Source organism: Malaclemys terrapin, chromosome 7, assembly GCF_027887155.1.
Source record: "Malaclemys terrapin pileata isolate rMalTer1 chromosome 7, rMalTer1.hap1, whole genome shotgun sequence".
NCBI lineage: Eukaryota > Metazoa > Chordata > Testudines > Emydidae > Malaclemys > Malaclemys terrapin.
Window position 1 is genome coordinate 36,008,769 of NC_071511.1, and position 1,146,402 is coordinate 37,155,170.

Genomic DNA, 1,146,402 nt, shown 5'->3' on the forward strand with positions numbered 1-1,146,402 from the left:
CTCATGTGCTGATTCAGAGAGACACACACAACTGGCAAGTTATTTTGCCTTAACACTGCCGAAGTTACCATTAAGGTTTTGCACTAGAGTAAAACATTGGATGAATATTTGCTTTTGAGTATCTGTTGGCAATGGACGCAAAAGCCTCATGGAGCACTGGCATAGTAGCGTTAGTGGTGTATGCAACATGAAGTTTGAGAGGAATGCACATCTTTTCCTTTATTTCAAGGGTTCTCAAATGGGGGATCGGGACTCCTCAGGGGGTTGCAAGGTTCTTACATGGGGGAGGTCGCGAACTGTCAATCTCCACCCCAAACCCAGCTTTGCCTCCAGCATTTATAATGGTGTTAAATATATAAAAAAGCATGTTCATTGATGGGGGGGTCACAATCAGAGGCTTGCTATGTGAAAGGGGTCACCAGTAAAAAAGTTTGAGAATCACTGCTTTATTTACATGCTTTTAAGGTTTTCGGTGGATGTGGTGTGTCCTGACGCAAACTTAACTGTCACTGCATATAACTTTGTTAAATTATAGAAACATGGAAAAATAATCCTATATTATTTAATGTTTGGGCAGTCAGAACAAGGTAGGGAATCAGGACTTCTGGATTCCTTAATGTTCTGCTGCTGACTCACTAGGACATTAGTAAATGATTTAAATTCCTCTCTGCTTCAATTTCCCCACCTGTAAAGTTGGGATAATATCATGTTCCTACCTCTCATGATTCTTCCCTTCTGGAATGTCTTTTTCAGAAAAATTGTTTCTCTAAATTAATAGGTATCTCTAATGACCCATATTTGGGTAGTGATAATTCCTCTTTTCCCACTGACTCAATGCAAGGAGTTTCCTAAAGGCCATAATGAGTGCCAAAGGACTAATTCCACCAAATAGAAATGTGAATCGACATAGATGGGTAGACTAATATTGTGACAGATATGGACAAATGTGGGAAAAAAATCCGCACATGGTGTGACAAAATGGGATGTGATGACTGTGTGCATTGTGTTCACAGTAAATAGCTTTATGGGATTATTCTGTCACAGAGAATACAAGGGTGGGTTTGGAAGCTTAATCAAAGTTTGTAAAATGCTTTGAAATCTACAGCTGAAATTATTATTAGGAGGGGAGGCAGCATGGCCCAAACTACATCAGGAAACCTGGGCTCTGCTCCCATCCCTTTCAAAGACACACTTGTGGGAGACCCTGAGCAAGTCATTTTGGGACTGATTTTGTAGACTTCTGGACACTTAGAACTCCAAGTGAAGTCAACCAGAGCTGAAGGTGATCATTGCCTTTGTAAAAAAAACAGATGCTCTGTGCCTGAGCTTCCCCCACTAAAGTGGCACGGCGCCCACACACCGCAATTATTATGCAAAAACCCTGGGACACCTGTCCTACTCCTAATTTAGGCCACCCCTAGATTTCCTTCCATCCCTCACTGGGACGCCACATCCAGCCTTCAAGGTTGGAGAGGCCCAAGCGCCTATGCTCCAGGAGCACCTGAAAGTGAAACAAAAACTGCCTGCTGCTACCGGGGGTCACAGGGACTCGCTGGTCGTCAAGGGCTGCCATGTGACAGTCTCTTTGCAGCAGCACTTGCTGCTGCTCTCCCTGCCTGCGGCTGAGCGCCCTCCCCTGAGGCACACGGCCCCTCCCCACAGTCTCAGGCCCGGTTTCCCCTTCCCCGGCCGCTGACGTCCCTCGAATAGCAGCACACGGCGGGTGATTGTGATTCTGGCGAGCGGTTCGGAGCCTCCTGCAGGCGCCGCGGCCACTCCGGTGCCTCTTGATCCCGGTGCAGCTGGCCCACACGCCGCCTGCCAACAAGCGTTTTGCCCAGGGCTAGGCCACTTTGTAGCCGGAGACCTTTTCCCGGTTGGGGGTCCCGTATCCCGCTTGACCCCACCGCTCCCGGGACTCAGGGAGAGACTGAGCCCACTCCCTACCTGCAGCCGTCCCCAGTGCCCCGGGCGCGGGCAGGGAGAATGGCCTGGGCACTGCTGCTGCTGCTCCTGTTGCCGCCGCCCTTCTCCGTGGCCTCCAAGCTGAACATCCCCAAAGTGCTGCTGCCCTTCACCCGGAGCACCAGGATCAACTTCACCCTGGAAGCCAGCGAGGGCTGCTACCGCTGGTGAGTGAGCGCGGGGGCAGCCCGCCCGGGCGCTCCTCTGCTCTGGGGCTGGCAGTGGCGCAGGTGGTCCCCACAAGAGCCGGCCCGGAGCAGCACGTGGGGTGGGGAGCCCGGGCTGCAGCCGCACGAGGGGCCTGCGGCCTCGTCCCTTTGTCTGCAGCCGCCCGCCTGGCTCTAGCCGGGCACCCCGGGGGAGGTGTCCGCGCTCTACCGGGCTCTCCCCAGGGGGCGGCCGGGCTCTGCAGCCATTAACGCGGCTTCCCGCGGCCCCTGAGAGCAGCCGAGCCTGGGCCCGAGAGCGTCGCGCCGCTGCACCTTGCGCTGCAGCACGCCCAGGGCGGGGGAGACCTGGGCCTTGCATGCTGCTGGGGCTGAGAGGAGCGGGCGGGTCCTTAGGGAGGCTGGGCTGGGGCTGGGACTGAATGTGGTGTGAAATCTCAGCTCCTTGCACTGCTCTAAGGCTGGGCCCGGAGAGCCGCAGATACCAGCTCTGCCATGCGTGTTTGCAGAGGGCCCAGGCCGCGCTGCCCAGGTGCCCCGGTACAGGTGGGAGAAGGGCTGAGAAATTCTGGTGTATTGTAGGCAAGGCCTCGCCGTGCTTACAGTGTAGTAAATGGGTGTGAGGGGTACGGGGTACAATAAAAATAAGTGGGTGAAATGCAGGATAGGGGGGGAGAAAACTAAGAAGGGGGGTTGCTTGTATGCACCCTTTGATGGCACCATTGACATTTTCATATGTAAAAGCTACATCAGGTATGCTGGCAAAGCAACCTGTAGTGATTTTTTTCTGGTGATATGAACGTGTTCAGTAGCTTTTGGCTGTGAATGATACCTATTTTTTTTTAAAGCATGCATTAATTATATTCCTATTTTAACTTGGCACTTTCCCACTTAATAGTGGGAATCCAATATATGAATTGGCTAGCTCATCCAAGGATAGCACATACGCTAGGTATGTTGGCAACACCAGCAACTCTCCCATCCTGTGAACACTGGACACTCACCTGCTTTTGCAGTGTAAAGAAATACGAAAGGGAATATTCATAAGGCCTGATCCTATGTAGTTTGAAAAACAAAACTCATAATTTTCTACTATCTGCATGAAAAATTCCACACCAGCCCAGCACCTGATCCACAGAGGAAGTTAAGAGATTAAATAGCTTTGTGGATCTAGATGCTGAATTCTGGGCAAGAAAAAAAGCCAGGAAAGTATTTGCATATCTGGCTGGATGAGGAATTTTTAGGTATAGAGGAATACTTACTCACACCCTGCATGTGAGGTGGCTTTGTACCTATCACAAACTCATATGTGGGCATGGTAGTAAGAGGCTAAAGCTTAGATGTCTGTCCAAATACTGAGTCAGATTCAGCCCTGGTGTTTCTTCATTGGGGATTATGCCAGAAATAAACCATGAGATGTAACAGCTAACCCCTTTCTCAATCCCTCCATCAAAAAATGTAAAAATTAGGCAATACCTCAGTGTCATGGCTGATTTAGACAATATGCTAAGTGTGTAGCCTCAGGAGAGACTGGATCAAAGAGGAATACTGGGTCAGGTTGTTCTAAAAGGTAAAAGATGCCCCAGTATGAATAATTGTACTGGCCTCTGTTCAAGATGTCAGAGTAAGGATACAATCAAACACTGCATGGGCGTCCTTCTTGCTGACTCCAAGCCAGTCAAATGTGTAATAGACATTTCTACATTGGGAAGCCTGCTTGTTCACACGAAGCAACACAGAAGTTAGCTGATAGGTTGGACATGTTGAACTCAGTGGGACTGCTTGCTGAGTAAAGGAATGCATACATGCAAGTGCTTGCAGATTCAGAGCCATAGTGTTTCGTAATGATGTTAATATCTTCATGCTAAACAATGTTTAAGTAACGCATCTCTGATTTGCAGTAGCAGTGAATGTGAGGTGTCCAGCTAAAGAAATGTTGATATTCCAAGTCTGTTCATGATTATATCTGCACTTGAGCCACTTACACGTTTGTAGCAGATTTTTGTTGTTAAATTTGTGGTTGAAAACCATTAAAACTCATCCCAGTGGAATATATTTTTCCTTTGTATCAATGAACTTAAGCTGTCACTCTGACTTTTATGTACTTGTATATTTGCCTTGATATTAAATATTTGAGAGGCTGGTCGTAAACCTTTAATATGGCTACTTACAAGTTTGAGTCCCACTCTTCCCCCTAGCCAGGAAGAACAGTAATCAGAGTTGCATCAAAAGTTTATTTTAATCCTAAACTGCATGTGTAGAAAAGAAAGAGGAAGCAAGTTATTAGGTACAACTGTTTTAAAATGAAAACAATAATTTGCTGTTTGCTATGGAGCTGTTTAGTGATTGCAAATGTATTCTACAGATATTTTCGTACCATAGTTTTTTAAAGGTGGCTGGAGTCTGTGCAGAATCATTTTACCAGTCAGTTTGGCTCATAAAAAGAAAAAAAAGTCACAAATTAGGGATGTAAAATATTAAACGGTTAACCGGTAAGCATTAGTTTTACCGTTAACCCCCCCTAACCATTAACCCCCAGCCACGCCAGCCGGAGCAGCCCCAGGCTGGCCCACCCCACCGGAGCAGCCCCAGCCTCTCACCCTTTAATCATTTAACCAGTTAAACGATATAATTTTAATTGTTTAAATGGTTAACTTTTAAAATGATATTTACATCCCTGTCACAGATACATCACAGTGGTACTGGGTTTGCATAGGCAATATATCTTCATTATTCCTAGTACATATGTGAAAAATAGTAGTGAACATTTTCTCTCTCTCTCTCTCTCTCTCTCTCTCTCATATTGATTAGTTTATAGGAAAAAATAATGATCAACTTTCTCTGCACCAGCCATCTATTCAGAATGTCAGTTTCTCTATTCTGCATGATTAAAAGCTTGCAGTGGTAGTTAACATTAATTAAGAGATGTGTGAATCAGATATTGATCACAGTGAAATTGTACCCTTAAGCAGTATGGCCTAGTGTATAGGACACTGGACTGGACTCGGTAAAACCTGGGTTCTGTTCCCAGCTCTGCCACTGACATTTTGGATGACCTTGGGCAAGTCATGTCAGTGCTCTGTGCCTCAGTTTCCCCAGCTGGAAAAGGGGGTTAAAGATGCTGATCTCATTTTTGTACAGCACTTTGAGATCTACTAATGAAAAGCACTGTATAAGAGCTAGGTTTTATTATTATTTGAAGGAGAAAGGCCCAAGATCTGGCATCAATTTAGACTTACTAAGGTGTGCCCTCATTTTCAGCCTTCGTGATATAAATCTATCTTAACTTCTCTCTTGCAGAGCAACAGGCAGGATGTGGGTGACAGTCTATGTATATCCATAAAACCTTTTGGAGGAAGTAGCAGATCTCTGTGAGGGGCTGAATATAAGTGATGAAGATGATTTAGCAAAACTGAAAATGTTTAGTAAATTGCATTGATTAATCCTTCTTTCCTGTCTCACAACCACCTGCCAAAAAGCCAGTCTTTAACTAGAATGCACTAGGAGGAGACCTAATATGAGGGCAGATTGTTGCACATCTGCTTATTACCAGGTTCTCCTCTGAAGCATCTAGTTCTGCCCATTGTGAGAGACAGAAAACTGGACTGGATGGACCTGGGTTCTGATCCAGTCTGGCAATTCTTATGTTTAACTCCCCCTTTGCTTCCGCCCAAATCTTTCCATAAATATGATGGTTGGAATAGCATATGCAAGAAAAAACAAAGGATCAGAATTACAAGATACAGGCACATGTGTCTGAAGAGAGGATTGAGATTGTGCAATGTGGAACAGTGCTACCAGATGTCAGAGGTAACATAGTATAAATATTTAGAGCATTGCATCATTTTCGTCATTTCTACTCTGCGAAGATACAAAAAGCAGATATGGGTGGCATTTGAATTTCTCCTCTTTGTAGAAGAGAAGAAACTTGCATAGGCCAGGAATGCATTCTAAATTATCAATTAGGTTATGGGAAATGAGTCTCTTCTGTGATGGTGAGGGGGTGTGAGAAGTCTTGTCTAGTTACTTTTTTCCTGTGCTTGTAAAGTTCCCTGGGATTTCTCTTTCCACACCTTCAGATCTCTTGTGTCAGGAGGACTTTCCTTCTGACAGATGAGTTCTGGATGGGGATTCCTCCAGAGCTCGTTATTGTTCTAGGAAGCGGAACATGGGAGAGAGGACATAATGCATTCTGCTTCCCTCCTCTGCTCATAATGATTGCAAGCTCTACTTCTGTAGCACTTCCTGTCCAGAGAGTGGGCGAACTGATTTAAGTCTCAAGTTCTGGTACTTCTGTGGTAGAATAAATACTATTAGATTAAAGCATCTACATGTTTCTTTTCTTCTTCATTCTTTTCCCAACTTCTCCATTCTCCTCTCTGCATGCTCATCTCCAATGTCTTGCCATTGGCCTGTGACACGGTCAAGAATTCTGCTACAGATTTTGGGAGATGTTTTTCTTAGTTTCTGAGGAGTCTGCTCCTTTTATCTGTTGGTAAACATTCAATCTTGTAAACATCTGCATGTTTTTTTTTCTTGTGTAATTTTACATGTTGTTTGATGATAGAAATTGGAAAAGGTCCAATGATACACTAATAAACTGCAGAAGTTTTACAGTGTACTACGAATGAAGACCTGTTTATAGACTGATTTTTAAAAAAGGGGCCAAGGAGGGAATGAATCCTTTTTAGGATGAACTCTAACCCAGTGGCTCTCAAACTGAGGTCCATGCTAATTATCTGTTTGGGAGTGTGGTTGGGCATGTTGATAACTGTCCTTGCTTCTGGCTGCTAAATTTGATTAAAAGACTATCAAAATATTTTATATCATTGGTTATGTTACCTGTCTATGTAAACAATTGCTATGGTTGCCCCAGCAATGTAATATGAATGGAAGGGGAGATGGTGCATGAGAAAATCTCTCAAACATATTTTAGTCCATGCTATGAAAATGTTTGAGAACCACTGAAATAGGCTACTTCTTTCATGGTTCTCTCTTTGATCCTGGATCTGCTGACAGTTATGCACATGCGTAACTTTATTTACATGCACAGTTCCACTGAGTCAAAGTTAAACACACACATCGTTGTTGATAGGATTTGGGCCTTAGTTTGCAAAATGAAAGTTTGTCTTACATATGTCAGGAATTTCAAAGAAATGTTTGTTATAAGTAATAATTTAAGGGATATTTAACATGAGATTGCATATTGAGTAACTGAGGATGGTGGGAGTTCTGACACTTCTGATTAGTTGGCCTCTGCCCCGATATGTCACTTTCTAGCTGGGGGATTACTCTGCTGAAGAGTTACTCTGGTTGAAGTATAGAATTTATAACTTTTACTTTTGTTTACATCTTTGAAGATCTTGGTAGGATCACTGAGTATACCTAACTCTACGTTTTCTAGTTTGACTACATTAATGTAGTTTAATAATTTATCCTACTTTTCTATTCTTTAACGTGAGGTATTTTGATATGTAGAAGTGATTAACCATAATTGCAAAACGAGTTGTCTAGATGTTAATATACACATTTACTGTACTAAGTAAATTGTCCTTTGCACGTAATTATACAGAATTTCAGAACAGGGTCAATATGTACAAAATTATCTTTAATCTTAGCCTGAAAGGATACCTCTGTCAAATGAGATACATGCCAAACTTTGACCTCTGATACATGGTTTGATAGTTTGTAGCAGCTCTCTTAGAAGACATCACTGTTAAATGCAAAATCCACCTACTTAAACAGTTGTGTAACTCTGCTATATGGCTGTACATGATGTTTTCTGTGTGAAAAATTCAAGACAGAACGTTAGATTAAAATCGGTTATTTGAAACATGCTCCCTTTGAGGGTATAAATGTTGACCATTCAGTGCAGGAATCCTAAATTGCAGATCTAAGTAGAGTTATTGGTTAATTGTTCAAAGTTAAATGTAGTCTTTCATATCAACCCTAAGTACATTAGTCTTTTGATGATGTCTTATCACAATCAGTGGCTCTCTCTTTTGAAGAACACCTTATCAATGCTCCTAGTACAGTATTCCCAAGCATGGGGTGGGATCTGAGTTACTACAGAGAATTCGTTGCTGGGTGTCTGGCTGGAGAGTCTTACCCACATGCTCAGGGTTTAGCTGATCGTCATATTTAGAGTTGGGAAGGAATTTCCCCCAGGGCAGATTGGCAGAGGCCCTGGGGTTTTTTTGCCTTCCTCTGTAGCATGGGGCACGGGTCACTTGCTGGAGGATTCTCTGCACCTTGAAGTCTTTAAACCATGATTTGAGAACTTCAGTGGCTCAGACATAGGATAGGGGTTGAGATTCTGTGGCCTGTGTTGTGCAGGAGGTCGGACTAGACGATCATAATGGTCCCTTCTGACCTTAAAGTCTATGAAATTCAAACCCCAAATATTCATGATTTGGCTTTTTTAAATTGTGGGTTCTTTTTATTTGCCATCTGTCTTTTAAGCATTTGGGTTAATCTTTTCAAGCTTTTCTCTGAAACTAGAAATGCTAGAAACTTACCATTGATATGCATTTTTTTAAGATGAAAGCTCAGATTCTCACGTAATTAAATGACTCCTAGAGCTGGGGGTTTCAAGAAAAGCACAAAATATTAGGAGTCCCATAAGAAAATTATGAGAGATGACAAAACTACAAGCGTAGCTTTAAATATACTTCTGACTTTTCAGGATTCCAGTGCTTTCTTGAGGTAGCAGCAAAGAATAATTTTTGTAAATTAAGTTTTGATCTAGATTTTTGATTGGTCTAGGTATAAACATCATATACAATATTGGTAACTTTTTGCAAAACACAGTACCTACAGAGAAATGAAGACAAAACTTAATTTAAAAAATGTTCCAAATTTATGGTTACTTCCTAATCATACCGGGGGAAGGGAAGCATTCAGAAGCAGTGATTTTAAAATAGCAGTGCTCGCTGGCTGAACTCTGTACCACACAATTGCAAAATCTCCTTACATTGTAAATTATTGTGTGGAATTTATATTTAAATCCACATGTGTCATATAAATATGCTTACATTCTTGGAACACACTCAGTTTCACATCTGTTTTGTAGAAATGGCATGCATCACAACAAGGACCTCTACAAAGTTGACTGGTAATGAAGTATTGCTGTCTTAAGACTTAAGACAGACGAAAGGTCTGATCCAGTGCCCATTGGAGATGGTGGAAAGTTTCTGTTGACTTCAGTGGGAGTCAAATTGGGTCCTAAAGACTTAGAAGAAGATTGTTTTAATAATGCTGAAATAATAATACAGGATTGAAAACATATCCATACACCCCCTATGTAGAAATAGACTAAAATTATTAGCTGATGACTGATACAAAAGATGGGCAACAAGGTGTTGGGGCGACATCCTGATGAGAGCCCAGTTGCTGGAGTTCTACCTAGGTACTGTCACTGGACTCTGCTTAGGGTTCACTCTTTCATTCCCACTGGCAAGTGGGCATTTGATAAACTTGAAGTCTCTCTGCCCCTTACCATGATTCCAAATAGTTGCAGTAAAATTGACCAGAGTCTTGTTCATACTCTTATAAAAGAACACTAGGAGAATTATTATTACTATTATTCTTTAAATAGAAAGCTTAAATGACTTCAGTAGGTGTTGAGGGCACTCTGCACCTTTCAGGTTCATGCCCTTTTTTGTGTCAGGATCCGTCTTTTGTTCTTGAAGCACTTCCATATCTCTGCTGCTGTAGAAATAACAATCTTTTACAATTTTTGTCCATGATCAGAAGAAGAAATGTAGAATGAACATATGATACATTTAAAAATTGTAAATTAAATACAATGGATGAGTCACTAGAGCACTAAATTAAAGGAATGAGCAGGCCTGGCCAAATTAATTATACCTCCTGTGGAGCTTAGCGCTGTTCAGTGCACATCTGACAAGATAAACATGCTCTCTACGTGATTAACTTGGCCATGCTTGTATGTACAGTGCAGCCTACCTTCTCTCCAATCACTGGTGAGAAGGGTAAGAAATAATAGTGTATCAAGTGTCGGTCCCAAGACAAGAACCCAAGTGTTTTGGTTCCAATTCCACAGTCAGTCCCTAACTCCCTAAGCTAAACTGCCTTCCAGCAAAGTCACTGAATCTGTTATCCCAAGTGAAAAATGTGGGTGATAATAATTTATACTTTTCACTTGCATGGTGCTTTTACATCCCTACATCTCAAATCACTTCACAAAAATGAATAGAAACCATTATCCCCATTTTATAGTTCGCCTTACTGAGTATAGAAGGTTAAAGCAATCTGCATGAGAGTCTTCGTGATCTAGCACAGCGGTAGCCAACCTATGGCATGTGTGCCATAGGCGGCATGTGAGCTGATTTTCAGTGGCACTCACACTGCCCGGATCCTTGCTACCGGTCCGGGGGGCTCTGCATTTTAATTTAATTTTAAATGAAGCTTCTTAAACATTTTAAAAACCTTATTTACTTTACATACAACAATAGTTTAGTTATACACCTCTACCCCAATATAACGCTGTCCTCGGGAGCCAAAAAATCTTACCGCATTATAGGTGAAACTGCGTTATATTGAACTTGCTTTGATCCAGCGGAGTGCGCAGCTCTGCCCTCCCGGAGCACTGCTTTACCACGTTATATCCGAATTCGTGTTATATCGGGTCGCGTTATATGGGGGTAGAGGTGTATATTATAGGCTTATAGAAAGAGACCTTATAAAAACATTAAAATGTATTACTGGCACATGAAATCTTCAATTAGAGTGAATAAATGAAGACTCGGCACACCACTTCTGAAAGGTTCCCGACCCCTGATCTAGCAGATAAAATACAGGTCTACCACCTCAGGACTGTGGTCTGTTCCAAAAACAGTTATACATATTTTCTTCAAGCTTTGCAGAAACCTTTGCTTTTTGAGTAATCTGGCAATTTTCAGGGCAAACTAATTTTCCAGGCCAAAATTATAGGGAACAAAGAGAGCACTTTCTGCTGTAGTTGGTTGCACGCTTTACTATGGAGAGTTTATTGCTGGAGTTGACAACCTTTAGCACGCGGCCCATCAGGGTAATCCACAGGCCGGCCGCAAGACGTTTTGTTTACGTTGACCATCCACAGGCATGGCCCCCTGCAGCTCCCAGTGGCCGCGGTTCGCCATTCCCGGCCAATGGGAGCTGCGGGGGGCTGTGCCTGCGGACGTCAATGTAAACAAAACGTCTCGCGGCCGGCCTGTGGATTACCCTGATGGGCCGTGTGCCAAAGGTTGCCGACCCCTGGTTTATTGCTTCTCCATATAAGGTGTGTATACCCTTTTTAAGGTGTAGCGAGGATGTAACTCATTCACCACCTTACATGGGCCTGGTTGTACCCTGTGAGAAGAATGGATGGTGGTCTATGGCAGTAAGATGTCCAGTGAGTCTTTATTATAGGATTGCTGTAGGGAACATACATCTACTAATGTGTCTAGAGCAATAAAATCCTGGTTCAGTGCCGATGTTGCAGTAATTACCCTGCAAAGTTTGTTTTCTTGTTCCTTATTGCAGGGTGTTCCAGGTTTTGTTGTTATATATTTATCTCACTGTTTGTATTGAGACCCCACAGCACATATGCAGAGGTTTAAAATAATATATTCAAAAAAAGCATTAAACACAAAAACAATCCAGTTAGAACAGCCAAAGATTACTATTTGGTTTTGTATTTTAGAGGTCTGCCAATCTCACCCCTTATCCTCTTTCTCTCTTCCATCCCAGAAGGTTGTGCCTGGAACAGCCCTACCTTTGGGGAACCTTTCCTCCATTGGGGAACCTTGCAAGGGCCACTGATTGCATTGGGGAACCTTGCAAGGGCCACTGATTGTCCTTCTCCTTACTTTGTTGATCAGGACACTCTGGTTACTTTTATCTTTCCTTCCTTGTTCCTCCCCCACTGCCCCTTCAATCACTATGCCCACCTTCCTTGCAAGACCTTTGTAGGGTGAAAACTATAAATTCTCCTCTGGATTGGAGAGGAAGGAGGGTTAATTTTTCCCACCTCTTGGCAAATCTGTTTACTAGAAGTGAAGGTTTGAATGTGAAGGAGCCTTCTTCTGAATCAGTGAATTTTTTAGGGGAGAATGGGGAAAGGGAATCACCACAATGGCTGGTATCGCAGCAGGCTGAACAGCCATGCAATGTTCTTAGACTTGGGTGCTCCCAAGTTACAGTGGCACGAGTTCTCTCCAGGCATGCAGCCATTCCTTGACTCTCCTTTTGATGATTTATACAGTCAAACCTTAATCTGTTTTGATTACATTCAAATATTTGGATTATCTAGTGATTTTTTAAAAAAAATATTAACTAGAGCAGATGGCTAACGTGCCTGTAGCCTTTCTGTCTGTACTCGCTTTAGCTTGTTGCATGAACTTTTCAGCAGTTATAATAAAATACTTTTTGGCCACCTGTCCATGGCAGTTACTTTTGTTCTTTCCTTTTTTTTTAAATTCCAGCCAGTATTTCCGGTTTGGTTGGATCAAAAACTGTTTCTTTGTGGAGAATTAACAAATTTCCTTTACCATGAATAGGTTGCTATCCATAACTGCTTGGGAATGGGCTATTCTATTTTAGAATTTGTAAAGTTGCCTGGGAAATCTATGAGAACAGCAGCTGCAGCAGAGAAATGCCACTTTTTCAGAACATCAATGTGATGGCCACTGTAGAGCTTTTCTGAACACCAGGAAAGGTTCAATAGTATCTAGACAAAGTTAGGCTAATAACAGCATGGGGAAAAAGGTTTGTGAAGAATCTCTGGGTGTCTGGCTGTGCAAGAACCTGGCTATTCATGTGTTTAACAAACCTAACATGCCTGTACTCTGCCTCCATTGAATATAGATGTAATGACAAACTGGGATTCTGTTCTAATGACAACCATCCCATACACTTTATTTATACATTTATGTAATAGCTACATACACAAACCTCAAAACCATAATTATTCATTTCAGTTTTAGGTCAAGACAAGAGGAGGAAGGGTCCAAAATATCAGTTCAGTGAATTTATAAGGAAGCAATATATCAAATAATTGCCTGCATTTAGGAGGTGCATGATGTTAATTTTGCTAATCCCAATCCCAAATGTCTAGGAGGATGATTTTAATTCAACTGCTAAAATTCTGGAACAAAACCCCATTATGCTCTGGGGAATGTACATCTTGTTTGGTTATATTCTATCTAGTAAAGATAGAGGCAGAACAATCCACCAAATTAAATCATATTTTAGTTAGAGCAATGTACTGTAATACTCAGTGAAGGCGAAATCATGTGGGACTTACTGAGATTAAAACCCCATGGTAGGTTTTGCCTAAGAAAAAAATGAATGCTAAAGATCGTTTGGGTTTAACAATGTGATAGATTTGATTTCAATTAGCATTCTAGGTTTGATGTTCAAAAGCAGTCACCGGTGGCTTAACTCCGTTCCCATTGCTGTCCATAGGTGGGCCGACCCACAGCCCTTCTGAGAAAAAGCTTCACACTTGGCTACTCTCACTGTGTCAATCTATTGCCTTTGCCTGTAAAACGTAGGACGGGATGGAAATCTGTTTGATACTCTTTTTCTCAGTCCAATGAGAACTGGCCTAAGAGAGGATAGCGTAGAGTAAATAGGGGAGGGAATCGCCCTCCCCTGTACATTTAAACACTCATGCAAATAGAGAAATTCTGTTCCATCGTGAGGAGGACAAGGCTGTGGTTCATCTTGAACATCTTACGATTCCCTGGGAATCTATTTGGAACTATAATTTGCTGATACAGATAAAATTGCTTCTGTGTTATTTTGGCTGCTGTGTAGTCAGTTTGGTATATAAACAGTAAATTGCATCCTGAGAATCATTGTGAATATAGCACCAAACATATTGTTCAGTCAAGTCTCATCAAACTGTTGAAAGGCTTTACATGCCAGTTAATGGTACTGTTTCCATCTGGCTACATGTCTATAAATGTTTCTAAGTCAAGTCCTGAAACATTAGATGAGCTGATAATTATTTATTTTCAGAGAGACTTATTTTTTTGCTAATTAGGTATTCTGTGGTACTTAAACTGTGCAGTCTGAACTTATCTATAAATTGATGCAAGCGTATTCACCAAATTAATGCTAAAATTATGGGGAAAGAAGTATGTTTGCCAGCACTTTAAAATGGATTATTAACAGCATTAAATATGGTTAGCTATATTCACCCATCATACCCACTTATTTTGCTCCTCTACCATGGCAGAGAGTTGTATATTATTCCTGTAATTTTGCAGTATTTGTATAGGGACAAATTTAGGGCCCAATCCTGTCCCATTGACACTGATACGAGTTTTGCTATTGACAGCAATGGGGACAAGATTGGGTTTTAAAGCCTAAAACTTAAAAAGTTAAACATAATGGGGTAGAAAGTACTGAAGTCAATGGGAGTGCTGTGCAGTCACCTGAAAGTAGAATTTGGCCCAAACTGTAGGAGTAAAACAAATGTTGGGACATAAATTACATATTTCTTTTGTTTTGCCCTCCCTCTTTGCTATTCTGCTTCTTCCCATCAGCACCACCCAAGTATTGTTTTTACTGCTAGACGCTATTAGCGGTTTTAGTATTTAATTCAAGAAGTCCTACCAGGTACATGTTGGTAGAATCTAATGTTGAAACATTAGTAGCTCTTCTAGTATCTAATTACTTGCATGCTGTCCCAGGAATGAAAAACACGGCAGTATTTAGGCTGTAGAATAAATTGTGGAGGTATGTGTTGCTTTCTGAAATAGTGAATTGTTTACTGTCTATATCACAAGACTAAAATTAGCTCTGTAGAGGGAAGAGCATAAGAGTACAAGACACTACTGTAACAACATTTATTCAGTTAATGTCTTATTCATCCAACCTATAATTATTACACCCTATTTATGGGCAAGTATAGATGGGATTCTTATTAGTGAATACTAATGTATAATAAAAACATTTTCTCTATTAGGATTTGACTTTCACAGTTTTAAGTACATATGCTTAATTATTTTATTTTTATTTTCAGACTTAGACAATTTATCAGTTCTTAAACTGCCCATAAATAACTGCTGATAGCTGTTCATTTGTTGTGGTTTGGTGTGTGTGTGGTTTGTTTTTTGAGTAGGCCAAATTCTGGTATTTGTTTCAGAAATATCAGTGACAGTTGCACCCCATTCTTTAAACCTAGTCCTTATTTGGGCAAAACATCTGTTGGAGTCATATTCATTAATACATTGACTTCAGTGGTGGTCATTTTGCGTAAGGACAGCAGGGTTTGGCCAACAGATATGCAAAACCCTGTAAATCCCCACAAATCTGTATTTTCATGTGCAATTCATATAATTGCAAACCAAGTACTTGTGTACTTCACAGAACCAGTACTTTACTCATACCTTTAGATTGTAAGCTGCTTAAAGCCTTTTTGTCATGTGTTTATTCAGTGCCTGCTATGGTGGAAATCTGGTCCACACCTAAGGTTCTGAGGTGCAACTCAATACAAACTGTGCACAATGGTTACATGTCCATTTCTACAGTTGTGTAGTGTTGAAAATGTATTTATAAACCTTATTGGTCCTGAAACTGATCTGTTGTTACATATTTCATTTGAGGAGCCCAACTGTGAGAATTGCAGAGTCTCTTGAACTTCCCATTGACCCTGCTTGGAGTTAATGGTGTTCAGTACATTGTAAGGCTGGATTCAATATTAAGATGGTGATTTTTGTTGTTTAATGTTGCAATGGGATGAATAATCATTTATTCTAATTAATATAACAAAGGTGGTTCTTTGTTCTCTTTGACTTGGTAGCTAACCGAAAGAAAACTGCAAGTACTGCAAAATGCAGTATGGTGGTAATGTGTTTATAATGGGTGTTAATTAACCACAAAGAAAGGGGCTATTTTCTTGATTTGGTTAATATCAAATGTATGTAAGCCTCAGCTTTGGAGAGAGTTGATGAAAATCAAAATATTTCTGTTTCAGGTGATTTCCCATAGATCATTGCTTTGTGAAACTTTTCTAAAAATTGCCATTATTTAGAAATAATTCCAAAAATAAGGTCAGTTCTTCAGCTGGTATAAATCAGTGTAGCTTTGCTGTTTCCACCAGCTGTGGATCTCACCCATAGTTTTGATGATTTTTTTTTTTTTTTTTAAGAAAACCCAATAGCCAATCAACTGTGTTTTCATCATCACCATGAAGTAGCATTAGAGAAATCCAGAATGGTTCTAAGTTGTGACTTCACCCCCCACCCTGCTTCCATTCAGGCCCTTGCAACATTTAAGAAATTAAAAATTTGGGCCCCAGTCCTGCACTGAATTCCATGTGGACCCAGGGGCATGCTCATGCAGAAAACTCTACAGGATTGGGGTCTTGCTTTTTAAAGAAACACAGTTTTCAGCAAAAATGGAATTGGTCAAATAATTTATAATGGTTCAAACTGCTGTGTAGATTTAAATAGCACCAAATAATATTACACAAGCTTCTAAAGCTAAACTGTATTGCATACATTAACTAGACATTATATCACATTTGATTTTCTTAATTAGAAAAATGTTACTCATCACTTTTACTATTAATGGGCTCTGCCATAGCAAATCTATGGATAATTGTAACATTTTGTAATTGGAAAAAACCTGTCATCGTCATCCATACCTTTGCCATGGAAGATGCCAATTATGATTGCAAGTGATGAATAGCACGTATCTTATGACTGGTTTCAGAGTAGTAGCTGTGTTAGTCTGTATCAGCAAAAAGAACGAGGAGTACTTGTGGCACCTCAGAGACTAACAAATTTATTTGGGCATAAGCTTTCGTGGGCTAAAACCCACTTCTTCACATCACTGTAATTGATAGACTTAATCTTAGGTTGCACTTCATGTTCGCATTTTATCTTACTGTCTCTGCTTCTAAGTTATTAAAGCACAAGATGAAGGATTTTTTGGCTTAGTAAATGCATAGGATTTTTTTTAGCAAAATGACTAGCATAAACTGGCGTTCTTGTGCTGCAGTAAGGGGTATATGTGTTAATCGATAGAAGCAATAGGCTTAGGGCCTATTTTTTCCCAGAAGTGCTGACCATCCTCAACTCTGGTTGAAATCTTTGGTAGATGTGGGCACTCTGCACGTGCAAAAGTCAGTCCCATAGCTTGTAATATGAAGACAGAGATTTTACATATGGTAATAATGGTGGTGGTTTAGATAAAAAGGTTACTGTTGCTTTTAAATAAGAGTCTGTGCATTTTCCATAATAGCTGGCTAACATTGCAGTAACTTTCAGTGATATTCTTGTAGGTCTTCCACAAGGCCAGAAGTTGCCAGCATAGAACCTGCAGATCAAGATGAACGCCAATGTTCACAAAAGGCTGTTGTCCAGGCACGTTCATCGCAGCCAACACGTCTGACAAGTATCATTTTTGCTGAAGATATATGTAAGTTTTCAACTTTTTTTAAAGTCACATTTTATTGTGTGGGTTAAAAAAATTGTACGATACTGCAGGTTTATGAGCCCTATGACATCTTTAAGGGATACGCACGGTATATGTAACAAACATCCATTCATATGTGCACTTTATTTATAAGCTTATAGATAGAAAAGACCACATGAACCCTGTTCTGCAGAGGTCTCAAGTCAATGTGGGTAAGGCATCTGAAATCTTCAGGGGTGAGTAGTAGGTGTATCTGAAACTCTAGGAATCCCCAGATTTGTGAAAAGTGAGTGTTTCAATTTGAATTTTACATAATTCAGTTTCAGATATTTGGGATTTGGAAAATTGGAGTTTACTTCCATGCCTTACATCAATGCAGGGTACTGTCTGCTTTTAGAAAGAAAGATATGCAAAGCAGATGAGTTAATAGACATTTATTTGTAACATAATCATTGTATAATAAATTCATTACGTTATATTGCACTTTTCATCCCAAAGGAATGTAGGGTGTTTTATGAATGATACGTGTAGGGGGCTTTTACCCACTTCTGTCACTGAATTGTGTCCAAGGAGCTGCTATTCTGAACCAGTAACACTATACAAAAATTTTCTAGAGGGGAAATAAAGCAAATTTCTTCACTTACAATATGGTGGGCATTGTAAATCCTATACAGGGGTGAGCAAACTACAGCCCGCGGGCCACATCCGGCCCGTAGTACCGTCCTGCCCAAGCTCCTGGCGTGGGAGGCTAGGCTCCAGCCCCTCACCTGCTGTTCCCCCTCCCCTGCAGCCTCAGCTTGCTCGCTCCGCCGCGGGCGCAATGCTCTGGGCGGCAGGGCTATGAGCTCCTGGGGCAGCGCAGCTGCAGAGCCCGGCCTGACCCGCTCTCTCTGCTGTGTGGTGGCAGCGTGGCCTGGCTCCAATCGGGTGGCGCGGCTGTTGCGCCACCAGCCACCGGTGCTCCAGGCAGCATGGTAAGGGGGCAGGGAGCAGGGGTGGTTGGATAGAGGGCAGTGGAATTCGGGGTGCTGGTCAGGGGGCGGGGATGTGGATAGGGGTTGGGTTGGTCGGGGAGGAGAACGGGGGGTTGAATGGGGGCAGGGGTCCCGGGGTGGGGCAGTCAGGAAGGAGAGGGGGTTGGATGGGGCTGCAGGAGTCTGGAAGCAGTCAGGAGACAGGGGGTGGATGGGGCAGGGGTCCCAGAGGCGCCGTCTGGGAACAGGGGACGTTGGATGGGACAGGAGTCCCGCGGGGGCAGATAGGAGGTGGGGGCTGGCTCACGACCCCCTCCTCTAATCAGCCCTCCATACAATTTATGAAACCCAATGTGGCCCTCTAGGACAGCGGCGGGCAAACATTTTGGCCTGCTGCTGTCCTATACAAACACTTTTATTTTGAGCTTAAAAGGGAGGAGCTACTCTTGTCTTCAGAACCTAGTTTGTTTTTCAATAGCATTCAGGACCTGGATTCCATCCCCTGAATGGTAAAGCTTTGTTCTGCCCCTAGTTTAGATCTGCCAGCTGGTTAAGATGTACTTCATCTTATTTGCTTAATAATTTTGGTGATGATCATGCTCAGTGCTACTGACTTAATGTTTTCTATTGTTTCTTTAAGTGACTGGTCAAGTGCTTCGTTGTGATGCTATAGTTGACATAATTCATGGCATCCAAATTGTGTCCACGACAAGAGAACTTTATCTTGAAGATTCACCGCTGAAGCTGAAAATTCAGGCTTTGGATTCTGAAGGTCAGAGGCTTACTATTAAGATGTGAAAGTTTTAGTGAAGTCGTGTGTGTGTGCGTGCGTGTGTGTGTGCGCCAAGAAATCCCGAACATCCAAATGGGCCAATTGGACACTGTTTCATATCTGACAATTCCTGTTTAATTTTTTCTGGGTTCCTCAGGAATCAACTTTAGTATTAATGGCATTTTCAAATATCAGAATCCCAAATACACATATTTACATGTAAAAGCTCTAACTTCAGGGAAAGGGGGCGAAAGAAACAAAAAGCAGGAGGTAATAACATTTGCACAGCTAAAATGTCACATCAATATTTGGCTGGTCTGGTCAGGGCTGCAAGGAAGATTGAAGCAGTAGTGATACAAGTCTGTGAACTATAGGGTTTTGCTAAGCTGAGGCAAGGAGGATGCATTTTTAAGGCAAACCTGTAAAAAGACATTTTATTTAAGGTCAAACAAGTTTAATATGTCTTTTGTTCACACTTCTGTCCCTGTTCCAGGCACCAACTGCTGGGCTTCATATCCCTCAAACTAATATAATCTAGATTTTCTTTATAGTTGTTTCCATCATCCTAGTGTCTGACCCACTGGAGTCAGGAGTCTTTTCAGTGACTTCAGTGGAAGATAAATTGGGTCCATCATATCTAAGAGGAAGAGGAAACCTCTGCTTGCCATAGCATATGTCGTAATCTGAGTGCCTTCAGGAACTTCAGACCTTGCTTCAGCAGATAAATTCTACACACAAAACAAAAGGTTTTAAAAAATGAATTAAGGCGGCCAGACGATTTAAACAGCAGTAGAAGCTTGATGTTCATAGTTTGGATACTAGAGGCTTAAACCACATATGTCTACTTATAAATCATAAAAGCCAGGCTCTATACTGTAAAATATCAATAGGTAGAACTGTTAAACTTCCTTACTGTATTTGTAATTCCAGAACCTTGTCATGGTTTTTCTGTACTCTCAAACATACTCAGCTGACAAATTTGCTTTGGGAGCCATCCAAGTTAAAGTTTGAACAGAAGCTGTGGTTTAAAACCCACAAAGAACGGTATAATCTAAATTGCTGGAACAAGATGTTCACTAGGAGCCTAAGCTTAAACTTTCAAGCTTAAAGTAATGGAAACAGTGATTGCTCAGCAGCTCTGAAAATCACTTTTTTGTAAGTGATTAACTTTAGGAACTCAACTTAAAGAATTTTGCTGGAGATTTTTAAACTGCTATGGTCTTCTCGTACAATACTTTCTACACATTCATCTCTTTTTGCAAACATTGTTCCTATGCTAACAGGTGACCAAGTTTTGGAACATGAGCAGAATTATTGAAGACAGTCTTTACATTTCAGAGGTGCTCTCTTGTTATTTAAGAAAACTGAATAAATGACTTTTAGACAGTAAATTATTCATTATTTTGCATACAAGAGGAGCAAAAATAAAGGGGAAAAAATAAGCTTGTAATTGGTGAATAGTTGAACATTGCAAAGGGCCTGTAGCTGGCTTTTACTTTGGACTTCTGCACATATACATGATGATATTTGGTAGATTTTGTAGTAACTTATATATTATTTCACTTACACACATAATGGAATGTTAGGGAATTTTTAAAAATGTTATCTTTGTTTCAGACTGACCATATACTGTGCCTCATTATTGCATCTTGTATGAAAGATCAGGTCATGCTTTACTGTGAAGCTCTGGTCCTGTGACAGAGGATGCTGTAAATAGCAGTACCTAGATATATAGTTCACAGTGGTGCCTCCCCTTACACATACTTTTTTGGAGTTTTGTCACACACTTAACATCCTAATGTATTGTGTGCAAATTACTTTTGTTAGTGCCAGTAAAAAAAGCAGAAGACATTTTAAACATACACATTAAATATGGTCTAACATGTATTTTTTCTGATGACACCAATTATCGTGTGCTATGTAAATAAGCACTTAGCACTTTCCCCAAATAGTTTTGCAGCATTGCTGAAAAAATTTAGGACAATAGTTACACCATAGGGAAGTTGGCCTCATGAGTGTATGAAGAAGGGAGACGATATTCAACCAATCTTTGATACTTTGAGTCAAATTAGTCTTGGTGTAAACTCAGTCACCCATTATCTCAAAATAGCTTTATATCAAGGCACTCTGTAAACATGGAGAATGCTAATGTTAAAGCAGTTATGTAAATATTTAAAAAAATTAATCACAAAATTACTGTGCATGTACATGTCTTCATAGCTTCTAGACTTGATTCATTTTTGTACAGTGTAAAATGAATTAAAATTCTGATTCACAGGTTCTGGACAAAACTTTCTACCAAATATTTTAGGAAAGTAAAGTTATTTTGTTATGCTTGTTGTGAATTATGGAGAGTTAAATACCGTGAAAGCTTCTTGTTAAATGCTTGAAGTTCCAGTTGTTGGTGAAAGAGCAGAACTCTTAAGATTAAATTCCATCTCAACATTTTAAAAGTACCATAACATTTTTACATTGTTTAGACAAACTAATAAATGGGAAATAGCTTAGTTCACATGATTAGTCTGGAGTTCAAGAATAGTTATTTACATTTGTAAGTATTTGTAGGACCAAGCCAAACCTGCAATTCAATGGGATTTTTATCTGGGTAGGGCCTGTGGGATCAGGGGCCAAAGTAATTTCATATATAGGATTCCAAAAAGCTGCTGGAACCATTGCTGTTCCTTAGTTATATATGTGAATTTCAGCTGCTTAAAATAGTGATTTGTCCTAGAAATGATGAGTGGTTCTTGACTTAGAGCACCACTAGCAGGAATCACTGTAAAGTATATGTTACACCTATTTTAGTAACCCTCGGTTCTGATTCTGCATTTGGGTCCACATGGCTGGTAACTGTGCTGTGTCTGTCATAACTTTTTAATCTATGTTAATCACTATGTTGCAGTACAATTGGAAAATTGCTTCTTCTAATGACCTACTACTTATATAGTGCACTTTATCAGTATATCTTTAGATGAAGTCCCTGAATTGCTGTGTGTTAGAGATCGCCTGTATTCTCCATGATGAACTAAATACAAAAATTCAGGTCAAAAGTATTTTGAAGAGAGTAGAAGATTTGAAATTGGATTTTATTAAAAAAACCAACAACTTGCTGTTTATCACTAAACTGAGGTGTATTGAGAAACTTCCTGTCACAGTTCCCTATTCTTGAAGGATCTCAGTACCATCTGACAAGATAATATATGTTTTGATAGATTCATAGATTCTAGGACTGGAAGGGACCTCGAGAGGTCATCAAGTCCAGTCCCCTGCCCGCATGGCAGGACCAAATACTGTCTAGACCATCCCTGATAGACATTTATCTAACCTACTCTTAAATATCTCCAGAGATGGAGATTCCACAACCTCCCTAGGCAATTTATTCCAGTGTTTAACCACCCTGACAGTTAGGAACTTTTTCCTCATGTCCAACCTAGACCTCCCTTGCTGCAGTTTAAACCCATTGCTTCTTGTTCTATCCTTAGAGGCTAAGGTGAACAAGTTTTCTCCCTCCTCCTTATGACACCCTTTTAGATACCTGAAAACTGCTATCATGTCCCCTCTCAGTCTTCTCTTTTCCAAACTAAACAAACCCAATTCTTTCAGCCTTCCTTCATAGGTCATGTTCTCAAGACCTTTAATCATTCTTGTTGCTCTTCTCTGGACCCTTTCCAATTTCTCCACATCTTTTTTAAAATGCGGCGCCCAGAACTGGACACAGTACTCCAGCTGAGGCCTAACCAGAGCAGAGTAGAGCGGAAGAATGACTTCTCGTGTCTTGCTCACCACACACCTGTTAATACATCCCAGGATCATGTTTGCTTTTTTTGCAACAGCATCACACTGTTGACTCATATTTAGCTTGTGGTCCACTATAACCCCTAGATCCCTTTCTGCCGTACTCCTTCCTAGACAGTCTCTTCCCATTCTGTATGTGTGAAACTGATTTTTCCTTCCTAAGTGGAGCACTTTGCATTTGTCTTTGTTAAACTTCATCCTGTTTAATTCAGACCATTTCTCCAATTTGTCCAGATCATTTTGAATTATGACCCTGTCCTCCAAAGCAGTTGCAATCCCTCCCAGTTTGGTATCATCCGCAAACTTAATAAGCGTACTTTCTATGCCAATATCTAAGTCGTTGATGAAGATATTGAACAGAGCCGGTCCCAAAACAGACCTCTGCGGTACCCCACTCGTTACGCCTTTCCAGCAGGATTGGGAACCATTAATAACAACTCTCTGAGTACGGTTATCCAGCCAGTTATGCACCCACCTTATAGTAGCCCCATCTAAATTGTATTTGCGCAGTTTATCGATAAGAATATCATGCGAGACTGTATCAAATGCCTTACTAAAGTCTAGGTATACCACATCCACAGCTTCTCCCTTATCCACAAGACTCGTTATCCTATCGAAGAAAGCTATCAGATTGGTTTGACATGATTTATTCTTCACAAATCCATGCTGGCTGTTCCCTATCACCTTACCACTTTCCAAGTGTTCGCAGATGATTTCCTTAATTACTTGCTCCATTATCTTCCCTGGCACAGAAGTTAAACTAACTGGTCTGTAGTTTCCTGGGTTGTTTTTATTTCCCTTTTTATAGATGGGCACTATATTTGCCCTTTTCCAGTCTTCTGGAATCTCTCCCGTCTCCCATGATTTTCCAAAGATAATAGCTAGAGGCTCAGATACCTCCTCTATTAGCTCCTTGAGTATTCTAGGATGCATTTCATCAGGCCCGGGTGACTTGCAGGCATCTAACTTTTCTAAGTGATTGTATGTATGTATGTATAGTCCATTTGAAAAAAATAATTAATTTTTATATTGGGGTTGTATGTTATTTTATGGCATAATCTGGGAACAGGAAACTCCAGTCTTATCATAGCTCAGTGTACCAAAGAATTGGTAGTGCTATTGCTTTAGAACTGCTGTCATAGAACTGTTAGCAAGAGCAGGGTGAGGAAATAATCCCAATGTATCTAAAATGACTTCTTAAACTCCTGTCCAAACTTAATCTTTACTTGATTGATCAGTGTGTTCTTGGCGTAAACTTTGTATAAGGATTAATGGAGGCTAATCAAGTCATAGTGGGACTAAAGTGCTTTCAGTTTCTAATAGGCAGGATGAAATTTAATATATCATGCCACTCTTATTAAATTATACTTCGGGCTAAATCCTGCTACTAACTAAAGTCCAAATGGAGTTTTTCTATTGACTCCAGCGAGACTAGGATAGGATTTTCTAACATTACTTTACCTTGGATAACTCCTGTGCTGCAGAGGCCCTGTCCCCGTTGTCTCAGCAGGGATTTCATTGTGCTTCTGCTGAATGTTGCTGTGGCACTGTTAAGACACATCTCTGCACTGGTACAATGTGCTTTTCTCTCCTTGCCCTGTTTGCATCTTTAGTTTGAGCAAGAATGAGGGAAAACATGTCTTAGCTTTGCAAAACTAAAACATCTGTTATGAGAACAGCTAATTTAGCTCTGTGCATCTTAAATAAAATATCCTCAAGCAGTTTGAAACGTATTCCCCCATAATAGACTGAATTAAAGAAAGAAGTTTTAGAATGGAAGAATAGAAAGATGCTTTTTATAGTCACAATCTTGTTCATGCAGGATACAAAGCTATTTGTATCTGTATAGTACAAACGCTCCCCAACTTACGCAAGTGTTCCATTCTGGAATGCCTTGCGTAACTTGAATTTTGCGTAAGTTGGAAATGTATACCTGACCGTTTCGCGCACCCCCCCTCCCCACCCCCACCCCCCAAAAAACCCTCCCACCTCCTATCTCTAGCTTTTGGAACTTTTTCCATAAGTGCAGATTTGCGTAACCTGGGGGGTGTCTGTATATATTTGGGAGGGAAAATATGCTTTGAATTGTATTACCACTGTTACAGCATTTCTGTGGTTTAGATGATGCCATAAGCCTTTAGCTGTAGGAACTTGGCAGTGGTCATTATAATTGCCAATGAAAGAATGAGAGAGGAAAACAAAGAATATAAATGGAAATAAATTATTATTAATAATAAAAAATACTAGCACAATATAAGGCTTCAGCCCTGCACCCATGAATGCCAATGGGAGATTTGTAATTGGTTTCAGTGGGTGCAGCATCTCTCCAAAGGTTGAGAGATCTTTCTAAAAGACTTTCAGAATCAGCATGTGACAGTTATCTGGCTTCAATATGTTTATTCCATTTATAATCCTTTAATATCTGTTATTTCACATGTTGGAATGACTCAGGGCTTGCCTATACTTACCAGGGGGGTCGACAAGCGGTGATCGATGCATCGGTAGTCGATTTAGCAGGTCTAGTGAAGACCCGCTAAATTGACCGCAGATCGCTCTCACGTGACTTCTGTACTCCATCGAATCGAGAAGAGAAGGGGGGAGTAGATGGGAGATCGTCTCCTGTCGACATCACATAGTGTGGACCCTGTGGTAAGTAGATCTAAGCTATGTCGATTTGAGTTACGCTATTCACGTTACTCAAATTGCATATCTCAGATCGAATTTCCCTTGTTGTGTAGACAAGACATAAGATCTAGCCCCCCCCCCCCCCCAAAAAAAAATGAATAACTTGAATTGTCTATATTACCGGTAAATCTGTTTCAGGTTTAAAAAAGTCATATTGAATATATATGGAAAGTGCATTTCATTAAAATGTGGATCCCAAATTCCCCAAAGGGTATCTCAGATCCACATGTCTCAAAGTGCTGGATTATGCGCTTGGCTCTATGAGTTATCTGAAAGGTGTATAAAATTACATATAGGTTGATAGTTCCTTACTGATATGTCTGAAGTTTCTCATATATATGGTTTGTTTCCACTAGAATGTGGAATATATGGTAATTAGGAGATATGACTGTGACATACACATGCCGTAAAAGAGATTTGCCATTGACTTGAGGCGTAGTTGGATCTGGCCTTCTGCAAATAGCTGAGGTGAAGGACTTAACCCTCTCCTTTCCTGCCAAACCACTGAGTTGTTCAAGGACTTGTATATCTACCCTAATGTACCATTAGGGAGTCAGCAACACTTCGTTATGGAGTCTGTTAGCACCTAAGATGCAAAAATGCTTCTAATTTTAAGTGGCACACATATACTTCGGGATTGGAATCCATCCTGCATGTGAAAATGAGTTTGAGATAAATTATATTGTGATGCTTTCAACATTAAAACAAAGATGCCTCATATCCACTTGGCCCAAAGAAAGTGGGAGTTTTGCTGCTTACCAGGAATGGGCCAATTGTCACATCTGACTTTTGTAATAACCTGTATTGAAGGATGCATGTGTCCTATTGGTATCCAAAAAGTAGTCATGGAATCTAATCAAGGTTTAGATGGTTCTTGTTTTGAAGGGGGAAGGTTGTGATTCCAGTAGTATCTTATTAAAAATTCAGCCAGTTAATTCCCTTTTCTCCAGAGCAGACATGCTGGTACACTTAGTGTGACCAGAAAATATAAATTTGTAGTTGAGCAGTGAGGGTGTATGATAATACCTGTATATACGTACTGGGATCCAGAGCATTCCCAGTTTCATACGTTGGGCCTAAAGTGGAACAATTGCATTTGTACCACAGATGTTTATGGTCACTACAGGCTACTGGGGCTATTGTCTGCAGATGGCATCTTATGCTTTTTGGATATGTCGCAAGAACGCCACAAGACGTTCCGGTGAGCTCCATTCTACAGCTGGCTTGTAACATCCAGGATAAAACTCCACCAACTGAGGAGTGGAGGCGGCCCAGAGGCTGACCTCTTATTATGGGGGGGCATCAAGTCTGTTCCAGTGTTGGACTCTTAGCCCGTCAAGCCCTTGCGGCTGCACAGGAACAGATCCAATGGTGAATGATGGTTACGGCCGACCATTCGGCTAAGTATTTAAGAAGAAGATCCAAAGCAGCATATCAAACCATAAATTGTAAACGATTCTCTATTCTATTTTGATTCTCCAAACCTTCCAGTTATCTGGCTTAAAAAAACACCTCTCCTTTTTAACTTTAATAAAGAACTATCTTGTTTGAATGATTTTTGCAGATTTAAGATGCTCCTGCTTCTGTTCATTGATATTTCTTGTTTGTTTGTTTCCAAGCAGCAGGAAGACTTCGTTGTCATTTTGAATTTTGTTACCTAATTATTCATTTGATTTATAGGAAACACTTTTAGCACATTGGCGGGGTTAGCCTTTGACTGGACGATAGTAAAAGATACTGAGGCTGATGGCTTCTCAGATTCGCACAATGCATTGCGGTAAGCACAATTTACATTATTCTCAAAGGCTCCAGGTTTAGTCATGTTCTTAAAGTTAGGCATGAACTAAAATACCTTGCTGAATCTGGGTCTATAAACTGAAATTATAATATCCAAAGTATAGTATATAGATTCATTGTTTTAGATTGACTACTACAATTGCCAATCCACAATTCTGGGCACTTCCACACCCATTTAAAATTTGCAATAATAAAAATACAATTGATGATGTTCAGAAGCTGTGCATATAGTTCTAAACCACCAATAAAAAAATAGCAATAGACTCAACTATGCCAGAGCTGACCCCTCCCCAAACAACTGGGGAAAACGATAAGGTATTAGTGCTGCGATTGGTACGTAAGGATATGGGGATGGCTGCAGAGGTCAGAGGTTAGCCTCTCATTTGGAAGGTGGGGCTATGGCCCATTCAGTACTTGGCCACTCTGCCGAGACTGCCAAGAAGGTGGCCAAAGTTTGGTTGAGGTGTTGGTGGCTCTCGACACCATTTACAAGGAACTGTACTGAGAAACAAATATTTCATTTTTTAAAAGGTTTTAATGAGGTTTTTGAAGCTTTCAGAGCAGGGCATTTAGCATTCTAATGGAAGATGTAGCAGATTTAGCCTTACAACATTTTGAAAATCCAAATCACTGTGTCTTGTTTGGCACTTATAATCTGTAGGACCCCTGTACATCACACCTATGGTCCCATTGATTCATGAGTAGGGGTTAGCCCAGGGGCGGGCAAATTTTTTGGCCTGAGGGCTGCATCCGGTTTCCAAAAGTGTATGGAGGGCTGGTTAAGGGAGGCTGTGCCTCCCCAAACAGCCAGAAATGGCCTGGCCCCTGCCCCCTATCGGACTCTCCCCCCCCCACCCTCACCCCTGTCTTGCCCTGATGGCCCCCACCAGGACTCCTTCCCCATCCACCCACTCCCTGTCCCCTGACGGTCCCCGGACCCCCTGCCGCCCCATCCAACCCCCGCCCCCCTCCTTCCTGCCTGCCTCATTGAGACCCTTGCCCCATCCAATCACCCCTTCTCCCTGTCCCTGACCGCCTCCGGAACCCCTGCCACCGACTGTCCCCCGCCATCCCATCCAACCCCCTCTCTCCTTCCTGACTGCCCCCCCGGGACTCCTGCCCCCATTCAATCCCCCTGTTCCCCACCCTCTGACTGCCCCGACCCTCATCCACGCCCCCGACCACCACCCCAAATTCCCCTGCCTTTTGTCCAATCGTCCCTGCTCCCTTACCACGCTGCCTGGAGCACCGGTGGCTGGCGGTGCTACAGCGGCGCCGCCCAGAGTAGCAGGACAGGCAGCCGCACCGCCCAGCTGGAGCCAGCCACGCCACCGCGCAGCACAGAGCACCGGGTTAGGCTGCAGCTCTGCAGCTGCACTGCCCCAGGAGCTCGCAGCCCCGCCACCCAGAGCATTGTGCCGGCGGTGGGGCGAGCTGAAGCTGCGGGGGAGGGGGCGAGCCTCTCGGGGCAGGGGCTCAGAGGCCAGGCAGGAGGGTCCCGCGGGCCGTAGTTTTCCCAGCTCTGGTCTAGCCCAAACTCTGAACTCTAATAGAAACTTCCATCTAAAGATCTTAAAGTGTTTTGCATTTTCTTAATGAATTTAGCCTTGTAACACCTTTGGATGGTAGGGAAATACTATTATCTATGTTTAACAGATGGGAAACTAAGACACAGCTAGGTTAAGTTCTTGCACAACATCATACTGAGAGCTTGTGGCAGGGATAGGAATACTCATAGCTTCCTGTGCTTACCCACCAACAGTCTTCCCCTCACTTATAGGTACTGCATAAGCTTTCACTGTACCTACTTTAGTATTCTGTTGATTTCCTTTGACTGAGAGGAGTCACGCTACAGAGATTTCAATTTCTACTCTTATTAAACTCATCAACTTTGAAGGCTACCCAGTGTTGTCGTATCTGGGATATTTTTCATTTTAGGTTCCCAATGTCCTGGTTTAGCCTTTATATTGATACTGACTGACTGGTAACAGGCCTTCAGCAAAGCAGGATTATTTTGTCTAATAGAACTCTACTAGTATCCATCATAGTAAATGCTACAATGAGTGTTTGCTTTGCTTGATATGAATGTCAGCTCCAGAAATGCCTGCCTGACATACTTTTCAGTTTCTGGTCATACCAGAAGCATATAAAACACTAAATCAATTTTCTTTCCTATCAAGCAGTTCCCACACACTAGCCAAGTAGAACATTAAACTGCCGTTCTTGTAATATATAATTGTGACGCTAAGACATAATAGATTCATACTCAAGTGCCAGGATTTCCATTTACTTAAGAAAATAATATCCAGCAAAATTTAGTTAGTAAGGAAGTGAATCAAAGCGTGAGGCAGAGGAGATAGGAAAGTATATTGTGCTTTAAGAGTCCTGCTCATTAATGTGAAATATCTGTTGTTGTTGTGTCTGTAGTATTCTGTTGTATTGGGTGTGTTGTTTTTTTTTAATAGTAAACCAATGTAATTTCTCTGATCAAACCTACATTATTTTTTTTCTGAAAGTATTTCCCCTGGGTTTTGCCTGTAATGGCAGAACATGCCTTTTTAGCAGCTTCTATGGATAGAACTGTTTCTGCACTAATGTATGTGTTTTGTTTTATTTATTTTTTTTTTTTTAAAATGGTACAGCTGTTGTGTGTAGACAAGCCCTGAATCATTTAGGTGCTTTTGAAAATCCAACCCAGCTCTTAGAAAGACATCCCATCTTGATTTAAAAACTCCAAGGGATGGAAAATCTGTCACACTTTTAACATATAATATTTTTAATAAGGTGGTTGTGTTCTCTCCCTCCCCCCCCCCCCCAAAAAAAAAGTTTTAAAGCAAGAAATTCAGAGTTTAAGGCTGTTTTTTAAAGAAACGTGAAGGCTTTAAGTTGCTGAACTCCCATTGAAATCTAGTGGAGGTCTGGTGCCTAACATCATTCAGCTCCTTGGAAAATTTCATCCTAAGTTTTGTTTTTGGTGTTTTTTTGCAAGCAGCCTTCAAAATGTGACCCTGTTATCAACACTTACCCAGATCCTGTACACCAGAAATTCCTTTTCTCCTAATTACTATACCTCATCTAAATTTCCATCAGAGACCACAAAATACATAACTTACATACTGTCTGTACACATTTAATCAACACTTCCTATCCACTTCACATCAAACGCCCTTCTAGTTCACTTGAGCAAAACACCATAATGTTCTCTTAATCACAAACAGAACTGCAATGCCTTTCCCATTTACCATACCTCACTGATCTAGAGAGTCCTCTATATGCACACTGGAAACATCGTTGGAGATACCTCATCCATGTTTCCTGTATGTCTCTAAGAAGGTCCTGCCTTCTATACATAGGCTTCAGATGCACTTTTATACCAGTCACTACACAAATTAGCCACAGAAGCCAGAGTACCACAGTGTCCGAGCACACAGATGTATTGTACACTATATGTCCATTGCAGAATACAATGCGAACTCTGAGTTATCTTGGTACTGAGTACAATTATGCCTAACAGTCGCGGTACAAGTTAGAAAAGGGACCTGCAAATAGGTATTATAGCCATCTATGTTTTCCAGTCCTACACAAGCCCATACAGCACCCATGAAAGCTTAATTTAACATTCATGTGTTCAGGCATATAAGTGAAAATTGAGCTTCTCCTTCCTGGCTTAAGATAAGCGTCTTACATGTGCTATGGGCATATGTGCTAGAAGTAGACAATACTGTAGTTCTGACCCAGGTTAGCATACATTATTCATGACTCTTGTCTCATAAAGTTGTTCTGTTCACTTTTCAGTATACTCAAATTCTTAGAATCTACCTACATACCGCCTTCCTATATATCAGAGATGGAAAAAGTTGCCAAACAAGGAGATACCGTTCTGGTGTCTGGAATGAAAACAGGGAGTTCCAAATTAAAAGCAAGAATACAGGAATCTGTTTATAAGGTAAGAAATTCACACGGTTCATTTATTTTTTTATTTTCATGGCAGAACTTCCCTGGAACCACATTAATTTTCCCTCCCATATTACTACATACTCCACTCCAACATCTCTTCCTTTATCAGCTACTGTAGCACTTCCCCCCTTTACCAATGGGTAGATTATGTGGCTTTTTCTGAGGTGATTGCCAATACTACTTCATTGATTTTTGCCCAGCACTCGGGATGAATAGTGCAGTTATCCTGTTCAATGGGCTCCCCAGATGATGTGGGTCCCAAAGCTAGTTTCTAAACCTGACTCTGTGACATGATGGTGTAGATATCTCGTTCCTATGTTATTTAGTTTGTTTTACAAAGGAATGCACTCCAAATTCACAATTTCTTTTCCTTCTCTTCGATCACTGGCTCTTCAGGGCAGAGACCGCCTTTCACTTTATGTTTATATGGCACCTAGTGCAGTGGGGCTCTCATTTCTCTAATCACTGTTGTAATACAAATACTAATAATAACATGAACTTACTGTGGTGTTGTGCAAGCCAGAAATAAGACAGTTTACTTTTGAAATCCCAAATTATGTAAGGTTCCCAGTTATAAAAACAGCTGTTCACTTGTAAACTGTGCAAACTTCTACTGGAAGTTGAAAAGTGATTATGAAAAGAAATGGCATCTTGGTATTCCAAGTTTATTGGCTTTGGATCAGAGCATAATGACACTTGGATATTTGCACAGTGCTTTGACATCATACATTTTTAAGTAAGTGCTGCTATTATTAATGTTTGATTATTAATATCCTTGGACAACATCTGCCAGATTCTGGCCTTCACTTAATGCTGTGCAGCATTGTGTAGCTCAACAGGGCCCTGATTCAGCAAGACACCTAAACACATGTGTATCTTTAAGCACGCAAATTATCAGCCTGACTAAAGTGGGGGACACACAGTTAGGTACCTTGCTGAAATGGAGCCTTGATCTACTACTGCTACCAAATAGAAGCATTCCCACTGCTCGGTGATTATCAGCATTCATTGTGGGATGAGGTTTTGGCCCTCTGGTTCCCTGTCAACAAATATTAAAGATTTATCTGATGGATTTTTTCTGTGTTGTGCATTTGTTGAATTGAGACCACCCCCTTAGTTCCCTGCATCATACCAATCCTCATTTTGTAATCAATTCTGCCTCATTAGATTCCAGTCTCTTAAAGCAGCGAGATCAAATGCTAATAAACAAGTGTGTTTAACTATAGCATTGGCCTTTTTCCCAGGTCTCCTATTGATTTATGCTATTTGTTTCTTTGTAATCTACAGTAACTGTGTTTTCATTTTAACCCTAGTAATGAAATTGTCCTTTCTGTTAGTACAATCTATTTAACAGACATTTATCCCTTTTTTTTTAAATGGGTTATTTCTTACAGGAATGTTTTGCATTTCATTAGTATTTTAAACTTTGCAATATTTTAATATTTTAACATTTCACTTACAGTATTTTTAAAAAATCCATCCAGTATCTGTATGCAATTACTTGATATATTGCCAGTTTCTCGATTAAACAAAATATATTGGTTTACGTTTTTCAGGTATTGGTTAAATAATCTACATCCTCTGAAAATATTGTTTAGAAGTACAAAAATAATAGTGTATCTTAAGGGCCATATTTTGGTTTCAGTGGTGCAATTGAAAAGTAATTCTGCTCTACTCCTTGCAATTACTCCAGATTCACACTATTGCTGATGAGATCAGAGTATGGCTGGTATTAGTAATGTTTATTTTTGCTGTGGTTCTTAGCCAGTTGTAGTTGGTTTTGTTTTTTGTCTTCGTATTTATTTTCTTCTGCATTGGTTCTGGCATCATTCTGTGAATTTTGATTGAAATAGTAGTATCCTGCTCAGAACTTTATATGACTTGCTTTATTACTATTGTCCTTAAATCTTTCACTGCTGCCAGACCACATGTGTTTTCAGTGGAACATCCCTCAAGCAAATGGAATAGAACAGAATTTGGTTTTGTGTAGTGTATAAGATTAGGAATATGCAATAAACAAAGGAGTTACACACACACATCATAGCAGTTTTAGAAGACATGTCAAACAAAGGTATGTTGGACCTCCCTGAAAAAAAATGCATTTCCAGATCTCAGATTATCCATTGTGTGCTTGCCTCCAAAAATCGTAGGGTGGGACGCATTCTCCACAAGATTAAATTCTCCACTTCATCCTTCTGCAGCATTGCTGAACAATATATAATTTGGAATTGCTTCCTTGTTTGAGCTGCTGCAGGGACAAGCTTTTTGCATCTGCAGCTATTGCAATGTGTGACAGGCAGTCAGCAAATTCTAAAGGGCCACAGAATTTGTGGGCTGTGCCAGGAAGCAGAACATAATTTATGGCTGAATTCTTGCACTGAAATCCTGACTCCACTGAAGTCAGTGGCAAAATTATTGACTTTTTTGGGCCCAGGATATCACCCAGGTTCTTGGTGTTTGTCCCACTATCCAGGACAGTAAACCTGAAAGTTGGAAGGACAGAGCACTACATTTTGCAGCTTCAGTGTGATCACTGCTGTATGGCCACTTTCATTTTTTTGTAAACACTTTTTGGCATGTCTTTGGGCTATAAAGGCAAATCATAGAATACCAGGGTTGGAAGGGACCTCAGGAGGTCATCTAGCCCAACCCGCTGCTCAGCAGGACCAATCCCCAGACAGATTTTTGCCCCAGATCCCTAACTAGCCCCCTCAAGGATTGAACTCACAACCCTGGGTTTAGCAGGCCAATGCTCAAACCACTGAGCTATCCCTCCTCTCAGATATAAATGGCTTGCATAAAAAGGAAAGGATATAAGACAGATCCATCTATACACAAGTAAATTAAATTCCCTGTTAATAAAAAAAATCCCAAGAATTTCCTATTACCCTGCACCTTCTTATTTTTTTCCTATTAAGAATAAACCAAAATATGAACAAACTTCAGTGCACCGAGCCTCCTAAGTTGTTCTACCTGGATATGCAAAAGACCATAAGGAGAGAACATCTGATCGTAAGGGGAAGCATGATTTAGTGGCTGAAAGCACACATGATTCATGAACTCTTCACTATGTATATTTTCCTGGCTGCAGCAATGTGGACTAATTACTTATACACTCTATGCCTCAGTTTCCCTATCTGTGAAATGGCATTAGTATTCCATTGTTGTGTTGTGAAGTTTATTAATGTCAGTAAAGAACTTTAAGGTTCTTGATTGGAAAATGATATACATTTTAAATTATTATTTGCTAATTGAGAAATTTAATCACTTCCTGGTGTAACCACTGTTTAGTAGACTTTTCTACACAGAGTCAGTTCTCAAAGTGCTTAAACCATGCCATGGCCAGTTGGATTGAGCTGGAGGTCAGAGACAGCGTTATTCACCTGGAAACTTTACTGCTGGTAGTACTGGCTATGCCAATGCACTCTGCAGCACTGTTGGCACCAGTTTGTGCAAGGCACACATTACAGAGCAAGTTAATTCGTGGCAAGCCAGGGTGAATCTATAGCACACCAGCTCTCTGTGAATCAAGTTCCATGTGGACACCGCTGCGGCGCACAGAAAGTTAGCATACTATGCTTTCAAATGTAGCATGTTTAAGCCAAGCCACACTCCAGGACTTTCAGTGTACTGTAGCAGTGTCCACACGGGATGTTACTGCATCGCAAGATGATGTGCTATAGAGTCACACCCTGGCTTGCTACACAGTAACTCACCCTGTAGCCTCTCACATGGCAATACATGTTACTTTGCCAATAAACTAAAACTGGCCTCCTTCAAGCTTCCTTGAGTATTTAACAGTTTTCCTCCTGAAAGCCTCACTTTTCTCTTCACCTCTCCACCCTCAAGAAATGTAATTTGTTAAAGCCTGCAGTTCTATGTGTAACATTTTTAATCATGGCCAAAGATTGGAATATACGTGGGGGGTTTTAAATGTGTGATGAGGTTAAAAAAAAATGTCCAGTACACCTCTACCCCATATAACGTGACCCGATATAACACGAATTCGGCTATAACGCGGTAAAGCAGTGCTCCGGGGATCAAAGCAAGTTCGATATAACACCGTTTCACCTATAACGCGGAAAGATTTTTTGGCTCACGAGGACAGCATTGTATCGGGGTAGAGGTGTACCTAAAAAATGGAAAAAACACTCTTAAGTCTATCTGGTAAATATGTAAATGCCAGTTCTTCATAAAAGTACTTTGCATCTGATGCATCCGAATGTCTCTTCTGAAGCATTTCAAAACTGTCATGCAATTAGAGAATTTAAATGTTTGCTGCACTGTAGTGTAAAAAGAAAAACACCGGTAGCAAATACATACTACGTTTGTCCTATTCTGGGAAGTCGTATTAAAAAAAAAAAAAATCTGTAACAGTTTGGTATGATGCATGGTACTGTACAGACTTTTGGAGTGCTGCTACATTTAATCTGTTTGGACCCTTATAAAAATGCTCCCTGCAGAGCACAAATAGATACAAATGTTTATGATACACTTACTTTTTTTCCAGCGCTGCAGAAGATGTGTACATTCTTTCACTGAAATCCAGTATTTTTCTGTCTAGTCATGTGATATTCTTAGCCATCGATATTTATTAAATGGTACACTTCAAACAAGCCCAAAGCCCCAGAAGTGTGCCAACATTAAGATTTTTCAAGTTATGAAATTTTGAAAGCAATTGTGGAAGGCTTTATGAAAACACTGGTTGATCTTAAATAAGAGGTGTACAACAAGTACTGTTGTAATGATTAGAGAGGAATGATTGTCACCAAAATATTTTGATTACCTTGTCTCTAACACCCTGCCAGTTTTATTTATTTATTAATTTATTTATTTTTGCTTGTCTTCTTTCATGGTCAAATAATCCTCATCTCTGTATATCTGAGACCTCATCTTTGTATTCATCACTTGACATTTTACACATTAATCATTAAGTTAACTGTTGATTGGTTTGACCCTGCTCAGATATCTTCAAATGTCTCGTTTTGCTTATCTCCTTTAGTATCCATTGCTGATGGTGCAAGTGAAGCTGTGCTTCTGTGTACCACTACGTGCTCTGAGTTCTATTGCCATTAGAAAAGTGGTGGTGTTAAACTGTTCTTCAGGACAGAAATAACTTTATACATATTTTTTATTTGTGGATTATGAAGCTTTTTTTAAATGGGTATATTTGTTACTTTAAAATGTGGCTTTTTTTTTTTTTTTTTTAACCAATAGAATGTACATCCTGCAGAAGTCAGGTTGCTTATTTTGGAAAACATTCTTCTAAATCCAGCTTATGATATCTACCTGCTGGTAGGAACATCACTTCAATATAAAGTTCAGAAAATAAGACAAGGCAAGATTACAGGTTTGTCTTCCTCCATTTTTCTTAATATTCCACATTCAGTGTGAATTTTTCACCTATGAGTAGAAAATTAAAATATTGTGTACACTGATAAGGAAATGGTCTTAAATTCACCTTAGATTGTTAAACTTTCATAATTAAAATTATGATGAGATATCCTTTATCTCCCTCCCTTTCTCTTATCATGCAAACACTTATGCATATGCTTATCTTCTATGTAGGAGTAGTCCTATGCATAAATTTGAGCACATACATAACATTTTGCAAGTTTGGGATGCAGGTCTGTCTTATTCAAACGTGTTCATCTGTCTTTCATATTGGGGAAACATTTGAATTTTTAGTACATTTGTTTTCCACAGAAAGGCCTCATTCACTTTGTGAAATGCCTGATTTAGATGTTACTCCATTTTCTTGGCAAATTAATATGAAAATTGGAGAAAGGTTGAACTAGCTGCATATCAATTTCAGAGAATGAGGAGATTTGTTTATAAGATACAGGTACAAGTACAAGAAACTTGCAATATTGTTGATGGGAGTTATTTTAAGAAACCAGATATGAAATCATGTATTCACTTAGACCTACTTCAACACTCTAGCTGGCAGTATGGCATGCAGCAGCATGGATTTCAGTTGCTCATGTAAAAAGTTCCTTTTGCCAAGACCAGAAATTGGTCTGATGTCATTCTCCTTTAAGCAGGAAGGCAATTTTAGTTGGAGCCTTCAGCAATGGGAACAAAATATTATTTTATTCATCTAGCTTAGATTATGCTTCATGCCCGGGTGTAGAAAATGCATTTTCTACAAAACTATTTAAAGCGCCAATTTAATGTGTGCTAGGCATCAAATAAAAAATTAATCAGTAATAATTAACAGGGTCCAAACAGTGACACATTAGCTTGTGTTGTTTCATGTGTCTTCTTGCTTCATGTACAGAATTAATGATGCCTTCAGATCACTATGAACTGCAGCTTCAGAACAACATCCTTGGTCCTGAGGGAGATCCAGCTCGGCCTGTTGCCAAGTTGGATCAGGCAACATCAACGGTAACTGCATTGCAGCAGGGACAAATTAACCTAGTGCTGGGGCACAAAAATATCCTTTCTGTGGAGTGCTCAATGCCTGCTGTCAGGAGGCAGATTTTCCACTCTCTGCCACATACCAGGATAAAACTATCCATGCTTTGCCCAGTGGTCTGAAAATCAGCACTAGCTGACTGGTGTAGAAAGCAACACTGCTGTGAGTTCAGTCATACCACAGTCCAGATACCTTAACGTGCTCTTAGAAATTAGGGCTTTCGGCCTGGAAAAGATCCATTAAATTATCTTGCCTGTTACCTTAGTGGGAGGGAGGAGGAGGGAGAGTGTGTGTGTGTGTGTGTTGTAAACCAGTATATTCTGGAAATGCTCACTCTTAAGGGAGCTAGCATTTTTGTGTCCTTCTTTTCAGGAACATGGAGTCAGTTTTAAATAGCCATGAAAGCAGTCCCAGACAGAAGTTAGTTTTAATGTTCTTCTTTCAAAGCCTTTTAGTTCCTTGACTGAGATTGCAGGTATTCGCATGCAAGGTGCTTCCAGATTACCAAACAGCACTATCTATGTTGTGGATCCTGGATATTTAGGTTAGTATTTGCTGTTGTTCTTCCGAGTGTTTATTTCTTTAACAAATTCTCAAACTATATACCTGTATCAATGCCTCTGTGCAGTATCGGTGCATATGGTATCTAAGTCCCTGTACCTGCTCACATATATATATTATAGTATAGTAGAAATGTCTTTTTAATAAGAAAATGTTTCATATTAAATAATTTTGGCTTTAACTATTGATTTCCTCTGTTTCCCCACCATTAGTCTTTAGCAATTAAAGCACATCTTTAAATTTTATGAACCAAAATGTTTGTGAATATATGATACATAATAGTTCATCACATAAATGGCCTTCTGGTCTATGCTGTTGAATGTTTTCTGTTTTACAGGATTTACAATTCATCCTGGTGACAGATGGGTCTTAGAAACAGGCAGACTTTATGAAATTACAATAGACGCATATGACAAATCAAGCAATAAAGTGTATTTATCTGATGTAAGTGCAGTGTTGGTATGTTTCTATTCTGTGTTACTGGATGTTGTGTATCTAGCAAATCTGTGAAAAATTTTGTGCAATTAGCTAAGCAACCCTTTACTTATACAGACGTGGAAAGTTATAAATTTTTTGTTGTTACAAAGCATGCTGGGTCACTCTGTCGGGACACATCTTTGCACATGTGACAGAAAAACTGAGAGAATGTTGGCGGGCGTGCTGCATCTCTGCAAGTTTATGATAGAATGAAACTTCCAAACCAGTGCAGCCAGTAAGGATGAGCACCGAGTGTAGTTAGCAGACATTTTCAAGATATTAAATCTTTTTTGAACCTCTTGTCAAAGGTGTTTCTTCTCTAGTTTTATGGAGTAAGTTTACATGATTACACAGATGTAACCGCCAGTGTAGATGCAACATATATTGACAGGAGGAGTTTTTCTTCCAGGGTAGGGAGAACACCACCATAGGGGGGAGGGATAGCTTGGGGTTTGAGCATTAGCCTGCTAAACCCAGGGTTGTGAGTTCAATCCTTGAGGGGGCCATTTAGGGAGCTGGGATAAAAATCTGTCTGGGGATTGGTCCTTCTTTGAGCAGGGGGTTGGACTAGATAACCTCCTGAGGTCCCTTCCAACCCTGACAGTCTAAGACTGTCTAAGTACATCAGCTGCACCAACACCAGCACTCTTCTGTCGGCATAGCTGTGTATACACAGGGGGGGGTTTGTTGCCATAGCTATGTTGTTCAGGGGTGTGGTGTTTTCACACCCCATTCCACATAGCTACACCGGTGTAAATTTTAACCCAAATTATGAAGAAATTTGTTGTTAGGGAAATAGTTCATATATTTCCTTGCGTATTAAGGATGACAGAATAGAGAAATTGTAAATTGGAGGTTGTAAAATCTGAATTGATTAGTTTAGTGGTAGAAGTAGTGATGTCCTTTCCCGCAACATTAGAGGTTGTTTTTGATGGAAATAAATTCTCTTAAATTATGATGATAGAAGTGTTTTTGGATGCTAGTACTCTGTCCCACAGGAAACCAATAAGATGATCTTGACGCACTGGATGATGTCTGTCTTAAAGGGGGGAAAAAGCCCTCTTATACCCCTGAATTTCAGATAAGCTTGTTAAACTATATATAGTTATACAATGTAACTTTATAACATTTGTTTACATTTATTTATATGTCAACATTTTCAAACTTCAGTACCTCAGGTTAGGCATCTGAATCCATATTCATTCACCTACATGAATGTTCTGTTTTGGAAGCTGTCTGCTCAGCACATCTGAAAACCTTATGTAGCTTTCTAATCTCAAGCATCTAAACTTGGAAATTTTAGCTTAATCTTATTTATTTGTCTGAGAGCAAGGTTGGATATTTGGGGATTTATTTGTTTGTAAGTTGACCATATATGTGTAGTGTGACTTTTTTTCTGGTTGGATTTTCTGATTATTATTTTTTTTTAACAAAATAATATTTTTTGCTGTTCTGAAATGTATTCCTCAATGTTGTTAATCCCTGGCAACACATAAGCAATATATTTTAATTTCAGAATATCAGAATTAATACAGAATTGTCTGAAGAATATTTTGAGATTTTGAAATCCTCTCTGAATGGATCATATCACTATGTGAAAGCAATAAAGAAGGGTCAAACTATTATCGATGCTGCTTTAACATCTGTAGTAGATCAGGTATGTCTTACTAAAAAATGTTCTCGTTTGCTCATATGCTTAGAAAAATTATCAAGTACATACACATCAGAATCTTTTTATTGGTATACTCCTCTGAAAGCAAAAATAGGAATTACATGACTAAGCCACACAAAAATAAGAACATATATAAATGGACGAGGGGGCAGAGCCTGAATTTCTTACTTAAGCAAAATGCTCAACAAAGTGTTTTTGTTCTGTGTTTATACAGTGCCTAACACAATGGGGTCCTGGTCGGTAGGTGGGACTCCTGAATGCTACAAAAATAGAAAGAATGAATAATAGATGTTTTGCCTGAGTAAAGTTGCAAGATTGATTCCTCGTTGTGTGCCATTTACCGCTTGTTTAGAGTGATTGAAATGCACTGCTCTGAATTTCTTCTCTGGTAGCTATCCGGAATACGTGGGCATGTCTTGTAGCAGGGTGCTGACTAAGGGCCCAGTCACATACTCTGAGTAAATGTCAAGGCTTACTACTGTGTGAGGGAAATTCTGACTCACTGTGCCATGTCCTGGCCCTGCTTTGCATTACATTACATTTTGGGACACTTTCTGTCATTTGATAAGTGATCATTAAATGCTAGAAAGAAGACCTGCCAAACATACCAGCCTACAAGCCTCTTAAAAATGAATATTGATTAAACTTTTCTGCTCCCTGGCCAGTCGTGGTGGCTGCCAAGTATGCAGCCACCAGGGCACTTCAGTTTGGGAGGGTTCCTCCCCATTCAGCGATTTGGTTTTATGTCTGAAACTTGATGGGGTTCAAATACTGAGACACATTTGTTCTCAAATCTCTTCCTAGCTGCTCCTTGAAAGTGATGAACCAATTCCACCCTCTGCTTCAGGCAGTCGGCCTCTCTCTGTCAGCTTTTCTGAAAAGACCTCCCCAAGGTCTGCGAGACTTGCAGTGTTTTCAGAACCCCAGCAGGAGTAACAGCAGGGGGAATTACATCTTCATTGGGAATCATAGTCATGGAAGGCTCTTGATGGCAACGTAACAGCCAGTTTCAGAGTATGGTATTAAGAATCCCTTCCTTGGGCATAGATGCATTATTCTCCAACTACAATCTGTCCCTTTCCCACTGAACAGACTGTAGTAGGAAGGGGCTGAGCAGGGTGTGAAGAAGGGTTATGAAGTACAAGGAGTGGAGAAGGGATAAGTGGGCTCCTTGTTACTTAATTTGCCAGTAAATTGCGATGTTCATCTATGGCTCCAGAGTAATGACAGTGGTATATCTAATATAGAGTAGGCATTGTTCCAATGAGTTGCTAATTTGCTCACAGGAAGTGCAGAGCAAATAGTAAAAAAAAAAAAAAAAAAAGATGCTAAATATATCCTTTTGTTTGTGTGTGTGTGTTTCCTCAGTAACCTATTTATAAATAAACACACAATTTTCTTTTAACAAGTGCTATGAATGTCATTTATAATTGTACATGCTGTTACTTATTATAGGATGGAGGTGTTCATACATTGCCTGTACCAGTACGAAACCAGCAAGAAGTTGAAGTTTATGTTCCCATTATCCTTTCACCGAGCATTTTGACATTTCCATGGCAGCCAAAGGCAGGAGCCTATCAGTACACAATAAAGGTATGCTAAGGAAGCCATCTAAATGCAGGAAGTGTCACTCTGGAAGATTTAGGCCAGTAGTTGTTTGGGGAAACTGCTGCTACATATTATCTCCGGTTGCTGCAGGCATATTTACGTTAAAAGTGTGTTTGGTGGCATTTCACTGGAGTTCAAGTGCACTGCTTTAAAAAGAGTTGCATCTTTGTTATTTTTGTCTCTGTTATCGGTACCTTTTAAAGTAAAGCATAATTACAAAAAAGTCAAACTTAACGATAATTGAGTGTGACAGATTTCAGGCAATGAGAGAGGCACTTAATTTATTGCAAATAGGTTCCCTGAATTAGTTGGCATAGTGACTGCCAAGAAGCCATCTTAAGATGGCTAGTCCCTAGTGCATTAATGTTGGCATCCTTCATTCCCTGCCTATCTCCCTGGCTGTACCAATAACATGGTTATTGGACGGCAAAGGCCACAGCTTTCTTTACGGTAGATTTAACAACAGGGGTTTTTTTTAATTCTCCTCTTTCTTGTGCTCCTCCTGTCCTTCTCATGCTACCATGCTTGCCAAGGAACACTATTAAATCAAACCATATTTTGAATGTGCTCCACTGGAACCTTTTTGTATACTGCTTACAAAATCAAAATTTGAACCCTTGAGGTGGTCGCTAAATGAAGATTCCCCAACACATTTCGCCTCAAAAATATTACATGTGCAGTTCCTATCTATCCACTTGGCATATGTGTGCGCTGAGATACGAGTCTTTTCTCTGATCAAACTGTCCAGGAAAAGATACAAAGCAGCGTACATATGGTAAAACAAGAGATTTGAATGGTTTATTTTTGCACTTTGTATAGGGCCAAATTCTGCTCTTCCACAGTGGAATGACATCATTGACTTCATTGGCTTCAACTGGATTTTCACCTGTGAGAGACCAGAATTCAGCTCATACTCTGTTACCTTATACATAACCATGTAAAAATGCCCAGCACTTTTGCACATTTCTATTACATTGCTCTAACTCAAGTTTGTTGTCCCCTATGGAGAGTTGAACATTTGGCACATGCTCTTTCAAAATGTTCCTTTGTTTCTTCTTATAATCTTTTTTTTGTGTGCCATGGTGGTGGCATTGGTTACATTGATTTTCATAAAAAATAAATCTTTAGATGTTCTGCTTTGATTTTCTTAAATTATAAAGTGGGTCTACTGAAAAGTTTTACCTAATCTACATTTACAGCAGCACTGTATTAATTTAGATGGAATAAAGCGGCCCACAGAGTCACAGGGATTACAGTGATCCTAACTGTCCAACAGTAAACAAGGTTTGGGGTTTGGTGTACAGAGGCCTCAGCCTGCTTGGTACCATGGCAAACATGCCATGATAAATCATTGTTAACAATTTATTGAAAATACAGAAAAGGAGGAGGGGGGAAGGTTTTGAAATGTAAAGCATTTGAAATATAAAATATTGAATAAGGCTTTCATTTTAAGCATACCCCATGTTCCCTTTCCCTTTAGCTGGAGAAAGTCGTCGTTGTCTTCTTCTTTTTCCTTTATGCAGCTATTCCTGGTGAGAGTCATGGTGGCAGCATGGAGAGTAGGGAGGACCAGACCTCCTTTTCCTCCACAACAGGTTCCAGCTCCTCCTGGGGGATTCTCCAGCGTTCCCAGGCCAGCCGGGAGATGTAATCCCTCCAGCATGTCCTGGGTCGACCTCAGGGCCTCTGCCCAGTGGGACATGCCCGGTAGAGTTTCAATGGAAGCCCCTGAGGGGGCATCCTTATTAGGTGCTTGAACCATCTCAACTGGCTCCGCTTGATCCAGAGGAGTAGCGGCTCTATTTTGAGGCCCTCCTGTATAGCCGAGCTCCTCACCCTATGTCGAAGAGTAAGCCTAGCTACTGAGTGGAGAAAACCTCATTTCCGCTGCTTGTATCCGCGATCTTGTCCTTTCGGCCATTACCCAAAGTTCTTGAGCATAGGTGAGGATGGGGACGTAGATTGACCTGTAAACAGAGAGCTTGGGTGAGAACTTGGCTCCCACTTCACCATCATGGATCAGTACAGCGCCTGCATTGCTGCCGCATCAATCCGCTGGTTGATCTCATGCTCCCGTTTGCCATCACTCGTGAACAAGACCCCTAGATATTTGAACTTATCCACTAGGGGAAGCTGCTCCCCCCTCACCTGAAGAGAGCAGTTCACTTTATTCTGGGAGAGGATCATGACCTCTGATTTGGAGGTGCCGATTCTCATCCCAACCGCTTCACACTCAGCAGCGAAACTTTGAGTGAGCATCTGAGATCGCAGTCTGATGAAGCAAGAAGGACAACATCAGTTGCAAACAGGAGAGATGCCACCTCTGAGTCCCTCTACCAGATACACTCCATAGCTTGGCTGTGCCTTGATATCCTGTCCGTGAAAATCACGAACAGCAGTGGAGACAAGGCACATTCTTGGTAGAGTCCAATGCCCAGCTTGCACGAACTCGACTTGATGCCCAGAATACGAGCGCAGCTCTCACTCCGAGAATAGAGGGACAAGATAACACACAAAAGCGGCACTGACACCTCATACTCCCACAGCACTTCCCACAAGACATCTCGTGGAACGTGGTCATATGCTTTCTCCAGGTCTACAAAACAAAGATAAACTGGATTAGCATATTCCCACGACTCCTCAAGTATCTGCGAGAGAGCAAAGAGCTGGTCCATTGTTCCACGGCTGGGATGGAATCCATATTGTTCCTCCTGAATCTGAGGTTCAGCTAGTGGGCGTAACCTCCTCTCCAGCACCCTGGCACAGGCTTTGCCAGGGAGGCTGAGGAGTGTGATCCCCTATAGTTGTAACACACCCTCTGGTCTCCTTTCTTAAAGATTGTGACCACCACTCTGGTTTGCCAGTCTGGAGGTACTGCACCCGCCTTCCACGCAACATTGAACAGGCGCGTTAACCATGACACCCCAACATTGTCCAGTGATTTCAGCATCTCCAGGCAAATCTTGTCCACCCCTGCTACCTTACCACTACGAAGGCACTTTACCGCCGTATTGACCTCAGCATCAGAAATAGATCCGATCTCACCGGAGGTGTCCAGTGCTGCCTCCTGGAAGGGGGGCATGTCCATCGAGTTGCGGAGTTCCTTAAAGTGCTCCTTCCACCTCTCGGACAGTCTCCTTAGTCGAAGTCAGTGTTTCACCACCCTTACTGAGTACAGTCTGCGCAACGTCCCGCTGACCCCTTCTAAGGCGACGAATGGTTTGCCGGAACACCTTTGAGGCCATCTGGTAATCATTATCCAAAGTCTCTCCAAACTCCTCCCAAGCCTGGGCTTTTGCTTCAACAACCACCCCAGCTGCAGCACTTTTAGCCAGCCAGTACCTCTCAGCCATAACAGGAGTCCGGTTCGCGAGCATTGCTCGGCAGGTCGCCTCCTTTGACTTGTCAGCTTCCCTCACCACTGGAGTCCACCAGCAGTCCTAGGGTTGCCACCATGACAGGCACCAACCGCCTTCAGGACACAGCTTTTCGTGGCTGCTTCAATGACTGAGGTCCTGAACAAGGTCCACTTGGACTCAAGGCCCAAGACCTCACCTGGAATACAAGAGAGGTTCTTCTCCTGAAAGTATTTAGAAAGGAAAAAACACATTTCACAGTTTTAGATGATATTAAGGATGGTAATAACTGTCCTTTTGGGGAAAAAGACGTTAGTTGAGATGGGCTGTTGTTATTGCTGCTGCTGTTAAAATGCTGTTTCCTAAGAAGTCAAAATAAGAAAACACATAAAAAGGGAGAGAAAAGAACAGCAAAGATAGAAAATGCAGCTTCTGTCTCTGATGTTAACTCTCACTTCTGATCTTACTGCTGGAAAAACACAGACATAGCACATGGTCTTATCAGCCACTCCAAGACCTGGCAAACTTGTTACCAGTATTGGACTGTTTAGGACATTGCTTTGAGCTGCCTCTTTCTGGTCACAGGTGTACAGCAGTGTTGCAAAATATGCAGTCTTGCCGGCTAAGCCAGACTCTTGTGGCAGCCAGAATAGTGAAGCTCACTCCAGGAACCAATTTTTCTCCCAAAGTCTCTTTCTTTAAGAACCCCAAAAGGAAGTGATGGGTGGAATAATCCACCCCCTCGTTATTTTGTCCATCAGTTAGACCTAATGTCAGACGCAGGTATTTTGATTCATTGATTTCCGGTCCTCTGCTCCTCATGTTTACCAGTCATAATCTTAACACAGTTCTTGTATTATAACAGGAAGCCTTTTTTCTGTTTACTAATTCAGTCTTTCTATCTTGCTTTTCCCATCATTGCTTGTTGTAATAGGCTATTGTGACATTTCATGAACTTTCACTTCTCATGGCTTCCCTCACAATTAGGGCAAATTTGTAGGCTTAATTATCACAACAGCAGTTAGTGCTCAGTTACAATTGGTTATTAATTACAGTAGACAGATTATTACTGCCATTCTTGTTTTCGGATTAGTCTCCACCTCTTGCTCAGTGGGTTTTAAGTCAAGGAATAAACGCCCAGAGATTTTGGTGGGCTTTGGACTAGTCCCAAAGCTTGTTTAATCTCTGAAAAGTGTTTCTGCCCAAATAGCATCATAGGGATTCCATGTTTATTTTATGTCACTGATTTCATGATTTCTAAACGGGCTCTTAATACATGTAAAAAGAGAGTTTAAACATCTTTTTATTTTACTTACTTTAGAAAAGCCAAGTGTCAGCCCTACAAAGCTAGGAATCTGAAAGTCAAGTTGTGTTCTTTCTGGCTTGTGCATCATCAGTAATACAAATTGTGCGAGGTGGGCCCAGTGAACAAGTCCATGGATGATGTGCAAGTCAGGATAGAATCCAGTTTATTCTCCCTGAGCTGGCCAGTAGTAACTAGAGTAAAATGTAGCAACACTTTTTTTTTTGGCTGCCTGGTAAGAAGATGTGACTCTGTGTACACATAAGAAGGTAACATTTTTACAGTCAGTCTTCTGACTATTTTAAGTGAAGCTCTGTTTATCCAGATATACCTGATGTCTCCAAAGCATTTTGAATGAATAATTCTGCATTATCCTAAGGAATCCGAGCTTTCACCCTTCTTGACTGAGCCTATTTCCCCTAGTCCCACTCCAACTGTTGCCTATTTGGCCAGTAGTTTTTCTTTTTTTTTTTTTTTTTTCTGATGATTTTCTGTTAATGGGCCATCCAGAAGCCCATGAGAGAAAAGGAACTACCATATTAAATTGGTTCCTCTTTGATTCTTTTGGAAGAGTCTACTTGCATGTGTCTCAGCTGCTCCTCCTTTTAGACCTATGATTACTGCCCACATGAATCTTGTTTTTCATTGTACTTTGTTTACATCAGTTGAATCATGAAACTGTTTATAGAAAATGTTTACTATGCTACAGAAATTAACCCCCACATAATTTGAAGCTTCTTGCCATAGGACATTATTCTCATTATGGAACATTGTCTCACAAGTCAACCATAGCATGTGGAGAGGGACACCTGGGTGATAGAGAAAAAGATGTTTTTTTAAAAAATGCAAATTATTCTCAGTACTTTCTGCTGTGCAGCAAGATGTTGCCACAGAATTATTTTTGTAACTTACCATAATGCTGTTTAAAAACTATGAATTCTATAGCAATGGTTTTCTTTATATAAAAATGTTACAGATTGAGAATGACAGTGTTATTTTGATGGGGCAAACTCTTCTTGACTCAGTGTGAATGTGAAACTTCAGCAGATAGTATTCTGCTTTGATTTCAATAAGCTACAGAGCTACCATACTACTTAATGGGTAAGGTCATTCATCTCTCTTCTGACACAGACCGTAAGACTGAATAATTAGTCGTTCCCCCTTGCTCCACTAAACTAAAATAAAGTTAAAGTCCTGGCAATTTATCTTAAAATCCTTCATGAACTGGAAAGGTCTGATTCTTGGGAATGGTCCCCTTTGACTTGAATATGTAGGTTTGGCAATGATTGAATCATTAGAGAGCCTGGCTGAGGATGTAACCTACACAGTGTACAGGCCTCTGTATTGCCCAAGGTAAGTGTGGGCAATCTATATTGCTACCTATCACTCACTCCTGATGGATAAATTCCTGGAGCAATATGTATGCCAGATGTACAGATACAGAAACATCTGCTAACATACCGTTCAGGCTAAAAATAAAGATGCGATGGCAGCAAAAATTCAATTTTTGTTTCCTTTTCTCTGCCCTCTTCTTTTGCTTTTTAGACTTCTCAACAATTCCCATTGGTAGAAGCCAGTTGCCATAGTACAGTAGGTTAGCTGCACTGAGACCTAAAAACGTCCACTTGACTGTCTTTGGCTTTCAGCAACAGAAAATTAATCAGAGTTTTGAAAAATACAGCAATCACACACGCTGGGCCTCTGTTGTGCTGACTTGTGAAATGATATGCTGACTGCAAGTGCTATTAATCACAGGAATCTTTGAGCATTAGAATTTTGCAGCAGTGGTAGAGAGAGGTGTTTAGGTTAGCAGCAGTGATGAGCAAAATGTATATGTGTGAATAAATCTGAAATTAAAATGAATGAAGGGTAGGAATCTGCTAATCCCTGGCCTTGCTGATTTAAAGTGTTGGGGCCTCAGTTTCATTGTATTTCAGTGCTAGCATTCTTAACTCTAAGCAGTGTGTCTAGCATTTTATGTACTATGTCCGAAGTTTGGGTAGATGGTAACCGAGAGAACAGGGCACCATATTAATACAAATTAAATATTTTTTCCTTCATGTTTTAGGCTCACGGTGGAAGTGGAAATTTCAGTTGGTCCTATTCTAACCAGGCTGTTGCTACAGTAACCGTCAAAGGAGTCATGACAACTGGAAGTGATATTGGTGTCAGTGTTATACAGGCAAATGATGTTCAGAACCCACTGCACTATGGAGAAATGAAGGTAAACGGTATTTTCTCTGGCCTCTTCTGAAATTTGACTTTAGCAGCTGTAGAGAAGGCAGGGAGAGCTGTCAGTCAAGAAGCAGAGTGTCTCTTAAACCACAACCCCTGGTCACATGTCCCACAGAATTCTGCGTCCATGCCCTGCGGCAGGCAAGCTGAGTCAGAGCTCACGCTACTGGGGGCTCCTCTCAGACTGTCTCTTTAATTACTATTTTAATGTCAGTCCCAGCGATGAAATTTAGCCTGTCCCTCTACCTCCTCTCCCAGGAAAGGCTTTTCCCAGTTGAATTCTTTGTTAAAAAAGTAACAAATATTCACTCGTTGCAGGCCAAGCAATCAGCCTGATAACCCTAACTAAAAACACTGTTTGTTGCCCTGCAGAGCCTCTGCCAGAAACAGTTTGTTTTTCCCTTATCCTAAATGATAGCAGACACCATCCAGGTGGATGGGCATTTCTCAGCAAAGATAGAAAGTCAGAATTTTACAAAATCCCACGTGACAAACCTAGCTGAGCTCCAGATCCCCAAACAAGCTAAAACTTGTTTAGAAAAGACACCATGATTCCTTTAGTGGGTTATTGCTTTAGAAGGATACAGGGAACAAAAAAATATACCTCAGTCAGGAGGCATTTGGAAGCATTGGCCACCTCTCTGCAAACCCATACCCGCTCTTACTGCTTTTATAGAATAATCATTGCTTGTGGTAGTGACCTAGTGGCAAAAAATCTAGGAACAAGCATCACAATCTACCTACAAGAAAATCTCTGTGACAAGAAGTGGGGGAGCAGAAAAGTCCCTACTTGAGGCTTATGATGGAGCTCCATGAATTTAAATACGTTTTCCTCGCATTTTTGCAGCTTTGGAAGTTGGGGGAACTTACATGATGCTTAATGTTCCTTAATGGAGAACTGGCTAATGCCTTTAAGTAATCCTGAACAAAAAATGGAAGAAAATAAATTTAATGGATAAACCATATTTTATTTTATTTTATTTTATTTTATTTTATTTTATTATTTTACAAAAGAGAAGGCAGTAGCCCCAGTTGTTCTGGTCAGATTCTAACTTGGGTAACTGCATTCTGCCTACTTCAAAAACGGTGTTATTTTTCACTGTATTCAACTGTTGTGTAGCATTCATGGTGCTCTTGGGAATACAGGCAGCCCCAATATAGCATGGCATGTAAGCACATGCTTAACTTTTTAAGCTAGATTGGGGCCAAAATGGGCATACCCTTGTCTGTATCACCCTCAGTGAAATGCAGCCTCTGAAGCATGGGCCTGGCCTGAATGCAGGCTTTTGAAAAAGGCAGAGTAAAAGTAAAGCTTTAAAAAGCTAAACATTGTAGAGAGAACCTGAATTGAGGGGTAAAAGCTTGCTTCTGAACTCCAGCAGTAGAAGTAAGAGATGGTGGTTGAGAGCTGCAAATTTGTGTGTGATTTTTTTTTTTTTTTTTTTTTTTGACTATTTTGAGACCTGGAGCAGGTATATTTGTGTACAATATGGTCATAAATAGAGAACTCCTCACCTGGAATATGCTTATTTATGCCAAGCGATGAGAGACCCAGTCTGGCAAGCAACTTTTCACCCTTACATCCAACTGAGAGCCTTGTAAAAAAAAATGCTAGCCATCTCCAAGAAAAGGTGGCAGTTGAGTTCGGAAGAGCATTTGTAGACTTGGAAGAATGCACTTGCATAACAGGTGCATGGATATAATTTAGCAGCTGATGTGGAGTGAACTGATTGGATTAAAATTGCAGACACTGGTGACCCAAAATGCCTAATCGCTTTTATGACCCCCCCTTATCCAGCATAGCTAAAATCCTTCAGGTTCCACATTGTACCCTTGTTTGCTTCAGAGCTCCTTCTGGCAAGAGTGTGAGAGAGTATGTGCTTGTCAAACTCTCCAGTACTGTCCCGTAATGAAAAGAGAGCAATTTAAGCAGCCAGACTTTTTTGTTTAATATGACTGTGTTGGAAAAAATCTTTTGAAATAAAACTTGCTGGGTCAAACTGCATCTGCAACATCTTTGCAGGGTGCACCAGCTTGCTTTTAATGTATTTTAAGTTAACTACATCAATTCTACAAAATGTAGTTTAAATGGACGTTAAACATAGTGTTTAAATGTGTAAACTGTGATGATCTGGCCGTTAAACCAGTGTTAAAGCAAGATGGAAACTACTTTACAATTATCAGGGGGTAGCCGTGTTAGTCTGTATCTACAGAAACAACAAAGAGTCTGGTGGCACCTTAAAGACTAACAGATTTATTTGGGCATAAGCTTTCGTGAGTAAAAACCTCACTTCTTCGGATGCATAGAGTCAATCTCTACTTTACAATCTTTCTGTGACACTGCGCCCATATTATCTGTGTCCCAAAGATGTCACTTTTTAGCAATATGACAGTTGCCTGCAGGAGATTCAGAAATGATGTTTTTAATTAAAGCTCTATTTCCAAATACAATTCAAAGTTTATAGACGGTAATAACTCAGAAAAATGCTTCTTACCATGCAAGCTTTTAGAGCAATACATTGAGCAAATTGAGCATCGTGTGAGCATCTCTGCTAACGTGTTAAATGTTATGTGTTCTGTTTGGAATAAATTGAAGTGTTTGGGGTAGGAGCTTTATCTGCTGACCTTGATAAGCAAATTATAAGAATAGTCGTTTATGTTCCATGAGGATTGCAGTTTAACACCATACCATATGGTCTAACAATTTACCCTGAAGCTTTTGGCAGATGGTTTAAAAAGTTAAAGATGCTGCAAATGAAAAGCTTTGATCAAAGCAATGGTTATGAAGTGTTACAATCCGTCTGATGGTTTCTTTAACATTAGCAAGAAGGTAACAAATCGGAATAACAAACAAATACTATTCAAGGGCCTGCTCATCAACACTTCAGATAATGTCTTTAAACATTCTATTAATCATTTCAGACCATCTAGACTCCTAGGATCTGATGCTGCCTCTCTTACTTACACATGTAACCCTTTTGATGTCAGAGGTGCTTCTCACATCATGCATCTGACGAAGTGGGTATTCACCCACGAAAGCTTATGCTCCAATACGTCTGTTAGTCTGTAAGGTGCCACAGGACTCTTTGTCGCCTCTCACATAAGGATTACCTGCATAAATAAAAGTTGCAGGATCAAGCTCCAGATTGTCATTTTACTTAGTGAGATTTCCGCTATTGTACCAAAAAAACCCAAACTATACCAAGCACTGAGCACCCTTGACAATCTCTTATAAATACACTATTGAAAAAAGACACCCTGAATCAGAGTCTATTAACATAGTTATAGAAAAAATTAATATAAACTTCCACCAGCATTTCCCTCATACAGTGCTGCCATCTCCTTTCTTGATCCAAAGCCCATTGAAACTGGTTGAAAGACTCCCATTGACTTCAATGGGATTGGCTCAAGCCCTTATACCCGTGGAACTTCAGCTCAGAAACTTCCTCTGTCGGAATCTGTGGTAGTGTCTTATTGGGGGGAAAGGTCCAACGTTTTAAAATAATCCCAGAATAAAATAGGCAGCAGATTATAGAGTGCATAAAAATAGGTGCAGGTTTCAATGCACTTGTGAAAAGATCTCTTGTCTGGTAGAGTATTAAAATTTTACGGAACACTTCTAGTCACTCTTTCGCACCTCTCCCTGGCAGTTATGGGGAACAGCACTGTTGGGACTCTGGGCAGTTGTTTCTAGCCCTCTTCTCTCAGAGGGAAACTTACTGTGGTGAGGTGTCCTTGAGAGGGTTTTTTGGGGGGGAAAACGTAATTACTGAGTCTTAAACTTTCTTTCTAGTTCCTTATGTAGCTGAGTCTTACGTTATTGTTTTTTCTTGTCTCTCTCAGGTATATGTAACTGAACCTAGTGGCATGGAGTTCACGCCGTGTCAAGTTGAAGCACGTGTGGGTCAGATACTGGAGCTGCCCTTGAGGATTAATGGCCTAGTGAATATTGAAACCAGTGAGATGGTCACACTGAGCGATTGTTCACATTTCGACTTAGTCGTGGAGGTAGAAAACCGCGGCGTCTTCAAACCACTCCAAGGTGATTTTAAAAAACAAAACAACCCCCGCCCCATGTATTCAGTTCAGGTTACAAGACAAATAGAGATGTTACAAATATAAATCATTCATCTACTTGTAAGGACCTATTTTAATGGATTCATGGCAGATTACTAGAGAGATGTCCAACTGCAAATACAGAGACCATAGTAGTCCAACATTTCTGTATATTGAAGATGCCTATTTTTTTTTTTTTTATGGAGTAGCATTTTTATTTCTTTGTCTTTTAGTATTTAAGGATACCAAAATCTCTTGCAACAAATAAGCCAAGTACACTGAGGAATCTTCAGACTCACATACACGCTGCTCTACCCCAGACCTTTCCACTGTTTTTTTCAAAGTCCTTGCTGTAACAGACCTGATGGTTTCCTCACCAGAAATGACCAATTATGTCAGGTTTTGAGGAGTCACATTGGCTGAAGTGAAGATACCAAACTCTTTCACTTATGATACCGTGCCCAACTTTGCATAAAGTTCTCTTTTCAATTCTATTAAGCCATTCACCCATTTAATTGTTTGCTTGTTTTCTAGGAGAAATGGGGGCCAAGGATAGCGATTTCTTAAATTCCATTCACTGCAGTCATTGAAGCAGGGCCAAAGGATTGTCTTTCTGAAACTTACTATATTAAGCAGTGCATTTCCTCAGGTGCTTCCCCAGCTGTTTCCACCATTATAGCACTTGTCTGACCAGAATATGGAATGTGCAATCTCTTCTAAATTTGCCATTAACGAATCCTTCTGCACTAACAGGCTGAGCAACTCTGTTGTCATCTGGTGTCTGCTGAACCCAGATTACCTTGCACCCACAATCCTTTGTTAGCCTGCTTCTTGTTAGTTAGTTCTTCCTTGTGTTGTATTATTGAGCCATCAAAGCAGTTATTGTTAGACTTAGGGCGTCTGCTTGCTAAAGCGGCAACTCTTTTAAATGTCATTCTACCTAGTTTGGATATGTACCTTATTTGCCATTGTTCTGTTAAAAAAAAAAATCCAGTTAAACCCAAAAAAAGAGAGAGAAGAAAAGAAAACCCCACAAAACATCTGGGTTAGCGAACAGGCACATGCCATGAAACTAAGAACTTTCCCCTAGATAAAACTTAGAACTTAATCATTAACTTGAATGTAGGTAATACATCATGCTCTGTGCAGTAAAGATTGTTTTAACCGTGCATTTTATTTTGGCTTAATTACAAGCCAGATTCAATTTAGAACAGCAAGGAAAAAATACTCTGCTAAAAGAAAGAGCAAATTATATTACTCTGTATCCCAAAGAGAAGACTGATGTCCTTTTAGAAAAATTTGGAAGGAAAAGAAGTTTAATAAGTTTGTATGTTTCATAAGGTGACAGTTTTGAGGCTAATGACAATACATTATTCAATAGAGCTATGAGTATTGCATTTCCTCCGTGCAGTCACTGAAATTATCTGTACATATTCCCTGCATATTTCTAGCACAAACGTAATACTGTCAAGAAAGCTATATTAAAATCTGTATTAAAATGTCTCGCTTATTCTCCCCAAATGTTTACTCTTTATTTGTTTGGGTTTTTTTTGACAGGGAGACTTATGCCAAGTTCTGATTTTTGCAGTGGAGTCAGAGTGAAAGCTGAGGCTCAAGGATACACAACACTTGTTGTTAGTTACACTCATGGTCATGTCCACCTTAGTGCTAGCATCACCATTGCTGCCTACCTACCACTAAAAGTAAGCCTGTAGTAAGATATTCTCTTTAATTGATGCTCTTAAAACAGTCTACTCTTGAAAATTCATTTAAATCTTAACTGAGATTTGATATTATGTGCTAATATATGAAAATGAGAGTCCATTGACTGGGGATGTCTCAATTCAGGTAATCATGTCTCTTAAGCATGTGCTTAAGTACTAGTGGCTTAAGTACTTTTTAGAATCAGGGCCAATACTTACTGCAGGCAGCTTGATTTCTGTACCACGACTTACTTGGTGTCTTTGAGATGTTTCTTGACCAAATCAGTGCCCCAAGCCAAACAAAGGACTTGTTAGAATTCTGTAGTGGGTTAGTGCACTGTATTTCTGTTTCTCCCTTAGTTCAGAAATGAAAGCGAGTTTGGTGCTATCTGAAAACAATCACAGATAGACAGGACTGAAGAAAAGACCTAGGACTAGAATAACAGGGGATACTGTCAGCATGAGTGTGGATTTGCTGGAAGAGTGATGCATATAAGAACACATAAGAACAGCTATACTGGGTCAGACCAAAGGTCCCTCTAGTCTAGTATCCTGTCTTCTGACAGTGGCCAATGCCCGGTGCCCCAGATGGAATGAATGGAACAGGTAATCATCAAGTGATCCATCTCCTGTCACCCATTCCCAGTTTCTGGCAAACAGAAGCTAGAGACATTTCATGTGAGAGTAAGAGAACTTGGGTGCACATGTTGTTCAGACTATTCCTGTTTTTAGCTAGTTTTGCTAGTCTCTAACTTTCATGAATATTGTACTAAATTTGCCCACAGTCATCTTCACTTCAAAAAGGAACTATTAAAAACCACAGTAATAAAGCAAAGGCAGTATATTGCAGATCTCAATAAGAGTAATATAAAATCCTGGGAGATGAAGGTGCTATTCGGTGAATTAAATGGAGAAAATATGCTACTAAATGATAACATATAGTACAAGGTTTATAAAGAGATCTGGACTTGTCAATCAGTTCAAGAAATTGAATCTTTCTGAACTCAGATACATTTTGGAGAAAAATATTATAACTTGAATTAATTAGTTACTCATCAGTAAACTTTGAAGTGGTGGGAGGTTCAAAGCCTTCCTTGTATCTAACTGTCTGTTTAAAATGATTAACGATTGGCCTAATAAGCTAGTAATGAGAGCAGTCACAATTGCATGGCCACAGCAGCAGGTAGAAGCAAGAGTAGCCTATTACCCCTGTAGTCACAGCACACAAAACTATTATTTGGCAAAAAAGGCAGAGTCTGGTGGCCTGTGTAGTCTGTGGAACTGAGTATTTTTTTCCTTGCAAACAATTAAAATGTGTTTCACCATTGGACAGATTACAAAGTGAAATAAGAACCTCATTTAAAGGACAGTATTCACAAGTCCAAGGAATGATTAAGAAGCATAGGACAGTGTGTCAGCTTCATGATTAGATGCCAGAGACTGAATCCACAGAAGCTACCACTGCTGCATGTTAGGATAGCAGTGTTTCAGAATCTGGAATAAATAAATTTGCATCTGTCTAACGATGATTTCACTTTAAAAGATTACATTCTGTCCAAGAGTTGTTTCTGCGGCATTGATCAGAGTAAAAGAAATCCTGTTTCACCAGTATGGAACTAAAACACTAATTTTGTATTTCATCCCCAAGGCTCATTGTAGAGATTTTTTGACAAGGGCACGTTCTGTCCAACAATCTGAAAGTGGGGATCAATTTGGAAATTCACACTAGTCTGTCTTAACCTAGTATACTTGACTAACATAGTTAAAATAAAATAAACAAATAAAATAAGAGTCCATTTGCTGCTGTGTCTCACTCCCATCCCCTGAACTCTGCTTCGCCTCTGCCAATAATCATTCCATCATCTTAATTACTGGCTATATTTATTACAATTTTACTTTTATAAAGTATTCTAAATTCTGCTCTGAGTACTACATAAAAAAACCTAACTCCCAATACAGTTTTATTGGGCAAAGAGGCCACAAATTTTCAGTTCTGTTTCTATGAACTAGGTAAGCTGTTGGGTGTCTGAAGATTGAACACAGCATACATAATAAATTCAAAAGATTAAATTGACATGTAAGAGTTTATACAAGTGAATATAGGTATTGTATTAACAAGGGGATGAGGAGTCCATTCGACTGGGAAAAAGTTATATGAATTGCATCAGTTGAAAAATGAGTGTTTCATTTCTTGGTGTTAAAATACACAGATTGAGATTACAAAATGGAATGCACCAGGTTTGGGGAAATTAAATATAGCCTTTAACAGAAGTAATAATTGGATTCCATATTATGGAATATATGGTGGTGGAGTCTCCTTCCTTGGAGATTTTTAAGGCCTGGCTTGACAAAGCCCTGGCTGGGATGATTTAGTTGGGAATTGGTCCTGCTTTGAGCAGGGGGTTGAACTAGATGACCTCTTGAGGTCCCTTCCAACCCTGATATTCTATGATTCTGTGATTAGATCCAAGAAGTCTTTTTAAAAAAAGAGGAGATCCTTGCACATCTTTCAGACAGGAGGATGTTGAGCTATCCAGAACAGAATAAAAGATCTTCTCTCCCATTGAGTTAAGATATTATCTATTCACTAGAAGTATTACAGATATGACATCAGTGTATCCCTTCTGAGGGCAATGAATAAAAGGGACATGGGTGTATGGAAGGGGGGAGGATAGACTACTCTAGGGATTACTCTGTTATCTTTTCATTGTTGGCCAGTGCTTAGATAGCACAGTGACAGGAACTTTAGAAAGACCTTAGAACTGTGGTTTTCAAACAGTGATCCATAGTACTCTTCCTTGTTGTTGCCATCTGAAGAATGAAATATTTTTATGTATAAAAATGCAGGGGTGAGACATTGGGAGGAGTTGTCTTCCATTAAAATGTCTCTTATGAAATGGTCCACAGAGCGAAAAAGTGGAAGAATCCTTGGCATAAGAAGACAAGTAGGAGTCAAGGACAGGGCAAAAGCATATGAATGAATAAACTTACAGTTTTGGCAACATGTGGATGTCTGTGCAATGAGAATAACCTATGAGGGTTGACTGAAAATTAGTCTGTGCCCAGTATTTATAACCATGTTCCTCCAACCAGCATGCACGAATTTTCACAGAAAGAATTGAGCCATCCTATGTCCAGATCAGTGTTGGTCTGTCTTACTAACATCAGGTTGTGGAACACTTGAAACAAATGATTCTTTGTATATTAAAAATGTCAAACCAATTTCCCTGTTGATTTCCATTGCAGGCAACATCAATGAGATGGGCTAGGATTTAAATCAGTGCAGAATTTGTTCTAATATTCCTGTAGGGTTTTGAAGTGAGACCTTCGTTTCATTTAGTGGGGTAAACAAAGTCAGGGTGTAAAATGCAGGTTCTGAAGAGCAGCTGTACCTGGGAGATTAATCAACCTGAAGGGTTTCAAAAGATCGAGGGTGCAATCTGGCCCTATTTAAGTCAATGAGAAGATTGCCATTTACTTCAGTGGGACCAGGATTTTACTCAGAATCTCTTCCCCCCAGAGTAGCTCAGTTAACATAAGAGGGGGAGATTGGAGAATTATCATCAATAGAAGGAAAAACAGAGTTCCTAAGGCACTGTGGGCATAGCCCTAATGAGCAAAGTTTATTTTAATTGTTGCTAATCATTTTAGTACTGCTGTGTTCTGAATTAACCATATTTATAAAAGTTTTTGTAGAACAGATCATCAGCTAAACTGAAATGATAATCAAACGGCTCTTCCACTGCGAATGAGAAAAATTTCATTATAATGTATGGTCATCTGATAGATTTCAGTATCTTAATATATATGTGTGTGTATATATGTATTTATGTATGTTATGGTGTATATGAATGAGTATAACTTTTGTTCATTTCCAGACTATAGATCCTTCTTCTGTTGCCTTGGTAACTTTGGGTTCTTCCAAAGACATGTTGTTTGAAGGTGGACCAAGACCATGGGTACAAGAACCTTCAAAATTCTTTAGGAACATCACTGCTGAAGATACAGAAAGTATTGGTTTATCTTTATTTGGGCCTCCGACATCTCGGAATCATTTCCAGCACTGGGTTAGAGTATCTTGCAAGACCCTGGGAGAACAAGTAAGTGCCAGAAGCTATTTATGTTGTTCTCTGTCAAATCCTGGGCAGAGTAATTGAGAAGAGAAACCAGATTGATTTATGATAAACTATAGCCTCCAAATGATTAACAGCTTTTGTAATAAGCCAATATGGAACTTGAATAAGTACATGACTGCCTATTGCTTATGAACTCTGTTCAGTCTGGTATCAATCAAGAGTGAAGCATTTTTGAAATTGTTATAAAGAGGATTACAATGGCTTTATTGTAGTATGAAGCCAGTTCATAGTAACTGTATATCATGGAAGGTATTAAAACAGATACATTCAACAGCAGCTAGAAGGATTTATTTACCATGAATAAGATAATTGCAAAAGGTTATTTTAAGAAGAGACTGAACTCTTTAGTCTAACTTGCAATACTGGATCAAACTAATCCTTGGTGTAGCTCCATTGACTTGAATAAATATCAATAAGGGGGCCCCAAGTTCTCTCCATGGTGTACCAGTTTGGTATGCCACTTCTCCAGTCACATATGGGAAGGTGTCCAGCTCTAATGCTCAAAGATTGGGTACACACACAGCCAAGATCCATTAGTGCTTGTTTCTGCAATACGTAGTAGAAGTGAATTCCCCTGTCTGCAGATACTGTTCAGTTTGTATATTGCCTTGCTGTGGTCTACATTTTGACCAGTTATCTAATCATCTTCCAAGGGTTATTAACTACCGAATGTAGCTGGCATCCCAAAATGCTTACTGCACAAAACCCAATTGAGTCTAACAGGGTTAGTCCAAAAGAAACAGTTTCTTGCTGTTACCTCTCCATCGGGGACCTCTGTAAGAAAATATAATTCGGAACCTTCATGATACAGAAATGGTCACATTTGAATGGCATTGCAATAATTCTCACCAATAGCTGATAGGGATTATTCATAGGCAGCCAACAAGGGGAAAACCCAAGGTGCCTGCACTCAATTCAGTCTGATATTATCATGTGAGAGAGAGCTGTAGGGAAAAAATGAAAAAACAAATGTCGTTTTTAAAGCTGCTGAAGTGGCTACAGGACCTCCAGCTCAGTTCTGTGTTGGCTTCCTTTCCCTCCTATGAGGGAATGACCCCAGATGACTGTCTTTATAAGCTCTGAAAGCCGCCTTCTTTTCAGTTTGGTGAGATAGTAATAACTATGAAAAGGGACTGAAAATTTGTGCTTTGATAATGGTCTGGAACAGCATTTAAAATGCATCCTTTTCACTTGTCTGTCTGTGGTATAGAAAGTGATTGGGGCATGAACTCATGAGCCCTTCATATCATATCTTATTTATTCTGTCTTGACACCAGAAAATAACTGAGATGCCTCCAGCAGGATAGTTATACCTGTAAAATATACTTGCACTCTGTTGTTCTTTGCTTTCTTGTTGACTTTCCCAATGTCATACAGGTGATTGCCTTAACCGTTGGAAATAAGCCCACACTTACCAACCCTTTTCCAGCCATCGAACCTGCCGTTGTGAAATTTATCTGCGCAGCCCCTTCCCGACTCACTTTGACTCCTATTTATGCAAATCCTCAACTTGACCTCTCCTGCCCTTTGCTGCAACAAAACAAGCAAGTGGTAAGTCTGATAATGACACAGGAGCAATCCACTCATTTCACCTCTAAAAGGCAAATTGTGCCTCCATGTTGCAGTATCCCGAAACAGCCGTGCTCACAGGCTGCAAGAGCAGCAGTAATGAGCACCTATGTTCTGACTGACCAGCACTCCAACTCCAACTCCACCCGTGCTAGGAACAAGAATAATCAGAATGTAGGGGCATTAAGAGGATTGTTTGAATGTGTGCATAGGGACCAAACCAGTTAATAGGATGTGTGTGCAAAACCATGTGGGTCATGTCCCCTGACCTCCAAGTGCCCCTGTCAGAGGGGCTCTGGAGTGACGTCTCCTAGGATTTCATGAGTCATCTGGGATAAGGACAGAGGAACTCCTCCCTTGTATGTATTCTCTGCTATGCATGGGTTTCTTGCAAAATTTGATTCTGTTCTGTTCCCTTCTTCTGACCTCCCAGTTCTTGGTGTGTAATTGATAACATCCTTGTTTTGTATTTTTGTTTGAAAACTTAGTGTAAACAAAATGCAGGTCAGCTACGCTGTTTCTCTGACTTTAAACAAAAATATGTCTTTGACAACTCTTTCTGGGTACAACAGTTGTTCCTCATACCCTTTGATTCTAATCTGGATAGTCCATGTTTATTGTATCGATAGAGCCAGATTTTAAAATGCTTGCGAGTACGCACATGTGCCTAACTTGTATAGGCGCAACTGTTTGTGTACAAATACCTACATGCGTGCATGAATTAGCGTGGGAGAAAGTGTTGTGCATTGAATTTGGGCGTATGTAAAAGTGCATGCATGCTTGAAAATCTGTCCCAGAATACATAGGCAATGTTTATTTGGTGGTTATGCCTATGTTAAGGACATATGACTCCATCATCCAAATGAGTAAAACTTTGTGCTCTCCTGCTAGCATGTGACATTCATGGCATCCTAGCATCAGCATTCGTAAGTACAAAACATTTTAGTTTCACAAAATTAGAAGTCTTGCCTTTATGTGTAACTATATATATTTTCTTTGTTGTCCTTTTTTAATGTCTTGAGGTAGATATTTTAACATGTTATAAAACAGTTTTGGGTTGAACTGTTGTCACTGTTGATCCTCAGGCATCAGACTTGTAGTTTATGGTATCATTAGTAGCCCTTTGAAAGATTTATACCCTGAAATGCATCTTGTGTGTAATAGCAAGTTTAATATCTCCAGACCTCTTTCATTTTTCAGAATCCAGAGACCTCTCAAGTGTTTTATAAGTAGACTCATTGGCACACAAAAAAAAGTTGAAGTACAATCTAATATTGGTTTACCATTACTTTTCTTATGAAATGTTCTAATGACAAATCTTTACCTTAAAAATCTCATTGAAATCAACAAGGTGATGTCTTTGTTTGAAAGTTGCCATTCTGCTGCATGTAACTGTTTTTCAGGGATCAAAAGGATCCTAGCATCTCTTCAGTTTCCAGTCCAAATTTTTTTTTTTTCCTTTTCAGGTTCCTGTTTCAAACTATCGCAATCCAGTATTGGACTTGGCTGCTTTTGACCAGCAGGGGCGTAAATTTGATAATTTCAGTTCTCTTGGTATTAACTGGGAATCAACAAAAGTTTCCTTAGCCAACATTGAGCCCAGTATGCCGATGGAGCTGTCTCTAAAAGAGGATGGAAGTGGTCAGAAGAAAATGCATGGTACAGATCAGTTAAGATTAAGCACTATGTTGTTTGGAGGAAGACTGGGTTAATTACAATTAGTGATGTTTATGCTAGAGCCAAGAAAAGGGAGTTCCATAATCTGACCCGCAAAACATTCAATCACCTTTAATTTTTTAAAGCTTGTTTTCTAATGGTGTGAAATTTTTCCAAGAGAAATCTGCATGTAAAAAAAAAATCCTTGGATGTTTAAAAATGTATAAAATAAAAGTGGAAAAGATGTTGAGCATTAATTTTAAATGGCCATAATCTCCCCTCTCCTTCTGCCCCGCAGCCTGATTAATATGACTTAATTGGGAGTGCTTTAAGCTGAAATTTAGTAAACAGCTCTTCCTGTTGTAAATCTGTCACTTTGTTTTTGTTTCAGGCTTGCAAACTGTTCTAGTTCATCGTGAGTCTGGAACAACTGCTGTCTCCGCTACTGCGACAGGATACCAGCAGTCTCATCTCAGTGCAGCTAAAGTGAATATACCGGTACTTTGAAGTATAATTTACTCTCTGCTTTTCCCATAGTGCCCTAATGAGGATTGCCCTATATTTTCATTTCCTTGCTGCATTATGCTTAATGAGTTTAAAAATAATAAGAGAACCCTTTTATTAGCATTTTCCCAAGACAGAACCACATCAGTCTATTTGTATAGTGTCCCCAGTTGTTTTATTTTTCTTTATTCTTAGTTATTTACCTACCTTAAATATAACTGGTTCTTTTTTCACAATCTGGATAAGAGGATTATAAAGAATTTTCATACTTTATTTCGCTTCATTTTCTTTGATTCGGGGTTTTTTATGGATTAGTGACGTTTTGTCAGGTTGTCCTTCACCAAAGCAACGATTTGCTTGATACAACTGTCATTGGGGAAACAACTGTATTTAGAATGTAGTTGCAAAATAGAACAGAAAGTTTCAGCCTTTACAACTCTGACACATCGACGATTGTCAGACTGTATCTCTGTAGTTCGACTTGACTTGTGTCTTTTAGAGCAGTGAGGGTATTATTTGTATCGTACCAGCCATGTGCTAGCTAGGGGATGTATATAGATATATAAAGAGCCATAGTATCTGCCTTAAAATGCTTAACTAAGTAGACATTTTATAAACACACAGAAGGTGGGCAGCAAAAAGCAGTCTCAGTAAGCGGTGAAGTCTGACTCAAATTAGTGACATAATTTTTGAAAAATACCTATTTTTAAACTGGAGAAGGGAGGGTTGTGAGCATTTCCTTGTGGGATCGGCTAGGACTTGTACAGAGCAAGTTACTAATTTACAAAAACCAAATCCAAACAAGCCAAAAGAACCCTGCATCACATATCGTTTGTCTTGGAGGTCTAATTACTTGTGTAAAATAGAATAAACAGCGTCCGGGCTTTGCTAAAAATATTTTCTGAGTGGTTCTTTGAAAACCCTGCTAGGGGCGTAGGTGCATGTAGGATTCAAGCAAAGTGCGGAATTTATTGCCCGGGAGACTGAAGTTATCTTAGCTTATAACATACATTTGGACGGCAGTCATGTGAATTCGTCCCTGCTTTGTCAGTATGCCCCAGCTCTGCTCTGGAGGTGAGATCCTGTAGGAGTGGGAGGATAATCAGAATTGCCATTCAGTCCTTGGCTCTGCATTGAGTTTGCCAGCAAGGATCCCAATTCGTTACAGTTGGGAAGTTGTTTTGTATCATGTGGGCATGTGCCCAACTAGGAATTAGACTGAAACCAACTCTTGGAAACCATCTGATGGTAATGATTCTTTTTGTTCATGATTACACAGAACTAGATTTAAATTGACATAGAGGGTGAATGGGTCTGTGTCTCTTTTTCCCCTGACCTATTCAGTCCCTCTTCTATAATTCCTGTAAGGAAAGTGGAATGTAATAGTACCCTGGTATTACTATATGATCCTTCAAATTCTACCTTATTTTAAGACAAACAAATAACAATTGCCCTATATTTCATCATTTCAACACCAAACATCAGGTAGGCAGTCTGAGAGATCGACAGATACCTAGAAATAGTGACTTTGTAGAATTTTTCTTCGACTTTGGAAAATTCTACATTCTGACCCCCCAAAATATGCTGGACTGATTTCTTGGGCTATCCTTTCCATAAAACACCCACACAAAATGACTTCACACACCTCTAAGGTACCAGCTTTTGGCTTTCATTCATTTTGAATTTCTGGGAGAAACCTGTATTTTGCCAAGGCAAAGATTGGTTACACAGCCAGTTTCTGGTAACCAGACACATACATCAGTAATTTAAATGACAGAAAATACTGATTTGTTTGCTCATTCCTGTTGCAGCATGAACATTATGGCAAAGAAAGCTGGCACTTCTTTTTGTTTTGTTTTGTTTTTTTCTTAAAAACAAAAAACCCCAAAACAAATATCTTGTTAATAGCTATGCTAATTAAGATGTCCTGACTGACTGTCCTCTCTTTAAGTAAAGCACCCAAGTGTTTCATTGTGGATGACATCCCTCTCTATATTGAGCAAAATAATTTAACTAATTGGCTTGCATGGGGATATAATACTAACTTCCCCTGAAAAGGCTGCTCTGCATTTTTCCTGCTTAACGTCATTGGGATCAAATGATTAAACCAGATTCTGTAGTACAATTTTGTATAGCGGTTATGTACTTGCAAGTAATTGTGGGTTGATTTTATTTTATTTGTTGATTTTTGTGGATAACTTATGTGTAATTCCGAAAAGGAAATGTGGAAGGACAAGAAAGACTGAATTCTATCTAAATTTGTAACATCAGGCCTCCAAAATGTCTCTGGTGATCTAATAAACCCTACACATGTATGTCAACCCTACACATGTATGTCAATCATCATGAATTAATCCTTCCAAGCTCTTAATGCACAGACCTATGCTCTTTGTCTTGCATTTTGGGGCATAATGCAGAACACTGCAACATGCGTTGTGTACCTCTGCATACATAACAGATAAGCAACTCCATCTGTACCTTGATCGTTGGAGATGTTCTGTTACCTAATCTCCATTTCCGTTGCCCATTTACGTATCTAGGTAATCCATCCTTTCCTATATAGAGGAATAACTGACTCTCCTTTGGCTTTTAATTGCGTGCTACCCCAATTGATCAATAATTTGCATTATTCCTTTCAGTATGAACCTCTTATCCCTGTGTCTGCCTCCATTGAGCTGATACTTGTAGAAGATGTGAAAGTGAGTCCTAGTGATGTTACAGTCTACAATCATCCTGATGTCAAGGTAAAGAATCTTCTTACTAATTATTTTAATTTTATCTGGGGGGAGGTGGAGTGTCACAAACGCTCAGAGAGTAAGTGTTTTACAATTTTGGCAATGTACTAAAAAGATGTAATCCCACGTGCTTTTCCTTTTTGCAGGCAGAGCTCCTCATCAAAGAGGGTTCTGGGTATTTTTTCATCAACACCAGTATTATAAATGTTGTAAAAGTGGCTTATCAGGAAGCTCGAGGCATTGCTTTGGTGAGTAGAATAATACTTCAGTGTATTTATTTTAATGATCTGAGTATGCTAATCTCATTGTTCAGTGTTGCCTTTTTGGTTTGGTGAGAGATAACCGCTTGTTATGATTCGTAATAAATTGTACTGTTAACAAATTATAAAGAGAAGGGAAGCACTTACTAAGAGATTGTAAAAATCCTTTGATTTTCTTTCCTGTTGGTGCCTTTCCATTTTCTATTATCACACCACATTTGACAGCAAGATCTAGTGAGTAGTTTCTTGCACTCTTTATGGTCAAGATCTATATTGTCCATCCTTTTGGTTAGGAAACAGCGGAGGAGTTTAATTAGTTTTGCATGGCATGGACATAAGGAAAGACTTGACACTAACATTTGACAGTAAATGCTCTTTCTAGATGAAGTGTTTTCTTGTAATGTCTCTGATTGTAGAAGATTTTCCAGGTATTTTATTTGTGCTAATTTGTTTTTGTTATCGTAGTAGGTCTCCTCCTACAATATAAATGACTTATCCGGTACAAGCATTTTTGTCCTTTAAAACAAACAAACAAACAAAGTAAATTTGTTAGATTTAAATATTTATAGTTGCTGTTTTAAAATCTGTTCTTCCTTTTTATAGAGCTGTTCTGAGACTTTCTGTAGTGCTGTTCGTTGAGGTCTAAAGCTGAGATTTTCAGATGTGCTTGGTACTGGCCTAACTCTGCTCTCGTGGAAGTCAATGTCAGTTTGAATGGTTTTGTAAATCCCAGCCTAAATGCTTCCCAGATAAATGAGACCTTCATGGAGGGGTCCAGAGTTGAACTTCATGAGTGTTTTGTCCTTCTCCTTTCCATGATAAAACAGTCTGTGTCATGCTACATTTTGCCCATGATCTAGAAATTATTCAAGTGTTACTAGCAACAGAGGGTCCTGTGGCACCTTTAAGACTAACCGAAGTATTGAGAGCATAAGCTTTCGTGGGTAAGAACCTCACTTCTTCATCTGAAGGTGCCACAGGACCCTCTGTTGCTTTTTACAGATTCAGACTAACACGGTTACCCCTCTGATACTCAAGTGTTACTGTAACCAGTATTAGGTCCTGATTCAGTGAACAGTCATGCATGTGCTTCATTTTAGTACCTTGAGTAACGCCATTGATTTAAATGGAATTACTCATGGTAGTAAAGTTAAACATGTGCAGCAGCAGTCAAGAAAGCGAACAGAATGCGGGGAGTAATTAAGAAACGGACAGATAATAGGACAGAAAATATCATGTTGCCTCTATAAATCCATGGGATGCCCACATCTTGAATACTGTGTGCAGATGTGGTCACCCCATCTCAAAAAAGATTGGGATTGGAAAAGGTTAAGAACTTCCGTATGAGGAAAGATTGATAAAACTGGGACTTTTCAGCTTAGAAAAGAGAGGACTAAAGGGAGATATGATTGCGATCTATAAAATCATGACTGGTGTAGAGAAAGTAGATAAGGAAGTGTTGTTTACTACTTCTCATAACACAAGAACTAGGGGTCACCAAATGAAATTAATAGGCAGCAGGTTTAAAACAAATAAAAGGAAGTATTTATTCACACAACGCACAGTCAACCTATGGAACTCCTGCCAGAGCATGTTGTGAAGGCCAAGACCATAACAGGGTTCAAAAAAGAACTAGATAAATTCATGGAGGATAGATCCATCAATGGCTATTACCCAGGATGGGTAGGAATGGTGTCCCTAGCCTCTGTTTGCCAGAAGCTGGGACAGAGCGACATGGGATGGATCACTTGATGATTACCTGTTCATTCCCTCTGGGTCACCTGGCATTGGTCACTGTCAGAAGACAGGATACTGGGCTAGATGGACCTTTGGTCTGACTCAGTAGGGCCATTCTTATGTTCTTATGTGTATAAGTGTTTGCAGGATTGGGGCCTATCTCCTGAATGGCAACACTTTCTTTCAGGGTACTTACAGGAGTCTGCAGGCGGTCATTACAGAATACAGTTGGTACACCTTGAGGGAAAATGTGCCACTCTCCATTTACTTTATTATGTCAAGAATTAACCATTCAACTTTTTAATCTGAAGATGGAGTACAATAAATTATAACTATGTATAATGCACCATACTAGAGATATAAATGTATATTTTAAAAGGAGCAGAAGGTAGACTTGGATAACAGTAGAGAAATGCAGTCATAAATGCATTTCAGCAACTTGCTTTTATTGTAATAATAAAACTAGCTACATGGCAGACATCCTACCCTTATTTCAACACATATTGCTATAACTCTAGCAATCTGCATCTTTTTCCACGCTCTGTCAGTCCAGCTTCCTGTTATGATTTTCATTGTGTACATCCATAAATCAGTGCTAATGTGCCTTCGGAAAGAACACATTCAGAATTAGAAATGCAAATTGGTCGGATCCCTTCCTATCAGGATCCCTTCCTATTCTCCTAAATATTTGTGTGAAATAAATATATATATTAATTGGGTGATGATAACTCGTCACAATTCCTGGCTGTTGCTCTGGTGAGTTGGACTGGATTTTTGCATCAGATGACATGTTTGGCCCTTTTCAAGGAAGAATTAACTGTCTTTTCTTCCTTAATCTCTTACACGGGGATGACGACAATGCTTCCAGCAGCTCTACAGTCAGTTTTCTTTATTCCCTTTCTCTCAAAGAGATCTTTAAATTACTTCCTCTGTTTTCAAGTCCTCAACACTTAGCATGTCCCCAAGGTTCTTCTTTGAGTATGTGTCAGTGTGGATCCCACTGGAGATGTGCGTGCACATGGAATTCGATTTGATAGGGGTGCCACTGGAGCCATACTTGTGCTCTGTGTCTCTTCATGTTCCCATATAAAGGCATAAAGAGCTGGGCAGCTGCAACCCTCCCTCAGTTTCCTCTTGCTGCCCTTGGCAGTGTGACTGAACCTTGACGTGGTGGCTGGCTCTGGTGCCAAGCTCAGGAGGGCAGAGCTCCGATCATTATTTGACTGATGCGGCTGGTACGCCTCATTCCACTATCCAGAAGGAATACTTCTTGCCAGTCACTTATAGCGGGAGCTGCACTGACGCACACTCTGCAGTAACGGTGGTTCTTCAAGATGTTATCAGACCATGACTCCCACCACTCTCCTTCCATCCCCACTTCTCAGCAATGTGGGCTGCGAATTGAGAGGGAACTGGGGCAGGGTATTCTGCCCTCTCTTCATAACCTCGAATGGGAACATGAAGAGGCACAGGGTGGCCCTGATGGACAGTGGTTTTCAAAAGAATTCAGTTCTACACGTGTGAAGCAGGTGCTTACCCAGAGTGGGATCAACAGTGATTACAACATCTCAAAGAACTCCAGTTACTGTAGGGCAGTGGTTCTCAAACTGTTGTACTGGTGACCCCTTTCACACAGCAAGCCTCTGAGTGTGACCCCCCCCCCCACATAAATTAAAAACCCTTTTTTATATATTTTACATCATTATAAATGCTGGAGGCAAAGCAGGGTTTGGGGTGGAGGCTGACACTTCGTGACCCCCCCGTGTAATAACCTCACGACCCCCTGAGGGGTCCCAACCCCTAGTTTGAGATCCCCTGTGTAGGGTAAGAAACTTCCTTCTGCAGGGACTGTTGAAAGTCAGTGGACCTTGGAAACATTACATAAGGTTAAAGAGACTCATGAGGGAAGTCAGCACACGCCTCAGTATGAGTGAGACTAGAGGCTACAAATCAATATTAGGGTTGTGCAAATTTAAATTTCCACCATTGGTGGAGTAAATAGACAAATTATGATACATCGTATGTGTTTGTTGTTTTGAGGAAGGGGTGGGGTGCTGGCATATAGATTACAAATTCAAGCCTGAATGAGGCTTGTAATCTTTGCCAATAATAGAAATTTGCTCTCAAATACTTTTAAGCCCAAATGAGTAATTTTGCAGAACTGTACTCATAAATACACAGAGACCTTGCAAAACTAAAGTTGTTGCACCCTGGTTAAGAACGCAGGCCACATAATATAAATTCCACTTGTGCTCATTTGCATGCTAATACTCCGAATGCCCTTGCAGCTCAGATAAACTGTCCATTCTCAAGAGGTTTGAATGAAAACAACTGAAACTAGCTGGGTTGTTACCATAACCAAAATGTTGTTACATCTAACATCCCTACTTGCATAAGCAGCACTCCTCTAGGAATGGTCAAACAGACAATCAGTTAATCTTAGTGACAGGATAAAGGTTGATATCTTTATACTAGACTTCAGGAAGCAGTAAGAGGAAAGGATTCTAAGGTGATAAAAATATCTATAGTAAACTCTCCTATCATTAAAGTGTTATGAAAACACAAAATTGTTCAGAAATAACATATATAAAAGATAAGTTGATTACAGCAGTGGCATTATAATATTTCTTTTAGGTTAGCAAAGATGTTTGTAAAATCTTCAGATTCTTCTAATAATGCTAAGGGAGAAAGCTGTATTATTTTCTAACTTCAAAAGGATAACAGTATTGTAACTAAAGATGGAAAAGGTCTGTTTAAGTATCAGGCCCACTTTTTACAGGGATTTGATATACCTGTAGTCACCCAGAAGAAGATGCATTAAGTATTACTCTGCAGCTATGCTTGATTTCATCCATCGATGATACATTTGAATTAGGAGTTATCTGCAATGAACAATAATATATATGAATCATATTCTTTATTGGGGGGAGGGGAGGAATGTTAATGCCATGACTTAACACACAGAATTCTTTGTAAATGGCAACAAATTCGACAAAACTAATAGAATTAATTGAATATTAGAGATGTCAGAGATGACTGTTCTTCATTGTTGGTGGTATGTATTGATAAAACATCTCTATAGCTGTAGAAAGAGGGAGTTTGCAATACTTTCACAGGGAGACTGTCAGCTAGAGGGGAAAAATGTTTTGTTATTCTAAGAAGCTGAATTTATTTTTGAAGTTTATGCAGTTGGTCTCGGTTATTAAAATCTCTTCAGTCAGATCTCCCATGTGGCTATAGGAATACTATGCCTGATGTGTTCATATGAATTTCATTTCATCTTGGAATGGTAGACTTTAGGGGTGAGCAGTGAGGAGGCCTTGTGAAATAAATGAAACAAGATCTATTCTTTGAGTAGTGTCCCTGTGGGTGCTCCACTTCAGGTGCACAAATGCCTCTCGAGCCCTTGATTGGAGATTTTCCATTAGCAATGTCGGTTCGGCCTGAAGAGGTGCTCTATACAGCCTTATGCCATATTCTGAGGGTGTATATAGGGTTGTGCAGGCTAACCGCTCTCAGTTCTTTCTCTGCCACGTTGGCCTGAGACAGAGCTCTAGTATGTCCATCTCGTGCATATCTCAGCCTATTTTATAGCTGTTGTTTAGTTAGTTTAGTGTTTCTAGTTTGTGTTAATTGTTGTTAGGATAGAATTAGGTTGTTGTGAGAGGTTTCCATTTTTCCTCTCCTCATTTTATTTCTTCCCCATTTCCTCTGGGGAGCTTATTTGGCCTGGCTGGGCATGCCTGGCTCACGAGGTTTCAAACGCCGCAGCTCTTTTCGGGAGGCTATCCTGATCAGCGACAGCTACTCTAAGTATACCTGTTGCTTGGGAGAGTCAGATCTCCCAAAAATGTACCTTTTTCCGGGCTCTAAAATCTAGAGTTCAGAAGATTCAGGAGACCAAACAGCTGATGAAGGAGCACTCCCTTCAACCTGCTTCCGAGTCAGGTTATGAGACCACCTCCCTGCCCCAGTATCCCTTCAACTTTGGCTAAGATCTTTCCTAAAAAGGTGAAGATCTCAGAGGTCTCAGGGAAGGCTTCAAAGAAGAGCGGCTCTGTCTCCCACCACAAGGAGCCAGCTCCCAAGAAGTCCTGATCTCTGTTGGGTCTATGGCATCGGCGGCCTTCACCTCTCAACTTGGTACCATGAAGGTGAAAGACACTTCTCCAGTACCAGCAGAACAGGGAGATCCTTGAGCACTTTGGAGAAACATGGTGTTGGCAGGGCCTTGATACCATCTGCCTCCAGATCAGGACCGTCCATTTCAGACTTACCAATGGTTCCTTCTGATTCAGCTCCATCTGTACTGACAAAATCAAAGCATGTGCCTTTGTCCCCAGTGCCTGTGCACTCCAAACCAGTGGTACAACCCAAGTCAACTGCTGAGTTGGTACCGAACCACTTGCTACTGCAGGAATTCCATTACTCTGGGGACTTGTCAGTGTTAGATGAGCTGGAATCCCCCCTGCTTATGGGTACCAATGACTCTCTTTACCATGACCCTGGTCTCCAAATTACCAGTGCTCCCCAGTACTGCAGGATTCTCCTTTCTTTTCTCCTGGGGCACCTCATTGGAGGATGTTGAGGAGGATGAAGAAGACGTTCAGTCTCGTCCTTATCAGCGTGGTGTTCTCCTCCACATTATTCTAGGAACTCATACTTTGACAAAGACCCTCGCCAATATTTGTCATGATGGGATCACTCCTGGGTACTAGCCCCTCTCCTGTGTGGGCCTCCCCAGTGGCCATACTGGGATCTTGGGCAGCATATCTGTAACAATTTGCCAAACCTCCAGCTCCAATGGTCCAGGAAACTAGAGTCACACAGTCTCCTTAACCAAACACCCAACATAAGGAGACCTTTGAGGAACAGGAGGCTAGGGCAAACAGAGGCTACACCTCAAACCCCTATTTCATCTTCATCTCTGGACAAGGCAGTCATGCCTCTGCCACCATCAAGGGCTGACAATTTTAATAAATTCCAGGACCCGGTGAAGAGAATGGCAGCCTCCCTTCAGGTTAAAGACTCACATCACGACCTCCTGACTCCATTTTGCAGTCAGCGACACCCAGCTGGGTTGCGCTACCCTTTAATGAAGTGCTCCTGGATCCGTCAAAGACTGTGTGGCAAACTCCTGCTATCATACCACCAACTTGTAAATGGGCAGATAAAAACTATTACGTTCCCCCCTGGGACTCAGAATTTTTGTTCTCCCATCCCCCACCTAATTCCCTGGTGGTGGATGCTGTAAACGAGCATTGTAGACAACACTATGCCAGGTCTACTCCTTTTATGACAAGGACCAGAAAAGGGTAGACCTTTTTGGATGGAAGGTCTGATCATCCACAACCCTCCAGTTTCGGATCACAATCAGTCAGTCATGGCCAACAAGGACTATACAAATGAAAACAAGTTTGCATCCATTATTGAACATCTTCCAAAGGAGCATAGAGAACTTACAGGCCATCATTAAGGATGGTCATCTTTTAGCCAGAACCTCTCTCCAAGCATGCTTGGATGCCGCAGATGCTGCCACTAGATCAGGGGTGGGCAAACTACGGTCCCTCTGGGCTTTGGGGAATCCCAGCCCATGGGATTGCCCCCCATGGCACCACGGGATTGGTGGAAAAATCAATGCAATGTCTGTGCAGGCATCCCTTTCATCTGCTCCAACAGTATCTGTGACAATGGAAGCATCACTGTTAGGGTGTGGAGTGCACCTCAACATGCTCACAGCTCAGTGCAGATGGTCACCTTGGGAAACCACTCTCCAAATCAACTTGTTGAACTCAGGGCAGTCAAGAATGGCTATCTTCAGTTCCTTCACCTCGTTAAGGGCAAATCGGTCAGAATGATGATGGTCAATGTGGCTTGCATGTTTTATATAAAACAGGAAGGAGCAAGATCCCCTTCCCTCTGTGCCAAAGTTAAAAAGTTATGGAACTTGTGTGTAGCCCATCAGATTCAGATCTTAGCCATTTACCTTCCTGGATTCCAGAATGTCACAGCCGATATGCTCAGCAGGCACTTCTCTCAAGACTACAAATGGGAGTTGGATGCTCAGATCCTGCATGGGATATCCCAGAGATTGAGATTTCTATCAGTGCACCTATTCCTCACTTCCAGCAACAGGTTGAACTAAGTCTATATTTTTAAAGGGTAAAATGTTTGATGTATTTAAAAAAACTAATATTTAAAAACCCCACTACCTGCTATCCTTCCCCTCTGCTCTGAAATGTTCTTGTTGGATGTTCAAATAGGGCGGTTTACCCACGCAGCCAGATATACCCTGGGGGGTGCAACATGAGATTGTATAGAGCAAATGCGCAGGCCAAATGAACACTGCTAACAGAAAATCTCTGCTCAGGGCTTCCAGAGGTGCATGTGCAGCTGAGTGGAGCACCCATAGGGGGTGCTTGAACCACAGTTACTGCATGAAATGAGTAACCTTTTGTTTTAACTACCTGTATGATTAAAAATACTGTTTTTTTTTTAATACATCAGACATTTTACCTGTTAAAAATATAGACATAGTTCAATCTGCCTGCTCTACTTCAGTGAAAAATCCATATTATTCTTGAGAATTTTCTTTCGTTTCTGGTTGCAGAACTAGCAGAATGCACTCCAGTCTTCTTAGGAAGGTGACATTCACCAGTCTGAAATGTCAGAGTGGCTGTACTGAATATCAGTAGGGCAGGACCATGTGGAGTAGTCTAATGATGCCAGATAAAGTACCTTTGTAAATTAAATTCAACTTCAAAAGCTACCTGGTAATTATTGTCTGTATTTAAACATGGAATTCTTTTGCATAATGTGAAGCAAACTTAGTCAAGTGCAGTCACAATGGGCAAAATGATGGCTTTTCCAATCTCAGTTACAACGTAGCTCCCGTGATGATGTCAGGTAACGTTCTGAATGTAGGTGCCGTGCTACTGGTTCGAAAGTTAGTCTTCCTTCCCTCTCCACCCCAAGAAAAGTGTTTATTGCTCCAGATGATTTGTGGTTTGTTTGGGTTTTTTTTGTCCTCCTCATAGCATGAGAATACAGGACCCCAGGCTATCCCCACATTAGGGTTCATTACAGAAATTGTTGCCGGAAGCCATTTACACTACCTCAGTGATATGAAAATTGCTTACATAAATTTTGCAGCTTTACTTTTGCTTCAGTGGGTAAAATATCTGCATGCCTGATCCTTTGAGATAAAGAAACTTGTTTATGTCCAAGAATTCAGGGTCCAACTTGATCAGTACTATAAGGAAAATAAGTTTTGTCCTCAAGAAAACACAAATTAAAATAAATAAAAAATGTGCATCAACTAATAGTTTTTTCTTTTGGCATTTTAGGTGTATCCTTTATTTCCAGGAACCTTAACACTAATGATTCATGACTTGTGTCTGACTTTCCCTGCTCCAGCTAAAGCTGAAATCTATGTATCTGATATACAAGAACTGTATGTCCGAGTTGTTGACAAGGTTTGTATTTTTTCAACAGCCAGTATTGTTGACTGTCTCAGAATGTCATCGGCTTTTGTGCTGATAATGTAAGACTAAAGTACATGAGAGGTAGCATGGCGTGGTAGTTACGGCACTGGGCTGTGACTGGGGTTCTGTTCCCCTCTCTGCCACTGTGTGACCTTGAACAGGTCACTTCACTCCTCTGTACCATTGTTTCCCCTCCCAAGCTTGCCTATCTAGATTGTAAGCACGTCAGGGCAGAATTCTTACTTTGTATCTGCCTAGCCCGTAGCTCAATTGATCCATTATCAATTGGTGCATCTAGGCATTACCATAATACAAATGATTATGAATTAAAATACATGAATTCTTCTGAAAAAATATTAATTCACATTGTCTTGTTTTTCTGAGAGTTTGGAAGACTGATTCTTGTTCTAATATATTTTTCAAGGTCATTTTCCATATGTCAGATAAAAAACATTTTACTTGCAAGTTTCTGTACATCTTATACAAAATTAAGTGTTGATATTTCTGGGTGTTTGAATTATGCCCATGCCAGTTGAAACACCTGAATTCATTCATTTCGCTTGACACTAATGATGCCTGGCAGTGAGGGCTGCTTAACATTAGAACCTCAGGGTTCAGTCTTAAATTTTTATTAGAGTATTAAAAGTTTATTACACATTACAATAAAAATACATTTATGCCAATAAATAATAATGATGATTGAAAATACCTTTTCCGGGAAAAAGTCAATGATTGTGAATATATATTGCAGGTGGAGATTGGGAAAACCGTTAAAGCTTATGTTAGAGTATTGGATGACTCGAGGAAACCTTTTCTGGCTAAATATTTCACCGTCATGGATTTAAAACTGAGGGCAGCATCACAGATTGTGTCGCTGGTGTAAGTTGATTCATGGTATTTTTTTCATTAATTTCTAAGCAATTCCCTAATAGGGAGAAGAAGCAAAAGTAATATTGTAGAAGTATTTTTTTACTCTTTGAATGAATTTGAAGGGTGATGTTTTTAAAAAGGCCTCCATGCAGCCTCCATGTTATTACTCCCAATCAATTGCAGGCAGAAAAGTAAACGCAGGTTTTTTTTTAAATTTGTCTCGAAAGAAGTCTCTGTGGGGCGTGGCTATGCTTAAGGTCCAAGTTCAGCTGAGTGTGTGAGCATTTAATTCCCATTCACTTTTCAGATTCAGGGCCTTAGTCATGCACTGTAGTACTTCATTCCATTCTGAGCATCACAAGAGCAGAGAATGTGGAAATGATATGAAGTGAATAAATGCCTGTCTGGAGATCAGTATGAGAGTATCCAACTCATTGTATTGTGTTTGTTACTGAGTCTCTAGAAATGACAGAACTGTATCATCATATCATCTAGAAGCCCTTTATCTTTACTAACTTGAAAATAGATGAAGGTTTAAGAACTAGTATCAGTGGAAACAGAAGCCTTCTGTACTCTGACTAATTAGGGTTCAGGCATCAGTGATGTATCCTTACGTGTGCTGTGCTATCAGTGCTTCATCCTGGATGTAAAGGTACGCCAGCTTCAGGCAGTTAAGAAGTCAATATTCCTGCTGCTCAATACTGAACTGAGATCCCTACATATTATTCTGCTTAGGACTTTGTCACCTAAAACTCCTTGAGATGATAAATGAACCCCTTGTGCACTAAGTCACCCTTTTATTAATGTAATTCATTCAATGACCTCCCTAATTTAATGTATTTTCTTTTGCTCCAGTCCTCTCGATGAAGCTCTTGATGACCATACTGCTGCTTTTCTAGTTCACGGCACGGTCATAGGTCAAACCAGCCTTACAGCAACAGTCGCTGATAAAAATGGACAAGAAATCAATTCTGCTCTCCAACAGATTGAAGTAAATAACTTCATTTCTAATTGTATGTTATCTGAAATGCTTGTTATGGTGGGGCCAGAGTGGTATGAAAACAGTAATTTGGCACTGTCAAAGCTGATTCCCCACTCTGGCACTTCGAGTGCATAAGGTGGGGGCCCGCAAGGATTCTAAAAATTAATACTGGCCACTCCAGGCTTGTATTAAACTCCCAAGGTTACAGCTTTTTTCTGACTTTGGATAGGTAGATGCTGCCACCACCCAAGTGCAAAAAATCCCTTTGGAAACCCAGGAAGGCGCACTTGGGAATTCCTTCAACCCTCAAGCCCTTTTTTTTTTTTTTTTTTTTTTTTTTTTTCTCTCTCTCTCTCTCTCTCTCTCTCTCACACACACACACACACACACACACACACACACACACACACACGGGGAAGAGCTGAGAAAGAAAACAAAGGAAATCAGCTGTTGACACCAGCTAATTAAACAACATATGCACAAACCTCTTAGGGGACAAAAATTCAATCCTGGTCTTTAAAAAAGGTACATTTTATTAAAAACAAAAAGAAAGAAAATACATTTGGTACTTAGGCTTTTTGCTAGATTTAAAAAAAAACAATTACAAGGATTAAGCATCAAGATAGCTCTCTTGAGGTCCAGCTTAATGGTTACAAGCAAAACAAAAGCACCTGGTGTTAGCACAGAGGAGTCCACAAACCATAAAGAAATAAAAGAGATAAACCTAATCGCTTCTTCCTAGACATTTCCTGATCTACTTACATATCTGGGATTTCAAATGAGTAGTTTCTAGGTATGATCTGGTGATTTTTCGTACCTGGCCCAAAGCTTTTTACAGCATAGTTCCAGCCCTGTCTCAGCTCTCCGGGAGAATAACACAGACATAAAGGGAAAGTTTTTTCCCAATTTTAAAAAGTTCTAGCCTTCCCATTGGCTCTTTTGGTCAGCCGCCCACTCCCTTCCTTTTACCTATGTAGGGAGACTTTTTAACCCTTTACAGGTAAAGCAAGTAGAGAACAACTACCAAGAGGGAGTTAAAGTGAACTGACTGGCTGGCTGGGTGTCCATAAAAAGGGAGCTCCCCCGCCCCCTTCCATTTATATCAGGCACAGTCTCCATTTTTTCCCCTGTAAAATACCTGAAAAAAATACTTTTATTTCCAAAATGTGTCCAAACACTAATCTCCTACAGCATTCGAGAAGTGTAGTAGTACTTCTCTGCAAACATAGCTAAGGGCCTGGTTTAACAGCACTTTCTAGAGGCTTAGTTTGCTCAGGCTAAGCAAGTTGCCACACAAACCTGTATATGCTGTTCGGAGGCATAATTCATTGGAATCAGATAGGGATGAGAACACAAATGTTTGTGCTTTCATTTCTAGGTCTTTCCTCCATTTAGGCTATTGCCGAGAAAAGTTACCCTGATCATAGGAGCAGTGATTCAGGTGAGGTATTTTTACATTTGTTCCACTGTAATTCCTGTTTGAGAAGTCGTTGTAATACATTCTTAGAGAAGTGCTAACTGCTTTGCTTCCATGATACTATCTTAATTTTTTTATGATGATGATGATTGATTATTATTATTATTATTTTGTGGATGTTGATATTTAGCTTGGTATCATAGCTACATTCAGACCAGAACTCTCCAGCACAGAGGCCAATTGAATATCTTCACACTTGACCACCTTTCTGTTTTAGCATGTAGCCAGAACAATATTTTGATATTTATCTCACTCGAATGAAAAGCCAGCCCTCCCAGGATGAGTTGTGGTGTTCAGTAAACCTGTCACCAATATAAAACTGACAGCAGTGGGCTAAGTACGCAAAGCAAGGCACAGAGCAGTCACACCACCTGCGAGGAATACGGGGAGGCAGAATTGATCCTTAAATTCCCTGGCCCGTTCTGGTGTGTGAGGTAGATGGGGGTCTAGGTGCTGTTGGGGAGTAAAGATGCCCACCCATTTGTCCTTGTGCAGTCTGTGCAAAGAAAAGAAGCTGTGTGTAGCCACCCCCCCTATTGTGCACCCTGGCCTTGTGCAAGTATTAACTAAAGCAGAGCTGTGATGGATGCAATCTGTTGATGAGCATTGGTCTCTGTGTACCTACAGATTACTTCAGAAGGAGGCCCTCAACCTCAGTCCAACATAATTTTCTCCATCAGTGATGAGAGGATCGCATCAGTGAACAGCACTGGCCTTGTAAGAGGAGAGGCAATTGGAAATGGGACAGTAACTGGAGTGGTTCAAGCTGTGGATGCAGAGACCGGGCAAATTGTGGTGGTGTCTCAGGTATCATCTCATGTGTCACAGAACCAGTTAATGTTGATCTTGGTTTAGTACGTGGACTGTGTCCAAAATCAAAAGTAAAATCTTGTCACAATAACTTCACTAGTTCCATTGGGATAAAGATTTCTCACTCCCCAGATTGTGATTTAGTGCATTCGCTTTGGAACGTGAGAAATGTCTTCAATAGATCCTTAAATTGTGCATCTCACCACCTGAAAGTTCAGTTCTGCACAAAACCCAGGACAATCTCATTACATTTGACATCTATAGGCTTGACTGGTAAAACTGCCGAAAGAATCCGTCCAGGCCAGCCCTGCCACAGTAACAAAGGTTGAGACTGCTGATACCTAGAAGTTACCTCGTGGTTGCCTGGAAGGGTGTTTTTGTTTTTTTTTCTTTTCCCCTTTGAGGTCCGTGGCTTCCTTAGATAACAAAATACTGAAGTATCTCAGTCAGCTGCTAAGTTTGTGGGGAGTGAAGCAAGGCCAGAGTTAGTCCTCTGCTGTAGTCTGTGCCATGCTGTCAGGTACAGGCCATGAAACCCAGGAACTGCTCCTGTTGGTGCCAGTAGTGAGGGCATTTGCTAAGCCTGGAGGCGGGTGCAGGCAGACAAGTAGAGACCTGCTTCTAAAGCAAAAAAAGTGCAATGTTCTCTAGGTGTTGCACATGAGGCTCATAGCTCTTTATCTTTGTGTTTGCCTGAGGTAGGGTTTGGGCAACTACTGCACAGTGGAGCCCTTTGGCCTTCATGGGCGGGCACAGGGAGATTCCCAGGTGAGACAAGCAATGGAGACAGATCAGAATTTTGTTAAAGTATTTGCTGTGTCTGTAACTCAGGGACAGCAATGTCTGCCTGTGGCTTCTGCAAGGCAGCAGATTGAACTAGGAAGCCAAATCTCCTATCTTGTGACCATCAGGTCTGGTCCTGTCCCCACAACTGCACTTCAGAGATAAAACTCTGGAAATGACAGGAGATGCAGAGAAGAGAAATCACCAAGTTTCACATCTATCTCCCTCTCATTCTTATTCTTTCCTATTCTCTCTCTTGTTCTCCATTCCACCCTTCTCCCCCTAGTTTTCTTCCTCCTATTTTTCCGTTTTGTGATGGTCTGGCTCCCTTTCTGTCTTGCACTGTTACTCTTCCTATCTGGAATCACTCACTTCTCTTCCTCCTGGAGACCCCATCTTCTCCTTCTTAGTCCTGCTAGTCATCAACTCTGTAGTCTTGAGCAAAGACTATTTATTTTTTAAGTAGTGCTGTTATGGTGCTATGCACGTCACAGATATGTTGGAAGACATGGGCTTTTCCCATGGTAGTTTACAATCTATCTTGCTGTCAAATTGACAATCATACTGAATTATTCCAATGTGTATATTGGTCTTCTGCAATAGACACATCCTCTACAGATTAGACTTCAGTACAGTAGATAAGTAAACACATTCCATGTTTTATCTAAGCTGGAATTAAACAGCAATCTCCAGACCACATCCATTTAAAACACCACTCCATTCTCATCAGGGTGCCTTTTAAATTAAGCAACAACTAATATGTATGTGTGACTTTGTTTTTCCCCTTCTGCCATAGTGGTTTTTTCAGTCTGAGAACGTAAATCCTCTCATGTTGTTAGGGCTTTACTCAGCTGGATTTTGATGTGCCCTTTTATGGACAAGCATTCTGTACTGAGTTGACTTTGATTTGACATTGGATTTATAGTGTATTGATTTATATCAAGTCTGTGGTTTCATCTGTTGTGTCAGAGGATTTCAGTTAAACTGCAAGGATTTTTTTTCCCTTCAATTTTTTTCTGCAAATGTGTTTGTTGATTTTTTTAGGGGGAGAATAAAAGAAAACAAACAAGTCATTGCAGATCATTACAGTGTGTTGCAGGAGGGAGGGGGGAGCAGTTGGTTTGTTTTCACACTTCCATTTTAATCAGGATCACACAAACAGAAAAATCTACAAAATCAATCATTTTGATTTCTTATTGCAAAGAGACATTTCTGTCACTATCTTTTTAAAAAACCACTGTATTCTTTTAAACTTTAACACTTGGTGCGAGAGGTTTTGACAAGACACATGCCAGTGAAACCAACTTGTTATGGGGAGAAGCATAATCATTGTTTCACTTTGTCACCAACTGCATCATAAAACCAAGTGTTTTAAAGCTTATCTCTGCTTGAAGTCAGCGGTTCCAGTCTTTCAGGTAACAAGATCAGTTCCCTGGACAAAGAGCCTGGCTGTGCCTGTCAGTGCCCATTGCCTCTCATTTGTTTGTACTGTAGGCTGCTCCAACCCCTGCCTTGCAATTTTGAGGTAACTAGGGTGGATCCAGTGCAGCGGTTCATTACAAAGGCCCTGATCCTGCACTGAGCTTTGTGCCGACAGGAGGCTCTGCTGTGTGAACCTCAGCGTAGCCTACGTTAATCAAGGGCAAGTCTGAAGTCCCTGCTTTGATATGTGTCTTTTGGGAACTTGTCATCTAGCTGATACTAAAAATCTAGTTCACCGAAGTCATTAAATGAAATGGTCTGCCTCTTACAGAGCTTTTTTTCCTTCTAGGATAAAGTGGAAGTCGAAGTCGTACGGCTTGTGGCTGTTAGAATCCGTGCACCCATTACACGAATGAAAACCGGTACACAGGTTAGCTGAATTACCCTTAGAGTTCTTTCTCTCCCACTCTTTTTGTTTGTTTATTTTGATATTTAATTTTCAAAGGAAATGTGCTAATGAGCATTACAAAGAAAAAGTTAATAGTTTAGTTGGAAAGCATTTTCACATCAACCAACCAAAGTTCTAAGCTTGATCTTGTGGAATAAAACATTAACTCATGATTTTTTAAATTAATTAAATGGTGATGCAAACCCTCATTCACTTCTCGGTGTTATTCTGGGCATCTTACTATTTAACCTAATCAGACACTATTTGTGCCACAATAAAGCATATGCTCTTACACCAGTGGTGGGCAAACTACGGCTCGGGGGCCACATCTGGCCCTCCAGATGTTTTAATCCGGCCCTCGAGCTCCCGCCAGGAAGCAGGGTCCAGGGCTTGCCCCACTCTGGCGCTCTAGCCAGGGAGTGGGGTCAAGGTCTTGCCCCCCTCTGCATGGCTCCCGGAAGCTGCGGCATGTCCCGCCTCTGGTTCCTACGCGTAGGGAGAACACTGGGGGCTCCATGTGCTGCCCCTGCCCCAAGCGCTGCCCCCGCCTGCGGACAGGGCAGCGCGCAGAGCCGCCTGGCTGCACCTCCGCATAGGAGCTGGAGGAGGGACATGCCACTGTTTCTGGGAGCTGCTTGAGGTAAGTGGTGTCCAGAGCCTGCCTCCCTGACCCCCTCCCGTGCCTCAGCCCCAACCCCCTGCCCCAGCCCTGATCCCTTCCCGCCCTCCAAACCCCTCGATCCTAGCCTGGAGCACCCTCCTGCACCCCCAACTCCTCAACCCCACCCCAGAGCCTGCACACTCAGCTGGACCTCCTGCACCCCAGCCCCCAATTTCATGAGCATTCATGGCTCAACATACAATTTCCATACCCAGATTTGGCCCTTGGGCCAAAAAGTTTGCCCACCCCGTCTTACACTCATGCTTCTTCATCTTTAATGATAGCTGTTTCTCCTTTAAGACTGTGTTTCTCCAATCACAAGGAGACCCTGACCTCTTTCAAGAGAGGATCACGCAAATAGGGTGCAAACAAGAAGAAAAGGAATTCTATTTCTGTTCTTGCTTTGGACTTGCTGGAGCCAGAACTCAATGTAGAACCAAAAATTAGCAATCTGCCATGTTGGCATGACCACCAGGGAATCTTTTCATTTGGAGATGGGTTGTCTGGTCTATCCTCCTTTCAGGAAAATATGTAGTATGTCCAGTCTGACTCTAATATTTCAAAATATGGGACCTAACCAATTGCTTTGAGAGACTATTTCAGTCTTAGTTATATCACTGTTAGGAAGCTGTTTCAGATATTTAGTCTAAATAATTTCTTAATTTCATCCCATTAAGCCTAGTTACGTACTTGTACCAGGCTAAATAATTATTCTTCTTGCTTGGTAGTTCCACCTTTTGGATATTTATTATATGTATATCATGTTTTCACAAACTGGGCAGGGGGGAAGGAGCGGGTTGGCACAAACAGCCAACCAGCACAGAGGAGAGAATGCCTAGTCAAAACAGTAGAGAATGTAAGAATGTGTACGAGGTTTCGGTTGTTAAGGGGGCCACATAGGATGAGTGACTCCTCCATATGACCAGCTGCTGAGGCTTCTGATGAAATGAATCAGCACTTAGTTGTGGTAGGGCCTCTTACAAAAGGGAGTGATTTAAAGTTTTTTTGATGCAAAAGGATATGTCATTGTGAGAGTTCTATACATGATATCACTTTAAAGGTGCACATGGTAACCCAATATTTTAAAAAGTATTATTTCTTGAATAATAAACCTCTTCAGTTGGCTTGGGCATTTTGTGTTGAGTTACTGTGTTCCTTCCTTACTTGTATAACTAATTTCTGTCCTAAAGTTGTACCTTTTTCAAGCAAAGCTCCATTTGTCTGCTTTCAGATGCCAGTTTATGTGATGGGCATCACCAGTAATCAGACCCCTTTCTCGTTTGGCAATGCATTGCCAGGGTTAACGTTTCACTGGTCTGTCACCAAGAGAGATATCCTGGATGTCAAGACAAGACACAATGAGGTAAAATCTACTGTGGGCCCAGAAATGGATAAGGGGGTGTGGGTGCGGGTGTCAGTGTCATTTTTTTGTGATGCTTAAATTTCCCCAGGATGGGAATTGAGGAGATCTGCTGCTTCCATTTGCTCAAAAGGAGGGTACCCACATCAGGCACAAAGATGGAATTTCTTTCTTGTCAACTCCAAGTATTGAACACAGTTAATGAGTATTTCCTATTTCAGGCTTCTCTTCAGCTTCCAGCAAAATATAATTTTGCTATGGATGTTTATGGCAGAGCAAAGGGAAGAACAGGGCTGAAGGTCATTGTGAAAGCCCTTGATCCTACTGCTGAACAGTTTCACAGCCTGGCAGGAGAGCTGTCAGATGAAATCCAAATTCAGGTAAAATGTTCTGGTCAGCTTGTCTCATTTTAAACAAGAAAATACAGTATTAATCAATATTGCAGGTCTAAATTAAATACTTTAGAGCAAGGAATGCCGATGTAAAGATGCAGTTCCCGTCTAAGCCCCCACTCTAGATATTGGTGCATACGTGGCATCTCCCACTACTAAGAGAGAAGTTACTCATCTATTAATTTGGGGTTAAGTGTTGGGCATTCCTTCCCTGATGGTGTCTGAATGTAATTTTGTTGAATTTTATTTTTAGATGGGGCAGTACTGGAAGTTGGCTGTGCTATTAAGGAAAAGTAGCCTTTAACATGCTATGGAAGTGGCTCTTTCAAACTACCTTATCAGTGGCCCCATTAAGATACAGTATAGATTAATTTTGTGTAGTGGTGATGCACAATCACTGCAAGCCATATAATGGTTTCTTCGGGTCTTCAGTGCCATTTTACCACTGTGGGCTGATCTCAGTAACACGGATTTAGCAGGGTTTTCTTGATAGTAACGTAGATCCATATCATACCTACTAGATCCACTCAGAGAAAGAATTTCACCTCCACCACCTTGGGGTCCACAAAGGTGGCGTTTGGGGGACAAAATCCAGCTCTCAGTGGGCCAATGTGGGGAGAGCATCTCCACCCCCTGGATTTTACCACAGGGAGGAATGATCTGAGCAATACATATTAAAAACAACATGATGGAAATTTCAGTGTTATCTTTTGAAACAGTGAGTAAGGTCACTGTTGCTGTGAGTCGAGAATAAACGTGGGGAGAATCCAGTGAAGAAATGTTAGAAAAGTATACCATTTAGTCAAATGTCTAGGTTCACTGTGAAGAGAAATGAGCATTATTCCAGAAATGAGACACCCAGCATTTACCCCCCTCCTCACAAGCTGTTATGTTGAAAAGCCAGCTGTGCCTGGCTTTTGACGAGAGAGACTGAATCTTCCCACATTCTAAAATATAAAGACCACTGTTGCCTATTATTAAAAATCATATTTTAAACATTTCTTTAAAATTGCAGCCTTTGCATTTTCACCGTTGCTCCTAAGTGACAATACTTCAAATGTGCACAGTATATTGTTACAGATAAGTTACGAACAGCAACAATTTGTGAATATTTTTTTTCTTTTCAGTTTATAGCAGGAAAACATTTCAACACTGTTTTTGCAAACATGCATGTGAGAAACATTACCTTTTAAGTAGGCCCATTAAAGCCACATGATTAAAGTTATTCACATGCATAAGTGATTGCAGGATTCCGCCCTTATTACAGAACTATGTTTTACATAATATTAAAGCACAAGGTGGTGCAAGATTTAACACAATCTTCTTTATCTACCAGTTATTATGCTTCTCATTCTTAAATCTTGGCATATATTGTGGATGGTGGGCTAGCATTGTTTGCCTATGGGTTTAGTGGTTAATATGTCACCATAATCAAATTAAAAATCTCAGAGGTGGGTGTAGAAAGCTATTAATATTTTAATACTGAGCTTTTTTTTTTTTTAAAAGGTCATTTGAGGTCTTGACTCTAGTGCAGTGTCAGACTTATTATTGAAGTGATGGTATTGATAATAGAGTTGGAAGCTTCATGAGTCAATTGTAGTTTCTTAGCTGGATTCTTGATATTCATTGTTAGCAGCACCCTGAAATTCAAATGGTGCATTTCAAAGTCTTTAAATTGCAAATTAGTTGAATGGAAAAATAAAAAATTGCTCCTCTCTTTAGAATGAATGACTATTCTGTACAGTGGTTTAAATTTTTATTCTTTAACGCCACAAACTGGGTATAATGAACACTACAAAGTATCATTCAAAAACGAGCATGTTGGCAACTTCCCTCTTTAGTGATTCCTTTTTTTCCTCTTGCCTGTGTAAGGGCTAAATGCTGCTAACCTTAATCAAGCAGGAAGACCCAACCCTGTGAAGTGCCTCCCACTTCCTCAGAAATGCTGAGCACTCTCAGCTTCCATCACTTTTAATGAGAGCTGGGGGATCTCCGGAGGTGCTCAGGGTCATGTGGCTGCAAGTACTACTGATTAGGATACATATCCTACTCTGTTCTGTAAATACATTCACCTTTTTGTCTAATGATAAAGGTTTGAGGCTCACTGTCCCTTGCATAATACCAGCAGTTTTCACACACTGTGATCGTGGACCCCATAGGATTTGCTGGTGGTCTCCAGAGAGCTGGCTGGTGACTTGGTGCTGGCTCCTTCTCCTTGTTCCAGCTACTAAATCACATGAAAAAATCATTAAAAAGGCAGCAGAGACTTCCCCCAGTACCAGCGGGGTCTCAGGTCACCTCTACCCCTCCCCCCTTGCCCTCCCAAGCAGTCCTGCCCCCCAGCCAAAGTTTTAGTCACAGCGGGTATTTTTAGTAAGTCATGGACAGGTCACAGGTCTGTGAATTTTTATTTATCCATGACTTTTATTAAAAATACCCGTGACTAAAACATAGCCTTATGTATAATATACATATGCATATGTGTATACAATAAACTTATGAATGAATTGCTCCACATCTACAGACTCTCTAGCATGACATTATATCCTTGTACTGAGAAACAATTGGGAAATACAACATATATGCTTACAGAAGTGCATTTTTTTACAGGAATAACAGGGACAAAATATACTATGTAGCATAAGTCAGAACCACCATATGTGATATTTAATCTTGCATTTCTTTGATTTTTCCACTACTTCATAGAATAGAAATATTTAAAAACTGCTTTAAATTTTAATTTTTCAAAAGATTTTTAACACCTTATTGCAAAATCCTTCTAATGAATTCAATCTAAAACACAAAGCTGGGGAAAACACAGAGGCAGACAATGCTCTGTGCAGAGATCTAATCCATCCACAATAAATTGAGAAGCCATACTATTTTTCATCATCTACATCCACTTCAAAGGGAAACAGAGAGCTTATGTATTAAACAGATTAAAAAGGTGATTTTTATTTTCATTGCAATTTGTTCTGTTTGCCTTGATAACATTTCTTTCTTCAACTGTACATCTTTTCAGTATACCATACATAGAATCATAGAAGTCCTAGAAATGAAGGACTGGAAGGTACCTTGAGAGATCATTTAGTCCAGCCTCCCATGTTAGGCAGAACCAAGTAAAGCTAGACCATCCCTGACAGTTGTCTGTTCAAACTGTTCTTAAAAATCTCCAGTGATGGGAATTCCACAACCTTCCTTGGAAGTCTATTCCAGAAATCAAATATCCTTATAATTAGACAGTTTTTCCTAATATCTAACCTAAATCGCCGTTACTGCAGAATAAGCCAGTTACTTCTTGTCCTACATTTGGTGACATGGAAAACAATTGATCACAGTCCTCTTTGTAACAGACCATAACACACATGAGGACTATTATCAGGTCCCCCGTTCTTCTTTCATTAAGACCAAACATGCTAGGTTGTTGTTTTTTTTAAACATTTCCTTAGAAGTCACATTTTCTAAACCTTTTGTCACTTCTGTTGCTCTCATCTGGACTGCCTCACATTTATTCACATCATTCCTAAACTAGTGCACAATTTGTTAATCCTGTATATTAAAATATAGTTAAGGCATTATCACTACGAAGCTCAAAACAGTTGTTCTTATGTCCCTATTTTGTGTTCCTTTTCTTAATTTTGTTTTGGAAGAGGAAGAATAAATAGAAGTAAATGTTCCTCAGTAGCTAGCTGCTTGTAGAAATAAACACGGCTAGTTTTTATTTTCCAGGTATTTGATAAACTTCTTCTAGTTACTCCACAAGTAGATGCGGAGCAGATCTTAATGTCACCTAACTCATTTATTAAACTTCAAACAAACAGGTAAGTGGTCATTTTTTACAGTGGGCCTATGTGTCAGCAATTTATTGTAGCTGTAAAGTATAATTCTTGATGTTTAAAATAATATTTTTTGTCTTTCATTTTTTTTTTAAAAAGTCTCCCTGTACATTCTTATATTGAAGGATTTACCTGATGATTAGTAGCCCTTTATCTCTACATTTGTTTTCTATCAAATCTTGTACTTGTCTTTCCTTGGTTAGAAAGCTATATCTACACAGTCATATAGGTCTGAGAACTTTTAGGTCTTGGTTTTAAGAGGTGCTGGGAATCTGTAGCTGACTTTAACTTGAGTTGCGGGTACTCGGCACTTCTGAAAACCAGCTCCTTAATGTTCTTCTGACTGAGAGGCTGGGACTAGATTGTGAGATCAGAAAGTGTTTTACCTAAAGATCACAACTTAAATCCACTGATTGTTGGTAACGGTTTTTATTTACTAAACTTTCATGTCACCATGGTAAAATCTGCATTTTGGTTCTTAAAAATAATAAATATTGATTTTTGTCTCTTGAGATTTTTTTACATGTCACAGTTACTTAAAATGATTGTATTTTGAGACGTAGCAGTGTAAAAAATGGCATGTCATTCCAGATGTATTATTTCTTAATGATTTCCAGCTCTAGTTTGTACAGTTTACAACTAAGAAAAGACTCTTTTTTTTTTGTCCCAGCCAGGCTTGATCTGCAAGTCTGGCTCATGTAATATCACTAGTAACTCTGGTCTTGGTTACACATCTGTAACTCTGTCTTCAATAGGATTACAGTGCTGTAACTGGGGTGGGGAAGACAGCAGGACAGGATTTTGCCCTTTATTTGGAACTTAGTTAATAGCTCTCATGATGGCTTATGAGTCCAAAAAGAAACCTGCTTTCACTCCCAATTGCTAACACTGGCTAGACAGAGCTATGGGGATTGAAAAAAGCAGAAACATTTTTCCTACCAAAGTCAGGGAACAGATCTGCTGAATAAGGAGGTGCCATTTTTATATTGTAACTTTTCAAAGAATTGTCCTTTAAACTTTTAGTTCAGGTTTGATATAGTTTCTTAGTGGCTGAAAATTTCAAGCCCAGTGCTAGAAAGGGGCAGCTACTTTCCACAGGGGATTTACCCAGGGGATCAGGACAAATGGTGTTTGCACCACTGCTTTCTCCAGGGGAGGAAAGCTTTAAAATTTGACCATGTCTCCATTGGCTGCATCATTCTTTGACTGCCTGAGGCATGATGCACTGAATTCATTCATGTGTCTTAACAGTGAATACATTAATTAATCAAAATCCAGTACTGGTGCTGTAAACACCATGCAATAAAGGATCTCCTCCACCCCACCCCAAAAAACCCCCAGTAGAGCTAACATACATGAGTTTAATTGTAATCCTTGGTTTCAGAGTAGCAGCCGTGTTAGTCTGTATCCGCAAAAAGAAGAACAGGAGTTACTTGTGGCACCTTAGAGACTAACAAATTTATTAGAGCATAAGCTTTCGTGGACTACAGCCCACTTCTTCGGATGCATATGCATCCTCTTTTTATTGTAATCCTTGTTTTCCCTCCCCCAACTTCCCTCTATTACTCTCATATTATCAGCAGTGGTGTTATTTCTAACACCTAGCGTATTGTTTCTAAACCTCATATCCTTGCTCATACTGAATAGTACCTTACTCAACACATAGCACTATTGGAGATGATGAGACTCCTCATGACGTAAAGTGAGTAAGTGTATCAGAATCTGCCATTTAGCCTATAAATTATCAGGGGCAAAGATCATGTGTCTTGTTCTGTAAATGGCCTAGCACACTTGGTATGGTCAATAAGTTAAAATAATCTTTATGGCTCCCTGGCCTCTCCTCTTAAGGCTTTTTGTGGTTACTCTGAGAAGCTGAGGGCCCAACCAATGGAGAATAATTTGCGTATTCCTTTTCATTGCACATCTCCCACAATGGTCAGACCATTTCCGCTATCCTGGGATATTCCTGTCAGTTCAGGACAACTGCACATGTATTCTTCCCTCATGGTCCCCCAAAGGAATCTTCTCTAGGCTCCCGACTACTCAGCCTTCATCTCTTTTGGGTAGAGACCCGCATCTTTCTCCCTCCTGACCGGGAGTTTTCCAGACTCCACTGTTCCTTCCTTACACAGGGATATTCCCAGCAAGCGAAACTGCCTAACCAGGCCAGCGTCTGTGCTTAGCTTTGAAAAGCGAAATTGACCACAGTTAAACGTTACCACACAGCTCTTTCTAAGCAAGCATATTTATTCTTGAGGCAAAAGCACTACAGAGTAGACATATAAAAACAATAAAAGAACCTACAGACATGCTAAAAGCTTATCACAGGTCATCCATCAGTCTTAGGGGGCCATACTAGATCAAGTCTTTCCAACTCTTCTGCAAGTATCGAGGCCCACCCCCTTGGACAGAAAGTTCTGACTGTTGACTGGGTCAGAAAGAAGGCTTTGAGTCAGTTTAAACTCAGGCTGTTTATCCAAAAGTCCTTTTATCTGTTGGCCTCAGGAGAATCCAGTTTGAACTAGTATATGTAAGCCTCTCTGGGAAGTAATACCTCGGGGCAGCTGGGGAGGGAGATATAACAACTAGTCTGATTTCCCCTTAATCACCACTCACAGCCTCAGTTCCTAGAGGAGCTGTGATAGTCCTTCTGCATGAAGAATGAAATAATCATACATAAACCATTCATTTAAAACAATGGACCCTAAAGATGCTCTGTGGGGTTGCAGTATCTGTCACATCTCCCCCAAAGAGGTTACATACAATCCCAGCCCACAATAACACATAAACTAAGGCCTTTCAGGGAGAGTGCAGGAAGTTGCCATATCTGTCACAATACCACCAGAAACAGTTTATCCCGTGGTATAATTAAGCCTGGCACCTTCACTATTTGACCAGCCAGGAAGGGCCATCAGGATACAGTTTCCATGTTGGGTTCCACAGAAGGAAAATGCTCTCTTCTCAGCTGAATGGAAAAATGCATGGGGGCGGGGAGAGAGAAGAGAAGGTTGTTTATATGTACGGTAGAACATGTGTAAGTGGTTCTTTAAAATATCCAGTGAGTCAGAATGCCTGCTAATTAGAGTTTATACGTTTGCTCACTTTACTTATTAATATGCTAATACCATGGAGTGTTTTATTCCAAAAATTAACCTTGTGTACAAACAGTTTCCAGGAAACTGATGAGAACTACTTAATTATGTCTCTGTCTTTATCTTTAATACCGGTGTTGACCCTGGTAGACTAATCTGCTACTGAATACTGTTGACAGAAAATGTCTGTGAAAGCCACATGCTGTACCCTTATACATTAATATTCTGAATCAAGTTCACATCAGTGAATGATGACACTGTAAGGTAGTGGACAGCAAGTGGATTTTAATATATGCCCAAGCATAGATAAGACTTTTTCCAGGAAGGCTTGAATCAAGATCTGAACACTTGAATCTTAGATTAGATTACAGCGCTTTGTGGCTTTATAGCAAAAACGCGGTAAACGCACATATCAGATAGCACTAGTTTATGCTTGGTTTAAATAAATCTGGTTGTAAATGTAGATTTTTTTTAATTTTTTTTTTTTAAAGCTTTCTGTTTTTGCTTTATCAAGGGACAGAGTAGCTTCCCTGAGTTACCGTGTCCTGGATGGTCCCAATAAAGTTCCCGTTGTACAGATTGATGAGAGAGGCTTTCTGAACTCAGGATCCTTGATAGGATCATCAACAATTGAAATAATTTCCCAGGAGCTGTTTGGAGTCAACCAGACCATTGTAGTTGCCGTTAAGGTAGTATTTTTCTCTTTATCCTTCACTAGGGTCAGAACACAATTAAGGCTAATGCTGTTTCATCCGTTAAAAACATACGCTCCTATGACACCAACTGGGTAAAGTTAATTTCACCTTTAAATTCTGCAAAGTATAAAATGCATAGATTAATGGACAGTTCAGTGTTTTTTTTTAACAAGGTGTCGGAGTACCAGTTTGGTGGTGATAATGAAGTTTTAAAATGTGCATCTCCTCACATCGGAGAATTCTCAGCCGTAGCACAGTTCACAAAAAATGTGCCCGTGGATTGCATGTGCACTTGTAAGCTAGAAAAATATTGTCCTAAAAAAAATCTCTTCAGAAATGTTTTCTTTTAGAAGTGTTTGATACTCTGTAGCTACTGACATCTATCATAGGTGGTTCATTTCTCAAGGAGGGGAAAGGGATAAAGCCAGCTAGAGTGATAAATACAATGTCAGCTACAAGGTGACTAACAGTGGTGCTTGAATTTTCAGCATGTCTGTGTTGTGCGGAAATCTCATTTTCTTTCTTCAGCTTCCAAGTAGTGTAGCTCTTAACAGACTCTTTCTACACGGAATCAAAACAGGAGAGTGATTACCCTCAGGTTCAAATTTAGCTGCTGTCCAATGTACTTAGTAAGCTGGGCAAGAAGCATGTCCAACGTTGGCACATGTTGTTTGTAGTGCTAAAGTTCTCTGAAGTGCCTTCACTTCAGAGAAGGCACAAAAGTTATAGTAGGAACCAGCAGTGAAGGGATTAAATTGTCACCCTGACTAATGCTCTTTCATATGATTACCATTATTAAATTGCATGGACTTCGGCTTGGGTATAATCATGCATGTTTCTGTTTCAGCACTTTGGGCACTGATGGCTTATCTGTCTGTCCTGCACTGTCTAAACCAAAGTAATACTGAAGAGTATATGAATACTTTCCACATCCCTCAGGCCATAGCTTGCTTCCTCCTCCCTAGTACTTAGCCTAGACTCTGCTGGGTCCTGATCCAGTGTTCGTTATAACCACGGAAAAGACTCCTGTTGATTTGCTTGGGAGCTGGATCAGATACCCTGGCCGACATGTTGGGGTGGTGGAGCCACGCTCTTTCCATTCATTCTTTCATTCTATCCATTCATGGAACCAGCAAACTGCAGGATTGAGGATTTAAGACTGTAAGCTCTTTGAGGTAGGGGCTGTCTTTTTATTTCACGTCCATACAGCTTCTGCCGTAACCTGTCTACTTATCTTAGGTACTTATCTGGCCCTGTTGCCATCTGAACACCTCATATCTTGACTGTCTTTATCCTCACAATGTCCCTATGAGGTAGAAAAATTATATTAGCCCCATTTTACAAATGGAGAATTGAGGCACAGAGAAACTAGGTGACTTGTCCAAGTTCACACAGGGAGGCAGAGCAGGAAACGAACCAGGTTTTCTGAGTCACAGTAAGCTAGTCCTCTAATCACTGGGCCTTCCTTCCTCTATCTCGCTGTATATACCAATGTGAGTATTTTGGCAGTCTTTGCTCAGGAAAGGCTCTATTACTGAAACAGCGGGAGGCAATGAAAGTAAGGAGTGATATACTGTACCAGAGCTTTGTGGGGAGGTAAGCTCAGCACTTGCTCACATGCCGTCTGGCTCTCGTCAACCCAAACATCAGAACATTAATGCTAGAAATATTCAGAAAGCTGAGATGTTCTTAAAAAATAAATAGCTGCTTTCATCAATATTAGATTTAGCAGTTGTCTCTTGCAGACCCTGTTTTGAGACTGTTAAGTAAAACAGGCTTGAAAGTCTGTCATGGAAAATGGCATTTTTGTTATCTTGTTACATCAGTTAGTTGGGCAGATGGCCATATGCGCTGATATTTTAGCTTATTACATCAGCTAGTGGAGCAGACAGCTGTACATACTGATATTTTAGCCAGTTTTCAGACTCACCGAAGATGCAGTTTCCTTGAGGCCAAAGCTGTCCTTTCCTTTTCAAGTTTTGACATGTACATTTTGAGATAAAATGTAAAACTCTGTTATCTGAGCCTCTTGGCTCAGAAGAAAGGTACCCTTGAGGGGGGCATTTAAAGTACTGTTCTTTATACAGTTGAAGCTTTTTTTTCTTCCCTTCCTTTATCCTTCCATTATTTATTTCCAAAAGCTATATCAGAGAAAACACACATTGTCCCTTTACTTTTGATAGCTAGCCTAGATAAGTCAAACAGGTTTTCCTTTTATTAATTAATAATGGAAATATATTTCCACAACCAAACATTTGTGAATTCATCATTGTAAGAATGATTCCGTGCAGGTAAGTGTTGCTGCAAAAATTGTCTTTATTTTTGCACAAACGCTTATTTCTTTAAACAGCTTGAAGGATGGGAGCAGGGATTGCAAACCCATTCTGATTTTCTTGGGCAGGGAGCCATTAAAGCAGCAGAATGCAGCTTGCTGACCAATCGGGGCTTAACAGATGCAAGGTGGGCCCAATCAGTCGAGCCATAGGAGAGTTTATTTCAGAGTGGCCTGGCCCCTTCTGCAACATGGGCATTCCCTTCGAACGTCCTGGCTGAGATTCTGTGCTGTGCCTCTTAGAGATGCAATACAGAACTCGCAGCCCAGTGGAAGTTATGTAGCTAAAGTGGCTTAGTCCTGGGCAACTCCTGCAGCACCAATATAATAGAGACAGCCCAGGGGAGCGGTCTGAATTGCAGCAGCCTCTCCCTGGCTGCCCATAATCTCCACAGTGCTGGAGCCACACCCCTCTATAGCAGGTCTTGAGAGGTGGCCATTGGAGAGCAGCCTTACAGCTGTCTTCCACTGTTCCTGCACTGGGGGAAATCTTCCCGCTGCCAGATCTTGGGCTTTTAGAGTCCCTTTATGCCACTCCAGGCCTTTTGCCTGGTGTAGAGATACTGGAGCAGATGTTAGAATCTCATCCCTTGTTCATATGTACCTCATGCACCACTCACCCAGGGGCTGATATTTGGGGATGTATAATCTTTGTATATCCACCTTTGCTGGGGAGAAGCCTGCAGGTTATTAGTTGAGTTGTGTATCTGTTGAATTTTCTGGTTTTGTTTTACAAGATAAACACATCATCTCTGTAATTTTGTGCATTTGTTACATGTAATTATTGCTTCTCAGCTCCCGGTGCTATACGAGCAGGAGATACTTTGCAAGGACTTTATGAAACATAATATGCCCTGTGTGAAATTAAAAGCTCCATCTCTCAATACTGTTGTAATGTCCAGACTAAAAATATGTGTGGTTCATAAAGAACTCTACACATATCTGTGTCTGAAAATTATTTAAATAGCTTTATTTAATAGGCACCCCACAGTCAAGGGAAAAAAGCACTTTACAGAATATCGTCTTTTATTAATGTCACACAGGTGTCTCCTGTTTCCTACCTGAGAATCTCTATTAGTCCTGTTCTGCACACTCAAAACAAAGAGGCTCTGTTGGCTCTACCATTGGGTGTGACATTAACCTTCACAGTCCATTTCCATGATAACTCTGGAGATACCTTCCATTCGCACAATTCTGTGCTCAACCTTGCAACCAACAGGTAAGTGTCTACATCAGAGAATTATAGGGGCACCTAAGAAATGTAAAAGACATTGTATTATGTCATGGTAACTGCCCCAGTTTAAAAAAAAAAAAAAAAAGGGGAGGGATAAAGCTGTGTCAGCAAGAGTGCGGCTATACTTCTGGTGGCAGACTTGGGATCGCAGGCTTGGGATCATTGATTGACTCCTGAAATGTGTACAGCCTTCAGAGATGGCAGAAAGAAGGGCACCAGTTAGTCACCAGTAGTGACCTGACAAAATGAAGTCATGCCTAGGCAGAGGGCCAGTGGGAACAGGGGGTGTATGCGTGTATATGCTTCCAATGATTCTGAATCATTAAGTTGTACACATTGTTGGCTTATGTAACAAGTTGATCTTATTAGTGTTGGCCTTACCCTTCCTCGCCTTCCTCCCTCCTGCTGTTTGTCACACTCTTTGCAGCTTGTCTTAAACTTAGGGAATTTGGAGTGGGGACTGTGTCTTCAGATGTGTTTGTACAGTCTTCAGCACAATGGGGATGCGATCCTGACTGGGGCTTTTGGGCACCACCAGGATACAATAAAAAATCATATTTGGTCAGTGGGATGTTCATCAAATTCCCCAACGATTACTGCACAAAGTTTGTCTTCCACAGAATTCCTTGTGTAAATACTTGGGTGAGAGTCACGAGAAAAAGAAAGATATGGGTTTTTTTTAAGCTATCTTGTCTTTCCCCCACTCATATAGATATATCTTTGTATTAGTATGGTCAGGAGTGTGCAGTGTTGGTAAGAGTGCATATCTCAGTAGCAGTTTGAAGACACTGACCTAGTAGAGTTAAGAAATTATGGCTGACCAGCTGCATTTAGTGTTAGACCCATTCATAGGGTTTTTATTTTATTGCTTCTTTCCTCCGTGAAAAAGTGAAAGAAGAGGCTTGCCTCTCTTTAAGAGCTTCTTGAAATGCAAGAAAATGATATATTAGGTCATAAGGACCTCATGACTTCCTCTTCTGGACTCTCAGACTCATAGACTTTAAGGTCAGAAGGGACCATCGTGACCATCTGACCACCTGCACATTGCAGGCCACAGAACCTCACCCACTCCTGAAATAGACCTTTAACCTCCGCCTGAGTTACTGAAGTCCTCAGGTCATGGTTTAAAAACTGCAAGTTACAGAAAATTCACCATTTACACTAGTTTAAACCCCATGTTACAGAGTGCAGTGGTTAGGATTCAGATTTTCTTAAATGACAACTAAATACATCATTTGTATACTTTTGCTCCTTTTTGTTAATCTCAGTTAATTACCATCCCAAAAAAGGAGTCAGGCAAAGTGAGATTTTTTTTTAAAAAAATTGAATAAATACCAGACAAGAAGAGAGTAAAGGGAATAGCAGAATTTTCTGAAAACCAAAGCATATTTTTTTCCTTTTATTTACAGAGATGACTTTGTGCAGATTGGGAAAGGAACCACGAACAATACATTTGTAATTCGAACTGTAAATGTAGGCTTGACCTTGCTTATGGTTTGGGATACAGAGCACAGTGGAATTGCAGATTATGTCCCTCTTCCTGTGCAACATGCCATTTTTCCTGAGCTCAGAGACATGGTAGTAGGTGATGTCATCTGTTTTAGTACTACACTGATAAATCAAGAAGGTAAGAAACACTAGCTGTTTAAATGCATTTCAATGCTGGATCTGAATTACCGTGGAAACTTTGTAGTGCTATGCATTGTGACAGTCTAGGGAAACCAAATACATTATTTATGATGATGATCAGAATCAAATGACACTTGCTATTCTTTTGAACACCACAAATAAGTTTGATCAACTGCAGCTTTCAAAAATTTCACTTGTGTTGAGCTCTTGGGCATCAAACATCTGCAGTTTCCAATTCAATTGTTCTTAAAATATAAAACATTCTGGAAAAGGCTTAATTTTTTTTAACTAACAGGGATAATAATACAAAGACACAGTCTTGAGGCCTTTACTCAATCCTCTAATTAGTTCTTTGGCCTTAATGGGATTTTTGCAAGAGTGGAACTTCTGCTGGTGTAACTGAGAGCAGAATGTGGCTCTGAAGCAAGGACCCCCACACATTGGATAGCATAGCTAATAATATGTGCACGCACACTCTCTCTCTCTCTCTCTCTGGTGGGAATTGGTGTATATAATGGTGGGTACCTATAGATACATACTCCAGTTTGAAAACAAACATGGCTAGCATATTGCAACCCTGTTAAGCAGTTAATTTACAAATAGTCTTTTCTCATAGGCTTGTCAGGAGTTTGGAGCTCTTCACTGAGCAGTGTTCTTCAGGTTGACCCAAGGACAGGTGTAGCTGTGGCAAGGGATTCAGGAGTTGTCACTGTTTATTATGAGATTCCTGGACTACTTAAAACTTACAGGGAGGTGAGAAACTTTTAACTTCCACTAGTGCTGTTGAGGTTTGTTTGTTGTCTGTTAGGAACATATTTCTACCTACAGTCATTTTTTTTTTTTTTTTAAGCAACAAAATTTTAAGCTTCTGTTACTGTTACTTATTTAATTTTTTTTCTTGGAAATGTATAAATTTGTTCCTATATCTGTACTGTTCATCTTGAGCAGAAGATTAATTGATGGGGAAAATATTTGGCGTACTTCCAAAGCATCATGGTTATAGTTTGTGTTAAAGAAGGCAATTAAACTTAATAGTTTGTAGTTTGAGCCTGTACTATTTTTATATGGCACACTTCATGTCTTTGCTTGGCTAAGTTGGTTTCAGATGCTGAACAACTTTTGATTAAGGCTCTGCTTTTCTGAATGAAGTTTCACTGTTTGAATGAGATACCAACCAGAATTTTTTTCGTATGGTAACATATGTACTGTACATCGGCCAGTCAGTATTACTGAATTTAAAGGGAGTTGCATTTATTTGATCTTCAGTGAAATAGTTCTGTCTACGCTAAAGTCACAATATCAGCAGACATAAGAGCACCAGACATTATTTTTAATTAAATTAAATACAGCTTTTTTTGTGCCTGTTTTTTTGTGACTGATTTATGAGGGATTAATAGAAATAGTAAAATGTTTTTCTAACTTAAGTTGCCTAAAAAAGCAACTTCTAAAATTAGAGAAATGCAGCATTTCTTTAAAAAAAAAATGCATCTTTTGTCTGGTGTGTGTGTGAGAGAGAGGAGTATCCGTTTTTGACTTACTAAAATCCATTCCTGCCTTAATTTGTGTTCATTTAACAGTCTTCTGTAGCAGGATTCTTCGGTGTCTTTTTTCAGGTATTGATCAGTATTCCTCAAAGGACTATAGCAATGCATGTATCTGGAGTGAAAACAAACTTACAAGGAGTTGCAGCTTCAAAAGTTATAGTTGCAACTGGGGACAGAAGCAAAAATTTGAAAGGTACTGTGCTGAATCTTCTCCTGCTTGCCTGGTCATTACTTAACTGCACATGCATGATGCACTGACTCTCTTCTAGTATCTAGGAGTGTAGCAAGAAAGGACCCTGCACTAGTGCTTCACCACTGCCTCGCAAGTTATGTGGGAGTCATCATGGTCATGTTGTAAGTTTGTAGGGACTTACTGGCTTTTTCCTTTCCCCGCCAAAATCTCAGAGTGAGAAGACCATGGGCATGCTCCTGAGTCACCACACCCAATGATGGGGAAATGGACAACCAGTGAGAGCTTTCGAGCAGCTGGGCTAGAACCAGGAGGGAGGGGAGAAAAAGCCCAACCTTTCCCTCCCAGTAGTCATGAAAGATGGGGAGGCAAGAGCTGAGACTCCCTATCGCTCTCAGCAACTGCGCTATGTGAGTGAGATGTTCATAACACTGTGTGGTGAATTGAGCCAGGAGGTTGCATAGTGTGAAGATACTGAATTGCAGTGAGGCATCATCATATAGTGATATACCATTATGATGCCAGTTTTGCCGCATACTATCAGGAAGTCACAATGTGATTCTTTTGTGGCCAAGGAGCTGTCCAGCTGTTAATGTGGGAGTTCTGCTGTCCTATGCTGTGAGCTCTTCATAATCATCGTAAGGCCTAAGGGTATGACTATACTAAAAAAAACCAAAAGCCTGTGGCAATGAGTCTCAGAACCCTGGCTGGGTTTCAGAGCCGAAGCAGGAATGTCTACGTGGCTATTTTTAGCTCTGTAGTGTAAGCCCCGCTCTGAGACTCACTGCTGTGGCGGTTTTTCTCAGTGTAGATGTACTCTTACTGCTTTGAGCCACAATACTGTCACAACCACAAGGAACTCAGAACAAGGTTCTGATATGTTACATTGGAAAAAGAGATGAACATATTTTTGAACTAATATAAGCATCTCTAAAACACTTTCATACAAATGACTGATTTGTAATACGTGTACAGGAATCATTCTGGAATCTCGTTTTTTTGAGGGTGGTGGAGGAGTTTGAACCATTGTTTAAGTATGGGTTTTAAATTATTTTCAGTTAACGAACTCAAAATAGCTCAGTGAATTTTCATCAACTTTCCCAAGAGAATTAACCTTTGGGTTTCCACAAAGGAAAATAGTTGAGAAAGTTGATCAGTAGAGCTGATTTAGAAAATGTTCACATTTGGGGGATAAAAATGGGGAGAATTTCAATGGTTTTAGCAAAAAAGAATAATAATAAAAATAATAATCCCCCTACTTTTTAACCAGCTGTTTGAGGGCTGTTTAAAATTTTGAATTTCCAAATTAAATAAATGGGTGAGGTTTCAGAAATAAAACTAGTGTAATTTTCTCCTTTGCTCGCAACAAATGAAGGAAAAAAGATGTACAAGGAAAGTGTACTTGAACCTGACTCTCACATTAATTGTCATAGGCCATTAAAATATAGTCTGCTTGTATTTAGTGCTCATGACCCGCACCAGAGTCAGGGCCCTGCAGGCTAACTCTCTTTCTGCAGGATAGATACAGCACAGGCAGAGTCTATTCAAGCCTTCTACACATTAACTCAACTTTGTGTGAGAGGAACCACTTTCAGAGTGAGAGAACAGATTAGTCTCCAGGCCTGTTCAGTTCTTGATATCTCTGCTGAGATTGCCAGCAAGAGCATCATTTTGTAACATTTTTTGTGCTCTAGACACTTTTCTGCTAGCACATGGAATGATGCTATCACTTAACTCACACAGGCCATGTCAGAGGCCTTTCAGTCAGTGCTGACAGACTGGATTTGAATGGGAAACCTAGTGAAGAAAGGCTCTGTATCTAATTACCGGTTCCTTGAGCCATCCAATTCGCAGCTTTGCCCTTATGAAAATAAAACAAATTTTAAAATCACTCAGGTTTCTTCTACTTAAATACTGAAGATTGCAGCTTCTCTTCAAATGCAGACAGAGAGAATATTTTAGGATACTCCGGACAGATTTTTAACTGACTACCAATTGGCACAATTGCAAAAACCCAATTTTCAGCTTTAATGGGAATGTTGTCATTTGAAAATTTGTTCTTCTGTATTTAAACAGAGAAAACAGAAATGCTTGTAAAGTTTGTTTTGTCTTGATAAAGGTCAAATCTGACCCAAACCATCATTTTTCTGTGATATATCTGTAAGCAAAGCAAGTATTTGTTTTCAGAAGTTCCAAGCTTGAAATTTGTTTTTTAAATTGGGCTTTTGTTTTTCATGCAATGGAAATGGAGTGGTATGGAACCTCTGTTAACACTTTTGTATAGCGCTCTTTTGGAACTACTTTGATTCAGTATTTTTGTGAATTATGGATACTTTCATGATTTTTGAAACCAAAGAGATTAAGAAAAGCAGACACATTTATTGCTGATGAAAAGGAGCTAGTAGTCAACCAACAGCTTGATTAGTTCGCTGTTATAATGTAATTGACTTTTTAAAATAATACTTTAGCATTAAGCATGCTTACGCTCACCATTACTGTGATTGACAATTGCACCAAAAATATTTGTTTTTTAGAACCACTTTACAGGTGAAGTTAAATATCAGATTTTATCTTCTGATTAATGAGCCATACTTGATTTAATCACAGTGTCTTTTTGTTAATATTGAACAGTCTTAACATTCAGCACTTGTTGAAATGATATTTTTAGTATATTTTTGTGTGAACTATTGGCCTGTTCAAATCCAATAATAAATTACATAATTTTTCCTCTTGACTACTACTGAAAAATACCTTTTAGTGGGGCTTTCAGAGTCTGCCTAACTTATGAGGTACAAGCTATAGAAAAAAAGTATAAATGAGCTGAAATCTATGGTTCAATATGACTCACTGACTGACAAAAAAATTCTTTTTTACTTATCTAAACTACCATTATAAAACTTTCAGTTATACGTACTCTTTCAGGCTACATGTGAGACAAGACAACTGCATTACTTATTGTAAGACATTTTTATAGTATGTCTGAGATTATAATGAGGATGACAGAATGACCTGAAATTTCCTCTCAGACATGATGTTGAGCCATCCTTTTGTATTAGCAAAGTTCACTTTTTATCTTACACGCCTATTTTTTTCCCTCTTAGGGGACTGTTCACCTGTTCAGATTGAAGCTATTAAAGAACTACAACCAGAGTCCAATATCGGCTGCCACCTTCGTTTTAATAAGGATGCATTTGATTTCCCAGCACATGATATTTTTACAGCAGAACCTGGATTTGATGCAGTTTCAGGTAAGATGGGGAAAGAAGCTGAGATTGCAAATGCGGAGCTACAGTGTTACTGCAATTTGTTTTAACATTCCTTGTGCATCCAGAACTCCTGTTGAAGCCAGTGGGAGTCTTGAACGCACAAGGCATTAGGGAGTGGGTCTCAAGCGTAACTTAGAGTTTTTAATGTTAGTTTGTTACTGATGTGTAGTTGTCTGACATTTGTATAATCTCTGATACTGTTTGCTCCATACAGCAGTCAAGATCTTAATGTTTTCAAACAAGTCCTGAACTAGTGGGGGTTCATTAATTTCCACATGTCCTCCTATCTATATAGTGCTGTTCTGAGAAATCTTATATGATACAACCCTTTGTGATTTAATGATGCACTTGGTAGAATTTTGGGCTGCATCATTATTCCAGACTTTAATGCTAAGAAACCACTGCCTAGATCACTTCCGGAAAGGTTGAAAGTACAAATTAAGGTCCTGATTCTGCAAACCCATATGAATAACTTCACACATACGAGTCTTTCCATTGCAACTTGAAATCGATGGGAAGCGAGTGCCATCTGTGGAATGGAGACATAAGGTGCTCGTGCTGATCCACTTCACAAAGCTATTGGGGTGCCATATTTTGCTCTAGCTGAATTGGATAAAGGTAGCCTCAGCTAGCTTGCATTGCAGTGGCCCAATCCGGATGTGGAAAAGGCACAGATGACCGTGTCAGGGCCTGCTTCTGTTAGGAAAGGCTTCAGTTTCTTAGCTAACTGCAGATGACAAAACAAAAACAAAAAGTACAAGCCACCACTGCTTCCTGAGAATGCGTGAGCACTCAGGTGTCAAGAAATACCCTGACATTGGGAACCTCTTCAGCAATGGAAGGGCCTAATCCCTCAACAGGTGAAACAATTACAATTCACATCAATTCCTCTAGCTGCTTCCCCTGCCAGGCACCAATGCCTTTGTCTTTGTCATAACTATAAAGGGAAGGGTAACAGCCCTCCTGTGTACAATACTATAAAATCCCTCCTGGCCAGAGACTCCAAAATCCTTTTCCCTGTAAAGGGTTAAGAAGCTCAGGTAATCAGGCTGACATCTGACTCAAAGGACCAATAAGGGGACAAGATACTTTCAAATCTTGGTGGGGGGAAGGATTTTGTTTGTGCTCTTTGTTTTGAGGGTTGTTCACTCTTGGGACTGAGAGGGACCAGACATCAATCCAGGCTCTCCAAATCTTTCTGAACAAGTCTCTCATATTTCAAACTTGTAAGTAAACAGCCAGGCAAGGCGTGTTAGTTTTTATCTTTGTTTTCTCAACTTGTAAATGTACCTTTTGCTAGAGTGTTTATCTCTGTTTGCTGTACTTTGAACCTAAGGCTAGAGGGGGCTCCTCTGGGCTCTTTAAGTTTGATTACCCTGTAAAGTTATTTTTCCTTCTGATTTTAGAGAGATGATTTTTACCTTTTTCTTTAATTAAAAGCCTTCTTTTTAAGAACCTGATTAATTTTTTCCTTGTTTTTAGATCCAAGGGGGTTGGATCTGTATTCACCAGGGAATTGGTGAAGAGTCTCTCAAGGCTACCCAGGAAAGGGAATTAGCATTTTGGAAGTGGTAGCAGTGGACCAGATCTAAGCTGGTAATTAAGCTTAGAAGTTTTCATGCAGGCCCCCACATTTGTACCCCAAAGTTCAACATGGGGAAGCAGCCTTGACAGTCTTCTATCTAGATTCAGTCTCAGATTCATAGAGTTTATGCTCAGATGGGACCATTAAATCACTTAGTCCGACCTGTATAGCACAGGCCATTAAATTTCACCCAGATAACCCTGTACTGAGCCCAATAATGTATGTTGGGCTAAAGCTGATCTCAGTCTGTTCACTGTCTCTGTCTTGTGCAGGTATTGCAGTATCCTCAACCCCAAGGATTCAAAAATCACAAGAATGACTTAAAAATTGTATGTTTTTTTTTAACCTAATGCATTTGATGTTCTTCTTTATTTGGTTTGTGAACATTTTAGGGATTCATGTTTTCAGGTTTTTCCTTACAACTGTGAGGGCTAGAAACTTTTTTATTTTAATGAAAGCTAATATTCTCCTCTGATCCCATGACATCAGGAGGTGGGGCTTTAAGACCAAAACATTGTGAGACTTGCAATAAAATCATGAGAGTTGGCAACACTGGGAGAGCAGGAGAGAAGTGTACATGAGACACAATATGATTTTTAAAAAGCACAGCTTATGTGGAGAGAGCATTCTTATAATAGTCCAGTAGACCTGTCACTCTGGATAATGGAGGTTACCTTTGTTGCACAGTGCTGCAGAAAGTATGCCATCTGGGGTAAGATGTGTGCAGTTTCCTTATACAGAAAAAAGGGGCATGTATTTATCTTTGCTTCAGATCTGTGCTTAAACACATGGTCAGCCAAACTTTCTGAGGTGCGAGAGTGTGGTTACTCCCTCCCGCTCAAATTCTTCTTGAGAAAAGCATCTGTCTTGTGATATAGAAAACGAGTGGTGGAGAAAATGGCAAGGAAACTGATGTGTATGAGAAAATCAGCTTGTACTGATAATATCCACTCAGCTCACTTTGGGATTTTTTTTTATTTATTTTATTAATCCTTAGTAATCTAATGGGATGACTTTTAAGAGGTTGGAGGAAATCACTGAATATCTGAGCAGTAATGGAGCAGTGCGCAATAAGGCAATATGCAGGATGGGTTTCTAAAGAACAAATCATACCAGACAAAATTGATGATGATGGTTGTTGGCTAGATGGATGAAGAGATCAGAGTGTATGTTGTTATATTTGGATTGGAATAACACATTTGATCCAGTGTTCTCAGAAATCATGCACTCAAAATTTGGTTCAAACCAGCTGGGCACATGAACAATTTTACATGAAGAAAGTCTTGTAGTTCAGTATCCCTGGGAATTATTGGTAGTCCCCATCCTAGGGGGCCCATTTGTCCACTGCACTTTCATGCCTTTTTCCACTCTTGGGACACCCTGTCCATTGTGATTTGTCAGGGCACCACCTTCTCCTTGTTCCATTCCCCTCTAAAGTCTCCCTTCTTCCACAGGAATGTTCTTGGGCGTGAAGAGAAAAACCATAAAGAAACACAAGTAAATTAACAAGGGTTGAACTGTTTCCATCTTTATAGGACACTATACCTGTTCCATCACAATGCACAGACTTACTGACAAGCAGCTAAAGCATCTGAGCATAAGCAAAACTGCTCTCCTAGTCACAGCTTCAGTCCAGGGCAGCCATTTCTCTGGAGAGCAGATCAGCGCTGAAGTGCCGTTCAATCCAGGATTTTATGCTGATCAGACTGAAATTCTCTTAAGTAACCATTACACGAGTTCTGACATGAAAATATTTGGAGCCACTGAAATTCTTGACAAACTGGAGGTGAGTATGTCACGGCAAATTCTCATTACATATTTAAGGCTGTATTGAGCTGTTGGGTGCATTTGTGAGCAAGGGGACAGTGTGTAAACTTCATCACCCTGGGAGTACTTCCAGGAGGCAATGTGACTCTCACATCCCTCTGATGCATAATGCCCTCCATGCTTTCCCCTTGCTCCAGGGGAGGAGTCATTTATGGCTGGCTTATACCCATAGTAAATTACAACACACACACACCCCTGCTGGCTCAGCAGTGCTGGCCAATTTGTCATGGTGCCTGGTGCCTACCTGGTCTGAGGAATGTTTGCCCATCTGTGTGGCCGGGCCCAGGTAGCCTATGCAAGTATGTAAGGAGGGGCTCTTGCTTTCTGATGTGTGGAGGTGCCATGCAAGTCACAGAGTAGCCCATAGTGTAAAATATACACGGCACTTTACAAAAATATAACAACAGCACACAGTCAGGGTATGTGTACGATGATAGCCCCAGGAGGTGGGGAGTGAATTAATGAGGTGTGGCTCAGGAGAAATCAAGCAGCTATAATTGGCAGGATTTTTCAGCAGGGTAAAACCTTTCTCGGCATAAATTGGAACAAATGGACCTGAGCAAAACACAGGAGGGAGATTTCCCAATCTGAGGTTCACCCAGCACCCCCAGCAGCTGTGCTAGCATGGAGGCTTCCCAGAGCCATTCTCTCTTTCCAGCAGTCCTGCTCCTAAATCTTCCCCTAGGCACCTATGCAAGGGGAGGAGAAAGTGTAGGTGGAATTTAACCCCCTATGTACTAGGGAGCAGTTAGTTCCCCTACACCCTGTCACAATCAGCTGTAACCTGTTGCCCATTGTTATACGTGTGTGGATTGTTAGATCCATTCTTAGTAGCTATTGTGAGAGGTCCAAACAGACTTGGTTTTGGATAAAAATAAAGTGTCATGTTTGCTAGTTTAACATCTAGCCAGAGACCATGTGCTGCACTTTCTGTGGACTGACTCAATGCTTTGCCATCTCTAACTGCTATGATTCTCTGGTTTTATGTACTGATACATGCATGACCTTTAAAATTCAAAAATGTCTTCTGACAGTACCTGCTGTGGTGAGAACTGCAGATGTTTATAATCTCTACAGAGGGGAAAGATTAAAACACTAGTTTTTGTAATTGTGCACATACAGTTGTGTGTATTTTCTCCAGCTAAGTAAACCATATTTGATATATTTTGGGATATCTAGTATTTGATTGTTTTTCCTCTCACCCCAGGGACTAAATGCAGAAACTCATCATGAAGTTTGAGATCGGATGTTAAAATAATAATAACCTGTGTTCATCAACCTTGCTAAGATTTTTTTTTTAAAGCATTTTAGTATTTGACTCGCTGTATTGACGTTACCCGACAGTAGAAAGATTAATTTGTAGAAGGATAGGAGGATCTTTTAAGTACTGTAGCCAACATTAACATTCTTGTGTCTTAGAGATTCCATCCACTTGAGAAGCCAGAATGGGCAGGAATGCTGTCCCTAGCCTCTGTTTGCCAGAAGCTGGGAATGAGCGACAGGGGATGGATCACTTGATGATTACCTGTTCTGTTCATTCCCTCTGGGGCACCTGGCATTGGCCACTGTTGGAAGACAGGATACTGGGCTAGATGGACTTTTGGTCTGACCCAGTATGGCCGTTCTTATGTTGAGAATCACATTTTTATGTGGAAGTATACTGTTACATTTATTGTATTGTAAAGTATTCTTACAAGTAACCCTGGAGGTTATGCAACAGGTAGGGAGCACGGAGTGAAAACATTTTTCTCTGTTTTCACTTTGTTTCCGAACAGTACAGTTAGTTTTACTATTTAGTTGGTGGTCACGCACGTGTTTGTTTCATGCCCTGGCAGGATGATATTGCTTTCATGTGCTACTGTGTGGGGAGTTCACATGCATGCTATTCTCCAGCCTTGCAAGAGAGGGTAGCAAAACTGGCAGCAACAATACTGAAACTAAATAGGCAACAGATAGTTGTGCAATCAGAGAGGGAGAATGAATCTGAGGAAGTTTGGTGGTATAGCTCTATGGTTTACAACATATGCTCCTCTTTGAAGCAAATTTTCCTTCCAAGAGAGTTTTAATTCTTATGCATCTCTTTGGCATAGAACTGGGAAACGAGGGTGTGCACAGTGCTTGTTCGGACAGTATGTTTGTCTTGCAGGTGAAATGTGGGTCACCAATGGTGAAGGCCTTTGAGAAGGAGAAATCATATGGACTGCCTAGTTATGTAATCTACACTGTTAGTGTATCTGATCCAGGAGTTCCAAGCCAGGGGTCCTTATCAACCATTCTTACCATATCTAGCCCAGTGACTGACCAGTCGATCACTGTTCCGGTGACAGTGATTTATGTAGCTGAGAGAAGCGAGCCAATGAGACGTAAGTTTTTCTATCTGTATATTTCATAGGTCAAAATAAATCTCCAACATTCATTAGTGTTCAAGGTGGTGGTGTAGAACTTAGTGTGGCTTAGATTTGAGCCGGAGTAACAATCAGCTAAAAAGTTGTCTGATATGTAAGATAAACACTAATATTCTGACAGCAAGGTTTGCATGCAAATGCTCCTTGTGGCTGAAGCTGGACACATTTCCCTTTCTGGGTCAGTCCAATTACTGTCTTTGGAATGTGCTCTCTAATGGCTGCTTGCCCATCCCAGCTGGCATAAATTCCATAATTCTATAGTATCCAACAGTACTTCTTGCTTTAATTTTTACATACTCTCAAACATGGCTTGGCATTTCCAAAACTGATTAGTGGGTTGAGGTGGGAACAATGTGTGTGACATTTCAATCTATTTTGAGTTATCACCGACAAGCACATTTTGAACATTATAGTGGAAATTGCCATTGTAATCTAAGTCAATCATGTTATTTAAACTAATAAAATGTAACATGCACAAATAAATATTCAAAATGAAATAGAAAAAAGCTAGGAAAAGAGCCCAGTTGTCATTAGAGGGGATTAGAAAGATACAATGCTATTTATAACATCATATGATATCTCTCCTTTTCAATCGGTTCCACAGACGGAGCCAGCTTATTCCAACACTTCCTTGATTCCTATCAAGTAATGTTCTTCACGCTTTTTGCACTGCTGGCAGGGACAGCTGTTGTGATCATAGGTAAGGGAGTAAAAAGCTGCAATAATATTTTCCTAATATTTAAACATTTTAGCTGTGCTTTAAAGGAATAATTTCCACTCTGAAATGTTTTTGATAATGTCTTTCAGCCTACCATGCAGTTTTCTCCCCAAAAGAACAGAACACTTATCCAGCATTTACCCCAAGGACAACGCCTCAACACAGCTATAACAGTAAGCAGCTGTTACCCAGTTATAAATAAAATTAATTGGTTACCCTAGATATTGCATCTGAATTATTGCAAGGAGGTTGCACTAAGAGAACCTGTATCCTGAAATAAATTACAAGGCTGGCATCTAAGCACCATACAACTTTTTAGTGTTCCTGATTCTGAGTTCACACACACCTGTCCTACACTGGTGTGACTCCTTAGACCTCAGTGGAAATACTTGTGCTTTACATTTTTGTGATGGAGACTAGAATCTGGATCATTAAATGGTATTTTTGCAATAAATATTTTGGGGGGAAATAACTGCAGTAGTGGGAAAACTAAGGTCCAGATCCTGCTCCTATGGAATCCAATGACAAAAACTCCCATAGCTCAGTATGTACCTTCTATGGTTGTTAGTTTGCCTTATGTAACATGCACCATCAGAAATCCCAGTGTTACACTGGGTACATACTTAGGTTTGATCAGAAATATAAGGAAAAATCAGAATTCTTTGACCCTCAGTAGTTGCACTCCTGATTGGGAGAGAAATTTTTAACATCTTGTCTTAGTTACGATCTTTGGGAAATTCCACTAAGAGAGTTTCAGTGGAGTTTCCTGTGCTGTAATGGAGATTTCAGTCCCTCTGTGGCAGAACAGACACACTTTTATTTATTCATTTGTTTATTTGTAAAGCAGCGTTGGTACAATGAAGGTTAGCCAAAAGAGTGCCCTGGGTGAAAGAGTTTAGTAATGCTTCAGGCTCCATTGTTGAAAAGCCCATTGCTGATCATGGAAGATTCAGGCAAGGTCAAGACTCCCAGAAGTTAGCATCATCACCGCCGAGTGTGTCAGGAAAGAAAATAAAATGTGGGAAGTAGTGGCATGCTCCCATCTTTAAAAAGGAAAACAATGAGCAGGGAGACTATTTAACTTTAATTTGGAAATCAATCCCAGCATAACTGGGAAATACTCAAAATTCTTATGTAGTTATAATTAGTAAAATGTGCTTAGGTTTTCTTTCTTCCTTCTTGGCATTACATTACCCTTTCTTAAAGTCTGAGTAAGGGCCTGCAAGGAATAAAAATTAATTACTTGGATTTCAGTTGTCTTAGTGATTATCTCTACAGTATCTTCTACAATGTTTCATGTATTAAATGAATCTTGTGAGGTACAGTAACTCCCCACTTAACGTCGTTTCGATCTTTCATCCTTGCTCAATTACAGATCATGCTCCATTTAAAGTTGTGCAGTGCTTCACTATAACGTTGTTTGGCTGCTTTGTCCACAGCTGGCAACGCCCCTAACAGCTCCCTATGTGCCCCCGCCCCAGCGCCTCCCACCTGCCAGCAGACCCTGTGGATCAGCACCTTCCTCCTCCCCCCGCCTCTTGCCCACAGCAATCAGCTGGCTTGTGGCATTCAGGAGGGAGGGGGAGGAGTGAGGCAGGGGAGAGAAGGGGGAGCTTGTGCGCCGAGTCCTCGCTCCTCCCTCCTGTCCCCTGAACGTCGCAAGCCAGCTGATTGCCGGGGGGAGGAGCGAGGACACGGCGCACCTCCCACCTCCTGCTCATGGCAATCAGCTGGCTTGCGGTGTTCAGGAGTAGGGAAGGGAGGGGGAGCCTGCGTGCTGTGTCCTCGCTCCTGCCTCCTGAACGCTGCAAGCCAACTGACTGCCGCAGGCAGGAGGCAGGGGAGGGAGTGGGGAGGAGCAAGGATGCAGCGTGCAGAGTAACTGGGTTGAGGGGAGGAAGAAGAGGCAGATTAAGGTTGGGGTTTGGGGGAAGGGGTGGCGTGGGCGGGCCGAGAGTTGAGCCCCCTGCCCCTTGTGCTTGCAGAGTAGGGGAAGCTGCTGCTGCTGCGCAATGTGCTTCTCCTAGCCTACAGCACCTTCAGCCTCCTTGCCTGCCTCATTGTCTCCAGCACCAGTGGGCTGTGCCTGTGTGGGGTAAGGCGGGGGCACCTCCCAACTATAGTACTGTACTGTATGGCAAAAAAAAATTCCCTGGAACCTAACCCTCCCATTTACATTCATTCTTATGGGGAAATTGGATTCACTTAACATCATTTCACTTAAAGTCACATTTTTCAGGAACATAACTACAACGTTAAGTGAGGAGTTACTGTATCCAGCTTACTGCACAGGGAAAATTCCATCCTCTGCATAGTCTACATAGAATAGAGAAGGAAACTTCTTTGCCTTCGATTAAAGTGAAAGTCCCAGTGTTAGATCCCTGGGAACAGAGTGCAGAAGGGCTGGAAGCCTCACTAGCTACAAAAAATTGCTGAAAAAAATGGAACTTATCTGGTCTGGGATGAAGGAAGTGATTAAGAAAGCCGGGTGCAAGGAAAACTGGATGAGCCTTTCACTTGCTTTTCCTAGTCTCCTGCTTTCCCATACCACTGAAAATCTAAGGAAAAAAAGAATTGTCCCAAGCATCACTAAACTACGCCAGAGGTCAGAGAACAGAAGGTAACATACAGGGAATAAAATTACCAAACTTCCAAAGAAATTTACTCCCAGCACACCTGCAGGACCTCCCATTTTGCCTTGTTCCTTTTTTCCCCTTGGCCAGAAAAAGCAATTATTTAAACCCCTGAATTAATGAATTCAGACTTGATAGACCAACTATTCTGATGATGCTGTTAGGGCCAGAGCTCCCACTACTGTACATTCAGACTTATCCAGAAACCTAGGTGCCAACATGCTGTTTATTTTGTTTGGACAAAACAGAAAGGAGCTAAAACAACTACAGCTGGGTGAAATTTATGTACCAAAATCTTTTCTTGACATGTGCCTGGTTTGGGGTTTGCAAAGAGTTCACAAGATTTTGTTCAATTTTACTACAATTTGAAATTATTTGGGGGGAAATAGATCTAGCTGTCAAGAGACTTGTATTCTAATCATGTTCTGACACGGACTTGCTGTGTGAACTTGAATGCAACTGTGCACCTTAAGTTCCCCTATTAAATAGTGATACAGAGATTTACCTACTTCCAATAGAGGCCTACATTTGCTTATAACATGTTAAGGTGAATCATTGGTTGAGGCGAGAAGAGAATTCACAAACTCCCACTAAGCAGGATTAGTTCTGCAAACCCCACCACGTACTCATCCTCTTCTTTTACTTTTTGCAACACTGTTCAATTTCTGTCTTCCTTGCTGTTACTTTTTGTGTGAATTTGAGTTTCCACGTACCTGCCCATGACAAATGTTCAGTTTCTTGAACTGCCATGGAAAATCAAAACATCAGGTGGTCAATAACCACATAAAATTAATTATTGAAAAAAATCACATTAACTTTCATAAAAAAACAACAAATCAATCAATTTCACACTGTCCTACAAAGGAGTCACTGAATACCTATCTCGGTGTAGGACCCTGAGCTAGCAATGCACATAAGTACATGAATAATCGAATGTAATCAGTTGGGACTACTTGCTTATAGTTAGGCACATGCTTGAGTATTTTGCTGAACTGGAGCCTCACTTCATATGAATAACTTTTGGGTATTCGGAGTGAGGTAAAACAACCCCAGATTATTAGTTACTGTCGTCATTATTTACTGAAATGTGGGCCTCGGGGGTTTTATCAATGCATTAATTCATGTTGCTTGTGAGAAGAAATACAGAAGTTCCATCATCTTCATTTGATTAAAATGTACCTGAAAATATAAAGGTAGAGCTTTATTTTCAGTGAGTCCTTAGACTCCCTTCCAATGTTAATCCAGTCTAAGAGCAGCTGTTGGTTTTTTACTCTCCCCCCTTAATATGATTGTTTCCTCTATTTCTCCACGACTGTAGGTTTTTCTGTTTCATCTGCAACTTCTCTCAGTCCTTCGTACTCAGATAGAAAAAACAGTCCTCCCTCCAGGCTATGGAGTACTGGTTATGCTTCACATTAAAGAAAGACTACGGGACTCATCTGTACAAGGACATATACTTGGGTTAAAAGAAAAGTCAATGCTTTTACTAATAGCAAATCATTTCACTCTGGAAAATTCTCAGCTAGGCTTAAAAACTTTCAAATGCTTAGTGTAATGCAAGTCATCTTAAAAATGCAGTGTAATATACTGTGCAACACCTTTTTTTAATGCATAGCGCTCTTTAAATTTTTAAGGGGATGCTTTCAATCCTATAAAATCCATTCCTGTGTCTTTTATGTTATGTTCAGTTGACAAAGATGACTGGACAATTAGCTATCTTTGTGCTAAGCTAGCTTTCCTGCAAGCTTCACGCAGGTAGAAGGTACACTTAGAAGAAGGTGGTCAAGTATTATGTTTTTTTTATTTGCTTCCTGTGGAAATTAACTTTCTTTTAACGTGGTTTTCAAAGAAGGGAAATAGTAAAACAGATAAAATGTGAGCCAAAAATGTGAAGGAGTCTGTATTTCAAAGGACTAAAGTTTTCTTTGGGCTCCAGTATTATCATCATGAGACTCAGGAATGTATTGCACTGATAAGTGTTCTTATATTTTAGCCTTACAATGTGATTTATCTTCATTATTTGCCAGTTTAAAAATAGGAAATGCTGTAATAACTGTGAATAGATTAGTCTGTTTTCTATATTTTTTACAGAAAATTATAAATATGGCTCCCCATAGGTACAATTGCAGTATATTTATGGTTACTGTGCTCTCCTGCGCTAATGACCGAGAATGCTAAAAAGCATGTGCCTTTCTAGAGTAACCATCATTTATGAATGAAGATTTCTAGAACAGTTACAAAGGAGTATGCAAATCTTTTTGAGTGAAGGCAGTTATTTTTCATTTGTTTTTGGCTTTCTATTTGTTAATACAAACAGTGTATTTTCATTGATTGATTAGAAATATAGGTACCTCAGCAGACACTGAGCCTCCATGCATCACCACTGCCCTGGTTACTGCATTGTGAACTAAGTGGCACATTATATGATAAAAGTGAAGTATGAATGTCAGTTAGTTTAACCTGTTTGTCTCTGGTACAATATGGGCACCCTAAAAATGTTGACTTTTACTACTAGCTATTAATAGGGTGTACAAGCAGGGCACAGTATAATTAATATCTTACCTAATAGTAAAAAGAGTACTTACTGTATAACAGCTACGTGTAATAAAATAAAATTAAAATAAGTGTATGCAGCATATTGCATAGGTAGTAAACTATTTTATTTTTTGTTCTGTTTTTTTAAGTTTTGATTGGCTAGAACAGGCCCATATGACTCAAACTGCATTATTGACAGAAAAATCAGAAGCTACTTTACTGAACTAGGAAGTAGATCACTGTACATGCTCAGACATTCTGAGCTTTTCAGAAGACTGCCAACAAAGTACATACGAGTGAGATTTTTACACATTTATTTTAAAACATGAGAAGAGAATGGTTTTCAAGCCATAGCTTTAAAATATTGCTCCCAGGAGGGAAAAATTACCTCAGTTGTGGTATGTTAAATCCTTTGATGATTAAAATTGAAATAATGGTCATTTTCTTTCATCCTGTGGGCAATATTTTGCAGCTATCACCTTCAGCCTCAAGCTTTGTTTACATATATGTAATACTGTCAGAGGGACAACTGTGAATAATTTCCTTAGTTGTGAATTGTCAAAAAAACAACAAGAAGTTCAGTGAAGGTAGTCACAAGTGATCTGTTATAAAGAACATAATATTGTGTCATTACAGTGTGAGCCAGTAAAATATTCAGCTCTTCTTGTGAGAAACATATGAAATATGCAAGATTATACAGGCAAATATTCGAAAGACATGAATGTATACAAAGGCAATTTCTGTGGCACATAGGTTTTTTTTACATGGTATTATTGGAAAATGCCACATTGTTCAATAGTATTCCTTTGTGGGGTTTTGTATAATTTATTTACTAGTGCTTGAGAAATACAGATGTGCCTTACATGCTGGTGTTCCTTAAAATTGACAGTTTGAATGTAAATATGACCGTTTATACTTGTTTTATTTAATAAAGCTTTATAAGATTCCTTAACATAGTGTTGCTGGCAATTTTTATGTCTTGGCTGCTTGATAGCTAAAATTACATTATAAACTGTTTGCCTCTTGTTATTCATATCCCATGCTGTACCTTTTATTGTCATGTTGCAAGGTGACTATAAACTTGTCATGTTTATTGGCTCTAATGATTAACGGGCATATCAAATTTGCTTACAGTAAAAGTAAAACGTTGTTGTTGTTTTTCTCATTGTCAGTCCTGAAAACTCACCATAGGATTTGACAGTCAAGACGGGCTCTTTTCTTCTCACCCATCATCTCCACCACAAAGAAAGATCCTGCACACCAGGTTATGCCCTTAGTGACCCCTGTGCAATTCCATTGTCTCCAAACTATGCCCCACAATTACACCAGTACAATTGCTTTTACTTTTATTATAACTGGTGTAATTTATGGCATAATTTGGAGACAGTAGGATTATGCAGGTGCTACTGAAAGTAATTTGCCCTACAGGATTTTACAGGTGGTATGAGAAAAATAATCTATCTTGACTGTCCAAACCAAGAGTAAGTGTGTAAATTTACCAATTGAAGGAGTTTTAAAAAAAAACAAAAAAACCTTTTACTTGTAAACTGAGAAAATTTGACATGGAATCACTGAAATACAGGTAAGCTGGAACCCGGGGATGCCATTTTTACTAAGGCACTTTGCAGAGTTGAACTGATCTGTAAAGAAGATAACCAAATGTTTTGCTTCATTCTATAGTTAAGCCCATGAACAACAATGTTAAATGCAAGTTAGTGGCTGTCACCTACACTTATATCTTGCAGCTGATTTCTTCTGATATATCCAACTGAGGTGTCCAGATTCTGGACACCTTTGATTCTGTTCTTTTTTTTATGAACTTGACTGGGAGTGGCTGAGAGTGCTCATCTGAAATAGGTGAGGAGTTCCATAAATCTTCTGTGATTGAAATGGTAGGGAACATTCTGGGCCCTTTTCATTGGGTTCCTCAACATTAGAGTTGGTCAACATTTTCCAGATTTTGAGGGGTTGTTTGTTAAATCTTTCCTCAAAAATATAATTTTCTATTTAAATATTTTTGTCAAATTTTCATCTAAAATGTGTAGGTCGTTTTTTTTTCCAGTCAGCTCTGCTGAACATCTCAACTCCCTTGTGTTCAGTGATGTTAAAGGATGCCTTAATTTCCACAGCTCTAACTTTGGTTTTTCAGAAAAATGGCGTTTTTTTCCACTTAAAGAGATTGAGAGATACTGAGTTGCTATGGTGATAAGTACTTGAGAAATGCTTATAGACATGTTTATTCTCCTCAACATACAAATGTCTCTTCTGTTCCAGTACTTAGTCCCTTCCTAGTCTAGGCCACTAGTCCTGTGTTGCATATATTTAATTAAGTGAACTGCTCTAAATATTAAGTGACTTGGGTGGAGTGCTTTGGGAACAGCTTGTTGTATATTACACCTCTTGGGGCCCCTAGATTTAGTTTCTTGGCATGCATCCAGCTGCTCTAATGGTGATTTACCTTAAACTGCTAGTGCTGAGGGTCTAAAAGCAAGATGGCTTGGTTCATGAAGTGATGCGCCACAAGAGGAAACAAAGCTTTTGCGTTAGAGCCCTGTATGGTCGCATCAAACCACTGGTGCTCTGGAGGGTTATTTGGGGATGTAAGTGCTCTTTGTCTAAACAAATTGCTGCCACTGTAAACTCAAATCTTTCCTTAAAAGAACAGTTTGAGTAGAATAAGGCTCAGGCTTTCTGCACCTAATGCTGAGATTTCTTTCTCACACATTTATTGTAAGCTGATAAATTTGCAGCTATGATGAGTACGTTCCAGTAGGGTCATATAAACACTGCATGAGTTAATTGATTCTTGTACTGTGATGCTATGACCAAATGTCAATGGAGCACATAAGGCCAAGTCCTGGTCCATTAATACTTAGTCCTACCATGAGTGCAGAGAACTGAAGACCTCTCGGGGTCCCTTCCAGTCCTATGATTCTATGATTTAAGTTCTGTAGGAATTTTGTCATTGCCTTCAGTGGGATCATGATTCGGTCTTTGTTGCAATGGCCTTTAGTTAATCAGCAAAATTATTTCCTAGTGTTGGTTCTTACAGTGAATAAAATCCTTCATTGGTTGACGTAGAACTGGTTGAATATTGCAGGGAAAAAAATCAAAACCCAAATCTGTGAATATTCAAATTTCTGAACAAATGAGTTGGTCTGTTTGCAACCTTGTGTTTACTTCTTTGAATATCCAATTGAATGAGCTCAGTGGCAGAAATGCTGGCTTGCAACAGCGAATGGTCAGTGACTACTGCAGGAAATGTCCAGGAAACAAATAGTTTAAATTGATAATTGCACATATTTGTACTGGCAACCTGATTTTAAGAGTTATGCTCATGTAGTGAGGGAACAGAAATGCCCCCTGAAAAAATGTGGCCAGCCTAAGCAGCTATTACTTTGGGTTGTCTGTACTTAAAAGTTAATTCAAATTAAAGTAGGATGTGAATTTAAAGCACAATAGCTAATCCTGAATAACTCCATGTGCAGAGGATACGCAAGAGGATAAATGGACACAAGTCAGATATCAGGAATGGCAATATACAAAAACCTGTAGGAGAACACTTCAACCTCCCTGGCCACACAATAGCAGATGTAAAGGTAGCCATCTTACAGCAAAAAAAACTTCAGGACCAGACTCCAAAGAGAATCTGCTGAGCTCCAGTTCATTTGCAAATTTGACACCATCAGATCAGCTACAGAAGCAGTTTCTCCTCCCTTGGTGTTCACACCTCAACTGCTAGCAGAGCACCTCACCCTCCCTGATTGAACTAACCTCGTTATCTCCACACTGATTTATACCTGCCTCTGGAGATTTCCATTACTTGCATCTGAAGAAGTGAGGTTCTTACCCACGAAAGCTTATGCTCTCAATACTTCTGTTAGTCTCAAAGGTGCCACAGGACCCTCTGTTGCTTTTTACAGATTCAGACTAACACGGCTACCCCTCTGATATTTTACTCCATGTGCAGATGCTCTTATTCCAGAATAAAAGCCCCTGTCACAGGCTGACTGATCAGTCCTTTAAGGGAAACAGGCTCAGCCTTGACTGTGGCATAGCAGTTATCCCCAGCTGATCCTGATGGTGTGACTTAATTACAACTAGTGAGCCCAGCTGTGAAAGGGTCAGGGTGGACCACAGAGAGAGGGAAGAGAACTCAGTGAGGGAGGAGACCCAGGAGAGAGGAGCAAAGGGAGTTCTTTTTCTCTGGGAGGGGCCTTGTGAAGGCAGGCCTGAGAGGATCACAAAGAGCAGGTCAGGCTCCTGTGAGAAGCACAGAATCCCTGGGAGGAAGCCAGAGTCCCAGGAGAGGGGAAGCTGTGAGGAAACAAGCTAGGAAGAAAGGGCCTCAGACAAAGGAGCAAAGAGGGAGCTCTTCAGGGCCTGGGAGTGGGGGTGAAGAGCAGGGGACTTTAACATAGCCTGAGGGGGGCAGAAGGATCTTCTGTTTGGATGTTGGTGTGGGGTTTTTTAGATGGACTTTTGTTACCCTGGTAGGGGACAGAACTGGAAAGAGGTGAGCTGACTGGAGGACTGGCATGGAAGATGTAGCCAGACAGTCCATTTCTGGGCAAAAGAAATGGTCAGCGGGGTGCTGGAGATGAAGACCCCTGTAATACCATGATCTGATGCTGGGGCCACTACAGTGGTGAGTGGAACCATTTACAGTGTCCTTTTGCAGTTTAGCATAATCCACTTTCACAACTCCATGTGTAGACCAAGCCCTTAGAATATCTAATAATTGTAATGTATTGCTAAGGAGTGAGCTACAGACCAGAAATTATTCAACAATGAAGAAAACCATATTCTATTTGCAGATGACTCTCAAAACAAAAAAGGCAGTGTTCCAGTGTGACAAACTCAGATTTGTTTTGAGCTTCTTGCAGTACACAGCGTGTGTAAATCATTAGTTCTTCTTGTGCATGCAAAATGTTTTGGAGGCCACACGACATTTTTACACTCTGCTTCTGTCACCTGGGTAGCTCCTGGGCTAATGATTTTAGAAGGTTACAAAGTACTTTTGTTCTTTTGTGTGTTTTAAAGCATACCAAGAAAGACTTAACATACGCCATTTCTTAATAAAATATATGGGCAACAGATTTTTGAGATCTTTGATTCTTTTAAAGGGACAGGTAATTTTAGCTAACATTTCAGTAATGGAAACCAACATTTTTTAAAAATTGGTTTTATTAAATTTCTAACCCAAGAGCCTTGCAAAAACGATTGTAGATTTTTCTGACTTTGTTCTGAGAATAGGTTCAGACGGTTTTGTTTGGAAAGGATAATGGTAAACGTATGTCAATTGTAAAGATCCTTTTTCCTATAATATTTTTTTAAAATGGTGTTGGGCATTGTGATGGGGTGGACTGGCCCTGCACTGTGACCGAGAGAGTTAACCCTTCCCTGCTGACAGAGAAAGCCACGCCCCTGAGGCTCTGCTGGGCATGCTCCAACCAGGAACCAAGCATAAAAGCCTGCAGAACTGCTCAGTCAGGGCTGGCGGCTGGGGAAGGAGGATGCCCAGCGGAAGCTCCAGCCCAGGAGCAGTTGTGACCCTTACAGGAGGGAGCTGAGGAGCCAGGAAGCGGGCCCAAAGACTGGCAGCTGTTGGAACCCCAGGGAGCACCGGGTGCTGAGGAACCTGAAGACCCTGATGCCACAGGAACTGCTAAGTTTGGATTACTGGTAGGAAGTGACCCAGGGAAGGGAAGGGAGTGGTATCTACCACCACTCTGAGGGCAGCGTGTTGCGGTAGGATTCCCCGCTGACCCATGGCGAATCACACTGTCACTGACAGGGCCCTGGGTCAGAGCCCGGTGAAGGTGGGTGGGCCCCGGGCTCCCCTACCCAGAGGCGTAGTGAGCGCCCTCCGTACCCTCTGACCGGAGGGGGCCCCGCAAGGAAAGGGGCCCCTAAAAGTGGCAAAATAAATACCGCATTCCAGTTTCTGCATTGTAAGGGGCCCCGCCCGGACATATGTTCGGAGGGGGCCACCATTCGGAGTGGGCCACGTTCTTTGTTGCTATGGCCCTGCCCCTACCGGGGGTCTCTAATGCCCCCCCCTTTGTGACGACATAGTCCACTGACCCCTCTCTCACCCCAAAGGAGATAGATGGACTCCAGCCTCGGGGCCACGCTATCCCCCGAGGGGAAAAGAATTTAGAGAGACTCTGGCCATTGGGCTCCGCTGCTTTAGGAGCACACTACATGGACTCCGGCCTCTAGGCCGCGCTGTCCTACCAGGGGAAGCGGATTTAGAGGGACTCTGGCCATTGGGCCATGCAGCCCTGACTACCGGGGAGGTAGTAAAACCAACGTAAATGCAGGGAGGCGGGGTTAACCTCCTCCCCCTCCCCCGCCCCCTTGAATCAAAGGGGTTGACGAGGAACAAAACCCGCCACAGGCATAAAAGTAAAAAATGACTCACAAGCAGGAAACTTTATCTCAGCAAGGCTGAAAGTCACAGACTGATCAACTGATCTGTAAGATACAGCTGCACTCTGTGTATTTGCTCGGCCTTTAGCGTTAGCAAGCGTTAGAAAAGGAATTGGCAATGCTTGTTTTAAAATAAGTTATCATTAAGTCCTACTCAAGTTGTGGCTTCTGTCATTGATGGAACACTTTCCTCAAGGGGAAGGACATATCATGCTAACAAAGCGGATGATGGTTGTCAGACTTTCAAGTACTGAACATAAGAATGGCCATACTGGGTCAGACCAAAGGTCCATCTAGCCCAGTATCCTGTCTTCCGACAGTGACCAGTGCCAGGTGACCCAGAGGGAATGAACAGAACAGGTAATCATCAAGTGATCCATCCCCTGTTGCCCATTCCTAGCTTTTGGCAAACAGAGGCTAGGGACACCATCCCTGCCCATCCTGGCTAATAGCCATTGATGGACCTATCCTCCATGAATTTATCTAGTTCTTTTCTTATCTAGTACTGGGGTGAAAGAAAGTTAGTAAATTGATTTCAAAGAAATAATGTAGGGAATAACACCAGAATAGAGAACTTAACATAATAGGTATCTCTCCCCACTTACTGAAATTCATACAGTGCTGTTACATTTCTGAAATCTTTTTCTACTAATTAAGTTGGCCTTGGGTCTTCTGTGCCTTTCATTTACATATCAAGACAAAACTAGTGTACAGGACTTTATTCCAATCTCATGCTCTTTGCTAAGTAGCTTAGATCTGTCTTCAAGGCTTTATCCCCAAACTGCAACTGGGAAGCTACTTACTTGCGGCAATAAGTGTGCAGTCCTCATAAAAATGTGATCTGTTGTAATTTGCATAATACATTACGCACTTTCCTTTTATGATTTTTTTTTTAAAATGGAGAAACCCTGTATCATGCTGTTGCCCCAGAGAATGAAGCAAGGAAGGGCTTAGCTGAAGCAGGGTCATTTAGCAGCATCCTTGTGTATGTGAGCTTTGTACTGCAACAAAACAAGGATGCTTAGTGCACAGATGGCACATCAAATTGGCAATAGGATAAAGGGCATTTTGGTCTCAGCTCTAGGTTGGCGCATTGCATCCAGACCACTTGCTGCCCACCAGTGGTTGCTTAATAGCCCAGGTGAAAAGAATGATGTTCTCGCACTAATCTCTAATGTACAGCTTTTAGGTCAGTCTGGTTCTTAGTGCAACATCACAGACCCTACCATTATTCAGTGGTGTGCTTTTTGGGAGTCTCCCCTACAGAGTGAGGTCACGTGTCACGACTAGAGGTGGTTCTTCCAGGCTAAGCACGGGGATGATTGCTGTAGGGGAAGCTTCTCCTGCCAGTGCCTCTGCTCTTCTTTTTCTGTTGATAAATAAAGAACGTCAGTCTCTTGGGCTGTCTAGCTAGCACCTGTCCTGAGCTCTAAGGTAGATTTTCTGCCCTGTCTGGCTGCCTTTGCACCCCTCAAGAGATACTGTGGGAGTGCAAATCACCCATAAATTCCTTGCTGAGGATTCCCCCAGCAATGGGCACGGAGCCAGCCCACACCTCCCTTCCTGCAACCCCAACACAGAGGTACGCCTGGAGGCAGTGGATGGTAGCAAGAGCATGCTGCCCTCTGGCTGTCCCTTGCTGGCAGAGTGTCCTTTTGGAGACTATAGCCAGCTAGAGCAAGTTAGAGCAGCCCACAGACTGATCTAACGTGTGCCAAGGTGAGTGCTGGGTCAGAACCAAGGAGCTCCGTGACAGTCACCCTAGTCTGCTGTGCCAAGCAGAAACTGGATATAACAAGGCCAAACATATATTAACAAATATTCAGTAGGCTGGACAAAGGTAAGTTCCTGGGCAGAAAACTACTGGAGAAATAAGCAGTGTCGATACAAGTGTGAAAGTTAAACCTTCCTCTGGCTTGTATCGGTGCTTTGAGGGAGTAGTGAAATACCACAGGAAGCTTCCGTCCTCCACTCTCACTCTGCATGCAAGTGCACCAGTGAGACCAGGTGCCTCCTAGCTCTTCACTGAGCCGTAGGAGCCTGGTTCTCTGGTGTGTTGCACTCATTTCACGAGTTGAATAAATCTGATATTGCTGTAGCCTTGTGGAGACGTAGGTCCTTGAGTTGGTGGGATTTTAGTAATACACCTACCAATAAAGTATAGCCCCCAGGGCACAGTCTGCTGGCTTGAATGTGGTTAGATCCCTGTGATCCTAGCATATGTGCTACAGTCAGCAACTTGAACTAAAGGCACAAACAGCCTCCTGTTAGAGGAGCAAAAGTGTGTACAGCAGAACGTATCATATGCCTGGCTTCCCTCAGATACCCTGCCCTTCGTTAGCAGGATGGCTCCAGAGGCCCATTGTACAGCTGGCAACATTCCTCTTTCCCTCATGCTCCATTGTTTAGCCCCTGAGTGAGGGCAAGTTTTGGACCCTACTTTTATACTCTCAGCTGCTTCGTTACTGGTCATTACCGCGGCATTAGGCTTGTGGCTGCATTAATCGGATGTCCCATCACTGCATTGAAATTGCAATGAAATCTCATGATGTGTGCGCTACACCGGGGGTCTCATTTGTTCACTGTGCCATGTACATAGATGAAACAATGTGTTGTTTTAAAATCCATTGCTGTACTTTAAATGTTGTTTTTTTTCCAGAAAGAAATGTGGCTTGTTCATGTCTTAATAACAACTGCTTATATTCATAGTCACGTGACTAGGTTAATGATGATCTAAATCACCTACAAACGTTCCTCCTGCTTCAGAATCATAGATGTTAAGGCCACAAGGGACCGTTGTGACTCTGTGGTCTGAGCTACTGCACAGACTGTAGCATTTCACGTAATATCCCTGCATCAGGCCCATAACATCCGGCTGAGCAGGACCATATTGTTGAACAAGCTTTGACTGTCTGAATTAAAGACTTCAAGTGACATGGAATCTTCCCTAGGTAATTTGCTTTAATGATTAATAAGACTCACTTAAAACTTTGTGCTTAATTTCCAGTCCAAATTCGTCTAGCTTCAATTTCCAGCTATTGACTTCAGTGGAACTACATGTGTGCTTAAAGTTAGGCCCAGGCTTACATGGGGATTTAGTTTCTCGGGTTCTTCTCTTCCAGCTTTGAAGCTCAAAATTAATAGCAAGAGTATCAAGCTGATTTTATCATTCTTCTTTTTATTCAGCATCATTATGTTTGAGTTATCGTGAATTCTTCACTTCCACTCACAATAAACCCAGCAACGTTTTCTATACTTTCCCCATTACTGCTCAGCCTTTACATCTGCAGGGCTATTTTTGTTGCAGGTGGTGACTAGTACTGTTTACCACTGCAGGTGGCCTGCTCCAGAGCTTTTTGTATTTATAATCCTGTTCCTGCAATTTATAATGTCTCATAACAATCCAACACAGCATTGTTTCTCCTGTGTGTTGTTTTGCTTGGGTGTCAGTGTTTCAGGATCTGTGCGGTTTGTAATAATTACTAAATGGTTTGCAGAGAGTAGTTGGCCGTTTCCATGTAGCAGCAGATGCATCTGTTTATAATTCACTCTCAGATTGTTTCTCTCTCTCCCTTTTTTGATCCGGCTTCATCTTTTAAAGTGTTGTTTCTACTCTGCTCTATCCAAAATGTCTGTGCAGTCACTCTGGATCTGACATTTTATTGATTTAGTTAGCATTGATAACTATATTTCCAGGTTTCAGAGTAGCAGCCGTGTTAGTCTGTATCCGCAAAAAGAACAGGAGTACTTGTGGCACTTTAGAGACTAACAAATTTATTAGAGTATAAGCTTTTGTGGACTACAGCCCACTTCTTCGGATGCATACAGGGAGCAGTAGCTGCTGTTGTATAAGTAGTGGCACTGTTATGACTCACTAAATTTTTCATGCTTCCTGAGTACTTTTGGCCTCACTGCTTTTTCCCATGGAAGAGGTTCTTTACTGAAGACATTTCACTGTCCCAGTAACCTTGGACAATGTGTAGTTGCAATCAACCAGATTGTTACACGCTCTTTTTTTCAACGCTTCTTAGAGAAATGGGACTGTTAAAACACAGCACTGCCCCCGAGGAGCCTCAGAACTCACAAGATCCCACTGTGAAGTTAGAACTTGTCTAAACACAGAAGTTGTACCTCTTTGGCTGTAGTGAAAGCAGCCTAGCCCCCTTAATATGGACGCAGTTATATCACTATAAAGGTGGATTTTGTACTAGTACAACTATTCCTATATGGGCAGGCAAAGAAGTTATACCAATATAAGGCCCCTTTCTACAGTTCCAACTGCAGCCACATGGGATGGGCTGTGGGATATTCTGATGTGGGTCTCTCTCTCGATCTCCTGTTCAAGATGTTCCACTGTGGATAAAAAAAACAAGAAGACTGGACTCTGGGTCTCCCATCTTCCAGGAGAGTGCCCTGCCTACCAGGTTACAGTGTCAGTCAGTCTCTCTCTCTCTCTTTTTGGCCCAACGACTATTTAAATATTTATCCAAAGTGGAAAGGCTTCAACAAGTGAGATTGAAAGAGAAAGTCATCAGAATATCCGATAGCCTAGTGCAGGGATGGCCAACCTCTGGCTCCGGAGCCACACGCGGCTCTTCAGAAGTTAATAGGTGGCTCCTTGTTTAGACACCGACTCCAGGTCTGGAGCTACAGGCGCCAACTTTCTAATGTGCCTGGGGGTGCTCACTGCTCAACCCCTGGCTCTGCCTCAGGCCCAGCCCCCACTCCACCACTTCCCACCCCCTCTCCTCAGCCTGCCATGCCCTCGCTCCTCGCCCTCCCCCCCCCCGCCAGCCTCCTGCATGCCACGAAACAGCTGATCGGGGGGGAGGGCTCTGATCGGTGGGGCTGCCAGTGGGTGGGAAGCGCTGGGAGCGAGGTTGGGGGAGCGGATGGGGGGGGGGTACTAACATATTACTGTGGCTCTTTGGCAATGTACATTGGTAAATTCTGGCTCCTTCTTGGGCTCAGGTTGGCCACCCCTGGCCTAGTGGTTAGGGCACTCTCCTGAAAGTGGGGAGACTCATGTTCGATTCTTTTCTCCCCATCAGGCAGAGAAGGGAATTGAATTCAGGTATCCCACATCTCAGGGGAGTGCTCTAACCACTGGACAAGAAGTAAGGCTGCTACTTAGGTGCCTGGCTCCAGGAGAGGGTTCATGGCTGTGGATTCCAAGCAGAGAGAGGCACCTCCATCCAGCCCAGACTGGGGCATCTAAATCTAATCTGAGTTGGCTATATTAAATTCAAGACAGGGAAGCAATTTACTAATCACAAGTTGTTCCTGGACTAGCTTAAAATAATTTTTGTGTGACAAATGTACTAGTCTTGGGGGGGGGGGGGTGGACACCAGAGGGAGGAGATCCTTGTTCCATTAAACAAATGGAAAGTGACTGGCAAATAATTTTACTTGGAGTCGAATTCTGAGAAGCTGTGAAGTAATAAGAAACTGCCCCTCAGAACAAATATTGTAAACTGTCATCTTTTAGCTAAAGGAAGAAAAAAGCTTGTTTACTTTAGGAAAGAGTCACTCATAAATTGATAGCATGAGTCACTCAGAAATTGAGTTCATAAATAGAAGAGGCACTGAAAATGTTATTTTAAAAACCTAATTGGGATAATCTGTAGCTCACAAGATGTCAGTGGGAGGGGAGTCAGCAATTGTAGGGTCTGATCCAAAGGGTCTGATCCTTGGAAATCAGTGGGAGTCTTTCCATTGACTCCAGTCACATTGGATCAAGCCCCAGATGTGATCATACAATCTTCAAGTCTCCCAGTTGCTAGCCTTTGCGAAACTTTGGTAAGGTTGGTAATTACTCAGACACAGGATGTTCACTTTTGTGAGTTTACCATCTGTAGGTAATAATTGTAGTACAGCAGAAAGGAACAAAGCAATCAGGACAGAAGTGGGGGAAGACAAATGGAATGGAAAGAAAATAGTGAAAATAAGAGGGAGTGCAGGGGAAAATAAAAGAATTAATGTGAGGAGAACAAAAATGTCAGCGTGACATTTATTTTGCTATGTCCTAAATTTGGATCAAATATTGTGCTATAGAAATACTATGGAATCATACATCATCTGAGTTAGAATTAGACTTGCTACATGATATTTCTCTGTAGGTTTTAGAAAGTCTATTAAAATGGATTGCAATCGCTCTTAATTGTGTAAAGAAATTGTTCCTTGAAAGGTCAAAAAAACGGAAACTCTTGAAAAGATTGGTAAATGGATATGGTGGAAATTTGCTTCATATGAACATCTTATAAGATTAATGGCAAAACTGAAGACTGTCATGTGATATGAGAGGAATTTGTCTCTTAGCTAAAAGAAAAGATGCGAAAAGTCTGTAATTTTGCTAGGAAGGTGTCAAGATGGGGGAAATGTAATAATTCAGACCTTTTTTGTTTCCAAGTTAACTTGTCCGTTTTTTATTATGTACAGTTTTTGAAATCAATAGACATTGTAAAAATAAATAAATGAAAAAGCCGTTTTTTCAATTTGTTTTTTCTACACAGCCTAGCAAACATGGAGCCTGATCCTAATTCCATAATAGAATCATAGAATCATAGATTATAGGACTGGAAGGGACCTCGAGAGGTCATCGAGTCCAGTCCCCTGCCCGCATGGCAGGACCAAATACTGTCTAGACCATCCCTGATAGACATTTATCTAACCTACTCTTAAATATCTCCAGAGACGGAGATTCCACAACCTCCCTAGGCAATTTGTTCCAGTGTTTAACCACCCTGACAGTTAGGAACTTTTTCCTAATGTCCAACCTAGACCTCCTTTGCTGCAGTTTAAACCCATTGTTTCTGGTTCTATCCTTAGAGGCTAAGGTGAACAAGTTCTCTCCCTCCTCCTCATGACACCCTTTTAGATACCTGAAAACTGCTATCATGTCCCCTCTCAGTCTTCTCTTCTCCAAACTAAACAAACCCAGTTCTTTCAGCCTTCCTTCATAGGTCATGTTCTCAAGACCTTTAATCATTCTTGTTGCTCTTCTTTGGACCCTTTCCAATTTCTCCACATCTTTTTTAAAATGCGGCGCCCAGAACTGGACACAATACTCCATCTGAGGCCTAACCAGAGCAGAGTAGAGCGGAAGAATGACTTCTCGTGTCTTGCTCACAACACACCTGTTAATGCATCCCAGAATCATGTTTGCTTTTTTTGCAACAGCATCACACTGTTGACTCATATTTAGCTTGTGGTCCACTATAACCCCTAGATCCCTTTCTGCCGTACTCCTTCCTAGACAGTCTTTTCCCATTCTGTATGTGTGAAATTGATTTTTCCTTCCTAAGTGGAGCACTTTGCATTTGTCTTTGTTAAACTTCATCCTGTTTAACTCAGACCATTTCTCCAATTTGTCCAGATCATTTTGAATTATGACCCTGTCCTCCAAAGTAGTTGCAATCCCTCCCAGTTTGGTATCATCCGCAAACTTAATAAGCGTACTTTCTATGCCAATATCTAAGTCGTTGATGAAGATATTGAACAGAGCCGGTCCCAAAACAGACCCCTGCGGAACCCCACTCATTACGCCTTTCCAGCAGGATTGGGAACCATTAATAACAACTCTCTGAGTATGGTTATCCAGCCAGTTATGCACCCACCTTATAGTAGCCCCATCTAATTTGTATTTGCCTAGTTTATCGATAAGAATATCATGCGAGACCGTATCAAATGCCTTACTAAAGTCTAGGTATACCACATCCACCGCTTCACCCTTATCCACAAGGCTCGTTATTCTATCAAAGAAAGCTATCAGATTGGTTTGACACGATTTGTTCTTCACAAATCCATGCTGGCTGTTCCCTATCACCTTACCACCTTCCAAGTGTTTGCAGATGATTTCCTTAATTACTTGCTCCATTATCTTCCCTGGCACAGAAGTTAAACGAACTGGTCTGTAGTTACCTGGGTTGTTTTTATTTCCCTTTTTATAGATGGGCACTATATTTGCCCTTTTCCAGTCTTCTGGAATCTCTCCCGTCTCCCATGACTTTCCAAAGATAATAGCTAGAGGCTCAGATACCTCCTCTATTAGCTCCTTGAGTATTCTAGGATGCATTTCATCAGGCCCGGGTGACTTGCAGGCATCTAACTTTTCTAAGTGATTTTTAACTTGTTCTTTTTTTATTTTATCCGCTAAACCTACCCCCTTCCCATTAGCATTCACTATGTTAGGCATTGCTTCAGACTTCTCGGTGAAGACCGAAACAAAGAAGTCATTAAGCATCTCTGCCATTTCCAAGTTTCCTGTTACTGTTTCTCCCTCTTCACTAAGCAGTGGGCCTACCCTGTCAAGCAAAAGACTCTCTGACTTCAATAGAAGTTAGAAGAGACCCATAATTAGGAAAATACTAAAAGGTCTTGAGTTTCTATATTGTGGGCCTAGTCCTACAAACAGATGCACCAGTGTGGACTCTTATGCCCCTGTGGAGTTTGATTAAAGTCAATGTCAGCTGCAGTGCCTCTGTTAACAATATTTGGACCTAATTATGTAATCATAGGACCTTGAGACATCACTTAGTCCATCCTCCTGTGCGGGGCAGGATTAAATAAAAGTTTGAACAGAAGTTTGTCTAACCTGTTCTGAAAAACCTCTAATGATGGAGGTTCCACAACCTCACCGGGCAGCCTGTTGCAGTACTAACTATCCTTAGTCTTAGAAAGTTTTTCCTAATATCTAACCAGAATCTCCCTTGCTGTAGATTCAGCAGATTACTATTTGTTCTACCCTTGATGAATATGGAGAACAATTCATCACCATCCTTTTTATAACAACATTTTACATATTTGAGACTTTTATCATGTCCCCCATCCATCTTCTCTAGACTAAACATGCCGTAGTCATTTTTTGTGGACTTTTTGGTCTTTCTCCAGACATAGCAATAGTTTGAATTTGGGAGGGGTAGAACATTTCAGAATAGCAGCAAAGATCGTTTTCTTCCCATAATGAAGAAGGAAGACCACGAATAAAATGATGGCATCACTTAACATCTGATTACACAGACAGAAATCTTCCGGAGCACATGGAGATGTCTTTTGTGTACACTGTGAAGTGAATAAAAGAAAAGATAGTAAATCAAGATAAAAATACGAAGTAAGATGACTGTCATGCAATATAGAGATGCATTCACAGAAAGAAAACTGTGGATTTAATGGGACAAAAAAGGTGCAAGTTAAATTGATCAAGTGGAAAGATGACAACTAGTTTCTTTCAACTGATCTACATCTTTTACTAGACTTCATCATTTGCTTTGGTTACTTGCACATGATATAAACAATAAATCTGCAACAATGGCAAGCACAAAATCAATTGTCAAATGGAAAAGATTGGTCTTTAACAACAGATGTTGTTACGAGAAGGAAAAAAATGCAAGTAACTTGTGAGTGAGTTTGGGTTAGTGAAGAAAAGAGCAGTTCATGACCATAGCCTATTCCACAGAATTAAACATTCATAGCATTCTTGCCACTTACTACTGAATAAGGGCATAGCAATGCTAACACCTAATCCAGATTTCTGAACTCGAGTTTTGAAGTCTGCCTGCAGATTTTTCTGTATTTCAATGCATTCTAAGCTTTCCATCCATTTATTAAGTTCCTTGCCTTTCTGATTAGCAAGACCAAGTCTGCACTACACACCTATATCAGCATAACTACATCACTCAAGGGTATGAAAAATCCACACACCCTGAGCAATGTATTTATACCAATCTATTCCCCCATGTAGACAGCACTGTGTTGGTGGGAGAACTTCTCCCATTGACATAGCTACTACCTCTCAGGGAAGTGGATTAACTATGCTGACGGGAGAAGCTTTCCTGTCAATGTAGGAACGTCTTCACTAAAGCGCTACAGTAGTGAAGCCGTGCTGCTGTAGCGCTCAACGTGAAGACAATCCCTAAGGTGGCAAATCAGTGCAGTCCAGTCCTCCTGAGTCTGCAGTTAGAGGAAGTAAATCACTTGTGAGCTCTTCCTCTAATGGAAATAATTGCAGGGGAGGCAATGTGGTCTAGTGAACAGGGCACTGGACTAGGAGTCAAGAAGTTAGTCTGTTCCCAACTGTTCCACCTATCAGTTGTGTGACCATGGGTGAGTCATCACTCCATGCCTGTGTCTCTGCACCCACACTTTGCCTAGTTTGTCTGTTTAGATCATTCCTGGCTTGACGAGCTTACAGTCTCTCACGAGGTGTTTGAATGCGGCCTAGCATAATCTTGTTAGTGCCTATAGATATTGCCATTGTGCTACGAATAATTTTAGAACTGCTTCTAAAATCTTAGGGCCAAATGCTGTCCTTTAAATATGCACCCACAAACTCCATTAACTTCCATGTGAGTTGTGAGCATGTATCTGAGGGCAGATTGGATGTTGTTTGTATTTTATCTGTGCTCATATTATTGCTTTGATAATGTCTTTCATTCCATTTCAAATGGTTGGGCAGCACCCAAATGCCTTGGCAAGGAGGTGCATTATATTACATCATTACTCTATTATAGAAGTGCAAAGGATCATTGTTCTTATTTTCTCTTGCATGGTGTGTTCTGGAATGGTTAAATTGGATTAGATTTGGGATTCCTTATTAAATGAACCTACACGTATATTTGGATGAGTGTAATCCATTTACAGGTTGACTTATCCAAAGACTTCTGGGAAATGTACAAATCCACATGCTTTCTCTGATTGCTAGATATGGTATAATGATTTCTGATTGAGCTGAAAACTAGATTTAAAAAAAAGTGTAGCCACAGAGCCATCTGTTGGCTACATTTCTCAGGAGACCCAGGAGTGTGCACTATCCCAGATAAGGGTAGCAGTAACGTTCCATAAACTAGCTCCAAACTGGCCTATTTCAGATGGCAGCATGGAAAGGATTGTATACTTTTTTGCTAAATCTAGCTACTGGGACCAAACCATGCCTTTTGAGGGAATCTACCATCATGGAAGAGAGAAGGGAGATTTGGGTGATCTGGGCATTTCAGGTCCTGTCAGGTCCTCTGGACATATGCAGTGTGGATGTGATGGCACAATTTAGACTGAACAATGGTGATGTGAAATTCAACACCACCAGAAAAGATACGGCTGACTTGGCAAATTCCAAACCAGTAAAAGACAAGGAAACATAATTAAAGAGAAGTGTACTGTGTATTTTACCTGCGGACATGGTGTAAACTACCCCACACACTATCCTGATCTTTCAGTCAAAAGGCCTGTGTCCAAGGACTGTAATCTACTTATGTAGACCTAAACTGTGAATTGAGTGGGTGGCTGGGTTTGGTTGCGTACTCCCAGCACGTATTTTCTGCCCTCTTCCCCAACAATCTATAACTTGCCCCATTAATGTCTCCTTATCACTTAGAAGCTGGGAGAGTGAGATCCTTAGCTGGTGTGTTCCATTCAAATCAACGGAGATAAGCCAATTTACACCATCTGAAGATTTGACTCTTAGAGAATAAACAGCATAAAGCTGCAACACAGTGTTTCCTGGGGAGAGAAAGAGAATCTCCGTTATCTTCAAAGTGTGGCCCCTCCAGGAGCATTCTCACTGTCAGCTGTAGGGGGGGGGGGTGGAGATTGGGAAGGGAGCAAAGTGATCAAAAACCAAGGATCATCTTCAGTTACTATCCAAATGTTTAGGGCTGAATTATCCCTCAAGAGCCACAGGAACTGATTTCAGACAAGTGGTTGAACTTGAAGGATTATCTTGACAGCAATGCGGATATGAGGAGCCACTGGAAGGGTCCATATGTCAGAGAGGGATTTTCTATGTCTGGCACCACTTTCTTCTGCATTTTGGATGTGGCATTTGCCCAGGATGCACTAAGTCCCCAGCTACTGGGATTCATAACTACGTTACACAGATTATTGCAATTACTGACATTTTACATCCCCCTCCGCAAGGAAAAACCTGTGAAAATACAACAAGAGTTTTGGACCTTAGTCTCCGATTCTCTAACAGTAAATTGGATTAAATCATTTGAATTTACCCAGAGCCGTTTTGAAAAAGGCCATTCTGAAACCAAGTCAGTCCCTCCCTTTTAAAAGCAAAATGGCAACAGAAGCTTCCTTTTTTTCCCAGTTACACTTATATTTGCATCCCTTAAAGCCAACCATATTTTTAAAAAATGTTTCATTGTGTGATAACGGTGCTACAAATATCCCAGCCTCTTAAAACACAAACCTATGAGCCAGGTTAAGAGCTGGATCCTGGAAGGTGCTGAGCACTTGGGCCCTGATCCATCAAAGCACTTAAGCACATCCTTCAGTTCAAGCACATAACCGGAGTGTCCACCAACGCTTGGTGGGACCAATTCAGGTCTCAAAACATTTTTTGTTCATATTCACCTGCTGAAAATGCTGTAATAACAAATGCAATTCAAAGGGGAACATTGAAGTTCTAACTTCACAGTGCTTTCTGTGGGGCTCATCCGACAGTTCCACCTACTTCTGCATGATAAGTTACGGTGATGATCATGTAGTTATAGAAGTTTAAGGTGTATTCTGTATTTGTTGTCCTATGTGTGGCTCATTTACCAAAGGTCAGTGTAAGATGCCAGATTTCTGATTTGTATGAATAACTGCTCAGCATTTACATCAGTGTTAATTGTTATTTCCTGAAAGGCTGAGATGACATTCATCTAACCCTCCCCCCATTTGCTACATAGTTTCTCTTTCCACTGTAAGTTAGTTTTCTTCATGAGCATTACAGTATTTCCTATATATGCACAAGGGTTTATTTCCCACTCTATTAAAATAGGCAATGTATTGCCAACTGTGGTATCATTTAGATCAAATTAAATTAAGTATGTTTTTGTTGGAGAGAATGAAATGTAACCATATGGATTCTGCCAGGACCTTAATCATACATAGCCACTTAACTCTCAAAGCAAGTATGCAAGGCATATATTTTTAGAGACAATATAATGGCTTATAAATGTGTTTTCTCAACATGTGCGTGGAGCCTTGAAGCTTTCTGAGTTTTTCCTACACTTAGTCCCCTTCTCCAGCCTTGTGGAGGCTTTCTGCAAGGGCAGGTGACTGATCATGTGTTGCAACTTGCAGTACAGGAACCCATTGAAGTACACTGCATCAGAAAACAAGTTATCTATGCAACCCAAAGGACTAGAAACTTTAAAAAACAAAAAAGAGAGCATGTTTTCTGCAGCATCTGAGACTGTAGTAAGGGCCTGATATATTTGTCAAGTAGGCTGAATCTGACCTCGGGGAACAAAAGTAGGATAGTCCTGGCTGAATTACTCACATTCTCACTGCAACTGATTGTGGGGCAAGACTAAAGTGTTTTTTTTTTTTTTTTTTTTTTTTAATCAAGCCCTTCGTGTTGCATTCAAACATGGCAGTTGTGGCATTTTCACTTACATTAAGGGGCCTGTGACAACATGCAATACGTTCATCTCAAGGCCTGAGTCACTAGTAAGACTTAAACTTAAGGGCCTTTTCACCCGAGTATCCTGTTGTTAGTTTAAAATAGCAGCTCTGCTGTTTCAGCCAAGCTATCAGACACTGATGTACTTCACCTCCATCCAGGACATTGTATTTTTAGTTGGTTAAATACCCAACAAAAGGTTTCTGTCACAGGATGACTGGACCCTTTAAGTGGAGATGGATACAGCTCCACCTCTGATTAATCAGCTGCCTCCCAGCTGAGCCTGTGGGACAAGGGGTCAAGTCATAGCCTGAACAGCACCTGGTCCTTATATAGAGCTTAGTTCAGTTGGTGAAATGCAGGGGAAAGAACTTATCTAGTAGTTGACTTCCAGGCAGAGTGAACTGTAGGGAGCAGGTGGACTCAGGTCAGGCTGAGAGAGATGAGGAGAAAGTCTCTAGAAACTGTAGCCCCTCGTGGGCAGGTAAGAGCACCCACCAGCTTACAGTTCCCTAACACACACAGCATATGGAAAATGTTCAGCTTGACTAAGCAACCATCAGTCTGAAGATAACATTGTAAATACATGAAGGAATTTTTAAACTGCCTGCCATTTTAAAATGCAATTTATGAAACATATGTGCAGCATATTCTGAAATGAAAGTAATATTATTTGGATCTGTGGAAGCCAGACTAATGTTTAGCATTGTATTATTGTGTTATTGAATGAGTCCCATGATCACTCACCATAAAAAGCACGAATGTAGTTCTCCTGCACAGTAGTTGAATGCATTTCATAGGATTCATACTTGGTATTAATCACAGGTTAGATTGAGAAATAGGAAAATTGCCCTGTATGATAAGCTTGATCTTGAAACTACTTTACTTGATGCAGGTAGGGATATAAATCACATTTGTTATCCTATAGGACACTGCTTTACATTAGGTACTGAAGTGTGTGTGTGTGTGTGTGTGTGTATGTATGTGTATATATAAATACAATGGAGGAAGCCATATTCAGAATGCATACATATTGCATAAAGAGGAAGGATGGGGGATTATCTGCGAAAGTTTTAGCTTAATTCACTTTGGAAGTGAATTAAGATAAACCGAATTAAGGCCATTTTAATTCTGAATGAGAGTGTCCACTTTAACTAATTCACTTTAAATTCACAGCTTTAGTTAATTTAGATTTAACTTTCCTGATTATCACTGTATAGACAAGTCCTTGGTCTCGGCTTTGTATTTTGGTTTAACTCCGGTGAACCATTATTTGATTTATTCTTGGGGGGCGGGGACAGAATACTTATGTTATAACATGGAAAAAATAAGAATTATTGTATAATCTATTCTATATTAAAGGACACCTCTACTCTGAAAAATGACTATGTAAAAATACTACCTATGTAATCAACTGATTTTTGTGTGTATTAAGAGATATATCTGCTCAGTAGACAATAAATTGACTGTTTAGGATGTTTTTGTATCTGTTAGCATTGCAGAATGAGCACAGGTAAAACTGAATATACAGTAGATTCTGTTCCATCTTGTGTATCTTCAACAGAACCGTTTGCAAAGTTCGATTCAGTGACATCTGTATAAGCCTATTGGATGCAGTGGGGATATATAGGTCTCACTATAATTGGGAGACTGTGGCATTGCACAGGTTTAACAGAGGGCCTAATTTGGCCTGCAAAACCTTTATTGCTAGGAATAGTGCATTAGAACAAAGTTGGCCCCTTCGATCCCAAGGGGAGTGTGCAGAGGTGAAAGTTAGGGAAAACACCTCATGTTTTTAGTTGTCAGCTGAGCACATTGGCTATGGAAATCATAGACACACCAACATATAGCCCTCCTGATGCCATTTTACAGTCACTTGAACTAAACTTTGAAAGTCTTTTGTTTTTAATTTTTAATCTTTGGCTATTTCTGAGCGAAATTTGTACTGATAAAACAGAGAAATGTTTCCAGAGGAGAGGGTGTGCAATTCCTTTGGTGCCCCCTAGCCGTAGTGCATCCTGCACCCAGGGAAAACCAGAGAAAAGCACCAAGCCACATGCTGGCTTCATACCGCCATCTGAGGTAATCAAGGGCACCTGAGCCTAGTTAGGGTCAGTGTTCTTTCTGAGATGGGAGGAGGGGAACATTCAGGACACAGAACGTTGTGGATATGAGCTGTCTTGCTTTAGAAAGTTTTGTATGGTGTGTGTACTGATGAGCTACATGCAGGAAACATGGTAAGAGATTTTCTTGGTTAGTGGTGATGTGATTGAACCCGGGGGGGAATAGTAAAAAACAAACTTGAAGCACATGGAGGATTTTTGCTGGTTAGCTTGTGACTTGGACTGTGTGTGTTCACCTGTGAAGTTAACATGGCCCATCTCCTGCCTGGTTCTGGTTACTGAACACCTTGCTTTCCACAAGGTTAACTGGAGCACCATTAAACCTGCTTGAAAACTGTCCATCTGTTGGGGTAAGTCCTCTTACCACCAGCCTTTACACTGAATGCTAGAGTGTAGCTGATAGTGAGCTTGCTCTATAGCTTGGCTTCCCTCATACAATTCCATTGTGACCAGATAGTATCTCCAAAGAAGCTGTTACCATCTCATTGTAATGGTGGTAGTCTAGCAAAGTTTACTTTTTTTTAAGTGACACATTCCTGTTGTCCACCATAGGTATTAGAAGTTTGAACCTTAACTGCAGGTCTCACACAGTGTCATAACTATAAAGGGAAGGGTAACAGCTCTCTTGTGTACAGTACTATAAAATCCCTCGTGGCCAGAGACTCCAAAATCCTTTTACCTGTAAAGCGTTAAGAAGCTCAGGTAACCTGGCTGACACCTGACCCAAAGGACCAATAAGGGGACAAGATACTTTCAAATCTTGGTGGGAGGGGGGAGGCTTTTGTTTGTGCTCTTTGTTTGGGAAGTTGTTCGCTCTTGGGACTGAGAGGGACCAGACATCAATCCAGGTTCTCCAAATCTTTCTGAACAAGTCTCTCATATTTCAAACTTGTAAGTAAACAGCCAGGCAAGGCGTGTTAGTTTATCTTTGTTTTCTCAACTTGTAAATGTACCTTTTGCTAGAGTGTTTATCTCTGTTTGCTGTACTTTGAACCTAAGGCTAGAGGGGGCTCCTCTGAGCTCTTTAAGTTTGATTACCCTGTAAAGTTATTTTTCCATCCTGATTTTACAGAGATGATTTTTACCTTTTTCTTTAATTAAAAGCCTTCTTTTTAAGAACCTGATTAATTTTTTCCTTGTTTTTAGATCCAAGGGGTTTGGATCTGTATTCATCAGGGAATTGGTGAAGAGTCGCTCAAGGCTACCCAGGGAAAGAAATTAGCTTTGGGAGTGGTGGCAGCGGACCAGATCTAAGCTGGTAGTTAAGCTTAGAAGTTTTCATGCAGGCCCCCACATTTGTACCCTAAAGTTCAAAGTGGGGAAGCAGCCTTGACACACAGCCATAATGCTCCTATAACTAAAGCACAGGGGCTGGAACTAGGGGTGCTGGAGGTGTGGCCACACCCCCTGATTTGAAGTGGTTTCCATTGTATACAGATTTTACAGTTTCGTTCAATGGCTCTCAGCATCTCCGCTAAACAAATTGTTCCAGCGTCCCTTTTACCACATAAATGTTAATATAACATAGAAAAGAAAGCTCTATATTATGTGTGGTCACTAAGGTTCAGGCTCCATAAAGATGATGGTGATGAGACAGAGCAGACCTCATATCATTCAAAGAAGACATCATGGATTCATTTACCAACAGTCTGTGCAGCCCTAGCAGATTGAATTTCAAGGCTGCGTTGAAGAATGAGGAGGAAATAAATTAAAATAGAATAGTACTCTACATGAAATATTAAAGCAGTAACATTTCCTGAGCTAAAATAGCATCACAGAAATTATATGGGGATCAAGGACAGAGCTTGACTGTGACCATTTCAATAAAAAAGCTCCTCTATCCATATTGTCATATTAACAAATGTACAACATTGTTGCCTTGTTAGATAGTCCTGGACCAGCATAAATACAAAGGAAAACCTGCCCATCGCCAGAGAACCCCAAAGCATTCACTGACATTTCCCTCCCTAAATAGGATGTTGAGGACATGCCCAGAATCATACTTGCCACTGGTCCTAATTGGACAATGCAGCTGCTGTGCAAATACCTGAAAATTTTGAATGCCGGAACTCCCCTTCCATAACGTTTTACCCGGAAAAGGGAGAGGATAGCCCTATGTTGGATTTAGTCTAAAGATGTTTGAGCCAATGATGTAGCTTTTTCTAGTCCTCTGAATGGATTGTAGTGAGTATCTGTGCTTAAACAATGCAGCCTGGTGCCTCAATGGGATTCGTACAGCATTGCCAGTATATTCATTAAATTAAATCAAGAGAAGCGTTAACAGTAACACTTCTATCCATGCTAGGCACTTGTGATTGTATATGGGGGTTCTGTGATGAGGATGGTTTCTTTCCCCTTTATTTTATTTTTCTCTGGGAAGATAGTGACTGTCTCAATCTTGGGGCTCTGTAGTGCTGTGGTCACCAATAGAGCAGGTTGGGAATTTTTCACCCAAATCTGTTTTTTCGTCAGGAAATGCTGATTCATCAAAATTAAAGCTTTTTGCAGGAATAGATCTGTTCTGATAAAAATGTTAGTAAGGATTCTGAGGTATGGGATAGATTTCTGTGTGTGTGTGTGTGTGTGTGTGTGTGTGTGTGTGTGTGAGGGAGAGAGAGTGTCACCAGCAAAACTGGTGAGGGCACTCAACTGGGGTGTTGGGGTCCCTTGTTTAAGTTCCTGCTCTGCCTGATTTGGAGTAGGGGCTTGAACCTGGGTCTCCCACACCCCATGTGAGTGCCCTACCTATGGGCTATGCTGTGGGAGGGAGGGTGTTCTCTCTTTCTTGAAATATTTCAGGAGAGAAAGAAAACTCTAGTTTTAGTTCCAGACTGAAAACAAGCGTAAAAACCTGAACTTCTCATGAGAGAATTCTTGTTTCCCAGACAGCCTTAGGCACCAATTCTGACAGATACTGCAATCCCATGAAGTATCTTTGGGGAAACTTATTGTATTAAGGTTATGAATGGTTTATGTATCACTGTGGGCCAAGGACTGTATGCAACTCCATAGGGGGAGGATTACTAGGAGGGAGGGTTGTGTGCAACTCCAGGAGAGCAGGGTGGATTTATTATATTTTCTCTGTAATGTTCTTCCCTTAAGAATGAAGATGTGTGCTTAGAAAGAGCTATGCGGTAATGTGTAACTGCTGGCAATCAGCTGTTCATAGCCCTTGGGGAGAAAGCAAAGCACAAGTGCTGGCCATTAGGCAGAATGGCTTGCTGTGGATATCACAGTGGATGGCAGGGGATTGTGCTGCCTTAAAACTCCCTGGTCAGAAGTGTGGGACAAGGCTCCATGCCCAGAGACAGGTGATGGCTGGAGATCTGAGACCTGACTGGGACCATGGAGAGATGGATACAGGTGCAGTTATCTTGAAACCAGTCTCTGTTTTGAAATGATCCTTGGAAGTATCCATTTTATATCACAGCTCAGGCAAGCACTGCGGGCTCTGCTACTCCTAGGGCTCTATGTAGTCTAGCACCTGGGGGCTCCCAATCCTCGCTCCCCAACTGTCTTCAACACTGCACTCCTTCCTGAGCCCCAGACATCTTGCCTGTGTGACCCCTGCCCGGTGAGTGCCACACCGGTGAGTGCCTTCCCCTGTTGTTATCTTGAGCAGGAAGAAAAGAGCAGCAGCAGCTTCACTTCATTGTCCTCTGCTGACCCATTATGGCTTAACTGATTCACTACATGATGATATGCAAAACTTCATCTTCTGGGCAACCCCAGCACTGTTTTTCCCTCCTCTGTATTGAGGAACAGCCATTACCCTTGCCTTGCTCTCCCCTAAGCTGTGAGTACACTGTGGTTTGTTTGTTTTTTTGTTTTACGTACAGCATTGTGTTGGTTTTCCATAACTTTAAAACCTGCATTGAGTCACGTGGCTCTCGGATAAATGATGTGGGTATCTAGGATACGAGGTGAGTGAGGGCAGGATGTGAGCCATAACTATAATGGTCTGAGTTTATAATTTCCTAAATGTGAGTTACAACTTTGTTTAAAAAAAACCCTTTATCCTAGATAATAAGGTTGGGAGTAGACGGTTTGGTTCTGGGTCATCTAACCTGATCCCTCCCATGCATCAAGCAGGATCTGACGCTACTCAAATCTTGCCATAAACTTATTTTATGTTGTCATAAAATTATCTAACCTTGTTGTAATTTTAAAGACATTATTATTGTGCTATGTAATTTCCGATCAGTTCCTCTCTTGGGGACGGGGGAAGGTGCACATGCCCAGGAGGAATTCACTCTCCTGTAATGAGGTCAGATGCTGCTAAACAAGCTGCTTGCTGGTGTTAGAACTGTTTACATTTGTCATCTTGACGCCTTCAAATGTTTACACTTTGTTTTTGGCATTATTTAAAATGTCTGTAGTCTCATCCCATCATTAACTTCTCCTTCCCTACTTCATTGTCTCAGTTGAATAGAAATTAGCCCAAACAATGCACTTCTAACAGCTGGTGGCTACTTAGAACTACATGCCTCTTGGCCCATTTCTATTCCTATTTAGGCATCGTTCAAATCATAATGGAAATGAGGCCTGTACAAATCAATCACTGTCTCCCCATAGCAAGCTAATTAATCGCTGTCAGTCTGAATTCCATCCACTTCACTCAGCTAGTGCTGCTCTTGTGGGTATACCAGCTCTCATCCGCTCAACTCTCATGGTCACTATTCATCACTATACAAGGTACTGGGCAGTCTTTTGTCATTTCTCTCATGCTTTTGGCATAGTTTTACTGCCCAAACTGGGAAAATAAAATCCACTCTTCTGTGTCATTTTTCTTCCCTTGCTGTTACTCTAACGTGTTTTACTCTGGTGGAAGTGTTTTCTCTGAACCCTTTTCTGTGTCTCAGGATGGTATTTCTAGGGTAATTCTCAATTAATTTTATCAATGACATACTGTAGCCTAATTGATGGTTTGGTGTATTGATTATTGATTAATTTCTTAGACCACAGTGGTCAATAAAGGTTCAGCCTCCTGAACGGCTACAGCATCAGGAAGCTTATTGCCAATGTTATTAGAATGAGAGACCTGAGGATCACGAGAGAGAGAATTGCGATTTGTCACAAGTCCCTTTATTAATAATTCCATTAAACAGATAAATAATCTCACAACCACGGAGGTATGACAGCAGATAGAGTGCAAAGTGATTAGCCCTATGACTGGCATCACTCACCATCTCCTCAGGGGAACCTTGGAGTGTCAGTCATTATCTTCCGCCTCTTCATCTTCATTGTCCCCATCATTATTAGTGGCTGGCATCCTGGCATCTCCCAAGGCACGCAGGCCCAGATACAGCTTTCATAATGTGTTTATGCTGACAACGGCTGGGCTTCATACCTGTTTATAAGTGCTTCTATTTCCTTATGTGAACTTCCACACCCCATCACTTTTGAGGTGCCCCATTTTTTCATAGCCCAATTGCTTAGTTTTGCTTATGCTCACTAACATGTATATCACTCAATCACTATAATAACTTGTGGTTAGCACATTGCTGACACCTTAGGTCTGCAAAAGTCCCAACAATATTCTAGCTGACTCACTGGAACATTGCAAGATATATATTTCCTAAATATTAGCAGTTTAGCAATACTTAATGCAGCATTCTATCACGACACCTTGTGATAGAGGGTCATTGCTATCTTGTGACAACTTAGGTTCTAGGGCAGGGGCGGGCAAACTTTTTGGCCTGAGGGCGGCATCAGGTTTTGTAAATTGTATGGAGGACTGGTTAGGGGAGGGGTCATGGCCCGGCCCCCACCTCTTATCTGCTCCCCCTGGGACTCCTGCCCCATCCACAACCTCCCTTTCCCCTGACTGCCCCCAGACCCTCGCCGCCCCATCTGACTCCTCCTCTCATTCCTGATGGCCCCCCTGGGATCCCCTGCCCCATCCAACCATCCCTTCTCCCTGTCCCCTGACTGCCCCCGGAACCCCTGCCCCTGACTGACCCCTGCTACCTCATCCAACCCCCTTCCTTTCTGACTGCCCCCCCCAGGACCCCTGTCCCCATTCAACCCCATTCCCGCCCCGACCCCTATCCACACCTCCACCCCCTGACCACCACCCCGAACTCCCCTGCCCTCTATCCAACCCCCCCTGCTCCCTGCCACCTTATCGCGCTGCCTGGAGTGCTGGTGGTGCTACAGCCGCACCGCCCAGCTGGAGCTGGACCATGCCACCACGCAGCCCAGAGCACCGGATCAGGCCAGGCTCTGCAGTTGCGCTGCCCCAGGAGCTCACAGCTCCGCCGCCCAGAGCATTGCGCTGGCAGCGAAATGAGTGAGCTGAGGCTGTTGGGGAGAGGGGACAGCAGGGGAGGGGCTGGGGGCTAGCCTCCCGGGCCAGGAGTTTGGGGGCCAGGCAGGATGGTCCCATGGGCCGAATGTGGCCCATGGGCCGTAGTTTGCTCACCCCTGTTCACACCAACCACATTTAATGGTTAGTTGCTCATGCCAAGTCTTTAGGCCTTAGGCCTTGTTTGGCTAAGCTAAATATCTTACAAGCCTGTAGAACCCATGTTAGAACATTAAGTAACACTTATATTTCACCTCTATATCCTAAATGTGCCTGATATTGTTTATTGTTGGCAACAATACCAAATGTAAAAAGAAGAACAGGAGTACTTGTGGCACCTTAGAGACTAACAAATTTATTAGAGCATAAGCTTTCGTGGACTACAGCCCACTTCTTCGGATGCATATGTGTTTATACAGCTCAGGTGAGATGGGAGTATAGAGACCCAGCCCTGAAGTTGGCAGAGACAGGAGAGTCCTTCTGCCGGAGCTGGGCAGAAGTCCCGAGTTGCCTGCCCTGCGTGTAGGGACTTGTGAGGTAGCAATGGTGGGCTAGCTGTGGAGAACTAATTAATTTTCCAACACACACTATCAGAGGGATATGCTATGAGGAGCTGAGTTTGAACTAAAGTAGTGAGAGTCATGGAAGTGGGAAGTATTGGCCAATGGAGAATCAGGAGTTTCTCTTCACCCTTCTATTTTGGCAAGGAAATACTGGACTTCAATATATGTCATGGCTCTCAGGGTATTGGCTGAAGTAAGTCATCATTTATAACATAGCTGTGGGGGTTAAGCTATTTGTCTGGGCCTTTTAAAGATAAGATGATCTTTGGGTACATCTGCACTTCAGGCTGGAGGTATAAATTCCAGCTCAAGGAGACATACTCTTGCTAGCTATGATAGAAGAAGAAGAGTAGCTTCAGCGGCGCAAGCTGCAGGAGGGACTAGCCATCCGGACTATGTACCCATTCAAGATACTAGGTGCATACTCCAGTGGCTAGCCTCTCAAGCTGCGTGGCTACACTTCTATTTCTAACACACTTGCTCAATCGGAGCTAGCACAGGTATGTCTGCTGGAGCTGGAACTTACACCTTCAGTTCCAAGTGTAGCTGTACCCTTTGTGTTACAACAAATCATGCTATACCAATATCTAAACTCTACTTCCAACTCACCATCCTTATGTACAGAAATGTGGTGTTCTCTCCACTGCCCTTAATGTTTGCTGTCACTTTTTCCTTTGAGGTAGTTCACAATGTGAACTGACTTAATGATACACGGTACCTGACTTGCAACCTTGAAAACACTCTAGCTTTGCTGCTTTCTGGTGAAAGGCCAGTCCATGTAATAATCTTAGAATCTTAGTTTGGTGGCTTCACTGTGACCTACATGTTAAGTTTACCCACATGCGATAACACTTCGTCATTCAGTAAACGCACTGATGGCATGACATCGAACATTTTGCCTAATGAAGCTTTTTGTGCAAGTTGAAGAATTGCTCCAGGACTGATTCATCCAGTACCTAATATAATGTGGAACCTCCATTATTTTAATATGGCTGGTCTATACTGTGATGTACATACAATTTGATCAAATCTGTCAAACAGCACTTTAAAGCCATTAAATGTGCTCCTAAACAAAGCAGCCAGAATTACAGTGTGATGTTACTTTTGTGAATGCTATCGTAAATGTGTCAGAATTCATTTTGGCGATTAACAGGTTTTTCTTTGAATAGCATCTTGCTGTTACAATTAGTAATTGCTGTCATCAATAAAAACTCTCTGGTTTCAGTAGTAAAACCAGCCTGTTTATATAGAGTACCCAAAAGTGAATAGTACCTTAAATATATATTTCCCTGTATTGTCGTCAGGCAGGCTGCAAGGCTAAGTCTTCCTTTAACTAAGGAAGGCATCCAAACATTGAAACACAGAACTTCAAACTGCCACACAAATTAAAGCCAGTGAATATTAAGGTAGGGAGCAAGATGGCTGTCTTTCAGGCATACTGTAAATGCCTGTTTCTGAGGAACTGCCATACTTTTCCCACCCATACCCAACAGTCCCCTCCAAGTTCCCACCCATACCCAACAGTCTCCTCCAAGTTCACACCCAGGCTCTTTTCCAGCAATTTACTTCCCTCTCCCTGAGCTCCTCCATTACCCCTGACTCCCCCAAACTTTTTCACTGCTTCTGAGGGATGTGGGAAATACGGTTCTGTACTGTTAATTTAAATAAATTATTAGTCAGTTCTGTATTAATATGCCTAGTAAGGAATCTATTTGTCAAAAAACATTTCCTGAATCTTTTTTTTTTGTCTGTATTGTTACAGACATACTTGCTGACAGGTATTTTCAAATAAATGACCAAAAATAATGGAAACTGGTGTGATGATATTGTTGTTTTGACGACAAATAAAATTTTCAGAATTTTAAAATATTGTGTGCAGAATTTTTAATTTTTGGATGTAGAATTCCCCCAGGAGTAAAATATGTATAAATGTAATAGCTATTATATTCTTGGATAATATGGAGGCTGAGGCCATATAGTGTATGAATAGGGCAGATGTATTTTTAACTTTAAAAAAAATCTATCTGAGAAGACAGACGGTTGGGGGAGATGCATATACACGGGTGATCAAAGATAGCCTCATTGGCAGAACAGAGTGAGTGTGGGGCAATGCAGTGAGAAGGAAAGATAGATGAATAGGCAGGGACTGTGTTATGCAGGAGAAAAGGGGAGCCATTGACAGGATATGGTGTAGAGTTTGGCCCCAAGATTTCTTCAGCACCAGATAAAAATATTACATTGTTTTATAAAGTTCAGTTGTGCTTCAATTATTCGAATAGCTAGTCATTCTAACTTTCTCTACCTCTTTATGTGACTAATGCCCACTACGCAGGTTAACTAGCACGTGGGTGTGAGTGAGTGACAAAGAACATGTGGGTCTGTGCCAGGTCAGCTGTTAACATTTTTGGATTGTTCCTCTCCAAGTAAATAAAATATTTAAATTATCTGCTGTTACTTAAAGTTACCCAGATACATAACACAGAACAGGCAAGTAAACTCAAGAGGTTAAAAACAAACACCTGGTTACATAAAATCTCTGGCAGTCTCTGTAGGAATTCTGTATTGCTCCAAGATCTGATAATTTCTCAATGATCATTCTTCTGATACCTCTGTGTACCATAGCTTGGTGTCCCATGGCTTGTGCTGCGTCCTTAATATGAAACAAGCCAGGGATCCATTTTTCAAAAGAACTTTGAGGTATTTATTCTCTTCTCCCTCAGATCATTGCAGAATTCCTAAACTGTGCCTCCTTGTGTGGTTTGATAATGAAACTGAAAGAGCCCATAAATCATGGCATAGCACCCAAAATATATAAACCACTCTGTAATTGTATTCAACCTGATAATAAATGAGTCTCATTTTCCTATTGTATTCACTGGTAGCTGACAGCTTTTCATAAAGCTAAAACATTTTAGTTCCCCTGATATTGAATTGGTAATGAATGTACTAATGACTTCGTTCATGTTCTCCTCCTACGCTAAACTATTTAATTTATGCATGTCAAAACTTATCAGGTAAATGTAACATTACAGACGTATCTTTCAAATTATACTGGTTATCCATAGATTACACAGAATATGGTTTTCAGTATTAGAAGCATACTTCCTCCCTAAAGAATCTAATGTAAAACCTGCACACAACTGCTGTGCAACTCTAGGCTATTGTCTCTTCAAATATTAGATGTTAGATCTGGATGGTATGTACACAGAAGAGCCTAAATTCAATAGGAATTGGTGTTGACGACATAGTAGGCAACGCACCTCCCCTTGAGGGTAAACTTGAATATTGAGTCATGTGTTATATGTATTAACTAATAGGATTCTAAAATCTGCTGTAATCAGCACACAAATGTTTACTAGTCACATTTTCTGGTCTGTATATAGTAAAAATGACCATTGTGTTAAAATACGACTAAAAATTTAAGTGTAGTTATACTTGATCGAACGTCAACATATGCCTCAAAATAATAATAGAGGACGCTATGCTGTTCAATTCCTGTTCTAAATAGTTAAATCATTATGCAGCATTGCTTTTAGCAGCAAGCGTTCAAGTGCAGAGGTGGGGAATGAACTGGAGTTGGGGGGTGGCAAACTCAGGTTCATTTTCATCATGGACCCTGTGCGTCCATTCTAGCACCTGAGCCTCTTGCCTTCTCCCCATCATGACACTGGAGTCTGAACAGGCCCTTAATGGAAGGATTTCTTGGAACAAGGGGCTGTGCAAAAAAACCAATACAGCCTGAGGCTACCATCTTCTTAGCAGGTTGTCCTAGGGTAGGGGGGAAAGGACAATGCACACAGAGCCTGTGTGAGTACAGTATTTAGCAAGCTGGGGTCCCAATCTCTGTCTCGGACCTGTTCCTGTACTCTCAGCCGGCTGTTGTGGAACAATTGACAATTATGGCCCTAAAATAAAGGCACCCCTCAAAATGCAACACTGAGGAAATCTTTTTGTAATGATTCACAAACAGAAGATTGGACATGGGGTGAAAAAGTCCCTGAAAACCATGTTTAAAGAAATATTGACACGTCTGAGTGACGTACCTGTGCTGCTCTAATCCCCAGCGTAGACACAGCTCGGTCGATGCAAGAATGCTTTTGTCAACCTAGATACTGTCACTCAGGGAGGTGATGGAAAACCCCCTTTCATCATTGTAACAAGCATCTACACTACAGCAGCATAGCTACAGGGCCATAGCTGTGCCACTGTAGCGCCTGAAGTATAGACAATTGTCTGGATATTTAATAAATAAATAACCTTCTTCCCTCCCAAACTCCAGTGTGTTATTCACTCACCGTGTGCTCATCTTTTGCTATTTCTATCAGTTACTTGCATTGATTTTCTAATTTTGTTATTTAAAAATAGTCTGTTCATGTAATCAGTTCTGCAGCAACTAAATAATAGAGGTGGATTATCTATCTAACGGGGTTATATGACCCCCATTACCACAGAATCTGAGCACCTCAGAACACCCCTTCAAGGTAGGGAAGTCCTATTCTTTACTCCTGCCCCCTGCCACATTTTTACAGAAGTGGGACTAAAGCACAGAGAGGGCCAGATTTTTTAAGGTATTTAAGAACTTAACTTCTATTCATTTAAATGGAAGTTGTGCACCTAAATATCTTTTAAAACTCAGGTCTAAATGCCCAAGGTCACACAGGAAGCCTGTGTCGGAGCAGAGAATGTAAAGCAGGTCTCCTGCGTCCTAGGCTACTGTCCTATTCATTGAACCATTCATCCGTTTTATCCAGCGTGCTCTTCATTTTCACAACAAAGTATGAAGTTCCAAGGTACTGTTCCACAAGACTCATCAGGCTAGTGTCGTGTCTTACCAGTGTCTCATGTTTCCTATCAAGGTAACTTTCAATTTATTTGATATAAAAGAGAAAATATTGACTAGCTGAATTAATGACATTTCATAACTGATAAAATAGTAGATTTGCTGTATTTATATCGTATCTACTGAGATTATGTGCATTTCTGTCACCCATTTGTTTCACTCAGCTAAGTCAGTGACATTTAGGACCCAATTAAGGAAATCCTCCCTATTTAGGAAAGCACTTGAGTATTTGCTTGAAGTTAAACATGTGCTTTCCCAAATTGGACCTTAAAGAGGTCAAAGTCTTCCTCCATTAGAAATATCCAATACTGAAAAGTTTAGTGAATGGCTGGCAATAATTCATGCTTTTTTATATATTTATACACCTCAACCTCGATATAACACTGTCCTCGGGAGCCAAAAAAATCTTACCGCGTTATAGGTGAAACCGCGTTATATTGAACTTGCTTTGATCCACGGGAGTGCACAGCCCCCCCGGAGCACTGCTTTACCACGTTATATCCGAATTTGTGTTATACCGGCTTGCGTTATATCGGGGTAAAGGTGTATTTATAAAATTCTTAGTATTTGTTATATATTTGCTTCCATGTCTTATATTCACATAATAGACATCCGGCAAAGCACTGTCTCTTTATGGCTAAATAGGCATACATTATGCATCCCTCATGTTCACTAAAAATTAATAGTGCTACATTAAAAGTGCATATGCAGGATCAAGGCAACATGTTCCTGCAACCAAGTCATTACTAATACACCTGAGGAAAAGAAGCTCTCCATGTAAACTAGGACACTAGCTACATCAAATATTTCAGTGCTGTGGGGAGGCAGATGGGAACAACATTGGACAAATACTTATAGATTCATAGATTATAGGACTGGAAGGGACCTCGAGAGGTCATAGAGTCCAGTCCCCTGCCCGCATGGCAGGACCAAATACTGTCTAGACCATCCCTGATAGACATTTATCTAACCTACTCTTAAATATCTCCAGAGACGGCGATTCCACAACCTCCCTAGGCAATTTGTTCCAGTATTTAACTACCCTGACAGTTAGGAACTTTTTCCTAATGTCCAACCTAGACCTCCCTTGCTGCAGTTTAAACCCAACTTCTTAGGGAATAACTTAATTGCCTAATTTTGTCTCTCTTTTCTAAGTTTTCATTAATTTTTCCAGATACACCAAAACACCAGATTCATCAGGTCACGCTGTCTGAAGTGGTTCACAGCTGCGAGTGCCAATCTCCGGTCAGTGCAAATATTTGTAATAAAAAATAATATAAAGTGAGCACTGTACACTTTGTATTTTGTGTTATAATAGAAATCAATATATTTGAAAGTGTAGAAAAACATCCAAAAATATTTAAAAAATTTCAATTGATATTCTATTGTTTAACAGGGCAATTAATCATGATTAATTTTTTTAATTGCAGTTAATTTTTTTTTGAGTTACCTGAGATTAATCAACAGCCCTAAACATTTCATTAGTTTTCATGCAGTTTACACATCAAACTGCTTCTCATCTTAGTACTAACACACAGTTTGGTCTAGGGATATCTAATTACAGGGTATACATAATGTAATGTGATAGCAATCAACAAGTTATAGATAAGCGAAGACAATATCATTCACATTTCCTTTGAAATAAACTAACACTGGAGTAGATTAGCACCCTTACCATTTCTTTGATAGTCACACACAAGTGAATTGTCCTAAACTGCTCAAGATAGTTAAGACCAAAGCAGACTATGAAGAACTTTAAAAAGATCTCACAAAACTAAGTGATTGGGCAACAAAATGGCAAATGACATTTAATGTGGATAAATGTAAAGTAATGCAATGGTACATTTTCAGAATGGAGAGGGGTAACTAGTGGTGTTCCCCAAGGGTCAGTCCTAGGACCAATCCTATTCAACTAATTCATAAATGATCTGGAGAAAGGGGTAAAAAGTGAGGTGGCAAAGTTTGCAAACGATACTAAACTGCTCAAGATAGTTAAGACCAAAGCAGACTATGAAGAACTTTAAAAAGATCTCACAAAACTAAGTGATTGGGCAACAAAATGGCAAATGACATTTAATGTGGATAAATGTAAAGTAATGCACATTGGAAAAAATAACCCCAACCATACATACAATATGATGGGGGCTAATTTAGCTACAACTAATCAGGAAAGAGAGCTTGGATTCATCATGGATAGTTCTCTGAAGACATCCACGCAGTGTGCAGCAGCAGTCAAAAAAGCAAACAGGATGTTAGGAACATTACAAAAGGGATAGAGAATAAGATGGAGAATATTTTATTGCCCTTATATAAATCCATGGTACTCTCACCTCTTGAATCCTGCATACAGATGTGGTTGTCTCATCTCAAAAAAGATATACTGGCATTAGAAAAGGTTCAGAGAAGGGCAACTAAAATGATTAGGGGTTTGGAATGTGTCCCATAGAAGGAGAGATTAAAGAGGCTAGGACTTTTCAGCTTGGAAAAGAGGAGACTAAGGGGCAATATTATAGAGGTATATAAAATCACGAGTGGTGTGGAGAAAGTGAATAAGGAAACGTTATTTACTTGTTCTCATAATATAAGAACTAGGGGCCACCAAATGAAATTAATGGGCAGCAGGTTTAAAACAAATAAAAGGAAGTTCTTCTTCACACAGTGTACAGTCAACTTGTGGAACTCCTTGCCTGAGGAGGTTGTGAAGGCTAGGACTATAATAAGGTTTAAAAGAGAACTAGATAAATTCATGGAAGTTAAGTCCATTAATGCCTATTAGCCAGGACAGGTAAGGAATGGTGTCCCTAGCCTCTGTTTGTCAGAGGGTGGAGATAGATGGCAGGAGAGAGTCCCTTGATCATTGCCTGTTAGGTTCACTCCCTCTGGGGCACCTGGCATTGGCCACTGTCAGCAGAGAGGATGCTGGGCTGGATGGACCTTTGGTCTGACCCAGTATGGCCATTCTTATGAGAAAAGGTGCCTGTGGGCATATTTGTTAATATCTAAGATTTCTGATTTACCCCCCCAATTAATTTTATATTCTGAGAGAAGTCCAAATTATTAATAGTGGGTAGAAGGTTAGGAATGGTAACCTCAGGGTTAGATACAAATATAAGAGCATCATCTGCAAAGAGCATAATTTCGTGCTCTGGTTAACCCTGCCCTAACAACATGAATAGGTTGATTTACTTAGATGGCAATGGCTAAAGGTTCTAGAGCTAAATCAGAAGAGTAGAAAGGGGGCAGCCCTGCCTCATAACCCTCTGGAATGGAAATGGGGCAGAAGTAATATCATTGGTAACTACCCTAGAAGTTGGGTTGAAGCAGTGGTTCTCAACCTATTTACCACTATGGGCCACATATGCAGCTCTCTAGGCGTTATGTGGGCCACACCAACATAATATATATTGTGACAAAGTTCTGTCCTTGACTCCGTGGGTCCTGTGTTTCCTGACGGATTTTTGCTAGCCTCAGAGGCTCACTGTGACCCTCCACATAGGTCTTCTTTTTCTAGAGGCAAGAGTCACAGTCTACTGAGCCATTTTCATCATAAGCCAGCAAGGGAGGTGAGGAGAAACAACCCTCCCTCACACAGTCTCTGTTGTCTCCCACTATCAGTGATTAATCGGGGGGGGGGGGGGGGGAGGGAGCCCGGGCCCACCCTCTACTCCAGCCCAGGGACCCTAAACTTAGCAGCTATGAAAGCTGACTTTTTGGAAATAGGGCATGTACAATTCCCTGGGCTACTTCCCCACAGCAGCCCCCACTCAATATCTGCTTCACAATTACCTCAGGGCCTCCTTCTTTGCACCTGATACTACTTCACTCCTCCAACAGCACTACTCCCTCCTATAGCTCCTGACACACACTGACTAACTGGGAGGCTTTTAACTAGTTCCAGCCAGTCCTTAATTGGCTTCAGGTGTCCCAATCAATCTAGCTGTCTCTCCTGCCTTCTAGAAGGATCTTAGTTGGCCCCAGGTGTCTTGATTAACCTGGAGCAACTGTCATTTGGTTACCATGGTACCAGGGATTTGTTTAGCCTGGGGCTAACATACCTGTTCCTCACTACTTTACTGGAGCCATCTGGCCTTGCCCCATCACAATATACTGCCTGTATTGCCCTGAGATTGTCACAGGGGCTGCAGCTGTGTGCTAATTGGGCCTCAAACAGAACCGTGGGTTACAGCATAAAAGCTTAATCCAAGCAATAAATTGTTTACCAAATCCAAATGTTGCTAACACATGAAAAAGACAGTCCCAGGCTATGCAGTCAAAGACTTTTCCAGCATCTAAAGAAATGACAGCTAAAGGTTCATTAGAATCGCTTGAAGTGGCAATAATATCAATCAGTTGACATAAATTATCTGTGCAATGTCTATTACGAAGGAAGTCTACCTGATTTATGTATATAATGTGTGAGAGAACTTTGGCCAGTTGCACAGCAAGAGCTTTGGCTAAAATCTTAGCATTGCCATTGATTAAAGAAATTGGTCTATAATTACTACATAGTCCAAGGTCTTTCCCAGGTTTAGGAATAACTGAAATTACAGCTTCTCTTAGGGTATGTCTATACTACGAGAGTAGTTCGATTTTACTTAAAGCGAATTTGTGGAACCGATATTACAAAGTCAAACGTGTGTATCCACACTAAGGACAGTAATTCGACTTTGTGAGTCCATACTAACGGGGCAAGCTTCGACATTGGAAGCAGTGCACTGTGGGTAGCTATCCCACAGTTCCCGCAGTCCCCGCTGCTCATTGGAATTCTGGGTCGAGCCCCCAATGCCTGCTGGGGAAAAAAATGTGTCGAGGGTGGTTTTGGGTAACTGTCGTCATTCAACCCTCACTCCCACCTTCCCTCTGTGAAAGCGCCGGCGGGCAATCAGTTCGCGCACTTTTCTGGTGATTGACAGCGCAGACGCCACAGCACCACGAGCATGGAGCCCGCTGCGATCATCGCTGCAGTTATGGCCATTGTCAACACCTCACGCCTTATCATCCACCTTTTTCAGAGGCAGATGCTGAGAAATCGGGCGAGGAGGCTACGGCATCACAGTGAGGACATGAAGTCTGAGAGGGGCACAGACCTCTCACAAAGCACGGGACCCCGCGCCATGGACATCATGGTGGCAATGGGTCATGTTGATGCTGTGGAACGGCAATTCTGGGCCCGGGAAACAAGCACGGACTGGTGGGACCACATAGTACTGCAGGTCTGGGATGAATCACAGTGGCTGTGAAACTTTCGCATGCGTAAGTGAACTTTCCTGGAACTTTGTGAGTTGCTGTCCCCTGCCCTGAAGCGCAAGGACACCCGGATGCAAGCAGCCCTGACTGTCCAGAAGCGAGTGGCCATAGCCCTCTGGAAGCTTGCAACGCCAGACAGCTACCGGTTAGTTGCGAATCAATTTGGAGTGGGCAAATCTACCGTGGGGGTTCCTGTGATGCAAGTAGCCAATGCAATCGTTGAGCTACTGCTCTCAAAGGTAGTGACCCTGGGAAAAGTGCAGGTGATCATAGATGGCTTCGCTGTGATGGGATTCCCAAACTGCGATGGGGCTATAGGTGGAACTCACATCCCTATCCTGGGACCGGACCACCAGGCCAGCCAGTACATTAACCAAAAGGGCTACTTTTCAATGGTGCTGCAAGCACTGGTGGACCATAGGGAACGTTTTACCAACATCAACGTCAGATGGCCGGGCAAGGTTCATGATGCTCGCGTTTTCAGGAACTCTGGTCTGTTTAGATGGCTGCAGGAAGGTATTTACTTCCCGGACCACAAAATAACTGTTGGGGATGTGGAGATGCCTATAGTCATCCTTGGGGACCCAGCCTACCCGCTAATGCCCTGGCTCATGAAGCCCTATACAGGTGCCCTGGACAGTGAAAAAGAACTCTTCAATTACCGGCTGAGCAAGTGCAGAATGGTGGTGGAGTGTGCTTTTGGACATCTGAAGGGGAGATGGAGAAGCTTACTGACTCGCTCTGATCTCAGCGAAACCAATATCCCCATTGTTATTGCAGCTTGCTGTGTGCTCCACAATCTCTGTGAGAGCAAGGGGGAGACGTTTATGGCGGGGTGGGAGGTTGAGGCAAATCGCCTGGCTGCTGATTACGCCCAACCAGACACCCGGGCGATTAGAAGAGCCCAGCGGGATGCGCTGTGCATCCAGGAAGCTTTGAAAGCTAGGTTCCAGAGTGACCAGGGTAACCTGTGACTATTACTTTTTTTAAACAGAAGCTGAACCTGCCCCCGTTTCTTTACCCAGTTAATGTTGACTATCCTCTCCAGTTACCAACCCCCTTCCCCTCCTTCCAACACATCTTTAAAAATAAAATAAATGAAACTTTGTTCATTAACACTGTTTTCTTTATTAAGGATTTTGCGGTAAAGAGTTGAAACTGGGACGTTGACTGTGGTGGGGAGCGGGTGTAGTGATGGAAAGGACGCTTCTAAACTCGAGGAATGACAGACTCCTGCTCCTAGAGCGGTCCACAGTGGTGGACTAGTTGTTTCAATGGAGCCTGTCAACCCTCCTTTTCGGGACTCTATGTGTGGGGTCTATGTGACTTTGTGGCAGGGGAGGGCGGTTACAGATCCCCTGCTGCGTGGCTCTGTCATCCAGGCTAAGGACCGCTGCATAAGATCGGTAACCGCCCTCCCCCGCCACAAACTCACATAGCCCCCCCCCCACAGAACATGAAAACCACCTCCCAGACTGACCAGGGTGCCTAGTGACTGCAATGTGTGTGTGACCTTCTGCTGAACCTGCCCCCGTGTCTGTACCCTGATAAAGGCGACTGTCCTCTCCAATTACCAGCCCCTTTCCCCCCCTTCAAACACACTGTCATCTAAAAGAACATGACGGAAACAGTAATTAACAGAAACTTATTTTTTATTAAGAACTACACAGTTAGGGGATCAAACTGGGATGGGGGCTTGGGTGAGGTGCATTTGGAGGGAAGGAAAGGATGTATCAAATCTTTGGGAATGAGAGCCTTCTGCAATTTGAGCAGTCTGCAGGAGTGGAGTGACTGTTTTCACTGCCCCTGCCGCCCCTCCTTCTTGGGACTTTGGGTGAGGCGGGGGATGGGACTTTGTGGCGGGGGAGGGCGGTTAGAGAGAGAATACAGGGGGGCTCTGTCCTCCTGCCTCTGGTCCTGCAGAACATCTACAAGGCGCCGGAGCGTGTCCGTTTGCTCCCTCATTAGTCCAAGCAGCGTTTGAGTCGCCTGTTGGTCTTCCTGCCGCCACCTGTCCTCCCGTTCACTGTGTGATCGCTGGTATTGCGACATGTTCTCCCTCCACTGGGTCTGCTGTGCCGCCTCGGCTCGGGAACAGACCATAAGTTCTGAGAAAAATCTCGTCATGTGTCCTTTTCTTTCGCTGCCTGATCTGCACCAACCTGTGGGAGGGGGATTCCAGGGTAGCTTGGGAGACACTCACAGCTGTGGGATGGGAAAAAAGGAGTGAATTCCTCAAAAAGATACATTTTTGCAAACAATGAATATAGTCTTTCTCTGTGAACAAGACCATGCACAGTACCTATCACATGTGCACTCAATACAAGGTCGAATTTTCTGTCTTCCCATTGAGTGCCTGGGTTCTTGCTGTACAGATCACACAAGCGGGGCTGGACAACGGAATTCTGCTTGCAGGCGGCCATGGTAAGCCATAGACTTTTGGCTGCTTAAAGCTTAATTTACAGCAGTGCCCCCCTTTCACATTCCAAGCAATGCTCCTAGCGTTGGCCAGTTCCTGCTGCTGGCGATCCGGCCAGCATGAACTCTGCCCCGTCCCACCCCCGTCACGGCTGTCCCTGGGAAAGATCCCTGCATGCTGCCGGCGAATTGCTCAGCAGGAATGGTTCGCCTCCCTGCCCTCACCACGTGGCTGTAAACCGCCGGTTACAGTTATTTAAAGGAACAGGCAATCAGTCCCCATACTAAAATTCCCCTAATTCAAAGCAGGTCACCATGAGTGATATCACTCTGATGAGGATTACGGAGACAGAGAAAGACCGCATGCTGCGTGAATGCCAGCAAACACCAGGGCCGTAAGCCACCAGGCTTTGCTAGGCAATGATACCGGAGTACCTGCTGCTAGCCTGGCGCGGAAAAGTTTCCTACCATGGAGGAGGCAATAAGGCCGCTCTCCATAGGAACCTGATGCAAAGGCTTTCACATTACCTCCAGGAGAGCTTCATGGAGATGTCCCTGGAGGATTTCTACTCTATCTCCAGACACGTTAACAGACTTTTCCAGTAGCTGCACTGGCAAGGACTAAAAAGTTAAGCGCCTAGGGCAAACTAATAATTAAAAACCCATTGCTAACATACCATGTCTATTCTAGTCAAAATAAATGTTTAAAACACTTACCTACTGATCCTTCCCCTGATTCACAGTCTGGGTTACCGCCTTGGGAGGGTTGGTAGGGTATCTCCCTGAGCGTGATGAAGAGATCCTGGCTGTCGGGGAAATCAGCGTTGAAAGCGCTGTCGACTGCCTCGTCCTCCTCATCTTCCCCATCTGCGAACAGCTCCGAGGAAGCGACAGTCGACAATACCCCATCGTCAGAGTCCACGCACAGTGGTGGGGTAGTGGTGGCAGCCGCACCTAGAATGGAATGCAGTGCCTCGTAGAAACGGCATGTCTGGGGCTGGGATCCGGAGCGTCCGTTTGACTCTTTGGTCTTCTGGTACGCTTGTCTCAGCTCCTTGATTTTCACGCGGCACTGCGTTGCATCCCGGCTGTATCCTCTCTCCATCATGGCTTTTGAGATCTTCTCGTAGATCTTCGTATTCCGTCTTTTCGATTGCAGTTCCGAAAGCACGGACTCATCGCCCCACACAGTGATCAGATCCAAGACTTCCCGATCGGTCCATGCTGGAGCCCTCTTTCAATTCTGGGATTGCATGGTCACCTCTGCTGGAGAGCTCTGCATTGTTGCCAGTGCTGCTGAGCTCGCCACAATGTCCAAACAGGAAATGAGATTCAAACTGGCCAGACAGGAAAAGGAATTCAAATTTTCCCAGGACTTTTCCTGTGTGGCTGGTCAGAGCATCCGAGCTCAAACTGCTGTCCAGAGCGTCAACAGAGTGGTGCACTGTGGGATAGCTCCCGGAACTATTAGCGTAGAATTCTGTCCACACTAACCCTAATTCGACATGGCCATGTCGAATTTAGCGATTCTCCCCTCGTTGGGGAGGAGTACAGAAATTGATTTAAAGAGACCTCTATGTCGAAATAAATAGCTTCGTTGTGTGGACGGGTGCAGGGTTAATTCGAATTAATGCTGCTAAATTCGACATAACCTCCTAGTGTAGACCGGGCCTCAGAGTAGGTAGGAGACTTTGCTCATTCTTGGCCTCATTGAGGATCTTCAGTAAAGTAGGTGTTAAAGTTTCAGAGAATTTTTTTGTAAAATTCAGTTGGGAACTCATCTGCGCCAGGAGTCTTTCTGAACTTCATTTCTTTTATAGCCTAAGGGTACGTCTATACTTACCTCTGGGTTCGGCGGTAAGCAATCGATCTTCTGGGATCGATTTATCGCATCTTGTCCAGACGTGATAAATCGATCCCGGAAGTGCTTACTGTCGACACCGGTACTCCTGCTCCACGAGAGGAGTACGTGGAGTCGATGGGGGAGCCTGCCTGCTGCGCGTGGACCCGCGGTAAGTACCTTGTAGTTCGAACTAAGATACTTTGACTTCAGCTACGTTATTCACGTAGCTGAAGTTGTGTATCTTAGTTCAAACTGGGGGGTTAGTGTGGACCAGCCCTGAGTCACTTCCGTGATTTCTAGAGGGGTATCTAAAATTTCCTTCTAGGAGTCAGAGATCTCTGGCAGAGACAGTCCGCTAAAAAAAGTTATCTAGGGTATCTGTACTGATTCTCTTTTCAGCTAAATATAGTTTTGAATAAACTGTTGAAATTTGTTAATATCTGACTATGTTGTATATAATGTATTGCTACTAATGTGAACAGCAGCAATCTTATTTCTGTTCGCCTTTTGTTTAAGTCTGTATGCCAACAGCTTGCCAGCTCTCTCACCAGATTCCTAGTAGATTTGCTTTAAACAGAATAAAGCAAACTCAGCCTTTTGGGACAGAAGTTTGTTGATTTCATAGCTTAGATTGATGAGAGTTCTTAGTTTCTCTGTGGAGGGGGCAGAAGCATAGTCTACATCCAACGCCTTAATTTCTTTCAAAAGGGTATCAATTCTATGTTCTCTCCATTTCTTTTTAAAGATGGCATAAAAGACGATAGGCCTCTGATGAAGGCTTCAGAGGTTTCCTAAAGTGTGGCAGCTGATGAAGCGGTGGGGGCTTTTGTTTTTAAAAACAGTTCTAACTCCTGCTGGATAAAGTTAACAAATGATGTATCAAACAGCGGAGAGGTATTCAATCTCCACATTTTAGTTGGGGGTACATATACCCTGAGGGCCTAAAAGACATATGTATAGGAGCACTGTCACATACAACAATAGTACCAGTACCGCAATCAGTGACAGAATTGATCAAGCCATGTGACACTAAGAAATAGTCTAATCTTGAATATGTTGAATGAGCTGCAAAAAGAAAAAAAAGGAAAAAAACGAACAAACAAACAAAAAAACCCAACCTATAATCTCTGGCCATAGGATTACCCAATCTTCATACATTTTATAAACCTAAATCAGACATGTATATAATGCAGATCTCCTCTGTTTTTCCAATGCTTTCAGATTTGGAGAGAAGGATGCAGAGCTACAGGGCATCTTAGGGGTTTCAGTAGTCAGGTGCAATATTTCTTGCAATTGGATGGTAGGGTTTAGGGGATGATGTTTGGGGATTACCTGTGAGCTGTTTCTGAGTTCAAGCAACCTGCCTCTGCATTGGTCGCAGCACCCTCTGGTGTCCCCAGTTTTGCCTCTTTCTGTTTCTGGGATTGACTTACAATTTTCTCATATTCATTGTTCATATAATTTCTCTGAGTAAGTCTTAGACAATAGCTTGCAAATGGGCAGTTCACTGTCACTATTAACTATTCAAAACCTGTTCGCTCACAGAGGAGGAGTATATTCTTAGTAGAGCTGAGAGACATTTTTGGATGAACAGTTTATTTGATGAAAAATTCAGTTTCAGTCAATCCCAAACTATTTGTGAGTTTGGCATGTGTAGTTTTGGCCATTCACAAAATGGCCAGAGGAAATTATAGTGGTGTTACCAACCCGCCATTTATAACCTTTAGCTCAGTGGCTAAGGTGTTCACCTGGGATGTAGGAGACTCAGTTCAAATCCTTACTCTGGAGCAAACCCCATACTGACTTTTTTGATTCACCAAAAAATTTCAGATTTGGTTTGACTCAAACAATATGACTTAAAATGTAGAAAGGACATGAAAAATGACATTACGAACTTGAAGCTCATAGTAGAAAGATCAGTTCAAATGGGGAAAATAGTATATTTGTGTTTCATTGACTTCCAAAAAACATTTGACAGAATCTACAAATTGCTCACTATATTAAAATCTGTAAGGATTGATGGATACAGACTCTGAATAATAAAACAATTATACTGGAATCATGAGACGATTATAACTGGAGATGAAAATGAAAATCTAATAGAGCTCAAGAGAGGAGTGAGACAAGGTTGTATAATGTCACCTCCTTTATTCAATATTTATAGTGAGGGTTTGATGAAATTCATTGATGGAACAGAGGAAGGTATTAAGAAGATTGGAAAATGGGTGAATAAAGTTCACTATGCAGATGACACGGTGCTGTTGGCTGTTTCAGAAGAAGGTTTGATGAAGTTAATGGAGATTATATATGAATATGTCCAAGAATTTGTCAGCAAAGAGATTAGCAGAGGAATGTACAGAAAGAGCTAACATGTTTGCAAACCTCCATTAATGGAAATGCCACATAAGAAGAACTGGTGGGTTTTTATTTTCAGAACTGCCACCAAACTGAAAAATCAGTTATTTGGCCAGCACCACTTTTAGCATTAGGTTTTCAGTGCAAGTATTTGGGTTTCTGAGGTCAAAAATGACTCTCCGTGACTATTCCCCAATGCATGCTTAGAATTCTATTGTTGCTTTACAAGTCAAGCAAGTAATTGGCGGCTAGGTATGGAAAGTGTCCTAACAGATGTGTCCATTAGACTTACCTCTCCAGCAAAAAGTAGCTGTCATTTAAGACTGCATTCTGCAATCTTATTATAATATAGCTGCTGACGTGCAGGTGATTGTGGATCAAAATGCCATTCCAGCATATGACTTTTAACTAGCCTATGTAAACATTCCATTTGGTGATTAAGGTTCATTGTATGTTCTTTTGCACATGCAAATCCAAGGTGGTGCCTGGGCATAAGGTAGGCTTGTACACCTGCAAACACCCAATTGCAATGTACGTTGGGCATAGAGTGTGCACTCTTGTGAAAATTCAGATGCATTTACTTAATGTTTGCAAAGTGCTTATCATTTAATGAAGAATGATGAGAACATGAACCCATCAGAACCCATTTAATAAAGGTGTCCAAAGCAACAATCAAACACAACCCTTAGAAACAAGGTACACAGTATTTTAACCCCCTGTGCCACCTAATTGTTTGGATGTTCTTGCTTGGTCTACCCAGCTTGAAAGATGATGCCACGTGTGTGGCATTCTTCCTCTGGTTTAGCAGTTGGTTTAAACTGGTTTCTTAATAGAAAGCTTATGTCTTCAAGAAAGTTATTAACTAGACTCACTTAGTATCAAGCACTGGGGCTTTGCCTTGTTAACCCTCTCTCTAATATGTTGTGCATTACCCTTCATGCTTCCTAATTGCCTGACCTTTTCTTTCTGGCAGTTGTCCTTCCCTAATTGAAGTGCTTTGCATATTTTTCTAATCCTATCAACTGTGTTTGATTTCTTTATGAAACATTTGAACCTATAAAATTTGTTTGTTAATCAAGAAAACGTTTCTATTTTTTTCTTTTCTATTTGGTTTCCAAAACTTATAGAGAAAGCTAGTTCAATATTTTGCTTTTTCTAACAGGGCTGGCACAAATTAATCTAGAGTCTCACATGAAGCCACTTGATTAAGCCTCAAAATCAGAAGTTGTCAATTTCCCCTGCTGCCCAATTCCAGTTCCATGTGGGAAGGAGGGGAGTTAGTCTCATGAGATGGGGATTAGAAGGGGGAATGTGTTCAGAACTGGTGTGTGAGTGTGTAAGAGAGAGAGACTCTGTGTGTGTGTGTGTGTGTGTGTGTGTGTGAGAGAGAGAGAGAGAGAGAGACACACACACACACACACACTCTATGGAGGGAGTTAGAGGAATGTTTATCTTTAAGCAGGAGGAGCGGAGAAGCTGTGTTGAGCCCCATTTCCACTCATGATCACTGGAGAGGAGAAGTCCTCATTCTCCAAGGGCTTAGCTGTTGATACAAGATGTTCTCTCTCAGTACAAAGCAGCTTGTACATCACACCATATGACACAGGAAGAAATTACATCCATCAGTCTCTGTTGTAGTAGGGACTCCCGGGCTTAGGCACTTACAGCTGCAGGTTTGGCAACAATGCTCAGACTAGTCCTGCTTTTTTACTTCGTATCCACTATTTGATTCTCCTGTTCCAGCTGGGCTCATTTACCAAGGAAGCCAGCATCAAATGGGGAAAGAGTGTTGTGGTTAAAGCACAAGTCAAAGAGATGGGAGAACTGGATTCGGTCCCCAGATCTGGTGGAGACTTGTATGACCTTTAGGCTGGTCACTTATCCTCTTTCTGTATCTTTCTCTCCACCTGTAACATGAGTTTAATAATGCTTTGGGGAAGGAGAGGGCATTTGATTTATCACTGTTTGCAAAAGTGCTTTGAAATGCTCGGATAGCAGGTGCTGCAGAAGTCCAAAGTATTTGGAATACTATGTGCAGTACCAGTCAGCCCTTATGAAAAAGGTTATCACAGAATTAGAAGGGGTTCAGAGAACAGCAGTGAGAATGATTAAGTGAATAGAAAAACTCTCACCTGAAGAAAGACTGACAATGGGACTGTTTACTTTAGAAAGGAGATGAATAAGAGAGAACATAATAGTATATAAAATGAAAGAGGTTGTAGAGAAGGTAGATCAGGGACTTCTGGTCTCCCTGTCTCATAACACAAGAACAAGAGGACATTCAGTGAAAATGAAAGGTGGCAAATCCAAAACCAACCAAAGGAAATATTTTTTCACACACTATGTGGACTGTGGAACTCATTGCCACAGGATGCCTCCAAAGACCAGAATTTAGCAAGATCCAGAAAGGGACTGGGAAGTTATATGGACAACCAGAATATTCAGAATTACTATAGTTAATGCTAAGAAAAAAATTGGAAAGGATATGAAACCTACTGCTTTGGGATTTAAATCAATCTCTAGCTATTAGGCATCAGGAGGAGACCTTCATGAAGGACAGATTATCCCACATCTGCCTACTGAGGAGTTTCTTGCACTTTCCTCTGTAACTTCTAGTGCTGAGCACTGCAGTGATAGAATACTGGGTTAGATTGACATTGGGTCTGATGCAGACTGTCTGACAATGCCAATTGTTCTGTCTCCTCAGACCATAAGGAGAACTTCTGTGCCTGGGGGATTGTGAACTTTGAGGAGGAGAAGGTCCTTTGTCCATCCATTAGCCATTCATATCTAAAATAAATCAGCATTTTGTAACCTGTTGCTGGGAAATGCCCAAAATGTAGGTTACTTTTTTGGAAAACTTGGCCTTTAACCTGTGTGTGTCAACTAAAATGGAGACAATAATATTGAACATGTAGCTGCTATGGTGATGGGCACTCTGCAGTTACGAAATCTGGATAAAATGCTTACCCTACCTCATGGGATTGTTGAGAATTAGTGAATATTTGTACAGAGCTTTGAATCTGTAAAGCACAGCATTACAATAACATGTAGCTCTTATGCAACACTTTTCATGAGTAGATCTCAACGTGCTTTACAAAAGAGGTCAGGATCATTAGCTGTATGTTATAGTTGGGGAAACTGAGGCACACAGCTAAGTGACTTGTTCAAGGTCACCCAGCAGGCCACTGGCAGAACCAGGAATAAGACTCAGGTCTTTTGAGTCACAGGCCAGTGCTCTATCCACTAGACTACACTGTTCTGAAGAGAAACCAGAGCATAAGTGGAAAGGGTTATTATGTATACACTTACATAAACAGTGACATAGTCAAAGTGACATGCAGTCCTTTTACATTTCTGAGGATACAACCTGCTAACTTTATAGAAAATGATTTGCTTGCCGTGCTAAAAGAATAAAGCTGTTAACTGAAGAAATAGCCTGTGAGTCTATGACAGATATGAGCAATGTTTCACCAAGCTCATTTTAAATAATACTGTACTTGCTAAAGTAAGAAGACTGCCTCTGTTTTTAGTGCATTACTCAAGATGATATTGTGTTTCTCAAAATCAATCAAATTTTTGCTTTCATGATGATTAGTCATGCATGAGAAGGGTAACCTAAGGCTCTGAAATAGAAGAGATGTGCTATTGGTTGACTACCTGTATTGGCAGGCAGGCAAATATCTCTCTGCTGGAGAACTGTGCAGCTTTGGAATTGTTTGGCTGCAATACAGCTAAATATGCTTAACAGCGGTAATGCCTGCCAGTTAAAAGCATTGTGTTACAGGGATTGCTTCTTCAGTCTTGCTCTTTCAATGTGAAATAAATATATTAGGCCTGATTCAGCAAAGTACTTAACTATGCTTATAACTGTGTACACATAGTTAGCCCCATTCAGGTTTGGACTACTCACATGTTTAGAGTTACTCGCTTGCTTAAGTAATTTGCTGAATCTGGGCCTTTGAAAGAGAAGGGGAACAGAATCTGATGGAAATGATCCTACCGGATAGAATCCCTAGCTATAATATAAAATAAGTGCTGTTAAACATTTGGGCTTTAAGGACCTGACTTATCAAAGCACTAACCCCCATTGACTTCAGTGGAATTTGAACAAGTGCTTAAGTGTACCAGGGGTAAACCTGGGATTTTCAAAAATGCAGGAGCTTTTATACACTACGTCTCTGTTTATAAAAGCAGGCAGCAAAGAGTTTTAAGACATTTGGCATGAAAGAAAATGACTACCTCTTGGAATAAGGTAGAAATCCATGATAGATCTTTCATTATTGTTTATTATCATTATTCACAACACTTGAAAGTTAGACAAGAATAAATTAAATGGCGCCATATAATTCCATGATATTTGGAAGGAAGTTACTTTCCCATGGACCGAACGAAATTTTTTAGTGCATTGCAATTACAGTGGCATTTTTTCTTTTAGGAAGGAAAATTTACTCACTGTAGATAGTTACCTCAGTATTTGCAACACTTCTCTGGTTTCCTTATTCTAACTACAGCATAGGAAGTAATTACTGGGGTAACATTGTTGACTTATCAAAGGCAATTGGCAAGTTCCTGTGGATCCCAACTGCATGCAGACTCTGTGCTTAGTGTTACAAAGGGGTTAATACAATGTGTGTGAGAGCTTGTTATTTGTTTTTAATGGCATTGGCAGAGCATTTGTCTAGAGCCTTAGCAACAGTGTCCCTCCACAATTAAATATTTTTGTTTGTACCATGATGCTCTGTGTGTGCACGACCGCGTGTGTGCGGTGGCCTCCAGATGGAGATTACTGGAGGCCACTATATGGCCCAGAAAATCATGACAAGCACTGAAAGTTGCATAATGCTTCTTTGAACTAACATTGTTTTATTGCTGCAGTGATTTTGAAAGGGATGATGTTGTTTTTGTTTTTTTTTTCCATTTGACTTAAGTTAGACAAAAGGACAACAATAGGGCAATGAAATTGTTCCAGAAGCCATGACAAGTTGATGGTTTAAAGCAGCTTTAGATGTGCTGAATAAAGTGGCTGCATAGAAAAAGAAAGAAAATTAAAATGAACCCAAATTGATTAGTGGGCTTGTTTAATAAATCTAAAACTAATGTAATCTGAGTGTTTATCACCAGTTTTTGGTTATTAAAAAAAACAGTTATAGGTAAATTAGCTACATCAATTTAAATGTTAATAGGCAGGAGCATTGTGTGTGCAGCTTATACTATGTGTGCAGCTTACACTGTGCATGTACATAAGGAGCAGCACAGAATGTGTGGAGGTTTATGGTTTGCATGAAGTGGCAGCAGGGGATTTTAAATGGCCTGTGGCTTTGTCTTTATTGCCCCAAGTGTTGATTGGGGGATAACTAATGCAAGTTATCTATCTTGCTGTACAGTCCTAGTTGCACCTATAGTTTCACCGTGAGGTCAGCCGCAGGTTGGCATGTAGGGCTGACCTTGCCTAGCTACTTCGTGATAAACACTACAGGGACCTTGTGTCCATTAGGAGTTTATAGCAGGATTGCACTGCACATTAGTTACTCTATTGTAGAAGACCAGCTTTTTTTTTACAGTGAACACATTTCTGCAGAATGCTCCTGTGTCTCCACACCTCTACCCCCAAGGCAGCATCCTTCTCAACATTGTCCCCTCCTCCACTCTCCAAAGCATTCCAGAGAAGAAAATCCACATGCAAAACATGCATTTGTGCTGGAAACTGGCTGTCACAGTTACAGGGCTCGCTTTCATTTAGATGCAGAGCTGGGCAGGGCTATGAGCAGCGCTACACTCTTATTCCTTGGTCTGAGGCATTCTAGATCCCATCTCCCCTGCCTGCTTCTACACTGGTGCATTGAACCAGAGGGCAGCACTGGTGCAGTGTGTCTAAACTAGAGCTGGATGAACATTTTTTTGACTAATACTTTATTTGACCAAAAATGCAGGTTGGGTCAACTTGAAACTATTTAAATTTGACATGAATAGTTTAGGCCATTTACTCAACAGCTGGAGGGGGCGATAGTGCTACCACGGACACCTTAATCTTTAGCATCAGGGTTAGGGTGCTTACCTAGAAGGTTCAATGCCTGTTCTATTCCTGAAGCACTGGCTTGTAAGACCAGAGCAGGGTGAATAAAAATCAATTCAAAAAATAAAAAAATCAGATTTTTAAAATTTAAATCAGATTTTTTTTTGATAAAATGGTTTTTGAGGAAAAAACCCTATTTAAAGATAGTTTTAATTAAGATACATTATAGCTCAAAGATCTCTCATCATGGAATAGGGATTATAAATTCTAATTCTATACTATGAGACAATATATTCATAAAATCTTTAAGAAAAGTTTTGTAAATGAGTTCCAATAGTTCATGAATTAGGGACCCAATCTTATAGGGATCCAGGGGCTTCTGTATAGATTATTTAGGTTAATCTTTCTATCTACCCAAAGGGACTCAGTGCTCAGTCTAGAGCAGTGGTTCTCAAACTAGGGCTGCCGCTTGTTCAGGGAAAGCCCCGGCGGGCCGGGCCAGTTTGTTTACCTGGCGCGTCCACAGGTTCGGCCGATCGTGGCTCCTATTGGACGCGGTTCACCGCTCCAGGCCAATGGGGGCTGCAGGAAGCAGTGCGGGCCGAGGGACGTGCTGGTCGCCCTTTCTGGAGCCCCCATTGGCCTGGAGCGTGAACTGCAGCCAGTGGGAGCCACAATCGGCCGAACCTGCGGACGCGGCAGGTAAACAAACTGGCCCGGCCCACCAGGGGCTTTCCCTTAACAAGCAGTGGCCCTAGTTTGAGAACCACTGGTCTAGAACATACCATCAGAGATGCTTAGTTTTGCAGTTCTCAAACTGTGGATTTGTGTCTCCAGAGATAACATACTTAACAGCAAAAATGTTTTAAAATAAATAAATAAATAAATAAAATAATATATAGAGGTGAGAAATAACAGACCTCAACTCTATTGTTCCTCTGCAAATTTGTGTACACAGAGTCAATTCCTTACCTCTCTCTAAAAGTGCCAATTTCAAAAAGTTCAATGATTGTTGGGGGTGGAATAGATCCGGACCAGGAGAAGAAGTCTGGAGATAAATGTGAGAAGCGAGGGACAGGAAGTAGAAACAAAAGTGAAACTGTTTGAGCAGCATATTCCAGAAGTCTTGAGGTTTTTCTGAGTGTAGCCTTCATTAATTTGAGATCTACCATACCATTCTCTCACTAGAAGGGAAAACTTATAATAGCAGCAGGCTGTAAAAGAGACCCAGTTTGGGAATATTTTAATGAAGTTCCTCTACCTGTGGGTAAGACAGGCATGCGTGCAAAATGCAAACAGTGCAACAAAGAAACGCAAGGCCTGGTTGCACAAATGAAACAACATCATGAGAAGTGTTCCTTCTCAGGAGGAAGCTGTGTTGAAGATGATGAAAGGAACATGTCTGAACATGCAGGATCTTCAGGTTGGTAAACTTTTATTTCATACTTTTTTTTAAGGACTGCCTGTCTTCCTTCAGGACCATTCTTGAATTCTCATGTTTGAGCAAAAAATATAGTTATTACTCTGTGGTACTATCATTTTAGATGCAGTTGTGATAAAAAATAAATAGCTGAAATAGGCAGTTCTTCCTTTTACAATTTCACCTTTAAAGTAGTACTGAGTGTCAGTGAATGCAATAAGTAATAAATGAGCAGTATGGTAATAATAATTAAATAACTGCATTGACTTATTTTGTTTAGGAGAATCCATCCTCAACATACAGGATTCTGAAGACTATCCATTTTCATGAAAACCATCATTTTCTATAGTTTCAGAGTTATCTGCCAATGATAGTGTTTCAGTCACATCATGTATATCACATAGCCACACTATATTACCTATAGCAAAGAGAAAAAAAAAATCTCCATCATCCAGAAACAAGCATAGATAAGTTTGTGATAAGAACCAGCAGATTACAAAAAGAGGTAATTGATGAAAAAATTAACAGGTTTGTTTATGCAAAAAACTCTCCTTTCCGTATGATTGAGAATCCACACTTCATTAACGTGATTCAGTTATTAAGACCAGGATACAGTCCACCCAACAGAGCAGATGTTTCAGGCAAATTGCTGGATAAAGTGTATGAAAGAGAAATTGAGCAGTGTACAAAAGGTCTAGAGGGTAAAATTCTTAACCTGAGTCTTAATGGATGGAGCAATGTTCACAATGATCCTGTTGTATGTGCTTGTGTGACAACAGAAGAAGGGAATGTCTTCCTTACAGAAACAATTGATACATCAGGAAATGCACACACAGCAGAATACTTACAAGAAGTAGCAGTAAAAACAAACTGTGAAAAAAATTTCAAATGCCTAGTACGCAGCTTGGTCACAAACAATGCTGCAAATGTATCCAAGATGAGAAGAAATTATTTAGAAGAGAGTGAAGACAGTCCCTTCTTCTGTTAATAACATATGGTTGCAGTGCTCATTTGATGCACCTCCTAGCCAAAGACTTCAGTGTTCTAGAAATAAAGGCTAATGTTGTTGAAATTGCAAAATATTTCCGTAACAACCACTTTGCAGCAGCTGCTCTGAAAAAAGTGTGAGGAACCAAGCTAGCTCTCCCATAAGACTTGGCGATGGAACTCAGTAGTGAACTGTTTTGAGCACTATATCAAAAGGCACTGGCCTAATCTGATGACAGCTTGTGAACAAAATCATGAAAAAATAGATGGCACTGTCACAGCCAACGTTCTCAACATTGGGCTTAAGAGAAATGTTGAACACATGCTGAGTACCCTGAAGCCTATTTCTGTAGCCTTGAACAAAATGCAGGGAAATAGCTGTTTTATTGCTGGCACTGTTGAAATTTGGAAGGAACTGAGTGAGATCTTAAAATGAGAAATATGCAATGACAGTGTTAAATTACAAGCATTAAAAAAATGAACGGGACAAGCACTATCTCCAGCTCATTTTCTTGCAAATATTCTCAATACTTGGTAACAGGGTCAAACCTTAACTGCTGAAGAAGAGGAGTTGGCTATGACATGGACATCCAGCAATCATCCCTCCATAATGCCAACTATAATAAACTTCAGAGCTAAGGGTGAACCATTCAAGAAATACATGTTTGCTGATGATGTTTTAAAGAAAGTCATACCAGTGAACTGGTGGAAGTCTCTTACGCACTTGGGTTCAGAGACTGTTAAAGTGATAATCTCACTTTTAACAGCAGTAGCTTCTTCTGCTGGTGTAGAAAGAATATTTTCTTCCTTTGGACTAATTTATTCCAAATTGAGAAATTGTCTCGGACCTGAAAAAGCAGGAAAGTTTGTTTTTCTTTTCCAGATTATGAACAAACAGGAAAATGAAGGTGAAGATGACTGAGTTAGCTGCAGAAGCCAATATTTTAAGTTTCTCATGTTGACCTGACTGACTTAGTCGATTAAATTTTGTTTTGTTTTTTTAAAAAACAACACATTTCATTTAACTAGTTTAGTTATAAACAATTTTAACAAAAATAAACCTGATTTTCAAAAACTTGAATGTTATTCAAAAATTCATATGCTTGTTTTGTTAAAATATTATATGTTTGCTGTTGAAGAAAAAAGTCCAGAATACATAACGTTGTTGTTTTAGTTAAATAAAACAATTTAAATGTCTGTCTGGTTATGTTCTCCTCCTAATACAGCATGGCAAGAAAATCCTCCAAATATTAATGATTAACCTGTTGAATTGGAGATAGTTCACCTCCCAATGACTTCATAAATATCTACCTCAATTACCTTTGATAAATGAAATAACCAAACAATCATTCATTTTCTGACACAGCTGTAAAACTCATCTGAAAAGTTTTCAAAATAAATCACTAAAAATTTATACCTTCTAAAAATGAAACCTACATCTATCTCTGAGTTGTGAAGAATATGTATTAAGGTTATAATAACCAACAAGAATGCACTTTTATGTAGAAATCCATAATTAAATCAAGTCTTCCTGACTAGTGATTTAAATCACTAGTCAGGAGCAGAGGTCAAGCTCTCATAATTCCCTGCATACTAACGTAAGCCTCTGGGAAATGGCAGCTGTCATGGATCACAGCGTGCTACACCTTTTCCCCCTCTGCGGTCTCATGTGAGTGCACCCTTCCTAGTTCTAAGTTCTGGGCCTCCACTTCACTCAACGTGGAGTCCCAGGGCTCTGCCACTCTTAAACTGGGTCTGTAGGCTTCAGCACCTCCCGTTTCTCACAGTGGGTCCATTAGCAGGACTATTTGTCTTGGCACCCTGCAGGAGTCCTCTCTTGGGAGCTTTGTAGCCAGTTGAACCTTTTCAGAACAAAGTATTATTTATTAGTCAACAGGAATGCAGTCAAAGATGGGATTAAAATCACAGAGAAGGCCTATGCACATAAATCTTACCTAACCTTTATTTGTTCCTTGCCAGCTTTGGCTAAGTTCCACTCAGTGCTGGTACCCTTGCTTCTGGGCAGAGAGAGACAGATAGTCCCTGCACTATTCTCTGTGTCTCTGTCAGGCTCTCCTCCAGCTGCTACTGCCCAACCACCCCCTTCCTCTCTAGGCAGGAGTCTTTCACAGTTTAATCCTTTGATCCTGGGTTCTAGCCTGGGAAAAATAAACCTGCTAGTATGGCTGGAGCCAGGCAGGCAGCCATTTCCCAATTAATAGCTCCCCCATTGTTCTACTGAGGGTCCTTGGCATTCTCTCTGGAGATATTTTATCTCTGTCGTTTCATTTCTTGTTTGTTTCCCCCATCTACCTCCTTTGATTTACCTGCATACAGTCATACAGAATAATATTAAGCAGGTAAACTGAGACACAAATAATCTTCACAGAAATGTCTCATCTCCTCCTCCACCGCAGCCAAGATGAACACTCAGCTCTAGCTTCCCACTCAGCAAAAAATGGTTCCTGCGGGTGATTTTGAAAAGTAGTTGTGTAGCATCTGAGGCTGCTCCATAAGGCAACAAAGGGTGTTCCAAAAGGACACAAGCCAAGACTAGTAGTTCATGGAGTTGCTGCTCCAACAGTCATGCACCACCCACACCTGGAATAACTAAATCTGGGCTGTGCTTGAGGAATGGTGGTCTGCTGAACTGGAGCCTGACTCACTCGGCCTGGCAGAACAACTATTTCCCCAACATGCAGGTGCACGGGCACTCATCAGCTGAAATTGCAAATCAAAGGGTGAAATCCAGGCCCCTTTGAAGTCAATGGCAACACTCCCATTGACTATACTGGAGTCAGGATTTCACCCAAATCTCCCGCCCCCCATTTGTGCTGAAATTACAGTGATTGAGAAAATTATTACAAACCCTGTTTCATTAAGGGACAGTTAATGGAATAGTGCTGCAAAAGGGATGTTGTATAACTGGGATACTGAAATAGCCATGTAGTTTGAATGACCCCATTTCCAGAGGGCATCTTTAATGAGGCTGAAAAAAAAAAAGATCTGATATGGCATTAGGATAGGGTTGCCATTTTCTAATCCCACAAAACCAAACACCCTAGCCCCACCCCTTCCCCGAGGCCTTGCCCCCTTCCCCAAGGCCCTGTCCCCTGCTCACTACATTTCCCTCTCCCTCAGTGGTTCACTTTTCCCCACCCTCACTTACTTTCACTGGGTTAGGGCAGGGGTTTGGGGTGCAGGAGGGGGTGAGGGCTCTAACTGGGGCTGTGGGCTCCAGAGTGGGGCCAGAAATGAGGGGTTCAGAGTGAAGGAGGGGCTGGGGCAGGGGGTTGGGGCACAGGCTTACCTGAAAAGGCTCCCAGTCAGTAGTGCAGTGGGGGTGGGGAGGGCAGGCTAAGGCAGGCTTCCTGCCTGTCCTGGCACCGCAGACCGCGCTGCACCCCAGAAGAAGCTGCAGGTATGGCTCCTAGGCAGAAGTGTGGCAGGCGGCTCTGCACAGGCACCGCCCTCACAGCTCCCATTGGCCACAGTTCCAGGCCAATGGGCGTGCAGAGCCAGTGCTTGGGGCAGTAGCAGTGTGTGGAGCCCTGTGGTCCTCCCGCCTAGGAGCCAGACCTACTGGCCGCTTCCAGGGTGCAGTGGACAGGTAGGGACTAGCCTGCCTTAGCTCCACAGCACCGCCAACCAGACTTTTAATGGACCAGTTGGCGGTGCTAACTGTGAGCCGACAGGGTCCCTTTGCGACCGGGTGTTCCAGTTGAAAACCAGACACCTGGTGACCCTACTTAGGAATCATAGAATCATAGAATATCAAGGTTGGAAGGGACCTCAGGAGGTCATCTAGTCCAACCCCCTGCTCAAAGCAGGACCAACTAAATCCCAAAGTGCCCCCCTCAAGGATTGAACTCACAACCCTGGGTTTAGCAGACCAATGCTCAAACCACTGAGCTATCCCTCCCCCCCAGTGCGCTAGTTGCCAGAGGCCCATGCTTCCTCATTCTCCATTGGGTTAGGCAGCCATTCTCAGATCAATGAGGGATGAGACTGCATCCAAGGAACAGGGCAGGGCTGGGAAGGGAGTGGACTGCTCGATAAAAGTATAGCAATGCTGCCTTAGGCCATCTCATAAAGATCAGTGAAGGTTCTATCTATGCCTACTCTTCTGTAAGTGGTGCAGCTAGTACTGTTCTGATTGGAAGGGAAGATGTATTGTTGATTAACCAGCTGTATTTGCAGGGAATCACTTGAGTAATGCAAGAGATGCATTTTCCTGACAGGGCATAGGTTTTTGGCAACCTATGGGAGGATTTGTTTCCCCTCTAGACCTTTAGGCTGGCAGGATAGGGGAGAGAGGGAAAAAACGATTGTAACTAATATTAACTGCAGTACTGTTGAATGGTAATTTTGCTTTGTACTTTTTGCTCTGCTGGCAAATACACAGGCCCTCTGGGGATGGTTTGTCTTGAAGCTTTTTGGTAGGTTATTTGTAATGAGGTCATTCCCCTGCATGCCATTTACATAGGCAATGACAATCACTCATGGAAGGAAGCATTCATTATTGCAATAGTATGGCCCATGCCAATAAAATCTGCTGCCTCCGTTAATCACCTCCATATATCACAAGAAATGCCCTCTGTCTCTTTCTGTTCAGAGTTCAGATCAGCCATATAAACATTAAAGGAGCAGGTCATCCTAATTACATGATGTTTAAAAGCTGGAGAGATGACTTGGAATTTGCTGTTCTTTGAACCTTAGAATTACTCTGCTAATCAATATAATCTGTGTCTTTTTATGGCTAGGAAAGAGTTCAATCTTTTCAGCTGCATCTGGAGTACAAATACTCAGCCACTTGAGTACTGCAACAGTCTTTTAAAGTGCATGGGTCTTGCTGTTACAGGGAACAAGCCAATATGACTATGAGATGTACGCTTCAACCATAGCTCTTATTATGCAAGAGCTAGGTCTGATTGTTTATGACTATATGGATTTAGGAAACAACATTACACAAGTGCACAACTTATACAATCTATTCTCCTTACATTGTGAGGAAGGATCTGTGTCCTTGGCAGAATATTAGAGTCAAATTATTGATCAGGAACCCTTGATCTATGCAGCACAGCTAAACCAAGCTCTTGCCCATGGCAACATTCTCTTTACCCCCTCGTCCAGTCCAATCTTCCTCATTAGCTATTTGTCTTCAGTTTTCAGTGAGCCACAGTTTTTTACATGACAAATCCATAACTGCCTGATAGACATCACTGGAAGTTTTGGCAGCTGGTAAGGGGCAATTTGGGCTTTCAGCACCAGATGACAAGGGAATTCCATTTGTTCATCTTCCTTTCCTTATCCTTGCATACTCTTGTCAGCTGCATCCTGTCCCAATACAACTCTACCCCGATATAACGCTGTCCTCAGGAGCCAAAAAATCTTACTGCGTTATAGGTGAAACCGCGTTATATCGAACTTGCTTTGATCCGCCCTCCCCGGAGCACCGCTTTACCAAGTTATATCCGAATTCGTGTTATATCGGGTCGCGTTATATCGGGGTAGAGGTGTATTTGCCACTCCCTCCTCCAACAGTGGGAGAAGCGGCTCGATGTTTCTGCTAAAGTAGTCAGCAGTGAAAAAACAAATAGTGACCTATAACTTAGCCTAATTAGGTTTCAGCGCCTACACCCCATTTGAGATGAAATAGGGGGAAGGTAGTGCATACTACTTTCAAAGCTGTTATTTCAGGTCCTGACTTGAGGAAATACTACAGTGTTGGGTGACAGTCATTTAGCAGGTTATCTTTGTGGCTGTAAGGATTAGAGGATTTTTTACTTTTTAAAATATAAGCCTATTTCTGGAATACATTTAATCAGCGGATTTTAAAAGGAAGGACATTTATACAGCCACAAAATCACATTATACATGGGGCCCTAATCTTGGGGCATTGTGAATTAAAACAGCTAAAGTCAGCGTTTATTAATTTAAACCTATAGTTCATGCTAAAATCCAGCATTTAACATCTCTCCAATTCCTTCAGTAAGCTCTTTAAAAGCATGAACTTTCAAAACTGTTCCTAAATTATATATATTTTTTTCCATTTCAAGGTTGCCTTTATGAAGCTATCTTTTTATGCAAGACCATTAACAGTGGCCTTGTTATCACTTGGCTAGCAGGTATGAGACTTTTGGCTACCTAGAGAAAGTTCAGAATCATGCTCTGAAGAACAGGCAGAGCAAGGTTCCTGTTTCAGACTAGAAATCAGAAGACAGAGGATAGCCAACTCAAAATTGTCTTTTTCCCAACATCTTTATTGCATTGGGCTGGGTTGCAGGCAGGCATGAGGAGATTCCAGTGTAATTTTCAACATAGTTTTAGGCCAAATGCTGACTGTCTTTTATGTATGTAAACCCAGGAGACAGTCAACATGGAGATTTACACCAAAACAACATACACTTTAAAGACATGCTCTCTAATTAAGAGTCTCCAAAATGCCACCCGCATATATTTGTGTTCACATTTCATTGCACATGAGAGCAGGAGATCAGACACTCCTGTGCTCATCTGCACATGCAAATTTAATAACTGTGGGTTAAAATTTTGTTTTCCCTGGAAGGCAACTTCATTGCATGCTATGGGTACACTTTGTAGTTGTTTCAATTAACATGGATTCTGATTACAAAAAGGATAATAAGTATTGAGGTCCCTTTGTGTCCCAAGTTCTTTTGACTTTTCACATACATGAAAACATGATCCTGGAAACATATAAACAATCTTTTGTACAAACTGAAAGTCTCACCTTAAACTGGAAATCTGCATCACCTACATTTCACTGCAGTTGGGTCTCCATTTTCAGTCAGACTACCACTGGAAAACTCTTCATAAGCCCATAAATAAATCTACTATCTTCCTTGACTTGCACAACTTCCTCCAGGTAAAATCCCATACTACCGCTTGCAAGAAGATTGTGAGAAACAATGTTTTAGCAGATGATCAGAGACCTTTACTTTTAGACTATAAGCTCTCTTATTTATTTATTTATTTATTTGTACAGAACCTAGCACAATATGACCTTACCTGATTTAGGTCTCTAGACACTGCTTCAATGCAAGTAACTAACTTCTTGCTGTGGTCCTTAGTTATTTATTAATGCTTGCTTGTGGATACAGACTTACACTTAAAAAAAAAAACAGATAACATCAGCAAGTCTTATTACTGTAAACTTATCCATGTTTAGTTTGATTTAAACTATTTTTAATGTTATGTACATTTCACTACATCTTTTAATACGATTTATGCTTACACTGTGTATGATTATCTAAAGCTACAACTTATCTCTGAATATATATGTACAGTTAAGAAAGGATCTTGTAAGAAAAAAGAAATCTAACACTCCACAATAAAACTATTTTAGAAAAAAATGACAGAGATAAGAAATGAAGGATGCAAGCACATAAGATGAAGGCAAACAGGGAGAATACACATATGAATTGCATAGCTGGGGGGGCTGTTTGGACTTGTTCTGCAGTTCAGAGCTACTTTACAATGTTGTTTTAACCCACTTTCCCACACTTTGTTCATTTCTTTTTGAGTGCTGATAACACCCAAACTGCAGTAGAATTTTTATTTTCTTTGGATGATTTGTTTCTGCTTATTTTGCCTTAATACAACAGGCATATTTATGGCTATAAAGCTTGGTCTGTACATTTGAATGCTTGGGTAACTACTGGGAGGTCCTGAGTTCCCCAACTCCTATTGACAAATGGTTCGATATTAACTTACGGAAAAAATTATGCTCACACCGCCAGAATGTACTGGGTTTTGAAATGTATTCTAAGTATTTATAGAACACACCCACAGGGGATATTTGGTAATGTACTAACATCCAAACTTCTCACCTATGTAGAGTAGAAGGGTAGATATCTTGAAACTTTTGAAAGTGGATGTTAAAGTTCACTATGCACTCTGTAGATACTTGGGTGCTCAGATAAGTGTAGTTATAGTAGAAGTATGAGAAATGCTTAATTCATTTAGTTCTTCCTTTTGCCTATGATGACATCCTATCTACTCTCTAGAAGGTTCCTTACTTCTCTGAATTTGTCTTCATCATCACATAGTTTGTGGTTGGTTTCTTAACGTGTGAGCTCTATGGCTGAAGTCAGCCACTGTGCGTATTAGGTTACATTCCCATTTTTCTGCTAAGGACTATGTTTGGCTATTATAATTGCTGCCACCATTTGCTAAAGTAAGGAGGCTTGGATTCTCCAAATAGTCCTTTAAGAAGTATAATGAGAAAGGTGTTGCCACAATTATTGTGTGTCACAAGCACATCCCCATAATATGTTTGTCAGATGCATTTCAGTTAGTGTCCTGTTTAAAAATGTGCCACTGTGCACCCCAGGGACTTCACCTTCCTTCTTTACATAGCCACCATAGACTGGAATTTCTGCCCGTGGGACAGTGGCCGACAGAATTTCTGATGGTTCATAAAATGCCTATGGGTAATGTCATGTATATTTTCTCCTGGGAGAAAAGGAATGTTGTTTCTATTTTATTCAGATGCCTGCTCTGATGCTGCCAGATTGCCACAGCTCAGATTCTGTGACATGTCTATGTGTTTGTTTTCTTCTGGTGTAGCTCCTGCCTAAAGCCCCAAGCACTGGAGAGATCCAGAAGGGAAATTCCAGCACCGGAAGGTGGCCACAACCTCCGCTAGGTTGAGGGATTCCTTGCATCACCTGAGCAACCTCCTCTGGTGGGACTCCTGCAGAGCTCCAGCCACACCATAGAGATAATCAGAGAATCACAGAAATGTAGGGGCTGGAAGGGAGTTCAAGAGGTTATCTAGTCCATCCCCTCCTGCTGACACAGGACCAAGTAGACCTAGACCATCCTGACAGGTGTTTTTTTCTAACCTGTTCTTAACAACCTCCCTACATAACCTATTCCAGTGCTTAACTATCATTATAGTTAGAAAGCTTTCCCTAATATTTAACATAAATCTCCCTTGCTACAGATTAAGCTGATTTCTTGTTCTATTTTCAGTGAACATGAAGAACAATTGATTACCGTTCTCTTTATAGGAGGCTTTGACATATTTGAAAACTTTTATCAGGTCCCCTTCAGTCTTCTTTACTCAAGACTAAACATATCAATTTTTTAAACCTTTCCACATAGGTCAGGTTTTCTAAACCTTTTATCATATATCTTTCACAGTGTGGTGCCCAAAACTGGACTCTATCTGAGACCTCATTAGGTCAATATGGTGGGACAATTATCTCCTGTGTCTTACACCTGACATAGCTATTAATATACCCCAACAAATCAGTTTTTTTTGCATCTCCGTCACAATGTTGGAATATACTCAATCTGTGATCACTGCCATGCGGGCAGGGGACTGGACTCGATGACCTCTTGAGGTCCCTTTCAGTCCTAGAATCTATGAATCTATAACCCTCAGATCCTTTTCTGCAGTACTACTGCCTACCCAGTTGTTTTCCATTTTTTATTTGTGCATTTGATTTTTTCCTTCCTAAAAGTAGTGTTCTATATTTGTCCTTATTGAATTTCATTTTGTTGATTTCAGACCAATTCTCCAATTGGTCAGGGTCACTTTGAATTCTAATCCTGTCCTCCAAACTGCTGACAACCTCTCCTAGCTTGGTGTCATCCATAAATTTTATAAGCATGTTTTCCATTATGTTATCCAAGTAATTAATGAAAATGTTGGATAATAAAAGCAGGCCTACTGGCTCCCTTCAGCCAACTGGGCCAGGCAGCCAATGGGCGGTCTTACCACGTACCAGGTCAACTCATTAATCTGCCTGGAGGCTGGGCTGGCTAGTCCTCAGGCTCATCTGAAGCTGTCAACGAAGTCCTAATGCTCCCGGATGCTATGTAGATGAACCACTATCCCTGCAGATCCCTTACTTGCTTCCTGAAGGACACCATCAACAGACACCTCTCACATTGGGTGGTTCCTCTGGCCTGGCTTTCTTCAGCAGGGACACGCAGGCCACATTCCTAGCAAGTGAAGCCCGGGACTTGGCTAGAGCCTCCAGAGTCAGGATGCTTGTCTGGTGAGGGCTCCCACAGGTGGAGGCAGAGGAAAAGCTAGCAGTGGTGTGGGAGACACACTGTTTTCTTCCCACTGAGGGTTCTTCCTTGCAGAGTACCTGGGAGTTGAAAGAAAAAAACTACCTCCCTGCCTTCCTTTGTTGGTGAACTCACCTGGCTAATTCCTTTCGGCTCCAGTTGCCTTCATCTCACCAGTCCTTAATTCCCTTCCAGAAACCCTAGGGCAGATGGTGTCAGCAGGGCTGCCGAGAGTGGGTTCGGGCCCTGGTGAAACATTTTTTTCGGGCCCCCCAGCAAGAGCGGACCGCTAAACAGGGCCGACGAGGGGGGGAGCCAGGGAAGCCAGGCCCGGAATTTTTTCGGGCCCCCCAGCAAGGGTAGACCAGCTAAACAGGGCCGACGGGGGAGTGGGAGGGGGGCAGGAGAAGCCGGGCCCTGGTAATTTGTACCGGCTTCCCCCCCTCGCTCGTCAGCCCTGGGTGTCAGTACAAGAACAGATTATGTAACTAAACCCAAATGGCAAGAAGAGGCTTGTCTTTGCTTTAGCCAAAGCTGGAGTGCCCATTACTCTGTTCAGTTGTAAGGATCACCTCCTTTTCACAGGTTTTTCCCCCTTGCTTTCCCCCCCCCCTTGTTGAGCTTTCCAAAACTGTTAATGAAGATCAGGTCTCATTCAAGTATAGGAAATAATTCCTAGGCCACGTACCTACAGCAGGCAAGGTGGAATGGCTGACAGTTGGCCTAGAATGGAAGCCTTTGTCACTAGTTAATAGCAGACATAATGGACTTTGTTCTCTTCTCACTTACAATGCTTAGACACCAGCAGTTTCACTGACTTCAGTGGAATTATTCCTGAGGGAAGGACCAGGACAGAGCTGACATTTGGAGGCTAATTCAGGTGTGATGGTTGGGGCTGTAAGCTTTGATGAAGGCATCTTAGCCAAAGTATTGGCAATTCTCTGCTCTGTATACAAAGCCTGACATCAATTGAAGATAAGTCTGAGTATGTGAGGAGCAGCTTCCTGTTTAAAGCTATTTAAATACTTGTGGCCTCTCAAATGTCCATCTCTCACAGAGCCAGAGATGTTTTGGAAGGTAAAAAACACTGAAGTATCAGCTAGTTCAGCTTCTCTCTTTTGGCGAGGAAACCTGCAACCTATTCAGAATTATTATGATGTTACTTTAAAGAACACTTTGTTGAAAAAAACCCTCTTCAGGAGCCAGTCTCAGCCTGTAATATGTAGTGGTGGTTTTGCATTTATGAATATTGGAGATAATCCTTTTTTCCCCTCTTCTGTGCAGTTTCAACTGCTATAATTGTCTATTGTTTCGAGGGACCAGATAGACTCCTATCACATGTTCTGAAACAGAGCCAATCAGAATGTGCCATTTGCCAAGGACATGTCTGCAGAATGAAAATGAACATTGCTCTCTGTTGCTCTTCTTAGGCAAGGTACTGATTGAGCTTTCCAGATCCAAATCACCTTTTACCATAGCCAAGGAAGCTGCTCTCAATATTCTGGAAATATCCTTTTTTTAAGAAAGGAATTTAGTGCTGACAAAAGATGCCTGTTTGACGCTGAAACCCTCGAGTCACAAATCTGGCACAGCGCAAAGAGAGGCCAGAAAAGAAGCCTAAGGGTTATAGGCCAGCTTTGAATAGCTAAGCATAGTGGGTCAAATTCCTCCCTGGTGTGACACCAACTGAAGTCAGTGGAATTTCATCAGCGATTAATTCAATCCCTTCTGTTTCTTTCTCTCTGGTCAAAGTTTTACCTCATTAAACCTTCAGACCATGCTGTGCTTATGAAATATAAGGAGTTATGAATTCTAAGTAGCAAACACCTCCACATCAAGAGGTGATGGTTTGAAGTTGATCCCTTGGAAGTTTTTTTGCCTTTTTTTTTAAAAGGCAAAGTTACAATAAAATGTTAAAATACTACGTTGTAAAGGCAATGGACATAGGAAGCTGCCTGCTTACTGAGGAGGAGAATTCCATGATGACTTAGCCAGGCTGACCTTCACTTGACTGTACTGACAGAGACAGGGTAGATCTTTTACATCATTGCAAACTTCCACCTCTTTATAGCCTTTTGGTGGGGTCCTCTGGGATTCTTTCTTTTCCTCTCAATGTTCCCTGGACACTCATGCCCTTCCCATCTGGCTGAGGGAGGGGAAGTCACTCCTGAGGGAGTCAAGCTGCTGCCTCCTGATCTGTCCCTGCTTCTCACTGCTCCCAGTTGCTGGCTAGCAGAAGCAAGACCCAAGCTCAGATACCCCATGTAGCCATGTAGTGAGGGGCTATTAGTCTCCCAGACCCTTTAAAGCTTTTTTAAATGCTAGTTTGTGAACCATTTTGGAACGTTTGGGGGATGTGTCACATTAGGAAAACGTTTGCTCTCTTAATGTCAGTTTGCTCAGTTTTGCCTTAAATATTTAATAGGGTATGTCAGATGTGAAAATGTATTGATAGGCTGAGTGAAGCAGCCTTGGGCACTGGGCAGCATGGGTCTCTTTAGGGAAACCTTCTGAGTGAGCCTAACTCTTCTAGTCCCTTAGTGCTACACCAACCACTACATGTTGATTACAGCTCTGGCTACCTGCTGCTCTGTATCTCACTTGTCTGTTATCTTAGGGGCTGATCCAAAGCCCATTGAAGTCAATGGGTAGCTTTTCAAATTACTTACTTGGATCGGGTCCTTACACTACAAGCTCTCTGGGGCAAAGACTCTATCTCCTGCATGTTCTGCACAGTTCTAGGGACACCATCAGCACTCATTGAATAAACAATACAAGAGCCACTAGTGTGAAAGCCGCATACATGTACAAAACTACTTTGGGCTTTCAGGAGCACTTAGCCAGTGAAAGCAACACCTGGGTTAACTGCCAAAGAAGAATGAAGTGTGCAGATGAGAGTGGGCGTTTCATATAAATCAAGGACTTATTAAGACAGAACCAACAGTTGTATGTGGGTGGGGAAATTCATTGAAAGATGCTTAGCTGGCCACCGTTTAATATTATTTGTATGTGCCTGGAGTATCTACAGGCATCCATACAGAGTATGAATGTACTTCAGACTTTGGTTTATTTTGTGACCACACTTTTGCACAGAATTTGCTACTTAAATGGCAGCATGTGTACTAACCCAATAAAAATATCTGCTTTGATTAGAAAATAGAACTGTGTTTTTGTCTGGGAGAGTCGATCCCCATGGAGTGCAGTTCTTGTTGTCATTATGGTAACCCCTTCCATGTGTTATAATTATTCTAGAATGTCCCCTGCTCCTTAGAGAAAAAAATAAAGGAAATGCATTGTTTTGCCTAGAAAGGAACAGGCTCTGTGAGCCAGTTTTGCTAATCAAATATTTTCCTCTCTTGTTTCTGTCTCCCTTTGTTTCCCCCCCACCCCGCAACCATTTAAAGCTGACTCAAGATTGAAACAAAGCTAACAAGTAGAAGCTGTAGAGGTTCCTCTTAGTTATATTCATGGGAGGCAGTTTCAGCAGCAGCCCAATTCTCCAATGTGACCTGGAAGCATGGGGTAATTTGCTTTCTTTATGGAACTATAACTCTGAAATTACAGCTCTGAGAAACAAGATCTGAACCAAATAGCTGTTTTGTGCTTTTTGTTTTTGGGGATATAGACTAACATAAATGAAGGGGAAAGACTTCATGGCAGAGAGAAAACTCAACATCCAACTAATCATGCAGAGAGGTGGGGAAGGAAGGGAAAGGGAATTTGTGGTTGCATCTGGAATGCAGGTTTGGGGCCACTGTTGCTTCTTAACCCTCAATTTTGTAGGGCTTCGTAAATGATTTTTTTGTGGTGCACGAGCAGTCTTTTATTAATCTCTTCTACATTTGTTTTTGAAAACATCTTGTTGTAATGAGTTTGCCAGTTGTCATCTCTCCTAGTAAACAACTATGATTCCATTAACCCAAATAACTAGATACTGTGTTTTACAGAGAATTTACTATTTCATTGTATCTAGGAAACCAAAGTTCAAATTCAAAGGAACTACAGACTCTTTACATAGTCTCAGGTTTCAGAGTAGCAGCCGTGTTAGTCTGTGTCCGCAAAAAGAAGAACAGGAATACTTGTGGCACCTTAGAGACTAACAAATTTATTAGAGCATAAGCTTTCGTGGACTACAGCCCACTTCTTCGGATGCATATAGAATGGAGCATATATTGAGGAGATATATATACACACATACAGAGAGCATAAACAGGTGGGAGTTGTCCACCTGTTTATGCTCTCTGTATGTGTGTATATATATCTCCTCAATATATGTTCCATTCTATATGCATCCGAAGAAGTGGGCTGTAGTCCACGAAAGCTTATGCTCTAATAAATTTGTTAGTCTCTAAGGTGCCACAAGTACTCCTGTTCTTCTTTTTACATAGTCTATTTCCATATAACTTTTTCTTCCTAAAAGAAACAGTTTTCCAGACAGTTACCCATTAGTCAACAAATCAGAGCAATTCTAGAAGCAGCAATGCTACAAATCCTTCAGCAATATCTTTTCATTCATGGAATAATTCCCACAAGCTAGTACAAGGTTACAGCCAACGTATTTCTTTTAGTTTTTAAAATATCTACAGCAGAATGACCTTGTTTGGCTGCTTGAAATCACCTATCAAAAGCAATTTGGTGACTTAGTGCTTCTGCGTGGCTCCAGTACTTTTAAAAAACAAAGTAAAAATTTTAACCTTTTTTGTATAATAAATTAGAATTTTTAAATCTGTAAAATTTAAACTAAAATCTGCCTTCTGATTTTCCAGTTTACCTCCTACCCCCTTGATATGTTAGGGAACAAAGGAATTTGGTGCTTTTGTTGAGGTGGGATCTGGGAGAAGGATTGGCTTGTGGGTAAAATATGGGGCTGAGAGTTAGATCTAGATTCTACTCCTGGCTCTGTCACAGACTTCACATGTGACACTGGGAAAGACACTTAATTTCTTTGTGGTGTAGTTTCCACATCTGTAAAATGGGCATCAAAACTTTCAACCAGAGGGTTGTTGTAATGGTTAATTCATTAATGTTCTTGCAGATCCTTGGAAGGAAGGGTACAAAGTAGTATGTTTTATTAACAATGGGCAGAACAAGGAGAATTCTGACTCCTGAATTGCAACACTGAACTGTATTCCTTACTCTACCAATGATTAATGATTAATAAAATACAGAGAAATACTGATTTCTCTGTATTTTATTTCAGTTGGGTTTGTTTTGTATTTTTCTCTTGCTTTCATCCTTCAGATAAAATACTGAAAAGTCTCTTCACATTATAATTTTATTGTAGTTAATATCAAGGCATCAGTGACATTTTCTTAACAGCAAAGTCTTGACTTGTCACATGAAAAAGCAGTGACTCCATTTGATGAAAATGCTGGATACTCTGTTCTTTCAGGTACAGTAAACTTATCCTTAGTAATGCACTGAGGCATCTCAAATAAATTATTCAAATTACTTGGCTTTTACCTGTCTGTTTTCTGAATATGTTGCTTAAAGACAATACAGAGCAAATCACAGTTATAATATGTTTTGGCTAATAACTCACATACTCACTTGGATGAATTACAAATTCTGGTTTTGAAAAAGTATAGTAAAATAGTGGGATTTTTTAAATTGGGGTCTAGATTTCTGATCAGAGCATAGAGAAATCTACCTTGGGGACCATTATTTATTTCTTAAAGATGCTCAACTCAGACTCCATCCCCCCTCCCCTGCCATATGTATTGATGAGGCCTTTTTAACACAGCAGCTTACCTCATTTTGCATGATAAATGACAGGAAACATTTGCTCTATTTTTCTTTTCTAAAACTCTTTTGGAAACGCACTGTATTAGCCTCAGAAATACCCTAGTGAAACCAATCCTATTAAACATTAAGAGATGCTTTCATAAATGAGAGAAATTAAACCCGCTCAGATATTCTGGCTAGAAAGAGGAAGAGGGGGAAACAATTCTCTACATTCTTCAGTCCTGACTCTGCAATGGTCCTATATTAGGCAGTGTCTACATTATGGAGATTACGCTGGTATTGCTATATTGGCGTAGCTATGCTGGCATAACCCCACAGTGCCGACACAGCTACACCAATGGAAGAGTTATTTTCTGTCACGGCATGTCTACATTTTAAACACTACAGCAGCAGCAGCTGTGTCACTGTGGTACTTCACTGCAGGCACTCACTACAGTGACGGGAGAAGTTCTCCCATTGCCGTAGTTAATCCACCTCCCCAAGAGGCGGTAGCTCTGTTGATGGAAGAATTCTTCTGTTGACCTAGCACTGTCCCCATGGGGGTTAGGTCAGCATAGCTACTTCTCTCAGGAGTATGGATTTTTTCATCCTATGTCAATTTTCAGTATGGACAAAGCCCCGGGAACCCTAAATGAGCCTTCAATGGGAATTGCGGGCACTCAGCATCTCTAGGAATCATGCCCAGTGACACATGGCACAACGATAGAATTGGACCTCTGAGATTACCATCTCCCATTCAACAAGGTATTTAAGTACATGCCAATTTCAAGTATGTGAAGTCCCCATGAATGGAGCCTGCGAGCTTGCTGCCTCCAAAATCATGTCCAAATCCTTCAGGTTGTTCCCAGTGCTCAGACTGGCTGTGGCAGGGCTCGGAAGAAGTTCTGAGCTGGAAGAGCATTCCATGTACTGATATGCACTTTGATCTAGAATGCTGAACTGCCACAGCTGATGTCACGGATGAGCAGGGTTAACCTACCTAACCAGGTGTTCCTGTGTTAGCCCTACTTCTGTTCAAAAGCTCCGGTATGGTCTGTACCCAGTTTTCACTGAACTCAGTGGAAAGACTCCCTTTGACTTCAGTGGAAGTTGAATTAGGCCTCAGTTATAGATATTCTGAAGCAAAATATGGTGCTCTGTGCACTCATTTACAGATGATTACCCAGAATTCTCTTAACAGAGCTCTTAACAATGCCGTTGTCTGGGCTCCTGAAACAAAGTTCACATTTGATTTTGGATGCAATAGTTTGTTCTTAGGTTTATGTTTTTTTGGGGGGAGAGGGGTGTTTGAGTCAGAATTGTGAAAGGCTTCCCAACTCTTACTCACCTCACCTATGTCTAACTTTTAAAAATTATAATAGGAACTAAAAATAAAGGTAACATTTGCGAAACCTGAACAGGACAGAAGAGAAGAGGGTCAAAATCTCCATACCAGAGAATTTCAATACTATAAAATTTAGTCAGGCAATGCTCTTGGATAAGACAAAAAATGTATCATGGAAAAACAGCCAAAACGTTTTTTAAAAAATGGCCTACATTCATTCGTAAATGCAGGAAAGACAAGATGGAAAGTACTGAGTGGAGGCATAAATCCATTTTAGCCGATAGCAGCATTTATTGAGGAATACAAGTCTGTGTTTGAATATACTATGTGTCTGAGCCAGTTTAAAGTGGAGGTGGGGGAAACAGTTCTGATTACAAGAATGAACAGCCCAGTCCTCTGAAATTAAAAACAAACAATGTGTGGGCTTAGATTTTTATTTAGTGTTATTTAGCCATTTTTGCGATTCCCTTCAGGAGTGGAAGTAGGGAAATACAGCACAAGGGGTTTCTAGCTGTTGGATCTAAATGGACAGACAGCCTTGTGGTGAAGGAAAGTCAAGAAGCCTTTGTAAAGGCATTACTGCAAACACTTGTGCCAAGATTCTCAGCCAGTATAAACTGGTGTAGTTCCATTGACTCCAAAGGAGCTACACTAATTTACTCTAACTGAGAATTTGTCTGTTTGGATGTTTTTTCCTAGATCAAGCTTAACTTCAACAGTCTAATTAACAAATTGCACTAGGGAACTGCCAATGATATTTCTTTTGCAACCTTCCTAAATTCAATGAGTCTTAAAATACAATTTTTACAAGTACAGGGACACGGGGAAATTTTCAAAAACACTGAAGTGATTGAGGAGCCCAAGTCCAATTTACAAAAGCAACTTAAGTATCTAAGAGACTTGGGCTCCTCGATCACTTAGCAGCATTGGAAAATTTTATCCATGGACACTTGTTTGTACATCCAAATCAAAGAAGGAGCAGGCAGCAGTGACTGTAAGGAGATGACAGTGGGCGCAAAGGTAAGATTATGTAGATTTTTTTCCCAGGCTTTCATGCTGGCGCAGACACATTCGATATAAGTGCTGAGAATTTCGTATGAGTGTTTGAAGTGTACTGGGCACAATCCTAAGTGGGATGTGGAGTAATCAAGAAAGGAGTTAAATTGATCTGCTTGTAGAGTGGAGGGGTTTAGCAAGAGAAGATTCAATAAGATTATCATTGGATATGAAAGTCTCTGATTAGACAGTGAGGCCTCCTTCTAGGAAGGGGAATATCTGCAGAAGGCTACGTCAAGTGGTGCACTGAGAAAGTCTTTACAACTCACCTGGATATTCTTGTTTGAGTGTTATGATACTAGTGGTAGCATCTGGTTTGTATTTGTATTGAAGGTACTAGGTTGCAGCCAAAGACACTTTTTAACTGAGGCAGCTCAGTAGCAAAGTGAAAGGGCCTGTGGGTCTTGAACCTAAGCCTATAGCTTCTTGGGTAGTCTGTACTTCCTGGCCATGAATGAGCAGCCCACCTGGAACTAGTGGGAGAGAAGGGCTAGCAGAACTCTGACCTCTCCCAGAGGCACTGCCCCTCAGGATCCTGAATGGGGATGATGATGGGCCCCACTGATTGGGGACTGAAGGAAGCACAGGAAGTTGTTTGAGCAACTGAGGGACTTCCTGACTGGCTGCTGCAGTGGATCTGATTCTTGCTTGATCCGTGGTTCCTGATTCTGCCTCTGACCCTTGGTTTGGTTCCTGATTCTGGATCTGACCCCTGGCCTGGTCTCTGTCTCACCACCCCTGCCTAGACCAGTAGGTCTGACCGCCCACGTCCCAGTCCAGACACAAGGTATAAATAAACTCACTGCCTGTTCTCGTAAACCCACATGGTTTTGTTACAGAGAGCATTGTGGGCTAACCATTTGGATGTACCCTCAGAGAGCAGGAGACAGTGGCAACCCACCACTCACCAGGCAGAGAGCCAGCATTTGGCAGGATGGGAATTAATTGTAATAACAATAAAAGAAGAGCTTGAATTCTAACTCCATTGTCTCCAGATTTTGTATCATTCAATGGCTATGGTAGTCGGTTTGCAATGTGGGAACTTGAGGTGATGAAATAGGAATGCCTGCACCTACTGAGCAAGAGTTCAGAGCTGTTCATATATTGTTATATGCTGAGAAGACTGGCAGTCGGTCACTTTGCCCTTTTACTATAATGAGCCAAGACTATTAGTTGGAGAGCTGAAATTATGCCAGTTTTAGTTTTTCACTTTCATGCTCCTTCTCTGAAAGAAACATGCTAATCCCGAATCCTGTTTTAAACAGCCTCTTGTACTATATTTACAAAAAAATACCCAAGTTATGGAAAAATTCTGCAGCCTGCTTTGAAGACTGCTCCTTGAGTGTCAACTTCCAGTCTGATTGTGTTTTATACTTTAAGGGATCCCAGATAATTTGACCAACTATGGATCTTGTCCTGAAATCCTTACTCACATGGATATTCCTTATGGCAATGGTTCTATTAAATTCAGTGGAACTTGGCATGTGAGGGCAGCTCCACTGATGAAGGGCTGCAGGATCAAGTCTTCTCTTGAGAAGAATTGCTTCTCTCATGATTAAAATGTGGCCATCTCTGGTCCCGAAAACACCAGGGCTGTAAAAGTGAACACTTCACTGTAGTTATGAACATAAAATGATTAATTTGACAGCAAAGGGAGTTTAGGATGGGCAGCAGGGACCCCATACCTGTACTGGAAAAGCAAAAAAAGCCACATATTTAATATTTCACTACTTTTTATATTTCATTTCAGAGCTCGATTTTCATCAGTGCAGTGCTCCTAAAATTCTTCATGCTGGGACTGTGGCGCTGGTTTGGATCTGATGTAGATGTGACCCACTGTACGGTAGTAGTGGCCCCTAGAAGTGGATTCTGCCAAGCTAGGCAGTGGCATGGAGATTTGGGGGTTAAATCTCAGCAGCAATTTTTCAGAGCACTGAGAGTTGCTTCCTCAGCTGAGTCTGCACTGAGAATTTTCAGAAATGTTCCTGCTCTTGGTCTAGTACGGGTATAGCAGCTCCAGCAGTGATAGCAATGGTGGAAGGGGTAGAGCAGGCATTTTCATCACTGTGTTACCTAGCCCTTCACAGCTAGATAATGCAGAAGTTAGAATACCTGTGCGCAGTCTATGCTACACTTCCACTGTTGCTAGAACTGGTGGAGGTGCACCATGGGAGAATTGCTATCAAGTCTTATGGTAGACACAGCCCCTAAGCCCAGGGTCATTGGGGGAGCCTTCATCCCAATATAGGCTTAGACCTTTAGAAAGGGACATGGTTCCACTCAGGGGCTGGAAGAGCTATCCTGTTCTCATAGTTTTGTAGCATCTGCAGACTGTTAGGGTGCATGAAGGGAATGTGGCCAGCGGCTCTGCTGGCTTGTTGTTATGATTCACCATGGGGAGGGAAAGTATGTAAATCTGAGACCCTGAAGAGGGTCTGCTTTATGTGGGACTCCTGCTGAATTTCTGTGCAGCTCCATGAGCCCTGGTCCTGTTACATACATTAAAGTACTGGTAACACTTTTCCCATATCCCTGTGTTGGTATGGTAGCAGCTCCATTGTACTGCAATACATTTCCCATATCATAAAAGTCCTAGAAATGTAGGGCTGGAAGGGACCATAGGAGATCAGCTAGTCCCCCCATCCTGAGACAGGATTAAGGAGACCTGGACCATCCCTGATAGGTATTTGTCTAACCTGTTCTTAAAAACCTCCAGTGACGTGGGTTCCACAGCCTCCCTAGGTAACCTGTTCCAGGGCTTAGCTATCTTTAGAGTTGCAAAGATTTTCCTAATATCCAAACTAAAATCTTCCTTGCTGCAAACTATGCCGATTCCTTCTTATCCTACCCTCAGTGGAAACAATTGATCACAATCCTCTATAACACCGTTACATACTTGAAGACTATTTATGTCCTCTCTTACTCTTACCTTCGCTAGACTAAACCTCCCCAATTTTTTCAACCTTTTCTCATATGTCACATTTTCTAAACCTCTCACCATTTTTGTTGCTGTCCTCTAGACTCTCTCCAATTTTTTCACATCTTCCTGTAACCTCCCACGCCTCTGCAGCAAAAAATATGCTTCCATTATCTACCAAAATACATTACAAATGGAAAGTAAGTTGCTCCCTTAAAATGTAACTTTGCCTAAATGTTCCGGTTTGATTGTAATCTGTGAATAACCTTCCCTCCATAGGTCTAATCCATAACTTTATTTTGTATGGACACCTCTGCCAAAGGTGTATGTGTAGACACCTCTGTTTAAAGGAGCACCTATCTTTTACTCTAGGCACTGCTTGACAATTCTTAAATATACAGCTATGAAATGGAGCACCCCAGAAACTTCCTTTCCTTCAGCCAAGAATTAGCAAATTCACAGCAGTCCACAATAACCCTGCAGCAAAACACTTTTTAAATCTTTAATAGAAGATCTTCAGGAGTCTATTGTCCATATGAGGCATGAGCATAAATCCCCTTAGTAGTAATGGCCATGTAGGAAATGGAAGCTATTTAATAGTTTTAAAAATTCACTATGTAGCTAAACACTGAAAATGAAACATCCGAAGTGAGTGGGGAGCGTTCCATTTTCTGAGGTAAAAGAGTAAAGGAGATTTGCCTTTCCACAGAGCCACCTGTCAAGTGTTTCGTGTTGAATTGAATTGTGTCTAATGCGCCTTTTGTATAAGGATCAAAAATACTATGTGAAAATTGAGGTTAATAGTTTCTTGCTGCCTGAGGCCATAGAAGTCCAAAGACTAACAGTACAAGAACCATATATCTTTACTGTCTGATTAAATTAAACCCTCTCCCAGCCTATCTCCTTGTCCTTCTCAGGGCCACCCTCATCCTCTAGTGATCTGCCAGGGTCCCCTTCTCAGTTTCATATTGCCCCCTGCAGTATCACCGTGGGCCCAGTCCTGTTCTACCCATACACCAGAGACTCCTTTTATATTTAGTGTGAGCTTTTGACATATAAAGAATTCAGAATCGGGCTCTTAATGATGGAAACCTCAGGCAGTGGGACAATAACTAGGAAGGTAAGTGGCCATGTGAGCTAACACTAGCATGAATGATCAATAGTAAAGGTAACATCATTATCACTTGCTTGCAGGAGAAGGGCTTGTGGAATTACTCTAACAATATAAATCTGAAAATACTATCAGCTTTTTATATTTATTAAACAATTAATACATTGTTATTAGCAGCCAGTGTAAGAAGGTATTGTAAATGTGCAAAGTAGTAATATAGTTATTGAACTTCATGAATTACTAAACCTGAAAATCATTGCAAGTGTGGTATTACTGCTACTGCTTTATCAAGACTTAATATGTGTTCCCTAGTCCAGTTTTAAGTGGGACAAATGTATATCAAATCTTGCCACTTCCTTTTGAGTTGGGTGTCTTGCTATGCACATAATAAGCTGTTATTGATATATAAGAACAGTGACCTATAAAATGTTCCCCCCTTGGCCCATTGCAACCCAGCTATATGAACTCATTGTTGTCCTTTGACTGTTGTATTTTAACTATTAAGTCCTATTTTAGTCATTTCCTGAGCCCTTTTGTGGAGCACTTAATAAAAAGTTAATTCTTCCAAAATATTGAATGAAGCATTGCGTGTAGTTTGTTTATATCATGAGCAGTTGGGAATCATATATAATATAACAGTACAACGGCTAACAGCAGGCTGAGCACACTAGAAAATGCAGACTTTTTTTTCTGGACATGATGAACAGATCTTGAAGCTGTCCCTAAGGAAGTTCTATTTGATCCTAAAAGCAGCCAGAGAGATTAGCCTCAGTGCAGCTACAGGACTCATTTGAATTATACATGTGAGTCTGCATTTTGCTGTTATTAAATGAAAACTAGATAACTGAAGCAATCTGTCGTAAAATATACCCTTACCCAATTCCTGTTTTCTCTTGTTCTGCAGCAATTAGTTTTTATACATGTGAATATGCCTGCCTTGTGCACAAATGATTTCTTGATATTTTGTGGTTGAGACCAGAGGCTACATTTATATCTCAGAGAATTCTTGCTCGGCCTTCATATTAAGGGTACATTTACAAATAGCTTATAAAGGCTTAATAGATGTTACATAAGCATGTTACAGACATAAGGAGTATGTGTTAGAGATGGTTATAAGCACATCTGTAGAAAGTTTCAGAGTAGCAACCGTGTTAGTCTGTATCCGCAAAAAGAACAGGAGTACTTGTGGCACCTTAGAGACTAACAAATTTATTAGAGCATAAGCTTTTGTGGACTACAGCCCACTTCTTCGGATGCATAAGGAAGAAGTGGGCTGTAGTCCACGAAAGCTTATGCTCTAATAAATTTGTTAGTCTCTAAGGTGCCACAAGTACTCCTGTTCTTTCTGTAGAAAGTGTTATAAATGGCCTAGGTTATAAGCAACATTTTGACCTGTTGGACTTTAACAACAGAATCATTTATTAAAACATTTATTACATTTAGTAATTTAACCCTTAAGGAACAGTTTATAAATGTACCCTTAACAAAAAGTGTGGCCAAATTTTTACAGTGCCTATTGCTGTTGTATGTAGGTGTGTTATGTGACTTATAGAAACTATGAGCTCCGCTAAGTGAAGTGTGCTGGAGCGGCACAAGTGTAGTGGTGTGTATCAGTATGAGAGTATGTCTGTTCTGTAAAGGTCTTTCTAAATTAGTGTTGGAACATGGAATTCAGTAGAGAACAGGGAATAAGGTTGTGATATGCTGCCTTGAGGTTTTCCGGTGTCGGAGATGGGCTGCTGCAGTAAGTACCCACTGTAGTTTCTTTATCTGCTTCTTATGCACAGAGCATGTAGAGACAATTGCAGCACAAAGGCATTAAGTGCTGTGTCAAGACCATTGGCTGAGAAGACTGGAAAGCATCGCTTCCTTGCTGGAGGAAGGAATTCTTAGTGCCTGATCTAGCAGTGCTGAGTTCAGCATAATCCCAAGACTCTTAACCAGCCGAGCGCAGTTGTCCTGCAGAGAGGGTGAGGTAGTGCTGTTCTCTGCCAATCCATTTTCCAAATAGAACCACCTCATTCCCCTTGGGTTTAGTTTGAGACAGCTGTTCTTTATCTACTCTTTGGGAGTAAGGACTGTTGTTTTGTTTTGTATTTGTACAGCATTTAGCACGATGGGGTAATGGTCCCTGGGTAGGGCTCCTAGGCACTACAATAACAAATAAAGTTAAGTGGGAGACAGCACTGTCTGCCTGGAATGAAAAGGGCACCTGTCATCACCATGTGTTTGGTATCATAGCCCATGTTGTCTTTGACAGCACCTAGAGGTTGTACATGTAATTAAAAAGAGCAGTGACTGGACTGAGCATTAAGGAGCTCTGCATGCCAGAGCTCTGGGAAAGAAGAGCAGTTCCCTATCGAGGGATCTGTTGGATAGGAATAAGCATAGCCAACTTAGCATGAATCCTCTTTACAGACTATGTCCTCCCAACCCTGCAAGAAAGCATGTAATGTGAAAACATGCACCAAAAATTCCTCTCCGACGGGGTGATGTAAAAAGCACTCAAGCATTCCATCAGCTAACTCCCAGGTGAATTCATGATGCTAGTCCCTGTCAGGATAATGTGGTTTCATAAACAGGTAAGGTCCAAACAAGGAAAGGGCAGAAAACACATCTGGCTCCTGGAGACACCCAGCAGATTGTGCATAACCCTGGTTAGTAATCCCTGTCACGCTAGGAAAAAGGCAATGCCAGGCAGCAGGGATTAGCTCACTCAGGTATAAAGATGTAACAGTATGCAATAAGGAAGGGGTGTGTGAAATACTGTGCATAGCTCCCTAGAAAGGCAGGTTACATGGAATAGGAGCAGGATTTATTGGGGTGGTGTAGGGGTCATGGATGTCTGGCACAAGTACAGATTTGGTAGTACTGAACTCTCAGCCAGTATAAATCAGCTGCTGCCGCCACTACTACTCTGAACTCCTGTAACTTCAGAGCACTGTATTCCGCCCTTCTATTGCTCTGTTATCTCATGTGACATCGTACTGTGTTTTGAGGGCAGAACAAGTCAGATAGAAGCACCTTAGCTCCAGAATGTAAAAGATAGAATTGAACTGTGTGCCACACCACTGATGACAGATACTAAACAAAGCAACAGAAAACCTACATCCAAGAGGATAGAGTAATTGTCCCTTGTGAGGAGAATTGATCACAATTCAGAGGCCCATTATGTGCTAACTCAAAGCTCAACAGTGAACAGCATGCATCCAAAACCAAGCAAGTTCAGATGGATTCAGTGCCTGGGCTAACCGACTGGGAGTCCTACACAGGAATATTTTGGCCCCCCCCCTTCACAACACATACTAATATTTAATAGGTGGCCCCTTGAGCTGCTTGGGCAATTTCCCTTGTCAGCATGAAACTGGTTTATTTCAAACATGTAATGTTTTGTCATAAGTGATTCATAGGCTGCCACCTAGCCCAGGGCACAGGCTTAATTAACCCAGAGCACACAAGATACAAGCAACTGACTTCACTTCTACTTTTCATATAAACATTTGTGCAACATAGCATATATTTTATGTCAATGGAGTTAAGCCTCTACTGCACATTATGGAGAGAAGCAAAGGAGTGACAATTTCAGACAAACGTGAGGGAAAACTCATGGAAAGAGGGGAGCCAAGGCTATTTTGCCTGTTTTCCCTCTTTGCAGAAGTTCCACTCCTACCCCCAATACTAATATATGTCTAGGGCTTCATGGGAAACCAGAGGATAAAGAAGGGGAGCCATCTCAGGAGTTGTTCCACCACACAGCTTGATCCTCTAGAGAGCACTTTAATTTCCTGCTACAGTTGAACTTGGTTTAATTTAACAGTGCACAGTCATGGACTGAAAACCAGCAGCGACATGGCCACAGACCCAGCTTTAATGTTAATGAGGAGCTCAAACGTGTGTGTGGATGGGCAGATACTCTGTATGGATGCCCTAAGGCTTGGGTCAAGATTCATAACTGATTCTTTTGTGTGGCTTTGCTTTCAATCCCTTTTTCACCCAAAGGGAGACTGTGTTGAGCTCTGTGACCTTTCCACCAGATACACTTTGTGACATTTTTTTACTTTCACAGGCCTTTTCCACTGGGCCTGAGAATTGTGGAAATCATTTCCACTTCTTTTTTCCCTTTGTGTAAATGCTGGAGTTTGGGAAAGGTGAGAGTCTGACAGCCCTAGAAAGTGACATCCTTTTTACCCCTAGAACAAGTGCAGCATAGTCAATAACACCAGCCCAAGTTCTGCAACACCACCTCAACTCCGCCTTGCAGTCATCTCTAGGGTTATTTAGTCCTTGGAATCTCCACTGAGATTGATCCCGATGGTAGGTTTTAGGGTGCAATGGCCACAACAGACTCATTTCTAATGAGGCACTAAACAGCTGGTAACAACTTGTGGTTCCTGCTCATCTTGGCTGCGTTTTAACTAGTTATCTAGGGGAGAAAAGCACTGTAGTCTAGCTTGTTACCAATCCTGAGGCATCAAGCAACCTAGTAAAATGTGTCCCCTTCATTCCTCAGTTATCAAAGGATGCCTGGTCTGACTGACTGTTTTATGAATATTATTCAGACACTTTTTTTGGTGTAGTTTATATTTGTAATAATAATATTTTTTCATCGCCATGTTTGTGCTAATGCCCTCATTTTATTTCTCTCCTGACTCCTGAGATATAAAGCATTCCCTGGAAGGCAGAATATCATTTTTATCTCTAGGCTTAAATTGTTTGCCTGTCTTTTGACTACTATGGAGAGTTATAATTTTAAACCAACAATGCAAGTCTGTCCTATGCTGAACCTCCCACTGCTCGACGCTAACAAAAGTGAAGCTGTTGTTCTTGTCACAAAAAATCATTACACAGTGCTCCCAATAGTTCACTTTTGGCAATAAGCAGACAGCAGTCTCTCTACAAGTTCCCTGTGTCACAAAGTGATATTTTTCAGTGTTTCCTTTATCTAGAGGAACTTCCGTGGTGGGAGGTATCTCTCAAATGTCATTCACTTAGCACAGACAACCAATAACCTTTCCCTTGTTTTTCATATTTTCCCTTGTCACATTTGCTAACTATTTGACATATTTGCATTTAATAATGATATTTGGCACTTACTGAGCATCTGTCATCCAAGAATCTTTCCTTTGTGAGTGGCCAAACTCCTTGAGAACATCATTTGGAAGGTGTGAGAGGCGTCTGAAAACACTTTACAAACATTAATTAAATGTGGCAACCCCCTGGTTTGGTAGTTAAACATCTTACAGCCCGGCACTCGAGCTGGAGGTGTTGTTCCCAGCTCAGGCAGACGGACGGGCCCTAGCTCGGATAGAGCTAGCACACTAAAAATAGAAGTGTAGTTGCAGCAGCACGGATGGCGGGAGAGGCTAGCTGCCCACATACAAACCCATCTGGGACCCTAGGTAAGTACTCAGGCAGCTAGCCCATCCTGCCGCCCAGGCCTCTGTGGCTACACTGCTTTTTCTCGCACACACTAACTCGATCAAAGCTAGCACACGTCCATCTACCCGAGCTGGAAATTACATCTCCACCTCACGTGTGGAAGTACCCTGAGATTCAGAGGGTATAAATGTCTTCATGAAAGTCACATAGCAATCCAGTGGCAACTGAGCACAGGAGTCCTGACTAGAGCTGGTTGGAAAAGGGGTGGGTAGGTTTGTTTTTCACAGAAAATGTCAATGATTTTTTGTGTGTGGAAAAATCAAAAGATATTTTGATTCTGAAACACTGTTGTGGTGCCTCATGCTCCATTTAGGTAAGGCCCTCTGGTCAGATGATATATCCCATGATCTCCCCTTTCGGTGAGGAGAGGTGCTGCATTGTGGCAGTCCCATGGCCTTATTCTTATGCTCTGTCTAATCATTGGGCACAAAGCCTTACCTTACCTTTTAAATTCAGCGTTTGTTCCTCCTTTTCCCAGCTTCCCCTTCAAACCTGATCTTGTTGTAAAGTCAACATTCTGTGACATCACCTCCATGTCCATGGTAATTGGCTATGACATCACGTTTACAAAATCACAATGGTTTTTAAACATGTATATAGCACTTTAACTAGAAGGGTATACAATTACATCGGAGCAAATAATTCACAGCAAACCATTTGTGTGATTTATTTTATCCCCTTTTTCTACTCACAGATTGTGGTTTCTTGAATATATTCAGCCACTGTCTTTTAGGCTGACTGCAAATGTTCTAAATTTGAACTGTGTTGCTTAGTTGTGACTAGTGATAAAATCATGTGGTTCCTTGACTGGATGAATGCACAAATACTTCTGGCATCACCAATGAAATTCACAGAAATTTGCTTTCTGGGAATATTTGGGTCAGTAAATTTGCCTGTTTATTCAAGTTCTGGTACTCCTCTTCAGAGAGGTCGGTGGAATAAGACATGACTACCTAAAGGGCCACCTTTCCCCTGGCCCTACTCCAAGAATATTGCATTCAATAGGTACCAATGCAGCCAACATTAACCAGGACTAAGTTTCACAGAGATGGATACGGTTATGTTCATGGCATACACACAGAGAAGTTAGCAGGAGATAAAACCTCTTTCTGGAAGGTTGCGACTAATACCATTTTATTTCTTAGAATCCAGAATCTTAACACACAACAGTCAAAACCAGGGAGAGACATAGCAGGTGCCTCCCTAAAGCAGAGAGGTGCAACTCACCCCACCTTGCGCTAGGCTGGCTCTTTCTGACTCTCCCTGAGGAACTAGATCACACAGTTTCCTCAGAGTTCACAAGCCTGCAATCAGGGCCAGGAAACCCCATAGCATTTAAAATGGTAGCTTAGCATTTGAACACAGTTTTCAATACACTTTAGATAAAAGGTGGTAGGATGTGGTAGGATGTGGTATACCTAGACTTTAATAAGGCATTTGATACAGTCTCGCATGATATTCTTATCGATAAACTAGGCAAATACAATTTAGATGGGGCTACTATAAGGTGGGTGCATAACTGGCTGGATAACCATACTCAGAGAGTTGTTATTAATGGTTCCCAATCATGCTGGAAAGGCGTAACGAGTGGGGTACCGCAGGGGTCTGTTTTGGGACCGGCTCTGTTCAATATCTTCATCAACGACTTAGATATTGGCATAGAAAGTACGCTTATTAAGTTTGCGGATGATACCAAACTGGGAGGGATTGCAACTGCTTTGGAGGACAGGGTCATAATTCAAAATGATCTGGACAAATTGGAGAAATGGTCTGAGTTAAACAGGATGAAGTTTAACAAAGACAAATGCAAAGTGCTCCACTTAGGAAGGAAAAATCAGTTTCACACATACAGAATCGGAAGAGACTGTCTAGGAAGGAGTACGTCAGAAAGGGATCTAGGGGTTATAGTGGACCACAAGCTAAATATGAGTCAACAGTGTGATGCTGTTGCAAAAAAAGCAAACATGATCCTGGGATGTATTAACAGGTGTGTTGTGAGCAAGACACGAGAAGTCATTCTTCCGCTCTACTCTGCTCTGGTTAGGCCTCAGCTGGAGTATTGTGTCCAGTTCTGGGCGCCGCATTTTAAAAAAGATGTGGAGAAATTGGAAAGGGTCCAGAGAAGAGCAACAAGAATGATTAAAGGTCTTGAGAACATGACCTATGAAGGAAGGCTGAAAGAATTGGGTTTGTTTAGTTTGGAAAAGAGAAGATGAGAGGGGACATGATAGCAGTTTTCAGGTATCTAAAAGGGTGTCATAAGGAGGAGGGAGAAAACTTGTTCACCTTAGCCTCTAAGGATAGAACCAGAAGCAATGGGTTTAAACTGCAGCAAGGGAGGTCTAGGTTGGACATTAGGAAAAAGTTCCTAACTGTCAGGGTGGTTAAACACTGGAATAAATTGCCTAGGGAGGTTGTGGAATCTCCATCTCTGGAGATATTTAAGAGTAGGTTAGATAAATGTCTATCAGGGATGGTCTAGACAGTATTTGGTCCTGCCATGCGGGCAGGGGACTGGACTCGATGACCTCGCGAGGTCCCTTCCAGTCCTAGAATCTATGAATCTATGAATCTATGAAAAGGACAACATCCTGGACCTATTGAAGTCAATGGCAATACTCTCACTGACTTCAATGGGGCCAGGATTTCACCAAAATTGTACCGAGTGACAGGCACCTCACTTTAGAACTCTTTATTGTAGAAGATCTGGATAAACTTGCCTATCTTGTGAGTCATCCATTTGTTACTGCCTCCGCTAAGGGAAGACTTGTGCATTTTGGGTAGTGATCCCTGTAACGGTGCCCCACATAAGGCTTTATGGAAATATGCTTATGAATGTATATATGACATAACTAGAATGTTTTACGCTACATATGCCATGTAACATATCTGTGTAAAAGTTATGATCTTCTGAATCTATTCATCCTATGTGTATGCATGTATCATTTTTGTATTCAAAGTTATGAATATTGGCTGTGTACTGTCTTGATTTTTAAATAGCCTTTGTAAAGCATTTGGTCAGCTTCTTGAGAAAGGAATGTGCAAATTAAGTGCCTAATCAAGAACCACTTAAGCCAACAATGAACTTGAAGGCATCAATCCACATCGGAGCTTTCCCAGGAATGTGGCTTGGCTGGTAAGAAACTCAGTCATGCATGGACATGTGACTCCAAAACTCTATCTTGGAGCTGGACTTTGCATAGGAGAGAGGTGGGGGTCTCCACCCACAAGAGAAAGTCTACTTAAACCCCTGGGAGACCCCTCCATTTGGTCTTCAGCTGGCTAAAGAGATAGCCTCTCCACCCCCAAGTATACCTGAAAGAAACTGGAACAAAGGACAGTACCTACAGGGGGTGTGAGTGATTGCTGGACCCAGACTAGAAGGAGACTAGTCTGTAAAAGGAAGCTTACTGGAACTGGTGAGGTGTTAATCTGTATTAAGTTTTCTTAGACATAGACTTGCGTGTTTTATTTTATTTTACTTGGTAATTCACTTTGTTCTGCCTGTCACTACTTGGAACCACTTAAATCCTACTTTCTGTATTTAATAAAATCACTTTTTACTTATTAATTAACCCAGAGTATGTATTAATATCTGGGGGAGGGGGGCAAACAGCTGTGCATATCTCTCTATCAGTGTTATAGAGGGCGAACAATTTATGAGTTTACCCTGTATAAGCTTTATACAGGGTAAAACGGATTGATTTGAGATTTAGACCCCATTGGGAGTTGGGCATCTGAGTATTAAAGACAGGAAACTTCTGTAAGCTGCTTTCAGCTAAGTCTGCAGCTTTGGGGCACGTGGTTCAGACCCTGGGTCTGTGTTGGAGCAGACGGGCATGTCTGGCTCAATAAGACAGGGTGCTGGAGTCTCAAGCTGGCAAGGAAAGCAGGGGCAGAAGTAGTCTTGGCACATCAGTTGGCAGTTCTCAAGGGAGTTTCTGTGATCCAATTCATCACAATCTCTTTTCCCTGTTAATACAAAAGTATACCCTACCAAATGATGAGGCTGCTTAGATCCCATGTTGATTGGTGCACTCTCAATATGTACGTAGATATGGAGGAGTTGAAGGTAATTTCAGGATTTCAAACTTGAGAGACAGATAGTATGGAAGAGTTGTCACTGGTAATACAGGAAAGGCCGAGGAATTAGGAAGAAAGATACAAAGTTCTGTTTTTTGACATGTTTCCTTAAAGAAAGCAGCAGTAGATCCAAGAGGAAATATTGGAAAACAGGAAGAGATGTAACCCAGGACAATGGAGGTAGATTGACAGTCATGAGAAATGGAGACAGAGGTCAGTGGATAAGATCACCCACAGGGAGAGTGTAACTGGGAAAAGGAAATATTCAAGTACAAGACCCCCAAAAAGAAGAAGGAGGGAGGGGGCGTCCAAGTTCTTTGACCCTGAATGAAAGCCTGTCTTTGAAATAATTAGGACTGATATTTTTAGAAAAATATCCATGCAATTTTATACTCAATGCTTCAAATGACTAGTTAGACACTTTGTTAGTCCTTTTCACATGTAATTATTATGAATGTTAGTGCAGATGTACAGCAGTGCACCCAATTTTTGCTCAAGCAATTGTACCCACTGTCTCAGTGCTCAGGAATTGCCTGTCTATTCCCTTTCTTTGCAATTGTAACAGGCATTCTTGACAAATGTAAGTCTGTGTCTAGGGAAAATGGCAGAAAATAAATGTTTGCATGGCAGGCATGTGTGTATTTGCCGCAGACAATATTCTATTAGCTTCTTTTAGATAAAGATAATTAAAAAAAGAATGAGAGAAACATGACACAAGAAAATTCCTTGTGACTGAATGCGACCTGTTCTTTTTCAACAGGACAAAAAATGTAATTCTCAGAACACCATGCTTGCTTGCCTGCCTTCCTGCTTGTATTCAGGAAGGGGACAGAACAAACTAAAACATAACCACTGTGGCATGCTCCAATGTTATACTGAGAATAGTGTATTATATTGCAATTATGATAATATGTCTTTATTATTTTTTTCACACCAGGAGCATGCTTTGGAAAAATCCATCTATTACTTGTGTATGCTGACCGAGAGAGGAGCAAATCACATTTTTATTGAAAATAAATGATACCCAGGGATTGAAATTTTCACTGGTATAAGGTTAGAATTTACTACATTCAATCTTCGAACACAGTCAAAACAGCTTTGCTGGATTGTGAAGGACCAATAAAAGTCCTGCAATCTACCAGTGCTAGGAATACCTGCTGTATGCAGGAACATGGGAGAACAAGTGTATCTAAGGGTACTGAACATGTAACACCTGCCATGGTAGAGAGGAATCAAACCTTAAAAGCATGTCATTCGGATTGCCATTTTTCTTTCCTACCCCCACCTACCTGCCCCAGCTGAATTCTGACACAAGTTTTGTAGATCTATCTCTTCCTGTTAACAGTAGGAACCAGAGCGATAAGCTGTCTCAGAATGTATTGGAAACCCAGATCTCAAATGCATTACCAAGATTATGTCCTGCCTTTCAGAAGGGTTGAACATCCACAGTCCATTGGCAATTAATGGGAGCTGCAGGTATTTAGCACCTCTCAAAATCAAGCCATTAATTTACAAGCTCCAGTATTTTTTGAGATCATCCGGTAAAATCATGTCTAGGGAGAAGAGAGACAAAAGCGAGATGGCAGTCAGAATCAGAACTTGGTTTTGAGAACCAATGTATCCTGACTGGCTGGAGCTAGAAACTCTGCAGAATAAATACTTTCAGGGACTAGTAAAATTTCCAAACCGTGGGTCAGTGATTAGAAAGGGAACATTTGAGTTGCAGATGGCATGCACTCACTTTTGTCACCTTGGTGAAGCTCGACATTTCAGAGCCAAATCCCAGCTGACTGTATAAAGTGATCAAGACAGTTAGGGAAGGCTAAATCTAACAGGCAGGACATGGGACATCTGTGGAGCAGGTGCTGTTCCATCACGTGGAAGTCATGATCCACTGCATAGTCCACTCCATATCAGATTTGTTGATAGTAGATCCAGTAAGTTTTCAGAAACATCAATGCCACAATATTCTCTACCAGTGACTTTTCCTCAGCGGGACTCTGCAGAGAGAACTAACAAGGAACTCAATACCAGGAGTCATAGAGGGGAACTGCATGAACCTTCCATTTCTAGCAACCTCTGCCTATCCCACAGCTGCCACAACTACCACATATGAAACACTGCAGCCCTACTGCATTCGAGGCCTTCTGTGGCCACCAAGAGAGCAGGAAAATCTGGCTCTTACAGAATGCTGGTATCTAGATGTTCCACCCCTATCATTTCCAAGTGCCTCACAATAAGCAGGGAAGTATTAGTTCAGTTTGGGGTGACTTGACCCATGTCACAAGGAAGTCTGTGGTAGAGTGAGGAATTGAAACCAGATCTCTGGAATCCTCAATGAGCAGCTTAACCACTGATCCATCCTTCCTTTCTGGAAAGCTTAGTTTAAATATTGTGCCAAAGATAGAGAGAAGCAAGACACATTTCATTTTCTTCCTAGGCAGACTGGAACAATGGGCTTCACTCTGTTGTTGGACTTTATGTCCAAAAGGCACAATTATTTTGATGTTACATAAATTGGCCTTTTTGTGTTTATTTAACTCTGCCTCCTCATTTTATTAATGCAGTCTTAGGTTGGCCTAAATATATACAGAGATAACAGATAAAAAAGTTGGCTTTACTTTTAACACATAAAGGTACTTTCCATATTTCATGGGATTCTGATAGCCTGTGAAATGGAAATATGTGCCTTGACAATTTGGATATATCTTGGATTTATCTTCATTTGGAGTCTGACATGAATTTCCAAAACACTTTAATCTGTGATTACAGCAGCTTTTTTTTTTAACTTCCTCCCATTGTTTCAAAGGAAAGGTCATCTGGCTAGTGGCCACAAAACAACACATTAAAAGCTCTATAAATTCAGTTGTGCACAGGTGGAAGTAAAAAAAAGGATATTACCAAATGTTTGCCCTGCAAATTACATCTGATCAAATTATACATAGTGGATAAATTATATACCAATTTTAACCCTTTTTCTGACCATGAATTGTTGATGATGTGATCCTGAGTCCCAGGAATGTATTAATTATCTGCAAGTATTCACCAATTAATTTGTAAATATATTGCAGCCTATGCATTGTTCACAAACAGTTCATTTCAGCTGTTCACTATTCATATTATTCATGGTGCATGGTTGGTCACTTAAATGACCAAGTGTGCTTTCTCCTCCTTGATTGGATGAGTGAACGTTTTTAAACCAGAGACTAATGAATGCTGAAGAATGAATTCTACTCATCAGGGGATAGTTTTGTGCCTTCAAAAAACAACCACAACAACCACATTTGACTCTTCATCAATGTAGTTACCATTGAGATAGTTATGATGTCTCAGAATATTGTGTCTGCCAAGGATGAATAAACTTTAGGAGCTGGTGTCTTCTTAAGAAACAAATATCTGGTTTTCAGGATTCAGTATTGTGATAAGTCCATTAGAGGGAAAGAAGAAATCTCTTTCAGAAAACATTCTTGTTTCTAACTGGGATGATTGTTAGCTTTACATGGGGTACAGTGGAATTTTTAAATACCTTATACTGAATCCTATGGTATAAAGTAAAAACTGTTTCCCACATTTGCAGCACTCCAAACTTTCAAAGGTATGTTTCTGTTGTTGTTTTAACTAGTCATTGAAATAGGGACAACAAAAGAAAATAAAGTGGGAGAGCAATCTGGAAGCCAGGCTTTCTGTGAGCTAATGTTTTTGGTGTTCCGGCTAAAATAGATTACAAATATCAGTACATGTCAATGAGCTGGGAAAGGAAGTTGTTCTTGGCAATGACTCTCTAACTGGGTGGAGGATAAAGATGATATTCTACTGCTGAGTAGGAAAAAACACAGAGTCAGTAGATCAAATTTCCAGGCTTCTGTTGTGGGGAAGGTTATAGCAATATCCCTTCAACAGCATTTTCACTGGAAATCACTGTAATAAGGAAAGAAAACAGTGGCAGCGCAAGCATGTGACTATGATAAATTAAAAATAAATAAAAAATCCAATCATTTAGTTCTTTCTCAGGTGAAATTCTCATTGAAGCCAGTGATAGGAGTGACGCATGGTAATAATAATGTCATGGTCAATAGTGCTTGTTATAGTATCTTTCATATTATCACTGACAAATATTTAATGGGATTAAATCTGTCTTCTGCTCTAGATTTATATGCTGCCGGTCTGGCATAAAGTTCTAATAGAGATTTGAATTCTGATTAGGAAATTTCATTTTAAAACAACATATCACATCAGTTTTATGTTCTCCATTTTCTTCCTATTTGATCTTTGCTTTCCAAAACATCCCCATCAGTTTAATGTTCTCATTCTGTTCCTTTACCTTCAGCTACTGCTGAGCTAGCCCTTTCGACACTGCAGCACTCTCAGGCTGGTTACATGCTTCCCACACAGGGCTTCTATGACATTGGTCCCAGTCCTGCAACATGCTCAGCACCCTCTGTGCCCATTGAAATCAATGGGAGCTGACCCATTCAGCACAACTCGCACAAAACCGAACACCCTTGCCCTGCCGCTTCTCCGAGGCCCCACCAGGCTCACTCCATCCCCCCTCCCTCTGTTGCTCACTGTCCCCTACCCTCACTCACTCGCTCATTTCCACCAGGCTGGGAAGGGTCCCTTTTCTACCAGGTGTTCCTGTTGAAAACTGGATACCTGGCAACCCTTGCAGGATTACACCAAATAATTTTTGAGCAAAGTGTGTGTGTGTGTGTGTGTGTGTGTTGGGTAGGAGTTACCACTTAGATTTTCACATGGAAATCAAATATGCAGAGAAAAACCCCTCACCTCAGTGGCTCTCAAACTTTTTTACTTGTGACCCCTTTCACAAGCCTCTGAGTGTGACCCCTTATAAATTAAAAACACTTTTTTATATATTTAACACCATTATAAATGCTGGAGGCATAGCGGGATTTGGGGTGGAGGTTGACAGCTTGCGACCCCCTGCATAATAACCTTGTGACCCCTGGAGGGGTCCTGAAGCCCAGTTTGAGAACCCCTGCCTTATCTATTTGATTAATCAAAGCACTTATCCATCTGCTTAATTTCATCCCTGTTTGGCAAATGATGAAAGTTGAGCATACACTTAAGTGCTTTGCTGAAGCAGGACCTAAGTACCGATCTGTGTAGTAAACAGCTATAATTTGAAGGGGTGTATGTGTGTATCTCTCTCTCACTTGAAATCAAATTATAGTGACAGGACCCTGGGTTATTCAATGACTAAAGCACTGGCCTTGCACCCATAGTACTAGTGTTTAAATCTAGCTTCTACTACTAAGTGAAATTAATTTGATGCTTGTAACAGGTAGCTGCCCCTTTAAGGGCCAGGTATACCCAGTCCTGTTTAATTAGCACCACTGCGCCACACCTGTGCTGGGTGTAGGACTTAAAAAGGGATGGAAAGGGGTAATGAGGAGTTGGCTGGGGAGACCAGTTAAGCTGGGTTGGGGCTGGGTCACAGGAGTGGTGCTAACTCCTGCAGTAAGCCCCTGGAATAAGAGACTAGGCTCTAAGGCAACAGTCCTGGGGCTAGTGTTCCACACGAGGAATAGGGAAGTGAAGAGAAGCCCAGGAGGGGTGGAAGGCCAGTGTGCAATATGTTGTACTTGGACTCCCAGCAGGGAAAAGCCTGTGGAGTCAGTGCTCTGATAAGAGTGAGAGGTACTGAGAGTTGAGCCCTGAAGCAGTGAATGACTTTTTGTTGGTTAACTTGGGTCTGTCATCAAAGGTGGTGTTTATTTGGGGACTTTGAGTGCCCTGAACTCTTAAGTAACCTGGCTGGAGGATTAGGCCATAGAAGACCCAGATGGAGGTGACCAACAGGAGGAGGTAAACAAGGCAAAGGCCTGGCAACCCCACATCAGCCAGTGAATTACTTCTATGCAGGTATGGTTCACTGTGGGGTGAGACGCTATACCGATGGTTTACAGTGATTATATTTGATTTATAGCTATGACTATACCCAGTGAGTAGGAATCCCCATTGTACAGTCACCTCCTATAAATTGTTAAGTCTTTACCCTTTTTTCACTTGTGACTTAAAACATAAGGCTAGTATTTTTTTATCCAAGTTTCTAAAGGTATATTAGCTGTGCGTGTAAATTCTTGTTGGTGCTCTTCTAATATTAACAATATCTCTACATCCTTGTAGTTAATATGAGCAGCGTAGACACTTCAGCTACTAAACTGAAATATTGATCTTATTGGGAAATGTATAATATAATGAACATCAGTCGTACATAATCTCTGTCTTCACATCAGTTTGCAGCATCATTTATTTTTCAATTACATAGTGTGACACAAACTTTGGGGGCTTCACAGCATTTAACATAACGCTGTCTAATACAAACTTCTAACCAGACTCATTCATTTTTTTAGCTTACAAATCCCCAACTCAATTCAATTTCCATACAGTCCGAACTCTTGGTTTGACAACAATACCACTGCCTGGTACAAAGATGCTACATTGTTTAGCCTTCTAAAGGCTAATATATACTCTCTGGTATTTATCTTGTAAGCAAGAGTTTGGATTATATACTACTGAGTGAATATATGTATATTTAATTAAAACAGGTATTCTGTATCTTTGGAAATAAATATTTATCATTTATAGAAGCTTCCATTATAAGCAGTGTGATACCAAATTACATTAAAATATTAGGAACATGGGACTACTTAGTACGAATATTAGCATCTCCTCCCTTGCATTATTTAGGGTGCGAAAAGACTTACAAAAAATGTAATAAAATGTTTAAAATCTAATACTTAATGTTCAAAGTCTAGAACAGCTGTTTCAGTGAAAAACATTTCTGCATTCTTATTACAAGAAACTGCACAATGCAACTGACTCTTCTGCTGTCACTGCATATTCCATTCAGGTGCATAACTGAGATGGATCCAATTACTGTCATAGAAAAAGGATTTTAATGAATTGCAGAATCTTGCATTTTTTTCTCTCCATAAAGCACTGCACATTTTCCCCCAAGATCCTTGCTGTTTATAGCAGGTGGGAGAATTGTTCTATGACAAACAAAAGTTTACCATAAACCACTTAGATACATAATTTAAAAATCAGAATTAAGGACTAATTTAAAATGCAGTTATTGTGGACCCAGCAGTGTGCCCACACAGCATGAAATGGGGGAAGAAGGTCAAGATCAGATTTTTAAATATTTATAACTAAGATGAGAAATTATATTCTGGATTGTTTAGATGGTAACTTGAAGGAAATTCCTGTTTACAAGATAATCACCACCTCGACTGGGGGACAGGGTGGGGAGGTGAGAGAGATGGTTGAAGTGTTGAATGGCCTAATGCTGATTTATATTCAAACCTCCAAACATGTACCATGTGATTGCAGCTCTTGCAGCCATCTTGGTTTTAGCTAGCAATAGATGGAGGGCCTGAAGTTCTAAGATGGCAAAGATGTGTTATAGACAAGCTCCCTGTCAGACTCTCTTCAATGACACACAACGATGATCAAATCTGTTTGATAGAAAGTTGTTTAGGATCTGAAGGTTCCAGGGTATAAACCGAAGCAGCAGAAGAAAGACTGGTATAAATCCTTAAGCCTACACTCTGTAAGGGATGGTTACAATAAGATCAGCCTTGTAAGTGCTAATGAGAGGCCCAAGCAGCTGTGGTTCTGAAGTACTTTGTATCAGCAGATTTGCTCAGCAGTAAAACTACTTCCCAGAGGAGTACAAAGTAACACAGATGCAGTATCCCCTGCAAGAGGAAAGAGACCAGACTCAGTTGCAATGAATGAGAAGGGGAGTCTTTATTCAGGGTGCTGGAAAGATACAGATCCTCCAGCTTGCAGGCTGAAGAACGCCACTTATTCTATTCAGTGTCACCATGCATGCTGGACCCAGATTAAACAATCATGGAATGAGGGTGGCTCTGACTATATTACATGGAAGAAATTTTCCACATACTGTCTGAGACTTGAAATGACAATGACCCCCCAGGAATTGTTGTTACACTGAAATATCTAATATGTATGATGTGGCCCTCTTTCTCCAGTTTAACTCATTTGGGGGGCTAGTTTAGTGAGATACCTAGGGCTTAGGAATACAAGCTGAAGGCAGGCTGCTACCCAGACTACCAGATGCGTGTAACAGTTGTTTCTATGCATGCTCAACAAAGATCTTTCCTACAACTCTGCCTGCTTACCACATCACTTGCTGTCAGTGAAAGTAGTGGTAGTGATCTGTCTAAGAATTTCTAGCCACAGGAACCCTACTTGCTTGCTGTACCACTTATTGCCAACAAATATAATCGTTGAATATTTTTGAGATGTAACTGGATGTCTTTGTCTGTCCTGTGGATGAAATGAGAAGTTGAGGAGGCCAGAACTGTTGTGAGCATACGGATGCTGAGTTCTGAGGGCAGTGGCCAAAGTGCAGGGATTATGATTCTATACAGTGAGTGAAAACTAATTTACATTTGAGAATCAGTAAATGCAGATAGTGCAGGGAGGATTACATTCCTGTGGCCATTCCATTCCAATATAATCTCTTCTTAACAATGACTAGAATGTATAGATAATTCAATGTATGATAATATCAAGGGTATGCAAAGGAAGGAGGCAAGGACACATTGTCTAAACATCCAAGCTCTTCATGCAGCTAGAGACGTCCCAAAGCAACACCTACCACCTCTGGAGGGGTGACCAGCAGCCTCATCCCCCACAAAGAACACTTTGGTTCAATCTTATTCCCCCCATTTCCCTCTCAAATCTCTATGACCCAGCTAATAGGGGAAGGTTGGCCCATCACTGTATTAACTAAGTTGCATATTGCAAATTACAACAGATTCAATCATTCTCCCAGGCCCACTCTGTGATGGGTCTCCCTCGGACCACATAGGAAGGTAGGAGTCAACTGCCTCTGGTCACTCCCAGACTGGGGCGGCTCTATATATTTTGCCACCACAAGCACGGCAGTCAGGCAGCCTTTGGCGGCACACCTGCGGGAGGTCTGCCGGTCCCGTGCCTTCGGCGTACCCGCCACCGAATTGCCACCAAAACCGCGGGACCGGCGGACCTCCCGCAGGCATGCCACCGAAGGCAGCCTGACTGCCGCCCTCACGGTGACCGGCAGGCTGCCCCCCATGGCTTGCCACCCCAGGCACGCGCTTGGTGCGCTGGTGCCTGGAGCTGCCCCTGCTCCCAGAACTCTACTAAATCCTCTCCACAATATCCTTACAGGGAGAAAGTGATTAAAGAGGCTGGCGGTGTCCATACACATTGTTTCCCAATCTACTGCCAAACCCAGTGGGAAATCTTGCAGCCTACAAACTGCACGGAGAATCTTGGCAATGAGAAAGGACACTTCAAGGAGAGCTGTGCAGGCCCTCACCTGGGCAGGGTTCTGGAGTCCTGAATGGGAGCTGGACTGGGTGTAAGGGCCTCAGGATTGCTGTAGAGGTGCAAAGACTCCACAGCAGACTTGTGGCTACAGCTGATCTACAGTCCTGGAGCTGGACGACCTCCTCCTCCTGAGAAAATGGCTACGCTGAGTTTTCCTCTTTGTAGAACTCTATCTTTTGCTTGCCTGTGGGAGGGGGGTGATTTCCATACCTAAATATTATTTACTATTAACCTGATATCAGAACCATTTGTGGAATTTAAAAAAATCCATTTTTCCATTTTATTAGCATAGTGCAAAATACTATTTTCCCAGCCTATTTGTAGTGTAAGTCTGTATCTTTCTGTGCTGTAATATGTACAAAAGCAGTAAAGTCATTGTAATAAATACTATGGGTTAGAGGGCAAATAAATTGTTGGACATACTTTACTACTATTAATCCGGAACACCAAAATGCTGTTGGAGGAGGCAAGAAATAGATAAATATATATTTTTCCCTCTAACTTATTCGTTTAGTTCCCATTTCTGGCTGTACTTTAATATCTTTGTTAAATGTTAGTGATTGTATTCTGACTTTGCTGATGTTCTGTTGGGGAGAGGGGGTGGGAAAGGACTGATTATGTCTTTTGATTGCACAGGGAAACATTTTCATTATGCCATTAGAAGCTGTCTCTTAGCTTCCTGTTTCATAAGTCTGGTTTCCCTCTTGCAGCTCAGCAGACGTTGCTCTCTTAAGACTCCATGTAGTAGAAATATGGTATGTAAACTGCAACATGAGTTCAAAAAGCCTTTCAGCACACTTCCTCATCCTACCAAATTAACTGGTAGAACAACGACTTTTTTAATGTTACCTGTTGTCTTTCCTCCATATCCCTACAGCTTAGCTCTGGATGGATTTCACTCTGCAGCCCAACAGGAAATGCTCGCTACACCACTGGTGGGCCATTGATCACATTTTGGGAACCATGTCAGTACATGGGGCAGTGCATGAGTCTGGTTGTTCACCAGTCTTCTCACTGCTAACCTTCAAGCTACTGTGCATTATTATATACAGCCAAGAGGATGATTTGTTTGGCTATAGAAATTAGGGCAGGAGGGTTTGAAGTTATCCAAAGGCGCTTGCCATGAATATAGCTCTTCACTGCTCAGATCTCCTCCTCACCAGCAATATTGGGTGGCCTCTTAGCAGCCTATATGCCTGGCTCTGTGTCCTCTAACAAATTGTTTGGCCCATTTAATGAAGTCAGAGGTACCAAGTGACAATGGGTTGTGGTAGGCAGTTTGTCTAATGCTGCCAAGACCCCCTCTTCTATGACAGCACTGCCATATTGCTGCTACATGTCCCATTTGCTTGACAATACCTGTTGACACTTATTTGCTTGAATGAGTCAACTCAGTGCATTCTCCTGTTTATCACTCTGCATATGGCAATTACACAGTGTGTGAGCCTGGTTCAATAGGGTGATTCACATAACTGCATAAAAGGCGATTGTTGTTGGCATCTAGTGAAGGTGGTGTGACCTCATCCCTCACTGCTGTTTGACCACACAGCAGCTTTAGCTAGGAGGGATTTCTGACACTGAGCGTTTGTTAAATCCCTCATTTTTATACTTGCCCATGATAAATATTCAGTAGGAAAATAGCAGAAGGCAATGTGGCTCATCATGCCCCTTGCACTTCTCCATAAATCTTGAACTGACTAACAAGAAGTGTCTCTTTCAATACCAGGCAGACAAAAGGGCAGCTAAAGGGCTTTGCAATCTCCATATTATGATTGCTTTGCACCCACTGCTTTGATAGACTCTGTAGGTATTTGCCTTAGATGCTGGAGGTCAGTTTGCCATGTTCCTCCACTTGATTTCCTTACTTCTGAGAGATTTGTGCATAGGAATCATGCTGCTGGAAGTTTCTGGTCACCCTCTAGAGAATCAGAAGACAATATCACCTGGGAATGAGGTCAGCCACACAGCTGACAGAAACCAAGACACAAGTTGTACTGTTGCTTTAAGTAATCAGCAACCAGAGAGAGGCAAATGACATTGACAAATTGATGGTAGGGCATATGATTCACTCTATTGTGGAGCAATAGCCAAGGGGTGGGAGGGAGAGAATTGTACAATGTTTGCTCAGCAGTAGAAATACAGATGGTTGCAGAGGATGCCAGTGAGAACCAGCCAGTTAATTTTCACCTGTATTCAACACACTGATAGAAATAACGTAGATGCACACAGGTAGGTGTAATCATCAGCAGGCAGTTAAATAGCTTATTTAATGCCATATACTTAGTGGGTTGTTTCAATCCAACTTTATTTCAGAAATTTAGTACATTGATTTACTGTACATGGAGCTCTTACAATCCAGTCTACCACTAATCCACTTGCTAAAGGGAATCAAGAGTCTTCTGATTAAAAATATCCCCAACTTGAATGTGACACAAACAATTTTCTAATTTTTTTTCTTCTTTATCAAGCAGTAACAGATGTCTAGGGTGACCAGACATCCTGATATTTATTGGGACCTTCCCGATATTAGTGGCTTTGTCTTATATATGCAATTATACCTCCTTCCCTTCCTCCAGAATCGTCCCAATTTCTCACTTTGTATCTGATCACCCTACAGCTGTCCAGGACCAGGTTGGCTTCCCAGTGGAGAGGAAATCAGTGACATGGAGTTTGGGTCTACTCTAACAGCAACTTGTTCAATTTATACATATACATCAGTTGTGTAAGTGATGTGGTGACAACCCACATGCAGGCAATTCCTTCTTTCAGGAATCTCAGCCCAACACCAATGCCTGGTTCCCAGGGAGTAACTCTGCCCCCAAAATTTACTACAATCGTAGGACTGGAAGGGATCTCAAGAGGTCATCTAGTCCCATCCCTGCACTCATGGCAGGACTAAGGATTATCTAGACCATCCCTGACAGGTGTTTGTCCAACCTGCTCTTAAAAATCTCCAATGTTGGAAATTCCACAACCTCCCTATGCAATTTATCCCAGTGCTTAACCACCCTGACAGTTAGGAAGTTTTTCCTAATGTCCAACTTAAACTGTTCATGCTGCAATTTAAGCCCATTTAAGCTTCTTGTCAAACCTCAGAGGTCAACAAGAACAATTTTTCTCCCTCCTCCTTGTAACAACCTTTTACGTACTTAAAAACTGTTATCATGTGCCCCCTCAGTCTTCTCTTCTCCAGACTAAACAAACCCAATTTTTTTTCAATCTTCCCTCATAGGTCATATTTTCTAGACCTTTACTCATTTTTGTTGCTCGTCTCCGGACTTTCTCCAACATGTGCACATCTTTCCTGAGATGTGGCATCCAGAAGTGGAGTAGAAGAATTACTTCTTGTGCCTTGCCTACAACACTCATGCTAATACATCCCAGAATAATGTTTGATCTGGTTTTTTGTTGGTTTGTTTGTTTGTTTTTTGCAACTGTGTTACACTGACTCATATTTAGCTTGTGATCCACTATGACCCCCAGATCCCTTCCTGAAGGATTCCTTCCTACATAGTCATTTCCCATTTTGTATGGTTGCGCAACTGGTTGTTCCTTCCTAAGTGGAGTACTTTGCATTTGCCTTATTGAATTTCATCCTAGTTACTTCAGACCATTTGTCCAGTTTGTCCAGATCATTTTGAATTTTAATCCTATCCTCCACAGTACTTGCAACCCCTACCAAGAGAGAGAAAACCTTCCTGCTGCCCATGCAGTTCCTTCGGGCCAGACCATGCATTACAAAACTCACCACACCATACTGCATATGCCTTTCCAAGAGTGAACCTTTGCTTTTATTCTAAGAAAAAGAACTTGGAAGCTACCAAGTTCACCACCTGGTGGCACCTGTTACAGCACATATCACTGTGCATTAAAGAATCCCCAAGTGGGTATTTATCATATACCAAAAAAAAAAAAAACCCAAAATGCCTCTGGAGTCATCATTTTCCTTGCAACAGAGTTCCTAAATACTCCTTGAGAGATGTCTTAAACATTTCCCCTAAGCTTTCACCTGTTTGTAAATAATATTGTAATAACAGTTCAGGCATAAAATCTCTTCAAATTCTGACGTGGACACCAAAGATAAAATGCTGTCCTTACAGTGCCTCACTCCAGTATGCCCAAAGAGAGAGTGTGTGTGAACAGTGCTTGGCAGTGATGGAGTTAAATGCCTTCATGTTAGGAAGGGAAAGGAGATTTTTCCCAACAGGATGGTATTCTCTCTATTCTTATCAGAGGTGAGAGAAATTCTTTCTAGTGAGGTTGATTGAGGTAGGCTAATAATAAGAATCATTTAATAAAGTGTTGTTATAGTAGCCAGGTGGGTCCCAGGCCATTGGAGACAAGAGGGGGGAGGTGAGGTAATATCTTGTATTGAACCAGGCACAGAAGCTCTCACCACAGAAGCTGATCCAATAAAATATATTACCTCACCCACCTTGTTTCTCTAATCATTTAATGACACAGATAAAGAGTGAAGCAGGTTTCCTCTTATTTCTTGCTAAGCTCTGCTCTGAGAGAGACTTTAGCCCCATGTGGAGGAGGAGAACTTGTCCAATACTTTCTTTCTTTATTTTTTTAAATTTAGGCACTAAAGCTGGTTATTTGATGATCTGGCTATAAGAGACTTTTAAATGAATTTTCTTGTGCTGATGAGCTACTGGCCACTTTCTGACTTCAGCTGACCAGCTGCTCATTGATTGGGTCCTCTAATCTATGATATTTACTACACTGGCACTACATAGTGCTTCAAGAACAGAGTTTGTTTTAATTCTGAACTGTCTTGTTCTTGTGGGTACTAATCAGATCTGGAGGGATACATCTTTTCCATGTGTAACAGGAAAGATTTAGTTGCATAGCTCCATTAATGTTAATGGGAATCACATGGTTAAATCAGGTTTCAGAGTAGCAGCCGTGTTAGTCTGTATCCGCAAAAAGAACAGGAGTACTTGTGGCACCTTAGAGACTAACAAATTTATTAGAGCATAAGCTTTCGTGAAGAAGTAGGCAGTAGCCCACAAAAGCTTATCCTCTAATAAATTTGTTAGTCTCTAAGGTGCCACAAGTACTCCTGTTCTTTTTATGGTTAAATCACTATCCCAGAAACTTACCCCATAATGTTGCTTAACACACTTCTGGTGATTTTAATTTAGTTCTGCCACCAGGTGGCACTGGCAGTGGATTGATGTTCAGATGTATATTATCTGCTGATAAAGCATCAAAATCGATTTAAGACAGAACCCTATTTACAAACATGGATTTCACATAAAGGAGGAGCTGCTTTTCTTACCACTTGGCATTGGTAAGAACTGAAGTGCAGCCTGCTAATAATTTTAATGTCTTTCTGTGGAGCTGCATATTTGTTTGCCTGAATTATTACATATGTGTATTTTAGTCTGTGGATGGAAGTCGTCATATACTTGCTTTTTAAAAAGAACAAAGGGTGTGTGTGGGTGTGTGCCTGGCTCATGGTTTTGCTGACCCTGAGTATGCAGATCTGATGCTGTAAGGGAGCTAAAAGTGGAATGGGGTCGATGGCTTCAGATAAAGTCATCAGCATCTTTTCCCATGCAAAAAAGGCCCTTGTCAGATTATAGCTGTGGTTACAGCAAGCAGAACAAGGGCAATGTCTGGCTACTGTAGCTTTAGCAGCAGGGTATTACTTACAGGCATAAATCCCTTTTGTGGCAGACATTCTCTGAAACGATGCTGCATAATAAAGCAAAGGCCTGTGAGCATCGATAAGCTGCGCTCTTGCTTTGGGTGGGGAAATCCTCCTGCAGCTGGAACCCAACTTCAAAAGTGACCAAGGGAAGAACAGGGGTAGCATTTAGCTTGTGTCCCTACACTCAGCCTTCCAGAGCATATGGTTAGAAAGATGGCAGAGGGAACAGGAGAATTTTTCGAAGCTTAAAAAAAAAAAAAGTTAGGTGACCAACAAAGCACCAGTGTAATTGGAAGTAATACCAAGAGCACCCCAGATGGCACATAGATCATTGAAATTAGAGCCATACACATACTTGTTGTCAAAGAGCATATTTTTTCTAAAAACATAAGCTTTTTTGCTCTGTGGGAAATGAAATGTTACGAAGAAAAGTCTGTCATACATGGGAATAGACAGAAAAAAGGAGATAAAGAAAAAACACAAAGGGTAAGGGCTGAAAAATCATCACTAGGAAGCAAGGAAACCTACTCTTCTTTTAGCATGAAACTGGGGCATAAGCTGCAGGGTTAATTGTTTGTTAATAGATAAAGACACATATAAGGAAAACACATATGAGTAGATATAAGGCATAGCTGGAATAAAAATAAATTCCTGCAGCTCTATTTTAAACAGCAATTTCCATCTAACATCAAATAGGGGAGTTACACATCACTGGTCATGACTTTGAAAAACCTTAACTGGAAGGCAAATTGGCCACAAGGTGAGAGAGCGCACAGCATCCTGGGCAGGTCATATGTAAACAGTACATGGGAGAACTGTGTCATGAGCCTTCATTAGAGGCGAGTGAAATTAAGGCAGGTATATGTGAGCATTTATTTAAGCCACTTCAAGCACAGGAAAGCATCTTTGGGGGATACAGGTGATCACACGACATTTGTAGTCTCTTTGTTCTGTATTAGTTCAGCAACTAGAAGGGCTTGTCTATACTTACGCGCTGGTTCGGCGGCAGGCAATCGAATTTCTGGGTTTGATTTATCGCGTCTTGTCTGGACGTGATAAATCGAACCCAGAAGTGCTCCCCGTCGACTCCAGTAATCCTGCTCAGCGCGAGGAGTACGCGGAGTCGACGGGGGAGCCTGCCTGCTGCGTCTGGTCTGCGGTAAGTTCGAACTAAGGTACCTTAGTTCGAACTGGGGGGTTAGCGTATACCAGGCCGAAGAGTGACTACTATAAATCCTAGAGTCACTGACAGATGGTACAAAGGTTGAAAATACAATTCCAAAATTAACTCACCATATTTTTTCCAAAAATTATCAAAGGCACCAGCCCCTGTTGAGAACAATTCAATAAATTGCATGTGGTGTTTGGATTGATAACTACTTGTGATATGGCATCTCCCCTGCATCCCTCAAATTAGGTGACTGTTTTACAAAAGGGAAACTGCTAAATCTGATATACACCTTGTTGGAAAACTCTGAGGTGTTTCAAAACAACGCTTCCTTTGACTGAGCAGCATATGTGATACGTTTCAGGCAACTTAGTTTTCTTTTGGCAAAGTTAGGTCAAAATCAGAATTATAAAGGGAAACTAGTTGACTTCAACTATTTCAGTCACAGACTTAGTAGCTCCATAATATATTTTCCAGAGAGAAAGCAAATTCCTCTTCATGCGTTCCTTGATGTAGAGTTCCAAGTAGATGTCAAAAATGCCTAGATGGTAGCACTGGAGCATCTTCAGAGATGTTGTTCCTCAAGGGAGACATTGAGAAGGCCAATTTTAGAAGGCCCACGCCTAACACCTATATCTATACACATCACTGGTCATGGAATATTTTGCTGCTACCAATACTTTTTGCGATCCTTGATAACTGACTTTTCTACCCGTATAGTATAGCCAGCTCTGGACAGATGGCTCAGAATCAGACACAATTTTGCCATCAAGACTGGCTGCTCCTCTTCATTGAGAGGCAGCTGGAGTGAAGAGCCTCCTTATCTCCAGGACCTTTGAAGAACTGTCTCAAGTTTCTCCGGTCCTTCCACACACAAGGCTGGGTTCCCACTGCAAGAGAGAGAAACCCATCCTTCTTTGCCTCTATGTGGCAATTACCAACTAGCAAATATGTTTTTCATGTTAGTGTTGACAGAAATAACTCCCATATCTGTAAACCTGCATGAAGTTCAATAGAGCTTAACTACACTGCTGTAGGGCTTCTTGATGCAGATGCAGCAGAAATGCTCATAAAACCGAGGCTGACAAATTACAAATACCGTGTAAAATACTTTAAGGTTCCTAGATCTAAATTGTAAATAGCACTTTTGCTAAAATGATAATGATATATTGTACATCCACCCCTCTACTCCCTCCTATGTTCCTTTCAACAATAAAAATGAAAAGGGATGGGAAAAGAATGATTATCTGATCTCAACATTTACTGTTGAGTTTTCCATTCTTTGTTTTTGAATCTTTATCAAAGACGACATGCTTCTCTTGAGCTTTAGCCCCATTTATCCATACAGAGAGCAAATAAAATTGATTTGTTTAGATTGTGATTTGATTTGATTTTTTTGGTGGGAGTATAATACTACACAGTCTGAACTTCCAAGTGTATTTTTAAACCTCAATAGTTGCTCCAAATTTCATTACCGTGAAAAGAATTTTTATTTCCCCTCAACTATTATCAGTGATATAGTTGCTATATTTTTTTCCATTCCCCATTCATGAAATTTAAATGAAAAGCTATTTTACTTTCCCCACCATATTTTGAATAAAGATGCATGCTATCATCAAAAAATAATAAATGAAATAAAAATAATATCCACAATTGCAGATAAGTCAGAATGCAAACATGGTGATTCAGAAAACAGACTACCCTGACTAGACTAACAAAAGGACCTATAGTCATGACACAGTCATGATGGTATTAATTTATCAAACTTCTCTTAGCACAATATCAATCTGTAAGCAAGACAGGCATCTAACATTCACATTATAGCACATTTCTCTGCTGATCACTCAGGATGTGCCCACACTAGGAAAAAGGTGGCTTCAATACACAAGATAGCTATATCATTGCAAAAACCAAGATAAGTGGTTCATCCTAGGGTTCACCTCAACCAGATGCATCCAGGTAAAACTATCACTTATGTTGCTTGCACTGGGTTTTCACAATGAGATAGCTATCTCATGTTAGCTACAGCACTGTAAATAAATCTCCCCCCCACACACACACTTCACTAACAATTAATCACTAGACATACTGCCTCGCTACTGTGATAGATTTGTGTTCAAGGAGCTAACAAACATTGCTATGTTAAACAGAACTGGGTTTACAATGGTGCCAATGGCACCATCGTGCTGGGCCTACACTTGGAAGGGGCCCATTATAGTTGCCAGATGATTGGATTGTCTGGTTAAAAAAAAATGGTTGAAAAGCAGACCTGGCAGTGTCCAGTCAGCACTGCTGATCAGACAGTAAAAATCCAGTTACAAGAGTAACCGCAATCAGCTTCCCTGCCAGGAGGGCAGGAAGAGCAGCTGCAGCTACCTGGAGGAGCTGCAGCTCAGCTGGAGAGAGAACTGGCTCCGCACCGCTCTGGAGGGATCCACTATGCTCCCCACCCCCGCTGTGCTCTTGCCCCTACCCCCTCCCTCGTGCTGGGGACAGACTCCCCGCCCCGCCTGCCCCACTGTGCTTGCCCTGGGCCCACAAATAGTTAATCCAGCCCTGGTGTTAAAATAAGTAATAATATAAAAGAACTATCTTTAACGATTTAGAGGTTTCCATTCTAACCATCTTCAGTCTTTCTAAGGCACACATCACTGTAGTTTCTGAGCACCTTCTTCATCGCTCCTGTTGTATGACTCTAGCTCACAGAAATCCAGTTACCCTGGTTTTAGTTAATAGCCATTTATATGGTAAAATACATGTCCTTTTTGAGAGATTATTATTGGTCATCTAAAGCAGAGAAAATTGGGCTTGCTTAGCTACGATAATCCTTAAAGGACTTACATTGGCATAAAAGAGCCTAGTTTTAACTAGCAAAAGGAGAAATATAATAGGTGTGAGGTAATGAAAGAGTTTAACACCTTGAGACAAAGGACAGGGGGGAATTCTACCCTGTGGTACCATATTGACTCTCAGATGGGTCATCAACAGTGCTGGAAGCTTTAGTTCCACAGCACAGGCCTCTCTACCACTTGGGCTAAGTAACTGATACGAGCCACAGGAGGGGAGATGAGGCATATTTTGACAGTGGGTGTCACAGCTATTTGCTGACAGCAGAGGAATGTTGAGCCTCAGGAACCCTGGGTTCTAGTCTCGGTCCTGATGGGTGTATACTCTAGCGGTTATAGACCATTCCTTGTCCTGGCCACCCCAAACTGGACCCTGGCTGCCCAGGCTGCTCCAAGCCTGTTTTTGTTCCCATCTCAGTCTCCCCCGCATATCAGCGCCTCATCCCAGTCTCTTTCCTCCCTCAGGTTCCAGTCTCCCCACCTAGCTCTCAATTCTTTTTTCCCAATCTCCCTCCACTTCAGCTTCTTGTCCCAGTCCCCCCAACCTCTATCAGCCCTTTGTTCTAGTCTAGCCCATGGACACCATGCTCCTCCAGGCCTGGCTCCTCACTCCTCTGCAGCCTGTTTGAAATGTATCCTCCTCCTGTCATCAGGAGGACCACTGAGAATACAGAAGTGACTATCTCATTTCCTGTGCTCAGTGATGCAGTGGCCCTTGGCAGTCAGGTACAGGAATTGTAAGAGAAATCCTGCTCATTCCCTGCATTCCTGGGATGGAGCATGCTCAGTCACTCTGTGGGGATGGCACATGTGCAGTCCAGTTGCATATAGAAACTGTGAGGGGACGGAGCATACTCGGTGCAGACACTCTTCAGAAAATGTAACTGCCTAACTCTAACAAGTCTTTAAGAATGTGTGCACTGTGTTTTGTCCGGGGGTCATAGCTTTGCCAAATTAGGCCAGATTTTGATGGGGACACTGAAAGGCACATCCATGGCACTTAGGCAACGCCCCTGCCAAATTTACAGTCTCTGCTCCAAAGTCTGGAGACTCTAGAATTTCCCAAAGATTGTAAGAATCTCTTTTTACGTGGGCAAAACAACATATTTTCCCGTAACCTTGTTCTGAAAAAGAGCTGAACTGTTTTTACGGAATTTTCCAAAATAATTCCACCTGAGGCAGATATCGGGCATGGAAAATTTCACTCCCCCTGGTTAAAGTTTGCAAAATTATAACCACTGAAAACGTGTCTTATTATGAAAGTGTTGGGTAAACTTAACTATAGGCAGTACAAGTAGTGATACCTGTGATGTAATGTATAAAATAAAATATTGGATTATGGATATAACTTTAAAGCAAATAACGATCATTTGATATGACAGTGTTACCTCATAAGTTGTTACTTTTTAGTTTCTTATTGGAAAATAGACTTCTCCTAGAAAGCTCTCTGTTCCTATTTGCTATTTAAAAGGAGTTTGTATTTATTTACTTTTTTACTGTATATTGTGAATTTAATACTTGATAAACTTGGCTAAGAAGGATGTCCAATGAAGTAATGTCTGATCATTTTAAGCTACAATGGCAAAAACATAGAGAAAATGAATAATTTAGCACGCTGTCTTATTTTTTTCCTTTCAGTGGTTGTAGTAAAGTTATAATTTTATTTTTTTCATTAATTAGCTTCCCAATCTCTATAATTTTTTATCCCTACTTCTTTTCATAAGGCTTCTATTCATCTTTAACTAATGTAAAGTATTGTTTTCTGATACTTAACTCTTTTCTTCACATGAAATAATGGCTAGACCTATATTTTTCTATCTCATTCATGACTTTCTCATCTTTGTTAATTAAACTCTTACATTTTAAAAAAGGTAGCCTTATTCAGTCCAACTTTGATTTGGCTTGAGTCAGAGCTTAATTTGTTTAATAAGGGAAATTATTTTCTGTCCTGTTTAAAAAATAGCTTGTTTAATTATAGGAGGCAGAGATAAGGTTGTATTCTAAATTTAATGGATCCTCTGTAGCTAAATTTGAGTTACAGATTCTATTCTAATCCCACTTTTCCAGTTGCTCACACCTTGCTCAAGCAAACTTACTTAGGCTTAGAACTTCCCAGTCCAAAAGACTAATTTTGAGAAGAGCAGGAGGGATTTTTAGAAAAATGTACTTGGTCTGTTTTGCATTATTAAAGCATGAGAAAAGAAAATCTCTTCCCCAAAAATATTCATAGTTTTTATGCTCTGATAACTTAAAACAAAAAAACCCAAACTGTCCAATGCTAGAATCTTCAAATTTGCCTTTTGTCTCAAAAAATAGGACAAGTTTCAAGAATATTCCATTTAGTAACTTTAAAGTTTCGAACACTTCAAATTGCTAATTCCACATGCACAGTACACTTTTTCTGTTGTCTTATTTTGGGCACATGTTTTTGGTACTCAGCATAATTCCTCCTAAACTCATTGTGTATAATATCTAATATGAGACTGTCTCATATTACAGAGACTAGAGCTTGGGATGTCTTTAAGCAAGGATATGCTGAATTGAGGTGTTTCAAAACAATGTTCTCACATGAAGGTATTCCAGATCTGGGTTATCCTAGATTTTTGATAGTTCTTTAAAAAGATTGTAATCCAGGGCATCATAAACAAAAAGCATCCCAAAGTAAGAGGGCTCAAAAGTCTTCCTAAACCAGTGCATCCTGAATTTGAGGTATCAAAAATTCAATTCTTTCCCAGATCTAGGCTGTTCCTAGTAGAGCCTATATCTCAAACCCACTGAATCCTAATTTCAGGCGATTTTTAAGTGGCTTAAAGGGATGCATGGTTAAGGTCTATTCACAGCCCCATATATACCCCAGAAACTTAACACAATCATGCTTGTCTGGTGACTATTCAGAAAAACATTCATATGCAAGCTCTCCTCTCATGTCTCCATGGACTCTCAACTGTTGATACACAAAACATACAGTGTCATACACAGATGTCCTCATTACGTATTTTCACACATGAAATTGAGCAGCTGCCTGTACATTTATTTCTAGGTGTGATCCTCTGAACAGCATTCCCTTTACTGTATAAGTACATTACAGATGTGTCCTCTTCCAAAACAGATAGAAATGTTCCTTCCCAGTCTCTCCCATCTCCGTTCCTGCACATACAGCCCCTTGGTGATTTATTATTTATTAAGCATTGACAGTGCTGAAAGGACCAAAGAAAGAAGTGGTTCTTGCCTGAGGAGCTTGCATGTCAACTGTTCCTGTCCAGGACACATGGTTTCTCCTGTCAAAGACAATTTTGAGCTCTGGGCTTCTAAATAGAAAAAAAAGCCCACCCAAGAGAATTAATAGAAACAGCCAAAAATATGAAGGAAGACAGAATGTTATTACATACACCACAGAATTAAAGACTTGGTTAAGTATGGATGGGTTTATCAGATGTCCAGACTGATTAGCATCAGATCAATTCTTCTGATGAAGCCTGTAGAACTTTTAAGCTACACAAGTTGGAAGAGCAAATATTTTTAATTTTTATTTCCTTTACAAATTAATTTACTAGAAATGTCTTACAAATAGGAATAATGAATGCACCAAATTTAAGAAACTAAACACTCAAAGTCAGAAAACAGAGTTCAAATAGAACACTCCACTCCACCCCAATAGGTGTATGCCTCTAAATATGATCTGTTATCTCTCCGTGTGTCAGGCTTTGCTTGCCTTTTTTTACCCAGCTTGTAAATGCTTAAAGGCAAGAACACTGTCTAATTCTTCTTTGTGCTAGGTAGACCTGTAAAACTATTATGTGGTGGTGCTGTGTAATGCAGATTGAGGATCTAACGCTATCCTGTCAAGAAGACAAACCTAAATTGTATTCTCACAGTGACAGGTCAGTCCCAAGGAGAGGGCGTGGAAGTTCAGGAAACTCCAAGGTTAATCCTGTAGAATTCTTTTAGTCTACTCTTTAGGGGAAGGGTTAAAGGACCCATGAAGTAGGTAGGGGTGAGCCTTCTATGGAAAAAAACTCCCACTCCTGCAGAAGGACCCACACAGATGCACAATAGCACATACAGACCAGGCCCAACAAAATGTAATGCTACTTCAAGCAGCATTCATGCCACATCAGGCTTTCAAGAGAAAATCCTCATGTTCAGGAGGGTATAAAACCGTGACAGATGACTTCCTCCCTCTCCCAAACAAAGAGTGCCAGGGGAGAAGAACAGTACTGTATGGTGTGCCCTTTCCACACATGCCAACTGGGATTTTCCAGCTCCCGATCACCTCTACTCATGAGTGTGGCCAGGGCCGGCTCCAGGCACCAGCTTACCAAGCAGGTGCTTGGGGCGGCCACTTCGGAGAGGGGCGGCACGTCCAGCTGTTCGGCGTCAATTCGGTGGACGGTCCCTCACTCCTGCTCAGAGCGAAGGACCTCCCGCTGAATTGCCGCCGAAGATTGCGATTGCGGCTTTTTTTTGTTTGTTTGTTTTTTGTTTGGTTGCTTGGGGCGGCCAAAACCCTGGAGCTGGCCATGAGTGTGGCTGTGCTATAGTGAAATGATTCAAGGCCTGGAGAACATGCCATATAATGTGAGACTAAAGAATCTCAATCTATTTAGTTTATCCAAGAGAAGGCTACAAGTACTTGTATAGGGAAAGAGATTTCTGATAGTAATCCAGCAGAAAAAAGCATAATAATATCCAATGATTGTCTGTCTTCAGCTTCCAAATAAGAACACACTAAAAATAAGGTGCCAATTTTTAACAATAAGGTTAAGTAACACATGGAACAGTTTACTTAGTGACATGGCAGCTTCTCCATCATTTGAAGTAGATTCCATCACACTTTTGCATGTTGTTTGTTTTTGTTTTAGATATGCTATAGTTCATTCAGAAGTTATGGGCCTGATGCAGAATTTATTCGATGAGGTTCTTCTCCGTGTGTTATGCAGGTGGTCAGATTAGATTATCATAACAGACTTTTCTGACCTTAAAAATCTCTGAATCTCTGAACATAATGCAGCAAAGATTAATACAGCAAGAGAGAGGGTAAATATTGCTTCCCTCCAATTTTTTAAGACATAATGACGGGGCGGAGTTAAGGTTAAGCACAAGTCACTGCACTGCCTGATTTTTGGAGATTTGGTTTCTCATCCTTAATGTTGCACTGAGCTAATTTATAGCATGGAAAGTATATAGCAGAGGAAAGTCTTGTTGCTTACATGCAGAGCCTTACCCTGAATTTCTCTTTCCTTAATTTGAATCAGTAGCATATGTTCACGGGCTTGCAGTCTTCACTGGTATTTTCAATTAAAATATAATGGGCATTGCTCTTTTCTTGAAGGACTGAAAATTAACACAAACAGTGTACTGTCATGGAACATAGTAGAAGGAGGGTACCACAGCATATAGCAACATTGCACAATGGTTTAGGGCAGCGAATTAAGAGCAACAACCAACTGACACTACAGGACAATTTCAGGTACATAGAAAGTAACTACTTGAGGAAGAGCTCTGTGTAAGCTCAAAAGCTTGTCTCTCTCACCAACAGAGTTGGTCCAATAAAAGATATTGCCTCACCACCTTATCTCTCTAATGTCCTCGACTAACATGGCTACAACAACACTGCAGACTACCTAAGGCAACAGTCTTAAAAAAGAACATGCAAAAATGTTTGAGCACTCTTATACGTGGCAGGCATGGGTACAAAAACAACTTTGTGCTTACAAATCCTGATTTAAAAAGGCAAATCAGAGTCTGCATGTGCACATCAGAGTTTGGGCATGTGTAAATAATAGAGCTGTTTGGAAATTTTCTGATGCAACATTTTGCCATTGGAAAGTGCCAATACATCAACATTGAAATGTTCCATGGGAACATGTTGTCTTCAATAAAATTCTAATGGAAATCAGGCAACTTATCTACCAGGCAACTCCTCAGCACCCCCCCTTGTGGGCTGATGAAGAGCCAGGGAGCTGGGGAGTCAGGACGTCCAAGCTCCTAGCTCTGAGACAACCCAGCTCCCAGGCTCTCTGGGCAGCTTGGGGAGTTTTGGAAATATTTCAAAAAGGTCAAACTGAAATGTTTTGACTTTTTTCTAAATGAAATTTTGGAATTCCTGTTCTGTGGGAAACATCAATGTTTCATTTTTTATTCTGTATCAAAACAAATATTTTTGAAATTTCATTAGAAACAGGAATTCAAGTTTCCAACAGGCTCTAGCAAATTATTATTAATATTATAGTAGCACTTAGGGGCCCCAACCATGATCGGAAAACTATTGTGCTAGGGGCCGTACAAACATAAACAGAGGCAATCCCTGCTCCCAAGAACTTACAGTCTAAGTGGACAGACAAAGGGCAGGAGAGAGGAAATTTCATCACTATTTTACAGATGGGGAAACTGAGGCACAAACCGATTAAGTGATTTCCCAAGGTCTCATAGGAAGTCTGTAACAGATCCAGGAATGGAACTCATATCACCTGCATCTAATTTATTGCCATAGTAATAAGACCATCCTTCCCTCATAATCATAAACTGAGAACTAGGTGTAGGGTAAACACTCAAGGCAATACAATGAGCAAGTATCTTAATGACAGCCTTCTTTTCTGGGCCCTTCCATCACTATTTAGCCAGGACACTGGATTTAACATCCTTACTCTTGCAAATAGTGCCATGGGATACTGAATGACTATAACAGGTCAAGCTGTGGTACAATACATCTCAAGTGAAAGCACAGTGGCTCCTCACCCTGATAAGGGGTGTTTCTTCATTACTGGCTAGACGGGGAAAGTCCTCTTCCTAAAACGATCAACAATATTTCCTACAGCATGCACATTTTCCCTGCACTTTCCCATGCAAGAATTGACCAGGCCCTGATTAGCTTATGAAAATGGACAGGGTCCCATCCCAAGGTAATAGGGTTGCAAATAAGCAAAATGCTGTTTCTGTAGCTTCCATGTTTAAACAGATTAGGCTGGAATTCCCTATATTGTTCTACAGTACAACTGGATCTGTTGTAACAAAACGCTTGCACCTGCCCCACATTGGTATGGAAACTAAATGTGTTACTGATTCCATTAATATGCTTATTTTCTGGATTTGCACATTTTCTTAATGTATCCAACACGATGTGGCATGCAGGCCTTTTGGGAATCAAGGGAACATTGAAATTGGCCTTATAGGGCTACTTCCCTGCTTTTGCAATGTATCAGGACACTAGTGGGGTCTAGGAAACCAGCTGTTGCTCTTAGGGAGCCTCTGGAGATTGGATGTGCTCTCTCTCTCTCAAGGCCAGCTGGTGGGTCCCTCAGAGTAGAATTCCTGCTGGGTGGGTGTGAGTTCCTCCCTCTCTAGTGTGGCTGAGAAAAAGCAGCTGGACTTCTGACTGACAGCAGGCAGATCTCATTAGCTTGTTAATGAACTCAGGAAGGTAGACAAACTACTGGTATCCTCTCAGAGAAAGGAGAGGCTCCTGACAGACAGCTGGGACCTTTCTGATTTAGCTTATTTATTCCTCTAGTGGCTTATCTTAAAGGATACTAGCTATGTAAACATGACATAGCTCTGTAGTTGAAGAAATGAGGGGCTTCTGTTTTTTATCTGTGGAAGAAATTAAAATAGTAACCCCAGGAAGGGGAAAATGTTTCTTTCAATCAAGTTTAGTGTCACTTATGCCAATGCTGCCTGGGCCACAGGAATCTCTATCTACCAGAAATGTCTTTTAAGCAGATACTAGTTGTACTAATGGCTGCTATGCTTCCGCATGTGAAATACTTAATAAGTCTTTAATGTATACAGCTACACTAATGAATGTTGGGTGTCCTAGTTTGCATTTTATTATGAATATATGAATTTCTCCACTCTTTACCGCTTGATTTAACCCTGTGATGAATAACCTGGCTGCATCAATTAATATTGTGCAGTTTGTTCAACTGGGAATAGCTGTGATGGGAGATTCTTCATGTTTTACATTTCTTCAGCAATTTGTATGAAAACTGTACACACTTTTTTCCAAAGTGATGAGTTGCAGTAGGTTTACAAATATTCTGAAACATTCGAAGACTGTGTCTACACTGCCACTTTCAGAGCTAAAACTTTAGTTGTTCGGGGTGTGAAAAAACAACCCCCTTAGCAACAAAAGTTTTAGTGCTGAAAACCACCAATATAGACAGTGCTTTATTGCCGGGAGCCGTGATAATTTTCAGCAGCTTTCTAGTGAGGCAAAGGTAATCAAGTTGTGGAAGGTTTTAGCCTTAACCTATCACCTTCTGTATGAGTTACAATAGTTGTAGTAAAAACAATGGGGAAACCTCGGGGCACCTTAGAGACTAACAAATTTATTTGGGCATAAGCTTTCGTGGGCTACAGCCCACTTCATCAGATGCATGGAATGGAAAATACAGTAGAGAGGTATAAATATACAGCACAAGAAAAGATGGGAGTTGCCTTACCAAGTGGGGGGTCAGTTCTAAGGAGGCCAGTTCAATCAGGGTGGAAAGTGGCCCATTCCCAACAGTAGACAAGAAGGGGTGAATATCAACAGAGGGAAAATTACTTTTTGTAGTGCTAATGAGGCCAATTCAATTAGGGTGGATGTGGTGTAGTGTAGTTGTAGTGTATTTAATAGAGGCTATGGAAGATTCATCAGACCAAAAGCGTTTTTCTGCCCATTCACAGGACTGTTAGTCCTCACTGGTGCTATAAGTTACATTAGTCTGTTAAGGAAAACGGCCCTTTAGTGCAGGAAACTACATCTAAGATGAAATAATGAGACTTGATGATTCATATACCTTTTGAAAATAAAAGTTTTAATACACTTGGGATAATTGCCAGAGAGGAATCTCTTCATTTCAGGATTTTTGTTGGTTTGTTTTTCCCCTATGTTCATAAGTCAGTTGTATTGGGGAGGTGGGAAAAGAAATCTGAATGAGCCCAGTGCTGTAGTTTGGTGAGGTATGTGTCTGTTTTTAATATTCTGTACTGCAAAAAAAAAGTTATGAAAATTTTCAGCTGCTGGGCCTGTAGATAGGGGGAGAGGTGTGATAACTCTGCCTAGTATAGTAGCCATAGTTGCCACTAGCCCTCTGGTTTCCACTCTGCTGAATCAGCCATGCTCCAGAGGCAAAGTATCCTGGCAAAGAAGGAAAAATGCAGCCCCACAAGAGCTGACTCTGCAGAGGATGGGACCAGCAAATTAGTGACAAGAGTAGCAAAACAACTTAGAGACATTGAAAATTTAAAGTTTTTTGGGGGGAGGGAGCGAGTTGATGATGAAGGAAGAGAAAGAAGTGGGGCGGGGAGAGAAAGGAAAAGAAAACAGAGTTCCCTCACATCTCCATCATCCTTCTCCTTGCTATATCATCACTGGCACTTCCTTTATGAGCCTCTCTGTTTTTCTAAGCCAGGGGTGGCCAACCTGAGGCTGAAAAGGAGCCAGAATTTACCAATGTACATTGTCAAAGAGCCACCATAATATGTCAGCAGCCCCCCAGCAGCTCCCCACACCCTCACTCCCAGTGCCTCCCACCCACTAGCAGCCCTGCAGATCAGTGCCTCCCCTTCTCCCCCTGCACCTCCTGATCAGCTGTTTCGTGGCATGCAGGAAGCTCTGGGGGCGGGGGGAAGGAGCGAGGTCATGGCAGACTCAGGGGAGGGGGCAGGAAGGGGTGGAGTGGGGGCAGAGCCAGGGGTTGTGCAGTGAGCATCCCTGGGCACATTGGAAAGTTGGAGCCTGTAGCTCCAGCCCAGGAGTCAGTCAGTGACATAGCCAGGTGGAGGGAAGAGGGGGAGTGGAAAAAAAAAAGGCACCACCCGCTGCGGCATTTTTACTGACGGGGCAGTGCTCCGGGTCTTCAGCGGCACCTCGGTGGCAGGACCTTCACTCGCTCTGCAGGTCTTCAGCGGCATTTCGCTGATGAAGCTTCAGTGCTGCCGAAGACACCTGGAGCGAGTAAAGATCCCGCCACCGAGGTGCCGCCGAAGACCTGGAGTGCTGCTCTGTCAGTAAAAGCCCTGCAGCGGGTGGCACCTTTTTTTCCCCCTGCTCCCGGGTGAGTAAAATTAAAAAGGCGCCACTTGTGCTCGGTGGGGGAGTGGCCGCTGCCCCCCTGCCCCCAGCTATGCTACTGGAGTACCGGTGCCTATACAAGGAGCTGCATATTAACTTCTGAAGAGCCACATGTGGCTCTGGAGCCACAGGTTGGCCACTCCTGTTCTAAGCACTTTCTGCAGCCATTCTCCTGGACTTAGCCATGAGACAGGGAGGGACATGATTCCCCATAACTTTTTCCAGCCTGATGCAATCTTCACAGACCATAGTGTTTCTATTAGGAGAGGTTTGAAATGTCAAGGAGGCTGTTGGAAGAGGCAGACTGCCTCTTTGGTACACTGCACTCCCTGCAAGTATGACTTCAGGCAGGCTGGGAGAGAGGTCACATCTCTGAAGCACCCAGCACACTGGTGTTATTTGAATAGTAATTACTCCCATGTTCCAGCAGGAAACCTTATTCTTCCAGCAGGTCTCTCATAATCCTGCATCGCTGATGGCTCGGTCGATGGTTCTAAATGCAGTATGGCCTGAGGCAATCTCTGGCCTGCCTTTAAGCCCCGAGTGGCAGAGCTGTGTTACAGGCCGCTCTCCGCCTTCTGCGGGGTCAGAAGGGGTGAGTGATCGGTAGGTGCATGGCTGTAACACACCCAGCGGAGGAGCCTGCCGTTTTAAGGAGGACCCCCCATTTAAAAAACCCTTCTTCACTCTATTTGCTCCCCAGCTCGCTGGGGAAGGAGGACAGGGCTGTCTAGTGAAAGTGAAACGCCCTCCCCCCCCCCCAAAAAAGCGAGGTTTAAAGAGGTTTCCACCTGCACCTGGGGTTCCCCTCCCCACTTGCTTGGAGAGGACTTTTCCACTAAGTGCACCGTGGGCACCTCTCCTTCAGCGGTGGGGCCGGGCTGGGTGCAGCGCAGGACCAGCCTGCTTCTGAAAGGGGACGGCCCAGAGGACAGAGGAGGTGCCTGGCTGTCACCTCTCGGGGTCAGTGGTATCTTCCTCCGGGCCGCCCTCAGTCTCTGCAGCCCGGCTCCCTTCCGATCGCTGGCCGGGAGGCTGCCCGCTGGCCACCCCTCGGTCCGACCCTCCGCTTCGCCCGTGCCCAGGGGCGGGGGGTGGATCAGCCCGGCTGCTCTCGCAGGGCAGCGCTGGGATGCGTCCAGTGCCCGCCTCGCCAGCCCCTCTCCTGCCGCTCAGCCCCGCTCGCGGCCCCCGACCCGCCGCCACTTTGCAAACTCCGCGCGGCCACCGGCGGAGGCAGCTGCTGCTACTTAAAGCGCATCAGCCGCGGGGCTCATAGGGACTCGGGCTGCGCGTGTGGCGGCGGCCAGGCAGAGGGAGGCGAGGGCTGCGCCGGGCATCAGGCACGGCCCCTCGCCTCCCGTGTCCTGCTCTCTGAAGGGCTGCTGCGCGCCGCTGCTGCTGCTGCTGGCGGCGGCTTCCCGGGGGCGCGGAGATCCGCAGGCGAGAGGCTGAGCCCGCTCCCGCTGGCGGGGCTCACGAGGGAGGCGGACGCAGAGCGGCGGCTCCTGCTGCGGACACACCGCCGGCTGCAGCCCCGGCCGGCTCAGTCCCCTCGGTCCGGACCAGGCGGAGGAAGCCGAGCACCAGCAATGGCGGCCCGGAGTCGGAGCCGCTGCGCGCCGCTTTGGCGCTCTCCTGGGCATCCCTAGCTCCAGGCAGCCGGCTACCAGCGGAGGAGTGGCCCTGCCCGGGGGGTTATTTATTCCCCCACCCCGTCTTAAGTTCTCAACGGAGCAGTCCGGCCAGCGCCTCCCGCCCCTTCCCAAAGCCGCCAAGGGGTGGGGAGGGCGGGTGGCGAGGTCGCTGGCCGGCCAGGCCATGGAGAGCCCGGGGGAGAACCCCAGCAAGGCGGCGGGGTACCTGAAGGAGCTGAACAAGATCATCGAGACGCAGCAGGAGCTGCTGGAGAAGCAGAAGCGGAGGATCGACGAGCTGGAGCAGCAAGTGGCCAAGTTGTACCACGAAAACGCCTGCCTGCAGGACGAGCATCACAGACACCTGGCCACATGCAGGCTGCAACAGGGCATCCTCCCTGCGTACCCGGCGGGGCCAGGGCCGGCGATACTGGGGGCCATCCAGGAAAACGCACAGCACGAAAAGTAAGAGCTGGCTGGGGTTTATTGGCCTTCTCTCTAAGGGTCTGTCGATGCATTGGTCACAGGGTCCTCTTCCCCCACCCCGCAAAATACCCGGAAAGCAGCCCCACGCTCTGCAGCCTGCGCCCAGAGTTAGTCCCATTCCGCTTAATGGGCTGGCGGGCTCGCAGGAACTGGTTCAGGGGCTAGTAGCTGGTGTTGCTAAAGCACAGGGCTGCGTGGATTGTCGTTCCCCACAGGCTCAGTGTCCGAGGCACAGCTATTGCAGGGTAGGTTGGGATTGTTAGCCGGGACAAGTGCTGGTGAATACTGGAGCCAGATCCCGCTCTTAACTCCTTCTAGTAAAGCTGTTCCTGCTGCTTTGCGCTCAGCCAGACGCGCTCCAGAGCCCGGGGAGCGCTTTGCGCTCGGGATGGAGCTGCCTGGGCGCGCTTAGGTGCAGAGCAGCAGCAGCCGCAAGGTGTTTCAGAGTAGAGGGAGATGCAGAGGAGGTGCCTGGCTGTCACCTCTCGGGGCCAGTGGTATCTTCCTCGGGGCCGTTCTCCCTGCAGCCCGGCTCCCCTCCAAGCGCTGGCTTGGAGGCTGCCCGCTGGCCACCCCTCTCCGACTCTCCGACTCTCCTCTTCGCCCAGCCGTGCCCAGGGGAGGTTCCCGGACCCAACCTCTAAAACCAAACTCTCTAATATCTGGGCAACCCAAATGTGTCCGTGGAACGCCTTTCGTGGGATACCGGCCCACCATGGAGCATTGGCTTGTTAGTTTGAGGGGAGCCCAATGGCATATCTGTCTCTCTTGCGCTCCCCATATGGGTTAGTGTGTGGGGTATCGAATGAGTTCAACTAGCATACCGATAAACTCTCAGCCGGTGCTATCAAGGGAGCAGGAGTAGCTTTTGGGGCCCCTCTGTCAATGTAGACAGCTGTCTTTCCCGCAGCTAATGAAAGTGGCACACAGAGGGTCAGTAAACATTGGCAGATGGCCACTTTACCAACTGTGACTAGTTCAATATAAACGGGTTCATCTTGGAGACCTGTTTGCTCTCAATCTCTGCGTCTATTTACAGAATCTAGACTTTGTAATTAATCATGTGCTTCTTACCGCGCAGGGAAAGCGGCTTAATTGCGCGAGATTTTTAAGTAACACAAGAATTCAGGAACAGCAAGAACTGAAGTAGTTACACTGGTCCGACTTGGTTGTGAAATAGTAATCAGGAATTAGTTTGACTTGAGTGGAGTGGGCAAAGCATGCATCGTATTATGAGCCCACTTCTTTCTCCCAGTGCAACACAATGGGCCATTTGTAATCGGATACATTTTGGTTCTTTATATTTATAAACTTGTAACTTGGAGTGGTGGGCTTTTCTCTTTCCACCAAAACAGCTTAATCTTTAACTGTCATCTCTAATTGCTTACTCATTAATACACCAACGAAGGCACGTTCGCTGACACATTAGTATTATTGCATAACCAGGACACCAGTAGCACAAGGTGTTTCTTACTAGCTCGGACAAGGGAAGAAGTGAAATAGCACTTTGCCAGCTCTCTGCTGCGGGTGTGTGAATGTTTCCGCTCCTCTTCATGAAGTATAAGGGTAAGGGGTGTGGGGTGCACATAAGACACAACCTGGCACTAAATCCTAAGCAGTTCTGATCTCCCGGGCTTCACTGGTTTTCCTGTGTATTACCGAAGTAAGTAGCAATGGCCTAAAATAGCGCGCACCCTGCCTGCGGGGTATATCGTACCCTTGGAGGTGGTGGCGTGCTGCTTTAGCAAAGTTGTTTAAAATCCACATTGTGCCCTTCCCGGGAGGTGATGAGGATTCACTTCTCCTTGGCTTGTGTGTTTTCAACACGCCTTTCTGGGGGGCAGGGGGAAATCGTTGCTATAGGAGCAAGAGTACAAATCTGAGCTTGACCACTTTTAGGTGGAAACAAACTCTTCTCTGCCCGTTTCTCTCTTGCCGCCTCCACATGACTGCCCCTGCGTGTGCCTCTTTTGATAACCAGTAGTGAGTTTGTGATGGGACGAGGCTGTGTCCACACGTGTCCGAACTAAGTGAAAAGAAGAACAGGAGTACTTGTGGTACCTTAGAGACTAACAAATTTATTAGAGCATAAGCTTTCGTGGACTACAGCCCACTTCTTCGGATGCATACCAAAGAAGTGGGCTGTAGTCCACGAAAGCTTATGCTCTAATAAATTTGTTAGTCTCTAAGGTGCCACAAGTACTCCTGTTCTTCTTTTTGCGGATACAGACTAACACGGCTGTTACTCTGAAACCGAACTAAGTGAGGCGATGGATGTCCAAGACCTCCAGCTGGCCGGGTGGGATAGTGTTACTCCAGCCCCATCGCTCATGGAAAGGCCACGGTTCTCCAGGGTATCTACAGGCCAGGAATAAAAGGCACGTCCTCATGGGTCGAGCTGATGACGGTATTTTTTCCAACGGGGGAGGATGGGTTACGCTAGGATACCAAACACTGCCTTTTAGCCTTCCTCCCATGTGCTGTCCCGTGGCGCTCTGACGTGGTTTGTTTCAGCTATTTAAAAATAATAATTCCCGGAGCTGTACTGAAGTGACTTCTAATTCCCTGCTCAGAGTCCCCAGCTTGCCTCGCAGGCGCCTGTTACCCAGTGTTTTGATTCCCTTGCGTAGGTTTGCACCTTACCGCGGTGACACCACCGCGCGGCTTGCCTGCTGGAGACACGTTCACCGAACCGTTGTGTTTAACACGATCCTGGGCTGCCTCTTCCCAGAGTCGCTCCAACCAGCCAAACCCTGAGGCCAGCTGAGAAAACAGCAGCTCCTTGAATAACCAGCCTGGAGAGCAGACGCCAGGCCTCAGTGCCAGGCGCTTGTTTTCAGACAGAAGGGCCCTTTTCAGCTCTAAGACCCTGTCCTAGCAATCCCCACCCCCTACCCGTGGGTGCCTTGTTTCGGGTCCGCAGGCTGTAGGAAGAGGAGAATAAACTCTTCAGCCGCTGGCTGAAGATTCTCCCCTCTTTGCTGAACATCTGCCTAGAAATCGCACCCGTGCCTTGCAATGGTCCATGAATGACGCTTTTTTTCTCTCCAGCCCGCCCAGGGTTCCCTTGTTGCAGCCTTGACGACTCGGGGCTAAGTCTGCTAAGTGGATTTGATGCTGGCTCAGAATTAAGCTGGGATATTTATGGCCGAGTTCTCAGCGTTCCGCGGTGCAGGTCCCAGGGCTGGGGAGAAAGTTGCACGGTCCCTCTGCTGAGCCACGCGAGCGCGGGGGGGCTGCCGCCGTCCTGTGCCGCCTCCTCGCGGCTCCCCGCGGGCTGGGCATGGTTTCTGCAGCAGAGCCACAGAAGCAGCGGCTCCCGGGATGGCCTCTTAAAGGAGCCGCCGCACTCTTCCACCAGGGGCTGTTGCCTTTGTTTACGTTGCTATCTCTGCTGCTCACGGAGCCCGGAGTGCAGAGGAGGCGCCAGCCATGCAGGACCAACTGAACGATGAAGGCACGTAACCACCTTCGTGATGTGGATGAATAGTTGGGTGACCTCCGGTCTTGGAGGACTGTGCATGCTCCTGTTTGCAAGGCCTTGCCTATTTCCCACTCGTGCAACAGAAGTTTCCCTCCCCTTTGTTTCCAAACCCTGCAGATTCTGGCTGCCTGTTATCTGTCATTTACAGATGGGGAAACTGAGGCACAGCTCAGGCTCAAGTATGTGGTGCATGAACTTTGCCTCTTCTGGGCGGAAAGCAATGATGGGGAAGCAGGGCACCAGTGGAGGCTGGGCAGAATCTCACTAGGGGTGCTGGAATCTCTCCCCCTGGCTAACACCCCCATGGGACTAGCTGTCTGAAAGTGGCTGTAAAATGAAATGAAGAGGTGTCTTTCTCTCCCTCTCACCACACTGTGCCTTGGGCATGGAGTAGTGAGTACACTGCACCAAGGGTGCAGGAACAGTTTTTCATAGTGGGGGCGCCGATGATGAAACCATGTATCTGGTATTTTGTTATCACTACTTTTAAGCCAGGGGATGCAGCAGCACCCCAGGTTCCAGCCCCACTGTGCTGCACCCTCTGCTTGGGCTTTATCCTTGGCTCTGCACTAACCTGCTGTCTGACCATAGGCAAGTCATGTCTCTTCTTGATGCCTTTGTTTCCCCTCCAACCCTCTGTCTCGCCTGGTTTAGACTGTTAAATTGATATGCCAGAGACTCTGACTACGTGTGTGAGCACACAGTGGGGCCCAATCTTGGTTGGGACTTTGTATTTCAGTAGCACCTAAAATACTTAATAATCATCTTGTGGCCAAGCCTGGAACAGAATTTGTGTTTCTCAATTCTCAATCCAGGGCTTACCTACAAGACCTGCCATCTTCATTTGCCTACTAGGTTAAAGTCCCATGGGAGTGGCTCCCTCCGGTAGGGTCATGTTAAGGTGATTGAGGGCCCTAGCCACACAAGACCTGAATCACTGCCACAGATCATCTGGAAGGTATAGTGGCAAGGGATATCACTCCTAAGAGGAAGAATCCTTCCCACTGCTCCCAGGAGGTAAAAGCCCCCATTCACCCCCCTGCTTTCAGAGAGGCAGTGACATGGAGCAAATTGGCCTAACCCCGAGTATCAGCAGGGTCAGTCCTCTCTTCCCCCACCCAGAGAGGTATGGGTGATGGGGGTGGGCAGTACTTAGTCCAATTTCAGGGAATATCTGCCTAGGTGGGCAGGACTTGCTGCATTCTTCTTCTCCTGCCACCCCTTGAGCTCTCTGCTTGAATGATATCTGGGCACCCCACAGCAGTGGGTCTTGGAGTTAAGACCCCACTGGGATGAATGGGGCAAGTCACATCTTTTGGAGCTATTGTTTCAGGCTTCCTGCAGATTGAGGTGGATATCACTTCATCAGTTGCACTTGTGTCATGTTGTGAAGACCAGCTTGAAAGCCATGAGGACTAGAAACTTAAACAATTAAGGAGCATTGAGATTGTTATAATCCAATGACTCTAGGGGGAGCTAGGGCTTTAGGCACTGGCCCATAGTGCCTGTGCCTTAATTCAGCTTCTCCTCACAAAGTTTATACACAGGCCTCGAACAGCTTGAAGAAGGGAGGCTTTCAGAAAGTGATGAGGGAGATTTTAAGGATTTGTCTAGACTAGGGAACGATATTCGTATTGGTGTCAGCCTCTAATGTAGATAATGCTGCCCCAGTGCAAAATGGGGCTTGCACTAGTTTCACTTGCCTTGGTAAATTACTGTGGGAAAAGTCACTGGGCTATTACAGTTCTGTCTCCAGCAGTTTCTCTTTTCTCTTTAGGAGCTTCTGGATTCCAAATACTCTCTTGACAGTCCAGCCACTTAATGTATGTGTATATATTCCCAGATATATCAGAGCACTCTTGAAAATCTTTCTCTATATACAGTAGAAGCAGGGGGTATAGTACACACGTCCATATGGTACACACGTTTGAACCACTTTCCTTTAATTTAGCATGGAACCACTCAGATTTGGCCTGGCTGCCCCTCTGTCATGATGGAGGGGCTGCTTGGCCAAATTTCATTGATGGTGTTGCAATCCAGTGTGCCAGGTTGCAACACCCCCTTGGTTTGGGAGCCTCTTGAATGGGGTTCCCTGGGCAAACTGCCCTCTACTTCTGTCTGTTGCCCTACCCTGGCCAATGGTACACATACAGTATGCAACATGCATAGGACTGTGCCTGCCACTGTGTAGAAGTGCTGCACTCACGCTTTTCTCAACACTGTGTATCATATTGTGATACTGATTTTTATTTAGTTAGTTTTAATTGGTTCTTGCTGTTTTCAGTAGGGAGTTATGTATGATAACTGCTTGCTATTTGGAGTTCTGAAATCTCTTCTTTTGCTATAACTAATAGGGTTGGTCAAAAATCAGAATTTCCCATGGGAGGGAAATTCTGAAAGCATGTCTTGGTTGTTTTGGGTTTTGTTTTTTTGCCAGGGGGAGGGAGGGGGAAGAGTTTGTTCAATTTTAGAACAAAAAGTAGAAATTTTCCGTGAAAGGGAAATCAAAAACCAAATTTGTGAAATAATTGGAACAGTTAAAAAAAAATTAAAATGAAATTCTACCCAGGAGCACAATTGGCAAATGAATTGGCATTTTCTGATGGAAAAATAATTCACTTGGAAATTTCTAATCCGTTCTCATATGTAGCCATACAAACAGCTGCTTATTACACTTCCTGGATGGATGCCTATGATATATATTAACTTTTAAGACCTTAGCCCTGTCTACTCATTACCAAAACGGAGCATATAGCCTAGATTAGTTAAACATTTCAGGAGCACAGGCATAGTTGAAGAACCTCCTATTGTTTGATATCTTGAAACCACTATTGATAATCCAAATAATTTTAATGGAAAATAGTCCCTCTCCAAAAGAGAAAAAGTATTCTAGGTTGGGTCCTTATTTGTATAAAAGATCTAAATGGAGAGGGTCTAATGGATGCTCCCATTTCCATTGTTTTTTGTTTTTGTTGGGGTGATTTGAGTCTCACTGGGAAGACACTATGCCAGACAACTTACTTTTAGTGCTGCATCACTTGGTTCAGAAGCAGCAAATGACTATAAAATTAACCTTAGAATAAACAAAAATGGGGCTGCTGATAGACTAGTTGATTATAAGGCTTTATATTGGGGGTAATGAGCCAGTATATTAACAATAACAACGGGTACGCATCTCAACAAGGAGCACAAGTCTCATTTTCAGTTGATCCGTTTCACTTAACATATAGATGGGAAAACAGGAAAGCCTTCAAAAATTACAGCTCCAACTCAGATCCTCTGTCGACAAAAAAATACTACTTGCTTAAATGGTCAGATTTAATAATGCTACCTTATCCTCTGTGTGAATGTTGTAAAGTGCTTTTTGGATCTCTTCAGATGCTGTGCAACTGTATGTACAGGAGTTATTCCAGGATTGCAAAACTGTGTTTACAATTTATCAGCTCAGGTGCAACATTTAGTCATCTGTTTTTTTACCAGGATGAATGATGAAGAGGATGGGGGAGGAGAACTGATGTTTTCTATATACTTAAAAAACAAAACAGAAGTAATTTCTCTTCCCCGTCCTCCATCTCTCTCTGCACGACTTGAGGGGGGGACCTGTTTGTTATGGCCTTTTGTTTATAATGTTGTCAGGACTGAGATCCCCACTTTGAACTTTAGGGTACAAATGTAGGGGCCTGCATAAAAACTTCTAAGCTTAATTACCAGCTTAGCTCTGGTTCGGCTGCCACCATTTTCAATGGATTCCCTCCCTGGGAAACCTTGAAAAACCTTCACCAAATCCCTGGTGAAAACAAATCCAACCCCTTGGATTTAAAACAAGGGGAAATTAACCATTCCCCTCCTTCCTCCCACCAACTCCTGGTGAATCAAGATCCAAAACCCCTTTGGATCTAAAACAAGGAAAAAATCAATCAGGTTCTTAAAAAGAAGGTTTTTAATTAAAGAAAAAGGTAAAAATCATCTCTGTAAAATCAGTATGGAAATCAACCTTACAGGGTAATTAAACTTAAGGAGCTCAGGGGACTCCCCTCTAGTCTCAGGTTCAAAGTACAGCAAACAAAGAGAAACACTCTAGTAAAAGGTACATTTACAAGTTGAGAAAAACAAAGGAAAACTAACACGCCTTGCCTGGCTATTTACTTACAAGTTTGAAATAGGAGAGGCTTGTTTAGAAAGATGTGGAGAACCTGGATTGATGTCTGGTCCCTCTCATTCCCGGAGAAGGAACACACTCCCAAACAAAGAACACAAACAAAAGCCTTCCCCCCCCAAGATTTGAAAGTATCTTGTCCCCTTATTGGTCCTTTAGGTCAGATGCCAGCCAGGTTACCTGAGCTTCTTAACCCTTTACAGGGAAAAGGATTTTGGAGTCTCTGGCCAGGAGGGATTTATAGTACTGTACACAGGACAGCTATTACCCTTCCCTTTATAGTTATGACAAATGTACTGTAAATAATGGAAAGTTAAAAAAAAAAATCAACTAAACAAGTACTTCTTAAACTCTTAGGTTGGCACTGAATGTAAATTGTGATTGGTCTATATAGCAGTAAAACACATCTATCTTGTTAGAAAATATTGTCAGTCTCAACTGAGGCCTCTGTATAGTGTGAACTAATACCTTGAAATTAGACTTTGAGACATGCTTACCTGATCAAGGCAGCTTTGTGGCCTATATAAAATAAGTTTGTGGTTTCATGTGTCACTATTAGCCAGCAAGTTTCGCACTTAATGCCATCTTGGAAGAGATGCCAAAAACCACATTAATGTGGAGTCTAACCTGATTTCTTGTTCCTAGAGGGCCTCTACAAAGCAGGCTGAGGCAGGCTATAGGTGTAGGGTAGCTTATGATCCATTGCTTGGGATGTATCACCCAACGGAGGTCTCTGATTTCTTAGCAGCATCAATCTTGGCAGCTGTCACAGGAAAAAACTCACCATCAATTACTATTAGATAGAATCCTTTTCTGACCTTTACCTTTCTGCAAATGCAGGATGTAGTCAGTTTTAACCAAAATGTAAAATGACAATTGTTTCAAATGGTTTTTTTAGTTAAAACTTTTTAAACTTCCTGTTCTACATATAATAGAATTAAACTAGAAACAGATAACTACTGAGCTACCAGGATAAGAACTTAATGTTCACTCATGGGAATGTGCATTTCAAAAAGAGAACATGTGAATCTCATTAACTTAATGCAACTTCTACATGTGAATTAGCAGAAGACTGCATGTCGTAAAATACAGAGGCATTTTGTTCTGGCAGACAGATGTAGGTAAGTAAGCAGTATGAAGATGTTAAGTTAAATATACGAAGACTAGAATCTTAAAAAAAATCTTATTCCTTCACCAAAATTGCCTGTTAAATCTTCACGTTCGTAACCTATCTCTAAAACGAAGTGAAGAGACACCGAGACTGGTTATTTTTACAAATGATGGATACCAGAGGGTTTTATTCCATTATGCTGGCAGTCTATAAACAAAACTATTGTAAGCAGCAAATGGCATGCTAGTGTCACCAGTGACCGTGAACATCGGAGGGAAAAGCTAAATGTACTCCAGCAAAGGAAACTGTTAATCAAAAGACTGCATTGAGGGTTAAACAAACATGACAAAAGGTGCCAAATACTGTAGCACAATGTTGTGTCTAAAACCAGTTTCAAAATCTTAGATAGTGCAAATGGAGCACCCATGGCACCAGCTGACCTCAATGAGAGCAGCAGGTGCTCAGCAGATCTGAAAATTGGGCTCTTAAATGAGACTTTTCATTCTGCTGACACTGGGAACATAGCTGTCAGCTTCTTCATGTTTGTTTTAATCACAAACAATGCTGAGCACCAGAACTCCAAAATATAGCTTTTCATGCTACCTAGTACAGTGTGTGCTTTGCTTCCTCCCTCCCTTACCTTAAAAACTGCTTGACAGTGAATCTTTAAGGAAGTCAACCTTTTAAGGTTGCCAGTTTTGGTTGGACATATTCCTGGAGATTTAATCACATGACATCTTTAATTAAAGATTAATCTTTAATTCCTGGAGACTCCAGGCCAGTCCTGGAGGGTTGGCAACATTATTTGTGATTCATCTTATGGAAACTGTGCAACTAACTATTGTGTGTCCTGGCTCATGACTGTGGCATCTAGACACTACTACAATAAAATAATGATTAAAACCAATATTAATTAACTAACCAAAAGTAGTCTCTGAGCTATGGTGACATGAATGAGGAGAATGCCGAAGTACAAGGACAAATGGAAACTAAGAGCTTGTCTAAATGCAGAGCTCCACCAGTTTTGTTTAAGGTGTAATTTTTAAACTGAATTAAGCTGGTACAAAAGGCTGTGTGGACACTCATTCTGCTTCAGGCTTATTTTGGTTTAGCTTAAGTCAATTAGGAACAGGTTTAAGCTAAACTGAAACAAGTGTGTCCATAGGTGCTGGCTTTTGTTTTTTCTGGTGGGTGCTTTTAAAGAGGAGTGTGTGTGAGTGTTGGGGGGTGGGGAGGCACTCTGCCAGTTTTGCGGGGAGGCTATGTTAAGCATATTTATACACAGGGCCGGCTCCAGGGTTTTGGCCGCCCCAAGCAGCCAAAACAAACAAACAAACAAAAGTTGCGATCAGCGTCGGAAAGTCCTTCGCTCCCAGGCGGAGTGAGGGACTGTCCGCGGAATTGCCACCGAATACCTGGATGTACCGCCCCTCTCCGGAGCGGCCACCCCAAGCACCTGCTTGAGAAGCTGGTGCCTGGAGCCAGCCCTGTTTATACACTTTCATTTTCTAATTATTGAATATGTCTACCATTGGTATCTTTACTATTTTAATAATGATTCAATTGTTCTGAATGACATAATTACATTATCATGAATTATGGTATATTAAGATTATTGCAATCACCTACAATCTGTCCTAACTAACGTCCCAGTTTAAAGACATTATGTTTCACTGTAGCTTTCTGGATGAAACTGTCAGCAATTTTATTTACATCTAGGTTCCCTGATATTATTTTGATGCACATTAAGGACAGCTACATTATTCAGTTGCGTCTGTCCCATTGATGACTGGAGATAATTTTTAAGTCTTCTGAAGCAGGAGAATGAGCATTCCCCAGTTCAAGACAATACAGGCACACTGAGAAGGATTCTTATGAATTTGCAGTACTCTGGAAACCTAGTGCTTCTGGAGTACTGCAAATGACTCCAAGATCTCTTTCTTGATGGGTAACAGCTAAGTTAGGGCATGGCTACACTTGCAGATGTAGAGTACTTTGAGTTAAACCAGCCTTCGGAGAGCACATTAGGGAAAGCACTGCAGTGTGTCCACACTGACAGCTGCAAGCGCACTGGTGTGGCCACATTTGCGGCACTTGCAGTGGCATTGGGAGCAGTGCATTATGGGCAGCTATCCCACAGAGCCCCTCTTCCCATTCTGGCACTGTGGCTTGTGGGAAGGGGATGTGGGGCATTCTGGGTCCTGTCCCAATGCCCCGCGATGCATTGGTTTGCATCCCAGCAATCCCTGTGCTTTGGTCCACATTTGGTGCCATCTTTCAATGTTTTTTGTACTGTGCACTCTGTCTTCCCTTTTGGTCTGCGGGAATGGAGTCAAACTGCTGAGGAATATGCTGACAAGTCTCGCCAGCACGTCATGTTTGGCAGTTAAGTTACTCCTTAAGATCGAGACTGACAGTGAGGACTCCGATGAGGATATCGACACAAGTAACGCATACGACACGAGACTGGTTGTGGCATTCACAGACATGCTCACCACAGTGGAATGCTGCTTTTGGGCTCGGGGAAACAAGCACTGAGTGGTGGGATCACATCATCATGCAAGTCTGGGATGACGAGCAGTGGCTGCAGAACTTTCGGATGAGAAAAGCCACTTTCATGGGACAGTGTGCGGAGCTTGCCCCCCACCCCAGCGTAAGGACGTGAGATTGAGAGCTGCCCTGACGGTGGAGAAGCGGGTGGCTATTGCAGTCTGGAAGCTGGCAACTCCAGACAGCTACCGATTGGTCGCTAATCAGTTTGGAGTGGGAAAGTCGACCATTTGAATCGTGTTGATGCAAGTTTGCAGGGCCATTAATCGCATCCTGCTCAGAAGAACCGTGACTCTGGGTAACGTGCAGGACATTGTGGCTGGCTTTGCACAAATGGGTTTCCCTAACTGCTGAGGGGCAATAGATGGGACGCTAGTCCAATTCTGGCACCAGCCCATCTAGCCTCCGAGAACGTTAATCGGAAGGGGTATTTCTCTATGGTTCTCCAGGTGCTTGTGGATCACTGTGGGTGTTTCATTGACATTAATGCAGGCTGGCCTGGAAAAGTGCATGACGCACACATCTTTTGGAACACTGGCCTGTTCAGGAAGCTGCAAGCCGGGACTCCTTTCCCAGACCAGAAGATCACCGTGGGGAAGTCAAAATGCCCATTGTGATCCTTGGAGACCCCGCTTACCTTTTAATGCCATGGCTCATGAAACCCTACACAAGGAGTCTTGACAGCAGCAAGGAGCGGTTCAACAACAGGCTGAGCCGGTGCAGAATGACTGCGGAGTGTGTTTTTGGCCATTTAAAGGGCTGCTGGTGCTCTCTGTATGGGAAGCTGGACCTGGCCGATGACAGCACCCCCACATGGAACTTGGAGGTTCAACACCTGGAGGCTAATTTGAACAGCCAGAGAGCAGGGCTATTAGAGGGGCCCAGTGTGGGACTGCAAGGATTAGGGATGCCTCGAGGGAGCAATTTGAGGCTGAAACCCACCAGTAATGTTTGGTGCCCTGCTCAGGAGTGAAGTGCAATGGTTCCAGTGTTGGTTGGAATCTGTGTTTGATATGCTGACGTGCAGTGCCTGTTGCTTTCCTGGGCTAAGGAATCTTTTACTTTATGCAATAATAATGTTTTCAAAGGCAAAAAATCAATTTATTGAAAAGACACACAACTGCTTGGGAAACAGAAAGGGAAAGGGGGTGGGGTGGGGAACGGTTCAATCACCGATTTGCGTATATCCTGTCTGAATGCTACACTTAAGGATGGCTATAATGCATGGTGATGGGGGCTGAGTGCAGTGGGTAAGGGTTGTAGTTTTCAGGGCTGGGTGCTGAAGCTACAGGTGTTGGAAGCAGCTGGTGGCGATAAAAACCCGTATGTTGGGGAAAGTGGGTTGGAGGTGACATGGGGGCACAAGAGAGAGAGTTTTGAGACAAGGGCTGCGGCGGGGGGGGGAGAGGAGTACGGTAGTGCTCCGCCTGCATGGCTATGAGCGCCTGTATCGAGTCCGCTTGGCGCGCCATGAGGCTTATCAGCCGATCCGCGCTTTGCTGCCAGAGCGCTGCGCTTTTGTGCTGGTGCTCCTCATTCTGCTGGCAGATCCTCCTTTCACTCTCCCTCCACTCCTGCGCTTTTAGATTCTCGTTAAGGGACTGCTGCATTACTTCATGCAGCATGTCTTCTTTGCTTTTACATGGCCTCTTCCGAATTCTTTGCACTCTTTCAGCCGGTGATAACACGGACGGCTGAGATCTCAAGGTTGCATCTGTAAAGGCAAAATGCAACACTTAACAGAGGCAGCTTTGTTCACACCAGACAGAGCAATGATTCCCCCGTACTTAAGGGCCAGTACAGTCTACACAATAGCAGAATTTGCCCATCCCAAAGCGAGCGCACATAACCCAAGAGAGCTCCAAAATGGTGAGTAAGCACAGGGTCAAGGGGGACTGATTGTTTCACGGCCATACTGTCCTCTGGGGTTTTTGTGCCTTGGGGAGAGCCAACAGCTGCAGGGGGCCCCTATATTGAACACTGTCACCCATTTTCCACAAGAGTTGGTCCTGGAAGATATCTCGCTGCTGAGGGTGACCTGGGAAGGAAGGGAGTGTCTTCTACTACAATGCGGCTTCCGCCCTGGCCCAAATGCAGCTTGCATGTGTGCAGCAATGGTCCCACTGCCCCTCATGGCACAGTGGCACAGACATGTTAGCATAACTGGGACAAGGACCACAGTGGCTCTCCGGAGCAATCTGCGCAAGCGCATTGCCCAAGTTCTGGATGAGACCTTTGAGGAGATCACTGCGGCTGATTACCATGATGTGAGAGAACACATCAGTGCTTTATTCTGCATCTAGGCATGCATGCAGTCCTAACCCTCCTCGCCCCAAGAGCCCACACTGAATAACTTCCTTCCCAAAATAAAAGCTGGGCACCTCCTTTGGTGTTTGTCCTTCCCCAAGCACCGGCTGCTGCGACTGGCTACTCTCCTCCTGGCTGCATGCATCTAGGGATTCCGGGGTGTCTTCTTCCTCCTCAGCACCCTCGCTCCTGCTTTCCTCCTCCTCCTCCTCCTGCCTTGTTGAACTGTCCTCTGAAGTGTCCATGGTGGAGGTGGGGTCACCCCAGTATCGCGTCCAGCTCTTTGTACAAACGGCAGGTCATGGGGGGCAACACCGGAGCGGCAGTTTGCCTCCCACACTTTGTGGTAGGCATTCCGGAGCTCCTTCACTTTAACCTTGCACCACAGTGCATCCCGGTCATGGCCCCTTTCCATAATGTCCCTTGATATCTGCCCAAAGATATCTTAATTCCTATGGCTGGAGCGCAGCTGGGACTGGACAGCTTCCTCCCCCCAAACACTGATGAGGTCCAGCACCTCACCATTGCTAGATACTGGGGATCGCCTGGCGCATGGAGGCATGGTCACCTGGAAAGATTCGCTGAGAGCACTCCACGCCTGGCTGAGCAAACAGGAAGGGGATTTTCAAAATTCCCAGAGAATTTAAAGGGCGGGTCTGACGGTTGGTCACCTGAGGGCAGTGCAGTAGAGTTCAAAAAGTGATGACCAGAGTGGCTAGAACAGGCATTGTGGGACACTTCTGGAGGCTGATGAGAGCGCATTAACAGACCAGGGCATCCACACTGGCGCTGCGGCGCTCCAGCAGGGGCGCATCAAACGTTATTCCACTCGCCGAGGTGGATTACCAGGAGTGCTCTAGCTGCGGAGTCCAGGCACTCTACGTGCCTTGCCAGTGTGGATGTGTTGGGGGCTGCTTTAATGCGCTCTAACTCGCAAGTGTAGCCAAACCCTCAGGCACCATCATTTTGTATATATTGTTGGGATTCTATTTTGACATGTGCATTACTTTGCATTTAACATTTAATTTCATCTGCCATTTTGTTGCCAAGTCACCAAGTTTTGTGAGATCCCTTTGTAACTCTTTGCAGTCTGTTTTGGACTTAACTATCTTGAAAAATTTTGTATCATCTGCAAACTTTGCCACCTCACTGTTTACTCCTTTTTGCAGATCATTTACGAATATGTTGAACAGCACTGATCCCAGACAATACAAGCCTTGTGTAGACAGGCCAAAACAGCTATTAAAACGGGAATTCAAAGAGTGGGGGAGAGGTAATTTCTGCCAATGAAGAAAAACTGTGAATGGTAATAAGTTTTGTCCCTGCCCTCCCTGCCACCCCCCCCCCCCCCCCCACACACACATTGTGAATAGCATTTTACCATGTTAGGTTGTGGACGTTTCAATTTTCCAACTTTGGGTTTTTTCAGAACTCTGATGGGGGAGATCTCAAGGAAAACCTACCTGACGTTAGCAATATTCTTTCTCCATGTAGAACCAGCACCCCAAGCTGGTGTCTTGTTGACTTTGCATCTTTTGGGTGAGGCATAAAACCAAGAACCTGATCCTGATAACTATAGTTACTACTACCAAGATATTGTGGCACGAAGGGTGCTGGCCCATGTGACATGGATATATTTAAATCTGGGTAATTACATTCTACCTTGCAATGTCAATAGATTAAAATAAGGGTCGTGCAATATTTCTGTACATATACTAGTGGCTGCTGAGTTCTGTTTGTAGCTGTTCCCATGTGTCAACAAAGTGATTTTAGATCCTTTTAGAGGAAAGGTGCTATCTCAATGTAAGCCATAAGTCAATAAAAATGTGCAAAAATGGAGAGTAAAAAGTGTACTTAGTGATACTACTTTTGCAGAAAACATACATTATTGAGTCTGAGATGCTAAAATTTGTTACCCCCTCTCCTTTTTAAGAGTCTGCCACATAATTAACTTCTCAGTGAAACAAGTAAAATGCAGGCATAAAAGCCACAGACACGTATTTGCAGGTTTGATCCTTTTTAGTAGAAGGATATTCTTGGAGGTTTTTTTGGAGGGGGTGGGGTGGGGGGAGAGACAGACTTCCATCATCCATTGGGGAAGATGACTCCTAGCTAGAAACAAGTTGCAGCTTGTTTTTGAAAACTTGAAGTGGATGAACAAAGTACATCAGACTCAAAGGAATCTATCTATTGGGGAAAGCCTTGTTTTAGTGGCAGATGGTGGAAGCTATGAGAGAGAATGTGGCATTTGAGAGTTTTTCCTTATGGCATGCTGACAAGGGAAGTAAATTATTAAAGTTAAACTTGATACATTATTAAGTTCTCTTTGCAAACCAGCATCTAGAAAAAGTTAGTTTTACTGGCTGTAAAATGAAATTAGGAGGCCTTTATTCATGTAATGGCCAGAGATTTTAAATTGGACCCATTGAGCCAGATTCATTACTCTAGGTCAGGCCATAGGCCCCTAGAGGCAGAAAATCTGCCTAGACTGGCTGCAGCAGTGCAAGCTGCCTGCAGTACCTTCCTGTATGAACCTGGAGTTGGCCAGGGCATATGCAGCCTAAGTGGGCAATGTGTACCCTAGAGCATTGCGTAGGACTATTTTTAATCCTGCTCTTGCTATTATGGCAGCAGATCCTGCAGGACCCATGGGATCCTGGTCCCACTGCAGGCTGTACACTAGGCTTACACAAGGCTCTAGTACCCAGGAAATCTGTTGATTCAGCATGCTTCCTGAGTGCCTTCAACCTGAAAGCTACTATCCTTCTCTGGCAGAAAGTGGTGGCACCATTCCCTGCCCTCCCTCTGTGGAAGAATCCCTGGACAGACTATTCCACAGGCTAATAAATCTCACAAGCAGGAAATACTCTTTCCAGACATCCAGCCCAAATTTTGCCTCCTCAGTTTCATTCTGTTATTTCCATTTATGCTCCCCTTTTATTATGCTATAATCATCTCTCCCCTTGGTGTCTACACTCTTCAAATATCTGTAGACTGTTATTGCCACCACTCCAGCCCGTGGTTATTGCTTATCCAAACTAAACAAATGGGTTGTCAAATTTAATTCTGCTCTGTGCCCTTGCTCCATTCTGATGTTGTTTTCCTCCTCTGCAGAGTTGTTAAACTAGAAACACAGACCACTTGGACTGGGCCTTGGTGGAAGATTGAGCAACATGAGTCAAGGAGGTTTCAAATGGGTTGTGTGTTCTGTGACTCTCGGTGTTAGACTTCAGTGGTTGTGTGCGTTTGTTGGGGAGCGTTGTCCTTTCCATAAGGATAGGGAATCGCTTGGGTGGTTCCCACTTACCTACATTTCTGTGAAATGATAGGAAGATTCTCAGCTGGTGTAAATCAGTGTAGCTCCATTGAAGACAATAGAGCTATGCTGACTTACACGAGCTGAGGATGTGGCCTAGTATGTCCCTTTGCCTTGACTGAATATTTAACAGCATGGTTCTGTGGATGAAATGCAGAAAGAGAAGTTAGGAGGAATGGGTTCTGCTTCCAGTTCTGCCTGCCAGTTAATTGTTGTTTGACCCTGGAAAAGCTAGAGAACAAGGGCGATAATTGACTGTTGACTTGTCCATTAAATATTAGCATTGCCATTTTACCCACTTTTTATAAAGTGTTTTCAGAACTATGGATGGGAAGTGTTATGTATAAGTGCTACATATTGTCATTCGAGAGAGAGAGAGGTGTTTTTTATTTGTGGTTTTTTTGTTTGTTTGTTTTAAAGTACCATATAGTTCTGGTGAAATCCTACAAAAGCTACAATAGCCACTATTTTAGTGACTCATATAAAATACTGATTTGTGCTCCCTCTGCTGACTTTTTAGCAGTAGTTCACTGTTCCCTAGATATCAGATTAGTCTCTGAAACTGGTATACAAACCAAATCTCTTTTGATGAGCTCCAATACAAGTCAGAATGTTTGATTTATTGAAATGAAAGGACTCCATACCAATTTTAATTACATCTGCAACACTAGAAAGAAAATAAACATGAGATGGCTAAGGATAGACTAATACCACCATATTGATTCTATCCTAACTGTAAAATAATGGAAGGGAGTTCGAGAGCTTTAGTCCAGCCCCTCCTGCTGAGGCAGGACCAAGTAGACCTGGACCATCCCTGACAGGTGTTTGTTTGTCTAACCTGTTCTTAACAACCTCCAATGACAAGGATTCCACAATTTCTCTACGCAACCTATTCCAGTCTTTTTAGTTAGATATTAGGGAAAACTTTCTAACTTAAATCTTGCTTGCTGCAGATTGAACTGATTACTACTTGTCATACTTTCAGTGGACATGGAGAAAATTGATTACCATCCTCTTTATAACAGCCCTTAACGTATTTGAAGACAGTTATCAAGTCCCCCGTCAACACTGGATATGTTTTGTTTGTTTGTTTGTTTGTTTTTTTTTAACCTTTTCACATAGGTCAGGTTCTCTAAACCTTGGACTGCATCATTTTTGTTGCTCTCCTCTGGACTCTTTCCAATTGGTCCATATCTTTCCTAAAGTATGGAGACCAAAACTGGACACAATACTCTAGCTGAGACCTCACCAGTGCTCAGTAGAGCGGAACAATTACCTCCTGTGTCTTACATATGACACTCCTGTTAATATACCCCAGAAAGATAGCTGCATTTTTCACAACCACATCACATTTTTGACTACTATTGAATATGCGATCCACTTTCATCAGCAGATTTTTTTCTGCAGTACTACTGCCTAGACAATCACTCCCCGTTTTGTAGTTGTGTATTTGATTTTTTTTCTTTCTGTCTTTATTGAATTTCATCTTGATTTCATACAAATTCTCTAATTTGTTAAGGTCATTTTGAATTCTAATCCTGTCCCTCAAAGTGCTAGCATCCCCTTCTAGCCTGGTGTCATCTGCATATTTTATAAGCATAATCTCCACTCCATTATCAAAGTCACTAATGAAAATGTTCAACAGTACCAGACCCCTGTGTAGGGTGACCAGACAGCAAGTGTGGAACAATTGGGACACTTTTTTGTGGGGGGAGGGGAAGGTTGGGGAGGGTATAGTTGTTTTTATAAGACAAAGCCCTAATATCAGGACGTCTGATCACCCAACCCCTGTGGAACCTCACTAGATGTCTTCCTCCCCGCACCCCCACCCCCAGTTTAACAGCAAGCCATTGATAACTACTCTTTGATTATGGCTTTTCAACTAGTTTGGCACCCATCTTCAAGTAATTTCATCTAGACTATATTTCCCTACTTTGCATATGAGAATGTCATGTGGGAATACGTAAAAAGCCTTCATAAAATCAAGATATATCACGTTCTCAGTACCAACTATCCATTAAGCCAGTAGCCATGTCAAAAAAGGAATGATTTGTTCTTGACAAATCCAGGTTGGCAATTCCTTATTATCCTCTAGATGCTTATAAATTGATTGTTTAATGATTTGTTCCAGTATCTTTCTAGGTATCAAAGTTGGGCTGACAAGTTACTATGTTAATGCAGAAAACTTGTATGCTGATGTTTCACTACTATAGTAAAAACTGGTCTATTGCAGATGATCTAGAGAAGTGTAGTATTATACTTCTGAAACTCAAATCTGTTTGAACCTGTGCCTTCCTTTTTTAAAATGATGTTGATTAGACAAATCATGCCATGGTATGAGTCCTGATATCCTTACACCGATCGTCTTTAATAATTACCACTGACTACAGAAGAAAGTCTGCCCCCGCCTGCCCCCAACACTCCCTGGGTAAGTATGTCAGAATGGGGTGTAATGTTTTAGCAATCTCTTGCTTTTAAAACCTCCTATTGAAACTGGCAATTACACTGTATAAACTGCATTGTTCTTGTCACAATTTTACAAAAATAATTCTGCTGGGAGGTACTCTATGGTAAAGAGATCAAAACTAGAATTTGAGTAAGTATGAGTTCTCTGCAAATTTGGTATAATTAATTGTCAGAGCCCAACTTTCAAAAAGGACCTTGGGTCATATGAGAATATTAGTTTTTAAACAGAACACCCCATTGATCAATGGCATGATGGGCCCTGAGTCATTTTCCATTATTTGGCAATGCTGAGCATTATTTCATGCAGGATAAATTTTTCAACATTTCCTTAACTTTACCTTTCCTTAAAACAAACAAAGAAAACCCCCTTCCTTCCATACAACATTACTCTAATACATATACAAAGGAAATGAGAGAGGGCTGAAGACATCTGTGTGGATTGAATGGGATATTATTTATAAATAATACAGCAATGAGAATTCTTCTATTAGAGTAATTTTCTATAGCAGTTGATCAAAAATTGCTTACATTATTTGCATATCAATGGGAGAGTTGTAACCAAACTTTCCTGAAGAATGGGAGTACAGACAAAAACATTCATATTGCACATCAGTAAAGCTGAACTGCTATTATTTTGGTATTAAAATATTCTCTTCTTTAGAATAATTGGAAAAGATGCGGGGGAGGTAAGAGTAATTTTTATTTTCTTGAATTCTATAGAGTTTTCTTGGATCCTGTATTTTCAATGGATTTCTAGTCACTGGAAACATCTGCAGGTTCTCTGCAAAATTCATGAATGGGTTTTTTTTAATGACTCATGGGATTGAAACATGGTGTTTATAAATTGAACTGATTGGATGGTCTTTTATTAACAACAATCTAGGCTTGCCAAATCATAAACATTCTCCCAGGCACCAGAAACTGATGCCCACCTTCTCTAAGTCATGAGCACCTTCTCTAGTTGTTCCGAAAGGGGTTTTCGCTCCTGAGTAAGTTGTGCTGCCAGGGTTGCCTATGGGCTGGCCCTCTGAGGTGGTGGGGCCTGACTTTTCGTGTTTGAGGTCTACCAGATTTGAAGGCTGACCTCACCCTTTCCTGTCCCTGCACCCATCCATGAGAAATAAATCCTTTCTGTAGCCTTTTCCCCTCAGTGAGTGTTTTCAAGGGAAGGGAGTGTTTAGCTATTTTATAAGAACTACAAGCAGCATGTTTTATTTCCCTCCAGTTTCCTACCTACTTGTGCTGTGATCATGGTTGTCAGGCTTGTGACTGAACTCTTGTGATCGGACTGTGCCTCTCAGAGTATTATTTTCACTTGCTGCTTATAAAGTAGAGATTTGACTTTCTAAGTTGGCATGTGTGGCATATGGGATGGGACTGCTTTTATATATTTTTAATTTATTTTTTTAAGGCTTTAACAGTGTTGGCCATGGCTATTTTGGGGACCTGCTCCTTGAACTTTTTGCTAATAGGTATTGGCCCTGGCAGTTCCAGGGTCCTTCTCAACATCCTATCTGAAGTCTCTGTAGGGTTTCCTCACCTTTGCTTTAGAGCTGGCCTTAGCATTTTCGGGCAATTTTCCATGCTCATTTTCTTCCCTCACCTACCTCCCCAAACCACCCCCCCCAATTCCTTTCTTCACCCAAACTTTTAATCATTTCCTGACCACCATTATGCATGGGACTGGCCTGAGGATTTCTGGAAGAGTGATCGAGATATAGTGCAAACTTAATTGACTGACTTTACATGAGAAGTGATGTGAATGAGAGCTCTGTTATGAACACACAGAATTGTTTATGCAGAGGTGGAGCGCAGCAGCTTGTTTCCTTCAGCTGTAGTAATCAGATTACATATACTTTGAAATGTAAGCCAGTCTTCATGTGTACTCTTTCCTTCTTAAAGGCTAGGAACCTACTTAAACAAATTTTAGAGATTCTCCTTTACATTCCTAGTTCCTCAAATTGGCATTGCCCTGGGCTCTGCCTGCAGCATAGAACTTACTCTTCTTTTGAAACTCACCTCATTTAAGGCCTGACCAAAGTGCCTGTATTATTTGTGTTACACTGTTCCTAACTGAACTCAAGGTCCCATTGTGCTAGGCACTGTGTAAACTCAGTCAGTGAGAGAGTGTCCCTGCCCTGAGGTGTTTACTCTCTAAATCGTAAAGAGATGAAGGATAAGAGGAAAAACTGTGGCAGAGAAGGGAAAAATGCCCAGCCCAATGTCTCACAACAGTTCAGCATCATGGGTGTTCCCTACATTTAATACCTTCCCTTTTAGTCACTTCCCCTGCCCCTTTTTTTATGGTTTTTGTTTTGAATTTGAAACTATCCATTGTGGTATTAAGAGGATGATATTGGTCTTTATTTGATGGATTTCAAAGGTGCCCATCACCATGGTACAAAATGCCATTACTGAGGTAGCATGTTACCTGGTCCATTTTACAGGTTTGCTAGTAAGGGAATGCCTGCCAAAAGAAGAGTCTAGTTTACAGATGAGTAGGAGCAAAGTCGGCAGTATTCTATCTGCGTCTAGTTGGGTTATGAATGGAGTGCCATTCCCAGCTGTTGAACCCATTGTATGCAAAAATAATAAAATGAAGTTAATTACTGATGAGACTCTGTTCTGTAATGGCCTAGAAGGTTCAAAGTTGAAGCAGGGAGAACTGGATAGAGGTTATTGTAGTTTAGTCTAGTGCAGTGGTTCTCAAACTTTTGTACTGATGACCCCTTTCACATAGCAAGCCTCTGAGTGCGACCCCCCCCCCTTATAAATTAAAAACACTTTTTAAAAATATATTTAACACCATTATAAATGCTGGATGCAAAGTGGAGTTTGGGGTGGAGGCTGACAGCTCATGACTCCACATGTAATAACCTTGTGACCCCCGGAGGGGTCCCAATCTCCAGTTTGAGAAGCCCTGGTCTATTGGAGGTTGGAGAGATGCAAGGCATTCCCTTTCCCCAATGACCTTTGCAGCACTTATTCCTCATAACAGGTTGGGGAATAAAGGAGTGGGAATCTAGCAAAAGCCTTCTTTATGGCAACACAGAAGATCATCACTAGTACTCAGGGTTCCTTGAAATAGTGTTGTGTTCCCACGGAAATAACAATTTAAACAAAATTTTTCTTGACTACAAATAGGAGAGCATCAGAGGCCCTATGTGCCACATCCTAAGAACTGCTCTGCACCTTGGCTCTCATTACAGCCAAAGGGAATTACAGCACTCCAAACATCTCAAGATTTAGTACTGTTCCATGGAAGTTAGATGTCTCCAGGACTAGCAATATTTATAATGCTCTGCCACATTTATACAGTTTTATTTTAAATAAATGAAAGGTGCAGTCCCTGAGTCTGAATTATTTTAAAATGTAGTAGTTATTGGCTAGGTCAGCACCTATATTTAAAAAAAAAAAAAAAGAATATTCCTATTCAAATGGGAATTTAGCAATCTGACACTAATAGGTTATCCACATGGTAAATATTGGGTGGGTGTGAGGGTTGTGCGTCATTCCAGGATTCAAGGAATTTCCACTTTTTGCCATTTGTGAGAACTCTAAACATATGGGGTGTGCATGTAATCTTTGGGCACTGCATCCATGTAAAACAGGGCAGAACAGAGTTCTGTGACAGTCAATGGGATTTTTGCCATTGATGTAATAGTAATAATACTTGGCCTATAAAGTGTGTAATTTTATTTATTTTAAATCATAAACTTACTTTCACATACCTTTTGGGGGACAAAAAGGAGCATCTCTGGATTGGCGAGCATATTACTTGGTAAAGGAAACTTTTCTACCTGATTGGTGCATGTGGGAGGATGGTGAAAAGAACATCCTGCTTATAACAGCATGAAGTGAGCAGGGAGACTCAAACTTTTAGGATGGAAAAAAAGAAATTCTATACAACTGTAATTATCACTACAACTATGAATTACTACATAGTTCTGAGTTATGAATTTATTATAATGAATTAGGACTGACCATTTTGTTGTTCATTAATTGTTATCGACTCCTTGTACGTAGACTTCTAGACACAAGCTAGGCTAGAAAGTTTAATTGGCTGGATAAATGTCTCTTCAAGCCAATGGGGATGTGGTATTTGTATCCTGTCAAAAGCACTCCAGGTAGGCCTATTTCTTTCCCCTGGGAGCCTGACTGACTTAAGCAGGTTATCCTCATTCTTGATTATCTGAAACAATAATCAAAGTACAGCTTTACTGCTGATAGAGCTTTTGGCTGAATGAAAAGCAATGTTATCGGCAATGATGTCAAAAACAAACAAAACCCTTCATCCTTAAACATGCATTTTAGGGTGGTTTTTTTTTTTTTTTAAATTATGTTAAATCTAGATAGTCTAATAATTGAATTTATATTTGCCCTGGAACTATTTTAATTTTGGGAGATGAACAAAACAGGGATGACAATAGCTCCTTTGCACATATGCCTGACTTATGAAGTAATTCGGAATGTGACATGTGAGTATTAAAATGTAAGATGCTGAACACCTATTGAGACAAATCTTGAGGACTTGACTTGGGCCCACTCTTGTCCTGTGAGAAAGTGGAGAGGGAGGGAAATATCCATGAAGATGCCCTCTTTGTTTCCTGCAGAAAACGTGACTGGGATAGCTGCCAAACCTAGTGGATCCTTCAGGGATCATAGAGGCCAGAGTGACTCCTTCCCTAACCACCTGTCTGCATCTCCTCCCACCCTTTGGTTCCAGAGCTATGGAGTACAATCTGTAAGATGTGGAGGCAGGAGAGAAGGTGACACAGAAAAGGGACTCAGCCTCTTTGTACATTGTTCAATGGATGACCTCCAGGTCACACACTTCTGCAGTATTCTTTCCAAACGTTCAGCTGGGGGATTTGGCCTGCTCACCCACCAAACAGCTCATGGGGCCTGCCCATATACCCAGTGGATTCTGAGTGATCAGCAGGAGGCTAGACCACTTAAGCAGAGGTCTTGTGCCTCTGCACTAGCTTTGTGCCCCCAGTGGTCCCTGTGCTCCCTGGTAGTTTAGTCATGGTGCCTGGAGCCGGCCCTGACTAGCGAACAAGCAACTCAGCATATGCTCCTAGTGCAGTGCTGTGGCAAAATGGGCCAATGCAATTCTTGAATGTATAAAAACAGGAGTAGGGAGGTGATTTTACTTCTGTATCTGGGCTTGATGAGATAGATACTAGAATACTACATACAGTTCTGGTGTCAACATTTTTAAAAGCTTGTTGCAAAATTGGTGAAGGTACAAAGAGTCATAAAAGTGTTTCAAGGGCTAGGGGAAATGCCTTAGAGTGAGAGATTTAAATATCTCTCTCTGTTTCACTTGTCTCAAAATAAATTGAAAGGTGACTTCTTCCCATGAAAATACTTATACATGGTAATCAAAATACAGGGTATTAAAGGGCTAACTAACTTAGTGGAGAAAAGCAGAACCACTCCCAGTGCTGGAAGCTAAAGCCAGAAAAATTCACATTAGGCCATTTTTTACAATGAGGGTGATTAACCATTGGAACAAATTATGAAGAGAAGGGGTGGATTCTTTATTTCTTGTCTTCAGATCAAGACTGGATTCCTTTCTGGAGGATATGCTTTAATTAAATGCAAGTTATTGGACTCAATACAGGAGTAACTGGGTGAAATGTAATGGTCTGACAGGAAGTCAGACTAGATGATCTAGTCATGTCTTACGGCCTTAAACTTGATGAATGTATGAACAATGGAGTGTTGATGGTTTGATGTGGTCTAGAAGAAATTCGTGAGGAAAATCATGTGCTATGTTGGCCAAAATATTATATCCTAAATTAGGCTCCTATGGCATGTTTTCAGTAAAGGAATGGAACAGAATGGGGCACTCTAGATGGGAAGGGCTCTGTAAGAATTCTTTCCCAGCTTTCTGGCTGGTGGGTCTCACCCACATGACAAGGGTCTAACTGAGCACCATATTTGGGGCCAGGAAGAAATTTTTCTCACAGGTCAGACTGTGGGGGAGACCCTTGGGGTTTTAGTCTTCCTCTGCAGTGTGGGGCATGAGAGACTCACTGGTTTGAACTAGAGTAAATGGTGGATTCTCTGTAACATGAAGTCTTGAAATCTTCAAATCTTGATTTAAGTAACTCAGTCAGAGGTTATAGGCCTATTACAAGAGTGGGTTTGTGAGGGTCTGTGGCCTGCAATGTGCAGGAGGTAAGACTAGATGATCATGATTCTTTCTGGCCTTAAATCTATGAAAATAGATCCCAGTTCCATGAAAATGTAAAGCTAGTAAATGACTTCATTTGCTATTCCATTTATACAAAAACATGAGATTCAAATATTTGGTAAATGCACAGGTGCTGGCTTCCTCTGGGCACAGGGGGTGGAGCTGGCTGCCAGTGGGTGCTGAGCACCCGGAGCACCCACGGAGTTGGAGCCTATGGGTAAATGAAATCATAACGAAATGCTGACTAAGATTTAGAATTCTGTTCGTTCTTATGCCATCTTGTTGTATATCTAACATAGGGCCGGATCCTGCAATCATTTAAGCAGATGAGTAACCTTCAAACTCATTATTTGAAACTGACTACATTTCAAATTTAGTGTCCCTTTTAGCTAGAAAAGAAACTATCATATTTTTTAAAATATATTGTTTGGCCTGTGTCCTCACTCAGGCCAAACTCCACATAAACAGTAAAAACTTGAGTAAGAGCCACATGATTGATACCAAGAAGTAATTTTCCTTGAATTACACCTTTTAAAAAAAACTATCAAAATGGCTTTAACGCATAGTAAAAAAGATTACTTTTCCTCCATAAGAAATTCTAAGTTATAACATTTTTCAGTATAGCAGATAGTTCTTCTTAAAACACTCAAAGGGAACATTTAATAATAGATCATTTAAATAGGATACTAGAAAACACACACAAACTTTTTAGATTAAACATCCTTCTTTTACTAATTCATAATATGAAGGGTTTTAAGTATAAATTTATTTTCTAAGAGCTAAACCCCCACCCCAAAAACAAAAAATCTAAACTCCTTGAAGTAATAAATATAGACCTCATGTGGAAGTTGGCTGGAAAATAAGATAACACTAACCAGACAACCAGTATTTAAACCTCATAAATTACTTTATTCTAACATGTGAAGTCTTTTTTAATCTGTAACATTTAATCTAGAAAGATTGTACTTTTTAATCTTTAATTTCTCAAGGCTTTCAAATGGCAGGTCTATATTTACACTCCTCCTGCTTGAAATCTAAGGTGAAATTGTTTTGATTCTGTCTCAAATGTAAAACTGGCAAATAGAAACAGAAAGTAGGCGAGGTAATATCTTTTATTGGACCAACTTCTGTTGGTGAGAGAGACAAGCTTTCAAGCCACCAGAACTCTTCTTCATACAATTGTATTCTTTCTATGCTTATGAAGAAGTTTGAATACATTTAGACTGTATCCAGTAACCTTAGCTTAATATACAGACTCCTGTACTGTATTAGGTGAAAACAAATAGTTGATGACAAATGTAAACAAATTATGTAGTGGACTCTTTTGTTAAGTGATTTGAAGTATAATGCTGATGGGAATAAGAGGATGCAGAAGCAACCTTTTCTTACAAAAAAAAAAAAGAGGGGTGAACAAGTTCAGATGAAATGTCAAGATTCTGTAACTTGATGTTAAAAAAATTTAATGTGTGGTAGTGCTTCAACAAAACAATCAAGAAACGTTTAATCTGAAGATATGCAACCTATTGTGCCAGAAACACTCTACTTCCAAGTGTCATTACATAAGCGTGGGGGTGGGGGGCGAGGGGAATCAACCCCAAGCAAGATATGATAAGTTAAAGCTGTGTTGGCCAGCTAATGTTTTATCTTGAGCAATAACTTATAGTGGATACATTTTTTTAAAAAAATATTTCTGTGAAATTGTTACTGAATTTGTTGTACTGAAGTATTTGAGGCTAGCTTGCCATCTGGGATTTGTTGTTCATCAGGTTGATCAAATCTAATAATTTAACTGCCTTACAGTGTGAGACACAATTTAAACCAGACTGAAATTATGTTCAGATAAATCTTTCTTTTTTTGTTTTGTTAAGCAAACAAATGTATCTTTTTTATGATAGGTCATCTTGAAGCACGTGCTTGAACTTTTGCTGCCTTTTTGAAGGAAAACATGTACAAAACTTTTTTGGAGGCTCTTTATAGGCAATAAAGGAAGCAGAATTATTTTTAAAATATGCTTTCTGACTTTTGCACATGTATGCGTGGGCTTTTCAGATATGCACTGCTACTAAATGTAGCCATCATTGTCCTTTTTTATCAAATGGTTGAAACACTGCCAGTCTTCTTTAAACAGATCTTTACGCCCCTACAAACAATTCTGAACAAATGATTTTTAAGAATCCCGCTGCATAGTTCAGTCCTGAATCTTTCTGCCTGAGGTATTTCTAGCAGATACCTCATGTGTACTTACCAATACTGAACAGTTCTAAGGTAGGTATAAACTTTGTCTCTATATCTGAATCCTGTCAAGATCCTTTTAGTCCTCTTCACCTGTTCCCTTACTTACGTAAGTAAGCTTCCTTTTAGAAGACTACCTCTGTTTCCCAACCCATCAAATCCCAGTTCCAAAATGTTCTGCCAGTCAGTGTGCTTTCCCTGCTTTGTACTTTTTTAGCCCTATCAGAGAGCAAGTAATTGCTATAGTTTCCTAATACTGGTGTGTGACTGACTGGCTCCTAATGTGTAAAAACTGTATAGTGGAGCTGACACTGACCCTATTCTTACAATGTTCTTATGTTCATGTGGGTCTCTTTGTATTTATAGTTCCCCCTCTATTTTTGTATTGCTACACAGCTGAGAGTCTTTCTTTCTTCTTCGGTTTACACTTTGTTTTCAAAGCTACACCCTAAAGGAGGCCCTGCAGATGTATTTTGTTTAGTTCACATTTGGTAGCCTGTCATTTTTCAGAGGCTCCTTGGGTGTTGATTATAGTTCATTTTAAAAAGTTGAGCTTGCAATTAAGTTACATAAATAAAGCAGCACAATTAAACTGTTATTTATGGAAAGCTTTTCTTCTCTTGCAAACCCATGCTCACTAGCCTTTGGGTTAGAGTTGAGTCTTTTCCACCTGAAGGTAAGAAAAGTAATAGGTTAACGTTTGTACTGAATGTTTGAAATGCTACATAATTATGTCATTGAGAGCTTTGAAAAAGTCTTTGACGCTTACCAGCCCAAAGATGAAATCTACTAGCCCAGGGAAAGTACTTGTGCTGCCAGATACTCTCACCAAGCCTTGATTTTTAGGATTCTTTCTTATTTTTGTATGGTTTCTTCCATTGATTGCAAAGTGCCTTTTAGAAGGCTCAGAATGCTTCTGTGATGCAGGTGACTGCTATTACGCTCATTTTACAGATAAAATGAAGTCAAGGGACTTGTTCAAGGCCCCATAATGAGCTGGTGGTCCAGTAATACCCAAACATGCAAACTTATTGTAAGTCTTGTGATATTGGCTGTTGTTTTTATTTTCCCTTAAAGCCCCCAGCTCATATAGCCATGGGAATGTGTGAGAATTTCAGTTTGTTTTTTCTTACATGAAAATTTCTAGTCCTCCTGGTGTGATGGTTCTCTGGGTACCCAGGACTGAGAGTCACCTTGTTAGCCCCTGCCTCTCTAGTAATAAGGGAGTCTTGCCTGAGGTTGCTGGGTGTTGGCAGCCTGTCAACCACTCAAACACTCTTGTGTGGGCTATGCAAGCTTTGCCTTTACCTTGCAGGCTAACAAGAGTTACACCTCAGTCTGCATCCCCTTGAAACATGCCCCTGTGATATCCAGCCCCAACACTGGCTCCTCACAGAAATCCCAGACTCTCTGCTCCCAGTTTTACTTTAAATCACTGCTCTGCATAATGCACAGCACTTGAGCACTTAGAATAAAACAAAAGAAGATTTAAGACCGAATAGGGGTTCTCCAAAACACAAATGTTGGCTTTCTCCAGGCCCTGGGGGCGCTGAACCCCCCCGCTCCACCCCAGGCCCCATCCCCACCTCTTCTCCCAAGCCCCCACCCTGCCCTGCCTCTTTCTGCCTCCACTCCACTCCACCCCCGCCCCGCCTCTTCTTGACCAGTTCTGCTCCCTCCCCTGAGCATGCCCCATCCCTGCTCCTCCCCCTCCCTCAGGGCCGGCTCCAGGCACCCAAGCACATGCTTGGGGCGGCACCTGGTAAGGGGCGGCGGGGAGAGCGCGGCGCTCAGCGGGCTCCGGCGCTCAGGCGGCGCTCTGGGGGGGGTTCCGGCGGCGCTCGGGGGGGGGCAACGCGGGGCTCGGCGCTGGGGGTCCGGCGGCGCTTGGCATGGCGGGGAGGCGGGCTCCGGCGTGCGGCGCTCTGGGGGGGGTTCCGGCGGTGCTCGGCGGGGGGCAGGCTCCGGTGGGGGGGGCAGCGCGGGGCTCGGCGCTGGGGGGGGGGGGTCCGGCGGCGCTCGGCACAGTGGGGAGGGGGGCGGGCTCCTGCGCGCGGCGCTCCACGGGGGGGCAGCTCTCTGGGGCGGGGTTCCAGCGGCACTCGGCGGGGGGGGGCAGCGCAGGGCTCGGCGCTGGGGGGGGGTCCGGCGGCGCTCGGCACGGTGGGGGGGGGGGGCAGGCTGCGGCGCTCGGCGGGGGGTTCCCGCGGCGCAGCGCTCGGTTGGGGGGACTCGGGGGGATGGCGGCGCTTTTTTTTGCTGCCTGGGGCAGCAAAAAAGCTAGAGCCGGCCCTGCCCTCCCTCCCTCTCAGCACCTCCTGCATGCTGCAGAACAGCTGACTGTAGTGGGTGGGAGGCACTGGGGGGGAGGAGTTGATTGGTGGGGCTAATGGCAAATAGGAGGCACTGGGTGGGGGGGAAGAGGGGGAGCTGGCTGCTGCTGGATGCTAAGCATCCATTAATTTTTTTTCTGCAGGTGCTCCAGCCCTGTAGCACCCACGGAGTTGGTGCCTATATTCCTAGAAACAAGAGAGTGATGGAAAGGAATGTTTACAATACAAAACACAATACTAAAAAGCAAACTAGGACCTACACTTATTAATAACTACCTTTCCTAGCTAATAAAGTAGGTTTTTCCCCAAAGTTCAACCTGTTGCGGAGCGAGATGGCTTCACAGGAACCAAGATCCAAATTTTCATGAAACACCCCCACTCAACAAGAAGTCTCCTCAGTGAATGAATGCAGAGCATCTGTGCGATACTGAATTGGTCTTTTGTCTCTATTCATAGATGGGGCAATCCACTGTCTGTTACGTTCCTTTTTACTTCCAGTGGTTTTGATTGTTTGTTTGCAACTGTCTTTGGTTTTCCATTAACTGTTCTGGGATGGGGCAAGGGTAGACAATTAATCCTTGCATTACATCACTGGCTGACCAGGAGGGTTGACAACTCCCTCCCACCTAAATGGGCCGTCACTGAAACACATGATTCCCTGCTGACTAACTTTTGACTTCAAGACTATACAGCATAGTTTTCAATATAATTCCATTATCCCTTAAATATTATGTGTACACACCTCTCTCATTGGTTGAGTATTGATAAGTTGCAAACTTTAAGTAGAGACCTTCCATGCTACCCTTCAAAGATGAATACCGTGAAAGTGGTGTATTAGGTGTAGTTAGTTTGTCAGATCTGAGGCAGGAGTTGCTTGTAAAGAGCAGTGAACCCTGTCAGTTGGCATAAATAGGCCTCTGTGTCACACATGGTTGCAGAGGAATGGAAAAATGTGAACCTAAAGACTTAAAACCAAAAGACAAATAAAATGAACCTATGGTTTTATTTTTAACCCTTTCTCATGATTTGTGAATGCTTGGGGTTGCCATATGCTTGTGAAGAAGAGAACCTTTAGAGAACTAAAACTATATTCCTACTTAGCCAAGCTACACCCATTTAATGCTAACTCCATGATCCTAGAAAGGCTTACTCACATGGGCAAGTATTTGTAGGATTGGGGCTAAAGGGCCAGATTTTTAAAGCCATGTAGACACTGAACTCCCACTGATTTTCAATAAACATTAGGTGCCTACATCCTCTTAAAAATCTGGCCTTAAGTCTCTAAATATTGGAAGGACACAAGCACCAATGAGGGAGATGAGGTTTTGAGGATTGTGCAAGGAGTATGACTAAGACTATAATTGGGCAATGTAAATATATGTTATTGTTTATGAACCATCTTAATAGCTGTGGAAGAAATGTTTTTGCGGAGGGAAGAGATCCGGATGTTTCCTGAGACTACAATTGGCAATTCAATAATTACTCCTAGCCTATGCTGCAAAGACACAACCTTACAGAGGATAGGCAAACTTACCAGGGGTGATTATTGAAACTTCTCCGCATTAGCCAAACTCTGCTCCTGTTAAGTTCAGTGGGCAGAGTTAGGACAGTGCGGAACACTTTTGACAATCCCACCCACTACAGACTTAGGGAGAGATTCTCCTATAGTGCATGTCTACTGAATTAGACTTTACTGCATACAAAGCATTTGTTTACTAGGCCATTCATTCAATGTTCTATCAGAGGGAGACATTCTTATTTTCCTCCAAGGATACTTACTGTATGGACATCTACATGAAATCTTAGCTGGGGAGCCCCCCCCCCCAAAAAAAGTAATTGGTTTGATTCTGTTCAGTGCATTCATCTGAGCTTTCACTCTCAGTACTCTAAAGTGGAATAATTTGTTTAATTTTAGATTGGGTTGTGGGGTTTTTTTTAGATGAATTGGTGGTGATGGGAATTCTGAGTCTCTGTACTTGTGTACTGAATATATGCACCTTCAGAGCAGCATGTTAGAAAAAGTTTTTATTTGAAAGTAGTCTCAAATGACTAGTACAAGCTTTCATCTTGTATTAATACATGTCATTACAGATTAAATGCCATTCTAATATGGCATAATCCACCATCTCTAATTGAATGGAAGGCTGCAATTCTAAGAAGGGGTTCTGAAATAACCCCCTTCCACAAAAGAGCACTAACCCAAAGAGGAATTTTATACAATAGTCATGGATAGGATTTGCAAATCAACTTCCCTAATTCTATTGAAATGTTTTTCTCTTTTCTTTAAGGTAATTTATTGGTGTAATGCCCAAATCAAATGTAGGCATTATATTGTTTGGTCAAAGAAGAGTCACTGATAGGTCTAAGACAAACACTGAAAATCATAATTAAAATCTAGAATGATCCTTATAATAATGAAATTGCAGAACTACTAATAGTATGGTATGTAATCTGTTGGTTAAATCAGCCTCTGTACTGGAAGACTGGTGGATAGCTAATGTAATGCTGATTTTTAAAAAGGGCTCCATAAGTGATCCCAGTAATTACAGGCCAGTAAGCCTAACTTCAGTCCCAGGGAAATTGGATTAAACTATAGTAAAGAACAGAATTATCAGAAACATGGATGAATATGATTTGTTGGGGAAGAGTCAGCACAGCTTTTGTAAAGGGAAATCATGCGTCACCACTCTATTTTAATTATTTGAGGGGGTTAACAAACATGTGGACAAGGGTGATCCAGTGGATATAGTGTACCTGGACTGTCAGAAAGCTTTTGACAAGGTGCCTCATGAAAGGCTTTTAAGCAAAGTTAGCAGTCATGGGATAAGAGGGAAGGTCCTCTCATGGCTTAGTAATTGGTAAAAGACAGGAAGCAAAGGGTAGGAATAGTCAGTTTTCAGAATGGAGAGAGGTAAATAACATGTACCCCAGGGATCTTTACTGGGACCAGTCAGTTTAACATATTCATAAATTATCTGGAAAAGGGGGTAAACATTGAGGTGGCAACGTCTGCGGACAAAACAATATTACTCAAGATAGAAAAGCCCAAAGCAGGCTGCAAAGAGTTACAATGGGATCTCACAAAGCTGGGTGACTGGGCAACAAAACGATAGATGAAATTTGATGTTGATAAATGCAAAGTAATGCACATTGTAAAAATAATCCCAAGTATACATATAAAATGATGGGGTCTAAATTAGCTGTTACCACTCAAGAAAGAGATCTTGGAGTCATTGTATATTGTTCTCTGAAAACATCTGCTCAACATGCAGCAGCAGTCAAAAAAGCAAACAATGTTAAGAACCATTAGGAAAGGGCTAGATAATAAGACAGAAAATATCATCATGCCACTATATAGATCTATGATATGCCCACATATGGAATACTGAGTGCTGTTCTGGTTGCTCCATCTCAAAAAAGTTATTAGAATTGGAAAATTTAGGAAGGCAACAAAAATTAGTAGGGGTATGGAACAGCTTCCATATGAGGAGAGATTAAATAGACTGGATCTATTAATCTTAGAAAAAAGATTGGGGGGATGTGATAGAGGTCTACAAAATCATGAATGGTGTGAAAAAAGTGAATACGGAAGTGTAACTTAATACACAAATCAGGGGGTCACTCAATGAAATTAATAGGCAGCAGGTTTAAAACAAACATAAGGAAATACTTCTTCACACACTTCCCATAGTCAACCTGTGGATCTTGTTGCCAGGTCAAAAGTATCACTGGATTCAAAAAAGAATTAGATAAGTGGATAGAAAGCTGGCTAGATTGTCTGGCTCAATGGATAGTGACCAACGGCTCGATCTCTAGTATCAAGTGGAGTGCCCCAGGGGTCGTTCCTGGGACCAGTTTTGTTCAACATCTTTATTAATTATCTGAATGATGGGATTAAATGCACCCTCAGCAAGTTCGCAGATGACACTAATCTGGGAGGAGAGGTAGATACGCTGGAGGGTAGGGATAGGGTCCAGAGTGACCTAGACAAATTGGACGATTGGGCCAAAAGAAATCTGATGCGGTTCAACAAGGACAAGTGCAGAGTCCTACACTTAGGAAGGAGGACTCCCAGACACTGCTACAGGCTGGGGACTGACTGGCTAAGCAGCAGTTCTGCAGAAAAGGACCTGGGGATTACAGTGGATGAGAAGCTGGATATGAGTAAGCAGTGTGCCCTTGTTGCCAAGAAGGCCAACTTCATATTGGGCTGTATTAGTAGGAGCATTGCCAGCAGATCGAGGGAAGTGATTATTCCCCACTATTCGACACTGGTGAGGCCACACCTGGAGTATTGTGTCCAGTTTTGGTCGGTGGGGGAGGTCTAGGTTGGATATTAGGAAACATTATTTCACTAGGAGGGTGGTGAAGCACTGGAATGGGTTACCTAGGGAGGTGGTGGAATCTCCATCCTTAGAGGTTTTTAAGGCCTGGCTTGACAATGCCTTGGCTGGGATGATTTAGTTGGTGTTGATCCTGCTTTGAGCAGGGGATTGCAGTAGGTGACCTCCTGAGGTTTCTTCCAATCCTAATATTTTATGATTCTAAGTTCATGGAGGATAGGTCTATCAATGGCTATTAGCCAAGATTGTCAGGGGTGCAATTCCATGCAGTGAGTGTTCCTAAACCTCTGACTGCCAGAAGCTGGGACTGGATGAAAGGGGATGGATTACTTGAATAATTGCCTAGTTCTGTTCACTCCCTCTGAAGCCGCTGACATTGGCCACTGTCAAGACAGGACACTGGGCTAGATGGACCATGGGTCTGACACAGTATGGCCATTCTTACGTAACATAAAGGAAAAGAGCTTTTCTTCCACAACTTCATTTGTCCCTGCTTTCTCCACTCAGTGTGGACTATTACACCATCATACCAGAAAAATGTTGAGTTACTGATTTAACTTTACTTGCCTTTCCCCATAACTAATGTTGTGGACAAGTAGTGGGTTATGGCTTAGACTTTCTCATGGCTCTCAGCTTACAAGCGCAATTGTAGTTTTTTCAGTACATTTTGGTTAGTTTTCCTTTGTCCCTTCAGGCAGTTGTCTAGCACTCTCTAAAACAATCCTGCTCTTCCCTTCCTCCCCCTGATGTATTTGGACTATGAACTCAGGTCTCAACTGGTAGGCTGTAGATGGTGGCTTTCCCACAATTTTGTGTCAAAAAGTGCTTCAGTACTGAGCTTCATTTGTTTTATAATATGATAAATCAGGAGAACTTGCTGACATCAATGAACTTCAATCTTTACTTCCAAATCTATTTGGCTTTCACCAAAATCATATTATTTCTTTTTGACCACACTTACACACAGACACAGCCTTACAAGGCATGTATATTGGTAATATATTCCTAAGCATGTTCTCTTCAAGATAAGGAAGAGGGTGGCGGGAGGTCAAGGCAGAATTCCAGGTGTCCTGGCAGTTTTCAGGCTGTTGATGGAATTACTTGTAACTTTTGAGATTGGATGATCTCCATTAGCAACCTGGGCCCTTGCCTGTCTCCCATTTTACTGTAGCAATTTTGTTGTCATGAATCTACTCACAGAAAACAGCTTTAGCATTCCCCAACGATTTCCCACAAAGTTCATCCCTCCTCACAAATGGGACATGCTGTACTACTGAGAACTTGCTTAAACTCCTTCTTTTCAAGTCCTAGTGGCTGTGAGCTAACATGAATCCAGGCCTTTTACAATGGAAGGAGAGAGTCACTTTGAGACCATGCTATTTAACTGAAATTATATTTTGGTAGTGATAACCTTTCCAATAACCCATGATGCTCAAATACCTACATAAAGTTAATTAAATGTGTTGATAAAGACAACTGATTTACCAAGGTCATTGTAGCTTTATTTAATTTTAGTTCATTTAGATCTTTTGTCTCGCCTACCTCTGCCATTTATGTCGTTGGTGTACTCCCTCCTATATTGTGGTTTGATGAATAAAATGATAGGGAATTAAGTGAATAAATATGTTGTATTCTATTGTAGCACTACTAAAATGCAGTCGGTAAATCTGCCCACCTAATGTTTGCATTTCTATAAGAATTGAAATAAAACCAGTACAAAAAAGGAGATTCAATGGAACACCCAGAACTAGAGGTGGGCAGGAAACTTTTTCGTTGTCCCACCAAAATTTTTGAGACCTCAAAAAATCTTCCTGTCCCAGATTGGACTGAAGTGTCAGACTTGAAAATGTTTCTGGTTTGTATGAATTGAAGCATTTCAGTTTTGACTGTTAAATTTTTTTCCTCTATAATTAGCTGACATTTTGAAACAGTCATTTTGAACCAGAAAACAAGACCTTTTTTTTTTTTTTTTTTTTTTTTTTTTTAATTTGGAAAAGGCCAAAACAAAACTTTGCAACAATTTCAAATCTTTTTTCAATTTGTTTTTGTTTGAAAAACTTGTCAAAACTAACACCTTCCCGCAGACCATTTTGGTTTCAACGAATTGGCATTTTCCAATTAAAAAACATTGTTGGAAAATTACCAACCAGCTTTATCCAAAACTCTACAAAAAGGCCAAAGGCAGAGAGTGGCCTCCATTTAAAGCAAAACAAACAAAAAATCAGCAACAAATAAGGCCATTTAAAGAGGGAAAAACCCATTTTAAGTAGATTTTTAAGTTTCTTGCTAAAATGAAGCGCCTACTAAATATTTCAAATCTAGCATGTCAACTGTTCAGCTAAACGCAATATTTCCCACTCATTGTTCAGCTGAATAGATGTTTCTATTGGTGGAGAGTATGAATGATATTTCACCAGTAATTCTTATTCATCCAGAACTGATCACAAGTTGACTTTTCGTAACCGTTTATAGATCTGTTCCCTTTTCAGATAAAGGGATTCTTTCAAGAAGTCAGCCTTAATAATTGATGGCCATCGTATCCCATTATCTTCACCAATTAAAATGAATTGTGTTTCTTTATTCTAGAAAGGGAAAGTAATAGAAACTAAATTAGAATGTGCTGCTTCAGGCTTTCCATCAATTTATCAGCTAGCAATTTTAGTTGGATTGTGTTTGTCAGGAAGGGACAAAAGATTCATGACTCAAGCAGATCCCTTCCATTTCCAAAGAATAATGAAGTGTAGGGTAAATCGATGCTCCCTGTTTGGGCTGCTTGCCCTGGTACAGTATTGGGGGAGAGAGGGTATTTGACCTCCAGTGATTGAAAGTCTGATTTTAGTTGGATTAGAAAGCCAAGTCTTAACAGATAATAATGCCTGCACATGTTTACAATATCTTAAATAAATGCTTTGTTTGACTGCTAAAGCAGATGCTTTGGCCTTTTTCTTTATTTGCTAATGTAATTCCATATTATTTTGATTTTAAGATGATATGGAGGGAAACTCATTTTCCTTAACTTTGTGACATAATGTCACAAATAAAGAATGGCTGGCTACATTAGCTCAGACTTTGCACTTATAATAACTAGCACTTTTCATGTGTAGCGCTCACAGCTTCTTCCAAGGGTGAATAACCACAACTATCTATACCCATTTTACAGATGAAGAAATTGTGGCACAGAGAAGCTAAATGACTTTTTTCAGCAAATGTAACAAGTCTGAGTTCTTGACTCCTAGTCCACTACAATATCCACTGGAGTACTTTGCTTCCCTCTATAGTAATTACCTTGCATATACATTTAGATATATTTCTCCAAGGGCACCATAAAAATCCCTTAAATTAGAAAATATCTTTGGTGGATGGCATGCTGCTCTTGCAGCCTGACATTAGTCATAATTAATTCACAAACCATATGTGATAGCAAAGGAAATTCAAAATGTTTAACTGGAACATATAATGGAATGAAGAGAAATAAAGCATTTTTGAAAGAGAGTAATGAAACATTATAGTCGGAATATATCTTGTTTAGACATTAATCATCTGCCATTCCAGCAGAATAGCCTTGAAAACAAAATACATTATCTGAAGGATTTATTCTAGTCTAAAAACATAATGAATAAATAGCTCTTGTTGACTTGTTTGCACACACAAATTACATGGACGAGCATTGGGCTTGTTTTAAATACACGTTTATTCAGTCTCCATTATGGTCCTTGTGTGCTAGCAAAGTGGAGCTAATATGCTGCTAAATAAAGATGAACAGGAGTACTTGTGGCACCTTAGAGACTAACAAATTTATTAGAGCATAAGCTTTCATGGACTACAGCCCACTTCTTCGGATGCATATAGTCCACGAAAGCTTATGCTCTAATAAATTTGTTAGTCTCTAAGGTGCCACAAGTACTCCTGTTCTTCTTTTTGCGGATACAGACTAACACGGCTGCTACTCTGAAACCTAAATAAAGATGTTATCCAGAAGGCCTCTAAAATTCCTCTTCTGTTGCTTTGTCACTTCTTAAACTGAATTAATGTAGTTGCTTGTAGTAATGGTTTGCTTACTCTGAATTCTAGCACCAGAAAAACGAAGTGCATGAGTGACAAGAGCACTCACCACCTAAATAAGCAATAGCTCAGACCCCCAAGCACTTTCTTCCTTCTATTACTGGTGTCTTCCTCCCCATCCAGCTCCATGTCCCCTCCTTCTTGCTTCCCTTCATGCTCAAGAAGCACACTCATCTCCACTCCACTGAGGCACTTCTATTGCATATGATGCTTCTCCCCACTCAGACTTTCTAGCTCCCCAGAGTTTGAACCCTGTGATGTGCTTCTTAGTTTTATTTAGACGCTGACCATCTCTGAGGAAAGCTCTGTCACCCTCTTCACCACTATTGGTATGTCCTTGTGTCATGCCCTGACATGTTTGCTGCATCTTGCCTCTTCTTTTGCTTCCTCCTCTCTTTCTTAGGCTCCTCACTGACTCTCTTCTTCATGTGGCTTATCTAGAGTTGTTTTTTTTCATTCTTGATTTTGCACTTTTTTTTATGCCAGTTGCTCTCCTGCTTGAGCCAGTCTTAACCCTCCAGGAGGTCCATCAATTATGTCCCTTTCTCTCTCCTTCCCCCTGCTTGCCCCCTATGCCATGTGCTACCATTTGTTTTAGTGACAGTAGACAGGATGCAGAAAGGTGTTGAGCAGCACCACCTCGTGGAAGGGAAGCAAACAAAGAGCTGGTGAGTGTGTGGAACATGGAGGCTTGGGAGGTTGTGAGAGGAGGGACGCTACAGAGGTTTTCATAGTACTGCTATGCATCCGTGCTTTCAGATGCTTGTTTAAATCTTTCCATTAGTTTTTTTTTATTTATTAACAGATCTTTCTTTTATAACAAATCTTTATGAAACTTGTTTTACAACTTAAAAAGATTAAGCTTGATATCTATATAATTCTAAATTGGTCTACGTAAGTTCTTAAAGTTGTATTGATGAGGTCTGCTGTCAATAACTTTCTTCGCTAGTTCTATTTGTATTTTTTGCTTGCTTGACGTTGGTTTACTGCATACATTTTTGTGCATGGTTTAGAGGCTAGCCTTGGTGTAGGCTGTTCTATGTATTTTTGTGAGTAGTAAGAGGCTTGTGTGACCAGGGTTTAGATACTGTTTGCACTTGTAATCTTCAGAAACAAGACAAGAATTTTTAATGAAGTTTGGGATTCACAAGTGAAGAGGGCAAACTTGGTACATGTTAAACATTCTGTCTTCTAGGCTGTGAACCCAGGGCCGGTTTAAGGAAGTTTTGCGCCCTAGGCGAAACTTCCACCTTGCGCCTCCCCCCCCCGAACCCTGCGGCAGCTCCCCGCCCCGCCCTGAGGTGCTCCCCCCCCCGGGGAGCCATGCAGCAGCTCCCCACCCTAGCTCACCTCTGCTCCGCCTCCTCCCCGAGCACGCCGCCCCCGCTCGAATTCTCCTCCCCTCCCAGGCTTGTGGTGCCAAACAGCTGATTGGTGCCACAAGCCTGGGAGGTGGGAGAAGTGGAGCAGCGACGGCATGCTTGGGGAGGGGGCGTAGGAATGCTGTAAAAAAAAAAAAAAAAAAAAAAAAAAAAAAAAAATTGGGGGCACCGCTTTTTGGTGCCCCCAAATCTTGGCACCCTAGGCAACCGCCTAGTTTGTCTTAATGGTAGCACCGATCCTGTGTGAACCCCAAACCAAATCCATCTCACTTGCTTTCAATTTTTATTAGCTGAACAGCTATTACTTTATTGTTTCTTTGCCTGTTAAAATCCTCTGAACATGAGTTGCAAAGCAGTGACCCTAGATTGCCTTTTGGTTCCTCTGACTTTAACTTTTATGTATTAAATTCTATGTCCAGTTATACCTGTCTGGCCCCACTGAAGTCAAATGATGTAACTGGGACAAAGTCTGACCCATACCATGTTTGTTTTCTCAAACAGCTGTGCATGTGAAAAGGCCGGTTTATCTGCTGCTCCTCCAATTTGATGTAATTCTATTAAACTTCCATTTGCTGATCTTCAGTCTTGTGATTCTGTGTGCAGTGCATAGTAATGAGATCTACAGTCTTAGCAGTGGAAAGAGATCCTGTCTAAGGAACAGCCTAATTGCCCAGTGCCATGGGTACATGTACCTCCTGGTATGTGCACTGGTCGGTCTTCACTCTCAGTGGAAGTTGAGGATACCGGGCACCCAACCCCAGGACACTACCATATTTCTCTGTCCCTTTTACCCATGGTGCTGTGGTCTGATGTGTTGCCTAGGTCCATGACTAACTTTCTTCCCATGTTCTGTGCACTTCCCACATAATCACAGGAAAGGGGGCAAAGTGTCTGTCTGCAGTCAGGTTTCAGAGTGGTAGCAGTGTTAGTCTGTATCAGCAAAAACAACGAGGAGTCCTTGTGGCACCTTAGAGACTAACAAATTTATTTGGGCATAAGCTTTTGTGGGCTAAACCCACTTCATCAGATGCATGGAGTGAAAAATACAATAAGCAGTGTAAATATTACAGCACATGAAAAGATAGGAGTTGCCTGACCAAGCGGTGGGTCAGTGCTAACAAAGCCAATGCAATCAAGGTGGACGTCACTCATTTCCAACACTTGACAAGAAGGTGTGAGGATCAGCAGAGGGAAAATTACTTTTTGTAGTGACCCCTCCACTCCCAGTCTTTATTCAGGCCTAATTTGATGGTGTCCAGTTTGCAAATTAATTCCAATTCTGCAGTTTCTCATTGAAGTCTGTTTTTGAAGTTTTTTGTTGTTGAAGAATTACCCTACTCTACTTGCGCTACATTGATGACATCTTCATCATCTGGACCAGGGGTCTCAAACACGTGGCCCATGGGGTTATTTTCTGTGGCCCATGAGCTCCTTGCAGCCCCCCCATCTCCCCGCCAGTGTTTACCTAGAGCGGCTCCGGCCGGACGTGCACCAGGGGCAGGGCAGGCTCCCTGCCTGCCTGCCCTGCCCTGCGCCGCTCCAGGAAGAGGCTGGAATGTGGGGAAGGGGGGGGCAGAGGGGCTGTGTGTTGCTGTTGCTTCAGGCAGTGCCCCCAGCAGCTCCAATTGGCCGGGAACGGGGAACCGCGGCCAATGGGAGCTGCTGGGGGCGGTGCCTGAAGCAACAAATACACAGCCCCTCCATCCTCCCTTCCCCACATTCCAGCCTCTTCCCAGAGCAGCGTGGGGGCAGGGCAGACAGGCAGGCAGGGAGCCTGGCCTGTCCCCGGTATGCGCCAGGCCAGATCCTGCCCCCCGAACCCCTCCTGCAGCTGAGTCCCCTGCCACACCTTGCACCCCGACCCCCTGCCCTGAACTCCCTGCCTCTCCCCGCACCCCTCCAGCATCCCAATCCACTGCCCTGATCCCCTTGCCGCACCCTGCACCCCTCTTGCACCCCAACCCCCTGCCCTGAGCCCCCTGCTGCACCCTGACCCCCTGCTGTATCCCTCATCCCTCCTGCACCCCACACCCCCCAACTCCCTGCCCTGAGCCCCCGCCACACCCCACACCCCTCCTACATCCCCTGGGGGCAGGGAGGGAGCAGAGTTGGGGTGGGGATTTCAGGGAAGGGGTTGGAATGGGGGCAGGAAGGAGTGGGAAGAGGTGGGGCAGGGGTGGGGCCTCATGGAAGGGGTGGAGTGGGGGCAAGGCCGAGGGCGGCGGGGGGGAGGTGTCAGTAATGCGGCCCTTGGGCCAGTGTACTAGTCCTCATGTGGCCCTCATGGTCATTTGAGTTTGAGACCCCTGATCTGGACTCATGGGAAGGAGGCCCTTGAGGAATTCCACCAGGATTTCAACAATTTCCATCCCACCATCAACCTCAGCCTGGACCAATCCACACAAAAGATCCACTTCCTGGACACTACAGTGCAAATAAACGGTCATATAAACACCACCCTATATCGGAAACCTACTGACTGTTATACTTACCTGCATGCCTCCAGCTTCCATCCAGACCACATCACACGATCCATTGTCTACAGCCAAACTCTAAGATACAACCGCATTTGCTCCAATCCCTCAGACAGAGACACCTACAGGATCTCTATCAAGCATTCTTAAAACTACAATACCCACCTGGTGAAGTGAAGAAACAGATTGACGGAGCCAGAAGGGTACCCAGAAGTCACCTACTACAGGACAGGCCCAACAAAGAAAGTAACAGAACGCCACTAGCCGTCACCTACAGCCCCCAACTAAAACCTCTCCAGCGCATCATCAAGGATCTACAACCTCACTCTCTCAGAGCTTGAGAGACAGGCCAGTCCTCACTTACAGACAGCCCCCCAACCTGAAGCAAATACTCACCAGCAACTACACATCACACAACAAAAACACTAACCCAGGAACCAATCCCTGCAACAAACACTGTTGCCAACCCTGTCCACATATCTATTCAAGGGACACCATCATAGGACCTAACCACATCAGCCACACCATCACAGGCTTGTTCACCTGTACATCTACCAATGTGATAAATGCCATCATGTGCCAGCAATGCCGCTCTGCCGTGTACATTGGCCAAACTGGACAGTCTCTTTGCAAAAGAATAAATGGACACAAATCAGACATCAAGAATTGTAACATTCAAAAACCAGTAGGAGACCCTTCAATCTCCCTGGACACTCAATAACAGACTTAAATGTGGCAATTCTTCAACAACAACAACTTCAAAAACAGACTTCAATGAGAAACTGCAGAACTGGAATTAATTTGCATACTGGACACCATCAAATTAGGCCGGAAGTGGAAGTGGGAGTGGATGGGTCACTACAAAAAGTAATTTTCCCTCTGCTGATCCTCACACCTTCTTGTCAAGTTTTGGAAATGAGTGACGTCCACCTTGATTGCGTTGGCCTTGTTAGCACTACAAAAGTAATTTTCCCTTTCTTGATATTCACCCCTTCTTGTCAACTGTTGAGAATAGGCCACTTCCACCTTAATTGAATTGTCCTCGTTAGCACTGACCCCCCCCCCACTTGGTAAGGCAACTTCCATCTTTTCATGTGCTGTAATATTTATACTGCTTACTGTATTTTTCACTCCATGCATCTGATGAAGTTGGTTTTAGCCCACTAAAGCTTATGCCCAAATAAATTTGTTAATCTCTAAGGTGCCACAAGGACTCCTCATTGTTTTATCTGCAGTCACTTTTCTATACCTCCACTGTTCTGACACTGTGTGTGTGAGAGAGAGAGAGAGAGAGAGAGATGTAGTAAGGCTATTTATAACAGGCCTTCCTTCACTGAAGCATTCAGGCTTCTGTACATCATAAAAACCAACTAAGCTACACTCCGAACACCGAGTATTAAAACCACCCTCTCTAAAGTTAAATTAAACTTTATTTTTCAAGGAGGAGAGAACAAAGTCAAAGCTGATAGCTGTTTCACTACCATTTCTGTTTAGGATTTTGCAAGCATGCTGTCTATTTGCCATTATTACTGCCCAGTTCCCAATAAAAGGAAAGAGCTTTCCTGGTAAGCTATGGTGTATCAAGGGTTACAGCCCATTTTCAGACACCTTCCTCTCCCTGCCCCTTACAGGAGACAGAAGTTCATATATTTCCAAGTGAGTTGGAGTCTGGTGAAGGCAGCTCTTCCAGGAGACTTGTTACTGGGGGATTGCTGTGATCAGGCAGTCTATAAACCCTGCAGCAATCTCCTCCTGGATTAAAATTTTTGCATTTGCCTCTCCTTCCTGTTTTGAGCCATTTAAATGTGGGGTCCTGCTGTTTTTCTGGACTCCAAAGTAGTTTAACACAGGCTTTCTTCCCTGATATGTAGCCCAAATACAGATCTGTTTTGCTTTTGGGTTTCTTTTTTAAAATTGAGATAAGCATGTGCAGCTTTATGAATCTTGTACTGTCCAGAAAGCTGTGGAAACTTTCATTTGGACGGGGTCATTAATCTTCTGAGACATCAAAGTCAGTTGCTGGGAGACTGACTGTAAAAAACAGGATTATAAACTTCAAAAGGTGATTACATAGCAAAACCTGATTAACTATTAATTGTTTCCACGTAGTTGCTTTTGGATCTGCTTCTTTAGCTGCTCTGTGCAGGAGACTCTCATTGAAGTCAATGGGAGATTTACTAATGGACTGGCTGCTGAATGAGGTAGGTAAATAGTATAATGGCTGACAGGGGTCAGGCTGGAGACTCTTGCCTATATGCTCGGGGTGTTACTGATCGCCATATTTGGGGTCGGGAAGGAATTTTCCTCCAGGGCAGATTGGCTGAGCCTCTGGAGGTTTTTCGCCTTCCTCCGCAGCATGGGGCAGGGATCTCTAGCAGGAGGGTCTCTGCTGATTGAAGTCACTTAAAACAGGATTGGGGACTTCAACAGCAGAGTCCAGGGAAGGGGTAGGGACGGTTTTATGGCCTGCAGCATGCAGGGGGTCAGACCAGATGATCATAATGGTCCCTTCTGACCTTAGAGTCTATGAGTCTATTTATAAAGAGAAGGGAAACCATAGGATTGCTGTTATGCTATATTCCTGAGTTAGAGCTGATGAGTTCATCTTGCTCTGGATACCAAGTAGAGTCAGCAGAACAGTTCCATACCTTCCTACATGGTCTTAGTCTGAAATCTAGTTACAGTTGTTATGGCTGGGATTAAGGACAATGCAAATATTAAATGGGGAATAACTGGTTAGGCAGTAGTACTGCAGAAAAAGATCTGGTGGTTATAGTGGGTCACAAATGGAGTGAGTCAAAAGTGTGGTGCTCTTGTGAAAAATGCTAGTGTCATTCTGGGATCTATTAATAGGAGTGTTGTATGGAAGATGTGGTAGGTAACTATTCTGCTCTATTCAGCACTGGCGAGGCCCCAGCTGGAGTACTGTGTCCAGTTTGGAGCACCACACTTTAAGAAAGATGTGGACAAATTGGAGAGAGTCCAGAGGAGAGCCACAAGAATGATGGAAGGTTTAGAAAACATGACTTATGAGGAAAGGTTGAAAGAATTGGGTAGGTTTAATTTAGAGAAGAAAATATTTGGGTGCCAGGTGGGGTGGGGGGAGGGAATTTGGGTGCCGGAGGGGAGGGGAAGGACATAAGTCTTCAAATATATAAAAGGCTGTTATCAAGAGGATGGTGTTCAACTTGTTCTCCACAATCAAAGAGGATGGGAGAAGAAATAATCATCCCTTAATCTGTAACAAGGGAAATTTTAGGTTAGACATTAGGAACAGCTTTTTAACTATAAGGATAGTTAAGTACTGGAATAGGTTTGCAAGCTTGATTGTGGAATCCCAGTCATTGGGAGGTTTTTAAGAGCAGGTTAGACAAAAGTATGTCAGGGATGGTCTAGGTATACTTGGTCTTGCCTCAGTGCATGAGGTTGGACTAGATATACTCTCAAGGACCCTTCCAGCCCTACTTTACTATGAGTCTATGAAAATCATTTCTAAGTAGAGTCTGGAGTTCTCCAGGAAACATAAGCATCTCTTTAATTTTTAAATACATTTCACACTGTGTTCATTTTAAGAAGTGCATCTCATCTTTCAAACACTCAGCCAATCATTCTGTGCAAAATTGGTCTAGATTTTCTTTAAGGAAATCTCCCTTGGCCTTATCTTCTACACTTTTGTCACATATGCATAAATAATTATTTGTTAGACATGAGAAAATTTAGGGCACCCAAGAGAGAGTTATTTTCAGAGAGCATGTTTTTTTTTTCCCCCCTCAAGCTGTCAATTTATAACAGATACATGGTACACTTATCTTCAACATATTGCGTTTAATTTCTCAGCAAAAATGTATGTTTAATTTTTAATGAAAATCCTGTGTGTGTGAGTGGGTGTGATGTTGTGTATGGCCAGGAAAATAGGCAAATGTAATGAAGCAAAAATATTAATTCTGTATCTTAAGCTTTTTACTGCATTTTAGAATGAACTTAAAATGCATCATATTGTTCTAGCTCTTGCTGTTTTCACCCTGTGTGAAAGCTAATAAATCTCATTCCTCTTCTTGTCTCAGTTTACTTCAATTTTTCAGCAGTGATCTGATAGTGGTTTCTAAATAAAGCTGCTGGAAAAAGAAGAAAAGAACTGATTTGAAATAGCAGTAATATTTTGGCTTATTTTCTAAAGTAACTTTCTCTTTTTAAGCTTTCACATAGAAATGTGACACTAGAGAACAGTAGAGATGGTAATCAAAGGCAGTTAAGTGATGCACTTGGCTTTTTTATTTTAAGTTTTTTAGAGATTTTATTATGCATAGGATCTCTTTGAGATTTCTTTTTTGACTAATCCAGTGTCTACATTGCAATTTAATAAATTCTGATTTCTCTTTTAATGGTGTTTCTTTCTCAGTTATCCCACCAACTCAAGGATGAAATTTGTCCAAATGTAACTGACCTATAAACATTATTTGAGCCCTCTGAACTGGTGTGACTTCCACCTCCCTCCTCCATCTTTGAATACGTAAAACACTGTCGAGGAACATGTAAGTAGAATGTAGGGGTCTGACCTTGGAGTCTTGATTGCTCATGTGAGTGGCCTATTGATTTAAAGTAAGTCAGGGCTACTCCTGTGTGTCAGAGCTGTTGGATCAATTCTAGCATTTGCACAATTGTTTTATTCTTGTACCTCTATTTAAATTTAATGTTTTTTTTTTTGACTACTGACTAAAGATGACCAAATGGAAGTTGCCACAAGACATTATGATAAGAACCTAGGGGCTGTTGACACTTTTTCTCTTTTGTCCCATATAATTCCTATGTTAAGAGTGAATTACTAGCCAAGTTCTACTGTGAAATCAAATCAATGGGATGACTCATGTGAGTAGGGAAGCATTTGGCTCTGCTACATTGTGCTCAGTGTAGCACCGAACCCTGCCCCCCACTTCACCAGAAAACTAATGGAGCTAAAACCTAATTAATTAAAATCCTTTGCGCTTTTGCAGCACTATTCATTTTGAGGCTCATAGCACTTCACAAATAGTTGACGTTCACAACACATCTGTGAGACCGCTAAGTATTCTCTCAGTTTTGTAGATGTGGACATTGAGACCATGTCTACACTACAGAATTAAGTTGACTGAACTTACATCTACATAGAGCTGCCACAGTAATTGCATTGCTTGTGCGTGTCTGCGCTTTGCTCCTTGTATTGGCGGTGCGCCTCCTTACCAGGGGCACTTGTATTGATTGTGCTGTCAGTGTGGGGCATTGTGGGATGGATCCTTAAAGCTAGTAACAGTTGACGTAAGCAATGCAATGTCCGCACTGACACTGCATGGACCAAACTATATCGAGCTTGACTCTACGCCGCTCATAGAGGTGAAGTTATTAAGTTGGTATAGTAGGGCAGTTACATTAGCAGGAGAGAAATTTTAGTGTAGACAGTGCTATAGTTAGATCAATGAAAGCTGCCTTGCATCAGCCTAATGCTATAGTGTAAGGCAGACCTGAGGCTGCTAAATAAGTTGCCCAAGGTAAAACAGCAAGGAAGTGATGATCAGTCACCTGACCTTACCCCTAGAGCACTCTGTCATAATTCAACACTTGACTTCAGAAATGTGGGAAAAAAAAAAAAAAAACATTTTTTTTTTTTGGTCTTCACTTTTTGTAATTAGCAATTTTTTTTAAAACCACACCTAAAACCCAGACTAGAAATATATGTCCAGTGGGGCTGGTAACAACCTTGATTGGGCTATGTTGCTAAGGTCACTGTATCACTGACCAATAAGAAGGTCGGCTGCAAAAATTTTCATTGGTAGCTTATTGCCAGTTTGTAAATAAATGGACTTCAAATGGCCACTATGTACCTGACACTTCTGTGACCAATAGCAGAGTTGTAGGTGCTCACAGGGGCCCTTGTTCCAAGTTGTATGTAAAAACGTGGTTGTGTCAAAAATCGATGTAGGCTCTAGAGGAAGCAATGTTCCCAAATATGCACTCATTTATCATTAATCAGCGAACTTCTGCATAAAGGCCAGGGGTGAAATCCTAGTTCTGTTGAAGTCAATGGAAACTTTGCCACCGACTTCAGTGGATCCAGGAATTCACCAAGATTTTTTTAAAAAGTCTATGCATAATGTTGGATTCCTAATCCCAAGTGCCCAGTAAGTCTGTCTGGAAAAAACCCTCCAACCTCACCAAGCTCATCATCAGAAGCAAACTCCCCACAGATCCAGGACCCAAGCTCCTCACAGCAGCACCGCACCCTGCCATAACAACAGATGCAAAACCTGCAAACATATCTCCACTGCTCTGTTGATCAATACTCCCATAACACCCCTTTCAAGGTCTCTGGGTCCTACACATGCCTATTGCAACAGGTGGTGTACCTTATCTACTGCACTAAATGCCCCAATAACTATGTGTATGAAACGACACTATCCGCTTGAATAAACGCACACTGAAAAATGATAGACAAAAACACCACAGAACACTTTTTTCACAAAACAGTCACTCCATATTTGACCTCTCAGTCCTCGTCTTCAAAGGAAACCTTCAAAAGATGAATCTGGAAGCTTAAATTCATATCTTTGCTAGACACTAATAATCATGATCTTAATAAAGACACTGGATTTATGGCTTATTACAACAAGCTTTAACCTACTAACCCATCTTTTTCCTCTTATGACTGCAGAGGTGTTAATAGGCCACTTTACTTTGACTGGTTCCTTTGAATATGTGTTAACTGCTTATGCTAAACAATATATTCCACCTTGTATTTAGCTGTGACACTCTGGCTATGTAATAATAATAAATGGAGATATACCTATCTCATAGAACTGGAAGGGACCTTGAAAAGTCATCAAGTCCAGTCCCCTGCCTTCACTAGCAAGACCAATTTTTTTTGCCCCGATCCCTAAATGGCCCCCTCAAGGATTGAGCTCACAACCCTAGGTTTAGCAGGCTAATGCTCAAACCACTAAGCTATCCCTCCCACACCACACAGCTTTTAGTGACATGACTCTCCTGCCAACAAAAAACTCCCCCCCCACGAGTGGCATTTGTGTTGTCGGCAGGAGAGTGCTCCTGCTGACAGCGCTCTGTTCACACTGGCGCTTGTCACGGCAAAACTTTTCTCTTTCGGGGGGTGGGGTGGGGTTTAACACCTCTGAAAGACAAAAGTTTTGTCGTTCAATTGCCAGTGTAGACATAGCCTGAATATCTTTCCCAGACCTGAAGAAGTTTGTCTCTTTCACCAACAGAAGTCAATCCAATAAAAGATATTACCTCACACCCCCCCGCCCCCAGTCTCTTGTTCTTTGAATATATCAACCATGATTTTGAACCTGAAAAAGTCTGAAACTGCCTGCTACATTATAGCACTCAGTATTTACACACAAGTTTAGCTAAGAAAATCTGAAGGCCGGATGGACTGACAATAGCCCAACATTGCTAGTTTAAAAGTTACACTCATGACTTGGGCATTTCCTTCTATGAGTTGCTGAGCCTTCTAAGCTCCCATTCACTTTAGGAAAAGCTGAGGCTGCCTATTATCTTGCAGGACCGATCCGTTTGAGAGGGGTGAAAAGCTAGGGTAAAAGATCTTGTGGCTTGTAAGCTCTCTGAGGTGAGGGGGGAACCTAAACCAAATCTATTTTGATGTGACTTACATGAAGTCACTGGGCTGTTGTTAGTCTCTTAGATGGGGTCAGCGTCAGCCTGACAGTTACCTGTAAAAGAGGAATATAATTGCCATATATTCTATTAACCATTCGTAATATGTCTTTCCATATATTGAACTGGATGATACAACATGCTTACAAAATGACATAGCCAATGTGCTGTGATTTAAACAAAAACACCCTATACTTTAACACTGATAAATGTTAGTAGTATAAAGGTACCTAATATTATTCATGAAATACAGCATAATGAGGGGAGCCTGCCATTATCTGAGTACCTGGCTTCATTTGTATTGTGGCAGCTGTTGCTACTCCATTTGGTTCTCACTTAGATAAAACTCCCATTAATTTGAAAGGGAGCTTTGCTTGAGCCTAGTATAAAGTTGTACATAAACAACAATGGAGGAGTTGAAGAATATCTTCATTATTTTTAGTAGTAATATTATTGCTCAATAGAAAATGGTAATATGGAATGCCAGCCAATGGGAGTTGCAAAATTTCTAAAGAATTACCCTATTTATTTTCCACTAAGTAAATCTCAAGTCCAGCATACTGCATAACTAAAGAGGATGGAAATGAATACTTTATGAATGCAATAGAAAAGCATTTTAGTACAAGCCATGAATTTAAAGACTGATTTTGCATAAATAAGAGCATGTTAGGAGTACTTTCCAAACGAATAACAAGTTAATTAAAATGCTTTAGTACTGGGGAAAAAGTGGAGGTCAGAGAGGCTTGCTTTACACCTTTTTGGAGTTGAGCTGTTCTTCAGTCTTCTCCATGCCTGGCTGACAAATTTCTGGCATGGAATTAGACAGGCAACATCAGTACTACCACCTGCTGCACTTCCACTAGTCCTTGTAGGGTAAAAAAAAAAAAGTCTGTCTTCCTTCAGTTATAGATGCCATGTAACTAGGGCTAGATGAACTGTTTCTGTTAAAATAAGCACTGTTCCAATTCTTTGTCCTTCACTTTAACCAGACACAAATATTTTTTGTTTGTTAAAAACTGTTAGTTTGGTTAAGGGCCCACTTTTTAGTTGGCTATCATTATTACTTCCCTTTGTTATGGTCTCAAGGGTTGGGAGGTATTCTCTCCAGGGTGCGATCTGTTGGCTTGCTCCCCTGCCTTTCCTTCCATCTACACTGGCTTAGTGGGACCCAGTTTCCCCCTCTGATAGGGCGGGTGCTACAATGGAGTTAAAAGCTGCAGGCATCCTGGGGCTTCCCAGTAGCTTACATACCAGAATATATTGCAGGATCATGAAATCCAAGATGGTATAAGAATTTCCTCGCTTACTGCCTTGTCTGATGATAGAGGCTGTTTGCAAGAACCCTGTTCTGTAATTACTATTTTGTGTGGTCTTGTTAAGACTTACCCAGTGCAACAACTGATTGTCTTGATCACTATAGAATGAACTGCTAAATGGCAAGGAAAAAAAGACAGACCTCCAGTGTTACCGTTAGTGTTTCTTAAATGGCTCCTTAGATTTGCAAACTATTTGAACAGGAAATTTGTGATATTGCCGAACACTGAACTGGCAGCAGCAGACTTTGATGGCAGCATGTTCCTCTAACTCAGATTTGGCTGGTGAGCTAGAAAACCTTGCAGGAGCTATTTAAATAAGAATATGGGAGTTACTGGAATCGATTTTATTTTTGTTTTTTATTTTGTTTCCCACTGTTTGTGTGTGTGCACGCACACACTCGTTTTTCATAGATCTCTCCTTATTAGCAAATGTCATCAATACAAGACAGTTCCTAAGAGGATTATTTATTGCAATACTTTATGCAGCCACCCTCCATTCATAAATATAAAGCTGTTCAGGTCACAGTGGAAGCATCCTGATACATCTTATGTACTGTTTAAACACAGTGTGATTTAGAGGGTAAATTAGCTAGGCTGCTTATTCCATTTAAGATTCCCCTTTTTTATCTTCCCTGACAACAAAATGGTACTAGGCATAAACTAGGATGAAACAAGAGATTTATTTGTATAAAATAGTGCTAAAATCTAGAGAAGAAGGTTCTTAAAAACGAGGAAGAACTTACATTTCTTTTGCAAAGTTTTCCTTATGTATCTTTGAAGCTATGAATAGGAAATTAAACTATCTCCCACCATGTAAAACAGCATTAAGCATGCCTTAAGATTATTTAGTTCATCCAGTTCTTACCATTTCCACAGATCTCTTATCCTGGTCTCTCTGTGCTTTGTCAGTTTATTCTGTATGGTAGATAGAACTCCACTCTTCCACTGAGGAAGCAATCTCTCTAGGAGTTCAAAATCTCTCTCTCTCAATCCTGTTGTGGGCCCTCTTGTGCTGTAGGCCAACAGAAATTCTCTCAGGTGTGCCGTCTCTTCACCTGACTGTTAATCCTTTCTGTTTTAAATCTCAACAAGACATGCTGCAGCCTGCAGTATGCTTTTATCATGGCAGCCCTCCAATGTCTACTAGAATGCCCCTGAGTTACAGGTTAAAATTTATCTATTCATGTTTATAAATTCCTGGCAGTGGGATGGGAAGATGACATTTCAACAGAATGCATACACAAGGCTAAAAGTACAGATTTGTACTAATAGCATAATCATTATGTAGTCAAATTAAACTGGTTTCCTGATGTGTCTCTGCATTATGGCTTCTGTTCTAGTTGACATTTTTGAAATGGATAGATAAATAATTTTATGGTTAATTCAGTACCAAGTGGCATCCAGTATACTTAAAGAGCCTGCAGAACTTTCAGAGAGATTTTTTTCTTCCTTTCTTATCTGTTTTTGATATTAATGCAATTAAAACCTGAAGAAGATGGCAGTGCCCAACTGTCAGTCTGGTTGGCTTTGCACAGTACAGGTAATTTAAAAAAACAAAACAATAAAACAAATGTTGTTGTATCACTACAGATACATTTAGCTGTCTGTAACCAGGAGGAATTTAATGCCTACGGACAGTTCCAAGTTGACAGCCCTGAATATTGAAATCGTCTTTGTGCCCACAGAACAGGTACAGCATGTGCAAATTCCTTCATCTCTCTAGTCCCTACCCCAGCTGCTCCAATTCCTAGCTCTGTTTTGGTTTAGCGTGTTTTTGTTTTTTTAATTATTAACGCTAACTAAGGTGCCTATCCAACAGCTTCAGGCAGCCTAGCACTGTTTAAGCATGTAGAAATTCCAAATGTAAAGATGCTATGCAGCCTTGAACCACTCCATTAAATCAAAATAGCAAATTGATACCCCATTCCACTTCCAGCCTTACCCCCTCTTCCCCACACAAATGCTAAAGGCAATAAACAAGGATTCTAATTAGTGCCGGCTGTTGTGATGTGGAACCTTCCCATTGGGAACGGGACTACTGGCCTCATTTCAAATAGACTACTTAATTGCCATTAGATAGAAATATCAGGCCAAATCTTGCTTGCCTGACACCAGTAAGACCAAAACCATTTAGCCTATCTTTCAATCACCGCTGACCTGGGTTGGATTTGAACTGGTGGTCTAATGCTGAAAATCTCATTATCCCATTACCAATCTCTTGAGCTATCTAGTCTCTAATCCCTTCTTTTAAAAAAAATAAGATTATTTTTATTTAACTACTTGTGTCACATTTTAAGCATGCACTTTTGGCAGGTTTTGTTAGATTTTTCAAGCTTTTTTGTTGTAATTTTAGAAATCAACTACAGGACACTAGCCATAAATAGGCAAGTATCACTATGTTCAGGTCTCAAACTTTAGATAATCTCAGTGTAAATATGTCTACTAATCTTTGAAATTATCCATTTAGCAAGCTCTGAGTTTTATACTGTAGACACCATGATGTATCTGCTAGTGTAGCTTTACTATACTTGTATACTTATTTACTAACATTATACAGCCTTTTTATTTTTATATCAACATTTATAAAAATTAACTAGCATCTGATAGTCTCTATTTATGTAGCTATTCTTCTGGACACTTGTTATGATTTTTGTTTTAGTATAATATCTCATGCCAAATAAAACTGAACTACCTTTCAATAAGTCACAACTGAGCTTGAAATATAATTATGTGCTACTTTTATGGTAATGAAGATACTTTTGTCATGTGAAACTGTTCCAATAAGTCATTGTTTTATGCAAGTTGTGCTGGTATATAGTTAGTTTGTGTCTCCTTTTGTTCAGTTCAACCCATCTCAGTAAATCAGCATAACAGTAGACTGTCTTATGCCAACAGCTGGCAGTAATGACTACTGATTTCAGACTAATAATGGTAAATGACAAAAATGCTGGCAAGCTTCTAATACCAGCAGTTGGAGATGATTATAAGTAGTCTTAAGACTGACACTTTAGATGACTATGTATATTACATAGTAACACGTTATTTGACTTTCCTATACAGATCAACAGATTGAATGTTGTTAGCATAAAAATAATAATTTCAAAGCTCTTGAGCACAAGAAGAACCTCCCAACACTGCAGTAATGTGTTTTTATATGATGTATTGCTGGTTTATATTTGCTAGGGGGGAAAGTTTAGAGTAATGTCTTGATTTACTATGAACAATAAAACATTCTTGTCACTTCTTCTGGCAAGAGCTGCAGATGGGGAATTGAAGTGAACTGTTTGTTCAAAATTAAAGATTTGTCTTCTTGTTAATAATGCAGTACTGGTAGTTATGCTGGAATAACATTGGCTTGTTGTACACACCTGAATTTATACTTCAGTAATAAAATACTTTTATGCTCACCAATGTATATGAGAACCAATGCTTAGTCTTTGGAAAGTGGAAGTGCTGTATATATTGATCTTCTAACAAGTTAAATTGATTTAAATCCAGATTAAAATAATTAAACCTGCAGTAAAAGTCATCCCCGATGTCTTCTTGTTGATTCTGAGGCCCATTTACTGCAGTGTGGATGTCTTCATTTAAGAAACAATGCCCAAGAGCCTGTTTTGGATATTGGAGAAGTCATCCTCTCATAGATATTGCACAGAGCAACTAAGTGCCTGATCCAAAGTCCATTGAAGTCAATGAAAAGACTCCCATTGACTTCAGTGGGGTTTGGATTAGGCCCCATGTGCTTCTGTTTCCCAATGGTGTAAGTAGCAGTAGTTCTTAAAGGTATAAGTAAATTAGGTAAACTTAACCTGCGGTTACTGCTTACACATTGTTAAACTGAAGTTACCTCTTTCATATCCACTGGACTGAGAACTTTCTCCCAGAGGGAGAAGAGACACTGGAAAATATGTACCTAATTCACTTTCTTATATGTCTTACAAAAAGGCTTAGCACTTCTACATGTAGTGAACCTGTAACTTGCCATTCTTAAACTTTTTCCTTCCATTAATTTTAAAACTACGGATGAAATTCTAGCTGCTTGGAAATCAATAGTAAAACTCCTGTTGGCTTCAATGGGACCAAAATTTCACCCTCTATTTTTAATAGTTTCTTAGGTATAGATAGTTTATGTTTACATACTTCCTAAAATAATTTAAGGGACATGATCCTTGGAGGCACTGAGCTCCTTCCAGTCTGATTGATGTCAACTGGAGTGGAGGCTGCTCAGTATCTTGCAGGACTAGGCCCTGAGGCCTCAGTTCAGCAAAGCTTGTGCTTAATTAAGCATGTGAGCAGTTCTATTCGAAGTCGACGGGACTACTCTCCTGCTTAGAGTTAAGCATGTGCTTAAGTGTTCTATTGAATCAGGGCCTATATGAATCGTTTAGCACTTTGGGATAGCCAAGGAATGCTAGGCTTGTTACTATCATTATCTTTGCCCATGTGGAATTGTTTGCAGGCTGTGCTGTTGCTGCATTGTTTCCTTTCCAGTACCTCGTGTTCTGTATGTACAAAGCACACTGTCACCAACAGACTTGCGCTCTCCAGGATTCAAAAATTGTAAAAAGCTTCAAATAACACCCCTCAGCTCCAAACAATTCTCCCTCCAGCATCTGGCGGAAACAGAATTAGGAAGCATACTGAAGTCGCCCCCAAAGTAGGGATGGATGAAAGGTTTACATTTCCTGATTAGAACAAATATTGAATATCATCTCGGTCATGTGAGCCAGCTATTTTCAAATATTCACTAACAAGAGTTTAGGCTCACATGGAACTATAGCTGCATACTCCTCGTTCTTTCAAGCACTGTGGGAGGGGAACCTTTAGCACCGTGCAGTCATAAGGATCTCTCATACACATGGCTCCAACCATCCTCAGGGATTGGGGGAGATGGTGTTCCATAAGCAGAAGGGAGTTCCATGCAAAATGGGATATGGATTTTTAATGCATTTATTTCACTCACTCACACACACTACTGTAATAATCTCTATGGCTGCAGTTGCATAGACATGCATGTTTATTGTTGTTTAAACACAAAACAAAATTACCAAGTGTGTCCTATAAGATGCAGACTTGAGGTCCAATCATCCTAGGAAACATGTCATGGGGAGGAAGACCGTATAAAAGAAGGAAGGGGAGGAGAAATGAAAATGGCCTCATCCCCCAACGCCTGTGGGCCGTGGGCTGCTGGGTATGGAGGATTTAATGGTGTTAAAGGGTTGTGGCCAAACTCTGGGTCCTCTTTCACCTTGAAACCTCATAGGGATTTGCAGCTACAGACAAAACGTAAAGGTTCAACATGATATATATATTTTAAACAAGAGCGAGATGGAGATTATAAGGCTTTGGAAGGATGAGGAGTGGCTCATTGTGAAATCGGTTGAAACCCAGTCAGTCTGACTTGTATACTTCCATCAGTGCCACAGTACGCACACCTATGTGTAATATTCACCCTGTGGAAAGGACATTGCAGTTGTCCTCTTCCAAGCTGCTAACCTCCTTGGACACTGCCTGGCCCAGAGCTCCGATCACAAAATACGAGTGCATTTTGATTCATATAGTTACCAGAAAGAGACCCTAACTGCTAGTAGCAGAAGAAAAATGTGAAGCATCCTAACCAGTAAAAATGCAAAAAAAAAAAAAAAAAAAGATGATGTTGGCTGATCCATTTTTCCCTTCAGAAAAACGGAAAGCATCACATGTGGAATCCTTGTCATGTTGTTATTGTGAAAATTAATTTTTTAAGAATAGGGTGCCAGGAAGGTGCTCAGTATAATCAGTTCTGGGAGTACCTATTGAACTCTTTACTACAATTTTGCAGCCTAAACATGTTTTTAAGATTTTCTAATTTTAGACACATTAGAATTATCCTGCAGAGGCTTTGGTTGGTTGTTTGTCTTTTAAATCAGTAAATCCTCTGGAGTAGCAAGTAATAGCAACGGTGGCATTTATAATTCCGTAATGAGACAGCTCTGAGCTTTCATATGTTAGCTGTGATGCAGGAGAGATTTGTTTAACTGCATCACATACTGCACCTTATTTTATGGGACTAAAATAATTTGTGTTCTCCTACAGAGGAACAAGAAACCCCATAGGTCTCGATCTAAAGCCCATTGTAATCTATGGCAGTCTCTTCAATTACTTCAGTGGGCTTTGGATCAAGCCCATAGTGCCCTTCATTCGAGAATCTCAAAGTATTTTACAAACTGAGAGCCTTATAATGACCCCACTGAGAGCTACCAGAGTGGCTTATACTGCACTGGTAATAGTTTCTCGGTGCCTTACTGTATTGTATCATCAAATAATATAAACTGGTTTTAGATCACAGGCAAAATGCAGGGCTTGTCTAAACAGAGAAGTTACTTAAATGTGTGTTTAAAAAAAAAACTGAGCTAATTAAATCTGTTGACATCCCTGTGTGAACACGTTTTATTAGTTAAAAATTGGTTGTATTGCTTTTGCTTTCATTTGTGGTCTTATCAATGCAAACTAACCCGATATAAGCCAGGTTTATATCCACTTAAGAGTGTTTAACACACAAAGTTTCCATTTAATTAAAGTGGTTTAAAGTCAAACCTTTTATTTAAACCACTGCAACTTTGTGTGTAGAGCAGGCCACGCGGACTCCAGCAATGCAGGACTGTGCTTCAAAGCTGGAGTGCTGTTGAAGTTGAGGGAGTTCAGCACTTCAGGGTTGGTCAGTTTGCGGCCAGCTGGAGCGTGAATCCAACTCTGCATTAGCCTTCTGTGCACTAAGGGAACCCTGCTGTTGCAAACTACCAGTTCCCTTCTGTGTTTGTATCTACCCCACTTTAGATCAAAGAGCACTAAGGAATGATTGGTGTCCATCAGCAGGATCAACCTGGGCACTCAGCCCATGGCAGGCTAGTAGGGATAGATTTACACCCCTGCTTGTTGCAATATTATGTTTGTGTAGACAAGCCCTTGATCCTTACTAAGGCATAGCTCTCGCTGACTTCCACACAGATCTGAACATGCACATGAGCACAAGGCAATGTCTTGGGTTATAATCTGGTAAAGCACTTAAGTACATGCTTAACTTTAAGTCTCATTGTTTAAAGAATGACTTAATTACTGATCCTTTGGCCAACTGACTTAGTGGAAGGGATGGGGTATCAATTTAAAACAAACAAACAAACTCCTGCTTAAAACTGAGTGACAATCTATCATACTCAACTGTCACAATGCACTGGATCTTTTCCCCTAATTGCTTGATGGTAGATCAGTGATTGATAATCTGCAAGGACAATTTGAAAGCACACATTTTATTTTTGTTCATAAACTTATTTTTCTTTTTGGGGAAAGTAATAAACCTTAATATAAAGAGAAATATTGATGAAATCTTCAGAAGTGAAGTGCTTTCTTGTTTTTTGATTAATTTCTGTTGTAAATTTGTGGATGGGTTGACCAACTTCTAGAAATGACCTTGTGAGAACGGTAGGCTTGGGTATATTTGTAATCTGCCTAACATCACGTAAAGAGCTAATAATGGATCTCTTGTAGTAGAAGATGATGAAATGCCATGGTGCTACTGCTATGCATTATGCTGCCTTTGAATTTTTAACAACTTTTGCACTGTGAAATATCTTAACGGTTGTACTTATTTGGAAAAAAAATACCAAATCAGTATGTATTGGGTTATATTATTTAAATTATCTGTAATTCAACATACACTTATAGGACCATGTTTACATTTTCAAAAATCCAGTGTGACACAGCAGTCGTCTTTTTACAAATCAGCATTGCCAATATTTAGTTGTTAGCAGTGTCTCATATCATAGTTCCCCTTATATTTTGGAACAGAAAATAATTGTGGTAATTGGTGTGGCATTTATTGGTAAATATTAACTTTTTGATGACAATTTGTATTTATCATTCCAAAATATAGGTGTTAAATCACGAAAAAATCATTAACATCCTCTTACTTATATGCTGATATGGAGTGACTTTTTATATCCTCTGCATAATTTTAGTCTAGCAAAGTTTTGCTGATCAGTGTATAAATCAGGCAATTTTTGATAAATCAAAAGCTTAAACACACTGTTTAGGGTTAGCATTAATTTTTATCTCTCAGTTCACCCAAGTTGTATTAACATTTGGATTTCTTTCTCAATTTAGAGGAGATAAAATACAGATATATTTCTGAATTTGCTGTTGAAATTACATTTCTGACTACACTGAGGACAGTTTAAATGGAAAGGGTTTGGTTCCACAATTCTTTAGGATTTTCTTTTTGGATCTGATTCAGTGTACTTTTCTCATGCAATGCACAATGGTGCAGAAAGAATATCTGTCTTTCCATTTAACTACTTACATGGGCACTGTTGCCATAATATTCCAAGTATTTAAAAATAGAGATTATAATAGTCTCTTTTTTTTTCCTGTCCCAGACTGTAGGGAAATGAGCTTCACTGGTTCATTGGATTCTTGGTTGTTTCCTTGTTTGTGTTTCAGTGTGGTTGAGTATGTGTAACTGTGTGTTTGAGGGAAAACTAAGCTGAAGATTTGAGTTCCTGCATTTGGGTCTTTGGTTCATTGTTATCTCTTGCAGGAGGCGTTCCATAGCTTAGGTCCAGCTTGTGTGAAAATTCTGTTACACTCTTGAGTCTCCCCCATTGGTCGACAGTTTTATTGTTCTGTTGAAATGTAGCTATTGTGGGAGGAAGAGCCACTGTCTTTCCTAGTAAAGGTTAGTCCCATGGAGGGCTTTGAATATCATGATAGACACCTTGTACCACACTCTGTATTCAGTGGGAGCTAGCACAGCTTGCAGAGCACTGGGTGATGTTCACAGCTACCTGTGCAGCTAAGCAAATTGGCTGCTGCCATTTGCGTATTATGGAGTACAAAGGGATGGGGTACAATCTTCTAGTCAGTCACAAAAAAATTGGTAACTTTTTTCTTTTTAAACCACCATAGCTATTTGAGCATCCGGTAGCCCTGAGGAGTCCAAGGAGACCCTCTGACCCCCTGAGGCTGCGGGCCAGCTTAAGTCTGAGGCAAAGCTGAGAGATGTTACAGATGTTCTTCAAAGCACTTTCCTCTTCTGACCAGCATGACTTTAATCTTAGCTGGCAAAAGTTGAACCCCACTGCTTTTCATCAAGGAACCAGGCACTTGGAGAGCTGGGAGGTGGTGCTGTTTGTTTGGTGTATATGCGTAGAGCCTGGTGTTGGGTGTGTTGCTGGCGCTTAAACCTGTGTTGTCTCGCCAGCTTTTCCAACAGCTTCAAGACCACCTTGAATAATTGGCAGAGAAGATTGAGCCTTGCATAACTGCACAGCAGAGGATGGAAGAAGAGTTGCCCATAAAGACTGTCTGAAAGAAGGACCTGAGCTATTTCCTGGTGTTCTTCATTCTTGCAGCCTTTCGGAGGCAGGGCAGGAGTGTGTAATAATAATCTTTTCCCAAATGTTGCCGAGATCTTGGTAGGATGAGTACAGCCCTTCTCCATGGGCAGAGGGAAGTCATTCACCAGAGGAACAAGTGCTGACGTAGTTCCTGTTTCAGGATAAAACATGGTACTGAGATGGATTCAGCATTCTGGCAGTTAACAGGAGTTGGAAGCTGGTTTTATTGGTATTTCAATTAGCTTCCTTAGAAAAAGGTTAGACACCTTTTCCACCTGTAAGACTTACACATTGTTTCTTGCCTCTTCTCCAGGGGGAGGAACTCTGAGGTCTCTCTTCAACTTGTATTTCCAGCATGGAGATCAGCATGCTCCTGACAGAGACACTGAGTTGTCCCCTGTTAACTTTAATTAAATGTTGTTCAGTTTTGTTTTATTTTGTTTGTTTTGTTTTATTTTTCTAAATTCCAGAACATAGGGTTTCATTCAGTGGCCCTGGCAATTGACTATCATGGGGTAACTAATCCTAACTCATGAATTGGAATACTTTTCCCCCCTTGGAGTTTGAATTCCTACCTTTCACCACACCACTGGGCGTATAGTATTCCTACTTCCATTATCCCTATTAGCCAACACGCTGGGGGCTTAGGGCTCAACAGAATAGTGATGTTCTTTCAGAGTATTGTTCAATTGCTGACAGACATTGCTGTGCTCAGTTACTCCTAATAGCAGACAGACAAAAGGTGATAATGCTGTATTGATATACTCCAAAATATTGCCGGATTGCAGCTGGGATCAAGGTGACTTACCTGTGCCTTGCACAAACTTAGACATAGGGTAAAAGTCTATGCAAAGTGTGTCACTTATTTTGCTTGTTATGAAAAAGCTTTGTATACCCACTCAGAAAAAGTATAAATTGTCTTCAGCTGTTTTTCTGTTCTCCGGGATTAAAACCTCATCTGATTCCTTTGTACTGGAATTGGGGCCAACCTGCTCTTGACTGTGGTGCCAGTTCATTCTACAAATCTGTGGATATAGCACAAACCTTCCATGCCCTGTATTATCATCTTAAAAGGTTTACATGCTTCCTGTGCAATATATACTGTCTTTGGGGCATCAGTAAGGGGCCACGAACCTTGGCCTCCTCTATGCCCATTGTCTGGTTTGGTACATAAATATCAGTCTGTCTCTTTATGTGGAAAGGAATTTGTGGCTCCAATACAGTATTCCAATACAGTATTCTTTTTGCTGTCACTAACAAAAACAAAACTTCCTGCAGGAAAGATGGCAACTGTAATATGTATGCTGCCAACCTTGGGCTGGCATCGGTTTCCTAGAGAAAGCAAGGTACCACTTTGTAAGTGGGCACCATGCCATACTAACACACAGGTAGGCATGCAAGCAGCCCACCAGTCATATTTGTTGTTAAGGATATTTGTGTGATTATAGATGCCTAGATAGAATTTCTGTTACAGCAGTCTGGCTAAAATGTCTGTGCTTAGGTTATTAGGGGATATATCATTGCTACTGCCGCTCAGAGCTGGATTAACTTCAAACGTCTAAAAATAGCTTGCACAGCCAGGAAAAGCAAGAACATTTTTTTTCTCTAGTGAATCAAGTGTTCTGAAGGGGGGATATAAAAATTAAATCTTCACTGCCTCTTTCTCTGTGGAAATCTTACATAGAACTGGTTAAACAATAGGACACACTGTTGTATAGGTTGAAAAGGCAAAGAACTTTCCACCGATTTTACAAAATACATGATGGTTTTAAATGGACTGTTAAATTTAAAATGAATTTAGTCAAGAAATACTCTCCACATGTTCCTGAATTTGTTTCTTTCAATCCTTGGTGTTTTCACCTTTCAAATACTGGAATCCATAAACAGTTGTGCTGTCCCCCTACTTTGTCACTGAGCCAAGCTATTCTTAGTTAGCTCTTTCATCATTTCTTCATAATTCAGTCCTTCTGGAACATTTATCATTTATAACAACACTTACATAGATCATTTTGTGTTGCTCTTTCAATTCCTTCCAGTTGATTGCTATCCTTCTGGTAATGTTGTACCAGAATTTAACAGACTATTTAATGTGTGATCTCAGTAGAGCTGTAGAAAGAGGGACTATTGCTTCTTTTCTCAAAAAGCCCCATATCATGCATATAAAGCCAATGGCTCTGATTTCTTCTTTTATACCTGTATCACACTGGAAACACACATTTACTTTTTCACCATCACCCTAGTTTCTCTTTTAGCATTATTGTTTCCCAGTTCCCACCCCCCTCTGATGATCTGTTTCATATTATTTTTGCCCAAATACATTAACTTGCATTTTTCCAAGTTTAATTTTGTTGTCTTCAGATCAATATTTCCAGTCTTTCTGGTCCTTTTTGTGATTCCTGATCCAAAAGTAGCATTTGCAATTCCGTCTCTCAATATTATATCGTCTATAATTTCTTTGTTAAAAGAACAGGAGTACTTGTGGCACCTTAGAGACTAACAAATTTATTAGAGCATAAGCTTTCATGGACTATAGCCCACTTCTTCGGATGCATATCAAAAAAAAAAAAGCTTATGCTCTAATAAATTTGTTAGTCTCTAACGTGCCACAAGTACTCCTGTTCTTTTTGCGGATACAGACTAACACGGCTGCTATTCTGAAACCTGTTCTTTGTTAAAGTTACTTATTAAATTGTTTTTATTAAAAGGCCACATTATAAAGAGAAATGGGCAAACTCATCTGAACAAATTGTGAATTAACTCAACCAATGGAAGTTTGAAAGTTCAGCTGAAACTTAAACAATATTAAGTTCACACTTGCCTTCTGAGGTTAAGGCTTGGGGGTTAGTGGAAGGCGGAGAGGGCTGGGATAGGAAAATCTCTAATGGAGTAGGAAAATATAGGTGCAGTCTACAAGCTGCCCAGATGTGTTGGCCTAGGAGGGTTGGATTTTATCTCAGATGCATTGCACAGGCTTGCAGGATCAGATCCTTAGCCCTCAGTCATGCAAAGACTTAAGCACATTCTTAATTTCACTCACTGTGAGCAATCACATAGAAGTCAATGGAAGTATTCAATGTTGTGCAAGTCTTTGCAGGATAGAGCCCTAAGACTGTAAGCTCCTCTTGTCTGTAAAGAACTATTCACTCCTATGGTGCCATTAAATAATAAATTAAGTGAAGGTGCGCACGTTCGTCTATGGGTAGAATCTGGCTGAGTGTTTATCTATTTAAATTGGATTTTGTCCCTTAATCCTTTTTTCTATTATCCTGACTTGTAGTCGTGCAGTACACAACAGCTCAGACAGAGTAGTTACCAGCAATGGCATTTAAATATACTTTGACTCCATACTCAGATTCAACAAAAGAAACAAACACCTCTCACTATTGGCAAGTTGGAGACGCTTGCTCTTGCTGTACTGCTTCAGAACCTATTCCTCTAGAGTAAAGTAAACCTCTTTCAGCGGTTGATAATGAGAGAACAAAGATAATGTAATAAAAAGGAATTACTTATCCTAAACATATATTTTCAGTTAATGAGATTTGGAATCGCTACTGGCTGTTGGGACAGACACTGTTAAACATTCAGCTGTCTGCTGGGAAGAGTAGTCACCTCAGGTCACTGGGAACTTCAACAATTTTCAGAATCATGTATTCAAAGGATTTCAGAGTGTAAATAAAAATTTTGGTAGACTTTTATGACCGGAAAGAGTTTCAAAAGTAAAATTTAACTTCAAACATCTTGTGATGATACTTGCTGATTAAAATCAAGACAAAAGCTGTGGAAAACTGAAACGTGGTTCTTGAAGAATTTTACTGCAGAACTCTTCAAGTTTTATTTAAGGCTGCAGCTGTAAATTATCCCCTCATTTTTTACTGTATTTAGAAACTGATTTCATCTAAACAAATTATGTTATGAGAAGTGCATCCAAAACTTTTAATTTGTGTTATGCAAAAAGTACAAATAACAAAAACAGGACTTTTCCATCAGGAACGTATCAGGGTTGCATGCAAATATCTCCCCCCACTTGGGTTAAATTGAAGTAACAAAGTTGCCAACAAAACTGTTTTAAATGCATCTGGTGCAAAGGAACAATGTCTTCAAGAAAGGCCTCCTTTTAAACATGAGCACAAAGCCAGAAGACAAATCATTGACTAATAGTAAGGAAAAATGAAAGTAAAGAGAAATGATGGAAGTAGGAAATATGAAGAAGGGGGAAATATATTATCTCTTTCCATCTATGTCCATTTACAGATACATCGAGCCAATCAAATTATTATTAGGGAATAAATCTGACATGTAAATCATGTTCTGTTGCACAATTGTAAAATTCTTTTAGCTTTGTTTGTGCTTCATATGTTTTGCTCCCCATTCTCCCCATGTGTCCTTGAACCTTTGTTGTTCCTTATTTTGGTCTGGAAGTGACAATGCTATAAAAGAGGCTGCTGTCTTGCTACTTCCAACCTTTCTGAAATCAGAAAGTCTCATGCATCCTTATCTACTCAACCTGATGAGGTTCATCCAGACCTATTTTAAAAGGCAGAATGAAAGTTGATTTTTTTTTTAAAATAAATAAATACAGTCTTAAGAGAAGAGACACGTAATGGCTGTGAAGAGGGATCATTGTACTGTTTTGCCAACCTTTCTCACAGGATCTTTAAATTACAGACCAATTCACAAAGTATGTGTGTGTTTAATATGATTCTTCAGGTGACTATTGTGGACATTAAATACTATGGACGATTTAAGTGTTGCTTTCTGGAGCAAGGGGGTGTTTAAAGCTGCGGCCCTGAACAAAACAGGGTATAATGTAGTACTCAGATATTATAGTGATGGTGTGGGGTGGGTGGTCCCTATATAACTACATAGATAAAATTGAATGTGCAACCAGAACTTAAAGCATCAGTGAAACTGAACATACAGCACTAGGTCTCTTGCTCTCTTCATGAGGGAAGATAACGCTAGGGCTATTGAAATCTCTGTTGAATGTTGGATCTGTCTGGATAGGATGCTGAAAGGGATTTTATGAACTAATTTTCAGTTTTGATTTCTTTGTTATGTAGTCCTCTTTTCTGTACATTTTCAATGCTTGAATTGTCTTCAACATTTAGAGAATGGATTCAGATTGCCCTCTTTTAGTGGTGTTTTTTTATATTCAAACAAAATGTTTGATTTCTTATAAAATCCTTATCAAATTACTGTTCAGAGCTGGAAGGAAACTCGTTTGCAAGTCGACACTATATTCCATATGCTACTTGCTAATAAACAGCAACAGTGAAGAATTGCTCCATTTATAGTGACAAGCTTGATTTTATAATATACTCCACAGCTTATTCTTGGCAGCTTTTTTCACAGTCTGAATAAAAGCAGTACAGCTTTTTCAGAACAAACATTCCTTTTCAAAACTAAACCATCCTTGTCCCCACCATGCATGCCCTTTCCCACTCTGCTCACTCTCAGGAGGAGATACCTAGGAAGGACATAATCAGCCCATGACAACACAATCAAATGGTAGCAGTAGCTGGTGTAAACCGTGAGTTGAGTTTTAAAAATCAAAGGATTGTTCGGTAAATGGCAGAATCAGTATGTGGTTTAGTGACCAAATTGAAAAACTGAGAGGAAAAAAAATTGAAAAACTTTTCATTCAACTTGAAATGAATTGTTTTGTTTTGGTTGATTTTGTTTTTAACATTATTTAAATAAAATTGAAGTAAAATTAAAAGGTAGTTTTGAATAGAAAAATCGAAACTTTTGAAAATGCCAAAATGAAATGTTTCAACTTTTTTTGGAATGTTTTTGTCATTTGGCAAATTTGTAGAATGTTTGTTGAACCAAATATGCATTTCTGAGCCCCACCACATTATAAATATTGGGCCCTGCTAGCTCAAATTTGGTGTCCAGAGTTGTGCTTTCTGTACATGCATATGAGAACACAGGAGCGCAAGGGACTTCCTGGGTCATTGAGGCCAGTCCAGCCACTCTGAGGTAACCATGTCATATAATCCCTTTTATAAACTTATCAAGCTCAAATTTTCACAGAGCCTTTCATCCAATGCCCTCAAAGTGCTTTTTTGGTTAACCCTCATAACTGTCCCTCCAATGAGATAAGCAGCATTATCCCTATTTTGAAGATGAGCAAATAGGAGTGAGGAGAAATGCAATGAATTGCCCAAGGTCATACAGTGTCACAGGCAGAGTCAGAAATAGATTGAGGAATCCCGACTCCCGGTCCTCTGTTCTTGCCCCTAGCGCCCACACCCTTTGACATCCTTGATTAAATTTAAAAGGAATTGCCTGAGTTCTTAATGGCCATAAATTATTGTCGCTATTATTGCCACTCTTTCATATGTGTTCAGCCTGCACTCGTCCTGCTAGGAAGGCAGATAAATGATTCCCAAGGGAGCTGATGTCAATGTTCAGTCTGTAAAGAAGCCATCAGATCAGCACAGAGCATAATGCAGTAAGAATCCATTGTATTTGTTTGGCTTAGACCTATAGGTATGATCAGAATGACAGAGCTTTGGGGTGGGTTTTGTTTCTTAGTATAACTCTTTTAGAATTAAAGCTGAATGCACTATATAATTAGCCAAAGTGGAGGAAATGTTTCTTACTGTCTAATTGCTTAAAGTCTGATATGAAATGAATATTTTTACAGTTAAATATACTACAGAAGATTCTCTTGTTCCTCATTAGAAAGCTAGAAAACTACTATGAATACATTGTCTCCCCATATCATGGGTTTTAAAAAGCTTTGGGAAATTAAAAGTTCAGAAAGTCCAATAAATATTGCCTTTTGATTTCTTGTAAAATACATTTTCCCCCCAAACTCATTTGATGAAAACCTTGTAAGGCTAATTTGGTGCATACTAAATAGAAAACCACAGAAACAGTGCTCTCCTGTGTAATTAAATTAACACAAGATAAGGATTTCTCCAATGTGGTTGCTGAGCTTGTATCTGGTGCAGGTCTGCCCATACAAAAAGGGAACGTGAGAAAGGCGTGAGGAAATGTGCAGGCAGCAGACTGAACAGCTAGCAATCTTAATCTCTGATATTGATATGAACTTTGCAAACCATAATAAAAATGACTTAGGCTTAACACTGCCCTTGGGTAGCTTTAGTATACATAGAAATATAGGGCTGTAAGAGAAGTCATCAAGTCCAGCACCCTGCACTAAGGCAGGACCAAGCAAACCTAGACCAACCAGTTCTTAAATACCTCCAGGGATTCCACAATCTCCCATGGAAGCTTATTCCCGATCTTAACTGCCCTTATAGTTAGAAAGATTTTCCCCTAATATCTAACCTAAATCTCCCTTGCTGCAGATTAAGCCCATTTCTTCTTGTCCTACCTTGAGTGAATATGGAGAACAAATGATCAACATTCTTTTTATAGCAGTCCTTAACATATTTGAAGATTATCAGGTTCCCCCCACCCCCAGTCATCTTTTCTCAAAACTAGCATGCCCCATTTTTAAATATTTCTACACTAGTCAGGTTTTTGAAAATTTTTATTATTTTTGTGGTGCTTCTTTGGACTCTCTCTAGTTTTTCCATGTCTTTCTTAAATTATGATGCCAAGAATTGGACGCAGTACTCCAGCTGAGGCCTCACTAGTGCTGAGCAGAGCAGGAAAATAACCTCCCTTGTCATATATAAAACACTCCTGTTTATACCCCAGAATGCTATTAGTCTTTTTCACGGCTGTATCACATTGTTGATTCACATTCGATTTGTGATCCACTATAAAACCCAGATCATATTCTGCAGTTAGTGCAGTACTACTGCCAGCTAGTTATTCTCCATTTTGTAGTTGTGCATTTGATTTTTTTTCTTCCTAAGTGAAGTACTTTGTACTTATCTTTATTGAATTTCATTCTGTTGAATTCAGAACTATTCTCAAATTTGTCAGGGTTATTTTGAATTTCTAATCTCGTCATCCCAAGTGCTATCAACTCTTCCCAGCTTGTTGTCATTCGCAGATTTTATAAGCATACTCTTCACTCCATTATCCAAGTCATTAATGAAAACATTGAGTATTACCAGACCCAGGACAGACCCCTGCGACATCCCACTGGACGAGCCCTCCGAGTTTGACAGCAAACCATTGAGCATGGTCTTTCAACCAGCCGTGCACCCACCTTATAGTAACTCCATCTAGATTGCATTTCCCTAGTTTGCTTATGAGACTGTCCTGGGGGACTGTGTCAAGTCTTACTAAAATCAAGATATATCACATCTACTGTTTCCCTACCATCTACTAGGCCAGTCGCCCTTTTAAAGAAGGAAATTAGGTTGGTCCAGCATGATTTGTTCTTGTCAAATCCATGCTGGCTATTCCTTATAATCCTATTATCCTTTAGGTGCTTACAAATTGATTAATTGTTCCAGTATCTTTCTGGGTATCGAAATTAGTCTGACGAACTATAATTCTCTTTGTCCTCTTTTTAAAGATAGGCACTGTTTGCCCTTCTCCAATCCTCTGTGGCCTCCCTCATCCTGCCTGAGTTCTCCAAGCTAATTGCCAACTGTTCTGAGATTGCTTTGGCTAGTTTCTTAAATTCCTTAGGATGAAATTCATGACACCCTGCCGACTTGAATACATCTAATTTATCTAAATATTATTTAACCTGTTCTTTTCCTATTTTGTCTTACGCTCCTTCCCCCTGGTTGTTCATATTAATTGTGTTGATGGTCACCATTAACCTTTTTTAGTGAAGACTGAAGCCAGATAGGCATTAAACACCTCAGCTTTCTTGATGTCATCCATTATTAGCTCTCCTTTCCCGCAATAAAGGATATACTCTTTCCTTCATAAAGAAGAACAGGAGTACTTGTGGCACCTTAGAGACTAACAAATTTATTAGAGCATAAGCTTTCGTGGACTACAGCCCACTTCTTCGGATGCATATAGAATGGAACATATATTGAGGAGCTATATATACACACATACAGAGAGCATAAACAGGTGGGAGTTGTCTTACCAACTCTGAGAGGCCAATTAATTAAGAGGAAAAAAACTTTTGAAGTGATAAGTGCCACAAGTACTCCTGTTCTTCTTTTTGCGGATACAGACTAACACGGCTGTTACTCTGAAATCTTTCCTTCATCTTTCTCTTGTTCCTCGTGTATTTAAAGGCCCTCTTATTATTGCCTTTTATGTCCCCTGCAGGTATAACTCACTTTGAATCATAGCCTTTCTGATTTTGTCCCTACATGCTTGTGGTATTCTTTTATATTCCTCCTTAGCAATTCATCTATGTTTCCACTTTTTGTAGGATTCCTTATTCATTAAAGAGCTCTTGATGGAACCATATTGGTCTCTTACTATTCTTTCTATCTTTCCTTCACATGGGTATAATTTACTGCTGTGCCTGTAATATTGCCTCCTTGAGAAACTGCCAGATCTCCTGAACTCCTTTTATCCTTAAATTTTCTTCCCATGCAGGGGTGTGTGCAGGGATTTAAATGGGGGGGGGCACTTTAAACACTGCCCCCCCCATCACCCCAGCGCCCTACTGCCTCTCCCCATTGTCCCAGGCTCCAAACACTTACTGGAGATTGCAGCGAGGAAGGGATGGGGCTCAGCAGGCTTCCCGGGCCCCCTCTCTCAGAACTCTGCTGCTCGCCCAGCTTCCCTGCTCTGGGCGCCATCTAGTGAGGCTCAGCGGGAGCATTAGCTGCAGTGCCTTTCCGAGGCACGTTTCTTCAACTGCGCTCAGCCAGACTCCCACCCAGAGCCGGCTCCAGGGTTTTTGCCGCCCCAAGTGGCGGGGGAAAAAAAAAAAGCTGCGATCACGATTGGCAGCACTTCAGCATCAGCTCCACCGCGCCGCTTTCTGAGGGACCTGCTGCTGAAGAGCCAGACGTGCCACCCTTTGCCCTTGGCCACCCCAAGCACCTGCTTGCTGTGCTGGTGCATGAGCCGGCCCTGCTCCCACGCTGGCAGAAAGGGGGGAGGATGAGCTCATGGGAGGGAATTCTGGATGGGGGGGCTAGGGCAGAAGCTGCAGGCAGTAGCGGAGATGATTATTGAGAGGGCTTGCCCCCCCCCCCCCGTCCCCCACGCATGCACCTGTTCCCATGGGACCTTACCTACCAGTTCTCTGAATTTGTTAGTCTGCTTTTTTAAAGTCCATTGTCCTTATTCTGCTGCTCTCATGCCTTTCTTTCCTTAGAATCATGACATCCTATCATTTCATAATCACTTTCACCCAAACTGCCTTCAATCTTCCGATTCACTACCAATTCCTCCCTGTTGGTCAGAATCAAGTCTAAAATACCTGTTCCACTGGTTACTTCCTCCACTTTCTGGAACAAAAAGCTGTCTCCAATACCATCTAAGAACATACTGAAAATTTTGTGTTTGCCGTATTACTTTTCTAACAGATATCTGGATAGTTAGTCTACCAGATCATGTGGTTTGGCTATTGCTGTTTTTTCTAGAAATGCCTCATCCACCTCCTTGTTCTGATTTGGTGGTCTATAGTAGATCCCTACTATGATGTCACCCTTATTTTTTTTAGCCCTTTTATCTTTACCCAGAGACTTTCAACTGTTCTGCCTCTCACCTCCTTCTGGACCTCAAAACAAGTGTATATATTCTTGATATATAATGCAAGGTGCCCTTTCTCTTTATCCTGCTGGATGTTCCTGAACAAGCTGTACCCTCTGCCAATTTATTCCAGTCATGAGACCTATCACTTGTTATGGCAATTGTCATAATTTAGCCTATGGACTAATACTTCCAGTTCTTCCTGTTTACTCCCTATACTCCTTGTGTTTGTGTATAGACATTAGAGATGCTGAGCAAATTCTCCCACTGATTTTCCTCTTTTTGCTTCTATGACCCTATTTTAAATTTACATGGGACATTTTTGCTACAGGATTACATCCATTTTTGTCAACACTAAACAATTCCTTCAAATTTGTGCAAGCTCATGGCACAGGTGCATAACTCTGCCCTGTGCAGTATGCAAATGAAAGCTTCTGCTTGAGTAATTAACCCTTTGGTTGCGGTCTTCTTTGGATATGGGTTGCTTTTCCTGTTTGCCAGAGATGAAGGAAATGTGTCCTTACTTCCCTTCTTCCTTCCCATTTCACTTAGGTATGAGGGTGAACCAGAGGAGGGAAAAACGGGACTCTAGAATTTTCCATTTTTGCACTTTCTTACATTATACATTGATTAATATTCTATAATCAGTTTCTCCCTTTACAAAATGGTGGCTGTCTTTGTTTCCCAGGTTTGTCTTTTAAATGTGCGTTTGAAAATTAGGTGACAGAAGCACTATGTTGTATGATTTCTATTCTACCAGTGATACTTACCGTAGTTGCAGCTAGATAAAATATATAGATTTGTACATGAGGCATTAATAAAAAACAACCAAATTTGAAAATAGATGTCGCTCCAGACTGAGTTAACTATTGCAGAAGCCTTTGATTCCCAGCTGAGTAGCTGTTAGTTCTATTTTTAGTTACTTATCATATTGTCTGTCTGTAAACCAGAGCCGCCTTCTATGTAAATGAGTAATATTTTTTTGAAAGTCTTTCTTGTTCAGAGAGGCCTTCTTTAGGGTGCTTGTGTGCCTCATCAGTCTTAAAATCAGGAAACTACAACCTTTCCTAGAGGAAGAACCTCATTTATAACGGCTATGACTTTGTTGAATAGAAGAACTGCCAGGTAGATAAGATGCAAACATAATATTCAATGCATATATTACAATACCTTGGATGGATACAATCTGATATTGTGAACTATTTTAAAGAAAATTAATGAAAAAATTATTTCCATTGCCAACCTACTGATCAAAAGGAGGACAATTAAAATTGGAAGGCATAATTTGTTGTAAGTGCTTGTTGTTTAAACACAAAAGAAAGGAAAAGGAAAAAATAGGCTAAAGAGAGAAATCTAATTCTCCAATATGCCAAGAAAATATTAATGCAACATAGAAAGCAGAGCAACTCAGACTGCCTTTTGTCTCTCTTTTTCAACCACACAGCTGCGTGGCTGCCTCTCTTTAGCAAACACCATGTGGGTGTCTTCCTTGGTGTGGCAGAGAGACGCATGACTCTAATAATTTTCCAGTATATTCTCCCCAGTCTTCAGTCTACACCAGAAATCTGGGCAATTTCCCACTATCATCTGCACAGCCACTGGCAATATGTGCCAAAAGGAAATGCAGCCAACTAGCAGCCCTTCTTTGTGTGTGTGTGTGTGTGTGTGTGTGTGTGTGTGTGTGTGTGTACACTAGGACTGTCAAGCAATTAAAAAATAAATTAATTGTGATTAATTGCACTGTTAATAATAGAATACCATTTATTTAAATATTTTTGGATGTTTTCTACATTTTCAAATATATTGATTTCAATTAAAACACAAAATACAAAGTGTACAGTGCTCACTTCATATTTACTTTTGTTTACAAGTATTTGCACTTGTAAAAAACAAATATATATACCTCTCTCATAGAGCTGGAAGGGACCCCATAAGGTCACTGAGTCCAGCCCCCTGCCTTCACTAGCAGGACCATGTACTGATTTTGCCCCAGATTCTAAAGTAGCCCCCTTTAAGGATTGAACTTACAACCCTGGATTTAGCAGGTCAATGCTCAAACCACTAAGCTATCCCTCCCATCTCATCCTGTCTCTTAAATAGTATGTTTCAATTCACTTAATACAAGTACTGTAGTGCAATCTCTTCATCATGAAAGGTGAATTTATAAATGTAGAATTATGTACTAAAAAACCTCCATTCAAAAATAAAACAATGTAAAATTTTACAGAGCCTGCAAGCCAACACAGTCATACTTCCTGTTCAGCCAATCGCTCAGACAAACAGGTTTGTTTACATTTGCAGGAGATAATGGTGCCTGCTTCTTGTTTACAATGTCACCTGAAAGTGAGAACAGATGTTCTCATGGCACTGTTTTAGCAGGCATTGCAAGATATTTACATTCCAGATGCGCTAAAGATTCATATGTCCCTTCATGCTTCAACCACCATTCCAGAGGACATGAATCCATGTTGATGACAAGTTCTGCTTAATAACAATCCAAAGCAGTGCGGACTGATGCATGTTCATGTTCATTATCTGAGTCAGATGCCACCAGCAGAAGCTTGGTTTTCTTTTTTGGTGGTTCAGGGTCTATAGTTTCCGCATCGGAGTCTTGCTCTTTTAAGACTTCTGAAAGCGTGCTCCACACCTCATCCTTCTCAGATTTTGGAAGGCACTTCAGATTCTTAAATCTTGGGGCGAGTCCTTTACCTATGTTTAGAAATCTCACATTGGTACCTTCTTTGTGTTTTGTCAAATCTGCAGTGAAAGTGTTCTTAAAATGAACATGTGCTGGGTCATCATCCGAGAAATATATGGCAGAATGCAGGTGAAACAGAGCAGGGGACATACAGAGCAGGGGACATATTTTTCAAGGAGTTCAGTCACAAATTTAATTAACACATTATTTTTTTTTAATGAGTGTCATCTGCATGGAAACATGTGGAATGGTGGCTGAAGCATGAAGGGGCATACAAATGTTTAGCATATCTGGCACGTAAATACCTTGCAATGCCGGCTACAAAAGTGCCATGCGAATGCCTGTTCTCACTTTCTGGTGACATTGTAAATAAGAAGAGGGCAGCATTTTCTCCCTTATATGTAAACAAACTTCTTTCTCTTAGTGATTGTTTTTGAGTGCAGTTATGTAACAAAAAAAAAATCTACATTTGTTAGTTGCACTTTCACGACAATGAGATTGCACTACAATACTTGTATGAGGTGAATTGAAAAATACTATTTATTTTATCATTTTTACAGTGTAAATATTTGTAATAAAAATAATATAGACTTTGATTTCAATTACAACACAATACAATATATATGAAAATGTAGGAAAAACACCCAAAATACTATTTAATACATTTCAATTTGTATTCTGTAGTTCAACAGTGAGGTTAAAACTGCAATTAATCGCAATTAATTTTTTTTTAGTTAATTGTGTGAGTTAACTGCAATTAATCGGCAGCCCTAGTGTGGGGCTCCCTTCCTGAGTTAAGAACATAAAAATGGCCATACTGGTTCTGACCTCTAGCCCAGCATCTTGCCTTCTGACAGTAGCGAAGGCCAGGTGCTTCAAAGGGAATGAATAGAACAGGGCAATTTATCAAGTGATCCATCCCCTTCCATCCAGTCCCAGCATCTGGCAGTCAGAACTTTAGGGACACCCAGAGCATGGGGATGTATCCCGGACCATCTTGGCCAATAGCCATTGATGGACCTATCCTCCAGAAACGTATCTAATTCTTTTTTGAAATCTAATTCTTTTGGCCTTCACAACATCCCCCAACAATGAGTTCCACAGGTTGACTATGTGCTGTGTGAAGAAGTACTTCCTTATGTTTGTTTTAAACCTGCTGCCTATTAATTTCATTGGGTAACCCCTGGTTCTCATGTAACGTGAAGGGGTAAATAACACTTCTTTGTTCACTTTGCACTATTCAGACCTCTATCATATCCTCCCTTTAGTCTTTTTTCCAAGCTTAACAGTCAATCTTTTATATTTCTCCTCATACGGAAGCTGTTCTTGTTGCCCTTCTCTGTACCTTTTCCCAATTTTAATGTATCGCTTTTGAGATGGGGCAACTAGAACTGCACTCAGTATTCAAGGTGTGGGCGTACCATGGATTTATATAGTGACATTATAATATTTACTGTCTTATTATCTATCCCTTTCCTAATGGTTCCTAACTTTCTATTAGCTTTTTTAACTGCCACTGCACATTGAGTGGATGTTTTAAGAGAACTACCCATGATGACTCCAAGATCTTTCTTGAGTGGTAACAGCTAACCTAAACCCCATCATTTTGTATGTATAGATGGGATTATGTTTTCCAATATGCATTATTTTGCATTTATCAGTATCAAATTTCATTGTGTTGCCCAGTCACCCAGTTTTGTGAGATCCCTTTTGTTCTTTTTCAAATATTGAGTATATAGCTAATATCTTCCATTCAGAGATGCTGATGCTTTACCAAAACTGATAAATTAAGCCTCACAGCACCCTTGGAAATAGGTATTACCCCTCTTTTATGGAGTGGAGACATGAAAGCACAAACATGTTACGTGATCTGCCCTAGATCATGTGAGAAGTCTGGCCGAATTGAGACAAGAAGCCAAATCTCCATAGTCATAATTATGTGCTTTAATCCAGAGACTGTCCTTCCTTTTTGGCCCTTTAGGGCCTTCTGATGACTCAAGCACACACATTCCTTCTCTTTGAACTTCACCAATTGATTAAGTGACTGCAGCTCTGGTGTTGAAACACAGTGTCACCTTTTGGAATTTAGTGGCAGACAGAAATAAACCTTCTGTTGATGCTGTTCATCTGTTACTGTGTGCAAACTATGTTCGTGGAATAGGCCTTCTGATTTTGCAAAGTACTGTTCTTTCAGTGTCATTTTCTTTGCTGTCCTGTAAGAAAACTTAGATTTTTGTTGTTTTTGTTCACTAAATGAATGACTTAGTGATGTTTTAACTTTTAAGGGTGTAAAGATATTTTAGCCATTTTAAGTTATTTTGGAGGACTCTCAAATTAGTGCAGGTTCATAGAACTTTTCCTCCTTTTTTATATTCATTTGTAAGTCCTTTCACAGTTCAGTGTATTCAAATTGATGATGTCTCATGAGCAGGACTGAAACATTGAGTATTCATGTAGTTTTCTCGCTAGGGAAATATTAATATATACAGTATACTGTTAACTCCAGTGTCTCTTTGAAGCATAGATAATATCCCATTCAAGGCTTCTTAAAGAATGTGGATGAAGAGAAATCACTAAAAACATTTAGCATTTTCAATAGTCATTCTTTTTAAAGTTAGAAATGTGCTGATGTTTTGTTCTACTGACTATCAAGGTGGGGTGGGGGAAAGGTGTAAGCTGCTGTTTGAATTTTATTTTTGTTTGTAACTTTTGTTAGGGTGCATAGAGCTCTGGATAAGTAGAAATTCAAAGAAATAACAAATAAAAATACATGAAGTAGTATTTGGACTAAACATGTAAGCAGTGTAACAAACTGCAACAGGAGTTGAGAGAATTTTATACCCTGTTTTTCTTGGACTAGCAGAAGAGAGCGCTGTATTTTGTAAAGTCACCTAGACAGATGCCATGCAATCTTTAATTTGGTCTAAAACCTGTACCGATTAGGTTAGCAGATGGACCCCAATTATCTCCCGCTGTCTACATGTACCTGTAGGGTAGTTCGGCCGGGGCTCATCCCCCTCCGCAGTGGCGGAGAGCCAGACGGCCTCGCTACTTTGGTCAGGTGTGTCGGGGAATTAGCTTGGCTGTGCGGCAAACCGTCAGCAGCTCCAGCCCTCTGGCAGGACCTGAACAAACAGTTCAATAGTAGCAAGCCCAGGCCCTGGGTCAGGGCGGGGCAACAAGCAGTCAGTAGCTCAGACCCTCAGGCAGGGGCTGAGCAAACAGGTTGAACAGCAAGCCCCTGGCTCTGAGCAACCGGGGAAAGGGTGAGACTGCCACCTGCGAGCTGGGTGGCAGGGGGATGCAGGCCCACCCACTCGACTGCGTCCCAGCCCGGGGCCCTAGCAGCGGCAGAAGACCCGCTGCTGTGTCAGTGGGGATCCTGACCACAACACACTGACATTGGCTGTGGCAGTGTTGCAGCCAGACTCGGGTTGGCTGCCCCCGGGCTACTACCTTCATCCCCCTCTAGAGGTACCTGGGTCCGGATGGCATCCTCCACGGGGTCACACACCATGGGCTCCTCGGGGTAGCTGGCGAGCGGTTGGCTTGGCAGCTCCTCGGGGTAACTGGCAAACGGTAGGTCTGGCAGTTCTTCAGGGTAATGGGCGAGCGGTAGGCTTGGTAGCGTCTCTGGGCTCAGGCTAGCATCAGGTGTTGGCTGGTCTGGCCAGTCCTTGGTTTGGCCGCCGATCGCCGTAGTTTCCCCACTGGGAGCTACACCACAGGCGTCTGGTCTCTCCAGTGGCTGAGCTTTAAGTGAGCTCTGGGCTTTTATACTTCCTGTCCTGCACCTTGACCTCTGAGGGGCAGGTGCAGGGTTTTATGGCTCCGCCCACTTTGGTGTCCAGGGAGGCTCGTCCCCCTCCGGGGCGGCGAAGAGCCAGACCGCCTCACTACAGTACCTTTCTGAAGAATAATTCAAAATCAGGTGGCTGAGATAGGTATAGACTCTTGCCTATTTGCCATGACATCAGAAGACCAGTTGTCAAAAGGAAGAAAGCTCTTCATAGGTGTTGGATTCTGATGACTAATAGTATGGTTTATCTTTAATTAGCAAAATTTATTTTTGGCCTCAATTTTTTTCCACATTGAGTCTTACAATAGTAAGATTAAATCATATCTCTAAACTTATTAGGTTATGTTCAGTCTATTTCCTTGTTGACTCAAGATTGTTCCCTGTAGTACTTTGTCCAAGCTAATTTTAAGTGTTGCATAGGATGGCACTTCTACCACTGGTAACCTACTAGCAAACTTATTTGGGAGCTGATTGGTGTGCAAACACGTATCTGGCAGTGAGAGGAATCCGATGTAGTTTGATGACTATTTAATAAAAATATTTCACACTTCAACACCCACTTCCTTCAAAAGCTCTGAAAACACTTTACAAACATTAATGAAATAAACCTCGTAACAACCCTACGAGGTAAAGTGGTTTTTGTTTGGCTAGGTTTTATTATGCCCATTTTATAAAGAAGTAACTGCGCCGCCTACAGCTGTACAGATGTTATGCACAATGTGTCTCATGGGCAGGGGAAGAGCTAGGGAGGGCAGTGGCTTCAGCTGTTCCTGGGCATACTCAGTGGCTGCAGAGGAGTTCAGAGATGGGCATGACACTTGGCAGGCGGGACTGGAAGTCCGGGGCTGAGTGAGGCATGAAATCAGTGGGGGAGGTGCTGAGAACAGCAGCTGCAGCAGGGATGACTCCAGTGGGATTCGTGGTAACACCTGGGATCTCCAGCTCCCCGTGCACTGGGTTGGCAGCCCCTGCACATGGGAACTGCTCTGTTATCAGTGGGCAACTCTGTTTTTGTTTCCTTGCTGCATGTGGGAGTTTTGTTGGAGAAGAAACTTTGCGCTGGAGCCTCTGGAGCATGTTCCTCCCCCCAGACACACACACTCCATTCCCTTGGATACCCTCTAAGAACCTGCCACCCCACCCTGCAATTCCCTGGGCCCCACTGCCCCTCATCATCTCCCCATCGGGGCTTTCCTTGGTTTATCCTCTCCTTCCTTCTCCATACTCCGCTCTCTCCTCATTGTTTTAATTTTATTGCCTGTTTTGCCGGTGAGCAAATGGCAAAAAAGTCTAGGTACCATGCTAAGTTAAAGTGAGATTGGTTCATTTGGGCGTACCATGTGAAAAAATTTTGGGGGTGCCCCTGCACTGAGAGAAGGTGAAGTGACTTGACCAAGACCATGCAGCAAGTCAGTGATAGATCTGGGTATAGACCTAGACCTTGTATTTCCAGTCTGGGGCTCTCTCCACTTGACTGTGCATCCTCCCCCGTGGTGGTGTATTACAGCCATTAATTAATGGGATCCATCTGATACTTATGGAGAGACTTGTTCCCTTAGGGTGGATTGGTTGTGTGTGCTGGAACTAGCTTGCCCAGGCTCTTTTTAAATTAATGTTATTAATCAATATCTACTTAGAGCCAAGGTTGTATCTTAATTACATTTTTTTTTGGTCTGAGAATTAGATCAAGCATTAAAAGCCTGATGGGCTGTAGAATTCTATTCCTATTATTAAACATTTAGCACCATTTAGTGGGGTTGGTACTTCACAGGCATGGAAAAAGGCCCCACTCCTGAACAGATTGCAATCTAAAAATGCCTTAAACTTTCAGACATTGATGGTGGGCATTCTAATTGATGATGAGCAGCCTCATTTAAGTTCCTGCCAAACTAAATGTGTGAGCAATGCTTTACAAAGAGCCAAATGCTATGTTGTCGTAACTTAGAAATTGGACACTGCTCCTGCTTTCGTGGATAACTTACAGTCCTCAGAGCGATTATTCTAGTTAAAAATGGCACTTCTCACCCAATGTGGCAAACCAACTGGCTTTGGATCCTTTGGAAATGATTCTTTATGCATTTGAGTGTCTAATAAAATAGACTCTACAGAATAAGGAATGTATTTATTTGTGAAAATTAGATGTGTATGTTTGTGTTGATATATAAATTGTGTGTGCTTGATTATTCTCATTATTTAGTATACCGAACATATCAGTGCTACACAATATATTTCAACTCTGGTTTATGTGTGCAAAGAATATACAGGTTTAATACATATTGCCACCATTTTAATCTACTCTTGATCCTTTATTTTCCTGTTTGGGAGCACTCACTCACTCTCTTTTTCAAACTGATGTGACTTCCTCTCTCTGGGGAAATGCTTATTCAGGAAGCTGTGTTGGTGTTTTCTAGTGGAGAGACTGCCATTTTCTATGCAAAAAGCTCCCTCTATCCTTGGTAAACAAGTTGAAAATGAAGAAGTGTGGTAGCAAGTTCCAGTGTTTTGTTGACTGGTTCTTCCACTTTACTAGAGACTCTCACCAAAGCTGACTTGTTTGGAGTGAAGTGGAATATACTCTTTGTTCTCCAGTTGCTTTCTTCCTCCCTCCCTGGAGATAGGGTGACCAGATCACCCAAGACAAATATCAGGACGCGGGGGGAGGGGAGGGGTGACGCAGGGGGGGGGCGTGGCCAAAAAAAAAAAAAACACCTTCCTCCGCAAGCGCTGGAGGGAGGCCCGGGAGACTCAGGGGAAGCGCGGGGCCGGGGTGAGTAACAGTCCGGCCTGGCCCCGAGCAGGCAGGACTCAGTTGGGTGGTAGGGCGAGGAGGGGGGCGGCCCGCGGGGCCAGGCGGCAGCTGTTCTCACCCCCGGGCAGCGGGACTCGGGAGCAGCCGCTGCTGCAGCTCCCACTGCCACGGGGGCAGGAAGCGGCCATGGCGCTCCGCGGCTGCAGCTCTGGCGCCCCCGAACCCCCCGAGCCGGGGCCTGCTGCGGGGACCCAGCAACGCGCACGCTGCGCCCAGCCCAGCCCCTGGCCAGTCGCGTCTGGGCTGCTGCCCAGCTGGTGCTATCGCGTGGCAGCCCCGGAGTGGGGGCAGCAGGCCCCAGCCGCCCCGTCCCGCAGGGGAACGAACGGGGCTGGGCTGCCGATGCCTCCGCCCCGGGGCCGCCGCGGGATAGCACCAGCTGGGCAGCAGCCCAGACGCGACTGGCCAGGGGCTGGGCGCAGCGTGCGCACTGCTGGGTCCCTGCAGCAGGCCCCGGCTCGGGGGGTTCGGAGGCGCCGCAGCCGCCAAGCGCCATGGCCGCTTCCTCCCCCGCGGCAGTGGGAGCTGCAGCAGCGGCTGCTCCCGAGTCCCGCTGCCCGGGGGGACAACAACAGCCGCCGCCTGGCCCCGCGGGCCGCCCCCTCCTCTCCCAACCACCCAACTGAGTCCTGCCTGCTCGGGGCCAGGCCGGACTGTTACTCACCCCGGCCCTGCGCTTCCCCTGCGTCTCCCGGGCCTCCCTCCAGCGCTTGTGGAGGGAGGGGGAATGGTGAGCCCGGGGAAGAGGCGGGGATTCGGGGAGGGAGCCAATCGGGGGAGGAGGGGGCGGAGTCGGGGCGGGGGGGGGGTGCGAGCACTTCCGGGCTCTAGGCTCCGGGGCATTTCCTTGTTTGTCCAGTATCCCGACCGCATGTCGGTTGGGACGCAGGACAAACAAGGAAATATCGGGACAGTCCCGATAAAATCGGGACGTCTGGTCACCCTACCTGGAGAAGAGTCGAGGCAAACACTGATAAGATCCATCACACAGAAAAACACTTCTGTTGGGCTAAGATGTTACACTAACAAACATTTTAATTACATAACTTATGGAAATGTATACCAGTGTTTATACTGTTCCATTTCATGTTTACTGACCCCTAATACTTCCTATGCATTCATTGCTTGTAGTAACTAGAGGGCACAATAAAGTGAGTTGAGGCAGGAGTGTCTGGGCATGGAGGCAGATTTAGGCCAGGAACTGCACAAAATAGGTAGTTGTGAGAGAAGATTACTGCTTCTGCAACACAGGAATTACCATGCTGGATGTTCAGCCCAATGGACTATGTGGACTGGTATCCTGTCTCCAACAGGAAACACTACCAGATTGGTGCAAAAACCCATAAGACAATGTTTTTTCTAACCCCATATAGTTAGCAGTTTGCTTATGCCTTGCAGCATGAGAGGTTGTCTTTCATAATTTTTTATCCTACCTGGGGTAATTGTTTGATGTTTCCTTTATCCATATGAATGTCTAATCCTGTGTTGAATCTTATTAAGCGCTTGCCCTCGATGATATCTGGTAGCAATGAGTTCCATGGGTTAATCATGCAGATTTTCCAGTTAAAAATTTCTTTTCAGCTTCAATGAAATGCTTGTTGTTGCATTTTATGAGTGGGTAAATGAGAATTGCTAACTTTCCATCATTATGTTATTCGTTATTTTTTGTTGTGTCCCCCTGTTGACCATAATTTTTACAAACTAAACAGGACTAATCTTTGTCGTCTTAGGAAAGACTTTCTATGCCTCTTCTACCCATTTTCATCTCTTGTCTCTGAAGACCACCTACTCCTACTATGTCTTTTTTTTTTAAATGAGATGACAGAAGCACAGAAGGGAGAGTGTGGAGGCTTTAATCCAAAACTAAAAACAAGGGAGAAGACCCAGAACTTAACAAATTAGAATAAAACCCATAATGTCAGTCTCTCCAAGCGTCCACTGCCCTTGACACAGCAAAAAGGAAATTCGATGCAATTCACTTAGTCTCCCTTTGACTTCAATGAGCTTTAGATCAGGCAGTTATTTAGGCTGATTGCAGTAATGGCTGGCTTATTTCAGATTCTGATTAATGAAAATTTACCAAGTGAAGGAAGCTGGAAAACTTAAATTTCAGATGTGAAGAACTACATAGAAAGCCTGTATCTGCTGCAATAGAGATTGAAGGAAAGACAGAAAAAATGGTTGCTGTAGACATAGGATAGAGAATATTTCAAATATTTTCATTCAGTTCCCTCATGATATTTGGATGTTGCCCATATATAACAGATATGCAAATGATAGACAATAGTGTCTGTTACTTTTGTTTGTCCCTCTTTTTCTCTCACACTGTATGCTGTGCTGGAGGAATCCTAATTCTAAAAATAGGTTAAGTTTGAATCCCAGGAATACTAAAATGATGCTGATTGGTGTGAGGAGAGGACAGTAGTATTGGGCAGAGCACTTGTCCTATGGCTGCAACACACATGTCCATGGTGCTCTAGAAATAACAATTTCCCTAATTCTTGATGGACAGATGCTTCAGATGATCAATGTGATATATAGTCTAGCCATGGCTTCTGAGCTACAGCTGACTTTTGTTAAATCAGATTCCCACAGCATGCTGTACATAAGGCTACCTACCAAAGAGATCTTCTGCCTGGAGCTGGTGAAAAAATCATTTTCTGATTTAATATTATGTTCTCTTGTGTTAGCATTGTATTGTACTAGCTAGAACATGTTGAGAGTATTGTTAGACACAACTAACTGGCACATCAAACCTGGAGTGTGAGATCATTTATTTTTTGGTGGGTGGTATACAGATAATATAAACTCTGGAAACCATATCTCCAGTGACATTTCTCCTCCGAATCCAGTGGTAGGGACATATTTGGCAGATGGTCTAAATTCTGTCTTCACAGATGACTCTCTCAGAAGTCACTGCCCTCATGAAATTAATGTTAATATATTTATTTATTGCCTGTAAGATACCTGGACTCTCCAGAAAGTCCAGCTTCACTGTTTTAGAAATATTGCCCTGTTTATCCCATTTACTCATTCTTTGCTGGAAAAATTAAAGATTTTCGATATACACAAACAGTGAGATAGTAGATATCATCTATGACTTTCCCAATCATGTAGCTGCTCAGATTATTCCTTTTGGGGGAGGTGAGGGTTTGAGACTGAGTTCCAATTATTCATTATGTGGAGTGATATTTCAATATATATATATTTTTAATGAGAAAATGAGCAACAGATTTGTGAATTTATAACTAATAAAAATGTTTACTATATTTTTAAATTTGGCAAATGATCAAGACCAGTAATAAGATTAACTTTCTGGCAGTAGAAAATCTTAGATTATTTTTTTATCTGTACATCTCAATCTTTTTATGCATATTTTCAAGTAGTAAATGAAATAACATCAAGAATGCTTCAAAACTCTTGTTTGAAATTCAGAAAAAGCTTGTCTTCCATAAATAGTACTGTCTGACAGAGGGCATTGTAGAACCGAAACCACAGTAATTAAAAAATATATCTGCTAGAGAAGTTGGAAACCTTGCTGATAAAGAGAGATTTCACAATTACCTATAAAATAATGACAGATTCATGTAATCGGCAGTTCTGTTTCAGAGAGCATGTGCACATGATGCTAGTCGAAAAAACTGAATGATCTTTGAAACATGCCTAATTGGAATAGAACTAAAGAACAGAGTGTGAACAATGTGATAGTGAATATAAAGATAGCTACTTGGTGGCTTTGCCTGGTAAAATATGACTGGAACACTCAAAGGAGTTAGGCTAGCTCCCATTGTCAATCCTAGGGAAAGTATAGCTCTGAGAGAAGAATAAAAATGCAAAATACGGGCAATACTTCAGACGATAACTTTTCAGGACTACTTCATGTGAATGTCAATTTGCTGAACAAGGATGGCTAATGCAATAGAAATGTATTCTATTCATCTGCTGTGGGGATTTCCAATACCCATTTTCAATCTCTGAATGATATAATCATCAAATTGTTCACTCAGCTGATCTATGTAACCACACCTCATCCTCCCTTCCCCTTTCCTTCCTATTGTTACATGATCTTGTCTTTAACCTAGATTGTAAATTCTCCAGGGGAGAGATTATTTTCCCATATGCTTGTACAGCACCTAGTTCAATGGGACCCTGATCCTGATTGGGGTCTCCGAGTGCTATTATAATACAATAAACAATAAATTATTTTGTTATTGTTGAAGTGGAAATCAGTTCTCTTGTGCCTTATCCATGGACTGCACAGATTTGCCTTCTTGGCTTATGCTGTGGCATATGTAACCAACTGAGCACTATTACCATTTTGCTTTTAAAAGGGTTTGTCTAAAGTGAGAACTGTACCTTGTTCCATGTTTGTACTTATTTTTTTAATGTAGTATTGGACTAGTTTTATAGTCTAGCCTGTCGGGTAAGTATAACGATGTTTGTGCTTATTCTAGCTGAGAAGATGTTTTTGACCTGAGGCAGGTTGCATGTATTTGGTTCTGAAAAAGACTGCAGACATGTTCGGTGCTGTGAAGAGAATTTGCCCACTCTGAGCCCAATTCAAACTTCCATTGCTGTCAGTAGAATGACTCCCATTGATTTCAGTGGGATTTGGATCCGACCTTATCTTGCCTACCTCCAAAAGTTTCATGTTAGAAGATATAACAGCAGCAAGATATAAGCTGTTACTGCAGCACTGTGATTTATTGGTGGGAGGGCAGTGACTAAGGTGTGGGAAGCAGTGTATTATTTATAGCTATTTTTGTTTAATCCAGCATTTACGCAGCATACATGGCATTGACTCCACGTTTCCTGCTTGTGTGTCGTGATTGATACTCCTCCTCATTAACTCTGCCCTCTCATTCTCTGCTTCCTGAGGAAGCCTGCCAGCTGTGGGTATCCATCTAGATTGGGCACCTGCTTCTCTCTCTCTCTTTTTTTTTTTCATGCCAACCACCTAAAGATTTAGTATAATGTCAGTGACTCTGCAGCACTTATGAGTCCTTCATTTCAAATATAGCCAAACTTGCTAGATGGGGGTGGAGTGGGGGAATCATAAACAAAACTGCTAATTGACTTTGTCAAAGTCTTCAGAACAAAGTGCATCTGTGCAACACTGGCATCTTATTTATATTTCAGATTCTTAATAAGTTGTCTTTTCAAGGATACCAGGTCAGACCTATTGGAGAGGATATAAAAGTTATTCTGTACTGGGCATACAGACCCATTAGAGACTTATAAAGGGAACCCTCTGGGGTTAGAATCGCCCTACTTCAGGTTTGTCTAAATCTGTAAGCTGAAAAATGGAGACGCTGTTGCTGAGAGAAGGGAAGTGATTTCAGGAATGAGAGCCCATCATGCTGACCTTGACTTTGCCTATAGATTCTGAACCAGAGTTGTAAAGTGGCCTAGAAATTCCTTTTTCCCCTGTTGGTAAGTGGCTGGCTCCTGTTAGTTCCCATCCAGCCTTTCTCTGAGATCTTGGTGAGCAGGGCAAGCTGGGACTGGCAGGCCACCACAGCTTCCATAGTTGTAGTTTTAGCTTCTGGTAAAGCCTGCTGGGAAATAGAAGATGTAAATAAACAGAAACCTCCTCATAGACCAGGTAGAGACTTAGAAGGGGCTAACCTGTCTGGGTGGCCAGTTCTTGAAGGAGGTGGGTAGATTCTCTTATATTTATATTTTATAATCCTTTGTTATGTATTATCTCTGGGCAGACACCTCTGAAGCGGGTCTAGAGCAATCCCTCATTGTGGGTAGCTCTTGCTCTGTTTTGGGCAAATTAAAATAAAGTTACAAAAACACGGGGGATTCTTTTGTTAGCATGTTCCAGTGTAGGCTTTACTTCTTTTGTAGGGTGGCCTCTCACACAAGGTTGCTCAGACATTTTAGGCTTGTATGTCTGTGAGGTGCTGAGTGCCACCTGTGGGATTCTGAGTTGCTTCAGATCAGATGCCTGTTGGCTTTAATGGGAACTGAGGGTGCTGAGCTGCTTCAAGGATTAGGCCTTAACTGCACACTGGGATTACTCTCCAGATTTTCTTTTAATACATATAATATTTAACATTGCTGTGCTTGATGGAGCAGAACTGCCTGTGTGAGCCTTGCAGGGTCTCCTTTGCTCTGCAGATGTATTCTGGGGGGTAATTCTCCCCTCTCCCACATCATGACAAATTAATTATTTCCTACTTGCTCCTTCTTACCACGTGTGCTTTGTGGTCGTTCTCAGTCAGGCAGTGAAGATATAAAGTGGCTTTTGCCCTGACTTTCAGTATGTGAAAGTATGCTCCTACAGCACTTCTGCCTTCCTCCTTTACCAATTAGTTTTAAACCTTCATGCCACATCACTCCTTTCTTTTGCTCTGTTGGCTGCTCTCTGCAATTCAGCTGCAGGCCAAAGGAGAGCCCAGGACCTTCAAGCTCTAACCTCTTTCCCCTTTCAATACTTCAGGTAACTCTTCTGACTTTTTAAAAATGGTCTAGAAAATGAGTCTGGAGCCACTCAGTTGACCTCACCCACGTCTGAGCAGAAAAATTACTCTCGAATAAAGGTGGGATCACTTCCTCCTAGGTCACTTTCAAAGAATCAGAAATATTGTTAATGCAGGATGAGCGAAGCAATTAATGGACTCAGGAGGAGGTCTGGGGCTGCTCCTTTGCCTACTCTTGAGTAATTTCCACTCATTTGGATACTGCTGTATCATCCTTGCCAGAGGTTCTGTATAAATATTTCTGAAGAATTTGTTTTGTATTCACTTGCACCAAGTGTCAGGTACTTAAAAAAAAAAAAAAAAAAAAAAAAAAAAAAAAACCCAACATCTGAAATACCTAAATGCCCTTCTAAAGCTGCCCATGAGGTCCTCCTTTCACATTGTATGAGCTGAACACTATGAATACTTAAGGGGAACAAAGGATACGCCTTTCCAGCTGGAGCATGTAATGGAAGTTTATTTGCCAAATAGTCTTGGGTCTGTTCTTGGTTATACTTACAGGAGATAATAAGAGTGGACTCCCCAGTGTCTCATCCTCTATACAAGCACACCATGCCCCCGAGGAGGGAGATTTTTTATGGGAGGCCCTTATTGGATAATATTGGCAGAACACCAATGGCTTGGCTTGTATGCATATGAGCTTTCTGCTTCTTGAATGGCTTTCAGCCAAAATGCAGATGTGTATAGGTGCTGAGGGAGGAAGAGTTGCTTTGTTTTCTTTTTTTCTTAGTCTCGGGGCTTTCATAGCAAGGTGACCTTCTTCAATGCTTAGCCAAACTGTCAGCCATAGTGATCATTCACCATTTGCTACATTCCTGTGTGGCTTCAAGGGCTTGACAGGCCAAGAGTCTAACATCAGAACAGACTTGATGCACCTGTATAATAGGGGGTCTGGCTCTGGGCCACCTCAGCCCCTAGGTTGGTGGAATATTATCCTGGATGTTACAAGCCACCTGGAGAACAGCATTTGCCAGAACATCTTGTGGCATTCTCACCACATGTCCGAAAAGCATAAGATGCCATCTGCGGACAATGGCCCCAGTAGTCTATAGACTGGAGTGACCGTAAACATCTGCATTAAAGATGAAGTCGTTCCACTTTATGCCCAATATACAACGTTGGCATTTTGTGTGGAAAGCCTCCAACTTTGCCCAGACTGAGTGGCATAGTGTCCATGTTCTGCAACCGTACAGCAGTACAGAGAGGATATAGCTTGAATAGATACTGAACTTGGTGGCTGTGCCAAGATGACGTTGATTCCACATTCATTGTAAATGACCCATGACAGTTTCTGCGATACCAATCTGGTGGAGAACCTCCATATGAAAGTTGGAGGAACTGGTGAGTATAGAACCCTATTAGCAAAAGTTGGAGGCTGCTTTGACAGTTTCATTATTGAAAGAGATTGGGGTCACGTGTGGACCTGATTCTAGATTTTCCAGCTTGGTCTTTGACCACAAAGAATAGAGGCCTACCTTAGCTGACTCCTCCTCAATTTGCTTGAATACCTTGCAAAACCTGTCAGGGCTCTGAACAACGTCATCTGCATAGTCAAGGTCTGAGAACGAGAGATCACCGATCTTAATGGCCATGGATCTGATAGAATGTTGCATTAGGAAATCCATTGCCCAACAAAAGAGCGCAGGGGCCAACACACACCCTGCCTGACATCAGATACCGATTTAAGAGGTGCTGACATCCAATTTTCAAGACTTCCATGAGCAGTGGTTTTGTTATGTAGCTCGTTAATCAAGTCCAACAGAGTGATTGGGACACTTCGCCTTTAAGGCCTTCCATAGTGTGACTCGGTCAACTGAATCAAACGCAGTCTGATGATCGACATATGCTACATAGAGGGGCTTCTTGAACTCACAATGTATCTCTGACAACAAGCGGAGGGCCAAAGTGGTGTCTAATGTGGACCTGTTCCTCGTAAAGTTTGACTGTTGTGGGTGACACTTCCAATGAAGTAGGGGCTCCAAACACACCAACAAAACGTGCACAAACAATTTCCCTGGCATGGAAAGCAAGGTGATTGGCCCGTAGCTCATACATTTGCTGCGTGGTCCCTTGCTCTTGTAAAGTGAGATCACAATACTGTCCTCCCAAGGGGTTGGCAAGGTTCCAGTTCTCCACACCCAGCGAAAGATGGCCAGAAGAGGTTCCGCTACAGGGTCAATAGTGCATTTTAGCAGCTCTGGGGGAATCAGCACCAACACCATCAGCCCCAGCTGTGTGTCCACTTTTCAATTTGCAGATGGCGCGCTTCACTTCATCCAATGTTGATGCGTCAGTACAGGTGTCTGGGTCCGAAACCACAGTGATGGCCAAATCATCCAGGTCTGAACAAGCGGCAGCGGGAAGACGGTTCAGGATGCTGTGATGTTCCACCCAGCATGAGAGGATGTCATCATCTGATTTACGTGGATGGCCTTGACTGTTGTTCAGGATACCATTCATAGTGACTACCTCTCGACCACTGAGATTGCAGGTCACGCAGAATGCTGGCTTTAAGTCTCCCATGGCTAAGCAGAGTTCAACATCATTCACCATTAGATTATAATATGCCTTGTGATCGCAAAGTGCCAGGTCATTGAACTTTCACTTCAGCTGATTACAAATGCATTTATCGCTATGCTGGTGGGCTGTGACCTTCAATTTTATTGTCTGGAAAGCCTCCTTTGACAGCCATGGTTGACATGCTGGGCATCTATAGCTGATCATCTGCTCGGCGGATGGGCAGAGGATGGAGGTGAACAGAGACCAGGTGACCTTGACATTGTCTGGCAGGTTGGCTAGGGCTGAGAATCTATTGCTGACGTTGGTACAAAACCTGTTGGCTAAACCCGGAACACGGAGAAGTGCATTGATTCCAAGGGTGATCTTCCCTCTCAGTGTAGTTCTCCCACAGATTCAGGATCAGCAGCCTTCCAGGGGCTGTTGAGCTTTTGAAATTGCTGGATTTTGTCAGTTGAACTGGACCTTCTGTGGTTTGCAACCAAGCCATTTTAATACTAAATGGACTTTTTTTCCTCATAAAGACTTATTATGAAGTCAGAACTTTGTTCTAGTGCTATGTGGTATTTCTTTTGCCATCTGTGCAAGTTAACATTAATTTCAAGGTACTGTATATTCCCTACATCTCTAAGAAAGGCTGAGGCTTTGATTTTTAACCCTGCAATGTATTAAACAGATGGGCAACTGAAAGCGAAGTACAAGTTTTTTAACAGCTACTGATAAATTGAGCATATCTATACCAAGAGGTGAATATAGGGTATTATCTTTAGTGTTTTGCATTAAGCATCCACTAAAAGAACCGTTCAGTGATAATCCAACGGGAATGCATAATTACTATGCAAATCAGAATACTGTTGTTTAGGACTATAAGCGATAATCTTGTAAATAAAAGTAATACAATGTCTGGTTGGTAGCTTGGTTGTGCTAATCCTGCATGACAGAAAACTAATCTTGTTGTTGTTGTGTTTGTTGTTTTTAAAGTGAACAGACTGTGTAATAAATTGATCACTGTTTATTTTTGGTGGTTGACCAGTCTTGGCCTTAAAAACAACACAAAACAAAATAATTGAGGAAACCTAACCAGATTTAATTAATAGGACTCTAAAAGTAACTCTCACGTGCAATAATCTTTGCCTGCAATAACCAATAATGAACTGTGCTGAAGATACAGCAAATGTTCAGACTGCTGACACTAATGTATGGATGGATTGAATGTTTAATTGAGTAGAAGTGTTGATTACATTAATACTGTTGGGCAAATCAGTTAAGTTTTAATTTTATGCATATAATTTTTCACTTAGGGTACTGTATAGGTATTTTTAGAAATGAAAGAACTCTGATTCATGTATTCATGAAGTCCACTTTAATGTTAAATAGGAATAGACTTGTGTATATATGTGCATAATATGCATAATATATTATACAAAAACACTACAGAAATCTTTAAGGCAAAAAAAGAATTTTTGTATCTACACTTTGTGCAGGAAAATAGGGAAGGGGGAGAGGCAAAGGGGAAAAGGCACCATAGCATTTCCCTGTATAGTGTCCCCAGCCCCTGAAAGAAATTATAGCAACCTGAGGTCTGCTCTGATTTACACTCTGATACCCACAACTCCTAGGGGTCTTCTGCCCCATGAGCGCAGCTGAAAGGCAGCATGCTCTGGCCACACAGCCCCATTCTCTCTCCATAGCTATCCACCATCAAGGGGATCCCCTTATATGTTTGTTTCCTGGTGAGGGGATCTGCTTGATTTACAGCTACTTTATGCTGCCAGAGCAGCATGAAGGGTTGATAATCTTTGGCTAGATTCTGGGTTGCATTATTTTCCCCATAGGCTTTTAAAATTAAAACAACTTTTAAACTTTGAGCAAAAATTAAAGGTGGCATTTTATTTAAAAAGGGTTGAAATTTAGTAAGAAATAACATCTATAAACTAACTATTATGACCATATTGTTGCATTTTGTGATCTCATGCTGTACAAATGTAAACAAATTATAAAGTTCATAATTATAACAATACTTTCTAGACCAAGTAAATAAATCTTTAACCAAATCAGCACTTGGCTTTGATTTAACATTCCTGGTTGTGTAAAGTTTGGATGGGAGTGAGTTTCATAACCACAACACATGCAGATTACAGGGAAGAGTTATGCACAAAGCTACCATGAAAATGGGCTGTGCACCTGGGCAGCTAATTCAACAAGAAATAAGTTCTAGAGAGCTATTTCTTCTTTACTCTGCATCAAGGCATGTAGAGGATTAAAACACAGACTGGACACTGCAAGCCTGCTTCTGTGGATTGGCTTGCCCCCACACCTCTGCTACATACGGATTGTTTCAGGTCTGGGATTGCTGCTGTAGTTGGGGGGACTGGAAGCTTGCCTCACTCTTGGGAGTGAAGATGGGATCCTTCCAGAATCCTCAGTTTTACTTTCCTTCTCTCCACCCCCATTCACAGAAAAGTGCCATCTTCGAAGCAGGACGATCTGGACATGTTTATCTCCAAAGCTCCTCCACACTAATGTGAGCATTAGTCAGAGCTACCTGCTAAAAAGTGATCAGGTGTTTCCCTTGCATGGTCCCCATCCCTTCCTCTGTCTCAGGATGCAGCAATTCTACCTTCTGCTAGTCAGTAAAGCCCAGGAAAGAATGCCCATATTGCATAACTGCTTATCTCACCATGGGGAAATTGTAGGTTTTTCATGATATAATGCAAAATCTTTTATCCATTTGTGAAACCCAGTTCCTGGGGTTAGTAGTCAAACATTGCAGTCAATTAGAAAGTGTGTGTACATTTGCCCTAATGGCTGTGAAAACTAAATTAACCCTTTACCATTCACGAAGCATCAACCAAAGAAGCTATTGATTGTAGATTACAGCAGGAGCATTAGCCCATTAGTCACAAATACATGCAATTTCACTAAGGTCTGGGTTACAGACTTCACCCATGAAAAACCTGCTAAAGCAACAAATCGCCTAGTGGACTTGCTTCAGGATGTGCAGTATGATTAACTGGGACTGCCTTCAGCAGGAGTGTAAGACTGATCAGCTTCAGTGCAGTCCCTCTGGTGCTGTGGAAACATTGCATCCGATGAAGTGGGCATTCACCCACGAAAGCTTATGCTTCAATACATCTGTTAGTCCTAAAGGTGCCACAGGACTCTCTGTTTCTTTTTACAGATCCAGACTAACACGGCTACCCCTCTGATCATTGCTAAAGCAGTTGAGTTGCATCCATTTTCACAGCTGGAGCTTGGGAGAAGTGTCAGCCGCCTATAGGATGGACTTAAGCTGCTGTGTGATAGCTGGTGGCGAATGCCTGATGTTCTTTATTGACTGTAGTAGTCAATGCCTCCCTTAAGGAGGGGGAACCATTAGCTACTGTTAAACCTGCTGTGGCCTGGGCCTTGCTCAAAGACATTCTATAGGGAAGGAAATATCCTGAAGCTCTGCAAGCTTTTGGTCAGATATTTCATTTTTAACAATCATAGCAACATGGTGACTAAACAGACTCCCAAGGCAGGTGGCTGAGGCATCATGCATGACAGCATTTAGATGCCAAGGTAATGGACACCTGAAGTTAGGAATAGATGCATATTCAAGGCTGAATTATAGAATGCAGAGATGATGTGAGACCTATAAGGTACCTTCTCATCCATCTACCCTATTGGTGCAGGATGGCTCCCTATTATACTTCTGCTATGCTAGTTTAGTTTTAAATATGCTGAGCAATCAGACTTTTACCACGTTAGTGGGGGAAAAGAATTACAGACATTTTAAAATCCATACATCCTATTAGTCCTAGTTACAGCCCCTTCACTGAGCTAAATAATTCCTTTCCCTTCTTAACCCTTGGTGTTTGTGAAAGCTATCTTGACACCAGGACTGAACCTGGGACTTTCAGAGCTGAAAGCATGAGTCTCTAAAACTTGAACTGAAGAAACAGGGTCTCAAGCAGAGAGCTGTACCTGACCTTTACTCTCTGTGGATTGGGGACAGAGGGGGGCACCTAAAACACGCTGATCAGTGGAATATACTAATTTACAAATATTTGTAGTAGGGCTGTCAAGCAATTAAAAAAATTAATCATGATCAATCATGCTGTTAAACAATAATAGAATACCATTCTTTAAATATTTTCTACATTTTCAAATATATTGATTTCAATTACAACACAGAATACAAAGTGTACAGTGCACACTTTATTTATTTTTTATTACAAATATTTGCACTGTAAAAAAACAAAAGAAATTGTATTTTTCAATTCACCCAATACTAGTACTGTAGTGAAATCTCTTTATCAAGAAACTTGAACTTATAAATGTAGACTTATGTACAAAAAAAACTGCATTCAAAAATAAAACAATGTAAAAGCTTACAGGTCCACTCAGTCCTACTTCAGCCAGTCGCTCAGACAAACAAGTTTGGTTACAATTTGCAGGAGATAATGTTGCCCACTTCTTGTTTACAATGTCACCTGAAAGTGAGAACAGATGTTTTCATGGCACTGTTATAGCAGGTGTTGCAAGATATTTACATGCCAGATGTACTAAAGATTCGTATGTCCCTTCATGCTTCAACCACCATTCCAGAGGACATGCATCCATGCTGATGATGGGTTCTGCTCGGTAACAATCCAAAGCAATGAGGGCCAATGCATGTTCATTTTCATTATCTGAGTCAGATGCCACCAGTAGAAGGTTGATTTTCTTTTTTGGTGGTTCGGATTCTGTAGTTGCTGCATCAGAATGTTGCTCTTTTAAGACTTCTGAAAGCATGCTCCACACCTCGTCCCTCTCAGATTTTGGACAGCACTTCAGATTCTTAAATCTTGGGGCGAGTGCTGTGGCTATTTTTAAAAATCTCATATTTGTACCTTCTTTGCATTTTGTCAAATCTGCTGTAGCATCCGAGACTGCTATGACATGAAATATATGCAGAATGGGGGTAAAACAGAGCAGGAGACATACAATTCTCCCCCCAAGGAGTTAGGTCACAAATTTAATTAACACATTTTTTTTAAACGAGCATCATCAGCATGGAAGCATGTCCTCTGGAATGGTGGCCAAAGCATGAAGGGGCATATGGATGTTTAGCATATCTCGCACGTAAATACCTTGCAATGCCATGCAAATGCGTGTTTTCACTTTCAGGTGACATTGTAAATAAGAAGCAGGCAGCAATATCTCCCGTAAATGTAAACAAACTTGTTTGTTTTAGCGATTGGCTGAACGAGAAGTAGGAGTGAGTGGACTTGTAGACTCTGAAGTTTTACATTGTTTTGTTTTTGAGTGCAGTTATGTAACCAAAAAATCTACATTTGTAAGTTGCACTTTCACAATAAAGAGATTGCACTACAGTACTTGTATGAGGTGAACTGAAAAATACTATTTCTTTTATCATTTTTACAGTGCAAATATTTGTAATAAAAATAATATAAAGTGAGCACTTTACACTTGTATTCTGTGTTGTAATAGAAATCAATATATATGAAAATGTAGGAAAGCATCCAAAAATATTTAATAAATTTCAATTGGTATTCTATTGTTTAACAGTGCGATTAATCACAATTAATTTTTTAAATCGTGATTAATTTTTTTGAATTAATCATGGGAGTTAACTGCGATTAATCTACAGCCCTAATTTGTACACATACAGCACCTTACACACATACACTGTCACTTGCATTTTCTGTTTTCTTGGGTAATTGGTCTCTTGTGCTCATTCTTTGAAAAGAGCATAGGTTTTACTGGGGTAGAATGTCTTGGTGCACTAGTAGCCTGAAAACAAGTTGGTTCTCTTAAACAGATGTATTTTCTTTCCAATTCTTGCTATAGAAGGACTTTTTTTCTTTTCATGCACCCTGGTTCAAACCTAGATTTTTTTTTTTTTTTCCCCTTGACTGTATCTGACCTTGCCTTTTTGTGGACTCTGAGCTTTAAACACTCTTTTCAACTAACCTCAGCTGGAAACTGAATGCAGAGATAGTCATGCTGTGTTTTTTCTGAGTTTATATCCTTAGCATTGAGAGCTGGAGCATTGTACATTGCGGGAAAGTTTTCTGAAAATGGTTTTACCTTACCAAAGAAGATGTAGTTATGAATGATGCTTTTTTAGCATTTGAAGAGCTGCACCATATCCATATCCAAAATTTCCAACACAACATTTATATCAAAAGAGAAATGTAAGGAAAAAATTAGGTTTGATTTGATTTATAAAAAACCCCAATCCATTGTGAGGGTTGAATTCCTTTTTGTATTCTGGGCAAACATCCCACTGATTTTTGTTTTGTTTTAATAAAACATTTTGCAATAAAAATAAAATACAGTTAATAATGCTTGAAAAGTACAGTAGAGGATAAGCACTGCATTTATTGGTACCATTCCAAAATATTGTTGGGATCTGAAAAAAAACTAAAGCCTGGACAACAATGATAAGATATTCTATGGACAGTGTGGCCTCATGACTAGGGCATAGACTGGGACATGGAAGACGTGAATTCGGTTCCAAGTTCTGCCACTGGTCTGCAGGGTCACCTTGGACAAGTCACTTCATTGCTCTGTGCCTCCGTTTCCCCATTTATAAAATGGAGATGATGATACTGATCTCCAGTGTAAAACACTTTCAGATCTGTGGATGAAAAGAGCTAGAGCTAGGATGCTTGTTTTAAGTAACTTGTTATACAAATCAGAAATCTGTTTGGAAAGCCTTGAAAAAATTCTATGTACGCTGCCAACCCCCATATTAAATTCTGATCTCACTAAATCAAAATGTTTTATGATCCAATGTAGAAAGCACAAAGAATTGGTTCATGCCCCCTTCCAGCAGCCAGTTGCTTGAGTGCAAAGTATCTGGGTTAGGGGGAAGATTTCACTTTCTCTTGCAACATGTTTCACCAAAGTATGAGAAGTACAAGTAACAATATCACCATAAAGGCTGAAACTAAATAACTGTATATGGAATCTTTATAACATTTTTCAGAGACACATTTCTCTGTGGTCACGTTCTCCATCCATCCATTCTGTCCCCGTGTTGCATTCTGTGAAGACCACTATGCCTACAGCTCCCTGACTCAACCCTGTATACCAGACCTCTCCCACTCCACCTTAAAGTCTCTGCTTAAAATGCACTCAGTCCTTCCAGGTGGACTATAAACCCTGGTCTTTATAAGAATCTTTATAGAATCTTTAAAAAAAAAATTAACATTCAAAATGCTTAGACATGTGCCTTACTAACTAGAGCAGCTGGTTGATTTTACTGCTTTAACTCTTGTCCTTCTTTCTCTCCCCTTGGTTACCAACCTTCAATGTATCACATATAAAACTAGGCCTTGACTGATCAAAGCATATACTTAAGTGCTCTGCTGAGTGGGGCTATAGAGCATAAGCTCTTTTGTGAAGGGCCATATTTTATTATTTGTCTCTCATGTGACAGTCATATTTATGGTGCTGTATAAATAATAATAATTCAGATGGTTTCCTAGCAATGCAGACCTCTAATTCTGTTGTTTCATCCCTATAAACCACAAGGAACAGCTCTGCTAAGGAGTAAAATAAAAAGTCTAATTCTTGACATTGGTAAAGGCAAATCTTTTTATTGCTTATCAGAGTAAGGTGACCAGATGTCCCGATTTTAAAGGGACAGTCCCGATTTTTGGGTCTTTTTCTTATATAGGCTCCTGTTATCCCCCCCCACCCGCATCCCGATTTTTCACACTTGCTGTCTGGTCACCCTATATCAGAGGGACCTCTTCTGCCAGGCTCATTCATATTATGTGGCTTCAATGTGGCTATCCATAGGCTTCAACCCAATGTGAGTAAGGCTACAAAATTGGGTCCTGAATTATTACTTAACTACATCCTTTTCCATGTCCTTTACTACCCTCATTACAGCCCTCTATCTGTTGTTTATCCTGTGCAAATGCAATATGTTTTAAGTTGATATTAAAAGGCATAGTTATGTACATAACATGTGCTGTACTCCTGAGCTGGGCAATTACAAAAGAAGTATGAAAACTGGAACAGCTGCTGCACCTGCTCATTAGCTATTTTCAAATAAATATCTGCACTCGTTGAAAATATTTTGTTTTAAATACCATAAGGCACCAGTCCACAATGAAGACTGATTAAAACTAAAAACATTTTAAAGTAACAATAATTTGGTTAGAACTTTGAACCACAAAAACATCACCTTTTGTTTTTGTTTTTAAAGCTTTTTACATTAAACCTGATTTTAAGTGAGAACTTAGTGGTTGTGCTATTTTAGTTCTAGGTCTGAGCCTGTAAATGCCTAGAAAATCTTAGCAGATCCTGCTCTAATAATCAAATTCTATTCAAATGGACTTCCTTCTGTGTGAGGGGGCATAGCCTCAGAATCTCAGCTTGGGAGTTGAGTCTCATCTGATAATTGGACCAGAGGTAGCTAGGTCCTGAGTCAGCAAAGCAAGTGTTTAAATGTAAGCATGTTAATAATCCCATTGAAGTCAATGACAGGTTTCAGAGTAGCAGCCGTGTTAGTCTGTATCCGCAAAAAGAACAGGGAGTACTTGTGGCACCTTATAGACTAACAAATTTTTTTGAGCATAAGCTTTTGTGGGCTACAGCCCACTTCATCAGATGCATAGAATGGAACACACAGAAAGAAGATATTTATACATACAGAGAACATGAAAAGGTGGAAGTAGCCATACCAACTGTAAGAGGCCAATCAGTTGAGATGAGCTATCATCAGCAGGAGAAAAAAGCTTTTGACGTGATGACCCATAGAAGGTGTGAGGATAACTTAACATGTTAACTTAACTTGTATGGCTACTTCCACCGTTTCATGTTCTCTGTATGTATAAATATCTTCTTTCTGTGTGTTCCATTCTATGCATCCGATGAAGTGGGCTGTAGCCCACGAAAGCTTATGCTCAAATAAATTTGTTAGTCTCTAAGGTGCCACAAGTACTCCTGTTCTTTTTATTGAAGTCAGTGTTTAAGTGTGTGCTTTTGCTGAATTGAGAACCGCATGCTGGCTCTTTCAGAGAAGAGGAATTGACAGGTAAGCGACAACATTTTTCCTTAATGACCTTAAATGATGCCAAATCAATGGAAAAAGACATTAATTGATAGTACAGGGGAGTAATCAGTGGACAGTACATATCTAGCCCTTTTTGCCTTTCACAAGTGTGAAAAGCTGCAGTTAAGTATCATTCACTTAAATCATTTCAGTAAGTAGCAGTTTATAATGAAATAGAGAGATAATTGTTACATGATTTTATTAAAATGTCATGAACATACTAAAAATATTCCTTGTATAATTGTTTCATCAAGTTCTACACATGCTGTCGCTTAATCACCGCTTAAACATTCTTTCCTTCAAATATTGAGGTCCTACTGGGTTGACAGACAACACAATCGCTTTTATACATACATTTATCAGATCTGCTGAAGGTTATAACTTGAGCTGCAAAATGTGCGTATCAGGGAGGGATATAAATCTCAAACAGGAAATATGCCCTTTTGTGAATAAAACTCCTGAGAAATTATTTTGTAATAATTAATTATTTGCAAAGAGTTTGCATTGAACTTTCATGAGAGGAATGTCTAAGATATACTGTGTAGGTGGAATTTACCAGAATATAATCAGTCATTTTTTTTTCTTCTTCTCTGGCAGGTTAATATGTGAATCACTTGGTAATCTAAACTGTTGTGTCTTGCCAATTCACCAGAAATAACTGCACCCATCTTCCTTTATTGTACTTCGACTTTCTGTTAGGACATTAAATGCCAGATCTTGTACAATAAAATAAGACATGTTAAAAATGCAACAGAAATATAATGCCAGGATTTAGATGAATGCGATTTCAGTGTTTGATATGAAGCATTGTGATGTAGACAGGTTATGTGAAAGTTTGCCTGGAAACAGATGCACTCTTCATGAAAGTTGCAACTTAGGGCCCCCATCCTGCAAACACTTCAGCACATGCTTGATTTTACTACTGGCAGAAGTACTAATGAAATCAATGGGACCACTTATGATAGTAAAGGTGAGCAATGGCATAAGTGTTAGCAGGATCAGGGCTTTTGATGTGTATGTAGGATCTTGAGCCATAAAACTTCCTCTGTCCTACAAGGGATTTCCAGCACTGTAGAAAGAATTCCATTAACACTTTCTATTTAATAAAACCAAAACAAAGCACTACCATCCTGCATGATCTGGTAGAATTTTAAGGTTCTAGGACAGTACTGGAAACCTAAACAAAATATTATTCCTGCTCTGTATTTCCAAAAGCAACTTCCTTCAGTAAATATCTTCTTTGGAATGTTTCATATGTGTTAAGTATCGGAGGGATAGCCGTGTTAGTCTGTATCCACAAAAACAACGAGTAGTCCGGTAGCACCTTAAAGACTAAGAACTTTATTTGGGCATAAGCTTTTGTGGGTAAAAACCCACTTCTTCAGATGCATGGAGTGAAAATTACAGATACAGACATAAATATATATTGGTACATGAAGAGAAGGGAGTTACCTTTCAAGTGGAGAACCAATGTTGAAGGCCAATTTAGTCAGGGCGGATGTGGTCCACTCCCAATAATTGATGAAGAGGTGTCAATACCAAGGGAGGGAAAATTGCTTTTGTAGTGAACCAGCCATTCCCAGTCCCTATTCAAGCCCAAACTGATGGTGTTAAGTTTGCAAATGAATTATAGCTCAGCAGTTTCTCTTTGAAGTCTGTTTTTGAAGTTTTTTTGTTGAAGTATGGCTACTTTTAAATCTGTTATTGAGTGTCCAGGAAGATTGAAATGTTTTCCTACTGGCTTTTGTATGTTACCATTCCTGATGTCTGATTTGTGTCCATTTATCCTTTTACATAGAGACTGTCTGGTTTGGCCAATGTACATGGGAGAGGGGCATTGCTGGCACATATAATTTTCACTCCATACATCTGAAGAAGTGGGTTTTTTACCCAGAAAGCTTATGCCCAAATAAATCTGTTAGTCTTTAAGGTGCCACCAGACTCCTTGTTGTTCATATGTATTAGACTTGTATTTTGACTTTACAACTCAGCAGCATCTTCCCTAGACCCCAGAACTCTCACAAGTACAACTTCTGCAGTGGACTGGTAGAATTTTAGAAGTTCAAGCCTTTTGAAGCTTCTCTATGAAAGGGTTTTGCATACCAAGTGATCTCCTTTTTCTGTCCCCTCTAGCAATCCAGGAGTGAGGGAAATGGAAAAACTTGCACTGATCCTATCTGAGAAACTGACTTTGCAATCTGTTACTGTTAATCAATATTTGAAATAGTTATTGCCATTGTTTTATAATTTTGTGCATTTCATTTGGTTTCTGTGTCCTTGCCTCCTATTTTTGTCTAGAATTCTGCCCATACTAATCATGGCTATTTCACGAGAATGGAAGACAACTTCTTTACTATCAAGAAAACTTCATCACAGCAGTATCCTTGAGGGACCTTATCAACCATAGAAATCTGTATTAATAAAACCATTAGAAAGAAGTTGCTGATGGCCATTGCAAAAAAGCTCATAGAAGTCATTTAAAAAAAAAAAACAGCCTTCATTCTCTTCCACCCTCCGTCCCCCAACACAACAACAAATAGACCTGAGCAGCTGTGTGCTAGTGTAGTGTCTTACCTTACATCTTACTGAGTTACTTCCTAGTTCAGTGGTTTTTAACCTTTTTTCATTTGCGGACCCCTAAAAAATTTTGAATGGAGGTGTGGTCCCTTTTGGAAATCTTAGACATAGTCTGTGGACCCCAGGTTGAAAACCACTGGTGATAAACTAGGACAATCTGTGACTGGCTGCTCCATGTGTACACAGGGGGAAAAGGTGCAAAGATCCACCCTTTCCCCACTCCCATATTCCTACACAGAGGATGGTCACAATAAATCCTTGTGCTCTTCAGTGTCACTAGCTCACCCTTTAGGACCACGGTCCTGATACCCTTTCAGCATTGGTTAGCAGAACTGGCCAGCTGACGATGGGAGCACGTGCTGCACAGCTGCCCTTTCCGGGCACAGCTCAGGGCTTTTCACAGCACCTGCTGAAGCCCTCCGGCTGCACATCACCCCCAAGGCAGGCCAGTGCCATCCAGGCAGAGTAGAGTTCTCATGCAGTAAATGTACTCCATTAGATTTCTAATGGCCGTACAAATTTTGTATCAATATCCAGTGGGACAGAGACGGTGTTATTTATTTTGTGTTGTCCTAACCACACAGTCTGCAGTTAACTAATAATGATAGCAAACCCAATGGGATGTTGTAGATAAAGCCTGGGAGGCTTTCCTAATGGTTGCTAGGAAAAGACCAATTCTGTCAACAGAACATTGTATCCATGGCAACTTGCAATTAATCATTTGATTTTTCAGCATGTCCAAAGCTTTTTATTTTCCTGTTCATATTTGTTCATGGTTTATTATAGCAGTAATTAATGTCAGGTTGGGCATTTCCTGGGTGGTAATTACTTGCTGGGTTAAGGATACATGGCTGTGGCTTAGGTCCTCAACTTCTCCAGCTAATTATTAATAGCCAGAAAAAGCTTCATCCTGAGGTCATCATTGCCTAATTAATGAGTTTTCAATTAATTCTGGTAATTGTTCATAGATATTTGCTAAGGCAATATGCCGATAGAGAAAATGGCACAACATTTTGTTTAGTAAGCCACAAACATTGTGCCTAAAATATCATCCTGGCTAGAGACCATCTTTTGTACATATGTTTCGTTTGCTTCAGAAAACAAAAGCCATGCACCTATCTTCCTATATGCTGAAGTATCCAGTGCTGTAAACTGTGCAATCCTGTAAAGCAGAACTATTGGTGCAAAATGATATCTTGATTCAGCTGTTCTTCTTCGAGAGATGTCCCTGTGGGTGCTCCACTGTAGGTGCTGGTGCGTCCCTGCGCCTTCGCCCGGAGATTTTTACAGCAGTACTCATAGCGGCCACGCATGCTCAGAAGCTGCCCCCCCAGTGTGCCTCTAGGTTAATAGTACGCATGCGTGGCCGGTCTCCTCAGTTCCTTCTCAACCGTCCCCGGCCTGAGACGGAGCTCAGCAGACTCATTAGCAAATCCTTCACTCTTACCTTTTAGTAACCAGTTCTTGTCAGTTTTTTTCTGTTAGTATAGTTAATTACCCAGTTCATCTGTTAAAAAAAAAAAAAAAAAAAAAATTTCTGTCAGCCGCGGCTATGCCGGGCTCCACAGGTTTCAAACGCTGCGCTACCTGCAAGGAAGCTATCCCGTTGTCGGACGGACATTCAAAGTGCATAAAATGTTTGGGGGAAGCTCACATTCCCCAAAAATGTGCCCACTGCTCTAAACTCAGCTCCAGGGCATGGAAAGACAGGGAGCTTAAACTCAAACTGCTCCTGCTTCAGTTTCAGACCCAGGCATTGAAGCCGGCTCCGCTACCCGACACAGCCCCCCCCCCTCAAAAAAGCTCAAGAAGTCTATGAAGAAGGGGCACCTTTCCTCACCGAGCAAGACTATGAGGCATAAAGTCTCTCCAGGCAGATCCACAATCTCTCTGCCTGTGATCCCTCGCCTCAGCAATTTCCATGAGCCAGGCTCCTCCGGAACAGCGCAAAAGCCGCCTGAGGCTTCAGCGCCGCCGAGAAGCTCCGGTGCCGAGGCATCAGGCTTCCAGTTGCCTGCCTCAGTGACGGCACCGTTCGGCACCGCGAATGAGACGGTGCCGACATTCCACAGCACGCCTCACCCGAGGCAGCCCGACATTTCTCGCCCGGCACCGACCGTGGCACCGACGCCTGCGGGGCATTCTGACACACAGATCACAGCCAGAAGCCCCGATCGCAGGAATGCTCTTGTGCAGCAGCCTCTATCGGCTCAGCTTTCATCTCCCGCAGGAGCTTCATTCACTCATTTTACCCAGACAGCTGATCTTCTAGTATCACCTACCTTGCAGTCTCCGCTCATGAATGCATATTCTTTTTCAATGCATGAGTCAGGATCTGAGCAGTTTTCCTCCAGTGAGGAGGAAGCAGATCCACAGGGAGTTTTTTTCCCCATATCATGACTCCCAGCCCCGGACCCAGAGCAATAAGGGTTATGGAAATACTACCTCATCCCACTCTCAGGACCCTGCCCCTTGGGGGATGAACCCCTGGATGGCACCACCTATGCCCTACCCGCCACCATGGCAATACTGGACACCATGGGCATCATACCCTCGGGAACACATGCCCCGTGGCCACTCGACCAGGCGCAACACTGATCCAGCGCCGTCCCCTAATGCATATGCTAGTGACACGAGACGCCTGGCAACACAGCCACGTTCCCAGGATAAACCTAGCCCTTCTCCTGGTCCAACAGACCCGGAGTTAGCACCTGAGGAAGCATTACTTCCCCTTCCTCCCACTCCCTCTGATGAATATACAAAATTCCAGGACCTCTTTATGAGAGTTGCTAGTGACCTGAACATTAACCTGGACGTGGTTCCCGAACAACAGCATGAGCTAACGAACATCCTACAGCCCCCTTCTTCCTCCAGAGTGGCACTCCCAATTAACGCAGCCCTTTTAGAACCCGCTAAGTCCATCTGGCAGACTCCAGCGACAAGCCTACCTACCTGCAAGCAAGCGGACAAGAAGTATTTTATTTCTCCAAAGGACTCTGAATTCCTTTTTACCCACCCAGCACCAAACTCATTGGTAGTAGACGCTGCGAACCAGAGGGCTAGACAACAGTATTCTCGTTCTGCCCCACCTAACAAGGATAGCAAACGACTGGACCTGTTTGGTCGCAAGGTCTATGCATCCTCCACCCTCCAATTTCGTATAGCTAATTATACTGCAGTCCTGGCAAAATACGACCATAAAAACTATAATAAGTTAATGGACTTTATTGATGACATTCCAGAACAAAGAAAGCAACAGTTCAGAGCTATTGTTTCTGAGGGCCAAGCCATTTCACGCACCGCTCTCCAAGCAGCCCTCGATGTAGCCAACACAGCGGCAAGATCTACCGCTACAGCGATAGTCATGCGACGGGGCTCATGGCTCTCCTCTTCCTTTTTTCCTTGCGAAGTTCAGAACACAATTGAAGATCTTCCCTTCGACGGTGACAAACTCTTTTGCTTCTAACACGAATGAAGTGCTTCATTCAATGAAAGACTCCAGAACAACCCTCCGGTCTCTAGGTCTCCAGGCACCTACGGCAAGAAGACGACAATATCGATACCAACCATACCACCGGCCACGTTATCCCGCATTTACACAACCTTCCCATAGACCGCAGGAACAGCAACAGCTGCAACGTCCACGACCAAGATTCCAGCGACGTCGCCCAAACTCTACAGGGGCGCCTCAACCCCCACCAGCTAATAGGCAGATTTGAAGACTTGGTCGAGGGTTTAGAAAGCAACGCCCTCACTTCAGCCGGCACACCAATCTTTGGACACCGCCTACGACCTTTTTTCCAACAATGGAGGACGATTACCTCCGACAAGTGGGTCTTAGAGGTAGTTACAATTGGATACGTCATCCCCTTCCTCTCCTTACCTCCCACCCACCCACTCTCCCCGTCCCTCTTCAGGGACCCTTCTCACAAGCAGCTACTCCTCCAAGAAGTGCAACATCTCCTTCATCTGGGAGCAGTAGAAATCGTGCCAGAGCGACACAGAGGGAAGGGTTTTTACTCCCATTATTTCTTAACGGAGAAGAAAAATGGGGGATGGCGACCGATCCTCGATCTCAGGCGGCTCAACAGATTCATCAAAAAGCAAAAGTTCAAGATGGTGACCCTCACTACCATAATCCCAGCGCTGGAGCAGGGCAACTGGTTTTCTGCCCTCGACCTACAAGATGCCTATTTCCACGTCACTATACATCCGGCCCACAGACGTTTCCTCCGATTTACCCTTGGTTCCACACATTTCCAATACAGGGTACTCCCCTTCGGACTATCTACAGCCCCCCGTGCTTTTTCCAAACTTCTAGCTGTAGTCACTGCTCACCTCAGGAGACAAGGGGTAGTAATATTCCCTTACCTCGACGATTGCCTCCTCAAAGCTTCAACATTCGACGAGGCACTCCGGTTCACACGGCTCACAGTCGAGTGCTTTCTTTCTCTCAGCCTACAAATAAACAGAGACAAATCCACATTACGCCCCACCCAGCACCTGCAGTTCATAGGCGCAGATCTCGACTCTCGGACGGGGCTAGCATCGCTCCCACCCGATCGCTTCAATTCCATACACCAACTGGCCACAATTATTCGCAACAGCCCTCAGGTAACTGCCCGAGACTGCCTGCAACTACTAGGTCACATGGCCTCGTGCACTTTTGTCGTCCAGAATGCACGCCTACATATGAGGTGCTTCCAAGCGTGGCTGGCAACAGTTTACAAACCGAATATGCATTCTTTAAACAAGACTCTCTCCCTGCCTACTCCAGTCAAAGATTCGCTACATTGGTGGACCGTCCACTCCAACCTCTGTTCTGGAGTCCCGTTTCTTCAACAGGCTCCATCACGCATTCTGACCACCGATGCATCTATGACAGGGTGGGGTGCACATATGTCTCATCACACAGTGCAGGGACTATGGTCACCAACCGAGACCTCCCTGCACATAAATATTCTAGAACTTCGAGCCATTCGCAACGCGTGCCGTCACTTCCTGCCACTAATCAAACATCATCACGTACGCATAATGACGGACAACATTGCATGCATGTTTTACGTGAACAGGTAGGGCGGAGCTCGTTCCCATTCGCTGTGCACAGAGGCTATGAAGCTCTGGAATTGGTGTATTGCGAACAACATCCGGGTATCAGCAGCCTATCTTCCCGGAATCATGAACACCACAGCAGACGAACTGAGCAGACGCTTCCCATGGGACCACGAGTGGGAGATAGACGAGAAAACCATTCACGATGTATTCAACACCTGGGGTTACCCAACCGTAGACTTGTTTGCAACTGCAAAAAAACAAGAAATGTCTCAATTTCTGCTCCAGAGCAGGACTGGGCAAACATTCCCTGGGGGACGCATTCATGATCTCATGGCACCAAAACCTATTTTATGCGTTTCCCCCGATACCAGTTCTCAACAGGGTCCTGATAAAAATACGAACGGATCGAGCCAAGGTGATCCTCATTGCCCCATCGTGGCCCAGACAACCATGGTTTCCCTTCCTCACCAGAATGTCAATCCAACCACCAATCTCCCTACCGCTTATTCCGAACCTTCTATCTCAACAGCACGGCCGTTTTCTCCACCCCAACCTGCCCATCCTTCACCTCAAGGCCTGGTTCCTACGTGGTTCTCCCAACGCGAATTAGATTGCTCCAAACAAGTTCAGGAGGTACTCCTACATAGTAGAACGCTATCTACTCACGAGACCTATCTTCAAAAGTGGAAACGGTTCACACATTGGTGTTCTGCTCAACATCTTTGTCCTACCTCGGTACCTCTTTCATTTATATTGGACTATCTCTTGGGCCTTAAGCAATCTGGCCTTTCCTTCAGCTCCATCAGGGTCCATTTAGCTGCTATTACGACTTTCCACGACAGAATTGATGATACGTCTGTCTTTGCTCACGCTACTACGAAGCGTTTCCTCAAGGGTCTACAAACCTTATATCCAGACATTAAACCACCGACCACCCCGTGGGACCTTCATCTGGTACTATCTGCCCTAACTCAACAACCTTTTGAACCCCTAGCCACATGCTCCCTCTTACACCTCTCGATGAAAACAGCGTTTCTGGTGGCAATTACTTCTGCTAGACGGGCAGGAGAAATAGCAGCTCTCATGGCACACCCACCATATACGATATTTTTTAAAGACAAGGTTACCCTCAGATTACATCCCAAATTTCTTCCGAAGGTCCACTCGTCATTCCATATTAATGAACCCATACACCTACCGACTTTTTTTCCGAAACCACATGCGAACTCCTTTGAAACCTCCATGCATACACTAGATGTACGCAGAGCCTTGTCATTTTATTTGGATAGAACCAAACCTTTTAGAGCTTCCTCCAGACTTTTTGTCTCTATCGCTGACCGCTCTAAAGGCACGCCTATTTCCACCCAGAGACTCTCGAACTGGATCTCCCAGTGTATCCGACTGTGCTATCACTTGAAAGAGATTACACCTCCAGACGGCATTAGAACACACTCCACTAGATCTCTGGCTGCCTCAGTCGCGTTCTTACACAAAGTTCCCTTGGCTGACATTTGTAAAGCAGCCACCTGGTCCTCGGACCACACTTTTGTTAAACATTATGCCCTTACTCAAGGCCCTCTCTCTGACATACGCTTGGGCAGAGCGGTACTTTCAATGGCGTTCCTGCCAGATCCGAAGTCCCTACCTCCTTAAGATACACAGCTTTTAAGTCACCTACAGTGGAGCACCCACAGGGACATCTCTCGAAGAAGAAGAGGAGGTTACTCACCCTGTGCAGTAACTGACGTTCTTCGAGATGAGTGTCCCTGTGGGTGCTCCACTACCCACCCTCCTCCCCTCTACTTCGGAGTTGGGGGCCTCCGTGGTAGAGAAGGAACTGAGGAGACCGGCCACGCATGCGTACTATTAACCTAGAGGCACACCGGGGGGGCAGCTTCTGAGCATGCGTGGCCGCTATGAGTACTGCTGTAAAAATCTCCGGGCGAAGGCGCAGGGACGCACCAGCACCTACAGTGGAGCACCCACAGGGACACTCATCTCGAAGAACGTCAGTTACTGCACAGGGTGAGTAACCTCCTCTTTTGCAGCCTTACTACATGTTTGTCTGTGTTTAGTGTGTCTTACCAAGACTTGGAGGTTTATCAGAAAGGATGCAGATGTCCATTAGCTCTTCCCCAACTAGCAGTTATAGTGAGTGGATCTAGTCCCTGCTGTGACAAAAAACATTTTTGGTAGCTTGAGTGAAAAGGAAGTTGAGGAGGAAAACTGTCAAGAACTGCTGTCTGCACTTTGGGGAAAAACAAAATGACAGGAACAAAAAAGTGGGAAAAGATAAGACTCTGTGACAGGAAGCATCTGTAGTGTTCTTAATTTCTCTTGTCAGCAGGAGATTTTAACAGAGTTATTGTCTGACAGGGACAGTGATTGGCTAGTTTGGGGAAACCTGTTCACATGGAATGACTTTGTCAGTGAGGCTTGTATGGTAGAATATTTATTATGACAGACTTTTGGTTTGGTATGGTGTGTGTGTGTTTCAGATGGGCATTATATAGTACACATAAAATATTAATGGTATCAAAATGTTTTTGTATTGTGCTTTAACCTTAACACATTGTAAAGCACAAATAGGAATTCTAAGACCTTGCTTGTTTAGCATTGTGGGCAGTGAATTCTGTCATAACCTAGTTACAGAATACTGAAGTGCTGACTTTCATTATGGCACCTTTGTTACACATCTGTTGGTGTCACTAGGCATAGCTACCAGGTAACTCGGGGGGGGGGGGATGGAAGGCCATAAGTGCCGATGAAACTCCCTTGCTCTGGGTCTAAGTGAGCCACAGTAACTCCATCTTGTGAACTTTCACCTACTTCCATGCTAACTGCTTACATGCTGTAGCAGAAAATGTAATGGTCAGCTTTTCTAGCAGACAGCTGCAGTTTCGCTCACACTAGCAAACGTAGTGATAAGACGGGGGAGAAAAAAGGGTGGGGGAAGATGGCATGCGCACAGGCCTTGCAAGGCCAAAGATAAGCAGGCGAACGGGAAACTTTTCTAACAAGCCACAATGTGTACCTGCTGTAACTGTTCGGGACAGGAGGGGTAGAGGGAAGAGTAACAGAACAAAGCTTACACACAAACAGCTTGGAATATAAAAGGGGAAACTTGCTTGTATGTGCTGTGCTTGATTTGAGATGTGCCTGTCTCCCTGCACCACTTTGAGATCTCAAATAAACTTTGTTTGCTTCTCCACCCCTAGTGTGTCTATTGGTGCGGCGCACACCGGGCAACGAACCCTGTTGCCCCCTCGGGGCCCATCTGGGCCGGCAACACATCTGAAAATATCTTTTATACAGTGCTGTGTATCATTTGGTGTATGAGTCCTTACTGTCAAAGTAGGTACATTATGGTCTGAGTATTTCTGCTTATGAAGCTTCAGAAATAAGGCAGGGCAAATGTACAGTATTTAGATTCAGCTAGTGATTCAGGACAACAGATGTAGGTTCTTCATGTGACATAATGATGACATAGATGACCTGGAAGGGCTAATCCCTTTTCTAGAGGTGAAGGATACCTGATTCTAACTCTGGGCAGAAGCTGTCTGATTTGTCAGCTTTAGGAAAATGGTTTTGCAGTAAGGAATACTCTCCACTGGGAGTTTGAAATGTATACAAACTTCTTTCACATTGGCTTTGAACCATATTCTTACAAAGTAACAAAAAATTGGTTCCATAAAATCTTACCATCTTTCAGCTATGAGTCCCGTGAATATTGTGGTCTTGCAATAGTGAGACCATAGTTAAGGTGGCATCAGAATCTTCTGTTTTCCGTGTCTCACTTCCCCCCCCCCCCCCCGAGGCCTTTTTTGTTAAAAATGCACTGGGGGAATTTGAACCACATTTCAGCCACTAATTTGTGTGTGTGTGTGTGTGTGTGTGTGTGTGTGTGTGTGTGTGTGTGTGAGAGAGAGAGAGAGAGCGAGAGAGAGAGCCTCCAATGTGTATTTTGTGTTTTTATGTCATTGGGGTTTTGGGGGGGAAATTTGGGAAACCTGATTCCCCCCACTCCACACAGTGCATATTTGCTGCCCCCTTCCGCTGTCTGAGCAGTAATATTGTGACATTGGAGAGAATTACCCACTCCTTCCAGTTCATTTGCATACTTGGGGACAGTTACAGTAGCCCCAGTTGTCATGGCAATGCTTGCCTTTGATAACTGATGTACCTCAGATGACCAGAACATTGTAGCAAAGAAGGATCCCAGGAGAAGCTTTAGTGAAAGCAGACTGGGTTATGATAAGCCCAGCTGAGCTCCTATTGGGTTTGTACTGGGGTAAGTTACACTGTTTCTTTCAAAGGATAATTTTTGTTACTTTCCTCAGACAGGGTTACCATTACAATAAGAGACAAAATTCCAGTTCATTTTCATGTATGTTGTTTATCTCATTATTAAAAATTGGGGGCTGAGTCTTTCTGAATATTTTGCTTTTTTTAAAAAGTGGGAAATTGCAATTATGAGCCCCTACTTAGTTTTCTGTTAGACAGTTTTTTAAAAAAGTAATTCCCCCATACTGTGAAACCTGTATATTTCAAATATTATTTTTGCATGGCATTAACTGCACCCAAAATTCAGGGAAATGTATTGAATTCATGTTGAGAATGACATATTTACATATGTTGATTTTCTATGAATGAACAATACAGCTTCAGTTTACAAATTCTATATAAAACATTGTACTAAATAATTTTACAACACACAGTTATTTATATGTATATAAAAAGTTTTCTGTTAAAAAACTAAGGATATTCACAAACATCTTTTAATGTTAGTTAAGGTTTGCTATCATTAATAAACTAAAGTTAAACCATACAAAATTAGGAAATTCAAAGGAAAGGATTAAAAGGTTGCAAAGTGAAGTACTCACAAGTTGATAAATGCCAGAATTAATTTTGCCCGTGCAATTCAGCCCCCCTATGTGTATCCGTCATGATACAGTTTTCAATTACTGACACTCTGGAGACTTGTATTCTATCTCTGCTTCTGCCACCGAGTTCCTATGTGATGCCTGGAAGGTCACGTATGCTAAACTTTTCAGTTAATCACTTCTGCATGTAATTAAAGGTTGTATCATATGCACAAAAGGGATGAATCCAGGTTGCATGGACAACATTCATTCTGGCATTTCTTAACTTGAGTGCTTTACTATGGAAACTTTTAATCTTTTTTAATCCTATAATTTTGTGTTTCCTAATTTTTAGGGGTTATTTGATTGATGAGAGGAAACTTAACTAATGTTAAACAAAGTTTTTATTTTTGAATAGAATAGGCAATGGGAGGAAACTGCAAATTACTGACTTTTAATTCAGAGGCTCTGGTGACCATGGAAATTGAAAAGTGAACTTGCACAGTTTGTGTTAACATTGGAACTTTCAATAGAATTATGGTTGTATGTAAATAGGTCCGGTTTCACAGTTGTTCTCACAGAAAAGTAACCCATTTCAGGCACAAAATGAAAACCTGTTTGGGGAAACAGGCCTACTCTATTTTAGAGACCTAACACAAAGTAAAATCTCTTCATAAAGGCCTGCAGTTCTTGGGATGCTAATTCTAGACAAGCTTCACAACACAAAATAAGCAATGAAAGTACATATGTTGGGAACTCTTTTTCATGGAATTCAAAGTTGTTTTTCTACACTCAGCAGCAGCTCCCTTCCTAGAAGCCCACCCTCTTTATCTGTGCTTTGGAAAATTGACTGCATTTGTCCTGCTTTCTTCTTTTGGGTTCCTGAGGAGGGTCTTCTGGGTCTTAATCCCCATCCATCATACAGATAGTTTCATAGAGTTTAAGGCCAGAAGGGACCATCAGTCATCTTGTCTAACCCATATACACAGATTGCTAAAGTTCATCCAGATACCCCTATATTAATCCAAATACTATAGTTAGACCAAAGCATTTTAGTCCTTGGGAGACTAAACTCTGTGCTACAGGCAGAGAACAGGAGAGACCAAAGTGCCATATTGTCTCCCCATGCTAAAGAAGCTGGGACACAGGGTAACCATGACTACAAGGGCCACTTTTGAAACCTGAATCATAAAATATCAGGGTTGGAAGGGACCGCAGGAGGTCATCTAGTCCGACCCCCTGCTCAAAGCAGGGCCAATCCCCAGACAGATTCTTGCCCCAGATCCCTAAATGGCCCCCTCAAGGATAGAACTCATAATCCTGGGTTTTAGCAGGCCACTGCTCAAGCCACTTAGCTATTCCCCCCATACTATCTAGTACACTCCCTAATTTTGCAGTTTGTTAATTTTATTTAATATGTGGATCTCAGGCTGGGGATTAGATGCATATTTTACACACTCTTATTGATTCCTGTTTCCTACCTGTTTACACCATTGTTCTTTTGTTCTCCTCCTCCTCACTGTCTCTGTGCTTCCAACTCTAAATAACTACTGCTATTTTCTCCACTAATCTTTCCTTTCACTATGATTTGAATAGCTTTCCTCTACTGCTTGAGTAATTTGTTGAATCCCACTTTTTATAAGATCGCTATCAACTGTGAATCACAGCAGGGATTTGTTTGTTTGGATTGCAACATTCTTCACTGTTTCAGAGTTTCAGTATTGTTCCCCGCCTCTGTAATGTGTCCATTACTGGAGTATTCAATGTACATCACCTAGGTTAGGTCAAATGCAAAATTACCACTTCTGAAAAATTGGGAGCATATACCCCATGTCCTTTCCCCTGCACCAATCTAACATACCTGAAAGATCCAGAGGTTAAAGAATCCCCAAAACACAACTTGCAAATTTTAAAACTTGAACAGGCTACTCCAGTACTTTAAATCCATTCTAATTATCTTAGCCATGACAACAACTTTTTATCCTATTTAAACTGTCTGTCTCCCAAGTGTGATATGGAAGGTATGCAGTATACATTATTCATTAAAGTGTTATCTTGGAATGACTAGTTGGGCAGTGATTGAAGCAGTGAGATGGTTGGGCGCTTGTAATAGTCTCTGTTTCTTTTAAGACTCAAATTGCTGCGGTAGATATATCTTTGAGTGTTTGGGGAGAATAAGGTAAAGAATGATAATGATGATCTACTGGCTGTAATACCAGTGCTTGTTTCAGTTTTTATTGTAAACTGGACTTTCTTCTTTCTGAGCCGCTTTGGAGAATAGATGTATTTATTTCCTCATTCATTCAATACATTTAGACTGAGGATTTAAGTGTTTAGAGTATGAACCTATCAGGGCTCAAAGGCTTTGTCTACAGTAGAGTATATTGACATTGGCACTGCCACCGCAATCCCCCAGCAACTCCTCAACACACAACAGTGCTCAGATATTCACATAAAAAGAACAGGAGTACTTGTGGCACCTTAGAGACTAAATTGGGACTATAATTGCACTTGCTCTGAGCAAAGCTAAGAACCGTTGCATTATGTGCTGCATCACTCTACCTTTTATAGTGCCAGTGAGGATGCCAGACAGATGCAACAGCACAACTGGTCCTCCCAGCATACTCCCAAATGAGCCTGACTGTGCCCTGTCCTAACTGATAACTAGTGCTCTGTACTATCAAAGCTATGTCCTCTTTCAAACGTGTGCAGGCCTGTGACCAATTGAGAAAATACTCTCCTTTTCCACTTAGATACTTGCAACCACATATCGTTTCCCTTAACTTACAGTATAAATAAACAGTAATATAGCTTCTTTCAAAGACCAGAAAAGGAATCTCTTTAACACTTAAATAGCCTTAGATGAATGATATATGTCTTAGGGAGTGGTATATTGGGTCATTCTGGCTATTGAAAATTTCTCAAATCTCAAGTATTTCTCAAAATACTTTATAGACTATGTAAAATCAGACTTGAAGTATCGATATTTTTTCCTTAAAATTAATCAGTAGTGCAGATCTGTATCAAGAAATCTTCCATCTTTATAAAGTACTATTTCTTCTAAACAATCCACTCATATAAAAATTGAATGCTGCTTTCAGGAAAGGTTATGTTGTCTCAACTGTATGGGGTACATAACCTGACTGCCTATTAATAGAAACCAGAGGCTTTCTGCATATCTTGGGAACATTTCTTGTATTGTTTTAAACATCTTCCATTGCTACTGTTCCCAACAATGAGTTATCCTGTAATCTCCATCATTTGGAAAAGAGTCCATACTGCATCTGACTATAAAAGCAATAATTTTTGGAGCCACCAGAGAGCAAAAGGAAACAAGATAATGTTCCCTATACTGTATCATCTCCAAGCTTAGGCGAGTTCATAGCAGTTGTGTGCCTTTTTTCTTTTTTTTTTTTAAGTTTTTTTTCAACAGTTTCATTGCCTACAAATGTCAGATAATGGATAGTTTAATAATAAAAGTTGGCCATTTTTAAATGAGCATGAATCTTTATTAATACATAGTACTTGCACCTAGGACTAGACAGCATACTCAAATATTTTGCTACCTACGGTATCTAGTGTGGTCTATGGAGTGTGGTTACTTTTTAATCCTGGAAGATTTCTTTTTAAGAAACTATCCAAACTCTGTGCTATCAACATTGATACTCCCTGAGAGACAGAATAACAATTGAAACTTCAGTGACGGCCAAAAAATCTATTGATAGGACTTGGATACTAATAAGACTGTCTCATTGACTATGTGGGAACATCTGTGTTGTCTTCATGCCAGGAATATGGGGTCCATTAGAAGGGTGGAGATGCATTGACTCTTCTAGTAATAAAAGCCTTTCACAAGGCTATTTTAGCCCATTGGCATTACACAAGCCAGTGGTGATTAATTATGGGCAGAGAGGTAAAGTACAGTAATGAATTAGGAATTGTTTAAGAGACAGAAAAGACACAGTAAGAATAAATGAATAACTCTTAAAATGGCAAAAGGTAACAGTACAGTGACCAAGCATCTGTTTTGGGAATCATGCTGTTTAATGTATTTATTAAGGATTTAGTAGAGACTGTGAAGAGTAAAGTGGTTTACAGGTGAGATAAAAGATTAGAGATAGGACTGAAGAATTTCAGACAGATCTAATAAAGCTGGGTGAATGGGCACCATGTTAACAATTAATTTCAACATCATGAAGAAGCACATTGGAAAGAATACCTTGAACAACTCATCCAAGTTGCTGAGTTTTAAATTAACTAATGAACCATTCAGGAAAAAATAACCTAGGTATCATTTTTGGACAGATCAATGAAAACCTGTGCTCAGGGCAGAGCAATGGACAAAAAAGCAAACAAACTATTAGGGTGTATAAAGAATGGGATAGAAAATAAACTGATGCTATTAAAATGCTGTTATATGAATCAATGGTATGCCCTCACCTGGAGTACTGTGTTCAGTTCTAGTCACTGTCTGAAAAAAAATATAGCTGAACGAGAGGGGATTCAGAGACTAACAAAGAAAATGAGTGGTGTGAAAAGATTCCTGCATGACAGGAAATAAGAGAGAGAGGGAATGCCGAGAGAGATGAAATAACTTTAGTATGGAGAAGGGAAATGTGGCAATCCTATTTACTGTCTCATAATACAAGTGTGATGAATTGGGGATTCTGTCTGTACTACTTTGGAATTTTGGATGATTTTTTGAAATTGTATCAGAAATTGTTATCGAAAGCCTATAAGTATGTGGATCTGCCATGAGTTACTAGGGTTGTCATGTCTCTGCCAGGCCAGACACATTGGTGAATGATCAGCACATAATGATCATCTCTTCAAAGTAAAACACTTTGGAACAAGAGGTTTGCTCTACCTAGGAGATAACACTTTCCCCTCTTGTCTATAAAGAGACTCACAGGGGAGAACTGTGGAGGAAGGGGGGAGGCCTTTTGAACTAGATTAAAATGAGGGAGGCTGCTGCAGAGGCAGGGTATACAAGAAGGTGGTGGACCCCTGCCCTATCTGTGGGAGCACAGATTATCCCCCAAGGATTCTCAAGGGAAGGGAGAGTGAGTGAGGGACATTGTGTTTAACATGTTTTATTGTTTTGTATGATCTGTGCTCTCCTGTGCTTTATCTGTTAAGTAAAAAGCATAAAGTTGATTGATTAAACAAGATGTGTTTGCATATTAAGTGTTTGTTTCACAACTGCTGTGTGCCCCTGGGGGAGTTAACCTGTAAACCAGAAGCTTCACTCTTGTGGGGTGGAGTTCTGGAAGAGGGGGGTGTTAAATCCTGGGGAGTCTGAAGGGTCAGTGCTGTGCCCATAGGGGCTAGGTGGTTGGACACGGGGTTCCAACACTTGGAGCGGGTTCCAGATAGATGCTCTGACCCCTGGGATTGTGCCTAGGGTCCCTGAGAGTGAGGCAGTGGCTGGACTCTCTTTAGGCTCCTGCGGTTTAATACACTTCTGGGACTCCAGAGTGCAGGATCTTGGATTCTTCTTACTGCAATCCTAGTGGGTGGCCGGGAAGGAGCACTCATTAGGACCTGATAAGGATGAGTTAACAGTAATTGAAACTGAAAGGCAACAGATTTAAAACTGGTGAAAGGAAATTCTCTTACATAATGCATCATTTTAACGTGTGGAATTCATTGCCACAAGATAACACTGAGGCAGACAAATTAGTAGGTTTATCTGAGACATGATACTGAACTAGATAGACCCTGCTGTGATCTGGCATAGCAATTCCTATGTCAGTACTATTTATGTAGCTCTTCACTTATATCTACCAAACAATTTACAGATTATCCTGAAAGAGTCTGTTAGGCTCTCATATGCACCAGAATGTCATCTTTTGGCCCTAAAGACATTCCATAAAGCAGGAAAGATAAAAGAAGGCTGGCAGTCTGAGCAGTTAACTCATTCTTCCTGCAGAAGTGACTTAAAGGAATTGGTGTTCAGCCAAATCTGCCCAAACTAGGTCTTGCCACTCCAAAATTAATGCCAAGGCATGAAGTTTTGCAGCCATTACAAGAAGGCAGACATATTAGTGTTAAATGCTTCACAAATTTTACCATCAAATTGTCTGCTAGTGCTGAGATTTGCTGTGCTATTAGTTGGAAAATTCTCTTTTCCAAGTACAGAAGATTGGATGGGAACTTCAGATATGGTGTTTAGCTGGAAGGCTCTCTGAGAATGAATGCCCTGGTACTATTAGATATGTTGCATGCCTCCCAACCAGGTTCTCTTGAGATACCAGTATGATTCACCCCAGGGACAGATCCTCAGGCGGTATTAACTAGCAAAGCTCCGTTGAATTAAATGGAGCTATGCCAATTTATAAATTCCACCAGCTCTGGATCTGTCCCGACTGAGTGGATTGATGTTCTCATTAGTGAGAAAAGGAAAATTTGTCCTTATCTGTATATTGAGTTTTTACTAATTAGATATACCAATCTGGAGCTTCTCCATATGTTGTTTATCTTGATTGCCCAAAGAATGCACAAATAGGGCTAATGTGCAATTGTTAAATATTTAACTGTTTTTGATGGCAGTAGCAACTGCAAAAGAGGACAGATTACAACAAAAAGTTATGCCAAAATCTAGGAATAGCAACTGGTCCATCTGTCTGTGAGCAGAGTGGGAAACTCCCTTGTCAGGATGGGTATATCAAATTAGCAAAACCTCATTTTGTAGGTACGGACCAACTGTATTTATGGACTACACACCTATATTGTTCCAGCAGTATTTTGCATCTTCACACATGCTTTTTTCCTAACTGCTGAGATTAACGGTGTAGTACATTTTTAGAATGAATTTATCAAGATTGGCTCGGTTATGAGGATGAGAGTGCAGTTTTGAGCCTTTGACTGGCAGGAATCTGTGGAAATAATTTATGTACCTCCAGGAACTTTCATGGTGTCAGTCCTTTACAATTTGAAGAATATTGTTCTTTAAAATGACAAGCCTAGAGAAATTTAAGAGAAATTCATACACAAAACTGGCATTAAGGTAATAGTTAATGTTGTGACACAAACTGATAAAAGAAATGTAATTAGACACTCCACTCAATTCGTAATCATGTGTCATTTTATAGACTGAGAACCCCATTGGCAATCTGGCTATAGGCTACCCCAATAGGTTCAAAAATATACATAATGTGTAAAATATAAATGTCACCTTAATACTTGTTTTTACTTGTATCTTCCTGGAGAGGCAAATAGATATTGCTTGTGTTTTGAATTGACTTCCCATAAATTGCAGCTCTTAAGCTTTGTCCTCACCTTGTAGTTAAAGGGGGAGAGTGACTACAGCCACATCTGACCACTCTTTCACCACTGTAGTGGTGTAATTACTGTGTGATTCTCACATCAGGATATTATGGGAAGTGATTCTGACTCTTGAAATAAATAATGATTGGAGTCTTCATTTGCAATGGAACAGTGGTTCTCAACAAGAGGTACATGTACCCCTGGGGGGGTGCACAAAGGGGTACATTAACTTATCTAGATATTTGCCTAGTTTTAGGGCAGGCTACATAAAAAGCACTAGTGAGGGCATTACAAACTAAAATTTCATACAGACAATGACTTGTTTATACTGCTCTATATATTATACACTGAAATGTAAGCACAATATTTATATTCCAATTGATTTATTTTATAATTACATGGTAGAAATGAGAAAGGAAGCAATTTCTCAGTAATAGTGTGCTGTGACACTTTTGTATTTTTATGTTTGATTTTTGTAAGCAAGTAGATTTCAAGTGAGGTGACACTTGGGGGATACACAAGACAAATCAGACCCCTGAAAGGGGTACAGTAGTTTGGAAAGGTTGAGAGCCACTGCTATGGATTACTGTACCGTTGATGGTTCCTGTCCCAGCCTTATTATTTATCCTGGTTTCTGTGTGTTCGTTTATGTCACTGAGAGCAGCTCCTTTCATTGTATTTTCTAGTTCACATGCTTTCCCCTTTCATTCTGTAATATGCAGTTAAAACAGTTGTTTGTAATGCTAATGGTTTCCAGGAGAAATTGCAAAGCAGAAATCTGTTTTAAAACCACCTTTCACATTATTCTGTTATTAGTGCTGCTCACCAGACCCAGAATCTGATTAATTCTAGTCTGGAGTGCATTTTCTAGACCAGAGTCAGGGGTGGGGCAAAGCATTTTATTTGTCACAAAGAAATAACACTGTTGCACTGCTTGTTGGTGGAAAGTGGATATAAATCATTGCATGATGTGAAAATCAGTGAATGGAGATAAAGAAGAAAATTAACATCTCCACTGAAAACAAAGGAGTCTTTTATGACTCAGGAACTGACAATGGGATACTGAGCTTGTAATTTTTAGTTCATTAGTTCAAAGTCAGTCCAATTGTGTAGTGCCTGGATTCCTGGAAATGGTTGTTTTGTGCCCTGTAAATGGGTAGTCTTAGTCAGAGATCCACATCACAACTGGCACCCTGTACTGTTTCAACGAAGGACATGGAATACGCTTGGATCCTTGCTACCCCTTTATCTCTGTAAAAGAAACTTGACAAATCCCAGTAGGCAAAGCTTGCCTGTGCTGTAGCTGTCCAGAAGATAAATACAGCATTAAGGTTAGATATCCATAAGTACTAGTAGTTTGTACACTATATTTTTAGATAAGTTCTTAAACTCCTAATAGCTATACAAGTCTACCTTAGAGGGATGGTGCAACAATTAATCCTATAGCTAGGAGGGAAGCTGTAAAATATGTAACAGATATTTCTATAGATGAATAGACATACCATACTATGTTCCCTTATTCCTTAGTTTTGGCAAGAGTAAGGAAATCTGAGCATATACCAGAAAACTGATCTGAGCACCTGGCAGTCTCTATTGACATCAGTGCTAGTTGAGAATGGGTCTGATTCTTAGAAATGCCGAGCAGTGTCCCAAGTTGCATATCCCAATATTAAAATACCTACCAATCAATAGCCACTTATGAAAATTTTGTCCTAACTCTCTTATTGGTATTACTCAAGATGCTACAGTATACCAGGACATATTATTTCAGCCAAATAATCATTCTAAGTAAGTTAATACGAACATTTATTACAGTTTCTTTTTAAACTAGGACCCTGATTTAGAGATCGGCTGGAACCAAACCCCATTACCGAACACTCCAAACTTTGAAATTCAGTCATGGATCTAAAATTTGTGGCTCGGGCTAATCACTGGCTCAACTGTAGTTAATGCATATATGGACATGAGTTTCTCTAATTGCAATTGCCCATGAGGAATACTATGAAATCATCTGCAGTGATCAGTCTTAAGTTTATACGTGTTGACTTATATAGGAGTAAATTTATTACCCTAAGGAAATGTCTGTGGAAATCCATTCTGGTTTGCATCCATGGTGTCTTGAGTCTTACATCTTCCAAGTATAGTAGGTTGCTTTCTTCAACTTTAAGGGTCATTATTATGTCTCTATGCTGACAGAATCTTATTATCATTAACCATTCCTAGAAATTTCTTTTTTTCTGGTTGCCTTTCATGGGCTGGGTCTATGTATCACTTTTGGGCTTAAAACATGATTAAGAGCTAAAATTATTGTATTATTGAAACTTCTATTGCCAACCACTGCCTCACAAAGCTAACTCTTTAAATAAAAGGGGCATTCCCAATTCAATCACTACCTTATCTGAAGGAAGATAAATCCAACGCAGCATATATGTGGTGTGTATCTTTTTGATAAGATTAACATACTTGTGTATACAATTTTTTCTGTGTGCCCATTGCCATAACATGGATGCTTCATATTATTACAACAAAGAATTGCAAAAACACAATGTCCAATTGATACAATCAACGAAACTGTTCCTTTCATACTAACCAATAGGCAGTTTACTAGAGACCTGGTTGAACAAATAATTTATTTTGCTGCTCCCTCTTCTGAGGGCTGCAAATTCCCAGACAAGAGCACTCATTGTAGAATTGCCCGCTGCCATTCGGATGGACTGGAAGCAGACACACTTCACATACCATTGCATAGTGACTTTTTTTGTTGTTGTAACAAACAGTGTAAATACTTTTTGCCCCTTAAAAGTCATTGGTTATAGGACTCAAAGGTCACCATTACAACAGTTACTGGTGCATATGACAAGTTTCAGAGTAACAGCCGTGTTAGTCTGTATCCGCAAAAAGAAGAACAGGAGTACTTGTGGCACCTTAGAGACTAACAAATTTATTAGAGCATAAGCTTTCGTGGACTACAGCCCACTTCTTCGGACCATTTTGTGGCGATATAGCAAATCATTTATTCTTTACTAATGTAAATTAGAGAATTTTTGGTGTCAGTAGAGATAAAAACCTGAGGGGGAAGAGAGGAGAACAAAAATATGTATTCTAAATAGGCCTGTCAAGCGATTAAAAAAAGTAATCACGATTAATCATGCTGTTAAACAATAATAGAATAACATTTATTTTAAATATGTTTGGATGTTTTCTACATTTTCAAATATATTGATTTCAATTACAACACAGAATACAAAATGTACAATGCTCACTTTATATTTCTTTTTAATTACAAATATTTGCACTGAAAAAAACAAAAATAGTATTTTTCAATTCACCTAATACAAGTACTTTAGTGCAATCTCTGTCATGAAAGTTGAACTTACAAATGTAGAATTAGGTACAAAAATAACTGCACTCAAAAACAAAACAATGTAGAACTTTAGAGCCTACAAGTCCACTCAGTCCTACTTCTTGTTCAGCCAATCGCTCCGACAAACAAGTTTGTTTACATTTACAGGAGATAACGGTGCCGGCTTCTTGTTTACAATGTCACCTGAACGTGAAAACAGGCGGTCACCTGACATTGCTGTAGCTGGTGTCACAAGATATTTACTTGCTATATGCATTAAATATTCATATGTCCCTTCATGCTACAGTCACATTCCAGAGGACATGCATCCATGCTGATGAGGGGTTCTGCTCAACAACGATCAAAAGCAGTGTGGACCAACCCATGTTAATTTTCATCATCTGAGTCAGATGCCACCAGCAGAAGGTTGATATATATATATATATATATAGATAGATAGATGATAGGTGTTTTGGGTTCTGTAGTTTCCGCATCAGTGTTGTTCTTTTAAGACTTCTGAAAGCATACTCCACACCTCATCCCTCTCAGATCTTGGAAGGCACTTTAGATTCTTAAACCTTGTGTCGAGTGCTGCAACTATCTTTAGAAATCTCACATTGGTACCTTCTTTGCGTTTTGTCAAATCTGCAATGAAAGTGTTCTTAAAACGAACATGTGTTGGGTCATCATCTGAGACTGCCATAAACACAAAATATATGGCAGAATGTGGGTAACACAGCGCAGGAGACATACAATTCTCTCCCAAGGAGTTCATTCACAAATTTCATTAATGCATGATTTTTTTTTTAACGTGTGTCATCAGCCTGGAAGCATGTCCTCTGGGATGATGGATGAAGCATGAAGGGGCATACAAGCGTATAGCATATCTGGCATGTAAATATCTTGCAATGTCTGCTACAAAAGTGTCATGCGAATGCCTGTTCTCACTTTCAGGTGACATTGTAAATAAGAAGAGGGCAGCATTATCTCCCGTAAATGTAAACAAACTTGTTTCTCTTAGTGATTGGCTGAACAAGAAGTAGGACTGCGTGGATTTGTAGGCTCTAAGGTTTTGCATTGTTTTGTTTTGAGTGCAGTTATGTAACAACAACAAAATCTACATTGGTAAGTTCCAGTTTCATGATAAAGAGATTCCACTACAGTACTTGTATGAAGTGAATTGAAAAATACTATTTATTTTGTTTATTACTTTTACAGAGCAAATATTTGCAATAAAAATAACAATATAAAGTGAGCACTGTGCACTTTGTATTCTGTATTGTAATTGAAATCAATATATTTGAAAATATAGAAAAACATCCACAATATTTAATACATTTCAATTGGTATTCTATTGTTTAGCAGTGCGATTAAAACTGCGATTAATTTTTTTAATCACAATAAAAAATTTTGAGTTAATCGCGTGAGTTAACTGCATTTAATCGACAGCCCTAATTATAAGGTAACTAACTATAAGAGAGCCCAGAAATACACAGATTTTTCTTTGCAGTCTTCCCATTTTGGTCCCATCAGAAATAATAGTCCTAGTGATACTTCTGAAAATACAGGAGACCACATATGTGTACCTGTGTGGGTATTTATAAGTGTGTAAATATGGAGGGCATACTTGTGATTACATGCAGACCTATGTGCTAAATCCTCTAATCCATCATTAAGATTTATTCCAACATTACAAATCAATCAGCAGCGTAAAATCGCCACCATATTTATAATATATAAATCAACCTGCGACATAAATGTTTTCTCCTTTTCTGCCAAAAATGGCATTTTCTCCTGAAAATTACATCTCTCTGAAGGTCAGGATGGGGAAGATACAATTCCTGGGCCAGTGACAGCTCGTCTCTACATAAAAATGTCATGATTTTGAAGTCCCCTTGCATTTCTTGCCGAGCTACAAATGTGAGATTTTAACCATTTTTTAAGAGTTATCTACTTTCCAGTTTGACATAGCACCTACTTTCTAGTTTTGGGAAGAGTTGAGATAGCAGGTTTTAAAGCTGTAACATCTTTATGTGTAGAGAAGCTATTTTAGCTCACTCTGAGAGGTTTTTATGGTGCCCTCTGAACCCTGTATCGCTGGACAGTAGCAAATGCAGAGCTATGAAAAATAGTCTCAAATGTGTTTCAAATTCTCAAACTCCTATTTAAAATATTTTTTCTGTGCATATACAGAATACACAATGCTGTGGTATATAGGGGTTGCCTGCACTTGTTTGGGATAATCTGCATAACTCCATGTATACCCTTCACCACTAATTAGTAATTAGCCAAACTCCTGTTGATAAAATTTGTGCATGAAATTCTAGCCCCAATGAAATCAATGGCAAACTTTCCATTGACATCAGGGGGGCCGGGATTTCATCCTATATACCCATGCCACCATCAAAAGTTTAAATCATTCTAATTCACCTGTGTAATTCTACTTTTGAGGACTAATTTAAAGCAGGATTTCAGAGGTTCATCATAATATTGTGATTAGATATGATTAGAATGATTGTATGCACACATACATACATATGATACATGTGTATTTTTACACATACACTATATATAGGAAATACATGATGGTGAGGTATGTGGGTTTTACTAACATGAATGCAATGTGCAGCACATGCTGGCAACTTTTGTGGATCGCTTCAAATATTTTTATTTGAAGAATTCGTTTGTAGTGCTTTAAAAAATTGAATCAGGCAAGCATGAGACTTGTTGTTGATATTAAGTATGTGCAGGAAAATGACCAGTTAGATAACTAACTAGTTATTTGTGCATATAATTACTGTCAATGCTTATCTATATTATGCTTGGATGTTTTTGTGCAAAAGACTGCTAAACATGTATCTTTAAACTTAGATACAAATGTATAGATATAAGCAGTTCACAAAATAAAAGTATTTTACAGTTGATCAAGTCAATTTATTACATAGACTGTACTGTAGAATTATGACTAATGTAGACCATTACGTCCTCTTACTGTTCTCTCTTTAAGGTAAGTGCAATTAAGAGCTATTAGAAATGTTAGGATTTAACAACACTTTTAGAATTCATTGCAATTCGTTTAGTCATATTTAATCAAAGGCAGAACGATCAGCAGGCATCAGAATGTAATGAACTGTTCTACCCTTGTCATGGTCAACTAATGAAATTATGCCTGTCACTGTTCATAACTCAATAAATATAATACATACAGCTAATCCCATTTGTAAGGCTCTCTTGCAGTACCATGCATTCCTCTTATAGGAGTTGTTTGTCATCTGTATACCCTCCCATTGGATGGGCCGCTTTATATGAGTTAATTTTCTGGAAATAAAAATAAAAAGATTTTCAGTGTTTTAAGACCAGTTTAAATGTCAAGGATAAAATCATCAAATTTAATAGTCCAGCAAATGTACAATATTACTGGACTGTTTCTTTTATAAAACAGTACAGGAGGTAGGCAGATGAAACCATAATCTTCCCTTCCATTGGGAAAATGCCAAAAATACCCGTCATATTTCTCTCTCTTGCAGTGACTGTCTGCTTACAGAATCTATTGCATCCTGTCCTTTGCACAGTTCTCTGTGCTTGTAGTAGGTATGGAGCCTGCTGAACAAATTATTTGATAAACTACTGCACATGTTGCACATTGAGTCACTCTCCAGATTGTTATAAAGTGAAATCATCTAAAAATTACCAATACTCAGGGGAAAACTGAGGAATGGAGAAAATCCTGACATTTTAATTTTATTTCTTTATAATTGGAGAAAATTAGGAAAGATCTCTCAGACCTACATAAAAGACATTAGACAACCCTCTTTTGTAAGCACCTACTGCAAAGTATCCTCATCTACACTCTAGAAGAAATGTCAAGTACTTTTACTTAGCATAATTCTGCTTGACAACCACTCTGTACTGGTCTTGTTGGTTTATTGTTGAAGAGAGACTTAACTTTCAGAAAATACTCACTTAATACATCTTTCCTGCTGTAGCTTCCACCAGTAACAATACTGGGTGCCCCTGTCTATCAGACACGTAAGCCAATCATGGAGCAGAGTTTCAGGCACAACTCCTCCTCTGCTTCCCTGTAGGCGGGCTATCTAGGTCTTTCTTGAATCCTGCATTGTGCAAGTGAAGCAGCAGGTGCTACTACCTGAGACTACCCCCTCCACCAAGCTACCTCCCCTCTTCCAGGCCTCAATTTATAGTGCAAAAATGACATTCCTAAAGAAAAATAAATGCAGAATTGTAGCAAACCCTACATATTTCCATTGTTGGGGTTATCTGCACTCTGTGCCTCAACTACTCCTCCTAAAATCTTCTATGGATGTGGGGAATGGAATAGAAGGATGGAATGTGAATGTGTCTGAAATAGGTGGCTGAACCTTGCTTCAGACATTCTCTTATCTCAGCCTACAACCATCTTTGAAAATTAAGATCAAAATTTCATCCTAATGTGGTTTATCCTTTTATATTTTTTAAGCCAGAGAATGCCATTTATTTAATTTCCACAAACAATTATATAAGATTGATTTTGCATCTCATCAGACATGCATATGTGTATTTTGTTTTTAATTTGTTCATATAGGCACATTTGCAGCTCTGAAAGCTCTGTGTTGCTGCATTGCCCTGCAGTCATCTGTTTTGAGTGTGGAAAGCGTGCTTCTGACTCTGGGTCAATGTTAATAACTACCTGACACCTTCCAAATATTTTGTATTGATCCATTGAACAACCAAGTTTCTCTTAATATTAATAATAAAAGTTTCCTATTTCTCTTCCCTGTATATCTAACTTGCTGCTGGGGATAGAATTAGCATAGTAGGACATAAGGATTTACTGTGCAGGCAGACATTACATGACCCTTCATCTCAGCCCATGTACATTTCTCTATATATCACCTCCCTAATGGACTATTTCCTTTAATCTTCTTTTGTCTTCTCCACAATCATGTTTAGTTGTCTGTTGAACTCGCTTAGATTATTGCCCTGTATGGTCTCACTTGGCACATTGCTCCATATATTCACCACTTAATGTGTGTGTGTGTGTGTGTATATATATAGAGAGAGAGAGAGAGAGAGAGAGAGAAATAATCTATTTACACTGTTCAGACTCTGACTTGTGAGATCACAAACCTGAATGGTTCATGAACAACACTGGCTTGATTATTTCAAGGACTGAATATTCACCATAACCCTTCAATCTTTTCCCAGGTCATTCTTCTGCCTAATAATTTGTTCAGTACTAGATGCACCTTGATACATCTTCAGAGCTTTGAAGCAAGGATTAAAATGGGCAATTTAATCATCTCCTATTGATCCATTATCTATGGATTATTGATATTATTAGATTGTAATGGCTCTTGTGAGATGTAATTTTTAAAGTAGCTTCATCCTTGTCTTTAAATTTGCATAGGTGGAATTGTACGTACAATTTGGGAATTTATGTTTGAGTGTACAAAGTTGTTTTCTTTACAAAGACTTGACTAAAACAATGCATTCCTAAAAATGTACATGTAAATCTAGAGAACTCTTCTGAAAAATGGTCCTGAGACCTAAACATGTTAACATTCAGATATTAGTCTGTATTATCCACTATATGCACTAAAGCTGCATATTAAAAGATATATAAACATTTTGTTGACAAATGCCTAGGTAAAGGAATTTATTGGTAAACATGCAAAAGTACTAGACCATAGGATTGACTCAGGCTGTCCATAATACTTGGAAGAAAATTAGAACAACATAATAGAAGAGGTTTTTACATTTCATTTGGATTTCACAAAATGGGACAAATATAGTGAAATCCTTAGGGTGTTTTATTTTCTGAAAAAATGTGACCACTTAAATAAAAAAAAGTTAAAAAAAAAATCAAAGTAGTCCTATTTTCAAGCAAAAAATCCACATTCCTGAGACTTTGTTTTGACAAAGATAATTTTTAAAATTTATTTTTATTGTTCTTATTTAAACACATGAAAAAAACATATAAATACATGCACAAGATGGAAATACTATATAAGTAGCAAAATTCAATGTTCATTATTTGTACACCTGGGAGAAAACCAAACAAACAACACACCTGTACCCATAGAGGTCATGCAGGGCATCAATTGTTAAACTGACTAAATAGGTAAATAAGTGAGAACATAACCTATAAGTATTGAAGGTTAATATATACTAAACTGCAAAAGCATGCAATAGTTTCGTGTGTGACCAGACATCCTCATATTTTTTCCAAGCATTTCTGTTAGTCATTTTTTGCCATTAATACAGTAGCAGAGAGCTCACTAAGCCAGTCTGTGTCTGAGGGAGGAATTGCAGATTTCCATTTTTCTCAAAATAACTCTTTTGGCCACTAAAAACTGCAATTGATTTATTTCTTAATGGTAGCTGGTAATACCAAGCCATCCAGTACCTCTAAAATACACAAGCTTGGAAAAGGAAAAATAGCAAAATGTAATGTTTTTGAGAAAGCACTGAATATGGTGTTCCAGAACAGAGGCATTTCTTGACAGGTATAGATGTGTGAAAGATTGGCTGGCATGGGGCTGTTTGCAGCTCCAACATTTACTGTGTGTTGCTAATCCTGCCTTAAACAGACATTCTGGTGTCCAATAATACCTATTTAATATCTTGTTCTGGAAGAATCACACAGATGAGGAACTTGAAGTATCTTTCACATTAAGTCGGATATCCTCCCAGGTTTCTATTACGATAGGCTAAGTTCTTTTCCCCATTTTTCATTGTGGTGGAGAGGGTAATGCAAAGCAGTAAGCCACCTATAAGTAATTCTTACAAAGTGACTTTTGTTTCCATATTTCTTAACATGTTTTTCTAGAGGTGTGAGAGTTGAAACAGGCCATTGTCCCCTATCCTTGCATGAATCCTTGAGCATAGCCAATGAAAGAAGGAACTGTGAGACAACAGTCACTGATATTTGTTGCATATGTAATCAAAAGAGGCCACTCTATCATCTTGTAATATATCTTTTTAATGTTTGTTCATCCTTTTTCTATCCAAATTGTCTTAAGCGTAGACTTGCCCTTGATTCTGAGGCACAGGTTATCCCATAGTGGTATGAGAAGAGGATTAGTAAGATCGGATGTTGTAATCATCTTAACGTGTTGCAGGATGCCCCATCTAAATGCAAAGACTGGATTATTTCTTAAGGGTGTGGGTAGCCTCCTAAGGCAGCAATTCTCAATTGGGATCCGGGGCTCAGAGCCACCCCTGCCCACAATGTATTTTGCCGCCCCAAGCACGGCAGTCAGGCAGCTTTCAGTAGCGCCTGTGGGCGGTCCGCTGGTAACACGGATTTGGCAGCATTCCTGTGGGAGGTCCCACGGTCCCGCTCCTTCAGCATACCCACCGCCGAATTGCCGCGAAAGCCGCGGGACGGGCGGACCTCCTGCAGGCATGCCGCTGAAGGCTGCCTGACTGCCGTCCTCACGGCGACCGGCAGGCCGCCCCCCACGGCTTGCCGCCCCAGGCATGCGCTTGGAGCACTAGTGCCTGGAGCCGCCCCTTCCTGTGGGGGGCCGCGAGCAGGTTTCAGCGAGGCCGCCAAGCAGGGCTGGTGTTAGACTTTCTGGGGTCCAGGGCAGAAAGCCAAAGCCCGTCGCATGGGCCTGAAGCCCGAGGCTCTGAGTCCCACCACCTGGGGCTGAAGCCAAAGCCTGAGCAATGTAGCTTCGCTGGAGGCTGGGGACTCTGTGGCGTGGGTCCCCAGGCAATTGCCCTGCTTGCTACCCCCTAACACTGGCCTTGGCTTTTATATGCAGAAAACCAGTTATTGTGGCACAGGTGGGCCATAGAGTTTTTATAGCATGGTGGTGGGGGCCTCAGAAAGAAAAAGGTTGAGAACACCTATCATAAGGTATATAAAGGAAGAGAGGGAACCAAATGGTATAGCTAAGCTTTTTTTCTATCTCAAACTAGGCTGATGCGTATACAGAGCTACTGGAGGGGAACCACCTTACAATAGCATACATTTAGAATGCTAGATAATGTAGATACAAATCTGGTAACTCCATGTAGCCCAGGTTTTTTTACGGGTCTTGTTTGACAAGCGAGGCTATTTTTTTTACCCCATATAAATTGCATGATAAGCCTATTTATTTGAGCAAAGAGCAAGGGAGAAACCTTGAAAAACAATAGGCTAATGATACAAGTCATTCTTTGGCAGATATTCATTTTGTCTATTTATATTCTCTCCAGTAAGAATAGAGGAGATACCACCTCTCTACATCCTTGGAAATTTCTCTTAATATATAGTACATATTTATAGAAACAATTTTCAGAAGATTAGGACAAATGTTAACACCTAAATAAGTTATTTCTTTGTATATTTGAAATGGAAAATGCTGAAACTGAGAAGAAACTGGTCTTATGGATATAGCCATTGCTTGTGATTTTTATTCTAATAAGTGCATAAACCAGAGATCTTTTCCAAAAATATCAACTGCATTCAATAATGGTCGGATTGGTGAGGATGGATTCTTCAATAGTACAAAAATTTCATTGGCATATAAACTGATTTTGTATTCTTTCCTGTTTGTAGTAACACTTTTAATGGCTGAATGACAGATACATTTTTGAAAAAAAAAATGTGGAAAGGCAATATTGTTCATGTGAAAACTTCCATTTTGTGATAATGTTGCAAAAATTGGAATTTTATGGTCATTAAATAGTCCCGAATGGAATTGCAAATAGATTTTTGTTAAATTGCCTGCAAAAATATTTTCTAACTTTGTACCACAGTAGTATTGACTAATAGCAAAATGTTTTTGTATATTAATAATGTATAATGAGAGGTGAAAATGTTTGAAAATAGATCATGTTTCCTTTTTTATAATTTAACAGATGAATGGGTTACTTTTGAAATAACACTTTCATGCCGATTTGCATCCTATACAGAATCTTTATGGCTGGATTATAATTCCCTGGCACTAATAGCAGGTTAATGGAAATTAAACTCTGTCACCTTAACAGCATTGGTAACATTTGGGTTTGTGAACACACATAAGGTTTTAAGTGCTTAGTTAGGTCTTTTGTGAACCAAAGTACTTATTTATGCATTCAAATCCAGAAAGTACATGTGATTTTGGTAGCCAATTCAGAAAATTGGACCAAGTTCTTAACTGTACCAAGTCCACCTGATGCTGCTATTTTCTACTGACTATTGGCTCAATTCTGCACCACTTAAAGACCATGTGAATTTTGCCATTGTCTTCAATGGGAGTAGAATTGGATCCTATATGATGGTTGCCCAATGGGTGTTGATTTAGTATATTTAATACCTCCATAATTTATGCAGTCAAGTCCAAAATGTAGTCTCGGCTTTAAAGCTTTCATTTACCAATATCAAATGTGTTAATAACACTTTTCTTATAATGATCTCCTTCAACTTTTTCTTTCTAATAAGACTTGACTGTCATACCCAGCTATGGGCCTGATTTTTTCTTCTTCTTTTGCACTAATGTAAACTATTGTCTTCAGAGCAGACCATTGACTTCAGTGGGATCACTGTATGTACGTAATAGATTATTACCTTGACTCCCTTGTAGGTATTCTTCAACCATATGGATGCAAAACTCCAATTTACTTAAGTGGAAATTGTTCATGAGTAAGGGCTGCAGAATCAAGTTCATATATGTTGAGAATAGGGGACCAGCTCCTGTATAGTAACATCCAGAAGGTGTCTGGGATTGTGGAATAAAAAGGTTTACTATGTATGCTGTTGGTTTTAGGTCACATTGTTCTTCTAGGGTTTATGAATCCAGTCTGTCTCATGAACAAAGGATATTTTGCCTACTTCCTGAGCTACTTTTTGCATTACTGGGCTTCTATTGTATATTATTCAGTTGGAGAGTCTCTGAAATAGTGAGTCTTGGTTATGTAAGAATCCCCAAGGTTTTATTTTTCAGATTAGATGGATGAACAAAACTTGCACCCACCATCCTTCATGTTTCAGGAAATAAACAGGAAGGCAGACTTCTGATTCTTCCTGTTCAAGGCTTTCCTCTGCAGGTATTGCTCTTTCAGCAGCAGTTCAAATGAACCCTTTATCTTTGCAAGGGAGATCTTTAATCCTACTTCTGTCAGTGGTGTGAGATCTTAGATTAAACAAGTTAGATGACATCAAATATTGACATTTCCTGGTTTAAACTGCACTTCTTCAGGGAAATCTTTGTTTCTATTGTATGTCTGGAGGATTAGTTTCAAAATCATAGTTAATTGTCGGTGACTAGACAGTTAAGTAGTTTACCAAATAACTAACCACTGTAATATTACTGTAACTGAGTACGGAGAGTTAACAGCTGAGCTTGCACTCTGATCACTCTGCCACCAATTAGTTCTCCAGAGAAGGATAATTGGGGAATGAAATGTCATTAGCTAATCAGATAGGCTGGGTGAGGGAAAGAGCTAATTAGCCCATCAGCTGAAGACTCATTAGAAAGGCAGAAGAAGGGAGTGCCAGGAGAAAAGGAGCAGGGCTAGCAGAGCCCAGAGTCAGAGAGATCTCTAAGAAGGAAGACCCCTTCCCCTCTTGGGCCCTGGGAGAAGGGCTGAGGATATAAGGGATGTTGTAAATAGTATTGCTGCACAAAACGATAAAGGTGTTGGTGGACAGAACATAAATAAGCTGTATGGGATGGATAACTAAACAGTGGAGTCTGAGCAGGTTTCTGTGGCGCAAGAAGGAGCAGACCACAACCTGCTACAATTATCCTCCATTAAAGATTGCATTTTTTCAGGTCAATGCCTTTTTCTAGCATTGTTTTATGTTAATTTTCAAAGAAATGACAATACATTACATAATTTAAGTAAAGAATATGCCTCTGTTAGCCCAAAACAGTTTAACTATGGTCCACACAGATCAGAAGCTGGGCTGTCTGCAGATCCCACCCCCTCCCACATCTATCATTGGGTGATTTATTAAGACAGAGGTAGAATAAGATGTAACACACAAATATTTATTATGTCACTAGTCAGTAAACTAGATAAGAACCCCTTTAGACAATAAACAACATAAGCAAGACACACTCTGTTAATAATTACCAGAGCATGAAGCTCAGAGCCCTTAAACCCCCTTAACCTATGGCTATAAAACAGAAGAAACCACAATGGGTATTACAATACTATATCCTGAAGACAGGGACACAATGACAAAAACTCAGGATACTGACAGGGATAGTGATGAAAATCAGGGGCGCTGGACACCAAACAGGAACTCAGGAACTGGGTAGTCTTCTCCCTCTGGACAGGTCCTCTGGGCAGGTCTTCTCACTCTTGGGCAGATCTTCTCCCTCAGGTAGGTCTTCAGTGCTTGCCCATGCAGTCTCTGCTTGACCTTGTAGTCCAGTGCAAGTATGTGCTTACTAATGGTGTGTAGCAATTGAGTGCAAGTATGTTAATAGAGACCAAGAATCCAAGGTCCTATGAGTCCTGGTCCCTCTGGGGCTCCTGGCAGCTAGCTGAACTGTGTGGGACTCTGGCTGCCACTCAGATGGACAGCCTTGAGTGACAGGCATGCCACTCACTAAATAACCTGCAGTTGCTAGGCAGATTATGGCTGTCACATGACTCTAACTGCCCTGACCTTTCCCCTCCTTGATTTGAAAAAGGCTGAAAAGGCACTAAATCATCTGAGGAGAAGGGTATCCAAGATGGAGTCTTAGCTGTCCTTTTACAAATCCAAGATGGACATTACATAAAACAGGTCAGAAACAGATTTTACCCAACACCTCAGGTTCATTGCAATATAATTCTGTTTTACTATGTCTACACTACGAAATTAGGTCGAATTTATGGAAGCCGGTTTTATAAAAATCGGTTTTATACAGTCGATTGTGTGTGTCCCCACATAAAATGCACTAACTGCAGTAAGTCGGTGGACCGCGTCCACAGTACTGAGGCTAGCGTCGACTTCCGGAGCGTTGCACTATGGGTAGCTATCCCACAGTTTCCGCAGTCTCTGCCGCCCATTGGAATTCTGGGTTGAGATCCCAATGCCTGATGATGCAAAAACAGTGTCACAAGGGGTTCTGGGTACATGTCGTCAGGCCCCTCCCCCTCCGTCAGAGCAACGGCAGACAATCAATTTGTGCCTTTTTACCTGGGTTACCTGTGCAGACAAGATACCACGGCAAGCATGGAGCCCGCTCAGCTCAGCTCAGCTCACTGTCACCATATGTCATCTGGGTGCCGGCAGATGTGGTACTGCATTGCTACACAGCAGCAGCTAATTGCCTTTTGGCAGTAGACGGTGCAGTATGACTGGTAGCCGTCATCAGCTATCTGGGTGCTGGCAGACGTGGGGCTGCATTGCTATACAGCAGAAGCTCCTTGCCTTTTGGCAGTGGATGGTGTATTACAACTGGTATCCATCGTTGTCGTACTCCTCAGTGAGTTCAGTCAGAGGCACCTGGGCAGACATGTTTTGTCTCCTGGAGACTCAGTCCTGCCAGCAGTCCTATTGAACCGTCTTGACGATGATGGCTAGCAGTCATAATACAGCATCTTCTGCCAAGCACCAGAAGATGCCGATGGCTATCAGTCATGCTGCACCGTCTGCTGCCAGCTTAAGATGTAAAAAATAGATGGATCAGATTTGTTCTGTATTCATTTGCTTCCCCCTCCCTCCGTGAAATCAATGGCCTGCTAAACCCAGGGTTTTGAGTTCAAAATTTGGGGGAGCCATTCTGTGTGACAGTTTGTGTTTCTCCCTGATGCACAGCCACCTTTGTTGATTTTAATTCCCTGTAAGCCATGTCGTCACTCACCCCTCCCTCCCTCCTTCCCTCCCTCCATCAGACAATAGTTTCGCGCTTTTTTCAGCCCAGACGCCATAGCACTGGGATCATGGAGCCCGCTCAGATCACCGCGGCAATTATGAGCACTATGAACACCACGCGCATTGTCCTGGAGTATATGCAGAGCCAGAACATGCCAAAGCAAAACCAGGCGAGGAGGCGATTGCAGTGCGGCGACGAGCGTGATGAGGAAATTGACATGGACATAGATCTCTCACAAAGTACAGGCCCCAGCAATGTGCAAATCATGGTGTTACTGGGGCAGGTTCATGCCATGGAACGCCGATTCTGGGCCCGGGAAACAAGCACAGACTGGTGGGACCGCATCGTGTTGCAGGTGTGGGATGATTCCCAGTGGCTGCAAAACTTTTGCATGCGTAAGGGCACTTTCATGGAACTTTGTGACTTGCTTTCTCCTGCCCTGAAGCGCCAGAATACCAGGGTGAGAACAGCCTTCACAGTGGAGAAGCGAGTGGCGATAGCCCTGTGGAAGCTTGCAACGTCAGACAGCTACCGGTCAGTCGGGAATCAATTTGGAGTGGGCAAATCTACTATGGGGGCTGCTGTGATCCAAGTAGCCAACGCAATCAAAGACCTGCTGATATCAAGGGTAGTGACTCTGGGAAACGTGCAGATCATAGTGGATGGCTTTGTTGCAATGGGATTCCCAAACTGTGGTGGGGCGATAGATGGAACCCATATCCCTATCTTGTCACTGGAGCACCAAGCCACCGAGTACATAAACCGCAAGGGGTACTTTTCAATGCTGCTGCAAGCCCTGGTGGATCACAAGGGACGTTTCACTAACATCAACGTGGGATGGCCGGGAAGGTATATGATGCTCGCGTCTTCAGGAACTCTGGTCTGTTTCAAAAGCTAGAGGAAGGGACTTTCTTTCCAGACCAGAAAATAACCGTTGGGGATGTTGAAATGCCTATTGTTATCCTTGGGGACACAGCCTACCCCTTAATGCCATGGATCATGAAGCCGTACACAGGCAGCCTGGACAGTAGTCAGGACCTGTTCAACTATAGGCTGAGCAAGTGCCGAATGGTGGTAGAATGTGCATTTGGACGTTTAAAAGCGCACTGGCACAGTTTAGTGACTCAGATAGACCTCAGCGAAGCCAATATTCCAATTGTTATTGCTGCTTGCAGTGAGCTCCACAATATCTGTGAGAGTAAGGGGGAAACATGGCGGGGTGGGAGGTTGAGGGGTGGGAGGTTGAGGCAAATCTCCTGGCCGCTGATTAGGCACAGCCAGACACCAGGGTGGTTAGAAGAGTACAGCAGGGCGCGGTGCGCATCAGAGAAGCTTTGAAAACCAGTTTTGTGACTGGCCAGGCTACGGTGTGAAAATTCGGTTTGTTTCTCCTTGATGAACCCTTCCGCCCCCCCGCCCCGCCCGGTTCACTCTACTTCCCTGTAAACTAACCACCCTCCCCTCCCCCTTTCGAGCACCGCTTGCAGAGGCAATAAAGTCATTGTTACTTCACATTCATGCATTCTTTATTAATTCATCACACAACTAGGGGGATAACTGCCATGGTAGCCCGGGAGGGGTGGGGGAGGAGGGAAGGAAAAGGACACACTGCAGTTTAAAACTTTAAAGCTTTAACACTTATTGAAGGCCAGCCTTCTGATGCTTGGGCAATCATCTGGGGTGGAGTGGCTGGGTGGCTGGAGGCACCCCCACCGTGTTCTTGGGCGTCTGAGTGAGGAGGCTATGGAACTTGGGGAGGAGGGCTGTTGGTTACACAGGGGCTGTAGCAGCGGTCTCTGCTCCTGCTGCCTTTCCTGCAGCTCAACCATATGCTGGAGCATTTCAGTTTGATGCTCCAGCAGCCGGAGCATCGACTCTTGGCTTCTGTCAGCAAGCTGACGCCACCTATCCTCTTCAGCCCGCCACTTGCTCTCTTCAGCCCGCGATTCAGCCCGCCACCTCTCCTCTTGTTCATATTGTGCTTTTTTGCACTCTGACATTGACTGCCTCCACGCATTCTGCTGTGCTCCATCAGCATGGGAGGACATCTGGAGCTCCGAGAACATATCATTCCAAGTCTGCCGTTTTCTCCTTCTAATCTTCACTAGCCTCTGTGAAGGAGAAACATTTGCAGCTGGTGGAGGAGAAGGGAGGGGTGGTTAAAAAAGACACATTTTAGAGAACAATGGGTACACTCTTTCACATTAAATTTTGCTGTTCGCATTACACAGCACATGTGCTTTCGTTACAAGGTCGCATTTTTCCTCTTATATTGAGGGCCTGCCGGTTTGGTGTGAGAGATCACTCATGCAGTGCCAGGCAACAGAATTCAGCTTGCAGGCAGCCATGGTAAGCCACAGTCTTTTGGCTTTTTTAACCTTCATAACATGTGGGAATGGTTTCAAACAGCAGCGCCCTCATTTCCCATACAAAGCACCCGTTGGGTTGGCCATTTAAAATGGGTTTGCAATGTAAAAGGAGGGGCTGCGGTTTCCGGGTTAACATGCAGCACAAACCCAACTACCCCCCCCCCCATACACACCCAATTCTCTGGGATGATCACTTCACCCCTCCCCCCCACCATGTGGCTAACAGCGGGGAACATTTCTGTTCAGCCGAGCAGGAACGGGCACCTCTGAATGTCCCCTTAATAAAATCACCCCATTTCAACCAGGTGACCGTGAATGATATCACTCTCCTGAGGATAACAAAGAGAGATAAGGAATGGATGTTGTCTGCCTGCCAGCAAACACTGGGACCATACGCTGCCATGCTTTGTTATGCAATGATTCCAGAGTACACGCTACTGGCCTGGCGTGGTAAAGTGTCCTACCATGGTGGACGGGATAAGGCAGCCCTCCCCAGAAACCTTTTGCAAAGGCTTTGGGAGTACATGAAGGAGAGCTTTCTGGAGATGTCCCTGGAGGATTTCCGCTCCATCTCCATACACGTTAACAGACTTTTCCAGTAGCTGTACTGGCCGCGATTGCCAGGGCAAATTAATCATTAATCATTAAATACGCTTGCTTTTAAACCATGTGTAATATTTACAAAGGTACACTCACCAGAGGTCCCTCGTGTGCCCTCAGGGTCTGGGAGCACGCCTTGGGTGAGTTTGGGGGTTACTGGTTCCAGGTCCAGGGTGATAAACATATCCTGGCTGTTGGGGAAACCGGTTTCTCCGCTTCCTTGCTGTGAGCTATCTTCATTGTCTTCATCATCATCTTCCTCATACCCCGAACCTGCTTCCCTGTTGCGTGATTCTCCATTGACAGAGTCAAAGCACACAATTGGGGTAGTGGTGGCTGCGCCCCCTAGCATGGCATGCAGCTCCATGTAGAAGCAGCATGTTTGCGGCCCTGCCCCGGACCTTCCATTTGCCTCTCTGGCTTTGTGGTATGCTTGCCTTAGCTCCTTAATTTTCACGCGGCACTGCTGTCCGTCCCTGTTATGGCCTCTGTCCTTCATGGCTTTTGAGACTTTTTCTAATATTTTGCCATTTCGTTTACTGCTACGGAGTTCAGCTAGCACTGATTTGTCTCCCCATATGGCAAGCAGATCCCGTACCTCCTGTTCGGTCCATGCTAGAGCTCTTTTGCGACCCTGGGACTCCATCATGGTTACCTGTGCTGATGAGCTCTGCGTGGTCACCTGTGCTCTCCACGCTGGGCAAACAGGAAATGAAATTCAAAAGTTCGCGGCGCTTTTCCTGTCTACTTGGTCAGTGCATCTGAGTTGAGAGTGCTGTCCAGAGCGGTCACAATGAAGCACTGTGGGATAGCTCCCGGAGGCCAATAACGTAGAATTCCGTCCACACTACCCCAAATCCGACCCGCAAAGGCCGATTTCAGTGCTAATCCCCTCATCGGAGGTGGAGTAAAGAAACCGGTTTAAAGGGCCCTTTAAGTCGGAAAAAAGGGCTTCGTCGTGTGGACGTGTCCAGGCTTAATTCGATTTAACGCTGCTAAATTCGACCTAACCTTGTAGTGTAGACCAGGCCTCAGCTATGGACTCTTTCAGCATTTCCTTTCATCTTAACATTTCAAGCAGTCAGTGACATATATACACTACTTTGTAGTTTCCTTTCAAGAACAATTTTTATAACTTCTGGGTCACAATTGGGTTCCAAACACTATATATGCTGTGTGGGTGTATATTTATTTAGAGATGATAATGTATTCTACAGCACACTCTAACCCTGAGCTTTTGTTAACTGTGCATTTCCATTTAATATTACTGTCCCCCCAGTTGTCATTGTTGTCATCACAGGATGATATGTAAACACAATAATACTCCTTTATGACTGCTCATATTGATAATCATCTAGTTTTTTCCTCTCTCTTGCTCTTTTTGGTACACCTCTATCCCGATATAACGCGACCCGATATAACACGAATTCAGATATAATGCAGTAAAGCGATGTTCTGGGGGGGCGGGACTGTGCACTGTCTCCGGTGGATCAAAGCAAGTTCGATATAACGTGGTTTCACCTATAACGCAGTAAGATTTTTTGGCTCCCGAGGACAGCATTATATCAAGGTAGAGGTGTATTCTGATACTTCAGAAATGGTGTGTCTGCACTGACATCTTCAAAAACCTGTTATTACTCAATAAACAATGCCAAGTGAAACTTTAATTCTCAGGTGCCCTATATTTCTAATCATTTCTGTGTGGGCAGGCTATGGTGGGTTATAGGATATTTTCTTTTGTTTTATGAAAAGAAGAGTATTGCGTTTCATTTTTTTTTTCAGGAACTTTAGACCTTGTTTTTACCCACTGCTGGTTCATTAAGTAAGGCCAAATATTGGTGATATTTGCTGAGACTGAAATGCTGACAAGAGCATATGGTTAGTTCTATGAAAATGTGATTAGCTACCAAAGTGAGAGGTACTTCTACAAATCCTTAAGATAAAAGCATCTCACAAAGTATAATGTATTGGTTGTTAATCGCCAGGTGTCTTAAGAGACTATCTGCTTTTGTCATTGAATGGCCTCGCTGTTTTGCTGTTGCCCTCTGGTGTATTCCTGTCCTCAGACTCTATAAGAAATCCGTTGTCAAGCATAGATAGAGAGGTAAGAGGATCAGCACTTTAGGGGATGTGTTAGGCAGGGCTGAAATCAAAACATGTCCAAAATTCCAGTTTAATTATGTACTTCATCCTGATCAAAGTTGGAAGTGTGTGCAATTAAAAATGAGATTAAGAACATAAAGGATGTCAGTCAATTTATCTTGAAGGATGAATTATTGTTGAAGCCCAATGAAAACTTGTTCCATCAGTTTAGTTGCTAAACAGTTTGAGAAATACAAGCATTCATGGGATGATGGATAGGATAGCCGACAATAAAATTGTCAATTTTTGTTAAAGAATGCTCAGAAAACATCTAGAGACCTGCAGAGTTTAACAATACAGCATGGGAGTTTACATTGTATGTATTGGTGGCCTATGGTCCTTGAAATGTAAAATTCTACATCTTCTTCACTAAGGAGTGTCATTGTTACAGGAATACAGTGTTTATTCAATGGAATTTCCCTGACAATAAAGACAGTCTCTTACAGGACAGGTGAAAATGTAAGGACTACACCATCCTATCAGATGGGACTGCACTAGCTGTGCCAACTGAAATGGAAATTCTTGACTCAATATTGGAATTGCAAGAAAGGGAAAGAAAAGGTTGTGCATATGCTATCTGAGCATCCTAATATGCCAGTATAAGTAAGATACTAGGCTGACTATAAAATTTCAATTTTCTTGCCATTCTGATTTGGAAAATGGAAAATATGCAAAAATATTTTCTGGAAAAAATTGTGTGGATATTTGAATCAGGAAAGGCTCATAACTGCAGTGTCATCAGTTATTACTCTTTAGAATGATTGATGAGTGGGAGAGGTGTAGAAGATGATATATGAACAGGGCAAAGGAATGAGAGAAGAAACAAGTAACAAGTCAAGTAAAATAAGTTTATAACTTATGTCTGATTCTCCACCTCTCACCTCGTTTAATTCTGTACACCTACACAAAAAGTATGTAAAATATTATGATTCTGATTTGGTAGCTTGTTTACCCATTTTGCACTCATTTTACACAGTTGAAGTGGACAGTAGTTGAGAATTGGACCTGTAATTATTAATGAAAACCAGCCAGGAGGGAAATGGGAGCCATGATAGAGAAATGCTTTGATTGATGACATCAGCATTTTTGTCTATAACCATCATGTAGAGCCAAATCGGGCTTTATGCATGCGCAATGGGTAAGAGTCAGGGGACAATGGCAACTTTCCTCATATCCCAAAACCACAGCAGTACGATTCTACAAATGTTACCTGCTTTCTACTGGAGTTCACCTTACACTGAGGCTTTGACCAGTGGGCCTTTTGGAGGCTCACTGCACCATTGTCGCCATTTTCCAAGTGTTGTGTGGTGTGGTGGAAGGAACTCTCAGGGAAACTAGGTCCAATGCCTTAAGCCCTTTGTGGACCTTCTCCATTTCTCCATATTTGGCCTGATATGTGGTCTTAATATAAGTGTTCTATTGTCATGTGGTTCTGATTGTTGCATTACTTTATTTAGGACATCCTGTCCAAGGCCCAACATCATACACCATCAAGTATTTTGTTTTCCATATAGCAATGGAAATGTTACGCTGAGACCTTCAAAGGAACCTAGAATAGTGAGGCAAAAATATCCCCCTGAAATTCAATGGGAATTGAACTTGATATTGAATCCTTTTGCCTCCCCACTGTCTTTCTTTTACGGTACTGTGAAAGAGTGCTAGGAACCTACAGCCGACTTAGCACTCTGGTCACTAATGTATTAGCTATTTCTCCCTAGACAGGACTTAATTGGGAGATAGGTGCTAAATGGCTTCATTAAGCAGGAGGCTGTTGGGTTAATGAGAACAATGAACCCATGGAAAGTTAAAGGAAAGGTAGAAAATGCAAGGGGAGGAACCTGGCAGGCACTACCCTCCCTGGAGAGCGGGCTGTGAGGTAAGTTTACTTCCACTTGTATGTTGGTGCACATGGCTGAACTGGTGTTTATAAACTAAGATATGTCCAGCCTGTTTGTGGTGATCCAGAGAGCAGAGAAGGGAGCCTGTTACAGGTACTATGTTGTGGCCTTCAATCTCTAAGTTTAGGGTGAATTTTTTACTGTGGGACAAAGTAACTAGTCTAAAGAAACCTCATTTAAAAGATGGATCTGAGAAAATGTCTATTGTGCATGTGTGGGTATATGTATTTTGATGAGGATTTTCAAAAGTGCTCAGTGTTGGCTTAATTATGCTCCCATTGAAATGTATGATAAAACTCTCATTAGCTGCAAAGGGAAGCACTGGAGTTAGGCCAACATTGAGCACTATTTTGAAACACCCGCCACTGGTGTTGGTAAGTACGTGCTACCGTATAATTGTAATTATGGTGTCATACAAAAATATAATTGTAGCTTCATATTACTTTTTGAAGCTATCAATTCACAAGCCATTCTGTCAATGAGCTCAGGGCATCAGCCTCATTATCCCATTCAGTGCTTTGAAATACTTTATGCCTCATTTTAATATTAATTACTTAACCAAAAAACCTGTTGGGAGCTTACGTTATTCTCAGCAATATCCTATTGAAAAGCGTATGACGTACCTTTATGCAGAAAGTTGTTTTTCCATACATTCACTGTCTATGTTCAAACATTTGGTTTTAAATCTAAATAGCAGCTGTTTGCTAAATGATGAACTATTTAATAATTAAAATATTTGGAAATGAAGACTTTTTAAAATAAATTAAGATATTTTATCTGTTTGAATCTGAGTCCACATATGTACACAAGTTTTAGCAATTGCTCAACTTCAATATTAAGGTTTTTAGATTAGGTAGGTGAGGGCTCCTAGTTTTGTGATTTGCTTCATAATACACTGAATCTAGGCTGAATATTGACCACTTGTTGAGAAAACAACAGTATATTTCTATAATTGTCTTTTTTATCCAGGAGGATGGAGTCCTTACTATCTTGCCATCTTGGCAACGCTTGGAAATTCTCATAAAGTTTAAAATGCATTCATGATTCTGCTTTCTGGAGCCTTCCTCCCTTTTTTTTAATACCTATTCTCTGAGATACTGACCCCGCAATGCAGCATTTATCTCGATCTCCCCTATTAAAGTTGCATTAAACAAATACACAATGGAGCTGAAAGGGGCCTAGTTCTGGATAGTCTTTACCAGTTGAGGAGAAAAGTACTCCAGTTATCTCTGATTGGTATAGGAGACTTGGGGAGAACCATTTTATAAGCAAGGAAAATTCTTTTTCCTAGTAACCGCTGTAACAAAATTCTCCATGATAATACTTATATAAGCACCTATGAATGCTTGTGTGTGTGCTTTTACAAAAGCAAATAATGTTTATAGAGGGACTTTTTAAGTCTAAAATTTCAAGGAAAAACAAGATCATGTGGCCACATTATTACCTGCTAGGAATACCTGCATAGGGATCAGCAAATGTCATATGTTGTAATTCATGAAGTGTCTGTCCTATCGTTCTTTTGTAAGGATGTGATTTCTGACACTTACCTGCATGCATGTACAGGGGGCAAGACCCACTTAAACCATAATGTCTTGAGATCTATATCCTGAAATCTAGTTTAATAAACCCAGGGAGAGCAGGGACACTCACACAGAGGCCCAATGTTTCCTCACTGCCTCATGCGCACCCCTCAGCATCGGCAGCAGAGCTAATTCTAGCTTTCTTTTGTAAACAGCTGTTCCAGAATCCCCTTTGGGATAGAAGTATGGCTGGTGTTTCACTTATGAGTAGCACGTAGAGGTAATATTGCAGGAGATAAAACTGACAGAGCAAGCATTCTCTTCTGCGAGGAAATTCCCATGGGTTTGTATGGGAAAACAACCTTCTGTGGGATGAGAGTCTGCTATGGAGCCATTACTTCCCCTCCTTCTAACCTCAAAGCTGCTTCCTGGTGGGTTTTGCCTGCCTTTATTTGTGCTGGTAGTAGAGCTGGCCAAGATTTAGGATTTGTGGGAACTTTGGTATTTCAGGTAGTAGCAGGAAAACTTACAAAAGAATGTCCATTTCAGTTGGCAGCTGCTGGGCCTTACAGGGTCTGAGACTCTGGTGGAAGCCCCACCTCTTACGTTGCCATGTAGACATACCAACCTGGGTCAGTGGGCTCCACCTTATGGTCTCAGTGTTTCCAACCCCATACTTGAGTGTCCACACTGCACCGTAAATATGGGTTTACAACTGCTGGACTCACGTCTCTCAGCCATGCTAACGTGTCCACACTGCACTACGCAGACCTTCTGACTTGAGTCTGCAGCTTGAACTGTGTCACACTGCAAAATGGCAGGGCTTGGACCCAAGTCACAGTGGGTCTCAGACTCTGATCCACCCTTGTAGCAGGGTCCAAGGACCTGGGTCTTGAGTGCTTGCTAATTTGTGTGTGGATGGAAGGAGGGCTTGGGCTCAAATGGAGTCCGAATCTGGGCTTAGTGTGCAATGTGGGCATACCCACAGTGGGCAGTCCCAGGCCAGCTGCCTCCTAGGGCTGCCAGGATTGAGCTAGGGATCTCAGGACTTCCAAACTCCCTGCTGTGGAGCCAGGGGCCAGAGCCATAAGCCGGGGTCCCCTGCACCTTTTCAGGCAAGCTGGCAGGGAACCAGGCAAGTATCCGGCAAAACCCTGTCTACAATTAGATGAAAACTCGTCAAATCCAAACCATTACTGCAAAACAATTCAGGTTCAAATAAAACTGTTTAGTCAGAAAATTTCTAACCAGCTGTAGCTAGCAGAAGGTAGCATATGGCTCTCTGTCAATATTATAGACAGAGTGATAACTCATAAGTTATAATGTGATTCCTCTTATAGATTTGATCACATTTCAATATACAGCATTGTAAGGGTAAGTGATTTATAGACATTACCAGAACTCCAGTTCAACATTGAATGCCAATGTGCTTTCTCATCCCTTTGCTGCCGCTCTTTTCAAATGTCTATATTACTAGCAGTCTCTATTCCTGAAGTCTCTCACTGACCTAGACCTTTTTTGGCACTGAGTCTGCAAAATCATCTCTCTCCAGTTAGGTTTTCACCTTCCATGGACTTGTGCTTTCAGCTGAAGCATTTTATATAGTGAATGAATATTACAAATTGAGCTCTGCTCAGAATAAAAGTATTCCGGGTCAAGATTCATATTGGGAATCCAATTCCATCTATTCAAACCTTAATTACATTTTCAGAGTTAAAATTTCATCCTGATCTAACTCTGTACTGCATCTAGGTATATGTCACCTCTCTTTGAATTTTGTATGCAACTGTGACGAACTGGGACTGTTCTTAATGTGGTCTTTGAATGCTGAGTGGGGAGTGTTGGTTGGGAAGGCAGGGGAGTGTGGCTAGGATGGTCTGCATTGGGGGATGGGAGACTGGCCGTGAGGGAGAATACCTGAGTATGTAACATGAGAACCCAGGAAGGGGTTAGAGGCCAGGTGACACCTTTGCCCGGGAAACTGAACAAAGGCTGTGGGAGGGGTCGCTGGAGGGGGAGTTTCAGAGCTGGCTGGTGGAATGGCTGAGAGGCAGACGGGGCTCTGACCCCCCAAGGGGCTGTGGTGCCCTGGGACCCCAAGATGCACCTAATTGGGGGGTGGGGATCCTGTTGTCTGTGCCTGCAACACCTGTCTTGGATTGTGTTTCTGTCGTCTAAATAAACCTTCTGCTTTACTGGATGGCTGAGAGTCATGGTGAATCGCAGGAAGCCGGGGGTGCAGGGCCTTGTGTCCCCCCACACTCCGTGACAACTGGTGGTAGCGGTGGGATCTACTGCACCCCATGGACAGCGCTTCCTGCAGTAAGTGACTGGGGGGCAGTAAAATGAAGGGGGATTGACGGGGACCAGGTGGGCTGAAGAGTCAGAGAGAGACGGTTCAGGGGGTGATTAGCCCCTGGGAGTGTGTGACCAGAGAGAAGGACTGTTGCAGTAACAGGGTCCCCCGGGGGGTCGCAGTGAGCGGTCCCGGGGCATAGGAGTCTGCAGCTCGACCCTGGCAGAGAGAAGCCCTTGAAGAAGGGCTGGCACACTACGGGTCTCCCTGGAACGGTGGAAAACGGAGAGCACAGGCCGCCGAGTGGCCAGCAGGAGGATGTATGCTAAATGCCTTAAGAGCAACCTGGTGGAACTGTGCAGGCAGAGGGGGCTGCGCATTGGGAGGTCCACCAAAGAACAGCTAATTGCCCAGCTGGAGGAGAAGGATCGCTTAGATGAACCGAGCCCTGTCCCTGAGGGAAGCCGCCCGGCGGATGCAGCGTGGGCCCTGGGACCCAACCTGGCTAGGAGGGAGCAGACTGCTGCCAAGGACATCCCGAGACCCTGCCTACCTGTGCCTAGGGGAAGGGTTGGGGGAAGCCCAGTGAATACCGAGGGCACCCTGACCCCGGCGGCCAGCAGGGGATCGTCCCGGCGGAGCTCCCAGTCCCTGGAACGGATGCGGCTGGAATGTGAATGGGAGATGAGATGGGAAGAGCTTGAATTAAGGAAGCAAGAACTGAAGCAAGAGCGGGAAGAGAAGGAGAAACAACATCAGCATGAGCTGGAACTGGCCAGGCTGAGGAGCAGTGGGACCCCGGCTGCGGTGAGCGAGGGGGGACCCAAGACTGCAAAGAACTTTGATAAGTGCTTCCTGGCCCAGCGTAAAGAGGGGGAGGACATGGATACCTTCCTGACGGCCTTTGAGAATACCTGCGAGCTGCTCCTGGTTGACCCTGCAGAGAGGCTCCAGTTTCTCATTCCCTCACTGGACTCCACAGCCAGGGAGGTGTACAGCCGACTGAAAGGGGTGGAGACAGGGTACTACGAACTGTTCAAAAAGGCCCCGCTCCATGAGTTTGGGCTGACCCCTGAGATGTACCTGAAAAGGTTCCGGAGTCAGCGTAAAACCCGTGAAGTCACATACCTACAACTAGCCAACCGGGCACAGGGGTATGCCCACAAGTGGACAGCTGGGGCCCAAACTAAAGAAGACCTGCTTGACCTATTCATACTGGAGCACGTGTATGAGCAGTGCCCATCCGACTTGAGGCGATGGTTGATGGACCAAAAGCCAGAGAATCCGCAGCATGCAGGCCAGCTGGCCGACGAGTTTGTGAACAGTTGGGCAGGGGATAATAGAGAGGAGTCCCAAAGGAACAGTCCCACTACAACGCAGAGAGAGGGTCACCATGGGACCTCCCAGTGGGGAAATATGGAGAACGCCCACCAAAGGGGAACATCCAATGTCAGGTCCATCCGACCCGCTTGAGGGGACCCACGGGACATGGGCCGCTATCACTGTGGCCAGAGAGGCCACATATGGGCCCAGTGCCTCAGGCTCAGGGACAGATTGAGCGGACCCAACCCACAGAGGGTTGACTGGGTAAAGACCAAGCTGGACGAGGGGCAGCATTCCCAGGCAAGGGGGGCTGGCAGCATACCACCTGCTGAGGAGGGCTCCAGGCCAGCTCCTCTGGGGGGCTGGATGCTCCAAACTCAGGGTTTTTGGTTTACAAGGTAGGCGCGGGGCAGTCCCTGCGGAACGAGTACCTTGTTCCCCTGGAGGTGGATGGGAGGAAGGTCAATGGATACTGGGATACGAGCGCAGAGGTGACGCTGGCCCGGCCCAAGGTGGTGGCTCCCGATCGGGTGGTGCCCAACACCTACCTGACCCTGACAGGAGTGGGCGGGACCCTAGGAGGGCCCTAAGGATGTGGGGGTACACCCGTATTTGCCCACTAAGGTGTTGATGGGGTGGGACCTGGAGGACTGGCCAAGCAACCCCCAAGGTGTCCTGGTTGTGACCCGTAGTCAAAACCGCCAAGGGGCACTGCGCCCTGACCTTGGGGAGGGTGCCTTGCCTGAGGCGCAGGACCCTAATCTGGTGGGGAGGGAACACCTAGGGACATGGCTCAGGGAGGCTGTGGCTTCAGACCCAGCCGGCGAGAGAGAGCAGGTGGCCATCCCTGTCCCAGCTGCTGAGTTCCAGGCCGAGTTGCAGAAAGATCCTTCCTTGCAGAAGATAAGGGACCTGGTCGACCTCAGTGCGGTACAGACCATGGGGAGAGGTGGCAGGAAAAAGTTCCTGTGAGAGAAGGGGTTCCTGTACCGAGAATGGGCTCCCCCAGGGAAAATGGAGTCGGGGGATCAGGAGGCAGCTGGTGGTACCCCAGAAATATTGCCGCCAGCTGCTGTACCGGGCCCATGACATCCCCCTCTCAGGGCACTAGGGAACCTGGCATACCCAGCAGAGCTGCTACGAAACTTTTACTGGCCTGGGGTCTTTGTTACTGTCAGACAGTACTGCCGATCCTGTGACCCCTGTCAAAGGGTGAGGAAGGCCCGGGACAAGGGGAAAATGGCTTTAGGACCCTTGCCCAGCATAGAGGAGCCTTTCCAGAGGGTGGCCAGGGTAAAAAGGGGGGCTCTGAACCAAGAGAGCCCGGATCACAGACCTCCAGACTGGAACGCTGGGAGAAGATCCCAGCCCAGTTGGAACCCCAGGGGTATTGGGGTGGGAAATGGGCACGGGCCGCATAAACCTCCCCACATGCGAACTACAAGTGCCGTCGAGCACCCCCGACCTAAGGGGGGGGGTGAAACTGGAAGGGCCTGGTGTAATTCTCACCAAGGAATGGGAGGGATGCTGGGGCATCCACAGGAACGGGGGTAGGTTCGAACTTCCCCAGGTCACTGGCTGAAATGACCCCCGCTTAGTTCGGTCTCGAAGGGGGGAGAGATATGACGAACTGGGACTGTTCTTAATGTGGTCTTTGAATGCTGAGTGAGGAGTGTTGGTTGGGAAGGCAGGGGAGTGTGGCTAGGATGATCTGCTTTGGGGGATAGGAGACTGGCTGTGAGGGAGAATACCTGAGCATGTAACATGAGAACCCAGGAAGGGGTTAGAGGCCAGGTGACACCTTTGCCCGGGAAACTGAACAAAGGCTGTGGGAGGGGTCGCTGGAGGGGGAGTTTCAGAGCTGGCTGGTGGAATGGCTGAGAGGCAGATGGGGCTCTGACCCCCCAAGGGGCTGTGGTGCTCTGGGACCCCAAGATGCACCTAATTGTGTGTGGGGGATCCTGTTGTCTGTGCCTGCAACACCTGTCTTGGACTGTGTTCCTGTCGTCTAAATAAACCTTCTGCTTTACTGGATGGCTGAGAGTCATGGTGAATCGCAGGAAGCCGGGGGTGCAGGGCCTTGTGTCCCCCCACACTCCGTGACAGCAACAAAGTTTTAAGAAGTGACAGGAAAACCTCACAAGGTTTAGCTTCAATTTGGATGCTTATCAGTTCTCCAAACCACGTGGGTCTGCAAAATTTATGCTGGAAATCTCATGCAAGGCAGTGTATACATGTGAGAGTTCTAGTACTTGCTGCTTCTGCTCAGGAGTGAACTACTAGAAGAATAGCATCTTTTGCAATATTTCAGAATATCTCCTGGATATCTCCTGGATCCAGGCATAGAAGTATGTGAAAATGAAAAATAATGAGTGGAGAAGCTGCACACACTTTGGTGTACTAAATTAGGGTTCTGTATTGGAAGTTGGTTTCAGTTTTAACTATGAGAAGCTACTGCTTCTTTGAAAGGAAGCTTGTAATTTTACTGTTTTGTTTTAAGGGATTACAGGGCTAGCTCCAGTAAGCCCCTGGGGACTGCGTTCTGCTGCCCTTACTCACCCAGAGGAATATGTTACTCTGAGTCCCTCTAATACTACGTTTGAAAGAATTCTAACACACCATCTGCTGTATAACTAATAACTCCAAATCAAAAATCTCTCTACTTCAAATGATACTTCTAAAAAATTCTGACTCGTATTGCCCCAGAAGTTTCTACCAATGGATGTGGTGACCTGATGCTATAGACCAGTGGGCAACCTCTTTCACTATAGCACGTTGGGCCAATTAAATTTACTAGACTTAGACAAAGCCCCATGACACATAGCCCTTCAACCAAAAGCAATATTATTCAATGTAAGTTTCCCCGTTGAATTTTGTTTAGACACTTTTCCCAAAAGTAATATTTTAAAAATATTTACTGCTGTAATATTAAAAAATGAAATTAATCAGTACATTTCCTTTGTCTTTACTAATAAAACCTACTGCCTCTGAATCCCACTGATGATGCATAACTCCCAAACAACAAGAAGGAATGTTAGCCACAATAAACAAATCCTGCATCTTCTAGTTAACTCACATTAATGCAATGCCTATGCAAGCTTGACAGTACACAGTTGCATTAATGATCCAGCACACCCCTGAGTATACTGGAGCCAATAAGTGCAGGCCACTTTAAAATAAAATAAAAAAATCACCAGAGAACCAAAAAAAAAAAAAAACAATTTAACTTAACAGTCAGATGAGCATGACAAATAAGTCATTCAACCCTATCCAGAGCTTGGTGCCAGTGACTGAAACAAAAATAGTCCAATGACAGATTGTATAGATTTCTTATTTTCCCAGGCAGGATGACTTGACTATAGGTTCACAGCAGCCCAGCGCCCTCTTCAAAGGAAACACCAGATAGGAAAAGGTGTTCGAGTGAAAACTCTATCTATTTTTTACCTTCCCAGACAGCATGTCTTGACTCTTTCCCAGGGGAAGTTTGCACAAATACAGAGCTAAGTCTCCAATTCAAGGCACATCCACAGACACACAGGCTTGAAGCCTTGATGCAACATGCATAACAAAGTCAAAGTCGACAAACACCCGCTTCTGGAAAAAGAGTTTGAGATTACAACCTCCCCACCCCTGAATTCTCAATTTTATAGTAGCTTTAGAAGAAAAAAAAAGAGATGAGTTTAGCACAACTGAAGATATAAGATGTTACACCTATTTCTTTCATTCACTACAAATATTGGAACAGGAGGCAAATACATCAGTTGTCATCGAAATATTTTGAAATACACTTTTATTCCGTACTTATTGTGACGTTGTGCAGTCTATATGGTTTTATAAAAACTTGATAATAAGTCAATATAATGTAACTGAGATAGTTTTGGAGAAAATACGGTAATAAGTGAATGTAACGTAACTGGGATATGCTTCATGCAAAAGGTCTCTTGTAAGGTATCATTACAAAGCTTATAAGCTACTGAGTATGATCATCTGATTTGTATGAATGTACCACTCTTGTATCTAAAACTAGAAATATAAAATGTAACTCTGAGGGCCTATTGTAATTGTGTAAAGTGTGAACCATTAATGATGGTTTGGAATCTTGATGACTCCCATTGTCTGCAGATGGCTGTATTTACCTGTGAGTCTTCCTGTATATGTGTGTGCTGGCAAGTGAGTAATGAAGTCTTGCAGTGACATGTGATCATGTCACCTGAACTGGAATCCATCTTTAACCTGGTGCTTTTCCAGTGAGGGGGGGTGGAAACCCAGAGAGACAAAGAGTTCCCGCCTTATGCAAAAGATATATAAAGGGGGGAAGAGAACAGAGAGAGAGAGAAGCCATCATGAAGAATCCCCTAGCTATCACCTGAGCTGCAACAAGAGCTGCACCAGGGGAAAGAATTGTGCCCAGGCCTGGAAGGTGTCCAGTCTGAGAAAAACTTACTGAAGCATCTCTGAGGGTGAGATTATCTGTATTCAGTTTGATTAGGCATAGATTTGCGCATTTTATTTTATTTTGCTTGTGACTTACTTTGTTCTGTCTGTTACTACTTTGAACCACTTAAATCCTACTGTCTGTATTTAATAAAATCACTTTCTATTTAGTAATTCACTCAGAGTATGTATTAATACCTGGGGGAGCAAACAACTGTGCATATCTCTCTATCAGTGTTATAGAGGGCGAACAATTTATGAGTTTGCCCTGCATAAGCTTTATGCAGGGTAAAACGGATTTATCTGGGTTTAGACCCCATTGGGAGTTGGGCATCTGAGTGCTAAAGACAAGCACGCTACTGCGAGCTGTTTTCAGGTAAACTTGCAGCTTTGGGACAAGTGATTCAGACCCTGGGTCTGTGTCTGGAGCCAGACGGGAGTGTCTGGCTCAGCAAGACAGGGTGCTGGAGTCCTGAGCTGGCAGGGAAAACAGAAGCAGGGGTAGTCTTTGCACATCGGGTGGCAGCTCCCAAGGGGGTTTCTGTGATCCAACCCGTCACACTTATCTTTGCAGCAACCAGTCACAGCAAACCAAATAAAGTCTTATAATAACCTGCCCAAACTAAAATAAGCTTTCTGAGACTTTCACTTTTTTCACTTTTACCACCAATTTTGAAGGAAATAAAATAATTTTAAAATAAATTAAATATGGATCAGTGTAAAGCCATGTTAACTCTTTGTACGCTCAGCTGGTGCCAGCTTGTCTCTCAGGTTAACCGGATATGTATCAATATTCTCACTTGATTCTCTATTCTTTATTTTAGTGTAACCAACAACAAAATACAAAGTTTGGCTGTTTTGCTGTAGATGAAAATATCTGTTGATTTATTTCACACATACCCCTTGTTCTCAACCCAGTTCATTCAGCTTGCTTCTTGTTATGAGATGATCTAAAAAGTTGATATTGTAATGGAGATATATTCCCATTTTCAAATCAAGACAGCATAACCGGTTAGGAGATTAGGAGGATTCTAAATCATGTACAACTCTTGTTACTCATTTTGACCAAAGAAGTTAGTCAAATTGGAAATGTTGCAATTCCGAGTTGTTCCAGTCAGGAGAAATTGATGAGTCAGGTGTTTTTCTTTGATGCAGACTTCTTTATTAACAAAGAATATACAAAATCCTGGTTCCTTGGACACAAGAGGAACCAAACTGGAGTTAGTTTAGTTGCTTACACCCCGAAACCTGATTAGCCACCACCATACCCAGAAGCCCCCTTTTGCAGCTATTCCCATGGTCACACATTGTGCTTATGTGTAATTGTGTCAGACAATATTCAGTAAACCCTTCCCCCTAGGTCATTTGAATTTCTGAGCAGCCTTAAGTATTTGCCTTTGTTTTGGGCGGAGACATGTGCCTATCTTTTGGGTTTAGAGACTGTCAAGTGACTGAAAATAATAACATTCATACTGCATGGAAGGCGGCGGTTATGTGCAACCCATACTGACAAGGTTTAACTCAACCTATCTACAACACTCAAATACACTCTCCTTTCCTCCACTTCAGGCTACTTTTCTGCTGAAGACAGACCAGAGCTCAGTCTTTTCAGGACTTTTAAATCTCAAAAGTGTATCCTACAATGCTAAGGAGAAACATTTAATATATCTATTACATCTGCAGCCTACATTTGGAATACTTGTGAAAACTTTTCTTTAACAACTGTTATATGATAACTCTATTGATGACTTCCAATGTAGATTTCCCTCACTTTGTTGCTGTTGCAGAAGTTTTTCAGTGCAAAGTATGTTAGCATGCACATGCACATGCACATGCTCACTCCCTGATCTCTTCAAGGAGTTGACTGCTTACTCTGTGCCACATGGCATCAAAAGCAGGGCTGGCTCCAGGCACCAGCTTAAGAAGCAGGTGCTTGGGGTGGCCAAGGGAGAGGGGCGGCACGTGCGGCAATTCGGGGGCGGCAGGTCTCTCACTCCCTCTGGGAGCGAAGGACCTGCCGCTGAACTGCCGCCGCCGATCGCGGCTTTTTTTTTTGCTTGGGGCGGCAGAAATGCTGGAGCCGGCCCTGATCAAAAGTGCAGGTATGTCACCTGGACACAGTACTTATAGCCAGAGAAGAATGGCATCCCCGTCCTCCCCCACAGTTTCCCTCCAAAATCCTCGGAATCTCCTCAGCAAAAAGCAGCCTGAAGATTCTCTCAGCCAGCAGAGATTCCAAAGAGCTAGCTTCTCTTCGGCTCCCAGGGAGAAATGAAGTCTGTAATCTGCATCCAAAGTAGCACAGGCTTTGGGATGCAGTTCTCATGGCAAATACCTCTCACTCCTATGTTCAGCTGCTGAGTCCACAGGCCAGATTCCAACTCTCCCTATTTATAGCCTTTTCTGAGCTCAGCCGGTGGAGAGTGGAACCTGCTAGACTGCTTGCCCTTTAATGGAAAACCTCTGGACAGCCTCAGAGACAGCTACTGAGCATTCTGAGTACCTACCATATGCCTATGGACCTTCAAAGAGCCCTTCCCTGCTTGCTTTCTGCACATGAGCGGAGACACAGAAGAGTCAACAAAAATTCAGGCTCCTCCCCACTGCTTCTCTCCTTGTTTTAGACTTTAAAAACAATCATTTGCTGTCATACAAGCATGCAGGTTACAAGAGGGTTTAACTTTGAGATATTTTATAATTGCCATTGGTAAAATAAGCAAAGGTGAAAGTAAGCCTGTACGGGCCGGTACGGAGGACCGGCAAGAAAATGGAGCATTCTCTGCCTCTCTGACTCCTCCTCCTGGCTCCAGCAATATTGAGGGTCGGGGGCCCAGCTCCACGAATGTTTGGGGCCGGGTCTCCCCCGGCCCCACCTGCTGCCCCCCCCCACGCCTCCCGTAAGTGTGGGCTGGCCCCCCTTTCCTGCCCCCCCCATCTCTCTTCCCTGTCTCTCCCCTGAAGCTCCATGCTGCCTGCCTGCATTAACTGCCGCCGCTGGGTCCTAGTGCACCCCCACACAACTGCCAGCGCAGGCTGCCCTTCCCCCTCAGACCCTTTCATTTTCCGGTGGGACCCTCCACCAGTACAGCCGCCCCCCCGCCCACAGTCACTGCTCTTGCCCCACGCTGGGCAAGGGGCAGCCCCATCCCCCACTGCTAGTGAGGCTACAGTGAGAGGCAGCAGTAGGGGAGGAGGCGCACACGTGATGGCAGCCCCCCTGGCACCCACCAGAGGGGAGGCGAGGGGAATTCCTGGACCTGAGAGGGGCCCTAGGAGACATGCAGTGACAGTGGAGCGGGGAGGGTTAGTGTGCTGCCAGGGGGGAGAAGAGGGTCCCTACCCCAGAGCTCGCTGCTGCCGGCAGGGAGAGGGCTGGGGGGAGTCCTCCTCTCTGGCTCCAGTCCCAGGGCAGCCTGCCTGCACCCCAAACTCATCCCCAGCCCTGCCCCACCCCAGAGCCCACACTCCCAGCCAGAGCCCTCATCCCCCTGCACTCCAACCCTCTGTCCTAGCCCTGAGCCTCTCCAACACCCCAAACCCCTTATCTCCAGCCCCAGCCAGAGCCCTCATCCCTATGCACTCTAACCCTCTGCCTCAGCCCTGAGTCCCCTCCCACACCCCAAACCCCTCATCCCCAGCCACACCCCAAATCCACCCCCAGCCTCACCCCACAGCCCTCACCCCTGCACCCCTCCCTCTGCCCCACCCATCTTATCCCCAAACTCCCTCCCAGAACCTGCACCCTGCACCCCAGTCCCCTGCCCCAGCCCAGGGCCTGCACCCCAGACCTCCTCCCCCACCCAAACTCCCTCCCAGTGCCTTGGGCAGGTGGGGGGTGGAGTTGGGGGGGAGTTTGGGCAGGGGCAGGTTCTGGGCACCACCAAAATTTCTACAAACCTGCCACCCCTGCCGGCAAGAGCTGGTGCACCATACCGGGGTGGACCGGCTTCCTGAGGCAGCAATTTAAAGGGCTGGAGCCCAGAGCCCTTTAAATTGCCACTAGAGCCCCGTTGCCAGAGCCCTGGGGTAGCAGCGGCGGGGCTCGGGTGGCGATTTAAAGGGCCCAGGGCTCCTGCAGCCGCTACCGCCCCGGGCCCTTTAAATCACCGCTGGAGCCCCACTGCCACTACCCCAGGGCTCCGGGGACAATTTAAAAGGCCCGGGCCCTTTAAATAGCCTCCGGAGCCTGCCGGAGCCCTGGGGTAGCAGCGGCAGGGCTCTGGTGGCTATTAAAAGGGTTCGGGGCTCCCGCTGCCCCTACCAACCCGGGCCCTTTAAATAGCCACCGGAGACCTGCCACCTCTACCCCAGGGATCCAGCAGCAGGGCTCTGGAGATGATTTAAAGGGCCCTGGAGGGTAGCAGCACCCGGGACTCCATCGGCAATTTAAAGGGCCTGAGGCTTCGCTGCGGTAGCAGCAGCTAGAGCCCCAGGCCCTTTAAATCACCCCCTTTAAATTGCCCCTGAACCCCAGGGCTCCCAGACACCTCTGCAGCTAGGAACTCAGGGGGTGATTTAAAAGGCTTGGGGTTCCCAGCTCCTGCTACCACAGCCCTAGCCCCGGGCCCTTTAAATTCTGATTTAAAGGGCCTGGGGATTTAAAGGCCCAGCCTCTTCCGGTGGAGGCCACCCTCCTCCTCCAGACTCCGGAGTACCGGCAAGTCCTTTAAATTACTTTCACCCCTGAATGTAAGTGGGGTATCTGGAAAAAGGATTGTGCTGCAAGTATAATGTTCTCGCTGTATTTAGGGTAAATTTTCTGAGCCGATCTGGATTTTAGCTGCATGACCAAAATAACCATTTGTGGAGCTATATAGGCTGAAACCTTATGCACTGTTTTGCAATATATTTGGGTGTAATTAGAAAAGGCTTTCTTGTTCATGCATATCTCCAAAATCAACAAAGAAAACACACTTTCACCAACATCATCCTTGCCATTAAAGTTCTGACCTATGTTCAGCCATGATTGACAGTCCTGATATTAAATAATATTTCTGCAATAGTCACAAATGGAGACTAGTATGTAACCACCGAATTCATTATCCCTATAAATCAAAATTCAGGATTTGAACCCACCTGAAAGGTTAGTTCATGTATTTACTGTACTGGCTAGCACCCTGTCTAGTGTCCTTCTAGATACTTGATTTTAAAAGTACTTGTATTTTATTATGTCAGTGAATTTATAGCACAGGAGAAGAGAGAAATTATTATGGAGTTGAAAATGTATATAAAGAATCCTCTGGAAAATAAAACTCTTTTAAATGTGGAATACTGATTAAGTTCGATCTCTGCGGTCAGCTATTTCCATATGAGTGGAATATAATTGCTCCGTAATGTTTGAGTATTCTGAAACGGGTATGTCATTGGATAAAAGCCTGAAGGGAAGCCACACCTTCATGCTTCCCCCCGCAGCTACTGCACATAAGCTGCAGAGTGGGTGGCAAGTAATGAATTTGATAGCATTATACACCCTCCAAATATATTTAAGTATGACCCTCTAAAGGGCAAAGCTTGGTTAAGCAATCCATATATTGAGTAGCAAACAAATGTTATCATAGTTATTAGCTTGAGGCAGTGCCATTCATCAGGCACTATTTAAATTTTGATGTTGGCTCAAAACATTGCTAAAAATAAAATGATCTGTTTCCAAAAAGGGTTTGACAACGGCAAAATTAAAACGATCTTATTTGTTGAAGGGGGAGGCACAATGCCAAATAAGTGCTGATGATTTGCTGCAGTTTTGCTGAAGTATGCTCTGTTGTGTGCTTGTTTTTTCTCCTCTCACCCTTCTTTCCTTTACCACAAGCTTCTATGTGCATTCCAGAAAAAAACACAGCCACAACAGGAAGTAAGGCACAGAAAAGGAGTTGCTGGAGGGGTATTCCAGGGCAGAGCCTAGAAGGCAGACAGCCACTACTAGGCGGTATGCAGGCACATAGTAGCTTTTGTAGGATTAATCTCTGTGGCCAAGCAGCAGAATTCCCCAAACTGACTGTAGATGTTTGGGTGATAATTCAGGTATTTCTACAGGATAGCCTTAGCTGTAGCACAGGCAAAGCCTCCAGACCTTTGATGTGCTGCGGGGAGAAATGGCAAGTAAAATTAGCCCAGAAGCTTGAGGCAGACAAATAACTCATGCAAACCGTAGTTTGCTAGGTCAATTGAATGAAGAATTTGAAGTCAATATGTTGTGAAACATTCAGTAAGATGAATTTCCAATAAGCCTATTGCCACCATAAATGACCACTTTATAAAGAACAGCCATTTATGTGAGCAGCTGATGTATAGTCAGACAAGGCTGGCATCACTGGAAGACTGGGGGGCAGGAGGGGCTAAAATAAATCACGCTGGATAAGCAGACCATGGCAGGGCTTGGAAAGCTATTCAAGGAACTTGACCTGGATGCATGAATGGAGCAGCTGGTGGAGGGATTCAAAGACTCAGCTGGCATGGTCAAAATGATAGGCTAAGAAGATGATCTTGGCATCAATATTTTATATGGGCTGGAGGAGGATAATGTTGGCATCACAAAACCATCTATGCATAAGATTTTGGGCTTCATTTGATCCAGAAAACTGATCCATTCTGGTCTTGGATCCACCAGAGAATTAAAACTATGGGGGCAAGTTCCACATCTATTTGGGGATCTGAATCCAAAAATGCCCTGAAATACTAATGTTTTGGGATTCAAAGTTGGTCCACCTGTAGTTTTAAATCCTGATCACATTAGTATCTTTTTTAGAAAAAAAAAATCTGGTTGAAGCCAAATGGGTAAAATTTTCAAAAGTGCCAAAGTTCCATTTTCAAAAGTTAGTTAGGCACTTAGATTCTTAAGTACCTAAGTCACTGGAAATGGGACTTAGGTGGTTTTAAAACTTCAACCCGTACACTAGTCTATTTTATGAAACTTTTGTAGTAGCTTAAATTGTACAGAAAAGCTTTAGCTGGTGGACTTTCTGACTTGTAGCTGTTAGATCAATGATTTAAAATGAATGAGCTTCCAGGATAAAAGGTCAAGTTCAGTCATGTCTTAGATTTTATTGTTTTCTTCCCACATTCTTTAGTGTTGTGCTGTATAAAAGATAAGTCTATAGATTCATTGGGATATTATGCTTGAGGATTAAAGAAATTAGTTCTATGGAAAAATCACTGGCTTGGTGTTATGAAGTCTTTTTGATTGGTTATTTTTGCTCTAATTCCACATTTTTATTTCCCCTTGACAAGGAGCCTCTCTAGATACTTCACAAGTTTTATTAAACAGACAACAGAAATTCTTATAAATGAAAGATGAAGCTTGACTTGATCACTTTTAAAGGTTTAAGGCTGCTGATTACCACATATATTTTGAGTTTACATTGACTATAAACACTGATATCTTCTTCAGTCTGAAGAGACAAAATTATGGACAAATCATTTAGTTGCCCTCAGAGGATGAGATCTTGTTGATGAGAGAACATTTTAATTAATTGGTGGAACACCATCAGAAAGGCACACGTCCTGCATTTTAACTTTTCATTCAAATTCGATATTAAGAGATATGTTTTTTTGTAAGAGCAAAATTTACTTATTTATGTTGGAACTAACACCTTAGATCAGTGGTTCTTAACACTTTCTGTACTATATTACAACAGAAAAAAGTTTCGGGACCCTACTCCTATCTGCTACAAAGAAAGGGAGGGTGGGGCATAATCGAATGGACCTATTCTTGACAAGAGGTGTCATGAACCTCAGGATGAGAATCCAGGAATTAAATGATTAAAACTATATAAAAGAATTATTAAAATCTCATTTATTGTTCAGTATTGATTTGCTTTTTTCATTTTTATCAGCTGAGAAAATAAAAATTATAGTAGTCAGTTTCTCTAACTCTGGCTCTTGTGCCTTTGCAAATAAACCTGGATAGGATTATACTAAAAGTATATAGGTATGTTTCTGTTTAAGAATTTTTTCCTGTGTGCGCATGTTAGGTTTCCACGAGTTCCTAAAAATTAAAATTTTCTACTTATCCTAGATTTTCTAAAAGCTTCTTATTGTACAAAATCTAAATTATTAACCAAATTTTACAAAATGGTCCCTTTAAATATTTCTGTTAAACTTACATTTTCATTGCTTTAGAAACATTTACTAGTCTAGATTTTTGTAGAATCTTATTTTCTTTTCCAGGGAAGAATTGAGATAATTTTCCTTTAATACTCTGAAATTGTGCTGCTGCTTAGACTTTCATTGTAAGTGGATACCACATGTTTATGGATGCATAACTTCATTATCTTAAGCTGGGCTATAATTTAGGGTATAATTTGGGGTCATTTAGGGCATTCTACTAAAGCTAATGGATAGTTGCTGATAACTGTAGTAATCCTGTGTAGGACTACTTGAGTATTTCTGATCTTCCATCCAGTAGGCACAGGGGCGCCATTTCAGATATTTTCTTTTTTGCGTGGGGGCGGGGGGGGGGGGGGGGGGGCGGGGAGACTTTACCCTTGATTCCAATGGCTACTTAGGCACCTGAAAACTCTAGGGTTTTGTTTTGTTTTGTTTTGCAGATAACTTAGAAATTAGCTGAAAGGAGCACTGTATCTAATTCCTATATAAAAAAAGATGATTTAATAAATATTAGACCCACTCAGTGCTAATACTAACATGTTCTCACATCTTGTATCAAGTCACTTAAGTAACACTGGTTAGATTTAAAATTTTAATGTATATTCTTTGTTACTAACTCTTCAATACAACAATTGAAACAACTGTAGAAAAATCCAGATTACTTTCTATCACTTTTTTTGCAGTTCACCAAGCTTGGAATAGATCATTTAACTATGGAAACATCCTAATAGGGCAAGACCCGATGAGTTTATACTGCACCTGCCTGGGGCTCGAAAGGTGTTACCTCTCTACAAATAATAGACTAAAAACTAACTTTAAACAGGAGTGAAACTGACATTTTCAAGTCACTTTCACAGTATTGCCAATCCCAAATGTTCAAAAATCATGAATCAGGGTCACCAAATCATGAGATTATGTAAAAATAACAGATTTGCGGTTCTTTTTATTTGCCTTCTGATTTTTGAGCCTTTAGGATGCACTGGGGTGACATTTTGCAGCTTTCTCCACAGCAACGTGAACTAGAAACTTCATTTTTCTTTAAGAATGAAGGCTGAAATCATCACATCTCCACTTGACTCCAGGAGCTGGGGCTTTAAGAAAAACAATTATCATGAGACTCATGACAAAATCATGAGAGTTGGCAACACTGTTTTTACTTCAGTTTAAAGGCTAGTTCCTTTCCAGGAGGCTCTTAAACACCACACTACAGAGATTGAGTTGCAGTACTCACAGGAGAATATTTAAAACCAAACACCAAGAAAATTCTGTATTTTAAAGTTGAGAAAAAAACTGAGACAGCAGGGCCACTGCAGGCAGGAAAGGAAAATAAACAGGCACAGGAGCTCTGGGCAGCTCTTCCTTTAGAAAGAAAATTGGAAGGTCAAATCTTCTATTCCTTAATCAACTAAAACTTCTATTGCCATCATTGCCACCACTCGTAGATATAAACATCACAGTAACCATGTGATAATGTGTTGTCAATAGCTATACACTTCATACTTAAATATCTGAGCCATCTTATCCAGTTACACATCTTATATGCATTGACTTAGGGACTGGATTTTCTGGCATATTCTGAACAGTGCTGAGCACGCAGTTGGTGCCCAGTGACAATAATTGTCGACTTTATGGACTCTGTGGATGCAGTTTCTGTTCTTCGTTCTGGAATTGGCCCGAATACAGCTGAAACCCTAAGAATTTGAGGCATAAACACATCTGATACTTATATGATGCTTTCTCATTCCTTCCTTTTCTCAAACTCAGAACAAAAAATGACTGAGCAAAATGGTTTTCAGTTAAAATGTAACCCCCTCTCGTCTGACTCTCATTCTTCATCTTTCCTAACCTTTGTGCTGCTTTTCATGCTGTCAACCGTGACATCCATCCTGGGACCATTAGCTGGAGTCTCAGAGAACTGGCCGCCTTGGTTTTGCTCCCATCTATCAGAGTCCTCTTGTTTTTTCCAGAGTGCAGCAGAGAAAGAGGCTGGTCTGCTGGATAAGGAGCTACCCCAGAAAGACCCGGGGTCTCCACCCTCCACAGTAGGATTCCTCTTTTACAGGCTAAACTTCCATATCCTTAATTTAATTTAACTGACTCTCTGCCCCAGGGGCACCTCTCCTCTGCAGAACTTGCATTTCACACTAATACTGTGCTGTAGTTAGGAGCTATACCTGGGATCTTGCAGACCTCCTGTATGAAACTCATGGGGAGAAGAAGGGGGCTTCTGTCTTCCCTTGACCCCCTAATTGGCACCCTTGAGTAGGCGTCAGTAGAGTATACACGGTAACCAGCATGGGAGCTCTTTGGTTTCTTTTTAGTCTTTGTTTGTACAGTACCTTACCTAGCACAATGGAGTCCCTGACTGGGGCTCTGAGGCATTACAGTACTGCATCATTACTGCCATTTATCCTATACAGATCAGGTCTATGAAATATATCCATTCAGTGACTGTCTGACTTGACCCCATAATATCTGGTACAAGGTTGCAAGAGCTAGACACAGATCAGGCTAGCTATCTGGTACATCAGAAAAAAGTAAGCAATATTTGCTGAGTTTCTTGTCCTAATGTCAGCATCATCATGCCAAAAAGTGAATGTTTGACCATGGTCAGCAATGAACTTTATAGCTTAAACAGTTTATTACATACCAGTTCCCAACTTTGGTTTTGTAAATCAGATCTGTTCACTACTGAGACCCAAATTGACCAGTCCATCCCTATCCCATGTTCTTAAGTCTCTTTGAAGCCAATATGATGAAAACTTGTGACTAAAACTAAGCATGTGCTTTATTGCTTTGCTGAATAGAGATGGACTTATGTACATGTTTAAATGCTTTGCTAAACTGGGACCTCAGTAGTGAACAGTTTGAAGGATGATTTTTACCAGGAGAAAATTGAATTACATTAACCTTTTACCAGTGAGCTAATGCCCACACATTAAAATCAATAGCTAGAACATGAGAGACATGGTTTTTGGAGAGGGGGACTTGAAGCAGGTACAATTTCAATCTTCCTAATATCAATGAGTATCTTAGTAGAAGGGACTCATGAGACCTATGAAAATTAGTCATTAACAAACCAGAAAAATCTGAAAGACATTTTTAGTGGATTATATAAACATATGCAAATAAATTCAGATATTGTTAGGTTTCAAAAATAGTTTCATATTGATCTAATATGCTGAGTTTGAAAGGTGTTCCAGAAAAAAATGTCAAAATGTATTTTCTCAGTCAGTCATTATCAGGGCCGGCTCTAGGATTTTTGCCACCCAAAGCAAAAACAATTTTGGCTGCCCCCCCGGTTCTTTAATTACCCCACCCCCGCCCCGCCTCAACTCCGCCCCTTCCCCAAATCCCCAGCCCTGCCTCCTCCCCCCAGGCTCTCAAGCCTAGGAGGTAGGGAGGGAGGGGGAGAAGCGGCGCCCGCGCTGCGGCCACTCGGAGTCTCCCCTCCCTCCCAGGTTTGACAGCCTGGGAGGGAGGGGGAGACTCCGAGTGGCCGCGGCACAGGCGCCGCTTCTCCCCCTCCCTCTCAGGCTCTCAAGTCTGGGAGGGAGGGGGAGCAGCAGCGCATGAAACAGCTGTTTCGCACGCCGCGGCCGCTCAGGATCTCCCCCTCCCTCCCAGGTTTGAGAGCCTGGGAGGGAGGGCGAGTAGCGGCGCGCGAATCAGCTGTTTCGCGCGCCATGGCAGCAGCAGCGGAGGTGAGCTAGGGTGGCCGGGGCACATTTTTAGGGGCGGCATGGCCGGTGCCAGAATGCCGTCCCTAAAAATGTGCCGCCTTGTTTTGCTGGTGCCTAGAGCTGACCCTGGTCATTATTGCTGTCATTAGCAGCTCACTGGCTTCCCTTGATGATTATAGCCTTAAAGACCTGATTCTATAGCTGATTTGTGCACAGACCTCTAATTATCTTCATCTCGGGTCCTGCCTCCAGAATAGCTATAGAAGCGCCTGATTCCTTGAGGCCTGCAAGTTGCAGAGCACTTCCTGCAAAATGTTGAGCGAGAGTGCCTTCAACTCAAGGCTGACATTTTGACGGATCAGACCTGAAGAAATTGTTTTGTTGCAATTAGGGTGACCAGACAGCAAGTGTGAAAAATCGGGACAGGGGGTGGGGGGTAATAGGAGCCTATATCAGAAAAAGCCCCAAATATCAGGACTGTCCCTATAAAATTGGGACATCTGGTCACCCTAGTTGCAATGTATTGTTGAAAAGTATGATGCAAAGAAGGATTGTCAATCTAAGGCTGTGACTACACTTAGCAACAGTGTGTAGAGTACAGGCACTACACATGTAACTACGTGCTGCAGTGGAGAGGTAGCAGGGAAAGGCTCTGGCAGGGCAGGAGGCAGTGGAGAAAGATTGCAGTAGCAGGGAGCTGCCATTAGAGCCTTTCCTCACTGCCTCTCCCTGCCCAGAGCCTTTCACTGCAGCAGGGAATGGCCCCAGCAGTGGGGAAGCAGCAAGACACTGCACTGCTAAAAATAGCAGCATAGACGGTGGAGGCACTGCTTGGGCATTTAGAGAGCCAATGGGGTGTGTAGGCCACTTACTCTACTCTACTTGCCAAAGCTATGCCTCTCTGTACTACACTGCTATCTATACCCATGCTAGCTGGGCATGCAGTTTCTGTACTCTACACACCACCCTAAGTGTAGATGTTCCTTAAGAACTGAAAAAAACAACGTGTTTTTGTTATGTTCATGGCATGCTCACAGAGAGAAACAAAACATACTCTTCCTGAAGCGTTGCAATGTAACACTACATTATTTCTTAGAATCCAGAAATCTAACATGCAGCAACCAAATATAAAGTGTCAGGGCCCATATGTGGGCAGTCTGACCTAATGGCTGAAGCCCAGAATAGAGCTGGGGTTGTAATCAGCAGTCATGCCAAGGGTCACAACTGGACTCAGAGGTAGAAGCCATGCCAAGGGTCAAAGCTGGAGCCAATAAATGGGGTCAGGCTGAGGCAGCAGGAAGGAGTGGGAACCAGGAAAGGAGGTAGGAATTTGCAATTAGGAGTCTGGTCAGCAGCAGACCTAGCAACTAGCTGCTCAGACAAGGGGTGTGGCAGGAGTTGGAAGCTGGGAGGTGACCTATCAGCAGTGGGCTAATAGTCAACTGATCCTCCTGAGTCAGTGCCTGTAGCCTCTGTTTGTGGTGTATCATATGCTGTTTCCTTGTCTGCCCTTGCAGCATGGTGGCACAGCACAGGCTTCTGCTTGGCAACCCTGTGGATGTGGGTTCAAGACCAGCAGTACCTGAGATGGACAAAGCAGACTGCTACTTAAGATAGAGAGGCACAATTCACCTATCCTGCTGCAGACTGGCTCTTTTGCAGACTGACTGCTGAGGACCCAGATAGCTCTTCCTTCAAAGCACTTTGCCTGGAAACAGGACCAGGAAGCCTGGTAGATAGCTTGTAATTTTGACACAGTTTTCAATACACCACAGGTTTTTTGGGGGGGAAAGCAGCTCAGCTAGGCACAAGTGGGTCCTTCCAATCAGCAGCAGCAGCAACATCCAACACTATTCCCTGTGATGCATTCGCAAAGTTTGAGAAATTGAATCCTATATGGATGAGTCTATTGTGTAAGTTGAGGGACATAGCAGCTAGCTGGCTGACTAACTTACCTGCTTTTCATTCTCCTAGGTTTATGGCATGTGGAAGAAGTTCCCAAGCTCTGTCATAGTAAGAACCACAACTAAATAGAGAGCTTGTCTTCCCTTCTCCTTTCCCATTTACAATTACGTAGCTTTCCTGTGCAGCCACATCAAATGCACACATATAGAAATGTAACATTGGGAAAGTGATCATGTATTATCATCTGTCTCTGTTAGGGGACCAGTAGCATATAACAGTAGTATCAACATGGTGCATGCTTGAGTTTGTATTGGAGTCTTTCCAAAAGCGAGAATATGGCTGAGATTTTGATACAGTCTCATTAAGAAAGATTTGTGGCAACTTCAGTTGCTCAGATTGTGCGTATTCTCTCCTGTAAGTAGTGAAAGAAGAATGGTCTTGCTTACCATCAAATAAAGCAAGCAGGAGCTAGTGATTTGAGGAATGTACATCTTACTTATAGCTGGAGAACTCTACAGAGCACAGCACAGTTTTTCAAATATTTACCATGTGCCCCAAGATAGACACCAATGTGCACCTGTTTCCTGCACAGTGACTCTCTATTAATGTCTCAGGTATAATGGTTTTTGTCACATCTTCAGGCACTGTGACGGGGCCATCCAGGTGGTAGGATGATGTAGCATCTGTCCAGTGATCACTCTTTATTTGCATGCTGGAGAGACAACGGTTTTTGTGCTCTCACAGTAAGCAAGCAGATGGTATCCATAACCTTATTGTAAAGCATGCAGCAGAAACTGCAGAGGAACTTGTGTCTCATGAGGAAACATGGAATTCTGCATCCTGTCCATTGTTTCTTTTCTTTTTTTCCTCTCTTTCCCTGGAGAGAGGAGAATTGAGTTACTGCAAACATGTCCTGGATAAGCAAGGTGACTCTGTGCTAAGAGGATAATCTCATCCCCAGTCCAGTTACCCTGAAACAGAGGAGGAGGAATGGTAGCAGGAACAATGGTCAAACTGTGATCTTGTTCTGAATTTGTCATCAGTGATCAGAAAAGTCTCAGAGAGAACTTGAGATATGCATTTCTGGTACAAAAATAGTGAGGGTAGACACTGCAGAAACTAGAACAGGGGTTCTCAAACTGGGGGTTGGGACCCATCAGGGGGTCACGAGGTTATTACATGGGGGTTGCGAGCTGTCAACCTCCACCCCAAGCCCCGCTTTGCCTTCAGCATTTATAATGGTGTTAAATATATTAAAAAGTGTTTTTAATTTATAAGGGGGGGTCACACTCAGAGGCTTGCTGTGTGAAAGGGGTCACCAGTACAAAAGTCTGAGAGCCACTGAACTAGAATATCTAGCTCTTGGGGCAGGGACTATGTTTTAAATTTGGTTTGTGTAATTCCAGTAGATTATACTTGTACAGCATCTAGCATAGTCAGGATTGATGCCTCTGGGCACTGCTGTAATATAAGTTATCTATTAATATTATTGTGCTCTGCTCGCAAGACAGTTGGCAGTATATTTACATATGGCAAACTATTAGAATATTAGAGGCAGAAGCAGAAGTGATGTCTACTTTTTAACCAAGCAGCTGTTGAATTTTTAAGATGTCATAGTCAAATATTTGGAACGTGTCTTCAGTACAGCAGGGACTATTGGAATTCCCTCTCCACAAAGATCATGGAGAGTATGATGGTCATAGAGAGGAGAACTTGGATAGCAGTGAAGGTGACCAGATTTTATAGGAACAGTCCCGATATTAGGGCTTTGTCTTTATATAGGTGCCTATTACCCCCAGTCCTGATTTTTCACCTTGCTATCTGGTCACCCTAGCAGCAGCATTGAGACAGTTGATAGTCACAAAAGCCACAGTGAGGCTGGGGAGTCTATGGAAGGTATCCTTGTGGATTAGTGATGCATCTGCAATTAACACCAATATATACAAATAAATGCCCTTATATTTTACCCCTGGGAGTTTGTTTACATTTTTTTTTAATCTGCCATTTCCTGTATGTTAGGGGTTTTGAAAATTTGATTGGGATTTCAAAGTTTAAAACCAACAAACATTACAATTTCAATATAAACAGGGAAAACAAAGCAATATAGTAAACATGATTAGTTAAAGGTTATACTTTTGCATTAGATGTGTATCAAATTATTTTTCTGTCATTCTTTATTAAGAACATAAGAACGGCCATACTGAGTCAGACCAAAGGTCCATCTAGCCCAGTATCCTGTCTTCCGACAGTGGCCAATGCCAGGTGCCCCAGACATTTTGTAAACTATAGTTTTTTGATTTTGCTAATGGCTTGTGGTGAACCTGAATTCTAACATGGGTGGTTTTCTTTACATTGATCAATGGAAAGGATTCAGATTGGTAAATGCCTGGTCTCTTGCTTTATCATAGGTTTTTTCCTATGGTAGAAATTCAGAATGCTTTTGTATATCTAGAGTCTATTGCTGCTGTTTTTCATGGAAATTTCCAGAGCACAATAATTCTTTTTTCTATATGTAAACACACTGCCTGGATAGTAGAGGAAAATTTACAAAAGCACAGTTGGCAATTAGCCACCTTGCTGCCACTGATTTTCAGTGGGGGTTAGGTGTACCCACTGTTGTTTGTGCCTTTGAAAATCTCCCTTTGATGTATTTTTGTATATAACTAACTTCATATCTCACTATTTAAACAATTCATATGGTACTTGTCATCTTCTTAAGTTATCAGTATTGATGGTGTTGCTGAATGGGAGAAAGGAATGTAAATTCCTGTGAAACCTGCAACAAGAATGTGCCATTAGCCTATATAGCAGCCCAATTACAGTTCATGTAGTTGTGATGTGAGTTGTTATAGCTCATCAGTGTTGGAATAGAAATTCCTTTTCTTTGAAGTCAGGGACAACACACACACACTCTCTCACATAAGCAAATTTTATTATTACATGACTGAAGAAAGAATTGTTTCTAGTTTACACCGGATATCTTTTATATGTCTGTACCAAATGGGATCCCCAATTATACTGTTCCTCTTAGGCAAAACATATTCTTGTGTAAAAATTAAATTGAGAGGCATGTTAAAGAACCTCAGGAATACTTTTCATAGGATTTCATTGGCATGACCTTGGAAGTCACTTGAATGCAGCCTATTTCAGCTGTATAATGGAGCCATGGAGATTGGTAGGCCCTGGCCTGCTCTCTTTGATCACAGTGGTCCCTTCTGGCCTCATAATCTGTGAAAGTATCCAAGTATGTGTATAGCATTAAGAGTAATAGATACAGATGTTAAAAGGATGAACTTTCGATAAATTTATCACAGACAAACAAGAAATCATTTCTTAAAAAGTTGACATGAGGTAAAATTTTGAAAAGCATCTAAGCCCAACATTCAAAAGAGACTTAGGCCTGGTCTACACTAGGCGTTTATGTCGAAGTTAGCGCCGTTACATCGAATTAACCCTGCACCCGTCCACACCGCGAAGGTATTTAGTTCGATATAGAGGTCTCTTTAATTCGACTTCTGTACTCCTCCCCGACGAGGGGAGTAGCGCTAAATTCGACATGGCCATGTCGAATTAGGCTAGGTGTGGATGGAAATCGACGCTAATAGCTCCGGGAGCTATCCCACAGTGCACCACTCTGTTGACGCTCTGGACAGCAGTACGAGCTCGGATGCTCTGAACAGCCACACAGGAAAAGCCCCGGGAAAATTTGAATTTGAATTCCTTTTCCTGTCTGGCCAGTTTGAATCTCATTTCCTGTCTGGACATTGTGGCGAGCTCAGCAGCACTGGCAATGATGCAGAGCTCTCCAGCAGTGATGGCCGTGCAATCTCAGAATAGAAAGAGGGCCCCAGCATGGACTGATCGGGAAGTCTTGGATCTCATCGCTGTGTGGGGTGATGAGTCCGTGCTTTCCGAGCTGCGCTCCAAGAAACGGAATGCAAAGATCTACGAGAAGATCTCTAAAGACATGTCAGAGAGAGGATACAGCCGGGATGCAACGCAGTGCCGCGTGAAAATCAAGGAGCTGAGACAAGGCTACCAGAAGACCAAAGAGGCAAACGGACGCTCCGGATCCCATCCCCAGACATCCCGTTTCTACGAGGCACTGCATTCCATCCTAGGTGCGGCCGCCACCACTACCCCACCAGTGACCGTGGACTCTGAGGATGGGATATTGTCCACGGCCGGATCCTCGGACATGTTAGCGGACGGGGAAGATGAGGAAGGAGAAGAGGTGGACGAGGCAGTCGACAGCACTCACAACGCTGGTTTCCCCGACAGCCAGGATCTCTTCATCACCCTTACAGAGATCCCCTACCAACCGTCCCCAGCCGTTACCCCGGACACAGAATCTGGGGAAGGATCAGCCAGTAAGTGTTGTAAACATCTAAACATTTATTTTTAACAGAACAGGAATATTAACAATTAAAAAAATGGGTTTCTCATGATTAGTTTGCCCTAGGCGCTTAACGGTTCAGTCATGGGCAGTGCAACTATTGAAAAAAAAATCTAGCAATGTCCAGTTTTGCATGATTGTCCTGCCCAAGCCGCTCTACTGTTTAGTCACTGCTACAGCAGCTAGAGTAAAATGCGGTCTATATGTCCGGGGATGGAGCAGAAATCCTCCTGTGACATCTCGAGGAAGCTCTCCTGGAGGTAATTGGAAATCCGTTGCATTAGGTTCCTGGGGAGAGCGGCCTTATTGGGTCCTCCGTAGTACGACACGTTGCCGCGCCACGAGACAAGCAAGTACTCGGGAATCATTGCTCTGCACAGCAGGGCGGCATACGGCCCTGGTCTTTGGAGGCTTTCCCGGAGCATTCTCTCTTTCTCGCTGTCAGAGATCCTCATGAGGGTGATGTCGCTCATGGTGACCTGCTTTGAATGAGGTAGGGGAATGTTAGTGTTGGGACTGCTTTACCGTTCCTTTACAGAACTGTAACCGCTGGTTTGCAGCCACGCGGTGGAGGCGGGAGAGGGGCAGCCGAAAGGGATCGTTCCCGGGGACAGCCGCGAGGGTGTGGGACAGGAGCAGAGTTCCTGCTTGCCGGATTGCTGGCAGCAGGGACCGACATTGATTTCAATGTGAAATGAGGCCATTGCTAATATTAAAGTTTTAAGCTGCCACGAGTCTACGGCTTACCATGTCTGCCTGCAACAGAAATTCCGTTGTCCTGACACGGTTCTCAAATGTGCTGTGCAAGACCCCAGGCACTGAATGCGAAGGCCGAGAATTCGACCTTGTGCTGAGTGCGCATGTGATAGGTGCTGTGCATGGTCTTGTTCACAGAGAAAGACTATGTTCTTTATTCACAACTACATTTATCTTTCTGAGGAATTCACTCCCTTTTTCCCATTCCCACAGCCCCATCTGCGACTGTCTCACAACCTAGCCTGGCATCACACTCCCAGAGGCTAGCGAGGATTAGGCATAGGAAGAAGAGGACACGGGAGGACATGTTCTCAGAGCTTATGGCCTGCTCCCGAGCCCAGGCAGCACAGCAGACCCAGTGGCGGGAGAACTTGTCCCAAATGCAGCAAGCAAACATGGATCGGGAGGAGAGGTGGCGGCAGGAAGACCAGCAGGCGACTCAAACCCTGCTTGGACTACTGAGGGAGCAAACGGACACGCTCCGGCGCCTTGTGGATGTTCTGCAGGAACGGAGGCAGGAGGACAGAGCCCCACTGCAGTCCATCTCTAACCGCCCTCCCCCGCCACCAAGTCCCATACCCCCCTCACCCAAAGTGCACAGAAGGAGAGGCGGCAGAGTCCACGCAAACTCTCACTCCACCCCTGCAGAGAGCTCTAGTAGCAGAAGGCTCTCATTCCCCAAAATTTGACAAGTTCTTTCCTTCCCGCCTGACACAAGCCCCCGTCCAAGTTTCACCTCCCAGTTCCATGTGTAGTTGATAATAAAAAATATGTTTCTGTTAACTAATGTTTCCATCATGTTCTTTTGGAGGAGGGGGGGAAAGGGGGATGGTAATTGGACAGGACAGTCACCTTTGGCAGGGTACATAGGCGGGGGCAGGTACAGCAGCAGGGCACATACACAGTGCAGTGACTAGTTGCCCTGGTCAGTCTGGGAGGTGGTTTTCATGTTCTGTAGTGGGGGGTGGGTTGCTCTGTGACTTTGTGGCGGGGGAGGGCAGTTACAGATCTTAAGCGGCGGTCCTTATGCAGGATCACAGAGCCACACAGCAGGAGATCTGTAACCGTCCTCCCCCTGCCACAAAGTCACATAGCCCCCCCATACACACAGTCCCGATCAGGAGGGGTGACAGGCTCCGTTGAAAGAACCAGCCCACCACAGCGGAGCCTGTCAATCCTTGAGTTTAGAAGCTTTCTTTGCGTCACTACACTACACCCGCTCCGCACCACAATCCGCGTCCCAGTTTTAAAAAATTCCCGCGAAAACAGTAGTAAAGAAAACGGTGTTCATTAACAAAGTAGAACTGATTTTATTTCGAAACGTGTGTTGGAAGGGGGGGGAGAAGGGGGTATGTAACTGCAGAGGATAGTCAACATTAACTGGGTAAAGAAACGGGGGCAGGTTCGGCTTCTCTGTACACAAACTTTACAGTCACAGGTTACCCTGCTCACTCAGGAACCTAGCTTTCAAAGCCTCCCGGATGCACAGCGTGTCCCGCTGGTCTCTTCTAATCGCCCGGCTGTCTGGCTGTGCGTAATCAGAAGCCAGGCTATTTTCCTCAACCTCCCACCCCGCCATAAAGGTCTCCCCCTTGCTCTCACAGAGATTGTGGAGCACACAGCAAGCTGCTATAACAATGGGGATATTGGTTTCGCTGAGATCACAGCGAGTCAGCAAGCTTCTCCATCTCCCCTTGAGACGGCCAAAAGCACACTCCACCACCATTCTGCACTTGCTCAGCCGGTAGTTGAAGAGTTCTTTTTCACTGTCCAGGGCGCCAGTATAGGGCTTCATGAGCCAGGGCATTAGCGGGTAGGCTGGGTCCCCGAGGATGACTATAGGCATCTCCACATCCCCAACAGTTATTTTGTGGTCCGGGAAGTAAATACCTTGCTGCAGCCGTCTAAACAGACCAGAGTTCCTGAAAACACGAGCGTCATGAACCTTGCCCGGCCATCCGACGTAGATGTTGGTAAAACGTCCCCTGTGGTCCACCAGTGCTTGCAGCACCATGGAAAAGTAGCCCTTTCTGTTAATGTACTGGCTGGCCTGGTGGTCCGGTGCCAGGATAGGGATGTGAGTTCCATCTATGGCCCCACCGCAGTTTGGGAATCCCATCGCTGCGAAGCCATCTATGATCGCCTCCACGTTTCCCAGGGTCACTACCTTTGGCAGCAGTACATCAACGATTGCCTTGGCTACTTGCATCACAACAACCCCCACGGTAGATTTGCCCACCCCAAACTGGTTTGCGACTGACCGGTAGCTGTCTGGCGTTGCAAGCTTCCAGAGGGCTATGGCCATTCGCTTCTGGACAGTCAGGGCTACTCGCATCCGGGTGTCATTGCGCTTCAGGGCAGGGGACAGCAACTCACAAAGTTCCAGGAAAGTTCCCTTCCGCATGCGAAAGTTTCGCAGCCACTGGGATTCATCCCAGACCTGCAGCACTATGCGGTCCCACCACTCAGTGCTTGTTTCCCGTGCCCAGAATCGCCGTTCCACGGCATCAACATGACCCATTGCGACCGTGATGTCCTCGGCGCTGGGTCCCCTGCTTTCTGAGAGGTCTGTGCTACTCTCAGACTTCAGGCCATCACCGCGGTGACGTAGCCTCCTCGCCTGACTTATCTGCATCTGCCTCAGGGAAAGGTGTTTGATAAGCTGCGAGGCGTTGAGAGCGGCCACAACTGCAGCGATGGTCGCAGTGTGCTCCATGCTCGCAGTGCTGTGGCGTCCGCGCTGTCACTGACTAGAAAAGTGCGCGAACTGATTTCCCGCCGGCGCTTTCAGGGAGGGAGGGCGGGAGTGATGGACGGATGACGACAGTTACCCAAAAGCACCCTGGACACATTTTTTTTACCCAGAAGGCATTTGCGGCTCCACCCAGAATTCCAATGGGCAGCGGGGACTCCGGGAACTGTGGGATAGCTGCCCACAGTGCACAGCTTCCAATGTCGACGCTTTCCCCGTTAGTGTGGACTCACAAAGTCGAATTACTGTCCTTAGTGTGGACACACACGTTCGACTTTGCAATATCGATTCCAAAAATTCGATTTAAGTAAAATCGAACTACTCTCATAGTGTAGACAAGGCCTTAGGTCTGGTCTATGCAGATTCTGTACTGGTACAATTATTTCAGGAGTCTGATTTTGCTCAGTAATCATGATGGTGGCTTTTGTAATGTGAGCACCTGTTGGCTAGGAACTGGTCCAAAATCTGCATTTTCTTATACGCAGATCACTGAACAGGCATCAGGTGGTAATGACTTCTAGTCACTACCAACCTTGGTCATGCTTGAACTGATGACTTAGACTGTAGAAACGGTTCCTTTGGAATGGTAAGGTTGTGCTTGGTGTGGAGGTAGGGGAATCTGGGTGGAGAACAAGTGGATTTAGGCCACCCTTTTGTGCCTTCCTCCCCGATCTTTGGGCTAACCAGGGGACTGGTATGCTCCCTAGCATAACATGGAGCTGTTCAGAGGCTTTTATGCCCAGCTTTCCGTAGCAGCCAGAGATTGCTGGATCTACACCACCTTTTCCCCCATGTAAATCCCCTAATGTGGGACAGAAAAGGTGGCTGCAGAGCTGCTATGCCTGGGGAATCCCCTCATCTTAGAAGAATCTCCCAGTAGATAATTCAGTTTTTGTTAAGGTGCTTTGTGCCATCAGCCCAAAAGGAGAGTAGCTGTAGTGGACCTTAGGATCTTGCTCTAGGTCTCAAAGGATGTTTGTCATTACCAGTCTTTGAATCATTGTTTCTCTAGGTCTTATATATTTTATGTTCATAAAAATACTTCAGCCTCTTTCTTTCTTTCTTTCTTTCTTTCTTTCTTTCTTTCTTTCTTTCTTTCTTTCTTCTGTTTTGATTAATGTTTCTACACCCATTGCATAATGACAGGTTTCAGAGTAGCAGCCGTGTTAGTCTGTATCCGCAAAAAGAACAGGAGTACTTGAAGTGGGCTGTAGTCCACGAAAGCTTATGCTCTAATAAATTTGTTAGTCTCTAAGGTGCCACAAGTACTCCTGTTCTTTCTACACCCATTGTGATTGTCATGCTGTCTGGAGTGACTCATGACCATGAGTACCAACTGCAGGGCAGACTGTCAGGAAGCAGCACAGAGATCCCAAACTGGTTGTATGTTCTGTAATTAGATTTCACTAACCCAGTAACAAATCTGAACTCCTGAAGCACTGTAACAGTCTTTCCACGAACTCACATACCATCTCCTTCGGTTTTCCAGCCTATCTTGTCACCCAGGCAAACTGGGACTTAGTGATAGTTGGTTGCTATACACCAAAGATCACAAAATATTCAAGTTTTTCCCTGTCCCGAGAGACCAGTCACTTACCCCAGATCAATGTGTATCTTAGATATCTCACCAAAGACAACACTTGTAGCCAATCCTGTAATAAACTAACTGAAGACTCACTAACTAGGAAAAATAAAGGAGTTATTACAAGGTTAAAACAGGCACGCATATATACACAAATGTTTATAATCTATGGTTCTTCTTCAAGAGATGTCCCCGTGGATGCTCCACTCCAGGTGTTGGTGCACCCCGGCACTTTCACTCGGAGATTTTGACAGCAGTACTAGTACCGGTCGCGCACGCGCAGAGCCTGCCCCACGTGTCGAGAGTGCTTTAATAATACACGTGCGCGACGTCCTCAGTTCCTTCTCTACCGTCCTCGGCCTGAGACAGAGCTCAGCAGACTCTTTACAGAACTTTCTCTCCCTTTGTTTAAAATAATGTCCATGTTAGTTTAGCTTCCCGGTAGTAGTTAGATACCGCTTCCCCTATCTTTTTCTCAAAAAAACAACAACTTCTTGTTCCTGTCAGCGGCAGCCGCTTCCAACATGCCTGGCTCCCCAGGCTTAAAGCGCTGCCCTACCTGCCATGATGCCATCCCTATCTTAGGTGGCCACTCAAAATGTATAAAATGTTTGGGGGAATCCCACATCCCCCAAAAATGTGCCCACTGCAGCAAACTGAAATCCAGGGCACATAAGGACAGGAAGCTGAGACTCAATCTGCTCCTCATGCAGAAGTCCTTAGGATCAGTCTCAGACTCGGGCACCGACTCCGCTGCACACTGCACCCCCGCCCCTCCCGCCTCAAAAAAAGAGAGGAAATCTTCAAAAAAAGGGCAGCCTCTCTCACCCGTAAGGGGTACTCTGAGGGCCAAAAGTTCGCCGGGCAGGTCTACAACCTCCCTCCTGGTGTTTCCCTGGCTCAGCACTTTTGACGCACCGGGCTCAACCCGCCTGCGGCTGCAGCTGTAGTGCAAAACTCTGGTGCCGAGGCTTCGGGCTTCCAGTTGCCTGCCTCCAACATGGCATCGTTCGGCACCGCGACGGATACAGTGCTGACACATATTAGCCTGCCTGACCCCCCGCAGGCTGTTCTCACTCTGCCAGCACCATCATCCTCTGAACTGGCTGGCAGTGACACAAGACTCAGGACATCGGTGCAGATGAACCCTCCTGCACAGCAAATTCCTCTCACCCAGACCTTACCACACAGAGGCGCTGAGGCACCGCAATTTACAAAGTCAAGGGACCTGCTGGTGTCACCTATCTTGCAGTCACCCCTACTTAACACCTACTTCTCTCCAGACACTCATGCAAGGTCCAGAAAGCTTTCTTCCAGTAATGAGGAATCTGGGCTGCAGGGAGACTTTTCACCCTATGATGTCTCCCATTCACAGACCCCAATCAATATGGGTCATAAAAAAGCTACCTTGTCCTACTCCCAGGATCCCGCCCCATGGTATGTAAACCCGTGGATGGCACTACCCAAGCCCTTTCCACCACAGAGGCAATATTGGGCTCCATGGGCACCTTATACTCGAGATCACACTTGTTATGCCACCACAGCCAGGCGTGAGACCTGCTCGACATCGCCAGTAGACGAATCTGCCACTGACTCACGACATCAGGCAGCCCCTTCACAACTGCAGGATCAATCACGGTCTACCCTCCTCCAACCCGTAGACCCAATAATTACACCTGACGAATTATTACTTCCTCCTCCGCCGATGACTTCGGATGATTTCTCAAAATTTCAGGACCTCTTTGAGCTAAGGATTAACCTGGAAGAAGTTCCTGAACAACATGAGCTAACCAACATCCTGCAATCATTTACCATCTGCAGCCATCTACAGGATTGCATTACCTATCAATGCAGCCCTCCTGGAACCTGCCAAAGCCAGATGGCAAACACTGGCTGTAAGCCTACCTACCTGCAAGCGAGCAGATCGGAAGTACTTTATGCCTTCCAAGGGCTCTGAATTCCTTTTCACTCATCGAGTGCCAAATTCGCAGTCAACCAAAAGAACAAACACCAGTTTCCCCACTCCACCCTATCCGACAAGGACAGTAAGTAATTAGATCTGGTTGTGCGTAAGGTATACACATCTTTCAGGTTACAATTCAGCATCGCTAATTATACAGTTGTTCTGGCAAAATATGACCACAAAAACTATGGTAAACTCATGGACTTTATTGATAACATTCCAGAGGAAAAGAAACCACAATTTACAGCCATAGTCTCTGAGGGACAAATCATCTCCCATACCGCTCTTCAGGCTGCCCTCGATGAGGCCAATACTGCAGCAAGATCCACTGCCACAGCAGTTGTGATGTGCCGAGGTTCATGGCTCTCATCCTCTTCCTTTCCTTGGGAGGTCCAAAGTACCACCGAGGATCTCCCTTTCAGTGGCGGCAAGCTCTTTGCCTCCACGACAAATGATGTACTTCATTCCATGAAGGACTCAAGGGCAACTCTCCGGTCTCTAGGAATCCAAACACCTAGAACCAGAAGGAGACAATATAGATACCAACCTTACCAGCATCCACGCTACCCCACATACACCCATCGATCTCCTAGTGCACATCAGCAACAACAACAACTGCAATGCCAGAGACCCAGGTACCAACGCGGCCGTCCCAATTCGTTGGCAGCATCGTAACCCCCTCCGACTAATAAGCAAATTTGAAGCCTTGGTCGAGGATATAGAAAACAACATTCCCACTTCAGCGCTTACACTGCCTGCCCCTATTTTTGAACACTGCCTACACCCATTCTCCCATCAATGGCAGAACATTACCACCAACAAGTGGGCTGTAGAGGTCATCACAATTAGCTATTCCATCCCTTTCCTATCCTTGCTTCCCACCCATACACCGTCCCCATCCCTCTTCAGGGACCCCTCTCATGAGCAAAGGCTCTTCCAAGTACAACATCTCCTTCAACTGGGAGCAGTGGAAGTCATGCCCGAACAGCACAGAATAAAAGGTTTCTCGAGGATGCGCCATCCATTCTAATGACTACCGATGCGTACCTCACAGGATGGGGAGCACACATGTCCCACCATATAGCCCAGGGGCTATGGTCTTCCACCGAAACCTCCGTACACATAAATGTCCTAGAACTTTGGGCCATACACAACGTCTGCCGTCACTTCCTCCCATTCATTCGGAACCAACATGTTCGAATAATGACAGACAACATCACCTGCATGTTCTATGTAAACAGACAGGGAGGAGCTCGATCTCACTTGCTCTGCACAGAAGCTATGAAGCTCTGGAATTGGTGCCTCACGCACAACATCCGGATATCAGCTGCCTACCCTACTGGGCGCCCTGAATACCACCGTGGATGAACTAAGCAGATTCCTTGGGATCACGAATGGGAGATGAACGAGATGGTCATACGCAACATATTCTGTATCTGGGGCTACTCAACGCTGGACCTCTTCGCGACCGCAAAGAACAAGAAATGTCCCGAATTTTGCTTCAGAGCGGGACCGGGCAAACATTTCCTAGGAGATGCGTTCATGATCTCATGAGATCAAGACTTATTGTATGCATTTCCCCCGATACCGCTTCTCCACAGGGTTCTGACAAAGATACAAACAGATTGTGCCCGGTAATTCTGATTGTCCCATCGTGGCCCAGACAACCATGGTATCAGTTCCTCACCAGAATGTCAATTCGCCCAATGATTCCATTGCCCCTCACTTCGAACCTCCTATCGCAGCAACATGGCCGATTTCGCCATCCCAACCTATCCATGCTTCACCCCAAAGCTTGGTTCCTACATGGGTCTCACAAACGAACTAGCATGCTCTGAACAGGTTCAAAGAGTACTTTTACACAGCAGAACACAATCTACTTGCACCACCTATCTCCGAAAGTGGAAGCGATGCACACAATGGTGCTCGACCAAACAAATTCCTCCCACCTCTGCACCTCTTCCGTTAATACTTGACTACCTATTAGACTTTAAGCAATTGGGCCTTTCTTTCAGCTCCATCAAAGTCCATTTAGCTGCTATTACAACTTTTCACCACAAGATCAACGATACCTCTGGTTTTGCCTATCCAATCACCAAGCGTTTTCTCAAAGGGCTCCAATCCCTATACTGGACATTAAACCCCCTACTCCTCCATGGGACCTTCACTTAGAATTAACCTGCTTGACTCATCAACCTTTCGAGCCACTAGCCACATGCTCTCTCTTACACCTCTCCATGAAAACAGCATTCTTAGTGGCAATCACCTCCACCAGACACGCAGGAGAAATAGCAGCTCTCATGGCAGACCCACCCTATACAATATTTTTTAAGGACAGTTACCCTCCGACTACACCCCAAATTTCTTCCAAAAGTGCATTCATCTTTTCACATCAATGAATCTATACACCTACCAATCTTCTTTCCCAAACCGCATGCAAACTCCTTTGAATCCACAGTGCATATGTTGGATGTATGCAGGGCTTTGTCCTTTTATCTGGATAGAACCAAACCTTTTAGGAACTCTTCCAGCCTCTTTGTCTCCATTGCAGAGTGATCCAAAGAAACACCTATTTATACCCAGAGACTTTCCAACTGGATCTCCAATTGTATCCAACTGTGCTATCAAGTACTTCAGCCTTCATCAGAACTCACTCCACTAGATCTGTAGCTACCTCCGTGGCTTTTCTACGCAAAATTCCTCAGGCTGACATTTGTAAAGCAGCCACTGGGGCTTCTGAACACACATTTGTTAAGCATTATGCCCTTACTCAAGGTCCCCTCACTGATACACAGTTGGGCAGAGCTGTATTATCTACCGTATTCCTACCAGATCTGAAGTCCCTACCTCCTTGAGGTACACTGCTTTTAAGTCATCTGGAGTGGAGCACCCACAGGCACATCTCTTGAAGAAGAAGAGGAGGTTACTCACCTGTGTGGTAACCCACGTTCTTTTTGATGAGTGTCCTTGTGGGTGCTCCACTCCCCATTCTCCTCCCCTCTATTTCGGAGTTGGGGTAGCTTCCATTGTAGAGAAGGAATTGAGGAGACCAGTAAAGCACTCTCAATGCGTGGGGCAGGCTCTGCGCATGTGCGACTGGTATGAGTACTGCTGTCAAAATCTCCAGGCGAAGGCGCAGGGGCGCACCAACACCTGGAGTGGAGCACCAACAGGGACGTTCATCTCGAAGAACGTCAGTTACTGCACAGGTGAGTAACCTCCTCTTTTGAAAGGCGATGGAGTTGTAGTAATCTGTCAGCTCTGAATGTCTTTTAGGGCGAACCCAGGTTGACCCTGGGGATCTCCATTTCTGTTTCATAGCTCCTGCCCCATAAGAATCCCCAAAAAAAGAGATGAAAAACTTTCTTTTCAGCTATTTTTATTCTTCCAGAATTCAAACTGATGAGATAAGCCTATTTCCACATAGCCTCTTCATGGGTGTGAGGGAGAAATTAACAAAGTTTTTCTATTGTGGTGTCCCACAATGGCCCATTCAGTTTTGATAGGCTTTCTTGATGAGCGAGAAATGATCCCTCCTGACAGGATTCATAGTTTCAGGGGAAACATTTTTTTTACAGTTATAAAGAAAAAACTTAAATATTACCTTATAGCATGTGATAAAGCTATTATAAGTGAGATTAATGCATGCAACAACTTATAAGCATTCCACAAAGTCTAAACACATTGTTATAAATTCAATACCCGTCTTAAGCATACTAACATGCAGATGAAACAGACTAGTTTCTATCAATGAATTTGTCAGTGATCAGCTGAGGCCCAAAGCCTGACATGAGCTTGCAGCTGGCTCTGCCAGCGTCACAGTGATCATATATGAAAGCCTTCCGGTACTGCATTAAGCACCATGGGCAGCACGTGAACTGCCGGCTGGAGGAGACCCAAGAGCACTAGGGGGCTGGACTCAGAGCTGGGAGGACTGGAGTCGCAGCCTCATGCAGGGAGCGTCATGGCAGGGGGCGAGGTCATGCCTGGCTGTTTGGGGAGGCAACGCCTCCCCCTCCTTATGCAACCCGCCACTCACGTTAAGCACCATGAGTAGCACTGATCAGATGTGGTCCCTTGCTTTTGTCTGTCTTCTTTCTCCTCTATGATAATGTACAAACTCTCCATAACCTATCTAAGACTGCAAAGAAACACAGAGAAAATCTGCTACCCAGCATAAACCTATAAAATGATTCACGTTGAAAGAATTAAAGCTTTAAAAAAAATTTCATGGGGAGTTGTACTTACGGAAGTGACGGCAAATTTGGCCAGTGGAACAGAAAAGATAAATTAAAAAAATTCTACTAAAGCAGAAGTTTAAAAAGCGAAAGAGAGAGAGAGTTGGCTTCATTCTGTGCTTCCAACAGAGAATCTCATGCCTAGAGCAAACAGTACTAGTAGAAATGTGGTACTAAAGATACAACACTGCTCTATTTACCTTTCATCTGCACATACTGTATATCTGATTTATGTGGCATCAAACTTTCTGGAGTAATTTGTTTTATTTTGTAGAAATATTTTAGTGTTTAGAGTCCGGTCCAATGGAATCCTAAGTTAATGGAAGTGCCACATATAAGGCAGCTGTAAGACTGACCTCTAAGTTGTATGTGCCTGGAAAGAACAAAAGAAAAGCAGTTAGGCACTTTAATTGCTCTGTTTTTTAATGGCACATTAGAAATGGCTGTTTTCATACTGTATGAGAGATGTAATCTGTGTAAGTGCGGAAATACAAGGCTGTGTTGCTAGTGATTCATGGTACATTTTTTGTTCATTTGCCCTTGATTATTGTTGTTAATGCTATGATAGTGACTCCCCAAAGCATGTTTTTATAGTGATGGCTCTGTCCTTGGTTCCATTACATATGATAACAATATCCTGTTGTTGAAATGGTTATAATTAGCATTGGCTTGAAACATACAGATTTTCAGCTAATAATGTGTTCTTGGTGATCTTGGAACCTTTTAGGAACATTTTACCTTAAACTAAAAAATAAAAATAAAAATAAAAAAATAAAAAACCCCAACCTCAAATACTTCATTTTAAAACCTACACAATGAGTAAGATTTTGTAGGTATTTTTAAAAAACAAAACATTTAATTTTTCAAAAACAACTTGATTTCCACAATAGCTGTTTTTCTAACTTCGTCTAACATGCATGGCATTACATATCACACTTTTTATACAAATACAAGTTGATTTTTCCACTTGATACAAGGGAGCTTTCTGTGCATAACTCCAGGTAGCATTAATTGGTATTTTGTGCATAAGCCCCAATGCATTGACACTGAACTAGACATCATAATGTGGGATGGACAGAATGTGTCATCTTTTTAACAGTGAACAAAACATTGCATAATAGTTTAGACCAGAAAGTGATGAATAAGGACATAATCCCGCAAATTCTAATGCCCAAAATTACTGACATGCATAAATGTCTGTAGGATTAGGCTCTTACTCATCACTTTCCAGTCTAAGCTGTTCTGTAGTGTTGTGTGCACTGTTAAGTAAATTATACATTCCACCTGAGGGATGACAGCAGTTCAGTGGTGGGTGAAGTGATCTTCTATTTAATTTGTATTTAAGAAAAAACTAGGTAAAGTGATTTTTGAGATCTTTCTGGATGAATGGTGCTCTAGTCATTATTAAAGGACTACTTTAATAAAAATGTAATATTTAGGAATTAAGAGATCATAAAGAATGAAATAGGTTTCTGAAAATATTAGAATATGTACAGCTGGGAAAGTTAAAGGACTATATATTTGCTGTTCTAGGTAATTTTAAACTTATTCGAGGTTTATATCTTCAATTCCTGCAATTTATATGCTGGCTTGACTTCTTTTAACATGAAAAGACTTACTCATAAACAAAACAATGCTTCAGTAATTTTTAATTCATTGTATTTAATGCTAATCATGCCCTGTACTTTGCAGAGACACTAGAACACAAAAGAAGGCATCCTAATTTTTAAACAACATTTCTCCTCATGATGGTGCAGATAATGCAGCTGAAATAGATATTTTTATACAGGTTTGTATAAATTTCTCAGTGAATGGGCAACAGATTGGGGTTTCTCCGAACTCCTTTCCGACAGTCAGGTATAAACAGACTACTAGCTTTGAGATGTTCAGGCTTCCTCTCCAGTTACATCAGCATTCCGTCTCCAATTTCTATTCTATCTCATTCATAACTCTCCTTGGAAATTGCATAACCCTTTCATCTGCAGAGGCTGCTGTATGTCATTTGGAACAAATTCTGCTCTCATTCACACCTAGGCAACTCTCAGTATCAGTTGAGTTGCCTGAGTCTAATGAAGAGGAGATTTTGCCCCCTTGTCTATAGAATTCTTCTGTACTATAATCCACAAAGCTTGAGTTTTAGCTAGGTCTTTTTAGTTTGTTCTTTCTCCCTTGAACTGATTCTCCCTCCCTGGTTTCTACATTACTATTTTTCTTAGAATCTATTAATCCAGATTGATTGATCTAATATATAGAAAGGGGGAAATGAGCCATTTATAAGTGGAGGTACTTATAATCATCTCCGTCAATCTGGAACACTCTTCTAGCTTCTTCTGAGGCCTAGTTGGAGGGTGGTGTCATGGAAGAGGGCTTCGTTGCTGCAGAGAACATAGCAACTTCTCTTAAAATTATACATCTCACACTTCCCACCTGTTCATGTGTGACACCAGCAATCAAAATTTTTGACAAAGGACTGAAGTGTGGAGCTGTTGTATCTAATGTGTTGCGCCACAATAGGCCGACTCATAAGGTTGTTAATTATAAGGCCTGTTTTTAAAGGATATTTTTTAATTGTGTGAATTAAAATAAAAACAAAAAACCAAAGCAACTGGAAAAACAAATGTTTTCACTAGGGCTGTCGATTAATCACAATTAACTCACATGATTTACCAAAAAAATAAATCACGATTAATCACAGTTTTAATCGCACTGTTAAATAATAGAATACCAGTTGAAATTTATTAAATATTTTGGATGTTTTTCTACATTGCCATATATATTGTATTCTGTGTTGTAATTAAAATCAAGTGTATATTATTTTTGCTTACAAATATATGCACTTTAAAAATGATAAAAGAAATAGTATTTTTCAATTCACCTCATACAAGTACTGTAGTGCAATCTCTTTGTTATGAAAGTGCAACTTACAAATGTAGATTTTTTTTGTTACATGTCTGCACTCAAAAACAAAACAATGTAAAACTTCAGAGCCTACAAATCCACTCAATCCTACTTCTTTTTCAGCCAATTGCTAAGACAAACAAGTTTGTTTACATTTAAGAGAAATAATGCTGCCCTCTTCTTATTTACAATGTCACCAGAAAGTGAAAACAGGCATTTACATGGCACTTTTGTAGCCGGCATTGCAAAGTATTTACATGCCAGATACGCTAAATATTCGTATTCCCCTTCATGCTTTGGCCACCATTCCAGAGGACATGATGCCATGCTGATGATGCTCAGTAAAAAAATAAGTGTTAATTACATTTCTGACTGAACTCCTTGAGGCAGAATTGTATGTCCCCTGCTCTGTTTTACCAGGATTCTGCCATATATTTCATGTTATAGCAGTCTCGGATGATGACCCAGCACACGTTGTTCATTTTAAGAACACTTTTGCTGCAGATTTGACAAAACGCAAAGAAGGTACCAATGTGAGATTTCTAAAGATAGCTACAGCACTCGACCCAAGGTTTAAGAATCTGAAGTGCCTTCCAAAATCTGAGAGGGATGAGGTGTGGAGCATGCCTTCAGAAGTCTCAAAAGAGCCACACTCTGATGCGGAAACTACAGAATCCAAACCACCAAAAAAGAAAATCAACCTTCTGCTGGTGATATCTGACTCAGATAATGAAAATGACCATGCGTCGATCCGCACTGCTTTGGATTGTTATCGAGCAGAACCCACCACCCGTCATCAGCATGGACTCATGTCCTCTGGAATGGTGGTTGAAGCATGAGGGACATGTAACTCTTTAGCGCATCTGGCACGTAAAGTTACAACAGTGCCACGAGAATGCCTCTTCTCACTTTCAGGTGACATTTTAAACAAGAAGCAGGCAGCATTATCTCCTGCAAATGTAAACAAACTCATTTGTCTGAGCAATTGGCTGAGCAAGAAGTATTACTGAGTGGATTTGTAGGCTTTAAAATTTTACATTGTTTTATTTTTGAATGCAGGTTTTTTTGTACATAATTCTACATTTGTAAGTTCAATTTTCATAATAAAGAGATTGTACTACAGTACTTGTATTAGATGAATTGAAAAATACTGTTTCTTTTGGTTTTTTTTACAGTGCAAATACTTGTAATCAAAAATAAAGTGAGCACTGCACACTTTGAATTCTGTGTTGTAATTGAAATCAATATATTTTAAAATGTAGAAAATATCCACAAATATTTAAATAAATGGTATTCTATTATTGTTTAACAATGTGATTAATCACGACTAATTTTTTTAATTGTTTGACAGCCTTAGTTTTCACTCACAGCTATAGTCATTCTGACATGGGTCTTAAGTAAGATTTCAATCCTGGAGCTTCAGACCCTAGCATAGACCTCTACTGCTTAAGCTACAGAAATAACTATTTTCAGTGTGAGCCACCCACTAGAATATAACTTGACAACCACTTTGCCTATGGATCATAAACTATTTTCTACATAAGGGGCACTATATAAGAACTTAGACAGACTAGAGATCTGGAATTCTTTTTTCTGTCCCAGGCTTTTGGAGTTTAGTGCAGTCTAGTGGTTAGAGATCAGCTAATATAAGAACACAAATTTAGCACAGTCAGTTTGAAAGACTGAGTGGCTGAGACATCTTTGCTACATTAAAGACATGGGTTCTATTCCCAGCTCTGTTTGAAGTGATCTTGTACAACCTCTCAATATATTTGTAAAATGGGGTGGGCTAATATTTCACTCCTGGCTGTGAGTAGGAGTCCTTGTTGAGTTATAAGGGTTGCACACTAATACAAATGGCAGTCAGTAGAGATGAGACTAGAATTTGTGACTTTCTGCCTCCCAAGGCTAAAAAGAACTTGAACAGCGTCCTCTCTCCCCCTCCCTCCTGAGTCTATGAAATATTGTCTGATGTGGTAGTACAGTAGAACAGGAAGCCTGATTTAGCTCTGAAGTGGAATGTTCTGTAAAATCCAGTAATCCTGAGTTCTGCTTTGAATTTTGCTTTGTTTTCAGGTTCAAATGAACTCCAAAACCAAAGTGAAACCCAACCAAAACTCAGTTTTCCCTGGTTTGATCTTGAAACTCTGTGTAGTCCTAGGAATGTTAAAAACTGCACTTGGGCTGCTGAAAAGTTTTCTTACTTTGTCCAAGGTTTGGGTTGGTAATAAAATCTAACCCCAGGCTATACCTGGTTCTTGGTTTTGGTATGAATATTTCTCACTACTCCACTTAGGAACAGACTAGTGAGGAAGCTGAGCCATGTCTCTGTGTTTCCAACTTTGTCATTCACATTGGAGGTAGAAAGGCCTATTCGATTGTGTAATCCTATTTAATAGAGTCTATTCAAGTTCCACTTGCTGTGGCTTTTCTCCTTTCACATACACTACTGCATATAAGGGGAATTTCAGTGCATGCAGCGGTGCCCTTTCTATCTGACCATTGGACCTCAATGGCAAGCACATTTTTTTGCAAGTGGTGTTGAGTCCCCTTTATATGTACTTTATTTTTAATGGAACACTGTGTAGTAACAATAAAGCACTTGTCCAACACAATACAATACAATAAATTGTTGAGTTAGGAGTTGATGCAGTGGCATTTGTGTATAAAAACATCAATATATAATTTGTTTTAATGGTTATAAAATAGTTTTCAAAATGAAATATAGTACTTTAATGTGTCTTCCTTTTAAAGCCTGTCCTAAGGGCACCTGTGGCATTAAGGGATATTTACATCACGGTATATGTTTCATTTGTGCACATGTAATTTAGATGCAAGTAACAAATCGAATGTCATAAGATTAAAATCTTTATTCTTAGATTCCACCGTCCTGTAAAAATAGTTTCAGAGCACAAAGAAACCAATAGGTTTTGAACTCTTCTAGAAGAGGCGTAAAACAAATCACATTTGTGTGATAACCAAAATGTGTTCTGTGTGCTGTTTTGCTATCCGCTTTATAAAAATGGCATGTTACAAAACTAGTGTTTGCGTTACCTGTTGATGTGATGATTATAATGGTATTATTATTTTATAGCATGCTAAGTGTGATAGGCACTTTACAAAGAAAAGGCATGGTCCCTGATCTAAAACTATTGCAAAGTATAGAGAGCAAAATCAATTGGACAGCTCCCTGGGGGCCAGGTGAATGGCAACAAAGCTATTTGCTCTTCTTTTGTTAAATGGCTGCCAGCAGGCAGGTACAACAACCAAACGTGGTCAAAGAGAATATGAATTAGAAACTCCGTGTCTTAGGGAATTGCGTGGAATTGGAAGAGCTGTACTATATGGCATACTTCTGCTGTAACTTTCCTAGCAAACTGGCACATAAGCTAATGCTGACAGTTTCAGCATTAAGTGTCCTTCAGTTCCATTTGCCACTGGAGAGTCTGGGCTTCCCAGCAGATATAAGGCCTGCTAATGATGGGAAGATATGGAAAACAGCCAAGTGCCAGGCATGTGGAGGCAGCAGAAGTATTTGTGGATGTCCTGATATGCATAGGGTGACCAGATGTCCCGATTTTATAGGGACAGTCCCGATTTTTGGGTCTTTTTCTTATATAGGTTTCTATTACCCCCCCCCACACACACACACCACCTGTCCCGATTTTTCACACTTGCTGTCTGGTCACCCTATGATATGCATGGCTTTCTGCCTTTTTATCACCCGATGGATCTTTAGGGTTTGCTTGTTTACCAGGGTATCCCCATAGCTTTTGTGCACCTCCCCCAGTTGTGCAATCCAAGGGAGAGATGTAAAAGTAGCTCGTTGGAAGCCATAATATATAATGAGTAACTTCCCCACTCTATGTTTTTTAGGGGGACGAGGGCATGTGTCCCATGGTTCTGCAAACAAAAACTAATATTGTAGGTCAGTTTTATGATATAAAAGGTGAAATTTTCCACAGTCTCAAAAACTGTGAATTCTCTTTATGTGAGGAGTTGGGGAAATTTGAAGCATGAATAGGATTTCTTGAATCTCTAGTGTAGGCTTTTTCCTTCCAGCTACTTTCTTCCTGAGAGAGACTTGTGAGCATTGATTTTAGTTTCAAGGCTGGCTGCATCACAGCTGGCCATGATAGCATTTGTTCCTCATGGCCTCTCCTTGAAGTGGCCTGAGATTAAATCCTGCTAGGAGAAAAATGATAGTTTTGTCTCTAGCTGTTCTAATCTTAAGGATGTTTGGTTACCAATTTAGGCACATTTCCCAAATTGATAACAGTGATCTGTCATTAAAAAAAACAACACCCAACTTCAGTGAAGTGTAAGCATAAATCCAATTCCATTCACAAATATCGAGAAGAAATTTAAATTTCTGCAATTGAACAATGCTGTAAACCAGTAATAGGTGTCTAAAACCTACTGTTCCTCATTTCCTTTATTACAGTACATTAAAATAAAAGGCAGGGGGAAGAGGTAGCAAACTGAGATTTCTTCACAGGTTAAATTTCTGTTGTTTTGGAATTAATAAAAAAGCTTCATATGATGCTTTAGGAAACTCTTTTCTATGAAAATCACTTTTTTTAAATTAACTGCTATAGTTAATTATGCAGAACTGTGCTCATCTGTGATGTTCTGCAGTCTTCTGCACTGCAGATCTTGGCTGGGAGGCAAAATAGAGAAATCAGGCAGTGCACTGAAGGCATTTTATTTTGGGGGTGGGGTGGGAGTGTTCTTTCAGATCCCATAATTTCCTTACTCCTTTTACTCTACCCACCACTACAGTGATCCTCTGGGGTATTTCAGAGGTGTGCTGGATGTGGCTTCTTCTGGAGTCTGCTAACTTGTTTGAGGATGATGAGAGCAACAGAAGAAGCTTTCTACTTATTCCCAGCTATTGCTCTAGTCTGGGGAGTACAGGACCAAACTCTGATATGATCTCATACTTTCTCAGGGCACCCTACTTTGTGATTTAGTGTATCAGGCCAGTAGCCTTTAAGGTTTAAATTGTGATGCAGTGAGTTGAAATACAGTGCATTTTGTATGCTAATTCTGCAAAAGAGACTTTGTATCTCCTATATTTTTCTTATATTTCAGTGCTTTAGACACTTAAATGTCTGATATATTTCTAGCTGGATATTTACCATATGGATTTATTAGTAGGGGAGTTGGTCAAAACATTTTCTGGCCAAAGAATGTTCCTGTTGAAAAATTGCAGATTTATCAAAAGCAACATTTTTCACAGGAAAACATTTTCTAATTCAATTGTTTTAACAGATAACTTAAAAACAAAATTAACAAAATGTTCTTAACACTTAACATGCAATTTGTTTGGTTTTCTACATCTTTTGCCACTTTGTAACATTTACAGAGATGTAGAAATCTTGAAAAGATACAGAAGGAAAAAGGAAGTATGAAAAGAAGAAAATGGAAATGGGGGGGGGGGTCTAAACTTTCATTCTGTTATGCAGGAGAAGAAATTAAAAAAAGTGTGGATTTTGCAAACAAAAACAAAAAAATCATTTTGAAACCGATAGAAAAGTTCTATTCTAATTTAAATTTACCCACAAAAAAGAGAAATTTTGAATGAAACATTCTTTAGACTAGCTCTAATTAGTAGTAGTGAGTCATGAACTATGACGAGGGAACGCTGTTCCAGAGAGGCTACCTGTTCGTTCATCCTCTGGCACCCAGAGTACATATGCATGAATAAGCATGTTTAGACATTTCAAAGGAACACATTCATATGTTTGTAATTTTAGACTATATAGAGACATGGAAGATGAAATAGGTTTTTCCCCTTTAAACACCTATTTTATATTTATTTTGTTACAAACTTTGTCGACATTTGCAATATCTGGTTTGGGATCGATGAGATCAAAAGGGCTCTCTTCAGCACTTGATTGTGGTGATTCCATAGCCATTTAGAGATAGAAACACAAAGCTACTTGAGAACTTCCCTTTAAGAAAATGTTTTATTTAAGGAGTTTGTAACGAGCTAAGAACATTCCTCCAGCAAATTAGTTTGAAATGTTTGTGACATTCTTACTTTGCTACTTCATTTGTAACCTTGTGTTCTTCTCACCAAGCAATTTGCTTGTTCATAGGGTTGATTGGACACTTCATGGGGAAAATACAAACCGGCTCTAAATAGCCCTGTTGGAATTCTCCTAAATAAATTCTAGCATTGCGGGTATGAGTGCAAATTTTGACAGTCACCATGCAAATGCTAACATTTCACTGCCCCTCAGGAAGGTTCGGATGCTGGTAGCCTGTGCCAGAAGCACAGGTTAAAAGGAAATGTTGTTTATCCTCCTTGGCTGCCTCCAATTCAGCCCCAGAAAACAGTTGATACTGGACTGAGTGCTGTTGTTTGGCACAGCATGACCAATATAGTGTTGAAAAATCATGTTTAGGTAACAAACTGTTGTTCCTATAGAGAGTTTCTGAATTCCAAGAAGCAAGATAAAGGAATGGCTTTCTAGTGAGCTAGATGAGGATGGCCATTAAGATCTTTACTGCTAACCTGAGACGAACATTTTCTGAGCATTCATAAGACACTGTGGTCAAGAAAATGGGTTTTACTGTAGACCAGTTCTATTAGTGGTGTTGCTATAGTTACCCTATCCATCTCAGCTGTGTTTGAATACTTTATGGTACAAATAGCTGCATGTAACTTCTATAATTGTTCAGTGCATGTCTGTGTATATATAGCCTTCCAATATTTTATTCACCACGATAGCTGGGTGAGCTTTTTGTGTGTGAATTTAATTTTAAACAGATAAGTAAAATAGCACTAGTTTTTCATGGTAAGGTGTGGGTGAGTAGATTTTTATTTTATTTTATTTTATTTTATTTTTTTTGCCTCTGGTAGTAAATTTTCAGGATAATGTATCTGTGTAAAGCTAAGGTGGTTTAAATAATCTTTTGCATGTGTGTGCACGCGTACTTATACACACAGATGCATACAAGATTTTAAAAAAAATCAAACAAACCCTGGGTGCACATAAAAACTTTCTTTTTGAAAGATTCTACTGAAATACAAAATGATGCCCAAAATTACATTTTTCAAAGTAGAAGGAACTTTTAAAGTGTTACCATTATTATATGTGGTGAATTATACATTGTAAACCATATAAATGAACAGAGCTGGTCTTGCTTTTAATAAATTATCTACAAACAAATAATGATTTTATTAATGTATTTATTTGCAGTCGTTTGGATAGTCTGTATGAACCAAAATTTGACTTATGGTTTAACTGCTTACTATGAATATTTGTGATTTGCCATTCATGGCATATAATTGGTCACCTAATGGAATGTTATTTCTTTTCCCTGATTGGATGACCTAAGCTTTAGCAATAGGTGGTATCTGTTTTTAGATTACACATTTCAGCAAACTTTCATAACTCAAATATTTTGTGTAACTTTTAAAAAATGCTTTATAAAATGCCTGTGGAATCACTTCCAGGGCAAATATTTATTTGTACTATGATGACGGTTTTGCTTTCCATGAATAAAAACATATTCAGGTGAATGTTCTCAGAAGAGTGATCAACGGTCATGAATACCAGCAAAGTGAATCAGAGATCCTTTTGAATCCTACTTTGAAATATCAGGGGGTAGCCATGTTAGTCTGTATCTACAAAAACAACAAGGAGTCTGGTGGCAACTTAAAGATAACAGATTTATTTGGGCATAAGCTTTCGTGGGTAAAAACTGCTGCATCTGTAACTTTCACTCTATGCATCTGAAGAAGTGAGGTTTTTACCCATGAAAGCTTATGCCCAAATAAATCTGTTAGTCTTTAAGGTGCCACCAGACTCCTTGCTACTTTGAAATAGTCACTCATCACTGTATTTGATTAATAGCAACATTAAGTCATGGGCCAGTGGCAGTTTTAAGGTTAGATTTTTTGCAACCTGGCATAGGTAGAAACAGTTTCTTTATCCTACTGGAGATCTAATATTCCAGGCCTTCCAGTGTGGTGCAGAGTACAGCATTCATTTTCTATCCCTAGTCAGCCATCAGGTATCACTTGTGGAATTATTATTTATGCAGGGTATTATCATGATGCTAATTTAACCATAATTCCTCATCCAAACAATAACAAAACGTTTATAAGCATTTGATCAAGATACTCACAAATGGATTAAACACAGAGGTGCTAGACACATATTGGTAGGCTCCAACTTTGTCAGGCAGGTATTAGCAATAAACCTTCCAAGAGTTTACCCTTTTATACCCTTTAATTAACAAGTGATGTTATTGCCTGATGCTAATTTAGCTGAAACCAGATTTTGACCGGTTTGGGTTAATTACTGGTCCAACATGCACATTCCTTTCTTATTTACTATCCCTCATAACTGGGACCTCTTCTTCCTTCTACCTCAAGGATCGGCAGCCTCAGAAGCGGTGTGCTGAGTCTTCATTTATTCACTCTAATTTAAGGTTTCACGTGCCAGTAATACATTTTAACATTTTTATAAGTCTCTTTCTAGAAGTCTATAATATATAACTAAACTATTGTTGTATGTAAAGTAAATAAGGTTTTTAAAATGTTTAAGAAGCTTCATTTAAAATTAAATTAAAATGCAGAGCCCCCCAGACCGGGGGCCAGGACCCGGGCAGTGTGAGTACCACTGAAAATCAGCTTGCGTGCCGCCTTTGGCACATGTCTCATAGGTTGCCTACCCCGTTCTATCTTATCAGTTACTTTCAGGTCCAATTTTTCCAACTCAGCCATATTCTTTCAAAGCCTTCCCACCACTGCGAACAGACCTACACTTTACATGACCTACAAAAAGCACATTTTTTTAAACTAACTTAACCTTTTATACACTACACAGATCTTTACACTTCAACTTCATCACTTATAGATCAATCTAGAAATTCATTGTGTATATATACAGAGAGAGGGAGAACATTTCATTCTATCATTCATAGTAAGCATCTCATGGTAACTAAGAAAACCTGGCTTTGAAGGCACAGAGGGTGGTCTACATTTTCAATAGTGATTTTAGGATGACTCAATTTTTGGGTGTCCAACCTCAGAGACACTCAAAGGGGGCTACTTGTCCGATCAGTGGAGCATCCGCCTTTTGAAAATCACTAGTTGTGTTTGAAAATGTAGGCTTATACTGATACCTTTTGAAGTGCTAAAATATTTCTTTTTTTCCTAAAAAGATCTTGGCAGCTGGGAATCTGTATATTTTAAGGAGTTATGTTGGGGGTGTGTGAAAGGGATTTGTCAGATTAGGGTTAAGTGTTAAGGTGCGCGTTGTTGGTGATAAATATCACTAGGATATAGCCTCTCTCTCCAAAACAGGTCTTTTAGCTCCACCTGCCTGCTTTGCAAATTCACTAATGCACAGTGGAATTATATGCATTTGGATTCTCCAACCTGGATCACAGGTGTCAGGTTAATTACACTGGAACTGAGCACAGTCAGCCCTGGGTTTCTTTAAGACAGAGAGAGGTATGGTAGTGTGCATCCCCACACCTGCCCCCCTACAGTGCAGTACACTTACTCTGACTCTCTGGATAGTCCAGCCAATTCTCAAAAAGCCTACACTGGATGCCAATAACCTTGAAAATTGTTGCCCTATGTCCAATCAAAAAAGTGGCAATGACCTTCCACATACAGCACTGAGTGCAGTGCTAACATCTCAGGGTTCAAATGGGCCTGGCACAGAAATGGCTTTGGTAGCCACTCACTTGCGGGCTGGGGGTAGTTCTCAGGGATCAATCTTTCCATTCTCTTTTTAAGTATATACAGAAGACCCTTTAGGAGAGAATTTACTTTGTGCAATCACTCTAAAGCCTTCACTATGTGTTTTCATTTGTACTCGAAACATTTACTGTACATTTCAGTTACAAATAAATATATGCTAAGTCAGATACCATCTTCATTAATGTGAACTGATCTATGGCAAGGGCCAATTCAGTATTTATTTAACTGACTGCCTTTGATTTGTAGATATGTAGGGTTGTTCCACCCTTCATGTTCCTTCTGTGAAAAAAAAAAAACTTTGTATACAGTAGGATTAACTTTATATACCGTAACTAAGACTATATAATATCACTGACACTTTAGAACTCAGGCATTTACAAAGGTCAGGATTGTTCTTCACTGATGCCTTTTATAGGAGATGATGTTATGCTTGTGACTGACACCAAATACTACAGTAAACTACCACCTTTTAGTGCTGAAAGATATCACTAAACATAAAGGAGATGATTGCAATGAAATTTTATCCAAACTTTCCAGGAAGGTAATTGTATCCGTTTACACGTTTTGTGTGTTATTTACATCTCTCTGGAATAGTTTAATTATATTACATGGTTTGGATTTTACTACATTTTTCTTTCTGGCAGCAGCATTTCTTACTTTGCTTAAGGCAGCAGTATTCTCCAGAGCATTAATTTGTCATTTTGCATTGAAATGTTTGTGACGCTGCCTGTCAATACACTCAGCCATCTTTGCTCTTTTTACAGCTATTCGATATCTGGATGTCACTCGATGGTCTGTATTCAGATCACTAGCCACCACCCTCTCAGTGACCAGTGTGCATTTTCTGGCAAATCCCTTTTGTGCCAAGAGACTATGTAAGAAGAGAGCAATCATATTCTTCAAAGTCCCAGCCACTGCCTGCCCAAAAAAGAGCATCTAGATCTGGTTCAGCTCAGATAAAACCAAAGTGGCATTTATTGGAAGTTATAATAGAGAAAACAGAAGGAAAAAAGATCTTCAACACCTGACAATATCTACAAAAAGATCCTGACAATAAGGTGCTAAACTTTAGTTACAGAATCTTGAAAGCTACTTATTTCCCAATGTCATAAAAATCTCTTGGCTTTTTCTCAGCCAAAGCTTTCCCTCACCTCTAGCATAATGTTTCGTATTCTCCTTGGAGATTATGGCTTTTTCTAACCAGGTTTCCATTCCTCTTTTCATCCAAAAGGTCACATGCTTACAGGAGGCATGAAATATTTTGTGTCATAATATGTATTAGTTTTTGATAACCAACATCCTTCCCTGTAAAGTTGCATAGGCAACCTTCAGTCTGGTATTTCCTAACATCAATTCTTGACTTTGCAACCTTAACATTCCTTTAACATAAGTTTTTTTGGGTGCAATTTCCCAAGTGTGTTTAAAAAGAAAAAAGAAAACGGAACCAGAAATTCTGATTTTTTTAACCATATTGACAACCCGTTCCTTACCCTTCCCATTCCCAAACCTGGATCATCATCAGAGTTTTGACCTTTTGATCAATAGCACAGACCTCTAACCCTTGAGCTAATGGCATAACTAGTAGCAGTAGAAGGCTGTTCTCTTCTGTGTGGACCAGCCTCTAGATAAGGATGAGATGCACTGTTTACAAGTGGGTTTCACAACTATTTGCTGACAGCAGAGAAATGTAGATATGCAGGACTTCTGGATTCAATTCCAGATTCTGGAGGGGAGTGTGCTCTACTTGCTACAGACCCTTCTGCCCCTGTGCCCAGGCTGGCTCCAGGCATCAGCGCAACAAGCTGGTGCTTGGGACGGCCCTTGGAAGGGGGCTTCACGTCTGGGTCTTTGGTGGCAACTCAGTGGCGGGTCCCTCAGCCCCTCTTGGAGGGGAAGACCGGCCGCCGAATTGAATGAAGAATGAAGCGGCGCAGTAGAGCAGCTGCCGAAGTGCTGCCGATGGCAGCCTATTTTTTTTTTTTCCCCGTCTTCGCCGCTTGGGGCAGCAAAAAAGCTGGAGCCAGCCCTGCCTGTGCCCCCACTCTGATCCCACCCTCTCTCCTCCTCCCTTTCCCTGCCTCTTGCCTTTTTGTGGCTCTCCACCCCCTGAATCAGGGCCGGCTCCAGGGTTTTTGCAGCCCCAAGCGGCAAAAAAAAAAAAAAAAAAAAAAAGCTGCGATCGCGATCTGCATCAGCAATTCGGCAGGAGGTCTTTTGCTCCGAGCGGGAGTGAGGGACCGTCCGCCAAATTGCCGCCGAATAGCTGGACGTGCCGCCCCTCTCCAGAGTGGCCACCCCAAACACCTGCTTGGCAAGCTGGTGCCTGGAGCCGGCCCTGCCCTGAACACCCCAGCTCCTGTCCCCTTTCCCTCTGCCTCTCCTGTAGCCCCAGCCTGAAGAATGCACAGGGCAGCTCTTCAGAGAATTTAGCTGCCAAAGTCTAAGAAGTCTTTACTGAAAGTGTGCCAACTGAGATTTGAAAGCCTCATAACTTGGCCAAATTTGGGCATATTCTCACAGGGATGGCACAAGGGATATCACTGACAGCACAGCAATCCTCCTTCCAAATGTAAAGCCCTTGTTCTAACATTTGGAGTCACTAGAGCTTCTCAATGAAATGGTTGTAAGAATTTTTTTAACATAGGGGAAAACTGGTTATTTCGACAAATTTTGTTTTCAGAAACAACTGAACCATATTAGCTGAAACTTTCCAAAAGCAATTTAGCCTCAAGCAGAAACTGAACATGGAAAATTTCAGTTTGAACAGTTAATGTTTGGTAAAACTTATAAACAACTGAAAACAGGGTCTTATCATGGAATGTGTCATATAAACTGGACTATAGGTTCGACTGCCAGCTCTGCCTATAATCATGTGATATTTAGAATATGTACTCCTCAATAATTCATTATTCATAAGAACATAAGAATGGCCATTCTGGGTCAGATGAAAGGTCCATATAGCCCACTATACTGTCTTCTGACAGTGGCCAATGCCAGGTACCCCAGAGGGAATGAACAGAACAGGTAATCATGAAGTGATCCCTGTTGCCCATTCCCAGCTTCTGGCAAATAGAGCCTAGGGACACCATCACTGTCCATCGTAGCCATTGATGGACTTATCTTTCATGAACCTATCTAGTTCTTTTTTGAACCCTGTTATAGTCTTGGCCTTCATAACATCCTCTGGCAAGGAGTTCCACAGGTTGACTGTGTGTTGTGTGAAAAAATACTTTTTTGTTTGTTTGTTTTTAAGACTGCTGCCTATTACCGTATTTTCCGGCGTATAAGACGACTGGGCGTATAAGACGACCCCCAACTTTTCCAGTTAAAATATAGAGTTTGGGATATACTCGCCGTATAAGACTACCCCTCTTCCAACGCACACCAAAAAAAAAAAATTAAAAAAACATCAGATTTGATTTCAATATGATAATTTTAATTCAAATGCTTATGACATGCAGGTACTTAGCAGGAAAACTGTCACTTATAAACATAAGGCTGTTTGTCATCAAACATGTAAACATAAAACAGTGCAAGTGGATTAAACTTTTCCTAATTCACTCTAAAGCTGAAAGGAAGGATAAGACAATAAACCCATGGGAGCTGCCATGCTGTTTGTTTTCTAAGCTGTCAACCAAACTGGAACTGATGATGATAGGAGGAAGATAACAAACAAGAGAGAGAGAGCAAGTGCCGGGCAAGTCCCTGGCGAGTTAGCAACGCCCATCATAACTGCAAGCTACGGTATTTTTACAGGTTTTGCTGGCGTGACAGTTTCCCTTTAAAAGCCTTCAAAATCCTCCTGTTCGTAATCTGATATCATAAGTACATCAATGACATCTTGTGATACATTTGTAAGGCAGTCATCGTATGGATCGAATTCCGTATCAGATGGTGTGGTCTCAGCTTCGGCTTCCTCTTCATCTTGCCACAAGTAGTCGTCCTCCATACCATCTAATGAATTTGATATGCCACACTTCTTGAAAGACTTGATTACTGTTTCTGCATCAATATCATTCCAGGCTTTTATGACAAACTTGCACAAAACATCCAACTGTGGAGCACGCATGTTTCCTCCTTTTGTGAATGACTTTTCGCCGCTAACCATCCATTCATTCCACTGTTCTTGAATGCGATCTTTAAATGGCTTGTTTAGGCACACATCCAGTGGCTGTACCAATGATGTCAATCCTGCAGGAATAACTGCCGCATCTGTGTTTAGTCTTGCAAGCATTTGCTTGGTGCTGGGAGTTAAATGAGCCCTGAACATATCCCACACCAGTAGACTACATTTTTGAATAAGTCCACCTGGTCGCCTGCTCCATACATTATCAAGCCATAGCTTTACCCCTTCTTCATCCATCCAGCCTTTTTCATTCACATGTACAAAACAACCAACAGGGAACTTGAATTTCGGCATTGTTTTTCTTTTAAAAATAATCATTGGTCTCAGTTTGGCGCCATCAGCTGTGCATCCTAGTACCACTGTAAAACTGGACTTCTCATGTCCTGTTGTTTTAATTAAAATTGTTTTTTCACCTTTTTGATGGACAGTTTTATTTCCAACCATATCAAAATTCATTGGAGTTTCATCCATATTTCCAATACTACTTAACGCATAGCCATGTTTAGTGCGCTGTTGTATTACGTATCGATGGAAACTATTTACTTTGCTATCAAGATCTGCAGGTAATTTTGGGCCAATTTTCATCTTTTGCCTCAGTACCATATTATGTCTTCCCATGAAACTAGTACACCAGGATACAGTGGCCTTAAATCTGTTGCTGTGATCTGGGTTAGATTTGGCCCACTGAAGTGCAAACAAATGTATTTTATTTCGTGTCACTACATAACCGTTTTGGCGATGCTCATTCACCATGTCTGCTACATGTTTTTCAAGTTCTGGCCAATGTAGAGTGCCTCTTCTTAATGCACACTTACCCCTTGGCGTACTCTTTAATGCTTTTTCATTTGCTTTCCAGTCCCGAACCATCTTTTCTGTTACTCCATATTGTCTTGCAGCAGCGCAGTTATTATGTTCCATGGCAAAGTTTACAACTTTAAGTTTGAAACTGGCTTCATATTTCTTTCTTCTTGCTGGTGGAGCCATGATGGGGTTTTGACTGTTGGACATTTGTATACTGTACTGTATGTATTGGTGCTATACTGTATGAACAGGTACAGATACTGGTGCTGTACTATATGTGGTACCCAGTATACAACAACCAGCCAATCACGGCAAGCGATGTATCTTACCGGCGATTGGCTGGTTGTTGTATACAAAGCCTGCTTGGATTGGTCAGCTCTCCCTGCCTGCCCAGCCCTCCCTGTCTCCAAGACTATCAGAGCGGTAGCGCAAACACGCCTCTTTCACCCGTCTGGCCCGCCCTTGTATCCTATTACCTCCTTCTCTGCCTCTCAGATCTCGCACATGCGCGCCTGCGCCGCTTCACTGCAGTCCTCAGGAGTGAGATCTGAGAGGCAGAGAAGGAGGTACGGTAATAGGATACAAGGGCGGGCCAGACGGGTGAAAGAGGCGTATTTTTCTGGGCACAGCGCCGCTCAATCTCTTTTTTCCATACCCCGGGCGTCCCGGACGCCTGCAGCTTGCTCCGCCCTTCACTTACACCTTCCTGGTGAGGCGCCCCCTCACCTCTTCATTGGGCGGGGATGCGGCCGCGGCCGTTTTTGAGCTCCCCCCACCATATGCGGCGACCGCAGATTCTCCAGTCCGGCTCGGAAGTTTCAGCACCCGCCCTATAAGACGACACCCGGCGTATAAGACGACCCCCGGCTTTTGAGAAGATTTTCCTGGGTTAAAAAGTAGTCTTATACGCCAGAAAATACAGTAATTTCATTTGTTGACCCCTAGTTTTTGTGTTATGAGAAGGAGTAAATAACACTTCCTTATTTACTTTCTCCACACCAGGCATGATTTTATAGACCTCTATCATATCCCACCCTTAGCCATCTCTTTTCCAAGCTGAAAAGTCCAAATCTTATTAATCTCTGCTCATATGGCAGCTGTTTGCATACCCCTAATCATTTTTGTTGCCCTTTTCTGAACCTTTTCCAATTCCAATATATCTTTTTTGAGATGGGGCACAATGTCACAATTATAGTTATATCTACTTCAGATGGGACTTTGATCTAGAATTTAGTGATGGCATTGTTAGGTTTACTTGCAGTAACCAAAATTCATTCTGTATTCTCTAGTTAACATCTCCTTTTTGTGCAGAACTGCATTAATATGCTTATGGGAAGTTGGCACAATGATGGTTCATTTGTGCAATCAACAGCATAGCTCTTACTATAGGTAATTAAAAGTCCTAAATAAAGATTCCAAAACAATTAAGCTGTAGAAGTTGGTTACAGCTGTCATAGTTTCCTTTCATGCATTTTATTTGGATTCTTACGAAGGATGTGACATATGATTTTTGTTCCTCCTTTTTGGATACAGAAAAAAATCAACTACAGATTACGGCTGTCAATTAATCACAGTTAACTCATGCGATTAACTAAAATAATTAATTGTGATTAAAAAAATTAATCGTGATTAATCACCGTTTTAATCGCACTGTTAAACAATAGAATGCAAATTGAAATTTATTAAATATTTTGAGATGGTTTTCTACATTTTCACATACATTGATTTCAATTACAACACAGAATACAAATTGTACACTGATCACTTTATATAATTATTTTGATTACAAATATTTGCACTGTAAAAAAACAAAAGAAACAGTATTTTTCGATTCACCTCATACAAGTACTGTAGTACAATCTCTTTATTGTGAAAGTGCAACTTACAAATGTAGACTTTTTTGTTATATAACTGCTCTCAAAAACAAAACAATGCAAAACTTTAGAGCGTACAAGTCCACTCAGTCCTACTTCTAGTTCAGCCAATCACTAAGACAAACAAGTTTGTTTACATTTACAGGAGATAATGCTGCCCTCTTCTTATTTACAATGTCACCAGAAAGTGAGAACAGGCATTCGCATGGGACTTTTGCAGCCGGCATTGCAAGGTATCTACATGACAGATATGCTAAACATTCATATGCCCCTTCATGTTTCAGCCATCATTCCAGAGAACATGCTTCCATGTTGATGATGCTTGTTAAAAAAAAATGTGTTAATTAAATTTGTGATTGAACTCCTTAGGGGAGAATTGTAAATCTCCGGCTCTATTTTACCCCCATTCTGCCATATATTTCAGGTTATAGTAGTCTTGGGTGATGACCCCGCACATGTTGTTCTTTTTTAAGAACAATTTTCCTGCAGATTTGACAAAACACAAAGAAGTACCAATGTGAGATTTCTAAAGATAGCTACAGCACTCGACCCAAGGTTTAAGGATCTGAAGTGCCTTGCAGACTCTGAGAGGGACAAGGTGTGGAGCATGCTTTCAGAAATCTTAAAAGAGCCACACTCTGATGCGGAAACTACAGAATCCAGACCACCAAAAAAGAAAATCAACCTTCTGTTGGTGGTATCTGACTCAGATGATGAAAATGAACATGCGTCAGTCTGCACTGCTTTGGATTGTTATTGAGCAGAACCCATCATCAGTATGGACACATCTTCTGTAATGGTGGTTAAAGCATGAAGGGACATATGAATATTTAGCGCACCTGGCATGTAAATATCTTGCGACTCCAGCTACAATGGTGCCATGTGAACGCCTGTTCTCACTTTCAGGTTTCTTTGTGAACAAGAAGCGGGCAGCATTATCTCCTGCAAATGTAAACAAACTTTTTTGTCTGAGCGATTGGCTTGTAGGCTCTAAAGTTTTACATTGTTTTATTTTTGAATGAAGTTATTTTTTGTACATAATTCTACATTTGTAAGTTCAACCTTCACGATAAAGAGATTGCACTACAGTACCTGTAGTAGGTGAACTGAAAAATACAATTTCTTTTGTTTTTTACCGTGTAAATATTTGTAATCAAAAATAAATATAAAGGAAGCACTGTACACTTTTTATACTGTGATTATACTTGAAATCAATATATTTGAAAATGTGGAAAACATCCACAAATATTTAAATAAATAGTATTCTATTATTATTTAACAGTGCGATTAATTGTAATTAATTTTTATTGTGCAATTTATCGCAAATGTTTTTAATCACTTGACAGCCCTACTATAGATTAATTAATCGAAATGTAAGTTTGTCATCCTTACCTCACAAGGATACAGAGGCAAATATTTTAGGTTTTCTGTAGTGCTAAGACCAGATGCATTTTTTGACAGAATCAGACAAATGATTTTATATATTCTGCTCTGGATTCTGCACTCATTCATGAAATATTAAAACTGTATCCAGTTTCTATTTTTCTTCAGGGAAGGGAAGTTTGTCAGTTTGAATGATATCCTATTCAATCTCCATATTTAAAAATAGCAAACAAGAGAGGAAAAAGTAGGTTTTGCATCATTGTGGATTCATAAAATTACTCTCAATTTGGAAGAGAAAATATGATGGTAGCCCTTAAATAACTGCAGTAGAGCATATTTTCCTTCACTTTCTCACAATTTAAGAATCATACACATTTTCAAAAAATCATATTTTAGGTTGATGGTATTTGCAATCCATAGCTCTTTGGAAGCAGAGCAATATTTGAGAAGTCTGGGGATTAGATTCCTAAATGTATTTGTCCATGACCTTTTAATACTGAAGACTGAAGAAAGACTAAAGAATGTAAAAGCTAATCTGCTGCTAGTATGGGATGTAAGAGGCTGACATTTTTACTTTACAAATGTGGAACATAAATCTGTGATAGTGCATATTTACAAAAGGTCTTTATGAAAGTTCAAGAGCATGACAGCTTACATTTAAGTTTCCTCATTATTGACTTGTTAACTGTTATCTTCTTTTTAATTTCTCCTAACTGATTTCTTGTTACTTTAAGTAGAACCATTTTTTTTAAATTGCTAATTGGTAGCGAAAGTATAAAAGCACTGGAGATATAAAATGAAACTTAAAGAGAGAAAACATTAAAAATGAGTAAGTATTTCTGGCGTTTGCAAAACGTAAATGAGGGTCTGTTTATTTTATGAATGCAAAGAGCTGAAGTGATGGTGTTCTAAATACTACTTTTTGTTACTTTGCAGGTCCGAAGGTGAAAGCTCAAGAAGCGTCAGGTACGTGTTTACATTGTCATTTCTTCCTTCTGTCACACAGTCCCTACAGAGCTGGTTATTTTAATGAAACAATGTGCTTTGATTTCTGGCTGAATGCTGCAAGTAAACTGTGTTTTGCATTAAAAGAGGCTTGATTTAAAAGCACAAAACAAAAGAGAGAATGTTTTACAATTTTTTTTTATTTTTTTTTTAAATTGGTCCTATTTTACACAAAAATAAAAAAGCATGCTATAGTCATCGTGTTTCAAATAGGATCAACAAATAGACAAGCACAATGTTTGCTGGCCTTGTTGTCTAGCTGCAACAGACTGCAAGAAGGTTTAGTTCAGATTTGTGTGTGAGAGGATTTTCTGTACCGTAGCAAAACCAAAGACTGGGACAGCCAGGGAACATAATTTCATTGTCGTTTCTAGTGTTTCTTCTTACTGTATTGCATGTTGGCCATTATTCTAGCAAAGGAGTGCACCAACTCTTAGTTCTAGGGCGTAACAGCTGCCAAATTCCATGTCAATACAAAATGTCCCTCTGCTCTCATGTTTGGTTGTCTTTGTAAAATCCTGTTTCTTTTATGTAACAAAGGAGAGAAACTTCTTAGATTTTCTTTAAACTAGTTTGATTTCATGGAGATCCTGATGCCTTTGGAATATGTTGATGGTTAGGACATCAGACTTTTAATGTATGTAACATATTTTATAGTTATTGTCTTGGATTTTCCCTACACGCTGAAAATATATTTATCTTCTTTGTCATAGCTGTGAACTGTGGAACTCTTAATGGGCATTTTAAATCAGTCAGAAGTTTAAAAACTGCACACTTGGAGCCTGTTTCTGCATTTCACTTGCATTTATACTCTTTTTAGCTAAAACAAATGTCTTGATGCACAAGGAATGCAGGCTTGGATCCATGATTGCTAGATCCAGAATGGCAGCCACAAAATCTCTGCCTAAATTCTGCAGTTTGCTATTTTCATGGTTACCATGTTTTCCCAACTGCTGTCATTGTACGCTATTCCCACCAGAAAATCACCACCACCCAAAAATCAGCTCTAGGCTGCTCCGGTCCGCAGTATCTGCAAAAACTCAGACTTGCAGATTAATCAGTTTCATATTTGTGTATCAGACACCAAGGGATTTTCTAAAACATGAGTGAAAACTCTGCTCAGAATCACGCACCAGCTCTCCGTGCCTTTCAGCTGATTGCTTAATTAGGACACTTTCCAATAAATATCAAATCAATGTGGAACTGGCCTGCATGTGGAGTAGAGTGTGGGAGAAGCGGAAAGCATGTTCCGTGCATACAATAGGAGAATTAGAATAATTGGCTAGTAGTTAGGATTGTAGTGAAGGAGACATACGCAGATACACAACTCCCTTAAATTAGTAATTAACATGGCCTCACATTTCTAGAGTTGAAGAAGAAACTATTCTTAGTATGGTATATTCAGATTACTCATAAAAGAAGGAATAGATAGTTACTGTCGGTAAAGCATTTGAAAACACATGCTATAAATGTGCTATCTACTGAATTTGTCCCATTTTAAATTTGCCTGAAATAAGGACTGAGTGCAAACTGAAAAGGGAACACAGAATTTTGCCTGTTTATTTATTTATTATGCTGGGAAGGGGCAGTATAAAGGCCCCCCACAACTTAAACGCCTGCCTGGAGTTGCTTTAGGTTCCCTTAGTTGTCAAAGATATTATAGGTTGTGTACACAACAGTATATGTTGGTAAGACAATTTCTTATTGCACTGAGTCCAATGGCCAGGCAGTGGAGTTTGACCACTTTGATAAATAATTATTTATAATATGCAAGTTCATTTACACATAATCTCTTCCTATTCATTGCAATATTGGTCTGCTTAGGGAGCAAGTTAAAAAGAAAAGCCCAAAATAGCTAAAATCACATTGGGTTATATTCTGATCTCATAGGTTGAGAATCACTCCGCTGAAGTCAATAGAGTTACTCAAGACTTACCGTAATGTAACTGAGGTCAGATTCCCACCCATGATGATTTCCTTCTTTGGCATTTTGATTTTGTTGATTTGCCCTTCTTTGACTTAACTGCTAGCAACCATTTTCATATTGCATTTGGTGACTGGAAAAGGATGATCTGCTATTTTCATATGAAATCACTATGGAGAGCCTATTCTGCCTTCAAGCATGTGTTTACTAAAGGTGCGGTTCACCCACAGAGGGCCTGTTGAAGTTCTTCTACACTATAGGAGTCCCATGATGCCCCTCTGCAGTCTAGAGGGTGCAGATAGAGCAGAGCTTCCCCTACAGTGGGGAGCTCAGTTAGTCTCCATGCTGCCTTCAAATAAATACGTATTTATCTTTATAAAATACTTTGTCTAGGCCCATTCCATGCTCTGGGTATGAAGCCCATAAATTACAATTATATAGTGCAAAAACCAAAAACCAAAAGAACTTGACAGTAAGTATTCACCAGCAACTATAATGAGGATAATAAAATAAACCCAAACTCTTCAGCCCTCAGCACATCTTTTCCCCTAATGCTTGGGGAAATAGATGGGATCTGTAGCACTCTTGGAAGACTAATAAATCCAAGCTTTGGTGGACTGGAGTAGGGGACTGAGTTGCAAAGTTGGGGAATGCCTTGCCAGCAACATCCCACTTCTTATAGCAAAGGAGTTGTCTAGACTGAGCATCTTCACAGAATGAAGCTGTGACTGTACAGAACAGAGAGAAGCATTATTTCAGATAACCAGCTCTCAAACCATTTAGTACTTTAATGGCAAACACCAACACCTTGAATTCCTCCCAGAGGATAGGTATAATGTTCTTTCAGCATGAAATTCTTCTCAGCACTAGCACTAGCTTCAGTTTCAGAGTGATTTCAAGATGTAGCCCCAAGTAGAGCGTATTGCACCAATCTAAAACCGGCCAGTACAAAGGGTGTATTTAGGAGTAGGCCAGAGCTAATATGAATGTAATGACCAGAAATCCTGGCACAGGGGGTGACAAAAGGGCAGCATTTGCTATTTCAGCCCATGGGGTATATTCTATACCCTACACAGTCCACTTATGCTGAGATTTGCAGAGAGTGGGTGAATTTAATCGAAAATGGCTTTATATCCTTTTGCCTGTCTGTGTTCATGCTTTTTTTCCTTCCGATCTTACTACTTTCGCTTTGCTTTTTTTTGCACAAAGGCCCACTTTTCTCTCTAGGTAACATCTTGAGCTTGTAGTCAAGTTCTTTGTATTGTTTTGCTTCTTTATTACTTCTTTCATAGTGCATAGTTCAAGGTGCAATTTAATCATCTCAAATGAGGCGATGAAGGCAGTTCAGGGAGCAGCACTTCAGTTCTGTGACCAGAAGGAATAATCATTTCTCTACACAAATGAATACATCAGTGAATGTAAAAATGCTGGAGAGATCAATATGCTGACCATAGCATTTGTCAGTTTCTTCTGCCAAATTGTTCTCAATAGAATCCATGAAGTAGAGTAGAGAGGCAAGATGCTGCAGTCTGGTGGCAATCCAGGAATAAAATTCCCAATGTGAATATTTATTGGACAGATAATAGATACTACTAAGGGATTTCATTCAGGGTTTGTTTGATACACTTATAGATAATAAACAAGAAAGAGGGCAGTGGCTGGAATTCACATATGTCAGACTCTTACTAGCTACAGTACACAAAGAAAATGGCAATTTGTACTAATAAATGTACCATTTCACGAGCACTGTTTTTGCAAAGAAAGCAAAAAAATAAGATGTTTGTAGGATTGGATAACTAATGGGATTGATAATGAGACATAGTGCTGCTTACCCCTAGGTCATCAAAAGGCATTAGCATCCCCTGCTGTTTAGTGGCCTAATGTATGCTGAAGGAGTCTTAATTGACTTCCTTTTGGAATATTGTCCAAGTTATAGCAACCAGTACCATAATTAGGTCTTATGTTTGCAGTCTCAGCAAATGGACATGGAAATTGCGAGTGGTAGGGGAGCTGGGCTCCTCTCCCTCCTGTAAATGTGCTCAACGTAGGTCAGAGCTGAGGCATAGTGGAGTGTGGGCTAATTAACTCCTGTGACTCTTAGTTCTTTATATTAACAGAAGGATGGACTAATTTAGTTGGCTCAGAGGCAAGTTTAATACATTAGTACCAGTCTTGTTAATCTACCATATAAAATTTAATACTAGCAGGTTTTTTCTTGTTTACCAGTACAGAATTTTCCTTCCCCTTCTGTATAAATGGGCTAAGAAAGGATTCTGGACAGTTACAACAAAGCTACAAATGGCTGTATTTTTGCAATAGTATCAGGAACTTTCTCCATTTTGTTAACAAATAAAAATAATAATAATAATGGAATAGTTGACTTAAATGCAGTGTTATGGAATTCAAATGCTTGGTAAGATTTGGACTCAAACGATAGATTATTTCCTTTTTGGGAAGGAAATGAGTACATAGGAGACAGTAGTCTGTGTCTAACTTACAATATGTTTATTATTTGTATTATGGTCATTCCTGGAGGTCCAGCTGAGATCGGGACTCCATTTTGCTAGTAGTTGTACAAACACCTAGTGAGAGCTGGTCTGTGTCCCAATCTGCTTACAGTCAAAATAGGACAGAACAGATAGAGGGTGGGAGGAGAAAAGTCTCATGGTAGGTGGTATTTTTTCTTAAGGCCCGAGCTCCTGGAGTCATGTGAATACATCAGAATCTCAACTTTAAAAGTAACAAGTGTCGAGCTGTCATGATTGTGGAGAAAAGCTTGAGAATGTGAATTCTGCAACATAAAAAAACAACAACAACAACAAAACAGAAGGCAAATAAAAAGGATCCTCTAAATTTTCTTCTAAAATTCCCACCACCAGTGGAGATGTACTGTAAACAAGATGCTGGAAGCCTCTGGTATTTAACTACTATTCTCCAACCCAGCTCAGTCTAAATCTAGATGAGACACTTAAATCCATCAAAGCTATTGGTTGCCAGTGGCTTGTTTAACAGATTTAAAAATTTTATTAAGATGTTGTTAAAAAAAAGGTGAACAGAGTTTGAGCATAGAAGTTTCTGGTTATCAGGGAATAATGTACAGATTATCGAGGGTGCAAAGTTTGGTTTAAGATCAGGTGGCATAAGGAATACATAATCTGCAATATCCCCGATTGGGGGTAAAAGGTTGATGGGTTAAAGTACAGGCATTGAGATATGAGGGTATGAAGTTCATAGAATGGCTATGTTCGGGTGTGGAGTATGATGAGTGGATATGATGATGAGGATGGATTGACCCTCATTTGGTGAGATTTAATGTAGAGCTTAATCCAAGTCTGAACTAGTTTATACTCAGGGCCAATCATGCCGCCATCTGTTCTGGGAATGCAGGATACGTAAAGGTGAATTAAAGCCACTGCAGGAACTGAGCAAACACACTGTCTGTAATCATGGCTCTAAACACACTGCTATGTTAAATACTGCAAAAATAAAACGTATATAACTAGGCAACCTATTTAATTGCGGAATGTTAGCAAGAAACTCCTTTGAGCAATTTCTTCATGACTTCCCACCAAATCAGTGATGAAAAAAGGAGTGTATTGGTGTCATTCTTTGCAAGTTATCCATTTACCAGAAGGATCTTGATTACTTTTATGAAATGAGTGCTGCTGCTGCTAACAGTATGTTTTGAATGCTCTGACAGCACATTTTGTGCCTAAAATTAAATAAACTATCTCCAGGTGGAAAATTACTGTAGGTAACTTCTTCTAATAAGAGAGTGTTTACCTTCTAAAACAAGTAAAACTTGCTAGTCCCATCACTGAATCGATAAAATTACTTGATGAACAATACTGTGTAGAATATTAAATATGAAACCTATTTAACTTGCTATTTGTAAAATGTGGTGAGTTTGCTGTCATATTGATTTTTAGAGCATATTTGATTTAGAATCCTAGGCCTACAGTAAATATAATTCTTTCTTTTCTTTATTGTAGGACTCCCCCACCCTACCCCAAGAAATTCTGAAATGTAGACAATGTATTTTACCTAAGTGAATTTACCTCTGGGTACTACATCTTTCATAATTCTTGTTGGAAAAACAAACCCTTTTTAAAAAGGTAGATGGGTCATCTTTAAAAAGAACCAAAGAATCCCCACAGAATTAATTTTGGTCCCCCACATTCAGATGACATCAAAGCATTTGTGCCAGTCTCTGTGGATGTGTAACTCCGACAGACCCCGGTCGGGATCAAACCTGGGATCTCTGGAGCTTAGTGCATGAGCCTCTACCGCATGAGCTAAAAACCAACTGCCTATTAGCTAAGGTTGTAGAGCAAATCATTAATCTCTCTCACTAAGTGGTCTCGGTGCCACTAGATGGGACAGAACACCACACCCAGGAGGTTTGTGGGTTACACCTGGATGTACTGAGCTGCAGTATAAATACTAAAGAGTTTCGTCTTGATAGATGGTCTTTCTTAGATATTTGGTTTTGAAGTACTTACCTATGTTTTGTACATGGAATGGTATATCACATAAGATTATTACATCTGAATAGGGCACTTTTGTTGAGTTGCTTGAATTTGATGATCAGAAGTTCCACAGCTGGATAGAGGAATTTGATGGTCAGTGTCCCTCTGAAGACACCTGCTCTTCACACTCCAAACAGGCACATTAAAGGAAGTATATGACAGTGTACCTCAGCTGATCACATGATGGTGCATATGGAAAAAAAGAGTGGTCTAAAAAGTCATCAGGCCCTGGCCAATACAGGACTTTGTTTCATTAGTAACATTTACTGTGATTTTACAGGGCGAGGAATAGCTCGGTGGTTTGAGCATTGGCCTGCTAAACCCAGGGTTGTGAGTTCAATCCTTGCAGGGGGCCACTTAGGGAGCTGGGGCAAAAATCAGTACTTGGTCCTGCTAGCGAAGGCAGGGGGTGGGACTCAATGACCTTTCAAGGTCCCTTCCAGTTCTATGAGATAGGTATATCTCCATATATTACAATTCAAAAATATAATTAAGTCAGAAAGTCTGTGCTCTCACAGTCTTCACTCATTTTAATAGGATTCATGTGACTAATCCCTTCACTTCAATGTATCAGAGGGGTAGCCGTGTTAGTCTGAATCTGTAAAAAGCAACAGAGGGTTCTTTGGCACCTTTGAGACTAACAGAAGTACTGGGAGCATAAGCTTTCATGGGTAAGAACCTCACTTCTTCAGATGCAAGACATCCCTTGCATCTGAAGAAGTGAGGTTCTTACCCACGAAAGCTTATGCTCCCAGTACTTCTGTTAGTCTCAAAGGTGCCACAGGACCCTCTGTTGCTTTTCACTTCAGTGGTTGTTCTTCCATGTCAATAAAGATTGCACCTAACTTGAAAGATCACTTCTGGCAACTGAACTCAGTTAAAATACATTCTTGTGATGTTAAAATGTAACAATATTATAATAATATTGGTTTGAGGTTATTGGGTTCCACACTGTTTCCAATATTTATAGTGTGTTATTACAGTAAATATGGTCTAGATATTTAAATTAACTAAAGCCATTAAAATAGATAGTTTGAAAATTTACTTTCCCCAGGTAATAAACATGTATACATGGATCTATGAAATATGTCAGTCCTTTTAATTAGCTGTGCCTTTTTTCATACAGCTGCGTAGAAAATGCAATTTATTTTATGAGTCATTTTAATACAATGTGACAGAGCTCAGAATATTTACTATGAAAAAAGTAGTATAAACTGTCACTTCAAAGCTTAGAGAGACAAGGGGGTGAGGTAATATTTTTTTACTCAGCCTCCTTCTGTTGGTGAGAGAGGCAAACTTTCAAGCCACATAAAGTCTTTCTCAGGTTTGGGAAAGGTACTCAAAGTATCACAGCTAAATACAAGTCACATGTGCTAACTACCTATGCTAAATTATCTGTTCCATCAAGGTATTACAAGTGTCACAGATAAATACAAGATGTCAAGACCATGGTTCCTTAGAATATGTGACAGGTTTCAGAGTAGCAGCCGTGTTAGTCTGTATCCGCAAAAAGAACAGGGCACCCAAAGAAGTGGGCTGTAGCCCACGAAAGCTTATGCTCAAATAAATTTGTTAGTCTCTAAGGTGCCACAAGTACTCCTGTTTTTTTTTTAGAATATGTGCTAACTACGTATGCTAAGCTATGTTTGAGCTAGTATTTAACTGTGACACTCTGAAATACTGGAAAGGATCTGGGGCAAAATCAGTATTTGGTCCTGCTAGTAAAGGCAGGGGGCTGGACTCAATGACCTTTCAAGGTCCCTTCCAGTTCTAGGAGATAATCTAATCTTAGACCTGAAAATAAGCTCTGTGTGGCTTGAAAACTTGTCTCTCTCACCAACAGAAGTTGGTCCAATAAAATAAATGACCTCACCCACGTTTTCTCTCTAATATTCTGAGACTGACACAGCTACAACAACACTGCATACTTCAAAGCTTGTAAGAATAGCTGAAGGAACACCTCAGAATGAAAAGATATTTTTCTTACCTCTGGATTACATAGCTGTATCTTCAATAGCTCTGACAGGCAACAAAAAGACAAAGAACTCAAAAATGTGTATGGTGTGGGGATTTCAAAAGAGAAGACTTACGTAATTGTCATCTTCAATCAGTGTGAGTCTTTCTGTCAAGAAAGACTATAAAAGAATTCACTAGCTACACTGTTATCTACCTTAAATTTTACTTTGAGAAGTTATGTGTACTTTCCCTCCCAAAGTGTGTGGCTACACTGCAGTCATAGAGTGTGATTTGTGTATACATACCAGAGCTAGTTTTAATCTAGTGAGCTCAGGAAATAGTGCAATGAAGCCATGGCAGCATGAGCTTCATACTGGGCTAGCCACCTGGGTGGGTCCAGGCAGGCTTATACAGACTGCACTGAAGCCCATGCTGCCACAGGTTCATCGTTCTAATACTTGAGGTAGCTAGATTAAAGCTCTCTTGGATACGTCTATGCCAGCTGCAATCACCTCCCCACCTCCATCACTTCAGTGTAGACATACGTTGCGAGACATAGGGCCAAATCCTCTCTATTCCACTGCGGGAACAGAGAGGGACTCTAAAGAGGGCATAATACTTTTCCCCACCCTCAGGGAACTGCAGGGTGGTGCAGAGCTGGTGTACCCACTCAAAGCCATCCCACCACGTAGCCACTGGTGTAGTAACATAGCAAGTGCAGTAGATCTGGTCTAAACGTTTTCAGTGAAACATTTTTGAGAACCCAGATTCATGTCAGCCTCTTTCTCTTTGGCCCAATACATCCACTGCAGCAACCTCACAGGATCTTGCTGTTCTGGCCAGCATTAAGGGAGAGGATGACCGGGACCTTATCTCCCAGCCCTTTTGTCCCCTTTCAGGCATCTGACACCACGGGGTACTAGGAAGAAGCAGGGAGTATAGTCCCCATCGAGTTCCTGCACAGGAGGACAAAGGTAATAGGGAGGGGCTAGTGAGAATTGGGCCCTGAGAAGGAGTTCCAGATCTGAGCCAAAGAAAGATCTAACAAGAAACAAAGAAGCTCTGCACAGTTATTTTACTTTTATTGATTGATTGATTTAGAAGGAGTTTATTAAAACTCAGTGTCTGCTTGCAAATCAGTTTTAGATAAAATAAAGGTATACAGAGCCACATCATCGATGTCATAGTTTAGGGGTGAGTCAAGTGAATGTTCAGTTACTATGTTGTCTCTCTGATTCACTGACTGCATGCGACAGGAACCTTCTCTGGCTACTTTGTGCTAGGTACTGTACAAACACTAATTAGAGACAAGTCCCTGACCTGAAGAACTTAGTGAAAATAAACAAGTCTGGCACAGGGAATAGGGAACAGAGGTGCAGAGAGGTGAAAGCGACTCACCTAAAGTAACAGAAAAGGTCTGTGTCAGAGACAAGCCTAGAAATCTTGTTGCCTGCCTCCCACCCCAATGCCCTATTCACTAGAATCACATTGTCTCTTGGCTTTTAATGAAGCTTTTACTTTGTGGGAAAATATATAAGATACATGCAGGGCTACTACATAATACGTGCATCTTTAATCACATTGAATTTGTAGTTTGATAATTAGATGTAATGGTGTGTGTGTGTATATTAGCTTTAAGTATATGTAATTACTTATAGAAGTGCTGGAGTATGAAGATGCCAACATATTAGCTAATAAGCGTTCTTAAAAGGTGAGTAATGTTTTCCCTGTGAATCTCCTAATTAGAAACACACGTCTCTTCCTATTAACTTTTTAAAATTAGATTAAGCTCCTATTAATACATAACTGTAACTAAATATTTTCTCCAGTTGTTCTTGGAGCCTATCAAAATAAATTAGCCATTTCTTTATTAGCGCCGTCTTGGACTGGCGTATGTATTTATATACAGAGGAGATAAGCTAAAACTGGATCTCTAAGGATGCAGCTGCTTTTTTAGCATAACCTTTGTGTGCTCTAAGTACCCCCATTAACCTTAGATATTTTCCATTGGCCTTGTTTGGTGTGTATCTGCTAAGGACCTGTCACAGTGGTGGATCCACATACATACAAGCACTCATGATTCAGCATTTTTTCATAATACAACTTCATAATATCAGCCAGAATTCATAAACTGCACAGACATAGCCCCAATTCATCACACCCTCATTTAATATTGTACATTCCTTGACCACAGTAGAGATGCTCCAGTATTACACTAGTGTTACAGAAAGCAGAACTTGGTGATTTTTATGTTTTGTAGAAGTGGAATGGGAGTCAGGACTTGAGCTGTGTAAATGTGATGGGTTTCACAGTTTGCATCCAATCTCACTTAATGGAAGTTTGCTTCCATTAACTTTCCCTGAACTTTTAAAATGGAATGCATGCAAAAAACTCAAAATTTACTCAATTGCAGATGGGCTTAAAATAACATTCCTTTACAGTGCTGGAAACCAAAATACAGCAGCAACAGTACTGTTTTTTAGTCACTTGGAAATGAGAACTAGAGAATGAAACTAAATGTAAACAAGATTTTCAGGAGTGTCTATTGGTGTCAAGAGCCGTAACTTTTTGAGTGCCCAACTTGAGACATTAAAAGGGTGCGATTTTCAGAAAGCACTGAGCACCCACTCTCTGAAAATCTGGCCACTTTAAAGTGTCTTGGGTTGGCCATCCAAAAAAATTAACCAAGCAAAATCACTAGGCACTTCTGAAAATCTTGACCAGAAAGCAAAATTGCCAGTCTAGTGTCACTGTTTAAGCTGAGTGAAGTTTAACAGTTAACAAATCGTATAAATGATTTAAAAGATTAGCTGTTTTAAAAGCTTTTGGATTTAAGAAACAGATCATTAGTAACATAGGAGCAGTTTAAAAATTATTTTTATATTGAAACTGTCTCTTTTAGTTTTAATAGAACTATGATAGAAAAAACAGAGAAAAAAAATAACCACTGATGTAAATAATAATGCATGTTTGGATTAAACAATCTAAACACAAAACTAAAAGAGTCAGATAGCTGTAGTTCTGGCACTGCACTGGCCAAATCATGCCACTACCTGAGAAGTTGTAGCTCATGGCTGCATGGTAATATGAGGTAGAAGGAAGAAGAGAGAGAAAGAAAATAGCTTTTTAACCTGATTACCAGCCTCCAAATGATCTGTTAATGCCTTAAGGATATTGAAGAACCATTATGGATATTAGAATTCTTCATAATTGGAATAAAAGCCTCAGATACTATAAATGCTCCTAAAATAATCACAGCCATAGCATATATTATGTTTTGGTGACAAAACACCTTTTGCCTGAGCTAAGCTAACTCTCATCTTATTTTCCCCCTTCTTATTGCTACATTAGGTCCAATTTGTAAAGAAATGCAACAATAGCAAGTGTTTGATATGTACATCTAGGGAAAATGTATTCCAAATTGACTTGAGAATATATTTGATATGGCAGTAGCTCCAAAAGGAGCTATAAGCACATACTCATTTTAATGAAATTGTTGGTTCAAGTAATGCACATTATCATAATAATTTAATGTACAAAACAGATTTATATTTGTACTGAAAAATAGAGCTGTAACTCCTGTTAATATTCAGCATCATACAGGTGGATAGACTAGCATTTGTAAACTCTGCCTGGAATTTCTTCTATATGAAATAGACAGCTGTAATTTATGAAAGGCCTAGATCTGGAAAGATATTTAGGTGTCTAATCCCCATTGAAATCAATTGAGGATCTGGGCCTACGTGTTGATCCCGCTCACTGAATTATCTTGACTGATCGGTGGTTGTCCAATGTACAATCTTAAAGAAAAAAAACTAACCTCTGTAAGTGGATTCATATATGTTCAATGTAAATAATTTTAGGCCCAATCCTGCAGTCCTTGCAGGAACTGTCCTTATTTGTGAGTAATCACATTGACTATAATGTAGGATAAGGCCCTTTACCTGTGTGCGCAGTTTAATCTGCACAGTAGATAAATCCTGTGTCTTTACAATATGCTCAATTGAGTGATTTAAGTAACTGTAATTTCCTTCACATGATTTCATTTTTCCAGGGCAGACAGCACTCTGAAATACATTCGTTTGTCTTGTTCTGAAATTCACACAAAGCATTTGGCTAAAGCTGAAGTGACAGAATGCAAGTGCAGAAACAGAAGAAAAAATAGGATTTCAAGTCCAAGAGTATCTTTCATGGAATAGGATGTGGTGTGCTTCATAATGTTCCCTAGTGCTCTCTATTGAAGCAACCTTTATAGCCTCTGTAAAACTGACCATAATTACTTAGGGCAAAATCCTGTCCTGGCCATACAGTGCGGGGGAACAGAAGCACTTTCCAGTGCGGGCGGACATGCTTTGGATGTGCTCTACTGCTCTGACTCAGCAGGAGCACTGTGCACCCTTTCTGCTGTATGCACCATACCTGCTGGCTGGCTGGGGAGCTGGGGATATACCCTGTAAACTGCAGAGTTTGGGAAGTTAAGCACTAGCCAGCCCTCTGTCTTCCTTGAATGCTATGAACAGATCCTGCCCTGCTGCGTGTAATTAAGGAAGGTGCTCCATATTCTCTCTATGCATTTGACTTCCAGAAGAGCACGGGGCATGATGTAGCCTTGGAATATAGTGCTATTTGTTTGGAGATACTGGGACAGACTCTATGGTGTAAGGTATATGCAACTCCTAGAATTCATTTGGGGGGCACATGGAAACTGACTGCATAATTGGCTCGTTGTATTTAGAAAGTGATTGAGAGAAACAACGATGATGACACAAATATGAATACAACTGCAGCCTTGGTTACAGAAGTGTGACTCTCATTGAACTCCTAGCTAACAACAAAATATGACCCTCTGAGCTTGGCTTGTTTATAAACAATTTATAATAAATAAGTCAGGTATCTATCAAATATGTTAATAGAGACTAGGATTATTTTTGTAGATAAGGAAGAATTTTGTAGATAAGGAATAAAACTGATTTTAAGAACAAGTTTAGACAGTTTATTTTATTCATATAGTGAGCAGATGACAGTCTAAACTGAGCAAACACGTGTGCGCCACCTGTCTATGTGCAATTGCCATGACTGTGCAGGTAAAATGGACAGTTGTGTGTTGTACACACAACTAGGTATTTGTACCTGCAGTAGTGGCAGAAATTGTGTGCACACTATTGTACATGCATTTTCTCACATGCAGTTTAGAAAATCAGGATTAGAAGGGAGAAATATCTCTGTGATAGAATTCTATAGTGTGTTTCTTGTTTCACTTCACATTTTTACTCTTATTGTTAGAAGGCTTTTTTTTTTTTTAACTGAAGAGGTAAAGGGCAGGAAAAAATTACTGACTATGCAGGAGTATTTAGCCACCTTCTGAGTTTATTAATTTCTTTATTGCCTTTATTTTATATGCATTTGTATTCTAGGCATCTCAGTGGCTAACAGTTTAATTCAAGAATGATCCTGGGATTAGTGTTTAAACATGACTTAGATATTTTGTTCATCTTCTGAGCTGTTTTAATGACACTGTTGGAAGGATTCCAATAAAAGTGTAACTGGAAGCAAATTGAAGATGAATTTGGTAAACTTCATTTTGTAAGAGCGTGAACAATGTAACATTTTAATACAAGCATTTCCCCTGGCTTTCTGTGTCTGTACTGCAAAAATATAAAGCTTGCATTCTGGTCAGTTCTGACTATATAAAATTAGTTCATGGGTAGTTTTTAATTTACCTGTAGAATCAAGGTTCAACAGTTACTATCCAGCATACTAACCTGAACAACTAAAGCTGATACTAAAAATGTCACATATCTTGATCATCAGCCTTGTCTAGTAAGTTTGGGGTGGCAGGCAGTGAATGGTTTACTCTCTCCTTGCTCCCCATATTCTCTGAGCTGATGAAAAGGGAGTGCCATTCTCTCTCATACTCTTTCCTTTCACCCTTAACAATGGGTTCCAGTAATCATTAATGGTAAGATTGTTTGAGCAGACTTTGTACCTGGTCTGGTAAATTGTTATGGCAATTTAGCGAAGATGGACTAGGTCGATTATCTTTAAATCTATACTATTTAAAGTATACTATAGGCTAGGGGTTCTCAACCTTTTTCTTTCTCCATGGTCAACGAGTGACGCACCATCTTGGGGAGGCTGGCTCCTGGGCGGCCCTGCCCCTCCCGCCTCCTCCCCTGCTGGAGCACTGGGCGGGCAGCACATGGCCCCTCCAGCCGCCCCCGCTCCCAGCAAAGGGAGGGGAGCTCCAGCGCTGGCAGCCCTTTCCCCCGAGTGCCGGGCAGTGTAGCCCCAGCACCCAGGGGCCCCCCAGCACTGGGCAGCCCCAGCCACCCCAAGTCCTGGCTGAAGACCGGTCATGGCTACCCTAGCCCCAGCCCCTGCCCCAGCGGAGCAGCCAGCCTGCCTGGGCTGGGGCCAAGGAGGAAGGGCAAGCGGGAGGGACCCTCCATGCAGAGCATGGGTGGGGCCATGCCGGGCTGTTTTGGGGAGGCATAGCATCCCCCAGCCTATGATATGGACCGCCCATGCCTGCTCTCAATATGCTATAAAAATCCCATGCCCCACGTGTGCCACAACAACTATTTTTCTGCATATGCAGTAGATTAAAAGACGACGTTGAGGGGTAGCAAGCAGGGCACTTGCCCAGGGCCTCACAAAGCTAAGTTGCTCGGGCTTCAGCTTTCAGCCCTGGGCCCTAGCAAGTCTAACACCAGCCCTGCTGTACTATTGGCTCCCTTTGGAATGTCCAAATAAACCTCAGATTTCAGCAATTGGGCACTTTCACATCTTTTTGTTTTCTCATTTACCTGTCCATAAATGCAGCACTGCAGCTGCCCGCATCCCACTCGAGTGAGACTTCTCCAGGTACCTTGGTGACATCAGTAACCCTTAAGGTCAGGCTGGAGACAGGTAATCTGCATATGGAGATAAGGACATTCTTTTAATTTTCCTTCCAGTAATCCAAGCAATTATCTCTGATTTTCATTATTTTTTATGTTATATTTTGTCAGCTATGAAATAAGAAAATTACAACAATGCCAGTTTATAGATAATTCTCCATATTAACCTCACACCCATGGGCTTGCAGTAACATATAGGCAGAGACCACACTCTACTGCTGATATGATTATCCCAGGATATTTCATTGGAGAATACTGAGGGAACTTTCATTGGGAATTTGAGCAACTTCAAAAGAGGAAATATAATTTGTTAAATGAATTCTAATCATGACCAGTATAAGTGGGCATTAAGTTTCTTATAGGCAAATTAAGCGGTCTTTTTTTAAAAAGAAAGTTCGGTTAATCTTTAAACTATTTCTGATTTCTGTATTTTAATTCCTTGGGTATTCTTGTACTGTGTTTGAAGTCAAAATCACAAGGAATAAAGTTTTTTATATACAGGTTAACTGGATTATAACTAGCAAAGTGTTAACACATTGCCATTTTATGAATAAGATGTAAAATGATCTTAACACTTGAGTTCTCATTTTCCCCTTCCCTCTTGAAAACATTTTTTTTTCTAGATTTCAGGTTGTTTTAATCATAGGGCTCAGTCCTGAGTGTAACAAGCGATATACTAAGAAAGGGCCATTCCATTCCTGAATAATGTTTTACTCTAAATATCTGTAAGTGTGTAACACACTGTTGGTGGTCTGAATATCTCTTATGCACCCTTAGCTGGAAGTTAATAACATTTTTTTCTATTTATAATCACTTTTCCCTCCTTGTTATTAGCCTATGAAAAAAAATTCTTGGGTCATCAAAGACATTTCATCAAACATTCAGAACACATTATTAATCTGATTCAGTTTTCGCCTTATACCAACAGCAATTTGGTTAATCCTTATAAAGGAAATAATATATACCTGTCTTGCTGGGTATACAGATTTTACTGAAGAAAAGCAGGTAAGTAATATATAGTAGGTCCTAAAGGAAGTGTTCTGGGACTATATTTTTTAAAAGTCACACACAATACAAAAAATAATTCAGATGAGTGTAATTAGTATAAAAAAAATCAGCTTGAGCATTTCTCCCAAGCATTATATGTTCCTCATTTATGGCAATTTATGCTACTTATGGTGGTTGGGGGGAGGGAGGGAGGGAAACAGCTTAAAAAGGTGAAGAACATTGACATGACATATGTCTGCTTACAATTTACCATCCTAGTGACTACAGGTTTCACAGTGGACATACGAAATCTGGTTGTGCTTCAGGTGTAATTTAATTAGCGGTATATAAGCCAGAATCACAGCAGTGTAAATGCCAACAGAGCTGTGTAATAAAAGGAACTAACTACAATTTGTGGGATTATTTAAACATTTACAAACAAATCCCAAATATTGTGGTTTGCATTTTATATTAAAAGGCACAGAGTATGAAATTATTCCAGCCTAAGTAGTAAAAATATAGGAGCAAGCCATTACCTTCTTAAATAACAAAGATAAAAGATCATAGAGTACTTTTAAAAAGTAATACTCTTCTTTTCATTCAGAACATACTGAATTTCTTACACACCAGTGGAAATTAAATAAATAGAATTACATCAACTATCCCAATTACAGACTGCAAATGAAATCCTTGCTCTAATTACCTTCAAAGAATGAGCCTTTGCGGGGGGAACAGGAAAAGAAGAGGGCAGAACAGGGGAAAGAGTTAAATGTAGTGGCTCTCTGTCGCTCCTTCATAATCTTTACTTGCATGTGTGGTGAGCATTGAGAATAGACTTGAAAACTGAGCAGCCAAGAGCTAGCTTGCAGATGAGAGGTAGTTGTGGGGCTAATAGATTGAGTAGGCAGTGTGGATTTGGGAGACTCTATTCCACCACTGGACCCTATTCCCCCACTGCAGGATATAAGTAACTCCCATTGAAATTAACTGGCATTACTCAGATCATTTAGTTGGTGTGTAGGGTCCATTGCTGAGATCTTGTCGCTGATTGAGATGAGGGCAGTCTTGCATAGTGGTCAGAGGGGGCATAAGGCCTAGCGCTTAGAGCAAGTATCAGTAAACAGAAGCTGGAGCTGAGGGTCAACCTGGAAGTCAGGACCTAGATGCCAGAGCTGATGATCAAATTAGAGTCTATAGTCAGAAGCCAGAGGTCAGGAACTGGAGCGAGCAGAGTAGCAGATAAGGGGGGGTTCAGGGCAGGGCAGAACGGAGGCAAGGCAGGAGCTGGCACAGTGGTGGGCGTGAGCAGTGAGCACTGAGCAACCAGTGAGGAGCTGCTGCTGTTGGCTTAAGAGCTGGCCTGCTGGCCTTTGCATTAAGTTCTTTCAGCTATTCCTGCCAATCAGGTGGCAGAGCCAATCAGGCAGCCTGCTGCAGGCCAGGTGTACTGATGAGGCTGCCTGGAGATTAGCTCTACTACAGACCCTGATTCCTGACAGATCTATCTCCAGGTTGATACATCTATCCACTCCATCCCTGAGCAGGAGCATTAGAATGGGATGTTCCTGGTTACAGATGTCTACACATTGCAGCAATGAACAATTTTGTTTCAAGTGATTTCCCACAATGTTCTTGTTGGATGTCATTTTGTGGTTCTATCTTGCTATGTAAATAAAATTGCAGATTTTACTTTCTTCTTCCATTGGGTGGATTAATTGAAGGAAATGGAGAGGTAAGAACTCTTTCATGCATGTATTTGTAATTTGAATGAAATGAAGACTGTTTAGGTTTCTGTGACTTTTTTCCTCTTCATTTAGTAAAGCCGATTAACTGTAAGCGTTAACCTTTTGTACCTGCATTGCTTTGCTCTACTCAGTTATCATTAGCTGTCCTCCGTTGGGGTTAGAAAGAGAAAGTAGAGCACTGGTTACTTTTCCCCATAATGAATGCCCTCAATTGCTGAAATCCAATATTGATCTGCACAATCTTATCATTTTCTCAATCTATCTGTAAGTAACTGTCAGCTAGTCTTGACTAATTCATGCCATCAATTTGGCATCATTAAGTTCTGGTTGATTAAATAAAATACATTACTTAAGATACTCCTATAATTAATTAATAACAGCCAACAACTTTATCATGGGAAGGAGGGGAAATCCTCCTATAGACTGACTCTTGTTGCAAGAAGCCAAAACTACCTGAGTGTATGCAATGAGGGACTGGGTCCAAATTTATTTGGACTTCACTAAACATTTGGTATGTTTACCATCTCACAAATGGAAAATAGTTTAAATCAGGTATAATTACATTATATTGTTTAGCTTCCTCTCATGTTTGTCCAATTCAGTACAGCTCTCTATACATGGAGTACATGACTCATCACTTGTGCGTCATGCTGCAGAATTTCATAATGAGGTGATTAAAGTAAATAGAAAAGAAAGAACATTCCCTGGATATATTTAGTTTGAGGAGCTTCTCTTTAGGCTTGTGTTTCTTAAACAGTAAATTCAGCTTGACTGTGCTTTCAAAATAGTACTGATTGATCATGTCACCCACATTGAAACAGACCTTGGACTTGCATTAAAAGCATCTTGCATCTAATAAATAAATAGCCTGCATGATTTTAAACAAGATAGCTGTAGTAGCAATGAAATATTCAGTTCAAGAAAAATTATCTACCATGTGTTCACTTAGATATCCTAAATCTCCAATAGGTTTTGATTTAAAAATTAGCCTTCCACCAAAACCCTCAAATCTGAACATTTCTGAATTTGGGAAAATTTCCACTCTCATCTGAAGATGAAGTGTGAAGCTCAGACCCATCTCTGCTTTCAATATGTGCTCAGATAAGCTATCGCTGTTAAGCTAACCTTCACTAATGATACATATCACTATATTTTATTTTATCCCAGGCTTCTCCTCTTTCCCTTGTTGATTGAAATAAACAGGTAACAGCCTATCCAAGTACAGCTTCACTAGGAGTCCCCTCCTTGGCCACCAAGTATCTCAACCAAAGTGACAACAATCCTTTCAAATATGTAACCACTATAGAAGAACTGCATGCATTACAGTTAGCACTGGTTTGACTCTCTGGCCCAGACCTGTAAATCAAAAATGCTTCATTGACTTTCAAGATCTGGCCCTGTATGGCTTTTATTACAAACTATTATTATTTTATTTGTGTATTTGTATTATAATGGTACCCAAAATCTGCTACCCCTGGGTTGAGTTAATTGGCATTGCTGCTCGACATAGAGCAAAACCAATGTGCTTCCACAGAAAACCCACAGCCATTGTCCAGCCACATCAGAAAAAAGACAGGAGGCAATGGATGTGGTTTAATTAGTCTGCAACTTTTTAAATTTAAAATGGCTAGGAATACCCGTCAATAAATTGTACAGCATGTGTCATAATACTTTCCTTAATCATTTCCACATATTCAATCATCAGACCTCCACTTTTTCAAAATGGTGGCAGCCATTGATGGACCTATCCTCCATTAACTTATTCAGTTCTTTTTTGAACCCTGTTATTAGTTTTGGCCTTCACAACATCCCCTGGCAAAGAGTTCCACAGGTTGACTGTGCACTGTGTGAAGAAATACTTCCTTTTGTTTGTTTTAAACCTGCTGCCTATTAATTTCATTGGGTGACCTCTACTTCTTGTGTTCTGAGAAGGAGTAAATAACACTTTCTTATTTACTTTCTTCACAACAGTCATGATTTTATAGACCTCTATCATAACCCTCCTTAGACATCTCTTTTCCAAGATGAAAAGTCCCAGTCTTATTAATCTGTCCTCATATGGAAGCTGTTCCATACCCCTAATCATTTTTGTTGCCCTTTTCTGTACCAATTGCAATATACCTTTTTTGAGATGGGGCGACTAGATCTGCATGCAGTACTCAAGATGTGGGTGTATCATGGATTTATATAGAAGCAATATGATATTTTCTGTCTGATTATCTGTCCCTTTCCTAATGATCCCCAACATTCTGGTCGCTTTTTTGACTGCTGCTGCCCACTGAATGGATGTTTTCAGAGAACTATCCACAATGACTCCAAGATCTCTTTCTTGAGTGGTAACAGCTAATTTAGACCTCATCATTTTATATGTAAAGTTGAGATTATGTTTTCCATTGTGCATTACTTTGCATTTATCAACAGTGAATTTCATCTGCCATTTTGTTGCCCAGTTACCCAGTTTTGTGAGATCCCTTTGTAACTTTGCAGTCTACTTTGCCTGATTGTAGAAATGTATTATAGAATTAAAGGACTGGAAGGGACCCCAATGGGTCATCTAATCCAGTCCCCTGCACTGAGGCAGGAATAAATATTATCTGGACTGTCCCTGACAGGTATTTGTCTAACTTGTTCTTAAAAACCTCCAATGACAGAGATTCCATAATCTCCCTAAGTATTTTGTTCCAGTGTTTAACTACCCTGACAGGAAGTTTTTCCTAAGGTCTAGTCTAAATATTCCTTGATGCAATTTAAGATTTGTCCTCAGTGGCAAAGGAGAACAATTTATAACCCACCTCTTTATAATAACCTTTTATATGCTTGAAGATTGTTATCATGTCCCCCCTCAGTCTTCTCCAGATTAAACAAACCCATTTTTTTCAATCTTTCCTTGTAGGTCATGCTTTCTAGACCTTTAATCATTTTTGTTGCTCTCCTTTGGACTTTCTCCACTTTGTCCACATCTTTCCCAAAGTGGGGTGCCCAGAACTGTACACAATACTCCAGCTTTATCAGTGCTGAGGAGAGCGGAAGAATTACTTCTTGTATCTTGCTTACAACACTCCTGCTAATACATCCTAGAATGATATTTGCTTTTTTTGCAACAGTGTTACACGGTGGACTCATATTTAGCTTGTGATCCACTATGACCCCAAGATTCTTTTCTGCAGTACTCCTTGCTAGACAGTCATTGGCCATTTTGTATTTGTGCAATTGAGTATTCCTTCCTAAGTGTAGAGTGCATTTTTCCTCACTGAATTTCATCCTATTTATTTCAGACCATTTCTCCAGTTTATCAAGATCATTTTAAATTCTGATCTTGTCCTCCATAGACATTGCAAACATACCCAATGGTGCAGGGAAGGAGATGCAACATATAATGTGTTGGGGTGTTAATATGCATTTAACCAATTCTCACTTGTCCTTCTACCTGACAGAACTGCAGAGCTTTTCCTGTACTTTGAGCACACATTTGTATTCCCTGTGTTGAAGTTTATCTAAGGGCTTTCCAAATTCTCTAAAAATCAAAGCAAATAATTCTATTCCAAAGTCAGGCTATTAAGAAATATGGAAGTTGTTATTATTGCTTATTATTTGCAGTAGCACCTACGCTGGGGTGGGCAAACTATGGCCCAGGGGCCACATCCGGCTCTCCTGGCGTTTTAATCTGGCCCTTGAGTTCCTGCCAGGAAGCGGGATCCAGAGCTCGCTCCGCTCCGGAGTTCCAGCCAGGGAGCAGGGTCGGGGTCTTGCCCCACTCCTGACGGAAGCAGTGGCATATTCCCCCTCCGGCTTCTATGTGTAGGGTCAGCCAGGGGGCTCTGCACGCTGTCGCTGCCCCAAGCGCTGCCCCGCAGCTCCCATTGGCCGAGAAGCACAGCCAATGGGAGCTGCAGGGGTGGCACCTGCAGACAGGGCAGCGCACAGAGACGTTTGGCCGTACCGCCGCATAGGAGCTGGTGCGGGGACATGTCGCTGTTTTGGGGAGCTGCTTGAGGTAAGCACCACCCGGAGCCTGCCCCCCTGTTCCCCTCCTGTGCCCCAACCTCCTGCCCCAGCCCTGATCCCCCTCCTGCCCTCCGAATACCTTATCCCCAGCCCCACCCCAGAGCCCGTACCCCTAGTCGGAGCCCTCCCACTCTCCCATGCCCCAACCCCCAATTTCGTGAGCATTCATGGCCCCTCCCATACAATTTCCATACCCAGATGTGGCCCTCAGGCCAAAAAGTTTGGCCACCCCTGACCTACACATTCCAATCCCATTGCACTACGCACTCTATGTAAGACTGTACCTTCCATGAAGAATTTACACTCTAAATATAAGATGAGAATGTACAATAAAAATGGATAAAATAAACAATTGATAAGCAGTGATCAGAGTACACCAGCTTCCTAACCATTGCTGAAATTCTTATTAATTAGTAATTAGGAATGCACACATATAAGGTACAGATTTCTCTTATTATACTTAGTCATCATCTAAGGAAAACAGGATGTGGCATATTATATGTATGTTAGACACATTGATATTTCATCCTTAAGTCCAAGGGTATATTCTGCATTTGGAAAATGTGTAATTGTGAGTGGAGGGATGATGAGGTAGTTAATAGCTCCTAACTAGGTTTCAGTATTAGGTTCTGCCGCAGACTTGGGCAACTCAGTTAATCTCTTTAAGAACATAATAACGGCCATACTGGGTCAGACTAAAGGTTCATCAAGCCCAGTATCCTATCCTCTGACAGTGGTCAATGGAGGGTGCCCCAAAGGGAATGAACAGACAGGTTATCATCAAGTGATCCATGCCCTGTCACCCAGTTCCAGCTTCTGGCAAACAGAGGCTAAGGACACCATTCCTGCCCATCCTAGCTGATAGCCATTGATGGACTTATCTTCCATGAATCTATCTAGATCCCTTTTGAACCTTATTATAGTATTGGCCTTCACAACACCCTCTGGCAAGGAGTTCCAGAGATTGACAGTGCGTTGTGTGAAAAAATACTTTCTTGTGTTTATTTTAAACTTACTACCTATTAATTTAATTTAGTGGCCCCTTGTTCCTGTATTATGAGAAGGAGTAAATAACAATTCCTTATTTACTTTCTCCACACCAGTCATGATTTTATAAATCTCTATCATATCCCCCCTTAGTCGCCTCTTTTCCAAGTTGAAAAGTCCCAGATTTATTAATCTCTCCTCATATGGAAGCCGTTCTATACCCCTAATCATTTTTGTTGCCCTTTTCTGAACCTTTTCTAATACCACATCTGCACTCAGTATTCAAGGTGTGGGCATACCATGGATTTATATAAAGGCAATATGATATTTTTGTCTTATTATCTATCCCTTTCTTGATGATTTCCAACTTTCTGTTTTGTTTTGTTTTTTTTTGTCTGCCACTGCACATTGAGTGGGTGATTTCAGAGAACTATCCACAATGACTCCAAGATCTCTTTCTTGAGTGGTAACAGCTAATTTAGACCCCATCATTGTATATGTATAGTTAGGATTATGTTTTCCAGTGTGCATTACATTGCATTTATCAACATTAAACTTCATCTGCCATTTTGTTGCCCCGTCACCCAGTTTTGTGAGATCCTTTTGTAGCTTTTCTCAGTCTGCCTGGGACTTAACTATCTTGAGTAGTTTTGTATCATCTGCAAATTTTGCCACCTCATTGTTTACCACTTTTTCCAGATCGTTTATGAATAAGTTAAATAGGACTGGGGCCAGTACAGATCCCTGGGGGACACCACTATTTACCTCTCTCCATTCTGAAAGCTGACCATTTATTCCTACCCTTTGTTTCCTATCTTTTAACCCGTTACCAATCCATGAGAGAACCTTCCCTCTTATCCCATGACAGCTTACTTTGCTTAAGAGCCTTTGGTGAGGGACCTTGTCAGAGGCTTTTTGAAAATCTAAATACATTATATCCACTGGATCTCCTTTGTCCACATGCTTGTTGACCCCCTCAAAGAATTCTAGTTGATTGGTGAGGCATGATTTCCCTTTACAAAACCATGTTGAGTATTTTCCAACAAATTATGTTCATCTATGTGTCTGACAATTTTGTTCTTTACGATAGTTTCAACCAATTTGCCTGGTACTGAAGTGAGGCTTACTGGCCTGTAGTTGCCAGGGTCATCTATGGAGCCCTTTTAAAAATTGGTGTCACATTAGCTATCCTCCAGTCATTTGGTACAGAAGCTGATTTAAATGTTAGGTTACAGATGACAGTTAGTGGTCCTAAAGACAGTTAGTAGTCTTTGTGCCTCAGTTCCTCTTTTGTAAAATTGACATAATGCTACTTCATAAAATACATCCCTCAGCCCGCGCGGCTTCCAGCAGCTCCCATTGGCCTGAAGCAGTGAACCGCGGCCACTGGGAGCCGTGATCAGCCTAACCTGCGGACGCGGCAGGTAAACAAACTGGCCCGGCCTGGCCCAGCCCGCCAGGGGTTTTCCCTGCACAAGCGGTGGAACAAGTTTGGGAACCACTGCAATAGACTCCTCTCACTTTTGTTTTAAACAAGTCATTATTTTAGAAAAGTAATTTTCTGCTCATCTGCACAATTTATTTTTCTACAAAGAGGCACTTAGTGAAGGTGTGTGGCACTTCCTTTTACATGACAGACAGTAATGCTGCCAGGGTGACATGTGCTCTCTGTCACTCAGTCTAGGAGTTAAGGCCTTTGATCTTGTTAACACTTATGCATGTGCTTCACTTTAAGCACGTGAGTCTCAATGAGGTCTTTTTGAAAACACAAATGATGCTATTTTAAGTGTGTTAAAGACACAGAAGTATCTTCTCTACAGTGGACTCTTAAATCCACAAATTGGTTCTTCTTTAATAAATTCTGGTACCACAAAATGTAAAGCTTAAAGGTTATAAAAATCTTCGTTGGCATTCCTCTGGGACTACTCACATGCTTAAAATTAAACATATGTGAAAGTGTTTGCCAGTTCAGGGCTTCAGTTCCTAAACTCTCATGACAAACTCTTTAATGGTATCTTTGTAATTTGCCCGTATGAATGCCAAAACAAGCAATGATAATGTAAAGTTTGTTTATATGCAGAGCAGATGGCTACTCTGTCTATAATATACCCAAGAGTCCACAAGTAATGTTTTAAAAAAGACCCTAAATTCCTATAGTATTTAACCTAATAGTTTAGAAGTCCTAGGAGCCTACACAGTCTATTATGTAAATCCAGGTATCATAAATTGTGAGCTCAAAGTCATTATGAAAGATTCTGAAATGCATATTATTTACACAATGGACCAAAAGGGCTTGTAAGAGAGCAGTATAATCTATAGCAACATGGATGGACATACTAATGAATCAAATATCTGTGTTTTTAAAGGGCCCTCAAGAATCTCTGTCTAAAAGAGCAATGATATTGTATGGATTATATTCCATTTGAATTATTTTGGTCTAGTGTATAAATGAAACACTTACTAATGTATCTGTAAAAGTTTATATAAAAAGTCCCTAAGTACATATTACCTCATAAATCTTAATGACTCTGGAAAAAAATAGTGTATTGGTGTCCTGTGTTGATTATATAATTAGTGCCACCACCAGTGCATTATTTAACTGTAGCAGCACAGACAAAAAACAGTATTTAATAGCTAAGAGTTTATCAGCTTTCAGTGTTTTCCTTCCTTCTTTCTTTTCTATTATTGGAATAAAATAAAGTTATTGGCGCAAACTTATCAAACTGTATAGATTTGACTTACAGACATTAAAGCCATGTGGTTATTATCTTTAAGTGTTAACAGGACTTGAATATTACATTCTCAATATACACTAAATAATAAGAGTTGTTTGAATTATATCTTGCTGCAAGTGATCTATGTCCCACTTATAAATAAGATTAGATAATTTAAAGCATAGCACCAAAGACCAGAAATTATGTAAATATGAGAAGGTATAAATTTCACTAGGTCTAAAATGCAGAATTTTTTCCATTTTCATCTATCACACTGAGACTAATAGCCACTGGCTTTCGCTCTTCTATTAGATAGTTAATGCCTCTTTCGCTCACTGTTTGTGTCTCACCAAAGCCATTACCAATCTGAGTTTTTACTAAGGGCATTTAATAAAAGTGCAGTTCAGTAATGAGCAACTTAATTATCACTTCAAGGGCAAAGATCCTGCTGTTTGTCCTGCCTTGGCTCAGAAACAATGCAAAAAGGCTTGATTATAAGAAACCAACACAGGGTGGGGGCTTTTTTTGATGCTTGGCTTGTGGCTAAAATGATATGAACTTTGCTAAAGGAAGTGGAAAACGAATGGACCTTGACCAATGAAGAATTCAGAATAGAAGAGTGATTAAAAAGTGCAATAATATTGTTATATGAACACAGAATTGGTAGATTTTTTTTATTCAGAATTGAGGATTAGGAACCTACTACTCTAGTATGTATTTTTTCTGCAGCTGTCTCAGGTGAAAAATATTAGCTCATAAAATGATACCAAGTGAAATAATAGGTGAAAATTATTATCTAGTAGAAATGATGCCAAGTGAAATAAACAAACTGAAAGAGCCCTTGGGGGTGTGTCCACACGGTAATGTAACCCCAGGATTCAAACTCAGGCTGAAGTCTAATCTGTTTACCATCTACAGACAAATCGTGCTAACCCAGGACTCTGACTCGGAGTCCAAGACCCCACAGGGGTGAAGGGTCAGACAAAGACTGAATCAAGCCGGGACTCAGGATTCAAGCCACATAGTTTTGCAGTGTAGATCCAGAGCACGCATCCTGTGGGGCTGTGAGTCTGCCAAAAGTAACCCACAATGCCATGTGCCAACTTTCTTTGTCCTCTGGACAGCCAAGTTTGGTGGACAGTCAAGTTTTCCCACACTGCATTATGAACAAAGGGCTAGAGCAGCCACATGTGGGGAGGACACTAGGAAGTCTGGGATATGGGTGGTTGGACTCTGCCCTGCATAATGCAGTGTAGTCTCTGGAGCCCCATGTAGGGATCCAGGGTTCAACAATTCCTAACTTGTGGCTGCAAATGAATGTAAATACTCAAGCCCTAGGTTAACAAACCCAGGGTCTGCTAACTTGAGTTCTGCTAGCCCTGGATTTACATTGCAGTGTAGACATACTCTAGAACACCTCTAGTGAAGACTTAGTTAACTTCATCTGTGACATTCATCGATAAAACAAAGGCTTTCATAGATTCCAAGCCCAGAAGGGACCAATGTGATCATCTAATCTGACCTCCTGTATGCCACAGTCTATAGAACATCCCAAAAATAATTTCTAGAGCAGATCTTTTAGGAAAGCATCCAATCTTGATTTTAAAATTGTCATTGATGGAGAATCCACCATGACCCTTCGTAAATTGTTCCAATAGTTAATTACCCTGACTGTTAAAAATGTATGCCTTATTTCCAGTCTGAACTTCCCTGTTCTTCCATTTGAGATTATATTATATAGATCATATTTAAAAAAAATGTATAGCTGTCTTCACTTCTCATCTAAACCAGGTTAGTTTTATAACCAATACAACCTTCTTCCTCAATTGTGGCTTTTTTTTTTTTTTTTTTTTTTTGGCATCTAGTAAAGTGTTTTTAAACAATTCCCAACCATTCACATTTTTCTAATTAAATTCTTCCTCACAGCTGATGTGGCTCATAATTGTTTTCAGTTTTGTAAAATTTACATCAAGTATATACATTACTGACCTACACTTTATTCTGGCTTGTGCCCCTTTTTAGTAATGCCAATTTTGAAGAAAAGGTACCATATGAATAGAGCTGTCCCTAGGGTAAGGCCAATCAAGGCGATTGCCCCATGCCCCGTGCTTTGGGGCCCCCCGCACTTCGTGAGGATGTGATCAGGGAGGTGAGGTGGCGGCCGGGCGGGCTGGGGAGCGAGGAAGAGCCCCCTACTAACCTCTCCCTCCCCCCAGAGCTTCCTGCCTACTGGCAGGCCTCGCCAATCAGTGTCTCCCCCTCCCTCCCAGCGCCTACTGCCGATCAGCTGTTTCGCCGCATCTGGAGGTGCTGTGGGGAAGGGAAGAGGAGCGAGGATGCAGCACGCTTGGGGGAGGGGTGGAACTGGGTAGGGAAGGGGCAGAAAGAGGTGGGGCGGAGGTGGAGCCTTGGGGGAAGGGCTGGAGTGGAGGTGGGGCCTGGGCAGAGCCAGGAGGGAGCACCCCTCAGCAGATAGAAACTTGGCGCCTATGTCCTGGGCCCTGCACCCCCCTAGAGATGGCCATGCATATGAATATGAAACACTCCTGCTCCATTAGGTGTAAATGAATAAGATCACCATTATAACTTATAAGAAGGTTACATGGTTACATTCATATCTATGTACACGTACAAATGTTAGATGTGCTTGCATAGTTCAAGTGTCTGTGTGTGCTTGTGGCCTTTAGGCACTATCTTGATCAGATAATTATAGAAAGTTGCAGGGATTCAGGATCCTAAGTTCTCCATCCTCTTATCCTATGACAAGCTTTGCAGCCTTTCCCAAACAGAGTAGATAAGGGGCAAAGCCTTCCCAAAGACTGACCCATCAGTCATTAAGTCTGAAAAAATCCATCCTGATGGGAGGCTAAAGTTTCTACCTCTGACTCTGGGGATGGAAAAGTGGACTCTACCTTAAGAAAACAATATGAATGGGCACTTAAAGGCATCGGTGTGTTCCTCGGTACTTCTCTGTCTCTTTCAATCTTCTCTTCTGTGTTTCAGAGAATATGTAATAATCTGGAAGCTCAAAGCCACTTGCTTAGAAAGCTTAAATAAAGCAGCTAGATCTCATTCTCCTTAACAACTAATTTGAGTGGGTGACTCTGCCAGAGACACAATTACAGGACTCATCTGAGTGATGACAACATTATAACTCACCATGTGCAATGGTTAAGACCATGGATGGGTGACTTTGGATCTAAGGTCCATCTTATCTCCCTATCATTTTAGGGAGAGCCTCCTCTTTGGGGATAGTTTGGACCAGCCTTTAAATGGTATGGTGGATCTCAAGACATCATTTCCTTCAAACAAGCTTGAAAAACCACAGATGACCTCAGATAAATTCAGTAGAGACCAACTTTCTTTTCAAGGGTCCTTAGCTGATATTGTTCCAGGTTCCAGCTGTTCAAATACACCATGGTCAACTTGTGAGCTTATCGAGCCTACAGACCTGTTAATCAACTGGAGAGGGGGCACAGGCCTTTAGGAATGGCTTCTAAGACAGTTCCTCTCCTCCTCCTCCCAGAAATTCTACTAATGGTAACAGGGAGTATGGAGAAATCACTTCAGAATGATGTCTTCTATCCATTACTATTTTCTCACTTTCCTCCAGCTCTTTCACGGGCCTCTTCTGCACTTCTTTCTTCTCCAGAAGAAGACACCAGAGCTGAAACTGTATGTTAGTGACTGAACATCTGTCCATACGCTCACTTCTTCAGGAAGAAGAGGAGTCGGTTCTCTTCTTCTAGTCATCAAAAGATCAGGAGGAAGCTGTCTAGTTCCAAACCTCAAGTAATTGAATGAGTTTATCCAGTTCAATCCATTTTTATCATTTTGGTTGCCACTGAGCTGAGTGAATTTCTCACATCCGTAGAGCTAGAAGATCTAGATTCTATCAGATCTAGAATCCCAGCACAGGCTTTACTTTCAAACAGAGACTTTGCTCTCCCCTTCTGTCTTACCTTGGCACTAAGGGTGTTCACAAAGACCGTAGCAGTGGCAAAAAGCCAGACGATTCTCTACTTGTGAAGAGATCATTACTATAGTTATATTTTTTGAAGTCTTCCCACTTCTATGTAGCTAGTTACATGCCTGGTGGTGAGAGAAATATCCCAGAAGTCAGTGATTGGTTACTCTACCTAGCAATTTCAAACAGCAGAGGGAAACCCCTTGGTTCACTTGTCAATTGTTTTTCTGTAGAAACCTGATTTACAAGGAAGGAAAATCTCCCTTTTCACTTGGCATTTTTGAAGAGCAGTAATATTTAATGCAGAATTCACTGCTAGTTTGGGATGTTTGGTGCAGTGCCAATGCTAGCCAGGTTAGTTATCCTGTCTAATTGATATAGGATGCACATGCAGTTGTAAATAATTGTCTCATTTGAAAATGTAGGCCTGTCATTTATGTTCGTTCTTAGAATTTTAATACATTCATTTTCAAACTTTGAAATTGTGACTTGAAGCTATTACCTTTCAATTGGTTTGCAACAGATGGAGCTTTTGCTTGTGCATATTACCATTCTCATCTAAAACTCAAGGTATGTTAATTAATCCTTAAATGAACTTTTAGTATGGAGCCAGTTTGAAATTGATGTTTTGATAGACGCAGGTTAACAAGAGTGTTTGCTTTCAAAACCAGGTAAAAGCAACATAAGTATTTAGGGGGTTAAGCCCTTTTCTAGTGAGACAGAATTTGGGTTTAAATGTGCTCCCAATAATAGAGTATTTCAGGCTACATCACAAAAATATTTATATTCACTCCCTAACCTCCAATATATGTACATCAGTCACGGTGGCATGGCCTTTTTCTTGGTCTAACCTTATTCTGTACAATTCTCTTGTCATCAGCTTCTTTACATACAGATACTGAAGAGATCTATTAAGCATATTAATTCTTTCTGGAGGCTGGGATCAAGAAATGAAGCAACTGTATGCTACTTTAGGATCCAAACCTAAAGCAGTATTCTAGGGGATAGCATATCAAATAGAAACTTTACATATTAGTAGATATTTCAGAATACTTGGAATGCTTTCAACAGATATTTCATCCTAGGCAAAGATGAGGCCATACTCTTGACCCTTTTTGACCTGAGTAACTAGTCAAAGTTATGGGCCCTGGGGATGTTCCAGTTGGGGATAGAAATTGACGATGGAGTCTGGTATTTTCTTTGGTTCAATTTTGTCTATTTACAAGGAATGTACAAGGTCTTGCTTCTTCAAACACAGGAGGAATAATAAACAAAAGAGTTCTTTGTTAGTTTACACCCCCAAGCCTCTAGCCAACATTTGATCCCCAAAACGTCTTTCTCTCTAGCTTTTTTCTGGGGTCATACGCTCTGCTCACAGATTGCTGCTTGGCTTTCTTGCCTTTTGCCTCAGTCTTTTCTTCTCCCTTCCCTCTCATACACACACACACATCACTCAAAATAATACTCAGCAAAAGCTTCTCCACCCACCCAGTCTAGGTGCGGGGAGGGAGGTTGTGATTCATTTATCCTTAGAGTTATGCTATTTAAAGGGTATGATCACATCCATCGACCTCCCCAAGATTTTTTAACTCAGCCCATAGTGAGATTTTACCCATCTCAGAACACTACTGTCCCAGTGGTGATTAGCATTTCTTTTGACCCCAGACTCATGGAAGACTCCTAACCAGCCTTGGAAGAGGCTCACTCTACCTTGGAGCTCTAGAACTACTCTTATTTCAGCTCCTGTTCTACAAAGCATTTAAGCACCCACTCTGTTGAATAGGAATGGATTTAAATGTGTGCGTAAATGCTGAATTGGGGCCTCAAAAAGCAGAAATCTTGTCACCCTAAGCAGCAGTCTTCATGAACTGTGAGCACAAGGTGATCATTCTTTTTGTGTTAAATGCACACAAAATCTAAGTGTACAAATAAGTTATTTTACTGCAGTGATATTTGTAGGGAAGACAAGATTAACCTCACTAATTACCAGCCAATTAGGTTGACATCTAAAATAATAGTTAGCTTGTGTTTAGAAAGGGACATAAAGGGAAATAGCATGTGAAATAATAGAAGCTGTACTAAGTGACAGGTTAGAAGAGTACCTATATGGGAACAATCTAATAGAAAATGACAAGTGTGGCATTTAGAGATTAAGATCTTGGTCAACAAGGCTTTCGAGTATGCTGTGAACAAGCTTGATGATCATAACATACAAAGTATAATTTATTTGAAAGTTCATAAGGCTTTCCAGGAAGATTTCTGAAAGCTTTCTCTATCTTTAAAGATCATCCTTTTGGAATGAAGGGTTGGTCTCTTCTCCCTTGACACAGTGGTGACTAATAGTGTCAAATAATTTTCAATGTCTTTCCTTTCTCTCTCACTCTTATTCCTGGCATCCATTCTCTAGTCTCTCTCCCTGCTTCAGTTCAGTTTTGAAAACACTTCCCTCTGATTTAGAAATTCTCAGTACATTGTATATATGTAAAGAAAGAAAAGAAACCTGGAAGAGTCCTACTTCTCAATGGCCAGTATAGCCAGGTATTACAGGCTCCATCAAAATCTACTGTTCTGTGCAAACTGGATTATAAGGTCATGTTAATTAATGTATTTATTATTTTACAGTGTCTCAAAGGGTACTTTGTGCTCTGGTTACAGGAAAGAACCTCTAGATTCAGCAAGTAGCAACCAATTTTCCTACACTCTCAGAGAAGATGAGGAGTATAATTCTTGGGTTCCATAATCTTGCCTGTTTGGTGGATTCCACTACAGTGATGGGGGAAAGATTATTCCTCCCTTCACTTAACATAAGAACGGCCATACTGGGTCAGACCAATGGTCCATCTAGCCCAGTATCCTGTCTTCTGACAGTGGCCAATGCCAGATACTTCAAAGGGAATGAACAGAACTGGGCAATTATTGAGTGATCCATTCCATCATCCAGTCCCAGCATCTGGCAGTCAGAGGCTTAGAGACACCGAGAACATAGGGTTGCATCCCTGACCATGTTGACTAATAGCCATTGAGGGACCTATCTGCCCCTTCAAAGCGAACTCTACTTTAAAGGCTGCACTGAATAAAAAAGGTCAATGGTTTCTCTGAAAAAAAATCACACAAAATATTGAATATTTGCTATGAAAACACCACTAGATCCCTTGGGGAATTTGAAAACCATTACAGGAACAGAGAGCCGCAGAAATAGGAACTTGTGTTGAGCACATACACTCCACAGGAGCACAGTTTCTCATGAAACACATAGGAGTGGTTCATTCTAATCCATCCAGGTCTTGGCACATCTTTCTGCCCTTTTACCTTGGTTCACTTCTATCTCATATAATCAAGTATAAGTCTACATAGACTATATGTGGGTCTAAGAATATTTTAAAATGATGTGTACACAAGTGTATAGAGTAATATGTTTTTTTCTTCATTCTTTTCTAGAGCAAAATGAATAGTGGGGGTGGTGGTGGGGAGGGAATCGGATCCTGAGAATTAGTTCAGACATTAAATGAATTTCAGTGCAGATGTATTCATGAACCTTTCACTTTTTAGCAGCAGATGAGTATAACTAGGAGAAAAATTTAAGCTTCATTATTTGGGGAAAGTTATTTTCAAATTGTATTTTCAGTTATAACATTAAAGTTTCACTCTGTGTATGTTAGTCATTCATGCTATCCAATCAGGAAACAGAAGTAATATAATGTGATTTATGTGAATAACTAGTAATTGGCAATTAAAATAGTGTTAGGAGGAACCTGAAATGATACAGCAGAACATTAAAAAAAATTGAGAAAATCTTTAAGATAGAGTTATAAATAGGTGTCTAGATGTCTGAGATGATGGGACCATATATAAGCACATAGATAAATCTATTTAAAACAGCATTATTAAAATGATTGTAGTTATAAACACCTAAATGTTAAGATTGGGAAATAATTAATTAAGATTTCATTAGCACTCTTACCTCGGTCACTGTACCTCAACCTCTCATCTAATGCTCTACTACAGAACCTCATGATCCTAGAGAAATTTCTAAATAGTCAGCTGTAAACTGCAAACAGCCTCACATTAGTTGTCAGAGTGTAAACTTGAATGACCCCCTTAATACAGGCCAGGGACCATAACATATCAATTGTTAGCCTCCACATATGCTTGATCTTTCCCTGTGTTCCTCCATGTACTTATGTAGCCCCCATCACCATAGTATCTGAGCATAAGACCTCACCATTGTTCACCACACTATTATGGGAAGGGTACCCCATTCAGCCACTTCCCCTGTAATGGTCTGAATCCTCATACTTGGCTACATGCATTGAAATGTTAGTGCCTTGTTGATGAGAAACTGATTGTAATGAGACTGGCATAACATGAAACCATAGTGCTTGTGCACTATGGTTATTAGAACAAAGCTGGTAAATGGTACACATGTAAGCTCTAGGACTTGTAAATTTGTGGAGGCCATACTATTGGATTTATGTCTTTGGTAAGTCTCATTAAAGAACACTGGAGCTAATTCTCCAGTACCTTACATAGTTACCTTTTCCTGTCTGAAAAGTGGGATAGTGTTTTAAGCTCACTTTTCGCCTAGGTATAAATGACTACAGGAAGGCCAAAGCAGAGGAGAATTAGGCCCGTTGCATTTAGTTCTGGTTGCTGCCTAATGATGTCACTTTAAAAGACTGAGGGAATTTCAACCTGATTAATCTCAATACCAAAAAGTATAAAACTGAGAAGTTAAATCAATGGCAGTCCATCTAGCTTATAATGGAAGTGGTAAATAATGGGTCTCTTTGAAGCAATTACATAATCTGATATCTTTAAAAAAAAAAGGTATCAGGCATTTTTGAAACCTCCTGTGGTATCAGTCATGCCACCAAGAGTTAATATGTTCAGTCTAGAAGGAAGAATAAGACAAGAGAGGGATAAATGCACTTTTTCATGCACAGAATATTAAATATGTGATGGAGAAAACTACCAGGCAAGGTTATTGAGCATCACACTGCAGTTAAACAAAAATACTAAATGACATTGTGGGGGGGAATTAATTACTAAAATGGCCATAAGTCCTGATGAATCATAAGGCAAGACTAGGAAACTGCTTCATCTGTAAAGCCAGATTGAATCATGGATAAGGTCTTTTCTTTAAGTCTAAGTATATTGTATACATGCTTCCAATTGGATTATTTTACATACATGTATAAATGGGGGATGTGGGGAGCACTTGGCTCCTGCTTTTAAAGGTGTAGGTGCATGTAGTAATTGAATTCAGTTGTTCCATGCATCCGAGGGCAGGATTTGTTTGTCTGGTCATTGCTCCTTTTATTTATTTAATTGTCACCAATGTTGTAAACCTGTGAAATGTATATCTTTTATATTAGCGTCTGGGCTCTGCAGCTTTTAGAAGACAACAGTATCAGACACACATGAACAAGTCTCACCATCTATTCAGGAAAGAGGAGTGGGAAGATGGACAGACAGACATAGTTTATGATATAGACTGTTACAACAATTGTATTCTCCCATTCTGGAAATTCCCCTACCTGGAAAAAAATGATCATAGTATCTCTCATGACTATACTGCACAAAAGAGTGGAGGAGGAAGAGGAGCAGAGAAGCAATTATGGGGAACGGGTATGTTTTGGAGCAGAAAAAAGATGGAGGACTTGAAGAGAGTCTTGAAGAGTCTAGAAGAGAGGGTGATAGGTGTTATAGATAAACCTTAAGGTAGATGTGGCCTGGTGGAGAGAGAGAAATAGGGTACAGAGATTTTAAAAAAAAAGTGATTTAAAGGGGAGGGAGAGTATAGGCCAGGGGTACGCAACCTATGGCACGCATGCCGAAGGTAGCACGTGAGCTGATTTTCAATGGCACTCAAGCTGCCCGCATCCTGGCCACCGGTCTGGGGGGCTCTTTTTAATTTAATTTTAAATGAAGCTTCTTAAACATTTTAAAAACCTTATTTACTTTACATACAACAATAGTTTAGTTATATATTGTAGACTTACAAAAAAAAGTGATTTAAAGGGGAGGGAGAGTATAGGCCAGGGGTACGCAACCTATGGCACGCATGCCGAAGGTAGCACGCGAGCTGATTTTCAATGGCACTCAAGCTGCCCGCATCCTGGCCACCGGTCTGGGGGGCTCTTTTTAATTTAATTTTAAATGAAGCTTCTTAAACATTTTAAAAACCTTATTTACTTTACATACAACAATAGTTTAGTTATATATTGTAGACTTACAGAAAGAGACCTTCTAAAAATGTTAAAATGTATTACTGGCACGCGAAACCTTAAATTAGAGTGAATAAATGAAGACTCGGCACACCACTTCTGAAAGGTTACCGACCCCTGAATAGGCTATCAGAGGAGACAGGTTTGAGGGAAGATTTATGTAAAGAAAACTGTGGGTGCCGAGAGGAGAAAAACTGTTCCTATGACCCTTGATGCAGAAAGAGAGAGAGAGAACTGAGGAATGATAGGCAACAGTTGCACCTTTAGTTCCTATGCCCCTACTATGGCCATGTCTACACTACAAAGTTAAGCTGACTGTATGTAAGTCAAAAACAACAAGGAGTCTGGTGGCACCTTAAACAGACTCATTGTTGGTTTTGTGGATACAGACTAACATTGCTACCCCCTGACACTCTATGTAAGTTGACATCGAGCCTCCAATTTAAGCAAGTTGATCTTGTGTATCCACACTATGCTCATTGTGCCAGAGGAATGCATCCTCACTAGCAGGGCTTGCATCAAGGCACAGAGCACTGCACTGTGGGTAGCTATCCCATGTGCATGTAGCCGAGTGGAATTTGGGGTTGGACTTGCAATGCCTATGGGACCAAAACATTGGTGCAGGTGGTTATGAGAACATGGTGTTAGCCTCCCAGGATGCACTTACCTCCATTCCTCCTTCCCTCCCTGAAATCAACGGAAAACAAACCAAGCCTTTTTTGTGCCTTTTTTCATAAGCCTGGGTTCCCTGCGCAGATGCCATAGCACGATAAGCATGGACCCTGCTCAGCTGAACACTGTTGTTGTGAGCATTACAAACACCTTGTGCCTTATCCTGCAGTATTTACATAGCTGATACAGGGTCTGCCACACAGAACAATGTGATGCCACACAAGCAGCTCTGCTGGGAGATGTAGAGTGAAGCAATTCGCAGTTGCTGGCGATAGTCACACATCACCTTGAAAGAGCTGAGCACCATTTCTGGTCTCAGGAAACAAGCACTGACTGGTGGGAAGACATCGTTATGCAGCTGTGGGATGATGAGCAATGGCTGTAGAACTTTCGAATATGTAAGGACACTTTCCAGGAACTGTGTGAAGAGCTTTCGCCAGCCCTGAAGTGCAGCAATACTAAACTGAGAGTTGCAGTGGCAGTACAGAAGCTAGTGGTGATAGCTCTCTGGAAGCTTGCAATGCCAGACTGCTACCAGTCAGTGGGGAATCAATTTGGAGTGGATAAATCAACCAGGGGATCTGTTGTGATCCAACTTTGCAGGGCCATTAACAGACTTTTGCTAAGAAGGGTAGTGACTCTGGGCAACGTGCGGGACATAGTGGATGGCTTTGCTGCGATCAGGATCCCTAACTGCGGTGGGGCGATAGATGGAACGCATATCCCTATTTTGTCACCAGACCACCTTGACAAAGAATACATAAACCGAAAGGGGTACTTCTCAATGGTGTTGCAAGTGCTATTGGATCAGAGGCGCCATTTGACTGACTTCAATGTGGGATGGTCGGGAAAGGTGCATGATGCACACATCTTTAGGAACACAGGTCTTTTCAGAAATCTGCAAGCAGGGACTTTCTTTCCAGACTGCAGAATAACCATTGGTGATGTTGAAATGCCAATCGTGATCCTGGGAGACCCATCCTACCCCTTGCTCCAAGAGCTAATGAAGCCATATACCAGCAGCCTGAGCAGCAGTAAGGACCGGTTCAACCATAGGCTAAGCAAATGCAGAATGGTGGTAGAATGTGCCTTTGGACGTTTAAAAGGTCACTGGCATTGTTTGCTTACTAGGTTAGACCTCAGTGAAAGCAATATCCCTATTGTTATTGCTGCCTGCTGTGTGCTCCATAACATCTGTGAAACAAAGGGAGAAAAGTTTCTACTGGGGTGTGGGGTGGTTGAGGCAGATTGCCTGGCAGCCAGTTTTGAGCAGCCAGACACCAGGGCAATAAGAAGAGCACATCAAGGGGCTCTGCGTCTCTGTGAGGCTTTGAAAACCAGTTTCAGCAATGAGCCAGAGTAATGTGACAGTAAGGAAAAGTAAAATAACCTGGGGCAAAAGGGTTTATAACACTGCGCGGGGAGAAACAAGGAAAACTTACTTACAGATGCACTGCAATAAAAATCAAACATGTTGGAATGTTGAGTGCAAGGGATACCGAAGACTTCCCCTCTCCCCCACGCGCACACACACCTCATAGGATGCAGAACTGGGTGATGATGGCAGCAGGTTCAGCATAGGCTGCAGAGGGACTCTAGCATCCAGCTGCCTTTCTTGAACCTCAAGCAGATGCCTCAACATGTCTGATTGTTCCTTCATAATCTGCAGCATCTCTTCCTGCGTGGCACACTCTTGTTTCCTGCATGCTGTCCTGTCCTCCCTATCCATGTCCAGGTTCTTGTAATCCTCCATGCTCTGAGCTCCATCTTGTCACTCTCAGAGGCGCGCATTAACTCATTGAACATGTCCTCCCGAGTCTTCTTTTTCCACCTTCTAATCTGGGAAAGTCTCTGTCCCGGTCTAGAGGATGCACCGATGGACAAGGTTTCAGCTGCAAGGCATGCAAAGCACAAGAGTAGCATTGACAGTGCATACATTGTTTCTGGTTCAAGGCTAATTTTTTTTTTATAAAAAAACACACCCCTCAATACAATACAATACGTCACTGCAAGCCACAACGTAATCACAACCACTGGCTGTTGCAAGAGTCGGTTTGCTGCTCCACGTGGCATGGGCAAGAGGTCTTGTGCCTCTGCTTTCATGAAGACATCCTTCGGATCGCAGGTTGGAATTTGAGAAAAGCCCCCTTTCCCCTAGCAACCTGGATAGTGTTTGAGGACAGGCACCAGTGTAAAGCCCCTCAAATAGTTTGTTTTTTACAAAAGCGGCACCGGCTTTGGGGGGACGGGGATAAACAGGAAATCTCCCTTCCCCACTTTTTTTTTTTCAATGCTGCTTCCAACCACAGCCACATTTGGGAGAGAGTGGTTGTGTGAACCAGATTTCACCAAACGGGGGGCGGCTTACTTGTTGAATTGTTTGTGGCTTAAGGGCTAGCATTGAAAACTTTCCCCATTTCCCCTAGGTGACCCTATACGATATCACACTCTTAAGAGTTACAGAGGCAGCAAGGAAGCAGATGCTGCAAGCGTCTGGGTACAGACCTGGTCCTTATGCTGCAATGCTGTGTGCTGCAATGATGCCAGCAGTTAATACTGAAGTGGGGTGGGAAGGTATCCTATCGGCGTGGACGAAATAAGGCAGCCCTTCCCAGAAACCTTCTGCAAAGGATTGCAGAGTGCCTCCATGTAAGCTTCCTAGAGATATCCGTGGAGGATTCCCAGGCCATCCCCATGCACATAAACAGTCTTTTTCTGAGAGCACCCTCTGCGTAGCTGGAGTGGCCACCAATACTCACTACACCTACTTTTTTGTTAAGATTAAACATTAAAAATAATAGCATGTAACCCCTACAGTTTGACTGGAAATGTGTACTCACCAGAAGTGCCTTCCCCTGCATCATGCTCTGCCACCAACTGGTCCTGTGAAAGGACGGGCTCCAGGGTTAAAAACAGTTCTTGGCTGTCGGGGAGAATGGATCTTCCGCTTGCTTGCCTCACATTCTCCTCCTTCTCCTCCTCCTCTTCCTTGTCAACAAAGTCCTCCTTGTTGTTGCTTGAGGTCGTCTGGTGCTCCTGGGAGTGTTTTGGGGTAGTGGTGAGGTCATTGCCAAGAATTGCATGCTGCTCCTCATAAAAGCGGCATGTCTGCAGGGCAGAACCAGAACAACTGTTCGCTTCCCTTGTCTTCTGGTACACTTGCCGTAGCTCCTTTATTTTCATGCAGCACTGCTGTGTATCCCTGGTGCAGCACTTCTCCCCCATGCCCCACGCAATCTTGGCATAGATGTCAGCGTTTCTTTTGCTGGATCAGTGCTTTGCCTGCACAGACTCTTCTCCCCACACAGCAATAAGATCCGCCACCACCTGTGTACTCCATGCTGGAGTGCATTTGCAGCCTTGAATCTCCATGATCAGCTGTGCTGGCGAGCTCTCCATGCTGATCAAACAGGAAATGAAAATTCAAAAGTTCCCAGGGCTTTTACAGGGGAGCGGCTGTTTCCTGTGTACCTGGCTGACATGCAGTGGAGTTGAAAGCGCTCTCCAGAGCAGTCACAGTGGAGCACTGTGGAACACCTCCTGGAGGCCAATTCATTCGAATTACACAGCGCAGTGTCTACACTATCTCCATGTTGACCCGTGGATGTCGAATCAAGCGCTATGCCTCTCGCAGAGGTGGAGTACAGAATTGACTTCACAGGCCACTTAGGTCGGCGGAAGGGACTTGGTAGTGTAGACACATACATTATTAGATCGACTTAGTGTGACTTATGTCACCCTAAGTTTGTAGTGTAGACCAGGCCAGAGTGTGAGAGATACCTTGTAGTTGTGAATCAACCAGCCTCACCCTAATACCTTTCTGCATTAAAGGAGCTGTGCTATAAAGAGTTAAGCATGAGTCTGCTACTCAGGAGAACCTCATTAGTTTCCCTGCAGACAGTGCTCCATGCTTATGAAGAGGGGAAGCATAGGTTTTGCTTCATTTGCATAAAAATTACAAAATCTTAAAGAAAAATGGCAAAGCCTGAGAGGCCCATCAGGGTCAAACAAGGGTACTTTTTATTCATTTCTTTCCAAAGAGAAAAGAGCAGAAAACCATTAACAAACTGCAATGCCTTTTGAAATGCATTCAAAGAGAAATAGCATTCAAACTGCAGAAAAAGGGGACCTGATTCTGCTCTCACTTACGCTGATATAAATGAGGAGTAACTCCATTGAGATCAATAGAGTTGCATCCATGTAAAGGAGAGATGAACTGGGCTCAAGGAATCTCGGAAACCCTGGACAAAAAGCAAACTTATTATAATAAACTCTTCTAGGTAAGATGTTTACTGTTTAATCCATAGATGCATATTGTAGTTCCCTCAGAGAGCCAAAGTCTCCCTCTTCTAGTTATCTGGCAGAAGGAATTGATAAGAACATAATATTAACAGATGGATAAGATATTCCTAGCAGGGAGCTTCTCTAAAGAGGACAGGCCCAAAGTCCCATGACATTCACTGTGCACAAGGAAGTGAAGTGGAGTGGAACTCATCTGCTTCATTAAACGCATTTTATGACTTGGAGTAAACTGTGAGAGACAAGATGCTGAGTCAACAAATAGATGAGTGTGTTCTTAGAAGTCCCAAACAGCATAGGAGCATGTAGTAAGTCTAATTTTGTCAGGAATAGTCAAATGTTGTACCACTGATATTATGAATACCATTCAATTTTCTAGGTTCAGATACAGGGTATCCCAAATGTGGGCAGCATCGAAGCTGCACTCAGGAGTCACAGCAAAGGTGACAGATGAGGAAGAGCTCTGGGCGGAGATGCCTGTAAGCCACCATTTTATTCTGCAAGCTTGAGACCATCCAGTCAAATCCTTAGATTAAAGTAGAGAAGCCTGCTCTATTTTATTTACACTGGCTGACAACAGCCTCCAAGGGGCAGATCAGGGATTGCTAGTATATAGGGGCATAACCCATTAGGGGAATCCTCCACTGGTAAGATCAGCCAGGTTTATGGCTGTTTTGCACTGCTGGAACAACTCAAAGTGACTACAATGCATCCAAGAACTGGGGCCAGTGTGTATAAAAGAACCAATCAATGTAAAGCATTTATTACCAAGAGGTGACAGTGATTTTAAATAGCTTTCTAAATTTATTTTCTCTTAGAAAATAATATGTCAACGGCCTTGAGGTAAAGGAGGGTTTAGAGCACTTTAATATCTTTATAATGAATAAGTAATCTTCTTTGTGATGTTAACACAATGCTGACATATGAAAGATGAAAATATACTGCTGCAATTTCGTAGCTCTATTCTTGAGAAGATCCCTCTTGAGTCTAGACCAAACACAGGCTGCTCAGAGAATAATAATAGGTTGTGGCATGGATTTATACTGTTGGGTGTTTGTAGCATCCAGCAATCTCGCAACATATTTAAACTAGTCTGTCTCAAATATTTACTAAATTAACTGCCTCTTTAGTCAGTTTCACATATCAACACTTCTCAACCATATGACCATTAGTCTATAGTTCAACAAATGCAGGGGGGGAAAACCATGTAATAAGAAATCATTCCTATTGGCAACACTTCTCATTGAAATAAGGGCAAGGAAACCAAATAAGACATATTAACACTTGCAAAATTCTGTCTTTGTTGACATTTTTTGCCTGAAAGGGTGACACTAATTGTGTATTTTGATATGCCAAGCGACATGATAAACACAGCACTCTTTGCCAGTGTCCTTTTTTTAATCGTTTCATAGTTGACATTCTGCATATTTTACAAAGTCCATTTTGCATAGAAGTCATTGTGTATTTTCATTGTCTTCAAGCATTCTATTCACAGTGGTTTATTCCTCACATTTAAAACGGCTTATAGATATAATAGAAAATATGGCAGAGGTGGTTCAACCCAGTCCTATTAATCTGATAATTTTTAGATGTAAAACCAGCCTAAACTTGCCTAAGTCTGGAATTTGATCAAATATTTCACACTTTAATATAGACCCAATTTCTCCACAGCACCTTTCTCTCTATTCTTCGGGAAGCCTCTGCTATGCTAGGTGCTGTAGCTGCAGCTAGCTTCTGATGTTGACACTACCTAAACCGAGAGGGTGGGAATTCTGTGCAGAAAGAAAGAAGAAGGAGTGGATCAGCTTGGGCCCCCAAAACACCTACAATCAGTATGAAAATATATATATTTTAAAAAACATTGACCATTTACTCACCAAGACCACAATTTATAATATCTCTACTGAGAAAGACATGAGCCTCACATATATACATGTAAATTTTGTGTGTGTGGATATATACTGTAGATATTCGCAACAGTATTGTTTTATAAAAATAAAATGTTATTTCCTGTCTGATTGTGTGTTATTTATCATATGATGACAGAGAAAATGATATGTGGGATCACATCAAAGATTGGTTTGTTCTTGTCCCCTTTTCCCCCAGTTTGTTTGTTGCTGCTGTAATGATGAGTTGCAAGATATGATTGAGTCATGCATACATAAGAATATTATTGCAATCAAGCTGATCTGTTCCCTCCACTTTAAGTGTTCTTTGGGTATCTTCTGGTTGTAGCAGTTTTGGGTTGGTCTAGTAAAAAAGTGTAATTGCTAGTGTGGTAACTTTCAGTGAACTGTTTTCAGTTACATTTGTTCGTCTTAAGGCTCTTCCAATCCCAATAAACATAGTTTCAAACACAAATTCTTCACTTCACTATCGTTCTCATTGAATATTCATGATCAAAGTTACATTTTGGATTTGTGTTGTAAATATTTTATTCAGTGCTAGACATGAATATTTCCGACATAAATATGGGATAGAATGACTTACAATAAAATATACCGTATGAGAGCACTTTGAATTGAAAACAAAAACAAAAAAAACAGACTGATATATTAAGCAGCCTGAGCATGTTTCCTTTTGCCATTTGGTTTCTTAAATTAAGGCGTTAACCCATTTATAATGAACTCGTCTTTCTTCCCAACTTGGGCATTTTATACAATAATTCAGCTCTTGATTATATTAACTAATTGTTAAATCATAAATCTGCTGGACAACATGAAAGGCCCATCACTGGATACAGTAAAGAGAAAAGACATGTTAAGAGAAAAGAAGCACTTGGTGCATGTATTTATTAAAGCTGACAGTCTCTACGAACAGAGAATGTGTGTGATTATGAGGTTTTAATTTGAAGTTAAGAACTCTTTGATTGTACAGTCAGCCAGATATGAATCTGATATGTGCATAAGTACAGGGTAGAGAAACCACTATTGACTTACAGTAGTTGATTAATTTTCAAAAATAATAACATACCAATTTAATCTAGCTCTGGCAGAGCAGTTTCTGTAACTACTGACATTTGTCCTAATTGGTTCTTAACTCCAGTGGCTGGTTTGAAAAAAGACAACTTATTGCTGAAACTGACCTTAAAAGGCTGAGAGCTTTATTTTAGAAAATAACCAAAATCCATTGCTCATATTTTGCCAAGTTACAAAGTAGTGTACTTTAAAACTGCAACAAAAAAACAAAAACAAAATATAAATAACCTATCAATTTTCAGAGGTGCTGAACACCCATAATGCCCATTCAAATGAACAGAAATCGTGAGTGCACTTACGGCTCAATCCTGTCCTGTGAAGATCTGGTGTAAAAAAGGGAGAAGAGAAGCATATCAAGAGCTTCCTCCCTGATGGCAGCAGTCAAGAAGAATACCTCCATATTAGAGCTGTGCACAGGATGGAAATTCTGCTATATGAAGGATTTAGAGATTTCAACATTTCTTTGTTCTGGTTAGAAGCAAAAACTGAACTTTTAAAAATTCTCCGCAAAAGAAAATTCTGGGGGAAAATTGCTTTGGGTCAATTAAAATGATTCATTATGACAAAATCAAAATGTTTCATTTTGATTTCACCGTTTAAAATTTGATATATTTAAAACGTATTTAACATTTCATAGTCATTTCAAAACAAAAAATGGAAATGTTTTGTTCTGAAAAAGTCAAAATGGGACATTTTGATATTGTCAGGACTCCTTTGTTTTGAAATGACTATGACATTTTTAAAATGTTGAAACATCAAATGGTTCCATCAAAGTTTTTCCGACCTGCTCTGTTCCATAACATACATTAGTATCCTCCAGCTAACATCTCCACGAAGGATTTTGACTCATTGTAAGAGGGAAGCCGCCACATAGCCAGAGAGCAGCAAAGAGCACTCCATCATCTGTTCCCTGGCTCACCACTCAGCTTACACATTGTCCAATGTGCACATGCAAGTCAGAGATTGGGGGGCAGGGGAGGGGAAGAGAGAAGGGGAATGTTTTGCCTCCATGAAAAAGTGCCTCAATTGTCCAGTTATTAACCTGGCAATGAATACATAACTACTTAGCAGGGTTGTACTGGGGTGTAATTGTTTATAAAGCACTTAATAGTCTCAGATGAAAAGTCTTATATAAGTTCACATTTGCATTCTATTGGTGTGGACTTGGAAAGTTACTCTTACAATTTATAACATGGTTATGTTGCAGTTTCAACTGTGATGCATAATCATAACTTTAATGGGTTGTTTATTCTACTGGGTATGCTGGATTTGGTCTCCACTATTTGGTTATCTTTGCAGTGTGAAAAAGTCATATAAAAGTGAGAGAGCAGGCAGACAAAGTGTACTGCACCATATTTTGCAAGCTTTTGGTGGACCCAGATGTATAAAATTCATTTAGAGCTGTCTTTTTACAAGATACATATGTCTTGAATAAAATATATATATTTGCCGTACTTAAGCTATCTGGGGTTTTTGCAGCCTAGATGAATAAAAGTGAGATTGCTCTATGCATTGCATTAGTTGTTGACATGTTTATGATGCGGTCTGATTCATTGTGTTGTGGCTTGCAATGCTATTGGTTTATGCAAAGAAAAGAAATGAAATCAAGCTCCCAATAAATGGAATTGGAAATATTTTTAGAACACCTACTACTGAGAGACTTGATCAAACATCATAAAACATGTTCTGTCAACATCTTCTGACAAATAATGAAACAAAACAGGCTCTCTATATTATGACAAGGTGCGTTTACGCTAAAGTAAACACTTGACTCTGTATTGATTTCTGCATAAATATTGTATTTTGTATAATAGCTATTAATGACTATAATTTTAATAACATTTAGATGTAAATTATGAAGCTTACAATCAAAGGATTTCTGGGAACTGGAATCAATGTTAACCATTTAAAGTTTGGAAATTTCAAAATGTGCATTATTTTTCAATAAGCCATTTCCAAAAGTGCTGAACTGCATTTAAAATGTTTTCTTCTTAATTATTCTATCCAGAGAGAGCTCTTTTCGCTGGAGTAATTACAATACATTTAAAACTTGATAAATAAGAGAAAGAGCCTTGTTTGAAAGTAAGGGTTTCTCGTGAATAGTTTGTGGTATAATCCAATCTAAGGCAATTTCTGTTTGGAAAGATTACTAATTTACTAAATATGGACTAGATTAGCTCTACCAAATCGTATCTTCCCACCTCAAAAACCCGAAGAATCCTGGATGTAGTAGGTGGGACAAATGCTCAGTCTGAGTCTTTTAATTAATTTGGTTTGGGGAGGGAAAAGTCTATTTGTACCTTTCACTTGTTACTTTATAGTGCATCATGAAATGTAGTATGTGTGCAAGCCATTGCCAGAGAAAATACCTAGATGTGCTTCAGCCTTGTAAAAATGTGTTTTACAACTGTCAAAACAAAACTATTTTTTGCCATAAAGTGCTGAGTGGATTGATTTATTTTTAACCTGAACCTCTTAGCAAAATGGTGGAAAAGCACTGATACTTATACAGAAATTTATTAGATGGGTTCTTAAGGTATCTTGTTATGTCAATGTGCGGTAATGGCTGTTGCCCGTTACATTATGTGCATTCCATTTTCTAAAAACTAAAGTAAAGTACCCCTTTAGCAAAGAGAGAAGAGCTACATAAAACCAAGGCACACAGTAATAAGATGTCAACACAGATGATGCAGAGGTGGCAACATTTAGAAATAACCACAGCTTCCAGTTCCTTTTCAAAAAGAATGAGGACGACCTGGTGGTTTATTGAGTGCGTGAGACAGGGTTAAACTATTAATGGATAAACATGTGGAGCTATAATAGCCAAGTCTGAGGATATTATTTTTAGTTCTTGGTAAAAAAATAAGGGGAAATATGAGGCAAACCCACAATGACTTTGTGTTCCTTAAAATGAATGAAAATGAGTGAAAACGAATGCCATCAGTGAGATGATTAAAATTTCAATCTTCTGCTAGTGGTTTGAAACTTAATCATTCTTCTGAGGAGCACAAGACTATTATACTTTTATTCCAAAGGTAAATAAATAATAAATCGACTAGTTTAGAATAAAAATGAAAATAAGCTAAATGACAGAATGCAGTTTTAGGACCTTGTTAAAACTTTAAAAAAGCTATTTATTGGAGTTACGTTTTTAAACTGTTTTTATATCTGTACCTTTCACATGTGGTTAAGAATTTCCATGCTTATTTTTGAAAATTTTTTAAAAAGAGCCAGTACTGGTTATGATTCCACACTGAAGGCTGTATTCTGATATGGGCTTAAAATAGGGAATACATTCGTGTTTTCTCTACAGGCTTCTCTGTGTGAAATTTCACAGCTTAGTTTTGATGCCCTTTGAATTTTCTAAGTAGTTTTATGTTTTTTAAATACATTTGTAATTGGAAGAAATTGGTCTTTGGCTGAAATCTGTCAGGGGTTCTAACATTTTATTGTCTGTATGTATGTTTAAAACAGCATTTTGTATCTACACAACAAAAATTGGCACAGGTGAAACTTCACTACATCTGATATTGTTGGATGCAGGGGTGGCTGTATGTATTTTGACGCCCCAAGCACGGCAGTCAGGCTTTCGGCGGCATGCCTGTGGGCACTCCGCTGGTAACGTGGATTCGGTGACATGTCTGCAGGCGGTCGGCCAGTCCCGCGCCTTCGGTGTACCCGCCACCAAATTGCTGCCGAAGCCGCGAGACCGGCGGACTTCCCACAGGCATGCCGCCGAAGGCAGCCTGACTGCCGCCCTCACGGCAACCGGCAGGCTGCCCCCAGCAGCTTGCCACCCCAGGCACGCGCCTGGTGCGTTGGTGCCTGGAGCCGCCCCTGGTTGGATGTTCTGTGGTACGAAATATTTAGGATTACGCATAATGTTTTTGCTCTTATTCTTCATAACAAAGTTCATCCATCAGCATGGCAGACACACATTTTTCTCCTTGAGAAAACAAAGAATTTCCTTATTTCAAAATGGCTGCCATCTCCCACTGTTCTCAGATTAATGCCACAGGCTGCCCTCAGTTGAGATGACCATGATTTCGTTACAGCCTCTGCAACAGGAAACTTAGGCTGCCCTTAGCAATGATCATAGAATCACAGAATATCAGGGTGGGAAGGGACCTCAGGAGGTCATCTAGTCCAACCTCCTGCTCAAAGTAGGACCAATCCCCAACTAAATCATCCCAGCCAGGGCTTTGTCAAGCCTGACCTTAAAAACCTCTAAAGAAGGAGATTCCACCACCTCCCTAGTAACCCATTCCAGTGCTTCACCACCCTCCTAGTGAAAAAGTTTTTCCTAATATCCAACCTAAACCTCTCCCACTGCAACTTGAGACCATTACTCCTTCTTCTGAGATCTGGTACCACTGAGAACAGTCTAGATCCATCCTCTTTGGAACCCCCTTTCAGGTAGTTGAAAGCAGCTATCAAATCCCCCCTCATTCTTCTCTTCTGCACACTAAATAATCCCATTTCCCTCAGCCTCTCTTCATAAGTCATGTGCTCCAACCCGCTAATCATTTTTGTTGCCCTCCGCTGGACTCTTTCAAATTTTTCCACATCCTTCTTGTAGTGTGGAGCCCAAAACTGGATGTAGTACTCCAGATGCCAAATAGAGGGGAATGATCACGTCCCTCGATATGCTGGCAATGCTCCTACTATACAGCCCAAAATGCCGTTAGCCTTCTTGGCAACAAGGGCACACTGTTGACTCATATCCAGCTTCTCGTCCACTGTAACCCCTAGGTCTTTTTCTGCAGAACTGCTGCCTAGCCACTCGGTCCCTAGTCTGTAGCAGTGCATGGGATTCTTCCGTCCTAAGTGCAGGACTCTGCACTTGTCCTTGTTGAACCTCATCAGATTTCTTTTGGCCCAATCCTCTAATTTGTCTAGGTCCCTCTGTATCCTATCCCTACCCTCCAGCGTATCTACTCCTCCTCCCAGTTTAATGTCATCTGCAAACTTGCTGAGGGTGCAATCCACGCCATCCTCCAGATCATTAATAAAGATATTGAACAAAACCGGCCCCAGGACCAACCCTTGGGGCACTCCGCTTGATACCGGCTGCCAGCTAGACATGGAGCCATTGATCACTACCCATTGAGCCCGATGATCTAGCCAGCTTTCTATCCACCTTGTAGTCCATTCATCCAGTACATACTTCTTTAACTTGCTGGAAAGAATACTGTGGGATGATGGCCTCTGACTCCTGTTGTTCCCAACAGTAGTGAATCCAAGCTACCCTTAGGAAGATGGTGGCTAACTATGCCTCTCAAGAAGGAGACAATGGCACTGTGAGAAGCAAATGAATGTGGGAGGGCATGAGGCAAAAACTGGAATGTATGTGTGTGGGGAAATGTAGCAGGCAGGAAAAGAAAACTGGTTGGGGATCCTATGCAAAAGGGAGCCTGAGAAGATGGGATTAGCAAAGGCAGGAGGAATAATATGAAGGGCAAGAGAAGAGGGATGGCAAATAGGGGGGAATCCATGGAGGATGGGAGAACAGAGAGAGAATGTGAATGAGGCAGAGAAGAACAAGAAGTAGGTCAGAGAGTGATAGGGAAGGGGGATGGAGGTTATAATGGCAGCTACTCCTCCCTGGAGGATAGTAAGGGTAAATGGAGTCCCCTTCAAGTTGCCAGTTGGGAAGTTCACATTTGTATATTTAAGATTGAACTGTGAACCTGAAGTGATCAATGGAAGCAGAAGACTTCCCTTTAAAGGCTCAAAAACCTAAAGGCTGATGGAAAACAACCTGTGATTTATTATTATTATTGAAGTCTTATGATTTTAAGCCAGTTTGCTATTTGGTAGTCCGAGTCATGAATTTTTGAATGCTTGTGACTGGCAATACAGTTATTCCTCCCCCACACCACTACCACCAGTTCCTTCCACCACAATAGCCACATATCTCTTCTCCCCTATGTTCTAGCCCCTAGAAACTGCAAGAGGAGAAAAGGAAGCTCCCCTTTAACTCTGTTACTGAGCCAGTCCAGGGTTTGATGACCTTCCCAGGGCTCACCACAGAAGCAGCTTTTTTGAGACAAACCATGGGGGAAGTTTATTTGGCTCAAGACTGCGACCAGCTGCCATTCTGAGTCTGGGGTAAAAAGAGACATGAATTTGCAAACTGGTGTGACAGCTAATACATTCGGGTTACTGTTATAATAGCCAAACAACAAAATAGTAGGAGATCTTTGTAATTCCAGTGACACTGTTCAGCACCACCCTTACGCTATGAGTAAGATAAGTTCTGTGCAAATCAAGGTATAACTTAAATGTGGACTGTTGCAGCGTCTCCTAAATGTTACAGACATCTGTCAATCACAGGTCACACTTCGAAATCTGAATCTTAATCCATCTAATGCTGTACCCTAAATGTACCTAATTGTGAATATGACAGACACAGTGCAGTGAGGTTAGACCCTCAGTTTTGGTAGCATTTGCAAATTTCTTTACATTTAGACTCTTGGAATTCTAGATGCTAGAGTGTCAGCCCTTGGCCAGGCAGAAGAGTAAAGCCCCCTTCACCTCCCTGCCTGGCCCTGCTTCAGTTGTGACTCTGATTTCAGGGGTCAGGGAACTCAGGAGCTACTCCTCACCCTGTAAGCAAGAGGGTAGGGAGTTGAAGGAGCCCTAGTCTTGTCCCCCTCTAAATTGGTGGCTGGGTGCACAGCAGGGAACAAGCTGCTCTATGGAAGGCTAACATCTTTCAGTGAGCAGCATACTCTCCAAGCAAGGGGGAGCAGGGGAGGAATTGGAGCTCTCTGCTCCTGGGCCACAATAGCTACACACTGGCCGCTGCTCAGGGCAGATTTTAAAGTTACATTCTATCCCCACATAAGTACATTTTTTTATTAGTATTAGCATAAAACAATCTGTCATGAAGTTTATAAAGCTGCATATTATCTGTTATTTATAATAATTATTTATTATTAAGCAATCAATTTGCAAACACCTAGAAGATAATAAGGTGATAAATAACAGTCAGCATGGATTTGTCAAGAACAAATTGTGTCAAACCAACCTGATAACTTTCTTTGACAGGGTAACAAGCCTTGTGGTTGGGGGGAGTGGTAGATATGGTATATATTGATTTTAGTAAGGCTTTTGATACTGTCTCGCATGACCTTCTCATAAACAAACTAGGGAAATACAACCTAGATGGAGCTACAATAAGGTGGGTGCATAACTGGTTGGAAAATCATTCTCAGAGAGTAGTTATCAGTGGTTCACAGTCTTGCTGGAAGGGCATAATGAGTGGAGTCCCACAGGGATCAGTTCTGGGTCTAGTTCTGTTCAATATCTTCATCAGTGATTTAGATAATAGCATAGAGAGTACACTTATAAAGTTTGTAGACTATACCAAGCTGGGAGAGGTTGCAAGTGCTTTGGAGGCTAGGATTAAAATTCAAAATGATCTGGACAAACTGGAGAAATGGTCTGAAGTAAATAGGATGAAATTCAATAAGGACAAATGCCATGTACTCCACTTAGGAAGGAACATTCAGTTGCACACATACAAAATGGGAAATGATTGCCTAGGAAGGAGTACTGCAGAAAGGGATCTGGGGGTTATAGTAGATCAGAAGCTAAATATGAGTCAACAGTGTAACACTGTTGCAAAAAAAGCAAACATCATTCTGGGATGTATTAGCAGGAGTATTGTAAGCAAGACATGAGAAGTAGTTCTTCTGCTCTATTCTGCACTGATTAGGCCTCAGCTGGAGTATCGTGTCCAGTTCTGGGCGCCACATTTCAAGAAAGATGTGAACAAATTGGAGAACGTCCACAGAAGAGCAACAAAGATGATTAAAGGTCTTGAAAACATGACCTGTGAGGGAAGATTGAAAAAATTGGGTTTGTTAAGGCTGGAGAAGAGAAGATTGAGAGGGGACATAACAGTTTTTTCAAGTACATAAAAGGTTGTTACAAGGAGGAGGGAGAAAAATTGTTCTTCTTAACCTCTGAGGATAGGACAAGAAGCAATGGGCTTAAATTGCAGCAAGGGCGGTTTAGGTTGGACATTAGGAAAAACTTCCTAACTGTCAGAATGGTTAAGCACTGGAATAAATTGCCTAGGGAGGTTGTGGAATCTCCATCATTGGGGATTTTTAAGAGCAGGTTGGACAAACACCTGTCAGGGATGGTCTAGCTACTACTTAGTCCTGCCTTGAGTGCAGGGGACTGGACTAGATCACCTTTCGAGGTCCCTCCCAGTTCTATGATTCTATGATTTCTATTTACTAAAGACTCTATACTGGTGATGCCATGGGATCGTGGAGAGCAGTTCTGTTTATGATCATTTTAAGTGGCCCCATGCCCGAAGGCCTCGGGGGCATATGACACAATATTGTTAAAATGTACAAAGAAAAATGGCAGCACGTCCCAGCAAACTGCCGACACATCTGTATCCACAGAGTGCTGTTATACTGAGTGAGAGGGTTTTATACCACGGTGTAGCATTTGACTAAGTAACCAGTTTTTACATCCTGTGGTGCGTACTTCTGAGGATGAAATATTGTAGTGACATCACAGTTATGGTGATCTATCTGGAAATCCTTTCAGACAAGTGATGAAATAGCAGATGCAAAACATGAATGTTGAATTGCTTATCAGGGAATGGATAACAGGAGGGTTTAAGCTTCCTTCAATAGTCCTTTCTGTAAGGATTACCTACATTTCCCTCCACAGATACAGTTCTATATCTATAATAATTCCTAGTAAATTGCAGTACCAGAATGGCAGTGAAAAAGAAGCTTCTTTATCACAGGCTTCTAAGCAGTGATGATTAAAATTTATACCACTATTATGTCTTATTATAAAACCTCTAAAGAAAAATAGAAGTTGATCAGTGGCTAGATTATGCATTTCCTGTATGTCTCTTTACTGTATCTCTACTGTTCTTTCTCCTAAATCAAACAGTTCAATCTAAGGAAGCAACTATTGAAACAGAAAAAATTGAAAATTGTGGACAGATCAGATTTTCAATATCTCTCAATATCTACATGACTTCAGTCAGCATTGTTGGTGTTAGTTGACTTATGCAAATAGGAGGCTTGAACAAGAACAAAATGAAATTAATGCAGGTTCTTTAAAGACTAACAGATTTATTTGGGCATAAGCTTTCGTGGGTAAAAACCTCACTTCTTCAGTGAGGTTTTTACCCACGAAAGCTTATGCCCAAATAAATCTGTTGGTCTTTAAGTTGCCACCAGACTCCTTGTTGTTTTTGTAGATATAGACTAACACGGCTACCCCCTGATACTTGATGCAGGTTCTTTGGTTCCTGTCACCTTCAACACACATGGAGATGCATCGTGTTAGTCTGTACCATATGGGAGTGAGAAGTACATGGGATATGTCAATATGCCATAAAAGTGCTATGCCACTTACCTGCATGCAGGCTTTACTTTCAGTGACATTTAAAGGGGTAACAAGGGTAACTATGGCGGTGCTGTTATGTTCACACTTTACACCACATGGAGAGGGATGCAAAGATGGAAAATACATAATTTGTCTTACAGTTACTGATCTATGCCAATTTGAGCTGCACTGTTAAAATGTAAAAATAAAAAATATAGCTCTGGGGTTAGAGGTCTATGTCTCTAATTTCTGTTTTATGTTGAGAACTGGCAAGAAAGTTGTAAGGAAATCTTGGTAGAACTCACAGTTGAGTCTGGATGGGTATCGGAGTCAGGATAATTTGTCTGGCATTCCTATTAATCAGAAGAAACAACTAGTGACCATCCAAGTCTATTCTGTGTCTCAGAACTCACATTGGCCTGCTAAACCCAGGATTGTGAGTTCAATCCTTGAGGGGACCACTTAGGGATCTGGGGCAAAATCAGTACTTGGTCCTGCTAGTGAAGGCAGGGGGCTGGACTCAATGACTTTTCGAGGCCCCTTCCAGTTCTAGGAGATAGGATATCTCCATATATATTTATAATCTCTTTATCATGAAAGCTGAACTTACAAATGTAGAATTATGTACAAAAAATAACTGCATTCAAAAATAAAACAATGTAAAACTTTAGAGCCTACAAGTCCACTCAGTCTTATTTCTTGTTCAGCCAATCACTCAGCCAAACAAGTTTGTTTACAATTGCAGGAAATAATGCTGCCAGCTTCTTGTTCACAGTGTCACCTGAAAGTAAGAACAGGCATTCGCATTGCACTGTTGCAGCCAGTGTCACAAGATATTTACATGCCGGATGTGCTAAAGATTCATGTGTCCCTTCATGCTTCATCCACCATTCCAGGTTCTGCTCGATAACAATCATAGAAAATTACGGTTGGAAGAGACCTCAAGAGGTCATCTAGTCCAACCCCCTGCTCAAAGCAGGACCAACACCAAATAAATCATCCCAACCAGGGTTTTGTCAAGCTGGGCCTTAAAAACTGTCTAGGGATAGAGATTCCACCACCTCCCTAGGTAACCCATTCCAGTGCTTCACCAGCCTCCTAGTGAAATAGTTTTTCCCAATATCAAACCTAGACCTCCCCCACTGCAACTTGAGACCATTGCTTCTTGTTCTGTCATCTGCCACCACTGAGAACAGCCTAGCTCCATCCTCTTTGGAACTCCCCCTTCAGGTAGTTGAAGACTGCTATCAAATCCCCACTCGCTCTTCTCTTCTGCAGACTAAATAAGCCCAGTTCCCTCAGTCTCTCCTCATAAGTCATGTTACCCAGCCCCCCAATCATTTTCGTTGCCCTCCACTGGACTCTCTCCAATTTGTCCACATCCTTTCTGTAGTGGGAGGAGGGGGGAAAAACTGGACACAGTACTCCAGATGTGGCCTCACCAGTGCCGAATAGAGGGGAATAATCACTTCCCTCGATCTGCTGGCAAGGCTCCTACTAATACAGCCCAATATACCGTTAGCCTTCTTGGCAGCAAGGGCACACTGTTGACTCATATCCAGCTTCTCGTGCACTATAATCCCCAGGTCCTTTTCTGCAGAACTGCCGCTTAGCCAGTCAGTCCCCAGCCTGCATGGGATTCTTCCGTCCTAAATGAAGAACTCGGCACTTGTCCTTTTTGCACCTCATCAGATTTCTTTTGGCCCAATCCTCCAATTTGTCTAGGTTACGCTGGACCCTATCCCTAGTCTCCAGAGTATCTACCTCTCCCCCCAGCTTAGTGTCATCCGCGAACTTGCTGAGGGTGAAATCCATCCCATCATCCAGATCATTAATGAAGATGTTGAACAAAACTGGCCCCAGGACTGACCCCTGGGGCACTCCGCTTGATACCGGCTGCCAACTAGACATCGAGCTGTTGATTGCTACTTGTTGAGCCCGACAATCTAGCCAGCTTTCTATCCACCTTATAGTCTATTCATTCAATTCATACTTTTTTAACTTGCTGACAAGAATACTGTGGGAGACCGTATCAAAAGCTTTGCTAAAGTCAAGATATATTACGTCCACCACTTTCCCCATATCCACAGAGCCAGTTATCTCATCATAGAAGGCAATCAGTTTGGTCAGGGATGACTTGCCTTTAGTGAATCCATGTTGACTGTTCCTGATCACCTTCCTCTCCTCCCAGTGCTTCAAAATGGATTCCTTGAGGACCTGCTCCATGATTTTTCCGGGGAATGAGGTGAGGCTGACCGGTCTGTAGTTCCCCGGATTCTGATTCTTCCCTTTTTTAAAGATGGGCATTATATTTGCCTTTTTCCAGTCATCCGGGACCTCCTGATCACCACGAGTTGTCAAAGATAATGGCCAATGGCTATGCAATCACATCAGCCAACTCCCTCAGCACCCTTGGATGCATTAGATCTGGACCCATGGACTAGTGCATGTCCAGCTTTTCTAAATAGTCCTTAACCTGTTCTTTCACCACTGAGGGCTGCTTACCTCCTCCCCATACTGTGCTGCCCAGTGCAGCAGTCTGGAAGCTGACCTTGCTTGTCAAGACCGAGGCAAAAAAAGCATTGAGTTCTTCAGCTTTTTCCACTTCATCTGTTGCCTCCCCCATTCAGTAAGGGTCCCACACTTTCTCTGACCTTCTTCTTCTTGCTAACATACCTGTAGAAACCCTTCTTGTTACATCCCCTGCTAGCTGCAACTCCAGTTCTGCTTTGGCCTTCCTGATTACACCCCGGCATGCTCGAGCAATATTTTTATACTCCTCACTAGTCATCTGTCCAAGTTGCCACTTCTCGTAAGCTTCCTTTCTGTGTTTAAGATCACAGAAGATCTTACCTGCCATATTTGCTATTCTTTCTGCACATCGGGATGGTTTGTTCCTGTGCCCTCAATAAGGCTTCTTCAAAATACAGCCAGCTCTCCTGGACTCCTTTCCCTTTCATATTAGCATCCCAGGGAAATCCAAAGCAGTATGGACCAACGCATGTTCTATTTCATTATCTGATTCAGATGCCATCAGCAGAAGGTTGATTTTCTTTTTTGATGGTTCAGGTTCTGTAGTTTCTGCACCTGAGTGTTGCTCTTTTAAGACTTCTGAAATTGTGCTCCACACCCCGTCCCGATCAGATTTTGGAAGGCACTTCAGATTCTTAAACCTTGGGTCAAATGCTGTAGCTATCTTTAGAAATATCACATTGGTACCTTCTTTGTGTCTTATCAAATCTGCAGCGAAAGTGTTCTTAAAATGAACATGTGCTGAGTCATCATCCGAGACTACTACAACATGAAATATATGGCAGAATGTGAATAAAACAGAACAGGAGACATACAATTCTCCCCTCAAGGAGTTCAGTCACAAATTTAATTAATATATTATTTTGTTAATGAGCATCATCAGCATGGAAGCATGTCCTCTGGAATGGTGGCTGAAGCATGAAGGGACATATGAATGTTTAGCATATCTGGCACATAAATACCTTGCAATGCCAGCTCAAAAGTGCCATGCGAACACGTGTTCTCACTTTCAGGTGACATTGTAAATAAGAAGTGGGCAGCATTATCTCCTGTAAATGTAAACAAACTTCTTTGTCTTAGTTATTGGCTGAACAAGAAGTAGACTGAGTGGACTTGTAGGCTCTAAAGTTTTGCATTGTTTTGTTTTTGAGTGCAGATATGTAATTAAAATAAAATCTACATTTGTAAGTTGCATTTTCACGATAAAGAGAGTGCACTACAGTACTTGTATGAGGTTTAAAGCTAAAAATATTATTTCTTTTGTTTATAATTTTACAGTTCAAATATTTGTAATCAAAATAATATAAAGTGAGCAGTGTACACTTTATATTCTGTGTTGTAATTGAAATCAATATATTTTAAAATGTAGAAAAACACCCAAAAATATTTAATACATTTAAATTGATATTCTACTGTTTAACAGTGCGATTAAAACCACGATTAATTTTTTAATTGCGATTAATTTTTTGAGTTAATCGCGTGAGTTAACTGTGATTAATCGACAGCCCTAGTTGAAATCCTTGCTAAAATAATCAACTTCATGGTAGAGCTTGAAGGAAGTCAATAGGCAATATCATCCCAATTAACCATTTAGGGCAGCCGTTGGGGCTGGGAGGAGAGAATGAAGGATCCAGCATGCCACACACCAAAAGAGATCTATCTATCTTAGGGTTTCCTATAGTGCCTGTAATTGCAGTATCTAAACAATAAGCAGGTAATTTAGAAGTGCAGGGTATTTCCATAGTGGGGTTATACTGGATTTTGTGAAATAATACTCTTACAACTTAAAAAAAAATGCAGCAAGGTGTAAAATGCACACAGATATGGAACAGAAAATGAAAGTACTAGAGGCTTGAGTGCGACTCCAGAGTATGTCTTGCATGTTCCAGAAACCGAGGAAAATCTTCACACTGTCTGATTTAGAGAATCTTTTTCTTACTAAATTTCTAGATGTCAGCATTTTAGGATTCCCCTCAAGTATATATTTAAGGGTCTCAATGTGTAAATTAGATAGTGGATAGCCAGGGAAGAACCATTTTTGATGTTTTCAGATATGTCTCCATTCTAGTATACCTGAGATTAGAATCTGACCCTTAGTGCTCAGAACACCATACTCTACCTACTATCATTGGAAAAATAGTTGGACACTTTATGTGGATGGCAAATTGAAGCCTTTCAAGATAGTAAGTCTGCCTGGGTGAACAAACAGGTTTTTCTTTCTTCTGTGCAGGAAAAACTGCAGGTCCTTTAGAGAGGGTCACCCAGGTATTTCTGTGCCCTTTTCTTTTTAGCTTCGCTGTGCCTCTGAGTGCCTGTGTGAGGGCAGTTGCCTCAGAGGGTAGTCCAGACTTGTCATGCTTGGCGCTGGTGCAGCCAGTTGCCTAGTTAAATCATGTGTGGACTTTCCTGCTAGAAGAAAGGAAACTTTCAGGTAGACAAAGATGAATTTCCTTTGTTATTTTTCCAAGATATCAATACTGAACAATATTGTAAGACCCAAGATCCTAGCTTCAATTTTACTGTCATAGCCAATTCTCTTCCACCTTCCAAATGAAAAATGGCTAATTAGATGGATTTGTTGAACTCCAGGCAACATGGACAATAATGCCAACACTGTGCTAATATTTATTACAAACCTCAGTCATTTAAAGCTATAACTATATAAATGTTTTGTAAATCTAGAGATGTCCTACATATGTAACAATGGTAAATCACTGCTTTGCTTTTATGCAGCATCTGGTTTAAAATTAATCAGAATTGTGTCCAGTCTGTTTTCTAGAGTGTCAAAGAGGAATCTTTCTTTTGAAAAGAGCTTTTATAAAGGCTTTTGAATTTCTAGTGTCCTTTTCTATATCCTGTTGCAATACTCGGTGGTTATGGCAGGACTATAATGTCAAAGAAGCATTTCCAAAGCAAAGTCTTCTCAGTGATGACTATTGACCTGCTGTAGCGGTATAGAGAGTTGTTACAATAATCTTTGTAGAGTTTTCTCTGTCCTTACAGCAGGGGAGCATTACAAAGAGTGGCTGTTTCGTAGTGTGTGCTGAGATCTGGAACAAAGTGCCAATTACACCTGTTTGCAATCTGGAATCTGGACTGCCCCAGCTATTTTAAGCACCCGTGTTGCCAACTCCACATAGCAGGAAGTCATCAGACAAATCCTGAAAAGTCACAAGATGTAGCTCTTTATGCACTCAAAAGGAGTCAAAAATGTCAATAAACAAAATTTCCAGAGAATTATATATATGTTTATGCGCCCAGGCAAGCATACTCACAAAATCATTCACAAGCAACTCAATAGTGTTAATAAAATCCATTCCATGCTCTTCTTACTACGTTGGCAGGAATGGTATCCCTAGCCTCTGTTTGCCAGAAGCTGGGAATGAGTGACAGGGGATGGATCCCTTGATGATTACCTGTTCTGTTCATTCCCTCTGGGGCACCTGGCACTGGTCACTGTCGGAAAACAGGATACTGGGCTAGATGGACCTTTGGTCTGACCCAGTAGGGCCATTCTTATGTTCTGTTGCACACCAAGTCAATGTCATTATGTCTCAACTGAGCATGTCCTCGGAAAGAATTGCATTCCAGGGCTTCTTGGACTATACTCTCCAGGCGAGGAAAGGAAGTTTGTGGAGGCTAATTAAATACTTTGCTAAAGCCAGGCACACTTTGGAGAGAGCAGCAAATTAGACAGAGCTTGTTTTTACTTGCTCCATTATCTTCCCTGGCACAGAAGTTAAACTAACTGGTCTGTAGTTTCCTGGGTTGTTTTTATTTCCCTTTTTATAGATGGGCACTATATTTGCCCTTTTCCAGTCTTCTAGAATCTCTCCCGTCTCCCATGACTTTCCAAAGATAATAGCTAGAGGCTCAGATACCTCCTCTATTAGCTCCTTGAGTATTCTAGGATGCATTTCATCAGGCCCGGGTGACTTGCAGGCATCTAACTTTTTAAAGTGATTTTTAACTTGTTCTTTTTTTATTTTATCCGCTAAACCTACCCCCTTCCCATTAGTATTTACTATGTTAGGCATTCCTTCAGACTTCTCGGTGAAGACCGAAACAAAGAAGTCATTAAGCATCTCTGCCATTTCCAAGTTTCCTGTTACTGTTTCTCCCTCTTCACTAAGCAGTGGGCCTACCCTGTCTTTGGTCTTCCTCTTGCTTCTAATGTATTGATAAAAATTCTTCTTGTTTCCTTTTATTCCCGTAGCTAGTTTGAGCTCATTTTGTGCCTTTGCCTTTCTAATCTTGCCCCTGCATTCCTGTGTTGTTTGCCTATATTCATCCTTTGTAATCTGTCCTAGTTTCCATTTTTTATATGACTCCTTTTTATTTTTTAGATTGTGCAAGATCTCGTGGTTAAGCCAAGGTGTCTCTTGCCACATTTTCTATCTTTCCTAACCAGCGGAATAGCTTGCTTTTGGGCCCTTAATAGTGTCCCTTTGAAAAACTGCCAACTCTCCTCAGTTGTTTTTCCCCTCAGTCTTGATTCCCATGGGACCTTACCTATCAGCTCTCTGAGCTTCCCAAAATCTGCCTTCCTGAAATCCATTGTCTCTATTTTGCTATTCTCCCTTCTACCCTTCCTTAGAATTGCAAACTCTATGATTTCATGATCACTTTCACCCAGGCTGCCTTCTACTTTCACATTCTCAACGAGTTCCTCCCTATTTGTTAAAATCAAGTCTAGAACAGCTTCCCCCCTAGTAGCTTTTTCAACCTTCTGAAATAAAAGTGGTCTCCAATGCAGTCCAAGAATTTGTTGGATAGTCTGTGCCCCGCTGTGTTATTTTCCCAACATATATCCGGTGCTTATGCTTTTTTTTTTAATCACGTTGATTAATGCTGGTCAGGAATTTTCAATTAATTTTGTTTTGTTTTAGAACCTTGATTCATCAAAACAGAAACAGTTGGTGGGGAAAGGTCCCTTTTGACAAATCTCTTGATTTGTAGAACATTTTTTTTTTAATTGAAATGTCCCATTTTGAAATTGTCAAAATTAAAAGTCTCTCTTTCAAGTTTGAAAAGACTTTGAAATTTTAGTTGATTTATAGCAAATAATAGAAAAAATTAAAAAAAGTCAAAACTGAGTTTTGATTAACCAAATGGGAAGCTTATTTGGATTATTGGATTGTAAAATCTTTTGAGATTTTGACTTTTCATTCAACTCAGGAAGAGAAAAAATTCTGAAATCTCAAAAACTCACTGAATGGGAGAATGGTTTCCCACCCAGCACTACAATTGACCAATCAGTTATGATTTCACTGAGCTATCCCCGGGGATACCTACATCTTGTTACTGAGCAGTAACTGTTAGTCTGGAACCTAGCAATGTGTTTGAATACAAATGATTTCTTACAATGTGTACCACCTTGCGATAAACTGGTGTATGTTCAACAACAAGATTAGCTCTTGACATTGCCTTTTCCAAAAAGGACAATTCCTTACTTAGCTTCGATATTTATATGGTTTCCCATAACCTTGGTATGAAGACAACAAACACAAATATGAAACAGCAAAGGTTGCTTTGTCTCCATTTTCCTAGAGTAAAGGTGTATGTGAATTTATATGTTCAAGCTTTGTTTAAATAGATATGAGAAATGTTTCTGGGTGTCACCGCTGGTGACAAGCTAAATTGTAAAGGTGTGACCTACAGTATCATCTGAACACAGTCAGGTTTGGGCTCAGCTAGATCTCTTCTGGCAAGTAGTTCCTGCTTCCATAGCTCTTTCTGGCAAGGAGTTCCTAATCGTCTACTTGCCTCAAATGCACTCTGAATTATTCTGCCAAAAGCTTCTTGGCTTTGCTCAATTCTTTGTCATGTCAATGCTTTTAGGTTCTCAAACTTCTGTATTGGTGACCCCTTTCACATAGCAAGCCTGTGAGTGCGACCCCCCCCTTATAAATTAAAACACTTTTTAAAATATTTAACACCATTATAAATGCTGGATGCAAAGCAGGGTTTGGGGTGGAGGCTGACAGCTCGTGACCCCCCATGTAATACCCTTGTGACCCCCTGAGGGGTCCCGACCCTCAGTTTGAGAATCCCTGCACAGTCAACCCTGATCACCGTGAATCTAATATTTGGGATAAGGCACCACTGTATTAGTAAATTCTTTCCCCTTCCCGCCTTGCCCGATTTCTTCAGGGTTGTGAAGATTAAATGTTTCGTTAGAGAACTAGTCTGGTGATACATTGTTTGTTAATAGGTTTTTTCTTTTGTTCTTCCTGTGAAAGAGGATTATTCCTTGTGTGTGACTCTGATATCATAGAATTATTATGTTGATAAGATGGATGGCATTCATTTATTCTTTTATTATTTAGTCTGTGAGCAACTGTATATTACTTTTATTTATAATAGAATTTTCTCAAATATATACTGTGAGGTCAGCTTCTGCTCTGCAGTAGCAATATGTATCTGGAATAATTCCATAGCTTTCAGCAGAGTTACACTGAATTTATACCAGTGTTACTGAGAGCAGAATCCAGCCTTGTGTAGTTAAGTCTGTCAAAGCAAAATTCGCTTTCTTTTCTGGGTCTTGCTAAGAACAACTCTGGACTGGTTTAGACCTATTCTATTGAAAAATAAATATAAAAGTAATGCATACTGACAGATTTGTATTAAGGCCCTGATTCAACAAAGCACGTAAGAAAAAAAAATGAGGAGTCCTTGTGGCACCTTAGAGACTAACAAATTTATTTGGGCATAAGCTTTCATGGGCTAGAGCCCACTTCATCAGATGCATGAAGTGAAAAATACAGGAGCAGGTATAAATACATCAAAAGATGGGGGTTGCTTTTCCAAGTGTGAGGTCAGTCTAATGAGATAAATCAATTAACAGCAGGATACTAAGGGAGGAAAAATAACTTTTGAAGTGGTAAGAGAGTGGCCCATTACAGACAGTTGACAAGGAGGTGTGCCCAAATAAATTTGTTAGTCTCTAAGGTGTCACAAGGGCTCCTTGATTTTTTTTAGGGTTACCATACGTCCTCTTTTTCCCAGACATGTCCGGCTTTTCGGCAGTCAAACCCCCGTCCGGGGAGAATTGCCAAAAAGCCAAACATGTCCGGGGAAATGGTGGCTCTGCTCCTCCCCGACTCTTCGGCTCTGTTTAAGAGCCGGGCTGCCTGAGCGCTACCGGCTTCAGGCAGTCAGATGGGAAATGCCAGAGTCCACATCTACTGTCAATGTGTTGAAATTTTCTGGGATTACTTGTAAATCCCGTTGATTACATGAAAATGTGTCCCCCTGATCTGTCTGGACTACATAAAACCATGGATGCATCTGTTCTTTAATGTACTTTGACCTCAAGTATTAGAGGTGTGATTCCTCAGGCACACTCTATCAGCTGGGTTAAGAGATGGGAGATCAGAGGCCCTTTTGTCAAAATAATATTTCTGCTTCCACTTCTGATTTTCTTTCATCTTCTGTATGGTATCATTGTTATGAGATTTCAGCAAGTTATCAGTAATTGGTAAATTAGATATGATCCTTCTTCCCATTAATAGCTGAGCTGGTGAAAAACCATTCTCCAGGCATGTACTTCGGTAAACCTGTAATGCTTTGTACAAATCACCCCCACTGTCAAAAGTTTTTTTGTCTGTGTAGACCTTTCCACAAGTCAATTTGATGGGGGATAATTTGGCCTAAAATTGGTGTCACCTCCTTTGGCACTGCAATGAAAGGGAGCCTGTACCTGGTGTTTTTATGATTGATGCTAGCAATGCACTGGTATATTTGTTCCAGAATAACCAGTAGCTTTTATTTTTGTTGGTCCCAGTTTTGGTCTTATTTTCAGTCTCTCATAATCTTGCTCAGACAGAATATTAACCTGAGCTCCTGTGTCCAGTTTCAGTGGAATAATTTTTCCATTCACTGTCATAGGCAGTATCCAGTCCCTCTCATCAGGATTGCTAGATCCCAGTATGTCTATGAAAAAAATCCTCAACCAGATTGTCTTCAACTGAATGCACTTGACTTTTCTGCATTTGGAAACTGCAGCATTTTTCAAAATGATTATTTTCCCCCACTTATGACAGAGTATCCTAAGGCAAGACACTGTTTGGGCCATGCTGTGATCCACACCTTCCATATAACCGTCTGTACCCAGTCTTCCCCTAGCAGTGGTTTTCAGTGCAAGTGGTTCCACTTTCTGATTTGACCTATTCTGGCTATATTCTTTAGTACTTAGTATATGGATAACCTCTTCTGGTGAATTCAGCTCTTTGGCTTCTTCTTTCACAGTTTCTGCTGCCCTGCATATTTGGAGAGCTTTTTTTAAAGCTAAATCTCCTTCATGGAGCAGTCTCTCTCTTAATACATTGTCTTTAATGCCACAAATGATTCGGTGTCTGACCAGAGACTCTGTCAACTCACCAAAGTCACAGGTATTACTAAGTTTCCTTAATTCTGTGACATATTGCTCTATGACAGTGGTTTTCAAACTTTTTTTCTGGTGACCCAGTTGAAGAAAATTGTTGATGTCCATGATGTAACAGAGCTGGGGATGAGGGATTTGGGGTCTGGGAGGAGCTCAAGACTGGGGCAGAAGGTTGTGGTGCGAGGGTGAGAGCTGTGGTGTAGGGCCAGGAATGAGGAGTTCAGGGTGCGTGAGGGTGCTCTGGGCTGGGGCAGGGGGTTGGGGTGCGGGAGGGAGTCAGGGGGCTGGGCGTGCAGGCTCTGGGCTGGGACCGGGGATGAGGAGTTTGGGATGCATGAAGGAGCTCTGGGTTTGGGGGAGGGCTCAGGGCTGGGGGAGGGGATTTGGGCGTGGAGTCGGGGTGCGGGCTTATCTCGGGCGGCTCCCAGGCAGTGGTGCAGTGGGAGTTCAGAGGCAGGCTTCCTCAGAAGCAGCCAGCAGCAGGTCCAGCTCCTAGGTGGAGGCGCACTACCGTCTCCGCACCACTCTTGCCCGCAGGCACTGCCCCCATGTGCAGAGCCGGTGCTTGTGGCAGGGGCAGCACGCGGAGCCCTGTGGCCCCCCCCACCTAGGATCCGGACCTGCTGCTGGCCACTTCCGGGGCGCAGCCTGGTGTTGGAACAGGTAGGGACTAGCTTGCCTTAGCTGGGCAGCACCACCAATGGGACTTTTAACAGCCCAGTCAGCGGTGCTGCCCAGAGCCACCGTGATCCAATCCCTTCCATTCCTGTGTCGCGACCCACAGTTTGAAAACCATTGCTCTATGGTATCATCAGATTTTTTGCGTGCATGTAAAAATGTGTGTCTCTCAAAGGTTTTATTCCTTTTTGGTATGCAATTTTCCTCTAATTTAGTCAGTATTTTATTTAACTTCATGCTTTCACCTTCGTCAAACTTAAAGTTGTTATAAATATCCAGTGCTTTCTCCCCAACAATATGCAAAAAGATAGATGATTTCACTTTATCATTTTTTCCTCTGCCCCATGGCAGCTAAATACAATTCAAATCTATGTCTCGGCAACATTGGTGGACAATTGCAGACTGGAAGGAGGTTGCAACACATCCATTTTTGGTCCCTTCCCCACTTCTTAAGCTAGTCAAGCTACTATTGTGCTCACTAAATACATGCAAAAGCCTCTGTACCTGGTGCTCCACGTTCTTCTCTGGTGCTTCCTTGTGTCTCCGCTTTCAGTTGAAAACACAGGAGTTAACCTCAAAATTAAATCAATGGAGATATCCCATCTCTTAGAGCTGGAAGGGACTCTGAAAGGTGATTGAGTCCAGCCCCCCTGCCTTCACTAGCAGGACTAAGTACTGATTTTGCCCCCTAAGTGGCTCCTTCAAGGATTGAGCTCACAACCCTGGGTTTAAGCAGGCTAATGCTCAAACCACTGAGCTATCCCTCCCCCTACTGCAGGTTTCTTCTCATTCATCACTTCTGACACCATGTATCAATTTTGGGGTTCATTAACAAATCAAATGAATGAGAAAGGAATAAAACTTTTAATAAAACAAACTGGAGAGCTTTTGTAGTGAGCTGCTGCAACCAGCCATGCGGTGTTCCCAACCCCTGCCTCCAGGCACTTCTCCAAGTTCCTATGTTCATAATACTGTCCCTTATGAGGGAGCAGCTCCAAATTATTTTCTTCTACAAACATATCTCTACAGGGAGAACAGTCTGACCCTGGGTGAAGTGGGCGGGGGGAAACTACACAGCATTTTAGTCTCAAGTCTAACATGAAACACTGCAAGCTGGTTGTGAACAAAAGCAAAACAAAAATTGATAAAATTTAAAATGTATGAGTTGGGCTACTTAATTTTATTAACTAAAACTTTCTTAGCTACATCTTTTTGCAGGAGAAGTCTTACCAACAGCCTGTCTCATAGGTCACCTTGGAGGCATTCTCTCAGTGTCTTTGTAAACTCTACAGAGAATTTCTAGTATTTACCCTCAATTTCATGTTTTCTCAGGAAGGAGAGCTTTAGAATAAGACTCCAATCTCTATTCAGGATTTTTAGCTTTTCTCTGTTTGCTTTTTCCAATATCTAGTCTCAAAGACCCTCTCAGCATAATTTCCTCCTGCAGCAGTGGAGGTGGAGTTAAGGATAATCTACTTTTGGGGTTTGTTCGGGGGAGGTGGTGGCTATGTTTCTGGTTTTGTTCCAAATAGGTTTACAAAATGTCCTTAGATTAAATGAATGAGAAGACATAACGTCATTCTAGTTTACATAAATATATTAATCTGTTTTTCTCCTAGATGAAGGGTAATTAGGGAGAAATTGCCTAATTTATGCTGTCATCAAATCATTTTACACCTCTATGTAGACATGAGGCATTAGGGAGTTTCAAACAGCTGCAAACTGTTGCATTCTACTTGCTCAAATATAAACCTGCATAAGGATTAAATATGCTACCACCCTCAAGACTAACTTAGCATTCAGAGTTACATGTACACCTTTGCTCTAGGGCAGCAGTACAGGCAGATACATAATAAGAAAAGGGCTCATCCAATAAAACTGGTGGATCCTCTGAATCCAAAGTGTGATTCATATATGGCAGGGGTAGGCCACGTATGATACACATGCCAAAGGCAGCATGCGAGCTGATTTTCAGTGGCACTCACACTGCCCGGGTCCTGGCCACCGGTCCAGGGGGCTCTGCATTTTAATTTAATTTTCAATGAAGCTTCTTAAACATTTTAAAAACCTTATTTACTTTATAAAAAACAATAGTTTAGTTATATATTATAGACTTAAAGAAAGAGACCTTCTAAAAATGTTAAAATGTATTACTGGCACATGAAACTTTAAATTAGAGTGAATAAATGAAGACTCGGCACACCACTTCTGAAAGGTTGCTGATCCCTAATATACAGAGTGAGTCATACAGAGACCCAGCCTGTCCCCACAGAATGCCACCCTCTGTATGCAGACTCTTTGAGTCCCTCTCGCACTCGTACTGTAGCTCCCTTTGGAGTCATGTTGACATTGCCTCTGGTGCACGTGCCAGGGTGCTTCACACTCTTTGATAGGGGTTGAAGGCTGGCTTCATTGACATCAATCCATGGAGCATTCTAGGGAGCATGCTACAGAAGTATTGCTTTCCTTTCCGTAGAATTTGGGGACTTTGGCCTGGAAACCTGAAGAAAGCTTATAGCTCTAAAGGGATGCAGATGGACTGCCTTTAATCTATTATTAAAACCTTCCATAAAGTCTCCTTGTTTTGGATTAGGTCTGCCGCTCTGGGAGATGCCTGTTGCAGGGATACTCAACTTTTCACCACCCAGTCACAGTTTGAATCAGATTTAAGAACAAAAATCACTATCATAGCTGGTTGTAGAGCTCATCAGAAAATGGAATTTTCGTTCCATGGGAAATTCTGACATTTTGAATTTTTTTTATTCCAAATAGGAACAAAAATTCTGAAAAATGTTTTTGATTTGGGGTTATCAAAATGTGGTGTTTCAATAATGTTGAAATATTTCATTTTGATAGAGTAAAAATGCTTCATTTCAATAATGTCAAAACATCACAATGTATAATATTAATATAAATACTACATTATATATAATATAATATTAAAATCAATATTTTCATATAAACTAAAAATTAAATGAATTGAAACAAAGTAAAAACAAAAACCAGAAAAGTTTTACCTTAATGAAACAAGGAAGTCTAATTGCATTGAAAATTTTAAAATCAATACCTTCCCATGAAAATTTTTGATTTCAGTGCAACTGTATTTTACCTACAGAAATCTCTTCCAGAATAAATAAACAATGGTTACATCTGCTGCATTTTCTTCTGTATGTGTCTCTGTGGAGACCATTTAACAGATTACACTTTTAGAGGGAGTCTACCCTGGAAGGGACTCTTATTTAGGTAAACTACAACCAAAGTACATTATTCCCCAAATCAACAGTGAGTTCTGTCTCAATGTATCAGAGGTAACTGAAACAGTTTATGAATGGGCAAAGGACTTTCATTTAAGGGTAGATGACTCCTGTTTGGTTTGTCATGGATAATCTAAACTGTTATTAAACTGTTGCATCCGAAGAAGTGGGCTGTAGTCCATGAAAGCTTATGCTCTAATAAATTTGTTAGTCTCTAAGGTGCCACAAGTACTCCTGTTCTTCTTTTTGCGGATACAGACTAACACGGCCGCTACTCTGAAACCTGTTATTAAATAGGCAAGGTGAGCGTAGTGAGTGATGTTAACTAAATCCTATAAAACCAAAGACGTTATTTAAATGAAGCCATACATAAGAAGCTGTGTTGAGACATGCAATATAACGACTATTAATAATCTTAAATCCTAAATTATATCACAGTATTTCTCTTGTCCACCAAGGTTAATCTATGTCTCCTGTCCAGGAATACATGATCTAACCAATCTGGTGTGTATAACAGGAGAACCTGTTATTCTCTTAGATTACAATAGTATTTCAATATCCTATTAAAATCATTACAAGAAAAAATTAAATCTGATCCCTTTGGCAGTGCTTTGGCAAACTTCATTTTACCAGTGATGCTGCAGAAACAGTGCTGAACTGACAGGTTGCTACTGCTTCTTAATGCTGGATTGTAGCTTCGTTCTTCTTCTTAGCTGCCTGTTGCAGCTGCTGCTTTCTTGTATAGTGAGTTGAGGATTTTGTGATGAGTGCTACTGCTGAGGTTGAGCCAGGGGAGCGGAGTATGATTCTGGTTTGCTGAATTCAGAGAGATTTTATATTCTCAGAATGTGGTTTGGCTGGATTCAAAATATCACCTGTGGGCACCTTTTCATATGCTCATTGCCTTCATAGATTGTCTTGTTAACAGTTTGAGATCATCAGTAGAATACTGCATAGTCTTCCATGTGGGAAATTCTCAGAGCATCTTTAAAGTGTAGAGTTTTAACTTTCCTTTGTTCAGTCCATTTTCTAAGATATCCCTTCAGTTCCATTAGGGTCTAGTAGGAGTTGAAATTCTGTTTCTGAATCTAAACATGCTTATTTTCTATTTAAAGGTCTTTCAGTTATCAAAATAATCTTTCAAAACTTGAATAATTACAGAATCTTTAAATGTAAATAGTCATGTGAGAGTATGTCTACACTGCCCCACAGCCCAGGCTAAGGGAGTGTGAACAGCAGTGCACACTAAAGTGCTGAGTTGCAACTCCCTCGTGTGGACTCCTGTGGGCACGAATTTAAAGGTCCCGAGTTTGCACTAATGTAGTCCTCTTCAAAGGGTCCTCAGAACCTTTACATTCACTTCCTGAGCGTCTGCAAAGGGGAGTTACAGAGCAGCACTTTGGTGCACATTGCTGTTCACACCCCCTAAGTCCGAACTGATGGCCAGGGTGGATGTGCCATGAGAAGGCATTATCTATTCTTAACAAGCTTTGGAGAGGTTCTTTGTCTTTCTGCATTCTGTAAGAAGTTGTTTAAGAATTGCCAGATTGCTAACTAATTCCCTAATTGATATAAATGTTCTCTACTCAACTGGTTTCTTAAATTACTAACAAACCTTCATATGGACATTGGATTGCATATTGGCACATAAAACATCTTACCATTTACATAGCAATGATATTAAGAAGTTATTACATTAGAAGGTTTGCATTAAGTTACAAAATATTTGCAAATATGCATCTCAAAAGAAACTTACACCATGTGTAAGCATTAAGAAATTAAAAGGCTTTCACCATTAAGAGGAAACCTGGGTTAGATAGAAGTAACCAATATCTTCGGTAAAATATTTTCCAACCATCAATGTTCTCCTAAAAATTTAAAGAATTAAGACCATAGAGTGCTTTTAAAAGCAACTAATTTAAACAGTAATTTTCCTAGAATCCTCTATTGTGGGGGTTGAAAGCAGAATTTGTCTTGCAAAAGCAGGGTTAAAGAGAAGCCCACTGTTATGATGCAGTTTATGGCTCTGAATAACACATCCCTAAACCTCATTTCTCTCTGAAGTATCCAGAATCCTTACATTTTTACAAAGTCTGTTGCTTGAGATAAAACTCCTCTATAGCAAACTGATATCTTATATATCAGAGGAAATTTTTTTAGTCTTTGATAACACAATCTTGCTGGTCTGCTTGCCCTTTGATCAGGTTTTTAGATTTACACCCTACCATTTATAGCATTTACAACTTGCAGTCAAAAACTTTTATCAAATGTTCTATACAAATGCATGAGTCAGAATAATATTTTTGTACTGCTTTCAAAACATAGTATTAAAGAAAATAGTATAGAATATTATAGCAAAATAGAAGTTATAAACTGTATTTCAGAGCCCATATAAACACATTTGGGTGTTCTATGGCCAAGGTTGTTATACTCTTTGACACAAGACCTGTCACACTGACAGAAAACAGAATTCCTCCCAGGAATTACCTTAGCTATCTTAAATTTTTCAGATAATTAAATAAGCAACTAGACCACAAGCATCATGTATGTGAAAATAATTGTAGGTATTTCTTAAAGTTGAGTAAAGGTTCAGGCATGTTTGCACTAACCTAATATTACGAGGATACAGATATAATTAATTTTTGCATCAATATTGCATACATTTTCTGTCACCCACCTATGGTTTAGTCTTGGGGAAAGAGAACATAAATATTCAAGGGTATTTCTGTTTGCTGTAAAATAATACAAAATACTTGGTTTCTGATGCATTTATTTGGCTGGTAGTTATAAGAGTTAAGTTACTGTTTCCTTTCTTTCTGTGACACATTGCCACTACACACTGTGGGATTCTGTTAGAGGCCAAAATATATATAGGCAGTGTTGTTAAGGACAACTCTGAAACTGTCCTTGAAGAAGCAAGCTATTTGTTTCTTTTATAAGGCACGCCTACTGGTAATTAAAGTCATAGAATCATAGGGTTAGTCATCTCATTTTTGAAACGTTGATATTGTCAAGTGCATTTTAGGGGGCAACCTTTTTGGAAAGAGCGGGAAGAAAAAGAGAGTTTGACCCACCCACAGGCTTTCTTTAAAAAATAATGAAAAACATAATGTAACAGGAAATTGTGAATCTTTTCATGGCTTAGAACATGGCTCTAGTCTCTGTGAAACTGAGCCCCTGAGGCCTGTCTTTGTAGAGGAATAGTGATCGGATTCTTTCTCCATTACTAAATATAAATGTGAAGAGGACAGTGGAATACTAGCTGCCAATGCATACATATAAAGGTAATGATTCTTTGGATGAACTGATAGAAACAAATATGCTTACCATTAGGTTGAATAAGTGGAAACCCACAAGAGCTATTTTAAACAGTACTAATGTGCTCTTTTTTTAAAAGGAGAGATGTAAAGTGTGTGTAGTACATGGCAGGGGAAGGGGAGAAACAGCTGAGCTGACTTTGGTGGTGTCTGGATTCTACCGAATTCAGAACCTCACAAGAACAGTAGCCCCCCAAGAATTTCTGAGATCTTTATTCCCTGCAGGCAGTATTAGCAGCAGGTGCAGATTATTCCACTCCCTGTAAGGCCTTCTCAAGAATAAATTAAAAAGTGACCACATGTTAACTAACACATTTTAAAACCCTACTGTGGATAGAGCTAGTTGTATTTTAATGTGTTAGTTTGTCAAGGTAAATTCTAGACTTCCTGCTAGGGTTGACCTGGACCACCTAACACATGAAATATTAGGGTGTTAAAATTTGTTATCTATCATGATTTAAAATCACATTTTAAACCTAGTCTAGACCTTAGACACAATTTTCAAAAGTAACTAAGTGACTCAGGAATCTGAGTGCCATTTTCAAAAGTGACTTAAATCAGTGGGACTTAAGATCCTAAATTTCAAAGTCCCTTTTGAAAATAGGATGTAGGGCTTGTTTACAGATGAAAATTAATCTGGAATAAGGTCGGGTATGAGTTTAAAGCAGATTAAGTATTCCTGATAACTCCATGTGCGGACGCTCTTATTCCTGAATATATGCCTTATTCCAAATTAGTTTAATAAACTAATCTGGAATAATTCTCTGTGCAGGCAAGCCCTAAGGCTGCCAAAACACTTTAGCGCTTTTTAAAATGCTACCCTTCGGATAAATGAATGTGAGGGGTGCTGAATAGTAGAACTCTAGCCTCAAGCTACTTCCACTGTTGGTGAGTAGCCCCCAGCTCAATGTTGTCATTTCCTTCATGGAAGCTGAAGTGTTTTAAAATGAGTCCCTTTAAATTTGTATTGCAAGGTAATTATTAGGTGTATTTATTTATGTGTATTACATTGGTGCCTAGAGGCCCCACTCAAGGCTCAGGGCCACATTGAAGTAAGTGCTGAATGCACACATATAACAATAAGTCAGTCCCTGCCCCAAAGAGTTCACAGCCTATGAATAAATCAATGTTAATATGGTTTTGCGCTTTACCCTTTTTCCATTTACTGCTCCTGAAAAATAAATAGGCCTGATTACTACAGTGAGACTTCTTTGCATTGGCAGGAATTATTTTTTTGTTTGGCGCCCCCCCCCCCAATCCGCAGCAGCAGGAGTTGAGGGGGGGGGGCTCAGGGCTGGGGATTGTGGTGCAGGGTAATGCTTACCTCGGGGGGAGCTCCCTTCCCTCAGCTACTAGCTCCACATGCTGCCTCCGCTCATAGGCACCGTCCCTGTAGCTCCCATTGGCCGCGGTTCCCTGCCAGTGGGAGCTGCAGAACTGGGGCTTGGGGTGGAGCAGAGGCAGCACATGGAGCTAGGAGCTGGAGGTCGCCGCTTCTCAGGAGCCAGGTAGGGAACCTGCTCCAGCCCTGTCAACCCACCTCTCCAAGCACTCATGGCACCGCCCCCGGGGCTGTGCCCTCACAGCACCCGCAGCGCCCCCAACGCTATCCCCCTCCTCCTGAGTTGCCTCCCACCCGCAAGTTTTAGTCAGGGGTATATGGTAAAAGTCATGGACAGGTTACAGGCCGTGAATTTTTGTTGACTGCCTGTCCATGACTTTTACTAAAAATACCCATGACTAAAACGTAGCCTTAACCACAACTCATAGTGAAATTCTTAATGGGTATGAAAACATAGACCTGCTTTTCATACAAAGGATTAATTAAATCTCTTTGGTTTAGCGCATCCCTCCTAGCTGATTTGCTGGACTAAAGGAAAAATCTTTCGTAAGAAAATTATTCAACAATGTACAGTATGTAATAGGGAGCCACTGTAAAGTCACATTTTCTCTGGTTGTCTAAGGCTGGGTCTACACTACCCGCCTGAATTGGCGGGTAGAAATCGACCTCTCGGGGATCGATTTATCGCGTCCCGTCGGGATGCGACAATCGATCCCCGAATCGACGCTCTTACTCCACCAGTGGAGGTGGGAGTAAGTGCCGTCGACGGGAAGCCGCAGAGGTCGATTTTGCCGCCGTCCCTACAGCGGGGTAAGTCAGCTGCGATACGTTGAATTCAGCTACGCTATTGGCGTAGCTGAATTTGCGTATCTTAAATCGACCCCCCCCTGTAGTGTAGATGTAGCCTAACTGTCTTCTTGCTTTTGAGAGATTCTGCAGATGATTGAAAATAAAATAGCTTGCTGGATTCATAGGTCGAAAGGTTAGCAAAAGCACTGCCTAACCAAACCAAACCAAGTTATGCATATTATGGAGAAACACAACTCTGGGAAGCTGTGACTGAGAACACTGGAGGTGTTCAACCAGCTGAGGTTGAACCAGTGTTAAAAACATTAGGAAATTTTAAAACAGTAAAGTATTACATTCTCTAAATTCGGATGAAATATTACTGAGTTGGTTTTGTGACATTTGTGAAAATAGTTTTTATATCTTGGACAGTAGTTTCTAGGTAATATGTAGCAGTGAATTCTTCACTGGTTAGGATGTATGATCCAGTGACAGTTGCTCACATGACTTCTCACCTTTTGCAGTTTAGACAAGCTCACTTGAGCTAGCCTATCTCAAGTGGAGAAACCTCACTGTAGTAACTTAACTCTGCAGGGAAGACATACCATCAGTCTGTTCTCAAACAGCAGAATTCATTGGATACAATAGAACTAAGAGTTATGAACACATTGGGAATGGAGGTTGTTTCTAACTCTGAAATGTTCGTAACTCTAAACAAAACATTATGATTGTTCTTTCAAAAGCTTACAGCTGAACATTGACTTAATACAGCTTTGAAACTTTACTATGCAGAAATAAAATGCTGGTTTCTCTGTGGTTTTTTTTAGTAGTTTACATTTAACACCGAACTGTATTTGCTTTTTTTGTCTGTTGCTGCCTGATTTGCGTACTTCCGGTTCCAGATGAGGTGTGTGGTTGACTGGTCAGATAGTAATTCTGGTGTTTGTAACTCTGAGGTTCTACTGTAGTTGATTTTGCAACAAACAAGTCGACCACTGCTACTTCCTAAACAATTATGTGAAATAGCTAGTTCCCCATAAGGTTATACACTGGGTTTAAATTACCCTGTTGGCATCCTCTATCTTTGATAGGTGAGGTGAGGGAAGGACTTCAGAAGATAGCCTTTGGAAAAAAGAGCTTTTCAACTGTCTGATATATTTAGATATAGTAACAGTGCAGCATGGAGAATATTTCATAATTAGCTTTTAACCAGTTTTAAGATCCTGTACACATACCAAATACCTCTGTGCTCAACTTTTTCAAGGACAACTTGTCAATGTGGCAAGTTTTATGAAATTGGAAAATATTCCTTCTGTGCGTTGCATATGCTGGTAAATAAAGAAGTCTGTGGCATATAGACTCAAGTGACTAACTGAAGCATCAAAATAATCAAGGGATCAAGATAAGATACAGTCATATGGAAATATTAGACTTTAATTTCATTCCAGTTTCAGTGAGAGAGAGAGAGAGAGAGAGAGAATAAATTAATTCTGTTGGTCAAATAAGTCTGTATGACCTCTTTTTGGGCAAGCTAAATTGCATGATTTCACATGATAATGGCATGTCATTTCTGCTACTTACCTCTCATAGTGGTTGTTGCATACTGGAATGCAATGGTGATAGGGATATTAGAATGCTAACTAATTTAGTGCTACTGAGCAAAGAAAGCAAACTTCAACAATCATATTTTCAGAAAAATAGCTGATGTGATCAATGTTCCTAATTAAAGCTCTTGTAGTATCTGCTTAAATTGCTGTACTTTGGCACTAGAGAGTTGAACCCATTCTCTGGCATAAGAGCATTTTTAGTGACTTTGCAGTTTGATACTTTAGAATCAAAGAGAAACATTAAAGTTGTCTTGTCTGGGTTTGTAGCTTCATTCTGCTTTCCCCCGGGTTCTGAATTACAAGAGACCTTAGACCAGCATACCAATAGGGATGCTGGTCTATGCGAGGTCTTTCAGAACAGAAAAATCTCCCAAACTGAATACTTATATAGGAAACTCCTGTTTCGTTTACACTTCAACTCCTCAGTTTGAATTTGGGAAAAGTCTAAATTGTCTGAAAAACTCAAACTTTCTTTTCATGAGTTGCCAAAAAGAAAACGTGTTTTTATTTGTCTTTTGGTTTTTGGCATCAATTAGAAGTTTGCTTTATTCAATTAAACTGATACAGCTATCTTTGATAAAAGCAAAAATTATAACACAATAACCAGTATAGCCTGATCAAACTCTGGTATATACTTTTTGCTAAACATTCCATGTGTGAATTGCATATTATATGCTGTGGTTTTTATACCTCTTTCCTGTATTCATGAAGAACTTACATTTTTTAAAGAAAGTTTCCATTTTATAAAATATGGAGATATACCTGTAACCAAGATCACTTTTGTATTTGTATGATGCATCTTAATCTGCACAATGTATCCAGAGGACTTCTCTAGCTTTGTTTTTCCTCCTCTCTAAAAGAATGAGATCTTTTTTGAGAAGGGCTGCTTCAGAAATATGTAGTTCAGATCCCAGCTCTGACATTATTGTGTTCACCACAACTTTATATGGTTAATCCTTGTCCAGCTGGCTGGACAAAGGGGGGGGTTGCCCCTTGAAGGGCTGCCCCTGAAACTGGTAGCAGAAGTGGAGGAAAGGGGAAAGGTTACATGTACAGAGCACAGATCAGAACGGGATGGTATTTATACCCTATGCAGCCTGGAGAAGCTGCGTATCTATGGAATCTGTAAAAGGATTGGGTCCCTTCATGATTCGTTATGCTTATCGCCCTTTTCCTTGGGTGCTGGTAAGGAATTTTTCTTTCACCGCCAGATTAGCCGAGGTTGGGAAAAAATTTTTTGCCTCCCGTGCAGCATGTTTGGGACCCAGCAGGGGTTAGGTTATAATGTTGCAATTTAGCAATGAAAACTTGTGGCAGATGTCCAGCGCAGGTGCACATTATGGAAGGAATATGGTGATCATATCAAATGGATTGGAAAAGGATGTAAAGCAAAGCGTTCCTTACGAGAGCTGAGGAAAGCAGTTTGGGGCTCCTACATCTGGTCCAGTGGGGAGCCAACCCCCTTCCTTTTCTAGCCCCTTGAACCTCTATAGGAGAGAAGGGCTGTAGGATCCCAGTTGGGGATTATGTGGAGATGATTAAAAGAATGATGAGAACCTGTGCTGTACAATGTATCGCCGGGTACTTCCCGATATTTTAAATGAATAAAGTTGCCGCCTAATTAAACCACATCCATTGCCTTCTGACTGTCTTCAGGCATGGCCCAACAATGACTCTGTGGGGTTGAGACAATCACTTGACCTCTCTCTGTCAGTTTCTCTGTCTGTAAAACTGGATAATGCTCACCTACCTCACAGGGCTGCTGTGAGGTTTAATTCCTTAATGTTTTTAAAGTGCTTTGAAGATGAAAAGCACTCTTAAGTGCTGAGAGTTAGTTCATTATGTAACTCAAACACTGACAAATGCATGCTCAGTATGCTGTACATGCAAAGGTATCATTAAGCGTGTCTTATCTATACAGATAAATCCCCCATTGCCTGTCAAATAAAAAAAATCTGCTTCCTCCATTTTCATCGTGCCACAAGTCCGGTGCGGCTGCATGTTTCTGATAATACCCCTAATACTAAATTAAGGCAGATTGTTTTTATAATCCAGAACAAAGAAAGATTCAGGGAGAAAAACTAAGTGACTGCAAGGATTAAAAAAAAAAAACAAAAAATAACTTCATCTGACAGTAAAAATCCCTTCTGGAAACTCACTTCTTCCATGAGACCTCCAAATGCTAACCTATATTTGGCAAGGGCAGGAGAGGAGCCAATCTCTTAGTTAGCACCATCCTCTGGATCTCACAGCAAGTTCTTCCATTGCCTATTTAGATTGCAAACCCACCTGGGCAGGCCCTAAGTCTTCTCCTGTGCTTTCATTGAGCATACCATTGGCTTTTAACAAATTACTCCCATTTTGTAGAATAATTCTGGTTTCTGCATACAGAGAACAGTCTTACTTGGTTACTTCAATTTTTCTCGTCTTACACTTGCCAGAGGAACAGAACCAGAGAGGTTCAAAAACTGTGAAAAGTTAGTGATACAGCAACCTGTTTTACAGATCATTTAAAAATGTGCTGTGAGATACCTGAAGAGTGCCTAGAATTCAGTGTTTAAAATGTATGCTGTAATGGTGCAGAGATAATTTCTCTTTAATTTCTGGCCTTAGTCATGAAGGAAACAAGATCTAGGAAAGTTGTTAGGCTATAGTCATGTATCCACAAGATATTTAATGGATTGACCAAGCACAGAAAGAACAGAGTTCCATTGAATGCAAAAAAGACCTAGCAGAAAGGTAACTTTCCTCTGTGGTTTGGTCTTAGACCACCATTGTCTAGCTAATTACTAGGGATGTCAGTCATTCCCTTCCAATCATCCCAAGGGACTCTGTAATGCTTCATGTTTAGACAAGGTGAAGTACCTTTCTGCCATGTTCACACTAGTAGTTAATTTCAAAGCTTAAGGAAAATAGAAATTTTAGTGACTTTTGCTTAAATCTTCCTCTGTTGCCAATTCTTTATTGTATGTCAAGTAAATTCATCAGTTCATTTCCTATTTTATGAAGATAAATTCCCATATAAAGATTTGTTTGCTTCCATATGAATTTAGCAGATATGCCCCTTACTTCTATTACTATATTTTATTATCATTCTCTTTAGACAGCTAGTTATCCATTTGCTGCCAGTTTGCCATTAGGTTGCAAGGATTTGTTTTGCTTTGCATTAAAAGGATGATCTTCAGTCTAAAGCACAGGGCTGAGTTTCAGAAGAGTTGAGTTCCCTTCCTATTTCTGCCATGGGCTTTGGCAAATCATTTAACTTCTTTGCACTTTGTTTCTCCATTTGTAAAACATCTGACTTCCCTGCTTCAAGCTGTGTTGTGAGGCCTAATCCAAAGTAAATAGTAGAGGTACAATAGAACCTCAGAGTTACAAACACCATTTAGGGTGACCATATTTCCCTATGCTGAATATGGGACATCTGGTAAAATTACTCGTATTCCAGCGAGTTCAACGGCAATCAATCAGAACTATGCAGTACAAATGTTCAAGTTAACATTGAGCTGACTGAGCCCCATTAAAAAGAAATACTGCGTAGTTGGATTTTTTTTATTTACCTTCTTATCTTTGGTTTCAGAGTAGCAGCCGCGTTAGTCTGTATCCGCAAAAAGAACAGGAGTACTTGTGGCACCTTAGAGACTAACAAATTTATTAGAGCATAAGCTTTCGTGGGCTACTGCCCACTTCTTCAGATGCATATGCAAAAGCCCATGAAACCTTATGCTCTAATACATTTGTTAGTCTTTAAGGTGCCACAAGTACTCCTGTTCTTTCTTCTTATCTTTAAGGCTTTAGGATTCACACAGGGCCGGGTGACACACACAACCCTATCTCCCCACCACACGCACACACACGGGGAGAGGTGACACACACACACACTCCCATACACCTCTCTCATGCGAGGGGTGACCGACTGACCTGACCCTCCCTGCCCGGCACTCTCCGCCCTCCATGCCTGGTTGAGCCCCCGAGACAGACCCGCCTCTCCCGGTATCTGGCACTGTGTCTTCCTGAGGCAACACACATGGGGGGCACGCAGGGGCACATGTCCCCACTCCCCAGATTTCTGTCTGGATTCACATCATAATGTGGCCAGCAGCAGCCTTTTGGCACAGGGTGAGAGGGAAGGGACAGGAGCTGCTTCCAGCCACAAAAGGGGATGTGGGGTAAGAGATGACCTGGCCTGTGTCTTTGCAGAACTCATCTCTTCCCACCCCGGTTGCCTGTGGCTGGAAGCAGTTTGTCCCTTCCTGCCTGCAGTGTCAAAAGGCAGCTAACACCTCCAAGCTGCTGCTGGCCACTGACATAACCCAACCACCTCCTGTGCCCTCCCCTCCCCGGCTATAGCATGAGCAGGGAGGGGTTAAGCCCTATGGATGCATTGTGCACCAGAGCCCAGGGAACCTGAATGCAGGGGCTTCAGCAAACCTGTTCAGAAAAGTGGCTCAGCAGGGGAGGGTGCCTAGGGGATGGAGCAGTGGCGTAGCCAGGTTCTAACATCACGGGGAGCGAACACATAAAAAAAGGCGCCACCCAACATATCAAATGACTAATTACATATTTTAAATTCATTATACATATTTATTTGTACTTAAAATAAAAACACAAGAATGATCCAGCCACGGAAGGTTTTGCACAGCTGGCATTTCACAGGAGACCTTTAGATTATACTTAGATATACTTTAGATTCTAGAAAGTAAATCACAGAATACAGTAGTTTGTAATTGTCACCCCTTGCCCCCGGAGCAGAGCAGCGGCTCGGCTGCGGCAGAGTCATTCCTCGGGCTGCTGCTGCTCACGGAGAAAAGATGCCGCTGAAGGGAGACCACGAGAAAAAAACTCCCCCCCTACCCCCGTTTTCCTTCCTTCTCCACCTCCTCCGCTGGCACCAGCTGGGCTTTAGAGCCACCAGGAGCTCTGCCCACCAGATTGTGGCTTTTGTGCTGTTCTGTCCAGGTCTCCTTGGATGTCCTGATGTGAGAAAACTGAAAGCTTGGAAGCCATGTTAACTTCCAAGTGACAGGTGCCTATTGTAGTGCTGCATGCTTGGTTTCAAGCAAATGGTTCCCTTATTTCTTGGTGTTGCATTGGTGCAGCTCATCTAAACTAGGAATGTTCATCTGTAGTTGCTTACATAGTGGCACATCAGTGCAACCCCCCCTCTAGTGTAGACAAGGGCTTAGGAGGATGGGAATAGGAGCCACCTATGGAATAATTTCCTACTGTCAAAATAGTAAGTAAGCCACAGAAGAAGAAAATGGCTTTACTTCTGCAAATATCTGCTCTTTCCATTGGAAAGCAGGTATATTTCTGTAAAGCAGTGGAGATAGGAATCTAGTACATGCCCTGTGAAATCACAGGCCACTCTTTAAACTGGAATACAAACTTACATGTAGTAACGGGCTCCTGTGTAGTAGATGGAGGAACTGGTAAATAAATAAATAAATAAATAAGCCAAAATTAAATACTTTACGAAAGAGATATTTCAATAAATTTTGAGTTACTGGCAAAAATAAAGTAGAATTACATCTGACATGTGCTATTGCAATAAGCTAGATCACTTGCTGCTGTGGGGAAAACATTGTGAAGGGGTCTGGAAGGGCGAAAGTACCACAAGTTTCCTTTTCATTTCTGGCCCTTTAATTCCCCCTTGCAAAAGAACCAGAGGTCAACTCCAAACCCTGCAGAGCAAATAGTATTTTATGGACGCATCAATTCAGCTTAAGCTAAAATTATTAAATCTGGTAGGGAAGGTACCATGGATACTATATACAGGGCCATACACAGCTGTGTTCACACCTTTATTTGTTGGGGGACAAGAAAATGAGTTTAAAAAATCTGAAACGGAGTTGCTTCCAGAATAATTTTCTATTTAAGAGAAAAGAAAGCCAGATTAAGAAATATTACATTTGCTTCTGCAGATATCTGCTATGTCCATGAGAATACAGGTGTGTGTGTATACAAATGGAAGTGAGAATTCAAGAAATCCACTGTGAATTTAAGGGCTACCCTTCAATAGGCATTTAAACATGGAACACATATTGAAAAGAACATTCCATAAGGCAAGAGTGAGAAAAGACTTACTAGTTGTACTGGTGTCTTGTATGGTAACTATAGCTGGCAATAGAAAAAGAACACAACAAAATTAAAATAGCATCCCTGAAAGAGAGAGAGAGAAAGGAAAAATATATACCAAGCTACAAATGTAACTAAGTATTTGATACCTGTTGGGGTCTCCGCTAGATCACAAAAATACCCATAGCTGGTTTGTGAACAATCAGATATATTCGCCTGTATATATCTGGTGATCTGCATTGACTCTAAGCCTTTGAATTATTAATCACACCTGAAAATAATTAGTTTCTTTGTTTTATATTTTTATACTGCTATAGCTGTGCACAGCACTTTATAAAGTTAAAAAAGATAAGTGACGAATTTCCTCTGGACTGAAAAAAATTATTTAAAGCACTAATAAAAAAAATTATTTAAAACAGGACTGGGGCCGGCCGGCCGGCTGGCTGGGATTTAAAGGGCTCAGGGCTCCCCGCAACGGGGCTGCTATTCCTCAGCCCCCCCGCCCCTTCCCCTCCCAGCAGAGCCCATCCCTGCTTGGGCAGCGTGCACCAAACGAGGCTCAGCTTAGGGAGCCGGGCAGCTGCGGGCGGGTGGGGAGCCAGGCAATCAGCCGACGCTGCCTGAAACGAGCAAGCCGGGCTGGGGATGGGGGAGGGCGGTGCGGAGTGGAGCAGAGAGCCAGCCGGGGCCGCATGCAAAACCCGGCTCTGGACTCTGAGTCTGGAGCCCAGTGCTGGCTGTGTGGAAAGGCGCCGCTTTTAGAAAATGTGCTTGGGAGGGAGCGGCCGCGCCCCCTGCTCCCCCCCTAGCTACGCTACTGGGATGGAGCAGTCCCGTGCTCCCTGGGGGCAGGATACAGGACTGGGTGGGAGGGCAGGTGAAAAGAGTGCTAAGCCCCTGCCTGTGGGGCTGCTGTGGAGCCTGCAGGTTCAGGGTGCAAACAGGCTGGAAATCGCTTCCCCCACCCCCGCCACTCCAGAGCTTAGCTGAGGGGTGGAGAGGCTTCCCCGTGCCAGTGCTGTGCGGGACTTGGGCACATGCAGGGCTAGTTTCCTCCTGGCCAGCGCCCTGGGCCGGAGGGTCTTGGGCTTTCCCGGGGCACCAGCCCAGCCAGAGGTAGTGGGGGAAGGAAGGAGCGTGCTGGCCAAGCTGTTGATGAGCTGAGCGCTCTGACCAGGAGCTGGTTGTCTGCACAGCCTTGGGAGTGGGATGCACCCTGCCGATGGGGATATGGAGGAGCAGCAGGTCTGGGGGGGGGGGGGGCGGGCAAAGGGTCAAAGCAGGGAGAGGACAGTGAGAGGGGGAGCACGTAAAGGATTGATGGGTGGGCAGCAGAGGCGATACATAACTGGCTGCTGCCTGGCACCTGCCCGCACACACCAGCCATCGCAGCTCACAGCCAGTTCCAGCCAAAAACTGGATGGAGGCAGAGCCTGGCAGGCTGAGAGCTGGCATGCAGTGGGGGCTGTGCTGATGGACCAGCGAGGAGAGTGGGCGGCCCTGCGCACTGCATCTTCGGCCCACCACCAGCCTTGCACACCCACCCTCATCATTGGCTACTGGACCTCCGCCACTCACTGCTGGTGGGAGAGCAGCTGGCGAGCATTGATCTGGCCAGTAGCAGGACCCACCAGTACTGATGGGGGGAGGGGAGAGACAGAAAATATGGGACAATTTGTCTGTTTTAAAGAAAAAGTCGGGACACCTGCAGGAGGGCTTAAATATGGGCCTGTCCCTTTAAAAACGGGACATCTGGTCACACTAACCATAGTTATGAACTGACCGGTCAGCCGCACACCTCATTTGGAACCGAAAGTACGCAATAAGGCAGCAGCAGAGACAAAAAGAAATACAGTGCAGTACTGTGTTAAATGTAAACTACTAAAAAAAAAAGAGAGAAAGCAGCATTTTTCTTCTGCATAGTAAAGTTTCAAAGCTGTACTAAGTCAATATTCAGTTGTAAACTTTTGAAAGAATAGCCATAACGTTTTGTTCAGGGTTACGAACATTTCACTGTTATGAACAACCTCCATTCCCAAGGTGTTCATAATGCTGTTGTTTTTCTGTAGTAATAACAATCATCACTATTATATTACAATTCTGGAGAGATTCCAGTTTGCCCTTTCTCAATTTGTAAGAGGCATCACACTTATTAGCTAGATCATGTCCTTTTTAAAAATTCGTCAGAATATGTCCTGTGCTCTTCAAGTTTTACAGCTATGTTCAGTAGACAAAGAATCTTTCACTGATCTAATCCGAGGTGAATTGAATGAGTCATATCTGACAGAGGCGCCATGGAAAAACAGGTTAGATCTTCACCTGGTGTAAATCAGGGCAAGTCTATCCCACAGCGCTACAGTGGCGCAGCTGCACCAGTGCAGTTGTGCCGCTGTCGCACATCTGGTGAAGACGCGCTATGCCAACAAGGGAGAGCGCTCTCCTGTCAGCATAATTACTCCACTTTGGTGAGAAACATAAGCTGTGTAGGTGGGAGAGCGTCTCCCGCCAAGAGGGTGAGCAGACAGCAAGTGTGAAAAATCAGGACGGGGGATGTGGGGTAATAGGAGCCTATATAAGGAAAAGACCCAAAAATCAGGACTGTCCCTATAAAATCGGGACATCTGGTCACCCTACCCGCCAACATAGTGCCACTGTGGACAGCGCAAAACTTGCGTTGCTTGGGGGGGGGACTTTTTCACACCCCTGTGAGACATAAGTTAGATTGACTTAAGCGGTAGTGTAGACCTGCCCTCATTGTAGCTCCGATGACTTCAGTGGAGTTATGCTGAGGATCTGTCCCTGATGCTACTTTTTTGGGGGGTTTTTTGGTCGTATTGCATCTTAAAAATGGCTTGGCCTAGAAACTTCAAATTTGTTTAATTAAAAAGCCCTGGATGTGATCTAGTGCACAAGATTGTTTTTGAACAGTTAGTTGGATTTGTCTATTTTTGGAGTTTCTTACCTGGGAAAGAGGAATATATGAATGCTCAGTCTGGGATTGTATTTATTTTTGTGACCTGTGCAGCACTGAGCACGTTGTTGGCAAAAAAAAAATTAATAATAAGTGAACTGCCTTAACACTGATACTCTATCAGAGCCCTTCCTATACTGTGCCACCAAAATCTCCTTTCATCTAGCCTCCATTCTGTCACTGTGATACCTTTTCTACATTTTCAACATGGACCACAAACTCTGAGCTCCGAAACTGTGTGTCTGTCGGTCTACCTGTAATGTTACCCGTTGGCCAGGGCAGCAAGTTGTATGGGCCCATGGTGCCCGGGCTCCAGCAATATTCAGGGCCCAGGGGCCCGGCTCCACCAATGTTTGGGGCCAGGTCGCTCCCCCAGCCCTGCCTGCTGCCCCCACGCGCCTCCCCCGAGTGTCCCCCGGCCCCCACTTGCTGCCCCGCGCACCTCCCCCAGGCCCTGGAGCCTGCAGCTCCACACTGACTCTGCTCTGCCGGCTCCCAGCATCAACTGCTGCCGCAGGGTCCTAGCGCTCCCATTCAGTAATGGCAGGGCAGGCTGCCCATACCGTGCCCTTCTGCCTCGGACCCTTCCCTTTTCTGGTGGGACCCTCCACCAGCACAGGACTCCCCCCCCGCCCACAGGCACTGCTCCAGCCCCACGCTGGGCAAGGGGCAGCCCCATCCCCACCCCCAGTGAGGCTACAGTGAGGGGCAGCAGCAGGGGAGGAGGCGCACATGTGATAGAAGCCCCCCCCGGCACCCACCAGAGGGGAGGCGAGGGGGCTTCCTGGACCTGAGAGGGGCCCTAGGAGCATGTGCAGTGACAGTGGTGCGGGGTGAGTGTGCTGCCGGGGGGCAGGGGGGCCCCCTCCCACACCCCTCATCCCCAGCCCCACCCCACAGTCCTCACCCCACACACCCCCTCCCACCCTCAAACTCCGTCCCAGAGTCTGCATCCCACTCCCTTCCCACACACCCTCTCCTGCCCCCAAATTCCCTTCCAGAGCCTGCACCCCTCACCCCTCCTGCATCCCCACCTCCTGTCCCAGCCCAGAGCCTGCACCTCGTACCCAAACTCCATCCCAGAGCCTGCACCCCAGCCACCCTCCACCACCCAAACACCCTCCCAGAGCCCAACCCCTCAACCCTTCTGCACCCAAACTGCCTCCCAGAGCCTGCACCCTGCACCCCAATCCCCTGCCCCAACCCAAGGCCTGCACCCCAGACCTCTTCCCCAACCCAAAATCCCTCCCAGAGCCTTAGGCAGGTGGGGGCGGAGTTTGAGAGGGGCGGAATTTGGGGGGGGGCAGGTTCTAGGCACCACCAAAATTTCTACTAACCTGCCACCCCTGCCCTTGGCCAAGTGGTAGCAGTCTTAGGGATTTGAAAGTGGATCATTTTACAGTTGGAAGAGAGTCTCTAGATGTTTATTTACAATATGTGCACGAGCCCTGTGTATCTTGAATAGAGGTGGACAAAAGAGCAGCAAAACTGCATACCCAGGGCAATTCAGTTTGCAGAAGCTACATCTGATGTCCCGCTATATACAGCCCAATAGCTAGAAGAACTTCCTTTCTGACCCTACATCTCTCTAGCCTCCTTTAAGCACAGTGTCTATTCCTGTGTTCTGCCTGTGCCCTGTGCTCTTACCTGGGAATCTCCTCAGTCCAAGTGACGAAGCCCATTATTGTTTTCAAGACTATGAATGAACTAATTCAGTGGGGGGCATTAACGCTCCTTTGTCCAAACTGAACTTTCAGGAAGAATGGTCCAATGATTGGGGTGCTGGCTAGGGACATGGAAGATGCAGATTCAGTTTCCTAGTCTGCTCCTGGCTTCATGTTTGACCTTGAACAAGCCAGTTTTAGTCTCTCTGTGCCTCAGTTCCCCATCTGTAAAATGGGGATAACAGCACTTTCCTACCTCTCAGCAGCGTTGCAAAGATATGTTTGTTAAAGATTGTGAGGTGTTCAAATACTGTGATAATGGATGGGCATATAAGTACCTTAGGGCTTGTCTACACTGCAACGTTGTCGACAAAACTTTTGTCTTTCAGGGGTACTTAAAAAAGCCCCCTCCGCGAAAGACAAAAGTTTTGCCGACACAAGTTGCAGTGTGAACGCAGCTTTGTCGGCAAGAGCACTCTCCTGCCAACAAAGCTAACACCGCTCGTGGGGCTGGAAATATTTTGTCAGTAAAAGTGCCAACAAAATACCGATAGAGAGCGTTCGTTCACACACACTGATTTTTAGTGACAAGGCCTTGTCGCTAAAAGCTGCGTAGTGTAGACAAGCCCTTAGATAGGCATACCTAAGGTCTGGCTTCTGAATGACTTTAAAAGTTTCTGGATTGAGGTTAATCACTTGAGGACACTTGCTGAGAAATTCAAGTCAAGTATTGCTGCTTTTTCACATTTGTGTGATTGATGGACCATTCTGAACTCGTTGTTTGGTGGTGGTTGTGTTTTTTTAACAGAAGTGTTTTACCTTTAGTTTAGCACATATTGTCTTTCTCCATGAAACTTTGTTTTTCACTGGATTTATGGAAACTGTACTCCTTTTTCTCTGAAGAATATCAAATTAATTAAAAATGTAAAATGAAGCCCTGTGCAATGTTACAAGCAGCAGAACACTGTTTAGAGAGATTGCACACCTCTTAATTAAAGCAGCTATTAAATTACAGATGTTTCAGTTCTGATTACACTTTTGCTGCAGAAAAATACTCTCTGAACTTTTGTGTTTTGAAACAGTGTCTGAAATAATTAACATATTTGAATAATATTTTCCTTGTGCTGAGTGATACAGCATATGTGTGTGGGCATGTCCATCTCTGCATGTACTCTGTATGTATCTAGACAGAGGAGTCAGGTAAACAATAAGCAGGGAAAGCAGATTTAATTACGGTGGCTTGCCCTGTATTGGAAGACAGAACAGTATGCATGTAGCTTAATAAGAAATGCAAGCAAATCTCTTTTAAAGTTTTAAATATAAAGAGATACAGCCAAAACACTAAAAACTGATTGAATATCTATCCTTGCTTGTGCTTTTACCTTTTTATAGATTGTATTACAGAATCATAATAGCCTTTCGGAAATATATCTGTAGAAGTCTTGGTATGCAAGTATTAACCCTAGAAAATTCTTTTTAACTAGATTTCATTTTAATTATTTGTGCTGAGAGAATATTATTTGGCATGTGATAATTATCCTAGGGGAAATTAATTCTCACTACTGAGAGTATTTTTTATTAAAACATAAGGGGAGTTAGTAGATTTTACCCATATCCTTAAATAATACTTGGCATAATGTATCATAACTTATGTGGTTTAATTTAAAATTTACATGCAGTTTTAAAATATTTTTACATTTACAGTAGATTCTGAAAAACTGCATATTCCCTATGCACTCTTTAAAGAGTATACCTAAAAAAAAGAAAAAAGAAACATTTTAGAACAGTATAATTAATACTATTCATAGCCATGTATGGCTAAATTCCTCTAGTCCCTGTCATACATTATTTTTTTATGACTAATTCTTTAAAATGTATTATTAGTTAAGCATTCCTTTAAGCTGATTTTGCAGGTTGTGTCCCACCAGCCACTGGTATACTGGATAGTTTATTACTATTCCAAACCTGCTATTGAAGGATTTAGCCTATATTCTTAAGAAAGACTTTCCTTTCACAGTGCCATTAGACATTTTAGTTCATCTCTGCTCTGAAATAAATGCCTCTCAAAACTGTATTCAAAACTTTAAAATATATGTCTGCTGAGAGGATTTTTGCAGGATGTATTGTTTGGGAAATGGCCCATGATCTTTCAGTCCAAGTTCCAGAGAGCGAGATGCTTGTAGAGAAAAACTAAAATGAATAGCATTTTTCACAGCCCAGAGCAGAGCAGCAGTTTCCAGGCAAACTGGAAAATTAGTTACGCAACAAAAGGTCTATATGGATGTTGGGGAAGACCTTTCACTCTATTGGTAACTGAAAAATCGACTGACTTCTGCTGTTGCTGAGTTATCCATTATCCAACATAAAAAAACTGTATATTTTGAGAGCCAGTGGCTCTGCTTAGCATGGCCATAGCTGAGTACTAGAGTTCTTTTAAAGAACATTTGTAATGTTTCTCAGGGTAAACTATAATCTGGCCCTATACCACTGACTCTGAGGCATAGTCAGAATAAAGAGAGATTTTCAATAATTAGATTATTCTCCATTTCTAAAAACAATGTATTATTTTTCCCCCACTCCCCAAAAAATCATGTGGTTAACTGGCTATCTAGAAAATTTAAAACTTGAACGTTTGTATGCCAAACTTGCACAACTATGTAACCATTAGGAAAGGAATGTATAAGAAGACAGAAAATATCAGAATGCCACTATATAAATCTTTGGTGTACCCACTCCTTGGATACTGCATGCAGTTCTGGTCACCCTGTCTCAAAGAGGTATATTAGAATTGGAAAAAGTAAAGAGAAAGTCAACATAAATGATCCGGGTATTGAACAGCGTCTATATGAGGAAAGATTAAAAAGACAGGGACTGTTCAGTTTGGAAAAGAGATAACTGAATAGGGATATGTTAGAGGTCTATAAAATCATGAATGGTGTGGAGAAAGTAAATAAGGACATCTTATTTACCCCTTCACATACCACACGAACCAGGGGTCAATCAGTGAAATTAATAGGCAGCAGGTTTAAAACAAACATACAGAAGTACTTCTTCTCACAACACAGAGTCAACCTGTGAAATTTGCAGCCAGGAGATGTAGTGAAGGCCAAACGTATAACTGGGTTAAAAATTAGATAAATTCATGGAGGATAGGTCCATCAATGGCTATTAGCCAAGATTGTCAGGGATTCAACACCATGCACTGGGTGTCCCTAAACCACTGACTGCTAGAAGCTGGTACTGGACAACAGCGGATGATGGATCACTCGATAAATTGCCCTCTTCTGTTCACTGCTTCTGAAGCATCTGACACTAGCCACTGTTGGTAGACAGGATACTGGGCTAGATGGGCCATTCATCTGACTCAGTGTGGCCATTCTTATGTTCCTTATACTCAGATCTTAATTAAAAGAAGGATCTTCTTATGGTCCTCTAGCAAAGAGATTATAGTAAGGACATGATATTTCTCAATGTTAAAATGGGTACGGGAGGGGTGATATTGGTAAAGTCAACCTGCTGTTTATTAGATCTGAGCAAATATTGCAAAAATAAGGTCTGGATATTTACTCAAAATGAATTCCCTTCAGCCACACATGTGCCCCCTTTGTATTCGCTTTCTGAAGACATACTGCCATGCCATGCAAATTGTAATTTAATTTTTAATTTACTTGTACTATATCAGTATTCATTCTAGGGGTAATTGTCAACATGATAAAATCAGGAATAAAAAGCCATATTATGTGACCTATATGACCAATCTCAATTAAACAGTTAATAGCTAACAATGGATACTGGCATAATGCTTTTGAATAATTCTGAACAATTAATACATACGAAAAAATAAAATCTAGTCATGGACATTCCATGAATGGAATTAAGCTAATTTTTTGAATTATTTACTTAGCTCTGTTCTTCTTACATCATAAAGCAGCAAAGGTCAAAACTTTCTTTATTTTCCTCTTCATTTATTAATTTTACTCTTCATTAATCTTCAGTATGGATTGAGAAAGGGAAGTAAAGACTGTTCTTTTTATTGTTCAACATTAATCTTATTGTTCTCTCCATCTTATGATGCAGACGTTTCATTTTCCCAGGCTCTGTGGCAGTGCTTCATCACATTTAGGTAAAACGTACCCACAAGTTTTATGGTACAGTACCAGAGAGATCAGATTTCCTGAAAACCTGTGGGTATTTGACATCTATTATTAAAAGGTATTTCAGCTCACCGCATTTTAAAAAAATTCTTTTGCATCTTCATTTCTTCTAGGTAGGGCTGGTCAAAAAGGTTTGAACAAGATATTATCCCGTCAGAAAATAGGGTTTTTGCAGATTTTTTTTGTCAGGAAAATTGAAAAAAAAAAAAAAAACTCCTCTGATGAACAGTAGCAGCTAAACCACTGGGAGAGACCTCAATGCATCTTGAGAGTTGTAGTCTGGCCGGGGTGATAATGGTAGGAGGAGGGACCTGAAACTATAACTCCTATGAGGTACCACAGTGACTTAGGCAGCTATGGAAGTTACTGTAAAAAGCGACAAAGAGTCCTGTGGCACCTTATAGACTAACAGACATATTGGAGCATAAGCTTTCGTGGGTGAATACCCACAGACGCATGTGGTAGAAATTTCCAGAGTCAGATATAAATATGCAGGCAAGAATCAGTCTAGAGATAACGAGGTTAGTTCAATCAGGGAGGATGAGACCCTCTTCTAGCAGCTGAGGTGTGAACACCAAGGGAGGAGAAACTGCTTTTGTAGTTGGCTAGCCATTCACAGTCTTTGTTTAATCCTGAGCTGATGACAGAAGTTACTGTCATCCTGAAACAAAACTGTTTGCTTCAGAATTTAAATTTCTTGATACTTTTTTATTCTGTAAAATTTCAATATTTCAACATTTTCATCCCAGTTCAGGACAGAAACAAATGTCAAAATATCAGAATTTACTGCAGAACACAAAATCAGTTAAAAAAAATCAGATCTACTTCTAAGACAATCCCAAATTGAAAGGCTTCTTGTGTGATGTTAGAAAATTGACACAAGGAATTACAGGAATACCTCTCCAAAAGCCTCTTGTTTTAGTGAGGGATAAATGTTTTGATGCATGGAAATTAAACAGAAAAATACCCATTGAGTATATCTCTTTTGATTGGCGCTCCTGTGTTTGCAGAAACAAATAACTCCTGTGAAAATGTGGTTGGCAAAAATAAGAAAACAAAGAACAGTGGAATGACTTACTGCTGGGTTAGATTAATAATGGAGCTACTGGAGAAAAGATGGATGAAGCATAATGAACTGATTAAACACAAATCATTGCTATTGCACTACGATGAGTAGAATGGGAGAAAGTGAGCTGGGTTGGATATAACTTTTGTAATAACAGTATGTATGCTGATAGTAACTGATAACATAACCAGCCTCAGATCTGCTCTATTCCCATATCAGATATCTTCTCTCTGCTACTTAGGCAATACATTTGTCTATATATTTTCTTTGGGCCTGATTCTCATTTATACTCACTTATGGCCATAACTTAAATAAGGATCAGGCCCTTTATCTTTAATAACAAAGGATGAATTTTACCCAAAGTATCTAAAAGTCCACTTAATTGTAAAGATTATGTAGATAGATAATATTATTTTCAAAATAGTTATGCTGCAATTAAGGAAGTTGGTCTTCCTTTAAAAATGTATTTTCTTAAGTATCAAATAGCTAAGTTCATAGCCTGCATGACTATCCCTGTCTGACTCACTGAAAAAAAATAACAGAGAAAGGTGTGTAGTGCAGTTTATTTTTTCATAGCTGGGTCCTTAATGTGTTCCAGAGATGGACAGTAGGTACAGTGGTCTTGTAGTTGCTTTGGCTTCTATCACTTGATTAGGCTTCTGTGAGGTTTGCTAGGCTGCGTGGTTCTCTGGGTCTTTTTTTAATTGTGCTACCTTTTATCAGTGAAATAATTCTTCAGTGTATACTTTGTCGAATATATACGGATGCCTGTTTTGTAAATAGAATAGGGTGGCTGTAAGCATATACTTACATGCTGTAGCACAACCAGGGATACATGTACCCCGGGGGGTACACAGAGGTCTTACATCAATTCATCTAGATCAGGGATCGGCAACCTTTCAGAAGCGGTGTACCGAGTCTTCATTTATTCACTTTAATTTAAGGTTTCGCGTGCTGGTAATACATTTTAATGTTTTTTAGAAGGTCTCTCTCTATAAGTCTATATATTATATAACTAAACTATTATTGTATTGTAAAATAAACTAGGTTTTCAAAATGTTTAAGAAGCTTCATTTAAAATTAAATTAAAATGTTGATCTTACGCCACCGGCCCGCTCAGCCCACTGCTGGTCTAGGGTTCTGTTCACCTAGGCCGGCAGCGGGCTGAGTGGGGCTTGTGGCCGGGACCCCAGCTGGCAAGGGTCCAGCAGCCAGAACCCCAGACCGGCAGCCAGAACCCCAGACTGGCAGTGGGCTGTGTGGGGCCGGCGGCCGGGACACCAGACTGACAGTGGGCTGAGTGACTCGGCCCGCTGCCACTCAGGGGTTCCATCCGCTGGTTCCTGCCAGCCGGGATTCCGGCTGCTGGACCCGCTCAGTCCGCTGCCAGTCTGGGGTCCCAGTCCTGCTCACGTACAGTGGGTACCTACCTTCTCCCTGGTTCTGGCCCATTCTCTTCCTCTGTCTCTGCACTGAGCTGAGGGTGGGAGTGAACTGAGCACAGGGCTGTGGGTGAAGGAGCAGGCTGGGGGTTGGGGTGTAGGGTCTGGCCAGGAGCTGGAATGAGGGAGGGAACTCAGGGTTGGGGCAGGAGGTTTGGGTGTGGAGCGCTTACCTGGGCAGCTCCCATTTGGTGTTTATACTGCTCGATATACTATACTGAAATGTAAGTACAATATTTATATTCCAATTGATTTATTTTATAATTATAAGGTAAGCATGAGAAAGTAAGCAATTTTTCAGTAATAGTGTGCTATGACACTTTTGTATTTTTATATCTGACTTTGTAAGCAAGTAGATTTTAAGTGAGATGAAACTTGGGGCTATGCAAGACAAACCAGACTCCTGAATGGGGTACGGTAGTCTGGAAAGGTTAAGAGCCACTGCTCTAGAAAATGTAGATTTTAAAAATATCCAAACTCTTAAATGGTTCACAGAAGTGAATTCTGAGACAAAGACAGGTAGTATCCTGAACTCAATCTTTCAGTTATATTTGAAAGCAATGGTTAATCTATGGTAATCTCAGAATAGGAAAAAATAATGAAGATTAATTAAAAAGGGAGATGATTGTGAGCCCCTATATTTAGATTGCCTAACAGTGACTTTACAAAAGAGTCTTGCAACTTTTTCATTGAGAAGTTATTCCACCTCTATTATTTGCAGCAGAACTTTGCTGTTCAGTAGAAGGAACAACCTCAGACTAGGAAAATACCTTTTCTTTGTCCTGTGAAATTCCAGTCAGCTTTTGCTGAGGTATAAATGGTTAAAAATCACCAATTTCCCTTCTTTTACTCATGTTCCTCAGGGAAATGCTTGTAGCCTGCCAAAATCATAACTAAATACACAAACATTCTAAGACCAGGCCCTCTCCCCTTGGCCTGGTTTATGGCTCCAGTAGCCTATGCCCCTGGGCACAAATCAAGCCAGGCTCTCCCCCATTCTAAAAACCCCACCTTGCACCCATCACCTGGTCCCAGGGGCCTGATTCTTCCTACCTGCTGTAGTGGCACTATCTGGGGCTGGAGCTCCCTTAACTCCCAAGGGTGGGAGGGAAAGAGAGAGCAAGCCAGTGGTGAAGCCATGTATGATGTAAGCTAGTATATGTCACCTTTAATAGAAATACTACTTTGGAAATATTTTAGAGATCTTTAAAAATAGTCATTTGGACAAACTGTTGTATCCTCTGGTCTGTAAAGTTAGGTGTTTTTGTTACTATGAATCCAACTGTAAAGGTTTTAGAAGTAAAGAACTATAACGGAATACGTTGTTGTTGTTTTTTAAACCCTCTTTTTAAAAAACACAACTGCATCTAAAACAGCTTTTCTGTGCATTAAAATATGCTGATTTTTAAAGTCTGGTATCTTAGGACCTTCCAGAGCTAGAAACAAGTGTTGTGTACCCCACGGAAAGGTAAGGGATCTCCTCTTTTCAGTGGCATTAAGCTCCCATTACATTAGTCATTGGTCTAGAATCACATACTGGGCCATTCAGTAATGTAACATATTGTGGGTAAAATTCCACAACTGTGCCATTCTGGAGAGTTCTCTGAAAATATCCACTCAGTGTTGAGTAGCAGTCAAAAAAGCGAACAGAATGTAAGGAGCCATTAGGAAAGGGATCGATAATAAGACAAAAGCTATCATAATGCCACTATATAAATCCATGGTACACCCACATCTGGAATACTGCGTGCAGTTCTGGTCACCCCATCTCAAACAAGATATATTAGAATTGGAAAAGTACAGAGAAGGGCAACAAAAATTTTTAAACAGTATGGAACAGCTTCCATCTGAGGACAGGTTAAAAAGAGTGGGACTTTTCAACTTGGAAAAGAGATAATTAAGGGAGGAGGTCTATAAAATCATAACTGGTGTGAAGAAAGTAATAGTGAAGTGTTATATACTCTATCGTATACCACAAGAACTGGGGGTCACCCAATGAAACTAATAGGCAATAGGTTTAAAACCTAGGGCTGGTTTTGTTTTATGTCTCTGCTGTAAAAGACAGTATGTATTTCAATATATAATATTTTGCAGAACAAGTGACAATGGAAGGTATTGTGCATACTACAACCAGTTATTACTTCTAATCAGTATTGTTTCTTAGGAAAACTGCCAATTACATTTACTTTGAGTGGAAAATCCAACATCACATTATGTTTGGCCATTAAAATGTGCATGCTCACCATATTTTGATTCTCTTTCTGTGAGGTCCCAGAGAGAGCAAACACTCTATTCTTTTCTATGTCTGAATTCCTTCTGTCTTGAATTTCAGTTGCTTGTTGATATTTTATTCCTCTAGACTTTTGCCTGATTCATTCAAAGTACTTTCCTGAGACAATCTGTATGAAATGTTCTTGTTGATATTTTCCCTTTCTTCCTCAATTTGTATACAACCATTTGTCTCCTGCAGTCTTTCTGCTTTCTTTGTAATCAGCAATCTGTTTTGTATTTGGGTGTATGTTGCATAGTCACATTGATGTAATCATTAGGAATATTATGGGATGAAAATGTACAGGACAAGAAAATTCTATATGGTCACATGGGCAATATAATCACAGTACATAAAGAAGTTATGATTCACTATTGTAGTTTGTTTATATAATTATTTACACAGGACTGGAGTATTGGCAATACCACTGTTTGCAATGATTGGGTAAGATACAAACTGGGACACAGCTGCATTCTGTTATTGTCCATTTGTTAGAAAAGTAGCTTGTGCTATTTTCAGACAAATGGGACACTTCAAATCTTGACCCCCCAGCTTCACATACTGAATCTAAGACCGCTTGTTGCTGCTAGCAAAGCATTAGTATCAAAATTCATTAATTTTTAGTACCAAGCTAGCTCAAATTGAGGGCACGTTCCATTTTCTTCTTGCTTAAACTAGCTTCTTCAATTGTTCCTGGAAAGTCAGTGGGCAAAACAGAGGTTACTTGTGCAGTAAAATAAACAGGATTAATCTATGTTTATAGATGCTACTGAGACAGCTGCCTTGCTCTGTGGCCACCATGTGTAGTGAGACAGCCAGAAAAGCAGGCATGTGGCTGCTACCAGATCAGTCAGGTGCACTCTTCATGGCCTTATTCCTTTAAGTAAAAAAAAAAAAAATAGATTTGGCTATACAGGATTCCAAGCCAGTGTTGTGGCACCAGCAGTTAAAGTGCCACTAATGTCCTCTGTCTTGTGGGTTCAGTTCCTGCAGAGGGCAAGCTTTTTACTTGTATTTTCTTAAAATTTAACTTTTATTTTTAAAGAGAAGTCTGCCTTATTTGGCCATTACTGTCAGGAGGTGCAGGAGAGGTCTAGGGGAGGGTTGGGGATGTGGGGCTAGCACTAGCAGTGGACAAGAAGAATGGGATCATGACAAACTGGCCTAATACCAGCAGTAACCTTACTCTTCTCGTTGACAAGTCCCAGCCCATTTATTGCCTACCATGATAACAGCAGGGAACAACTATTGTTATAGCAGGACCCAGCTAAATAGATCCAGTTTAAATAAATAGAACTTGAAATAATCCTTGAATTAGAAACAAAATTTCAAAACCTTCTAGAAACGTATACATCTTCATTTAGGTTATGGAATGTCTAGGGAATGTGTATAAGCAACAGCAGCCTTGAGGCTAGCACAAACATCTCTCTGTGTCTGCTTGATTCTGTTAAAAAGGCTCTCATAGATGTAAGCAATGACTTTTTTAATAGCTAACCATTAGGTTTTAGTCCGAAGGAACAGCAAGAGTTCTGTAAAATGAGGGGTACCTTGAGTTTCAAAGTCTTATTAGCATGTCGAAATCTGGTATTTGCATGGTCAGATTAGCACTTAGACATATAAATTCCAATTTTTTAAATACAGAACAGCCAATTCTGACAACTGAGCTCTAGCGTGGAATGAAGATTTTCCTGATTTAAGTGGTTTAACTAAAATGTCAACTCATTACTATGAAGAATGTTATTCTGTATTAAATTAAAGGCCTCACTTAATTGCTTTCAGGTTTCTCTGGGATGTGGTTTTAATCTCTGTAATGCAGAAAAGAAACAGCAACATTTTGGTGTTCTGCTCTATCTGTCTTGCAGGGAGTTACGAAGCAGAATGAATTTATTGGTGGTAAAAGAGTGATGGAAAAATTAAAGATAATTAACATGGACATTGTTCAATACTGAACTGAGGGGAAATCATTAGCACCAAAACAGTCTGATTACTGGGGGGAAATGCCAATGACATAAATTGGATATATACCTCTTTAGACCATAAAACTATTCCAGCAGTGAAAATTTCACTTCTAAAACCATTTACGGTTGCGAAAGTAAGGACAATTTAGTCACTTGTCATATCATTTGCAAAATCAAGCACTTCATAAGCATGTAAAGGAATCATTAAGGAAATAGTAAACTGTTACGGTGGCCACATGATAGTCAGTGCAATCTATGGGTGCTCAGCACTTTTGAAAAATCAGGTCACTTTTATTTTAGGGACTTAAATATGGATATTGGAGCCTTATTTTAGTCATCTAGAGCCAATCTCCCTTTCAGTCCACCTTTTGTCCTAATAACATATCTCCTGAATGGAAGCATGCTTGTATTCTACATTTGGTCTCCTCTGCAGTTTGTGATCACCTATGCTTTATCCCACTTATGGGTCTTTTGGTTATGTGGTCAGTGTGACATCTGGCTCCTCCTATTCTGTGAAGTCCAGTGGCAGTTCAGAGTTCTTTTCTCCTGAAGAGAAAAATCCCACTCAAAACTCTCTCTCCTGGTTTGAGGTTACTGAGAGGAGTTTCCTTCCTCTCAATAGAAAGAGGGGTTTGACAAGGAGCAGAAGGCAGGTCACTGACTTTATGAATAATCTGCATTTTGTTTTCCTAGTTTGAAAATTATCCTCAAACAGAAGTGTCAATATACTACTCTGCCTGTGTACAATATTCTGTCCCATGAGGTTTTGCCTGTGAAGAACAATACATGAACACATCATGTTCCTAATATACACTCTCTTAATGTATGGTGCTGTCAGTACGTTGGAGGGGCTTTGAAAAGAGGTAATTTGCTTTTACCTCATATACACGTTACTATACATATTAGCATCTGAAAACTCATTGTTTTCATAAAATCAGTTGATGGATGATCCAGCATTTGCAGATTACTCCGGGGTGGGGGTGGGAGAAAAGGGGAAGAAAGATTATTATCTGTACAAATAACAAAAATCACATAACTGCACAATCCCATTTGTACTACCAACAATCACAATCCGACCAATAGAGTGCTGGAGTGAAGTGCTGTAGAGCCAGGGATCAGTTTAGATCTTTGATGTGCTTTTTCCTCATACAGTTTGCTGTTGTTTCTTATTCTGGTTATATTCTTTCTGCCATTAAAAGGTGCACTCAAAACTAGCACTTGTACGTAGAGATGGCCAAGACTCAGGATTTCTGGTTTGCAAAAACAGATTCTGTTTTTAGGAACAGACATGAGCTGTACAGACTTGCTTCTATGAAGGATTTATCTGAGAATACTTCTGGAAAAAAGTGTCTAAAGGCCCTGGAATTATATTTGTGCATCAGTACATCTGTAAATATGAGATGATGCTATGCAAGGGTGTATCTGCAGGAACTACATGTGATTGACCAGTGCCATCTGTTGGTAGACAAAACTGAGGCAATCCCTTCTTCCTGTAAGATTAACATGCTGCATACAGCAAATCCTTCCAAACACCAGAACATACATAATAAATACAATAATGAGGACATAAATGCCTGCTGCATATACATTGATGATACTTAATAATAAATAATAGTAATACTATTCATGTCATCACTGCATAGCACTGCATATAACCCCTGCCTATCATCATGATGATCTTGGGGTTTTCAAAATATTCTTCTTGCAAACAAAGCATACTGTTAGGTCCCATTCCCTGGAACAGGAGCTAAAGACAGTGGCTGTAGAATGAGCCACTCCATGATCTTACTACTGCAGCTCAGAGTTTTGAAAGAGGAGTGTAACACCGGCAGACCCAGGTTGTCAGTGGGCAGGATCAAACCTGGGATCTCTGAAGCTAAATGCATGAGTCTCTACTGCATGAACTAAAAGCCATGTCGCTCTTGGCTAAGGCTGTAGAGCAGATTCATTAATCTCTCTCTAAGTGGTCTTGGTGCCACTACATGGGACAGAGCACCACACCCAGGAGGTGAGTGGCTTACAGAAGCACTCCTGAAAAAGCCCATTTAAAAAATAACAATGTGATACAGTGATATATAACTGAATATCTAAGCTGTTTATTTTAACAGGAAAATTACCTTCTCTTTGTTTTACAGACACATCTTTTTACCAAGGATTTTCACTGATTTTTTTTAAGGTTGCTGTAGTCAGTGGTTTTGTTATAAGATGTAGTTTACCTCAACAAAAAGTGCAATAATATAGATTGTGGTGCATGACATTTGAAATAACGTCTGAAGTCTTGCAGTGCCTCTGCTATTGTGCGTAATCTGACAGATACTTAGAAATTTCAAAAATTGAAATGGCTAGCTGAGTCATATAATTTGTTGTATTAGTATTATTTCTGTAACCACATGCCCTTCTGCTAAATTGTTTGAACTTTTCCTCAGTGCTGTGATGAGGTTGCAGTTATCAGAGTGGGTTGGCTGCCTGCAACTGAATATGAACAATGCAAAATGCTGATCACAAGCTGTATTCCTGGTAGACAGTATAAAGTTGCATACCACTCAGGGATCAGCCAGGGATTAACTGCATTTAGCCAGCACCCACTTGAAGAGACTATTGACATTAGAGAAAGTGTTTTTGATTACTGAAGATTTGTTCTGCACCTGAGCAGCAGAACTCCAACTTCCTCAGTATGAAGCATGAAATCTATACCCGCTAGCATCAGCCTGGACCCCTTGTGGAAGGAGCATTCCCATTTGATTATAAATATTTGAATGTTCCAATATGGCTTTTTAAATCTGGGGGAGGAGAAGATTAGAGGCTCTCTACAGGATAGTTTAGCTTCCTTTTATTAAATAAACTACTCCCACAGATGCATTGTTTTTATAAACTTTTTAACTTGGCTGTAATTTTCAATACATCTTGCCTTAGGTTATGTCTTCATTCCTAAAATAGATGTGTTCTTACATTGAGATAACTGTCTCTGTATAAACTCCTAGTGGAGATAGGCACAGGTAGTTTTCATCTTGATAAAGTTAGTTGAGGTTAACACTTATATCCCCTTCACCTGTGGTTTAGCTAATGGAGGAAAAAACTAAGTGTTTGTCTCAACTGTGGTTTTAAATCAACATAACTAACTCAAGTTAGCTATCTCAATGTAAAAGTACCTGTTTTTTTTACAAGAAAGGCATAGCCTTAGAAAGTACAATCCTTGAACAGGATTCAGCTTTGATTGCAGCTGGGCCACTTTGTTCTGTTAACCAATCAGCTCTCACAAGCAAGTTCACCCTGGGTTAGTATTTGGATTGAGGACCCCATAGAATACCTAGTTGCTGTAGGAAATGGTTATTAATAAATGGCATTGTTCCTTGGAGTCAGTATAACCCTCTAGAATGGCAAACTTTAAGAAATACAGTGCAGTTGGAGGTGCTGCCTTTTGAGTGAGACATAAAATTGAGGTCCTGACCATTTAATATCACTAAAGATATCATATTTTACAAGAGTAAGCTGCCAATTTGTATGCAGTGTCTGGGGGTTGGGTAGGGATTTTTATGGTGAAAGAAAAAACTTTTGAGAGAGTTAGAGAGAAATTGAATCTATTTTCTTAACCCTTTCCTCTGCATTTCTGTTTCACCTTGCAGTTATAAATGTATCTTTTGATATAAGAGCAAAACCTCCCTCTTTTTCCCAACATATACCATGCACATTTTGACTATGTAAATATGTGATGTTTCATTATAATGATCAAATTTTGCAAAATCATTCAAAAACTTGTACACTGCTGCAAAATCCGTATAAAAGTCATTGATGGGAAACCTCAGAGTGTTCAGAGTTCTTGATCAGGTTGCACAAGTGTTCAGTTCCTGGTTTTGGATGCTGATCTCAAATTTCTCCAGACTTGTGGAGATCTCCCACTGTGCTCTGACACCCTCCACTCTCCTTCTCCCCAACAGAAACTTGCACCATTCTGCTTGTTGTCTTTTCATCAGAGGTGCTATGGGCTTTTATCTCTGTCTGGTTGTTATGCTGTCTGGCGTGGCTCACAACCTCAGGACAGAATCTCAAGAAGCCAGGCAGAGACCCCAAACTGGTTATATGTTCTATAATTAGATATCACCAACACCGTAACAAGAGTGAACTTGTAAAGCACTATAACAGTCTTACCATGGAGTCACAGACAGTCCCCTTGGACTTTCCAGTCTATCTTGCCTTCCAGGCAAGTTGGACTTATTGATAGATGAGTCGCTTTACACCAAAAATCACAGCCATATTCAGGGTACTTACAGTCCCAAAGGACCAGTCACTTACCCCAGATCAATTTGTACCTTAGCTTTCACGCCAAAGATAATGTTTGTAGCCAATCCTATAGTAAACTACCTAAGGATTTATTAAGAGAAAAAAAATAGTGTTATGACAAGGTTAAAGCAGGCAAGCATATATACCCAAATAAGTTACAGTCTACTTCCAAAAGGGGACTGAGTTATAGTAATCTGTCAGCTCTGAATGTCTTTTAGGGCTAACCCAGGTTGACCCTGGGGATCTCTGCTTCTGTTTCGTAGCTCTGGCCATGTGAGAGTCCAAACAGCAAAACAGATGAAAAATGTTCTTCTCAGCTATATTTATTTCCTTCTTCCAGAATTCAAGCTGATGGGATGAGTCCTATGCACATAGCTTCTTCATGGGTGTGAGGGTAATGAACAAAGTATTTGTATTGTGATGTCCCAAAGTGGCCCATTTAACTTTGATAGGCCTTCTTGATGAGGAGGAGATGATCAAACATTTATACAGTTACAAAGAAAAGCTTAAATATTACCTTATAGCATGTGATAAAGCTATTATAAGTGAGATTAATGCATGCAGCAACTTACAAGCAGTTCATAAAGCCTAAACACATTGTTATAAATTCAATACCCATCTTAATTATACTAACACACAGGTGAAACAGACTGGTTTCCAGCACTGAATTTGTCAGGGCTGGCTGAGTCCTAAAGACTTGGCAAGAGCTGGCCCCTGGTCTGCCTGTGTCACGCTGGTATCTAGAAGAGCTCTCCACACTGGCATTTTCACAATACTGCCTCAGCCTCTCTTCCCCATTCTCTATCTCCCTCCCCCCATCTCCATTAACTCCATTTTTTCTACATTGAAATACACCTCTATCTATCTACCCTCCTCGCTTGCTCTTTCTGTGCTTCTCTTCTCTGCAGGCCTCCTTTTCCTGTGCTTCCAGCTCCTTATTCCATCTCTCTCCTCCACTTCCAAGGTGGTAAGATCATACAGTATGGCTACCATTCCCCTCTGTATTATTATCCATTTCCCTTCTCTGTGCTGGCTCACACCCCCTGCCATCCCACTGACGTCACTGAGTTGTATAAGATGTTAGACAGAGAAGACTTCAGCTCTATTTAATTCTGTAGGGGATTATGGTTATGTGATGTGTATAGTTTGACAGAACACTAACAAATAAGTAATGTTAGGCAAGGTCATTGTTAATGTCTGTGCCTCTATCACAGCTCTCAAGAGTGGAGAGAATTTTTGGCAAGTTCTATTCCTTTGTACATTTCCTAATGCTTAGTTGTGTAACTCAAAGCTCTCAGAGTTGTTTATGATTTGTAAATCGGTTAATGTTTTCTTTGCAAAACTAGTGATGGATGGGAATTTGCTAATCAAGCTGATCTATTTTTTTCTGATCTACCACAATTAAGCAGGAAAGACTGGATCAATAGCTTCAGTTTGGGGCCATCTCTAATTTTAAATGACATGTTTACATAATTCAGCTACCCCTGTAAATTATGTACAAAAAAAAGTCTGACACGTGGCTCATATATGTAATGAGGAACTTTGGTGAAAATTGTACATATGTTATTAGTATTTTTTTTAACCTGGAGAATCTAAAAATGAGCAATGCTGCAAGATTTCCTTGTAGTGCCTACCACTATACAACATTAAGGGCCAAATAGTGTGCTAAAATACCCATACACAACTGGTGTTTAAGCCACAAGTATCTGAAGGCAGAGGTTAGCATTAAAATACAGCTTCATAAAAATGAGACCTCACTATGGTAGGGTGCTGTTCTCATTATTTCACGCATAATCTTTATCAATATCAAAGGCAGGTAGACTCATTTATCAAAGGCAGATTAAAACCCCGATATCTGTTTTCCACCAAGGTTTCCTACCTCTAGCTTTCCTGCTGCGTAATCTGTAATTCTTACAGTTTGTAATGCTGAATATATATAAACTGTTCCATCACAATCTCCTTATACATGCATGTGAAGATTATGGGAAAACTGCACTATTTATTCCCCCCTCCTCCCCCGAAAAAAGCATTAAGAAGCCTGTTGGGAGATAAATTTATGGAAACAAAATATGTTGGAAACAAAAAAAATTGGAAAATAGTGGAAGCTATTGATCTCTTTAATGGGAAGCCGATAGTATCAGTGAAAGCAGACAGCTCGGGCATTATGGTGGCAGCAGAAAATAAATGTGCACTTTCTTCTCAAGGATGAATAGAAAAAGATTTATGTGCAGAAAAAGCATTTTGCTGTAACGCTGCTGGGCAGTTCATTACATTTAAGCTGGATGCAGATTCAACAGTTTGGGAAAGTTGGTTGAATAAACTGCATTCTTGATCACAAATAAAATCCTTATTCCATCTGATTTATAAGACACAGAAGCTGTTATTGAGATTGCCATTAATCAATAAAAGCTTTGGTAGAGTTCACCGAATGATATTTATTTAGTGTGCCATTGATTCAGAACATTTTATTATATAACTTTAAAAAGTTCTGTGTTTATTTGAAATGCATATACATGAGCTGTATTCATTCTTGGCTAAAGATGGGCCCAGGCCGCAGAATATGGATTTAATTCCAAACTTCTCTTCAGTTTGGGTTTGGTTGTAATTAGGAGTTTGGGCTCTCATCTAATCTCAGTTCATGGTCATGTCCGTAATTCTTACCAGGAACCATAAACTTGTATGTACAGATGAAAAATGCTATCTAAGAACTAGATATATTACTTACAATATATTTTATTTTATTTTTTGGAAAGGTGTATGGAGCTTCGTTCTTGTTGCTAAACAGTTTTCTTCAATTAACTCCATATTTATAGAGCAGGTCACTGAAATACATCTTTTCTTGTAAATGATTCCAAAAGAAGTATTTTACAGCAAACGTTCACAAGTTAAAAATAAAACAAAATTTAAAATGTTGTAAGTAGATTCATTCAAAAGCTGACAGTTCCACTTCAGATGGACCAATGTGAATATACTTTTTGGTTTAGATAAGAGGAGCCTCAACCGAGGCTCTCAGATCTGAACACTTCAAACTGGTTATTTGGTTAGGTGAGTTTGTGGTAAGTTATTTCAAGATGAAGATTAATAGCTGAATTTTGTGATGAGCTGTATATTTAACGTCAGTTCAGAATAATGTGTATTTTCCATCCTTACCTGAGTGTATGTTGTGGTTTGGTTTGTTCTGCTTCCCATATTCCCGTACGCTTTTGAAAAATCCCAAATCTCAAAGTAGAACAAGGTCAAAACTGCGAAGTCTTATCTGTTTCAGTATAGAAACCATAAGGAAACCACAAGATTTGCATGGGTTTGATACAAAACCCACCCAGGTTGTTTGGAGAGTTTAAACAAAAGTATATTTGAGCATCATGGTCAGAGTTTTGAGTTTGTGATGAAACCCCCCAAACCAAGATAAGTTTCATGTGGATTTTAGATGATGTTGTGAATAACATAGTCTTGAGGTAATTTTACACTATTAAAAATTGACTTGGTTCCATGAATAATAGTCAATTTTTCTCTTGTGAAGGATTGTTAAAACCTTACTTTAAGCCAGGAGATTTTAGAGAGGATCTATTCTCCCTCTTTCTGAAAAAGGTCTCTTCCTGTTGTCTCTTTAACCAGTCATCCAAGCTCCTTTTGCTCATCTTTTCTGACATGAACATTCAACCAGACCCCGCTATACAGACCACTTTCCACTCACCCTCTTCCATACTTCCATCATTAAGTACTTCAGTACTTAACCAAGCATTTACATTAAAGAGCCTTAGATTATGCAGAGTTCTAGGAGATAAAGATGGGAAAGTCCCATTAGGTCATCGATTACATTCCACTGTGGGATTGCTTTGAGAATATTTTATACAATTGTTTTACACCTATTAATTCATAGGAGTCCCTTTATAAAACCTCTCTTGCACATTAAATGACCACTCTTCCAACTTAACTCAACAGTAGGAGGAGGACTTTTCCTGATGATTTCCAAAAATATGCATTATTGGATAGGCATTTCATGAATTTGAATATGAAGAACTTATCTTGGAGATGAAGAAGCCATTCCCCCATCTGTGATTCTCAGAACCCATAGACAAGTGCCTTAATCTGCAAATAAGTAACCATGGAGTCAGACTGATTTTCAAACAAAAGTTACAAACATTCTATAAAATTATTAGAGCCTTGAAAACAGATCTTAAAGTGTGATTCTGGTTTAAAAGTGACTCTGAAATGGCATTTTGGGATTCATTTTTATTGCAGTTCACTGATTTTGGTATCAGATGTGCTCAGTTTACAATTAAAAAATCAGATATTACTACTTTAGTGACAAAAATAAATCTCACAACCACATAGAAACAGAGCTAGGAGAGATTCTTTCATGTGGATCATCAACATAGTTTTTTTAGGATGTTCCAGTTGGTTACCTCTGTGCAATGGGACTTCAAGCCATTCCCTCAGTGATATCTATGAAGACAATGAGGTTTCATAGGTGTAACTATGGGACTAATTGGACTAGCAGAACCTTTATTATTGATGATGATGGAGGAGAAGTAAAGAACGCAAATGACTCTTAGTTTCCATGGAAAGAGCTGGCAATTAGGAAACAAACATTCTGAATAATCTCAAGGCCTGATCCAAGAAGGTGCCAAATTTATCCATCAGTTTTTTGTGATGACAAAAGCACTTTCATTAGCAGTCGGTTGCATGGCTCTAAAGATGAGTCTGACAGCTTAACTCTATCTCAGAATGTTCTTCCCAATGTGGACACTGCAGTGCACAAGTAGGTGCTCTCTTTTAGGTGCCTTTCCTTGAGGCATGGTGGTGGTGCAAATAAACAATCCTGATAGCAAATTATTGCTGGAAAACTGTAGAGGCTCATCATAGCAACTTGGCTAATGTTTCAACTCTTTAGAAAATAGTTTGTAATGTCCAAGACTGTGCAGAAGTTATTACTAATCATATAATGGTTGCTCCATTTTCTCTGTGCTGTCACCAAACTTCCAATCATTGTGTAAAGCTCTTCAGGATGCCTAGAGTATTTAGAAGAATATCAAAAGAAATTCTGTTCTTTTTCTCCAGCCCCTTGTCTTTGTTTCCTTTGTACAGCAATATTCCTCATCACTCCAATCTCTATTTCTCTTTTCTATCTCCAATTCTTACCTCATAGACTTTCATACTCCCTCATCTCTTCTCTTCATCTTTTTCTCCCTAGTCACTCCTATCAGCTTCTCACTCTCTCACATTCAGCTCAATTTTCTAATCATCTCTCCTTCCCACACTGCATCTTGTTCTCTTGCCAACCCCCTTCTCTTTTGCTTCTCTCTCTCTCTCTCTCTCTCTCCACATCTGCATACTGCATATCAAATCCAATTTATGGGGTAGCATATTGATTGAGGGTGAGATTGGCACTGAAAATGCTCTTTTAAAGGGTAACCTTTCTTTTTAGCCATGTTTAATACTGCTGGAATCCAGTTTTGATAATGCGTAAACATAGCTGTGTTTTATTCAGGTTACTGTCAGCATTTTTAATTCTGTACAGTACTATACAAGGCCTTTCAATCTGTGTAGTATCATTTATTGGATATATACAGTAGCATTAAGTCCTAATTTTTTTCACTAGGACACTTCCATAGAATCATTTTGAAACTATTCAATCATGAAACCCATAAACTTAGTAATTTGTGATCTACTGTAAAAAGGAAGTGTAATTTTTATGCCATTGTGTGCATTGGTTCAAAGCCTATGATGTTACCTTTTATGTGATAGCATTTAGAGACATCATTAATACATCTGTAATTGGCTGCCTTCATATATGCAGAATACAGGTACTATATACATGAACAGGCTGGGAACCTGTTAAGCCTTTTCATAGTCACGCAATTTTCAAGAAGCGCATGATGTAAAGGCATACTAATTTCTTCAGTTACCAACCCAACAGACATACCATGCAACTGCAATATATGACAACTGGATACAATAAACTATCTAAGACAAGGGTGGCCAACCTGAGCCTGAGAAGGAGCCAGAATTTACCAATGTACATTGCCAAAGAGCTACAGTAATACATCAGCAGCCCCCCACCAGCTCCCAACTTCTTCCACCCACCAGCAGCCCCACCAATCAGCACTTCCCCCTCCCTCCTGCACCTCCCAATCAGCTGTCTCCTGGCAGGAGGCTCGGGAGGGGGGAGGGGAGGAGCAAGGGCACTGCAGGCTCAGGGAAAGGAGCAGGAAGGGGTGGAGTGGGGTCAGGGCCTGTGGCAGAGCCAGGGGTTGAGCAGTGAGCACCCCCCGGAAAGTGAGCACACACTGGAAAGTTGGCGCCTGTAGCTCCAGCCCCAGAGTCAGTGCCTGTACAAGGAGCCACATATTAACTTCTGAAGAGCCGCATGTGGCTCCAGAGCCACAGGTTGGCCACCCCTGATCAGGACCGGCTCCAGGGTTTTTGCCGCCCGAAGCGTCAAAAAAAAAAAAAAATAGTCACGATCGCAATTGTGATCGGCGGCACTCCAGCGGCAGCTCCACCGCACCACTTTCTTCTTCAGCGGGAATTCGGCGGCAGGTGCTTCCCTCCAAGAGGGACCCGCCGCCGAATTGCCACCGAACAGCCCGACGTGCCGCCCCTTCCCCTTGGCCGCCCCAAGCACCTGCTTGCTGGGCTGGTGCCTGGAGCCAGCCCTGCCCCTGATCTAAGGAATGGGGATTGTATAGTTGTATTTCTTGATGAATGAAACATATTTGCAAATGGTAAGATCAGAAGTAGTTACTCATAGGTAAGAATTAAATCATACCAAATTGCACCAAACACATTTTACCACAGCTCTTTACAAGAATACTTAAACAAAGTAAAATTTGACTGGTCACTGCATAAATGTAGTTTTTGATTGAGTAACTTCTTGGACATTTTGGCCATACTTGTTTACTTCTTCCCCTCTTGCTTTTTTGGTACTTAGGGGTATTTCATGCCATCTGATGTTGTATCCTTAAGTAGTGTCTTTGCCAAATCTAAGGATTTTAATTTTTTTATTTTTGACATTTGGACATGTTTGACTAGCATCTTCATTTTTTATTTTATTTTTTAAATCGCCCCAAGTTAAATGCCACCATGCTGGTGTGTGGTATCATTCCTCCCTGGAGAATGTTGAACTTAATTATATTGTAGTCAGGAACACTTAGTGGCTAAAATATAGTTTCTTCTTGAAGCAACTTCTGCATGTTGAGAAGGTGAGAACAAGAAGCTTGATTTCAATGTGGCCAAAAACAAGGAGCAACTTCCACTTAATTCAGTAGGAGTTGAGGGAGCTCAGCACCACAGAGGAACCACTCAGTACATTGCTAATAGCTTAATTCTGTAATGTGCTGGACACCTACAGTCCTCCAATCCCATGCAGCACCTTTCAGGATCAGTCTTTCAAATGTATTTATATGAACAACAGCCAGATGAGGTTCAGGACTTTATTACAAAGTCAGTAGTGTTATTTTTATTTTATCCTTAAAGATTCATATAAAGCCTCTGAACATTAACTGAATATATCAGTGATCTCAGGACTTCATTAATCCAGGAATAATAGCCCCTTTAAGGAGAATATAAAATAGTTTCAGAAGCAATCACTATGTTTCAGAAGGAAAAAAATACTCTAAAAGTGTAAATACCCATCAAAAATATTTTATGGAACAAATTAAGGTACAAAGAGTACCAAATATGTATTCATGTACTTACTGCAAAAAGCCCACATTCTTCCTGTGCTGAGTAAACCTGAATGACTTTCTCTTTATACACCAGCCTATATTCCTTTTAAATAGGTATATTCATTTTCTCCTAACAGTGGTATAAAATCCAGGTTTCATGAGTGAACTATATCCTTCAGGTGGCCTACTCAACGGGGACATGTTCTCAAGGATGTAGGACTAGTTTATCTCTTCTACCTAAGGATGGCATACTCCATCTGCTGCCTATGGAGCATATTTAAAAAGATGTAATTTTAGTACGCGATCTATGAAAACTCATGATGTGACTCTGACATTAGTTTTGTTAATGACATTTGCTATTTTCAGCATAATCAGCAGCAGCAACAAAACAAAACAAAACAGAAAAAATTAGGGCTGTCAAGCGATTAAAAAAATGAATCGTGATTAATCATGAGATTAATCGCGCTGTTAAACAACAATAGAATACCATTTATTTTAAATATTTTTGGATGTTTACTACATTTTCAAATATATTCATTACAATTACAACACAGAATACTCAGGGCCAGCTCCAGGGTTTTGACTGCCCCAAGCAGCCAAAAAAAAAAAAAAAGCTGCGATCGCCATCTGCGGCGACAATTTGGTGAGAGGTCCTTTGCTCACAGCGGGAGTGAGGGACCGTCCGCCGAATTGCCGCCGAATACCTGGACATGCCGCCCCTCTCCGGAGTGGCCGCCCCAAGCACCTGCTTGCCAGGCTGGTGCCTGGAGCCGGCCCTGAGAATACTAAGTGTACAGTCTGGTAGCACCTTAAAGACTAACGGATTTATTTGGGCACAAGCTTTCATGGGTAAAAACCTCACTTCTTCAGATGCATCATTTCAGATGAAAGCTTATGCCCAAATAAATCTGTTAGTCTTTAAAGGTACTACCAGACTCCTTGTTGTTTTTGTAGATACAGACTAACACGGCTACCCCCCTGATACTTCAGTGTACAGTGCTCATTTTATATTTATTTTTTATTACAAATATTTGCACAGTAAAAAACAAAACAAAATTATTTTTCAATTCACCTCATACAAGTACTGTAGTGTGATCTTTTTATCATGAAAGTTGAACTTACAAATGTAGAATTATGTACAAAAAAAACTGCATTCAAAAATAAAACAATGTAAAACTTTAGATCCTACAAGTCCACTCAGTTCTACTTCTTGGTCAGCCAATCACTCAGACAAACAAGGTTGGTTACAATTTGCAGGAGATAATGCTGCCTGCTTCTTGTTTATAATGTCACCTGAAAGTGAGAACAGGCATTCACATGGCACTGTTGTAGCTGGCGTTGCAAGATATTTACGTGCCAGATGCGATTAAGATTCATACGTCCCTTCATGCTTCAACCACCATTCCAGAGGACATGCTTCCATGCTGGTGATGGGTTCTGCTTGATAACGTAGTTTCTGAATCAGAGTGTTGCTCTTTCAAGACTTCTAAAAGCATGCTCCACACCTCGTCCCGCTCAGATATTGGATGGCACTTCATATTCTTAAACCTTGAATTGAGTGCTGTAGCTATTTTTAGAAATCTCATATCTGTACTTTCTTTGCATTTTGTCAAATCTGCTGTGAAAGTGTTCTTAAAATGAACGTGTGCTGGGTCATCATCTGAGACTGCTATAACATGAAATATATGCAGAATGCTGGTAAAACAGAGCAGAAGACATACAATTCTCACCCCAAGGAGTACAGTCACAAATTGAATTAACACATTATTTTTTTTTATTAGCATCATCAGATTGGAAGCATATCCTCTGGAATGGTGGCGAAAGCATAAACGGGTATACAAATGTTTAGCATATCTGGCATGTAAATACCTTGCAGTGCTGGCTACAAAAATGCAATGCTAACACCTGCTCTCACTTTCAGGTGACATTGTAAATAAGAAGCAGGCAGCAGTATCTCCTAGCAATGTAAACAAACTTGTTTGTCTTAGCGATTGGCAGAACAAGAAGTAGGACTGAGTGGACTTGCAGGCTCTAAAATTTTACACTGTTTTGGTTTTGAGTGCAGTGATGTAACCAAAAAAAAAATCTACACTTGTAAGTTACCCTTTCAGGATAAAGAGATTGCACTTCAGTACTTGTATGCGGTGCATTGAAAAATACTATTTCTTTTGTAATCAAAAATAATAATATAAATTGAGCACTGTGCACTTTGTATTCTGTGTTGTAATTGAAATCTATATTGAAAATGTAGAAAAACATCCAAAATATTTAATTTCAATCGGTATTCTATTGTTATAAGTGCGATTAATCGCAATTAATTTTTGTAGTTAATCGCGTGAGTTAACTGCGATTAATTGACATCCCTAGAAAAAATGGGTGAGAAGGTGTCATGTTTCCAAACTATCTATACTTTTGATCCCTCTAATTCTCTAAGTGCACCTCCTTCAGGTGATAGGCCCTGCAATTCACCCTTTTGGGGACTTCCACAATTCTCCCACTCTCCAGCTGGGTCATGAGACATAGTACCCTATTTACCAACCATGATTGGGTAATATCCCTTTAAATAGTATTTAAATTTAAATAGTTTGTGAGCTCTCTAGTGGCTCTCTTTGTCTTCTATTGCAGAAACCACCAGTCCCTAGCAGAACAACAGTGTGTATATAGCTAGGCCTAGTCTGTTTGTATATAGTTACTAAATGCAGTTTTTTGGATACCATCTATGTCTGGTGGTTTCCTCATTCTTAATGTTGTGTATTCCCAAAAGATGACTACTTTCATTTTTGCTAAATTTCACAAAGCAAATACCATGATTTGTTCAGCTCATATGATAATGAGATCATCTTGCATATCTATAGTATCTTTCATCCCCAAAGTGTTTTAAAGCACTTCATAGACTTATGCTGATGAACAAGCCATATACAAGAATTACTTCATTCACTGCTCTAGAGGAGCCAACTCTAGGGTGAAACATAGCAACTGACACACAGACTTCAGCCAAAAAACTGCCTTAAAGAGGCAGTGAAGGATCAGGCATCCTTGGCTTACTTAAGGCTGCTATGGGCCAAACCACGATCACATGGAGGACATGTCTGCGAGATGGGAAAGTGACATGCTAGAAGTGGGAGATTCTTTGAACTTTGTGGGTTGCTCATAGGTATGCTGGGGACTTTTTAGGAAGAGCTGATTGGGAATTTTGTGTATGACGTTTTCCCATTAAAAATGCCAATTTGTCAAAAATCAAAACTTTCCATGGGAAAGGGTCTGTTTTAATTAATTATTTGTTTGAAAACAGTTTAGAAATTGTCTAAACATTCTATTCTGACATTTTCTAAATGAAAGTTTCAGTTTTTCACTTCAAAACACTTCTGGTATTGATATTCAAGTTAATTAATAGGAGAAAATGAATAAAAACATAAAGGGTAAAATCAAAGTGTTTCATTTTGATTGAACTGAACCAACTTATTTTCAGGTTCAGTTTACAAAAAATGTTGAAACTTCAACTTTTCATTCCAATTTGGGATGGAGAACATTTTTCAAAATCTCAAATTTTCCTGGGATGAAAAAACATTTCCTACCCAGTTTTACCCTTAATCCCCAAGATGGTTCAGGATCTGAGAAGTGGAAAGATGGCTTAGAGCAGAGGTTCTCAAACTGTGGTCCGTGGACCACCAGTGGTCCGTGAGCTCCATTCAGGTGGTCCGTGGATAGTTCCGTATAGGGTGCGCGCCTGGGCGGCCTCACACAAGAGAATGAAGGGCCACCCACCTAATTAGTGGCTGCACTAATTAGTTGCCTGAACCCTGGAGAAGATGCACATGTAACGTGAGGTGGCGGCCTTGGGGGAATAAGGGGTAGGTGGGAGGGGGCAGTGGGGTAAGAAGGGGGGATGCGGGGAATTTGGGATGGGCAGGGCTGCAGTGGCCAGAGAAAGAAGCGACTTTCCCCAGCTCCAGAGCTGCGGCTGCTTGGGAGAGACGGCCCTCCTTCCCAGCCCCAGCTCGGGGCCTGCTGCGGCGGGGGAGAGAGGGCACATCCATCACATTAGAAAGGTAAGGCTACTGATATTAGAATATGAGTTGTGTGCTTTTATTTGTAGAACAAAAAAAGTTAATTATTAATAAGGTTTTATGTATAGTGCTTTTATCCAAAGCTCTTTACAATAGTTAGCTAACAGTACAAACAACATTTGGAAAGATCATTAAATGGTCCGCCGAGACCCTCATCAATTTTCAAGTGGTCCACACAAAAAAAAAGTTTGAGAACCACTGGCTCAGAGCCTCCATCTCTCCTTTGACCCCTTCCCCCCAAGGATCAAGCACACTAACTGCCAGTGGTCAAAGCCCACATTTGATATCTTATCCCAAAGATGGCTACATGAAATGCAGAATGCTGTCTTCCCTGTAACTTCATACTGAGCCATTGGTTCAATACTGACTCAGAGAAGAGCACCCTCTATTGAACCATAAGCACCATTTTGTTCTGCATCTTAGTTCTTTTTTTTTTTAAAAGTGCTCCCACACAGAAGTAATAACCTTGTCTGGCTCCCCTTCCAGTAAGTATAGTAAGGGAGAAAGAGAATGAGTTCTATTAATAATAAATAATTAAAAGGTAAAATGTTTTCCTGTATGCCAAGGTTCAATTCCAGCAAGTTTTCATGGCCAAGTTGTATCAATTTAATTCTGTTTACAAACAATCTATGCTGATAGAGGATACTTTTATACCAATACAGCTATATCCACACCTCATGTTACTCCAATTTAACTATATTGCTTTCTAGACAATTACAGCTGAATTGTTGCAAATGCTGTGTCTCGACCAGCTCTAACTCTACAAATGGGGGAGTTATATTGAAAATACTGGAAGATTTTTCTTTTTAGCATTACTGCTGGAAACAGATGCCACTATGACTATGTACTTTTGAAGCAAAAGTTCATTGTGTTAGTCTCTCATAGTCCAGCTCTTGTGCTGCATTGTTGGATTATTCAGTGCAGCCACTGACCTCTGATATAAGATTCTTTAATTGACAGTATTGGATAAATCAGAACTTTATTTATCCTTTCCTATTTAATTAGCCTAAATATTGGCTTTTGCTTCAATTGATTTTATTGAAAAAATTCACGTGCAGGTAACTACACAATATATTATTAAGTACAGAAACATAAGGACTTCGCTTTGATTTGAGGGTTGTTTTTTTAAATTAATGAGATAGCTTTCTCTCCTGTTTTTGAGTTACAGTGTACAGAATTAGCAATGGTTTCATAATGACAGTTACTGAAAGTTTGACACCTGGAATGAATGTCTGACAGTGTCATTCCAAGGTTCCATTGTTTCCTCAGAGTCAAATTAATCCCCCAGTGAATAAAAGGGGGGAAATAGTTCCCTGTGTAGAACTGTCGATTTATGACACAATATCCTCATTAAAATAGACAAGGTGTAGCTTGTCTGCCAAACCAAAAATAAAAACAGACTAGTTTTGGTTTTATAGTTGAATTCTAGAAAACAAACTTGCAATTTTTAGTCAGTTAGAACTCCTTGTGAAGACCAGAGGAATTTTCCCTGAGGTAAGATGAAAGATTTGGGCCTAGATGCTTTTCCACTGTTGTAGAGAGAATAACAAACTTAATTCCAGTCTTGCCAGGTGAGCACCTGACAAATCCAGAACTGTAATCTTTTAAATCTGAATTTTTTTGGATGATTATTTAAAATGGACAACAAATAAAGCTTCCATTTTAGAATTTGTGAGGCGACAAATGCTATCATTATCCATGAAAGGTATTCATCAATTTAGTGAGTAGTACTTAGCCAGAAGTTCTTCCTGAATAAAAACATACAATGCTTGAAGAACTGACTCATTAATACTCATCAGTTTTAACTTATTTTTATATTTGCATAATGTGAAAACCTATAGTGGTGTTTAAAACTGTTCAGCAGTGGAATTGTTCCTGTCCATAGCAGTGGAACTCTTCATACTGTTTTCCAATTACTCTGGCAGGCCTATGCTTCTATAATTTTGTTATCTGTGTTAACTTCCCTTCCCTCTTGGAGCCTGGCTGCTTTCTCCCTATATACAGAATTCTGCACCATCACTCTTGTCAGAAATCTAGTCCTGTAATTGATTTGGGGTATTTTTTTCCTGTCAATTGCCTTTTGCCATTTAAACAGTCTCTCTAAATAATCATATATACTTTCTGTACCACTTAATTTCATCCCTTAATTCTTGTAATAATTTTTTTCCTGGAAAATCCTTTTAATTCTTGGACTGTGGATTGTTGGTAAGCAGTTCACTGCACATATTTGATATTCAGAGTTAGAAACTTGAACCATGGTGGATGGTTTTTTTGGACACAGAGGTCACAGACATGCACATCGTTGTGAAAAGGCCAATTTGTGCTCTTCCCCACTCTGCCCCTGATATTCAGAGTCACCACAACACTGCAAACAAAACTTCACATTTGTAGAGTAAAGAAACCAAAACCAAACAAAAACCTCCCTCTTCCTTGTGCAGTGTATGAAAAGTGTGTGGGAATAGGCTGACATTGTATTTGTAAAGGGTTTGTGGTCTTGCTTGCAGTATAAAAGGCGCTGAAGGAAAGTGTGCAAATTAGTCAATCTAGAAAGAACAAGCCTAAAACAAGGTGGCTAAGTTATGCCTCTCTGCCTTAGGGAGCAGCCTGCTTTGTCTCTCTCTGTTTTTTTGTTACTGTGTGTTATCTTTCTGGATTCTAAGTATAAAAGTAGTGTTTCTTTGCAACCTTCCAGCAAGAGTATTTGATATTTTTAGGGCTGTTGATTAATCAAAGTTAACACACAATTAACTAAAAAAATTAATTGCAGTTTTAATCACACTGTTAAACAATAGAATACCAATTGAAATTTATTAAATATTTTGGATTTTTTCTACATTTTTATATATATTGTATTTTGAGTTGTAATTGAAATCAAAGTGTATATTATTTTTATTACAAATATTTTCACTGTAAAAATGATAAACAAAAGATATAGTATTTTTCAATTAACTCATACAAGTACTGCAGTGTAATCTCTTTGTCGTGAAAGTGCAACTTACAAAAGTAGATTTTTTTTGTTACATAACTGCACTCAAAAACAAAACAATGTAAAATTTCAGAGCCTACAAGTCCACTCAGTCCTACTTCTTGTTCAGCCAATCGCTCAGACAAACAAGTTTGTTTTCATTTACAAGTGATAATGCTGCCCACTTCTTATTTACAATGTCACCAGAAAGTGAGAACAGGGATTTGCATGGCACTTCTGTAAGTGGCATTGCAAGGTATTTACGTGTCAGATATGCTAAACATTCGTATGCCTCTTCATGCTTCAGCCACCATTCCAGAGGACATGCTTCCAGGCTAATGACACTCATTAAAAGAAAATAATGCATTAATTAAATTTGTGACTGAACTCCTTGGGGAAGAATTGTATGTCTTCTGCTCTGTTTTACCTGCATTCTGCTATATATTTCATGTTATAGCAGTCTTGGATGATGACCCAGCACATGTTGTTCATTTTAGTAACACTTTTACTGCAGATTTGACAAAATGCAAAGAAGGTACCAATGTGAGATTTTGAAAGATAGCTGCAGCACTCGACCCGATTTAAGAATTTGAGAGGGATGAGGTGTGGCGCATGCTTTCAGAAGTCTTAAAAGAGCAACACTCCGATGCAGAAATTACAGAACCTGAGCCACCAAAAAAGAAAATCAACCTAGTGGCATCTGACTTGAATAATTAAAATGAACATGCATCTGTCCACACTGCTTTGGATTGTTATCGAGCAGAACTCATCAGCAGCCTGGACACATGTCCCCTGGAATGGTGGTTGGAGCATGAAGGGACATATGAATCTTTACCACATCTGAAACATAAATATCTTGTGACGCTGGCTACAACAGTGCCACAAGAATGCCTGTTCTCAGTTTCAGGTGACATTGTAAACAAGAAGCGGGTAGCATTATCTCCTGAAAATGTAAACAAACTTACTTGTCTGAGTGATTGGCTGAACAAGAATTAGGACTGAGTGGACTTGCAGGTGCTAAAATTTTACTTTGTTTTATTTTTTAATGCAGTTTTTGCACATAATTCTACATTTGTAAGTTCAATTTTCATGATAAAGAGATTGTACTACAGTACTTGTATTAGGTGAACTGAAAAATACTATTTCTTTTTTTTACAGTGCAAATACTTGTAATAATAAAAAAATATAGTGAGCACTGTACACTTTGTATTCTGTGTTGTAATTGAAATCAATATATTTGAAAATGTAGAAAACATCTAAAATATATAAATAAATGGTATTCTATTATTGTTTAACAGTGCGATTAATCACGATTAATCACAATTAATTTTAATTGCTTGACAGCCCTAATATTTTTTATCTAACTTCTCTGTCTGTATGCCATGAACATAATACTCCTGGGGGGCTGGTTTATTAACACAAAGGTAATTCCAAGATAGTCTTACATTAATCTTGAGTCTAAGTCTTTTCCTCAAGCTTGGCGGCTACTATGGTTACTTTTTGCAAGGCGTGGTTACTTCTAAGGTTTGTTCCCTTCAGACATGTTTGTCCCAAACCTTTGCTATGTCTGCCTGATGGTTACTTCCATCTCCATTATATCTTAAAGGGATTATGAGCCAGCAAAGCCCACTTAACACTTTCTTAGCAGAACCATCATCTGCCAATGAGATGGGGTGTTTCAGGCACACATCAGCCTGTTATAAAACTGCCTAGGGATAATTGCCTGTCTCACACTGTATTTTTGTCACATAGTAGTATAGTACACCCTGTGTCGCTTAAGGCGAGACAAGATGTTAAAAGCAGTAGCAGGGAAGCACTATTGCTGAAGGACAATAAAAATCACAGGCACTTGCTCCTGTCATAATTATAACAGCAGTTGATATAGGCGTAGGATTTGTATTTGTTTTAAAGAAAGAAAGATCAATTATCAGAGGGAGTTCACACAACAGTAGATGAAAGTAAAGTAAGGCCCTGATCCTGCAAACACTTATGCATGTGCTTAACTTTATTTGCATACATAGTCCCATTGCCTTCAGATGGAATACTTACATTATTGAGGGTCCAATTCTTTTATTGATAAGACATCAGATGACCAGCCTTTATCAGTTTCTAAAACAAAGATAAATCACCACAATACAGAAAAGTGAACACATTATCAATCTGGAAAACAGTCTTGCAGCATCATTACTGTGTTCCAAATTATGAGCTTAATTTTGTTCATATTTATATTAAGAACATTAGAATGGCCACACTGGGTCAGACCAAAGGTCCATCCAGCCCAGTATCCTGTCTACCTACAGTGGTCAATGACAGGTGCCCCAGAGGCTGCTGCCCATTAATTCATTTGGTGGCCCCTAGTTCTTATATTATTGGAACAAGTAAATAATTTTTCCTTATTCACTTTCTCCACACCACTCATGATTTTATATATCTCTATTATATCCCCCCTTAGTCTCCTCTTTTCCAAGCTGAAAAGTCCTAGCCTCTTTAATCTCTCCTCATATGGGACCCTGTAGCGAGGCGGTGGGATATCCCACAGCCCCGCTGAGAGCCGAACCTCCCCTAATACCAACATGGGCGGAGCCACCGGGTCCGGCGCCCGCCCCTCAGAGGTCATGGTGCCGACCCAGAAGTATAAAAGCCCACCTGCAGAGCTCAGTGGAGCCCACGCCGGTGGAGAGAGCAAATGTCTCTGGCCGAGCTCCCGCTTGGGAGATGGCCGCAGGCCATGACCGGCCTGCTGACTTACCAGGCCTGCCGAGCCTACCTCTCGCCCGGTACCCTGAGGAGGACTGGCCAAGCCTGCCCCGTGCCAGCTACCCCGAGGAGGAGCCGATCCTGCCCCGTGCCAGCCACCCCGAGGAGGACTGGCCGAGCCTGCTCCGTGCCAGCTACCCCGAGGAGGAGCCGAGCCTGCCCTTCGCTACCTACCCAGAGGAACCGATGCTAGTGGAGAGCACCGACGACACTAGGACGGTCCAGGTACCATACGAGGGGGAGTGTGGAAGTAGCCCAGGGGCAGCCGACCCCAGTCTGGCTGCTGCACTGCCAGAGCCGATATCAGTGTGTTGTGGCTAGGATCCCCACTGACAGCAGTGAACATCCGTCGCTGCTAGGACCCCGGGCTGGGATGCAGTGCAGTGGGAGGGCCTGCGTCCCCCTTGCCACCCACTCCTTGGGTGGCAGACTCCCCCCTTTTTCCCTGGCCTAGAAGAGCCTGGGCTGCTACAAACCCTGACCCAGCCCCTGCTTAAGGCCTGGGTTACTGATTAACTATTTGCCTGCTGCCCCACCCTGACCTAGGGCCTGGGCTGCTATAGACATTGCCTCAGCCCCTGCTTAAGGGCCTGGGTTTTCCGAGCTACTGCCGCAGCCCCTGATTGAGGGCCGGAGCTCCAGACTGTGTGATTTTGCCCCACCCTGATTGAGGGCTCGGGGCTCTTTTCTGACCCATTGGCTTAGCCCCTGCTTACGGGCCTGAGCCCCCTAACTGTGTGTCCGTTGTCCCAGACCGCCACCGGGCCAGGACTGCTGGCGTACCTGAGCGAGGCGGTGGGATACCCCACAGCCCTGCTGAGGGCCGAACCTCGGCCAAGACTACTACAGACCCGTTCCAAACCCCTAATCATTTTAGTTGCCCTTCTCTGAACCTTTTCTAATGCCAGTATAGCTTTTTGGAGATTAATACTGCGTACAGATGTGGTCTCCTCAAGATGTGGGCGTATCATGGATTTATATAAGGGCAATAAGATAGTGTCCATCTTATTCTCTATCCTTTTTTTAACGATTCCTAACATCCTGTTTGCTTTTTTGACTGCTGCTGCCACACTGCGTGGACATCTTCAGAGACCTGTCCACGATGACTCCAAGCTCTCTTTCCCGATTAGTTGTAGCTAAATTGGCCTGCATCATATTGTATGTATAGTTGGGGTTATTTTTTACAATGTGCATTTCCTTACATTTATCCACATTAAATTTCATTTGCCATTGTGTTGCCTCTTGTTTGTGACAGATAGAAAATTGCACAGATTCCACAGACACTTATCCTTATGTAGGTTTTGTACATACCATTCCAGATGTCAGTGGACACAGACAGATCTGGACTAACTATACCTAGCTCACAATAACATTCCAGATGCCAGTAGACATTTCCACACTACCTAGCACACAACTCATATTTGGCAAACCTTAGCCAAACATACATCCTGCTTTTTGACAGATTCTAAACATATAAATAACAGAGGTTATAACAATTTAATACTAGAAGATTTCCACAATAAAGCTTAGCAAGAGTACAAGGCATTCTGGGAGTACAGTTTATAGTTACACAAATTAGCTTAAATACAAAGCATTCTGGGAGTATATAATATTGCCTGATAACATGAATAAAGTTAAGCACACATGTAAATGTTTCCAGCATTGGTGCCTAATAATGAATCTGAAAAGAAGGTTCATTTCCCACTCCCAGATGTATCCAACAGTCAGAGTAGTTACTATTGTGATCTAGACAGTATGAAAGGTATAGTTATTGTCTTATGAATAGGAGTACTTGTGGCACCTTAGAGACTAACAAATTTATTAGAGCATAAGCTTTCGTGGACTACAGCCCACTTCTTCGGATGCATATAGAATGGAACATATAATGAGGAGATATATATACACACATACAGAGAGCATAAACAGGTGGGAGTTGTCTTACTAACTCTGAGAGGCCAATTAATTAAGAGAAAAAACAAAAAAAAAAAAAAAAACAAAAAAAAAAAAAAAAAAAACAACTTTTGAAGTGATAATCAAGCTAGCCGAGTACAGACAGTGTGATAAGAAGTGTGAGAGTACTTACAAGGGGAGATAGTCAACGTTTGTAATGGCTCAGCCATTCCCAGTCCTTATTCAAACCGGAGTTAATTGTGTCTAGTTTGCATATCAATTCTAGCTCTGCAGTCTCTCGTTGGAGTCTGTTTTTGAAGTTTTTCTGTTGTAATATAGCCACCCGCAGGTCTGTCACTGAATGACCAGACAGGTTAAAGTGTTCTCCCACTGGTTTTTGAGTATTTTGATTCCTGATGTCAGATTTGTGTCCATTAATTCTTTTGCGTAGAGACTGTCCGGTTTGGCCAATGTACATGGCAGAGGGGCATTGCTGGCACATGATGGCATAGATCACATTGGTAGATGTGCAGGTGAACGAGCCCCTGATGGTATGGCTGATGTGATTAGGTCCTATGATGATGTCACTTGAATAGATATGTGGACAGAGTTGGCATCGGGGTTTGTTACAAGGATAGGTTCCTGGGTTAGTGGTTTTGTTCAGTGATGTGTGGTTGCTGGTGAGTATTTGCTTTAGGTTGGGGGGTTGTCTGTAAGCGAGGACAGGTCTGTCTCCCAAGATCTGTGAGAGTAAAGGATCATCTTTCAGGATAGGTTGTAGATCTCTGATGATGCGCTGGAGAGGTTTTAGTTGGGGGCTGAAGGTGACAGCTAGTGGTGTTCTGTTATTTTCTTTGTTGGGCCTGTCTTGTAGGAGGTGACTTCTGGGTACTCGTCTGGCTCTGTCAATCTGTTTTTTCACTTCAGCAGGTGGGTATTGTAGTTTTAAGAATGCTTGATAGAGATCTTGTAGGTGCTTGTCTCTATCCGAGGGATTGGAGCAAATGCGGTTATATCTTAGAGCTTGGCTGTAGACAATGGATCTGTCTGGTCATTCAGTGACAGACCTGCGGGTGGCTATATTACAACAGAAAAACTTCAAAAACAGACTCCAAAGAGAGACTGCAGAGCTAGAATTGATATGCAAACTAGACACAATTAACTCCGGTTTGAATAAGGACTGGGAATGGCTGAGCCATTACAAACGTTGACTATCTCCCCTTGTAAGTACTCTCACACTTCTTATCACACTGTCTGTACTCGGCTAGCTTGATTATCACTTCAAAAGTTGTTTTTTTTTTTTTTTTTTTTGTTTTTTTTTTTTGTTTTTTTTTTTTTTTTTTTCTCTTAATTAATTGGCCTCTCAGAGTTAGTAAGACAACTCCCACCTGTTTATGCTCTGTATGTGTGTATATATATCTCCTCATTATATGTTCCATTCTATATGCATCCGAAGAAGTGGGCTGTAGTCCACGAAAGCTTATGCTCTAATAAATTTGTTAGTCTCTAAGGTGCCACAAGTACTCCTGTTCTTCTTTTTGCGGATACAGACTAACACGGCTGTTACTCTGAAACTTGTCTTATGAATGTAGCACATCGTCTTGAGAGAAACTAATAATCTTCTGAATAAGTAGTGCAACAAAAGACAGATGAAGAGATACTGTGTTCCAGCAGAATCATGTTCCAGAAGACTACCAAATTGCCAATATACTCAGTACGGAGAGGAAACTGACAGCATATAGTCTCCAAGTATTGTCAGAAATGGTTGCTGTAAATACAGAACATTAAGGCCCAATTCCAAGGATAGGTGAGAAGAAATCCTATATAGAAGCAATAGCCTAGTAGGAAGGTGTAGTTGTAATAGAGGAGATGATCACAATCAGTGTAAAACCCAGCTGTAAAGTGCTGCTTAGTTTGAGGAAGGGAGAAGTGAAACAGCTCAATATTTTCTAGTTTCCACAAAAATAGCTATTCCTATAAATGGATTAAAACACTATTGTTTTCTCTCTCTCTTTTTATACCATTTCTGCCAGTTAGAAAGAGTTGTGTATCAAGAGGGGCTTAGACTACATGACCCTTTTGGTCCCTGCTAACCCTATGATTCTTTGATTCTAAGAATCAATGGTCCTGATTCTCCACAGCATTCAAACTTTACCCCTGTGCAAAGTGGGTGTAAAAAGCTACCTTTCTGAGTTGATGCAAGACAGTAGAGACTCAAGTGCAATATAATTAAGTAGGTGTTTCGTGTCAAATGAAATACATAGATAACAGAGGAAGGTGTTAATGAAGAATTTTGCTAGCCAAATGTGCAAGAGTTGTTGCACCTATATGGTTCATAGTAATGCTTCCTTAGTTTTGTGGCCCCAATTCCTCCAAAAAGTGTTAAAATCCAAACAGTCTGAGACGCTGATAACTCTGAGAATCATGCTTTGGGCACACAAAAAGTATGGTGATGCTAAGAGTATAAAGCCCTAAAATAAAATGTATATGATAGATATTCCCATAATTGTAACTCCTCAAGTGACGTGGAATAAAAGTTATTGCAGACAAACTCAAGACAACATTTTCTCTCCCAGAAATACTTGATTATTTTTGTTCAATACACATCTCCATGTATAGCTGTTCCAAAATATCCATGAAAGACACACAGTCTTGCTGACTTTTGTGATTTTTATTAAGTCTCATGATAGTTGGGTGGTATCGTTTTAAGGGTTCTCATGAATTTGTGATTTCTGCCCTCAATCCCACAAATAGCCACCATTTCTCATTACTGTCAACAGAACTGAAACCACAGGTACCCTCACAAAAATGGCTGCTACATCCTTCTAAACATTTGCAGGTGAAAGTGAAGTTGTCTCAAGCAGAGGTGGCTGCAACCTCCCATTGTTTCTAAAGGATTTGTAGCCAGGTTTCTCTAAGGCCTTGGCTACACTTGCAGCTGTACAGCGCTGTGAGTTAAACCTGTCTTCATACAGCTGAGTAGGGAAAGCGCTGCAGTCTGTCCACATTGACAGCTGCCAGCGCACTGTTGTGGCCACATTTGCGGCAATTGCAGAGCCATTGGGAGCGGTGCATTATGGGCAGCTATCCCACAGAGCACCTCTTCCCATTCTGGCGCCATGGGTTGTGGGAAGGGGGCGTGGATGCAGGGGATTCTGGGTCCTGTCCCAAAGCCCCGTGATGCATCACTTCACATCCCAGAAATCCCTTTGTTTCCGTCCACCTTTGGCGCCATCTTTCAACGGTTTCTGTGTAGCACGATCTGTCTGTGGGAAATGGAGTCTGAACTGCTGAGGCGTATGCTGACGAGTCTCGCCAGCACGTCACGTTTGGTTGTCGAATTATTCCTTAAGATCCAAAGTGACAGTGAGGAGTCCAACGATGCTATCGAGCTGCGAAACGCGTATGACACGAAATTGTTGTGGCATTCACGGACATGCTCAGCACTGTGGAATGCCGCTTTTGGACTCGGGAAACAAGCACTGAGTGGTGGGATTACATTGTCATGGAAGTCTGGGATGACGAGCAGTGGCTGCAGAACTTTCGGATGAGAAAAGCCACTTTCATGGGACTGTGTAAGGAGCTCGCCCCCACCCTGCGGCGCAAGCACACGAGATTGAGAGCTGCCCTGCCAGTGGAGAAGTGGGTGGCTATTGCAATCTGGAAGCTGGCAACTCCAGACAGCTACCGGTCAGTCGCAAACCAGTTTGGAGTGGGAAAGTCGACCGTTGGAATCGTGTTGATGCAAGTTTGCAAGGCCATTAATCGCATCCTACTCAGAAGAACCGTGACTGGGTAACGTGCAGGAAATAGTGGATGGCTTTACACAAATGGGATTCCCTAACTGTGGAGGGGCAATAGATGGGACACACATTCCTATTCTGGCACCACCCCACCTAGCATCCGAGTACGTTAATTGGAAGGGGTATTTCTCTATGGTTCTCCAGGTGCTTGTGGATCACCGTGGGCATTTCAGTGACATTAACAGGCTGGCCAGGAAAGGTGCATGACGCACGCATCTTTCGGAACACTTGGCTGTTCAGAAAGCTGCAGGCCAGGACTTTTTTCCCAGAGCAGAAGATCATAGTAGGGGAAATTGAAATGCCCATTGTAATCCTTGGAGATCCTGCTTATCCGTTAATGCCATGGCTCATGAAACCCTACACAGAAAGCCTTGACAGCAGCAAGGAACGGTTCAACTACAGGCTGAGCCGGTGCCGAATGACTGTGGAGTGTGCCTTTGGCCATTTAAAGGGCTGCTGGCGATCTCTGTATGGGAAGCTGGACTTGGCCAAACACAGCATCCCCGTGGTTATATCCGCGTGCTGTACCCTCCATAATATTTGTGACGGGAAGGGTGAAAGCTTCACTCAGGCATGGATCTCCGAGGCTGAACACCTGGAGGATGAATTTCCACAGCCAGAGAGCAGGGCTATTACAGGGGCCCAGCACGGGGCTGCAAGGATTAGGGATGCCTTGAGGGAGCAATTTGAGGCTGAAAACCAGCAGTGATATCTGGTGCCCTGCACGGGAGTGAAGTGCAGTAGTTCCAATCTTTAGGAATCAGTGTTTGCTAAGCAGACTTGCAGTGCCTGTTTATTTCCTGGGCTAAGGAATCTTTTACTTTATGCAATAATAAAGAATGTTTTCAAAGCCAAAATATTCCATTTATTGAAAAGAAACACAACTGCTTGGGAATCAGAAAGGGCCAGGGGGTGGAGTGGGGAACGGTACAATCACAGATTCGCATATGGCCTGTCTGGTGTGCTGTGCAGTGAGTGCTGCACTTCAGGATAGCTATACTGCATGGTGATGGGGGTTGAGTGCAGAGGGTAAGGGTCATGATTTTCAGGGCTGGGTGGTGAAGATACTGGGGTTGGAGGCAGCTGGTGGCGTGAAGAACCCGGAAGTTGGGGGGAAATGAATATAGGGATTAAGTGGGGGACCAGATACTGGCGTGGGGCACGTGGGAGAGAATGTGAGTAGTGTTGCTGCCTGTTCTGTCTAGATTGGGAAGGAGATAGAGAGAGATAGAATGGCCACTCCACACATCCCTAGGAAGAGAAGAAAGCAAGTGGAGTTTCTGCCGAGTGGTGAACAGAAGGCCTTCATTTTCTGTGTGTGTTTAAGGTTACATTTTGAACCCAAGATTATCACACACAAAATAGGAGTAGCAGCTTCCCCTGCCCCCCCCATGGATGGAAAAATATCAGAAGGCAAACAGAAAATAATAGGATTTATTATTGGGGGTATCTTTTAGTCTTATGGGTTTTTTTAAATCAATTTCATGATGGGGAGGAGTGACTAAGGTTTTATTTATTTAATTTATTTAATACATAGGGTTGTCAATACTGGGCGTACAAATCCTCAGCTATGAATGTTGCTGTTGGGCCTTTAAATAGATATAGTCATATAAATAAACCAGTATCTTTAAGGAAGAGGATTCAGTTCTGAGAGGATAATGCAGACTTGAGTAAGATCAGTGTGGTAAAGCTATAAACATTTTAATAGACTTCCCTTCCCCCTGTGATACTGGAGGGCCAGGGAGCAGTGGGAAGTGGTAGAAGGGAAGTATATAAACCCTAGGTTAATTAAGGCGTGGTTCCCTGTAGACTAGGGAGGGTTGCTACAGGTTAATTGGAGCACCTGTAATCAATTAAGGCCCTGTTAGAAACCTAAAAAACCCCCCTGCTTCAGGCAGTCAGGGGGAAGGAGGAAGGAGAGAGGACTGGAGCTTGGAGGTGTGCTGTGAGACTTGGAGGAACAGAAAACTGGAGTAAGGGAGACCCTGCCCCAGCATTTAAGGACTGAAAGTACCCCACCCACGGGGGAAGAGGGGAAGAACCTGCAGGGGTTGAGAGGGGCTGGGACTCAGAGTGAGGAGCAAACCCAGACCCTTCCCCCGCTTCCCTCCTTTACCACCTTTCTGGGCCACTAGTGGGGCCCTCGGTGCCCCAAGAGCAGGGGTAAGAGGTGGTATTTTAGCCCCCCCACCAAGAAAAGCACAGGACCCACCATACTATATCAACCATCTTGTCACCTGTGGTTTCAGGAGTGGGATCTCTGCACCGTGAACATAATCCAGAGTGGGTCACAACTCTGCCTCAAGATGGAGGATCTGGTGAAAGCACTGGTGCAAGCCACTGCCGTCCAGCAGGAGGCTACCCGGGTCGAGGCAGCTGCCCAACAGGAGGCCATGAGGTTTCAGCAAGAGACCAATCACCTGCTGATGACCCAGGCCACCCAAGATCGGGCCATGCTGCAGGAACTAGTGAACCAAGTGAAGGTCCCTACGGAGCTGAGCCGTGGTATGATGGGACACGGACCATACGGGCCAGCTACTGTCTGCAGAAAATGACCCGGGAGGATGATGTGGAGGCGTACCTCCTGGCTTTTGAGAGGACAGCTCTGAGGGAGGCCTGGCCCCGAGACCAGTGGTCAGGGATCCTTGCCCCATTTTTGTGCGTGGAGGCCCAGAAGGCCTACTATGATATGACCACAGAGGAGGCAGCAGATTACCCCCGACTGAAGACGGAGATCCTAGCCAGGGCAGTGTAACAACGGCCTTGAGAACCCGGAGCGTTCCATGAATGGCAGTACTGTGAAGACAAGACACCACGATCACAACTATTTGACCTAATCCACCTAGCCCGGAAGTGGTTACGCCCGGAGGCTCTCAGCTCAGAGAACCTGATTGAGCTCCTGGTACTGGACCACTATACGAGGGGACTACCCTCGGGCCTGGATAGGCCAGAATGACCCCTCCACCTATGATGAACTAGTCACCCTTGTAGAGAGACAACTGGCAGCCCATGAACTGTTCGAAACCTTGGAGGTGAAACACGGCGTTTTAGGAAACCAGTCCCAACCCCGAGGCCCCGGATCATAGAGAACTCCAGGAAAGCCATAGCTGGAAGAACAGGCACCAAGGAGCGACCTGAGGCCTCAAAGGGACCTGGGAGTCCGGGGGGAGAGAGTTGGGGAAGCGAGTCAGGGAAGCGAGTCAGAGGGCCCAAGACAGAGGGCAACCTCCGGAATGAGATATCGCTGTTATGAGTGTGGGGAGTTGGGGCATATAGCAGCCCAGTGCCCCAACAGGGAGGAGCCCATGCAATGTAATCTGGGGAATCCTGGGGACCAATGTGGCCTAATCAGCCTGGTGGGGGTTGCGATGGCCCAACATGAGTACACCAGGCCAGTAAAGATGAATGGCATCCAGACCATAGCTTTGGTGGACTCTGGGAGTGCTGTCACATTGGTCTCAGGGAAATTAGTGGGGCAAGACCAAGAGCACTGGAATGACATGTGTCCATGGCACAGTAAATTTCTACCCCACAATTCCAATCCGGATTGAGATCCAGGGAAGTACTACCAAGATGACTACAGGGGTGGTCCCCAAGCTCCCCTTCCCAGTTTTAATTGGCAGGGACTTTCCTGGGTTCGAGAGCCTACTCCCCTCCATTGAGTTAGGGAAGTAAACCCCGAGCAGAATGTGAGGTGCCCATGGATGATTCTACCACAATTTTTGCTGGGTTTTCCCCAGAGTTATTTTCACCCCCTGGGAAGTCCCTGAAATCCAGATGGGAAAGGAGAGCAGACAAAAAAGATTAGGAACCAGGATCTTGGCAGCAAACCAGAAAACTGCCCTGGTTGGGAGGAAGGCTCGTGGAGACCCAGAGACGGCCCCCAGCACGAGCAGAAGCACCCCAAAAGAAGGAGGGGAACCCAACTCAATAGAATCAGGCCAGATTGGTCCCACATGCGAATGTTTTGGGCAGGACCAAGCCGATGACCCACTACATGCAAACGTGAGGGAGGAGGTAGTAGAGGTAAATGGTGTGCCAGTAGAAGGGAAAACCAAAGGCACAGGGCCATACTATATAATCAAGCAGGATCTGTTGTACCAGGTAGTGCCAATACGGGGGGAAGTAGTAGAACAGCTCTTGGTGCCACGGAAGCACACAAGGGCTGTATTAAAATTAGCTCACAGTCATCTGTTTGGGGGACATTTAGGAGCAGACAAGACCCTGGATAGAGTCCTAAGAAGATTCTACTGGCCGGGGGTACGGGCAGAAGTCCAACACTATTGCACCTCCTGCCCAGAGTGCCGACTGCATAGTCCCCGACCTCAGTTAAGGGCCCCGTTGGTACCCTTGCCCATAATTGAAGTTCCTTTTGAAAGAATAGCAATGGATCTAGTGGGCCCACTAGAAAGAACAGCCCGGGGCCACTGAAGCCTACTTGTTATCCTGGATTACGCTACATGGTACCCCGAAGCCATTCCTCTAAGGAACCCCACGTCCAAGGCAATCGCAAAAGAACTGGTGCAGGTTTTGGCTAGGGTAGGCATCCCTAAGGAGATCCTGACAGATCAAGGGACTCCCTTCATGTCGAGAGTAATGAAAGACTTATGTACCCTGCTCCGCATCCAAGCCTTGCAGACCTCGGTTTATCATCCCCAAACAGATGGTCTGGTTGAGCGATTTAACCGTACTCTCAAGAGTATGATCCAAAAGGTGGTGGCCCAAGTCAGAAAAGATTGGGGATACCCTCCTGCCATATCTGATGTTGGCAATACGAGAAGTTCCCCAAGCCTCTGCTGGTTTCTCCCCCTTCGAGCTACTGTATGGACGCCACCCACATGGCATATTAGACATCGTGAAGGAGGAATGGGAGGAACAACCCAACCCAGGGAAGAATGTCATTGCACACATAGCCCAGATGAGAGAATGAATAGCCCAAGTGACCCCCATAGTACGAGAGCATTTGGAGAAAGCACAAGAGGCCCAATGAACCTACTACAATCGTCGGGCAAAAACACAGAAATTTCAACGAGGAGAACGGGTGCTGGTATCAACAGCAGAAAGTAAGCTCCTGGCCAGTTGGCATGGACCCTATGAGATCATGGAAGCTGTTGGGTAGGTGAATTATAAGGTAAAGCAGCCAGACCGCCGAAGGCCAGAGCAGATCTATCATGTCAACTTACTGAAACCCTGGCACGATCGGGAGACGTGCCTGGCCATCCTGCTGGCCACACCCCAGGCAGATGGCCCACAAGGGCAGGTAAGGATATCCCCCGAATTAGCCCCGGAACAATGAACAGAAGTCATCGAAATGATCCAGCAGAACAAAGATGTGTTCTCCACACAACCAGGCCCTACGACGCTGATCCAACACCATATTGTCACCTGTCCCAGAGCAAGGGTGGCCATAAAACCATATCGCATACTGGAGGCAAGAGGAGAAGAAATTAGGGCAGAAGTAAGGAAGATGCTGGAACTTGGGGTGATTGAGGAATCCTACAGCCAGTGGTCCAGCCATATTGTCTTGGTCCCCAAGCCTGATGGCACCCTGAGGTTTTGTAATGACTTTCGGAAGTTAAATGAGGTATCTCAGTTCGATGCCTACCCGATACCACGTGGATGAGCTGGTGGATCAGTTAGACAAGGCCCGATACTTGACCACCTTGGACTTGACAAAAGGCTACTGGCAGATCTCCCTGGCTGAGGACGCCAAGGAAAAAAATCGCTTTCTCTACACCTGACAGCCTCTTCCAATATACTGTCCTCCCTTTTGGGCTCCATGGGGCCCCTGCAACTTTCCAATGATTGATGGACAGATTACTTCGACCCCATGCGAAGTATGCTTCTGCCTATTTAGATGACGTGGTAATCCATAGTCCTAACTGGGAGACGCACCTGGGGAAAGTGGAAGCGGTACTAGATACTCTTAGACAGGCTGGCCTCACCGCTAACCCATCCAAATGTGCAATAGAGCTAGCTGAGGCCAGATATCTCAGGTATGTAGTTGGAAGGGGCCTGGTGAAGCCCCAGTGGAACAAAGTGGAGGCAATACAGAAATGGCCCCGCCCAATCCGCAAAACACAAATCAGAGCATTCTTAGGGATAGTAGGGTACTATTGGCAGTTCATCCCTCACTTCGCTTCTGACAAACCTGATAAGAGCTCGGGGCCTGGAGATAGTTAAGAGGACCGAGGAAGCAGAGGAAGCTTTCACACACCTAAGGACAGCCCTTTGCAGCCATCCAGTGCTCATAGCCCCAGATTTCACAAAGGAATTTATCCTACAAATAGACGCCTCGGAGGTAGGACTTGGGGCCGTCCTTTCGCAGATGGTGGGAGATGAGGAGCACCCAATCCTTTACCTCAGCTGAAAGCTCTTGCCCAGGGAGCAATGGTATGCCGTAGTAGAAAAGGAATGCCTGGCAATTAAATGGGCCATGGAGATTCTACGGTACTACCTACTTAGGCGGCAGTTCACCTTTGTGACGGACCATGCCCCACTCCAATGGATGCATACAAATAAGGAGAGGAATGCACGAATGACTAGACTGTTCCTGTCCCTACAACCTTTTCACTTCCGGATCCAGCATAGAGCCGGCAGCCAACACAGCAACACGGACGGCCTATCACAACAACACTGTCTTTCGTCCCAAGTAGCCCAACCCCATGGCGTTGAGCAGGGGAGGGGGATATGTGATACAGGAGGGCCAGGGAGCAGTGGGAAGTGGTAGAAGGGAAGTATATAACCCTAGGTTAAGACATGGTTCCCTGTAGACTAGGGAGGGTTGCTACAGGTTAATTGGAGCACCTGTAATCAATTAAGGCCCTGTTAGAAACCTAATAAAACCCCCTGCTTCAGGCAGTCAGGAAGAAGGAGAGAGGACTGGAGCTTGGAGGTGTGCTGTGAGACTTGGAGGAACAGAAAACCAGAGTAAGGGAGACCCTGCCCCAGCAGGGGAGGGACATTCCCTCCCCCAGCATTTAAGGACTGAAGGTACCCCACCCAAGGGGGAAGAGGGGAAGAACCTGCAGGGGTTGAAAGGGGCTGGGACTCAGAGTGAGGAGCAAACCCAGACCCCTCCCCCGCTTCCCTCCTTTACCACCTTCCTGGGCCACTAGTGGGGCCCTCGGTGCCCCAAGAGCAAGGGTAAGGGATAGTATTTTAGCCCCCCCCACCAAGAAAAGCGCAGGACCCACCATACTATAGCGACCATCTTGTCACACCCCCCACTATCTGGGTTGTGAGAGAGGCTGTAGAAATGATAATTGAAACAAATGTTCATTGGGGAGTGGAGTTGGCTCTGGCCTAGAGAGGCAGGCACTGTTGTGTGAGGGCTCTGTTGCATTTTTGACCATGTGATCGCTCTCACATTCCTTCGGATGCCCTTGGTACTATGATATGCTGCATTTTTCATACATGAAGAGTCTCTAAACTTTGGGACAAATTCTGTGCTCAGATATTTGAGCACAGTTCCACTGATGTACACCATAGTGTGCTTGAGCGTACACTTGGGCATGCTGAATGGGATTTCTGGGAGCAGCTCTTTAAAGTACAGAAGTATGCAGAGTGCACGCATTTTTCATCATCTTACATTTTGCACCTTTGGTACTGCAGCTGGTTGGTTTGGCTGGCACTGGCCCTGCATATAGGGCTTTGGAACTTTTAAGAGGATTATTTGTAACCTATTGATCATTTCAGAAAATGCCAGACCCTTTTTGGAGGGAAAAATAGGTTAATTTGATTTTATCCAAAGTAAATAAAGCCCACCAAAGCCAACTTTTAGACTGCATAACCCAACTATCCAGCTCAGAATTCAAGCAGCTCTGAACTCTTACTTATACTGACTGCAAAGATACATTTGTTGTAAGTGTCAGCAGGTCTCAACCAGTTCTCTTATGAGTTAGCTTGTGGGTTTGTTTTAAAGTGTATTTTTAAAAAAGACATCCAGGTGAGCAGCTGGTTTGCATGACATTCTTAGAAGGCATGTCTATGTCTGGAGAATTGCTAACATAGTTCCTATTTTTAAGAAAGGAAAAAAAGGTAATCAGAGTAACTACAGGCCTGTTAGTTTGACATCTGTAGTATGCAAGGTCTTGGAAAAATTTTTGAAGGAGAAAGTAGTTAAGGACATTGAGGTCAATGGTAACTGGGACAAAATACAACATGGTTTTACAAAAGGTAGATCATGCCGAAGCAACCTGACCTTCTTTGAGAAGAAAACAGATTTCTTAGACAAAGGAAACACAGTGGATCTAATTTACCTCGATTTCAGTAAGGCATTTGATACGGTTCCACATGGGGAATTATTAGCTAAATTGGAAAAGATGGGGATCAATATAGAAATTGAAAGATGGATAAGGAACTGGTTAAAGGGGAGACAACAATGGGTCAGACTGAAAGGTGAACTATCAGGCTGGAGGGAAGTTACTAGTGGAGTTCCTCAGGGATCAGTTTTGGGACCAATTTTATTTAATCTTTTTATTATTGACCTTGGCACAAAAAGTGGGAATGTGCTAATAAAGTTTGCAGATGACACAAAGCTGGAAGGTATTGCCTATACAGAGAAGGACCGGGATAGCATACAGGAAGATCTGGATGACCTTGTAAACTGGAGGAATAGTAATAGGATGAAATTTAATAGTGAAAAGTGCAAGGTCATGCATTTAGGGATTCATAACAAGAATTTTTGTAATGAGCTGGGGACATATCAGTTGGAAGTAACAGAGGAGGATAAGGACCTCGGAGTATTGGTTGATCACAGGATGACTATGAGCCGCCAATGTGATATGACCATGAAAAAAGCTAATCAGGTCTTGGGATGCATCAGGCGAGGTATTTCCAGCAGAGATAAGGAGGTGTTAGTACTGTTATACAAGGCACTGATGAGACCTCATCTGGAATACTGTGTGCAATTCTGGTCTCCCATGTTTAAGAAGGATGAATTCAACTGGAACAGGTACAGAGAAGGGCTACTAGGATGAGCCAAGGAATGGAAAACATGTCTTATGAAAGGAGACGCAAAGAGCTTGGCTTGTTTAGCCTAACCAAAAGAAGGCTGAGGGGAGATATGATTGCTCTCTATAAATATATCAGAGGGATAAATACCAGGGAGGGAGAGGAATTATTTAAGCTCAGTACCAATGTGGACACAAGAACAAATGGATATAAACTGGCCATCAGGAAGTTTTGACTTGAAATTAGACGACAGTTTCTAACGATCAGAGGAGTGAAGTTCTGGAAAGCCTTCCAAGGGGAGCAGTGGAGGCAAAAGACATATCTGGCTTCAAGACTAAGCTTGATAAGTTTATGGAGGGGATGGTATGATGAGTTTTTGGCAATTAATTGATCTTTGATTATTAGCGGTAAATATGCCCCATGGCCTGTGATGGGATGTTAGATGGGTTGGGATCTGAGTAATTACAGAGAATTCTTTCCTGGGTGTCTGGCTGGTGAATCTTGCCCACATGCTCAGGGTTTAGCTGACCACCATATTTGGGGTCAGGAAGGAATTTTCCTCCAGGGCAGATTGGCAGAGGCCCTGGGGGTTTTTCGCCTTCCTCTGCAGTGTGGGGCATGGGTCACTTGCTGGAGGATTCTCTGCACCTTGAAGTCTTTAAACCATGATTTTAGGACTTCAGTAGCTCAGACATAGGTTAGGGGTTTGATACAGGAGTGGGTGGGTGAGATTCTGCAGCCTGTGTTGTGCAGGAGGTCAGACTAGATGATCATAATGGTCCCTTCTGACCTTAAAGTCTGTGATTCTATGAGAAGCAATCCAATTGCTTGAGAAGTTCACAATAAAGGTAAGATTCTGCAGTGAGATGAAAATTTCCCACAGATTTTATTTATCTTCTTGTATAATGATCAGTAAAAAGAGAAGAGGAATTGTGTGGAAGTTTCATGGCAGGTTATTATCTAACCCTCACTTTTTACAAATACTTATGAATATAATTATGGATTTCATTTTTATTAAGGCTGACAGTTATTTTGGAAAATACTTCAAGGCAGTTCAAGAATATTTGTGCTATTATAGGATACTATTCTGAGTGATTTAATCATTCATTCAGTATACACTGAATGGTTCTGTTTCTGCTTACAGGCTTCCCCAAGGAGTGTGGATAGAAGCATCTTTGCATGATATGAGATGCAGTGTTTTGGAAATATAGAGCCACAAGCTTCCCAGTCTGCTGGAGCAATGCAGAGCCTGAAAGCCAGCATACTCAGTCCCTTTACTTCCCTTACAGAGAGGGCCTGGCTGTGGAATCCTGAAGCCGAGATAATCACTGGCTCCTGGAATTGACCATTGGGGCAACTGGTGGTTGGGCAGCCCCAGGATCTGGGGAGGCAAAGTTGGCTCAGAGCTACCTTTATTTGTTCCAATTCTGACCTGTTCTGTGTACAGCTTGAACCTGGGCCATAATATTTGCATCAGTCTTAAATTAGGAAATGTCACATACATGTAATAGTTCCTTTATTTTTATAAAATAGCTTAAATCTGCTTTTTATAAAATATCCAATGATGGTCAAATGTATGAATAATCAGGACAGTAGCTGTGGCTGTCCTCAAAAGTAATTCCATAATCTCTTTGGCTGACTATACTGTAGATCCTAAATCCCACTTCTACCACTCCACACCACAGAAATAATGGATTTGTCTATAAAACAAAATCTGTAGGCAGGCATAAAGAAAAGACTTTAAATTGGTAAAATTGCTGCTGGATACTGTTGCTTAAGGAGGGTAAGTTGCTGAAGGATACTAGGGCAGGGTTAAAACCAGAATTTCAAATCTGAGTCCCTCTGAATTTCAGAGATAATTGAATTATAGATATAATTGTGGGTGCCCATTAATCACAGTGTTCAGAGTTCCTTTGTAAGTCTCCCTCTCTCTCTCACAGGAACCAATGTTTGATCAAGGTAAGCAATCTCTTTCAAAATAGCTGTGTGACATGAAGGCTCAGAAAAGAAACTTCAGAAAAATTCATAACTGGGATATAGAACTTTCAGATGCTAATTACAAATATAAATGCCTTTCCTGCAATGTCTTATGATTTTTCGGCCTTCAACTTCTCAGCACATAGAACAAACTGAAATTGGCACATGTATGTTTTGGATACTTTGTAAAGTCATTGGGCCTGATTCTCGATTGCCCAGCACCCTGTGTAGTCATCACCCTGCAAAGTCTGTAAGCAACTACTATTCTGTTCTCATAGATTTTTTACATCCACTTTGCATGGGTTTAAATGACTGCACAAAGTGCAGAGCAACTGAGAATTGGGCCCATTTAAGTTTAAGGAAAAAAATCCCAATGTATTTACAACAATTCTATAACTCTTCAGAAAACCGAAGCTTAAAATGTATGGAAATGAACAATCAAAGAATCCATTCACTTTCCTCACTGCCAGTGCAATTCTTTATCACTCACACTTATCCTTCATCTAAACTGAACCCCTAAAATTTGCAAAAATATACATACACAGACATTATAAAATTCCATTATTTATTAAAGGATTTCTTTCCAGTGATCTTCTAGTAGCATTAATTTATAGATAATATTCTGTGAACAATACAATAGAATCAGTATTATCTAGACCATCCCTAACAGGTGTTTCTCTAACCTGTTCTTAAAACCTCCAGTGACAGAGATTCCACAACCTTCCTAGGTAATTTATTCCAGTGCTTAGCCACTCTGACGGTTAGGAAGTTTTTCCTAACGTCTAACCTAACTCTTCTTTGCTGCAATTTAAGCCCCTTACTTTTTGTCCTGTCCTCAGTGGATAAGGAGAACAATTTATCACCCTCCTCTTTATAACAACCTTTTGTGTTATTGAAGACTGTTTTCATGTCCCTTTCAGTCTTCTCTTCTCAGACTAAACAAATCCAGCTTTTTCAATCTTTCCTCATAAATCATATCTTCTAGACCTTTAATCATTTTTGTTGCTCTCCTCTAGACAGTCTCCAGTTTGTCCACACTCTTCCCAAAATGTGGTACTCAGAACTGGACACAATAGTCCAGCTGAGGCTTTATCAGTGCTGAGAAGAGTAAAAATTTCTTGTCTAGCTTACAAAACTCCTGCTAATACATCCCAGAATGATGTTCACTCCCCCCCCCCCAGCAATATTACTTTGTTGACACATATTTAGTTTGTGGTCCACTATAACACCCAGATCCTTTTCTGCAGTACTCCTTCCTAGGCAGCCATTTCCCATTTTGTATTAGTGCAATTGAGTATTACTTCCTAAGTGAAGTAAGTTGAATTTGTCCTTATTGAATTTCATCCTATTTATTTCAGACTATTTCTCCAGTTTGTCAAGATAATTTTGAACTCTGAGCCTGTCTTCCAAAGTGCTTGCAACCCTGCCCAGCTTGACATCATCCTCAAACTTTAGCAGTGTACTATGCCATTATCCAAATAATTTCTGAAGATACTGAATAGAACCAGACCCAGGACAGACCCCTGCAGAACCCCACTCAACATGCCCTTCCAGCCTCACTGTGAATTGTTGATAACTACTCTGAGTACGCTTTTCCAACCAATTGTGCACCAATCTTATTGTAGGTTCACTTAGGCTGTATTTTCCTAGTTTGCTTATGAGAAGGTCATGTCAAAAGTATCAAAAGTTATACTAAAGTCAAGGTATGCCACATCTGCTGCTTTGCTCCTATCCACATGGCTTGTTACACTGTCAAAGCAGGATTTTAGATTGGTTTGACGTGATTTGTTCTTGACAAATCCATGTTTACTGTTGTCATCTCCTTATCTTCTAGGTGCTTACAAATTGATTGTTTGATTATATTCTCCATTATCTTTCGGGATACCAAAGTTAAGCTCACAGGTCTATAATTCCCTGGGTGTCCTCATTCCACTTTTTATACATAAGTACTATATTTGCCCTTTCTAGCCCTCTGGGATCTCTCCAGTCCTCCACGAGTTCTTATAAATAATCACTAATGGCTCAGAGTTAAGTAGGTGTTCTGATCTCTATATTAAAGAACGATGAATTCAAACTGGAACAGGTACAGAGAAGGGCTACTAGGATGAGCCGAGGAATGGAAAACCTGTCTTATGAAAGGAGACTCAAAGAGCTTGGCATGTTTAGCCTAACCAAAAGAAGGCTGAGGGGAGATATGATTGCTGTCTATAAATATAACTTTTGAAGTGGTAAGAGAGTGGCCCATTACAGACCTAACCACATCAGCCAAACCATTCAGGGCTCGTTCACCTGCACATCTACCAATGTGATATATGCCATCATGTGCCAGCAATGCCCCTCTGCTGTGTACATTGGCCAAACCGGACAGTCTCTACACAAAAGAATAAATGGACACAAATCTGACATCAGGAATCAGAACATTCAAAATCCAGTAGGAGAACACTTCAATCTCTGTGGTCACTCAATAACAGACCTAAAAGTGGCAATTCTTCAACAAAAAAAACTTCAAAAACAGACTCCAACATGAAGCTGCAGAATTTGGAATTACATCTCTACCTCGATATAACGCTGTCCTCGGGAACCAAAAAATCTTAACCCCATTATAGGTAAAACCGCGTTCTATTGAACTTGCTTTGATCCACCGGAGTGCGCAGCCCCACCCCGAGCACTGCTTTACCGCGTTATATCCGAATTCATGTTATATCGGGTCGCGTTATATCAAAGTAGCGGTGTAATTTGCAAACTGGATACCATCAGATTAGGCCTGAATAAAGACTGGGAGTGGTTGGGTCATTACAAAACCTAAACTTAATTTCCCCAATACTAATTTCCCCCTACTGTTACTCACACCTTCTTGTGAACTGTCTGTAATGGGCCACTCTCTTCCCACTTCAAAAGTTTTTTCCTCCCTTGGTATCCTGCTGTTAATTGATTTATCTCCGTTAGACTGACCTCACAATTGGTAAAGCAACCCCCATCCTTTTATGCATTTATACCTGTTCCTGTATTTTTCACTTCATGAATCTGATGAAGTGGGCTCTAGCCCACGAAAGCTTCTGCCCAAATAAATTTGTTAGTCTCTAAGGTGCCACAAGGACTCCTCGTTTTTGTTGATACAGACTAACACGGCTACGACTCTGAAATTAAATTAGCTTACTCCTAACATTCAATAAATATAGTGCCCTAGAAAAAGTTCCAGGAACTCTGCCATGCAATATAAATCTACACACTGATGAAGTGCACTTCTAGAATCTTATTAAAATAATGATTTCTTTTTTCTGCATTTTTAAAGGGATCTAATCTCTTCTTATAGCCTTCCTTCACACATTCCTCTTGCTTTTTTTGTGTGTATTCCTTCCAGTTTTGCTTGTTCAGCTATTTTATTTTTAGTTGTAAAGCCAAATGTCTGTCCCTTGTTTTGTGAAGTTTTCTTTATGCATCTTTAGACATTGTTCTAAGGCAAACATGGCAGCTGATTGCACATTTTCCCATGTAATCAACTGTTTATTGTACTTCCACATCGGTAATTTTTATGCAAATTGCCGATATAAAAAGACACCATCTAGACTTTTAGTCATAAAAGTTACAGATTCAAAACACAGTTGATTCCTAAAAGGCATGTGATTGCTTTAACTATTATAGTTTCCACTGGGAACCTATTCCTGAAGTAGCAAAAATAGCATATGTGAAATGATAGCGTAACATACATAATTATAATTTAATGTAAAGTGTGATTAGTTCTGATTTGTTTCTAGTTAGGGTGCACTTGTTATGTGCTTTAACCCAGAAAAAATTCATAACTTACATTTGGTTACTGGCAAATGTTTGTACTACTATTCTGTACAACATGGAAGCATTTCTCTGTAGTATATGTAGAACTGTAAGTATACCAAGAAATGCAATATATATGTAAGTACCAGATATAAGTAATTAACCAAAGAGACTGTGTATGCTTATTTCATCTGGAAGCTTATGCTGCAGGCAATGTTAATGATACATATTTCAGTTAAATTACCAGTCAACGTAGTACATTTGAGGAAACTAGTTCAGATTTATCAGGTTGAGAGGCTTGGGCGGGGGTACTACTCAACAGAAAGAAGTGGAGTCATGATCTAAAGGAATAAGTTAGAGAAAGGCAGAATAAAACAACTTCCCTTCTATATTTTCATTTGTTATGAGGCTTTTCAAATGCATGTAAAGTAGTTTGGCATAAACCTAGAGTGGAGAGGAAAAATCATAATGTGATCCTTATTCTTTCCCAACTGTTTCTCCATGTTTGAGAAGTAAAAATATGAAGTTAAAAAGCATTCCTGGGATCAGCTGAAAATCTGTAAATCCTATATAGTGTGAAAAAGTTCCTCCTCTATCTTGGTGGGTCCTGAGCTTATTGGCAGATTTTCTTGCCTCAGAGATTCACCATGTGGGTTGGGGAACAGCCCAGAGACCTTCCCCTCTGGGAGAACCCACAGTCCAGGTCAATTGGGAGGTTTGGGGGGAACCCAGGCCCACCCTCTACTCCGGGTTCCAGCCCAGGGCCCTGTGGATTGCAGCTGTCTATAGTGCCTCCTGTAACAGCTGCATGACAGCTACAACTCCCTGGGCTACTTCCCCATGGCCTCCTCCAAACACCTTCCTTATTCTCACCACAGGACCTTCCTCCTGGTGTCTGATAACGCTTGTGCTCCTCAGTCCTCCAGCAGCTCACTCTCAGCTCCTTGCACCTCTTGCTCCCAGCTCCTCACACTCCCCTCACAAACTGAAGTGAGCTCCTTTTTAAAAACCCAGGTGCCCTGATTAGCCTGCCTTAATTGATTCTAGCAGCTTCTTCTTAATTGGCTCCAGGTGTCCTAATTAGCCTGCCTGCCTTAACTGGTTCTAGCAGGTTCCTGATTACTCTAGTGCAGTCCCTGCTCTGGTCACTCAGGGAAAAGAAAACTACTCATCCAGTGACCAGTATATTTGCCCTCTACCAGACTCCTGTACTCCACTGGTCTGGGTCTGTCACAATATATAGTATGAAAGTATGAAACCTCCAGTAAATATTAACTTTATTAAATATAATATAAAATATAAAGTTATTTACTGGAGGTTTCACACTTTCCTTCTAGACTTCACTAGAAATTGAGCACTTCAATTTGCTAAACTCTCTATAATTCTTATTCCCACTGTGAAACAGCCCATAGGACTAAATTCATCCCTAGCATAAAGGGGGACAATCGAAATCACTTGGCTTCCAACCATTTACACCAGAGTTGTAAGTGGCCCTAAAGCTCTGTAAAGCCAATTAGCATATTCTGCATATATGAGACATATACTGACAATAAGGTAAAAAGTAAAACTGAATAGTTAATTTTAATGTGTTCTCTCATTCCATCTTACATTTCTTATGTCCTTAATTATAATGGCTGTTGGATTGAGTCAAATATCTCATAGCCTTCTAATGAGCATACTTCAGTAGTGTGATTAAGAGTGTACATTCATTTGTTCTTCCAGACCTTTTTCTCTTGTAAAAGTTTCAAGTTCTGTACATTAGCAACATAGTCAATACATATCACAAATATATTTGCATTCCCTCCGACGATAAGGGGTCTATTGTCTCAACAATCAGTTTACTGACTTTTCTTCTTCTTTTGCCTTCATGTTCAGAATTCCAAATGTGATCAACTCCATGGGTGGTGCATGAACACCCCCTTTATGGAGGCTAGCTCCCCTAACCCCTCCTCTTCCACCTGAGGCACTGCCCCTACCCCACCGCTTCCAACCACCTCACCTGCAAGAGTCCCGAGTCTCTCTCTCTATCCCCACTCCCCACAGCCGGAGGAGCCCCGGACAAACCACCCCGAATTCTGGCCCAACCAGATATTAGGAAAAACTTTTTCACTAGGAGGGTGGTGAAGCACTGGCATGGGTTACCTAGGGAGGTGGTGGAATCTCCTTCCTTAGAGGTTTTTAAGGTCAGGCTCGACATAGCCCTGGCTGGGATGATTTAGTTGGGAATTGGTCCTGCTTTGAGCAGGGGGTTGGACTAGATGACCTCCTGAGGTCCCTTCAACCCTGATATTCTATGATTCTAACCCCCAGGCTACTGGCTGGCCAGCCCGACCCCCAAGCCACCGGCCAGCCCCCAAATGCTGGCCTGGCCCCTGGGCTACCAGCCAGCTGGCCCCGAGCCACCCTCTGGCCCTAGCGGCCCTGGGCGGCCATTGACCAGCCCCTGAGCTGACCCCATCCCCCCTCTGGCTTCATGGGAAGGGGGAAGCCAGAGTGGGGCCTTGGGCCTGCCACCCATGATCAAATCTATTCAGATTGTCTACTAGTTTTATTAATGAATTTATGCAAGCAATTTTCCTTCATAACTTTTATTCATCTGGACTACATACAGGCAATGTATTGATTGAAATAATAAAGAATAACCTCTCATTTTGTATTTACAGAGAAATAATATGTGTAACTGCAATCTTTAACTGCAAGGCAAGGTTCAAAAGCAGAGAATTAACAAAAGAAATGTTTTATCATTTAGAAAATGTTCTTCATAAGAAATATCTGAGAACATTAACATTTTGTATAGCAAAGATTTATATCCTTAGGGGTGTAAATCTCCTTTAGATGCCCTGATCACTGCCATTAACACTAATGTATGCACAGCTACCTATAAAATAATGAAAGACCCCTTCTAACATTCTTTCAGAATATGTGGTCAAGGACTTCAAGCAAAGCAAGTGACTGCTCAGGACCCCATCTATTTTGTGGTAGCCTCAGCAATTCACTGCAAGTGAAATTCATCTATGTGTAGAGATCCAGCCCAAGGTCTATGAACCACTTTAGTCTTGTGTCAGCCATTTGAGAGATTAATGGGCTTTAAGTGGCACGTAGGACTTGTGCTGGTGCATTGCACAGGGGTGGATTTTACATACTCTCTCTGTACCATGAGTATTAGATAAAGAGGGAAGCCATGCAACAGCTGATTTCTTCCCATCCATCAGCAGTTGGCAACACCTTCCAACCCAGTTCTTCTTGGTTGGGCCCTACGGATCATGAGGCTGCCAATGGTACTATGACATTAAACTTAAGTTTAGTGCTACATATTCATCTTGCTATACATGACCCTCTTTAATGTTGTCGGGAGTTTAGTTACTAAATCCACGAACACCATGCTGGAAATGTATTCATGTATTTTTCATACTGCCAAACTTTTGTTGAAAGTATCATAGTTTTCATTAGAGACAAAGAGAACCTTACAGAAGGTTGTAAGCTATCAGAACTCTTAACCTCAAGTTCTTAGTTTACAATATCCTTGACTTTTTTGAGCATTGCTTTACATATTATTGTGTTGTGATAGAACACAATGAAGAGTACAGTTCTTAGGCAATTGCTTAGCAAATTTAGAATGGAAAATATTTTTTAAAACACCTCTTTTTCTTTTAAAAAGTGTTGTCATTACTGTTTCTGCTCTTCTTAATACAGCTTGCCCAAAACAAGGCTGTACACCTCAGACTTAACACTTCAGATTTGGCATGGACATAGCCCATAGTGAGGAACACATGCTTTTCTAGATGAGAAAGAATGTGGTTGTGAAATGGAGACATTTTGAGTGAGTGAAAGTAGCATACTTCAAATATGTAACAGTTAACATTTTCTTTAACAATGGAAGTGTGCTGCAGGTGTTGGATATCTGGATATTCATGCACAACTTTTTCTGTTAAAAACATTTCTAGACTCTGCCAATTCATTGGCACAGTTCCAGACCATGCAAAATTTTAAATAAATATGCTATCTATTAGGATAAAATATCCAAATGTGTATTTATTTGAATTTGCTGTGCACGCACTCATGTGAATATACTTTTAACATTCAGGTTTCTCTCCTTTGACTAAGTGTTCCCAAGTATGCTAGCATCTTTTCTGTTTAGAAAGGAAATTAAATGCAAATGACTACATTAATACAACACTGTAATCTAGGTTTTTTAACACTTGTCATGAATTCAGTGTTATGTTTCCCACAACTTTCCTTAGCTACATTTTACTTATCCAGTAAGAGTTCCAACTAGGGTTACCATATTTTAATAGAACAAAAAGAGGACACTCCAGGGGCCCCTGGCCCCGCGCCAACTCCGCCCCTTCTCCAAAGTCCCCGCACCAACTCCGCCCCCTCCCCTGAGCGCTCCGCCCCCCTATTCCTTCCCCTCCCCTGCTTTCTGTGAATTAAATGTTCGCGGGAAGCCTGAAACAGGCAGGCAGGCAGGCAGGCAGCAGGTAAGCTGGGGCTGGAGCGGGCGGGCGGAGGGTGCGAGGAGGCACGGCCCAGTCCGGCCCCCCTGGCCAAGCGGCTCCCTCCGGTGGCGGCCCCGGCCAAGAGGCTCTGGCCCCGGCATCTATGGGCTGTCTCAGCTCAGGCCCTGGGGCGCTGGCCCCGGTTCCGGCCGAGTGCGCTGGCCCGCCCCAGCCCCGGTGGCTCCGGCTCGGCTCGGGCCCCGGTTCCAACTGAGCAGCTCCGGCCTGGCCCCGGGCGAGCAGCGCCGGCCGGTGGCCGAGCACCCACAGCCCCGTTCCCAGCGACTCCGGCCCGGCTCGGCTTGAGCCCCGGTTCCAGCTGAGTGGCTCCGGCCCAGCCCTTGCCGAGCGGCGCCGGCCCCAGTGGCTCCGGCTCCGGCCCCAGCGGCTCCAGCCTGGAACCAAGCCTCCCGATTTTCCCAGACATGTCCGGCTTTTTGGAATTTCCTCCCATTCGGGGATTTGAGGACCAAAAAGCCAGACATGTCCGGGAAAATCCAGACGTATGGTAACCCTAGTTCCAACCCCAGTTCAGCAAAGCACACAAGTATGTCCTTAAGTCCCACTGAAATCGATGGAAAAAATAATCCATGGTATGTATTTTAATGCAAAAACTGCATTAATGAAAAAATAGGATTTCAGCAGAGCTAAGATTACAAAATGTTAGGAAACAAAAAATTTCATGCATAGTATGTTTTGTACAGAGCTTCACATTTAATCAGAAAAATAGAACTAAAAATAACTCTGCCTGAATTGGATATGAGTATCGTAACTGGGCTGCTGGAACCGTGACCTTTGTGATTCTGGATTTTATGTGATTTTTAGTTGTGAATCTGTAATGTCACAGTACTGTGGGGTTATCCATTAAATGTCCTTGGAGTGTATTCCCCTCTCCCCCCCCCCCAGTAGTAAAAATCCTAATAGTGTTGGTATTTAAATAATTGAAATTTGACTAGAATTTCACATCTCACTGAGGTGAATAGGATGTTAGCAGTCTAAGATTAGGGGGAGGGATAGCTCAGTGGGTTGAGCATTGGCCTGCTGAATCTAGGGTTGTGAGCTCAATCCTTGAGGGGGTCATTTAGGGATCTGCATCCGAAGAAGTGGGCTGTAGTCCAGGAAAGCTTATGCTCTAATAAATTTGTTAGTCTCTAAGGTGCCACAAGTACTCCTGTTCTTTTTGCGGATACAGACTAACACGGCTGCTACTCTGAAACTTGTCAGGGATAAGTTAATGTTAATGAAGGCAGAGGACTGGACTTGATGACCTTTCAAGGTCCCTTCCAGTTCTATGAGATAGGTATATCTCCATATGTTATTATTATAAGATCCCAAATTATCTGAACTGTTGTGGGACAAGAGTCAATTTTCTGCGAGGCAAGCCTAAAAATGCTAGATCTTCAGAACAAATATATAAATAAAATTAATAAAATATTCCAGAATGCAACTGAAATTGTTGTTTAGGATCTATTATTTTGGTCATATCTTTAATTATCTCTTACGGGGGTCTCTCTCTTCTGCTTTATACAGGTTCTTATACAGATATCATTACTGTAGTATCTCTACATCTTACAGTAGATAATTAAGCAACATGATCTGTGATGTGGGCTGTGTGGACTTGTGTTTCACTTAAAATGCCTGGCAACTGTGGCTTTCCAGGGAATTGACAGCTCCTTTCCTTAGACTTTCCTTTCCTGTCCTCCATTTCTGCATCCCTTTTCATTGTCTGGGTATACCGCAAGAAGGACAGGAGACTTGTTGGAGGTTTTAATCAGGCCACAACTTTATTATATAGATGTCTGGGACTACCCAGAAGATAAAGTGTACAGTGCAGGACCTTACCATCCACCAGCCTCGCAAGAGGCTTAAGGAGAGCTATGAGAATGGAGTGGGGGGTTGGCTCCCTACTGTACCGGTCATGGGAGTCACCAAACCCCCTCCCCTGTTCTGTTCCTTTATCCAGTACCTCCTTTTAAGTCCTTTATTAGGCCATTTATCTGGTCACTGGCTGCCCTCCCTATGGAGTACCTGCACTGAACATCCACCCAATATTACAAAATAAGTTGCAACATATGGCCTACCACCTTTTCTATTCACCAGAAAAGGTCCATCCTCACACCCACTGTGAGGAAGGCAAAAAACACACACTCCACTGAAGCCAATTCTGGTGGTGTGGGAAAAATTCCTTCCCAGCCCCCTTTAAAAGGGCAACTAGCATAATGCCCACAGTAGGTCCAAATCCAGCTTTCCATTCGCCTCCTCTTGCTGGCTACTAGGGGAGGGAGGGTGGGTGCTGGCTTCCTTGCTGCTTTCACATAGAGACTTGCTCCACCCAGGTTTTGTGCCTTTATGCACATTCCTGGGGGAGGAGGTGAGTCATTGCTGCAAAGTTGACCACCGAGCACCTTTTGCAGCAATTTCTGAACTTCTTCCTTCCTTCCCTTCCCCCCGCCCCTCCACACACACACACAAAGCAGAGCTGTCCTTCTTTGGGTAAGCCCACACAAATTCTGCCCCACCTTTAGTTGTGGTGCAGTCATTTTCTCTCCCCTTTTTAATTGTTCCTGCTTCCTTTTCCTTCCATATTACAGCAGCCTCTTGGGAAGCCCTTCTTGACGTGTAATTTTACCATGGTCAGCTCTACTTTCAGCTATTTAGTGAGACACAGTATGTCAGTCAATCATGGATAAGCTTTTTTAAGCAACTCTTGGTAATTAAATTCCACATCTGCCTTTAATTTTCCTATTTGTTTTTAATGATCTAATTTAACACCTAGCAAAATTCACATGGTGCCTGTTTAAACTTTGAACTTAAATATTCATTTTTACGAGGAAAGAGAAAGTAGCATCTGTTGTCTGATTTTTAGCAAAGTAGTTAGATACAATTCTGCCTGGCTAATAAAAGGTCTCAATTAATGTGGAGAAAAAAATACATTCTGCCATCTCATTTTGATTTTGTATTTGCTTTCTTCTCTATATGGGATTGTTTAACAGCCAAAGATGAAATCAGATTCAACACTGTTTGAACAAGAGCATAATCCATAATAGATATTAGATTTGCAGACTAATGGTGGTGTTAGCTATGTGTTTGCAGAATATTGTGTTCCAGCAACTGGATTAATGGAGAAGGCAGCATTTTCTAGTTGTTGTTAAAGCTCGGGACTGGAAGTTGGAGAGATCTGTACTCTATTTTTAGCTCTGCCACCAATTTTCTTTGACTTTGAACAAGTCATTTAATCTCTCTCTTTGCTTCTGTTTCCTTGTCACTAAAAGGGAATGATAATACTTTCCTACCTCACAGTGCTGTTGAGAAGCTTAATTCAGTAGTGTTTGTAAGCACTTTCAGATCTTTGGATGGAAGGAGCTGTAGAAGATAATGCATACACTATTATTAAGCATTGAAAGAAATCCAAATGGTTTCTTTCTGATTCTTCAATACAAAATGATTTTCATGATAATTCTTGTTAGAGTGATTGAGGGAAATAATTAATGTAAAGATCAGTGACCAGTGGTTTCTTATTTCAAGAGCACAGCAAGAAAGACATAGCTCAACCTCAGTTGTCTGAAAAATGAGGATAATTTGTTTTCTTAATAATTAATCCCTATATAACAAGATTTTTATAATAATTATGAAAGCTCCAATCTGACCAGTTACATAATGCAGTTTTCTTTCATTTGTGGTGAGCTCCTGCTTATACTCTCTCTCTCTGATTGTGACTATATTTTAAAATTTTGTTTGTAACTATGATTAAATGACCTTATCTAATTGTTTCATTTGTTACCTTGGCCAAGATTTCCTCATGTTAAAGTTCCTAAATAAAGGAAATAATCAGTTGCTTAAAGATATTTTAGTTGAGGAACTGAATGGGCACAGTTTTAAAAGGGATGGGTTAGAAAATTTGTAATGAGGTCCAGAACCTTTTAATCTCTCTATTTCACCAGCTCAAAACTGATCTAGAATAATAGTAATTGAATTTGACTTGTTCCTGATCTTTTGTGTAATGAGTTGGGCATCTTGGTCCATTTCCATACAAATGTCCACATCAAAAATACCACTGTACCATTTAGCTGAAAGTCTCAGTGGAAGCAAAGAATTGAATTGGTTTGGAGAGGATGTGACTCTTTTATTTCTAGAGGCCCTACTGGCTTTTTCAAGTGTGAGATGCTAACACAGTCAGGCTGAGTGATTTCACTTGCACTGCCTCTGATTTAAATCAAAACCAGATTCAACTTGTGAAAAATTAATAAAACACTTACTAGACTCCAGTCTCACAGGGCTAATATTCTCTCCGACCTGTCTCTCACCCTATCTTTCAACAAGGGTCCCTCAACTGTGGCTACTGTTGCTTTTTGGGGCTGTGCCAGAACATCCTACTGTGGACAAGTGTTGACTCAGCCTGCATCTCATGTTACAGAGGTGCAATCACTTAGCTGGCACAAAAGTGAGGCCCCTGCAGAATCTGCATTCATGACTGGGCAAAGCTCAACTCTTTCTGGCTGTCACCTTGCAACACATTGGGGAAGCTTATATTATTCCAGTGCTTTACGTGTCTTGTAGGTAGGTGCAGAACAGCCATCTCCAAGGCTGCCGATAATTTTTTTGTTGTTGGAATGAAATTCACTTCTCAGCGGATGGGTCTAACCCCTTTTTATTAAGGTAAAAGAGTAGTATATAATAATCACTTACTCACCAATGGGAAGTTCATCAGGATGATACCTCACAGTCACCTCCAGCACCTAACAATTCGCAGCTTCAGCTTCACTTTGTTTAGTCTGACTGATTTACAGCTTGTGTTATCTTTTCTTAAACATCTGTGTAGGCCTCTCATTTCCATGTTAACTCTCCCCTGTCAATACAGGTTTTGAGTTAGTTCAAACCAGTTTCTTCTAGCTTTGTGGATACTGTATCTTTTATTTTCTTCACAAACACAATTATGTGGCATCTTTTTTACACATGTGCAACATCAAACATGATTACTATGCAATTTCTTACAAATGCTCAGTTCTGCTTAAGCTTAAGATATTAAACATTATCAGAACAGACTCTTGGAAAACTATAGCAGGCTTCTGTCAGGCAATATCCCTTTGCTCCCAACACTTTTCATAGGCACCAAATTCACACCAGGGTATGTTTAGCAAGTGTGTATAAAAAAACCCAAACCCAAGTGATCTGCTACAAGACAAAATAAGGAGCAAAGCCAGGTAATGAGAAACAGCAATAAGATTTATAATTCCAGTACTATCTCAATCACAGAGTAGGCTTTTTAACATTTTTATTTTTATAAGTATTGTAAATTCTTCAGAAAAATAAAAGCTTCATCCAAATTATCAATGATCTAGTTTTCACCTAGCATCCTACCTGCCATTCTCCAATTTTTTTTTCAAATCATTTACATATTATTGTTAAGCTGATCTCTCTCTCATTTTTTTTTAGTGAGTTAACTGTCTTATCTGCCAGCTTGCCTGCATAGTACATTTATCTCCCAGCTCTGTTTTGAAGTTTTAACAGAGAAGCTGTACACACTTCACTGAAGTCAAAATTTCTGAGATATGATCAGATTTCCCCTGGGCTCAAAATCACTGCAGTCAGTGGAGCAATTACAAGTGGATTCTATGGACGAGAAGCTACAGCTTCTTAACAATGTGAGGAGGTTTCAAACGGGTTAGCAGAGGCTGTAGTGAAGTAAAATCTATCACTTTGTTTTTTCTCATATATTGGAAAGCACTAGTCACTGACATATGAAACATGATAATAGGACCATGTTTCCTTGGAGATATGCACGCATTATGACGTACTTGAATATTGCTATAAATATCAGTGTGCCGTGTGGTCTCAGCATACTCGAGGGTCCTCCAAACTTAGATGAGGGGCAAATTTTAATCTGATTTATAAAATAATATTTACTTAATCTATTTAGTTTTTAGTCCTAAATCATTGGAGGTTGTGAATCTCTTAACACAGCTGCATTTTTAGGCACTTCTGGGTTTGATATTGGTGTAATAGTTGTTTTCTGAAAAAATTAAAAAGCAAATAGCACTTCACTTAAAAAAACAGATGTTGCATCTCAGCTGAATAAAGCTTCCCTGAGTAAATAAGTTATGTCTAAGAACAAAAACAAAATATTGCATTAAAAGCAATAGAAATCATGGGTTTTTTAGATACTTTCCTATGTTCTACGTTACACTTTTGTACGTGGAATAATTTCTGTACTTTTAGATGTTTGTGTTTCTTTTAGGGCTTGATCCAGCAAAATGCTGTTCACCCCCAGCTACTATTGAGTTCAATGGGAAATGAGGGCAATCAGCACTATGCAGGATGGAGCCCTTTAAAACAGCACTGCTTCCACTATGAAACAAGATGAAAGCACCAGTATGGAAGTCACTGCTCATCAAGCGTGATGAAAAGCACCAAGCTCACACAAACTTTCTGGCACATTAACTTTATCTGTCACAGTAAGAAACACAGGAATATTGCATTTTTTCAGGGGCCAAAAAATAGTGACCCTGGCTAACATAATAAGGCACTTCCTAAATGGAAATACCAAATTGATCATAGAAAAATAAAATTAATAATTGATCTCTTCATTGCTAAGGTTTTCTTGCAGAGCCTGATCTAAAATCCACGCAAGTCAATGGAAGTTTTTCCACCAGCTTGAATGGACATGGAGTTAGGCCCATAAAGAGGTGATTCTCATTGGACATATCCAAGTCAAAATTGAGTCCTTGGCAATCTGTTCTCTTTTTACTCTTTTCTCATATCCTATACATCTGGACCCTATTAAAAGTCGCTTAAATAATGATTCAGACAATCAGCTATTGCTTTGGCCTGACACCTTCACAACTATATGAAATGCTGATCATTCTCAGAAATTTTAAGAAAAAAACATTGTGCAAAATGTCAAATGTCTCAATTCTTAAAATACAGGAAATAATTTTAATGGACATGTTTTCCTGTAGTAATTTAGGGGGAGGATTTCAAAGGGAGTTATGGGCCTGACTCCCTAAGGCCCCTTTGAAATCCTCAGGCATTGTAATTAGCAAAGCTAAATATTTTGAACCATCAAGGGTTAGCAAGTTTGATCACAAACACCTTCAATTACTATATCTACATTTCCACTACGTTTTAAATTTTCAAGAGATTTAAGAATGCTGGGCCTTGAATTGGTCATTGTGGGTAGGGAAATCAAATATTTAATGGCCTAAACAGCATGAATACTGACTATGTACAGCCACTAGAACCTGCCCAGATATTTGTAACTGTGATTTGTGCTGCAGATTTCCAGGGCCCATTCCATCTGAATGGAAAGAGCCAATATAGCTCCCAGCTCTGATCTAGCAGGGTTTGAATGTTAGAGTTGAACACTTCTGGGTGACCAGATGGCAAGTGTGAAAAATCGGGACAGGGGGTGTGGGGTAATAGGCACCTATATAAGACAAAGTCCTGAATATCAGGACTCTCTCTATAAAATCAGGACATCTAGTCACCCTACTTCCAGGGAAGGGAGAGAAGAAAATCCCCTGCAACTTCTTGCACTGGGCATCAGTGAGGGGGCTGCAAACAGGAGCGGCTCCAGGCACCAGTGCAGCAAGAGCGTGCCTGGGGTGGCAAGCCGCGAGGGGCTGCCTGCTGGTCGCCGTGAGGACGGCAGTCAGGCTGCCTTCAGTGGCATGCCTGTGGGAGGTCCGCCAGTCCCACAGTTTCAGTGGCAATTTGGTGGCGGGTACGCTGAAGGCGCGGGACCGGCAGACCTCCCGCAGGCATGCTGCTGAATCCGCGTTACCAGTGGACCTCCCACAGGCACGCCGCCGAAAGCCGCCTGACTGTCGTGCTTGGGCGGCAAAATACATAGAGCCGCCCCCGGCTGCAAAGAACCTGCAGACCCCTGGAAGGACCAGAAGAACACTGACCCCACTCTGAGATATCACCTTGAGTTGACCTGGTATGTCCTGGAGCAGTCTGTGGGATATGTGTTGTGTGGAGTGGCTAATATTTGGATTTGAAGATCACAATGTCATATGACTAGCTGAACCACTGAATACAGTATCATCTGGATGTGAATACTGGGGGCCTTTGCATCGTTATTGCACATATTTTTCTTAAATCTGCCCTCTCCATTTTAGTGGGAAGATAAAACAATTATTGTGGATAGCTACAGTACTGACTGAAACCAACAACTGAATAGAGCAGAGGCATGTTCTGAATGAAGAGATGCTAGCAGAATACTTGCTGCATAATTTTGATAACAGCAGTAGTATTTATGCTTGCCTGCATAGAGCTTCTTTTTCTTAGAAATGGAGAAGCTGTTCAGTGTTTTCTACAGCTAAGCATTGCCCTCTGCCGGATACTAGATTCACTACATGCCAAAACAAAAACCTGAAGTAAAGATGTTGTACCTGCTACTGCAAAAAGAAAAGGAAGTCAACCCTCTCAGAATCTAATTCTGATTCCATGAACTGAAATGATTTAATCATTTCAGAGTCTTTACCTTTTATTAAGATTAAGTGGAGCAGATACAGCAATGGAATAATTTGGATGACTTCAGCACTTTATTCTAAGACATCTGACTTATCAAAACCTTTATAAATTCAGTGCATTTGCTAATTATTGATTCATGAAAAAAGTTCTTTATAATGTAGTGGTGCTTCATGGAATGTTATATGTTTTAGCTAAGAATAGTTTATTCATCTACCTACTTTTAATGGACACTGATATAAAATATCAAAAAATACTCAGGTTTTTAAAAGTTTATTGAAATTAATCTAGTTCATCTTAATCTTTTAAATGGGCAATGTACATATTTATAAAATTCAGCCTATTTTTCAACTACCTGACTTTCCACCCCCCACCCAAAGAGTAGTTTCCATTGAATGTCTAGTTTTCTTTGCATCCGACAAAGTGGGTATTCACCCACGAAAGCTCATGCGCCAATACGTCTGTTAGTCTATAAGGTGCCACAGGACTCTTTGCTGCTTTTACAGATCCAGACTAACACAGCTACCCCTCTGATACTAGTTTTCTTTGAATGACCTTTATAACTAGTGGAATATGATGTTTGAAGTTACAGAAATGGCGACGAGGAGCATTATTTGTAAAGAGATTCAGAAAATGTGTTCTATTTTTAAAAAATAGAATTTCAAAGGCAACAGGAATGTTTTTCTAGTTATTGAAGAATTATGCTTTGACTAAAATCCTATTGATTTAAGTTTTGAAGTATGCTGGATTGGCTGTAAATCTGAGTGGCCTTCAATATACAATTCAAGACGTTACTGCATATCTTATGTAGTAATTCCACAGAATCTCTTGTTAAGGAGAGAAACAAAGGAGGAAGGGAGAAGGGAAGACTTCACTTATTAGCCAGTGCTCTCAGAACTTCTTGACAAAGCTACATTTGTATGCCTTATCTTCTCCATTACCAATTCCAGCAGTCACTTATGTTATCCCTTGATTAGCTAATTTGTTCTGTTTTGATAGAAAATAGATCTCACTTTCCTCTGCCATCGTTAATTGGTTTTTATAAAAAGTTATTTTTCCCCAAGTGTAGTGATTTTTATAAGATCAATGCATCAGTTTCAATAAAAGGAAATGATCCCAAACTCTTCACCTAAACTCAAATTAAGCCTTGTTTTGCATAGAATGGTGCAGCTAATGGTGGAACCTTCTCCAAGCAGTGCCTGCTGTAGTGCCCAGGCCCTCTCTCCCATCCCTCCCTTCAGTGTTTGCACGCATTCTAAGGGGACGGGTATAAAAGAGGGCACTGTGCCCTCTACCACCTCAGTTTCTTCCAATTGCAGTTCCAGACAGAAGATGGGGAAAAAATGGATGCCCTTAGAAGGAAAGTTTTCTCCTTTTCGCCACTTGATATTAAGGTAGCTAATTACCATGTGGCAATGTCTAACTACCAGTTTCATCTGTGCAGAAAATATGGCTATATTTATTCAGGACTTATCAGACAATCAGATTTGCCAGTGGTACCCTGACAGAGGGTCAGAATGTGGCAAAACATGCTCTCAGGGCTTCTTTTGATATTTCTGATTCTGCAGCCAGGGCATTAGCATCTGCTGTTACGTTAAGACATGCACGGTTGAGATCATATTCTCTGCCTAAGGACACTAGGTTTAAAGTTGAGGACCTCCTTTTTGAGTGTGATGGCCATTTTAGTAATAAAATGGATGAACACTTGAAAAATTAAGAGGGATTCCTGACTTTGAAGTCAAAGATACACTTTTGGGAATATAAGGAACTGTAGTGGTGCCTACACTGATGGGTGAGCTTCTCATGTTAGTGTAGTTAATCCCTCGCCCTGAGAGGCGATGGCCATGTTGGTGGCAGAAGCTCTCCTGCCAACATAGCGCTGTCTAGAAGGGGTTAGGTATTTAGCAGGGATACTCTGAGGCTATGGCTACATGACCACTTATGTTTATATAACTTATGTCGCTCAGGGATGTGAATAAGCCACTCCCCTGAGCGACATAAGTTATACCGACCTTAGCACAGGTGTGGACAGTGCTATGTCAGCAGGAGAGCTTCTCCTGCAGACTTACCTGCCACTGCTCACTGGGAGTCAATTAATTTACTCAACAGGAGAGCTCTCTCAACAGGCTTAGAGTGGCTCTATTAGAGAGCTTACAGTGGTGCAGCTGCACCTCTGTATCTTTCTAGTGTAGCCATAGCCTCAGTTAGTGTCCCAAACCTGAAGAAGAAGTCTGTCTAAGCTTGAAAGCTTGTCTTTCTCGCCAACAGAAGTTGATCAGATAAGAGATAATATCTCACTGACCTTGTCTGTTCATTTTTACTGTCAGTCTTGTAAATTCATCCTGCAAGCTGAATGTCAAGCTGTGTACTTTCTGGCTCAAGCATTGTTACCAGTAAAAATTCTGGTGGGTCAAATTCTTCCCTCATTTACACCTATGCTACCTCAGTGTTCTCAAATTCTGCCCTGGGTCAACCCTTTGCACCTTTCTTGCCTTCGGTGGGGTTGCACAGGTAGAAGTGAGGGCAGAATTTGATTCTGGAACTGCGACTCAGTTAGCAACCTTTCTGAAATATATGAATCAGAATCCAATCCACCTTGCTTTCCCATGGCTGTTATGGCTTTGCAGCGCTAAGAGGAGTAAAAAGTAATCAAAACATAGCTTTTTTCCCCCTAAAGTCAGCCAATATGATTCTGAATACACACCAGCAGTTGATTTGAGTAAGGAGGTGCCATATTGAGGTAGATCCTTTTCATAAGAGAACTGCCTTTTAAAAATTAAACATAAAAACTGCTGAATTGGTAAGTGAATCATAATTATGCATTCAAATGTATTTAGCCATGCTCCGCAAAGTGTGCCTGGCACAGCAGAAAATGCATTTCAGCTCAGAGAATAGAATGATTTTGTGTGCTGACTATTAGCTCAACTTTTCACTTCAGAAATGCAGCATTAGTAGTCAATGACTCAGACCTCCTACAAATATGCCCTAAATAAAGGCAGACTAGTGCTGTATTAACATCAGTTTCTGAATGAAGACACTAACTGAGAATCACTAAGTCACAGTCGTGACTCAACTCATGTTAGAAAAAGTGCCCTACTGTTTTTATCTACAGTACAGGAGCAAACTTGATAGGGAATCTGCCTAAAACTGTATTCCCTAAAACACTTTGTGACATGCACACTGCACTAATCAGAAGCTAAAGATGCGTGACTAACATACAGTGAAGATCCATTTTAAAGCTTATTCTTTCCTTAGCAGGTGAATAGCCTATATTTCACTGCCATCTGGCCTTCCTCAGGGCAAACAGGTTAGTCTCTTCACCTGCTAAGAGAAAAATTAACTTTGAAATTGATCTTTGTTACATGTGAGTCAAGCCTCTTTACTTTCTCAGGGCACTGCTGCGTGCATAGAACCACATGTCTGGTGGCATACTGTATGCCAGGAGCCAATTTTTTGCCTTGAAGGAGTCACCAGCAGTCGTTGCTCTCACCTAAGAAAATTTGTTGTAATGGTATAAGAATCTAGACTATTGCTGTTGCTATCACATACTATTTTGAATCCTTTGGCAATTTTGTACAGAACTACTCACTCAACATCATAGATCTGTAACATGATACAGTACTTATAGAGATAGTGTGGCCCAAAATATGGAAATTCATGTCTTGATTTTTTTCTCTCATCCTCACATATTGTTATGAAAAATGTACTGTACTTTAAGTGGTTTATATTAAATTTTACATCAGTGTACATCCTGGCATGATTTGGAGAATAAACTTTGAAATCTGAGGTATCTACAATAATAATTTCTGTCAGTTTACCTCTTTAACTATTTTTTTAAAATTCTGATATATGCATCCATACAGTGATTTAATTATAAGCCTTAGAATCTCTCTTAATTACTAATCTTTGTAGGTTATCTACCATGTATTGATAAGATTGTGATGGGTTCATATTCTGTGACAGCTGATAGATAGATAGATAGATAACATTTCTCACTGTGATCCGGATTCCTCATTTTTACCATTTCATTTTCTTTATCAGTCAAAAGACATTCTTTGCTCAGCTGAAATATTTCAACCGTCTTGTTGGATGAAAAAGAAAAATATAAAATGTATACACTTTTGTGATATAGCTAAGTAAATTCTCACCACATTTTTCTAAATAAAACTATCTAGCAAAAGTTCTAACAGCCCCCAAAATCAAAACTATAAAAATCAAGCAGAGTTAGGAGGAAAAAAGAAGTAAAAGGTCACTCATGCCGTACCTATCAAACAAATTGTGTTAGAAAAGTGTAGATATTTAGAAGGCCAACTTTAGTGTGGTTCTGACTGGAAAAGTTATTATATAAAAATGGCTGTGCTTGCTCAGAAGATCTGTTTCTTGAGTATATTCAGAGTTAGATCTGCATTTTAATGACAATTTGTTTTTGTTTGTTTGCTTTGTTACTTTTTCAACACAATTTCTAGTAAGGGCTAGACAATGCATTTGCCACAGGTCTTAAATAAGGAACAGTATGTAGTTGTGTTGTCTCTGAAGCAGACCAGGGAACATATTGCAAATCAATACTGTGATCTAATAATTCTCACTTTGGGGCCTTAGAATCGGCTTTTCAGTACTTTTCTCCCTTCTCATCTTGAGTACACTTTCACCTTTTCCACTTGTCTTAAATGTGTAGCTGCACAGCTTGTATCTCCCATAAGGCCTCAAGCTCTGCTGACAGAACTGGTAACCTTTCTAAGCACCATATCTGCTTATGTGTGTTTGGGGTTATTTTGTGTGTGTTGGTTGTGTTGTAATTGAGTATGTGTTGTCTTGTGCTGAAAGATTTGTACAGGTGGCAAATAAGAGGAGTGAGGAGCTGTGTGTGTTTGGTGTTATTGTGTGGGGTGGTGGTGTTGATTTGTGAGTAGGGGGTGTGGCAATTTGGCCAAGTAATCCACCATCTGTGCAGACTCCCTCATGTACCAAAGAAAATTGTTGCATGCAAATTAGCTGTAGAGTAAGGATGGTGATATCACAGTGGTCCATGACTTTTGGCATTGCATATATACCTGCTTTACTGCAGCTGTACAACACATGGGTGTAATTTGTAAAGTCAAAATGTCTGAGAACTTAAAAATCGGATGGTAAAAGACTGCAAAACCAAGCGATGATTGAAACCTATTGGTATTCTGAACGAAAAAAAAGCTCTCAACCATGCGTGTAGCTGTTTCCATTGCTTCACATTCACTGTACAGACATAATAGGCTACAGAGTGATACACAGAGTGACATTCCTGGAATTTTAGCATATAGCTTGTCCATTCCGAGGTTTTTTGCTCTTTCATCAGAACCATATTACTGTTGATTATAGGATACAGGACTGTATGGATCACTGATCTCATTCAGCATGATAATTCCTATAGTCCTATCTCTTTGTAAATGGTTGGCAAATTGTGGTGTCTTTTGAGGATTAAAAAAAAGCAATGCGTACAATCGATAATTTATTCTGTGAACAACTTAATTGTATGGGAGTTTAACAAGAAGTTTGTTTTCACTGAAAAAAGGGTTCAATTTGTTCTAAAATTGATCCAAAGATTTCCCAGGTGTCTACAAAAAGATAAAATATTTTCTGTTCACTAATTGTATTTTCTTTCATCATAGCTGTCAATTATAAAGAAATACAAATACTTTGTATGCCTGAGCCAGAAAAGAAAAATCAATATTAGGACAAAACAAAAAAAAACAACCCCAACCAATATCTGATTATTCAACAAAGTGGATCTAAGGCAGGGGTGGGCAAATTTTTTGGCCTGAGGGCAGGAGGGGCATCAGGGCTGGGGCAGAGGTGCGGGAAGGGGTGCAGGTTCCGGCTGGGGGTGCAGGCTCTGGGGTGGGGCTGGAGATGAGAGGTTTGAGGTGCAGGAGGGAGCTCCAAGCTGGGATCAAGGGGTATGGAGAGCTGGAGGGGGATCAGGGCTGGGACAGGGGGTTGGGGCATGGGGAGAGGCTACGGGGTGCAGGCTCTGAGCGGCTCAGCTTACCTCACGCAGCTCCTGGAAGCAGTGGCTTGTCCCTTCACTGGCTCCTATGCGGAGGTGTGGCCAGGCAGCTCTGCACGTTGCCCCATCCGCAGGCACCTCCCCTGCAGCTCCCATTGGAGTGCATAGGAGCCGAAGGGGGTTTCCTGTGTGCATGAGGACCTTTTGCATCACAGAGCTTCTATAGCAGCCGTTACTCAACCCATTTACATCTGCTCTGTGATGAACCAAGGCGTAACTGTGATTCTCCATCCTTGGCCGCCGTAACCTATTCTTAGGGGCTGCAGCTCCCATTGGTGGGCATAGGGGGCCATTGGAGCACCGGAGGGTGCCATTGGAGCGCATAGGAGCCAGAGTGGGGTCATGCCGCAGCTTTCAGGAGCAGCATGGAGCAGCCTCCAACCCTGCGCCCCGGCTGGAGTGCCAGAGTGGGGTTGAGCCACATGGTGCAACCCCGGACCCAGCGCCCTGACTGGAGCGCTGGAGCAGGGCAAGCCCCAGACCCTGGTCCCAGTGGGAGCTTGCGGGCCATTTTAAAACGGCTTGTGGGCCGCATCCAGCCCGCAGGCCATAGTTTGCCCAGCCCTGATCTAATCAGGAGGGGGATATATACAGAGCAAAAAATATTGTTTTGCTTAGTACATTTTGGCACCATACATTAAACATATTCAGCAAATATGGAACTACGTAAGCTCTTCTGTTGACATTATTTGCTGCCTTTTTTTGAAGACATTTCTGGTCAAACTGCAGAACCTGACATTTTGAGTAGTTTTTGGAATTCACTCAGAGAAACTTGTCACAGTTATTTTTAATGCTACACCAAATCTAGTTGATACATTTTAACAGAAAAATAAATGGCTCTGTTTTGTCAGTCAATGGATAATATGTTATCCATAAAATGTCCTTTTTCACATACACATGAAAGTGCTTTCCTGAATCAGGATCTAAGGCCCAGATTTTTAAAGGTATTTAGGTGTTGCTGCTCTCAGCAACACAATGCCTAACAGATTTTCAAAAGGGATTTAAGCTCTTAGGTGTCTAAATGGTGTTGATATTGTTGCTTTCTGTGACTCATCAATAAGGGCCCTGTCCAGTAGAAATTAGACACAATTTCCTGGCTATATAGAGTGATCCCCAAATTACTAGCTCGTCAAACTCTCCTAAATTAGCATACGGAATCAGTTGTCATTGTGACCTATAGAATAAAATAAAAGTGGAGTTTCTAGGACAACTTGGTTCTGCGATATGAGTCCAAAGAACTTAGAAATCTTTTCAAGAGGTGAACAGCACCTCATTTTGCCTGGTCTGATCTGCTTTACACCACTTTGCCAACACAAAGGGGATCTAAACTTAGTGAATCTGGCCTCTAAAGGGTTTCCTGTGTGCATGAGGACCTTTTGCATCACAGAGCTTCTATAGCAGCTGTTACCCAACTCATTTACATCTGCTCTGTGACGAACCAAGGCGTAACTATGATTCTCCACCCTTGGCCGCAGTAACCTATTCTTAGGGGCTACTCTAATCTGCACCAGGCAGTTGACCCTCTGAATATCTGGTCCAGGATTAGGAGAGTGTAAGGGGCACCTTCAGACCCCTCTCCTTCACCTCTGCCAAGTGCTCCTTGGCGGCTGCTACAGCTGAAGGTCTGTCCCGTTAGCTCTAAAACAGTTAGATTTGCCTCAAATTTTCAAATAAACAAATAAACTCTGGCCTGAGATGTCACATGGGGAAACTGCAGATAGATATGGGAGGGTTGTCATGACTGGTTTCTATTGGAAAGTTAATTTTAGTCTTAACTGTGGAGAGACCAGTGCCTTTTCATAATATACTGTACATAAACATATATGGAATTTTTTTTTTAAATTGTAACATAGGAACTGTGAAACAATATATTGGGCTATAGATTAAACATGCCAAAATGTTTCCCTTATTTGTGAGCAGAAAAAATTGGCTTCATATTATGTGCATATTGATATGACCTCCTGAGGTCCCTTCCAACCCTAATATTCTATGATTCTATAATTAAAGTGGTAGAAAATTCTGTCTCTGGCCATGGCTATAATACTGACAGGGCTATAAGACATAAAGACATCTGCTTCAGATGTTGTTCCCAAACTAACCACTTGTCTAGCCTTGTGTGAGAATTCCTGACATCTCATTCTGACTCTTCCTTTCTCATAGGTGGGAGGTAACGTGTTATATTTAACACCTGTCTTAGGCAAAGAAAAAGATGCTTAATTTATGTGAAGAGTTTGAAAAAAATCTCTCAAATTCCGTATTATTTGCTCAGAATGATGTGATCTTCATTCAATCCTTCCTGGGCTTTAACCCACTAAATGAGATTTTTTTTGTATGCTTTTCAAAGCCTGACAAGTTACATCATAAGCCTGACTGCTTTCTTCTACTTTTCTTAGAATCCTCTTTTTAAATGGTTTTAGCCAGCATTCATTTTCCCTATCGCTAAGCAATTCCCTTATGATCTTTGTAATCTCCCCCCAAACCTAATGGTTTAGTGTCTGCTTGTGAGAAGTCTCAGGTTCTTTGAGTCAAGCTCTTATACATAGAATTGTGGCATCTTCAATTTTTACCTTCAGGAGTCCAATAGAATATGCTTCATAAAGAAATCATTTACTGTGTTCCAGCACAGCACTACATTGTATTGCAAGCATGACATTGTTTCTAAGAACGTCTTATATCTCATACTAGTTTTTAAACTGTCCCTGGTCCTGTAGAAGAAATCTGCTAGCTGTCCAGGTATAGGTTTTAGGTCAGGATGGTTTCTGCCCAGCTGCATAAATTGCCATAGTAATTGACTTGATATTGCAGCAATGACCAGAGATTGTGCTCTAATTTTCTGAGGGGACTAAGTCTTAAACTACTCCTCTGAGAATAAGAAATCAAGAGATGTTACATATATTTCAAAATGTATTTCTTGCTTCTGTCTGAAATCTTCAGATCTCTAATTGGTGTCATCACAGCCATAGCAAGAAAAGGGATATACCTCATCAGGAACCAAAGGTGCAATTAAAATGTGTTTGGATCACTATGCCCCTCTTCTTTTGCAACACATATTACACTATATACAGTAAAATCTCCTAACTTTACAGCATCACTATTTTAATCTGTAGTGTTTTGGAAATTGTAAGTATAAGATCGTGTGCTAAATAAATTGAGACTTTTAAAATCAAATTATTTCTGAGAAGGGATGGAGAAGCAGGGGAATATGAAAGAAAACAAAACAACCAGTCTGACCCACCAGCAAAACTTGAATTGGAAAAAAAATTGGAAATGTTTGCATTACTTTTTCCCCCTCACACTTCATTTCTGCATTTCTAGATTCTAGCTGAAACTGGTTGGGAGAGAGGTGTAATACCACAATAAAGCCTATTCTCCCAGTAGTTGAAACAAAAAGAATTAGCGATGTTACTAGAATGAGAGAGAGCGAGAGAGAGACTGTTCTTGTGTGATATCCAGCCCAATTTGCAGGCCCCTGGGGTATGTCTGCACTAGAGTTTTTACTCCTATTTTAACTTGGGTTAATTTATTGTCATTTAACTCAAGTTAACTAACACTTTTACAAATCTTGTCCTAGAATAAATGTTTTGTGGCTAGATTAGCATTATAAAGGTATTAGTTAACTCGAGTTAATTGGGAATCAACTCAATTTTAAACAAGAGAAAAACTGTAGCCTAGACATACCCAAGCGGTCTGAATAACTCAAAAAGTACCCACGCATACTTTGCTACTAGAATTTGTCCAGTCTGAATTGCACATAGAAACTTTTTGGAGTTAATTTACTATTGCTTTGGAACATTAATAGCCATCGTAGGTATGAGAACAGCACCAACTCCACAACTTTAACCCCTTCCTCCATCACTAGTTAGACAAGATGTTGTCCCTGGTCAGCATTGCCATTTCTTAGTTTCCTTTGTGAGGAAGGAAGAGGTCCAGGACAAGGAGAAGATGGGCAATAAAATGTATTAGTTCAGACCCTTAGCGCAGTCTAGATGACTAGTGAGAATGTTTTGTACAGCACCAAGTAACTGTCAACTATTTAACAAATAATATATTTATAATAATTGTCTAATCCAGGCATTTAAAACATAGAAGTCCTATATGTGTTGAAGCTTTTCCTGCTGGACCAGATTGAATTGATACAAGTTTACAAGAGAGGAAAAAATTGGTGAAAATAACTAACTTTTGCACCTCTGTGTTTGAATATTAATATAACACTTTAACATAATTTGCACATTGATAGAACTTTTTTACCTGAGGACCCTGGTGTGCTTTACAAATATTAATCAATTCAGCTGCAGAGAGGAAAATAAGATCTAGGGAGCCAGCTTACATCACTTAAGTCAATGGAAAATGTATCTTTGATTTCAGTTGGAGCAGGAGCAGGAACTTATGTGAACTGGAAAGTCCCACAGGAAGTATATGACAAAACTTTGAAAAGAATCCAAAACTCCTGGCTCTTAGAGCTAGATGAAGTTTACAAAATAGAGAAATGAAAAATAAATATGATGATGAATAGTATTTTAAATATTTAAACAATTTTGAAATGTGTTCATGTGGCCTTCACTATTCAGTCTCAATGAGTATTCCAGGAAAATGAGATTAGTGCAAGGAATTTCATTGAAACAATAAACTTAAACACATACCTAACTTTAATCCCATTGCAATCAATAAATAAAAGAATGGGACTAATTACGCTTAAATATTTTGCTGGATCAGGACCAGGAGTTTGGCATTTTATAGGATCAAACCCATATATTATGTCTCTGCCTTGCCCACACTGTGTTAGCTGAAAATCCCTTGGTAACTGCTCTCTCAGTACTTGTGTTCTGGCCTGTTGCTGGAATCTCAGTTGGCCAAAGATGGACCTTGACTAAACCCTACTTAATAACTATGTCAAAATAATGTGCAGAATTTTTATTTTTTTGGCACAAAATTTTTTATTTTGTGTCGCAGAATTCCCTCAAGAATTAACAGGCTGAAAATACAATGCTCTGATTTTCAGAATTTTTCATAAGAAAAGGAATTTAGTGGAGTTGGGAGAACAAACATTGCGTTCAAGGATATTAAAATGAGAGAAAACATTTGTAGACTTTACACTCCTACAATTATTAATTTGTCTACAATACCATATACTTCCATGAAAGTTTATATTATAAATTAGATATATTATATATGAGGAGTATTCATGTTTGACACTTTGATAAACAGTTGAATAAACAGCTTCACATTAATATAAATTTATACAACATGTGGTGGTGACAAAATAGTTTGAGTATCAGCCAATCAAATTTGAATTTTTTAGTTAATAATTAAATAAATATATACCTACCTTTTATCTAGTGCTTTTCCTCAGTAGATATCAAATCAATGGGAGTTAGGCATTTAGGTGCTTTTGAAAATCTCATTAGGTTCCTATCTGCATTTTTTGGCACCTAAATAACTTTAAAAATCAGACATTTTTGAAAATGGGACTTAAGGTGCTTTTGAAAATGGTATCCTATATTTTGTATAAATATACCATAGAATTTGCTTACGAGATAGAAAGTTAAATCAGATTGAGGAGACAGAGCGAGTTGTGTGTATGTGGAGAGAGAGAGAACAAATATAATATGTGCACCCATAGAATCTGTGTGATGATATCCTGCCTGCAGTCATAGAAATAAATCAAAGGAAGGGAATCCCTCAGGCTTTGAAAACATGTCAAAGATAAGACACCTGAGGCAACCCGCTTCAAAGCCATTAAGGTAACAGGGGCTGGGCCTTCAGTTGGGAAGAGGTTGCCTACCTGGCTTCATCCCGGCTTGAATGGTTTACTCATCTGAAGGCTAAGCCTGGGATGAAAGGAGGATTTTAAACTGTTACAGGACGTCTTGCCTAGAAAAGGCACGTGGTTAAGTGAGTGGCCAGCAGTTGCTGTCTTGGTGAGAGCTTAACAGGCTGACAAGGAGAAAGAGAGAGACACACACAGAAACTGTAGCACAGTGGCCCTCTTCTCCCAACTCAGACCTACGTCAGGCCTAACTCTCTTGAGAATATTTTATTAAAGAACAGAAATTGCAAAGCAATTACGAAGTTTCTTACTGTGATCTGTTGAGACTAACACAGCTAGGGAAACCTGCTGCTTTTCCAGATGAATACTGACAAGCTTAGCTTCTCCCTCAGTTAAATATCCAAAATCATTTTTGGAAGCTGATGAATTGTTTTGAGTGACACTATGAATTTCCCCCATTCACTAATACAGTATATTCTGAGACCTTTTCTTCAGGAAAGCAAATTATTTAGTGTGCTTTTTTTTAACGCCCTCTTTATTTCTTTGAAACTACCACTTGCCAGTGAATCTGCACAGTCAGTCACAGAACAGAATACATTCCAGAATGAAGACTTGATTTTTCCTTAACATAATAACTGAAATTATGTTAGAGATAAATCTGTTTTAAGGTAATGCTGTATTCATTTCCAAGCCACAGAAGGTCAGTGGCTAGGTGAAGCTTCATTATCTATACAAACTGTTGAATCCAAACTGACTTTTAGGGGGTACATTTTCAAAGTGATGCCAGATGATTCTCCCATTATTATCAATGGGCATCTCAGAGCTATAGCTCCAGGTGTCACCTTAAAGATTTACTGTTCAGGAGAGAAACTTTCTGTTCACATAATCTTCTCTGACAGACAAGGATGAGATTAGATGCTTAACTCTTCCAATTCATCACAAAAATATAATCATGCAGATTTCACATCTGGTATGAAACTAACACCTTGACCAGTAAGTTTGAAATCTTCTAGAAACAGCATTAATTTAATGTCTTTTATCAATATTCTGTATTTTAAACATAAATGAGGGAAATCCTGGCCTTACTGAAGTTAATGGCAGTTTTGCTATTCACTACAATGGGGCCAAGACTTCACCTGTAATGATAAAGCACCATAAAAGGAGCAAAATTACGGGACAGCTGTTCAATATTCATTTTCATCCTCATTCTTTGCTTAGCTCATGTCTCATACACTGCACACTCTAAAACCCCTGGGCTAACATCCTTTTTATATATATTCTCCCAATGGCTCAAGACTTTTCCTTCGGACTTTCAGTAATGTTGCCCCCAGGCTGAAATTCCATGTACCAAATTTCAACTTGAAATGTACAAGTCTGGCAAAGTTGTTATCAAATGAAAGTGACCTATTGGTGCAGCTGTAAATATAGATGTTCCTAGGAGATCAGACTATAATTCACTAGTGTGAAAAGTGTCAAATGGACAATAAATATTTGCTTTTAATGTTAATAGCTGTAATCAGTGACATCACTGAGGGGAAAAGGGAGGAAAAGAGTGCAATAGATTAAAGATTGAGGAACTTTCTTATTTTATTTTATTATCCCTTTAGATTTCTGTGATTGCTTCCCTGAGCTCGATGTGAATACCCTCAAACAGGCCAAATTAGATGGTATCTGACTTCACAAAGGCTCGCACGAGAGGAGCTGGCCAGCTCTCCCAGCTGCTGCCACTCAGAGAGCAGCTGTCTGAACAGCCTGAAGTCTCCCTGCATGAAATAGTGTTAGCCAGTTCCACAACCTCTCTTTCCAGCTAAGGGGACTGACTGGCAAGTGGCCCTCTTCGGAAGTCTTTTTGTATGCACTGAAGTCCTCTTGACAAGAAGACTTGACTGCATCCAGGTTTCTGCACTGAAATCTTTATGCTCTGAAGTCTCTATTTGCAGAAGGACTTGAGCTCATTAAGGTTTTTGCAAAAGAGGCTTCATGCCCTGGAGACTTGAAAATTATATATAAAAATAATAAAACAAATAATAAAACAAATAGTGACTGTCTCCAGGGGGTCAGTAGTATTAAAACAAAAAATGGAATAGTTCCTTTGACTACATGAGTTTGGGCTGGCTGTATTACTCACATGTGTCAGACTGGGATTCATAAACTTCCTAAAATCTAGCTAAGAGCCAAGATTTGCCAGTGAAAATCAGTGGTGACATCTTGAGGCTTCTTTAGATCAGTTTGAAAGCATATTAGAGAAAGTGAGTGTCAGCACAAATAACATTCATTCTAAAACTGAAGTTTCAGAAAAGAGGTCAGTGCATGTGTAGGACAGACCTTAGGACGGGGTGGGCAAGGTGAAGGGGTGCAGGTTCCGGCTGGGGGTGCAGGCTCTGGGGTGGGGCTGGGGATGAGAGGATTGGGGTGCAGGTGGGTGCTCCAGGCTGGGATCGAGGAGTTTGGAGAGTGGGAGGAGGATCGGGGCTGGGGCAGAGGGTTGGAGCGTGGGGAGACGTTCAGGGGATACAGGCTCCAAGCGGCACTTACCTCAAGTGGCTCCTGGAAGCAGTGGCATGTCCCTTCTCCAGCTCCTACACAAAGGTGCAGCCAGGCAGCTCTGCATGCTGCCCCATCTGCAGGCACCGCATCTGCAGCTCCCAGTGGAGTGCGTAGGAGCCAGAGCAGGGCCATGCCGGAGCTTCCGGGAGCCTCATGGTGTGGCCCTGACCCTGCGCCCTGGCCGGAGCAGGGCCAAGCTGCATGGTGCAGCTCCGGCCAGAGTGCCAGAGTGGGGCCGAGCTACGTGGTGCGACCCTGACCCAGCACCCCGGCTGGAGCGGGGCCAAGCCATGTGGTGCGGTCCCGACCTAGCATGCCAGCCAGCGCACCAGAGCGGGGCTGAGCCGCATGGTACGGCTCACAGGCCGGCTTAAAGTGGCTCAGCCCGCGGGCCATGCCTTAGGAGGTTGAGGGCAGTAGGGAGCACATTGAGCTCTCCTAAATGCCTCTGCATAAATGGGGGAAATCAGGTTACTACAGCAGTGGTTCTCAAAGTCAGTCCACTGCTTGTTCAGGGAAAGCCCCTGGTGGGCCAGGCCGGTTTGTTTACCTGCTGCGTCCGCAGGTTCGGCTGATTGCGGTTCCCACTGGCCGCTCCAGGCCAGTGGGGGCGGCGGGAAGTGGCAGCCAGCACGTGCCTCAGTCCGTGCCGCTTCCCGCAGCCCCCATTGGCCTGGAACGGCGAACCGCGGCCAGTGGGAGCCGCGATCAGCTGAACCTGCAGACACAGCAGGTAAACAAACCGGCCTGGCCCGCCAGGGGCTTTCCCTGAACAAGCGGCGGACTGACTTTGAGAACCACTGTACTACTGTACTGAAATACTAATATTGAACCCTCAGTTTTGCATATTTCGGGCCTACCTAAGTGTAAAGAGGAACCAATTTTAGTACTTATACACTTGGGAGAATGGATTTCCACAAGTGATCCCTTTTGATTTGAGAGGACATATATAAAAAGCCTTTAAGAAACATGGCTAAAGCCACAAACAATGGAGAAACAATAATTCTCTACCATTCAAAGCTCAGGCATAAAGACTGCCTGTATTTAAAAGCTGCACAGAAAAGAAACACACTATGGAAAAAGGATCATGTGCTAGGTAGTTGCATGATGTGGTGCCAACTACTTGGGCAAAAAGATGTCCCTTTAGAATGATAAAGGCAGATCGGAATGCATTCTATTGTACCTAGTCAAACTGAAGATATAATATCAACAGAAAATATATCTTTTGGGGAACTGGATAGCTACAGAAAAATCTTTTGGATGAATTAAACAAGGAAGGAGCAGCAGCTTATGAGTAAACCATAGATGTTTTATTTGACAAACTACTGTATTATATTGTTTTAAATTCTAAAATTGTCCAAGACATCAGGAATTTTAAATAGGACATTCTTGGTCACAAAATTGAGTGCATGATGGCACAGGTTTTGAAATATATTCATTGCATCCTGTGTTAGTAACATTTGAGAGCTGAGTCATGATTTAAGCTCCAAAAGGGCTTAATGAAGAATGGCAAACTTAAATATTGGTGTAAGCATTGGACTTCTTAAAATGTGCTTCCCAAAATAATTTTCAATGTCTTGTTCTAAAAACCTCAAAATGGTGGATATCCTGCATTTGCCCTGACCCTGCAAGCACATTAATGAAGTCTAGTAGGTGTGCAAGAGTTTGCAAGATCTAGCTATTTTATTCATTCTTTAGTATGATTATTCAGTAGATCAGTGATGACTTATCTTCTGAGAGGATATTATGGATGCCTTGTCATTTGTGATAAGTGGGTGGTACCTTTATTGCATGCTATTTATTTTATATACAATGTTTTATTCTGTATATTGATTTTTCATGCTGTACTGTCTTTGATAATAAGTTGATCTATTAGTCAATGCCTGGCAATTCCTTGCATTCTATAGTTATCTTGTTTAGTTTACATCAGGCCTATACACAAATATTTCCCATTCCTGTTGTTTAATCATTTTATGGCAGAAATTTTATATAGGGCCTGCTCCCATTAAAGTCACTGGCAAAACTCTTATTGAGTTAAATTGGAGTATAAATGGATCGTAAATACACATTAAACTCTGCATTGGTGAATAGCTTTTTCAAAATTCTTTAATGATTCTAAAATACCCAGACATATATGTGTAATCTCCAATGCATCATGGTCATCTCGTGGTTTCTTGCTGGCTTTCCTTAAAGATGAGCTAAAATGCTTTAAAAATATATATAAATGCAAAACATATGTAAGCAGAGTCAGGATGAGCTCTACCCTGACATCTGGTGATGAATTGTGGCGAGTTGTAGAAAAGAACTTCAGGAGCTGATCTTGTTTCCCACCCCGCCTAGCCCAAGCCCATGGTAGACCAAATGGTCACTTTGACTGCTGTGGGATCCCCAGTTTCTTTGTTATTGGGGCAGGAAGAATAAAGTGTTGTTACCCTGATTATGTGAATCAAGGGCAGTAGAACTGTACTTGGCATTTTATGATGGAGGGACTCTCCATCAGCTAAGTAGCACTCGCTAGACAAGGGACATGGGTTCCAAAACCCAGTGAATTGAGAGAGGCTGGGGATAGGTATTTGTACCTGATGGCATGGGTCTCTTTTGAGGGCCTGAAACAACAATTGCACCTCCTCCTCTCTCCACTGTGGAATATCAGAGCTAATCTTGATTCTATTAGGAGTCTAGTTACAGGCTGCTGAGCTGAATTCACCTTGGGCCAATGTACTAGCACTGGGGCTCCCCCTACTACAAGCTGAAATCACTGAGTGCTGTGTTAAGTAGTGGGGGCCTGAAGATATATGGCTGAGCAGCTGGTGGAGCAGAGCTGCTGGCGGAGCAGCTCATGGGATGGCTGGTGGAGCAGAGCGGTCGATGGAGCGGCTCACGGGACGGCTGGTGGAGCAGAGCGGCCAGCGGAGCGGTGCGGTTGGTGGGATGGCTGGTGGAGCAGAGCAGCTGGCTGAAGCGGCTCACGGGACAGCTGGTGGAATGGAGCAGCTGGCAGAGTGGCTCATGGTGAAGGCTGCAGCAGAACCCCACGGAGAGGTGGCGCAGTCAGCCTTGGACCATGTAAGGTGCCCCTTAACACCCCTGCGGGGGGGGGGGTATTTCCACCCAGGCTGGGAGGTAAAACTCTGCAGATAAACTTTTGAACTCTGGGGCTGCACCGACCAGGGACAGAGACTTTGGGTTGTTGGACTTTTGGGTGATTTTTGGGGGGTTGCTGGACTTAAGACCCTGAGGGGAAAAGGACACTGCCAAACTTACTTTAGGGGTTGGTCTTTTGCTCATGGTCTGTGTTATGTATGAATCCTGTTTGTGGTGTTTCCCCAACATAATGCCGCATTGTTTCACTCCTTTATTAAAAGGATTTTGCTACACTCAGACTCCGTGCTTGCGAGAGGGGAAGTATTGCCTCTTAGAGGCGCCCGGGGGCATGGTATGTAATTGTCTCAGGTCCCTGGGTGGAGGCTCGAGCCGGTTTTGCATTGTGTTATTGAAACGGAACCCCTAGATACTGAACCCGACCCTTGTTGCTGCCAACTCAGACGGGCAGAAGGGTTACACATTATTAAGATTTTCAAACACTGAGTTTGAGAGTTGCTCTGCCTGCTATAGTCTGAGTATTTGCACTCTATGTTGATTGGGACCCGGAGAGATGAAATTCACCTTCCCAATCCCAGGGACAAGCCTCAGCCCTTTAGCTTTACTCCAAGTTATGGGTTGGGATAGCAGCCTCAGCACCAATTGCATGGGTGACTGGGCCCACATAAATTCAGATTCCTGGGCCACGCCCTGAGGACCATCCCAGGCTCACCTTCAAAGTGACTATCTGTGCTGGCCTTGGAGATACTGTCATGGAGACCAGTTCTGTGGCAGATGGGGGATTTGCAGGTCACCTGGCCAACACCCCGCCACTCATTCAGGTCTTTACTGCAGTGGGGTGTTGTGCTGGCTCTTCATGCTAAGGGTGAATTTGCCTCTAAGAAACCATATGCGTAGCCTTAAAATTACAAATAAATGTAAGGAACGCCACACTCTCCCCTAGTCCACATCTGCCAAGTCCCCAAATACCTACTGCTCACGGCTACACAAGGAACCCCCCAAATACCTGCTGCTCACTGGCATGCAAGGAACCCCTCATAGCTGGGCTGCCTGTTGTTCAGGGGTGCAGCTCTGCAGAGCTCTTCCTCCTCAAACCTGCCATTGCCATCCCCATATACAACCAAACAATACCAGGTCAGCTGCCAGGGGCCCCTCAGCACCAATAAGGTGAGGGCAATTTTTGTTTCCCCTCAGTGACTCAGAATCTTAAACCATATTTTAAAATTACTTAGACACCATTTCAGTTTCCCTTTAAGTCTAGTAATCACAATCATGTTGTGGATGTCTATTATAATCTGCATTTAAGTTTGTTACTTACATTTCATGTTTACACCACTGATTATTGTATAGCTACTGTTCTATATTTATAATCACTCATGTGGGGGGCGGGGAGGGGAGAGAGAGGGTATATGGTATTTGCGTGTGTATACAGACATTTCCCGGGTTATGCAAACCAGACTTATGCAAACCCGCACTTAAGGGAAAAGTTCTGTATGCTTTTTTTTTTTTTTTTGCATAATTGTCGGGTATACATTCCTGACTTACTCAAAATTTGACTTATGTGGAACGCCTTGCATAAGTCGGGGAGCGTCTGTACACACTTATCTGCAAAAATCCTGGAAGTTGAAGCTCGACAAATACAGGCTGAAAATAAGGAATAAATTTTTGACAGTGAGGGGAATTAACCATTGGAACAATTTACCAAGGGCTGTGGTGGAGTCTCCATCACTGACAATGTCTAAATCAAGATGGGATGTTTTTCTAAAAGATCTGCTGTAGGAATTATTTTGGAGAAGTTCTATGGCCTGTATTATCCAGGGGATCAGGCTATCTGATCACAATGATCCCTTCTGGCCTTGGAACCTTTGACTCTATGAAATTTCCTGATGTAAGTTGTCTTCAGTTATATTTATTTACATTAATATAAATCAGTGAATTCCTGGAGAAGCTGGGTTACGTTCCAGGTGCAAATATTCTATCTGGTGCATTAAGTAAAATCAAGTCTAATAAACTAGAATCACAAGATTTATCATTAGTCTGGTTGCTGGAGTAATTGCATGGAAAAAATCTGCAATTTTAAATTGTCTGAAAATGTTTATATCTCGCTGAATTTTTACTAGACCAGTTAAGGACAAAATGTTGGAAAATAATTGACCAAATTAACAATAAGAAATCCCAATTATATCTAGTTTATAAATTTTTATGGAGGGAAAGAAGATACATGATGCTTTATAAGACGATCCAATAGCTGGAAGTTGAAATCAGCCACATTTAAGCTGAAAATAAGATGCACATTTTTAACAATGAGGATAATTAACAAAAGGTGAAGTAAATGCACCATCACTGGACATCTTTAAATCAGGATTGAATGTCCTTCTAAAAGAGATGCTCTGGTTCATCCACTAGATACAGTAATCACTGGGTACATGACCTATGGCCTGTGTCACGCCAGAGGTCAGATTAGTTGATCATAGCATTCCCTTTGGCCTTTAAAGTCTATGAAAATAGAAACTGATCATACAGACCATTTCCAAATATTAATGTACACACAGCACTCTGTAACACAGTGCAATATAACAACCACTGTGGTTATAAAAATACGTTTGTTTTTTTTCGTATCTGTCAAATAGTGTCATGTTGTCCATTAGTTTGAGATTATGAAGTAAAACACTTTATGGTAACAAGGATGCTGCTTATGGAGCCCAGGAGATCTGCAGCCCAGAAGATCTGCAGCCTTTGACCATGCTTTAGCCACAAATTCTCAGCCTACACTTATTCCTCAGTCTGTGCTTCTTAGGCCATGTCTACAGTTGCCAGGGATCAACACAGCAGGGGTCAATTTAGCAGGTCTAGTGAAGACCCACTAAATTGACCACAGAGCACTCTCCGGTCGACTCCAGTACTCGACCGGAATGAGAGGAGTAAGCAGGGTCGGCTCCAGCTTTTTTGCTGCCCCAAGCGGCGGGAAAAAAAAAAAAAACAGAAAAACCCGATTGAGCTGCCACTGAAGTGCTGCTGAAGAGGAAGTCAGGGAGTGAAGGACCCGCCACCGAATTGCCACTGAAGACTAAAGCGGGCCGATTGAGCTGCCGCCAAAGTGCCGACTATGATGACCCAGACGTGCCGCCCCAGCAACAGATGAACTGCCACCCCTTTCTATGGGCCGCCCCAGGCACCTGCTTCCTTTGCTGGTGCCTGGAGCCGGCCCTGGGAGTAAGCAGCGCAGTGTAGACACCGCAGTAAGTCGACCTAAGATACATTGACTCCAGCTACGTTATTCACATAGATGGAGTAGCGTAATTTAGGTCGACTTATCCTGGTAATGTAGACAAGGCCTTTTAGCTATTCTGCCCCATTGCAGCCTGCTCAACAAAGAGGGGCATGCAGCAGAAATCCTGCACAGTGGAGTATGCAGCTATTAAATTCCTCCCTTCCATTCAGAGGATGAGGGAGCATATCCGCTTGAGGAAGAAAATCATTTGTGTTTATTCTGAATAATTAACAAGATAATAAATGTATTTAAATTCAGAACAATCAGCAATTAAAACCAAATCCTAATTCTGAAGAAATGTCATCACTTTACAAATGCCTGTTACAGTGTAATTCATTAGACATATATTAGTTTGTTAGTGAGGACAGCAGCTGTGCCCTGATGTCATGAGGCACAAACCAACAGCTTAGGCCAAAATACTGTACTGAGTCCTTTTCAATATCTGTTTCCAGGCTGTATTCCAAATATTCCTTCTGCTGCAGCTTATAGTTTGTGTATCTGAAATGTTTCAGTCTCAGAATGTTCCTGCCTGTTTTGATCTCTAGTTCAGGTCTATTCTGTTCCACCTTCAAAACATACTCTTTTTAAAGGCTTCCACCTATATTGGTTCTCTCGTTAAAGCATCATTTTGCGTCTTCCAGAGTGGTATGTGGCTAGAGTAGTGTCCTTTGCAAGCTGGAGTAAAGAGCTGCACTTTAGAAAGGGGTAATTCAGTCACAGTGCAGCCTCTTGAACAATTAGAATTCTTTTCAGTCTAGGAAATAAAAACAGAATGATTAAAATAGGAAACATGAACCATGATCCACATTGTCAAAATAAAACCTTGAGGCCCACAATTGAGACCTATCTGCCTAGAAGCTTGGCTTAAAAGGATCCATAAGATTGGGATAGAAGGCTATAAGGACAACTCATGTTTTTGGATGTATAGTGCATGGGATAGGAAACGTAGAGTAGTGGTGGCTGGAGACTCTCTGCTGAGGGGGACGAGGCGCCCATCTGTCTCCCTGACATTTCATCTTGGGAGGTATGCTGCCTGCCGGGAGCCCATATCCAAAATGTTACGGAGGCATTGTCGAGGATTATCCAGCCCTCTGACTACTACCCCATGCTACTCATCCATGTGGGCACAAATGATACTGCGCGGTGTGACACTGAGCAGATCAAGAGTGACTACAGGGCTCTGGGAGTACAGGTGAAGGAGTTTGGAGCGCAGGTGGTATTCTCTTTGATTCTTCCTGTCAAAGGTAGGGGCCCGGGCAGAGACAGATGCATCATGGAGGTGAATGCCTGGCTGCGAAGATGGTGTCGCCAGGAGGGCTTTGGCTTCCTCAACCATGGGATGTTTTTCGAGGAAGGACTGCTAGGCAGACATGGCGTTCACCTTTCGAGGAGGGGAAAGACCCTATTTGGACACAGACTGGCTAACCTAGTGAGGAGGGCTTTAAACTAGGTTTGACGGGGACAGGTGAGCAAAGTCCACAGGTAAGTGGGGAACATGGAGACCTGGGAGATGGGTCGAAAACAAGAGGGAGTGTGGGCTATATTGGCAGAGAGAAAGGAGGGTCAAGACAAAACTGGGAGGCAAGATCAAACCGGTATCTTAGATGCCTATATACAAATGCGAGAAGTATGGGTAATAAGCAGGAAGAACTGGAAGTGCTAATAAATAAATACAACTATGACATTGTTGGCATCACTGAAACTTGGTGGGATAATACACATGATTGGAATGTTGGTGTGGATGGGTACAGCTTGCTCAGGAAGGATAGACAGGGGAAAAGGGGAGGAGGTGTTGCCTTATATATTAAAAATGTACACACTTGGACTAAGGTGGAGATGGACATAGGAGACGGAAGTGTTGAGAGTCTCTGGGTTAGGCTAAAAGGGGTAAAAAACAAGGGTGATGTCATGCTAGGAGTCTACTACAGGCCACCTAACCAGGTGGAAGAAGTGGATGAGGCTTTTTTTAAACAACTAACAAAATCATCCAAAGCCCAAGATTTGGTGATGATGGGGGACTTCAACTATCCAAATATATGTTGGGAAAATAACACAGCAGGGCACAGACTATCCAACAAGTTCTTGGATTGCATTGCAGACAACTTTTTATTTCAGAAGGCTGAAAAAGATACTAGGGGGGAAGCTGTTCTAGACTTGATTTTAACAAATAGGGTGGAACTTGTTGAGAATTTGAAAGTAGAAGGCAGCCTGGGTGAAAGTGATCATGAAATCATAGAGTTTGCAATTCTAAGGAAGGGTAGAAGGGAGAACAGCAAAATAGAGACAATGGATTTCAGGAAGGCGGATTTTGGTAAGCTCAGAGAGCTGATAGGTAAGGTCCCATGGGAATCAAGACTGAGGGGAAAAACAACTGAGGAGAGTTGGCAGTTTTTCAAAGGGACACTATTAAGGGCCCAAAAGCAAGCTATTCCGCTGGTTAGGAAAGATAGAAAATGTGGCAAAAGACCACCTTGGCTTAACCACAAGATCATGCATGATCTAAAAAATGAAAAGGAGTCATATAAAATATGGAAACTAGGACAGATTACAAAGGATGAATATAGGCAAACAACACAGGAATGCAGGGGCAAGATTAGAAAGGCAAAGGCAAAAAATGAGCTCAAATTAGCTACAGGGATAAAGGGAAACAAGAAGACTTTTTATCAATACATTAGAAGCAAGAGGAAGACCAAAGACAGGGTAGGCCCACTGCTCAGTGAAGAGGGAGAAACAGTAACAGGAAACTTGGAAATGGCAGAGATGCTTAATGACTTCTTTGTTTTGGTCTTCACGGAGAAGTCTGAAGGAATGCCTAACATAGTGAATGCTAATGGGAAGGGGGTAGGTTTAGCAGATAAAATAAAAAAAGAAGAAGTTAAAAATTACTTAGAAAAGTTAGATGCCTGCAAGTCACCAGGGCCTGATGAAATGCATCCTAGAATACTCCAGGAGCTAACAGAGGAGGTATCTGAGCCTCTAGCTATTATCTTTGGAAAATCATGGGAGACGGGAGAGATTCCAGAAGACTGGAAAAGGGCATGTCAAGGCTGCTTCCCCACTTTGAACTTTAGGGTACAAATGTGGGGGCCTGCATGAAGACTTCTAAGCTTAACTACCAGCTTAGATCTGGTCCGCTGCCACCATTCCCAAAGCTAATTCCCTTCCCTGGGAAGCCTTGAGAAACCTTTCACCAATTCCCTGGTGAATACAGATCCATGGATCTTAAAACAAGGAGAAATTAACCATTCCCCTCCTTCCTCCCACCAACTCCTGGTGAATACAGTTCCAACCCCCCTGGGATCTTAAAACAAGGAGAAATTAACCATCCCCCCTTCTTTCTCCCACCAACTCCTGGTGAATACAGATCCAACCCCCTTGGATCTAAAACAAGGAAAAATCAATCAGGTTCTTAAAAAGAAGGTTTTTAATTAAAGAAAAAAGGTAAAAATCATCTCTGTAAAATCAGTATGGAAAATAACTTTACAGGGTAATCAAACTTAAAGAGCTCAGAGGACCTCCCTCTCGCCTCAGGTTCAAAGTACAGCAAACAAAGATAAACACTCTAGTAAAAGGTACATTTACAAGTTGAGAAAACAAAGTAAAACTAACACACCTTGCCTGGCTTTTTACTTACAAGTTTGAAATATGAGAGACTTGTTTAGAAAGATGGGGAGAACCTGGATTGATGTCTGGTCCCTCTCAGTCCCAAGAGCGAACGACTTCCCAAACAAAGAGCACAAACAAAAGCCTTCCCCCCACCAAGATTTGAAAGTATCTTGTCCCCTTATTGGTCCTTTGGGTCAGATGCCGGCCAGGTTACCTGAGCTTCTTAACCCTTTACAGGGAAAAGGATTTTGGAGTCTCTGGCCAGGAGGGATTTTATAGTACTGTACACAGGACAGCTGTTACCCTTCCCTTTATAGTTATGACAGGGCAAATATAAAGCCCATCTATAAAAAGGGAAATAAAAACAACCCAGGAAACTACAGACCAGTTAGTTTAACTTCTGTGCCAGGGAAGATAATGGAGCAAGTAATTAAGGAAATCATCTGCAAACACTTGGAAGGTGGTAAGGTGATAGGGAATAGCCAGCATGGATTTGTAAAGAACAAATCGTGTCAAACCAATCTGATAGCTTTCTTTGATAGGATAACGAGTCTTGTGGATAAGGGAGAAGCTGTGGATGTGGTATACCTAGACTTTAGTAAGGCATTTGATATGGTCTTGCATGATATTCTTATCGATAAACTAGGCAAATACAATTTAGATGGGGCTACTATAAGGTGGGTGCATAACTGGCTGGATAACCGTACTCAGAGAGTTGTTATTAATGGTTCCCAATCCTGCTGGAAAGGCATAACATGTGGGGTTCCGCAGGGGTCTGTTTTGGGACCGGCTCTGTTCAATATCTTCATTAATTACTTAGATATTGGCATAGAAAGTACGCTTATTAAGTTTGCGGATGATACCAAACTGGGAGGGATTGCAACTGCTTTGGAGGACAGGTCATAATTCAAAATGATCTGGACAAATTGGAGAAATGGTCTGAGTTAAACAGGATGAAGTTTAACAAAGACAAATGCAAAGTGCTCCACTTAGGAAGAAAAAATCAGTTTCACACATACAGAATGGGAAGAGACTGTCTAGGAAGGAGTACATCAGAAAGGGATCTAGGGGTTATAGTGGACCACAAGCTAAATATGAGTCAACAGTGTGATGCTGTTGCAAAAAAAGCAAACATGATTCTGGGATGTATTAACAGGTGTGTTGTGAGCAAGACATGAGAAGTCATTCTTCCGCTCTGCTCTGCACTTGTTAGACCTCAGCTGGAGTATTGTGTCCAGTTCTGGGCAACGCATTTCAAGAAAGTTGTGGAGAAATTAGAGAGGGTCCAGAGAAGAGCAACAAGAATGATTAAAGGTCTTGAGAACATGACCTATGAAGGAAGGCTGAAAGAATTGGGTTTGTTTAGTTTGGAAAAGAGAAGACCGAGAGGACATAATAGCAGTTTTCAGGTATCTAAAAGGGTGTCATAAGGAGAAAACTTGTTCACCTTAGCCTCTAAGGATGGAACAAGAAGCAATGGGCTTAAACTGCAGCAAGGGAGGTCTAGGTTGGACATTAGGAAAAAGTTCCTAACTGTCAGGGTAGTTAAACACTGGAATAAATTGCCTATGGAGGTTGTGGAATCTCCATCTCTGGAGATATTTAAGAGTAGGTTAAATAAATGTCTATCAGGGATGGTCTAAACAGTATTTGGTCCTGCCATGCGGGCAGGGTCTGGACTCAATGACCTCTTGAGGTCCCTTCCAGTCCTAGAATCTATGAATCTATGTTTTAAAGCAGTTGTTCTCAATTTGGGGATTATAACTCTCGAGGAAGTTTTCACCAGCAGTTTATGGGGAATTCAGGTGCTGGCTCTCATTTTCAGTCTCTGGTCTTCGGAAGCTGATTTGCTGAACTGCTTCAGGGATAAGAAAATCTGGAATAACGAGTTACTTTATACGAGGAACCATAATATCTTAAGAATTGGTACAACATATGCTGGGATGAATCTGAGGGTGAGAACTTGTAGGTGTTTGTATGTGGGGTTGTAGTACCAGATTTTCTATGGTCAGGTTTTCAAGGGCTCAGCACCCACAATTGGGGCCAGAATTGCAGAAGTGCTCAGCAAACGGCAGTTCCCATTTTTACACTTATGGTCTGATTTTCAAAAGAGCTCAGCTCTCAAAATGGTCTTTTGAAAATCAGGGCACCTATTGTGATACGTAAATGCTGTTTTGACAATCTGGCCTATAACATGTAGCAGCTTAGGACTCCGTTCCTATGGCATTCAAATAATTTTGCTGAAAAAATTCTAGTAAGTTGGAAATGTAACAGTTTTGTCTTAGCAAAATTCCTGGTAGCTGAAATATGTTTTAATAAAAGCACTGGTCACATAGGGCTTGATCCTGAGAGGTGCTGAACACCTTCATCTCCCACTGACCTCATTAGGAGATGCAGGTGCTCTCAGGATCAGGACCACAGTAATTACATGGGATCCAGTACACAGTGCCATATAATGTAGTGAATTAATTTTAAAAAATAACCTTCCTTTAGAAATATATAACCATATAACCGTAAAAGCTAACTTTCTAATTGTCAGACTATTGCTGGTGGACTGAAGAGCCTATTGATCTAGCCTGTGTAAATGCTGCCTATTGTTACTGCACTTTTCTTTTAAAATATTAGTTACTGGAAGCATCAGTTTCTCTGCCACAGAACATGGAAGTTCTGGCAATTACATATGAATTGATTTTCAAGTGATGGTCTGGGATAGGGAACACAGAGCATGGCGGTGCTATTTAGTGTTTTTTATATATATAATGACTATGATGAAATGATGAATAGTTAGACTAGATGATTGCTGAAGTTTTCTTCCTAGTAAAGCATTCTTTCATTGTATTTCTGGATATTTAAGATGGAACCTTTTTCAATTATCAGTGGAGAACATTCTGCAGTTAATTTAAATATCAACATAGCCCTAGTAAATTGACCATAGGTGACTTTAGAACAGCTCATAAGAAATCTGGGGGAGTTAATTCTGAATATAATCATACATAGGGTATAATTCACTTGCATATGGCTACAAAAATAACAGCAGGCAATGCATTTGAACGCAACATGTGTAATACCATACCCTTCATCAACACAAATTGCTGCCTATAAAGCTGCATTAAATTGGAACGTAGCAGCCAACTTTCTAATTGTTAGACTGTGGCTTGTGGATTACAATAGTACAATATTAGAATCTCCAGGAATTTCACCTTTGAAATATTGCTATTAAATCCCTTTTAGACTCTGGGTATGACCTGGAAAGAACAGGTCCTTTTAAAATACACATGTTGCTTTACAGTTAGGGTATCATCGAATTGTGGGACAAGGAGGCAGAAACAAGTTAGATGCTGTTAACAGCAGGTCCCCTAAAATGCAGTGAGAGGTTTCGTGCAGACTGATCCTTTGCAAACTCCATGCCTCTTCTTGCTCTTCAACAGATATCAGTCTAGATCACAAACAAATAACACTGGACTAGAAGTACATACCAAACTGTAAGTGGCCCAGTCAATCAACTTAAGCATGCGTGAATTGTAAAACTCCTGACTTGCCTAGGTGGGGGATGGAGATTCTACCTGTGTTGCAGGAATCCTGATAGCCAGGGTAGGATTCCTCACAGCAAGCTCCTCTGGGGCTAAATCCCGAAACACATATTCAGATAAAGCAGGTGTTTTGGGCAAGGACATCAGACCCCAGAGCAGAAAAAACTGTGTACCTCCCACCTTGCTGCCGATACGGGTGACAGCAGCATATAGTATATGCCAGTTGTCAAGGGGTGAATCCCCTTGAGCCTGGAAACCATTTTATGCTGCATTGTGGTGCACAGGCTGGCATGTCAGTTGGCTGCTATTCTTGGAATGCTCAAGTGCCATAGAGGAATACATATAAAACAATACAAAAATAGGAAACGTAATACCTAGAAAAATAAAACATTTTAAATCCTTGCCTTAAAATACGGCAATGAACCAACAGTGAGGTTTTCAAGACGAAAACAACAATTCTGCCAAAAGCCATCATAATGGGAGAAAGCTCATACAGTTTGCACATGGAGTAGTACGGAACAAAACAGTGACAGAATGGAGATTCCTGTGTGTGTGTGTGTGTGTGTGTGTGTGTGTTCAAATAAATAAAACAACATAATGAAGGTCTTTGATTGTCAGGCAGGAGGCTTTAAATTGATTTATTAAAATAAAATCTATTCTATGAAGGCGCTTACATGTGTTGTTTGTGAGAAACAGAACTGCAAAAGATCCAGATGAGCTGAAAGTTTGTTAAGTGATGGTGGCTTGGAAAGGCAAGCTCCTGGCAGGCTGTATCCATCCAAGAAAGAATCAGAGCATGGACTTATGTTTTGACTGGGCTGGTAGTTAAACACATGTATAGTTTTTTGACTTCCCAATTCGGGAAAGTACCTAAGCACATGCTTAAGTGATTTGCTGAATTAAGGCCTGAGTTGTTTAACGAATAGCGCAATATGGACTTTTAATAGTAGAATCACTATGTTGATGGAAAGGTAAGTCACTGTGAACAATAATGCCCAGATTTCATACCACCGCAACAGGAGCGATATGCACAGTGTACTGTGCCACAACTCAGGAGTCGTGATCGTCTATCATTGCAATAGTAGCGAGTTAATATTTTGCAGAGGAGTTGCATTGATTCTGAGGAAGACATTAAAATAATGTTATGTGGTATTTTATCCTTTATTCTCCATTGCAACCATTACTTTTTTTTAATGGCTACTGTGAGAAGAGAGTAGATGTAGTATAGTTATAAACATTGTAATACATTTAGTAATGGTCTGTGAAATAGTTCATTTTGTGTCATGAAATTTTAGGCCAAAATTTTCTAAAAATGACTAGTGATATTGGCTGCCTCAGTTTGAGGATGACCAGTTTGAGACCCCTTCCAATACTTGATTTTCAGGTAGTGCTGAATACTTGTCCTCTGAAATTCAGGCCCTTTCAAGGTGTCTCAAGCTGGACACCTAAAATCAGTAGCTATTTTTGAAAATGTAGATTCTAATGTGTGGTTAGTGTAAGGTTTTTATATACAGTTTAATTATGAAATCAGTACTCTGTCCTCTCAATGTCTTAGGATGTGCTTGTCCTGCACAAAGCCAGTTGAGTAATCCTATCAATTATAGTACTTATGACATGGAAATTAATTGCTTCCCTTTCTAAGTTCATAGCCCTTGACATGAAAGAGTTAACTGCTCTTGTTTCTCCTGTGATGATTTAGCAACAGGTGCATTAAACCTTAAGTCATTTCCAGTAGCAGTAAAACAGAAGGAATAGAGCAGGAAAAGTGTTTAATAAAAATAATCATTTATGGGATTTCATCCGCCAATGTAAACAATCAGAATATAATGTTGTTAATAATTTTCAAGTATGTAATAGGTTACAGAACTCACCCCAGTGGGCTAATAGCATGTGAGTAAAATGGTCAGCTATTTGTTTTATAATATAGTAATGACATTCTGTGAATCAGAGTGAATAGAGTAATTTGTCAAACTGACAAGTTGTGGTTTTAAACCACCCCTCCTCTGGGGTATTCCACTGCAACCCTCTATTTTATTATTTATAAGGATGTTAACATTTACAAAATATGTTTAGACAGAACAAGGATGCAGGACATTGTCTTGAACAAATTGTGCTTGTAGTCCATAATTATTTCTCTGATGTAGCGGAAATATTTATCTCCAGAGCACAGTGTTTAGAGAACATGCTTAATGTGCAGAATTATTAATTAGCACTTGAAATTGCAAACTAATCTTTTGGGCAATGAAAATCATAACAAGTAGTAAAATATTTCCCAGACCATGCTTTTAACTTTTAAAAGGTAAAATTTGCAAAAGAAAATTCAAAATTGGGAAATCATGGAAACTAAGGGACAGATTCTGAGCATCACCATCATAAATTTTTCTTTGAGAGGTTTGTACAGATACCCATCACTATAGTATCTATGTAACTTTATTGAAGCCCATAGAATTTCTCCTGATTTACACCAGTATAAATGAAAGTGCTCTCCTACTGGTTTTTGAATGTTACAATTTTTGATATCTGATTTGTGTCCATTTATTCTTTTGCGTAGAGACTGTCCGGTTTGGCCGCTGTACATGGCAGAGGGCATTGCTGGCACATGATGGCATATATCACATTAGTAGATGTGCAGGTGAACGAGCCCTTGATGGTGTGGTTGATGTGGTTGGGTCCTATGATGGTGTCCCGTGAATAGATATGCGGACAGAGTTGGTAACAGGGTTTGTTGCAGGGGTTGGTTCCTGGGTTAGTTTTTCTGTTGTGTGATGTGTAGTTGCTGGTAAGTATTTGCTTCAGGTTGGGGGGCTGTTTGTAAGCGAGGACTGGCCTGTCTCCCAAGGTCTGTGAGAAACCAGTAGGAGAACACTTCAATCTCCCTGGACACTCAATAACAGACTTAAAAGTCACCATCTTCAACAAAAAATTGAAGAAATAGACTTCAACGAGAAACTGCAGAACTGAAATTAATTTGCAAACTTGACACCATCAAATTAGACCTGAATAAAGACTGGGAGTGGCTGGGTCACTACAAAAAATAATTTTCCCTGTGTTGATACTAACCTTGTCAACTGCTGGGAATGGGCCACATCCACTTTGATTGAATTGGCTTCATTAGCACTACAAAAAGTAATTCTCCCTCTGTTGATATTCACTCCTTCTTGTCAACTGTTGGGAATGGGCCACATCCACCCTAATTGAATTGGCCTCGCTAGCACTGACCCCCAACTTGGTAAGGCAACTCCCATCTTTTCATGTGCTGTATATTTATACCTGCCTACTGTATTTTCCACTCCATGCATCTGATGAAGTGGGTTATATCCTACGAAAGCTTATGCCCAAATAAATTTGTTAGTCTCTAAGGTGCCACAAGGACTCCTCGTTGTTTTTATTGATACAGACTAACACGGCTACCCCTCTGAAACCTGTCACTTGTCTTTATTTGTGGAAATTTACTAGCCTAAGATGGAGTCCAGGGTCACATAAGCATATCACATGTCCTTACATGGCTTGATGACTCACAGGGTGTAGCCATTGCCCATATTCTTGCTGAGTCATCCTCACATCCATAGGAAGAGCTATTTGGGCAAATGAGTTTCTTCTATGGCCCGTTGTCTGTGTCCTTGATGGGCCATCAATACATAGCAGTCTGTCCATAATGTAAATTTTACCTGGTGGGCTTTACCCAGGAATACAATACATATGTATGAAGCCAGTACATAGCCAGTATTCATAACATCAGATACAAAATGCTACATGCATATAAACAGGATAATCATACTTAGCAAATCATAATTTTTCCATTGGCACCATACATGAAATACTTTGTGCGAGATTTGTTGTAATTGTTTAACCATGGCAATATCAATGATGTAAATGGTCATTGTAACGGGATGGGACTCACTACCATGGCGCCTCTTGCTGGCCGTACTGGGAATTAGCTCTTGTTTTGCCGGAGCACCCTCGTCTAGTGGTGTCTCGCCTGTCATCACTCTCGCCTCCACCTCTAGGACCCATGTCGCTCCCCAGACCACAGCATCCTCTTCTGGATACAGCCTTCCGGCTGTGCCCCACTTGGTTCTCTCCCCCGTTCCGGAGTACCCAACAGTTCTCAGTCCAGCCACTTGCTTCGGTGGTAAACTTCAGTCTCTGGTCTAGCTACTCGCCTCAGTGGCAAACTGCAGTCCATGCACTGGCCACTCCCCTCGGTGGCAAGTGTGGGGGCAAAAGGGGTGTGGACTTGGACCCAGGCCCACCCGCTATGCTGGGTCCCAGCCCAGGGACCCTATAGCCAGCAGCCATGTACTGCCCCTCCTCCTACTCCACCTTCTGTTTCCCTGGGACACTTCCTCACAGCCCTAGCACCTTCTCCACCCATGTATCAGGGCCTCAGTCTGGAGCTCCCTCTTGCTCCCCTGACCCTGCCCAGCACTGCTCTGTCCGTGGTGCTGTCTCTCTCAAACCCTCCTACATGGTAGCCAGTCTTCCTCCCTTGGCCTCCAGGGAGAGACTGCCTCTGTTCTGCTCAGCAGCCCTTCTTATATGGGCCAGCCTGGCCCTGATTGGCTGCTCCACTAAGCCTTCTCTCTATTGGCTGGCTCAATAAGCCCTCTTCTAATTGGCTGGGTTCTGCGCAGCCTCCCCAAGGCTACTTTAACCCTTCAGCCACCCCAACACAGTCATATTCAACCATTCAGCATCACACCAAGACATTTTAAATAATAAACAAATGATGCCACACAAAGCAATAATTTACACTGTAAGGAGTCTGCAGAATTAGACCCATTGTGTGACATGTTGGCCCCATTGAAGTCAATGTCAGCTTTTCCATAGACTTCAATGGAATCAGGATTTCACTTGCATTGTTACTTTTAGATTGTAAACGGATTCGGACAGTATCATTGTCATCTTTTATGCCTGTCTAACCAATGACTGCATGGCGAGGCCCTCTGTCCCCCTCTATCGGCAGCTAGACCAGCTAGAGATTGATGAGCCTGCCACAGTCTTGGTTAAGTCTTTTAGCTCATGCAGTAGAGGCTCATGCGTTATGCTCCAGAGGTCCCAGGTTTAATCCCGACCACCAATTACTGGGGTCTGCCGGCGTTACATCTGTACCTCTCCCAGCACATTTTAGGCAATGGTTCCATATAAATAGTAATACTAGGGCCTACATTATGCATGAGGTCAGACCAGTTGAAATGTTAAGGAAAACTACCAAGAAACTTTTCCAAATTTTGTCAGGCTGCCTATATTTTGTATATGAAAGGGAGAAGAGAAGCTTTGGACCTAGATTGCTTGATAGTGACATCTTTCTTTAACTGTTATTGAGAATGTTCTTTAAAATATTTGAATTGAAATAGCATTGCATTTACTTGGGTGAGATGCAACGATGCACAGATTATCCTAACTTCATTCACTACACCAAATCCACAGTCATGTCAAGGGAGAAAATTTGGATGGTACATGGGCAATGTATTGCAGGAATAAACTTGCATTGGCCCCGATTCAGTAAGCACATGATTAACATGAAACATGTGAGTAGTCCCATTGACTTCAGTGAATCAGCAAGGGCTAGTTTTTGGTTCTTAGATACAAAGATACTTAGGCATTGCAATGGCACTGAACTATGGGATATTCTGGAGTGAACATCTCTCAGTCTCTCCTTTTGAAACTTCCACTGTGTACAAATAATTAAATATAAGAAAGTGAGAATGACTTTATAGTCCACTGGGTAGGGCGCTCATCTGAGAGATGCAATTCTCAAGTTCAAATCCCATCTCCACCTCAGGCAGAGTGGGGGAAATGAACTTGGGTCTCCAACATCTTAGATGTGTATCCTCAGCACTGCGCTAACGGTTATAAGGGAGGCCACCTCCTCCTCCCACTCCTGCCATTTTGTGTGAGTTTAGGTGTGCTCAGAGCATGGCTACTGGATCAGGCTCTGCAAGCAAGATAGACAGGACAAAACTAGTTGAGGATGCTCCTGGGATTTAAGAGTGAGAGTGGCCCCCGGGCCTCTAGACTGAGGCAGTTGTGCATGTGCTCACTAGGAGAAACATAGGCACCTAGGAGACTTTAACGGTAGAAACTTAGGTGCCCAGGGATTGTAGGTGCCTATTGGGTTAGATGGCAGTTGAGCGGAATCTCAGTGGTACCTAAACGTTGGACTTAGGTGCCCTCAGTAGCAGTTAGGTGCCTAAGTCCTTTTGTGGATCTAGCCCCAAATGTTTTGCTGAATTGGGGGCAGGTCAATTTTTCCAGCTGTTTTTTGGGGGGAAAACCAAACACTCAAGCCAAACAAGAAAAGGCCATGTAAGCAACTAAGTGGTACAAAAGTGTAGGAGCAGGATTTTATAATGTCCCATAATAATTAATATATGATTTGATTTCATCCTGTTAGCCACCCTTTTTGAATAGCAGAAAGGAATGACAGACCAGAACAATCCGTATGACTGATTATGGTCACCCTTTTGTTTTAGGATAAGTTATAATGTCTGTTATGGTTTCCTATATGTATTATTAGGCACTCTAGTTAAATATACATTTCTTTGTTTTAAGGTTTTAGTAAGTAAGAGACAGGACCTTGTATTGTATCTATGTTAAGGAGATTAGAGGAATGTTGAGGGCCTGAAGCTCCAGTGTGAATTGTTTTAGTTATAAGATTTAGCAAGGCTTGATTTACAATGTATTCTGCTGAATATACAATACTGCTGTCTGTATACCTTTGAAGGTTTCTGTAAGAGATTGTTTGTGTGAATGAGGAATGCATGCATCAGGAAAAGATAAGGTGTGAAAGCCATCACAAATGTCCAGATGGTCAAGAAGAAGTGAGAGACTTGGAAAGACCAGGAGACAATCAGAAAACATCCATTGTATCCGATGCTAAACATGTTAGCAGCATTGACAACCTCAGAGGTGAGGCAGGCACCCTCAAAGGCGAGACAACAAATAGGAGATAACGATGGGAAGCCGGACAATAACCATCAAATGATAACACCACTTAAGGACTAGCGATTACAGGATGACATTGCAAAATGCATGGACTCAAATGGGAATTTATAACTATAAAGCTGGGGTGCTTTGCCATGGAACTCTGGGTTCAGTCCTGCAAAGCCTCGGAGCATCGGATCGCGACTGACAAGAGCCCAGCTCCACACTCGTGCTCAATCTAACTGGCCATTGAGAGTCTTCTGACAGCATTAGATTTAGTGAAAGCCAGATAAAGCATCTCATTGCTTAATCATGTTGCTTTTACTTGCTAATTTGGCATTGCAGCCTGCATTACTTGTTGGACTGTTTTAAAAATTGTTTTAGTACTTGTGAAAAAGTGACAGACAACGATCATGATTGGTTAATCCACAGGACTAGTAGAGCAGGGAGTTACCCAGCCAATTCAATTCACTCTTGGCTTGAAGTGACTACCATACCAGGTGCATTGTTTTAGATATGAGAGTACTGTTGATTCTTCATGTTCATTTCATCTTTGCCCCCAGATTATCAAAAACATTTTTGGAAACAACTTGAGATGGTTTTTCATAAATTTATTTGCTTTGATATCAACATGTAATTAATCAGAAATAGAACCTATGCTTCTACTCCTTCATTTTTCTGCTATAAAACTTACATTTTATTCTGCTCCTTCATAATAAATGGGTATCAGTTAAGGGCAAATGATGGCAAAATGTTGGTATAGTCACAAAAATACCAGATACTAAACTAATTCATAATATTAGAATCTCCGAGAAAGAGAGAATAAAGAAAGAAAATATTTAATTTTACTTTGCCCTCGGTGTTGATTCATTATAATGTAGTATAATGTAGTATAGAATCATAGAGTATCAGGGTTGGAAGGGACCTCAGGAGGTCATCTAGTCCAACCCCCTGCTCAAAGCAGGACCAATCCCTTGAATGAAAAGGCTTTATTGGATGGAATTCTGATTATTTGTAGAGTATAATATATATGTACTTATAGGCCACATTCAATATATTTACAATCATTCAATATCCATTTTAGTCCATCTTACTTTGTGTGAAAGTCATGCAACTTGCATGACTTGCAGAACTGAAGTCTGTCAGATTGCTTGCATGTATAAGAGTTGCAGGCTCCAACTCTTGGGCCCCGGCAATCTGTCAGCATGGATTGCAATGCAGGATCAGAGTCTACATTTGATGCAACAAAGAGTCCTGTGCACCTTATAGACTAATAGATGTATTGGAGCATAAGCTTTCATGGGTGAATACCCACTTCATCAGACGTTTGATGTGTATCTCTCCTAAAGTTGATTCTACAGAATACTATCACTGTAGTATCTGAGCATAAAAACTAAGTTTTATAAATAACCATAAAATGTCTTTTAATTTTGTTAACATTAACAGAAAATAAAATTATGAAACACACAATGTATCTGTAAAACAAGATCCTAACCTTAATGCTCAACCTAGCATGAAGGTACAGGAAAGAATTGACAAGAACTAAGTCAGATAAATAAAACCTCTGCTTTAAACTTACCTGATTCATAGTAACTAGCTGATGGTATTCCCACATGGACTATCCTGCAACCCATAACACTCTGCACTATGCTAATCAGAAACTGATCAAGAACATCCTCTTTTGAGAGAGATTCCTGCTTCAACAATTTTTCATTTCCAAAAATTATGACATTTAGCAGCAGCTACCTGGCCTCAAGCATCTCTGTTGCCTGTTGAACTTAACAGGTATTGCTGTGATAAGGAGAATTTGGCTAACGACCTTCTCACTGTCTTAGCCTGCTGTAATATTTCCAGGCTGTGGAACAGTCTTGAACCAATCACTGGATGACAGCTGATGAGCTGCCCTCATTAGACTGTCCTCATATATATTTAACTTAATAATATGAACAGATGGCTATTATAGTGATTCATCAACCGAGGGAGCCAGCTTGGCTATTGTCATTATGTGAGAACTATGTGTCTAGCTCTAAAAATAGGGTGAGGGTTGTCGTTTGGATACTTGGTAGACACTGAACAAATTGTAAGAAGGTTCAGTGACTCATCAGGTCTCTAAATTCAGGTCATTGCTCTGGGGAAGAGGCAGTGTTGGTCCTGTTTGTACAGAGAAAGTACAACATCAAGTTTGTGCAAAATCTGCACTGGTGTGATGGAAAAAATGTGTTCAGTAGCAGCAGCATTTCTTACTCTGTGCCACCACTATTAGTACAAATGACGGCAAGTCACTGGGAGGAACTTCAAAGAGGAAAAGATCATGGTTAATTAATAGCTCATCTGTAATTTTCTGTATAAAAAAACTTTGTTTAGCTGTCATCTGCCATAAGAACATTTTAACAGCACACATCTGACTGAAGAGCAAGCAAGATGCCTATTTACATAGTATACCTGTATTAACGTATGTTGTCAGCTGAACTGTGGAGTTCATATATTAACAAACTATTCTGGGTCAAAGGACCAGTTCATGCATTTATTTCTTCATTTTGGAATAATAAATACTCAGTCTGGAAGAATAGTCTGTTGTTGAACCAAGAGCCTAAAACTAATCCTGTGTTTCTGTTCATGTTTCCCCAGCTTGTTGATTAGCCTTGCTGCCTTATCAGTTCATATCATAGTATGTGACTATAAATTGACTTTGCAGTGAAGAGGGAATACAGTTTGCCTCCACAGATGCTGCTGTTACCATGGAGATAAAAGGACCAATGCCCTTTTTCTGATTTGGACTGTACTACAGTGTTCATAGAGAGATGGTGTATGCTAAAACTACATCATTTGCTCGTGAAATATCAAGCTGAATAACACATAAGGAAGCATTTTTTTAAATGTTGTAGATGAATAACACATGGAGGTTTTCACTGGAAGCAGAAAGAAAAGGTTGTGAAAACAGTACTAGTGGTTTATATATTTGCTAATCCTTCTCCTTGGGAAGAACCTTTTGGCTTTGCAAAATATAACCCCTTACAGCCTGTGGGTTCATCTGATGCAGTGTTTGATGCTGGTTACATCACAAGCTCACTTTGCTGTGTTATTCTTCCGTGGTCAAGCTTGAATGAGCATGCAAAGGCAGTGAATGTAATTTTTTTTTTTTTGCTTGTTACAAGAGTGACCTGTTCTACTTCCAGTTGCTCAAAACGAGAGGGGGGAAAACAAACCCACAACACATTTGAGGATGGCTTGCAGAAGGTGTTATTTGTGAGTACCTTTTCCTTTTTCATCTGTCCTCTGGTCTCTGACATCTGGATTAAGGATTCCAGACTTTTTGAGACAGAAATATGAGTAGTGATCAGTTTCTTTCAATGAACCATTTTTTGGGTGTCACCTCTTTGGCAGATTACTGATGTGCGTTTTAGAATGGTACAGACAAGGGATGCTTGTAGAGCAGCAGAAATAAAAGTAATCCAGCATATTTTTATAAAACACCTATTCAGAAGTTAACAGTGTGAGAAAAATTAGATATTTTGAACAGAAAGGAAGGAGCGCAGAATTCTCAGAATAGGTCTATCACAGGAATTGAAATATATCTTCCATCTTGTTTTAATGCTTTGTTCTATTAAAATGTACAGTGTCATTTAAATAAACTACTTATTCTAGGAAATGGTGTACCATCTTAGACAATGTGACCTCGATGATGTATAAAATTATCTCGTTCTATGCTTCATGAGTATCATATATATGTTGTTTTCTCATACCCTAATGATGCAGTAAATGCTTAGAAATCAGTTCATATGATATACATAATATTACCAAGAGCATTGCAGGCAACATAGCTGGCATTTAATGTTTCATTCATTTAATGCAGTGTAGCAGCTCTTTGCATGAGTTGTCACCTGTGGTTGAAGAGCTAAGTGCTTGTACACTTGTAGCCAAGGGTGAAGGATGTTAAAGTTTGCATAGTGCTTGTGGCATCACACAATCTAAGTATGTATGGAAACCGCATCAGGCGATTTTATTCATGTGTGTTTTGAAGGATCGAATGGGCTTTGACTCTCAAGCTTGCTGTCAAACACACCATAGTACCAATGTGTCATCCCACCACAGCCCAAAATCAAAACAAACCTGATGCAAGTGCATAATCCTCTTTTTTTATTTGCTATGAACACCAGTGTTTCACTTCTAACCCATAATAATTCACAAGGACTGTGCCCACTACTTGCATTCATCATTTCCATTTAAAGATCCTCTCTTCCTAGGACTGAATTTAATTTGATCAAAGCACCCTAAGGTGAATGCCAGACCAGCCATTCCTAGCCTCAGTCTCAACAATTTCAATAACATCAATCTCAAACCATCCACATTCTGAAACCTTTATTCATGTTCAGTAATACTGTACCTATTTCATGAGTAGTGTTATTAAAATCAACTACGCAAGAATAAGGTGCTACTCAACATTAGTAAAGAATCTGGCCCTAAATTTTCCTTCTCTCTGTGTGTGACTGGCAGTGGGATATGGTGGGTGAGAGAATCTATTTAAATATTCTAAAATTAGACTGAGCTTTGATATGTTGTGTTCAGTTACACACAAGGAGGTTCAGATAAAAAAAGTGAACTCAGATAATAGGTGGTAGCCATCAACATGGATTAGCTCCTAAATGTTAGTGTTTATACCAAGTTAAAAAGGAAGAAACACTCTGTGCACTGGATTCCATTTGTGTATTGGTTTTGGGGTTTCTGGTTTTCATTACTGTCTATAACGGGACAGCATTTGTTTTAGTGCATAGCTCATATCAACTAGAAAGCCAATGTTGTGTGCAGATGATTTGTCCCTCAGTATGCAATGTAGTAGATTTCTGTAGTAAGTTATTCTTGTACTGTGAGGGGATTTTTTTTGCCGATTATTATAATAGTCAACTGCTCCATCATATAGGTAATTTTATATTAATATATATTAAGAATGTAGATTTGGCAAGTTTTTGATGATTGCTTTGTTACTAATCTCATCATAATTATAATTGCAACTGAGTTGGAGTTCATTTTTTCCCACCATAAAAAAATTGGAGGTCGTTCAGTATTAGTGAAGAGCATTTAACTCAAAAGATTACTTCCTTTGACATTGCTGTCTCATTTATAGAACCAAATGGCAATTTATCTCCCTCCATTACTGCTTGTTTTTCTAACATTCCCCCCCATACATATGACAGCATTTACTGTAGGAAGCAAGGCCTAACCTGTCATTTCTTCTGCAACTGCACTTTTAACTTGTTTAAGAGAAATTAGATGCATAGAGATCTGTATAAAGAAATATTGTAAGCCTAGGTATTTCAGAAATATTTTTCTGTAAAGTTATGTATTCATGATCTGTGCACTTGTCTTTTCAACCGATGAGCTATTTCCTGTGGTAATATATCAAATATCTAACACTGTGGTAAATTAAAACTAGTGGATATGCACAAATGTTAATCTACATGCAGCAGATATTAAGGTTTCAAATAATGCTGTAAATTCATAGAATCCTAGAACATGTTCCATTTCTAAAGACAAGTAACACAGCCATTCATAAACACTGTTTTCTCCTTTCAAAATACTACATTTGTAAATATCAAATTTAGAAACCTAAATTCCTTCTACTCAGTCTTTTCAGATCAAAGTCAACCTCAAATATATGATTTAGTAGAATTACTATATTTATAGATACCTCACAGAGTGCAACATATGTCATTCCACAATGGTATTAGGAAATAAGCTTTGCCTTGCTGTAAAGCTCTCTCCCCTTCATTTGCTCACTCTATCTCTCGCTCTCTCTCTTTCGACATTACTGTTTTTTCCACCCTTTTGAATATTAGACTAGAAATTCATCAGTCTTGCTGCTGGCACATTTGGTTTCTATGTTTTTAGTATAGACTGAAACAATGTAAAATGAAAAATGTGCTATATAAAATATTTGTATGCAACAAGATCCTTACTATCTTAGGAAATTCTGATAGTATGTTAATGAAGTCAGAAATATAGAAAATATTATTTCTACCTCCCTCCATCAATTTTCTGATCTTCTCTAACAGCATTTATTCTGCCTTTCCTATGCTACTTCATTTCTCTCTTTCTAGGCTCTTATGTTTAATTTTAGCTTTGAAACTGCATCATTTAACTCTGGGACACAGTTTTGTATGAAAAAATCAATAGAAAATAATTTCATTTGTGCTGTAAATTGATTACTATAACCAGACCTTTAAGAATAGATCTTCTTAATCAAACTTGTGAAGGGAATTGAATGCTCCAAAGTATAGGTAGCTACACATTACTATTCTTATTTAAATTCAACCTAATTAATTTCCTACAAGCTGTACTGTGCATTAATATATAAAAGTAGCACCTCTTGATGTATATATTTTACAAGGAATTTTTTGTGTGTATACTTGAAATAAATATTTTTTGGAAAAATTGCTTTTTATAACCATGAGGTATAAGGTAAGTGCTATACATACTAGGATGCTACAAAATAGAATTCATACTCCATGGTTACTATGCTGGTGGAACTGTAAATGTTTTATAAAGGCAATGGTCTTAGTGTCCCAGGAGAGTAGCTCATGATTTATTTTAGGGCCATTTTGTTAGTGTAGGATCAATAATAGCCTACTTACCAGTGGTTTTTAAAAGGTGATAATTTCTAGCTACTGACACTTGGGTGGGAAATAGAGGAAAAAGAGGAGGAAAGGGAACTGATGTTAACGAAAACCAAACCATTATTCTGTATATATCCTGTAACACTCACACACAATGTGGGTGTTTGACCATACTGGTAATAGGGCAAAAATCGTGTAGTTCTTACTCCTTTTGTAGGCAAAATTACCATTGGATTTAGTAGGGGGTTAGAATGCAAAGGACACACTAAAGACCACAGGATTTAGCCCATATTCATGAGATTTAATGGAATTATCTTTTACTCTTCATTTTTATTTAAATAAGTGTTATCCTTAAATGCTTTTAATTCTTCTATATGACCACCAGGCTCTTCTGTACCAAAGAACTGAGCCACAACAAATGGCAGTGCTGCTTTTTTTTCTTTTAAGTCAAAATGTCAAATTACAATATTTGCAGATCCTAGCCCTGCATCATGGGCAGAGGACGGGGGGAAGGGAGTGGTTCTGATTCATTGCTCAGGATAAACAAAAAGCAAGGTATATAGTGTTACTTGTGTTGACACCTCTTTGCCACCAGATGTCTCATTCTCTTCCTGCAAGTATATGTCTGGGCAGCTGTGTACTGAAAAGCATCTTGTAAAACTAAAGAAATGAGAGGACTAATAGGCCATTGGGATATGTATTGAGACAAAATTGAGTAAGTTACAAAAAGCTAAATTAATAAAAAGGTTTTCAGTGTAGGTATAACATCCAAAGTGAGTCAAATTGCAAAATATATTGTGGAAAAAGAGCTCACACAGTGAAAGGGAGGTCCTTGCTGCCAAAACAATTGCAGTTGTCCTTGTAACCTTGAACAGAACATTGACTAGGTGAAATTTGCCTCTGTGCAGAGGGCCAGCACAAAATTCGGATTTAAGTGGTGCATAAGTATTTTGCTGGTCCTTTGCATTGAGTCAGTGGGGGAGAGTTTCTGAATAGCAAGATATCCCCTAAGAATAGCAAGAATATTGGGAATAGAGCAGTCCACAGCAATTAATAAATTGCATGCAATAATATTGCCATGTAAAAGATGACCAAACCCACCTGATGGACCTAATTTCCAAAAAGAGGGCACTCTTCCAGAAAGACTATCTTTATAAGAATACCTTTCCCAACCAGACTTGGACTTTATGCTGAGTGTTAATACTGTAGTACAGTACCAAATACTAGAGTAACTCCCACTGTTTATTAGGCCTTCCATGGAATGAGATATTAAACCAATGGTCTCTTCTACTCATGTGTAATAGCTGATAATTTTGCTGGAAAGAAATTTGCAAGGCCCTCATAATGATTTACAATGACATAATTGCATTGGTTTTCTTACAATACTTACAGGAGTAGTAGCAATAATTGAAACAAAAATAAAACACACTTTATAAGTGCAAGAAAAGGTATGTAAGCAGTTGGATTTCCCACCCTGCTCTCTGAATATGGTCTACATTCACTTTGTATAGTTAACAGTTTACCTCCGTCCTATGGTTTGTCTGTATTGGTATTTCAGATAACACCAAACAATCTCTGGAAAACATATTCTCAACTTTCTCTGAAAGCTGAGCTACTCCTAGAGTTTCCCTGCAGAGAACATGCTCTGTCCCAGACCTTAATTCTTACTAACCAAAGAGCTACTCTCACCTTCCTCATGTCCCAGGTGGAGTAAACAGGCCAGACCTGCTCCAGTCTCTCAGGAGGAATCAGGTAGCATATCTTTGCAGGGTACCAACACTTGCTAATAGGGCCATTTGACAAAATTACCTTGTCACCCTGTTATGAGGGATAAGAAGATATTCAATATCTGCAGAGATGGTTTACTTTGAAAGTAAGGGAAGAAAATAGCACATCAAAGCATAAGCAATTTAGAGCTAATACCCTGGATTTCCTCTAGTTTATGTTGTATCCTAACATTTGAGAGTCTGCTAAACAAAGGAGTTTTCACACCAAAGACTTGGGGATCTGAAAGAGATGGCACCGCATCAGCTGCCTGTAGTTAAAGCTTAATATGATGTTCTGTGAATCTATTTCTGTTTATGTTATCTGTAGATTGAAGCGAAGATTCCAGTGCCAATATAAAAATTAATGGTGAGAGTGGCATCTCTGGTTAATGTCACAGTGAAATACGAAGGTATCCTATATGAGAATTCATTTACAGTCCGCATACTGGGAATTTATAGAGATGGGTTTGAGCCAAAACCCCAGATTTAAACCTTTTGCAAGCTTTGGCTAAGTTTGAAATTGTATACAAGCTTTGCAACATTGGCTCATCTCTTAAAATTGATACTATTCTGAAAGGAAATATTTTTACTATTTGGGAGGTCTGTTTGAAGGAGAAATCTGTAAAAGAATATAAATATTTTAGGTGACAAGCAAAGCTTTCAGTTCAAAGGAACCTTGGGAATTTGTGGAGATCTGAAATAAATGGACTAGAATTAAAAAGAATTGCATGGCATCCATCCTTTGGAATGTTACAAAAACATCTTAGAAAATGAAATTGGTAGGATAAGCATCTGTCAGTCTTTAAGCATTATCTTGAGTCAGTGCTGAGGTACCCATGCTGTATTTAGATCTTCAATCAACTCTCTAATAGAACTTTGAAGACCATAGATCGGCGTTTAATAAGGCAAACTTAATAGGACTAAACATTTTAGATTCTGCAGACAGATGAGGGGGAAGGTGATTAAAAACTCAAATTATTCAAATGTGTTCAGATGTCGTTTTAGGCATTACTTTTTAGAAACTGTATCACAGACTTTATTTCAAATACAAATTTATTTCAAAAGTCTATGGAAATCGTTGAATTACTGTAAAACTTACATTTTTTGACTTCATAATTTAAGTATTCAAATGACTATTACTTGGACTGCTATAAACAGTAATGTATGGAGGAAAAAATAGATGCTACAGCATTTGGTTGACGGCATACAGGATCTGGTTCTGATCTCACTTATACCAATGAAACATGGAGTTCTATTAGGTAAAACTGGAGTCAGGGGGTCAGTCTTGGGATCATAGTATCTGATCTCAGAATGAATTCGAATGGTGTCAGTTCTTCAAAACTAGAGATGAGTTTAAAAAAACAAATCCCTGGATCCAACAAGCCAGAACTTTGCATCTGACTCTGAACTTCATGATGGCCTCTATGGGTGCAAATGAATTGAAACAGAAACATGGATCTTAACATCCTGAGGCCTTGGAAAGTGGAGATCTAAATCTGGATCTGAACACTGCAACTTGGTTTCGTCTGTAATTAAAATGCAGAGTGTCTGAATTCCAATTCTGCAATTTGTTACTGTTTCATCTCGGTACAACTAATGGGGACTACCACAATACCATGCTTCCCATTCAGCTGTTAAATGCCTCTTCACTCTGATTTTATGTGATCTCAATATGGTTATTACCTGATCTACAGGAAGCACCTATACATTGTATACAATAACTGTATTTTGCATTTACAATGCACCTTTCATATAGACTCTCAAAGCACTTAACAAACATATTCTGCCTCCAAAACCCCTTGATAGTAGATGATTAATATTAACCCCCTTTGCAGATGGGGAAACTGAAGCACAGAGAGCATAAGGAAAAAAACCTGTCTATACAGTTGGAACTATTGGAGCAGGGGGAAGCCAAAGTGGGGCAAGTACTTTGGGTGGTGGTGGTTGGTTTTTGTTTTTCTTTTTCTGCCAGAAGTGTCAGCAGAAGCTGTTTATGAGTAAGCAGTGTGCAAAATTCTCTGCACTGGGCAGAACAAAGTCCAAAGCCTCATGTATGCCTGCTCCCTCACTCTCAAGAATAAGATATTGGCAGGGTGAAGAATAGATTTGTCTGAGAAGACATGGAGTTAATGAGCACAAACCTCTGCATGCAAAAGGGGCACTTAGCACATATGTCCTTCTTTGGTGTCCCTCTTTGGCCTTGCCTTTGCTTCTAGATTGGAGAAATTTGGTGGCCATATAGCAGTGCTCTCATCGATACAGGGTCAGGCTCCCTATACTGGCCATTACTTTTTACCATGCAATTCTCTCTCTCTTTTATGCGTCACAAGTCAGTATCTAGATTGTTCAGCCACTTGACTGCTGCGTCATCAACAGCTGCAAGGTGTTGCAGTCCACCCTCCAATCTTCTAGTTGTGCACTTCTCCACCACATGTTTGGCCATCTGCATTGCTGCCCCGCAGTCAGACTATAAGGATTGGGCTTGCAAATGATATGTGCAACACTCCATGCTTGCGCTGTGAAGCATGAAGCCCACTTCCTCTAATAAACCCATGTTTCACTTGTAAAAAATATTTTATGAAATGTTTCTTCTGCTTTTTGATGTGTCCCTTTTAATAACCATTTTCTCCAGGAATGTCCTCTCCCCCCCTACTCCTGCTTCAATCTCTCCTCCCTCTTTTCCATTTTAAGTTTGTGAAGTTGCTATCAATTAACATCTATTCCATGATTGAAAGATATCCTCCCACAGCACTTGATTATTCTTCAAATACACGCATGGAGGTTGTTTGATGAATGTTTTTATTTCTTTCCCAAGGGTCAAGTTCTTTTGGGAGTTCAATTGCCAACCTTAATCAGGAAAAACTCACTCACCTTGGCCTTGAAGTTGCTGACACAATTGTTGGCAGCAGGGATCAGAGCGACTCGACCTTCATCTTTAAAGGATTAGTGCCTGACTCCTTTCTTTCTGAAGAAAGACTGTGTGGCATTTTTCTGCTTAACTACTCCTTTTGATCTTATAAGAGGATGACCTCATAGGACTCTCTTTAAGAACAGGGAGCCTTTAAAAAAAGGCAATTCTTTTGTGACACTCAGGAGAATGCTGTGAGCAAACGAAATGAAGGCCAGGGATGACTTATATTTTAACTAATAATAAATAGTCTATATGTTTTATTTTTTAGAATAAATTGGAGGAAGAATATCTCTTTAGCAGGCACATCTTCTCCATGTAGATGTTGCAGGAGATATGAAATATTGGGTTGACTTTTCATTATTTTTATCTAGTTTCCAGAATGCTGTTTTCAGGAAATTTTATTTGCTTGTTTCGTCATGCAATACTTACTGCACTAAACCTTGTTTAATGCTTCCCTAGACAAATACTAAATATTGAGGAGCACTGCTGTGCATCATTTATAGATTGTTCATATTTTTCTTTGGCTGTGGCATTTTGTGTTGCCTTGTACCTTTTACTTAGCTGTGATTTTACTAGGTTAAATGTACTGATCCATAGTAGTAGTAGTAATTATTATTAATAAAGAGCTATGAAATGCAAAATGTTTGGTTTTTATTGTGATATAAGACTTAATTTTGAACATGTGGCCATAACTAATTTATATTACTGATTTCAGGAACTTTTTCTTTTAATTCAAATGTCAACTCACCTGCAGTAAGTTAAATTATCAGATTTACAAAGCATTATGGTGCAATTTATTTATAGCGGCTGGGCCTTGAGAGAGTTTAAAGGTATTATGTTCATTTATTTACATATGCATCCCATTCTCCTCCTCACATCTGTAAATACTGTTGTAATATAAATAGCAATAAAACAGCTTGACTGGTGCAGAGTAATTAAAACATTTGAAATTTTATATTTCTGCAGGAATTTTAACCCTTAACCTCCATTATCTTTGCTTCTGTTGTTCCACATGACAAGGCAAAGACATAAAGTCATAAATTAGCACCTTTTTCTTGTTTTGTTTTGTTCTTTGCAACAAAATTTCTCTTTGTTGCAATAATTCATCATAATCTTCTTGATGTATACATAAGTTTGGGACTATTCCCCTTTATTTTCTGGGAATCAGAGTTGACAGTTGTACTTCTTCAAATTTCATTCAAACTTATGGAAAGTTTCAAACATACCTATTAGTACCTACCTTTCCCTAAAAAGCCCCTTTCTAGACACTTGGTGTTTTGACTTTGTGTTTTTCCTTGTGTCGTAGGTCTATAAATACTCTGCACCAGTTTTGCTGTCCAGCTCCATTGTACCATACCCAGCTAACTGTCCCTGCCACACACTCAGAGTACAGGTAAGAGTAGATATGGTCCTCCCACCTACTATTGTTAAAGAGAGATCTGGTTTTATAATCTTATATGATAAAATTATTCTCAGTTTGATATAAAGCCTCACACAGCATTAGATAAAATCAAAATAGATTTTATATTGAATAAATTTTAAATCCAGTAGGACAGTCCTGCGTCTGTTGATTTCTCTCAAGCACTGCTGAATGAGAGAGAGTAAAGTTATCTTTATAAATCATAGGCAGCAAGTCTCCCTAGATTCCCTGTGAGAAGGAAAAACAAACATTTCTAGGGTTGTTCTCACAAGACAAATGTATTAAATCATTTAATTCTCCCTTTAACCCCTAATTTACAGTAAGAAGCACTGTTCAGAAAAATGTGAACCTCTTTGCCCCAGAATACTTTGTTACTGTGTGTAAAATAAGCCCATGTCTGGCTCTCCGGGGAGTAAGGGCCTGATCCTGCAAGATTCCTTTTTAACTCGGAATTAGAGGGCATTCAGAACCTCATAGGAAGCACTTGGCAGGATCATGCCCTGCATGGATTGAACGATACCCTACAGTACAGCTAACTGTTCCAGTTAGTTAGATGTAGTGCATGTGGATTTTGAAATTCTGTTTAAGTGTAGACAGCAAATATTTATACACCCCCAGCAGAACACTCCAGTGACCTTTATAGAAAAACAATAGGGCAAGTTATCGAAGATATTTAAACATATGGACACTATTAAGAAATTGTGCATGCTGTGGATAGCTTGTCTTTTATTTAACTTCTACTATCAAATTAGCTAGTGATAATTGCCAGCTCATGAATAATACTTGTACCAAAATATTAGAAGTATGTGCTGAAAAACCCTCTACTCACCTTGTATTGGTAATAAGGAAAGAAGTAAACCAGCAATGAATCCTAAATCTGTAAATGCACAAACACATTTTGTTATTTTCTCTGTTTCACATGCTTGTTATCCCTGATCATGCATGTGTTGGATGCTTTCCATCTTTCAAATTTTCAGTCTCCGTCCATCTCTCCTTGTGTTGGCTTCTTTTCATCAGCAGTACCCTCACTCCATGTTTGGCAGTGGCAAATCTGTAATCCAGTTGTAAACAATGACTGTGCACCTCATCCTGTGCTGACAAGTGTCCTGACAATGTGCAGGTTTCCACCTCTCATTTCTTCATGAATTTTTAATTTTCCTTTGTGTTAAATGAATAGATTGAAGGCCACAGAGGTTTTAGTTTCTTGACCATATTTGGAAAACTTTCTGGAAGTGGGTTATTTACTAGCAACAGTAGTATTGGTGCTATTGCCATTTCTGTTGTTGTTTCTAATTAATATATACCCACATGTCATTGTGTATCTAAAGTCCCTTAGATCTGTAGCTTAACCTCATTAATGTTTTTGGTTTTAAAATACACATTTTTATACGGAGGCAGTGTTGCCTATTGTATAGAGCACTGCACTGGTTTCTATTCCCATGTCTGCCTCAGGGCTACTGGGCAATCTTAGATTACTTCATCTCCTGTGCCTCGGTTTCCCCATCGGGAAAATGAGGATAATGACACTGTCCTTCTACTGATGAAAAGGACTGGGTGGGATTTTTATTACACATTTTCTAATGTATTTTTTCTACTAAAATATTTTGATCACCTGTATTAAACATAATTGATATGGTTAGAATATTTTTTTATTTCAATCATTTTTTTTAAATACTGGAAAACCATATATAATTAATTTTTAGTTTATTAATATTGTATAGCAAGGTACAGAAAATGTAGGTTATTTCATAGGGCTCTAAAGCAATCTTATAACATGTACATTTTAGAACTGTGGGGGATGGGATATTTGAAACCACTCGCTGTTGACCTAGTACTATATCCATCGAAGTCAAGGGGTCAGACTCTCAACTTGTGTAAATTGTCATAGCTCAGCTGAAGTCAAGAAGTTCTAACAATTTACACCAACTGATGATCTGGCCCAAGGAGTTTTACCATTGGCTTATCGGAAACAGAGTTAGGCCAACTCTGAGTCCTTTAGAATACCTCACCCTAGAACATTAAGGGCAAGGTTGACTCTTAATATGCAGAGGAGTTACTTCATGTAAGCCCAGCCCCCTGCATGGTGGATTATGGTTCCAGGCACAGGAAGAATGCATGCTCTGTAGGGCTGCAACTCTCTCCTCTCCCTCGATTCTGCTGTGAGAAAGTAGGTAGGGTGGGGTGGAGAGTAAATGGAGCTTTGCCTACCCCTTCAGCACACTACACCCAGCCAGCCCCATTGGCTAAAGTTGGGAGTGTTCTGTACCCTATCTGTAGCAAAGCAGTCCTTCCCCAGGAGGGAGCCAAGGGGACTATGAGTCTCAATTCCTTCCCAGGGTTCTTCCTTGGCAGAGGGAACTCTGAGCCACCCCACACTCAGGGCTAGTAGCAGTGTCTCAATTGATTCCAAGTAGAACTGGGCAAAATGTTTGGACCAACAGCCTTTTGCTGAAAAATGCAGTTTTGGGTTGACTGAAATGCAAATTTGGCTTGAATTGAGTGAATAGTTTCAAATGAGAAAAGTGAGGGGGGGAACTGAAAAAATTGCAACATTTTATTTCAGTATTCTTAAAACAAACTGTTGTGACTTTTCATTTCAAAATGACTTATAATTTTCAAATTTAGCTAGATTTTTTGCTAAGGTTTAAAAAACACCCAAAAGCAAAAAGAAAAAAGCATTGTTTTATATCAAATGAAATATTTTATTTGACCTCAATTGCTCCCTACCCACCCACCCAATTCAGCAAGAAAAAACTGAACATTTTCTGTTTCTGGTCAACATGAAACAATTTTTTTCAGATTTTTCGGTTCGAGCCCTGAACTGAAAAATCAACTAGTAGCTTACCTCTAAGTCCAAAGTTATCTGAGACTTGAATTAAGGGCCAGATTCTGATATCCCTTCATTGACAGTAAGGATATCAGAGTCTGGCCCCAAGTAATTAGTTGTTGTAGATGTTGCTTCCTGATGTATGAAATTATAATGTAATAGCCATATAAATACAGTTTATTCAATAAATAATATGCAAACTACAGCCCTGATCTTGTAAGTGCTCTCTACATGGAATTCCCATTGATGATAGTGGAAACTCAGCCTATAGAACATTTACAAATTGGGCCCTACATTTGCATATATTTTAATAACATTTAATGTAGCTTTAAATCTTTCAATTTTTGTTAATAATACAAACCACTGGAAAGAAAACAAAAACCGAGAATGGATGGTTAATTCTAATTTTAGGTTTTCAGCTTTATTTAGAAAATGCACAAAGGGGGATTGATTTTGTAGCCCAGAATTAAAAGTGAAATTTGCTCTGAAAGAGAAACAATTAATGAGTGCACTACAGTGAAATCTGGAGCATCTCTGATTTGCTGTTAGCGAATTGCTGGATCTTTTATTCACCCCAGCAGTTCTATTTCTAGCCAAGATGAACCTTGGCATCTGTTTTAAATTGTTAATAAGGAAATAATGCATTTTTAATAACTGTAACTATTGCAGTAATTCCTTGCTTGCTCATTTTTACATTGTTCGATGTACACTAGAATAATACAAGATGTTTCTTACATTTTTGTAATATAAAAAAGAGAAATCAAAGTAAGCTAATACATGATGCCAACTCCAGCTTGTTGCTTGTTCCTTTGTGTTCAAATTAGCCCCTACACCTTGCATCTTTGTCCTTTTTTCATTCATACTAAGAAACAGATTGTAAACAGAATACAATTTGAATAGTTAACAAACTGCTGTTCAATAGTAGCAACAATCATTTGATTTCGCAGAGAATAGGGGAGAGGTTTAAAACCAGATGCACTCTATAGTTAAGAGGGTACACTTTCCATAGAAGCTTGCCCCGTAGCCATCAGTGGATTATGTAAATTTGAGTGTAAATGGCAAAGTAATGTAATTTATGGAATAGCTAAGTACTACATTATTATTTATCCTTATTTAGCTAAGAAGCGTTATCATTTACCCACTAAACCCTGGCTTGCACTACAAATGTATGTTGGTATAACGTTGTCACTCGGGTGTGGAAAACCTAGACCCTTGAGTGACGCAGTTATATTGACCTAACCCCCGGTGTAGGCACTGCTGTGTCGATGGGAGGGCTTCTCCCGTTGACATAGCTACCACCTCCTGGGGAGGTGAAGTACCTACGCTGGCGGGTGAGAATGGCAGACAAAATAAATCACAGAGGGTCTAAAATAATGCAGCCTACCCCTTGTTTGAAGGGGAATACGCTTCTCCCAGCATTACAAGTCAAATTTCAAATTCAGCCCTGCTGTAAGCAGGCTTCAATTAGGAACTGAGCCAGAGCTAAATGTGGTCACCAGTTGTAATAGACATTGATTTTGTACAGCCACTGGCTGCAAAATTGCTCCATGTTATTTTGCCATTCAACTTACATGACTGTTTGCACAGTCACTGAATTCGATCCTTAAATGGCTGCCTTCGCAAGCTGTGGATTCAGCCTGCCACTCTACTCATGTAAAAGGAGGGACTTCCAGGTCTGTTGAATGTAATTACTTAATGCACATGTTATTGCTCAGGGTGCTCAAGCTTCTGTACACATGATTAAGGCAAAGATTTAAACACGGGTATTTTTAGTAAAAGTCATGGACTCGTCACGGGCAAAAAAACAAAATATCACAGCCCATGACCTGCCCATGACTTATACCATAAATACCCCTGATTGAATCTTGGGGGGAGGGGGTACTGTAAGGGAGTATGCTGTGGGGGAGAGAGCCCACGGCACCAGCTGTGTGTGGGGGAGACCTGAGGGGCCTGCTGCCACTCCAGCCATGGTGGGGGGAACCCCAGGGGCCCACTACCACTCCAGCTGCAGGAGGAGAAAGCGCTGAGAGCCTGCTGCCACTGCAGCCACCACTGGGGAGGAGCCCTGGGGCCAGCTGCTGCTCCGGTTGCCCTGGGATTGCTGCCAGGAGCCCCTGAGCGGTGGCTCCTCCCGACGCCCCCAGGACTGCTGCTCAGGTGGTCCCTGGGACCAGCCGTGTGACGGGTTGGATCACAGAAACCCCCTTGGGAGCTGCCACCTGATGTGCAAAGACTACCCCTGCTCCTGTTTTCCCTGCCAGCTCAGGACTCCAGCACCTTGTCTTGCTGAGCCAGACACTCCCATCTGCTCCAACACAGACCCAGGGTCTGAATCACTTGCCCCAAAGCTGCAAGTTTACCTGAAAACAGCTCACAGAAGTGTGCTTCTCTTTAGCACTCAGATACCCAACTCCCAATGGGATCTAAACCCAAATAAATCCGTTTTACCCTGCATAAAGCTTATGCAGGGCAAACTCATAAATTGTTCGCCCTCTATAACAGTGATAGAGAGATATGCACAGTTGTTTGCTCCCCCAGGTATTAATACATACTCTGAGTAAATTACTAAATAAAAAGTGATTTTATTAAATACAGAAAATAGGATTTAAGTGGTTTCAAGGGGTAACAGGCAGAACAAAGTAAGTCACCAAGCAAAATAAAATAAAATGCGCAAATCTAATGTCTAATCAAACTAAATACAGATAATCTCACCCTCAGAGATGCTTCAGTAAGTTTTTCTCAGACTGGACACCTTCCAGGCCTGGGCACAATTCTTTCCCCTGATACAGCTCTTGTTCCAGCTCAGGTGGTAGCTAGGTGATTCTTCATGATGGCTCCTCTCCCACTCTGTTCTCTTCCACCCCTTTATATATCTTTTGCATAAGGCGGGAACCCTTTGTCCCTCTGGGTTTCCACCCCCCCTCACTGGAAAAGCACCAGGTTAAAGATGGATTCCAGTTCAGGTGACATGATCACATGTCACTGCAAGACTTCATTACCCACTTGCCAGCACACACATATACAGGAAGACTAACAGGTAAACACAGCCATCTGCAGACAATGGTCCTCGTTAATGGGAGTCATCAAGATTCCAAACCATCATTAATGGCCCACACTTTACATAATTACAACAGGCCCTCAGAGTTATATTTTATATTTCTAGTTTTAGATACAAGAGTGGTACATTTCTACAAATAGGATGATCTCACACAGTAGATTATAAGCTTTGTAATAATACCTTACAAGAGACCTTTTGCATGAAGCATATCCCAGTTGCATTATATTCACTTATTATCAAATCTTTATAAAACTATCCCAGTTAGATTATATTCACTTATTATCATGGTTTTATAAAACCATATAGACTGCACAACATCACAAGCCGCATCGGTCACTGCCTGGGGTCACCAGAGCAGCGGCTGGTGCAACTGGCTGTGGGGCTGTCCGAGCGGCTGGCTGCAGAATCGCTCCAGCAACAGTCAGTGTGGCTGTCCCCAGGGCCATTTGAGCGGGTGGTCCTGGGGTCAGCCACACCAGCTGCTGCAGAAGTCACTGAAGAAGATCGCAGGAATCCATGACTTCCGCGACCTCTGTGACAAACACAGAGCCTTACATATCAATACTGAAGCTGTGATGGTTCAGTGTAAATTGGAGGATAACCAGGAGAGAAAGAGTGTGTGTGTGAAAAATATACCTGTATATACATATTTGTACTATATGTGCATATGTGTGTATATAAGCATGTACATATTACTACAACTGGACAGATTTGTTTAACATTAATGCTTGAAAGACATTGAAATAACTGTTTGAAAGGCTGAATTCCATTTGATCTGATCTGTTTCTTCATATGAATACTATTTCTTTGCTTTGTTGTGCATGAAATAACAGTTCCCAACCATACTCCTCCATCTACCCTCTTCAGCTTTCATTACTGATATTTTCAAACCAGATGCCTTGTCATGTCCAAAGATGATTTCTAAAATCTTGAAATTGGAGATTTCCTTTTCTTTTCTTTTTTTTCCCCAGTGATGCCTGTGAAAACAAAAAGATATTGCAAAGGATGTTATAGTACCAAAGAAACCCCATGATTTTCTTGCACTCTCTGCCTGCATAATGTTTAATCAGCACCTCTGTGAGGTAAAATTATTCTTCTGACAATTCCGTACTTATTCTGAAATTCAATACAGAATTTTTCAGTTTTAACCAGCAATGTTGGCTAATGTGTAACAAACCACAACATCAAAAATAGCAGAAGGATTGATCATGCTCATCCTTTTTGCCTGTGCCAGAAGTAATCAGTGTAGCCTAATATTACAGTAATGGTTAACAAGGAAATCCACCATCCAATAATGAACCAAATGCCTAGCTGTTAGCTGTTGATGTATAAGTGGCAGTTTTCCTTTTCACAATCAGTTTCCCAAAGAGTTCTGTGAAATATTTGCACAGTCAGCACAATCAGGGAAAATCCATTTTTGTTAGATTCCTGCAAATGAAACATTACTCATTTTTTCAGGTTAAAATACCTTTCCCACCCTCAGATTCATTCCCTCATTCAACAGAAGCACAATATATCCTAGTCTCTGAGAAAATACACCAAACTCCTCTGTAAAATCTCACATAGAAATGTCTTTTGGTCCTAGAATGCCCTGTCTTTCTGGGAGACCCCCAACACCACAATCTACTAGTGAGGGTGTCCTGCTGTGGTTTTCCAGCCAAAGCTCTATCGCAGATACAGATGTGTCCAATGAGCTACATTTCACAGAATACATTGAGTGGCTAAAATGACAGCTTATTAAGGCTTCACAAAACACCAGGAGTTGTTGGGAAGCAGGGCCGGCTCCAGGGTTTTGGCCGCCCCAAGCAGCCAAACAAAAAACAAAAAAAAACCCAAAAAAAGCTGTGATCGCGATCTGTGGCGGCAATTCAGCGGAAGGTCCTTCGCTCCGAGCGGGAGTGAGGGACCATCCGCTGAATTGCTGCCAAAGCTGGACGCGCCGCCCCTCTTGGAAGTGGCCTCCCCAAGCACCTGCTTGGTAAGCTGGTGCCTGGAGCCAACCCTGTTGGGAAGGTATCTTCATTCCAACGAAATAGCAATTTGCTAACTATGACTTTGAAACACATTTGTAAGTGTTGTAATTTTCTTGTTTAAAATTCCATCTAAATGCCAGACCATATTATTTCAAACAGATCAGAATGATAAAAATGACACGACTCATGCAAACTGGAGCAGAAGTTCATAATTTTGATGGCTCCCGAGAAAATATAGAAATTCCAAACAGAGAACTAAAGAATTAATCAAACAATATATTCTGTAATAAGAGATTTCAGTGCCAGTAAATATGATTTTCATTCTGTTTATATTGCCAGGTTGCACAGGAAAGCTAGTATAAAAATAGAATAATACTTGCAATTTCTCCACCTTCTGACCTACAGGATCTAGGTATGGAAAAACTGTAATCTATACATTCACCGCCAATAGACTGTTAAAAGCAATTGGTAGATTATTTTAATAGCTACTCCAAATCTTTCCTTCATTGTATTCCTTTCCATCCTTCTTCTTTAGCCTGCTATATAGTTAAAGAAAATGGCCACTGGTGGTGGTGTTACTGGTAAAGAAGGGACATCGTGCAAGCTTCCTGATAAGCCGGCATCCCTTCCTCTACTTCCTCCCACCATAGAGTACAATATAGCATTACAGATGTAGGTATTCCAGATTGCTTTTGTAATTTAATAGCATATGTAACTTCTGATTTGTAGCACTATTCATGATGCTGGCAACTCTGAAGACAGAGTTCTACCTAGCTTAAAAGAAAAAGGAGTACAGCCCTATCTGTAAGAAATACTTCTACACGTAAATCACCATGTAAAAAAATCATGCCTCCACTCCTATATTTTCAATTAAATACATTTGGAAGTCCTCATGGAATCTTTCTCTTTGATCAGTTAAAACCAAGGACCTTTATCCCTACAATAGATTGGGGCAGAGTGAGGAATTCAATGAATTGTACATTTTGAAATAATTTTTCTAGTGGTAAAAATAGAAATTACCCTTCTAAAAAGTAGCTAGACACTTTGATACAAAGCTTTCCACCTCAAACAGTCTTTAATGGCATAACCATTTATGGGTTTGTGCTGTCTTTTGATTATTGCATGAAATCTACTGAAAATGAGGCCCAGAACTTAGCACCATGTATATTCTCCCAAAGATTCTTATGAGCAGTGCAACTGGGCTACCTTCCATTGCTTACAGAGGGGCTGTACTGTTTTTAAATATTGTAGCTGAATTCTCCTAATGTTGTTCCCTTGTGATTCTGTTCCTCTCTCTCTCTCTCTCTCTCTCTCTCTTTTTTCTTTTTTGCCCACCTTGGCAGGGAAGATAATGTTCTCCACCAGTTCTGTTGTCCACCTTCTGGGTCTAGTAGTCCATCCTCAAGATAACAGAGAAGCTCTGGGTCGCTAAGTGGGCAGTCAGAGGGCCACATCTGTATATTCCATCTCCCTCCTCTTCTTTCTCTTGCTGGTGTGTATTTGACTGACATAACTTGCATGGAGACACTAAAGATTCTGGTTTACATCGAATTTAAATTTACTCAGAATGCCTGGTAACTTCCACTCTGCACTTTCTTCTCCAAGCTTTCACGGCTCACTCTTTCTGTGCCAAGTGATTAAAATGCATATGGAGTGTAAACAAAAATGTAAAATGCACAATATATTTTGAACCAAAATAAACAGTGCCATAAATCTCCAAGTGTACTGCGAATTTTGTTATCACATGCAGTCATAATGATTTCTTATAGGCAGTAGATGTGCTAACTAATGTGATTTATTTTCTTTCAAATAGATTTTTGTTCTCTCCGAACGTGTATTGCATTAAGCCTTTTGGAACAGTCTTGAATGCAGATTTCAAAATTGGGCTCTAGCTGCATAGTTCAGATCCAAATCTGAATGTGGCCAGTGTTTAGGGATGTTCGAACTTGAGACTTTGGTTCAACTACTTTTCTACTACTGTAGATGTCGTCTGACTATTCCAGTGATTCTGCCAGATTGGTATTGTAGCTGCAGAACCATATTTGCCTAGGCTTTGAACAGCTGCCTTTCTCAATGTTTTTTAAATGTCTACCAATTGTATATTTAAATATGTTTGTGAAAGAGTCATATTCTGTATTAGGCACTGATAAACACACCTCAATTGAATAGTGTATCTTTCTCTAAGCTATGTACAGTATCATGTAAAGGCCCAGATATGTCCGTGGATGGTTATGTCGCTCCCACTGCAGTGAATGTGAACTGCCCATGTTCATCCAAGAGCTCCAAATGCCTGAAACCCAACAGGTACTTGGTAGGTGGAAAAGAGGGATGGAACTAGAACATACCACCTGCAAATGACCGTTTGAGGGCTGCAGCTGTTTGGCTCTGCTGAATTTAAAGGGCCAAACCCAGAAAGATATTCTGGGAAATAAAGGTCCTATAATAGAGCAACTCCACATTTTGGGATTGAATGCATCTCAGTTTCATGTGGTTCTCAATCAGGGTTAGTAGGGAGCAGAAAATCACTGAAGAAATTGTTCTTGGGAGAGAGGTTACTTTGGTGTTGGGTCTATCACACCACAAGATATAATTCTAAAGGATATTAACTACCTGGGGTTTAAATGGAGTTAGAGGAGGGATTGGGGGGTAGGATGAAAGACTTGCAAAAGAGTTGATGTTTTCTCTTAATTATATATAGTTGTAAGGACAGGGGATGGAAAGGATTGGGGACCAGTAGAATCAGGGCAGGAAGCAGACTAAGACAAGGCAGGGTAAGGGTCATCCTGTTCTTCTCTTGTTCCACACCACACACAATTCAAGGTCCAGGAATGGCCAAAAATGTGCCTGTGCATTTAGTGGACAGAATTTTAGACTGCGTGCTCCTCAGTTTTTCTCCCAGTTACCCCATGTTATGCCAATCTTTAGATTATTCATTTACTTAACTTCATGACCATGCCCCAGATAAGTGTGTCACATACCTGGGGAAGAATTTGGCCTTAAGGAATGCAAACCCTGGTACTCTTTGTGCATTTGTAAGAGGTTCTACACTACCCTCAATTTGTGTGTGCAGATTGAGAGCACTGTATGGCTTGAGCCTACATTTGGGGATTGAATACATCTATTTCATGTGGATCCCAATCATATGGCATTACAGTGGAATTAATGGGCATTCATTCTCTATGAGGAATTTGCAGATCATGCATGCTGAAACTGTTGTTTAAAGGATTTCTCCTTTTTGATACAGACGTATTAGTGTTCTCATGTTTACCGTGTTAGGTAGAGTAGAACATTAAAATGTCTGCATGTCACTGACATTTTCTTAGCCTTTTATCTCTTCCATTAATTAAGCAGGAATTTCTCACAGACTTGTTACACTTGGCTAGAAACAGTAGGGATTTGTATTATTTTGACTTGCTTATCTCTGTCACTAGCGTAAACAATAATTACCTCTCTCCACTCAGTGTACTGATCTGAAGCACAGTAATTATTCTCTTCTACAGGCTGGGATTTGTGAGATCTTCTCATCTGTATTTTGTTTGTTTGTTTAAAGAAAAATAGAGGAAAGACTTATGTACATGAAAGTCCAAAAACATTCATTCTGGGTGTCAGTCCTTTTGCAATGAAGAGAAAGCATCATCTTGAATGTAGTTACAGTTAATACTGCCTCTCATGAGAAAAGGCAGTCCAAGGCAGATCTGTGCTATTATCTGGTGCAAAGACAATACGATCACTTGGTGTTGTCTGCATTTTGCACTTTCCAGTTAGACGCAAAATTTGTGTCCTCAGAAATTGTTGGCATACAAAACTCTCAAGTCAGTAACTATGCTATCTTCAAACCATGCATTATTCTGCACCAGAAAAGCTGACCTCCACTGATGCAGTGAAAGTCAGATATGCAGAAGTACACATTTCCCTTTTTAAATAAATAATGTCTAGCTAAATAAAGCATGCTGTATATCTCAGGCTTCAGCACTGGAACTGGGTAGAATTCTTTTCTAGTTACCTCATCCAAGTTTTAAGCAGATGACCTAACCGGTGCACATTGTCATGAAATGGAAGGGAAGGGCTGCACTGTAAACTGTCTTTCCCTTTTCTTCTGATTTCTATACGCTTTCCATAGTTGGGAGTGTGGAGGATGCTTCTAGTTGTGCATGAATGAATCGTTCAACAAATGGACCATAACACATACATCTTTGATATGGAAGGCTGGGGAAAAATCGTTTAGCTGCTGTTCTCATGCTTTATTCACTTATTTTGTGTGAATGCATTACAGAGTGCCCCTGGGTGAAGGGTTGAAGAAGAGCTGCCGCTTGGGTGGTTTTACATAGAAAATGTTTTATTAGGCACTTGCAAATTGGTACTGATTAAGATCTGGCTCATTTTTATTTTTCCATTTTGAATACAGGGGCTTCTTTTGTGATCATATTAAGTTTTTAGTCATGTTTCTTTTTTGGATGGTTTTGGTTACAATGCACATACATTACAGCATTCAGTACTTTGCATGCATTGCAACCTATGTTCCAAAAGTAGATTGTATCTTAAAATAACTTTCATTATTAGGAAAATCTAAATATTATATAACTGTCTACTATATGAGTAAAAAAATTAAGTCCCTGGAAGAGTTAATAAAATGGAGAGGATGTTTGCAGAAACAGTTCCGTATAGATGTCATTACAGATTCAGATCAACATTTTAAAATTTTCCCAAGATCTTAACTAACTCAAGGTTCACAAAAGATAAGTGGTTCAATTTCATTGTGGTGAGAAAGGTCCTTACATGAAACAGATATGTGGAAATGACCTGTAATTCCAATACATGCCAATTAAAATGTAAATTATTATCATTGCTATTTGTATTGAAGTAGTTCTTAGAAGCCCCAGTCAGGGATTGGGGCCTGATTGTTCTAGGCACTGTATACACACATTGCACACAGAAAGTCCCTGTCCTAAAGAGCTTTCAAACTACGTAAACCCAGTTGATTAAATCTGTGGAGTGTGTTGATGACATATGACATTGTCATTCCAGTGTAGACACAGATTAAACAGATGCACATTTGATTCAGTTGTTCATTGTTTTGAAAATTGCTATTTAATGCTTCATGCTCATATTACATTCAAATGCTCATTTTGGTGAATCATGCTTAACCGTTGCTTTTAATCTTTTCATTACAAATGCTTAAATTGTTTAGGAAATATAAGTTTGCAAAGTATAGAAACACTAGGGCATGAAAAATACTATGAATCACTGTAATAGAAATACAAAATGCACCTTTTATTTGCTCTTAGATGTGTAGATATTATGAGTATTCTAATCAAGAATATTTTTATGAGCAACAGAGACAGATTTTACATGACACTAAGATTCCTGCAAATGGTTGCTAGAGGGAGCTCTGGGGCAGTGCATTTCAAAGCTTTCACAGTATTTGTTCATCGTGCTTTACTGTCTTTTGAGAGCATGAATCACAGATAAAAAGGAATTAATGTATGTTAACCTGCACCTTTATGCACTTATTACTTGCTATTTATGTGGAGACAGAGAAGGAGTGACATATAAACTGACAAAATGTGCATGTGTTTTCCACTGTGCTCCATAAACTTTTCTTTGCTGAACGCTAACACTCTGTGTTTTTTTTTTATTAATATTATTGACTGTATGCATTTTGCAGTCTTGACAGTTTTCATTGTTAGCCAGCTATATATGGCTCTTTCCCCTATTAAGTTAACATAGAATTTATCCTTAGGAAAGTGCTTTGACTCATGAAGTTGATAACAGTACAATATACTTATATGGAATCTTCTTTGAAAACTGTACTGGGCATATTCTTCTGGGGTAGAAACAGCAACAAGATATGAAACAAATATTTTGGACCCCCAGCATCACTCCATTTACTCCAATGGAGCTATTTCTCATGCACATAGTCATAAATCAAAGGAGAATCAGGCCCTCATTTACAAGTGATTTGTCCCTGTTAACTTTGTTTCCCTTACAAGCAGCTTTAAGAATGTCTGGCAGATTCAGTTGATCTGTGGATACTCCAAAATTTGCAAAATGGGCATTGTCACCAGTACAGCAAGTAGTGTTGTTTGGGTGAAGTCTGTAAGCAGATACAGCTGCAGAGAAAGTCTGAATCATCTAACACAAAAACAACCCTGTTTAGCTGAGTCATATTAGAAGTTTGTTTTTTCTGGTCGCTGACAAAGATACAGACTCAACCTCTGCTCTGAAATGAAGTTCCTACCTCTGTTGATGTACAGGTTGATCTTAAAGTTCCAGACTGATTTTAATCAGCTGTCCTGGGGGAAGGGGACGTATCCTTAGCAGATATCAGAGGGAGGCAGCATGCTGTGATGAATACAGCAACTGAGAAGCAGGAGACCTATGATCAAATTTATGAGGGACATAAGTAAGCGCAACTTTTAGTGAAGTCAATGGGAGTTGTGGCTGTTTATGCCTGGGCTAAATTTATCCTCCCCATTCCACCACTGGGTAACTTTGGATGAGTCACTTAATCACCCTGCTCTTCAGTTTCCTCATGTGTAACATAGGGAATGATAATATTTACCAATCCTTGAAATAGCTTTGAGATTCTTAAATGAAAATCTCTGTAGGAGATTACTCTTTAGGTTATTGCCCTAGGCAGTGGGGAAGGATAACGACTGAAGGAAAATGGGGCATCTATTCATTTGTTTTCCTCCATCTTGTATGGTAAAGGCTCATGGCAAACTGTATGGTGGCTATTCATTAAGGGATGTCTCTGTTAAAAACCACATGGTAAAAGGGATCCTACTGAAGAAAAGCATTAATGATCACAGGAAACTTCTGGGAGTCTGATCCAACTCCCATTGAAGTCAATCTCTGCCTTTGGTACTTATATCAACTGCCAATGGAGTTTAGGCACCTAAATCCCTTTTGAACATAAGGTTTAGGCTCCTAAATCAGTTGGGTGTTGTGACACTGAGTGCAACAATGCCTAAATACTGTTAAAAATCTGGGCCTAAATGGTCACATAGGAAGTCTGTGGCAAAGCAGGGAATTCAGTCTAGGTCTCCCAAATCCCAGGGTAGCACCCTGACCACTGGTCCATCCTTCCTCTCCAGGAAGTCCAATGAGAATCTTCCATAGATTTAAATGGGTATTGGAGTAGGCTCCTAAATGAAGACACGTGGCACATTTCAAAAAGGGACACTGTCCCCTTGTATGTCAGCCCTATTGCTGATCCTTTTATTGATATATCATGTACATTTTCTTTGAAAATCCCAAATGAATCTGCAACACCAATAGATGCCACGGTGGGGACAGAGATTAAAAAAAGAAAAGACAAAGTTATAAAATCTGACAGGTGAGTAGAGTAGGAGAGAATAAGACGTAAAATAATGGAGCATGCATTTGATCTTATGAGCTCAACCTAAAGTAAATTGGAGTTTCTGTACACACAATCATTTGTGTTCACAAAAGGCAGAGACTGAACGTGCAAATGTATTTACAAGGACAGATTGGGTAGTTAGAAGTCCAAATGCCCAACATGCATGTGCAAATGCCACTTGCTTAGATAGATTCCGATTCTGTTATTGCAGGTGAAAACAATCTATGCACAAAAAGAGAGGTTTTACGAGGCCTTTTAGGGAAGACTTGGCTGTATTTTAATTCTATTTTTTTCTAATTTCTAATGTTTGTGTACTGTATTTTGGGTGGTTTCCAATCACATTATGGTATTCATTCATTTTGTTATCCACATGTATTTTGTGGTCTTAAACATTTTTTAGCTGATGCACCTATACAATAAAGCAGATAAAATCAACCACATCTATGACCCCTGTGTGTAGAGCCCAGTCTTCTCAAGCAAATTCGCTCTCCTCCTTCCCCTTTCCGTCCCCCACTCCTGGGGCCGTTTCCAAGCAGTCACTCAGACCCCTTCCCCTTGAGCAGCTGTAGACCTGAAAACTGAGCTTATTCGCTGTCACCTTGGATGAAAAAGTGTCCCAGGAAAAAGTGTGACACAGATACAGTAACTAACCCTTCATCATAAGATCATAGTAGGTGCTGCTGTAACAGAAAATTATGCTTGCACCAGAAAGGTCATTTTAAAATAATTTCATCCATTTAAATCCCACAATGTCTGTGTTAAACAGGTAACGTATTTGTAACATTGGAGAGAGAATGGGCGACTAGCACATTGTGTATTCTCTTGGATGCAGCAGATGTTTCTGACAAATAAGTTTGCTTGCTTGCTGGCCACGCAGTGACTGATTAAAGCAATTTCCCTCTGCTTTGTTCTTTGTTAATCTGTGAGATGTCAGCTGAGGCCTGTCGATATCATCTGGCCATGAAATTGACAAGATCGCTACTGTGGTAAACAAAGCTTCTCCTCAAATGAGTTTGGCTTTTCCAAAGTCCACATATACACAATCTTCTATTTTAATCATATCTTTCACAAAAAATATTTTTAAAACCCTTTTAACAAGTCATTGGATATCAATGAAACAGTATTTAATTTATTGTTGCAAGTAAATTGCTGTGTTCCAGAGTAAAAGTGAACAGCAGAGTGTATAGCTGCAGTGGCCTTTTTCTTCTCTGTAAACTGGTGAGTTAAATTGTATCAGTTTAATGCTTCAAGGCATAAAAACAGCCTATTTTAAAAATAATAAAGTATCAGAGACTGTGCATTATTCCAGTCATTTAACATTTTCATCAGAGGCTCAGGGATGAACAAAGAACAACAAAGAAAGCAGAGGTTTAGTTACACAAGTGAAACAGTAGGAACCTGTCACTGTACTTCAAACCAGTCTACCTGCTCCCATGCTTTAGTTTCACGTTTCATTAGTCGCTTGTCTTTCACAACCAGTAAATGTATTCTGTCTTCTAAAAGTCTTACATTAATTTTGCCATTGAGAACCTTGGCTGGGCTGTTATGGTGGCAAAACAAATGCTTTTATTGTAAATACAGTCTCCGTGTAAACAAGGTGCCTCCTACCACACTCTTGGGTTGGAAAACATCTTGTTCTATACAAACAATTCAGACTTGTTGGGGCTAGAAGCAAAGATGAAAGTGGTGGCTGCTCCAGCCAAATGCTGTATTGTGAGGTTTGACTGATCATCTATCTCATCATTGTTATGGCACTTAACTTTCTAATGCCAAAGAATTAAAGCCTGAGTAACAAATGTGAAATTAAAGAGAGTGGCAGCCATGCTGAAACCTGTCTGGGATGGGAGGTTTGAAAAATACGGAACAATTCTTTTTTCTAGACAATTTCACCACTTCACTATAATTATCTGTTTTCCCTGTTTTGAGCTAAAAATAGCAGGAAGAAAATATACTCCTGATGCAAAGGTGCTCCAAACTCTGTGTGTGGTCTACAGCAGGTAGCAGGCAGGGAGCCATTGGTCATCTCTGGTGCACAATGTGGTGGTTACAGTCTATAAGTATCTACATGGGGAACAAATATTTAATAATTTAATAATGGGCTCTTCAATCTAGCAGAGAAAGGTATAACACAATCCAATGGCTGGAAGTTGAAGCTAGACAAATTCAGACTGGAAATAAGGCATAAACTTTTGACAATGAGGGTAATTAAGCATTGGAACAATTTACTCAGGGTTGTGGTGGAGTCTCCATCAGTGACAATTTTTAAATCAAAGTTGGATGTTTTTCTAAAAGATCTGCTCTAGGAATTATTTTGGAGAAGATCTATGGCCTGTGTTATACAGGAGGTCATAATAGATGATAAAAAAGGTTCATTCTGGCTTTGGAATCTATTAATCTGTATGAATCTATTTTGCAGCAGACATGCTGATGTAGAACCAGTTGTATTTGTTTTCAGGTTCTATAAAAGTTTGCTGGTTGCATGTTGTTTGATTTACAAGTTGTTAATCCTCTTCTTCCAGCAAACAAAGCTGCTTTCAAAATTCTAACCCCATTGGCAGTCCAAAGGGTTTGTAGCGAAATATAGGCGGGAAGCTATTAAAATGTTTACACTATGTGTGCTCTTCACAAGTTTCTGTGTCCATTATTTAAGGGAAGTTTCATCTTATGACTGACTGATAAAGCACATTAATGTAATAAGAAACGGCACATTAATCATAATATTGAAGTATTGTGTATGTAGTTCTTTAAACCCACTTAGCAGTTTATATACAGTAAGTGACTTCCTGGGAAATAAAGGGCATGTTCACATTGGTCCATGGTAAACATTCTTAGAAGCCTGACTTCATCTCAAATATTAATCGAATTAGACTGATTTTGTTATTTGTTGGCATGCAAATAAACAGTTGACAGTGTTTGACTGTAACCACTGAATCTATAGGAACTGATTGAAAACTACGTGAATTTGTGACTTGGATTACTGCTGCTCCGGCAGATCCAAAACAGTATTGTGATGGCCTGTGAAAAATTAGATTATATGGCCCAGACTGTGGCTCCATGCTGTCTGTTTGAATGTCTGCATAGAGGTCTAAAGGGGAATAAAATCCCCTCTATGCCCCTGCACAGTCTCTAAAGAGCTTAGGTCTAGTCATGTGGGAATGAGCAGGTGCAGCATGCTAACAGCTCTCTACACGGTGCCTTAAGGAGGAGAGCAGGGAGTGGATGGAGAAAGGTGGGAAATAGGCAGAACCTTGGTTTCATGCACCCAAAGTGCTGACCAGCAAAGTTCATCTGGGAGGTTGAAATGTATCTGCTACAGGTGTAGTTCAGTAGCAGATTACTACCTGCTGGAATGGCGTGGGAGCAGGGAAGGTACTTCTCTGTGGTACCGCTATGATAGTGCAGCTGTGCACCACCCAACAGCAGGGTTAACTCTAGCCATAAAAGTATTTGGTATTTAACCTGACTTGTTCTTTCTGCTGTCAGTAGCTATAGTGTTTGTGACGGTAGATCTGCGGGAGATACTCCTGTAGAAATCTCCACACTCTAATGACATTTTTAAAGGATTCAGTCAGAAGGAAATTGTGCCATGCTTTCAGGAGATAATGTAATGGAGCTCTGGGAGACAGACTGAGATGCTGTCTCAGACTTCTCTTCCTCCTTTGTCTCCATTTCATTGTCAGTCACATTTGTGCTATATTGTGTGTTTGTGGAGCTGAATGTAAGAGTAATGGCAGTACAGTTGTAGCTGGGAATACACTGCTAGAAAATATTAACAAACTTTTGTTTGAATAAAACCACAAATCCACTTAAGCTTTACTCATTTCTCCTTTATATTCATATTCTATGATCATTCATATACTAAGTGACTTTGTGTGTGTGCACATGCATGTGAGAATATTTGTAAAAAGCAGAAGTTTGTGTGAGGGTTTGTACTGAAAGTGGTTATGCAGCCATTCTGAAATCTCTCCCTGGTTGTCCTCTACTGTATAGCGAAAGTAATATCATGTGACTTAGGTGATCAGTCACATGCCAAGGATAGTGCCTAGTCAAAGATGACCTCCTTTCAAACTATATTCTTCACACAAAAACCCCATAAGCATAAAGTGTTCAAGTGCTTTCAAATAATGGTCATTACACAAAGTAAAAACTATTTCCCCATGCTAATTTTTTCCCCTACCGTTACTCACACCTTCTTGTCAACTGTTTGAAATGGGTCATCCTGATTATCACTACAAACGTTTTTTTCTCCTGCTGATAATAGCCCACCTTAATTGATTAGTCTCGTTAGAGTTGGTATGGCAACACCCATTTTTTCATGTTCTCTGTGTATATATATCTTCCCACTGTATTTTTCACTGCATGCATCCGATGAAGTGGGTTTTAGCTCACGAAAGCTTATGCCCAAATAAATGTGTTAGTCTCTAAGGTGCCACAAGTACTCCTCGTTCTTTTTGATAAACATCAAAGTCTGTTCACAGATGGTTTATAAACAGAAAAAGGGTTAAAATGCTCCAATACAATATTTCTGTAAATAGTTTATCCTGTTCTGACTGTAATAAACATCCATATGTATTAGTTATGGAAAAGACACCATCTTAAACTTGGTACATATATAGTGGGAGAGTCAGCTATGAATTCCTAAGCTTATGTTCTTATGATATCCCAGTAACATATTTCTTTATTCATCTAAAATTGTGTGTCTTAGCACATTTCTGTGGGTACAGCAGTAATGCTTTATATGTAATTATTAAAGCCTAACCAAACTATGGTTAAAAATACGGGCTTTGACTAAATTAGACATTTTTTTGCATTCCGATAAACATCTGTGAATACCCTTTTCTTAGCTAATGCAGCCATACCATTATATATTCAGATAATTGTAAAATTTAGTGGAATTAAATCCAAAGTGAAGATCTGCCCCCTTGCCTTGTTCTAGTATATATCTAACGCACCACAACATTGAGAATTATCTAGCCATATTGTTAAACAAGGCATTTTCAAACATTTCAATTCTCAGATTACATTACCATCCTGGACACTTGCCTCATGAAAGATTAAACACAGTAGTTCTGGAAACTTTTAATGTCTGTAAATTAAATTATATACAATTGGATGCCATACATCAGCAGTGCATTCTCTCTTCCTTTTTTGGAAACATAAATAAATTCCCATGGTGTGTTATGTGGGTAAGTTTTGTTTTATGGTTCTTAAATAAAGAAATTGGCAAAGAAATCAGGAGAGCTTGGACTGGCAATAAGAGTTGGCAACAAGCAGCGGATCTGTATGAAATTATTCTGGGGTAATAAAAATGCTTTTCAAGTAATGAGGTTTGCTAAACACTGTATTTTAACATGAACTGGCTAGTTCTTATGGTGAACTGCCATCTTGAATGGCATTGATCTGGATAGTCAATAAGGACCAGATTTTCAGAAGATTTTGCATCAGTCGTTGGGTGTCCACTTTAAGACACTTTGGGCATGTCTACACAGCTAAAGTTGTGCCCGAGCTAGCCTACTCAATCTAGCTTGAATCCAGCTAGTGCAGGTAACAATAACAGTGAAGACATCACAGTGCAGGCTTCAGTGCAGGTAGTACAAGCCCAGCACAGACTTGGGTACGTTCTTAGCTCTCTAGCCTGCTTTGAACTCTGCACTGTGCAATACCTGGATTCCAACTAGCTCAGCTAAGCTCACCCCTGCACAGCTTTTGCTGTGTAGACAATCCCTTTATGCCTGATTTTCAGAGGCACAGAGGACTTGCAGCATCTTTGGGTATCTCTGCATTGCAGCTAGGAATGTGCTTCTGCGCATAGCTAATAGACACATGCTAGCTGTGCTCAAGCTAGGGCACTAAAAATAGCAGTGTAGCTGGGAGTAGCAAAGGGTGGTGGCGCAGGGTAGCTGCCTGAATACATACCACGAGGGTTCAGGTAGGTCAAGCAGAACTGGTGCTTGTCTGTTGACCCAAGCTGGGAAGAAAGTTCCCAACTGCAGTGTAGATGTACCCTTAGTGAATCTGATGCTAGGGGTCTCAAGTTGGACATCCAAATACTGAGGCACAAAATTGGTGAACTCTTTTGAAAATGTGGCTGCCAGCCCTTCTGTGGGTGAAAAGTCTTGGTTGGCAGAGTTATTGACACTTCGGGATGTGATTAAAAAAAAAAAAAAAAACCTACTGAAGAACAGGCCAACTTATTTCCTCTAAGGCTTCTAGTGAAATCCTTTCTTGCAGGAGATTTTACCACAAAGTTCAAACTAGAGCTTTTCTTAATGAGCTCATTTTCCTTATTGCCCCAACATTAATTGCTCACAGCTTTCTTTATAATTAATCAAATTCTGGTACCCTTATGTAATTTTGCCCATTCTGTGTAGAAAATGTACAGGCTCACCAGTCAGCAGTCCTCGATATGTAAAGCCACCTCTATGCTCTTTACTGGGTGTCTGAACACAACAGTAGTTCCCAATCTAAATATTGTGTGATTACTTTATGGTCTTGCTAGAATAACTTGGGTTCTCACCTTATTGCTTATAATATAAATCTGAAATCTAATCAGAGTACCATGATTGTAACTCTGTCTGGAAGGCATGACAGAAGGATGAATGGTTCGGTGCACTCGTATAATCACATTGCAGCCTTTCCAGTACTCCTGAGCTGATGGAATCCTAGAACCTTGTGATATGTAGCGCTCATCCCTAAAGCGGAGGAACAGGAAGGAAAGGAAACAGTTAGTTTGCACGCAGCCCAACATAAATTACATACATTTCTGGCATGTCAGATAGAAAGTACATTCAAAGACTTCCTAGACCTTTGTTTTTCTTTGATTTGTTCTTTCCTCTGAGGTGAAACCCCTTCAGGGCTCTTAGTCATTTGTTACATGGTAGATAGAGAGCCAGAAAAATATTCTAATAAATCAGCATTTCCCCCCACAATCAGCTAGCTGGGATAGGCTCATATAATCTGCTCTTTGAATCATTAGCAAGTTTGACAAGCATGCCAAGTTCTAAGGGTAGCAAAGCTTGATGTGATTTACCACTGGCAACACAACAGTCTTTTGAGAGTCTCCCCCTCTTGTACATGCACATGCCTGGCAGAACTCTGTGAAATCTTCAGGTCTCTGCTAGGTCAAGTTCAGTAAAGTTTCCCTATTGTCAACAGCAATTGAGCACGTGCTTATGTGCTTTCCTGGACTGCGGCCTGAGTCACTGAAGTATGTAGTGTAGATTAGAACAGAGAAAAATAGAGAGACCATTTTTAAGGGAAGCATTTAAAGTTCAATAATATCTTCATCTTATAGGCATTTGAGTCTAATTAGTAGATAGCATTAGTGTGACAAAAAAGCAGTTTAGAAGTATATGGACTACATCCTCAGCTGTAAACTTATGTAGTTCTGTCGACTTCAATACAACTGATGCCAGTTTACACTAGCTATGAATCTAGCCCATATTTTTAAAAAATCTTGCCCAGTTCTCTCCTATTTACACCTGTGCAACCCCAATGAAATCAATGCAGTCCAGTTTTCTAATTGCTTTGGTTATAATGATCTCGTCCTGGTGATGGATGAAGATTACACATCCATGCTTATTTTTTTAGATCTGTCATCTGCCTTCGATACCGCTGTTAATGAGATTGTGATGAAATGTCTGTAATCTCTACACAGGTAGATGGGGTAGAAGAGTCCTGTTCCTTTGTTTCTGGGAGATCTTTGAAGGAGCATCCTCCTTGGAATTAGATCACATGCATTGCTGCAAGGGGAATAGACTTTACGAACTTTAAGAAACATACAGTTACTGATACTTCTTATATTAGTGCAGGATACAGCTGCTCATTGGTTAAATGGAGCTTCATCCAGACCAGATATCACACCAGTGCTCACACCCACATCTGCATGGGCTTCCCATTAGTTTATGGGTTTGATTTTAACTTAGCATACATGAAATAGGGGGAGGAGTTAATAGTTTGAACCAAACTCTGTGCTTGTTTGAGACTGTCAACTCCATATTCTTTTTTTAAATGACTAATCAGACAGACTGCCTCTATCCTCATAGGGCACTACTGCAGTTGCAGTCAGAGGAAGTACCCTAGTTAACAGCTCTCTGGTTTCAAATTGGAATTGGCTGGTGGCAGGGCATATTTTGGGAGAGGACCTTGACTCTGAATCTTGTCCCCCAGGAGGTTTGGCAGATATGCAGGGAAAACCAAGGCCCACTTCATTAGTTAAGGGGATGGGTTGAAGGGATTTGGGTGGTAGAATGTGGGAGGTCATATTTTGGGAGCTGGGGGTTAGCTATACAGAAAAGGTATTGCCTGTTTTGATTTCTATCCTTGGTTTTGTATGCTAAGTAATTGCACAAGTGCCTTCAGGACAGAGATTCCTTTAAACAATTGAGGAAATAACTATGAATGTACAGAGACAGAACATAGCCCATTATGTCTTGTGGAAAAGCAAAGTTATAAAAACAGACACGACACTGTTTCAGAACTAGGCATTTTACATGTTGCGTTTTTCTCCGTGGTTAGGAATGGGTTGGAAAACACATGGGTATTTCTCATTCCGTGGGTGAGAAATGAGACATCCTGGAATGCCATTAATACTAATGGAAGTTACTCACAGAAAGTTCATATGTTTTTGCATGTACTAAGGCATAATGAGCCAAAATGGTCCCTACTGTGTCTCCACTGAAGTTGCCTGGAGTTATAAAAGGCAAGAATTTGGTTATTATGTTCGTATATTGGAGCCCTGTATTGTAGTAATTATTTTCCTTACAAAATGTTATTATGGCTCCAACTCTGTGACTCTCAATAGTGCTAGAAAGCATTATTCATACGAGCATTCCCACTGACTTCATCAGGACTATTTGTAAGAGTGCAGGCTAGTGACATGAATTAGGCAAAATACCTGGAGATTTATTAAAAATGAAAACCAAAATATGGAAGGATGATTTTGTGCCCAAACCACAATATTGGGAGTCAGGAGGCCTGGGTTCTGTTCCCAGCTCCACTACACCACTTCTTTGTGGCATCAAGTAAGTGTGTGTGTGTGAGAGAGAGAGGGGGAGAGAGAGAGTGCATGATCTTTCTGCCATTGAAAATTTTGCCATTGAGTTAGAGAATTAAGCCTTCTGATCCCCACCTGTACAATGGCCCATTTTGAGGCTGAATCCTTTAATGTGGGCAAATTTTTAGAGATCCTCATCAGCAAGGTGCTACTGAAATGAAAACTGTTATCACTAGTTGTGAGTTGCACATTGCAGTGCAGTGAAATAATCTGGGACTTTCAATCTTTTTAATAATTCGCTCAGTGGAATATCACAGCATCAAAGTTCACTGTAAGTGAGTTCCATTTCTTCTACAGTACATTATATGCTGACTAGTTAATAGAAATTCCTATCTGCATTGAAGAGATTGTGCGACAACAGTTATTCATTGAGCAATATCCTGTACAATGTTCTAAACATTTAATATCTTAGGCCGCTGTTCCTTTCCTCTGCATTAAACTGATTGTATACTATACTGCTCCCAGATTTAAGGAGTATTGCATATCAAAAATTTTATAGAGGGTGTCAGCTATTTTCCCCAAGCTATTACCATTTTGGAGACAGCATAACTTTGTATCTTATTTATTGTTTCAAATGTTTCACTTGGTAGACAAGAAGTGATATCTTTAAAGATCTTTATTTTTAAGCAGGATCAAGATGTAGTTTGTTGCAGCTAAAATGAATTAATCTTGATCCCTATTATGATTTTTAGCTGCTAGTTGAAGAACATTGGTTTTCTTTTGGCATTTAAAATCTTTCTATCCCTCCATAGAGTGTCTGACCATGATATTTAGCTTAATCAAAGGATTATGTACTTGTACCAACATCAAGGTGTATAGTGCTGTAGATATTCACTTAAAGCAGTCAAAGTCCTGCAGCCATCTGTTCTGAAAGAAAGGGAGTGTTTTCCTATAGGAATTTGATGTGACTCAATGGAGTTGATGATGTAAGACAGGAAATCACCTGTAGGACTGTGTATTGCAACTCAGTGTGGCTCTCTCTCCATCCCAATGCATGGATTCTCATTGAGTGGCTAATGTGAGTAAGACAAAATTGTGGAAATCCAGTGAGAAGCCCAAGCATCCCCTCACCACCCACCATAGATCACCAAAGAAATACTCTTCATGGTACGTCACATAGTATAAGAAGTTTGTAACACAGCACATGGTTAGTACTTAGCTATTAGATTTGCCCTTGCCGTTATCTTATGCTGATCAGTCCCTACAAGTCTCTCCCCTCTTGACACTATAGACTACAGTGAAAGTTTAAAGGAAAACTGTCATGTAATAGGACACATTAAAATCATTATATCTAATCACAAAGAAGATTGAATTACACAAATGTCTCCTAAATAGAATAAAAAGGAAGTGTTATCTGAACAATTTGATGATACAGCTTTGTGATTTCCAGTGCTTTCTGAGGGAGGAAGCTGGTTTTTTCTCGACCCTGCTTTGTGTGATCAAACAGGATCATGTTGAAAAGGAATCTTTAAGAAGGCAGTCCCCACTGAGGGAGAGACAAGCTTATTTAAGGGAGACGTTCATCTGGTTGCTGAAGACCTGCACAAAATCATAAACACTCTGCAGTGGTTGGCATGGGTACTGCTGGAATGGCTGTGAAGTTGTGGTCCAACCTCCAGTCCAGCCCATACTGGAACATCCCCTACTCTGTGAGGGAAGCGGGGCCGGGGCAGGTAGCACATGACTGGAAGATTCCCGTCTGTTAGCGGAATCCAAAGTTATTGCCTTAAGGCATCTTTACGTCCCCATGACACTTCCAGAATACTGCAGAGGGGACCTATGAGGGGTTGAGGTTCCAGCCAAATATATATATATATAGAAGCTGTGGATCATGTAATTGCCTGTCTCACTTGCTTCAGCAGCATTTTGATAGGGCAAGACAAGTCAGAAGTCTGCGTTGTGGGGTCTGTGGCAGCTGATTCTCTATCTCATCCCTTCCTGCAGTGCTTGCTGTTCATCCACACCACACATGCCCTGTCTGCCGTCCCTGTCTCAGGCAGGAGTGTGAGGGGGACAATGGTGGGATCAAGCTTTGTTCCTTCCCCCTATGGTCCTATTGGTCATTTCAGGGGATGCAGGGAGCTGATTGGCTCCTTGGCATTGTGTAGGAAGTCTCCCAGGTGTAGGAAGCATAAATTGGCACCCAGACTTCCTGCCCCTCTTCCATCCCATAGACAGATGTGCTGGATCTCTTGGATCATCTGTGTTGTCAATTGCCTTTCTTAAGGTCTAGAAGGGCTTTTCTCACACACCAAAACTGGCAAACAGCTTTGTGGGGTTTTTTACTCGGCATCCAGGATGTCTGGCCTGGCTGGGGGATATAGGCTGTTGTCACAACCTGTAGTGGGTTTCCAGAGCAGATTGCAGGTTCATATGCATCAGTTGTGGGCCTGAACCTCAGCCTGGGGAGTTATTCAGGCATTGGTCCTGGCCACTGGTTTGGCGTAAAGGGAGTGACAGCCTCTGTTTTATGCAGCTTGGGCTCCCCCATTTTAACACCATACCTCATATGAGTCTGAAACACGTGTCCTGAGCCCATTTCCTTAGCTGGTGGGTAAGAGGAAATGACCTCCTCCTCCCATCTGCTTCTATCAGTGGCTATTGTGGTCATGCGGAAATCCACAGTTAAGCTCTTCTGCCGTCTGTGGTTTGGAGTGCCATTACCCCAAACTAATTTGTTAATGAACACTTTCGTAAGGTTGCAGCCTCTGCGTTTAATCCATATTGCTGTGTCTGTGTCTTATTGTGTTCATCTCCAGGTCAACAGTGGTGTTCGGTGAGTCCCTTTCATACTACTACAGATAAAGAAAGCAAGATTTAGACTGTAAACTCTCGAGGGACGGCACTGTCTCTTCTGTGTTTATACAGGACAGAGCACAAATAGGGATCCATTTTTATCTGGTCCCATTGTTTGATTTAAAAATAACTTTCTTTGTAATGTTGCTAGAATACAAGACTTATGGGTGAGACTGAATTTATACTCTGAAAACACACAAACAATGGTCTAAGTCAGTGGTTCTCAAACTGTGGGTTGGAACCCCAAAGTCGGTCGTGACCCCATTTTAGTGGGGTGGCCAGGGTGACGTTAAACTTGCTGGGGGCCGGGGCTGAAGCCAAAGCCCAAGGGCTTCAGCCCAGGGCAGCAGGGCTCAGGCTTTGGCTTCAGCCCTGGGGATCAGGTTACAGTCTGCCTAGGGCTGATGCCCTCAAGCTTCACCCCCACACACACCCCTCCCTGGGTGGCAGGGCTCAGGCAGTCCCCCTTCCCGGGGTCATGAAGTAATTTTTTTTGTCAGAAGGGGATCGTGGTGCAATGAAGTTTGAGAACCTCTGGTCTAAGTATATCATTTAGATTTTGATAAAACATTTGGGAATAGATATTGGACACCATATTCATTGGGGTTTAGAAACTCTAATAGATACATGCCCAGACAGGTTTATCATACAACAGTTACATTTAAATATGTAATTGAAGAATGTGGGGGTTGGTAGTAGGTGTTGGTGTCTGTTGCCACGCGCAACACTTGAAGAAGCTATTTGTGTCCCCACTGAATCTTTGGAACTATATGGCGTAGAAGATAAAGAGGGTGACTGACTGTCTTGTTTAAATGTTAAAAGACAAATTGACCGATGCTGTTACATCTAATTTGATAGCTGTCCGGAATATTATTTCCTCCTATGTAGTACTTTGCAGTGGAGGCCTAATATCCCCTTTTTCTTTCTGCTGGTGAATGGAGAAAGACAATGAGCTCATAGCAAAGTTATAGTTAAGGCTTAGCTGAATTCAGGTTTTCATAAGACTCTTTTGGACTCAGAATAGACTGTGTAACCACTTGCTGCACCTGTTCTTCAAGCTCCATGTGAACACATTAGATCAGAAAAAATCTAATTGGACACAGGCCTTTGTGCCAGCCTTGATGTTACAGTGCATACATGATCCACTTTGCAAAAGACCTGCATAAACAGGCATGTGTTCCAGACTAGTTGACAGTGACTAACCACTAAAGCCAGTGCAGACTTCCTCTGCTTCCTACCCAAAAGGCCCTTGCAAACTCTATAGAAACTGAAGATGGAAAAAGACCCTTGGGGTATCTAGTCCATTTCCCTGCCACTGCAAGGTGATCCTGCAATACATATTCTACTGTCCAGTGCTGTTTTACCATCTCATATACTGGTGCTTTCACCCCTTCCCTTGGGAGATTATTCAATAGCTTAGTAATAGCTCTGACTGTTTTCAAGTTTATTTCTTGTGTAGGTACTAAGTGGAAATTCTCTAGCATTCTTTGGACTAGCCTTCCCCCTATTGTAGTATCTTTTATCCTGATTCCTTGGGGACCGTTAGGGTTGCCAGGTGTCTGGTTTTTGACCGGAACCCCTGGTCGAAAAGGGATCTGGCAGCTCCGGTCAGCACCACTGACTGGGCCGCTAAAAGTCTAATTGGTAGGGCTGGCACGTTCCCTACCCAGCTCCACGCAGCTCTTGGAAGCAGCAACATGTCCCTCCCACTCCTAGGCGCAGGTTCAACCAAGGAGGCTCCACGTGCTGTCCCCGCCCCACCCTGAGTGCCAGTTCTGCAGCTCCCATTGGCCAGGAACTGTGCAGTGCCTGCGGCTGGGGGCAGCATGAGGAGCCATCTGGCCACCCCTGCTCCTAGGAGGGAAAGGGACATGTTGCTGCTTCCAAGAGCCGCCTGAGGTAAGCGCTGCCTGAGCCCACACCCCCTCCCATGCCCCAACACCCTGCCCCAGCCCTGAGCACCCTCCCGCACCCTGAACCCCTCATTTTGGGCCCCACTCTGGAGCCCTCACCCCCAGACCAGATCCCATACCCCCTCCCACATCCCAACCCCCTGGCCTAGCCCAGAGCCCCCTCCCACACTCCAAACCCCTCGGCCCCACCCCCAGCCCAGAGCCCCCTTCTGCACCCCAAACTCCTCATCCCCACCCCACCCCAGAGCCCACACCTCCAGCCGGGGCCCGCACCCCAACCCCCTGCCCCAGCCTGGGGAAAATGAGCGAATGATCGAGGGTGGGAGAGCGAGAGCGACGGGGATGGTGGGGGGGTGGATGGAGGGGGTGGGGCTTCTGAGAAGGGGCAGGGCAGGGATGTGGACTCAGGGCAGGGTGCATGGCAAGGGTGTTCGGTTTTCTGTAAATAGAAAGTTGGCAACCCTAGGGACAGTACATGGTTGTGTTTTCTTTATCTGTGCTAGGTATGTTTTGGGCCAATTCTTTTTGTTGGTTCCTCTTCAGTGCTTGCTTCTGGCCCACTGGACTGGCTAATGTCTTTTGTCCTGTTATCCTTCTATTTCTGCTTCTTGTCAAGAGCAGAATAACCACTGGAGTGGTTGAGAGACTCCCCTGAGACTTGCTCTCTCTTCTTATTGTTCCTCATAGTTGCCACAATGTACAATTTTCTTTTTGCTCTTTGGTATCTCAACTGAGGACTCTGTCTGAGGTTTCCTTCTCTTTGTGCTGTCTTCCTTTTGGTTTCCTTGTTTATTCAAATGCCTGAAACTGCTGTTCAAGTCCATCTTGTCCTTCACTTAAATACAGATTTTGTCCTACAGGCCTTCATCTAGAAAAATGAATGTAGCACAGCTTCCACAAGGGGTTACTTTGATTTGTATCCATTCTTTATCTCAGTAATGTTATTTCTTCTAAGAAGTTACTTCACATGTTTGGGACTTACCAGCGGCCAGATGTTCCAGCCTCTCTCAGAGGCCTATTGAGAAGTTCCCCTGTTTGCTGTTGATAGAATTTGTGGAGTTACAGCCTGGTTTACCTATGTCAGCTCTGACCCTTTATTATTAACAATACCCATGTTGCTTGCTTATCCAGCCCCACCAAACCTTGTCTAAACTAGGGGTTTTTTCTAAATATTTCCCACCACTACTAACACTAGTTCAGCACTATTTGTGTTAGCAACATTGGCAGCTGTAGCATAGACAGGTTGCCAGCTATTGTTGCTGTCATAAGCACCACATTGATTAGATATGCTCTGAGCAGAGTTAGATGACATGGTGGTTAAAACTCCAGTTAACAGTCTCCACAAGCACTTTCAACATTGTTACCACTGTGGAAATGAACTGGTGTTAGCAGCTGTGGGAAATTTCTAGAACATTTCACCAGTATAGACCAATCCTTTCAGCCAAATTGCTTCACAGCCCCAGAAACAGTTCTTGAATCTTTCGAAACACTATAGAAATCTTTAATAGAAAAGTGGAGTCAGGGAATGGAAACAATTCATCCCACATTAAAATCTTTCTCTTGAGTCTGTTTCTAATTATTTGGAGAGTCTACCTTTCTCTGTGTCTGAATTTAGAAAGAAATCATGCTATTTTTAATGAATCTATACTCCCTCTACTTGTGACTGGGTTCCGAGTCCCTAAGGTCACAGCACGCTCAATGTCATTCTGCACAATCAAGGTTCTACTGGGGCCGCAGGCTAATCAGTGTGGCTTAGTGTCTCATTACCATCTCTTCACTATGCACAACATATTGTCCCTGCACAAAGACGCTGAGAATCTGTTAAATATTTATTTATAGTAACAAGGGCCAAAACCAGTTAATACAGATTTTAAAATATTCAGTTGAAAGTAAGACAAAGTCATGGTCACAGAGCAGGCTGACACTTCCACATGAAGACTGTGTTAAGCAATAAACTAAATTACTAGTAAATTAAGTTCACTCTTTTCAATTGTCAAACTAACAAAGAGCCACAAGGCAGACATATGTAAACCACCCCCTCAAAATTCATTACTATTCACAAATCTTGAACTGTGCTGAAAGCAAACAAATTATGGGGTGGAAAAAGCACTTAAAAGGCATTTTAAAGCTATGTATGTTATGTAGTTAAAGGCTATTTGGACGATATGGTTTTCTTCTATTCTTGAAGAGCTGAATTTTGCATACACAGTGCTTATACCTTTCCTGCTATCACTCCCTAATAAAGCCCAAGTTATTTCTGTAAACATATTAATCTCAGCACCGCAACCGAGAAAGTACAATCAAATACAATCTAGTTAATGCAATGTCAGTTTTGCTTTCTTAAGCCTTTATAGACCACAGGCTCATTGCTTGGCCATAAAAAGTTTATTTGGAGCAGTTTGGCTGTGTGTCAGTTATTTCCATATAAGCAGGTAAGAATAAAATAAACAGTTTCAAATATATATTTGCTCACAAAGGAGGAGTCATTATGGTATTTGGGATAAATAAGTCTGGAAAAAATTGACTTCCTTTCTGTTTTTTCTGCCAACATCAAATTGTGTGTTAGAATGGATTAAATCTAAGTGCCATGCATGTCTATAGCCCAGGTAAATAGTAAATATAAAATGCCACGCTTAAAAACATACTCATTTAACTTAGATAAATGGCTATGATTACCTCCATACTTGCAGCAGACTGACCTTAAACTTTCCTGTATCTATCTTGTACGGAAGACCTAGAATATTGCAAAGACTGAGGTAAAGCTATTTAGTTATCTAATGCAATTGACAAGTGTTTTAAAGAGTGACCATTCCAACAATAAATAATGGTAAAAGTGTGACCAAATGTGAGAAAAGCCAGCAAATACTTAATCAGGGACGCCCTCTGGGCAAAATTCTCCTCTCTCATCTGTCCAGGCAAACCACTCAGGAAAGCAGAGTATAAGAGTCAAATTTAATGAGGGTCTCATAGAAGAATTTAGTCTATCTCCTTATCTCACGGCTGTTACTCTGAAACTTGTCCTTATTGTATGCAGCTGTTCTATTTTTGCATGGTTGGGTATACTGGGGATGAAAGGAACTACTCTCCCATCAATGTGCACATGTAAACCACACAGACCCAGATCTGCTCTTCCATTAATATGATCAATTAACTCGCATTGTGATAATTCTGTCGTTCCTCTCTGCACAGAGCTCTCTTTGAAGTCAATGGGGCTTCCACATGGAGCAGCTATAGAATGGTGACAATTAATGATAATGGGACTTACTCATGTGGGGAGACTTAATGTCAGCATTAAGTTTTCAAGGTGGTGGAAGGAAGTTAAGGTCAGAAACAAGTTCCACATCCACGTATGTAATTTGACTGGTTAATTCGGATTATTTTATATGGGAAGAAGTCAGGAGTTCTGAGAGGAGCATACATTTTGATTGTCTATGGTTCATTTGTTTAATTTTTAAAGTTGACAAGGGTTTTGCCCAGTTCCAGCATATTCATATGTACATATCAGTGCCTTCTATTCCAAAGTTGCTAGGCTGATATCAAAGATGCCGGGATGAGCTCTGATTTTCATTGCTGACAGTTCCAATGCAAGGCTGAATAACAGAGGGCAGTGTTCTGAAATGCTCAGTAAAGTAAAATATATTGACAGCTGTAGAACATAAAACAATAGTAGGAGCTGTATGAAAGCTTCCTCTTCTCTCACCTCTAATGCAGATGGAAAAAAGACCAAAATAGAGCTGGTTGGAATGTTTTCATCAAAAAGTATTTTCAGAGAAAATGGGCTTTTCATTGCAAATGAATATATTCACAAAAATATATTTTGATAATATATTCCATGTATTCGTCTATTTATTTATTTACTTAGGAAAACCTGGAGACCAAAATGTTTTTGGTTAAAATATTTTATTTCTGTTTTTTTTTATTTGGTATTTTAAAAAATAAGTTTTTGAAACCACTTTGGTTTCCAAACACCAAAAAATTAGTTTTGGTTTCCGTGTCAGTTTTTAGCCTAAAAAGCTATACATTTTCATGAGAGATTTTGACAAAAACAAGAAGAAAAGTCCACAAAAAGGTATTTTTTCATCCAGCCTTAGCCAGAAGATTTAGGCTTGTGTAAATGTACGTTTGTATGAATTTCAAGTGTTTTTGCTGTATATTTCATATGCTCTCTAGCAATGTCTTTAAAACATTGAGACTTGACCGCAAATATGCCTAGTAAAACAAAAATGCCTAACTATGTTTAATGCAGTGTTGTTGTAGCCGTGTTGGGCCTAGGATATTAGAAAGACAAGGTCGGTGAGGTAATATCTTTTATTGGACTGACTTCTGTTGGTGAGAGAGACAAGCTTTTGAGCTCACACAGAGCTCTTCCAATAAAAAATATTACCTCACCCACCTTGTCTCTCTAACTATGTTGAAAATATTTCTTCAGCATATACCATTATAAACATGAGACTCACTGTCAATTATTTTTTCTAAATAAATTCATAATTTGTTTAAAAAGCACATTGTTATTGACATTATAAAAATTTGAATTAAAAACTAATAATAATCCTGGCAAGAAAAACCTGACACTTTAAAACTTTTGATGACTTTTGTGTTTTTAATACTTTGTCAAATCATTGTTTTAATATTTTGTAACTTTATTCTTTTGTTACTATCTCAGGACCTCGTTGGAAACAAGAAGCAGCATCTCTACTGATCCACTAAGGTACTGTAAATTAATATATCCATTAAATATAAAACACAAATAGCAACCTCAACATCTGTTCTATTACAAAACACCAAGCACACAGCATACAATTTTAATTTATCATACAAAGCTGGGAGAGGCTTTATCTAATGATTTGATTATTTACCAAACCTCACACATAGTATCAGAGAAAATAAAGGATAGTTTTCCCCTCCCTACAAACATGAGGTACTTGAAAGCTTCTGACATTAAACACCGTGCATTCTCACTCACATTGTGTGTGTGCACGCATGCGCACGTGTCTGTGTGTGCACATATGAAAAAAAAACACTAATTCCTGTAAAACCCCATCCTATGCTGAAGGGAGGTTTGGCCTTTTGTGCTGGTTATATACCTCTTTTTAATGAGTGGTGCTGATGGTTGCATCTGGATTCCTGTAGTTTTCCCCTTGCTCAGCATTCCACGAAGAGCACGTGTGTAAACATCAGAAGGTGCTTTCATGTAAATCTTTGCAGTACCTTCCATTTTACTTTGATCACTGTATTTAATCTGGAAAAAATGTTGGCACCATTAACATTAGATATTAAAGGGGCACTTCTGCTCTCTTGTCATACAGTTACACATTAAAGAATGCATCAAAGATGAATGCTTCGTTTGGTTAATCTGGGGCAGAATCACTTTCTCTTAAAAGAAAAAGCTGATGATTGTTTTCAAGAAAGCCTGCCTTCTGACTTGATCTGTGAGAGGACATGTGTTTTGCAGCTGGTGCTGTGCCTAACCTTATTTGAACCAGAAAGTAATTGAAAGCTGTCCATTCTGTTTGAAATAATTCAAACTAAAGGGCCCCATGGCTATTTAATCTCCTGTTGTTTTCAAAGCATGTAAATTACTGTAAGTAAAGTGGTCGAATGAGTACGGGTTCCTAAAGAATACAGTAAAATCTTTCTAAAATGTCCCTGTCCTCTCACTCTCCTCATCACAGGCATAAGAGCACTGGGTGATACTCAGTCCTAACTCCAGTGCCATTCAAATAATCATGGATTGGCTTGCACATAGTTTCCCAGTCTGTATCATCGCTCAGATACAGTTTCTGGTTTTGCCTTTTCCCTACTGCTCTGCAACCTCATTTTAGCATGTGGCTGGTGTGTGAAGTGGCATTCACTGGGAGGGAGTTACCAGAAACAATCATTGCAGCAGACATTGTTCCGGATTAAGTAAATCTTTGTGCAAGGGGCAGGTTTAATGCAATACTTTGTGTCTTTTGGGATTACTTCCCCTGGGCAGATGACAACGAGGAGGATTTAGGGAGTAGTAAATGGAGGAAAAAAGGGAGAAAAAAATCTAACAGCTGAAAAAGGAATGGGGAATTCTTTATGAACAGTGTCAATAGCACTCTTAATAAAATATCTGTCCTTTAGTTTTGGGTCCATTTAGAAATGCACAGGGGAGACAGATAAATTGACATTTTTGTATAATTGTTTTATAAAACTGTTTCCCCAAATTCTTTTTAAAAATTAGACCTGATGATTAATATTCAGTATGTCCATTATCTTTACCCAATGGGAGTATGAAAGATAGTAAGTTCATATTACGTGAACCAAATAATATGCACTGCTAACATATTATTCTTATTGCATTGTTTTTCTTGACTTACACCTTCAATTCCCAGTGTTATTTTGTTGAACCTGCTAACAGAGAGATGCTGTCTGGTGTGCATTCCCTGATGTATGTCCTTGTATTTCCAGTCCATAGTCTTATAATAACTGGCACTATTATAGTATCTTTATCACCAAGCACTATAAAAAGGCAATAGTTATGATTGGAGATCCTAGGACTTTTCCCTTTTATGCCCATCTCCCTTTACCCAAACTCTGTATAAAGCCACTCACTGAACTATTGTAAACAGATTTTCATGAGAATATTTGTCTTATTGTCTCAAAACTGTCAGGTATGCTTTGCAAAGAACATGTACGCAGATGGAGAGTTATACAAAACCTTACAAATTGAGACCAAGCCCAGGTTTTGATCTTGCAAAACCAAATCAAGGTCACTAAGGTTTTGCAATCCTTCCCTCTCCTCTGCCTCCAAAACAAAATTTGGCAGCACATAGGTCATGATTATCCACATCTTTTCAGTAAATGTATGCCTTCATTTCATGGTGTAACTGAGGGAAAACAAATGAGGATAGTGCATTGTTTTCTTGTATGTTTTTTTTTTTTCAAAGCTAAGGCAAGGGTACATCATTTTTTCAAGATGACAATGGGGCACTGGCTCCTGGGAGTGGCAGCCCCACATTCTGCTCCTTTCACTGCTGCAGTTCCCAGGAAAGCCCTGCAGTCCAGTGGATACCAATTTCTATCTGGGATATCCGCATCCATGGGTATAAATTTGTATCCACGCAGGGCTCTAGTCACAGAACATTTTTTGTGAGGAGGAGCGGGCGGTCGGTACTGTGCCGGTATGAGTTAAAATCTACTTGCACCACTAGGTACATGATTTCTTTTAACACACTGAATTTCCTAACAGACACACAATATTCTTCCAGGGACGCTGTGCTGCCTGTGTCCATGTGCTATACCTTCCTGGTGTCTTTTGTCCCACCACTAACAAAACAGATCTGCCTTCCAAGAAGATGTGACTAGTTCTGCATGCCAGGAATTGTGCATTTGTGAGAACATCTAGTACCATTTGCATTTTGTATGTATCTGGTATAGAACACCAGGGGGCAAGTGCTGAGCTCAGTTGCACCGGAATATCATAGATCCAGACTCTTGATTTGATTAGATTTTTGATTTTAGTCTTATACAAATTCCATACCGAAGTGACTACATTGGATTAACTCCTTTGACTACATTAGTCTAGATTTACATGACAGTACCTGAGACTACTACCATTATAATTCTGCTCATGTTCTTTATGAAGGGGCCTTCATGCAAGTTGTTAGGCTGTCTCACAGTGAGTATTATATTTTGCATAAGTTGTCCTCTGCTATATATTGCATCAGAACAACTGACCTATGCATCCAGACATTTTGAAGTGGGCCCTGCCATCTTCCACCAGTATCTGATGTGGTGTGGTTTCCTAATATCTGAGTCTTAGCATTAGACCCTGAACCTATTGATCAGCTGAGACCCTGAATTCTAGTCTTTCCAAAATTAAAGCATTCAAGCCTTGATTTTGTGTCTGACTTCAAGGTTTCCTTTTATCATAAGCAATCTACAGTGGTTTGTAGATGTTTTAAGAATAGGGGTACGGAGAAGATATTCAGGAGCAAAAAGCATCACAATGAACTTCCTGCTATTTCAGCTCAAAATGATTTGGTGCCTCCGAGCCCTAATAAATGAAGATGAAGGATAATATCAAGCTAAATTGTGTGTCTGTGGGATCACTTAACCCTATGTCAGAATTGTTTAAAATAAAAGAAATCTGTTTTGGGATATTAGAACATTCCAAGAGTCAATGTTACTCTTGAAATGCTAACAGAAAGGAAAATTTGAGGTTTCTTCATTAACCTACATGTTTGTCTATGGTACACATCACTGCAGTGTTTGGGCACCTCACAAACGTCAATGGCTTTATCCTCAGAACATCCCATGAGGTAGGGAAATATTCTTTTTGTTTTACATTCCATTATACCAGTGGGGAAGTGAGGCTCTGAGAGATTTCAATGACTTTCAACCAGTCATACCAGAAGTCTGGAAGAACCAGGAATAGAAACCTGACCTCTAGAATTCTCCTCCAGTGCCTTAACCACAAAAACATCCATCCCTACACACTTTGTTCAAGGAGCCTAGGAAATTCTTCCTATGGCCTATGTGAGGACACTACATGAATTCTAACACTGGGCCTGACTCATTTCCTTTACACAATAGATGTTTATTCTGTATGTACTCTGAGGCTTGAGCTGTGGTGGCTTTAGGCCTGTAAGACGTCATCATAGGACCTTTGTAGCCACATAAGACCTTGCACATCCAGCAGCCCAAATGCATACAAGCAGACTGCCACATAGAATGCAGTCCACATTTCCCCATCAACAGTCTCATCCAAGGCTGATGCACACAGGCTGTGAAACAAAGTGAATGCTATAACGGCCCCTTCTTACTCCCAAGCCATACTTCGGCTCCGCAACATTAAACCAGGGCTAATGGCATTCTTGAAGCTGTTCAGGGTAGATATTGCTCCTTGGAATTGTGCAAGGTTTAAGCAAATTAGAGATCTCCTATTGCAGGCTTGCAAAATTGAATTTGCCCACTTGCCTGGGTGAGTGAGTAATTCTACTGGGCCAGTAAAATATCATTAAGCTTTAAGATGATCAGATGCCTAAATAAACAGTTGAATTTGTAACATAAATTTTTCATGTAAAGTAGGGTTCAGTGATTGCTTAATTTTCATGACAATTTTCAAGGCTGCCCTATCGTCATGCAAGCAAGTGTAGCTAGCTCTAAGTTCATGCTGTATTTATTTTATAGCGCAATCTCTTTCACTAGTAGTATGTTTGAGTGCAGCCTCACTACTCCATGGATTGTCAAGACAACCATCACTAAAGGAGGATTTTGTACTGTATGTTTTCAACTTTGCCAGTCTTTTGAAGGACCACTTTAGAAGGGCCAGTTAGAGCACTCAGCACACTGCTGGCAGACCTGCCTCCACACACTGAAACCATAAAAGAATATGGAGATGCTGCACAGTGCTCTCTTAAGGTTACAATGCTGAAGCTGCACCACATCCAAAAATTGCTACACGATTAGGCCTATGAATTCTAAGACAAAGAAAGCAGCAGTAAAATGCCTCTTTCAAAGAACCAGTTTTATATCTAGGCTGAGCGTGAGGGGAAGCTTAATGTTTTTCATTACTTGTTTTCCAGGGGAAAAGATGAAGAGCATGTGGAGAACATAGTGGTTTTCCTTTACAAAAGTCCTAATTAGCATTTTCTGTGCATGCAGTACAGGATAATCAGTATTAGTTGCTGTCAGAAAATTCATAGACAAGTAACTTTTACTCACTGAAAGTTTGGGTTTTAAAAATATGTAATTAAGGGGAGAAACACAGTAATTTCTTCTGGAAAGGTTATCACTAGCAGAGAAAGAAATCGCCATACAGTGTGAGCAGAAAAAATAAGTGTTTTCTGAAAGCTGTGTCATTTCAGGACCAAATGTTTTGATGGTGTCCTACTGGCTCAATAGTCTGGCTGATGTTCTCCTTTTTTCTTGGGATCCTAGTGAATAATTTTTGTTTAAACTGTGGGGTGAGTTTGCTGGATTTTGTGAGCTTTTCAAGCAAGAAACTAAATATTACAGTTTTCAGAAAACCTAAAAGTAAATTTTAGTAGTTTCCCCTGATTCATTTATTTTATCTTTATCTGGACAAAATTTACAATTTCTTCTAGTTTCTGTTTCTATTAGCAACAGAAGGCCAAATTCCCCTCTCCTTAACACCCCAACTCCTTGCAGTGATCTAATTCAGCTGTAGTCCGTGAAGTGGCACCAGTGAAACAGAGGGGAGAGTTTGGCATTAGGTACCAAACCCTGTGGTGCTGAAATTTAGTCCGTACTCAGGTAAAACTATCATGTAATATGGGAGCTGTTCTTGTTAATTCAAATTCAAAAGCTGGAATGGAAAAAAATAATATGTTTAATTTTCCTCTAACATGTCTGCATAATTTCTTTGCTTGAAAATAGACAGATTAATAAAATCAGTGGGAGCATCGTTTGAGTATGGACCACAAGATTTGGCTTTCATATTATGTAGGATTGTTAAAGGGGTCTGCTTTTCAAAGATAACCAGTAAAACAACTCCAGCTGTACTTTCTCTAAAATCATTTCTACAGTACCAAGCTCACTGTCAGTGGGGAAAAAACTAATAAGGGATAAACACTGCAGGGGAGAAAATGATAAGGTTCCTTTAAAAGAGATGTGTCTCCTGTTCATACTGTCTTCTGCAAGTTACACACAGGTTTGTGGTCTGTTGTATTAATTTAGATGGAATAAAAGACCCAAAGAGTCAAAGGTGTTAACATGACCCTGTAAGTGTCCAGCCTTAAACTGTTTTAAACAAGGTTAGGGTTTGGTATATAGAGACCTTGGTTTGTTAGTTTCCCGGCAAACACACTAAGAAACCCAGGCACAAAGTTTAGAAATTTATTAACTAAGATACATAAAAGAGTTATAATGCAGTTCAAAATTGAAATTAAATGATTACGCAAAACAATCTTAACCAAACCTATCAAAGTCCCTTTTTAAGAAAGGACATCCATTCGTCTCCCCTGCTTAGTTGGGCAACCCTTCTTGATGGGAAGGAAAGGGTTTGTGTTGTTGCTCAGTTCTGAGATGTGAAGGATGGTCACTTTTCCTGTTTTTAACAGACCAACAGACAGACATGGGGGGGCGGAGAAAGAGACAGGATAGTAAAAGTGGAGGAAATGCGACTTTTGTTGATGCTCTCAGGATTCCCAGGTCAGGTCAGACGGAGACTGAGGGTCACAGGTCAGCTGCAACAGCAGTGCTCTGGACTCTGGCTCTTCTCCTAGTCAGGGGGATGAGATATCATCTGGTAGGTCTGGTCCCTCTCCTTTTCCGGTGTCTCTTACTCTGGACAGAACTGCCTAGAGCTGGTTGGAATGTTTCCTCTCACTGTGCTGGAGCCATTGGTACAGTTCACCATAGGATCAGATTTTATGGCAATCTGAGTGAGGGGGGTTAGGAGGAATAATAGTGGGACAGAAAGGAACACACAAGGGAAGGGAAGACAACCAGGATCTTACATGTCCCTGTCTGGAGTCTCCACTGATGCAGTGGTGATGACCAGCTATTCCCACTAATGTGCCAAAGTCTGGACTTCCCGATGATTGATTGTGGCAATCTTTGGAGCCCCAGGGGAAAGGACAGAGTCCCTGGGGCAAAGCAGGATGGAGTCCTAACAGCCCTCCTGCTCCTCCAAGAATTCCCTAGTTAGTTCACATGTCCTCACCCCTTAATGTTTGTGTTTATTTTATTGTTAATGAAACAATTGTTTCTTACTGAAATACATGCAGTCACATTTCAAATAAATCTATATGAAGCAATTTTCTAGAAGCTGCAAGGCATGAAAGTTGGCAAACAGAGAGAGTGTGACTGAGTAATACCAGAAACCAAAACCCAGAATCCCTAAATATAGTTTATTATCCAGGCACTTGGGGAATTAGATATGCCGTAACACAAAAGAACCTTCATTTTAGAGCATTAAACTATTTTACAACAATGTCAAATTAAACTGCTACAGCTAATATTTTTCAAAAGTGACTTAGGCACTTAGGATCCTAAGTCTTGTTGATGTTCAGTGTGATGTAGGCTCCTAAGTCACTTTGGTACTTTTGAAAAATGTATCCTAGTTTCTTCTTATTGATGTATTTTCAAACAAATCTACAAAATGAGAAGTCTGCATATACCTATTTCCACTACCAAAATCACAGCTAGTAGAAGAGTAAAAGTCACAGCAGTTTGAATGCAAAAAACAAGGTTACACTCTGCCTTTCCAACAAGGCATTTGTTTTTGTTGGTAATGTCTATCATTTGCTACAGATATTCTGCAAACTTAGCTCTCCTTCCCCCAAAAACATATGGTACAAATGTGCCATCCTTGCTTCCACTGAATAGTGTCTTTTTCCACTGAAATCAGTGGAATTGCTTGCAGAATAAGCTATTATTCAAAGTGAAAAAGGGTGGCAGAATTGGGCCCCATAGTGTCTCTTAAAAGATAAGAGTCCAAATGGTTTAACATTCTAAAAAGGCAGAAAATGAAAGCTGCTTTTGACATGCCTGTTCTAGCCAAAGGATTTTAATAGAAAATGCCACTAATTTTGACATTTATTTTCTTAAAGCAGCTCGCCGCTAATTGCTTCTGTGCTCCCTTCAGAATAAAAATGGGTTTGGATTTCCACTGTAACTAAATGACAACAACTAGCTGTTATTTTGCATTTCAGCTCATTAGCCCAACCCCAAATTCACTCTCAGCTGATGAGGTTGCTATGAGTGCCTGAGCATTGCTTGTTACAGAGACATTATTTCCCTGCAAGCCAATGAAAAGCTGTCATCAAGGTTCCATTTTAGATTTTATCAATGTGTTTCTGTTGCCCTAGCAACTGGAATCAGCCTATCTCAGCGAGGCTTTATCTTGCTGGCTTTTATAGCTGGGAGCTTGCCCCACTGTGCACCATGTGGTTCAGATGATTAGTTTTTCTTCACACAGACCTAACTGGCTAAGTGTGTTGGGAATAAGATAAGCATAATTTATTTTGTGAGTGGGGAGGGTCCACACTTTTGCTTGTCATTTTTTCCCCCTGTCATAAGGAAACACATTTTTCATAGGTGCTGGCAGACAATGGAACAGATGTGATTCACACCAGAGGAGCTGACTAAAACAGTTGTATGCTGCTAGAAAACTGAGGAGTTTTCATAGGATGGGATGTTAACACTACTGTGATTATAGGGCAGTTGTTCTCAGACCTGATTGGGATAATTGCTTACATTTTCCTAAGGGCTGTGAGCTTCAAGGATGCTTTCCAGGGGGCCATCAAGAATCCTAACTGGAATATATACTAATTGTTTGTCCAAAGAGCTTTCAGAATGGCCTAAAATAGCAAAAAGGAGAAGTGGGATTTCTGTGTAATAACAGCTACATTGGTTGTGTTTGGAGGCATTTGGAAAGATAGACTGAAATCAGGATCAAAGAGCACAGTAAATGAATTTTTAGCCTTTGTGCTGTCTCTGTATTAAAGTAGTGTAATTGTGCAGGTGCTTTGCCGTGTGGATGGGTCGCTTCATACACTGGTAGCAATTAGAAACACTTATGCTGCAGCAATAAGACAGGGGGAAATTGGATTTGAGTCAGTCAACTCAAAATAAAAAAAGTACTGTATTTAAAAAAAACCAAAACCTAGCTGCAGACTACAGTTGCTGCAGTAAAACTATTTGAAAATGCTGAAGTTGAAGGCCTTCTGCTTGGATTACTGGCAGTTTTTATGTCTCCAGCCTCTTCATGGTTTCTATAAAAGGTAAGAAAACATTAACTTTGAAATGCTTTTTCAGAACTGGATGGCTGCACATCATGCCACCAGTGCGTTTACTTGCTCTTCTGTTCGACTGTTGAAAGGCAAGCGTACATGCGGGAGAAAAAGGGAGTGGTGCAGAAATTAATGGGAACTTGTGGCAAATACTATAAAGCTGCTTACTATAGCATCAGCTATCACCCCTTTTGTGCCTGCAAATGCAGAAGGTGATATTGTTTGTTGTTAACATTTACTGTAAGTCAGATTAACTCAAAAGTAGTGCATGAATTTGAGTTCTATCTGATTATTTTATTCTCAGGTATAGTAGCTGCTGCTGTTTAGTTTAGGAAACGTAAATAGCATGAGGGGATTGGGATGTAATGGAATTGTATGTAATGCTGATAAGACTTTTTCTTGCAGGATTATTTGATAATATTACATTTCATGTTTCTTTTCTGATAACAGAATCAATGCACATCACAGTCATTCAAAGCAATGGCACTTCTCCCAGGCAGGTCTGACAGAAAGCTTCAATGATTGATGGTGAATAGTGATCATAAAGAATAGGGAAGGGTGTCAGATGCGTTGAGCTTGCCTATTCATGGAAGAGCAAAATAAGCAATTCCATTTAATGTGAACACTGAACTTACCCTGATGGAGTTTTTTATCTAAACTTCAGATTTCTCACTCTTTTTAGAATATGTTATTAAATGGGGAAAATTATATGCAGCTGAACTTTCTTTTTGGATATCCACAATCAAACCAAAATGGTGTTCATTTGATTGTTAACAAAATTGGTGTGATTCTTTAAAATAGCATTCTGTCTTTCTTCTGTACACTTTGTATTGTCAGCTTCTATTATCAGCCCACAGAAAGTGCTTTGTACTAAATGCTAATTGCAGCAGAATTTATCATGCAGTGAAGAAGGGAACTATTCTGATCATTTTCAAGGAATTAGGTCTCCCCCCACCCCATGATTCGGTATTCTGTCAGATAGGATCCTCAGCTGTGACTGTTTGCCTGAAAGAGATCTGTTTAGACTCCTGTTTTTGTTGTTTTTTCATGAGCTTTGTTTTAAGTAGAAAGATTCCAAAGTTAGCCATATGCTTCAGGAGATTTAATGTCCCTACAAATGAAATAGGACGTGTTATATTCTCCTGCATGTGACAACTTGACCTAATACTTTCCCCCCAGCCTATTGTGATGTCTTCCTTTTATGCTAAGAAACTACATAATGTGATAGAGATACTGCCAGATTGCTCTGAGGTGGATAGTCAAATACACCTCAACTATAGCTTGATGTTTTGGATGCCTGGCTAATTCTCAGGTGTGTTACAAACTGCCTACCCTATAGCTGCCTTTTTTCCCTTGGTAGATGGCCTGAACAGTAGCCAGGGGGCTACTATGTTCATTTCTATCAAAACTATTCATTTGTTTGTCACCAAAACCAATGTGAACTTAGGCCCTGATTCTACAAGTGCATCTGCGTAAGTGGACACGGGGGTCCACCCAGGCGGATGTGGACAGAGAGACCAAACGGGAGAGCGATGGCAAAAAAATCAAGGAAACTGGCAACTTTCTCACACTTTGTAGAAATAAGAGGTTAAAAAACAAAACCAATTTCTCACTAAAACAGAGTGACAAAATGCGAAGTACTGATTAAAAATATATGCCTCACTTTCATGACACTTTAAATTATTCTTCATTAGTGATTTTAAATTAGCTTAAAATGTTCTTGGAACAGAGCCAAATGCTGGCTATAAAAAAGAATATATCTGTCATTTAAATTAAGTAACCCAAAATGGAAACTTGATTAACACTTGCCTTACATAGTCCTCAGCACATGAGCTTTTGGGGGTAGCATTATTTCTCACCTGTTCTGTGTTGTGCTGATGGCTGTGGGGAGGGGAGGAGGGACAGGGAGCAGGAGGGTACTTCAGGGAACCTTGGCAGGAACATGACAGGATACAGACCTTACAGGTGGTGCTTCCTTGAGCTCTAGGTGTGTGTCACTGGGCATGTTAGCCAGGCCCATCTGTGGTCCTAGGAGAGCACAGTGAGACATCTTGGGGAAGCGGGTTCAGATCCTCAGCCGGGCCCACCATGCAACTGTAGTGCCATTGACAGCAGATGCTTTTCAAAGCAACACTAAAGAACACTGCAGGGCATGTTGTCCCTCTTGTCCCTTAGCCATGCTCCTCAGCACCCACATCTCGCTTTCATAAGTACAGCTGAGCAAGCGGTTTGTAACCAGTAATATGACTAATAGCTTCTTTTTCTGTTTGTGGAGTGTCTCAGCAGAATGTGATTTTTATGCTCAAATTTATGCATTATTCAAAATGATTAAGCAACATTGTTGTCAGTTTAACAGCACTCTGGCCTACTCTTCCACATTTAGTAATCAAGCTGTGTTACTTAGTTGCTACTGGTCAGTAAAGTCAGACTGTTTTGTCTCTGTTTCCTGACTGGATGAGTATAACTTATTTGGCCTGGCATTGCAACAGGATTCACTAGCACTGACTCTTCCACCTATGTGGAATCTCATTGACTTCAAAGGGACTCCATGAAGTAACCCAGTTACTGGGTTACTCAGTTACAAGATGGGGGCTACATGTAATACTGTAAGGCTGCCATGGTGTTGGATGTGTGTCTGTGCGCAGCACAGAGAATAAAATAATCAAGTTTCTGCTGTGAGTGCTCATGAAAAATGCCCTGGCCAGTATTTCAACTGCAAACTTGAGATTCACTTCTGTGAGCATTTGTGCTCCTGGAGCTGTTGGTACAATTCCTCCAGAGTGAAATGAGAGATGCCCTTTTAGTTTACATCTGCCCAAAGATACAGTATTGGCTGAAATCCTGGCTTTGTTGACATCAAAGGAGTTTTGCCATTGACATCAGTGAGGCCAGGATTTCACCCATGGTGTCTTTCATGGCATAAAACATTTAGTCTTCCATTTAAAAAAAAAAAAAACAGTTAAAATGACTCCCTGTTGAGTAATGACAGGGAGGCCTCAAGTAATTTTGTGTTCCTGCACTAATAAATTGCTTTTGTCTGAGTCGCAGTAAGTGGCTTGCTGTACACAGCAAGTTTATGAAAAAAACCTCGTATATAAATGCTTAATACATTAACTGATGATCGTTTCTGTGAAACTCAAATTTCCTGTCTCTTTTCTTGATGACAAAATACTGGTTAATTTATGATCAATGCCATAGCCCTTAGTTGTATTGGCGAGATTTCAACACTCTTTGAATTTAAAGGGCACAGGAATGGTAAATATCCTTCCATGATGGATTATAGCCCAAAATGAACAAATCACTCCTGATTTTTTTTTATGGGCATTTGAGGATGAATGTGTCATGTTTAATCAGAGGATTATGATGATGAATTGCAGACCCACGTGACTTTACTTCAGGTGTAGAGTGTGAAAGTGAAGATTCCCTTTAGTTCAGCCACTCTTCTGGTGCATCATAATGTGCATCTACCAGGTGGTGTGTAATCGCCCAAGTGAGAAATGTTACCATTAGCACTGTATTAAAGATAAAGCCTAAGGTGAGAAAATCTGTCATTGGCAGTGAGAAAAGTGAGGTCTGTAACTTCTATTTAGGCTCAGCTCTCCTCACTACCAGATAATTAGAGATAAAAAAATCAACAAGCCACATTTTTTTAATGTACTGTACTTCAGTCCAGTTGCTTGATGCTGTAGTTTATTTTTTTAAACAGTGAAATTATTTAATAAGGAACTGAAAAATACTATTGCATGGACAATATCTGAGCCTACTTCTTCAGACATCCCAGTGGATGAATATGTGATAGTATGGTGAGTGAGAGAGACATCTTTCAGTCCTTCCACAGGTTCAGAAAGCAGGGATTAACTAGAATTATGTTTGTCTCCAGCAAGGAATTATAACAACATTCTTTCAGGCCATGATTCAGGAAAGACTTAAGCACATGCTTAAGTTCATCTGTGTTCATGTCAGCCCTGTTCACATGTAAGTATGTGCTTAAATCCCATTAAGATGTTTCAGTGGTTGTCCTAAATAAAGATGCTTTCCAGAATCAGACCTTAATTACAGGCAGCATGTAACTAACCATAAAAATGGAAACTTGTAGCAGTTGAGGCCATTAGAGCAATCACTAGCCTTAGCTTAGATGCAGTTTGTAAGAAAGGCATAGATGTTCTAGATTGTTATTGTCCTGTAGTTTTTATTCTTGTTTAAAAACATGCTTCATTGGTTGTTATGGAACCCCGGTACTTATTGGCTGTACCCAGGCACTATTACTGATATTTCTAGGACAATGTTAAATCCCCAGAGATATGCAAGGTAACTTGGATATTACACAAACAATAAGGAAATATGAAAGTTGTATTAACTGATTTTTGTTTAACAGAAAGTAAGCAGTTGCTATTACACAATTACAAAAGGAATGAAGTTTTTTGAATTTATGTCTATTATAAAAGAAAGTGGTAAGATAAAGGAGGAAAGGGTATCCAGAGGAGTTATCTGCAATGTCAAAAGGTGCATCCAGGGAACAATAATCATAAACTACTCTAAGAAGACAAATTACAGTCACAATTGCTGTGGAGAGAGAGAGAGAATACTCTGGTCACCTATTTTCTACAGTATTTATATACGTGTGTGTGTTTGTTAGGGTTGCCAACTTTCTACTCGCACAAAACCAAATACCCTTGCCCCACCCTTGCCCCTGCTCCTCCTCTGTGGCCCCACCCCTGCTCACTCCATTCCCCTCTCCCTCTGTCACTCGCTCTCCCCACCCTCCCTCACTCACTCATTTTCACTGGGCTGGCTCAGGAGGTTGGGGTGCAGGAGGGGGCGAGGACTCCGGCTAGGGGTGCAGACTCTGGAGTGGGCCTGGGGATGAGGGGTTTGGCATGAGGGACGGTGCTGGGCTGGGATCGAGGGGTTTGGAGGGCAGGAGGGGAATCGGGTGCAGGCTCCGGGCGGCGCGTACCTCAAGCAGCTCCCAGAAGCAGCAGCATGTCCCTCCTGTGGCTTCTACATGGAGGTGCGGCCAGGCAACCCATCCACAGACACCACCCCCACAGCTGCCATTGGCCATGGTTCCTGACCAATGGGAGCTGCAGAGCCAGCGCTTGGGGCAGGGGCAGTGTGCGGAGCCCCCTGGCTGCCCCTATACATAGGAGACAGAGGGGGAAACATGCCACCGCTTCCAGGAGCCGTGCGGAGCCACAGCAGGCAGGAAACCTGCCTTAGCCCCGCTGCGCTGCTGACCAGACTTTTAACAGCCTGATCAACGGTGCTGACTGAAGCCACCAGGGTCCCTTTTCAACTGGGTGTTCCGGTTGAAAACCAGACACCTGGCAACCCTAGTGTGGGTATGTATGCACATGCTCTCACATGCTTCATAGTCCACCAGACTAGTGAATTTCTTTCTCTTGCTTTTAGAGGTTAGTGTCATTTGGATTATTATCTTTCAGTTCTCTTAAATAATGAGTTTCTCTCTTTAGGATTGCTATCTGTCCTGATCAAAGCAATGGCAAAGATGGTGGAAAAATAACTGAAATTTTGTCTCGAGCTTGTATCTAGTGTTCACTATATGTTAGTAGGAACAAATAGTTTGCTTTCACTTGACGGTGACTTCATCCAGAACAAGGCTGAGTCATAACGCCTGCAGTGCAGCTCTCTAGGGAGGTTAATGTTTAGCAAATTTGCTGTAAAGTAGAGAACAGCTGAGAGTATGAAATCTCTCTTCTCCCCCATAAAATCTACCTACCATGGGGTTATTACAGTGCATACAGCACATGTTGCAGAACTTACCTCATTTCTATACAGAAAATGATTGGGTGAAACCCACCAAAAATAAGTGTCTTAAATAGCAAAATACTATGTAAAAAATACTTTTTAAATGATCTAAGGTGTTACTAGCATCCTTGCACTACTAACCAGTTTCCACTCTGTGGCTTTATGCTTAAGGTTTTTTGAGCATGAAAATGATGTAACAACACTGTCCTTTGTGCTTAAAAAAAAAAAAAAAAGAACCTAGAATGGTAGTAAAATTGACAGTAATATGCAGGTAACAGTGAGAACCCTGAAATACTTAATTGACCTACATAATCTTGGATATTTTATACGTGTAGAAGGAATCATATATAACAACTGTTCGTTCTTGTTCTCTTGGTCATGTCTGTGTGTCTTTTGGAGGATACCTCATGAGGTAAGGTGGTAGGTATATCTAAGTTGGTGAGAGCAGGAGACTGGGGCTTCACCTTCACTACAGAGTTAACTCAAGTGATCTACCTTTGAGTTACTTCCCTCATGTTAACCTGACACAAGGAGAGCAGCCATGCTGCAGAATAACAGCTGAGTTGCTGTAAAATCCTGAATCCACAATGGCACTCTACTACTTCCTGTGTGACACAAAGACTTCTGGGGGAAGTCAGAACTTCCTGGTACTAGTCCTGGCTGTGTTACTGTGTCACCTTGGGGAAGTCCTTTAACCTCTCCATGCCTCAGCTTCCCCATCCTTAGTAAAGGGATAAAACATGGACTGTCGTGCGGTTTAATATTTTGAAGGACTTTGGGAATCTTGGATGCAGGACGTAGTATAAAAGTGGTGCATTATTGTACAATTCATTCTTCCTATTGTAATAAAGTAAAGTGATGGTAAATCTAATTTGAGGTAAACAACCAGAACTCTCAATTCTTATTCATATATTTCTTCTCCGCCTCATTCCTGCTGTTTTATTTCTGTGCCTCTCTATGATATCCAACAGGCCAACCAACTAGTCCTCCTTCCAAAATGTCCTTCATCCCCCTTCCTCTCTATCGGGAACAGGAAAAGTCTGTCCTATGTCTCTCCAATTGCACCTCCTTTCAGCTCCTCTATAAACTCCTTCAACACAGACAGCTTTGAAGGGTTTATCTCAGGACCTTGTAGAACTCCACTGTCTATGCTGGGCCCCGTACAGCTGTGCAGTTCAAACCATTTGCCCATCATTTATGCCGCCAGAGTTGCATGCCAGATTCTTCTTTCAGTATCTGGTGTCTACCACACTTATTGATATATCTGATGGACAGGCCCTAGTGCTGTCAAATTTTAACTGTGCATTTGGCTGTAGGCCCAACAGAAGGAGTTGGAGTCCTTCCGGATTCCCTCTGATAGTCTTCCAAGCAGAGGCACTTGTAGGGAAGGAGAGGTAAACATACAAGCTGGGGACTCATGAAGAGAAAGAGACTGTCAGAAGTTGCAGGCGGAAGAGTGCTGAACGGGCTAGGTGTAAACAGCGCATGTTGACTGATTTATCAACTAGATTGTTGGAGAATGAGGTGGGATGTCCCTTAGCCAAATCTTTCTGAACCTTAAAAACACTTTGGTTTGATTCCATAATAGAACTGGGATTTGGACCAGTTCTTAGTTTTTAGCCATCCCTGTTAGAAAGAGCAAAGAAAACCCAGGCCAAATGTATCAGAAAGATTATTTAAAAATAATAATATGTTAAATGTTCTGCAAACTCTCCTTTTCTATTGTCTAGAATGTGCCTAAAAGGGTTAAATCAGAGAAGGAAAGGACTATAGAGCAAAGAGTAAAAGAGGAAAAAAATACAAGGTAAAAAGGACAGAAGAATGAGATTAAATAGAATGTACTACAAATGATGACTCATTACAAATGAAAGATCTAAAGATATTGTAAATTGCCTGAATAGCCAGAGTGCTTTTTGATCTTAAAATTTTAAACCCTTCCATTTGCAAGGCTTCTGTCCATCCTTAATCGGTAGAAACATTCCCTTTATGCAGCCACTTACCTAGCTAAAAATAGGCCTAGAACTGCCCTGACATCCAGAAATCTGTGTGATAGTTGCTAGCTTCAACACTTACCCACCCCTCTCAACTGAGGGCCCTACAAATATCATCTGTCAACTTCATAGTAAAATTGCTTTGAAAACCCTGTAGCTTGATCATTTCCTGCTAGAAGAAAATATTTTAAAAACAAATAAACAAACTTGTTGGGCACAGTAAATCTGTACCCCTTTTGAATGTTGTGCTTTTCCTAACTCATTATAACAAAAGAGCAGCAGTACTGTTTAACTAATAAGATTGCATTAGTTTAAAATACATACAGTGTAAAGTGAGGCATGTGTGCAGAGCACAGGACTTCATCAAAAAGCAAATCAGGTAAGATGTCCTGGATGATTGTTTCACCAGTGAAGCACTTCAGAGTGACTTCCATGATGGGCATGACAGTGTCATGCCTATCTCCTTGACAGTACTGGCAGAACACTCTGATAATCGAGTTAGCTTTTATGTAGAATACGGCTGATTCTCAGGGGGGTGGAAGAGAATAGAACTTGATCCTATGACTTATGTGTTACCTTCCTGTTAATATCACATAAAAGTAGTGAACCGCCTACAATATCTGTTAGAATGGTGACTCTAGCATTTTAAAATACTTATAAATAATGTATGTCCGTTTAACTGTTTTTATCTGAAACAGACTTTCATTCCCATGTAAGAAATACAAGATAATGTAAAATGTGAATAAAATTCTGTGGCCTTTGTATCTCTCAAATAGTTCCCAAATAGCCGCTCCCTTTGAAAATGCATTCCTCACCCCACTCATTACCATATTGTTTCAAGGGCACTTACATGTCAGACACACATTCAGTGAGAGAGACTAAGTAAGGATTTAAGAGGCAGGCTGGAGTTCAGGGCCTTCCGCCCAGTAATATATATTTAGAGAGAGCTTTGTCCACTGAATGTATGTATGATCTTTGCTTTTAGAGTGAGTCTGAGAATGGTGGAAGAACATTTTATCTTAGTTTTTAGAAAGAAATCCCTAATTCACACAAAGATATAAAAGTACTTCACCAAGGTGGGTGGTGGTATCTCTATTTGATACAAGAGGAAGCTGAGCCAGAAAGAGGAAAAATTACCTGACCACTTGACACAGAAAGCCGGTGGCAGTCAGGAATAGGCTGGAGGAAGACTAAATTCTGATGTAGTCTGCTGGTGTAAGGTACCACAAAGTATTATTAGATATATTAACATATCTTATGAAAAGAACAGGAGTACTTGTGGCACCATACGGCTGCTACTCTGAAACCTATCTTATGAAAATAACAGATGGGGGTTGTTGTAGGGGGATGTTAAAATGATGTAGGTGGTTGTATTTGGGGGAAGCCAAAGTACAATAGAAGGCAGTAGCTTTATATCACTCAGTTATATGACAGAACCTTGGAAGGAGATTGTGGTGTATTATGTATGTGCCATCAGGATGGCATCATTGTACGGCTAGTCATTCCTATTGAGAATAATCACCGCATGGTGTTCAGTCCCTAATAGACTGGTGATGCTTTGCCTGACAGCCACACATGAAGGACATCACAGACAAAGGAACATTCTAACAGAGGCTTTGAAGGAAGATAGTGGGAGGAGAAAGGACAAATCAGTTGGTGACAGTATCATGCATTGCCTTGAGTGGGGTTCCGCTTCATTCCCCATCACTAATGCCCATTGTCTCGTTTTTCATGAAAAGCTTCAACACCCTAGTCCGTTATAACCAAGAGCACAGCTGTTATGGTACTTACCTGAGATGCAGGAGACCTGGGAGAACCAGGTTCAGATCCTTGCTCTGCGTGATTCAGAGTAGGAACTTGAACCCAGGTCTCCGACATCCCAGATCAGTGACCTAGCCACTGGATTATCAAGTCAGTCTCAGTGTCCCTTTCTTAATCTCTCCAGTTGGAGTTGTTCCCCTGTGTATGAATAATTAAATATTCCCTGAGCTGGAGAGGGACTTACTCTCTTGCCCAATTGTTAGGTCACTTAACTAGTATGTGGCAGTCCTGCTCCAATGAATAATTATTTATATAAAGGGGAATAATTCCAAGAGAGCCCACCCCAGAATAGCCAAGAGCCTAGTTCTTCAAGGCACTCTCCCCAGATGTACAAGGTGAGTGAGGGGTGTCTCTCTCAGAAATTCCACTTGGACCTGAGAAACCTTCCCAACAAAAGTTTTATTGAAACTGCCTCTTTTGCAGGAAAGGGGATTGGGAGTGTGTGGGGGGTGTGGTGGGGGAATAAACGTTGTCGGACAAAAAACTGTTTCACCAAAAAAATCCTGACCAGCTCTGTTCCCAAGGGTCACATGAGGGGGCTGATGAACATGGGCCTAGAGTTGCTGGTCCTTAGCATCTCTCAGGATCAGGCCCTTGGTTTCTAGGGCAGAGTGGCTGTAGGACTCATGGAAGAGCAATAGACTTTCCCAGACAACAATTTTCTAAAAACAACCCTCATCCCCATCCCCGCCACCACCCGCATTTGCTGTATTGATTTGCTCAATATGTCAGTGTGCGAGAAGATTGTCACTTATTGCAGTTGTTACAGTAGATTATGATCGATGTATGAAATGGAAAAGCCATGTCTAATGTCCGTAAGATAGACGTGGTGCCGGGGGGACCCTTCTGTGTTCTGGCACATCCTGACTGGTGTCATCTGATGAAAGAGAGTAAGTCTTCAAAAAAAATTAAATAATTTGATATGCTCTTCTCCATTGTGTTTCAGGCTCATGAACATCAGGGGGAACTAAAGTCAAGGAAACTAAATAGCCAAGACAAAAGGCACTTAGCTGTCACTGCTGCCAAAATCTCTCCCCGAATAAGATTTTAAAAATAAGTGAGAATAAAGACCAAAGGAAAATGCATAGTTTAGGTTATCAGTCCATTGTCACAGCTGAGAGAAAGATAAGACACAATGGATGTGGCTTAATTAGGCCACAACTTTATTCACTTAACTTACGTTGGAACAACCAGCAATAAATTGTACCATGCAGGTAGGTCTTCATTATTTCCTTAATCATTTATACTTATTTGGGAGGGCTGCCATCAGCCCTCCTGCTTCCCATCCTGGTTCTGGCAGCCTGTTGTTGGGACCCCACCAGCATCCCTTTGTATGAGGGTTAAGAGGGTCTGGGAAAAAGTGAGGAGGTTGTCACCCCTGCTCTACCAGATATTACAACCCCAACCCCCTTTCCTTAATTTCCTTAGGAGATGTCTCCCCACAAACCCTCATCCATCTCCTGTTTATTCTTGTACCATATCCCTTCTGCAACAAAAACTTGCACAGGATATCTGCCAAACCTGTTGCCTACTGTGTTGCAGCATTATTGATCTAACCGCTATCCCTGTCTCTACTGGGTCCCTGACCAGCTGTGGAGAAACCCACCCCACCTGATGAATGTGACAGTGCAGGAAAAATTCCTTCCAGCCTACAAGGAGCAAGGTGACTAGCCCAGCGCCCACAGCCAATCATAGAAACCCAGTTCTACTCTGACCCTGTGGGTGGGCCTGAGATGTAGAGAGAGAATTCCTACCAAGGTACACTGGGTATAAATACCTCCTCCACTCAGGCACGTACTGAGCCAGTTTTTCCTCAAACTTGGTCCTACCATTTCCCTTTCCTCCCTAGCTTTGTTCTGGTAAGTTCCCCTTCCCCCCTCATCGCACTTACTTTGACTGCAGCTCCTTAAAGAGCTTCTTTCTATAGCTAGACAAAGACTTACTCAGCTGTAGTGAGCACATGCTCTCTTTGTTGTCCTTTCTGTCTCTTGACCCTATAGCAAGGGTACAATTTACCAAGAAGCAGACTACAAAACAAGGCAAACACAGGGTCTTCTTAAGGTATGTACAACATGCCTCAGGTGGCAGGTGACCAGGATTTATCACCGAATTTGGTCCACTGGTTGGCTCATTAGCTTGCCTGGGCTGGGTACTGATGGGGAGTGACATGTGGGGGTCAAATCAGCCACAGGTTTTGTTAATCACCAGTTCACAATAAGAGAATGCCTTGTGTACAGAGGTTGTTGTGCATTTGGTAATCTGCAACAGCTGTTGTGGGATCAGTTGCACTGATCAATGAATGTTGCTGGGGCAATGATTGAACACGGCAGTGCGCTGGTCCCCTTCAGTGAAGCCTTGCCAAGCAGATGCCAGCAGGTATTAAGCATACCTCTGAAATGTCCCTCATGGACTCCCAAAGTTACCTACATTCCACACAGATTTAGTGACCTCTGAAATCTATTGTAGAAAATTATTTACATCAGAAATAAAAATAAATAACTCATGAAACTGTAGAAAGCGTTATTAACCCCAGAAGAATAAATCCCACAGCATTCTAACTTTCCTGTGTGCGTTTGCGTATCCCTCATTTGATATCTTTGTCACACACTGAGTCCCAAATGTGGGTGTTGGCAGGTTGAGGACAATGAGAATTCCACTGCTTGCAAAGTGCATGTGCCTGAGCGGACAGTTACTTCATTTGCCTGAGACCTCATTGTGAGTTAGTGACACAGCTGGGAATGGAACCCAGATGTCCTGAGTACCATTCCATGAGACCATAGTCCTTCCCTTCTGTGGTGTGCACTGTACTAGCAAAGTGCAGCAATGGCAGGAGTTAACATCTAAGTTTTATTTATGTTAATATGAGATGATGTAGTGATATGTTACACATTGTTCTTATATGACATTACCTGGAACAGAATTATCTGCACAGTGAAAAGAACTCAGTGGTTTGAGCATTGGCCTGCTAAATCCAGGGTTGTGAGTTCAATCCTTGGGCCATTTAGGGATCTGGGGCAAAAATCTGTCTGGGGATTGTCTGGGGATTGGTCCTGCTTTGAGCTAGATGACCTCCTGAGGTCCCTTCCAACCCTGACATTCTATGAATGTTTAAAACAACTCAATAGGGAAAAAAACCTTTTCTCATGATGGATCTCAATCTGGTATCTTTCTAAATCTGGCTTTGTAGCTAGTATTTCTAATGCACTTCTCACTGCAGCATCTAGATCTTCTGCTCTCTCTACTTTCATAGATCCCCCATTGATGTGACCAGGTCAGCTTATTAAAGATGTTACAATATCGCAGTTTAGATCCAAGAGGAGAATGTAGCCTAATTTTGTGTCTTCCTGAACATCTAAATTATAGAGATACAAAAATAGAACAAGTAGAGGCACAAAGAGATACCAATAAAGGTAGAGAGCTAAGAATTCCCCCTAAGCTGCACAATACCCCCAATAGAACACAAGAAAAAGGGATAGGTATCTATCTTGTACAATGTATAAAATATATTTGTTAAATAAGCTATCCAGATGCAAAAGAACAATTCCATCTTGTAGGCATGACATGTGTCAAGTTTGTAAATTAAGAAGATGGACTAGATCCAGTTGGTCTGTATGATGAAGTTGTATGGTGTCCTTCCAATGCAGAAAGACCATTTTAAATGGTTATGTTAATAGTGACAAAGAGTCCTGTGGCTCCTTATAGACTAACAGACGTATTGGAGCATAAGCTTTCGTGGGTGAATACCCACTTCATTATTCACCCACGAAAGCTTATGCTCCAATAAGTCTGTTAGTCTATAAGGTGTCACAGGACTCCTTGTCGCTTTTTACAGATCCAGACTAACACGGCTACCCCTCTGATATGTTAATAGTGGATCTCCAAGAGTTTTCTGTTGTAAATGTATCCAAAGCTGCTGGTTTAAAATGTGTAACATGCCTAGTTATTTATTTATTTATTTTGAGAGAAATGACTAATTTGGTCCCAGAATAATTGTTAAGGGACAGTGAAACAGGATAGAATTCAGGATTTTTGACATAACCTGTGAGAGTTATAAGACCAATTTTGTGCACTTTGACTGGATATCTATAGGGCTTTATGCAGCAAGAAACAAAAACAAGGATTGGAGCAGAAAAGCGTGTTTGTTCCAAAAAAAAGCAGCCTGGACTTAGTTCTTTCTCTCTTTTATAATAACATAAACGTTTGTTTAATGTCTTTCATCCAGAAGGTTCCAAAGCATTTTATTCTTGACCTCTAAGTGGAGGGATAGTGTGATCTGGTTCAGCTGAGCATGAAGCTAGGAGACAGGAACTTCTGAGCCCTAATCCCCATGCTGACACTGACTTGCTGGGTAGCCTTGGGGAAATGAAAACAATGAAAGTAAGATAATACTTACATACAGTGTGATTCTTACAGAGATGTGTCTAGGTTTAATTAAGGTCTGTACAATGCTTTCAACTTGTATAAAGTGCAATATAAATGTTAAAAATAATACCTAGCACTTTTCATCAGTAGACCTCAAAGTGCTTTACAAAAGGAGAGAGGCATTGTTATCCCCGTTTTACAGATGGGAAAACTGAGGTATAGGGAGGTGAATTAACTTATTCAAGAGGCCTGCAGCAGAGCCAGAAATAGAACCCACGTTTTCTGAGTCCTAGTCCAGCAGTCTATCCACTGAGCCACACTGTATTATGAATACTGTGAGAAAAACCTGTAAGCTTGACATTAAAAAGATGTCAGTGGAAATATTTAATTTTGTTGCTATATCAGGAATTGTAGGTTAGCCCTTCGGTTGGGGCTGTTGTGTTTAGAATTTTGGAGGGGTGTCTGTAGCCATGCAAAATAAATTTAAATTGGCCTTTTCCAGTTCAAGACTTCTCAGCACAATAAAAGAATCTCATGTGCACTTTTTTCCCTTTTATTCAGACATTACCATTTCTGTTTTGAAAATTTAACTTACAAGCTAAGTCTCATAGTTGCTATAGTCTCTATTGAAAGTTCATGTTTGCTGTGTGTGTTCATGTACGGCTTTGGAAAATGACTCATTGCTTCTTTTGGCACTAAAAAAGTTTATTACATTAGACAAGTAAGAAATTTTGCAGACAGTTGGGAGTTTATACAGTCTCAACAATATGATTTAGGGTGTATTTGGTAAGCACTTGCAGGTCTAGTAAATGATATTCAGGGGCCCTACAGTCAGACTGCTTTTTAGAGTGGAATAAACTAAGCTCATTTTTTCTAGGGTACTACGTAGGTTTTCCTCACTTGACAATTTGGGACAATGGCCTGTTACTCTCCAAACAGTCTTTAATAATGTTCTCTGGTTTGCGAGTGATATAAACAACAATTCTTGTACATCATGAAGGAAGTAACTTGAGACCTCAGATGAGAAAGCTGGCTTCCCTCTGCAAGTTAGTTTAAGTGAGTGGAAGTCGAAGGAATCATTTAGAGATGATGATTCAGTGCCTGGCTGCTGCATGAACCTTGGACTAACTTTGTCTTATGCCTGCTGAACTTATTTGTTCCTTACGTTCTTTGGAATTTCTCTGATTTCACAAACACTTTAAAGCGCGTCATGAAGGGAGATGGCAGTGCAATTTGGAATCTGATGTGGAAGTACTGCATTTCTGTCAGGACAATCAGGTACAGTAAGACCTCTTTAAAACTTCAGTCCATGGTCCGTCTCTTTAAGTTGCATGTGTTACAAATTGATCTCTTCCAATAGCTGTATTATTTACCCTATATAGTTATCTCTGAGCTATGGGAGATTATCATTAGGTTTGATTCCTCTCTCTGTTTCTCCCCACAAAACTTTGAATTTATAGTACAGTGTTACAGTAATAAATCTGGAAAGGAAAGTAGCATTTCCCTGCTTTTGGTATCTTGGGAATATTTCCATTTAGCAGCCCATTCTACATGCTGTCGAATGTTGGAATATGAAAGAAATCTTGTTTTATACATATTTGCCAGTTTCCTATTTTTATTTTGCTCTCTTGAATCACAATTACTGCATGTGCACTTTGCATTCCATAAACAATGTTTGTTTCAGAAAAGGAAAAAGTTAAGATTACAGAATGAAAAGCTGAAGTTGTAAATAGGCAACGCTATTGTACATCAAGCTGAATCGTACCTGTGCATATTATGTGAAAAGGCAGCTTGTTTCAATCCAATGACAGGCTGTGGGTGCTGTGCATCACTGCTCACATTCTTTGAGTGGTTCATATCTGGCATTCTGCGTGGTCCTTGCCAAACTCAGTTGCTGTAGATTCCAGCAGAGTTTATTCTGGGAATGGAACCATTAAAGTGAGACACTCAGTGATTGTGTGTGCTCACAGTGATTAAAATATATAATATATATATATATATACATTTAAATGCAGCTAGTCACTTTACTCCTTCTATGCTATAATTTCTTTATGCAGCAGGGTTGTATGTTTTGAATGGTGTGTTTTGTGGTGCCAACCTCCCTCAAGGAATCGCATAATCTAAATAATTACTACATTTCACACTGTGTAATTATTCACAGTGCCAAAGAAACAGTCTAGAGCCTGAATTCCTACATGAACTTTCACAACTGAAAAGGGGCTTAGAAGCCTCTTTACCTTGCAGACCCCTGACTTCAGACAGCAAGTCCCATGATCCACAACAGTTATAGAAACTGGATTTGATTGGCAAAACTCTCCTTAATAGAGGAGTCAAAGGAGACAAAATCATTCTTAAAGATCATCTGGGTCAGGACTGAGGGCACTGGGATAGTGGCTGTCTGAAACTAACCTGGTTTGTGCGTAAGTATAAGAGCTGCACTCTTCATAGCACAAACATTCGCTCTGACCTCAATAATATTAGAAGTGCTCAAGGAAAGTGCTGTGCAAAATTTACAAGAAAAATACAAGCATATGCTCTTAATAATGCAGAAACTATTAAAAATAACCAGAAGGGTTTCAAAAATCTCTGTGGGCATTTTGGGTATAGTGGTTGATCTTTTACTCTTTATTTAAAATTCAGCATTCAAGTCATGCTCATCAGTAAATAGCCACTTTTATTTGTTTGCTTCTAAACATTTATTTTTGTTTAGAATATGTAGGTTGAACATACTTTAGTTAGTTAGTTGCTTTCAGCAATGCTTATATGTACCATAGCTTACATTGGCTGCCACGGCTAGTGCAATGCAAAATGAAGTTCCTCTTTGCATAGCTCTATGAGCATTATTTATGAGGTTTTTGGTTGTTTTAGTAGTTAACTAGAACCTCTTTTCTTTGGAGGTAGTGGGTACTACCTGTGATGGTCAGAGAGTCCAGAGAAAAAAGAATATTCCCTTTCAAAAATCCCAACTGCCTTCATAATTTCTCTCTGTACCTCATATTATTTTTCTTAAGCAGCCCTCACACCTCATTTTTAGAAATCTGAAAGGTACCACTAACTCTTCCTGTTTGCTTCTTCTTTATCTCCACCAAGTAGCAGCCTCTCTCTCTTTTTCCTCTTCTGCCCAGAGGGCAGCTGCTGCAGGAAATGTGATGGGTTCAGATTTGGAAAATGTGAGGTACCATCTCAGAAGTTTAACCTAGGGTTGAATCATATTATGTCTCAGCACAGCAGGATTCACTTGCAGCAGTGTATCATGATGACATACGGGTGTGTCTAGTATTGTCCTGAGTATCTGCAGTTGGGAGAATGCCTTAACCTTCTTGACACACTGCCAGGTCGCCACACACAATTTTTGGACCAATATCGCTATTTCAGTTAGAGACATGAGGTTTTTATTTTTTGTTTTTAACTGAAATAGCTAAACAGGTACAGCCCCTAGTACAGATGCATTTATGCCAGTATAAATGCATATACCACCAGTATACCTTGTTCCTCTTCCGCTACAGGATTAAATTATACCGGCATAAGCACCTTTATAATGGCATAAGTGTGTTCATGCTAGGGAGCTTAAGTCATATTAAGTATACTGGGATAGTTAAAGCAGTACAACTTTTGTGGTTAGACAAGCCCTAAATGAGAAATCATAAAAATAAATGTCTCTCTGTGAAGGCAAATAATTAGTGTGTCAAACAGCAGTAATGTAGGGTCCTGTCCAGCTCTCATTAAAGTCAATGGAAAGATTACTGTTGACTTTAGTGACAGCTGGATTGGGTCCTTGTTGCAACTGTCCTTAATTAGAGTGTGAGTGTGTCCGGGGGAAATGCTAATGCATGTGTTTAACTTTTCTACCATGAGAAGGCCCACTGAAATCAATGGTAGCAAAGTTGAGCACCTGCATAACATTTGCAGAATCCAGACCTCAGTGTGGTAGTACAGCACTTAGCACAAAGGGGCTCAAACCTGCTTGGAGTCTTTGCACAGTACTGTCATACAGGAACAGTAATAAAATCAGCAGTTGGGTGGTACTTGGAAATATACTGAACTGCCTAATTCATACTTTCTTTTCAACTACAGCAGAACCCACTTAGGGTATGTCTTTCTACATAGCAATTAGACTCCTGTGGCTGGCCCATGCCAGCTGACTTGAACGCGCAGGCCTCAGACTGTAGGGCTGTTTGATTGCAATGTAGACTTCTGGGCGCAGGCTGAAGCCTAGGCTCTAGGACCCTGTCATGTGGGAGGGTCCCAGAGCTTGAACTGCAGTCCCAGCTGGAAGCTGTATACCACAATTAACCAGCCCCGCAGCCTGAGACCCGTGAGCCCAAGTTAGCTGGCATAGGCCAGCCACGGGTGTCAAATTGTAATGTAGACTTACTTACTGTCTAGCAAAATTCAATAAAGTGAAACTCCTTCCATCTATGAAGAAGTGAAAGGGAAGTCCTGAATTGTTTCAGTAAATTTTTGCTCTGCTTAACATGAAGCTTCAGTCCATTCAGAGGATTACATTCTTGAAACCCACCAAAAGCCGAGCCAACTGGGTTGCATTTCATTGTCCCACACAAGGGGCAGCAGGAGGGGACAAGTTCAGACAAAATCCATCCTCACTGTATATGGGCAAGCAAGAGAATTGCAGCTCAGTCCATCTGCATTTGGTACTTCAGGCGACAGAGAGCAGATGCTGATGCTGCTGTTCCTCTATATCCCTTCTAGAAGGGTTCCTGGCTATTGGTCCTGTGTCAGTGATGATTCAGGATCCCCTTTCCCATCCCAGACCCAGTGCTCCCATCCTGCCAGCTGTGACTATGCCAGTGTGGAGTCTACCTCTCTATGCACAAGGAATGCAGAGGCCTCCATGTGGGACTGCTCCACCTATGCTCCCCAGCAAAAGGCTACTACAGGGAGTACATGGCACAGGAGGCCCCCACAAGTCCACAGGTGAATTTTCATTCTTCTTTGAGTGATTGCTCATGTATTCCACTGTAGGTGTGCGTGCTCGCCACATGCACCGGTGCCGGAAGTTTTTCCCTTAGCAGTACCCATAGTGGGGGAGCCCCGCTGCAACCCCTGGAGTGGTGCCTGTATATCATGCCATAAAGGGGGCTGCGTGCTCCCCGCACCCTCAGTTCATTCTTGCCACCAGTGAAGGTAGTCGGAACTTCTGCTCCAGCAATTGCTGTAGTTTCTATCCTTGGTAGTACCTTGATCGTTACTAGTTCTGCAGTTAATAGCCTGGCCCGGGGCATGCCCCGAGCCCCAGGCTTCATGTCGTGCGACTCCTGTTGCAATACCATGGCCAGAAGCGATCCACACTCCTAGTATCTTCGCTTTCTGGGCGAGGCTCACATAAGTGAGCGGTGTAAAATTTGCAAGTCCTTTAAGCCCCAGACTAAACGCGAATGCGAGATCCGACTCCGGGCCCTACTTATGGAATTGGCATTGGCACCGGTGCGTCGACCCGACCCGGCGCCAGGTACCGCGTCCTCGGTGCGGAGCAATGCCCCATCCATCAGTCGGCACCGCTCCCCGGCCAAGAAGCAGGGCAAGTCCCAGTGACGCTGAAATAAGGACAGGGGTGAGGCCGGACCTGAGTTGGCCAGCCCACGATCCCCCTTGGGACCCAGACCTCCGACTCGTGCGGAGCGGAGTAGTCCGGCCCCGTCCGTGCACGCCTCCCCGGCAATAAGAGTTCCTTCCACGCCGGAGGCAGCCCAGGCGGCGCACAACGTCCTCATCATGCCGGTACCGAGCGGGCTGCCAGAGCTGGGGCCCCGGTCCCGAGGGAAGCTGCCGTTGGGCACCTAGCCCTCACTGGCCAGGTCGGTTATCGACGCCTACACTCGATCCGCCGGGCCCTCCCGTAGCCCCCAACAGACCTCCACTCCATTGTTGGGGGTCGCCTGGGAGCGAGTCGCCTGAGTCTTCCTTGATCCAAAGGGGCCGCAGGCGCCGGGACGGAGAACGTCAACGCTCTTCATCCAGTGATAGCAGGTCTCAACGCCGCCGGTCATATCGCGACGATCGCCATGCTCGGAATGCATCCTGGCACTCACCGGCACTGTGGCGTCGTGCCCGGAGTCACCGACGGGACTCCAGGGATACTACCTCCGACGTCTACTTCTCGTCATCGTCGAGGTCGAAATCCCGGGGCAGGACCCGATGTGGACGGCACTGGTCGAGCCGCTCCTACGGCACCATGCACTCCTCGGCTACCTCTGCCTCAGCCCCCAGCCGTCCTTCCCCGGGCCGCATTGTTCCCCAGGAACAGATAACCCTGGTGGGGCCCCAGACGGCGCAGTGGCAAGGGGCGCCATGGCAAGGACAGTGGTGCCAGTGGGCACCGTGGCCCCAGGCGTCTGCACCGCCAAGGCCCCGCTCCGTGGCTGGGGCATCCCAAGCCCACTCCGCATCCCCGCCTTGGAACTGAGAGCACTCCTCGGGTGCCGCACCACCAGCACCGGACCCAGACGCGGAGTGTAGCCGGCCGGCACCGCCCAATGCGCTAAGGGCCATCCCAGTTGCCCCGTCGGCACCAGATGAGTCCATAGCGGCACTGCCCCCTCCTTCTCAGGAGGATTTCAAGGCGCACCAGGAGCTCCTCCGGCGTGTAGCCACCAATCTACAGCTGCAGGTGGAGGAGATGGAGGAGCCATCTGACAATTTGTTCAACGTCCTCTCCTCCTCAGCACCGGGCCGTGTGGCACTGCCGCTTCACCAGGGGGTGGCCAACATCTCGACTGGTCTATGGCAAACCCCATCCTCTCTTCCACCCATCTCTAAGAAGGTGGAACGGAAGTACTTCATGCCATCAAAGGGGCCTGAGTACCTCTATACTCACCCTACACCGAACTCATTGGTGGTGGAGTCAGTCAACCACCTTGAACGGCACGGTCAGCCCACACCAACCCCTAAGGATAAGGAAGCCAGGAGACTGGACACTTTTTGGAAAAAAGGTTTATTCCTCTGCCAGTTTCCAGCTCAGGGTGGCAAACCACCAAGCACTCCTGAGCAGGTTTGACTTTAACTTGGGGAGCTCTTTGCCAAAATTCGAGTCCTCCCTTCAAGAGCAGAACAGGAAGGAGTTCAGGGCGCTACTTGATAAGGGTGCGGCGGTAGCGAAAGCAGCTCTCCAGGCTGCCTCGGATGCAGCTGACACGGCGGCTCGTTCGATAGCCACAGCTATCTCCATGACACTGGCGTCGTGGCTTTCCCTGTTGGGGCTGTCAGTGGAGTCCCAGGCTCTGATGCAGGACCTGCCATTTGATGGCAAAGCGTTATTTGCAGACCAGACAGACACCCGTCTGCATGGGACGAAGGACTCCCGCACCGCCCTGCAGACACTCGGTCTGTATGTCCTGCTGACCAAGGACAAGCCCAGACTGCAGCCCTTGGCTCCCCCTGCACAGGGCAGATACAAGCCCCCAACCAAGCGGCCTAGGGATCAGAGGCGCAGATCTCCGCGTCAGTCCCACTCGGCCCCACGCCCCGGACCCTTGAAGGGCAAGAGGCAGGGCAAGAGGCATTTTTGACTGTTTCCGGGGGGCCACCCGGCCTGTTGCCAGGGAAACCTCCCCCCTCCCCCAGTTAATAAAGTTGGTTTTTGGCAACCGTTTATCTGCCTTCAGGGTACATTGGTCCCATATAACGTTGGACCAGTGGGTCCTCAGTACCATCTCCGAGGGGTACAGGCTGCAGTTCGTTTCAACCCCACCGCACCACCCTCCGCCCCAGGATGCCCTGGGGGACCTGGAGCATGCCCTTCTTTTAAGTCTCCCTAGGTGCGGTGGAGAGGGTACCTCAGGAATTCCAGGGCAAAGGGTTTTACTCCCGGTATTTCCTGATCCCGAAGGCGAAAGGCGGGCTCAGGCCCATCCTTGACCTGAGGAACCTCAACCAGTTTCTGGTTCGCTGCAAATTCCATATGGTGTCCCTGGCCTCTATCGTCCCATCCCTGGACCCAGGAGATTGGTTCACAGCCCTGGACCTCCAGGATGCGTACTTCCATATCCACATTTTTGAGGCCCACAGGCACTTCCTACGCTTCCTGGTAGGGACAGACCACTACCAATTTACGGTCCTTCCCTTTGGTCTTTCTACGGCCTGCAGGGTTTTCACCAAATGTACGGCGGGGGTCACAGCCCACCTCGGGAGGATCAGGCTGCAGATCTTCCCGTACCGGGACGACTGGCTGCTCAAGGGCAAGTCTCGGTCCCAGGTGCAGGCACAGGTGGAATTCCCGCTAGACACCTGCACGAGTCTAGGCCTAGTGGTAAACGAGGAGAAATCCACGTTAGTCCCGGTTCAGCGCATACACTTCATCGGGGTGCTGTTAGACTCTCTGGGGGCCATGGCCTCCCTCCCCTGGGACAGGTTCGAGACACTCAAAGGTCTCATCGCCTCGGTCACGGCCTTCCCTCTGACGATGGCACAGATGTGCCTTCAAATCCTAGGCCATATGGCAGCATGCACCTTCGTGGTGTGACATGCCAGGCTCAGGATGAGGCCCCTCCAACTCTGGCTGGCCTCCCAGTACTCCCAGGCCAGGGACGGACACCACGCTGCCACCCTATATAGTGACCGACCTGCAATGATGGTCCCTCCCGAGCAACATGCGCCAGGGTATCCCCTTCCGGGAGCCCCCTCCCTCACTAGATCTGATATCGGACGCTTCAGACCTGGGATGGGGATCCCATGTGGGGAACTTCAGGACCCAGGGCAGATGGTCGCCCTTGGAATTGTCCCTGCACATAAATATCAGGGAACTCAGGACGGTACGCCTGGCGTGCGTGCCCTTCCCCCAGCACTTAGGGAAGGTGGTCAGAGTCCTCATGGACAATATGACCGCAATGTATTATATCAACAGGCAAGGGGGCACGCATTCCGTGGCCTTGTGCCAGGAAGCCCAACTCCTGTGGGAGTTCTGTATAGCCCATGACATCCTCCTGAGGGCCTTTCACCTGCCTGGCAAGCGCAATACACTCGCGGATCACCTGAGCAGGTTTTTCTCCCAACAACACAAGTGGTCTCTACACAGGGAGGTGGCCAGGCGGCTCTTCCAAACTGGGGCACTCCCCAGGTAGATCTGTTTGCCACTGCCCAGAATCGCCTGTGCCCACGATTCTGCTCTAGGGCGGGGGAGGGCGAAGGGGTGATATCGGATGCATTCCTGATTCCATGGTTGGGCCACCTGTTCTACGCCTTCCCACCCTTTCCCCTGATAGGCAAGGTCCTACAGAAGGTGAAGGCGGACGTGGCACAGATTATCCTCATAGCCCCGTATTGGGCCCGTCAGCATTGGTACGGGATCCTCCTGCAGCTTTCAGTGGCCACCCTGCACAGGCTGCCGCTTCGGCCGGACCTCCTCTCCCAGGAGGGAGGAAGTCTCCTCCATCCCAACCTGGCCATGCTCCACTTGACAGCGTGGCTGCTCCATGGTTAAATGAGGAGAAAGGGAGGTGTTCGGAGAGTGTTAGACAGGTCCTCCTAGAAAGCAGGAGACCATCCACATGTCAAACCTACTTGGCAAAATAGTATCGGTTCTCCAGGTGGGTGAGGGAGAGGGGTGCTTCCCCCTGCTCTGCCTCTCTCCAACTCATCCTTGATTACCTCCTGTCCCTTAGGACCCAAGGGCTGGCGCCCTCCTCGGTCAGGGTGCACCTGGCGGCCATCTCAGCCTTCCACCCCCCGGTGCATGGCCACTCGGTGTTTTCACACCACATGACGCCCCGGTTCCTAAAAGGGCTGGGTCGGGCCTTCCCGTATGCTAGACCCCCAGTCCTGCTCTGGGACCTGAACCTAGTGCTCTCCCGCCTCACCGGGCCCCTCTTCGAGCCCTTGGCCACACGTTCTTGTTCCCACTTATCGTGGAAAGTGGCGTTCGTGGTCGCCATCACCTCAGCCCACCGGGTCTCGGAGCTCCGGGCCCTGACCTCTGAGCCCCCATACATGTCTTCCATAGGGATAAGGCCCAGCTCTGCCCGCACCCGGCTTTTCTGCCAAAGGTAGTCTCAGCTTTTCACATAGATCAGGACATTTTCCTCGCGGTCCTCTGTCCTAAGCCCCATTCCTCCATTGAGAAATGGCGCCTGCACATGTTAGATGTGTGTAGAGCACTGGCTTTTTATCTGGACAGAACCAGGCCATTTAGGAAATCCCCCCAGCTGTTTATTGCATCGGCTGTGCGCATGAGGGGGCGACCAGTTTCCACCCAGTGGCTCTCTCATGCATACGCATGTGTTACGACCTGGCAGGGGTTCCCCCACCTCCTATAGTAAAGGCTCATTCGACCAGAGCTCAGGCCTCGTTGGCTGCCGATGTGGCTCATGTCCCTATTCAGGACATTTGCAGGGCTGCTACATGGTCCTCGGTCCACACCTTCTCATCGCACTATGCGATCGTCTCCCAAACGCGGGATGACGCCGGGTTTGATAGGGCGGTACTCCACCCGGGTAACCCTTAAAACTCCTACCCACCTCCATCAGGTATAGCTTGGAGTCACCTACAGTGGAATGCACATGAGCAATCACTTGAAGAAGAAAGGACAGTTACCTGTTCCGTACTGGCGTTCTTCGAGATGTGGTGTTCAGGTGTATTCCACATCCCGCCCTCCTTCCCCTCTGTCGGAGTTGTCTGGCAAGAAGGAACTGAGGGTGAGGGGAGCACGCAGACCCTTTTATGGTGCGATATACAGGCGCCACTCCAGGGGTCACAGCGGGGCTCCCCCACTATGGGTACTGCTAAGGGAAAAACTTCCGGCACCGGTGCACATGGCAAGCACGCACACCTACAGTGGAATACACCTGAGCAACACATCTCGAAGAATGCCAGTTACGGAACAGGTAACTGTCCTTTGTGAAGTTCATGCCATTAAAATTTGTTTCCATTGCACAAATTCTCTCAGGATGTAGCAATTGTTATCTGTTAACTATGTTCCAAATGCTTCAGACCAAAAGGATTGTAAATTTCCTCACCTCTGTTCTACCTGTGAAGGGGGAAAATAGTGTTTTCCACTGTCCAGTGGTTCCCAAACTATTGTACATGTACCCATAGGTGGTATGTGACCTTGATGTTCACTCACTTCAGAACAATTTTTTAAGAAAGTGGTACATGAACCAATACTTTGGGAGCTACTGCACTCTGCTATTGAGTGAGGGGCAAAGAGGAATCTCTCTGCCTGTCTTATTGCAGCATCTTACATCAAAGAGTGAGAAAGGGCCTGTCCTGCTACAGCTACTTCCCACTCCCCAACAAACAAGTTGCCTTCCAAAGCACCCTGTGCATGTGCAGAGGGTGAAGAGTGAACCTCTTGCCACTCCTGGGTTGAATAAGAAGGAATCTTTTACTAAATAAAGGCTTTTCCGCTTATAGTAATTCTCCACTTGTAGTGATGAAAAACTCCCCTGCTGTAAGAGGGCTTCACTGTATACACTTACCTTGCAAAACATGAAAGTGACCTTTGTGGCTAGGGCAGAACACAGCACTATTCATATAACTTGGTTAGTGTTGCCTTTTGAGTTCCTTTTCACAGTTTGCCTGCATAATATAAGCAAATATTTAATTAGTATCCAGTTAACATTTTTATTATGCTCCCAGTTGTTATGACCACTGTATTTTCACAGAAAATATAGAGTGACATGTACTGTAACAGGACTGGGATAAAATCATTTGCCTATTAAATTGCTAGTGCTCTTAATAATGTGCCATATGCTAGCTTACTCACAAGGATGGGGTTAGTGGTTAAAAGAGTAGACTGGAACTATTTGAGTCAGCAAATCCACAGCCCACAGAGAATAAAATGAAGGGTTTATAATAAAGTAACACATAGTTTTCAGATTGCATCTAAAAGTTCCATTTGCAAGTAATGGAGCAAAATAGTCAATAGCTTGTTTTCCTTGCTCCACACATCTGGAAAAAGTAAAAATGTGTTCTTTCGGTATGTGAGTTATCATGATACTTCCTTACCCACCCAGCCCAACATTTTCCATCTTTCCATCTTGATTCAGTCATCTTACTTTATTTTTAGTTATTCCATATATTTTTTTGTCAAAATAGTGACACAAGAACAATTTGACTTTTCTTCATTTCATCAAGAAAGAACGCTTCTCAGGGGTAGTTACTAAATATTGCATGGAGAGGCCCCAAAACAATAACAAAAAATAATGCAAAATAGAATGTTTCATGGTGAAGAAAAATATACAGGCTTTGTCAAAGTGTAATATTAGATCAAAGAAAGAGACATAGTCTAAGCACAGGACTGAAAGCCAAGATCTCTTGAGTTATAATCCAGACTCTGACACTGGTTCTCTCTGTGGATCTGCACAATTTACATGGAGCTTAATCTCGTAACTCGTATTTAACTCTTGCATGTAGTCAGTGTGTACGAGTTACATGATTAGAATCTTAATTTGTATGCCTTAATTTCCACATCTGAAAATAGGTATAACAATACCCACCTCACGTGGTGGTTGTGAGGAATGACTACTTCGTGTTCATAAAGTACTTTGAAGATGAAGAGTGCTGTATATGTTCTAAATACTATTATTATAGGCAGCACAAGTAGCAATGCCTATCATTAAGATTGCCCAACATGATATTAAAAGTGTGTCACTAGTTATCTTCTGGCTAATAGTTTAAACACCAGTAGGCATTCCTAACCATTTAAATGTATTGGGATGTACAATATTACTAGTTCAAACAAGTCTTTCATGTAGGTTAACAGACTTTTAGAATCTGTATTATTTGTATGGGTCTCGGTTTCCATTATTTCACTAACTTGCCTGTAGTTTTAATGTTGGTTTTTAAATTGTAACCCCGGTCTGCAATGTGTCAAATTCTGAAGGCTTAAGGCAAAGATGTTTGAGTCAGTCTGAGTGCTCTGAACACGTATATCTTTGTAACTTCATGCTCAGCACATGGCTCTTTTTATAGACATTCTTCTCCTGGTTTAATGTAATGCAGCTGTAATTATCTTAACACAAACTGTCCTTTGGGCTGCGGGATCTCTTTAGACTGACAGCACCAATAACTACACACCACTTGGGGAATCTTTAAAAAGTCATTGTGGCTGTATAACAAATAAATTATATTGTGAGGTAAGCATAAAGTAGGTGACAGTCTTTAGAATTCTATTACATATTAGGTATGTCAGTGGACACAGCCCATGCATTAAGTATGATAAAGAATATTAATATAAATTAATTGGGTAGAACATACTGTTTTCTGATAATGTCTCTAGTGTGTATATAGGGGTCTAGAGAGGAAATTTAATGTACTGACTAATCTCTGCACACAGCAGCACCCTCTACTGTAGACTTGTTTAACATGTGAGTCATCATTTTTTCTCTTAACTCTTAACTTCTTCAACTCAACTAGGGACCCCTGTGTCTTGAGAGCAGGCTGACCTGAATTCTACCTTCACTTGTGACAAATAAATTGTGGGCAGCCGTGATGAGCTTTACAATGGAAGTCAGAGGGCCTGGGTGGTCACAAATCCATAAAAACATTTAGTGGTTAGAGCAGGAGACAGCGACTAGAACTCCTGGCTACTGTTTTTGCCTCTAACTTGAGCAAATCAGTTAACACCTTGTGAAAGTTACTTACCTCTCTGTGCCTTATTTAACCTCTATATGAGATGGATATACTTAACAAAGATACTGAGGATTAATTAATATTTGTAAAGCACTTCCAGTTCTTCTGATCAAAGTGGTGTTGCTAATTATCATTATTACGTATTCTCACCTTGATAGACTTGATTTCCCATTAGAATCCAAAGTTACGCATGCATATGAAGGGGAGAGCAGTCCAATAAATTGGGTGGTCTCCATCTAATCCCTACTGAGTTTTCATCCATGTTGCAAAACCACTACCCTTGGTATATTTCAACACAGTTAAGAGTTGCTGTTCAAAGCTAAAGATTTGTAGGTCAGGGGTGAGTGCCATGGTATATGGAATTAAATATAGAGCTTGCTAACACTGGCTCAAGTCAGTGATGTTCATTTTCACAGCATTTAAAGAAAATCATTTAATCCACCAATAAACATCTTTTTAAAGGCAAACTACTTTATTTAAGAAACCTCTGTTCAAATTTGCTCCTGTTGATTTTTTTTATCATCAGCTTGCAAGAAAATGACAATTTGTTGTAGATCAACTAGGATCCAAGGACTAGTCTACCCACAAATATGCAACAATTTAACTAAATTTCTTTCCTAAAACCAATTTAGTTATTTAGATGCAAGTCTGTGTTTGGACACATTCTTATTCTGGAACAACAGTGGCTCAAGTAGATGTAGCTAGTCAGTTGCAAACTGATTTTAGCTAAATCAACTTTAAACTACTTTTATTCTCAATAAAGAATTTCCACATACTCGCATCAAAATAATTGCACTGATTTTAATTGACATTTTATTATTTTGATCCAAGTTTGTGTGTAGACCAGCCCTACGTCCTAACCTAAATTATGCCAAAGTGCTGTATTTTCATGAAACTGAACACTAATGGTATGCAATGAAACCCTAGAAGTCAGAAAGCTGATCCAGGCAGCCTAGCTGATCCAGGAACTGTTTTATTATTTATTTACACAGAGCCTTTCAGAAGAGCTTGTTGACGCAGATCCACAGTATACTGGCCTGGTAAAACTGTTTACTTTGGGATGGGGGAGTTTAGATTATATTTAGGGTTCTTTATGTGTTATTGTGCTCACCCAAAGTGATGCATACATCAAAAAGATTTATTTCCTTTGTTTCCTGAGACAGGGTTGGGGCATCCTGCAGGGTTGGCACTACTGAGATGTTTAGCGTTTAACACATTACCTTCACTGCTTGTTTCATTGCTTGACAGCTCTTCAAGTCACCTAGCAATTATCCTTTAGGACTGATATTGGCTTGTCCTGTAGCTCTCAGCCTTTGCTATTAATATTAAATTACGCAACTGTTTAGTTTCTGAACTTTTTATTTTTAACATGTTTTAGGAAATCCTGAAGATAAATCATTCTTGTACTAATCTTTATAATTTGAATCAGCATTTCAGTGCCTTGTGCAGGACCCATTTCCTGCACTAAATGCCATAGAGACTGTAAGGATGTGAAACTTAAATATTTTTAGTTTAAATGGGATTATTTTCTGTTACCAAAGAATAAACTAGGTGAGTGGAGGGGGGGAATAAAACTCTGAGCTTTCATAGCTGGAGCTCATATTCTTCCTGGAGGAATCGGATCACTTTTAAGTAAATGGTGAGTACTGATCAATGTAATAGTTATTGGCTGTTTTATTGGCATAAATGGACACTGTAATGTCTGACCCTACTTTATTAAATGTGGGATATGCAATACAATTTTCTTTTTATAAGTTTGTATTGTTTAAATTATACCTTTTCAAAACAACAGCTAATATCTGGAAAAGTTTTTTTTCATTCACCATCTTAGTTTTTTAATAGAAATTTTATTTTTTTTGCTATCTCTTGTTGTTGATATCTGAGTTGTGTGTTGTTTTTTTTTGTTTTTTTTTTGCATACCGGAATGAAGTTGCATGTAGCTTTTTTGCTATGCTGTCCATATGGATATCTGCATAGCAATCATTTTCCTTGGCATCTATAATAAAAACAACAAGAATTTGTATAGTAAGCAGAGTCTTGCTATCAGTCTTCAGTTAGGAATGAATTCATTTTCTCTTGCTATAATTAACTGTGTGACAGTTAAAGAATGATTGAAATGTTTGAAGTGTAGGTCTTTACTACTAGACAGGTAAAGGAAAAAAGTTAAGCATGAGATTTTTTTTACTTTGTTAAATGAGTACAGGTACCTGGGATGTTTATATTTCACAAAGACAGTTTAAAAGCAAAAGCTAGACGTCTGCTTAGTTACTTTAGAGCCTCAAGTTTACTTAGTTAAAAAATTCTGTACAGAATTTGAAATAGCCAACACCGATTGCTTGACTAGGCATGCTTGTATGGAATGTTTCCATAATGAAGATGTCTTGAAGTCTGTAAACTTGAATGTCACAAACTGATCAATTAAAAATGGTCTCAAGTTAGTCACACCTTCTTTTCCAAAAGTCTTAGCGGTATGCATGGTATTTTGCCTTTAATGAGTTCTTATTATATTGTTATATCGTGGTAATGAATAGTATTCTTTCATAGCACTAGGGGAGCACTTTGATCTAATGGGGCCAATTTGCATTGGGAGCAATAACATATTTGTAAATTGCATGGGAGGAATTGTTACCCTGACATGAAGCACTGACATTCAGCTTTCTTGAAACCCATCATTTACATGCAGATTGTTTTTATAATGTTTTGTAATGTGCGCTGTTTGTCGCGTTGAGGTTGTGGGACAGCCTGCATTCTCATGGAATATAAACAGCCACAGATAGGTCACTCGTTTGCTTCCCTAATTTTCACCAAATGCTACAACCCTCTGTTTGTTAATCATGCATTTAGATGCACTCTTTCAGAGGGAATCACTGTTTGTAAAAGAGAGTCTGAAGATTTATGCCTGTTAATTAAAATGAAGTGGGCCACAATGAGCATATAATGCCTGTGCTCAGTGCTCTGCATTGACTGCCAATGGGCTGGTAATGATCTGTTAAAGCACAAATAGTGTGAGGACCAGTTACTTGAGAAAATGCCTCTCCCTCTATGCTCCATCCCTGCAGTTAAGATCAGCTGGGTATTTCTGCTGCCAGGTCCTTGGACAGAAGTCTAGATATGCCTCAAGGCATTTGCACTAGAGCAGGGTGGAAAAAGTCTGTCAAAATGTGGTGGTGGCTGTTTGTTTTGAATGTCAACAGGAGAAAATTCCCCTTCTCTCCAAATATCCTGTGTTTTGACCAGCTTTAACCCTTGACCTCTTGGCCTAGCTCTGACATTTGGTGTCTTCAGGATATATTGTTAGGCATATGGATAGAACAGACAGTATATTATTCCCATACAGAGGGCTCTAAATATACATGACTTCGTTGGCCATCTGTGTACACCAGCAAGCTCTGTCTCTCCCTAGCCCTGCATCCCCGCCTTTGGCCTTTAATGTTAGGCATCCAGATTATACTGAAAGAGCCAAAGTTTTCCAGTAAGACTGGAACAGTGACCCACACAAAATGCATGCAGGCCCATTGTGCCGCTAACCCCACATTTTGCACAGGCAGGCAGAGAGACTGCTATTGGCAAATACATTTTCATGAACATCCGCTTGAGATTTTCAAATGGCCTCTGGTTAAGTGGTTTTCTGACGACTGAAACTGGATTGTGTATTGTGATAAGTACACACTTTCTGATTATTATTTTTTTAATCAGACAGTTTGGTGCAGCTTCATCTGACACACTGTAGGTATATGGATCTGGATTGAAGCCTGCTTCTGTGAATGAAAGATTCCCAAAAAGCAACACTTGAGAATTTTGGCAGCTAACATACTAAGTTATGTAACTTTCCAGACTGGTGCATATAAAGATCTGATGATAGAATTTCACCCACACTGTGTGTATGTTCAAGTTAATGCAATGAACACATCTAAGGACAAGTCTCTGGTACAGCCCTACATCAGCGCAGCTGTGCCACTGTAGTACATCTGGTGATGACGCACTATGCCGATGGGAGAGCATTCTCCAGTCAGCATAATTACTCCACCTCAGTGAAACTTGCGTTGCTCGGGGGTGGCTTTTTCACACTCTTGAGCGATGTAAGTTATATCGACTTAGGCTGTAATGTAGACCTGCCCTAAATGGCAGGGAGTCATTGAGAATAGAGAAAAACTATGGGATTTTTCACCAAATACTTCAATATTTTTTGAAAACCTTGCAACTTTAAAGAAGAAAAATTTCTTAAGGCAACCATCCCAAGCTGTCAATAACCTTTTCCCCCCTTTCAGTCCCTGAAACCACAAAACCCTACCTGTTAGCCCATCTGCTTAACCTGACTACTTACTAGGACCTGCATTATTCAAAGGCATGTGACCCCATTCAGTCCTCTGAGCCTTACACTATTGCTCAGATCTACTTGTGAATCGACACCATCTCCGCACTGAATTTGAGCTGATGCCTAACTTCCAAAGAAGAAGATAGTCCACACCTCTGTAGGAATAAGGAGAGCCAACACCGCTGAAAGGAGTCTAACCCATGCTGCCAAAGCCTACCATCTACTCCAATCCTGTGAAACAAACCTTGCGAGGCTGCACTTTTTCAGCAAACCCTTAAAATCTACACATACCATGTTGCACAACTCTGCATCTGCTTCAAAGTAAAAATGACCCATGCACACATCTGACTGTAACTGTGATGTCCAAAGCATACACACGTACTGTCAAACTGACAAAAAATGGTTACTAAATGCACCCGCCCTTTTAAGAAAGGACATCACCAGTATACATCATCAGCAGGGCTGTGGCCATTATGACTGCTCTGGTCTGCTCCACTACTCCTGATAATATAGGAATCTACCTAAACAAAGGAGAGAGACAGTCAATTGAAAGCCCCTAAATATCCAAAATTTATATAAAAATCCATTAAAAAATAAAAAAACCCCAAAAATCTAAGATTGATCATTTCTGCAACCTACCCTTCATATTTAGCAGGTATTCAACCATGCTATAAATTCTTGTTGCCTTAGTTTCACTAGAAGTCTTGGAGATTTTAAGATCTGTTTTTAATCTGCTTTGTTTAAAGTTTGGATTTTAAATAGATGGAATGTGCCTGTATTGCACACAATAAAAACTATTACTAATGCAAACCCAATATTTTCCCCCTCTTCAGATTGCCTTTAAGGAGAGTAATTACTTAGCGTTTTCAGTGTGCCTATCTATCTATCTATCCCAAAGGGATTGAAAAGTTACTCTGCTTGTTTTTTGAACTTAAAAAATGAAGGAACGTCAAGCCTTTGTTCTTCTGTTTTGCTCAGCCAACCCTTAGTTAGAAAAACCTTCCAGATATTTTAAGTAAAGAGGTTTACTCCCAACTGTTTCCTCAGCAATTTGAATTCAATTGTTGCGGAGTGTAAACAATCGAAGTACAACAGGGTTCTACTTGGTTGGTATCTGTGATGTCCTAACCCTTCTAGTTCTTCTGTTTCTTTTTGTAATATTCTATGGACAGCTGATCTGTAAAGTTTGAATTTCCTAATATGAAAAAGAAATAAAGTAGGAAGGGAAAGAGGAAGAGAAAAACTCAGGCATCAGGCATCCTTTATACGTAGTAAAGGATGAAAAAGTTTGAAAATACATTTTTTCCCTTTGCAGGTCACCCTCAGAGACATTTTTCTATTAGATGGTGGCTTGCCATCTCTCAGTACCTGTTCAAAACCATCATCAGGCTGTGCAATTTTTTCTTCCATTAAAATTTGGCTGGGTCAGTCTTGGGGCCTTTACCATTACTATTCCATTCCTCATGATGTTATTAATAAGAAGAATTGTACACCTAATTCTCCATTTGGGCATTGAAAAATGTGTGCCTTTTTGTCCTTGGAGTACAAATGTACTGTACATGTCCAAGACAGATGAGAGGGTGATGATAAACAAAAGAGACCCAGGACACCAGTCTAACCCATTTCCATAGCAGCTCCTAATTTTTCATGTCCCCAAAAGCACAAAAGATGGATTTCAGTGTGTCAAAATCTGCTGAAAGAATGAGGGGGGAAGTGTTCTGTTAAGTCATCAGAATTCAGCTAAAGGGATCACAACTTCTACAAAGCTTAAAAGAAAATGTGTAGCCCTGGTTGTCAGCTATCCATTCATTGTTGCTAGCTTTTCTTTTAGAGAAGTAAATTATTTAAAAAGCATAATTCTAGGGTGCATTCAGGATTGTGAAACAATCTTTGAATATCTGGGAATTTATCTTTTGCCTATGGTATTTTAAGTCTTCTGAGCTCATGTGTCAACAAACTAGTCTACTGTGTTACCATTTCCCCGTGGGCTTTTAAAACATATTCATCTAGGGAAAAGCTATGGTCCATATGGACAGTTTGTCTGAATATATTAATAAAAATCAAATGTAACATTTTGAAAGGTAAAGCCTATTCACCAGAGAAAGTCACTCTTCTCTGATGAAATGACATGCCAATTTTATGTGACATTGACTAGTGGTTTCTGGATCTCAACTGTAATGACAATTTTCCTAACAGAGTTACAAATTACCTAGAATTTTCCTCTTCACATTAAAATACACAAACATTTGATAAAGTCATGACTATTCTGTTGAATGAGTTCAGTGTCAGGGGAATTTGCTAATGATGAGGATTTTCTGAACCCACGTATCACACGACATTTGCTGTTAAAGGCTGAAAGAAGCTTAATTTAAACAAGCCATAGAGCCAAATTAATATAAATACTGCAAGTTGCTTATTTAGCTCTCAAAAAAAGAAGAAAAGCACATGGCTGATAATAATAAAGGTCTCAAACTAGAGTATCTTGTTTTTTGGCACATTTTCACGTGCTTCCAAATCCTCTTCGAAACCTAGATCTTTCTAATTAAACAACTATGACAACAAACACTGTCCGGCTATGGGTCAGGAAGAAAGTTCAAATCCCAGATGGTCACTATCTATACATGACCCATCTACCAGATGCGTCCCCATCATGTTCCACTGATTTTTTTTTTTCCCCTCCAGTGTTAAGGCAATTTGTTATAGTCCTAATCAAATATTTATGGGCCTCAACATTTTTACTAGGAAGGATTCAGCTAGTGCTTGGTTTCACTGCAGCTTATATGTGTTGTAACTGAGAAGTATTTTCCAGGTAGAAAATAATGGAAAGGAAATAGTGGAGGTAAAGGAGCAAAGAATATGATCTTGCTTCTGAAATAGAATGAAAGAAGTTAAAGAAGTATAAGGTGGAAAAAGCAGTTTGGTATAGTTCAGCTGTACTTTCTCCATGGGAAAAGATAATGGTTAGCTAAAGTCCTTATGTATATTACGGTATTGTCCATCTTGACAAAAATACTTGACATTTTTAGTAATCATCACCAATAAGCCTAGGTTAGCTACAAAAGCCTATTGCCAATGATAGCTATAGAAATAAAGGACACTTCTTATTATGACTTAATATTGCGATGGAATGATATTAAACAACATACAGTAGTGCAGATGGCAGTTTGTTGACTTAAAGTGAGCTTCTTAATTAAATTTTGAATATTTCAGAGACAGCTTTCTTTTGGAAATGAAAACTTCCATCTCAAAGTCCTTGTGTTTCTAGATCTTGTTTGTTTTTGTAATATTGTACAGAATTCTTTCAGCACGAGTCCAAACAACCGATGGGTTGACTGGTTTGCCTCAAACAATGATGAACTGTTTAAATAAGTGTGGGCCAAATCTTGCTGTCTTACTCCCACCTTTAGTCCAGTTGAAGTCAAATAAATAAGGCAAGGAGGACCTAACAACCTATTTTGCCTAGTTATAATTTCTGTTTGGTTGTTTTAAATTAGATTGTTATTGGTTTCCATCAGACTGGTAACATTCCCAAACAATGGTTAACGTTCATCAAAGCCTCAAAACTTTAGCATTTCAACCTATACTAGATTGGAAACAGAATGCTGCTATAAATTTGGAGTCTTATGTGTATGATATGCCTGTTTAGCAAACTGTGTGTGTAATTTCTTAACGAGTTAAACAGACAGGCCCAAATTTTCCTGGGGCTTTCTATCAATATGTGAGCACATATATTTGCAAGTACCTAATTGGTATGTTTGCACAAAAACAGGTTAATCTGTACAATTTACCAGCACATTTGTGGAGACCCTTTGAAGATTGGCCCATTGTATCTGTTCTGGGGTGCTGCTGCAATTTTGGGGTCAAGGAATCACTTTCATTTTTATAGGCTCTATTGCCATCTTTTCTGTTTACTCCTAGGAAAGTAGTATGTTCTAAATCTATCTTTGATAGGGCAGTGAATGTGATTGAAATGGATAAGTATTGAAATATCTAGGGAGAAATTCTGGCTCCATTGAAGCCATGGCAAAACTCCAATGGGCTCAGGATTTCACCCCTACCCTATGAGTACCACTTAATTAGCGCCCCTACAAGGTCCAGTATCTGACACTAACACATGGGAAAAATATATGGAGATTTCCTTAATGGTTCTTCATTTCTTCCATAATGGTCACAATTTCCCTCACCTTGGATCACCACTCTTTAGGAAACCTTACAGCCCCTAGCCTATCTTTTCCCTCGTTTGATGGTGTTAACTGTAAACATGACTTTATTCATGTTTTAACAGCAGTTTTAAGTATTTTAAGGAGTACAAGTACAGATTTATGAATAAATAATCTGTGCATTCTAGTTCAAACCCTACACAACTCGAGTGAAGCAATAAGAAATGAACAGATGCCTGAAGTCCAAGAAGGGTCTGACTTATTAATAATGTGGACATATGGAGGCTGGGGTAACCCAGAGTATCCTTTCTCCTCTGGAGTACACTCTTCATACTTACATCTGGCCAAGTTCCTTGTCTCTATTATCGTCCAGTCTGGCTGTGCCCTTCTTACACTGCTCTCCTTAGAAAAGGACGTATATAGATGCCCAGAGATAGTGATTCAACTCAGTTCCTGTAGTGTCTTGATCACACTGTGACCTTACCCAAAAGAGTTCCCGCTCCAGGAAACTGACATTTACAAGGGAATAAAAAGGATGGCTGCTTCCCTATCTGATCTGCTCCTGAAAAGCCCCTGTAAACATGTCTTGACTGCTGGCTCTATTGCTCAGAGATTGCAATGCAGAGATTATGCTGCAACAAACATGTTTGTCATGCAATGCCACTTTTGCCACAACTAAATTCTACAGTGAGGTCCCAAAGCTAAACAGTTAAGTGTACACACAAGAACCTCATTTCATGTAATATTACTTAGTAACTTTTGAATAGCAGCAGGAATTAAAAACAGATCATGTTACTCAAGGTAGTTAGAAGTTGAGCCACTAAAACCATGCTATTAATACAGCTTTCTCCTCAAACTACAGTATAGGTGTATGGTTTAAAAATGCATCTTGGCAAAGGCACTAGCATACCATAAAGTGAGTGAGTTTAAGGCATTCAAAGTTAAAGTAAAAATGTACTATCCAGGCAAAACAGCACAAAAATGTCTGTCCAATTAAACGTAAACAAATATGAAAGGTAAATCTGCCTATGTAGTTATTTTTTCTGTACCATGGTGTCTGAGTGTGGTGGTATGTGGTACATAAGTACAAACAATACTACAGCTATCATCGCTATATAGGTATGGACATTCTGTGTCTGATTCTCCTCTACAGAAGAGTGGCATAAAGTGGACAATCAGGCTCGTATTTTTAAACACTACTATTCCAGTGTGAGTTATGCGATTTTTTTTTTTTTTAACACACAAATGTTGTGCCTACGCCATAAGTACGTTAACTCAACCATGTCTAGTCTAATGTAACCAATGCCACAGCCAAATGCCCAGGTAAAGCGATAAACACTGTAGCGATCATCTGCTTTAATTAGATTTAAAGTGTTTAATTTTAAATTCAAGATGAGAGCTGAGTGGGTGTTCCAAAGAGATTCCCAAGTTGGCATTAAAGCATCTGTCCGAGTATACAACCTTTAGTTTAAAAGCTCTCAACAATTTACCCACGCACAGGCTAAGAAGAAAGAATGAGTAACAAACAAAAAACCTGTGATCCACTGAGCCTTGAGAAGAAGCAGAGTAAGGATGTTGAGTTCTCACCAGGGCACTTCTAATTCACCATTCATTTTTAATAAACTCTCTCTACTTGGGTGAATTTGTCAAGGGTTTTTGCTTTTTATATATAGAAAGCTCTCACACCTCTATTCATTTTGCATGTTGCTGTGACTTAATTAGTTATTTTTACAGTGGGCACCCCTGTTAGGGGAAGAGATCTCAGTTTGTTTGCTCAGTTACTATCACTCCCAAATTACTATCATTCTGAATTTGATCAGCTGGCTGTTTTACAGATGATGCCTCCTGTGTTTTTTAACTTGGCTGTAAAAACAAAAGCCAGTCATGCATGTGTTTAACTTTCTGATTGCTCGTTGTGGTACCAGAGGGGACTGTCAAGCTGACTGGGCAGCTGGTAGACCCATTTCTTTTAATACAGGCTAAACCCTACTCGCAGTCAGTCGTCCCCATCCAGCAATCTGTTTTCTAGGACTAAATTAAAAGCAGTTTTAGCATATGATTAGCTGTATAATAAGACCATGCTAGAGGTTTGGAGAACAAAAGAGTGAAGGAAGGGAGAGGGACATACATCCTATCATTTTGTGATCCATGATTCAGAAAGGAAAATCGCTTTCTAAAAATTGCACTAAATACAATAGAAGAATGTTTTAAACAGAGATTCATCATTTTTGAGCAACAAAAGATGCTAAAGATTCATTTAAAAAGTTTATTTTTGTGTTCCTATGACATATTAAATAGCTTAAATGTTCCACAGTGTGGCTACTCTGTCCAGGGCTATATATGGAAGTGCTAACTGTATGCTGTAAATATTATTAGGATAGTGTACACAGTCTTAGCAAGCATATCCTCTAATTCCTAGGGCTCAGTTTAGCAGTATGTTTCTTGTGAGTACTTTAATGGTGGAACAAGCCATGCATGTGTGAGTGGGGAACTGGGAATAGGAAGCCATGGAATTACCTGGCGAACATGAAATAGTCTACACTTCTTCTTTTTTTCAGTTACACCCATTGAACAGGGCTGATTAAGCCATAAACATCATTGGTCCAAACCAGGGCTCCAGCTTCTGGGGTCATGTGATTACATCATACTGTAAGCTTCCCTCCCCACCCAAATACAATAAGATTTAGCCCACATGCAATCAAGTAAACCTGAAAACCTGTTCTGTGTGTGATCAATAGAGGGATGTCTGAGTCTGCAGGTAGCATAAAATGAAGCTCTGAGAATAGTGGACTTGCCCTGTGCATCTCAAGGGGGTACTAACTCCCAGACCCACTGCTCCAAGGGCTCCTACCAACACCACCCTGCAGAGGACTCTGTGTGTAGCAGGAGAAGAGCGCAGCAGGGCCCAGCCCACACAGCTGAGCAGATATGTTCTCACTGCTGAAGTAAGTACCGCGGGCCTCCCTTCCGCTCTCAACTGGAGAAGAAAGGCTGCTACCCGGCTTGCATTCCTTGGGAGAAAAATGCTGCTGCTGGCACAGGGTTAGACTAATTGACAGAGCCATGCAGGCAGGGGGCCAGGTTGCGCGTTTCCTTAATCCAGCCCTACCCTTTGAGAATGAATTTCATTAAAACAACTTTAAGAAACTTTAACTGATTGGGAGACGCTTCCTGATCTGCATAGGAGAGGATCTTCCTCTTCCTCTTCAGCTAGTGCTGGAATTAAAATAACCACAAAGAAACCTAAAGACTGGGTGTAATATATAGGTTTCCAAAATACCGTCTATGTATGTTTTTAAAGTTAGATAGATGTGGTTTTAGGTTGTCCCCTGTCCCTTGATGGCATGCTTGTTATGGATTCTACTTCAGGAAAGCGAATAGCTTAGCTTCAAGTGACACTAACAAAGTGTGTTTAGTGGGAGGCAATTCTCCACAGGCACGTCTCTCCTTACTCCAGGACAGGGTCTTGTGGTCAAGGCATGGAACTGAGAATCTGGATTTTTTTTTCCCCAGGCTCTGCCACAAACTTGCAGAATGACCTTGGGTCAGTCACTTAACTTATGTTTGCCTAACCCTTCTGCAAAATGGGGATTACACTTACCACACAGGGGTATTGAGGCTTAAAATATTGCTTATAAAGCCCCTTTGAGACTGTATTTAAATGTTAACTATTATGATTATATATTACATAAACAAATTCCTTAGCTACCAAAATTACCATCATTTCAAGAACACACTGGAAATGACTATTTCTGCTACACTATAATTTTTGTCAAGCTGCAACAGAGACACTATGGACTCTATAAATGATTAATATTTTAATTTAATGCGTTACCAATAACAACCATTACATTTTCCACTTTTGCTTGGCTTTCATAATAATTTATTGTTATTTTGAACAATGATTATATTAGGTTGAGCAAATTAAACTTTTGTCAAACAAAATTTAATTAAACTGATGTAACAAGCTAATGATTTGTGTACATGTCATACATGCAGGCCTGGTATTGTTCCCTATAGCTTGATGCTCATCTGGCTGTTATGTTTGGGTCCCACCAAACTGGACCCATGTGCTTTAAGCCTGTTGAGTCTAAACAGCCCAGGTGCTGTCCCTGGTTGGGATTTCTAGGCACATTTAGCGGTGCAGCTCATCTGTGTAGTACTTCCCTCTGAGAGCTGAGACCCTGCAATCCAACTGTTTAGTCCTGGTACTAGTGCTGATCCTTGAGACTGTCCCATAGCTTAAGCATGCCCTCTCTCAGAACTCCAGCCATGTGGGCAGTCTGGGTTTACAGTTCTCCTTCAGGGACACATGACAGTGAAAGCCACCAGATACACAGATAGACTTTGCATAGGATTCTAAAACTAATTACTCTTTACTTAGACAGTATGACAGATACACAGATCTAGGCAAAATTAAAAACACATCTATACACACTTCCCTGCCTCAGTTTCCTCACCACTCTGGGGAGTTCGTTGGGTTTAGGACCATCCTCTGGGATGTCCAGGATCCCCCTCTCCTGCACATGGCCTCTCTTCAGAGTCCTGGTGTGTGTTTCTCTCTCTCTCTCTCTCTCTCTCTGCTCCAAGTCAGCTTGCTTTCTTTTACCACGCCTGGTCCTGCAGTTAAACTGGACCCCTTGCCATGAAAGCATGCCCCTCTCTTTCTCTTTCTTCCATGAAGTTTCCTGTGTCTGAGTATTTCCAGACCCACCCAGCCTCTGTGGTTTTTAAAGGCTTGCATCAACACTTTGATTTCTCTGTTCTGATGCTGGGGATTTGCCATTCACCATTTCCTCAGCCCCCAGCAGAGGAACTTGGTCAAACAAGTTTCCCTAGGCAGCCCACCCATTGTCCCAAGTTTCTTCTACCTGAACAAGCAATCATTACAGGCCTTACACCCCACCATTGTACCTGGTCTGGGAGGATGTACTACAGCCCTGACAGAAGACGGCTGACTCCACATTGATGTATTCCTTGGTACAACAATTTCATAACTTCGTAACATTTGCCAGAATTCTGTACATAAGCAGATTCCCCAAATTGTCACAGTACACAAGAGCATTCTTCTGATGTATGGGGCTCAGAAACCGTGACTTAGCCCATCCATCGGGGAACATGAAATAACTCTAGCTGATTACTTTTTTTGGTTAGCTTTGCTGTGAAATTGCACAGAAGAATTGCCTAATTCCCTTGAAATAGTTGCATACATCAGGTTTAGTAGATATTGCCTTGAGAGTTTCTGGGTTGAATCCTCAGATGTGCCAATGTAACAGTAGCATGGGGGTATGTGACTTTCTGCCCCCTTTCTAATCCTTGGGAGCAGCTGGGAAGGTAGATTGCTCTACATGGTCTTGTAGGGACCATTACACCAATGGGCATTGCAAGAGAAGGGTGCACACTGGCCACATCCCTTCCAGTACCCGCTTGCTACTAGAGAGCTCCTGAGAGGAATCCTTAGTTGTCCCCTTAGGGCAGCTTTAAGTCCCTTTTAGCACTGCCTAAGAAGCATAAAAGGGACTTAGCATGTGCCAGGATCTGGCTTGGTGTCTTTCCTCTTTCTCTAAACAAATATTCTTAAAAAAAAGAAAATACCAATTAGAGATGGGTCTGAACCAAACCCAGGGCCTGACCAGCCCCTTATGGGAAAGATGCTGATTCTTCACTGTGATCTCATAGCTCTGTTCTTTCCAGTATTATTCAATCCTGAACAAATCAAAACAAAACTAACAAGTGCTGACATTTTGGAGAGTTAACACAAGTTCAGAACAAGACTCCTGGCCGATGGGTGAGAACAAGAATCAATCCTCAAAGGATGTTTGGAAGAACTCACTTCTTGTGAGGAGCAAAGGAAATGAACTATGACGGGCTCTGCCAATTCCCATCTCCTAAGATCTTTACTACTGTAATGGAAAACACCCCCTTATCATACCTGTAGCTTCAAAAATATTGAGAACTTGATCTCTCCCCAGATTCTGGGCGGTGAGTTATATGGGCCCGTGGTGCCCAGGCACCAGGAATATTCCTAGTGCCCGGGCACCATGGGCCCAGCTCCCAGCCCTGTCTGAGGCCAGGTCTCTCCCTTGGCTCTGCCTTCTGCCCTGGGCGCCCCTGCCCCGCACGTCCCCCAGGCCATTTAAAACAGACTGGGGCTCCCACTCACCACCTGCAGTGTAGCGGAGCTGAGTGGCTTCCCGCCTGCTCACTCCACGTGGCTGCCGGCCCCTCCCTGCCACCCCTGGACAGGATAGTCTGAGTCCCACCCCAAGCGCCCCTGTGGCCAATGGAAAGCTGCAGGGGCAGTGCCTGGGGGTAGCAGCACATGGAGACTCCCGGCCTGCCCTGCCTAGGAGCCCCAGGTAAGTGCCGCACCTCCCCACCCCCTTCCAGAGCCTGCACCCAAACTCCCTCCCAGAGCCTGCACCCCTCACCCCCTCCTACACACTCACCCATTGCCCCAGCCCAGAGCCTACACCCAAACTCTGTTCCAGAGCCTGCACCGCCTGCACCCCCAGCCCAGAGCCAGCACCCAAACTCTGTCCCGGAGCCTGCACCCCTCACTCACTCCTGCACCCCCACTCCTTGCCCAAGGCCAAAGCCTACATCCAAACTCCATCCCAGAGCCTGCACCCCAGACCCCCTCCCCCACCCAAACTCCCAGAACCCAACCTCTCACCTATCCTGCACCAGCCCAGGCCCTGCCCCAGCCCAGGGCCTGCATCCCAGACCTCCTCCCCCGACCCAAACTCTCTCCCAGAACCTGAGGCAGGTGAGGGGGTGGAGTTTGGGGGGGGGGGGGGCGGGTGTGTGGGAGGCTGGTTCTGGGCATCACCAAATTTTCCACAAACCTGTGGCCCCTGCCCAGGAACTGATCCTTCCCCCATGCTGCACTGTATGGAATTCAAATAAGCACAGACTGACTCTGTACAATTTTGGACTCACTAAATTTTCATTTAGGTGACCTGAAGTTACAAAACTCTGCTCTGAAATGTGAAGCTGTGGCACCCATTCAATAGAAGCCGAAAGCATTAAAATATTTTACAGAGGTATAATTTAAAATGTAATTATAGACATTTAATAAGCTATATAACTGCACGAGTGGAAGTCATTGTGGAAATACAAACAAGTTTGAAGGCCTGAAAGATGTCTCTAGAATTACATTGCATAAAGGTGATATCATCACTGTGTAACTCTTCAGAGTTTCAAAAATCACAACTCAAACACGAAGTCTCGTCATTTCAAGGGGAGATAAAAGCATAGAGTTTAATAACCTGATCACATAGAGAGGGCTAATGAAATGCAGAGCTTGGGTGCTATGCCAGCACACGCATGGTTGGGTGTCTGATTTAGCCTTTTAGATGACAAAGGCTTTACATCCTTCATATATAGACCAATATCTTTTAGAAGTAATTAGAAATGATCCCAAGCCAGGAAGTTGGCACCTGGATCTGAACTTTCCACAAGCTTTGGGGGCTGTGGTCTTAGTCACGGCCCATGTTTAATATGTAATGTAATGTAAGTAGGGCAGCTTTGGAAACCCATAAGGAAGATGCTGAAGAGCCTAAGGTAGAGCTGAGTGAAATTCTTCAGCTGGACCTCTTTTTGGTGAAAATGCAGATTCAGTGACACCAAAATGTTTTGTGAATTCTTGTTGAATTCACCAGATTGTTTCAGCCAAGACCCCTATTCCACAAAAGAAAACAGTCTGAAAAATCAAAATGTTTGGTTTTCAACATTTTCAGAATGAAATATTTTGGTTTTTTGGTTCAAAGTAACTTTTCATTTTGAAGTTTCCTCAAATTTTATTTGAAATTTTTTAAAAAGTGTTTGAAATCAGGTTGACTGAAACATTTTGTTCAACCCCAAAGGAATATATATATATATATATATATATTACTTTTTGTTTCTCCAAAATGTTGGAAAAATTTTGTTTTCAGGTCAATCTGAAATACTTTCTTAATTGCTAGCGAACTGAAGAATCACACATTCTCACAGCTCTAGCCTAAAGTCCAAACTCCAATTCAGCAAATCGCTCAAGCATATGCATGTCTTTGATTGCCAGTAAGATTGCATGTGTTTAAAGTTAAGCTTATGTGTAACTGCTTTGCTGAACAGGGGCCCAAATCCTCAAGTCCTTGCTCAGCACCACTAGTGTTTTGCTTGGGTGAGGACTTCAGCGTTTACACCTATAGAACAATGTTTGGATCCTAAAATAACATTTATTTCAGTTATTGAAAATATTGATTTAAAATTTTTAAAATAGAAATTAAATGTATTATTTAACTCTCAAGAGTAACACCAAGGGGCTATACATATAAATAAAGATTAAACGTAAGATTGTGTATGTAGTCTGAAATTGGTCTACAAAAATTTGGGTTTCTTTTTTAAAGATTTTCTTTGCATTTAAAAAAAGCAAAAATAAACTTTTTTATTCTATTATTAATGATGTATTAGGGTGCCTAGAGCTTTGGATACAAGTCTTTTTATTATTTTAAATAAACGCATATTAAAATAAATTACAGTATTTCCAAAAAAGATATCTCCAGTAACTAAGATAGCTTTAGGTCAAAACACTTCCCCTGGAACTGAAGAAATTCAACAAAAACAATATACACACTCAGAATCTACTTTACACAGTAGAGTAACAATAGTCCCATGGCTCTAGGAAGACTGAAGGTGGTGCCATTTACCCAGGAACCTGGCTGAAATTTTCAGCTTAGCAAGTGACATCTAAACATTCAATCAATTAATTCTTAATCAGTGACACTTTAGTAGAACAGTTATGCAGACAAAGTTTATTATTCTGCATGCACTGTATTTGCGATGGTAAAGATTATCCTTCCAATTTTTCAAAATTGGGTTCATAAGGTAGGTACATAAGTCCCTTTTTTATTCAACCTAAATAGGTGGCCTGATTTTCAGAGGTGCTGAGCATTTACAGCTCCAGTTGAAATCAATAATAGTTGATGGGTGCTCAGCATCTCTGAAAATCAAGCTTATGGCCCATATTAAGCGAAGTACTTAACTATGTACATAATTTTAAGCACATAAATATTTAAAATCACATGCTTAAAGTTACACACTTGCTTAAGAATTTAAATAGAAAAATGTGAATGATAACTGGGGGTTGTATGAGAACATTTACTAGATGCCCAGAAAGCCACACTCCTACAATTGAGAAAGAAGGGCTATACTGGTTTTAAAAAATAATCTGACTTGGGGGGGGGGGGGGATGTGAAAGCAGTTATAAAAATATTATATATGACAGATGGAAAAAGAGGACGTTGATAGCAATTAATATAAATCAGAAGCTTTGAATTGTAGAAAATTGATAAGGGAAGTAAAAGGACAAAAAGAAAAATCTGTGGTCAGCAGAGTTATGGACAATAAGGAGGAGTTTAAGTATATTAGGAATAAAAGGAATCCTGACAATGGTATTGGTCCATTACTGGATAGAAATGGTAGAATTGTCAATAATAATGCAGAAAAGGCAGAAGTGTTCAATAAATATTTCTCTTCTGCATTTGAGAAAAAAAAACAGATGATTTATTCATAGCATCGAATAATGATGAAATTCTTTTCCATTCCAACAATAACAGCTATTAAAGTTAGGCATTGTCAAATAAGCAGGTCCAGATAACTTGCAACTAATAGTTTCAAAGGGCTGGCTGAGGAGTTAACTAGACTATAAATGTTGATTTTCATTAAGTCTTAAAACACTAGGGAAAGGCCTAGGGGATTGGAAGAAGGCTAATTTTTTGCCAGTATTTAAAAGGGTTATTAAATAGGATGAACCAAGTACAGTGTAACCTCAGAGTTACGAACACCTTGGGAATGGAAGTTGTTTGTAATTCTGAAATATCCATAACGCTGAACAAAATTGTTATATTTGTTCTTTCAAAAGTTTACAACTGAACATGACTTAATACAGCTTTGAAACTTTACTATGCAGAAAAAAAATGCTGCTTTTATCTATCTTAATTTAAATGAAACCAACACAGAAACAATTTCCTTAACTTTTTAAACTTCCCCTTTGTCTTTTTAATAGTTTACATTTAACACAGCACTATACTGTATTGTCTGATTGTGTACTTCCGGTTCCAAATGAGGTGTGTGGTTGGCCAATCTGTTCGTAAATCTGGTCTTCGTAACTCTGTGGTTCTACTGTAATCATAGGTCTATTTGCCCTGACATCTTGGGCAAAATAATTGAACAGCTGATACAGGATTTGATTAATAAAGAACAAAAGGAAGGTGATCTAATTAATCACCATGAGTTTATGGAAAATAGATCTTATCAAACTAACTTGATACCATTTTTTATTACAAGTTTGGTTGACAAAGGTAATAATTTTGATGTGATATATTTAGACTTCTGTACGGTGTTTCACTTGATACTCCACAGCATTTTGATTAAGAAACTAGAATGATACAAACTTAACATGACACACAAAAATGGATTAAAAATTGGCTAACTGGTAGATCTCAAAATGTAATTGTAAACAGAGAACCATCGTCAAGTGGCTTTGTTTCTAGTGGGGTTCTTCAGGGATCAGTTATCTATCCTGTGGCTATTTAACATTTTTGTCAATGACCTAGAAGAAAAAATAAAATCATTACTGATAAAGTTTGTAGTTGACACAAAGATTTAGAGGTGGCAAATAATGAAGAGGACTGGTCATTGATACAGAGCATTCTGGATTGCTTGGTAAACTGGGCATAAGCAAACAATATGTATTTCAATATTACCAAATGTAAGGTCATACATCTAGGCACAAAGTGTAAGCCATGACTCTATCCTGGCAAGTAGTGACTCTGAAACAGAGTTGGGGGTTATCATGGATAATCAGCTGAACACGAGCTCCTAGAGCAATTCAGATGGCCAAAAGGCTAATGTGATCCTTGGACGTAAAAACAGGAGAATATCTAGTAGGAATAGAAAGGTTACCTCTGAATTTGTCACTGATGTAACCAGTACTGGAATATCGTGTCCAGGTTTGGTGTCTACAATTGAAGAAGAATGTTGAAAAACTGGAGAGGGTTCAGAGAAGAGCCATGAGAATGATTAAAGGATTGGAAAACATGGCTCAAGGAGCTCAATCTATTTAGTTTAACAAAGGGAAGGTTAAGGAGTGACTTGACCACAGTCTGTAAGTACCTACATGGGGAACAGAAATTTGATAATAGAGGGCTCTTCAGTCTAGCAGACAAAGGTATAACAAGATCCTGTGGCTGGAAGCTGAATTCCAATCAAAATTCCAACTTGAAATAAGTGTGCTGCTGCTGCTTCTTTTTTATAACCAGTGAGGGTAATTAACAATTGGAACAATTTACGAAGGGCTGCGGTGTATTTTCTATCAATAGATATTTTAAAATCAAGATGGCATGTTTTTCTAATTGGATGTTTTTCTAGTTCAAACTGGGATTAATTCAAGGAAGTCTGTGCCCTGTATTATGCTGGAGGTCAGACTATATGATCACAACTGTCCCTTCTGGCCTTATGATCTATGCATCTGTGGTTGCTGAGCTAGGCCCTTGGTGCCTAATCTTAGGTATCCCCATTTGAAAATTTTGGCCCCAGTATTTTCACCATAAAATCTTTACCCCCTTCTACTGAAAGGGGCACTTCTTTATTAGCAAGTTCTTAAGATACTTATTTATAATATATTGTACTCATGTGTATAATTTTGTAAACAGTAAGTGTGTTATGGAGTCACACATTACTTTGTCAAAGTTATCAATAGACAGTCTACCAACCCACCACTGACAAAGTAAAAAGAAACCTCTGGACTCCTCCTTTTGCTCTCCCATATTTCTGTACTGATGCTTATGTTTTGTCTCTCATGCTGATAGGTTCTTCCTCAAGGGTTGGTGCAGGATTGAAACATAAGCTTCAGCAACTGCAAGAGGCAAGCTAGAAAGAGGAATTGAATGTGGGATATAGACAGTTACCAAACTAAATCAGGGAACAAATGTGTAAAGATTTATTGCATGTATCATGCTCATAGGTTTCATTCCACTGATGTTTAGACATTCACTTTGTACATATATAATATAGATAAATCAATCATGTTATGTAAAATACTGTGCCTTTTTTTTTTTTTTTTTTTTTTGCTTTATGGATCAGAATGTCAATACTGATGAACAGCCTTCTAGGGAAAGGTCCTTGCTATGCTTTAGTTAGTAGGTTTAATTCATTTATATTATAAACCTCATTTTCTGTGGTTTGATACCCAATATTGACAATTTGCACTAGGCTGAAATGTGTATGTTTTGGTCTGAACACTTCTCTCTCCCCTCCCCCCACCAATCTTCCTTAAAAAAAGAGGGGGTTGTATATTTAGTTATTTTACATTAGAGAAGTACAAAGAAAAGTAAAAGTATTATAAATGTGAGTGTGCTGATTACAGTAAATTAATATCTCAGTTTTACAGGTAATTAATTACCTTATGGCTGCTTTCCCCCCCTCCTCCCCCCCCCCCAGCAAAGTTACAGAGCACATGCAGGATGGTTTTGTCACAGAAAATTTGAATGCTGGGTTTTGGCACATGGATTTACAATTCTTCATAGGCACTTTATTGCACTTGACTCAACACCTCATAATGGCTCTGAAGGAACTATTAAACTGTATCGGATCAGGGAACTGTAAACTGAAAAGTCTCTAGAAACTGTAGCTCTTGACCGCCTATTGATCCATAAACTAAACATATGCTTAATTTTTCCTAGAGGAACCTTTTAGAGTGCTGTGTGAAGGGATCTTCATTTTAACATCTATCTACCAATTATGCATTTTTAAATGTCCTATTCATTTGGCCATTAGTTAAGATGTATGCAACAAATAACTTTTAAATGCATTTTGTGGCAAAGGAAAAGAGTTTATGTGCTAGAACTCTCTCTCCAAAAAGCACTGTTATCTAAATGTGTTTGTTCTCTAGCATGGACCATTTCAGTGAAAAATTCACCCTTTTGCATTAACCTGTTTATCTGAAAAATATCTATTACCCACACCAACCCCATTCCATTTGGAATTCTATTATAATACCATAGAAATGAAGAGAATTCAATTTCAAAAGATTTTCTGCCTGATTCAACTCCCAGACTGGGGTAAATCCTTTGAACCAATGAAGCTACACAAACATCAAGCTGGCATGAAACAAAATCAGGCACCACATTTTAAAAGACTGGAGTAAACTCAGAAAAGCACTGAGATTTAATGATGAAATTCTCATTCTACATCATCTCATCAGGTGGGACATGAGTTAAAATCTAAAGACCGGATCCTCTTGGTCTTTTGTGCTATGCTTGTCACACCTTGAAGAACACTTTACGGCTGTCTTTGTACCCCTCTGATCTTGGAGATAGCAAGGGGCTAATTATGGACCTAGTGTGGGTTAAAGTACCCACAGAGTGGTTCTAATTTGTGCCATCTGAAATGGCCTTAAATTACTGGAGAGTAACGTATTCCTACCACACACACTCTTAGGCTAGGTCTACACTACCCGCCTGAATCGGCGGGTAGAAATCGACCTCTCAGGGATCGATATATCGCGTCCCGACGGGACACGACAATCGATCCCCGAATCGGCGCTCTTACTCCACCAGCGGAGGTGGGAGTAAGCGCCGTTGACAGAAAGCCGCAGAAGTCGATTTTGCCGCCGTCCTCACAGCGGGGTAAGTCGGCTGTGATACGTCGAATTCAGCTATGCTATTCACGTAGCTGAATTTGCGTATCTTAAATTGACTCCCCCCTGTAGTGTAGATGTACCCTTAGTTCCGATTTGACTGTAGCAGAGAGAAGAATGGGTGAAACAGAGGCTGTGTGTTTCATTAGTGAATATTGAATTTTCTTGGTTTTGTGTGTTTAGATCACATTCTTGTTACATGACTCTTTATTTGTTAGTAATTAAATATACCTTTAGAAATACAACTAAATTGGAACAATGCTGGGCAGATGATTTTTAATGTCTACCATCCCAAAGTCTCTGTCTTTCAAAGCTCAATTAGAGAAGATGCAGTTTTCTTTATAGTGGTTTTGCGTTCAGACCTATTAAGTGAGATTTGGTGGAGACATTCTGAACTGATTTGCTGTGGATGTTTTCAGAGCTTTGGAATGACTGGAATAACTTTGGTAATGTCTAACTTGGAACTCCATTAGGCAGAGTTTCGGTTTGCAGACATCGGGAGAAAGTACCTTTGACTTTCCCTTGTGTTTGTCTCTGGACAGTTTTACTAATAACTTCTTGCACATATGGAGCAGTCTTTTAGACATGACATACTTTACATATGACTTTACAGCACCCTATCATCAATTACTTCTTAACACAAATGATATCATCGCCTGGTTGCTCTCTCTCAATTGAAACCTTAGACTCAAAACTAAGCACAGACACTAAGGGTTTGGAACAGATTTTTTTTAATTACTCTCTTTAGTGGCAAAAGCAAGATATATTATTTCATTATTCCTTCTTAAGATTAGCTTTTACCAGCTTGTAAATTAAAATAGTTCTGTCTAAACTAGACTAAATATAGCACAGAGAACTGCAATGGTGATGTGTGAGAACCTCCAGCATTCTGACTTAAGTTACTAATCATTACAGAGGTTCCCAAAATTTTCTTATTGAGTACCCACTGCCCATGTACCCCCGTCCAGATCTACCACCCGCCTGCATATCCCTACCCTTCTCATCACTTATACTTTGTGTGTTTTTCTTAACACTGCCTGTCTTTAGCTGTCTGTCCATATTTGACTGTTACGTACAGATATAGTTATAGTGCAACATTTACAACTGGGAAAAAAACCTTGACTAAGTTCTGAGCTCAGTTAAACTGGACAGTTGCTGGGCAACTGAACCAGTGCTGTACTGTGATTGGAGATGAGGGCTCTGTACGTCAGCATCTCTGTGTATCTGTGTTCTCCTTGGTACATCTTGAAGTAAATTAACCATCATTTTTTATATAACAAATTCCCACAGAGTTTTAAAGCTTCGTCAGAGTAGCCTATCATGAAAAATGCAATAAATAAAATAATTAATAAATAAAACCCACCATTACACAATTTCTCCTGCGTACCCTCCCAGAGACAAGTAAGTTGCTATAGATCTTGCAGCCTTTGTGAACTTACTTCAGTTTTATTTGTTAAAACACCCAAATTTATGACAACGCTAAAAAAAATACTGCACAATGAATTATGATTTATTATATAATAATCATAGCTATCTCTTAAGTAGTGTTTTTGTCAGTAGATCTCTACGTGTTTTACAAAAGAAGAAATTATCATTATCCCTACTTTGCAGATGGGTAAACTGAGGCACAGCAGTGAAGTGACTTGTCCAAGGTCACCTAGCATTCCAGGAATATAACCCAGGTTTCCTGAGTCCCAGTCCAATATTCTGTACAATAGACTACACTGCCACCACAATTGTTATTTATGCATTATTACTGTAGGTAACTCAAAAAGCTTAGTCCACTATAGGTTATTGAATATTATAATATCAAAACACTTGCTTAAAAACTCAGTGACATATATAGCTGAGATTCTCTCACATAAAATAGCGTGTGAAGACTTTACATCTTCATCCCAATGTTCATATATAATCAGTTTTTGAGGTTACCTGTCATCATAAGGAGACAATAATACCTCCCGCATAGGGTTGCTGAGAGGATTCATTAGTCAGGAAACGTATTATAAATTCTAAGCATGATTACTATTAGTTCTGTCAGCCAGATGTCAAAATTACTCCCCCTTGTGCTGTATCCTATAATGTTACTTTTATCCTCTGCTGCTATAAAGATGATAGGAAGGGAGAATCTAAAAATTGTTTATCATCGCTATCAAATTTCCTTTATAAAATAGAAAACTATTGAACTATGAAGATGTTGGCAAAATTTGTTGGCTTCCTGAATTCACAAGCCAGTGAAAATGCACTCATGAATTCAGGTATCTGAAGAGTATAAAGAGAAAATTAATGCTGCACTCTTTCCAAAGTTGTTGGGAAGGCTGGAGGTTTTTGAAACTTGCCACGGCACACTTTTTATAGGATTTCTTTTCAGGGAGCTGGTATTTCATTTCTTCTGTAAATTCATTGTTTAGATCCCTTTGTTCTGCTACCTTCCCACCCACCTGATACCCTCTATAGCAAGGTTGCACAAATGCATAGGTTACAGATCATGTGCAGGCAGCTAGAGGACTAACCAAGGATGATGAGTTACTGCTATCTGCTAGATGACGAACCATAAGGATCACTTTTTATCTTTTAAGTAGGAAAAATGCCCTGCATTATCTGGCACCATTTTCATTATATTCCTGACTCCACTGTGCAGCCTCTCCTCTGTCCCTTAAAGGCATCAAAAGTGTTTCCATATCAGGCCCAGGGGTGACTATTTTTGGCCCTTGTGAGATTTTATTAAACACAGCTGTGGCTGAATGGAGTAACATCACTTGATGATGTAGCAGCTGATCAATCCTTAGCTTTCCTTTATCGGAAAAAGGAAGGTCAGTCTATCTGACAAGCTTATAGACACTATAGCTGACACTGCTCTCCCACTTGGCTTGGGAGTGGAGATTTGGTTTAACACTGTTCATGAAGAGTTCACTCCTCCTTGGAAGTCAGTGGAAAGTTCCAGTAGACACTGGATCTCAATCCCTAACATCCCAATTCAGCAACCCTTCCTTATTCAGCAAAGCACTAAGTGTCCCACTGACTTTTATGGGACTTAAGCACATGCTTAAAACAGAGCATGTGCTAAAGTGCTTTGTTGGATGAATCAAAATCTGGTAAAGCCAATTCCAGGAGCAGAGCCTAGTAAAAACAATAGAGCATTAGACAATATCCTGGCTGACTCTATCGTGTTAACTTTGTGTGTCGGGGAAGAGGGGGGTCCTAAAACATCACCATCTAGGGAACATCTAGAGAGAAATGGGAGACTATAGCCATTCATCCTGGTTTCTCTGCTTATGGTAGCTGCTGATATTTATTTTCATTAGTAGTAAGCAAGAGTCTGAGAACCACTGATGTCTGAAAATTATTTTAAGAAGTCTGAAATGTGTCAAGGAGCAGCTCTCTCTCCCTCTCCCACCAGAACGCCGTGCTATCTCTTCCAGTTTGCAGATATATTTAATGAGATCCCCTGAGGCAGGCAAAGCATGACGTTGTGATACTGCATTTGTTGTGTTAATTAAAAACATAATGAGACGCTAAAAGCAATTGTCTCAAAGTTCAGACGTGGTGCCTCTTATAGTAGTTCCTCTTTGGATTAATAATTGTATAGTGTATGTAGGTGTCTCTGTGGAAGATTAACATGTAGCATCATCATTTATAAACAAAATAAAGGGTCTAGTTAGAGTCAGTGTGAAACATCAGCTAGAGCTGGAATACTCAAGCATGTGTTTGGTAAAACTGTGTTTCTGAAAACAAAATAGGTGCAAAAATACAGGTGTAGCATTGTAACAATACTCAATATTATTTCCTCTGTACTGGTGCATTTTGGAGACACTGGATTAAATGCTGCCTGGCTGGCATAGTGCGAATCCTCTGTCATATGAATCCTGACAGCCAGGGCACCAAAGAGTAGGAACATATTATTCGATCTTCTGCAGAGAACCAACATATCATTGTATGATCACACTACCTAAGAGTCTTAGTGTATGATCTGGCATGTTAGTTAGTCCACATCCTAACAAACTTTTGAATGCTTTAGAGAAGATTGGCTTGTGTGGCTCCTTTCACACCTTCTTTCCCCACCTTGTACATCAGATTGTGTTTGGGGTTTGAACCGACATGGAGGGTTTGAAATAATCCTCTCTTTTTAATCACCATGTTCAGTGCTGTTTTACAATTCATCTGAGGATTTGCAAGAAATACTTAGATGGTGTCAATTAGTCATCAAGGCAACCAGTAAGTATAGTCATTATTTATAACAAGAAAAGAGAGTTCATTAAGCAACTCCTACTTAAAGTTAGCTAAAAGCAAATAATAGTATTTACTGTTAGTAGCTCCAGGAAGTTTTAGATATTGAACACCCACGGATGAGTGGTTATTTTTATTACCAGTGACTTGAGGGAAATATTTTGAAAGTGGTACAAAATAGTGCATTATAGAATTAAATATTTGTACAGGGTAGGCCAGGAAAAGATAGGGCAGCCCAACACAAACTTTAGATACCTTAGCTGAATTGTATTAGAGAAAGGTCTTGTCTGGGAGATTGGGCCAGGAGGTCCTGAGTTCTAATCTCAGCTCCAATACAGCCTTTTCTTTGTGACCTTGGGGAAGTTATTTAAACTTCAACAGATCCTCAGCTGGTGTAAATTGTCGTATCTCCTCTGAAGTCAATGAGAGCAATGACAATTTACAGCAGCTGATGATTGGATCCTCTGTGTTTTAATCTTCCTGTTTGTAAAATGGGAATAATGATCCGTACCTACCACACCCCACAAAGTGTTGACAGGATGAAAAGCACAATGGAAGTGATAAATACTATAATTATTCCCTAAGAAGAATCTAGAGAGTATATCGACAGGATCACTCATAATGAAGCTTTTGGAGCAGGGAGCTGGTGACCCCACATATGGGATTGGGGGCTTGTCAAAAAGATCCATAGCATGAGACCAAGGTGCAAGCATGTCCAACTCATCCCCAAACACTGACAGAATGAGACTGAAAGAAGTGGTGGTGTCCCATTGATACAAAAAGCTATGTCAGCATTTCATAGAGCAGGGAACTACACACAAGGCCAGAATTAATTTTTAAGAAGTAACAAGTAATCAAGGCACCACTAGTTGTTTAACTAAATAACCAAAGAAGCAAGCAGTCAGGATAGCTCCAAATTTGTTTAACCACAGTATCCAGAATATAATAGTATAAACAGCAAAACCAAAATAACATAAGCACCCAGAATAACTAGCATCCTTCAGTGAGAAATGTCAGGAAAGAAAGGTCTCTTTCCCCCACACCTTTTGCCTCTTTTAAACTGGTATCTTGCTGGGAACGAACCAAGATTGTCTCTTGCCAAGTTGCCTGCTGGCAATCCAGAATGAATCTTTGAGTTCTTTTAATTTTTGACTATTTCAAAACTTTCCTCTATGTCCCTACTCTTGGTCTGGAATTCTGGGGACATTACTTGCCTGGTGGGACATAATTTTTACAACTATCTGTCCACTGCTATCAATACAAAGTAATAAGACTCAAATGCTGACTGTTCCATTATCATGACATCCTGCTTTCTCCCAGATGTTTTAGAGTTGTGGGTTATCTGCTAGGGAAGTGCAATAAAATGTAGAAACAGGGATAATGTATATAAAGAATTTACTGATCTAGAAATTTTGTCTTGGGCCTTATTGCTCCAGTTTTGTGAAGTACCAAAGAATAGCGAGTTCACAAAAAATGAAACTTGAGTTCGGAGTCCAATATGCTTAATTATTTTCTCTGTGAATGAAAAATAAATGTTCGGGTATATAATAGCTGCATAAAAAGTTACTTGGTCTACATACATTGATTCAGTGTCCTCTGGGAGAGTGTACAAATGTATGCAGGAGAGGTACCTGTTCTTTGCAAGCCAAATGAATGGAAAAAGGAACCTGCAAAGAGATCAGGAGTTTCCCTTGTCTTGTTTTCTGTCTGACAGAAAAACAATGCTCAGAAAGGCAAGGTCTGCCCATCCAGTTTCCAGTAACCTGGATAGACAGAGTAATTCCAGGGCCATTGGTACAAATTGCCTGTGGGTCCCACCAAAAAGCTAAATGCTGCACTATATGATGATAAGCCATTTTACTATAGCCATTTAACTGAGGGCATCTCCTACTTTGAATCGGATGTGTGGAGAGGAGGTGGCTGCTTGTGGACAGCTAGGATGTATAGTGGCCAGATGTCCTTCAGGCATGGATGTAATAGTAATGATCTGAAGTAGAATGTTCTGTTGTGGCAATCAGCTGGTAAATGTGTAAATAACTTAAAGCAGGGTGTGCCTTCTGGGCAGCACAATGGGTTAGCGCATTAGCTTTGGAGATGTTGGTTCAAACATGGTTTAGGTCACATATATATGAATGAGCAACCTCTGCTTAGTTGAAGGTGAATCTCTGCATCACAAACTATTCATTGAGTTGACTTAGATTTTGTAGTCTGACTAAGAATGGAACGGGACTGGAATATTTATTTTTTTATAGATTTATAATGTGCTGATCACGTTTTCTCAGGCTTCAACAGATCAGAATTGAACTGCAAGCTTAAAAAAAAAAATCCTATTTCCCAGAGTGGAAGCAATAGTTGAATTTGCCAACCAAGCCAGAGTAGACTTTGTGGTAAAATAAACTACAGTTTGATTGCTTGCTTCTGCAAAGCACAATTTGATTTGATTTTAAGGAGCAATGGTTCTGTCGTGTATTTTTCTGCATCCTCTTGCAATTACAAACTTAGATTGTGTTGCAAGAGCCAGACAGTTGAATTTGCAAATCAGTCCTTGACTTTATACATTCACTATTTAACTGGCTTGGTTAATTTTATGTGTGCATATGTGTATAAGTATCTATGTTTATATATCTGTATAAAATGAAATCAAGCCACCCTATTGTATTTTGGGAGGTTAAAAAGCCACCATAAGCCAGAATCAGCAAAGAGTAATATGGTAGGTCCTGAGTCATATGAAGTAAAGTAGCACATGACACAGAAGAGTGTGCAAAGGAATATGGGAAACATAGACATAAATGGCATTTTCAAGAATTAATGAAAAGCTAAAGAAGCATCCCTCTCATTTCAGAAATATGAAATATTTGTAATTTGCAGAAAGCATGAGAAACTATCTGATAAGGCCAGTCCTCTTGTAAATGGATTGTAAGAACTTTAGAATTCATTCCCTATGTGTACATGGCTGCTCTGATGCTCATGTGAACTGTGTGGAAGCAGAAAATATGTCGCTTTATTCACAAGAAGCTCTGATTACTAGATTTCTCCATAAAGTGCAAGGTGAGAAGATCTACAAGTTTCCCAACATGGTTCTTTGCTGCTCACATAGTAGCTAAAGATTATTCCTGTTTTAGGAATTCTGAAATAAACTACAATTCACAGGTCAAAAATGTCTTAATCTTAAGAGTGACTACAGAATCTGTTAGGAAAGAGCCTCAGAAATGCATTGAGAATGATAGCTTTACTACTGTGCTTGCTAGTGTATCCACTGACAAGTCTGCATGAGTCATGGTGCATGAGATTAGGGCAGGATAGGACAGTAATTAGTTCAGGATGGGATTCTGTATTGTCTTTGCTGATGTGGTAGACTTGGAATCCAAGACACCTGATGGTATCAAATAGAGAGTAAAAATAGCTTTAGTAGTTGTGAAGATCAAGGCGGAAGAGTACAAATGAAAACTGTTTGGTCTGAGTTTAGATGGTGAGCCAGTGAAGATGGACTTTTCAAACCGTGTGCAGATCAAGTTGGAAAAGGTACTCCTCTTGTTCTTGTAGTTGCCCACTGTGTCAACCACAATTTTGAGCTTGCTATTCATGATCTGTAGAGAGTTTTCCCCCATCATAAAAAGTTTTAATGTTTTGAAAGACATTTTCAAATTTTACTATTTAAATCCCAAAATTACAATTTCAGTATCTTGTTGATACTTTTGATAAGATTTTTGAGTTACCCATTGTGTCTGCTGGCCAAAGCACTGTAAGATATGATCAGAATTAATCACTTGGTTGTCATCTCTTTTTGGAACAGAATTTCTGCCATATGGTGAGCTAGGGGATAAGCCCTGAGTTAGATGTGTTCTTAAGAAGATGAAATCAGGCACACTTTGGACAAATTGTATTTCATAATGGACTTAATCGCCATTGTGACTGAAGTCTCTCCCTCTTTTTGAGGAGAAAAAAGCTCTTGTTGTTTTGAGGCTTTGTGAAAGCTAGAAAGTGCTGTGCTGAAACTCTCAGCAATGAAAGCCAATCCTGAGCCTTCTGTCTAAAAAATTATTCTTAGAAATGGTAAAATACGTAGGGGTAAACATTTCTGGGTCTTGAAAGGCAAAGCTGCAGAAACTTCAGGTCTCTCTGCTAGAGATTGCCACTGAATATCAGGGGTTCTGGAACAATTTTTATAGTGGGGGTTCTGATTATGGAAACAATGTATTTGTTGTTTTTTATTACTACTTCAAGCCATGGGGTGCAGCGGCATACCCAGCACCCCTAGGTCCAGCACCACTGCTGAATATATGGATTCATGGAGGTACAGAAAGCACCAGTCACATGATTTCAAGGCTTGAACACTATCCAGTGAGCTAGTGGTTAAAGAAATTGGCCAATTATGGTAACATACAAACTGAAAATCTGTTAGACCATTTTACGTAGTGAGCGGAAAATTGAGAGCATCCTACATCATAAGAGCCACACAAAATAACAATGCACATGCATGTTAAATAAGGCTTTAACTTCCTGCCTTTTAGGATATTATGGTCTTGGTGGATATACAGTTCTCATTGTATTGTTACAGTGCACTGGTAGAATGTGGGTTTTCCCAAATGAACACACTTTTCTTGAATTTATGGTGCCTGCTTTCAGGCATGTGAGATAATGTTTTTGAAATGAGTGAGGTTGTAAGCTACAGAGTGATCTGCACACAGGACTGGGAGACAGGAACTGAGTTCTAATTCCAGCTCTGATATGGACTCGCCCTGGGGACTTGGCAGTGCTCTCTCTCTGCCTTGGTTTCCTTATCTGTAAAATGAGGATGATAGTTCATCTCTTCTACCTCACTGGAGGGTAATCAAGATTAGCTAGATACCATGGGCCAGTGGATAGGACCCAGCAATGAAAATCAGGAGACTTTGATTCTATTCCCAGTTCTTCTACGGACTCATTATTTGGCACCTCCCTGCACCTTATTTACCCTATCTGAAAAAAGTAGGGAGAATAATATTTATATTTTTAAGTATAATATATTTTGGAAAATAAATGTTAAATATGGGTACATCTACACTGCAAATAAAAAAACAAACAAAACCCCCGCTATACCATCTCTCAAAGTCAGGGCCTACAAATATGGGCTTATAAGACTCAGACTCCTGGGGCTCATGCTACAGGACTAAAAATAGTGCTTTAGACATTCCCACTCAGACTGGAGCTCAGGACGATGAGACATACCTCCCTTCCTGTGCTTCAGAGCCCAAGCTCCACCCTGAGCAGGAATGTCTACACTGATATTTTTAGCTCCGTTGCAGGAGCCCAAGTCTGTAGACATGGGTTCTGAGACTTGCTACGGCAGAGTTGGTTTGGTTGTTCTCTTCCCCTCCCCCCCCCCCCCCCCCCCCAGGATAGATGTACCCAATAAGGCTAATGCTACTCTCAGGTAGAGTTATTCAATAATGCAGCAGCTGTCTTGCATGTGGTAACATCCAACAGACAGAATAATAATACGTCTCCATCAGTCACTTGGTAGGATAGAAAATTAAGTTAATTTAAAAGAACATTGTAATAAAACAAGTTTCCTGCTTTAAAAATAAACATATTTGTTTGTCTTTGAGATGGATTTTTTATTAAGTAATGAGGCAATGCAGCAGGCCATTGTCACATAACAATGTTAAATTCCTCTGATGCAGTTACTCAGGCTATCTCTTTCCAACTCACAATTATCCTTTGCTAATTTTGTTGCAGTTTCTTTGGATACAGCCTGTCTTCTCTCTGATTTTCACTTTGTGTCTACAGAGTTTTAATTAGCCAGGAAAAGCTTCTGTTGAAGTAGATAACCATGTATGTGAAGTATAAACATTAAAAATAATAATATATGGAGATATACCTATCTCATAGAAGTGGAAGGGACCCTGAAAGGTCACTGAGTCCAGCCCCCTGCCTTCACTAGCAGGACCAAGTACTGATTTTGCCCCAGATCCCTAACTGGTCCCCTCAAGGATTAAACTCACAACCCTGGGTTTAGCAGGCCAATGCTCAAACCACTGAGCTATCCCTCCCCCCAATAAACAGTCCACCTGTCTATTACTGACTTGATGCTATCGTTTGTGGACATTCATTAGCATTTCTGTTAAACTGTTGCATTTACTATTTAGAGGCAGAAATATTGTTTCTTAGATAATACTAGCCCTTCTTGAACTATGTATTCTACCTTCCAATCTAGTTAGTTTGAACAATAGCAGAAAAGACCCTAGCAGATATAGATCTATAAACAGGGGTTTTTAGTTGTCATGATTTGTCCTAGGTAAAAGTGATAAGTTACCTTTTTTGACATTTAGGGCCTGTACGATAAGTCTAGTTGTGGGCCTCATTCATGATAACGTGTTTATCTTGTACAGTCACAGTTGGCTTTTCACATCTTAAATCAACCATGACTGCATATCCTTTAATTCACTGGATATGGGTTCTGCAGATTTTCTTTGCATAGGCTTTCACGCTGGTCTTAGGGAGATAAAAGTGAACAGTACTGGCTAGAAACCCTTGAAAGCAGCAGTTAACACAGTCTGGGATACTGAAAACTGATTTAGTTATAATTGTTATAGTGGTTGAGGAGCAAAAGAAATTAGCAAAGAGTGAGATAAGAGGAAAGTGCAAATAGGGACCAAATCCCAATTGCTTTGTTCAGATGAGCAGATCCATTGAGTTCCAGTAGGATTTGGCCCAAGAATATCTCTCTGCACAGAAAGACCCAAACGTAGCAAAAGTCAGGAATGTAAGACAAATTGTTCCCCTGGTCCTTCACTTAGCTAAAAAAAATAGTTACAATTATAGAATAACTTCGAGCAATCGGGATCAAACATAGCTAGAGAGACAGACAGTCAAAATAAAAAGAGGAATCAAGGAAAAATAGTTCTAGCAGGAATGGAGACCTTAATTTTCATGAAAAGCTTAAGGAAAAGCCACAGCTGCTGGAAATTGTGGGCGGGAACCATAAAACTCCATTAGAGAAAGGTGTCAACAACGTAGAAGCGAATGAAATGTGAGAAGGAAGCATTCTGCAAACAGAAAGGAGCAGCAAGAATGGAAAAGGCAAGCCTGCAAAGTGACAGGGAGAAGTTTACTGAGATTGTAGTGTAAAGGAATTCTGTGGCAGGAGAAGCTGAAAGATGGGTGGACAGGGTCAGGAAAAGCTATGATAGAATCAGGGAGTGTAACTAAGATGATGTGCTGGGAGCAGGAAAGTGGTGGTTCCAGGGGAGATCCTAGAATAAGTATTAGGAGTAGAAGAGATCTTGCTTAGCGTATGCTGACCATGACTTGTAATCACGACAAGAAAGAGATTAGTAGTAACTAGCTGCAGTTGAGATGGAAGCAGCTCTGTACTAAGGAAGATGCAAAACAGGAAAATCTAGGATATTTGAGACATTTCTGCTGAAGTCCTACAAGCTGGGAAACCTGGGAAGAGAACCAAACTGATCCCAAGCTGTGCAATAGAAGGAGGATAAACAAGGGGGAAAGACCTGATCCTGCTAACAGTTGGTCTTGCAAGGCTGGATCCTGCAAGATGGTGAACACTTTAACACCAATTTAGCAAAGCATTTAAGCATATGAGCAGCTCTTTTGAAATGAATGAATCTGTTTGCACAGGTATAGATAAGCACATGCTTGCATGTTTTGTTGGATTAGGACCAGAAGATTCAGCAACTTGCAGAATCAAGCCCATAATTTGGCCTGGGCAAAGTCCCATTGAAGACTGGATTGGACCTTGCTTGAATATCAAGAACATTTTGTATCAGTGAGGTCTACTAGTTTGTAGAATAATTGTCCACTGCAGTGGTGGAAACATCATTACTTAGGTCATTTAAAAATAGACCAAGCAAAGTACTGAAGAATATATTGTAGAAAAAAATGCTGTACTGGCAGGGGATAGACTAGATTACCTGATTAGATTACTCCATCTCTAATTTCTGATTTCATGATATCAGAAGTGATGATACTTGCTTAGTCAGGGCCGGCTCCAGACACCAGCTTGTCAAGCAGGTGCTTGGGGCGGCCTCACACCCAAACTCCCATACTCTGAACCCTTCAGCCCCAGCCCAGAGCCCCCTCCTGCATCCTGAACCCCTTATTTCTGGTCCCATCCCAGAGCCCTCAGCCCCTCTCACACCCCAACCCCCAGCCCAGGGAAAATGAGAGAGTGAGGGTGGAGGAGAGCGAGCGACAGAGGGAGGGGGGATGGAGTGAGCAGGGGCGGGGCCTCAGAGAAGGGGCGGGGTCTGGGGGCAGAGCAAGGATGTTCGGTTTTGTGCAGTTAGAAAGTCGGCAACCCTAGTCTGCCGCTACTGAGGTCAGGCTAAGCCATGACAAACTCCAGTATAATGCCATGGTCAAGCTGGCAAAGTCCTTCATCCTTTTGAAGAAGTGTTGTCTGTTGGTTTGGGTACAGAACTATGGGCTCAGAATTCCTGAATTCTAACTCTGATTCTGCAACTGACTTTTTTTATTACTTTGAGAAAGTCACTTTGTTTAATTTTTCCCCATCTGTGACATGGAGATGCTGATACATACCTATCCCACTCGGCTGTTGTAACAATCAGTTAATGTTTGGATACCCTTTGAAGAAGAAAATTCTATATCATTCAAATTATTATTATTATTATTATAGCACAACAATAGTCCAGACATACAGTGCAGGTTTTTGTTCAAGCAGTAACCTTGTGACCAACTACTCTGATGGAGTGTGCAAAGATACCTTCAGTAGAGTGGCAGGGTTTATTGGACTCTGTCAGTCTCTTCTCTAAATTGCCCTTAGCTGACTATTATTCTGCTACAGCTTATTTTTAGGTCTTGCCTAGTCATTTAACATCTCCCCTGTGACTACTAGCCAGGCAGTTCAAAAAATCAGATAGGAACTGTTGACAACTTATATTTAAGTCTTTTCCCTCAGTCTCTTAGCATAAAAGAAGATGGTATACACTTCCATAATGTTATTTTAATTTCTATATCATACAATAGTATTCAATACTTTGTTTCTTTTTCTCAAAGGCTCTTTTCTTTCTATCCCACTGAGAATGTCAAAGAGTTTACAGAATTCTCTGTCACTGTCATAAAAGTCAGAGATGGAAATGATCTGTTCGATAGTCTTGTCCATCTCCTTTGCCAGTGCCACATTGGTCCCTACAAAATATCTACAAGTGCTTGGTTTGTTTGGTCCTCTGCTGATTTCAGACATTCTACTACATTAATTCCATGCCAGGTTTGTCTAAAGTTAATTGGAAATATATTGTATATGCCATTGCATACAAGCAATCCTCAGCCCTATGTTGCCAGTCAGAATTACAAATGAGGAAGCCCGTTTGAATTTATCATAAAGATAATGAAATCATGTGATACAATATTAATAGTACGTTGAATTGATCAAAATAAATTACTTATGGAACATGAATTAAAGTTTCTATCCTCTAATTGTTATAATTGGCTATAATTGTTACCGCTAATAGATTTCAAATGGCATACAACATGTCTGGCTTTATTAGTGTTACTTGCTTAGGAAGCACTCATTAATGAACTCAGTGCACCCACATACATGCCCAGGCCTTTAGATAGAGAGAATAATCCTTCAACACAGCTGTGAAGTAGTTGTGAGCTGGAGAAACATGCTGGCTATTGGCCTGTAAAGGAACACACCAAGTCACTTGTTTTACCCTCAGAATTCTTGAATCCACCTCTGTCATAATCAGTAGCTTAGACCCGGTTCAGACACTGAAGCCTGTTTTGGTATTTTAGGTTGACTGGCCTGGTGTACACCCAGACACATGCTGGCTTTGAAGAGCCTCATCACCACTGTTTGTTTGACTTTGCCTAGTGTAAGTGAAGCTGGGTATATGACTTCACACGCAATGGAGGTTTGCATGGAATTTAAAAATGGGGAAATCTTTCCACATTTAAAAACCACACAGGGGTTTACACTATTGCACCCAGGCTTCTCCAGCTTAACTGTGGGTGCCTAAAATAAATAGAGCCACACTTTCAAAAGCTACTAGTATTGGCAACATTGGATGTAGGCATTCTGTGGCAAAACAGAACAGCTGATATGTTTGTTTTTCATTATAGTAAGCAGAATTCACTTGTAGTACACAGTTGTTTGTTAGCAGTGCTGGTGTCTGATCCTAGGAAACAAGCCAAAAGGTTTGACCCTGGTTCCAGGTGCATGCTGAGGGCCAAATCTTCCTAAGACGCCTAAGTAAACTACGATGAACTTTGGGGATCAGAAACCTTCCCCCATTCCCCTGCTGTGAGGCACCAGCAGAGTCACTTCACAGCACATGGGCTACAACAGCCTCCATAGCTGCAGACTTAGCTGGGAATGTTAATTGTGTTTTAACACATGTTAACTAACACAGGTGTAAAACTTTGTTGAAACAGGGCACAATGTTAGTTCCCAGCCATGTTTATCATGTGTGGCTACACTGGAATTTGCAACTGCGTTAGTTGACATGTTCAAACGCAATTAAAAATCCCAGTGCTGCAAGAACTATGCGTGTGTGTGTGTGTGTGTGTGTGTGCGCACGCGTACCTGTGCATGGGACACTGTAGGACAGGGGTCGGCAACCTTTCAGAAGTGGTGTGACAAGCCTTCATTTATTCACTCTAATTTAAGGTTTCGCTTATACACTTTAACATTTTTAGAAGGTCTCTTTCTATAAGTCTATAATATATAACTAAACTATTGTTGTATGTAAAGTAAATAAGGTTTTTAAAATGTTAAAGAAGCTTCATTTAAAATTTAAATTAAAATGCAGAGCCCCCTGGACCGGTAGCCAGGACCCGGGCAGTGTGAGTGCCACTGAAAATCAGCTCGCGAGCCGCCTTTGGCACGTGTGCCATAGGTTGCCTGCCCCTGCTGGAGGGAATGCTTGTGTGCTGTCCTCATTCAGTGGCTAAATAGAGTATTTCAGGTCCCAAAACTGTCTGTCTGGCCCCTTTCACAAGCCATGATGTGACACAGAAGCTAAACAAAATGAAGTGAGCAAGTTGAAAGGGGAAGTGAGTCAACTTAAAAACACATCTAAATAAAAGTCCTTGTGGCAAACAGTACTAAGTCAAGACAAAACCTATGCTACATGGAGGAGTTTCACTACTAGAGTGGATAGAGTTACAGGGTCTGTTCTGACTTAAATCCATTTTACCTGGGGTAACTCCACGGATAACAGAGCAATTATTCCTGATTTACACCTATGTAAATGAGAATAGAATCAGGGCCATGTTATCTATTGGTTTCTCTCATTCACACTCTCTGGAGGTTTACCTGAGATACTCTATAACACAATGAATACAAGACAGGTTAATAGCTTTAAAATAATTCTCATATCATTGTTCATGCAACTGTAATCAAGGTATCAGTACTCCCATTAAAAACTCCTTTCCCAGGATCAGTAAGTCCCTTGGCTTTCCTATGTTGATTTTCTTATGCATGTGAATGTGCTTAATCTTCCCTGGTGTCCGTGCGCCACAGTGAGACAAGCGATAGGCAAATTCTTTTACCTGAAGATCAAAATGCTCTTTGTGACATCACAATTGATTGCTGTAGAATTGACTAATATCACAGTGAGAGAGGATTAGGAGGCTTCAGGTGGGAAATAAGCAGCAGGAGCCAATGATCTCTTATGAAACAAGGCTCTTGTTTTCATGCAAATAACCCCAGATAAAAAAAAGAAGGGGAAAAGTCCAGGAAAAGGAGAATACAGAAACAGAGCTGTTTCCAGAATGTCAGACTTGTCACATTAAAACAGATCAAAAGTCTATCTGGTCTGATCTCCTGCTTGTGAAAATGATTGATGTTGATCATTTCAGAAGATAGCAAGCTCACCTACCAATCCACCCCCAGTCCCCTAATTGGACAATATTATACCACTGGGAGAAATTTCTTCCCAGCTCCTGCAAGTGATCAACTTATACCCTGAAGGAGGAACTACAGCCCTTGTACATTTCTTGTAACTAGTGTAACTGTGGTAGTTATTATTCATGCAAATGATATCCTAATAATACTTTGCACTTACACAACATCTTTCATTGTATAATCTGAAAAGTGCTTTATAAAAGGTGAGGATTTTATCCCCGTTTGCAAATGGGGAAATTGAGGCACAGCATTCAACATTTCTAGTGTGTCCCAGCTAGTGATGGAGCTGAAAACTAATCCAGTTCTGCTGACTCTCACTCCTGCTCTAATTGCTAGGCAATGCTTCATCCTGCACTCGTATTTAATCCTTTCGTCTGTCTATGCAGTAAGCATAAGGCATAGAGAACCGAGCACTAGATTGGGAGTCAGTAGACCTGGATTTTATATCCAGCCCTGCCACTGATTTGCTGTGTGGCCTTTGGCAGGTAATTTCTTCTCTATGTGCTTCTGTTTCCTCTCATCTTCCCACTCCCTGCTTTGTTGTGTTTATTGATATTCAGGGTTGTTTGGCTCTAAATGTTTGTTCAGTGACTAGCACCATGGGATTCCAATCTCAGCTGGGTCATTGCTGTAATACAAATATTAATAATCACTTATAAAGCACTTACCACCCAATTTTTTTTTATTCTTATTAAACTTTGCCTCAGTGATATCCTGCAGCAGTGAATCCCACAGGTTTACTGCATATTGTATAAAACATGTGTCCTAGTATCTGTTTTTCAAATGTGTTGCCTATGAGTGACATCTGATTCTTTTTTATTAGAGGAACAAGGAAATTGGAATACCTATCTCTCTTTCTCTGTAATATTCTTGCCTGTATCCTATCTCTTCTTAGTTACATTTTCCAATCTAAATAGTCCTGACTGTTAAAATCACTTTTAATATGGGAGCTGTCACTCGTAACTACCCATGCCTCTAATCATATTCTTTACCCTTCTCTGTTAGTATGTTGCTAAGTTATTTCTAAGTATAATATGCGCCAAAGTTTTTCATGAGATGCCAGTGACCCAGTAAACTAAGCAAGCTGAATGGAGCAATGTAGTTTTATGACAGTAGAACACTGAGAGTAAACAGTCATAAATACATAAAAGATAGTGAGGCTCTCTGGTATTAAGGTAACAGGCCATATAAGTACCTTGCACAAATTGAAGGAAGACTCTATTCCATAACTTACTTATTTATGTTATTTCTATTATTATGTTATTAATATAAAGTTGTATTCTAACATTGTTTTAAGAGTTCAAGTCTTTAGAAAATTAGCTAAGAATTTTAGCTCAGGGAGGTGTCCCTTTTCAAAAGCCATCAAAACCTCTATCACACAGAGGAGATGTAGTGGACAGAGCCTTGGGATTGGGACTAAGGGCTTTTCTTCATTACGGGGAGATCGATGCTGCTGCAATCGATGCTGTGGGTGTCGATTTAGTCTAGTGAAGACCCGCTAAATCGATGGCAGAGCACTCTCCAGTCGACCCCGGTACTCCAGCTCTCCGAAAAGAGTAAGGTAAGTCGATAGAGTGTCTCCCATCAATACAGTGCAGTGAAGACAGTGTGGTAAGTCGACCTAAGCTATGTCAACTCCATCTACTTTATTCACCTAGCTGGAGTAGCATAATTTAGGTCGACTGATTCCAGTAATGAAGACAAGCCCTAAGAAAGAATAACCCTGTTTAGTCTTCTTTTTATTGCCCCTCTGTGATTAGCAGCTGTATGAAACTCAGCAACCTGTGACCATTTGGGTGTGGAGAGTGGGGTTGTTTCGGATGTATTTGCATATTTGTTTTGAGGTTCAATTGAACCCCAAAACCAGAAGCAAAACTGAGCCCACACCAAGTTTCATCTGGTTTTGGATGGAGCTATTTGAAACCCTAAATCAATGGCTCTCAATCCTTCCAAACCACTGTACCCCATTCAGGAGTTTGATTTGTCTTGCAGGCCCCCATGTTTCACCTCATCTAAAAACTACTTGCTTACAAAATCAGACCTAAAAATACAAAAGAGTCCCAGCACACTATTACTGAAAAATTGCTTACTTTCTCATTTTTACCATATAATTATCAAATAAATCCATTGGAATATAAATACTGTACTTACATTTCAGTGTATAGTATATAGAGCAGTATAAACAAATCATTGTCTATATGAAATTTGAGTTTGTACTGACTTTGCTAGTGCTTTTTATGTAGCCTGTTGTAAAACTAGGTAAATATCGAAATAAGTTGATGTACCCCCTGGAAGACCTCAGCGTACCCCCAGGGGTACCTGTGCCCCGGTTGAGAACCACTGCCCTAAATTACCCCAGGCAGCTACAAAGCCAAGCCACAGAACATCCATGAATCTGGCCCAAGTTTGGGGCTTTGTTACAAGACACATGGGAAAGCTGTAGTAATAGCAAACAAAATACAGATATTGTCCTTATAAGGGGTGCTTGTCTAGAAGAAGAGGATGGGACAACTTTTCTTGCCCTTATAAGACAGAGCAAGCCTGGGAGACTAAGAGCTTAACTGCGAGAGGTACTGAGCACCCACAATTCCCAATGAAGTCAGCAGGTGCCCAGCACCGTCCAGCTACATCGAAAAGTTTGATTGACAGGTGGCATATTTTTGCCCCATCTGACTAGGGGACATTAGAGAAGGGCATCCAGAAAAACACATTTCAAAACTGAAATCACAATTATATTTGTCCCTGTGCTTGGGCACAGATTTATCTTTATGCCATTTTCATACATTACATCTAGGATATTACCCCAAATTTGAAGTCTCTGTCAGTGTCAAGTGTTTAGCTGAAGACCATAACAATTAAATATAATGTTTTTAAGTCAGGGGCTAGTTTGATTCTGGAGAAGCACATGTAGTCTCATCTTTTTTATGCATACAGTTCAGCATCTGCCACTTAAGCCCTCTGATATGTCTTCTAAGGCTAAAAAGGCCACTGACCTTGCAATAAGATTTCTTAATAGCCAGAATCACCATAAATATTGGGTATTAGTCAGGTTACACTGGCTATGAAAGCTGCTGAACAGAGAAGCCATGAGGTCCGGCCCATCAGAACGACGTTAGGTAAATTTGCTGATCAGTACAGTATATCCGTCAGCTAAGAGCCCTGCACTCCCTGCTTCATAACGAGGCATTGACCCAGCTTTATCCTCCGGTAGAACCAGCTAGCTTTTTTTTTTAAAAAAAAATTATTATTGCACATCCACTGCAAAGGGAAACTGTGACAGCTCCACCTGGATGTTTGATTTTATTTATTCATGGCCTGTGGAACAATGAAGTCAGAGGTAGGTGAATGATGCAGTGCAGGAAGTTACTGCAGCACCAGCTTTTGCTGGAGAGATGATGAATTAACATACCAGTCTAGCAGCAGAGGAAAATGTTAATAAAATCTGTTTGTTATGCAGGAGTAGGGTAATACTTGCAAGACAGAGCTTTCTTTCTAGGTGCAGTACGTACTGTACATTTTTTATTATTATTATAGAGCCTCCTGTTTTGCTTAAAGTAAGTGCTGTAGAGAATGGGTGTTGCTTTCCTTAAAATCATACCTAGGAACCATTTTTTCAAGGGTCTAATTTATTAGAATTAATGGAATATTTTGTTAGTTTGTTCCTATAATCTGTAATGAGTTCCTAGCAAGAAATAAACATGCCTGTCATTGGAGCTGATGCACTGTTATGCAGATTGTTATCATTGATTCCAGACTGACGGTTCAGGCTTCTTATTTGCATTTAGTCAATTAAGCGCATGCCCACCCTGAATCACTTCTGGTGAGTTTCTATTTATTTGTTACATTAGTCAAGATTATTTATTCTTCTCAGTTTATCTGTTTTTAAACAAACCTTCAGGATGAGAAAATATCCTTTTTGCCTGTGAACAGAGGCAGCAGCAAATTGAAAATTGTAGGGAAGCAAAATAATTTTATTTTATAAAACCACACAAAATCTGCCCAATTTTTAAAAGGAACTTTTTAATCTAAAGGGAGAACATGTTATTTATAAAGGCGTTCTCTTTAATTGTATACATTAGTCATGTGGGTTCTGGAAACAGAACTGTAAATAGATTCTTAACATAGTTTGTAAACCACATTTCAGATACCGGCGTACACGAATAGGTACTTTATTGTTATATAATAGATAACGAAACCATGTGGTTAAAGTGGTTGAAAGTTAGTTATCTTAGTGTACTAATGTATTTTTTTAAGTCATGATTATTGTAATTCATGTTTGGTTTTTAATATGCCTATAGAAGGAATGTCCTGCTTGTTTCTACCTGATGTCATTGCATCTGATAGCTTTGAAAACAATAATGTAAGATTTATTTATATACTTAATTACATACATGCAGCTGTTACTTTCAATTCTTTTGAATTTTGTTTGACTGCATGTTGTCAGAGTTGAAATATGGTTGGAACAAATGAACTAGAAATGTGACACACTGTCAGCCAATGTTGGAAAACATACTGAATTGGAGGCAGGAACCTGCTAAACTCATATGTAAACTAAAAAATAAAGATGAATAAATGTGACTCGTCAAGAAGACACTGTCCTTAATCTTTATACATTGGTTTGATGTCTAGATAGCCTTTTTATAATTATTTTAATGTATACAGCTAGAAGTGCAAGAAAGAAAAATCTCTTCAAGTCAAATGTCTGGCACACCTTTAGTTAAAATTCATAGCCACATGAATGTTTTATCAGAAATTTGTAAACAAAATGAAAAATGCCCTGAATTGTCATATGCTCACTAATATAAATGTCAGAAATGTTCATCTGTTACACAATGAATAGAGATGAGTTCAAGCCAAAAAATTTAGGTCCAGATTTTGAACACTCTTAAAGTTCAGGGGTGTTCTGATTTGGGATTTTGAATGAGGCCCATCTCTATATATGGCATTTCCTTAAGCAGACAGAGAGATGCCAGCAGTGTAGCATCAGGTGATTAAAGGGTACTTGGGGGGTGAAAGTACATGTCATTTTGGGAAGGTCATGCATAAAAAATTTAAGGTATTTCTCCAGGGTATGTACAAATTCTGTTGTCCTTATACTTTACCATTTTGTGGCACAAAGACAAATGTTTGCAGGCATTTCTGCTTTCACCATTTAGTTCAGTGTTTTGGAAAGTGCCTGTCAATGTACAGGTTGGGCTTGTGAATAATTTAACACTAATCTCTCAAATCAGTGTTCCAGGTGCATAGGCCCAAGCAGCAAATTAGCAACTATGTTAAAATGTGCTTTATGAGACACAAAATACTAGGAATTGCACTTTCTCTTTCACCAAATTAGCCATCAGATTTAAACTTAAATACTGTAAAAAATGTATTGGAGGAAGTTATGCCTTCAGCTTGTTTACTTGATTTTGATTTTTTTTAATTATTCTATAGCACTTTTGTTCTTGTTAAGTTATACATTTTTCCCCTTGTTTAAGTACTAATTTAGGCCTCAATCTTGCAAACACGCACATTGACTTCAGTGAGACATCTCGTGCTTAAAGTTATATACATGCATACACACTGGAAAAACTGGGGCCTTTAATAGCAGGGATGTTCTTTTATTGTCTGTTCAGATGCTACAGAAAAGTTACCTTACTGATTGAATGCCTCTTTGCTAGAGAGCACAGAGTGAACCTAAAAGTTACTCTTCTCCAGTCATCAAACTGAGAGGGGACCTGGGAAATCTCAGTTCTGCTTGATAAAATCATTATTTTTTTACATGGTAGGAGAAATTGAGGCACTCTACCATCAGGTCATGATCTTTATGGTAACAAACTCTACAAAAAACTGAATGTCTCCCCTGCAAACTAACGGAAACTAAAGTTTCCATTTGCCCAGTTCTAGATTTGGAACTGTATTCATGAAGGACAATTGGCAAATATACCACATCAGCAAGTAGAGTGAAATAAATCTGAGCTCTTTTTCATATATCCATCAACACTATTAGACTTTGTAGCTGTAGGTAATACTGCTTATGCGATGATGCTCCTACAGTTAATGAACACATCCCAGTTTGGTAAACTGAAGAACCAATCCCAGTCTTCTGCTTGGGACTCTTAAATTCACCTCTGTTGAATCCCTCAGACATAGCTTCTGTAGCACCCAAGAAGAAAGAAGAATATTAAAGAGATAGCCTTACTAGCAAACTCAATAGCCATAAATCACTCCTGGACATAGCAATTGGGGAAGCTTCAATGTAGCCGAGTTTCATGAAGTTTGGCAGTGTGGACAAGGGCCATGAAATTAAAACACTTCAGTTAAAGTGCCTACTTGCATTGAGAATTTTCACATTTGCAAGAAGCAGGAACAAGGTTCTGCAGCTCACTCTAAGCAAAATAAGACTGGGCAATTCAGGCAACAGAAAGGGACCTAAAATCCTAAATGGAAAAACTTTGCAACAACAAGATTGGTGCTTCCACTACCTCCCAATCTGGCATCACCAGTAGCTCAAACACTTCCAAACCTGGTATATTAGAACTGGAGAACCTTGTTTTTCAACAGTCATCAACCACATTAATCTCAGTAGTATTCAGTATCTTTATATTATATATATATATATATAAAAGGAACATGTAAATGCAATAGAACCCTCAGAGATTCTCTAGAGCAGAGGTTCTCAAACTGTGGTCCGCAGACCACTTCAGGTGGTCCATGGATAGTTCCCTGTAAGGTGCACACCTGGGCAGCCGCACATGAGAGAATGAAGGGCCACGCACCTAATTAGTGGAGCTGTGCAGGCGTGGCTTCACTAATTAGGTGCCTGGACCCTGGAGAAGATGCACGTGTAAGGTGAGGTGACGGCCTTGCGGGGAATAGTGGGTAGGTGGGAGGTGATAGTGGGGTGCGAAGAGGGGGTGGGAGAATTTGGGACATGCAGGGTTGCAGCAGCCAGAGAAAGAGGCGACTTCCCCCAGCTCCAGAGCTACGGCTGCCGGGGAGAGACCCCACTCCATACCAGCCCCAGCTTGGGGCTTGCTGTGGCGGGGGAGAGGGAGAGACACCTCCTCCTTCCCAGCCCCAGCTCGGGGGGCTGCCGCGGTGGGGGAGAGAGGGCACATCCATTGCATTAGAAAGGTAAGACTACTGATATTAGAATATAAGTTGTGTGCTTTTATTTGTAGACCAAAAATACATTAATTATTATTAAACTTTTTTTATATAGCGTGTTTATCCAAAGCACTTTATGATAGTTAGCTAATGGTACAAACAACATTTGGAAAGATCATTAAGTGGTCCACCAAGACACTCAGCAATTTTCAAGTTTGAGAACCACTGCTCTAGAGCATTTCCAAACTTCAAAAGCTGACCTATTTCTTAGGTGAAACCTAATGAAAATACACCTAGTGTGCAAACCTCCACCAGCAAAATTCAAAGAGAAGTTGATTATCCCATCACTGGAGCTGTTTCCAATCTTCCCAGATCAGAGATTGCTGGGTTTGTTGCAGAGGTGATACATTTATTATCTGGAGGGGAGGCAACCTCCCTGAGCATAGGGATGCTTTGCAAACTGGCCAAGGAGAAACAGTGGTGATGTCAGCTAAAATTGCCTAGTGTACTGGCTAGAAAACAGGGTGCCGGAATCTACTGAAGCATGAGAAAAGAGATGAGAGGGACAGTAAACGTTTGTTTGTTTTAAATAGCTGCATTCAAACATGCCAAGGTTATAAATGTATAATACCTGTGTCTAACATTTGCGACACATTAATGGTTGCTTTTTTTAAACCATTTGATGAAGCCAAAAGATGATCAGTATAGGCTAGGGTTATCGAAGGGTCCAAGCACCCAAATCCCAATGAAATTCAATTGGATTCAGAGTCATGCCTCCTTCCAGGCTCTGAAAATCACAGCCCTCTATGCAAAGAATCAATAGCATGGATTTTAAGAGCTGTAGCCAACTGTGTATTAATAAGATTGATTTAAAAAAAAATCTAAACAACTGTAAACCAAGATATACAAGCTATAGTGATGGGAATTGTTTTCTAAGGTGATAGTTTTAGCCTAGGCCTATAGTAGTTGATCTGTCATAGTATTCCAGTTACAGATAGCTGTAATCTGGGAATTCGTAGCATTAATATAATAGGTCTGATTTAGGCATTTTACTCAAGCTTTTGGGGAGAGGTTGGCTGAGGGGAGAAGGAGGTTAGTTTATTTTATTATCCTCAGTTTAGTTGGTGGATAGTTAGTTATGTGTCAAAGGGATATGAACACTTCTTCATGTCTATGGCATGGGTAGCTAGAGCCTGATCAACCCACTGAAGTTGAATTGAATGGCTTTGTATCAAGCTCTGTCAGGAATGTTTTACTATATACAAATAAAACAATAAATATGTCAAATCATGCATATAAAACTTTTTCTTTGAAACATCGTACAAACATTGCTGATTTATATTTACAACACCATTCTGAGGTCAGGAAGAAAGGCAGAGAGATTAAGTAGTTTATGCAGCTGCACAATGAAGTTGGTGTCACAGCCAGGGCTAGAACACAGGAGTTCCTGGCTCCCAGTCCTGTACTCGGACTACTAGTTCTGATCATTATAGAGGAAATGTTTTAAATACTCAAAAAATGGGAGGAAATACAATATTGAAAGCTACTGTATAATGATGATAGGCAATGAAACTTAGAACGCACTGTGTACATGGAAAGAGCAAAATTAGATGTCTGGCAAAGATTAATTTTTCACAGGTTTTTACTGCAAAAAGTGAAACAAGTTCAGATGCCTATATTAAAATAATAAGACTTGCAGATTATGGTGAATTGACTGGCTTTTCTCTGTGCATTCAATCTCTAATTCTATATATTAGAGTACAACTTATTTACTGCATTCCAGTTTTTACCAGTGTATTTTGTTAAAAAATAGAACATTATTGGGTAAAGACCTTTGGATTTTCAGGAGTGAACATAGCAGTCAGGACAGCATGAATCATTAAGAGTTACAGTAAAACAGACGAGAGGCTTTTATGTTTAAATCTTTTATTTATTTATTTATTTATTTATTTATTTATTTTTGGGTCTACTGGTATTTTTGTATTTTAAGCTCTTCCCAGCTGATTTCTTCTTGCAGTGGCACAGCTAAAACACACTGTGCAGATAAAAAGGCATTAAACAATGCCTAAGCTGTACAGTTATAGTTATAAAATAAAACCTACTTTTTCTGGGCAAAAGTAGGGTAGATGGTGAGCTATTCAGGCTCTGAGTTGAAACTTTAATATTGATGTTATGCATTCCAACTGTATTTTGCTAAGATTTAAGCCTTGCATAGAATCAATTGAGACGGTCCTCAGGGCAGCAATCAACAGAAAAGAACACAGGGATCAAAGAGAGCTGTTTGAGAAATGGCCCATCATGCCACTGAGCATTTATTATGTTATTCAGAACGTGTAATAGAGGGTGTTGGTTCAGCTGCATGCCCCCTCCATGTACTGTTTCATCTAAAGACTATTACAGGACTCTGTTACAATGAGGAAAAAATAACACTACTTTTTAGACACTACTCTCTTTCTCCCTGTTTGATAGCTGCTGCCAAAGTGTGCTGGCTTGAGATATGTTCCTTTCCAATGAAGGGAGTAGGAAAACGTTTCCTGTTAGCAAGACTGTAACGCATGGATACTATCAGTAATGTGTATTGGAGGCATTAGTGTAACTGGGATGTTTTGCAAGGTGGTTCTATAACTTCTGATTAGCATAATGAATGGGCTAATGGAAAAGTAAAATTCCACTGTTTTATCAGTAACAAAACCGATGAGATAGAAAATGAAAAAAAAAAATCCACTCTGTTTAAGTATGTATTCAGCATAATGCAATTGCATTCCGTGTCACAGCTTATCTGTACCTTTACAGTGTTAAATCAATAGCACACAGTGATTTTCAAAAGCATTGTTTGGGGTTTGGAATGATACAAACACTGGATTTCTGAAAGCATAAGAGGCTGGGTTGAAGGAAATAGGCCAGTGAAAATATACTGCTGAATTTTTTACTCAGCTACCATTTCCCTCCTTCCTTCCCTCCCTGTTTGTGTGTTACTTCGAGCCCTGTTGTCATGGCACTCATCTATAATACCATTTGTTTTGTCTCTTCATCTCACCCCAGCCCTTACTCAGTTGAGCTTTATAGCTTTCCAATATCACTTGCTTGGCTCCTCTGTTAATCTCTCCACACTGCACCGCACTTCAGAAATTCCTATTCCTTCCCCTCAGCAAAACATATAGCTACAATTTGATATGCAAGTCCGACTCTCCAAATAATGAAATTGCTTGTCTCAATCCAGTCCCCGGAGTCTGCATCACACAAACCTTATCATCAACAGGCAGCTTTCTTGGCAATCTCGGCAGAAGGACCAAGAACTGAATGCATCCTGGAGACTGTGCTACTCCCTAACCTCCCCCTTCCGCCCCCCCATCCCCCCAGAAGTGAGCGTGAAGAAGAGTTGTGTGATAGTGTGAGGAATCTTACTCTTCCATTGCCCAGGCTACACTCAGACCCAGCAACCTTTGAGCACAAAATTCACATTTCAGATATTTTAAGGTAGCAGAGAACAAGGGAAAGAATTGTAGGATCACTCTCTCTTGCCAAGACTGTGAGTGGAATTAAATTTCAGGTTTGGTCAGAGTAAGGAAGATCTTAATTTTTTTCTAAAAGTGTTATTCTACATACCTGCTGCTAGATACCTGTTTTGCTGCACTCTGTGTTCCTCCTGCTTTAACTCTACCTCCAATGCCCAGACAGTGACCACTACCACCTCCAGGCAGAGGAGAATGTGATGGGATTCCCTTTGGTGTCTATAAGCGCTGCTCATTTGTGGAATAGAGCAGTCACTACTGAGCAGCACAACTCTGTGAGACGCTATGTGTGCTGCCTCTAGAGCACTCCAACACTTGAGGGATTGGTGTAGATGAGCCAAACCCTCATCTTTGTGTGGAGTGTCTCCACTAAGCCAAAGTTTAGGATTTCAGCTTGTTTAAGGTGACCAGATAGCAACTGTTAAAAAACGGGACAAGGGGTGGGGGATAATAAGTGCCTATATAAGAAAAAGTCCCCAAAAATGGGATTGTCCCTTTAAAAACGGGACATCTGGTCACCCAAAGCTTGTTTCTCCACACTGGGAGCTGGCAGTGGAGAAATGCATTAAACAGCATGGTGGAGTTAGGTTTCTAAATGTTTTCTGTGGTTCTTTCTAGGTAGAGTGACCATGTGTCCTGTTTTTAAAGGGACAGTCCCTTTATTAAGCCCTGGCCCAGCCGTCCTGACTTTTTTGGAAAAACTGGGCATTTGTCCCAAACAGGACCAATGCCCGCTTTTTTCAAAAAGTGGGGTGCGGAGGAAAGTATGGGGGGGGAGTGGCAATGCCATTCCCAATCAGGGGGGAGAAAGGGCTTGGGTGGGGGCTAGGCAGGGCTCTAGTGAGCAGCAACGCCAGCCTTGCGGGGGCAGGGTGACAGGGCGTGGGCGCAGTGATGCCAGTCTCACATGGGGGGGTTCAGGTCAGCCCCACATGCAGGGCAGAGGAGGGCCTAGGGCCAGCCCCTCACGGGCAGGAGGCAGGGAGGGCTGGAGCTGGCTCTGTGCACAGGGGAAGGGAATGGGAGGGCTCGGGCCTTCCCCGTGCAGTTTCCCGTTTTCCCTTTGGGAAAATATGGTCACCCTATTTCTAGGAATGGGTCCAGTCAAAAATCCTGCTTCTTGCCACCCCAAGGCATGGAAGGAGTTAGGATCTAGATCCCTACTTCACATCCGGCCATTATCTCTGCAGTGAGCGGAACCTAAAATCCAGGAACCAAACACCGCTCAACTTTGCAGCTTGCGCCCAATTCTGTTTCGTATGAGATAGCTTATTCTTCCTTTTCTTTAAGGATAATAATGAATTCCACAGAACAGAGCTGAATGCACTCAACTATACCGTCTGTTTCTTCCCAGAGCTGCAAAGCCAGCAGCTGCTATGAAATAGCTGTCAGCTAGAAAAGGGTTCTGAGTATTAGTATGCAAAGAAGCATGCACCAAGCAGCCCACTTTGTTTTGAGGTTCCTACATCCACTACAAGCTGTTTGCTGTGCCTGTGTCAGATCTAGGAATTCTGAAGCAAAGTGAACTGCCTGCTGTGTGTGTTTGCATATCAATACCAGAATGGTTTTCTAGTTTCCCAGATGATTCATAGCAAGACTGGCTTGAGCTCTGGTAATAACAGTCAGGTGTCTGGATATGTGTGACTACAGTGAGATTTTTATGTTTGTTTTTCAAGGCCAACTGAGAAAGGCTTTCCTCAGTTTGAGCCACCTTCATTCATTAGTTTGTGTTGTAACCTATATACAACCAGCACTTAAGAAGGTCAGGTTACTGCACCATGCTGATGGATCCTGACAAGGAAATATATATGTCTACATCTGAATATCTGGAGTGACCATACTTTGTCCATTGAAAAAGCTTACCTGGGGTTTCAGCCAGGATCCTGCAAAGATTTACTCAGATGCTTAACTTTAAGCAGAAGAGAAGCACCCCTGAACTCAAAAAGCAGATTTAAGAAAAGTTAAAATTGGGAACTGAATGCAGGGCCAGCTCCAGGTTTTCTGCCGCCCCAAGCGGCAAAAAAAAAAAAAAAAAAGCCAATCGGCAGCACTTCGGCAAGCAGCTCTATTGCGGCGGGTCCTTCACTCCCTGTCTTCCTCTTCGGTGGCACCTCAAAGTGCCGCCCCAAGCACCTGCTTCCTTAGCTGGTACCTGGAGCCGGCCCTGACTGAATGACTCAGTGGGTGGAGTCTTTATCTCTGCATCATCTGTTTGAACCAAATCGGTAGCAACCAAAATAGCTACCATCTGCATATATTGCATCCATATTCAGTTACATATGTGTAAAAAGGTGGTGATCTCAGTCCAGTTGCTAGTGGACTAATTTCCATGGAATGGAAATTCCAAGTTTCAACCAGCTCTACTGAAGAATACAGTTGAGGTATATTGGTGGGGCAGTGTAAGGAATCCTGACAGCTGATTGCATTCCTTCTTGCAGAGAGAGATCATAGGAAGAAAGAGATTACTACTTATTAGAGGTTGTTAGGATATAAAAGAGGGCAAGGTATTTTTGAACCAGGACTGACAAAAAAAATCCTAAATATATGAATATTTAAGGCTCTCAAAAATACCACTAGATGCAAGATCTGAGTTCGATATTTGTTGAAGTATAGACCAGATCCTGAGTAACAGAGTTAAGGATGTTATGTAACCAATACTGGAAAACAATGCTACCATTTAATTTCTGTTGTTCTCCCTGGATCCCCCTGTTTGTGCTTCTGCAGCTCCATTAAGGACCTTTCCACACCTTTATGGGGTCTCAGCTGAGTCAGTGGCAACATTTACGTAGAATCTGCAAATTAGGTGTACAAAGTGAGCTATTGCATTTACTGACCTACAAGTGGGCTGAATAGTGTGTTGGATGAATACTATCATAGTAGATAGGGTCTTTGATCAGGGTGGAACTTAAAATTCTTAGAAGTATTTGAACAGTTTATTTACTAATGCAGTTTTCCTGAAGACCTCACTTCTGAAGGGGGCCTGGCAAGTCTTAATTAGAAGGTTTGCTCACTGATGTGGAAGGGGATGACTGGTCAGGAGTCCCAGATGGAACTGACTGAGTCACAGTTTCAGTTGATTGCCCTTCTAGAGACCCAAGTGGTGTTGACTGAGCAATCAATAACCAGTTAGACACTTTGTAAGGTCAGCCCTGGAAAAGGAAAAGCAAACCCATATGGAAGGGAACTGAGGTATCTGCTGACCAGAATAAGGTCAAAAGCAGACTCAGTGGACCAGACCATGGAAGGAAACTGTATCCATTCATTTGCATGTAGTTGGGCAGTAGAACTCTGTTCTCAAATAGATTTTCCTTTGCATACCTTTCATGAAAAGTCCAGTGTGGATATTTGAAAAATTCAGACAACCTGCTCTGGATATCAACAGTAGGCCATCCTCTTAGAATATATTTATACAGTCTTTTGAAATGTTTCTCTGACATTTTTATTTATCTTGGCACAAAACTACCAGTCAAGCTGTTTCCCCTTTATTGAGCTCATTGTTTTTAAAGGAAGCTGATGTGCAGACACTTGCTAGAGATTTAAACAATTTGGTAGGAAAAATGCAGATAAAAAATAATGGCCCTGTCTTACAAAAACTGTCCTCTAGACTTCACTGGTTCTAAAAATCTTAAATCAAGAGTGTATAAAATCCTAAATCAAGAATGTAGAGCAATCTCAGTTTTGTAAGTCTCCTCCTTGTATGAATGTGTTACTGGGACAACAGAAGTGGTTTCAAAGGTTAGCCTGTGTGCTGTAAATACATAATCATATTACTGAATTTTATTTTACTAAACCTGTCCAGTCTGGATGAAACAGCCTAACTCTAAGAGCTTCACAAGGTCTATCATTTCAATCATGCCTCTTAGCAGCTTTAAAAATATTTCAGTGCCTCTGAATTTGAATTATTGCAAAATGGTTAAGATGAAATATTCCATCTTCTTTTAGCAATTCTCAGACCCTAAACATATTTGTGCACAATAGAAATTAAAATCAAGAAATGCTCTGTCCTTCAATAAATTCATAGAGTGTATGTTTATTAATTGCCTGATGAATTTTCCTTGTAATATACACCTTGCTATGTGATAGAACTTGGTTGCTTGAGACACCTAGCAAACGGCAGAAAGTAAAATAATAAGCCAAATATAGGAAATAAAATTTGCCCACAACATTATTTTAAACTGTTATGGAAGGAGTTAAGTAAACCTGTGCATCTAATTTCACTGTAGGTATAAGAGTGCCATACATTTCCTAGGAGAGAAGATGGTGTTTTCTTTCATTAAACAGAGTTCATTATTTGGATGAAAAAATATTTGGCATGCAAAAAAATTGCATAGTGCTTATCATCACAAAAGATTCCCCAAACCCTTAAACATACGTATAAACCATTGAAATGTGGCCACTTCCAGGGTAGGTGATAGCAGCCAATTGGCACTGACTGCATGCACAACACTGTGGGGAGCAGAAACATGGCCAAGGTCAGTGGGCAGACCCCCTTCTCTTACAAGAAGTGTCATGGGAACTTTAGGGTGGGATTTCCAAAAGCAATCAACACTGGCCTTACTTTGCCCCCATTGAAGTCAGTGGGAGGTTTGCCATTGGCTTTAGTGGAAACAGTTATGCAAGAAGAGAACAGTTCTGAAAATCCCACCCTGGTTGTTCACACTGAGTACACAAGAGCTAGGCTTATAAGATTTCATTCAAAAGATCCCATTTGCCCTCCTCAGAGCTGCAATTCTAAATAGGGTTGCCCACCTGCCTAGGGTTTTTCCCAGAATCATCCTTTTTTGAGGTAGCTGTCCTCGGAAATCTCAGCACACACTGCCAGTTTTATGGGCTCAGGATCATCCCAGAGGTCCCAGGTTTTTTGCACTTCAGAGGTGGCAACCCTAATTCGAAAACAGGCCACCATGCTCACAGTTAAGGAGTTTGGTCTCTACCTAGTATTTGTTATCAAAGTAGCCCCATGATGCAGCACTCAGCACCACAGTGTTACCACTCTGCTGCTGATCCCCTAAAATTGGCTAATGCACCACAGATGTCTTTATTCCTAAGAGGGCCACATGTCAGCCATCTCCTCTGTCAGGGTGGAGAAATCCCTCTGCTCATAGAGGAGGGGATAGATACACCCTGACTGGCTCATCCCCATTCCAGTCAGCTCCTAACATTATTCCCCCCTCCTGATTTATCCCATCAGAGCTGCTCATGCAGCAAGAAAAAGCAATGGGGACAGAGGGAGGAGAGCAAGGGGTCATCAGCAGAAGGCAGTGGGGATTTCAGTTACCACTTCAGAAAAACTGAACACACTGCTTAAAAAAATCCTTTAGAAATATAAATTTGCTGGAAATGGAGCACCTGTTTGAGGCAAATACGGCGGCGCCAAGCAAGTCGCACAGGACCAGTTTTAATCCCATCCCTCCTGCTGAGCTAATGGAAGGGCAGGAGCAGAAAGACAGTTGAAGGTATATGCTAGGCACCCTCCTGTTTCTACTGCTGAGCAGAAGCATCACCCCATTCTGTGCATATAGTGCCTGATCCAACACCCATTGCAGTCAGGGAAGTATTTCCACTCACTTCAATGGACTTTGGATTAGACCTACAAGTCAACTGTAGATTTATTTCATTTGTGTCCCAGGCTAGATTTGAAACTAAAGCCTCCAAAAGTGAGACTGGTGCATTCACCTTACCCCCACATACTAATATGTGACCTACAAGCACTATGTAAAATGAGAAAGATTAGCAAAATGGGAATGTTTGCATTTTTAGGTACATACAGCAGGATTTTCTTTCCTAATTTTTGGTAAACAGCCAGTCTAAAACCTTGACTGTCTGCACTTTGGGCAAACCTCTGATCAGTACAGTACAAACTCCAGTCTAGCAATGTTGATTCTCACTAAAATTCACTGCAATTCATCAGAAGGTTTAGAATGTGGAAGATAAATAGGGTGAATGAATGGAGCACCTCTCAACTTGTCAGCTGAATGGAATCTACTTCTGGGGCCTTTCTAACCATATTTTCAATGTCAGAATGGCCGAGTGGTAGAAGTAGGTTTGCTGCAAAGAAAAGAATGAACTATAAAATATTTTCAGTTGTAAATCAGTTAATGTAATTGAAAGAATAGAAATTTGCAAGAGCTCTGTCTTCAAACAGTAAGCTAATTTAATGCATTAAAAGTCATCAGCCATCATATGCTATCTTTTGCATGCTGAAAAATAATGGGGAATTTTGTCTGCAAGTGTCAGGAAATGCAAAGGTCAGGGTTCCAAGAGCAAAGGAAATTCACCCAGGCTGTATATGATCCAGTAGGGTTTACGATGTATATTTTATGACATACTGGTAAATAATAATATATTAAGCTGCACATTTAACCACAAAAAAATAGAAAATACTACATGTGAGCAACACTGCTGAGTTAGTGTTTCTTGTTAGACCCTTGCTATTTGCATTTGCTGTCTTAGTTATTTTAACCGGGCATTGCAGTGTTTCACTATAGATTTGTGCGTTTCATTTCCTTGGTTTTCTTAAAGAACAAAAACCTGTGCTTGATAATACTGGTATTTCCATTGATCTAATTAGACACTGAAATTGATATAAGTGGGATCATCTTGCTACCATTGTTTGTCCAAACATCATTTAGTTAATGGCGGGTTAACTGGGCAGATATATTGTGACATCATTGTCTTAACAATGTGATTAGGAGAGTGTGGTGTTACAGGTTTTTGCCAGAGAAAAAACAACACAACAACAACCAACAGCTAGTTTTGCAAGCTTATAGTGAATACTGAACGTGGAATAGTCTTAATAAACAGAGAAGAAGAAGAATATTCTAATGGTTCCTGAGGATAGCATTGCCTTGGAGGGTTTGATGCTGATATTTTTTTTTAATCTGGAGGTATTTTAGAGAATAGAAATGAATTATAATGAGTATTTGTACATGTTTCATAAAATTGTGCAGCAATAATTGGCTGGTCTTGGATTTTTAAATAAGAACAGAAATTGTCCCTGACCTTCTGCCCCTAGCAAGCTTATTCAGGAGGAAAGTAGGCTTTGTTGCAAAAGGTCCTGTCTCCTGAAAGAGCCATCCTATGGGCTGAGGAATGATGGAGCAGCCCTTCAGGAAGCTTCTGTTGCATATCAAAGATGCCTTTGTACTACTTAGCTCCCTACTCTGAATGGCTTACCTTCACCTACTGATTTCTTACTACCCTAAGCTTGAGTAAGCCACACACAAATCTGAAAAAAGCCAAGTGCAGCCAGTCTAAGAAATGAGTAATAAAAAAACCCAATATTTATTTGCTGGTGGGTGGAGGGCCTCTCTGACGCAGGAATACTGGGCAGGGGGCCTCCTGTTCCCAAATGCTAGAAAGGGATTGGACAGACAACACTGTGTAGCCGCTACAGAGGAGAAAATACAACTTTTAAACAGGGATCCATTTCCATGGCTGCATAACCAGAGAAACCTGCAAATTATCCGTGAGCCAGGAAACACAGAGGCTTCTTTCTGCTGAATAGGGGCTTTACTCATATGAATGTTTGTATTTCAAATTTAAATACTTGAGTAGTGTCTTGCACTAGTAATACAGTACAGTACTAATAACAGTACAGTAGTAATTGCACTAAACCATACAAACATTCAGACAATCTGAGGGAAATATAATGGGCAATGAGAATTAAACAAACCAGAGAGGGGACCACAAGGGAGATGGAATTGCTAATAGTCAGACAGAGAGGAAATATGGTGTTTTACATCTGCGCAAATTGCAAATCTGATTTCATTTTAGAGCAGACTTCTATGCTAAGCAATTAATTTTAAACAAAAGCTTCTGAAAATAGAATGAGGCAGCTGTGCTACCAACCATGGAAGTGCAGGCCAGTCGGGCTTTTCCTTATGTAGAATGTAATGTATATTTCAGCTTCTGACATTTGCTTTGTTAGGGACACTTGTATCCTTCATTTCAGCAAAGCCCCTGACCAATGGAAGTAATTACAGCATTACAAATATTTAAGGATAGCTGATGTAAATAAAAAGTATCCATGTTATCTGGCTGCCTGGGCATGGATTATTTCTTTTTCAGCCTAGATTGTTCCCTCCTGGATAAAGAACTCCAGTAAGAGATGTTTTAATGAAAGAATCTTCATGAACATGGGATAAGAGGGAAGGTCCTCTCATGGGTCAGTAACTGGTTAAAAGATAGAAAACAAAGGATAGGAATGAATGGTCATTTTTCAGAATAGAGAGAGGTAAATAGTGGTGTCCACCAGGGATCTGTACTGGGACCAGTGCTGATCAACATATTCAGAAATGATGTTGAAAAGGGTAAACAGTGAGGTGGCAAAATTTGCAGATGATACAAAATTACTCAAGTTAAGTCCCAAGCAGACTGAGAAGAGTTACAAAGGGATTTCACAAAACTGGGTGACTGGGAAACAAAATGGCAGATTAAATTCAGTGTTGATAATTGCAAAGTAATACACATTGGAAAATATAATCTCAACTATACATATAAAATGATGGGGTCTAAATTAGCTGTTACCACTCAAGAAAGAGATCTTGGAGTCATTGGGGATAGATCTCTGAAAACATCTGTTTAATGTGCAGCAGCAGTCCAAAAAAAACAAAAACAAACAAACGGACTGTTAGGAATCATTAGGAAAAGGATAGATAACAAGACAGAAAATATCATAATGCCTCTATATAAATTCATGTTATGCCCACATCTTGAATACTGCGTGCAGATCTGGTCTCCCATCTCAAAAAAGATATATTGAAATTGGAAAAAGGTACAAAGAAGGGCAACAAAAATTATTAAGGGTATGGAACAGCTTCCGTATGAGGAGAGCTTAAAAAGATGGACTTTTCAGCTTGGAAAAGAGACGACTAAGGGGGGATATGATTGAGGTCTATACAATCTTGACTGGTGTGGAGAAAGTGAATAAGGAAATGTCATTTACTCCTTCACATAACACAAGAACTAGGGGTCACCCAATGAAATTCATAGGCAGCAGGTTTAAAATGAACAAAAGGAAATATTTCTTCACCCAATGCACAGTCAACCTGGATGTCCCTAGCCTCTGTTTGCCAGAAGCTGGGAGTGGATGGCAGGGGATGGATCAGGCAATGATTGCCTGTTCTGTTCATTCCCTCTGAAGCACCTGTCATTGGTCGCTGTCAGAAGACAGGATACTGGGCTAGATGAACCATTGGTCTGACCCAGCATAGCCGTTCTTATGTTCTTAAATAACACTTCCTTGTAGGGGTTCCCCTCCAGCATGCCATCAGCAAGGCAGGTTTAGATCTTCTCTGTAAGGCCCCCAAACCTTGCAGCTCCACCTGGTCTACAGCCATCCCAGAATATAATATTTTGTGCACACGCTGTTCTCATTCCCTATTTTCGGTTTTTAATTTTGTATAAAGGGGTTGGGCTTGGGGTGGTGAATCAGTCAACAGAGTAAGAAATAAAGATGTTAAATAGCTGTGTCTTTAGGCAGAGGAAGGTTGCTTGCCTATAAAAGGATCCAATCAAATGAATGCTCAGAGCTATACTTTCCAAAACAGGGTGGAATAGTGAGTTTTAAATGCTGTAGTTTCAATCCTTGTCATCCACCCCAGTAAGGGTCGATGCAGTATTCTCCAGCTGTTTTATACTTATGATCTCATGTCCATTATTTTGAATCCTCTAATTCTGAACAGAATTCTCAAGATTATTTTTTCCTTGCGCTCCCTACCCATGAGATTTTCTTCATTAACTTGTACAAGTTCATAAATTCCTATTCCCGTCATTTCTTTAACGTATTTTGGCTAGTTGCATCCCTACACTTCTGAACTTTTTCCAGTGCATTGTCATAGTTCTGGCGCCGAATACAAATGACTTCATTTATTTTTTTTGCTATGTATCATTTCACAGAAAGAAACAAACAAAAATATGGGCCACATTTTTAAGAGGTTCTAACCCATTTTCCATTTTGAGGCATGCAATAATTACAGGTGCAAATATGCAGGCGCAGTCAAGTACTTAGGTCCTAAATGTCATTATTACATTCCCAATTAATTGTGGTCACAAAATTGGAATCTGGCTCTAAAGAAAATTGCCACTAAATGTATGTGGTGGAGCATTCTATATCAGCCACTCCATAAAATTCTCCTGTGCCTAGTTTGCACTGGCACTGGGATTTGGCCCCAAGCTACCATTTATCGTAGTACCACCTTCCATGTCCTGTGATAGTACCAAAGTACCATGCTCCATGTTCTGTGGTACTTTTCATTAATTCAGTTGGTGTTTCATGACAATTGAATGCAAAATGTTCTGCTGATGCAGTTACCAACTACAAAGATGGGGAGCAGACGATTTCTAGCATCTGAGGAAATACTGACATATTTGGTTCACTTTTGGCAGCAGATTTGTCCTGTCGGCATATCTGAGGAGTGCTCTTACTGCATGCTGCATCTTGGCACGGATTAAGCACCAAGTGTTCAGCTGAACAAGACTAATCCTCAGGACCAAACTGAATGAACTGCTTGTAGGCCTGTTGCATAGCAAGTTCAGGAAGACTGGCCTGCTCTGAGGATTCCTTTTAAAACACTTTCCAAAAGCTGCTCTTCGAGCAGGGTGCCTGGGCTGCTGAGATCTTTAGTCAGGTTAAATAAAGAGATGCATAAACAGTCACATGTTCAATCTGAATGTGCCACAGAGGATTTAACCTGCACTTGGTTTTGTTTTAGACATCATCCCATTAGAGCTCAGTTGCCTCCAATTCATATTAACCTAATTATTTAGATCCTTCATTATTACTTCAAGGCGGGGGGGTCCCACATTTTTATTCCTGATTTCTAAAATCACTGCCGACTCTGTGGAGCAGAAGTAAGCTTCTGCAGCTGCTCTCCCCACAGAGGATCCATTAGCCTCTTTGACTATGCAACCCGTTCCATATAGTGAGAGAGTGTTTCCCGCCTTAGTAGCAGCCATAGAATGTCAAGTTAGGAATCATGTATCCCTCCCTATCTGCTCCCTTCTCACAAGTAAATACTCTGGTTCATGACACAGCAGGGACCCCTTTCTTCCCCTTTCCCAGTGGGGTTGTGCAAGACTCATGTAGAGAAAGGGGAAGGTCCAGGAGAGGAAACAGGAATGGCAAACACCTAGACTTTCCTCCCGATACTCCCTGAGTTCCACAACCCCTTGGAACCAAGTAATTTTCTTTTTTCCAAGGGAGAAAGGGATGTGGGGGGAGGTAAGGATTAAAGCATGTATAAAGCTAGCTTCTTTCCTGAATAGGTCTGCATGTTGCCAAGCCAGCATCCAAGTTCTTCTGGGGCTTTTGCTGAATTAGGGCTCTAGCTGCAGCTGCATTTCAACATGGGGAAAATGGAAGCAGCAGTGTGATGGGGATAAACCCACTCTGCTGGGGTTCTTGTTTCCAGAAAGCAAGTGACTAATCAAGGAATTGTTCCCATGTTAGTTTTCATTACAACGTATGTTTCCATAATGCCTGGGTAAATTCAGGGGGTCAGAAAGCTTTTAAGAGTAGTTGTACAGTCAATCCTACATTGGAAGTCTTTGAATACGCATTATACAGTTTTCTGGGGCATGTGGGGTGCAGTGCAATTATTGCTGTGCCACTGATCTCATGATGAGAATGACTTGAGTAATGAAAATTGTCTAGCCTATAGAAGGAGTTTATGTTGATGCAGTTTAATGGCAGCATGCTGTGGTTATGAGTGTTTAATTTCATAGGAGCATTACACTAATTTCATATGGATATACGTGCAGTGCAGGGTACGTTCAGATAAATGCCGAACATCTGATAGACCATTCCAGAACATGGCTTGAAAGGGAAGATACATAGCACAAAAGGGAAAGCATGACAGCTTGGTTATTTTAAAAATTATTTGTATCCCTCTAATATTATCAGTATAACATAACAGCTTGCACTGTAAACAAGCCATTTATCTACACTTGAGTTTTTGAGCATCTACTGAAATGAAAATTCAGGGCTACATACATTTTCCCCTTATGTATGGTTCAGGTACCTGACAGGAAGGCTCAAAGGAAAAGTTCTTCATTCCTGTGCAGGGAGCTGGAATTTGCCACACTTTTATACAGTGTTTCTGCAGTGGCTAAACACACATAACTCCAGCTAAAGTCAACGGGAGCAGTGAGTGCAAAGCAATTCTGAAAATCAGACCCATGTTCCCATGCAAACTGGATTGTTAAGGTCACAAGTATTTCAGGACTAGCTCACACCAGTATTTACTGCTAATGAAGATGCGAGGGGCAGGGGGAGAGAGAGCGAGAGAACCCATGCACAGATGCACTCTGACCCCAAGGATAATCTAAATTCCTAACTTCCTAATATGCTATATTACAAGTGAGTTATACAGATCATTCCAAACAAAAGATAAATCCCTTGTAACAAATTACATATTGTGTATCTGCCACATTTTACAGTAAAAATAATTTAGTTTTAGAGTGTTACAAAAAATAGTGCCAATAATTTTTTTAATCCCTGCACCTTTAAAGCTGTGAGTTTCAGAGGGAGCGAAATATTAAAACCATAAATAACCTAAAATAGTTTTCCTAGATCTAAAACTATTGTGAAATTACATTCAGCTCTGTCTCGTGCCCTTTCAGTGTTAGAAGTAGAAGATGGGAATCTCCCCTTTTCTATGAGCTAGAGCTACCATTTTCTATCCTTGTGGGGCCATGACTTTAGAATCTCTCCATTGTTTCATCAACAACAGCTGTTACTGAACCTAGACTGAGGGTATGTCTACACTGGCAGAGTTACAGCACTGGCAGTTACAGTGCCACTCAGAGAGCACTGAAGGGAAACCACTGTTGTGTGTTCACACTGACAGCTGCCTGCGCACTAATGTGTTCACACTTGCGGCACTTGCAACAGTATTCGGAGTGGTGCATTCTGGGCAGCCATCCCATAAAGCATCTCTTCCTCTTCTGCTGCTAAGAGTTGTGGGAAGGTGGAGAGGGTCTGGGGGCATCCTGACCTGCCCCAATGCCCCATGATGCATTGCTTCACATCCCAGCGAACCCTGTGCTTCCGTCTGCATTTGGCGCCATCCTTCAACAGTTTGTGTACTGTGCATTCTGGCTCTTCGGTCTCCAGGAATGGATCCTGAACTGTTGACTAGAATGCTGCTCACTCTAACACATCACGAGTGGCAGTGGAGTTATTCCTTAAACTACAAAGGCCAGAGGAGTGCAACATTGATCTCCCCATGCGTACTAGCTATGACATGAGATTGCTTGTGGCATTCATGGAGGTGCTGACCACAGTGGAACGCCGCTTTGGGGCTCAGGAAACAAGCACTGGGATCACATCGTCATGCACGTCTGGGATGATGAGAAGCGGCTGCAGAACTTTCGGATAAGAAAAGCCACATTCATGGGACTGTGTGATGAGCTCGCCCCAGCCTTGCGGCGCAAGGACATGAGAATGAGAGCTGCCCTGCTGTTCAAGAAGCATGTGGTTATTGCACTGTGGAAGCTGACTACTCCAGACTGCTAACCAATTTGGAGTTGGAAAGTCGACTGTTGGACTCATATTGACGGAAGTGTTCAGGGCCATTAATCGCATCCTGCTCTGAAAGACGTTGCATGGTGTCAAGTATCAGGGGATAGCCGTGTTAGGCTGTATCCACAAAAACAACAAGGAGTCTGGTGGCATCTTAAAGACTAACAGATTTATTTGGGAATAAGCTTTCATGGGTAAAAAACCCACTTCTTCAGATGCATGGAGTGAAAGTTACAGATGCAGACATTATATAATGACACATGAAGAGAAGGGAGTACCTCACAAGTGGAGAAACAGTGTTGGCAGGGCCAATTTGATCAGGGTGGATGTAGTCCACTCCCAGTAATAGATGAGCCACACCATCAAGGGCTCATTCACCTGCACGTCTACTAATGTTATATATGCCATCGTGTGCCAGCAATGCCCTTCTGCCATGTACATTGGCCAAACCGGACAGTCCCTACATAAAAGAATAAATGGACACAAATCAGACATCAGGAATGGTAACATACAAAAGCCAGTAGGTGCACACGTCAATCTCCCTGGACATTCTATTAGAGATTTAAAAGTCACTATTCTCGAACAAAAAAACTTCAGAAACAGACTTCAAAGAGAAACAGCAGAACTAAAATTGATTTGCAAATTTAACACCATTAATTTGGGCTTGAATAGGGACTGGGAGTGACTGGCTCATTACAAAAGCAGCTTTGCCTCTCCTGGAATTGACACCTCCTCATCTATTATTGGGAGTGGACTACATCCACCCCCTGATTGAATTGGCCCTGTCAACACTGGTTCTCCACTTGTGAGGTACTCCCTTCTCTTCATGTGTCATTATATAATGTATGCATCTGTAACTTTCACTCTATGCATCTGAAGAAGTGAGGTTTTTTACCCACGAAAGCTTATGCCCAAATAAATGTTAGTCTTTAAGGTATCACCGGACTCCTTGTTGTTTCTCTGAAAGACCGTGACTCTGGGCAACGTATGTGGCATGTGGATGCGGCATTGTGGATGGCTTTGCACAAATGGGCTTCCCTAACTGCGGAGGGGCGATAGATGGCACGCGTATTCCAATTCTGGCATCAGACCACCTAGCCACCAAGTACATTAATCAGAAGAGGTATTTCACAATGGTTCTCCAGGCGCTTGTGGATCACTGTGGCTGTGTCACAGAAAATAACGCAGGCTGGTCCGGAAAGGTGCATGAATGATGCACACATCTTTTGGAACACTGGTCTGTTCAGGAAGCTGCAAGCAGGGACTTTCTTCCCGGACCAGAAGATCACCATAGGGGAAGCCGAAATGCCCATTGTGATCCTGGGAGACCCCACCTACCCCTTAATGCCGTGGCTTATGAAGCCATACACGGGGCACCCTGACAGCAGCGAGGAGTGGTTCAATAACAGGCCGAGTAAGTGCAGAATGACTGTTGAGTGTGCTTTTGGCCACTTAAAGGCCTGCTGGTGCTGCCTATATGGGAAGCTGGACCTGGCCGATGACAATATTCCAATGCTTATAGCTGCATGCTGTGCACTCCATAATATTTGTGACGGAAAGGGTGAAAGCTTCACTCAAGGCTGGACTGCTGAGGCTTAGTACCTGGAGGCTGAATTTGAACAGCCAGAGACCAGGGCCATTAGAGGAGCACAGCACAGGGCCATAAGGATCAGGGATGCCTTGAGGCTACAATTTGAAGTTGAAAGCCACTAATATTTGTTGCTATGCTTGGGAGTGCATTGCTTGTAACGCTAGGAGGTGATTGTGATTGGTGCAGATGATGCAATATGAAGGTTTAAGATAATTGTCTGTTGCTTTGCAGGGCTCTGTTTGTTTGCTTTCAGTTAATAGAATAAAGATTGCTTTCAAACCAACACAATTCTTTTATTAAAAAACAACAACTGGAGGAGAGAGATAAACAAAAAAACACATCAGCACTGAGGGGGATGGGGGAAGGGAAGGTCCCAGGAGGAGGTGGGGTCCCGGGATGGTTAAAGATTTGTGTATGTCCAGGAATCATATCCAACCTTCTCCTTTGGAGTACAGTGCAGTGCAGCAGCCCGGTATTGTACTTCAGCAGGGCTAAACAGCAGAGGGATGGTTGTTGAGTGCAGTGCGTACTGGGAGGCCACAGTGCTGGACTGTGATGGGGGAGGTGTGGAATGCCGCAGGTACAGACTGGAGACAGAAGGTTGATAAGAATGTTGGTGATGTCTGGGGGGTGCGTGCAAAAGAGTTTAGCGACAGTGGCTGCAGGGGAGGACGGGCATGGAGCTGCTCAGTTTGCAGTGATAGTATCCGCTTGGCGCTCCATAATGTTTGAGAGCCGCTCCGTGCTTCATTCTGACATCCCACGTTCTCCTTTCGGTCCCTCTTCTTGCTGCCCCATCACTCCTTCAATTCCTGTTTTTCAGCCACGGAGTGCATCATAACGTCACACAGAAAGTCCTCCATAGTTCTTTATGGCCACTTTCTAATTCTGCGCAGCCGTTCAACCAGCGATAACAAAGAGGGAGGCTGGGCTCCCAAGGACATCTCTGTGAAGCCAAAATGCAACATTTTACAGAAGCTGTATTGTTTGCAATACACAGAACACTGATTTGCTGATTTAGAAGACACCCACTATTCACATACTTGTCACTAACTGGCTGATCCCAGGCAAGCACACATGAGCCACAAGACCCCCAAAATGCTGAGTAGCCGCAGGGACAGGGTAGATCAGTGTTCCCTGACCCTGCTGTACACTGGGCATGTGGCTCTTGGGGAGAGCCAGCACTATAGGGGAAGCCTGATAATCATTCCTGTCCCCACATTTTCCATAGGATGTGATCATAATGGAAGATATCTCACTGCTGAGGATGAGCAGGGAATCAAGGGAGGGTCTTCTCCAAGACTGCGACTTCCACCTTGGCCCTTTTGTGGCTCACCTGTGTGCAGCAATGGTCCCCCTCCCTGTGATGGCAGAGTGGCGTGGGAAAGTTACCGTAAATGGGGCAAGAAATAAAGCAGATCTGCCAAAGAACCTGCAGCAGCGGATTGCCCAGTATCTCCATGAGAGTTTCCTGGAGATCGCTGAGGCAGATTCCTGTGAAGTGAGGGAGTCAATCAACAGCCTGTTCCACCACTCAGACTAGGCATGTGGTGGTACGCACATCATACAGACACAAGCTTGCTTTCTGCAACCCTCCTGCCCCCAACAACTTGCTTCAGCAATTCCCAAAATCAAATCCACATACCATGGGCCTCCTCTCCTGTTTGTGCTTCGCCAAGAATCGACAGCTGTTACTGGCTAGGCTCCTCTGGGGTAGAAAAGAGCTCCTGGCTGCATGCATCTCTGACCTCCGAGTCGTCCTCTGCCTCTGGGTCCCTCTCCCGCTCCACATCCTTGTCCAAGATTTCCTCCTCCTGGCTCTGTTCACTCTCAACTGGCACGTGAGCTACCAAAGTATCCACAGTGGCCTTTGCAGTGGAAGTGGGGTCACCACCAAGTATCACATCCAGCTCTTTGTAGAACTGGCAGCTCTTGGGCGCAGCACCGGAGCAGTGGTTTGCCTCCCGTGCCTTGTGGTAGGCGTTCTGCAGCTCCTTCACTTTGACCCTGCATGCAGTGTGTCCCGGTCATGGCCCCTTTCTGTCACTGCATCGTGAAATCTGTCCATAGGTATCATAATTCCTATGGCTGGAGCACAGCTGGGACTGCACAGCCTCCTCTCCCCAAATGCTGATGAGGTCCAGCAGCTCGGCATTGCTCCAAGCGTGGGATCGCCTGGTGTGTGGACCAAGCATGGCCATCTGGAAAGATGTGCTGAGACCAATGCATGCATCACCGAGGAAACAGGAAGGGGACTTTCAAAATTCCAAAGGGTGGGAATGAGGGCAGGGCAGTAGAGTTCAAACCAATGACCAAACAGGCAAGAACAGGCATTGTGGGTTACGTCCCAGAGGCCACTCACAACACTGTAATTGACCAGGATGTCTACACTGGCACAGCGGCTCTGTAGCCCTGGCGCAGAAAGCTGTACACCTCTCATTGGGGTGTTTTTTTAAAGCCCTGCCACTGCGCAGTTTCTGCGCACTAGGTGGCTTGGCAGTGTGTACACCTCCGGAGTTACAACGCAGAAAGCTGCTTTACTGCGCAGAAACTTGCCAGTGTAGACAGGGCCTGAATCTTTACTGTCCTGAACCTCAAGTAATAGAGAGAGGAGGAGGAGGAAAGATTTCTCTGGATGGCAGGTCCAACTTGTGCGGGGAGGAAATAAAAGCAGCTATTTAAAGATTCGTAAGGTGATGGAAAGTGAGGTTAAATTGAGGTGAGATAGGTTACTAGGCAGGTGATATGGGCATGTGATATGTATCACATGTATGTCACCTCAACCTATATGGTGTGTGTATTTATTTATTGGTGAAATCCTGGCCCTGGCAAAACTCCCATTGACTTCAGTGAGGCCATGACTTCACCCTGTATGTGTGAGTGTGTAAAATTATGTATATATACATATATGTGTGTGTGTATCTACATGATCCTTAGCCTGGTGACAAAATTATTAAATCAAAAAACCTATTCAACTAATAAAGGGTTTCCTACTATCCAAAGCTTTAAGCTTAATGCCACAGGCAATTCAGGGTCAGTAAGACTCAGCATGACCCTCAAGCATCTGCAGTTTCCCATTGTCTTGGAGACCCCAGGGTCAACATTGTGGCATTTTGTGTTATGACAAAATGGCTAATGCAAAATACCCAGTGGAATAGTGGAGCATGAATAATATATCATCAAGTAAATAGCCCCAGAATGCATGCTGTAAATATTCCCGTCCAAGTGATGTCCGTACAAGCGCTGCCTATTTCAAGAAAAGTTCTTCCATGTATAAAATAAGAATATGCAAACATGCTCTTTCTAAAATGAAAGAGAACTGCAAGGCCTCATTCACTTTATTCTGTAATTTTGGTGGCACATTAGCCCTTAATGAGAAACAGAAGGTACAAAACGTTCCTTCATTGTAATTCTTGGCCTGGAGCAAAGATAAATAGTGAATTCAGTACATTTCAGGTGAGCTGCCATTGCTCTAATAGTGCTTCTGGTTACAGTTGCTGTCAGATCCTAGTTTGGAGGAAGAAAAATAGCCAATTAAGTTTTGTTTTTATTTCATTTTGTTTTTTCTCAATCTGGGAAGTAATAAACTCTGAATTATCCTTAAGAATTTATTAGCAAAATATGCACTTTGTCTTTCATTTGCATGTACGTGTGTCCTTGAAAATCAGCAGCTCCCTAAGTCATCATTCATTTCTTAGGTTGCCAGGTTAGAAAACCTGTGAACTAATAACAGTCATAAACACAATATGATTTTACAATTATAGCTGTTGATTATGCAGCCCTTGGATGCTTATGATGTGCCAAGAAGTCTATCCAATTAAAGAATGACAGTTTTATTACATTAAGAGGTAGATTGTTGGGGGGGGAGTCCCATTTTATATTAAATGATTAATTTTCTTGAGGTTGCTGGTTTGTGTAACAGCAGGTTTAACCTCTTTCTCCCATGGTGTGGCCTGATTTCAGTGCTCTTATCTCTCATCTTATTTAATAAATAGTGGATCCAAGAAAAAGATGATCACAGTAACTGAAAGGAAGAAATAAATAACTAGAAACCCACTTAAGGAGACTGAAAATTATTTTAGTTATCTCTGTGCCTTTGGGAAGCATTTTTCTACATTAATAGGCTGCGCATTTTAATACTTTTAGTGGCATCACTTTATAGGCTATGTACAGTCTAGCCAGTGAAGTCTCAAAGTCAATATTTTAGGTGGCTAATACATTCCATCCATTCCTCCTCCCCCAAAGGCATTTTTGATATGCCCCTCAGTGCTCTGCTGATGCATTTGGGCTGTTCAGTGATGTCCCATGGCTGATGCTACTTTAGAGACCCCTGCTAGGGTGTGCATTATTCAGTATTAATATGGGAGCAGCTACTTCCATATGTAGCAGTACAGAGTCTTCATTTCAGTCAGGTTAATTTCTGTGACTGAATCTCGGAATTGAGACAGAGGCCAATGTATTTTACACTGGTTTTAGCTTCTCAGTTTATTCTGAATTGGACAGTGCTACTCTATCTCAGCTATTTGGACTTGTAACGGGCTTTATAAAGGCAAAACTTTCATAGCTGGTTCTGAAGCATTGAGGGGCCTGATTCTCTTTTCTGTGTATACAAAAATAGACATACACTTCCATGTTACCACACTTGCAATTCAAGTAACTGAGTGCAAAAATGGCCATTTTTGAGCCTAACTACCCAAGGCTCTTGTGTGTCCCGTTATCTAATTTGGGTGCATAATTACAGTAATCATGTGCAGAAGAAAAGAGCTCCATGTGTGTTTGCTTGTGAACTGTTTAAAAAATCAGGCCCTCAAGCTTTGTTTTTTTCTGTTTAAATATTTTGGTGAATTTACTGACCACAGAAGTGAGGAATTAAATGAGTGGCCCAGCTTTGATACTGTCTGAGCACCACCTGACAGTTGTTGAGCACACTCAGCTCCCATTGATTGTACACAACGATGAAGGTACTGAACACCTTTCAGATTCAGGCTACCAGAGACTAGTGGCAGCTCCTTCATTTTGACCCTGCACTGCGGTGTGTCCCGGTCATGGCCCCTTTCTGTCATTGCATCGTGAAATCTGTCCATAGGTGGTATAATTCCTATGGCTGGAGCACAGCTGGGACTGGACAGTCTCCTCTCCCCAAATGCTGATGAGGTCCAGCAGCTCGGCATTGCTCCAAGTGGGGGATCACCTGGTGCATGGAGCAAGCATGGCCACCTGGAAAGATGCGCTGAGACCACTGCACGCATCACCGAGCAAACAGGAAGGGGACTTTCAAAATTCCCAAGGAATTTAAGGGATGGGGCTCACGGTTGGTCACCTGAGGGCAGGGCAGTAGAGTTCAAACCGATATGTAAATGCATATAAATGAGATCTCCATAATGTTTAGATACTCTAAAATTTCCCCATTCTAATATCAGAATGTCCATATTTATATGTATACAGCCCATGTACACTGTTAATCTTTCTGGGAGGATTTTACATTAGAAACTACAGTTCAAAGAATATTTCTAGCCAAGAGCTACTGTACTAGTTCCCCATATTTCATCAGGCAGATTTTTATATAAATTCTCCCTAAAAATATTTGTTACCATATATAGATTTGGCTTTAACTTGCTCTTTGTTATTCTGATATGTATAGAATGGCATTAAGCAACCATAAATTGCCCCATAGCTGGGGACCAAACAGTATCGTTACAGGCACCTTATTTATACCTAAAAGGGTAAGCAAAACCTTTTCCAGAACCACATTTTGTCTACTGCAGACTTTTCCCCTTCTACTGTGCTACATTAAATGAAATGCAGAGTATCTCACTTGATCTTATATTCTCTCAGATGTGAAAAATTACAGCTTACTCAAATGAAGAGCAGGAAGAAAGTGTTAGACATATGAAGTGCCAATATGCTGACACCTGGAAAACTCTGAGCATTCTTCCTCTGACTTTTTATGCAAACTGACCTATATGCTCCTTAACAGTGTCAGATAAAATAATATTCAGTCTATTTGATTTCAGAATTCTGATCTTTAAATAAAATGTCAGAGTATGTCTACACTACGAGAGTAGTTTGATTTTACTTAAAGCAAATTTGTGGAACCGATATTAAAAAGTCGAACATGTGTATCCACACTAAGGACAGTAATTCAACTTTGTGAGTCCACACTAACGGGGCAAGCGTCGACACTGGAAGCAGTGCACTGTGGGCAGCTATCCCACAGTTCCCGCAGTCCCCGCTGCCCACTGGAATTCTGGGTCGAGCCCCCAATGCCTGCTGGGGCAAAAAGTGTGTCGAGGGTGGTTTGGGGTAACTGTTGTCATTCGACCCTCACTCCTGCCCTCCCTCCGTGAAAGCGCCGGCGGGCAATCAGTTCGCGCACTTTTCTGGTGATTGACAGCGCGGATGCCACAGCACTGCGAGCATGGATCCCACTGTGACCATCGCTGCAGTTATGGCCGTTGTCAACACCTCACACCTTAGCATCCATCTTTTTCAGAGGCTGATGCTGAGAAATCGGGTGAGGAGGCTACGGCAGCGCGGTGAAGACATTAAGTCTGAGAGGGGCACAGACCTCTCACAAAGTAAGGGGCCCTGCGCCGTGGACATCATGGTGGCAATGGGTCATGTTGATGCTGTGGAACGGCTATTCTGGGCCCGGGAAACAAGCACGGACTGGTGGGACCGCATAGTGCTGCAGGTCTGGGATGAATCACAGTGTCTGCGAAACTTTCGGATGCGTAAGGGAACTTTCCTGGAGCTTTGTGAGTTGCTGTCCCCTGCCCTGAAGCGCAAGGACACCCGGATGCGAGCAGCCCTGACTGTCCAGAAGCAAGTGGCCATAACCCTCTGGAAGCTTGCAACGCCAGACAGCTACCGGTCAGTTGCGAACCAATTTGGAGTGGGCAAATCTACCGTGGGGGTTGCTGTGATGCAAGTAGCCAACGCAATCGTTGAGCTACTGCTCTCAAAGGTAGTGACCCTGGGAAACGTGCAGGTGATCATAGATGGCTTCGCTGCGATGGGATTCCCAAACTGCAGTGGGGCTATAGATGGAACTCACATCCCTATCCTGGGACCGGACCACTAGGCCAGCCAGTACATTAACCGAAAGGGCTACTTTTCAATGGTGCTGCAAGCACTGATGGACCATAGGGGACGTTTTACCAACATCAACGTCGGATGGCCGGGCAAGGTTCATGATGCTCACGTTTTCAGGAACTCTGGTCTGTTTAGACGGCTGCAGGAAGGTATTTACTTCCCGGACCACAAAATAACTGTTGGGGATGTGGAGATGCCTATAGTGATCCTCGGGGACCCAGCCTACCCGCTAATGCTCTGGCTCATGAAGCCCTATACAGGCGCCCTGGACAGTGAAAAAGAACTCTTCAACTACCGGCTGAGCAAGTGCAGAATGGTGGTGGAGTGTGCTTTTGGACGTCTGAAGGGAAGATGGAGAAGCTTACTGACTCGCTCTGATCTCAGTGAAAGCAATATCCCCATTGTTATTGCAGCTTGCTGCGTGCTCCACAGTCTCTGTGAGAACAAGGGGGAGAGGTTTATGGTGGGGTGGGAGGTTGAGGCAAATCGCCTGGCTGCTGATTACGCCCAGCCAGACAGCCGGGCGATTAGAAGAGCCCAGCGGGACGCGCTGTGCATCCGGGAAGCTTTGAAAGCTAGGTTCCAGAGTGAGCAGGGTAACCTGTGACTATTAAGTTTGTTTAAACAGAAGCTGAACCTGCCCCCATTTCTTTACCCAGTTAATGTTGACTATCCTTTCCAGTTACCAACTCCCTTCCCCCCCCCTTCCAACACACCTTTAAAAATAAAATAAATGAAACTTTGTTCATTAACACCATTTTCTTTATTAAGGATTTCATGGTAAAGTGTTGAAACTGGGACGCAGACTGTGGTGGGGAGTGGGTGTAGTGATGGAAAGGACACTTCTAAACTCGAGGAATGACAGGCTCCTGCTCCTAGAGCAGTCCGCAGTGATGGACTGGTTGTTTCAATGGAGCCTGCCACCCCTCCTTTTCGGGACTCTGTGTGTGGGAGCTATGTGACTTTGTGGCGGGGGAGGGTGGTTACAGATCCCCTGCTGTGTGGCTCTGTCATCCAGGCTAAGGACCGCTGCATAAGATCTGTAACCGCCCTCCTCCGCCACAAACTCACATAGCCCTCCCACACAGAACATGAAAACCACCTTCCAGACTGACCAGGGTGCCTAGTGACTGCAATGTGTGTGTGACCTTCTGCTGAACCTGCCCCCGTGTCTGTACCCTGGTAAAGGTGACTGTCCTCTCCAATTACCAACCCCCTTCCCCCACTTCAAACACGCTATCCTCTAAAAGAACATGACAGAAACAGTAATTAACAGAAACATATTTTTTATTAAGAACTACACAGTTAGGGGATGAAACTGTGGGGCTTGGGTGAGGTGCTTTTGGAGTGAAGGAAAGGACTTATGAAATCTTTGGGAATGAGAGCCTTCTGCTACTTGAGCAGTCTGCAGGGGTGGAGTGACTATTTTCACGGCCCCTGCCACCCCTCCTTCTTGAGACTTTGGGTGGGGGGGGGATGGGACTTTGTGGTGGGGCTCTGTCCTCCTGCCTCCGGTCTTGCAGAACATCTACAAGGTGCCGGAGCATGTCCATTTGCTCCCTCATTAGTCCAAGCAGTGTTTGAGTCACCTGCTGGTCTTCCTGGCCACCACCTGTCCTCCAATTCGCTGTGTGATCGCTGGTATTGCGACATGTTCTCCCTCCACTGGGTCTGCTGTGCCGCCTCGGCTCAGGAGCCTCCCATAAGTTCTGAGAACATCTCGTCCCATGTCCTTCTCTTTCGTCACCTGATCTGCGCCAGCCTCTGGGAGGGGGATGCCGGGGTAGCTCGGGAGACACTCGCGGCTGTGTGATTGGGAAAAAGGGAGTGAATTCCTCACAAAGATACAGTTTTGCGAACAACGAATATAGTCTTTCTCTGTGAACAAGATCCTGCACATTTCCTATCACATGCACACTCAGTACAAGGTCAAATTTTTGGCCTTCCCATTGAGGGCCTGGGGTCTTGCTGTACAGATCACACAAGCGGGGCTGGACATCAGAATTCGGCTAGCAGGTGGACATGGTAAGCCGTAGACTTTTGGCTGCTTAAAGCTTAATTTATAGCAGTGCCCTCCTTTCACGTTCCAAGCAATGCTCTTAGCGTTGGCCAGTTCCTGCTGCCGGCAATCCGACCAGCATGAACTCTGCCCCTGTCCCACCCCCCTTGTGGCTGTCCCCGGGAAAGATCCCTGCATGGTGCCCCTGTCACGCCTCCACCGCGTGGCTGTAAACCGCCGGTTACAGTTATGTAAAGGAACAGGCAATCAGTCCCAATACTAACATTCCTCTAATTCAAAGCAGGTCACCATGTGATATCACTCTGATGAGGATTTCAGAGACAGAGAAAGAGCGCATGCTGCGTGAATGCCAGCAAACACCAGGGCCGTATGCCGCCATGCTTTGCGAGGCAATGATCCCAGAGTACTTGCTGCTAGCTGGCGCGGAAAAGTTTCCTACCATGGAGGACGCAATAAGGCCGCTCTCCCCAGGAACCTCATGCAAAGGCTTTCACAATACCTCCAGGAGAGCTTTGTGGAGATGTCCCAGGAGGATTTCTGCTCTATCCCCGGACGTATTGACAGAATTTTCCAGTAGCTGCACTGGCAAGGACTAAAAACTAAAGCGCCTAGGGCAAACTAATCATGAAAAACCCATTGTTAAGATACCATTCCTATTCTGTTCAAAATAAATGTTTAAAACACTTACCTATTGATCCTTCCCCTGATTCATGGTCCGGGTTACGGCCTTGGGAGGATTGGTAGGGGATCTCCGTGAGAGTGATGAAGAGATCCTGGCTGTCGGGGAAATCAGCGTTGAAAGCGCTGTCGACTGCCTCATCCTCCTCATCTCCTTCCTCATCTTCCCCGTCCGCGAACAGCTCCGAGAAAGCGGCCGTCGACAATACCCCATCGTCAGAGTCCACGGACAGTGGTGGGGTAGTGGCGGCGGCCACACCTAGAATGGAATGCAGTGCCTCGTAGAAACGCCATGTCTGGGGCTGGGATCCGGAGTGTCCATTTGACTCTTTGGTCTTCTGGTACCCTTGTCTCAACTCCTTGATTTTCACGCGCTGCGGCACTGCATTGCATCCCGGCTGTATCCTCTCTCCATCATGGCTTTTGAGATCTTCTCGTAGATCTTTGCATTCCGTTTTTTTCAATCGCAGCTCCGAAAGCACAGACTCCTCGCCCCACACAGCGATCAGATCCAAGACTTCCCAATCAGTCCATGCTGGGGCCCTCTTTCTATTCTGCGATTGCATGGTCACCTCTGCTGGAGAGCTCTGCATCGTTGCCAGTGCTGCTGAGCTCGCCACGATGTCCAAACAGGAAATGAGATTCAAACTGGCCAGACAGGAAAAGGAATTCACATTTTCCCAGGGCTTTTCCTGTGTGGCTGGTCAGAGCATCTGAGCTCGGACTGCTGTCCAGAGCGTTAACAGAGTGGTGCACTGTGGGATAGCTCCCGGAGCTATTAGCGTCGAATTCCATCCACACCTACCCTAATTCGACATGGTCACGTCGAATTTAGCGCTACTCCCCTCGTTGGTGAGGAGTACAGAAATCGATTTAAAGAGACCTCTATGTCGAAATAAATAGCTTCGTTGTGTGGACGGGTGCAGGGTTAATTCAAGTTAACGCTGCTAAATTCGACATAACCTCCTAGTGTAGACCAGGCCTCAGATTTACATGAAGAGACAGAGGCAAAGACACAAATGTTTCCTAAAGCCAAATTTGCTTTCTCAAACTAAGCTTGTTTAACAGCATTATCACTAGTGCAATGTTTTGATAAGAACTGAATATAAATATTGAGCTTTTTCAGAAGAGATTTTTATTTTAATACCCATCTCCTGCTCTCCTAGGTTGTTCTAGTCACTGCATCAGTGTCATGATACAAGCATTCTACATCCAGAGAGACAAATAGTGCAGTCTCTGGGGTTTTTTATCTTTCCTTTTAGCCAGGCAGGCCAAATTGCTACAGAAAACAACAGTGATGGTACCTGCAGGGGCCAGATGTATTTCCTAGAGTACTTTTTATTATCTGCTTGCTGATGTTACAAAAAAAATTGAAGCTGTAGGGACTGAGTATAGAAAAAATATATTGACTTTCTTTGATTATAATTTGAGACACTGTTTAGGGATTGTTAACAGCTTTTAAATGGAACTAGGCGAGTAACCCAAGAGAGCATCCCCCAACAGGCTTCAGCTTTTGTTTCTGAGATAGTTGCCTCTTATTTTTTAAAAGCTGTAAATCTGAAGCTGTGTGAGAGATCAATAAGAGTCATTTATGAAATTCAGGAATTTATATAGATTGATCCTGCCACTATTATACATAAGCTGTTTCAAGAGCCTCAGCAGTAATAGTGACACAACAAAGAAAGCATTGGGCCCTTGGAATATCATCATTGTTCTAACATTGTAACTGGATTAATGAGCTCTGCCAACTGCTTACCAGCCTCTTTGTCCTATATTTAAATGGTCAAATTAATACCTTATAGGATGAATTTGGCCTGGTTTTCTGATATTTGTTAAATCACCAAGACAAGGGCTAAGTCTGAATAACTTAATTCATGTAGTCACATTGCGCTGGAGTTGAGAGAGGAGCATAAGAACCATACAAGCAGCGCAGCACAGAAACAGTCAGTTCCTGGCTGTGCACATGAGGAAGCAAGTGGGATCTACCTAAAGTAAAAATCCTACCTAAGGAGGCTTTTGGGAGCACTTCATGTGTTCTCATGCTGGGGGAGAGAAACAATGAAAGCATGACTTCTGCATCATCGTCAATCTTTGCCAAGTTCCTTATTAAGATAGAAGTTCCTTATAGAAGATAGCCAGAATTAGATGGCATTGTACCTCTGTTGTTTCCATGGACTGAGGGGGACATTCTGCTCCTTTAGTGAATTTATTAAGCCCTTTTTTGGATGACACAGTCTTTGAACATTGAATATGTTCCCTGATGCTTCCTGCAACAGAGGCTAAACTAGTTCAGGTACTAATCTTCTTCTTGGGATTTAACACAGTTCCCTCATTCTATCAATGCCATTTGAAGAGGTAGCTATGACTTCCTCATCCTAGGACATGCAGCCTTTAACCTAAGAACATGAGAACAGCCATACTGGGTCAGATCAAAGGCCCATCTAGCCCAGTATCCTGTCTTCTAACAGTGGCCGATGCCAGGTGTCTCAGAGGGAATGAACAGAACAGGTAATCATCAAGTGATCCATCCCATGTCACCCATTCCCAGCTTCTGGCAAACAGAGGCTAGGACCGTCCTTACCCATCCTGGCTAATAGCCATTGATGGGCCTATCCTCCATGAATTTATCTAGTTATTTTTTGAATCCTGTTATAGTCTTGGCCTTCACAACATTCTCTGGCAAAGAGCTCCACAGGTTGACTGTGTGTTGTGTGAAGAAATAGTTCCTTTGGTTTGTTTTTAACCTGCTGCCTATTAATTTCATTTGGTGACCCCTAGTTCTTGCATTATAAGAAGGAGTAAATAACACTTCCTTATGTATTTTCTCCACACCAGTCATAATTTTATAGACCTCTATCATATCCCCCCCTTAATCATCTCTTTTCCAAGCTGAAAATTCCCACTCTTATTAACCTCTCCTCATATGGCAGCTGTTCCATACCCCTAATCATTCTTGTTGCCCTTTTCTGAACCTTTTCCGATTCCAGTATATCTTTTTGGAGATGGGGCGACCACATCTGCATGCAGTATTCAAGATGTGGATGTATCATGGATTTATAGAGAGGCACTATGATATTTCTTATTATCTATCTCTTTCTTAATGATTCCCTACATTGTTATATTTTTGACTGTTTCTGCACATTGAGTGGATGTTTTCAGAGAACTATCCACAATGACTTCAAGATCTCTTTCTTGAGTGGTAACACCTAAGCATAATATGTAATTCTATAGTTAACCCTAATTTAGAATGCTGTGGTCTAAGAGGGTTTGGCCTTCAGATCAACTACACTTGTGAGGTTGTTATGAAAATGAAGACCCCAAGACACATAGGGAAAACAATGTAATACCTTTATTCTTATTAGTGATTTATTAATAAGTCAAGCAAGATCACACACATTCCTGTGTAACAACAGAGAAAAAGATAATACAGAATGTCCAGCACTTGCATTACTCACATCATCCTTTGCGAGGAGCCCAGAAGTAGGCCAGGTGATGCCTAAGGAGTCAATAGCTGGTCATAATCTTGGTGAATCCCACTGTGTTATGCTGGGAAACATTCTTTACACTGGGTAATACTAAAGCCTACTGCATCTTGTGCATATTCATGAGGGTTTCAGCACCTTTTCCTTATCTGAACTTCCACACCCTATTTCTGTTGAGGTCCTTAGTTCCTATAGGTTAATTGATGTAATGGTTAATCTCATTAGTATTTATGTCAATTAATTGCCATGGTGCTTCTATCGTATTCCTGCAGTTAGCACATGTAAGTTTCAGTTATACTTATTCCTTAAACTTATCCTTGAATACCATTAGCCCTTATTTGTGGTTTCATACGTCCTACCAGTCAGCTTTCTTATGACTGGTCTTAATCTTGTGACTTGCTGTCAATCACCTGTTAGTTCCTCATAGGAAGCTACCAGGGCCGGCTCCAGGTTTTCTGCCACCCCAAGCGGCAAAAAAAAAAGAAGCAGCAACAGCCGCGACAGCGCGATTGCGTCGCACCACTCCACTCTTCGGCAGCAATTCGGCGGCAGGTCCTTCGCTCCGAGAGGGACTGAGGGACTCGCCGCTGAATTGTCACCAAAGACTCGGAGGTGCCGCCCCAATAGCGGCTGGAGTGCTGCCCCTTGGTACTGGCCGCCCCAAGCACCTGCTTCTTTAGCTGGTGCCTGGAGCCGGCCCTGGAAGCTACTCATGTCAAGCTAGGGCTTAGTTATGCTAAGCAACCTAGCATATAGGCTTAGGGCCTGCTATTTGTCACTTATATGATCGCCTTAATCAATACTTTTCTTACCCAATATATATGCAAGGCTACCGACGTTCATCGGGCATCCAAAAACACTTATAAACTGGAGTCCATTCCATATTTAATTTCCTGTACTTCTAACTTTCATTGAACAATAGTACATGGAGACTTCACTTTTACTCTTAATCGTCTATATAAATTGTAAATAACTCCATAACAATATAGTCCAGAGGTGATCTTCTATAGACCATGTCGTGCTGTATGTGTGCATGAGCATGTGTGTGCACTTGTGTGTCTGCATGTGCATATATGTAAAATATTTACTGTGTTTTAAAAAGTATGAATACCTAAATGTATTCTACAGGGTAAAATTGACTGAGATTTTTTTTAATATGATGATAAATAATAAAATAGCATACCTTGGCTTTATGTGGATAATTTTGCCTTGACAGCTGAATAAAAGTCCAGATAAAAAAATTCTGAGTTTGAATTTGCCTGAGTGAGGAATGAAATAGTGAGATTTTATGCAGTGACTTACAGACTGGGAATAACCAATTCCTTAAAGAACTGGAATGTTATTTTTATTTGGAAACTTGACAGCGTCTTGATTTTTTTTTTTTTTACTAATACGTTTAAAGAAAATTATTCATTAATTTATTTTTTAGAAATATATGTATTCAAAAATGTGTCCAAAGGCGGTGTATGCCATTGTAGCTGTGATGCAGGGCCCTTCACAGGACCATCCTAGTGCTATGTGTAGCCAAGCAGAGCGCCTGGAGTAATCTTCACCAGATATTGCACGAATGTATATTGCCAGTACATCAGCTTGCAATCTGAGGCAAAGGATTCAATGTGTATTCTCTGGTTGTGTGAGACCCACACACACCGGTGATGGGCAAACTAGCTCAGGTAAAATGTCCCCCCGCCCCCCAGCAGCCCAATAATCAAACCAAAGCTGAATTTCCGAAAGAAAGTGCAAGTGATTTCTCTCTCATGATTCCTCACCTGTGTGTGCTGCTGCTGCTCTTTGGGGCTGTGACCAGCACTGAAAGCCATAGTGCCAAATTACACTTTGAGTGGTGACTATTGTAGTATTTCTGATCCAAACGGAGACAAGTGGCAATTGTATTAAATCTTGGCTTCAGTAGGGTTGCAGGGATGTCAATCAAGGAAGAATCAGGCACAATGTTGTTAAATTACATGAAAATCTGAGCTAGGCACCACGCGGATAACATCAGGACAGAGCTGTTATTTTAAAGGTTTATTCCTATTATGTGCATTTCATGCTTTGCCATTCATACTAGGGATGCACATCTAGAGAAGAAGCATTGAAGCACAGGACTGGAAGACACGCAATATTTATTGGCAGTTGTTTAGATTTACTCTTGGACTTTGGGCAAGTCCTAGCACGTTGTCTGGGCAGCGTGGGGGAGCTTGTGCTGCCAGTGTGTGTTTGGTTGCTACAAAGAAGACTTCACTCTCCTTTGCTGCCTGTTCTGCTCTTTTTCATTAGTGTTGAATCCCATTAAAAATATAAATAATATATACAAATAAGGATATTCACTCTGGTCCAATTCCAATTGGACAGTCTGCAGTCCCTTCCCTTCATCTTACATACAGGGAAATACCTGAGGCAAAAAACAAAACAAAAACCTTTTACAAAACGTCTCATTAAAAGATAAGACCCATAAGTTTAGAGAAGAGTGTCCCAAGGGATTACTCACATTTCTGTTCAATTTCCAGCTTGAAGTGGTAAGAATGGAATATTATCTATTCATACCCCTCTGTTCATCTGTACCCCTCTGTTCATCCCTCTCCCTATTCAACGACTGAGCTTATCACTGTAGTATCTGACTGCTTGTGTAAACTGATGCACTTGGGTTTGTTTTTTAGCAGTAAAAAGTGAATAGGAGTAGTCTTCCTCATAGTACTCCATAGATTTTGCAAAACTCTACAGGTGCCAGTATGCAGCTGTGCAGTTTCCATGTTGGAAGGACAGGTTATGTATTGTATGCCTCCATCAAAGGAAAAGCTCCAGCTGAGAGTGCACAAGAGACCCAGAAAGGTGCTTCTGCAGCATGTTCAGGCTTCTCCTCCTGAATTTCAAGGCCCATGACTATATTCCACTTTCCTTTCCTTCTGTTCCCCATCCAAGCTCACACCCTGGCTGCTGCTTTTACAGACGTCTACCCAGCCTCCACTTGCACTTGAAAAAACATCTCTCTGACTGAACATCAGGCAGTTCAGGGGCTTTGCTGATTCCATAATCCAGGTCAAAGCAGGGTGAATTACTTCTTTGGTATTCAGCCCAGATCAATGCATTGTTTTTTATAATACATAGAAGAAGATTAACAGTGTAAGCAAAGAAACAAGGTGATGGTTATACCACTTTTCAGTGAAAGATCTGTCATATGTGAGAGAAGAATTACTATATAAATGTTGTGTGATGAATAGCAAAAAAACATTGCTCTGTATATGATATAGGAGAAGACTTACTGAAGGTGTCATGCAAGAGAAAATTCCGGAAAGATTAAATAAAGTATTTTGTTAAGAATTACTTGTATGCATTACAAGAACATCTGAAAGATCTTGCTGGCAGTGGGAGGGGAATCACTGTGAAATCAATACAGGGAATCGTAGAATCAGGTCATCAATAATTTTATCTCTGACCCTCTGGTAGAAAGAAAAAGTAAACCTAACAAGGACATCTTTTCTGAAGTGAAATCTGGCCAAATTTGTGATATTTTAATTTTAAACAAGTTATCCTTGGTTTTTTTAATTACTTGCAGTTCACAATTTAAACAATAGATGGTGGAATACCCAAGCTGGTGATTTAATCAAATAATATTCAAGGATACTAAATGTGCTTTTTGAAGTTAGGTATGGATAACTTCCCTTTCCCTCCCTCCCAAGAAAAATCTTGAGTGCTATTCCTCTGATACCCAGTGTCTGCTGCAATCTCCCTGCCCCAGTCACTTGGGATCCAAGCAGGCAGGTCTTGGATAAATATAAATTTAAGGACACGTTTTATTATGAATAAAGAGATTTCCTCTTTGACTACTGAAGAGTACAACAAAAGTCATAACACTACCAAGGTAGAATACTTTACATGGTATTCAGCCCCAGAGCAGTTATCTACTCATGGTGTATGAGAACAGGTTCATTTGTTATAATACCTCTTAAAAAACACAGGCTTAGGTGTCAAAGAAGATTTTATAGTGCATCTTCCCCAAGGAAGGGAGTTCAAACACCAGTGGAGAATAAGGGTGAGTGAAATTCTTCCACACCTTGGACACATTCCACTCTTATACCAGGGTAAAACCTGGGGTAAATGTATTGATTTCAGCAGACTTCAGCTTACACCACTATTACTGAGAGCAGAATTTGGCCCAATATGTTCAAAAGAAACAAATGCTCTGATGATCATTGAAAACATGTTTGTAACAAACACACTGTTGTGCAGGACCAGTTGTCCTTCAGGTAGAAACTTCCCCAATAATCTGCCATAGTCTATGAGATGTCCACTCCATCCTCTACTAAGTATGTGCATGGTGGTTGTGCAAATTAATGTTTTCTTAAATTTATTGCGGGAGGAGAGGGGGTAGATGGAGCTCAAATTTACATTTCAAGTTTGGGAAACATTTTCCTACCAAACCTTTTCTATATTCTCTGTCCATTAGACTTCCAGCCTATGAAATAGCCAACTCAAATCATACAGGTTTTCAAATACCCAGGCAGCTATCATGCTCATTCAATCATAAAGCCATTTTCAGCCTCTTTAATTTTCACTTGGACTTTCCCCAAAGTTTGCTTAGGATAGCACTATTTGTAACCTCAGGATTACACCCACATGATACATGTCAACAGCAAGTGGTACCAGATTACACATAATTACATATTCTGTCCACCATTACCACAGTGCAATCCCATTGACTAAATAAAAGGCCCTTGCAAAGAAGTTAATTTAGTTTTCTGGATGGTAAGCAAATGAGCTTTGGGCAGTTCTAATGAGATAAATTCAACCCTAGAGGATGGGGAAGCATCTTTACTGTGTTAACATTAAAGGATATAAATGGATAAAATTATCAGGGCTCTTTAACTTGTTTTTAAAGTAGCAATTGCAGAGGCCCTTTAAATCCACAATGTCTATCTTCAATATTAATGAGTGTAGATACTGCTGATACAGCAAGTTCATCTGATAAGATTATAGTGAGTACATAATCTATTGCTATTTAAGGATCATCCAATTACAACAAATTCTCCCTCATCTATTTTATTAGTGCTCATTCATTTTTACTTGCCAAGATGCAACAGTTTGTATTCAGACTTCAAATGGATTAGAGAAAAGACAAACCTCTGCAAGAAGGAGAAAACATATTTGCCTTCTTGTAGCAATTTCATTTACTTTGCTGGCGACTTCATGTTTTATTCTACAAGTTGTTCACAACCAGCTCCTCGGAGAATTGAGGATCCTTTATAGGAAGGTAACTTTCTACATTTGAAAGGCCCCTTGGGTGCTCAGTGTTAACTATACAATGTTGTTAATTAGCATAATGGATTTCCATTTTATTTTTATCTCAGGTTTGCACGGGACATGATTTAATGAATGAGCTCAGGGATAGGACAAGAAGTCAACTGAATGTTAAAAGTTTTCTTCCCAACAATAGATTGTCAAGGGAATCTCTTGGCTCTGTATGGCTGATAAAAACAAAATGGGATTATTTGTATTGCCTTTGTCCACAGCCTAAAAACAGTGATTTAAAAGTATATTTGCATGTAATGTAATTCTCTCACCTCGCTCCAAATACTTGTGAACAAAATGGAGCTGTTGCAAGGAACAGTCTCTTTTGTTTTAGCAGAAGTGTCATCAAAGGGAAGATTTATTACAAGCAAACTTTTCCATCTGGTACATTGCAGTAGAGCAATAATGCTCGCTGGTCAAAGGCCATTGGTTTATTTTGTGCACGATGATGCTTCCTTATTGTATGCCCCTTTAATAGAAGCTAATATTGGGTAATAATTTCAACAGTTTGATTGCATAATTAATGAAGAGGCAGAAACTTCACATGTTGCATGTGCAATATGTGAGCATAAAGACAAGGCCTTTCATGTCTTAGCATGTATCATTCCATCATCATTTGTAAGCTATTTCTGCTACTCAGCATCCTGCTAGGAATGTCTTACAAAATCTGTCAGGCAAGTCTGGCATAAGCCTGTTTAAACAGAGAGCTATGTTCTGCTAACATGCAGTGGGAGAGCAGTACAGTTTCTGAGTGTTCCCTGTGAAGTGGAGAGTAGGCAGACCTATAGCCTGGCCCTCCACGTACTGATTGGCAAACATTGTTGGTTGGTAAGGGGAGTAAAATTCTGCCCCCTTAAGGAGGTGAAGCAATTTGCACTCAAGAGCTTCAGACAGGCATTCTGCTGGCCAGTTTTCCCCCTTAAAGGCACAGTCTAGCTCAAAATTAGAAAGAAAGAAAGAAAGTTGAAGGTACTCTCTTCTGGTGGTATTGTTTTGCCAAATGTGAACACTAGTGGCTGAGCAAATGTTTTTGAATAATGCCATTGGTGCCCAACCAGTTTTTTTTCCCCATACACATAGATTGGAATTTTGGATTTTCACCCATTCACAATTTTCTTTACAACTACAGTAGAGCCTCAGAGTTACGAACACCTCAGGAAAGGAGGTTGTTCATAACTCTGAAATGTTCATAACCCTGAACAAAATGTTATGGTTGTTCTTTCAAAAGTTTAAAACTGAATATTGACTTAATACCACTTTGAAACTTTGCTATGCAGAAGAAAGATTCTGCTTTTAGTCATCTTAATTTAAATGAACATAGCACAGAAACAGTTTCCTTCCCTTGTAAAATCTTTTTTTTAACTTTTCCTTTATTTTTTTAGTAGTTTACATTTAATACAGTACTGTAGTTTGTTTGCTTTTCTTTTTTCTTTTGTCTCTGTCACTGCCTGATTGCGTTTTTCCTGTTCCAAAGGAGGTGTGTAGTTGACCAGTTAGTTTGTACCTCTGGTGTTTATAACTCTGAGGTTCTACTGTATGCATCACCCTCTTCTGTGCCATCATTCCCAGAATGACAGATAGATGAGAGCAGTATTGGGATACCCGTGGGTCCACATAACGGAACAGGTATTAGATTCTCCTTGAACTCTAATTAATTATTTACCCTCTAGTTGTGGGTATCCCAATGTTCAAATTCCCAATGTATTGTATATAAAATCAGAATAAATTCATTTTGTACTTCCTTACTCTTTCATGCGTTTAATAATCTCTAAAAAAATGATTGGATGTTTTCCTACTCTTTCGCACATTATCTCCTCTCGTAAAATGCTGAGCGTCCTACAGTCTTGTTCTCTTCGCACTCCCAATGCACCAAATTACTTAGAGAAAACAATGAGAGCTATTTACGCATGCTGCACTGCTTGGGGGGTAAATCCACTGTGTTTCAGTTGCTGGAGATATCCAAGCAAAAAATATTCCTTTTCCTTTCTATTTAAACTTACTCGCTGGTAGTATGGGAAGTTTCTGTCCGGAGGGGTTTGGTTTATCTTGTATTTCTGCTATCATTTTACTTCTGTTTGAAAACAAAATATCTTTGAAAACTTCAACTGGATACAGTGTTCACCATGGCAAAAACCAGTATTTGCTAGTGTAATCCACACTAGAAGAGAATGGGTTGTTCCCCCTTCCTGTGGCAGGTCCCCGTAAGAGTTGTATGAGTCTCAGTGTATCCAACGAAAGGATTTAGTCAATTAGTATAAATTCATGCTTAGTTATCACAAAAGTGGTACTGAAGATATTATAGCTGTTTCTCAGACTGAGTATAGGGAACAACTCTGATTCTGCTGTGTAATCACCGTTGGCAAACATGATTTTTTTCCTGGGCACTATTGATTGCATTACGCGTAGGAGTTTAAGTCACAAACCAGCAATTGTTCTGCATGGGTAGATCCTTGAACCCACACGGAGAAGCTTGAGGGATCAGGACCTTATTGTGGTAAGAATGCGTGGTTGCCAAAAGCCAAGCAGTCTTTCTCTACAGATGTATGCACTTGAGTTAGTTAGTCTTTTATCTAACTGACTAACACAGTAACTCTTAATATTGATGTAGTTGGCAAGCATAACATGAATGTAGATAAGTTTTCTTCCTGCATTAATCACTTTTATTATATTGGTTAAGTATATCGGTATGGTAATGCTGAATCTATTCAAATGGTTTAGTCTAATAAGCTGTTACTAAATATAACTCCTTTATCATAATTCCCTCCATATATGATTGACTTAGTTTTAATAGGACTAAAAAGTGATTTATGATGTGTTTAAATTAATATTCTATCTTTGGGTGGAGGTTTTATTTATGTATAGGCTTTCAGTGGTGCTCAGCATTGTAGTAACATGATTGAATAAACAGTAGCTGCAGCAAAAAAGAATTCCAGTGCAATATAGGTTTTAATCACAAGAATTTCTGTATTCAGAATGTATACTGGAGTATATACTATAGTGGAGTGTGCCATATTTACTTACAGATGGTGAATATATGCATGTGGCACTTCATTATAACGTGTATTTATATTTACTGAGCCAGATCATAAAATGCTAGCATAAAGGAATAGCTTCTTATTGGATGTAAATATCCACATTCAGTGCATTTTTTCATAAATCAATCAGTAATGAATTTTACAAGCTGTCGGAGTCCGATTTGAATATCTTTTTTGTGATCAAGAATAATCTTTTATGTAACGCACAAAAAATCCCATTCCAAATTCTGAAAAATTAGATGATTGTAGAGTTACGTTGCTAAAAGCATTCATGTGCTTTCTCACAAGCATGGATTGTTCATGCAAAACACACAATGTGCATGTACGCACACATTTTATTGTCAAAAGTGTGGACCATACTAAATTTAGAAAGTTAAAAAGAAGTATAAAACAGGTGACAACTGGGGCACAGGACTTCTCTGGGGAATTGAGAGGCACTTAAGAGCAGTTGATGGCATGAAGCACATTCAAGGAGCTTTAACCTAAGTTTGTCATAAATCCCAAGGAAATGCCTTGTGGAGAGATCATTATTACTGCCATCAGATGAAAATGAAAAAAACTATAGGTGTATTGATTTTTTTTATAGGTGATTCAGTTTCAATTGGTGTGTATATATAATGCATTTCAAGAGAATTAATACCCTGTACGTTAGCCAGTCCGATCATATGAATCAGCTCAACATCCCACTCCTCTTTTGTTCTAATGTAGAGATATTTTACTTAGTGAAAGTACTGCTTACTATTTAACAGACTACAGTGCACATAATTCCATATCATCCTCTTTCAGTGGATGCATTGTAGCTGTTCAGCAGTTATACTTAGTAATTCCAGAAAAAGTCATGAATAATAATAATTATAGACAGTTTTTAGTACCCATTACAGTCTCGTTGTTTGCTGGAGACATTACCTTAATGGCAAAAATATGTTTGATATATGTTGCCGGGCCTTTCTGTTATGCCATCAGTACACATATTGGTTGCCACATCAATAGTGGTTGCTATTAAATGTTTGACGTTGAGATAAATATCTCACTTGGTGATATTATTGTCATGACCTGATCCAGTCCCGCTCTTTGAACGGACACCAGTTTGTTGTGACAGGATCCAACCACTGAGTCCCATGTGCCTCTAAGCCCCCTGCTGGGTAGTGACTGGTCCCTGTTCCTAACTCTGGTCTCTCACACTCCCCAGTGCCTTCTTGGGCACTAGAATCCTATAGTCCACTTGCCTAGACCCCAGAACCAGAGACTCAGCTCTCCTGAGTCCCTCCAGTTGCTGAGATACTTTCTCCCTGGAATCCACCTGGCTGTGGGAGCTGTGGTTTCTTAGTTACACCCTTCAGGAACAACATGGTATTGAAGAAAGGAAACACAAGCTTAGCAAAGGAATTTCTTATACACACATACACTTTACTCTTTAAAAACAAAAGAGTTACAAATCTATGGAAAACAACAAATTCCTGAAGGCGATCCCCCTCTATGTCCTCAGCACCCCTATGATTTAATCAAAGTCCCTCCTCCTTCCATTCTTTCCACCTGGGTCTTCCATTTCTGGTGATGAAATGACTTTATTTTTATTGTTTTTATTACCATAGCACCTAGGTGTCCCAGTCACATTTGGCTTAGAGAGCATACCTTTTTAAAGCAATCTCTGATACCTTTCCTGCACATGTGCTTCTGTTGGATAATTTCCAGTCGTCAGACCCTCTCCCTTTTGTTTTCTTCCCCCCGTGGGCTTCTGGGCAGAGAGTCAAAATCAGTGGCCTTGTTAGTAGCAAACCCATTATTTCACTGGGGTAGAACCATTCAAAATTGATTGCTCTGTCACAGCTTCCCAGACATAGTTTCTCCACTAGGTGTCAACTTTCAGCTACAATAATGAATGCTGAAAGTTATGTTGAAATATAACTTGACATTCACAAAACCAAAATGGAATTCATAAATTGACAGACCCATTCTGCAGTCTGTCATAACTGTATCCTAGGAAAAGTTAAATATCCTGCCTTATGCTGTATAGTTGGTATTTCAGTGAGAGAGAGGTTTATTTTCTAATGGTAAACAATTAACTCTGATTAGGATGGAACTTCAAAAGTGTGTCTGAGCTCAAATTCCCCTTATGAGCTGCACTTGAAAAGGTGAGTCATGGAGAGGAGACAAACCTAAAATCAGAAACAGCGAGAAAAGTGTTAATTATCTAGAACTTAGAGGAGCATTACAGGAACATAATACACTGAGTGGAAGCTGTGCTTCAAGTTAGTGCTTCAGAGCCTGTTGCTGAAAACCCCTATTGACACAACAAATCCTCAATCATGGGAGCGCATCCATCAATAGGATGAATACCATAAATTAGAACAGCTAGCATAAGTGAGGGCTTCTAGGACTGGTCATTTATTTTGGAGGAACAAAATGTGATAGAGTGTTACACTGTAGGGAACTTTGAATCAGGACTTGTGGGCTTTATTTCTGGCCTTGATACTGTCTCACTGTTTGACCTTAAGCAGGTCCCGTATGCACTCTGTGCCTTGCTTTTCCTATCTGTAAAGCTGTTTTATCTATCTCACAGTGGTGTTGACAATCTTCTTTCAGTACCACCTTGCCCACTTCATATGGCTACTTACATACATACTTACAGGCTTGCAGATGGAGGGAAATAAAATCCAAGCCCAAGCAGTAGAGTTGTCTGAATCACATCTGTGCATCTAGAAACATGTTTACTTTTCCTTTGGTTAAGACCACTCCTTTCTCCAAAATTAGGACCCCTTTTCCGCAAATTTCTTCCACATATAGAGAGGCTTTTCTTTCAGACCCCATTATTGCTGCTCTCAAAAGGTCAGCAGGGCTCGTTGTTGAGGCCAGAGGCTGATCATCACCTCTTTTCTCTCCCCAAAAGTTAAATATCCTGTGTTATAGGAGGCACTGTAGTTCAGTAGTGTCATGGGGTGTATAGGCCCCACACTGGCCGGGAGTCAAGGAGTTAATGCAGGAACTACCAGCCAACGATGATTGGCAGCCTCACAGCAGCTGGGAGAATAACAGAGCTGAGAAGCAGACGAGCAAGGTGGCTACCAGAAGAGCAAGCAGGGTAGAGAAAAAAGGTCCTGCCAGCTAGCTGGTGAGAAGCTGCCCAAGAGTGACAGCACCCCAGAGAAGGGATGACCAGAGCCTTAATCTGCAGAAGCCAAGGGTGGTAGGAAGGAAGTCACGGTACAGCAGGAGTATTGCTGAGAAGTGATCCTGCCTGGGTTAAGGGCCTTGAGCTGGAGCCTAGTGAAGTGGGTGGACCTGGGTTCCCCTACCTACCCATCTACAGAGACTTAAGAACCAAAAGAGTTTCCAAGCCAATTGAGGACCAGGCCCTCCTGACCCCCGCCAAACATAAGGGGGAATCCATACAACCCAGTGGGACAGAAATTAACGTCCTTGCCTCCAGAGTAGGACTATAGAGATTCAGACAAGAAAGGCGGACTGACCACCCTGCCGAACCAAACAGACTCTGCGCAATGCTCTATCTGGCCAAAGGGGTGCTTATGCACTGGGGGATCAGAAGTTCTGGATTCTATTCTTGGTTCTGCCACTAACCTGCAGCGTGATCTTGGGCTTCAGTTTCCCCACCTTTCAAATGGAGTTAATGCTACATCTCTTCTTTTGTAAAGTGCTTTGAGATATATGAATGAAAAGTACTTTAAGACCCTGATCTACCACCCACTGAAGTCAGCGGAAAGATTCCCATTGACTTGAATAGGCTTTGGATCAATTCCTAGAAGAACATAGTTTTGTTGTAATTGTTTTATGGGGATTCACCGTTATGTCTATTTCACGGCAGTACACGTGCTGCCAGTAGGCATTTCCCAGTTGTACTTGTTAAAAAGCATCACAAGATTATTTAAAAACAGAAGCAAAGTTGGAGCTACCTGCTGTTTAACTCTGATTTTTATTTTATTTTATTTTATTTTATTTTATTTATGTCCAGATTTTTAAAAATAGGCAAGGCAGAAAGCTAAAGGAAATGAAGGAACATATTCAAGACATCTGATTAGAAATTCCTTTTGGGGAGACAAAAAGTACAGTAAGCAATGTATGTATCAATGCTTAAAGAGTGGCCTGCTATATTGGAGAATCCACATGGGACTCCAGCCTATGTGAAAACTCACCACTATACATCATTCTCTTGCAGTTGAAGAACCAAGCCAACCAAAAGATAGTCTCTAGGAGACAATATTCCATATGTAATACATTCATGTTGCTAAAAGCCCAGAGTTAAATAAGGAATATTTCATTTCCCTTAGCACTAAAAATAGTGGAGAGAGGGATAGAAGGCAGGGAATTCTTCCTCCTTATTCTCTTCCCCTCTTTGAGAATATCTGACCCATATGCAAGTGGGTACAATGACTATGCCTTACTTGTTTTTTCCTTATAGACTAGCAAATCTTATTTATGACACAAAATGTATTGGAAATGAACTAAGATATTCTCAAAAGCTGCTCTGTGGAAGGAATAATGGGCCTTTTAACTGTCTTATGCATTTTTTTCCTAGGGTGTAACCAGGTAGTATTTTAACTCTTATGGAAAGAACTCCCCTGGTATGGTTATATTGTCTTTTGGGTAACCCCCTTGGTCTATCCAAGCAAAACCAAAATAAATACCCATTTCAAGCTTTTAGATCTCAGTGAATAACACTGTATTGAATGTGATTAAGTTTGGAATTACTCTTAACAAGGGTAATAATTAGTGTAGATTTAGATGACATGTATAAATTGCTGTGCGCTTCTAATTACAAATTGCATTTGTGGCACTCTGGGGGTTTATAAATCCTGATATCTTAGCTATTAACACATTAAATTACAGTGATTTATGCAAATTGTTGGATAAACCAAAATTTCAGTGTTGTGCTTTACATGAGGGTTTAATTATACTTCTACAGCAGAAACAAAATAGGGTCCATTTTAAGATTAGTCTATTCTGCCTTCCTGGCTGACAATAACATTCTCTGTCAAGTTAGTATCAGACATGCTAACTAACAAAAATGGAGCATTGTTTATATGTTAATTGGTCACACTTACGTGAAAAATGTAGAGTGATAGAGCACTGAACATTGTTAGTAAATGCTGCATTAGACCAATCAGTGTGTTTGCATCAAGTTTGTTTACTCCCTTTAGTACTGGACTGATCTGGTGACAGTGGGAAACTGAAGCAGAGGGGTTAAAGGCTTGATTCTGCTCTTAAGGCATGGTCATGCAAGTGATTTTCTTGCTGCTACTTTCTTTGATGCTTGAGGATAGCTGCATCCTGATGTCTTTGTGCTACCATAAGAGCTGATGAAATTACAATAGATAGAACAGTGTTGTTTAAGGCAGCTGTAAGGCTATTAGCTTTTACAGGGAAAACATAGAGGCTTGAACTTGGAAGGTAAGTAAAGGGGAAAGTGATTTTTTTTTTTTTTTAATTCAGAGGAAGTCAGCAATGCTCATGAACCTGCCAGCAGAATCTGGTGTAGTAAAATGCCTATCCATGCAACGCCTACCCTCTTGTTATGGACTATGCTTGAAATGAACCCACAGACATTTCTAAGTGAACCATGGAGCACAAGTACCACCAATGAGTAAAGTGTAGCAGAGAGTTTGGAATATATTGTGATGTTACTTAAGGGGTATTCCCCCACTTTTTTCTATTTGTATTTTCCTCTTTATATAAGGCCATTTAGTAAACATATGCTCTATTTAAAACTTATAATGCATCAGAACCTTAAGGAAAATGAACCTAAAAATTAAGTTTAACTTCTATCAGCTGTGTAATTTATTTACTTTTTAGGGACAGTTTCTGGCTAGAGATCTGCACAGTTTATGCATATGAAAAGGAATAAATATAGTTGTGTTAACAGTGTGTATATAACTATGCTCCTAAAAAGCACTGTGCCCTAAATCAGTCAAGTTTCCACCTCTGTGGAAAATCACAACCTTAGGGGTTGCCTGACTGAGAGCTGCTACCAGTAATTTGGGACCTGGTTTGGCCAAAAGTGGGTGCGGTATGGCCAAAAAAAACAAACAAACAAACCAGCATTAGGTTCTCCTGGCGCTCATACACACACACACACACAGCCCTCTGTATGGCACAGGCAGAATTTGGTTTGTTTAATTTCTCCTTATGGAAATTTATGAGAGGAATTCTATCTTGAATACATGGAGGATTTTGATGTTTAATCCCTACTTTGTATTTCAGGGGTAGGAATTAAAATTTTAAAACCCAAAGTGAATTTACAGGTACTTATAGCAGAATGATCAATGCAGCAGAATTGACATTTTGTGGTTCTTTAGATTGGGGAAGGGAAGGAGCTGAGGGGTTGATTCAGATAGTTTTTGGAACAGAAAGGCACCACTATATTCTTTCTGGTTCTTTCTATAAGTAAATGGGTTTCTGACCAGGCATGTTCATATCTGTAGAAGGAAGATCCAGTTTGAGGCTTAAGGCCTCGAATCAGGAAAGCGCCCTTCTTCAGTAAGCACTTAATACGGGCTTAAATCTCACTGAAGTCTGGTTAAGCTTATACTTAAGTGCTTACATGAATCAGGGCCTCACTGTATTGTGCACGTGCTAAACAGTTACCCCTGTAAAACAAAGCTGATGTGTAATGCGGTACCATATTCAGAAAATGAACCAGACGTGGTGGATTTTGCAAATTGATGGGATCAAAATTCTGACTTACAGCTATTTGGAAAATGGAATTTCCAGCCCATGGGAAATTCTAATACCTAATAATTTGTTTTAATTCCTAATCAGATCAGAAAAATCAGATCAAAAGTCAAAATTTCTACATTATAATATAGTAAAATATTAAATATTACATCCTATTAAATTTATTATAATTCAGTTCAATTTTGACTTCTTATAAAGTACAAACTAAACTTTCTACCTTATCAAAACAAAACCATCACTGTCTAAATGAAATGAGAAAGTTAAAATTATTCATTTTTTCTTTTTCCCATCAAAAATTTCATTGAAATCAACATGTTCCTGCAAAAAGTTTTGATTTTGGTGAAACTGTATTTTCCAATGGAAAACAGTTCTGTCAAATACTTTTCAACCAATTCTGCTCATGTTACCTAACCCTTTCTTGGTCATTAATTTTCCCCCCACCAAAATACAATGCAAAAATATGTACCAGCTGCCAATATCTAAAATGAGTGTAGTTAAAGTTTCCTTTGATCTTTTACCAGGAGGAGAGATATTATCGGCTCTACTGGTATTCCCCCTTATAAGTATAAGGAATGCTGTACCTGCTCAAACCGGTCATGCCTTATCTACTGTAAAAATGTTATGGGAGAAAACAAGATATGCATATAAATTAAAGGAACAGTTGTGCCCTGGATTATTTTTTTTTACACCTGCTTTATTTGAGCAATTATTTCAGTTTATTGGTTAACAACGCCCTAACTAAGATTTCTAAAGCCACAATGATTGGCCAGTGTTTTCTTTTGATTTATTTTCATGCATTCATTCTCAAAAGGCATCATTCAGATTGCTCTGTTGCTGCATAAAGGTTGTGCAAATGATTTGTGAATAAGACCTTTTGTAATAAAAGATAAAATGTAAGATGTTTCCTACATTTGTAAAATTAGCTTCCAGTTCTCTGGCAACTTAATGTGTACAAAGAGAGGACGTGGTTAACAGTTTGTCATCTTATGCAGACATAATGCTTATTTAGACAAAATGAAAGTGATTTGGTGAGGAAAACAATTTTACACTCTCTTGAAACACTTTTCCTGGTAGCTCAAAACACTTATAATTAGCATTATTTTCTTGTACAGAACCTTAACTGTATGTAGGGTGACCAGATGTCCCAACCTTTTAGGGACAGTCCTGATTTTGGGGGCTTTTTCTTATATAGGCACCTATTACTCCCCACCCCCTGTCCCGATTTTTTACACTTGCTATCTGGTCACCCTAACTATATGCACATTACAGTTATTTCAATGCACTATAACTTCATTGTACTTGCAGGCTACACCATTTGCCTGATAGTTTCAGAGTGGAGTTTAAGGTGCTGTGATTTTTTTTTTTCTAAACCTATAAAGCCACAAATTATTTGAAACTTGCCTACCTGAGTGACTGCCTCTCTCCCCATGCTATACTGCTACAGTTGTGATCAGCAAAAAGCTCATGCTCCAGTTTAAATAGGAGAGGGCAGCTGGTAGGGTGATCTCTAATAGGGGTCATAGACTCTGAAACTGACTTCCCCCTTTGGACCTTCAGAGCTCAGACTGTTGATGTTCCAAATACACTATAAGGTTCATCTCTTTCCTGGGAATCTGGGGAGCCAGGCTTGAAAAACATAGCTGGAGTATGATACAGAATTGTTATATTGCATGATCATTATTATAGTGAAGGGTAAAAAATATACTGGTGGGAGAAGAAATTATGTAATTAAGTTTTAATGTCCGAATTTTTGTACCTGCGTGCGCGCGCGCGCGCACACACACACACACACGATAAGATGGGCTCTTAAAATAAATAAAAATATTGAAGAGGGAGAACAATGAGGAGTCCTTGTGGAACCTTAGAGACTAACAAATTTATTTGGGCATAAGCTTTCGTGGGCTTATTAGGCCTGAATAAAGAATGGAAGTGGTTGGGTCATTACAAAACCTAAACTTAATTTCCCCAATACTAATTTCTCCCTACTATTACTCTCACGTTCTTGTCAACTGTCTATAATGGGCCACTCTCTTACCACTTCAAAAGTTATTTTTCCTCCTTTGGTATCTTGCTGTTAATTGATTTATCTCATTAGACTGACCTCACACTTGGTAAAGCAACCCCCATCCTTTCATGTATTTATACCTGTTCCTGTATTTTTCACTTCATGCATCTGATGAAATGGGCTCTAGCCCATGAAAGCTTATGCGCAAATACATTTGTTAGTCTCTAAGGTGCCACAAGGACTCCTCCTTGTTTTTGGTGATACAGACTAACACGGCTACCCCTCTAAAAAGGGAGAGTTCTGCAAAACTTTGGGAGATGTGATTGCTTCTATTTATGAGTCATAGCATAATGGCCTGAATTCAGATTTGCTATTTTTAAATATTAGTTTTAATTATTGCAGTGTAAATTTGTTTACAGATACCTGTTAAGAATCTCATACTTCAAATGCATCTGCTGCATTAGGTGAAAAAACTGGTCTGGATAAACTTTGATTTACATAGAGTATGTTCTAGAAAGATTGTAATATGTTCTCTAATGCTTCATTTTGTTCAGCTTCTGATGGTGCAATCAGGACTGATCTTAAACTTATGAGGCTAGCTCATAAGAGCTCTGATAGCACTGAGAACTTACATGATCCATATTTGAATAGCAGCCATTAGCATCACTCACTATGTTCTGTCATGAAAACATTCAGCCTCGTAGCTAAACTATAGTTAGGGCTGGCTCCAGGCACCAGCCCACCAAGCTTGTGCTTGGGGCGGCACGTGGAGGGGGGCGGCGCGGCGCTCCAGCTCCAGCCGCTGGGGAGAGCGGAGCCGCAGTGGTCTCGCCGCCCTCCCCCGGAGCTCTGGCCGCCGGGGAGAGCGGAGCCCTGGCCGGGCTCGCTGCCCTCCCCCTGGCGTTCCGGCCCGTCGGGGAGGGCCGGGCTCGGCGCCCTCCCCTGCCGTGCTGGGCTGGGGGGGAAGGCTTTTTTGCCTGGGGCGGCAAAAAAGCTAGAGCCGGCCCTGACTATAGTTTAAGGGGCTTTGTATACATTAGGTATAGAGTCAACCATGTCAAAATTCTCAGCATACAGGCGTGTTTTTAAAGTTCTTAAAGAAAAAAGTGGCATAATTATTTTCAAGATAGAAGGTAACGACCTCGTTCATAGAAAAATGGCTTTGTTGTGGAGCGAGGGGTGGAATGTTGACAAGTGCAGGGGACTGGGAGTCAGGAATCCTGGATGCTAGTCCCAAATCACCAATGACTCCCTTCGTCACCTTGGACTAATCCGTTAACTTCTCCATGTCTCAGTTTATCCATCTGTAAAACGGGAATAAGGTTTCTCACCTCTATCATCAGCATTAGCTATACCACAAAAGAATCCATGGGTTTGGAGGAAGGGTTGCCTGGAGATATGATGCTACAGAGTCTGCACTCCTTCCAGATCAGCATTCAGTAGAGCAGAAAGGAGAATAGGGCTCTAAAACACTATTTTCATTATTCATTCATGCATCAGCAGACCTTAATATGCCCCTTCCTTTTTTGTATAGTTACTGTGTGCTGGTTTCTTCATTGGTCTAGAAATGCATTTTCTTCCTTCCCTTCATTACACTATACAATAGTAAAGAATAGTTTAGGTGTTTTTTCAATCAAGAAGTCATCACATATTAGTGGAATACACATGCTGTATAGAACATAATCAACATTTGAATTAATGTTCCCATGAATATATATTGCACTAATATCCAGAGTATTAGAAGGGAAATTGGACTTTGTTGTTTTGTATGACAGGATCCAGAGTACTGACAAAATGGCTCATAATTCCATGATCATATGCTTTGAATTAATATGTGGAAAATAAGTGGAATTTTTGTGTCCCCAGTATTTTGCAATGTAGCTCACTGCTTTGAGTTACGTTGTAAGAAAGCAGCTGTATCTCTCCCCCCCCCCCCTTCTTATTCTGGTGTATTTAAAAATATTTTTAGCCTTGCTATTTCTGGTTACTGTGCACATGGACCATTTCATGGAAGCTTAAATGTAGTTGGTTAAAAGCTCCAAAAAAGAAATGCAAACATGCCCTTCCTCTTTGTCACAGGGAATCTATTCTCTGATAAACTGCCTGTGTTTGCATTCACTGCTTTAAAAGAAAGATTCAAAATACTTTAAAAGATAATTGATAGAGAGATTTTTAAGTAGTTAAAAAGGTGGGCAAGGAAAACTAAAGCTTATCAAGGCTGTCAAGCTGTCACTGGGTGAATGAGGCAGATATCAACAAATTATGAGTGAAATTATAAATATCTCATCAAAACTCAGCTTGCAAATCCTTTAAGGTTAATATTTTAAAATCTGCTTTAAAATTAACCCCAAACCGGGAATTCTTACTCTAAATGAGTGAGTTTTTTAATCTATAAGGGCCTGATCTTGCATTCCTTGTGCACACTACCTAAACTCCCACTGTTATGGGGCTTAATTGTGACCTCACTTATTCCACTGTAAACAGGGACTAATTCTTTAGAAGTCAACGGAGTAACACTGATGTAAAAACATTGTGAAATGAGAATAAGGCCCAGCAGAAATTTGGCATTTTGCTAGAATCCCCTGTTTTGCAGTAGTTCCCCTGCGTGCATCTCTTCTGGGAACTAATCACTACTAAAAGCCAATCTGAACCTGACCCAACGGAATGTATGTGGAGTATCTGATTTGTAATTAATGGCGATCTGAGCTTATCTTAATGCTCTAGTTTTAATTAAGTTTGGAAACAATTATGAGAGGCGCTCCACTCCGGCAGAAGGAGAGAGATGCTAACAGACACCTGCCTGCTCCCAGGCAGCGGGGATGTGTGGGTTTGAGGGGGTCTGGGAGACGCTGCCTTTAAAGCCGCGCCAAGTGGGTTGCAAGCCAACAACAACGTTTGTTGTCACCAGAGCAGAGCGCGAGCCAGGGGAAGGAGCGGCCACCCAGAGTCATCCAGCTGCTGAATAGCAATGAAGCCTGCCTCTCCCAGCCTGAATGCAACGATTAATAGAGCCTCTGCTCTCCCGTCCCCACCACATGAGGAAGGGGATGGGGAGGAGGCTACTCCTGCCTCTTCCTCCTCCTCCCCCCGTCACATTCCTGCAATGCCCAGAGCTCGCTTGACTCCAGTCCCTGCTCTTTCCTGGGGCGGGGGCCGCCGCCGCCGCCTCCTTCCCCTTCTCTCTGGCAGCCAATCTCCGCTTAATCAGATCAATGCACCCCTCCCCGTGCAGGCATTTGTAGTCCCTGCCTCGCGCTGCTAGGACTGGAGCCGGGAAGGGTGGACCGGCTCGTGCCTTTTCGGACCCGCTGCTAGCAGCCTCACTCAGAGAGGGGACTAGGGGGCGGGGGTGCCCCTGTTACTGGGGGCGGGGTGCCCACGTGTCACTGTGCTGGCCTGGAAAGGGGAACTGAGGCGAGCCCGCGGGAGGCTATGCTAGCCGCCTGGACACCCCCCCTCGCTACTTCTCTCCAGCCATGTGGTGCTTGCACTGTAACTCGGAGAGGACTCAGTCCCTGCTGGAGCTGGAACTTGACAGCTGGTAAGCCATTGCCGGGTGTGTTTGAGACGTTGGGAAGCGGTGTGGCTTGTAAAGCAGGCTCTCTGCTTGCAGATTGCTTCTCGCTTTCCCCGTGTGTCAGTGCCAGGCAGCGCGCTAAGGAGCGGAGAGCATCTCTCTTGTCTAGCTGCAAATACAGGTTGTGTGTGTGTGTCTGCTTAGCTCACCGAAATGTGTGGCTGCAAATACAGCACGGATCCTGTGGCACAAAGGGTTTTGTCTTCGGAACTTCTAGCTTTCGCTGACTCCTTTTTTCGTGAAGCTTTAATTGTGAAAAACAACCACCACCACCCACTTTCGCCTGGAATTTCCATCAGTGTGGCACACGCTGTTGGTGTGGTAAAATCGTTTCCTTACACCACACACATTATACGCTTACCAAAAAAGCCCCACATTTTCGAAAGTACTTTCTAAAGCCCACCGTGTATAATGGTGTACCTCTTCTCTGAACCATATGTGCATTTAAGGATTTTCTTTGCATACAGCTAAAGACATGGTACTGTGTAATGTAATCTGGCTAATTGCAGCCAACTGTAGCTTTGCAGTAGAGGACTCTGTGTTTTTCTGGAGCTCTTATAGTTGGATTTCATAGCACACATACTTAGGTTTTGGGGGGAAATGCAATTGCAATGCCATCTCCCTTTTATAGACATAGGCCCAAACTAATAGCATAGCCATTTGAATATGGGATCAAAAGTTAACTTTTAAACTTATTGCAGCTAATTAGTGACAGATGACACTGCTGTTTTTATCCTTCCTCTTATAAAGAGTGCTGATAGTAGGATGTGATTTGCCCCAGGTATGTGCAGTATTTTACACACACACACCTTTTTTTATTCAGTCTATGATGTATTCCAAGAAAGCATGTGACTAATATCAAGTTAACCACAAGCTCTACTTCAAAGCTGTTTTATGTACTGTTCTTTGTAGTTGTCAGAAATCCTCCAGGGAAACCAGAGTTAATGTTGTTGTCAATGTATTTAGTGTAAATGTGCAGAAGTTAATGATGTTTCCTAGGATAAATTGCGATCTATAATCTTTGCTCCAAGCAAAATAATAATCCGTTTTTATTCGAAAGCCTTAATATTACATGTGTGATAAGCAACTAATTTAGGAAAAACAGAATAGTGACAGTATTGTATCTCATTTACCTAAATGAGAAGAATGCTGAAACCTGTGATGTTAACCATTGGCTATATTTGCCTACATACCAGTTTGCACAATTGACTATCTTTAAAATGTGCATTGGTATGCACGGGTAAAATAGCCAAGGAAAAACAATTGCTTTCTCATATGTAAAAGGCCCTATTCAAAATAATCTCTTGTCCATTTAAAAAATGTAATCCAACAAGCAATATGATTGTTGAATTTTTAAAGCTCAATTAGGCAAATGTATCTAACATCTTAAACTGGTAAACTTTTTAAAAAAAGTAGTATAAACAATTCTAAAAAATGACTAGATACAATGTGGCTTTATATGGATACAGAGGGAGATATATTTTCAATAGAAGAGCGAAAATGGACTCATGAGGGAAAAAATTAAAATAAAATTTACTGTAGCTTCTAAACAGAAATGTAATGAGTCTGACTCCTATTATACTACTTGAGAAAGTAATTGGTTGAATAGGAAAGCTTCTTTACATGGAAATTTGGAAACTCGTGTGTTGCTTTGAAAAAAATGATACACTTCATCGATGGAAATGTGGCACTTTGCCACAGTTGTGTACACTTAATAATATTTGACTAAACGACATTCCAACTGGGCAGCAGATTACAAAATATAATGCATAATGTGTTTCATTAATGGCAGAATGCCTGTCCCTGCAGAGCTACATTTTGCCCCTAGGTCATCGTTGCAGTCTTATTCTTCCTTCTCCATGTGCATGTGTTGATACTCTTCCTTTCAGGAAAGCCTGATTGCTCTATCTGATATGTGTTATATGAGGAATTGCAGAGCACTTTGTTTACTATAGTCCTATTTAATTATGTCTGTGCTTATAGGGTAATACTCTTTTTATAAACACAACATTTATTACATCTAACTACTCCCCCTAGAGGATTTCAATATTGTTTAAAATTATGTATTTGTCATTTTACTTCCTTTTCATACCAGGGCTGTTTTGTAGCTGTGGTCTCCCTTTCTAATCCCTGAAGTTGCTGATGTTTATGATCCTGTTATATAGTAACTAGAAGTTTTCATTCTCTTTGTTAAATAGGCTTAATTAATTCTAGCATTTTACATGTGGAGTGGGCTTCATCTCTTAAATCATCTCTGTACTAATATTTAAAAATGTTAAATCATTTTAACTTTCACCAGAGAGATCCAAAGTTTCAGTTTCAATAAAGTGGATAATGCTAACTGATGAAATATTGATTCTAGACACTGTGCAAGGATGATTTTGGGGGGGGGGGCGGGAAAGGGGAGCTGTATCAGAATTCTGATTTGAGAAGTAATTCCACATCCCAGCCCTGCCTGATATAGTTAATTGATGCCACAAAGAGCCATGCAATTTTATTAAATAATCTGCACTGCTCAGATGGGAAAATCCAAAAGCCCAGGTACCCTCTCTCATCTGAGAAGTGCAGCTATCCAGCCTAACTGTAACTCTTGATTTGTTTTTCCTATTACAAATCTATACTGAAACATTTTCTGACAGCTGGCTAATAAGTTTACTGGATACTCACTGGTAGGCCTCTCCATGATTAAGGCAGTTTTTTTGCAGTATGAACTGCACGTGCCTGAGCTTCATGGTAGCTCTGGTCTAATTGAGGGATTTCTGAGCCTTATGACAGATTCGCATTCTGCAGAATAAAAACTTTTTTTATTGATTTAATTTTTTTGTTCAATTTCTATCCATTCTAGGCACAGAAGAGACTCTCTTCTGAATGTGAAGTAAGGTACTATTATCTTAGCCTGAAACAACAACTTAAAAAGCCAGCTGCCCCTATTCATCTTGGCGGTGTCAGCTCTGAAGTTTAATGACGACCCTTCAAAGAGTAGATTTTCCTATGGCAAAGGTTGCACAGTTGTACACTAACATACCCACAGTTACTGCAGATGTGCTTGCAAACTGGCTAACTGCACATGACCAAACCATAAAATGTAGAAATAGCTGTGATTCCAAAAGTGGACCTGCATCACATAGCCACTCCCCCACTGACTGACTGCTGGAACAGTAACCGTTAGACCATTTTCAGAGGTGGCCTCAGATTTCGATTGCTGCAGATTTGGGGTCTCCAGCTTGGTGCTATCTTGGGCTTTACAAAAGTGCTGAGCACCTGCAGTTCCCATTGACACCTGTTAAAACTGGGGGTGTTCAGCACCTCTGAAACTCCAGGCTCAAGGTGTCTCAGGCTGAGTGTCTGGAAACAGAGGCACAAAAAAATCAGAGGTCATGAAAAAATTTGCCTGATTCTCTACATTAGTGTTATATTCTATCTTTGTGCAAAGCTCCATCTGACATCTGCTGTGTGGCCCTAACTTTGTACCGCAGCCCAGGGGCTGTAATTAAAATGTAATTCAGCCCTCAACACAGGGCTGGTTTTTGGGAAACCGTGAAATAGTGATGGTCATAAGATTGTACTGCCAAGCACCAGCAGGGCTGGACAGAGTCCCCTGTAGTTTCTCCTTTTGGACACTGTGGGCTCAGGCTCCCTCCAGCTTCACTGTCCCATTCCTCCTACAACTCTAAGTTTCCCTCAACTGCCCTTTTCGCTCGACATCCCCGCCCGTCAGCTTCTGAGGTGTGCAAAAATATAGGCTCCAGCCTCTCCCCCCACCCCCGACTCACTCATTCCTGGCCCACTGCATGCAGACAAAGGGGCACAGCCGGAGGAAAATATAATTACTTGTTCTCGCTGAGAGTATTACACATGGATCTGTACAAAGCTTGGCAGCTGTGTCTGTGTGTTGCAAGAATTCATCCCCATTTATGAGAGAACTTCACCCAGCATTGTAAATTTGTTGTACATAAAGACAGATGTTGGGGTGGTATTTTCAAAATCCCTTAATTTTTTTCCGCTCCATAATTTTAATAGCACAGCACGCTGTATTTGAGTTTTCTTTTTATACTGGAATGGACTGTGGGCCAAGGGCCAAATTCTGTTCTCAGTTTCACCCATGAATTTCCATCACCTAATGAGATTGCATAGGTGTGAGGGGAATCTGGCCCAGAATTTGAACGTTAATTTTCACCATTGTGGATGTTGTCACCTTATGTCAAAAGTTATTTAAATATAGATTGTGTTTAATTTATATGGCTTGGGTTTGCAAAGATAACTACTGATCACAAGCTTCTAGTGACACTTATTAACAGAAAATATTTTAATCACGTACCCATATAACTTCTTATGTCATGCCAGATTATATCATGGTTTTGTTAGGTGGACATTTGTAATTAGGATCTAGATGGAGACTACAGGTTTATTTCACTTTTTGACATAATGATTCAAGTTGCTAGAGAATAGAGACTGGTGCTTTGATCTGCTGTACCACAAAGCCCTACGATGTATTCATTTTAATGTTAAAGGTGACCTGCAAATGACAAAAATAGCTTTTGACCTTTTTTGATTCCTTATGATGGACAAAGAAGGCTTGAAAGTGTGTTTAATTTTTTAAGGTTATTTTGTTTCTGTTTTTTACCTTTACTGAGATAAAGTATATTGAATTTTGTGGGTTTTTTTTTTGTTTGTTTGTTTTTTTCTGGAGAAGGGGAGAATGAGAGCTTTCACAGCCCACAATTCATGAAAAGTGGGGTGTTGTATATCTCAGGCTTTGTCTACACTGCCAATTGAATGACAAAACTTTTGTTGTTCACAGGTGCTTTAAAAAGCCCCTCTCCTCCCCCCCCCCCCCCACCCCCGAAAGACAAAAGTTTTTTGCCGCGGCAAGTGGCAGTGTAAATGGCTCATTGTTAGCAGGAGCAGTCTCCTGTCGACCACGCGAACCCCACTAGTAGGGGGTGGAATTATTTTGTTGGCAGAAGTGCCGACAAACTGCCAGACTTTTAGCGACATGACCATGTTGACATGGCCGTGTCGCTAAAAGCTGTGTAGTGTAGACAAAGCCTAACAAACTTTTGTTTTGTTTTTGTTAATACTTATTAAACTCAAATGCCTTCCAAACAGCTGGAAATACAAAGGGCCTGATTCTCTGTTGTGCTGCACAGTGTGTAGTCATTTGGACTGTGCAAAGTGGGTGTGAAATGCTACTGTTCTGATGTGTATAACTTTACACTCACCTTGCATTGGTATAAATGACTACGTGGTGCAGAACAATTAAAAAATCAGGCCCAAGGATTTTACCCATTCTGACAAATACTCTGGTTCTCTTTCTGTCCATCGAGTCTTCCAAGCTAAACAGGGTAGACATGTCCTATGTTTCTAATGCTCTTTAAAAAAAAAAAAAAAAAAAAAAAAGGCGCAAAACCCCTCCACACCCTGTCCACAAAAGGGCACAAACCTAATATTTTGTTTCTCTTGTATGGAACTCTTTAGAGTAGTGAAGAGCTCCCTCCAGATCTGAGCAGCTCCCAACTATGGGAAAGTTCAAATTTGGATTCAGAATTTCGCACCTGGTCCCTATCTTATAAATGGCCAAACCACATCTGAACACCTCTGAAGCTTGGGGAAGTTGAAATGCACATTTGGTTCTGAGCATTGTAGCTCAGGCTCATGTGTGTGCTAATGTGTTCTTGACTTGGGTTAGCATATACTTAGCCTGCAGCCATAACGACTGCTTCTGTGATGCTTTCAGTTCCCACAAGTTGAGCAGGGTAAGGCCAGGTCAGTACTTGCATGGGAGAACTCCAAGGAGAAAAGCTGCAGGAAGCTATGCGGATGATTCAGTTAGTAGCTCTTCCTCCTTTGAGTTAGTGTTGCACCAGTACCCCGGTGTTGTGTTCGAGGTTCTGTATTGCTGTGGCAGGAGGTGCTATCATTCAAATGAGACATACACCAGAACTCCTGATCGTCTCTGGGTTAGAGCTCCAATAGCATTTTCTGTATGAGTGGGACTGTTAAGCTTTGGCTTCCTGGTCATATTCCAGCTCAGGTAATTACTTTTCTCTTGACCTAAACTCCTTCTGCGCTTTCAGTTGGCTATAGAATTTACATTCACTTTCCCTTCTTACACTCTTATGTAGTTTGCCATTAAACAACTGTTGTGTTCCATTCCAGAGGCAGCTTCACTGATCCCTATGCAGATATCTCACAAGCATGTCATGAGTTTTAGTTAATGTCTGTAAATGTTCAGGGATCTGCTAAGAAAAGGTGGCACAGAAATACAAAGTATTGTTAATTTTATACTCTTGTTACATTGAGCTACTTTGTCTCAAACAATTTTCTATGCACCTTGGTAAGAAGACATTGAGATTGTAAAACACTGGACAACAGGGGTGCTTATTTTTTTTAAGAAACTGGAAGAGGAGGATGTTTCTTCAATATGCAGGGAAATGGTTGTAGTTGTTATAGGCTCACTGCAGGCTCAAGTTTTGTTTATATTTTTAGTAGCAGACCATGGTGAGAGAGATTTGAGTAGGACAAGTGCATAACTAAAAAGAAATAATACTGTTTATTCCCTACCATGTTGGTGCATGTAATATAGGGTTAGTTTAGACTGACCATTTTCAAAAGTGGCTTCTGATTATTGGTGTCCAGTTTGTCTCAAGTTTGGTTAAAAATACTGAGTACCCATCTTGCAGTCTTTATTTCTTGCAGCCCTAGAAAAGTATTCCCTGGGGCGGAAAGATTAGACTGTACTCAGCCATGGCTAATGGCCTATAAAGCCTATGTGTTTTGAGTATTTTATTGGGGGAGGTTGGTTTCCTTGTCTGGAACCAAGTAGTATCCACCAGGCTAGAGTCTCTAACCTGCTAAATTGACTTTGCGTTGCCTAAGCAGCACAAAGTGAACTTAAAAAGGCCAGAGATTCCCCCTGGAGAATTTCTCTTATGTAGAGGGAATCTACACTGGCATGAAGCTGGCAGGGTGGCATAGCATCCTCCTCTGCCTGCTGTTGCTCCTACCCCCAGCATAAGGTGAAAGGGTGGGGGGCAGGGACAGGCTTGGCAGGAGTGAGTGAGATGGAGCTGAGCTCCATATGCCCAGTTCCCCACCAGTGAAAGCTCTGTTAGTGAACATCAGAATAGGCCCCTTGCTGCTAGAACATCCCTCAGGGCTGAGTGGCTGGGATCATGGAGCTGTAGCTGGCAGTCCCTAGCCACCACTGTTCACTACACCCCAGGACTGCTTGAACATAGTGGAGAATCAGGATCTCAGTAATTTGGCTCAAAAATAAGCTATTAAGTGTTCTGGTTGTGTGTGAAACACTCCAGTATTAAGAACTGTTTGCGAGTGGCCAATAGTTTTGCATATAGAGTAAAGTAAGCCTTAGAATTTCTCCAGGGTATCTTCATGAGGGGAGAGTTCCTGGCTGGCAGCAAGCTGTAGTAGACACCCAAAACCTCTGCATCTTAAGGATATGTTTCATTTCATACAAAGAAAAATGAGGTAAATACATAAAATCTCTTACTGAAAGATTGCAATGTAACACTTTCTCTGAATTCAGAATAGCAAGACCCCCAAACCAGAAAAAGACAAAGCAGGCTGCTCCCTAACAGAGAGAGGCACAACTCACCCACCTTACTCTAGGCTATTTGTCTGTAGATTGACTTTGATTGCATACTTCCCTACAAAGCCCTTTTGCCTGAAAGCAGGACCAGGAGAACCCCTCTGAATTTCAAGTGATAGATCACAATTTTAACACAGTTTTCAACACATCACAGTAAGGCCCACCAGTAGTGTGGTGGTGGTAGTTCCCTACCAGTATTTCTCAACCTTTTTGATACCAAGGACCAGCTTGCTGCTTTCCTAAACTGTCAGGAAGATCTCAGGGACTGGCACCAGTCCATGGACCAGTCATTGAGAAATACTGCCCTAGACCTACCCCACCTTTTACTGTGATTGTTGAGAAGCAGGGCTAGAAAAACTCCACCTCCAACCCACTGAGAGTCTGCACTTAGTCCGCCCCAATAGAGGTGGGACCATTAAAATGGCAATCAGAGATCTGATAGATCGCTGGCTCAGTTTAGAGGAGAGGAGCTAGAAAAAGCTGGAGGTCCGATTTTAAAAAAAAAAAAAAAAAAAAAAAAGTTGGAGACTAGGGAGTCTGCTGGTTTGTGTCTCACCCTGGTAGTGAGGGGCTGCACACAGTAACACTGTATGTGTATTCTGTTGTACAAGACTTCAAGTGTTTTGTGTACATTGGTTCATTAAATTCTTTGGCCAGAATGTAAGAAGCTCTGATCTTTTATCTCCCCTTAACACAGAACCCATCTCCCTTCCAGACTGTTTTCCTAAATACGGTGCATACTGCAATTCTAGAAAACTCAGAGTGTGTTGCAAAGGATAAAAAATCACTTTTATGAAGAGGCCTGTGATTAAAGGCTGCTCAGCCTTGATTACATTCCAGTGAGTCACAATATAAAGACGTCTTTCAGAGTGTGTACCTCACTCATGGCCAGTTCCTCATCTTCAACTCCTCTCAACTTCATTGAGCACAGGAGCAAGCTCTGTACAGTAACTGTGTTGTCTAATATCCAATTTATTTACTACCCAATGCAGTACATTCTTATGTCTGTTCGTGCGCATTTATGCATGTTGAAATTATGTTTTTCTTTGAAGTAAAACTGCTAAATTCTCTCCAAACTTGAGGTGGGTTAAGGGGCAGTCAGAGTGGAAGGGGTGGCTGCATTGTCAGAGGAGTACTGTGTTTCTAGATGTAATGGAAAATAAGCAGAGTTAAATTTGTCTTGTTGTGCTGGCATTCTCCAGTTAACTTCATTTTGAATTCATAATTATCCAGCTCTGTAACATCATCACATTTATTGATAACTGGGGAAAATCCAGCCACTAGGGGAAGACAAACAGTCAATTTAAGTTGTAAGAAGGTGAAAAATCTATTCAGTCTTTCTTCCTTAACTTTTTTTTTTTTAAGTAGAGAATGGGGCATCCAAAGCTCCAGACTAATTGTAAATCCATTCCCTGTTCACTCATTGGATTGTGTCAGAGTTGAACCGGCTTTGGTAGTTAACATAAGCTTTTGAGGAAGCATGAAACTGAATCCATTTGTTGTTTAACATACTTTCTGACTCGTTGATCCTCCTTTAGAATATTTGCTTGTTACCTAAATGAAAATGTGTTTATTTTTTAAAATAAACAAATCAAGTTCTGAGGTGTTATGTAAAATAAAACAGCATTTGTTTTTGTGGTCGTTGCTGTTGCTTGAGGCCCTGGGTATGTTCTTCAGTTCCTGATTAGTTCCTTAACTTCCTTCTGCCTGTGAACACTGAGGTACTTGAAGGGGAAGGCTGGCCTGCTCAAAAATTGTTCCCAGCTGTGTAGACTGTATTAGCAGTTGTTTCAAATAGCAAAGGAGAAAACCCCTGAAATAGGTCGAGTGGTAGAAGTCATCAAATCTATTTGATTTAGGATCTTGGTGTATTTTTGTTGCCTGCATGAAATTTCAACACATGAAACATTTTCTGGCTCAATAAATGGCATTTCATTCGCTATTTGTAAATTAAATTTTGTCTATTTGAAATACAGTAAATATCAGCTAGGAAACAAAAATAGAAAGAGAGAATACTAACAGGGCCTCAAAAGAAGCAGAGAGCAGGAATCTGATGCTTGACTTCCTACAGAGCCTGAATGCCAACAAGCTGGATTTTAATTCTCTGGGCAGCAATAGCATTCAGGGTTACCTCTCCCTCTGATTGGCTTGACACAACAGCTGAAGCCACAACAGAGTAGAAAACCAAGGATGGTTGGTATGAAGACAAGGATTATTGTTGTACTGTAGCAAATGCTGTCTCAGCTGTGCACGCTGATCAGTTCTTCTCCAGCTGCAGAAACTGAATCTTTCTTTTTAAAATTAGTGTTGTGTAGGCTGCAGTGCATATCATGATAGCAAAATATGTATTTTGTAGCTACTCAAAATAAAAAGGTGCTTCTCCATGCCAGATGATGCATCTAAACAGATCATCTTCTTTTGTAAATAAATATTTCACAGCGTAATTAATTCTAACACTGATATTGAGAAGTCCCACAGACTTGCATGGAATTACACAAATAAGATAATATGCAACATGAATGGGGGAACAGAATCGGGTCCGGTAATAACTGAAATGTCATGGGATATCAAGGGCTTCAGTAAAAAAAAGATAACATATAGTCATGTTTGAAATGAAAAATGGCTGTTTTATAAAATGACATGATTTTTGGTTTTCCTTTTTCTCTGGAGTCTAAATATTCTTTTGATGCACATGCAACATCCATTAGCATTAACATGCTTTGCCCATGCACACAAACTAATAGACCCCATGTGATACTTTCTCTGATACTTGGTATCCAAAATGTTATAAATTCATTAACTCCTTTTCCAGCATAAAATAGATATAGCTTTCTATTAGTAATAAATGGTTGTTAATTTGTTTTTTAATTTGAAAATGTGGTGTAAATTCATTGCTAAATGAAACTTCATAGAGAGCTGAGAAACATAGTTTACAATTAAATCACGTCCTAACTTTGCCAGAGGTAGCAGCATGCTGTTAAGCCGCACAAGTTCTGTTGACTATTTCACAACTTCTAACAAGTAAAAAAATAGATAGATAAATGAAATTTAAAAGTACAGCCTTGGCATTGGCATCAGTACAGAAGATGAGCTTTACAGTGCAGTAAATAGGCATTTTGAGGTGTTTTTGTGCTTGTTTTGAAGAGGTACTTCCAACCACTAGTCAATGTGTTGTCTCTTTTTGAACTGGTCAAGGCTGCAGTATCAGTTATTTAACCTTCACCGTCTTCCTTGGAAGCTGAGGATTATCTCAAAGCAAGCTCTTTTTAGATATTTTTAGTTCATAAATCTATAATAACCAGTGTCTCTGAAACTGTGTTATGAGATTTTGTTTTGTTTTCCACCTTTGTGCTTACCTCTCCTTAAAAAACAATATGATTTTCTTTTCTTATTCTACCTGGACTGGAGCAAAAGATTACATTACATTACCTCATTAAAAAGGGCATAAGATTATATAGCTCAAAATGTGGAGTGAAGGAAACGGCTTTTGACTTATTTTCTATTGCCTTTTATGGGAAAGATAGTTATTCATTGAGGGTGCCATTGGGATCAGTGGGCATTTTGCCACTGGCTCGAGTCCAGGATTTGACCCTGAGGGCAAAATTGTCCTCTGCAATCCATGTGGTAGTACTTGGCTTTGGTATTCTGATATCCCTACACACACAGATCCCATCCACTGTTGCCAGCAAAATATCCACATTTTATCCTACCATATACACTTGATTGGCAAATTTTGCCCTAAAACATCCTGTATCATAAGGTTTTTGTTACTGCTGAGAAACATGCAACTCTATCTGGGTTTTTCTTTGAAATAATTCTAAATTAATAAAATCAGCTCATTTGTGACATTGCTTTTATGTGGTTTTGAAGGTTACATATTTTGGTTTTAGCAGAAACAGCTGAATTTGTGAAAGAGCTTTCTAAGTAAAAGAAATTGGCCAATATTTCTTTCCCAGATAAAACCTTTGTCAGTACCCGGAATGATGTTTCATTCGCAAGGACTTCAAATTTATGATGTCACAAAGTTCAAAGAGATTAGCTGAGGAGTTTGTTAGCATTGTTGCTGCTTTTTTGGGGAAAAAATTAAACTAGTTCCCTTAATATAACTGGCCATATCATTTACTAGCATATTTCAAAATAGAAAAGGGAATGAACTAGATTCTCATCATCTGTAAATGTTGCTAATAATGTATCTCAACTCACTTTATCTCACCAATTGAAAATTGACTGGAAATATTGTAATGTTGAAAGAAGTAGGTATTAAAGCAGTCAAGAACATGAAATGTCTATAGAAAGAGTTCTGTATTTTAAAGGATACTTTTTAAAATTTCTCACATGAACTCATCTGAGATAATCCAACGCATACATCAGAGCTTTAATGAAACAGACCTCCTCTTTCTTCGTGGAAAGCCCCACAGGTATATAAATCTAAGCCAATTTTGAAGCAGTGGGGTGCACTGTATAGTCAAATACTTGCGTTAAAATTCAGTTATGCATAATGTGGCATAGCTTTGCTTTCAGCCTCATTTGGGTGTGTTTGTGGTTGTTTGAGATAAATGTGGTTCAAGACTTGGGATTCAAATAAGAGATCTTGTATCTGTCATAAGCACCAAATCATATGTGAGAACTTCTTCTTTTCTTAGATGATAGTTCCTATGTGGAATGCCTAGACTTTGACCTGAACCTTTTTTTTGCCACTCTAGTGCTTTTCCCAGGCGTCATCTCAGGAGGGTCTAACCATAGCAGCTGCATCTGCAGCTGCCATTCTGTTTCTCTGTATGACTTCATGTCAGTTCCACTGATGGCTTCTGGCTGCATACTGCTTTCCCTGAACCAGGTGTGAGAACTTGAATCCATTTCAAGGCAGCATGTATGATTACTAGGAGCTACAAGAGGCATTGATTTTCCTTTTTTTGGAAACACCTAGAGCATGAAGATACATATTTGATGCAAAACTGATAGGCAGTTCTGCTCCCCTCCTTGATATTTAGACACTCAGTAATACTTGTTTTTAAAACTAAGACAAATATCTTGCAGTGGAATACTTGTATAAAGTGGCATTCTCATATAAAAGCTTTATTGTTTGATTTGCATTGATACCCTCTTCACAAGTCTTATGACAAATCCCTCAAGTGTCTAGATATTCCAGTTCTGGATGTTTTGGTAATGTTTATGGATAGAAGTATAGCTATGACAGGAACAAAGAAAGTAAGCTTGTAAAATTATTTTCTCTCCTGTATGACTTAACATAGTATTTTTGTATACTTTTCTCATGGGCAGAGATGGTTTGAATGGATTTGGGGAGGAAGTAGGAAAAATGAAAGCTGGAGAAGGGGCAGATTTAATTGAAGAATTTCCCAAAATTGGCACCTGTGGAAATAGCATGTGAGTTTGAAGTATGTGGGGACAGAACAAGATGGCTTGTCCTCTTTAGGTATTTATGGAATCATAGGGGACTTAATGCAGCCTCCAATCTCCTAAATGATCATCTAGTGGCTAAAGCAGAGAAATAAGAGTCAGGAAACCTGAGCTCTGTTTCTAACTCTGCCAATGACTTGGTTTATAACCTTGAGCAAGTCACTTAACTTTCCTTATGAGATATTTATAAGTTTGAGATCCTTGGAGGAAATGCCCTATACAGGAGTAAATTATTATTGTTGTTGCATTTGTATACAGAGGCCTGTTTCTCTAGGTTATTAGTCTGAATCCAGACCATGGAAATAGTGACTAAAAGTTATAATGATCTGATGGTTGAACAGGGACCTGTGTTAAATGAGGTTGGTGTTTTCCACCCAGTTATCAGTGGACAACTATCCAAAATAAATATTAAATAAAAACAAACCAACATAATCAGAAATGATTCTGATACTCTTGGTAGGAAGGCCAACAACTGTTTGGTCAGGGATAATGAACTTCTCTTGTCTCTAGAAATGAGGCTTATGGAGGCAGTTTGCACTGCCACTGCTGATGCTATACTTGTTCAGAGATACTCCAGCAATGATAATTTTAGTGCTCATGATACATTCTTGATTATGTTTTATAAAGGAGACTGTAAAGCAGCATCTCCATTCTAATGACTATTTAATATATATCAAGAGGGGAATTTCTACTGACTGCATCTTTCACATTGGGTGCAAATGCACATTGAATCCTGCAGAAAATAAACTGCCTAGAGTGAGTTTTGCGTTATACAGTCTTAGTACAGTTCTTACTGGCTTATTCACAGAAAAGCTTCCTACTGCTTCAGCTGGCATAAGGACTTGAACAATGAGGATCCTGGATCAACTCCCAGCTGGGGTATGGTACAGGATGCACACACCATGCATCCAGAAACTGAAGGGAGAAAAGAGGGCTCTGCTATTGGTTAAGTCTTTTCTATCCAGCCACCAGTTGGCAGACTGAACAGGAAGATTGCAATTCCCGAGGCTAGGGTTTGTTTGTGTTTCCTTGCAAAATATTTTTGGTCTGGCAATAAGGAAGCAAATGGCCTGGTCACTGCAAACTAATATAAATGCTTTAACCATCACAGTAGAATACATTTCTGGAAAAATGTAGAATCTTAATAATAAAAAAAAGTGAGAAACTCGGGCATAAATATTTCATTAGGTTTGGTTTTAATTCAGATTGTGCAGACTGTCTGGAGTCTGGACTGCCATTCCTGGCAATGTTTAATCCCAGCCATGCTTTAAAAATTATCTGCTTCCTATAGAACAGAATGTGAGTACTGTCATGGGCAAACTGAGTGCTGGGTTTTTTTTCTATCTGATGTCAACCGGGAAGACAAGAAATTGGCTTTTTTTCCACTTTCTATTCATAATCCTCAAGCACGTCTTTAACACCTTAGCAACTAAGGAATTTACTGTGCATGCCTTAGAATTCATGTTCATTTGTTTTTATATGGTTACAAAACATTATGGCAAAATCTCTAAGACAAGAGATCTTAGGAGAGCCACCTGGTAGGACCAGAAGCAATGAAAACAGGGACCTGCTACAAGGGTCGGGGTAAAATGGGTCCCAGTCAGGGGCCACCCTTCTCCTTTGCATCCCTCCCCCCTAGACTCAAAACTGTGTGGGGGAGACCTGCATCCTGAGATTCTGGGGGCACTGGAACCCAGATGGTGTTTCTCCCTTCCTATGTGGGCTTGGGAGAAAATTACAGAGAACTGCCAGATGGAGCAGAAGCAGCCAAAGCAGGGACCTCTGGGCATTCCAATCAAAACTGTAGAATATTCTCTGACTGTTTCTGCCCTGGCTGATTGGGTGTTTGCTCCTTCCCTCCTCAGTCCCCTCACCTCAGCTTCACTTCCCCCGTGCCCCTCTTATTCTCCAACCCTGCCTCTTCTCAGCCCTATTCCCTTTTCTGTCCATTTAACTGATCTCCTCCTAAGTAAACCCACTTCTCCCCCTCCCCCGCCCCAAAATGCAGAACTAACATCAGATAGCAAAACCATGTTAAATCACACTGTTCCCTCTGCTTGTGACTTCAACCCCTTCCCCTCCTTGCATCTATTTTGTCTGTTTAGACCAGGGGTAGGCAACAGTGGCACTCACACTGCCCAGGTCCTGGCCACCAGTCTGGAGGGCTCTGCATTTTAATTTAATTTTAAATGAAGCGTCTTAAACATTTTAAAAACCTTATTTACTTTATATACAACAATAGTTTAGTTATATATTATAGACTTATAGAAAGAGACCTTCTAAAAACGTTAAAATGTATTACTGGCATGTGAAACCTTACATTAGAATGAATAAATGAAAACTCGGCACACCACTTCTGAAAGGTTGCCGAGCCCTGGTTTAGACTGTAAGCCCTTCAGGGCAGGGATCATCTATTATTCTGTGTTTGTACAGTGCCTAGCACAATGGGGACCCACTCTGGGCTGGCCCTTAGGCACTTCCTTAAGAAACCCGACTGATAATATAGTAGGAGTGAATAGGCCAGACAAGCTCAGAACCACCAGTGCAGGCTATTGCATGCCTATAATTTAGTCACCTTTATTCATTCCTTAAAGATTTGTTGAAAAATAAATAATACGGGTATCTCTAATGCATATAACACCACAGGATTTTTTTAGTGCCTGTTTTTGTTCTCACCTCTTTGTACTGCCTAGTCATAAGCCCATTCTAAATAAATCCTCTGATGGAAAAATAACCAGTGAGTTCACATAGTCTAAGTAAAATATCCATTGGCAAAAATTTCTCTCTCAAACTTTTATTCCTCCCTCAATTTGATCAGGTGGAGGGGCTTTCTAGTGTGTTTGCTGTTCAAAAACTGCATGTGGTCTGGTTCTGCTATTACACTGTTCAGAAACATGCTGATTTCTCTGCTACTTTCTTAATTCAGAATAAAATCTACAGCAGGGGTTGGCAACCTTTGGCACGTGGCTCGCCAGGGTAAGCACCTGCCGCGTCTGCAGGTTCGGCCAATCAGGCCGTGGTTCGCTCTCCCAGGCCAATGGGGGCGTCAGGAAGTGACGCGGGCTGAGGGATGTGCTAGCTGCCGCTTCCCACCACCCCCATTGGCCTGGGATGGTGAATCGCGGTCCGCGGGAACCACAATCGGCCGAACCTGCTGACGCGGCAGGTAAACAAACTGGCCTGGCCCGCCAGGGTGCTTACCCTGGCAAGCTGCGTGCCAAAGGTTGCTGACCCCTGATCTACAATGTGCTGGATTTCAACACTTGTGTGGTTACTGTAGCATGTGTCCACTTATTCCATTAATTTGTGAACCCATTATAGCCTTATATATGCATTCAAATGCTTCATGACCTGAGTGATTTCACGTTTTTATTTTGCATTGTCTTGAATACTGAATGTTCCTCTTGCATCTGAGGTTTTTTAAAAAAATAATGCTTTACACACTGATTTAGCTGCTAAGGATCACAAGGTAGAGTTGTCTGTAAAACAGATATTTTTAAAGATGAAGCAATGAGACGTCTGTAAAATATTAATATTTACCATCTAATTTGCATTTCTTGATGGTCCTGTCATAGCATGGTGTGATGTTTATGAGCATTAAATGTGTTCACCTGCAGAGCCCAGTCTGCAGCCTCTGCAGTCAATGGGAGTTTTGCCATTGATTTCAGCTGGGAGCAAGATCAAGCCTATAGTGTATAAATACTCAAGAGACAGCTCAGGGTTTACTTTTTACTTTCCTAAACTTTTTGGGACAGCCCCCAGTCTCTGTGTTTGGCCCAAATATGGAAGAAGTTTTTGTATTTTTTTAGTTGACTTTGTTTATATGCTTGTGTTGTACAGTGTCAAGTTAAAGGTAGGTAAGATCTGTAAGGAAGAGAGAATGTGAGGGTGCAAATGAAAGGGCCCTATTATTCTACCAGTAATATTAAATATGAAGATCCTTTATTTAAGAATCTTGTGTTCTTTTTAAAACATTAATCAATTTAAGCTTCGCAACTCTTTTGTGTATTATTTGATGTAATCAGGTGTAAACTGAGACACAAAGATGGTAAGAAACTTGCCTAGGATCACAAAAAAAGAGTGGCAAGGCCAGGACTGGAACCCAAAAGTCTTGATCTTTCCTGCTGTGCCCTAACCACTAGACCACTCCCTCCAATTGCAGATTTAGTGAAGGCCTAGATAAATTGAGTGTACAGCTGCATTTTCGCTCTACTATTTGTTTGTTTGTCTAATAAGTAATCCCAGATGACTTCTGCCATCAAAATCATAGGAAAGGATTTTAAAGATACAAGAAACGTTTTTGTCATTATTAACATCCGTTTTGCTCATTGTCGTCCTGGTTATATAGTATATTACTTCGGCTTAGTGTGAGGCTCGATCCTTCAGCCTATTCATCCTTGACATTCAGATAAATTAGTTAGAAAATCCGCTTTTGGCAGCAATGGTCTCACATTGCCATTGTTCTTTGATTCAAACCGAGCAGCCAACTTTGATTCTGTAGCTGTTAGAACTCAGTGTGCATCATGGGTAATGCAGTGTTAGCTGCACTGCAGGTATGACCCCTGTCTTATTGCCCTGCTGATGAGACGAACAGATCCTACTTGCATTCACATATGTCACTTCTATTGATGTATTTTCATTTTTTTTTTAAAGTATGTATGCTTGTGTGTGTTAGATGAGGAGATGCTTTTGCAAGAAATCCAGATCTGCACATATGGTGGAGGGCAGAAAACCTCCAAACCCATCTATATTTAATTTTCCATAGCAGTTTTTATTCCTTGGGGGACGGCAGGTTATTTTGAAGTGTTGATTTTCACCAATAATCTTAAATATCTGTGAGAAGTAAAAACAATTTAAAAACATTGTATCCAGTTTGTTTCCATGTCTCTCCATGCCTTCCTCCGCCCCATCTCCTTGCCCCTTTTTCTACTGCCTTTTCTGCCTTGGTGCTATTAAAATCTAATACAGTTTGTGGTCTCTGCAGGCTTCTTTATAGCAGAACCTTGCTAATATCAACTGAGCCAATTCAGATGGCTTCTTTTCTCTGCCAAAAGAGAAAAGCTTGGAGGTGCAAACAGAATCTTACAAAGCATTTCCTAGGCCCAGTAGAAATCCTTATTTGTAATCAGTAATGTCAATATCATGAGTTATTCCAAACACTAACTTTCCATTCTTTCAGTCTGTCCATTTCATTCACTCCTTCGGTACAGTGCTGGCAGCAGCCTTTTCCTCTTCCTGGCTTGTCTGACAACTAAATTCCATCCTTCTATTGAGACTGGAATGAAACAGTAACACTAGAGTCAGAGAGTCACAGTCTGTCCCTATAGTTACTCTATTCTCCTTTACTGTTTTATGGTTGTCATAGTGAGACCGTTGACGCTTGCGTCATCTGAGTATTGTGGGGGAGAGGAACCAGTCCATAAAATCCAAAGTCTCCCTAAATAGACAGGAGCCCTGAAGAGTATCTTACCATAAATTGGAGATATCCGTGAGTATCCTAAATAATACAGGTACAGCCCAGTTGGATAAAGCTAAGACATGGTGGAAGCCCCAAATTATAATTGACTTATAGTAATAAGCCCTCTCCTTGGCCCAGTTGTGCCTTGGAGGGTTGATGTTCACAGTTTTTATTTGTGCTTTACAAGCGTGAATGTAGTTAATCTCACACAAGTTCTGCCAGGCAGTAGTAGTATCCCCCTCTCATAGAAGGAGGGAAATGAGGCACAGAGTGAATAAAGCCTACGTTTTCAGAAGTGGTCACTCCTTGAGGGGATCTCAGCTTTTGGATGGCCAACTTAAGATACCTAGGCCTGTATCCTCAAAGGTATTTAGGAAATCAATGGGAGTTAGGAGCCCAAATTCTTTTGAGTATCTTATCCCTAGAGTTTGTGTTTTTTGTTTGTTTGTTTTTCAGAGATGTCTAGCACACACAGCTCCCATTGCTTTGAATTGGAGTTGTGGGTGCTAAGTAGTTGGAGATCAGTGACCACTCCTGACTTCCAGTTCTCTGCCTTAATCACATGCCCATCCTTACTCCCCTTGTATTTCATCATGTGTTTTATTCCCTGCTGCTGTGAGGTATGGCAATTCAGCAGTGTTGGAAGTGGAAGATGCCAGACTAATTCAGGAGGAGAAGACTGATAGGAGGAGGGAACTAAAGGAGGCAGGAGAAGCTGAATGACCCCCAGTCTGTCCTACACCTCCTTGCAAATGTGCTTCTGTGGCTACAGGTTAATTGGCAGGTGGCTCCTTGAAAACTTCCTGCATTCCTTCCTTGCTTCCATGCAGCCAGGAGCAGCTGACATACAGGCATGCCCTTAAGCTTCTGCCTACCAACCCATGCTCTGCTTCTCTGGTCCTGAAACATTCAGCACAGCTGCAAGCATGTGCATAGCCTGGTCCAACAGAGCTACTAATGGGCAATCAGCTGAAGCAATGTGTAGCCTGAAGGTGAGATGGATAATGAGGAGAGCTGGCAGGCAGGATGAAAGGGTGGGAGCCAGCAGGGGAAGAAGGGAGACCAAAGCAATAAAAGAGAGATTTACCAGGCCATGAAAAGAAAAGGAAAAGAGTAAAGGCAAGAAAAGGGCTAATGTATATGGAGAGAAGGAGAAAGGACAGGGAAAAACAGCTGGGTCCAGGGCATGGAATAAGAACTGCTGCTAGCGTGCGTGTGTGTACTTGTTTCCCAGTGGGGAATGGGGAGGGGAGAAGCCCTCTGTGGCTTCCCCACCAATCCTGGTGGGGGGGTGGGGGGAAGGGGGCTGAGGGGTGTCCGTCAGGAGCTTGTGGGGCAGCCAGGCTCCCAACAGGGAGCTGCCAGAGGAGCTGAGAGACCCCCTCCTAGGTCAGTGGAAGCACTCCTGATGAGGATGCGTACCATGAACCCAAGGAGGGTAGTGTGGACATACAGCCACCTCAGCTATTACTACAGTGGTGAAAGTCAACCTAACATAGGTAGTCTTACATTTCTAGTGTAGCCATACCTTGAGAAATCACTGTTTACCCTCCCAGACAGAGTGAATCCCATGACTGTAATTGTCACTACAAGGAGAGAGCAGTGTCCACACACAGGATGAGAATGTGACTCCCAATCTGTGGCTGGGTGAAAGTCGGGTGATGGCCGCCTCTCCCACTAGTACACTGAGGGACTCATCTGGAATCCATTTTGGAGGAAATGAGTTACCTTAAGTACTGTGGTTCTCAACCAGGGGTACATGTACCCCTGGGGATACTCAGTCTTCTAGGAGGCACACCAATTCATCTAGATATTTGCCTAGTTTTACAATTAGCTACATAAAAAGCACTAGCAAAGTCAGTACAAACTAAAATTTCATACAGACAATGACTTGTTTATACAGCTCTATATACTACATGCTGAAATGTAATACAATATTTATATTCCAGTTGATTCATTTTTACCATTTAATTATAAAATAAGAGTGAGCAATTTTTCAGTACTAGTGTGCTGTGACACTTTTTTTGTATTTTTATGTCTGATTTTGTAAGAAAATAGATTTTAAGTGAGGTGTAAATTGGGGGTAGGGAAGACAAATCAGACTTCTGAAAGGGGTACAGTAGTCGGGAAAGTTTGAGAACCATTTCTTTAGTATAACCATTGTCAGGAGTAATGGGGGAAGAGATGATCCTCACCAGCCCATTGCTGTTGTGAAATAAGATCTACTTTCCTAACTGCCACTGTTCTATTAAATCCATTATATGATGGGGCAATGTGCAGCCCAATAATAGTTTGGATAAAATGACTTTAGATGTCCTTAATACCACACACAAATCACATTTATTAAAATGTTCATACTTGCGTTGAATGACATTTTTAATAAGGAGAGGGAAGGTGTGTTATTTGACAGGTGGATTTTGTTTGATTCTGTTCTCACTTCTATGCGCATGCGCACACACAAGCAACCCTTTAAATTAGTGGGTAATGAAGGGGGGGGGGGGGGAAGAAGAGAGAATCCAAATATGCAGTGGAGATCTGGCTTGCTTACTTGAAAAGCCTCTCATACATTGTGCAGGAGGGCTGCATGTTGTAAAAGATAATTACTTCGCTGCTTCAAAGGTCAGGCACGTGGTAACAGGGAGTGGGTTTACAACCAAAATGAAATTAGTCATACCGATCATTCAGGGGTTGCATTTGCTGCTGGAAAAAAAAACCCTAAAATATTAAGAGGGAAACCAAAAGCATTTTAGAAAATCAGTGGCTTGGCCCTGAAAAAAGTCTTTCAAATCAGCGCTACAACTTTTTATTAATGGCATTAAAGGTCATTAAGAAGCCATGTACTGAAGGAATCGTTATTAAAATGTCAGTGTGGTAATCATCACAGTAGAAGGATTATTAAACATTGTACAATTTAAGAGGGGAGGAGGACAAAAAATGTCAGAGCTAAGAAAGGAAAAATATTAAAACCTTGTGACAGTCTGGTGTCGCTTGTCATAACTGGAGTATAAAACAAAGTTAATGTGCTTGTACTAAAACTACTTACATGGATAGATTTTAATTAGGAACTTACTAGGTACAAACAAATGCAGCCTAACAATTCAACCTAGGGTTACCATACGTCCGGATTTTCCCGGACATGTCCGGCTTTTGGGGGCTCAAATCCCCGTCCGGGGGGAAATCCCCAAAAGCCGGGCATGTCCGGGAAAATCAGGAGGGAGGGAGGGCTCGGCCGGGGCCTCTTTGGCCGGGCCGGGGTCGCGGGGCCGGGCGGGGAGCAGGGGGCGCGGTGCCGGGGGCCGGGCCGCCGGGGGGTGCGCCGGGCCGCGGAGCTGGTCCGGGGTCGCGCCGGGCCACGGAGCCGGGCCGCTGGGGGGTGCGCCGGGCCGGGCCGCGGGGGTGCGCTGGGCCGGGCTGCTGGGGGGTGCGCTGGGCTGGGGGGGTGCGCCGGGCCGCGGAGCCGCGGGGTGCGCTGAGCCGGGGGGCCGGTCCGGGGCCGCGGGGGTGCGCCGAGCCGCGGGGTGCGCTGAGCCGGGGGGCCGGTCCGGGGTCGCGCCGAGCTGCGGGGGTGCGCCGAGCCTGGGGGCCGGTTCAGGAGCCGGTCCGGGGTTGCGGGGCCGGGGGGTGCGCCGGGCTGCGGGGGTGCGCCGAGCCGTGGAGCCGCGGGGGTGCGCCGAGCCGGGGGGCCGGTTCGGGAGCCGGTCCGGGGTCGCGGGGCCGGGGGGTGCGCCGGGCCGCCAGGGGCCGGCCGGCAGTGCTGGGCGGGCTGGGTGTGGTCGGCCGGGGCCGGCCGACACCCCAGGGCCCGAGCCGACCCAGGCTGGAGCCGAGGGGGGGCCAGCCTAGGCCGCACCTCCTCCCCCCCCCCCCCTTTACCTGCTTCAGGCTTCCCGCGAATTAAATGTTCGCGGGAAGCAGGGGAGGGGGCGGAGACTTTGGGGAGGGGGCGGAGTTGGGGCGGGGGCATGGGCGGGGCTGGGGGCGGGGCCGGGGTCCCCTGGAATGTCCTCCATTTGGAGGCACAAAATATGGTAACCCTAATTCAACCCTCAACTGGAAAAATACTTCTTAGCGCTGAAAGAGGCAGTATGATGCAGTCTGGTAAGGAAATCCTCAATGGAATTTATTAAGATGGAAACTGTAAGTGTAGGTTTTTTTTTTTTTTTTTTTTAAATGTGTGGCTTCATATTTTCAATGTCAGTTACTAAACTTGGGATAATTAATCTTTTTTAAAAAATTGAAACCCAGCTGTATTTTAAGGGAAAGGGATTTAGTTTCCTGTCAGCTTCCTTTTCGGAAAAAGTGACTTGTGTATAGATTGAAATCTTTCCAGTTTGCATGTCTAAAAACACCTTTTTTGGGAGAGTCACATTTTGATGGGGCAAGGAAAGAGGAATTGCTTTCAATTTTAAATGTTTGTAGAAATATTTCTACAATCTAAGAGTCTTTTTCTCCCCCCCCCCCCCCCCCCTTACACAAGTACAAACTGTTCAAGCCAGAAGAGGTTTGACAGTGTTAACCTTGATCTTTTCTGGCACTGCAATCCACTGGAGAATGTTCTTTCAGAAATCGCTCTGTACTTTGAACTGCTGAAGGGACTGCTGTGGTGTGTATCTAACAGGGACCATAGCATTTCATTTCTAAAAGACAACAGAAAAGGTTTTTTATGTTTGAGTGTATGTGAGCTGATGAAAGTAATATATGAGAGTGTAAACCAGGGTGAGGGCACGTGGAATTTTATTTTTTGAGAGTCCTGGTGTATCTGTTCTTAAAACAAAAGGTAGATAGGGAAAGTGTGTGGTGGTTTTTTTTTTTTTTTTTTTTTTTTGTGCGCATGTGGGGAAGGGAGTGTTGCTGAGTCATTTGAAAACCAGTGTAAATGAAAATCCATTTCCTATCAACATTGTGTGTAAGCAGGATACATAAACATGGAATCCGTCAATGTTTGATTTAAGCTGTATGAAAAAGAAATATGGCATCTTGTACTGTAAGAGTTTTCTAACATAAATGAAAAAACGAATGCAGTATGCCATGAAAAAATAAATAGTACCTCAAGGTAAACTTTGAACAAGATTCAGTTTTAGAAAAAATTCTGGTTGTATGTCACATTTCGTGAATTTCTCTTCCCCTGGTTCTTTAGCATTAGTATTTGTATGAAAAATGAATATTTGTTTCTGAGAGGTCTCAAGTTGTTCTAAAGTGTATTCCACACCTGAAGTTACGGTCCTTTTTGTTAGCTAGAAAACCCTACCTCTTGGGGTATTTTAAATCCGGATTGGACAAAATTCTACAAAATATAGTGTGAGAATAATCCTGTACTGGCAAAGAGATTAGAATTACCCTCCTAGATATTTTCCCCCATCTTTAATTTCTATGAATACATTATTTTCCCCCTTACCCAAAGTAAATGAGATTTTCTGTGGTCTGTGAGGTATAATGTGACATTATTTCTTATATTTTGTCCTACATGACAAAAATATAAATATACATTTGTGGTTTTGCAGTGGACTGAAGTAGAAATGAATGGAAGAAACTCCTTTTGGAATTGTTTCTTTTTGCCTATAAATGGTCAAATGAGTTATTCAGAATATTGCTAAAAATTGTTACATAAAGTTAAACAGGAAATCTCACTTTTGCTGCCTCAAGACTTCTACAGCAAAAATAGAAATCTGTTTAAGTAAATGCTAAATTTATGATAGTTAACCTACATAACTCTAGACTATAAATAACTGCAGGTGAATTTTAACAAATAGTGAATTAAGTCTGGATAATCTGAAGCTAACTTGAGCTGTACTAATAGTTAACTGCTGAGATCTTTGGTGTATAATACTTACTAAAGGCTTTTCTTCCCCCCCTCCCCCTTCTTTGTTTATCCAGTGTTGAAGGCGAAGCTCCAAGTAGTGAAACTGGCACATCTTTGGATAGCCCATCTACTTACCATCAAGGACCTATAACCCATAGTTCGGCTATAAGCCCAGACCATTACGACCATTCTGCTTACGGGCTGTATTCTGTCTCCCCTGGGCAGCAAAGATCTCGAAGGCCTAAGCTTCAGCACTCAACATCAATACTGCGAAAACAAGCAGAGGAAGAAGCTATTAAAAGGTCAAGATCTCTTTCTGAGAGCTATGAACTCTCCTCAGACTTACAAGATAAGCAGGTATTTAAGCTATGTTGCTTTATTTATGAATAAGGCAAAAGGGTCTGTTTGCCAACCAAAAAAAGCTTTAGGGAAGTTCACATGTGCTGCTGAAAATGACACGCTTTTATTTGTCTGAATCCAAGTTAGTTCAAAGGTGGCATAGTCGAATATTATTAAAATTCCATCCCCTTCACTTAGGGTGACCAGATGTCCCGATTTTATAGGGACAGTCCTGATTTTGGGGTCTTTTTCTTATATAGGCTCCTATTTACCCTCTACCCCCGGTCCCGATTTTTCACATTTGCTGTCTGATCACCCTACCTCCACTCCACTATTTCTTTGGCTCACTGAGGCAACAGCCAAAATTATGTTAATAACAAATATGGCATTTTTTCCAAAGTGAAAACTTAATTCTTCCAGTGGTTATGATTTCATGCATTTGGCTTATATCTTGTTCACAGGGTGAAATAATGCAATTTTTTTCCTCAGTAAAATTAGTAATTTAAAACTTGGAATGGCTTTGGTGCTAGTGAAAGAAAGAAAGATTGTTTCCTCTATAGTCACACTAAATTCGAAGTGCCAAATCTTGAGTTGTTTGTTCATTTTTTTTCTCAGTCAGGCAACACTCCATTTGACTTCACTAAGGGCATGGCTACGCTTGCAGATGTAGAGCGCTTTGAGTTAAACCAGCCTTCGGAGAGTGCAGTAGGGAAAGCGCTGCAGTCTGTCCACACTGACAGCTGCAAGCGCACTGGTGTGGCCACATTTGCAGCACTTGCAGCGGCATTGGGAGCAGTGCATTATGGGCAACTATCCCACAGAGCACCTCTTCCCATTCTGGCACTGTGGCTTGTGGGAAGGGGGCAGAAGGGTACAGGGAATTCTGTGGCCTATCCCAATGCCCCGTGATGCATCGGTTCGCATCCCAGCAATCCCTGTGCTTCTGTCCACATTTGGTGCCATTTCTCAGCATTTTTTGTGCTGCGCACTCTGTCTTCCCTTTTGGTCTGTGGGAATGGAGACTGAACTGCTGAGGAATATGCTGATGAGTCTCACTAGCACATCATGTTTGGCAGTCGAGTTACTCCTTAAAATCCAAACTGACAGGACTCCGACGATGATCTGGACTTGAGTAATGCATACGACACGAGATTGCTTGTGGTGTTCATGGACATGCTCACCACTGTGGAACACTGCTTTTGGGCTCGGGGAAACAAGCACTGAGTGGTGGGATCACATCGTCGTGCAAGTCTGGGATGACGCCTGCAGAACTTTCGGATGAGAAAAGCCACTTTCATGGGACTGTGTGAGGAGCTCGTCCCCACCCTGCAGCGCAAGGACACGAGATTGAGAGCTGCTCTGATGGTGGAGAAGCGGATGGCTATTGCAGTCTGGAAGCTGGCAACTCCAGACAGCTACTGATTGGTCACTAACCAGTTTGGCGTGGGAAAGTCGACCGTTGGAATTGTGTTGATGCAAGTTTACAGGGCCATTAATCACATCCTGCTCAGAAGAACCGTGACTCTGGGTAACGTGCATGACACTGTGGCTGGCTTTGCACAAATGGGTTTCCCTAACTGCGGAGGGGCGATAGACGGGACAAACATTCCAATTTTGGCACCAGCCCACCTAGCTTCTGAGTACATTAATCGGAAGGGGTGTTTCTCTATGGTTCCCCAGGCGCTTGTGCGTCCCCGCCGGTGTTTCATTGACATTAACGCAGACTGGCCTGGAAAGGTGCATGACGCTCGCATCTTTCGGAACACAGGCTTGTTCAGGAAGTTGCAAGCCGGGACTTTTTTCCCAGACCAGAAGATCACTGTAGGAGAAGTCGAAATGCCCATTGTGATCGTTGGAGACCCCGCTTACCCTTTAATGCTGTGGCTCATGAAACCCTACACAGGGAGCCTTGACAGCAGCAAGGAGAGGTTCAACAACAGGCTGAGCCAGTGCAGAATGACGGTGGAGTGTGCTTTTGGCAGTTTAAAAGGCCGCTGGCACTTTCTGTATGGGAAGCTGGACCTGACCGATGAGAGCATCCCCGTGGTTATATCAGTGTGCTGTACCCTCCATAACATTTGTGAAGGGAAAGATTCACTCAGGCATGGAACTCAGAGATTCAACACCTGGAGGCTGAATTTGAACAGCCAGAGAGCAGGGCTATTAGAGTGACCCAGCGCAGGGCTGCAAGGATTAGGGATGCCTTGAGGGAGCAATTTGAGGCTCAATCACAGATTTGCATATGTCCTGTTATACTCCGCCTTTCTGTCTGGAGTGCTGTGCAATCCGTGCTATAATGCATGGTGATGGGAGTTGAGTGCAGTGGGTAAGGGTCGTAGTTTTCAGGGCTGGTGGTGAAGCTACAGGTGTTGGAAGCAGCTGGTGGCGATAAGAACCTGGATGTTGGGGAAAGTGGGTTGGAGGTGACCTGGGGGCACAAAGGAAAGAGTTTTGGGACAAGGGCTGCGGCGGGGGGAGGAGGGGTGCGGTAGTGCTCCGCCTGCATGGCTACGAGCGCCTGGATCAAGTCTGCTTGGCACTCCATGATGCTTATCAGCCAATCTGTGCTTTGCTGCCGGAGCTCCGCGCTCTTGTGCCTGCGATCCGCATTCTGCTGGTGGATCCTCCTTTCACTCTCCCACCACTCCTGAGCTTTTAGATTCTCATTAAGGGACTGCTGCATGACTTCATGCAGCATGTCTTCTTTTCTTCTACGTGGCCTCTTCCTAATTCTTTGCAGTCTTTCAGCCGGTGACAACACGGACGACTGAGATCTCAAGGTTGCATCTGTAAAGGCAAAATGCAACACTTAACAGAGGCAGCATTGTTCATACCAGACAGAGCAATGATTCCCCCGTACTTAAGAGCAAGTACAGTCTACACAATAGCAGAATTTGCCCATCCCAAAGCGAGCACACATAACCCACAGGACCCCCAAAATGGTGAGTAAGCACAGGGTCAAGGGAGACTGATAGTTTCACAAGCTGTACTGACCTCTGGGTTTCTGTGCCTTGGGGAGAGCCAACAGCTGCAGGGGGCCCCTATACTGAACACTGTCCCCATATTTTCCACAGGAATTCACCCTGGAAGATATCTCGCTGCTGAGGGTGACCTGGGAAGCAAGGGAGGGTCTTCTATTACAATGCAGCTTCCGCCCTGGCTTGCATGTGTGCAGCAATGGTCCCCCCTCCCCTCACGGCACAGTGGCACAGACATGTTAGCCTGACTGGGACAAGGATCAAAGTGACTTTCCCAAAAAACCTGCGTAAGCGCATTGCCGAAGTTCTGGATGAGACCTTTGAAGAGATCACTGAGGCCGATTACCGTGATGTGAGAGAGAACATCAACGCCCTATTCCGCATCTAGGCATGCATGCAGCCCTAACCCTCCTTGCCTCAAGAGCCCGCACCGAATAACTTCCTTCCCAAAATAAAAGCTGCTTACTGGGCACCTCCTTTGGTGTTTGTCCTTCCCCAAGCACCAGCCGCTGCGACTGGCTGCCTTTCTCCTGGCTTGAAAACAGCTCCTGGCTGCATGCATCTACAGATTCCGGGGTATCTTCCTCCTCCTCCTCCTGCCTTGTTAAACTGGGCTCTGAAGTGCCCATGGTGGTGCTCGGAGTGGAGGTGGGGTCGCCCCCAAGTATTGCATCCAGCTCTTTGTAGAATCGGCAGGTCGCGGGGGAAGCACCCGAGCGGCTGTTTGCCTCACTGGCTTTGTGGTAGGCATTCCGCAGCTCCTTCACTTTAACCCTGCACTGCAGTGCATCCCGGTCATGGCCCCTTTCCATCATGGCCCTTGATATCTGCCCAAAGGTATCGTAATTCCTGTGGCTGGAGCGCAGCTGAGACTGGACAGCTTCCTTCCCCAAACGCTGATGAGGTCCAGCACCTTGCCATTGCTCCATACTGAGGATCGACTGGCACGTGGAGACATGGTCACTTGGAAAGATGCGCTGAGAACACTCCACGCTTGGCTGAGCAAACAGGAAGGGGATTTTCAAAATTCCCAGAGAATTTAAAGGGCGGATCTGATGGTTGGTCACCTCAGGGCAGTAGAGTTCAAAGTGATGACCAGAGTGTCTGGAACAGGCATTGTGGGACACTTCTGGAGGCTGATCAGAGCGCATTAACAGACCAGGGCATCCACACTGGTGTTGCAGCACTCCGGTGGGGACACATCAAATGTTATTCCACTCGCTGAGGTGGATTACCAGGAGCGCTCTAGCTGCGGAGTCAGAGCACTCTACGTGCCTTGCCAGTGTGGACGCGTTATGAATTAGAGCGCACTGGGTTGCTTTAATGCGCAAGTGTAGCCATGCCCTAAGACTTAAGTAGAAGTTGTGTAAGGACTTCAGGATGTCTCTCTAAAAAGGCCTTTCTACTTCTTCTCTAAATGTATGAAACATTTTTAAATCACATTTGAGGTATCTTGACAGTAGCCTTATTTAGAATGTGTTACCTTACACATTCTATCCAGTATGTCCTTTTTGAACCACTGGTTTCACAATTTAAAGTAGGTAAGCGTGTGTTTTTGTGTTTTTGTTTGTTTGTTTTTAATTGAAAGGTTTGTAATAAACAATAAACCGGTACATGTAGGTTCTGCTACAGAGATCATACTTAACATACACTATTTTGTTTACTGTGAGCCATGTACTAAGTTCTATGTTGGTTTGTTTTAATGTTTGCTGTGACAGCCATGATCAGCTGAAAAAAAACAAAATACAGGAACATTATTTAAAAGGGAAGATATTCTAGATGGGACTAGAATTAAGCTCTTTGCCATTTTTATTACAGTATGCATACTGCAAAAAGAGGTGCACTTCTAAAGAATATGCATTTATACAGTATATTTCTGGGTTACAACTTTATACACCAGAGATCATTGTATTATTGGAAATGGAACAGACAAGTTTTTCCAATTTAACAATGATCAAGATCAATTAAATACTATGTTTTAGCTCATTTTAAAGTCGTACAAGGTATTTGTAGGAATGAAGTTCAAAGGCAGATTCTGGCACATACTAAGCTTCATTGACTGACCAATTTTATAGGTAGTGATTCATTGAGCCGTACATTGATCTGTGAAACACAAAAGCATTCAAAGCTGTACAGGGAAGAGAGTGTGAGCTGCTCGCATTGTATTGATAGTAAGTGGCAAAAATAAGGACTCTAGTTTGCAATTTATTTAAAGATTCTGACATAGCTTTTGGGTGCCATAGAACATCAACACATTGAGACATGGAGGGCCACGTTCTGAGCTGCACCTATGAGGTGCAGCCCAGGGTTGTGGGGTAAGTGTGGCTTTAAGCCAAATTCTGAGTCTAGCTAGGGGCATGTCCAGTCTGCAGTGCAAGTTAGAGCAGCCACAAGGGTTTCTCTAACTACACCAGCACTGAATGGCCCTTTATGGGCCTTTTTGCTAGCCCTGGCATCCCTGGCACACACCTATGCCAGTGGCTGCACAGAGGATCTGTATAGAGCTCTGGACTAGCTGAAAAGGCCCCTTGCTGCAATACTCCACAGGGTCTAATTTCATCTGCTCCTTTTATGCCATCTTAATGGAGAATCAGGGCTGCAGATGTTACATTATGAAGTATGCATTTGGCCTCGCAGACCTATACTAAAAGATCGTAACCCTTCAGAACAATATAAACACATGGCGGATCACTGTTCTGGAAAGCTTTAATTGCAGTCATGAAAAATATTTAAGATGTTAGCAAATATAGGCAAGGGTGTATCAGAAAGCAAGATAAATAGTAGAAAGATATTAGAAAATGTAGTCACAGGGCTCGTGAGCAATCGTGTGGTTTTGTTTTTTGTTTTTGTTTTTCCTCCCCCTCACCCCCCAAATACTTTTCAATCGAAGGGCCCAACAAAAAGAAAGTTGATCCTGGTATACTTGATGTGTTCGTGTCCTCTTCTGGATGTGGCTAAAGGATAACCTTAGGATGTTCTAAGGAAAAACAGTCCTTGCTCACTCTTGGGAAATATATTTTATGAAATGTCCACTTAGTTTTACTGTTCCTTTTGAATTGACAGTAGTAGTTTTTAAAGACAACAAAAATCATGAATTATTCATAGTGTTTTGAGATTAGTTAACTGAATATTCTCCCACACAAAATCATATATATTAATGGATATAGTAGTAAATACATTTGATAGGAATTGATCAGTTATGATAATACTAGGTCATAATAATAAACATTTCTGATCTTCAGAACATTTTACCAACATCCTCGCAGCATCTCTGTGAAGTAGATAAATCTGTATTATCTCTGTTTCTCAGATGAAAAGATTGAGGTAGAAAGTGTAAGTGCCTTGTGAAAGCCAGGTTAAATAAATACACCCTTGTTTCATTGCTTCTTGAGGTTGCTTGAAATATTTGCAGGCTAGAAAAGATGAGCAAGGAAGTATTTTAAGCACACTACAGCTGCAACCAGACACCTGGAATGGCTATTCAGGAAAATATACATTCTTTATATATTGGTATTGTTGTTATACATTTATATTTGGCATTGTTATGACCAATTTTTTTTTAAAGGACCACTCAAATAATTTTATATGAAATTATATAGCTGATCTATTGAGTTTTTTTTTTTACACATTGAATATTTGATTGTCTTGTGAAAGTTCTTTAGATATATAACTAAAATATATCATTTTCTGTGGTATTTATAAAGATCTATCTAAGCATCAGGTGTCAGCTAGTAACTTTTAGTGAGTCCTTGGATTATAAAATATTTTATTTATTTCCTTTCTAGGTGGAAATGCTAGAACGGAAATATGGGGGCCGTCTCATAACTAGACATGCTGCTCGTACTATACAAACAGCTTTTCGCCAGTATCAGATGAACAAAAATTTTGAGCGGCTTAGAAGTTCTATGTCTGAAAATCGTATGTCAAGACGCATTGTGCTGTCCAATATGAGAATGCAGTTTTCCTTTGAAGGACCTGAGAAAGTCCATAGCTCCTACTTTGAAGGGAAGCAAGTTTCTCTGACAAATGATGGGTCAAAAATAGGAGCCCTTGTCCAATCTGAATGTGGTGACCTCGGGGAATCAGCCACAATGAAATCTCCAGCAGCATCCACTGATTTTGCTGATGCTATAACAGAACTGGAGGATGCTTTTTCAAGGCAGGTCAAATCTCTTGCAGAATCAATCGATGATGCGTTAAATTGCCGTAGTCTACATTCTGATGAAGTCCAGACGCCTGATCAAGTCAGAAGTCGTGAAATGGAGAGGGATAGTTGTAGTCAAATTAAGCCAGCAATCCATAATGTGGATCACAGGAAACTTGATGAGATGACTGCATCGTATAGTGATGTTACATTATATATAGATGAGGAAGAGCTATCTCCACCTCTTCCCCTTTCCCAATCAGTGGACAGACCGTCTAGCACAGAATCTGACTTGAGGCTTCGGTCAATGAACTCTTCTCAAGAGTACTGGTCCATGACCCACAAGGATGATAAGATAGACACTGATACAAGCTGCAGGAGCACCCCTTCGCTGGAATGCCAGGAGCAAAGGATGAGAATGGATCATCTGCCATTGCTAACTATAGAACCACCTAGTGACAGTTCAGTGGACTTAAGTGATCGCTCCGAGAGAGGCTCGTTAAAGAGGCAAAATGCATATGACCGGGGAATCACTAGTCAACAAGGAAGCCCGAAACATATCCCACATGGTATTCCTACCAAGATTATATCCCGGGAAGAACAGGAGGCTAGACACAAGCCAAGGCCCATTGATAGTCACTTAGCAATTAATGGCACAGCAAACAGGCAAAGCAAATCAGAGTCTGATTATTCTGATGGTGACAATGACAGCATCAATAGCACTTCCAATTCTAACGACACAATAAATTGCAGCTCTGAGTCCTCTTCTAGAGACAGCCTAAGGGAACAAACCTTAAGCAAACAAACGTACCATAAAGAAACTCGGAACAGCTGGGATTCGCCTGCCTTCAGTAATGATGTTATCAGAAAACGCCATTATAGGATTGGACTGAATCTTTTTAATAAGTAAGTACAACGCTGTTTTTTCCCCCTCATTATTTGGTAATATTTCAGTCCCTCAAATGAAGGAATATGTAACTCAGAATCAGAGACTGATATGTGATACTGGCTTTTCAGCCAAAAATAACCCCCCAGACCCACCACTAGAGGAGTTTTAAGTAAGAAGCAAAAAGAAAGCCGTATATGTGCATAGAAATCATAGCTAGGTATGGAAACAGGCCAATTAGATCATATAGTTGTTCCCTTGCCAGTGAATGATTGTTCTGTGTGGCGTGTTACTGGTCATCATGAATAAAATTGACATCTTTACAATTAGCAATCAGTATGAGAAGAAAAATAGCATATGGCATGGCTAATGATCAAGGCTACGATTTACTCACTGAGATTGTGGAAGTCACGGAATCTGTGACTTCCAGTAACCTCATGAGTTCAGCCTGCAGCAGTCGGGAGCTGCAAGGTCCCCACCGTCCACAGGAGCAGGGAGCTGTGGGCTCCAAGCCAAGGATGGGGGGACCCTTGAGCTCTGACACCCAACCCATGGTGGTGGCCCCTAGAGCTCCTAGCCCCTGTGTAGCTGCCCCACTGTAGGCAGTGTGGGGACCCTCAGATCCCCATTTTGTCATGGATATTTTTAGTAAAAGTCACGGACAGGTCACGACGTCCGTGAATTTTTCTTTATTGCCTGTGACCTGTCCGTGACTTTTACTAAAAATATCCATGACAAAATTTTTGCCTTACTAATGACTGAAGAGACTATAGGACAGAATAAACCACTAGCTTCTAGAAAATGATTTTCACCCTGTCTGGCTTTTGGTCGTTGTCGATATAATAGAATCAATTTTTTCCCCCACGTATTCATATGTGGATGTAATAAATTTTGTCAACAAACATTTAAAAAATGAGTGAAGTCAATTGGAAATTTTGCTTTTGTCTTCATCAGATAATTTCTTGAGACCATTGTGTAACTGTTAACCTGTACCCTCTGTATTGGTTGCTTTTAACACATACTTCATTTTAAAAATTCTTTGTCTTCAAATTACTGGAGTTAAACAATCAAATCTAATTACAGAAATGTAATCTGATGGTTAGAGTAGTGACTGGGTAGTAGAATTTCTAGATTCTATTCTTGGCTGTATTATTGACTTTGCTGCATGGAAAGACACTTTTGTGCCTCTGTTTTCCCCATCTGTACAATGGGTATAATTACATGACTTAGTCACAAACTACTTCTGGGCTCAATTAACATCTATAAACCTCCTCTCTATGTGTAGATGAAGGGTGCTGGACAAGTGCCAAGATTCAATCTTGACAGGTTTCAGAGTGGTAGCCTTTTCAGTCTGGATCAGCAAAAAGAACAAGTAGTACTTGTGGCAAACTAAAAACTATTTCCCCATGCTAATTTTTCCCCTACTGTTACTCACACCTTCTTGTCAAATGTTTGAAATGGGCCATCCTGATTATCACTACAAAAGTGGGTCTTTTTCCCCCCCCTGCTGATAATAGCCCACCTTAATTGATTAGTCTCGTTAGTGTTGGTATGGCAACCCCCATTTTTCATTTTCTGTGTGTGTGTGTATGTATGTATGTGTATATATATATATATATATATATATATATATATATAAATCCTACTGTATTTTCCACTGCATGCATCTGATAAAGTGGGTTTTAGCCCACAAAAGCTTCTGCCCAAATAGATTTGTTAGTCTCTAAAGTGACACAAGTACTCCTTGTTCTTTTTGAAGATTCATTCTTATTATCCTTTTAAAAACACTGGCAGCCATGGTGCTATTTGTAGAAGTGTTAGGAATTCTCCTCGAAGTCTTGCAGGACCTTTTTGTGATAATTGTGTAGCTTCTAATGAGCTAAGCAGTGGTCCCCAACCTTTTTTGTCTGGTGGGCGCCAGACAACGAGCCACGGAGGACCGTGGCGGCGGACAAGCATCCGCTGAAATGCTGCCAGCAAGCAGCAAAGTCAATAGGTGTCGCCGCCGACAAGCAGCGTCATCCAGAAAATCAGCGCATTTCGGCGGCAACGCCTCTGGATGACGCTGTTTGTCGGCGGCATTTCGGTGGATGCTCATCCGCCGGCCAGTACGTGGGTGCACTTAGATGCCCCGGCGGGCACCGCGTTGGGGACCCCTGAGCTACTGGGTGCTTCAGCTTCCATTGCAATTTTATACAAGTCAGTTTACTGTTCCTATTCAGCTGCCAGCGTTGTAATTTGTTTTATTTGGATTAATAAATAATCAGTTTGTCTATTATATGCTATAACATTGCAAATCATGTAAATCTGTTGACACCTTCATGTATCGCTTCATATTCTAGTACAATACTAAATACAGATCCACCAGGTCTGACTGTAAAAACCTTGAGGGGTGTGTGTGTGTTTGTTTTTTTTTTCTTTTTGAGGTTCTTTGCAAAAGGCATTTAAAGTGCCTTTAATTCACTGACATCTTATAAGGGGAAGGGTTTTGCAGGCTTTTCCTGCCTAGAAAGTGAACTGGGGGAGAAAGGCATTTCTATTTTTAGAATATCTTCAAAGATTCAAGTTGGTTGAAAAAGGAGAGAACAATGACACAGTTTGGATGACCTGATGTGATGGTGTATTTCTGTCTAGTCATTAGGCCCTGAGTTGTGGGGTTTTTTTTTTTTTCCCCTTTTTTTTCTTTTCATTGAGCTTCAGGCTTGACATACAGCTCTTTTGGTGGGCTGTAGAAAACAGACTTGAGAAGGAAAAACAAGTACCCGGGCAACACACACAAATGAATGATGGCATCTGGAATTGTCAGCTGATCCCCGGTCACATGCTGCCCTGTCAGTATGGAGCTGACAATGGGGAGGGGGAAACCAAACAAACCCCAAACAACATGTACAGAAGAGAATAGAGGAGAGTGTTCTTCAAAAGACATTTAAGTGATCTTTCTGCATTGTTGTTTGGGCAAGTGGAGAGGATAAAGAATACTAACTCAACATTAAATTCAATAGCAATCTAGTGTTCTTTTTGTTTTGTTTTTAGTATCCCGTCAGTGGCAAGTCCTCAGAAACTCAGCACTATACAACAACTCAGGTTTACTCCTGGGGGAATTCTGCACGAAAATATTAAATTATGCAGAATTTAAAATATTGTGCACATGTTATTTGTCAAAATAACACAATATAATCCCTTCAGTTTCAATTATTTTTGTAATTTATTTCAAAATACTTGTCAACAAGTATGTCAAAAATACAGACAAAAACAAAACAGATCCCACCAGGAGTAGAGATTTAAAGAAATCATTACAACAAGCCAATTTCAGTTGGGAGGTGCTGGAGGGGGCTGTGTGGGGCACCCCCAGAGCCCAGACACCTGCACCCCACTTCCCCCCAGAGCCCAGACATCCCCCACAGAGCCTTTACTCCCCCCAGCTTCTTTACTGTCCCACCAGCGGATGCAGTGTGGGGAGGCCCTGCCCTTCCTTATCCTTTACCAGAGTTGGGTCTCCTGGGTCCTGTCCTGTTCCCAGGAGAATGAGGATAAAGCTGAGCAGCCAGAGCCTAGAGAACTAGGCTGAGTGCTCTGCTCACTGCAAGCTGGAGAGCTGGGTTCTGCAGAGTCCAGCAGCCCCTAATGGCTGCCAGCAGCTTTGCAGCCCCAATTCTGCAAGGGAAACATGAAAGTCTGCGCAGAACATTAATTCTGTGCAAATTCTGCATTGTGCAGTGGCGTAGGAATACAGGTTGCACCTTTTGCATGATTTTTTTTTATAACACTGTGTGTATGATTTTCCCATATGAGCATCTATGTTGGCACAAGGCTGCCAAGACTTACAAGATTGCACTGAGTCACCCAGATTCTATGGATAGGAAATTTGCACAGACAATGCCAAGTTTCATATAGATCCTGCTTGGCACTAGAGTTCTTCTTTAAGACCCATGGCATTGTGTAAGACTTGCAGATGCTGGTTCTGTCAAAGAGGCCAGTTACACCTTATTTTTGGCAATGTAAAAGCAACAAGAAAATCATCAGCACAGTGTCAGTTTCGCTGTGAGAAACAAGTAGGTAAAGCTCCTAGAACAGTGTTTTTTAAACTGCAGTCGCAGAATGTAAGGCACTGGGTTGCGGTAGCTATGGTCAGCACCTCCGACCAGGCCATTAAAAGTCCCGTCGGTGGTGCTGCCAGCAAAGGCAAGCTAGTGCCTACCTGTTCTGACACTGCTGCTGACCAGGAGCCGCCCAAGGTAACCCCACACCCCAATCTGTGCCCCAATCCCTTGCCCCAGCCCTGAGCCCCTTCCTGCACTCCAAACCCTTCATCCCCAGCCCTGCCTCAGAGCCTGCACCCCCAGCCTAGAGCCCTGACCTCGTCCTACATCCCAACCCCCTGCCCTAGCCCAGAGCCCCCTCCCACACCTTGAACCCCTCATTCCCAACCCCACCCTGCAGCACAACCCTCTGCCCCAGACCTGGGCCCCTCCCACATCCCAAACCCCTCATCCCCAGTTCTGTTGGGTCACAGGCATCAACAATTTTCTTCAACTGGGTCACCAGAAAAAAAGTTTGAAAACCACTGTCCTAGAAACACCCATTGGGAAGTCAGAGCGTATCATCTCACTTAAACTTCAGACAACCATCAGCTCTGTGAACATCATTAGTGCCTATGCAGCAACACTCATATCTAGCCCTGAGGAGAAGGAGACATTTTACGACTCTTTGCATCAAGCCATCAAAAGAATACCAGCCACTGAGCAACTTTTCCTCCTTGGTGACGCTAATGCAAGAGTCGGTGCAAACAACTCATGGCCAGATTGTTTAGGACATTTTGGCATTGGCAAGATGAATGAGAATGGCCAACAACTTCTTGAATTCTACGCCCAAAACCAAATGTGCATTACCAATTCATATCTTAACGGAAAACATTGCCACAAAGTGTCATGACGACATCCACAATCAGGCCACTGGCACCAATTAGACCTTGTATTAATTTGCTATCGAGTGTCAAGGCTCCTGCAAAAGATGGAATCCCAGAAGAAATCCTCAAGTGCAGGAAACACAGCCTATTACCATATCTTCATCAGCTGCTACTTAAATGCTGGAAAGAGGATGAGGTACCACAAGAAATGCATGACGCAAACATCACTGTGTATAAAAAGTGAAAAGGGCGACTGCAACAACTACAGGGGTTTCTCGCTACTAAGCAAAGCAGGAAAAGCGGATTGAGGGCTGGAAGATCAACTATAGACATGATACTTTCTATGCGTAAACTCCAAGAAAAGTGCAGAGAGCAAAATTGGCCATTGTACATTGCCTTTTTGGACCTAACCAAAGCATTCAACACAGTCAGCAGAGCAGATCTATTTGCAATACTAGAAAAGACAGGATGTCCATCAACCCTGTTTGTGTTTATTCCACAACAACATGAGAGTAACTATCCTGTTTGACGGGTCCACTTTGGACAGCTTTGAGATGAAAAGTGGAGTGAAGCAAGTATGTGTTCTTGCCCCTACACTCTTTGGAATCTTCTCAGCACTCTTGAACTGTGGGTTAAGGACATGAAAGATGGAGTGCATCTCCACACAAGATCAGATGGGAAACTCTTCAACTTGTTCCGACTTAAGTCAAAGACCAGAGTCAAAAAGGTGCTAAACAGGGAACTTCTATTCACTGATGATGCTGCCCTCATAGCCCACAATGAAGATCTATTATAAGAACTCATGGACTGCCTTTCAAGTGCCTGTCAGGCATTTGCTCTCACCATCAGCATCAAGAAAACAGTTGTATTAGGACAGGGGGTTCCACAAGATCCTTCAGTTACCTTAAATGCAAACCAGCTAGAAGTAGTCCAAAAGTTCAGCTATTTAGGTTCTACAGTGACAACCAATCTCTCACTAGATAAAAAACTAAATGTTCGCATTGGAAAGGCTTCCACCACCTCTAGCAGACTAAAAGAGCATGGAACAACTCAAAGCTTGCCATCAAGAACAAAATGCTAGTGTACCAAGCTTGCATTCTCAGCACTCTCATGTATGGTGGGGAAACATGGACAGCTTGTGCTCATCAGCAGAAAAGGTTAAACAGTTTCCACCTACATTTGTTTACGCCTCATACTCAACACCAAATGGCAAGATAAAGTCACTAACACAGAGGTTCATCAAAGGGCAAATTTGCCAACTGTGATAGCCCTGCTCAAGCAAAGACGACAGCATTGGCTGGGCCATCTGAGTAGGTTGGAAGACAGATGCATGCCCAAGGACATGCTATACAGGGAGCTATCAGAGGGAACAAGAACAACAGGACGTCCCAAGCTTCACTATAAAGACACACATAAGCGAGATATGAAGGAATTTGGAATTGATTCTGACCAATGGGAAATCTTGGCAAGTGATTATAGCAAGTGGCGCCATCATCTCCATCAGGGTATCAAAGTCAATGACAGAAGCTGGCTCCTACTATTTGAAGAGAAAAGAGTCCATAGGAAGCAGGCAGCTCCCAACCAATTTTCAGTATTTGCCAAAGAACATGCAAATCTCGGATTAGCCTATTCAGTCACATGAGCCATTGCAAACCATCTACATCATAGATTCCCACTGTCTCTTGCAGATGAAAGGATGCCAACATGGCATTGTGACATTCCATGTAAACCCCTTGTTGCTCCTGCATGCAATCTCACTTTCAAAAACAGTGCCTGGTAGAACATGAGGCTTTAACACTTGTGAACAGGTGGTGGGAAAACAACTTTAAGGATACTCAACTTCATTCTTAAAAGTTTTAATAGGAAACTACTAAAAAGGGAACCTGTGGGACTGGAATTGCTTTGGGGCAATTGATACGCTAGAAATTGCTTTAGGGCACCTCTAGGTAACACTCTATGGTTTACAAGTGAAATTCCCTTCACTGTAAAGAACCCTTCCCCCCACTTCTAGTTATTGCATTTGATTGCTTTGATGCACTGTACAGTGTCAGTTTGAATTAACTTTTGAGTTACCCTCAAATAATGTCATGTGTTTATTGCTTTTAGTGCACAGGTATGTCATGGTATCTTAGATGTCCAAAGGTAATTTGAAAAATAAGTCGCATCATCACTGTAGATCTGTTTCTCTAGCAATAAGCTACACTGTTCATCCAAGTGTATCTGGGGAGGTTTAAAAATCCCACTGCCCTTAAGTGGCTTTAAGGCCACTTAACTGGAGAAGTCAAGGTTCCCAAAAGTCTGCATCTTACAGAGGACCATGCAGAGATGGTGTTTAGAGCTACTTTCATTTCATTTTGTTATTGCCACAGTTCTCAGAAATAGAAAACTATATGAAACAAGTAACAATTCCATTCTTTCTGTATTTTAAATTGAAGGAGATACACTTTTGGAGAAAAAAATTGCTAACAAAGGGGCTGAACTCTCCCTTTAGAGGAGAAGGTGCTATGTTACCTAATTGAATAAAGAAGAACAGGAGTACTTGTGGCACCTTAGAGACTAACAAATTAGAGCATAAGCTTTCGTGGACTATAGCCCACTTCTTCGGATGCATATAGAATTCTATATGCATCCGAAGAAGTGGGCTGTAGTCCACGAAAGCTTATGCTCTAATTTGTTAGTCTCTAAGGTGCCACAAGTACTCCTGTTCTTTTTGTGGATACAGACTAACACGGCTGCTACTCTGAAACCTAATTGAATGTGATTTGTTTTTTAGTTATGAAACAGCAAAGCTTTAAAATACAGTAATGAAAAATCACTCTCCGTTGCCACAATAGAAATTACATCCTATGGAATTCCACCTAGATCTGTCGGAAGTATATGCATGATTTTACTTGCTTATACAGCTAAGTAATGATTTTCAAAAGCCATAGCACAGTTTTCTTTCTAAAGATCTTTTGCCAATTTTGCATGGTAAACTAGGGTGGAGTAGATAAGCCTAGAATGGTTGCTGCTCCAAATTGCCCACTTGTTGGCTGTCTTCTGCAAAATATTAGCAGGTTAGAGATCATCATCAGGGAATAGGACAATAGAGAGCACAGCCATGAATACAACAAAACATCTATTTCTAGGAGTTCATATCTTGGCCATAACACTTGTTTTTAGGCTATAATTTGGCATCAGACTAGGAGCAGTTGTTTAATGTTGCTAAAAATACATACATTTTTAAAGATGTTTTGTGGCATCTGCTACATCTGAACTTCTGTTATCCCCAGAGTAGACAGAATTTCTGCCTAAAAAGCAGCTTCTGTGCATACAGATTTTTAGTTGTAACAGAGTGAACAGACCCTGTGCATGGGTTGGCAGGAAGAGTGTTATACCATTCACTCCCAGAGTAGAGGAAAGATCACAGCTGCATGCCCTAACTGCAGAAGCTGGTAGGGAAATATGGTGGGGCCAGCTGTGTTTAATTAGGCAATTTCCCCAGCACTCTCAGAGAGAGAGGTGGTTTGAATAGCCAGATCTAAACAACATTAGAAGCCATTCCTTCTTTGTAGGCAGGAAGAAAACACTAACTGGAAAAGCCTTCTTTTGATGGATTCAAACTTTGTGGTTGGGCTCATTGAGAAACTAGACTGTAGGAAGCCTTTGGATTGTTTTTTTTTTTTTTTTTTTAAACTGACCATGGATTTATGTCCTTGTTTGTTTTGACTGCATTCTGGAAATGCCTGATTTACCAGTCAGCTGGACTTGAAGACCTTGGGATATTCAGGTGCTATATCCACCAATACTGCCCCATTAGTACGAACTGACAAAGTACAGTATAGTACAGTGATTCTACAGTACCATATTTAAGTGTGTAAGGTTGATATGGTAGGTGACAAATGTTTCTAAGGACCCACAGATAATAGGTGGGGTGATTTTAAAATAAGTGGCCATGTCTGTGGTAGTGTAAAGTAGGGGAGGATCCTTCACGGCCAGGGCCGGCTCCAGGCACCAGCTTAACAAGCAGGTGCTTGGGGCGGCCAAGGGAGAGGGGCGGCACCTGCGGCAATTCGGGGGCGGCAGGTCCGTCACTCCCTCTAGGAGCGAAGGACCTGCCGCTGAACTGACGCCACCGATTGCGGCCTTTTTTTTTTTTTTTTATTTCCAATTGCCGCTGCCGGTCGCGATCACAGCTTTTATTTTTTTTTTCCTTGGGGTGGCAGAAATGCTGGAGCCGGCCCTGTTCATGGCGCCATGAGCATGGGCATGAAGGAGCCACCGACTAATGTCCCCAACAGCCGTGGGACCAGAGAGGAACTAGTCCACCGGGGTTCCTCACCCTCTTTGGGTGGCAGGAGGTTCCACCACTTGATGTTGGGGCAAGACACGTGGATGAGGAAATGAAGTGTGTGGAGCATGAGCACATACAGCTATTTCTGGGCACGGTTCAGAGGTGGAGGAACATAGCGGGTGAACAGGGAGGCTCGCGGGGCAGGGGCCTGATAAGGTCCTGAGGGCCAGGGACGAGAGGCGGGCAGGGAGCACCCTCCCATAGGAACCACTCAAGGAAAATGCGAGAGGCGGGCAGTAGGGCTGCTCTTACCTCCTGGAACACATGATTGGGGGGGCACGAGAGATGGAAAGCCCCATGCGCTGGCCAAGCATCATGGGGTCCTCCCAGTCCCCCCCAATTGTAGTGCAGGCATTCTCCAATCCTGGGGTACCAGCTAGGACCAGCCTCTGGCGCACATCCCTCTGAGAGAGTCCTAGAGGAATTGCCAACTGCACACCTAGATGGGGGTTGAGTAGCAGAGCTCTGCAAGGAGGTCCTCCCGCCTCAGTGGCTGCCCGGGACCTGGTCGCTGAGACTAGCTTCCATGTCCTAAGGAGGTCCTGGTAAAAGACCAGTAGCTCGGAGAGGTCTAGTGGGAGATCTCTCTGGGTGAAGATAGAAGAGCTGCCAATCATATTAAAGGTGGCAGAGGTAGGCATGTGCCAGTGAGCTCCACCCCAGACTACTTGCACCATAAAGGAGCCTCTGCAGGGCCAGGAGGCAGAAGACATGGTCCTGACTGTGGAGGCAGAGTAGGCCCTGTCCACCCTCTTCCAGTGGGAGGCTCAGGACTCCTCCCTGCATTCCACACAACCTTGTTGCTTTTTACTGTTACTGTAAATCACTGACATCCTCAATATTGAATTGAGGTTATAGAGTATTGTTTATACATCATTTCCAGCTTTCTGTTCTGCCTTGTGTTGTATCCTAGCCTCACTTTGGGATTTTGTCATGTTTTAAAGGCCAGTGTTGTGCGTTTGTCTTGCAGGGATATCATTTCTATTAGTGCCATCTATTTTTAGAATAGAGGCTAAAGGCTTAGTGTTTTACATTAAGAAAAAAATCCTAAATTTCCCAGATCCTTTTTTTTCATTGTCATCTTTTATTTTCTAGAAATGATACATCTGGAAAACTGTTGTCCCTGTATCAGATCATCAGCTTTTCCATTTTAAAAATACTCCATAGCCTCCTGGGTTTCAAACTATCATCAGGGTCCCCCAGTTCCAAAATTCTCCCAGAGCATTTCTTGATGCTGCCAGAAGGTGTGAGAAGAATTGTTTGTATTACGCAATGATAATATGTATATTAAATCTGGGAGCCCCAGAAGCCCTACCTGTGGATCCACTGGTAATTTCATTTTGGGTAGATTTTTATTATGAAATCCGTCCTCAGAATCCCTGTGCTCTTGGACATTCCCGCCAAATATGGAGAAAGGTACTTTACATTGCACATGCTTTCCCACAATTGTTTAATGCATCTTTTTTTAAACATGAGGGTGTCCTTATCCACTGGAAGAGTAACTTATAATTATTTTCTTTTAGTTGATATGCATAGAATCATAGAAATGTAGAACTGGCAGGGGCCTTGATAGGTCATCTAGTCCAGTCCTCTGCACTGAGGCAGGACTTAGTATTATCTAGCCCAACCCTGACAGGTGTTTGTCTAATCTGTTCTTAAAATTCTCCAATGACCGAGATTCCATAACCTCCCTAGATACTTTGTTCCAGAGTTTAACTACCATTACAGTTAGGAAGTTTTTCCTAATGTCTAACCTAAACCTTCCTTGCTGCAATTTTAAGCCCATTACTTCTTGTCCTGTCCTCAGTGGCTATGGAGAATTGTTTATCGCCTTCCTCTTTATAACCTTTTACGTATTTGAAGACTGTTATCATGTCCCCCCCCCTCAGTCTTCTCTTCTCCAAACTAAAACCCAATTTCTTCAATCTTTCCTTGTAGGTCATGTTTTCTAGACCTGTAATCATTTTTGTTGTTCTCTGGCCTTTCTCCAACTAGTCCTCATCTGGAAACCATACTCCAATTGAGGCCTTATCAGTGCTAAGTAGAGTTGAAGAATTACTTACTTACAACACTTGTGCTAATACATCCCAGAACGATGTTTGCTCTTTTTGCACTAGTATTACATTGTTGACTCCTATTTCATTTGTAATCCACTAAAGCCCCCAGATCCTTTTCTGAAACACTCCTTCTTGGGCAGTCATTTCCCACTTTGTATTTGTGCAATTGATTATTCCTTCCTAAGTGTAGTACTTTGCATTTGTTCTCCTTGAATTTAATCTTATTTAATTCAGACCATTTCTTTAATTTGTCAAGATCAGTTTGAATTTCAATCCTGTCCGCCAAAGCACTTGCAACCCCTCCCACCTTGGTATCGTTTACAAACTTTATACGTGTACTCTCTATGCCATTATCTAAATCATTTAAGATATTGAACAGAACTGGGCCCAGGACACATCTCTGAGACCCTACTGAATATGCCTTTCCAGCTCAAATGTGAGCCATCGATAACTACTCTCTGAGTATGGTTTTCCAGCCAGTTGTGTGCCTATCTTATGGTAAATTGGTCTAGGCTATATTTCTCTAGTTTGTTTGTGAGAGGGTCATGTGAGGCATTATCAAAAGCCTTACTAAAGTCTAGATATGACATCTGTTGCTTCCCCCCACCACCACCCTGGTCCACAAGGCTTGCTGCATATGGAAGAGTGAGCTGTCCTATGCCAAATAAGGAACCAGAGCTTCTATCAGATCACTTTTTCAGTGATCTTGAAGTCTGTCATTTTTGGAGGTTTGACATAAAATGTTTTAATTAAATGTAATCCTATATAGGTACTGTATCTATACTGAAAGTCTTTTGCATCATTTCTGGGTTCTTCGTTGTCTTCCCTTTAATTGGCTGCTGTATTCTTTTCAAGCCCACTTTTCCTTCTTTTTGTAAAAAGGGCTCAGTCCCTCCTGGAGAGAAGCTTGGATTTTTATCTAATTGTTTGTTAGCTGGGAGGGTCCAAAGCTGGCTCTCACTTCATACATGAGGCAAAAAATAGGGCAAGGGGGACTGCAGAGTGGGAGTCTTTTTGAAAAAGACTTGGGTGTTCTGGTAAGAAAATTGTCTTTAAGGTAGTAGTGAAAGCTTCTTTCTCCAGACTCTGTTCCTACCTTCATTGCATGTAAAGGCCTGTAATTATGCTGCTCAATATAGTCTCAAATTTGGGGCGACCACCACTGGTCTGTAAAAGGATGTTGTAAGTCTAAGGATCTTATTGCCCCAAATATAATATAAAATTGAGGACTTTAACTCTTCATGGGGATTTCTTTTAGAAGTCTTTTTGAAATAAGAAAGTAATTTTTGGGAAGAAGGGACGTATCAACCAATTCAGTGTTATTAGTTTGTCCTTTTTTATTCAATCTTTAAGCCTATTCAACAGACGCACATAATTTGCATCATTTTTTTTTTCTAGATTGGAGGCAATTTGGACCCCTAGATGCTTTATTGAGTTCATAAAGAACTGATTTTATACTCCTTCAACGTCTTCCCACAGTTCTTTGAGTAAAGGATGGATTGGAAATCTTTAAAGACTACTGTCAGGTTTTAAAAAGATATTTTTAAAATGCTGTATCCAATTACTTCACCCATGTGTATATTACAAATAATCCTTTATCTTAATAAAGCTAAAAGAACTTTTAGTACTCCAACTTTTCACTCTTTTTTACTGATTTTGTTTACTTTTTAAATTTCAATCTGGTTTGGAGGTTGAAAATAATTTCCCATTTGTTTATAGTCCAGTTCTCCTCCATTCTCACGCATCAGTTCAATGTTGTAATGTCTCGGCTGCAAAATCTAAAAGGGGAATTTTGTAGAACTGACTCCATTGGAATTTTAAAATAAAAACTTAATGGAGACATATTTGCTGGTATTAGGCTTTGCATAAGTTTATTTCTGAAGAGGGAGTCTGATCAGACAGGGTTCTTTGAATTTTGCACATTTTTTTTTTCTTTTGTGGACTTCATTTGACCTTCGTAGCTTGTTTAAATTGTGTTTCTTCTGTGAAGAATATATTTGATTCTATAGAAAAAGAAAACGGGGGAAGGCTTGCCTAGGACTTCATATTGGAGGAATTTGTCAACCTACATTGACTATATGCAGTATAACAGGGATGTTACTATTGTTGCTGCAACATCTGGATAGCAGATTACTCAGCAATAGACAGTTCTAAGACAAATTAAAATGTGTCCGTGTAGTTTGTCCCCTAACATGCAGAGGAGTATGTAAGAAGAAGAAAATGTTCATAATATGACTCTCATTTGTTCTAAAAACACTTGGCCATAGATTAGAACACCTTAGGAAGAGTCCTATGTTTTTGATCTGCCTTTTTGTTTTACAAATGCTGGTATTTTTTCCCTGAGGATGTCTTTCTCCCCCCCCCCCCCCCCCCCCCCCCCCCCCCCCCAGGAAAATGGGTCCTTCAGAGTACATAGTGTTCTGCCCAAAGAATATCTGAAATACGTAACCATGTGGGATTCAGCCAATAGTGTATTTAAATGCTGATTTCAGGTATGAATGTGGGGATTCCCTTTATTGACATTTAAAAGGGAGTATAAACTTTACCAAATGTTGAAAATGAAATCTAGCCTTTGAAAAGCTGCAGTTCTTCCCAGCCTAAAGGGTGTGTGAATGTCTTATGGAAGTCTAAATGAATCATTACCTCATCAACAGCCAATCAGATCCTTTTGCTCTTAAATATTCCAAGCACATGTTTCCCTCTAACTGCTCCGTGCTAGGAATAGGCAAATATTTTGCTTTCACAAGCCTGGATGGGCATTTGGGATGTTCTTTTACTAGAAAATGACCATTATAAAAGAAGGCATTTGGTTGGCTGCCCACAGCTCGAACCAAGTGAGTATCTGAGATGATTGTGCAGGCCAAGACTTGTCAGCCAGTTTATTTTCCCCTCAAATCCCCCGTGACCAGATTTTCAAAGTGGAAAAATAGGAACAGCTGCCTGTGCAGCTATGTAGAGGCCTCCAGTTTGGACGGGGGTTAGGGAGATAGGCACAGAAGGGTTTTGGAAGCTGGAGCCAGGAGAAAGAAAGAAAGGGGTGCCTAGTCTCACCCCCTCCTCCACAACCTGGCATACTCCCTTCTTCCCCACCATCCTGTGGATTTGACTCTCTGTATGGGAGGCCTGGCTTGAGGAGTCATGCAGGTATTGTGGGGTGCGGGGGAGAAGAGCTGCACAGGGCAGAGTATTCACGTGTGACAGGCCTGGTGGGGGAAGTCCTTGAGCAGTATATTTGCTTAGCGAGCTTGGCACCAGTTTCACCAAATCATGTGATAATCAGCTTCTTCAGGTGGTTAGTCTGCAGGGGTTTGCAAGAGCAGGGACAAAACACTTCTGTTCTTTTCTTGGGGGGCAGGGAGTGAGGCAGAGAGAGAGAGATCAGGTGCAGCAGGGACAGTGGAACAGACCTGTAAAACAGGAACTGTTACTGATTTCCAAGGACAAGTGGTCACCTGACTTGAATCCCATCTGACAGCTATAGGAGAAGTGATACTCCCACCTGTGCAAGCCACACTTAAGGAGCCCATAGATCTCTTGGGAAGCCTAAAGTCTCTCACTGGAGCTTCTTTTGTTCTGCCTAGCACTGGGCAGAGTGAACAAAGCGCTAACTACACAGGGTCACCTGCTCCTGTGTTGCCTGAAAAATGCCAGATTGAGAAAAGGGCAGATGAGGGTGGGAGGTGGCCATGGAGTGAAGTACTGAATAAGCAGGCCAAAATAACCAGCCAGGAAAAAGGGTCAGGTAGAGGGAGAGGAGGAGAAAATCCTCCCTGCAGCCAAGAGAGCGGGAGTCTTAAAGAGCCACAAAACAACCACAGCATGGTTTTTTCAGCGCTTTTTTTGGTTTGCTTGTTCTCTTCCCCCCCCCCCCCTTTTTTTTTTTTTTCTTTGTTAGAATAATACAGATTTTAGAAGCAGTCTGATTCCTAAGGCCAAATCCTACTCAGCTCACACTGAAGTCAGTAGGACGACTCCTCTGGGAGCCAAATCCTGCTCACCCATAAGCAAAGTCACTACTTTCTAGTTGCCGAATAGCACTTATGGGGCTCAGTCTGTAGCTGCATCAGAAATTTCCCAGTGCTCTAGCAGCTCGGCTGCAAACTGCCATTCCAGTTTCCATGGAACTGGGTGGCTGCAGGGGGAAAAGGGATAAAGGGTTTTATGATCATGTCTCTTTCAGGTGATAATTTTCAGACAAGCCAGAACATTGCACAGTACCAGACATTATGTGCGGTACATAATTTACCCAGCACTTTGCCACCTGGTGGGTAACATAAAGAAGCTGCTTTTTGATCTCATGGAAAATGATGCTGGAACCATTTGGTTAAATTCTCTATCCAGTTTTCTGAAGAGATGGCTACAGAGTTTGTTCCTTTTATTATCTCTGCACTCCTTTATCAGCTAAAACAGGACACTAAAATCACTTCTTTAGGGATGAACTCTAAATTACACCCATGTAAATCCTAAGGAGCTCTGTTCTCTGGATAGCAGGGGTGTAACTGAGAGTAGAATGAGACACTTTGGCCCAATCTTCCATTCAGCAAATGGTCTGAGGGGCAGGGCAGGGCACTAGAGTAGGTGTGTCTGGGGCAAGTGTGGAAGAATCTTTCCTCCCAAGCTCTGGGGTTGCTGTGCAACTAACCTCTGGCAGCTACCTCAGACTGTATATGCCTTTATACAGCCCCGTCACAAGCAAGAGAATGGCAGCCCCTATAAAACACTGGAATCTCTGTCCATGCCCTGGTTCTCCTGTCCATAGCTGCAAAGGAGGGGAATGTAGATGCTCCTCAGTAAATAGGCCCCTTCTAATAACAATTAATACCTAGCTCTTGTATAACCCCTTTCATCTAAGATCTCAAAATGCTTTATAGTGGAAGTCAGTATCATTATCCCCATTTTACAGATGGGGAAAGAGAGAGAAGTGACATACAGATTGGTGTCAGAACTGAGAATAGAAACCAGCTCTCCTGAGGTCCGGTCCAGTCCAGTGCCCTACCCACTAGTCCACAATGTTTCTTCATTTTATCAGAAGGTACTTGCCTTTTAAATATTAGAGTTTTAAACAGAAGGGCTCCTTAATACCAGAAAGAAGCAGGCCTTGGCTACACTCGGGACTTCCCAGTGCTGCCGCGGCAGCGCTGTGAAGCGTGAGTGTAGTTGTGCCGCCAGCGCTGCGAGAGCGCTCTCGCAGCGCTGTACGTATTCCACCTCTCCGAGGGGAATAGCGTGCAGCGCTGCGAGCGGGAGTCTTGAGGCTGATTAGCAGCGAAAACTACCTGACAGTGAGAGATCCCATGGAATAGTCTATGTGGGGGAGTGGTGAAGTACCAGAACAGATGTCTTCTATTTTCTAACTTCTATGGCTGTAAGTAATGCCAAGACCCAGTGTTTTATTATCCATCCAGTAGAACCTCAGAGTTACGAACTGACCAGTCAGCCCCTCATTTGGAACCGGAAGTACACAATTAGGCAGTAGCAGAGACCAAAAAATAAGTGCAAGTACAGTACAGTGCTGTGTTAAATGTAAACTACTAAAAATATAAAGGGAAGGGTCATTTTCTTCTGCATCAGAAAGTTTCAAAACTGCATTAAGTAAATGCTCATTTGTAAACTTTTGAAAGAACCACCATAATGTTTAGTTTAGCGTTACCAACAACCTCCATTCCCAAGGTGTTTGTAACTCACTCCTTTAGTTCCGTCTGTGATTTTTTTTTTACATCCCACTTGGATAGCTGGTGATGTAACAACCCAATTTCTGATGACTTGATGACCAATTTTTTCCCTCCGAAGTACTAGTGAAGGGCACCCAAGCCTGCAGGGCTGGCTTTAGGAAGTGCGGGGCCCAATTCAAACATTTTTGGCGGGACCCTGGCAGAGATGACTAAAGGCTTTTTTTCCTTTTTTTTTTGTTAATTTCTTCCATGTATTATTTACTTTCCATAACTATAATAATAAAATTATATATTATGTATATTGCGTCATATATGCTGTTGATTGGTTATTAATGAGCTCCTTTTCACATGTGTGGGTGCCCGCCACTCCCTGGGGGTGTGTGCACATGTGTGGGTCCCAGCTGCTTCCTGCCCCCCTCATTGAAGCCGGTGTGCAGGGTTACTGCCCTGGGAACTGCAGGGCACCCGTGGACATAGGGCTGACTGGAGGTAGGGTCTGGCTGCAGGCAAGGCAAGGGGTGCGGGGCTGGCTGGAGATGGGGGTGTGGGCGGGCGGGCTGGCTGGCTTCAGGCAGGGTTGCAGGGGTGTGTGGCAGGGGTTGGCAGGACTGGAGACAGAGGAGTGTGGGAATGGCTGGCTTTGGGCAGGGTCACGGGGGTGCAGCAGGGGTTGGCTGGAGACAGGGCAGAGGGTGCGGCAGGGGCTGGCTGCGGGCAGGGGCTGTGGCAGGGGCTGGTGCAGGCAGGACGGGGTGCAGGGCTGGTGCGTGTAGGGTGGGCGGGGCTGGAGGCAGGGCAGGGTGCTGCAGGCAGGGGGTGCAGGGCTGGCTGCAGTCAGGGCAGGGGGTGCAGCAGAGGCAGCTGGAGCCCCAGCCCTTTAAATAGCTCCCGAGCCCCCCGCTACCCCAGGGCTCTGGGGGCTATTTCAAGGGCTCCAGCTGCCTGTGCTGCCCCTGTCCTTTAAATAAATAGCTGAGGGAGCCCTGGGGAAGTGACGGGGCTCCCGCAGCTATTTAAAGGGCCGGGGTGGTAGAGGCAGTGGGAGCCCCGGACTTTTTAAATAGCCCCCAGAGCCCCGCAGCCCTACCCCAGGGCTCCAGCAGTGGGGCTCTGGTGGCAATTTAAAGGGCCGGGGGCTCCAGCCCCTGCTGGGAGCCGCAGGCCCTTTAAATTGCCCCCTGGGGAAGCTGGGACATGCTGGTACGCCGTACCGGGGCTTGGGCGCGGGGTCCTCTTAGACACGGGGCCCAATTCAGGGGAATTGGTTGAATTGGCCTAAAGCCGGCCCTGCAAGCCTGGCACCAATGGGATAGCTGAGGCATGCAAAATGAGGAGCAGACTGTCTGTCATCGACTTCCCTGTTTTCTGTGATGATCCTGTGAAATGCCCTCCGCTGTTTGGGCATTCAAACTATGAGCTTGTATCTTGGCAAGGCAGGAGGGTATGTGGTGGGATCACTGCTCTCCATGATATCATCCTCTCCCCCTCCAAAGCCACAGGGATTGTTCAGCGTGAGGTATTGCTGACTCTGTTTGCATCATTTTACACTATCTTCCCTTTCACGTGTTGGGGAGAAGATTTAGGGAATGGTGAGCCTGGAAGCAAAAAAGCGCCTGCCTTCTGCAAGTGTCCCAAGATCCGCAACATTTCCGTGTATCAGAGGGGTAGCCGTGTTAGTCTGAATCTGTAAAAAGCAACAGAGGGTCCTGTGGCACCTTTAAGACTAACACAAGTATTGGAGCATAAGCTTTCGTGGGTAAATGCCCACTTCATCAGACGCAAGGGATGCATCTGATGAAGTGAGCATTTACCCACGAAAGCTTATGCTCCAATACTTCTGTTAGTCTTAAAGGTGCCACAGGACCCTCTGTTGCTTTTAACATTTCCTTGTGTTTTTCATCACCTCTGTGGGCTAGAAGAGTCACATCCCATACCCATTCTACAAGAGGTTAACCCCACTCCCCCTGACCCCTCTAAGAACACACCGCCAATGGCCTACGCTGAAGAAAATAGCAGGTTTCAGCTTGCTCAGTTTCATTGCCCGTAAGTGGGTTTTTCCTGATCAGGGGATGATATCTCCCTTTATTATCAGCAGAAGCAGGTTTACATTAGTTGCTCTTTCTGTTCATTAAACAGTTCCTCAGTATTAGGAAGGCGTAGATCGGACACTGCAGTCGATCTGTCTACTCTTCTTCCTTTTTTATCCCTCTCTTCCCTTGCCATGTTGTGGAAAGAACTCTGACAGAGTGTTCCTTTGGCTCTGATTTTTGTAGCATTTTAAGGTTGTTGTTTTTTCCTTCTTTCCCAGAAGGTTTAAAATAAGCTCAGCAATTTCTTTTAAATAGCTGCAATGCTGCAGCAGTAGGAAGCTGAATACAAAGGAAGAAAAGAAGTGAAGCTATCAAAGCAAAACTTTGCTGCCTGCCAGAATTAGTGTCCAGTCAGCCTACTATTTGCCCTCTTGGCTACTTAAAAAGTATTTTGATTTCTAAACTCAGACTGAGAGATGTCTGATTCCTTATATTAAAGGATTAATCTTTCCTGGAACAAGGTTTTAGTACTGTAGTAGATTTCTTTGTGTAAGTTTCAATTACAGACTAATGCTTGGTTGTATGAGTACTACAGAGATTTTCAAACGGGAATCACTACTTATGCCATCAGTAGACTCCAAGAAGACTTACTGGCATTAAAGCTGGATTGATTCCCCCTTGTGAAAAGTGTTCCTAAGCTTCAGAATGTGGACCATTGCTCTGTGTAATATAGATGGCCTTTAAACTGAGGTCATGCTTCTTGCTCTCATTTGCTTGTTTATTATGCGCGCCTAGCTCAAAGTTCCTTCACAGTAGTGCATTTGCCTGAACTTAGAGGAGAAACTGAAAAGTATGGATGTGCTTTTGGAAGGACTGAATTCCTTTTATGGAGGCTTCATGAATGGTTGAGGGTTTCTTCACCTCCATCAATTCCAAGTTTTAAGAGGGTCAAGCATCTGTGGTTGTACATGTCATGTGAATAAATCCCGACTCTAGTTCAAAAGCTACTAAGCATTACCGAAGACAAAATCTAGCATAAAGGGAGCAGCTTGGTGTGCATTTACTACTCCAGTGCCCCCATCCAGGTTTGTGTCTGTGTGTTTGCTATTTTCTGAGCTTTGAAAATGAACTTTAAAGGATTGACTGTGGTTTTGGATGCATTGATTCCGCATGTTTTACAAGTCAGTAGTATAGAAGAGTTTTACCTACATTTAGGTTCAATGCTTTGATTTGTGTTTTGGTTTGTATTCCATTAAGAGCAGTTAGGGAGGAGGGCCCAACAATTAGATCAATTGTGTAACCAGAAGCACTGGAGTCCATGTACAGCAAACCCTTTTGTATTAACTAAAGCTGGCCAAAACTTTTTCTTGTACATTTTTTTTAAACAAAAAATGGATTGAAAATTAAAAATTTTGCAGACATTTTTTTTGGTTGATATATATATTTTTTTAATTTTAGATGAAAAACCATAAAAATGTGGTTTTGGTCTTCCCCTTTCTCTCCCTTGTAACCACCCACTCACCTCCACTCCCACTCCAGTAGAGAATGAAAACCATTTTTTTTCCCCCCAGTGTTTGTTTGGTTGAAAAATGGGGGGAAAAGGCCACACACGAAAATTGAACAAAACCTTTTGCAACCTGTCCCGTGTCATATGACAGAAGCCAGGGACTAAAAAAGAGCAGTCTCGTGCCAGAGCCCCTGGTACAGACCTTTTATTACATACAAACTGAGTGTACAAAGGATGTTTTGAAGATCATTTTTCATATCTCAATTAAAAACAAAGGTCTGCTGGCACTTCAGGGTAACTGCACTTGTATTCCCCACTCCATGGTCCTCTCCAGGTGTGCCCAATCAGGTCTCAAGTCTCCAGCCATCACCTGTCTCTGGGCAGGGACCCTTGACAGTCTTCTGATTTGGGGCGTTTAAGGCTGCACAGCCCTCTGCCATGTGCTGTGATATTCCCAGCAAACCAGACTGCCTTATGGCCACCCACTGTACTTTGCTTTCTCTCTTGAGGGCTATGAACAGTGTATGGCCAAGTAACCACACAGCTCTTTCTAAGCAAGCAAAACACAATTATTCTTAGGGTAAAAGCATTCCAGAGAGAAAAACATAAAAACAACAAAAGTTCCTGTACACGTGCCATCCGCTTACCAGAGTCATCCATCAGTCTTATGAGGCTCTAGCAGGCCGAAGTTCTTCAAACCATTTCTCAATGGTTAGGGCCACCCCTTGACAGAAGCGCCCGTTCTTTTGCTGAATCCAAAGAGGGCTGGCCCTGTGTCAATTCAAACTCATCCTGTTATACCAAATGCCCTTTCTTTGTCTCCTAGTCTCTAGAAAATCCACTTTGAACCAGTATATGCAAATCACTCCAGGGGGAGTACCTCTCTAGAGTTGTTTAGTCTCTGTAACTTGCTTTAATAACCTCCATTGTTTTTAGTTCCTGTAAGAGCTGTGGCAACCCTTCCCCGTGGAGCAGAACACATTCATACATGTAGTACAGTTGTCCCCAAAGATACTGCAGGGAATTGCAATATCTGTCACAGTTTGATCATAGGGTCAGGATATTTTTATACAACTACAGGCCACAGTGGACATTTTAGTATGTCCACTCAGGGTGCAGAAGCCTTGAGTGATGGTTCAGACATATAAGGCAAATGAGCCACATCTGATGGGTGGTGATGCTGAAGCTCTGGGACTGAAACATACTTTCTGATCTTTGGTCATACGGCATTTGTGGTGGGCTGGAAAAATGTTTACCTATCTTGGCAATTCACAGATTATTGGACCTAAGAGCATAATGTCACTGCACTAAATTATTTTTCCAAAATTTGATGTCATTTGAAAACGTATTTTAATTTTAATTTAAAGGATTCAGTATTTTATGGAATCTGAGGGCTAGAAAGAACTGCTATTCATCATTGGAAAGATTGGATTTGTAGCTAGCCATTGATGTGCAGTACTGGTTACAATCCCTGTTGGTTTGTGAGATCTGGGCTCAATTCTCATCTGGCGTAAATCAGGGTAACTCCATGAATGTGAAAATTATCATTGGTCATTCAGAAGTGACAAAAATGTGAGTGACTTACCAGACAGACCAGGATACTTCCGGCATTGCACATATTCAGGGCTACTCCACTTCTCAAGAATTCTTGAATGAGATAATAACAAGAGCAGAAATGGAATGTCTGATGCATTAAGATGCATCAGAACATTTACATAGGTGTGTTCTGCTCAGTCCTTTGAAGAAATAATTGAACCCTTTTATTTCTTCCTTTTATATGCATTGTTTGGTCAGGTGGTAACTTCTCTCAGAAATGCACTAGAGTAAGCAGAACATAATGTGGCATTTTCATAGGAGCAAAGTATATTTGTTCCAAAGAAAAGGAGTTCATTTTTAGAAGAGGTTAGTCTAAAAGTTATACTACCCCAGCCGGCTGACCTTTCTATAGCTTTTCAAGGTGGCTGTCCGCTTGTTAAAAACAGAACAATTCTCATAGCTAGCAGCTTTTGCATCACATGCTGTAAATTGCTGTTTGTGATAAACAGAACTTCTCAACAAATCTACACAAATGTCAACATGTTATGTGAACCTCTACTGAATTTACACTTTCAATAGTGCAAACTGATCTTGTTGAGTAAATAGATTTTTATCATCTGGCATTTTGAAAATGTAGTTAAAAAATTCAAAAGGTCTTTTAATGCATCAATTAAAAACCAAACACTGGCTAGGGGACAGAAGACAACAATGACAGATTGCATGACTTTGTTTTTCTTCTTTTTAAGCTGTAATTAAATGACTGTGCAGCAGAATTCCAGCCCATTCATAGTTTAACTCCTGGAATGTTTGTTCTTTGTAAGAGTCTATTTTCCATACGTTGTTGTGTGGTGCAACATATGTTAATCTGTTCTTGTGAGGCTTGCATTACTCCCTCCACTTGCTCATCTATTTCTCCTCCACACACATCACTTTGGGACCTCTTGGTTTTCAGTCAGAGTTCCCTGTTCAATACAAGATCTGAAGCAAACTAGAACAATCCCTAATTGGTTGGTGTTTTATTTGTTTGATAAGTTAAGCTGCTTGAAAAATGAGTACAGTTTACAACTTTTTTAGAAACTGATTGTTCTGAGCTATTTTACTTCTATTAAGAATATATCTACTAACTTTTAAGTATCATTCAGTCTAGAAGTGGAAGCCTAAACCTCAACAAACAGCGAAGTATTGTTCTGCTCCTGTAGTTCCACTATTACAGGTTCACAGACTTTTCATTTCCACACTTATTGGAGGGTAGAATTATCAAACTAGCATCAGGAATTTTCATGCCCACCAAAGACCCTCTTAACTAGTAATACAAATCAATCCTGTTTCGGTTCTGCTTAGGCAGACTTCTGGGTGGCCTCTGTTCTGAGTTGCTCCATATTTGAGGGGAAAGTAATAAACTTGGTTACGATTAAAAACCACAACAAAAAACAGTAGTAGCTACACCTATCCAACACAGCTATTGCTGTCAGCAATAGGATTCTTTCTTCTTTGTAACAGGGTTGACAGCAGCTTTATTTTATTTTATTTTTTTGCTGTCTCTCGGTCTACATCTACACTAGAGACCTTTATAGCGGCACAGCTGTACCGTTGCAGCTGTGTCGCTCTAAGGTCTCCGGTGTATCTATGCTGACAGGAGAGAGAGTCTCCCGCCAACATAGGGCTGTCCACACTGGTGCTTCTGTCGGTGTAATTTATGTTCATCAGGGGTGGGTGTTTTTTCCCCTAGACCCCTGACCGACAAAAGTTTTACCGACAAAAGTGCTCGTATAGACATAGCCTCATTCAGAAAGGCCAGGAGGCTGACTATCTTTCAGTGATGTGTTTTTACACACACACACCATCATCACCACCCTCCTCCCCCCAGTTGTAGGGCCTGAGATCAGAGCCCTACTATGTCTGAGACAGGCCCTTTTCTTCTACTTGCTAAACTTGAAATCTATAAATAGAAACATCTGGGGAGAAGGGGAGGGAGATGACTAAATTCGATTGAAATACATTGGACTAAGTCAATGCTGGAGGGATAGAGAGGGGAAATCATTCGTTTTGTATTAGAAGAGGGGCAGGGCATCTTCCTGTGTGCCTTTTACTTTACTCATTGTTAACTTTTACAGGAAGGTCGGGATAGGGACCACTTCTAAAATTCCAGAATTCTTTCTCCAAGTCATAGAACGCCCAGTTAAGTCTCTTCCTGTCAAATAGGGTAACATTTTCTCTAATTAAGCCATTTAAAAAGAAGAAAAGAGAAAAAAATCTGAATAACTGATTCTTCCCTCTAGCTCAAAATATGACGAAGAGGAATATGAGTCTTTGTGACCCTCAAATGAAGCTTTCCTGAGAGATCTTAATTTAAATTAAATTAATATCTGATTTAAAATATTATAGGAGTTAGAGCAGGTCTTCCTAAGGAAAGCTTTCCAGACGACAATAAAAAGAGGCTGGAACTGTTCAGCACTACCTCGATTACAGAAACTGTGAGAAGATGAAGATGTGTATTTGGGGTAAGAAACAGTCTCTTCCTCAGGAATTAAATACATGAATAGTGATGGATACTTAGTATTTATATCAGAGGGGTAGCCGTGTTAGTCTGAATCTGTAAAAAGCAACAGAGGGTCCTGTGGCACCTTAGAGACTAACAGAAGTATTGGGAGCATAAGCTTTCGTGGGTAAGAACCTCACTTCTTCAGATGCAAGACATCTCTTGCATCTGAAGAAGTGAGGTTCTTACCCACGAAAGCTTATGCTCCCAATACTTCTGTTAGTATTTATATAGCACTTCAGATATTCAAGGCACTGTACAATCCTCAACATACCTTGCTATCCAAGAAATTTAGTAGTAGTACTGGTATATCTATTTGAGAAAACTGAGAAACAGAGCGACCCAAAGCCATGCGGCAAGTCAGTGACCGACAATTCAGGTGCTCCAGGCTACTAGACCGGTGTTCTGCCCATTAGGCAAGACTGTCCACTGTTACTTTGGACAAGTTACCAAAGGACCAAGTTGAGCCTTCGGTTCCAGCTTAAAAGCAATTCTGCCAGTGTTGCTTGCTTCAAGAAGTCCTTTATTCCCATTAAAAGTATTACTTTCTGATCATTTGAAGACAGATAAAAGTGGTGTAAAAGAAAGAGTTTGAATTCTTCTCCTGGGAGGTAGGAGCAGTTCTTGATGTATCCTTAAACTCTGGAGTTCGGCACTTTATTACTTAACCCAGAAGAAAACTCCATTCAGTTCATCACTAGTGTCACCAAAGTAGAATTTATCCCCAAATACACCTCTACCCTGATATAACACGACCTGATATAACGCAGTAAAGCAGCGCTTGGGGGCGGGGGCTGCGCACTCCGGTGGATCAAAGCAAATTCGATATAACGCGGTTTCACCTATAATGCAGTAAGAGTTATATTGGGGTAGAGGTGTATCTTAGTACAAGAGGCGTAATTACATTTTAAAAACCCCTACTGAGATAAACAAGGATGTTATGAAATGCCTGGAACATTTAGCAGACTTTTTTTCATCAAACCCTAATACTGATATAGTCCAGGAGTAGACAACCTATGGCATGTGTGCTGAAGGCGGCATGCATGCTGATTTTTTTCAGTGGCACTCACACTGCCCAGGTCCTGGCCACCAGTCCGGGGGGCTCTGTATTTTAATTTAATTTTAAATGAAGCTTCTTAAACATTTAAAAAAAGTATTTACTTTACATACAACAATAGTTTAGTTAGATATTATAGACTTATAGAAAGAGACCATCTAAAAATGTTAAAATGTATTACTGGCACACAAAACCTTAAATTAGAATGAATAAATGAAGACTTGGCACACCACTTCTGAAAGGTTGCTGACGCCCGATGTAGTCAGAATTTTTGGAAAAACCACGCATCTAGTATTCCCCGAAGAATTATAGCTCTGCTCACCGATAACCAATTGTTATGTGTAACAAAAGTTATTGACTTTTTAATCAAGGTTCTTTTTTGGAGAACTTGGCTTTTTGGAGAGGATTTATAGGTTAACATAAAGCTTTAACAGACTTTTTAAAATTCAAGGCTTCTTTTTTTTCCCTGAGAAAGAAAGAAAAAACACTTTACTCCTCATCTCCTGACACCACTTTTTCAAATGATTGCCATAAACCAAAGTTTAGGACTCTGGATTTTTTTAAATCCAGACATAGGGGACGTTTGGATATTCTCATGGCTTAGAAACTGCAAAGAAGGTTTTAGGTTTTGCTTCTTTGATATCCCTTTCTTAGAACATTCCTTTAGAGGGCAGGATTTGGGTCCCTTTTTGTTATTTATTTCCTTTTTACTTAAGGGGGAAGGAAAGTATAACTCCTAAAAGTTACTGAGCATACATTTAATGGAGAGCGTTTAAGTTCTCTAACTTCTTGATTGATTCCATAGCATCATTTGATGGATCTTGGGGAAGATGGGGTAGTTTTTACTTAAATCTACAATGTACTGGTAATCATAGAAATATAGGACTGGAAAGGACCTTGATAGGCCATCTTGTGCAGTCCCCTGCACTGAGGCACGACTAAGTATTATCTCTAGACCATCCCTGACAGGTGTTTGGATGTTTTTAAGAACAGGCTAGACAATGTCAGAAATTCCACTACATTCCTAGGTAATTTGTTCTAGTGCTTAACTACACTTAGTTAGGAAGTTTTTTCTGATGTGTAACCTAAATCTCCCTTGCTGCAATGTAATCCCGCTACTTCTTGTCCTGTCTTCAGTGGTTAAAGAGAACAATTTATCACTAGGGCTGTCAATCGTAGTTAACTCATGTGATTAACTCAAAAAAATTAACAGTGATTAAAAAAATTAATCATGATTAATCACACTGTTAAACAATAGAATACCAATTGAAATTTATTAAATATTTTGGATGTTTTTCTACATTTTCAAATATATTGATTTCTATTACAACACACAATACAAAGTATACAGTGCTCATTTTATATTATTTATTACAAATATTTTCACTGTAAAATGATAAACAAAAGAAATAGTAGTTTTCAATTCACCTCATACAAGTACTGCAGTGCAATCTCTTTATTGTGACAGTGTAATTTACAAATGTAGATTTTTTTTTTTGTTACATAACTGCACTCAAAAACAAAACAATGTAAAACTTTAGAGCCTACACGTCCACTCAATCCTACTTCTTGTTCAGCCAATCGCTCAGACAAACAAGTTTGTCCTCTGGAATGGTAGCCGAAGCATGAAGGGACATATGAATCTTTAGCACATCTGGCACATAAATATCTTGTGACGTCGGCTACAACAGTGCCATGCAACCACCTGTTCTCACTTTCAGGTGACATTGTAAATAAGCAGTCAGCAGTATCTCCCATAAATGTAAACAAACTTGTTTGTTTGAGCGATTGGCTGAACAAGAAGTAGGATTGAGTGGACGTGTAGGCTCTAAAGTTTTACATTGTTTTGTTTTTGAGTGCAGTTATGTAAAAAAAAAAATCTACATTTGTAAATTACACTGTCACAATAAAGAGATTGCACTGCAGTACTTGTATGAGGTGAATTGAAAACTACTATTTCTTTTGTTTATCATTTTACAGTGAAAATATTTGTAATAAAAATAAATACAAAGTGAGCACTGTACACGTAATTTCAATTACAACACAGAATACAAATATAATTGAAAATGTAGAAAATATCCAAAAATATTTAAATAAATGGTATTCTATCATTGTTTAACAGTGTGATTTAATCGCAGTTAATTTTTTACATCGCGGTTAATTTTTTAATTGCTTGACAGCCCTATTTATCACCCTTTATAACAACCTGTTATGTACTTGAAGAGTGTATCATGTCCCTCCTCAGTCTTTTCTTCTCCAAACTAAACAATCCCAATTGTTTCAATCCCTTCTCATTGGTCATGTTACATAGGACCTGTCATCATTTTTGTTGCTCTCCTCTGGAGTTCATCCAGTTTGTCCACATCTTCCTCAAAAGTGTGCTGCCCAGCACCAGATATAATACTCCAATTGAGGCATCATCAGTGCTGAGTAAAGTGGAAAAATTACTTCTTGTGTCTTGCTTACAAAACTTGCTAATACATCCCAAAGTGGTGATTACTTTTTTTGCATCAGTATTATATTTTTGACTCGTATTTAGTTTGTGGTCAACTATAACCCCCAGATCTTTTTCTGCAGTTTTCCTACTTAAACAGTTATTTCCCATTTTGTGTTTATGTAATTGATTATTCCTTCCTAAGAGAGGTGAAAACATTATCTGTTCTTATCAGTTTAATACCTGATAGGTTCTTTTTTTGCATTTGTCCTGATTGAATTTCGCCCTATTTACTTCAGACCATTTCTCAAGATCATTACAGATTCTAACCCTGTCCTCCAAAGTTCTTGCAAGCCCTCATAGCTTGGTATCCTCTGCAACTGTTTATAAGTGTACTCCCTATGCCATTATCCAAGCATAATCTTGTTACCTTGTCAAAAAAAGAGGTAGGTTAGCTTGATGTGATTTGTTCTTGGGAAATCCATGTTGACTGTTACACATTACCTTCTTATATTCCAGGTGCTTACAAACTGATTGATTATTTGAACCTTTATCTTTCTGGGTACTGATGTTAAGATGACTGGTCTATAATTCCCTCTGTTGTCCTCCCCCCCCCCTTTTTTTTTATAGATTTTCTTTTTTCCAGTTCTCTGGGATCTCTCCAGTCTTTCACGAGTTCTTACAGATAATCACTAATTGCGCAGAGATCTCTTCAGCCAGTTTCTTCACTATTTTGGGATGTATTTCATTAGACCCTGCCTACTTGAAGACCTCTAACTTGTAATTCTTAACTTGTTCTTCCCATATTTTAGCCTCTGAACCTACCTACCCCATTCATACTTATGTTCCCTATGTTAGTCATCCAATCACTGCTAACCTTTTTGCTGAAAACTGAAACAAAAAAGGCATTTAACACTTCAGCCACTGCTGCATTTTCTGTTATTGTCTTTGCCTCCTCACTGAGTAATGGGCCTACCCTGTGCTTGGTCTTCCTCTTGCTTCTAATGTATTTGTACAATATTTTCTGGTTACCCTTTATGTCTTTAGCTAGTTTAGTCTCAGTTTGTGTCTTGGTCTTTCTGATTTTGTTCCTATTCATCCTTTGTAATTTGATCTAGGTTTCACTTTTTGAATAACTCTTTTTTTTTAATTTCAGGTAATTGAAGATCTCCTGGTTATACCAGGGTGGTCTCTTGCCATAATTCCTGTCTTTCCTGCACACTGAGATAGTTTGCCCTTAATAATGTCTCTTTAAAAACTGCCAGCTCTCCTGAACTCTTTTTTCCCTTAGGCTTGCTTCCCATGGGACCTACCAGCCCTTTGAGTTTGCTAAAGTCTGCCTTCTTAAAGTCCATTGTCTTTATTCTGCTGTTTTCCCTTCCACCATGCCTTAGTATCACGAACTCTGTCATTTCATGATCACTTGCACCCAAGCTGCCTTCCACCATCACATTCTCAACCAGTTTCTCCCTATTTGTCAGAATCAAATCTGGAACACCCTTTTCCTCAATAGAATCAAGGAAGCAATCATCCAAAGCCCATTGCTGCACTTGGAGTGCATGTATGGGTGTGTATATGCTCCAGCATGAAGTACTCTCTGTTAAGTATCTGTCATCAGAAGATAAATTTAAAGGACTTTCACTAAGATTGTGGTCACTGGTCTGAAAATGTGTGTGTTACGTATCAAAATTAAAAGATATCAAAAGTTAGATTCTCCTAACTTCGGTATTATCCTTTCTTCCTTAGACCATTAATTTGATTGTAATTAGGGTGCTACTAACCTTTTTCTGTTTTAATCTTTTATCAAGTTGCGTTATTAGTCATATTTGCCTCTGCTAGAAGAGTAAATGAACTGTTCGTTCTGTTTGCAGACATCTGTTGTTGATTATGATAAAGTAGATGTTTTAACTATTCCCAGAATCCTCCTTAAAATCAGCATCCATTGTCAATCTAGAAATTTCACATCCATCTCTTTGCCCTAAACTTAGATAGAAAAAAAATCATGGCTCCTTCTTGCTATGACCAGTTTTAAAATTGTACATAGACCACATGTTTGTACTCCTTGGTGCACTAAAGCATCATCTGTATGAAATAAGTAGTTGACAGGTATCAGCATAACAAAATGCCAGAGTATTTAGAACTAATTGGCAGTCTCAGCAGATAAGGCTAGGAATTAGTGGGAAATAGCTGAGAAGGTTGTTTTGGCCTCTATCTTAGAGGTGGCTTCTCCAGGTTTGAGTTGAATCACATTGATGCATCATTTTGATGAAGCTAACACTACTGCCACCAATGCTGTATTGTCATGTGGGTAAATGGCGGCCCTCGTTCTGGGCTCCCAGTCCAAAGCTTTTCACAAGCAGTATTTTCATTTCATACTTTTTATAGCCAAATGGAATTTTGTTTTTCAAAAGATTTGATTGCTTGACTCACTGCTGATATTTCACTAAGGCATTAAGAAAGGGCAAAATGCCTCCGGCCTCAGATAGCTAAATGGATTTGTAGGTCAGTTTTGGAGGCTTTTATCCAGTGTCTGTTAAAGTGATTTCATGTTCTTAGACCAAAAGAAAATCTTCTGTGAAGAGCGAGACCCTCAGCTGGTGCAAAGTGCTGTAGTTCCATAAGATCTGGCCCAAAATCTCTAAGGCAGCCCTCTAGACTCAACACCTATACACCTTGAATTAGAGCCTTTATGCTGTAGGTCTCTAATCTTTATAACCGTCTCTTCTTTTCTTTCTCATAATTTTTTTTAATCATGGTTCATTTTTCTTATAACCATGAGTTTGTGTTATGAATATTGTATAAGCAGAAAGGAATTTTCCTATGTGTAAATTTTCCTACGTGTAAATTGGGGTTCCAGGAATGTGGATAGATGCCCATCCTACTCTTTTCATGATCATATTAACATTAATTTTTGGTTTGGGGTTTTTCTTTGAGAGGGGGAAGGAGGAAAGCAGGTAAAGTTATGATTTAGCCTAGGAAAAATTATCTAATATCTTCTCAAGCTGCAGAAGATAGTCTCTGGTGGATGGGAGAAGTCTTACTTTTTTGATTGGTCCTTTGTTTTCCTTGCTTAGCAACTGCTAGAATGGGAAGTTCATGAGTTCATTTCACTGCAAATGCTGAGCAGAAACTCAGTTCACTAGTAGGGAAAATTTCCTGTCATAGATTTTTTTGTGTGTGTTTGTTTTTGGTGTTATGAAACTAGAAATTCAGGGAGATCCAGAATTCTAAAGTGTGATTCAAGAATATAAGAATACAGCGCTTAAATATTTTTCTTCTGATGAAATAATCTGTTTTGGATTAGGGGAGGATTATTTTACAAGTTTGTCCTCATGAGGTAACTGCATACACTACTTATTTAGCTTCAAATGAAAAGAGCCATCAAACTTGATTTAAGAGATTGTGAGATGGAAGTTTTTGAGACTTCTCAGTTTTGATGAAATATATATATTTTTCTGATCTGCCTAACACTTAGTTGGGCATCAAATGTGTAATAGTGTAATGTCGCAGAGCATGGGGACTGAATGTTGGGTTATTTGGTAATGTTATTTTCGGTGTTAAAAAAAAAAAAAAAAAAAAAACGTGAGGAAAGGGTTGTATGATCATCCTTGTATAAAAATAGCAGGATCACCTTGTTCTTTGAAATTGATTTCACTAGCATTAAGAAATGCAATATCCTTCAGCTCATCCGGAAAGCTGCAAACCGTTCATTTTTACAGGTGTCCATTGTGTCCTAATTTTTAGTAAATAGACATGGCGATGAAATTACTGGAGCTGTGAAAGTATTGCATTACAAATTGTGGACGTCTGCTGGATAGCAGCCCTGGAAACATAACATGTTTATGCTGTGAGCGGGACTTTGTCATTTAAAATGTGAGCAAAAATATATGACTGCCTAAGCCACAGATTTATAGCAGGAAATCCTCACCATTTAATATGTTTGTCAGAAAAATAGCTGCGTACTTTTTATTTTTGTGGGATTTGAAATCATGCAGATCTAAATTTGGACATGTAGAAAGGAGTGTAAATTACACAGAATTAAATGATTGTGAAGGAATCGGAATCTAATAGAGTCAAAGCTGTTGTGATGTATATTTCAAGAAGCTGGAAGAAGATGTAAATTAAAGGAGGGGGTTATCCCTTCTTTGATTTATCCCTTCTCCCACCTTTGTAGTAATTGCATTTTCTGTTGCTCTTCTCTTCTTGCCCTTCAGCTTGTGAGTTGCACCATCTTAGATGCCTCTTACTTTTCCACATAATCTGGGATTTAGATATGTTGGTTAGATGATTTTTTTGTAATTATGTTTTCAGAGGACATGGCACTCTCTCATTGATAGCACAAGATATGTCTTCAGTTTAGCATCTGATGTTGATGGTTATTCTAGACCTTGGCTTATGATGGATCAACTTCCATGGTACGTCTGAAGCTTCTTACGTAGTATGATTGGATAGCCTAGCTCCTGGAAAGATCAGGGAGAATGGTCAACCTAGTTTGGATGAGTACTGCAGAAATGCAGTTGGAGAGATTTTTAGTGCCTCTTCACCATGAAGATCCATTTCAAAGCCAATACACCATTAAAACTAAAACAACTCTATGGGTTTTACAATATGACTACATTTATTTTAAAACGACATCAGTCTGCCTTCTAACTCAGCCAGTCTAATGTTACTTATGGAAAGATGAGGTTTGGGGAAAAACTCAAATGCACATGGGAATGAAGGAAATGAAATAAGTGGCTTTGTGTTTATATTTCTCCCTAGAAAACCTGAAAAAGGAGTCCAGTATCTAATTGAGAGAGGTTTCGTGCCAGACACTCCAGTTGGTGTCGCCCATTTTCTCCTGCAAAGGAAAGGACTCAGCAGACAGATGATTGGAGAGTTTTTGGGCAATCGACAGAAGCAGTTCAACCGAGATGTATTGGAGTGAGTACTGTGTGAGGGGATGGGATGGCGCACTCAGGTATTCACGTGTACCCTGTGGGACACTTACAGGGGCTAATGCTCACAAAATATTTTGTGTATGGAATGAAAGTGGTGTTTTCAAAGAAAAAACTGCCCGAGTGTAAGGATTAACAAAGAACAGGCAAAAATAAATACTCTTCCTTACTTGCCAGCAATGCTAACATTTTTCAATAAAACTGATCAAGTAGGATGCTTATAAGGATTTATTTACATTACAGAATTCACGTTTACTCTAAATTTATGTTGTAATTTAACTGGGGAGGACTGTCTATTAATTTTGAGAGCGTTTTCCTTCCTCAAGCTCTGAAATAATTTACTGTGTGAAATTTAAAAAAAAAACATTATATGCTACACGACACTTCATCAGTAAAGGAACATGAAAATAACCATTACTATTTCATAGATACACACGCACTTCTTATGCTGGCACTTGTCTAATAAGGGTGTCTGAGAACCAGTTTCTTGGAAAGGATTAGATAAAAACCTATTTCAAAAGGAAAGCAAAGTGGAGCAGCAAATTACACTCACCAACAGTTTGGTTAAGGTTATTCAAATAGTGTCTGTTAAGGATGGAGGTTGCTTTTGTTTATTTTAAGTGATTTGATATTTCATTTAGCAGCGATTCTTTTCAAGACCTGTATGGATGACTCACTCACTAACAAAGCTTGTTGCATCTCACCCCAGATTTATTGACTTGTGCGCATGTGACTTGCATGAAGAATTACCACTTACTGCACAAACAGCCAGTTAGATGTTTAACAGGCTATGTAACTGCATAGGGTACATGGAGGGTGGGGGGAAATACCCTTTTCCCAGTGCAAAAAGACAAAACAAAAATTCTAAACCCACAGTTTTGGCCAAGACCATAACAAAAAATTGCTGAGATTTGCATAGAAATAGCCCTTATTGAGGACTGAATGCTTTTCCTGGCTTTAGGGCCTGTGGGGGATTTTCAGTTTAAAAATGATTGGAAAATCACTTCCTGAGCCTGGTCAAGAGAGGCTTAATTCAGTCCCCAGGGAAAATCTTCCCTTGACTTTACTGGAGATGAATCAGGCCCTAGGAGCCCCACTCAGCATTGCTAACTCACTAACCTCTTGCGATGTTATCCCAAGTCTCATGGTAGTTGGTGTTTCTCATGTAATCCAGGAGCCATGTGATTACATGAGAACCTGGGCATTCATTTTTTTAAAATAAGTTTCTGGCCCTAAACACTATGGAGAAAATCCTGAACACATGACCCCCTAAAGCTCCAAAAACCAGAAAGCAAAGTAAAAGAACCCCCAAAGTATTATTTTTTTAAATCTCATGATTTTTAAGCCATTTTCATAATTTTTGGAGATCTGAGTCATGATTTTGGAAAGCCTGGGGTTGGCAGTGCTGCTGCTTTGTGGTATCATTGCTTACCTAAACATGGGGTGCATCCATGGGGACCTCTTGTGTTGCGCAATACCACATGCTGTGGGCAGATTGCTGCACATGAACTCTTCCAGCTGCCCATGAAGGTATCATTGATGTCATCAGCTGACTGCAGGACCTGGGACTGTAGGCATAGACCAGTTGTCCCTAATCGTTAATGTATCCCCAACTCCTTCCTGCCACGCCCACCTCAATGAATCGTGGACTCCAAAGCCAAAATGGGATCATATAATTGGGAGCATCAGTCACAGGCAGTTTGTTTTTTCTAAAGCATGGAAATTAAATGCACTATGGCAATGCACAATTTCATGCACCCAAATGAAGGAAATGAAAATAAGGTTCCCACACCAACTTCTCACTAGACCTTGTTTCAAATAGGTAGTATTTTTTTTTTCTTACTAAATGTGTAGCTTGATCTGTTACTGTGTGTTCTACATTGTGTACAAGATTTACAATGCTGTTGTTGTTAGAACCTCTCTGTCTCAACCGTGCAAGCTGAACAGTGTATTAGTATAGTTATTTGCATTTATACACACATCATAGATCTTTACTTAGAGGGGCCTTTTATTTGTAAACCTTTTGGTTCAAGAGCTGCATCTTTACTGTACAAACAGCAGGAGAAGGTAATTAAATAGGGAATGTGGGTTCTACACAAAGGAATGCAGTAAAGTTTAGTTACTTGCCCTAAAGAAGTGGCAGATTTCAATTCAACAGTTCAGCCAATCAGTCTATTCAGCAGGAAGTTTGGCTGGCCCATTCTAACCATTTGCAACCATTCCCTGGATCTGTGCCACTATTAGACTAGGGGGAAGATTTTTCCAAGGAAGGCGTATTGTCTAATGATCAAAGTAAACGATGGTGAGCAAGGAAGAGGCTGGATTCTAACCTAAAATGAGTCATTGATTCACTGTGTGATCTTGGGCAAATCATTTAACCTCACTGTGCCTTGGGCAGCCTAGCAGAAAATTGGGTAAGAATCTTGTTGATAGCCAGATGGTGTATGTTTCATGAGATTTCCTGAATGGGTAAATTGCCAAAAAGGACATCCACCTGCCTACGACCTCCTGACTGTATTTTTGCTGCAATTAATCTGTTCTTAAAATAACCTGCCCCAGTCATGTTAAGAAAAAAAATTGTTCTGAGGCAAACCCAAGATAGCGTAATTGACTCGCATATAACACTGTGAGCCTTGGCAGCAAAAAAGCACAATGGTTTTAACCAAGCTGACCTGCTATTAGGGATGTTCACACGCATTCTTTGTTGCGCTACAACAAAATGGTGACTGTTTTTTCCATCTCTGATAAAGACATGCTATCAGACTTCAAATCGTGTATTAAAAAAAATCATACTTGAAACATGATTCCATTCCCCCGTGATACTCATAACAGATAAGATAGTAAAAATAATTTTAAACATTTAATTACTTTCCATGATTGATGCTTTTATTTTGTGTGCTTGTGACTATATATTTCATTTGTCATCACGGTGCACTTCCTGGTTCTCATACATGAGCATAAATGTGCAGATATTGCATGGGAACATTTAATTGTTTTAAAATGTCTTCATCGTGCAATTTTGAAAACCTCCAAGAAAACAATCTACATTTCAGACTCTGGGCTGGATCATTGCAACTCTCCAGCTGCTTTACAGTGCGCCATCACTGGCTATCTGGGGATTCCCCTAATGTCTGGGTCTCCCTGGGTGGCATAGAGTTGGCATAATGTCTTGATGCTATACCTCTTGCCAGGATATGGGTAGAGCATTGCTGTACAGCAGTGATCCTTGTCTGCTAGAGTACCCCGTGGTGGCCATAAAGACACCTTTCTCCCTCCTGCCATGCCATACAAGCACAGCTGATGATCTGGCTCTCTATCCGTCTATGCACTTTCTTTTAACAAATGGGATTTGTATTAAAAAACCAAATGTCTAGCAGTGTGAGTGAATAGTTAGATAAAAGTCACAGCATCCAAGTGACGTGGACATTGTGTATTACAACCTCCTCCTTTCCGTTAATTCCATCACAGAATTCTTCATAAAGCTTTAAGACCATTGTGCTCTCCCTAGCAGTACAGGAGGGAGCTAAACCTCAGAGGCAGTTGTGGTGTTATGCTGATGGGAAAAGCAACTGAGTGGGGTGTTCCTTTGTACCCTCCTTTCTCCACTCTGCATAAAGCCTGCAAAGAAACAGCAGGCAGGGAATAGGCACTAGAAAGAAACCATACTAAGTGGCATGTCATCCTCCACACACACAACCCACAGAAATTGAAGAAGACCTGGAGTAAAGATCATGGAAAGCTAATGCTGATTGAAGTTAGTTCTTGCAGTTATGGGCTTTAGCCACTGGCAACATAGCTACTGTCTCTCTTGCTGATGAGAGAATGTTGGAAGGAATGATGGAGGAAACTTCCCATTGTACTACTGGCCAAGGATATTTGGAAACCCAGATACCCCTAATATCTTCACTTTCCACTTTATTTGACTCTACCACCGCTGGTCCAGGTACCTGCTGTTCCAACCCTTTAAAAAAAAAAATTCTGCAGTGTTGAAGAGATAGTGATGTTCCAAACCTATAGAGTTTACAATAGTGGTTCTGTTGTGTTTGTGGAATCAACATTGTCCTTATAGGGATGAACCTGGAGGAGTGCACAGCTCCTTTGTTCTTCTCCTTGCACTTTTTCACAGAAGGAAAGCATATGGGCTGAAGTCATTAAAAGGCTTTGGAATTAAACTGTGGTAGCACAGTGCTTCATCATGCAAGAGAAATGTGTATACTAATCTATCACTGTACATCAATACATTTAACAACAAGCCTTTTAACCTGGATCATACTTTATTATTGTAGCATCTGCATTACTGTATTATAACTTGCAGTAATTCATGTTTGGTTATTAAAACCTAAAAGCCAAGTTAGAAGAAAAGGAACCAATGACTCTCTGATTTGAAAGTAGCCTTTAAACAAGGTGTTAGAGCAGGGATGGGCAAACTTTTTGGCCCAAGGGCCACATCTGGGTATGGAAATTGTATGGTGGGCCATGAATGCTCATGAAATTGGGCATTGGGGTGCAGGAGAGCTGGTGCTGCCTGGTGATAATTTGCTGATTTGAGAGCACAAGACTGATAATGATTCGTGACAGTATGGAGTTTTTTACATTGATCAGCGTCCATCACGTAGGCAGCTCTGCAATAAAGAAAAATAATGGCTTGTTTACATCTACTCTTCCCCCTCCGGCCCACTCCCAGTTGATATATTTCTTACAATTCTCCTCTCATGCTTTCATGGACAATTACTGATGTTCTGAGATACATTTGTGGCTTTGTATTTTACTAGAACTGGGGGAATGCTGAAGACGCTGGGCTTTTTTTCCTATATAATGTATTTTGAATAAAATATATATACTGTTGGGAGGGCAAAGAACAAATGAGAATGTGTTTTGTCCTAGCTGCGTTGTGGATGAGATGGACTTCTCAGCAATGGAACTGGATGAAGCACTCAGGAAATTTCAGGCTCATATCCGTGTTCAAGGAGAAGCTCAGAAAGTAGAACGACTCATTGAAGCTTTTAGGTATGGCACTGAAATAAGTTGTCCGAGCACCTGACATGATCCAGCTGTTACGTGTGAGACAGGGAGGTTGGGTAGAGTTAGGCTATTCCTTGCTTTATTAAGCTGCCTTTGAGAACAATAGGGGGTATTTATGCAGTTAAATGACGGTAGGTGTTTACTTTATACATTAAATATAGAATAAGGAAGTTTTATGTGCTATTGTTAATGCATATTGTTAGTGTAATTATTTTTATTATGCATTTATATAATATAGCTGTGCTTCTCTCCAAAATCAGTTTGATTGGTAAGATTTTTTTTTTTTTTTTTAAACTTCAGATATCTGTCCCTGAAAATTCACTGTTGTAATTTAGGAGCTTGGTTTCTGTACCTTGAGGCATTGGACTTTGTTTACATTTTACAGTATCTCCATGTACTTTTTTTAACCTTCTGTTAAGCAGTTTAGCACAGTGGGGCAAAGAGCATTCATTTATTAAAGCCCACACAAATATTCCTTATTGTGGAAGGAAAAAATGTAAAGCATCTAAAATATAAATGTAAAAATCCTGGCCAGATCCTCAGCTGCTGTAAGCTGGTGTAGCTCCACTGAAGTCAGAGTGGAATATTAAAGTTAATGAAGTTACCCCAAATGAGGATCTGGCCTGGCTAATGAGTTTACTGGTTGTAAAATGGAAAACTTTAAGCCTTTAGCATTTTAGGGTGTTAGTTCTGAGAATGTGATTGGGCAGCGAAGTACTATAGAAAACTAAATGTGTATGAAGTATAAAGGATACCAAACTCGGCATCTTGAATGTAACCGTTCATTGATTTGGTTTTGGTCACACAGCATTTCTTCACTCTGGCCGACTTCCCCCTCTTTGTTTCTTACAGCCAGCGATACTGCATCTGCAATCCCGGCGTTGTGAGACAGTTCCGAAATCCTGATACCATCTTCATCCTAGCTTTCGCAATCATATTGTTAAACACAGACATGTATAGCCCAAATGTGAAACCAGAACGCAAGATGAAGCTTGAAGATTTTGTTAAGAATCTAAGGGGTGAGAAAACTTGAATGATTGTCAGCAAAGCTTTTTATTTTTTAGGGAAATTATATCATATCTGATATATCATATCTGAAGTAGGTTGGCTTTTAGGATAGCTAGGGAAATTATGTGTGTGTGTGTGTGTGTGTGTGTGTGTGTGTATTTCCCTAGCCATCCTAAAAGCCACCCTACTTCAGATACTATCTAAGACCAAGATAAAATATATAGAGCCTACTTGTGATTTTACTTACATTGCTTTTACACTGCTGTGAATATATTGACTTCAGCAATGTTATCCCTAAGATAATGTGAAAACAGAATTAGGCTTGTAATTCTTCATCATCCATATTCCATCCTCATTATAAAGAACTTCTATCCAGTCTTTTATTCCCAACTCCCTTCAGATATGTTATAAATATCTTCTATCTTGTGTTCATATCTCTGTAATGTGCCAATTTCCTGGATATAATTGAAACTTGGCGTGTTGACACCCTTTGTGTAGGTCAGATGGCAGCTCATAAAGTTTGCAATTTTACAAACATGAATGAGGCTGAATAAACCCTATGATATAGTAAAGTTGTCCAACAAGTGAAAGAAGGTACAAAAGATCAGTAGTGTTAATGGATGATGTAGCCAGTGTTTGTGAAAGGAGCAGTACAGTGTGTAGACAGGGATGGGTAACTACGTTGTAAGCCCACTAATGACTTCTGTACTCATACCTTTTGTTAAGTGTTTCTGCTTCTGTTGACCAGTCCATCACCAAGAACACTGGCCCTGATGCTGACAGAATTGCAGAAGTAGGACCTTTTGCAGCATTCTCTAAAATCTTGAATTATATTTTTAAAATGAAGTTTCTTTCACTGCCTCGTTTCAAAGGAAACTTTCAGGATAAACTTTTCTGTCTGTTGCCAGACAGACAAGTTAGTCCTCTGTGAACCAAGAACTCTCCCACTCATATTAAAGGGGAGTTAATGTGGAAGCTGCATATCCACGATGATTATCCACATTCTCAGAGATGGGAATTAACAACTTTTTTTACTAGACCCCCATCCATCAAATGTTACCGTAGATAACTTGCGCTGTGAACACATAAATATGTATAAAAGTCTGGAAAATAATCAGCATGCTGTGCTGAAGGCCTTCTGAAATAAACAGAGGCTTTAAACCCCTTAGAAAAAGTCCGTTCTAAGGCCCTTGTAAAAGTCAATGTGAAGGGAACTGAAACCCAGCTAACTCAATTGCATTGAATTCTGCATCTGTGTGGATGTGGAATCCCCATTCCATGACTTGGAGAGTGATCTCCAGTCAAGAGATTTAATCTGTCCTCCAGCCCTTGGCACTCTGAAACCCACATCTTCCTGCTCTTCTGCTTTCCTGGTTCACCAAATCTATATCCCATACCTGTCCACGTTATATGCTGGTTCTCTCCCAAGAAATGCAAAATCTTGTCCCATTCACCAGAGCGTGGCTTGTTAGAAAGAAGAGCAACATTATTTTAAAATATGTTTTAATTCCCTCCAACTTTTGCTTGCAAGCCCAGCTCCAGTTCTGTCCTAAACTGGCTCTCTGTGCCACAGATAGAGAACCAGACTGTTCCTGTTAGAGACAAGCCCAGATGATGTGGAGCTGCACCCCCTACCCAGGCCTGAGTTGAACTCGGGAGGAGTGGACACATTGCAGCATGTATATGGGAAGTGTATGGCTCAGCATCCACAGCTCTATAGTGACCAGCTCTGCTAGGGTGCCCCACACCTTTTCAGGTTGTTTATGCCCCAGGGGGCACTAGGAGGGACTGTGATTATCTCTAGTCCTTGCATGAAGGGCACAATAGAGAAGGCTGCTTATGCTTATCCTCCCATGCAAGGGTCAACTCCCATGCAAGGGTCAGGCACAGTCCAATCCACAGTGTTTCTTCTGATTAGTAGCATTTGATTGTGGCAGAGTGTGGGCTCAGTGCAGTAGCAGAACAGACACAGGAGCTACACGGCAGTAAGCACAAAGATACTGGCTGTTAAAAAACAAAAACAAAAAAAACACATACCTTTTTCTCCATAGCACAGAGTAGTTAGCTGCATGGCAGGAAGAGGGCAGTGGAGTTCATTAGTGGCTACTGGCCAGACTTAGGTCTACATAATTCAGAAACTTGTCATAATTCAGACAGTTGCCAATCTTCCCTTCATATTTACAGATGCAGTTGGTTCATCTTGATGCTGATTAAGTCACGGATACTGATGCATTCTGGAATTTCAGATCTTGACAATGAAAGTGTCATTTGTCCATTTCGTTCCCTGTAAATCAGTATCGCACTCTATCCTTGGCAGACATTTTAGTGTAGGGTGCAAGCTAAACAAGATTAAATTTAGTATTGTCATTTTAGTTAAAAGTCTAAAAAAGAATAAGGTTGAAAATGGCCCGATACACCTACCTTTTATCGTCATTTCACAGATATGTTCTTGACTATTTTATCAGAGCTAGAGTGCTTCTAGAGGCTCCCTCTTGCTGGATCCCTACTATTGCTTTATATATATATATATATATAACTTTTGTCAGAGAGAGCAGTCTAGTAGGCTATATTGTTCCTAACTTTTAATGAATGGGTCTTCAGCTGTGGTCTGTGGAGCATTTGCAGCTGCTCACATGGTGCAAGTTCCCCCTTGCTTCCAGCTGCTAAGAAAAGATTAAATACTGTCATCAGGCTACTTATGTAAGCAATTGCTGTAGTTGCCACAGGGATGTTATGTGTTTGCAAATGAGAAAGAAGATGATCATGAATGGGAGGGGAGATACCTGTTAAGATGTGGTCCAGCCTGTGTTAAAACATTTGAGCTCCCCTGCTTTAAATCACTCACCAGATCTGATGTGCAAAAGGTGTATTTGGATTCTATGCATGAAAGTTAGGAAGTCAGGAGCAGCTTCCAGGATTCTGTCACACTTGTTAGAATACTCACAATAATTATTCAGTATTAAAAATTAAAACCGCATGATAACAAGATTGATGTGAACTAGTGTAAAATGCTCTTCTAGAGTAAACTGCATTCTCTTAGAATTGATATTAAAACAAGAAATGATTAGCTAAAATTATTTTAATCATTAACCAGCACACTTGTATGATAGGTGTCTAACATGTCATCTCAGACTGGATAATAGTTCTTAATTATGGTAAAAGATCTAGCAAATGAGATGGGTGACAGAGAGAATGATGTGTATTATTAGTTTGGTTTGTATAAGATGTCTGGCTATGACTTAAGTGAAAAGTTTCATTAAAAATGGGAAAGAAAAGTATTTGATCTGGGATGTGGGATTCAGAACTTCTGGTTCACTAGTTCAAATCCAGCTGAGGTCATTAGTGACCGAAAGTCACTAGAATGTGAAAACTGTTAAGTGGCTTTTGTGAAATGAGTCAGACTCCCTGGGACTCTGTGTTGGTGCAAAAGTTTACCTACCCAGGCAGGTCAGCTTGCAGAATGAGGTGCTCTGGGGTGCTCATTCCCTTCCTGCTAGACAAGTGTCCACATCACCAAAACCACCACCACCATAATTCACATTGTTTGACTGGCACCCTTGCTGGTAGTCACCACAGAGAGGCCAAGGACTGAATGGACATGAAGACTGCACTCCCATTTTGCCTGTAGAGCAGGTCAGGGCTGAGGGGCATTGGTGAGGCAGATTGGAATGGTTGCACTGGTTCCGCTCTATGCGATATTGTTCTGGGGACAAAGGTAGAATTTCGTGTCCAAGACCATTATCTGGTAACTTTCATCTGCATTAAATTCACTTAAACTTTAAGACAGTGGTTTTTTTTGTTTTTGTTTTTTTTATTTTCATCTCATAGACTTTAAGGTCAGAAGGGACCATTATGATCATCTAGTCTGACCTCCCGCATGATGCAGGCCACAAAAGCTGACCCACCCCCTTTCCCTTAACTCAGCTGTTGAAGTCCCCAAATCCTGTGATTTAAAGACTTCAAGTCGCAGAGAATCCTCCAGCTAGCGACCCCTGCCCCATGCTGCGGAGGAAGGCGAAAAACCTCCAGGGCCTCTGCCAATCTACCCTGGAGGAAAATTCCTTCCCAACCCCAAATATGGCGATCAGTAGAACCCCGAGCATGCAGGCAAGATTCTCCAGCTAGACCCTCATTGACCATTGATACTATTTACCAGCGATGGCACATTGTTGACCAATTGACTAAAATCACGTTATCCCATCAAACCATTCCCTCCATAAACTTATCTAGCTTAATCTTAAAGCCAGAGAGGTCTTTCGCCCCCACTGTTTCCCTTGGAAGGCTGTTCCAAAATTTCACCCCTCTGATGGTTAGAAACCTTTGTCTAATTTCAAGCCTAAACTTCCCCACGGCCAGTTTATATCCATTCGTTCTCGTCTCCACATTAGTACTGAGCTGAAATAATTCCTCTCCCTCCCTGGTATTTTTCCCTCTGATATATTTAAAGAGAGCAATCCTATCCCCCCTCAGCCTTCTTTTGATTAGGCTAAACAAACCGAGCTCCTCGAGTCTCCTTTCATACGACAGGTTTTCCATTCCTCTGATCATCCTAGTGGCCCTTCTCTGTACCCGTTCCAGTTTGAGTTCATCCTTTTTAAACATGGGAGACCAGAACTGCACACAGTACTCCAAATGAGGTCTCACCAGTGCCTTGTATAACGGAAGCAGCACCTCCTTATCCCTACTAGATATACCTCGCCTAATGCATCCCAAGACCGCATTAGCTTTTTTCACGGCCACGTCACATTGCCGACTCATAGTCATCCTGCGGTCAACCAGGATTCCGAGGTCCTTCTCCTCCTCTGTTACTTCCAACCGATGCGTCCCCAGCTTATAACTAAAATACTTGTTAGTCATCCCTAAATGCATCACCTTACACTTTTCACTATTAAATTTCATCCTATTACTATTACTCCAATTTACAAGGTCATCCAAGTCTCCCTGCAGGATATCCCGATCCTTCTCCGAATTGGCAATACCCCCCAACTTTGTGTCATCCGCAAACTTTATCAGCCCACTCCTACATTTGGTTCCGAGGTCAGTAATCAATAGATTAAATAAAATCGGACCCAAAACCGAACCTTGAGGAACTCCACTGGTGACCTCCCTCCAACCTGACAGTTCACCTTTCAGTACGACCCGCTGCAGTCTCCCCTTTAACCAGTTCTTTATCCACCTCTGGATTTTCATATCGATCCCCATCTTTTCCAATTTAACCAATAATTCCTCGTGCGGTACCGTATCAAACGCTTTACTGAAATCGAGATATATTAGATCCACCGCATTTCCCTTATCTAAAAAGTCTGTTACTTTCTCAAAGAAGGAGATCAGGTTGGTTTGGCACGATCTCCTTTCGTAAAACCATATTGTAATTTGTCGCAATTGCCATTGACCTCAAGGTCCTTCACTACTTTCTCCTTCAAAATTTTTTCCAAGACCTTGCATACTACATATGTTAAACTAACAGGCCTGTAGTTACCCGGGTCACTTTTTTTCCCTTTCTTGAAAATAGGAACCACATTAGCTATTCTACAGTCCAACGGTACCACCCCTGAGTTTATAGATTCATTAAAAATTATCGCTAACGGGCTTGCAATTTCTCGCGCCAGTTCCTTCAATATTCTCAGATGAAGATCATCCGGTCCACCCGATTTAGTCCTGTTAAGCTGTTCAAGTTTGGCTTTTACCTCGGATACGGTAATGTCAATCCCCACTCCTTTATTCCCCTCTGTCACGCTGCCACTATTCCTAAGCCCTTGATTAGCCTCATTAAAGACCGATGCAAAATATTCGTTTAGATATTGTGCCATGCCTAGATTATCCTTAATCTCCACTCCACCTACAGTCTTCAGCGGTCCCACTTCTTCTTTCTTTGTTTTCTTCCTATTTATATGGCTATAAAACCTCTTACTATTGATTTTAATTCCCCTCGCAAGGTCCAACTCTACACGGCTTTTGGCCTTTCTCACTCCATCTCTACATGCTCTAACCTCAATAAGGTAGGTTCCTTGCTGATCCCTCCCCTCTTCCACTCTTTGTACGCTTTCTGTTTTTTCTTAATCACCCCTTTGAGACGCTCGCTCATCCATCTTGGTCTGAATTTCTTGCCTACTAACCGTTTTCCCTTCCTTGGGATACAGGCCTCCGACAGCTCCTGCAACTTCAACTTGAAATAATCCCAGGCGCCATCCGTCTTTAGATCCAGAAATATGTTAGCCCAATCCACTTCCCTAACCAGTCCCCTTAATTTATTAAAATTAGCCTTTGAAATCGTAAACCCTAGTCTCCGATTTAATTCTGTTAATCCTTCCATTTAGTTTAAACCGAATTAGCTCATGATCACTCGAGACAAGGTTATTCCCTACAACCATTTCCTCAACGAGGTCCTCACCATCTGCCTTAGTAGCTATGAAGGCTTGCTTGGGGAATTACTCTTGTTGTGGGCAAATTTTGCTATAGTAATTAAAAAAATAATCAAAAGTGTAATTCACAATTAAAATATTTCAATCAGTGGATGTATGGTGGTGATGAGGGGGTGAAAAGTAACACTTTTTTATTTTTTAATATATAACTGTGTTTTCTTCTGCTGTAAGATTGGCAAAATGCCAATGAATAAGAAAAGGGCTTAGACTCCCTCAACTACTTGTTGGCTGGAAGATTTGACTATATTAAGTCATGGAACAGAACTACTTAGATTAACAGGTATATCCGGGATCCCTATAAACAAGGCAACACCTTCTTTATGGTTAGTAAGGTAAATAAACAGTACCTGTGTCCTTATCTTGTTCTTGCTAAGAAGCCCACATTATTGAGCTGTAAGTGTGGAGAGGAGCCAGTGTTTGCTCGTCAGGTCATTGTAAGCCAAAGTGGTAATGAGAGCTGTTGGTTTCTGCAGGCGTAGATGATGGTGAAGACATCCCACGAGAGATGCTGATTGGAATATATGAGCGAATCCGCAAACGGGAACTGAAGACAAATGAGGATCATGTATCCCAGGTCCAAAAGGTCGAAAAACTCATCGTAGGAAAGAAACCAGTAAGTTAATTTTGCACTGAAACTTAAGCTGATTATGCCAGATGACTGAGAGTTGCAGGGCAAGGGATGCTCAGACCTGAGGCTTTGTGTAAATGTAAATTGGACTGGACAATGACAAAATATGGGAAGTATGTCACTGTAATACAATTGCTACAAACATGGCCTTGTTTTTAGAACTTTCACTAAGCAAGTGAACATTTCTCTGCACTCTAGCCTGGACGGTAGCGCACATCTATGCATGGTGAGGTTATGAATATAACAATTTTTTTTTTTAAATAAAGGTGATAAAATGTATCTGTTTTACCCACATATTCTCCCTGTTAGTTTCAATCCTGAACTTTGGCTCTGAAATGTCTGCATTTTAATCATCTTCTGTGATTATATTTCAAAAGGACTGGAGCATGTTGCTGCAAAGTGATGTCTTAGAAAAACATATTTCAGCTTTATACCTTTAATTAAAGATTTTATTGATGTCAGTATTTCCTCCTCCTTAAAACAGGCTGTAGAAGCCAGTGTTTAAAAGAGAGGAGATCTGTATTGGAGACTGATGTAATCTTGTGGTCTAAGAGACAATCTGGGAACCAAGTTCTTTTGAGTTCTAATGTTGGTTCTGAGACTCGCTCCCTCCCTCTCTAGGCTTTCGCAATTCACTTAACTCCTCTTCCTTAGGTTCTCTATCTGTAGGAACGGGATAATAATATTTACTTAGTTCACAAAAGTGCTGAGTATGATTCTGACTGTTTTGTATTTAGCCATTGATTTCTATCCAGGGACCTTGAAGTGCTTCACAATCATTGATTAATTTCTCTTCACAACATCCCTGTGTGGGAGGGAAGTATTTTTATCCCCTTTTTAGAAATGAGGCAACTGAGGCACAGAGAAATTCATGTCAGCATTTTCAAAAATGTCCACTAATTTGGGGTGCCTTGGTTTTTGGATTTCCCCCCCCCCCCAAACCTGCAGCTGAAGTCAGTGGGGGTTCCGGGTACTCAACACTTCTGAAAGTCAGGCCATGGAGATCTCATGTTGGGCGCCTTTTGAAAATGACTTGCCCAAAGTCACAAAGGAGATTTGTGATAAAGCTGGAAGTTAAACCCAGACCCTCTAACTCCCATACCTCAATCAGCTGATTCCTGAAGTTGTGCTGCAGTTTTTAATGGATCCTTGTTTCCCATTTGAGTTTCAGCTTGTTACCTGCCATAGGGCGTTTTAGGTGAGTAAGGACAGATTAGAAACTGAGAGAGGATCTCAAGATTTGCCCAATTGTTTGTAAAGAGCTTTGAAGATCAGTGCTAAGTATTATTTATCTAACCTGAGACTATCCCAGTTGGTTTAAAGCAGATCACAGAAAAATATGGATTAGATCCTGTTTCCTATTTCCGGTGTGGGGGAATTAAGGCATGAGGGAGAACTGAAGACCCCCTGGAAGAACTGGGGGGAGGTGTCACCAAATATGAGAAAGCTAATAGTGTCTTACACCATATGCTTAAGGGGGAAAGGAAAAATGTCTTGACTGTTCTATAGTGTTTTGGGGGGTCATATTTACTGTCATATAAAACTTTCAGTTGACAGTAACGTATGTATTTCTGCTCCTGTCTGGTTCAGGCACATAGCATTCCAGACACAGGGCTTGATCCTGCAGTGTGCTGAGCCCATGCAGTCAATGGAGTTAGGGACACTTAACAGCCTTTCCGGAAGCAGTGTTTTTTCATAGAATCAGCTGCATTTGATGAGAATTTTTTTACTGTGTGAAAGAAAATGCAGGAAATAGCCACCTATTTTACTTTATAGGAGTTTACTCCTAGTAAGACCATGAAATATTTACTTGCTATGGTACAGTACTGTGTTTCTCTGAAGTTTAACAAACTTGTATGTGTCTTTCTACTGTAGATTGGATCTCTGCATCATGGACTTGGTTGTGTAGGTATTCCTTTTCATATTGATTCATGCTTTATAAACCACACTAATCAGAAGCAGTTTAATATTCAGGATTATCCCTTACTAACACTAATATTTTTCTGCTGTATTTTTGGCTTTTTCAAAATGTAGGCGTCTTTCAGTTGATTTATCTTTTAAGCAAACTTTTCTCACTGTTGACTTAGCAAAAACATGCCAACACTTCCTGCAGAAGTCAGTTCATGCTCTAAGGTATAAAGATTTGCTAAGAATTAAAAAAATTTCTTCATGTAGTTTGTTTGTAATTCATTGCCTAGAGTTTTTTAGATTTTGTTTTTTCTCATGCTCTGTCTTTTTATTTGTGCATTACTAATGCAAATTATCACCAGACTATCTAGGGTGCCCTATGCAAAAATGAAAATTGCATTGATTCTGTCCCAAAAGGCACACCCCATCACCTAGCTCTCACTTTATCAACTATTCCTAGTATGTTTCAGTATTTGTTGTTTGTTTCCTAGGAGGATATTGCCAATTAATTTGCAGCTCTTTTTTCAAAGGTAGATGAGTACACCAGGCATTAAATAAAAATTGAAGTCCAACACAAATTCAATTATATTCTTAAAATTGAATCTCCTTATGAAGTGTTCCACTTATTTTAATCTCAGGCTTGTGTTGCCAATAATAGTAAAAACCGTTTTTCAAAAATTATTTTAAAGCAGTGAAAAGCAAATATAAATGCTAATTCCCCATCACCTGACTTAGCTTTGTACTGTGTTTATAACGAAGCACCTTCTGTCAAAAGATTAGATGTCATTTTACAAATTTGACTCTTAATGATTTTTTTTATTATGATCATTTTCCTTTGCATTAATATTTTACCCTAGGATGATCCAGAGAATGTACTTCTGCATTGCTTTTAATCTGCTTGCCTCCTGCTGTCCTTGTATGAGCAGTCAACATGGAAGCTTTAAGTGTGGTGGAAAGCTTTGTTTCATAGTCTAATGAAAGTATCTATTAGTACTTCCTAGGTGCTTGTTTAGAAATGCCTGCAGACTATGGAAATGCTCTGGAGGACACTTCTGTTGATTAAGAATGAATACATTTTTCCTTTCAGTTAAATTCCATATGTAGGTCTCACTGTAGTTAACTCTACATTAATTAGGCTCAATTTACTCCTTACAGTCTGTCATCTTGCAGTGGCAGATGCCAGGCTGCCAGCCCCAAGGGGAAGTAAGTCTGTCTGGAGATGGGGGAAATGCAGCAGCATAACCCACCTCTAAGCCCTCTCTGGTGGGAGCCTGTGACAGCTTGTCCAGCACCAAAAGTGGGCAGGTGTGACCTCAAGGGAAAACTGATTCAGCACCTTTTCTCTAGCATTCTCTGCCAGCCGGATTCCTGTAGAGCATTAGCCAGGTTTTAAAACTGTCCTCCCCTGGCAAAAACCCCAGGAGAATAAGTACCGTAATTAATATAATGCCACACGGGTATTGGGGGTGAAATTCTGGCACGATTGGTGTCAGTGGCAAAAATCTCATTGATTTTAATAAGGCCAGGATTTCACCCAATGAAATAACAAAGAGGAGGGGAAGGTGTCCATGTATCAGTTTCTATATTAAAATATAGGCCATACTATGAACAAGTTTTGTGAACCACTGATTTAAAAGAATAGTGTGTACTTACTAATAATCTCTGCTTTTCAGCTTCCTTGGCCTAATAAACCATACTGTTCCCATACAGAATCAGAGGTTGTAATAAAATAGTTAATTTAAAATAAGAAAAACAAGTCTAGGTGCAAAGGAATATTCTATGCTTTACATGAAAATATAAATTTTAAACATCCCTTTTTAATAGGATTGGCAGAATAATCTTATTTGCATTTGAAAGACATGAAGTCTCAGTAGGTTCAGAGTAACTATTTTCTGTAGATGTTATAGGCAGGAATGTTTCAAGGAAGAAAGTGGGAAGTTGTTATTGGTTTTCTTATCAGCATGAGAAAAGAAGTCAGACTGAAAATGCATTTACTTTTTCCTGATGTGCATGCCACCTTGCCTTGATGTCACAAATGTATAGATTGAATTAAACAATTAAAAACAAAAAAACCCACCAAAGCCTGGTGTATTCACCATCTCACAAAAGGTGAAATAATTTTGCGTCCCCTGTTATTTGGTATTAGATATTTAAAAGTGTGCAGCAAAACGGAATCACTTTGCTTTGTGATCACACTTTCTGCTTTATTTTACTCAATGTTTTCTAGCTATATACAACTAGGGATTGCTCCTGCTCCTATTGAAGTCAGTAGCAAAACTCCCATTGGCTTCAATGTGCAGGATACAAGTCCCTACAGAATATCTGACCTAATGATTTCATTGTGTTGTGGATCTGTTTCAACTCTGCAGCAGATATATCTGTGTTGTTATATTATTCATCCTTTGATGAAAAACAGTCTACTATTGGTCTTAAAGAACTAAAGATATTAGAAGTATTAGCATAATCATAAAGACTTCAGGCAAGAAAGATGCTCTTTATTAACTGAGATCAGCATTGTACTTTTCTGTATACCATAGGTTCTCTCTTTACCCCACCGGAGACTTGTTTGCTACTGTAGGTTGTTTGAAGTTCCAGACCCAAATAAACCTCAGAAGCTTGGTCTGCACCAGCGAGAAATATTTTTATTTAATGACCTCCTTGTGGTATGTATTTTCAGATACAATGTATTTTTTTAAGATAAGCTTTTATTAGCACACAGATTCTGATAAGTAGAGAGACTTCCTAAGTATACTAAGAAATGTGTAGAAAACTATATTTTCATTGCTAGATTTCTGCTGCCATTCATTTGTTTATCTTTGCTTAGAGGGAGACAGCTTAACCTTTGCCCGGATAGTCTTATCATATTTTTGGCACCATGGCTGAAGGGTATTTTGCTAGAGAGCTTTACTAGCACTATCAACCAGGTTTTCTGGGACATGATGATGTTTTTCTTGCTTATAAGGTCCAGCTTTCTAAAATGCAAATGTTTTGCAGATCTTGCTAAAGGCTGGGGGCCAGACTTTTAAAGGTATTGGGGTGCATAAGGTGTAGATGGGACCTAGCGGGACTTTCAGAAGTGCCTAGGTGCCTAACTTCTATTGATTTCAGTGGGAATTATGCATGTAGGTACATCTTTAGGCACCTAAATACCTTTAAAAATCTGGCCCTTGGTCCTTCTTGGAGCTGAGCACTATCTGGATGGAGCTTGGTGCTTTGAACTCCCATTGATTTCCATGGGAGTCAGGGCACTGAAAAACCAAAAGGCCATATGTGCTAACAGGGACAGTGTTATGGATCTGGATTTAAACAGCTGTAAACTAAGGATTTTGTATCCTCTAGTTATCTGCAACATAGGTTCCCCTTCCCATCCCATACGCACACATACACACCCCTTGGAGGAAACAGAAGAGTTTAGTTTACAAGGGGAAGTTCTTGTCTGAGCAGTGAGTATGTCCGTGCAAATATGTTGAATTTTAGAAATTGAGTTCTACTAGTTGAGTTTATCCTTATAATAAATTAAATCAGTTCTAGCAAATCTACAGGGAAAAAAGCATGTTCTTATGGCTATGTATTGCTTGCATGAATATCATTAATACCTCCTTACATCTAAGCCCGTCATTTCTCCCAGGCCTTTGGTAAGGGATACCAGCCACGGTTTTGGGTTATTTTTATTATCTAGCTTTAGCTGGCTAGTAGCTGTTTGAGTCAAGATGGGCTGAGGACTCCTTTGTTTTGTATTGTGCACTGTTTGATTTATTTGTAGGATGGACACCCAGTGCATGAGACAGGAGACTGGATTTTTATAATTCAAATGCATTTAAAAACTAAGAGTCATGGATAAAATCAGAGACACTATTTAAAATCCAAATTGTGTTCTAGTGACCTGTGAATATGATCTTGAGCCTCAATAGTCTAGGAAGAGTTCGTGTCCAACTGTTCATAATTAAGGCTGCAAGTCTGTCACGGAAGTTACGGATTCCATGACTTTCTGGGACCTCTGTGACTTCTGCACCCTGCAGGTGTGCCTGACCCCAGAGCCACCCGAGCAGCTCTGATAGCCCTGGGACCAGCCGCACCACTCCACCCCCCTGCAACAGCGGCAGTCCTGGGGCACCCCCCGCTAGCAGCACTGGTGGCGGTGGTCCTGGGCTGGCCCCTGCCAGCACCTGCAGCGGTGGTCACAGCTGGCCTCCCACCCCTGAGACCTAGCAGGCGCCTTGGAGCACCCCTCCCCAGCATCCACCACGAGCACCAGCGAGTGTCCCAAAGTCCTCCATGAGCACCAGTGGGCACCACGGAGCTCCCCCAGCACCAGTAGTCCAGGTGCCCCCTGGCGCCCCCAGAACACCCAAGATTTAGTCAGGGATATATAGTACAAGTCATGGACAGGTCACGGGGCTGTGAATTTTTGTTTATTGCCCATGACCTGTCCATGACTTTTACTAAAAATACCTGTGACTAAAACGTAGCCTTGCGCATAATCACTGATAATCTCCGAAATGTATATTTAATCAAGTACATAAAAGGCTCTTACAAGGAGGAGGGAGAAAAATTGTTCTCCTTAACCTCTGAGAATAGGACAAGAAGCAATGGGCATAAATTGCAGCAGGGGCAGTTTAGGGTGACATTAGGAAAAACTTCCTAACTGTCAGGGTGGTTAAGCACTGTAATAAATTCCCAGGGAAGCTGTGGAATATCCATCATTGGAAATTTTTAAGAGCAGGTTAGACAAACACCTGTCAGGGACGGTCTAAATCAGTGGTCTCCAAACTTTTTTGATCGCGCACCCCTATCAGTAAAAAAAAATTTTGAGCATGCACTCATTGCCGCGCTGAAGCAACCAAAAAAGCAAAAAAAGCGCTCCTCCTGCCACGCACCCCCAAGGATCCTCTTGTGCACCCCACTTTGGAGACCGCTGGTCTAAATAATACTTAGTCCTGCCATGAGTGCTAGGGACTGGACTAGATAACCTCTCGAGGTCCCTTCCAGTCCTACAATTCTGAGATTCTATGATTTTCTTTTGAAACCTGAAGATTCTTTCTCGTTACTACTATTAGTTATAAGAAAGTGGTTTGGTACAATAGTTTATTGTTGCAGAAAATATTTGTGATAATTCCAGTTTACCTGTTTCAAAAAAGGCTCATCTAGCTATTGAGATGAAACAGGAAAGGGTAATTACACCTGGCTATTGATCTGTGTTCAGTTGATGTGTTATGATCCAGACGTGTCTATTCCCTTGAATATAAGTTGATTATGTTGAAATATGTTTTACAGTTGATTTTCCTTCCCAGCATACGTTTAGCTTGACCCAGTGTTTTTAAAAATACAAATAAAAGGAGTGATAGTGATCGGTACATTGCCTGCTCACTATTTATCATTTGTACTCTTACTCGGAGCTTGAACAAGGCAGGCTTTCCTTCAAAAATGGAAAAATAACCTTCAAATCCAAATGTGATCATGAGTGTAAATCAATGCAACACTGTCATCCTCTGCAAACAGTCTGTGTTTTGTCTCCCTTAGTCTGATGCTAATAGCTTTGCCAAATTGTATCAGAGTGAAAACTGACCAGAGTCTCGTTAGTTATCAGTGGTGCAAATGGGGAACTCTATATCCAGAAGTTAAAATTAACAAGAACTGAGTCAATTTTATTCTGCCACAACTTGAGCAAGCTGTGAGCTGCAGCAGAGGGAGGATCTAAGTCACGGTGGAGGAGTCCCAAAAACAGATGCTAAAGAGCAGGTTTAGTTGTTGTTTGTATTTCTTTAGTGCCTAGAGGCCTCAGTCAAAATCAGGTAAGTGCTGTACAAACACAGTCTAATCGGACAAGAGAGACCAGGGCCAGGAGGAGAATCAGAGGCAGTGGGAGGTGAAGAGACATGGCCAAGGTCACATAGCAGGTCAGCAATAGATCCCAGAATAGAACCCAGGTCTCCTGAGTTCCAGGCCTGTGCCCTGTTCTGCCTCTCTGCAGTCTCATTGTAGGACAGAGAGGAAAAGCTCCTTCTGCCATCTAGTAGCCAGAAGGGATGCGTGCTTCAGACTTATCAGACACCTCCTAGCGGGAGGCTACAAAAGATAATCCCACAGACCACACACTGGGAATCCTACCACTGTCCCTGTGAGTTGGCTCAGTTTTTTATCTGAGAGTAGCTCCCGGACTAGTGAGTGGTTTAGTCCTTGAGCTATTTTGGGTAAATCTACACAGCCTGTGGAAGTGAGCCTCTCAGCCTGGGTCGACAGACTTGGGGTGGCGGAGCTCATGCTAGCTCTCTAAAAATATCTGTGTAGACAGTGCTTTGAAGTTGCGGCTCAAACTGGAGCTCTGGCTCTGAAGGCTAGGGAGGGAGGTGGCAGAAGTAGCTTGGAAGCTCACTCATGTGGCCTGTGTAGACATACCCTAAGTGTCTGGTAAACCTCTTAAGCCCTACATTTGAGGAGTAAGAGAAGGAGTGAATAGGAATGAGGGTGGAGGATGGCAAAGGGAGGGAAGAGGCTGATAGAATAAGTTAATAGAAGGGAGTACTATATAGTCAAGTACTGAGAGATTTTGGGGGGAGTAGGAGAGACAGAAACAACTATGTGGCAGAGAAAGGGTAGTAAAAGATTAGAGGGAGAGAGAAAACAGTCTGAAAATAACTAAAAGATAAAGTCTGATCAAGGATAGAGGGAAAGGCAGGAGACATAGCACATTTCTGTTGAATGACATTTTTCAATTACATTCAATAAACAATATGTAATTGTTTCATTTCTTTAATATTTAGGGGCAGTGGCCTTGGGAGATATGGTAACACACAGATATTTTCACCCCAAGCCCTCTCGGTGGTAGGGGTCATGTACATTTTTCAAGCCTTGTTTATCTTTCTGCAAGCAAAGGTTGTAGAATCGTATCCCAATAGACCAGTTCCAGTGCAGGAGAAAAAAAAAAAAAGCAAAAGTAGCAAATAGATATTGTATTGCAGACTGGAAGCTGTCTTTGGGTAAAATATATATATATATATTTCTGATATGCCAGTACCAAGAGTAATTAAAGTAGGGTGCATAGAATTGCTTCACTATTATAGTTGAATATTTTCCACTGACGTTCAGATCAAAGAACACCTTATTATTTTGTCTGGGTTTTTTTAATTGATATTTTCAGGTCACCAAGATCTTTCAAAAGAAGAAGAATTCAGTTACGTACAGTTTTCGACAGTCCTTTTCCCTCTATGGAATGCAAGTTCTTCTTTTTGAGAATCAGTGTAAGTCTTTCTCTATTTTTCTCCGTATGGTTTTCTGATATCAGGATGAAGAGCTGCCCATCAGTTTCTTAGGTCTAGGAGTGAAGTGTAGCCCTAAAATTAAATACAAGATGCTCTTTGAAAATAGCAGGAATGTCGAAAGACTTCTGGCTTAAGGATAGGAGTCACATATGGCTCAGAATGGTGTTTCTGAATGCAGTGAGGACAAATTTGGTGTATCCTTTTCTGATCTTCAGCTGCAATTAACAGACATGTAGTTCTAAGTAATGACTGAGAGACAGATTTGTGTAAAACAGTCTCTCAGCCACTGTTTGTTTATTTAATATCTTTACTGATTTATAACTCAACTCAGTACCTAAGGAACTTGCATAATTAAAAGATAAATACAAAATATAGTTAGATGAAGTTTTTGTATTAAAAACCTGCATCTCCTGTCCCCAGGTGTTCCCGGGGTAATTTAAATGCTTCGCCCGTTAGATGTACCAAACGCAGTCTCCAGGAGACAGCCAGAAGGGGCCTTCCATATGATTATCTTGCCACTGCTCCTGGAGAGTTGAACCCCAGGAATCAATAGCAGTAGCAATCTAGCAGCAAGCATAGCTGTTTCTATCGGACATAAGAGGTTTCTCTGACATTTTGTACCCAGACCATGTATGGCTTTATAGATAATAGCCAAAACCTTGAACTGCATAACAAATCCAGTGTGGTTCAGTGGTACGATAGTTTCTAGTTTCTCCAAGGTGCTCCTTGCCTGCCATTCCCATAACCCCTGAAAATGAGGTCACATGCTCAAATGGCTCATCCAAATAAAGAAACAAGTTAGTGTATTTTACATGAGCTGAAGAATCCGGGTGACTTTTAAAGGGTTACAATTATGGTTTATTGCTGTAATCTAGCTGTGAGGTTACAAAGGCATGACTTACTCAGGTACAGTCCACATCAGATAGGAATGTTTACAGCCTGGTCATAGATGAAAATCGGTGTCTGCCTCTGCTGTCACCTGGGCATCCAGAAGCAGCTACAGATCTAACATAACTTCAACTGCAAACTACACTGGCAAAGATCAGACATACACCTTCAATAGAGGGCACACTTACTGACTTAGCCCAATCCTAGAGATGCTTCACCAGGCCTTTTGCTATCAATAAACCTCTTGGCTCTTGTCCACTTCTGTGTAAACATAAAAACATATGGTATATTGGAGTCAGTGGAAATTAGACCTAGCTCTGAGTGCCACCCATAGACTGATGCTGCTGCAGCCCAAGCCATCTCACTATGTATCGCCTCTTGCAGAAGTGCAGGCACAATGAGCAGGAGGGAAGACAGGATGGAACACTTTAGATCCCCATATGGGAGAAGCCTTGGGGTGGCTTCTTAAAGGGAAAGGAGCAAACCCACCGAAGAAGATGTTGTGTCCATCCTTCAAGGATCCTGTAGATGAGTCAACAGAATCAGTCACGCTCATAGCCCTGAAGTGTGCTTGTGTTGGAAAGTAAAGCCTGATCAAATTTTTTAAAACTGTCAAAATAAAAGTAGTTTTCCAAAGAAGTTTAAAACCAAAGTGTGCAGCTAACCTGTGTATAAGCTATTATTTATGGACAAAGAGCTCAGAATGTGCAAACAATGAAAGTCTAGTCCCCTGTAACCTGTGAAATTCATATTCTCTTACACTCCTGTGGGTAAGAGGAGACTAACTCAAAGTACTGCAGGGCCAGTAGAGCAGGCAAGTAACCAATATCAACCCATCCAGTAAGTCTGCATGTTGAAGCTATCCGAATCAGCTTGTTCTCAGGGAATGGGGCTCATGAACATTCTGAGGCTAGTGTCACTAATGCAAAGGGAGCGAAACCTTTCAATTTGGCTGATGCTGAGTCGACTGAAATTATTGGCATTGCACGGTTGATAAGGGTAAAATATATTATGGGATTTGTCGGCTCCAGACAAGGAAGTATGGCATTTATCTCTATTGCATAAATAGGCCACAAGGAAAACATTTTATATTTACAAACAAAAGTAATTTAAAAAATGTTAAGGTTAGCAACGTATTTTTAGTGGAGTCCAGCTAGCACCTAAATTATTTATGTCAATGTTTGCTGCTGTAGGAATGTCAGTGTTTGCTGTAGGAATATCAGTTGTATTGATAGCAGCGCTGGCCATAGGAGTTTGCTATTGGGGAGTTCGGTCTGTGTAGTAGAACTTATATGTGCAATTCACTAGCTTGAATTTCTGTCGAGGTGTCCTCATAGTTATCAAGTTGCCTTACCTTTCCTTGCTCAGCTGTTATGAATGTTGTTTTTTTTTTGTTTTTTTTTTTTTTAATAAAGTTCTTCACTTTTTCTGGTTTATAACTGACTAGCTAGTTGGCTCCTCCTCCACTCAAGAAAGGTGAATGGCCTGCTTTCCCTTTTGGTTGAAACTATGTATGCTTTGGATGGTGCATAAGTCTTTGTGTAAACTGTAGCTGTATTTGACTCTGCACTTTTTAAGGCAGTGTAATACTTTTTTTGGAACACAATGACCTTGGCAGCTGGGGGTAAAAATTGTCTCGCACCAGATGGTGTTTCTTGAGTGAATGGCCATGAGAGAGGATTTGTTCTTCTGCTTAAATAGACATCTATAAGGCTTGAATTCCATTTAGTTGTGCACTTGGAAGCACCCTGTGTTGGAATAAAGGATCATGGACTTTAATACATGGAAGAGATCTGTATTTACTTAGTATTTAATTTGTGGACCTTCTGCCGATCAATAAGGTCAGATGGCTCAGGAAAGAAATTTTATTAAATTATTTCCTGCACATGTTCTAAGACTGTGTGAGGCCTCATTTCCAGGGGTCAGCAGTTCAAGCAAAAACTGAAACCATTTTCTGTAGTGGAGAAAATCTTCATTATGTGTATATCTCTGTGTGTCTGTACCTTTCTGCTCAACTGGCAGATGTTCATGTGACCAGCTGTTAAGGTCTGCTATGTTAGATGCGCAACTGGACTACAGGCAGCTAGTTCAAGAATTAAAATGAAGACAATCTGATAAGCAAGGGTCGTTTGCCCCATCATTTACAGTGGGTTTTAATTAACTGCCTTGAAAATGATCCCCATTGTTGTAAATAAAGGTCAGGATGTCACTGTTCATGCCCTACAGAATAAGCACATTTTTACTCTGACATTGGTGGGTAACATTATACCAGAAAAGTGATTGGAGAGCTGAGGTTAATACAAAACATTACAAGTCACACATACAAACACATCCTGCCTGTTTACTCTCAAACAACCAAAACAAAATGACCAAAAAGAATCTATAATATTCCGAGGGTTATTGCTAGAGTCTTTGCTCAGCAAAACTCCCACTCAAACATGAGTGAGGTGGCAGGATCAGGACAATTGAATATAAATTATCAGATTTGTTGGGAAGAGTTTTCTCATGGATTTTTCTTCCAAGCTGCACAGTACTATCTGTGCTTAAGGGAACGAGTGTATAAAGCTTAAATACCTCAGTATTTATTATGGAACGTTAAGTTAAGCAGTTCCATATATAGAAAGTTCTAATATTCCTCGAGGCATTTTCACTAAGCCCCTCTGTCTCTTGAGCTCTTTAGGCTTTCTTTCTGTTATGTCCACTATAATTATATACCTAAGTGTTATATTTTCAAGGCGACCCTGACCTACTATCTCAAATTACATCTGTAAATTTTGCACTTACAGTTGTTTGCATATGCAGACTGGATAGTTGCGAATCAGCCAGATGAACACATGTAAAATGAGACTGTTAGTATGCTAGCAATTTCATGTGCAAAGATGCCAGGCATCATTTCTGAGAAAGTTTTGAAAATTTGGCCCATAATGAATAAGACTATTAAACTTAATTTATAAAGGTTTCAGAAGGTTTCGTGGAGCCCACGAAAGCTTATGCTCAAATAAATTGGTTAGTCTCTAAGGTGCCACAAGTACTCCTGTTCTTTTTTTTTAATGTATAAAGTATGTCATTGTTTGCAATCTACTGAATCAAACTTCAATAGATTTTGTTTGCTTGCTTGCTGCAGTATTGTTTAGGTCTTTGATAATGTTAGGGTTAATGTTTTCATTTAAACTAGACATGTTTGGTTAGCTTGCTTGTTTGTTTGTTTTTAAATTCAGGGAAACTGGCTGGGATTTACTTTACTTCAGTCAAGGTTAGCTTAGGCCTAAACAAGTTGTCCCTTTGAGCAAATCAGCCAAACCTGTTTTTTTTTGTTTGTTTGTTTGTTTTAACTGACATTGCTACTACAAACAGATTTCACTTGTGTGTTTGTTATAATTGTCCATGTGGATGTTCAGTGAGATTTATTTTCCTTTAGAAAATGCATCTGGGTTCTGAGCAGGTAAAATGGCCGCCTGAGTTTTTGAATGTGGTAGTAAAAACTGCTTTTCTCTGCCGTCTGTCCAGGGTTTGAAAATGGTAACAGAGAATTAGTGGAAAAAATAAGTAAAAATGGAAGAGAATAAAATTAAAGATAATAAAAATTATTTAGCCTTGTCTTTTCTCCACTTCCCCCTCCCCACCCACAGATTATCCAAATGGCATACGGCTTACATCAGCTGTTCCAGGAGCAGATATCAAAGTCCTAATAAATTTCAATGCACCTAATCCTCAGGATAGAAAGAAATTTACGGATGACTTGAGAGAGTCTATTGCAGAAGTTCAAGAAATGGAAAAGCACAGAATAGAGTGTAAGTACAAAGGTACATATAATAGAGCATTTTCAAACTAATCAACATTAGTAAATCTGTTTAAGATATATGTAATATAATCCATCAGGATTTAAGACTTAAAATAATGTAGCTCCCCATCTGTGGCTTTGATATTATTTTAGAGATAAAACAGTGATTCCTAAAACTCCTGCCAGGATCTTTTGACTGGTAGCTAGTGTACTATGTAACTGCAATGGAAATATATCTTAAGCACCAGCAAAAACCAACTGATGAGTAAGTAGAGGGTAGGTCTGTACCAAATAGGGTGAATAAATTGTATTGTAAGTTTTAGGGCTATTTTAAGTGGCTTCTTAAAAAGAGGTATTGTCTTTTGGAGATGGACTTTAGAAGAACTTTGACTCTATTTCTCTTAATATCAAACTTTATTCTTTTGAAAAGCATCATGTTTGCTGCTGCTTCAGTAGCCATTATGCAAATGAACATACTGGAAGCTGCAGATATATATCTGTCTAAACATAGGATTTTATATTATATTTTTCCAGCATGTACCATCCTTTCATTGCATATGTTATGTTATAAAGCCACTGGGACAGAGATCAAGTTTTCTTCCATGTACATTCAACTCCACAATAAACTGACATCTCTGGATACATAATAATATTTGGTTTGCCATGTCATTGGCTCCATTTCATTATAGTCAATAACTATGAACTGTACAATCATTCTCTTTGTTTCAGCTGAGCTAGAAAAACAGAAAGGTGTGGTACGTCCAAGCATCTCCCAGTGCTCCAGCCTCAAAAAAGAATCTGGCAATGGGACGCTGAACAGAGCCTGCCTGGATGACAGCTATGCCACTGGGGAGGGACTGAAAAGGAGTGCACTCAGCAGCTCCCTCAGAGACCTCTCTGAAGCTGGTAAGCACCACATTTATTCCCTCCTCTGTACACCAGTGCGTGCAAAGAAGTGTGATAGATATGTGTAAAAATAAGCTCATTTGTGAATGGTGACCATGTAAAGAAGCAATACAGAAAGTTTAACTATTTGCTTTTTTTTTTATTGTTGCATTTGTTTTTGATTTATTTTATTTTACCTTTAGTGTACTGAACAAACTCTATTTGAAAATATCAAGCTGTTATAGCTTGCTATGTATACTTTTAAAGGAGAATGGAGACAGAGGAAAAATTGTAAGTGTATTATAGAAAAATGGTTGACTAGGGCTAGGAATAACCCACTTAGAATTCCTTTGTTTTTTCTCTTATTTATTACCTCCTTGTTAATGTAGACTTAGAAAGAAAAAGAAAGCACTGAGGTCCCTATGCAATGACTGCTTCCTGTGTATTTTGTGCTTAAGTGTACCCATGTACTACATTGATGAATGAAATTGAGTGAAGCCCTACTAAATTCTATCTAGAGCGATAGCATCAGTCACACAGTATAACTGAATTATATCTCATCATTGTATTACGCACAGCATAGGTCCTAATTCTTGCTGAAGCTGTTGTTTGCAAAATACTATTGCCAGAGGAATAGGAAAAAGCCCTGCTGGGCACAGTAGTAATGTCCCCAAGACTCAGAGCTGCTGCTGTGGCTAAAATTGGAACTGGCCGATCTAAATGCTTTTTTTTATACATTAAAAAATAGAAATGGAAAGAGTGATATGTGCCTGTTTTTATTTTATTTGTTTGTTTGCTACATGCCATTAATTATTAGTAATTAGCACCCTCATGTTTTCCAGACTTCCAGGGGTAAATGTTCTGCCCTGTGTTTAGAATGTTAGGCACACCGCTCCAGTTATTGCTAATGGAAGTTTTACCTGTAACACCAGCCACACCACACTGACAGTACCCATAAGAGTAGCAGCAATTGAATTAAAAAAAAAAAAAGTTTTATCTGCCTGTATTATTTATTTTGATTTTTTTTTAAATGCTGTATGATCTACAGTGGAGGCATAATTTTGTAATACTGTGTATATCTTGTATAGTTAGCCCCGGTTAGCCTTTCCTTGTAATATCAAAGCGAAGGATTTGTGCTGCAGTAAATAAAACACTGGTAAATTGAATATGTAGCGTGTGTGTGTTTGTGTGTATGTGTGTGTATGTATGTATATATACGTATACATACACATACACACACACCCCTATTATCACTTGTGTTTACTCTCTGTTTATATCCATCTATACCCATCTGCCTCATTAAAAGACATGGGGCCTGATCCAAAGCCCACTTCAAGTCAGTGAGAGTCTTTCCATTGACTTCAATGGAGGTTGGATCCAAGCCCAAGTCCTCATTGTTATTAAATCTAAGCTGTACGGATACCTTCATCATCTTTTGTTTTTGTTTTATTTTAAGTTCTTTTAGAATGAGAACAGCCATGTTACTGGATGTGGGAGTTTCATGGCTATACAAACCAATTTGCGTGGTTCCTGATTAACTCTTTTCATCCCATAGGAATTTTCCATCACAGTCTTCCAAATATTGCCATGTACATAAATCCTTTTAGAGGGTTATGTGCAATAACAAGATGAATTCCTCTTGATCATGAAAACTTTCATATTTTAAAACTGCATGCCCGCTGTTGGCATGCTCATTACTGAAAGTGGTCTTTATTCCATGATAGAAAGTAGAAATAATTTACAGACTTGAGGGTTTATCAACGAATTTGTTAAACCCAACTAAACTTAATTTTAATATTTACCCACTGACAGTTATGGAGAGCTTCTGTTTGGTCTTGTGCAGTGCAATTACCTTGAAAAATTACACACCTGTCACCTGTTTTAGGCTAATAAAACACCATTTTCAATCCCTGGGTATATACTACTATTTCTGTGATGTATCAGAATCACTGTAGTGAGTTTACAAGTACCTCCTCTAAGTTTAGCTTGCTTGGGGGGATTCACTTTGTTTTAGTATGGAACAGATAACTCTTAGAAAAATTTACCAGTTAGCAAAGGCAGTGTGGCTCAATGACTGTACCAAAGCAGCAGACATACAAATAACTTCTGAAAAAGGTGGGCTGAAATTAGTTCATCCTAATTCCTGATGTTTGTACTGCCATGGCATGAAATATAGGATGATAAAGAAAGAGGATCTGGGTGTACTGTGTGTGTATGTGTGTTTGTTTAGAAAATGGGGATTATGGGCTGGATTTTTAAAGGGTTTCCGTAATTGTTTCAGCAAAAATCCAATTTTACATGTGCAAACTGAGTAATTGCATATGCACAGAGTTCAGTGCATAATTTCCTAAGGAACACTGCAGAGGTGTTTTTGAAAGCACTCTGAAAATATGGTTCTGTGAAAGGGGAATCTGATTCTGTAAAGAAAGTTTTGACTGTGCAGGTTTCTGATGAAGCTGTGGTTTGAAAAACATTAGCTAATTTCCCCTTGCCCAAAGTCATTATACCTATAACAGAGGAATAGTAGTAGGGAAAAGTGTTTTCCATGCTTGAAAAGAAAAAAATAAATTAGTCTCTCAAATTTAAAGAGAAAAAAGATTTTTGGACCCTTTCACCTCCTAAAAGCTGAAATTGTTTTTTGGAGAACAATACTTCAATTCCCCAAAAGGGAAACAATATCTGATATTGACCAGGTACTCTTTGCTGCTAGCTATTTTTCTATTCATTTTTCCATGAAAACATAAGTTGTATTTGCAAAAATTAAGTGAATGAGGGCTTTGGGGGTTTTAAGGTTAGTATTTAATAACCCTTATCTTGTTCTCTCTGATCTGACATCTGCTGCCATGGAATAAAAAGTAGAAATGGGAACTGGCAGCTAGCTGTGTTACAAAACGTAAATGAGTCAAAAGCATTTAATACTTCATCCTTTTTCAAATGTGAGCATTTTTGTTGCTCATAACTGAATTGTCAGTGATTAGCTCTGTCCACTGAAAATTAGTCAAGAAAAAACATATTTATTTACCCTAGAATGTAGAATTCCAAATTCATGTGTAAAATGTTAGAAGAAAACAAAACGCAACTAGAAAAGGAATGGATTGTGCCAAACGCTAAGAGAACTTTAGACAATTCCAAAGCTTTCTTCATTTTATGATATTGAAATGGGCCTACACATAGATATGAAAGATGAAAACTACCCCAGCACAATTATTAATGGGGGAACAGGGGCTTTGTGATTAAAAGACAGGACTGGGAGGAATATGTGGGTTTCTGATTCTATATCTGCCACAGATTTCCTGGGTGACTTCAAGCAAGTCACAACCTGATTTTCAGAAGTGCTGAGCACTTGTAGTTCCTAGTTACTTCCTATGGAGTTGGGAGTGCTTAGCATCTTTGGATATCAGGCCCCTAACCTCTTTATGCCTCACCATATCAATGTGTAAAATGGGGACAAATATTTATTTCTTCTTCGAGTGATTGCTCATGTGTATTCCACAATAGGTGTGTATGCTCGCCACGTGCACCGGTGCTGGAAGTTTTTCCCCTAGCAGTACCCATGGGGGGGGGGGAGTGCCCCCACGACCCCTGGAGTGGCGCCGCACGGTATAAGGGGAACTGCACGCTCCCGCCACCCTCAGTTCCTTCTTGCCGCCAGTGAAGGTGCATCGGAACTGCTCTGCTCCAGCGTTGTTGTAGCTCGTCCCCAGAACTGTTTGTTCGTTCAGTGTTAGTACCTGTAGTTTAGTTAGTCAGTGAGCCCAGGCCAGGGCATGCCCTGCGCCCTGGGGTTTAAGTCGTGCAGCTCTTGTAGGCGTTCTATGCCAAGAAGTGACCTGCACGCAGACTGTTTGCGCTTTTTGGGAGAAACCCATATCAGCGAAAGGTGCAAGATTTGCAAGTCGTTTAAGCCTCGGACCAAAAGAGAAAGGGACATTAGGCTCCAGGCCATCCTGATAGTCAGTGCTGACCCCGACCCTGGCACGCACTCCGAACCAGTACCTGGTACTGCGGCGTCAGTATGTGGCAACCCTCTGGTGCCATCAACCAGCCAGCACCGCTCCCCGTCCTCTGGGCACGCCAAGAGGACCAGGAAGACTCCTTCTTTGCAGCGGCACCAAGGGAAGTCTGGGATAGAGGCTAGGCCCATGTCGGGCAGTCCTCGATCCCGACCGGGCCCCAGGCCTCCGACTTAAGTTGAACGGAGTAGCCTGGCCCCTTCGGATGCCGTCCATGCCTGAAGCCCTCCAGGTGCCTCGGGACATATCGACGGGACCGCAGCGGGTGTCACTGTCGGTCCTCGTCTCAGAGAGGGTACCGCAGTCGGTCACGGCACGGTCGTCGATGCCGTTCCCACTTGGACTCCTGCTTCAAGTCTCCGCCAAGACATCACAGCCCCCAGTGTTGATCACAGGTGTCTCGCCGTCATGGGTCTGCCCGTCCAGGCCGTTCGTGGAGCAGCTATTACTGTCGGTACCGATCCTCCACGTCAAGATTGTGGTCCCGTGGCCATCGTAGATCCCGGCACCGCTGCTCCTCCCAGTCCAGAGACAGCAGCAGATCTTACACCAGCCGGGTCTCCATTCATGGCAGTCCTTCAATGGGCCAGGACAACCAGCCTGGACAGCTGGCCACACCAGTGCCACAGCAGGTACAGTGGCACCGAGTGTCATGGCCGTCCCAATGGTACCAGTGGGCACCGTGACCTCCAGTGGAGCCCCCAGTGGGATCTCGCTCTGTGGTCAGAGCTTTGGAAGCACTGTCGGCCCCGCTCTCCAGACCCCTGAGAAAGGAGTCAGTGGGACGTATGTCCTCTGCACCGTGCCTGGAGTCTGACCAGGTGGTGAACCCTCTGGTGTGGGTCAACACCCAGAGCACCGCACGGCCTCTTTGCCCTGCCCGGAGGAGGCGATTGCGGCCCTGCCCCCCTCCGTCCCACAGGAGGATTTCAGGGCCCACCAAGAACTCTTAAAGAGGCTGGCAGCGAGCCTACACCTCCAGGCAGAGGAGATGGAGGAACCCTTGGACTCCCTGTTTAACGTATTGTCCCCATCGGCACTGGGTAGGGTGGCCTTGCAGCTCCATGAAGGGGTGGCTAAGATTTCAAATGCCCTGTGGCAAACACCGGCCTCATTGGTCCCCATCTCTAAAAAGGAGGAACGCAAGTACATTGTACCCACTAAGGGGCATGAGTACTTGTATACCCTGCCGGCGCCCAACTCCCTGGTGGTCGAGGTGGTCAACCACAGGGAACGGCAGGGTCAGCCAGTCCTGACCCCAAAGAACAAAGACTCTCGGAGACTGGACTCTTTCAGAAGGAAAATTTATTCATCTTCGAGCTTCCAGTTACGAGTGGCGAACCACCAGGCTCTCCTGGGTTGGTATGAATTCAATCTGTGGGGCTCTCTGACTAAGTTTGAGGACTCCCTCCAGGAGCGCAATAGGAAGGAGTTCAAGGCGCTAGTGGAGGAAGGGGCAACGGCCGCTAGGGCATCCCTGCAGGCAGCCTCAGATGCTGCGGCCACGGCCACATGATCAATGGCCTCCGTGGTGTCCATGAGACAGGTGTCATGGCTTCCACTCTATGGGCTGTCCAGCGAGGCGCAGTCTTCCATGCAGGATCTCCCATTTGACGAGAAAGCTCTGTTTGCAGAGGAAACGGATACAAGGCTGCATGGCATGAAAGACTCCCGCATGACCCTCCAGACTCTGGGCCTTGATGTCCTGGCTCCGGCAAAACCTAAGTTTAAGCCGCAGCAGATTCCCGCCTAGGCTGCCCTCCCGAAGTACGAGGCCGCCCATAAGAAGCAGTGGGACTACAAGAGACACCCTTAGAGGCAGTCTCAACCTGCCCCCCAGCCTGGGTCCTCCAAGGGCAAGCAGGCAGGGAAAAGGCATTTTTGACGGGATGCTTAGGGGCATCCCTCCAGTCCTCATCAGAGATCCCCCCCCCCCCCCCCAATAAAGCTTCCCTTCTCCAACCGGTTGTGTGATTTCCTTCCAGAGGGGTCGTGGCTGACCTCCGAGCAAAGGGTCCTCAACACCATCTCCCGGGGTTACACCCTCCAGTTTACTTCCTCCCCACCCAACCACCCCCTGCTCCCGTCCCTCTTGGGGGACCCCTCGCATGAAGCTCTGCTCGAGCAGGAGGTGGGGTGGCTTCTAGGACTAGGAGCGATAGAGGCGATGCCCGAGGAGTTCATGGGCAAGGGGTATTACTCCTGTTATTTCCTTATCCCAAAGGCCAAAGGGGGGCTCAGGCCCATCCTGGACCACTGAGGTCTGAACCAGTACATGGTGAAGCTCAAGTTCCACATGGTTTCCCTGGCCTCCATCATCCCCTCCCTGGATCCTGGGGACTGATACGCTGCCCTCGATCTGCAGGACGCGTACTTCCACATCCACATATTCGAGGGGCACAGGTGCTTCCTCCGTTTCGTGGTGGGACAGAATCACTACCAATTCACGATCCTCCCGTTTGGTCTGTCCACTGCCCACAGGGTGTTTACAAAATGCATGTTGGTGGTAGTGGCCTACCTCAGGCGCCAGGGGGTCCAGATATTTCCCTATCTGGACGATTGGCTTGTCAAGGGCACCTCCCAGTCGCAGGTGAGGGGTGACGTGGTGCTCCTCCTGTCCACGTGCACCACTTTGGGCCTGTTGGTAAACAACACCAAGTCCACGTTAGTCCCAGTTCAATGCATAGAGTTTATCGGGGCGCTCCTGGATGCAGTGTCGGCCAGGGCCTCTCTCCTGCCAGACAGATTCGAGACCCTGAAAGGTCTGATCGACTCGGTCACAAGGTTCCCGGTGACAACTGCCAGGGATTGCCTGCAACTCTTGGGTCACATGTCGGCGTGCACGTACGTGGTCCGTCATGCCAGACTCAGGATGAGGCCCCTCCAGCTCTGGTTGGCCTCAAAGTTCTCCCAGGCCTCGGACAGGATGGACAAGGTCCTCACCATACCAGACTCTGTGATTGCCTCCCTATGGTGGTAGTCCGCCCCAAACAACATGCTCCAAGGGGTCCCATTCAGGACAGGGCCCCGTCACTGGAGCTGGTGTCCAATGCGTCGGACCTGGGTTGGGGGGCCCATGTGGGGAACTTTCAGACCCAAGGCCTGAGGTCGGCTCAAGACCTGACCCTAAACGTCAAGGAGCTCAGGGTGGTGCGACTGGCGTGTATGGCCTCCGCTTACACCTGGAGGGCCAGGTAGTCAGGGTCCTCATGGACAACATGGCCTGGATGTTCTATATCAACCGGCAAGGCGGGGACCAATCCTCTGCCCTCTGCTGCAAAGCCCTCAGGCTTTGGGACTTTTGTATAGCCCACGACATCCACCTGAAGGCCTTCCACCTACCGGGCACCCGGAATGAGAGGGTGGATCGCTTGAGCAGGGACTTTTCCTCACAACACGAGTGGTCCCTCCACCCGGAAATGGCCCACTGGCTCTTCCGAAGGTGAGGAACTCCCCAGGTGGACCTATTTGCAATTCGGCAGAACCGGTTCTGCTCTGGGGGGGCCTGGGGAAGGGCGCTATCTCTGATGCCCTTCTCCTGTCTTGGTCAGGCCGGCTTCTTTACGCCTTTCCCCTGTTCCCTCTAATCAGCAGGGTCCTGGAGAAGATAGTCGGACAAGGTGTGGGTCCTCCTGATTGCCCCGGCGTGGCCCAGGCAGCATTGGTACCGGACCCTCACGGGCCTGGCGGTAGCTCCGCCATGGCCATTGCCGCTCCGCCCAGACCTGGTCTCTCAGAACCAGGGCTGCCTCCTCCATCCCAACCTAGTGGCTCTTCACCTCATGGCGTGGCTGCTCAGTGGTTAGGTGGAGAGGAAAGGACGTGGTCAGAGCAGGTTCAGCGCATCCTCCTCAAAAGTAGACTGCCCTCCACTCGTTGCACTTATTTGGCAGAGTGGTCCCGGTTTTCTAGGCGGGCAGCGGACCAGGGTGTCTCCCTGGTGACCACACCGATCCAGCTTATTCTTGATTACCTCCTCCACTTGAGGCCCCAGGGCCTGGTGCCCTCGTCAGTCAAGGTGCACCTGGCAGCCATATCGGCCTTCCATCCACCAGTGCAAGAGCACACGGTATTTTCCCATGCTATGACTGGCCGGTTCCTTAAGGGTTGGGACGATCTTTTTCCGTATTCTAGACCCGCGGTCCCACAGTGGGATCTAAACCTGGCGTTGGCTCATCTCACGGAGCCCCCATTTGAACCACTGGCCACGTGCTCCTGGTCTCACCTCTCGTGGCAGGTGGCCTTCCTGGTTGCAATCATGTCAGCCAGGTGAGTCTCAGAGCTCAGGGCCCTGACCTCTGAGCCACCGTACACGGCCTTTCATAAGGACAAGGTCCAGCTCCGCCCACACCCCGCGTTCCTCCTGAAGGTGGTCTCCGCCTACCATATGGGTCAGGACATTTTTCTACTGGTCCTCTGCCCCAAGCCTCATGCGTCCAGTGAAGAGCACTGTCTCCACACGCTCAATGTGCGGCAGACTCTGGCTTTCTACTTCGAGCGGACTAAGCCATTCAGAAAGTCCTCGCAACTGTTCATCTCCTTGGCCGAGCGCGTGAGGGGCTAACCAATTTCCACTCCATGGCTTTCCAATTGGATCACTTTGTGCATCCGTTCCTGTTATGCGCTGGCGCGTGTCCCCCCGCCACCCATTGTGAGGCCACACTTGACTCAGGCGCAGGCCTCGTTGGCTGTCTTCGTGGCCCATGTCCCCATCCAGGACATTTGTAGGGCCGCCACGTGGTTTTTGATTCACACGTTCACCTCGAACTATGCGATTGTCCCCCAGACCAGGGATGACGCCAAGTTCAGCAGGGCTGTCCTCCGTCCTGGGAACTTGTGAACTCCTACCCACCTCCAACAGATATAGCTTGGAATCCCCTATTGTGGAATACACATGAACAATCACTTGAAGAAGAAAAGACAGTTACCTTTTCCGTAACTGGTGTTCTTTGAGATGTGTTGCTCATGTCTATTCCACATCCCACCCTCCTTCCTCTCTGTTGGAGTTGTCTGGCAAGAAGGAACTGAAGGTGAGCAGAGCACGCAGCTCCCCTTATACCGTGCCAGGCAGGAGCCACTCCAGGGTCGCGGGGGCACTCCCCCCGCCCCCCTCCCCTCCCCACGGGTACTGCTAGGGGAAAAACTTCCGGCACCAGTGCACATGGCGAGCATGCACACCTATTGTAGAATAGACATGAGCAACACATCTCGAACACCAGTTATGGAAAACTTTTCCTTCCAGAGGTGTGATGAAGTTGGATGCTCTCCTGTTGGTAACATGCTTTGAGATAGTGCCACAGAAGTGCAAGGCTATTGTTACTACAGCTGCAAGCAGGCACTGTTTCTGGTAGTCTCAGCAAATATCCCCAATACTTATACTGTGATAATATGAGTATTGACTAGCATTAAGGGCCAGAAACAGTAAAATATAGCCCAAGTATAAAAATAGTCCCTATGCTTCTTGTATATTGCCCCAAACTTCATTGGTTGTCTTTTTTTTTTTTTACACTGTTCCTGCCCATGAACCCAATATATGATGATTTTTATTAATCCTTTGTAGTATTTTCCAATTTTCCTCTTGCCCAGAGTTTACTCTCTGGGGAAAGACTGCGGGGAACTTCACTACCCCATATGTTCCATATACAGAAGCAGACTTCATGCAGCTGCAGAACCCTTACCCACCAGTAGGAGGAGTCTTCAAGGGAATGGTTCAGGCTCTCATCCACATGATACTGGGGGAGATTAAAAATTTCTCTCTACTCACTCTTCTCCCTTGGGCTGAGGTGGAAGGAGGCAAAACGAACAATATTTGGGGTATGAGACATTAGAGCTCTTCTCCTGCCTTAGCAGTCAAGATCTCCAGGGGAGTAGAAAGGTTGCATCTGCTCCCACAGAGAAAGTGGTGTAGGGGAGATACCGGACCTGAATGGCACAATTTTCCTCTTTCCTTGCTATCATTGTCATCTTCCTTCTGCCTCCATTGGATGTTAGTGATGCCTGGCATGGTACATGTCTCTGGATGTGTGTACCATAGCCTGCTTCTATTGATTCCCATCATATACCCCATTTTTAACCAAGTGGATTCTTATGAAAAAATCCAGAACCTTGTGTTTATGTAAATACCCAAAACAAACATTCTGCACAATATAATGCAGAGATCACCCATACATTCACCCACACATTCACCCCGAAATATAGCCACCACCAACACCACTACACTGGTTTATAGAGGGGAAATTATTCACTTCTCCCCTCTATGTAATTACATCCTGCACTGAATTTGACCAATGTGCCAAGGATAACGCTCCTCATGTGAAGAGAGCCAGGAGTTTTTTAATGATCACAAGTGGTCAAGACCATAATTGCATGCCTCAACCAAAAGACAGGATTAAAAGACCCGTAGAAGTGGTCCTTCCAGATTATGATTGAGGCATATCGGTGAGATAGTATTGGGCATTTTGAACTGCCTCTGCTTGTGTCAGGCCTGGCCTCTGGATAACTAGGTGACAACAAAAACAACACGGAGTCCTTGTGGCACCTTAGAGACTAACAAATTTATTTTGGCATAAGCTTTCGTGGGTTATAACCCACTTCATCAAATGCATGGAGTGAAAAATACAGTAGGCAGGTATAAATATACAGCACATGAAAAGATGGGCGTTGCCTTACCAAGTCAGGGGTCAGTGCTAACGAGGCCAATTCAATCAGGGTGGATGGCAACAGGTTCCACTTTCATGAATACCACTTTCACAACATGCTGAAGCTAGTACAGTGACTCATTATTTGGTAGATGGCTGTTAAAATAGTTTGCTTTACTAAAAACATAATTTGAATCCTTTTCCAAACTATTTTAGCCAAGAATCACAAACTGAATCACAAGAAGTGCCCTTGATCTCAGTATGCCTCTCATTGGCAGAGAGCAGATAGACCCAAGAAGTACAGTACAGTAGTGACAACTGAAATATTTAACATTTCCTATAACATTCTGCATATCTGTAAGGTCAATTTCTGCAAGGACACGATGGATTTTCATTCATGATTCCCTGTAAGAGCTCACAGAATTTGCAAGTCTCTGTAAGGATATTCTAATTTCTAACTGTTTCAAAAAAAGAAGAACAGGAGTACTTGTGGCACCTTAGAGACTAACAAATTTATTAGAGCATAAGCTTTCGTGGACTACAGCCCACTTCTTCGGATGCATAACTGTTTCAAGTTTATCAAGTTTAAAATGACCTTGTTTGTACATGTGGAGGTGGGTTGCAGTAGTGCACCTTAGTGATGCTTACTCAGAAGCAGCATACAACCTATCCCAGTCCATTACCAACCACGACAGCTGTGAATTGGTTAAGGGAACAACAAGATCTCTTTCGAAGGAGAGGAAAGAGAGCCGGAATTTAATTTTACAAAGAGAGGAATGAGAAACGGTGTTGTATAACGACCTTCAAAAATATTTAAAGTAAAAAACAACTTGCTGAGCACAATTAGTCATAAATTCGGTAAACACCACCTGGTTTTATAGCACAGCAGCTAATAATCATTCTAGTGTAGGATTATGCTATACGGAACAGCTGAATAAGCTCCTTCTATCCTGGGCTTACCATTTCCCTGCAATGCCTTTTGAAGACTGCAGCTCAAAGAACACATTTTAAGCTGGGATGGATGTAGCACTGAAGAATAGTTTGTAATAAAATGATCCTACATTGGCAAGGAGAATACTCTGTAGGATCTAATAGGTCATTTCCATTTCTGATTGTCTGTCTACAGTCCATAGTGAACCTGTTTCACTTTGTTTTTTAGAAACTATGTCTTTCCTCTTAGAAGAATTTACCAGAGGGCTCTTTACTGTACAGTACTACCTGTGATCATATAAGGATTATTATAGATGTCACAAATATGATTTCACTTTTTTCCGCTAGTATTCCTTTGCCCACAGTCATCTTAGGTACACAGACAGATGCTCACCCGTCTGTCCACATATACTGCATTCATCACTGTGATATCTGAATGTTTTCACTCCTGCTTTACCTTCAGTGGGAGACCTTAGGTTTTTCTATGTTCCTTCATCTCTGGCCACTTTTATTCACCTATGCCAGCATAATATTCACCATTGAATGGGGAGATGGGTATCTTCCTTCAGGATTGTGGATTGGCTAACAGGAGTGATTTGACTCTCACAATCAGCACCATTACTACCAATAAACAAAGAGCAAAATTCACCCCCTGACTAGGCAATAAGAATACTAAGATAATCAAAACTGCTTCTCTGTCATGGTGCACAATACAGTATAGTCATGTTTTCAAGCAAACTAAAACTGCAGTAAAGAATATACCCAAAGATTTGGCAAAGACCTCTTCCAAAGGAATTGCTCATCTGCAAACACACAATCTCAGTTTAAAGGGTTTATGTTGAGAACTGTGAGTAGTTGCAAAAGAAGGACCCTTAGCCATAGCAAGGGGGAAGGGAATATCTCATCCCTCTCCAGCAACACTCTTTGGAGCAGCAAAAGGCAGGCTCTGAAGAGAACTGTATCAAGCCTTCCGATACAGAAGGGAGGTTTGCTGTGACACTGGGCCTTTAAGAAAAGTGGTGGGCCATCGAGAGAGAAATAAGGAATGCATGTGGCTTTTGGAGATGTGTGGAGAAGCTGACCACTCCTCATCCTGATGATGTTAGCTTTGTTTGATCATCCCCTAAACAGAACATTCTTACATTTGTTAGTTTAATATCCAACAAGTTAAATTCAATAAAAATAACTATTCTATGTAAACAACAAGGAGTCCGGTGGCACCTTAAACACTAACAGATTTCTTTGGGCATAAGCTTTTGTGGGTAAAAACCCCACTTCTTCAGATTCATGGAGTGACAATTATAGATGCAGGCATTATTATACTGACACATGAAGAGAAGGAAGTTACCTTACAAGTTTAGAACCAGTGATGACAGGGCCAATTCAGTCAGGGTGGATGTAGTCCACTCCCAATAACGGATGAGGAGGTGTCAATTCCAGGAGAGGGAAAGTTGCTTTTGTAGTGAGCCAGCCACTCCCAGTCCCTACTCAAGCCCAAATTGATGGTGTTAAATTTGCAAATGAATTTTAGTTCTGCAGTTTCTCTTTGAAGTCTGTTTTGAAGCCAAGCCCTAAGCTACAACTGAATTTGCTCCAATCCCTCAAACAGAGACAAACACCTACAAGATCTTTATCAAGCATTCTTAAAGCTACAATACCCACTTGGGAAAGTGAGGTAACAGATTGACAGAGCGAGGCGGGTACCCAGAAGTCACTTACTACAGGACAGGCCCAACAAGGAAAATAACAGAACACCACTGGCCATCACATACAGCCCCCAGCTAAAACCTCTCCAGCAAATCATCAACGATCTACAACCTATCCTAGAAAACGATCCTTCACTCTCACAGACCTTGGGAGGCAGGCCAGTCCTCACTTACAGCCTCCCCAACCTGAAGCAAATACTCACCAGCAAATACTACACACCACACCACAGAAACACTAACCTAGGAACCAATCCCTGTAACAAACCTCGTTGCCTACTCTGTCCCCATATCTACTCTAGCGACACCATCAGAGGACCCAACCACATCATCCACACCATCAGAGACTCATTCACCTGCTCATCTACCAATGTGATGAATGCCATCATGCACCAGCAATGCCCCTCTGCCATATACTTTGGCCAAACCAGACAGTCTCTACGCAAAAGAATAAATGGACACAAATCGGACATCAGGAATGGTAACATACAAAAGCCAGTAGGAGAACACTTCAATCTCCCTGGACATTCTATAACAGATTTAAAAGTAGCCATAATTGAACAAAAAAACTTCAAGAACAGACTTCAAAGAAAAACTGCAGAACTAAAATTCATTTGCAAATTTAACACCATTAATTTGGTCTTGAGTAGGGACTGGGAGTGGCTGGCTCACTACAAAAGCAACTTTCCCTCTCCTGGAATTGACACCTCCTCATCAGTTATTGGGAGTGGACTACATCCACGCTGGTTGAATTGGCCCTGTCAACACTGGTTCTAAACTTGTAAGGTAACTCCCTTCTCTTCATGCGTCAGTATAATAATGCCTGCATCTGTAATTTTCACTCCATGAATCTGAAGAAGTGGGGTTTTTACCCACGAAAGCTTATGCCCAAATAAATCTGTTAGTCTTTAAGGTGCCACCGGACTCCTTGTTGTTTTTGTGGATACAGACTAACATGGCTACCCCCTGATACTATTCTGTGTAGGCGCACACATTATCTCTGATGAATTAGCTGGGCAGCCTAGTTATGAAATCTGGGTGCATAATCTTATATTTGGGCATCCTGTATTTTGGCACTTAGCTTCCTAAAATCAGTATTTAGAAACCAACTGAAGGTTCCACATGTAAGGTTTGGGCAACTAACTTTGGTGTCCACCTTAGGAAAATTTGGCCCAACTACTAAAACTGAGACTACTTTGTCAACCTTAATACCTAAATGTAAAGCACTGCACAGCTAGACAAACAAAATCTAGCCATAATACAATGCTACATTTAAGTTTTAATGATTAAAAATTAAGTTTAGTTTTCTTTTTAATCATCATGAAAGAAGATTATATGAAATCCATTGAGGTTCAAATTAAAACATTCAAAGAATGAGAGAGATTTTCCATTTCCACTGAAATCCAGAATGTTCCCCATAATTCAAAAACAAACAAAACAAAACAAAAAAACACCACTCACAACACTGTTTGAGGAAAACAGATTTATGGACATTTTTGAAATTTTGCTTCTAGGAAATTAAGCAATTTAAAACTCTAGCCAACAGTGAACATTATGACCCCACTGCTAAATGTAGAGACTAAAATATACGTATTTTAAGATTCTTTAAAAAAAAAAAAAAAACCACACAGTAATTATGACAAGTTGCTTCAAAACAAAAGGATCTTCCTTTATAGGATACATCTAGGTACAGAAACTTAATTTAATTATGGCCTTAAACTTTAAGTTTCTGCCTTAGTAGCTACTATACCAGTCTAACGTACCCTATAAAATTAGTCCCCCAAGGCCCCTCTAGTTGCACTTAGGGGCTCCTATAGTAATTCAGGGAAGCGAATATTTCTCACCCAGGTCTTGTCTCAGTCTCTAATCTATGGTATTGCATGTCCTGGGCAGGCAAGCGTGGGCGTCGCAGCAGTGCAGGATCGCTAGACAGCAATATGGAAGTAAGTGGGAAGTTACTGATGTCTAGCTGGATGTGATGTGCATTTCAAACCTTTCTTTTATATACATATTTTTTTGCTCTCTTTCTTCTAACATATAACTGCCTGCCTCAGATAAAATGCATGCGTAGGCTACTCACTTTGTATTATTCCAGCTTAAAAAACACTTATGGCTTGTTTTAGACCAAGCACCATTTTTGGTTTCAGCTAACCTTGTTCCCTCTGTTCCTGCAAGCATGGTTAAATGAACATGATGTGTCCTTTTGCCACCATTTTGGTCTGATCCCAGCCTGAAGGCCCACTTGCACTTCGTTACACAGTACACTGTTCTATGCTGTTTGATATCTAGCTAAAACTATTGACTTTCATGCTCAGCCATTCCCATTGCTTATTTTCTAGTTAAATTGCTAAATGTATGCAGTCATGATACCATGGAATTGCACAGATAGGGCATGGGAGGAGAAAATGAATAAGACAGATGAATTCAATGTGGATTTCATGAGATTTCATTCATCTTCAAACCATTTATATATACTGTTCATGTCGTTGAATTCAGCTTGCAGATTTATTTATTTTGTGTGTGTGTATGTGTGTTTGTGTTAGGTAGATTGCAGTTTAAATCTAGCACAGTATGCTTAAGTACTGCTTTGTCCCTAATTGTCTTTTAAAAAAAAAAAAAAAAAAAAAAAAAAAAAACTCCAAAGACTAAATAGACCATTCAAGGCTAAACAGTAGGAAACATAGGGCCATAGGTCAGAAGAAAATCACCACATAGAAATCTTATTGAAATGAGTTGTAGAAGTATTGTTGCAATCTAACATATAATATAGAGCTAGGTTTATGAAGCAGCACAACCCTTCCCTACTATGGTTTACAATAAGAAAAAACTATTTTTAAATTTAAATTTAAAAAAAATCGATTATGAAATTGGAATGGTAACTGTAACATTTGTTACTGTGTGTTCAGTTCAGTTTAATTTAATGTAGTTTTTTTTATTTTAAGAAAAATGTGACTGGTATTTTAAAATGCATTTTTTCTTTAAAACAAATTCCCAGGTATAATGTTATCTTTCAGTGACATTTCTCTTAATTTAAGTATCAAGTTTTACAATAAAAGTATTGAAAGAGAAACCAGATAATGGCTATTAATGTTTATAAGCATTCCAAGAAGGGCATGAATGCCTCAACTGTAGCTTGAAGAGATAAACTGTCAGAGAGAGAAATTCTCCTATAACACTTAACATAGTCAGCCCATGTGAGCATGTAAGGAAGACTTGATGGATCAGTGTGAACTTTTTTCTTTTAAACATATTTTAAGATTTTTTTTTAATTTTCATTTCTATTAATTTCTTTTAGGGGTCCATCATTAGCAGTCCTCACATGCGCCGAAGAGCTACATCAACCCGAGAGTGTCCATCTCGCCCTCACCAGACTATGCCTAACTCTTCCTCACTCCTAGGTTCCTTATTTGGTAGTAAAAGGGGGAAGCCACCTTCCCAAGGCCATCCACCAGCTGGCCCATCGCAGCAGCCTCAGCACCCACCTGTAATCCCGCATCAGCAACACTCTCAGCATCCTTCTGCCATGCACCATGCTGGGCCAGCTGAGGGGCAGACACAGGCACAAGTGCACACTCACCATTCACAGTACTGTCACATGCAGCAGAACCCACCCCCTTATCATCACCATCACCACTATCATCCTCCACAGCACATCCAGCACACGCACCAGTACCACCCACATGTGCCTCATTCCCAGCATGCGGCGCATTCTTCTTACATGCAGCACCCTCATTCACAACATTCCCACCCTCCCCATCCTCCATTGCCCCCTCCTCATCCTGGGCACTCTTCTCATTCCCAACATGCTCAACATCACCATGGACAGTCAGCTCCTCCTTCCACTTCAACCAGCGCTAAGCCCAAACACAGTGGCATCAGCACAATAGTCTAGAAGTATTTGTCCTTCTAATAATGGTAGGTTTAGGCACGGTTATAAAGGCACTTAAAGGAAGCAGCAAATAAAACTGTGGATTTTTACTCAGCCAAACAATTTATTTGACTTCTGCAAGCTTAAGGGCTTGCTGTTACTAAATACAACAATTTGAATTAGTGTGATCAATATTGGTTTTACTTATCTGCTCAGTGGAGGCCTGCCTCCTGGACAGTCCTTATCTTCAATTGCCTTGAAAACATGCTGCTTGCTGAATACAAGTTAAGCTTCCTTTTTCACCAAATCCCATGACAATTTTACATGCATAATAAAAACGTAACCTATTAAAAAAAAAAAAAAGTGATTCAGAACCAAGTGTTGCATTCTTGCTCTTTTATTGTCAATAGGCAAAAAAATAAGTAGACCTGATATGGTTGATGAAAGTACGTAAGTAAACTTTATGTAATATAAATATATATATAAATATATATATACTGTATAGTTAACATTTGTGCTTGGAAAGCAAATTTTTTCAGTCCACAAAACTAGCAATATAGACTTTACAAGGAATTACACTTGATAGAAGGACAGTAACAAATAGATGAATAGCATATGAAAGAGTAGACCAAAAACTTTAAATGCTAGGAATAAATTTCAGACATTTCAGTATTTTAATTTAAAAGTCCTCTAGACATATTAAGACTCTAAGCAATCATTACTAAAATGTGCCAAGTAACATAGTATATTTAACTGTTGTAGTAAAATATTGCTTTGTATAAATCCTTATTTTTATTAACATAATATCATATGTAATCAGTATTATAACTGCTCTGCTATTTCAGGAAAGCAAACTAGTTAAGATGCAGTAACTATACAGTAGCAACATGGGATGACCATTTACCATTGGTTATCTTAAAGCATTGGTTACACAAATTCTTAGACACTTTAGAGGCTGTGATAACTGTGAATTTACATGATCCACATTTCTTTTATATGCATATGATTTTATGAACACATATGAAGAGTTATATGAAAGGTGCATGCATACACTGCAAAAACATTCATCTCAAACATGAAAATTACAAACACCCATCCTTCTCAGTCACTTCGTTTTCCTATTTACCATGACTTTGCTCATTTTTTTCAGTTAAAATGAACTATAATCTGACAGTGTTTCCAGATGGAACTGCTCTAAAATTTTAAGGTGTATTTTAGTATCTAGTATAGTGCGGTTATTTGGTTTTGGTTTGGGTTTTTTAGTAGTGTAATTCCATATAGCCATATGCTAGCGGCAGAGTGTGTTCACCATTTTTACTCATCACATTTGTTAGTTTACAAGTACACAGCACTCAGCAGGCTGAGTTTATGCTCAAACCCTCACTGTCCTACTCCAATTAGTTGCAAGACATCATATAAAAGCAGGCTGTGCTGTTGTTGTTTGTGTTGTAATCAAGCCATTTGCAAATTCATATGAGATTTTGTATCCCTGAATCTCATACAAAGTCATACATGGAGCATACTTTGTAGTTTCAGCATTTTGAGCCACTGCAAGGACTTTACACCTAAATGGTAGAAACAAAGGAACCACAACTGCAAAACTGCACCAGCTAAAATGCAAAACTTGAAGGAGGAAAAAAAAGAAGTTCCAGTGTGAGATGGGTAAAAAGAATCGGAAAAGAACCAGATCTATCTGTTTATTTGAACAATACAAATATACAGTAGCGTTGTATAAGAAAAGGATGAACTTTCCGTATTGGGTTACTCTTGGTATCTTTAATTTGTTTTTTCCCCTCCCCCTGTTGCATACAATTGATATAATACCAGCAAAACTACAAACTGAGCACTTTGTTAATCTCCATAAAGAGCAAATACAGCAATCTAGAGTTTAGCCTTTTGCTAAAATCTGTCCATGTTTGTTTTCCCCGTGTCCAATATCTTTGATTCCTTTTGCTCTTATAAATTAATCTTACATGAAATGAGAATAACACAAATATTTTTAATATCATTCAAGCGACCCTAAATTCTGTGTCTTACCTTACGAGGGCTGATCTGGGCACTCGGAGGCTCTGTTCCTTGCAATTTAAAAAATACTGTTCTTATAAGGGAAAGTAGAATTGTCTGCATGTCATCTAACATTAATAGTGTGAGGCTACACTCTATGTATTGTATATTTGCAAAATACATCAGTGTTACTGTTGATATTAGTTGAAGTAGAGGGATACATATTTAAATATGTCGGCTTTTCTTCATACCTGTGTACCAATATTAGAGTCTAACTGTAATTTATAGGTTGTTCCAGAAAAGATAAAGATACCATTCGGGTACAAAAGTCTTTCTGAAACCGCATCTTTTAATGAAATCTGAGGTGAAAATGCTCCTCTCCATCGCATACTATGTTTTCTGCACTTGTTCTGTATGCAGAATTATTGATGTCAGTGAAAGTGCTGTGTGCTGAACAAGTGCAAAATATGTACTGGAGATCTATATTGTGCCATGGAGAGGAAGATTTGGCCCCAGATATGTTATTTAGTTAGCATGCAATGCCTTAAGTATTTTAGCACTGAAATATTTCAAATTTGTTTGGTTTGGTTTCACATTACCCCTTAGGTTCATTTAAGAAAGGTGTAACAACAAATAGCCTTAGATTTACACTGTGGGCCAGGTTTTAATTTTGCCAGGTGCAATTGATGACGTGCAAAAGCTGTCACAAATTTTGTACATGCAAGAAACCATTTGTGCATGATTTCGCGCGCGCACACACGTATACTGGGGAGGGGGGTGAGTGCCTACTTAGTAGGCACACTAATTCCATATGGAAAATCAGAGGCCATCTTGTGGCAGCTAACAGTATTGGGTCCTTTAAGAGCACAATATTTGAAAACTTTCTCATAGTTTAAAACCATTGAGAAGAGACACAGTATGCTCGTTATTTCTTTCTTTTTTGAACTAATTACCTTTAACCAAACGTCTTGGTGTCGGCATAAGTCTTAAGAACCTCACTACTACTATTACTTTAGGAAGCAGCCTAACATGTCAAAATACATCTGAGATTAATAGTTGCATAGAACACCATAGATTACTCAGAGAATGAGAAGATGACAGTATGCTGTTACTGTGTGCTGTTGGAGAAAATGAAATAGTAGACGTTGAAAGGTTTTAGTCCTATTTCCTTATTGATTAAAAATTAGCATAGAGCACTACCGGGGACCATGTTTCTCTGTTCCCATGAATAATGTTGCTAAGTAATAATGTCAGTTTGAAAGAATGAAAGGGAAACCTAAAGAATGCAGATCACAAAAACAAAAACCTAGATCTTTTCTGGGACAACGGTCAAATATGTATTTGGTTTTTTTTTTATTTTTTTAAGTTAATGAAATGTACAACAATGTAAAAAAAACAAAGTTCATCCTGATATAATGTATGTCTTGTATTGCTAAAAAAAAGTCTTCAAACATACAGTGTAGAATGATTTTCCCATCATGTACTGCATGCAGCAGAAGCCTCTTGTTTCTTGATAAAATGAGCTGAAAGACAGTCAGCAGATATTTAAACAATGAATCTCTAGATGTTGACTTGCTGTTCCATATGAAGCTGTGTGTTTTCTGCAGTTAAGCATGCATTTTGCTGTTTCCGTTGTAAAATATCATTGCACTTGTTGCCTGCAAAATCAGTTATTGTGTATATAATTAAAAGAAAAATGAAACCAATAACAAGATTAAATCTGGGGCGGGGGGAAAGGATGTTGGAAATGGGACCAAGTAGGGGGAATAGATAATTCTCTAAATTGTATATAGTGTGTAAATTAGTATTACTATAAGTCTGCAGTCACTTTGAGGTTGCATACAGTACCTATCTCCTGCTAGGAACTTTAATCCAGCTTTGAGTTGTACTAAACTGTTAGAATTAGGTCTTGAATGCAGACTGTTAAAGACTTCAGGAAACATCACGCTCACAAGAAGCTTCTGTTCTGGGGAGGCTCAAGACCCATTTTGTAATTGCAGGGAAGAAAGGAGTGCTTTCATTTTAATATGCATTCTGTTTGTAAGTAGTAACAGGCCCTATCGATGTAAAACTATAACTGTGATCATGTGGAGAAATCAAATAAATCATTTAAAACTCTTTCTGTTTCTCATTTTTGTGCAGTGGAAGAACATCAGTTCTGCAGACAGGAAGAAAAGAAAATCATTTCAAGTGAAATGTTGACCCCTCTGAAGTCAATGGGAGTTTTCCAATTGACTTCAAAGGGGCCATGGTTTCACCCTCTGTTTAAGTTAAAGCTGAGGGAGAATTGCAACTCTATTATCAAAGTTCTGGTCCAATCAATTAAGGTTTTGGTTTGTTTGATGTTCATTTGAGTGAGTGTACTCCTAAGAAAGTTAAGGAGCAATACAGTTGGTTTGAGCTGGACAAAGCGAGAGGTGACACTTGAGCAAGCTTCTTCACATGACCCTCCTAAGTCATTTTAACCCAGATATGTGGGAACCCAATCCTGATGTTTCATCTTAAACAGAAACTACCTGTCATGACCAACTGGGTGGTGGCTTTGTGCTATGGACAAATGGGGGGGGGGGGAGGGGGACTATACCAATATCTGTAGTGAAAGTTTAGGTTTTTTGAGTATATTGTTGGTGATGATTGTCTCTTTTAGAACCTGACCTCATTGAGGATCTGATCCAAAACCCATTGCAGTTAATGGGAGTCTTTCCAGTGGCTGTCAAAGATATGTAGATTATAAGGTTAGAAGGGACCATTGTGATCATCTAGTCTGACCTGCATAACGCAGGCCATAGGATTTCCATTAATTAATTCCTACCTCAAGTCCAAATAGCTGTGGTTGAACTAGAGCATATCTTTTAGAAAGACATCTAGTCTTGATTTTGTATTTTCCAGTGATAGAGACTCTATCACAATCTTTTTGTGAGTTATTCCAAGGTTTGCATACCTTCCCTGCTAAAATGTGTGCCTTATCTGTAGTCTGAATTTGTCTAGCTTCAGCTTCCAGCCATTGGAACTTTTTGTACCTTTGTCTGCTAGATTGAAGAGCCTTCAATTATCAAATATCTGTTTCCCCCATAGGTACTTATAGACCAGGGATTGGCAATCTTTGGCATGCAGCCAGCACATCCCGCGCCGCTTCCTGCAGCCCCCATTGGCCTGGAGCGGCGAACCGCAGCCAGTGGGAGCCACAATCGGCTGAACCTGTGGACGCGGCAGGTAAACAAACCGGCCTGGCCCACCAGGGGCTTACCCTGATGGGCCGCATTCCAAAGGTTGCCAATCCCTGTTATAGACTGTGATCAGACTACCCCTTAACCTTCTCTTGAATAAACTCAATAGATTGAGCTCCTTGAGTCTTTCACTATCAGGCATGTTTTTCAACCTTTTAATCATTCTTGTGGCTTTTCTCTGAACCCTCTCCAGTTTTTCAGCATTCTGTTTAAATTGTGGGCACCAGAAGTGGACACAGTATTTCAGTAGCACTCGCATCAGTGCCAAAAACTGAGGTAATATAACTCCTCTACTCTTCTTCAGTTTCCCCATTTATATATCCAAGAATCATTTTAGCCCTTTTGGTTACACTGGAAGCTCATGTTTTACTGTTTATCCATCATGCCCTCAATTTTTTTTCAGAGTCCCTGCTTCTTAGGATAGAGTCACCAATCTTGTAAGCATGGCCTATGTTCTTTGGATCAGGCTTGAGAGTACAGGAAGTCCATTCCAAGCAGCAATTGGGTAGGCAGGGATTCACCACCTCTGTAAGTGGTATATCTGAAAAAAATATGTTCCTGTTATCATCTATACCTGAATCTGTTTGTTGTATAGCTTATCTTTCAAAACAGCAAGATGATCAAATTTATTTTCACATCTGACCTACGCGGGACTTGAGGTTAGGTTCCTCCCATTGCTTTAGTTAAAAGCAATGAAGAGTTCATTTTTTGTGTTTGTTTTCCATATTTTATTTCCCTGTTTTCAGGGGAATTATAATTAGGCTGTAAAACCTCAATTAAGACTAATCTTGGCATATAAGAGTTCTGTCTAAATGATGTTTCGTGTTTGCTTGTTTGTTCATTTATTACAAATTACAGGAGAATCCTGAGTTGGTTTGGGGAGATAGTCAGCTGTGGCCTATTTCTGAATCACTGTCATTGCAAGAAGTATATTCTGAACAATGATTATTTGGCAAGTAAGTACCCATACATCCTAAGATGCCACCCACAGCTCCCCATTGTGTTGCAGTAAAAGATAATTCGTTCTACTACTCTGCCATATAAACTCCTGATTTCATATCTCATTTACTGAGTGCAGGGACATCTGCAATAATGTAATTAATGTAATATACCAGTCCTGAGAATTGCAATAGTTTAAAAAAAATCTAGGTAGACCTGAGTTTGCTCTCTAGGGCAAAGGTGGTCTGTCTCTTACTATGTGTATATACCAGGGGTAGGTAACCTATGGCACGCGTGCCAAAGGCGGCACATGAGCTGATTTTCAGTGGCACTCGCACTGTCTGGGGGGCTCTGCATTTTAATTTAATTTTAAATGACGCTTCTCAAACATTTTAAAAACCTTATTTCCTTTACATAGTGGTTTAGTTATAGATTATAGACTTATAGAAAGAGATCTTCTAAAAACGTTCAAATGTATTACTGGCACACGAAACCTTCAATCAGAGTGAATAAATGAAGACTCGGCACACCACTTCTGAAAGGTTGCTGACCCCTGGTATATACAGTGCCTGTCACAATGGAGTCTAGAGGTGTCTCAGTTGGGGCTTTAGACACTACTATAAAAACAAATAAATAAAACTTTTCCTCATCTACCTTATTTGAATTATTTTAAAAGGAGGACCTAAACAGCCACTAACTCCTAATTGCTTGCAGCTCCCTGCCTCAGTTAAGGTCTAGGCTTCAACTATTTAGGATCCTCCTCCACTGAAGCTAAAGGAAGTTAGCATGTTCACAGGAAGTAAAAGCTAGCAATTCTGGATATTGCATCAGTAGTAGCAACAGCATGACATTTAAAGAAAAAAATGTAGTGTAGACCAGGCTTTTGTTACAGTCCCACTCATGTTTTAAACATTTGGCTGATGATTGACATTTTTAATTTACTTTTAGACTGAGATTCTAATCTCAGGTAGGTGTTGCACATCTTGAAATATCTCCCGCTGAGCTTTCATGCACATGCCTACATGGAGAATGGTTCAGAATAAACAGTGATACTCCCTCACACCTGAGAGTACAATCTAGCCCTAAAATAAGAAAACATTCCAAGTTTCCCAATTGAAAATCAAACATTTTGGAACACAGAGCTCTAGTCTTTGAAATCTTATCTTCAAATTTATGTGCATTTGATATACATATTATACAGTAATGATATTCCCAGTTAACTTCTATCTAATGCCAAACTATGCAAACGTGCTTTCAGACAGCAGTTTTTAAAAAGGGCAGTTTTATAACCATTTGCAGTGTTATTTTGCACAACCAGGAAATACAATAAGTATAATCCTAAATTGGAAGGGAGATTCTGTAGATGACCTAATCAATCTTCTCATATTTTATTTCTGTGATCTGTGTGGAAGTCTGTATTGTTGTTTTTCTTCGAATACTTGGCAATGACCAATTAGTTACATTCACAGGAATTCTCTAGTCAGGAGTTTTTATGTAGAACAGTTTTTAACAGTTTACTAACATTTACTAACTTGTTTGGAATATATACAGAGGTTGCAAGAAGCTACACTTACCACTTAGTATTCATGAACTGCATTTGAAATAATTTAGGGTCAACAATTTCTCCCTTTTTTCATTCTCTTTCACAGTATTGCAGACATTGACTTACAGAATTACCGGCGCAAAATGTTTTCATTACTTTTTAACAAACATTACTGCTGACCCTGAACATTGTTGATGGAGATGGAAACATACTTAGCAAAGACACTACCTTCTAGCCTTCCATGCAATTGCTCAAACAGTTGTCATTAGATGTCAGGATTACGCTCCTGTTAGCATGATGTGATAAATTGTACTTTGCCAAGTATATTTACTGACCGACTTAATTGTATAATATTAACAATGTATTAGTGTGGCATGTTCTTGTAAATCTATTAAAGACTGGTATGCTAACTTCTTTATATATATATAGTACAAGCAATTTTTTCATCAAGAAGCATCCCATGTACTAAGACTACTGAGTTGCCATTTAGAAATAGATAAGTATCCTTGTTTATATAAAAGGCAAGCAGGTAAAGGTAACACAATTAACTTAATGTACTTATGTAAAAGAAATAACTATGGAAAATCTTACAGATTTTTAAAATAGCATTTGCTTTGTGGGAATTTTGGAAAAATATCTAGTTGTTAAAAGCTTTAAACATTAAAATGCATGTTTCTTTGTATATTGGGCAAAAATAAGTTTCAGTATTAGCTGAAAACAAGACTTTTGCTCTTATAATTCAGACACAAATGTATTTTCAGCTACAGTAGATGTGGGAAGTTTTGAGCACTGTACAGCACTGGAAATGTGCCCCTTTGGAAATTAGTGTGTATGAGAGAGAAAAATGCCTTGTTTAGGAATAATGACAGTACATATGGCTGAAAGGCTAGTAACAATAGTGCAAAATGCCCCCTGCATCGTGTCAGCCAAATTTAATTTTCTTTGAGAAAGGGATAATGGACCCATGGTTGGCTAAAAGCTATGGATATGTATGAAATAAAGATCTGTTTGAAATTCCACCAGCCAGGCAGAAATGTAATTTCATTTTGTGCAGTGTAACAAGAAAAGAATCTGGTACTAAACAATATTGAACTATCCTAGGATCTTACTGAAGTGATATGTAGTCATTCCAGTGTCTAATACTTCCCAGTGATATCATATGATGATGGATGAACAGTATGGGCCAGATTGTGGCTGTATGCTGTAAGGGAATGCAAGAGCATAGTGGGGAGGAGACAAGACCATACTAAGGGTTGCAGTATATGCACACACTTGAGTTGGAGGCAGTGCCTCACCATCCCCAAAAGGAGCAAGAAACTAAAGTCAGAACTGAGACCTGTGTTGCTATGCTGTACATCATGAGGGAGCTGCCATTAAAAACCCCAAACCCACATCAGTAAAGTATACTATAGTAGTAGCCATAATAAAAATATCACTGCCGTATCCTCCAGTTATTTGGTATGATACTTGATTAATGTACATGAATAAACATACATGGGGCCAAATCCTGGTGCCCTTACTCAACTTTTACACTGTCCTTATTCAGGCAGATGCCCCATTGAAATCCTGAGAGTGAAATCTTTGCCGTATGAAAGTCAGTGGCAAAACTCCCATTGACTTCAGTGGGGCCAGGATTTCACCCTGGGAGCTATGCCTGAAGAGAGACTGAGTAAGGACTTCAGGATTTGGCCCACTTATTGGAATCTGGCCAGTTTAATGGGTTAGTGTGCAACTGAAATTATAGTTTTCCAAATCCATGTCTCTGGAATTCATATTTTGAATGTTGCTTGCCAAAGCACGCACCCTACCGATATGCACAGCAAAAGCAGCAGAGAGGTTTTTAATCACCGTTTACATATCTCTGCAGCACTAAAAACTGCAACCTGTCACCATGAGCCTGTCACATTAACCTGTACAATAGGGTGATGGAGGAACAGTGCATATTTTACTGTGCTGCTTCAGTAAAGCCAATGACAGGCCTGTCAAGCACATTTCACTGAAGGCGCGAAGCTAGGCTTGAATTCTAGACAACGAGGTGGAAGGTCAGTAATTTCTCTATTATGGGATATGTTCACAATGAAATTATTATTAGGATGCAAAATCACATCTACATTTTCACCAAATTGCCAGGGGAATATTAACACGTAGCTGTTGCATAATGAAAACCTCTGGGACATGAAATTGGAAAGTGGACACTAATAACACTGGATGTAATAATAATACTTAATGTGGAGGGCCTGATTCTCCTCTCACACCAATGTAATTCAAGAGTAACTCCACTGGACCCAATAGAATGCTACTATGAGGGGAGAGTTGGGCCCTCAAAGACACAAAATCCATCACTTTGAGATTTAGTGACACTCCCTTGAGGATTTAGGATCCTCGAGCAATTAATGGATTACTTTGATTCATAAAATTAACATTTTCATCTGCGACTGACATAATCCTGATCTTGTGTTTTTCATGGCACCTAACTTTCAGAACACCATGTCTGAGGGAATACATGTGAATGGGAAAATGCTTTATAAACATGGTGCAAACTGATCCAGTGTACTTTATGGTACAACATAGGTGGTTGTAACTTGCAAACTTCTTAGGGTGCAAACTGTTGTACATGTTCCAAATGCTGTAAAATTAAATAATAACTTGGATATACATTCATGCCATTCATCCCAAAATGCTTTACACACTAGACACAGGGATCACTTTATCCCCACTACAATAAAACAGAACTGTGACCTCAAGCATGTCAGCTGATTGCAACTGTTGTGGTACTGGGTAGAGACAAGCAGACTCTAAGGCACCCAGAATTTAAACTACGTTGTGCTTTACAGGACACAAGTAACACCTAGAACTGCACCTGGAAACGAATTGGAAGGCACTGCAGATCATCACAGGTGTCATACACTTATAGACATGCTAATAGTCAGTGCTAGATCCAAAGCTAGGAAATCTTGAGGACCTTAGAAATTGCCAAGGTTGTTTGCCACCATTTTCTTTACGGTGTTCCCCAAACAATGGAAATTAGAAATGGGGCAATAATTCTCAAGTTATCTTAATCAAGCAATGCTATCTTGAGCAAGGGCCAACAATTTCCGCTTTTATGTCAGTTGTGCTGGTGTTTTTCTTGCAACATCAGATTGAAACCCCAAACTCATTTCTTATAGGCCAAATTTTAAATCACTGTTGAGCTGGCCTTGATTCAAATCAGAGACCTAGAAGTGAAAGGCTGTTTATCCCATTACAAGTCCCTTGAAAAGTCCAGTCCCTTACAAATTTTTATACTTAAAAAAAACAAAGAACAAAACCATTGTTCCTAAAAGGTTAAGTGTGAAATAGGAAATAGTATCTGCATAGTTAGCTCATAGCCTCCTGTGACTTTTGGAGAGGTGAAATTGCTCTACAACCATGATCTAATAAATACACTTTGCTATTGCTACATTGGTTAAGAAGTAAGAATACGTGCAAAATTGCAATTACTTAGTTGGTTTTATTTCCTGCACAGTATCTTTTTTTTCTTTTGTTAAGTCTTGTTTCAGGTACCTCTTTAGGTTGCATCCTGCTGTTTAAGTGAGAATATATATTGGTATTTCAAGCATTTGCGTGTACATTTTTCATTGACTTTTTAATGCCTCAGAGATACATTTATAAATCCAAAATAACCTGGTAGCCTTATTTCAGTGTTTTGAGGGTGGGGTAATAATGTGAGATCATCGATCTTGTGGTTTTTTGGCTCTATACGGCATTTAAACAGCTGTGTGTAGGGGCGGGGGGAGCAGGAAGCAAATACAGACACATTCAGCTGCATTTGGCTTAACTTCATTACTCCTACTTCCAGTTATATTTAGATTCCTGTGGAATACCCAACACTATGATGAAGTGTGAGTTAAGATTTTGTTAATACAATTTTCAGGTTTGTGAATAGAGGAAATGGGGATTTTCAATCACATCCAAATATATCATGGAAATAAAATTTCTCTCCCAAAATAAAACACACAAGGCCAAATTCTGTGCTGCTTACTTAGGCAAAACTCCCGTTGACTTCAATGGAAAGACTGCAGGGTTAGACCCATAATTAATGTTGGGAAATCTTAGCTAAGGCCCTTTCCTGAAGAGGTCTCCAATCCAAATATTTGAATTAAGAGCACTTTTGGTACATATTGTTCTGTACAAAACAACAACTCAAGAATGGTTGCACTGTGCAGTGAGGTACTCAGACCTAGTCAGCTGGTGGGTTTCATTATTTTTACCAAATTCAGGATCTTTAATTACTGGACTTTTGGGAAGCAAAAGCTCATTTTACTTAGCATTTTCACAGTAACTGAGATGTGAAATTAGCCGCATGGTTCAGAAGACATATCAGCCAGCTAAAATAAATCAATTACCCTCGAGTAGGGTAAAAGAGAGAGAAAACTTCTTAGTTGTGCAATAGGATAACAGTCACAGCAACTTCAGCTTTCATTTGTTTCCTTCCTTATAGACGTAGTGATTTTAACCCAAGTAGATAATAAACAGACTCTGTTTTTCCTCAATGTGAATTAATTATTTCTAATGTTAATGAAGTTTTATGCATTTTGAACAGTGGGAAAATATTTCATATCTACAACTACTCATTACCGCTGCAAAATAAGACTTTAACGAGCGGTTGGCAAAGAAGTGTGAAGCTCTTTTTATCTTAAGAAACAGAGAGAGCAATCAATATACAGCTGCTCCAACTCAGCAGACTAATATATTGTAATAATGTCACAACAGACCAGAAGAATCAGGTAATTAATTCATTCCCATTATAAAATAGCTTTTAATGAGGAAGTAATGCACAATTACCCAGTAATACATGGGTTATGTGCACTGTTACCCAGATATGCACTGTTACTCAGTATCACATTGGTTATGGCCTATCAGTCCCACTTTCCTATCTCATATGCCAAGATCAGATAGAAATGATGAAGAAGAAAACATAATTTATAAAAATATTTCCTTGTTATTTTTCCATCTTTTATATAATTTCATTGTAAATGATAGAGTAGACTACAGGCCTTAGAACCTTAAGATCTGGATAGCTTTTAGGATCCAACTTTTAACAAGTAGGTTATTTGAAGTTGCTATGGCTGGAACGGAAATTATTTGCCCCAAACTAATAAAAAAAAAAATAACCCCACACAAAGTTCACAAATTTGTCTTCAGACCTTCATCTCCACTCTGATCAAATAAAAATAACACTGGCTATTTAATACTGGCCTTAGCTGAGCCTTATGGTGATATCATCTTCTAATGTTTATATCACTTATTTTTCCATACTAATGACTATCTTCTTTCATTCTCCTTTCTGTCCTCCCTTTTTCTTTCTTACTTTAGACTTAGCCACCATTACAGACTTAAAAGCAGTGGCCTGATTTTGATCTCCTTTACACCAGTTGTATACCTGCGTAGTTCCACTGCCTTCAGTGGAGTTACTTGTGACTTACATTAGTGTGAAATCACTAGCAAGGACAAAATCTTGACTCCTTGATAGTGAGTAGGAGTCTAGCCGTTGACTTCAGTGGGGCCAAGTTTCACCCTAAGGTCTTCAAGACATACCTGCTTTGCCACTAAGATCATTTGTTACGTACTTCCCTTTGTGCTTTGTAATTATACCACAGTGGTGTCTCTTGCTTTATTACTGAGAATTTAACAGAATTGTTTAAAAAACAAAATTTTGAAAACACCAGCTTCTCAAGCCATGGCAAGTTCAGGGCCAGATTCAGGAGTGCGCTTAAGAGTATGCTTAAGTCTATCAATACCCAAGCCAGCACTTTAGCATGTCTGTATCTTTAAACATATGCTTAAGTCCTATTGCTTTAGTGGGGTTTAAACACAATATTCAAGATAAGCACATGCTGAAGTGCTGCCCAGAATAGGGATTCTTTCCTGATTTGAGGCCTGTGCGTATAAACGCAGTTGGGGTGACCTTGGTTGAAATGAGACATTGCCAGAAAACTACAACTCCTCTGAGATTCTTACTGGGACCAGAATCCTGTACTACTTACATATTCATGTAAAAAGGAATAGATATAGAAAGTGAACTCCCTTACTCTGCCCACTATGTCCCATCCTTCTCCCATCACATACTGTCTCTGAGGAAGGGCATCCCTTTCAAAAGAATATTTTCCCTTTTATGGTTTTCCATTCCAGCTTTCCCCATTCTGCTTCTTCCACATCCTCCCTCCCATCCTTCTTCTTTACTCCTATCCTAGTTTCCTGTTCCCCTTACCAGCCCCTCCTGCCCTTTTCCCCCTGTTGTTTCCCTCTTTTCAAGTGGGCTGTAGCCCATGAAAGCTTATGCTCAAATAAGCTCCTGTTCTTTTTGCGGATACAGACTAACACGGCTGCTACTCTGAAACCTCTTTTCAAGCTTCTCTTTTGAGTCTGTGTTTTGTCCCCACTTCTGGAACTGCCTCCTGGTGTGGCCCAAACCATGAAAGTATTCTACCTGAGGAATTGGCATCATGTGCCACAGATTCGTCTTTCCAAAGCTTAGGGGGCATATTTGTTGCACCTCAAAATTCAGTGGATTAAATCTTAAAGAACAGTGACAAACACAGCTCCCTAGCCCTGTGGAAAATGTACTGAGTGTTGTATGCCTCAGGCATTAAGAACATTGCATCTCTGCAACACTTTATCAATTTTATTTAACTTCTAGCAATAGGTGCTAATTACTTTTCTGTCACAGCCTGTAAATTGTCCATGTGTTCTTTCTACACCTGAAGAAAAAAATTTGATTTCCATAATGACCTTTTGCAAACTTTGATCATTTATAAGTCTCCTAAGCATTAGTTTGGCTGCCAGTCTAGAAAATACCAGTGGTAAAAATAATTTCATTTCATCAAGACGCTTCCCACTGCCTGTGTGTGTACATATTTATATTAAAACAGTAGAGATTCCACAACAGTGGAAGTTTGAGTTCCAGTTTTCATTCCAATTCCATCCTCCCAGACCCTGCTTGCTCCACCTCTTCCCCAATTGTTCATTTCCTCAAGCGAATTCTTTTTGCATTGAAATGCCCCATGCTGGGTCTTTGGTGCAAAGGTGATTGTTTTTGAGGAGAATGGCAACATCTTGAAATCTCTTGAATCATTTTTGTGAAGAGCAAGAATAATCTGTTAATAAAATTGACATAGGAAATGTGGACTAATGAATGTGCTACTGACATACTCAATTTACAAACTAGACTGTATAATCAGACTCATTTTTCCTTTTTTTCCTAACATTATCTTCAGTGCAAACACATATTTATCTTTCTACAGACATTCCTGTAATAAATAGGATTTTAAATGATATTTTTATATATATGCAAACCAAGAATTGATTTATTAAACAGTTCTCTCTAGAATGCATAGTAAAACGTCATCTCATTCAAAATATAGTCCAACTGCCCGCCAAGCTTATTCAATGAGAAACGCTATACAAAAAGATTACACTTCCATTGCAGACATTTAAAAAAAAAAAAAAAAAAGGAAAAGAATCAGACAGAAAGCTATGGGGTTTAAGAAAGAACATTCTTGCAGGGGACTCACTTTTGCCTCTCTGCCTAGTTTAATCTCTTTAGCTCTTTATTTACAATGGCAATTTGATAAATATACCATCTTTGACTCTCATATAAACTGAAAAGTAACATTTATCTGTTCTTTTAAATTAAAGTGTCTCTCTCTCTCTCTCTCGTGGTGAGTGTGTGTGTGTGTGAGAGAGAGAGAGAGAGAGAGAGAGCGCGCGCCTGTCTGGAGTTGGAAATCCAAGTTTATAATCCTTCTGAGAGAGAGAATTTGAAAAGCAAAGCCTCTAAGGATTACATGCTTTTGGAAAAACCCATTTGGCTGCTGTATATTAGCACTGATCCATGAAAGATCAACTAAACAATTTCTCTGACAACCAGGAACTTGTAATAATTTGAAAGAGAAGCAGACAATAAAGCACTTAATTGTATTCTAGGTCTGTCCATCTGTCCTTCCATGGCTGACAGAAAAAGATACCTCAGCTGGGTTGGATCAAACCATTTGCATAAAAGTCAACATTGGTACAATATTTTGGGGTAATGAAGCGCTGTCCTTGCTATTGAATAAGAAAGGGAAACTATCAAAATTTAATGTTGGGAGAAAAGACCCTGAAACAAACACTAAAAATCCCTTGTCAATATTGTCAAGATTTGTAGATGCCTTACTGAGTTATTGCATGCTCTTTTTATGCCGCTGTTGTTCCCTGTCTTCCTTTTCACCTTCATTTGTGTGTCATGTTGAACTTAAGCACCAGTCTTGCAAACTGCTCTTCACTGGTGACAATGTGAGCCCCATTGAAGCAGGTTGCAGAATCAAGACCTTGTATTGTGTCTTCCTTGGGGCAGGGACTGTGTCTTAGTTTTGTGACATGACTAGCTCAGATTTTGGTTCTTAAAAATAATTAACTAAACAGGACGTGAAAAGAACTTTAGTATATCTCAACTGATTATTTGGGAGGTCGAAATAAGTATTTCAAAAAGCAAAATACTGATATGCTTTCTTTTAATTTAATGTGACACTCCCTGTCCAGTCTTTTCTAATGAATTTCTAATTTTCCTACCACTATACTATCAAAGCACCAATATTCCCTGACAGGGCCGGCTTTAGCAAGTGCGGGGCCCGATTCCTGGGTTGGCACTTCGGATTGCCGGCTCGGGGAGGTGGCCCCGCAGGGCTGCCGCGCTCCGGATGGTGCTCTGGCCAGGAATGCAGGGCCACGGGCCTTGCCGCTGTCTGGCCGATGGTCCGGCCGGGGTCGTGGAGCTGCAGGGCTGCTGCGGTCCGGCTGGGGCCGCGGGGCTGGCCGGAGCTGCAGCCAGGGTCGCTGGGCCGTGGGGCAGCCACGCTCTGGCCGGAGCTCCAGCCGGGGTCGCGGAGCTGCCGTGGTCCGGCCGGAGCTCCAGCCGGGGTCACAGGGCTGCCGCGCTCCGGCCTGGGTCGCAGGGCTGCCACGCTCCGCCGAAGCTCCAGCCAGGAGAGGCCCCACCCAGAAAAGGCACCCCCTGTGAGAGTAACAGGGGGGCCCCCAGCTTGTTGGGTCTGTGGGGAGCCAGGGCACCTGAAGAGAGAGTGCCCCTACAGGACTCCCAAGGCCCGGGCCAGTCCAGAAGGAAGGGCTAGGGCCCAAACAAGCAGGAGTAGGGATGTGGCAGGGGGAAGACCCAGAAAGTGCTTCCACTGCCACCAAAGGGGACATTTAAAGAGGCACTGCCCCCTGAGGCAGAAAGGGGGAGTGTCTGAGACAAGGGCTCGGTCAGACACCAGCCACAGAGAAGGGGTGGTGAAGACGGAGGCCCCTAGAGAGAAAGGGGCTGGGGCAGAGAGGCCCCACCAAAATGAGGGAACCCACATAGGAGCCAGGAGGGCCCATGTGGGAACCCAAACAGAAGTAGGAACCCACGTAGGACCAGGGTGTTCTACAGTGGGAACCCAGACCCTACAGCTGGGAAGCAGCTGGCTCCAGACTTTGGAGGGCCTGCGAGAGGAAAGGGATGCCCTGCAGGGCCCACTACGAAGGAAGCTGGGGTGATAGGGACCCCTTTCCTCCCCTCCCCCGTGAGCATTTTTAAGGGGGAGGGTTTGTGGTGGGACAGCTGCCCCATCCCCACGTGAGAGGGAACTAGAGTAGGCCAGAATGGCTGTGCAAGCCATCAGCCAATCAGGGAAGGGCCTAATGAGAGCCAATCAGGGCCAAGATTAGAGCCAGCCAATCAGGGCTAGGCTAGGTCCTATATAATGGCTGCCCAGGAGAGCAGCAGGTAGTGTGCCCCAGAATTTTATGGGGGAAGGTCTGTCTCCATAGCAGGAGACCAGCATCTCAGGCTGGGCAGTACTGCATCTGGCCATCCGGTGGCCGAGACAAATTGTAACCGGCCCTTGAGACAAGGGGCTAGACTTTGAGGGTTGCGGTTGGCCACCGAGGCAGGTGCAAGGACTGTTGCTAACCCCCGCCGCCTGGAATGGGGTGAGGATGGACTAGTGGGCACTGCTGGAGGGGCAGTGGCAAGCCGTGAGCAATGCGGCTCCAGATGCTAACGGAGGAAAAGAGATGGATGGGATGCTGCCAGCAGAGGGTGTTCTCCATTGACTGAGCTAATTCCCAGAGCGACCAGCGGGAGGCGCCATGCTGGTGAGTCCCAACCCCATCAAAATCTCCCAGCCCTATTGTGGGCCCACTGTTACCCTGCAGACTCTGGTCTGGGCCAGCTGGAGTGGCCTCCCTCTGAGTGGGAGAGCGAGAAGGGGAGTTAGTGGAAGGGGAAATGGAGCCCCCTGGCACTCACAGAAACTCTCTCCCCTGTCTGTGGAGCAGGGTTCTTCCCTCTGCCCCTCAAATTCCTTCATATGGGGCAGGACTTCTTTCCCTTGCACCCACTCCCCTCCCCCCTTTCCTTGGTCTACCCCACCCCTCATTCCTGCTGTGCCCAGGCAGAGCTCTCCCTGCCCCATATGGTGCAGAAAAGCCTTTGTGTCAGGGCCACAGCCCCACTGGAGCTCGGAAAGCTCCACTTTTGAGGAGGTGGGGGTGGGACAGAGGCTCAGAGCTAGCTTCACCTTCTGCCCTTTATTCTCCCCTTGGCCCTTCTATGGGGTCTCTGGGTGTGACAGGAATAGGAGCCTCCTTCCAGCTGTCTTTCAGGCCCTGGGATCTGGCACAGCCTCCCAGACGGGCGCTTCCTGTAGCTGAGCCACGTCAGGGAGCAGTGGGGACAGGTCACCTCGTCCCAGCAATGCCGGCCCTCAAAGAGGCTTAGATGGAAGACCCCAGTCCCTCATGGAGGTAAGAGCCATTTACTTCTTGGGGCGTGTGGGTCTCTTGGGGGAGAAATGGCATCCCTGATGCATAGCCCGGCTGGGAGCTTTCCCTGTCCCTGGATCCCAGCCCTGGTACAGAGCCCTATTTCTCATCATGATATCCTCATTTTATTCTCAGAGGCTGTGTCCAGGATCCTGGAGACTGTTTCCTGCTGCAGGAGGTTTGAGCGGGGAGAGATCACTCACTGTCACGACCCAGGGGTCTCCAACCCGGGTCTGCAGGGTTCATGGGAGCAGCCACACTCCAACCCTCCACCTGGAAGCCTGCTGAAAATTGCTTACCTCGGACCCATGAAGTTCAGCCCCAGTTTGAGGATCCACTCCTGAGGTCCTATTGGAGGAGTCCCAGGAAAGCTCACTGGCCCCCTGGCCCTGCGTAAGACAGCAGCAGGAACATGAAGCTGACTGAACACCAGGCCTGCTCCCTGTTCTGGACCGTGCGCTGCCTGGTTCTGCTGCCCCTCCCCTGGCTTGATTTCCTGGCATCTGAGTTGTGGTGGTGATCGCAAGTTTGTCTTTTGCTGCTGATCTTCCAGTATCCTGACCTGGCTGACTCTCGGCTCCTGTCATGTGAGTGTGGACTCTGGCTCTGACCAGTAGGTCTGGCTGCCCTTGACCCAGCCGTGACATTGACTTTGGTACAATTTCTCCAATGCCCCTTTCTGATCTCCAGCAAGATACACCAGTCCCTTGGCTCCCAAAGTCCTAGTTGCCCGCTGTTCAAGGGCTGAAGGGTAGTGCTTGTATTGCCCCACCCCCACCACAGCTGCCTTGCCTATGGGAATCTCCCTAGAGCAGAGGAGAAATCTGCTCTTCTCTTAGGATCAGTCCCACTCTGGCCTCAGCTCAGCTACTTTGTTGACCTGGGGTCAGGCACCACTTTTGAAGCCTTCAGCGTGTGGGTGGAGGTGGGAGCAGAGGCTGAAGCTCCAGCAGTTTCCACCAAAGAACACCCCCCTGTCTTTCTATGGTCCGGCTAGGGCTCCCCATGCATCCTGGAGCTGAACATCAGATGGGAGCTGATGGATTATCCTTGGTGGGCCATGTTCTTGTGTGTGATGAGAGGGCCAGGAGCAGATGCACCACGCCTGGCCAGGACAGGGCTAAACAGCCTGTAATGCTAGGTGAGTGAAACCATGGCCACAATACAGACACCCTGGGCATCCATGGGGACTGAATCTGGGCCCTTCACTACGAAGAGCACAACTCGTTCCAACTAGAGTCATGACGCTGGTGACCCCTGCCAGCCCCTCTGAGGGGGGTCAGTATTATCCCTGTTCGCTGGGGCATAGGGATAGAAAGCAACTGCCTGCAAGGTCACACACGACGTCCCTGACAGAGGCAGGAAGGAAGCGTGGGACTGATACCAGTCCAGCTCCAACCACTAGACTCCACCCCTTTCCAAAGTCAGAGAACCCAGGAGCCCTGACTCTTCCACTAGGCCTTAAATGACAAGACCGACATCCCTCCCACTCAGGAAGCCATAGAGGGGACCATCTGCTGAGCTCCCCTTGCCAATGCCGCTGTCAGAGACCATTGCTAGTGGGTGCCAAGTGCCTGAGCAGGGAACTGCTTGAGATCCTCCTAGAGACTCGCAGGTGTTTCACTGTGACCCTCAGGGAGCCGTGGCAAGAGCCTCTCCGGTTGTAACAAAGGGTTTCTGTTCTCCTAGACAGTCAGCCTGTGAGGCCGTTTACAGAATGTGGAAGAGCCCTTTGGCAAGCCGTTGGAGGATTCACCATGAAGGTGGCAGCAGCGGCAGTGCCTGGGGTCCCCATGGGCCAAGCCTCTACTCCTGCCAATCCAGGCTAATCTCCCGCTGCTCTCAGTGGGGCTTGGCTTTAGCTGCTGGGCCTGTGAGCCTAGCCCAGGGCTCTCAAACTCAAATGACCACGAGGGCTGCATGAGGACTAGTTCATTGGCCTGAGGGCCGCATCATTGACACCCCCCTTCGCTGCCCCCGGCCCTGCCCCGAGAGGGGGCAGGAGGGGTGTGGCAGGGGCTCAGGGAGGGAGTTGAGGTGCAGGGGGCTCAGGGCAGGGAGTTGGGGTGCAGAAAAGGTGAGGGATGCAGAAGGGGGCTGAGGGCAGGGAGTTGGGGTGCAGCAGGGGGTTGAGGTGCAGGCAGGGGGCTCACGGCAGGGGGCTGGGGTGCAGGATGGCATTGGGCTGTGGCCTGGAGCCGCTTACCTAGAGAAATAGCCCCGCAGGCCGCCTGTTGGAGACCCCTGCCTAGACAGAGCACTCAGATATTTCCATCAGCCTGCTCAATGGCAAATGCAGCCACCCAAAGAAGTGAAGAAGAGTGGAAGTGAAAGAGTAAAGCTGGACCATCCGCTGAGCTGCTGCACTCAAGTGAGCAGAGCCGGGGAGAGAAGAGGGAGAACTCAAAGGTGGCTGGCGGCAGTAGGGAGGAGAAGCAGTTTAGGAGCCAGGAGAGGAGAAATAAATAATTAATGACAAATGCTGCAGGCTCTCTCTTGTGTGGTGAAGGTTGAAAAGGGGTCTCTTTACTATCAGGCTAAACTTTAAAATAGCTGTGTATGAGTGGGGGCGGGGGGGAGTCTATAAAGGTAAGAGGTCACTGTAGGGGCTTGAAGTCCCAGATTCTGGGGCTATTGCCTCCTTCTACCAGCTGATCTCAACCCAGCAACTCCCTCAGCTGGTAGCAGTAGTGAGTGCTTGTCCTCCTTTTCTGGACGAGCCACCAGAAAAAGAACACGATCCATCTGGCCAAGGATAGAGAGAGGCAGTGTTGCCTGTAAACATGGCTCTTGTGGGGGAGCACGGCAGGTTACTTTGGACTAGGTAGGAGCCACATGTCTCCAAACCTGCACCTCTCGAGGCTCCAGAGACTTCGCTCCCGATCCCAGAGTGTCCTCAGAGTCCTAAAGCACCAGATGGAATCTGGCCTCTCCCCCCACCTCAGCAGTCCAGAAAAAGTTATTTGTAGACATGTTCTGTGTCCTCTCCTGCCACACTCCCCTGTTGGCAACTAATGCAGTCACAGAGTCCAGGCTCGGATATTAGGAAACACTATTTCACTAGGAGGGTGGTGAAGCAATGGAATGGGTTACCTAGGGAGGTGGTGGAATCTCCATCCTTAGAGGTTTTTAAGGTCAGGACTGACAAAGCCCTGGCTGAGATGATTTAGGTGGTGTTGGTCCTGCTTTGAGCAGGGGGTTGGACTAAATGACCTCTTGAGGTCTCTTCCAACCCTGATATTCTATGATGTCTCTGTCCCTCTTTTATACTCTTTCAGTTGCTAGAAAGATCGTTGCTGTGTCACGGGGGTCAGGCAAGCCCATTGGTCAGGAAGTACCCCACTGACTAAGTGCCCTCTCCAAGGAGTCTCTCAGAGAGTGGATTCTTCCTGATGGGCCATCAACACCTTTCCGGCCCTCCTTTGTTTCTACTGTAAAGCTGGTTGTGGGCGTCTCCCAACCTCACAACATATTTCAGAAACACACATAGAGCATAACTTCCCATACAATGACAGCAAATCCAATAGGTTATTAATGTTCAACAGATCCAGACATTTTACATACCACCTCACAAGGCATGCATAATACAAAACATCTCATAATCATATCACAGTGGTGAAGACTGTGTGCTACTGAGGGATACAGGGTTCCAGAGTGTCAGTGTATAATGGCCAATGGCAGTAAAAGCCCAAAGGAGATGCTCCCCTGGAACAGCCTTTGGTGACAGCAAGGGTCCCCACTGAGAACTTCAGTGCGACTCTGCAGCCGTTACCCAGCTGTCCCACCCCAGCATCAGCTGCAACTCAGTGCTTTTTGAGTGGCTTCATACTGGCTGCATGCCTAGACAGCACATAAAATCTTTTCTTTCCCAGAAAGAGCCATTCCCATGTTTCTTTCGATTTCCACCCGCGTCAGACAGGAAACAAACCCAATGCAGAGTGGAGGGTGTCACAGCCGTGATGCACTCTGAGAAAACCCAACAGCGTTCAGAGCTGGCTGTGTAACTTTTCATTGTCTGATCACTGCCTCCCAGCCTGAGATCCAAAGTGAAGATGTGGGGTGTTGAGAAGTGGCTTGCCATTAGTAGGGTTCAGAGTTAGCACCACATTGAGATGGACTGAGGCCAGCTTGCCCCTCTCTGATAGCTGTTGTGTGAGGCCCACTAAAGACTCAGGCAGAAGTTAGTTTGTTCTGGAACAGCGTTCGAAGAGGAGCAGTGAGGGCAAATAATCTAACTGGCTTCAAGACTAATCTTGATAAGTTTATGGAGGGGATGGATTGACGAGACTGCCTATGATGGCATGTAGCCGATCTCTAACTGCTAGCAGCAAAAATCTCCAACAGGCGGTGATGGGACACTAGATGGGGAGGGCTCAGAATTCTCTATAGTAACTCATTCTCAAGTATCTGGCTGGTGGGTCTCCCCCACAAGCTCAGGGTCTAGCTGATGGCCATATTTGGGACTAGGAAGGAATTTCCCCCAGGTCAGATTGGCAGAGACCTGAGGGGAGGGGTCGCCTTCCTCTGCAGCACGTGGCACAGGTCACTTGCAGGTTTAAACTAGTGTCAATGGTGGATTCTCTGTAACTTGAAGTCCTTAAACCACGACTGGAGGACTTCAGTTACTCAGCCAGAGGTTTGGGGTCTATTACAGGTTCTGTGGCCTTCAATGTGGCCTTCAATGTACAGGAGGTCAGAGTAGGTGAACTTCTGACCTTAAAGTCTATGAGTCTTATTGAGTGGTTCACCCTTATTCTAAAGAACCAAAACCTGGGAAATACCAGACAGGGGACCCTCAAACAGGAGTAAAAAGCCTCAGCAAAGAGCTCCAGGTTACATAGCAGGGCTCATGTGGCAGTGAGTTCCAAAGATAAAGGACCCATTCATAAGATCACATTATCTGAAGAAGCCACCCCAGAGACAGCTGCATCTCAGCGCTGGGCGACCCATCCCCATGTAGTATTGCTGTGCTGCTCTTGCTCAGCTGTTCCACCCCAGAGGTGACTGCATCTCAGTCCCAGGTGACCATTACCCAGCAGTAGAAAGAGTTGAATATTTGCTAAGGGTTTTTGTTTTCAGTTCTAAGAAATACCTCATTTCTGAGAAGAGGCAGTTGGGATGTCATTTCTGGACGGAGAGACAATGGTAACATCCAGAAATTCACAAGGGGGTGTATCTCTGGCAAAACTGTCCTCCTCCTTCTCCCCCTTTCCCCCCCAAGGTTGGTCACAGTTCCTGGCACTTTCAGTGCTCTTTAAAGCACGTGCACTTCCAGACCCTGCTGCTCCGAAGAGCCCGTGTGGGGATCTGGGGAATGAAGATTCTCTGCACCCTCCAGTCTCTGTCACTTGCTTTTCCAGCCTGGCCCCACCTCTCCGGGACCCACTGTGCTCCCCTCCTACACACACACTGCCTCCCACCCCCTCGCACTACAATGTGAGAGCAGGGCCACCCCACCCACCTTCAAACCCCCGCCAGCTGGGCTGCTGGGAGGATAAGACACAGGGAGTTACGCTTTTGTTTCTCAGACAAAATTTTGCCTGCACGGAGAGAAGCGGAGATTTGGCTGGCTAAGAGCAGGGGGCGGAGGGGGGAGGGCATGTGGAGGGTTTTTGCCCCAATCTAGTCCATCCCCCCCAAGGAGCAGGATTATCCCCCCTACTCTATCCCCCCCGCCAAGGGGCAGGATCGTCCCCTCTGCTCTATTCCCCCAGGTTGCAGGATTGTCCCCTGCAGTCTATCCCCCACCCATGGAGCAGGATCATCCTTGTTTGTTCCCCATGTTTTACCCTCCCTAACTGTGCTAGGGCATTGCCAAGTCACATGAGAAGTCTTGCCTCTCTGTGGGTGGAAATTCCCAGCAGCTGGGGATGGGGGTGCGGGACAGGGGCAGTTCGGCCCTTGCTCAGACAGCAGCTAATCTACCCCCAACGCTGGGTCTGGCTCATGGCGTGATTTGAAACACTGTCAAACTCTGACCAGTTCAACCAGCTAAAACCCGGGCAAACCCTTGGGCCTGTGGAATCCCCTAGAACAGTGGCTTGTCTTGCGTTAGCCGCGATTGGGACATTTACAGGCACAAGCTAATCTATGGAAGGAGAGTCGGCCCCTCAGATGTTCACCCCCCCCCCACACACACACACACGAAAAAGAGGGGTTTTATATATTTGCTTGCTGGTCTTTGGAGCCACTTTTCCAGCCCTTGCCACTGGAGGAAGAAGCTGGAGAAGGGGCTCCAAAGACAAGCAAGCAAATATATAGAACCCCTCTTTTTTAGGGGGCTGGCTCTTTCCGTGGGTTAGTTTGTGCCTGGGATGCGCACTGCTTTGCCTTATCACAGCACAGCAATCCCATGCCTCCAGCAGCTGGGGATTGCAGGAAAACCCCAACTGCCCTGTGAATCTGGCAACTTTTCGGTGGATGAAATCCTGATAGATTTCGTCCAAAGAGGGAGGGAAACAAAATTCCCATTTTCTATCTTGATGGGCGGGGGGTTGTCCATTTAGGATGAAAAAACGAATTGGGCCGGCCCTGGTGCTTGCTCAGGAGACATCACTGATTGTAGGACAGATAGAGCCGGTCCCCTTTGGGGCACATCGGTGGCTGGGAGGGATCCCAGGGTGGGAAACTGGGGAGTCTCCAGCAGAAAAAGAGGAGACTTTGGTGCTCCGGGACCAGAGCCCAGCGCTGGGGGAGTAGGGTGAGGCCAGGGCATGTTCTTTCCCTTTTCTGTGCCTCAGTTTCCCCCACCCAATGCCCAGGGCTCTGTGGGGGTGAGCGGGTGAATTTGCTCTCACGCCAGCTGGAGGAAAGCTCGGCCAGTCAGCACCCAGCTCACTGCATGATGGGAAGGAAGCTATTTCCTTGTTAGGCCCTGAGCGTGGCCTTTGCTAAGGCCGAGCTCGGTGCCTCCCGGACTCGGGCTCCAGGAGCCCCTGTGTCTCCCCAGCTGCCCTCGGCAGCGAGTCTGACTGAGATCAAACTCCTCTCAGAGGCTTGTGCCCCTGCCGGGCATGGCACTGCCAGTGATTAACCCCTGGCACATGGCGTCTGCCAGGCCGTAGGCAGCAGAGAACAGCCCAATGTCACCTACAGCCCCAGCGCTAGGGTAGGCTGGGCACAAGCCAACAACACATGCTGTGATATGGCCAAAGAGCGTTGGCGATGCTCCCAGCCTGGCGGAGGGGTGGGGGGGGTGGGTGTCTCTCCAGGGACATAGAGACGCTGACCGTGTGCAGGGGGCCATGGGGGATAATTAGCTGGACGTGAGCCCCCATGCAACAGTGTGGCCAAAGGCGCTAAGGATGCCCAAACAGGGGAATCGCGCGTAGAAGCAGAGAGGTCAGTTTATCTCTGGATTTGGCACTGGTGCGACCACTGCTGGGGTCCTGTGTTCAGTTCCGGAGCAGTTCAAGAAGGATGTGAATATATTGGAGAGGGGGCAGAGGGGGGCCACGCGAATGGTTAAAGGATTACAAAACGTGGTCTGGAGTGATAGACCCCAGGAGCTCAAGCTATTTAGCTTAGCAAAGAGAAGCTCCCACCTCCCGGGGTGACCTGCTCCAGTCTAGAAGCACCTACACGGGGATCAAATATTTAATAATGGGCTCTTCAGGCTAGCAGAGAAAGCTCTAACGTGACCACATGGCTGGAAGTTGAAGCTGGACACTTTCAGCCTGGAAAGAAGATATCTGTGTTTACCAGGGAGGGGTATTAACCATGGGAACAATGTACCAAGGAGTGCGGTGGATTCTCCCTCGAGGTGGGACGTGTTTCTAAGAAATCTGCTCTCGTTCAAACAGGAATTAACTGGGGGCAGTTCTCTGGCCTGTTATCCAGGAGCTCAGCCTTGGTCCCTCCTGGCCTGGGAATCTACCAATCTCCGCCATGACTTCTTGGAATCCGTCTTCTCGCTCTGGTGCTGCCCGGTGGACAGGGACACAAAGTGGGCAGGTAAACTGAGCCACGCAGCTTGTTCACAGAAATATTCCCATGTTCTCTCGCTCCTCCCCAGACTCCTGCTGCCAGGAAGGGGTACACCTGGGCTAGACATCAGCCGTCCTGCAGCAGAGCCCTACTGCTCCAGGTGCCAGGTCCTGACCCAGTAGGTTCCCCCCACTCAGCGGGTCTGGAGAGATGGAGCGACTCCGGGAGGATGTTACCTGCTCCATCTGCCTGGATGTCTTGGATGATCCAGTTTCGATCGAGTGCAGCCACAACTTCTGCCGGGGCTACTTCGCGACTCACTGGCCCTGAGTGCCGGGCTCCCTGCTCCAGGGACAGGATGACCCCAGACACGTGGCTGAGAGCCCTGGTGAAGAAAATCACAGAGCCCCTGCGGGAAGAGATGGAGCCGGTTAGACCAGACAGGCTGAATCAGGGGAAAGGGGCGCAGGCTCTCACAGGCCCCAGGGTGGGGACTGGCTGGATCAGGGGGTGGGGAATAGGACATGGGGCCTTTTCTCCCTAGGGGGCAGTGCCTCTGATTTGGGGGGCAGGGGACTGGCTGGCTCACGGGGAGTGGAAATGGCTCAAGAGGATCTGATCTGAGGGGCAGGGGCTAGTTGGTTCAGGGGATGGGAATGGGGCACGGGGCTATGATCCGGGGGCACAGGGGACTCACCAGCTCAGGGGTGGGGTCCGAGCTCTGACCCTGCTCTCTCCCTGCAGCAGGGGCCGGGGGCTCAGCCGGAGCCAGCACGCCCGGTGCAGCTGGTGCGTCTGGACGAGGAAGGGGGCCTGATCCTGTACGAGGAGGCCCTGAGCCTCTGCCTGGAGCAGGGTGGGGTGGGGGACGCCCCCGTCTGCCTGGTGTCCATCATCGGGGAACAACGCCGGGGAAAATCCTTCCTGATGAACTGCCTGCTGAGCCGGCTCCAGCGCCAGGTCAGTGGGGATGGGATCCCCAAATAAAGCTCCGCCCCTTGAACCACAGACCCGCCCACCCCAGATAAGGCCCTGCCCCCCGAACCACAGACCCCGCCCACACCAGATAAGGCTTGCCCTCCTCAGGAAGGGCCTCTGCTCCGTTCACCACAGGCCTATGTTGCCAGGTGTCCAGTTTTCGGTCAAAAAGGGAACCTGGCAGCATCCGGTCAGCACAGCTGACCGGACTCTAAAAGTCCGGTTGGTCACAGTAACCGGCCTCTGCCACTCGGGGGCAGCTGGAGCCACATGGAGGAGCGGCTCTCTGCTCAGCTGCTGAAGCCTGACAGAGCACTGGCTGGCTTCTGGACCAGGCTCCAAGAGGAAGGTGCCACCGCCCGGGGGGAAGGGATCCTGCCTGCCCCTCCTTCTGTCCCACTGTGCCCCGACTGCCCCCACCCTGGGCCCTCGGTATGGGGACCAACTCCTCCCTGCCCCCTTGTGCCAGGGACCAATCCCTGCTGTATACTGCTGTGCCCCGGCCCACCCTCCACCCTGCTGTGCCCCATCAGCTCCTCGCAGCGGCAGCCGGTGAGTCCCAGGAGAGGGGGAGTGTGTGCAGAGAGCGAGCGACGGAAGGAGTGGGGGAGAGGTGTGAGCAGGAGGCGGGGCGTTGGGGGAAGAGGTGGGGTAGAGGATGGGGCCTTGGGGGAAGAGGCAGGGCACGGGGCAGGGAAAGGGTTTTGGTTTCCAGCCATTAGAAAGTTGGCAACCCTACACAGGCCACGTCCCCAGCACCACAGGCCCAACCCTACGCAGCCAGGGCCCCACCCCGTTCACCGCATGCTCCACCTGACCCAGCGAGTCCCCTGCCTGCTTCACTGCAGCCCGCACCCCTTATACCAAAGGTCCCCCCAGCCAGTGTCCGTCCTCTCCCTGTGCCAGGCCCTGGCCACAGCTACCGAGACCTCACCCTCCTCAGCCATGGCCCCTCCCCCTGCCCCACAGGTCCCCACCCATCCCCTGCATCCTGAGCACCCCAAACCCCCCAAACCGCATTCCCACATCCCCTGTCTCTGGTTGCCCCCCTACAGAACCAAGAGCATGTGGCCCTGGGGGGGGGTTGAATGTCGCGCCGGGATGGCGACCATCACAAAGAGGGTGTGGATGTGGGGCCAGCCCCTCTGGGTCCAGGGCCAGGGGAAGAAGGTGAGTGGGACAGGGGGGCAGGCTGGTGGATGAGGGATGGGGCAGTAGGGAAGGGGAATGAGGGAAGTGGGGGACAGGATCTTGTGCGGAGCAGCGAGGCTGGAGGGGGGAATGGGGGAAGCTGGGGAGGGCAGGAGTCCCAGCCCTGGGGCTCCCTACAGACACACTGGGGTGGGGTAGGGGGGCTGTTCACAGTTTGATCCCAGGGAGCCGGGCAGCAGAGGTGCCAGGGGTGAGGGTGGTGTCAGTGCAGGGCACTCGTCGCTGTGGCCGGTGGATCTGTCCATGTGTCTGTCCCTGCAGGTGGCCGTGTTCCTGGTGGACCCTGAGGGCTCCCTGGACCTGCAGCACCGCATGGAGATCAGCATCAGGCTCTCCGTGTTCAGCATATTGCTCAGCTCCTACTGGGTGGGGGAACCATGCTGCGGGGAGCAGGGGGCGGCTCAGCAGGGGGTGCTGGGGAGCAGGGAGTGGGCGGGGGCTCAGCAGGGAGTGCTGGGGAGCAGGGAGTGGGCAGAGGGCTCAGCAGGGGGTGCTGGGGAACAGGGAGTGGGCGGGGGACTCAGCAGGGGGTGCTGGGGGAGCAGGGAGTGGGTGGGGGCTCAGCAGGGGGTGCTGGGGAGCAGGGAGTGGGTGGGGGGCTCAGTAGGGGGTGCTGGGGAACAGGGAGAGGGCGGGGGCTCAGTAGGGGGTGCTGGGGAGCAGGGAGTGGGCGGGGGCTCAGTAGGGGGTGCTGGGGGAGCAGGGAGTGGGCGGGGGGCTCAGTAGGGGGTGCTGGGGATCAGGGAGTGGGTGGGGGATCAGCAGGGGGTGCTGGGGATCAGGGAGTGGGCGGGGGCTCAGTAGAGGGTGCTGGGGGAGCAGGGAGTGGGCGGGGGGCTCAGTAGGGGGTGCTGGGGATCAGGGAGTGGGTGGGGGATCAGCAGGGGGTGCTGGGGATCAGGGAGTGGGTGGGGGCTCAGTAGGGGGTGCTGGGGGAGCAGGGAGTGGGCGGGGGGCTCAGTAGGAGGTGCTGGGGAACAGGGAGAGGGCGGGGGATCAGCAGGGGGTGCTGGGGATCAGGGAGTGGGTGGGGGATCAGCAGGGGGTGCTGGGGATCAGGGAGTGGGTGGGGGCTCAGTAGGAGGTTCTGGGGGAGCAGGGAGTGGGTGGGAGTTCAGCAGGGTGTGCTGGGGAGCAGGGAGTGGGCGGGAGTCAGGGGATGCTGGGGAGCAGGGAGTGGGCGGGGGGCTCAGCAGGAGGTGCGGGGGAGCAGGGAGTGGGCGGGGGGCTCAGCAGGGGGTGCTGGAGAGCAGGGAGTGGGCAGGGACTCAGCAGGGGATGCTGGGGGGGTAGGGAGTGGGCGGGGGCTCAGGGGGTGCTGGGGAGCAGGGAGTGGGTGGGGGATCAGTAGGGGGTGCTGAGGATCAGGGAGTGGACAGGGGCTCTGTAGGGGGTGCTGGGGGAGCAGGGAGTGGGGGGGACTCAGGAGGGGGCACCGTGCAGTGGGGAGCAGGTGGGGAGTTCGCAGGGGGCACTGTGATTCAGGGAGTGGTAGGAGGCCCAGCAGGGGGCGCCGGGGAGCAGGGAGTGGAAGTGGGCATGGGAGGGGGGACAGGCTGGGGTGAGGTGTGGGGCTCAGCAGGGGGCGCTCACCTTTTCTTTTGATTATTTTCTAGATTTTTAACATTTCCAACACGTTTACGCAGACGGAGGCAGATTATCTGGAGGTAGGTGGGGTAGGGGATACACACGGCTCTACTGACACGGACCTCTCAGCCTTGGCCCTGCTGGGAGGGACCCAGGAGTCCAGGCGCTGTTAGGATTGGAGAGGGGGAAGTCTATAGGCTTTGGGGCTGTTATTGATGGTTAGAAAGTCCCAGAGATCTTCCGCTAGTTCGGGCTTCAGATGCAGAGAGTCTGAACAGTACCAGGTGATGAGTATTTATTAAATATTTGCAATTGTCGTATTCACGGTTAATTACCATTATCTGGTGGCTCTTATTCATTAGCCCTGTAGCTCTGGGTGGTTGAGCATTACAGGTGGAGAAGAGATTTCTGTGTCCTGGTCGACTCCCCTAAATGATCTGCAATGCTCCTGTGGACTCAGGTTGCCGGGAGGGTCGGGAGCCTTGTGGTGGCGCCCGGTGGGTTTGGTGACCCAAAGCTGGGGCGGGTGGAGCAAGGGCCAGATAGAGCTCCCCTCTTCCCCCCAATAAATCAGCATTTCTCAAGACTGACCAGTTCCAGCAGGGCTTTCTGGTGGCGGGCCGCATGTGCCCATCCAGAGTGTCGTGCTCAGCCAAACCAGGGCCTGCAGAGTTAAGGGAAATGCCTGCCCAACCGTACCTCGGCCCTCTTGAAGCGACGCCTCAGTAGACCCGTGCCGCCCAGTCCTGCACTCTGCATTTGCTGAGTATGGGGCAGGAGACACCTCCACCTGCCCTGCACCCAGACACTCAGCCTGGATTGGCGGGAACCAGCCTGGGGCAAACCATGATGCTCTGCGTTAGGGAAGTGTTTGTGATGGGAAAAATTTCCCCTTGGAAGCTACCCAACCAACTCTAACCCTGACCATATGTCCCATCCCCCAGCCCTACCTCTGTGTGCCCCTCCCCACATGCCAGGGGTCTATGTGCTTCCATTCTCCATCCCCCCACGCTAGAGGCTTTGTGTCACCTCCATTCTCCCAGCTCAGCACCCAGAAGATCCTGCTACCTCCGTTCAACAGAGTGGTTGGCTCATTGGCTGCTGATGCTAGCCACCAGATCTAAATGGAAATTGGACTTTTTCAGTTTTTCAATTTCCTCCCACATCAGTGGGGTTCTCCTCATTGATGTCTAGCGCGTCCCCTGAAATTTCAGAATTGATCACAAGAATCATAGAATATCAGGGTTGGAAGGGACCTCAAGAGATCATCTAGTCCAACCCCCTGCTCAAAGTAGGACCAATCCCCAAACAGATCTTTACCCCAATTCCCAAATCTCCCCCCTCAAGAATTGAACTCACAACCCTGGATTTAGCAGGCCAATACTCAAACCACTGAGCTATCCCTCCCCCCGTGGTCTCAAAAAGTTATCACGATACAGACAGACAAAGAGAAATGTCATTGAGTTGTGTGTTAGGCCTTTTACTTCACTTGGCCAATTAACTTCTATAATTGGTAATTTTATCTTCATTAATAGCTGCCAATTATTGGTTACTTGTTAGTCACTATTGGCTGCCAGCTGTTGGTTATTTAGTACCCACCATTAGCTGTCAGATTATTTCATAGTGACAGTGTGGAGAAATGGAAAATAAAAGTTTCGCTGAAAAATGGAAAACTCACAAAATCAGAATCTTTTCATGAAAATTTCCATTTTCAAAGAACAGCCAAATTTTAGTATCTCTTGGGTTTCTCTCTTCACATTTTTAGGTAGCTATCATTGTTTCTCAGGTTTCAATCTTCAGTTTTCTGTCTTTGGTTTTCAGTTCTTGTTTATCGTGTTTTGGTCCAGGCTTGTCAGTTTTGTGGCTCTAATTATCACTTTACATAGCTACCATAGATTTTGTTCTTCATTTCAGGGCTGTTCGTTATTAGTTTTCTGTTCTTGTGTATTAATTACAAGATTTCACTGTATGTTTTTTCAGCTTCACTTATTATGGTCTCTCTACTGATTATCAGCTTTTCGTTTTCTTTATAAATTTAGGGTGTTTAAATTTTTTTTTTTCAGTTCTGCTATTCACTTATTGCTCCTTTTCACTATTGGTTTTCTGCCTTTGACTATTCATTTTCTAATTTTGACTAGGTTTTGTGACCTTGATCTGGTTTTCATACTTCAATTACTGGTTTTCTGTTTTGGCTATTGGTTTTCTGATTTCAATTAGTACTTTTCTGGCGTTGATTACTGAGGGCTTCTGCATTCAGTAATTGGTATTCTGATATTGATTCCTGGTTTTCTGTCTTTGACTTTTGGTTTTCTTGGCTTCTATATCTGGTTTTCTGACTTCTATTTCTGGTTTAGACTCTTTGACTATTGGTTTTCTTGATTCAAATGCTATTTTTTATTATTGTTGATTTTCAGACTCTGTTTCCCAATACCTTACTTTGATTACTGGTTTTCTAGCTTTGATGACTATGATTAGTGGTTTCTTGTTTTTGACCATTGGTTTTCAGATATTAATGATTAGTTCATTGATTGATTTCTTTCACTGCTTTTCTGGTTTCAGTAACTTGTTTTCTGATTTCAATGACTAGTTTTCTGCCTTTGATTATTTCTTTTCTGACTCTAGTTATTGGTTTGCTGAGTTCCATGATTGGCTTTCTGTGTCTTCAATGACTGCTTTTCTATAATCACCAATTGGCTTTTCTGGGTTTAGTTATTGCTTTTATAATAACTAGTGATTAGAATAACTAATAATCTGTGATTACTAGTGTTGAGCTATCAGCATTTGAAACTATGTTTTTCTCTCATTTCATCAATTTTCTCTCTTCAATTATCGGTTTTCACTTAATGTTGTTTGGGTTTTATTTAGTTTCAATGACCTTTATGTCACGGGTTTATTTTGCACCATCTATCTTGATGGATCACCTTGAGTTACCTGTGGGGGGATCTTTTGTTCAAGGTGGAAAAAAAATTCCTTGTCTCTCTCTCGCTGCATCGCAGATGTTCGTTCATGTTGCGAAGGAGGTCGGAGAGACCTGCAGTCTGCCCCCAATCCAGGTGAGTCCTCGTTTCCCATCAACCCAATGCTGGTTCCACCCCCCACTCCCATCACCCCCACCTGATTCTTATTATTCATTGTCTCTATTGCCAGAGCACCTCAGACCCCCCCCTTCCTAGACCAGAACCCCATTTTTTCAGGCGCTGGTCAAACCCCGAACAAACAGCCAGTCCCTGCTCCCATTATTCTCCCTCCACGCTCACGTCATGCCCAGGATCTCGGTGTCGGTGGCTGGGTTCGGCAGCAGCCTCCAGCTCTGGTCTCCTCTCTGTGCCCCGAGCCCCAGTGTGACCCTTCTCCTGCGCTTTCTGTTGCAGCGCCTGGACCTGTTGGTGCGAGATTGGGAGCTCTCCGAAGCCTACGGCGCAGAAGAGGGACAGGAGTATCTCAAAGACATCACACAGGTAATGACCAGAGCCGGGCACCATGTGTGTTCATGGAAACAGCAAACTCCGGCTGTGGGGCGGAGCTGAACGTTTCCATGGTGGGTCTGATTTCTCGCTGATGGCCACAAATGTCGGTTTAACTCCCGCAGGACCTGGCAGACTCTTCTGAGCAGCCCCTGGTGTTGGGAGCCCTGAGGGCAAGAGGGACCCGGTGCTACCTACTGCCCCACCCTGGCACTGGGTTCACCAAGAGCAGGGCAGGGACGCCAGGCGGTAAGAGACCCCTCTTCCCCCCGGGTTACACCCCCAGCCTCCCTCTCCCCTCTTCTGCGCTGCCCCTACCCACATCCCTGCCCCCATCTTCCCCTCCTGCGCTGTCCCCACCCCATAATCCTAGTGCCCAGCTCACTCTCCTTGGCTTAGAATGGGCTCTCCTGCCCACTGCACAGGGGCTCTCACTAGGTCACGGGATCTGTGCGGGAAGGGAGGGGGACATGAGGGGACACTGCTTGGGTCCTGGTCTCCTGTGGGGGACACAGCTGGTTCCCCCCTCTTAATAGGTCCCCTGTCACCCCCACACACACACTGCAGCCTCTCCCTGTTACTCACCCCCACCCCCACTGCTCCCCCATTTTCCCCCTGGCAGTGGAGTGTGGGAGGGAGCTAAGCAGTTGTTGCCCAGAGATGGAATCTCATTTACTGTGGCACAAACCTGCCCCCTACATCCCCCATTTAACTTGTGTCCTGTCCTGGGCACCTGGATCCCTCCCGGATGCCTGAGTCCTTTTCCCCCTGCAGACATGGACGAGGATTTCCGGCAGTACCTGTGTGACTATGTCACCAGTGTGGTGCGCTCAGCAGGGGCACATGTCCAGATGGACCGAGCCGGGCAGGTGCTGATGGGGGCTCAGCTGGCTGCCAGGATCAAAGTGGGAGAGTGGGGTCTGCTAAAGGGGGGGACTTGGATGGGAGACAGCAAAAGGGGCCGCAAGGAGGTGAGCGGCGACTCAGAAATGGGTGCCGTGCTGCAGGGTGTGGGCTCAGCAGGGGGTGCCATGCAGTACGGGGTGGTCAGGGGGACCAGTGGGGGCGCTGTGCTGCAGAGAGTGGGGAGGGGGACACAGTAGGGGGTGCTATGCTGGAGGGAGCGGGGTGGGGGGCTCACCAAGGAGTGGGCGGAGCTGTCCCTGATTCCAGTTCCCCCGGGCGTTATTCCCCACAGGACGTCTCCCGATACTTGAAGACCCAACGCTACGACTTCTCCTCCCCCGTGAAGGTACCAGGTTGCCCCTCCCTCAACCTCTCTGATTTGCAGGGGAGGGGGGCACTAGTTCTATTGACCCCTCACCCCAGGTCCTCCTCCCTTTGGCCAATCGCACTAGGCCAGGAGGGGGGGGCACCACAACAGCTGCCCCAACTGTCCTGATTTGGGACCCCCAGCTCCCAAGAAGTAAAGGGACCCCCAGGGAGCTGCACCAGAGAACTGGCCCTCTCTACTAGGGTGGCAGCAACGTGGCCATAGCTGTGGAGTCATTGGGGGGCTGCCTCCTGGCTCTGAGGGAATGTGGGGGTTCAGGGGCCAGTGGGGAGGTGAAAGCGGGGAGCAGGGTCCTGGAAGAATGGGGGGAGAAGGTGGTGAGGGGGGCTCCTAGTTCAGAGATGGTCCCATCCCAACCCCCACCCTGTCCCCTCTCCCCCCATAGATAGCTGAAGCATTTGCAGCGATGAGAAAGGAGAAAAACAGCAAAGCATTAGAAGCCGCCAGGAGAGAATATGAACAATTTGTGCAGGAGCTGGTGAGCGCAGAGGGGCTGGGAGTCGGGAGTGAGGGGCACCGGCAGAGCTCGGGGGAGCAGGGCTGGGATAGCAGTGGTCTGTGGGTTGGAGGGGGCTGCGGGTGTATGAGTCAGTGGCACCCCCTGTGGCTGGGTAACACTAATACCCATCCCTAATGGCCCATCTCTCCCCACTTCGGGCAGGACCGTGGCCACCAGAGTATAAACTGCTGCCTGAGGGTGAAGCCTGAGGAGATGAAGAGACGGCTGGAGGGGAAACGCAAGGGAGCTGCTGAAGCATTGCCAGGGGCAGCTGTGGGGCGAGGACACCCAGAAACAGGCTGCCCTGAAGGTGCTGGAGCAGGGGCTGGCCGGGAAGACGTCCAAGTTCCTAACGGCCTACGGACAGCGCTTTAAAGAGAAGGCTGTGCGGTTGGGCCTGTACATTGGAGGGAGTGTCCTGGCTGTGGTGGGTGCGGGTGTTGTGGCAGGCATCAGCCCAAGTTTGGTGGTCAAGGTCGGAGCAGGGGGCCTTGTCTTGATCAGGAGGATGGTGGGAAGATGGGTGTGGGGCTAATTTGGTTTTAGAATACAACAGGCACCAACGCCCCAGGGCAGGGGAATGAGGGGCAGGATATTAAGATCAGGAGCCCCTGCTGCGGGGTGACAGATAGTGGGGAAGAACCATCACACCCCACCCCATGCAAGACTCTGTCCCAGCCCTCAGCACTGGGAACCTCTGTATGCAAAGGATGGGGATAGATAGATAGAGGGGGTCGATGGGGATAGATAGATAGATAGATGGGGTAGATGGGGTTAGATAGATAGATAGATAGATAACCCTTCTGCCGTTCAGCATTAGCAGGAACAAGGGCCGGGTTCAGGATCTAGGGGTTCCGTTTCAATAACACAATGCAAAACCGGCTCGAGCTCCCACCCAGTGACCTGGGACAATTACATACCACCCCCCGGGCGCCTCTCATAGACTCATAGACTTTAAGGTCAGAAGGGACCATTATGATCATCTAGTCTGACCTCCCGCATGATGCAGGCCACAAAGCCGTCCCAACCCCTTTCCCTTGACTCTGCTGTTGAAGTCCCCAAATCCTGTGGTTTAGAGACTTCAAGTAGCAGAAAATCCTCCAGCTAGCGACCCCTGCCCCATGCTGCGGAGGAAGGCGAAAAACCTCCAGGGACTCTGCCAATCTACCCTGGAGGAAAATTCCTTCCCGACCCCAAATATGGCGATCAGTAGAACCCCGAGCATGTAGGCAAGATTCTCCAGCCAGACCCTCTAAGACCCTCTAAGCCAGACCCTCTAAGAGGTTAGGCCTGGTCTACACTACGACTTTAATTCGGATTTATCAGCTTTAATTCGAATTAACCCTGCAACCGTCCACACAACGACGCTAGTTATTTCGATGTAAAGGGCCCTTTAAATCGATTTCTGTACTCCACCCCGACGAGCGGAGTAGCGCCAAAATCGATTTTAACATTTCGAATTAGGGATAGTGTGGCCGCAATTCGATGGTATTGGCCTCCGGGAGCTATCCCACAGTGTATCATTGTGACCGCTCTGGACAGCAATCTAAACTCGGATGCACTGGCCAGGTAGACAGGAAAAGCCCCGCGAACATTTGAATTTCATTTCCTGTTTGCCCAGTGTGGAGAGCACAGGTGACCACAGATAGCTCATCAGCACAGGTAACCATGCAGGCTGATAATCGAAAAAGAGCACCAGCATGGACCGTGAGGGAGGTACTGGATCTGATCGCTGTATGGGGAGAGGATTCAGTGCTTGCAGAACTTCGTTCTAAAAGACGAAATGCAAAAACTTTTGAAAAAATCTCCAAGGGCATGATGGAGAGAGGCCACAATAGGGACTCTGAGCAGTGCCGAGTGAAAGTCAAGGAGCTCAGACAAGCCTATCAAAAAACAAAGGAGGCAAACGGTCGCTCCGGGTCAGAGCCGCGGACATGCCGCTTCTACGCCGAGCTGCATGCAATTCTAGGGGGGGCTGCCACCACTACCCCACCTGTGATCGTGGATTCTGGGTCGGGGATAGTCTCATCAGCGACGCCTGAGGATTCTGCCGATGGGGGAGAGGAGGAGGAGGAGGAGGAGGATGAGCTTGCAGAGAGCACACAGCACTCCCCAACAGCCAGGATCTTTTTCTCACCCTGACTGAAGTACCCTCCCAAGCCAGTACCCAAGACTCTGACCCCATGGAAGGGACCTCAGGTGAGTTTACCTTTTAAAATATAAAACTTGTTTTAAAAGCAAACGGTTTTTAATGATTACTTTGCCTGACTTTGCATTCGCGGTCAGTTCAGCTACTGGAAAAGTCTGTTAACGTGTCTGGGGATGGAGCGGAAATCCTCCAGGGACATCTCCATGAAGCTCTCCTGGAGGTACTCCGAAAGCCTTGCCAGAAGGTTTCTGGGCAGTGCATCCTTATTCCCTCCTCCATGGTAGGACACTTGACCACGCCATGCTTGCAGCAAGTAATCTGGTATCATTGCCTGGCAAAGCCTGGCAGCGTATGGTCCCGGTGTTTGCTGGCATTCAAGCAACATCCGTTCTTTATCTTGTTGTGTAATCCTCAGGAGAGTGATATCACTCCCGGTAACCTGGTTGAAATACGGGAACTTAATTAAGGGGACAGAGGTGGCCGTTCCTACTGGGCTGTTTGCCTGTGGCGGAAAATAAATCCTTCCCTGCAGTTAGCCAAGCGCAGATGGGAAATTGGCCCTGAGCTTTTCGCGTTTGGCTAGCAGAGATCTTCCCTGTTACCAGCCACACGGTGGGGGGAGGGGTACCGTGATCATCCCAGAGAATTCATGGCGGGAGGGGGGCGGCGGCGGGGGAGGTGGTTAGTTTGGTGCCTGCAGGGATCTTCCCTGATACCAGCCACGCGGTGGGGGGGAGGGGTACAGCGATCATCCCAGAGAATTCATGGCGAGAGGGGGGGGTGGTTAGTTTGTTTTCTGCTGCTGCTGAATGTTAACAGAAAAACCGCAGCACTCTACAGGCTATGCTTGGTATGTGGGAAAGGAGGGCGCAGAAGCTGTAAGACAATGGCTTACCATGGCCACATGCAAGCCGAATTCTGTTGCCCAGACCTGTTATCTCTAGCAGCAAAGCCACAGGCACTCAGCATTAAGAGGCAAAATGCGACCTTGCACAGAAATCACATGTGCTATGTAATGTGAATAGTGTTGGTCACCGTGAAAGAGTATAAGCATTGTTCTGCAAAATGTAGCTTTTTAAACAAGTCTCTCTTTTTTCCCCTCCCTACAGCAGCTGCAAATTCCTCAAGCCTCCCTCCTCCATCCCGAAGGTTATCACAGATAAGGCGTCGTAAGAAGAGAACGCGAGACGAGATGTTTTCTGAAATTATGGAATCCAGCCGCAGTGACAGAGCTCATCTGAATGAGTGGAAGTAAACAGTTTCCAAGTATAGGAAAGAAGCCAGTGAACGTGAGGACAGGAGGGACCAACGTGAGGACATGAGGTACCAACGTGAGGACAGGAGGGACCAACGTGAGGAGAGGAGAGACGCTCGAGATGAGAGGTGGCGGCAGGAAGACCAGAGGAGGCAGCATGCAACGCTGGGGCTGCTGTGTGAGCAAACAGACATGCTCCAGCGTCTGGTGGAGCTTCAGGAACGGCTGCTGGAAAACAGACTGCCGCTTCAGCCCCTGTTCCACCCTCCCCCCTCCCCATGTTCCGTATCCTCCTCACCCAGACGTGTAAGAACGCGGGGGGGGGGGAGGCTCCGTACACCTTCCCATTCCACCCCAGTAGACAGCCCAAGCAAAAGGCTGTCATTTTTTTAACCTTTTCTTTGTGGCTTTTTCCTTCCCAGCAATCCTCCTCCCAAATACCACCCGGGTTCCCTCCCTCTTTTTCTAATCTATTAATAAAGAATAAATGATTTTTAAATGATAGTGACTTTATTTGGTTTGAAAGAAAGCTGGGGGAAGGGGGAGGGTGGGTTCCTTACAGAAAATCAGTCAATAAAGGGGGCGGGTTTTCACGAAGGAGAAACAAACAGATATTTCACACTGTAGCCTGGCCAGTCATGAAACTGGTTTTTAAAGCTTCTCTGATGCACAGCGCTTCCTGGTGTGCTCTTCTAATCGCCCTGGTGTCTGGCTGCGCGTAATCAGCAGCCAGGTGATTTGCCTCAGCCTCCAACCCCGCCATAAAGGTCTCCCCCTTACTTTCACAGAGATTGTGGAGCACACAGCAAGCAGAAATAACAATGGGGAGATTTCTTTGGCTGAGGTCAGAGCGAGTCAATAATGATCGCCAGCGACCTTTTAAACGGCCAAATGCACATTCTACAACCATTCTGCACTTGCTTAGCCTGTAGTTAAACAGCTCCTGACTCCTGTCCAGGCTGCCTGTGTACGGCTTCATAAGCCATGGCATTAAGGGGTAGGCTGGGTCCCCAAGAATAACTATTGGCATTTCAACATCCCCAACGGTTATTTTCTGGTCCAGAAAGTAAGTCCCTTGCTGCAGCCCTTTAAACAGAGTAGTGTTCCTGAAGACGCGAGCGTCATGAACCCTTCCCGCCCAGCCCGCGTTGATGTTGGTGAAACATCCCTTGTGATCCACAAGTGCTTGCAGCACCATTGAAAAGTACCCCTTGCGGTTTATGTACTCGGTGGCTTGGTGCTCCGGTGCCAAGATAGGGATATGGGTTCCGTCTATCGCCCCACCACAGTTAGGGAATCCCATTGCAGCAAAACCATCCACTATAGCCTGCACATTTCCCAGAGTCACTAACTTTCGTAGCAGCACTTGAGTGATTGCTTTGGCTACTTGCATCACAGCAGCCCCCACAGTAGATTTGCCCACTCCAAATTGATTCCCGACTGACCGGTAGCTGTCTGGTGTTGCAAGCTTCCACAGGGCTATCGCCACGTGCTTCTCGACTGTGAGGGCTGCTCTCATCTTGGTATTCTGGCGTTTCAGGGCAGGGGACAGCAAGTCACAAAGTTCCATGAAAGTGCCCTTACGCATGCGAAAGTTCCGCAGCCACTGGGAATCGTCCCACACCTGCAACACTATGCGGTCCCACCAGTCTGTGCTTGTTTCCCTTGCCCAGAATCGGCATTCCATGGATAGAATCTGCCCCATTAACAACATGATCTCCAAAGCACCGGGGCCCGTGGTTTCACAGAATTCTGTATCCGTGTCCGTGTCCATGTCCATGTCAATGTCCTCATCATGCTTGTCGCTGCGCTGCCGCCGCCGCTGCCTCCTCGCCTCGTTTTTCTGGTCCTGGCTGAGCATAAACTCCACGAGAACGCGCGAGGTGTTTACAATGTTCATGACTGCTGTCTTGAGCTCAGCAGGCTCCATGCTTGCCGTGGTATGGGGTCTGCAGTGTTCACCCACCCAGGAAAAAAGGCGCGAAAATGGTAGTCTGCCGTCCGTTGCTTTCATGCAGGGAGGGAGGGAGGGAGGAGGTGAGGCTGTACCCAGAACCACCTGCGACGATGTTTTTTGTCCCATCAGGCACTGGGATCTCAACCCAGAATTCCAATGGGCGCGGGAGACTGCGGGAACTATGGGATAGCTATGGGATAGCTACCCACAGTGCAACGGTGCAGAAATCGACGCTAGCCCCGGTAGTTGGACGCACACCACCGAATTAATGTGCTTAGTGTGGCCGCATTCATTTCGACTTTATACAACCTGTTTTTCAAATCCAAATTATATAAATTTGGATTAATCCCGTAGTGTAGACATACCCTAAGAGGCAATACTAACCCTCTCGCAAGCAGAGTCTGAGTGTAGCAAAAGCCTTTTAATAAAGGAGGGAAATAATGTGGCATTGTGTGGGGAAACACCACAGACAGGATTCATAACACAAACCATGAGCAAAAGACCTACCCCCAAGTAAGTTTGGAAGTGTCCTTTTCCCCTCAGGGTCTTAAGTCCAGCAACCCAACAGTCACCCCTCCCGCAGTTTCTGTCCTTGGTCAGTGCAGTTCAGAAGTTCATCTGCAGTGTTGACCTCCCAGCCTGAGTGGAGGGGGGTGGAGGGTTGGCAGGCACGTTACATGCTCCACTGCTCACGTTCACGGCTGATTGCCACGCCTCTCCATGGGGTTCTGCTGCAGTGTTTCAATAACTGCCAGCCACTCCTCTCCGCCAGCTGTCCTGCTAGCCGCTCCTCTCCACCAGCCACTTGCCAACATGCCTTCAGACTCCCCCTCCACTTAACACAGCTCTCTGTGATTTCAGCTGTTAGTAGGGGAGCCTCAGTGCTGGCACACTCAGAATCACTAGCTCAAAGTAGGACTAACCCTTAGACCCAGGAATCAGTAATCTCAGCTCTACAGTACATAACAAGACTCATAACAGAATCAAAATTAACTCTGCTATTATACCATGGAGAGTGAGAAATCAAAATTCTGTTTCATGCCCTAGAAGAAACCCACAGACACACATCTATCCCCAGACTCTCTCAAGCCATAGGGCTTTGGAACCCATGTCCCTTGCTTAGCGAGTACTACTTGGTTGAGGGCGAGTTCCTCTGGGGGCTATTTAAAGTGCCGGGGCTCCAGCTACCTCTGCTGCCTCGGTCCTCTAAATAGCCACGAGAGCCCAGCAGCTTCCCCAGGGCTCCGGCAGCTATATAAAGGGCCAGGGTGGTAGAAGCAGAGGGGCCTCTGCCCAACCTGCAGCCAGCCCCTGCTGCACCCCCTGCCCTGTCTCCAGCCCCGCACCCCCTGCCCCCACCAGCCCGTCTCCAGCCAGCCCCTGCCTGCAGCCAGCCCCGCACCCCCTGCCTGCAGCCACCCCTGCTGCACCCCCTGCCCTGCCTCTAGCCCCGCACCCCCTGCCCTGCCCGCACAAGCCCCTGCCTGCCTCCAGCCCCGCACCCCCTGCCCCCACCAGCCCCTGTCTCCAGCCAGCCCCTGCCTGCAGCCAGCCCCGCACTCCTTGCCTGCAGCCAGCCCCTGCTGCACCCTGCTGCACCCCCTGCTCACACCAGCCCCGCACCCACTGCTCTGCCTGCAGCCAGCCCCTGCCTCCAGCCAGACCCGCACCCCCTGCCCACAGCCAGACCCTGCTGCACCCCCTGCCCTGCCTCCAGCCCCGCACCCCCTGCCCTGCCCGCAGCCAGCCCCTGTCTCCAGCCAGCCCTGCACCCCCTGCCCGCAGCCAGCCCCACACCCCTTGCCCTGCCTCCAGGCAGACCCTACCTCCAGTCAGCCCCTGCCCTGCCCCTGCCCTGCCTCCAGCTAGCAACGTATGTAATATATAATTTTGATTTTATTTATATAGTTATGGAAAGTAAATAATACATGGAAGAAATGAAAGAGGTTTTTTTACGTGTTTTTTTTTTAATCATCCCTGTCGGGGCCCCGCCTAAAATGTTCAAATTGGGCCCCACACTTCCTAAAGCCAGCCCTGCATACAGTAATGGCAAAGTTCTTGGTTCAGGCTTGTAGCAGTGATAGAATAAACTGCAGGTTCAAATCAAGTCTCTGGAGTACATCCACAGCTGCGATGGGTCATTCAGTCCTTTGTATAGAGCTTCCTTTTATAGCAAAGTCCCTCCAGAAGTATGAAGCAGGATTGAAGACAAGATGGAGACGAGGCATCAGCCTTTTATAGTCTCTTGCCGTGTGGTCTTTGCTTTCTTTGTCCCAAGGACACTCTATCCAGCATGTGGCATAGAAAAACCTTAGAGTTCTGTCCATAGGCAGGTCCCTGCATGCCTTGTTGAGTCACAGGGTGTATCTACCTTCTCTCAACGGATCAGTTGTATAGCTCATGGTCCTTAGTGGGCCATCAAGCAGGCTAGGCAGAACTAACACCAACTTGTCTGGGGTGTTCCCCCGGAAGCATAGCACAAGTTTGAAATACAGACAGTATAGAGCCAATATTCATAACGTCAACTACAAAACTGATACACATATACAAATAGAATAATTATAATCAGCCAATCAGAACCTCTCCATAGACCCCTTCCACGACAACCTTTATACAATATTGGCTGCAAATATATAACAGTGGTCACAACGGTGATCTATACAGTTACAGATTATGTCAATAGCGTCACGGGAGGTGACACGGCATCAGTGAGACTGATATTGGAATACTGCATCCAGTTTTGGTGTCCACCTTTGAAAAAGATATTGTGAAATTGGAGCTGGGGCAGCAAAGAGCCAGCAAATGTTCTGAGGGCTGGAGAAAAATGCCTTCTAGTGAGCGATTGAAAGAGCTCAACCTCTTTAGCTTATCAAAAGAAGATTGAAAGGTGACTTCATTGAAGTGTTGAAGTGCCTTACTGGAGAGAAAAGGTTGGGTATTAAAGGGCTCTTTAATCAAGCAGAGAAAGGCAGAACAAGACCCAGTGGCTGGAAGGTGAAAAGAGACAAATTAAGAGAATTTTTTTCACTTCAAGGTCCCAGAAACACAGACAAGGTTTTCATCTCAAGGCCAAAAGACCAAAAACATCAAGACACTTGATCACGGCCTTACAAATAAAGCACAAATATTCAACAGCAAGAATGATTCACCACAGGAACAAGCTACCAAGGAAAGTGGTGGATTCTCCATCTCTTGATGTCGTTTAATGAAGACTAAATGCCTTTCTGGAATGTGTTTGCCTCCAAAGTAGCTATTGTGTCATACAGGAGGCCTATGACATGCAGGGGGTCAGATTAGATGCTCTAATGGTCTCTTCTGGCCATCAAGTCTACTAATTTCTGAAAAACTGGGTGTAGCATTGGGAGCAGCGTCTGAGGTTTTACTGTCTTGCTTTTTTTTTTTTACTGTCGGCTTGCTTCCTAGAATGAACACACCTTGAGTGGGGTGATCCACAGGGAGTAGCTCAAAGCTCCCAAGTGCCTGGCCAGGGGCAGGACATTAGCACAACAAGGGAGGGGCGTGGCAGTGACATCACAAAGGCCTTTTGCAGGACCTCAGACTATTGGTCAAAGGTGGTGACCTCACAGAGAGATGCTGACATCAGCCAGGCAGGACAGAGGCGAGTGGCCCAGGAAAGCTCAGAGACTCCTGTGGCTTTGCTTCAGCAAGTCTCTGTCTCGAGGTCTCTCTTTGAGGACTGAGAGAACATTCGGGTTCACGTACGTGAGCGGCAGGAGGAACCTCTTTTGAGTTTTCTCCTTCCCTTTTTGTGATTTGTACTAGAAAGCAGACGTCCCTGTGTAGAAGGTAAGAGCCTCCTCGAGGTGTGAAACCTGTTCAGTCTGATCCATCGGGTGAGAGTTGAATTCTAGGCATGGAAAACACAAGCTTAAGGAGGCAGAATTTTATTCCGCACCTGGAATTTTGTCCCTTAGAATCACTGGGGACACTGGGGTTTGTCCTTTTTGTTTCACCTTTTCCTCCATCCCTCCCTCCTTTCTCTTCTTCTCTTGCTTCTTTTGTACTTTCCCCTGTTCCCCTCCCAACACCAGGGTGTGTGTGTTTGTGTGTCACGGAGGAGTGCTCTGCAGCTCCCACGGTGGGAGGTCCACCCAAAAATGTGGAGCTGAAATAGTGCCCCGGCAGTGATCCCCACCAGTAGCGTAGCTGGGGGGGCGGGCGGTGCAGGGGAAGCAGCCACTTCCCTTCAGCACATTTTCCAAAAGTGGCACCTTAGTCAGGGGTTACCATGGCGCCAGCGGGCGGGGCCCACGCTCCGCTCTGAAGCTTGGCTTGCCCAGCCAGCACTGACCTACTGCACGCAAAGGGGGGGCAGCACGGCTGGAGGAGCCAAGGGGGGGGCGCCGCGAGGGCGGAACGGCACGGCCGGAGGAGTCATGGGGGGGGCCGCGAGGGCGGAACGGCACGGCCGGAGGAGCCATGGGGGGGGCCGCGAGGGCGGAACGGCACAGCCGGAGGAGCCATCCTTTGGGCTCTCTGGTGAGAACCCTCAGCCTCCCGTCCTCAGCCTCTACCCTGAATGGCTGAGCAGGGGGTTATTAACAGGGAGGAGACTCAGGTCCTTGTTCTCTTTTAAGACCAAGTAAATAAGTCATAAGCAGTTCTATGTTTGATGAATTTTGCTGCTTCTCTGCATTAATTGTCTCTGAGCAGCTCATGATTCTCTCTAACTTTGCAGTTCTCCTAAAATACTTGCTGAATAATTACTGTGCACTGTTGTTGGTCTGGAACTCATCTGAGAGCACTTTATTCAGGAAATTCAAGATCCGATAGTTAGTTTGAAAATCAGGGTTCTTGGGTCCTATTCCCAACTCTGCCACCGACTGGCTGTGTGACCTAAGACAAGTCAATTCTCCTTTCTCAACCTTAGCTTCTCCGTCTTTCAAGTAGGGATAATAATGATCCGCTCCTACTTACCTCACGGTGGGTGGAGGATGGAGATCCATTGGAGAGTGTCACTAGGAGGAGTGCATAATATGAGGTGCCTGTCACATTTACTCAGATCAGATTGTGACATAATAGAATAGCTGAAATAGTTTATTTTATTTGTATTTTTTTATTTTGAAATTGATAAGAGCAGCAACTACTTAGCTCAGACTGGAGCATCTTATCTAATTCTCGAGATCTAAGTGTCTCCTCTTGGTGTGCAAGGAGACAATTTAACACACTGTGACAAACAGGAGATGCTTTTGTTTTGCAACAAAATCTTTTTGCAAAGAACTTTCATCCCACTTGTTATGAGTTCAAGAAACAAACTGGTTTAGTCTGAATGGGATTTTCTGACAGAAACGGTTTCAATGAAATTTCCCCATCATCTTGATTCCTGGGCTCTATCCCTGCCCGGGGTGAAAGGAACTTAAAGGATTTACCATTACGCCGGAGTCCTGAGCGGGGGTGTGGCCTCAACCAGAAGAGGCGGGGCCTTTCAAGATGTAAAGGCCCAGGGGCTCTGGCTGTGGCTGGGAGCCCCAGGGCCTTTAAATCACCCCAGAGCTACCAGCTGCAGAGGCGGCTGGGAGCCATGGGGCTCAGGGGCGAATTAAAGGGCCCAGGGCTCCAGCCACCGCGGAGCTCTGGGCCCTTTAAATCACCGCGGGAGAACAGCTGCCGGAGCTCCAGCAGCACTTTAAAGGGCCCAGGGCTCCCCGCAGCGGCAGGAGCCCTGGGCCCTTTAAATCACTGCCGCGGAAGCCGGTCCAGTCCGGCATGTCGTACTGGCTCTTCCGGTACGCTGTACCATATCGTACTGGCTTACTTTCCCCTCTGCCGTGCCTCTGGGGGGTTTGTTGTCCATTAGAACAGGAGTCAGGACTGGTGGCTTCTCTTTCTGGCTCTTCCACCGCCTTGCTGTCTAGGCACGGTGCTCTGCAGGGGCTGGGGCCAGGGGCGCGGGGCCGGGGGCCGGCGCGGTGCTCGGCTGGGGCCCGGGGCCGGCGCGGTGCTGGGCCAGGGGCCGAGGCCGGTGCGGTGCTGGGCTGGCGGTGAGGGCACTTTGCCGGGAGCCAGCGTGGTGCTCGGCCGGGGGCCAGGGCCAGCACGGTGCTGGGCGGGGGCCGGCACGGTGCTGGGCCGGGGGCCATGCCGGGGGCTGGCGCGGTGCTGGGCGGGGGCCGGCGCGGTGCTAGGCCGGGGCCCGGGCTGGGGGCCGGGCCGTGGGCCGGTGCAGGCACTTGGCCGGGGGCCGGCAGCGGCACTTGGCCGGGGGCTGGCGCGGTGCTGGGCGGGGGACCGGTGCAGTGCTCGGCCGGGAGCGGAGGCACTTGGCCGGGTGGCCAGTGCACTGCTCGGCTAGGAGCCAGGGCCGGCGTGGTGCTCGGCCAGGAGCCGGGGGCGCGGGCACTTGGCCCGGGGTCGGCGACCCAGGGCCCGAGCCGGGCGGGAGACGCAGGGGACAGAGCCTCTTGGCCTGGGCCGGCCGGCCGCCAGAGGGAGCCGCTCGGCCAGTGGGGCCGGACTGGGACGCGCTGCACCCCGCCCCAGCCTACCTGCTCCCTCCTTGTTTCAGGCTTCCCGTGAACATTTGATTCGCGGGAAGCAGGGGAGGGGGAGGAGCAGGAGGCGGAGCGTTCAGGGGAGGGGACAGAGTTGGGGCAGGGCTGGGGGCGGGGAAGGGGCAGAGTTGGGGTGGGTCTGGGGCCCCATGGAGTGTCCTCCTTTTTAAAAATTAAAATATGGTAACCCTACTAGTGAGCATGGACTTGTCAAGAACAAATCATTCCAAACCAATCCTAGCTCCTTCTTTGGCAGGGTTCCAGGCCTAGTGGAGGTGGGTAAACAGTAGATGTGATCTCTCTTGGTGTTTCTAAGGCTTTTGACACAGTCCCATGGGACATTCTCACAAGCGAACGAGGGAAATGTGGTCTAGATGTAATCAGTGAAATGTGAGTGCAGAGCTGGTTGAAAGCCCAGACTCGAAGAGCCCTTCTCCATGTCTGGCTGTCCAACGGAGAGGGTGTACCTAGTGGGTCCGGCAGGCATCAGTCTGGGGGCCGGTAGTATTCAATATTTTCCCTCAGGATTTGGAAAATGGAGTGGAGAGCATGCTTCTACAATTTGCAAATGACACCAAGCAGTTTGGAGCACAGGATTGGAATTCAAAACGCCCTTAACAAATTGGAGACTTGGTCTTCTTGAGCCAAAGTCCATGGCTGGGCCCCTCTCTCTAGACTGGGCTGAAGTGAAACCCCAGAGCCAAAAACTCCTCCTCCTGGGCAGTGCACTCCCACCTTCAATGGGCAGATGCTGCTTAGCGCTGTCAGAGCAGCTTTTGCTGGGGGCTTCTCCCAGCACTTTCCAATAGTGGGAAAGTATGAAATCCCCGTTTGACTGCTGGGGACAGAGCCAGAGAGGGGGGAGCAATTTGCTCAAAGTCCCACAGGAAAAGGAAAACACCCAGCAGTGGAACCAACAGGAAACCCAGCAATGGAACTCAGGAGTTCTGGCTCCCAGTCCCCTGGTCCAGTCACTCCAGCGGAGCACACTCCCTCTCAAAGGCAGAGGGAGTGGACATGGGGGCCTGGTTGAAATTGCCAGCTATGGGAGGGAGTGTGCAGCAGTGGTTAGCGAAGGGGCCTGGAAAGAAGGCCTGCTGGGTCCCATCCATTCTTCTGACACTTGGTGTGACCCTGTGCCAGTAGCTTCCCCTCCCAGGCCTGGTTCTCATAAGTGGGGTTGGGGTCGCAGTCCCAACAGCCCAGGGGGGTCGGGAGGCTCCAGGAAGGTGTGTAAAGTGCTGGGATGTCGGGATCCCGGAGGCGCTGTCACCCCTGCACGAGGGCGATGTTCTGCACCCCCTGCTGCTGGCCGAGTTTCTCTGTCCCTTGGCAATAAGACAGACTCTTGTTTTCACAGCCAGCCGATCGCCCCGTGCCATCACCCTGCCTGCTTCCTGGGCAGGGGAACTCCTCAGCTCACCACCACCCTCTCCAGCCTGCTTGGAGAGTGCGGAGAGTGAGGAGAAGGGCAAGGGACATCCTCCATCCATCGCTCCGTCACCAGAGCATGTGAGTGGCATTAGGGTTCCTCGGTGGCGTCCCCTGTCTGACTGGGGAGAGGCAGAAAGAGGGGGAGAGAATCTCTCCCAAAGGAGATTGGATTTGCAAACAGCCCCCAGGTACCCCTCGCTCTCAGACTGGGAAAGGGCTTCTCCAGAGCCGTCTCCAGTGTGTTTGGCAAGGTCCCAGCAATGGGGCTCCCAGCCTTTCCCTTGTGGGAGACTGTTCCCCAGGCTGAGCGTCTGTGAGCTGGGCCAGACCCAGTGGGCTGCTGAGCATGGAAATCAATGGGAACTGAGGGGGCCCTGGCCTTGCTATGCCTAGGGACTTTGAAGTGGGGAATGGTTTCCCAGGAGAAGTCTGGACTCCTGGGTTCAGGGCCGGCTTTAGCAAGTGCGGGGCCCAATTCCTGGGGCGGCACTTCGGATTGCCGGCTGGGGGAGGTGGCCCCGTGGGGCTGCCGAGCTCTGGACGGCGCTCTGGCCAGGAATGCAGGGAGCTGCTTGTCCAAAGTGACCAGTGTCTTTGTGACTGACCCCAGTGTTCGAAAAGGACGCGACTCCCCAGTTCTTGCAGCCCCAGGGATGACGAGGGGGAATGTTGAGGGGGAGCAGATTATGTAATGAACTCCTGCCAGTGTGTGTAGCTTGCCCTCCCTGCACCCCTGGGGGGGGAGGAGGAGCTGCTCTGGTTGGGGCAGGGATGGGGAGGGACCAAACAGGCTGGTTAATGAGAGGCTGCCTTGACCACAGACTCACGCCTGCTCCCCTCTGGGTTCCAGGATGGCCAGGCTCCTGAGGATGTTCAGGAAGAAGGCTCTGCAGGTGGCTCCAGAGCCTGAGGGAAGGAGCCACCATCTTCCCCAGAAGCGAAGCGGCCCCTCCGTCCCCGCTGGAGGGGAAGAAGCTCCCGGCCGTGCCAGGAGGTGGAAGTGCCCAGCCTTCTGGCAGAGGAAACCCACTCCCGGCACAGGCGCCGAGGTGGGAGCATCACCTTCCAGGCCAAAATGGAGCTGGGCCAGGCTGCGGCTGGGCAGGCAGGACCCAGCCCAGGGGCGGAACCGGGCAGGGTGGCTCTGGGGCTTGTTGTTGTGTGGGCAGCAGCGGCCCCAGGAGCCCAGCCCCAACTTCCAACAGGGGGCATTGCCCTGCTCGGTCAGTGAGGACCTTCCAGCCTCCCCAGGGCAGGAGGTGGAGGATCCCTCTGCCAGCCCCAGCAGCTCGGGCCGCTCCCCATCCGACAGCAGCAGCGCCTGCGACTCGGAGAGCAGCCTGGCCGACGGACGCTTCTGCTTTCTTCTAGGTGAGAAGCCAGGCTGGGCTCGGAGAGGGGTGAGGAGGGGGCTGTGAACACCCTGGGCCCAGGCCCTTGAGCAGTGCTATGGGGGCGGGTCTCCAGCCCAGGTGTCTGGCCTGAGTCATGTGAACCCCACGGACACTAGATGCTGCCACTTTGGTCCTTGGTGCTCCATTGGGCGGGGGTGGGGGGAGGCACCTCCCAGGGAGTCCAGGACAGTGGGGAGGATCTCTTTGCTATGGGCTCCTGAAGAAGTTGGGGGCTCATGCCATCACTGAGAGGGGGGAGTGTGGGGCCCAATCTGCCCTATGTCCCAGAGGTGGGAAGGGGACACATTGTCTCACCATGCCCCTGTCCTTCCCCCGAGTGGCAGCAGGAGTCACCTTGTCCCCTTCTCTCCCTGGTGCAGCGTCCGCCAGGGACTCCGAGGATGACGAGGAGAAAGAAGAACGGGTAGACTTGGTAACAGAGGAGGCTGCTCTCATGAACATCCGAGAGCAGCTCTATGCCCGAGAAAAGGTACAAACGTTCCCCAGCTGTGCTGGAACTGAGATTGTCCTGCTCCTTCCCAGCATCCTGACCCCCTACAGAAGGTCTTGGCCCTAATGGGGACCTTTCTCCTTCATGATCTGGGACCCCCAAGATGTCACACACCAGCCGGGGTCTCCTCCCCCAACAGGCACTGTCCCAGTTCCTGACCCTGATTATGGAGGAGTCGTGGGTGATTTGAACAATAGGGAGGTCCCCACTATCCCCCATTCAGGCCTAAGTCCTGCAGCTGGTGTGGCTGGGGCTGGGAGGTCCCTGGCTAACTGGCTCTCTCTCCCCTAACCCCACTCCTGGTGGGCGCAGGACGAGGCGCAGCAGCTCGTGTTCCTGCACGCCATCTACCCCGCGTGCCTCGCTGCCCAGCAGAGAGGGGACTACACATTGGAGCCACACTGCTCGAAGGCGGCTGTGGCGGAGAGGATTGTGGTGAGTGAGACACGGCGCCCGGCAGCTGGAGGGTGGACAGAGATATGGGAGGGGCAGGGGTCTCCCCGGGCCGATGGTTGGGGGATAGCTGGTGCTGGAGGGCAGCTGAGGGCAGGGATTTCTGGGGATGAAGACTGGGGAGAGGAGACGGGAGAACTACTGGGCAGGAATCAGAGGAGCGGGAGGCAGCTGGGGGGATCCTGCTGGCTGTGTAATCTCCTCCTTGGGGAGTGTCAGTGAGGCCCGAATCTCACACGCTCCTTTGTCTCCTTTGCGTCTCACAGGAGCTCATTGAGGAGCTTCCTCCTCACTCTCCACCCGGCGCCATCCTGGCCAACTCCCTCATTGCTGTGGCCAACCTCAGGTACCGAGACCCTCCCGCCCGGTTCCCCTAACCCCAGTGCTGCTCAGGCCCGTGGCTGGGAGTCACTGCCCCTCCCACTCCCAGGTCACCTCCCAAGGGTGGCTCCTCTGGCAGAGGTGGGGGGAAGGGTCACTCCCTCTCCTGGTTGCTCTGTTCTTTTCACTCCAGTCACATTGCAATGGCTTTGGGGAGAGGCTGAGTCCCAGGATCAGATACAGGAGGGGCAGCAGGGTCCAGGGAACAGGCGCCATTCCTGCCCTGCCACTGTCGGTCTGGGAAACCTTGGCCTTATCATTCCCTGGCTCAGTGCCTCAGTTTCCATTCTCGCCAGCCTCTGCCTATTTCCCTGCAGTTTCACGTCCGTGTTGGTGCCAGTCCCACCCCGCACTGCGCAGTCTAATACCGGCTCCTCTCTCTTGCCAGCACCATGACACCTGCCCTGGAGACGGAGCTGGAGACCCACCTCCTCCGAGCCACCCTGCACGCAGTCTTCACCCTGGGCACGCAGACGGACACCAGCCAAGTCCGGGTAGATCAGCCAGCTGTTATCCTGAATCCTTGCTAATTGCCTGCAGTGGGATGTGAATGACAGAGGCCAGCATATGTGTTTGGGGGTCTCACCAGTGCTTCCCAGAGACCCCTCTTCCCATCCTGTGGCAGGGGTAGCCCCAGTTTCCCTAACTCTGACCCATGGCTCTCCCTTGCTTTGCAGGATCTGCATAGGGTCATACCAGATCTTCTAGACGCCATGCTGGGGAACCTGCTGGCAAAGACCCCAGACACGGACAAGCTCCACTACATCTTGGAGGTGAGCCCGATGAGGGGGTGGGGCAATTTGACCTTCACTCTTAGATCCATTTTCCAGGCTGTCCTCCTAGCTGGGCCCCCAGTGGCCATCCTTGGTCAGGGCAACCAGTGCAATGCAGGGTCAGGCCTTTCCTCCTTGAAGGACAGTGGAAGGAGCTGGGACTTCACCCAGAGCTCTGCCTGCTTGTGTTGAGCTCTAACCACAGGGCCCCCGGCTGGCTTGGGGAGTGAGAGTCTGAACCCCTCCTGGGAGATCCAGAAGATGGTCCTCAGAGAAGAGCCACAGCCTCATTCCTACAGAAACAGGAGGTCCCGAAAGAATCAGCCCTTGTCTCTGACGGGCCCCAAGATTCCTGCGGGGATTGTGCTCACACTCAGTCCCTTCACCCAACCAAGGACTTGAGAGGCAGGGAGGGGGGAGGGGTCTGTCTCCTTCCTGGGGAGCTGTTCAGGAATCAGGAGTTCAGGGAGGATGGGACCAGCCCCGACACCGAGCATTGTCCCAACCTAGAGAGACAATGACAAGTTGTGACCTGCAGGATACAAGCATCGTCCTGGGGGCAAGAGTCCCCTTCTAAAGCTCTGCAGTCAATTAATCAGATATTCCACCCCCACCGCATGCAATGTCTCAGACCCCTTGGGATGGGGGGGGCCATTAGCACTACACATGCAATCCCTTATCAATTCTGAGCTGCCTCCTTTCCCCACAGCACATTAACTACTGGACCGTGTCCAGGGTGCCACGAGAGAGAGCCAGGGCCATCAGGAGCAGCGCGGCCCTGCTCACGTCCGTCATCTCCCTCCCTGACTTTGACGTAAGTGGCCTCTGAGCCCAGCTTCCTGACTCCAGGCGTAGGGGGGCCGGCTCCAACGGGCTGGAGGATCTGCTGCTGCAGGGGCTGTGGGTTAGGAGTGTTCCTCTTGGGGAGGCAGAGGCAGAGCAGAGAATGAGCCTGGCTTGAGTCAAGTTCTTCTTGTCCTGGTTAAGTGGCGACTCTCGCTTGTAAGGAGAGCAGGCTCCAGGTTCTTGCCTTCTTGTCATCCTGGAGCAGCTGAGGAAGCAAATCCACCTAGAGGGCCCTGTCCACATCCCTGTTCTCCGGGCTCCCTTGGGGGCAGAGGTAACTAAGGATCCAGCTCTAGCTCCTATCCTCTAGCATCTCCTGCAGAGGGGCTGAGGGGAAGGAGAGCCCTGGCCCAGGCCGGGACTGGGAGCTGACAGAAAAATGCTGATGGAGTCCCCTCTCCCTCTCCCTTCCATTAGAACTCAGCCGAATTCCCCAGGATGGGTCACCACGTGGCCAAGCTGGCTCTGTACATCGGTGACCCAGACGAGAACATCAGCCGGCAGGCCAGGGAGGGGGTTTACCGGCTCTACCAGCTCCTGCTGCGCCAGAGGGGTAAGGAACCCGGCTAGACGAGTGAGACTGGGACCCCAACCAATTTCTCTCCGAGTAACCCTGGCTGGTGGATCAGTCTCTCTCTATCTCTTTCTGTGTTCTCCACCACCCCCGCAGTTCTGTTGGGCTCTGCCCACTGTGCAGCCACCAATGGGATTGGAAGGACACAAGCCCTGCAACCAGAATGACCAATGTGTATGTGTCTCTCTCTTTCCCAGACGTGAACATCCATGAGATCGAAGACCTTTGGTGCTGGGACTGGCACCAGGACAGCAGGCTCCTCGGCTATAAGAACACCGCCAGGGTCGGGGAGGTAAGGACACTCTGCCAGGGCATGGCACAGCTCTGCAGGGCAGGTGGCTGCCTCCTGGAGCCATGCGACGGAGTTGCCGTTCTAGGCCAGGATTTGGAGCCTGGTTCGGGGCAATCTGCTGAAGCCTCACATCTGGTTGGTTTCAGGTTTTTGCCAAATTTTTCTCAGAGGGGCAGAGAAGATTCTTCCTGCAGACAGCAGTGCTGGCCATGCACTACCCCCTGCTGTGTGTCAGCCAGGCTGGGCTGCTCCTCACTTACTCCCTCCTGGGGCAAGCCGAGCAGCTGACGAGGAGCAAGGTGAGCAGCTGCATTAGACTCAGGAGATTGGGGCGGGGCCCAGGCCTCATTCCCATCCTCTGGCCATTCGCCAGCCTGGCAGCAAGGCAACCGGTGGGGAATGAGAGTGAGAGCAGGTGCTCCTGGGAAGGGAGATGAATTCACCTCCATGAGCAGGAGGGAGCCAGCTTGTCCCCGCAGCAGCTCCAGCCCAGCTCATTAGCAAGGCTAATGAATGACAAGCATTGCCTCAGGACGGACTTCTGTTCTTGGGAAGGGCAGCAGAGTCCTCTACGTGCCCTCTGCGAGCCTCTCCTGTCACCCGCGCCACCACCCAGAGTTGTTCCCGTCACTGGCAGCCTGGGAGGCCAAGGACTGAGGGGTGATGGCGCTGAGGCACATGGATGGGGGAAGCTCGTCCTGCTGCCGGCAGGGCTGGACTCGCTCTAGAGAGAACGGGAGGATTCAGTCAGCAGGGGCTGCTGATCTGCCCCATTCACCAGGGCTGCCATCCTGTGGCTTCAGCTTCAGTGGCTGGGATGACTTGGGGAAAGGTCTCAAGCTCCACACATGCCTCTTCACTGCTGCCAGAATCCCTCCGCCCCCCACCCCCGGCTAGAGCCCCCTCCTTGCCCAACCTGGGTGGGGGTGGAGGAGAGGGGTCAGAGAACTTGAGCTGTGGATTGGAGGTGGAACAGCTGTCAGGGGCACTGGGTGGGAGGTGGCAGGAGCTCCTCCTACAAGGAGGTTGTTGGCATTGGAGGTCCCTTGAAAGGAAAACCAGACTCCATTCTGGGGGTCAGGAGGGGGACTTCATCCCTCAGAGGTGCACGGGTGCTGGGTGGAATTGCTGCTGGTCCCAGGTGCCCTCAATTCCCCCTGATTCCACGGGGGTGTCTGAGTCTCTGACAGGTCCTCGTTCCCTTGCAGCAGGAGGACGTCACGGCCAACATAATGAACCAACTTCACATCATCCGGCATTTGCGCCAAGTGCCGGAGGCGCTGCAGGAATTCTGCCTCCAAGGCCACCAGCAACTCCTGCTCCCTCTAAACGGGGAGTGTAGTGAGACTGAGTGGCCTCCCTCCGAGCAGGAGAGCGAGGGCCCCTCTACACGCCCCTTGGAGGGCAGAGCCTATATCGCCCCACCCGCCTTGCCCGTTGGCTGGCCACCGGGGCCTCTGGTAGACTCTGTTGCAACTGAGCGGCCTCCCTCCGAGCAGGAGAGCGAGGGGCCCCCTACACACCCCTTGGAGGGCGGAGCCTATATCACCCCGCCCCCTCGCCATAAGGACCGGGGCGTGGGGTCGGAAATATAAAAGGCCGGCCCCTCACCAGAGTTGGGGGACAGCCTGCAACAGAGGAGGACACTTGGCCTGTTCTCCAGAGGCCCCTAACCCCAGACATGGACGAGGACTGGCCCGGAGTACCCGCTGCGGTTTACCCCAGGGAGCCGGAAGAGGCCTGGAGGCCGCAGGTACCAAACCCTGGGGACGCAGGAAGTAGCCCAGGGACAGCCTGGGAGCTGCTGGCTGCAGAGCCCGGCACGGCTCAGTCGGCGTGTTGCGGCTGGATCCCCGCCGACGCAGGGGCAACCAATCTTGCCCCTGCCAGCGCCTTGGGCTGGGTTGCGGGGGAGGAGGGTGGGACCGCATCCCCCTGCCACCCCACCCCGGGTGGCTGACCCCCTACACGGTGCAAGGAGGCTCTAACCCAGGACAGGAACTGTTTGTTGGCTGTCCGCCGGGGCCCCGCCCAGACTAGAGCCAGCCCTGTCAAGTCTGTCTGTTTGCTGGCTAACAGGGTTCCACCCAGGCCAGGGCCCGCCCTTGAAGTCTGGTTGTTTGTTGGGTGCTTGGGCCCCGCCCAGGACTGAGCCACCCCCGATACAGTGTGTTGAGGGGCTGACCAGTTGAGCGACCTCAGCCCAGCAGCGCCGGCTCTACCATTTTTGCTGCCTCAAGCAAAAAAAAAATACAACGCTCGGACTGCCAAAGCGAGCAAAAAGAAAACCAAAAAAACCCCCCAACCACTTGGACTGCTGCCACCCGAACTGCCGAAGCAGAAAAAAACCCAACGACAATGCTCGGACTGCCGCCGCCCGAACTGCTGAAGTGCAAAAAACAAAAAAGTCGCCCGGCCTATGCTGCCCCAAGAATGGACGGAATGCCGCCCCAGGCATGTGCTTCCTCCGCTTGTTCCTGGAGCCAGCCCCGCAGCCCAGGCCACAGCCTCGTTGCGACAGCTGATCGCTGAGGTGGGGCGGCTGCTTCACCCCCATGCAAGAGGGCACTAGAGTAGGCCAGAACGGCTGCAGAGGCTGGTAGCCAATCAGAGAAGGGCCAACTGAGAGCCAATCAGGGCCGAGATTAGAGCCAGCCAATCAGGGCTAAGGTAGGCCCTATATAAAGGCTGCCCAGGCGCCTAGCAGGCAGTATTCTCCAGACCTTCATGGGAGAAGGTCTGTCCTCAGAGCTGGAGACCAGCATCTCTGAAAGAGCAGTGCTGGGCAGGCTCAAGGGAGCATACTACAGCTCCGGCCCAAGACCTGCCAGATTGCGGGCCCTGATAGAAAGGGCCTAGTGGGCCCGGAGGGCAAGTGGCCCAGGGACAGTTGGACAAGGGTAGAGCAGGGAGGCTGCCACTGGAGGATTCCTGGGTTGGGACCCAGGGTAGTGGGTGGGCCTGGGTCCCCCCCGTTCCCTCTTGTACTGCACCTGGCCATGCAGTGGCTGAGTCAAACTGCAACTGGCCCTTGAGACAAGGGGCTAGACTTTAGGGGTTTTGGTTGGCCACTGAGGCAGGTGCAAGGACTGTTGCTAACCTGCTTCCCCCCTCCCCGCCGGAAGGAGATGAGGATGGATTAGCGGGCACTGCTGGAGGTAAGTGGCCTGAAGAAGGACACCGTCAAGCGGACTAGGCAGATTGTGCCACATGGAGAGACCAAAATGGTGGAGAAAAGAGACTTCTATTGGGGGGCCTGGGTGGCTCGGCTTGCCAAACAGCAGAGGGAGTTGTTCTGGCTGCTGTGGAGGTCGGCACCCAGACCAAACAAGAGATCCGGCACCGAGGGCAAGAGGCCAGGAACGCTGAACTGCTTCGCCTGTAGGTAACAGGGACACTAAAGGAGTGAGTGTCCCTCCTGGGAGGGGGCAGAGAGGCCCCACCCAGAAAAGGCACCCCCTGTGAGAGTAACAGGGGGGCCTCCAGCTTGTTGAGTCTGTGGGGAGCCAGGGCACCTGAAGAGAGAGTGCCCCTACAGGACTCCCAAGGCCTGGGCCAGCCCAGAAGGAAGGGCTAGGGCCCAAACAAGCAGGAGTAGGGATGTGGCAGGGGGAAGACCCAGAAAGTGCTTCCACTGCCACCAACGGGGACACTTAAAGAGGCACTGCCCCCTGAGGCAGAAAGGGCAAGTGTCTGAGACAAGGGCTCGGTCAGAGACCAGACACAGAGAAGAGGTGGTGAAAACGGAGGCCCCTAGAGAGAAAGGGGCTGGGGCTGAGAGGCCCCACCAAAATGAGGGAACCCACATAGGAGCCAGGAGGGCCCATGTGGGAACCCAAACAAAAGTAGGAACCCATGTAGGACCAGGGCGTTCTACAGTGGGAACCCAGACCCTACAGGTGGGAAGCAGCTGGCTCCAGACTTTGGAGGGCCTACGAGAGGAAAGGGATGCCCTGCAGGGCCCACTACGAAGGAAGCTGGGGTGATAGGGACCCCTTTCCTCCCCTCCCCCATGAGCATTTTTTAAGGGGGAGGGTTTGTGGTGGGATGGCTGCCCCACCCCCGTGTGAGAGGGAACTAGAGTAGGCCAGAATGGCTGACGGCTTGCACAGCCAATCAGGGAAGGCCGAGATTAGAGCCAGCCAATCAGGCCTAGGCTAGGCCCTATATAATGGCTGCCCAGGAGTGCAGCAGGTAGTCTGCCCCAGAATTTCATGGGGGAAGGTCTGTCTCCAGAGCAGGAGACCAGCATCTCGGTCTGGGCAGTACTGCATCTGTCCATCCGGTGCCCGAGACAAATTGTAACCGGCCCTTGAGACAAGGGGCTAGACTTTGGGGGTTGCGGTTGGCCACCGAGGCAGGTGCAAGGACTGTTGCTAACCCCTGCCCCCTGGAATGGGGTGAGGATGGACTAGTGGGCACTGCTGGAGGGGCAGTAGGCTGAAGGACACTGTCAAGCGGTGAGCAACGCGGCTCCAGATGCCAACGGAGGACAAGAGACAGATGGGATGCTGCCAGCAGAGGGTGTTCTCCATTGACTGAGCTAATTCCCAGAGCGACCAGGGGGAGGCGCCATGCTGGTGAGTCCCAACCCCGTCAAAATCTCTCAGCCCTATTGTGGGCCCACTGCTACCCTGCAGACTCTGGTCTGGACCAGACTGGGCCAGCTGGAGTGGCCTCCCTCTGAGTGGGAGAGCGAGAAGGGGAGCTAGTGGAAGGGGAAATGGAGCCCCCTGGCACACACAGAAATTCTCTCCCCTCTCTGTGGAGCAGGGTTATTCCCTCTGCCCCTCAAATTCCTTCATATGGGGCAGGACCTCTTTCCCTTGCACCCACTCCCCTCCCCCCTTTCCTTGGTCTACCCCACCCCTCATTGCCGCAGCGCCCAGGCAGAGCTCTCCCTGCCCCATATGGTGCAGAAAAGCCTTTGTGTCAGGGCCACAGCCCCACTGGAGCTCGGAAAGCTCCACTTTTGAGGAGGTGGGGGTGGGACAGAGGCTCAGGGCTAGTTTCATCTCCTGCCCTTTATTCTCCCCTTGACCCTTCTTGGGGTCTCTGTGTGTGACAGGAATAGGAGCCTCCTTCCCAGCTGTCTTCCAGGCCCTGGGATCTGGCACAGCCTCCCAGACGGGCGCTTCCTGTAGCTGAGCCACGTCAGGGAGCAGTGGGGACAGGTCACCTCGTCCGAGCAATGCCGGCTCTCAAAGAGGCTTAGATGGAAGACCCCAGTCCCCGATGGAGGTAAGAGCCATTTACTTCTTGGGGCGCGTGGGTCTCTTGGGGGAGAAATGGCATCCCCGATGAATAACTGGCTAGGAGCTTTCCCTGTCCCTGGATTCCAGCCCTGGTACAGAGCCCTATTTCTCATCATGATATCCTCATTTTATTCTCAGAGGCTGTGTTCAGGATCCTGGAGACTGTTTCCTGCTGCAGGAGGTTTGAGCGGGGAGAGATCACTCACTGTCACGACCCAGGGGTCTCCAACCCGGGTCTGCAGGGTTCATGGGAGCAGCCACACTCCAACCCTCCACCTGGAAGCCTGCTGAAAATTGCTTACCTCGGACCCATGAAGTTCAGCCCCAGTTTGAGGCTCCATTCCTGAGGTCCTATTGGAGGAGTCCCAGGAAAGCTCACTGGCCCCCTGGCCCTGCGTAAGACAGCAGCAGAAACACGAAGCTGACTGAACACCAGGCCTGCTCCCTGTTCTGGACCGTGCGCTGCCTGGTTCTGCTGCCGCTCCCCTGGCTTGATTTCCTGGCATCTGAGTTGTGGTGGTGATCGCACATTTGTCTTTTGCTGCTGATCTTCCAGTATCCTGACCTGGCTGACTCTCCACTCCTGTCATGTGAGTGTGGACTCTGGCTCTGACCAGTAGGTCTGGCTGCCCTTGACCCAGCCGTGACATTGACTTTGGTACAATTTCTCCAATGCCCCTTTCTGATCTCCAGCAAGATACACCAGTCCCTTGGCTCCCAAAGTCCTAGTTGCCTGATGTTCAAGGGCTGAAGGGTAGTGCTTGTATTGCCACACCCCAACCCCAGCTGCCTTGCCTATGGGAATCTCCCTAGATCAGAGGAGAAATCTGCTCTTCTCTTAGGATCGGTCCCACCCTGGCCTCAGCTCAGCTACTTTGTTGACCTGGGGTCAGGCACCACTTTTGAAGCGTGTGGGTGGAGGTGGGAGCAGAGGCTGAAGCTCCAGCAGTTTCCACCAAAGAACACCCCCCTGTCTTTCTATGGTCCGGCTAGGGCTCCCCATCCATCCTGGAGCTGAACACCAGATGGGAGCTGATGGATTATCCTTGGTGGGCCATGTTCTTGTGTGTGATGAGGGCCAGGAGCAGATGCACCACACCTGGCCAGGACCGGGCTAAACAGCCTGTAATGCTAGGTGAGTGAAACCATGGCCACAATACAGACACCCTGGGCATCCATGGGGACTGAATCTGGGCCCTTCACTACGAAGAGCACAACTCGTTCCAACTAGAGTCATGACGCTGGTGACCCCTGCCAGCCCCTCTGAGGGGGTTCAGTATTATCCCTGTTCGCTGGGGCATAGGGATAGAAAGCAACTACCTGCAAGGTCACACACGACGTCCCTGACAGAGGCAGGAAGGAAGCGTGGGACTGATACCAGTCCAGCTCCAACCACTAGACTCCACCCCTTTCCAAAGTCAGAGAACCCAGGAGCCCTGACTCTTCCACTAGGCCTTAAATGCTATATGCATCCGAAGAAGTGGGCTGTAGTCCACGAAAGCTTATGCTCTAATGAATTTGTTAGTCTCTAAGGTGCCACAAGTACTCCTGTTCTTCTTTTTGCGGATACAGACTAACACGGCTGCTACTCTGAAACCTGTTGGATTGGATATGGGGGGGGGGTGTCTCTCCAGGGACGCAGAGACGCTGACTGTGTGCAGGGGGCCATGGGGGATAATCAGCTGGACGTGAGCCCCCGTGCAACAGTGTGGCCAAAGGCGCTAAGGATGCCCAAACAGGGGAATCGCGCGTAGAAGCAGAGAGGTCAGTTTACCTCTGGATTTGGCACTGGTGCGACCGCTGCTGGGGACCTGTGTCCAGTTCCAGAGCAGTTCAAGAAGGATGTGAATATATTGGAGAGGGGGCAGAGGGGGGCCACGCGAATGGTTAAAGGATTACAAAACGTGGTCTGGAGTGATAGACCCCAGGAGCTCAAGCTATTTAGCTTAGCAAAGAGAAGCTCCCACCTCCCGGGGTGACTTGCTCCAGTCTAGAAGCACCTACGCGGGGATCAAATATTTAATAATGGGCTCTTCAGGCTAGCAGAGAAAGCTCTAACGTGACCACATGGCTGGAAGTTGAAGCTGGACACATTCAGCCTGGAAAGAAGATATCCGTGTTTACCAGGGAGGAGAATTAACCATGGGAACGATGTACCAAGGAGTGCGGTGGATTCTCCCTCGAGGTGGGATGTGTTTCTAAGAAATCTGCTCTCGTTCAAACAGGAATTAACTGGGGGCAGTTCTCTGGCCTGTTATCCAGGAGCTCAGCCTTGGTCCCTCCTGGCCTGGGAATCTACCAATCTCCGCCATAACTTCTTGGAATCCGTCTTCTCGCTCTGGTGCTGCCCGGTGGACACAAAGTGGGCAGGTAAACTGAGCCACGCAGCTTGTTCACAGAAATATTCCCATGTTCTCTCGCTCCTCCCCAGACTCCTGCTGCCAGGAAGGGGTACACCTGGGCTAGAAATCAGCCGTCCTCCAGCAGAGCCCTACTGCTCCGGGTGCCAGGTCCTGACCCAGTAGGTTCCCCCCACTCAGCGGGTCCAGAGAGATGGATCAACTCCAGGAGGACGTCACCTGCTCCATCTGCCTGGATGTCTTGGACGACCCCGTCTCCATCGAGTGCAGCCACAACTTCTGCCAGGGCTGCCTCGTGGCTCACTGGCACGGGGTCTTGACCCAGGGCTACCAGTGCCCTGAGTGCCGGACTCCCTGCTCCAGGGACAAGATGACCCCAGACATGCGGCTGAGAGCCCTGTTGAAGAAAATCACAGAGCCCCTCCGGGAAGAGATGGAGCTGGTGAGACCAGACAGGCTGAATCAGGGGAAAGGGGCGCAGGCTCTCACAGGCCCCAGGGCGGGGACTTGCTGGATCAGGGGGTGGGGAATGGGACACGGGGCCTTTCCTCTCTAGGGGGTGCAACCTCTGATTTGGAGGGCAGGGGACTGGATGGCTCACGGGGGGGTGGAAATGGCTCAAGAGGATCTGATCTGAGGGGCAGGGACTAGTTGGTTCAGGGGATGGGAATGGGGCACGGGGCTCTCATCCAGAAGCAGGGACTGGTCGGCTCTGGGATGGGGTCCGAGCTCTGTCCCTACAGCAGGGACCGGGGGCTCAGCCAGAGCCGTTGCGCCCCGTGCAGCTGGTTCATCTGGATGACAAAGGCAGCCTGATCCTGTACGAGGAGGCCCTGAGCCTCTGCCTGGAGCAGGGTGGGGTGGGGGACACCCCCGTCTGCCTGGTGTCCATCATCGGGGAGCAGCACCAGGGAAAATCCTTCCTGATGAACTGCCTGCTGCGCCGGCTCCAGAGCCCGGTCGGTGGGGACAGGAGCCCCAGCTATAGCCCCATCGCCTGAACCAGAGATCCCGCCCACCCCAGCCAGGGCCCTGCCCCTTGCAACACAAACCCCACCCACCTCGGCAAGGGCCCCCTCCACGACTGGCCATGCCCCCTACAGCAAAGGTCCCCTCTCCCCAGGCAGGGCCCTCCCGCTGTACCAGGCCCAGGGCAGAGCAACTGAGGCCCCACCCTGCAGCCATGGCCCCTCCCCGTGCACCAAAGGCCCCACCCTCTGGTCGTGGCCACTCCCCCTGCACCACAGGCCCCACCCTCCAGCCATGGCCCCTCCCCATGTACCACTGGTCCCATCCTCCAGCTGTAACCCCACCCCCAGACCCTTAGAACTCCACCTCCTCCCCCTGTGTCCCACCACCCTGCCCCCTGAGAATGCCAGACCCAATCCCCGTTCCCTTCTGACCTTGCCCTGGTCACCCCCTACAGGAGGCTGTGGATGCGTCATGGATGGGCCGAGAGGATGAGGCCTTGGGGGGGGGGGGGGGGGAGGGGTTGAGTGTCGCAATGGGACAGCGACCGTGACGAGGGGCGTGTGGATGTGGGACCAGCCCCTCTGGGTCCAGGCCCAGGGGAGGAGGGTGAGTGGGGCAGGGAAACAGGCAGGGCAATGGGGGATGGGGCAGTAGGGGAGGGGAAAGAGAGTGGTGTGGGGGGAAGATTCTAAGGGGAGCAGGGGGCTGGAGTAGTGGCGGGGGGGAATGGGGGAGTCTGGAGCGGGTAAAGTCCTGTGCAGGGGCAGGGGGATGGGAGGGGCTGGAGGAGGGGGGAAAGAAATGGGCAGATGGGGATAAGGTCCCAGCCCTGTAGTTCCCTACAGACACACTGGGATGGAGTTGGGGGTGAGGGGTGTTCACAGCTTGAACCTCCTCCCCCAGGGCCTGTCTCCAGCCAGAGTGCCCAGGGCCGGCCCCAGGAAGCCGGGCAGTGGAGGAGCCAGGGCTGGGCAGGGGCGAGGGTGGCGTCAGTGCAGGGCACTCGTCGCTGTGGCCGGTGTATCTGTCCATGTGTCTGTCCCTGCAGGTGGCCGTGTTCCTGGTGGACACCGAGGGCTCCCTGGACCTGCAGCGCCGCATGGAGACCAGCATCAAGCTCTCCGTGTTGGGCATATTGCTCAGCTCCTACTGGGTGGGGGAGCCGTGCTGCGGGGGACGGGACTGAGGGCTCTGCAGGGGGTGCCGTGCTGTGGGGAGCGGGGTGAGGGGGCCAGCAGGGGGGCTGTGCTGCGGTGGGGTCAAGTGTGGGGTTGGCAGGGGGGCTCACCTTTTCTTATTATTATTTTCCAGATCTTTAACATTTCCAGTATGTTTAAGCAGACGGAGGCAGATTATTTGGAGGTGGGTGGGGCAGAGGATACACACAGCTCTAATGACACGGACCTGCCAGCCAGGTCTCTGCTGGGGGGACCCAAGATCCTGGGTAATGTAGGGATTGGAGGGGGGCAGTCTAGGGGCTGTTATTGATGTTTAGAAAGTCCCAGAGATCTTGCCCCAGGCTGGGATTCGAGCAAAGAGTCTGAACAGTAATACGTGAGCAGTAATTAATCAAATATTAGTGACTGTCATATTTCTGGTTCTTTATCATTACCTGGTGGCTATTTGTCATTAACCGATTAGCTCTGGTTCTCACTGCTGAGTGCTGGACCTGCTGGGGGGCTGGTGGAGAAGAGACTTTTGTGTCCCGGTTCACTCCCCTAAGTGATCTGAAATGCGCCTGCAGACTCAGGTCTCCGGGAGGGTCAGGTAGCCTTGTGGTAGCTTTGGTGACCCAGAGCTGAGGTGGGTGGAACCAGAGCTGACGAGGGTGGGGGAACCGGTACAAATTACCGGGACCTGGCGGTCCGAAAGGGGGCCTGGAGCCCAGCGGTCCGGAAGGGGGTCTGGAGCCCAGCTTCCCCCCCCTCTCGTCAGCCCTGTTACCTGGTCCGCCCTTGCTGGGGGGCCCGAACCCGCTCTCGGTGGCCCTGGCACCATGCCACTGTGGAGCAAGAGGTAGCCCAGATACAGGTGCCCCCAGAAATCAGCATTTCTCACAGAACATGCCCAGCCAGAATGTCGTGCTCAGCCAAGCCAGGGCCAGCAGAGTTAAGGGAAATGCCCGCCCAACCGTACCTCAGTCTTCTTGGGCTGGCGCTCCAATATACCTGTGGCACCCAGCCCTGCTCTCTGCCTGTGCCCCATATGGGGCAGGAACCACCTGCACATGCCCTGCACCCAGACACTGAGTCTGGATGGGCAGGAGCCAGCCCTGGGCAACCTGCATCGCTCTGCGTTAGTTAAGGGTTTGTGATGGGAAAAATGTTCCATTGAAATCTTCCCAACCAGCCCTAACCCTAAACCTATGTCCCATCCCCCAACCCCACCTCTGTGTGTGCTTCATTTCCCCCTCCCCCCGTGCTAGGGGTCTATGTGCCCCCCATTCTCCCTGCTCAGCACCCAGAAGTCCCTGTTACCTTCCTTCCCCAGAGTGATTGGCTCATTGGCTGCTGATGCTACTCACCAGATCTAAATGGAAATTGGGCTTTCCCGTTTTCCAATTTCCCCCACCCCCAAGTCAGTAGCGTTCTTTCAACTGTTGCCCAGCGTGTCCCCTGAAATTTGGGAATTGATCAGATGTGGTCTCAAAAAGTGATCACGATACAGACAGACAAAGAGAAATGCCATCCGGTTGTCTTTTAGGCCTTTTACTTCACTTAACCAATTATACAAGTTAGTTAATTGGCTATTTTGTATTCATTAATAGCTGCCAGTTATTGATTATTTGTGAGTCACTACTGGCTATTAGCTGTTTGTTATTTCGTACCCACCATTAGTTGTCAGCTGATTTCATAGTGACCATGTGGGGAGATGGAAAATAAAAGTCTTGTTGAAAAATGGAAAGCTGACAAAATCAGAATGTTTTCATGCCAATTTCCACGTTCAAAGAACAGCCAAATGTTAGCATTTCTTGGGTTTCTCGCTGCACGTTTTTGGGTTCCACTCATTGTTTCTCAGGTTTCGATCTATGATTTTCAGCCTTTGGTTTTCCAGTTCTCGTTCATTGTGTTTTGGTCCATGCTTGTCAGTTTTGTGGCTTTAGTTATCACCACTCCCATGTCATTTATTGGGTTTCATTCTTTGATTGTCAGATTTTGATCTCACTGGTTTTGAGGGAGCGGTTCATTATTGGTTTTCTGCTTTTTTTTTATTGGTTACAAGGTTTCAGTGTTTTGTTTACAGAGCTTCATTTATTAGTGTCTCTCTACTGATTACCGGCTTTTAATTTTTCTTTATATATTTGGAGTGTTTAAACTTTTTTTTTCATTTCTGCTGTTCATTTATTGCTTCTTTTCACTATTGGTTTCTGTCTTTGACTATTCATTTTCTAACTTTGACTTGGTTTTGTGACCTTGATCTGGTTTTCATACTTCAATTATAGGTTTTCTGTTTTGGCTATTGATTTTCTGATTTTCATTACTACTTTTCTGGCTTTGATGATTGGACTTCTGCATTCAGTTATTGCTTTTCTGATATTGATTACTGGTTTTCTGTCTTTCACTTTGGGGTACAGTATTTTGACTTTGATATCTGGTTTTCTGACTTGCATTGCTGGTTTTGACTCTCTGACTATTGGTTTTCTTATTTCAAATACTTATTTTTTATTGTTGGCTTTCGACGTTAATACCCGATAACTTGCTTTGATTACTGTTTTTCTGACTTTGATAAATGCTGGTTTTCTATTTTTGACCATTGGTTTTCTGGCATTAATTATTAGTGTGGTGATTTTGTTAAGTGATTGTGTGATTTATTTCACTGCTTTTCTGGTTTCAATCATTGGTTTTCTGATTCCAATGACTAGTTTTCTTCTTTTCATTATTTCTTTTTGGTCTCCAATTGTTGGCTTGATGAGTTTGATTTTTGGCTTTCTGTGTCTTGTGACTGCTTTTCTAGAACCAACTATTGGGTTTTCTGAATTCAGTTATTGCTTTTATATCTTTGATTACTGGTGGTGAGTTATTGTTTGAAATTATGTTTTTCTCTCTTAATGTTGTCTGGGATCCCTTTAGTTTCAGTGGCATTTATTTCACTCGTTTATTTTGCATTGCCAATCTTGATTGGTCACATGTGCGGGGATGGTTTGTTCAAGATGGAAAAATGTTGCCTTCTCTCTCTCTCTCTCTCTCTCTCTTCCTCTCCCTCTCTTTCTGCATCTCAGATGTTCATTCAGGTTGCGAAGGAGGTTGGAAGGACCTGCAATCTGGCCCCAATCCAGGTGGGGATTTGTTTCCCATCACCCCCCATATGAGGATATAATGCTTGTTCCACCCCCCGCCAGTCCTGTTATCCCACCTGATTCTTACTATTCCTATTTACTGTCTCTATTGCCAGAAGACCTCAGAGCCCCCCTCCTAGACCCAGACCCCATTGTGCCAGATGCTGGACAAACCCCAAAGAAACAGCCAGTCCATTGTTCTCCCTCCACGCCCACATCATGCCCAGGGTCTCAGTGTCCGTGGCTGGACAACAACCTCCAGCTCTGGTCTCCTCTCTGTGCCCCCAGCCCCAGTGTGACCCTTCTCCTGTGCTCTCTGTTGCAGCGCCTGGACCTGTTGGTGCGAGATTGGCAGCTCTCTGGAGCCTACGGCGCGGATGCGGGGCAGGAGTATCTTGGAGAAATCACACAGGTAATGATCAGATACCACGTGTGTTCATGGAAACAGCAAACTTTGGGGCGGAGCTGAACGTTTCCACAGCGGGTCTGATTCCCTGCTGACGGCCACAAATGTTGCTTTGACTCCCGCAGGACCTGGAGGTCTCTGCTGAGCAGCCCCTGGTGTTGGAAGCCCTGAGGGCGAGCGGCACCCGGTGCTACCTATTGCCCCACCCTGGCACTCAGTTCACCAGGAGCAGGGCAGGGACGCCAGATGGTAAGAGACCCTCATCTGCTCCCCTCTCACCCCCTGCTCTGCTCCCCCAGTCCCCACCCCCTCCTGCACTGCCCCCACCCTCTTCCCTGCCCCCATCCCCACCCTCTCTCCACTGCTGCCCCTTTCTTCCCCTCTTGCACTTCCCCCACCCCAAAATCCCAGTGCCCAGCTCACCCCCCTTGACTTAGAATTTACTCTACTGCCCACTGCACAGGGGCACTCGCTGGGTCACAGCATCTGTGTGGGAGGGGAGAGGGACATGGGGGGGGGGGTCACTGCTGGTGTCCTGGTCTGCTAGGGGAACGCTGCTGGTGTCCCCCTTTTGGGTCTTCATGGGTCCCCTGGCACCACCCAGTGGAGACTGCTGTCTCCCCACTGCAGCTTCTCCTTGCCCCCTCATGCCTCTCCCCCATTTTCCCCCAGGCAGTGGGGTGGGGGGTGTTAAGCAGCTGTTGCCCAGAGATGGAATCTCATTTCCTGTGGCACAAACTAGCCCACCCAATCGCATTTAACGTGTGTCCTACCCTAGACACCTGGATCCCTCCCGGATGCCTGGGTCCTTTTCCCCTCTGCAGACATGGACGAGGATTTCCGGCAGTGCCTGTGTGAGTACGTCACCAGTGTGGTGCACTCAGCAGGGACACACGTCCAGACGGACCGAGCCGGGCAGGTGCTGATGGGGGCTCAGCTGGCTGCCAGGATCAAGGTGGGAGAGTGGGGGCTGTTAAACGGGGGGGGGGGCCCTGTGGGAGACAGCAAAATGGGCCACAAGGCGGGCACAGGGATTCAATACGGGGTGCCATTCTGCAGGGAGCGGGGCAGGGTGCTCAGTAGGGGCGCTGGGCTGCAGGGAGCAGGAAGGGGCTCAGCGGGGGGAAAGGGGCTGAGCTGTCCCTGATCCCAGTTCTCCCGGGTGTTATTCCCTGCAGGGCGTCTCCCGATATTGGAAGACCCAACGCTACGACTTCTTCTCACCCATGAAGGTACCAGGTCACCTCTCCCTCCGCCTCTCTCTTTCCAGCCTGGATTTGTGGGGAGGGGGGCGGGGGCTGGTTCTATTGACCCCAACCCCAGGTCCTCCTGACATTGGCCAATCACACTAGCCCAGAAGGGGGCACCACAACAGCTCCACCAAATGTCCTGATCGAGGACTCCTAGCACCCAAGAGATAAGGGGACCTGCAGGAAGCCCTGCCAGAGAACCTGCCCCTCCACTGGGGTGGCAGCAACGTGGTCATGGCTGTGGGGTCGAGGTGCTGCCCTCTGGCTCTATTGAAATGTGGGGGTGTGACAATGCGGTTCTGGCAGAACCCAACTGAGAGCGCCAACTCAGGACAAATTGCTAAAACAGGGCAGTTACAGCCCAAGGCTGGGGTTTTTCCACCTCTAAGGCAAACCAAACCAGCCAGACTAGGAGGACTTCGGTCTCATCCCACTGGCTAACCGCAAGTCTCACAAGCAATCTCCTTAGACACTCCAGTTTCCCAGTATTACCACCAGTGCCACACGTTATGGGGACAAATGGTTATGAAAACCAATACCCCAGTAAAAGAAAAAGGTTCTCCTGATCCCAAAGGACCAAGCCCCAGACCCAGGTCAATATACAAGTCAGATCTTACCCACAAATCACACTGCTGCCAATCCTTTAGAATCTAAAATCTAAAGGTTTATTCATAAAAGGAAAAAGATAGAGATGAGAGTTAGAATTGGTTAAATGGAATCAATTACATACAGTAATGGCAAAGTTCTTGGTTCAGGCGTGCAGCAGCGATGGAATAAACTGCAGGTTCAAATCAAGTCTCTGGAATACATCCCCAGCTGGGATGGGTCCTCAGTCCTTTGTTCAGAGCTTCAGCTTGTAGCAAAGTTCCTCCAGAGGTATGAAGCAGGATTGAAGACAAGATGGAGATGAGGCATCAGCCTTATATAGTCTTTTCCAGGTGTAAGAACACCTCTTTGTTCTCATTGTAGAAAATTACAGCAAAATGGAGTCTGGAGTCACATGGGCCAATCCCTGCATACTTTGCTGAGTTACAAGGCATATCTGCCTTCTCTCAATGGGTCCATTGTATAGCTGATGGTCCTTAATGGGCCATCAAGCAGGCTAGGCAGAGCTAATCTCAGCTTGTCTGGGATGTCACCCAGAAGCATAGCATAAGTTTGCCATACAGACAGTATAGAGCCAATATTCATAACTTCAACTACAAAACTGATACACACATATAGACAGCATAATCATGACCAGTAAACCATAACCTTGTCCTAGACACCCCATTTGACTCCCTTTATACAAGATTTGGGTGCCACTACAGGACCTTGGTTGCAACAATGATCTATACGGTCCCAGTTTATGTCAATAACGTCACAGGGGGGTTGGGGACCAGTTCGGAGGTGATAGCGAGGAGCAGGTCCTGTACGTATGTGGGGAAGGTGGTGACTGTGGGGGGGCTCCCAGTTCAGAGATGGCCCATCCCATCCGCACCCCCAACCCCGTTCCCTCTCCCCACACAGATGGCTGAGGCGTTTGCAGTGATGAGACAGGAGTTAAATAGGAGAGCAGTAGAAGCCACCAGGAGGGAATACGACCCATTTGTGCAGGAGCTGGTGAGTGCAGAGGGGCTGCGGATTGGGAGTGAGGGGCACCAGCATACCTGGGGGGAGGCAAGGCTGAGGTAGCAGGGGGCTGTGGATCGGGAGTGAGGGGGCTGCGGGTGTGTGAGGAGGTGGCGCCCCCTGTGGCTGGGTAATGCTAGTGCTCGTCCCTCATGGCCGATCACTCCCCCATCCCGGCAGGACCGTGACCACCAGAGCACGAGCAGCTGTCTAAGGCTGAAGCCCCTGGAGATGCAGCGACGCCTGGAGGGGAAACACCAGGAGGTGCTGGAGCGCTGCCGGGGGGAGCTGCGGGGCGAGGACCCCCAGAAACAGGCGGCCCTGGAGGAGCTGAAGAAGGAGCTGGACAAGCAGATGGCGGAGTTCCTGCCGCGATATGAACAGCGCTTTAAAGTGAAGAAGGCCGAGTGGTTGGGCCTGTACATTGGGCCATCGCCAGCTGCCACCACGCGCCGGGCACGGGCTCGCCCCCACTGGTCCGCGCACCTGCCAATCAGCAAACGGCTCCAGCCCATTGGCTGCCCCTTCAGGAGGTGGGACGGAGGAAGCAAGGGATTCTGGGACTTGTAGTTTTATGTACCCAGTGGAGGAGAAGGGGAGCTATGGCGCTTATGGGGAGGAGTCTAGTGCTTGGACCAGAGCCCTGGGCTAGCAGGGGCTCCAGGGGCTATTTAAAGTGCCGGGGCTCCAGCTACCTCTGCTGCCTCGGTCCTCTAAATAGCCGTGAGAGCCCCGCAGCTTCCCCAGGGCTCTGGCAGCTATTTAAAGGGCCAGGGTGGTAGAACTAGGGGGGCCCCTGCCCTACCTGCAGCCAGCCCCTGCTGCATCCCCTGCCCGCACCAGCCCCGCACCCCCTGCCCCCACCAGCCTGTCTCCAGCCAGCCCCTGCCTGCAGCCAGCCCCGCACTCCCTGCCTGCAGCCAGCCCCTGCTGCACCCCCTGCCCGCACCAGGCCCGCACCCCTTACCCTGCCTGCAGCCAGCCCCTGCTGCACCCCCTGCCCGCACCAGCCCTGCACCCCCTGTCTGCAGCCAGCCCCTGTCTCCAGCCAGCCCCGCACCCCCTACCTGCAGCCAGCCCCGCACCCCTTGCCCTGCCTCCAGCCCCACACCCCCTGCCCCCACCAGCCCGTCTCCAGCCAGCCCCTGCCTGCAGCCAGCCCCGCACCCCCTGCCTGCAGCCAGCCCCTGCTGCAACCCCTGCCCGCACCAGCCCTGCACCCCCTGTCTCCAGCCAGCCCCTGCCTGCAGCCAGCCCCGAACCCCCTGCCTGCAGCCAGCCCCTGCTGCAACCCCTGCCCGCACCAGCCCCGCACCCCCTACCCTGATTGCAGCCAGCCCCTGCCTGCAGCCAGCCCCTGCTGCACCCCCTGCCTGCAGCCAGCCCCTGCTGCACCCCCTGCCCTGCCTCCAGCCCCGCACCCCCTGTCCCCACCAGCCCATCTCCAGCCAGCCCCTGCCTGCAGCCAGCCCCGAACCCCCTGCCTGCAGCCAGCCCCTGCTGCACCCCCTGCCCGCACCAGCCCTGCACCCCCTGTCTCCAGCCAGCCCCTGCCTGCAGCCAGCCCCGAACCCCCTGCCTGCAGCCAGCCCCTGCTGCAACCCCTGCCCGCACCAGCCCCGCACCCCCTACCCTGATTGCAGCCAGCCCCTGCCTGCAGCCAGCCCCTGCTGCATCCCCTGCCTGCAGCCAGCCCCTGCTGCACCCCCTGCCCTGCCTCCAGCCCCGCACCCCCTGTCCCCACCAGCCCATCTCCAGCCAGCCCCTGCCTGCAGCCAGCCCCGAACCCCCTGCCTGCAGCCAGCCCCTGCTGCACCCCCTGCCCGCACCAGCCCTGCACCCCCTGTCTGCAGCCAGCCCCTGTCTCCAGCCAGCCCCGCACCCCCTACCTGCAGCCAGCCCCACACCCCTTGCCCTGCCTCCAGCCCCACACCCCCTGCCCCCACCAGCCCGTCTCCAGCCAGCCCCTGCCTGCAGCCAGCCCCGCACCCCCTGCCTGCAGCCAGCCCCTGCTGCAACCCCTGCCCGCACCAGCCCTGCACCCCCTGTCTCCAGCCACCCCCTGCCTGCAGCCAGCCCCTGCTGCACCCCCTGCCTGCAGCCAGCCCCTGCTGCACCCCCTGCCCTGCCTCCAGCCCCGCACCCCCTGTCCCCACCAGCCCATCTCCAGCCAGCCCCTGCCTGCAGCCAGCCCCGAACCCCCTGCCTGCAGCCAGCCCCTGCTGCACCCCCTGCCTGCACCAGCCCCGCACCCCCTACCCTGCCTGCAGCCAGCCCCTGCTGCACCCCCTGCCTGCAGCCAGCCCCTGCTGCACCCCCTGCCTGCAGCCAGCCCCTGCTGCACCCCCTGCCCTGCCTCCAGCCCTGCACCCCCTGCCCCCACCAGCCTGTCTCCAGCCAGCCCCGCACTCCCTGCCTGCAGCCAGCCCCTGATGCACCCTCTGCCCGCACCAGGCCCACACCCCCTACCCTGCCTGCAGCCAGCCCCGCACCCCCTGCCTGCAGCCAGCCCCTGCTGCACCCCCTGCCCTGCCTCCAGCCCCACACCCCCTGCCCCCACCAGCCCGTCTCCAGCATAGCTCAAGTTTGAAATACAGACAGTATAGAGCCAACATTCAGAATGTCAACTACAAAACTGATAGACATATACAAATAGCATAATTATAATCAGCCAATCAGAACCTCTCCATAGACCCCTTCCACAACAACCTTTATACAATATTGGCTGCAAATATATAACAGTGGTCACAACGGTGGTCTATACAGTTACAGATTATGTCAATAGCATCACAGGAGGTGACACGGCATCAGTGAGACTGATATTGGAATACTGCATCCAGTTTTGGTGTCCTCCTTTGAAAAAGATGTTGTGAAATTGGAGCTGGGGCAGCAAAAAGCCACCAAATGTTCTGAGGGCTGGAGAAAAATGCCTTCTAGTGAGCGATTGAAAGAGCTCAACCTCTTTAGCTTATCAAAAGAAGATTGAAAGGTGACTTCATTGAAGTGTTGAAGTGCCTTACTGGAGAGAAAAGATTGGGTATTAAAGGGCTCTTTAATTGAGCAGAGAAAGGCAGAACAAGACCCAGTGGCTGGAAGGTGAAAAGAGACAAATTCATATTACAAATAAAGCACAGATATTCAACAGCGAGAATGATTCACCACAGGAACAAGCTACCAAGGAAAGTGGTGGATTCGCCCTCTCTTGCTGTCATTTAATGAAGACTAGATGCCTTTCTGGAATGTGTTTGTCCCCAAAGTAGCTATGGTGTCATACAGAGGCCTGTGACATGCAGGGGGTCAGATTAGATGTTCTAATGGTCTCTTCTGGCCATCAAGTCTACTAATTTCTGAAAAACTGAGTGTAGCATTGGGAGCAGCGTCTGAGGTTTTACTGTCTAGTCGGCTTTCTTCCTAGAATGAACACGCCTTGAGTGGGGTGATCCACAGGGAGTAGCTCAAAGCTCCCAAGTGCCAGGCCAGGGGCAGGACATTAGCACAGCAAGGGAGGGGCGTGGCAGTGACATCACAAAGGCCTTTTGCAGGACCTCAGACTATTGGTCAAAGGTGGTGACCTCACAGAGAGATGCTGACATCAGCCAGGCAGGACAGAGGCGAGTGGCCAGGGAAACCTCAGAGACTCCTGTGGCTTTGCTTCAGCAAGTCTCTGTCTCGAGGTCTCTCTTTGAGGACTGATAGAACATTCGGGTTCACGTACGTGAGCGGCAGGAGGAACCTCTTTTGAGTTTTCTCCTTCCCTTTTTGTGATTTGTACTAGAAAGCAGATGTCCCTGTGTAGAAGGTAAGAGCCTCCTCGAGGTGTGAAACCTGTTCAGTCTGATCCATCGGGTGAGAGTTGTATTCTAGGCATGGAAAACACGAGCTTGAGGAGGCAGAATTTTATTCCACACCTGGGATTTTGTTCCTTAGAATCACTGGGGACACTGGGGTTTGTCCTTTTTGTTTCACCTTTTCCTCCATCCCTCCCTCCTTTCTCTTCTTCTCTTGCTTCTTTTGTCCTTTCCCCTATTCCCCTCCCAACACCAGGGTGTGTGTGTTTGTGTGTCACGGGGGAGTGCTCTGCAGCTCCCACTGTGGGAGGTCCACCAAAAATGTGGGGCTGAAATAGTGCCCTGGCAGTGATCCCCACCAATAGCGTAGCTAGGGGGGGGTGCAGGGGAAGCAGCCACTTCCCCTCAGCACATTTTCCAAAAGTGGCACCTTAGTCAGGGGTTACCATGGCGCCCGCGGGCGGGGCCCACGCTCCGCTCTGAAGCTTGGCCTGCCCGGCCGGCGCTGACCTCCTGCACGCAAAGGGGGGGGGCAGCACGGCCGGAGGAGCCAAGTGGGGGGGCCGCGGGGGCAGAACGGCACGGCCGGAGGAGCCATCCTTTGGGCTCTCTGGTGAGAACCCTCAGCCTCCCGTCCTCAGCCTCTACCCTGACTGGCTGAGCAGGAGGTTATTGACAGGGAGGAGACTCAGGTCCTTGTTCTCTTTTAAGACCAAGTAAATAAGTCATAAGCAGTTCTATGTTTGATGAATTTTGCTGCTTCTCTGCATTAATTGTCTCTGAGCAGCTCATGATTCTCTCTAACATTGCAGTTCTCCTAAAATACTTGCTGAATAATTACTGTGCACTGTTGTTGGTCTGGAACTCATCTGAGAGCACTTTATTCAGGAAATTCAAGATCCGATAGTTAGTTTGAAAATCAGGGCTCTTGGGTCCTATTCCCAACTCTGCCACCGACTGGCTGTGTGACCTAAGACAAGTCAATTCTCTTTTCTCAACCTTAGCTTCTCCGTCTTTCAAGTAGGGATAATAATGATCCGCTCCTACTTACCTCACGGTGGGTGGAGGATGGAGATCCATTGGAGAGTGTCACTAGGAGGAGTGCATAATATTAGGTGTCCTATCACATTTACTCAGATCAGATTGTGACATAATAGAATAGCTGAAATAGTTTATTTGTATTTTTTTATTTTGAAATTGATAAGAGCAGCAACTACTTAGCTCAGACTGGAGCATCTTATCTAATTCTCGAGATCTAAGTGTCTCCTCTTGGTGTGCAAGGAGACAATTTAACACACTGTGACAAACAGGAGATGCTTTTGTTTTGCAACAAAATCTTTTTGCAAAGAACTTTCATCCCACTTGTTATGAGTTCAAGAAACAAACTGGTTTAGTCTGAATGGGATTTTCTGACAGAAACGGTTTCAATGAAATTTCCCCACCATCTAGATTCCTGGGCTCTATCCCTGCCCAGGGGTGAAAGGAACTTAAAGGATTTACCATTACGCGGTGCTGGGCTGGGGGCCGGCAGGGGCACTTGGCCGGGGGCCGGCGCGGTGCTCAGCCGGAGCCGGGGGCGCGGGCACTTGGCCGGGGGCCGGCGCAGTGCTGGGCGGGTGACCAGTGCGGTTCTCGGCCGGAGGCGGGGGCACTTGGCCGGGGGGCCGGCATGGTGTTCGGCTGGAGCCAGGGACGGGGGCGTAGGCACTTGGCCAGGGACAGGCGTGGTGCTCGGCCGGGGGCGCGGGCACCTGGCCGGGGGCCGGCGCCCCAGGGCCCGAGCCGGGTGGGAGACGCCGGGGACAGAGCCTCTTGGCCTGGGCCGGCCGGCCGCCAAAGGGACCCGCTCGGCCAAGGGGGCCGCACTGGGCCGCACTGCACCCCGCCCCAGCCTACCTGCTGCCTCCCTGTTTCAGGCTTCCCGCGAACATTTGATTCGCGGGAAGCAGGGGAGTGGGAGGAGCAGGGGATGGAACGTTCAGGGAAGGGGCGGAGTTGGGGCGGAGCCCCATGGAGTGTCCTCCTTTTAAAAAATTAAAATATGGTAACCCTACTAGTGAGCATGGACTTGTCAAGAACAAATCATTCCAAACCAATCCTAGCTCCTCCTTTGGCAGGGTTATAGGCCTAGTGGAGGTGAGTAAACAATAGATGTGATCTCCCAGCACTTTCCAATAGTGGGGAAGTATGAAATCCCCGTTTGACTGCTGGGGACAGAGCCACAGGAAAAGGAAAACACCCAGCAGTGGAACCAACAGGAAACCCAGCAATGGAACTCAGGAGTCCTGGCTCCCAGTCCCCTGGTCCAGTCACTCCAGCGGAGCACACTCCCTCTCAAAGGCAGAGGGAGTGGACATGGGGGCCTGGTTGAAATTGCCAGCTATGGGAGGGAGTGTGCAGCAGTGGTTAGCGAAGGGGCCTGGAAAGAAGGCCTGCTGGGTCCCATCCATTCTTCTGACACTTGGTGTGACCCTGTGCCAGTAGCTTCCCCTCCCAGGCCTGGTTCTCATCAGTGGGGTTGGGGTCGCAGTTCCAACAGCCCAGGGGGGTCGGGAGGCTCCAGGAAGGTGTGTAAAGTGCTGGGATGTCGGGATCCCGGAGGCGCTGTCACCGCTGCACGAGGGCGGTGTTCTGCACCCCCTGCTGCTGGCCGAGTTTCTCTGTCCCTTGGCAATAAGACAGACTCTTGTTTTCACAGCCAGCCGATCGCCCCGTGCCATCACCCTGCCTGCTTCCTGGGCAGGGGAACTCCTCAGCTCACCACCACCCTCTCCAGCCTGCCTTGGGCTTGGAGAGTGAGGAGAAGGGCGAGGGACGACCCTGAACATCCTCCATACATCTCTCCGTCACCAGAGCAAGTGAGTGGCATTAGGGTTCCTCGGGGGCATCCCGTCTGTCTGGGGAGAGGCAGAAAGAGGGGGAGAGAATCTCTCCCAAAGGAGATTGGATTTGCAAACAGCCCCCAGGAACCCCTCGCTCTCAGACCGGGAAGGGGCTTCTCCAGAGCCGTCTCCAGTGTGTTTGGCAAGGACCCAGCAATGGGGCTCCCAGCCCTTCCCTTGTGGGAGACTGTTCCCCAGGCTGAGAGTCTGTGAGCTGGGCTACAGCCCCATTGAGCTGCTGAGCATGGAAATCAATGGGAACCGAGGGGGCCCTGGCCTTGCTATGCCTAGGGACTTTGAAGTGGGGAATGGTTTCCCAGGAGAAGTCCGGACTCCTGGGTTCAGGGCCGGCTTTAGCAAGTGTGGGGCCCGATTCCTGGGGTGGCACTTCGGATTGCCGGCTGGGGGAGGTGGCCCCGCGGGGCTGCCGCGCTCCGGATGGCACTCTGGCCAGGAATGCAGGGCCACAGGGCTTGCCGTGGTCTGGCCGACGGTCCGGCCGGGGTCGTGGAGCTGTAGGGTTGCTGCGGTCTGTCTGGGACTGCGGGGCCGCGGGGCTGGCCGGAGCTGCAGCCAGGGTCGCAGGGCCGTGGGGCAGCCACGCTCTGGCCGGAGCTCCAGCTGGGGTCACGGGGTCACAGGGCTGCCGTGCTCCGGCCTGGGTCGTGGGGCCACGGGGCTGCCACGTTCTGCCGGAGCTCCAGCCGGGAGAGTGGAGCCGCGGGGATGCCGCGCTTCAGCCGGCGCTCTGGCCAGGGGAGTGGGGCCCCCTAAGACGACTGCCGCCGGGGTGAGTGCGCGGGGCCCTCTTAGGCGTGGGGCCCGATTCTGGGGAATCGGGCGAATCGGCCTAAAGCCGGCCCTGCCTGGGTTCTGTTCCTTCTCTAGCCTGGGCGGGAGGTGGGGGGTGTGAGTGTGGCAGGGCCGGCTTTAGGCCGATTCAGCCGATTCCCCAGAATCGGGCCCCACGCTGCAGCTGTCCACCCCGCCCCCAACTCACTTCCCCCTCCTCCCCTCCCCTGAATGCTCCGCCCCCTCCCCTGCTTCCCGCGAATCAGAGATTCGCAGGAAGTCTGAAAAGAAGCAGGGGTGGGCCGGTAGCACAAGGTAAGCTGGGGTGGTGGGGGCGCGAGAAGGGCTCCGGGGAGGCGCGGCCCGTTACCGCAGGCCCCAGCAGCTCTGGCCCGGCTTGGTTCCAGCCCGGTCCCCGCGGCGCGGCTCGGGTCTCCCCGTCCTCCCCCGCGGCTCAGCTCAGGTCTCCCCCCGTCCCCCCCCCGCGTCACGGCGCGGCTCGAGTCTCCCCGTCCCCCCCCGCGGCTCGGCTCAGGTCCCCCCGTCCATCCCCGCGGCGCTGCTCGGCTCGGGTCTCCCCCTGTCCCCCCCCGCGGTGCGGTGCGTCTCGGGTCTCCCCCGATCTCCCCCCCCCCCCCCCGCGGCGCGGCACGGTGCAACTCGGGTCTCCCCCCCCCCCCCCACGGCGCGGCGTGACTCGGGTCTCCCCCCGTCCCCCCCCGCGGCGTGGCTCGGCTCGCGTCGGACCCAAGCCCGGCAACCCCGGCCGGAGCGCGGCTCAATTCCTGGGGGCGGGGCTTGCAGCAAGCCCTGTCCCCAGGAATCGGGCCCCGCTCTTGCTAAAGCCGGCCCTGGAGTGTGGTCTGGGGTCGCAGGAAGGAGCTGTTTGTCCAAAGTGACCAGTGTCTTTGTGACTGACCCCAGTGTTCGAAAAGGACGAGACTCCCCAGTTCTTGCAGCGCCAGGGATGACGAGGGGGAGCATTGAGGGGGAGCAGATCATGTAATGAACTCCTGCCAGTGTGTGTAGCTTGCCCTCCCTGCACCCCTGTGGCGGGAGCAGGAGCTGCTCTGGCTGGGGCAGGGATAGGGAGGGACCAAACAGGCTGGTTAGTGAGAGGCTGCCTTGACCCCAGACTCACGCCTGCTCCCCGCTGGGTTCCAGGATGGCCAGGCTCCTGCGGATGTTCAGGAAGAAGGGTCTGCAGGTGGCCCCGGAGCCTGAGGGAAGGAGCCACCATCTTCCCCAGGAGCGAAGCGGCCCCTCCGTCCCCGCTGGAGGGGAAGAAGCTCCCGGCCGTGCCAGGAGGTGGAAATGCCCAGCCTTCTGGCAGAGGAAACCCACTCCCGGCACAGGCGCCGAGGTGGGAGCATCACCTCCCAGGCCAAAATGGAGCTGGGCCAGGCTGCGGCTGGGCAGGCAGGACCCAGCCCAGGGGCGGAACCGGGCAGGGTGGCTCTGGGGCTTGTTGTTGTTTGGGCAGCAGCGGCCCCAGGAGCCCAGCCCCAACTTCCAACAGGGGGCATCGCCCTGCTTGGTCAGTGAGGACCTTCCAGCCTCCCCAGGGCAGGAGGTGGAGGATCCCTCTGTCAGCCCCAGCAGCTCGGGCCGCTCCCCATCTGACAGCAGCAGCGCCTGCGACTCGGACAGCAGCCTGGTCAATGGACGCTTCTGCTTTGTTCTAGGTGAGGAGCCAGGCTGGGCTCGGGGAGGGGTGAGGAGGGGGCTGGGCCCAGGCCCTCGAGCAGTGCTATGGGGGCGGGTCTCCAGCCCAGGTGTCTGGCCTGAGCCATGTGAACTCCACGGACACTAGATGCTGCCACTTTGGTCCTTGGTGCTCCATTGGGCGGGGGTGGGGGGAGGCACCTCCCAGGGAGTCCAGGACAGTGGGGAGGGTCTCTTTGCTATGGGCTCCTGAAGAAGTTGGGGGCTGATGCCATCACTGAGAGGGGGGAGTGTGGGGCCCAATCTGCCCTATGTCCCGGAGGTGGGAAGGGGACACATTGTCCCACCATACCCCTGTCCTTCCCCCGAGTGGCAGCAGGAGTCACCTTGTCCCCTTCTCTCCCTGGTGCAGCGTCCGCCAGGGACTCCGAGGACGACGAGGAGAAAGAAGAACGGGTAGACTTGGTAACAGAGGAGGCTGCTCTCATGAACATCCGAGAGCAGCTCTATGCCCAAGAAAAGGTACAAACGTTCCCCAGCTGTGCTGAAACTGAGATTGTCCTGCTCCTTCCCAGCATCCCGACCCCCTACAGAAGGTCTTGGCCCTAATGGGGACCTTTCTCCTTCATGATCTGGGACCCCCAAGATGGGGGTGTTTGTCACACACCAGTCGGGGTCTCCTCCCCCAACAGGCACTGTCCCAGTTCCTGACCCTGATTGCAGAGGAGTCGTGGGTGATTTGAACAATAGGCAGGTCCCCACTATCCCCCATTCAGGCCTAAGTCCTGCAGCTGGTGTGGCTGGGGCTGGGAGGTCCCTGGCTAACTGGCTCTCTCTCCCCTAACCCCACTCCTGGTGGGCGCAGGACGAGGCGCAGCAGCTCGTGTTCCTGCACTCCATCTACCCCGCGTGCCTCCCTGCCCAGCAGAGAGGGGACTACACATTGGAGCCACACTGCTCGAAGGCGGCTGTGGCGAAGAGGATTGTGGTGAGTGAGACACGGCGCCCGGGAACTGGAGGGTGGACAGAGATATGGGAGGGGCAGGGGTCTCCCCGGGCCGATGGTTGGGGGATAGCTGGTGCTGGAGGGCAGCTGAGGGCATGGATTCCTGGGGCTGAAGATTGGGGAGAGGAGACGGGAGAACTACTGGGCAGGAATCAGAGGAGCGGGAGGCAGCTGGGGGAATCCTGCTGGCTGTGTAATCTCCTCCTTGGGGAGTGTCAGTGAGGCCCGAATCTCACACGCTCCTTTGTCTCCTTTGTGTCTCACAGAAGCTCATTGAGGAGCTTCCTCCTCACTCTCCACCCGGCGCCGTCCTGGCCAACTCCCTCATTGCTGTGGCCAACCTCAGGTACCGAGACCCTCCCGCCCGGTTCCCCTAACCCTGGTGCTGCTCAGGCCCGTGGCTGGGAGTCACTACCCCTCCCACTCCCAGGTCACCTCCCAAGGGTGGCTCCTCTGGCAGAGGTGGGGGGAAGGGTCACTCACTCTCCTGGCTGCTCTGTTCTTTTCACTCCAGTCACATTGCAATGGCTTTGGGGAGAGGCTGACTCCCAGGATCAGATACAGGAGGGGCAGCAGGGTCCAGGGAACAGGCGCCTTTCCTGCCCTGCCACTGTCGGTCTGGGAAACCTTGGCCTTATCATTCCCTGGCTCAGTGCCTCAGTTTCCATTCTCGCCAGCCTCTGCCTATTTCCCTGCAGTTTCACGTCCGTGTTGGTGCCAGTCCCACCCCAGCACTGCTCAGTCTAATACCGGCTCCTCTCTCTTGCCAGCACCATGACACCTGCCCTGGAGACGGAGCTGGAGACCTACCTCCTCCGAGCCACCCTGCATGCAGTCTTCACCCTGGGTACGCAGACGGACACCAATCAAGTCCAGGTAGATCAGCCAGCTGTTATCCTGCCCGAATCCTTGCTAACTGCCTGCAGTGGGATGTGAATGAGAGAGGCCAGGATATGTGTTTGGGGGTCTCACCAGTGCTTCCCAGAGACCCCTCTTCCCATCCTGTGGCAGGTGTAGCCCCAGTTTCCCTAACTCTGACCCATGGCTCTCCCTTGCTTTGCAGGATCTGCATAGGGTCATACCAGACCTTCTGGACGCCATGCTGGGGAACCTGCTGGCAAAGACCCCAGACACGGACAAGCTCCACTACATCTTGGAGGTGAGCCCGATGAGGGGGTGGAGGCAATTTGACCTTCACTCTTAGATCCATTTTCCAGGCTGTCCTCCTAGCTGGGCCCCCAGTGGCCATCCTTGGTCAGGGCAGTCAGTGCAATGCAGGGTCAGGCCTTTCCTCCTTGAAGGACAGAGGAAGGAGCTGGGACTTCAAGCCAGAGCTCTGCCTGCTTGTGTTGAGCACTAACCACAGGGCCCCCGGCTGGCTTGGGGAGTGAGAGTCTGAACCCCTCCTGAGAGATCCAGAAGATGGTCCTCAGAGAAGAGCCACAACCTCATTGCTAGAGAAACAGGAGGGCCCCAGAGAATCAGCCCTTGTCTCTGACGGGCCCCAAGATTCCTGCGGGGATTGTGCTCACACTCAGTCCCTTCACCCAGCCAAGGACTTGAGAGGAAGGGAGGGGGGAGGGGTCTGTCTCCTTCCTGGGGAGCTGTTCAGGAATCAGCAGTTCAGGGAGGATGGGACCAGCCCCGACACCAAGCATTGTCCCAACCTAGAGAGACAATGACAAGTTGTGACCTGCAGAATACAAGCATCATCCTGGGGGCAAGAGTCCCCTTCTAAAGCTCTGCAGTCAATGAATCAGATATTCCACCCCCACCGCATGCAATGTCTCAGCCCCCTGGGCATGGGGGGGGGCATTAGTACTACACATGCACCCCCCCCATCAATCCTGAGCTGCTTCCTTTCCCCACAGCACATTAACTACTGGACCGTGTCCAGGGTGCCACGAGAGAGAGCCAGGGCCATCAGGAGCAGCGCGGCCCTGCTCACGTCCGTCATCTCCCTCCCTGACTTTGACGTAAGTGGCCTCTGAGCCCAGCTTCCTGACTCCAGGCGTAGGCGGGCTGGCTCCAACGGGCTGGAGGATCTGCTGCTGCAGGGGCTGTGGGTTAGGAGTGTTCCTCTTGGGGAGGCAAAGGCAGAGCAGAGAAGGAGCCTGGCTTGAGTCAAGTTCTTCTTGTCCTGGTTAAGTGGCGACTCTCGCTTGTAAGGAGAGCAGGCTCCAGGTTCTTGCCTTCGTGTCATCCTGGAGTAGCTGGGGAAGCAAATCCTCCTGGAGGGCTCTGTCCACATCCCTGTTCTCCGGGCTCCCTTGGGGGCAGAGGTAACTAAGGATCCAGCTCTAGCTCCTATCCTCTAGCATCTCCTGCAGAGGGGCTGAGGGGAAGGAGAGTCCTGGCCCAGGCGGGGACTGGGAGCTGACAGGAAAATGCTGATGGAGTCCCCTCTCCCTCTCCCTTCCATTAGAACTCAGCCGAATTCCCCAGGATGGGTCACCACGTGGCCCAGCTGGCTCTGTTCGTCGGTGACCCAGACGAGGACATCAGTCGGCAGGCCAGGGAGGGGGTTTACCGGCTCTTCCAGCTCTGCTGCGCCAGAGGGGTAAGGAACCCGGCTAGACGAGTGAGACTGGGACCCCAGCCAATTTCTCTCCGAGTGACCCCGGCTGGTGGATCAGTCTCTCTCTGTCTCTTTCTGTGTTCTCCACCACCCGCGCAGTTCTGTTGGGCTCTGCCCACTGTGCAGCCACCAATGGGATTGGAAGGACACAAGCCCTGCAACCAGAATGACCAATGTGTATGTGTCTCTCTCTTTCCCAGACCTGAACATTCATGAGGTCGAAGACCTTTGGTGCTGGGACTGGAACCAGGACAGCAGGCTCCTCGGCTATAAGAGCACCGCCAGGGTCGGGGAGGTAAGGACACTCTGCCTGGGCATGGCACAGCTCTGCAGGGCAGGTGGCTGCCTCCTAGAGCCATGCGACGGAGTTGCGTTCTAGGCCAGGATTTGGAGCCTGGTTCGGGGCAATCTGCTGAAGCCTCACATCTGGTTGGTTTCAGGTTTTTGCCAAATTTTTCTCAGAGGGGCAGAGAAGACTCTTCCTGCAGACAGCAGTGCTGGCCATGCACGACCCGCTGCTGCGTGTCAGCCAGGCTGGGCTGCTCCTCACTTACTCCCTCCTGGGGCAAGCCGAGCAGCTGATGGGGAGCAAGGTGAGCAGCTGCATTAGACTCAGGAGATTGGGGCGGGGCCCAGGCCTCATTCCCATCCTCTGGCCATTCGCCAGCCTGGCAGCAAGGCGACTGGTGGGGAATGAGAGTGAGAGCAGGTGCTCCTGGGAAGGGAGATGAATGCACCTCCATGAGCAGGAGGGAGCCAGCTTGTCCCCGCAGCAGCTCCAGCCCACCTCGTTAGCAAGGCTAATGAATAACAAGCATTGCCTCAGGACGGACTTCTGTTCTTGGGAAGGGCAGCAGAGTCCTCTACGTGCCCTCTGCGAGCCTCTCCTGTCACCCACGCCACCACCCAGAGTTGTTCCCGTCACTGGCAGCCTGGGAGGCCAAGGACTGAGGGGTGATGGGCTGATAAAGTTTGCGGATGATACGAAGGTGGGAGGCGTTGTAAATTCGGAGGAGGACAGGGATATCCTGCAGGGAGACTTGAATGAGCTTGTGAATTGGAGTATCAGAAATAGGATGAAATTTAATAGTGAAAAGTGCAAGGTGATGCATTTGGGGATGACTAATAACAATTTTAGATACAAGATGGGGACGCATTGGTTAGAAGTAACGGAAGAGGAGAAGGACCTAGGGGTTCTTGTAGACCGCAGGATGACTATGAGTTGACAATGTGACGTGGCGGTGAAAAAAGCCAATGCTGTCTTGGGATGCATTAGGCGAGGTATATCTAGTAGGGATAAGGAGGTCCTGCTTCCGTTGTACAAGGCGCTGGTGAGACCTCATTTGGAGTACTGTGTGCAGTTCTGGTCTCCCATGTTTAAAAAAGATGAACTCAAACTGGAACGGGTGCAGAGAAGGGCCACTAGGATGATCAGAGGAATGGAAAACCTGTCGTATGAAAGGAGACTAGAGGAGCTTGGGTTGTTTAGTCTGACAAAGCGAAGGCTGAGGGGGGATATGATTGCTATCTTTAAATATATTAGAGGGATTAATACAAGGGAGGGAGAAGAATTATTCCAGCTTAGTACTAATGTGGACACGAGAATGAATGCATATAAACTGGCCGTGGGGAAGTTCAGGCTTGAAATTAGACATAGGTTTCTGACCGTCAGAGGGGTGAAATATTGGAACGGCCTTCCGAGGGAAACGGTGGGGGCGACAGACCTGTCTGGTTTTAAGATAAGTTTATGGAGGGAATGGTTTAATGGTAAAACATAGTAGTCAAGGAAAAACAAGAAATGGTAGGTAAATAGTATAATGGCTAACAGGGGTCAGGCTGGAGACTCTTGTCTATATGCTCGGGGTCTTACTGATTGCCATATTTGGGGTCGGGAAGGAATTTTCCTCCAGGGCAGATTGGCTGAGCCTCTGGAGGCTTTTCGCCTTCATCCGCAGCATGGGGCAGGGATCTCTAGCAGGAGGGTCTCTGCCGATTGAAGTCACTAAAAACAGGATTGGGGACTTCAACAGCAGAGTCCAGGGAAGGGGTAGGGACGGTTTTATGGCCTGCAGCATGCAGGGGGTCAGACCAGATGATCATAATGGTCCCTTCTGACCTTAGAGTCTATGAGTCTATGAGACTGACCGGGCAGTTCTGAGGCACATGGGTGGGGGAAGCTCGTCCTGCTGCCGGCAGGGCTGGACTCGCTCTAGAGAGAACGGGAGGATTCAGTCAGCAGGGGCTGCTGATCTGCCCCATTCACCAGGGCTGCCATCCTGCGGCTTCAGCCTCAGTGGCTGGGATGACTTGGGGAAAGGTCTCAAGCTCCCCACATCCCACTTCACTGCTGCCAGAATCCCTCCGCCCCCCGCCCCACTAGAGCCCCCTCCCTGCCCAACCTGGGTGGGGGTGGAGGAGAGGGGTCAGAGAACTTGAGCTGTGGATTGGAGGTGGAACAGCTGTCAGGGGCACTGGGTGGGAGGTGGCAGGAGCTCCCCCTACAAGGAGGTTGTTGGCACTGGAGGTCCCTTGAAAGGAAAACCAGACTCCATTCTGGGGGTCAGGAGGGGGACTTCATCCCTCAGAGGTGCGCAGGTGCTGGGTGGAATTGCTGCTGGTCCCAGGTGCCCTTAATTCCCCCTGATTCCACGGGGGCATCTGAGTCTCTGACAGGTCCTCCTTCCCTTGCAGCAGGGGGTCGTCACGGCCAACATAATGAACCAACTTCACATCATCCGGCACTTGCGCCAAGTGCCGGAGGCGCTGCAGGAATTCTGCCTCCAAGGCCACCAGCAACTCCTGCTCCCTCTAAACGGGGAGTGTAGTGAGACTGAGTGGCCTCCCTCCGAGCAGGAGAGCGAGGGCCATAAGGACCGGGGCGTGGGGCCAGAAATATAAAAGGCCGGCCCTGCACCACAGTTAGGGGACAGCCTGCAACAGAGGAGGACACTTGGCCTGTTCTCCAGAGGCCCCTAACCCCAGACATGGACGAGGACTGGCCCGGAGTACCCGCTGCGGTTTACCCCAGGGAGCCGGAAGAGGCCTGGAGGCCGCAGGTACCAAACCCCCGGGGAGGCAGGAAGTAGCCCAGGGGCAGCCCGGGAGCTGCTGGCTGCAGAGCCCGGTGCGGCTCAGTCGGCGTGTTGCGGCTGGATCCCCGCCGATGCAGGGGCAACCAATCCTGCCCCTGCCAGCGCCTTGGGCTGGGACGTGGGGGAGGAGGGTGGGACCGCGTCCCCCTGCCACCCCACCCTGGGTGGCTGACCCCCTACACGGTGCAAGGAGGCTCTAACCTAGGACAGGAACTGTTTGTTGGCTGGCCGCCGGGGCCCCGCCCAGACTAGAGCCAGCCCTGTCAAGTCTGTCTGTTTGCTGGCTAACAGGGTTCCACCCAGGCCAGGGCCCGCCCTTGAAGTCTGGTTGTTTGTGGGGTGCTTGGGCCCTGCCCAGGCCTGAGCCACCCCCGATACAGTGTGTTGAGGGGCTGACCAGTTGAGCGACCTCAGCCCAGCAGCGCCGGCTCTACCATTTTTGCTGCCCCAAGCAAAAAAAAAAAAATACAACAACGCTCGGACTGCCAAAGCGAGCAAAAAGAAAACCAAAAAAAACCCCCCAACCACTTGGACTCCTGCCACCCAAACTGCCGAAGCAGAAAAAAAACCAACAAGAACGCTCGTACTGCCGCCGCCCGAACTGCTGAAGTGCAAAAAACAAAAATGTCGCCCGGACTGTGCTGCCCCAAGAATGGACGGAATGCCGCCCCAGGCATGTGCTTCCTCCGCTGGTGCCTGGAGCCGGCCCCGCAGCCCAGGCCACAGCCTGGTTGCGACAGCTGATCACTGAGGTGGGGGGGCTGCTCCACCGCCATGCAAGAGGGCACTAGAGTAGGCCAGAGCGGTTGCAGAGGCTGGTAGCCAATCAGAGAAGGGCCAACTGAGAGCCAATCAGGGCTATGCTAGGCCCTATATAAAGGCTGCCCAGGCAAGCAGTAGGCAGTGTGTCCCAGACCTTCATGGGAGAAGGTCTGTCTTCAGAGCAGGAGACAGTATCTCTGAAAGAGCAGTGCTGGGCAGGCTCAAGGGAGCATACTACAGCTCCGGCCCAAGACCTGCCAGACTGCGGGGCCTGATAGAAAGGGGCCAGAGGGCCTGGAGGGGAAGTGGCCTAGGGACAGTTGGACAAAGGGAGAGCAGGGAGGCTGCCACTAGAGGATCCCTGGGTTGGGACCCAGGGTAGTTGGTGGGCCTGGGTCCCCCCGTTCCATCTTTTACTGCATCTGGCCATGCAGTGGCTGAGTCAAACTGCATCCGAGCCTTGAGACAAGGGGCTAGACTTTGGGGGTTTTCGTTGGCCACTGAGGCAGGTGCAAGGACTGTTGCTAACCTGCTTCCCCCCTCCCCGCCAGAAGGAGATGAGGATGGATTAGAGGGCACTGCTGGAGGAAAGTGGCCTGAAGAAGGACACCGTCAAGCGGACTAGGCAGATTGTGCCACATGGAGAGACCAAAATGGTGGAGAAAAGAGACTTCTATTGGAGGGCCTGGGTGGCTTGGCTTGCCGAACACCAGAGGGAGTTGTTCTGGCTGCTGTGGAGGTCGGCACCCAGACCAAACAAGCGATCTGGCACCGAGGGCGAGAGGCCAGGAACGCTGAACTGCTTCGCTTGTAGGTGACGGGGACACTAAAGGAGGGAGCCTCCCTCCTGGGAGGGCGCATAGAGGCCCCACCCAGAAAAGGCACCCCCTGTGAGAGTAACAGGGGGGCCTCCAGCTTGTTGGGTCTGTGGGGAGCCAGGGCACCTGAAGAGAGAGTGCCCCTACAGGACTCCCAAGGCCCGGGCCAGCCCAGAAGGAAGGGTTAGGGACCAAACAAGCAGGAGTAGGGATGTGGCAGGGGGAAGACCCAGAAAGTGCTTCCACTGCCACCAACGGGGACATTTAAAGAGGCACTGCCCCCTGAGGCAGAAAGGGGGAGTGTCTGAGACAAGGGCTCGGTCAGAGACCAGCCACAGAAAAGGTGGTGGTGAAGATGGAGGCCCCAGAGAAAAAGAGGCTGGGGCAGAGAGGCCCTACTGAAATGAGGGAACCCACATAGGAGCCAGGAGGGCCCATGTGGGAACCCAAACAGAAGTAGGAACCCACGTAGGACCAGGGTGTTCTACAGTGGGAACCCAGACCCTACAGCTGGGAAGCAGCTGGCTCCAGACTTTGGAGGGCCTGCGAGAGGAAAGGGATGCCCTGCAGGGCCCACTACGAAGGAAGCTGGGGTGATAGGGACCCCTTTCCTCCCCTCCCCCGTGAGCATTTTTAAGGGGGAGGGTTTGTGGTGGGACGGCTGCCCCACCCCCATGTGAGAGGGAACTAGAGTAGGCCAGAATGGCTGACGGCTTGCACAGCCAATCAGGGCTAGGCTAGGCCCTATATAATGGCTGCCCAGGAGAGCAGCAGGTAGTCAGTCTGGCCCAGAATTTCATGGGGAAAGGTCTGTCTCCAGAGCAGGAGACCAGCATCTCGGGCTGGGCAGTACTGCCTCTGGCCATCTGGTGGCTGAGACAAATTGTAACCGGCCCTTGAGACAAGGGGCTAGACTTTGGTGGTTGCGGTTGGCCACCGAGGCAGGTGCAAGGACTGTTGCTAACCCCTGCCCCCTGGAATGGGGTGAGGATGGACTAGTGGGCACTGCTGGAGGGGCAGTAGGCTGAAGGACACTGTCAAGCGGTGAGCAACGCGGCTCCAGATGCCAACGGTGGACAAGAGACGGATGGGATGCTGCCAGCAGAGGGCGTTCTCCATCGACTGAGCTAATTCCCAGAGCGACCAGCGGGAGGCGCCATGCTGGTGAGTCCCAACCCCATCAAAATCTCCCAGCCCTATTGTGGGCCCACTGCTACCCTGCAGACTCTGGTCCGGACCAGACTGAGCTAGCGGGAGTGGCCTCCCTCTGAGTGGGAGAGCGAGAAGGGGAGTTGGTGGAAGGGGAAATGGAGCCCCCTGGCACTCACAGAAACTCTCTCCCCTTTCTATGGAGCAGGGTTCTTCCCTCTGCCCCTCAAATTCCTTCATATGGGGCAGGACCTCTTTCCCTTGCACCCACTCCCCTCCCCCCTTTCCTTGGTCTACCCCACCCCTCATTGCCGCAGCGCCCAGGCAGAGCTCTCCCTGCCCCATATGGTGCAGAAAAGCCTTTGTGTCAGGGCCACAGCCCCACTGGAGCTCGGAAAGCTCCACTTTTGAGGAGGTGGGGGTGGGACAGAGGCTCAGGGCTAGTTTCATCTCCTGCCCTTTATTCTCCCCTTGGCCCTTCTATGGGGTCTCTGGGTGTGACAGGAATAGGAGTCTCCTTCCAGCTGTCTTTCAGGCCCTGGGATCTGGCACAGCCTCCCAGACGGGCGCTTCCTGTAGCTGAGCCACGTGAGGGAGCAGTGGGGACAGGTCACCTCGTCCCAGCAATGCCAGCTCTCGAAGAGGCTTAGAAGGAAGACCCCAGTCCCTCATGGAGGTAAGAGCCATTTACTTCTTGGGGCGCGTGGGTCTCTTGAGGGAGAAATGGCATCCCCGATGCATAGCCTGGCTTGGAGCTTTCCCTGTCCCTGGATCCCAGCCCTGGTACAGAGCCCTATTTCTCATCATGATAACCTCATTGTGTTCTCAGAGGCTGTGTCCAGGATCCTGGAGACTGTTTCCTGCTGCAGGAGGTTTGAGCGGGGAGAGATCACTCACTGTCACGACCCAGGGGTCTCCGACCCAGGTCTGCAGGGTTCATGGGAGCAGCCACACTCCAACCCTCCACCTGGAAGCCTGCTGAAAATTGCTTACCTCAGACCCATGAAGTTCAGCCCCAGTTTGAGGCTCCACTCCTGAGGTCGTATTGGAAGCGTCCCAGGAAAGCTCACTCGCCTCCTGGCCCTGCGTAAGACAGCAGCAGGAACATGAAGCTGACTGAACACCAGGCCTGCTCCCTGTTCTGGACCGTGTGCTGACTGGTTCTGCTGCCGCTCCCCTGGCTTAATTTCCTGGCATCTGAGTTGTGGTGGTGATTGCACGTTTGTCTTTTGCTGCTGATCTTCCAATGACCTGGCTGACTCTCCACTCCTGTCATGTGAGTGTGGACTCTGGCTCTGACCAGTAGGTCTGGCTGCCCTTGACCCAGCCGTGATGTTCACTTTTGTACAATTTCTTCAATGCCCCTTTCTGCTCTCCAGCAAGATACACCAGTCCCTTGGCTCCCAAAGTCCCAGTTGCCCACTATTCAAGGGCTGAGGGGTAGTGCTTGTATCACCCACCCCAGCTGCCTTTCCTATGGGAATCTCCCTAGAGCAGAGGCGAAATCTGCTCTTCTCTTAGGATCAGTCCCACTCTGGCCTCAGCTCGGCTACTTTGTTGACTTGGGGTCAGGCACCACTTTTGAAGCCCTCAGCGTGTGGGTGGAGGTGGGAGCAGAGGCTGAAGCTCCAGCAGTTTCCACCAAAGAACACCCCCCTGTCTTTCTATGGTCCGGCTAGGGCTCCCCATCCATCCTGGAGCTGAACACCAGATGGGAGCTGATGGATTGTCCTTGGTGGGCCATGCTCTTGTGTGTGGTGAGAGGGCCAGGAGCAGATGCACCACGCCTGGCCAGGACTGGGCTAAACAGCCTGTAATGCTAGGTGAGTCAAACCATGGCCACAATACAGGGGGCATCCATGGGCATCCATGGGGACTGAATCTGGGCCCTTCACTACCAATAGCATAACTCGTTCCAACTAGAGTCATGACGCTGGGGACCCCTGCCAGCCCCTCTGAGGGGGGTCAGTATTATCCCTGTTCGCTGGGGCATAGGGATAGAAAGCAACTGGCTGCAAGGTCACACACGACGTCCCTGACAGAGGCAGGAAGGAAGCGTGGGACTGATACCAGTCCAGCTCCAACCACTAGACTCCACCCATTTCCAAAGTTGGAGAACCCAGGAGCCCTGACTCTTCCACTAGGCCTTAAATGACAAGACCAACCTCCCTCCCACTCAGGAAGCCATAGAAGGGACCATCTGCTGAGCTCCCCTTGGCAATGCCGCTGTCAGAGACCATTGCTAGTGGGTGCCAAGTGCCTGAGCAGGGAACTGCTTGAGAGCCTCCTAGAGACTCACAGGTGTTTGACTGTGACCCTCAGGGAGCGGTGGCAAGAGACTCTCCGGCTCTAACAAACTGTTTCTGTTCTCCTAGACAGTCAGCCCGTGAGGCCAGTTTGCAGAATGTGGAAGAGCCCTTTGGCGAGGCGTTGGAGGATTCACCATGAAGGTGGCAGCAGCGGCAGTGCCTGGGGTCCCCATGGGCCAAGCCTCTACTCCTGCCAATCCAGGCTAATCTCCCGCTGCTCTCAGTGGGGCTTGGCTTTAGCTGCTGGGCCTGTGAGCCTAGCCCAGGGGTCTCAAACACAAATGACCATGAGGGCTGCATGAGGACTAGTTCATTGGCCCGAGGGCCGCATCACTGACACCCCCCCCTCGCTGCCCCCGGCCCTGCCCCCAGAGGGGGCAGGAGGGGTGTGGCAGGGGCTCAGGGCAGGGAGTTGGAGGGGTGCGGCAGGGAGTGCAGGGTACAGTAGGGGGCTCTGGGCAGAGGGTTGGGGTGCAGAAAGGGTGAGGGATGCAGAAGGGGGCTCAGGATAGGAAGCTAGGGTGCAGGAAGGATGTGGGATGCGGCAGGAGGCTGAGGGCAGGGAGTTGGGGTGCAGTAGGGGGTTGAGGTGCAGGCAGGAGGCTCAGGGCAGGGGGTTGGTGTATGGGTTGCAGGAGGGAGTGCGAGGTGTGGCAGAGGGTTGGGGTGCAGGCAGGGGGCTCTGGGCAGAGGGTTGGGGTGCAGAAAGGGTGAGGGATGCAGAAGGGGGCTCAGGATAGGAAGCTAGGGTGCAGGAAGGATGTGGGATGCGGCAGGAGGCTGAGGGCAGGGAGTTGGGGTGCAGTAGGGGGTTGAGGTGCAGGCAGGGGGCTCAGGGCAGGGGGTTGGGGTATGGGGTGCAGGAGGGAGTGCGAGGTGTGGCAGAGGGTTGGGGTGCAGGCAGGGGGCTCACGGCAGGGGGTTGGGGTGCAGGATGGCATTGGGCTGTGGCCTGGACCCGCTTAGCTAGAGAAATAGCCCCGCAGGCCGCGTGTTGGAGACCCCTGGCCTAGACAGAGCACTCAGATATTTCCATCAGCCTGCTCAATGGCAAATGCAGCCACCCAAAGAAGTGAAGAAGAATGGAAGTGAAAGAGTAAAGCTGGACCATCCGCTGAGCTGCTGCACTCAAGTGAGCAGAGCCGGGGAGAGAAGAGGGAGAACTCGAAGGTGGCTGGCGGCAGTAGGGAGGAGAAGCAGTTTGGGAGCCAGGAGAGGAGAAATAAATAGTTAATGACAAATGCTGCAGGCTCTCTCTTGTGTGGTGAAGGGTTGAAAAGGGGTCTCTTTACTATCACGCTAAACTTTAAAATAGCTGTGTATGGGGCGGGGGGTCTATAAAGGTAAGAGGTCACTCTAGGGCCTTGAAGTCCCAGATTCTGGGGCTATTGCCTCCTTCTACCAGCTGATCTCAACCCAGCAACTCCCTCAGGTGGTAGCAGTAGTGAGCGCTTGTCCTCCTTTTCTGGACTAGTCACCAGAAAAAGGACACAATATATGTGGCCAAGGAAAGAGAGGGGCAGTGTTGCCTGTTAACATGGCTCTTGTCGGGGAGCACGGCAGGTTACTTTGGACTAGGTAGGAGCCACATGTCTCCAAACCTGCACCTCCCGAGGCTCCAGAGACTTTGCTCCCGATCCCAGAGCGTCCTCAGAGTCCTAAAAAGCAACAGAGGGTCCTGTGGCACCTTTGAGACTAACAGAAGTATTGGGAGCATAAGCTTTCGTGAGTAAGAACCTCACTTCTTCAGTGAGGTTCTTACCCACGAAAGCTTATGCTCCCAATACTTCTGTTAGTCTCAAAGGTGCCACAGGACCCTCTGTTGCTTTTTACAGATTCAGACTAACACGGCTACTCCTCTGATACTCAGAGTCCTAAAGCGCCAGATGGAATCTGGCCTCTCCTCCCCACCTCAGCAGTCCAGAAAAAGTTATTTGTAGACATGTTCTGTGTCCTCTCCTGCCACACTCCCCTGTTGGCGACTAATGCAGTCACAGAGTCCAGGCTCGGATATTAGGGAACACTATTTCACTAGGAGGGTGGTGACTATACAGCTCTTCTTTAATTGTGAGGAACCTGCTTGGTGGAGTGTCTCTCATTTTGCAGGTACTTCAGTTGATAGCCACAGTACAATGGTTTTAAATGCCTGTACAAATATATATAGTGCTAGCATCAGTGATTCAGATACATTACTTCTACAGCATGTCACCAGGAGCAAAAATGGAAAAACTAGTTACTGCTCTTACCTTTCCTACAGTTTAATTTTGTAAGCTGATGGGTTTTTAATAGTAAATGTTAGAATTAGTGTATCATATCATGCCCACAGGGTAATAGTCATGGATTTTAGGTGCATAACTTTCCTACCATCTGTCATATCACTTTTTCTCCTTAATAATTATTATAAGGGAAGGAGAGGCTACTTAAGAACAAAAAAAAGAGAGTTTTATATTTCTTCCTGAAAAGCAGTGCAATATGACATCAAGGTTGTGGGCCAGAGTGACCTTAAGGATGGTGTGATTATTGAGAGCTGTGAGGAAGGCAGGGCTGGAGCACATAAGCTATTGTGATTCCATTTTCAAGTGGGGCTGCACATCCAGAAAAACATCAGACAGAGTTGCAGATATGGAACAAAATAAAGGTAGGATCGTTCCAAAGTGGAGATGTATATTTTTGGTGTCATCAGCCCAGAGGTGAAATTGAGATTATATCAGTACTGTAGGAATTCATTTTCATCCACATTTTTTGTCCATTTATCTGGACTACAGGATTTACATTTTTTTAATTTTTTTATAAATACTCTGCAATACTTCCCAGGTAAATAAAATCAGTTAGGATATCTTATGACTTATTAATCGCTTAACTGTTCAATGCTGCTTTGGTAACCTAATATTTTAAAGTCTTTAATCTACAAAACAAAACACAAGGATAGTTGAATAAAACTGGGCCATGTTAAAGTGAATCTTAAAAAGGAGAGAGAAATAAGTATAGCTCACCGCGGGAAAAAGAGTTAGAAAAAAGAAAATGTGGTTAAGGATACTTGAAAAGACTATTTGAAATGTAAGGAAGGTAAAGACTATTTGAAATGTAAGGAAGGATTGTTTGTACATGCATTTTAGTATTCAGAGAGAATAAGTGCATTGGTTAAAGAACTTTTATTCTCTCACACACACACACACCTGTGGGTACTGGTTTCTCTACCCAAGAAACACAGGAACACTTGTTTTATTCCTAACCAGATTCCAAATTTCTATTTTACTAATCTGTATGTTTCTTGCTGGTTCCTCCCTAGCATCTGAATGGGAAACAAACAGAGCAGAATTTAGCTTAGTGGGAGACATAGGAAAGGGAAAAATGCTGGGCCAGGATCTTCATTGCCCTGCTCTTAATATAGCAATTTACACCATAACAAAGTGGATGTAACACACTACCGCATCAGCAGAGTAGTGTTTTATATCTACTTGGCACTTGTTTTGCCTTGTGTAAATGACTACACCTGTTGCAGGGCACCAGGCAGTCCCGCTGTATCTGCCATGTACTCCCTCACCTTCTACCGATCCTTCAGAAACTGCTGGTCAGAAAGGGCAGAGGATGATGATGATAGTTAGAGGAAATCTTAATAGAAAACAAAGTTCATACTGACCAATGTCAGCATTATCCTATAGTGATGGCCCCTTCTGCACAGTATTATCTACCAAAGTTCAGAGACTGCCAGTGATAGCTTGTACAGATATTGAGAAAGCAACTGTTTAACCCTTGTGACATGTATCTGGTGAGTGTGGTCAGGGGACAAGAAACTGAGCAAGTGAAAAACATCTCAGGGTAGGTCAAATCATGATTTTAAATTACAGGGGGGAAGCATTTACTTCTTTTTACAAGGATTAATTAAAGTAGTATAAAAAAATTAAAATAGAAATTTTGTTCTTAAGTGTTGTCTCTCTCTTCAAATCTCCCACTGTGTGTTCTAAAATATGCCAGCATAAAACATTTTTCATTGGAATAATATGTGATATGTATGAATCACTTGCAACCATTACATAATTTGTTAACATTGTGGTCAGGTCCTACACCTATCCTCTCTGCCCCTTTCTTGCCCCCTAATAAAATGTTCTTTGGTCTCATCTTGTCTTACCAAAATTCATGGCAACCTTGCCCTGATAATAACTATTAAGCTGCTTCACTAATAGCAATGTTTCCTGTGTGAACTAAATATGTAACAGTACTAGAAGCCCTGCTGTGTATGAACTGAAAAAGCATGATCACATAAAATTATTATAGTATAGACAAATATGATTGAAATGGTGCTGTTGAGAGGACTGGGAGAGGAGAAAAAGCCTGGATTGTGTTGATAGTGTATCAGAAAGTGATGATTACCAAGAACCACAGGCGCAATAGATTGGATGGTGGGTGTACAGCTTGCTGTGCAGCATTGAAACATAGACTGCAGTCTGACAAAAGTACAAAAAATAAATGTCAATGATTATATAACAAGCCATTCAAGGGAAAATTTCCTCTCATGGTGAGTTCCAGCGTGTGCTTTCCTGAACCATAGTGCAAGGTATGCACTAAGTATATTTGCTGCATTATATGCCCAGTAGTGCAATTATAGGATCAACAGTAAGGCTGTAATAGCCATGCTCAGAAGGATTTTTATTATTTGATTAGGGATATAACCCTCTTGTCTCAATGCATAAAGCTTAGGAAGAAAGTTTCTTAACTCACCACTATGTGCAATCACTCAGTACAGCCAGCTGCAAGTGTACAACATCAGCTTCCCCCTTAAAACTCATGAGAGGGGTTTGAAACAATGAGTTTTTTAACAATGCACGTGTTGAGGGTTTTTTGTTTCACTCTTTTCAGGGTTTGTATTTTCCTGTGGACAGTTTTTTCCTGGAGCGAGCAAGGCCAGGAACTTCCCCTTAAAACGGGGGGGGGTGGAAGGGGCTGAGATTCCCAAGACTTCAGGAGGGGGTTTAAGGAACAGCCGCCAGGCAGCCGTTAGCAGGTTGCCTACGCGCCCCTCACAAGCCTGTCCCCCACTAGCTCCCGCCCTGGGGCGCGTGTGAACCCAGACGGCCCATGCTCTGGACTGACGGTCAGAACCGCAGGCCAGTGTCCTGTGGGGGGCGTGGCCTGAATGGTGTAACTGGCCGCGCAGAGGGATTGGCGTGTGAGGGGCGGGGCTCATGGAGGCCGCCTCAGGCCCATCTGCGGGAGTAGGGGGTTGAGAGGGATTTGTGTCACGTGACCCACCAGATGCGTCATCAGCGCGCGCCCCTGACGGCTTTCCGAGGCGGAGGGTGGAGCCGTGCAGCTTTCTGGCACTGCTTAGTGGCACAGTGACCCGGTCGGACATGAGCGGCCTCAGCCTTCTGTTGCGGGCGGTGCGCGCCGCGTTCCCCGCCGGGGCCAGGCAGCTACGTACGGGCGGTCTCCGCAGTGCCTATGCCAAGGAGCTTTTCCTGGGGAAGCTGGAGAAGGTGAGGCCGAGCGAGACGAGGCCGGACTCCCAGCACCCTCCGCACCTGTGCTGGCCCCTGGGCTCTCCCCTCCCCTCGCTGGGGCTCCCCCCCCCCCCCGCCACTGTCTACGCCCGGCCCCTGGGGTCTCTCCTCCCCTCGCTGGGACTCCCCCCCCCGCCACTGTCTGCGCCCGGCCCCTGGGGTCTCCCCTCCCCTCGCTGGGGCTCCTTCCCCCCGCCACTGTCTGCGCCCGGCCCCTGGGGTCTCCCCTCCCCTCGCTGGGGCTCCTTCCCCCCGCCACTGTCTGCGCCCGGCCCCTGGGGTCTCCCCTCCCCTCGCTGGGGCTCCCCCCCCCCGCCACTGTCTGCGCCCGGCCCCTGGGGTCTCCCCTCCCCTCGCTGGGGCTCCCCCCCGCCACTGTCTGCGCCCGGCCCCTGGGCTCTCCCCTCCCCTCGCTGGGGCTCCTTCCCCCCGCCACTGTCTGCGCCCGGCCCCTGGGGTCTCTCCTCCCCTCGCTGGGGCTCCCCCCCCGCCACTGTCTGCGCCCGGCCCCTGGGGTCTCCCCTCCCCTCGCTGGGGCTCCCCCCCCTGCCACTGTCTGCGCCCGGCCCCTGGGGTCTCCCCTCCCCTCGCTGGGGCTCCTTCCCCCCGCCACTGTCTGCGCCCGGCCCCTGGGGTCTCTCCTCCCCTCGCTGGGGCTCCCCCCCCGCCACTGTCTGCGCCCGGCCCCTGGGGTCTCCCCTCCCCTCGCTGGGGCTCCTTCCCCCCGCCACTGTCTGCGCCCGGCCCCTGGGGTCTCCCCTCCCCTCGCTGGGGCTCCCCCCCGCCACTGTCTGCGCCCGGCCCCTGGGGTCTCCCCTCCCCTCGCTGGGGCTCCTTCCCCCCGCCACTGTCTGCGCCCGGCCCCTGGGGTCTCCCCTCCCCTCGCTGGGGCTCCCCCCCCTGCCACTGTCTGCGCCCGGCCCCTGGGGTCTCCCCTCCCCTCGCTGGGGCTCCCCCCCCGCCACTGTCTGCGCCCGGCCCCTGGGGTCTCCCCTCCCCTCGCTGGGGCTCCCCCCCCTGCCACTGTCTGCGCCCGGCCCCTGGGGTCTCCCCTCCCCTCGCTGGGGCTCTCAGCCAGCGGCCCCCCCCTTGGGCCAAGGTCTGCACCCGGCCCCTGGGGGTTTCTCCTCCCCTCGGTGGGGTGCCCGGCCCCTGGGGGTCTCTCCTCCTTCCAGGTTGTCCCAACTCTGGTCCCTCGTCTCCCTTCGGGGTCCCCTCGCAGCCCCTCCCTTTCTCCTGCATGGAATGGAGCCGTTTCATTCCATGCTGACTATGTGCAGATAAGGTTTTACAGCCTGGCTCTTATTTGTGCAGGGACAGCTCAGGAGTCAAATCTTACATGAGTGACTTGTGTAAATGGGACCACCTATTCACTGTCTGTACCCCTGACGTAGGCCAGTTGCTGGACCCAGATTCTAGTGTAAGAGGACCCCCCTTCTCCCACCAGAACGTGTTGCACCATGTGAAACACAGCTAGGCTGCTGTACACTAACTTTTTTTTCCCTGAAAGTCTTCCTTTGATGCTAGCAACAATAGGAATGCTATTAGAGACAGCTTGCAAGCTTTTTAACATCATGTTGAGTAACTCCATGGTGGTAAAAATGCATGCTACTTACCCTTGGGTTTAAGCTGATAACACCAGGTGCTGATAATGGGTAAAACACTTGCTAATGTAGATTTACTGTGTGGAGTCTTACTGGAGTCATTTGATATTCAAATTGGAGTATCAGGAGATAGGTTTCAGATTATGGGGTCCGAGGAACACCTAGGAAGATCTGCTAGGAAAGTGGATATGGCCTGAATGGTGTATGAGGGAGAGGAGACAGTTTATCTTGTGCTCAGACATTTAGGACAGCAGCTGCTAGATAGAATTTAGGTGTGTTAGTTTTAAGTGATTTGCTAATCATCTCCCTGCTTGGTTACTATAACCTCTTCTTCTTCAGCCTCACTGACATGCACATTGCTCCTCTTAAGGTGTCCAAGGTGTAGTTGCCAAGACTATATTTTAGCCAGTTAATCTGATCATATCTTCCCCTCATTGAATCCCTACACTAGTCCTCAGACACACCAGTTTGTTCAGCCTCCATTCATAGTCTTTCACAATTTCATCCTGATTTTCATCTGTTACCTGGTCTGCTATTGTGCACTCTCCACCACAAGTGATACTGCATCCATAATGTCCTCCTATTTGTGCCTCTGTGCAATTTACTGTGGTTTCCCCTTCTATGTGGAACACTCTCCCCATTCTAGCTTGCCAACCTTTCTTCATTGAAGTCTGCCTTAACAAACCACTTCTGCAATGAGTCTTCTAAGGAGTGAGTTTATAACTAAAGAGGAAAAAAGCAAAGTTGCCTCCTCTTGCCAATGTATTCCATGTGCTGTGGATCTGTCATCTTGGTTGTAATGTTTTGGGGTTTGGGAGTCTATATTCTTTTGTGTACTCTGCAGTGCCAGGCATATTCTGGGTGCTTAACAAATAATAGAGCCAATATTTGTATACAAGTGGAAATCATTCTAAAAGTTACATTTCTTTACTTTTGAAGTTACACTTTATTCTATGGAGATCGCATAAGGGCCAAAATTCTGGATTCTGTACTACTGGGGTATCTGGTTTGGCAGTAAACACATGCTTAGCACTTCACTTTTTGTTAGTTTAAATTGATAGGAAACAGAACTTGTATAAAGGTGGGTTCTTCATAGTCTGTCTAAAGGAAGATTTAATTGTGTGGTCAGTTTCACTTCCACATTTCAATGAACTGTTGGAAAGGCACATACTCAAGTTTCCATTGCTTGTTGATAGTTGGCTTTCATCCCCAAGGGCACACCTATGTTACACAATATACGTGGTCTGTATTTTCTCTTTGCCCTTCTTCCTTTGAACCCTGCCCCTGCTGATGTTGACTTCTGAGCAACAGTGTCACTTCTGCCCAGTTTTTTTTTTTCTTTGAAGAAAGGGGAGAAAATAATTTAAGGACATACTAAGCAACCAAGTTAATTGCTTAACATTGTAAAGTATAGTAAATTTCCCTTAAAAAAGAAATAGGTAGCTAAATCATATGCTAGCTATCAGACAATTAAATGTCATCAAACTTCTGAAGTAATGCTCAGCTTCAGACCCAATCCTGCACTCACCGACAGTAATGGGATTTTTGCCATTGACTACACTGGTAACAAGACTGTATAGTGTTCAAAGAGCATTAGTCTTCCTTCTGTGCCATTAAACAAGCCATTCAATCGGATTATCAGAATAGATAAACTCCAAATTAAACCTCTGATTATTAATAAAAAGGATTCTTGAATTATAAATGTAAATTGAGCAAAAAATCCGTAACAGGCATTAACCAAATTCAGTAATGTGAGTTTAGCAGTACTTTGATCTTCCAGAACAAACCATGTCATGTGTCAAGGAAAGGATCATGGAAATCAAGCAAACAAATTTAGTCCCATATAGCCTGACCCTTGCTTATTTCAAACATTTTCAACATGTAGCAAATTTTCTATACATTAGTCCTTTCCTGAAAATTTTAGAATTTACCAAATCCCAAGTGTTGTCTCCATACTCCTGTACAGTGATTCTCAAACTTTTGTACTGGTGACCCCTTTCACATAGCAAGTCTGAGTGCAACCCCCGTTTCCCCTTATAAATAAACACTTTTTAATATGTTTGCCTCCAGCATTTATAATGGTGGTAAAGTGGGGTTTGGGGTGGAGGCTGACAGCTCATGACCCCCTGAGGGGTCCTGACCCCCAGTTTGAGAACCCCTGCTCCTACAGGAGTATTTGAATGAAGGGAGAATGACGTGGTCTTGCAAAGGAGGTTTCGTTTGGAGAAGGCAGGGTAAGGGAGTAGGAAAGGGGCTTGCAAACTTCGGCCTGAGAGCCGCATCAGGTTCCTGAAATTGTCTGGAGGGCAGGTTAGGGAAAGCTGTGCCTCCCCAAACAGCCAGGCATGTCCCAGCCCTCCGACACCCTCTCCCCCCCCCCCCCGCCCCCCCCGCGTCTCTCCTCCTGACGGCCTCCTGGGGACACGTGCCCCATCCACCCTCCCCTCCCCCCGCTCTCTGTCCTCTGACCGCCCCCGGACTCCCTGCTGCATCCAACACCCCTCTCTCCTTCCTACCTGCCCCCTCCAGGACCCCTGCCCCATCCAATCACCCCTTTTCCCTGACCACCCCTGGACACTGTTTCCCCATCCAACCCCTTCTCTCCTTCCTGACTGCCCACCCGGAACCCCTGCTCCCATTCAACCCCCCCAGTTCCCTGACCCCTATCCATCCCCCTGGCCCCTGACCACCCCCCAAACTTCCCTGCCCCCTTACCAGGCTGCCTGGAGCACCGCTGACTGGCGATGCGGCTGCACCAGGACAGGCAGCCATGCCGCGCAGCACAAAGCACTGGGGCAGGCCGGGCTTTGCAGCTGCGCTGCCCCAGGAGCTTGCTGCTTCACTGCCCAGAGCATTGCACCTGCAACGCAGTGAGCTGAGGCTGCTGAGGGAGGGGGAACAGCAGGGGAGGGGACGGGGCCTAGTCTCCCGGGCCAGGAACTCAGGGGCCGGACAGGACGGTCCAACAGGCCGAATGTGACCCGTGGACTGTAGTTTGCCCACCTCTGGAGTAGGAACACTGTCACTTTAGCAGTATTTCACATCTCTCATTAGCTGCTCATGATTTTCTCTTTATTCAAGTCTAATAAATGGTAGTGCCTCCAACTTGCAATTAAAACCCCTTGTGTGAAGGAGAGAATGGAGCCCAGCAGAACTGCATTATGCTAGCCCATGCATTCTATCATTGGGCACCCAGTGATGTGCTAAGAGCTTCGCAAAACTAGTATATATCATCCCTTCCCCAAGGAGCTTACAGTCTAAAATTGGCCCACGTGAGGGCCAAAAAAGTGTACTAATTGGTAAGATTCTGGTAACAAGGTCATGTGGTTACTCAAGTATGTACTTGTTGATAGCTAATTTCACCTGTTAGCACACTTTCTTATATATGAACATTTTTCCTTCACCCCATTTTTTCATTTTCAGATCTATTCCTGGTTTGTTTCAACATGCCGTACAATTGAAAAATGTAGTTTTGAGTACAGAACAAGTATATTTAATTTACTTAAGTTTGGTCATTTGAGACTACCTGAATTTCTGTAAACATTTTCCACAATTTTTGTTTTTAGAGGTTAACATCTAAAAACCACATGTTCTTCTTGAACCTGCTTTTTATTTTAAATTACCTTAATCATATTGTACTCTGACATTTTAGGAGGAAGTTTTCCCTTATCCAGAGGTTTCTAATGAAGAATTAGAAGAAATCAACCAGTTTGTAGGACCAGTAGAAAAATTCTTCAGTGAAGAAGGTATGGTTACTCATCTTTTTCCATACAAATGGTTTCTAATTAGTGATATTACTATAATTGAAATACACCTCTACCCCGATATAACGTGACCCGATATAACACGAATTTGGATAGAACTCGGTAAAGCAACGCTCCGGGGGGGCAAGGCTGTGCACTCCTATGGATCAAAGCAAGTTCGATATAACGCGGTTTCACCTGTCATGCAGTAAGATTTTTTTTTGGCTCCTGAGGACAGTGTTATATTGGGGTAGAGGTGTACTAAAAAGGAAACACTGTAACACTTTTTGTGCATTTATCATGACTTGTATAGTGTCACTGTTTTCCCTTGCATAGTCAATTTTCTCTTTTTGTGTGGTTCACTCATGCATCAAAGAGAAGAGAGAAATAAGAATTATTGTAAAACCACAAAAATTGAAAGGTCTCTGGGGCAGATGTAGGAATTGAAACTGCTTTTAACTTAGATTGTCCTTTAAAAGTGTGTTCCTTTCACTGTCTGTAATTTATAAGCATCTGACTTTGGTCATTTTTCCAAACAAATTCAGCAGAGGCAAACCCAAAGAGTGACTATTTCAGAAGCTATGAGTGTATAAAAACAAACTAATAGATGTTCTGCAATCTTAACTAGAGCAATGGATCAAGAGAACTTTTTGTTTAGCAAAGGCACAGTGTGATTAAATGTTTAATTGTTTCTCTGAGAGAATAGAGAAACAATTGTTGAATAACTCCTAGTTTCTTTACCAGCACTAATTGTCACTTCTGACATAGTTAAGCAGGATCATCCCCAATTTCCAGATGGCAAGTATGGGGCAAAGTCCCAGGAGGAAGTCCAGGGTCATGACGTGGATTAAAACTCCTGAGATCCTGACTGCTATTGGGCCAATAGCAATGTCCCTGTTCAAAGGAATAAGTCAGCAATTTAAGCTATGAAACTCAAAAAAATATTAAGAGTGAATGAGAAGACAATGCATATTTAAAGGGCTATGAAATCATAAAACAAATACTCTTTAGTCAGTTTTAGAGATGGTATTTAATGGAGAAATGAAAAACATTAGATTACATGGTCTAGTTGATGATGATTATTCAATTTTGTTTGGGTTCTCTGCCATTTCTAGTTAGATATTCAGGGATAATTCTGAGCAGCAAAAATGAAACTGGAGAGCTGCCTAAATGCTTGTAAACTTGATACAGTTGGCACTGAGCAAAGAAATTCAACTGAGTAGATCTCTCTGAAGCTTGGCAGTTCTCATGCACCATGCTGATGTCTCTGTCACTCTGGTGAATGAACAAGTAAACTACAAACACTTCTCTCCCAAATTAGTTAATTATACCCCAAGTATATTCTTGATATTGTGTGCTTTGTAGTCTAAACCATTAAAAAAATCAATTACTTTGTTAAAATGTTTTTTTCTGACTGAATTTCATCCCTCAACCAAGCATTGTGGTTCCCCCCTTCTACCCTTTTGGGGGGAGGGATAGCTCAGTGGTTTGAGTATTGGCCTGCTAAACCCAGGGTTGTGAACTCAATCCTTGAGGGGGGGGCCATTTAGGGATCTGGGGCAAAAATCAGTACTTGGTCCTGCTAGTGAAGGCAGGGGACTAGACTCGATGACTTTCAAGCTCCCTTCCAGTTCTATAATTTATTTATTTTAACCTCATGCAGTATTTGTCAAGTCACCTGCCTATGATGAATAGGAGTCTTTCTCAGGGAAGTGCCACTGGAATCTGCAGAATTTTTGCTTTTTTTCCTCAAGAATTTTTTTTGGCAAGGTAGCTTCAGCCTCTGTTGCTGAATAGCAACATAATGAAAACTAATGCAAGGGTGTAAACTGACAAGAATTGTTATTGTTCAGGACCTAATGGCAGCTGTGCAACTGGCAAGAACTAGATCTGTTCTTTCTTTAAAAACTACCATGTCTATTAAAATTTATTGGGATAAATGTTCTTGAGGCTTTTCTGAGACAAATTCCTGGTTATTTTTTTGTTTATCCTGAAATTTTGGTACTGTGAGAATTTCTGATAGTGTGCTAATGCTTCATACTAGCGTACACCTGAATGACCAGTATGCATAGAAATGTTCGAGATGGTTGAAAAAGCTATAGATTCTCCCCACTTCCAAGGCCCTAGTATTCATGTGTCATCACTTGGAGCTATAACTTCTGCCATTGGAACCTTCCAATCAGTTCCTTCTTGAATGCAGTCAGGGAAGGAGCACCGTGAGGAGCTGTGCCTCTTCAGCTGGAGTATTATTTCAAGTTCTTCCCAGAAGCTGTTCTTGTAGAAATCTCTTCAGTTTTATTTTCTTTGGGGATCATTCACTTCTTGCCATGTAAGAAACGACTGGAAGATTCCAAGGGCTGTTGTCATATGCTATCTAGGAGCCACCATGGAGAGAGGAGTTGGCTCAATTTCTCTCCCACTATTGCTGCCTTAGGGACTAAACCAGTAGAAGCAGAATTGCAAGGTCAAGTAACTTCTCCTTACAGGAACATACCTGAGGGGTTTTATTTCCCTGCAGTCTGTAGTGGTAACCTTCATATGCAGTGGGTCACAGTATTCCACCTTATATCTACTTCAAAACTATGGTAGTGAGCTGTAATAGTTCAGTAGCTGATGATTGCTGGGGGCTGTTTAATGCTTTTCCAGATGCAGGGGAGTGAGGGGTTAGGGCGTGTTAGGCAGTGTTGTTAAAGGCAGTCTGAAGCTAATAGGAGCAGTTTCTGTAAAGTTAAATGGGTAAAGCATTTCTGCACCTGCTGGAGCATGAGTCGAAAGTTAGGGTGCTGGAACATAGTCTGCTTTGCTGCTGAGTATGCTTTGAGATGCTAGAGGAGAATACTTCTTGTTGAGGGGGTGGGGGAAGGTGAGACACTCAGATTGCTCCTCTTTCCATTAGCCATATCCTGTTTTGCAGGTCTGTGCTCTCATGTTGATTATTGAGAATAGAGGTTCTGCTGCTATTAACTTGCATTAGCATGCCATGGTATTGAGAATGCTGCTGCAGCTTGCCTGCTTTGCACTGATTCAAATACTCTTGCGGAGAGGCACGCTTGCTGTAACCTGTCATACTTCTACTTTCAGTGGACTCTAAAAAGATTGACCAAGATGCTAAAATCCCACCAGAAACTCTAAAGGGATTGAAGAACCTTGGACTCTTTGGCATGCAGATTCCAGAGGAATATGGTGAGTGAAAAAAGATACTGAAAGTAGAACCAAACAATTTCTTCTTCCTTTCAGTACAGAATGCACCATAAGGCATCACATGCCACTTCCCCCTGTTTTCAAGTCCTTGGCTGAAATGGAGAGGGCTTGGTGTTGCATGGGCATCTGTCTCACAGCACTTGCTCAAGATGCATAAAATTCTACTTGATTAAAAGAACTGGTTTACGAGACAAATTGTGGTGTCTGATGGAACTGTCCATATTGAAGCCACTACCTTAGACTCACTCAAGTAAGCAGTGAACCCAGTTGTCCACTTTAAAAGCTTAATAGCTGCTTTGAGACATAGTTGTATTTTCTCTATAACCATAATGGAAAAATGGGTCTTAAAGGGGGATTTGAAGGAGGACTGGATAGTGGCTTTAAAAACTAGTTTGGCCTAGGTATGTGGTGTATAAAGAGCAACCTGAACTACAATGCATTTGCTGCAGTGACTATAATAGTGCTGAATAAAGCTGGGAAGCAGACATAACTCAGAGTTCTTGTGCTTTAGTTAGTTTAGATCTTCTTTTAACCATACTCTTGTGTGTTGATGCATGCAAGTTGACCGTTACTTATTTTTGTTTAATTTCTCATGAGTGCCACAGAGATGCAAATCGTATTTCTGCAAAGCTCTGAGCACAGAATCCATTTGATCCCATTCCAAGACAATACATAACACAAATAACTAAAAAGAAAATATGGAAGAGGTTTTTTTTTTTTTTTTGAATAATGAAATTGTCATGTTAGTCACTCGAATTCATAGCAGGTTTAATTTTGTCTTAGAATATATCAAATTATCTACTGCTCTGGTAGTCTTAAAACAGTCTTTGTAATGCCAAATGTGTCTGAGTAACAGGAGAAGACCCTTTTTTTTTTTTTTTTTTTTTTGAAAATCTGAAGTCTGTGTGCACAACTAATATTCTCATCAGCCAATAGGTGTGTTTACATGCAGACAGCTAATTAGACACCATTTCTGTGTGGGGATCTCAGGCTTTTTCCAAATATCTTCTAGCTTTTTCTCTTTTACTTTTTTGTATGTAGTCTATATTGAAATATTTTATTAGACCTGCAATGCTGAGTGGGTTGGTGCACCAGGAGAAAATGCACTGAGATGCATCATAGTGAAATGGATACATCATATAACACTTTACATTAATCAAACTTATGACAATCCTTCTGTGAAAGAGAATCTGATCTAGCATAAGCCTCTGTTTGAGAGTTGCTGGTTTGTTCATGCTGTGTTTGTTTTTACAGAGTTGAAGACAGGATTGTAAAGTTGTTCTGGCATAAGAATTTTTTGCAATCACTTCGTATGAAATGGGACATGATTGCATTCTAAAAGTAGATTAGGAAAAATCAGTCCAGGGATTGGGAAAGAGGGAAAGATTGTCCGAGGGGTACAATAAATCTTCTTAATCTTTCTCTTCTCTTGTAAAGTGCAAGCCAACTTGGCTTTGCTTTTACTCTTCATGTTCTTGTCTTCTGTACCAGGTATAATGACATCAGCACTCTTCTGAGATTGTTTGTTAAACTATGCTCCCTCTGCTGGCTGTTTCTGCAGCTGTTGAGCAAAACAATCATACGTGAACAGTAGCTGGGTTTCTTAAAAACTGAGTGAAGAACTCTAAACCAAACTAGATATGCTTGAAAGATCATTTATCTAATACTACATAAGTTTAATTTTTGTCCTAACACTCCTTTTGACATAAAGAAGGAAATGCTGAGTATTCACTGGACTTTGTTTTCTAACATTCAGTGGACTGAATGATGCAAGTTCCAGGAGTGTGTGTGTGTGTGTGTGTGTATATATATATACACACACACACACACACACACACACACACACACACACAATTATACATGCACCTCTACCTCGATATAATGCTGTCCTCGGGAGCCAAAAACAATCTTACCGCGTTCTATCGAACTTGCTTTGATCCACTGGAGTGTGCAGCCCGCCCCCCCCCCCCGGAGCACTGCTCTACCGCGTTATATCCGAATTCATGTTTTATCAGGTCGTGTTATATCGGGGGGGGGGGGTGTATGTCAACTTCTCTGGGTAGAACTAAAATATGTATGCTTCCGCACCTGGAAAAAAACAAACTATAAGCAAATTTAAAAAGTTATTTTGTTTCTTCTAAAATGTGTTCCTCCTAAATTGCTATGAATACAGTGTGGTGTTCACTTTGTGGGCAAACTATATGTTTCAATTACAATTAATATACTGTTAAAGGCTTCCTCATCATTCTTTGAGCTTTTAAGACACTATGTTTTTGTTTTTCTATACTTCAAAGTATTTCTCTCTGTAGGGACAGCTCTTAAAGCAGTGACATGTATATGGATTGACAAAAGGAAAACTTTTTTCCCCCCCAGGTGGACTTGGTCTTTCAAATACAATGTATGCACGTTTAGGAGAAATCATTTCTCTAGATGGCTCTGTTGCGGTTACTTTGGCAGCTCATCAAGCAATAGGGCTTAAGGTAACACTGCGTTATTTTATTTGTTGTACACAGCTTCTAGAGGCTAGATGATATGAACTTACATTCAAGTGTAGATTTGGAGGTGTTGACTTATTTTGATAACCAATAAATAACTACCACCTGTTCATAGTAAATCAGGGGCTGCATTTTGACTTCATACTGGCCTGCTGTAAATTTGTTTCAAGAGTTTTCCTCCCATACACTAATCTCCTTTAAGTGCTTTGAAATCTACTGATGAAAAGTACTATAAAAGAACAAAGTACTGTTTATTATTCTCTTCTTGTGGCCAGTCTGGGATATTTGGGGTTAACCCTTCCCACTGCCAGAGAGCAATCAAAATTTTGTTGAGACTGCATCCTGACCTGGTACACACACAAAGCTCTTAATTTGTATAAAAACATCGGATTGTAACTTGGTTTCCTTTTGATAAGAAGCCCTGCCTATAAAGATCTAAAGAAAAAGAAAATTCATTTTATATTAAATGTTTTGGAAAACAAGTAGGTCACGCCTTGGTCTTTCCTTGATACCCTTTTTATTTATAGTACAGCAATGGCAATAAAAGTACCACATTGTCTAATGGAGTGGGCTACCTGTAGGACTAAGGGGCTAGTCCAGGTTCCATGCTCATGTAGTTATTGGTCTCTTTGAGCTGGACAACTAGGATTTCAGTTGTGATGGTAGGCTACTAGATACCCTGTCCAAAAGGAAGTGGTCTAATGCCAGCTCATTTCAGGCAGTTGATCAGCTATCTGATGATACCTTTATTAATTGGACATTAATATGTCAAACACAATTTCAGTCTATTAAGTATATAATTAGATAAAATCATTAAGATTTTAACGTACAAATTTTCTGTATATTATGAACGAAACATTGTGTAAATGGTGCTTTACTTCTTAAACATCATATGTTGGGAAGTCTCTTATTCATTTCTTTGTCTAGGGAATCCTGATTTTTGGCACTGATGAGCAGAAAGCAAAGTATCTACCTAAATTGGCATCTGGGGAGCATATTGCAGCTTTTTGCCTTACAGAACCAGGAAGGTAACATTATTTTGTAACTAAAAATGTGTGTTTTTTTTTTTTGTTTTTTTTTTTTGACAGACATTAGTTTGGTTTGTTACAATAGCACCTACTTAAAATCTTAATCTGTTTTGTGTGTGACTTTAAGGGGGATGTTATCAATAAACGATACAGTAGAACTTTGGGAATGGAAGTTGTTCTGAAATGTATAACTCTAAACGAAATGTTACGGTTGTTCCTTCAAAAGTTTACAACTGAACATGACTTAATACAGCTTTGAAACTTTAGTATGCAGAAGAAAAATGCTGCTTTTCACCATTTTAATTTAAATGAAACAAGCACAGAAACAGTTTCCTTACCGCATCAAATCCTTTTTAAACTTTCCCTTCATATTTTTTTAGTAGTTCACATTTAATACAGTGCTGTATTGTATAGTATTGGCGTGTGTGTGCCTGCTGCCTGATTTCATACTTCCGGTACCAAATAAGGTGTGTGGTTGACTGATCAGTTCGTAACTCTGAGGGTCTACTTTATTTCAAACTACATAATTCATCTTCTCCCATGGAGGTACACCTGTGGCTTCCATGAAGTTACTAATGTTTTTTTTGACTTAGGCTATGTTCATTGGCCCAAACCTTGCCATATCAGACGCATTCATTTGTCAATGGAACTGAATATGGTCTAAAGGACGCTATTGGCTGTGCAGGGAACATTCTGACACCATGAGCACTGAACTGGTTACTCTGAGCTTCTGTGAAATTGTTAGAGAAAAATTATGAAACTGTTTCTGTGCTTGTTTAAATTAAGATGGTGAAAAGCAGCATTTTTCTTCAATATCTGGCTCAGTTAACAGAAACAGTATTAAGAAACCTTTGGGCTTGTCTGTGTGGCAAACTGGGGTATGAATCTACCCTGCACTTCCTGCCAGGGACAAGATGTGCAACAATATAGCATGAATTATGGGGAGCTGCTTCTGTGCTTCAAACCAGCTAGGCATTGTGACTCTGGGTTTTTAATCCTGCATTCCAGTACTTCAAAAATGTAGCAAAGCTAAGTTGCTTATCAAGGATGTAATTTCTAAAATATTCTAGCTGTTCCTAGTCAATGTGGCACCATACAGTATAAAATAAGTGAGACTCCAGAGAGAGCTCTCTTAAGAGGACTACACTTGAAGGTATATTTCTTCAGCAGCCATTGGATTTAGAAAGTTTCACTTTTATTTAGAAACTGAACTTGAGGCATCAGCGTTTGAAATTTTGGACCTATATTTGTATCCCTTATAGTGTTTCTGGAAACTAAGCACATTTTAACTACTACTTTGGGTTCTAGTGGAAGTGATGCAGCATCCATCCAGACCAGAGCTACCATGAGTGAAGATGGGAAAAGCTTTTTACTAAATGGCTCAAAGGTATGTGACAAAGTTCTATTCTTGACTCCGTGGGTCCTGCGTTTCCTGATGGATTTTGCTAGCCTAAGAAGCTCACTATGACCCTCCACGTAGCCCTTCTCTCTCTAGAGGCAAGCATCACAGTCTACTAAGCCATTTTCATCATAAGCCAGCAAGGGAGGTGAGGAGAAGCTACCCTCCCTTGCACAGTCTCTGTCTCCCAGTATCAGTGATTAATCGGGGAGGGGGAGCCCGGGCCTGCCCTCTAGTCCGGGCTCCAGTCCAGGGACCCTAAAATTAGCAGCTATGGAAGCTTCCTTTTTGGAAATAGGACGTGTACAATTCCCTGGGCCACTTGCCCACAGCAGCCCCCACTCAATATCTTCTTCACAATTACCTTAGAGTCTCCTTCCTTGCGCCTGATATAGATTTGTACTGCTTCATTCCTCCAACAGCGCGGCTCCCTCCTATAGCTCCTGACACCCACACCTCACTGACTAATTGGGAGGCTTTTTAACTAGTTCCAGCCAGTCCTTGATTAGCTTCAGGTGTCCCAATCAATCTAGCTATCTCCACTGCCTTCTAGAAGGATCTTAATTGGCCCCAGGTGTCTTGATTAACCTGGAGCAACTGCCATTTGGTTACCATGGTACCAGGGATTTGTTTAGCCTGGGGGTAACATACCTGTTCCTCACTACTTTACTATAGCCATCTGGCCTTGCCCCATCACAGGTATTTATCCGTAGAATTGTTGCCGGCCCAGAGGGCCCCGAGGGGGCAACAGGGTTCGTTGCCCAGTGTGCGCCGCACCAATAGACACACCAGGGTGGAGAAGCAGACATACCAGGGTGGAGAAGCAAACCAAGTTTATTTGAGATCTCTAAAAGGCACTAGGAGACCAGCAGGTCTCAAATCAAGCGCAGCACATACAAGCAAGTTTTTTCCCTTTTATATTCCAAGCTGTTTGTGTGTAAGCCTTTGTTCTGGTTTCTTCCTACCCCTCCCTCCCCGACAACAGTTACAGCAGGCAGTACATTGGAAACGTTCCCGTTCGCATGCTTGTCTTTGACCTTGCAAGCTCTACGCACTAGGTCTTTCCCTCCTCCTTTTCCCCCGCATTATCACTAAAAGTTTTGCTAGTGTGAACTGCAGCTGTCTGCTAGAAAAAGCTGGCCATTACATTTCTGCTCCGGCCTGCTTCAGCATTAGGCTGCTAGCATATAGGTAGGTTAAAGTTCACAAGATGGAGTTACTGTGGCTCATTTAGACCCAGAGCAGGGAGGTTTCATCGGCACTTATGGCCTTCCATCCCCCCCAAGTTACCTGGTAGCTGCCTAGTGACACCAACAGAATGATGAATTGAAATATTTACTTTTAGTATGAGTTTCATAGGAAGCATTCCTATGTCATGGAGCATTGTTCATCTTGTTCTCCCAAATGACAATTTAACTTGGCAGCTTCCTTTGACTTCTGAGAATCCCAAGCTAGTAAAGAACAGTGTCAAAAAGACAGTTCATTCAGTCTTGAGGCCAAAAGAAATTACTACTCAGAATAACCTTTCCTAATCCTTGGTAAAAAGGTTAAGGAGGTCTCACTCTGTGAACATGCTTTTCTTCTCTGCATTTCCCCATCCTATTTCCTGCTTTATTCCGAGAGTCTGCCCCCTCACTGTGCACGCTCAGGTGAGGAGAAAACCTGAAATCTCCCCCCCCCCCCCCGGCTCTTTTCCTTTTCTGGCCAAGGTTTTGTTGAATACTTTAAGGAAATATTAACTCTGACTTGGAAGTAGAGCTGGTCAGGCCACTTTTTTGGCTAAATTATGAATGCTGTTTCATCCAAGCCAAAACGTTTGGTGAGACACATTGGTTTTGATGTATGAAAATTTTGTTGGTTAGGGCACTGGGCTGGCATGTGGAAGACTCAGGTTGAACTCCCTGTTCTGCCTGATTCAGAACCGTTTTTTATCCCAGATCACTCTGAAACAAATAGCTTCAAGGCTCTGCTCCAGTGTCACAGTTTCAGAGTTAACTTCGCCCTCGACACCCCACCGTTTTAGCCTCCTTGAGAGGGCATTCATTTCACATTTCAGGCTTCCTATCCATCACCTCTCTTGGGTGGAGGTGATGTCTCCTACTCCAGACCAAGGGTTTAAGCTTGCACTCCTTTTGCACTTCACTGTGATTTCCCCAACAGTCCAGACTGGTGTCAAATACCTGTGATTTTGTTCTCTCTCAGGGGGTACTACAGTGTACACCAGTTACCAACCACCTTCACAAAGCAAAGTATACTTGTTCCTAGGGCAAAAGCATTAGAGAAAACATATTACCAAAAAAAAAAATTGACATCCTCTGGTCAGCTCTTATTGGAAGTATAACCTTGCCGTAGTCACAAAGCCAGTGCAAGAGCAGAGATTAAAACTTGACGGAATGAGTCAGTCCTGTGCTGAGACAGCTTCTGTTATGAAATAATACAGCTTTGTATCTATCACAGCACAGCTCATGTACTTTTTTCTTTTCCCCACCTCCTCTCCCAGATCTGGATATCCAATGGTGGCCTGGCAGACATTTTCACTGTGTTTGCAAGGACTGAGATTGTTGATAAAGATGGTGCAAAAAAAGACAAAATTACTGCCTTCGTTGTAGAAAGAGCCTTTGGTGGAGTCACTAATGGGAAGCCAGAAGATAAACTGGGTATTCGAGGATCTAATAGTAAGAAACATTTAAATTCATTTTTTTCATAGAAGTGTTTCAAAATTAATGTATTTATCAGAATCAACAAGCAAATCCATTTTGGTCGGATAATACACTATATTCCAGTTGGATTGTGGAGGTTTTGATTCCTATTAAACATCCGTCTCAGTTTTCTGCAGAGACAGTTCAAAGTGCACTTTCACAAATATAAAAATCCATTTTAAATAATTACCTTCTCATCTGCTAATTGTCATCCATTTCCAAACCTCTCATCTTGCCATGGAAATTCCCTGGGAGCTGGTTTCTCTTTGTTCTATTTATTGGTAGATCTTATTCTTCACCCTCAGTCATTCAGTTGTCTGTATTCTTTCGGTCTATCTTCCAGTTCCAGACAAGACTGTAGTTCTCCCCAGTCGTGCTGTACAAGTTAGCAATATTAGTATTTGTACATTTCATAAATTAAAATGCCAACTCCCATCTTTCTTCCCCTTAACTTATTTGGCAAAGTGTATTTAATTCTGTTGTGTTGTATTGAGAAAAATCCAACTCCTAGTAGAGAAAGTAAGTTATTGAATGTTGCTATATCTTTTAACAGTATTTCTCAAAAGTTTTCTGAAATAATTGAATGCTATTTTTATTTCAGCCTGTGAAGTACACTTTGAAAACACAAAAGTACCTGTAGAGAATGTAATTGGAGAAGTAGGAGGGGGATTTAAGGTGAGTTGTGAAGAATAATTATCTTTAAACCTACCACAAAGATGTCTTTGGGGAAGAGAATTTGTTGTTTGGTGCCAGATTTAGCCCTAGCTCTAAAAGGACAAACATATTTGTTAATCTCTGAGATCGCTAAACGTGAAAAAGATTAGAGGATGGAATTACTCTGTTTATCTTTTGTATGCAGTCAGTTTCGTATGTCCCGTTCTCTGCGTTCATAGGCACTCCCTTTCTTAAGCTCTGCAGTAGTGCATGTAACAGAGCAGCTTCTGCTACTGGAGTTTCGTTAGATGGTGCTTCACTTTTTCCATCGAAGATGACTAAAACTGTTTGAAAAGTTGAAATTTACTAACAATTTTCAACTTTCACTTTACCCATCCTGGAGTGGGTGATACAGAGCAGATGATAATAGCATTGGAGAAAGTTGAACAACTTTGGATATCTCCCCTCATGTGAATGTGCACCTGTGAGTGAAGCTGTAAATGGCTCTTTGAAATTTTCCTGTCCCCAACCCTACTCTTGCAGCCAACCTGCCATAGGAAGAGCTCACATGCAGAGGGATGTAAGTTCAAGGCAGCAGCCCACAGGCACAAAATTTGTATTTTGTGTTACTTTGATGCTTAGCATTGCTGCGAAAGTGTACTGATCCAGACCTTTGGAGTCACCAGTGGAGACTTCCCTGCCAAGCAACATGTAACTGTCCGCTGAGTAGGGAACAAGGAGAGTGAGGAAATGCCACAAAAAACAGAAATTAAGATGATGCAGGGAGGGGAAAGAAATAAAAGGGAAAACGAAGCTGGCCGAAAAGGAGGGGGTTGGGAGTGGGGAGAATAAAAGAATATAGTAGGAAATTCTGGAGGACATAAGGGGCTACCCATTAGCTAATCATCACAAAAGGATTCTACCCGTATGAAAGGCAGCGAACCACTGCTGAGATACTTGAACGTGAACTGAGTGTAAAGACCTAACTGAGCATTTATATGTGAGCATGATACAAGCTGCTTCCTTTCTTAGGGTACATCTACACTACAGGGGGGAGTCGATTTAAGATACGCAAATTCAGCTACGTGAATAGCGTAGCTGAATTCGACATATCGCAGCCGACTTACCCCACTGTGAGGGCGGCGGCAAAATCGACTTCTGCGGCTTTGTCGACGGTGCTTACTCCCACCTCCGCTGGTGGAGTAAGAGCGTCGATTCGGGGATCGATTGTCGCGTCCCGTCGGGACGCGATAAATCGATCCCCGAGAGGTCGATTTCTACCCACCGATTCAGGCGGGTAGTGTAGACCTAGCCCCCATGTTTAGAAAAGAAAAGGTTAGAATCAGAATCAGTTGATGAATTTGGTAAATGGGATGTGATCAGTGACGAGAGCTATAAGGTTTAAGCTACAGTGAAAGTAATCTTGTTATATTTGTAGTTAGTGTTTAAATGAAACCCATCTGGGGAGAAATAAAGATGCTAGATGTCAACAGAAAAATTCTTGGCGAAAAGGTAGAAATATTACGTAAGATTTCATGGGATAATCAATAAAGGAAATGGGAAAGTGAAGATATGAAGTAGCCTATACCCAAGGGCTGCATTTCATAACAACCAGCCAAAAATATGTCAAGAATCTGTAAATCATGTGGATTAACAAAGTGCGAAGAGTGAAAAAGGTTAAATGAGGCCAAGCAGAGAGTAATTTCAGGTACAGGAGAACAGCAAAGACTGAAAATGAAGCCGTTTTGAAGGAATGGGGGGAAAGCACAAGGACAGGTAGAGAATGAGAAGATTGTAAAAGAGATTAAAGTAAATCTGACATTTAAGTACATAAGGAGCACAAAATCAATAAAGGAGACAGAAGGGACTCTTAAGAGATAGTAAGAGTAATTTATTTACAGAAGAGGACAGATACTGGCAAAGTAATTGAATTCTTGTACTTAGTTTATAAAGGAGTTAAGAGTTCAGATGCCAGAAAGTGAGACAGTCTTCAAGGGGAGCAGAAGAAATGCTGAAAGAAATTGATTGTGCTGGAACAGGTGATCAAGAAATTAGAACTTGTGGGGGACTGAAAAACAAACTTCAAACTCCTAGTAAAATTGTTTATAGTTTTTAAATTACACTTGAAATGAAGGTTGAATATAAGATTGATATCCTGAACAAAGGCTAACAATTGTCTGTATTTAAAAAGATATTTAGGGAATGTCTGATAAAATACAAACCTTAGCTTCATTTCAGTGGGAAAATACTGAAAACATTGATCACAAGCTTAATAGACAGATGGAAAATAATGGGTTGTCTGCATAATTCGCAAGGGCTACCATAGAAATATTAAATAAAACCTGATATAAGTAAATGCATTGCTTACCTGCCTTGTTAAATATATGCCATGGGCAGTGAATTTGTCACAGAAAACTTTCAAGCATTGCAGATGATGAGTTTTGGTAAACCTTATTTAAAGTTTTGTGACTTATCCTGAACTAGTTTAGCAAAATATTCCTTCCTCTTGTGTTTATGAAGCAAAAAGTCATGAAATTCTCAAACTGCCCTTTTTGTGTTAAGTAACATCACCTTGTCAGATTTCTGAAAATGTAATTAATATTCACATAAAATATTTAGCCTAAATTTAAGTATTAGCTATAAAAACAAATATTCTTCTTTGAATGCTTGCACGTGTCCATTTCACTGTAGGTGTATGTGCACCTAGTGCACAGTTATCAGAACTTTATCCCTCAGCAGTACTCATCCGGGCAGCTCGAGCACCCTCTGTCTCCACATGCCACTGTGTGCTGGTGTAAGAGGGTGGAACCACTCTGACCCCCCTCAGTTCCTTCTTACCGCCAGTGGTGGTTGTAGGTGCGATCTCAGACTTGTTGTCTTAAGAATCCCTCGCCCCTTTGCATGTATATACTGTTACTGTTAGCAAGTAGTTAAATTGGTTAGTTTTAGCAAGTCTTTGTGATAGATTTGAATCTTAAGTCTTTTTTGGACTAGTTTTCATCTTATCCCAGTGCTGAAACGATGCTGCGCTCACCAGGTTTTAAGTCCTGCCGCAAGTGCATTGAACCTATTGTAAAAGTTACTAGTGATCCCCCCCCAACCCCCCCTTAACAGAGTAGCCGTTATGTCAGCCAGCGGCCGTTAGGGGAAAGCAGACACCTTAAACACAGTAACCTAAACTTTTCAACTGTTTTTCCTTCAAGGCCTTAAGGTAGTTGGAGCTGGTCCCAAGCCGGTTTTCACTAACCAGATAGCAAAAGCACGGGTCTAACCACCACCAGTCAAGTGTTAACACTGCAAAAACCTTGGTCTGAATGTATAAAAAATCTGTAAAATGTGTGTAAAACAAAGTTTTTGTACTAAGGTGCAAAGCTCTCCTTTCTTCTGCAAAATAAAGCAACCCTTCCTTATCCCTGTCTGGCTGTTATTGGCTCTCAGCTAGGTAAACGCAATATTTCGGTAACACTATGCTGGTCAGTGACCCACACCCGGCCTGCCTGAAATGTTTGGGAGAATCCCACATCAGTGACACATGTCACATTTTGTCAGATTTAAGTCCTACTCAAAAAAAGATAGAGCAATGAGGCTCAGATGTTTGCTCATGGAGGCAGCACTTCGCCCCCCTTCCCCATCGTACTCATCACACACAGCTTGCGCCCCAAGTACGTCAGCCTTGGCGCAGAGTGTGCCAGAGATGTCTGCAGCTCCTCAGTTCCATTTACTGGTACTGAAGAAAAGACTTAAACCCTCCTTAAGCTCAGTACCTAGCTTGGGGTTGTTGGTGCCGAAGCCTAGTAGAGGCAGAGACTCTCTGGAGCCTGTGCTAGGTCCATTGAGGGTGTCCCCTGAAAAGCCTCTGTGGCAGAGCCATCAGTCATTGCTGCTCCCAGCCACCCTGGAGGCCTATGCAGCTGAAAGGGACCTGCTTAGCCTCTTAGTTGGTATCCCCACTAGTGCAAGAAGGTTTACAGTCTGTATTCATGCCAGTGGTGCCTACCTCTCTGTGTCAGGAACTCATGGTACCATTACCTCCAATGATATCCCTAGTACCATCATCCCTTCGCTTGGGCTACCTATCTCCGGTCCCAACTGGTTCTGCCTCCCTCCTCCCCAATTTTGGATGTTTCGCATTCTTCTCCTTCAGACTCAGAGGTGCATCCCTCTGCCATCCAAGACAGAGGGCATACATTCCATCAGACTTGAGGACCATGGGTCATGCAAGAGTCACAGCACTGGCCTTTTCCTCCTTCTAAGGGGTAATGGCCCCATCAAAGTTGGGTCCCAGGCCCATGTCAGTGGCTAACCATGAGGCATCCCTCCTCCTGCGAGGACCTTCTGCAACTGTTTCGTTCTTTGTCATTGAAACCGCTCAGGTGGCATCAGTATCAGACATTTTCTGGTACCTGTAACAAGAACAGTGCCAGCCAGAAGTCACTTGGGCAGCTTCCCCACCATAAGTATTGGAGCAGCCTCCACCTCAGAATCCTGTGGTGTCCTCTTCCTCGTTGCCAGATGAGGCTGTTGAAGCAGCAAGCGATTCACCATCTCCAGAGGACCATGGGGCTTATCAAGATCTGTTGAGAAGGATGGCTTCTGTTCTTGACATTCAGGCAGAGGAGGTGTGTGACAGCTCCCACAAGTTGGTGGACATTCTGGTATTGCCAACCCTGACAGCTTGGTAGTTACCATTCTCCTTACTTCCCACAACAAAGCGAGCTGAAAGGAGGTACTTGTCCCCAGTAAGAGATATGAGATTTGTGCTCTCACAGTCTTCCAGATTCCTTGGTGATGGCAGCTGCTAATGTTGTTCAGTGTATCTGCTGTCCTGTCTGCATTCAACGCACTGGGGCGCCTAGATAATCAAGACAAATCAATTCTAAAACCAGTACAGAGAACAGAGTTTGTTGGAGCAGACTTAGACTCCAAAAATCCAGGTTCAAAGCACTGTAGGGCTTGGTGGTGTGACTGAAAGCATATGCCCTCATCAGAACCCACCACTGCCTCAGCCTGCTAGGTCACATGGCAGCGTTTGCCCATGTGATTCAACACCAGACTGCATTTCAGAAAGCTGCTGGCATCAAAGTATGCCCCAAGTTGTTGTCATTTGGACAAGATGGTTCGAGTGTCAGTTTTATTATTTTTTTTTGGACCCTCTGAAAGTCTGTGGGGCAGGAGGTCCCCTTATCTCCCTGCTACCAACCCTCACTTTAATCAGCCCTCTGGTTTGGGGGCTCATATCGGGTCCCTGCAGACTCAGGGTCTCTGGTTGCCTCAGGATCTAATGGCTCATATAAACATTAAGGGGTTAAGAGCTATGCAACTAGCCTGTTCATCTTTGCACCCGCATATAGTAGGAAAGAACTTGGTAATTCTAACAGGCAACTTGGTGACTGTTTTGCATAAGACCCGGAGGAGTGCAGTCAACCCAGCTGTGCCAGGAGGCAATTCGCTTTTGCATACCCAGGTCAGTTCATCTCAGGACTGCTTACCTTTCCGGGAAGCAAAACATGTTTGCAGATTGTCTGAGCAGGATCTTCTCCAATCACCACAAGTGGTCTTTACTCCTGGACATCTCCAGATCTATCTTCTAGTTCTGGAGGACTCCCCAAGTGGACCTGTTTGCAACAAAGTGCGACAGAAAATGCCACTAATTTTGTTTTCAGGGAGGTCTCAACCCAGGCTCATTGACAGATGCTTTTCTGCTACCTTGGAATGATCCTCTACTGTATGCCTTCCCTCCAGTTCCCTTGCTGCCCAGAGTCTTGTTTAAAGTCAAACAAGACCATGCTTGTCTCATTCTGATAGCACCAGCTTGGCCTCAACAGCACTGGCACTTTACCCTACTGAGTTTCTCCTGCTGGATCCAGATGTGATTTCTCAGGACCAGAGCCGCCTGCTCCATCCAAACCTACGAGACCACCACCTGAGGGTCCTGTTCCAGGGATGTCCAGGAAGTGTTTCGGAATAGTAGTAACTCTAAACTAGAAGCATTTACCTGACTAAATGGAAGTGCTTCTCCATTTAGTCCCAGCAGAAAGACGTATCCCCAAAACATGCACCTCTGGACCTCATACTAGACTGTCTTCTATACCTAAAACACCAGTTTTTGTTGACTAGCTCTATATCTGTCTTCCATACCTTGTTGGATAGTAGATCCCTTTTCTCCAACCCCATCATTACCAGATTCCTAAAGGCCTTGATCACATTGTACCCACATGTGCAAGATCCTATCCATCCTTGGGATCTGAACTTGGTCCTAGCAAAGTTAATGGGACTGCCTTGCAACTTGCTCTCTGCTCCACCACTCTATGAAAGTAGAATTTGTAGTTGCCACTATCCCAACCAGAAGGGTGGGCAAGTTGAGAGCCCTAATATCCGAGCATCCCTATATGGTTTTCTATAAAATTAATCTCCCCCTCACCCAAAATTTCTCATTAAGGTAGTGTCTGATTGTCATGCTGCTCATTTTCCTGAAACCCTCTGCACATAGAGAAGAGGAGAGACTTCACTCGTTGGATGTGAGAAAGGGTTTAGCTTTCTGCTTGGAGTGTACTAAGTCCTTTAGATCCTCCACACAGTTATTGTGATTTCAGACAAGACTAAGGACCAACCAATTTCCACTCAATCTCATCCTGGATCTCTCTGTGCATTCATTTATCACTTGTCTAATACAGCTCCGCCAGCTAGAGTTTTGGCTCACCCTACTAGAGCACAGGCAACTTCTGGGCTTTCTTGGTGCCAGTGCCTATCATAGACATTTATAAAGCAGTGACTTGGTCATCAGTCCACACTTTTGCTTCTCATTATACTATTTGCCAGTTTGGGGCAGGTTGTCCTTCAGTCACTGTTCTGGTAGTCTCTGAGCCCACCACCATAGTTGTGTGCTTGTGAGTCCCCTACAATGGAATGGATATGTGCAAGCACCTGAAGAATAAATGGTTGCTTATCTTTCTGTAACTGTTCTTCGATGTGTTGTACATATCCATTCCATAACCAACCCTTCCCATCTCTGTTGGAGTCTTGTCTATTATGAAGAAACTGAGCTCTCCCGATGACCTAATTAAACCACCTCCAATGAGCTGAGGTAGCTGTCAGCGGGAGAGCGTCTCCAACTGAAATAGCGCTATCCACACTGGCACGTCTGTCAGTGTAATTTATGTCACTCAGGTTTTTTCACACCCCTGAGCAACATGAGTTATATTGACAAAAGTGCTAGTATAGACAGACCCTAAGTCCACGGCAGGCTAGTGTAGGGTAGATTCGCACCCCAGATTGCTGCAAACTTAAAGTTTGAATATACAAGTCCGAAGAGATACATTAAAGCATTTTCAGAGGGACTTTGATGCAAAATTGCAGGTTTATCATCCCTGCAGGCTAAATGTTTCAATTTTAGTGCAGTAATGAAATCTGGAGAAATGGAAACATGAAGTTAAAATCCAGGCCACCTTATTCCTGGATATATTTAGTGTAGCCTTCAGAATCCTGAAATTGTAATGGTTTAAGCTTCATGAGATGTGACCTTTACTTACTTTGTTTGCCAAGCACAGATGCTCTTCTTTGAGAGGTGTCCCTGTGGATGCTCCACTATAGGTGTTGATGTGCCCCGGCGCCGTTGTTCGGCTATTTTTACAGCAGTATCCGTATCGGCCACGCATGCGCAGAGCCTGTCTCACATACCAGTCTTAATAGTGCGCATGCGTGGCCGAACTCCTTAATTCTTTCTTTACCGTCCCTGGCCAGAGTCGGACCTACAGCAGACCTGTTAAAACTTTTTCTCTTACCCATTCTACAGCCTTTTGTCCCTTAGTTTAGCATTCTAGTTACTAGATAAGTTCATCCCTTAAAAAAATAAATAAATAAACAAACAAAAACACTTGTTCCTCTCAGCCTCCAGCTGACGCTAATATGCCTGGTGCCCCAGGAGTTAAGCAGTGCACTACATGCAGGGACGCCATCCCTATGTTGGATGGTCACTCCCAGAGTATAAAATGCCTGGGGGAGTCCCACATTCCTCAAAAATGTGATTATTGTTCCAAATTAAAATCCAGGGCACGTAAAGACAGAACTCCAACTGAAAATGATTCTTATGCAGAAGTCACTCAGACCTGCTTCTGACCCAGATATGGGCTCCTCAATGAACCGCAGCCCTCCTGCCTCCAAAAAGGACAAGACCAAAAAAAGAAACGCCTGCCTTCCTCACCCAGAAGGGAAATATTGCAAGCAAAAAGGTCGCTGGGCAGGTCTATTTCTTCTATGCAGACCTTCCCCCGGCTCAGCACCTTTGCACCGGTCCCCCCGGCATCACGACAATCCTGCCTGTGGCTGCGGAGACAGCGCAAGCTTCCAGTGCTGAGGCTTGAGGCTTCCAGTTGCCACCATCCGGCACTGCAATGGACACTGTGGTAGCACAGATGACCTTGCCGGAACAAACGCAGGCTGAACTTACCTCCCTGGCACCTCCGATCTCAGCGCATGCCTTGAGCGCTACAGTGCAGAGAACATCAGTGCCAAATGACCCTCCAGCACCACAGGCGCTCCTAATGGAGGGTTTATCTCACACAGGCTCTCCGGCACCACAGTTCATTCATTTACCGGACCTACAGGTGTCGCCTAACCTACAGTCACCTCTACTTGACACCTATTTTTCTCCAGGCATTCATATGTGGTCTGGACAGTTGTCTCCGTCTGTATCTCACCACAAGCTGCGCTTGATGTTGCTGATACAGCTGCAAGGTCCACTGCTACAGCAGTCATGATGCATTGAGCTTCATGGCTTTCATAGCCTTCTTTTCCTTGTGAGGTTCAGAATATCATTGAAGATCTCCTTTTTTGATAGTTTTTCACCATTTGCTGGTAACACCAACGATGTGCTTCGCTCCATGAAGGACTCGAGAGCGACATTACGGTCTCTTGTTATCCAAGCCCATGCAAATAAGAGGAGACAGTATAGATACCAACATTCACGCTACCCAGCGTATACTCAGCAAAGTCATAGACCATATGAACAACATCAGTGACCAAGATATCATAGTCATCGCACCAATTCATCGGCTCCATGTCAACCCCCTCCCACTAATAAGCAAATATGAAAATGTGACTGAGGGTATAGAAAACATCATCCCTACTTTAGTGCCCATTTTCTCCCCCACCACACACACACCCTCTGGCCCTTTTCAGGGACCCCTCTCATGAACAACTGCTCCACCAAGAGATGCATCACCTCCTCCAATTAGGAACAGTAGAACCAGCGCCTGACCAACACAGAGGAAAAGGGTTCTACTCCCTTTTTTAACGCACAAGAAAACTGGGGGATGGCAACCCATTCTCAACCTCAAATGCCTCAATAAATTCATTTTAAAAAAAAATACAAAATGGTGACTCTTGCAACCATAATTCCAGCACTGGAGCAGGGAGATTGGGTTTTCAGCCCTCGACGTGCCAGATGCTTATGTTCCTGTGACCGTACATCCTGCCCACAGATGTTTTATTCGCTTTGTTCTGGGCTTACAACACTACCAGTACAGGGTCCTACCTTTCGGCCTCTCGACTGCGCCTCGTGTCTTTTTTCCAAACTCCTTGCAGTCGTAACAGCTCATCTCAGAAGGCAGGGAATCCATAATTTTTACTTACCTTGACAGCTGCCTTTTCAAAGCCAGGACCCTCCAAGAAGCCATTCAGTCCACACAACAGACAATCCAATGTTTCCATGCTCTTGGCCTGTGAATGAACAAAGAATATCTTCACTCGCTCCCACCCAACAACTGGAGTTCATAAGAGCATATTTCGACTCACGCAAAAGAATAGCCTCTCTCCCACTCCACCTTTCTAACATCATCAACCTTTTTGTTCCCAAGCTGTGCAACAGTGCACAAGTGGCTGCACAAGCTTGCCTACAACTCCGAGACCACATGGCATCTTGCACTTTTGTAGTCAGGAACGCTCGCCTCTTCATGAGGTGTTTCCAAAGCTGGATTCCACTCTCTACAGACCGCATATCCATGGTCTGAACAAACTTTTATACATACCCCCCAGAGTCAGGGGCTCCCTCCACTGGTGGACATTGCTGACAATCTTTCCTCCGGGGTCCCCTTTCTACAGGACATCCCGTCGGTTGTCATAACTACAGATGCATCCCTTAAGGGATAGGGAGTACACGTGCCCCAATACACTGCCCAGGGGCTTTAGTCTCCTGTTGAGACGTCCCTTCACATCAACATCTAGAACTCTGAGCGATACACAATGCCTGTCTCCAATCTCTCCCCTTCGTACAAAACCAACATGTCAGGATAATGACCAACAACATTGCCTGTATGTTCAATGTAAACAGGCTGGGGGAGGGGGGAGCGATCCCACTCTTTTTGTACAGAAGTGACGAAACTGGCGTCTCAGACACAATGTCTGAATATCAGCTGCATACTCTACCTGGCTCTCTCAATACCACCGCGACAACTTCAGCAGAAGATTTCCTACAGACCACGGATGGGAACTAAACGAGGATATAATAGTAGACCTATTCCACACATGGAGATAGTTTGAAATGTACTCCTTCATAACACAACAAATTCTACATGCACCGCATGCCTTCATAACTGGACAAGATTTACACACTCATGGGCTGTCACAAAAAACGCTCCTTTTTTCCACGCCTCTCCCGCTAATCCTCAACTCTGTTAGAGATTAAACTCTCTGGACTCTCCCACAGTCCCATCAAAGTCCACTTGGCCGCAATTATAATGTTCCATGATGCCATTGACGATAGAACTTATCTTTGCTCACCGCATTACTAAGCGATTCCTTAAGGGACCCCAAACCCTATACCCAGACATCAAACCACCTAATCAATCTTGGGACCTTCCCAAGTCTTAACATGCCTAACCCAAAAACCATTAGCCACATGTTCCCTCCTACATCTCTCTATGAAAACTGCATTTCTGGTAGCAATTGCCTCTACAAGATGCGCAGGAGAAATTGCAGCACTCATGGCAGATCCGCCATACACCATATTTTTAAGGACAAAGTCACCCTATGCTTACTCCCCGAAATTCTACCGAAGGTGTACTCATCTTTCCACGTCAGTGAGTCTATCCATCTCCCTACCTTTTCCAAAACCACATGAGAATTCCTTTGAATCTAGGATGCACATTTTGGACGTGCGCAGAGCTTTGTCCTTTTTCTTTGACAGGACTAAAACCTTTAGGCGTTCCGACAAGCTATTTGTCCCTATTGAAGAACGCTCTAAGGGCTCATTTATCTCTAACCACAGACTTTCCAACTGGATCTCGAGTTGCATTTGTCTCTTTTATCAACTATAGAACGCGACGACGACGACAACTAGAGTTCTATCTACTGCATTCCTTCCAGATCTGAAGTCTCTACCTCCTTGAGATACACTGCTTTTAAGTCACCTGGAGTGGAGCACCCACAGGGACACCTCTCGAAGAAGAAGAGGGGGTTTCTCACCTGTGCAGTAACTGACGTTCTTCGAGATGAGTGTCCCTGTGGGTGCTCCACTCCCCATTCTCCTCCCCTCTCCTTCGGTGCTGGAGCGGCCTCCGTTGTAGAGCAGGAACTGAGGAGCTTGGCCGCGTATGCGCACTGTTAAGACAAGACTGGTATGTGACGCAGGTTCCACGCAAGCGCGGCCAGTACAGGTACTGCTGTAAAAAAAAAAAAAAAAAAAAATCTCCAAACAATGGCGCAAGGGCGCACCGACACCTATAGTGGAGCACCCACAGGGACACTCGTCTCGGAAGAGTGTCAGTTACTGCACAGGTGACTAACCTCTTCTTTCAGTCACCTGAAACATTAACAAAATATGTGCACTGATTTTGAACACAGTGTTCCAAGTTGCATTTCCCTCCCCAATAATAATAATAATTATGTTTTGATGTCCATATCAATATTCTGAATATTAAAAAAAAAAAAAAGCCAGTTATAATCTTTTTGTCTGCTGCATGGGTGCTGGCTGTTTGAGGGCATTAAAGCTGAGCCTGGCTTCCACATTGCTTTAATCTTTCCTCAACAATATCTGAGTCTCTTTGGCAGTAGTTAAGGTCTGCATCCTTTTTTTTTTTTTCTCTTTATTTTGGAATTGGAATGCCCCTCACCTGGCTATTCTTTGGGAGGGATGGACCATCACCTACACAAGCTTGCTCTAGCAGTTTAGAGACCACAAGCGCTGGCTGAATGGAGTGCATTTTTGGATGCTTCCTAATAAAAATCTGTGATAGTGAGATTTCTTTTGCTTTCGTGGATAATTCTTCGACTGATGTCACATGATTATCACTTAAATAACGAAAGCCTACAGAGAAACAAGACTTTGAGCTTTCAGGAAACTTCTGCAGATGCTTCTCCAGCCCAGGTTTCTTAATATAGTCCATGAATTTGGAGGAAGAATGAGATTATGCAAGAAAAGGTTCTGTTCTCCACTTTATGCTCCCTTTCTTTTTAACAAGCAGCTATGAGCTATCATTCCAACAACTCAAGCATTGCCTTAGTACCTTGAATTTTGTTGTCATGCACTTAGTAATGCACTAAGTTATGGGTATTCTACATCACCAGTTAAGAGATGTACTCCTGTGTTCATCCCCAACCTTGTATTATATAATTATGCATTCCTATTCTGTTATTGGTCATGACTCTAAGCACCTTTGCTGGATGCACAATGAAATTCCTAAGTGAAATTCATGCACAATGAAATTCCTGAAAAATAACATCATGCTTCTGATTATAACTCGGTTTCCTATTTTTCTTATGCTGTCACAGTCACCTGTGGGCTCCCAGCATAAGGAATTATGCACATACTATTTTCTTCTGTAGGGTATGCATCTTAACAGATATGTTTTCCATCCTAGTGAGCTTCATGGGTTTTTTTTTTCTTTCTCTCCCCTACGGTCAGGATTTTTTTTCTTCATTATGTATCTTAGCTCTGGACAAACAGGATATTGTTTTATTAACTTACTCTGTTCTTGTTTCTAATTAAATGGCCTGAACTGAATTGCATATAATGTAGTTTGAAGAGGAAGTTAATCTCGTTTAAATAGGCTTGATGCTGCAATAGTCCGGACACAAACTTCTTTTTTCCAAAAAATGATTAATATCCATTACATACATAGTCTATGTTCTAACCCTTAACTTATTCTGTGTAGTTTGTGACTCTTGACCTTTGCTGAGAGAAAGCGCCTTCCTTTCCATGAAAGCCTATTCTGCCTCCTGTGCAGCAGCTACTACATAGAGTAGCTGCCTCTGCCTTCTTCAAGAGTAGCTGTCTCTTAATGTATGCCAGCCAGAGAGAGACCAAGGAGGTAGGGGGAGGTAGAAGTGAAAATAATCCAGTGTGACTTGAAGACTTCCCCACCTCTATTCCTCTGCTGTATAGAGTAGTGAGAGATGAGAAAAGCAAGCTTGATACCCCAAATTTTCTAGGTAGCTGGCTGGCCTTGAGCTAAGTGAAGGAGGTCTGGCCCTGCATAGCAGGATTCTCTAGCCATGTGAACTGAGTACAGGCACAGGGTGAAAAGTGCGGTCTGCACAATCATACATTGATCTTTGAAGCCCTGAGGGTTGTACTGTTCTAAAATGAGACCTCTAGAGACAATAAGGCAGCCTGATATTTAGGGCCCTACCAAATTCATGGCCATGAAAAACATGTGATGGACCATGAAATCTAGTCTTTTGTGTGCTTTTACCCTATACTATACAGATTTCACAGGGGAGGCTAGCGTTTCTCAAATTGGGGGTCCTGATCCAAAAGGGAGTTGCAGGGGGATTGCAAAGTTATTTTAGGGAGATTGCAGTATTCAGAGCTGGGCAGCCAGAGAGCAGCAACTGTTGGCTGGGTGCCCAGCTCTGAAAGAAGTGCCTTGCCAGCAGCAATGCAGAAGTAAGGGTGGCAATACTATGCCATCCTTACTTGTGCACTGCTGCTCGCGGGAGCACAGCCTTCAGAGCTGGGATCCTGGCAGCAGCCGCTGCTCTCTGGCCACCCAGCTCTGAAGGCGGCACCACCACCGCCAGCAGTGCAGAACAGGGTAGCAGTACCACACACGCCCCCAACAATAACCTTGCTACACCCCCCAACCCCCGCATGCATGCGCGCACACACACACACCCTCCTTTTTGGGTCAGGACCCCTACAATTACAACACCATGAAATTTAAATAGCTGAAATCATGAAATGTATTCTTTTTTAAAATCCCATCACCGTGAAAATTGACCAAAATGGACCCTCAATTTGGTAGGGTCCTACTGATGATATTCAATCGTTTCTCAAAGTATAACACTTGTGTAACACTTATAACTACTGTGCTCCACTGGTGAAACACTATTAAAAACCTATCTGGGCCACCAATTGGTATTTTCTGCTACTAATTGCTAATGCAAAATGCTTGTCGCTTGCTGAGCCACCTGGTTTTCTTGTGTTTGAGGTCTGCCATGTAGTAATTTAAAGTGAATAATGCATAGTAATATTTTTATTGTATTAACCTCATAATCCAATCTGTGAGCTCACCTTTCATTGATGAAAATTCAAAGGAACAATTTCTATAATAGCTGCTCTGAAAGCCTTTCTTATTGCAAAGGCATAGTTAAATACTAAAGAGGTATACATCCTTTTCCACTATCAGAAATAACATCTTCAATGACAAAAGAGCCACTTGCTAATGAAACTAAGTGCTTTTAATGTGGGGTTTCCCTTCACACTGTAAAGTAGGCATTCACTGAAGAAAATGTCTTTCATCTGATGTGTTGTCTCTGAATTGTTCTGTTTTGAGGATAGCTACAACTATCCTAACCCTTATTCATTTTTGGTACACTTTCTGTAGAGTAACATAATGAATTTTGGAGGTGCATTGGTATCTACCAACCTAAAGCTATGGCATTTTACAAAATGGAGTGTATTTTACTGAAAGTATAACTTATTGAATAAAGGCCTGTATTTCTTCCTTGTAGGTGGCTATGAATATCCTAAATAGTGGAAGATTTAGCATGGGTAGTGCATCTGCAGGAATGATTAAGAAACTGATAGGTAGGTAAAATGAAGCTTACTGAATTTCTGGGAGGAATGAAATCAGTACTTGCATTACAAAAGAAAACTTAACATCTTGTGAAAAGACAAATGTCACGTCTTTCAATGACTCTAATAACAGCACTCATTTCAGATATGGACTCTAGAACTGAATTTAGACTCTGGCTAACACTAAAGGTTACTTGTCCATAAAATGCTAATGGTGTTTTCAGTTATGTATAAAACGGTTACCTTTTTTGCATTGGAATGAATTATTTACAAATAGAGCATCTTTTAAAAGCTATATTAGGTTACTTTTAGAAGCAACCAGATATAGGAATACTGTATGTGTCTATAATGAATATATATAAGCTGCCTTAACATTCTAACTTGAACATTGTAAAGTAATTTAGGCTTCAAATTTTACATACAATGGTAGCTATAAAATCTGCTTCTGTCAACAGTTACCACTCACTGGTTTCTGCAAGATCTTAAAATTTCTCTCTACTCTGGATAGGAGATAATCATGATCTATGTTGATAAGTGTGCTTCCTATGCTGGGGGTGGGGTTAAGTTCCTCCATCTTCTCTTGCCTGAAAGTCCTCTGACAGTTTCCCAAATGACACCTTCAATACAAACATTTCAAACTACTGTTTCAAACATACAGTTAGTTACTGCTTCATAGGAAGATACCAACAAAGTCTTTTGTGGATTACAATTCTATCAGAGGGGAGATTTTGGTGGCTCCAGCCCTGCTGGGGCATAATGTAAATAATTTTTGAGTAACCCATTCTATCAGCTCAGTGTGATATTTGCTTAATCATTATTCAAGACCTGGTTAGAGCTGGCTGGGAATTGGAATTTGTCCCACAAAAAATGAGTTTTCTTCCCAAATTATGATGAAAAGCCAAAAAACTTGAATTTTTTTCACATAACTGAAATTCTGCAAAATTTAGTCTAGGGAAACAATCAAATGTTCCCACTGCAAGAACCTTTTGGCATTTTCTAAACAAAATATGCTCCCTGGGATATCTGCCTCTGTGGCATCCCAGCTGGTGGTGGGCTGCAGGGGAGCCAGGCAGGCAGGAAACCGGGCAGGCAAGCTGGCCTGCCTGCCTCGTGTCCATGGAAAGCGTTGATAGAATCAACATGTTCCTGCAGAACACTTCTATTCTGTCAAATCAGCGTATTCTGACAAAAAGCTGTTTCCTTTAAGAATTTTTGACCAGCTCTAGTCATCGTAATCTAGTGAACTGATATTAGTCACATTGCTTAATGAGCTAACGGAAGGTGATCAGATATTGCATGGCATAAGAACCTACATACTAGTTAGAAACTTAAGCTTTATCATACAGAAGTCTATGCATAGTCTCAGACATCTGAAGGCTTGCATTTGTAGGAATCTGGGTAAAGGTGTTCATTGTATACTTTGTGACATAAGACTTTTTTGTAATTTAAAGAGAATCATTCAACTGGTAAATTCAAGTAAGAGTAACATTAATAAACTAACATCACTACTTGCTCAGAAGCTATTTCATAAATAGTAAATGATTCCAGAATAGCAAAAATACCACAAAGCAGTTGTTTGGTGTGACACCTTGTATGAAAAGGGGTCATCTTGATGTAATCCCCAAATAGGGGTGTATGAAAGAACTATTGATAGGATTTCTCTCCTGTAATAAGGCTTTTTTTCTCTATCACAAGGAGCTGCTTTTTAATCGCATTGCTGCTACCACTCTTTGCTTTTAAAAAGTTAGAATAAAAAATTGTAAATTTTTAATACTTCTGTAAAATACCATGCATCCTCAGTCCATTCTAGTTAATAGCAGAGAAGAGTACAGATTATGTTCTCACAATTTCCCCTCTGCTGATGGCATGTTGTATGTGTTAGAGGAATCTTTCAGGCAATTGTTTTGCACCGATGCAGTCTGAGTTGTAAATCTGACAACGAGATTCAATCAACACAACAGATTTACTGATGGAAATAGATATCTAAAGGGCATAGATTTAATTATGTAAAATGTACCATTTGCATACAGCTGAGATTACATGTTCAGGGAACAATTGAGTTATTTTAATTATATAAATACCTTTTAAAAAAGATTCACTCATTGATGTGTTCTCTCTATTTAATTTTTTTTAAAGAAATGACAGCAGAGTACGCTTGTACAAGAAAACAGTTCAATAAGAAACTGAGTGATTTTGGATTAATTCAGGTAATCAGGATTCTCTCAGCCTGTGGTTTTCATGATTTGCTTATTGATTAAGGGGTGGGAGAAGGATTTTGTTGCAGCTACTGGTTTTAAAAAAATTATTGCTGGATAACCAGATGCTTGGTATTCAATCTACATAAATTTAATCTAGATGCTTGTGTGCTGATGTTTTGAATTTACAGAAGTATAAATGTATCAAACTTAAAACTTTTTCAAATTTTTCATACAAATACAATTGCTATTAAGTATTCTAAATAGCATTTAATACTTAATGATTTAATACGTGTACAAGCTTCACTTAATTATGCACTAAATTTTATTATGATTGCTGACCTGACTATAACAACTCTACATCTACATGTATGCATGGTAAATGTTTGTTTGCTATTTGGCAGGAGAAGTTTACCCTTATGGCTGTGAAAGCATATGTAATGGAGAGCATGGCTTATCTCACTGCAGGAATGATGGACAGGCCAGGAGTGCCGGATTGTTCAGTTGAGGCAGCTATGGTTAAGGTAATCCATTTTATTGCAAAAGACCAAGCATAAAACATTAGAATAACATTTAAACTAAAACCTCTATCTCTGATAGTTTGAATTTGTAGCCTCGTATCCAAGACATTCAGACACCTCAGTGGTGGGTGTGATACAAGAACCTGCTAAAGAGCATGGTTTGTTTTCACACTCTCCCTCACTCCATTTTGGTGGCCCTTCAGGGCCTGATGATAATAATTAATGGAGATATCCCATCTCCTAGAACTGGAAGGGACCTTGAAAGGTCATCGAGTCCAGCCCCCTGCCTTCACTAGCAGGACCAAGTACTGATTTTGCCCCAGATCCCCAAGTGGCCCCCTCAAGGATTGAACTCACAACCCTCGGTTTAGCAGGCCAATGCTCAAACCACTGAGCTATCCCTCCCCCCCCCAGATCTAGGCTCTTGTCTTCATACGAAACACACTCATACAGGTAGCCTAAGTACTTTAATCCCCCCAGCATTTCCAGAAGCAGCTGCATTTTGACATCACCACATACAAATCTTGGCTACGCACATAGTGAAGAGAGAGCATCTGAAATTCAGTCCTCATCCGAATGTTCCAGTTTCCTCAGCTCCTCTCAAATTTGACTTTACACAGGGTGGGCTAGAGCTGTTCTTTCACTGTCAGATTGATGCAAGATTGAAGTGTTGCTGGTGGACAAGGGGAATTGTTCTGAGGATCCTGCTTGTGCATGCCCAGTATTTAGGGAGTAGGGGTGCAAATAGAGAGACAGCAGGTGTGACATTTGGGGATGACTTTGGATTCCTCTCCAATTGTGAGTGGCCCGCATTGTGACAATGGTCAAAGACAACAGTATCCAGGTGTTTCTCCAGCCATGGACCTCCTCACCCGGTTAAAATATAACTGGTAAAGACCCACTGTCCTGGCTTTCCTTGAAATTGACTCAGAAGCTGGAAAACTTGCAGAATGCAGCTGCTCCCTTGCTCCTTAGGCTAGGGGTGAGGGAGGGAGTCAGGCCTGCCCTCTGTACTGGCTGCCAATATGTAAAAGGATACAATTCAGGGCTTTGCTATTGATATCTCTCCAGCATTTCATAAATTAGTTTTCAGAATGTTGCTGACTGGCAAAGCGTTCTTGAGAACTGAAGGTTTTCCACTACCTAGAAGGTGAACCTATGTTACTACATGCTCAGTCCAAAGTAACTTGCTTCCTGGCCATCTGAATTTGGGAAGATTTAAACTGTTGAGTGGCCTGCTCCATTCTCTCCCAGTTCATGGGATCTGAATCCCCAGGGAGTTCACAGTTGAGTTTCCATGTGACCTAGGGGAAAGGAGGAGCCAGGGTGCCACAAAGTCAGTCCTCTTTTAAAAAGGATGAAAGACTAAATTTGAGATTTTGGGCAGTAGACTACTGAGAGATTTTTGGATGGAAGGTGCTATGGAAATGTTAAGTATGTTGTTTCTTTCTACAGTCTTGATAAAAGTAGCTATTTTCTTAAGGCAGCATCAATCCTCTAGCATGGATTAATCTTTAAAGCAGGCTGAAAGTAATTCTGTTGGCTTGTGTTCAACCATCCTAATAGAATTACCATGTTGCTTTTGTGATATGGAGTTTGGAGTGGCTGTTCAGTTAGAACATTAATTTTTATGGACCAGTGCACTTCCCATGTACCATAACCAGTGCAATCGCAGACAACTTTAAATTGTCTAGGATGAAAGCAACTGCAAGATCCATATTTTGAAAGTTGTTTATATAAACAATTTATCCCAATTCATTCTTAGTCTTCTCCCTCTTTTTGCCTTAAGATAGAAGAATAAAGCAATCTAGTTTCTATTTAAAGTTGGCATCTACTTTAATAATCTAGTAATAAAAGTTACTGTGCTTTTGGCAGGTATTTAGTTCTGAAGGTGCTTGGATTTGTGTAAGTGAAGCTTTACAAGTTCTTGGAGGCCTTGGCTATATGAAAGAATACCCTTATGAACGTTATCTCCGGGACAGCAGGATCCTTTTGATTTTTGAGGCAAGTATGAATACACTTGTGTCTTTCTGTAATTCAGAACTACTTCACCTTCCAAGTATTCTTGGCATAAATTTGAAACTAAATGAAACAAGTTCTATATAGCATTCTTTCAGAATGGACAATGAATCATGTTAATGGCCTTCATTTGAAGTTGCAAATTTTCTGCTGATCAGTTGGAATAATGTTGGAATTATCTGGTGTGCCATGGAGAAGAGTATTCCTTCTTTAAAGACTGTAGGACATGCAGGGTCTAGAGAATAGATTGCTCCTTTTTGGGCGCACAGTTCGAATGCCCAGTGGAACTGGCCTCTGTCTGTCCCTAAAGAGTGAGTGGCATGTGTGGGGTTTGGTTTTGGGGGGGGGGGGGGGGGGGGCGGAGAAGGGATTCTGACTGACATAATTGCCTCCTCTTTAAATATTTAGTAACTGACCATTTTGACCAAAATATTAGTAGCTATACTAAATATGGTATCAGGAGAAAACATAGTGAAAGGAAAAAAACCACAGTCCCAATTCAGCATTTTTATATCCAAAGGATTGTGACTTAGAATAAAAAAAATCCATTTGTTACTTATGCTTTTTAGCTAAAACTTGTAACCAGCTTACACCAAGTAAATATGCTTCACTGCATGTTAGTTGTTTAAATAAAAGGTTAATTGGGGTGAAGTCGTCTTAGTGTGAAAATTCTCTTGCTACTAACTTCCCTCCATTCTTATTCTTTGTGATAAATCAATGCTAACAGATGGGTCAGGTTTGGTGATAAGAACTCTAGACAAAATATTCAGGTGTTTCAGAATGCATGAACGTTAGTTTCTAATTTGGAATTGCTTTCTCTAATGGAATTGTTTGACTCAAATAGAAGTTTGTTCAAAGATATTTTGTGATGTAGCTTGCTTTGTTGAAGCATAAGCATCGGTAAACTTAGCTTATCTTGTAAAGATTCTTCTTCACGTGCTGCTTAAAAAAAAAAAAAAAAAAAAAAAAAAACTGAGTAAGATTCATCGGAGACCACCAAGCCTATGACAGTCCCAGAGTACTGATGATTTTTTAAAAACAAATCTTGTTGATTGCAAAATACATTCTTCCTTGTTTCATAGCTGGGTCATCAGTAATCATTCCTCTAGTTTGTGTTTGACTCAGGTTTTCAGTATAGATTTTCCCCCCACCCCCGAAGAACCATTACAAATAGAGAGCAATTCTCACTTTTAATTTTAACAGGATGTCAAAAGTTCTGTGCCACAAATGAAAATGTCCTATAATTGGCAGGCCACTGGCATTCACCTAGCTCTACCCCACCTATGTCTGATTTTTATTTTGCTGCATTAACTAAATCAGTGAGCTCCACAACTGATTAGTGGGTGATAGGATAGATCGGGGGTTCAGGTGTCGGGTTACTCTGTGGATGCTGTCTGGGGAAGAATATTTTGGATGATAGTTGAGGGAGTTGGGCTGATGTTGTCTGGCTATGGGAGCCTGGGCCACTATTGAGTCCCCTCATGTTCTGCCCTTGCTGCCACCTACTCCTCCCAGCTGTTCCTTTCTCACTTGACTCCAGTGCTGGAGGCAGCAGTTGGAAAAACAAACAGGTTGCCTGAAAAATAGGCACCACAGTGGCTCTTGGTGGTAAAAGCAGCAACTACAGACTGAGTTGATGCTTGGCAGCCCTGTGGCATTGCCATTTTACATACTGTCATTCTTAGGATGTGGAGTTAAAGGAATGTGCTTAGATTTGGTTTAAACAGGTTTTGCTAATCAGCTTAGGTGACCCCAAACAAGATTTGAATAAACTTTGAAATATATTTCTAACTGGTTATTCCATCCAGATTCTCCAGTCAAGCGTCGGTAGGATCTTAAAACCTTCCATCTTCATTAGAAGGCTTTCAGTAACTCATTCTTTGATACCAGCTACTGTAGTTTGCCTCTGAAATACAGTAAATGTTGTTTGAATCACCTCTTTAAAATGCTGTAAATTGTTTGCTCTGAAGAATGGTATTTAACACCAAGTATATAACAAAATCAATTAACTTCCCATGTACGCAGTCTGTGTATTTAATTGTTTCGGCTAGTTTATTTTAAAATGAACAGCTGGCAAAAGAAGATTTCATTGTTAGAGTGACACCTGCTAATACTGCAGTAGTTTGTCAGCATTTCTGTTACCTTCACACTTCTGAAGGGATTGTAGTTAAGCAATTTAAAGCTTCTTATTGGGCATAAACTTTGCATATGAGGTAAAAGCACACCTGCTAGTGCTTTCTTTCACTCCCCAACCCTCCTCCCCTTCTGCTTTCAAAAGTGTTAATATAACACTAATTTGTCTGCTTTAGATATAAGCTGTGGTCAAAACCTATTTAAATTCTTGGCATTTAGGGGGGTTTTATGTGTGCACAACTTATAGGAAATATGGCTGTCTTTTTGAAGCAAAATTTACAAAAGTCTTAATGATTAAACGGGAATAAATGGTTCACCTCTTTTCCTAAATAACAAGTGTAGGCAAAGAACTCTAGCAACAATAACTTTTCCTTCTTTCTTTCGTAGTGCATAAGCATCATCGGTATTACATAAAATCCTATTGACTTAATCAGCACTCAGCATAATAAAATGGACTCTGTCCTCCTGGTTTCATTCACATTTTAAAAGGTCCATAAAGACGGGAAGAACAGTTTCAGTGGCAGACTTGGGGATTTTGCAGAGGCAGGGTACTATGCACAGAGAGAAGGCTTCAGTTTACTAGGATTTTGCTGACACTTAATACACAATCTTAAAATCTTGGCAAATGGCTGCCAGAAATACACAGAATAAGAATACTATGATAGCTGTAACAGGGATCCAGTGGCTTCTAATCAGAAAGTGAACGTCTCTGCTTTCTGCCAGTTGGATGAAACACAATTCTCTACCATATTGACTTTCCTCTGTCAAAAATTCCAAAGGACAAAAAAAAATTCAGTCTTAGTTTGTGGGAAAATGGGTATTGTAGCTAAATAGGCCTTAAAGAACAACAACTATATATAAGTAAATTTCTGTGTGTAAGATAATAGGTCATTAGTTTGAATGAATTACCCAATACCCATTTTCCTATTAGCCAAGAGTAGATTATGTATGGTGAAGGTTGAGTAAAGTGTGATGAGACTTTATCATGAACAGTAAATAGCCTTATTTTATGCTGCCAAAAAAATTTATTCCTAAAGATGTTCATAATGCTTTACTCAGGCTTTAACTCTGAATTTTTCCTCCTAAATTATTCTTTTCCTAATTTGAAGCTGTGATTACTTTGCATAAAAGTAGCTGCCTGACAAGTTTTAAAGATACTTGTGTTTTTCTCTGACGAAAAGAATGTAAACTTTTTCCGATGTATCTCATTGTGGGGGCTAGAGCAAGCACTATCAGACAAGGAAGTATGTTTCTACTGCAGGCAAGGACAGAATGCTTATGTTTATTTCAGCATTATTATTCCCTTGCATCTTCTTTCAAGGAAAAATCCTAATGTGTTGTGGCAGCGATAACAGACAGCTCTCCAAATCAGCATTAGCAGCTTCAAGCTTTGAGGCCTGGCTAGAAGAAAAAACAATTTTTCCAATTTGAATGTGATGTGCAAATACATTTAGTGCAGGATATGTTGATTTCGGTTTGAAATTAGTTTCTAAAAATGCAACTGGGGAAAAGGAAAGTGGATTTAAATTAAAATGGACTTTTAGAGTATTCAAATAAAAATAAATCTGTGGGAGCAAAGTGCTGTTGATTTTTTTGGAGTGCTCTAGCTTTTATATTGTAGACCAAATATGCCTGATGTTTAGTGGTATTGTTGGCCTTTCCTTTTATTTAGAGAAGTGAAATCTGCAGTGTTTACTTCTCTAAGTAAGGAGGAGGACCAAAGCAGTCACTGAGCACCAGACATACTTTGGATGTGTTGAACAATTGGTTTTGAATCTCATCTAGACTAAAAATAGCTAAAAGCTTCAAGGAAAAAGAGGCTCCAACATTCATTAATGTCATTTAAAAGATAAAGTAAAATAATCCTGAAAGCGGAAAAGTATCCATCTAATCTGGGGCAGTAAGGTAAATATTGTGGATTGCTTGTTAAACTAGAACTGCATGAAATGTGTAACTTAAAAAATGAAAAAGATATGTGAATAAGTAGGTATGTTAGCTAAAGAACTTGTGTTCAAAATTATAACTCTAATTCCCATGTTTTAATTCATTCTTTATTGATTCTTTTGCAGTATTTTGTCTGCCAGCAATAGTGAGGCAGTTCTTTGTCTTGGATAGACCACTAAAGAGGGGTTCATTCTAAAATGAATTTGAATTCTTAAAAGTAATGTAGAAAAAACCTCTCACACCATACATTTAAACATTAAGAACTCTTTATTTAAAAACTATTATGTAAGAAAATATGCACATGGTATAACTAGGTTTATGAAATACTGGACGTAATGGGCACCTGGTATTGACTAAGTGTGTATCTTGTCTCTTAACAGGGAACAAATGAAATTCTGCGAATGTATATTGCTTTGACGGGTATGCAGTATGCAGGCAAAATCTTAACTGGAAAAATTAAGTATGTTCTTACTACTTGCTAGTAACATTCACTTATCTCAAATAAGTTAACCAAAATTGATACTCAGTACATTATCCATTTAACAGTAGATTAGAGCAGAGAGATTGCAAGCAAAAATTAGAGTATTTTAAGACCTAGACAAAAAAAGTCATTTAAACTCTTGATGCTTGTTTAGACAACTTTTTTGTATGTTTCTGAATTTTAGGCCACTCCATTTTATTTTAGAACTTAAAACACTGACTTAAATCTCTACATGTTTTACTAGTCTTCATGGGTGGACTAGAGCAGTGGTCTCCAAACGTTTTTGATCGCGTACCCCATCAGTAAAAAATTTTTGAGCACGCACCCCCTGCTCCTGGCCGAACTGTCAAAGCAGAAAAACGCTACTCAGTCTCCCGGCCGAACTGCTGGGAGGTGGGGGGGGGGGGGGGGAGGAAGTAGTGTTCCTCCTGCACCCTGAAGGATCCTCTTGCACACCCCACTTTAGAGACCACTGGACTAAAGTAAATCTGTTTTGTAGTATCTTTAATCATCCAGCTAGTAATGTAACTTTTTTGTCCAGAAATTCATTAATGGTTATTCTTACATACTTAGCCATGCTGGGTAGACTTGTTCTAGGACAGCTGTGGGATCCTCAACTCCGTGATAACAGAGCCTGGGTTTCTAGATTTTTATAGGGAAAAGGCTCTAGCCTACTTAAAGAATATACTAGCCTTGTCTAATTTAGTCCTGGCATCTTTGATAAGATAGCTGCATTATGCTTCACAACATGCTGTATATTTTGAACACTCTAATACCACTGCTGGCCAGACTACACAGTAAGGTAAAGACTTAATAAGGAGGTAAACCACAAAAGTTTTGGTAACCTTCCAGTACTTTCTATGGCTATTACAATAGTTTGAGACCTCCCTCTGTCCTGTAACCCACAAACCACCTCCACCATCTTGCTCCTCATTACCTTTATTTCACTATTTGTCTGTTGTGATGCAGTAGCGCCAACAATACGTTTGGGGCTTCCCAAACATAGAACAATGCTGGGCATGACTCCAGTGGGCGTTTTTGCACCAGCGTAACTACACCACTAACTGCTCCAGTGCAAAATCCCAGGATAGAGACCCCATACTAGTGTAAAATGTGCCTTGCACTGGTGCAGTTTTTCAGCTTAAGTAGCCGAATAAGCTGCACTGGTGCATGTTGTTGAACTAATGTAAAAACTGCATTTGGTACCAAAACCAAAAAGACCTAGGATAGACGTGCCCACTGTCTGCTCCAGAGATCCTACAATCGGAGAAAATCTGCTCTCCCACCTTTCTCTTGGTGGTAGATGGGGGAAGGGAGGCAAGAAGCAGCGCAGGATAGAGAAATTCGAATTACAGCTGCTTCCTCTGAGATAGAGGGAGCATTTGTGCTCCTGTTTCTGCCTTCTACTTTTACCCCGCTCATGGGACCTTAGTCATTTGGGTGCTTCTGAAAATTGTATCCAGCATCCCCATATTCTGTTGCAAGCATCTTCGGGGGTCTTCGGTTTGCTGGGTTTTCCCTAAATGACACAGTTCGTGTTTGGCTATAACTCAAGGATAAACCACAACAGCATCAAATATACACCTCTATCTCGATAGAACGCTGTCCTCGGGAGCCAAAAAATCTTACCGCGTTATAGGTGAAATCGCATTATGTTGAACTTGCTTTGATCCACTGGAGTGTGCAGCTCACTCCTCCCCCTCTCCCCCGGAGCACTGCTTTACCCCGTTATATCAGAATTCGTGTTATATCGGGTCACGTTATAGGAAGGTAGAGATGTACAAAGATGAGGGCATGACAGAAAGTTCACATTCAGAGGAGTAATGAAGAAGGGCTTGGGTGTTAAGATTAAGGGAAAGAACCAGAAATTTGTTTAGTTTGCAAGAGATGGGGTTAATATGAGCCCATTAAAGGCTTTGGGTGACAGGCAAAGTCCATGCCAGACTTTAGTTTGTTCAGCATGTGATGCGCTCTAGTATATATGTATTTATACATTTGTTTCTTCTTTGTACTTTGTATTGCTGATTCCTAGGACATTTCCTGTGTATGGGATGGGGGAATCGGGGGGGGGGGGGGGGGGGGCGAGAGGGAAGAGGTACAGTCTTCAGCGTACACTGTCCTTTAATGTTTCAGGGAAATGAAGAAAGGAAATGTCAACGTGGCATTGGAGATATTTGTGAACAAATTCCGTGACAGCATGGGCAGAAAAGTGGATTTAGGACTAGTTGGCAAAGATGGAGTGGCACATCCCAGCCTTGAGGTAAGTACTGAATGTTAATTATCGAACAAACCTATTGATGGACTAGAAAAGCCAGTGTCAACTACTTGACAGTTTTCCTTTATCTTAACTCAAGGGGAGGTGCAGGAAGCAGTGCCCTTATATGAAATCTGGATTCTGGCTTACCCCCACACTAACTTGGGTTCCCTCAGTTCGTTGTCACAGCCTTAGGCCCTGATCCTGCCGAAATTTAAGTGTGGGCTTTATTTTATATAGTATAAAATTGGGAGTTTATAGAAAAATGACAATGACCCTTTCAAAGGAAGGGAAGAAATTGGTGGAGAGTAGCACAAGTTTGTCACAGTAGAAACTCTTTGCACTTCCTCCTCTGGCTCCCTTTTCTTCCAAAGTGTTGCTCGTTTTCCTGGCCTTAGTGGAACCCCTTTTTTCTTTTTTCCTTTCTCTAATTTCTCTCCTTTTATTTAATAATAGATTGGTCCTAGACAGAGGTTTGTGTTGCATGCATGATAATAAGCATTGGCTTACAAATGGCTGACCTAGTGCAGTGGAGTACATGTGACTTGGTAGCTGTAGAAAGGTAAAATATAATTTTCCCCATCTATACTTAAGAGGCAAAAATCATAGGAAAATAGTGAAGTGATTTTACTGTGCTTGTGATACTTTGGTGCTGTAGATAATTCTCAGTTGTTAGTGGCACTCAGACACAGAGAACTTGCTAACATTATTCCACTCACACGGGGGACTTAGCAATGTGACGTTATCCCCAGGATAGATACTTTGTGCTCTGTGGTGCCAAAAGAGTGACTGGATGTCACTTTAAAAAAAAATGGATTAATTTTTCTACAGCAAACTCTGCTGCTGGCTTCATTCTGGGAGGTGTATCAGTTATGAATCTTTTCTACAAGAAGTTCAAGCCATGCTTTTTTGTTCTCTGCACTGTGAAAACCATAAAATAGTGCTAAAAGTTACACTTGAGAGTTGCTACAAGCTAAATATGCTGTGTTTAGTATTTTCCTCCTGCTTGGTGCCAGGAGTTGAGAAAATTGATCAGTTTTGATGTAGCACCAGAAAATCATGATTCTCAGGATTAAGGTAGCCTTAGACCTAACAATTTTCCTGTAGATAACTAAATGACATTACCTCAGTATATGCAGCATTTCTTATTCCTGAGTGTTGGGAAATATAGCAAACTGTAAATGCTGAGATGTTCTCAGGTAAAATTGGGAAGTTTTAATGTACAGCCACTGTGCTGTACATGCCTCCATGGAAGAGGAAGTGAAATTAATGCCTGCAGAATGGGCTCTTAAAAACAAACTAGCATTTGCTAACAAAGGAAAAGCTTGGTATTGCTTGGCTGAGGGAAGCTGCATCCAACTACTATTTCTCTCAGGGAAAGAGAAATCAGATGCTTCCTAACTACAGTGCCTCTTCTCCTTTTGGAAAGTGGCAGGTTTTTTTCCCCCTAGCTAGTTGGGAATCATAGAATCATAGACGATTAGGGTTGGAAGAGACCTCAGGAGGTCATCTAGTCCAATCCCCTGCTCAAAGCAGGACCAACACCAACTAAATGACCCTAGCCAAGGCTTTGTCAAGCCAGGCCTTAAAAACCTCTAAAGATGGAGGTTCCACCACCTCCCTAGGTAACCCATTCCAGTGCTTCACCACCCTCCTAGTGAAATTGTGTTTTCTAATATCCAACCTAGACCTCCCCCCACTGAAACTTGAGACCATTGCTTTGTGTTCTGTCATCTGGTATCACTGAGAACAGCCTAGCTCCATCCTCTTTGGAACCCCTCTTCAGGCTGCTATCAAATCCCCCCTCACTCTTCTCTTCTGCAGACTAAATAACCCCAGTTCCCCAGATTTGTGTCACTTCACAAATCAAAAGTAAAAGATCACTTCAAAGCAAGATTCTTAAAAAAGACCAAAATTACCCAGATCTCTTATGGGTAACGTACTTCCTCATTAACTGTAATGTTTCTTTTTTTCAAGTGTCCTGCAAAGTAATATTCTTAATTGGATTGGTAATCCCCCCCCCCCCCCCCCCCCCCCCGCGATATATGAAGGCAGCCTGCCAGGTGTTTTTTGAAGGGTTACTTCTGCTTGTTTTTACTGAAGAAATATTATTAAAATGCCAAGATTGCTCTTCCCTGGTTCTGCTGGAAAAAGTCTGGAATTCCAGACATGTTCCTTTTGGTCTTTAACATCATAACTGAGGTGGCAAAGGTGGTGTGTCTAGCAAAGTCTTCCTTTATCCAAAATGCTCATTGAGTTTAAAAAAAAAAAAAAAAAAAACCCAACTTGCCATTTTGAAAGGCAGTGATGAAAATTGGCATTTGCTATCTTCAGACCTGATACTGCATTTGTTGACTTTAGTGGAAGCAGGTGGTTTAGGCTGGAATTATGCACTTTTTTTTCTATACAACTGCCTGTTCATTGCTTATTGTGCACTCTTTCTGCTCTTACATGCACAACAGCATTGCAATGCTTTAACAGGATGGTAATGAGCCTCAGACTCAACACTTCACTAAAATTCAGCCTTTTTAAATTAAACATTTATTTTTAACATAGCCAGTGCCATTCTGAAATCAAGAGAATGAGAAGTTGTGCTACAACGTTAGGAATATTTAAATCACTGTCTTCTTGCAGCAGTCTGAGCAGAGGCTACAGACTGGTGGGGTTGAGCTTCCCCACGCTCAGTAAATCCCATCCAGGTCAGGGGTTTGGATTCCTGACTGGGCAGTGAAGGAGCAGCTTGCCCTTCCAACGTTTACACTGTGTACACTGTTTGTTTGGCTAAATCTTCAGTGGTGCAAGTCGTTAATCTAGTTTCTTACAGAGCACTCAAAACATGTATTTAAAATAATTAACTAAACAGTAGATCCCCTTTGTTTTCACTTATAGGAAAGCGGCAAGAAACTTGAAGAAAACATCTATTATTTTGGAACTACAGTGGAAGGCTTGCTAAGGAGGTTTGGCAAAGTAATCATGTTTTTTAATAGGATTTTCAAGTTGAATAGACTACATCAGAATTCAAAGCTGACAAAATACGGACAGTGGTTTGCTTCACGATGAGCTAGTATTCCTCCTTTATGATACAGTTCCATCTAATACATGAAATAAAAATCTGTGGGGATTCTACATTCACCCTTGGTGATGGTAGACAGCCTCTGCTGAAAGTGCTGTCGTAGCTGCAACAGGTGGGAGGAATTGGTGGAGTCCCTGCTGCCCTTAGAATAGTGTAAAAGTCCATGTCATGCATGATACTTAAGGACCATTTACTGTAAGGAGGAAGGGGATAATACATGTGGAAAAGCAAAGAAAATTGCAGTGTAAAAGTTTGTTACAGTGGCTTGACTGGCTGTTCTAAAGCAAGTAAACCGGTGACACAAGCATACATTCTTTTTTGAAATGTACTCCATTGTGTTTGGGTGGACACTGCTGGGTAATTGTGGTTTTAAATGATGTAATGGAAGCTGCTACATTTATTTTTTTTAATCTTCTCTAGACTATAGTGGATGAGCAGCTGGTTCTGAAGAGAGTGGCAGATATCTCCATTAATATGTATGCAATGACAGCAGCTATATCCAGGGCTAGTCGATCCATCAGTATTGGTCTACGCAATCATGATCATGAAGTGAGTGCACTTATATTTTCTAGGACTGACTAATGGGTGTGGTCACACCCTTTCAATATCCCATCTAAAGAGTCTGTTGAAACCAGAGTTTTCTATGGAGAACTGCAGACCCTGCTCCTGGAACCCTGTACCTTAACTCAGTAAGTTCTAGAACCGTCCAGAGAGCAGACACCTTTTGTATCTGTATTCATAGCTGCTGCAGATTGGAATGTTAGATCCTTTCTCTCCTCCACTGAAGCAATGGTTCTGCATGCTCTGTGTAACAGGATAGACTTCAAGGAGCTAATCCCATCCTGCATATATTCTTTGAGTGTGGGCCTTCAGATAAACCAGGGAAAATCCACTTTCACTTCAACAGAAATGTACCCCTATCCTTCAGAATGCTGTTGGGCTGCCAGTTTTTTATAAATTGAGACAATACACATTAGCATCTCAAGTTTTGGAAGGCCACAAGAGACTTTTTGTTGTACTGCTATAACAGTTAAATGAAAATGAGATTTATAAAAACAGGTTCATCACAGAATATAGAACACAGTTGTTCACAAATAAAACGGACAATACAGCAAGAGGTTTCTAATTTTCTGATGGATTTTACGTTAAATAATCTTAAATACTTCTCAGAAAGGAGAATTAAAGAAATAGGGAGTATGGAGTAAGTTAACCAGCTTCCACAACTTCCAGTTTGTGATCTTTGTACACAAATGATATTTTATGAATTATTAAAACTGACACAGTAATCCAAGTATTTAAGTGTTCTCTTTAAAAGTTTTCAAGTTAGAGTGTGGTATTAAACACAATTTTCTGATGTTCCTGTCAGGGTTTTTGTCCCCAGACTTAAGGGATGGGAGATCTAAAATAATTTAAAACTTCAGTCTTTAATGAACTTGGTATGTGAAATTTTTTTTGTAAGTCACATCTGGATTTGTAACTGCGTGCCCATCTTCTAGTCACTGTTAGGTGATAGGGTCATTCCATTTACTGGAAGTAGTAGCTGTGGAAAAAATGGCAACCCATTAGCATTCTTCCCACTTGAATCAGTAGAAAACCAGGCTCCATACCCGGGGTCTCAAACACGTGGGCCGCATGCTGTGGCCTGCCAATCTCCCTGTGCGCCCTCCCCCTTCTCCCCACCGGAGTTATTTCTTGCGGCCACCAAGCTCTCCTCCTGCCCAGCACACGGTGTCCCCGCTCTTCTGCCTATCTCCAGGTGCTTCCTGCCGCCAAACAGCTGTTGGGCTGTGCTTAGCGCTTTCCAAGAAGGAGCAGGGAGCGGAGGCGGGGGCTTTTGTATCTTTATATGAAAAGGTTTCAGTGATGTGGCCCTTGAGCCAATGTACTAGTCCTCATGTGGCCCTCAACGTGATTTAAGTTTGAGATCCCTGCTCTATACCATGAGAGGAAAAGAATTACCCTCACACAGATCTGATCTCAAACTCATTAGCTTTTAAATACATTTAGCATGAATTGGTAGGATATTATTTTCTTGGAGAAAACTTGTTTGTATGGTTTGCTTAATACCTTTCTTTCGTTGGATTTTGTTTTTCTCAGGTGCTGCTTACAAATATTTTCTGCACAGAGGCATATTTTAAAAATAATTATGCCATGACGGAGTTAGAAAAATGTAAGTTCTCTAGTAGTGGGAAGGATAAATTTAATGTGACTAGAACAACCTATATGCAAGGACCTAACATGGGTTATAAGGGTGTTGAATGCACATAAGCGGCTTCACTTGAGCTTAGGGTGGGTGTCACCAGATGACACTGTTACAGTTTCAGAGGTTCTTAACATGCCAGTACTATTACAAGAAATACTGCTTTGGTTTTGTGATGTAGGGTTTTTTTAGGTGGGAGGCATTGCTCCATAGGAACAGGGGCTGAGGATTCAGAAAGCCCAAAAGTCGTCAAACTGCATACAGGCAATTCCGTTTAAGACTGCTACATAAAACAAATTGCCCTAATGTACCCAGACACCTACCATTTGGCAGAGGGACAACAATATTTATACAGAAGTTGTCTAACTTCCCCTTTCATTGGTAATACAAATATCCAATACCCCCATACACAGAATTCTTAGGAGAAAACTGAGTGCCTTCTTCAAGGCCTGGCCCAACTTCCTCTCTTGGGATCAGCTGATTTCTGTAACATGCATAGCATTGTTAGGAAGGAAGAAGGCCACAGATGCTGCTATTGAACCAGTTAATAATATAGAATAGTGGTTACTTAAGTGGTACAGCAGATACAGTAACTCCTGGCTTAATGTTGTAGTTATGGTCCTGAAAAATGCAACGTTAAGCGAATCCAATTTCCCCATAAGAATTAATGTAAATTGGGGGGGGAGGGTTAGATTTCAGGGAAATTTTTTCACCAGCCAAAAAACTATATTTTATATACACACGCAGTGCAAGTTTTAAACCATTTAATACGGTACACAGCAATAACGATTGTGAAGCTTGGTGAAGTCAGAGGGGGGGATATTTCCCAGGGAATGCCTTACTGCTAAATGATGAACTAGCACTTGGCTGAGCCCTCAAGAGTTAACACATTGTTGTTAATGTAGCCTCACATTCTACAATGCAGCACGAATGGAGCGAGGGGAGACAGCGACCCACACTCTGTATGTGGGAGACAGATGTGCATTGCTCCTTTTAAGTACACTGACCCCACTCTTAAGTACATTGCCTTAAAAAAAAAAAAACCAGGAAGTTAAGAAAGCAGCTGCAGCCAGCAAGTTCTCTCCATCCTGAGCCCTGTCCTGTCCCTACCCTGATGTATATGGAGAAGGGATAAGCAGGGGGACACCCCTGCACAGCAAGCAGGAGGCTCCTGGCAGCACTAAGAGAGGAAGGGGCAGCTGCTGCACAGGGAACTTAGGGGAACGGGGAGCTGATGTCCACCCTGGTTCCAAGCCCCCACCAGCTAGCTGCAACAGGCTGCTCTTCCTGCAAGCAGTGGACAAAGCAGGTGGCTGCCAAACAATGTTAGAAGGGAGAATTACACAACTTTAAATGAGCATGTTCCCTAATTGATCAGCAATGTAACAACAAAACAACATTAACCAGGACAACTTTAAGTGTGGAGTTACTGTACATTTAGAAACAGACTGCTCTGCTACCTCATAATAAATGCAATTTAGGAAAGCTCAAACCTGTCCCTAAAGTCTTGAAATATTAGTCAAAACTGCTGTTTCTTAGACTTCCTCTTATGCTGGCAGAATAGATGTTTGGACTCTTCAGACTTTTTGCAAATAAATGTACACTAGTGTCCTGGATTTAACTATTGTTTTTCTTCCCACCCCCACCATAGATGCTGCTGAAAACCTGGATGACAGTATTAAAAAAGTTGCACAGCAGGTGCTGGAAAAGAGAGCCTATATCTGTTCTCATCCACTAGAGAGAACAGTCTAATCACATTTAACAGGTAGCCCATTAACCTGTGGGTAAATGAAGAAAATTTAGTTTTTATACAAATATTTTTTACCAGCTGCTAAATGTAATTGTAATCTTGTAAAATAAAACTACTTCTCCCACCACTGTGGGAGAGAGACTAAAAGAGAAACAAGTGATGCTCATTCAGCTATGGGTATTTACATGAGCTGTCCAATAAAGAAAACTTTTTACAACCTCAATGTAGCCCAAGCACTTATTGGGAGGAAAAAATAGCAAATAGAGCCAGGCCTTTCATCACTGGCCCAATATTTATCGCTGCTGCCTATTTTCTCATCCTTGGCTCCAGCAAGTATTACAGGAACGAAAATGTCACTTTCCAGCCACTGTCATACAAATTAGAGTTGTGTAACATTTAAGAATAATGAACTTTTCAAACTTGTAGTTGGCATGTTTTAAAAAAAAAATCAGTAAGTAAAGCAGGTAACACACTTTCTCTCTATCTGTAAGTGGATGAACAAACATTTCACTATTAGCAAAAAGTTTGTTCAAATGATGGGTGTATAATAATTATCTCTCAAAGTGAGAACTATGGGCTTGTGCTGTATGCTCCTGCTGGGAACATAGGGATGGCCCATCAGTCAAAGTACTGATGTAGGTTTCAGGAGAATGCTTACTTAATAGTGTCCTTTGTAAAAACAAATGATAAGTGACTTGTATTGGTGGTTTAGGGCCTTATACGCAAAACTTAGAGGGGAGAAAGAAACAGGCAACCCTTGCCATTTGGGTTTCAGAGAATTCTAATTTAGCTCCCTCTCTGCCTGTTATCATTTTCCCTATGGATAAAGGGAAATTGATTGGGAATCTAGGGAGAGGTAATTTTCTGCAGCATTTCTGTGTAGGGGAAGGTTCTGTAAGGGTCAGCACCTCCTTTTTCCTTGACCCCCTAAGGAGGATTGATTTAATATCACTCCAGGGGGGGATTAATATCTGAAAGGCTGATAGCCTGTGTAATGGTTTCAGTGCCTATGTCTACACTTTGCGTTGGAGATATAAATTCTGGCTACATACATAGGATAGCTAGCCCCTCATAGTGTACTATATTTGTAGCAGATTAGCTCAATCACAGCTAAGGCTTGTAGCTCTCCTGAAGCTAGAATTTACATCTCTACTTTAGGCATGCCTACAGTCCATCCCCTCTTTATTTTAGTTGCTACCTAATTACCTGACTATTGAGTGGCATCTTGCTGTAGCATAAGGGTTGTATCCTCCCCTCCCTTCTCCGGTCTTTTCCTCTTGTAAAGAAAGGAATGTTCATAACAAAGTAAACTGGAATGGAAAAAATAAACATGCTAATTATAGATTTGTCTTCACAAATACTGGATTATATCTAATAAAGGATTTAATTTTCTGTAAATGTGCATATTGCTATGCTTATTATATTCCATAGGAACTTGTACAATACAGTAAATCAGTTGTTAAAACCACTAATTTTAAGCCCTTAAGCACACTACACAGTGAAGTCTTTCCCCTCCAAAGATTTTTTTTGGGGTCCCTCGATAAATGCCATTCATTTTCCAGTCAGATGATTGTACTCATGGTAGGATCCTGTAATACTAGAAAAGCTGTTTTAACATCTGTTAGTATGTTCTCCTTCCCTTTGCTTACTCAGTACCAAACACTTTTTCAGCTACTATTGATTCCTCGCTTTCTACACATGTAGTATGCAGAAAACTAGCATTGCAGAGTTATGGCAGCATTGTGCCTCATAGGTGCTGATTTATAAATTGCTTGTAGAAAAGAACCATCTCAAAGTTACACAAGTGAAGCACTCCTTGACATGTATTGGATAAGTATTCTTAAAGGGCTGAATAGTCATCAGTAACTGAACAATTGTTTTAGATTCATGGATGTAGAATTATATTCAAATGAGTCACTGACTTTCTATAGTATGTAATCCAGCTGAGCTGAATTTGTGCCCTCTTCTAATCTCAAATAACCCCCTTGCAATCAGTGAAGTTTCTCTATCTGCTACACCAAGTGAATCAAACAGTGTTTAGCCAAGAATATTTAACATTACATCTTGGAATACTTATAGCACTCTTGATTTGGATAACAGAGAAATTTAAGACACACACTGTTTAATGGAACTGATACGTTTCTGTTTCTGCCAGTGGTCATATCCATAAAACACACCCTCATTGTTCGGTGGACAAATATATGCACTCATTTGTGTAGGTGTGGATATGAAATATCTCTCGGTATACAAGTACATAGCTATGTATATACATACACACCGAAATACTTATATACTGACAGGCATTACATATCCACACCTACACAAGCGAGTGCATGATCATGACAGCATTAGACATGGTATAGATATTTGAATGGAAGAATTCCAAGGAAAAACTTTGTGCTCAAGGAAGTTTGGAGTAAGCACAAGTTTCCTTCAGAGTTAGTACTGAAATGAAGCCCTCCACTATAGTGACAGACCAATATGCTCTTCTTGGTGATGCTGTTTTTAGCATGAGAATTAACATAATCTTGACCACTTTGGGTCATTAAAAAGCTTATGCAAGAGATGTAAAAAGCAACAAAGAGTCCTGTGGCACCTTAAAGTCTAACAGATGTATTGGAGCATAAGCTTCCATGGGTGAATACCCACTTCATCAGACGCGTCTCACGAAGTGGGTATTCACCCACGAAAGCTTATGCTCCAATACATCTGTTAGTCTTTAAGGTGCCACAGGACTCTGTTGCTTTTTACAGATCCAGACTAACACGGCTACCCCTCTGATACTATGCAAGAGATGGAGCATTACCCTACTATCCTTCCCAACTTTTGGGTAAATAGAATGTAATTACCCCAGTTACTACTTGCATTTTTCCTCATTTCCTTTCTAAAAATTACTGTGCTGTGCCCCCAAGTGCCTATATCTTACGTCACTTCCTTGCCATTCTGTGCATCCTGACTAAGCTGCAAGTCAGCTGCTGCTACGAACTAAGTGGCTTACTTGAAGTCGGCTCCTTTCAGCTTTTCAAACTTTCTGTGTTCCATGTCATGGCAGGGGACTATATTCCCATTCCACTTCAAGCTGTGCTGGTATTCAAGACCTGGAACAAATCCATGGGTGGTGCTCCTCTTTCTCGTCAGGTCTGGGTAACTGCCACAGGCAGGTATATGCTGCAACACGGACAGTGCTGGGATAGGCTAGGACAGTACAACAAAATTAAGCAGAAACAGGTTTCAGCCTAGGCAGTACTACTTTTGCTTATTGATTACCAATGCTATAAACAAACATTTATGTTTAACAACATGAGCATGTGCTAGTAAAGTAAATCCTGGGGCCAACATTTGCGCCCAGAAAAGCAGGTTTTCATGCTAAGGATGACTTCAGTAAAAGTAAAGGAAACATCTGTTTCTTCCTACACCGTTTTCGAAGTCTATAAAAGAGTTGAGGCACCCAAACACAGTTTGAAATAAGCTGTCAGCAACTACTGAAGTGTATGGGGAAAAAGCTGTTTTTTAGTCATTCTATACTGATAAGATGAGCACTCCTTATGCACAGAGAGCTTTGTGTATTAGGGATCTCTATGTGCTGGTTTCTGGCTAACACTGCTATAATTGCTCAGGTTCAAGAGTTTTAAAAAAAAGGTAGGAGAAGGAAGTAGTCTGGCCTTGCTGGCTGCAAGATCCGGAAAGCGCAGTTACTGAGCATTTGGGTGTCACAAGTCTGTTGTATTTTCATTTTACTGCAGCAAAGTCTCATGCATCATCAGGATTCAAACGCACAATGGTCTTATTTACAAGGTTTTTGTCACTACTCTTTGCTGTCTAAACCCACGTAACCTTTTGTTGCATGGGCAGAAAAAAATGCATGCCATATTAACAATCACACAGAGAATCTGTAAAGTAGCTCAGTAAAGCTAACACACTTTAGAGAACGGAAGGAATGCCTGAATATTAGAGTGCATATTGTATCCGTTACCTCCTCTGTGTCAGTGACTATAATGGGTTCACGATGAGGCAGTGAGCACCTGAGCTCTAGTATTCTAGCGGCAGCACCCAGACCTCAAAAGATTATGCGAAAACACTTCAAGGCGGCAGGAATCCTACCCAGCAAGACAATGAGAACGAGGACCGTGCTTAGAAGGGAAGAGTCCTGGGCACGCACTTAGCAAATGGCCTCGCGGCTGCTGCAATGCAAACTTTTAAAAAATACACAACTGGCCTGGCCAAGACACAGCCTAAGGGAACAGAATCAAAAAGAGGAAGGTCCAGAATAGAAAGTGGTGGAAACTACAAGTTGAATTAGGGACTTAGCTGGGGAGCAGAGAGATGTGAGCTCAGGTAAGGCTCTAAGGGGAAAATATGCAGCTAAAGAAACTAAGTTCAAGCTCTTCCATTAAAAAAGGCTACATGAAAACAGGCAGAAAAGAGTGACTTCTTATCATTATTACTGCATTTTCTTTGGAAAGGGAAAGACAAGCATTTTACAGCAACTTAGACTTTGGGTTGAAGTTGAGGGTGTGAACTGGGGGAAAAGAAGGGCCTGAGGGCATGCTGCTGTGCGTTCCTCCAAAACAAAGGTCTTGCAACAAAACAGTCTGACATCAAAAAGGGATGTGGCGGATGTTTGCTTTAACTTTGCTTTGTAATAAACAATCTTGAAGGTTCCTGTGTTTTTGGTTTTTTTTCTCTCCAAAGTATTTGTAACCAAAGGGAAGCTCCACTTTGAGTTTTAAAGTTTACTTATTGTTTGGGTCAGTCATTTCTAAGCAGTCAGTAAGTGTCAGTCTGATTTATCTAACGAGAGACTAATTTGCTGCAGGCTGTCCATCTAGCTTTTCATATCAACTAATGCAAATCCCTGAATCTTACAGGGCTGGGCGTGTCTGTGTCGTTTCTTCAGTCAGCTCGCACTACAATGCTAAGAAAGCCCATACTGCATAATGGTTTTTAGGAGAGTATATGGTGGGAGAGTTGGTGTTTAGTTGATAGAAGTGGTTTGGGCCCAGCATAGAATATTACAATTTATTTTGGTGCTGTTAAGCCAGCTGGCCAAAATCATATTCACCTTCTCCCCCAGGGTAACTAAAGTTTAACAACATTTTGCTGGCTGGTAAATTATTCTGAGAGTTGGGTAAGGCTGAGCTAAGCGGGGCTATATGCCTCAAAGCTAGCAATGCCTATTTAAATTACAATCTATGTCAACAAAATATCTTGATCTGCTAAATATGGAAATTGTTTTAAAATGCTGCAGACTGTTTATCAGCATGGCACTCATAGGTGCTGTTCCTAGGGGAACCCCAGAGAAATGCACATTACCCGCAGGATCATGGCTGGTCTCTTAAGTGAGAATTTCTCTGGTTCATCTTTGAGAAGTCCCTGTAGTTTGTCTAGCTGGGCACTGGCTTTTGGGCCACGTGGGGTTAGCTCGGCTGCTGTGGAGCACCTGTAAACTTTCAGCTTGGTGTCATCAAATACAGTTTTCTGAAGCTGACCAGAGTCTTCATGTAGCCAAGTGTCCACTGAAAAAAATAAAATAATGACAGTGAACAAGTGTTTAAGCAAGGCTGGACTGATATTCAAGAGAAAGGCATGCAATTACAGCTAAACAACCTTGCTCACAAGGTTTCATCTGTACCAGACCATAACGGGCAGAAGAGTAATGGCTAACACACACCCCAACAACGATCTGGATGCAAATTCATGCAGAAGATATGAAAATGAGTTTGGTCCTACTTGTTATTGTTCATATTCTGAACCGATCACACAATGAGAAGCACTCTATAGGCCCAGGACTTCAATAACAGGCATATTGCTAATCATACATGTGGTGCACTGGCAAAAACAGCACTAGAACTGACCCTAACAAGCACAGTCAGTCTCATTGGCACCTCTGCAAGTTCTAATCAGTCTTAACTATTTCTGTGGTGTAAGTGGAAAATACAGAAACAAACATCCAAGTGTAATTCCATGTTTCAAAACAGTTTATCAAAACCAAACATTAAGAAAACTTTCTGCTCAGTGTGTATTTGTGTCAGTGGAGTTCATGATACACCTGGGGGAGAATATAATGCCACGTATTGAATTTGGCCAAGAAGTTACAAATTTAAGCCTCCAATCCTCTCTGTTTCCAGTTAGCTAGTGGCGGAAGCAGTGTGTGGAGTGAGTCATGTAGCCTGGTGTTGGAGTCAAAAGATTTAACGGAATCTCTATGGGCACCTCCTCCGGCTTCTCTCTCTGGCATTAGTTTTGGTCTGAGAGATGGCTGGCTGCCTGACCTTTGCCTGAGTAACAAAAACAATTGTCACCATTCACTAAAAATAAAAAGGTCAGCCACTCAATGGAGCCATTTTATAGAGGTATAAGCCTTGAAAGAGCCCCACCGCTCTGCTGTGTATCATCTTTGTCCAAAGGCAGACCCTCAAGTTCAGGAACTAAGGCCAAGAACTGCTGGGCATGGGAGGCAATAATAGTGTTCCACAATATGAAAGTGGTGCAGCAGCTACGATCTGATACCTATTAGCCTAAAGCAAAACCTTGGACTAACGATGCCTCACTACATGTTTGCAAGCTATACACTTGCTGGAGTGTCTCACTGCACTTTTAACAGGTTAGATCCAGAAATCCGTATACATAGGAGACCTGCATTAACAGCAGTTAACTCCCTACCAGACCCCTTCAGAGCTGTATCCCAGAGCAAGGTGTGGTATCCCAAAATCAGGGCCGGCTCCATGGCTTTTGCCGCCCCAAGACGCGAAAAAAAAAAGCCGCGATCGCGATCTTCTTCAGCGGCAATTCGGCAGCAGGTCCTTCCCTCCAAGAGGGACAGGAACCTCCGCTGAATTGCCGCCAAAGAGCCCAACGTGCCGCCCCCTTCCCCTTGGCCGCCCCAAGCACCTTCTTGCTCAGCTGGTGCCTGGAGCCGGCTCTGCCCAAAATCATCAGATGGGCAGGTTTTTTAATGCCTAGACTTAAATCACAGGCCCTGGCATCTAACCAGCAGGACCAGCTACCAGTGTTCAAGCCACAACCCAATCCCCAGATGCATTTAACACCAATGCACTAGCTATGCTAGGCCAGCTCCTTAGCCAAGTAACCAAGTGCTCAATTGGGGAGCTGCAACAAAAATAATCCGCCCTCCTCAGGATATGGACCGGTCACAGACGCAGTCCACTGCTGCTGCAGCACAAGGCTAATGGACCTGCACAATTGTGAATGCACAAGCCCTGCCTGTTTCTCCCTCATCCCATCCCTCAAACTACTTGTGTGCCACATTCAAAGAGCCACTGCAGATCACAGGCCCATGGGCACAGTGATTGCAGTACCCTGGGCAGGATCTCAGCACCCTCACCTCATGCCTTGGCAGCAGAACTGGACTGGTCTCATTATGCCCAAAGCCCTTTGCAGGAGTTGCCCTACAATTTTACTGCAGAATTCCAACTTATTAGTCAGTCTACACCACACTGGAAGTTAGTTATGCATGCACTTTTACAGATAGAGGCATAATTTCAAGACCAGAGCAACTGAAAACAATCCTCATAAGTATATGTTAGAACTCAAGTTGGAAAAAAAATGGGGTGGTTAGATATTGAAAATGGACCAGTTACCTGCCCGATGAGTAGCAGGAGCTGATGCTGGGAGGTAAACAGGTGGCTTCTTGTAAAGATCAAAATCTATATGACGCTGGTCCCAACTCCATCTGTCACGACTCAGCACTGGCTCCAAAATGTTAGCAAACAGAAGGTTCTCCTGCCATTTCTAAATGAAAGTTGCATCTCTTTATGCAGTCATATTGCTGGCCACAGCAAGCAGTCACAAAAGTACTTCGGAAATCTTTCCAGGAAGGACAAGGATTAGGTCACATTACTAGGGTAATAGTTTGTAAAGTACCATATGTAAATACAAAGGAGAATCTATTGTCTCTCTGTGGGTTGCCTTTCAAGTTACAATTTTTGATTCATAGAGGAAAAATGTATTTTCTAGGCGAGTTACTGAAATTCTAGTGTGTAATGGAACACTGCCAGTAGCAGTTCCCTAACACCCACCCCCGCACAGAGTAACGTTTGCCACACAGCTTGCAAGGAATAGTCTAATTACAAATTTGTGTCATCTCATCCCCTGTAATGTTAAAAGAATGTGCTCATCACTTTATTCAGATGCGATAACCTAGCAGAGGGGTGGGATCTAGCAGTCTGAGCAGAGGGATACCATGATCTGACAGGAACTCCGTCAGTGACTTACAGCAAATCACTCTATGTCTTTGCCTCAATCTCATGTAAAAATGGGACTAGGAATGTATAGACCTGAGTCCAAAAATTGGCAGATTCATCTCTCCCCTCGCATCACAGGAAGGACCACAGCCCGAAAGCTGAAAGGTAGAAGGGGTAAGCTAGGAGTGCAGAGTGAAATAGTGGCTCCAGGGCACTCTTCAAAGTGACATGCTTTTAGAAGATGGGGGCAGAGTGTGGCAGCGACACTCAAGATGGAGTTCTAGTCAGAGGGCTGGAGCAGAGAGGGAAACCAAGGTGAGGAAAGGGCTTTCTCTTCCTCTCCATGACTGAAAAGTGCTACACCTTTGCTTTGGACTTGGGAAGACCTCTTGCACTTGCTGGCCTCTTAACTTGGGCAGGGCACTCTCTGCATCACTTTTCTGTTTTGCAGCAGCACATGCTACAATGGCATTCGGAATCCTTTCCTGCTTGACTGGCCGGTCACAGGGATGTTTAGAGGGTAAAGTGTTCCATTTCATTTCTAGAACTTTGACATGGTAAACTCCCCCCGCCTCCCCCCCGGCCCCAATCTACCACTTTACCTCCCAAGGACAGCAATGGAGCTCCAGGCAGGGAAAGGGAGAGGGATTGACTTTAGCTGGGAAAGCAATTTTAATTGCTAAGGAGGCAGTGGATCCTGAATAAGGCATGTCATAGCTCTCGCTAATGATGTGGCAAGATGACTGGGATTGCATTGCTGAACAGAGGGACGTGACCCAAAAGCTGGCATTTCCACAGGTGAAATGATCATGAAGGGAAGGCTCCAGGATGTGGAGGATGGGTTGGTTTCCTCCCCTCAAGCAGAGTGCAGTAGACTCAGCTCACCTTGTTTCTGAAGAGACACTTCTCTGATGTTTGACACATGAGTGGATTTTCTAAAAGCCTGGAGGTATTTCACATCGTCAGCATTTCAATGACAAAAATCTGTTGTTTTGGGCTGAAACATGGGACAAAAATGCTCAGTGTAGCAGCAACTATTCCACCTCCCCCACTGTATGTGGAGAAAAATCAATTTGCTGGCTGTTAGCTTGATGCGTGCAGCTCTACACAGAGCTGTAAGTGGACGGGAGTGGGAGAGAGACTGGATTTCTTTTTCCTTTGATTAAAAAAAAAGCTGATTTCTGGGGAAAACACAATTTTGCAGGAAATTTGAGCTTTCTATGAATGTAAGTATTTTTAGTATCAAGATGAATGTTTTTAAAGGTGGATCAGCTCCCTTGTCAACTCCAGCTGAAGTGCAGTGACACTGTGCATTCTTAATTAACATTAGTAACATCTGTGAAGCACTTTGAAGAGGGAAACTATTATATGGACAGAGCAAAACAAAGCACTGACCAATGAGAACATAAAAGGACTGATAGTTACATATGGTACAGGGGAGATTATTTACCAGTGAAATCCCAACACAACTATACTGTTGTCTGATTGAAGCAAAGCTATGTTGTATCGGGCTTGATGGTATCTCAGGCATCATTAAGCAGCATTTCAAAGAGTTCCTCAGGTCTAAAGAAAAGTAAAGGGGAGTCCTAGAGACAGCTCAAGGACAAGCAGCAAGAGGCTGCTCTGGTGCTGGAGTACTTGGCTTGCTGGATAATACTCACCACAGCACACAGGGGAAGAGAGACCTCAGTTGATCCAGAAAATGTAGACATCTAATTTACATCAGATGCTGGTGGAAAAAGGACAGGTCCCAGTGGAAGCTGTTGGGTGCTGAGCACTTTGAGAACCTGGCCACTTCGTTTAGTTTAACAGCTTAATGAGAGCTGAGCTTTTTTGAAAATCTGCTTCCAATTGTAAGTGCCGAGCACTCTTCAAAATCTTGCCCTGAGCTCAGCCGTGCTGAGGAAGCAGGTGAGAGGAAGACTGTCTGGGGGAAGTATTCATTATCCTAGCTCTCTTGAAACTGTAACATCCTCAGGGATGCCTCATTCAGATGCAAGACTGAGTCCAATTTTTGTAAATAAATCCAGATACTGTCTTTTTTTTAATTCCCCTGGCTGAAATGTGAGTTGTATTCCTCCAAGAGAGAGAGCTCTTGTCTAAGCTGCAAGTTGAGAAAATTCCTATCCATACAGTCTCACCTGTGCTCTGGAACAAGATGACACTCGAGTGAGCGCAAGAAACAGAATTAAATCTTTTAGGAAGCCAGATGGTTTAGCTTCCCTGAAGATGACATTCCAAGGTGCCCTGGTTAAATTCAGCTTTTGAGAAGAAAAAAACCAAAGGGATGAATCCACACTAAGTGGTGGAAGTAGCACCATACCGAAACCAGACTCTCCCGGAGTGGATTCTACCGGCTTTACATCTTCACTCTACTTTTCAGGAGACACGAATAATAAATTCAGCAAGCCACTATCCATCAGCGTGACTCAATACTGAGATAGATGTTGTGCCCTAAGCGGCTGCTATTTGAGTATGGCGAACCGGCTTCCCCTTTTCTTTCTGTTGGCACTGTCATGCTGGAGTTAGCGTCACTTATGCTGGGCTGCTCAGCTGCCTTCTCCTCTTCATCCCAGCAGTAAGGGCAATACAATGTCCGAGGTGACTCTTGCTCCCACATCGAGCATTGTGCTCTTCTCCCCTTCCCTTTGGTTCACTGGTTCTTGGGCCCATCAGCTGCTGCTTCTGCATTAGGAGCTTTCTTTCAGCTTGGCAGTTTTTGTCCCATGCTGGTCAGCTGCCTTGCTGTTTATTTAATCTCTTCAGTAAGAGGCGCTGACAGCTGCATTGTATTGGATGGCTGCTGTTCCCCTAATAAGTGGCACTTCTTTGCGCCTCCATGAGAAGGCACATTCTCCAACAGTGCAGATCAGCAGAACACATGGTGCTCATATTACCGGTTTTATTTCAGAAGCATTGTAATGCATATGAAAACTTAAAATGGGCATTAACTTTGTTCCACACTTGGTGTGTTCAATTAATTTGTTAGGACCCAACGACCCTACGTGAAAATCTCCTTCTATTCCCTTTCTTCCCATCCCACCAAACCCAAATAATGCGCATGCATTTTATTTGACTGCATGCTCACTTTTCATATATACAGTGCTGCAGGCTGGGTAAGACTGTTCAGAACAGGGATGAATGAACTGGTCTAGTTGACAGTCCAGTAAAATGCTAAGGAAAGGGGAAAGTGAAACTATGAAGAGCAGGAAAGAATATGGAAAGAGGGGGCAAGATCAGAGGAATAGGAATGAACAGGCATAGAGGGGGAGAAAGGGGAAAAAAGAGAAATAAATGACAGGGAAGGGAAACAGGCAAAAGATAAATGTAGAAAAAAGCAAAATGGCAGAGAAAGAGACAATATACAGAAGCTGAAAGACACAGAAGATGGTAAAGGTTAAAAAGAAAGAACAGAATAGGGTCCTGGTCCATGACTAGGTCTCCTAAACAGTATGGTCATACACGTTACAATAATAAATGGAAACACAAAATGAGAGAGAAAAAAGAAAGCCACACAGAGCTATATGGTAAAGGAAACACCTGGGACTTTTTACATTTAGCAATTTTAACAGCTAATAATTTTTCTCCAAAATAATTTCTTGGCAGGCAGCTATTTGCTCACATTGGATAAAAGGAGTTTTAGTTTTGTTTGGCTACACTTTTAAAAGGACAGTGTGGCACACTCTATGGACTACTGATGGTTTATCTAATTTAATTAACAAATGCATCACCATTCTGATATGAAACCCAGCCCTTTGAAAAAATGTACAAGCACACAGACACACCCATACATTTTAGCTAGTTGTCTATATTTTATATATATTGTATTTCTAATGAAAGAACTTCTGCAGTTCACAGACAAATGAATTCGGCCAGGTGAAGAGTAGATACAGGACCACTCTGTATCTGGTTTTAAACAAGGCTCAAGATATAGGCTCAGACGTTTCAACCAACAGAACTGCAGTATGTTAACAACATTGGTGTCACGTTGGGGGAATAAAAGCATTTTCCCTCTAACCTCAAGCTGTATTTACACAGTGTACTACCTCTTCATAGAGCCTGGAGGAACTCTAGAGCAGAACAAGGAACCAAGGCTTGCAAACTCATAGTGAGAGAGACAGATCAAAAATTAATTGAACTCAGAGCAATGGGAGATGCATAGGTCAGAGTACAATTAAACTGAGAGCATGTGAGTAATGGCACCAGCCCTGCCTACACTGGGCTAGCATACTATGATTTTCAGACCCGAGCTTACACTGGTACATGTGCAACTTTGCAGTCACACTAACGTCTGCATGCACAGATGACAAGTTTCATGTGCAAACCCATTTAGACAAATGGGAGGAAAGTGCATGCAAGTGACAGAATCTTAATTGTGCATGCAGATGTTCGTGCCACCTAACTACACAGAAGTAGAGGCTGGGCTGAGCCCTCTCCAAAAAACCCCCTCAAAACCTGTAAGACAATCTTCCCTTTTCTGAGCCTCCTGTCCTTGTTACTATAAGTTTGATACTAGAAAACAACTTTCTGGGGTTTACTACTTTAAGTTTCTAGATTACCTCAGTTAACTCCTTCAAACGTGTCTCATCAGGCATCCGAGGGTGCAGATTGGATTCAATGCAGCTCTTAAATCCAGGACATACAAACCCACTTGGCGATACCCACAAATTCTTGGATTTTGCAATAGATTCTTTGCGGACAGTGTCCAAATCCACAGGATCAAACATGGCTGACAGGTATTCGTGGCAATAAGCGAAGCTCCTCTCTGGTTTCTAGGATGACAAATGTTTTATGTTAACATGAATTCTCCTCTACTGGAGATCACCACAGCCCTGGAAAGTATAAAGTAACATCAACACCTATTGTGTCCGTTCTACTTACATCTAAAAATAACCACAGATTAAGCAAGTCAGACAGTCTGAAAAAACCTGATTAAGTACTTCAAAAAATTATTTTCTAATCTTATTTTGCATCCCTATCCTAGTGGATTTAAAGATAATGCAAGTAAAAATTGTGGAATCATTAGAAAGATTTGATGCATTAGTTCCTTACATTTATTTATATGCATCTCCAGATCCTCAGCTGGTGTAAACTGGCATAGCTCAATTGGGTTCAATATGGCTACTCTGCTTTACACCACTTGAAGATTTGTCCCATATCATACTAGAGATGTTGGTCTCTCCATAGTTAAGATTAAAGTTGGCCTTCCATTGTAAACCCACTTTTGATACACCCCAACAAACTTTTACAAAACACCATCAATCCACTCTAATTCCATAGGCAAGATTTCATGTCAAGATAGAATTTTTCTGGAAAGACTGAGGCCTGGTCTACACTACAAGTTTAGGTTGACTTTAGCAGTGTTAAATCGAATTAAGCCTGGACACGTTCACACGACGAAGCCCTTTCTTTCGACTTAAAGGGCCCTTTAAACCGGTTTCTTTACTCCATCTCCGACGAGGGGATTAGCAATAAAATCAGCCTTAGCGGGTCGGAATTGGGGTAGTGTGGACAGAATTTGATGTTATTGGCCTCCAGAAGCTATCCCGCAGTGCTTCATTGTGACCGCTCTGGACAGCACTCTCAACTCAGATGCATTGATCAGGTAGAAAGGAAAAGCCCCGCAAAGGTTTGAATTTCATTTCCTGTTTGCCCAGCGTGGAGAGCACAGGTGACCACGCAAAGCTCATCAGCACATAACCGTGATGGAGTCCCAGGATCGCAAAAGAGCTCCAGCATGGACCGAATGGGAGGTACGGGATCTGCTCGCCATATGGGGAGACGAATCAGTGCTAGCTGAACTCCGTAGCAGTAAACGAAATGGCAAAATATTAGCAAAGGTCTCCAAGGCCATGAAGGACGCACAGCAGTGCCGCGTGAAAATTAAGGAGCTAAAGCAAGCCTACCACAAAGCCAGAGAGGCAAACAGAAGGTCCGGGGCAGAGCCGCAAACATGCTGCTTCTAGGCGGAGCTGCATGCCATGCTAGGGGGGGCAGCCACCACTACCCCAACCGTGTGCTATGACTCCGTCACTGGAGAAACACACAGGGAAGCGGGTTCGGGGTACGAGGAAGATGAGGATAAAGATAATGTAGATAGCTCACAGCAGCAAGGAAGCGGAGAAACCGGTTTCCCCAACAGCCAGGATATGTTTATCATCCTGGACCTGGAGCCAGTAACCCCCGAACTCACCCACGGCGTGCTCCCAGACCCTGAGGGCACACAGGGGACCTCTGGTGAGTGTACCTTTCTAAATATTACACATGGTTTAAAAGCAAGTGTGTTTAATGATTAATGATTAATTTGCCCTGGCAATCGCGGCAAGTACAGCTACTGGAAAAGTCTGTTAACGTGTATGGGGATGGAGCGGAAATCCTCCAGGGACATCTCCAGAAAGCTCTCCTTCATGTAATCCCAAAGCCTTTGCAAAAGGTTTCTGGGGAGGGCTGCCTTATCCCGTCCACCCTGGTAGGACACTTTACCACGCCAGGCCAGTAGCACGTAGTCTGGAATCATTGCATAACAAAGCATGGCAGCATATGGTCCCGGTGTTTGCTGGCAGGCAGACAACATCCATTCCTTATCGCTCTTTGTTATCCTCAGGAGAGTGATATCATTCACGGTCACCTAGTTGAAATGGGGCAATTTTATTAAGGGGACATTCAGAGGTGCCCCTTCCTGCTCTGCTGAACAGAAATGTTCCCCGCTGTTAGTCACGCGGTGGGGGGGAGGGGTGAAGTGATCATCCCCGATAATTGGGTGTGGGGGGGAGGGGGATTAGTTCGGTTTGTGCTGCATGTTAACCCGGAAACCACAGCCCCTCCTTTTACATTGCAAACCCATTTTAAATGGCCAACCCAATGGGTGCTTGGTATGGGAAATGAGGGCGCTACTGTTTGAAACCATTCACACATGTTAAGAAGGTTAAAAAAGCCAAAAGACTGTGGCTTACCATGGCTGCCTGCAAGCCGAAATCTGTTGCCTGGCACTGCGTGAGTGATCTTTCACACCAAACCGACCGGCCCTCAATATAAGAGGAAAAATGCAACCTTGTAACGAAAGCACATGTGCTGTGTAATGTGAACAGCAAAATTTAACGTGAAAGAGTGTACCCATTGTTCTCTAAAATGTGTCTTTTTAAACCACCTCTCCCTTCTCCTCCACCAGCTGCAAATGTTTCTCCTTCACAGAGGCTAGTGAAGATTAGAAGGAGAAAACGGCGGACTCCGGATGATATGTTCACGGAGCTCCAGATGTCCTCCCACGCTGAAAGAGCACAGCAGAATGCGTGAAGGCAGTCAATGTCAGACTACAGAAAAGCACAGTATGAACGAGAGGAGAGGTGGCGGGCTGAATCACGGGATGAACAGAGCAAGTGGCGGGCTGAAGATGATAGGTGGCGTCAGCTTGCAGACAGAAGGCAAGAGTCGATACTCCGGCTGCTGGAGCATCAAACTGATATGCTCCAGCATATGGTGGAGCTGCAGGAAAGGCAGCAGGAGCAGAGACCGCCACTACAGCTCCTATGTAACCAACAGCCCTTCTCCCCAAGTTCCATAGCCTCCTCACCCAGATGCCCAAGAACACGGTGGGGGGGCCTCCGGCAACCCAGTCACTCCACCCCAGATGATTGCCCGAGCATCAGAAGGCTGGTCTTCAATAAGAGTTAAAGTTTTAAACTGCAGTGTGTCCTTTTCCTTCCCTCCTCCCCCACCCATCCCGGGCTACCTTGGCAATTATCCCCCTAGTTGTGTGATGAATTAATAAACAATGCATGAATGTGAAGTAACAATGACTTTATTGCCTCTGCAAGCGGTGCTCGAAGGGGGGAGGAGAGGGTGGGGTGGTTGGTTTACAGGGAAGTAGAGTGAACCAGGTGGGGGGGGGGCGGAGGGTTCATCAAGGAGAAACCAAACAGAAGTTTCACACCGTAGCCTGGCCAGTCACAAAACTCGTTTTCAAAGCTTCTCTGATGCGCACCACGCCCTGCTGTGCTCTTCTAACCGCCCTGGTGTCTGGCTGCGTGTAATCAGCGGTCAGGTGATGTGCCTCAACCTCCCACCCCGCCATAAATGTCTCCCCCTTACTCTCACAGATATTGTGGAGCACACAGCAAGCAGCAATAACAATGGGGATATTCTTTTCGCTGAGGTCTGAGTGAGTCAGTAAGCTGCGCCAGCGCGCTTTTAAACGTCCAAATGCACATTCCACCACCATTCGGCACTTGCTCAGCCTGTAGTTGAACAGGTCCTGACTACTGTCCAGGCTGCCTGTGTACGGCTTCATGAGCCATGGCATTAAGGGGTAGGCTGGGTCCCCAAGGATCACGATAGGCATTTCAACATCCCCAACGGTTATTTTCTGGTCCAGGAAGAAAGTCCCTTCCTCCAGCTTTCGAAACAGATCAGAGTGCCTGAAGACACGAGCATCATGTACCTTTCCCGGCCATCCCATGTTGATGTTGGTGAAACGTCCCTTGTGATCCACTAGGGCTTGCAGCAGCATTGAAAAGTACCCCTTGCAGTTTATGTACTCGGTGGCTTGGTGCTCCGGTGCCAAGATAGGGATATGGGTTCCGTCTATCGCCTCACCACAGTTTGGGAATCCCATTGCAGCAAAGCCATTCACTATGGCCTGCATGTTTCCCAGAGTCACTACCCTTGATATCACCAGGTCTTTGATTGCCCTGGGAACTTGGATCACAGCAGCCCCCACAGTAGATTTGCCCACTCCAAATTGATTCCCGACTGACCGGTAGCTGTCTGGCGTTGCAAGCTTCCACAGGGCTATCGCCACTCGCTTCTCAACTGTGAGGGCTGCTCTCATTCTGGTATTCTGGCGCTTCAGGGCAGGGGAAAGCAAGTCACAAAGTTCCATTAAAGTGCCCTTACGCATGCGAAAGTTTCGCAGCCACTGGGAATCATCCCACACCTGCAGCACGATGCGGTCCCACTAGTCTGTGCTTGTTTCCCGGGTCCAGAATCAGCATTCCATGGCATGAACCTGCCCCAGTAAAACCATGATTTGCACATTGCTGGGGCCTGTGCCTTGTGAGAGGTCTATGTCCATGTCAATTTCCTCATCACTCTTGTTGCTGCGCTGCAATCGCCTCCTCGGCTGGTCCTGGTTTTGCTTTGGCATGTTCTGGCTCTGCATACAGTCTAGGATAATGCGCGTGGTGTTCATAGTGCTCATAATTGCCGCGGTGATCTGAGCGGGCTCCATGATCCCAGTGCTATGGCGTCTGGTCTGAAAAAAGGCGCGAAACTAGTATCTGACGGACGGAGGGAGGGGCGAGTGATGACATGGCATACAGGTACAGGGAATACAAATCAACAAAGGTGGCTGTGCATCAGGGAGAAACACAAACAACTGTTACACAGACTGGCCCCCCCCCAAAGATTGAACTCAAAACCCTGGGTTTAGCAGGCCGTTGATTTCACGGCGGGAGGGGGAAGCAAATGAATACAGAACAAATCTATTTTTTACATCTTAAGCTGGCAGACAACGGTGCAGCATGACTGATAGCCCTCGGCATCTTCTGGGTGCTTCACAGAAAATACTGGGCGCTTGGCAGAAAATAGCATACTACGACTGATAGCCATCATCGTCGAGACTATTCGATAGGACTGAGCATGTCTGCCCAGGTGCCCATGATTGACAGCCACTGCAGTATGATGACGACAGATATCAGTCGTAATATACCATCTTCTACCAAACGGCAAGGGGCTTCTGTTGTGTGCAATGCAGCCCCATGTCTGCCAGCCCCAAGTTGGCCAGCATCCAGATCGCCGATGAATGCTACCAGTCATACTGCACCGTCTACTGCCAAAAGGCAATTAGCTGCTGCTGTGTAGCAATGCAGTACCACATCTGCTGGCACCCAGAGGACATATGGTGACGGTGAGCTGAGCTGAGCGGGCTCCAGGCTTGGCGTGGTATGTTGTCTGCACAGGTAACCCAGGTAAAAAGGCACGAATCGATTGTCTGCCGTTGCTCTGACGGAGGGGGAGGGGCCTGACGACATGTACCCAGAACCCCCCGCGACACTGTTTTGCATCATTCAGGCATTGGGATCTCAACCCAGAATTCCAATGGGCGGTGGAGACTGCGGGAACTGTGGGATAGCTACCCACAGTCCAACACTCCGGAAGTCGACGCTAGCCTCGGTACTGTGGACGCGGTCTCCGACTTAATGCACTTAGAGCATTTTATGTGGGGACACACACAATCGGCTGTATACAACCGATTTCTATAAAATCGGCTTCTATAAATTCGATCTAATTTCATAGTGTAGACATACCCTGAGGCAAAAGAGGCCTGAAATTTGGAAGACATTAATGCACATTTATTTAAGGGATGATTCAACACCCATTGAAGTCAGCAAGAGTCTTCCCACTGACTTCAGTGGAAACTGGAGCAGGCCCTTAATTTGTTGGTCATGATGAGGCCTGCTGCCTTTGGTAATGTTAAAGAGTTTAAAGGGTATTATTTATGGAGTTATTAAAAGCAGTTTATGCACCTATGAGAAACTTTAGAAACCCGAAGTATGGATGTTTGATTTTTATGGAGTTCAGGAAATCCACACAAGAGGAACTTCAGCTTCCTAAATATCACCTATTGACATGTGTGCTTTAAGATGGTGCAGATGATCTTTTGTGGAACTTTCAAAGTTGCTGGAGGGTGTGAATTTTCAAAGGTGCTCAGCATTGGCTTTAATTCTGCCGCAAGTCAACAGTAAAACTCCCACTGACATCAATGGGAGCAGGGTTAAATCAACATTGAGCGTTTTTTAAATCCCATCTGAGCTGTGCGGAATGATCCAAGAAGTTTGCATCAGGCGAGAGGGGACCTCCTAAGATCCATAAAGTGGAGGTGCCTTCCTAGAGGCAGATCTGACTCAGTCCTACATTCCCAAATTAAGGCAGTAATTTGAAGTCTTTAAGTCAAGACCTGATCTCTTTCTCACAGATACATTACAGCTCATACAGAAATTATGGATTCGATACAGAAATTATTGGGTGAGGTCCTCTGGTCTGTGTTATGCAGAAGATCAGATTAGACAATCACAATGGTCACTTCTGACCTAAAAAATCCAGGAAAAAATAAGTTAATGCAGACAACTATGTGGATTTACACATAAGACCATAGTCCTCTGTGGATGATAAAGAGAATTCATTAAACATGATGTATTTATTTAGCTTAAAGAAGTACTTTTGACCCAATGCCCCAGTGTAAAGTATCACTTCACCCCACAACTGTGCAGTGCCCCCCCCCCACAACCTCAGAGGTTGCTGCAGTATCTATGTAATTTGTAAAGCGTCTCCATATGAAAAGCACCATACACATATAAAATACTATTACAGTACTTTACTTCCTACTGAACCAGGAATTCCGTTTTGCCTATGATAGTGAACATTAACGACTGCTGCATAATCAGGATAATACTAGCATAAATTCTACTGCATGGAGATATATTCAGCTAGTGCCAAGGAGTTAAGTGGTGGTGAACATGGTGTTAAATAGGATTTTATATATATTATTCACACATACACAAATATTTGATTACATTACACACGTGTTAAAGGATGTAGAGTTAAGTGAAACATCTTTTCAAACTACCTTACATTGTATATAAAATGCATGAATATTTTATGGTAGCTCAGGTTCTCTTCTCAGTTATAAACCTGTGGAACTTCATTGATTTCAGTGGGATTAATTGGTGTGAGAGCAACATTTTACAAAAAAATTAGTAATATTGATGGAGTGTGTCTCAGAATTTAATACAATTCTATGCTCCCATCCCACCTTTGAACAGAGTCTGGGTCCCAAACCATTAGTGGGTCTAGAAGGGTCTAGGTGGACTACCTGTCACTGCCCCCATGATACCCCACCCCACACATGCCCTGGAAACACTCCACTCTATGCTCTCATTTCAGCTGGGCCAGGGCAGCAGGGAGCAGCATGATGAGTGGGATGCAGCCAGCAGCGGCACAGAGGAAGCGGCCAGAGCCAGCACGCGAACAGTCATCAGCCTGGTAGCGAATGCGGCCCAACTGCAAAGAGAAAGGGGCCAGCTGGTGCTGAAGAAGGGGGCTTCACCTCACCTTGATGCAGGGGAATACTGGGACTGTTTGGTTCCTTTGCCAGGAGGAGAATCTGTGGGGTGTTTGGTGTCTGTTTCAGCAAGACCCCCTAGCCATAAAAGGATCTTTGAGAGGCTAGTTCTCTCCAAAGACGGAGATGGACCGGAGGTCTGTTTTGTGCTTTGTTTCATTGTAGTCTTCCACTCTCACTTACAGGGGTGTAGCAGGAGCCCTACTGGAATTCTCTGTCCACTTAAGGGGACAGGGTGGAGACAGAGAGCAAGAGGGGGCTGAGCTAGAAATGGGGATAAAGGGCCACCCAACCCCACTTTACATGATGTCTGAGAGAGAGAGAATACATAACCGTGCGTCCCCCAAAAAAGTCAAAATGCAGTTGGAGGGTCACCTTAGTAAAAAGGTTAGGAACCACTGTTTTAATACGAAGGGCACTAATGTGAATCTATTTGAAGCCCCATTTCTGTCTCAGGATTGGGTTTGGTAAGCCAAGTCTACTCAGTCACACACAATGAAACATTCCACTATACACATGCTGTGTCTCAATCTTACCTTTGCCAGCTCTTTACGAAGTTGCATCTTTGCCCGTTCTGCAGAATTCAGATTCTGAGAACTGTAGTTGTAGACCGACTTGCCGTCAGCAGGAGAACTCCTGATGGCTCTGAACTTTGGCTTTTTCACTTTCCTACTGAGTAGGTACACGGCATCAATGTTAGTCTGAACAGAAAAATTACACAGCAGTTTAGTGTAACGAAGTTTAACCCTCATGATAAAATAACTGTGCTTCCAGATACACCAACAGAGCTTCCTCCATTGGCCATCACCCCAAAAGGGGGCACCTTAATAGACCTTGAGGCGTCATCTTTTCTGATGACTAGGGTGCTAGTCACTCAGTCTGCTTGTGCAGAAGCCACTCTGCAGGGTCCCGGCAGTTCCTCACAGGTGAGTGCCCACAGCACAAGACCTCATACACATGGTTCTAAACAATGGTGCTGCTGGGGCGACGTTTGCTTGGCCGTGTATGCGCATGTGATGCCAAAGGAAATAAAACCCATCAACACATTATTTTATTTCTACAAATCTTCTATGTTAACACCAAAAGCAAGAAGTTCCTACCTCATGTCCCTTTGCAAACAGCCTTGCTGGTATGGTATAAATATACCCTCATGCTCTTTTCATTGATTTGAGATAGCCATATTGGGACCCTTTGTGGCTTTTGAGGAAATAATGTGCCCCTCAGGTGCTAGCACAAATGAACATAGATTGTGTTTACATGACTTACCATCCTCTGTTGACTTAGAAAGAAATCCTAACATGTTATAGGCATTTGGCTGCAAAATGTTTGTTTTGTCAGAAAGGTTGAAAGTCGACATTAGCCTACAAATAAGAAGGAACGTTTCTGTTTTTCTATAGCAGACCTTTCTGTCAGACTTCTCCACTGCGTACCCAAAAACTACAGAATGGGAACTGGTTATGTACTTCTATGGGGAAAGTTGCATATTTTACACAGATAATAAAATAACCCCTTTTTTCATTTGTACATAGTTCTCAGGGCTAGGCTCCCTGATCCTTCTACGGGTACATCCACTCTGCAGCTGGGACTGTGCCTCCCAGCCCGGCTAGACAGACTTACGCTAGCTCGACCCAGGGTCGAATGCTTCTGAGCTCAGGAAGCTAGGCCCAAACCCCCACCAGTCCTGCAACATCCACTCTGCTATTTTTAGCACAATTCTGTCTAGCCAGGCTGGGAGGGATGCTCTCCCCTGCAGTATAGACAAACCCAGGGACGTTACAGCAGCATGTAACCAGGATGCTTACATGAGACTGCTTCCCTCCGGGCCTCCCACAACTGCCCCTTTATCAACAACAGACTCAGTATAAACAATACTAAAGTGTCCAACTTATTGTAACATCGACAGCACAAGTACTCACAAAGCAGGGTATTGGGAAACAGGAATGGAACTTTACACACATGCCAAGGGAAACCTTCTTTATATTAAAATACACACAGGAAATACACATTCAAAAGAACGCCTCACAAACAAAGGATGCTTATTAGTCCTCAAATAAATGTGTTCTTAATAACATGACCTCAGCCTCTCAGATCTCCCAGGAAAGCTTCTCTGGATGACATCAAAGATGGTTGGGAACACTCTTGGGCCTGGTCTACGTTACAGGGTTAGGTTGACATAAGCTGCCTTGCTTTGACCTAGCTGTGGAAGTGTCTTCACTTAAATTTGGCTCCTGCTGACGAAGTGCCTCTCTACACCAATTTAATAACACCACCTCCTCGAGCGGTGCAGAGTCACGGTCGATGTAATTAGGTCGACACAGTGTCAGTGTAGCCACTGCACTGCTTACATTGACAGTTATTGGCTTTCAGGAGCCATCTCACAATGCCCCCCACTGACAATACAATCGGTACAAATGTTCCTGGTGAGGATGCACACCACCGACACAAGGAGCTAAGAGTGCGCGCACACACACACACACACAAGTGATTTTATAACTGCAGTGGCTGTATGCCAACAGAACTTTTGTAGTGTAGATATGGCATTAGGCTCAGCCTGCTTTCTTCTCAGGCAGTATATGGAGAGGGGCTGCTTCCCACCATGGCAACAAGAGCCAGAGGTTCTATATCCCTTCCCTAACTACTTGCGTGGGGCTCTGTGCTTCACTGTCCGTGCCTTTCAGCTATTCTCAGGTGGTAGTGAGTATCATTTCAACTGCTAGCTAAAAACAGCTGGTTGGCACAAAGCACCTGCGTCTCCTCCTCCACTAAGGGCAAGAGGCGGTAGTAAATTTTACATCATTTGTGCATGGTAGGTTCGCCTGTCCTAAGGCACCTGAAGCCTGGATTAGAAGCTGAGGCAAGAACAAGGAACAACATGAAAGGGCGGAGTGCTTGTAGGAGAGAAAAAGGCAAGGAAGAGAAGGGACCAGCCCAAGCTAGAATAAGAACACTATTAAATAGTTAACCCATCTCCCTCTTTGCTTTCATGTATGCTCTCTTCATCTGTAACCATTATGCTTTTTTCCCCCGACGAGCAGTCAGTTCTGCAATACACCTTGTGCAGTAGATAAAATACTGCTGATCTTGTCCAATGGATGGCTTTATTAAATGTTTCCAACTCTAAAAGACTATAGTTCTGGAGAGGGTAGGGGGAATTAAGGTGATGCATTATTGTGACTATTAGTATTGCTTCAAGTACGATAGTTCTACATCCCACACAACTCACCTGGATGTGGTCTTTGTAATGCTGCATTTTATCTTCCATTTCCTTTTTAAACTGAATGTACTTTTCATTGTGGTTATCCAGTAAAGAATGCATTGCTCCTTGTTTTATGATAACTTTTCTGGAGTTTTGCAAAGCAAATGGGGAGACTGAGGGCAGGGAAGGTCTTTGTATAAACAAATCCTCCTTAGTTAGGGGAATCCCAAATTCCTGACTCAAGACTGTGATCATTTCTGCAGAGGGCAACAGACCTCTCTGAACGACATCCCTTAACTTCTTACTGTGGCAGAGATAATCAAGCCTACAAACACAAGCAGACAGAATACTTCTGTAGATTATCACAAAATGTACCAAGTTTTATTCTGATCACATAACAAGCATTAAACTATTACTCATGAAAAAGCACACAGTTCTATCTTAACATCTTCTTGCTAAATGAATGGGGCACTTCAGTTCACTTACACTGGCACTTAGCATGACCCAACTGGAAAAAGGCGGCATGCTAAGGATTTATCAAAAACTACTAACGATATGCTACGAGAGGTCCTAAGGGGAAAGACTGAACAGTGACTTAAAAAGTTAGATGTTGACTATAATTTAGCTAGAAAATGGGTGTAAGTAGTAAAGCTGTATTAATTGGACTGGTCAGGCATTCATTGTATGATAAAGCAAACTCTCTTTACAGGATTGGTATATGACCTACATTCATTGTACACTGAAAGCTAACTCGGTGCCAAGTATTCTCTTTTACCTTTAACACCCATTTCCTGACTACCTCACAACACATGCGTAACACCACAATTCATGCCACTGCTAAATTTGTCAGATCCTCAGTCCCTCGAGTGGGGCACAGTGGACCTTAAAGTTACTTTAAGGCAGCAGCTGAGGATTGGCCTAGCAAGCCAGCTCTACTCCCGCTCCACTTGGACCCCCACCCGAGAAAAAGGATGTTCCAGGGCTGGGGAGGGACAAGGAAGTGGAGAGCAGGATGGGAGAACATTATGCCCTCTGGCAGCCTTGGCTGGAAGAACAGCCCCTTCGGAATTATTTTCTGCTGTTAGGCCTTGTCTACACAAAGTTGCACTGGTTTAACTAAAATGGGTTTCAAACCTCAGACTCATAGACTTTAAGGTCAGAAGGGACCATTATGATCATCTGGTCTGACCCCCTGCGTGCTGCAGGCCATAAAACCGTCCCTACCCCTTCCCTGGACTCTGCTGTTGAAGTCCCCAATCCTGTTTTAAGTGACTTCAATCGGCAGAGACCCTCCTGCTAGAGATCCCTGCCCCATGCTGCGGAGGAAGGCGAAAAACCTCCAGAGGCTCAGCCAAACTGCCCTGGAGGAAAATTCCTTCCCGACCCCAAATATGGCGATCAGTAAGACCCCGAGCATATAGGCAAGAGTCTCCAGCTTGACCCCTGTCAGCCATTATACTGTTATACAACCTAAAAAACATACTGGAAAGCAAAGGAAGCAATATACATCACACACGTTTTGCATAATATAATAAAGTGACTGTTTTCCAAATGAACCATAGCTGTTACTTTCTGTGCAAGTTAGACAGCGAATTCCCTATTGTATGCAATAAGAATTATTAAACTAAAGAAGTAAGGTTATTGTCAAAACTAGAGACAGAGTTCTGCTCATTCTTTTGTCCATATGCTTGATTTTGGACTGAGGTTAAAAGTTGAACATTTTCACACTCTAAAAATTTAGAATTGTAAAATCACTGCAATGAGTATATTTTCCTTAACACTGTTTCTGAACAAAATATATAAAAACTAGTTGATAACATTTAATCACACAAATTACAACTGCTTTAATGACTCAAAGGTTTTGCCAGAGTTTCTTTTTTATACTGATGTTTCAAAACATGTTGTTAAACAGAGTTAACAAGTATGTCCAGCTGATGTACTGAGAAGCAGAAGTTTCAATAATGGATGCAGGAAACTGAACTATAGGATGACTTGAACACAATACAGTAGAATCCCGATTTTTATGATCTTATGTACGACCTGTTATAGGAACAATTTTTTTGCTGCTGAAGTTGTCATTCTGCTGCCAAATATAACTTCAATGCTTCAGTCAACATTCAAGCGCCTGTAAAGGTTTGAAAGGACTGAGAAATTTGGTGACAAAAAAAAAGAGATGCAGTACTCCCAAACTAATAAAAGTTGAGCACACTATACATTTGTTACCATTCGTTACGTAAACCATCAATGACCGATTAATACATTAATTTATGTGCCATATCTATTCTTATTTTGAGAGTTTCAATTTTATAAGCTCTTCAATCAGTTCACGAAATAGAGGTTCTACTGTACATGGCAGCTATACCTGACTCCAGACTTTATTTGCAGCCTTCTAAGATGCTCTCTCTGAGTTTATGACAGCGAGTACTACAGAGCATATTGACTTTTCTGCAGCTCCACTTCTCACTAGCACAGAAATGACAGCTGTATTTTAAGCCACTCTGACCACCATGTTTCATACTGACAGCCTTTCAGACATTGATTTCCACTGAAGGAACCTCAGCTACAATTATCAAAAGCACTGCATAGCTGCTGCTCCATAAACCTGGGATAATTTTTCCCATAGAAGATAGACCATAATAAAGTTGCTTCAAGAAACAAACTATTACGCACCTATTATCAGCAGAATTTTTCAACATATATACAATGTGTACAGTTGTGTTATTCCCTGGCTCAAATTTTGGCAATTTCCCAGGATTTTGTCCTTTTGCAGTTTGCTGGCAAGCTTCGTTTGAGGAGATGAAATCTTTTTAAGGACACTGAGGTGACACTTAGCTTTCAATGGAAGTTCTCACTAAATTCCTTTCCTCACTTATTGGTTTCCCACAGAAAACATATACAAATATAACAAATTTTGGCTACATATATAAAGACAGTCTTCATAGAGAAAGGACTCAGGACCTTCAAAAGCAAAACTACAGTCCTTCTACCCCTTGAGCTAAACTCCAATCACTGTCAGTAAATAACAGGCTCTTAAAAACTTACTTGGCCAGCAAGTAGAGCAGCGGTTCCCAAACTATGAGTCATGACCCCAAATGGGGTCGCACCATTAGCAGATTGGACCTGCAACCCCACAGGCCAGATTTGGCCTGCAAGGTGATGGGGTCTGCCCCAGAACGTGCCCAAAACTTCTCCACAAGTGCCATGCCAGAAGGCCACCATTTTGATCTAGTGGTGTGCACAAGGTTACGCTGGGTGGAGACCACCATTTTGTAAAATGTCAGCCTCCTGGCCTGGCATTTGTGGAGCAGGTGAGCACATGTTGGCTGTACTGATGCTATTTTATCATTTGCACCATCCGGCTGTGCAAGCATCTAGTCAAGAGACTTGAATCCAGAAGATCCTTATCTGTGGACAGCGGTCTTAACATAGCATCCTCTCTGCTTGAGCTGGTAGCCTGTGCTAGCCTTTTCTGAGATGGGAATCTGCAGCGGCTTGTAAGCTCCTTAAGGCAGAGCCCATGTCTTCTTTTATGCCAGCCTGAATACCCTGCAGGCATGCAATAAAGAACCATTGTAAGTTACTGTTTCTGCGCTGCCCTACCATCACCACACAGGGTCTTCCTAAGTCCAGGCCTCACTTGCTTACAAGTGAATTCCTCTTTCTGATTTGTGATAAGAGGCACAATGGACTCATTTTTACGCAGAGTATCTGCTTCAACCTCCAGCAGAGAGTCTAGTGATGCATTTCTGAACAGAAAACAAGAGTGCAAGAAACATGCTTGCAAATCTGATGAGGCTTTCTTGGAGTATGGCTTCACCAGTGTTTTCGTCAAGAACAAAGAAAGGCCGAAATGCCTGCTATGACACACGGTGTTATCTAGCTAAAGCAGGACGCCTCATAACCCTTCACAAGGAACACACAGGGAAACCAAGGTCATTTTTCCAGCGCTGGAAAGAAAAACTTTTGCATCAACAACTGCAATTCAAGAGATCCATGTCCATCTCTGACCACAGTCAAAAGGCATCATTTCAGGTGAGTGACTGCATTCGGTAAGCCAAGGAGCCTCACACAATTGGAGAAACTTTAATTTTGCCAGCTGCAATTGATATGGTGAAGATAATGTATGGGGAAACTGAGGCAAACAAACTAAAAGCCATATCACTCTCAAACAATACAGTGAAGCAAAGGATTAAGGAAAGAACAGCAGATCAGGAAAACACACTGGTGGAGCATCTGCCAAACACGTATGCTTTTGCTCTTCAGGTTGATGTGAGCACTGAGGATTGTAATGCACATTTCTTGGCTTTGTGAAATACACAAATGCAATTCTCCAAGCCATTCTGTTCTGTATCCCTCCTCTCGGACATGAGATGACACAAGGAATGCTGGATGTACTACACAGGTACATGCAATATAAAAATATCCCGTGTGATCACATGGTAGGCTTTTGTACAGATGGAGCTCCCTCTGTCTATGGCAGGCCACAAAGCAGGTGTATGTGCTTTGGTAAAGAAAGTTGCTCTGTCTGCTGTGTAAGCTCACTGCATGACTCACAGAGAACAGCTGGCTTTTAAAGCTCTGAGTCCAGAGTTAAGTGAAGTTTTGCAGCAGATCTTGTCTATTGTGAACTACATTAGGTCTTAGCCTCTACACGTGTTTCTGTTTGCAAAACTCCATGAAGACACAGGGTCAGATCATTACATGTTGTTGTTCCACCCTGAAGTTCGTTGGCTATCAAAAGGAAAAACACCGGGACAATTTTTTGAACCAAGAGATAAGCTGCGTGCCTGTGGGATGGACTGCACAAGGAGTGAATTCATTGACTTTCTATGTGACCAAAGGAAGATGTGCTTTCTTGCCTATGTCACTGACATATTTGGGAAACTGAATGAACTGAATATGGGTTTGCAAGGAAAGAACACCCACATGCTTCAGCTGAGTGACTGAATCACAGCATTCATGAAGAAAAGTATTTTCTGGAAGAATAATCTATTGAAGACAAACTATGAATTCTTCCCACAGCTTTGCAAGTTCCTGGTTAATTTTATTGTCATTCAGCCTCCCACACAGGTAATGGCTAAGCATCTCAGCCAGATGGGGGAACAGTTTGCATCCTTTTTCCCTGACTGGGACATGACAAAGTGGGTGCGAAACTCCTTTCTTTGCAAGCCTAATGCCATAGAACTGCCAGCAGGTGCAATTGAACAGCTCATTGAAATTTCCTGGGATTGCTTCTTGCGAGGAACATATGCCCAGCTTATGCTCCCAGAGCTCTGGTTCACTGTCAAGAATGAATATCCTGCACTCTCAACACGCCTTGAAACTGATAGTACCATTTGCGAACATGTATTTCTGTGAGGCTGGATTCATCCCACATGTGCCAATCAAGTCTCAGTATCAATCTACCACTAATGTCACATTGGAGATTAAATGTGCAATGTCTCAAAGCCGCCAGACTTTGAGAAGCTGTGTCGCAACATACTAGCCCATGTGTCACATTAGAGAGCATTAAATAACATACTTAATATGCAAAAAGAAGAACAGGAGTACTTGTGGCACCTTAGAGACTAACAAATTTATTAGAGCATAAGCTTTCGTGGACTACAGCCCATATGTTGCTTTGTTTTTGTCTAGGGTCACAGGAAACAGTAAGTCTCAAAATGGGGCAAAAAGTTTGGGAATCCCTGCAGTAGAAAGAAACAATCACATGCACTAAACAAGTCGGATGCATCAAAGCCTGCATGTGCTATTGGCAGACACACACTGCAGTATTCAAGACTGCAGCAGCCACTTGGAAATGATACTCAATCAAGCACAATCGTGTGACATTTTGTATCTGAGTCACTCCTTTGTTGCAAGGTTACAAGAAATGCAAAAAGAAACGTGGAAGCCACTAACAATGTTCTCCTCCTCTCTAGCTGGAAATAACAGCTTTGCCATTTAATCTGAATGCTTATTTGGTGAGGCTTCACCATAAGCACTGTAGGTGAGCAATGTGGGAGTTTTATCATTTGAAATTGAGTCCTCTGAAAGAAGTAACAAAGGCTGGGTGCTCTCGCTGTCTCAGGAGTGAAAATCCCCAGTCATTTCAGTGACAGCCAGGGCCGGCTCTACCATTTTTGTCGCCCCCAAGCAAAAAAAAAAAAAAAAAAAATGCTCCAACTGCCGCCACCCAAACTGCCAAAGCGCAAAAAAAAAAAAAAAAAAAGCTGCCCGGACTCTGCCGCCCCTTAGCACGTGCCGCCCCAGGCACATGCTTGCTCCGCTGGTGCCTGGAGTCGGCCCTGGTGACAGCTGTGTGGATTTTAGTTCAGAAAATAATCTGAATTAGCCAGTCTATTGACAGCAGGAACTAAAATTATCCACTTGCTCTCTTCAGCCTTCTAAGCACCTGAATTGCTTATTTCAAAGATGGATAAAACCCATTTCCTATTTTTCAAAAGCAAGGGTTTTTTTGTGTGCTGATTTTGCATAACAGATGACTTTCTCTCCACATTTTTCACAAAAAGTAACATTTTATATTTGCAGCTACACCCTCACTCGCTCTCTCTCTGTCCAGACTGTTGTTATGCTTTCTAACAAACTAAACACACATTTGGGATACTCTGAGGCGAACGGGGGTGAATATAGCCATATGCTGCTGAACTGAGCCTGAAAGCTCCTCTCTCCTGACTGCCAGGGACCTGTGTTTAGAGCCTTCCCTGGCTTGTCTGAGTGCATGACTGGGCCTGTCGTCCTCAGCCTTGCTCCATTCCTTCACCCTATACACCTGAAGGAAAGCTAAGCAGGGAACGAACTCCCAGCCAGTGTTCAGGTGGGACATTGCACTTGTCACAAGACAATTTTATTTCCTTTTTTCCTATTCTAACTCTCCTGCCCCATAAGGAATAACTTCATGTCCAGAGAGGGGTGATTTCAAAAATTATTTGAGGGGCAGGAGCAGGTGGAGAGTGATGAACTGGCACTCTAATCCCCAGAGACGAAGCATGCCTCATTTGCATCGTGCTCATCTGCCGTATTCCCATGCCTGATCTCAAACCTAAAACTCACTCTCAGTCCCACTGACCTGCTTTCTTTGTGAAAGCAAAACCAAAGGCATTAATTATCGTATCAAATATTCACACTATTTTGGTGATGCTTCAATTATCAGTTTCCTGACTACAAATCTAGGAATGGTCTCACCTGGACAAGGCTTGGAAACATGCCTGAGGAACCATATCCCTGACATAAAGGAGAGGTTGTCTTGTTATAGAAGAGAGGGGTTTACAGAGGTGGATATGATACAGGATCGCTTCCAGGTCTGTATACAGGCGCTGATGGAAAGACAGCTGTGAGTTATATAATATATCCAACCTTCCATTTTCAGTTCTGTGAGTCCTGCAACAGAGCACCACAAAAGCAATGTTACAAAACCAGTCTAGCTCATGAATCCCACAGTGCTGCAGCATAATCCCTTATGAAAAACTGTCTTGTCTTTGTTCTTGTAGATGGAACCTGTTGCCATTCTGACACTTTATACCAAGGGTTTTAAAATAACAACTTTTTTTTTTTTTTTTGCAAAACACCTGCCATGAATTATTATAAAAAAAAAAACCAGCCTCATATTTAACCACACTATGTAATATTCTGCAAGGAAGTTTACCAGAGTACCAAATTTACCCTTATTATAGTTACAAAAATGGTATAATATCAATTACCAGGGTAGAAACAGAATCAGAGATTTACATGATCACAACAAGAAAGGACTTTTTTACTGAAATAAATCATTTCAACAATTTGAAGGGAACAAGCATGCAAAGAAAAATAAATAAATTAGGAAAGCAATTAATAATGTTTCTGTATTCCTTCAATGCTTAAAAAAAAAGAAATGAACTCTTTTTTAAATCTGGAAATCTGAGGAAGACCCACATTCACTACAAATCCTGTAGGAGTTATATAAGTGAAAGGGGAACCTTTTAGAAAAGATTATAAATTGTATATGGTGTGTGAGTGTGTGTGTGTCTCTCTCTCTAAAAAGTCAATGTCCCCATTCATTTCAGTGAAATTTGTGTGGGGTTTAGCCCAGAAAATAATCTGAACTTTCTAATCACAAAGTACCCAAATTCTACCTGCAACCTTCTGAATATCCCCAGGTTTAAAAGTATCAGAAACTCACTGTGCCACTCCAGTTTGTATCTATGTGCCCATTACTACACTACAGTATTTGTGTTACTTGTCCAAATATTTAAAGCGATGAATACATCCTTAGCACTAAGCTGCCATGGAAAGAATTCTTATGGGCTCAATCCTGGATTGAAGTCAATGGGAATACTCAAATAAGTAAAGATTACTCACATGAGTAAAGCAGGTTCAGAGTTGGAAAGTTGGAGTGGGGAGGCAGAAACAGGATCCAGACTTTTTTTACTTCTAGGACACTAGTTCTAATCTAGACCAGACTGAGACTGATCCCAAATTGTTACCATTTGGTGGCCCACTTGAGACTATAAAACTCTTTTTAGTCCACTTCCCAGCACACAAATTGGGACATTACCCAGTTTCACGGCTTACACTAATTACCGTTAATCCTTGGTCTCAGCCTCGGCAAACAAAAAACAAAATGTTTTAGTAGTCAGCAGAGAGGCCAAGGACTGAATAGACACAGGGACTGAAAATTCAGCTACCCTACTTTGAGGTCAGGGGAAAATATGACAAACTCAAAGGCCACCCAAGAAAATTCTCATAGCAAATTTCAGAACTTATATAGGATGAAATATGAACACAAATATTTGTTTAGAATTATGTATTATGAGATAATCTGGGTAACCTGAGCATTTGAAAATGTATGTTTTGAGAGCAGGAAGACAGAAAATAACAAACATTTTAGCCTGAGGGCCATTACTTTAACACACAGAAATAACACTCAGATTTCATGTGAAATACTCTTGAATGTCATTAGAAAGTCATTAGATTGCTTGAGTTTCCCTGTAGAAAGAGCCAAAAATCTATAGTCCACAGGGAAAGAATGATTTGGCAGGTTTGCTGTTGTGTGAATAAAGAGGAGACTTTAGTCTCCAGTGAAATCAATATACCACCTTCCACAAATACTAAATTCCCCTGGAAAAGATTTGCAATGCATTTAAAAGGTTGTATTTTAAGAGGGTTGCTGTCAATGCTAATGTTCTTATAGGCAGTTTATCTTGAAAAGAATGAAGCAAAAAAAAAAAAAAAACTTTAAAAGTCCATAGGAAGTGATGGGCTTATTAAAAACATTAGTTACCATTTCTCTTAACATTAACATTTCAGTCCGGAGGCTAAGTACAGTATATAATTGCAAGCCCTGGAGACTGAAATCCTTCTTGGGACAGCCTTGGCAAAATGCAAAATGTCAGAAAAAGAAACTAGTCCACACAAATTGTAGTACTTTTTTTCTGCATGAAATGGGGAACATACATGCACCCACACAACCCCCCGATCTTATGGACCTTCGGGAGAGAAAATGATACACCTCTATCCCGAAATAACGCGACCCGATATAACATGAATTCGGATATTCAGTGCTCGGGGGGGAGAGGGAGGGTCAGGGCTGCGCACTCCGGTGGATCAAAGCAAGTTCGGTATAACACAGTTTCACCTATAACGCGGTAAGATTTTTTGGCTCCCGAGGACAGCGTTATATCGAGCTAGAGGTGTACATTGTACTTTCACACACAAAAAATCCCCTGAAAATACATTTTTTAAGTACTGGGCAACGAATAAAAATGGTTTAAAGTATTAAGTATAGTTGTGTGTACCGTGTCTCATGGAACCTGTAGAAAATTGTAGCACATTTAAAAGACAATGTTGAGGCAAGAGCTGCAAGATAATTGAAATTACCTATACATTTCCAGGTGTACCATATATTTGCACAAACAGATTTTGGATAAAATTTTCAGAAGGGCCTAAGTGACTTAGGAGTCTAAGCCCCATTTTCAAAGGTGATTAGGTTCTTAGGTCCTTTTATAAATTTTACCCCTAGTCTCAGTATGGGTGCCTTTTTCATCTATATTTGGAGTTCATGACAACATTTCACCTGCCTGTGTTACACATCTATCATACTGTCCAAACAACTGCCAAGAAGGCATAGCCAATCTCAAGGGTTCTTTACATATTTTTAATTTTTTTTCCTTATACTCCTTCACTTATACTAATCTCAAGAAAACTTGAAATTGAAATATTTAATTACTAAATCTTATGTGTCTTCCATTATGTAGGTACATTGGTTTGTTATTGTACAATTAGCCAAGAAGAGAGAAAGAAATTCTAATTAGCAATTCATTAAACGTGTTTCTACAAAAATTGTTATCAATGAAACAGATACCTGCCATTGTAACAGTGTGATGACATGATTTGATACACAGGAAATGTAGCTCGGCATCTGAATTAGAGATGGGCTCAAATAAACTGCAGATCCAAACACCCTCAAACTTTAGGGAAAGTTGGGTCTGAGTCAAAACTTTGAGCTCAGGCCATGTCTAACTTGAATGCAGAAGACAGGCAGGAAAATGGAAAGTTTAAGGAAACTTCTATTATTTAGAATTTTACTGAAGAAAATAGTGTGGTTTATACAAGATACATAGTAGCTTAAAGTGCCGTGTTGTAAATTTATAGTATTCTTCTAATCATAGCCCTCTATGCACTGAAGGATTATCAGATAACTGATAAAGGTGTAAGGGTCACTCTTCAGATTTTGACCCAGGCATTGGGTCAAATTCATATCTTGTATAACTCCAGAGACAACACCAGGGACGAAATCAAACAATTGTCTTTACAAAAGAAAAAAAAAATCAGCAACATTTTGTTTAAACCAGTTTAAATCTAGAGGGAAATAATTACTGAAAACATTAAACTATCTTACTTATCAAATTGCTGTTCCCACAGTCTCTTGATTGCTTTGTTCTTTAATCCTTCCAAGACTAAAAGATGAATTGTTCCATCCAGTATATGAAAACCAGTAATGATATCCAGCTCAGAAATTTCCTTGGTCGCAGTTTTCAGTTTGAAAGTAGCAAGAGCCATCTGAATTACTTGTAGAGGATAAGAATCCAGTTGGAGGGCTTCAGCATTAATTTCTGTAATCTCTTGCAGCAAATCATGTAAGCAAGGTGCATTATTGTAGTCAAAAATATAGATAATGCAACCATATGGGCAATCTGCAACTTCAGTGTCAGCAGTTTCTGCCTGCAGACCTAGCGGCACAGCTATTTCAACTCTTACTTTCAGGACTGAGTCCGATTCTAGATAATGTCCCATAGGCAATGGAGAAGTCTGAGGGCCAGCCACTGATCCCAATACTCCCATCATTTTTTCAGTCTTACTATCCTTCTGGCAGCCAGGATCTGGAACTGAGCAGCTATGAATGGGCACACTGATATTTAGATACTTTTCACCTAGTAGTAGGTCAGTTAGACTGACTTTAGCTACCCCATAGGGATGCCATAAATTGTCCTTTTCTGTAAATGGATTATAGGCTGTGTGTTTGTAAGAGACAAGACCCACATTACTCAGCTCTCCATCATCTTGCTCATCACCAAACAAAGAGGGTTTTTTAATGTCCTCTGCCATTTTTCTGTCCCGGTCATGAACCTCAATCTCCAAAGGTGGTCCTCTAAAATACTCACACAATTCCCCAGGACTGATTGTCCCTGTTAGAATCACATTGACATCTTTAAAATAGATGTGAGTTCCATGGGTTTGCCCTTGCGTTTGATGAGGAGGGAGGTTGTGAAATTGGTATCTGCAGTATGTGGGAACACAGGTCGCCTACAGAAAAACCAAGGAAGAAATTGAAATACCTGTAGGGCTAACTTTTCCCTTCCCCTCGCCTTCCATCATACTTTTCTAATGAGGAATGCTGAAAAAGCTCCTTTTGCAAACAGTCAGCATACAACTCCTTCAGTCATCTTATAGGGAGCTACTGGTGGGGACTTTTACACAACACCACAGCTACCTAAAGCCAAATTCTGAAGCAGCAGAAATGCTGAGGGAACAGTTTGCTTCTGAAGGGCAAGGCCCTTTGGGAGGCAAACCGATACCATGGACCAAGGTCCACCACTGGGACCTTGCAGAGAGAACCATGAGTGGTCAATGCAGCAGCAAGTGAGCAAAAATGGCATGGAAGGGACAGGAGTAATGTGTGATGATTCCCTGGCTCCATTCAGACATGTTGTTTGCCCATCTGTAAAATGGGATCATGTGCTTTGAACTCTAACGTACCATTTCAGAGCTAGGTATTATTATCAGTATAGTGCTCCTGTGTAAACCTGGCACGAAGGAAAGTCTGACGTACCCTCTATCCTCAACAGCAGTGACTCTCCCCAAGCCAATGCCATGAGTTACTGGTGCAGAATACACTAGACTCTGCATTTTATAGTCCAAGCACAAACTTTATTAAAGTCCTCCAAGGCAGTTAACAGGGCATTTTGTGTGAGGTTCCTTGACTTTAGAACTTACTCCCCTCTTGGTTCACTGGAACCTTATTAACCTTCAGGTAAACTGAAAAGCCCATCTTTATTCTCAGCCACTACAGAAGGGACAGGATGGGGACTGGAGTGGTTTATATTTATGAGTGGTCCTTTAGTACAGTTACTCCTCACTTAAAGTCGTCCTAGTTAACGTTGTTAAGTTGCTGATCAATTAGGGAACATGCTCGTTTAAAGTTGTGTAATGCTCCCTTCTAACGTCGCTTGGCAGCCGCCTGCTTTGTCCACTGCTTGCAGAAGAGCAGCCCATTGCAGCTAGCTGGTGGGGGCTTGGAACCAGGGTGGACCGGCAGCCCCCCTATCCAGGGCCGGCTCCAGGCACCAGCGCAGCAAGCAGGTGCTTGGGGCAGCCAACGGAAAGGGGTGGCACGTACGGTTCTTCGGCGGCAATTCGGCGGCGGGTCCCTCAGTCTCTCTTGGAGGGAAGGACCCGCCGCCGAATTGTCGCCGAAGAATGAAGCAGTGGCGGTAGAGCTCCCGCCAAAGTGCTGCCGATCGTGGCTTCCCCCCCCACCCCCCGCCCCTTGGGGTAGCAAAAACATGGGAGCCAGCCCTGCCCCTATCAGCTCCTCGCTCCCCTAAGTTCCCTGTGCTGCAGCCACCCAGCAGGCTATCAATCGGCAGTTCAGCTGTCCCTCCCCCCACTGCCAGGTGCTGCTCCTGCCCTCTGCCTTGGAGCTGCTCCCAGAGACTCCTGCTTGTTGTGCAGGAGAGGAAGGGGGGGGCTAATGTCAGGGTGTCCCCCTCCCCCCTGCTCCTGCACCCCGCTTACCCCTTCTCCATAAATAGCAGGGAAGGGAAATGGATGGAGAGAGACAGAGAGAGCTTGGGGCAGCAGCTGCTGTCTCAACTTACTGATCCACTTAAAAAGACAATGCACTTAAGAGTGAGTCAGCTTACTTAAAGGGGCAGTGTGCATCTCTCTCTCTCTCCCACACACAAGGTGTGTTTCTGTCTGCTATGCTGTCTCCCCTCCCTCGTGTTCGTGTTGCCTTGTGTGAGAGGCTACATTAACAACAATGTGTTAATCCTTGAGGGCTCATCTGAGTGCTAGTTCATCATTTAGCAGCAAGGCATTCCCTGGGAAATATCCCTCCCTCTTCCATCCTCTAACTTCACCACCTCAACCAAGCTTCACAATTATCATAGCTGTGAACAGTATTAAATTGTTTGTTTAAAACGTATACTGTGTGTATATCTATATAATATATCGTTTTTTGTCAGGTGAAAAAAAATTCCCTAGAACCTAACCCTCCCTATTTACATTAATTCTTATGAGGAAACTGGATTCACTTAACATTGTTTCACTTAAAGTCGCATTTTTCAGGAATATAACTACAACATTAAGTGAGGAATTACTATACTAGTGCTTTTCCCTGTTACTTTCCAAAAATGTAGAGCCAGCTGGTCTGAAATCATGCATGGACTGCATTATGAAATTCCACCGTGGAATTCCATGTGTTATTACAAAGTTCTGTAAGGGTGGTTACGCTCTGGAATAGACATCCAAGGGAGGTTGCGATATCGCCTCAGTGCAGGGACTGGACTTGAGGACCTCTCAAGATCCCTCCCAGTCCTACACTTAGGATGTAAGGTTATTAAACTCTTTGATCAACATTTCCAAAAGTGACTACTGATTTTGTAACTTTTTCAGAAGTGCTGAGCTCCCATAATTCCAAGAGAAGTCAATGGGAGTTCTGGGTGCTCAGCATTTCTGAAACATCAGACTCCAGGTTTTTCAAGATATGCACCCAACAAAGGAAGCACGCAATATTACAGGCCACTTTTAAAAGTGCAGCTGTTTGTATTTAACTGAGCAGTAAAATTTTACTCCTATCTTTAATTCCATATCAACTAATGTATTCTATTCAGCTAAAGGGCTTTCTCTTTTGAAAAGGAATAATTCAGAAAGCCTAAAAAATCCAAACATTTGAAAAGAAAAGTGTTTTGTCCCATAACTTATTTTATAAAATCTATACAAAGCTTTACTTGTCTTCAGAGAGTTAAAGGACCAGAACTCTTGGGCTATATCCTCACCAATGGTGAACTGGACTCATTATGTACAAAGTTTGGGATTTTATTTAGTTCTGCTAAGAAGTGAAACATGCACAATTTCTCTAGTTAAATAAATTCTCAATACAGGAAAAGCAATCATCTTCATTAAAAAAAAATCTGAGCACTAATTTATAAGCAAACTATTTCAAACTACTTGGTATTGTGACTCAAACAATTCCCCTGTTTGTCCAAAGAATCAGAAGGGAAAAAATTGCTTAGGAATGAAAGCATGATTACCAAGTATAAAGCTACTGTCCATAAGTTTTGGCCCAGGCAACAGGATTATTGTTTTTTTGCCAGTACATAATGTAATGGAAGGAGACAATTTGGCCACATATTCCTTCCAGGAAGTCTATGTCTTATGCATGTTCTGCAAATGTTGTGAAGCACAACCTGGCAAATAGGGAACATTCCTGTTCAAAAGAGTATTCCATATTTTAAAGGAAGTCACCTCAGGTTAAACTGACAAGTGGAATCCTACAGAAAGAGCAGCATTCTCGATTACCTGCAGCACTTCAATTGGGACAGGAGTCATCGGGAGGCATGTAGCAGAATGAATCTTAATAATCAGTGGATTTAATTCCCTTATCTGTCTCTCAGACATAAGAGGTTCTTCTGTAGTGAAAGTCACATAAGCATCTAAAATCTTAGGGGATTTCTCTTGCAGTCGACTGATCACTAACCTTTCCCCTGTGAAAAAATATTAAATTAAATATTAAATGTTTTGAAAGCAGCTGCATCAAAGAAAGACATCTTAATACCACTGCTTCAGTTAGTAACATATGCTGGCACTGGAGCAGCATTGAAAATGAAATACAGTGATATTTTCAATTGCTCGAAATATTATAATTATTTATTATCTGTACAGTAGAACCTCAACATTATGAACACCAGAGTTACGAACTGACCAGTCAATCACACACCTCATTTGGAACCAGAAATACACAATCAGGCAGCAGCAGGGACCAAAAAAAAAAGGCAAATACAATACAGTGTTAATAGTAGACTACTAAAAAGAGAAAGGGAAAGTTAAAAAAAAATGTTGACAAGGAAAGGAAACTGTTTCGGTCCTTGTTTCATTTAAATTAAGATGGTTACAAGCAGCATTTCTCTTCTGAATAGTAAAGTTTCAAAGCTGTATTAAGCCAATGTTCAGTTGTAAACTTTTGAAAGAACAACCATAATGTTTTGTTCAGAGTTACGAACATTTCAGAGTTATGAACAACCTCCACTCCCAAGGCATTTGTAACTCTGTAACTCTGTATTACAATAGAAACTAAAGGCCCCAATGAGGTCAGGGCTTCATTGTGCTAGGTACTTTACAAACTGCTTTTGTAGAGACTTACAAATAAACTATTCACTATACATATAATATGAAGCTATTATTATACTTGTTAAAAGGAGTTTTTTTACCAGAAGTTTAGACATTTGGTTACAAATAGATAAATGTCTTTAAAAAGAAAAAAGAACAGGAGTACTTGTGGCACCTTAGAGACTAACAAATTTATTAGAGCATAAGCTTTCGTGGACTACAGCCCACTTCTTCGGATGCTGTAGTCCACGAAAGCTTATGATCTAATAAATTTGTTAGTCTCTAAGGTGCCACAAGTACTCCTGTTCTTTTTGCGGATACAGACTAACACGGCTGCTACTCTGAAACCTTTAAAAAGAAAGATCAGCTATTTTATGTGCTTTCTTTATGATTCACCATGTTATACTTAAAAGAAATCTGTGACATTTATATTGAACTACTTTCACTATTTCAGAATCAACTTCCTGGCAACAGAACTACAGATATTTCAGTAGATATTTCAGTTAGGACTCAGCAAGTTTGATATCTAACACCAAAGCCTGACCTTCCAGACAGGAACAGCTAAGTTGCAAGCACATCAGCCCACAAATGTCATTAATGAAATAGCACTGTAGGTTCGGTTTGTCTGAAGCATATGACAAGTTGCAAATACTTACGGCACTGCTGAGTTAATAAATAAGGATTTTTACACAAGAATGGCCAGCAGACAAGGATTTAGAATAATCAGCTAAAATTGCTCATTAGCATCTTTACTAGGGCTTTTCCTCCAACTTTTCAGGCAAAATTTTTAACAGGCTTTCTGAAAATGCACCCAAAAACTTTGCAAACGTATTCATTGGCACTGGCAAAGCATCCCTTTGATACTTGCATATGTGTATTTTTGCTAATACAAATATCTTAAAATTTTTGTAGGCCCATTGAAAACATGCAATCCCATCACAAAACGCTTTAGTAGGCATTCAAAATACTGACCATTTTCATACAATCATTCCCTCAAATCCCTGACTATAACTGCAGTTGTCTTTTTAACATCTTGTATTAATTGCTTTGCCCAAATTCAGTCCAAATAGATGTAATTTGTCATTACCAGTAGCCTAGACATGACTGGTTGGGAGATCAAACCCTTAGCAATACAAACAAAATACAGATTTATTGCTGGTTTTGCCCATTTTAAAATATCTGTTTGACATAAGGGGATCACAGTAAACTTTTTACAGGACAGGATCTTCAGCCATTTCTGTTGTTCTAAGATGCTGAGGAGAACCATGGATTTGGAGGCTGCAGAATCACAGATAGGCAGCAGGATAGCAATCACAGTCACATCGATTACAAAGTAGTTATTTACAGCAGAGCTATGTAGTGCAAAAACTGATGCAACTACAAAGCAGTTTGGCTCTGATTGGGTCCTGTGGAAAGTAGCTGCTAAGAGAATCTACCTACCTACCTTAGGTACTTACATGACCCCATTACCATAATAGCTGAGTGTTAATATACTCATCCTCGCACACGCTGTGAGGTAAGGCAGTGCTATTATTTCCATTTTACAGATGGGGAACTACGGCACAGAGAGGCTAAGTGTCTTGCCCAAGCTCACACAGGAAGTCTGTAGTGCTCCAAGATTTCCCAAGTCTAAAACTAGTGTCCTAACCACTGGACCATACCAGATTTCAAAATGGAAAACCTGGTGGGCGCAGGGTTGAGGGCACTGAAAGCTCTACATTCCTTTCCAGTCAGATATCACCTTACCTTTCAGAATAAGAACTGGGACACGAGGCAGAGACAGGCAGGTCAAGAAAGAGAAAGAAAAAACCCACACAGAGTATTTACACCTCCATATTAAACTTCACTGTTTTCTTCCAGCATCACAGTTTCCATCCTATTTATCATGGACCAGGCTCCTTTCTATTTTTAAATCTCCCCACACTGCCTGTCTGATCTCTTGCTTCTCTCTCCCTTGTGTCTCTATAACCTGGTATCTCCTGTTCTTCTGAATTTTCTATTCTCTTGCATTTTCTCTCATTTCTTGTCCTTTGCTACTTACTCTTCTTCTCCAAACTAATGCTGCATGTGTGCCCCTCCTCCCTCTGACCTTATGTCTGACCAGAAGCTTGGAAGCTCAGAGAGGAACCAGGGGAGGGGCTTGGAAGCCAGAAGAGCAGCCAATATGCAAAGGGTAGGCAGCTGAAGTTACGTTCTTGGCTGTACAGGTGACTGGGTCACCAGATGCATGGGCACAACAGTGCAGAGAGAGGCAGCAGGGAAGGGGGAAGGCAAATTGAAATAAAGCCTACAATCCTGTAAATCTTCTCCAAGAGGCTGGGTAAGCCCAACATCTGAGTGTTAAACATGTTGTCTTTTTTGTTCAAATAAACAAGGAGAGCTTTCATTTGCAGTCAGTGTGTCAGAGTATGTCAAATAATCACTGTGACCAGAGCTCAGGTACTAACTGCATTAAAATAAATTGGGAGGGAAGAAATTAGTGTAAAGCTTTAAATGTATAGCCATACCAGCAGGAAGACACTGAAGGGTACAGCTGTAAGAAGTTACCAAGTACCAAAGATTTTTACAGAAGATACTATGGAAGCAAGATAATCGTTCCGTGGATCTATCAAAGCTCTTGAGGTTTCAGCTTCAAGTCAAAACAATAGAAAAATTGTAGGAAAGAGCTACTTTATATGCATGGAACAAATAAAGCAAGTGCACAACCCCAGAGGCTGTTTGCCAACCTGTGTTGTCCTGTATTTCTAATGGAACTGAAGTTACCATGGCTATTTATTTTCAGATTTCTGCTCCAGAAGCAGCAGCAGCTGTGAAGTTCGAAGGAACGTGAACAGCTCTGTAAATAATGTTGGGTGGTTACCAGCAGAGGGAAAACGTCATTCTTTGAGAGTATGACACAAGAGTGGCTCCCTCCCATACATGAATTTCTTGTTTCCACTTACCGGGGGATCGATGCATTGGTGGGAGGCCCGCTAAATCAACCACAGATCACTCTCCCATCAACTCCTGTACTCCACCGGAACGAGAAGTGCAAGGGAAGTCGACAGGAGAGCGTCTCCCGTTGATGTAGCATACTGTGGACCCCGCAGTAAATAGATCTAAGTATGTCGACTTCAGCTACGTTATTCACATAACTTAGATCGATCTCCCACCCTAGTGTAGACAAGACCTTAGTAATGACTTGTTGTTGTGGGTTTTAAAAATCAAACTAAACCAATCTAGAATTCCTACGACATTCCTCACTTGTCACAATCTTTAGAAAGACAAGCAGCACAGGCTCAAAATGTGATCCCTTTGAATGAACATGCCATTACATACAAACCCCAGACATACTTGTCACTTCCCTTTTTTCCAGCTTAAACTCTTTCCCAACCTTAAAATATGAAATTGGAAATAATGAAAAACTGTTTCTTTTACAAAAATAAAAACTTATAAGAAGTTTATAGTGAGATGGTATTTCACATCTTTATTTATATGGCTTAATATTTCCACAGCACAGAGCAAATATAAATTTTACAACCTTTATCCCTCTCCATGGCTCTTTTGGCTACTGTAAAAACAATAGCTAGAGAGAAGCTGAATACTTATTTTTTATAATTAATTTTGGGCGTTAATAGAATCACCAAATTTGCCTTACTGTACACACATACACACACACAAACGTACCATATCAAGAGAAAGAGAAAAGACATACAGAGACACATAGATGTCACGCAAAGGTACCAAACAGGTCCACAATATAGATTTGTAGAGTTTCTATATAAGTCCGGCAAAGACTTACACACAAGCTTAGCTTTTATGCATTGAGTAGTCCCACTGAGGTCAATGGGTCTGTTCACAGTGCATAAAAATTAAGCAAGCATACAACATCTTTGTAGGCGCAGGGCCTACATTTTTATGTTGTTATCAACATTCCCTGTGTTCCTCCTTTTGGACAGAGTGCAATTCCTCAATTCCCATCCACACCTCTTTCCGCCCCGTCAGACATTCCCTCAGCTCAACACATTCCCTCAATATTACAAAAAAGGAATATTTACTTACAACAATACGAACAAAACTGGACAAAGAGAGTGAACACAGTATGCATGAAAACCAGGAAAAAGAGCAATGTATGTGAACCACAAACCTTAACCCTAACCCTACCTAGAACATGCAGAGAAACTAACCTCTCCACCTATGAATAACACTCCACCCCAACAGGTCCTGAACCAAACAGGATCCAATAAAGTGTATGTCTGCATTGTTAGAAGCCTGCAAGAGTCTTGTAACACTCTAATTTCCAGTGCCACTCAGAGCACACAGAGCTATAGGCAGACGTCAGGCTTCCCTGGTTCAAGTCCAAACCCCAACTAAACTTTCTAACCATTTTTCTTCTCCCCAGCCAGAACCCTCTTCCATTCCAGAACCCCAATGCTCCCCATGGTCATCTGCTATGGTAACTCCCGAAGTCACTTCTAGCATGCATTTGGGTGCTTTGGAAACCTGCATTTTCACATAGTCCTCCTTCCCTCCACCCCAGTACTGAACAGTACCTGAGAGGAGAGGCATGAGATCCAGTTGCAAAGATGCTATGCCACACTTCTTTGTCAATGCCGCAATCAGGGTCTGTGCATTGGACACTTTACGGTTGCTCTGCCTTCGTTCTTTAAGAGCAGGGCCTCTTTTAGGAGTAGAACTTTTCCTTTTACCTATTGTTAGAGGTGAGAGAGTACTCCTTTAAGATTAAACAGGACGAAAAGTTACAAACTTACTGGAATGGGTAGCATAGCCTGGTAGTGGCCAGAATGTAAGACTTCAACAACGTACTCTAACTCTAAATTAAGCAAGTGATTTAATACACTTGATAAATCACTTCTATAACCTACTTCATACTATATATACACACAAAAAAACTTATGTTAAAAGAATGTTAAGATTTTGCAGTCAAGCATTTGAAAGTTAGAAAATTAGTAAGGATGCCTGTCTAACCTTAATTCGGCCCCCTGGTATGTATGTTTAATGATACAGTCCTTAATTACATTATCACATACTATTTTTTCCATAGGACACCTGCCTCATTCAGTGCACAGAATAGACCTGCTCTGGGAATTAGTCAGGGTTGCATTGTGATGGAGGCAGTCTGTAGGAACCTTGTCTCATTTGTGGTGGAAGGTGTGTAGTGAATGAGGAAGAGGACTGCAGGAAGAGAAAGGATGGTCTTGTGGTTGAGGCAGATGAATGGTGCCTTGGAATGCTTCTCTCCCTGCCACTGAGTTCCTATGTGATACTAGGCAAGCCACCTACACCAAACTTTTCACATATGGTCATTAATGTGTGCTCCTCTTTTCTGAGTGCATGGCTTGAGATCCCGGGGTCTGGTTCACAGAAGTGCTGAGCACTCACAACTGTGACTGAAGTCAATGGGAGCTGGGCTCTGATCATGTAACATGCTGTATAATGCTTACTATTTGCTGAATAATGGTGGTGCTACCTGTAATAAAGGGAAGGGGCAGGATGATCTCATGGTCCAGGTTCTTCCAGCACAGGATTGGAGCCAGAAGAACTGAACTGTATTCCACGCTTGGCCAAATACGTCCTCTATAATTGTAGGACAATCACTTGACCTTTCTGTCCATCAGTTTCCTAATTAATACAATCGGAACAATGGTATTTGCTTATCTCAAAGGGGTGTTGTGAGACTAAATTAATTCAATCCCTTGGACTATATGTATTATGGGAGATGTGTACTGCTATATGCCATGATGCTGCATCAGCTGTCAACAGGATCAGCATGTTACATACCTTGAATGCATCAACAGATCCTGAAGTGTCCCTTATGGCATCTTTTACTGCCCACTCTTTGGCCATACATAGACATGCAAACAATAACATCAGCCAAGAATGAGAAGAAAAAATATCACAGCAGGCCATGGTGCCCCATTCAACAGCATGGACCAGTATTGGTAGGGTAGAGGACTACACCCTGTGGCCTCTGGTGGCCAAAGAGAGTGTAGCAGACATGGAATGACAAAAGCCGATTGCCTAATTTCAGAATGAGTATGATTACTCTAGTGCCAACATTACTATTTGTATTTCTAGCCACTGCTATAAGATACATTACCATAACAGTTGAAGTTTGAGAAGGGAGTCAATTAATTAATTAATCCTCACAACACCCCACGTGGAAAGTATCATCAGCATCCTTGTTTTACAGCTGCAAGATGAGGAAACTGAGACACAGAGAAGTTAAGTGGCTTACTGAAGGTCACACAGGAAATTTCTGGGAGAGTTGGGACCAGAATGCTGAGCCCACAATTCCTAGTCCTGTGCCTACACGACAAATACATCTGTGCAAACCTATTACACAGACAGAATTTCATGTTCTATTTATCTTTTAAAATCTGATTTTAGATAATATTCAAAAACTTACTACCTTTTGGATCTTTTTTGTCTGTGTGGTCTGCTGCATTTTCCAAGCTGAACTTCGTTTTCTCTGGCTTTTTTGGAATCACATAATCTGAAAAGCCAGCAATTGTATTCTGCTTCAAATAATTGCCCTCATTCAGGATTTTGTCTCTGTTAGAAAGGATACTTCCTGAAACACTAAAACGACTTGAAATGTGTACAAGAAATAAAGAAAAGAAAAAAAGATACTGTTATATTTGGAGAAATAGTTGTATGTTACACTTCAATGTTTTTTAAAATGGCTTATCTTCCTTGATAGTGAGAGTGGGACCAATTTTCAAACAAGGTCTCCAAAACGATAGAATGCTCAAACCTTGCATCCGAGTCTGCATTGGCACGTACGTGGACTTATGATAGTGCATGATGCTAACGTGCCCATCTCAAGTGCTAATTTAATTATCCAAATGCTGGCTTGAACATCTTATTTAGGCACTTAAGTTTGAAAATTGGGCCCAGTATATCAGAGGATAATCACTTTGTGGAATGGCCTTGACGTTGGCTTTGTAATGATCCCATACCAGATTCAAATTAGTGACAAGAGGGACAGAGCTTGTCAGCCATTTTCATACTGTACCTCCACACTAAGTCACTTGCAACCAGTCAGAAGATGTGCGCAAATTCCTAGGCACTGGTTACCATGACACTTCAAAGGATTGGCGTGGGCCTGCAGCACTTCATGTTGGCATGCTTGGGACAAGTTCCAAGAGACAGAGGATGAAGATCAAACACAGTGGTTGGGAGCAAGCATGCCCACCCTTACCCCCAAAAAATTGATGGCAACCTCTGTGTGGAGAGATGGCATTGAACCAGAGGGTTGCACTCATTTTCACTAAATGGAGCAGATCACAGAGGTCCCCAGCTTTTAATACAGTGTGATTGCAGTGACTACAGGTCCCAACATGCAATGCTACATTTGAGCAAGACAAGTCTCCCTTCACTTTAGTTGATATGGAGCACTGAATGCAGAGATCTGCACCTCTATATAATTGAGGGGATTGCCTGAAATTTCTATTACAAGAGCTGAATTTTGGCCACTGTGGAAGAAAAGGGACCATACTTAGTTTATATTTCATAAAGGTCTTAATGGTCCACATAGGAAGGACCCAATCCATTTGTAGGTCCAATGGAGTCAACAGGACTTTTTTTTCGTACAGGATGCAGGCTGAAGCCATTAATCTAAATGTTTATCAAACAGTGCAATGAGAGACATAAAGTGAGTTTGTGTATTGTCCCCAAACTTGAGAAAATGCTAAGAAAAGGTGTGAGAGCACAGATATATTTCTCCACCCTTAGCAGCTGGTACTGATGAAAACTCTCTATCACTTAGTATGGAAAGGCCAGATGGCCCAGCATGCGTTTCAAATAAAACCCCAAGCCTTAAAGAGTTCAACAGACAGAAAATGAATGAAAAGCTGATCAAAGCAGACAGGTCACCATAGGTTACTACGGTGATGAGGACCATATAAGTACCTGGACAGACACATCAGCAAACTTCCTCCTAGTATCTATTACAATACCTTAAATAAATAAATTTAAGTTAATGGAGATATCCTATCTCCTAGAACTGGAAGGGACCCTGAAAGGTCATTGAGTCCAGCCCCTTGCCTTCACTAGCAGGACCAAGTACTGATTTTGCCCCAGATCCCTAGGTGGTCCCCTCAAGGATTGAACTCACAACCCTGGGCTTAGCAGGCCAATGCGCAAACCACTGAGCTACCCTCCCCCCTTCATACTACTTTGCCCTTGAAGCAGGGCTGGTGCAACCCATTAGGCGACCTAGGCAGTTGCCTAGGGCACTAGCATTTGGGGGGCGGCATTTCGGGTTATTCGGCGGTGGTGACCGCAGCGGCCGAAACTTCAGCCGCCCCGGTTGGTGGCGGCATTTAGGCAGAGGGAGCTGGGGCAGGGGGGCACGGGGAGGACTGCCTGCAGCAAGTAAGGGAGGGGGGGGCGGCACACAGGGGAACTCCCTGCCCCAGCTCACCTCTGCTCCGCCTCCTCCCCTGAGCACGCCGCCCCGCTCTGCTTCTGTCCCTTCCAGGCTTGCGGCGCCAAACAGCTGATTGGCGCCGCAAGCCTGGGAGGTGAGAGAAGTGGAGCAGCGATGGTGTGCTCGGGGAGGAGGCGGAGCAGAGGTGAACTGGGTCGGGGAGCTGCCGCATGGCTCTCCGGGCCGGGGGGAGCTGCCGCGGGGGGGGGGAGCTGCTGTGGGGGTGAGCACCTTAGGGCGGAGGGGGGTGGAGAACTGCCGTGGGGTGGGGCGGAAAGCTGCCACAGGGCTCGGGGGGGGCCGCAAGGTGGAAGTTTCGCCTAGGGCGCGAAACATCCTCGCACCCGCCCTGCCTTGAAGATCCTCAAAATGAACGACTCTATATGTGCAAAGTAGTAGTAGTAATCATATTGTTGCTATACTATACCACAGCTCACACTTGATATATACCTCAATAATTAAGTACTTTGCTGGAAAGTTTCAATCTGCTATGTAGCAATTATTTGAAAAACGCAGATAGCAATTATTTTACAGTTACAGGAGGAAGGGGCGGGAGCTTGCACAAATTCCATGTTTATTAATATAGATTCTCTCCAAGGATATGTTGCAAAACCCAACGTCTACTCTGAATATGGCAATAGACTCAAGAAATTTAACCATATGTTTAATTGTAGGCACATACCTAGTCCGATGATTTCTAAGCCACATTTTCATAGCAAATCTTTGAATGATGGCTAATAATACATTGAGTACAGTTAATTCATTGACAACAAATGTATTCTGAAGTTCTGCCTTTTCCTCTCTACTCAATATGGAGGAAGCAATCCAGGAGATAGTTGACAGAGATAACAGAACATGAAAAACAACAAAATCATGCTACACTTTTCAGTATCCTAGGGCTTAGCCTTCCGCAAGTACATAACAACCTGATATCCAAGAAGAAACAGAGATATTGCATAGTCTATTTCGTAAAGAATCCTGCCAACGTTTGGCAGGATTTCACACATCAGGACAGCTCAACACACTGTAGGGTTCTCTGCTTTCAACAGCACCAATTGCTCACAGGTATCATCACTTTGCACGTGCTCAGCCTTGGAAAATTCTACTCATCCCTGACCCATCTATGGTGGGTGAGTAGATTTTGTGCCAGGGCAGGTAAGCTTCCTTAACAAATATACAAATCTGCACTTGTGGATGATTGCAATATGCATGCCAGGTAGTTTGGGCCTAGCTCTACCCCTTTTACCAGCACAGCCACCTCTCCTCAGGCCGTGTGGCAAGAAAATTCTTACACATTAGCCATGTCCCTATATATTTCATACCCTGGTATTACTGTGTCCCATTGATTATCATCATTCTACCAAGTTTCTGTGACGCCTATTATATCAATATTCTCATTTAATACCGGACACTCATGTTCACCCATCTTAGCATTTAGGTTTTTTTATATTTGTATACTAGCCTTATAAAATTTGTCAATATTTAGCTGTATGCCTTCATGTGATGAAACTGAATGGGACTCTTTTCATTTGACTGTTTCTCTCAGCTCCTACCTGTACTGTATCAACTTCTACCCTCTCTTCTTTACTAGAATAGAGCATGCTCTTTAATAAATCTTCCCCTGAGGGATGTGTCTATCCGAACCATGTTGACTTTTCCCCAGCTTAGTTTAAAAACTCCTCTACGACCTTCTTAATTTTACATGCCCGCAATCTGGTTCCATTTTGGTTTAGGTGGAGCCCATTCTTCCTATAGGTTCCTCCTCTCCCAAAAGGTTCCCCAGTTCCTAATGCTCTGAACACCATTGTCTCATCCACACAGAGACCCAGCAGTTCTGCCTATCTAACTGGCCCTGCTGTGAAACTGGAAGCATTTCCAAGAATGCTCCCATGAAGATGCTTGACTTTAATCTCTTACCTAGCAAACCACATGGAGCTCATTTCAGGATGGGAGCCTAAAATTTCAAACACAGGGACATTATACATGAACAAAGCTAAGCAAAAAAATGTTGCTTGGCATTTGGACAGTGGGTGGGTACATAATAGGAAGATTTTAGTACCAGTGGGTAGGTTGGTTTCATGCCAGAGAGGTCTAGGTATGATGGAAGAAGCTTACATTTAAATATTGTTAGTTTTTATGATATTTTGTGAAGTTCTTATGAGTTAATATGAGCTATTAAAATAAATGAATTAATAAAAAGTGTAATTCATCCCCTGTTCATGATTCTCCTGGGGTGCCATATAATACCAACAGCATGAAACAGATCTCACATATACACTTCTGCTTACTAATGCATAGGTCTGTGTACAGTTGCTTTGTGTCAGTTTTGTATCTTTCACACACAGGCACAGCCAATGGTAAGCCACAAAATACAGTGGCCTTAAGGCTCTCAGAAGTTTAATAGGGAGCCATAATCAGGACAGTAACATGTTAGATTTCCATTTAATTCTCATGAAAGGGAGGCAAATGTCTAGTGTGACTACACCTTCAACTGGCTGTGAAACTGTTCATTGAAATAAACTGGCTTTCTAAAGCAAGACAACAATCTGGTTATCAGCTCTGCAATGCAAGAAGCTTTGAAAATCTGCTAATGGCTTATATGAAATATACTTTTACAGAGAAACTACCATATTTGGGGGGGGAGGGGGAATTCAAACTTGCCTCTAATTAATGTGAAATAGTCTAGACAAACATTTCCCCAAAAATGTATAAATATTACAGGAATAAATTGACTGTGAGCCAGAGGGTTATTATGGCCATTCTCCATGTATAGATCAGTCCTCACAATGCTAGGGATATGATAGAATGTGAATACATGCAGGTCTCACTGAAATGAACCTAGGATTAAAAAAACCTCCCAGATTACTGACATATAAACACAGCGGAGATTCATGGAGGTAACTGAAGAAAGGAACAATATCACAATTTTTGTCCACATTAGTCTTTAAAGGGAAAACTTGCTACAGGAGCAATAAATCTGATTTTTTTTGATTGGCATGATTAAGAAAAGCATAGCATTGGGTGTCTATAGATATACTTTCTATTCCTAGCTCTGCAACAGACTTTCCGTGTAACTTCAGCAAGTTGTTTAATCTCGCTCTCTGCCTCAGTTTCCCCATCTATCTTATGGGGATTCATAAGGTTAACTCAATGGCTGTGAAGTCCTTTGATATCCTTGAACAGAAGGTATTATACAAGTGTGAAGTCTGTATATTAAAATCTCAGTTAACCTTGCACAAACGTAGAGATTTTTGCATAATTGCAAACGACTCTACCTCAGACATTTTGGTTGACTAAAAAAAAGCACCTAGTAGAGAAACAGTTTACTTTTTTCTTTTTAAAGCATACCTAATCCTATGGAATTCTGAAGCCACAATCCACCTGATTTATTACCTCTCCTGGGAGAATTCTCTTTCATCATGTAGTTTGCCTCAGATTCAAAAGCATCAATTACACACTTAAAGTGTGATTTAAGCATCCAAAATAATATCAAGTTACCTGATTAATGGGACAAAAACAAAGCTGAGAAACATCTTCAGCATCACAGAGCAAGTTTAAATTCCTATAACTTTTAGAATTTATTACATCAGCAGTAAGAGAGATGGCTCATGGTTTAACTTAGTATTATACAGTTACTTAGGTGGGCTATCAAAGAATATTAATACAAAAGTAAAGCTATTTGATGGTTTCTGATAGCTAATTCTTTCAAAACACTGGCACAAAACTTAACTATTAAATAATAATTGCTATTAGGTAAATGTATGCATATGCCCTATTTACTATGTTTGTAGATGGATCTATCTATAAATACCAGGGCTGGCTGTATCTTTTTTTTTTTTTTTTAGGATTCTTCAATCACCCTAAAAATAATTTCACTGCTCACTTTGGTTTGTTGTTAACAGCCGGTCCCCATTTTCACAATATAAAAGCTACAGGTCACATTCTGCCTTCTATTATACCTGTAAAACCCTGAAGTCAATGAAGCTACACTAATAACTGAGGGCAGACTATGGCCCTGACAGTTTTAAAACTTGGCAGTTTCCCCTCCTCTCCTATTCTAGGTGAATATTAACTGCAAACACAGTGAAGCAAGCTGCTTGTGTAGAGGTCCAGACAGGCAGCTCCGAAGCAGCTAATTCTTTGGGACATGAAGAATCTTTAGTTTATCCTTGCCATTAAATCTTCCCACCGTTCCCTTCTTCTCTCGGAAATGTAAATCTCAGTGGTCCCAGTTCTGCAGTCACTCTATGAGGGATAACTGAATTGGAGAAGCATCCATGCAGTGACTAATGAATCAGGGCCAGAGTTGTGAATGTGGAAGCTATGCATAGCTATGGCACTGCATAATAAATAGTAATAGTCCACTGCATGGATTCACTGTGGAACAAATCTTCCCCTGAGAGGCCCCTACCTCCACATTTGGGGTTATAAAGTCAGGACAAAAATACACACACACGCAAAAACCACCCCTCCAGACACACACACTTCATTTATTTCTGATGTTTAATAGGCTGGGTATACAAAACTAGAGGTATTGTAATAGGAAGCCTTGATTATTGCTTTTTTAAAAAATCAGTAACAGAGCAGTGGAAGTAAATGACAAGCATAAAAATGTAAAGCTCTTTGGGATGCTCGGATAGAAGATGTTATAGAAATGTAAGGTGTCATTGTTACTAAGTCCTGATGTTAAGTATTGGAAGAGAGATTGTCAGAACACTTGCCTTTGAGCTACAAAATCTTCAATGACAAAGCTCATGTGAGGGGTTAGAAGTAAACTATCACACTGGGAAACCATCAGAACAATTAAATCTGAACACTGCAAGTAATAAGATGGTAGTTTTATCTGCCCCAATGAAAGAAAATGAACTGCTTTGAAAAGAGCTTGAAACATAAGAACATAAAAACGGCCACACTGGGTCAGCCCAATTCATTCTGTCTTCCAACAGTGGTCAGTGACAGATGCTTCAGAGGGAATGGACAGAACAGGGCAATTTATTGAATGATCCTGCCACTGTCACCCAGTCCTAGCTTCTGGCAGTCAGAGACTTAGGGACAGCAGAGCATTGTGCTGTGTCCCAGACCAGCTTATCTAACAGCCATTGATGGACCTAGCCTCCCAGGAATTTAGCTAATTCTTTTTTTAATCCAGTTATACTTTTGGCCTTCATAACATCCTCTGGATATTTGTTCCATGGGTTGACTGTGCTTTGTGTGAGGAAGTATTTTCTTATATTTGTTTTAAACCTGCTGCCTATTAATTTCATTGGGTGACCCCTGGTTTGTGTGTTACGTGAAAGAGGAAATAACGTTTCTTTATTCACTTTCTTCAGACCATGCATGATTTTATAGGCCTCTATCATATCCCCCTCAGTTGCCTCTTTCCAAGATGAACACTCCCAATCCTTTTAATCTCTTCTTGTATGGAAGCTGTTCCACACCCCCAATAACTTTTGTTGCTCTTCTCTGAACTTTTTGCAATTCCAAAATATATTTTTTGAGATTGGGTGACCAGAACTTAATGCGGTATTAAAGGTGTGGGCGTACTAGAGCTTTATAGAGTGGCATTATGATATTTTATCATATTGCCTATCCCTTCCCTAATGTCTCCTAACATTACATTAGCTTTTTTGACTGTTGCTGCACGCTGAGCAGATATTTTCAGGGAACTATCCATGATAACTCAAATATCTTTTTCTTGAGTGATAACAGCTTATTTAGACCCCATCATTTTGTATGTAGAGTTGGGATTTTTTTCTAACGTGCATTACTTTGCATTTATCAACATTGTATTTCATCTGCTATTTCGTTGCCCAATCACCTAGTTTTGTCAGATCCCTTTGTAACTCTTTGCAGTTAGCTTTGGACATAACTATCTTGAGTCATTTTGGATCATCTGCAAACTTTGCCACTTCACTGTTACCCCTTTTTCCAGATCATTTGTGAACATGTTGAACAGCACTGGTCCCAGTACAGATATTTGAGGGATCCTGCTATTTACCTCTCATACCACTGTGAAAACTGATAGTTTATTCCCACTCTTTTTTTCCTAGCTTTTAACCAGTTACCAATCCATAAGAGGACCCTCCCTCTTGTTCCATGACTCCTTACTTTGCTTAAGAGCCTTTGGTGAGGGATCTTGTCAAAGGTTTTTTGAAAGTCCAAGTACACTAAATCTACTGGATCACTTTTGTCCACGTTTGTTGACCTCCCCTGAAAGAATTCTAGTAGATTGATAAGGCATGATTTCCCTATACAAAAACCATGCTGACTCTTCCCCAACATATTATGTTCATCTATGTATCTGATAATTTTGTTCTTTGTTATAATTTCAACCAATTTGCCTGCTACTGATGATTGGTTTATTGGCCTGTAATTGCCAGGATCACCTCTGGAGCATTTTTTAAAGAAATCAGCATTACATTAGCTATCCACCAGTCATCTGGTACAGAGGCTGATTTAAACACTAGGTTACACACCACAGTTAGTAGTTCTGCAGTTTCATATTGGAGTTCCTTCAGAACTCTTGGGTGAATACTACCTACTCCAGGTGCTTTATTACTGTTTATCAGTTTGTTCCAAAACCTCCTCTTCTGACACCTCAATCTGGGACAGTTCCTCAGATTTGTCAGCTACAAAGAATGGTTCAGATGTGGGAATCTCCCTCACATCCTCTGTAGTGAAGACAGATGCACAAAATTCATTCAGTTTCTCTGCAATGGCCTTGTCTTCCTTGAGTGCTCCTTTAGCATCTCAATAGTGGCCCCACCCATTGTTTAGCAGGCTTCCTTCTTCTGATGTACTTAAAGTTTGCTGTTAGTTTTGTGTCTTTTGTTAGTTGCTCTTCAAATTCTTTTTTTGGCCTGCCTAATTATATATTTACACTTGGAACCCTAGAAACCACCACTAATAAGAATAGGAACCTTCAGGTGTTGGGAATAAAGGAAGGGACTAATGGTGTGGAGTCCACAGAGGCCATTTGGGATTTGGGATTGGTGGATATATTGGAAACAAAACCTGATCTCCCCCCTGCAGGCAGAAAAGCATATAAGAGGTGGGCCCTTCTGTAGGCGTGTAGAGAGCTTAGCCGGGGCTCGTCTCTCTCCGGGGCAGCGGGAAACTACACCGCCTCATGAAACTCGAAAAGATGTCTTGGGGGGAATTAGTTCGGCCGTGGGAGTCTTCCTCTGCGGCCTTTGTGAGGGCAGAAATAAACACAGTGAGTCAGGCAGTCAGGCCCTCAGGCAGAGGCTGAGCAATAACACTATATAATAGTAAGCCCAGGCCCACCGTTTACAGTACCACTGGAGAGTTTTGCTGGAATCAATTTAAGAGAAGAAATACAGCATTCAACTGTACTATGGCTATTATTCTTCCTGGATACAGAGGCTGTGCATGGCATAAAATGAGGCAAGAGGGAAGTTTCCTTTCAGGAAAGATACATTCTTTTCCAGATGTGACCAGGGCAGCAAAAAACTTTGGTGGTGGTGATGGCACAATTTGACTTTTTAAATTCCATATGCTCATCTCAATAAGCACAGAGGGTGTTGTCAGCTTGTCATGACCTAATTAAAGAGGATTTTAAAATTAATTTATTTCGATGCCAACTTTTTTTGCACATTAAGTTAGGAGAAGCTCAAGAAGGGAGATGCTGTGGCTGCCCCAAGTTACAAACAAAACTTAACCCCTACAGAGGTAAAAAGAACCAAAAAGGTTTCACTATCTTTTGGGGCTTTTCCTCAGTTCACTCTCTAGGCCCTGTTCCAAGCCCCTTTCTGGGCTACCTTTTAAATTCTTTTCCCCTTTTCCAGTATAAAGCCCTGGGTCACCAGACTGGTTCCCCATCATCATCATCGCCTTCACTGATGCATGTCATGTGACTCCCGCCCCTTCCCCCGCAAGGTCAATGTCCTGCTCTGTACAGCATCCTGTACATTTATCACACCAAACAGTTAATAAACATCATGTGGCACAGTCCCCTCAGTAGCATCTCTCTCAGTCAGTGTATAAACTGGGTATAACCCCCTACTTTCCCGGATTACTCTCTACCCTGTCAAACATTTTAAAGGTGACCTGCAAAGATACTAAGTTTTGCCGCCTAGAGGCAGTAACAGTCCAGGTGTTAATGGCATATGCGCTATATTTTGTATTTACTTAGCACCTTCCACCAAAAGGTTTCAGGGGGCTTTACAGGCATTATGATCAAAAGCTGGTCCTGTTGAGTCAAAGACAGAACTCCCATTGACTTCAATGAGAACATGATTTTGCCCCATTTAACTGAAGTGGAATTTTTATCCAATATCAAAAAAGAAAAAAAAAAAAAAAAAAACAAAGAAAACCCCTCAAGCTCCTGCCTATTTACACAAAGACTGCTGGCACAGTGCTGCAACCATACCTAAGTATCAGCTTAGTATATTTGGGGATGGTGGAGCAGGAGTCAAAAAGAATCACTTTCTCTGATAGATTAAAGGGGACAGAAACAGGACAGTAAGAAATTGGGAAGGGACTTGCCTCCTTCATCCCAAGCAGTGTCTATACTTATAAAAGATCAAATCATGCTGTGAAAACTGATCAAACTTAGCTGTTGCGATTTGGGAAGCTCTGGCATTACAAGCTCTGGCATCAGGTCTGTTACTCCAAGAATCAGCCTACAAGTGGAACAGCTCACTGCGTATCATAGGGGTATGGTTCAGCCAGTCATGTGACTTTCAGCACAAAGTTTTGCAATGAAACTCAGTTTTTAATCATTAATGTCCATGCAGACATAGCAAAATGTTTTGCTTCCTGTTTTTGTAAATTTCATGGATATACATAAAAAATGTTTTAAAATGAACTCATTTCCATATTCAAAATGGAGCAGAGTTTCATATAGTTTAATAATGAAATATTTATACAGCCTTATTGCAGAATGAATGATAACCCATATATATATATATGGAAAAGAGCAATGATATATGCTAGGGTTTGTTTTTTTTAAATCACTTTTCAGCTCTATGAGCTAGGATGTGAAAAAATTATCTAAGTTAATTCACTTTATTCTCATTGGGGTTTCATTTTTCAGTCATCAAATTTATTTTGAGAAGTATTCTCACACAGCTCTGGAGAGTCAGTGGAGTGCATTAACTGCAGACTTCCTCCCACTACTGAAATACTGGTTAGAAAACCCTTGAGACACAAAGCTAACAGTCTCTATGAATTCATATGCAGTGCCAATGATGCCATTTAATTTCTATTCTGCTAAAATGCACATGGGAGATTAAAGAACTTCTGTGAACTGTTCAAGTCTGATCCTGAAAACATGCATGTTTGTGCCTAACAATCAGAAAAGTAATTTATGCCTGAATAAAGAAGATTTCTACGTAGATCAATCGGTACTAAAAGTTGAATTTGTTTGAGAGGTAAACTACTTTGTACTTTCAACTTTTTAAAAACTCTTTTAAGTCATATATTTTTTTTAAAACTGTCAGAGTATGTATGCTGAATATTACTCGAGTTCATAACTTCCTGCAACTGTGAAAATTTAAATAGATCAAAATAGAAAAAAAAATGCTTAAAAATAAATATAAATATCTGTCAATTATAAAAATATGAAAATTGAATACTGCCAAGTCAAAATACACTGTAAATGGTTAGGAAGTGTCTATTTAGTCTACAAAGCAGGAACTCAGAATTGTTAAAAGAGAGCAAAGACAGCAAACCAAGAAGCATTAGAGAAGTTGCAACAAGAGATTAAACACAAATAACAGTTTATCAAAACTTACTATAAAAGTAGCTCAAAGTTATGTAACAAATGTTAGATTTCCAACAGCTCAAAGCAATGTACTAGAACATTTGGAACACTGGCATATTCAAAGCAAGATACTATTTTTTTAAATACAGGGCCAATCATTTCATTGTTAAAGATGCTGGCCCTCTCACACAAAACACCATTTGAAATAAAATCAGAGCATTTTGCTTGCATGGGCAACACAACCTTGTTTTTGAAGTTCTCCATCTCTACAGAGATTTGTGATTTTTTTATTCTGTATATACAGCACAAAATCAGTTGAGTTGCAACCTACACTTAGGGCAGGGGTCGGCAACCTTTCAGAAGTGGTGTGCCGAGTCTTCATTTATTCACTCTAATTTAAGGTTTTGTGTGTCAGTAATACATTTTAATGTTTTTAGAAGGTCTCTTTCTATAAGTCTATAATACATTACTATTATAGTAATAGTAAACTATTGTTGTATGTAAAGTAAATAAGTTTTAAAATGTTTAAGAAGCTTCATTTAAAATTAAATTAAAATGCAGAGCCCCCCGGACCGGTGGCCAGGACCCGGGCAGTGTGAGTGCCACTGAAAATCAGCTCGCATGCCTCCTTTGGCACGCGTGCCATAGGTTGCCTACACCTGACTTAGGGTATGTCTACACTGCAGTTAGACACCCACATCTCGCCTGTGCCAGCTGACTTGGGCTCCCAAGACTTGGGCTAAGGGTCTGTTTAATTGCAATGAAGATGTTCAGGGACCTCCCACCCAGGGCCGGCTCCAGCATTTTTGCCGCCCCAAGCTGCAGGGGGGGGCAGCTCTACCACCACCGCTTCATTCTTCAGCAGCAATTCGGCGGCAGGTCCTTCCCTCCGAGAGGGACCGAGGGACCCGCCGCCGAAGAGCCAGACTTGCCGCCCCTTTCCGTTGGCTGCCCCAAGTACCTGCTGGTGCCTGGAGCCGGCCCTGCTCCCACCTCAGAGGGTCCTAGAGCCCAGGCTCCAGCCCGAGCCCAAACATCTACACTGCAACTAAACAGCCCCTTAGCCCAGTTGGCATGGGCCAGCCACGGGTTTTTAATTGTGATGTAGGCATACACTTAAGGTATGTCTTACACTGTACACTTTACATGGCAGTGTGTAGAGTACATACACTGCACCCCCCGCCATCCACCATAGCATAGGTATAAATACCAGTGTAGATGGCGAGGCACTGCTTAGGCAACTAAAGTAAACACATTTTGAACCCTGTGGGTATGAACCTCATATGGCTCTCTACATGCCCAAGCAATGCCTCCCCCATCTGCACTGCTGTTTTTAGCAATTTAGTGTTCTCCGGCAGCTCCCTGCTGTCTGAGCCTTTCACTAACATGTGTAGCTACACACCTCAGTGTGGATGCAGCCTGTTTTGCACTGCGGCATGTAACTACACATACCCTACATGCTGCCAGTGGGTTGCCAGTGTAGATGTAGCCTTACAGTAGTAACTCATGCTAATGAGTACTGTTCCTAGTACACATACATTGCTCAGAAGAGTCTACCAGTAGGGTTTGCTCTAAAGCCCACTGAAGTCAATGAAAGTCTTTTCATTGACCAGGCCCATAATCTTGGCTGTGTCAGCAATAAGGAAAAGAGTTCTGCATAAATCTTGCTCAAATGCCTTACGATGAAGACATTCCAAATGTTGTGTGATAGAAAGTAAAATGGTCTGATGACAAGATATATTGTACATATGAACACGGGCAAGATTTTTAGAAAAAAAGTGAAAACCCCGAGGAAGTCAATAAAAAAAATGCAACAAACTGTTTTGTTTTTAAGATGTTGAACTGGAAATGCACTCCATTTGTTGAATTATTTTTACTTCACCAAAGTGCAAAGCTTTCATTTAACAATGGATATTATGGGACACAGTCAATTTGATTTCTTTTAAATTGATTAATTTAAAAAAAAAAAATTATTTCCACTGCCCTGAACTCTATAGGCTTTTGTAAATTTTAGGATGTTGCATGTTTATTGTCAGGAAAGAACATTACTGATAATTGCATCAAACTTCAAAAACTACTCAGCGATTCTGAGTCATTAAACTGACAACATGACAATTGCTCTTGTAAATAAAGCAGAATTTAGCCCATTAATTTCTTAGTTACAGCAATGTAAATCCAGAGTGATTCCCACTTGTTTCAAGGGAGTTACCCAACATTTACACCAGTGTATCAGAGCAGAATTTTGCCTTGTAAATATCTGTATTTACAGAATTAATCTGTTCAGCTCACAAGTCAATGGTGCTTATTATTGTATACAAGACTTTCTGCAAATAAGTCTTAATGTTGTTTCCATCTTCACCATTTGAAAAATGTTCTTCCAAATGGCATATTTCAGTACTAAACAGTTTATGTAACAGAACAGAACACAAATAAAATAAGACAACTGAAATAGAGCTCTTTGCATACTAAAGTTAGGCATATAGCCGAGAAGAGACTGGGATTTATAGCACTGCATTCTCACAAACAACAGCTGTCCAAACTTCTCACAATTTCACCACAATCTCACAATAAAAGACCCACCTGACATATTCAAAACAACACACTGAAACCAAGGTAAAAGCTTTCTCGTTCTCAGCTTCCACTCAGCGATCATCTATTTCCCCATACTTGGCCACCATGTTCCACGTTCTTGCCATTTCATCCCATTTTCTCTCTCTTGCCAAGAGCCGTTATCACATTTCCTAGTGCAAGCATCTAGTTTTATTCACACTGCCTAATTCTGGCAATTCTAAAGACACTGGACTCAGTTGAAAGGAAAGTAAGTGTCTGGAAATAAACAGGTTGATAATTTTATAAAAGTAACACGTTTGTATTTTTTGTGAAAAGTACTTTTCCCAAAATAAACCACACATAGCTTGATATTTTGGTCTAAAGGGCGTTTTAATTATGCTGTTCCTTTGTAACAGTTAATATAACTCCAACATATGTGAATGCAAGAAGTCAGAGTTAGCAGATCCTGAAATCAGAGCATAACCATGACAACCCTTAAAAAAACAGCTGCTTTCAATTTTGCTTAAATCATGTGAGCATTTCCCAGGACAAGTGTGGTAATAACCTCCTTGGGGGTAGTCAGAAGGCATTCTTACCTCACTGAAGGAAAGTCATCTGTCCTTGAGGGAGGAAGTAAAGATTGGAAAACAGAAAGGGATGCTGGTGCCTCATACAGTTCAGCTTCCTCCAGTAAAGACTTACTTTCCCCTGAGGTAAAAGAAGTTTCACGTTTGTTACTAATATTTCCTTTTTCAGGGCATCCCGTAAGACTAGTCAAAATACAACTACAAACCTCTCAGAAAACAGAAAAGTATGTTACCTACGGTAGTATTTTTGGAGTAGTGACGTGCCTAGTGTTGAATAGTGTTTGTGTTTAGGTCAGTACTGACTTTGCTGTCGGGATCTGTGTGTGGAAATTCGTGTATACTAAGGGATAATATATTCCTTTTTGCTTATTTATGCCAGATGTTACTTTACTTTAGTCAGATTTTGTCTCTGATATTACAGCTAATATTTATACAAGATGAGCACACACGCTCAATATTATTGGCCAGATCCCCAGGCTGTGTAAATCACCATAGCTCCATTGACTCCACTGCAGCCAGCTGAGGATCTGGCCCTATCTGCTCTCTATGTACTATCAGTATGGTACAGTATGTCTCCTGAGCTTAGAATTCAATAAAGATTTAATTAAAAGAGAAAATAGAGCAGGAAATTCAAAAAGTTGCAATTTATTAAAGAAAAAGTATTGTGCAATTTTAGCAGTGAAATTCTGCATCCTTGAGGTTGGTAATTAGAGCAAATTTCTAATTAAATATGTGAGGATATTCTACCAGCTACGCGCAAAACCCTGCCACCACTGCCTGGAGGAATTGAGCAAGGAAGGGGAGTGGAGAGGTACTGGTTGCATATATGGCACAAGAGCCATTCTGCAGCTACAGGAAACAGGCAGGTTGCAATGTGCTGTTTACTGCTCTACTGAGTAAGAATGGCCCAGCAACTGGCACTTTGCCGAGCTGGAGAAAGCCCACTTGGCGACTCAGTGTGTGGACTGACACAGTAGCTGGATGCAATCCCAAGTGCTCTTGAGCAGTGGGGCTTTTAAAGGTCACGCACTCTTTTCTCCCTAGTATAGTGCAAGGCAGGATTTAGCCTTAAGAGGGAAGAAATACATTTGAGTGTAATATTGATATATACCTACGGTCATGCTATAGTGTACCACCCTCAGCCAAGCTAAATCATCCTCCTGCAGGAGGGGATTACTCTTAGCAAAGGACTCCCTAACAGGAAGTCTAGGCTGTACTGTAACTTACTAGAGAATCTATCTGTGCCAAGCAAAACCTTAAGTCCTAGCAATAGGCACACATGCTTCTTGGTGACAATAAGGTTGTTCTGTGTTGTTGGTTACGTATAAATAATAACATATTTACAGCATCATTATACAACAGTTTATGGCCAGAAGTGCAGAACTCTCTATTTAGCTGAAACTGGAAGGGAACTCATTTAAATAAGAAAAATGCAATTGTCCAAATGGAAATTGGCCAAGACACTGTAACAAAAATCTACCTGCTGCAGGCAACAACTAGATAATTTACACACCTACGCAGATAAGAAGCCAGAATTGTCCTTCCATTCCAAAAACACAGGCTTCTACCACTTGAATTATCTCCCTTGCTGGTCAAAGTAACAGGTCCATTAGCCTCTATGTGGATCAGCCACTAGATGGCACTATTGCCAACATACAAGTACATATATACAGAGAGCCAGTACATTAGAGTTGACGCTAACACCCACCACTGACATTGTAACGTTTTCCACTGCACCTTTATTGATCTTTAGTAGTCAGAGTCTCAGTTTTACACCTCCATTTGAAAAAATGCAAGCCCAGTATCATAGTCTAAGAGAAGCAAACAGAATTCTAATACTACAATTTTTCATTAATAAAAAACAGGAAAGTACTTCCCTAAGAAACATTTAAGTCAGAACAGGGTTATGGAGGTTCACAGGTGGTTCCTCTACAAACAGTACTACACCTCTACCCCAATATAACGCTGTCCTCGGGAGCCAAAAAAATCTTACCGCGTTATAGGTGAAACCACGTTATATCGAACTTGCTTTGATCCGCTGGAGTGCACAGCCCCGCCCCCCACCGAGCACAGCTTTCCTGCATTTTATCCGAATTCGTGTTATATCAGGTCACGTTATATCAGGGTAGAGGTGTATTTGTTACACACACTCACACAAAACTATGTTAAAAGAACATGAAAAAATGCATAGTCAAGCACAGGCAGTTCTGGCATTTCCTAACTTTTCAGTGCTTGACTCTGCAACCTTAACAACATTCTGTTAATAGTTTTGTGTGTGTAATTTCCTAGGTTTATAGAAAAGCAAACTAAAAAGACAGATCCCCTCGTGGCATCCTACTGAGCCCTACATAGGTCATCCGCAGGGTTAGAACCTTTAGGTTCACATAACAGTCCTTTGTCACTTCAGCTAATAGAGTAACTGGTAGCAAAAGTAGCCATGAGAGGGGGATCAGAAACACTTTGCCAGTGGGCTTCACAGATATTTGCTGATAGTAGATGAATGGTGAAACTCAGGAATCTTGTGTTCCACTCCAGGTTCTGGAGGGAGAAGTGCTCTAGTGGATATACATTCCTTCTGACCCTTTTCCCCTTGCCTGACCTCTTCTACCTGCATCCTGTACAGCCTTTGTGTCAGTCATGCCACTCCTTCACCCAGTCACTCCTCTCAGTCCCCACACTCAAGCCCTCAACTACTCATGTCAGCCTTAGTATCCTTGCCTAGCCAGTTTCAGTCTCTCCTCTCGGGCTCTGCATTCATGTTTCAGTCTCCTTGCCTAGCCAGTTGCAGCCTTTCTCTCAGGGCTCTGCATATGAATCCCAGTTTTTCCAGTCCCTGCTTCCAGCTCCCAACCCCCATTTCCCTCTCTGGGCTCCTTATCCCAGGGTGCCCACCCAGCCTGTGTTCATACTGTGTTTACCTGCTGCAAAACCCATTGCAGGTTTCTCTGGTGCACTGGGTACCTTCACACCTTTAATTTTAACATAGCTGAGTTCTGGCTGATTGTCCTCAAAGAGTTTTCTTTGCAATAACACTGTATATTTTACTCCACCTGGAGGGGGAAAAGGTAACAAGAAATTTCCATTCAAACTTCTTCATTTTGCCTTATTTTTGTTGTATTTTAACTACTATTCAGGCCTCCCTTTTGGATCACAGCAGGGTAAGTGTCTCCTCCACATCATGCTCTCCCCTCCCCGTGATCCAATGGAACCCACTTTATGAGTACACAGCTCTGTGGGTTTGGAGATAAAGGTCAAGCAGGGCCAGAAGGTTCCTTCCAAAACCTGCAGAGGTAGCTAGCATAAGTGGTTTTCACTCTTTGTGCTGTATAACAAACTGAGGGGGCAGCTGAGGTTCATAGGTTCAGATTAGTCCTGCCGGAGAGGCAAGAAGCCATGGGAACAGATGAGAGAAATTGACCTCTAGGCATAGATTCTTTATGGAATTGGGAGGTGGAACCTCTGGCCTCTCACCCTTTTTGCCCTCACCTTGCTGCATAAGTGACTGGCTCCAAACTCTCATGCCCTCCAGAAGAATCAGCAGGAAACACTGAGTTAAACACATGAGTTTCCACTCCCAACAATTGCTATTTCCTGGTAGATGAGAATTACATGCTCGGATTGCTTTGACAGATAGGAATCTAAAGCTTCATTAAAGACCCTTACTAACAGATCCTTTATTCCGACAGAACTCTCAGTATTTGTTCAAATATTTTATTTGGTAGTGACAACTCACTTAAAAAAAAATCTACAGAGCAGTCTACTTGCCAGCAATTGAAATGTATACATAAAAATATCTGGGGAGATAAGGACAGCATTTTTTATTCCACTGAAATACATGGAACTGGAAGAGCTTTCCTGAGCAAATACAGCTATTTTATTATTAGAATAAAAATGAGAAAAGGAAATGAGTGCAACTTTGAAACAGAAGTACTCCCTCCCTACACAAAAGGGGCCTGATCACTAATTTTTTTTTTTTTTTTTTTTTTTAAGAAAAACTCAGATTATAAATCTGAAACTGCAGTTCTACACAGGCACGATTTCAGAGATCTGCCTCTAAGTTCACTGGGGACAAATCTGAAGATTTCTTAAAATATGAACAAATAGCAATCATTCTTATGGGGTTCACATTATATGAATCTGAAATAACCATCTAATAAAATTATTAAACAGTGGGAACATGCAAGTTGGTTATGAAAAACAGAAGTGATACGTTAGCAATATGATGAATTACTGTAATCCTGTATTAAAACTAAAAATAATATCCTTTTGTTTTCTTGTTTGTGCTAAACCTCCTTTCTCGCAATACATTTTATAAGGACTGTGGCTATTTACATTAATACTTAACTTACCAATAGCATCTGAATCCTCTACCTGCGAAAAAGGAACCCTGGGTTTACTAAACCTAGCTTTTGCAGAAACTTTGTCCTTGGTATCCCATATTGTCAGAGTTACTTTGTGATCTCTCAGTTTTATTAGAAACTCGTTAGTAACATGAATATTAATACTGTGGTTCCAGGACACCCATATTTGGTCATTTTCAAACCACGGTTTCACAACCTAGGAAGAACACAGAGTTGAAAAACATTAATGAATGTGACAAGTACTGAAGAAAGATTCACACAATGAACATTCTGTTGCCATTTAGCTGCAGATATTGAGGGGAAAGGATCCATTAATGACCATATTTTAATTGAATTTTTAAAGAGCCTTAGAATTACAAAACACCAGACGTGCACAGGGAGCAGTAAAACATTTGATTAATTCAGGGGGGCATGGATTATACAGCCACTAGATAGAGAGAATGATCAAAAAAGTTTGGAGACCACTGCTCTGTGGGTCCAACATATGCCTATCACAACATACAGTGTACCTGATCTAGTGCATCAAATGCCCCCAAAACAGCTATGTGGGTGAAACCAGACAATCACTATGTTCTCAAATGAACTCACACAGAACAATGATAAAGAGACAAAAACACCTTATCACCTGAGGATGACCACATTTCACAAAGTGATCACTCCATATCTGGCCTTTCAGTCCTCATCCTCAAAGGCAACCTGCACAACATCTTCAAAATAGGAGCCTGGGAACTTAAATTCATAACTCTGTAGGAGGCTAAAAATCATGGTCTTAACAGACACACTGGTTTGATGGCTCATTGCAACAATTTGTAACACACACTGCAGCCTGCTAACCGTCCTTTATCCTAGAACTGCAGTGGTGTTACGTGCCCACTTCATTTTAAGTGGTCTCCTACAGCATGTGTGAACCTCTTAATCATCTGTTCCACTTTGTATTTAGCTGTGACACTGCTTCTCCAGACCTAAGGAAGAGCTCTGTGAAGCTGGAAAGCTTGTTCCCTCTACCAACAGAAGTTGATCCAATAAAAGATATTACCTCATCCACTTTGTCTCTTACTTTTCTCAGGGCATGGCTACACTTGCAGATGTAGAGTGATGTGAGTTAAACCTGCCTTCGGAGAGTGCAGTAGGGAAAGCGCTGCAGTCTGTCCACACTGACAGCTGCTTGTGCACTGGCATGGCTATATTTGCGGCACTTGCAGCGGCATTGGGAGTGGTGCATTATGGGCAGCTATCCCAGCATGCAAGTGACTGCAACGTGACAGGGAGTGTGTTGCGTGTATGTGGGGGGGAGAGAGAGTGGATTTTTGGGGGGCTGAGAGCATGTCAGCATGCTGTCTTGTAAGTTCAGATAGCAGCAGACCTCCCTCTCCCCTCTGCCTCTCTCTCTCACACACAGCATTCCATAGTAATGGTTGCTTTGTCTTGGAGCAGATAAGCAGCCGGCTGTCAGAAACAGAGCTTTCAAAGGCCATATCCACATTCCTGCAGTGATTCAAAACAACGACAAGAGTGGCCACTTGATTTAAGGGGATTATGGGACGTTTTCGGAGGCTGATCACAGCGCAGTAATGCAACACCCCGTTCACACTGGTGCCACAGCGCTCTAGCAGGGGTGCATCAAACGTTATTCCACTCGCTGAGGTAGAGTACCAGGAGCGCTCTAGCCGCGGAGTCAGAGCCCTCTACGTGCCTTGCCAGTGTGGACGGGGAGTGAGCTAGTGCGCACGGGGCTCCTTTATTGTGCACTAACTAACAAGTGTAGCCAAGCCCTCAGTCACTCACTCCTCACATTCTCTAGTATCCTCATTTCTACTGTGACTGCATAGGAAACATATGTATAAAGGATGCTTTAAAACTATTATAGGTTAAATATGCACTGAGCCCTACACTAATTGTTACCCAAACATTTCCACTCTAAAGGTGCATTTTCTCTTTTGAATAACTTTGCCAATGCATTACACTTTTGGATCAAAATTTAGCATACCCGTTTTTAATCAAGGGGCAAATTCTTTTTCCCCCTGAAAATTTCACTACAAACAGTTCCGCTGTTCTCCAAAATAAATTCAGTTTTTCCTCCTAAAGAAGTTTTGTCCTCTTTTATTTCATTAAAGTGATGGAGTTCCTCACTAAAAGGTGTAAGAAACTTGAAAAATGCCAGGTTCGTAATGGCTGCCCCATTGATGTGCCTTTGCATGATTCAATGAAAATCATATAAGATTTTGTAATTTTTCCATGTTTAAAAATGTTTGTACGTGCAGAATGATTTCTGTTAAGAGATAAAACTTACAAATCATTGGCAACAGATGGACATTTAGAAATAGTGTGGGATGTTTAATTGAAAAGATAATTTCATAAGGAAAGACAAAAAGGGGGGGAGTTAATATCTTTTATTGGTCCAGTAAAAGACATTACCACACCTACCTTGTCTCCCTTATATCCTGGAACCAACATATAGCCATGTTGGTCCTAGGATACAAGAGACAAGGCAAGTGAGGTAACATCTTTTATTGGACCAACTTCTGTTGGTGAAAGAGAGAAGATTTTGAGCTTCACAAAGCTCTTCCTCGGGTCCTAACATCACTTGTTTCAGGTCCTGAGGAAGGGCTCTGTAAAGCTGGAAAGCGTATCCCTTCCATTAACAGAGGTTGGTCCAACAAAAGGTATTACCGTACCTCCTTTCTCTCTCTCTTAATCTGAGATTATGTCAGACCCACTATTTCAATCAGTGGGTAGGCTGAATGGTGAGGGAGGCTGAGATTATGAACACTCCTGCCTTGTTTAGTGCACGGTTTATATGGAATGCAATAAGTGAGCATCAGGTCACACATTAATCAAATAATACATTTAAAAAGGCATCCAGGGTCTACAATTCTCCATCTCTAAAACTCTCCTACAGTTTTATATCCACTCACTGAGGAAATTATTGTTGTCGGCCGTTTCTGCCTGTAGCGCTCTGCTTGAACCTGTGCAGTCGATGGCTGACAGAAAAAGAAAAAGGGAAAGGATGGCAAAAACAGGAAGGAAAAGAAATGGAAAAGTGAAATGACAAAATGAAAGTATCTTAACTGCACTCTCTCAAGCTAATATACCTTTCTATTATTCATATATATATATATAGAGAGAGAGAGAGAGAGAGAGAGAGCACATTTTAACTGCATATGTAATTTATCTATTTTTATTATATATTGCCAGACATACCATCAACAATGATTTAGAAAAAATCAGCAACCACAAATTCACTCAGTTGCACTCTTTAAGGAATGCAGAAGTTTATATACACCTCTACCCCGATATAATGCGACCCGATATAACACAAATTCGGATATAACGTGGTAAAGCTGCGCTCCGGGGGGGGGGGGGGGGGGGGGGGACTGTGCACTCTGGCGGATCAAAGCAAGTTCGGTATAATGAGGTTTCACCTATAACGCGGTAAGATTTTTTGACTCCCGAGGACAGCGTTGTATCGGGGTAGAGGTGTACCACCATTTTGACAGTACACACTTGAGAATCCATGCAATGTATGGACAGACTGCTCCAGTTGGGTCTGTGGGTACCAAAGGCAGTATGAAAAGACCATCTTATCAAAAGGAGTAGGAGAACATCAACATTAATACCCTAAAGTTTCAGGCCCTGTTCATTGTTGATCACTGATAGGTGGGCAGGGCAGGATTCATTGTCAAATTAAAAGGCAGTGGTTTCTGGGCAGCAAACGGACTTTCATCCACATTATTCAACTATGCCCTTCACCTGGAAGCAATTTTAATTTAATTTTCCAAGATGGCCCTTATTAAGTTGTGCTCCTGAAGCAAAAGGAAGCTCAGTGAACTGTGCCAAAGACTGAAGTTGCTCAGTGTTCTTGTCCCATTTCTTTCTGCACTTCCTGAAGCATAGCTGTAATTTTCACTACAGAATTACTGGAGTAATACAGCAACAGCTGTGTACTAGTGAGTTAACTAGCACTGGACTGTCAATACTCAAAAAGTATCACTCCAGTAGCAAGTGTTCTGAAGGAGTTGGTGAAAATGTCACAACTTGAAACAGTGCACATTGGTATTAGGGGATAATTTGAAAAGTACCTTTTTGGGTAGGATGAGTATAGCAGTCCCTCAATGGACAGTGATCCTAGTGAACATTGGCTGTCTGAGAAAGACTTAGATCAGAAAGATTTGACCTCCGCTCACTATAGTCAGTGGCATATGGGGAGTTGGATAAGTCCTTTACCAATGATGTGGTCTCTCTCATATCCTTCAGGCCAAAACTACACTTAGGTTTTAAAACTGTTCCTGGGATTGATTTATTTTTAAATAACTCCATGTTCAGTCCCTTTAAACCAAGATAAAGGTACTTAAAGAATACACATCTAACTCTGCTTAATAGTAGTCTGTCACTATTAATTTATAAACGTCATCTAGAGAGATGTTCTATTTTCATTATTAATCTTGGGTAAAATTTTCAAAAGCACCCAAATGATTTACAGCCCAGATCCTTAAAGGTAGTTAGGCCCTAAATACCTTTGAGGACTAGGGCCACTGGAGCCTAAGTAACTTAAGCACTTTTGAAAGTTTTGCCCCTTGCCAAAAAGAGAGGGACTAAATTCACTCTTCCGACTTACAGCACCACTTCTGTGCTATAGCTTTATGAGAATTCTAAGTATGGAATATACAAATTACAGTACTAAGTTTTTTGGCCTTTTGAAAAAAAACCCAATAATAATGACAGGGCAAAACCAAGTTTAAGCCCTAGAGGAAACAACAAAAACATTTCAGCAGATAACAACAAAAAACCCCAAAAGGTATCTGTCTTTAACTGAAAATATAAAAGCACATGCAGAAAAATTTAGGACCAAGTTCTTTCTCTCTCTCTCTTTTTTTTTAGTTTAGATAACAACCCACTTTACAAATAAGGGGGACGATAAATGGGGGGCTGAGGTCCCCCTTTATGCTACAATACATGTCCTATTCATATTATCATAACAAGCATGTTTTCCCATCAATTCAATTATTTAAAAAGCGAACCTTTTTGAACACAAAACTCTGAAGTTAAGATTTTCAGCCAACTATGGCTACATTCCCTATTTTACTTCAAAAAAAAATCTGCAAATTAAACCATTCATGTTGAGAGATTAGAAGGAGAAATAAATGATTAATTACACTTTCAAAGGTTATATTCAAAATATTTTATTTATTTCTCTCATTTATGTGTCAACTCTCACAGAAGTTATTGGGAGTTGAGGATGCTCAACAACCTGCACAATTGAGCCAATAGTTTGTGAAATGCTTTATGATGCTTTGGATCAAAAACGTGTTACAAATGCATCCTCATTAAAATATGTACCAAATTAATTCCATGTGTACTGTAAGTTGTGCATCTTTCTATACTCATTTTGGAGCTTTGATTCAAACAATTCTTCAATAGAAAGTGTTTCTACATTAGTATAGACTGAACCTATAAAAACATGCGATATTATTAGGAAATTTTTTAGGAAGCTACTAGGAATATAATTTAGCTTTTCCAAAACTGAATCTACTATTTTGTAAGAAAAATCACTTAAAATATTTCAAGTTGATTAGAAGATGATTTACTTTTCAGTTTGGAAAAAAAAAAACACATATGCAGTCTTCTTATAAAGGTATAAACTTTCAAAATGTTGTAAAGAATATAAAGCACAAATCTCAAACCTTGTCTACACACAGATTTTGTAGCGGCATAACTACTTCAGTTACAGGTGTGATCTCTTTACCGAAATAGTTATTCCAGTACAACCCCAGTGCAGAAGCATTTATACCGCTATAAAGATGCCTTAAATCAGTGTAGCTTATTCACTTGTCTTGTATGGGAATCAGCTATACTGATATAAGCACCTCTATTTCTATACAATTAAGTCCATAGTGGTCGAGTTAAATAACTTGTGTGTGTAGACAAGGCCCAAGTAGTGCTAATACAAGTATAAGCAAGATTCACCTACATCACATTTGGAAGCATTCTCCATTGCTCCACTACATGAAGTACAGGACTGTTCAGTTTTAAACTGGTACGACAGCCACTCTTGCATAAATATTCCAGAAATATCTCTTATGCCAAATAGAGATCATAGTAAATAAAAACTAGTTATTCCCAAAATTATAAACATCATACTATTTACCTTGGATTCACATTCCACAAACAGCTTGGCCACCACACCAAACAACGCCAAATCAAGTTTCCTAGGCTCAACATCGTCTGGTAGAAGGAAGTACTCAATGTGGTAGTAACGCCGCATTTTTGGAATAGCTGCTGCATCTTTCCCAACATTAGACTTTTTTCTCTGCCTGTCAGTTAAATTGGATGGCCTATGCTTTGGACCTAGGAAAAATATTTATATGGATTTAGACAGTTTCAGATGTTGTCAAGCTCAGCACAGCAACAGATCCTACAGCCCTGCAACTCCCCACCACCTATGACCCTATGCTACGCAGACAGCTTGCATGGAAGAATCAAAACTCTTTACTACACAACTCCTAAGTACACTCCTGCCACATCCAGATACCCCTATTTAACATCAGAACCACACCAGTTCTGTTGCAAAGTTGCCCATGGGCCAAGGGGCTAGATTTGCCTCTAATAACACTATTCCCAGATTAGTAATTGATTATATTTTTGATAATATAGCTCATAAATAATAAAGGAAACAAAAAACCTATCAGTTAAAACTTCAGGTCTTTTTAAATAAAGAAAAGAAACCAGATAAAAAGATGTGCTTGTTAAATAGATAGTTTGGTGAAAGAACTTTACTAGATTTAAGCCTAGTCCTGCTCAATCCACGGGACAAACATCCCAAATTTCCAATGAACACAATATCACAAATAATAGTAAAACCAAAGACACAATGAACAAATGTTTGCTAGTAGCCTTCCAGAGGACATTGCTGAGCTATGTTCTGATTAGGGCTTCCAATTAATCGTTGTTAACTCAAGTGATATATTCAAAACAAATTAATTTAGTTAAAAAGATTAATCATGATTAATTACAGTTTTAATCACACTGTTCAAAAATAACAGAATACCAATTGAAATTATAAATATTTTTGGATGTTTTTCTACATTTTCAAATATATTTATTTCAATTACAACACAGAATACAAAATGTGCAGTGCTCACTTTATGTTATTTTTTATTACAAATGTTTGCACTGTAAAAAAGATAAACAAAAGAAATAGTATTTTTCAGTTCACCTCATACAAGTTAACTGTAGTGCAATCTCTTTATAGAGAAAGTGCAACTTACAAAAGGTTTTTTTTGTTACATAACTGCACTCAAAACCAAAACAATGTAAAACTTTAGAGCCTACAAGTCCACTCAGGCCTACTTCTTGTTCAACCAATCATTAAAACAAATAAGTTTGCTTACATTTACGAGAGATAATGCTGCCCGCTTCTTATTCACAATGTCACCTGAAAGTGAGAACAGGCATTCGAATGGCACTTTTGTAGACAGCATTGCAAGGTATTTACGAGTCAGAAATGCTAAACATTTATATGCCCCTTCATGCTTTGGCGACCATTCCAGAAAACATGCTTCCATGCGTATGATGGGTTCTGCTCAAAAACAATTCAAAACAGTGCAGAATGTAGAAAACATCCAAAATATTTAAATAAATGGTATTCTATTATTGTTTAACAGTGCGATTAATCTCTTATTTTTTTAATAATTTGATAGCCCTAGTTCTGCTGTCTCCTTATTTTATGTTCTTTTCAATATTCCTCAAACATGATGTTGTTTCTGATCCTTTGAACTTTTTCTATAGATCTGCCCTCACAGTTTAAAATACAGGTTTCTCTCTCTCCTCCCATCCCAAATATTGTTTTAAGATTACTGGATCAGGTCTTCCGATGGTGTAAAACAACATAGCTCCACTGACCTCAACAAAGCTGCACTGATTCACATCAGCTGAGGAATATACGGTTCATAGAATCATATCATATCAACCAATATTAGCTGTCCAGATTCACCTTAGCATTTCTATTCAGCCATCTGGAGTTTCCTCTACAATAGAAAAATGTATAACGCAGATCCAGCCCTTTAGTCCTTGGTTTATAACTAACAGACGTTTGAGAGGGAAAATGCTTTCCCCCGCCCCCAATCTGGGCTAATCCTGCAGCCTCTCTCTGTACAGAATTGCCCAATGCTGTCAATAAGAGTTCCACATGTGGCTTCAGAATCAGGCCCATAATGTAGTCTTCATCTCCACTAAGTTGCACATAACATCAAATTTATCACTTGAGTTTTTTGCTTAGTTTCAGTTTTCATTACAAACTACAAACTCAGTCCAGGTTTGCCAACAGGTTCAATGACGTTCAGAACCTCTTGAGTAAAGCCCAGCACCAATTCTTAGTTCTACTTTAAAATCGTACAAAATTAATGGCTACACATGTTCTTGACCTGTAACTAGATGAAATTATGACAGAATCTCCCTTACAGATACTGGTTTTGTCCCACATACATTCATATTATAATCCAAATGATTGCTTGCATAAACCTCTAGCCTTCACAGTGAAAGATGCATACAGGAAACTGTTAAAAGTCCACTGGAAATATATTTTCCTGGTTTTTAGTGCTGATGCACATATTAGTTGTAAACGCGGAACTGTCTGGCATCTAACAATCCTGTTGAATTATTTTAATGAATAATAAATTAATCTGATTATACATGATGCATGAAAAAAGAAACAGTATCAGTATTAAACAAAAAGTAATCCGTATCCTAACTAAATATTGTCATTCCCACAGTTGTATAAGAATCGGTAATGCTGGAGAATAGGTAAGAAAAGATCCTGAAAGTAATAATGTTCATTTTATACACTTGAGGGGAGACAAAGATCTGTCAAATAAACAAAGGACAAAAAATGAGAATTTTCCAGACAATAGAGAATTTTAAATCTATAGTAAAAACATACTGATTGGAAACATCCGCACATAGATACTATGGTAGCAGGTGCATTAAATATTTATACCTAAATTAGATATAGTACCTAACCCACTTTTCCCTTAAATTACAATGGAGTTGAATGGGACAGCTCACAATGAATAAAGATTAGCACTTGCAGGACTGGGAATGCCTGAAAAGGTGCTTCACTGGAAAATAAATGCATAGACAGACAAAGTACAGCACAACAGCAGCTGCCCCAGCTACCCTATACTGACACATCACATGAGCATTAGTCCTGATCTAAGGAGACCACGTTTAGAGCTAAAGGAAAGGAATTTAACCTCCATAGCCAGTCACCTCTTGGCCACGCTAGGCAGATTATAAACACAGGAATCAATTACAATGATTGTTTTTGCAAAGACTGACTAAGACCATCAACTTGAATAACACTGGCTACTGAAGAGCTATCAAATGGTAAAGGTTTTCAGTCAGTATGACCTAAGCCTGAAACTGAATCTAATGGTACATAACCATTCCCTTGAGCATCTTCTATATAATACTATAAAATTACCCATAACTACAGCTAAAAGGGATATAAATGAGCCAACATCCTTTCTGCAGTTTGCTTCCCAATCCCATTTGGGTCTGGAGATGAGCCACAAGGGTTAAAGGAACAGGAGGGGTAATGTCTGGTACCTACCTGCAGCCATTGGCACAGCTAGTGAAATTGAGAATGTACACATTACTGTGTGTGAGGTGTCAAGTTGCTCCAGGTTCTTCTCAAAGAACAAGGACCTGCTGTCTTCGTCCTCAGGGGTGGGGTGGCCACCGTCCCCAAGTACATCCGGGGTTTCAGTTTCAAAGCTGCTTTCAGAGCCAAGGGCCTCCAACTCCACTTCCACCACCGCTTCTTCCTCTTCCTCCACCATCTTTGTCTTTGAATCCTGGGCAAAAGGTTCTGTCAGCTCTCCAGAGACATCCTCCTTTTGCTTTTGCAATGCCATCCTACAGCCCAGTCACCAGCACCTTGATTCTCTGGCTGCAGAGTAGAAAAGGACAAGTCCTTATTCCATTGCCGCTGTATACCAGGAGTGAGCAGTCACCTCTGCCAGTGCCCATGCAGTGGTGGGGAAGAGGCGTTTAGGGGAGGCAGAAAAACCTGTTACTTCTCTCTCAGGAATGCTTTTAAACCCATACATATAATATCCAGGGATTAATTCCTGGAGGCAGGGAGAAGCCACACAAAGGTCTCCAAGCAGCAGACCAAGGCAAACAGCAAGTCAACATACTTGGCAAATAATAAAGCGAAGCACAGAAGAAACACAAAGGGAAAATGTGTTCAGCTGGTAGCTAGTAAGCTACCGAATTTTTAAAGGGAAGAGAGATTTTTTTCATGGGAGAGGATGAATAGATGCAGGGGAAGAGAGATTAAAATAACTTCCCCACTTCCCCAACCCACATATAAATCACCACGGCCCTGATCCTGCAACCACGTAGGCACATGCTTGGAGCCTAGCACAGTAACCCCTGGTATTGCCATGGCGGTAACAGAGGGAAAGCCACCACCCTCCCACGGTACCAGCGAGAATGTGCCTTTTTTAAACAGCGAGTCCATTAGGAAGCAACTGCGATTCCTGCCCCCAGGCAGCTGCTTGTGTTCCTGGGGTAAGTAGCTGGGGCGGGCTTGTGGTGCTCTCCGGGAGACCGGCAGGCAGCAGCAGAGAGCACACCGGGGTTAAGGAAAAGCTGGGTCTCAGTGGACCCGGTGCGGCACATTCATGGATACCCCTCCCCCCAGCAAACACAGCCTCTCTCTGCTAACCTGCCACTTTAAACTTTGCATCCAGACCGATTTTATAGGGACAGTCCCGATTTTTGGGTCTTTTTCTTATATAGGCTCCTATTACCCCCCACCCCATCCCGATTTTTCACACTTGCTGTCTGGTCACCCTAAGACAGGTAATTGCAAGCACATATTATTCATATATCCGCATGTCAGCGCTGCCCCCTGCCCGCGCAGCACCCAGACGAGAAGGGAGCGCTCCAGTTCCCCGGGCTCCTTCCCTGCAAACGGCCAGGGGGCTCCGCGCTCCTAACTGCGCCGGAGCCAGCGCTGCGCTGCGCTGCGGGGAACGCACCTTTCCCTGCCCCGGGAACCGGAGCGGCGGGCGCGGCCACCCCTGCCCCGGCTCCCCGCAGCCTGCCGCTGGCAACAGAGGGTTCCACGCTCTGGAACCCGGGGCTCGCGTGTCCCGTCTCCCTCCGCCTCGCCAAAGAGTCCCCGTTCCGCTCGGCGCTCGAGCCAAGCCGTGCCCAGCCCAGAGCGCACGGATCCGCGGCGAGGCGAGGTGGCCGCAGAAGTTGCTAGCGGAGAGCGAGAGCCTGGCTGGGAGCTCGGGGCAGAGGCGGGCTGACCGGCTCACCCGGGGAACCGCAGGGCGTCCCTGCGGCGTGGGGAGATGGCACCGGGGATGCGAAGCGGGGAACCCCACGGGCGTGGGGAGGTGGCATGGGGGATGCGAGGCGCGGAACGACACAGGCATCATTGGGGCATGGGCTACACTGCAGGTATCACTAGGATGCAGCACGAGGAATGCCTGGGTAGTGCCAGGAACGCCATGGCCATCACCCACCGCAGCAGAGGGCAGGACGAGGCCTCAGCAGAGCACAGCCTGGTGCACTTCAAAGGAGGGACCATGCCTAGTGCCTTCTTTTGTGCCTGTGCAGGGCTTAGCACACTGTGGGCGGAAATGGAAACAAGAAACGAATAATAGTAATAACACCAGGGCATACCAGGGGGGCCTTGTGCAACACAGTATATTACAGGGACAGACTGTCACTAGATGTGACCAGCACCAGGTCTCTTTAATGCCTTTCAATATGCCCTACTGCCTGCGGCAGTGACAAGGCACAAAACACAGCCCGTTATTTGCCTAAATAGTACCTGTAGAAATAGTACGTGTGTATGAATTACTGTTTGGTCTAGCAGGGACTTTATGTCCTCATGCTCCCCTTTCCAACGGCCAGTTGAGTCCTGGCTGGAGCACTGCTTCAATACTGATTGAGAAGAAGGATTAGTTACTAAATCAACATCCAACTCCTACAGTCCCATTGGTCTACTCCAGAGTCTCCTGTCCACCTACAGAATTAGCTGAACCCTGCTTAGTTTATGAGGCATGACAAAAATTACAGCTGGTGGGAGTAAGGCTGCTAGATTGGATTGATTGTGAGCTAGCTGATGAGAAATAGATGTACTTCAGTAATGGTCAGCAGAGCCTGAAAGAAAAACAAGGAACACTACTTAAATAAGTCACTGCTCAGAATAGGGAATGAGATGCTGATTCAGGCGAAGGCACTGGAAGTTTCGATGTCTAGTTAATATTCTGTAGAGCAAGGATTCTCAAACTTTTGTACTGGTGACCCCTTTCACATAGCAGGCCTGTGAGTGCGACCTCCCCCTTTTAAATTAAAAACACTTTTAAATATATTTAACGTCATTATAGATGCTGGAGGCAAAGCGGGGTTGGGGTAAAAGCTGAGACTTCATGACCCCCCGAGGGGTCCTGACCCCCAGTTTGAGAACCCCTGTGTAGAGAAAGGAGGTGAGTGAGGTAATATCTTTAATTGGACCAATTGCTGTTGGTGAAAGAGACAAGCTTTTGAGCTACACAGACCTCTTCTTCAGGTCTAGCATTCTGTAGACTAATTATTTTTTAAATGGGTATTCATGTACACCTCTACCTCGATATAACGCTGTCCTCGGGGGCCAAAAAATCTTACTGCATTATAGGTGAAACCGTGTTGTATCGAACTTGCTTTGATCCACCGGAGTGCGCAGCCCCGCCCCCCCGGGAGCACTGCTTTACTGCGTTATATCCAAATTAGTGTTATATCGGGTTGCATTATATCGGGGTAGAGGTGTATTTAAAATTTAACTACAACTTGTCTTAAGGTCCTGAATAAATATATTAGGGTATTTTTAACACCTTAGGGGGACAACATGTGGAGCATTTTATGGTGGTTTTTATTTTGCTTGAGATTTAATTTGTGATTATATTAAATAGTCCTGTTTGAAGATTGCTATTGAATTCTTATGTTAGAATCTGTGTTCTGATTGATGAGTAGGGTTAGCCACCCATTTAAAATAAGTAACTGCTGTTACAATGTGGCAATTTGTATTTCTGTGGTGACTCTTCATCTGGATATTTCAAAGAATTTCACTAAAATTAATCAATTAAGCTTTGTGGCATAGGCAAGCACAACTCTACATATTTTACAGAATGATAAAGTGAGACCAGGGATGCTGTGGCCAGTTTGACAGGTGATGCTGTGGTCTGAACTCTGATTGTGCCCCTTGTCTGGCTAGCCATGCCTGCAAAACCTAAGGATTCCCAACAGTGCGGCATTCACATAGGTTTTGCAGGGAAAGAGAGAATGGTTTTGCATAGGTACAACACCCTTTTTTCTGACAGATTTGGGGCCTTTTTAGTGGCGGTATTGCTATTTTCATCTGTTCCATAGCAAAATTCAGAACAGTTTTCCCTTTAAGTAGTACCCTTGTAAATGGACTACAGTCAGGTCTGCCCTGTGAGCCAACATACAAGCCCTCTGGCAGAATAAGTCAGAGTTCCCTGCAGATCTTAATATTTTACATTTTGAGATTGATGCAACAAGTTACTTTTTAGTAGGACTGTCGATTAATCGCAGTTAACTCACACGATTAACTCAAAAAAATTAATTGCGATGTAAAAAATTAATCTCAATTTTAATCACACTGTTAAACATCAGAATACCAATTGAAATTTATTAAATATTTCGGATGTTTTTCTACATTTTCATAAATATTGTATTCTGTGTTATAATTGAAATCAAAGTGTATATTATTTTTATTATAAATATTTGCACTGTAAAAATGATAAACAAAAAAAATAGCATTTTTCAATTCAGCTCATACAAGTACTGTAGTGCAATCTCTTTGTCATGAAAATGCAACTTACAAATGTAGATTTTTTTTGTTACATAACTGCACTCAAAAACAAAATACTATAAAACTTCAGCGCCTACAAGTCCACTCAGTCTTACTTCTTGTTCAACCAATAGCTAAGAGACACAAGTTTGTTTACATTTACAGGAGATAATGCTGCCCTCTCCTTATTTACAATGTCACCAGAAAGTGAGAACAGACATGGCACTTTTGTAGCCGGCATTGCAAGGTATTTACATGTCAGATATGCTCAACATTCATATGCCCCTTCATGCTTTGGCCACCATTCCAGAGGACATGCTTTCATGCCGATGATGCTCATTAAAAAAATAATACGTTAATTAAATTTGTGACTGAACTCCTTGGGGGAGAATTATATGTCCCCTGCTCTGTTTTACCTGCATTCTGCCATATATTTCATGTTATAGGACTCTCGGATGATGACCCAGCAAGTGTTGTTCATTTTAAGAATACTTTCACTACAGATTTCACAAAACACGAAGGTACCAATGTGAGATTTTTAAAGATAGCTATAGCACTCGACCCAAGATTTAAGAATCTGAAGTGCCTTCCAAAATCTGAGAGGGATGAGGTGTGGAGCATGCTTTCAGAAGTCTTAAAAGAGCAACACTCCGATGCAGAAACTATGGAACCCAAACCACCAAAAAAGAAAATCAACCTTCTGCTGTGGCATCTGACTCAGATAATGAAAATGAACATGCATCAGCCCGCCCTGCTTTGGACGCATGTCCCCTGGAATGGCTGAAGCATGAAGGGACATATGAATCTTTAGCGCAACTGGCATCTTGTGACGCCGGGTACAACAGTGCCAGGAGAACACGTGTTCTCACTTTCAGGTGATGTAAACAAGAAGTGGGCAGCATTATCTCCTGCAAATAAGAGGAGGCTGAAGTGATTGGCTGAACAAGAAGTAGGACTGAGTGGACTTGCAGGATCTAAAATTTCACACTGTTTTATTTTTGAATGCAGTTTTTTTGTATATAATTCTACATTTGTAAGTTCAACTTTCAAGATAAAGAGATTGCACTACAGTCCTTGTATTAGGTGAATTCAAAAAATACTATTTCTTTTGTTTTTTTACAGTGCAAATATTTGTAATCAAAAATAAATATAAAGTGAGCACTGTACACTTTGTATTCTGTGTTGTAATTCAAATCAATATATTTGTAAATGTAGAAAACACCCAAAAATAATTAAATAAATGTTATTCTATTAGTAACAGTGTGATTAATCGCGATTACTTTTTGTAATCACTTGACAACCCTACTTTTTAGCCTTTTGGCTACAATCAAGTGTTGTATCAGTTAAATATCTGATATGTTCACAATTGTGCCCTGCACTGGTCCTGGGGGAGAAGGGTCAGGTGAGATGAAGAATCTAACTAGTTTTTTCCATTTCTAATTTCTGTGACTTGGGGGGTGGGAGGCTGTTTTTCTTGATTTTATACATTATTTTGGGATTTCCCCCAATCTATATTTGTGATAATGCTGAAATAAATGGTGAAAGAAAGGTGACAAGTGACTTAAAATGAGGAGTGGTAGCGCCCTCCAATATACTCCCCTTGTGGCTCTGTTGATCTGACCCTTCATGGTACACTAGGATCCAGATGTTAAGAATTATGCATGTGCATAATATGTGCTTGCAATTACCAGAGTTATCCATACAGTCATAGTATTTGTGTGGCCAAAGGGCCAGGTGGATCTTTAATTGAGCATGTATATATGCAGTTATGTTCCCACATAATTCTAGAAATCTGGGCCGGGATGACTGAAGCACTGGCACATACTTCTTATTATTACATTCATTTGTAAAGCACCCGCCACCTCTGCTAGGTATAAGTGCTTGCCCATGTACCAGCTTATGTTTGGAGTTTACTTAGGACTTCTAGATCAAAATTTCATCTTTGATCTCATATTTGCAAATAATCATTCAAAAGGTTTCAGCTTTCAAATTTTCAGCAGCTGAGTTGGAACACACTATGGAAGGATAAAACCATCATCTCTCAAAATTTGTAATATACCAAATATATATGAAATTTTCCCGGTGTAATACCAGTTAGTGTATAGACATTATTATTTATCCTTTGGTGAGCGCTGACAATATATTCCAGTGATGCACATAACAAGGATGGAGAAACAGGGAATTTACAGTTTATACTAGTTATACACCATATAGTCAAAACAATTGCATATATACAAGCTATTGTATGATGAATGACAAACCTTCAGGCAATTTATTTTAAGTAAGATGTTTTGGTTTCTTAAATAGAGAGCAATGCAAAGTGGCAGACAGACTGTCATCAAAAATCTCAGCCGAATAAGTGAACTTTGAAAACACACCTTTCTCAAGGACACCCATAAACCCTGGCCTGGCATCACATCATGTTAACTTTCAGAAATTAACGTGTGTGTGTTAAAAAACAGAAACTGTAAAAATCGGAGAGTGAATCAGGCACATGCTTAACTTCACCCTGCACTAATACTAATTTTGTTTTAAAATTGTCCCACTCCCTTGTTTGCATATTGTCTACTTAAACTCTAAAGGGCAGAGACCTTATCTTCATATACCCCTGTAAAGTGTCTATCTCACTGCTGAAAATCTACAAATAATAATTAAGCCTCAAAACATTGAGGCAAGTACCAAATTTACATGCTTTCCCTAAGGCACAGAAAGGTGAAGTGATTTATCCAGCATCATGCAGTGAGTCACCAGTAGAGCAGAAGATAGAACTCCAGTGTCCGAACTCAGCCTCCTGCTCAACACTGCCTCCCATAATGTGATGCTATTCCGTATTTATCATTTTCCCTTTCTATTTTCCAAAAACTTTTCCAAACATTGTTGGGCCTAATAAACAAGAAGGCAGGTAGCAGATAACTTAGAATATGACAAGGGCAAGACTGTACCATTATTACTGCTATTAGTTCATCCCAGAAGTTTTCTTCTGTGATAGAAGAAGCTTAAGAGACATACAATATTAATTTCAAAGTTATACATAAAACGCATATGATCACCTCTTTGTTAGAAAGGATTTGGGAAAACAAGATGTTTGGCATAAAATCTGTATTTCTATCTCTAGCACAGTACAATATGAAGTCTTTCTAAACCCCACACGGTCTATATTTACCGAGGTCACTGGACATCCGTGTCCTGCATGTTCTGTTAACACTTTATCATACATCATGGGCAGCACATACCCCCCGTTCGAGGAAGCTAGCCCCCCCTTCCACCCGAGACGCTGCCCCCACTCTCGCCCTTCGACTCCCCTGCTCTCGCTAACCGTTAGCACAGCCCCGAATCCCAGCTGCCCCGCCGGCACCCAGAGCAGTCCGAAGGAGGCCCGGCCGGCTGGTGCTGAGGCCTGAGCCTAGGTTGCCCAGAGGAGCTCTGAGCCCCGCCACAGCCAAGCCCAGGGCTGCAGCAATTACCAGAGGTTTTGGGAGGCTTAGCCTCCCCCAGCCTCCAGTAGCCCCCGCCCATGTCATACATAGACAAACTATAATAACCAGTGTCCTGTGTATATATAGCTACTATTCATAGCCTGCCTTCTGGCTGCACTATCAGCTTCTTCCTATTGTATTATTTGGTGCTTATGTAATGCTAATTTTATATCATTTGATTCACAATATACAGTCATATTGGATAAGTCTCCAATGTGAAGGAGAACTTTTTCCTACAGACCCCGTTAAACAAAAGTATTGCGTGAATAAGACATTTTTAAAAGTTCTGACATGATTTTGCCTGCAAGGTACATTTTCCCCAAAGTCTAACAGTTCTAGCAGCCCTATGTAGTACTACTGAGTGACAATCCACCACAGCTATGGGACCATTATATTGTTATTCTAGAACTTTGAATAACAAAGCAGTCAGTGCTGACTACTTGTCCTGCAGCATGTACCAACTCTAAAATAAAAGATTGGTCTACTTCTCTGAAACTCAAAACAATTGTTTCTATAAGTGACCTTACTGTGTTTGCATCTAGATCAGAAACAAGCCCATTCCTAGCTAACCTGGTTACAATTAGCAATCCATCAGCAGTACTGGCAGTCAAATCAAAGTCTTCTCGATGCAATAAAATTGAGTCAGACTCTTAAATTCAAACGTCACTTCTGTTTAATGAATTTCAAAGGCAACATATAAAATGTTTTTAATTTTCAAATACTGTCACAACACTGGGAGCAAACACGCCATTCAACTCCAGCTGTCACATATGGCCTTGTTTATTATATGGTTCCATCATACAACTATTCCACTGGTGCTAGTGATAGTGGGAGCCCTGGTGTAGACAAAGTGCTTACATTTTTAACACCATATTATCAGACCCGCTCTGAGCTGTTTAGAGAATGTGGTATTAAAATGCTAGCGAGTACAGAAGACTTGTGTGCACTAGGCGTGAATCCTAGCCCCACTGAAGTCAAAGACAAAAATCCCATTGAATCTAATGGGGCTAATATAGTCTTCCCAACATTGCTAACACTGGTGGAGCTGCAGTGCAACAGTGGGAATTTTTTACCAACATCCTTAGTAAACAAGGCTTAAGTGTGTGCAAATTCATGTCTTCACTTTAAAGGTAAATAGGTTCTATAAGCAAATGCAAAGCTTCCTTTTTCACAAAGCAGAAGCCCAATAAAACAGGGGCTGAAGTGAGCTGCAGTAGTGTAGTCGAGAGTAAATTTAGTTTTCCCTCTTTTCATTTGGAGAATAAGGAGTTTCGTTTAAATAATGTATTTCTTTTTTTACCACTACCCCACTGGTGGAGCTGCAGATTTTTTTGGTCTAGCTGCTCTTACAACATTTTCAAAGACTGCACGATTTACTGAAGGACCTCATCATGCAAAAACAACTGCTTTCCAAGAGATGAGAAAGGAAACGATTTAATGGCCAAGGCACTTACGTTCATATACAATATCTACTTTGTGTCACAGATATAACTTAGGTGAACTAAAACCACTCTGACCTACTCTTTTCCCTATAACAGTGCAAAATGACAAACCACAGATTTATCATGCCATTTAATGGTCCTCCATTCTTTTAAAACAGAATAACAACAGATGGGCAGTGAGCAGTTCAACAAAGGCCCAAATGTCTTCCAAAGGTGTTTTAGTGCCTGTATTCTAGCAAGAGATAGGACCAAAAAACTCAATATCAACTCAACTGGAAACTCCAGGTGTTGCAGTAAAATTTATACTGACATGTTTATAGTCTGGTAAAGAATCTGTCAATCTTTAAATCAATTATCTACACTTTGGAAATTTTTTACAATTTAAAATAACTAGACCAAACCAAGTGTAATTATTGCAGCATCTACTCCAAGACCTTTATGCTTTAGTTCAATTGATGTGTCTAGATAGGAGATGTGGATTTACATAATACCTACTAAAATCTCTAAAGCGTTTATGATTTGTATTTTATCCCCTAATACTGTACGACACAGAATATTTTGTTGAACCTAATGAATATAATAGGATTAAAAAAGAGATAGGTTTAGATAGAGTTTCATATTTACATACTATGCTATTAAACAAAGTGATGGGATTCCCCCGAGATCTCTTTCACTCGGTTCCCAAGGAACTCAGTGTGACTGCAATCTCCTCACCCAGGTTCCTTTATTTGGCATACAGCAAAGCTATAATGAGTTGATCAGACTCAAGCATAGGGGATGGGCATAAAGCGTACCACACATCCAGTGTCACACAGCAAACCTCTTTCTTTACACACATTTACATTTCATTTACTATTTACGTTTTGGGACTTGTTTGATTACTTTATAGGAACCAATCCCTGTACAGCATGCTCTGTCCACGCACTGTCCATGTATGACCTACTCAGTACCTCATCTTTACATTCCTTACATTTATCTTGCCCATTGTAAATGGTTCCCTGAGTGTTGCCCCTTATCTTAGCTAGTACAGATATTCTGTTTCCAGGCTGCTGATCCATTTACCTCCCTAATCCTGTCTCCCAAGAAATGAGGCCTCAGCCATGTCCAATTACTTTTGTCAAGCCAGGCCTACACAAAGAAAGCATAGTCATTAAGGACGGAAAAGACTTATTAGATCATCTAGTCATTCCTTTTGCCAATCAAGAATAAGATAGGTTGCAAATTGTGTGAGCTAAAAATGTATCACGTCAAGATTTATAAGCAGAGAAAAAAACCCTAGGAGAGAAAATACTCTTTAAAACGAGGTATAAGAATACACTGAGCCTTAACAAACCAGAAATGAACTGATGAAAACCAGGAAGAAGGTTTTACAGTCCCCAATGGTTGCATAATTACAAAACAAATTACTGTTTTCAATAATAAACACACAAAGGAGAGAACATTAGTGGGTAGAGCTCAGTCCCTGGGAAAATAGGGCCTGACCATGAGGGACATTGAGTGCCCTGGAGGAACTCCAGACCTTAAAGCAGTGGTTTTCAACCAGTGATCCATGGATGCCTGAAGGACCGCAGACTATGTCTAAGATTTCCAAAGGGGTCTGCACCTCCATTTGAAATTTTTTAGGGGTCTGCAAATGAAGAAAGGTTGAAAACTACTGCATTACAGCATCAAGGCCAAAGGGAGTTCTTCAGCAATACAGTATTGTATGTTGTCAATGTACAGACTTTTATCGTATGAATAATCAGAAATCTGATTTATATTAAAGAGGACAGGACAATGGGATCCTTTGTTTCTCTTGGAGATTCACAGCAGATTGAATTAAGTCATCATTCCCATTCAGCGTGAACTAAGGAGAGTCACTCCATTCAGCAAATACTATCTCTTACTCATGCGATGAATCCCAATGAAGTCAATGGGACTACTAACATGCAGGGGCTGCAATAAACATTTTTTTACCATTTGAATAACAATAAATTAATGTTGACAGCTTCATGTTTGAGCAAACATTAAATTTTTAAGGACAACATACTCCCATCAGATATACATCTTCTGGAAATTTCACAGCTTTAGAAAATACTGTAGAACTTCAGAGTTATGAACTGACCGGTCAATCACACACCACATGCAATCAGGCAACAGAGACAAAGAAAAAGAAAAAAAGACAAATAATGTACAGCACAGTACTATGTTAAACGTAAACAACTAAAAAAAAATAAAGGGAAAGTTTAAGAAAAGTTGACAAGGTAAGGAAACTGTTTCTGTGCTTTTTTCATTTAAATTAATATGGTTAAAAGCAGCACTTGTCTTTTGCATAGTAAAATTTTAAAGCTGTATTAAGCCAATGTTCAGTTGTAAACTTTTGAAAGAACAACCATAACGTTTTGTTCAGAGTTACGAACAACTTCCATTCCTAAGGTATTCCTAACTCTGCGGTTTTTACTGTACATGGATTTAAGCCAGTTTAAATTGTGGCGCAAGTAGACATACTTTTATGTTACATCTGACAATTTCTTACAAGGCACATACTTATGCCACAAACATATCACATCTACCGAGAGGTGCAAAAATACGGAGCAAACCAAAACCAAGCAAATTATGGCCCTGAATTCTGCAAGGTACTTAAGCATATGCCAAACTTTAAGCATGAGAGTAGTCCCAAGAATTTCAGTGGAACTACACACATGCTTAAAATTAGGCAGATGCTTAAGTACCTTGTTGAACTGGGACCTATCATATTTTAGGGTTTTTTGCCAACTTTAGGCTTGCAATTTTATGAAACTGGAAAGAAATGCTCAGCCAAACTCAGACTCAAGAAAATACAACCAAAATGGCAATGAAGGCATGAATGGTACTTATTCTGAACTTTTAACAAAAACATTGTTGAAATATCACAGTGGCATCTGGTTGTGCTGTTACAACAGTGCATTTCCATTATAAACCCCTATTTTTCATGGCTGTATACAACTCAACTGAAAAAGTGTTCCAGGCTGAAACTGAACAGAAATGTTTTGAGGCCAAGAGCTGTTTTCTTTAAATAAAACCTTCAAAACATATCAGAATACAAAGAAATGGATATTTACCAGCCTCTAATGCCTTTATTTTACACTCCCGTAAAAATAGCTAGTTTAAAATAAGATTCTGTAGACATATTTAAAGTAATATACAGTTATGTGACAGATATTTAAAGTGCAGCTACTTCTAATTATTATTCACAATAATCTTTATTATGTGATATGTAACACAAAACTGAGCACTGTTAATTTGCTTTCATGTGATAATGTACACTCTTTGCATGGTGCCAAGTATCAGAGGGGTAGCCGTGTTAGTCTGTATCCACAAAAACAACAAGGAGTCTGGTGGCACCTTAAAGACTAACAGATTTATTTGGGCATAAGCTTTCGTGGGTAAAAAACCCACTTCTTCAGATGCATGGAGTGAAAATTACAGATACAGGCATAAATATACTGGCACATGAAGAGAAGGGAGTTACCTTACAAGTGGAGAACCAGTGCTGACAAGGCCAATTCAGTCAGGGTAGATGTGGTCCACTCCCAATAATTGATGAGGAGGTGTCAATACCAAGAGAGGGAAAATTGCTTTTGTAGTGAGCCAGCCATTCCCAGTCCCTAATCAAGCCCAAATTAATGGTGTTAAGTTTGCAAATGAATTGTAGCTCTGCAGTTTCTCTTTGAAGTCTATTTTTGAAGTTTTTTTTTGTTGAAGAATGGCTACTTTTAAATCTGTTATTGAATGTCCAGGGAGATTGAAGTATTCTCCTATTGGCTTTTGTATGTTACCATTCCTGATGTCTGATTTGTGTCCATTTATTCTTTTATATAGAGACTGTCCGGTTTGGCCAATGTACATGGCAGAGGGGCATTGCTGGCACATGATGGCATATATCATATTAGTAGATGTGCAGGTGAATGAGCTCCTGATGTGGTTTGGTCCTCTGATGGTGTTGCTAGAGTAGATAAGGGGACAGAGTAGACAATGGAGTTTGTTACAGGGATTGGTTCTTGTAGGTGTTTGTCTCTGTCTGAGGGATTGGCACAAATGCGGTTATTTGGACTCTCGTCTCAGACCCTATGCTACCAGCACTCCTCGCTATCTCTGAGACACCACCAACTTCCTGAGGAAACTACAATGCACTGGTGATCTTCCTGAAAACACCATCCTGGCCACCATGGATGTAGAAGCTCTTTATTCTACACGAGGATGGACTACAAGCTGTCAGGAACAGTATCCCTGATGAGGCCACGGCACACCTGGTGGCTGAGCTTTGTGACTTTGTCCTCACCCACAACCATTTCAGATTTGGGGACAATTTATACCTTCAAGTCAGCAGCACTGCTATGGATACCCACATGGCCCCACAGTATGCCAACATTTTTATGGCTGACTTAGAACAATGCTTCCTCAGCTCTCGTCCCCTAGTGCCCCTCCTCTACTTGTGCTACATTGATAACATCTTCATCATATGGACCCATGGGAAGGAGGCCCTTGAAGAATTCCACCTGGACTTCAACAATTTCCACTCCACCATCAACCTCAGCCTGGTCCAGTCCACACAAGAGATCCACTTCCTGGACACTACAGTGCAAATAAATGATGGTCACATAAACACCACCCTATA

General features: G+C 42.6%; 4 protein-coding genes, 2 long non-coding RNA genes and 1 pseudogene across 15 annotated transcripts; 6 read left to right on the top strand and 1 right to left on the bottom strand.

Moving 5' to 3' along the window:
• Nucleotides 1–1,679: 1,679 nt before the first annotated feature.
• NUP210 (nucleoporin 210) lies at nucleotides 1,680–114,680 on the top strand. Its single transcript, XM_054033911.1, has 40 exons — nucleotides 1,680–2,132; nucleotides 17,416–17,552; nucleotides 19,164–19,295; nucleotides 27,456–27,552; nucleotides 31,368–31,518; nucleotides 36,747–36,879; nucleotides 37,810–37,968; nucleotides 38,426–38,494; nucleotides 38,849–38,955; nucleotides 40,505–40,645; nucleotides 42,116–42,253; nucleotides 48,996–49,151; nucleotides 53,006–53,204; nucleotides 54,776–54,921; nucleotides 58,800–59,021; nucleotides 60,435–60,608; nucleotides 62,093–62,285; nucleotides 62,674–62,780; nucleotides 65,426–65,530; nucleotides 65,668–65,769; nucleotides 74,865–74,993; nucleotides 75,754–75,881; nucleotides 76,728–76,863; nucleotides 78,233–78,295; nucleotides 78,959–79,138; nucleotides 81,696–81,776; nucleotides 83,687–83,818; nucleotides 84,037–84,195; nucleotides 87,937–88,028; nucleotides 91,650–91,824; nucleotides 95,206–95,381; nucleotides 96,806–97,023; nucleotides 97,642–97,778; nucleotides 98,639–98,762; nucleotides 101,861–102,007; nucleotides 105,146–105,396; nucleotides 107,584–107,800; nucleotides 108,447–108,542; nucleotides 108,650–108,733; nucleotides 112,512–114,680. Exons 1-40 carry the CDS (start codon nucleotides 1,987–1,989, stop codon nucleotides 112,610–112,612), a joined length of 5,640 nt encoding a protein of 1,879 aa, XP_053889886.1. The 5' UTR covers nucleotides 1,680–1,986; the 3' UTR covers nucleotides 112,613–114,680.
• A 114,853-nt stretch (nucleotides 114,681–229,533) lies between these two features.
• Nucleotides 229,534–915,147, top strand: IQSEC1 (IQ motif and Sec7 domain ArfGEF 1). 10 transcript variants are annotated; one of them, XM_054034025.1, is made up of 17 exons: nucleotides 229,534–230,601; nucleotides 432,921–432,950; nucleotides 632,243–632,329; nucleotides 666,005–666,049; nucleotides 824,792–825,074; nucleotides 831,820–833,084; nucleotides 865,897–866,058; nucleotides 870,957–871,079; nucleotides 871,947–872,113; nucleotides 878,998–879,137; nucleotides 881,028–881,057; nucleotides 883,598–883,723; nucleotides 888,199–888,298; nucleotides 892,837–893,010; nucleotides 893,718–893,894; nucleotides 909,051–909,100; nucleotides 910,453–915,147. In XM_054034025.1, exons 1-17 carry the CDS (start codon nucleotides 230,321–230,323, stop codon nucleotides 911,047–911,049), a joined length of 3,837 nt encoding a protein of 1,278 aa, XP_053890000.1. In that variant the 5' UTR covers nucleotides 229,534–230,320; the 3' UTR covers nucleotides 911,050–915,147. The 10 variants fall into 10 exon arrangements, with proteins under 10 accessions (XP_053890000.1, XP_053890001.1, XP_053890002.1 ...); XM_054034026.1 differs by having other exon boundaries at nucleotides 892,837–892,998; XM_054034027.1 differs by lacking the exon at nucleotides 632,243–632,329.
• A 30,781-nt stretch (nucleotides 915,148–945,928) lies between these two features.
• Nucleotides 945,929–947,227, top strand: LOC128841269 (uncharacterized). Its single transcript, XR_008445790.1, has 3 exons — nucleotides 945,929–945,984; nucleotides 946,412–946,504; nucleotides 946,688–947,227. It is a non-coding gene; the product is annotated as an uncharacterized LOC128841269 (long non-coding RNA).
• A 25,637-nt stretch (nucleotides 947,228–972,864) lies between these two features.
• On the top strand, nucleotides 972,865–981,756 carry LOC128840317 (RING finger protein 112-like; annotated as a pseudogene).
• Nucleotides 981,757–998,882: 17,126 nt separating this feature from the next.
• On the top strand, nucleotides 998,883–1,002,604 carry LOC128841096 (uncharacterized). Its single transcript, XR_008445770.1, has 5 exons — nucleotides 998,883–999,733; nucleotides 1,000,243–1,000,394; nucleotides 1,000,548–1,000,994; nucleotides 1,001,398–1,001,541; nucleotides 1,002,094–1,002,604. It is a non-coding gene; the product is annotated as an uncharacterized LOC128841096 (long non-coding RNA).
• A 4,700-nt stretch (nucleotides 1,002,605–1,007,304) lies between these two features.
• On the top strand, nucleotides 1,007,305–1,058,151 carry ACAD9 (acyl-CoA dehydrogenase family member 9). Its single transcript, XM_054034560.1, has 18 exons — nucleotides 1,007,305–1,007,504; nucleotides 1,012,785–1,012,878; nucleotides 1,015,957–1,016,058; nucleotides 1,018,450–1,018,556; nucleotides 1,019,499–1,019,599; nucleotides 1,020,908–1,020,986; nucleotides 1,023,499–1,023,673; nucleotides 1,024,299–1,024,372; nucleotides 1,039,301–1,039,376; nucleotides 1,041,501–1,041,571; nucleotides 1,041,964–1,042,083; nucleotides 1,043,956–1,044,084; nucleotides 1,048,557–1,048,636; nucleotides 1,050,791–1,050,917; nucleotides 1,053,801–1,053,878; nucleotides 1,054,405–1,054,533; nucleotides 1,056,082–1,056,154; nucleotides 1,057,836–1,058,151. The coding sequence occupies exons 1-18, from the start codon at nucleotides 1,007,379–1,007,381 to the stop codon at nucleotides 1,057,934–1,057,936; spliced, it is 1,842 nt and encodes a 613-aa protein (XP_053890535.1). The 5' UTR covers nucleotides 1,007,305–1,007,378; the 3' UTR covers nucleotides 1,057,937–1,058,151.
• Nucleotides 1,058,152–1,058,412: 261 nt separating this feature from the next.
• On the bottom strand, nucleotides 1,058,413–1,132,810 carry CFAP92 (cilia and flagella associated protein 92 (putative)). The gene is made up of 18 exons (XM_054034160.1): nucleotides 1,132,583–1,132,810; nucleotides 1,129,121–1,129,320; nucleotides 1,125,891–1,125,956; nucleotides 1,122,964–1,123,171; nucleotides 1,121,533–1,121,664; nucleotides 1,118,624–1,118,735; nucleotides 1,103,729–1,103,907; nucleotides 1,101,849–1,102,004; nucleotides 1,096,510–1,096,694; nucleotides 1,092,326–1,093,230; nucleotides 1,088,635–1,088,829; nucleotides 1,081,480–1,081,777; nucleotides 1,078,793–1,078,957; nucleotides 1,070,698–1,070,910; nucleotides 1,065,536–1,065,686; nucleotides 1,063,248–1,063,450; nucleotides 1,060,933–1,061,129; nucleotides 1,058,413–1,059,244 (listed from the first exon to the last, which is right to left on the bottom strand). The coding sequence occupies exons 1-18, from the start codon at nucleotides 1,132,623–1,132,625 to the stop codon at nucleotides 1,059,145–1,059,147; spliced, it is 3,708 nt and encodes a 1,235-aa protein (XP_053890135.1). The 5' UTR covers nucleotides 1,132,626–1,132,810; the 3' UTR covers nucleotides 1,058,413–1,059,144.
• Between the last annotated feature and the right edge of the window lie 13,592 nt (nucleotides 1,132,811–1,146,402).

Coding starts and splice junctions, on each gene's coding strand:
- NUP210 (XM_054033911.1), top strand. CDS start 1,987: ATGGCCTGGGCACTGCTGCTGCTGCTCCTGTTGCCGCCGCCCTTCTCC. Junction 49,152..53,005: donor TGCACTATGGAGAAATGAAG/GTAAACGGTATT, acceptor TGTCTCTCTCAG/GTATATGTAACTGAACCTAG. Junction 59,022..60,434: donor GCAAGACCCTGGGAGAACAA/GTAAGTGCCAGA, acceptor AATGTCATACAG/GTGATTGCCTTAACCGTTGG.
- IQSEC1 (XM_054034025.1), top strand. CDS start 230,321: ATGGAGAGCCCGGGGGAGAACCCCAGCAAGGCGGCGGGGTACCTGAAG. Junction 866,059..870,956: donor TTCAACCGAGATGTATTGGA/GTGAGTACTGTG, acceptor GTTTTGTCCTAG/CTGCGTTGTGGATGAGATGG. Junction 883,724..888,198: donor TATTTAATGACCTCCTTGTG/GTATGTATTTTC, acceptor TGATATTTTCAG/GTCACCAAGATCTTTCAAAA.
- ACAD9 (XM_054034560.1), top strand. CDS start 1,007,379: ATGAGCGGCCTCAGCCTTCTGTTGCGGGCGGTGCGCGCCGCGTTCCCC. Junction 1,007,505..1,012,784: donor TCCTGGGGAAGCTGGAGAAG/GTGAGGCCGAGC, acceptor CTGACATTTTAG/GAGGAAGTTTTCCCTTATCC. Junction 1,020,987..1,023,498: donor TTTTACTAAATGGCTCAAAG/GTATGTGACAAA, acceptor CTCCTCTCCCAG/ATCTGGATATCCAATGGTGG.
- CFAP92 (XM_054034160.1), bottom strand. CDS start 1,132,625: ATGTGTACATTCTCAATTTCACTAGCTGTGCCAATGGCTGCAG. Junction 1,125,957..1,129,120: donor TTGTGGAATGTGAATCCAAG/GTAAATAGTATG, acceptor TTTTTCTGTCAG/CCATCGACTGCACAGGTTCA. Junction 1,123,172..1,125,890: donor CGACAACAATAATTTCCTCA/GTGAGTGGATAT, acceptor TGTTCTTCCTAG/GTTGTGAAACCGTGGTTTGA.